The 1,153,433-nt window shown below is 46.1% G+C and overlaps 1 protein-coding gene across 3 annotated transcripts; it reads right to left on the reverse strand.

The window, feature by feature from the left end:
- Positions 1 to 158,566: 158,566 nt before the first annotated feature.
- FBLN1 (fibulin 1) lies at positions 158,567 to 924,969 on the reverse strand. 3 transcript variants are annotated; one of them, XM_069228256.1, is made up of 17 exons: positions 924,850 to 924,868; positions 797,414 to 797,522; positions 773,973 to 774,105; positions 718,054 to 718,219; positions 662,273 to 662,335; positions 640,497 to 640,598; positions 638,592 to 638,729; positions 620,456 to 620,593; positions 589,399 to 589,542; positions 589,123 to 589,251; positions 588,495 to 588,620; positions 584,787 to 584,906; positions 578,840 to 578,971; positions 549,457 to 549,580; positions 462,630 to 462,766; positions 373,632 to 373,766; positions 158,567 to 160,137 (listed from the first exon to the last, which is right to left on the reverse strand). In XM_069228256.1, coding segments are annotated over exons 1-17 (2,037 nt in total). In that variant the 5' UTR covers positions 924,851 to 924,868; the 3' UTR covers positions 158,567 to 159,997. The 3 variants fall into 3 exon arrangements, with proteins under 3 accessions (XP_069084357.1, XP_069084354.1, XP_069084356.1); XM_069228253.1 differs by having other exon boundaries at positions 924,496 to 924,858; XM_069228255.1 differs by lacking the exons at positions 158,567 to 160,137; positions 373,632 to 373,766; positions 462,630 to 462,766 and adding an exon at positions 511,715 to 512,349 and having other exon boundaries at positions 924,496 to 924,969.
- Positions 924,970 to 1,153,433: the final 228,464 nt, after the last annotated feature.

Here is a 1,153,433-nt window from a genome sequence, read left to right on the forward strand (position 1 = left end):
GTCTATAATATGTAATATTAAACTACGCTCTCTCACCGTCATTAATTGACGTAAAAGCAGCGCAACCTAACAAAATACAATTGTATTTATACTTCAAGTTATATTTGCATATCTAAATATATTTATATGTTGCTGTTATTTTAAAGTTATATTTGTGTGTGCATAAACATGTATTCAAATTTATATTAAGCGCTATATTAATTTAACTAAATGCATTTCAACTGAGGCCTGCAATTTGCTTTGCCAGCATGTTCTTTCTTTCTTTGTAGGTGTTTTATCATGATTCTCGTTAGCTACAGAAAGAAGCTTTGTATGTATTAGGCAGCTGATAGTGAGGGTTTGAAAAGCAGAACATTGCAAGGAGCGTCAAGACTGATGGTGAGAAAAACTAATACAATTGTATTTTGTAAGTTTGCGCAGCTTTTGCATAAAAAAATTACGGTAATGCGGCGCTAAAAAAGTATAAATCAGGGACTCAGTGCTTTCATCAGCCAGTACTTCGTAGAAAAGTGTTTTGAGTGCAGGGCACAGCGTTGGCCTCATAGCATCCTGGTGGGATGGTAAAACATTAAAGTAAAGGTAATCTTGGGCTGTTTGCGCTTATTTGATGCTCCACTTGGATATTATTGTTTTCTTTCCTTTAACGTGTGAGCATTACAAGGCAGCTATTTGGAGCAGTGACTGTGGCTGGTCGGGCATTAAAGTACATTTCAAATATCTAATAATCGGAAAGGTGAGCTGTATTCCAGGAGACATATGTACATATTTTGGGTGTGACAAGTTTTCTTGCTCAAAATTTATTTGTCATTTTACTTTCAATTACTTGGTTTTACCATGGCAATGCGAGTCATTGGGTTGTGCAACCACCACCTTTCCTACAGAAACCAGGGAAGCCAGAAATTAAATGGTGTGACTGGCTGTGAAACCTTGAGAATTTTTTTATGGCAATCAATGCTAATGGCTATCAGCCTATCAGGAAAATGGTACTTTTGTTCACTCATTTGAATACAGCTGGTCAGCGTGTTTTTGATAGTTTGCCTCCCATACCTGTACCGCTGGGCGATGATGCACTGTGAAATGTATTTTTGGAAGTGAAAGAGAGGATGCAGAAACAATACTCTGATGAATTAAGTGTTTTATTAGAAAGGTTTAACTTTGCTATGTGTAAGCACACACGTGATGAAACTGTGGAAGAGTATATTGCCATTCTACGTGTGTAGCGTCAGCATGTGATTTTGGGAACAATGTGGATATTTATAGACGTGAACAAATTGTGTTCCACTGTTTCTCAAAGAAAATTCAAGAGCGTCTATTGATGTGTCAAAATCCAACTTTAGCGGAAACCACTGATGTAGCTAAAAGTATAGAACGGTCCATTATCACTTCCAAGGTTTTAGCAAACCGGGGGGGCAACGATGTGTGAGTTGTGTGATTGAGGAAGATGTGATATGTGCAGTGACCAATAAATCTGTGAAGACTAAGAGAGGGACACAAGGGCAAGGAGGATTTAGTCAATGAGTATCTTATTGTTGTGGGTCAAGGAATCACACTGGTAACAATCCTTCTTGTCCAGCCATTGGTGAGATGTAATTGGTGTCGTAAACTGGAGCATTTTCAGGAGGTGTGTAGAAGTGTTTTGAATGTTGGCAGTCCCAGCAGTGTCAAAATCAGTCATGCGTACACCGATGATATGCATGATGTATTAATGGCAGTCGATATGTCTGATACACCTTCTGGTAAGTCATTGGGACACATTAAGGCCCATATTTATACTTTTTAGCGGCGCATTTGCGTCATTTCTTGACGCAAAAGCAGCGCAAACTTACAAAATACAATTGTATTTTGTAAGTTTGCGCTGCTTTTGTGTAAAAAACCACGCAAAGGAAGCGCTAAAAAAGTATAAATACGGGCCTAAGAGACCATTGTGTGAAGTTATTCTTGATGATAGGCATCTTACGGAAATGGCAGATTCTGGAGCATCAGTCACGATCCTAGCTGATCAAATTTACGTTAAGTTGTGGCCTAAATCAATGGTGCCCGCCCATCCTGATATCAGTCCCAAAGCATTCAGTGATCAGGATATTGATCTTCTGGATTTCTTCTGGTCTACTTTGGAGTGTCTGGAGAGATCCACTATTACCAAAATCTATGTTGCAGTCAAGACACCAGTCTGAAAGGTCTTGGGGCAAAATTTATGCAGTGTGTCGATGGAAAGGAGAATACAGTGGCATTTGCATCCATGACTCTTTTAGATGCAGAGACTAATTACAGTACCATTGAGAGGGAGGATTTGGCATGTGTGTGGGTGGTGCGAACATTTGGGACCTATATTTGGGGCATTGCTTGTGATGTTTACATGGACCACAAACCTCTTGTCTACCTTTTCAGGGGTAATGGCTTGGGAAAAGCGTATGCTCGTTTGGTTCTGTCTCGTAGGCTCTCATTATCCTAATGAGACTACTGGATTTTGAGCTGCAAGATCGTTCACAGGGTGGGGGACTAAGTCTGACCCACGGTGAAGGACCCTTGTCACTCCAAATCCGCGTTTTGCTCCGGCTAACTAGCAGTGCCTCATCTATCCCGAAGGGAAGAGACAATTGGGCAGCCGAGCGCATGACATCTTAGCACTTCTCAGGGAAGTCGTGGTCAGTCAGGTCACAACCGGTTCTCTCATACACAATGCGGTCTTACATAGAAATGACAAAGGCAGTTTACGTTTTAAAGATTAGTTTAATAAAACGACTGCATTTTAGATAGCAAAGCGTGAGCTGCAATAACCAGAACTACACAACACAGTAGGATTAAAATAGTAACAATGAGAGTGAAGCACAAGAATAAGGCTATCATAGTGCCACTAGATACTGTTCTCTCTAAATTATATTCTGAGCACAGCATGTGAAGCTCTAAGCCTGCCTTTCAGGTTTCCCCGGGAGGACTTCAACCCTCATACCTGAGCAAAGGCCTGTAATCTGCATCAGCATCTGCAACAGGGCAGTCAGCATCTAGTTGTAGGTTCCTGGCCGGAATCTCCCTCTGACCTGTACTAGGACTAGGAAGTGTTTTTATAACTAACACGCAGATGTTCTATGAAAATGTCCCTACGTAAGGATGTGTATTTTCTACGAATACTGGAGACTAAACTTCTACCACGTTTAAAGGCAATGTACCAGACTGTAGCCTTGACTGAAGCACAGGGCGATCAAGAATGCATTATTTTAAAACACAGTGCTGAACTAAGCTAAACAGTGTGATAGAAGGAAATAAAAACAAGACCGTAAAATTGGTTATTGTAAAATAACAGTGCGAGGCTGAATAAAATGTGTCTAGGGCAAAGTGCACAGCGGCCTAGTATGTTAAACTAGCGTGCATGAAGGTATATTAAAAATGGCTACACTACAGTTCGTTTAATATCAAAACTACTAGACTATGATTTGGTGGTAAAATATATTGAAGTGGGCAAAAATGTACAGGCAGACTGCCTGTCACATATTCCTCTGCCTCATCATGGAGCAATGGATGTTGATCATGAAGATGATTGTGTTGTAGCTTTAGTGGATGTGTTAGCGGCTTGTAGTGGTCACATCACTGAGGTTGATTGGACTGCAGCTATGGATAAGGATGTTGTGTTGTCTAAAGTTTTACAATTCAAAAGAACATATTGGCCTTCTGAAAATAAACTTTCTGGTGAACTCATATGCATTGGGCAAATTACCAAGGAGTTGTCTTGTGAGAACAATGTTTATTTAACAGGTGATGTATTTGTTCCACCTACTGAGCTCAGAGACAGAATCACTGGGATTGCCCATAAAGGTCACAGGGGGATTTCAGCCACTTGCATGAAACTGAGGCTAACATATTGGTGGCTGGTTTGGACGAACAAACATCGAAACTACATTGACAGATGGCCTCAATTTATTGTGTCTGACAAACATTGGACGACTTCCACAAAACCTTTGTTTTCTGTTCCTCTTCCAGAAAAAGCCTGGGAGAAACACACTTTTGATTTTTCAGGACCATTCAATCTGTTGTCAAAGGGTAAAAGATACCTTTTGGTAGCTGTAGACTGTTTTCTTAATGTGTTAACTACTCTTTTGTTTACATTGCCAATTCTAGCACTATGATTTCTTTCCTAAAAAGAATATTCAGGTTAGAGGGTTCCCCAAGTTCCATTGTATAGTTTCAAAATAGATGACTGATTTTATAAAGATACATGACATCAGGCATTCACAGGTGGCTTTATATAGTCCTTCATCTAATGGTTTAGGCAAAAGGGTTATCACCTGTTGAAAGAGGGGATTTAAACTGCCTTAGCAGCCAACATCGATGCTTCCCAGTGTTTACTTGATAACATTTGGGCGTATCTTACAACTCTACATTCCATGACTGGAGTTACCCCTTTTTAAACTTCTAAGAGGTAGGGACCCCAGAACTAAATTTACACCAGTGTGGATGTCAGAAATATTGATGGAGCGAGGTAAAATGCACAGTAGTAATGAAGCTATTTCAATGAGGTGCAGAGTATTGGCTAAAAAAACAAGCTCAAAAGTAGTATAATGACAATAGGAAGAGTGTTAAGGATGTCAAGATTGATGTGAATGATTGGGTTTTCATTAAGAAACTCTGTAAGAGAGTACAGAAAGGAGAATCCAAATGTTCCTTGTTGATAATGGTAATCAAGTCTAGTAAGGCTTCTATCTTGTTGGAAGAAAAAGGGTGATGGAATAGTTCCTATATCTAACTCACAATCTGAGATTTTCAGGAGCATGCACTCTGAAAAGGAAATTGGGAGTTCAATGCTGTTTACTGATGTTGATAGTATGAACATCAGGGATTCTGAGTTCTCTGCAGAAATGGGTATTGATAACAATCTGTCCACTGAGTTGCCCGTTACACAGAACAATGGTGATGCTTTTTTATGCAATACACAAGCAAATGAAGGGGATAAGGTTAGAACCAGCCACTAGAGATGATGCAGCTGAGAGAGGTGGCCTTAATCCTGCTGGGAATTCGCTAGAACCTGTACTCACAAGTGGTTTGTTTATTAACAAGCTACCCCCTAAACTACATGAGTATGTCTTGTTTTAGCTTATGTGCACAGTAATTAGTTTGATGTATATATACACATTATATTGTTACAGATTCTGTGGTGGGTATGCACACTGTTTTTATATTTTACCCATTGAGTTAGTTTGTGGTGATTTCTTTATTATAACAGATTTTCACATTGTGCATTGTTCAAACTTTTGTATGCTCTTTTAGTTTGGTACACTTAAGTTCCCTATCAAATTTTGCAATGGCTTTATGTTTTAAACTTTCTTTTGTTTAAGGAAAGGAGGTGATGTAGTGTTTACTGTATTTGCTCTTCATCATATTTGGTTTTATCAGTGCATATTTATTCTACATGTTTGACATTATTTAATGGAACTGTGACTCCATTGGCCATTGTGTGGTTTCTGGAAACTCAGGCAGTTGTCAGTTGCCTGCTGTTCTTTGATCCTGCCAGTAGTCGGTGCTGTATTGGGTCCTGGATATGCAATAAAGGGTTGTTATTATCAAGACTTCATGCCTCATACTCTTATTTGGAAATCACTATGGATGACCTTTGCCATCCATAGCTTGGCACTACATTTTGGTATCACGTGTGTCGTTGGTCCCGTAATGTTGTGGGGGACCCACTAGAAGCAGGAATGTCATCTTAATCTCACAGAGTAATGAATGTGAACGAGGTTCAAAATTCAGGCCATAAAATGTGCAGAGACAGAGAATGCAAAGTCCAGATTTGCCACAAGCTCCAATAATGCAGGTTCCACAAGCTCCGATGCCACAGAAAAATTTAATTGGTCCTAGATTTAATTCTAATCAAGCCCCAAATTTGAATCAGAACTCCTTCCAAAATAAAAATCAATTTCAGCAGTTTCTCATGTTTGATGAACTTGAGGGCTATGGCTCAGATCTGTCACAATGATGGTACCTGATGAGGGAGGGAGATTGTGTATTTGGAGAAGTCTTAGATGTATATGAGAGTGGCCCATTTGTGGAAGGTGAGGAGAATGGCCATCCCCCGTATCATTCGTGATCAATACTGGTGTAACCCGTTCCACTGTTAGATCAGCTGATGTTCCAAACCTACCCCTCTCCGGAAATATACTCCAAGTTGTAGGAGTCACAAATAAGCAAATGAAAAACCCCGTAACAAAAGAGGTGCCTGTTAAAAGAGGGTCCTTTGAGGAGAATCATCAGTTTGTGGTGTGTGATTTTAGTCTTATGAATCTCTTAGGACCAGATCTATTGTGCAAGTTAATTTGCACCATCTATTGTATGCGGAAAGGTGTGAAGTGTCAGACTCATGCTGAATATGTTGATTTCGAATTGATGAGCCAAGGACCTAATGCTGGATTATATCCTGTGATAACAACTGAGTATTTGCCACTGGATGTTAAAGATACAGTGAAACCTGAGGTCTGGAACGTCTGAGGAAAGGACATAGATCTCACAGAAGAAGTTGAGCCTGTCCGCATAAAAGTAAAACCTAATGTTGAATATCCAAAAACTCCTCAGTACAATCTGACTCCCAAAACAATTGCTGGGATTATTCCAGTGATTGATTAATGATACAACAGAGGGCATTTAAAGGGGATAATGGGGAATCCATGTAACTCAACCATCATGGGCCTGCAGAAATCTAGCAGTAAGTGCTGCGTAGTGCAGATTCTGAGAAAGATTAATAACATTGTTGTTCCCTGTTGTCCTGTGGTACCAAATCCAGCCGTGATTTTGTTTCAGATTTCATGTGAGGCTGAGTGGTTTACTGTGATCGATTTGGACTGGGAGTTTTTCTCTATTCCCTTGCATTTGGACAGTCAGTACCTTTTTGCCTTCTGGTTCCCGAGCTGTGTTTTGGTATGGTGCCGAGTCACATACGGTTGTACAGAAAGTCCCTCAATCTTAATCAGATACTTAAAAAACCTTGAGTCCCTAATAATGCCCTGTAACACTGTCCTGGTCCAGTATAAGAGTGACTTGTTAGTGGCGTCCGATACTCAGGAAACTTGTAGACGAGATACCATTGATTGTTAAACTACTTGGGTGAGAATGGACATAAAGTATCTCCCAGTAAGCTGCAGTATTGTCAAAGAGAAGGTCTGCATCTCGGACATCACATTGAGAAAGGAGCAGGGTAGGTGTAGCAGGAAAGAATTTCAGTGATTTGTAGGACGAATCCGCCAACCACCCAGACAGAACTCAGAATGTTCTTGGGAATGGCGGGCTACTGTTGTCAGTGGATACCCATAGTTTCCCTATTGGCCAAGCCCTTGTAAAGGCTGACACACAAGGATGAGTCTGACCCAATACCATGGGATAACAATTGCTTGATTGACTTCCTAAAGCTGTGAAAAAAGTGTCTATTGTGCCCCGGCACTGGGAATAACTGATTACAATAAAGCTTTTACTCTTCTGCAGTGCGAGAGAGGGCTGTGCTCTCTCACTCCTGACACAGATGCATGGGAATGAGCAAAGACCTGTGGCTTATTTTTCTGCCACTGTTGATCCTGTAGTCGCAGGACTGTCTGTGTGCCATATAGGTGTATCAGCAGTAGGTGTCAGCATAGAATAATGTGAGGGAATTGTGATGGGACATCCTGTAACTGTTCTTGTGCTTCACTCAGTTGAGATCTTGCTGACATGTACACACACTCAGCCCTTGACAAACAGTTATTTGACCAAATGTGAAAAATTAATACTTGCAGATGAAAATGTCACCCTCAGGATATATCCTTCTCTGAATCCTGCCACTCTCTTACCACTGCCTGAGAATGAAAATGATGATGCACAACGTACACACACCACACAACACCCATGTTGCCACAAAGGCACCCCAGTTTCACCGATGAGGAGTTGCGGGTCATGGTTGAGGAAATAGTCATGGTAGAGCCACAGCTGTTTGGAGCATAGGTCCAGCAGATTTCCATTGCCAGGAAAATGGAGCTATGGCAGAGGATCGTGCACAGGGTGAACGACGTGGGACTACATCCACACACACGGGACTACATAAGGAAGAGGTAGAACGACCTATGGGGGAAGATGCGTTCCATTGCAGTAAGGCACCAGCTCGCCATCAGGAGGACTGCTGGTGGACCCCCACCTCCTCCCCCACAGCTGACAGCTTGGGAGGAGCAGGTCTTGGCAATCCTGCATCCTGAGAGACTCACTAGAGTAGCCTGAGGAATGGACACTGGTGAGTCAACATTTACTACCTATCACCCCCATACCTGCATGCCACCACCACCTCTTACCCTGATACCCATTACCCCACTCCATCCCACACAGTGTACCAGCACAATTATCAAAACTAAATGCCACGCCCTGCATGCCATATCCACTGCATGCACATCCCTTCCAGCCCTGCACGTACACCCACCACCAATGCATGCACAGCATGGAGAGCTAACAATCTCACAATCCATCACCATACACAACCAAATCTGGCAGGGCAACAGCAATAACATTGGGGAAGCTAATGATGCAGAATATGTCACAGACATGTAGCATAATACACCACTTATATCCCCACAGGCGCCCCAGCCAATCTCAGCGGTGAGGCGGTGCCACGGCTACCCAGCCCCCCAGCAAAAGATGCCCCCAGTGATGACAGCAACTCTGGAGCTGTGGATATGGATGAACTCCCTGGCCCATCAGGGACCACTGGCCAGTTGGCTACCCCATCCCACACCCAGTCCACTACATAGCCTCCACCCTCAGAATCCAACACCACAGCAGCCACCCAACGTCCTTAGACCTCTGTCCCAGGACACGTCAATCAGTAGTGTGCCCACCTGGAAACGGACCCGAGTCCACACCTCACAGGCAAGACAATGAGGGTCCTGGGGCCAGGGGGAGTGGGCACACCGTTCAGGGGACACAGGCACAGGGGGAGAACAGCTGTGCGCCAGGGGGAGGACAGGCCCAGGAAACTGACTGCCCAGGAGGCACTCACTAATGTCATGGGGGATTACCAACAATCCCAGGACAAGATAGGTCAGGTGTTAAACATCATGCAGGAGAACCAGCAGCTGCAGGGGGAACACCACCAGGAGATCAAGCAAGAATTGCAGACCTTGAATACCACCATGGTCTTCATTGCAGGGGTGCTGGGTGACATGGCCAACATCATGAGGGAGTACACAGCACACCAACGGGCCACTTCCACTAGACTGTGTTCTGACCAGCCCTTCACATCTGCTACAGCTATTGGACAGGAGGGCTTGCCACAGGACCCACAGGTCACCAGCACCCCTCCCCCTGCAGAAGGTGAACCACCTGCAAATGGTCCCTGCAACCCAGACAGACACCAGAGACAGTTGCCAAGACCAAGACCACTGCCAGGAAATGAGCCCCTCCTGAATGTCCACCTTGTGTCACACTATGTCACCTTGTCCACTTACACTTGTACAACAAACAGACTGGTCCACTACACTGGACTTTTCCCAACCATCACCCTACTCTATTTCACTTTGCATTGTATACCAATTTTGAAAAAATACCCTTGGACACAACTTGAGTAATAGTGCTTTATCTGAAGGTAACCTACAATGTATTGTACTGTAATGAACTGCATGGTCCTGTGCAAATGTCCAGTAATATGTTGATCCATCCTACAAATGTGCTTCAGCAGTCTGTACACATCACAGCATTACCCCTTTGTAACCACAGCAACATCTGCAATAAGGGAAGGCATAGGTGACAATCAGGTGGGATGCAAAGGTAGTGACTGGCATTATGCTACAGCCACACATCACAACACTGAAATGGAGAAATGTTTGGTTCAACAGTCTTACCTGAGTGTCATTGCAAGTACTGCTGTATCATATGTGTCCTGTTGTCAACATCCTCCTCCGCTTCCTCCGCTTCCTCCGCTTCCTCCTCCTCACTGTCATCAGTGCCCACTGCTGCCACAGCTGCATTGTCATCCCCCTTTTCCTGCAGATAGGGTCCATGGCGTCTGAGTGCCAAGTTGTGCACCATGCAGCACACAACAACAATCCTGCAGACCTTCTCAGGGGAGCAGCATAGGGATCCACCTGTCAGATGAAGGCACCTGATCCTGGCCTTCAGGAGACCGAAGGTCCTTTCAACAATCCTCCTGGTACACCCATGAGCATCATTGTACCAATTCTCAGCCCCTGTTCTAGGATTCCTAACAGGGGTCAGGAGCCAGGAAGGGTAGCCAGAATCACCTGCAAGAAGTGAGGGACCCACATTAGTCTTGCACAATGGCAGGGGGTATGACTCCTGAAGGCATACACTCACATACATTGGGTGGGGACTCAGGCTCACGTATAAGCCACACTCTGTGCCTCTGTATTTGTGCCATCAGCTGTGGGACGCTGCTATTCCTCAGGACAAAGGCATCATGCACCGACCCAGAATACTTGGCAGTGACATAGGAGATGTACTGGTCAGCAAGGCGCACCATCTGGACATTGAGTGAGTGGAAACTCTTCCTATTCCTGTATACTTGTTCATTGGGCCTGGGGGGAACTAATGCAATATGGGTCCGTCAATGGCCCCAATAACATGTGGTATATGTCCCATTGCATAGAATCCAACCTTCACAGTGTGTAATTCACTTACCTGGGGGAATTCAATGTAGCTGCACATGTGTTTGAGCAAGGCTGCCAAAACCCTTGCAAGCACAATAGAGAACATTGGCTGAGACATTCAGTCAGCAAAGCCCACTGTCACCTGAAAAGAGCCAGTTGCCAAGAAATGGAGCACTGAGAGTACTTGCACAAGAGGGGGTATTACTGTTGTGCAACGGATAGCAGGTAGCAGATCAGGCTCCAATTGTGCACACAGCTCTGTGATTGTGGCCCTGTCCAGACGATAGGTGAGTATGATGTGCCTGTCCTCCAGTGTAGCCAAGTCCACAAGGGGTCTGTGCAATTCCTCATTGGCTAGCATGGCCCTCTATGACGTATGGGAACCAATGATGATCAACGCCAGCGGTGACAGTATTCACCGCCGCGGACGTGACCGCTGTTTTCTTTCTACCACTTCACTTGATTCCTGACTTTCCATAGGACCACATCTCCACTGCGTGTGCTGCTGTGATCTGTGTCTGGAATCTGCCATGGCCCGTGCAACAGGGGAAAGGGCCCCAGCCGTCATGTCGGAGGAGTTGGAACGGCTCATGGATGGCGTCCTACCCCTGTATGGGCAGTTGTATGGGCCTCCAGACCAACAGGTGAGTACATGATGGGTAGGTTGCATACGACATGGCTGTATGGAGATGTGTGTGTGTGCTGGCAGTGTGTCATTTGGGGGGTATGGCTGGTGGCAGTATTGATGCAGAAGTACAGTCATGTGCCTGATGAGGGGGAAATGCAGTTTGTAGGCCATATATGTGACAGGCTAGATTGTCTGGTTCCTGGTATCCATCTGTTTGTGTTTCCTCTGCAGGTTAACGCCCATCAGAAGAAGAGGTTGTGGCGTGCCATCGCCAAGGGCGCGCATATCCTGGGGGTCCATAGCTGGCGGAGCACCCACTGCAGGAAACGGAGGGAGGACTTGAGACGCTGGGCCCAAATGACTGCAGAGGCCCAGCGGGGGACGGCCTCCCTATGAGGGAGGGGTGCCCGTCAGAACCTGACCTCCCTGATGGCCCACATACTGACGGTGGCCTTCCTAGAGCTGGATGGGTGCTTGAGGGCATCAAAGCAGCCAAAAGGGGGTGAGTACAACCATCCCTGTTGCCTGGCATGGGATTTGGGTGCAAGGTACTAGTCAGTGTATGCCCCAATATGCCAGTTTAGACATTGTTGCATGGTCCAGCTCAGGTTTATTGGGTGAAATGCATGTTTTTGATAGCTAGGTAGCTGGCTTTGCATGGCAGACAGGGTGGTTGGCTCCTACCTGCTGTGGTACTTAGCCAATGGTATGCCAGTGTGGTACATACTGCCCATTCTTAGTTTCAGTGTGTGATAGAGATGTGTATGCCATGTGCTGTTGTAGCTGTGAGTGACCCTTTCTTTCTCCCCCCTCTCCTTATGTCATCCTGTCCATGTGTGCATTAGCATCATCTGACGAAGGAGCAGGGGCACCAGTGCGTGAGGGAGCTACAGCCCACGGGACTCAGGAGGCAGAGTCCACCGACACCGAGGGGACTAGTGGGATGGGGGTGAGGGGAGCACCACGGGGGGACAGGAGCTGATACAGCTGACTCTGCTTTCTCCTCCGATGGGAGCTCCCTAGTGGTGGCAGACCCCTCCGGAACCACTCCAGCTACAGGTTCTACCGCCACCCCTGTGCCAGCACCACCCTCCTAGTAGCCCCCCATTGAGTTGCCTGTGCCCGCCTAACCAGGAGGGTGGGCATCTCCTTCGCCCCAGGCACCTCAGGCCCTGCCCCATTCAGCCCTACTGCCCTCAGTGAGGAGGCTGTTGACCTCCTGAGATACATCTCTGTAGGGCAGTCAACCATAGTGAATGCCATCCAGGTGCTGGCATCCCAGATGCAGCAATGCAATGCCTTCCTGGAGGGCATTCATGGTGATGTGGCTGCCCTACAGAGATCGTTTCAGGCTCTGGCCTCTTCATTGACGGCAGCCAGTGTCCCTGTTTCTTCCGTCCCCCCTCCAAGTACCACTTCCCAGTCCCAGTCTCCTCACCCCAAACCCATCCCACACACACATTCTGACAAGCATGCATACAAAACAACAGACAAGACTCGCACAGACAAACACAGGCAGCACACTTCAGTCTACAAGACCTTACACAGCCAACACACAGATGCACACACAACATCATCCACTACCTCCATTGTCTACCCCTCCTCCCTCACATTCACATCCGCACTCACACCTGCATGCCCTGCATCAACAGTCCCTGAACCTGCCACCTGCACAGCCTTGCTGACAGTCACCACAACAGCAGACCCGTAGACATGCACCCCACACAGCACATGCGCAGTCACCACCACCACCACCACCACCATCACCACATCATGCAGCACACCCACCTCACTTGCAGACACCACCACAACATCCATCCAGACGTCCTGTTTGACCTCCCCAACCCTGTATGCCCCCCTCCAAAGACACAGAAAAGCTCGCACTCAGACCACCAACAGCCATCTACCTCACACATGCACACTGTCCATGCACCTGCACCCAAGTCCAGCACACCTCCTACAACCACTCCCTCTACCTCCACTCCCATCCCTCCTCCCACATCTCACCCTATTGGCCCTAGGAAGCTTTTCCTTTCCCGCCTTGACGTCTTCCCTCCCCATCCCCCTTCCTGCCCGTAAGAGGAAGGTCCCACCCACAGCCCAGTACTTCCAGACCCAGTCTGACCCTGTTCCACCCCCAAAGTCTGCAGCTGCCACTAAGGGGCACATGAGTGTGACGCAGGCCCCCTGCCCCAAGGCCACTCCTCCGCCCCCAAAACGGAGGGCTAAAGTGCCACCCCCTGCCAAACAAAAACCCAAAAGCCAAGGAGCCACCTCCATAACCAAAAACTAAGGAGACCCCTCCCAAAACAAAGTCCATGGAGACCCCTCCCAAACCAAAAGCCAAGGAGCCCCCTCCCAAACCAAAAGCCAAGGAGCCCCCTCCCAAAACAAAAGCCAAGGAGCCCTCTAACAAACCAGAAGCCAAGGAGCCCCCTCCCAAACCAGAGGCCAAGAAGCCCCCTCCCATTGAGAAGCCCCCCCAACTGCCCCACCTTCTCACCCCCTGAGGTGCCTGCCCATTTCCAACATGATGCCCCTGGACAGTGGAGTCCTGATGTTGTCAGGAGTCAAGTTGGGGCTTGGACTTTGCCCTGTGGGCATTACTGACTTTCAATTGACCATTGGGCCTGCATTTAAATATGCAGTTTTGTATTTTTGGGATTTGGGCTCATCATCCAACAGGATTACAGTGGCTGGAACAGAGGGATGTGTCCTGGATTTCTTTGCTCCTGGGTCCTGTTACAGTTGATTTACTCTGCAGCTGCTTCTGGGTGTGTGGTGTGTGTGTATGGTGTGTGTTGTGTGTATGGTGTGTGTTGTGTTTGTGTGTGTTACTCTCACCTCCCACCCTCCCTCCCTTGTGTGCTAGGGAGCTGCACTCACCATCCCTTTTTTTTGTCGGTGCTCCAGGATGGCCATTGCATGGTACAGCATCGGGAAGACTTGCAGTTCAGGTTCCATGGTGTCCGCTGACTCCTCTGTGTCCCTGGAGGTGAGTGTCTCCTTTTATATGATGTGTTTCCGCCAGGCTTTTGGTGGCGTTGCTACCGCCCCGGAAATCCTGTCGGTATGATACGTCATAATATGGTGGGCGGATCCTTATCTTCCTCCTGCCTGTAGGAGGCTACCGCCATGTTCAGTGTTCATACCGCACTGGCAGTTGGTGTGGTACATTGGCTGTCTATGGGAAGGATTACTGCCATGGTCATTATTTGGCAGTCATTACTCCTGGCCTGGAGACGGTACTACCGCTGTCGCCAGAGTGGCGGTCACCTGACGCCAAGGTCATAATGAGGGCCTATGTGTATGTAGGGCCAAATCTGTTGTGCACAGTAAAAACATGGGTAGCAGTGATTGTGATCACATTTCCGAACATAAAGGATATTGGTCTCTATTCTTGGGAGGGCAAGATCGTGTTATTCCTGGAGTCTATTATGTTTATGGGGCATGCATACTTTACATTGCCCCAGGGATGGTATTGTACGTACTAATTAGCTGCAGTGTTCCCAAAGATTTACCATGTAGAACATTTAAATGATCCTGTGTGGAAATCAAAAAGTAGAACCAAAGAAGTAGTAGTGGTGCTGAAATTGTTAAAGATATGTTTGGTGCAATGATTCCATCTTCTGAAGTGATATTAAATGATCTTAAAATTAGAAAGTTGTCCACCATAATGGATGTTCGCAACTAGTACAGCTAGTTAATTGTTAGTTTTTGATGCTGAAATGATAGCTATTTGGTCTATGGTAATGCAGAACCGCCTTGCATTAGACAATCTTTTCGTGAAGGAGGGCAGAGCATGTAATTGAACATTCAGCAATGCTATACCTGAGAAGAGTGAGGAGATAAAGAAATATATTAACAACATTACTGGCTTAACGGGAGATTTAAAAGAACTGGAAGCTACAGGTTTATGGGAAGCAATTGGAAATGTATTTGCTAATTTGGCAAATGCTTTGGAAATTTACGACATGGGACAGTGGGTTCCATTTTGAGGCCTATTATGGTTATTGCCATCTGTGTGATTTGCCTCTTTATCATCTTTAATGCAAGGAAGAAAGAGCAACAATCAAAGGAGTTGAAAAGAACGAGAAAGGATATGGTATTAGAGGAGAGCCAGTGTAGACTCTATGATGAAATGAAACACTCAAAGAACACCAGATGAAATTGTTGAAAATCTCACGATTGTTTTTAATCTCATTTGATAAGATTCATATGTGTTATTGTCATGGCTAACAACGCCATCAGAGGGGGGATTGGATTAGTGCAGTTAAAACTCCAACCTTTACACGTCAGAAGTGCACAATCACATACTCGTATTTGACATTATACTCATTGTGTACCTTAACCATATTAACATGTGTGAAGCATTTACATGTATTAATGTCTGTAGAGACCATGGGCCAGATGTAGGAAAATCCTGAATTGTGACTCGCAAATTGCGAGTCAGAGAGACTCGCAATTTGCGAGTCGCAATTCAGGATGCAGGGTGGTGTCCCTGACACCATCTGCAACTCGCAAGGGGGTCGCAAATGCCCACCTCATTAATATTAATGAGGTGGGTCGCTATTTGCGACCCCCTTGCGACTTGCAGCTCTCACAGGGATGGTGGCCTGCTGGAGACAGCAGACCACCATGTCTGTGACTGCTTTTAAATAAAGCAGTTTTTTTTTGTAATGCAGCCCGTTTTCCTTAAAGAAAAACAAGATGCATTACAAAATGAAAAAATTAAACGTTTTTGTTTCATTTTTTGAGAGCAGGCAGTGGTCCGTAGGACGACTGCCTGCTCTGAAAAAATGTTTTCCATGCCATTCACAAAGGGGAAGGGGTCCAATGGGGTGAACAGTGAATCAATGAGTCATTTGCGGACCCCAATTGTCATAGTTGCTCAGCTGGGTCAGAGCAGGCTGGTAATATCTGTATTACGGTATTACCAGAATGTTTCTATCTGGCCCTGGGCCTTGGCTCAGTGGCCCATTAGTGGCCTAGCTCCCTGCCTGTTCATTACATGTTTGCCTCACTATCCGCAGCAGTCACCCACCCAGTACTGTACAGGCTGTGTGTCTATTTTACTCTGCAGCACTCGCCTTTTTAGAGTCAAGCCTGCGAGTGCATGTGCTAGCGCATGTGTATCACTTGCAAGACTCTGTTGTGTACAGTAAAGGGCTTGGAGCCTGCCTGTCGCTTACCATTTATTGGCTTGCGTGGCACTCTTCTTTACAGCCTCATAATTCATCACCAGGCCTGGCATAATTTCTGTTCCTCTGTGTGGAGCAGTGACCAGGCACTGATTGATTCAACTTCATCAGTTCTCGTCCGCTGTTCCTGACGTGATTGAGGTACTATTTTGTTCTTTTTAACTTTACGTGCCCTGCATACAGAAGTCCTGTGTCTGTCAGAAATGTGCCCAGCAGGACAAACAAAATTGCTAAGTTTTATTTTTTTTCGGTGATTTTCTTCTATTTTGCCAGGTCGTCTTTTCTCACTTTGCACTCATGTTTTCTACTGTTTTTGCTCAAGGGTGCTCTTCTAAAAAAATTATGATTCTTTTGTTATAAATATTGCAAAACAATATTGTTTCTTTATTATGTGTCATTCCTGAAATTATGCTTTAACACCTAATTGTGCAGTACACCCCAATCCACACCACTCCAATCCAATCCACCCCACCCAATCCAATCCACTCCCACCCCAGTCCAATCTGCCCCACTCAGTTCATCCCACTCCAATCCAAAACAATCTATTCCACTCCAAAATAATCTGCCCTGCTCCAATATGCCCCACTCCCATCTACCCCACTTCAATCTGCCCCACTCCAATCCAAAACAATTTCCCTACTCCAATGTGCCCAATCCAAAACAATCTGCCCCACTCCAATCCCCCTTACTCCAATCTGCCCCTCTTTAATCCAAAACAATCTGCCTCACTTCATTCTGCCCCACTGCAATCCAAAACAATCTGCCCCACTCCAATCTGCCTTACTCTAATATGTTGCTGTTTAATCCAAATAATTCTGCCTTACCCCAATCTGCACCACTTGAATCGGCCCACTGAAATCCAAAACAATCTTCCCCACTCCAATCCGCCCCACTCCAGTCTTCCCCACCCAAGTTCAAAACAATCTGTCCCACTCCAATACGCCACACTCTAATCTGCCTCATTCCAACTGAAAACAATAAACCCCACTCCAGTCCAATCCACTTTTATCCCAATCCAATCCACCCCTCTCCATCCCAATTCACCCCACTCCAAGCCACTCCAACTTCCATCCAATCAAATCCACCTCATTCCCATCCAATACATGTCATGCCACACCGACCCAATCCACCCAATCCAATCCACCCCACTCCAATCCTCCCTAATACAATCTGCACCACTCTAGTCAGCCCCACTTTAATCCAAAACAATCTCCCCCCCTCCAAACTGCCCCGCTCCACCCTGCCTCACACCAATCCCAAACAACCCACTCCAATCCAAAACAATCTGACCCACTGCAATTCAGCCCACTCCAATCCAATCCATCCCACTCGATACCAATTCACCCCTCTCCAATTCACCACAATCCACCCCACTACAGTATAGTCCACTCACCCCAATCCACCCCACACCAATCCAATCCACCCCAATCCAGCCCAGTCCAGTCTACTGCACTCCACTCCACTCCAATCCAATACACCTCACCCCAGTCCAAGCCACCCCAATCCACTCCAGTTCAATCCACCCCACTCCAATACAACCCACCCCACTCCAATCCAATCAATCCACCCCACTTGAATCTAGTCCACTGCTCCCCAATCCACCTCACTCCAATCCAATCCACCCACACCAGCCCAATCCATCCCATTTCACTTTAATCCAGTCCAGTCCAATGCAGTCCACATTAATCCACTGTACTCTAGTTCAATTCACCCCACTCAAAATCACCTTAGTCTACTGCACTTCAATCGGTCTACCCCTCTCCAATTATTCCACCCCACCCCACACCAATCCCCCCACCCCACCTCACTCCAATCCAACCCACTCCAATCCACCCCATTCCAGTCCAGTTTACCCTAGTCCAGCCCAATCCACCACAATCCACTCCACTCCAACCCACCCCAATCAACCCCACCCCAATGCAATATACTCAACCCCAATCCAATCCACCCCATCCCCAATCCAGTTCACACCAATATATTCCACAACATTCAAACCACCCTTATCTACCCCTCCCACCCCACCCAATTCACCCCACTCAATCCAATCCACTCTACTCAATCGAATCCACCATAATCAAATCCACCCCCCTCAATCCAATCCACCCCACTCAATCCGATCCACCCCAATCTGATCCACCCCAATCTAGTCCACTCCACTCCAGTCTACCACACTTCAATCCAATTCACCCCACAACACCCAATCCAATTAACCCAATCCCACTCCAATGCACCTCTCCAAACCTCCCCTTCATTCCACCCCACCCCAATCCACTCTGCCATATTTCAATCCACTTCACCCCACTCTACTCCAATCCTCCCCACTCTAGCCAAACCAATCCAATCCACCCCACCCCACCCCACTTCAGTCCACCTCACCGCATTTAAATCCAGTCCACTCCATCCCACTCCAATCCACCCCACTCTACTTCAATCCACCCCGCTCTACCCCAACCCAACCCACCCCAGCCCACCCCAGTGCAGTCCACCGCACTCCTCTTCTCTCCACCCCACCCCTTACCAATTCAAACCACTACAGTCCACCCCACCGTACGCCAGTCCGATCCAACACACCCCACCCCACCCCATCCCAGTTCAGTCTATCCCACTCCAATCCATCCACCCCAAGCCACTTCAATCCAACCCACCGCAATGCAATCCACGTGCTCCAATCCACTCTGCTCCAATCCAATCCACCCACCCCAATCCATCCCACTACAGCCCGCCATACCCCAAACCAATCCACCCCACTTCAATCCACCCCACCCCACTCAAATCCAATCCATCCCACTCCACTCTACCCCACTCCAATCCACCCCAATCATTCCAATCCACCCCATTCTATCCCAATCCAATCCACCCCATCCCAGTTTAGTCCACCCCACCCCACCCCAGTTCAGTCCACCATACCCCATCCCAGTTCAATCCACCCAACTCCAATCCATCCAGTCCACCCCGCTCTAATCCACTCTATACCAATCCAATCAACCCCACTCCAGTCCAATTGGCCCCACTCCAATCCACTGAAACCAATCCATCGCACTCCAATCCAATCAACCCCACTCCAGTCCAATCTAATCCACCCCAGCCCATTCCAATCCAGGCCACCCCATTTTAATCCAATCCACCCCACTCTAATCCAAACCACCCACTCCGGTGCAATCTAATCCACCTCACCCCACTCCAGCCCACTCCAATCCAGTGCACCCTACTCCAATCCAATACACCCCCTCAGTCCTATCACTCAATCCAAACCATCTACCCCAATCCAATCTAATCCACCTCAGTTGAATCCACCCCAAACCAATCCACCTCACTTAATTTCAATCCACCACACACCAATCCACCCCACTCAATCAACCCCATTCTATCTCAGTCCAATCCACCCTACTCTACTCCAATCCAATCCATCCCACTACCTCAATTCAATCCAACCCACATCACCCTATTCCACCTCATTCCACCCTACCACATTCTCTGCCACTGAACTCTTCTGCACTCTACTCCCTCACTCCACTAGAAACAAATCCACTCTATAACACTCTACTCCCTCCACTCCTCACCATTAACTTTTAGCCACGCTGGACAGCATGGTGTACAAAATTGCAAAACACATTGCCAAAGCCAATATCTCTTGTATAGGCGAGGCCTATTGGCTTTGCCAATGCTTGTTTTGTACTGTTCTACCACATAGGACTGCCCCTTACCGAATCGATAGGAGCAGGCTACAGGCAGCAAGTTATATTAGTGTTGGTGCCTCCTGCCAGAGTCAGTCTCTGGGACCCGGGTCATCCAGCTGGGGTTGGAGCATTCAAGTGGGCACATCGTATTCTGACAGTAACAGAGGCCAGATGAAGCACCTCAATGACATGGTTGAGAGGGCGCAACCATTCTGTTGCATCGAAACCTGCAGGGCGAGTGAAAGTCATGCAGTGTTTTTCACAAGTACCTGAGCATCAAGTTACTACACATAAGGTCAGTTTTTTTTTTAGGCGTGAGGAGGGAGGTTAAGTGATTTGCCCAGATTCACAGGATGTTTAGCCGATGCCAGGGCGAGGACTTGGCTCCCTAGCTCTAAAATCGACTACTCTGCCTGTTAGCATACAGTGGAGTAAATGGTTATATGTGTAGTGATATGTTGTATAGTACATTGGCGTGGAGACCACATCTCCCTTCACAATTCACAAGTCTGGTTACTGGTGGTGTGCACAGGGCAGTACTAAAGGTGGGCAAACCACTAAATAATTAGGAAGAACTGAGCAAAGTATCTGGCAAGTGTCCAAGAGCCATAACTAGAGCAGAGCGATGGATATATTTGGCACGTATATCGTTATCATTGCACCCTGTGCAAATTGTAGCACTGCATTCTGTGGGTTTCTTCGAAGGTATAGCTCCTAAACATTAACTTAGAAGCATTAACGTCCCCTGACAACGACATCATTTGTGAACGGAGAGGCAAGTCAGTTATTTTGAACATTCTATATGTAGTCTAGGTTGTTATTATTGATGGTACATCATTATAATTTAGTAAACCATGTGCAAGAGAGGTGTTAGTACAGTGCACACCCTGACGATGTATCTCAAGGTGTTCTCAAATATGACGATGAAGGAAAAGGAAGCACAGTGAAATAAAGTATTTGTCGAGGGTCATACAATTTGGGTAAGCAGGGAGCTGGTATTGATCCCAGATTTCTTTGTTTCACATTTTGGAATTCAGCACATAGATGGCATCCTTTTCTCTCTCCTATTTTACATGAAAGTTTTAGTATTCTATGTTTGGTTCCAGGAGCTACATCAGTATAGTGTAATAAATAAATGTACAGAATTCAGTTTTAAATCGACGTTAAACAAGAACTGTTTCTATAAAAATTACTAATTTAAGGAAGGCAGGGTACTCCGTTTTAATGTGAATATCACCTGCTTCTCCTGATGTAACAAATAAATCGGTTTCAGGTAATTCCAGGGCAGTCCCCACACATTCAGAGAAGGCAATTGTATTCATTAACATAGCAGGGGTCTGGGAATGTCCACAAAGTTTACTTCATACAAGTGAAATGCAGAGCTCCGCTGCCAGCAGGCCTTGATGCAGAGACCTCACCTTTTGTACTGTGTGCATTTTTCTTTTCCTTCTAATTGTGGATGCAGCTAGTTAGAAGAGCTGACCGTCAAGACTTTGTAGGGTGCTGGTGGAGAGAGATGCAATGGTAATAACGTTTTCAAATCATCTACTTTCACAAAACACTTTTTAATAAATCATTAGCATAACACCCCTCTCCTAGCACTTTCAAGACACTCCTGTAAAACTACTACAGTGCTTGGCAGCCCCTTGAGCTTGAGAAGAAAGTAAGAGTGTGGGCAGCAAAAGCCACGTAAATATTGGCTTGCGTATCGGTCCATATCGCCTTCGAGATAAGCCAGAGACAGACATTTAACTTTAAACATCAGAGACTATCCCATCTCACTAAGCACAAAGATTAAACCTTTGTTACATTTAGGAACACTTCATTCTTTCTATATAAACCAAACTTAAAATACACAAACATTACCAATGATACTAATACTTTAAATGTATAATATATGCACAACTACAGAAAAAAATACATTTCTCAACTTATACTTATACCTTTATTATATAATTTATTCAACACCTTCAAATTATTATAGCTCGCATATCTACATATATAGTGTATCAACTCGGTAGCTACACTAATTTCCTAATTATAACAGAGGCTTAACCTTTGGTTGTTTCACTGAATTTCTTTTTTTTTTTTTTGTGTTGTAATTTTTTATTACGTATATCAGCAGGTAACATACACTATAAGGTACAGTATAACACAGTATAACACAGCCACTCTGGGTAAGTAAATAAGTCATTTGCGTAAGACAAGTGTGCTTCACTCCGCACACAATATGTTGCAAAAAAAAAAAAAAAACGCAAAAATGATGCCTGAGGCAGAACAATGAGAACATGGCGTACATATCAAAGTCTATGGAACCATGTATCAGGGATAGACAACGGAAAAAGGTCAAGAGGAGATCATTATAATAGACAATAATAATAATAATAATAATACTAATAAGAAAAAGACTGGGGCAACCAGTGACAGGGAACGGATCGACCAATACCAAGAAGAAAGGGGGGAGGAGGAAACAGAAGGGGAGGGAGGTGGACTAGGGATGTATGCCCTTCAGAAAAATGCAGACAAAAGGGAAAAGGGAAAGGGGGTGGAGTTGGAGAAAAGGAGAGGGGGAGGCAGGGGAGGGGAATCTGCTGTCAAATGTAGACAGTGTTCCGAAGGGTATCCGCCGCGCATTTTTCCTATGTCTCGGTACATCATCCCCTTCCCCTTTTGCAAGTGACGTGAGCAGATAAGCAGGTGTTTGTCGCAAGCAGGATCCATCTCTGCAGCAAAGACTATCGGGCAGGGTGTGTATGGGGGCAGGGGAAGTCTCTCCATGAAAGTTGGGCAGTTCGAAAGTAAGGATTATGAGGGAAAAAGGGAAAAGTGGTAGGAAGGCGGGAAGTCCCAGGCCTCGCAGGATTAGTTGGGAGATGCTTAGAGAGGAAAGAAGAGGGGGGCTAGAGAGAAGGAGGAAGAGTGGGGGACATTGAATTAGAAAGAATTGGGCGGGTGGGGGGGGAGAGTGGGAGGGGTGAGAGAGGTCACGTGCAGTGAACCCAGAGCTAGGAGAACAAAAAAAAGAGAAGGGGGGGCATCAAGAGAGAAAAGGGAGGGGAAAGGGGAAGGGGGTGGGGAAATGGGAGGGGGAAAGAGAAGAAAGGAAAGAAAGAGAGAAAAGAAAAGGGGGAGAAAGAAAAAAATAGGGGGTACATAGGTTGAGCTGGAGAGTAGTAGAGGGGGCAAGAGAGTAGAGTAGACTAGACTAGACTAGACGTCAGTAAGGAAAGGGGCCCATACCCGAACAAAGATAGAAGCCTGGTCCTGGAGGTTGTAAATTAATCTCTCATGTTTGGCTATGTTGGTCATAGCCACAATCCATTCCTCGGGGGTAGAGGGGGTTTTGCAGATCTCCAGTGTCATAAAATGCATATTTTCGCAGTTGCCAAGGCTGTGTGTAAAAGTCTTTTTTGCGGTCGTGAAAGAGCCGGAAGGGAGGCCGTGTCATGCAACATGAGCAATGAAGGGGGCAGGGGATTTGGGAGCAGCATTGAATACGCCTGAACGTGCCCCACCGCCCTCCACAGAGGCTGTACCGACGGGCAACTACTGAGTAGGTGAAGTAGATCACAGCGCGGGACTATGCAGCATCAACAGGTCACATGCGGAAGAAGGCCAGCCGTATGTAGTTTCACCGGGGTCCAATACCAATCGTGGAGGACCTTAAAGAGGCAGAACTTTAAGCAAGCCTTGCATGTTCCTCTATCTAACGCTTCCACCATGTCTGCCCAGTCCTCCTTGTCAAAGGTCTGCCGAAGGCGGGTTTGCCAATGCAGACGCAGCTTATCCAGGACCGGTCGGGAGAATAGATGACTAATAAGGACTTCATACAGGCCCGCCATAACACCCTTATGTCTCCCCCATGTCACCAGGTAAGCTATTATAGGTGAGGGTTGTAGTCCCCAACATACAATATCAGTGTTTTGACACATACAATGCTGAAGTTGTAAGTGCTTCCACTTCTGTGTAGAATGGAGACAGAATTCCTCCCTCAGACTGGAGAAAGGCTTGAGCCTATTGTTTTCCAGCACTTGCTCTAGACGGGTTATACCGGCTTCCCGCCATTGCGGCCAGTTGAGGGCTAGTCCCCCTATGCGTATACCACAGGGGAGCCTGGGCGTACAGAAACGGGTGGACCCCCAGAAGTCGGTGGGCCTTCTGCCAGGCCACGCCCGTCGCCTTCAGAATTGGGTTCGGATCGCCAGGGGGGACGGAGGTCGTGCGGTAAAGCCCAGGAAGGCCTCCTCTGTGGGAGAGCAACTCTCTGTTAGAAATGGGGTCTTTGGTTGGCAGTCAGGTTACCCCCTGTCCAAGCAAGGACCCTCACTCTAGTCAGGGTAAGTCCCACACAATCCAAATTATCCTGTGCCCACCCTCTGGTAGTTTGGCACTGAGCAATCAGGCTTAACTTAGAAAGCAATGTGTAAAGTATTTGTGCAATAAATCATACAATAACACAATATAGCACCAAAAAAATACACCACACAGTGTTTAGAAAAATATATAATATTTATCTGGATATTTGAGGGCAAAACGATAAAAGATGCAATAAGAAATTGTAGAGATATCACTGAAAAGTGATATAAAGTGTCTTAAGTCTTTAAAAAGCAAACAAAGGGGGTCATTCTGACCCTGGCGGTCCATGACCGCCATGGCGGAGGGCGGCAGTAGCACCGCCAACAGGCTGGCGGTGCTTCCTGGGCTATTCTGGCCGCTGCAGTAAAGCCGCGGTCAGAAAAGGGGAACCAGCGGTTTCCCGCCGGTTTTCCCCTGGCCCAGGGAATCCGCCATGGCGGCGCTGCTTGCAGCACCGCCATGGGGATTCCGACCCCCTTCCCGCCAGCCTGTTTCTGCCGGTGTCCACCGCCAGAACCAGGATGGCGGGAACGGGTGCCGTGGGGCCCCTGCACTGCCCATGCCACTGGCATGGGCAGTGCAGGGGCCCCCTAACAGGGCCCCACAAAGATTTTCACTGTCTGCTTAGCAGACAGTGAAAATCGCGACGGGTGCCACTGCACCCGTCGCACCCCTGCAACTCCGCCGGCTCCATTCGGAGCCGGCTTCATTGTTGAAGGGGCTTTCCCGCTGGGCCGGCCGGCGGTCTTCTGGCGGTCGCCCGCCGGCCCAGCGGGAAAGCCGGAATGGCCGCCCCGGTCTTTTGACCGCGGAGCGGTCTTTCGGCAGGAACCGCTTGGCGGGCGGCGACCGCCGACCGCCGCGGTCAGAATGACCGCCAAAGTCTCTTTCAAGCACAAAGTACCTGGTTTGGAGTGAAAAATCTCCGCAAAGGGCCGCAGAGGAGAAGATGCGTGGAAAAATGGTGTGTGTGTCAGTTTCGCCCCTTCACACACGGACTTGCGTCGTTATTTTTCACGCCTTTGCCACTGCAGGAACTGTAGTGGTTCTTAGAGTTACAAACTCTGGATACCTGGTGGCATAGTCCACCATCACCAGTATGAATCTGTTTCCAGAGGCAGTGGGTGGGTCTAGGGGGCCAACAATGTCCATCCCAGCCCTCTCAAAGGGAACCCCAACCACTGGTAGTGGAATTAGAGGGGCCTTTGGAGTGCCACCTGTCTTGCAACTGGCTTGGCAGGTGACCCAGGAGTGACAAAACTCCTTGGTATCTTCAGACAGTCAGGCCAGTGAAAATGAGGGACAAGTCTATCTTAAGTCTTGCTTTGCCCCATGTGACCTGCCTGGGGCATGTCATGTGCAAGTTTCAACAAGAACTCTCTATACTGCAGAGGTACTACCAACCTCCTGGTGGCACCATGTTTGGGTTCTTTTGCTTCTGAGTATAGGAGGTTGTCCTTCTAATACACCTTGTGGGTGCCACTGACTTCCCCTGCTTCCTGAAGGACTCGCTGTCTTAACCCTTCCAGTGTGGGACAGGTGCGCTGTGCCCTACTGAACTCCTCCCTAGCAGCCCCCCCTGCACCTTCAAGTTCGGCTGTATCAGCCTTCAACTCTTCAGGTGTAGGTTCTACCAGGGGAGTGGATTCCTCCTCCTTAAAGGGGAAATCCTCACTGGAGGGTGGGGTAGGGGCAACATTTTTCCCCTTCCTTCTCTTGGCTTTGGGCGCCTCTTGGACCAATGTCCCAGGCTCCAAGAATCCCTTTGCTTTTTGGCCTGAGCCCTGGCATTTCTGCATAGGCCTCCAACTCCACTTCAGCCCAAGCTGAAGTCTCCAAGTCATTCCCCAGGAAACAGTCTACAGGTAAGTGTGTGGACACTACAATCTTCTTTGGTCCAGTAACCTCCCCCTCCAGATGAGATCAACAACTGCCATGGGGTAGCATACAATGTTGTTGTGGGTGTCAGTCACTTGTTACTGATGACCAAGTAGATGTTGCTCAGGGGACACCAGTTTTTCCGTCACCATAGTGACACTGGCACCTGTTTCCCCATAGACCTCTGCCTGAACACCATTCATCAAGGGCAGCTGCCTGTACTTACCCATGTTAAGGGGACAGGTAGCAAAATCAATGTCCCCACCTGAGACTAAAACAGCCTCAGTAGTTTCCCTAACTAAGCCAGCCCCCACTACACTTCCTAAAGTGAGCCCAGTTATTCCGTTGGAACGGCTATTATTGTCTGACTCACCACTACTGTTGTTAAGAAGGGCACTAGTGGTAGAGGTGGGGATTGTGATGGTGGGTGGTTTGGTGCTTTTCGTAGGGCAGGAGCTGTATCCTGCCCTATGTCCCTTGTTCCTACAGACATAGCACCAAGGCTTTTTGCTGTGGGGAGAGGAAGGGGATTTGGGCACACCCCCAGAGGAATTTCGTGGGTGTGATGAAGATTCTTTAGTTTTAGTTTTGTCCCCACCATTGTCCTGAGACTTACCTGCTTCCTTTTTCTTGTCCTTGTCACCCCCAATGTGAGCCTTTCTGCTCACCCCTGTTCTGACCCACTTGCCTGCCTTCTTTTCCAATTATTGGGGAGAAATCAGATTTGAGTCTACCAAGTACTGGTACAACACATCAGACACACAGTTGTTCAGTATATGCTCTCTCAAAATCAGATTGTACCAGCCCTCATAGTCACTGACTTTGCTGCCATGTAGCCAGCCTTCCAAAGCTTTTACCGAGCAGTCCACAAAATCAACCCCATCTTGGGAGGACTCTTTTCTGGTCTCCCTGAACTTAATCCTGTACTGTTCAGTGGTAAGACCAAATCCATCTAACAAAGCAGACTTTAAAACTGTGTAGTTGGCAGCATCCTCCTTTCTGACAGTAAGACGCCTATCCATACCCTTATCAGCAAAGGAGAGCCAAAGGATAACAGCCCACTGCCTTTGAGGGACCCTCTGCATTTTACAGACCCTCTCAAGTACAACAAACGACTTCTGAATGTCATCCCCCACCTTGTAGGTGGGGGGTGCAACTTTGCTAAGGTTTCTAGCAAAAGAGTCCTCCCTGACCCTAGGTTCTCTGAAAACAATCTGCTGTTGCCACCATGGGGTGCTAACCCCAATCCCTGTCTCTTTCTCTCCACTGCCAAGGCCTTCATGTCTAGGGCTAGCTGTTGCTGCTGCAGCCTCAGCTTGGCCTCCCCCAGCCTTCGTTTCCTAAGCTCCCTATCTAAAGAGTCATCTGGAGTTAAGCAGTTTGTCCCCTCTGATACAGAGGTGAAATAAGAGTGGCAGGATGAGGATCTGTCCGTAGGCTTGGTGACCCTCTGAACTAGTCCCCTGGGAACAAAGATAGGCCTACTAACATGGCCACCTTTGGCACTACATGTAGTGCTCCGAGCTACACTAGGGGGCTTACTAGGGACCCTGTGATCCTCTGAGGGACCCTCCTGACCCTTCTCAGTGTTCAGATCCTCTCTTTCTAACACTGAGGGGGTAGACACTTCCTCCTGTTCCACGCTACCAGCTTGTTTCTGGTCACCCTGGAGGAGCAGGCCAAGAAGAGCCTTGTTAGGATTTTTCTCTGTCTTCAGGTTCCTACTCTTGCACACTTCCCTCACTTCATGGAAGGTGAGATCCTCATAGGGAGAATCTATGTTCTGAGATGTGCTAGGTGCTGAAGACATGTTAGCGTGGTCTACTGAATGCTTAACCTCCCTAACTTCTAGTCTCTCTTATAGACGTTTGGAGCAAGGGCTATGCCTAGACCCCTCTCTTACCCAAACCCTAGAGACTATGGCCCTCATTATGACCTTGGCGGTAAATAACAATACAGTTGTGCTGACTGCTGCCAGCATACCGCCGCGGAGGAGGACATCAGTTTGCCACTTTATGACACAGACGTACAAATTCGACAGAAAACAGCCACAACCACAAATCTGCCAGACCCACTGAACGTGATAAACTGTTGTTACTACCACCCATAATGTTACTCCACCAACACTGGACCCTCCAAATAATGCCCCACCAATCACCATAGCGTGTTCAACGACGGTAAACCATTGGCGGTAAACACCGCCACAGTGGATAAGGACACCCAAAGACGAAACAAGACAACATTATCCAGTAAAAAAAACAAAAAAAACACACCTGATACAATTACACACAACCCACACACCCACCAACAGCACTATAAAACAGACACACACATCACCCACAATCCTTTGCTAACACAAAAGGCCGCAATAGCTAGCCATGCAAATCACAGAGACAACTGCACACACACACCACAACCACCCATTCAACTATCACGCACCACACACCCAACACCCCACCACATTACTCAACACCCTCTGCACAACACACACCACACAACACTCATGTCCCCACAAAGGCACCCCCGTTTCACTGATGAGGAGTTGCGGGTCATGGTTGAGGAAATAGTCAGAGTAGAGCCACAGCTGTTTGGAGCACAGATCCAGCAGATATCCATTGCCAGGAAGAAGGAGCTATGGTGGAGGATCATGAACAGGGTGAATGCCGCTGGACAGCATCCATGAACAAGGGACGACATCAGAAAGAGGTGGAACAACCTGCGGGGGAAGGTATGTTCCATAGCAGCAAGGCACCAGCTCGCCATCCAGAGGACTGGTAGTGGACCCCCGCCTCCTCCCCCACAGCTGACAGCATGGGAGGAGCAAGTCTTGGCAATCCTGCATACGGCTGGGACTCAATGTTGCCGGAGGACTGGACACTGGTGAGTCAATTTTACTACGCATCCCCCCATACCACCACAACCACCCCTTCCCCTGAAACCCATCACTCCACTCTATCTCCCATCTGCACCACCACAATTAACTAACCTAAATGCCAAGCCCTGCATGCCATGCCTACTGCATGCACATCCCTTCCAGCCCTGCCTGTACACCCACCACCAATGCATGCACAGCATGGAGAACTAACAATCCCACACTACATCGCCATACACAAACAAAGGTGACAGGGCAACAGCAACAATATAGGGGAAGGTAGGTGTTGGACCTGGCTTTTTGACAGGGACATCCCCAAACTTTTTGCCTCCTTCCTCCTATTTTTTCTGACCTGTTGTTGTTGGCTTTTGACCTCTGGGCACTTTACCACTGCTAACCAGTGCTAAAGTGCATATGCTCTCTGTGTAAATTGTACTACTGATTGGTTTATCCATGATTGACTATTTAATTTACTTGTAAGTCCCTGGTAGAGTGCACTACATGTGCCTAGGGCAGGTAGATTAAATGCTACTAGTGGGCCTGCAGCACTGGTTGTGCCACCCACCTCAGTAGCCCCTTAACCTTGTCTCAGGCCTGCCATTGCAAGGCCTGTGTGTGCAGTTTCACTGCCACTTTGACTTGGCATTTAAAGGTACTTGCCAAGCCTAGAACTCCCCTTTTTCTATACATAAGTCACCCCTAATGTGTGCCCTAGGTAACCCCTAGAGCAGGGCGCTGTGTGGGTAAAAGGCAGGACATGTACTGGTGTGGTTATATGTCCTGGTAGTGTAAAACTCCTAAATTCGTTTTTACACTACTGTGAGGCCTGCTCCCTTCATAGGCTAACATTGGGGCTGCTCTCATACATTGTTGAAGTGGCAGCTGCTGATCTGAAAGGAGCAGGAAGGTCATATTTGGTATGGCCAGAATGGTAATATAAAATCCTGCTGACTGGTGAAGTCGGATTTAATATTACTATTCTAGAAATGCCACTTTTAGAAAGTGAGCATTTCTTTGCACTAAAATCTTGTTGTGCCGTTCAATCCACGTCTGGCTAGGTTTAGTTGACAGCTCCTTGTGCATTCACTCAGACACACCCCAAACACAGGGTACTCAGCCTCACTTGCATACACCTGCATTTTGAATGGGTCTTCCTGGGCTGGGAGGGTGGAGGGCCTGCCCTCACACAAAGGACTGCCACACCCCCTACTGGGACTCTGGCAGACAGGATTGAACTGAAAGGGGGCTTGGTGCATTTCTTAGAGACTCTTTGAAGTCACCCCCACTTCAAAGGCACAACTTAGTATAAAACAGGGCCTCTGCCCTACCTCATCAGACACGTGCTGGAGAAGAACCCTGAACCAGAAACTACATCCTGCCAAGAAGAACTGCCTGGCTGCTCAAAGGACTCACCTGTCTGCTTTTCTACAAAGGACTGCTGCCTTGCTGTTGGCCTCCTGCCTTGCTGAACTCTTGTCTGGCTGTAAAAGTGCTCTCCAAGGGCTTGGATAGAGCTTGCCTCCTGTTCCCTGAAGTCTCAGGACCAAAAAGACTTCACTCTTCCTCTTGGACGCTCCGTGCGCCGAACTTTTCGACGCACAGCTTGTTCCGCGGCAAGAAAAACGCCGCACACCGACGCTGATCAACGCGACGCCTTCGGGACGACCGAAACTTTGATGCACGGACTCGCAAGGACAACGCCGCCCGACTTCCCGGGAGAAATGGACGCGACGCCTGCCGTGAAATCAAAACTTTGACGCACGGCCTCGCAAGGACAACGCCGCCCGACTCCGCAGGAGAAATCGACGCGACGCCTGCCATGAGATCAAAACTTTGCCGCACGGCCTCGCAAGGACAACGCCGTCCGACTCCGCAGGAGAAATCGACGCAACGCCTGCCGTGAGATCGAAACTTCGACGCGCAGCCCCGCAGAACGACGCGCAGCCGGAAAACAAGCAGGAAAATCCACGAACAGACCTGGGACATCTGGTAATCCCCGCGACCCACAGAAAGACTGTCCGCGCGCCGGAAAACGACGCCCGACTTCCCCGCGTGGAAAATAACGACGCAAGTCCGTGTGTGCTGGGGAGAAATCGACGCACACACCCTTTTTCCACGCACCTCTTCCTTTGTGGCCCTCTCAGGAGATTTTCCACCAGAAACCAGGTACTTTGTGTTTGAAAGAGACTCTGTTTACTTTCTAAAGACTTAAGATGTTTCATATCACTTTTCAGTGATATCTTTACAAATTCATATTGCAACTTTGATCGTTTTGACCTGAAGATACCCAGATAAATATTATATATTTTTCTAAACACTGTGTGGTGTATTTTTGTGGTGTTATGCTATGGTGTTGTATGATTTATTGCACAAATGCTTTACACATTGCCTTCTAAGTTAAGCCTGACTGCTTGTGCCAAGCTACCGGAGGGTGAGCACAGGCTGATTTTGGATTGTGTGTGACTTACCCTGACTAGAGTGAGGGTTCTTGCTTGGACAGAGGGCAACCTGACTGCCAACTAAAAACCCAATTTCTAACATTGGTGATCAGCGGTGACGATAGGACTTGTGTTTGTGCAGTGACATACAGTAGCTAAGTATTTCACTACCTACCCACAGTTGAAGGTCAACTTGATTTTTCATCTTTTTGGGCTCTTGGTTCTCTGATGTCCTCCTGGATATACTATTGATATTTTGGACTTTGGATTTTGTTTTTTGCTGATAAGATCTTATCAAAATGGGATTGTGTACCTACTCATTCTTTGTTCGTACTGACCACCTCACTAAGGCTGACCTAAGGAAGCTTTGCAGAAAATGGGGCCTTCCTGTAGCAAGGAGATCTACTAAGGCGGAGATGCTCCATCACTACATAGTCTGGGGGGAGGAAAGATGGGCAGAGAGAGAGGCAGCAAAAAAACAAATGACTAAGTACCCCTCAGAGGAGGAGGAAGACTTCTCACATGAGGAGGAAGACTACTCAGAGTTGGACAGTGACCCATAAATAGATGAATGGCTCCGAGGTCAAAGGCGACAGGAGCAACAATTAGAGGAGTATCTTGCAGAGGTTGAGGCAAAAAGACTCTTAGCCCTGGAAGAAGAAAAGGTTGCAGCTCAAGAGCTGAGCTGTAAAGAGCTGAAACTGGAGGCCGGAAGGGCTGAGTCCAGTTCAGATGGTGGCAGCAAAAATCTTGCATCTAGTACTGCTGAAGGAGGGCACAAGCCCAGAGATGTGGTGCCCAACTTGAAGAAGGGAGTTGACACACCCCAGGCGGTTCAAGGGTATGAGGTAGTTCCCGTTATGCACAGGGTCCCTGAGAAGGATTGGGGGACTGGCACAGGGAGTCATATTCCTACTGGGGGGAGGGACACTTTACTGACTCTAGCAGAGTGTGAGAGAGAAAAGGGTTCCCCCCTGGTGGACGTCCTGGATATAGAGTGTAGAGACATCCCAGAAGAGTATGGGTTGAGTGTCAGGGACAGACAGATACTGTCTCACCAGTCTCAGGAGGGTGAAGTAGAGTGCTTTTCCAAGGTTGAGTTACTGGGTGGTTGGGTGAAGGGTACTGTGGTTAATACATGTGAAGGGCAGAGTGATGTAATTGCTGGAGAGCATATGTCTGGTCCTTATTTTCCAGAGCTACGCCAACACCAGGTGGAGTGTGAGTTCTCTGACCCCAGGGAACTTACAATGGAGGCAGACTTCTGGGTGAGTACCAGAGAGTCTGAAGAGGCATTTGGGGGTGCTCCTGAAGGGAGTGGTCTAGGTGGTTCCCAACCGAGTGTGGTGGGAAAGGATTGTAGTGTCCCAGGTAGGTCCCAGGTCCTAGAGGGTTCCATGAGGGAACACCAGGAGGGAAGCCTAGCCTGTACCGTAGGGCCACCTTTTGAGGGAAGCCCCGCAGTGTCAGAAGAACTTGGGGGGGTGACTGTAACCAGCATCCCAACAGTTCTGGTGTCTGGCAGTACCCCTCCTAGTGAGGGGGTGCAGAAGTCTAGACATAGGGTTGAGAGGGGGTTGCAGACCCCAGTGGAGGACCTTGAGAGTCAGGGGACAGCTCTGAGAGCAGAGCCCCCCAGGAATGACCCAGGTGAAACCGTTTCTGGTTTGGGGGAAACCCAGACTCTGCCGGACGGGCAGAGGTCGGGAGACCTGCGCCAACCATACTCTTGTGTGGCCCTTGGGGACGGTGTGTCCCTTGTGGGGGGTGAGAGTGCCCCCCAGGAAGTCCTGGCATGCCAGGCAAAGATTCAACCTCAGGGTGGTGACTCTGGGTTGGATACCCAGGTTCAGAGGTTAAACTCTGACCTGGTGGGGGGTAGATGTGCCACCCAAGAAGTCCTGCTATGCCAGCCAATTGTCCAACCTCAGGGTGTTGACTCTGGGTTGGATGACCAGGTTCAGAGGTTAAACTCTGACCTGGTGGGGGGTAGGTGTGCCCCCCAGAAAGTCCTGGCGTGCCAGGCAATTGCCCAACCTCAGGGTTGTGACCCTGGGTTGGGGAACCAAGCTCAGAGGTTAAACTCTGACCTGGTGGGAGGTAGATGTTCCTCCCAAGAAGTCCTGCTGTGCCAGGCAATTGTCCAACCTCAGGGTGTTGGCTCTGGGTTGGATGACCAGGTTCAGAGGTTAAACTCTGACCTGGTGGGGGGTAGTTGTGCCCCCCAGAAAGTCCTGGCGTGCCAGCCAATTGCCCAACCTCAGGGTGGTGACTCTGGGTTGGGGAACCAGGCTCAGAGGTTAAACTCTGACCTGGTGGGAGGTAGGTGTGCCTCCCTGGAAGTCCTGGCCTGCCAGGCAATGGTTCAACCTCAGGGTGGTGACTCTGGGTTGGCTAACCAGGTTCAGGGGATAAACTCTGACCTGTTGGGGGGTAGGTGTGCCCCCCAGAAAGTCCTGGTGTACCAGGCAGTGGTCCAACCTCAGAGTGCTGACTCTGGGTTGGATAACCAGGTTCGGAGGTTAAACTCTGACCTGGTGGGGGGTAGGTGTGCCCCCCAGAAAGTCCTAGCATGCCAGGCAATTGTTCAACCTCAGGGTGGTGACCCTGGGTTGGATACCCAGGTTCAGAGGTTAAACTCTGACCTGGTGGGGGGTAGGTGTGCCCCCCAGAAAGTCCTGGCATGCCAGGCAGTTGCCCAACCTCAGGGTGGTGACCCTGGGTTGGGGAACCAGGCTCAGAGGTTAAACTCTGACCTGGTGGGAGGTAGGTGTGCCTCCCAGAAAGTCCTGGTGCGCCAGGCAATTGTTCAACTTCAGGGTGGTGACTCTGAGTTGAATGGCCCAGTTCAGAGGTTAAACTCTGACCTGGTGGAGGGTCAGTGTGCCCTCCAGGAAGTCCTGGCGTGCCAGGCAATTGTTCAACTTCAGGGTGGTGACTCTGAGTTGAATGGCCAAGTTCAGAGGTTAAACTCTGACCTGGTGGAGGGTCAGTGTGCCCTCCTGGAAGTCCTGGCGTGCCAGGCAATTGTTCAACTTCAGGGTGGTGACTCTGAGTTGAATGGTCAGGTGCAGAGGTTAAACTCTGACCTGGTGGGGGGTAGGTGTGCCTCCCAGGAAGTCCTGATTTGCCAGGCAGTGATCCAGTCTGAGGGTACAGACCCTGGGCTGGAAGACCAGGTTCAGGGTGTCCCTCCGGACCTGGAGGGAGGGGCTACTGATAACAGTGCCCCTACCATGTTGTCTTCTGAGGAGGCCACTCCTGGTTGGAGGGTGCTGGACCCCAGAAGGGAGGGCAGGGGGGGGAAGCCTCACCCCGGGCCCTAGTCCAACCTGAAGGTACAGGCCCCAGGTTGGAGGGCCAGTTGCAGGTTAACAGCCCTGCACTGGTGGAGGAATGGTACAGGGCGACTTCTGTAAGCACCCTGACCATGTTGGACTCTGGGGGTACCTCTCCAGGAGGGAGGGTACAGAGCCCCAGAGGGGAGGACCAGGTTCAGGCTGTCATCCCTGACCTGGTGGAAGGGAGAGTGGTTAAAGGGTGCCCAGCACCTGTGGCTACCACCCCCCACTCTCCACAGCCACAGTGGTTGGAGAGCTTTGAGACGCCTGGGGCCTGGCTCTCATCCCTGACAGCTGTCAGTAATCACTGTAGCTTGCTGTCCAGGTGGACAGAGTTATCCCTGGGGAGGGGACAAGTGTCACACCCCGGGGGTAGAGTGGGCAACACCACTGTGTTGGTCATGGTGGTACTATCCTGCTCCTGGGATACATCTGTGAGCAAAGTAAGGTTAGGTGCTGCACAGATGGGATCCGCAGGTAAGGAGAAAGGTTCCCCATGGGTTGGCTTAGTGGGCCCTGAGAGTATGGACAGAGTGATCCAATTGGAGTCAGGAAGGCGAAGAACTGGAGCATGCCCCTGCTGTTGTGGGCCTGGGTCCTTGTTCTGTCGCCTCAAACAGGGAAGTACATCAGGATAGTGATTGTTCTCCCCTGGCTTTAGGTTGGTAGGGGGTCATGTTGGACCTGGCTTTTTGACAGGGACATCCCCAAACTTTTTGCCTCCTTCCTCCTATTTTTTCTGACCTGTTGTTGTTGGCTTTTGACCTCTGGGCACTTTACCACTGCTAACCAGTGCTAAAGTGCATATGCTCTCTGTGTAAATTGTACTACTGATTGGTTTATCCATGATTGACTATTTAATTTACTTGTAAGTCCCTGGTAGAGTGCACTACATGTGTCTAGGGCAGGTAGATTAAATGTTACTAGTGGTGGTTGTGCCACCCACCTCAGTAGCCCCTTAACCTTGTCTCAGGCCTGCCATTGCAAGGCCTGTGTGTGCAGTTTCACTGCCACTTCGACTTGGCATTTAAAGGTACTTGCCAAGCCTAGAACTCCCCTTTTTCTATACATAAGTCACCCCTAATGTGTGCCCTAGGTAACCCCTAGAGCAGGGCGCTGTGTGGGTAAAAGGCAGGACATGTACTGGTGTGGTTATATGTCCTGGTAGTGTAAAACTCCTAAATTCGTTTTTACACTACTGTGAGGCCTGCTCCCTTCATAGGCTAACATTGGGGCTGCTCTCAAACATTGTTGAAGTGGCAGCTGCTGATCTGAAAGGAGCAGGAAGGTCATATTTAGTATGGCCAGAATGGTAATATAAAATCCTGCTGACTGGTGAAGTCGGATTTAATATTACTATTCTAGAAATGCCACTTTTAGAAAGTGAGCATTTCTTTGCACTAAAATCTTGTTGTGCCCTTCAATCCACGTCTGGCTAGGTTTAGTTGACAGCTCCTTGTGCATTCACTCAGACACACCCCAAACACAGGGTACTCAGCCTCACTTGCATACATCTGCATTTTGAATGGGTCTTCCTGGGCTGGGAGGGTGGAGGGCCTGCCCTCACACAAAGGACTGCCACACCCCCTACTGGGACTCTGGCAGACAGGATTGAACTGAAAGGGGGCTTGGTGCATTTCTTGGAGACTCTTTGAAGTCACCCCCACTTCAAAGGCACAACTTAGTATAAAACAGGGCCTCTGCCCTACCTCATCAGACACGTGCTGGAGAAGAACCCTGAACCAGAAACTACATCCTGCCAAGAAGAACTGCCTGGCTGCTCAAAGGACTCACCTGTCTGCTTTTCTACAAAGGACTGCTGCCTTGCTGTTGGCCTCCTGCCTTGCTGAACTCTTGTCTGGCTGTAAAAGTGCTCTCCAAGGGCTTGGATAAAGCTTGCCTCCTGTTCCCTGAAGTCTCAGGACCAAAAAGACTTCACTCTTCCTCTTGGACGCTCCGTGCGCCGAACTTTTCGACGCACAGCTTGTTCCGCGGCAAGAAAAACGCCGCACACCGACGCTGATCAACGCGACGCCTTCGGGACGACCGAAACTTTGACGCACGGACTCGCAAGGACAACGCCGCCCGACTTCCCGGGAGAAATCGACGCGACGCCTGCCGTGAGATCAAAACTTTGACGCACGGCCTCGCAAGGACAACGCCGCCCGACTCCGCAGGAGAAATCGACGCGACGCCTGCCGTGAGATCAAAACTTTGACGCACGGCCTCGCAAGGACAACGCCGCCCGACTCCGCAGGAGAAATCGACGCGACGCCTGCCGTGAGATCGAAACTTCGACGCGCAGCCCCGCAGAACGACGCGCAGCCGGAAAACAAGCAGGAAAATCCACGCACAGACCTGGGACATCTGGTAATCCCCGCGACCCACAGAAAGAGACTGTCCGCGCGCCGGAAAACGACGCCCGACTTCCCCGCGTGGAAAATAACGGCGCAAGTCCGTGTGTGCTGGGGAGAAATCGACGCACACACCCTTTTTCCACGCACCTCTTCCTTTGTGGCCCTCTGAGGAGATTTTCCACCAGAAACCAGGTACTTTGTGTTTGAAAGAGACTCTGTTTACTTTCTAAAGACTTAAGACGTTTCATATCACTTTTCAGTGATATCTTTACAAATTCATATTGCAACTTTGATCGTTTTGACCTGAAGATACCCAGATAAATATTATATATTTTTCTAAACACTGTGTGGTGTATTTTTGTGGTGTTATGCTATGGTGTTGTATGATTTATTGCACAAATGCTTTACACATTGCCTTCTAAGTTAAGCCTGACTGCTTGTGCCAAGCTACCGGAGGGTGAGCACAGGCTGATTTTGGATTGTGTGTGACTTACCCTGACTAGAGTGAGGGTTCTTGCTTGGACAGAGGGCAACCTGACTGCCAACTAAAAACCCTATTTCTAACATTGGTGATCAGTGGTGAGGATAGGACTTGTGTTTGTGCAGTGACATACAGTAGCTAATTATTTCACTACCTACCCACAGTTGAAGGTCAACTTGATTTTTCATCTTTTTGGGCTCTTGGTTCTCTGATGTCCTCCTGGATATACTATTGATATTTTGGACTTTGGATTTTGTTTTTTGCTGATAAGATCTTATCAAAATGGGATTGTGTACCTACTCATTCTTTGTTCGTACTGACCACCTCACTAAGGCTGACCTAAGGAAGCTTTGCAGAAAATGGGGCCTTCCTGTAGCAAGGAGATCTACTAAGGCGGAGATGCTCCATCACTACATAGTCTGGGGGGAGGAAAGATGGGCAGAGAGAGAGGCAGCAAAAAACCAAATGACTAAGTACCCCTCAGAGGAGGAGGAAGACTTCTCACATGAGGAGGAAGACTACTCAGAGTTGGACAGTGACCCAGAAATAGATGAATGGCTCCGAGGTCAAAGGCGACAGGAGCAACAATTAGAGGAGTATCTTGCAGAGGTTGAGGCAAAAAGACTCTTAGCCCTGGAAGAAGAAAAGGTTGCAGCTCAAGAGCTGAGCTGTAAAGAGCTGAAACTGGAGGCCGGAAGGGCTGAGTCCAGTTCAGTGGTGGCAGCAAAAATCTTGCATCTAGTACTGCTGAAGTAGGGCACAAGCCCAGAGATGTGGTGCCCAACTTGAAGAAGGGAGTTGACACACCCCAGGCGGTTCAAGGGTATGAGGTAGTTCCCGTTATGCACAGGGTCCCTGAGAAGGATTGGGGGACTGGCACAGGGAGTCATATTCCTACTGGGGGGAGGGACACTTTACTGACTCTAGCAGAGTGTGAGAGAGAAAAGGGTTCCCCCCTGGTGGACGTCCTGGATATAGAGTGTAGAGACATCCCAGAAGAGTATGGGTTGAGTGTCAGGGACAGACAGATACTGTCTCACCAGTCTCAGGAGGGTGAAGTAGAGTGCTTTTCCAAGGTTGAGTTACTGGGTGGTTGGGTGAAGGGTACTGTGGTTAATACATGTGAAGGGCAGAGTGATGTAATTGCTGGAGAGCATATGTCTGGTCCTTATTTTCCAGAGCTACGCCAACACCAGGTGGAGTGTGAGTTCTCTGACCCCAGGGAACTTACAATGGAGGCAGACTTCTGGGTGAGTACCAGAGAGTCTGAAGAGGCATTTGGGGGTGCTCCTGAAGGGAGTGGTCTAGGTGGTTCCCAAACGAGTGTGGTGGGAAAGGATTGTAGTGTCCCAGGTAGGTCCCAGGTCCTAGAGGGTTCCATGAGGGAACACCAGGAGGGAAGCCTAGCCTGTACCGTAGGGCCACCTTTTGAGGGAAGCCCCGCAGTGTCAGAAGAACTTGGGGGGGTGACTGTAGCCAGCATCCCAACAGTTCTGGTGTCTGGCAGTACCCCTCCTAGTGAGGGGGTGCAGAAGTCCAGACATAGGGTTGAGAGGGGGTTGCAGACCCCAGTGGAGGACCTTGAGAGTCAGGGGACAGCTCTGAGAGCAGAGCCCCCCAGGAATGACCCAGGTGAAACCGTTTCTGGTTTGGGGGAAACCCAGACTCTGCCGGATGGGCAGAGGTCGGGAGACCTGCGCCAACCATACTCTTGTGTGGCCCTTGGGGACGGTGTGTCCCTTGTGGGGGGTGAGAGTGCCCCCCAAAAAGTCCTGGCATGCCAGGCAAAGATTCAACCTCAGGGTGGTGACTCTGGGTTGGATACCCAGGTTCAGAGGTTAAACTCTGACCTGGTGGGGGGTAGATGTGCCACCCAAGAAGTCCTGCTATGCCAGCCAATTGTCCTACCTCAGGGTGTTGACTCTGGGTTGGATGACCAGGTTCAGAGGTTAAACTCTGACCTGGTGGGGGGTAGGTGTGCCCCCCAGAAAGTCCTGGCGTGCCAGGCAATTGCCCAACCTCAGGGTGGTGAGACTGGGTTGGGGAACCAAGCTCAGAGGTTAAACTCTGACCTGGTGGGAGGTAGATGTGCCTCCCAAGAAGTCCTGCTGTGCCAGGCAATTGTCCAACCTCAGGGTGTTGGCTCTGGGTTGGATGACCAGGTTCAGAGGTTAAACTCTGAACTGGTGGGGGGTAGTTGTGCCCCCCAGAAAGTCCTGGCGTGCTAGCCAATTGCCCAACCTCAGGGTGGTGACTCTGGGTTGGGGAACCAGGCTCAGAGGTTAAACTCTGACCTGGTGGGAGGTAGGTGTGCCTCCCTGGAAGTCCTGGCCTGCCAGGCAATGGTTCAACCTCAGGGTGGTGACTCTGGGTTGGCTAACCAGGTTCAGGGGATAAACTCTGACCTGTTGGGGGGTAGGTGTGCCCCCCAGAAAGTCCTGGTGTACCAGGCAGTGGTCCAACCTCAGAGTGCTGACTCTGGGTTGGATAACCAGGTTCGGAGGTTAAACTCTGACCTGGTGGGAGGTAGGTGTGCCCCCCAGAAAGTCCTGGCATGCCAGGCAATTGTTCAACCTCAGGGTGGTGACCCTGGGTTGGATACCCAGGTTCAGAGGTTAAACTCTGACCTGGTGGGGGGTAGGTGTGCCCCCCAGAAAGTCCTGGCATGCCAGGCAGTTGCCCAACCTCAGGGTGGTGACCCTGGGTTGGGGAACCAGGCTCAGAGGTTAAACTCTGACCTGGTGGGAGGTAGGTGTGCCTCCCAGAAAGTCCTGGTGCGCCAGGCAATTGTTCAACTTCAGGGTGGTGACTCTGAGTTGAATGGCCCAGTTCAGAGGTTAAACTCTGACCTGGTGGAGGGTCAGTGTGCCCTCCAGGAAGTCCTGGCGTGCCAGGCAATTGTTCAACTTCAGGGTGGTGACTCTGAGTTGAATGGCCAAGTTCAGAGGTTAAACTCTGACCTGGTGGAGGGTCAGTGTGCCCTCCATGAAGTCCTGGCGTGCCAGGCAATTGTTCAACTTCAGGGTGGTGACTCTGAGTTGAATGGTCAGGTGCAGAGGTTAAACTCTGACCTGGTGGGGGGTAGGTGTGCCTCCCAGGAAGTCCTGGTTTGCCAGGCAGTGATCCAGTCTGAGGGTACAGACCCTGGGCTGGAAGACCAGGTTCAGGGTGTCCCTCCGGACCTGGAGGGAGGGGCTACTGATAACAGTGCCCCTACCATGTTGTCTTCTGAGGAGGCCACTCCTAGTTGGAGGGTGCTGGACCCCAGAAGGGAGGGCAGGGGGAGGGAAGCCTCACCCCAGGCCCTAGTCCAACCTGAAGGTACAGGCCCCAGGTTGGAGGGCCAGTTGCAGGTTAACAGCCCTGCACTGGTGGAGGAATGGTACAGGGCGACTTCTGTAAGCACCCTGACCATGTTGGACTCTGGGGGTACCGCTCCAGGAGGGAGGGTACAGAGCCCCAGAGGGGAGGACCAGGTTCAGGCTGTCATCCCTGACCTGGTGGAAGGGAGAGTGGTTAAAGGGTGCCCAGCACCTGTGGCTACCACCCCCACTATCCACAGCCACAGTGGTTGGAGAGCTTTGAGAGGCCTGGGGCCTGGCTCTCATCCCTGACAGCTGTCAGTAATCACTGTGGCTTGCTGTCCGGGTGGACAGAGTTATCCCTGGGGAGGGGACAAGTGTCACACCCCGGGGGTAGAGTGGGCAACACCACTGTGTTGGTCATGGTGGTACTATCCTGCTCCTGGGATACATCTGTGAGCAAAGTAAGGTTAGGTGCTGCACAGATGGGATCCGCAGGTAAGGAGAAAGGTTCCCAATGGGTTGGCTTAGTGGGCCCTGAGAGTATGGACAGAGTGATCCAATTGGAGTCAGGAAGGCGAAGAACTGGAGCATGCCCCTGCTGTTGTGGGCCTGGGTCCTTGTTCTGTCGCCTCAAACAGGGAAGTACATCAGGATAGTGATTGTTCTCCCCTGGCTTTAGGCTGGTAGGGGGTCATGTTGGACCTGGCTTTTTGACAGGGACATCCCCAAACTTTTTGCCTCCTTCCTCCTATTTTTTCTGACCTGTTGTTGTTGGCTTTTGACCTCTGGGCACTTTACCACTGCTAACCAGTGCTAAAGTGCATATGCTCTCTGTGTAAATTGTACTACTGATTGGTTTATCCATGATTGACTATTTAATTTACTTGTAAGTCCCTGGTAGAGTGCACTACATGTGCCTAGGGCAGGTAGATTAAATGCTACTAGTGGGCCTGCAGCACTGGTTGTGCCACCCACCTCAGTAGCCCCTTAACCTTGTCTCAGGCCTGCCATTGCAAGGCCTGTGTGTGCAGTTTCACTGCCACTTCGACTTGGCATTTAAAGGTACTTGCCAAGCCTAGAACTCCCCTTTTTCTATACATAAGTCACCCCTAATGTGTGCCCTAGGTAACCCCTAGAGCAGGGCGCTGTGTGGGTAAAAGGCAGGACATGTACTGGTGTGGTTATATGTCCTGGTAGTGTAAAACTCCTAAATTCGTTTTTACACTACTGTGAGGCCTGCTCCCTTCATAGGCTAACATTGGGGCTGCTCTCATACATTGTTGAAGTGGCAGCTGCTGATCTGAAAGGAGCAGGAAGGTCATATTTAGTATGGCCAGAATGGTAATATAAAATCCTGCTGACTGGTGAAGTCGGATTTAATATTACTATTCTAGAAATGCCACTTTTAGAAAGTGAGCATTTCTTTGCACTAAAATCTTGTTGTGCCCTTCAATCCACGTCTGGCTAGGTTTAGTTGACAGCTCCTTGTGCATTCACTCAGACACACCCCAAACACAGGGTACTCAGCCTCACTTGCATACATCTGCATTTTGAATGGGTCTTCCTGGGCTGGGAGGGTGGAGGGCCTGCCCTCACACAAAGGACTGCTACACCCCCTACTGGGACTCTGGCAGACAGGATTGAACTGAAAGGGGGCTTGGTGCATTTCTTAGAGACTCTTCGAAGTCACCCCCACTTCAAAGGCACAACTTAGTATAAAACAGGGCCTCTGCCCTACCTCATCAGACACTTGCTGGAGAAGAACCCTGAACCAGAAACTACATCCTGCCAAGAAGAACTGCCTGGCTGCTCAAAGGACTCACCTGTCTGCTTTTCTACAAAGGACTGCTGCCTTGCTGTTGGCCTCCTGCCTTGCTGAACTCTTGTCTGGCTGTAAAAGTGTTCTCCAAGGGCTTGGATAGAGCTTGCCTCCTGTTCCCTGAAGTCTCAGGACCAAAAAGACTTCACTCTTCCTCTTGGACGCTCCGTGCGCCGAACTTTTCGACGCACAGCTTGTTCCGCGGCAAGAAAAACGCCGCACACCGACGCTGATCAACGCGACGCCTTCGGGACGACCGAAACTGTGACGCACGGCCTCGCAAGGACAACGCCGCCCGACTTCCCGGGAGAAATCGACGCCTGCCGTGAGATCAAAACTTTGACGCACGGCCTCGCAAGGACAACGCCGCCCGACTCCGCAGGAGAAATCGACGCGACGCCTGCCGTGAGATCAAAACTTTGACGCACGGCCTCGCAAGGACAACGCCGCCCGACTCCGCAGGAGAAATCGACGCGACGCCTGCCGTGAGATCGAAACTTCGACGCGCAGCCCCACAGAAGGACGCGCAGCCGCAAAACAAGCAGGAAAATCCACGCACAGACCTGGGACATCTGGTAATCCCCGCGACCCACAGAAAGAGACTGTCCGCGCGCCGGAAAACGACGCCCGACTTCCCCGCGTGGAAAATAACGACGCAAGTCCGTGTGTGCTGGGGAGAAATCGACGCACACACCCTTTTTCCACGCACCTCTTCCTTTGTGGCCCTCTGAGGAGATTTTCCACCAGAAACCAGGTACTTTGTGTTTGAAAGAGACTCTGTTTACTTTCTAAAGGCTTAAGACGCTTTATATCACTTTTCAGTGATATCTTTACAAATTCATATTGCAACTTTGATCGTTTTGACCTGAAGATACCCAGATAAATATTATATATTTTTCTAAACACTGTGTGGTGTATTTTTGTGGTGTTATGCTATGGTGTTGTATGATTTATTGCACAAATGCTTTACACATTGCCTTCTAAGTTAAGCCTGACTGCTCGTGCCAAGCTACCGGAGGGTGAGCACAGGCTGATTTTGGATTGTGTTTGACTTACCCTGACTAGAGTGAGGGTTCTTGCTTGGACAGAGGGCAACCTGACTGCCAACTAAAAAACCCATTTCTAACAGTAGGGATGCAGAATATCTCACAGACATGTAGCATAATACATCACTTACATCCCCACAGGTGTCCCAGCCAATCTCAGCGGCGAGGAGGTGCCACGGCTACCCAGTCCCCCACCAGAATATGCCCCCAGTGATGACAGCAACTCTGGAGTTCTGGATGAATTCCCTGGCCCATCAGGGACCACTGGTCAGTCGGCTACCCCGCCGACACCCAGTCCACCACAGAGCCTCCCCCCTCAGTATCCAACACCACAGCAGCCACCCAACATCCCCACACCTCTGTCCCCAGGACACGTCAATCAGCAATGTGCCCACCTGAACAGGGACCCCAGTCCACACCTCAGAGGCAAGACAATGAGGGTCCCGGGGGTCAGTGGCAGTGGGCACACCGTTCAGGGGACACAGGAACGGTCAGAGGACAGCTGTGCGCCAGGGAGAGGACAGGCCCAGGGAACCGACTGTCCAGAAAGGCACTCACTAATGTCCTGGGGGCTTAACAACAATTACAGGACAAGATGGGTCAGGTGATAGACATCATGGAAGAGAACCAGTGGCTGCAGGAGGAACACCACAAGGAGATCAAGAAAGAATTGCAGGCCCTGAACTCCACCATGGTCTCCATAGTAGGGGTGCTGTGTGATATGGCCAACATCATGAGGGAGTACACATCACACCAGCGGGCCCCTTCCACTAGTCAGTCAACTGACCAGCCCTCCACATCTGCTGCAGCTAGTGGATAGGAGGCCCTACCACAGGAGCCACAGGCCACCAGCACCCCTCCCCCTGCAGACGGTGAACCACCGCACAAACGCTCCCTGCGACCCTGACAGACACCAGAGACACTTGCCAAGACCAAGATCACTGCCTGGAAATGAGCCCCTCCTGAATGTTCCCCTTGTGTTCCACTGTGTCACGTTGTGCACTTTGAACTTGCATTGCTCCCCTTCCTATGGCCTCTTGGACACTGGACCTGTGCTACAAACAGACTAGACCAACTCCCTGGACTATTCCCGGCCATCACCCCACTTTATTGCACTTTTGTAGAAACACCATTGGACACAACTTGAGTAATAGTGCTTTATCTAGAGGTAATGTACAATGTAACAAAGTGTAATGAACTGCATGATCCTGTGTAAATTTTCAGTAACATGTTCACCCATCCAACAAATGTGTCTCAACAGTGTACACATCACAGCAGTACACTGTTGGAACAACACCAACATCTGCAATAAGGGAAGATATAGGTGACAGTCAGGTGGGATACAAAGGGAATGGTTGGCATAATGCTGCAGTCACACAGTACAACACTAAAATGTAGTATTGCTTAGTTCAACAGTCTTACCTGAGTGTCATTGGAAGTACTGCTGGATCAAATGTGACCTGTTGTCCACATCCTCCTCCTCCTCCTCACTGTCCTCACTGCCACAGCTGCATTGTCACCCCACCTCCTGCAGATAGGGTACATGCCATCTGAGGGCCAAATTGTGCACCATGCAGCACACAACAATGATTCTGCAGACCTTCTCAGGGAGTAGCATAGGGATCCACCTGTCAGATGGAGGCACCCGAGCCTAGGCTTCAGGAGGCTGAAGGCCCTTTCTACAATCCTCCTGGTACACCCATGGGCATCATTGCACCTATTTTCAGCCCCTGCTCTCGGATTCCTAACAGGGGTCATCAGCCAGGACAGGTTTGAGTAGCCGGAATCACCTACAAGAAGTAAGGGACACATATTAGCCCTGCGCAGTGGCATGGGCCATGACTCCTGAAGGCATACACTCACAAACATTGGGTGGGGACACAGGCTCACCTATTAGCCACACTCTGTGCCTCAGTAGTTGTGCCATCAGCTGTGGGACACTGCTATTTCTCAGGACAAAGGCAGCATGCACCGACCTTGGATACTTGGCAGTGATGTGGGAGATGTACTGTTCAGCCAGGCACACCATCTGGACATTGAGTGAGTGGAAACTCTCCCGATTCCTGTACACTTGTTCATTGGCCCAGGGAGGGGGGTCTAAAGCAATATGGGTCCTGTCCATGGCCCCAATAACATGAGGTATATGTCCCATTGCATAGAATCCAGCCTTCAGAGTGGGTAAATCATCTACCTGGGGGAATGCGATGTAGCTGCACATGTGTTTGAGCAATGCAGACAAAACCCTTGCAAGCACAATAAAGAACATCAGCTGTGTCATCCCTGCAGCCAAGCCCACTGTCACCTGGAAATAGCCTGTTGCCAGGAAATGGAGCACTATGAGTACTTGCACAAAGGGGGGATTGCTGTGGTGCTACGGATAGCAGGTAGCAGATCAGGCTCCAATTGTGCACACAGCTCTATGATTGTAGCCCTGTTCAGACGTGAGGTGAGTATGATGTGCCACTCGTCCAGTGTAGCCAAGTCCACAAGGGATCTGTACATGGGTGCTTACCTCCTCCTATTCCTCTGCAGTGGTTGGTACCTAAGGGACCCAAATGTAGAAAAGGAGTGTCAACAGGAACCATGAACAACTACAACAGTGTACACAGAGCATATTTGTATGTTGGGCACTGGAACTGTGTAGGTGAGTACATTCGACTACAATGACACACTTATTAATCTTTACATGTGTACCAGCATTAGAAAATGGCACCCGCCTGTCCTGTATTTAGGGAGAGGTGAAAGTGACCTCACACTGCTGGCGTTGGCGTCATGGCGGAAGGCGGTCCGCACGCCATGCAATTCCTCATTGGCTAACATGGCCCTCTATGGAGTATGGGAACCAATGATTATCAACGCCAGCGGTGACGGTGTTTACTGCTGCGGACATGACCGACATTTCCTTTCTAACACTTCACTTGATTCCTGACTTTCCACAGAACAACATCTCCACTGCGTGTGCTGCGATGACCTGTGTCTGGAACCTGCCATGGCTCGTGCCACAGGGGAAAGGGCCCCAGCCTTCACGTCAGAGGAGTTGGAGTGCCTTGTGGATGTGGTCCTACCCCAGTATGGCCAGTTGTATGGGCTTCCAGACCAACAGTTGAGTACACCATGGGAACATTGCATGCAACATGACTGAATGTAGATGTGTGTGTGTGCTGGCAGTGTGTCAAGTGGGGTTATGGCTGGTGGCAGCGTCAATGCAGGGGTACCTAATGAGGGGAATGAGGGGAAATGCTTTTGTGGGCCATATGTGTGACAGGCTGGATTGTCAGGTTCATGGTGTACCGCCTTCTGAGTTTCCTCTGCAGGTCAGAGCCCATCAGAAAAAGGGATTGTGGCATTCCATCCCCAAAGACATGCGGACCCTGGTGTCTATAGCAGGCAGAGCACTGACTACAGAAACAGTGGAAGGACCTGAGATGCTGGGCCCGGAAGACTGCAAAGTCCCAGCTGGGATGGATTCCCAACGAGGGATGGGTGCCCATCGGAACCTGACCCCCCCCCCCGATGGCCTGCATACTGGCGGTGGCCTACCCAGAGCTGGATAGGCACTTGAGGGCATTACAGCAGCCACAAGGGGGTGAGTACTGTGTATGTCAACCATCTCTGTAGCCAGGCGTCGGATTTGGGGGCAAGGTACTAGTCAGTGGATGCCCCAATATGCCAGTTCAGATATTGCTGCGTGGTCTAGCTCAGGATAATAGGGTGTAAAGCATGTATTAGATAGCTAGTAGGTGGCTTCCAATGACAGGCAGGGTTTAGCTGGTCCCAGTTGGTATGTGGCTGGCAGCGTCTGGCTCCTGCCTGCTGTGGTACTTAGCCAATGGTATGCCAGTGTGATCCATAGTGCCCATTCGCAGTCTCAGTGTGTGACAGTGATGTGTCTGTCATCTGTGCTGTTGGTGCTGAGATTTACCCTGTGCTCACTTTCTCTCCCCCTTCCTTTTGTCATCCTGTCCATGCGTGCATTAGCATCATCTGGCGAAGGAGCAGGGGCACCGTTGAGTGAGGACGCTGCAGCCCACGGGACCCAGGAGGCAGAGTCCACCGAGGCCGAGGGGACCAATGGGATGGAGGGTGAGGGGAGCACCACAGCGGGGACAGGAGGTGACACCACTGACTCTGATTCGTCCCCCGATGGAAGCTCACCCCATCCCATGCACACAATCAGATAAGCATTCACCCAAAACAACACACAAGACTCGCACAGACAAACACAAACAGCACACTTCAATCCACAAGCACTCACACAGCCAACAGATAGATGCACACACAACATCATCCACTGTCTCCACTGTCTCCCCCTCCTCCTCCCTCACAGTCACATACTCACTCACAACTGCATGCACTGCATCAATAGTCCATGTTCCTGCCCCCTGCACAACCTTGCCCACAGTCACCAGAGCAGCAGACCCTCAGACATGCACCCCACACATCACATGCCAAGTCACCACCACCTCCACCTCATGCAGCACACCCACCTCACTTGCAGACACCACCACAAGATCCATCCACATGTCATGTTTGTCCTCCCCACCATGTCTGCCCCCTCGAGTAACACACACGCTCGCACTCAGACCCCCAACAGCCATCCACATCACACACACACACAATGTCCATGCACCTGCACCCAAGTCCAGCACACCTCCTCCTCCTGCAACCACTCCCTCTACCTCCACTCCCATCACTCCTCCCACATCCCACCCCAATGTCACTAAGAAGCTTTTCCTTGCCCACTTTGACCTCTTCCCTTCCCCCCTCCTGCCCAGAAGAGGAAGGTCACACCACCCCAGGCCAGTACCTCAAGCACCCAGTCTGACCCTGTTCCACCCCCAAAGTCTTCAGCTGCCACTAAGGGGCACATGAGTGAGATGTTGGATCCCCACAACATGGACACTCCTCCCCCCCCAAACAGAGGGCAAATGTGCTGCACCCTCCCAAACAGACTGACAAGACCATGGGACTACCTCCAAAACCCAGGGGCAAGGAGGCCCCAACAAAGTCCCTGCCCAAGGAGGCCCCCCAAAAATCAAAGGACATGGAGGCCCTCAGAAATCAAAGGCCAGGGAGCCCCCCCAGACAGCCAAGGCCAATGAGACCCCTCCCCACAAATCAAAGGCCAAGGAGGCCCACGAGACATCAAAGGCCAAGTAGGCCCTCCAGAGATCAGAGGCCAAGGAGGCCCCCCCAGAAACACCTGGACAAGGAGGCCCCCCAGAAATCCCTGGACCAGGAGGCCCACAATATAGTAGCCCTGGGGCAGCATCCAGAAGCAGAGGTCAAGGGGCACCATCAATAACCAGTGGGCAGCCAGCCCCTCCTCAAACTGTGGGCAGCCAGACCCCTCCTCATCCTGTGGGCAGGAAGCCCCCTCCATAACCAGTGGGCAGCCTGCCCCCTCCAGAACCAGTGGGCAGCCAGCCACCTCCTCAACCTATGGGCAGGAAGCCCCCTCCAGAACCAGTGGGCAGTCAGCCCCCTCCTCATCCTGTGGGCAGGAACACCCTCCAGAACCAGTGGACAGCCAGCTCCCTCCTCAACCTGTGGGCAGCCAGCCCCCTCCTCATCCTGTGGGCAGGAAACCCCCTCCAGAACCAGTGGGCAGCCAGCCTCCTCCTCAACCTGTGGGCAGCCAGCCCCCTCCTCATCCTGTGGGCAGGAAGCCCCCCTCCAGAACCAGTTAGCAGCCACCCCCCCTCCTCAACCATTGGGCAGCCAGCCCCCTCCTCATCCTGTGGGCATGATGCCCCCTCCAGGACCAGTGAGGAGTGAACCTCACAATGAGTTGCAACCCCCATACACTACACCCCTGACCCCCTGAGGTACCTGCCCATTTCCAACATGATACCCCTGAACAGTGGAGTCCCGATGTTGTCAGGAGTCTAGGTGGGGCTTGGACTTTGCCCTGTGTTCTTTAGTGACTTTGGACTGGCCTTTAAACCTGCATTTATTTATTTCTGCAGTTGTGCGTGTTTTTGCATTTTACATATTCATACAAAAGGAATACAGTGGTTGGAACTATGTATGTGTCCTGCTTTTATTTACTCTGGGGCTCTGATACTGTTAATTCCTGTGCATGTGTTTCTGGGTGTGTGTATGGTGTGTGTTGTGTGTGTGTGTGTGTCACTCTTCCCACCTCTATCCCACCCTTGTGTTTGAGGCGACTGTACTCACTGTCATCGTCTTCGTCGGCGTTGGTGCTCCAGGATGGCCATTGCGTGGTACAGCATTGGGAATACTTGCAGTTCAGGTTCCATGGCGGCCGAGGACTCCTGCGTGTCCCTGGAGGTGAGTGGCTCCTTTTAAATGATGTGTTTCCAAAAGGCCTTTGGTGTCGTTGCTACTGCCCCAGAAATCGTGGTGGTGTGCTATGTCAATATATGGTGGGCGGATCCTTGCCTTCTGCCTGCCTGTAGGTGGCTACCACCATGTTTAGTGTTCGTACCGTGCTGGCGGTTGGTGTGGTACATTGGCTGTCTATGGGAGGGATCACCACCATGGTCATAATTTGGCGGTCATTACCCCCAGCCTGTTGGCAGTAATACCGCCACTTTAACTCTGGCGGTCAGAATACCACCAGGGTCATAATGACCACCTATGTCCTGACACTAAGGCCCATATTTATACTTTGTGACGCAAACCAGCACCAGCACTGGTTTGCGTCAAAAGATTTACCGCCGGCTAACGCAATTGCAACACACCAGGCAGGCGCCTTATTTATGGATTGATGTTAGCTGACGTTAGCAATTTAGATGGAAATGATAAATGTAGAACACATATTTATTCATTTCAACTTCATAATCAATCTGCTTAAGTATATTCCATTTTGTCTGAATGAAGTTCTCTGTTCCAATAACTGTTTTGAAGTTATGAACAAGGTTTCATGGAAGCTAATAATTTCACTTCTCATGTAATGATATTAAACATAAGAGCACGTTTTCACAGAATGTAAGTAAGTGAAAGGTTGCCAAGGCCTTTTCTGCTAATTGCTTATTTTAAAAAGACAAACCAATGACCAAATATGTTATAAAAGCTAAGGACAGAGTGTGAGAGATTTCGTACCAGAGATAGGAGACTGAGGCTATAGAGCACTGTATCCCTTTTCTTTGCTGACGCTACCAGAAGGCACACTTAGCCTTCTTCAGCAGGCTTGCCTGCCAACACAAATGAGAATAGCAGACACTGATCTTTTACTGAACACTGTTGAGACAAATTATGCGGTGTGCACCATCATTGAAACTAGAAGTAGGCTCTTTCTCTGGTGCTAAGATTAGTTTAGTTAGCCAAAGAGGATGGAATTTGAACTATTGAAGCCTTCATGTTTTCACCAATATGTTACAATATTGTTACAATACTATTTTTGTTTCACACTTCTGGTGAACTTTGTCGCTATTATTCTGTTCATATTCATAATAGTTCATATTGTATGCGTGAAAATTGGTTTTTAATTTTTCAAAATAAATATTTGAAGTACATCCTTGGTTTCCTAGTGTATGTGAGTATGTCTTTCCATAATAATAATGGGTTTGAATTCCACTGATTATCCTGTCCATGATCATTATCTAAAACTCATCTCACTCAGATACTGGTCAGTGGGCTGCAGAGTCATTGCAGTCCAACTAAATTCTTTCTCAGGTTGGCACACTGGCAAAGTCCTAAGTACTAGGGCATCTAGAAAGCCTATTTCTGGTCTATGTTCTGGAATATTGATCCAGAAAATGTATCTTTGGTTCCCTGCCACGTGGCACGTTCCTGTAGACCTTTGAGTAATTATGTATGACACACTGAAGAAACCAATTATTACAGACAGCGGAGATTGAGTCCATTGTAATATTGGATACCTCCTCTAGCGTTCAGATAGGTACTTCCTCTCTGCTGATGGTTTGTCACACGCTTGACCTGTGAAAGGTTATTCCCTATTTCGATTTCAGTTTTAAGTCTCATGTTTTGAATATTATGGAGCAACCTGTTCTTACATGAGTTAATTTCAGGGCACTAGTCACAGAGCAATTCCTTGATAAGGGTGTCCCTACCACAGGAGTTCAGTGGCTTTTGTTGTAAATACACATGCTGTATACACTTTAGAAATATTTTACTCATGCGTGGAGTTTGATTCTGTATATCACAATACATGAAATTGTCATACACACAGAGCTGCTGCCATTCCAGCTAATTATGAACCCTATCACGACTTAGAAGTCCTCTTAGGTTATCAAGAACATCAAGCATGGTTTGGTGGTCAACTAATCCATGTAGCTCAAAATATTAGAATGGGTTCCTTGAGAAATTAGGGGCTACCTGGCTGGGTATACATTGTATTCTGGTATAGCAAATCCAAAACATTGGAGAAATAAGACGCAATAAACCAAGTACTGGCTATTTATGGGCAACTTCTACAGCATTTGCTCTTGCCCCTGCAAAACAAATGTTTCCCGTGGTGCGGGTAATTATTTCACAGACTGTTAATGCTAGCATGAGCAAAGCGCCCACAGGCCAAGACAAAATTCAATTTTTCATAAAGAGTAAAGAAGCAGTTTACTCTCATATAACAGGATAGACATAGAATTTTAACTAGGTGTTTTCCACTAGGTATAGTACCACCTGTAGAAGAAATTACAATTTGGGAAACAATATTTACACCTTCATTAGTGGCACTACTGGATGTGTTGAGGCAAATACTGTTCATAGTTGCACCAGCTCTTGATTTAGGAGTGAAATTATTGGGTAATCGTCAGACTGTCTCCTTGATAGTTGATAGTTCTTAGTAGTGTTTGCACGGAAGCAGCTGTTCTGGCAGTATGCCAGAGCCTGTGAGTGAATCCCCTTCAAGATCATGAATGGGAACTTCCAAAGATTGTTCGAAAGTATACACAGTTGTGGGCCGTGATACCTTAGGTTCTTGAAAAGTAATTCACCTCTCAAAGAAAAAGAATGAGAATGAGGGTTTCCTGTACGGAGAAACCTGAACAGGAGACTAAGAAAGAGCAGAAGGAAAAACAAAAAGCAAGGACTGGATCTCCTCCATCGTAAGAATCTAGCATGGGTAGATATAATATGAGGGACCACAATAAAATTAGAAAGCCAGATTGGTATTGGTGTCCTGATAGATGTCCTTCCCAATCTGTACAGATTCTGGGGACAGTACAAGGACAGAAAGAAATATATGAACTAAGCATCCCAAAACTGATGAATATGCCAAGCAGGAAGGTGAAGTGTGTGAAACCCTACTCAAACAACAGCCACAGGGTAACATCACAAACAAACCCCACATGTATCTGTGCTTAACTGTGTGGTAGCTCAGCACAAAGCAGTCAGGCTTAACTTAGAGGCAATGTGTAAAGTATTTATGTGGTACTTCAGACAGTAATAAAGGAAAACACAAGAACAATTCCACACCAATTTAGAAAAAATAAAGTAAAATTGAATAAACTCTTTGACATCAAAATGACAAAATTCCAATCAGTAGAACCAGAGATATGTAGGGCCATATTTATACTCCGTTTGCGCCGAAATTGCGTCGTTTTTTTTGACGCAATTTCGACGCAAAACTAACGCCAACTAACGCCATATTTGTACTATGGCGTTAGAGGCGAATAGCGCCAAAGTTCCCGGAATGTGCGTCATTTTTTAGCGTGAACCCCTTCCTTGCGTTAATGATATGCAAGGGAGGCGTTCCCGTCTAAAAAATGACTCCCAGGCCTTTACGTGGTATTTATACTCCCGGGCAAAAGAGACGCCCGGGAGTTGGCGTGGCAAAAAACGGCGCATTTGCGCCACTTTTTAACGCCTGCTCAGGGCAGGCGTTAAGGGGCCTGTGGGCTCAAAATGAGCCCACAGGTGCCCTCCCATGCCCCCAGGGACCCCCCCCTGCCACCCTTGCCCACCCCAGGAGGACCCCCAAGGATGGAGGGACCCACCCCAGGGACATTCAGGTAAGTTCAGGTAAGTATAATTTTTTATTTTTTATATTTTTTTTTGGTGGCATAGGGGGGCCTTATTTGTGCCCCCCTACATGCCACTATGCCCAATGACCATGCCCAGGGGACAGAAGTCCCCTGGGCATGGCCATTGGGCAAGGGGGCATGACTCCTATCTTTACAATGATAGGAGTCATGTTGATGGGGGATGGGCGTCGTTAAAAAATGGCGCAAGTCGGGTTAAGACGATTTTTTCGACGTAACCTGACTTGCCCCATTTTAAGACGCCCATGCGCCATTTTCCCCCTACGCCGGCGCTGTCTGGTCTACGTGGTTTTTTACCACACAAACCAGGCAGCGCCGGTCTGATTGCGCCGTCTAACGCCATTCCATAAATACGGCGCCCGCATGGCGCTTCAGAATGGCGTTAGACGGCGCAAAACTTTTTGACGCTAAACTGCGTTAGCGCAGTTTAGCGTCAAAAAGTATAAATATGGGCCGTAATTTCCACGGTTTCAGGTAAGTACAGTGCCTAAAAGCATAAAGTGCCCTTTGCAGTATCTGGTTGTGCGAGACCAGTTGAAAGTCAGAAGTTCAGGCCAACCGTGATGGAGCGCGGGCAGAATGTGGGGAACAGGTTAGTCCAGCTGAAAGAATTACCTTCAAAGTCGAGCACAAAGAGATCTGTTTGAAGAGGAAGGGGCCGCAAGCAGCAGGAAGAACACTGTGGATGGTTGCTGAAGTAGCAAAGAGCAGGCCTGGTGTTGTGGACGGTTGTCACTGTACTGCGAAGATCCTCTCGGGCATTGTGTATGGTTATTGCTGGAGCTTTGCGTTGGAGGTAACCACAAGCTGTTGATGGATACTGTAGTGTGAAATGTAGATCTTGCATTGCCGACATCGCTGGAGATCACTGTTGTGCAAAGAGTTTAAGTCACTGGGACTTTGCATTGGGGGTCAGCATGGGTGGCATGATCCTGGCGTGAACTAGCCTGTTTGTGTTTGCAAAGAACCCAAAACTTTAGAAGACCTCAACTGATGCCACACCAAAGGGCCGAGGGCACCATTTGGGGATTAGAAAAACACTCCAGCAGGGTCCAGCAGGTCCAATTGCAGGTCCAGAAAGCAGGTCAGATAGGCAATTGTATGGTGCTTCTGGAGCTTGTTATGTCTCTTTAGCTCAGAACAGGAAACCAGCTAGCTGACCCTTGGAGTCACTTCAGCCTGGGATGAAGCATGCAGGTCTGGTGTTCCTCCTCAGCAAGCAGGTCAGCAGGCAGCAGAGTAGCGGGGCAGCAGATTGGCAATTCTTCTTTCCCCCCATCCTGCAGGTTAGTGGTCCATTCAGGCAGAACTCTATTGTGTGGCTGTCTGGGAGGAATTACCAAAGTCCAACTGTCAACTACACCTAGTCATGTACCTAGGACAGGCTGCAGGCACGAAATAGCAAGGGCAGAGAAATACCACCTTTCTTAAAGTCAAAATTGTAATTTAAAATCCGACTTTATCATTACAAAATGATTTTTATTTACAATTTCATGGATGCTAAACATGGAATTCTCACCTGTTCCCAATCAAAAGTTAGCCCTTATTATATGTAATAAAGCAATCCAATGTTATCATGTGGGATGGCTAGGCCTCACAGTAGTGAAAGAAATAATCTAGGAGTTTTTCACTACCAGGACATGTAAATCTTGAAAGTATATGTCCAACCTTTTAATTACAATGTACCCTGCTCTATGGGCCACTTAGGGCCTACTTTCGTGTGACATATGAAATAAAAGGGGAGTTTAAGTCCTGGCAAGGAGGTTATGTTGCCAAGTCAAATTGGCAGTTTAAAACTACATTCAGGCTGCAAAGGCAATGGCAAGTTTTAAGGAGCTACTTAGGTGGGTGTTACACTAAATGCTGCAGGCCACCTAGTAGCATTCAATTTGCAGGTCCTGGGTATATGGTTTACCACTCTACGAGGGACTTATATGTAAATTAAGGCCCGTATTTATACTTTTTGACGCTAAACTGCGCTAACGCAGTTCAGCGTCAAAAGGTTTAGCGCCGGCTAACGCCATTCTGAAGCGCCATGCGTGCGCCGTATTTATTGAATGGCGTTAGCCAGCGCTAGCAGACCGGCGCTGCCTGGTGTGCGTGGAAAAAAACCACGTACACCAGGCAGCGCCGGCGTTGGGGAAAATGGCGTTAGGGCGTCTTAAAAATGGTGCAAGTCAGGTTGACGCTAAAAAATCGCCTCCACCCAATTTGCGCCATTTTTAACGACGCCCAGACGCCATTTACATGACTCCTGTCTTAGTAAAGACAGGAGTCATGCCCCCTTGCCCAATGGCCATGCCCAGGGGACTTATGTCCCCTGGGCATGGTCATTGGGCATTGAGGCATGTAGGGGGGCACAAATCAGGCCCCCCTATGCCAAAAAAATATATAAAAAAAATAAACATTTATACTTACCTGAACTTACCTGAATGTCCCTGGGATGGGTCCCTCCATCCTTGGGTGTCCTCCTGGGGTGGGCAAGGGTGGCAGGGGGGTCCCTGGGGGCATGGGAGGGCAGCTGTGGGCTCATTTTGAGCCCACAGGTCCCTTAACGCCTGCCCTGACCCAGGCGTTAAAAAGAGGCGCAAATGCGGGGTTTTTTGCCCCGCCTACTCCCGGGCGTGATTTTTGCCCGGGAGTATAAATACGACGCATTTGTGTCGCAGTCATTTTTTTGGACGGGAACGCCTACCTTGCATCTCATTAACGCAAGGAAGGCGTTTACGCAAAAAAATGACGCTCTTTCCTCATACTTTGGCGCTAGACGCGTCTAACGTCAAAGTATAAATATGGCGTTGGTTTTGCGCCGAATTTGCGTCGATAAAAACGACGCTAATTCGGCGCAAACGGAGTATAAATATGCCCCTAAATATGCCAATCTGGTGGAATCCAATTTTACCATGTTTAGGTGAGTGAGCATAAGCACATTGGAATTGGTTAGCAGTGGTAAAACGCAGAGTTCTAAGGCCAGCATAAATTAATTTCAACAGAAAGTGGAGGGTAAAGGCAAAAAGTTGTGGCAAGGCCATTCTAAGGCTAACAGGTCTAACAGAGGGCTATGAGCCTTGTTTCCCTGAAACCCACAGCTGTAGGCTTTTAGTAAATGCCAGTCTTATTTTTTTTATAAATCTTTTTATTAACATTTTAAACAAAGAAGACAATACATGAGAGTACAGCAAGGACTTTAGGAACTGTGACCCTGTGGTGGTGTCCAAGCCCACCTCCCCACTACCATATATCAACAGATCAATTGACTGCTCCATGTGGGTCATTTGAGTCCAGGCAGTTCCGCGTTGGATCGGGGGAGTGAGATCAGTACAAATACCACCCCTGTAGGTGTTCCAGGCTCCCCAAATCTTGGTCTATTTACTGGGGATTCCCGGGCTCTCATACACTACTTGCTCCTCTAGCATGATCCAGTCCTAATCTTTCTCCCAGTCTGTTAGTCTTGGCTGCCAGTCCCTGATTCGTCAGTCCTATTTTGAGTGTGGCCTCATGGATGCTGTGTGTTTATGTATACATGTTTACCTAAAACTAAGAAAGAAGGAGATGTAACTTTAGTCTTTGGCTCTACACCTTGGTTTTAAGGGGTGGAGACATGTAAATCTACACAGTGAAGTAAATTTACACTTGTGTAGAAGATCCAAAAGTACTCAATTTACTACAAAGTGTGAGAGTAAATTTACACATGTAAATGTACCTTTGTGAATAGACCCCCTCAGGTTTGGACTTGACTATAGGGCAATCATGCAGTGCCTGATGGGCTGGTCTGACAGGTCAGTGTCTAGACCGCTTTTTGATAGTTTAAGGGTCTATTTTATAGTTTGCTGTGACGGTTTTTACTGTTGATTTTCCTGATATTAAAACAAACATTGCCTGCAGCTAGCTCAATTCCATACAGTCCTTCACACCTTGCAAAATAATTACACACCTTGTGTTAACAAGTTCAAGCATGCTGCCAATTTTAAAAAATAGGCCGCTTTTTAGGTTGAAGTCTACCAGACAGCACAGCTGTCTGGTTGTGAAGAGACTTCTTGGTGACATTCCGAAGACTTCCATGGAAATGCATTTTGCCCATTGCTTACCATTGGCTTTGATGTTTGCAATTCACATTTGGTTGCTTTGTATTTGCTGGTTTATTTGTTTTAGGATGCCCATCATATCAGTGCCCCTCCACTAAGCATAGCCTGTTTACCATTGCTCCTTGTAGTCTTCCACAAGCACTCGCTTTCCGTAAAGAGGCCTTCAAATTGTGTTCTTGTCTTGTCACATTTGTTGTGCATTCAAAGACAGAGGTCAAATGTCAGGCTCTGTCTTCCGAGGGAGCTTGGTGTTTAATTTCTTTCACTGCCTTCAAAGTGAGAGGATTTGTGTGACAATCTTGCTGGATACTGGGAGTGAGAAAGGAAACTTTTTTTTCTAGCCCACAACAAAATTTTAATGTCTGTAAATGAGCTGTGCAAATTTTTCAAAATAAATCACAATGAGGAAAACACAAGTAAAGCACATGTTTTTATAATTCTGAAGTTGAAGTGAGGTGGAAAGAAATATTTTAATATGATCTAAACAAATCTGTTCTCTAGGTGATGCCATTTCCACAAACTATTGTTTGTTCTCTGTATAGTTTTATCAACAAAACGGTATGTGCAATGGTCATTTCAATTGAACAGGTATTGCTACCATGCAATGCGTGCTCCACTTTACACCACTACACTCTATGACACTCTACTCCACTCAATGCCACTACACACTATCCTACTCCACTCCATGCCATAACACTCCACTCCACTCTAAGTCACTCCACTCTACAACATTTGACTTATGCCAGTCCACTCTATGAAACTCTATGATATTCTACACCACTCCACTCTACAACACTTCACTCTAAGCCATTTCACTCTATGACAGTCTACTCTATGACACTTCACTGCACAACATTATATACCACTGTACGCCACTTTACTCCACTGTACGTCACCCCAATCTATGACATTTTATTCCACTGTAAGCTATGCCACTCCACTCTACTCTATAACACTTTACTCCACTCTACGCCCCTCCACTCTATGACATTCAACTCCATCATACACCACTTCACTCAACAACACTCTATGCCACTTAACTTTAGGCCACTCTGCTCCATTCTACTCCACACCACTCTACAACTTCACTCTCTGCCACTCCAATCTATGCCAATCCACTCTACAACACTTTTTACTTCACTCCGTGCCCCTCCACTCAACGACCCTTGGCTCTACGACACTCCAATCCATGCCACTCTCTGCCAATGTATACCACTCCACGACACTCCACACTAGGACACTGTGCTCCACTCTACGTTCCTCCACTTTACAATGCTATACTCTACTCTACACCACTCTACTTCAAGACACTCCAGTCCACTCTTCAACAATCCGCTCCATGACACTCTCATTTATACCACTAACTTTTAGCCATGCTGAATAGCAGCCACACTGGTGTTCAACATGGGTATATAACATTCCAAAAGAGGCCCAGCTAAAAGAACTACCACAGGATGGGCAGGAAAAAGAATTTTCCTGTTAGAAAAATCCTCACCCACCAGGGTAACCCCTTGGTGGCATGCTTCATCATTGGGTTACGACCTACGGGGTACGTGGGAGCACTGATGTAGTCTTGTCAATGTGAATCACAGGAGGGATAGGAGTGGTGGGGTCTTGGGTGAGTTAAAAATACCTGTCATCCCTAGGAGTAAGGCTCTGAAAAATGTAGACTAGGAAGTCAGGTACATTACATCCCCCACTTCCGCAGCCCCTTTTTAATCATACCGCCTCCAAGTGATCTATTAAATCTTTGGAATTACTGGGAGACAGATATTTCTAACTCACCCAAGACACCACCACTCCTATCCCTCCTATGATTCACATTGACGAGACTACATCAGTGCTCCCACGTATCCCGTAGGTTGTAGCACGCCCCGCTCCATAGCGGAACGGGAAGAAACCCAATGATGAAGCATTTCACCAAGGGGTGTAACCCTGGTGGGTGAGGGTTTTTCTAACAGGAAAATCCTTTTTCCTGTCCATCCTGTGGTATTTCTTTTGGCTGGGCCTCTTTTGTACTGTTATATAGGCTATAAGGAGGACAGATCCAGCCCCACAACCTCCTTCTCCCTCTTTGTTTTTGTATGTCCAACATGGGTAAACATTTTGGCAAAGCCAACAGCTCTTAAATAGGCGAGACCTATTGCTTTGCCAATGCATGTTTAGCTTTCTAACTCACTAACAGGGGCCACTTTTATTTTGATGTTCCAGCCTATTGTCTATCCCAGTACCACCCTGCCCACCTTCATATTTATTTGGAAACTTCTAGTGACCTCGAATAACTTGGTGGCCGGGTAAATATAATCTGAAAAGTAATGCTGTTTTTATAACTTTAACAGTAGAGTCTAAAAAAGTTTTTCTGAAATATTGATTTATTTCGAAAAATTAAATTCCTTATCAACCTCACTTATCATTTAGGCAGACTCATGCTGGTGCTAAGCCAGAGACGTATTCTGCTGCCCTTTGCAGTTGTTTCTGCTTTAGGTAATGAGGCGAAACTGCGAAGACAGCGACCGGCTGCTCTATTTCACAAAAATAATGCACGGATTTGAGTTACAAATCACTCGCACCATGAAGAATCATGACAGCCTTATCGATCATTCCTTGGTGTGTTCTCAGAGGTTACTGTACAGTGAGTACCCCGCCAGCCATCTCAGTGAACCACAAACTCTGAAAAACAGAGGCCTAGGTTTCTCTCCTAAATCCGACATTAGTAGAGTGCAACTTCAATGAAACTGGAGCCTATTGTTACCTGGATGCGAAGTGGAAAGGGTCCTAGTAGAAGCTGCCTGAGCACAGGTGGCAAGAATGCGAAGGCGCGATGTTTTTCTCAAGGTGTCTCATGTAACCAGCCTCATATTTTTCTCATGTGCAACTTTCCCTTTGTTGCAATTTGATTTGTGTGCACCAAGGGGTGGATGTAAAAGGCTTAGGCCCTGCAGCTAAGTCTTTTGTTCTAATCTGTCAATGGTATACCTTGCAGACTGAAATCCACCTTGGTTCTGTTTCTCAGCTAGCAGTGTTCAGTGACATGCCAATTCAGGGGATGCCCACAGTCCCAAAACTGCTGTCAATCTCAATTTGTCATCAACATCACTATGTTGGCGATTGATATTGTTATGGTGGTTGTTAAAAGCAAGATATCCACTCCCCTTGCTGATCTTTCCTTTACTCGAGATGAATGTATGAGGCAGTGTGCTTGGTTCTTAGTAGTATATTTTCCGAAATTCAAGCTCTACTTTGCAAATGTTATGTTGGGTGGTATTAGGGAACCTTCTGAACGTGCCTCGACCATAGTTAAACCAGGCGATGTGCTTTCTTACAAATGACAGGTGAGTGAGCTAGAAAATTCACAGCCAGAATCAAGACATCAGTGCTAGGAGTCAGGCCTGGTCCATAGAACCAAAATACCAACCAAGCCTTTGAAATGCTGGTATGCAAATCGCTAACAAATGCAGTCTAAAAATATTATAAGATTCTGAAAAGGCTCAATAAAGGTTTTCCTTTAGCATTTGTGTTTAAATTTAGTGGATCATTTGGTGACATAATTTAAAGATAAATATTTCCGAATGTTAACTGAGAAACATTCACGAATTTCACTGCCCTAATAACGTTTCTGAAAGTGAAGCAAGAGACAAGTCAGTTTGTCTTATGCACTATATATATGGCCAACAAATTGTAGGACTTGGGGTGCGGTCTTCACATTCCAAAAAAGTTAAAAAATAATCTCCATGAGAGTTCAGACTCTCTAGCCATATGGGAGGGATCCTCAAGACAACTCCATTACACAAAACTACATGAAAAAGCGTCTGTGTGCTATGGTCCGATTCAGCACGCCTAAGATGGTGGCCACAGTCTGCAGTCTACATGTCAAGGCCATTAACTATGTCCTTGTTATCGAGGCCGTGCATTTTTGGTGACATTTTATGTGTGTCAAGTCTGTGGACTCAAAAAGCAGACAGTGGACCGCCAAAATATTTGGGGTCTGCATACAATAAAACAAAAACAAAACAAAAAAAATACTGACGCACGTGTGCTCAGGCACTGCATTTAATTTTTAAAAGGTGATTGAGCCCAACCTTTTTATTTTTTTTAAGAATGATGAGTCAACGGCCTCTCTCGTGAGAATGCAGACCCTGTGCACCTAGCAAATGATGCCTGTATTTCCTATGTTGCAAACAGACTTCTGCAGGCAATTTTACATTCTGAGTGCCCTACTGGATGACAGCACAGATAAAGTCCCAAGATAACAAAAAGCACTTTCATCTGGCGACAGGAAGTACACTCAACATTTTGAAAATAACGTAAGGCCTGAACATTTGTGGGAGGGAGAGGCTGCTCATTTCTAAACTAAAGATGCCAGAGAAGACCCATCCAGAGGTGGCAGGACCATCATCACCATCTGCAGGTGCTACTTTGAGAGAAGAGGTTGCCTGCACTGGGGAGATCATGGAGCAGGAAAAGTCAAGGAAGTACTCCATTATTTGAGATTTCTTCCCCCGCGTCAGAAAATTGAACACAGCTGGTCACCTGCTATTTCCGTGAGTAAAGGCGGAGCCGAGGCCAGAGGACTTTACTCCTTGGGGACATCAACCACACAATGATCTCTCAGGGCGAAGTATGATAAGGACTACATGAGGTGCGATGGCATATGCTTAGGGCAGAGGAGAATTGATCTCTGCCAAGCATGCCAACAAGATGTGGGGGTCAATCCACACCTGAAAGTTTTCACTCTGTATTGGATGGAGTGCAAAATCCGCGTATGGTATGAAGTGCATAATAAGAAGTTGGAAAAAAACTTTGAAGAGTTTCAAAAAATTCCATCAGTGCAGAAATATTTTCTTAAATTAACCATTTCCCATTACAGTTGTTAAAACAAGTAAAAGAACAATACACACAAAAATACCCCTCCCCCCCACCAAAAAAAAGTTATTTTGAGAATCTGGGAATCACAAAGAGCTTGTCTCTTTTAACTATAGAGCCCAGCACGACTACCCAGAGTGGGTTGGCTGGAGGGCATGTCTAAATACATGCTCTGCAGTGAAGACTGCAAGTGGGGTTCTGTGGCCAACCCCCCCACATGCACCTCTAAATCAAAGACCTGTTGCCAAAATATGTGACAAAATCTAAAGCTTATTCTTACAATACATAATTCACCTGTGGATTTCTGTGCACATGCTCACATTAAAGAGCTCTCATGTAGTGCTATTAACAATTTCTATATAAACTGGAGCTTTGTAAGGTGCAGATATTTATTTCCAGAAGTTCTGTGAAAAGTCTGAGATATTATGTAGAGTTAAATAATATATAATGTATGGGTGACTCACTTATTAATGTTTCAGGTCGCACTATGATTGTAAGAGTTGTACTAATGATGCATGCCATTCTGCTCATTTCAGATATATGAATACAGTATTTTTTACATACTATGGAGGGTTGTGATTATGTCCTGGATGTGCATACCTTATTGGTGGCTAATATATAGATATGAAGCCGTTGACCTAAAATTTAAGGTCAGATGAGGTATTTAACAAGAATGTCTTATTAGGATAAACAATGGCCAAACATTCTTTTGATCGGTGTTCAAGGTTGAATAAGTTGCTTAACGCATTAATGTCTATTAAGATATTAAGGAGGTCATTATGACCCTAGCGGTCCTGCCCAGCCACGCTGGCGGTCGCAGTCAGACCGCCGATACCGTGGCGGTGAAGGACCACCAAATAATGACAAGGGCAGTGAACTGGTTGCATTGCAGCCAGTTCACCACCTGTACTGCCAGGCGGGTAGGACTGCCTGGCTGAAGGTTGTCCACCTTCAACCTGGCGGTCCACCTAACATCGCCCACGGTATTTTGAGTATCCTTACCGCCAGAAATTCCTTGGCGGCAGCCCCACCACAAAATCCCTGGCGGTAACGATACTGGCAACAGGAGTACTCATTCCTGTCACCACTACAGGACTCCCCAACTCCCCGTCCATGTCAGAGCCACCCCCACCACATCAGAAGCCCCTCACCCCCCACGCAGCGACACCCCCATCCCGTACCCTCCGCCCCACATCCCCATACTGTACCCCCTCCCCATCCACATACGTACACACCACACATACATACACACACACATCCATGCTCACTCATTCACACACACATGCACACATGGCCACAACACTACCCCCACTCCTCACATACACGCACACATACTCCCCTCACCCCCCACCCCCTGCATACATGCACACATACTCCCCCCACTCCCACATACATGCAGTCACATTGGCACACAGACACTTGCACACAAACACACACAACACCCCCACCCCTCTCCATTCACACACACACACCCATTCACACACACAACACTCAACACCCCTCCTGTTGGTCGATCACCTTACCTGGTGGTCGTCTGAGAGGGATAGGGGTCCATGGAGCCTGCTCCGCCGCCAGCGCCCAGCCCACACACAACACCACCACACCGTCTACAATGTAGTAATACGGCGGGCGGTGTTGTGGTGACGTGGCAGTGGGGACGGATCAAGCTCCACTAGGCCACCGACCGCTAGTATGGCTGCTGGCGGCTTACCTGCCAAACAGTGGTGGAGAGCAGACAGCAGCCATAATATGGTCGTCTGAAGACCGCTAACACTGGCAGTCGTGGCGGGCGTGACTTCGGCGGTCTGAGAAAAAGACCGCCAAAGTCATAATGAAGGCATAGGTTTCTCACGCATCTGAATATTGGTATAAGATCATAATATTTACTAAATGTGGATGCTTTAACAGATATTTTTTATGTCCTGCATTTTGCAAAAGGTTACGCCCGTTTCCATTACAGAGGTGATAGAATATTGGGTCCAGCTGTAGTTTGCTGAACTTTAGATGAAAAGCATATAGCAAAATGTCACATTCACTAAATAATGTCATTAGTGATGTAATTTAATATGTCATGAGTGATGTAATATTAGAGGCAACTGCCCTCTGTTGCTGCCCCTGCCCCCATCCTTCCTGGTCTGTTGTGCTGCTTCTTCGTCTTCCAGCCTGCTCCTCCATTTTCTGTCTACTTGCCCCTGTCCCTTCCCTCCTGGTCTGCTGTGCTGCTGCTGCCTCTGTGATGCATTAAGAAAGTTTTTGTTGATTCTAGAGGTTAGTATTTCTATTTTAAGATGGCCACCATTTTGATATATGTCACTGTAGGGGTTCATAATACCTGGTAATGGAAGACAAATACACGTGTTCGTCACTATACGGGGTTTTTATTCAGTTTTCTTTCTGGACTGTCAGGGCAATCAAATGTGCTCAGTCTATATGTGTGTTTTCCTTCTTCTTCCTCTTTTCTTCTTTCCTCTGTGTTTCCTTTTCCTTAAAGTTGAGAAATGTTCTTTCTTCTCTTCTTTATTTTAGGCTTATCTTCCGGTGAAGTAGTCCACCATCGTGGGGCCCAAGGGAAAGAACGAAACCGAAAAATAAAGGTAAGTGAACCTTTCCTGTTCTCTCTCTCTATATGTATCATAAATGGGTAGGGTGTGCGGGAAGGAAACACCAAGCGAGTGAGGATAGCTCCCGGTAACAGAAGGTCCAATTGAAAATCATAGGTAAGTAAGCCCTCCTGTGCATAACATAGAACGAGACAATAAAGAGAAAAAATATATAATTGTTCAAGAAAGTTTAATTTCTTTCATCAGGATGTTCAATAGTCTTTTGTGGAGCCCAAGTGTCTTCACCATTTTAATAAAACCGCTTAGCCCCTTCTTGATTTATTACTTTAGGAAAATGACCCCACTCCTGCGGTGTTTGTTCCGCTTTCACCTCCCCTCCCTACCACCAGTATCCTGAGGGATTTAGTAAGCAGGCACGTACCTGCATAAGCCACGTCCCTCCAGGGACATGGCTGTCTCTATCCTCCATTGGGACCCTCCGCGGTGGTGTTTCCCGAGGTGGCGACGTGGAGTGTGATGCTTCTGCTCCTTTCCTTTCTTGTGCCCCGCTGCTGTTCTCCGTCACATTATTGGCTCTCCTCCTCTCTGCTGTCCGGGACGTCTTATCTTCCTCGCGTTCCACTCCTTTAACCCGGATATCCGGGTTTTCGTCACTCGATGATACTTCCGGGTGTCTGATGGTGCCCCCGGGGCACCGCTCTACAGGTCCTGGGGCATCGTTGCAGAACAGGGTTTTGCCGACCCTGGTACACATCCTTCCCCTTGGGAAAGGCTGTTCGAGACTTTGACCAATAGGATGTCTAGAAAGGTAGTCAGCAGTGACCAATTGATGACCTGGGAGATGTTGAACCTGGTATACAAATGGTAGGAGTTCCATGAACCATCATAAGATTCTCGGCTTCGTGTCCTTGTGACGTGACAGCCAAGTAAGGGGTGCGTCATCAGTATGTAACACAAAAGGGTGACCCAGCAGGTAGTATTGAAGGGTTTCTATAGCCCACTTGATGGCCAAACATTCCCTTTCAATGACAGGATATCGTTGTTCTCTTGGTAATAGTTTCCTGCTGATGAACACAATAGGGTGGTTGTTATCGTGTTCATCCTTTTGATATAAGACAGCTCCTATTCCAATGTCGGAGGCGTCTGTTTGTAAATAAATTGTTTAAAAAAATCAGGACAGCGTAATACAGGTTCAGTGGTTAGACTTCTTTTGAGGGTTTCATAACTATGGTGTTGTATGGGGCTTAGCTTCATTATCTTGGAGGGTATTTCTTTTTTTAGTAGGTCTGTCAATGGGGCGGCTAATGTAAAATAGTTTGGGATAAATGGCCATACTTCTTTTTTTGAAGGTGGGGTTGGTACCTTTAGGATAGCCTCCACTTTATTCAACTGAGTTCTAATCTGGCCTTTTTCTATATGGTACCCAAGGTAAGCAATAGCATCGCCTGCCATTTTACACTTTTCAGGATTAGCAGTTAGTCAAGACTCTCTTAGGGTATGGAATATCTTATCTAAATGTTGTACATGGTCATCCCAGGACTCACTACAGATCACAATGTCATCGAGATATGCAGCTGCTTAATCAGTATGTGCTAGTAGCAGTCTATCCATCAGTCTCTGAAATTATGCTGGGGCCAGTGCAACCTGAAAGGTCGGACTGTAAACTGGTACAACCCGGATGGAGTAGAAAACGCAGTTTTTTCTTTATCAGAGGGGTGTAGGGGAATCTTCCAATAACCCTTGGTGAGATCTAAATTGGTCATATATTGTGCTTTACCAAGTCTTTCCAACAATTCATCAACCCGGGTATGGGATAGGTATCAAATTGGGATATATTGTTTACTTTTCTAAAGTCAATACAAAACCTGACAGACCCATTGGGTTTAGGTACCAGGGCAACTGAGGAACCCCAAGGGCTGACTGAGGGTTCTATGATCCCTAATTGCAACATATTTTGGACTTCTTGCTCTAACAAATTTTTTCATGCTTCTGGAATTCTTAAGGGCGAAGGCGAACTATTTTACCTTCTTGAGTTCTAATATGGTGTTGAATCAACTGAGGTTTCCCAGGGAGGGCAGAAAAGAGATGTTTGGGCTTATGTATTACCTTTTGTAACTGTTTTTGTTGTTCTGGAAGAAGCGTAGAATTAATGGAGGGAATAGTGTCTGTTGGTTCGCTGGACTGTGGGTATAAGTTGATTTCTAGGGCTTTTGTATTGTTGATAAGGAACCCTGTTCCCGATGGACCAGGACGTCCATCGGATTCTTCCCAATTTTTAATAGATTAATGTGATAAATCTGTGTTTTTTTGGATTTTTGGATAATTTGATTTTATAAGTAACAGGGCTTACGGCTTCATGTGTCGAGACGGGGCCACTCACCTGAAAAGCAGGATGTCTGCAGGGGCAATGGTATGCCCGACCTCCTGGAACACCTCTTGGCACTTCCTGGAGGATACAGAAACCCCAACAGGTGTCCCAAAAGGAAAGGGGGAGTGGAAGAGAAAGAGACAAAACACCGCCATGTCTTGCCGGTCCAGCCAGGCACCCTGTATCTTCTGGGGGGCAGGTTGTTGTTGACAGAGTGATAGTAGAGTTAGTACACTCAGCTTCCTTGAAACTGAATCTCACTTTCTGATATGGGCAAGGGAGCGGTGAAAGAACACTGGGATGCTCCAGCACTTTTCTTAGATAATAATAACTGTTGGCACAATAACTAACACTGCATTACCAAAAACCCAAGGTGAGTAACATAACAATAAGTACTGCAACACTAGGGCTGGCTTCACAGAGATTCACTATTGCACACTACAATTAGAACTGTGGTTGCACTTATCATGCACAAGAAAGACAAACAAGGGCATTAATTATATCACTTATAACTTTCCTGCATGCATAGGGCTAAACTAAAAGCAACAAAAACAATCCAAGAAATACAAATGTCCACTCTGGGTTTAAACAGTTAGGGTGGCACAGTTTGATTTGATTTCACTGTGTGTGAAAAACCCTTCAAAAGCATATTCCTCAAACCTGAAACACAGGCATGAATGGCACAATTTAAATCCAAGAGTTATGCTATTAGAGAAAGAAAAGTCACCTAAATGCTCTTTTAAAATTGCACTGTCACTTTTTGTAGTACTTGAGCTCAAGCAGATTTCCTGAAGCACATTTAGGCAAGTGTAATAATGTAGAATGTTCAGAAATGCATTTGTCTCTTCAAGATAAGCACTCTGCCAAAATACGAGGTCTGAAATACACCAGCTGTTCTAGGAAAGCGTGGCCCTCAAAGAACAAACTCCCTGGAGAATACTAGTCACTTAGCTGCAGTCTTTTCCGGAGTGCTGGAGGAATGCCTGGCGTCAACTGGTACAGGAACGAAGAAAGTAATTGCCTCAAAAGTCCTGAATACGAGGATGACAGCAGGGGCTGGACTGCCAAATCAGATGCTGAGATCAGGAAGCAAAACAAAGCCAAGCAGGGAGTCATGCTTCACTCTGCTATTTATAGCCAATCAGGAAAGCAGTTGAGTTTCCACATGTGGATGAGTCACCACACCCAATTAGAAGCACATGTCTACACCACACCAAATTTAGAAGCGCATGTCTACACCTGCTCACATTAGCAAACAAGCACTGGTAAAACAAGCATTGATAAAACCAATTGTGTAACACAGCACATTATGTTTAATTAGAAACATGAAGATTTAACCAAGAACAGAGATATGATTTAACCCTAATCCCTGGGATTCTGACAGATAACGCAGGAGGCACCTTGGGGATTCCTGATAGTCCTCCCCACCAAGGACCCTCTCAAATGGCGGGGCTTGGAAGGGTGCAAGAGATGGAATTTTTTAGTAAGACGTGGATCATGAACTGTGGATGCAGGTTCCCAGTAATTGTCCTCAGGCCCACAGCCTTTCCAAGCCAATAAATAGTGTAGAACACCACGGATGCACCTGGAGTCAAGAATTTTGGCCACTTCAAATTCCCATTGCCTGTGTACTTTTACCGGGGTAGGAGGTGGGGCATTGCGGGTATCAGGAGAATAGGGACGGAGTAACAGCACATGAATCACGGGGTGTACCTTGAAATCACCTGGCAATGTCAGTTCTACTACCACAGGATTGATGATTTTGGCAATAGGAAAGGGGCCTAGACATCGGGGGTTTAATTTTCTGGTTCCTGCAAGATGGAGATTTTTTGATGAGAGCCACACCTGATCTCCTGTCTGAAAAGAAGGAGCAGGTCTCCTTCTTTTGTCTGCTTGATTTTTTACTTGAGCTTAGTAGAGTTTTAAATGGTGTTATACTTGTTTTTGAATCTCCTGTAACTCTTTCTGGTGTTTCTGTACTGATGGGACTCTTGTGGATGTTTGGGACCCAGTTATAGGTAGCATTCTTGGGTGCAGACCAAACAAACAGTAAATGGGGATACTCCTGTAGCCATGTGGACACTGTTGGTATATATAAATTCAACAAGAGGTAAAGCCTTATCCCACTCAGTAGACCATGTGTAAATGTAACATCTCTGGATTTGCTCCAGCGATTGGTTGGCACGTTCCGTCTGCCCATCCGTTTGTGGATGATATGCAGAGGACAAGCGGACATCCATACTGTAGGAAAGTACCATCTTGCCTGGCATGTTACCCCCATTTTTCACTGTATATATGTTGTTTTAGTTGTATGTGTCACTGGGACCCTGCCAGCCAGGGCCCCAGTGCTCATAAGTGTGCCTGAATGTGTTACCTGTGTTATGACTAACTGTCTCACTGAGGCTCTGCTGATCAGAACCTCAGTGGTTATGCTCTCTCATTTCTTTCAAATTGTCACTAACAGGCTAGTGACTAATTTTACCAATTTACATTGGCATACTGGAACACCCTTATACTTCCCTAGTATATGGTACTGAGGTACCCAGGGTATTGGGGTTCCAGGAGATCCCTATGGGCTGCAGCATTTCTTTTGCCACCCATAGGGAGCTCTGACAATTCTTACACAGGCCTGCCACTGCAGCCTGAGTGAAATAACGTCCACGTTATTTCACAGCCATTTTACACTGCACTTAAGTAACTTATAAGTCACCTATATGTCTAACCTTTACCTGGTAAAGGTTAGGTGCAAAGTTACTTAGTGTGAGGGCACCCTGGCACTAGCCAAGGTGCCCCCACATTGTTCAGGGCCAATTCCCCGGACTTTGTGAGTGCGGGGACACCATTACACGCGTGCACTACATATAGGTCACTACTTATATGTAGCTTCACAATGGTAACTCCGAATATGGCCATGTAACATGTCTATGATCATGGAATTGCCCCCTCTATGCCATCCTGGCATAGTTGGCACAATCCCATGATCCCAGTGGTCTGTAGCACAGACCCTGGTACTGCCAAACTGCCTTTCCCGGGGTTTCACTGCAGCTGCTGCTGCTGCCAACCCCTCAGACAGGCTTCTGCCCTCCTGGGGTCCAGCCAGGCCTGGCCCAGGATGGCAGAACAAAGGACTTCCCCTGAGAGAGGGTGTTACACCCTCTCCCATTGGAAAATGGTGTGAAGGCAGGGGAGGAGTAGCCTCCCCCAGCCTCTGGAAATGCTTTCATGGGCACACATGGTGCCCATTTCTGCATAAGCCAGTCTACACCGGTTCAGGGACCCCTTAGCCCTGCTCTGGCGCGGAACTGGACAAAGGAAAGGGGAGTGACCACTCCCCTGACCTGCACCTCCCCTGGGAGGTGCCCAGAGCTCCTCCAGTGTGCTCCAGACCTCTGCCATCTTGGAAACAGAGGTGCTGCTGGCACACTGGACTGCTCTGAGTGGCCAGTGCCATCAGGTGATGTCAGAGACTCCTTCTGATAGGCTCCTTTAGGTGTTGCTAGCCTATCTTCTCTCCTAAGTAGCCAAACCCTCTTTTCTGGCTATTTAGGGTCTCTGCTTTGGGGATTTCTTTAGATAACGAATGCAAGAGCTCATCCGAGTTCCTCTGCATCTCTCTCTTCACCTTCTGCCAAGGAATCGACTGCTGACCGCGCTGGAAGCCTGCAAAACTGCAACAAAGTAGCAAAGACGACTACTGCAACTCTGTAACGCTGATCCTGCCGCCTTCTCGACTGCTTTCCTGGTGGTGCATGCTGTGGGGGTAGTCTGCCTCCTCTCTGCACTAGAAGTTCCGAAGAAATCTCCCGTGGGTCGACGGACTCGTCCCCCTGCAACCGCAGGCACCAAAGAACTGCATCACTGGTCCCCTGGGTCTCCTCTCAGCACAACGAGCGAGGTCCCTTGAATCCAGCAACTCTGTCCAAGTAACTCCCACAGTCCAGTGACTCTTCAGTCCAAGTTTGGTGGAGGTAAGTCCTTGCCTCCCCACGCCAGACTGCATTGCTGGGAACCGCGACTTTTGCAGCTACTCCGGCCTCCGTGCACTTCCGGCGGAAATCCTTTGTGCACAGTCCAGCCTGGGTCCACGGCACTCTAACCTGCATTGCACGACCTCCTAAGTTGTCCTCCGGTGACGTGGGACTCCTTTGTGCGACTTCGGGTGAGCACCGTTTCTCTCCACTTCGTAGTGCCTGTTCCGGCACTTCTGCGGGTGCTGACTGCTTCTGAGAGGGATCTTTGTCTTGCTCGATGCCCCCTCTGTCCCCAGACGCAATTGGCGACATCCTGGTCCCTCCTGGGCCACAGCAGCATCCAAAAACCCTAACTGCACGATTTGCAGCTAGCAAGGCTTGTTGGCGGTCTTTCTTCAGGAAAACACTTCTGCACGACTCTCCACGGCGTGGGAGATCCATCCTCCAAAGGGGAAGTTCCTAGCCCTTGTCGTTCCTGCAGAATCTTCAGCTTCTACTGTCCAGTAGCAGCTTCTTTGCACCCACAGCTGGCATTTCCTGGGCATCTGCCCATCTCCGACTTGCTTGTGACTTTTGGACTTGGTCCCCTTGTTCCACAGGTACCCTCGACTGGAAATCCATCGTTGTTGCATTGCTGATTTGTGTCTTTCCTGCAGAATTCCCCTATCACGACTTCTATGTCCTTTGGGGAACTTTAGTGCACTTTGCACTCACTTTTCAGGGTCTTGGGGTGGGCTATTTTTCTAACCCTAACCGTTTTCTTACAGTCCCAGCGACCCTCTACAAGGTCACATAGGTTTGGGGTCCATTCGTGGTTCGCATTCCACTTTTGGAGTATATGGTTTGTGTTGCCCCTATCCCTATGTGTCTCCATTGCATCCTATTGTAACTATACATTGTTTGCACTGTTTTCTAATACTATTACTGCATATTTTGGTATTGTGTACATATATCTTGTGTATATTTGCTATCCTCATACTGAGGGTACACTCTGGGATACTTTGGCATATTGTCATAAAAATAAAGTACCTTTATTTTTAGTATATCTGTGTATTGTGTTTTCTTATGATATTGTGCATATGACACTTGTGGTACTGTAGGAGCTTCACTCGTCTCCTAGTTCAGCCTAACCTGCTCTGCTAAGCTACCATTATCTATCAGCCTATGCTGCTAGACACCTTATACACTAATAAGGAATAACTGGGCCTGGTGCAAGGTGCAAGTACCCCTTGGTACTCACTACAAGCCAGTCCAGCCTCCTACATTGGTTGTGCAGCGGTGGGATAAGTGCTTTGAGACTACTTACCACTTTTGTCATTGTACTTTTCATAAGAGAAAAATATACAAAACAAGTTCAGTGTATGTACACCTAACCAAAAAGTTTTGCATTTCTTTTCTCACCTCTTTTCTAAAGTGCTGAAAAAAAAGTACCTCTAAACTTTCTAAAAGTTCTTAAAAGTTTAAAAGGTTTTTTTTTCTGTCTTTCTAAAAGTTCTGAAAACTTGTTTCTCTTTTTCTGTCACTTAAACCCTTTCTAAAAATGTCTGGCACAGGCCAAATGTTGATCTGTCCAGACTTGCATATGATCACCTTAGCTGGAAAGGAGCAAGGAGTCTCTGCATAGAGAGAGGTTTGAGTGTAGGGAAGAATCCTTCTTTGGAATTATTGCTTAACATGCTTAGAGAACAAGATAAGGCCAGAAGGGCCCCATCTGTTGAAAAAGTAGCCAATGGTTCCCAATCTGATCCAGGGACTCCCCTAGGAAAAGATTCAGGAAAGAAACTTCCCAGCCTGCCCAATACTAGACAGCCTAGCATAGTTGGTACTGAGGTTGAGTCACACCATAAAGATAGTGTTGTCTCACATCTTAACAAGAGTATTCCTTCTCACCACAGTAGAAGTGATGTTTCTGTTAACTAAGCTGTTAGGGTGCCTTCTGTAAGGGATAGGTCTCCTTCTGTCAATTCTCATCATACCTCTGTTTCAAGACATGTCCCTCCCACCAACCCTAATGACAGAATGTTAGAAAGGGAACTCAATAAGTTGAGAGTGGAACAAACCAGACTGAAGCTTAAGAAGCAACAGCTGGATTTGGATAGACAGTCCTTAGAACTAGAGAAGGAAAGACAGAAGTTGGGTTTAGAAACCCATGGTGGCAGCAGCAGTATTCCCCATAGTCATCCTGCAAAAGAGCATGATTCCAGGAATCTGCACAAGATAGTTCCCCCTTATAAGGAGGGGGATGACATTAACAAGTGGTTTGCTGCACTTGAGAGGGCCTGTATTGTACAGGATGTCCCTCAAAGGCAGTGGGCTGCTATCCTATGGCTATCATTTAGTGGAAAAGGTAGGGATAGGCTCCTTACTGTGAAAGAAAGTGATGCCAATAATTTTACAGTTCTTAAGAATGCACTCCTGGATGGTTATGGCTTAACCACTGAACAATACAGGATAAAGTTCAGAGAGACCAAAAAGGAGTCTTCACAAGACTGGGTTGATTTCATTGACCATTCAGTGAAGGTCTTGGAGGGGTGGTTACATGGCAGTAAAGTTACTGATTATGACAGCCTGTGTAACTTGATCCTGAGAGAGCATTTTCTTAATAATTGTGTGTCTGATTTGTTGCACCAGTACCTGGTGGACTCTGATCTGACCTCTCCCCAAGAATTGGGAAAGAAGGCAGACAAATGGGTCGGAACAAGGGTGAACAGAAAAGTTCATACAGGGGGTGACAAAGATGGCAACAAGAAGAAGGATGGTAAGTCTTCTGACAAGGGTGGGGACAAATCTAAAAATGAGTCTTCATCAGGCCCACAAAAACACTCTGGTGGGGGTGGTGGGCCCAAATCCTCTTCTAATCAAAACAGAGAAAAGAAACCATGGTGCTATTTATGTAAAATAGAAGGCCATTGGACAACAGATCCCAGTTGTCCAAAGAAAAGCACCAAGCCTCCTACCACTACAACCCCTACTGCTAAACCTAGTGTCCCTACTAATAGCAGTGGTGGTGGGAGCAAACCTACTAATAGCCAATCCAAGGGAGTAGCTGGGCTCACTTTTGGTAACTTAGTTGGGGTTGGTCTTGTTAGGGAGACCACAGAGGCTGTGTTAGTCTCTGAGGGGGCTATTGATTTAGCCACCTTAGTTGCTTGTCCCCTTAATATGGATAAGTACAAGCAGCTACCCCTAATAAATGGTGTTGAGGTTCAGGCCTACAGGGACACTGGTGCCAGTGTTACTATGGTAATAGAGAAACTGGTCCACCCTGAACAACACCTACTTGGTCACCAGTACCAAGTAACCGATGCTCACAACAACACACTTAGCCACCCCATGGCTGTTGTAAATCTCAACTGGGGGGGGGGGTTACTGGTCCAAAGAAAGTTGTGGTAGCCACAGATTTACCTGTAGACTGTCTACTAGGAAATGATTTGGAGACATCAGCTTGGTCAGATGTGGAGTTGGAGGCCCATGCAGCAATGCTGGGCATCCCAGGGCATATTTTTGCTTTAACCAGGGCTCAGGCCAAAAAGCAAAAAGGACAGGGTGACTTGGATCCTGGAACAATGGACCAAGTGCTCCCTAAAGCTAGGGCTAGTAGAAGTAAAGCACTACCTACTATCCCTCCCTCTACAGTGGATTCTACTTCTGAGGAAGAAGAATTTCCACCCTGTGCAGAACCTACACCAGAGGAGCTGGAAGCAGACACTGCTGAGCTTTTGGGTGAAGGGGGGCCTGCCAGGGAGGAGCTGAGTGTGGCACAGCAGACCTGTCCCACACTAGAGGGTCTAAGACAGCAAGCTGTCAAACAAGCTAATGGGGATGTCAGTGACTCTCACAGAGTTTACTGGGAGGACAACCTCTTGTACACTGAAGCAAGGGATCCTAAACCTGGAACTGCCAGGAGGTTAGTGATTCCCCAAGAGTACAGAAAGTTCCTCCTAACTCTAGCCCACGACATTCCCCTAGCTGGGCATTTGGGGCAAATGAAAACTTGGGACAGACTTGTTCCCTTGTTTCATTGGCCTAGAATGTCAGAGGACACAAAGGAATTTTGTAAGTCCTGTGAAACCTGTCAAGCCAGTGGCAAGACAGGTGGCACTCCAAAGGCACCCCTTATTCCACTGCCTGTGGTTGGGGTTCCCTTTGAAAGGGTAGGGGTTGACATAGTTGGCCCCCTTTACCCTCCTACTGCTTCAGGCAATAGGTTTATCTTGGTGGTAGTGGACCATGCCACAAGATATCCTGAAGCAATTCCTCTTAGGACCACTACAGCACCTGCAGTGGCAAAGGCCCTCCTGGGAATATTTTCCAGGGTGGGCTTCCCAAAAGAGGTGGTATCAGACAGGGGAAGCAATTTCATGTCTGCTTACTTAAAGGCCATGTGGAAGGAGTGTGGTGTGACTTACAAGTTCACTACACCCTATCATCCACAAACAAATGGACTGGTGGAGAGATTTAACAAAACTCTCAAAGGCATGATTATGGGTCTCCCTGAAAAACTCCGCAGGAGATGGGATATCCTGTTACCATGCCTCCTTTTTGCCTACAGGGAGGTACCCCAAAAAGGAGTGGGCTTCAGCCCCTTTGCACTCCTCTTTGGACACCCTGTTAGGGGTCCACTAACACTTGTCAAGGAGGGTTGGGAACAACCTTTAAAAGCTCCAAAGCAAGATATTGTGGATTACGTACTTGGCCTCAGATCAAGGATGGCTGAGTACATGAAAAAGGCCAGTAAAAACCTTCAGGCCAGCCAAGAGCTCCAAAAGCAATGGCATGACCAGAAGGCTGTTTTGGTTCAGTACAAACCAGGGCAGAAAGTGTGGGTCTTGGAGCCTGTGGCCCCAAGAGCACTCCAAGATAAATGGAGTGGACCCCACACAATTGTTGAGAAAAAGGGTGAAGTCACCTACTTAGTTGACTTAGACACTGCCAGGAGTCCCCTTAGGGTACTCCATGTCAATCGCCTGAAACCCTACTATGACTCCTGTGCGTGCATTATTGTGTTGGCCCTTGTGTGATTAGTGATTTTGGGGCCTGGGTTAGTATCTGTACTGGACATGCTTTGGTGATGGGTGTCTATGCAGGGGTGTTGCATGCAGGGCTTGGGATTGGGATGGGTGGGTTGTGATGGTGGGGCATATGTGAGGTGTTGAAGTCATGGGGGTGAGGGTTGGGGTATGTGATGGCATGCAGTTGGGGTGGGGGGATATAGTAGTAAAGATATGACTTACCAGAGTCCAGTCCTCCTGCTACTCCTGCGAGGCCCTCAGGATGCAGTATTTCCAAGACTTGCTCTTCCCATGTTGTTAGTTGTGGGGGAGGAGGTGGAGGTCCATCGCCAGTCCTCTGAACTGCTATCTGGTGTCTGGATACCACTGAATGCACCGTCCCCCGTAGGTCGTTCCACCTCTTCCTGATGTCATCCCGTGTTCTTGGATGCTGTCCCACTGCGTTGACCCTGTCGACAATTCTCTGCCATAGCTCCATCTTCCTAGCAATGGAAGTGTGGTGTACCTGTGATCTGAATAGCTGTGGCTCTCCCCGGATGATTTCCTCCAGCATGACCCTGAGCTCCTCCTCAGAAAACCTGGGGTGCCTTTGAGGTGCCATGATGTGGTGTGGGTAATGTGTGAGGAGATGTTTGTTGTACTGAGTGATGTGTTGTGTTCGTGTGTGTTGTTTGAGGTGCGTGGATGTTGTATGAGTGATGGTGTTGTGTGCCTGTGGATGCTGGTGTTATGTTTGCTATTCTCTCTCTCTGCTTCTTCCAAAAATGTCATTGTAAGGGGTTGTGGGTAATGTGGGTGTGTGTTTTATAGTGTTGTGAGTGTGTGGGTGTGGTGTGTGTATGTGAATCAGGTGTGTGTATTCCGAATTGTCCAATGTGGTTGTGTTTTGTAAGTGTGTGTGTATTTTGAGCGTGGTGGGGTGTACCGCCAATGGATTACCGCGGTTGAAAGACCGCTGCATTGATTCGTGGGTCTTGATAGTGTGGGCATATTCTTGTTGGCGTGACGGTGTGGGTTTTGGTATCACCAGTTTATCACTGAACTTTGTTGTGGCGGACTTGTGTTGGTGTCTGTATTGTGGTGGATTACGAGATGTGGGTCGTAATACCTGTAGCGGATTTCTGCCGCGGCCACGGTATGTTGGCGACCTTCAGCATGGCGGTAAGCGGGATTTACCACCAGGGTTGTAATGAGGGCCAATATGTCTTTGCATACCGTGTCTGAACATTCATTCTACTTTTATCACCAGTGTTTTGGCACAGTGTTGCCAGATTGGGCTATTTCCTGCACAAATGGGCAACATTTTCCCATTTGTGAGAAAAAAAAACATCAAGTGGGTGACAGATTTTTGGGCTGGGTTGTGCTCTGTGTGCATTTATTTTCAAGATTTGGCAGCACTTCATGAATGTCTCTGGTTGCATATTTCACTCAAGGTCCACACTGACCCCTGAGCATTTCTGGCTGCTTTTATTGCTCTGCCTGCCTGCCTTAGGCACTCTCAAGTCCTTCTCAACCTGAGCCTCTCCGAGGTCAACACCCTCCTACTCCAAGCTCTGAGGCAGTATCAGGGTATCACTGGCACATGCCCAATAATGACAAAAGTAATTACATGAAGGTGCAACGATACGTTGTGTGGTTCAATGGATCTTCATGTGTCGATATTGACACCATCCACCAGTGGTGTTTGGTTGTAGGGCAGTCATTCTAATTCGCTATGAAAGCGCTTCCATGGACGACCCTGTTTGAAGGAATCACATGCCCATTGTGTGCCCAGTGTGTGTCCTGTACTCCCATGAGCAGGGTGACTGGTGCTGAGAAGGAGAGTCAAACTTGGGGTGATCAGGCACGAAAGATAAAGTCTCCTCTCATTCTGCTCTTACATGTTGCATGTTGGGCTTAAGGCCTAAGAACGCTTATTAACTATGGTAAGATAAATCTGTTGGTTCGTGCACCCAATGCAGAGATCTGTGTTTTGTCTAATCAAAGTTTTGACTCATTATAACGTAGCAGAGAGGGTTAATGTACCTGCTGCAAAGCACACCTCTTTGTTATTTGAAGCTTTAAAGTTATAATCCTTCTAGTATAGCACAGTTAGGTATGAACCAGCATCCAGGTGCTGCATGCACACTGCAAGGCATGGGTTTACATCCTCATAGTTTTTCCAATATTTTGTTATAGAGTTGTGCAAAAGGGGTAATTTGGATATTAATAACATCTTTTATGTTTAGACAACCCCCATCTACTGCATTATATGTTAAATCTGGACTTTTTTGCCAGGCCGAACTTTATTAGCATATAACACCTACCAAGTACAGATGATATGTGACTCCTACACCTCAGAACTATCATTCTCTTTTGTAACATTCCTTAAACATTTGTGAGTCATTTTATAATATGTGTGTAATATAAAGTGAACTGATACTGTTCCTTTACCCTGGGATGAGTAACGCTACAAAAGAAATTAAATTAAAAAGTTCTATTTAAATTATTATTAGTGCACTTACTCATACAGAGAGCAATACATCTGACATTCTTATAATGAATACATATTTATTCTCACATAGAGGGATTCAACAAAGTCAAAAACCTGCCTCCAGATCATAGTTTTTCTTAAGCACTTGTGAAGTGATAACAAGATAAATGCTTTTTTCCCACCATTACATTGGCATATAGGTTTTTATCTCCAGATAGCTCCCAGCCAGGATCAAACCCCAACATAAGGAGGGCTGATGGCTTTTTAAGTGAGGCCTTTGTGTAATAAAGGATGATAAGCATGCTATGAAAATCTGGGACACCATCACCACCCTCTCCCCTGACCTTGCCTCCATCACTGAAACCTGGCTCAACCCTTCCTCGAATCCCGACATTGCCATCGCCCGATCTACAACATGATACACCAAGACAGCACCAACAAACATGGGGGAGGCACTGCCATCATCTTCAAGGAAACCATCCGATGCATCGCCACCAAAGATGACCCCTCTCTGCTCATGGAACCCTTCAACATCCAACTACAGACTAACGCCAAGACCACAATTGGAGTCACCCTCATATACAGAACCCCAGGACCCCGACCAGCTTTCTGTGACATAATCTCTACCCTCATCGCACCACTAGCCATCGGCTCCTACCACCACATTCTACTTGCTGAGCTTAATTTCCACATCGACGACCCCCAACAATGCCATCTCCACCACCTGAAAATTGGACCCACTCAACTGGTCACCGAACTCACGCACAAAGCCGGTCACACTCTCAATGCCATCTGCACCGCCAGCAACAGAATCAAACTCAGACACATAACAGAACTCATCTGGATCGACCATGCCATCATCCACTTCATGATCTCTAGTGCTCAGCACGATCTCCATCTCTAAGCATCACAGCTCCTCCCATCGCAGATGGAGCAAGGTAACTGAGACACAGTGTACACACACCCTCAGCACCACCCGACCCAAAGCATCATCAGACCATGACCTATCTGTCCAGGACTTGTCCTCATGGATCACTAACTGTGCCAACAAAGTTGCCCTTTTGAAACCAGTAAAAACCAGCAAAACCTAAAAACACACCAACTGATATACCCCAGAGCTAAGAACCATCAAGCGCAACTGCTCCCAACTCAAGAAATGACGGTGCGCCGCAAGGAACCCCACTGACAGAGTCGCCCTTATATCAGCCCTCATCAACTACCACTTACACATCAAGGAAGCCAAGAAAGCAGCCATCACAACCCACATCGACACAGTGGCCAGCCACATGAAGGGGCTCTTCAAAATAATCAAGGAATTCTCCAACCCGAGAGCCACAGAGAACACCATCCACCCCTCCCAAGAACTCTGCGACTCCCTCTTGTAATACTTCCACACCAAGATCACCTCCATCTACAACAATTCCGACCCCCAACCCACGTCTCTCAATGTCAACCACCTCAACCAACCAATGCACACGAGCCAAATTATCACCACCTTTTCTCCATTTACCACTCAGACCACCACGGCTATCATGTCTTCCATCCACTCCGGTGCACCCACCAACCTCTGCCCCCACTGACTCCTCAACTTTGGAACCATCCCAATTAGCACCGAACTCACCAGCATCATCAACACATTCATCTCCATGGCAGCCTTCCCGGACAGATGGAAACATGTAGAGGTCAGACCCTCCCTAACGGAACCCAGCGCTGACCCCAACAATCTAAAAAATGATCGACCAATTTCCCTGCTTCCCTACCTGGCTAAAGTACTCAAGAAAGCCATCAACCAACAACTCACCAAACAGCTGGAATAAAACCACCTACTTGACCCCTCACAATCAGGTTTCCACGCCAACCACAGCACTGAGACCACGCTGATCACTGCCACAGATGGCATCAGATCTATCCTTGACCATGGAGGAACTGCGGCCCTGATCCTTTTTGACCTCTCTGGTGAGTTCAACACCATCTCCCATCACACCTTCATTAACAAACTCTACAATATCGGAATATAGCAAAACGCCGTCTAGTGGATCGCCTCTTTTCTTACAGGTCACCTCTGAACCCAAGGACATCATACGCGGCACACCCCAAGTATCTTCCTTCAGCCCCACGCTGTGCAACCCTTATGTGACCACCCTCACAGACTTCGTCAGATCTCATGGACTCAACATATTCTCCTACACGGACGACACTCAACTAATCCTGTTGCTCACTGAGCACCCCTCTGTAGTGTAGCCATTTTTAATATAGCTTCAAGCACATTAGTTTTACATACTAGGCCGCTGTGCACTTTGCCCTAGATATATTTTATTCAGCGTCGCACTGTTATTTTACAATAACCAGTTTTTACGGTCTTTTTTTAATTTCTTCTATCACACTGTTTAGCTTAGTTCAGCACTGTGTTCTCAAATAATGCATTCCTGATCGCCCTGTGTTTCACTCAAGGCTACAGTCTGGTACATTGCCGGTAAACGTGGTAGAAGTTTAGTCTCCAGCGTTCGTAGAAAATACACATCCTTACGTAGGGACAGTTTCTTAGAACATCTGCGTGTTAGTTATAAAACACTTTCTAGTCCTAGTACACGTCAAGAGGGAGATTCCAGCCAGGGACCCACAACTGGATGCTCAATGCCCCGTTGCAGATGCTGATGCAGATTACAGTCCTTTGCTCAGGTATGAGGGTCGATGTCCTCCCGGGGAACCTGAAAGGCAGGCTTAGAGCTTAAGATGCTGTGCTGGAAAATAAAACTTAGAGAGAGACTAACCTAACGGCACTATGATAGCTTTATTCTTGTTCATCACTCTCATCGTCACTATTTTAATATTACTGTGTTGTGTAGTTCTGGTTATTGCAGCTCACGCTTTGCTATCTAAAATGCAGACGTTTTATTAAACCAATCTTTAAAACTTATACTGCCTTTTGTCATTTATATATGAGACCGCACTGTGTATGAGAGAACCGGTTGTGACCTGAGTGACCACGACTTCCCTGAGAAGTATTAAGATGTCATGCGCTCGGCTGCCCAATTGTCTCTACCATTTGGGAGAGATGAGGCACTGCTAGTTAGCCGGAGCAAAATCCGGATATAGAGTGACAAGTGTCATCCACCGTGGGTCAGACTCAGTCCCCCACACTGTGAACGATCTTTCTGCTCAAAATCCAGTTGTCTCATTAGGATAATGAGAGCCTACGCGACACCCCCAACACTAAAGCCAACTTCTGTGACGCCATGTCCAACGTAGCCAACTGGGTGAGTGACAACTGCCTCAAACTCAACTCCGACAAGACAGAAGTACTGAACTTCAGGAAGAGCACCTGCGCTTGGGATCACAGCTGGTGCCAGCATATCAACACCTACAGACCATGCACGTAACCTAGGCATCACTCTCTGAAGCAAACTGTCCATGAAATGACAAGTCAACGCAGTTGCTTCCTCCAGCTTCCACACCCTTACCATGCTCTACAGAATCTTCAGATGGATTCCAGTCAATGCCAGAAAAAACATCTCCCAGGCCCTTGTCACCAGCCTCCTTGACTACAGCAAAGCTCTCTACGCAGGCAGCTCCTCCCAGCTCCTGAAAAGATTCTAGACCATACAGAATGCGGCAGCCAGACTCATTTTGGACCTCCCTAAACAGACCCACGTCACGCCCCACCTCAGAAACCTCCACTCGCTCTCCATCCAGAAGAGATGCCAGTTCAAGATCCTCACGCACTTCTACAAAGCTCTACACAATCAAGGATTCTCCTACATCAACCAATGACTGAAGATCCATCTATTTTAACAATGAGGGTCAATGCAGCACCTAGGGGTCTATTAGTCATAAATTAACCCCTGATTTTTTTTTAGAAGGTTCACAATTCAGGCAGGATTGGTGGGATTTGGTTTCTGATTGCTTGGAAGTGTACTAGGGACTGGCTGATTTTAATTATTAATACGGCCAAAAAGATCTCAGACACACTATTGATTCAAATCAAATTAAGTGAACAGACAGTTAAAACACAAATAACTATGTTGGAAATTGGAGGAGACCAATAAGGAAGTGGCAGAATATAAAGAATTTTTGATGCAATCTAAAATTAACAAATTATAAAAAGATTTAAAAAAGTTTTCGAGGGAGAAAGTCTACCCTTATATAACGGATGAGTATGTCAAGCAAAAGGATTTGGAGAACAAAACTGGGCAACAACAAGGGGGAAAAGAGGAAGACACCTCAAGCTCAGGTAGTGAGACCAGTGACTGGAGATTTAGACCCCGGTCGAAGGGAAAGAGGAAGGAATATCCAGAGAGGATATACACAAGCACATGTACAGTATGCCCCACCTCAACCACCAATAACAGGTCAAGGGTTTGGGTGGCCACCACTGTTCCCACCAATGCAGACATTCCAACCCTATCAATTCCAACAAAATAGGCAACCTTTTTTAGGAAGAGGAAGAACACCTGTGAGAATAAGACAAAAAACTGATCAACAAGTCCAATGGGAAGACCTGAATCAACAAGTAACCAGTACATGTCCCGGAAGTTCTCACCAGGGACAAGGAAGGACTGAATGTAGTTATGAATTTGTCAGATGTTACCCTTACTGCCCCTCAAGAGAAAGTTCTAAAGAGGGGGTTGGGCTTTGTGCCTACAAATAGAATGGATACTTTCAAACTGAGACAGGAGCAAGCAGAGTTTTTTAGACAAATACATCTAAGGATATTTTTTTATAACAATGAAGAAGTAACTCAAGCCCAGGGAGATACTAATCTATGTCCTAAATCTACTTTTACACCACAATTAGCCCAATTACCACATGGGGTGGCTGCTTTTGAACACGCAGTGATTTATGAAGTAGAGGCTTTAAGTAATGGGGAAGGACATCCATTTATGAACCCTTCAAGATCTGAGAAAGAGGAAATACGGGAACTTAATCAGAATTCAGAGGGGCTATTATAATTCAAAATAGAGAGAACTATCATCAGGAATGTTTAAGGCTCCTGTTGGACACCAGTAATTATAAAGCTCTGACAGCAGATCCCACTAGGGAGATTCAGAGGGAAATCCTGGTAGAGGAGGCAGTCACTCACGGGTGGTTTACGGAGAAAGAAGGATTGTTCCTATGTAATAACAAACAAGTGACCCTTTACTTTTTCACCCTTCCTAAAGTGCATAAACCCTTTAGACCTCCTCCAGGGCACACAGTTGTGTCAGGGATTGGTTCTCTGATAGAACCGTTATCACATTTTTGTGATTTTTTCTTGAAACCACTGGTCCAGAAGAGTGAATCCTATATCAAGGACACAAGATGCACATGATGCATCACATCATTAATGAGATGGATTTTGACTCAGATAGAGATTTCTTGGAGGGATTGGATATTGAGGCCCACATTATGAACTTGGTGGCAAACACCGCCGACCGCCGTGCTGACAGCCAACAAAAGACCACCAGTGGTGGTGGATTGCACACCGCCATATAATGATGCAAGAAAGACATACCACAAAAAAATTGACAACCTACACCCACCGCCAGGGCCAACGATGATTGAAATGTAGTACACATCACCCTGCCACCACCACGCATACAAACCCCCCCACCCACCAAATAATGATGCACAAATCAGCACAGCAGTCAATGAATGTTGAATGACCATTGGCAGTCAGCAATGGGAACCGCTAACAACAAATGCATACATCAGCAAATTTGAAAAGCACACACCTGACACACATCCACACCACTATAAAACACACACATCCACACCCCACAATCCTTTGCAATGCCAATAGCATGACAGATATTGACACCTCAACACGCATACACTGAACTAACAATCACACAAGTGACACACACAAAACCACCACCAAAACTCACACTGCACACCCACTATCACAAACCACACTCCCAACCACACAACAGCACCGTCATCAACTCACTTACAACACACCACCCACAACACACACCATGGCACCCCCTAGGCACCCCCGCTTCACCGACACGGAGCTAAGGACCATGGTGTACAAAATACTCAACGTCGAGCCACAGTTGTTCTGGGCACAGGTGCAGCAGACACCTTTGGCAAAGAAGATGGAGCTATGGCAGAGTATAGTCAACAAGGTCAACGCTGTGGGAAACCATCCACGTACAAGGGATGACATCAGAAAAAGATGGAACGACCTGCGGGGGAAGGTGCGTTCCATGGCATCACGACACAATGTTGCGGTACAGAAGACTGGCGGTGGTCCCCAACCTCCTCCCCCTGAATATACAGAGTGGGAGGAGAGGGTCTTGGCTATCCTGCACCCGGAGGGCCTCACTGGACTCCCTGAAGGACTGGACTCGGGTAAGTCAACTACAGTACCCTAACAGTCACCACACATGTAATGCATGTATCACCCCATCCCTCTCACTACCACCATGCCCCCAACCCCTACCCAGCCCACAACACCCAGACACTCCTATCTATGTTTCCTGCATGCCCACAACCCCCCATAAAAATCACTATCCAGCCCCCTGTGCACAGTCACCAACCCGTGCATGTAATGTCAGGAGCACTACAACACCCAGAATGCACCACCACCCCCTCACTAAATGCATCAAAAAGAACACAAAGGGACCCTGCATGCTACTACATGGGAATGTAACCACCAATTACTGGTGAGCAGTGCTGCAAGGGACAAGAAAGTGCAGGACACCCTCATCTCTATTCTCTCCCACACAGGCACCTCCACCCATACCACCCAGATGGAGATGTCAAGGAGTGCCAGTCCTCCACCTGAAGATGAAGGCCCCACTCAGGAGAGTGCAGAGTGATGTCTGGACACAGAGAAAATCCCTGGGCCATCACACAGTCCTAGACAGTCACCCTCCAGAAGCCCCACCCAGAACACCACTGAGACCCCTACCACTCAGCCACCATCATCAGCTGTCGCCCAATGCCCCCACACCAATGTCTCCAGGCCACGGACTGGCTGTCCACATGTATAGAGGCCCGAGTCTCCACGAAGCACCAGGCAGGATGCTGAAGGGCCCGTGCAAGTGGGACTGCCAGACCTGTGCAGGGGAGACAGGCAGAGGGGACTAGGGCCAGTGGGAGGGTATCAGTGGCCCAGGGGGTGGCCCACGGAGGGATGCTGCTGCCCAGGAGGTCCTTGCTGAGGTCCTGGGAGCATACCGCCATTCCCAGGACAGGATTGGCCAGATCCTGGCCACGTTGGAGGAGAATCAAAGGCTGCAGGTAACACACCACCAGGAGGCCATGGATCAATGGAAACAGCTCAATGCTACCATGACCTCAATTGCAGGGTTGCTGCAGCGCCAGACCAACACCCAGCCTGAGTTCTCCACCCACCTGCAGGCCCTTTCCACTAGCCAAGACACTGCCCTGCCATCTACATCTGCAGCAGCTAGTGGACTGGTGGCACTGCCAGAGGACTCACGGGACCCTTCCTCTGCAGCCCAGGTTCCCCCTCGCAAATGTGGCCTCAGACCCAGACATCCTAGTGAAACACCAGCCAAGACCAAGCCCACCGCCAGGAAGTGATTCTGCCCAGAACTGCCTCCCTTGTGTGCCACTGAGCTACCTTGTTGACATGCCACTGCCATTTCACCATCTTCCAATGGCCCCATGGACTATGCCCCTGTGCTATCAACAGCTGTGGAAATGTACCTGAGTATATTGTTCACCATGGGCCCACTCCCTTCCACTGTCCCATAACTCATGTATGCTTTATCTTCAAATAAATACACTTGTACTCTCGAAAATATATGTCCTTATTTGATATAAGCAATCAAATGTTAATGTGTATGTATTAGCCAGTTTCCATCATAATGCCGCTTTTATTGCAGGAGGGGGCCTAACAGACTGTAGTGTTTGAAGTATCTCACACTGTACATTCCATTGCTGCAACACACATCTGTTTCTTCATTCATAAAGTTGCCACATCGCTGGTAAGGGACATCACAGCACTTAGTACATAAGTCACCGTGAAACAATGCAGTAAACCTATTTGCATAATAGAAGATGTACCTTAGAGTCACTGGAAGTATAGCCAGATTAGCTGGGTTCTGGAGTTGATGTCTTCCCCATCACTTTCATCCAACCTCTGAGGTGGCAGGGGTGGTTGCACAGCATCCTCCTCTTCCAAAAGTGGGATAGCTTTCCTCACAGCCAAGTTGTGCAGCATGCAGCAGGTCTCCACTATCTGACACACCTTGTCAAGGACATAGCACAGGAATCCTCCAGAGAGATGCAGGCAACAAAACCTTGCCTTCAGGAGTCCTATAGTCCACTCAATCACCGTCTGTGCGACCATGTGCCTCATTATAATGGATTTCTGCATCTGTCCTGGGTTTTCTCACAGGTGTCAGGAGCCATTGCAAGTTTGGGTAGCCAGAATCCCCTGGAAACATCTACTTGCATATAGCCTGCCTGTCAGGTATGTAACTAATACAGTATCATATACACTCACCTTTGAGCCAAGCTCTGTCTCCCGGTAGTTGTCCCATCTTGTGTGGCGCACTGCTGTTTCTCAGGACAAAGGAATCATGAACTGATCCTGGGAACCTTGCACTGACATGAGAAATGGACTGATCAGCAGAACACACCAATTGGACATTCATGAAATGAAAGTTTTTACGATTTGTGAACACTTGTTCATTTACTCTTGGGGGTATGAGGGCTATGTGGGTACCATCAATGACACCTATCACATGGGAGATATTTGCAAAAGCATGGAATCCTGATTTGATGGCGATGAGATCAGCCCTTTGGGGAAACTGTAACTTTGCAGGTTTTACACGAATTAATTCAAAACATTAGACAGGATGTGGCTGAACATTGGCTGAGATACACTGGCTGCCATGCCCACTGTCACTTGGAATGAGCCTGTGGCAAAAAAAATGTAGCACACATAGTACCTGCACAGTTGTAGGTATGGCATGGGGATTAGCAGCCATCAGTACAGACTCCATTTGTTCAAAGACTTCCAGGATTGTGGCTCAATTCAGGCGGTAATTGATGATGATGTGATGTCCCTCCATGGTGGCCACATCTACCAGGGGTCTGTAAACAGATGGGGCTCTCCCTCGCCTCATGGGTCTGTACCTATGGGGGAGGAAGAGAGACACATTGAATTGGGACATACACTTCCATAACAAGGTTCCACTATTCATGTTGTACATGCAGCACAATTGTTCCTCACACTGACACTAAGAACGTGGTAATCCTGTCAGGGTAATGTGTGGTGAGGTGTGTATGTTTTAATGCATCACAGTGTAGGCACACTTCCCACCATGATTCTATGAGGAGGACCAGTAAGTATAGCAGTACTCGGCAAAGGGGAGAGGAAATGGAGCCATGGACTAGGACCCCAGCCAGGCTATGAAGGCGTGGTGGATGCAGAATGGAAGTCCCATGACCTACAGGTAGTGTAGTGTAGGAAGTGACCTCATTCCGCTGGCGTTAGTCGTCATGGCGGTAGGCGGTGTCACCGCCTTGCACCTGATCATTGGATAACATTGTTGTCAATGGGAAAGCATGGCCAATCATGATCATCGCCGGCGGTGATGGTGCACACAGATGCGGTATATATCGCCATTTTGCCATGCCCTTGCCACTTGACTCCTGCACCTCGAGTAGGGAAAAACTCCACTATGTGTGCTGCTGTGTCCCGACTCTGGTCCTTGAGAAGGCACGTGCTACAGGGGAACAGGCCAGACCTTCATCACAGAGGAGCTGGAGAAGCTGGTGGACGGGGTCCTACCCCTGTATGCAAAACTGTATGGGCAACGAGAGGCCCAGGTGAGTTGCTATTTGTCCTCCTTGAATGTGTGTGAATGTGGCGGATGCTTGTAGGCGTTTTTGTTGGCTGTGTGAATGCTTACCCATAGTGTGTCTGGCAGGTTTTGGCTTGGCTATTGTCTATTGTATGTCTCCATGGGCTATGTCAGGTTGAACTAGCATGGCATTTGTGTATGGGGAACCCACACTGACATCTGTTTCTTTACTCTGTGTGTCCCATGCAGGTCAATGCCCATCAGAAGAAAGGATTGTGTCAAACCATAGCCGAGGAAGTGCGGACCCTGGAGGTATACAACCGGCAGAGCACCCACTGCAGGAAGTGGTGGGAGGACCTGAGGCGCTGGGCTCAGAAGACCGGAGAGGCCCAGCTGGGGACAGCCTACCAACGAGGGAGGGGTGCCTGTTGGCCCCTGACCCTCCTAATGGCCCGCATTCTGGCGGTGGCCTATCCGGATTTGGAAAGGCGCTTGAAGGCAGCACAACAGCCGCAAGAGGGTGAGTACCAACACTGTTGTGATGCTACTATGATGAGTGTAGTTAGGTGCTATGGGGTGCATGCACTGTAGTGCCAGGCCCATAACCAGGTGTGTCCCTGCAGTCCTGCCCCCCTCTACGTCCGTGGGATAGTGTCCTTAGGTAGATATGGCTGAGAATGTAGGCCTGTAAGGGGTCCCCTGTTTGGGCTACTGGTTTTAATGTAGCCTCATGAATTTGCAGATTTGTTGACTTGGCATCGTCTCTCGTTGTTTCCTATTGCAAAGTGTAGCAGAGTAGAGGGTCAGGATGGTAATGTAGTGTACTGTGGGATCATGCCTACCAGTCAGGGGCACATTCATATCATATATTTTGTCTGCTGAGGGTTAGTGCCTGAGATGGGTGGGAGTGTATGTGTCCCAACTTGTATATTTTTCCTTAAATTGACATACTTCTTTCTTGTTTTGTCCCCCCTTGCTCTTGTGTCCTTGTGCGCTTTAGCATCATCTGGTGAGGAAGCTGAGGCACCGACGAGTAGGGATGCTGCTGCCCACGGGACCCAGGAGGCAGAGTCCACTGACGCCAAGGGGACCAGTGGGTTGGAGGGCGAGGGGAGTACCACAGGGGAGGCAACTCCGACACCTCCTCCGATGGCAGATCCCTGGTGGTTGTGGACCCTACTGGGCCCACTCATTCTTTGCCATCTTCCGCCACCTGCCCCATACCATCACCGCCCTAACAGTAGCTTCCCACAGAGTTGCCCGTGGCCGCTCACCTGGGCATCTCCTTCGCCCCAGGGACCTCTTCTCCTGCCCCAGTCAGCCCTGCTGCCCTCACTGAGGAGGCTATTACCTCCTGAAAAAACATCTCTGTTGGTCAGACAACCATTGTGAATGCCATCCAGGAGCTGGCATCTGAGATGCAGCAATGTAATGCGTTCCTGGAAGGCATTCACTGTGCCATGTCTGGCCTACAGAGATCTTTTCAGGCTCTGGCCTTCTCTTTGGCGGCAGCCAGTGTCCCTGGTCTTTCCGTCCCCCGTCCCACCACCTCTACCCCTTCCAGCACCCCACTTCCTTCACCGATCCCAAGCACACATACAGACAGCCATGCACCCAAAGCAACACACAAGAAGCACACAGAGATACACAAGCACCACACCACACAGGCACACACCCAACATACCAAAGCAGACACACCAACATCCACCTCCCCCACTGTGGCCACCCCTCCTCCCCAAACATAGAAACGCTCACACTCATCCACTCCACACACATCCACCAAACATGTGCACACTAAACAGGCACCTGCATCCAAGTCCAGCACACCAACACCTCGTACCACCACTCCCTCAACCTCCACTCCTAAACCTGTCTCCAAAACCCCTCCAGCTGCACCTAGAAAGCTTTTCCTCTCCTGTGTTGGCCTGTTTGAATCCACTGGCCCACCACGCCTTGTCCCTAAACGTTCCCTAGGCCTCCACAAGCCCACTCCTTCTTCTTCAAAGTCCTCCCCAGTCAGCCCTACCCGTTCCCATGCCCCTTATCCAGGGAGGAAGAAGGCCCGTGTTGCCCCTGGTCCCTCTGCCTCCCCCCGGCCGAGGCCCACTCCTCCTTCCAAGGGCAAGCCCAAACCCTCTCCACCTCCAGAACCTACACCCAAGACCCCCACTTCCAAACCTTTGTCCCCACCAGCCCCTGCCCCTGATCCCTGAGGTACCTGGCTGTCCCATTGATGCCCCTTCTCAGTGGAGGATTTTTTTCATCGTCGTAGTCAAGTGTGGGCTATATTTGCCCTTCCGGCACTTGAATATGGACTGGCCTATGGCCTTGTTTTGACATTTATTATTATTTCTTATAAATACATTTTAGTGCCCAGCAGTCCTGTTGGTGCTATATTGACCCGTTATGCAGCGTTTCACTGTGGCAGTGTGGTGTGCACAGGTGTGTGCATTGGTGCAAGTATTTGTTGGATTGTGTCCGGTAAATATATTTTGTTAGGGTATGTATGGCTTGGGGTGGTGGGAGGGGTTTGTTGTGCGTTGAGGTGTGGGTGGGGTGGGTGGATGTCTAATTGCGCCCTTTCCTCCCATGTGTTATAGGCTGCGGTACTTACCGTTGTCTTCGTCGGCGGTCATGGTCCTGGAGAAATATGACAAGGAGAAGCACTGGCATTATTTCCAACTCTCGCTCCATGTCTGCGTCGGCGTGTTCTGTGTGCCTCCGGTGAGTGGTTCCATTTATATGGGTTGTTTCCGCCAAGATTTTGCGTGGCGGTGGTTCCCATCCCGGAACTGATGACGATGTGGTGTTTCATTATATGGTGGGCTGGTAAGGCCTGTCCGCTGGGCTGAAGATGGCCTCCGCAGTTATCATCAGTGCTACCAAAATGGCGGTGAGTGGATGGGCCGCTGGCTGTTTCTCATGTGTCGGTCTGGACCGCTAGCCTGTTGACGGTATTTACCACGACCGCCGGCGGGGCGGTCTTTTCCGCCAGGTTCATAATGACCACCTGAGTCTCTACACACTAATATCCCCCAGGAAGAGACCTTAAGAGTCATAAAGGATATTCAATATCAACAGGATTGTCATTACAACACACCAAGACCTTTTATCCTAGACTTGGCACGGTTAGCTCTGAAGAAAATCTTTTTTGAATATGATGGAACAGTTTATCTCCAAACCCACGGTACATCAATGGCTAGTACCATAGCTCCTAGTCTAGCCTGTCTGTATGTGGCGGAATTTAGGTGTAGATTTATTTTCAATCAGGGACAATTTTGCCAGGAGTCGATAAGATTGTGGTGTCGGTTCATAGATGATATCCTCTTGATTTGGAGAGGGAGCCGACAGACTCTAGATCAGTTCCTAGAATGGCTGAATGGACAGAATGCACTTCTATTGTTTACAGCTGCAATCACAAGGGTATCATTACCTTTTCTAGATCTAGAAATTAGACCGGAAAGGGGGAAATTGACCACCAGGGTATATCATAAACCAACAGATAGAAATGGCCTTCTGTCTTTTAAGAGCTTCCATCCAAAACCCCCAAGGGAGAATTTACCTTAAGGACAATTCCTCCGTATTCAAACAAACTGTTCTGAATTGAGGGATTTCAAAGAGGAATCCTTGGCCCTTGAGCAGAAGATTAGTTGAACAAGACTATCCTTTAAAAATTATTCAGAGGGCTCAAAAAAGAGCAAGACACTGTGACAGGAAGGTACTGTTGGAAGAGAGGACTAGACCACAATTTAATAGATTAATTTGTGTCACTACCTTTAATACTGCCTCCAATCAGATAAAACTAATCATCAATAGAAATTTGAGAATTTTTAACTGTAGTGGACAAAGTTTGGAAAAAACGATGTTTTCCTTCCTGAAGAGTCAAATCTACGGAATCTGTTAATCCAAACTAGACCCCAACAATCAGTATCCAATAAAGAGCCAATTACATGGGATTTACCACCAGTAAATCCCATACTATGTGTGGCTCATGTAGTGTTTGTCATCTAACTAAGAATATTAAAATGGTAGATGTGGGCTTGACATTAACAAGGATACAGATGAAACATACTAACTGCAATTCTTAAAAATGTTATCTATTTGATCCGGTGCCCATGTAATCTTCCCTATATTGGGATTACTACTCGAAAAGTGAAAGTTCGAATCATGGAACACAGGAGTAATATCAAATGTAAAAGGACAACGACAAGAATGACAACACATTTTGTTGCAATGGGCCAATCAGCAGATGATTTGATCTGGACAGTGTTGGATAAACCCACTCTTCCGACATATATAACAGACATAAAAGAATTTCTATTCAGACGTGAATAACAGTGGATTTTTTATATTCCTGCCTGGGCCTCATCCCTGGTGCCTAGTGGTAGGTGTATCTTCAGTTTATTGTATTTTGTATTCTGTTTTGCTTTTTGTATTCCCTGTACTGATTTTTTGTGCCCATCTGCTGTGTCTGCTCCGCTTCTCTGCCCGTTTTGCCTTTTTTGCCTGTTTTTCACTTTTTCCAGCTCTTGCCGGTTTCCCCGTCCCTGCCGCTGCATCCCCTGCGTAACCTACCCCCTCGCGTCCCCATTTGCCACTCCCTCCCACCTCCCAGTTGCTCCTCCCTCCCACCTCCCCTTCTTAATGGTGGCTGCTGCGTGGCCGCACCGCTGGCGCGCCAGAGGCAAGCCCGTCTGCGCCCGTCCGCGCCTGGACCGTGCACATCCCCCTGGTACATGCACCCCATTCACCTTAGCTGCATCTTCCTCAACACCCGCTCCGTCCACAAGCACGCCATCGAGCTTTGGGACCTACACATGACAGCCTCTCCCGACATCTCCTTCCTCACTGAAACATAGATGAACCTCTCATCGGAACCCAACATCGCCATAGCCATCCCAGAGGGATACAAAATCACCCGAAGAGACCGTATCAACAAACCTGGAGGGGGAATCGCCATAATAGACAGAAATTCCATTGGGATTTCCACCAACACCAATGAGACCCTGGACGCCGCAGAGCACCTACACTTTCAGATACACATTATCGCCAGCACCACCTTGAGAGGAACCCTCGTCTACAGACCACCAGGCCCCTGTCCCCTATTCTGTGACACCATCGCTGACACTATCAGCTCCTAAGCCTCACCTCCACGGACTACCTGCTCCTCGACGACCTAAATTTCCACCTTCAGACCTCCAAATGAGAATGACGGAAAGCTTAGAGAGCCTGGCGTCAAGAACCATCAGAGAGCAACTTCTCCGCCCTCAAATCAGCCATGCGCAAACACCACCAGCTCATCTGGACCACCAAGCGATCCTTCTACAAAGAACGCATAGACAACAATGCACAACACGGCAAGGAACTTTTTTCCATCATCAAAGAACTCACCAAGCCCAAATCCTGCACCATCGACCCTCCGCACTCGCAAGATCTCTGCAACTGCCTCTCCAGCTACTTCCAGCGCAAGATCGCAGATATACACGGAAGCTTCATAACGTCGCTACCCCCTATCCCCACTACTGACACAGCCAGCCCCACAGCTCCCTGCCGCACCAACGTACTGAGCACCTGGACCCCCACCAACGAAGAAACCAGCAAAACAATGAGCTCCACCCACTCAGGCTCCCCAGCAGACCCCTGCTCCCACCACGTCTTCAACAAGGCCAGCCAAATCATCGCTCCCCAGCTCCGGTCCGTCATCAACAGCTCCTTTGAGACCGCCACCTTCCCAGATGTTTGGAAACACGCCGAAGTCAATGCCCTGCTCAAAAAACCCAAAGCAGACCCCGAAGACCTCACAAACTACCGACCTATCTCTCTACGTTTCTTCCCCGCGAAGGTCATAGAGAAGATAGTCAACAAACAACTGTCCCACTTCCTGGAGGACAACAACATACTCAACGTCTCCCAGTCTGGATTCCGCAAAAACCATAGCACCGAGACCGCCCTCATCGCCTGTACTGACGACATCAGGACCAGACTTGACAAGGGCGAAACCGTTGTCCTCATCCTTCTAGACCTCTCCGCAGCCTTTGACACCGTATGCCACCAAACCCTACGCAGACGCCTCTTAGGATGCCGGAATTCAACACAAAGCCCTGGACTGGCTCACCTCCTTCCTCTCTGAAAGAACCCAAAGAGTTCACCTCCCTCCATTTCGGTCTAAAGCCACCAAGAACATATGTGGAGTCCCCCAAGGATCCTCACTCAGCCCCACCCTCTTCAATATCTACATAGCTCCGCTCGCTAGCATTGTCTTCCCCCATGGCCTCAACATAATTTCCTACGCCGATGACACCCAGGTCATCCTCTACCTCATGAGGAACCCATCTACCGGCAAGAACAACCTACACACCGGACTCCTCACCATCGCTAATTGGATGACAGCAAGCCACCTCAAACTGAACTCAGGAAAAACTGAGATCATCATGTTCGGACCCAACAAGACAGCATGGAACTCATGGTGGCCTGCAGCAGACTGGACTACGGCAATGCCCTCTAAGCAGGGACCACAGCCAAGCTTCAGAGAAAACTCCAGCGCATCCAGAACACTGCTGCACGTCTCATCCACAACCTCCCTCGCCACAAGCACATCTCCGCCCACCTCAGATCCCTTCACTGGCTGTCCATCAACAAAAGGATCGTCTTCAAAATCCTAATCTGCGCTCACAAAGGCCTCCACGACACCGGACCAGCCTACCTCAACGAACGACTTAACTTCCACATCTCGACCCGCCAGCTCCGCTATGCGGACCTCGCCCTTGCAACAGTCCCCCGCATCCAACACACCACCTCCGGCGGCAGATCCTTCTCCCACCTCGCCGCCAAAACCTGGAACTCCCTCCCCACCAACCTACGCAAGACCAAGGACCTCCTAGCCTTCAGAAAGCACCTCAAAACATGGCTCTTCGAGCAGTAACACACCCCCTGCCCTCCCACCCCCTGCGCCTTGAGACCCTACCGGGTGAGTAGTGCGCTTAAGAAATTATTGATTGATTTATTGAATTCGTAGCCATGTACAGGGCCTAAATAATGATATACCTCGGCATCAACTGAATTGTCAATGAAGGTCCTATTATGGTAGGAGTAGGAGTATGGAGATTTGGGAGCCAACAACATATATATATGGCTATATGTGCCCTAGAGTATGTAATAAAACTGAGAAGTTGTCCAAACTAATATTATCTATCCCCTTGCCCTCCTGTGATTCAATCCCGCCCATTTTTGCCTCCACCACATCCATCCAAGTGTCACCCAGGTTAGGGGTACACTAATTAGTAGTTGACTTAGAGATGTGAAATGGAGACGTTATCAAGCATCTAATAAAGTATAAAACTTCATAGGTCTGCAAACAACTTACTATCTGAAGTTTAGACACACACTACAGTAATTAGTATTGTTAAAGTAGGTGACCTGGGGAAGCAAAGTGAAGTAGTTAATTTGAGAATTACAATTTATCACTCATGTGGTTCGTGAGTGGTTTATTTCCCTGCTACATATGTAGAGGTTAAAGCGTATACCAAAGATGGCCGCCCGACGTGGGCGAAATACGATTTGGGAATATACGTCCAGGATGGCAGCCAAATAGGGACATTGTGTGAAGGCTGAGGGAATCAAGTTGAACGACACGGATCACGTAAACAGAATGACGTGATCCGGAACAGGAGAAAAATCAGCTGAAGGTAGGGCTCTGCTCGGCATCCTACACGGAGCCGGAGATGGCATGAAAGGAGACACTGGTCCCTTGATGAGGTGGGGAGTAAACGGGTTGAGCATCTGAATGGGAGAGAGGAAAGGGGGGTGATTAAGAGCACTGCCAAACTTAATAAAACACATGCATTTGACAGTGTGATGACTATAGAACCCCTGATAAAAGGGGTGAGAACACGTGATTACAGACTGTGAAGGAACGCTATTTTAACATATTCTGCTACACTGACAGCTCCGTATCTGAACATACTACTTGTTTTGAGTACAAGAAGAGAGATTGAGCTACAACTAATGTCCACTGCTATCTACAATTGTAGAACAACAACAACAATCAAGATAACTGAAATACACAAAATGATATTTATTACATATATATGTACAACAACAAAAGAACATGATGATCAAGATTAAATATAAAATATTTACATATTCACAGGGAATGACATGTTAAAACTGTGAATACTAGTAAGGCTTTAAAATAATGTTGTAGAGAAAGTATATATCTAAATTGTGTTGTATTGTATTTTGGACAACTTGGATTTTTTGCTCCTTTTTTCAATGTTATGTTTCTATTATTTTTCATTATTTGTTGTGTTTTTGTTTTGCATAATTCTTTGTCTCTGTCTATTCACTATATATAAATGTATGTGTCGTTCCCTGTGAATATGTAAATATTTTATATTTAATCTTGATCATCATGTTCTTTTGTTGTTGTACATACATATGTAATAAATATCATTTTGTTAATGTTTTCCAGGGTGGCAAAAAAGTGGTGGTAGGGAAAGTGAACACTAAGCAGATTTGGCATGAGCAAACATACACATGCATATTTACTCGTGTTAAAATGCAGTTCAAGCTTTTTCTAGGAGGACAGTTTTGACACCTACTTCTGTAAATTCTTGTGAATTCATGACATTTGTAAATCTACACTAACACAAGAACATATAAAATGGGTACTCATTTGTGACTTTCCTTGATAATTGTCCCCCTAGTTATGTTTGCAATTTGCAAAGACCTTTTGTTTTGATTAGCCAAGAGCTTTTGTTTTTATTAAAATTACATAGTTTCGTATATGGTTAACGTCACTTTGAGTGACTGCTTTCTGCACTTTTACAAGGAACACATAGGCACCCACAATAGTTTCATTGGGTGCCAGAGATTGCTACGACAATGTGTACTTTTTAAGAGATAAAACAATTTTGCTTTTAGCCACTGTTTTCATTACATTGGTGAGGGTCCATCAGCTCCCACAAGAATAAAGTTTTACATAAAATATGTAAAAATAAAAGACGTATTGACCAAACCAAAAAGGTGGCAACCATGCTATGCACATTGCCTTTGCCAATGTTTGTTTATTGTCATGTTTCCCAAAATCTTTCTGAAACTGTTTTTACACTAAGTTTTGAGTAGTAATATTTTTAGGAAATACTAGCATAAATGATACCAAAAAATGCACAGACTAGCAAATTAGTTTTCTTCTAATTGCTATGTTGTTATGTACATTTTTCATGGTTTCAGGTTTCTGTGAATATTTGCAGCTAAGCAGAGAGCATTGTGGGAGCATAATAGGTAACCTCAAGTTGCTAAATTCTCCAACATTGTGTGCACATTTTTATACTTGAAGTGGGGATCCTAAGCGTCCTTTATTTCTTTATTTCGCTGTGGTGAGTGGTGGGCATAGAACGTAGCATAGTGAGGGGAGCCCCACTGCATGCATCGTTAATATCACCTACACAAAACATTCATACAACACTAGAGACCCTATTGAGGCCCTGGCACACACCCTAATTACCAGATCAAGCTAAGGTCGTTCAGCTTAAACCCAGTTGAGCTGAGACTGCATTGACCCTCTGGTCCCTGGCATATCTTTCAGTGCATTCTTCCACAACACAGGATCAGGAAACCATCAACGACAGGTTTACTGAATAAACCTCTGGCTGAAGTGCGTTTGAGTGGAAGAAACCAATAGGGCAGTGTACATCACTTCACTCCTTCGGCTGTTGCAGTGCAGCTCTGCAGTATTTTTACTTTGTCCAGAGGAGACCCTTTTCATCTCTGGATTTTTGGATTGAGTCTGCCCCCCGAACGTCTGGAATCATTCACTTGGAAGTTTCCTGCGTGTGAAAGAGTAAACTCTCCAATTGATTGACCTGCTTATGTCTTTCACTGCATTCAAATCCATTGATCAGTCTTATCTTGTGGCCTCTATTCAAACATTGTATATTGTTGTAGCTCATAGCAAAGAGTCTTGTTATCCAATCCAATCCAATCCAATCCTGTGAGTCTGCTAACTGCTGCCTTAAATTGCCAAAGGTGAATCAAATAAGAATAATACACAAAACGCAAACCTTAATACCACAGTAAGATGTCTTTGACTGTAAGGAAGCTGATAAATTATTTTCTCAATGATTTCACGATAGCAAAACCAGATGCAGCAACTCCACTTAGAAATAGCTCTTCCTTGTCTAAAATATAGAACTATTCATAAGAGAATTTGTATATGGATTCATAGGTCCCTCGACACCCTTCTCTGATGCATCTATTTGTCTTGCTTCCAAGGAAAATATCACAAAGTGAAACCTTGGTTTGACAATTGGCAGTAAAACTATGTATAATCGAAAACAGCTACCAGTTGCCACTAACTAAGGCACTACTTGATCGAGTAACAGAAGCTAACCTATACACTCCAGTAGTTAAAAAATAACATAGTTTGGTAGGCATATGTACATGAAATGAATTAAATGAATTAACAAACAAATTAAAATCCGCTATCAGACATTATGAACCTATACCATACCCTTTGGATTATGTAATGCGACTGGGGCCTTTCAGGTATTTGTCAATCTTATGTTCCAGAGGATGAGTGAAAGAAGGTACGTAGAAGTGGAGTTAGGAATAGTAAATCCACACTTCCCTATATGCACTTGCCTTTCCATATTCTGTCTCTAGATAGTCAGTAGTACAGCTCTACTGAAAGTGTTTTTGCTATGCAATCAAACAATTTCTACAATAAAACGCTAAATGTTCAAATTGAAATTCTCTTTTGTATGGCGCCCGCCGCCCCATAGAGTCTTGTGATGTGTGTTATCTTGAGACACATTTCTGGATGATACGAATTAGCAAGATACTACCTACATGATCCAGTGTCTATGTCTTTCAGTCTCTGTGCTATAATGTAAGTTTCTCCATCGCCCATCTTCATGAGGTTGTGTCTTCCTGTCTTTCGGTTCAAGTTCTGGTCTTTGAACATTTCATTGTTCATGATTAGTGCACATACTTAAGCAAAGACCAAGTGACATTGTTTCTTTGTCCCAGTGCTTTTGGCACCCTAACCTAGTGTCTGGGTCTTACTGTATGATTATCCGTGCCTTGCTGTTGTAGAGCATTAATAGTATTTGTGCATCATTAACAACATGCATAATATGGATCTACGCTCTAATTTACAGGCCACGTGTACACTTATTTGATGGTGTTGCCTTTAAAACGATTTTGGTATGACCTGCTAAAGCCAGGAAAATGTGACTTATGCTAACTAGGCCTCAATGCCATCTTGCTTTGAATGGATATCTCACCCTGCACATTCACTGTTTATAATTTTTGCTGCTTGCATATTCATGCAAATCACGTTTGATTATTTCCAAATGACATTCTCAAAGAAGAATTTCTAGCATGGGCTCAGTAATGTTTCAACCTTCAAGGTTTCTTTGGTTTGTTTGTTGTATTGCATTAATTCACAATAGTTCACTGTTGTGTTGTAACTGGTTTGTTATATCACCACAGGGTGACTTTAGCATAGAGGGGGTTGAATCAATATTCATGTAGTGAGATGATGCTCAGTAGTAAGGCATTGTGACAATTATTACTTCTTTGCTTTAATTTTCTGAAATTGTAATTGTTTTGCTCACACCACAATGAATGTGCAGTTTCTATTTTATAATATAAGATTTACTGAATGAATCCTCAAATTTGGGAGTGAGCCAAAGACCTTTCTGATGCTACTGGGGATGCTGTCCGAATTATTACTGCTTTGTTGCTCATTTGAGACTTGGAAAAATTCTTGATTTTGCCCATTATTTTGTATTGCCCTATTATTGAGATACTTCCTATCAATGTTTTATGCATCTGCACTCATAATATCTATATTGTACTCTTTGAATTTTTGTGATAAAGCACTGTAACTTTTCTAGTTCTATCCCACAACTTGTTTATTGAAGGTGTCCTTCTTTAATTGACTGTATTATTGATGTGCTGTTTTGCACCTTTTCCTGGGACACACTGTCTCATGAAATTGAGGTTCAACACTGCCCTGATCCATCCACCTGTGGGTGTGAGGCTGAGGTGTCTTTTGTGATGTAAACTTTTAGGGATCTTCCATGCTTCGACTGTTCAAGAGTACTTGTCTCCCTGTTCCAGTCTCATAGTCATTGTTGTGCTGTGCCAGTGCTCATTTCTGCATGCAGAGGTTGTGTCTACTTGACAAGTATCTGTTGGCTTGGCCACGTGTCTGGTTTTTTTTCTATCACAGCATATGTTTCCAGATTTAGCAGACCTGTGCTGGCCTTCCTTGACCTTTGAGCAGCTTCTGACATTGTCTGCCAGCACATACTCCTCTCCCGTTTGAGGAAGGTTGGACCAAAAGTCAGTGTTCTGGATTTAATCCCTTCTTAGTTAAAGGAAACTGGTGGTAACTGTGCTGCTTTCTAATCTGATTCTATTCTGTAATATATGCAGTGTCCTAAGGCCTACACTCTTTAACATATGTATGACTCCTCGGGTCAAGATAATCAGACTCCTGGGGCCGTATTATGTTAAGTGCCCCGGGGGCACAATGAGCATGTGAGCTTGCTTTGCATGCCTCCGGGGCACCTTGGTATTACAGAAATCGCTGCAGCTGCTTGTGCGTCCCCTTCTGTAATACAGATAGTGTTAGTGCACATAGAGCGTCTGCGCTATCACAATAGGGTGTTCCTCATTTGCATGTGACCCTGGCCCCATGCAAATGAGGGAATGCCCTTGCCTCTGTGCCCACGCCGTAGTATAGACGTAGGTGCAGAGGCAAAGAAGCTGTCAGGAGGCGCATTGACAGTGCACCACCTAAAAGGTGGCACAGTGTAAGTGTACTCCCTAATGGCAGCCCTCTGGAGGTGGGAAAGGGGTCCTATGGACCACCAGATATCCCATTGCGCTGGGCACCTTTTGAAAGGTGTACCCAGCGTAAACAAGGACAATGCGCTACAATCTAATATGGCCCCTGGTCTTTAATTTGTTTTGTGATGTTGATGATGCTCAATTGGTTTTGTGTTTCAATCATACTTGAGAGCCCTTGGACCACAATACTGTTTTTCTATTTGGATGAATATCAGCCATATAAGGGTAAATGCAAATAAGACAGAATTCCTGAACTTTACCTCCCCATGTTCCATGTGGTTCAGCAACCTGGCCTGTTACAAAGGGTGGGCTTGATTTTTATACCTGTTTCGCAAGCACACACCCTTGAATTTATCTTTAATGAACAACTATCTTTTAAATATCAGTTATCTAAGATAACATCTTCATGCTATATGATTCAGAGATCCTTGAAGAAACATCCCACTCGTTTTCCTCTTTCTTGCCAGAAAACTATTATTCAGGCATTTATTTCTTCTAGAAGAGTTTATGGCAGTCCGGTCTCTCTTGGTCTTCTTCAATAATTGATTCACAGCAGACTAGTTATCCAGAATATGGCTGCTCATTTGGTCCTTAGCCTCCCCCTGCCACAACATATCTTGGGACATCGTAAAGGCTTGCTACCTGTCCATAAATGTATTCTGTTCAAAGTTTCATGTGCCACAAAACTGTGGTGAATATTGGTCCTAGATTTCTCAGTTAACATTGCCAATGCCCGAATCCTTCACACCCACTCAAAGGTAGCTATTCTCATCTTTTGATCGTCCCAAGGTTTGCTGGGCCAGACTCGGAGATGATCATTCTCTTACATTATGGCTAAGAAATGGAACTTCCTCCCTTTTCATTAGAGTATAATTTCTAATGAAAGCGTTGTTTGTGAAGCTCTTAAAACATGCCTCTCCAAAGCAGGCTTTGTAGACTAGGGCTATTTCTTTTTGAGGCAGGATGCTTCCTTGCACTTTATCAAAAATGTTCATTCATTCATTATTTCCTCTCCTGGTAGCATCTCCCTGTCCTATTTCCTGTTTTACCCAATCATATAGTTTACAATATCTTCTATCAGTCTCACAGCTTCTCTGTCCCTACCTTGGTGTCTTTATATCCTAATGTCTGTGCTTCCCTATTCCTGTGTTGGTGCTTCAGTCACTGTCTCTCGGTCACGGCAGCCTGGGCATCCGAGAACCATGGTGCCTTGTATGGTTCCCACATTTCAGAAAACATCACATGATGATTGCAACTGCAGACTACGCATTGCCCTTACCTGGGTCTGCCTGCCCACGTGCTCCTGGGCTTCTAGCTGTCTGCTCCTCCAGATTCAAAATAGCTATCACCTCAATGAGGATTTGCAGATGCCTTTTAAAGCTGTTCTGCAACTAGTCTGGTTTAGATTTTCATCCCTGTTTCTTTCCGTTTTCCATCACAGCTGTTTTTTCTTCAATTCTTTTTGGTTTGCCCAATTCTTTGTGCTAACTGTTGTGTTATGTTTGATGTCACTTACTTTTCCTTACTATAAGCACGCTTCAGGCTGGTGGGAGGGTGCATCGCAACAAAGCTATGCTTCTTCTATTGTTTCCTCGCTCCCTCCACTTGCTGATCCTAACTCCTCACTTCTGCAGCATTCCACTGCTGGATTCCAGATTCCTATTTTTCTTCTATCCTTTGAACTCTTCGTACAGAAAGGAGCTTTTTTTTTTTTTTTTTTTACTTCTTTGGCGTTTTTCTCCTGTGAAGGCGGCAGGTTCTCGAGGGTACTTGCCAATCACATATTCCAGTATGTGGTCAGATTGTGGCTTCTGCAAACAGTCGCTTGTACATCGGAGGATCCACAATCCTATTATGAGTAAGTGCCCAGACCTCAGCAGTTGGTGCTCCTCTCTTACCTGTTCCCCCATGATTTATAATTCATGTCTCCTTGTCTAATAGTTTGTATTTCTCTCACAGTGCCTGTTTTTCCCAATCCCAGTGTCTGAATTTCCTTGTTTTAATATAGTTGGCTTCCTGTCCCAATGTCTGTCTACCAGTTCCATGCCTTGATGTTGTGTGTTAGATGTCAAAAACCAAGAAGACAATTGTGAAAGACCAAGAAAGTAATTTTCTATTTTGTATCTTTTAGGAACCGTTCTTAAGAATATTTGCACCATGATGCCCCATGGCAGTTATCTACACCTAATTTACTTTCCTTGTTCTACAGTTACTAAGCATGGCATCTGGAAGCTGACTTACTGAAATGGGTCCCTCTCTTGCCCCAACATTTTATGCGTGAAGTTGTTGAGTTAGGCCTTTGTTTCCTCTGTCATCTCAACCTCATCATTCAACTTGTGCTAGTTAGGGAAGATGATGCCATTTTTCAATGAGGATGAAGAAGATTCGTCATAGTGGCAAACATTGGCTCTCATGTGCACTTTGCAAATGCTCTACACCTAGGACTCCCTAAGTATCAACTCAAATGGCTTGGGGTGAGAAAAAACAAGTTGCTTATGTGATCACCCTCTCCCCCAAGCTTCATTAATGTTAAGCCTCTGGCAGCCAGTCTCAAGCATCACATCACTGAGTCAAAATGATGGACACTACGCAAGTACATGTTCCTGCTTTAAGCAGAAAAAATCTAGAACTTCATACTCCTTTGCATAGCTTAAGGTAATCTTCCAATGCATTGCTGAGCTTAACCAGCTTTACCAAGGCTCATTATGGAGGCTATCGATTCCCTACCGTAGCTCCATATGTACCATTTGGAACTCTCTTTCTATAGCTTTCTGTTCCATGGCTTCTTAGTCAAGCTTTTAAGTCTTATTCAAGTGTTGGTAGACTTACTAAACATTTCCTGCTATGATGCCTTTCCTTTATGCTATGAAACCCTTTCTGGTACGAAAGCACTCAAAAAAATAAATAACCTACCATAACCACTACGCTCAGACCATAGCAAACGTTTAAAATGAGCATTACTCACACTTGTGCTCAATCTTTGAGCCCTAAAATTAAAATTGCTTAATCCTTGGCCCCTAAAATTAAAATACAATTTACTTTGGCCTCATCAATTCTACACTAGCCCAACCCACCAACATATTTAATAAAATTAAATAAATACACCAAATCGTGATCCTAACAAATATTATTTTTTCATTTTATTGCCATAAAGGAAATTAAAGGAGGTAATTATCCCTCTAACACTAATATGATTACTTGGTTCAGTGGCAGACATCTCAATAGCAGAACCTCCACTGGTTCCTCCAGTAAGTCCACTAAGGTGTGATCTGTAGAATGTTGGAAGGCCACTACCCAGTATGTAATGGACACTAGATATGTGGGTACAATAAATCCTCACTTTGAAGGTACATTGGTTGGTGGTGCAAATGTCATCATCCACTACTGACATTTCTTGAATTTTCCCATGGATTTCTTGACTAAGTGGCCCTTCCCATCTAAGAAGCAGTCACTTTGATGGACAAACCTTGCTGATAAGGACAAATGGCACAACAAACTATTATTTAATGGACTGTCAAGACATATACATCACATTAGTGTAAACATGGAAACTCAATGTAAATCACAGAAAAATATAAATCTTGAGAGCCTTTTCTGTGGTTGGTTATAGCAATGCAGTCAATTGAGTCCTATAGGTGGGCGTTTTGCTTTACTGATGTTTCCAGCGCCAATAGTTTGTGTGGCCTTTCTATTAGATCCTTAAGGGAAATGTTCTGTGCTACACAAACATTCCAACTCGCTTAATACCACCAACAGGTTTCGAGCTCCTTCAGGTGGGACATGCAAATTACATTTATGTGATCATTAGGGTGTAACATTGTAGAGGAGGACACTGTGCATAGACAATAGTAACAATTAGTGGTATATTCATGATGGTTAGACGTGATATACACCAGGTAGGGGTATCTAGTACATGCCTGAAATTTGTCATAGTGTTAGTGGTAATTGTATGCTGTGAACAAAAGACAATACAACTTCAGATTTAAATGTCCATGTATTGCATGTGTGTGTTCCAACTCACACTGTAGGTGCTAAAAAAATAGTTGCTCACCTATTTTAGAAGTATTGAGGATGTTTTTCATTCCTTTTATAGAATTACAAGTGCAAATTAGAGTTCATAATCATTTGTATATACAAATGTCTAAAACCCTGATCTCAGAATATTTTTTTTTGTAAACAGAATTGTATTGTTTCCATATAACACTACAAAAGGGCATTAGAGCAACTCAAATCAGGAATATACAATGTTTCAAGAACCTTAATGGCACAGAGCAGATAGTGTGATGTATCTCCCAACACATGATGTTGTAGTGCATAATTTATCATGTCACTGTATGGGCCCATTACTGCTATAAAACATAAGCAGAACTCTCTGACTCCACCTCCCCTCTTCTTTACTCCTGCCATACTGTCTGATGTAGTATCCCATATTAGGTAAGAACTCTCTGGGGTTTCACTTTGTGTATTCCGATTTCCTTTAAAAGGGTCCTCGCTCTGGGTTTCAGGATGTTCAGATATGGTCACCCCTTGAACCCTTCCCAGATAGAAGGGAGCTATTAGGCTTTTCCGTGTCTGGAGCCATAAGACTATCCACTAGGTGTTCCCATGCTCGCGCTCTATCCATTGTTCCTCTTTTCAATTCATGGAGTAGTCAAGCACCTTTGAGAGCTGTCAATTTAATCAGTTCCTCCCACCATTTATTTAGTCTCGGCCTTCCTTTGGCTTTCCACTGCATGGCTAGTTCCCATTTGGCTAAAATCAGTGCCAGGTCAGTAAATCTTATAGCAGTTTTACATTTAGCAGGGTGTGGGAATCTTCCCAGGAGGCAAGCTGGTGGTGTGCAAGGGACGGCTCAGTGAGTAATATCATTGACACAGTCCATTACTTCCTACCAAAAACCTGTCAAAGATGGGAAGGCCCATACCATGTGGAACATTTCTGCCCCAAGTTCCCCACATCTCGGACAGGTGGCTGTCACTGCTGTGTAAAGTCTATTGGTCTTACCGGGTGTGTAGGAAATAAAAGTTAATCAATTTATTTCTGGTATTGTGACATACGGTGGGTAAATTTGCCAGGAACTTATCCCAATCTACATCATTAATTTGTAGCGCTACGTCTGTTTCCCACTTGTCCTTCAGTTCTGTACGAACATTGGTGCGTATGGCTTGATATAAACTTGTAACCGCTTTAAAGTGACTTGCTGCAGTACAGAGCTGTTGACAGCATTGATGAACTGTGGGTTCCAATTCTCCTTTTCCCAGTGGTTTCTAAGCGTAGCCTCTACTGCCCGATGTAGCAGGAATTGACAATAACGAATGCCAAACTTGATTGCTAGGTGCTCCAAGGGGAGCAGTGTTCCATCTCAGTAAAGGTCTCATACATGGACTGTCCCATAGGGGGTCCTCCCTGCTATTCTCCTTAATGCTTCCTCATGGGCCGTCAGTTACAGCCAGCGTGGCAGCAAGTCTGGCAAGTAAGGAGCATGGGTTCACTGTAAGCAGTGTCATCAGCATTTCTGTTCCATCAAGAGTTCCTTGGAGGCAGTGGGCGGGCGTCACTGGGGAACCAAGAGGACCAAGGAGATGTCATACAGCTCAGGATGCAAGGCGATGGTTCCCCCTCTGGGTGCTTTCTATAGGATATCCAATTATTAAACCAAAGTAATATGCCTCTAGGTTAGGTGCTGCCATTCCTCCCTCCTTCACAGGATGCTGGAATTTGGACAGTGCCACCCTGAGTCTACCCATCCCCTAGATTAGCTCTAACAATAAGGAATCGATGTCCTGAAACAGGTGCCGGGGGAACCAACAGAGGCAACATGGAAAAAAAGTAAAGTAATCTCTGGAGGGCCACCCTCTTGGCAATGATTTCCAGATGTTTACACTCGATCAGAGCACTCCAACAGGTGCTCTAATATTACCATCTAACAGGTCTTGGTGATCATGGTATATTTTAACTCCCAGGTATTTCAGGCAGACAGTGTTCCAGGTGAGGATATGCAGGTACTGGTCCGGGGTGGTGTCTAAAGAATGGAAATAAATGAGACCTGACAATTAATGTGCAGGCCCGACACTGTACCAAAATGCCCCAAAAGATCTATTGCCCCAGGGTAGTTTAACTCTACATCTCGGAGGAACAGCAACATGTCATTAGCATACAATACCTTGTAGTGAGAGTGTCCTCAAAAATGTAACCCACAATATAATCTACCTGTGCGTGCTGCAAGCCTATGGTCCCACTGCCATGGCAAACAATAATGGGTAGTGAGGACACCCGTCTGGTTCCACTACTTACAGGGTATGAGTCAGATATGGTTCTACCAGTGCAGCATAACACTGTGGAACCTGAGTAAAGGAGTTTGGTCCATTGGATAGACCCATCTGTGCCATGACTTTATAGAGGAAGTCCCAACTCAGGCTGTTGAAGGCCTTCTCTGTATCTATTGCCATAACTGCTGCTGTATTCTTGTTCATTGAGTCATCATTCTTAATCGAGAGGAGCCTACGAATATTGATCGATGTATTACACCCTGGGATAAAACCGGTTTGATTAGTGTGAATCAGGGTGGACAAGTGGGGAAGGAGACGAGCTACCAGTAATCGACTAAGATATCCACGTTTAGCATGGACAAGGAGCGGTAGGCTTGAACACCCATGGGAGGGTGACCTAGTTTCAGGAGTGGAACAACCAGGGCCTCACAAATAGAGATTGCGAGATGCAGTGTAAAGGTAAACCAGCTTGGGCGCTAGCGAGTCCCTATAGGTAACAAAGACCTCAACTGACAGACCATCTGAACCGTGCACTTTGTCACATGCCATATGTTTAGTAGCAGCCCTAACTTCTTGGATCATGATGGTGCCCCCCAACTCATCAGCATCCTCTTGTGCAAGCACTTGGAGGACCATAGGGGTGAGGAAGTCCTCAAATGCCCATTGTTGCACTACAGGTGATGGGGAATAAAGGGGTGTGTAAAAGTCCCAGAATATAGCATTGATGGCGGGCTGGCCATAAATGAGCTCACCAGTGACAGGTTCCACCTACAAGATTAAGATTTCCTGCAGGTCGTGATTAGTGAGCAATACTACTAGGGTGGCTGCTTTATCATGTTTGACATGGGCATGGGTCAAGTATTCCCGGTAATCAAAGCAGTGAAGTTTTCACCTTGGGCTGTTAGCAATTCCTTCACTTCCAATAGTGGGTGTTTGAGTGTTGAATTTCTAGGGCTCTGCTTTTCAAGGTCCCACTGTATTTTTTCTGGGTCCTTGACTTCACCTATAAGTGTGCGTCGCACTCCCACTATTTCAGCAATGCACCAGCATATACTCCAACTATGGCCAGGTCGTGTCCCCGTAACCACTACATGCCTACCTTCTGGGTCAGTGAGTTCAGTTGTCTTCTGGAAGGGTACCTCTGCTCTCACCCATGACAAAAAAACCCTAGCAAAGGCCGAGTAGGTCATTGCATATATCTACCTTTGCCATCTCTTATGAAGTGCCAATCTTTCAATTGCTATATGCTTGGCTTCCTGCATTGAGGCTATATGTGCTCCTCGTTGTTTAAGGTACATATATACTTTATATGTTTTGTACAAATTGTTGAAACCCCGGACATTCAAGGAGATTAAGTTATAAGTCAAGGGGGTCACCATAGGGGAATGTTAATGTTATGAGTCTGATGACCAGAGGAGGGGTCAACTCTCATCCATATGATGTGGGACTGGCGCCTCGCCAACAGTGTTTTAGAACAGTAGGCAGGGACACCCAACAAACCACCCACAAACACAAATAACAAAACCAACATCCCATACCCAGTATCGGAAGCAAATCACTCCCCATGCAAACCAGTCAAAAAATGTCTAACACACGTGCATGCATCACAAGCACAACTATAATATAGGTGGAGGGGGGCCTGCAGATGCCCTTCCCAGATGAACATCTCACCCCCCGGAAGGGAGCAAACAGGATAATTATTACCACATGTGGCCCTGCATGAGAAACAACACAGTACTGACGTAGGAAAAGAAAGGATACAGAGGTATCTAGACTATCATTCAAATAAGATAGCTGAGTCCCTCCTTTTCAGAGTATTTTATCAGAAGTGCCTGGCAGGATCTTGGGCAAGGAGTCAGCAGAGTCGTGGGAGGAAATGGATGCCCCATCGGATTTAGTGTCCTGTGGTTAATTGTCGCCATTAAGAGATGGTGAAGCTGAGCCTCCCCCACGCATGGAAGCCACCGCCTCCACCACCTGCTCGTCCTCCTGGCATACCTGGGACTGGGATGTAGCAGCTCCTGGGCCACATTTGGCCCTCTTCTGAGGTGGTCGCCGGCTGTGTTGTTTGTTCCCCAATGAGGCGTCAAAACGCTGTTGAGGGAAGTGATCCAACCACTCCCACAATTCTTGCAGCAATGTAAAGAATTGCACATCATCGTTCGTAGTCACCCTAAGTCTTGCTGGAAATAGTATTGCATACTTGAGGCCTGGGTGGCCGAGGTTTTGTTTGCATCGGTGAATGAGACTCTTTGTTTCTGGACCTCTCTTGTGAAGTTGGGAAAGAACATGACTTTGTGATTTTCGACCATAATATCCCCAAAGAGTCCACTTGATTCAGAATATGGTCACTGTCCCTGTAGCCATAGCCACTACTGGACAAGGAGCTGCTCCAAGTAGTGGGGGGTCGTGACAGAACGTGGTGAGCTCACTCCAGTGCATAAAAAGGAGAGAGACACTCCTGGGCCACCTCCTCCCTGATCCATTTTCCCAGGAACACTCTGGGAGCCCAATGATACTGATGTTGTTCCGATGTGCTCTATTTTCTGCATCGTCAGCCCTGATCTCTATGTTTTTGATCTTGGTTTCCATGGTGAACAGCCGGGTCTGCATTGAAGCCATTTCTGGGGTAGGTCATCTAAAGCATGTTCAGGGGCGGTAACTTGTTCAGCCAATCGCTGCTGGTCATCTCGCAGTAGGCCCATGTCTGCCACCATGCTATTGATCTTCAATTCAAGCACCTTCCTAAAGTCAGCAATGGCCTGTAGGACTGTGTTCAGGGTAGGCGCTGAGCATTCCCCTCCTTGGGTTCCCACATCAGGGGCTGAACCCTCAAAGTCCTGGGACCCCAGTGTCTGAGAGGTGCAGGGCTCAGATGCCTCTCTTTTTTGTGGTCTTACCCATGACAGCAGTCACCTAGCCCAGGTTAAAAGGATCCGTTCCCAGGCTAGTGGTCACAGTGCTATGCTTCATCATAGGGCAGAGACCATGATGGTCAAAGTAGTTCTTCAGCCAAAAGAAAGAATGGGTCCAGTATTGAACAGAGTTGCCAGGTCATTTGCGCCAGGTAATAACAAGTACTTTCACATAGTCTGACTATGTTTGAAGGCTGCGGACTGGGTTCTGTGCTCCAGGAAACCTAGGGCACACTTCTCTCTCCTATGACATTATTAATCAGACATTATTTCTGGTCCTGTTGAAGTGCGGGCTTCAGGCATGGAAAACAGTTGTAGTGGACAACATCAAGGGAGAGAAGAGGATAAGCAGGCTACCCAGGGCAATCTTGGCTTGCCCAGCTGGCTGCCCTACAAGTATCCAAAGAGTGGAGCAACCAGGGTATTTGATTTACACTATGCCGGGCCCCCGGGCAGTTACACCAGTCTATGCAATGAATCCAAAGAAGAGCTGCACAGTAAATTTAACCAGCCACTGTCACTAATCCACAGTGGCTTTGTAGGGCAGCCAAAGGTCTGCAGGCAGGGAGGAGGTGCCAACTACTCTTCCATGGGTGCATAGCCGGGGCCTGCATCAAGATCTACAAGTAGTGTGGGCCACTGCACATGCTCGAGGCCACACCAAGACCCCGCATTTGCCAAGTCCTTGGCTGAATGCCCCATAGCTCACAACAGCAAGCTACAAAAGTGTCAGATCTCACCTTGGCTTTCTGCAGGAATGATAGGACAATCATGAAGTGTATTCCCAACTTTCCCTACCATTCACAGAGCCCAACCATGTCAAAGCTAATTCTGGGTAATTCATTTTCAAACTAAAATATAGAAACTTGTCTGAAAGTTAATTTCTTTTTTTTTGCAGGAATTAAGGTTGAGCGGTGACATTGGCGTAGCAGTCTTTGAAATCCCTGGAGAGAATCACCTCTTAGAGAAGTATATGAATCAATATAAATCACATTAAGTGCTCGACACACTTTACCACTTTGTAGACATTGTAGGTAGCGATACTGTAAAGTTCTTGCTCTTCCTTTATTCTTTTCACAAATCGGGAGCTTAGCAGGAGCGGCATCCAAGTAATCCAGACAACAAGAAAGAAGCCGATGCAAAGCGACAAAGACGAGCAAACCATTGTCAGGAAACTGCAGGCATGATACACTGGAATTCCTGCCAGATGAAAGCGGTTTTATACCTGCCACTCTCTGACTCCTGCTGCAGCCTGCAACCTGTTCCCGGCAGGCATGACAAAAAGTCTACTGGAGCCAGCTGCTATTGCAGGGGATGTGGTTTTCCCTGGGATGATCAGGCTATAGTTTTCAGTCCTTGGAGCACTGCAGAGCTTCCCTGGGTGTCCATGTCACCTGTTCACGCCCGGACATGTGATCACCAACTCCTCTGTATACATAGTGCTTTTTGGGCGTAGCACAGTACATCGATCACATGTGATAAGCACAGCAAGTTCGAGAGTACCTGCAGGTCAGCCGTGAGGCTGCCGGATGGTGGGGGGGAGACCCCAAAAGCATCCCAATAATCAGGGCTGTAGAGGTGACCCAGGCAGGTTCAAGCACACCTTCTGTCACACAGGGGCTGTCAGTCACACACAGCCTTTACATTACAACTCTGGAGGTCGGTGTTAAAGTGGCAGTGATACCGCCAACAGGCCGGCGGTAAATAAAATGGAATCACAGCCACGGCGGAAACCGCCAACACATGCAGCCACTTTAACGCTCTGACCGCCATGGATAGCAACAAGCACCGCGGCGGTAACCGCCAACAGCCAGGTGTACCGCCCACCCCATTACAACACACCCATCCACCAGCTTTTCCGGGGCGGTACCAACGCCATCAAAAGCACGGTGGAAACAGTACTTGGAAGGTAAACCACTCACCTCTCGACACTCAAGGAAGAACCAGGATGCCATGGAGCCCGAGCTGCACGGCCTGCCTAGGCTGGTGTATCTTCTCACATATCAGGAGTACCAACGGTGGCAACAACGACCACAGTGAGTACAGCACCTAGTAGACAGGGCAGGGGGGGAGGAAAAAGAGAATGACACACACACGCAACACACAACATCCCCACCCCCAACACCATACACACAAACACATGCAACAACATTACATATACACCACGTAACCCTCTGGAATAACGCAAGGACAAAAGGAATTGAGTCAAATTAGTGTAATACTAGATATTGGGTGAAATACGTCCATAAATAAACAGTATGTACAATATATACAATATATCCAAAATGAGGGACAATGTCCACACAAAAATAGTACGTGGCCCACTGGGCCATAACACATAGGCCAAGCCCACACTTGACTCCTGCCTCAAAACGGAGAGAACACTGCAGGGGCATCAGGTCAAAAACACACAGTCACCTCATTGGGACGGGGAAGGGGGGCACCTCAGCCGGAACATGGTACAAGGCCACTGCTCCTGGAGGGGGCCCCATGTCAACAGCGATTTCCTGGGGAGTGCAAGGCCACAGTCTCTTAAGTCTCTCCAGTGGGTGATTTGCCCACTGCTTGGTCCTGGGGAGTGCAAAGCCACAGTCTCTCAAGTGGGTGGTTTGCCCACTGTTTGGTCCTGGGGAGTGCAAGGCCACAGTCTCTCAAGTGGGTGGTTTGCCCACTGCTTGGTCCTGGGGAGTGCAAGGCCACAGTCTCTCCAGTGGATGGCTTCTTTCACTGGTTCTGGAGGGGGCATTGTGCCCAGTGTGCTTCATCCTGGGAAGGATGTGGTGAGTGGATGGCTTCTTCCATTAGTTCTGGAGGGGGCATTATGCCCAGTGTGCTTCATCCTGCCAAGGATAGGGTGAGTGGATGCCTTTCTCCACTGGTTCTGGAGGGGGCTTTGTGCCCAGTGTGCTTCATCCTGCCAAGGATATAGTGAGTGAATGCCTTTCTCCACTGGTTCTTGAGGGGGCTTTGTGCCCAGTGTGATTCATCCTGCCAAGGATAGAGTGAGTGGATGCCTTTCTCCACTGGTTCTGGAGGGGGCTTTGTGCCCAGTGTGCTTCATCCTGCCAAGGACAGGGTGAGTGGATGCCTTTCTCCACTGGTTCTGGTGGGGGAATTGTGCCCAGTGTGCTTCATCCTGCCAAGGATATGGTGAGTGGATGCCTTTGTCCACTGGTTCTGGAGAGGGCATTGTGCCCAGTGTGCTTCATCCTGCCAAGGATAGGGTGAGTGGATGCCTTTCTCCACTGGTTTTGGAGGGGCCTTTGTGTCCACTGATGGAGCACTTGGGGGGTGCCACGTCACAGTCCCTCACCTGGGTGTCAGAGCCATGAGATTTGCAGTGGTCAGGATGCATGATAGTCCATGGAGGCAGAGCTACAATCCATCCGCCGGCGGCTACGGCTGCACAGTGGTGGTAGTGCCGGTGGTGGTGGGGGTGCTGCCAGTGGTGGGGGGAGCTCCAGCCCTTCTCCTGCAGCCTGAGACGGCTGCCCACTGGGGCTGCTGCTGCTGCCAGTGGTGCTACCGTCAGCGGTGCAGATGGCAGTGCAGGTGGTGGTGCTGGCCGCGGTGCAGGTGGTGGTGCTGGCTGCGGTGCAGGTGCCGGTGCTGCCAGTGGTGGGGGGAGGCTCCAGCCCTTCTACTGCAGCCTCGGACGGCTGCCCACTGGGGCTGCTGACAGTAGTGGTGCTTGCGGCGGTGCTGGCGGTTGTGCTGGTAGCCACCAGGCCTTCACCTGCAGGCTCGGATGGCTGAAGTGCCTTGGCTGGTGTTTTGTGCCCCTTCCTGCCCTTGGCAGATGGTGGTGTCACCTTGGGTCTGGCAGCTGGAGTCTTTGAGGCGGCCTTGTTGGGCGGTTGTGACTCCTTCCCCTTACTGGATGCTGTCCCCTTCTTCACCTTGCCAGGTGGCGGAATGGTCTTTGCCTTGACAGGGGTTGGTGGCACACTGGCTGGCCTGACGGGTGCCCCCTTTGAGCCTCTGACAGCTGCAAGAACCACGGTGGATGTGGACTTGGTGGCTGAGATGCTGGGCTGGGTTTTGGCCACCCTGGCCCGAGGCGAAGGATGGGGTGGGGAGGGAGAGGGAACAGGTCAATGTTGGCTAGGAAACGCTTCTTAGGGACATTGGGGCGGGAAGAGGATGAAGGTTTGGGAGTGGAGGAAGTGGGAGTGGTTGTAGGAGGTGTCAGTCTGCTGTGTTTGGGTGCAGGTGCATTAGCTGGATGCTGTTGTGAGGTGGATGGCTGTTGGGTGGGTGTGGACTTGCTTTTGTGTACTTTGGGAGGAGGGGTCACAGACAGTGGGAGAGGACACAGGGGACATGTGCATGGATGTGGGGGCGGTGACTGCTCGTGAGGGGTGTGTAGTGATGGGCGTGCTGGTGATAGAGGTAGTGGATGAGGATGTAGTGCATGCAGGTATGAGTGGAGATGCTACTGGGAGGGAGGTGGACGAGAAGGAGGAGGGGGACACAGTGGAGGCAGTGGATGTTGGTGTGTCTACATGGGGAAGGTGTTTGTGTGAGTGCCTGCGAGATGAAGTGTGGTGCTTGTGTTTGCCAGAGCCACTCTTGTGTGTTGATTTGGGTAAATGCTGGTATGAAGGTGTACTTGGGATAGGCTGGGGTTGAGGGGATTGGGACTGGGTAGAGGAAGTTGGAGGCTAGAGACAAGGACATGGATTCCATCAGTGCAGAGGCCAGAGCCTGAAATGCTCTCTGTTGGGCCGCCACGCCAGAGTGAATGCCCTCCAGGTAGGCATTTGTTTGTTGCAAATGCCTCTCGACACCCTGGATGGCATTCAGAATGGTTGACTGCCCAACAGTCAGGGATCTCAGGAGGTCAATAGCCTCCTCACTAAGGGCAGCATGGCTGACTGGGGCAGGGCCTGAGGTGCCTGGGGCGAAGGAGATGCCCACCCTCCTGGGTGAGCGAGCACGGGAAACCCGCTGAGGGGCTGCTGTGAGGGCGGTGCTGGTGTGGGGGGGGGCAGCTGTACCTGTTGTTGGGGTGGGCACAAAGGTGTCCACCACCACCAGTGAGCTTCCATCGGAGGAGGAGTCGCTGTCTGTAGTATCCCCTCCTGTCTCCATCGTGGTGCTCCCCTCACCCTCCGTCCCACTGGTGCCCTCACCCTCTGTGGATTTGGCCTCCAGGCCCATGTGGGATGCAGCTCCCTCCGTTGCCTCTGCTCCTCCGCCAGATGATGCTAATGCACATAAGGACAGGGTGCCAAAACAAAAAGTGGGGGGGAGAGACAGAGGATGCACTTGGTCAATGCCAGTAACAACACTACCGTTGGCGTACACAACACACAGGGAGCTGCCCTATGCACTAGGCCATGCGCTACCAGTTACAATGCTAGTCACCAGCCCATGGGGGACATGGCATAACGCCATCAGCTGCACACCTGAAACCCACAGGACCCTGCCCAGTAGTAGATGCCCACTAACACCATTGGGTTTGGAGTGCTTCTGAGCCTGCCCAACAAGGGACCTACCCTGCCATGTTCACCCTGGCCTAGGGGCACCCACAGTCCACATACCCCACCCAGGTAAAACCTTAACGCGCGCCAACTCATGAATCTGAATTTGTCCTCACCCCCTTGTGGCTGCTGTGATGTCCTCAAGCGCCCATCCAACTCTGGATAGGCAACTGCCAGGATGCGGAACATGAGGTGGGTCAGGGTACAGCGGGCACCCCTTCCTCGTTGGGAGGCCAGCCCAGCTGGGCCTCTGCCGTCTTCCTTGCCCAGTGTCGCAGGTTTTCCCACCGTTTGCGGCAGTGGGTGCTCTGCCTGTCAAAGACCCCCAGAATCCGCACCTCCTTGGCGATGGCATGCAAAATACCCTTTTTTCTGATAGGCGCGGACCTGCATGAAAAATACAGCAGAAAAGGGATTAGTAATACCGTCCGGACCGTCACAGTCATGGCCCACCATATCCCTCCCATCCACTAATGCACATACATTGACCACCATACATGCAGCACTCTGCCCAGGACACCTAAGCCCCTCCCCTACATGTGGTTTACGCACCCAGCACTCCATACATTCATGGCCCACGCATCATGCTCACAGTGTACTCACCTGTTTGTCTGGAGGACCATAGAGTAAATTGTACTGGGGTAGGACCCCATCCGCAAGACTCTCCAACTCCTCCGCAGTGAAGCCAGGGGCCCTTTCCCCAGACACATGAGCCATTGTCGCTTCCAGACACAGGTCACAGCAGCACTTGCAGTGTAGCTCCTCTCCTGTTGAAGGTCAGGTAGCAAGTGAGTGAATAGATAGAAAATGGCGGTCACGTCAGCGGCGGTGCGTACCGTCACTGCCGGCGTACATCGCCATTGGCTCCTGGAACCCATAGGGGCCAATGATAACCAATGCGAAGTTGCGCGGCGGTCATCGACCACCTACCGCAACGGCGCACAGCGCCAGCGGAATGACCTCATTTCCACTTGTCCCTCCTCACAGATCAGGCAGCCGCCACTTCAGGGGGGCACAGGCGATGGCACCTAAATGCGTCACAGCAGACACTGGCACATCAACTGACTCTCGGATTCACATACTGGTTCTGTAAATGAAGAGATGCATCATTATTGCAATAGATGTGTGAATATGACCCTCTGCCGCCGTTTTCCTCCCTAGGCTTCAACCACTGAGGATGAATATGAGATGGAGACATCCTCCAGTGTACAGACCCCTGGTGGACCTTGCGACAATGGAGGACAGACATGTTATCCTAACATACAGACTTGATCGGGCCACAATCCAAGAACTGTGTGTCCAACTGGAGCCAGACCTGATGTCAGCTATCCGCCAGCCCACAGGTATACCCCCTCTAGTGCAGGTCCTGTCAGTGCTCCATTTCCTGGCAATTGGTTCCTTCCAAACAACAGTAGCCATGGCATCAGGGATGTCTCAGCCAATGTTCTCAAACGTGTTGACCAGAGTGTTGTCTGCCCTCCTGAAACACATGCACAGCTACATCGTATTCCCCCAGGTGGAGGATTTGGCCACAGTGAAAGCTGACTTTTATGCCCTTGGACATATCCCCAACATCATTGGTGCCATTGAAGGTACACATGTAGCACCTGCCCCGCCACCCCCGGAGAAATGAACAGGTGTTCAGGAATAGAAAAAGCTATTACTCTATGAATGTGCAGATGGTGTGTTTGGCTGACCAGTACATCTCCCATGTGAATGCCAAGTATCCTGGCTCCGTGCATGACGCCTTTATCTTGAGGAATAGCAGCATTCTACGTGTGATGGCTCAACTCCAGAGGCACCAGGTGTGGCTAATAGGTGAGCCTAAGGTCCCCACCCAGTATATGTTAGTGTCTGGGTATGGGGTTGTCCCTAAGGGTTAGTGTGTGTCTAACAGTTGTCCCTCGATATTTGTAGGTGATTCTGGTTACCCCAACCTCTAATGGCTACTGACCCCAGTGAGGAATGCCAGGACAAGGGCAGAGGAACGTTACAATGAGGCACATGGGGGAACAAGGAGGATTATTGAGAGAACCTTCGGCCTCCTGAAGGCCAGGTTCCGGTGCCTCCATCTGACAAGTGGATCAGGTGTGCCAGATCATCGTTGCATGTTGCACAACCTGGCCAGGTGCCTTTTCTGCAGGAGGATGAGCCTGGACATGGTCTTGTGGCAGCGGTGGAGCCTGTGGACAGTGAGGAAGAGGAGGCAGAGGAAGAAGATGTGGACAACAGAAGTAATATCACACAGCAGTACTTCCAATGACACACAGGTAAGACACTGTAACTTCACTTTACTTTTCAGTTTTCTGTTGGACATTGTACATGGCAGCATGATTTCCCTGTTGTCTATGGCCACTTTCTGTACCCTTTGGCATCTCTATTTTCAGATCTCTGTGCCCCACTCTGGCTCCTGGTGTGTTTACTGCTGCCCACTACAGGTCATACCAATGTATAAATTACGGTAAATATGAATTGCAATGCTTTCAGAATGTTGTACTAATACATATTTCCATCAATTGACAGACTCCAGAATTATACTTGTTCCAAGGGTGTTTATTTAAGTGTTAATAAGTAGAGGGGGATGTGCAATGGGCTGGGTTGATGGTGGAGGAATGTCCAGTTAGAGTCCAGTCTCTTGGTATCACAGGTGTATTGTCCAATGTAGCATTGAAAGGGGAGCAATGGCAGTTCAAGGTGGACAGGGTGACAGAGGGGGACAGAAGGGTGACAATCAGGAGAGTCTTATTTCCTGGTGGGGGTCTTGGAAATGTTCTCTGGCTTCTGCCTGGATTGCAGGGACCGTTTGCAGTGGTTCTTCTTTTTCAGGGGGTGGGGTGCTGGTGGCCTGTTGCTCCAGTGGCGGGGCCTCCTGTCCACTAGTGCCGGCAGAGGGCTGTTCATCGGTGTGGCTAGTGTCAGGGGCCCGTTGTTGTGCCACTGCCTCCCTCATGGTGTTGGCCATATCAGCCAGCACCCCTGCAATGGTGACCAGGATGGTGTGGATGTGTTTGAGGTCCTCCCTGATCCCCAGGTACTGTCCCTCAAGCAGCCGCTGGGTCTCCTGCAACTTGGCCAGTATCTGGCACAAGGTCTCATGGGAATGTTGGTATGCTCCCAGGATTCCTGCAGGGTCCCCCTGTCGCACAGCAGTCCTCCCAGCTTCCCTGTTGTCCTGTGCCTCTGTCCCCTGAACCGTGCGCCCACTGCCACTGATTTTCTTGGGTTTGTGGGGTTGCCTGGGGTCCCTGTAGTGGTGGACACACTGCTGATTGACGTGTCCTGAGGCAGTGGCATGGGCCCGCTGGGTGGGTGCTGTGCTGGTGTTTCCTGAGGGGGGAAGCTCTGTGGTGCTATGGGACTGTGGCAGGGTAACCGACTCTCCAGAGGTCCCTGATGGGCCAGGTTGGTCATCGTGGTCCAGGCGTGCACAGCTGCTGTCATCACTGTGGGCCTCTTCTGTGGGGGGACTAGATGTTGGTGGCACCTCCTCCCTGGTGACGTAGAGTGGGGGTCCTGTGGGGATGAAAATGCAGTGTTATTGTATCTGCGTGTGCCATCTTGTGCATGGGTGTGTTTCCCTGTATGGTTGTGATTGCCCTGTCAGCTTTGCCTTGTGTGCGTAGGTGATTTTGTGGGCTAGGTGATTCTCTCTGCTGGGCATGCTGTGGTGATGGGTGTCCATGCAGGTCTGTAATGGGGTCTATGCATTGGTGTTGCATGCAGGGCTTGGTATTGGGATGGATGGGTTGTGATAGTGGGGTATATGGGAGGTGGTGGAGTGATGGGGGTGAGGGTAGGGGTAGGAGTTTGTCATGGCATACAGGTAGGGTGGGGGATATAGTAGTAAAGATTTGACTTACCAGATTCCAGTCCTCCTGCTACTCCTGCGAGGCCCTCAGGATGCATGATCACCAAGACTTGCTCCTCCCATGTTGTTAGTTGTGGGAGAGGAAGTGTGGGTCCACCGCCAGTCCTCTGTACAGCTACCTGATGTCTTGCAACCACGGATGCACTTTCCCCCATAGGTTGTTCCACCTCTTCCTGATGTCATCCCTTGTTCTGGGGTGCGGTCCCACAGTGTTGACCCTGTCCATGACTCTCCGCCATAGCTCCATCTTCCTTGCAATGGACATCTGCTGCACCTGTGATCCGAATAGCTGTGGCTCTACCCGGATGATATCCTCCACCATGACCCTTAGCTCCTCGTCTGAAAACCTGGGGTGTCTTTGGGGTGCCATGGATGTGGTGTGAGTGGTATGTGTGAGGAGGTGTGGGGTGGTGTGTTGTAGTGTGTGCTGTGAGGTGCATGGATGGTGTATGGGTGATGGTGTTCTGTGGCTCAGATTGAGTGGGTGCTCCTTGCTTGTCTTTCTCTCTGTTCGCAATCTTTTTTTCATTGAAAGGGCTGTGGGTAATGTGGGTGTGTGGGTGTGGTGGGTGTATGTGTGCCAGGAGTGTGTGTATAGTTTGAATTGTCAAATGTAGTGTAGTTTTGTTAGTTAGTGTGTATTTTGAGCGCACCAGTCTGTACCGCCAATGGTTTACCGTGGTTGAAAGACCGCCGTGGTGATTCGTGGGTCTTGATACTGTGGGCGTATTTCTGTTGGCGTAACGGTGTGGGTTTTGGTACCGCCAGTTTATCACTGACCTTTGGGCTGGCGGACTTGTGTGTGTGTCTGTATAGTGGCGGATTTCTCTGTGTGGGTCATAATACCCGGAGCAGTATACCGCTGCGGTCACGGTATGTTGGCGTCCGTCAGCACGGCGGTAGGTGGCATTTACCGCCAAGGTTGTAATGAGGACCACAGTCTTTGTAGTCATGCCTCACCAGTCTGTCTCGGTCAGCTACGGGGATCTTGCAAGGCCAGCCGCTGCCTCAGGTAAGGGCACAATAGAAGAAGGCACAGAATACAGCTCCTGTGCTCCGCAGAACCACTCCAGTGCCCCCTCATGCAGCCTCACCTTTGCAAGCCCAATAGGCTTGCAGTCCTCTCCCCTTCAGCACTGCGGCCGGCAGGGCTGAATAGCAAGCAGGGCCTCTTTAGTAGCACAGCTACAAGGGCTCTCTCCGGCGTGGTCCGGCCCGGGAATCGAGGGATATCACCCAATGAAATGGACGTCAGGGGGACAAGTCACTGGCAGATATCGTTCTGAGGACCTTGGGCTAGTAATGTAAGGAGCCTGCCATCTTGTGCTGGGCCGCACAGCCCGCTGGTGGGGGCAAAAGTCTAGCTTAATGGCAGTGGCTGCAGTTTCTGTAATGGCGTCGGGTCCCCAGTCATGCAGAGATCCGCTGCTGTGATCTTGTTGGACCAGATGAGGTGGATGGAGGTTAGTATGCCTCCAGAAGGCAGAGTCCGTCAGGAACACCTCAGTTCCTGTCCTGCTCCATCTACGCTAAGCTCATCTCAGAATACTTTTCTGCATACAGAAAGTATACATTAACCCCAGGCTTTAGTATATACATATATCATTACCCAGGTTAGGGTGCTATTTTTTTTAATTCTGTGTGAACATTTACAGTCATGGATTACACAACACAATAATATTTTTCTATTCACATACTTCTTTTTTATTAGGTTTCAATGTCTCTAATGCTTTTTTCATAACCTACTTTATTTATTTTGGGAATTTATATTTTGAGATACTTCCATTCAGAAGTACATTTTTCAGAAGGTTTGATTCATGGATGCGCTGCAGTGCAGTGGCGATTTTGGATAATGCACTTATCTCTATAATGCATGTGCACATCCTCAGTGTTTGTTTGAGCTGCACTAGCAAAACTCTCCTCTCAGGTGCTTCACTCCAGACATACCTCAAGAGAGAGAGAGAGATACTTTACTTAGACAACCAAGTCCATTAAATTGCAATGTGTTAATAAAAACGTTATATTTCATGAATTTAAACAGATTCAAATAGAATTGAGGACAGATAGCAGCATCTCAAGTATGGAATTTCTATCAATTTCTGTAGAGTAAACACAAAAGCATAGAACATGCAAAGTTTAAAATGCCTCTCGCAGATTCCATATACAACAGAACATTTGGCACTTGGCAATTAAATTCTATACCTCTAAAAATAAAAGACTGAACAGCATAAACTGGTAGTTAGTGCTGTTTCATGATGGAACAATATAGTTTGCTCACAGCAGTGATTCTCTAAAAGTCAGTAGGGAAAAATGAAAAAAGCCAAGGGCTTAAGATGTGGAAAATCTACTTCAGATCTAGTAGAAGTGCAATACAAACAGACATTATTTGTTTCTGAGGCTTTGAAACTGGGCCTATGACTGGGGCATTTGAAATGGTGTTTTTTGTCTTAATAATTTATCCACCATATCAAGAAATCTTATGAGTCTGGTACTAACATGGGGTTGAGCACCGCTCAGAAGAAATTTGACGGCTCTGGGATTGTCCGTGTCCCTTATTTGATCAAAGGATGTGGGAGGAATCTTCTGCGTTCATCAAGTGAGGCGGGACATATACAAAGCAAATGTGTTAAAGGTTCCTGGAACAGCCCGCATAACCGGCGCAGCTTGGTAGCTGATTGACATACCCAAGGGGCAATAGTTCTAACGATGAGAAACATCCCATTCAAAGTTGGCAAAACGTGGCTTTATAGTATGATGAGAATGGTTCAATGACGTATCTCTGAACTCCTCTTTGAGCATAGATGGCAAGAACTAAAACAGCATGTTTTCTTTTGCTGAAAGTCTGATACTCCGATGTAAAAGATTCCATTTGAACCTTTTTATTTAAGGCTGCTTTAAACTATGGGTATGGTAAATGCCTCATTATCATTGCCATTTGGGATGATGCTCTCCTTATCATAAAAGTGTATATATTGTTTTGTTTTTGTTCAAGCCTCATCTGCAGAGGTCTGCTTCTGGCAGCGGTAAGCCTATTATTTCTTAGTCTTTGCAATTTACTTGATACATATATGTATGATCACATACATACATCTATTTTTATTGTAAGTACATTTTTGCTGCAACTGTCTTTGATTGACATTTTGAATTATAGCAGAACAAATGTGAGTACCATACGGTTGTCCACGTGACTGATGTTCGTGTCCACTTCTACAGACACTTACTCAGCGAATTCTGCTGTATGCTTTTCCAACTTTTTTAAGACTGTGGCTTAATCCCTGCTGAATCGTTTTGATGACTCGATAGGGAGCATTAGGGTATTTTTGTGGCAATTAACTAACTCGGTGAATACACTGTTGCCACAGCATGCTCTATGTAGAACTTTTCCCACATAAGATGGTGTACTAGGTCAGTGGTTCCCAACATTTTGACATTAGGAGTACTGGAACCTGGGGACCCCCAATGAATCATTATTGGAATCCAGGGACCCACTCCAATGAAGCTTGGGACATAATCTGTTAATATTAGTACATTTTCTAAGCAGTCGTGGACCCCCTGAGGAGGCTTTGTGAACCCCCGAGGTCCTCGGACCACAGGTTGGGAACCACTGTACTAGGTTGTTTGAGCAGGATCTGAATGCCATCATTGACATAGAGTGGCCTTGCCGTTTTCAAAATAATACAAGGTGTACCAGCTTTATTAAAAAATGACCAATTTCATCACCTTTGGCATGTAAGACTGAGTACAATTGAGGAACAGTGTTTTTTTCTCCCTTCTCTCCTAGATAATATGAGAATGGTGGTGACATGCTGTAGCTTTAAGTGGAGTTAGAACATCTGCTTATAGAAAGTTGTGTTATTATCTGTGTGGTTCCTGAAGTCAATTGAAATCCAGCTGCAGACTGAAGCCTATTTCCTACTAAACCTAAGAGCAAACGTCAACTGAGTTATTATAACAGAGTTGGCAACAATTTAGGAGACCAAACAACCGGGAGCAGACTTGGGCAGTGCCTTAGAACATACCACTTCTTCCAAAACTAATTTGCCTCAACTGACGCACTTCCATAACACTCTTCCATCAAAGATGATTGCTTCCATGAAACAACGCTGTTTATTTTGAAGTATTTATTTATTTATCTCAATTGATAAGGCAGCCATACTAATCTATACTCGAGATGCTTAGCGTGAGCACCCACATACATGTAATATTCAAATGAGAAGAGTCTCAGCCACACTCTGTGTATAATCCACAAGCCTTCTCAAGTGACAACCTCATCACGTGCTGCTCTGTCAGCTCATGCACCCTCAGTAACAGCAACACAGGAGTGTGTAAACCAGTGCAAGTGCATGCGTGTCAACAGTCGCGGCTCGCGCTAGCTGGAGGGGCAGGGCGGCATGCGCGGAGGGGAGGGTGAATTAAATTAAATAAAAAATAATAATAAAAAAAAAAACACTTACCTCCTCCAACGCTCCTCTCTCTGTCCCTTGTCGACTGCAGGCACAGGGTCCCAGCCTGCCCTGCAGCAAATCCTGACGCAGCTCAAAGCAGCTTCAGAATTGTCTAGAAGCGCCCAGCCAGGGCACTCACAGGCAGACTGGGAGCCTGTGCAGGCGCTCTCTAGCCCAGCAACTGTGCTGCTGGGCTCGAGAGAGCCCTTTGTGCATGTGCGTTTGGCCGGGCCAAAACAGCCGACCAAACACACATGCGCTCTGAGGGGGGAGTGCACAACACTCCCCCTCAGCGCATGTCACCCCCGTGGCCCCGCCCCTTTTCTAAAAAAAAAACGATCATAAACACAGTTCATGGTCGTTTTTTGGGAAAAGGTTTGCAGCTGCCGCTGCTGGCAGAGGGGTGACGCTCCTCCGCCCTTATGGAGGAGCCACCCCTGCGTGTCAATAGCATGTATTTCACAAGCAAGGAGATCATAAGACAAGCATGTGTCTGCAGAATTCCACCACTCTCGACCTCTCTCTTCACCTTCCGTTTGCTCACTTTTTCCGCAAAGTCACTTGTCAGCCACAGCATACCCTACAGGACTGTTTGCATTACACTTTCTAAACTGCTAGAAGGATAGTCTTACAATTTTACAGCAAACATGCAATATATAAAAAAAGACATTAAAATGAGTAATAACTATGGAAAAAGAAAAGTGACTATTTTCTGTGAGATATATTTGAAAAATATATGTGACACATAAATCAAAATGTAGCATAATATACACAGGACCATGGCATCCTCACAATGGATAGTTATGGATAATTATACCGCCCATTTTCCTTGAGCATCCTGGAACTCCCAAAATCGAATGGGAAGAGTAAATTGACATATTTCATACCTATGTGGAAGCTTTGGATTGAGTAGATTTTTTTGTCTGGCTGGAAAAAAAGCCCTAATGATGGGTTTCTCAGGCAAAAAGGGACAGCATGAGTTCAAATTTTTGCCTCAAGAAGTGCATTCACATGGGACGGTCATATTTATGTTTTTAAGGAAGCAAAGATGAGATTCGAAAATAGGTTTGCCTAACTCACATATTGCTATGATAAGAGCAAAACTCCTATACTTTGCTGCAAAAGATAGGAGAGAGTTTGTGGCTTTGCATGTGGCAAAATAAAATAGATTCAGCCCGATAACAAAAGAATTGATCAGAAGTCTACTTATAATACACTGTGCCAGTAGGAAAGTACAAGAACAGCTATGGCCAGCTAGTGAGCCTACTCTCAAAGAGGTAGTAACAGCAAAGTCTGCTGAGGTATCAGAAGTCTGAAAATGCAATCTTGAGCCCAATAAAGATTCAAGAGGTGGCAGTGGCAGAAAAGGCTCACCAGAAAATAAATTGAGAAATGAATGCTGTTAGGATTAAGTAACTTACATGGACGAAGGCAAACTCAGTTTAAAACGAAAGGTGGCGATCACTACAATATGCAGCAGGAAAATATCCATAACGAACGTGCTGCAGATTAATCATAGTCAAGAATCAAAGGATTGTCCAAGCAAATGGCAATGACTGTATGAAATGTGGCAAAAGAGGATTTTCAGAATATTGTTAAGAAAAGAGGTGATGTTTTTCTGGCAAAAGCCTTGTTAGCGCATCAGACCTTAATAAGCAAACTTACAAGGGAGATGGGAATAGGTCGATGAACCTTTTGACTTGCTTCGAGGTTTTCGCACCATATATCCAGTACGTGCAGATCAATAATCAATAACAATCAATAACATTATTAACCACTTCGCTGCCAGGCCTTTTCCCCCTCCTGTGCCAGGCCTTTTTTTGCCTATTTGGGGCAGTTCGCGCTTAGGCCCTCATAACTTTTTGTCCACATAAGCTAACCAAGCCAAATTTGCGTCCTTTTTTTCCAACATCCTAGGGATTGTAGAGGTACCCAGACTTTGTGGGTTCCCTTGAAGGAGGCCAAGAAATTGGCCAAAATACAGTGAAAATTTCGTTTTTTTTTAAAAAAATGGAAAAAGTGGCTGCAGAAGAAGGCTTGTGGATTTCCCCCTGAAAATGGCATCAACAAAGGGTTTGTAGTGCTAAACTCAGCAGCTTCCTAGCTTTCAGGAACAGGCAGACTTGAATCAGAAAACCCAATTTTTCAACACAATTTTGGCATTTTACTGGGGCATACCCCATTTTTGCAATTTTTTGTGCTTTCAGCCTCCTTTCAGTCAGTGACAGGAATGGGCATGAAACCAATGCTGGATCCCAGAAACTAACCATTTCTGAAAAGTAGAGAAAATTCTGAATTCAGCAAGGGGTCATTTGTGTAGATCCTACAAGGGTTTCCTACAGAAAATAACAGCTGAAAGAGAAAAATATTGAAATTGAGGTGAAAAAAACATCAATTTTTCTCTACGTTTTACTCTGTAACTTTTCCCTGCAATGTCAGATTATGGAAAGCAATATACCGTTACGTCTGCTGGACTCCTCTGGTTGCGGGGATATATAGGGCTTGTAGGTTCATCAAGAACCCGAGGAACCCAGAGCCAATAAATGAGCTGCACCCTGCAGTGCGTTTTCATTCTATACCGGGTATACAGCAATTCATTTGCTGAAATATAAAGAGTAAAAAATTGCTATCAAGAAAACCTTTGCATTTCCAAAAAGGGCACAAGATAAGGTGCTGAGGAGCAGTGGTTATTTGCACATCTCTGAATTCCGGGGTGACCATACAAGCATGTGAATTATAGGGAATTTCTCAAATAGATGTCTTTTTTACACACTCTCCTATATTTGGAAGGAAAAAATGTAGAGAAAGACAAGGGGCAATAGCACTTGTTTTGCTAATCTATGTTCCCCCAAGTCTACCGATAAAAATGATACCTCACTTGTGTGGGTAGGCCTAGCGCCGGCGACAGGAAACACCCCAAAGCGCAACGTGGACACATCCTAAATTTTGGAAAAAAACGGAGGTGTTTTTTGCGAAGTGCCTACCTGTAGATTTTGGCCTCTAGCTCAGCCGGCACCTAGGGAAACCTACCAAACCTGTGCATTTCTGAAAACTAGAGACCTAGGGGAATCCAAGGAGGGGTGACTTGCGGGGCTCGGACCAGGTTCTGTTACCCAGAATCCTTTGCAAACCTCAAAATTTGGCTAAAAAAACACATGTTCCTCACATTTCTGTGGCAGAAAGTTCTGGAATCTGAGAGGAGCTACAAATTTCCTTCCACCCAGCGTTCCCCCAAGTCTCCCGATAAAAATGATACCTCACTTGCGTGGGTAGGCCTAGCGCCGGCGACAGGAAACACCCCAAAGCGCAACGTGGACACATCCTAAATTTTGGAAAAAAACAGAGGTGTTTTTTGCGAAGTGCCTACCTGTAGATTTTGGCCTCTAGCTCAGCCGGCACCTAGGGAAACCTACCAAACCTGTGCATTTCTGAAAACTAGAGACCTAGGGGAATCCAAGGAGGGGTGACTTGCGGGGCTCGGACCAGGTTCTGTTACCCAGAATCCTTTGCAAACCTCAAAATTTGGCTAAAAAAACACATGTTCCTCACATTTCTGTGGCAGAAAGTTCTGGAATCTGAGAGGAGCTACAAATTTCCTTCCACCCAGCGTTCCCCCAAGTCTCCCGATAAAAATGATACCTCACTTGCGTGGGTAGGCCTAGCGCCGGCGACAGGAAACACCCCAAAGCGCAACGTGGACACATCCTACATTTTGGAAAAAAACAGAGGTGTTTTTTGCGAAGTGCCTACCTGTAGATTTTGGCCTCTAGCTCAGCCGGCACCTAGGGAAACCTACCAAACCTGTGCATTTCTGAAAACTAGAGACCTAGGGGAATCCAAGGAGGGGTGACTTGCGGGGCTCGGACCAGGTTCTGTTACCCAGAATCCTTTGCAAACCTCAAAATTTGGCTAAAAAAACACATGTCCCTCTCATTTCTGTGGCAGAAAGTTCTGGAATCTGAGAGGAGCTACAAATTTCCTTCCACCCAGCGTTCCCCCAAGTCTCCCGATAAAAATGATACCTCACTTGCGTGGGTAGGCCTAGCGCCGGCGACAGGAAACACCCCAAAGCGCAACGTGGACACATCCTAAATTTTGGAAAAAAACAGAGGTGTTTTTTGCGAAGTGCTTACCTGTAGATTTTGGCCTCTAGCTCAGCCGGCACCTAGGGAAACCTACCAAACCTGTGCATTTCTGAAAACTAGAGACCTAGGGGAATCCAAGGAGGGGTGACTTGCGGGGCTCGGACCAGGTTCTGTTACCCAGAATCCTTTGCAAACCTCAAAATTTGGCTAAAAAAACACATGTTCCTCACATTTCTGTGGCAGAAAGTTCTGGAATCTGAGAGGAGCTACAAATTTCCTTCCACCCAGCGTTCCCCCAAGTCTCCCGATAAAAATGATACCTCACTTGCGTGGGTAGGCCTAGCGTCGGCGACAGGAAACACCCCAAAGCGCAACGTGGACACATCCTAAATTTTGGAAAAAAACAGAGGTGTTTTTTGCGAAGTGCCTACCTGTAGATTTTGGCCTCTAGCTCAGCCGCCACCTAGGGAAACCTACCAAACCTGTGCATTTCTGAAAACTAGAGACCTAGGGGAATCCAAGGAGGGGTGACTTGCGGGGCTCGGACCAGGTTCTGTTACCCAGAATCCTTTGCAAACCTCAAAATTTGGCTAAAAAAACACATTTCTGTGGCAGAAAGTTCTGGAATCTGAGAGGAGCTACAAATTTCCTTTCACCCAGCGTTCCCCCAAGTCTCCCGATAAAAATGATACCTCACTTACGTGGGTAGGCCTAGCGCCGGCGACAGCAAACACCCCAAAGCGCAACGTGGACACATCCTAAATTTTGGAAAAAAACAGAGGTGTTTTTTGCGAAGTGCCTACCTGTAGATTTTGGCCTCTAGCTCAGCCGCCACCTAGGGAAACCTACCAAACCTGTGCATTTCTGAAAACTAGAGACCTAGGGGAATCCAAGGAGGGGTGACTTGCGGGGCTCGGACCAGGTTCTGTTAGCCAGAATCCTTTGCAAACCTCAAAATTTGGCTAAAAAAACACATGTTCCTCACATTTCTGTGGCAGAAAGTTCTGGAATCTGAGAGGAGCTACAAATTTCCTTCCGCCCAGCGTTCCCCCAAGTCTCCCGATAAAAATGATACCTCACTTGCGTGGGTAGGCCTAGCGCCGGCGACAGGAAACACCCCAAAGCGCAACGTGGACACATCCTAAATTTTGGAAAAAAAACAGAGGTGTTTTTTGCGAAGTGCCTACCTGTAGATTTTGGCCTCTAGCTCAGCCGCAACCTAGGGAAACCTACCAAACCTGTGCATTTCTGAAAACTAGAGACCTAGGGGAATCCAAGGAGGGGTGACTTGCGGGGCTCGGACCAGGTTCTGTTACCCAGAATCCTTTGCAAACCTCAAAATTTGGCTAACAAAACACATGTTCCTCACATTTCTGTGGCAGAAAGTTCTGGTATCTGAGAGGAGCTACAAATTTCCTTCCACCCAGCGTTCCCCCAAGTCTCCCGATAAAAATGATACCTCACTTGCGTGGGTAGGCCTAGCGCCGGCGACAGGAGACACCCCAAAGCGCAACGTGGACACATCCTAAATTTTGGAAAAAAACAGAGGTGTTTTTTGCGAATTGCCTACCTGTAGATTTTGGCCTCTAGCTCAGCCGGCACCTAGGGAAACCTACCAAACCTGTGCATTTCTGGAAACTAGAGACCTAGGGGAATCCAAGGAGGGGTGACTTGCGGGGCTCGGACCAGGTTCTGTTACCCAGAATCCTTTGCAAACCTCAAAATTTGGCTAAAAAAACACATGTTCCTCACATTTCTGTGGCAGAAAGTTCTGGAATCTGAGAGGAGCTACAAATTTCCTTCCACCCAGCGTTCCCCCAAGTCTCCCGATAAAAATGATACCTCACTTGCGTGGGTAGGCCTAGCGCCGGCGACAGGAAACACCCCAAAGCGCAACGTGGACACATCCTACATTTTGGAAAAAAACAGAGGTGTTTTTTGCGAAGTGCCTACCTGTAGATTTTGGCCTCTAGCTCAGCTGGCACCTAGGGAAACCTACCAAACCTGTGCATTTCTGAAAACTAGAGACCTAGGGGAATCCAAGGAGGGGTGACTTGCGGGGCTCGGACCAGGTTCTGTTACCCAGAATCCTTTGCAAACCTCAAAATTTGGCTAAAAAAACACATGTTCCTCACATTTCTGTGGCAGAAAGTTCTGGAATCTGAGAGGAGCTACAAATTTCCTTCCACCCAGCGTTCCCCCAAGTCTCCCGATAAAAATGATACCTCACTTGCGTGGGTAGGCCTAGCGCCTGCGACAGGAAACACCCCAAAGCGCAACGTGGACACATCCAAAATTTTGGGAGAAAACAGTGCCTACTTGTGGATTTTGGCCTGTAGCTCACCCGGCGCCTAGGGAAACCTACCAAACCTGTGCATTTCTGAAAACTAGAGACCTAGGGGAATCCAAGGAGGGGTGACTTGCGGGGCTCGGACCAGGTTCTGTTACCCAGAATCCTTTGCAAACCTCAAAATTTGGCTAAAAAAACACATGTTCCTCACATTTCTGTGGCAGAAAGTTCTGGTATCTGAGAGGAGCTACAAATTTCCTTCCACCCAGCGTTCCCCCAAGTCTCCCGATAAAAATGATACCTCACTTGCGTGGGTAGGCCTAGCGCCGGCGACAGGAGACACCCCAAAGCGCAACGTGGACACATCCTAAATTTTGGAAAAAAACAGAGGTGTTTTTTGCGAAGTGCCTACCTGTAGATTTTGGCCTCTAGCTCAGCCGGCACCTAGGGAAACCTACCAAACCTGTGCATTTCTGGAAACTAGAGACCTAGGGGAATCCAAGGAGGGGTGACTTGCGGGGCTCGGACCAGGTTCTGTTACCCAGAATCCTTTGCAAACCTCAAAATTTGGCTAAAAAAACACATGTTCCTCACATTTCTGTGGCAGAAAGTTCTGGAATCTGAGAGGAGCTACAAATTTCCTTCCACCCAGCGTTCCCCCAAGTCTCCCGATAAAAATGATACCTCACTTGCGTGGGTAGGCCTAGCGCCGGCGACAGGAAACACCCCAAAGCGCAACGTGGACACATCCTACATTTTGGAAAAAAACAGAGGTGTTTTTTGCGAAGTGCCTACCTGTAGATTTTGGCCTCTAGCTCAGCTGGCACCTAGGGAAACCTACCAAACCTGTGCATTTCTGAAAACTAGAGACCTAGGGGAATCCAAGGAGGGGTGACTTGCGGGGCTCGGACCAGGTTCTGTTACCCAGAATCCTTTGCAAACCTCAAAATTTGGCTAAAAAAACACATGTTCCTCACATTTCTGTGGCAGAAAGTTCTGGAATCTGAGAGGAGCTACAAATTTCCTTCCACCCAGCGTTCCCCCAAGTCTCCCGATAAAAATGATACCTCACTTGCGTGGGTAGGCCTAGCGCCTGCGACAGGAAACACCCCAAAGCGCAACGTGGACACATCCAAAATTTTGGGAGAAAACAGTGCCTACTTGTGGATTTTGGCCTGTAGCTCACCCGGCGCCTAGGGAAACCTACCAAACCTGTGCATTTCTGAAAACTAGAGACCTAGGGGAATCCAAGGAGGGGTGACTTGCGGGGCTCGGACCAGGTTCTGTTACCCAGAATCCTTTGCAAACCTCAACATTTGGCTAAAAGAACACATGTTCCTCACATTTCTGTGGCAGAAAGTTCTGGAATCTGATAGGAGCCACAAATTTCCTTCCACCCAGCGTTCCCCCAAGTCTCCCGATAAAAATGATACCTCACTTGTGTGGGTGGCCCAGGTGCCTGCAACATAATAAGGCCCAAAACCTGAAGGGATAGAAGGGATAGCACAGCAAGTTTATAAGGGCATATTCTTTTATACATCTTTAGACGGACTCTGCTTGGGGACCCACATAAGTGAGGTGTCATTTTACTTGGGAGACTGAGGGGAAAACTGGGGAGTAGGAATTTTGTGCTGGAGCGGTGATCCTACTAAGAAAAATCAGGAAAATATGCTTTTTTATGCAAATTGTGAGGTTTACAGAGGAGTCTGGGTAAGAAAATGTTGGGGGAGCCACACAAGCCACACCTCCCTAGACTCCTTGGGGTGCCTAGTTTTAAAAAGTTTCTGGGTTTTGTAGGTTTCCCTACATGACGGCCGCACCCAGGACCAAAAACATAGGTGGGCCCTCCCCCCCAAACACAGGTATTTTTGGAATATATCACTTTGATGTGTGCACATACGTCCGTGATGTGCCAAACACTAAAATTGTGAAAAGAAACACACTTAGGTTATGTGAAGAAGACCCCTCACCCACCAACCAAGTTGGTGGCATGCTTCATCATCGGGGTCCCACCTGAGGCACCTAGCGTGTCTCAAGTGTGCTGCGACGCCTGATTACAGCGGAGCAGGTTTTGTCATTTGTACCACACATACTGGTTGGATTTGGCACGAGGGTGAGTGATGGTTCAGTAGATCAAATTTTATTAACAACAGATTTCACAAAAGTGAAATGCACTGGTAATAACTGAAAGGCCAAAAAACTGAACCAATGACTCACAGCTCGTGAGCTGTAAAGCCACGACAAGGCACCAACCGCTTTACAGTCCATTCACACACCTTTCATACATGACATGCACTAGACCATTCACGCCGCCAGCCACGGGCCCAGCACATTACAAGACTCGCATCCACAGACAACGCCAGTCAAGGGCCCATCACTTTCATACGCCCACATGCCTGATACAGCAATCACACCAGCTGATGAGTGTGTGGACTGGCGTTTGGCCGGCACTGCCAGCCAAGCGCCACACCACCAGCCAAGCGCCACCCCACCCACACCACCAGCCAAGCGCCACCCCACACACACCGCCAGCCCAGCGCCACCCCACACACACCGCCAGCCAAGCGCCACCCCACACACACCGCCAGCCAAGCGCCACCCCACACACACCGCCAGCCAAGCGCCACCCCACACACACCGCCAGCCAAGCGCCACCACACCCACGCCGCCAGCCAAGCGCCACCACACCCACGCCGCCAGCCAAGCGCCACTCTACACATGCCATCCCCTTTTTTTTGTTTTTAAACAACAAAGAAACCACTAATCATAAATTAGTACAAAACTACAAACACAAAAGCTCTAACTGAATACATGACTAATGCCAACCGTGAAACCGAACATATAAAAATATAAAACACCAGTTTACGCTCACGGAATTTCCCAATAATTCTTCTGTGTGTGGTAGCTCCTGAAACAGCCACCCACACACAGCCCAGGCTTTGAAGGACAATCAGGGCAGTACATCCTAGTCTCCTTCCTGATACCTCTTCGAGCACAGACTCTACATCTCTTAGCAGGAAAGTTTTTTTTGGCCGTGGGAGGAATGTGCTCAGCAAAGTGACGATCTTTCAATCTAGCCACATCCTCCACCACTGCTTCTCTAGGAACTCTTGCCTGTTCCAGCACAACAAGGCTAGCTATGATAGACTCCTGAAATTTCACAAATGTCATCCTTGACTCTGGAGAACTATCCTTAAACACAACAAAAGCATTAAAAGTTGCCAAGTGGAACAAGTGAAGCGCTAATTTCTTATACCACACATAAGACTTACGAGCAGCAGTGTAAGGTTCTAACCTCTGATCTACTCTATCAACACCACCCATGTGCTTATTATAGTCTAAGATGCTCACAGGTTTGCGCACTTCGGCAACCTGACCCCAAACAGCCACAGGTGAAGTACTCTCATCATGGATGGTGCTTAGCATGTATACATCCCTCTTGTCTACAAATTTCAGAGCTAGCAGCTCATCATTCCGCAAGGCACTGCACTGTCCCTTCTCAAGTTTTTTACAGACAAGCTCTTTTGGATAGCCTTTCCGATTAGAGCGGATTGTGCCACAAGCAACAGTGTCCACTCTGAACAACTCCTTGAACAACCGAACTCCAGTGTAGAAGTTATCTACATATAAATGGTGACCTTTGTTAAACAGTCGTCTACCAAGTTCCCACACAATTTTCTCACTAACTCCAAAAGTGGGAGGACAACCAGGGGGGTCAATATTGGAATCCCTACCAGTGTAGACCCGGAAATTATAAACATATCCTGTACTACTTTCTGACAGCATATACAATTTAATTCCATACCGTGCCCTCTTGCTAGGAATGTACTGCCTAAAAACCAAACGACCCTTGAACAGGACCAAAGACTCATCTACAGATATTTCTTTCCCTGGAACATAGATCTCTGAAAACCGATCTACCAAATGATCAAGGACAGGTCTAATCTTAAAAAGACGGTCAGAATCAGGATGATCTCGTGGCAAGGCTAAAGCATTATCTACAAAATGCAACATCCGAAGAAGAAGCTCATACCGGTTACGACTCATGATGGCAGGAAATATAGCAGTTGCCATCAAGGGACTAGTAGACCAATATGAAGACAGCGACGGCTTCCTTATCAGCCCCATCAAAAAAGTTAAACCCAAGAACTTTTTCAACTCTTCCAGATTTGTGGGAATCCACCGGCTAGCTCTAGAGTGTGGCCTAAGTCTGGCAGCGTTGTCCCTCAAAAACTGCTCTGCATACAAATTAGTCTTCCAAAAATATATCGTCCATAAACAACTCAAAAAAGTTGACGGGCAAAAAGTTTTCCGTATTAACTCGACACCCTGGAAAACCAGTAAACGCAGGCAACTGTGGCTGCTCCATGTTTGGTGCAACCCATGCGTCAGGTCTTCCAATAGGAAGCCTTTCAGCCGCTGGCTCCTGCACCATTGGCACATCACTGTCCTCCTCTAAAACAGGCCCTTCATCAGCACTGAGAGTGGCTTCATCATCAGATGATTCATCTCTGACAGAAAATTCACTTCCAGAATCCTGCACTTCCTCCTCTGCCTCAGATGCAGAGTCAGTCTCATATTCATGGTCAGAAGATGACTCAAAAAGCACACTAACAACCTGCTGAGCGGTCATCCTACGGCTGGCCATGATCCTTCCTACTAAAATTAACTGGACAACTACACCACCAACAACCAGCACTGTGTAAGATAAGTAACAAAGTATAGGTTTATCACTAAGAATTATAAACTCAAAAACTATACTGCTCACTTGCCTGAAAAAGCTTGACTCACCAGCAACTACTCTGCACAGCCACAGCAATCACCAACGATATCCCACTAAAAAGAGAAAAAAAAAAGCAAATTAGACATAAGACAACACAATAATCATTGTGCATAACTCTAAGGACAATTTCACACACAATCCTGCATTCAGTACACCACCTACAAACATGTCATTCATGCATTGCAACAATACTCACCTGGAGTAAATTTATTTACTTACCTAAAACATGCAACTACGCAAACCGCAGGACAACTACTGCCAAAACTGCAACAAGCCACAGCAAAGTCAGCAAAAGCTTTGAACTAAAACAAAAAGGAGAAAAACTGTTATTATCATAAAAGCAAATACTTCGCCAGTTGACAAACACTCCGCCACTAACCATTTTTTCATTTTCCCCTGTGTCTAGTCTTCTCTGCTTGGGGGAAGATGGGCCTAAAAAAAATAGGCCAATCTACCCCCAAGGGGAGGGGGCAGAAATCGCCCAGATTACATTGCACCCTTTGGGGGGGGCGACCCTTGCCCAAGGGGCCACAACCCCACACAAAGCACACACACACACATAGTATCCCTGGCGCTATGGGGATTCTGCCCCCCTTGGGGACAGAAAGGCCTAAAAAATAGGCATATCTGCCCCCTAGGGGGCCAGAACTGCCCAAAAATACATGTGGGCCCCTGGGGGCGACCCTTGCCCAAGGGGCCGCCCCCCAACACAAAAAATAAAAACCAACAATAAAATCCCTGGTGTCTAGTGGCTTTCTGCCCCCCTTGGGGGCAGATCGGCGTAAAAATAGGGCCAATCTGCCCCCGAGGGGGGCAGAAACAACGATAAATACATTGCGCCCCCGGGGGGAGCGACCCTTGCCCAAGGGGCCACCCCCCAACACAAAGCACACATACAAACATATCTTTCTGGCGCTATTGGGATTCTGCCCCCCTTGGGGGCAGAAAGGCCTAAAAAAAATAGGCCTCTCTGCCCCCAAGGGGGGCAGAACTGCCCAAAAATACATGTGGGCCCATGGGGGCGACCCTTGCCCAAGGGGCCACCCCCCAACACAAAAAATAAAAATCAACAATAAAATCCCTGGTGTCTAGTGGCTTTCTGCCCCCCTTGGGGGCAGATCGGCCTAAAAATAGGGCCAATCTGCCCCCAAGGGGGGCAGAAACGACAATAAATACATTGCGCCCCTGGGGGGAGCGACCCTTGCCCAAGGGGCCACCCCCCAACACAAAGCACACATACATACATACTATTTCTGGCGCTATTGGGATTCTGCCCCCCTTGGGGGCAGAAAGGCCTAAAAAAAATAGGCCTCTCTGCCCCCAAGGGGGGCAGAACTGCCCAAAAATACATGAGGGCCCCTGGGGGCGACCCTTGCCCAAGGAGCCGCCCCCCAACACAAAAAATACAAATCAACAATAAAATCCCTGGTGTCTAGTGGCTTTCTGCCCCCCTTGGGGGCAGATCGGCCTAAAAATAGGGCCAATCTGCCCCCAGGGGGGGCAGAAACGACATAAAATACATTTGCCCCCAAAGGGGAGCGACCCTTGCCCAAGGGGCCGCCCCCCAACACAAAAAATACAAATCAACAATAAAATCCCTGGTGTCTAGTGGCTTTCTGCCCCCCTTGGGGGAAGATCGGCCTAAAAATAGGGCCAATCTGCCCCCAGGGGGGGCAGAAACGACGTAAAATACAGGTGCCCCCAAAGGGGAGCGACCCTTGCCCAAGGGGCCGCCCCCCAACACAAAAAATACAAAGCAACAATAAAATCCCTGGTGTCTAGTGGCTTTCTGCCCCCCTTGGGGGCAGATCGGCCTAAAAATAGGACCAATCTGCCCCCAGGGGGGGCAGAAACGACGTAAAATACATGTGCCCCCAAAGGGGAGCGACCCTTGCCCAAGGGGTCGCTCCCCTACACTAATAAGCACACACACACATACTGAAATCCCTGGTGTCTAGTGGGCATTCCTGCTGCCCGATCGCATCGCGATCGGGCAGCAGGAATGCTCAAAGAGACATCGAGGGAAAGGAAAACCCTTTCCTTTCCCTCGATGCCTCTCTGAGAGCACCCCCACCCCGCATGAAGGTGAAAAACTCACCTTCTCCCTTAGACGCGCTGGAAGCAAATGGCTTCCAGCGCGTCTTTCCCCCTTTCCCTGAAATCAGCGTGCGATCGCGCGCTGACGTCATGGGGGGGGGCGGGGGGGTGGGCGTGAAAGGGGAAGGGATTCCCCTTTCAGCCCTGGCCTGGGGGTGTTGGGGGGCGGCCCTCGGGGGAAGCGCTAGCGCTTCCCCCGACTGCCAGTCCCAGGACGTAATGGTTACGTCCATGGCGCCACACGGGCGCTGCCATGGACGTAACCATTACGTCCGTGGCGGGGAAGGGGTTAATCAATAGGAGTCAATAATTTTCACACACCATGACCTTGCATTCATGAATAACCTCACCTTTATGTAAAAGTTAGAATATTTATTTCCCTATATTAACAAAGCTAATGTCGGGTAAAATAATCTCAAAATCAATTGATAAACATACAGAAACAACACTGGCTGTCTGAAGCGGCGAAAGAATCGCAATTTAATCAAAGCTTGAGCTACTACATATTTTAAAGTTACAGTGCAAATTAATAACAAGAACAACTGTGCAACTAATATTACATACATTTAGTTTCAGCAAAGAAAAGACATCAAATGTTATTACATGTAGCGATCTTCATCAGTGAGCTCCCTAACTTGCACCAGATTAGAATAGCATGTTTGGGCTTCATGCAAAACAATTTAGTCAACACAAACTTGGAAAAACATCTACCTATGACTCAATCAAAATAGCGGTAGGCACCTAGAAACAAGAGCAAATAGACATACCAAACATCACCGTAGTCTATATACCTATCCTCAGTAGGATCAGCAAGCTGTGACAGTCTTCTTCCTCAGGACATCAGTCTGGTCAGCAAGGCATCAGGATTCAGCTTCAAAGTTCAGAAAAGGCAAAGGGCCTGATTACAACTTTGGAGGAGGTGTTAATCCGTCCCAAATGTGACGGATATACCACCCTCCGTATTACGAGTACATTATATCCTATGGAACTCGTAATACGGTGGGTAGGATATCCGTCACATTTGGGACGGATTAACATCCTCCTCCAAAGTTGTAATCAGGCCCAAAGTCTTTTAAGCAATAGAGTTAAGCATGTCTCTTCTCAAGACGGTCAAGAAAGTAATGGCGGTCTCTCCTCACTGTGCAGTCTGGCTAAGTTAGATTTCCTAAAACTACTTCCCACATCCTAATTGTTCAGGGGATTGCATGTTCACATTTTGTCCAATAAAACTAAAACTTCAAATCTACATTTCTACTAATACATAGTTCACATGTCGATGATTGGCTCCTCTTGTCCCACTCCTGTCATTCGGCTCGTCAGGTAACAATATTGTTGCAGCTTATACTCCAGTCAGAGTCTCTATTGTATTCTCCTAAGAAAGTCAGTCTCACACACATTACATAAAACATTGTTGCATTAGGTAGTACAGCATCTTCTAGCAAGCAGTTCTCATGAGGAAGAATTTTAGCTACAAGCAAATGCACAGTACAGTGAAAAATCACAATTGAATATACTAAGCAGACATTTTTTTAAACACCTAAGTAATGCAGCTTGACATGAGGCCGGGCAACTAGTCCAAGACCTCCGCTAAGTTAAGGTCTACAATTAATAAAGCTAATACATAATACATAACCCTTAATATGACATATTGCTACATTAATCAAACAAAGCTCAACATTTCATATTGATAAGCCATTAATAAGTACACTTCGTGAACATTGGCAGCCACTCAGGTAGTCGCACCTTCAAATGCGTGCATTATTTTTCCCTACGTTATTTCATTTTCTACGCAAATCCAAGACTCAAATTAAATGAATAATCATTAATAATTTCATTAAAAACTCAGTGTTAACAGCCTTTACAAACTTTTTGAATCTACTGAAAATGCAACTGCCAACACTGGCACACTTACTCTTTTTTCACTTTAACAATCTATCCATCACCTCTGTATTGGCACAGTCCTTTCGCTAATAGATGCAAACGGAGAGTTAACAGTTGTTGTTGCATCTTGTGCATTGAGTACTTCTGAAAACAAATATTCCAATATTTGAAGAAGCTGTGTTGGCAGCTGAGTGGGGTGAGGAATATTGTAATAAATTATTTGCATGAGAAACAAAACTCAACTTAGGATTGGACCACAAAACTGTTGCTCAGAATTCTAATGCCAGGCTGTTCCCATAAAAGGTCTGCTAGATTGGGGGCAAAATTGCAATGCTTCATGACGGATCATCTATCAAGATTACCAAATGACAGTGAAGTGGTGAATGAACTTCAATCTGCCGAAGCAGTAATATCGTGTGAATAATGCCAAGGACAGAATATATGATGCTGTTCAATTGAAAGATTGGATCTCAGCCATGGAGAAGGATATCCTGTACAGTGTGATGCAATTAATTAGAGAGGGCTCCCGGAGGGTAAGTTGTATACCAGCAAATGTGAGAACTTAGTATAAGATTTAAATTGACAGTATGCAATGAGTTTTTTGTCATGAGAGGCAATAGAATTGTGCACCCTTACAACCTAAGAAACGTATAACATTGGCTCACCAAGGACGCTTTGAATAAACAACAACCAAGAAGAGGTTCAAAGAGTGAATTTAGTGGCCATGATTAGAAGTAGAAGTTACCAGAAGTGTAGTTGATTTTTCAGTATGCAAAGACGGTGAGAAGCAGTTAAGAGTGGTAATCAGTGAAAGTAGCCAACCTCAGCATATTGATGATATTAGTTGACCTTGGGTTAAAATCTACTTGGATTTTATTTAACCGTTTCAATTCCTTCCTGAAAAACAGCGATTTGCTGTGGTCATATTGGACATTCATTCAAAATGAAGTTCAGTTTTCAAGAGTCGCATCAGCACCTCTAATACAATAAGACAGTGAAAAACAGTTTCAGGTCAAATGTGTTATTCCTTGATAAAATTGTAATCATGAACTTTGAGACTTCACTTTACAATCACCAACCAAATAGCCAGGTAAAAGGGGTCAACAGATAAGTGAAAGTAACTCTGGAGATGGCCGTCAGTAGTGGTTGGAGAGTGAATGAAATGGTCAGAGACATATGGCCTGGTTATAACCTTGGCACATGGGATACTCCGCCACAAACGTGACGGATATTCCGGCCGCCGTTTTACAAGTTCCATAGGATATAATGGAACTTGTAATACAGCGGATGGGATATCCAACACGTTTGTGGTGGAGTGTCCCATCTGCCAAGGTCGTAATCAGGGCCATAGTATGGACATTTTGGACAACAGTTAATGATCAAACTGGAATTTCTCCCTTTCACAAGATGAGAGGTAGATTGGACCACAGGTGGAAAAAAAATATTGAACCCATGCCCACTATTTCAAAATACTGTCCTGATGATGGAGGTGTGGCTTGGCTGCTGATCATGGCGTCGCTCTCTAGAAGGGCTCCACCTCACTGCACCAGTAATCTGCTTCCAGCCATGCGATCCTCAGAGTGTGACTGCCCGATTTGATCACAGTGGGCGACTTTCACACAGGGAATGCCTTCCAGCCATAATCCTATGCCACTGCTGGTTTCCCTGGTGATATAGCCCATGAGGCATTGACGGCCATGTGGAAGGCAGGCCTGCTGCACTGGGAGGAGACAGACTGTGGTGCTCTCCCTGATTAGTAGAGGTGGGAGGCTCTTCCCTGTACCTTCGGAGCTCCGGAAGCCTGAGCTCAGGGAGAAACCCCCCACCCTGGCTCTCATGCTCCTGATCTGCTGCTGGTGAGGTACTTACCAACGGGCTCGGGCCGGGCCTGCCAGCCGAAGGAGTGTGACCGACGCAGGGCCAATTCCGTAACCTGTGTGTTGCAGCCGACATCGTGGAGAGTGGTCCTAAGATAACACGGGTGGGCCTGCCCGACAATCAGCGGCGCGCCCGGAGCCCTGCAAGAAGGTGTGAGGAGGTGTCAGGGTTCTCCGTCCAGCCCACACAGCAGTCTGGCCCAAAATCCATTTTCTGACACAGCTCTGGCGCTGCAGTCGGTGGCCTGTGAGGTGTTTGGAACCCGGACACGGAGGGGGCCCCTTAGGCAATTGGTGTTCATTGCTTTCAGGAACAGATTGAACAATTCTCTTCATTCTGCAAAAGTCTTCACTCAACGCATGTTATTGGACCTATTGACTCCAGCCCTTCTAGGCCCTCAGACACTTCCTTTGCATGGCGATCACCATCTGCCTCAGGTAGGCATTGCAAACTGCGGGTCCCCGTACTGGCCCCTCCACACCCCCAGAAACTACAAAGACCACTTAACCCTTCCTATGCTCGTGGGGCCCGCCTGAGGGGGCGGCTGACAAAATTGATTCTGCTGGTGGGGACGATGGGAACGGTGACATATACGGCTTGGGCCTGATTGGGGAACCCTCTGGAAGCCTGTAGCTAATGCTGCAGCCCTATCACCCCACTCAGTGCTGACAGGCCGCTGATGCCATTGGCCTACTGCCAGATTTGCTGGGCCCTGGCCCCCTCCTGGCCTACTGGCCCAGTGGCACCACTGGCAGGGGTGACTGAGCATTGCCGCAGGGGAAAATGGTTTTGGTGGCATACTCGAGCCGCGTGGCACTGACACCCCTGCTGACAGTTCATCTTGATGGAGTAACCAGCACGACTTGGGTCAGTACAAATTCCGCAGTCTGCCCCATATTGACTCTGTACACACCTAGGGAGTCTCCTTCCTACCTACACACCTTGGGGCTGGCGGGGGTTCAAAACTACTGATGGCCTCATTTGCTGCTCCTCAACTACATTTGAATCCGCAGTTTCAGTGGGGCCATAGGCCCCGTGTGGGGACAACACCCTCTCCTGATTTGTTTTTATCCCCCCCCCCTTCCTGTAACTATCCCCATTCAACACCAGACATGGCACCTGACAAGTCAGCTGGCTGAGCTTCCCAACAAAAGATAGATACATTTACCACGCAAGCAACACCTGCTGATGAGGCTGGAGCACCGGGGGGCATACAGCCTACTGAGGGGCTGCAGACATCTTCCATTCTGCAGGCAATTTGTAACCTCAAAGACACTATGAAGAGCAAAATGGAGGAACTCAAGGTTGACTTTGTTCTGATCTGCCAAGACCTGAGGAATAATGTACACAGAGTTACTGAGGTGCAGGGCAGGGTATCCAAGAATGCAGACGCAGTCAAATCACATGAATCCCACCTAGCAACTCTGCAACACTTGATGGGGCAACTAGAGGCCCAGGTAGATGATGCAGAGAGCAGATTGAGATGCAACAACCTATGCATAGTGGGGATACCTGAGGGCACAGACGGGTTCACTCCTACATCATTCATCTTCGACTGGTTGAAAAGCTGGATACCTGCTACAGACATCTCCCACTGCTTCTTAGTTGAAACAGCTCATCATGCCCCAACCCCAAAGTCAATGGTGGGTGCCCCGTTCCTTAATTGCCCGAGTCTTCAAATATGCAGATCGAGACGCCATGTTGAGAGTGGCACGCAAAGCTGGATTCTTAATTTTTCAATCCCCTCTGGTGATGATCTTTCTCAACTATGCCCTAAAGGTTTAGCAACAGCAGTGCTCCTTTCTAGAAGCAAAGCAAAACCTACAGGCCATGGGCATTGCATGCATGCTCCTCTTTCTGACCCTCCTGGAGGTCATCTTTCAGGAAAACACATTTTTCTTTGACACTCCTCAGGCCATTTGGGACAGGTTAGCAGAGCACCCCATTTTTTCATGCACAGGGAGGGAAAATCTTCAGCTGGGGGGTGGAGGAGGGAGAGGTGCTGATGGACTCCTGGGCGGGTGGTGTGCAGCCCCACGGCAGACGCTGTACTACAGAGAGCAGAGGGCCAGATCCCTTGCACAAGAGCAACCTCAAAACCAGACTGTTGATTCCGCAGGGACTGATGACCTCCCAGGAAGCGTGGCCTCTCCTATGCATTAGGCAGACCACCCTGCCTTCATGTAGGGGCATATCAGTTTTCAGCTGGAAGGCATCTTAGCATATCACAGACTAGGTGCACTGATATTTCAACTGCCCTCTGCACCACCACCACCACCACCATCATAATCATCATTGCTCCTTTGTGGGTTGTGTGAGGCTTTTCCTTTCAGGTAGATGGAGAGGGGGTTTGCTCATAGGGAGACACACATCTCAGTTTAGCCCATTTGGCTACCATCCCTAGTTGCACCATAACGGGTACTTCTATTATGTGCTTGTGCCCAATGTGGAGGCTGTATGGTTGTACAAATACAAAAAGAAATTACAATAAAATGTTTTGCGACAAGTAAATACTGTCCTGATGATGACCTTGTCTAATTTTAGACATTTGAGGTTGAGACTTTGACAACTTTAATGACCTTACTGGTCATTCTCATAATGCCAAAAATGCTGAACTTTTGTATGCACTACAAACAGTTGGCTTCTTATGTACTATTTCTATGCTGGTTTTTCAGCACTTGTTCACCTTCACCTATAGTCTGCAGTATATTTTTATGACTAATCAACTTTCCATAGCTCAGACTGGGACTGGTAACCACTCTTCCCTTAAGAATTATTTTGGGGGTCTTTTGAGAACGAATTATTTTTAAGTGTTTCACCCCCCACCACCCTTTCTTCTGTTGAGGACCCGGATCTTTGTGTGTGTGTGTCCCCAGATACATTTTTGGACACTCTGGTGCTAGCCCGGAGGTCCTCCCCCTCAGCAAGCTTCCTGGGATCTGTCAGCTTACTGTCAATTAGGTACTGATGCAACACTCTAAAGCAAATACTGAGCATATGCTCTCTCAGGATCAAATTGTACAAACCCATGTAATCATTTACTTTACTGCCCCACACCCAACCATTCAGAGTCTTACTAGAGAAGTCAAAAAATCTACCCAGTTTTGGTTGGGGAGCTAGGTACTATCCCTGAACCTTTGGTAATACTTTTCAGGGGTCAGTCCAAATGTGGCAGTCAAAATGGCTTTCATAGGGGCATACTTATTCAGATCCCCAACCTCTAGTGTAAGACGTCTGCCCCTCCAAAGTATTGTCACCTGTTTCCACAAGCCCGCTCCCCATTGCTCTTCAGGAACCCCATGAGCCCTTAGTGGAACTTCATATGCAGTAAACCATTTGTCAATGTCATCTCCCACCACATCCTTGGGTATAAAAATCTTTTTGTCTTCAGCAGGTCCTGTATGTAAAATGCCACCATCACTGCTGGACTCAGACTGCCTAGACTTGAGCTCCAGCTCTTTCAGACTCAGTTTGTGAGCCTAGATCAGATTCTTCTCTCCCAAGGTTCTCTGAGCCCCTGCTCTCCTCTCCTCTGTTGAAATTCTCTTTCCTTCCTTCTTTCCTCTGCGGTTGGGCCATGATGGGAGACACTGCTTACCTGTCTCACAGGAGGAACAAAATCAGGGGTGTCACCCCCACTACTGCTGGTGAATCTACTGGAGAGCCATCGTCCTGCCCTCCCAGCTCATCATGCTCTTGAGAGTGGGTTTCTGCCCAGGTCCTCAGCGTCTTTTGGTACTCCTCTTTCCTGGAGGCTCCACGGGTAGGTCCCTCCATCACTTTGCAGAAACCCTTCAGTTGGTTGACAGTATATGTCTCCTGCTTGGCTTGGTCAAACTCTCCGGCTCCACTTGCGGACTCAGCCAGAGACATGTTGTTTAGGATTTAGATAAAAAAATGTCAAGCAGGGAAATTGCAGCAAAAAGAAACAAATCAAAAAATGATCTTTGACTGTGGGTGGCTAGTGTTCACTTAGCTATTGTACGCACCGCACAAACACAAGTCCTATCCTCACTGCTGATCACCAATGTAAGAAATGGGGTCTCTAGTTGGAAGAGGTATACACCCTTGCCCAAGTAGGGACCACAATCCTAGTCAGGGTAAGTCACACACAATCCAAATTATCCTGTGCCCACCCACTGGTAGCTTGGCACTGAACAGTCAGGCTTAACTTAGAAGGCAATGTGTAAAGTATTTGTGCAATAAATCATACAGTAACACAGCAAAAACACCACAAAGGTACACCACACAGGTTTAGAAAAACAGATCATATTTATCTGAATAAAGTAAGGTCAAGATGACAAAGACCCAATAATCAGAAGTTGAAATATCATTTTAAAAAGTTTAAAAGAGTCTTAGGGGGTCATTACGACCCTGGTGGCATGCGGTACACTGGCGGTAATACCGCCAACAGGCTGCTGGTGTTCCGCCAGTGTATTATGACCGTGGCACATTAGCCATTCACCATATTATGACACACACACACACACCAATCCAACAGAATACAGCCACATACACAAATCCGCCAGACCAAAGGTCAGTGCTAAAGTGGCGGAGCCAACACCCATACCGTTACGCCAACAAAACAATGCCCATCACATTATGAACCACGAGTCACTACGGCGGACATTCAACGGCAGTAAACTATTGGCAGTACATGCCGCCGCGCTCAGAATGGACACCCATTTACAAAACAACACTACATTGGCCAATATGAAAAACGCACACCATACCCAAACCACTATAAAACACACAACCACAATCCCCACAACCACTTACGAACACCAATTGCTGCCAGGAGACTGAGAAGAAGCGCACAGAGACAACTAGACACACACACCAGTCACACCCATACATCCCTCCCATACTCCACATCACATACCCCACTACATTACTCAACACACTCTGACCAACACACACACCACAAAACACCCATGGCACCACAAAGGCACCCTTGTTTCATTTATGAGGAGTTAAGGATCATGGTGGTGGAAGTTGTCAAGGTAGAGCCACAGCTGTTTGGAGCACAGGTACAGCAGATATCCTTTGCAAGGAAGATGGAGCTGTGGCGGGGAATCGTGGACAGGGTGAACACCGTGGGACAGCACCCAAGAACAAGGGACACCATCAGGAAGAGGTGGAACGACCTACCGGGGAAGGTACGTTCCATTGCAGCAAGGCACCAGCTTCCCATACAGAGGACTGGCGGTGGACCCCCACCGCCTCCCCCACAGCTGACAGAATGGGAGGAGCAAGTACTGGCATTACTGCACCCTGAGGGACCCGCTGGAGTAGCCGGAGGACTGGACAATGGTAAATCAACATTAAACACTTATCACCCCCCATACCTGCATGCCATCACACGCCCTCACTCCCATCACTCTACTCCACCCCACACACTGCACCAACACAAATGACTAACCCCAATGCCAAGCCCTGCATGCCATACAAATGCATGGACACCCCTCCCATTCCTGCATGGACACCCAACTCTAAAGCATGCACAGCATAGGGAAACTAACATTGCCACAATACATCACCATACACAAGCAAAAGCTGGAAGGGCAACACCAACAATAGAGTGGAAGCCACGGATGCACAATATGTCATACACATGAAGCATAATACATCATTTACATCCCCACAGATAGCTCAGCCAATGTCAGTGAAGAGGAGGTGCCACCAATATCCAGTCCCCCAACAGAAGATGCCCCCAGTGATGACAGTAACTCTGGACTTCAGGATTTGGAGGACCTACCTGGCCCATCAGGGACCACTGGACAGCCGGTCACCCAAGCACAATCACAGTCCACCACAGAGCCTCCCCCGTCAGTATCCAACAACACAGCACCCACCCAGCGTACCCACCCCTCTGTCCCCAGGACATGTCAATCAGTAGTGTGCCCACCTATACAGGGACCCCAGTCCACACCTCACCCCCAAGACAATCAGGGATATGGGGTCAGTGGCAGTGGGCACACCGTTCAGGGGACGGGGGCACAGCGAAACTGGGAGGACTGCTGTGCACCAGGGGAAGGACAGGAACAGGAGGTACTCTCCGAGATCCTGGGAGCCTACCAACATTCCCAGTATACGATGGGCTAGATCCTTGACAACGTGTAGGAGAACAGGCGGCTGCAGGAGGGACAGTATCAGGGGATCACGGAGGACTTGCAGGCCATAAACACCACCCTGATCTCCATTGCAGGGGTGCTGGTAGACATGGCCAACATCATGAGGGAGGCAACAGCACACCAGTGGGCCCCTACTACTAGCCAGTCAATTGAACAGCCCTCCACTTCCGCTGCCGCTAGGGGCCAGGAGGCCCCGCCACAGGACCCACAGGCCACCAGCATCCCTCCCCCTGCAGATGGTGAACCACCCCGCAAACGTTCCCTGTGACCCAGACAGAAGCCTAATACAATTGCCAAGACCACCACCAGGAAATTAGACTCTCCTGATCCCACACTGTCACCTTGTCCACCTTGAACTGCCTTTGATCCCCTTGGTATGGACACTTGGACACTGCACCTGTGCTACAAACAGACTAGAACAATACCCTAGACTTTCCTCCATCATCACCCCATTCCATTGCACTTCCCCTCAATTTCGTAGCACTACAATAAACAGCCTAGAACACAACTAAAATACTTGTATGCCATGTGTTGACACTGTATTATTGGAAACAGTTATATCTGTTGCAAATGAACTGTCCAGTGTGAGAGCATATAAATAATTACCAGTAGCTGGCTGTAGTCAGCACATCAGTACACAGATGTCATTGCACAAACATCTGTAAAATGAGAATCCATAGGCGACATTAAGTAGAGGTAAAAAGTGGGTAATGCCATCATGCCATAGCTACACAGATTACACCAATAGTCAATGAAATGTGAAGTTGCACTGACTCACCTGTGTGTCATTGGAAGTACTGACGGATAACTGTGGTTCTATTGCCCTCATCCTCATCTTCAGCCTCTTCATCCTCACTGTCATCAGGGTCTACTAAGCCATAGGGCATCTCCAGTCTCCTCCTCCTGCAGAAAAGGTACATGGTGTCTGAAGGCCAGGTTGTGCCATTAGTATCTGGCAGACCTTCTCGGGTGAGTAGCACAGGGATCCACCTGTCAGATGGAGGCACTTGAACCTGGCCTTCAGGAGGCTGAAGGTTCTCTTGATGATCCTCCTGGTTTGCCCATGTGCCTCAATATAACGTTCTTCAACACTTGTCCTGGCATTCCTCACAGGGGTCAGCAGCCACGATAGGTTTGGGTAGCCAGAGTCACCTGCAGGTATTGATGGACAACATTTAGCCACACACTATCCAATGAGGTTAACATCAGAGGCATACACTAACATACACTGGGTGGGGACCAAGGCTCACCTATAAGCCACACCCTGTGCCTCTGTAGTTGGGCCATCACATTTGGGATGCTGCTATTCCTCAAGACAAAGGCATCATGCACCGACCCAGGATACTTCGCATTGACGTGGGAGATGTACTGGTCCGCCAGGCACATCATCTGCACATTTATGGAGTGGAAACTCTTACGATTCCTGTACACCTGTTCATTCTGGCGGGGGGGACAAACAGAATATGTGTACCATTAATCGTCCCAATAAACCCAATAAAATTGACGATATGCCCCATTGCATAGAATCCGGCCTTCACATCGGCCAAATCTTCCACCTGGGAGAAAGCTATGTAGCTGCACATGTGTTTACCAGGGCAGACAACACTCTTGCCAGCATGATTGAGAACATTGGCTGTGACATTCCTGCTGCCAAGCCCACTGTCACATGGAAAGAACCTGTCACCAGGAAATGGAGCACTGATAGCACTTGCACAAGAGGGGGGATCCCAGTCGGATGACGGATAGATGAGATTAGGTCAGGCTTCAACTGGGCACACAGCTCTGTGATTGTGGCCCTGTCCAGTCTATAGGTGAGGATAATGTGCCTGTCCTCCAGTGTAGCTAAGTCCACCAGGGGTCTGTACAAGGGGGTATGTCTCCACCTCCTATTCATCCGCAGCAGTATCTAAGGGACAAATGAGTGAGTAGGCTGTGACAATTTGAACAACTAAACCACAACAGCAGTCCACATGGTGCACCTATATATTGGGACAGTGTAAATGTCGAAGTATGTGCCTATTTAACCTGTGACGCAGTAACTGTCGATAGGAATATCCCCCCCCCTTGAAATGACAACCGCCTGCCCTGTATGGAGGGACAGGTGGAAGTGAGGTAAGTCAGCTGATGTTGGGCATCGTGGTGGTAGGCGGTCTTGCACCGCCGTGCAATTCCTTATTGGGTAATATTGGGCCCTATGGAGTACAGTGGCCAATGGGGATGTACGCCAGCGGTGACGGTGTACACCGCTGTGGATGTGACCGCCATTTTCTAACTGATTCCTCACTTGTTTCCTGACCTTCAACAGGAGGACACCTACACTACGTGTGCTGCTGTGACCTGTGTCTGGAACCTACCATGGCCCGTGTGACCAGGGAAAGGGCCTCAGCCTTCACTTTGGAGGAGTTGGAGCGACTGGTGGATGGGTTCCTATCCCAGTACGGACAGCTGTATGAGCCTCCAGACCAACAGGTGTGTACACTTTGAGCACGATGCATGTGGTATGGATGCACAGAGATGTGTGTGAATGCATTGTGTAAGGCTGTGAGGGGGAGATTCTCTGTTGGCGTGTACATGTTGTGGGCTGGCCTGTGTGTGTGCTAATGGTGATGGAATCGGGTATGGTGGGCCATGTGTGTGACAGGCTGGACTGTTAGTTTAATGTAGTTATCCTGTATGTATTACCCCTGCAGGTCAGCGCCCATCAAAGGAAGGAATTATCTTGTGCCTTCGCCAAGGACGTGTGGACCTTGGGGGTCTATGGCAGGCGGAGCACCCACTGTTGGAAACGGTGGGATAACCTGAGACACTGGGCACGGAAGACCACAGAGGCCCAGCTGGGGATGGCCTCCCAACGAGGAAGGGGTGCCCATCGGACCCTGACCCCCCCTGATGGCCCGCAAACTGGCAGTGGCCTACCCTGAGCTGGATGGGCACTTGAGAGAATGACAGCAGCCACAAGGAGATGAGTACAGTGGGTATCATTACATATTTTGGCTGGTGGGGTGGTATCCGGGTGGTGGTTGTGTGTTAGTGGGTGCCCCTAAGGCAAGGCCAGACATTGCAGCATGGGTCATCTCTAGGTTAATGGTTGTATGGCAAATACAGGTAACCTAGCTTGTTAGTAGTCACCTTCAGCAGGGCATCGTGGGTCCCAGGTGTGCTGCAGTTGGCAGTGTGTGCTCCTCATCTTGCCTTAGTGACTAGCCTTATCACTGGTAGTGTAATGCATATTGCTTAGGCCTGTTCCCTCTGTGTGACGGTGATGTGCATGCCCATAGTGGTGTTGGTGCAGTCATTGACCAAGTGTATCCTTTGTCTCCCCCCTTTCTTGTTTGTCATTCTGTCCTTGTGTGCATTATCATCATCTGCAGAGGAGCAGGGGCACTAGGGACAGAGGGAGCTGCATCCCACAAGACCAAGGAGGCAGAGTCCACCGACGCAGAGGGAACCACTGGGACGGAGGGCGAGGGGAGCACCACGGCAGAGACTGGAGGAGATTACACAGACTCTGATACCTCCTCCGATAAGAGCTCCCTGGTGGTTGCGGACACCTCTGGAGCCACCCCAGCTGCAGGTACATATGCCACCCCGTACCAGCACCACCCTCCTAGTAACCCCTCAGCAAGTTGCCCGTGCCTGCTCACCAGGAGGGTGGGTATCTCCTTCGCCCCAAATACCTCAGGCCATGCCCCAGTGAGCCCTGCTGCCCTGAGTGAGAAGGTTATTGCCCTCCTGAAAGCCATCTCTGTAGGGCAATCAACCATTGTGAATACCATCCAGAGGCTGGCCTCCCAGATGCAGCAATGCAATGCATTCCTGGAGGGCATTCACAGTGGATTGTCGGACCAACAGAGATCGATTCAGGCTCTGGCTCCTCTCTGATGGCAGCCATTGTCCCTGTTTCTACCGTCCCCCCTCCAACTCCCACTTCCCCGTCCCATTCTCCTCAACCCCAATCCTCCCCAGGCACACATACAGACAAGCATGCACACAAGACAACACACAAGACACAGGCAAACACGAGCACCACACTTCATCCCACAGGCACTCACGCAAATACCATACAGTTGCAAACACCACAAAATCCACTGCCTCCATTGTCTCCCCCTCCTCCTCCACCTCCCTTCCAGTCACGTCCACACACACCTGCATGCACTACATCTACATCCACTAACAGCATCACCACACGAAGCAGAACACATACCTCACTAGCAGACACCTCCACAACAGCCATGCACGTGTCCCCTGTGTCCTCGCCCACCGTGTCTGTCCCTCCCATCCTAAAGGACACAAACGCAAGCATTCACACACCCAACAACCATCCACCTCACATCAGCATACTGCTCATGCACCTGCACCCAAGTCCAGCAGACATACACCTCCAACAACCACTCCTTAATCCTCCACCCCCATTACTCTTCCCTCCTCCCACCCCACCATCCATAAAAAGCTTTTCCTTTCCCAATTTGACCTCTTCCCTACCCCTCCTCCCTGTCCTGCCCGTATGGGCAGGGTACCAAGGACACAGCCCAGCACCCCAGCCAAACAGTCCACAGAGACAGTGGTAGCACCGCCTACTCGTGGTGGACCTCCATCGCAGTAGGGGAAGGAGCCAGCACCACCAGGGAAGAAGGGGAAGGGGCCTGCACCACCTGTAAAGAAGGGGAAGGGGCCTGCACCACCTGTAAAGAAGGGGAAGGGGCCTGCACCACCTGTAAAGAAGGGGAAGGGGCCTGCACCACCTGTAAAGAAGGGGAAGGGGCCTGCACCACCTGTAAAGAAGGGGAAGGGGCCTGCACCACCTGTGAAGAAGGGGAAGGGGCCTGCACCACCTGTAAAGAAGGGGAAGGGGCCTGCACCACCTGTGAAGAAGGGGAAGGGGCCTGCACCACCTGTAAAGAAGGGGAAGGGGACTGCACCACCTGTGAAGATGGGGAAGGAGCCTGCACTACCAGGCAGAGAGGGAAAGAGCCCATCCACCCTTGCCAAGAAGGGTAAGGGATACACACCCAATGTACAGGAGGAGACAAAGCACTCTACGCCAGCGGATGCGGTCAGGCTGACACTACCACCACCAGCTGTCACAGGGGCCCCACCACCAGCTGAGGAAGTGCAGCCATCAGAGAGTGCAGAGGATGCCCAGGAGGCTACTCCATCCACCACCACAGTGCAGCCATCAGAGTGTAGAGGCTGCCAGGAGGCATCTTCATCCACCACCACAGTGCAGCCATCACCGCCAATGGACGCCATGTAGGCCACACTCCAGGGGCTGCTGTGCGACTTGCCCCCTCCAGAAGCAGTGGGCAAGTCACCCACCTGAGAGACTGTGGCCTTGCACTCCCAGGACAGAGCAATGGGCATGTTGCCCCCTCCAGAAGCAGTGGGCAAGTCACCCACTCCAGAGACTGTGGCCTTGCACTCCCCAGGACAGTGCAATGGGCATGTTGCCCCCTTCTAAACCAGTGGGGTATTTCCCGTATTCGGCTGAGGTGCCCCCCCATCCCCGTGAGGTGCCTTCCCACTTGCAAAATGATGCCCCTGCAGTGTTCTCTACGGATGTGTCAGGATACAGGTTGGGCCTTGGACTGTGCCCTGTGGCCTTGTGTGCCCTTATGACTTTAGACTGGGCACTGGCCCTTTATGTACATCTGTAAATGTATTTGGTTCATGTAGTGGGGTTTTCTATGCTAATACATTGTCAGTACTCCAGCTATCTGGTCCGTGTTTTATTATGCTGTGTGTCATGTGCCATTGGTTTACATGTGCAGCTAGTTGTGTGTATGGTGTGTGTGTGTGTCGAGTGTGTGTTGTACGTGTGTGTGTGTGTGACTTTCATTTTCCTCCCACCCTCCCTTGTGTGCTAGGCGGCTGTAGTCACTGTCATCGTCTTCGTCGACGTTTTTCCAGGTGAAGCATAACGTAGAAGATCGTAGGGAAAACTTGCAGTTCAGGTTCCATGGCGGTGTGGTTCTTCCCTGTGTCTCCAATGGTGAATCCTTTCACTTCTGAGCTCTGTTTCCGCCAGGCTTTTGTTGTCATTTGTACTGCCCCAGAAATGGCGGCAGTTTCCTGTGTCTTAATATGGTGGGTGGGACTTTGTCTTCCGCCTGGCTGTTGTTGGCTACTGCCGTGGTGAATGTTGTTTCCACCCTGGTGGTTGGTGTGGTACATTGGCTGTCTATGGGTGTTATCACCGCCATGGTCATATTTTGGCGGAAGTTTCTAAAAGTGGCATTTCTAAAATAGTAATATAAAATCCAACCTCACTAATAAACAGGATTTTCTATTACCATTCTCGCTATACTAAATATGATCTGGTTACCCCTTTCAGATCAGAATGTACCACTCAAAAAGTAGAGATGAGGGCAGTCCTAATGTTAGTCTATGAAAGGAGCAGGCCTCACAGTAGTGGAAAACGAATTTAGGGGTTTTTCACTACCAGGACATACAAAACACATAGGTACATGTCCTGTCATTTACCTACATGGCACCCTGCCCTATGGGTTACCAAGGACCCATGTCCCAGGATATATGTAGAAAAGGGGGAGTTTAAGGCTTGGCAAGTACCTTTAAGTGCCAAGTCGAAGTGGCAGTGAAACTGCACACACAGGCCTTGCAATGGCAGGCCTGAGACATGGTTAAGGGACTACTTGGGTGGGTGGCACAATCAGTGCTGCAGGCCCACTAGTAGCATTTAATTTACAGGTCCTGGGCACATGTAGTGCAGTGTACTAGGGATTTATAAGTGAATCAAATACGGCAATTGGGTATGAACCAATGTTACAATGTTTTAAGGGAGAGAGCAAATGCATGTTAGCACTTGTTAGCAGTGGTAAGGTGCGCAGAGTCCTAAAACCAGCAAAAACAGTATCAGGAAAGGGGACCAACAATCTGAAGAGTATTACAAATTTATGAATTAAAGCTGAAGAAATAGGACTATACCGCTATTAACTATTACGATAAATTACCAATCAGTGACGGTATTTTTTAGTACTATCTCATACAGTGGACTGCTTTTGGAAAAGCTGATTGGCAGCCGCAGTTGTGAATAGCGAAGGAAGATTATATCGTGGTACCCATTGTACTAAATACCTTGCCCGGAAAATTGATATGTATAATTTGGTTTGTTTTTTTGTGATGTACATATGTGATTTATTGTTGTGCATTGTGCCAAAATTGTGTATATTATGTGTGTTTTAAGAGAAGGAGTGGTACAAAGTGTGATACATATAAATTTATTTAGTAAAAAGCATTGGTGTTATAAGTGATGTAAATGTTATTCCAGTGATCAATTAAGGTTTTCACTGTGGTATAAACTATATCTCTATTTTTCCCTACTACTTACCAGTATTGTATTACAGTTGATTGATAGCCCAGGTATGGTAGGGTGGCAAGGGCTTGTTACCCCCATGGTTTTGCATAGAAAAGTGGAGGGAGGCAGGCAGGCAAAAAGTTGGCGGGTGACCACCCTAAGGCTGTCAGGTCTAACATCAGGTAACTAATGTTACGTGCCCCATGGGACATCCCAGTTTAGTGGTCATCCTAGAAACATTTACCATTCCTGTGAGAATTTTAGACTGGATTGTCAGAGTGCAAAATTTTTATTTTTAGATCATCTTGGTGGAGCTGTGTGGCAGTTTCATTGTCAAAGTCTGGGGTATGAATCATGAAGCAGCTCGCTGACCTGGGACTTAGTGGGGCAAACACAGGTATAAAGGGTATGTGTGCATGTGCACGCAAATACACACGCACTGTGTACTCACAGAAATAGGGACTGCTCAACTGTACTATACAGCACACAGTCACAGTAGTTGGCTAGAAAACAAATGCAGGGACTAACCTTCCTGCAGAAGCCCATTTTGAGCTAGTTCTGATTCTGTGACTGATTTCAGGTACTGCTGGGAGGATGGAAAAAAAATAATATAAGAGCCATTTGAAGAAACACTTTGCAGCACATCATGGGATGGTTAGAAAAGTATAGATAATTACTTCGATCACTAAATAAAGGTTATTCGTTTAGGTGTAGTTTGTTCAAAAAGTTAGAATAGGAGAATAATTTTAAGTTAAATTTCTATTTGGTTGGCAAAAAAGTAGTAGTACCTGCTGTTGACTTGAATACACATTTCACACAAAGTAATAGCCATAAGCATACATATACAGCCCCTATCCTCACACACAAACACCATGCCACAAGACCCAACAATGGCGTTTATACCAATTTAGTGTGCTGTAAAAATGTACAATATAGTGATAAATTCACTTAATGTTTTATACAGCACAATAGCGGAATCAGTCACTGTTGTGGATCTAATTATATTCTGCACTTAAAATAACTTTTCACTAGTACTGGCTTTGTATCCTGTTTGTACTAAAGACTCTACCACATTGTGCATAAAATCGCATTATACTTTTAAGACGTTCTTGTATTCCATTTTCAAAGTATGGGTTGTCCAAATTTATATAATGTTTGTGGTACACTCTATGAGTGTCCCAATCCAGAAAGCAATGTAGTCCAATATCACTTTATGTTTTTTTCATTTTATCGAGTTGATTCTCCTACTCCTTCACTTTTCTGGATGGAACCTCTCTTTATTGAACTGTTGACACGTTTTGGCCTACATCATTTAGGACTCCATATGGCAACAGTACGAAGAGGAGCATTATTCAAATCACCTAAAAAGTATATAAAAAGTTAAATATATCAGTATTTTCCAAAACATTTTTTAAAACATTCTTACTTTAATATATACCATCTGTGTAACATGTACTTTCAACAACAGGAGTTACAGCATATCTCTTACGTGGGGTCTCCTATCAACCTACTGGAATAAGGCCCTCCTCAATGTCGATTTTTTTAGCGATTCTCTGAACAACATTGGCCCACAGTCCCCCTCCATTTACATGTACCTTTTGATGGAGCAGGTGAGGCACATTAAGCCATTCTCTGAGAAGCAACTACTGCTCCCTTGCATGCCTTCTATGACAAACATGGTGAAAAATAAAACAGAAAAAAGGTTTACAAATGAAAGGTTAAGAAATTGCCAAACTAAAAGTAGTGGGGAAAAATGCTATACACAAAAGTGCTAAGTCACCATTATTAAATGCTATAAATCAAAGCTCACTAAAATGTTTCACTAACAAATCTACAAATGAGGAAAGCCCACAAAAACACAGAATTCAAATGGCACTCTTGTATTTACTGATGTTGTACCTTGGGAGCTGGCACAGTCTGCAGCACCACAAAAAGATACATACTGAATGGTGCAATGAGTTGGTGGTCTGTCTTATCCAGGTGACTGGTTGACACCTGTTCGGTATAAGTCAATTAGGACGCTCAATGAAGGACCACACGCCAATTATGAATACAATTTAGCTTTACTAGAATTGCAGGTAAAATGTAGGCATTTAGCACATTAACAATAGTAGAATAAGAATAGCAATGAAAAGCATCTATTTATATATATAAGCAAAGAATTCATTGACAGATATAAGTTTTGATTAACTGTATACTAAAATGCATCGCACTACAATATTCAGGAAGCAGAATATAAATGAGTTGAATACTTCAGATAAGCTTTGATTTACTGCACACCAAAATGCATGTTTCAATTACTGCAGCAAGCTCTCACTATGATGTTCAGGAGGCAAAATATAAACGAACTGAATACTTCAGATAAGCTTTGACTTACTGCACACCAAAATGCATGTTTCAGTTATTGTAGCAGTTCACACTAATAGGTTTAGAAAGCAAAATATAAACGAGCTGAATACTTCAGGTTATAAACACAGTGCAGGCATAAATAATCAGTCATAATAATAGAGCAGAGAAACAAAGGTATTTTATCCCTGTGTGGAAACTTAACTTAATCCACAACATGCTGGGGAGCCCTCTACCGCCAGCTTGGACCTCTCTTCCCCTCAAGCACCACGAGCAAACAGGGAGGCAGCGCTGGGCCATGGCAGCTTCCACAATTCCATCTGAGAGCTTCCCCCATCCCTCACCCACTGTTCAGTGCTTAAATACTCGAAGCTTGGATTCTATCTCATTCTGGCATTTTCTAGCTATGTTATCAGTACTTGGCTGCTCTGCCCTTCTCCAGCCTTTGTTTTCATTCCATCTTCTCCCTGTACTCTCGTTCTCAAGGTTGAGACGGAGTCTTCTACACAAACAAGCTTGAAAATAATATCATGAACTTTTCCACGATGTTTGGGAGGGGGTTTCAACAGGCATTACACTCATCTACACTGCTCAAGCTAATTAACCCTTCGCGTTACAATGCCTTCCGCATCTTTCCCTAATACTGAACATGGTCCACCATTCATAACACACATTCACTTCCTCTTTTGGTGCAAAGAATACTGTGTGACCATTTCTAAAAAAAGATTATCTCCCTCTAATATAAGATTTTGCATGTGTTATTCACTACAAAACAGTATTTGAGAAAGCAAAAAACAAGAGATGTTCATGTTTGTGACACCCATAATTGAAGGTAGGCATTTTCAATATCTTTGGAAATCGAAAATAATTTTTATTAAACGTGACAAAGGTAATCATAAAAATACAAGTACCATTAATAAAGATAAATTGACATATAAAAAGCATCTGAATTGTTTTGGTTTTTAAAAACTTACATCAGTTAACAGCTTTATTAGCCTTGTCATAACACAATGAAGAAAATCTAAATCATAGAACATGCTACCTTGTTACAAAAAAACTATCCACGCATGTCTTGTTTACAATTAGGGAAAAAACAGAATAAGCAAACAGTGCTCTTAGGCAGCTTGCTACGTGGCACATTTTTAATGAAATATAGCAATATAATATGATTTTATAAGAAACACATAACAATACTTGCCTTGGCTCATTACCAAGTGTACAGGAAACCATTTGTAAGAATAACCTGTTCACCAGTAAGCCTGTAACTCTAGAATTGTGTCAAAACTGAAACTGATATTATGATCTAAACATGTGAATTATGATCGAATATTGCCTTTTAATCCATGCCAACCTTTGTCCATTATTGCATTAAGGCAAGTGCAACAAAGAAATGCTGATGATTAGATACAACCACACACTAGCCTGAAAACTAATGGAAAAAGATAAAGATTTTAACATTGGTACATAATCATCTTACTTGCGTTCCTGTCACATGATCCTTCTACATCAAAACCGTAGGCTGGTGTATTCAATTGATTTATCAGTATTTTTGAAACCGTTATTGCTGAGGAAGTACACCCGACATTAAAGATTCTTCTAAAGAAAAAGTAGTCTTCTTTTCAACATAAAGGAGATAAAGCCTACTAAAATAATCCTTCTCTGGGTTATTGTGTGGAATGTAGAAAGAGATTAACATTAGAATAAGTTGAAATATATATTGCTTTAACTTTTTTCCAGGTTCTATGGTCTTCACCATCAAATATTATTAATTAGTTATACACCACAGCATTGCAAGGGTGTATTTTTTTTTTAAATTATTGCTAGGATTACATTTTACTAACCTTAAATTATAATGAATAATAAAATTACACCAGAACCTGTAGTTCAATTTCCTGGATTTGAACATGTCACATAGTACAATGGAGATATTGATCTTATAGTAATCCAATTTTCATTTAGTGACTCATGTTACTTGTAATGCAAACTTACCAAGCTTACATACCTTTCCCATTAAGATGAAAAATTGTAATCACAATACAAGTACCATGGCTGTTACAGACATTGTCAAGTAAACTTGCTCTCCTACATTCGAAGAGTTATGCAAGCCAGTTATTCAACTGCAAGCCTTTTTCTGTAATTCTATGCACCATAGCTTAGCATTTGTGTAATTTGTAATCCTATAAAATAGGAGAAACTACTGACTTTGACATTTAGGCATGTGACAGCATGGGTTTTATTGAGCTAATAGGTTATACATATGAAAGTTTAAAAAACGTTCTCTAAAACCAGTATTCAGAGACAAAGATATGGACATTTACAACGTTACGATGAGAGATCACTCCACCTACTACATAGTTCATTTCCAGCTTCAAGACAGCATGGAAAGGCCCTATGATGGGCCTGATTTGTCGCACAACACCTGCAAGAAAACAAAGAAGTTTAAGTTTAAAAGAAAATTTAATATTATGTGTTTATATATTTCATAATACAGTTGTTGAGCAGTAAGTTGAAAATTGTTAGTACTGTATCAACATCTTATTAAATAAGAACATAAAAAACAATATATATTATCACAAATAACTATTTGAGAGTGCACTCCTTTTTTCTCACAATCATCCTTAACACATTTTTCTAAAGTAGGTTAGGTGCAGTCATATGAGTGTAACATCCCTGCCTTCTAAATGACTATGGGCCTAATTACAACTTTGGAGGAGGTGTTAATCCGTCCCAAATGTGACGGATATACCACCAGCCGTATCACGAGTTCCATAGGATATAATGGACTCGTAATACGGCTGGTGGTATATCCGTCACTTTTGGGATGGATTAACACCTTCCTCCAAAGTTGTAATCAGGCCCAATATGTTATAATAGATTGAGAAGCGCTCCCAGACCTTATCACACACACATTCGGTGAGACAATTCAAATGTGTCAATTTTTCAAATCCTTTATGTTAGAAATGGGGTTTTTGGTTGGCAGTCAGGTTACCCTCTGTCCAAGCAAGAACCCTCACTCTAGTCAGGGTAAGTCACACACAATCCAAATTATCCTGTGCCCACCCTCTGGTAGCTTGGCACGAGCAGTCAGGCTTAACTTAGAAGGCAATGTGTAAAGTATCTGTGCAATAAATCATACAATAACACAATATAGCACCACAAAAATACACCACACAGTGTTTAGAAAAATATATAATGTTTATCTGGATATTTGCATGTCAAAACGATAAAAGATGCAATAAGAAATTGTAAAGATATCACTGAAAAGTGATTAAAGTGTCTAAAGTCTTTAAAAAGCAAACAAAGTCTCTTTCAAGCACAAAGTACCTGGTTTAAAGTGAAAAATCTCTGCAAAGGGCCGCAGAGGAGGAGATACGTGGAAAAATGGTGTGTGCGTCGGTTTCGCCCCTTCACACACGGACTTGCGTCGTCGTTTTTCACGCGGGGAAGTTGTGCGTCATTTTCCGGCGCGCGGACAGTCTCCTGTGGTTCGCGGGATTACCAGATGTCCCGGGGTCTGTGCGTGGAATCCTAGGCTTGTTTTCCGGCTGCGCGTCGTTCCGGTGGGCTGTGCGTGGAATGTTCTCCCTCACGGCAGGCGTCGATTTCCTCTCTGAAGTCGGGCGGCGTTGTCCAGACGAGGCCGAGCGTCAAAGTTCCTGTCGCACCGCAGGTGTCACGTCGAGCGGCGTCTTTCTGGATCGGCGTGCGGTGAATTTTTCACCACGGAGCAAGCTGTGCGTTTAATTTTTCGGCGCACAAGGCGTCCAGTTGAAAAAGAGAAGTCTTTTTGGTCCTGAGACTTCAGGGAACAGGAGGCAAGCTCTATCCAAGCCCTTGGAGAGCACTTCAGCAGCAAGGCAAGAGTTCAGCAAGGCAGCAGGGGGGCAACAGCAAGGCAGCAGTCCTTTGTAGAAAGCAGTCAGGTGAGTCCTTTAGGCAGCCAGGCAGTTCTTCTTGGCAGGATGCAGGTTCTGGTTCAGATTTCTTCTCCAGCAAGTGTCTGAGGTGGTAGGGCAGAGGCCCTGTTTTATACCCAAATGTGCCTTTGAAGTGGGGGAGACTTCAAAGTGTGGCTAAGAAGTGCACCAGGTCCCCTTTCAGTTCAATCCTGTCTGCCAGGGTCCCAGTAGGGGATGTGGCAGTCCTTTGTGTGAGAGCAGGCCCTCCACCCTCCCAGCCCAGGAAGACCCATTCAAAATGCGAATGTATGCAAGAGAGGCTGAGTACCCTGTGTTTGGGGTGTGTCTGAGTGAATGCACAAGGAGCTGTCAACTAAACCCAGCCACACGTGGATTGTAAGGCACAGAAAGATTTAAGTGCAAAGAAAGGCTCACTTTCTAAAAGTGGCATTTCTAGAATAGTAATATTAAATCCAACTTCACCAGTCAGCAGGATTTTGTATTACCATTCTGGCCATACTAAATATGACCTTCCTACTCCTTTCAGATCAGCAGCTACCACTTCAATAATGTATGAGGGCAGCCCCAATGTTAGCCTATGAAGGGAGCAGGCCTCACAGTAGTGTAAAACGAATTTAGAAGTTTTACACTACCAGGACATGTAAACTACACGGATACATGTCCTGCCTTTCACCCACACAGCACCCTGCTCTAGGGGTTACCTAGGGCACACATTAGAGGTGACATATGTAGAGAAAGGGGAGGTTTAGGCTTGGCAAGTACTTTTAAATGGCAAGTCGATGTGACAGTGAAACTGCACACACAGGCCTTGCAATGGCAGGCCTGAGACAAGGTAAAGGGGCTACTTAAGTGGGTGGCACAACCATTGCTGCAGGCCCACTAGTAGCATTTAATCTGCAGGCCCTAGGCACATATAGTGCACATTACTATGGTCTTATAGTAAATAAAATAGTCCAATCAGGTGTGATCCAAGGTTATCATGTTTAAAGGGAGAGAGCATATGCACTTTAGCACTGGTTAGCAGTGGTAAAGTGCGCAGAGACTAAAAGCCAGCAAAAACAGAGTCCAAAAAGTGGAGGGAGGCAGGCAAAACGTTAGGGGTGACCACCCTAAGGCTGTCAGGTCTAACACTTTACATATTTGTAAATAGTTTATTTCACTGTTTTTCACATTATGCTTGCAAAAAACGTTGTTCACATGTGAATATAAAACCAAAAATGATCCCTTTTCCTATGCATTTTAGGCAAAAACCTCTTCATTAGGGAGACACCAAACGCTATGTGAAGAAAATCAATGGACATACAATGGATTTAATGAAATGTAATTAATTTGATTCAAGCCCAACAAAAGAATAGTGGTTGATTATAAAATATCAGGTGGTTAATACAAATCCTTCATTCCACCCAGATGTGGCAAACATTGATTATTTCAACCATTAGCAATGTACATACAACTCCTTTGAAGAGATGATTAATCAATCATACATGCAAGGTGCAACAACATTCCTTAATAAGACAGAAACCACACATAAGCATCCTTATTGGGTATTGTTGGAAAATGGTCCTCTCTGAAGGGTCACCCCAAACCTTTTGCCTTCCTCTTCCTGTTTTTCTGACCTCGTTTTTCTTGGCTTTAGGACTATGGGCTCTTTACCACTACTAACTAGTGTTAAAGTGCATGTGTTTTCTCCCTAAAACATGGTAACATTGACTCATACCGAATTGGCATATTTAATTTACTTGTATGCCCCTAGTAAAGTGCACTGCTTGTGCCTAGGGCCAGTAAATTAAATGCTGCTAGTGGGTCTGCAGCACTGATATTAGCACTCACATAAGTCACCCTTTAACCATGTCTCAGACCTGCCATTGCAAGGCCCGTGTAGGAAAGTGCCACTGTTGGCATGGCTAACCCCCACCTTTTGTTGATGCTAACTTTGATTGAAAGTGGGCTGGGACCCTGCTAACAAGGCCCCAGCCCCAGTGTTCTTTCCCTAAAACTGTACCTTTGTTTCCATAATGGGCACAACCCTGGCACATAGTTAAGTCCCTTGTAAAAGGTACCCAGGACAAAGATATCTGACGCCTAGGAACCCACTGCAACCGTAGCCCAGGCCATGAAGAAACTGACCCCCGGTGCCTCAACATCCAGCAGGTGGCCCTCCTCCCTGTCCAACCAGTGGTGTGCCTGAGACGCCCCCGGGACGTCGCCTGCAGGCTCTGGGTGACCCCCAGGGTCTCCTCATAGAACAGCATTGAAAACCCAACATCCTGTTTGCACCCTGCACCCGGCTGCCCCTGTGCTACTGAGGGTGTGTGTTTGGTGCCTACTTGTGGCCCCTTCAGTGCTCCTCTAATCCTCCCTGCTACTTACCTGCAGGCAGACCGGATTCTGAGTACCCCCCTGTCTCCATAGGAGCCCACATTAAATTTGCTCAACTTTGACCTCTGCATCTGACCAGCCTTATGTTACTGCTGGTGGGTGTTTGGGGTTAACTTGAACCCCAACCGGTAAGTATTGTACTTACCTGTAAAACGATCTAATATTTTTTCCCCCAGGAACTGTTATGAAAATTGTACTGTGCCCATTTATTAAACAGATTATTGCCCATAATTCAAAAACGGTATTGCTTACCAATTTCAAACAAAGTACTCTTAATACCTGTGTGAAATACGAAAGTGTTAAGGTACTTACCTGCAGCTTGAATCTTGTGGTTCTAAAAATAAATTAAGGAAATATATTTTTGCTATGTAAAAAACCATTGGTCTGGAGTTAAGTCAGTGAGTGTGTGCTTCTTCTATTGTCTGTGTGTGTACAACAAATGCTTTGCACTACCCTCTAATAAGCCTAACTGCTCGACCACACTATCACAAAAGAGAGCATTAGTATTACCTCCTTTAGCCTCTGTAAGCCTCTGAGGAACCCCAGGAAGCTGTGCACACTATATTTCATTTTGATATAGTATATACAGAGCCTACAACCTGTGTGTGCAGTTTCACTGCCCCTTTGACTTGTCATTTAAAACTACTTGCCAAGCCTTAAACTCCCCATTTATTACAAATAGGTCACCCCTAAGGTAGGCCCTAGTTAGCCCATGGAGAAGGCTACAATGTAAGTAAAAAGTAGGACATGCACTTATAAGTTTCACATGTCCTGATAGTGAAAAACTCCCAAAGTCATTTTTCATTATAGCGAAGACTGCTCCTCATATAGGCCAGCATTGGAAGTTCCCTTATATACTTTTAAGTGGTAATTTCTGATCTGAAAGGAGTGGCATTGTCATGCTTGGTGTAGTTGGGATGGTACTGCGAAATCCTGCTTACTGGTGAAGTTAGATTTAACATTACTATTTTAGAAATGCCACTTTTAGAATGTAGTAAAATACCACAAAGACACCCCTTTAGAGTGGTGAGAGCAATGCGCTTGCGTGTTCCATTGACTGGGTGATTTTTGCCTATGTTATTATCTCGTAGAAGTAGCGGGTCATAAATACCAACACGTGGGGTGTGATTGCACATTAGAAGGCCATTAAGCCGTTCCCGTTTGTCGTGCCCTTTTGAAGTTTTCCTGAAGGAAATAGCGTGTATTTGGAAGTTTACCAACTCTTGGTCATCTCCTGCTTTGATTTTTCAAATAAGAGGGGAGGCATTATATAGCTTTCCCTTGTGAGTACAAGTACAATTATTAATCTTATTGACACTTTGGGTTATGCAACTGGTGAATGTCAGTTTTCACTCTCAGAAAGTCCCTGCATCAATCACTTTGTCCTGATGAGACCCCACATTATATAGAGGGTAGAAACGTCGCTGACTAAGCCACAACAAACTCAAATTGCCCTGTGTTTTGTGGCAAAAATGGGCATTGCTTATTGCTTTTTGTGGAGTTGTTTATGGCCATTTGTCTGAAACCTGTTTTGTTTTGTTTTTTATGTTGTTATATGAATGTAACATGTTATGTACCTTATATGTTACAGGTTCAAACGTGTTGGACTCCTTTTTGTTGTATGAAAATATGTGTTTGGATATGTATCTTATTAAATTATTCTGTGCAATTCAATGAGAGAGAAGCCCCTCTATCTGTACATTATGTTGTAATATTTATCAATGCTATTGTGCGTTTCTTACTAATAATAATCATATATTATTGAGAAGAACCGCTGTTTTCGAAATAACGTTTTAGAAAATAGGCATTTGTCTGCACTTACTGCTCTCCGTGCCTTGCAGCCTGTCTCAAATCCACATCTTGTCTATGCTGGTTGACAGCTCCCCTTGTACATACCACCCAGACAACCATAAACACTCAGCTACATCTACCTGGGCAGAAAGGGTGGAGGGATTCTCACACTTCAAAGGCTAGTGGCCTGACCCTACACAAAGGACTGATAACACCCTACAGATCTCCTGGCAGACAGGACTGGGTTGAAAGGGGAACGGATGCACTTCAAAACCACTCTTCTGTAGTCTCCCCCACTTCAAATGCACATTTGAGTATAAATACTGGGCCTGTGACCACTAAAACCAGGCACTTCTGGGCTTACAACTGGACTCTGTCACAAGGACTGCAGTGCTGCCCAAGGGACTCTTCTAGACTGCTGTTCTGGAAGGACTGCTCTCCTACTTGTTGCCTCCTGCCTGCAGCTCCCTGACTCTGCTGGAAGGACTCTGCCTTCCCCAACAGGTGATCTACAAGGTCTTGGACTGAGCTTGTCTCCTGTTAAGACGTCTCAGGGCCATCAAAGACTTCACCAGAGAGAGAAAATCCACTGCTTTGGAAAGGAATCGATGCATCACCTGCAGAAATCAACGCATCACCTGCAGAACCGATGCAGCACCTGTCCTGTAGCACCTCCTGAATCAATGCAGCACCTGTTCATTACAGTGTGTTTTGGATATTATATGCATTGTCTCTGGATGTCAAAATATCCCCGCACCCCAGTAAGGAGCAAAGGCTGCGCATCCGGGTATCAACCATCACCCTGGCCCCAAGAGAAAGAATCAATGCAGAAATCAATGCATCACTTTACCTTTCCACACATCACCTCCTCTGCTGCCCTTTGTGACATTATTTTTTACACATCCCAGGTACTTTGTGCTAAAAAGATGCAGCTATTGATTCCTATGAATTAAGACTTACCTAAAATTCTAAAAAGTGATATCTTGACTGGTGCATACTGGATTCTTATCATTTTGGTCTTACTTTATTCAGATAAATATTATATATTTTCCTAAACTGGTGTGGAGTACTTTTTGTGGTGTTTTCCAATGTGTTACTGTATGAGTTATTGCACAAATACTTTACACGTTGCCTTCTAAGTTAAGCCTGCTTTCTCTGTGCCAAGCTACCGGAGGGTGAACTCAGGATAATTTAGATTGTATTGTGACTTACCCTGACTAGGATGGTGGTCCCTACTTGACCAGGATACATACCTCAGCCAACTAGAGACCCAAATTCTAACCGACGTAGACCATATTTATACAAACATCATTCACTCAGAAGCAAACAAATATAATGAAAAGGACCTATTAACTGCAACCACTGAGAATGCAACTTCTAGAGATTGTTTTTAACATGAATCAATAATAAACAAATTAAAAGTCTCTTTTGGTAATGGAACATCCAAACAGTTTGGTATTTTACATGTTTCCGAAGATACATAAAAATTGGCAAAGTCCATTATTCTGGCTAGTCATGGCAGGTATTGATTCATTATTTCAATCATTAGCAATGTACACGCAGTACTATTTATACCCCTTCGTGAGACATATTCAACAATAATACATTACATTTTCCTTAAAAAGATACAGAACATACAAGTGCATGCTACATATTATTTATCAAGGGTGTAAATAGCCCTCATACAAACATTATTCATTCAGAGGCAATGGAATACATTCAAATGGTGCGATTGTATGTGACCATAGAGAAACACAACTTTCAGAGACTTATTTTGATATGCTATGTTTTCAAAAGGAAAAATAGATATTGGGAGAATGAGGATTATTATATGGTGAGGTTTTGTGATCTCACCGTGTAATAATGACACAATTCCATATCAGGTCCAGTCAGGTTTGTTTTAAAACCTTAGCTCAGTCCTGTGTATCTCTGGCTCAGAGCAATCCGGCTTTGTCAAAGGAATAAGTGCAAACCATTAAGAGTACCTAAACAGTAGAATAGGAAGAGAATGCAACAAAATAAAAATTCAAGACTAATTTATAAAAATAGGTTTCATTTCTATATTTAAATAGCCACCTCCTTGACAAAAAAACACTATAGGGTTCCAGAGATATAACTTTTTAAAGAGAAAATAAGTCATTGTAATCTACCACAACTGTGGTATATTTAGCCATAACAAGCAAGTTGAAAACATCTACCAAGGCAATCTTGGAGCTGCCAACTCTAACAGAGAGCTGGCCACAGGGTCCAAAACAGTACAAGAGTAAATTTCCTTGCCACTTGTAGAAGTTTCCAGTCCAGTTCCAAGTCCATGGGCGAACCACCATAAACGTCAATGGAGTGGTCCTGATGCAAGAGACCCAAATGCTGAAGATGCTCAGGCATACTGTAGATGTGAAGCTAGTGTCAGGGGTCCTCCTGTTGCCACCCCTTGGTTCAAAGGCAGAAGTGGCAACTCTGGCCTCAGGGGTCGCTGTCCGAGTGAAATACTAGAAAAAAACAGTTGCCACTAGTCTCTAGTGGTTCATTTTCACTTGGAGCAACGTCAATGCTCAGCGACCAAACTGCACTGTGATGGCTTTCCCGGGTTCAAAAGACTCGGAAGCAATGTTTGAGGGTCAGGACTTGAACTCCCATGCTGCACCTTGGCATCCAACAGAAGGCAGGTGATCCTGACTGCTGCATTTCACAAAGGCAGATTTCTCAGCTTTTTTGGCCCTATAGCTGTAGCAGAGAGAAAGCCAACAGACTGTTTCAACCATTCCTTCTATCTGGTGCTCATGGGCAATTTGTCCTCAATGGGGACACCACAACCACACTCTTCTCTTTGCTAGCCCAAGGTGCAGCATTAGCAGTCTACCAGTCTTTGGTGCAACCTCTCTTTGCTGCATTCCAAGAGCAGCAGGGCAGTCCATCCTCAGTCCTTCTTCCAAGCCAAACGTGACCTGGAGTCTGGGTGTCAGGGGTGCCACTGTTATGCCCATTATGAGCCCATGGGGATGAGATGACTAACTAGCTAATTAAGCTACTGTATTGGGGCCCTTGCTCCTAATGACAACTTCCATTGTAGTGTAGCATCTAGGTATCCCTGGGTACTGTCTTCTGCCCACTGTCAATAGGGCAGAACCCTTCTTTTGGTGTGTGGAGGTCCCTGGCCCATCCCATAGGTGTGGCTAGGGACCATGAGGACTAAATTCCAATTGAAAAATGTTTTTCACAATTACTTTCCTCTCTCATCCTGTCTGCAAATACAAAAGAGTATCCCCTCCATAGTGTCCTTAAAAAAAGGCAGCTTCCCCTTTGAAGCTCGTCTTTATGGCTCACACCCACTCTTGCCATCCTGCGTGCCTCATGCCATACCTCTTCCCGCAAGTCCTTTGGGTCCCTTGCTGAGAATCATTAACACCTTTCTCCAGAATGGGAAAGAAGGATGTCTTGAAGACAGCAGTTTCCTGTAACCAAGAACGTCTATCTCTATACTTTGTAAACTAGTAACAATAAATTTGATTTGAGCGCCAAGTCGAATTTAATGCACTGATTTTTTTGATACTTTGAAGTATCAACTTTAGTAGTTGCAAGTGGGCATTAGCACTGCTGAGCTGTTACTGTGCAACTCCATAGTCACCAATGGGGCTTCCCACAGTAAAAACAACAATACTGGGTTTTACGGGCAAACACATGGGAAAGGTTTAAGCTGTGTCTCCAATGAAATCCCAGAGTGAAGCTGTGTTTTTCAGCACCAGTGACTCCACCTCCGCCAACTGTGAGTTTCCTCTATAAATTCCTACATGAACCCCTATGCTTAACAAGGATTCACGCACAATAAACAAATATGCGGAAACTCAAAGTAATTTGACATTATGACAGCTAAACAATCACCATTCTTGCCTGAAAGAATATTCTCCCGAACCCCCTAGCAATCTCTACTTACATCCACTGACCACCAGTTGAACCCCAATGGCATCTATTCCAGGTCTTGAGCCCTTAGTTGTCGAAGGTCCGCTGTCACCCCAAGTTGCGCGATGGAAAGACTGGGTGGAGAGACTAGAGAACTACTTTGCAGCAGTTGCTCTGGAAAATGACAGGTGACGCCCCATGCTCCTACATCTAGGGGTTACCACTATTCACAAGCTAGGAAAGTCGGTGACCAAAGAGGGTCCGCCCTTCACATACCAAACCCTGAAGAGGGCCCTTACTACACACTTCGAACTGCTTGCAAACCCAGACTATGAACGGTTCCTATTACTCCAGTCCCAACAACTTCCTCAGGAGTCTGTCTCAACACTTTTTATGCCAGATTAAAGGATCTCGCTAGCACATGCACACTACCAGATGTTGACAATAAAATCCGTTCGCAATTCATCCAAGAGTGGGGGTCGGTCAAGTTGAGAGAGAATATCCTGCAGGTGCCAGGAATGCCCATGGCCAATATTCTCACATTATGGTGATCCAAAGAACTCTCTAAAGTGCGCGCTGCACACATGGAAGCAGCCCTGCAGTGCCAAATTAAAATGGAACCGGTGAATGCAGTAATCCACAGGAACAGAAAAGAATGATCATCAAAAACCTGCCACAAACACAAGAATATGCTACATGTATGGCGGGCCCTACCCTCATCAAGGGCCATGCGCTGCCCAAGGCAAGAAGTGCTTGCACTGCAACAGGATGAACCCCTTCTCTAAAGTATGCCAGTCCTCTGCGCCTCAGAAACAACAGAAACTCAAGCCAATCAATCTAGTTCAGCCACCGATGCTCACGAGAGAGGATGACGACATGGGTGAAGATACTGAGGGTACCATGCATGTCCTGCATGCCACGCCAGGAGGGTACCCCTGAAGACACATACCGAAATTCACCATACTCCTATCGGGCCACCAGGTACCCGAAATGATTGATACTGGAGCATCCAGAAATATCCTGGCCCAATTAGTACTACATACACTACCCATACAGTCAAGCTTGCACCCTACCAACACTCAAGTCTATGCTTTTGGGTTGTCTATGCCACTACCACTGGCAGGAGTATTCTCAACGGAAATTGCCTATGAGACACATGACACACGTTCCAAAGTGTACGTAACCAAAATGGAGTCGGGAATGCTGCTGAGCTGCAAGACAGCTGAGTGACTCACCCTCATCTTCTTTGCTTTCAATGTACACCTGGGGAGTGTAAACGATCTGCTATGTGAGTTCTCACAACTGTTTGAGGGCATTGGTTGTCTGAAGGGCCGTCTCATACAGATACACATCATTGAATCGATTTGGCCTGTTGCACTAAAACATCGTCAAGTGACATTTTATCTTTGACAAAAAGATAAAGAGGAACTGAGGAAGCTTGAACAAGAGACATCATTAAACAGGTGGAGGGCCCAACATCCTGGGTATCTCCAATTGTTGTTGCCAGTAAGCCCAAACAACCAGGGGAAGTTAGGATATGAGTTGACATGCATCTGCCCAACCTGGCAATAAAATGCGAGCAACACCGGACACCTATGGTAGATGACATTGTTGCCAAAGTGAGTGGATCAAGGTAGTTCCCAAAAATAGATTTGCAAGCTGGCTATCATTGACTACTTCTAGCCCCGGAGTCCAGAGCCATCACACTGTTTTCCACACACGTTAGCTATGGAGATACAAGCGCCTCAGTTTTAGGGTATCTAGTGAAGCAGAGGTAATCAAGGACACCATTCAGGAGTGCTGGCAGGACTACAAGGAGTTCTCAAATTCATCAATGACGTCCTAGTTCATGCTCCAATCGTTGAGCCACACCTTCATCGTCGAAAGGCAACATTTAAACGATTGCAAGAAAGCGGGCTTACTCTACACAGAGAGAAATATGCATTCATGCAACAGGAAGTTGCTTTCTTTGGACTTCAGTTCTCAGGAGAGGAGTAATGCCAGACCCAGCAAAGGCTCAAGACCTTCAGGCCCTCATTAAGAGTGTGGGGGTCTTAAAACTGCCACACTTGCAGTGGCAGTCAGACTGCCGCAAGGTAGCGATCCAACCGCCACGTTACGACTGTAGCGGACCTGCCACAATCCGACCGCGGGCACTGCCAGGTTGACGCCAGTCGACAGACAGGTGGTCTCGGCAGTCGTGATCTGCCAGGGCAGCGCGGCAAGCAGTACGGCCCTCCGGATTATGAGTCTGGCAGAAAGGGGGTGTTGGGCCTCATGGGGGCCCATGCACTTGGCATAGACAGTGCAGGGGCCCCCATGGACAGCCCCGTCACGCTTTTCACTGCCCAAATTACGGGCAGCGAAAGCACGACGGGTTCTCTCACACTAGATGCACTGCAATATTTCTGCCGGCTCCATTGCGAGCTGGCATCAACGTTGTGGTGTGTTTCTGGATGGGAGAAAACGCTGTTTCTGCTGCCGGCCCAGCAGGAAACTCGTAATAGGGCTTGCGGAGGGACAACCACATCGGCGGTCATCCCAACGCAGGACTTTGGCGGGCAGCCTCCGCTGTCTGCCAAAGTTGTAATGAGCCCCTCAGTCCACTCCGGCACCCACCAATGTATCAGGCATTTGCAGTTTCCTCGGAATGGTCAATTATAGTGTGCGGTTTATTCGAAACCTCACCACCCTAACTGTCCCTATGAGAGAGCTAACAAAGACCAATATAATGTGGGAATGGGGCCCGATCAGAATTCATTGTTTCAAGCCACCAAGACGGCTCTTTCTAAGCACACTACATTGGTCTACTTTGATCCCAACAAAGAATCAGAACTGTCAGTAGACGCAAGCCCCACTGGCCTGGGAGCAGTTTTATCTAAGAAGCAAGACGATGACCGATGGGCTCCGGTTGCGTATGCCAGCCAAGCAGTGACTGACACTGAACAGCGCTATTCTCACATCGAGAAAGAGGCCATTGCTATCCATTGGGGCTGTCACTATTTTCATTTGTACCTTTACGGACAGCCATTTATTGTTCACATTGACGATAAGCCACTCATACCCCTTTTTAATGGATCCTCGTCGAAACCACCTCCCAGAATTGAAAAGGGGATATTGCAATTACAAGACTATCGATTTTCAGTTGTGTGCCGACCAGGATTCTAAAATCCCACAGATTACTTATCACAGCATGGAAGGCCTACCACCTCCACAGAAGCTTCTGAAGCTGAGGACACAGAGGAGTATGTGCCGCTAGTGGTAGAGCGATCCAGACCTCTTCCCTTTCCTTGAGAGATATCTGAGCAGCCACCACATCCAATCAGTGCCTTCAGTTAGCTATTTATGCCGTCACATCCAGAAGCTGGCACCTCCTATTACATAATGTGGCTCACAGGACTGAAGGAGCGCACCTAATATTATCTTCATTGCACAAGTTCAGGAATGAGCTGGCTGTCTCTCCAGAAGGATGTCTTCTAGTAGGTTTACGACTAGTAATTCTGACATCCTTACAAAAACGTGTAGTGGACCTGGCCCACTCCTCACACCAAGGAATTGTGAAGACAAAGACTAGACTCTGAAACAAGGTGTGGTTCCCAGGTCTGGATGACCAAGTTGAACGTGCCCCCAGTACACTGTGAATGAATCGGATTGTAAGCGAGACCATCTCTCATGTGGGTGAGCAGTGCAAAATCATAGACCGAGCTGCTGAGGCTCTATCACAACAGGAATATCTACATGATCGCATATCAAAGAAAAGGCGAGCCAGACGGCATGAGATCAAAATTAGTGATTTTGACCCAGTGAAGAATCGATGTGCCGGGAGCAAGTTCAAGTTGCTGTTTGAGAAGGAACCATGGGGAGTAAGTGCCATAAAAGGAACTATGATCACAGCTCAGCAAGGTAATGATTCCAATACGAGAAATACCTTGTTTTTCAAGAGGCACTAGCAGCCTGAGTCTGTATCGGGGAACAGTGATAATGCATGCATAGAGTATCAGTTTGGAGACGAGGAAGACAGTGCCAGGGAGCGACCTGATGAGGTGCTAGCGACATAACCTCCTCTGCCTGATGACGCTGAGAGCCACCCCCAACCAAAAATAACACCTGATGAGACACGGAATGGTCGGCAGAAAGAGATCATCCGCAAACGAGGGGGAATAGATGAGGAGGGTCCTGGGTCCCAGCGCCAAGGCACTGATAGATACAACCTACGTACAAACCCATAACAGCCACAAGGTTGAAAAGATTCATAGTGGGCTGACTGCAGACCGGTAGAGCTGGCTCAATTGGCCAACCTTGTAGCAAATAATTGCACCCACATAGTTTTGGCACCCAGAAGCCACCACAATTACCTTTTCGTATACATCTGTTTTGTTTGTTGTTATTTTTATATTTTTATCTCTCCAGGGTAAAGGAGAAATGTTATGTTTATGATGGGTTCATGTTACAAACACGCATTAACTCAGTAGAGAAGTATGTTTATTGGGTGAACTCCTTATACACCATCTTGTACACAGCTTTCAACAACTGCCCTAAGCAACATTCTAAGGTAAGCTCCCGGTTATTCCATTACCCCTACATTCTAAGGAGTAACTTGGAGTGTACCACTACTGAAAGCACCACACTTCACAGCAACTGTAAACTTATAAGATTAACAGAAATATATAACAATAACCTTACTAACATTGAGTAACCTATTCTACACGTTATAATAAATGAAGGCGAGTATATACATTATACACAGGTTATAACATATCTCCCTTCCTTAATATTGGAACACAAAGTCTTCGTGCCATGGTGGACGCCTTTTAGTTCCTGGTATTTTTGCTTCGGTTGGAAACTTCCAGTGGATCATCCGCTCCCTCGTCACAGTTTTGCCTGGGCCTTCCTATTTGTTCCTGGTTGCAGGTTATACAGTCCATGCTCCGCACTTTGCCATCCTCCAGCGTTACTACATTTTTACAGACTTTAGTCATTCTCAGTGGCTTAGAAAACTTGCTGCCATTTCTCCTGCTGGGTTCAGGAAGCTTGAATATAGCCCATTACCCAACCCTCCATGGTCTATTCTTAGTACTATGTCTGTCATCGTACCATCTCCTGTATTTCTCCTGATTCTGTCGGACACATTCTGTCACATCCTCCCTCTTCACACAGTCGGGTTCCCCTCCTTTCAACCAATTTGGATTGAGTTTGGTTCACGGATGTCTTCCTTTAAGTGAAAGGAACACTGACACTCCTGTAACTCGATTTGGGGTGGTATGATAAGACCACAACATTTGTTTAAGTGCTAACTCCCCTGATTCATGAGATACTGATGCCATCTGTAGGCACTCCTTAATCATTCTGTTAGCTCTCTCGACTAGACCATTTGCTCGGGGGTTGTACAAAGCAGTTCTAAAGTGATGGACACTGCACTTCCTTAGGAACTCCCTCATGGCTTCAGAAGTGATTTGCACACCATTATCAGTCACGCTGGGAATCCCTTCTCTCATGCATGCCTCCGATAAGAAGTCTATTGCATCCCGGGTTGTAACCTGACTCACAATTTTGATCATCATCCACCAATACAAAAACGAATCGCCCCCTAACACCCAAATTAGTTAAAGGTCCTAAAATGTCTAACCTTAACTTATCCCATGGTTTAATTGGGACACTCATAGGAGACAAGGGAATCTTCTGCGTTACATTTGTCTTATCACTCATGACGCACTTAACACATTCTCTCACCGCATTCTCCACCAACCTATCCATGGTGGGAAACCAGTATGTGGCTCGTAGTTTGTTTTTTGTCAGGCTCCTTCCTAGATGACCTTCATGAGCCAGCCCCACAAGTTTGTCCCACAACTCACGAGAGGGTACTACTCTCTCTCCTCTCATACCATGTCATTAGAAATGTGAAGTTCCGACCTCACTTTCCAATACCCCTTAAGTGCTTCTTCTAAATACTTGGATCTTTCTGGCCAACCCTTGATGATTTTTTCCTTAAGCAAACCCAAAACACGATCATTTCTGAGCTCTTCTACCCATTCATTTCTAGTGAAACCAGCTAGCTGTACATGAAACACCGGTTCAAGAGTATAACTATCCTCCACCTTCTCGCCTACTCTTGGTGATCTGGACAAAAAATCAGCTACTGTATTCTTTTTACCAGGAACATACTCCACACCGAAATTATAACCTTCAAGACCCATCATCCACTTGGCGATACGCGGGGTGGCATGCTCTTTTCCCTTGGCAGTGAAGATATTAGTGAGGGGTTTGTGATCCGTTCTGATCATAAAGGGTAAACCCCATAAAAAAAAACTTAAAATGGTTGATGGCCCAATAACATGCTAGAGTTTCTCTCTCTATGGTGGAATAGTTCTCCTCAGCACCACTCAAAGACCTGAATGCAAATGCTATGATTATTTCCTGTCCTTCTACAATCTAGGATAGGAGTAGCTCCAAGACCCTTGCCACTGGCATCAGTTGTTACAAACGTTTTCCTTTTGGAATCAAAATTACCTAAATTTGGAGACTTGGCAATATCCTTCACCTTGATAAAAGCTGCTTGGCAATCGGGATTCCACTCAAATGAGATATCTTTCTTTAATAAAGTTCTCATGGGGGCCGTGACATCAGCAAAGTTATGTACAAACTTTGCCATGTACTCAGCTAACCCTAAAAAGGATTTGAGTTCCTGCTTGTAAGTGGGTGCTGGAGCCTCTTTCACTGCCACCACCAGATCATGTTTTGGTTGTACCCCATCCTTCGTTATTCTGTGGCCTATATATTCCACCGATTCCACACCAATTTGGCATTTGTCTCTACTGATGGTAATACCAGCCTGTCCCAGTGCCTTGAATACCTTTCTCAAGGTATCATCATGCTCTTTCTCAGTGATGCCATAAATTAATATGTCATCCTGAAAACACATCACCTGGTCAATCCCTTGTAAAATACCCTGCATTATACGCTGGAACACAGCTGCAGCAGAAGCCAAACCAAATGCCATCCAGCAATACCTAAAGGCTCCTTACGGTGTAATGAAGAAGGTAAGAGAACGGGATGATGGTTGAAGTGTGACTTGATGGTATGCCGAGGATAAATCTATCACACTGAAGTATCTAGCTGGACCCATGGTGCTCAACATTTCATTTATCCTATCTGCCCATATACTGGCATTTCGGTCCCTCAAATCCACACATACCCGTATGCCCCTTCCCCCAGGTTTCTTGGTGACTACAATGGGAGCCAGCCATAGAGAGCTTTCAATAGGTACTATGACACTCAATGGCTCCAGCTTGTTCAATTATTGTCTTAATGGCTCCTGCATTAGGTACGGGATTGGTTTGACTTTATGGGCTACAGGTACCGCATTTTCCTTCACTTTTATTTCATGTTGGTACGCTCTCAACAACCCCAATCTGTCTTCAAACAATTCCGGGAATTCCTCGCATAAACTTTCCCCACATCTAGGTGTATCGACCAGTAGGACTGGTTTATCATTGTTAGGGTCTAGTTTAATGCCTAATTCTCTTTGATGTTTCCATCCTAAAAGATTGGATCCTTTATTCGTAAAGTACACATTGCCTTTAGTTTGACAATCCTTGAATGTTATTTGCAGGCACAACATGCCCTTCAAAGGTATAGGATCATTATTATAGCCACTAGGAGAAATGTCTGCAGGTTGCAAAACATATCCTTTACTTTGGAAACTCTTTTCATATACACTATAGTCCAAGAAAGTGAATGGAGAACATGAATCAGCAAATGCTCTTACACAAATACCATCGAGGGTAATATTACAAGTGGGGTATAAATTGTCTCCCTGCTCGATCTCACTCACGTCTTTCAATTGCAACACAAATTTATTTTTTGATTCTTGGAACTCTTCAACTTTATGCACAACTTTCCTTTCATTACGTTCATTCTTATCATTCTTGCATACACGTGCGTAATGCCCTCTAGCACTACATTTCCGGCACACACAGTTACGAGCTGGACACAAGGGGTTGTTAGCCAGATGTCTGCTGTTGCCACACCAAAAACATTTATTTTTACCCCCATCAAAATTACTTGCAGAATTCTTCTTGAGTGAAACTTCATGAATCTTTAAGTCCTCATCTTGATTTAACTCCCTGCACTCTTGTTTGGAATATGCTTAGACTTCCTTCACCTCATCCTCCCCGGCAGAATGTTTAATTAATCTCATGATCTCTGCTGTGTGTTGTATACTTTTTGCTATGTCAACAGCTTCTTTTAGGGCTGGATTAAGAATCAACAATTTTTCCTGTACTTTAAGATTATTGGTACATTTTACTAACTGATCTCGAATTAGGGAATTCTCAAGGCCCCCCAATTAGCAGGCCAACTCCTTTCAAACATACTATGTAACTGGACACTTTTTCATCTTTACCCTGTGTCCTACTGAAAAATGTTTGCCTCTCTAGAACCACATTGACTTTATGACCAAAATAACTTTCCAATTTTCTGACTGTTTTTTCATAATCATCTAATCCTTCTCCCTCATCCTCCTCTTCCTCTTCCGGGTACGTCAAGTTTTCATATACCTTACGTCCATGGATGCCTAGGTTATGTAAGAGGATATGCTGTTTCCTTAAAGGCGTGAATTTTCCCCCTCCAATGGCTATCAAATATGATGTAAATAATTTTGTCCAGTCCTTACAAGGTAGACTAGGTTCACCAGTATCATTTAAAAATGGAGGTGGCTGAGACATATTAGCTGCCGCCATGGCAAGGAAAAAAAATAATAATTCAAAACAAATACTTGGTCGGAATAGGCAAAAAGCAAACACTCAAATTCCTTCCTGACTATAAGCTCCGGATACCTTTATGACCTAAATTGCTTGGACAGTTTATGCATGCTATAATTGTAACATGTAATACATTAAATTGGGTTACTGGTGAGGAGTCACTCAGGTACTATAATGACCATTTCTCAACATCAAAACTCCTACCTCAATCCACAGGATACCAATTGTCCATATGTCACAGTACATAAATGCTTGAAATGCATAGAATGATGAGGGACTGTAAACCTCACCCCCAAAAGTACATAACAATATAATTTATATTCAGACTCATTAAATCAATAAATCAATAAATCTGAACAACCAGGATGTCTGTTCGCTTTCCTTAAGTTCAGGGGGGATAGCTGAACAAGCCTGATAGGCCGTCTCATCTGGGATCAGACGTTATATATTCACCACCTAAATCCTCTCTGACGTTGCTCGAATGTCAGGGAAAAGAAAAAAAAATACAAAATAAAAGGAACAGACGATCTCATTGATTAAGTCCCACCTGTCCAGTATTAGAGGAAGAAAGGTTGCCACACTAGCAACCGAAGCTGAAGCCAGTGATTATCGGAGACTCCGCCTCACTCGGAAGTGCCCATCCAACCGCACTCTTATGAGGAACACCTCATCAGCTGCCGGAGTTATGCTGGATAACACAGTAGGCGCACCAGCTTAATGACGCTAGTGCTCAGCAACAACGAAATCTCCGCCTTACTCAGAAGTGCCACTTCCCCCAGCAAGTCTCGTCAGTTACGCCTCACAGCTTGGTGCCGATTCTTCAGCTCCCAGCCTCTGCTAATCTCAGGAACGCTCCTTTTCGCCCGCTATGCTTCCCTTCCAGAAGCCATTGATGGTATATGCTGAAATAATCCATCGGTTGATAGCCACTTGTCTCGGCACACCGGAAACACAGTACCCGAACTATTGTTCTAATTGCGGTTCTGCTACTTGCCGGAGCGCTTGTACTGTCACACTTCAATATGGTGAGAATAAAACTGAATACCCCAGTAACTGGAAACTGAGTCCAAAGGACAGCACACCATGAATAGTGCTGTGCGGGAGACGTTAGGTAAAATCCCACGAAGATGGCAAAATAAAATCAGGGGTAAGGAGTTGCACTGCCCCCTTCACAGAATCCCATCCTCGTCGCCAATTTGTTAAGTGTAACAAACATGCATTAACTCAGTAGAGAAATATGTTTATTGGGTGAACTCCTTATACACCATCTCGTACACAGCTTTCCACAACTGACCTCAGCAGCAACATTCTAAGGAAAGCTCCCGGTTATTCCATTACCCCTACATTCTAAGGAGTCACTTGGAGTGTACCATTACTGAAAGCACCACACTTCACAGCAACTGTAAACTTATAAGATTAACAGAAATATATAACAATAACCTTACTAACATTGAGTAACCTATACTACACGTTATAATATATGAAGGTGAGTATATACATTATACACAGGTTATTACAGTTAGCCCATCACCTGTAAAGTAAAAGGGGTGTTTTTGTGTTGTGCCCCACTGAGTCAGGTCATGATGGGAATGACCATGACATAGGTGGGCTTAGTTAATAAAGGGCCTGGGGACCGTACCTCATGGCTAAAAAGCAATCATGGTGTTTGTGCATTCCTTGCCGTACAACCTTTTAGACCAGGCCCTAAAGCGCAGCATAACAGCCAACAGAATTACCACACAGAGGGTGTTTAATAATATTGTAGAGATAGACATTTGAAATTCTTGGAGACTAAAAATCCTTGGAAGCTGAAAAAAGCTTCAGCAGAAGATACAAGGGAATGGGAATGTCAGAAAGATGAACATTTGAGAAATTGAGTATGATGATGGAATAGGAGAAGACAGGCCACGAGGAAACAATCAGACTGGCAGCAGGCTTCAGGAATGATGAGAGATGGCCATGGGCAACAGAGCATTTATTAACACTGGGGATATACAGTTGTGAACTGTAGATGAGAGGTCAGCTTGTCTTTATAAAGTGTAGATCAAGCCAGATTATGCGCTGTGTGAAAAAGAAGGTTCTTGGTATGAGCGAGAATTAAACATTTGTCGCCTTTAACCATGTAGAAAATGCTGAGCCCACTCCAAGTTTGTGCAGTGACTGGATTCTTTGACAGAAAATTATGTATCACTTATTAGAAGGTCTATGCACATTTATTTATGAGCTAAATGATTGGATTGAGTGCATAAAAGGCCTCTTGCATCAAGTCACTAAAGATACGGGACCCAGAAGGGGTTTACTGAGGCTCACATTTGAGTTGTTTTCAGAAAAAATATGATTAGAAATTGAAAGAGGACATGTTAATGTTGTAAGAAAGATTACAGTGAAAACAAACAACGAACCAGAAGGTGAAATGAATTAACAGAGAATTAGGACAATTCGATATTAGTGTATGAACAATAACAACGGAAAAGGAGGTGTAAAGTAGGACTATTTGCTAGATTTTGAGGTAATTAGATGTAGTAGGTACCAAACATTTTTATAATGGGAAGACCCTAAATGGAAAAGTATGAGAAAGATCTATTGAAGTATATATTTAGGTTTGGCAAAACAATTAACTTTACAGCTTTTGACAAAGGTAAAGAAAGATGTATTGAGATTGTAAAATGTTGTATTTTTCATAAAAATCGAATTAATTCACAAAATGCATCATTTGAGCCAGTGGTTTCCAGTGCTCAGCACCGGCCTTAATTGTCAACACCTGCACTTGTGGCAGTCTACGACATGGTATCAGTTTTTGTATAATTTTCTGGTGACCACAAGAGTGGCTCAATATTTCAATATACATTAAAAATGACTATCAACTGACACCCAAAGATAGAAGAATAGCGAGTGCAGAAGGTATTAGTAATTTTTTATGTGTATTAAAAGCCTGAATTGCCACATTTGTTAGAGTGTGATGATTATTAGTTGTGTTTGTACTGTCAATGGCAGCGGGGGCAGTGGGTGGTGCAGCTGCAGTGGTCTCCTAACAAGGGTCTGGCACTTATTTATTATTATTTATTTTTTTATAAATTAAGCACTGGATTGCATTAATAAATAGGGATTGGAAGGACTTCGTGGTACCTTATAACGAATTACAGCCAGCATTATCTAACATGTTTGGATCAATTTTCATTTTAATTATCAAGCTTTGAGGTGCTGCTTGTTTAATTGTTTCAAAACCTCTCACATTTTATTGCATATCACAGTCAGCGTGGAAGTGTATTTCGCTTAGAAGGGACGCCCGAAACGTGCAATTGTAGATGACACCTTGAACAGACTAATGCAATTAAATCTATTACCAGTAGAACATAAACCCTTACTCACTTATACTCATTGCGCTAAAATCATTTATAAAACCAAGGGATAAATATTTATAGACAAATTCAAGCTACAGACAGTTGCAGTAGGGAATTAAAGGAATGTTGCCATTTTTTAATAAAAGAGCACACTGCATTTCTTTACAATGTCAGCCAGCCACTGTTTTCCTCAGCATCCTCCTTTTTGCTGTTGTATTTGGTTTATTTTCTGTAGTTACTGTTTTGCGATGCATTATATATCCCAGGCACAAATGAATGAATGATAAAGCTCATCTGTAACCTCGTCAGTAAACAGGGTGTAGGTCTGGTATCTCCAATGGGTAGCTCGGGAGCTGCTAGTAGCTTGCCAGTCCCCTTGAAGTAGCTCCCTGAGGTGCAGTGTAGCAATGTATGCAATTCAGAGGGTCTAGCCACATCGAAGATCTCCAAACTGCACACTGAGACAACCTGCAGGACTTGAAAGATAATCAACTATCTACTCTCTCTATTTACAACGTCACATGGAAATGTATGATATTGCAGCCCCCACTCTATCAGTCATACAGTGTGTGAAAAACACAAGATGTTCTTGGAGTGTTTTATCTAAAATAAAATGGGTATATTTCATAGAAAATTGTCGTAATTTGAGAAAGTAGTATGCTGATGTATGAAAAAAAGAATGAAAGTCAAAAGACATACTCAAAATTAAAGCTGCTCTTTGAATGATAATTTATGTGTGTTTGGAAGATTTATAGCTGTTAGTTTTTCTTATGTGCCAATGGGCACTTGTTGCTGTGGCTGTTATTTCATTAGTCATGTGGATGCTTTTTATATTGATAACATTTTTCCCAACATTGTTTGGTAACCCTGTGTTATCCGTCGGGGTGGCCAGTATTCTATCACAATATATCCAGGTATTCCGAATATTGACTGTCTTAACATTGTGATCGAAAGTATATATAGGTAAGTATAGTTTGATTTGTGATATACACGTAGGTGGTCACTATTATGATATTGCAAGATGTGGTCAATATTGTGGTCATATCTAATGTGGTCACTACTATAACAGTTATCAAAGTCATAAGTAACTCAGACTATTTTCATTGATCAGAAGTAGCTCTCACTGTAGAAAACGTTGGAGAGCCCTAGTGCAGGTTTTTTCACAGAAGCCTCCTCCTGCAGGCCTCTACTATTTATTGCTTTGCAGTCTTATCCCCAAATCAACAAAATATGATAAAAGAGAATGCTTGCAAACAGTCTTACCACTGGCAATTGATCAGGGTGGCATTCCAACCCCTGGTTATTTTGTCCGCCATGACATCTAATATTAGACCCACCCATATCTTTGGTCCTGTTCCATTAGGAACAGTCTGGCTAGAACTGCCAAGCCAGGTCCTCTTTGAACTGGAACACAAGCAACCCAAGACATGTTTCAGCCTATTTGAGCGTCTTCTCTCTGGTGTAACTTGAATACAGTGGTACAGTGAGCATGGGACCCAAGTCTGGGCATACCTTTTGCCACTATCGGACCCAAACCCTCATGCTATTTAAATGTGCACAGAAAGGTTCTGTTGTAAACAAATCAATTACAAATCATTAGAAAGTGCTTTCTTATTTCACACATTACAAAGAACAGTGTAACTTTTTTTTTTTTGCAAATGTTCACACCTTGGGCCCTATTCCCAAACGTAAGTTAGCATGTGTAGATTCCCTTACGCATAAATCTGCAACACTTTGGTGTAAATCTTCTCCTAGATGGAATTCACCATTTCCATGTTTAGATTTACAAATGAGTGGTCAGAGAAAATTACTATTAGATTTAGGGCCAGATGTATCAAATGAATTTGCATTCGCAAATGGTGCGAATCGCTAAATTTGTCCGTTTGCGAATGCAAAAAAGTGGTCTGCGAAGGATCTTGGCAGGTTTGAGGAGAGGGAGGAGGAGACCGGAGCGCATTTTCAGAGTGCACATAACCCTTTTAGAACAGGCTGAGTAGGAGATATATGAGAAGTACAGGTTGAACTCAGCCATGATACTTGACCTGATAGCTGAGCTACAACCAGTACTGCAGCGCACAACACATTGGAATCATAACATACCCACCCATGTGCAGGTATTATGCTCCCTCCACCTACTTGCCTCAGGGAGCTATCAAGGGGTCATAGCAGCAGCTGGAGGAGTATCACAGAGTGCCCTCTCTAGATTTTTCAATGCAATTATCAACGCCATGCTGAGTAGGATACACCAGTACATCAGATTCCCCCACATCCCACAGGAAATACAGCAGACAAAAATAGATTTCTACCAGATAGCACAGTTCCCCCATGTCCTAGGTGCCATAGGTGGGACACATGTTGCAATCTGTCCACCATCGGCCAAGGAGTATGTGTACCGCAACCGTAAATACCAACATTCAATGAATATACAGGTGATATGCAATGCCCCCTACATCATTACTGATCTAGTGGCCAGGGACCCAGGGAGCCCACGATTCAAACATCTTTCATCACAGCGGCATTCGCACAAGACTGCTAGCTGGGGAGTTTGGTGAAGGATATCTACTAGGTATTGTCCCTCTGTACACTGGCGCATTGATGGCGTTGTGACCTCAGATGGCTCACTTACTCATACCCTCTGTTCCTTCCAGGAGAAAGTGCCTACGCAGTGCGCACCAACATGATGACGCCCTACCTCAATCCTACAACACCAGCAGAACGGAGATACAATTCAGCACACAGAGCAACCCGCAATGTGGTGGAGCGCACCTTTAGGCTGCTGAAGAGTCGCTTCCGGTGCATCCACAAAAGTGGAGGGGCGCTACAGTAGAGCCCGGAGACGACCTGTAGAATAGTGGCCCCATGTGCAATCCTGCACAATATAGCTACCACCAGGGGCATACCTGTGGAAATATCTGGTTCAGACTCTGATGAGGATGATGATCCCATACCCCCACTACAGCCAGCAGATATGACCAGTGCAGCAGAGGACAGGCAAAGGCGTGCAGACATCACGAACAACCATTTCAGATGTAAGTAATACCAACACAACTTCACTGACATGTGTACTGGTAGTTAGAACATTTATTACCTTAACGTCAGGTAACATAAGTTTCACTAGCAGAAAAAAAAAAAATTGTGTCTTAAAATAAGCAGATCTCACTATTGATTCATAGTTTACTGTATCACACAAGAAGCAAACAGTCCCCTGTGGCCATTACAGTCACTTTCTACGGCCATGCAAGCCACTCGAGTGCGAAGTGGCCTCATTGGCACCTCTGTTATCGGCCTCAGTGGCAGTGCTGTGCCTGGACCTGCAACGCTTAGCATCAGTGGTGGGCACTGCTACGCTGCTGAGGCTAGATGAGTCCTCAGTCTCCCCTAGTCCAAGTTCACTGGGTGTAGCAGACCGCTTACCCAGCATATTATCCAGCACATTAGTGATCTGGACCAGTCCCTGTGCCACATCCCTACTGCTGTGCGCTGCCTCCACCTGTGCGGCCACAGCACGCTGCAATATGAGGGCTGTTGAAGTAGCAAGGCAATTGACCGAGCGACAGATTCCACCAAACTTGCCCAAAAAAACGCCTCTCCTGCCTGCGGTGGCTGACTATGTCATGCCGCAGCTCTGTGCAGAGTTCCCTCACTGCAATTGTCAGCTCCCTGGTGTTCTCAGAAGCTGTGACCTGTCCCTTATGCAGTTTTGAGATGTTGGAATTTAGGTACTCTAACTGCCGATGCAGCCCCCCCATGTTGGCATTGTGTGCCTGCATCTGCCTTTGCATTGCTGATATTTTCCTGTTTTGCAGGCGCTGCTGTTTCAGCATAGCGGATTCTAGGCCACCAAAGACTGATGGGCCCTCTCCTGCTTCCATGTGCTGTGCACCTGCATACTGAGGCCTCCTGCGGGGTGTTGAATTACGCGGGGGCTGGGACTCCTGCATAACAGTGGATCTGCCATCTGGAGAAGGTGTGTGGCCGTCATCCCACATGTCGTCTGAGTCCTGGCTCAATTTGGGTAGCGGTACAGCCCTAGCCCTGGATCTGATAGGCGCAATATTCTGTGACTCACTGGTGTTTGAGTCAGATGCAGGGTGGGTTTCAGCATCCCCCACAACGGCACTTGCAGATGCTGCTGGGCCTGGGCCACCTGCAATGACAATGTGCTGCATGTCAGTTATGTATGTATCACCAAAGGTTCAACAATGGTAATAAATGTACAGTTCCATCATATCACTATGTAATGGGTGTTATGTCTTCTGGGTGTCGCTCTGCCTAATTACATTCTATGTGCTACTTTCAGCTCTGGGTTGTGGACTACCACTCCCATAAGGCATTGTTGTGCCGCTTCTAAGATGATGAATGGACTACTTCTCACAATGCTTTGCACTACTTGCTAATTCCTAAGGGGCCTTTGTACATACACATATGGGGTTACATTTCAATATTGCAATTACCTTTACTGGTGCTTGGTGTGCAGGATGAATCGATGTCAGTGACCCCACTGACAGCTTCTGGGAGGAGTGTCGACTCAATCAGGTCTTCCATCGGGGTGGAGGGTGTCTCAGTGGATGGTCCGCCTCCTGTGCTCCTTGCCTCCTGAAGTCTTCTTGCCACCCTCTCCGTGGCACGGGAACGCAGGTCGTACCACCTCTTTTTGATCTCCTCCACTGAGCGCTGTGCAACTCCCACAGCGCAGATTTTAGTATGAATGTCCGCCCAGAGTTTGCGCCTCTCAATCTCAGGGACCTGCTCACTGAAATTGAGTTTTCTTTTGCTCTCTCCCTTCTCCTTTCCATGTGCAGAGGTGTCCATGGTGATGTGCAGTCCTGCCTTGTTCACAGACTTGCTCCCTATGGCTGGGCTGTCTCTCTCTCACTGCTCCTTTGGGTGTGGCACCTGCAAACTGCCTGGGATGACTCACTTCCTGCTTGTGATGTCATCAGGCTCTGCCAGGTGTGCGTTCTCGCAATTTGCGATTTTCAATTTTCAATTACCGAATAGCAAATTTTTTGCAATTCGGTATTTGGGCTTCGCAAACCACAAATAGCGATTTTTAAGAAATCGCTAATTCCGAATCGCAAATATGTTACATAGCATATTGCGACTCAGAAATAGCGATTTCTTAAAAATTGCTATTTGCGATTCGCAGAGGGCTTTCTTCATACATCTGGCCCTTAGTATTGTAGATTTACTGCTATTATCTTACACTCATATTTTATTATGTTCTTGATTTAAGAGATCTGTGCCCCTGAGATGGGTAGCTACCGGGATGAAATCCTCAAATAGAGTTAAGCTGGGCAGTAGTCTAGACCAGAGGGAAATCATACACACGTGACACATTTATACAGCAAGCATGTAACAATATCCCACACTATAGACTCTGCCCTCTTAGGTAACTATATTGTCTGTCTATATAAAACCTCAGTGGAGCAGAGAAGGCAGCCTTGCAGCAGGAAGATACAGGCTCAGTTATTGCATTTGGGGAAAAGGCACATGCCATAGGAGACAAAAAAAGGAAATGGCAGGCTGAGAGGAAGATGGTGAAGGAGAAGTTCTACGAAATTCATGAGGCAAAGGCCATTCCTGGGGGTGCACCTAGATCCCATCTCTGTCTCACCACGCTTGAGCGCGTGTACTCTCCACCATGCATTCTGAACTGCTATATGGGCTGCCTGTTCTGGACAACTATAATGTCTACACCCCTCTCATCCAACTATTTCTCTTTTAACCATTCATGCTACTTTGTTATACACCACCCTATAAAGATAGGAGCATATCACATGCATAGTCATAAAACACAAGCACTAAGGGCCACAGTTGTGGAGAAAACATTGGCTTTGTAGTTAAGCTTTTATATGAAAAAGGAATATATACAACCTTTAGTGCATGGCAAAACAACACAGTAATGTGTTATATAGAGAATAATTTGAAAAAAGTTAGCCTTACATAGACTTCTTTTGGGAAAAAGGAAACAGTGCATAAGAGGATGTTGAAATTGTGATCATTATTGCTATATGCAAGCATATATAATTTTCAATGAAAGATCTGCTTGTACCATAAGTTAAAGTACACAAATTTGAATGATAAAGAATGACAGCTATTATATGGTGATATGAAAAAAAAGTATTGTATTTAAAAAAGTTTTTAAAACAGACAAGGGCATATCAACAAGGAAAAAAGAAAAAGACTGTAAACTGGAGACATAACTTGACAACACTTTCAAACCAAACACACGTATTATCAGATACATATTACACTTACTGGCTTTCTGCTGCTCAAATGCTTCCAGCTGGTTATGGATGGTCGGCTAGGCTGTTGTAATGACCCTCCTTGTGTAGAGCTGTCAATCGTGGATGCAGGAAGATACCCCCAGCATGTCTAGTGCCTTCAGATGTGCCCAATGGCTCCCAGCACTTGCAGCATTCCATTCCTCTGCAGGTGTGTCCACTCACTGAATTGCAGCTTGTGCAGATGGCGCTTCAAATCCGGGCACAAGCTGCAATTTTCAAGTAGGTCGCTGGACCTCCACAGAGAAGAGGACCCCCCTCGCAAATTATCCCCAACTCCTCCTCAGTAAACACGGAAGGCCCTCTCATCTGGTTCCTCAGTCATTCAGAGAGTTGAAAGTGAAGTGAAACTATCTAGAGATGCCTAAAATCAAGATATCTTTTGGAATTGAATAACATGGAATCTGTGGGTTTGTACGAGGACGAAGAAATACATGTACATTTAGGTGAATACCTAATAAGCTGCATTTCAAACATGTTTATTTCTGCAGTTGGCAGTTTTTAGAATGTCCTCTTTTCTTTTTCTTTATTCTTATTTTTTCTTTAAATGTTTGAAACCCGAATCAGCCGAGAATCAAGAAAGGTAATGCAATTACTGTGACTGTATATAAGATATTGAACATGTATGTTTGATTCATGATGGCAGCCGGGAAAAATGCATTAGAACAATGGATTCCAAGCGTGATAAGTCACTAAGGCTTGATGGTTTGCAAAATGAGAAGTTTTTGAGAGATAACTCACAAATGTTTATGGTGCACAATTTTGGTATTTAATGTTAACTAATATTCACTCGCTAGGGCTTGCTTTAGCAGAACTAATTTGTGAAATGCATCTGAAATACTACATATGAATCCATATAACTTCAGTGAACACAATTCAATCCGTTTAACATGCGAAGATATATATGTAATATATGTTTTTGGTATATACCCATTTTTGTATGTAGTCACATAAGCATAATGAGCTGTGTCCATTGTCTCATTGGGATATAATGTTTATGAGACTTTTAAGACTTTTATTCAGCCGTGCCTGTTTAAATCAGTACGACTATTCTCTCGAATAATGTGTAGGTAACCAGAAAATGGCTGCTATCTCTACACGCTTTTCCTAAACACTTGCTTTAAGGCTGGACAGGTCACATAACCTTTGATAAAATATTTTTGGGCAGTTGTACGGTAATGACGACTACCATGAGCAAGACTTTTACAGCAGTTGTGTTCTTTCCCTAAACTGTACCTTTGTTCCCACAATTGGCACAGCCCTGGCACACAGATAAGTCCCTTATAAATGGGACCCCTGGTACCAAGGGCCCTGTTGCCAGGGAAAGGTCCCTAGGGACTGCAGCATGTCTTATGCCACCCTGGGGACCCCTCACTCAGCACATGCACACTGCCTCACAGCTTGTGTGCGCTGGTGTGGAGAAAATGACTAAGTCGACATGGCACTAGTGCCATTCCCACATCTCACTGCCTGTGGCATAGGTAAGTCACCCCTCTAGCAGGCCTTACAGCCCTAAGTCAGGGTGCACTATACCACAGGTGAGTGCATAAGTGCATGAGCACTATGCCCCAACAGTGTCTAAGCAAAACCTTATACATTGTAAGTGCAGGGTAGCCATACAGAGTATATGGTCTGGGAGTTTGTCAAATACGAACTCCACAGTTCCATAATGGCTACACTGAAATCTGGGAAGTTTGATATCAAACTTCTCAGCACAATAAATGCACACTGATACCAGTGTGGGATTTATTGTAAAATACACCCAGGGGGCATCTTAAAGATACCCCCTGAATACCAGTCCGACTCCGAGTGCTAGGCTGACCAGTTTCTGCCACCCTGTCACAACCAGACGAGTTTCTTGCCACATGGGGTGAGTGCTGTTGTCACTCTGTGGCCAGGAACACAGCCTGAACTGGATGGAGGTGTGTCTCACCTCCCCCTGCAGGAACTGTAACACCTGGTGGTGACCCTCAAAGGCTCATGCCTTTTTGTTACAGCACCCCAGGGCATGCCAGTTAGTGGAGATTCCCACCCCTCTGGCTACTGCCCCCACTTTTGGTGGCAAGGCAGGAGAGGATAATGAGAAAAACATGGAGGAGTCACCCACCAGTCAGGACAGCCCCTAAGGTGTCCTGAGCTGAGGTGACCCCTGCCTTTAGAAATCCTCCATCTTGAGTTTGGAGGATTCCCCCAATAGGAATAGGGATGTGCCCCCCCTCAGGGAGGAGGCACAAAGAGGGTGTAGCCACCCTCCAGGACAGTAGCCATTGGCTACTGCCCTCCAGACCTAAATACACACCTACATTTAGTATTTAGGGGCGACCCTGAATGCAGGAAATCAGATTCCTGCAACCTACACAAAGAAGAAGGACTGCTGACCTGAAAGCCCCGCAGAGACGGTGGCGACGACAACTGACTTGGCCCCAGCCCTACCGGCCTGTCTCCAGACTCAAAGAACCTGCACAGCTACCCATCCAACCGGGACCAGCGACCTCTGAGGACTCAGAGGACTGCCCTGAACCCGAAGGACCAAGAAACTCCAGAGAACAGCGGCATTGTTCACCAACTGCAACATTTTTGCAATTTTCAAGCAACTTTGAAAGAACTCTCCCTTACCGCCGGAAGCGTGAGACTTCTCACTCTGCACCAGATGCCCCCGGCTCGAGCTCCAGAGAACAAACACTGCAGAGAGGACTCCCAGGTGACTGGGTCTCGCGTTTGCTCGAGTTATAGCTATTATCGTTGTAAATTTCTAACTGGACTTTTCTTGCCACATACATTGAAAATGAAAAGTAAAACAGTTGACATAAGCAAGCCGATTCAAAGCTCCATGGGCCGCCATGAGCATGAGTGCGAAGGAGAGACACAAAAGGAAAAAGAATTTGCTCACAGTTAAACGTTTCAGCAAATGTGCAATTATCCATGTAACAGGGTCAATGGCCAAGGCGGTAACAAAACTGCCCCAAGGAGGGACAAACGTAAAGCATTTACCAATAATAACAACGGATACTTGAAAGGCAAGCCCATGAATGAGTGATAGTGATGGGTGTGCGTTGGGAGTGGTTAAAAGCCCATAGATTACAACAGGCCAGAGTGGTTGTGCGCTCGACCTAAAAATAGGAGGAGGAATGCAAAAAGTTTGGGGATAGTCCTGCAGAAAGGGCCATATCCAACAACTCCCTATTTGTCTTTATATATTGGCCTTATATACTGGAATTTGAGTTTGAGCTGCTGTTATGTTCAGGTAAGGTCTACTCAGATTGAATACCTGAACAACAGCGATCCCTTCTGAGAATGAGAGTATGACTGTGACAATTAGAGTAAAAGTGAGTGAGCATGACAGGACAGTGGGTGTGAGTGAGAATGAGTGTGAGAAGGCAAAAGAATGAGCATAAGATTACATTTGAGTGAATGAGTATGAATGAGTGGATGTACCTGACCATGAATGAGTGACAGAGTGTGTGTGTGCATTTGTTATACTTGTGAGACTGCAGGCGGCCCATGGGAAAATTATGGCACCGGCACACTTGAGGTGATTCGTGGCATACAGAACATCCGTGCCAAAAACTGCCGCAGGCATATTGGAGGCAGTACTTGGCATAAAAGGGCTCCTATGGCATAATGGTGGTGCTGGCATCCTAGACCTGATTCTTTGCATAAGGGGTCCCCACCGTTTCAAAATGCTGGCACTGGAATACTGGAGATAACTCTCTACATTAGGGAGCAGAGCCATGACAACATGCTGACCTCGAACTTTCTAGAGGTAATTATTAATATATGGGTTAACCACGGTATAAGGAAGACATCAATGGCAATATTATGGCACTGATTTATTGTATGTGACTCTTTAAATAGGGGCACCGTGGCGTATGGGGGGTCAATGACACAATGCTGGCTCTGGCACAATGGAGGTAATTATTGACTTATGGGGTCTCCGGCGCATATATTCGAGTACAACCCCTGGGAAGAATAAACTCCACTGGCTTGGCACACCTTAAAAGTACTTGAATATTAATCGAGTGTCCTTTCAAAGTTTATTAAAACTTAAGAAAAATGATATGCCTAATGTGCTCTAAAATACACTATCAATCCCGAATTATAAAATGTTTCTGTGGGGCAAACCCCCAACCCCACGAAACATCTTGAAGAAGTCGAGCCTGCTCGCCCTCTGGAATTCGGAACACGTATTACGTTCAACTACCTTCAAAGAGCAGCCGCTACTGTTCAGTTTATTAAGTAGTCTAAAGTAAGGAAGGGTTGGAGCATGCGGGTCTGTGGATCTCGACCGGCTATGTTCCAATAACACACAGCACAACAGTTTTCGGGAATTCCAAGTGAAGTCTCACAGAAGCGCACTAAGAACACACAGGCTTCAGACGTGATGGAAGAGATAAGCGTGCGCTTGTACAGCCTGTCAGCGCCTTTCCTTAATGCACTGATGACATTACAGCTTTGCCCTGTTCAAACACTGACTAACATCTTCAGCATGCGCTAGAATAGCACGCTTTTCAGCGTGCTCATGTGGCTCACAGCAATGAAAGGCCCTCACCTTGGCATCTAGAGCGCACTCCCCCTCGTGACTCTTGTGTTTGGCTTTCTTAATCAGAGCTCGGCATGCGGGGCGCGAGGAAACATCACTTGGCTGGCAGAGATGGTGTTGACATGTTTCTGAATGTGGAAACAAGGCGCCAGCACGGTGCAGGTGGGGAAAACATCCACTTCTTTTGCCATTTTCCGCTTCAGCCTTCGTAGAATTTAGACACGCGCTTGGGAAGCGCATGTGCATGAGTGAACAGGGCCAACATGTAAAGTGACAAATAAGCCAATATTGCGCGGCCTGTTCATTTTGTCCATACAGAGAGGCGCCAAAAGTCTTGTTCCACTCTTTCGACCTCAGAGCAATGGATATTTGCTTCCAGCAGCTATTCTCGTCTAACTGAGAATTACAATGCACTGTTCTACCATCAAGTTAGTGCACTTACTGAAGAACAACGCTGCCATTTATATGCAGCGCAATGCATTCTCTCGGTCTGTCTGTGCACTGCAGTGCTTCTAGTTGCTGCGTTTTTATCCAGCGAGCCGCGGGAGAGCGAGAACACATCAAGAACATGGTGGTGATACCTAGGCAAGACCTAACAAAAACAATGAGAGGAAGTCTAGCTTCCCCTTTCTTTTTTGAAACTAAAACAAACATCCTATATTACATATCCCGGGAGTGCTATACAGAACTCTGCGCTTATCTTTCAGATTGGGGTAAGGCAGGCGAGAAAGGTCTGCATCATGTGGATACTTCACAAGCAAATTGTCCTCTTTGTAGGTTCTATCAACAGACAATGGATTCTACTTTGCTGGCAAACCCCTGCTTTATACCAATGAATCTAATCCACGTCACAGAGAAGGTGACAGACTGCGTGTGGTAAAAAAAAAACCTACATTTATAAGTGAAAGTGCATGGCTTTATGCATACAGTTGGAACATACTACCCGCCTCAATGGGAAGCCATTTCCCTCCCGCTTCTCGCCACCCAGCACCCTTCCCTCCCCCCAGGACCTACTTAATGGAGGCCACAGTGAGTGGACACCCCCAGCGGGCTTGCTGCTAGCTCACCAAAGGTGTACCAAAGGTAAGCCTGTCTGCACCCATCCGTGCCTGGGCTGCGCCCAGCGCCAAAAACCCTGGCTCTGCTGCCATCCACCAATATGCAGTCACAGAGTTCCTGGCACTGGACCCCTGTCACCGCAACAACAGCTGCTGCATCGCATCTCCTCGACCTCCTCGATCAACAGTAGGAACTTTCACCTGCCACCGCTGATGATTCACATGCAACTCTGGACCTCCAGCCCACACAGAAACCCTTACCACACCCACCTCACTGATCACAGACATCCCGGAACTGCTTCACTGCCTTCTGCTCTACGCCTAATCCTTCAACAAACATAACACCGAAATCCGACATCATAACCACCCTCTTTATCACAGAGACCTGGCTCAACCCATCCTTGCTTCACCCCCGACATCACTACCACAATGTCCAGCGGCTACAAGATCATACACCAGGCCCCACACCAACAAATATGGAAGAAGCATCGCTATAGTTCTTAAAGAGACACTCCATTGCACCACCACCGGACAACATTGCCCTATTCATGGAACACTTCATCTTCCAGCTACAAATCAATGGCAGAACGACCATCAGAGGCACCCTCACCTACAGAGCCCTAGGCCAATGTCTCACCTGCAACACCATCCCCGAATTCATCGCCCCCCTAAACAATCACTCCAAACACTAAATTTTCGTCTGTGATCTCAACTTCCACCTCGGTTACCCCAAATATCCCAACTCCACCAACCTCCTTTAAAGCATGAGAAACATCAGCTTCACCCAACTGGTCAGCGACCCCACACACAGAGCAGGACACATGCTGGACCCAATCTTAACCGCCAGCGATAGAGTCAAGTATGGTCATGTCACTGATCTCACCTGGTTCTACCAAGCTACTGTCCACTTTACCATCGCAGGATCCCTAGGGCACCACCATCAAGCCCCCCGATCGGCCCACCAAAGCTGGAACAAAGTGACTTAGGCTCAATGGGCTGATGCCCTCAACACCAGCCAGCCCAACATCGTAACCAAGCTGGAACAAGTCACCCAGAGCTTCTCCGCCTGATCACCAACTTCGCTGACAATGTCACCCCCATTAATCCACCCACAACCAGCAGATCCACCAACCAAGCCAGTTGGTACACACCAAAACCCAAGACCCTTAAACACAACTGCAAACAACTGGAAAGAAGGTGGTTCACCAGCAAAGACCCCACAGACCGAGCCACCTTCAAGTCAGCCCTCAACAAATACATGAGGACACAAAAAGACATGCAATAGCAGACCACATCAAAGCAAGCACCAATCACAGCAAGGGACTCTTCAGCATTGTCAGAGGGTTTTCCTGCCCATCAGCCATCGAGAACTTGATCCTCCTTTCAAAGGAACTTTGTTGCACACTAGTGAAGTACTTCCACAACAAGTTATCCACCATCTCCATTAACTTTGGACCCCAAACCACTAACCTCTACAACCTCCTCACACCATTGGATGCCACCCACCTGCTCACTTCATGGGAACAGCTCACCACACAGAACACCACAGTCATTGTGAACTAAATCCACTCGAGCACCCACCGACCACTGCCCCCAAGACATCTTCAAACTCGGGAGCACAGAAATCAGCAAGACACTCACCCCATCCTCAGCACATCCATCACCATGGTTGCCTTCCCTAACAGGTGGAAGCACATGGAAGTCAGGCCCCCTACTCAAGGAACCCTCTGCCAAACCCAGTGATCTCAAGAACTACTGCCGCATCTCACTGTTCCCTTTCACTGGCAAGGTCCTAGACAAAGCCATCAACCACCAGCTCACCGAACACCTGGAGAGAAACAACCTGGTGGACGCTTCCCAGTCTGGCTTCCGCGCCAACCACAGCTCCGAGAGTGCCTTAATCACCACCACTGATGACATAGGAACCCTCCTAGACTGGTGGAAAATAGCGGGCTTGATCCTCCTCAACCTCTCGGTGGCATTTGATACCATATTTCACTATACCCTCATCAAGAGACTCCACCTCATTAGGATTCAGGGAGATGCCCTCAAATGGATCGCATTCTTCCTCACTGGACTCACCCCAAAAATCCAGCTACCACCCTTCACCTCAGAGCCCAAGAGCATCATCTGCGGCATCCCTCAAAGTTCATCCCTCAGCCCAACCCTGTTCAACACCTGCATGACAAACCAGGCCGACATCGTCAGAACTCATGGCTTCAACATCATATCCTATGCAGACAACACCCAACTCAGCCTCTCCTTCACGGAAGCCACCCCACCACTAGAACCAAATTCCACAATGCTATGACGAATGTTGCAGACTGGATGAAGACCAATTGCTAGAAGCTCAACGTGGACAAGACGGATGTGCTGATATTTGGAAATACTACCTCACCATGGGACGGCACCTGGTGGCCTGCCAAACTCGAACCTACATGCTCACTGACAGACCACATCCACAACCTTAGCATCATCCTGGAAGGCAAATTCACCATGAAATGCCAGATCAATGCTGTCTTATTTGCCTGCTTCCACACCTTCTGCATGCTCCAAAAGATCTTCAGAATTATCCCCATCAGCACCAGGACAACCGTCATGCAAGCCCTTGTCACCTTCTGACTGGACTACGGAAATGCACTTTATGCTGGAATCACCACCAACTCCTGAAGGCACTCCATACAATACATGACTCAGCAGCCAGACTCTTCTGCGACCTCCCCAAGCAGACCCACATCACCCCCCACCCCAGGAACCTCCGCTAGCTCCCCGTCCAGAAAAGAGGTAAATTCACACACCTACAAAGCCCTCCACAGGGGGCATTTGAGAGTGAGGCTAACCCATGATAATCTTTGCCCGCCCCCAAAATGAAGGAGGCAGCTGGCACTGTATTTATGGAAAACTCGGTTTAAAATTAGTTTTACCAAACTGCATTCACTTTTTCAATGCATACAGTCTAAATGAAAAAACAGTTGGAGTTCAGAAGGTAAATTAGCAATTAAATTAATGTTTTTATCTTGTTACATTCACTGCATGTTCAAAGATATATGTCAGGCTAGATCTCCTGACAAATTTCTGCTTACTATTTTAATGTGGAGATGTTTTAGTTTCTTTCTCTGACTGCAAAGTGAGAGGATTTTGGAAAGTGAACTATTTGACAATCTTGCTGGGGTACAGGCATGGCGACTGGAATTAAGCGTCAGGTGAGGCCCAGTTTATAATTATATGGCAGGACTGAACAAATAACGTGACAAGCAAAAACACAAATTATGCGCCTTAATGCAGCACATTTGTGATAGTATGAATTCATTATTTTGCCCATTTTACATGTTAGAGCTGTCTGGGCAAAGGTTTTACACCGTTAGAACCAGTTCCACATCCAAATACAGCTATAAGTCTCTGAAAGGTGACAAGTCAACCTTTGCGATGTACCTTACATTGTGTAGCGCACATGATGCAGTGTCTTAGTAACTTTTGATTCGTTTGAGCTAGGAACAATTTCTTTAGTTAAAATCTGTAGATTATTCAGCAGATGATGGATTATAGGGTAAATGCAGCAAATTCAACATAATCCAGAAAACTACATGGCTGCAGCATCACATAATTCCTGTGGCCCTGCATACAGAAAGTGAGAAAAGAAAGACTGCAGGATGTCGATTTTTTTCTAATGCACACAAAATGCCCATAAATAAACTGTACAAATATTTCAACATATATCAGCAATTATGAAAGCATAAATTAAGCACATTTTATTTTGTAATTCTGAGGTATAACAGAACCAAAGATTTTAACAGGATCAAAACATCTCTTGGTGATGCACATGTGATAAATGCTGTATTATATCACATTGCATTGAAGTATTTGTATAGCACTTATTGCCCCTTTATGTGACATTGAAGTGCTTACTTACATGGGCAGCAAGCTACACTACATAGGGTGGTGTGTGGTGGGAAAGGTGTTGTCTTCGTTTTCTGATTCTGTGGGAAGTGCTCCCATGTCATGCACGATAACCATGAGGTGCAGTTGTCGTGTTATACAGTAAGGCGCAGAATGTAGGAGGTGCACTTATCATGTTATGAGATGCCGCTTGATGAGGTGTGAGAGACACATGCACAGTTTGTGTTTTTTTAAACATCTCTGTATGTCTCGTTATGGTATTTCTTATGAGTATAGTCGGCTTAGCTGCTTACTGCACTGGGCTGTCCAATCAGAAATTTAGTATGTAGCTGTGGGCCTGACTGGCATGGCTGAAGGGAGACATAAGAGGAGAGATCTGCTGGGATGTTCATTGTTATCATCACCCATATCTTTGTAGGGAATTAGACATTATAATGCGGGTGATCCCACGCATAGCCTGAACCATGCATGAGTTATGCATGGTAAGTGCATATGAGTGGTAGTTAGGGCATATGTGTGGTAAAGGTGTGGAAAACGCTATCAGCGTCATTAGAGGAAACGGAGAGACCCTTCCGTTTACTCTTAACAACCTGCCTGCCTGGACAGCTGCCTTGTCGTGTGGAAAGTGAGGTAAGGGGAAGGGGAAGAGTGAGGGGTGGTTTTAGGGATTGGGGGTTAGGCTTTAGAGTTTGGGCTTGGGGCGGTTTTAGGGCTCACGGCAGGGGGGTGGATTTTTATTTATTTAAAGGGTTGGGGCTAAGGGGGGAGGTGTCACGTTGAGGTCCTGGTTTAGGCCTTGGGGTGGGGGTATAGTTTCAGGGCTTAAGGTGGGTGGTGGTGTTAGGGTTCAGGCAGGTATTTTTTTATTTAAAGAGTTGGGGGTCAAGGGGAGAGGTGTCACACTGGGGTCCTGTTTTAGGCATTGGGGCAGGGGGTTATAGCTTTATGGCTTGGAGAGGGGGCGGTGCTAGGGCTCAGGGCGGGGGGTATTCTTTTAATAGGATTGGGGGTCAGGGGAGGGGCCTGCGCTGGAGTCCTGTTTTGGGGCTTGGGGTATAACTTTAGTGCTTGGGACAGGGGCAGTGTTAGGGCTCAGGGCAGGGGGATAGGTATTTTTTTTTAAGGATTTGGGGTCAGGGATAGGGGGTCATGCTGGGGTCAGGTTTTAGGGCTCAGGGCATGGGGATACACCTTTAGGACTTTGGGGGCAGTTTTAGGGTTCATGGTAGGAGTCAGTATTTTAAAAAAGAAATCTGTGAACAAGGGGTGCGCTGATGTCCGCTATTAGGGTTTAGGGCAGGGGTGTAGGAGGCTGGCCTGGCTTGTGGTGGGTACCAGAGGTACTTACACCTTGTGCCAGGTCCAGTTATCCCTTATTAGTGTAGAAGAGGTGTTTCTAGCAGCTTAGGCTGATAGAAGGTAGCTATGGCAAAGCAGCTTAGGCTGAACTAGGAGACATGTAAAGCTCCTACTATACCACTGGTGTCATACGCACAATATCATAAAAAAACACAATACACAGAAGTACTAAAAATAAAGGTACTTTATTTTTATGACAATATGCCAAAAGTATCTCAGTGAGTACCCTCAGTATGAGGATAGGATATATACACAAGATATATGTACACAAACCAAAATTATGCAGGTAATAGCAAGAAAAGTAATGCAAGCAATGTAAAGTTTCAGCAGATTGCAATAGGAGCACATAGGTATAGGGGCAACACAAACCATATACTCCAAAAGTGGAATGCGAACCACGAATGGACCCCAAACCTATGTGAGATTGTAGAGGGTTGCTGGGACTGTAAGAAAACAGTGAGGGTTAGAAAAATAGCCCACCCCAAGACCCTGTAAGGTAGGTGTAAAGTGCACCTACTACCCCCAGAGAGCACAGAAGTCGTGATAGGGGGATTCTGCAGGAAGAACAAACACCAGCAATGCAACAACAGTGGATTTCCAGACCTGAGCACCTGTAAGACAAGGGGTCTTGGGGGAGGAGACAGAGGGGGCGCCCAGCAAGTCAGGGAGCCCTCACTGAAGCAGGCAGCACCCGCAGAAGTACCGGAACAGGCACTTGGAAGAGGAGTGAACCGGAGTCCACGCGAAGTCACAAAAAGGAGTCCCACGACGCCGGAGGACAACTCAGAAGGTTGTGCACTGGAGGTTAGAGTGTCGAGGACCCAGGCTTGTCTGTGCATGAAGGAAATCCTGGAAGAGTGCACAGGACCCGAAGCAGCTGCAAATCACATGGTATCCAGCAATGCAGTCTAGCGTGGGGAGGCAAGGATTTACCTCCACCAAACTTGGACTGAAGAGTCACTGGACTGTGGGAGTCACTTGGACACAGTTGCTGAGTTCCAGGGACCATGCTCGTCGTGCTGAGAGGGGACCCAGAGGACCAGTGATGCAGTCTTTTGGTGCCTGCAGTTGCAGGGGGAAGATTCCATCGACCCACGGAGATTTCTTCAGAGCTCCTGGTGCAGAGAGGAGGCAGGCTACCCCCAGAGCATGCACCACCTGGAAACAGTCGAGAAAGCCGGCAGGATGAAGCGATACAAGGTTGCTAGTAGTCGTCTTGCTACTTTGTTGCGGTTTTGCAGGTGTCCTGAGCAGTCAGCGGTCGATCCTTTGGCAGAAGGTGAAGAGGGAGATGCAGAGGAACTCTGATGAGCTCTTGCATTCGTTATCTGAAGAATTCCCAAAAGCAGAGACCCTAAATAGCCAGAAAAGGAGGTTTGGCTACCAAGGAAGGAGGATTGGCTACCAAGAGAGGTAAGAGCCTATCAGAAGGAGCCTCTGACGTCACTTCCTGGCACTGGCCACTCAGAGCAGTCCAGTGTGCCACAAACACCTCTGTTTCCAAGATGGCAGAGGTCTGGGACACACTGGAGGAGCTCTGGGCACCTCCCCTGGGAGGTGCAGGTCAGGGGAGTGGTCACTCTCCTTTCCTTTGTCCAGTTTCGCGCCAGAGCAGGGCTAGGGGATCCCTGAACCGGTGTAGACTGGCTTATGCAGAGATGGGCACCATCTGTGCCCATCAAAGCATTTCCAGAGGCTGGGGGAGGCTACTCCTCCCCAGCCCTCACACCTATTTCCAAAGGGAGAGGGTGTTACACCCTCTCTCAGGGGAAGTCCTTTGTTCTGCCTTCCTGGGCCAGGGTTGCCTGGACCCCAGGAGGGCAGAAACCTGTCTGAGGGGTTGGCAGCAGCAGCAGCTGCAGTGGAGACCCCGGAAAGGCAGTTTGGCAGTACCCGGGTTCTGTGCTAGAGACCCAGGGGATCATGGAATTGTCCCCCCAATGCTAGAATGGCATTGGGTGACAATTCCATGATCTTAGACATGTTACATGGCCATGTTCAGAGTTACCATTGTGACACTGTACATAGGTAGTGACCTATGTACAGTGCACGGGTGTAATGGTGTCCCCGCACTCACAAAGTCCGGGGAATTTGCCCTGAACGATGTGGGGGCACCTTGGCTAGTGCCAGGGTGCCCACACACTAACTAACTTTGTACCCAACCTTCACTAGGTGAAGGTTAGACATATAGGTGACTTATAAGTTACTTAAGTGCAGTGGTAAATGGCTGTGAAATAACGTGGACATTATTTCACTCAGGCTGCACTGGCAGGCCTGTGTAAGAATTGTCAGAGCTCCCTATGGGTGGCAAAAGAAATGCTGCAGCCCATAGGGATCTCCTGGAACCCCAATACCCTGGGTACCTCAGTACCATTTACTAGGGAATTATATGGGTGTACCAGTATGCCAATGTGAATCGGTACATTTAGTCACTTGCCTGTTAGTGACAAATTTGGAAAGCAGAGAGAGCATAACCACTGAGGTTCTGGTTAGCAGAGCCTCAGTGAGCCAGTTAGGCATCACACAGGGAACACATACAGGGCACATACTTATGAGCACTGGGGCCCTGCCTGGCAAGGTCCCAGTGACACATAGACTAAAACAACATATATACAGTGAAATATGGGGGTAACATGCCAGGCAAGATGGTACTTTCCTACAAGGGGTCAGGAAAAACCTTAACCACGTGTATGCATTTAACATACATGCTTTTACAATGGAATGTGTTGTAAAAGCATGTGTGGTAAAGGTGTGGTTAAGTTTATGCGTGGTTAAGGCATTTCGTTGTAACGCATTGGGTGGTAAAGGTATGTGTTGCAACGAAATGCGTTGTTGCGTCCTACAACCTCTTTGTATCATTGTGAGATGTAAAGAAGCAGTCATAGTGTATTTGTATTAGGGACCTGTAGTGCCAGACTAGATTAAAGTCCTCTCATTGACTTGCAGTGTATGACAGATCACTTCTGTTGCTTCATGCCTGTTCATTTAGTGATGGCTGGTTTATTGGCTGCACAGTACTGGTGATGAACAGCCCTCATATCAGATATGTCTTATATGATTATAAGATGTGTAAGTTATAGTTGGATGCAGACGTCTGAGGGTTATGGCATTAGCATTAGTGTGGGCTAGAAGTGTTATGTACGAAGTTAGATAACTATACTTTGCCCCAACAAACCATGGGTCAGCCCTCCATAATTTACTCGCCTATCAAAAGTACTTTGCTGGTTGAGTTCCATCCAATCTGTGGATAGTACACTGAAGATTGAGCCTGAAGGTGTGACTGTCTTTCTGGATTTTGTTGCTGGAATGTGTGGGTGTAGCTGTCTTGGAAGTAAGCATGCTTTCAATTGTCTTCTTCTGATGTGTATATGCTTCAAATACTGTCTGGTAGTGAGTTGCAGATCTTGGTGGCTTGTACTGAAAAAGCATTGCCTTCCTACAAAAGTATTATGGTACGGTAGTATGATGCTAAGTGGTGCTACTAAACAAAGATGCCCAGTAGTCAAAGAAAGTTAGCAAGTACTACTAATGGCAATGCACAGCCAATAGAATGTTTCAGTTGCCATACATGATCTATGGAGAAGAGGGCTGGAGAGAAAATAAAAAATATTGAAAAGTACAAAGAAGATAGAAGAGAAGATAGATAGAAAAGGTGAGAGGATTGAGGGAAAGAAAGAAGAGCAAATAGAAAAGGCAAGAAAGAGAGGGCAGGAGAGACAGAAGCAGGAAGATAATTGCAGCAGCAACAAAAGGGTGCTTTGGGTAAAAGGTTGAGAGAGGCACTGATGACAGATTAGGAGATGGGGATGGTATAGAGAAACTTATAGAGAGCCCAAAGGATCAAACTGAGAGCTAGAGACACATGGAGAAAAGGTGAGAGAAAAGGTGATTTGTGATTTTAAGTGCCATTTAGAGCTTATCATGTTTCGGCTAATACACCTGGACCAATGTGATTTCACTGCACTATTTTGCACTTTATTTTCTAAAAGGGATCTTAGTGTTGGATCTAAGAATCAACTTTCATAGTGGTCTTTAAAGTTCTAATAGGGTCTAACCATTGTTAGTTGATCCACATTGCATTTTGCATTGCTTAACAATGGCACCCCCTTGTTATTTGTTACTGTACACTTTTGGTGTAAAGTCCGGACACCTTCACTTTTAATGCATATCAGCCAGTATACATGGCAGGCTTCCATGCTTTCCAAATTCACCACTCAGAAAAGTGTATGCTTGTCCAAGCAGTGTTTCCACAGATGGTGGCACCTTGAGAATTCTATGCATAGCATCTACTGAATGTGGAAGAGTGGAGAATGCCCACCATTCTAGGAGTGGCGGCAAACAGCATCAAAGATAGATGTTATCACAGAGGAGGAACTTAGATAAAAACTATGAAATCATCCCTCTAAGTCTTAGAGGCAGTGTTGCTGTCTGCCTATCTATGGCTCCTCTAACTGGAGATGGAACTAGTGTCCTCAGTCATGCCACAGACCACAAATGGACTCATCCCAGGCTCACACAATCACCTATGCCTACCTGTCTTGCTGGTCGATGTCTAACAAAGGTCTTCTTTTGTGCAACGCATTTTACACAATCTGTCTGTAACTATGAGGGGTGTATGCCAATGTTGAAGCCTGCTTCAAGTCCATGCAGTTTTGACTGGTGCTTTTGACCAAATGTAATTAAACTATTCATCTTTTGTCACAACTTTGTAACAAAGTTTATTGTGGCACTTTCTCAACTTCCCTTATAAAGGGACATCTAAATTCCATATAGTTTTCACTATTTTTGCAGGCCTAAAATGTTTAAAACACACTGGTCACCACTGATTTCCCAAAATGTTCTTGATAGACACACGCCAAGCTCTCTAGAAAGTTATTTTAAATTAGTAGCAAATTAAATTAAAACTCCACTTACTAAGTAGGATGGAATAAGGAAATACTACACTTTAAGGTTTACACTTTTGGGTCTTTCAGGTGTGATCACTTCCTAGTGTAGAATGTCCCAGTTAGATCATTCTCCAGCAAAAAAAATTATAGTGTGAAGGCTGGTAATCCATCACCTGAGGTAAGTAAGAGGTGTTGGAGTTAGGGCTGTGAGATAATGCCACCTTATTTCGTCAAAGAACTTTATAAGCTTTGCATTTCATAAAACTTTAGCAGTTTAGAAAATACGCTAAGCTGTGAACCAGAGTTCTTTACAAATTTAAGTGCTGTCCCCGTGTGCCAAAATTCCTCAGACTGTGACAAGTTTCTTTTATGAAAGTAAGAGTGAAAAAATGTATGTAGGACACTGCACTGACCCACATTTATTTTATTTCAAAGTGCATTTATTCGTATTTCAAAGTTCGACATAATTAAATCACATGCTAGAAGGTAAAGTTGATTTTAAAATGCAATTTCGACTCTATGCTAATCACTCATGTAGAAACAATATTAGATTTCTTGTGTTTAATAAAAGATTAGTGAGTTTGAAAATATGTGAGTTTGAAAAGATAAATACAGTTCTCTGTTATACCTAGTGTAACGCAATAACAAAGCTTTTCCATTTAAATGAATCGTTTTACTTGTACTGATGAAATTTTATGAATGACACATTTATAAGTTTGCATATTATATGTGTTTTACTAAAAAGCCTTAATCAAATGCATTTTATATTTCCCTTGTGTTAGCATAAGTGTGGCCTGCAGAGCTTGCATTTTGTAGTTATGTAAAAGTGTTGAATTTTTTTTTTTTTCCTAACATTAGGTTTTCGGTCAGATTTCATTACCTTGAGAAGCAAAGTCCTTTCGTAATAAGTCAATTGTTTAACTGTGGAAGAATCGTACCATTTGACCTTAGAAACGTTGCAGTGCAGGAACATGGACTGAGATTGTATACATTTGTTTCAAACCTGTTTGGAGTCACACGAAATGAGATGTTCCCATGACAGACTTGGGAAATTGTTGAACTGTTGTAACTTGGAGTCCGGTGATCGATTTTAATTGGATGATGCCCCTACAACGTAATATGAACTGACACCTTTGACAAATCGGAACACTCTTATGAATTGATATACCCATGGACAATTAGAACATGGAGCAGTCTTGAGCAGACTTGGTCAGACCCAGACACTTTCTTGATGATGCAGATGCCTTGCTGGCCAGATGCTTTGCTGATGAAGATTCCCTAAATGCTCTATTCCTTGGAGAGGTATTGTAGGAAGTTGGCTCTGTATGTGCTATTTCAAAGTAAGGAATAGCATGCACAGAGTCCAAGGGTTCCCCTTAGAGGTAAAATAGTGGTAAAAATAGATAATACTAATGCTCTATTTTGTGGTAGTGTGGTCGAGCAGTAGGCTTATCCAAGGAGTAGTGTTAAGCATTTGTTGTACATACACATAGACAATAAATGAGGTACACACACTCAGAGACAAATCCAGCCAATAGGTTTTTATATAGAAAAATATCTTTTCTTAGTTTATTTTAAGAACCACAGGTTCAAATTCTACATGTAATATCTCATTCGAAAGGTATTGCAGGTAAGTACTTTAGGAACTTCAAATCATCAAAATTGCATGTATACTTTTCAAGTTATTGACAAATAGCTGTTTTAAAAGTGGACACAGTGCAATTTTCACAGTTCCTAGGGGAGGTAAGTATTTGTTAGGTTAACCAGGTAAGTAAGACACTTACAGGGCTTAGTTCTTGGTCCAAGGTAGCCCACCGTTGGGGGTTCAGGGCAACCCCAAAGTCACCACACCAGCAGCTCAGGGCCGGTCAGGTGCAGAGTTCAAAGTGGTGCCCAAAACGCATAGGCTAGAATGGAGAGAAGGGGTGCCCCGGTTCCGGTCTGCTTGCAGGTAAGTACCCGCGTCTTCGGAGGGCAGACCAGGGGGGTTTTGTAGGGCACCGGGGGGGACACAAGCCCACACAGAAATTTCACCCTCAGCAGCGCGGGGGCGGCCGGGTGCAGTGTAGAAACAAGCGTCGGGTTTGTAATGGAAGTCAATGGGAGATCTAGGGATCTCTTTAGCGCTGCAGGCAGGCAAGGGGGGGGTTCCTCGGGGAAACCTCCACTTGGTCAAGGGAGAGGGACTCCTGGGGGTCACTCCTCCAGTGAAAGTCCGGTCCTTCAGGTCCTGGGGGCTGCGGGTGCAGGGTCTCTCCCAGGTGTCGGGACTTAGGATTCAAAGAGTCGCGGTCAGGGGAAGCCTCGGGATTCCCTCTGCAGGCGGCGCTGTGGGGGCTCAGGGGGGACAGGTTTTTGTACTATCAGTCTTAGAGTAGTCCTGGGGTCCCTCCTGAGGTGTTGGATTGCCACCAGCCGAGTCGGGGTCGCCGGGTGCAGTGTTGCAAGTCTCACGCTTCTTGCGGGGAGCTTGCAGGGTTCTTTAAAGCTGCTGGAAACAACGTTGCAGCTTTTCTTGGAGCAGGTCCGCTGTCCTCGGGAGTTTCTTGTCTTTTCGAAGCAGGGGCAGTCCTCAGAGGATGTCGAGGTCGCTGGTCCCTTTGGAAGGCGTCGCTGGAGCAGGATCTTTGGAAGGCAGGAGACAGGCTGGTGAGTTTCTGGAGCCAAGGCAGTTGTCGTCTTCTGGTCTTCCTCTGCAGGGGTTTTTCAGCTAGGCAGTCCTTCTTCTTGTAGTTGCAGGAATCTAATTTTCTAGGGTTCAGGGTAGCCCTTAAATACTAAATTTAAGGGCGTGTTTAGGTCTGGGGGGTTAGTAGCCAATGGCTACTAGCCCTGAGGGTGGGTACACCCTCTTTGTGCCTCCTCCCAAGGGGAGGGGGTCACATTCCTAACCCTATTGGGGGAATCCTCCATCTGCAAGATGGAGGATTTCTAAAAGTTAGAGTCACCTCAGCTCAGGACACCTTAGGGGCTGTCCTGACTGGTCAGTGACTCCTCCTTGTTATTCTCATTATCTTCTCCGGCCTTGCCGCCAAAAGTGGGGCCTGGCCGGAGGGGGCGGGCAACTCCACTAGCTGGAGTGTCCTGCTGGGTTGGCACAAAGGAGGTGAGCCTTTGAGGCTCACCGCCAGGTGTGACAATTCCTGCCTGGGAGAGGTGTTAGCATCTCCACCCAGTGCAGGCTTTGTTACTGGCCTCAGAGTGACAAAGGCACTCTCCCCATGGGGCCAGCAACATGTCTCGGTTTGTGGCAGGCTGCTAAAACTAGTCAGCCTACACAGATAGTCGGTTAAGTTTCAGGGGGCACCTCTAAGGTGCCCTCTGTGGTGTATTTTACAATAAAATGTACACTGGCATCAGTGTGCATTTATTGTGCTGAGAAGTTTGATACCAAACTTCCCAGTTTTCAGTGTAGCCATTATGGTGCTGTGGAGTTCGTGTTTGACAGACTCCCAGACCATATACTCTTATGGCTACCCTGCACTTACAATGTCTAAGGTTTTATTTAGACACTGTAGGGGTACCATGCTCATGCACTGGTACCCTCACCTATGGTATAGTGCACCCTGCCTTAGGGCTGTAAGGCCTGCTAGAGGGGTGTCTTACCTATACTGCATAGGCAGTGAGAGGCTGGCATGGCACCCTGAGGGGAGTGCCATGTCGACTTACTCGTTTTGTCCTCACTAGCACACACAAGCTGGTAAGCAGTGTGTCTGTGCTGAGTGAGAGGTCTCCAGGGTGGCATAAGACATGCTGCAGCCCTTAGAGACCTTCCTTGGCATCAGGGCCCTTGGTACTAGAAGTACCAGTTACAAGGGACTTATCTGGGTGCCAGGGTCTGCCAATTGTGGATACAAAAGTACAGGTTAGGGAAAGAACACTGGTGCTGGGGCCTGGTTAGCAGGCCTCAGCACACTTTCAATTGTAAACATAGCATCAGCAAAGGCAAAAAGTCAGGGGGCAACCATGCCAAGGAGGCATTTCCTTACACAACCCCCCCCCAAACGAAAGAGGATGAGACTAACCTTTCCCAAGAGAGTCTTCATTTTCTAAGTGGAAGAACCTGGAAAGGCCATCTGCATTGGCATGGGCAGTCCCAGGTCTGTGTTCCACTATAAAGTCCATTCCCTGTAGGGAGATGGACCACCTCAACAGTTTAGGATTTTCACCTTTCATTTGCATCAGCCATTTGAGAGGTCTGTGGTCAGTTTGAACTAGGAAGTGAGTCCCAAAGAGGTATGGTCTCAGCTTCTTCAGGGACCAAACCACAGCAAAGGCCTCCCTCTCAATGGCACTCCAACGCTGCTCCCTGGGGAGTAACCTCCTGCTAATGAAAGCAACAGGCTGGTCAAGGCCATCATCATTTGTTTGGGACAAAACTGCCCCTATCCCATGTTCAGAGGCATCAGTCTGCACAATGAACTGCTTAGAATAATCTGGAGCTTTTAGAACTGGTGCTGAGCACATTGCCTGTTTCAGGGTGTCAAAGGCCTGTTGGCATTCCACAGTCCAGTTTACTTTCTTGGGCATTTTCTTGGAGGTGAGTTCAGTGAGGGCTGTCACAATGGATCCATATCCCTTCACAAACCTCCTGTAATACCCAGTCAAGCCAAGGAATGCCCTGACTTGAGTCTGGGTTTTTGGAGCTACCCAGTCCAGAATAGTCTGGATCTTGGGTTGGAGTGGCTGAACTTGGCCTCCACCTACAAGGTGTCCCAAATAAACCACAGTTCCCTGCCCTATCTGGCATTTGGATGCCTTGATAGAGAGGCCTGCAGATTGCAGAGCCTTCAAAACCTTCCTCAGGTGGACCAGGTGATCCTGCCAGGTGGAGCTAAAGACAGCAATATCATCAAGATAAGCTGTGCTAAAGGACTCCAAGCCAGCAAGGACTTGATTCACCAACCTTTGGAAGGTGGCAGGGGCATTCTTTAAACCAAAGGGCATAACAGTAAACTGATAATGCCCATCAGGTGTGGAGAATGCTGTCTTTTCTTTTGCTCCAGGTGCCATTTTTATTTGCCAGTACCCTGCTGTCAAGTCAAAGGTACTTAGAAATTTGGCAGCACTTAATTTATCAATGAGCTCATCAGCTCTTGGAATTGGATGGGCATCTGTCTTGGTGACAGAATTGAGCCCTCTGTAGTCCACACAAAACCTCATCTCTTTCTTTCCATCTTTGGTGTGAGGTTTGGGGACTAAGACCACTGGGCTAGCCCAGGGGCTGTCAGAGCGCTCAATTACTCCCAATTCCAGCATCTTGTGGACTTCCACCTTGATGCTTTCCTTAACATGGTCAGACTGTCTAAAGATTTTGTTCTTGACAGGCATGCTGTCTCCTGTGTCCACATCATGGGTACACAGGTGTGTCTGACCAGGGGTTAAGGAGAAGAGTTCAGGAAACTGTTGTAGGACTCTCCTACAATCAGCTTGCTGTTGGCCAGAGAGGGTGTCTGAGTAGATCACTCCATCTACTGTACCATCTTTTGGGTCTGATGACAGAAGATCAGGGAGAGGTTCACTCTCTGCCTCCTGATCCTCATCTGTTACCATCAACAGATTGACATCAGCCCTGTCGTGGAAGAGCTTAAGGCGGTTTACATGGATCACCCTCTTGGGGCTCCTGCTTGTGCCCAGGTCCACCAAGTAGGTGACCTGACTCTTCCTCTCCAGTACTGGGTAAGGGCCACTCCATTTGTCCTGGAGTGCCCTGGGAGCCACAGGCTCCAGAACCCAGACTTTCTGCCCTGGTTGGAACTCAACCAGTGCAGCCTTTTGGTCATACCAAAACTTCTGGAGCTGTTGGCTGGCCTCAAGGTTTTTGGTTGCCTTTTCCATGTACTCTGCCATTCTAGAGCGAAGGCCAAGTACATAGTCCACTATGTCCTGTTTAGGCTCATGGAGAGGTCTCTCCCAGCCTTCTTTAACAAGGGCAAGTGGTCCCCTTACAGGATGACCAAACAGAAGTTCAAAGGGTGAGAATCCTACTCCCTTCTGTGGCACCTCCCTGTAAGCGAAAAGCAGACATGGCAGGAGGACATCCCATCTCCTTTTGAGTTTTTCTGGGAGCCCCATGATCATGCCCTTTAATGTCTTGTTGAATCTCTCAACTAAGCCATTAGTTTGTGGATGGTAAGGTGTAGTGAATTTATAAGTCACTCCACACTCATTCCACATGTGCTTTAGGTATGCTGACATGAAGTTGGTACCTCTGTCAGACACCACCTCCTTAGGGAAACCCACTCTGGTAAAGATACCAATGAGGGCCTTGGCTACTGCAGGGGCAGTAGTCGACCTAAGGGGAATAGCTTCAGGATACCTGGTAGCATGATCCACTACTACCAGGATATACATATTTCCTGAGGCTGTGGGAGGTTCTAGTGGACCAACTATGTCCACACCCACTCTTTCAAAGGGAACCCCCACCACTGGAAGTGGAATGAGGGGGGCCTTTGGATGTCCACCTGTCTTACCACTGGCTTGACAGGTGGGGCAGGAGAGGCAAAACTCCTTAACCATGTTGGACATATTGGGCCAGTAGAAGTGGTTGACTAACCTCTCCCACGTCTTGGTTTGTCCCAAATGTCCAGCAAGGGGAATGTCATGGGCCAATGTTAGGATGAACTCTCTGAACAGCTGAGGCACTACCACTCTCCTAGTGGCACCAGGTTTGGGGTCTCTGGCCTCAGTGTACAGGAGTCCATCTTCCCAATAGACCCTATGCGTTCCATTTTTCTTGCCTTTGGACTCTTCAGCAGCTTGCTGCCTAAGGCCTTCAAGAGAGGGACAGGTTTCTTGTCCCTTACACAGCTCCTCCCTTGAGGGTCCCCCTGGGCCTAAGAGCTCAACCTGATAAGGTTCAAGCTCCAAAGGCTCAGTTCCCTCAGAGGGCAGAACTTCTTCCTGAGAAGAGAGGTTCCCTTTCTTTTGCTGTGTTGCAGTTGGTTTCCCAACTGACTTTCCTGTTCTCTTGGTAGGCTGGGCCATTCTTCCAGACTCCAGCTCTACTTGTTCACCCTGTGCCTTGCACTGTGCTCTTGTTTTCACACACACTAGTTCAGGGATACCCAGCATTGCTGCATGGGTTTTTAGTTCTACCTCAGCCCATGCTGAGGACTCCAGGTCATTTCCAAGCAGACAGTCCACTGGGATATTTGAGGAGACCACCACCTGTTTCAGGCCATTGACCCCTCCCCATTCTAAAGTAACCATTGCCATGGGATGTACTTTTCTCTGATTGTCAGCGTTGGTGACTGTGTAAGTTTTTCCAGTCAGGTATTGGCCAGGGGAAACCAGTTTCTCTGTCACCATGGTGACACTGGCACCTGTATCCCTCAGGCCCTCTATTCTAGTCCCATTAATTAAGAGTTGCTGTCTGTATTTTTGCATGTTAGGCGGCCAGACAGCTAGTGTGGCTAAATCCACCCCACCCTCAGAAACTAGAATAGCTTCAGTGTGGACCCTGATTTGCTCTGGGCACACTGTTGATCCCACTTGGAGACTAGCCATACCAGTGTTACCTGGATGGGAGTTTGGAGTGGAACCTTTCTTGGGACAGGCCTTGTCTCCAGTTTGGTGTCCATGCTGTTTACAGCTATGACACCAGGCCTTTTTGGGATCAAAGTTTTTACCCTTGTACCCATTGTTTTGTGAAGAGGCTCTGGGCCCACCCTCCTGTGCAGGTTTTTGGGGGCCTGTAGAAAACTCTTTACTATTTTTAGTTTTGGTTGTCTCATCACCCTTCCCCTGGGGAGTCTTTGTGACCCCTTTCTTTTGGTCACCCCCTGTTGAAGTCTTGGACACCCTTGTCTTGACCCAATGGTCCGCCTTCTTTCCCAATTCTTGGGGAGAAATTGGTCCTAGGTCTACCAGATGCTGATGCAGTTTATCATTGAAACAATTACTTAACAGGTGTTCTTTCACAAATAAATTGTACAGCCCATCATAATTACTTACACCACTGCCTTGAATCCAACCATCTAGTGTTTTCACTGAGTAGTCAACAAAGTCAACCCAGGTCTGGCTCGAGGATTTTTGAGCCCCCCTGAATCTAATCCTATACTCCTCAGTGGAGAATCCAAAGCCCTCAATCAGGGTACCCTTCATGAGGTCATAAGATTCTGCATCTTGTCCAGAGAGTGTGAGGAGTCTATCCCTACACTTTCCTGTGAACATTTCCCAAAGGAGAGCACCCCAGTGAGATCTGTTCACTTTTCTGGTTACACAAGCCCTCTCAAAAGCTGTGAACCATTTGGTGATGTCATCACCATCTTCATATTTAGTTACAATCCCTTTAGGGATTTTCAACATGTCAGGAGAATCTCTGACCCTATTTATGTTGCTGCCACCATTGATGGGTCCTAGGCCCATCTCTTGTCTTTCCCTCTCTATGGCTAGGATCTGTCTTTCCAAAGCCAATCTTTTGGCCATCCTGGCTAACTGGATGTCCTCTTCACTGGGGCTATCCTCAGTGATTTCAGAGGTGTTGGTCTCTCCTGTGAGGGAACCAGCATCTCTGACTATTATTTTAGGAGTCAGGGTTTGAGGGACCCTGTTCTCCCTAGATAGGACTGGTAGGGGGGAATTTTCCTCCAAGTCACTATCCTCTTCCTCTGAGTTGCCACCCTCAGAGGGGTTGGCCTTTTCAAACTCTGCCAAAAGCTCCTGGAGCTGTATTTTGGTAGGTTTGGGGCCCATTGTTATTTTCTTTATTTTACAGAGTGACCTTAGCTCCCTCATCTTAAGATGGAGGTAAGGTGTGGTGTCGAGTTCCACCACAGTCACATCTGTGCTAGACATTTTGCTTCTAAAAGTTGGAATACTTTTTAAGAATCTACAACTGGTTCTAGAATCTAATTCAAACTTTTACAAACTTTTAAACTCTAAAAGAAATGCTAAACAGGATCTAACACAAGGCCCTAGCAGGTCTTTTAAGAATTTAGAAAACTTTTCAAATTGCAAAAATCAATTTCTAATGACAATTTTGGAATTTGTCGTGTGATCAGGTATTGGCTGAGTAGTCCAGCAAATGCAAAGTCTTGTACCCCACCGCTGATCCACCAATGTAGGAAGTTGGCTCTGTATGTGCTATTTCAAAGTAAGGAATAGCATGCACAGAGTCCAAGGGTTCCCCTTAGAGGTAAAATAGTGGTAAAAATAGATAATACTAATGCTCTATTTTGTGGTAGTGTGGTCGAGCAGTAGGCTTATCCAAGGAGTAGTGTTAAGCATTTGTTGTACATACACATAGACAATAAATGAGGTACACACACTCAGAGACAAATCCAGCCAATAGGTTTTTATATAGAAAAATATATTTTCTTAGTTTATTTTAAGAACCACAGGTTCAAATTCTACATGTAATATCTCATTCGAAAGGTATTGCAGGTAAGTACTTTAGGAACTTCAAATCATCAAAATTGCATGTATACTTTTCAAGTTATTGACAAATAGCTGTTTTAAAAGTGGACACAGTGCAATTTTCACAGTTCCTAGGGGAGGTAAGTATTTGTTAGGTTAACCAGGTAAGTAAGACACTTACAGGGCTTAGTTCTTGGTCCAAGGTAGCCCACCGTTGGGGGTTCAGGGCAACCCCAAAGTCACCACACCAGCAGCTCAGGGCCGGTCAGGTGCAGAGTTCAAAGTGGTGCCCAAAACGCATAGGCTAGAATGGAGAGAAGGGGGTGCCCCGGTTCCGGTCTGCTTGCAGGTAAGTACCCGCGTCTTCGGAGGGCAGACCAGGGGGGTTTTGTAGGGCACCGGGGGGGACACAAGCCCACACAGAAATTTCACCCTCAGCAGCGCGGGGGCGGCCGGGTGCAGTGTAGAAACAAGCGTCGGGTTTGTAATGGAAGTCAATGGGAGATCTAGGGATCTCTTTAGCGCTGCAGGCAGGCAAGGGGGGGGTTCCTCGGGGAAACCTCCACTTGGTCAAGGGAGAGGGACTCCTGGGGGTCACTCCTCCAGTGAAAGTCCGGTCCTTCAGGTCCTGGGGGCTGCGGGTGCAGGGTCTCTCCCAGGTGTCGGGACTTAGGATTCAAAGAGTCGCGGTCAGGGGAAGCCTCGGGATTCCCTCTGCAGGCGGCGCTGTGGGGGCTCAGGGGGGACAGGTTTTTGTACTCACAGTCTTAGAGTAGTCCTGGGGTCCCTCCTGAGGTGTTGGATTGCCACCAGCCGAGTCGGGGTCGCCGGGTGCAGTGTTGCAAGTCTCACGCTTCTTGCGGGGAGCTTGCAGGGTTCTTTAAAGCTGCTGGAAACAACGTTGCAGCTTTTCTTGGAGCAGGTCCGCTGTCCTCGGGAGTTTCTTGTCTTTTCGAAGCAGGGGCAGTCCTCAGAGGATGTCGAGGTCGCTGGTCCCTTTGGAAGGCGTCGCTGGAGCAGGATCTTTGGAAGGCAGGAGACAGGCTGGTGAGTTTCTGGAGCCAAGGCAGTTGTCGTCTTCTGGTCTTCCTCTGCAGGGGTTTTTCAGCTAGGCAGTCCTTCTTCTTGTAGTTGCAGGAATCTAATTTTCTAGGGTTCAGGGTAGCCCTTAAATACTAAATTTAAGGGCGTGTTTAGGTCTGGGGGGTTAGTAGCCAATGGCTACTAGCCCTGAGGGTGGGTACACCCTCTTTGTGCCTCCTCCCAAGGGGAGGGGGTCACATTCCTAACCCTATTGGGGGAATCCTCCATCTGCAAGATGGAGGATTTCTAAAAGTTAGAGTCACCTCAGCTCAGGACACCTTAGGGGCTGTCCTGACTGGTCAGTGACTCCTCCTTGTTATTCTCATTATCTTCTCCGGCCTTGCCGCCAAAAGTGGGGCCTGGCCGGAGGGGGCGGGCAACTCCACTAGCTGGAGTGTCCTGCTGGGTTGGCACAAAGGAGGTGAGCCTTTGAGGCTCACCGCCAGGTGTGACAATTCCTGCCTGGGAGAGGTGTTAGCATCTCCACCCAGTGCAGGCTTTGTTACTGGCCTCAGAGTGACAAAGGCACTCTCCCCATGGGGCCAGCAACATGTCTCGGTTTGTGGCAGGCTGCTAAAACTAGTCAGCCTACACAGATAGTCGGTTAAGTTTCAGGGGGCACCTCTAAGGTGCCCTCTGTGGTGTATTTTACAATAAAATGTACACTGGCATCAGTGTGCATTTATTGTGCTGAGAAGTTTGATACCAAACTTCCCAGTTTTCAGTGTAGCCATTATGGTGCTGTGGAGTTTGTGTTTGACAGACTCCCAGACCATATACTCTTATGGCTACCCTGCACTTACAATGTCTAAGGTTTTATTTAGACACTGTAGGGGTACCATGCTCATGCACTGGTACCCTCACCTATGGTATAGTGCACCCTGCCTTAGGGCTGTAAGGCCTGCTAGAGGGGTGTCTTACCTATACTGCATAGGCAGTGAGAGGCTGGCATGGCACCCTGAGGGGAGTGCCATGTCGACTTACTCGTTTTGTCCTCACTAGCACACACAAGCTGGTAAGCAGTGTGTCTGTGCTGAGTGAGAGGTCTCCAGGGTGGCATAAGACATGCTGCAGCCATTAGAGACCTTCCTTGGCATCAGGGCCCTTGGTACTAGAAGTACCAGTTACAAGGGACTTATCTGGATGCCAGGGTCTGCCAATTGTGGATACAAAAGTACAGGTTAGGGAAAGAACACTGGTGCTGGGGCCTGGTTAGCAGGCCTCAGCACACTTTCAATTGTAAACATAGCATCAGCAAAGGCAAAAAGTCAGGGGGCAACCATGCCAAGGAGGCATTTCCTTACAGGTATCTTCCTCTCTGCCATTTGCAGCTGCCCCATGAAATGCCATTTTTGGTTAGAAACTCCACTATGCTGACGCTTTTCTTTTCATTCTTTTATATTAGTTAGTGACCTGTAGCACAAGTTATTCATTTTCCAAATTATTTTTGTCCTTTTGCATCTTGCCCACATGTGTTTCTCCCCTCACACCTATTACCCTAATTTGGTTAGCTGCAGGGTTTACCAGTGCCCAGCCAAAGATTATTGACTCTGCTAAATTTGAATTGACTATTGATTGTAAATTCTGAACAACGTGTTATATCTGTATCACAGATATTCTTATTGACTATGTATTATTCTTCTTGAATGCTTAGTTTTATTAATGCTGGTTCACCTCAATCTATTTTGTCACCTTGGGCAACCCTTGGTGATTATGTATCTTTATAATATGGTTTTATGCATTGTCTACATGACTTTGAGTTTGTATTTGTAATAAATCTTTTAACTTTATACCTAATTAGAGTTTACCTTCCGTGCTCACATTGGTCATGGTGTCTAAATTGTTGGGGTGGTGTTGAAATATTGTTGATGGTTTACCACACATCTTTCTGGATCCAAAGGTCAGTCGAACTTGTGTATTTGAAGGATGAAAAATGCATCCACACAACTTTACTCCCCTAAATCCCATCTAAATAATAGGATTTAAAGATATATTATGTAAAGTTGACTGAGTGACTTGTAGGAAGTTGGCTCTGTATGTACTATTTCAAAGTAAGAAATATCATGCACAGAGTCCAAGGGTTCCCCTTAGAGGTAAGGTAGTGGCAAAAAGAGATAATTCTAATGCTCTATTTTGTGGTAGTGTGGTCGAGCAGTAGGCTTATCAGAGGGTAGTGTTAAGCATTTGTTGTACACACACAGGCAATAAATGAGGAACACACACTCAAAGACAATTCCAGGCCAATAGGTTTTTGTATAGCAAAATATCTTTTCTTAGTTTATTTTAAGAACCACATGTTCAAGATTTACAATCAATACTTCAAATGAAAGGTACTTCACTTAGGTATCACAGGAACTTTGAATCAGCAAAATAGCATGTACAGTTTTGGCACAAATAGCAATAAGCTATTTTATAACTACACAATGCACATTTCAACAGTTCCTGGGGGAGGTAAGTGTTTGTTAGTTTTGCAGGTAAGTAAACCACCTACAGGGTTCAAAGTTGGGTCCAAGGTAGCCCACCGTTGGGGGTTCAGGGCAACCCCAAAGTTACCATACCAGCAGCTCAGGGCCGGTCAGGTGCAGAGGTCAAAGTGGTGCCCAAAACACATAGGCTTCAATGGAGAAGGGGGTGCCCTGGTTCCAGTCTGCCAGCAGGTAGGTACCTGCGACTTCGGAGGGCAGACCAGGGGGGTTTTGTAGGGCACCGGGGGGGACACAAGTCAGCACAAAAAGTACACCCTCAGCGGCATGGGGGCGGCCGGGTGCAGAGTGCAAACAGGCGTCGGGTTTGCAATGGAGTTCAATGGGAGACCCAGGGGTCTCTTCAGCGAAGCAGGCAGGCGGGGGGGGGGGCTCCTCGGGGTAGCCACCACCTGGGCAAGGGAGAGGGCCACCTGGGGGTCGCTTCTTCACTGGAGGTCGGACCCTTCAGGTCTTGGGGGCTGCGGGTGCAGTGCCTTTACCGGGCGTCGGGTTCTTAGAAGCAGGCAGTCGCGGTCAGGGGGAGCCTCTGGATTCCCTCTGCAGGCGTCGCTGGGGGGGGACCAGGGGGGTCAACTCTGGCTACTCACAGGGTCGCAGTCACCGGGGAGTCCTCCCTGTAGTGTTGGTTCTCCGCAGGTTGAGCAGGGGGCGTCGGGTGCAGAGTGGAAAGTCTCACGCTTCCAGCGGGAAACGTGCAGTCATTTAAAGTTTGTTTCTTTGTTGCAAAGTTGTTTCTTCTTTGGAGCAGAGCCGCTGGCCTCTGGAGTTCTTGGTCCTTTTAGATGCAGGGTAGTCCTCTGAGGCTTCAGAGGTCGCTGGACCCTGGGGAACGCGTTGCTGTTGCAGTTTTTCTTGAAGTGGGGAGACAGGCCGGTAGGGCTGGGGCCAAAGCAATTGGTGTCTCCGTCTTCTCTGCAGGGTTTTTCAGGTTAGCAGTCCTTCTTCATCTTCAGGTTGCAGGAATCTATCTTGCTAGGTTCTGGGAGCCCCTAATAACTCAATTTAGGGGTGTGTTTAGGTCTGGGGGGTTAGTAGCCAATGGCTACTAGCCCTGAGGGTGGCTACACCCTCTTTGTGCCTCCTCCCTGAGGGGAGGGGGGCACATCCCTAATCCTATTGGGGGAATCCTCCATCTGCAAGATGGGAGATTTCTAAAAGTCAGAGTCACCTCAGCTCAGGACACCTTACGGGCTGTCCTGACTGGCCAGTGACTCCTCCTTGTTTTTCTCATTATCTCCTCTGGCCTTGCCGGCAAAAGTGGGGCCGTGTCCGGAGGGGGCGGGCATCTCCACTAGCTGGAATGCCCTGTGGCGCTGTAACAAAGGGGGTGAGCCTTTGAGGTTCATCGCCAGGTGTTACAGTTCCTGCAGGGGGAGGTGAGAAGCACCTCCACCCAGTACAGGCTTTGTTACTAGCCACAGAGTGACAAAGGCACTCTCCCCATGTGGCCAGCAACATGTCTGGTGTGTGGCAGGCTGGCAAAACTAGTCAGCCCACACTGGAAGTCGGGTATGTTTTCAGGGGGCATCTCTAAGATGCCCTCTGGGGTGTATTTCACAATAGAATGTACACTGGCATCAGTGTGCATTTATTGCGCTGAGAAGTTTGATACCAAACTTCCCAGTTTTCAGTGTAGCCATTATGGTGCTGTGGAATTCGTGTATGACAGACTCCCAGACCATGTACTCTTATGGCTACCCTGCACTTACAATGTCTAAGGTTTTGCTTAGACACTGTAGGGGTCATAGTGCTCATGCACCTATGCCCTCACCTATGGTATAGTGCACCCTGCCTTGGGGCTGTAAGGCCTGCTAGAGGGGTGACTTATCTATGCCATAGGCAGTGTGAGGTTGGCATGGCACCCTGAGGGGAGTGCCATGTCGACTTAGTCATTTTCTCCCCACCAGCACACACAAGCTGGCAAGCAGTGTGTCTGTGCTGAGTGAGGGGCCCCCAGGGTGGCATAAGACATGCTGCAGCCCTTAGAGACCTTCCCTGGCATCAGGGCCCTTGGTACCAGGGGTACCAGTTACAAGGGACTTACCTGGGTGCCAGGGTGTGCCAATTGTGAAAACAAAGGTACAGTTTTAGGGAAAGAACACTGGTGCTGGGGCCTGGTTAGGAGGCCTCAGCACACTTTCAAATCATAACTTGGCATCAGCAAAGGAAAAAAGTCAGGGGGTAACCATGCCAAGGAGGCATTTCCTTACACAACCCCCCCCCCAAACAAAAGAGGATGAGACTAACCTTTCCCAAGAGATTCTTTGTTTTCTAAGTGGAAGAACCTGGAAAGGCCATCTGCATTGGCATGGGCAGTCCCAGGTCTGTGTTCCTCTATAAAGTCCATTCCCTGTAGGGAGATGGACTACCTCAACAGTGTTGGATTTTCACCTTTCATTTGCATTAGCCACCTGAAAGGTCTGTGGTCAGTTTGAACTACAAAGTGAGTACCAAAGAGGTATGGTCTCAGCTTCTTCAGGGACCACACCACAGCAAGGGCCTCCCTCTCAATGGCACTCCAACGCTGTTCCCTGGGGAGTAACCTCCTGCTAATGAAAGGAACAGGCTGGCCAAGGCCATCATCATTTGTTTGGGACAAAACTGCCCATATCCCATGTTCAGAGGCATCAGTCTGCACAATGAACTGCTTGGAGTAATCTGGAGCTTTTAGAACTTGTGCTGTGCACATAGCTTGTTTCAGGGTGTCAAAGGCCTGTTGGCATTCTATAGTCCAGTTTACCTTCTTGGGCATTTTCTTGGAGGTAAGTTCTGTGAGGGGTGTCACTATTGATCCATATCCCTTCACAAACCTCCTGTAGTACCCAGTCAAGCCAAGGAATGCCCTGACTTGAGTCTGGGTCTTTGGAGCTGCCCAGTCCAGAATAGTCTGGATCTTGGGCTGGAGTGGCTGAACTTGGCCTCCAACTACAAGGTGTCCCAAGTAAACCGCAGTTCCCTGCCCTATCTGGCATTTGGATGCCTTGATAGAGAGGCCTGCTGCTTACAGGGCCTTCAAAACCTTCTTCAGGTGGACCAGGTGATCCTGGCAGCTGGAGCTAAAGACAGCAATATCGTCAAGATAAGCTGCACTAAAGGACTCCAAGCCAGCAAGGACTTGATTCACCAACCTTTGGAAGGTGGCAGGGGCATTCTTTAAACCAAAGGGCATAACAGTAAACTGATAGTGCCCATCAGGTGTGGAGAATGCTGTATTTTCTTTTGCTCCTGGTGCCATTTTGATTTGCCAGTACCCTGCTGTCAAGTCAAAGGTACTTAAGTATCTGGCAGCACCTAGTTTATCAATCAATTCATCTGTCCTTGGAATGGGATGGACATCTGTCTTGGTGACAGAATTAAGTCCTATGTAGTCCACACAAAACCTCATCTCTCTCTTTCCATCCTTGCTGTGAGGTTTGGGGACTAAGACCACTGGGCTAGCCCAGGGGCTGTCAGAGTGCTCAATGATGCCCAATTCCAGCATCTTGTGGACTTCCACTTTGATGCTTTCCTTAACTTGGTCAGACTGTCTGAAAATTTTGTTTTTGACAGGCATGCTGTCTCCTGTGTCCACATCATGGGTACACAGGTGTGTCTGACCAGGGGTTAGGGAAAATAGCTCAGCAAACTGTTGTAAGACTTTCCTACAGTGAGATTGCTGTTGGCCAGAGAGGGTGTCTGAATAGATCACTCCATCAATTGAGCCATCTTTAGGGTCTGTGGAGAGGAGATCATGGAGAGGTTCACTCTCAGCTTCCTGGTCCTCATCTGTTACCATCAACAGATTCACATCTGCCCTGTCATGAAAGAGTTTGAGGCGGTTCACATGGATCACCCTTTTGGGGGTCCTGCTAGTTCCTAGGTCTACCAGGTAGGTGACCTGACTCTTTCTCTCTAGCACTGGGTAAGGGTCACTCCATCTGTCCTGAAGTGCCCTGGGAGCCACAGGCTCCAGAACCCAGACTTTCTGCCCTGGCTGAAATTCAACCACAGCAGCCTTTTGGTCATACCACATCTTCTGGAGTTGTTGGCTGGCCTCAAGGTTTTTGCTTGCTTTTTCCATGTACTCTGCCATCCTGGAACGTAGGCCTAGTACATAGTCCACTATATCTTTTTTAGGCTCATGAAGAGGTCTCTCCCAGCCTTCTTTCACAAGAGCTAGTAGTCCCCTGACAGAATGGCCAAACAGAAGTTCAAAGGGGGAAAACCCTACTCCCTTGTGAGGCACCTCTCTGTAGGCGAAAAGCAGACATGGCAAGAGGACATCCCATCTCCTTTTGAGCTTTTCAGGGAGCCCCATGATCATGCCTTTCAATGTCTTGTTAAATCTTTCTACAAGGCCATTGGTTTGTGGATGGTATGGTGTGTATTTGTAAGTCACCCCACACTCATTCCACATATGTTTCAGGTATGCTGACATGAAGTTGGTTCCCCTATCAGACACCACCTCCTTAGGAAATCCCACTCTGGTAAAGATACCAATGAGTGATTTAGCTACTGCAGGGGCAGGGGAATTGCTTCAGGGTACCTAGTGGCATGATCCACTACCACTAGGATATACTGGTTCCCTGGGGCTGTGGGAGGTTCAAGTGGACCCACTATGACCACACCCACTCTTTCAAAGGGGTCCCTCACCACTGGGAGTGGAATGAGGGGGGCCTTTGGGTGTCCACCTGTCTTACCACTGGCTTGACAGGTGGTACTGGAGACACAAAACTCCTTTACCTTCTGGGACATGTTGGGCTAATAGAAATGGTTAAATACCCTTTCCCAAGTCTTGGTTTGTCCCAAATGCCCAGCAAGTGCAATATCATGAGCTAAGGTTAGAATGAACTCCCTAAACTCCTGAGGCACTACCACTTTCCTAGTGGCACCAGGTTTGGGATCTCTTCCCTCAGTGTAGAGGAGTTCATCTTCCCAATAGACTCTATGTGCTCCAATGATCTTTCCTTTGGTCTGTTCAGCAGCTTGCTGCCTAAGGCCTTCAAGAGAGGGACAGGTTTCTTGCCCCTTACACAACTGTTCCCTTGTGGGTCCCCCTGGGCCTAGGAATTCAACCTGATAAGGTTCCAACTCCATGGGCTCAATTCCCTCAGAGGGCAGAACTTCTTCCTGGGAAGAGAGGTTCTCTTTCTCTTGTTGTGTTGAAGCTGGTTCCCCAGTCTTCCTTCCTTTTCTCTTGGAGGGTTGGGCCCTTTTTCCAGGCTCCAACACCACTTTTTCACCCTGAGCCTTGCACTGTGCCCTTGTCTCGACACACACCAGTTCAGGGATACTCAGCATGGCTGCATGGGTTTTGAGTTCTACCTCAGCCCATGCTGAGGACTCCAGGTCATTTCCAATCAAACAGTCTACAGGGATATTTGAGGAGACCACCACCTGTTTCAGGCCATTGACCCCTCCCCACTCTAAAGTTACCATAGCCATGGGATGTACCTTAGTCTGATTGTCAGCGTTGGTGACTGGATAAGTTTGTCCAGGCAGGTATTGACCAGGGGAAAACAGTTTCTCTGTCACCATGGTGACACTGGCACCTGTATCCCTCAGGCCTTCTACACTAGTCCCATTAATTAAGAGTTGCTGCCTGTATTTTTGCATATTATAGGGCCAGGCAGCCAGTGTGGCTAAGTCCACCCCACCCTCAGAGACTAATGTAGCTTCAGTGTGAACCCTGATTTGCTCTGGGCACACTGTTGATCCCACCTGGAGTCTGGCTATTCCAGTGTTAGCTAGAGTAGAGTTTGAAGTGGAACCTTTCTTGGGACAGGCCTTGTCTCAGTTTGGTGTCCCTGCTGATTACAGCTATGACACCAGGCCTTTTTGGGATCAACGTTTTTACCCTTGTACCCAAAATTGGATTGTGAAGAGGCTTTGGACCCTCCCACCTGAACAGGTTTTTGGGGCCCTGTAGAACACTCTTTACTTTTTCCCTTGGATGTCTCAACACTCTTCCCCTGGGGAGTCTTTGTGATCCCTTTCTTTTGGTCACCCCCTGTGGAAGTCTTGGTCACCCTAGTCTTGACCCAATGGTCCGCCTTCTTTCCCAATTCTTGGGGAGAAATCGGTCCTAGGTCTACCAGATGCTGATGTAGTTTAGCATTGAAACAATTACTTAACAGGTGTTCTTTCACAAATAAATTGTACAGCCCATCATAATCATTTACACCACTGCCATGAATCCAACCATTCAGTGTTTTGACTGTGAAGTTAACAAAATCAACCCAGGTCTGGCTCGAGGATTTTTGAGCCCCCCTGAAGCTAATCCTGTACTCCTCAGTTGAGAATCCAAAGCCCTCAATCAGGGTAGCCCTCATGAGGTCATAGGATTCTGCATCTTTTCCAGAGAGTGCGAAGAGTCTATCCCTACACTTTCCAGTGAACATTTTCCAAAGGAGAGCACCCCAGTGAGATCTGTTTACTTTTCTGGTTGCACAAGCCCTCTCAAAAGCTGTGAACCATTTGGTGATGTCATCACCATCTTCATATTTAGTTACAATCCCTTTAGGGATTTTCAACATGTCAGGAGAATCTCTGACTCTATTTATGTTGCTGCCACCATTGATGGGACCTAAGCCCATCTCTCGTCTTTCCCTTTCTATGGCTAGGAGCTGTCTGTCCAAAGCCAATCTTTTGGCCATCCTGGCTAACAGGAGGTCATCTTCAATGCTTGCAGAGCTGTTGGACTCTCCTGTGAGAGAAGCAACATCTCTGACTATCACTTGTGGAGACAGGGTTTGAGAAACCCTGGGCTCCCTACCTAGGACTGGAGGTGGGAAATCCTCCACATCACTAGTGTCCCCCTCTGTGAGGCCATCATCAGAGGGGTTGTTTTTAGCAAACTCTGCCAAAAGCTCCTGGAGCTGTACTTTGGTAGGGTTTGAACCAGTCTTTATCTTTTTGATTTTGCAGAGAGACCTTAACTCTTACATCCTAAGATGCAGGTATGGGGTGAGGTTGAGTTCCATCACTATCTCTTCTGCAGCAGACATTTTGTTTCTAAAAGTTGGAATACTTTTTAAGAATCTAAAAATATCTCTAGAACTTAATTCAAACTTTTATAAAAGGCCCTAGCAGGACTTTTAAAAATTTAGAAAAATAGCTCAAATTTCAAAAATCAGTTTCTAATGACAATTTTTGGAATTTAGTTGTGTGATCAGGTATTGGCTGAGTAGTCCAGCAAATGCAAAGTCTTGTACCCCACCGCTGATCCACCAATGTAGGAAGTTGGCTCTGTATGTACTATTTCAAAGTAAGAAATAGCATGCACAGAGTCCAAGGGTTCACCTTAGAGGGAAGATAGTGGCAAAAAGAGATAATTCTAATGCTCTATTTTGTGGTAGTGTGGTCGAGCAGTAGGCTTATCAGAGGGTAGTGTTAAGAATTTGTTGTACACACACAGGCAATACATGAGAAACACAAACTCAAAGACAATTCCAGGCCAATAGGTTTTTGTATAGAAAAATATATTTTCCTATTTTATTTTAATAACCACAGGTTCAAGATTTACATTCAATACTTCAAATGAAAGGTACTTTACTTAGGTATCATAGGAACTTTGAATCAGCAAAATAGCATGTACAGTTTTGGCAAAACAGGCAATAAGCTATTTTAAAACTAGACACAGTGCAAATTACAACAGTTCCTGGGGGAGGTAAGTGTTTGTTAGTTTTGCTGGTAAGTAAACCACCTACAGGGTTCAAAGTTGGGTCCAAGGTAGCCCACCGTTGGGGGTTCAGGGCAACCCCAAAGTTACCACACCAGCAGCTCAGGGCCAGTCAGGTGCAGAGGTCAAAGTGGTGCCCAAAACACATAGGCTTCAATGGAGAAGGGGGTGCCCCGGTTCTAGTCTGCCAGCAGGTAGGTACCCGCGACTTCGGAGGGCAGACCAGTGGGATTTTGTAGGGCACCGGGGAGGACACAAGTCAGCACAAAAAGTACACCCTCAGCGGCACGGGGGCGGCCGGGTGCAAAGTGCAAACAGGCATCTGGTTTGCAATGAAGTTCAATGGGAGACCCAGGGGTCTCTTCAGCGAAGCAGGCAGGCAAGGGGGGGCTCCTCGGGGTAGCCACCACCTGGGCAAGGGAGAGGGCCACCTGGGGGTCGCTTCCGCACTGGAGGTCGGATCCTTCAGGTCCTGGGGGCTGCGGGTGCAGTGCCTTTACCAGGCATCGGGTTCTTAGAAGCAGGCAGTCGCGGTCAGGGGGAGCCTCTGGATTCCCTCTGCAGGCGTCGCTGGGGGGGCTCAGGGGGGTCAACTCTGGCTACTCACAGGGTCGCAGTCGCCGGGGAGTCCTCCCTGTAGTGTTGGTTCTCCGCAGGTCGAGCCGAGGGCGTCGGGTGCAGAGTGGAAATTCTCATGCTTCCGGCGGGAAACGTGCAGTCCTTTAAAGTTTGTTTCTTTGTTGCAAAGTTGTTTCTTCTTTGGAGCAGAGCCACTGTCCTCAGGAGTTCTTGGTCCTTTAAGATGCAGGCTAGTCCTCAGAGGCTTCAGAGGTCACTGGACCCTGGGGAGCGTGTCGCTGTTGCAGTTTTTCTTGAAGTGGGGAGACAGGCCGGTAGGGCTGGGGCCAAAGCAGTTGGTGTCTTCGTCTTCTCTGCAGGGTTTTTCAGGTCAGCAGTCCTTCTTCGTCTTCAGGTTGCAGGAATCTATCTTGCTAGGTTCTGGGAGCTCCTAAATACTCAATTTAGGGGTGTGTTTAGGTCTGGGGGTTAGTAGCCAATGGCTACTAGCCCTGAGGGTGGCTACACCCTCTTTGTGCCTCCTCCCTGAGGTAAGGGGGGCACATCCATAATCCTATTGGGGAATCCTCCATCTGCAAGATGGAGGATTTCTAAAAGTCAGAGTCACCTCAGCTCAGGACACCTTACGGGCTGTCCTGACTGGCCAGTGACTCCTCCTTGTTTTTCTCATTATCTGCTCTGGCCTTGCCGCCAAAAGTGGGGCCGTGGCCGGAGGGGGCGGGCATCTCCACTAGCTGGAATGCCCTGTGGCGCTGTAACAAAGGGGGTGAGCCTTTGAGGCTCACCGCCAGGTGTTACAGTTCCTGCAGGGGGAGGTGAGAAGCACCTCCGCATCTCCACCCAATACAGGCTTTGTTAATAGCCACAGAGTGACAAAGACACTCTCCCCATGTGGCCAGCAACATGTCTGGTGTGTGGTAGGCTGGCAAAACTAGTCAGCTCACACTGGAAGTCGGGTATGTTTTCAGGGGGCATCTCTAAGATGCCCTCTGGGGTGTATTTTACAATAAAATGTACACTGGCATCAGTGTGCATTTATTGTGCTGAGAAGTTTGATACCAAACTTCCCAGTTTTCAGTGTAGCCATTATGGTGCTGTGGAGTTTGTGTATGACAGACTCCCAGACCATATACTCTTATGGCTACCCTGCACTTACAATGTCTAAGGTTTTGCTTAGACACTGTAGGGTCATAGTGCTCATGCACCTATGCCCTCACCTATGGTATAGAGCACCCTGCCTTAGGGCTGTAAGGCCTGCTAGAGGGGTGACTTATCTATGCCATACGCAGTGTGGGGTTGGCATGGCACCCTGAGGGGAGTGCCATATCGACTTAGTCATTTTCTCCCCACCAGCACACACAAGCCAGCAAGCAGTGTGTCTGTGCTGAGTGAGGGGTCCCCAGGGTGGCATAAGACATGCTGCAGCCCTTAGAGACCTTCCCTGGCATCAGGGCCCTTGGTACCAGGGGTACTAGTTACAAGGGACTTACCTGGATGCCAGGGTGTGCCAATTGTGAAAACAAAGGTACAGTTTTAGGGAACGAACACTGGTGCTGGGGCATGGTTAGCAGGCCTCAGCACACTTTCAAATCATAACTTGGCATCAGCAAAGGTAAAAAGTCAGGGGGTAACCATGCCAAGGAGGCATTTCCTTACAGTGCTTTAATATATACCTTAAAAAAATCAACGTATTCCTTCACATAGAATCACACGGTGTACACCCTGAACATCAAAATCAGAATACTGACAGTACAGAATATTGAATGCAAAATATTGGCATGTACGTATAGATTTTCTATACCTTACTCCACATATATGTACATATGTAGCTTCAAGGTATGTAGATGTGAAGTTAAGAATAGTACATGTAAACGTCCCTATAAGCACTTATCTTTGAATATTCTGCCCTCGATATTCTTGTGTCAAAATATTCTAGGAGTCAATATTTATTAGTATAACCAGTATGGGGAAACAAATGCACCTATAGTGCACAGCTTTAATGTTTGGTTACAGCTGAGGGCCATTCCCCCCCTAAATATATACTTCTGGCTATGGGCCTGCCTCCATGACTAAAGACCAGCATACATCAACCACCACCGAAACTTCCACCAACCATCAAGACACCTGCACTCCGCCTTCCTCACCTTTGCGCACACTCCCTGTAACAGAAGCCACAGTCGAGGTCATTCCTTCTCCTACCTCACCACCAAAGCCTGGAATGACCTTCCCTGCCACTTTTGAACATCACCCATCCCTCACAAAATTCCGAGAGTGACTCAAGATCTGTTTTTTTGATTGAGCCTTTTGGGACCTCATCGGGGTTATGTGATCGAAGTGTTTAGCTCCTGTGATTAGTTGTTTGCCGTACGTGTAGGGTCACCTTCAACAGTCAGTTCTAACTTGGATATAGCTGTGAGCAGGCTGTTCCTATAATCGTGTCCCACATTGACCATTAGCGTGTTGAGACATAACAGACATAACACTCAAAATCCACGTCTTAAAATCCATTTCAGATATAAAGGGCATAAAAGGAATGATTTAGAACTTGGCAGATGGAATAAACTGTCAAAAATGTGACGGATATCCTATCCTCCATATTACAATCTCCTTAGGATATAATCGGATCGTAATATGGCAGATGGGATATCAGTGCCATTTGTGACGAGTATTCCCCTCCACTAAGTTCTAAATCACGCCCTAGGTTAGTACTCAGCATTCTCTGTTATAGGGTTTATGTGTACTTTGAAGTTCGGAATGTTATCTTGTGTGAAGCACAGCAATAGCTGCCTTCACTGATAGAAGGCTAGGCCAGTACAGTTAGTGAGCTCAGCTATGATTGTACTGGGACTGAGCTCTGATGTGGAGTTATAAGTAGGAACTCCCTCTTAAAAGGGTTTATATTTAGGCGGTAAAAATACATGTAGGACATACATGTTTGGTTGCCAGTATCCAAGATTATCAAAGGTTTTTTCTTTTTTCATTCATTTTATGTGTGACTTCAATACTGATTTAAAAAAAAATAAAAACAAAATCCTTTTTAGTTTTATGCTTTTCTTTTGGGCGATTACAGAGTCAACACGGAAAATAAATCTGTGGTGGCCTATGCTTTTGTCACCCTAGAATCTTTGACAACTTTGATATGCCTTTGCTGAAGAGGGAAACAGCATTTGTCATATGGTAATACACAAGACCCTGAACTGTGATGTCCGGCAAGTGGGTGAAGGATGAATTTAGAAACATTTTGAGAATGACTGCTGCTTGTCACACAACACTGCATGTATAGTCAATGTCTGCATTGTCTAGGAGTGGGAGAATAGCATCAAATAGTTGAAGCAAATATAATGGCCAACAGCAAATTGAATTCCTCATTTTGGTGCATATGTATTATGGTCTGGCTTGACAGCGCAGCTGCTGCCCGACACTTATGTGAGAATCACCAGGAGGGGGGGCTTTGTCTACGTCCACATGTTGGGAGTCAGGAGTAGACATTTTGATTAGACAGAAGTAATGTACTTTCACAAAAAAGTACTTGCTCTCCATGCAGTTGTGATCATTTTGTTTCTTTATCTAACTGCTTGAGGTTAAATTTTCAGGGGCACACACAAAGTGTCTTAGAGAATTAGATAATTTATGGGGTTCTCTGGCAGCAGCACAGATAGGAGAAGGGCAGTCAATAACCAACATGGATTTTAAGCTAGATTTATTGGCATGGCCAATGCTTGCTCACTTTACACAGGGCATGGTTCACAAAGCTAATTTCATTGAGTAAGTGTTGTGTACAAGTCTAAAACTATCACTCAACTTTTTATTAGCATTGGTGCTCTGCATCAAAGGCTTACTTAAATCAATTTTCTTGTATCCACCTCTTCTGTCATGAGAAATATAACATTGTGAAACATAACATTAATGTTACTATTCAACCTCTTCCCCAACCTCCTCCCTCCATTACTGTTGCAGACCATGACTGCTGCTTCAAAAATGGATCTGTGGTGCACTTACAAATTCCAGTTACTGGAAATCATCTTAATTCGCCAGCTCTCATTACCCAGCAATTGCCCAGACTAGTATCTTAACATGCATATTGAGCCACATTATGTAGGGTGCACTGGACGGTGCAACCTCTGTAGGAATTGCAATGGTGTCATACAAATTTGTTTTGAGGCTACAGGTCAGTCCAGTATAATTTTATAGTGGTAAATTACACTGGAATGGTGGACTCATCTAGCACTGAAGAATGCAGGGTTAAGCTTACTTGAGCCCTTTTCTGATGCTCTCCGTAGTGCTTCTAGTGGGCATTGTATCATAGGGATGCAGAATAGAGCAAAAAATGTAGTTCAAAGAAAGCTTAACAAAACTTGGTATTTCTTCATCAGACCTAAATACTTCCATCAGCAAAGTTCTATGAACCACCAGATATGGATTCCATAGCTGGTCTGTAGTCATTCATTGCTAGCATAGCACCAACTAGAGCACCTTGTGTAATTTGACCCCTAGTGTATTTTTAACTTCTACTGACTGATGGTGTAGAATGAGTGGTACCTTGGTGTTGGGTCAAAATGATGGAATCACCTGCAGATCAATATGACTAAACAAAAATGCAACATTGAAAACCAAATCAGTCTTGCTTTGGTATTGTATGCTCACTGCTAGTATTTGCTTTGCACAAGCCTGTAGAATTGCAGTGCAAGCAATTGTGGCTGGTGGCTATCTTGTAGTATTACTCTTGTATACTTCCATGATGGAAGTACCTGTGTCATGTTGCATCTACAGGCAAAGTTACGGTTACCTTGGAACGGTATAACAATAAGCATATAAAATAGCATTGTTATTCAACAGTGGAGGAGTATGGAGGAATTCTGGAGCAGTGAATTGAAATGGACAAGAAAGACATCCATTCATGAACAAAATCCACACTAAGAGTATATTAAATACTGGTTACATTGATCTCTGTAATAGACAGCCAGTGATGCATGTAGTGAGACTTAAAGGATGATGCAAGCCTACAGAAAGAGCACATTCTGTTTGTCAATTCAATCAATCAATCAATCAATCAATCAAATAATATTTTTAAGCGCACTACTCACCTACTACTTTTCTTAAGCGCAATCCTCCCCCCTCACCCCCCAGCGCCTCAAGGCGCTGGGGGGGAGGATTACTGCTCGAAGAGCCTTGTTTTGAGGTGCTTTCTGAAGGTTAGGAGGTTCTGGGTCTTGCATAGGTTGGTGGGGCGGGAGTTCCTGGTTTTGGCGGCGAGGTGGGAGAAGGATCTGATGCCGGAAGTGGTGCGTTGGATGCGGGGGACTGTAGCAAGGGCAAGGTCGGTGGAGCTGTCGAGTTGGTTTGTGGAAGTTGATTTGTTCGTTGAGGTAGGCCGGTCCGGTGTCGTGGAGGGCTTTGTGAGCGTGGACAAGGAATTTGAAAATGATCCTTTTGTTGATGGGCAGCCAGTGTAGGGATCTGAGGTGGGCGGAGATGTGTTTGTGGCGAGGGAGGTTGAGTATGAGACGTGCGGCTCCATTCTGGATGAGCTGGAATTTTCTCGGAAGGTTGGCTGTGGTCCCAGCGTAGAGGGCGTTGCCATAGTCCAGTCTGCTGCTTATGCAGGCGTGGGTGACCGTTCTTCTTGTTTCCTAACGGAATCCATTTGAAAGTCTTGCATAGCATGCAAAGGGTGTTGAAGCAGGAGGATGATATGGCGTCAATTAACTTCCTTGTAGGAAATCCATCTTTCTTATATAATTGCCTCATGTTTTTTTCATTTGTATGGACCTGGATAGCTGCATGGATATAGACAGTGGCTTTCAAGTTCATGGAATTTCCTAACACCCCTGCCCTGACTCTAAGCTTGGTGCAGAAACAATGCAGGGCTCAACTCCGCACCCCCCATCCTGCCAGCAGATGGCACATTCAGGCACACCTAACCCCTTTACTGTGTGACTGTGAGGGATTCACAAAGTTTAACGGTTAGTTAAACCCAGTCATGTGACCCAGGCCAGGCTACAGGCATAAAAGGGCTAAGGGCAGAAAAATGCCAACTTTCTAAAAGTGCAAAAACAACAGATGATGGATGGAATGCAGAGCAAATCAAGCATTCACCCCTAGTCACAGATTTGGGTTTAATCCATCAGTTTTTTGCTTGCCATGCCATTCCAATTTGGACCCAGCCATATGCAAATCAGTCTTGATCCTGTTCCCCATGGGAACAGTCCAGCCTGAACTGCCAGGCCAGGTCCTCCCTGGACCAGAAACAAGTATCCTGGGACTGGTTTCAAGGTATCACCCTTCATCAGCCAGGCTAGCTTGAATCTGGTGGCATAGCAAGCACGAAACCCATTTCTGGGCATACCCTTCCCACTTGGGGCGACAAATGCAAAAACAACAGACGATGGACGGAATGCAGGGTAAATCAAGCATTCACCACTAGTCACAGATCTGGGTTTAATCTATCAGTTTTCTTGCTTGCCATGCTATTTCAGTTTGGATCCAGCCATATGCAAATCTGTCTTGACCCTGTTCCCCATGGGAACACTCCAGCCTGAACTGCCAGGCCCTCCCTGGACCAGAAACAAGCATCCAGGGACCAGTTTCAGGGTATCACCCTTCATCAGCTAGGCTAGCTTGAATCTGGTGGCATAGGAAGCACGGGACCCATATCCGTCCATCATTTGTGTTTGTTTGTTTTTGTCACCATAAGTGCACAGGGTATGCCTAGAAGTGGGTCCCAGGCTAACAAGAAGCCTGAAACAGGCAGCTTTCACTGGCTACGGCCCGCTCCTGGACGTGCTAACAAGGCCCGACCCTGCTTAGCGCTTCCGAGATCAGATGCATTCAGGACTCTGTGGCTCATGGAACTCCACCTCCTCGGATTTCCACTGAGTTCTTAATCAACTCTGTGGAATTCTGGTGAGTGGAACTCCGTGAACTCCACCCAGGCCTAGTATAAGCTAATATAACCATGTTTTAGGGGAGAAGTACAAGCAAGTTAGCACTGGTTAGCAGTGGTAAAGTCCACAAAGTCCTAAGGCTAACAAAAATAATTGCAGCAAAAATGAAACAGTTCCATAAGGTTTGGGTTAATACCACTGTAAGGCTAACAGGTCTAACCATGCCTCATTAAAAAAGGCACTTTCCTAATACTTTGATGTCTTTTTAAAGCCTTTTTTGTCAGCTAGAGAAGCCTATGTGAAGGCCACCACTGACATTATTGGCATGGTGGAGGGATCAATATTTAATGAAGAGAACTAAAGCCTGGATCACTGGATGTAGAATCTTTGTTTATGAACATCCACCAAGACAAATCACTTGAGGTTATCAGTGCATATCTCAATAGGAGTGAAAATAACAGTTATGGTCAATCAGTTTTAAACAGAAACTAGCCATAATATCTCTGAAAAAGAATTATTTTAAAAATGACAGGAGGACTTTTTCTTGTAAATGGTTGGAACGGATATAGGCTGTTCCTTCGCATCCAAGATGGCAAGCATACATGGCTAAGGATGATGCCAAATATGTCTTTGGGAAGTACCTGTTTTAAAACCACATCTGTACATGGTGACAGCTAGATTTTATTTTGTGAACTTGGGAAGATTCATTGGAGACATTGATAAGATTCATAGAACAGATGCTCAGCTGTCCCACTTTCTTGACATCTGGATTGAAAACAAAGGGTGATGTCTGATGATGCATCTATGTGCAAAGAAGACGGACAAACCCACTCTCTTGCATTATCTGAGTGCTCACCAACGACAACTCACCCTACGAATTGTTCCTCCATAGTACAAGGAATTGCACTACAAAGGAAGATTACATATCTAGAAATTTTGGTAAAGAAGATTGAAGGAACTAGATACCCTAGACCAGTTGAAAAATGCAAGATACTAGCATAGAATACTTCTAGATAGGAACTGCTAAAACCGTTATAAAAATAAAATAAAACTATCAGTAACAGTCAAAGCAGCTGACAAGGATTCAGCAGTGTAGCATAAATGTGTGATCTTCCCCATTGAGGAGCATCATTGGTGCAACCATTGTTCAGTATCTCACCAAACAATGAGCATCCATTCATACACAAAGGGATATGCATCTGCCATGGAACAATCACTAACTGTAATATGAAAAACACAATGGTGAAATGCTGTATGTGCAACCTTCTTTATAAAGGAAAAGCAACACAAAAAGAAGAATACAATCCATCATTAATGACAAATCAGATGTGAGCCCAGATAGCCTCCCTGTAAACCGATTTAATGTTCCACAGCCTACAGAAGTTAACAGTCATGCACTCGGTAAAACTAAATTCAAGGTGAGGCAATGTTGAGGCCGTATATTTAAAAAAGAAGCAATGGTAATTCTCAGACGGAAGACAGTCGAGAGACGGGACTCAACCAGATTCAAGAGCTCCAGAGTATTATTTTAATTTGCGATTTCCTATTTACGACAAATGAGCTTCACAAGTTCGGTAGGATTTATTTTACCTTCCTCAAGCGGCTGCTAACATTCATGAAGCAACAACTTGTTTATGAGCCATCAGGCTGTATAAGTAAACAACATAAACTTTTAAGTTTGCCATGGAACCGAAGACTTTAAGCCACCGAAGTCCAAAATTGCTGTTGAGTTCCTAAAATACAACACTAAATGATTTAAGCTGAAAAGAACAATGGCATAATTTAATACCAGACATATGGAAGGACGAGATGCACAGTAACCCTAGAAACCAGAGCGGCCATGCATGCAACTCCCTTGTGGCCCTTCTAGAGCATGGGTTATTCAATCTGGTAGCTGTGCTATATTGTAAGGATTCCTCTGAGTGCTAGATTGTGTTACCAGACCACACACGGAGAGACACATAGCTCTTTTACAACTGCTGATGGGAAGTTTAAAAACGTTTCTAAATCCGAAATATGGGCGGGTATAGCTTATGTAATTTGCTGTAGCATAATTAAATAAAATTATTCAACTGTATGCAGAATTACACGAGGATTGTACGAAAGCATTTAGCGCTAGTTTCTTAATGCAAAATGCACCCTTGCATCGAAAATAGAGCTGAGAGTGCATTTTTCCCAAAAAAAAAAGAGCTAAATGCAATAGAGTGCAAACAGCCGCAGGCAGCAGCTGCTCGCTAAATTTGTTGTTCCTGTGCTCTTGAAGTAGGATTTTGTGCTAAATTGCTCACAATTATATAAACATAATTGTGTAATTTTCTGTCAAGAGTAATGCAAAATTAACAAAATTACTCTCATTACTCCAGCCTAATTAATATTTCTTCCCCAATCTGAAAAGGGTCTTTGTTGTTTTTCTGAGGAAAAACTCTTTTCACACAGGACAAACATGATATTTAATCCAATGCTGTTAATTGCTGGTAAAATACTTTTCACGGTCTGTCCCCTTAAAGCTCTGGAACAAAAGTTTTAAAAAGTTCCCAAACTTCTTTTGGTGACCAAACAACCACAAAATATGCTTCCAAGCCGCCAGGACGAGTACCTAGAGACTCTCAGGCTGTTAAGTATAGGGTAAAAACAGAGTGCTGCCCAGGTCCAGTTGCCACTGATCAGCTGGAATTTTTCAGAGGAATGTCTTCTTCAACTTTTTATGTTCCTGGAGCCACACAGGGAATCAGTTTATGGTCCTTGCGGATCTTTCTGCCTTTGGATTTTTAGCAGAATTGGGTCCAACCTCCTTAGGTCCCTAGCACCAGTCACATATGCTAATTGCAGCATGTTCAGTCTGCTTGGTATCTGTTAGAAATGGGTCTTTGGTTGGCAGTCAGGTTACCCCCGTCCAAGCAATCCAAATTATCCTGTGCCAGAAGGCAATGTGTAAAGTATTTGTGCAATAAATCATACAATAACACAATATAGCACCACAAAAATACACCACACAGTGTTTAGAAAAATATATAAAATGTATCTGGATATTTGCAGGTAAAAACGATCAAAGATGCAATAAGTAAATGTAGGGATATCACTGAAAAGTGATATATAGGGGGTGATTCCAAGACTGGCGGGCGGCGGAGGCCGCCCGCCAGTATACCCCCGACAAAATACCGCTCCGCGGTCGCAAGACCGCGGAGGGTATTTTGAGATTTGCCCTGGGCTGGCGGGCGGCCGCCAAAAGGGCAAATCTACCTTCCCACGAGGACGCCGGCTCCGAATGGAGCCGGCGTAGTGGGAAGGTGCGACGGGTGCTGTTGCACCCGTCGCGTATTTCAGTGTCTGCTTTGCAGACACTGAAATACTTTGTGGGGCCCTCTTACGGGGGCCCCTGCAGTGCCCATGCCATTGCAAAGCCACAGTCTCTCAAGTCTCTCCAGTGGGTGGGTTGTCCACTGCTTTATCCTGGGGAGTGCAAAGCCACAGTCTCTCAAGTCTTTCCAGTGGGTGGTTTGCCCACTGCTGTATCCCGGGGAGTGCAAAGCCACAGTCTCTCAAGTCTCTCCAGTGGGTGGGTTGCCCACTGCTTTATCCCAGGGAGTGCAAAGCCACTTTCTCTCAAGTCTTTCCAGTGGGTGGTTTGCCCACTGCTGTATCCTGGGGAGTGCAAAGCCACAGTCTCTCAAGTCTTTCCAGTGGGTGGTTTGCCCACTGCTTTATCCTGGGGAGTGTAAAGCCACAGTCTCTCAAGTGGATAACAGTCTCCACTGGTTCTGGAGGGGGCTTTGTGCCCAGAGTGCTTCATCCTGCCAAGGACTGAGGTAGTGGATGTCTTTCTCCACTGGTTCTGGAGGGGGCTTTGTGCCCAGAGTGCTTCATCCTGCCAAGGACTGAGGTAGTGGATGCCTTTCACCACTGAAAGTGGTGCATCATGGAACTGACCACCAGCCTCGGACTACTGGGGATGGCAGCCATGTCTGCGGTAGTGCCAGTGGCTCAGGATGTCGCTGGACTGCTGGCGGTGCTTGCGGCGGGGTCAGTTGCGGCGGTGCTGGCGGCAGCCTCTGTGGCAGCGGTGCTTGCGGCAAGCTCTGTGGCATCGGTGCTTGCGGCGGGCTCTGTGGCATCGGTGCTTGCGGCGGGCTCTGTGGCATTGCTGCTTGCGGCGGGCTCTGTGGCATCAGTGCTTGCGGCGGGCTCTGTGGCATCAGTGCTTGCGGCGGGCTCTGTGGCATCAGTGCTTGCGGCGGGCTCTGTGGCATCGGTGCTTGCGGCGGGCTCAGTGACTGCGGTGCTGGTGGCGGGCTCAGTGACGGTGGTGCTGGTGGCGGGCTCTGTGGTGGTGGTGCTGGTGGCGGGCTCAGTGACTGCGGCGCTGGTGGCAGCCTCAATGACAGCAGTGCTGGTGGCGGTGCAGGTGGCGGTGTTCCCCACAGTACAGGTTGGCGTCGACAGAAGGTGTGACACTTGTCCCATTGTTGGTGCCATCATGCCCTCTCCTGACCTGCCCTTTATTTTCTGGCCCTCCACCACCTTGGATGGTGGCGTAGCTGTCTGGCCACTATCCCCTTTCGTTTTCCCTGAGCCCTTGGTGGCAGGTGTTTTTTGCTTCTCCTTTGGGATGTGGGCAACTTTTTAACTTTTGCAGGTGGCAGAATGTCCTTGCCCTCGCTCCGTGGCACCATGGCAGCCCTGTTGGTTGGCACACTCCAATATCCCGCAGTTGCTGGCACCACTGTGCCTGGTGATGTGGTGGCTGAAGTGCTGGGTTGGGACCTGGAAAGCCTGGCCCTAGGGGACGGACGGGGGGAGGTATAGGGAAGAGGTCAATGTTAGCCAGGAAAAGTTTTTTAGACACAATGGGACGGGTGGATGGAGGAGGTTTGGGAGTGGAGGAAGAGGTAGTGGTTGTAGGAGATGTACGTTTGCTGAATTTGGTTGAAGGTGCATGGGCTGGAAGCTGTTGTGAGTTGGATGGCTGTTGAGTGGGTGTGTGCCTGCGTTTGTGTACTTTGGGAGGAGGGCTCACAGGCACACTGGGAGAAGACACAGGGGATGTGTGAATGGTCGTGGGGGTGGTGAGTGCACGTGAGCAGTGTGTGGTGATGGGCGTGCTGTGATGGAGGTAGTGGCTGAAGATGTAGTGCATGCAGGTGTGAGTGGAGACGAGACAAGGAGGGAGGAGGAGGATGTGGAGGAGGGGGACACAGTGGAGGCAGTGGATGTTGGTATGTCTGCATGGGTATGATGCTTGTGTGAGTGCCTGTGGGATGTGTGGTGCTTATGTTTGCCTGAGCCACTTTTGTGTGTTGAGGTGTGCGCATGCTGGTCTGATGGTGTGCTTGGGATAGGCTGGGGTACAGGGGATTGGGTCTGGGTGGAGGAAGTTGGAGGGGGGAGGCTGGACACAGGGACAATGACTGCCATCAGTGGTGAGGCCAGAGCCTGAAATGCTCTCTGTTGGGCTGCCTGGGCCAGAAAGAATGCCCTCCAGGTATGCATTTGTTTGTTGCAAATGCCTCTCGACACCCTGGATGGCATTCACAATGGTAGATTGCCAAACAGTGAGGGATCTCAGGAGGTCAATAGTCTCCTCACTGAGGGCTGCAGGACTGACTGGGCAGGTCCTGAGTTGCCTGGGGCGAAGGAGATGCCTACCCTCCTGGGTGAGCGGCCACGGGACACACACTGAGGGGCTGCTGGCAGGGCAGTGCTGGTAGGTGGGGTGGTAGCTGTACCTGTTGATGTGGGGGGCACACAGGGGCCCGCCACCGCAAGGGAGCTCCCATCAGATGAGGAGTCGCTGTCGCTGCTGTCACCTCCTGTCCCCGCCGTGGAGCTCACCTTGCCCTCCGTCCCACTGGTGGCTTCAGACTCCGTTGTCTCGCCCTCCAGGGCCAAGTGGGATGCAGCTTCCTCCTGCTCCGGTGCCACTGCTCCTCCGCCTGATGATGCTATTGCACACAAGAACAGGGAGACCACAAAAAGGGGGGGGGGACAGAAGAAAGACATGTTCAGTGCATGCTATACCACTACCGTTGGCAGACACTACAGACACAGCAGCCCTCTGCACTACGCCTCTGCACTACGCCATGCACTTATAGTTCCTAGATAATTCACACGGCCATGGGGTACAAGGCCTATGCCTGATTGCTGCACACATGGAAGTCACAGGATCCTGAATAGGTGTAGATGGCTCTTACCACTGGTGGGGTTGGGGTGCCACATAGCCTGCCTACAAAGCTCGCCCTGGCCCAGGGGAACCCACTGCCCACCTCAGATGGATGTGACTGTACTCACCCCCTTGTGGCTGCTGTGATGCCCTCAAGCGCCCATCCAACTCCAGATATGCCACAGCCAGGATCCGGGACATCAGGGGGATCATGGTGTGAGGGGCACCCCTCCCACGTTGGGAAGCCATCCCCAGCTGGGCCTCCACCGTCATCTTGCTCCAGCGGCGAATGTCCTCCCATCTTTTCCGGCAGTGGGTGCTCCGTCTGTGGTGGACCCCCAGGGTCCGGACGTCTTTGGCGATGGCATGCCAAATATCCTTCTTCTGGTGGGTGCTGACCTACAGGAAAAGTACAGGGGAAAAGGAAAAACTTTAACCGTCCGGACCGTCACAGTCAATGGCCCACGTTCCCACCCTTGCCCTGATGCACATACACTCACCGTCCGCTCATGCAGGGCTCAGTCCCCCCTCCCTGTATCTTCCATCCACACCACTCCAAACGGGCAATGCCCATGCTCAGAGTGTACTCACCTGTTTGTCTGGAGGACCGTAGAGTAGCATGTACTGGGGGAGGACCCCATCCACTAACTTCTCCAACTCCTCCGAAGTGAAGGCAGGGGCCCTTTCCCCAGACACATGAGCCATTGTCGCTTCCAGACTGAGGTCACAGCAGCCCTTGCAGTGTAGGTCCTCTCCTGTTGAAGGTCAGGTATCAAGTAAGTGTACAGATAGAAAATGGCGGTCACGTCCGCGGCGGTGCATACCGTCACTGCCGGCGTACATCGTCATTGGCTCCTGGGACCCATAGGGTCCAATGTTAACCAATGCAGGATTGCGCCGCGGTCTTCGACCGCCTACCGCGACGGTGTAGAACGCCAGCGCAGTTACCTCATATCCCCTTGTCCCACCTTACAGGTCAGGCAGCCGCCATTTCAGGGGGCCACATGGAATTAATAATAACTGTGTCACACCTATCTAGGCCTTGCATACACACAGTAACAGGCACATTGCAGATTAACAAATGTGTGCAAATGAAATTTTGTAATACCTCAGTGTTGGCTGACTCTCTGATCGCTGTTCTCCTCCATAGAGCACTTCCGCGGGGCAGGTGATGAGATGGCGGCATCCTCCGGTGTACAGACTGCTGGTAGACCTGTCAACAATGGAAGAGAGACACGTAATAGTCACCTACAGACTTGATCGTGCAACAATCCATGAACTGTGTGCCCAGTTGGAGCCAGACCTGATGTCAGCAATCCGCCATCCCACAGGGATCCCCCCTCTAGTGCAGGTCCTGTCAGTACTTCATTTTCTGGCAAGTGGGTCTTTTCAAGCAACAGTGGCCATTGCATCAGGGATGTCCCAGCCAATGTTCTCTAACGTGTTGTCCAGAGTGTTGTCTGCCCTGCTGAAACACATGCGTAGCTACATCGTTTTCCCTCAGGTGGAGGATTTGCCTACAGTGAAAGGTGACTTCTATGCCCTGGGACATATCCCCAACATCAAAGGTGCCAATGATGGGACACATGTGGCCTCGGTACCCCCCTGCAGGAGTGAACAGGTGTACAGAAACAGGCAGAGTTACCATTCGATGAATGTGCAGATGGTGTGTTTGGCAGACCAGTACATCTCCCATGTGAATGCCAAGTTTCCTGGCTCAGTGCATGACGCTTACATTCTGAGGAATAGCAGCATCCCTTATATGATGGGGCAACTCCAGAGGCACCGTGTGTGGCTAATAGGCGAGGACAAGGACCCTATATCCTGTGAATAGTTGTCTGGGTCTGGGGCTGTCCCTACGGGTTAGTATGTGTCTAACAGTTGTCCCTCGACATTTGCAGGTGACTTTGGTTACCCCAACCTGTCATGGCTACTGACCCCAGTGAGAAATCCCAGGACAAGGGCAGAGGAACCCTACAATGAGGCACAAGGGCGAACTAGGAGGATTATAGAAAGAACCTTCGGCCTCCTGAAGGCCAGGTTCCGGTGCCTCCATATGACAGGTGGTTCTCTCTACTACTCACCAAAGAAGGTGTGCCAGATCATCGTGGCCTGCTGTATGCTGCACAACCTGGATTTGCAACAACAGGTGCCTTTTCTGCAGGAGGATGGTCCAGATGGAGGTCTTGTGGCAGCTGTGGAGCCTGTGGACAGTTAAGAAGAGGAGGCAGAAGAAGAGGATATCGACAACAGAAACAACGTTATCCAGTAATACTTCCAGTGAGACACAGGTAAGAAGATATCACTGCCTCACACATCTCATACAATTGTTTGACCTATCATAAGTCTGTCATTTTCACTCAGTGTATGGACCCTGACTTGTCACTTTGCCTTTCCATTTAACAGATGTGGGTCCCACTGTGTGACCTCTGCTATATTACCTCATGGACTAGAGCTGTGTTACATTGGTATGTTGACAATAAATTTGACATTGCTATATTCCATGGTTATTGCAAATACACTTTTGTGAAATCACAGACTGACTCCAGATTGTTTTATGATTCAAGGGTGTTTATTTCTGTGCAAATAAGTGGAGGGGGTTGTAAAATGGTCAGAGGTATTGGTGGAGGAATGTCCATGGCAGAGTCCAGTCTATTTATTTCACAGGTGCATTGTCCAAAGGAGCATAGGAAGTGGAGCTAGGGCAGTTTAAGGATGGACAGGGTGACAAAGTGTGACAGAAGGATGACATTCAGGGGGGGTCTCATTTCCTGGCGGGGGTCTTGGCATTGTTCTCTGTCTTGTTTCTGGATCTCAGGGACCGTTTGCGGGGTGGTTCTCCGTCTGCAGGGGGTGGGGTGCTGGTGTCGTGGTCCTGTGGCGGTGCCTCCTGTCCACTAGCGCCGTCAGAGGTGGAGGGCTGTTCATCATCCAGGCTAGTGTCAGGGGCCCCTTGTTGTGCCACAGTGTCCCTCCTGGTGTTGACAAGGTCCTTCAGCACCCCTACAATGGTGACCAGGGTGGTGTTGATGGACTTGAGTTCCTACCTGATCCCCAGATACTGTTCCTCCTGCAGCCGCTGGGTCTCCTGAAAGTTGGACAGTACCGTTGCCATAGTCTCCTGGAAATGATGGTACGCTCCCATGATGTTGGAGAGGGCCTCGTGGAGAGTGGGTTCCCTGGGCCTGTCCTCCCCCTGTCGCACAGCTGTCCTCCCAGTTCCCCTGTTTTCCTATGCCTCTGTCCACTGAACCGTGTGCCCACTGTCACTGCCCCCAGGTCCCTGATGTTCTTGGGGTCGTGGGTTTGCCTGGGTTCCCTGTAGTGGTGGACACACTGCTGCTTGACGTGTCCTGGGGACAGAGGGATGGGTCCGCTGGGTGGGTGCTGTGCTGGTGTTTCCTGAGGGGGGGGGCTCTGTGGTGGCATGTGTCAGTGTCAGGGGAACCGACTGTCCCGAGGTCCCAGATGGGCTGGGCTGGTCATCTTGATCCAGTTGGACAGAGCTGCTGTCATCACTGTGGGCCTCTTCTGTGGGGGGAGTGGACATGTCCGGAACCTCCTGTCCGGTCACGTTGGGTAGGGGTCCTTCAGGGGTGTAAAAGCATGATTATTGCATCTGTGTGTGCCATCATGGTGAATGGGTGAGTGACCCTGTACTACAGTGCTTGCATTCTTGTCTAGGACCTTGTGTGATAATTGGTTTAGGGTCTGTGTGGGTATCTGTTGTGGACATGCTTTGGTGATGGGTGTCCATGCTTTGGTGTTGCATGCAGGGCTTGGTGTTGGGATGGGTGGGTTGTGATAGTGGGACATTTGTGAGGTGTTGGAGTGATGGAGGTGACGGTGAGGGTGGGGGTATGTGATAGCATGCAGGTAGGGTGGAGGATGTAATAGTTAAGAGTTGACTTACCAGAGTTCATTCCTCCTGCTACTCCTGCGAGGCCCTCAGGATGCAGTATAGCCAAAACTTGCTCCTCCCATGTTCTTAGTTGTGGGGGAGTAGGTGGGGGTCCGCTGCTAGTCCTCTGTACTGCAATCTGGTGTCTTGAGACCACGGAACGCACCTTCCCCCGTAGGTCGTTCCACCTCTTCCTGATGTCATCCCTAGTTCTTGGATGCTCTCACACTGCGTTGACCCTGTCGAAGATTCTGCGCCATAGCTCCATCTTCCTAGCAAGTGAGGTGTGCTGCACCTGTGCTCCGAATAGCTGTGGCTCTACCCGGACGATCTCCTCCACCATGACCCTGAGTTCCTCCTCGAAGAACCTGGGATGTTGTTGAGGTCCCATGATGTGGTGTGGGTGATGTGTGAGGTGGTGTCGGTTGTGATGTGTAAGGGGATGTGTTTGTGTCTGTTGTCTGAGGTGCGTGGATGGTGTGTGAGTGATGGTGCTGTGTGCCTATGGATGCTAGTGTTGTTTCTGGTGGTGTCTCTCTCTGGTCTTCTTTCTAAATTTTGGTAGTAAGGGTTTGTGGGTGATGTGGGTGTGTGTTTTATATTGGATTGGGTGTGTGGGAGTGGTGTGTGTATGTGTATCAGGTGTGTGTATTTCGATTTGTCCAATGTGGTTGTGTTTTGTAAATGTGTTTGTATTTTGAGCGTGGCGGTGTGTACCGCCAATGGAATATCGCGGTTGAAAGACCGCCGCGTGGATTTGTGGGTCGTGATAGTGTGGGCGTATTCCTGATGGCGTGATGGTGGAGGTTTTGTTATCGCCAGTTTATCACTGACCTTTGGTGTGGCGGACTTGTGTGGGTGTCTGGATTTTGGCAGATTCCGAGCTGTGGGTCGTAATAGCTGTAGCGGAATTCGGGCGCCGCAGCAGTAGGTTGGCGGTCTTCTGCATGGCGGTACGCGGGATTTACCGCCAATGTTGTAATGAGGGCCAAAGTCTCTTTTAGCACAAAGTAGCTGGTTCACGTGAAAAATCTCCGCAATGGGCTGCAGAGGGGGAGAAGCATGGAAACAAAGGAGGTGTGCGTCGATTTCTCAGGCCACACAAGGTGATGCGTCATTTAGTTTCCACACAGGGACGGCTGTGCGTCGATTTCCGGCGCTCGGTCATGGATCCTCTTCAGGTTGCGTTTTTTTTTTACACCCCTGGGTCTGTGCGTGGAATCCTGGGCTTGTGGAGCAAAGTCACAAGTGCTGCGTCATTCCGGTTTGGCGTGCGGTGAATTTCTCACCGCGGGGCAGGCTGTGCATCATTTTTTGCAAGCTGTGAGTCGAATGTTTGCCGCACAAGGAGTCCAGTTGCAAGAGAGAAGTATTTTTGGTCCTGAGACTTCAGGGAACAGGAGGCAAGCTCTATCCAAGCCCTTGGAGAGCACTTCTTCACCACAGCCAGGGAGCAACATGGCAGCAGGGCAACAGCAAGGCAGCAGTCCTTCACAGAAAGCAGTCAGGTGATTCCTTTGGGCAACCAGGCAGTTCTTGGCAGAATGCAGGTTCTGGTTACAAGTTTCTTCTCCAGGAAATGTCTGAGTTGGAAGGGGCAGAGGCCCTGTTTATATACCCAAATGTGCCTTTGAAGTGGGGGAGACTTCAAAGAGTGGCTTATAAGTGCACCAGGTCCCCTTTCAGTTCAATCCTGTCTGCCAGGGTCCCAGTAGGGGATGTGGTAGTCCTTTGTGTGAGAGCAGGCCCTCCACCCCCCCAGCCCAGGAAGACCCATTCAAAATGCAGATATATGCAAGTGAGGCTGAGTATCCTGTGTTTGGGGTGTGTCTGAGTGAATGCACAAGGAGATGTCAACTAAACCCAGCCAGACGTGGATTGTAAGGCACAGAAAGATTTAAGTGCAGAGAAGTGCTGACTTTCTAAAAGTGACATTTCTAAAATAGTAATATTAAATCCAACTTCACCAGTCAGCAGGATTTTATATCACCATTCTGGCCATACTAAATATGACCTACTCCTTTCAGATCAGCAGCTACCACTCAAACACTAGATGAGGACAGCCCTAATGGTAGCCTATGAAGGGAGCAGGCCTCACAGCAGTGTAAAAACGAATATGGGAGTTTTACACTACCAGGACATGTAAACTACATAGGTACACATCCTGCCTTTTGCCTACACAGCACCCTGCCCTATGGGTTACCTAGGGCATACCTTAGAGGTGTCTTATATGTAGAAAAAGGGGAGTTTTAGGCTTGGTAAGTACTTTTAAATGCCAAGAAGAATTGGCAGTGAAACTGCACACACAGGCCTTGCAATGGCAGGCCTGAGGCAAAGTTAAGGGGCTACTTAAGTGGGTGGCATAACCAGTGCTGCAGGCCCACTAGTAGCATTTAATCTACAGCCCATTGGCACATACAGTACACAGTATTAGGGACTTATAAGTAAATTAAATAGTCCAATTGGGTATGATCCAATGTTACCATATTTAAAGGGAGAGAGCATATGCACTTTAGCACTGGTTAGCAGTGGTAAAGTGCGCAGAGTCTGAAAACCAGCAAAAACAGTGTCCAAAAAGTGGAGGGAGGCAGGCAAAAAGTTAGGGGTGACCACCCTAAGGCTGTCAGGTCTAACAGTATCCCATTGTAAATTCAGCAAGTTCAGCAGTGTTCTGAGGAAGGCTGAATCAGGGTCCAGCTTTCCAGAGTTCACTCGTAGGCACTCCTAGTTCCTCTCTGAGCAATGTAGCAAATGTTACCAAGCCTTGATCTACCCACTTTTACAGTAGTCCCTGTTTGCTTTATTGAAAACAGTCCAAAAATGCAACAAGTCAGTTCAAATTCAAGATTGTGAAGGTCTTTGACCACACTAAACCTGGGCTGTGATAGAGAAGTATGTGAGTGGAAAGTGCAGTGACCTCCCACATCTAACACTAACCGGTTTGAAGCAAAGCAGGCACTGTACTCACAAAAAGCCCACAGGCTGAAGTGTGGTTGGATAAAATGAGATCCTTTAGCAAACAGGAGATACACAAGAACTGTCCTGTCCAGTAGTCTCTCTTTTGAGTGTGCCAAAGTGCTACATGTGGCTTAACAGACCTGTCATGCCTGTCACTGAATGCCCACAAACCCCACCATGCACATTCTATTGAGCTCAGAGAAGTCAATTCTGTCCATTCAGGCCCGCCTACTGTGTACCTATGGGAGCATACCTCATTCAGGCCAAGTACAGACTGGGAGAAGGTGGAGCGTTAATACACATTAGCATCCATGAACTTAAGGTAGAGAAAGTTTAACTTTTTAAGTTACTTTTCCTTATTATTTATAAAAAATCTGACTTCACCATTGAAGTTGAGTTTGAATAACTACTACAAAAAAGTTGTTTATATTTCTAGGTGACCCCATTACTGAGGAACAGCAATAGTATTTCAATGTGTACTAGGCCTGCTTCAGTGAAAACAGCTTTTATGGCCTTTTTTACTGGCTGGACATATGAAGATTAATTTTCCACATGTACACTTTTATATAACATGCAACATACTTTGTGAGCTGGGGGGTGTGGCCTGGCCGTACCGCAAGATGGCTGCCACACTGTGAGCCTCGCAGACCGGCTGCGCCCGCTTCATCCTTGCCGTGAGGTGCATGGGGAAGCCCTGGGAGGCAGCGGGCTAGCGGTGAGATGCCGGATCGGCGGCATAGGACGCGCTGGGCCTTTGGGGCCCTGGGGAGCATGTCATGATTTGGCATGGTGCGTGCGGGGGCCTTAGCGGCACTTGCTTCTCTGGCAGCCGGAGCTGGTGAGTGGCCCTTTCCCTCCTTTCCTCTCGCACCCCCGCGATCGGGGGTGGGGGATCTGGTGGCGGCTCCAACGGTTTCCCGTTCTGGTGCCCTGACGTTGTGCTCCTGTGGGGCCCGGTCGGTGGCTTGGTCGGGCCGCGGGCCTCTGCCGGAGCGTTAGCCTGGGGCCCAGGCTTGGGGGCTGGTGACGCCTGTCGCCTCCCCATGCTTCGGAGAGATTGGGTATGACGCGGATGCCCTGAGGAATGTGGGGGGGCGGCCGAGAAGTAGGTGCTCCCCCCTTTCCTCCGGGGGGTTGTCCGGTGATCCTGGGCTCGGCCTCTTGGACTGCATTGGGCCCTATTGCTAGAGACCTGTGGGGCTTGATCGGCGGCAGGGGTCAAGCCCCGTGGCTCTGCAGGAGGGAGTGTTGCCGCCGAGGGCTGCTGCACCTGATCTCTGGGGCTGCGGCCTGCCTGTGCGGCAGTGGGCCTGGTTCCGGTGCTTGGCGCCCCCCTACTCCCTCTTTGCTGTGGTGAGAGCGACAGACAGGAGTGAGTGCCAGTGAGGCCCTTCTGCCCCCAGCAGCCCCTACTTACCTGGTGATTGCTTCGGGTGAGGTGTGGTGGGCGTCCTCTTATGTGCCTGGGACGGCTTGCAGAGAGGAAGGGGAAGGCGGACCAGAAACAGCCTAAGCTCACATTTGATGGTGGGAAAAAGAAGAGCGGCTAGGCCAGCCAGCCGGCTGGCGGATGACCTCCCGCTTGAGGAGGAAGCCTCTGCGTCCTCCGTGAACGCTACGTTCTTAGACCACAAGTACAGTCTGGCCAGTATTGACACCAAGCTGGACCACTTGACTGAACAAATGGATCATTTAAAGGAACGGGTAGATGGTCACGATGCCCGCTTCAAGCAGCTAGAATCACGCACCTCGGATCTGGAAGACAATCGCCGTGGTGACTGGGAAAAATTGCTGCTCATGGAGCACATGTTGGAGGTGATCCGGACCAAAAATTAGGACCTTGAGGCTCGCCCCTGCCGTAATAACATCCGCATTTTGGGCCTTCTGGAGTCGACAACCATGGGGCGCATGGAGGACTATGTTGAGACCATGCTTTCTGTGCTGTTCCCCGGTGAGCTCTCCCGGGTGTTGGTGGTGGAGAGGGCCCGCAGATCTCTAGGCCGAGACCACCACCGAGGATGCCGGCGCACCCTACCATTGTATGCTTATTGAATTACAGAGATAGGGACACAATACTCAGATTGGCCAGGGAGCGTCGTCTTGTGATCTACAATAATACTGAACTGAGTATCTTCCCATACTACACTCCTGGGGTGCAGGCAGCCCGTAAGGCCTTCTTGCCGGCCAAACGCACTCTGAGCTAAACCGATGCCATATATTCCCTCATTTATCCTGATAAATTATGAGTGCAGCATAATGGCAAGCTGCACTTTTTCACTACTCCGAAACTGGCTGTTAAATACGCTAAATCTGTCCCCAAAAAGGTGACCCTGGAGTGCCCGTGAGCTGCTGGCGGAGAGGGTGATGCTCTCAGTGACAATGACTGAATTTATTCTGTTGTTGGGGGGACCCCACAGCCCCGCTCTGTGTCTTGGGGCTTGACGAATTTGTTAGAAATGTAACCATTGGTGCAGCCTGTTCTGCTATACACTTTATACTGTGAGTCCCCCTGCCTACCCATCCCATTCGGGCAGTTCTCGGATGGCCTCGCTGACCCCCCATTGGATGGGTCCATTCAAGTTGTTTATTATTATGTTGTGGGATATGTATTGGGGTTTGGGAGGGATTGAAGTACTGACCCAATTGGGGGGGGGTCAGCATGGGTGGGGGTTTGTATTGTTTTACACTTGGTTTGTCTTCCTGTTTTCTTCCTTCAGCTCCTGCTTCTTTCCCCTCATGCAGCCGATGCCTCAATTGTGATGGTATGGGGAGTTGTGTGTTTTGGTAGACTGCTGGGCTGGTGCACAAAAAGTGCCACCTGTACATTGTCTCACTTGGAATGTTCGTGGGCTGAACGATGGGCGTAAGATGAGAATGCTGTCTACCTATATGCAGCGCCATGCAATAGACATCTGTATGCTACAGGAGACTCACCTGGCGGAGGCCATGAAACACCAGGTGAAAGGTGGCTGGATTGGTGAGTGTCATGTTACGGTGTGCTCGAGGTATGCACGGGGTGTGGCGATCCTGGTTCGGAAAGGGCTGCAATGGCATACTGAAAAGGTGCTCACAGATACGAATGGTCGCAATGTCATGTTGAGGGGAACATTGTGAGATAGGCCATTCAGGTTGGTGTCAATTTATGGTCCAAATATAAATATCAAATCAAATCAAATCAAATCATTAGCATTTATAAAGCGCGCTACTCACCCGTGCGGGTCTCAAGGCGCTAGGGACAAAGGGGGTGGTTATCGCTGCTCGAACAGCTTATCGCTGCAGATTTATTTGGGTAAATATGGCGGCTGATTGGCTCACTGGGTTCCGGGTCCCTGTTATGGGGAGGGGACTTCTACGTGGTACTGGACTTCGTGGCAGATCGTGAGAGCCAGGCAAGGCCACAGCACGTGGCAGCTGCTAAGGCCCTGTCTCTTGTTATGGCCGAGGGTGCTTTGGTAGACCTATGGAGGGTGAAACATGGAACGGACAGGGAGGGCACTTGTGTCAATTATGTGCATGGCAGTTGGTCCTGCATAGACAGATGGCTCATCACCAGAGACGAGCTATGGACGGAGTCCTTTGAGCATAAGCCCCGCACCTTGAAGGATCATTCGCCGGTCATGCTGGAACTGCTTATTCCTGAGGGCCCCAGCCGTGCCTTTATGTGGAGGTTGCCCTATGGTGCACTTAGAGATCAGGCTTTTAGGGATGAGATATGTGACACTTTTGTGCACTACTTCGCTGAGAATCGGGGATCTGTGTCTTCGGCGGGCACTGTGTAGGAGGCTTTTAAAGTGGCAATCCGTGGGCTCTGCCTTTCCAAACAACACAGGGTGCTGAAGGCACAAAGGTGGGACTTGGCTAATCTGGAGGCCCAGTTCACTGACCTAGAAAAATGATTGGTCTCTGATAGGTCTGGTGGCCTCCTGGCTGAACTGAGAGAAAAGATGACACAGTATGAGGAGGCGGCACTTCGCGAGGTCTGCTTTCTAGGGAGAGATGCTACAGTGAGGAGATATGGTGAGGGTGAGAGGGCTGGCAGCAATGCTTCGTAAGCTGTGGGGAGGCAATTATATTGTAGAGCTGACCGACTCGACTGGTGCGCATCACACCGGCACTGAGGAGATCAGGCGAGTCTTCACTGACTTTCATTCTGACCTGTACGCTGAGCACTTGGGGCTGAGATCTGCAGATGCCACTGATTACTTTGAGGATATCAGCCTGCTTTGGCTTGAGAATTCGCATAGGCAATATCTAGATGCTCCCTTCTCTGTGGATGATGTGATCCAGGCTATATGGGGTCTACTGGGAGATAAGGCCCCGGGGCTAGATGGCCTGACGTCATCCTTCTATAAGGAATATGCAGATATATTAGCACCACACCTCCTATTAGCAGGAGGCTCTCATCGTGACTATCTTGAAGCCCGGGAAAGACACGTGCTGTTGCGATTCATATCAACCCCTTTCGTTAATAAACATGGATAATAAGATTCTGCTGAAACTTATGGCAGCCCGATTTGTTGCCCTTGCTCCCTTCCTTGGTGCTTCTGGATCAGTCCGGGTTTGTGCCGGACGCTCTACTTTGTATAATCTCCGCACCCACTTTGCAATATCTAGTATGATTGGTCCGGAGGATCATTTGGCGGTGGTGTTCCTTGATGCCACTAAGGCATTTGACTCTCTTGCGTGGCCATATATGTTTCCCTTGTTAGCTAGGATAGGGTTGAGCCCTAGGTTCATTCAATTTATCCGCTTCTTTTACTCTCAGCTGACCGCCCGACTGAGAATTAACAGGACAATTTCTGACCCCTTTTCGATAGCTAGGGGCACATGTCAGGGATGCCCACTCTTTCCACTGCTATCTGCAGTGGCGATGGAACCGCTAGCGGCATGCTTGAGGTAACACCATTACCACAGGGGTTTGGCATTTCAACAGCATGCAATATTGAGCTCTATGTATGCAGATGATGTTGCATTGTATATTCACGATCTGTAGATGCACCTTGACGTTTTGTTAGATGAGATAGTTTGCTTTGGACAGATGGGATCACCATTAACTGGTCCAAACTGGTGGTGCTGCCCCTGTCTGATGCTACGGTGCTTTGCCCCTTTAGATTTCCCCTCAGCTGGGTTGATGGGCCGGTGCGGTATTTGGTTATCTGGCTAAGTAGGGACACTGATACGCTTTGGTCAGAAAATTATGGTAAAGCCATATCGTGCTTGAAAGATAAGGTGGGGGTGTGGCGATCGCTGCCGCTCTTGCTGACTGGCCGCATAGCGATAGCAAAGATGGTCATTCTGCCCAAATTCCTATATTTATTTATCAATCTACCACTTGTCCTTACAATTAGCTTTATGAAGAGGCTTAAGTCTGCGCTTGTGGCTCTTGCTTGGGCTGGTCGACAGCCCAGAATTTAATGGAAACAACTGCCACTTCCGTTTGAGTAGGGTGGTTTGGCGGCCCCAGATCTATAACTCTATAATAATTGTGTGCAGGCCCATTTTGCGCATTTCTGGCTGCACCCCATACGATATTTGCCACACTTGGCCACTGAGTGTGATGCAGTGCGGCATGACAGGCTATCGCGGTGACTGGTGGTCTGGCCAGACCCGGGCCGGGGGGTAGATATTGTGGCTTGCACGGTGTGGGCCTGGACTGCGCTGTTGCGGTGCGCTGGAGTACGAGAGCCCTTTGCGCCTTTGGGGCGGGTGCGAGATGGTGCGGATCTGCCACTGTCGGAGGACAGTGGAGTCTGTGGGTTCCTCCGAGAGCTGAACTTAAATACCCTGGGATCTTGGTTTTCGGAAGGGATGTTTGTCTCCTCAGAGGCTGCACTTGGTGATGCACATGACACCGCTCTGCACTGACTATTCTTTCGTTGAGTTAGGGATATGCTCCGTGTGTGGTACCCCTGCTTTCCTGCACTGCCTACGGTTTGTCGAGTGTTGGAACGTATATATTAAATGCGTTCCCCACGCAGGCTTATCATGAATCTATATGTTTGCATGCAGAGCACAGCATCTGATGCTGGGTCTAAAGCTAAAACCCATTGGGAGGCGGACATAGGCGAAACCATTCCTGATGACATGTGGTGGCACTGCTGCGCCCAGATGAGAGAGCTGTCCCTTAATTACAGATTGTGCCTTATTCATTTCAATTTTCTGCATCGCTTGTATTATACGCCCAGTAAATTAAAGAACATGGGTCTTCGAGTAGACCCGCGATGCGAGAGGTGTCTTGCTCCTGAGGCGGACTTCTTGCATCTTGCGTGGAGTTGTGAGGCACTGTGAAACTATTGGACGGAGGTGTTGTGGGCAACTGAGATGACTGAACTCTTGTTACCGCACACCCCTAAGCTTGCTCTTTTTGGGATATGTCGAGGAGATCCCCTCCGCACACAGGAAGCTAGTGGGACGGCTGTGGCTGCTGGCTAAGCCTAGGGTTGCGATGTGCTGGGGGAGACGGCGGACTCCCTGATGCTGTGAATGATTGAAGGACGCTGTATACTGTCAGGAACAGCTAATGATATACTGGGAACTGATGCCTGAAGGTTCCCGACCAAGTGATATATGGACCCCCCTGCGATCCTTTTTGGAGTCCCACACATTGAATGACACACGGCTGCTCAACGCCTCCCACTGATTATGTAATAACTATGTCCCCCTCTAATGACATTCAGTTATTGCTCTCATTGACGTAGGAGGTATGTTGGCTGCATTGTTCCCTTGTCCCCACTTGTTCTTTTTCCTTGCCTTACTCTTTTTTCTTTCCTCCTCGTCTCTTCCTCCCCTCTTTCATTGTTTGCATCATGATGTTCAAGTGATACTGTTCTGTCTGCACAGCGTACAGTGGCGCCTTCACCGCCTTATTCTTGATTTACAGTTATGATTGTTAATAGGGCTCCAGCTGGGCCTTGTAATCTTATGGCCGCATGGCTAGTCTCTGTTTGGTCTCGTTACCAATAAATGGAAAAATAAATAAATTAATTTAAAAAAAATACTTTGTGGGCTACAAGACTTACACAGGGGTGAGTTATTAATATTTATAAGGCATGTTTTTATCTGTCAAAAATGGGTTATTTTAAAGTTTGTACTGCAGGCATAAAATGTCAGGCTACAACGGTAGGCCTGAAGTCAAGTTTTCCTTTTCACACTAGTGGATGGCTGTAGGAAGTTGGCTCTGTATGTACTATTTCAAAGTAAGAAATAGTGTGCACAGAGTCCAAGGGATCCCCTCAGAGGTAAGATAGTGGCAAGAAGAGATAATTCTAATGCTCTATTTTGTGGTAGTGTGGTAGAGCAGTAGGCTTATCAGAGGGTAGTGTTAAGCATTTGTTGTACACACACACAGGCAATAAATAAGGAACACACACTCAAAGACTTACTCTAGGCCAATAGGTTTTTATATAGAAAAATATATTTTCTTAGTTTATTTTAAGAACCACAGGTTCAAGATTTACAAGTAATACTTCAAATGAAAGGAATTTCACTCAGGTATTCTAGGAACTTTGAATAATCACAATATCATGTACAGTTGTGACAAGAATGGCAATAAGCTATTTTAAAAGTGGACACTGCATAAATCAACAGTTCCTGGGGGAGGTAAGTAAATGTTAAGTTCACAGGTAAGTAAAACACTTACAGGGTTCAAAGTTGGGTCCAATGTAGCCCACAGTTGGGGGTTCAAGGCAACCCCAAAGTTACCACACCAGCAGCTCAGGGCCGGTCAGGTGCAGAGGTCAAAGAGGTGCCCAAAACACATAGGCTTCAATGGAGAACAGGGGTGCCCCGGTTCCAGTCTGCCAGCAGGTAAGTACCCGCGTCCTCGGGGGGGAGACCAGGGGGGGTTTGTAGGGCACCGGGGGGGACACAAGCAGGCACAGAAAGTACACCCTCCGCGGCACAGGGGCAGCCGGGTGCAGAGTGCAAACAGGCATTGGGTTTTGTATAGAAAGCAATGGTGAGACCAGGGGGTTTCTTCAACGATGCAGGCAGGCACAGGGGGGGTGGGGGGGTTCCTCGGGGTAGCCACCACCTGGGCTAGGCAGAGGGTCACCTGAGGATCACTCCTGCACTGGAGTTCCTTCAGGTCCTGGGGATTGCGGGTGCAATGTTGGTTCCAGGTGTCGGGTCCTTTGTTACAGGCAGTTGCGGTCAGGGGAAGCCTCTGGATTTTCTCTGCAGGCGTCGCTGTGAGGGTCAGGGAGGTCATCTCTGGCTACTCCCACGCTCGCAGTCGCCAGGGAGTCCTCCCTGTAGTGTTGGTTTTCCACAGGTCGAGCCGGGGGCGTCGGGTGCAAAGTGGAAAGTCTCACGCTTCCGGCGGTAAACGTGAAGTCTTTAAAGTTGTTTCTTTGTTGCAAGAAAGTGCAGGTTGTTGAACAGGGCCGCTGTTCATGGGAGTTTCTTGGTCGTTGGTTGCAGGGCAGTCCTCTGAGGCTTCAGAGGTCGCTGGTCCCTGTTGGATGCGTCGCTGTCGCAGTTTTCTTCGAAGTTGGGAGACAGGCCGGTAGGGCTGGGGCCAAAGCAGTTGTTGTCTCCGTCTTCACTGCAGGGCTTCAGGTCAGCAGTCCTTCTTCTGGTTAAGGTTGCAGGAATCTAGTTTCCTAGGTTCTGGGGGCCCCTAAATACTGAATTTAGGGGTGTGTTTAGGTCTGGGAGGGCAGTAGCCAATGGCTACTGTCCTTGAGGGTGGGTATACCCTCTTTGTGCCTCCTCCCTGTGGGGAGGAGGGCACATCCCTAATCCTATTGGGGGAATCCTCCATACACAAGATGGAGGATTTCTAAAAGTAAGAGTCACCTCAGCTCAGGACACCTTAGGGGCTGTCCTGACTGATGGGTGACTCCTCCTTGTTTTCCTAATTATCTCCTCCAGCCTTCCCGCCAAAAGTGGGGGCAGTGGCCGGAGGGGCTGGCATCTCCACTAGCTGGGATGCCCTGTGGCACTGTAACAAAGGGGGTGAGCCGTTGAGGCTCACCGCCAGGTGTTACAGTTCCTGCATGGGGAGGTGAGAAGCACCTCCACCCAGTACAGGCTTTGTTACTAGCAACAGAGTGACAAAGGCACTCTCCCCATGTGGCCAGCAACATGTCTGGTGTGTGGCAGGCTGGCAGAAACTAGTCAGCCTACACTGGAAGTCGGGTATGTTTTCAGGGGGCATCTCTAGGATGCCCTCTGGGTGTATTTTACAATAAATTGCACACTGGCATCAGTGTGCATTTATTGTGCTGAGAAGTTTGATACCAAACTTCCCAGTTTTCAGTGTAGCCATTATGAAACTGTGGAGTTTGTGTTTGACAAACTCCCAGACCATATATTCTTATGGCTACCCTGCACTTACAATGTCTAAGGTTTTGCTTAGACACTGTAGGGGCATAGTGCTCATGCACATATGTCCTCACCTGTGGTATAGTGCACCCTGCCTTAGGGCTGTAAGGCCTGCTAGAGGGGTGACTTACCTATGCCACAGGCAGTGTGAGGTTGGCATGGCACTCTGAGGGGAGTGCCATGTCGACTTTGTCATTTTCTCCCCACCAGCACACACAAGCTGTGAAGCAGTGTGTATGTGCTGAGTGAGGGGTCTCTAGGGTGGCATAAGACATGCTGCAGCCCTTAGAGACCTTCCCTGGCATCAGGGCCCTTGGTACCAGGGGTACCAGTTACAAGGGACTTACCTGGGTGCCAGGGTTGTGCCACTTGTGGAGACAAAGGTACAGTTTAGGGAAGAACACTGGTGCTGGGGCCTGGTTAGCAGGGTCCCAGCACACTTTCAAGTCATAACTTAGCATCAGCAAAGGCAAAAAGTCAGGGGGTAACCATGCCAAGGAGGCATTTCTTTACAATGGCACAATAAAGGCTGCCGTTTACAGGTGACATTTAACTATTAATGTCATGGGTGCAGTTTCTAAAACATATATTATGGACTTTTTGAAGAGTTAAATGCACCAATCAAGAATTAGGACTAAAACAGGCAGTAGTCATTACACATCTACAATAATAATGCATGACACTTGGGGACCTGTAAAAATAAGATCAGTGAGTTTGATAAAGTGCTCAGAGTGGCCATGCAATGAATAAAGTGACTGAGGTCCAAAAGATCTCCTGAGTTGTAGAAAACAGGGAATCGGCCCTGGGTGGAACTAACGAACACTGGCTAATTGAAAGACATTACAAAGGAAGAGAGTCCCCTAAGACCAGTGTGTATATTTTAGTGTTGTCTAGAGGCAGCAAGTGATCATATACCTAGCTTGAACAGTGTATGTTTTGTTGAGTACCTCCTCCATCTCCATCCACAATTTCCTTTACAATGCTATTCAGTATATCGGTTGTCTAATTAACCTTCCCAAAGGAGGCCGTCAGATACTGAGCAGGCAGTGGACAAAGAGGGGCCAAGAGAAACCATAAGCTATTTGTTCACCTAGAACATGAAAGAGTCTTGTCTCAATTGAATTAACTTACTCTTGCCACTGTATGGAAAAGCATTCCCATATACTTTGTTACTCAATCAAAGAACACCACTCTAATCAATGTGCTAGACAGACAATAGGTCCATTAAAATGAACACTGCTTTCCTGAAGAAATGAACAGGAGTTGAACAACAATCACTGACTAAGGCCAAAATTGTGAATCTGGGCCTGGATAAGGAGGTAGGGCTTGAAAATAGGTTGAAGCTTGAGTGAGCTGTCCTTAAGAATATTGTAACTGCAGGATATTTTAGACACCTGACCTTATTCTTTTAAGAAACCTATATTGACAGCAGCTATGAATGCAGAACGCTGCACTCTGACAAGCCATTTGATGACCACTAATGGTGAGTGATCCTCAGGAGAGGAAAAGTGACCTTCACATTGTATTCATTTGATGATTTCAGAGAGTAGGACTGACAAATAACAGTAGGCATTGTGATGTGCCATGCCCTATCCCAGTGGGGATTTCTAAATGTATAGGGACTTTAGTACACGTAGGATTGTAATGAGTCACGCTGAGTGTGTCTGTTCACCTAGGTTTTGTCATATATGAGAAAATGTTATGTAGTCCTAAAAGTCTGATCACAATGGACCCTGTGGCACCTTGGCATTGCAGTAATGAGGCACTGTCCAAGATGTTTCATGACTGGCACTGGTTTATAGCTTTCACACCTCCCCAAGAAAGATTAATGAATCTGAGAGGCACAAAGATTCTAGTGAGCTGGTGTTCAAAGTTATCACCTTGAGCACTTACAGATACTCTGAAATCTGGGCAAACCTTATAACCTTTTGATAAAGGTTAAAGATGGATCTTAGGCATATGAATGCACTAGTCAACTCCCATGCCCCCGCCCATACCATCACCAGGACACACCACCTAATTCCTTCGCACCCACACTTCTTGATAGCCCTACTGTTGCGACTCACCCTCCCTCCTTCGCTTACTGAAATGTGCAAATCCAGGAACATCTGGGTTTCTTTGGATCCCATTTACAAATAGGCAAGAGACCAAGATGGCTCCAGGGATCAGGGAACCTAATGGTAGTCCATCCAACCCGTGGGCCCAAACGAGTTGTGTTGCACCCTCAGTGACCTGACACACCTCCCCCCAGCTGGTTAGGCACCTCCTGAAAAGCTAACCATCTCTGGATCAAAGGGACCGGAGCCCCATACAGTGTCTCACAAAAAGCCCTCTTTCACCAAAATAGTGTTGTTCCGAACACTGGCAGTTACTCATCAGCGGGCTTTCAACCAGTCAGCCATCCAGTAGTACCATCAATGATGTACTTAACAACGTTCTAATCCTCAGCACTCATGCCTCAAGACGTTCTAAACATCTCTCTAGGCACTCCATGAAAGTCTGTCATTCATAACATGCGCCTGGGCATACCGGCATAGGCTGACATTCCTGTAAACTTACTTTAGTGAAAGGGTCCCTCTACACTTCACTTAGACAAGTGTAGTGGGAGATAGTGCGCTTTACAAATACAAATAACATAACATGACATGCCATGATATAACATAACATAAACAAAGCCTCTTGCCATTAAAAATTTGATTCTTTGTAGCTCTTTTACAAAATGAAGCTTTTGTATTGCGGGCTAGCCAAACCAGAAGGCTATTGGAAACACGTTCATTGTCTTCTGTGATGTGATAACTGACGAGTTGTGCTGCTTTTTTTCTTGTGCCAGAATTGCGCCAACAAACATTGAATATGACTAAAGTGCATGTAACACAACTCGCCACATCATAACAACACAAAACAAAGCAACATAAATCAATGCAATAGAAAACATAACATAGCACAGTGCAACATAACTAAACTTTATTTCAGCGTCATTGTCCAACTCGCCTGATCCCGGGGCAAGAATAACACTCCAGGAACGCATCCGATATTACTTCCAGGAATATAAAGACAAAAATGTTTCAGCTTTAGCGTTATTATTGCAGTACAGCCACAAGTCTAATCTTGATTTACACCGACGAATCTAAAGTTTAGAAAGTGTACATTACCTACAACTAATCCCACACAAAACGTTTTGTGAGAAGTTTGTGATTTTTAAAGTCTAAGAATTTTTCATATTCCTCAAAAAGTAAACACAGTAAAGCATTGTTTTTTAAATCAAAGGAACCTGAGGGCATGGAACTTGAGGTTCATGAGCTTCAACTATAGCTTCATCACTGATGCCTTGTGTGACCCTGGGCAGTTTTCCTACTTAGAGCGGATCTCACTTTACATGACTAATTGTGGAGGCAGATAAAGAACCCCTTGATCCTGAGGGCAAAGGACCAGAGTTGTTGTCATGCACCATGGAGGACAGAGGTGTAATTTACATGTGGTGATCATTATCAGTGAACACCGCAGACACAAAACAAAGGAAATATATCACCCCGAGGATTATCATGAAGACAAAGAAGACAGAATAAATGTTTCACCCAAAGGTGTTAAACCTAATATCGATAATCGTCCAAATGTTTTTGTCCAGATTCCTGTACCTGTAATTAGACACTCACCTAAGAGACTGGCACTTACTTTCCCTCCTAGAGATGCACCACTCCTTCCTTTTAATTCGACACACAACATGCTGAAGCCAGCCTCGTGTCACTTATAAGGTACACCCTCGCTGAAAATAGAAAGCGTAACTGGGTTTTGACAAGAACATTACGCAGTGAAGGTGGCAGGTTTACCCTCTGGCTCAGCAGACTGGCTCTGTTCCCACGCTTTCCTTAATAGCTATTTGATATTTCAACAGAAATAGCCAATGTGCTGGAAAAAACAAGCCTCGGAAAGGAAAAGCACCGTGTGAGATCCCAGGCTTAGGCAGGGTCCGACTGGACTATAGGGCAACCAGGCAGTTCCCGGCGGGCTGGTTTGTCAGGTCACTTTGTGGGCCGATCATTTGGCTAATTGCAGCCTGTTTTGGGTCTTCTCTGCCGGTTTCTATTGTTGATTTCCATGATTTTAAAACAAACACTGCCTGCAGCCAGCTCAAATCCATACAGCCTTCCATACCTTGCAAAACACTTATACACTATGACTGCACAATTGCTAAACTGCCACAATTTTCAGCCATGGGCTACTTCGTTAGCAATCTAGTTCACTAACAAGAGCCACTTTTATTTTGGTGCCCGGGCCTATTTTCTGCACCAGTCTGACAGACAACAGAGATGTTGGTAAAGTGTTGATTAGATTTTTGATTCTGATGCCAAATGGCCTGGCGATAACCTCCACTACGATCAGTCTCATCCAATCAATCAACCAATCAATTAACCATTTATACAGCACAGCAAATCACCTGTGAGGGTCTTGAGGTGCTGGAGCTGTATGCTGTTGTGTGGAGGTATGATCATTCGAACATCCAGGTCTTTAGTTCTCTTCTGAGTCGCTGGAGTGAAGGTGCGGTCTTGAGGTGCAGGAGGAGGTTGTTCCAAACTTTGGCGGCCAGGTGCGAGAAGGAGGGTCCTCTGCTGTTGGCTCAATGGATTCGAGGGGTGTCTGCGAGGGGGAGGGAAGCGGGTAGGAGATGTCTGGTCGGTTGGTGCAGCATCAGGCATTTGTTGATGTATGCTGGTCCTTTGCTGTGCAGGGACTTGTAGACATGGGTCAGCATCTTGAACAGGCATCTCTTCTAAATTGGGAGCCAGTTTAGTTTCTTGAGATGGAGTGTGATGTGGGTCCTTCTGGGGAGGTTGAGTACGAGTCTTGCAGCTGAGTTCTGTATTGTCTGGAGTCTCTTCAGGAAGCGTGCAGTGATTCCTACTTAGAGTGTGTTTCTGTAGTGCAGTCTGCTGGTGATGAGGGCCTGCGTGACGATCCTTCTGGTGTTTGCTGGGAACCACCGGAAGATTTTGCGGAGGATGCTGTGTGGAAGTAGGTGGATTAGACTGCGTCAACTTGTTTTTTCATGGATAGCTTGCTATCCAGGATGATGTCGAGGTTGCAGGCATGGTCTGTTGGGGTTGAGGGTGTGCTGAGCTCCATGGGACACCATGTGTCGGTCCATGGCGAGGTGTTGTTCCCAAAGATAAGGGCTTCCATTTTTTTGGTGTTGATTGTGAGACAGTTGTCCTTCATCCAGTCTGCTACGTTCATCATGCATCTGTGGAAGTTAGCTTTTGTGGTGGAGGGATCTTCATACAGTCAGAGGATAAACTGGGTGTCGTCTGTGTAGATGATTTTGAGTCCACGTCATCTGACAGTGACGGCCAGGGGGTAATGTATGTGTTGAAGAGGGTCGGGCTGAGGGACGATCCTTGGGGGACTCTACAGATGATCTTCTTGGACTCTGAGGTAAATGGTGGGAGATGGATCCTTTGGGGTCTGCCGGTGTGGTATGAGGCAATCCATTTGAGGGTGTTTCCTTGAATCCTGATGTGGTATAGTCTGTTAATCAGGATGTGGCGGGAGACGGTGTCAAACACGGAGGACAGGTCTCTGAGAATGACGGCTGCTGTTTCCCCACAGTCCAGGAAGGCTCTGATGTCATCTGTGGCTGTGATCAGGGCTGTCTCAGTGCTGTGGATAGCTCGAAATCCAGATTGCAAGGGGTTCATGATGTTGTGGTCTTCCAGGTGTTAGATGAGTTGCTGGTTGCTCGCATTATCAAAGGACTTTTGCTGGAGAGGGGAGCAGAGAGATGGGCCTGTAGTTCTTCAATTTTGCTGGGTAGGAGAATGTTTTGTGTTAGGAGGGGGCTCACTTTAGCATGTTTCCAGCTCTGAGGGAAGGAGGCCATGATGATGGAGGTATTCAGGAACTTTCTGAGCTTGTGGCCGACTGTCTTCCTTCCGAGGTTGAAGACCTGGTGGAGGTATGGGCCTGTGGGTGCTCCTAAGTGCACAGATTGCATGATGGAGATGGTGTCTTGCATGGTGAGAAGTTCCCAGTGGGTGAGAAGGTGTTCGGTGTTTGCGTTTGTGGGTGTGAGCTGATTGATGCTGACTGCGATGGTTGGTGTTCAAAGTTTTCTTAGATGGCCAAAATTGATGTTTAATGTTAGAAACATAACATAATCAATTAACATTTATAAAGTGCGGCTTATCACCCACAAGGTGTCAAGGCGCTAGCTTTAGGATGCGGGTCAGTCGAAGAGCCAGGTCTTGAGGTCCTTTTTGAACTGCGTCAGTGATGGGGATTGCCCGAGGTGGAGCGGCTTCGAGTTCCAGGTATGCACGGCAAGGTAGAAGAAGGATCTTCCTCCACCCGTGCTCTTCCAGATCCTTGGGATGATAGCGAGAGCCAGTGTCGCTGAGCGGAGTTGCCTGGAGGGAGTGTAGAAGAAGAGGCAGTGTTTGAGGTAGGCAGGTCCGATGTTGTGGATGGCATTGTATGCATGCGTCAGGTGTCTAAAGTTGATGTGTTTGTTAAGGGGGACGCAGTGTAGGTCTCTCAGGAGGGTGGAGAGGTGGCTGTGGTGGGGGATGTCCAGGATCAGTCTGGCTGTGGCGTTCTGATTTCTCTGGTGTCTTGATTGGAGTTTTTTTATTGATTCCGGCATAGAGTGTGTCAATAGGGATCCACTTGAAGATTTTCCAGAGCAGGCAAAGGGTGTGGAAGCATGAAGAGGAGACGGTATTGACTTGGTGGGCCATGGACAGTGATTAGTCGAGAATGATGCCGAGATTGCGGGCGTGGTCAGTTGGAGATGCCCTCATTCTGTTGTGAAAGTTCTTTTTTGCTGTTGATGGTTCATCGGTGAGCGAGAGAAGGAGCTGTGTGTTGTCTGCGTATGAGACGATGTTGAGCCCGTGGTGTCTGACGATCTGGGCAAGCAGGGTCATGTAGATATTGAAGAGGGTGGGGATAAGGGAGCACTGTGGAACTCCGCATCTGGTTTCCGTCTGCCTCGAAGTGAAAGGTGGGAGCCTAACTCTCTAGGTTCGGCTGGTGAGGAAGGAGCGGATCCATTTCAGGGCTATGCCGCAGATGACAGCGTTGTGTGGTCTGGTGCACAGGGTGGAGTCGGAGACTATGTCGAAGGCAGCAGAGAGGTCGAGGAGGATGAGGGTAGCTGTTTCGCCATGTTCCAGTAGGGTGCAGAAGTCATCTGTGGCTGTAGGAGTGTGGTTTCAGTGCTGTGGTTGCTCCTGAATACAGATCAGGAGGGGTCCATGTGTATTGGTAAAGTGCACATTCACTGATAGGCATCTTGGTGCTGAGTAACAGATGTTTATTGTTATCCAACGGTACTCATTTTATCGACCTCAGAACTTGGATGAAAGTCTGAGTGGACCCATTGGGATTTGAACCTGTGACCATGAGGTCAAACACGGCCGTACTGTGCATGCATTAGTCCACAAAGCCACCAGACCCGGCCCTCATAGTAACTATGAAAGTGACAACTACTGTGGAAGCTCTAATGCTATGTGGGAAACATTGGCAAAAGGGGAGGTGACCCCTTGGTACCACCTTCCATTTGTGAATGTAAATAAGTGCTTATCCAGGAGAACACTGACAACTTTCAAACAAATTTAAAAAAAACAAATTTCTTTTAAAATGCATTTAAGAAAAGTTTATTTAAATGCGATCACAGACATTCCTGTGATACCAATTAACCTAAGTGCGCCAGAGTCAAAGACATTGCGACCTCTGGCATCAATTGTGAGGTCTTATCAGGACACAAACAATGTAAGAAACCTAAGTAAAAAGTAAACAAAAAATAAATTGTCAATAAATGGGGATCTTTTAGGCAGTTACAGAGTGAACCTATGTCAAATGGATGGAAATGAAATTACCAACTGCCTCTGACAATCAAGAAGGAGCCAAGGAGCAAATATATTAAGGAACGGCAAAGTTGTAAAAATTCACTGCAAACAATGTGAAGGGAAATGCTTGCATTAGCCCATTTTTCCCATGGCAAAATGGGTTGCTCTTGTGGCTGCAGTCAGGTGCCAGACCCTATGGTGTATTGTAGTATCTGCATGTGTGCCTGTCTGACTGCCTCCACTCTCCAACCTCTATGACACACAGTTACAGACTTGGCTAAACTTTGTTTATTATTAGGATGTTTAGAAGGGTTTATTTTTAAACTGAACTTGTTAATTATACCTTATACAGCACTCACCGTCTTATGTCCGTGCATATTCCCCTTGGAGGTTTGTCCCCAACAGATGCATCCACAGTTGGATGGTCCTCGATCCTAGATCCACTGACAGTACTACACAGTCACAGCCGAAAAACACTGTCCAAACATTGATAACATCAAGTATTCACCAATGATTGATTCATATGTGAATGCTTCTAAAATAGAGCATTGTGGATTTAAAACTATCTAACCCTCATGGCACACAGTTACAGACTTGGTAAAACTTTGTCACTGAGATGGTTAGATCCTTAGAGGATTCAGAAGCATGAGGGTGATTGGTTGCATCTTCTCTTTCTTTGGTGGCTCTGCCAGCAGGACAAGTCTTGCTACCTATTATGAATCTTTGCTGTTTTGTGCACATGCTCGCTGTGCACAAACTATATTTTAAGCTGAACATGGGTCTTGTTTCCAGCAACTTGTGAAGTTGTCTTGGTGGCTTTGGCTTCACGACCAAGTTATATTCTGCAGAAACGCTCACCCCACGTGGCCATCCACTGACGATCAAAACTCGGGAAAATATGCAGCATTATAGGGTCATTTGATTTAACGTGTCAATACCTGTAAATCTCATGCATTCACTTGTGTGCACATTTATTTGTGGTGCAGCGTACACTCTGCCCCGCAAGGGCCACTATGTAGAAGAACCATGGGGAATGGAAGGGATACAGTCACAGAGATTGATGTAGTGCAGACACTTTGTTGTCTCAGAGGCATTTCAAATAGAAACAGTCAACAGCCAATACATTAAAAGGACTCCTACCACAGATGCCCATCAAAAGCAAGCTGCAATGAAGACATTTTAATTAAGGTAAAGCAAGAGTTTGATCACCAGATTTTTCCATGTCATCATGGACAGTCTTAAGCGTTCCTTTAAAAAAAACTGTTGTATTCTGGGACGTGTTGTCCTGGTTCACCTCAGCTAAACCGATAGGACTAATGCAGTTTGTAATGTAATGTAAGAAAGCAGGGTTATTAGCTGAGGAGGGTAAGAACACACCCCAAATAATAATCACAATCCTTGTCAGGGTGAACCATAAAAGCCACTAAATAAACTTTTGCTTAACTCTCTGGTAGCTTGCTACAAAGCAGTCAGGTTTAACTTAGAGGCAGTGTGCAAAGTATTTTGTTCAGTACTCAAACCCTGATAAAGTGAAAACACAACACTACAAAAAATCCCAAACCAACTTAGTAAAATAGAAAATGTTTTAATCAATAAAATAACTAAAAAATGACAAGAATCCAATAAGTAGAACCAGAGTTCTAAATATGTAAAGTTGAAGGTTCAAAAGAGTGTCAAAAAGTGTTAAGCACGAACCACGGTCGCATGGTTGTGCTTGACAGTGACAAAGTCAAAAGTTAAGGCTGAGCATGATAAAGAGCAGGTCCAATACAGGGACCAGGTTTGTCCTGGTGAATTGTTTTACCTTTTGACTTAGGGCCTGATTTAGAGTTTGGTGGAGGGGTCATTCTGTCAAAACAGTGATTGATATCCTGTCCGCCAAAATATAAATCCCAGCCCTTAGTCTCTGGAATGGAAGTAAAAAAATTTCACTGGGGCAAGACAGCAAACTGTGGCTAAAGAGGGTTATTGTTGTTGGATAGCCTCAGGACGAGGTCTTGTTAAAGCTGGGGCTTTTGTTGGGGAAAGCACAGCGCTGGAGACATTTAAATTTCGCACCCAGTGCAGGCATCTCACCAGCCAGATACGTTTTGCATATTTGCCTGGCGAAATATTCTAATTTTGGCCTTAGTCACTTTTTTGGAGCTCAGATTCTTTCAGCCAAAGAAGACTCCATGAGGCCAGACACCTCAGCGAGGTCCTGCTGTGTCAGATTTGGTGCTGTGGCGAACAACATAGTGGGAGCAATCTTCATTTTCGGCCAAACGGCGATGCACCTGTGTTGCACTGGCTTGGCAGGTTGGTTCTGGTCCCCTATTGGTTCACATAGAAAAAGCTGGTAACAAGTTTTGAAGTCACAGGTTTCAGGACACTTCATTTGGGATTCACTTTGCCACCAGCCAAGGGTCCAGGAACTTGGGAACAGCACTTGAGGGTCAAGACTCACTCCAACGGAGGCTGTCAGCAGGGACCTGGGCATGTCCAACTGGGAATGCAGGAACGAGGCCTCTTGTAGCTTGTGATGTCCCTGTAGCAAGGATTGCTCTGAGAAAGGTAATGGAGTTGCTACATCTATACCTTGTGCCAGCCAGTGGGAAAATACTGGCGATTCCCTAACAAATGGGGTAGAATAGGGCCTATCCACTTTTGCATAACTTCTTGTATGTTTTACTGTATACTATCCCACAGTGCCCCTCTTTACCCAAATCCAACATAGCAGAACTCTCCTTCCCCTGCTCATGCCCTCCTAGCCCCAACTAGAGGTGTAGCAATGAATATAGGCATCTTGTCCCTTGTGGTAGCTACAAACCAGTTCTGGAACAGCTTCCCCCCTACTGGCTTTGGCATCAAGCTGACTAGGAAGACTAAGGGGAGCAGGCCTAGGTGTGAGCAACATCGGCTAGTGAAGCTTATTATAATGTAAGACCGTTTTTTTGTATAGAGGGAGCCAGACTTGCTGCAGTGACAAATGACTAGTTTTTCTTTTGTTTTATATAGCAAAACTCAACCGGAAGGTACTGGAGTGCTTTACATGAGCACCAGTTACATTACGGAAGGTGACAGTCATTGTTAGGCACAGGGAGATTAAGTGATGTGCCCAGAATCACATGATGTTGAGCCTTGAACCTAGTTCACCAGTTCCAAAGTCAGCAGTTATGCCAGAAATGCTACATCCATTGGGGGGTTTTCACTGGCATGAATTGTAAAACATTAAAGAAATATGTCCTACTTTTTAAATACCATGTACTCTGCCCTATGGACATTAAGGGGCTGCCTTAGTGGTGATATAAGTAGTATAAAGGAAGGTTTAGGCTTGGAAAAAAGATTATTTTGCCAGGTTGATATAGCTGTTTAAAACTGTATACCCAGGCTTCAGAGGCAGGCCTGGAGGCATGTTTCATAGGGCTACTTTAGTGGATGACACAATGCGTGCTGCAGCCTAATAGTAGCACTCAATTTACAGTCCCTGGGTACGTCGTACCATATACAAGGGAAATTAAATGTGACAATTAGGAAAATGTCAATTTGACCATGTTTAAAGGGAGAGCACAAGCACTTTAAAACTGGTTAGCAGGAGTAAAATGTGCAGAGTCCTATAGCCAACAGTGAAAGAAGCAAAAAGTATGTGGGAATAACACACAAAATGTGGACATTTCCAACCAATGGCATGGAAAATGGAAGCTCATGGTTAAAACATGATGTCCCTGCTAATCTGGTGGCATCTGGTAACCTTAAAAAGGTGACAGAACTCCTCTAGTGTACAGTCCCAAAAGTAGAAATCGGGTGCTGTTCTGCAAACCTTTTAGCACATACATAGAGCTACCACCTACATCTTTGCCTAAACCCCCTCTAACTGCTCACAGTCCATCATCATCACCAGAGCATACAGGTGATAACAAACTAACCAATTTAAGCCTGCAAATCTTCCTCCTCCAATACATTCCATTCATGGTCCTGATTAATAGCTGCCTCTGTATGGTATGATATTTCTCACATTTATTATTTCAAATGGGAAATGTATATTTTGCACTATAAACCCTTCATAAGTATTTATTCTATGTCTATATAGCGCATGTCTTTGGGGACCGAGCTTGTGCTATAGAAAAACCCAAGTAACTAAAATAAAATGTAACTTATGCTTTGCTGTTGTAGTGCCCATAGGCATTCGTCAAAAGGCCACTACATGAGAATAGTATTCCTTACAAGCTTCAATAAGATATCACATTTACGGAGTGCCCGACATGAAGTAATTAAGACGTCCACATCAAAAATCAACCATTGCCTCTGCTTCAAGATAGCCACCAGTGGTTATTTAAGGAAATGATAACTGATTGACATTTTTGGATGTCTTGGCTAGCAGCAACATTATGGCACGCAGACAGAGGGACACGATTGAGTGATTCCATTTACCAGGAGAGAGAAAAGCCTTAATCCTAAGGATTTGCAATGGATGCCTTAACAGCAGCTAATCAATCACTTGAGTGGAGCAGCAAACTGTGCTGTTGTTTTTAGCAGAATATCTGAAGGAACTTCCCGCATTACAGTGTTTCATAATCCCTTGGCAAACTGTCAGAATAGAGTTCCAGTCACAGGGTCAAAACTGCATATTTCCTTCACTAAAATATAATAATTTTGTTAAAGGTGGTCAAAGGTCTCCATACCGTGCATGGGAAATGACACACTTCCTGTGTATTGCCTCTCACTGTGCACAGGCTGGGCAGTTGCTGAGCTAAGTGATGCTAACGTTTAAAATAGATTACTGCAAATGATGTGGATAACAGAGCCGAGGAAAATAAAATGTATAATTGACATATATGTATATATGTAAATTAATCCTCAGGTATTACAATATTCAGGCCTCCTCCATTCTAAGAGAAATTCCGAATTTGGCAGATGATGGAACTACTCCCGCCGCAATACTGAAAGCTGGAAAAATCTCAGGGTGGGAAGCTGGCTGAAAATAGAAAATGACAGTGGAAATTAGTTGAGGTAATTCCTTACTTTGTACGGCCGCTCAGGTACAAAGTCAGAGTACTACATTATGTTCACTTCCCGAAATTACCGACTTCTGCGGTATTTTTAATTTCAGTATCATAAACAACACGTTAGTATTCCCAGCCATCTTGGAATGGGGTCCTTAATAGTACAAGATGTTTTGCACCAGCTAAACAACGCCCATATCATTACAACAAATTGGGAATTTCACTATTAAAGGACATTATTTCTAGGGTGATCAGACTCTGAGAGCTAAAAACTGGGACAGGCCATAAATAAAAGTAGGACTAACGCCTTTAGTCTTACTTCTATATCTGGCCTGTCCTGTTTTTTTTTTTTAGCCTTGTAGAAAAATATTACCTAGTGGTGGTTACCCCTAAGTAGTTATAGTTTGGACCTTGTTTCTATAGAAAAAGCATTTTTGACTTGCCTATATCTTGAGCGCCTGATTAAGAATCTTCACAAAACTTTCCCCAAAAAATTGATGCTCACTTCAGCTGCTGTTTGGAAAGTTTTGGGGTGATCTGTCAAGCGGGAGCTAAGAAAAAAGGGGGGGGGTCCAAATATATGTCTTCCCAATGTTAATTTCCATAGAGATTTTGAACATGACTACAGCATGAACCACTCAATGGAATTATATCAGATTTGGCATGAAGGTAGCTCTTGGTCCCAAAAGCGTTAATTAGTGTAAATCCATTCAGTAGTTTTTGAGATACTTAAAGAAAAACAAATTTGCATATCTGGGCAAGCCTAGCACAGATCTCATGGTGAGATCTGATTGGCTGCCAGCACTTCAACCAGGAAGTGCTGTCAGCCATCTTGGGATCAATATACTTGATAACACCCCATTGAAATGCACAGTAGTAATTGGCAGGTTTTGAGGGACATAAAAGGGAGAAATTATAAAGGGTGATAATACATTTTAGTTATGATATAAATAATGTGTTGATGGTACCATGCTAATTTTAGGAACTGTGGTGTGCAGACCTGACAACCTTGGAACATTTTCCACAGTGTGATTGTTCAGCTGATTCACAGGAGTGGGCGATGCTCGCTGGGCTGCGACGCGGGATCTAAAACAAGATTCATGCACATTCTGAGAATTACCAGATAGTAATCCAACTTAGTCATTTGACCATTAAAACCACGGACATGAATATAGAGTCATTGATTATTTAGCACTGGCCTGTTTCTGTTGAGCCTTACGTGAACTGTAGTTTTTTCCTTTGTATTCTTGGTAAAGCAAGAAAAGGCTGTATAATATGAGCCTCTCGTTTTTGTACCTAATAGATTAATAACAGTGCCTCTAACAAACCAATGGAATTGTTTTAGCAGTTTTTAAGTATAAACACTACATCTTATGAATTGTAGTCCACAGGGGCTGCTGTCTCTCCATCCAGTAAGTACAACATATGTTAGCACCTACTTTGGAGTCCAGTAGTTTCTAACTATTCTTCAAAGATGTTTACCAGGGCCTGTGAAATTTGTGGTGGGTCATCCTCCCTTACAATACCATACAGGTCTCTCCTCTTCTGCCCCAATGAGAAAAAAGGCAAGTCTTCTCAAATGATTAATTTAGAAGAGGCCTGGTGTGATAAATATAATCAGCAAGCCATTAATACCAAAACTGCTAGGTGAATTAGAGTATTACATTCCAAAGCACCACATTTCGGTTTTCAAATGGTTTTATAGAAAATTCCAACTGGAGATACAGCTGGTCTGATTAAAAGTGGCATTTCTCTGCCACAAAACAACTAAATACAGTTTCCGACTTCTGAGCCCATCTCTAGTTCTGAGCTGTCCAGCATTGGTCCATAAAGATTGGCATCATGCAATATTTAGAACAGCCACATAAAAGGAATTTACATACTATTAATCTAGATTGAAATAAATTATATAGGTAGTGAATTGTCTGATAACGTGGCCGCCTAGAACGAAAACGATTTTCTTCGTAGGAACAGCACGCTTCATGACTGCAGTGCACATTAAACCTGTGAAATCCTCACAGACTGACAATTTGGAGCTAGCTTGCACATTTTTCCAAAGGCTCACCTGTCTCACCTATTGCTTTGGCTGTTTGGAGCCCTTTCAAAATCAGTAAAATTGTTTAATGGCATAAAAGGCTCGATGTAACAGCTGTCAAGGGAATTTAGAGTACAAGAGGGGACAGAGGCCTCATAAACGATAGGAAGGACATCAGAGAGAACAAATTATTACAGCAATCCTTAAAGTAGCCAGAAGAGTGCATAAAGAGCTAAAACAACAACAGAGAAACAGCCCTTAATAGTTGATTAACTGAAATCCATACCTGAACTTTGTATGCAGCAGACCACGATAACTCGAGTTCCTGAAGCTAAAGTTAAATGGGAGCATCATAAATCAGAGGCAGCAAATGAGAAGGAAACACGCCTCATAGAAGCAGAGCCTTGGCAGGAGCAGCAGCACCCACTGGGGATAGCACACAGATGCCTTCAAAACATGTCCTGGATGCAATGGGGGCATTAAAGCAGAAGCTGTTTAGTATGACTTTAACCCCCCCCCCCCCCCCCCACTCGGCTGACAAACAAACCATAGGCTTTTTCCAACACTTGAGGGGGCCGGGATGCCAGTGTTTGTGGAGCCGGGTGGGTCAAAACACGCTCCAACTAACGCCATCCTAAGCACCCAACCATTTCTAGCTGGAGTTTGCAGAGCTGGCAACTTCTCGTGCCTCAGCTGGGTGATTTGAAAACCCAGGAATGGATTTCATATTTTGAGCAATTTTACAAGAAACTGAAAACCTACACCATGCAAGGTTTTTCAGCTTGCATTAAACTCTCAGGTTTATCATGTGATATCAGCTCTTCACCAGGAGACCGTGTGAAGTGAGATGATATTGTTTGATAAACGGTGCCACCGTGTGAGTTGGCAGGTATGGGTGTGTTCTAAGGTGATTTTACCCTGCTAGAATTTCATGAATCATGTTTGAAAAAAAACAGTTTTACCATAATTTTCGCTAAAGAGGGTATGGAAGGTGCACCAGAAGCTAAAAAGGGAGAATATTTTCTGTAAATTCATTTTATCTTTCTCAGCCATATTCAGCCATATGAGAATGAATTCAGTCATTCCCAGTAAAACAGTTGCAGCCTGTCGGCTGATTCCCACCCTGTGTTCTACTGCAGCCTGCAAGTGTTCTGAAGAACAACTAGAGCTCTAACAGTCTTAGGACAAAAGTGTGGCACACCTGAAGCCATCTTGATTGATTCAAACAGGTAAAACTAAAAACATTTAATTTAGAAAGGAACAACATGAGGGGGTTAATTTTGTTATAGAAATTATGATTAGTGCAGTAGAAAGAAAATGTAGGACACATTTTAGGTCAGTTCTAAAATATCGTATTGTTGTACTTCCAACAGGAGCAGCCTGTCAGTTGATTCCCTTGTGTTCTACTGCAGCCTCCCAGAGCATTCTAAAGAACAACTAGAGCCCTAACAGTCTTACTTATCACATAAGAGTGGCATATGTGAAGCCATCTTGATTAAATCAAAGTGGTAAAACTTAAAACATTTAATTTAGAGAGGCACAAAACCAGAGGGTTCATTTTGTCATAGAAATTATGGTTTGGGTTGTAGAAAGAAATATTAGCACATTTTAACTGAGTTCTCAAATTTCTTTCTCTTCTATTTCATGAAAACATTCTGACATGCGGACTGAAACATGCACTTTCAAAACCAGCAGCAGACTGCCAGTTAACTCCCTGGTGACCAGCAGCTTACACTTTTCTAATGATAACATTCTGAATTTATGCCAAACGTGTACCACATCTGAAGGCCATCTTGATGGAATCTAAGTGGAAAAATGAATGGCTTTTCTACTTAAGGTGCTACAGTAAATCTGGAAATTAAGGACCCCCCCCCCCCACACACACACACAGTGCATTGCAATGGTCATTTTACTTAATGGTAAAAACAACCTAGAAATTCACTGAAAACAATAAAGGTTGCAGGGATGTGATAGTTAAGTTCAGATTTTGCATGCACACAACCATAGAAATTAAACTATTAGAGTTATTTCAAGAAACTGTAACTTGTGCCCTAAGGTAACTATAACTTGCGCTGTTGCCATGCATTGCTAATTACCAAAGATATTAGATCACTCATGATACCTTCTTTGTCATGATTGATAATATCACTGTAACATTTGCAGTAAAATTATTGATGGGAAAAATGTGCATGGCGAGGGCGTGAGTTATAGTTACCTAACACGTCTCTAACTATAACAGCTAAATTTCTATGGTTTTATGCGTGTAAAATCTGAACCTCGCTATAACATCCCTGTATCCGAAGGGAGGGGCCAGCAAGATGGTCAAGTAGACGCTTTGCTGCAAACTCCCACTCACCACTGTTTAATCATGTAAAATCCTGCCTTCATTTCTGCCATCTACGCCTCCAGAATACTCCCGCATTGATCTGGGGCTCGGCTGGCAGCTGATGAGAGACTTTGAGACCCTGTGGCGGCTCTGAGGCTTGAGGTTGGACGATCCTAGTTGGCTACCTTGCGGTAGGGCAGCCTGTGCAGAGGAGGACGCGGTGCTTGCTGTGGACCACACCCGATTCTGCCTCCTGAGATACTGCCTTTCCCACCTTAGGCGGCTCCTGAGGCCCTAGCTTCCCATGGGTGGCTCGTGAGCCGCCCGCCTCCTTGCTGCCGCGGTGCAGCCTCGCTCCTGGGTGTGGACGAGGGCGATACGCCGCGGCCTGTGCTGAACGCACCTGATGGCTTACGGCGCCACCTGAAGCCTCTGCAGTCCTGGGTCTTGGAGATTGTTGAAGCCGCTGGACTCACGCGAGCCACCCCAACATTTGCTTCGATTTCAGAAGCCAGACCTGACTCTCAGCCTCGTGGATATCTGTCGGCTGCTGTCCTGTGGGGTGCAGGTTGGCGTGGGGCCTGGTGGACTCGGCACTGTCCAGGGCCTCTGCAGTCCTGGGCCTCGGAGACTGTTGAGGCTGCTGGGCTCCTGAAGGCTGGCCCCGATGTCTACCGCGACTTCTGCTGCCGGACCTGACTCCCTGCCCTGCGGATATATCTCTACTGCTGGCTCGCGAGGAGCGGGTTGGCGAGGGATCTGGAAGTCAGGACCCACCATCTGACTGCTGGAGACGATATCTGAAGCTTGCCTGCTCCTGACTAGGTATGCCTCCTCCCTTGCACCTTTTACTTTGCTCCCATGGCACTGGAGTCCCCTGGCGAGGCGGAGGTGAGATGACCAGAGCTGCCTGGATTCCGGCGCCCCTTTGCTTGAGCCACTCTGTGCACCATGGGCTCAGTGACCCTCAAACCCTGGGCTATAATTGCTGTAGGTCTTGTGGTAGGATGTAGGCAAAGCCATCTCAGCACTAAGATAGAGTCTTCTGCTCCGCCTCGGCTCTCCAGTCCCGGGAACCAGTAGGAGGCCACTCATGACAGTCTTGCTGTTACAGGCACTTGTTGGATTTTTCTAGACTTTTATCCACCTTGCTCCTAACCCCCATAGACCGCATACACTGTGGGGGGCTTTGGGGTGCGATATCACCATCAAGGTCAAAGATAGGAGCTCCTAATCGGCGCAGGATAATAAAATCATCAACTACGCCCACCTGGTCCATCTGGAAATGGTGGCGACTATGGATCGTAGACCTGGAGAACCCTACTTCCTCCTTGACAGACCTCATTATGGCAATTCAAAAATCCAAGACTGAAGTCATTCATAAAATTAATGCGGTGGCAATCAATGTTAATCAACTGCAGGCTGGCTGATTTGCGCAAAGTATCTGTGTGGATGGGTGTAGCCGAACAAAATATTGATTCCCTACAGCAAGAAGTTACTCACCTACACACTACAATGTTAGATCTCCAAAAACTGACCTCCCGATTGGATGACCTCATGGAGGATTCAGAGGGTAGCTCCAGGAGGAATAATCTATGCTTTGTGGGGTTCCTGGAGCGAGTGAAGGGACAGTCTGCCGGACAGTTCCTGGAGGAGTGGATCACCGATGTCTCTCACACCAGACAGACTTGGCAAGTTTTTCTCAATTGATAGGGCTCACAGGGCGCTAATCCCACTGCCAAAATTTGGGGCTCCCCCACATGCCCTCATCGCCCACCTACTCAACTTTCGTGATCGAGATGCCATTTTGGAGCAAACCTCAGAGGGGGGCCCCCTTCTCTACCAGGGAAAGCCCATCTCCATATTCTATGATTATTCTCAGTAGGTACAGCAACAAAGGACGACTTTTATGGCTGTTAAGAAACAAATGCATGACCTTAATTTGAAGTATAGTCTTCTTTTCCCCCCATGCTGCTTGTCCAACATGAAGGGTCTGCTCTATTCTTCCTTAGCCCTATCAATGCCAACAACTGGCTAGACACTCTTCCCCAGACTCCTGGACAAGGGGCATCCCACTAGACTCCTGACAAGACAAGTTGACCTCCTCATTCTGGGTGTAAGAAAGGCCAACACCGACAACCGGGAACCACTCAACAATAGGAAAAGATCTTGGTCTGCCCAAATGGAACTCTCTGCTCCATAGATGTGGTTCCTGACTTGAGAGACTCTTTCAGCACAGTGTGTCGGGCACTGCCAGTGATGGTAGAGGCACAGACTGGGTTCATGGGGCTCTCTATTAACCAGCAAGTACTTTATATGACCAGGACTGAGCCCTGACTGTCTATAACACTGACCCTCATGTGGCAGGGTTCGATGTGAGCACCCTTGCCACAGGGGGATCTTCACCTTCTCTCACAACTCATTATTGAACCTGACACAGAAAAAGTGGCATGGATATTTACCACTGTTGATAGCAAGATGTTTGTTCTACTGTGTCCTCCTGGTGGTGGGATGCTTTAAGTGAGAGATGTGAGATACGTGTCCACACCTCTAACATAGTCACCTTATTACAATTTCGTTACAATTTGTAATTTGATTTAGATTTATTATTTTGTTTGTTTTGTTTGGGATATGGGGTGGCTACAGCCATCCCCCAACTGCTACGTTGTTGGGCAGGTGGATATGGCGCTGCTGCCCATAGGGAGGGGGGAGTTGGGTATCACCAATGTGCAATGGGGTTTGGTGTTGCAAGATGTTAAGATTTGTTCTTGTGTGCCACAGCTACAACTACTAGTCCACAACCAAAATTTTACTGGGACACTACAGACATGGCACCACCAAATTGGGTGGAGGGGGGTGGTATCCTAACTCACACATGGCGGGCACCACATTTAAATGTATGGGGTAGAGTGTCCGCTGTATCACCCAATTGGAAAAACCTGGGAGAGTTTACACCTACTTGCAGCGTTACAAGGTGTCAAACGCTTTTTTACAGGAAACTCACATATGGCGCTACTGAATTCCCTCTTTCCGAAAGCGCTGGAGAGGCCAGCTTTATGCTACATCCTACTATGGCTAAGCATGAGGTGCTTTGATGGGTGGCTCCGGGGTTGACTTTCCTTCATCAAAATCATACCCTAGACCTGGAGGGCCACAATGTCATTCTACATGGTACTCTAGATCAGTGGTTCCCAACCTGTGGTCCGGGACCCCTGGGGGTCCGCGAAGCCTCCTCAGGGGGTCTGTGACTGCCTAGAAGATTAAATAATATTAATAGATTAGGACTCCAGCTTTCAGTAATGACTTAATGGGTGGTCCCCGGATTCCAATAATGATTCGGAAGGGGTCTCCAGGTTCCAGTAATGATAAAGTGGGGGTCCACAGAAGTCAAAAGGTTGGGAACCAGTGCTCTAGATGGTAAAGAACTTTTGCCTTATCAGCTTATATGCCCCCAATAAAGATTGTGCACACTTCTATCCTGCCATGGCCCAGGCCGCCTCTCATTACTTACTGGCTGATATCATATTGGCAGAGATTGTAACTGTGTTCTCAATGGTACCCTTGACCGCCCTGGAGTGACACTAAACCTCATATGACAGGGGCCCTACAGGACCTTCTGCGTGTACTGCATCTTACTGGTATTTGTTGAATGCAACACCCGCATGTTACACAATTCTCCTGCTATACACCTACCACTGGCACATATAGCCGCCTAGTTTACTGCATGGTTTCAGACGCCCTATCCCCCCTGCCCCCCTGCCCTCCAACATATCCTATTTGCCCAGATTCCTGTTAGATTATTCTCCAGTCCTATGGACACTTGGGAAATCGCCCAGTCACCCACCATATTGCTATGGCGACTACATGCAGAGGTACTTACTGATCTATCTTTTGAGGCTACTGTCACAGACACACTAATTCATTACTTCTAGAAAAACTGGAACACCTCAAGCAGTAAAGCTACGGATTGAGAGGCAATGAAAATTGTCCTTCAGGGAGTCTGCCTTAAGAAGACTTATGGAGTCTGCTGGCAGCTTGAAAGGGATATACAGGCACACAAGAGGACATTGGGTAACATTGAGAAAGTGCTCTCACTTCATCCAGAGCAAATGACTGTCTGGACCGATGCTCAGAAACTCCTGCTAGATGATTGGCGTAGGTTAGAAAAATACACCTTCACTGCACACTTACAACGGTTACAGGTGAAGAAGGAAAAGATTTAAGAGATGTTGACTCACCTGGTGAGGCAAGATGCCTCACGCACCCCGGTCCTGCTTTTCAATAACAGCATGGGGCACCCTGTTTGCACTCAAAAAGCCGTTGATGATATTTTTCATGCCCACCTCAGCACTAACTATGCAAGGCAGGCCCCACCAGACGGCTGCTCTTGTAGGCTACCTTCTGGAAAGCCCACTCCATACCCTTTCCCAGGATGACCGTAGTACCCTAGACAGACACCTTGTGCATGAGGAAGAGCTCACAGCTGTTGGGTCATTGAAGACAGCCAAGACACCTGTCAAAACGGGCTTCCTGCTGGGTTTTACTGTCAATATATAGACATTCAAGCTGAAAATGATTGGAGATCTACAACGAGGCCTTCCTTCAGGGTATTCTTCCCCCTACCGTTCAGGAAGCTCTTCCTGTGATGATAAACAAACCAAGCGAGGACCCTGGCTTGGCCTCCGCATAGAGGGCCATACTCCTCCTGAATTTAGATATTAAAATCCTTAGCAGTATTTTGCCGACCTGTCTCCTCTCACATCTTCCTTCCTTCATGCACATTGATTAGTCAGGGTTCATACCCAGGCAAGCCACGTTACACAATCTGAGACGCCTCTCTCATGTGTATCACGATTCACATGAACCGGATGAGGAACTTGCATTGGCCCCTTTGGATGCTGAACAGGTGTTTGACACACTGGGCTGGATGTATCCCTGGCAGGTCCTGAGGAATATCGGATTGGGACCCAAATTCATAATATGGACCCAACTTATTTACACGCACCTTTGTGCTTCGGTGTGCTCAGGGATGAGGTGTCCATCTTGGTTAATTTTTATAGGTGTATGTGGTAGCGGTGCCCCCTCTCGCTGCTCCTATTTGTGTTTGCGATAGAGCCTTTGGACATCAGGCTTCGAACAACACTCGGTCCCTTGGGAATTCCTGTCGGAGAGACCACCCACATGATTTCCATCTACGCAGCCGACACCCTGATGTACCTTCGCCGTTCTACCTATTCCGTACACATACTTCTACTGGTGATGTAGGAGTTTTGGGAAATTTCTAGGCTTTGGATTAACTGATTACCCCCTCCAAAACTCAACTCTATCCGATGGTCTCCTTGAGGGTGTTTCTCTGGCAGAACTCCTGTCGGTGGGTCTCCCTTGGCAGCTCCAAAATGTTCGATATTTAGGGATCCGCCTAGTCCCTACACAGGATACCTTTTTGGACCTTACCATAGGGAAGGTGGTCTGAGACCCCAGGCCTCCATACGCTTCTGGTGGGATCTGTCTCTATCCCTTCTAGAAAAAACGTTGATTGCCAAAATGATATTGCTCCCTATATGTTTATAAACCCTACAGAGTATCATTTTCTCTATCCCACATCGATACTTCAAGATGCCTGACAGCCTATTAACTGATCTTCTATGATCGAGCACACACAAGTGCCTGAGCCTTTCAACATTAAAAAGGCAGTGGTCCCATGGAAGGATCGAGGTTCTTTTTCTGGAGCTCTATTATATGGAAGCCCACCTGCAACATGCCATCCCATAGTTACACTCGGAGGACTCCTGGGAGAAGACCTTCCTAACGGGCTCCCATGAATAAGGAACTCTCCCGACATTGCTAATGAATGGCATGCAGGTTCCCCTGGGCATGCCATACTGATCCGTCAGGTGGCCAGTATATGGGAGAGGGCTGTTAAGAGGGTGTTGGGATGAGCCCCATTTGCACCAGGCTTACCCCTTAGAAGATTACAGCTGTTCCGCATAATAGACAAGACAATGTCACTCCGGAGGTGGAGAGACTGGTGTTGTCAAACGCTGAGAAATTTTAATCCTGAAGGGCATTTTGTTTTGTTCCGAAAGACGACAGAGTTCTTTAACCTGGGCCCAGTAAGGTGGCTGTGGCCCACATTTCCTGACATCTCACCTAGCTCTCTTACTCTTACCACGCTGCTTACAATGGCTGGGGGCCGATGCCTGGTATCCCACTTTTAAAGAGCACTCCGGCAGGACCTCCCAAGGAAACCTCTCCCAATCCAGACAAAATGGGAAGGCCACCTGTCGAACCCTATGACAGAAGGGCACTGGAGGAGTATGCATGAGGGGACCTGCCAGGCCAGTTCAAACGCTAGATTTTTTACTTACACACTACAACTTTATCCACCAAACTTATTTTTCTATCAAAACCCTTTGTGTCATTTACCCCCACACACCTGGATACATGTCCCCAATGCCAACACCACATGGCTGAATTTATACATATGATCTGGACTTGTGCGGCCTTATCTTTGTATTGACAACTGGTATTAAATAATCTAAATAGAGCGAGTGGTTGGGAGATCCCCCTAGAACTCAGACAGGTGGTCCTAGGTTCGATCCCCCCCCATGTGGGAGAAACTTAATCAGGACATTTGTCCTACTGGGCCTCACACTGTTAAACTTTGCATAGCTATACATTGGATAAGTGCCCCCTACACATGCCACTTGGCTCAGAGATATGATGGCATGGGCCATGGTGGAAGAAATACTATGAAACACATACGCACTGATGACAAATTACAGGATCACTTACAGGCTTGGAAGTTATGCTTTCATAACAACAAGATTCTGATACCAAGGGATCCTCTGACCACACATTTACTATTGTTCCTGTCCTAAGTCGAGAATAGTTTGGATGTGATTTATGGTGTATTTGTGTTTCTAATTGGTACTTCATGGTATGGTTGCATGAGAGCCGGTGGTAGGTGGGTTGGGACTAAAGTTTCGCAAACTTTTCCTATGATCTTTTCAATGAGTTTGCTACACTTTTCTCTCTTTTTGTCTATTGGAGCTGCATTTTTCCTGGAAACAAAATAAAAGCTCAATAAACATCATTTAAAAAAATCAAAACATTCCTTTAACCTTTGATTTTTTACAGTGAATTTATGTATATATATATATACATACACACATTTATATATACACACACACACATATATATATATATATATATATATATTTATATATATATATATATATATAGTCCCAACCGGCTGCCCAACTCCTGCGGGAGCCAGCATAGCTGTCACAGACAGGAAGCAGCTAAACAACCAGCTCCTTGTCTGCGAGAGCAACTGTTTATTCTGTTTTCCTGCCAGCATCACTGCAGGCAGGGCAACAGAGGATACCTCCACTTCCAGCAAGTGAGAGGTGTTTGAGAGCTTCCACTTGCTGGAACTGGAGTGTTAGCTCTGACTTGGTGGGAGCTGTTAAAGCTCTGGCCAAATAAGAGCAAACAGCTTTGTCCCTGGGGTGGGCAACCCAGGACATAGCAGGAGCTGGCACTGGGAGGTGGCAGTCCCCAGGGCCATCCCCAGGTGGTGGTCCCCGGGGGCCAGGGTTTCGGAACAGACCCCTATCTTACTCAAATGTAGCCCCAGTAGATGGTGGTCCCCAGGCCTAGAGGGGGTCGGGCGGCCTCCCACATTGCATTTCAAATTCTGCACTGGGAAGGGGGCATCCCTGGGGCTGCAGGGGGAACCAGGCGGTCCCCCTCGCATTTCATTTCAAATTGTGCCCTGGGGAGGTGGTGGTCCCATAGGATCCGGGGGTGGGGGGTTGGGGACCTCACTGCATTTTATTAGATATTATCCCCTGGACCTGGCCAACCAGGGGGCTTCACTGAAACAAGTGCGGGAGCCCGCGCTTGCTTTTTCTGTTTGTTTGTTTTTGTTTGGATCCACTGCAACTCCCACCGACATTTTTTTTTTAAATGCTTCTTTGGTCTAGGGGCTTCTCTCTGGGAGCCCAGCACCAGAGATAAGGGGTCAGGGTGTCCCTACACTGGCCCCTTTTCTTTTTTAAGTTTTTTTTTTCTGGGACTCGGCTGAAGCAGAGCCCCAACATGGTTGCCACACTTCCTTGTTGAAGTGTTGCAGCCAATCGGAGCTCAGGCTTTAGGGAGCCTTTGCAGCCCCATAGATACAAATTTTGATTTTCTTCAATTTCTCAAATACTACTGAACGGATTTACACCAAATAACAAAAAGGTTGCTTTCTGGACCAAGGGTTACCTTTCTGTCAAGTTTGGTCTTATTCCGTCCAGTGGTTCGGGAGCTATCCCTGTTCAAAATCCCTATGGAAAAATGTAATCTTTAGTTCATAACACCCATGCTGTTTCTGAATGGCCTCTTCTTGGTTGAGGGCCCAAACAATCTCAATAGAGACTGAAGAGACTCTCAATAGTTAAACAAATTAATTGAAAGACACCCAGGATGTTGTGTGTAACTGAGCAGATCAATAACCACACGCATGGTAAATACACCTTTAAATCATTCTGGTCTAATTGCTTTGATCCCTTAGTCCAGGTTAAGGTAGGATTATATTGTAGAAATGAATCAAAAACTACTGCGTTTTTATTCTCTGTACAGTATGCTCAAACTACTTGAAAATCTCTTAAATGGCTTGATATAATTAATTTAGGCTGTAGATGGGCATTTACACATTTCGCCCTTACTGGGGATTTGTGTTACTTTGAACTAAAGTTGCATAATTTTGCTTATAGTAATAACGATTTAAATTCTAAAAAAAAAATCTGAAACACCCAATTAGATTAACAGCTTTTCCAGTGTTCGTTTTGGCTAATTGTTTGTCTAAGTCTAAAAGTTATAGGCATAAAAGGCTGAAGGGCGAATATTTTTCAAATTAATTTGATATCGGAATTATTTATTGTACCAATCATTTGATCATAATGTAAACGTTCCTTAATAAATGTAGGTGCGGGCAAAGGAAAAAACTGAATGTTATTTACATTAGTCTTCAGGTTTTGCAGCATGTCTATATTTCTTAAATATTTTTTTCATTCTTTGTACTCTTCCAATTTTAGATCATACACATTTTAGTTTGTTTCAAATCCACTGGTCTTCTAAACCAACGTTCCTGATCTTCTCATCCCTTCCATCTGCTACCATTCTGGTTTCCTTGGGGCTTTCATAAGGTTCTTCCAGTGCCCCTCATTTTGAGGGCTTGCCCATATTCAATCTGCCTTTTTTCAATGCATCTGGTCTAGAGACTTCCTGGAATGGGGTATTGTAAATTATCAAAACGGTAAACTGATTGTGGTTTAGTACTTTCCAGGTCACTCTGGCATTCTTCTACAATTTCAGCCATGCACGCACACAATGGGACCATTCAACCTGATCAATGTCTGAGGCCAGTAAATTACAGAGCAATATGTCCCTGATTTAAGCAAAGCCTGGCCTTTGCCAGCCCCAAACCAGAGAATATAATGTTCCTTAACCAACCAATCACTAAATCATGTGTGATTTAACAAAATCTCAAAGTTGCTCCTCACCAAGGCCACATCTACCCGAGAAGCTCCAACCATTACCTATTTGACTCCCAACAGTCACACTGAACAGCACTTTTGGTTCACCTATACCTTATTTCTTTGATCTACTATCTAAAATAAAAAGTTGAAAGAAAACATTGAATTCTGCATAAGACTCCAAATTTAAAAAGCATTCCACAATGTTAGTCATAATGTAAGTGGTTCTAGAACCTACACTTTCATCCCAGATTTCAGCAAGTCATGAAGACGTTAATGATATAGTCTTAAAATAGGGTTGCTGATACGAAGAGCCATCAAATTTCTGATACTAAATGGGTTGATGAGCAATTCACTTTATGGGCACCTTCAGCCAATTCACAAGTGATGGGGTAACACCAGGGTGCTTTCCACATTGGTTTGATAAGGGAACTCTTCATATAACCCCCTACCACCCACTGTCTCTCAGCTCCTAAGACTCAAGGAGCTGAGAGATTTAGCCACATAGATATATTCCCTGCAGTAATGTAGTGGTTTGTGGTTTTACAATTCAGTCTGGATTTCCACCATAACTTTTGCCATCTACAACATACAAAATGGCAGGCACTGTTGGATCACATATCCAACATTCATGTGTACCCTTCGTGTGACCCTTCCTGAAACCTTTAGTACCTGGTATGTATTTTGCAGCATATGGTGACACCCAAAATGAGCAGGGATCACCACCAACATTACGAAAACGACCTGGGGGGACAGCTGGAATGCAGCAGTCCCCACCAAAGGAATTTTGTATCAGAGTACTGACCCTAGGTTTACTTGTGTCAAGAATCTAGGACCTCTTTAGGATTTTACTAATATTTTCAAGCACTCTCAATGCTTGAGCTTTTGTTCTACAGCTGGGAGTGCTGCACCCTTTTAGGAGTTGTATTTATGGTTGTAGTTATTGTGGCCTGAAAGGCCTCAAAGTGGTTAAAGGAGATACGTGTCTTGAAGCGCCCTCCAGGGGCCAAATCTGTAGCTGCAATGTCATTAAAATAGGATGCACTTTATGGCTGCTTTTATAATTAAATTTTTATTGTTGAAAATGTATAAGAAACACTCAAAACATGCTTTGCTCACTATAAATGCTTTATTGTCTTAATAATGATGTCCATGATTAATGATCAAAGTAAAAACACTTTATCAAAATTAGTAAGTGCATTCACTCATGATTTTTGTTTTGATGATTACAGTAAGTGAAAATGATGAGTTTATCAGGCATTTTGTTGCTCTTGGACCTTGACCATGCCAATAGACTTCCTTGATATGTTTGTATGACCCCCTTTGGGAGGGGTCAAAGGTGATGATATAGCGTAATATCTGGTATTTTCCAATGTATTTATTTGTACATTACTGTATAGAATTTAGTAATGTGTGTGTAATAAATACAAGTCCCCTTTTTTAAAGAAAAAGTACTGGGTGGGCAAAAATATTGAGTTGGGTGTTATTATTGTGTTTCAGTGAATAGTGATTAATAGCCCACACCACCTCCCCTGAGTAGGCCTTGGACTGCTCTGCCCCTCTATCCCTACAGAGGTAAGCGCTACAATGGGTGCTTGGTTCCCAGAAAGGGGGATTGCGGGCATATTACTTGTGCAGAATAAAATAGATGTGTGTGTGTGTGTGTGTGTGAGTAGAAGAGTGGTTGTTGGTGGGTGGGTAGAAAGAGTATACAGGAGAACACCAGAGATTGACTAGCTGTTTGGGTGGTTGGATTTGTGGTTACTATAGGACACCTTTATATGGGCCATTGTACCAGTGTGGTACCCGGGGGTGGCCAGTGTCAGAGCTGTGTTCAGAGTCCCCAAATCTGTATCTCGCACACTTTCAGACCTCTTTACAGGAGAACTAAAACTAAGAGTAAGAGCGCTCCCAAAGAATAAAAAAATCAACCTAAATCAAACTCCATCAGACAACATTGGTCAAAAGATCAATGTTTACAGAAGTCAAGCATCTACCCATGAAATGCTATAATAGCATTTGCGGTTGTATCTTGGCCACTTCATTCTTAACTGCTCCTTTTGCTTACTTGTTAAAAAAGTTTGGCTCTTTTTCTAAAGTGAACCATTGACTGGGCATTGTTGTTATAGAGTATTATCTACTCTATAATGTTATATTTTAGTTTTTAACCCCCTCCATCTGGTATAGAAGCCTTAAATGCTTAGCCTTGTCACCCGTAGTGAGCCAAATGCTCATAAGGAGTAACTGGGATATCCAACTGGGGTACATCTGCATCAGCAATCAGTACATGACACGAATCATACACAATAATGCCCTGTAACCACTAACTGCCCCAGGACAGTGATAACACAGTTATACTAATTAGAAATTATTAATGAAGGTTTAAGTAGTTTGAGTAATTAACGTGGAAAAATAATGTGCAGATTTGAAAATGTGCCCTCGGACGATCACCAAGATTCACAAATATACTAATAAAATGAATGACCTGTATGAAATATAGAAAAACTTATTGAATAATGAAGTAGTATGTCATATTGAGATATATAACGTATATTTTGCATTATATTGTAGAGCTAACTTAGCCGAAGTTGTGGCCTAGTCTGCCAGGCCTTGTGCAGAAGTCGAATATTAACATGCAATGTAGAAAAAGCTATTGTGCAGGACTGACCATGAACCGCTTATTGTTTAATAAAATCTGCTCAGCTAAAATCTTATACGTGAACCGATGATCGAGATGACGGAATAAAAGTTTGTATCCAAACCAGTGTAAAGCATACTGGATGTGCTTTCCCAGGACTTGAACAATGGAGACACTGACTGGAGAAGAAGATGCAACATTTTCGATACCTGACGAGCTGGACGATGAGGACATCGTACAGTGAACCAATCGACATCCTGAGAACTGTGCAATATTAGACTTCATAGATTTGGAGTAAATATGTAATTGGACAGAGCCATAACTGGTGATTAATTGACCAATTAGAAGTTGGGGAATAGTCTGGGCGACTTTGATATAATGCTGTGACAAAGGGAGAAAACCTCAGAAGTTCAGATGTTCGAGGTTAGGCGTGGATGTTCGAAGAGATTAAAGATTCTGCCATTGGGCATATTCATTTGAGAGCCTGATGTGATGCTGATCGATTGATGACCTGAAGACGAAAACTGACTTTGTTGCTGATCCATATCGTGGATAGGTAGCTATGATGATGTGACTGAATTAACTTTTGTGCCTTTCTTTTCTCGGTACCAACTGTGCTGTTTTCATAAGTTTTTCTCTTAGCTAGATATTTTCCAAATTCAGGTTCTAAATTGTTTTTGCATTAAGTCCCACATGCAGATGCTTATCTGGGTTAGGTGAGGTTCCGACCTTATGACATTGACAAACACAGACACAATTGATTGATGAACTGATTTGCTGAACTTTGCTATTCATGTTGACTTATTCATTCCTGATTCAATTATTGACTTATGCTACTGCTTTAGAATATACTCTGATGAAGTTTTGATTAGATTATGTATTTGGCACCTTCTAATGAATTAATACAGATTGCTTTGAATAAAGTTTGAATTAACCCCATGACTTAGTATTGTAACTAATAGGGAAATAAAATCGATAAAAATGTATATTGAGTTGTGGTTATTCATGACTGAATGTCATGGTACGATGTTATTAACTGCTGATTAATGTTTTGCTTAATGGGTATTGATTTGTGTATTGGTTATTGATAAACATTGGTTACACCGTAGCTAGGATATTCCATGCGAATCAAAAGGTTCATCAACCTATATGCATCCCATTATAAGTTTACTTATTAAGGCTCAGGCCCGCTAAGAATAGTAGTAATGTAAATGCTGAATACAGCACAAATGTCTAATAGACATGTTATGGAACCAACGTTTTATAAACTCTGCACGTCATCCAAACTTAAGACTGCTTAATGGCACATGAGTCGAAGACCTGATGGAAAATCACGATACTGTCAGGCAAAAACAAAATACTATGCTGTTGCTAAGCAAGCAACTTGTATTTGCTGTTTTCTGAATATTGATGTATTCAATGCATCCTCCCTATAGGCTAGCACATACCAAGGATGCGAGCTATAAGCATCATACCACACATAATCGAGTGACTGTCCAATAATTGTTCAATATACCACAGTCTATATCCAGGGATGAGTATGTGTGTTTGTGTGCACGTTTCTGTGTGTGTGTGTACGCCCACGCAAAGATATTTGGTGCTTGAAATTGTATATGGCCTATGGGTATGAGCAAAACTCTTATTCTGAGTGTGAAGCTTTAAAAACGGAGTTCAGGCAGTATGAAAATGATGGAGTGCATGCATATTGTTACCCTCTGCTAGGGTTGTCAACTACAAAGGCTCGGCAACATTAAAGCACGGCAAGATGAGTACTAATTCACCATTTAGAAAACTCTTCTGAAAATAAATCATTCCCATCTTACCACCTGCCTCCTACATCGTGCCCGGGGTGACTTTATTTAATTCCTTCTCATCTTATTCATAGTAATACTTTAATTATACCAGACATGTTAAAATATCTGGTGCTGTAGAGTTTAAGGCAAGACCACCCGAGCAGTAATATTGGCCTACGGCCAAATACTTTTCTTAATCTGGATAAACCCTGTTAAGAGAGTTATTTATGTCACGAGATATGTATTTGTTTTGCTTTTTGATGCTAGAATGACCCACGTTTCTTATCTTACTGAATTCCCCTACACCAAAACTAATATAGCATGAAAAGTAGACTTAGGCCTATGTATACAAAGTCGAGAGCCCTGCAAAAACCTCATCAGAAAATGCACCTTGACAAGTCTTGACAGAATTTTGGCTATCTTTATCATCTGCTCATCTGAGTAATCATAGTCAATACTTTAGGTACAGTCCAATGCTCAAGAGAAGAGTTAAAGATTGGGAGGAATATTTGCAAACAGGCTTGAGGGATCTAGATGATAGCCCGTCGCCACAGCTCACAAAAAGAGGTACACCCCTTCTCTAAGATTTGCTCATAAGACCCCACATATTCATCATGTGAAGATGAAGATCTGACATGACTCACTTCCTAGGTTTTGACTGCATCATCACTCATCTTGCCTATAGGTTACACAACAGCCAAAGGTTTCAACAGCAAAGTGTCCAGGGGTCACTATCCCTTACTACAAAAGAAATAATGATAATTTACCTTTCCTGCTCCCTACCACAGTTGAGCACACTGAATTGCATAGCTTAGCTCTATGTCTATTTTACGTACCACCTCAGAAACGGCCACCTCCTGATTTGCACAGGTATAGCAGCTTGCAACAGGCATAGCAGCAGCCCCTCCCTCAACCCCGAGGTGGACACACACATTTGGCAAAGACGACATTCAGTCATAACAGATCTCTGGCATCTCAGAGGCAGAGTGAAGTTCAAATAGTTACCTCGTATAACATAAAGACAATTTGGTACACTTAAGTATTCCGACGAGGACTTAAAAACACATGACGTTCTATCTAAACAATGAAAAGAAAAGATTACAGTTGTGACCGGAGTTTGCAAAGTGAACCAATAGACAAGGTGATGTTAACAAATGTGTACATTGATGACCTAGACACCAGAATACCAGGTTCCTATTCTCATCTTTGGCACTTGATCAAATAGTGCGATTGTTGGCAAATCACTTCGCACCCTGGTGACTGTAAATATGTATAATATGATTAAAAAGCTTCAAAGTGTCGTGCTTAGTACTTTCCCACACCTATGTTACCATAAACCCTCTCCACGTCCTGGTTTCTGTGTCCTGGTCTCTATCTGGACAGATGCACAGAACTGCTCTTTTTATGTAAGTTTCTTTTTAGAAATATTGGAACATGTTCTCTATAAAGCACTATTAACAATTGGGTCTGTACTATGTTAAGAATCCAAATAAGATACAATGGAAGTTCCGAGACTGGGACAGGGAGGCGCAGCGGGGAGAAGAGATTCCCCGAAACCCAGGAAGCGTTACTAGGGAGGGTGCACACTGAGGTGTCAGAAGACAATTTATACTTATATAAGGTGAATTTCTTCTCTGTTGTTCGAAAGCACAAGCAGAGCGCACATATGTAGGCACCTTTACAAATACAGACAATGCCAAGAGGCAAATACAAGCACAGGTTGATATTAGAGGAATGTACTGATGGCTGTATGAGTGTGTAATGGTTAGCTAGACGTTGAATAACTGCTTATGTACAATTGTTTATGGGTAAGTAGATCGATGTGTGTGGTTGCAAAGCTGGCTAGGTGCAAGTGTGGGTAGACAGATGAATCCAAACATGTGGGCATGAGTGATTGTGGGGTGGATGGAAGTATTCAGATGTGTGGGTACGTCTGTAGGGATGGCTGTCTGAGCATGAAGAATAAATAGATGTGTGAATATGTATGAGGAGAAGAATGGTTGTGCATATGATTGTTGGTGGGTGGGTAAGAAAGAGTATGTGTGGATGCGGTAAATTTATATCTAGGGTTTCGTTTAAACTACCCCACCACTACCAAAGCCCTGAAAAGAAATTCAGATAGCCATGCAAACGGCATATAAATTTACAGTGGGGACACCATACATTTGCAGATTAAAGAGGGGGCTCTGTTTACACAACTACCTGACACAAAGCGAAGAATAGTGCATCTGAGGCAATGATGCCCTTCGCCATCCCTAAAACGGCATACATGCCAGTATGCAGCCATTGATGGTCTGTCACTGATGAAGTTTGCATCCCTGAACGTTGCTGTACCTCGTGGGCAAAAAAACACCTCACTACAAAATTACATTGTCTACAAGAGTGTGCGTGCATGCTTGTGTTTGTTTTTGTCTTTATTTGAGTAAAAACTTTGATGTGTGTCTACAAGTGTGCATGCCTCCTTGTGTTTTTACCTGTGGGAAGTCATATGAATACTTAAGCTTCCTGTACATCACATTCTTACAATTACGAAAAAAAGCTACTCATTCGTTGAAAATGACCATCTTTTGCGTAGTATTGCCCTAGATGTTTTTGCCTTCTTTTGTTGAACCCGCTTTTGCTAGCAACAGGACTCTGCAAACTTTACTCCTGCTAACCCGTAGTAACGTGCCTGTTCTCCCCTCCCTAAACATGTTAAAATAGGCATTCCACAAATTGGTATATTTAATTTAATTGAAAGTCTCTAGTATATTGTACCACATGTACCCAGAGCTTGTAAATGAAATGCTACTAGTGGGCTGCAGCTCTTACTGTGCCACCCACTAAAGTAGCCATGTAAAATATGTCTGTCACTGCAGCCTTGGTGTGAAGTTTTCAACTGTTGGTTCTACCTAGCAAAATAAACTTTTTTACCAGGCCTAAACCTATGTTTCCAATACATGTAAGTCACTCTTATGGTGGGCCTTAAAAGCCCATGGAGAGCATAGTATTTAAAAACTAGGACACCTATATTTAATGTGGTACATATCCTAGCAATAAAAAAAAACGTTAAAGTTCTTTTTCATTGTGGTTAAGTTGTCTCTCCCATATGTGAACACTGGTTTACACTATTACCTTTAATAAGTGCTACATTCAATTTAAGACTAGATAGAAAAATGGTCAAGGACTCATTTTAATAGTATCTTAAAATCCAACTTGATGGTCAAGTTGGATTTTATATTACTATTTTGAAAATGATACTTCAAGAAAAATGTAATTTTCCTGCCTCAAACCAAAAGGCGTCCCTGCCAGTGTTTAGCTATCGCCTGACACTTAATGGCTCTTCTGTAGTCCAATGTGTATTCTTCTATACAGTGGACAAAGGGCTCTGGGTGTGTTAAGGGAGACTCATCCCTTGACATGATAGCCTGGGAGCTTTGCCAGCTATTTCCTGAGTTTCAAAGGATGCCTACCTTACCACTGGCAAATAATGCCGACACCTGACTAGTCTCTGTATGCCTCTCCAGTTAGGCTGGCACCAAACCTAGTGGAAATAGGGGAGCTGGCCAGAACAGATTTGGTGTGGACAAAGGCATGCATCCCACCCACAAACTGGCATGTGTATAAGCATGGACTCCATAGACCTCTCTTCAGAACACTTCTGGACCAATAAGGAATCAGAAAAAGGAGTGCCCTGCTGTCTAAATAACCCGAGGGAAGACTGAGCTTACTTGCCTTGAACTCAGGATGCCAGTAGGAACTTAAAGGGTCAGTTGTCTGACCTCCTGTATGAGCTCCTGGTGCACAACAAGCTTAGAGAAGCCTCTCTCCCGTCAACAGTTCCAAAAGGACCAGTTCCTGCTCCCCTACCTCAACTCTCGTGGGGAACCCTCCATCAACACAAAGGTAATCAATCTGTGGTCTGTCCACTCTAAGGTGAGCACTCTACGTTCAGCAGACTCTCTTGGTTACATAACATTCCATGGAGGGTGTGGCCAGCATTGTTTGTTGCAACACCGACCTGTTGAGACCAACCCAGATTCAACATGACGTCCAAAAAAGCCTTTGTGTCCCTGTCCTGCTCATCCTATAACTGAAAAATAAAATTACCCAGGATGATGTGAGCATCACTTCCAAGAATTGTTTAAAACACCTGCGGCCAGTATAAAACAAAATGCCTTTTCAAAGTTTTCGGGGCACGATAAGCTAGAGCCTCAACTAGAATTTTACCTTTTTTAATTTCAACCCCAAGCAGCCCACTTCACAAATGTCAGACTCAGACGAGAGGGTCCTCAGTGTACAACAAAGAGACTCCCTCTAAATAACAGCTATCCACCCCCACCGTCATTTGTCCTATCCTATTTAGCAACCCCATAGCTCACTGGCGTAGCTTGAACCAAATCTGGCCCCGAATCCTCCTTCGCCCACGTTTCTGTAATAAATAAGCAGTCCAGCAGGGCAGAGGTAATTAGCTTGTGAATCTCAAAACTATGCTTCATGAGAGACCGTGCGTTAATCAAACTGCACTGGTGGGGAAACCACGTCTTCCTGTCCAATCCCATCCCGGCTTTCAGACAAAGAATCAGGGAGAGGGAACACCCACCCATCCACACCTTACAATTCATACAGCACCATTTACCAGCCCACCTCCCGTCCATAGCAGGTATTCTATCACACACCCCCTCTATCAACCTGCCGATTTTCAACAAGTCCTTCCTGGAGTAGGACTGCTTTAAGATCATTTCATTCTGCCTGGCAGCATGCCTGGCACCTGTGCCCATTTGGGAGTGGACGGGCGCAGACGGGCTTGCTTTAGGTACGCATCCTCGCATGGACACGCTTATGTCTGTATGGTGTCATAAGGCTCATAGGACCAGCAGAGTCAGCTGCTGGAGCACTACCCAACAAATGTGCAGTGCACGTAGTGGCACTTCAAAATGGCCCCCAAGTGAGGAGAAAAAAATGGCTCTTTCAGGCCCTAAATGACAGCCCCCACCAAGTCTTCACCACACAATATAAACGAGTCTAGAGATGGCGCATTCTCATCTGAAGGATACCTCAGGTGATGGGTGCCTGACCTATGGGGTAGACAGGGAGATAGCCAAGCTATGTGAAGCCTCAACATATAATTTAAGTCTAACGAGAGGCATACCTCTCCCACTTATAGAAAACATCTCTATGGTCAGTTACTCAGGGTGCATTGTAGGACAGATGTAGAATTTGTTTTTGCATATGGTTTGAATGTTTCTCCAGGATGGTGCAAAAGCAGTAGCAGCATACCAGCACTCCCCATGTGTAGACTTAGCATTGGGGTGTCCTGCCTCTTCAAACTAGTGTAGCTTGGCAGCACTATACTTGTGAAACCTTATTCTGATGCCAAACTAAGCCTGGGTCCTTCAGAAGCAGCATGAATCTGACATTGGGTGTAATACGTTATCAGAGCAAAACCACTGCACAATGAAAACAATACTTTGTGCACTGCTTGTTCATGTGTTACCATGAAAAACTGGTAACCATGTTGTCTATCTTGTTTCTCTTTTGTGACCCATTCAAGTCTGTCTCTTTCTCTACTCAGGCCAGGCTAACTGCTATAATCTGTATAGACTTTATGGACAACCATTATAGAGAATATGACCATTCTTTTAAAAAGGCATTCTGGAGAAATGTTTAATAAATGTTGCCTTTTATAATGCACATTGGCTGTGCACAATATTGATATTTTAGTGGGTCTCACACTTTATGTGCTACGGATTCAGAACAAAATTAGAAACATAGCTTAAGTGATACTATTTCTGTTGAGGTTACCTCCTTGTTGGACATTACCCATCAGCCAAACATTCTATACGTTCTGAAGCTTGAAGGAATATCAATGTCCTTTGTGTGTTAGAACTGTGTTGTAAAGTTATTTCAAGTTAACTATCTTTTTGTCAGTTTTTAAGGTTTGTTGGTTTCCTCCCTGGGTGTAGCTCAGTCATTCCATATGCGAACTGCTCAATGTGAGGTGAAACGACAACTATTTTCTATTAATTCTGAATACCACAAATCACTGTCAGGGTAATTAACAGGTGGTAATAATGTCAACTGCTTGGCACTCATTTATTCAGTTACAGGAGGACTGGAAGAGGCTTTAGGAATCAAACCCATACATAAAGTTAACCCACTAATCACAATTATCTGAGACATGTAAATGTGTGTGGCTTTAAACAAGCATGTGTTGCAATGTCCTGATAAGCAGACAGAAAAGGTCACTTTGATCAACAGTTATACACAAGTATGTTTCTGAAGATGAAATTGAAAATATTCCCTCACCATTGGCAAAAATGGTAGTTGTCTTGAAATACCTTTGCCAAAACTGGCTCAAAAGTGTTTTGGATTGAAATTTATAAAAGCTGCTTTTAGGTTGTCTTACTCACGCTCCTTTTTATAGATCTCTGTCTGTAACCTACAAACATTGCCAAATACACTAAAACAAGTTTGTTATAATCGGATCACATTTGATCAATATATTTAAAATGCACAATGTATCTCTCTATTTTATTACATTTGCTCCAAGGAAAGTCTGCCCCTTTGATTTGAGTGTTAGCCCTGCCTCCATTGGTTGACCTGTTACACCTTACTGAAGAGCATCTCTGACATTCCATCTCCTGGAATGGGGTCATGCATCTGACGTTTGCACCAGAGAAAGGGTGGTTAGCTACAATGCCTAGGACTACAAGAGCCTCTGTTCTGTGGCTTTTCAGAGACTAAAACAAACGTTTTGTGTAAGGATAGAAATTCTATATACTAATGGAACCATCAAAATCTTATATGACTTATTGTTACCTTGTTGCAGTTTCCTCTCCAACATGGCAGCTGCATTCAACACTAATCTGTTCTGGTTCTGGAAGCCTCCACCCTCCCAGTGTCCTAAGGTACCGAACTTCTTCTTTCACAAGTCACCACACTAATGCAAACTAATGGTAACAAATGTAAAAGGTCTGTGAAATTTGGTGGGTTACTCCCAAAGCAAGACAAACAACCCAGGAACTCAGTGCATGAAGGGGACTTGCCTAAAAAAGCCAGTGGTGGAAAGAGGCTGACCCAGAACTTTTTTCTGCATTTCATATGTTGTGTTTTGTGCTGACATAATGTCTGCCACAAGAAAGAACCACAAATAAGTAACTGAGAAGATAGATCCCCTAGCATTTAAGAGAATGCATAACTGCAGTGGAACAAAATGCAGACTAATCACAATGTGTCAAAAATACAAAGGAGAAGAAAAGGGAAATTCAATGTCTTTACAAAGATTGCATTACATGACGAAACCCCCCCCCCTCCCCTACTCTGACCACCCCCTACGCGTTCTCTGAACATGGCGTGAATCAGAGGAGGCTTGGCTAGTCTTGCAAATATGTTACTTGTACCACAGTACAAAATGTTATCAACAGAGATACAGATGGGCAGACTCACCCCAAAAGGGAGAAATACAGAGTACAGAAACAATGATTCTCCAAAGAATAGTGATGTACCATGGTGTAAGTAAACTGTCGTGCAGCAGTGCAAACTGGTCCATGTGGTCAGCTCTTCTGCTTCCTGGTTTCTTGGGCTTAGTGCTTCACTGGATTGATGATTGGCCCACTTTCTTGAACTTACCAGCCTGCCTCGTTCTCATTGTTCCCTGATGAAATACTCAAACCCACACCAAAATGTTCACTTTGCTCTTCATCCCCTAAACATCATGACCCTGTTTATTTAGACCCCTGCTGCATGCATGTTATGCCAGTCACCTTCTCCATTTTTTATGGCCTTCCTAGTGCTGATATTTTTCCACCTCATTTCTAAACCATTCACATAGCTTTCCTGACACTGACACTCCATCCACTCATATCTCTATTTAATTCCTCTTGAACCACACATCGTGCTGGTCACCTTATCCCCCTTTGCTCACATGCCTCCACTTCGATGGTGCTTGTTTCACAAGGAATGGTTTGTATTGTTTTCCACCACCTACATCCTCAACTGCTTGTGTCTCTGTTAGTTCACCACTCCATCACTCTATAGTCTAGTCTCCTCTAATTCCTCCCAGCTCAGTGATGCCCTTGGGCTGGGGATGCCCAAGCTGCTCTAATTAATGGGTCTCAGTGATTGCTGCTGCAGCAATTGTCTGCACTCTCCTCTAGTCCTTGCCTTTGCTACTGAATGTGCCTCCGCTCCAGCCTAAGGCCGCAACCATCCATTTACCCACCCATAATCTCCATCCTTCATCCATCCGCTCTTTATCCATCTCACAGTGATCGTCGTCTCACCACACATTAACTTTTGACCGCTCCATCACCATCTGTACATATGCCATCTATCATTCATTGTCCTACTCTTCACCCATTCGCTAACTATTCACAATACATCACCCATTCACCATGGACATTCTATTCATCACCCACTTATGAGTCATCATCTTTTTACTATCGTCCAGTCAGCATGCATTCATTCACCATCAAATTGACCATCTATTCATCAGTATCAAATCCGATCCCTCCAGACAGAGTATAACAGAGGTAGACTCCAGAACTGGATACAAAAGTCTATATGTGGACCTCAAATCTATGCACAATACGTCAATCAATCAATCAACCAGGATTTTTAGATCATGGCAAATCATCCATGAGGGTCTCAAGGCGCTGGGTTTGCTTACTACTTTGCGGTCATCTGTTCATTCAACCAGCTAGGTCTTGAGTTATTTCCTGAATTGCTGGAGTGATGATGCAGCTCTTAGGTGCAAGAGAAGGTCGATCCAAGCTTCGGCCACCAGATGTGAGAAGGAGTTCTTCCCTGTTGCTTTGGCAGATTCAGGCGGCTGTCTGTGAGGAAGAGGGTGGTGGATCGTAGGTGTCTGGTCAGTTGGTGGAAAGTCAAGCATTTATTGATGTATGCTGGTCCTTTGTTGTGGAGTGCTTTGTATGCGTGGGTCAACATCTTGAATGGCATCTCTTCTCGGTCCTGAGCCAGTGTAGCTTCCTGAGGTGAGGAGTAATTTGGGCCTGTCTGAGGAGGTTGTGGATGAGTCTTGCAGCAGAGTTTTGAACTGTCTGTAGTCTCTTCAGGAGGCGTGAGGTGATTTATACCTAGAGTGGTTTATACTCCAGCCTGCTGGTGACAAGGGCCGTAAGATCATATGGAGCATACATAGGGTGTGGAAGCAGGCGATGAGACTGTGTTTACCTGTTTCTTCTTGGATATCTTGCTGTCCAAGATATTGCTGCCAAGGTCGCAGGTGTGGTCTGTTGGGGTAGTGTATGGGCTGAGTTTAGCAGACCACCATTAGTGAGGTGTTGTTCCCAAAGATGAGAACTTCCCTTTTGTCCGAGTTGAGTTTAAGATAGTTGGCCTTCATCCAGTCAGTGACATTTATCATACATCTGTGGAAGTTGGTTCTGCTTGGTGTCGTCGGCGTAGGAGATTATGTTGGTGTTGGTGTTGATCTGATGGTGTTGGCCAACAGGATCATGTACGTGTTGAAGACGGTAGGGCTGAGAGACGGTCCTTGAGAGACACAGCAGATGATCTTCTTGGGTCTCGAGGTGAAAGGTGAGAGGCGGAGTCTCTGGGTTTTTCCAGAGAGGTATGAGGCGATCCATTTGAGAGTATCTCCGAATTCCAATGTGGTGGAGTCTGTTGATCAAAATATGAGGTAAGACAGCATTGGAAGTGGCTGATAGGTCCAGAAGGATGAGTGCTGCTGTTTCGCTGTGGTCCAGAATGACATTATTGGCTGCCATCAGGGCTGTCTCAGTGCTGTGGTTGGCTTGAAATATGGATTGGGTCCAGGAGGCGGTTGTGTTCTGGGTTTTTGGTGAGCTGCTGGTTGATTGCCTTCTCAAGAACCTTCGCTGGAATAGGGGAGCAGAGAGATGGGCCAGTAGTTCATGGGTTGCGGCTGGGCCGGCAGATGGTTTCTTCAAAGTGATTTTTGAGAACTAGATACAAGACTCCAAGTAAGACACAATACACCAGTGGTACTAGGGCACAATAGGCTATATGTGCTCTGTAAATGTAGCTGCAATGCACTAATTTAGGCACTGCACTTTGAGCTACACATATTAAGTCAGATACAAAATTGAGAACAATCACAGTACTCCTTACTAAGGATGAGTACAATGCATTCTTGATAGTAAGTGTGTGGTGTGCTGTTGTTATACAAATTCCATTTTTGATGGCATCACTCTTAACTTTGCAGACCAGTATATTGTAGTACACATCCGGGTTATTACATCAAGAATGTCTTTACATCACATGATTTTATTTCTGCAGTGCCTTTACATCACAGGTAGATTGCTACGTATTATTGTTAAGCCCTCATAATTTAATATATATGCATATAACTATTCACTGAAAAAACAAAGGCTGCAGGAATGTTATAGTTAGGTTCACATTTTACCCACACAAAACCATAGAAATTCAGCAGTTATAGTTATACTTACAATTATACTTATGCTAAGAACCTATAACTTGTGGCCTAAAGTTACTTAACGAGTTATAGTCTCTTCAGATAAGTTTACCTATTCATGCTGAATTTCTGTGTTTTTTGTGGGTCAACTGTGAGCCTATATATAGTTTTTCTGTGAATGTCTATAATTCCTTTTAGAGTAAAGTAATGTCTAAATGCCATACATTAATACAACTACAATTGTGCACAGCCTTTGGCTGTGCACAGCAAGGGTTGGCCACAGGGTCTGGCCTGCAGTGAAGCCTCATGGTCAACCCCCTACATGCACCCAACCCCACACTGTGCATGGCCTTTCACCATGCAAGGCGGGGGTACGTGTGAGAGGTTTTTTTCCCCATTGAGCTTCGGTTCTGTGGGTACCCGGGAAGGTTCTGCATCCCAAGATATCTACATTTCTTTTTCCTTTAATAAAGGAAGAGATATTTCTGGACCAGTATCTTGCTTTCTGCCAAATTTGGTGTAATTCCGTTCAGGGTTTAGGGTGTAGTCATGTCTAAAATCGCTATGGGAAACAAACATTTTTTGAACCATCCCAACTTTTCTCAGCCTCCACTTTCACAGATCACCCCGAAACGTTCCAAGCAGAACTAGACAAAGTAGGGCACTTTTTTGGAAAATTGTGTGAAGATTCGGAAAACACTTTTCCATACGAAAACTAGGTCCTACCTACAACTACCTACTGACGTTCAACAGAAGGTAATATATATATAAATATATACATACATTTATGTGTGTACATATAATAAGTAATAATTTATATTACCCACTCCTGCACCCTAAAACCCCTAGACACCACTCATCCCTAAACCTGAAAAAACACTCCCTACTCCCGAACTCTAAGAACTCCCTATCCCTAAACATTATCCAACCCTAAAAAATTCCTTATACTCCAAACCTTAAATTAAAAAAATTGTTTTGTTACCATATTACTACATGTTGAATTATTATTTACATATATATCATTAATTAATAATATTAACGTATGGTTAATATTAATTAATTAATTTATTTATATTAACATTTTTAATTGTCTAATACATTTATTAACTAGCTTACATTAAATTATATTAATATACTAAAATTAAATATATGTATGTTTAATTATGAAACTTTAATTGTAAATAAATTTCTTTAAACTTAGTAATTTTAAAATAAATTTAGAATCACCTTTCCTCATCATTATACAAGTATATGTTTTGTAAATATAGGCAAATGCATATGCATACCTATTGATAAAGAAAAGCAGTTGAAACAATTTTTTAAAATGACTCATCTTCAAAGTAAAGGCCTGCAGTGTAAAGTGCCGAATACCTGTGATGTAAAGACTCCCGATGTACTTACCATCGTATTGTTCACACACAAACAAAAAAAGAAAGAAAAGAGGCAAAAAACAAGGCCACGGGCTGCATGCCAATAATTTCTGACGAAAGTGCTCTCGTCATGTCAGCCCCGATTCAGCAGCCAGTTACACACCTGGCATAGCCACGCTCCTCTTGGAGTGTGGTTGGATAGAAGGCTCTGCCGGCACTTCAGTTACGTCTTGGTTTCCTTCTGGTCTTCTCCTGCACTTCACTTGGAGTCCTCCTCTACCTTTTAGGACCGCTTGGCCGACATCTCACTCTCCGCATTCTCACTCTTCACCCCCGACATTCCTTCCAGGTCCTCTTTTGAAACTGATGTGTGACAATCTTCTGTATTCTCCTTCCGGGTTTTCTCCCCCTCCATTTCAGGACTCACATCTTTTCTCTCAAACCAGCACATGTGAAAAAATGTTTTAGTCTCCTCAAAGTTTGCCGCCTGACTTTCTCTTGGATTATTTCCTTTATTTTGGCTCATCCAGGTCAAAGGAGCATGATCTGTAAATAAAGCAAATGGTTTGTCCTCAAGATAATATCGTAGCTTCTCCACTGCCCACTTAATAGGTAAACTCTCTTTTTCTCTAGTGGGGTGTTTTACTTCTCTGGGGAAAAGTTTTCGACTTATAAAGAGAATGGGTCCCTCTTTACCACTCTGAGATAAAAAAGCTCCTACACCAGAGGCATCTGTCTGTAATGGCTCTTTTAAGAGTTTGAAAGGCTTTTATTGCTAAAGGTGTTGGTTGTTGAAAGTCTGAGTTTTTGTTCCTTTTCTTTAGTAGATCAGTTAGAAGGGTGGAAATAGTAGGATAATGATGTATAAATCTATGATAGCACCCAGCTAACCCAAGAAAGGTCCTGACCTCTCTCTTGTTTTTGGGGAAAGGGACACCCATAATAGCTTTGATTTTTTTAAATGTGGTTCAATAACTCCATCGCCTAAGACATACCCCAAGTATTTCACTTTGTAGTAACATGCTTTCGATTTCTTTGTGATTATATGCAAATTGGCCATCAACATTTACCTTAAGACGTTGGTTAGATGATTTAGGTGTTCTTTCCAGGTGGGACTAAAGATAATGATATCATATAGATAGGCGGAGGAATATGCCTGATGATCTTTTAATACCCTATTCATAACATGTTGAAAGGTGACAGGGGTCCCATGATGTCTGAAGGAAAGTACTGTAAATTGGAATAACCCAAAGGGAGTAGAAAAGGGTGTTTTTTCCTGGTCTTCTAATTTTAAGGGGACCTGCCAATATCCATTAGTGAGAACTATAGTTGTTATGTAATTATCTTCTCCTTATTTCTCAATTAGTTTGTCAATTCTAGGTAGTGGGTAGGTGTTGAATTTGCAGATGTTATTAACAGCCCTGTAGTCAATACAAAAGCGTATGCTTCCATCAGGTTTCGGTACAAGAACTCTAGGAGAAGACCAGTTGCTATGGGACAGTTCTATAACTCCCATCTGTAACATTTGTTCTATTTCGGTATGGATAGCAAGTCGTATAGTGGCGGGAATTCTATAAGGCTTTTGTTTTATTACTTTTCCTTCTTGAGTGGGAATACTATGTTCAATCCAAAACTTTCATCCAAGTAGATCTGAAAAATGATCAGAAGAGGATTGTAAAACCCTTTTGAATCCCTCTCTATGTTTATCAGAAAGACACTCATTTACAGATAATTGTTCCAATATAGTGGAACGTTCACAGGATTCGTTATACATACTGTTTTTGGAAGGGGGCCTAGCCATTTTGTTAAAAGATTGATGTGAAAGATTTGTTTTTTTGTGGACCCATTTTTAATTTATTAAGGACTATGGCCCTCATTATGACTTCGAAAGTCAAAACAGTTGACCGCCAAAGTCACGCTGGCCAGAAGATCGCCTGAGACCGCCATATTATGACTCCTGGCAGCTCCGCCATAAATTGGGCAGAGAGCCGCCAGGAGCTATACTGGAAGTCAGCAGTCTAGTGGAGGTTGCTCCGCTGGCACCGCCAAATCATCACAACATCGCCTGTTGTAATCGGCGTGGTGGTGTTGCGGTGATGGAGCGGTGGCGGTGGAGCAGGCCCCATGGACCCCGTTCCCTCCTGGATGACCACTGTGAGCAGGTAAGGTGATCGTCCGACAGGGATGTGGGGGGTAGAGGGTGTTTAGTGTTTTGTGCGTGAATACGGGTGAAAGTGTGTGTGAATGGAGGGGAGGGTGTTTGTGTGCGTGGGTGTGCATGTATCTGTGTGAATGTGTGTCAGCGGGTTGGGGGTGTCGTGGACATGTGGATGTGTGTGTGTGAATGTGTGAGTGTGTGTGTGGTGTGTGAGTGTGTGTGTGGTGTGTGCATGCGTGGATGGGGATATGGGGTATGTACGGGGTTCGGAGGAGGATGGTGTCTACGGGGTCTGGGAGGGGGCCATGGCTGTTTTGGGGGTGGGGGAGTCGCATACTTGTGACAGGAATGTTAATTCCTGTCGCCTGTATCCTTTCTGCCAGGGATTTCCTGGCGGGGTTGCTGCCAGGAAATCCCTGGGGGAAAGGAGACTCATAATTTCATTGGCTGCTTTGTAGCCCAATCACCACCATGATCCTAATTTTACGGTCCTGCTCTGCCACGCTGTCGGCAGTGTTACCACCACAGCTGGCGTGGCAGAGCAGGACCGCCAAACTCATAATGACCACCTATGTTTCCTTCCACATGTCCTTCTTTAGCCCTTCTCTTGTGTGTTCACTCACTTTTAGGAAGCCGGCTTCAGCGTTTACTTCCCTCCCCACTTAAGGAGCCGGCTACACATCTGGCGTAGCCACACTCCTCCTAGAGTGTGGCTGGATAGAAGGCTCTGCTGGCGCTTCAGTTGTGTCTTGGTTGCCTTCTGGTCTATGTCCATTCAGTCAATGTTATTTCATTTAAGGTGGTTAGGATGAAACATGTCTACTTCCTTTCCACCAAATCGAGACATAGAAGGTCATTCTGACCCTGGCGGGCGGCGGACGCCGCCCACCTGGCGGGAACCGCCAAATGGCCGCTCTGCGGTCAGAAGACCGCGGAGGCCATTCTGACTTTCCTGCTGGGCCGGCGGGCGCCCGCAAAGGGAGCACCCGCTGGCCCAGCGGGAAAGGCCCTGCAACACAGAGGCCGGCTCCGAATGGAGCCGGCGGTGTTGCAGGGGTGCGACGGGTGCAGTTGCACCCGTCGCGATTTTCACTGTCTGCAATGCAGACAGTGAAAATCTCCCTGGGGCCCTGTTAGGGGGCCCCTGCACTGCCCATGCCAGTGGCATGGGCAGTGCAGGGGCCCCCAGGGGCCCCATGACACCCGTTCCCGCCATTCTGTTCCTGGCGGTAAAAACCACCAGGAACAGGATGGCGGGAAGGGGGTCGGAATCTCCATCGCCGCCATGGAGGTTCTGCCCAAGCAGGGGAAATCCGGCGGGAAACCGCCGGATTCCCTTTTCTGACCGCGGCTTTAACGCCGCGGTCAGAATGGGCAATGAAGCACCGCCAGCCTGTTGGCGGTGCTTCCGTTGCCCCCGGAAGACCGCCAGGGTCGGAATGAGGCCCATAGTCTTTGTATACACTGTTGCCCGTACCATGGAATTCAATTTGAGAGTTTGTATAGCGTCTGGAAAAGAACATGCATCAAATCTCTGCAACATCACAGGAGGGAAAGCTGATGGGTCAGGGTCCCTTCGCTCCCTAAAAGGACTAGCTTTTTTATTATATATATCAATAATGGAACTTAAGAAAAGTTTGCACAGAACTCGGCAAAAGAACTATTGGAAATGCATTGCCGTAACGCTTAATATAGAAATTCAAGGGTATCTGTTAATGTTGTGGCAGATTGTTAGGGTGACAAGAAATCCTCCATCCCCTATCCTACCAAACTAGTACACTGTTTAGGTTGGGTCGCACATTTGATCCTTTTATCATCTGTGGTGCTTCTGATTATGACAGGATACAGTAAGGTTTATGGCTTTAACTGACTTTAAATGATTTAAGTGATCTCTCCTATTATTAATTTTGATTGTGATTTAATATTGTAAGGTTTATGGTTTTAAGTAACTAATAAACACATTTTCACACCAAGAGGCATTTATTAAAAGTGATAGTTTTTAAACATTTCTACCCTCTGTCCCCTCTCTACAATGCCATTGGTGAACTAAGGGGAACGTCACTTATGTATTCCATATTATGTAGCCTTTATTCTTAGTTGGAGAAACATTATAATCTATTACGTCAAATGAGAAATCGTCGTACAGCACATCCTAATCTTGCATATTTACAGGTGTTCTCATATGTGATAATAATAAAAATGATGCTTTGTAAAATAAAATATTTGTCAAGGATCCTATACTTTTATGAAGCAGGGAAGCTTTGATTGATCCAAGTTTTTCAAGTTCCACATTGTACAGTTCAGCCACTAAAAGCGTATCTCTTTTTCTTGCAGGTTTCACACCAAAGGTTACTGTGTTGCCTATCATTCTTGGTGGTGCATGAGAGTAGAGTGTTAGGTGGAAGATGGAAGCCAAATGAAAGCTTGGCTTGCTTTGGACTCGAGAGTCTAGCACAACCTTGAGCTGAGCCAGACCCTGCCATCTGGGTTGAGCCTGGCTCGAGCTTTAAGAGGCTCATCCACCCTTAGTCCGAAGCGAAAGAGTCCACTGTGACTCTATTTTAAAGTCAACATTGTTCTAGTGAACAGTGCTAACTAGCAGCAAGCTCCCCCAGGGCCGAGGGGCCACAATTCAGTCTCAACCCCACCTCGAAGGATCAGAACGACCGGTGTTCTTGAGCACACCCCTTCTGCAGGCACTGGAGCAGCAGCAGCTGATTCAGCTGAGTTCGCTGGGCAGGGACCAAGGTGGTTGCACTCAGCAATTGTAGAGTCCTCACCCGCAGTTGCACCTCAGCAGCGACTGGAGGTTTTCTGTGTCTTCTCTGTGCACGGTAAGTCTCTAGTTCAACCCATAATAGTGGGTGGTGGTGCAAATCCTTTATCCTGGGTAGGTGCATAGGGCCCTAAGGCAGCCTCACTGCTCGGTGAGGACTCCAACCAGGTCATACATCTTGCTGGTCCCTATGACCCCTCTTGGATACAGGGTCAATGCTCAACTATGTTCCTACTCACTTACCAAACCAATGACAACAGTTCAGCAGCTCTGCCTTGGGTTGCCAAACACCTTAGACAGCCCTATACTGGTAACACTCTCTCTTCTTCTGCCATGCCATATAGAACAGTTGGATGGTCGACACCTGAACTAACATCCCTAAAAATGAATACAAGGATCCTTGAAAACTTCCTACAATAATGCTAAACTTGCACTTCAATACCATTCCAGAATTTCTAAAGCTACTATCAGGAAGTATAAAACAAAAGTGCACTGCTGTCAGGCATCTCATAGAATTGTTATTCAATTCCATATCATTGAATGCACTGACTCAAAAGTGACTGTTTTTCAATGACATGCTTGTCTGGCAGATCACATCATAGAAAATCTGGGATATATAGTTGGAGTAAATAAATAAGGAGACTAGTCCAACCCATTAAATATTTCTCTCTATCTAGCTGTTCTTTGCCTAGGCCAGCACTACGTTCTTAAACAAGACATTCTTGTTCACTCTGTGCTTCTCTCAAGGCTGCAGTAAGATAGGTTGCTAATAAAACATGGTAACGCTTGGTCTCTGATATTCGTAGAAATATACACATCCTTACGTAGGGACACCTTCTCAGAACATCAGCTGTTTTATTATAAAAATACTTCCCTGTCCCATACACGTTAGAGGGAGATTCCATACAGATGACCACGACTGTATGCTGATTGCTGAACGCTTCACTACAGCTGCTTATGCAGACTTCAGCCCTTTGCTCAGGTATGGGGGGATGAAGTCTTCCCAGGGGAACCTGAAGAGCTTAACACGCTGTGCTCTAATGTAGCCTAGGTAGGAATTAGTCTATGGACTCTAGTGACAATATGGTAGCGTTATTTCTATGCTTTACTCTCCTTGTCACAATTTGAATCCTGTCATGCTGTGTCGTCCTGGTTATTGCAGTACATGCTTTATTATCTTAGATGCAGTTACTTAATTAAAAACCTTATTGAAACATATACTGCTTCTGCCTGTCATTGTATATGTGAGACTAATGTAATTGAGAGAAACGGATGAGATCTGAGTAACCACGACTTCCCTGAGGAGTCAGTTGTATCATGTTCTCGGCTGCCCAATCATCCCTGCTCTTGGATAGAGATGAGGCACTGCTAGTTAGCCGAAGCAAAACCCGGATTGGGGGGGGAACAGGTGTCACCTGTAGTGGGTTAAGACTCAGTCTCCCACACCGCAGGCGATCCTGCCGCTCAAATCCAGTAGTCTCATTAAAATAGTGAGAGCCTACGCGACATGGCGCCACCAACGTTTGGTCAGGCTCTAATTTTTGAGTCCTCCTCAGTATCTCTGTCTCACTATATACAAAGAAACCTCAGTACTATACACGGGGACGTCAGTGATATTGAGGGTTTCCTCCTCAGCTAACTAGGAGTAACTAACTAACACTGTAGGTTGTTCAAGCTTGAACTCTAAAAGGATAATCCCCATTTGGTGTGCTTATCTCTGAACACATTTACCATTCATTATGGCAAATCCACAACAGGTAGGAATTGCAGTCAATATGCGTCAACCCCTTTCTGCCCATTTACTGGCACACGGCTTAAGTGCCCAGGGGGGTCCAGTTACATTTGTTTTTGAGGCTCATCCAGCCTACAGAACAGAACTTTTTTATTCTTGGGTCACATTTCCAGCAGCTGATGGGAACACAAATACATTTCATCACTATACACATGCAAACATACCTGCACAATACAGATATTTAGAAATACCCTTATCTTATCAAGAACATAATAATTGCCTTGACGGCACCCTACCCCATGCAATTTTACATGTTCGGTTAGGTCCTCTAAGTAATGATGGCCCTACCTGCCTTTATACACCACTTATGCACCTCACTCTGCCGCAGCGAACCTAACGGTAGCTGAGGTCTGTCGCTTATTTGCTGATCTGACGGAAATATATAGACAATTAGTACAGTTTGTAATGCAAACATTAAACACAAACCCAGCACGAGCTGCACCAGTGCAACCACATGCAGTAACGCCAGGCATTAACTCTGCGTCTGTACATTTGATCATGGGCAAAGCACCTGCCCAACGAGAAGAAATTCAATTTTGGTTAGCTCAAAAAATAAATGCACTGGAAGCAGTATTTACCCATACGAGACCTCAGGCTAAACATAGGATATTAACTATGTGCTTGCCATTTGGGATGGTTCCCACAGTAGATAACTGCAAAACATACCGCACAGTGTTTGGCACGATCTATACTACCGCACATGGTACACTGACCCTTGTCAATTTACTGGAAATGTTGAAACAAATTCAAGATGAATAGGTGGCTGTCCCGGCTCTGGATTTGGGGATGCAACTAATGGGCAATTTTGCCACGGTTTCCTCAATTATATTAAGTAACCTTAAAGGGGAAGCTGTCGCACTAGCAGTGTGCATGCAGCTCCGGAACGCTCCTCCACAGGATCAAGAATGTGAGCTGCCAAAGATTATCGCGGAGACCTACTCTAGTATTGGTCGAGATAGTCTGGGGGCCAGACCAACAAAACCACAATTTCAAGGTAAATCTAATAAAGATTCTAACAAGCAAGCTCCTCAGGGTAATAAGAAACGCAGGGATAAAAAACAACAAACACCTAAAAAAGAAAGGGGAGAACCTCCGCATATGGAGACCCCACAGAATAGATACAATCTCAGAAATAGAGATAGTATAAAAACGCCTGACAAATAACAATATACTGATACACACCAATCTTGTTCCTTTCAGGAAAAACGCAGTGAGAGAGGTGGGCTGTCAGAGCGGAGAACATAGTACGTGAATCCCAGACAGGAATCACTACGCTCAACAGAGGTTTTGGTTAAAAAAAGAAGAGAAACTTCCCCCAAAAAAACTCAATTCAAAAAGAAAAAAGTGGCAGGGTTGCAGTTCGACATGCCACTCAAGAAGAGGGCTCTCTTGAAGAACAAAAAGTGGGCACTAGCACTATTAGACAACGCGGTAGAGGTCACAATAGTTCAGTGGAATCTTCTAGAGCATCTGGAGGTGAAAGCAATTGACGACTTCTTACAAGTAGAGACTGCGGACATGCGTGTCTCCACGCCAGATAGGGTGTACAAAGTAAAGTTACAGTTAGTAGGAGACATTGAGCGCACAATAGAAGCAATCTTTTGGGATTGCGTCGTAAACATATATGATATTTTGTTGGCTGAACAGGTTTGGCCACCTGAATTTGTCCGTACTTGCCCATATGGGGAAAATGTTATTAAACGTTCTTTCTCGCCCCTTGTTCCCCAGGAGCTCACTGAATCCTATGCCATTGATTGGGCTTTTGAGCAGGGACCCGCGTTATATCGCAACTACGTAGGGTGGGATAAAGATTCCCCCTATCATGTAATACCTATTAAAAATCAACCACAACCACAACCCCAGTATCCAATAAAACATGATGTAAAAGCACTTGTGAGGGAAATCCTCACACAATTGGAGTACCGGGGCGTAATAGAACCCCGTCTCACTCATGAATAATCCATTATTCCCAGTAGCTAAACTGGACCATTCGTTCTGAATAGTCTTACACTACAGACATTTAAACAGTCATACACACACATATGCTATACAAAACTCACATAGCACAGCACTCATGAACAACTTAGTGAGCAAAAAATACAAAACAACGCTGGGCATTTCCAATGGCTTCTTCTGCCAAAATATAGCCCCTGAGAGTAGAGACTTAACCAGTTTCAGTGCACTTGTTATGCCATTAATTGTGTTTGACCAATGACTTTGTGTTTCACCACTGAGCATATTAGTTGTTCAATATTCATCAGGAGCACGTTACTTGCTGTATTCAGTTTAGCTGCCTATTGGCTTTAACGTGGCATTAGACATTACATTCTGTATTCAGTTTAGCTGCCTATTGGCTTTAGCGTGGCATTAGACATTACATTTGTTATTTAGGTTAGCTGTCTATTGGCTTTAACATGGCATTAGACATTACATTCTGTATTCAGTTTAGCTGCCTATTGGCTTTAACATGGTATTAGACATTACATTCGGCATTTAGGTTAGCTGCCTATTGGCTTTAACGTGGAGTTAGACATTGCAGTTGAGACATTGCAGATGAGCTGTGTTTTTCCGCCTGGTAGACCAAGCTGTGTTTTTCAAATTGAATTCACACAAACCCTAACGTGATAAGAGAGCGTATATTTGGTGTTTTCCTTTCTGCTCAGCCTTGGGAAGAGGAGAGGCTTAGGAGATCTGGCCAATCTCCAATGGCTTGTTTTAATTTTCCAGGTCTGAGAAGAAGGGGCCAGATTTTTTTTACGGTGTCCCTGGGCAGCAGCAAGGGGAGATTCTCCAGGACTTCAGTCAGGAGCGGACGTCAGCTGCCTGGCCTCCCGTGACCTGCCTGACCATGTTTGAAACTGCATGCAAAGTTAAACTGCCTTATGTTGCTGTGAGAAACATGTTTTCTTGTTTATCAGGACTTTGTGAGTCTTGGGATGAGTGCTTGGATAAAGCAAAAGTGTTTTCATATGTAGAAATTGTGCTTTTTGAAAGAAATGATGTCCCTTTTGTTATTGCCAGAAGGGTTTGGATACTTTTTTCTGCTTACAGAAAAATGCATGAGAGATGCAGGCAGTTAGAACATGAAAATAAGATTTTACGTAAGCAAATTAGCCAGAACAAATTATTGCAAGATAATGCTGAAATCTATAAAACTACTGTAGGAGAATTTGGCTTTTCACATTCCAGTACTGAGGAGGTTAAAAAAGGTGGGGGCCAATGTGATCCTCTTGAGCAGAGCGAAGATCTACGTGTGCAGAACAGCCCACGGTTGTTGGCAGTCGAAGTGCATTCCTTAAAAGATTACACTGAGCACGAAGTTGAGAATGTTATTTTGAGATCGCTTTTGCAAAGTAAAATTAATTCAGACAAGGCAGCAGTACTGTCGCAAAATGTGCAATTTCTGGGAATTCAGTGGAATCCAGAAAATAGACAGATGTTGTCACAGGTAAAACAAAAGATTTTAGAGTTTCTTATTATTTGCACTAAGCAAGAGACACCGAGTTTCATAAGTTTGTTTGATTTTTGGAAACAGTATAGCCCTCATCTGAGTAAAATCTTAACACTTTGGTACAAAGTAACTAGGAAAAAACATGAGTTTAAATGGAGTGAGAAGCAGCTGTGCGCTTTTGATTTGGCAAATGAAATAATTCAACAGACTTTAGATTTGTGCGCAGTGCAAGAGGGAAACACTGATTTACATGTAAATCAGAATCAGACTTTGTGGTGCGCTGTACTCCTTTTGAAAAACAGCTTTTGACTTGTTATTGGGCTCTAGTGAATACTGAGCAAATAACATTAAATGATAATGTAATTCTGAAACCTGAACTGGCAATCATGCAGTGGGTGATGAGTTCACCTAAATCTCACAGTATAGGACAGGCACAGGAGGCTAGTATCATACACTGGATCTGGTACATACAAAACAGGGCTCGAGTCACTGCAGCCCTACATGAACATGTGTCACAAGCCCCTTTACAGGATAAGGAGAGGGTGCAGGGAGTGCCACAGGTAAAAGTGAAATTCCGCTGGTGGTGACTGCTGCACTGTGTCATCTGGAGGTGAGGGCTGCACAGTGTCAGCAGGTGAAGGTGCCTTCTGGGCAGCCTCTGCTGGAGGTAAGGGCTGCACTGTGTTGGCAGGTGGAGGTTCCTCCTGGACAGCCTCTGCTGGAGGTGAGGGCTGCACTTCCTCAGCTGGCAGTGAGGGTCCTGTGACCGCTGGTGGTGGCAGTGGAGGTGTCACCTGGGAAGCCTCTGCTGGAGGTGAGGGCTGCACCTTGTTGGCAGGTGGGGGTGCCTCCTGGGCAGCCTCTGCTGGAGGTGAGGGCTGCACTGTGTTGGCAGATGGAGGTACCTCCTGGGCAGCCTCTGCTGGAGGTGAGGGATTCACTTCCTCTGCTGGTGGTGAGGGCCACGTGACCACTGGGGGTGGTGTCACCCTGACAGCCTCATCTGGAGTCGAGGGCTTCTTCCCCTTCATGGCAGGAGGCGCTGGATCCTAACCCTTCATGACAGGGGTTGAGGGCTTCTTCCCCTTCATGGCAGAATGAGCAGGCTCCTTAGCCTTCCTGGCAGGAGTCGAGGGCTTCTTCCCCTTCATGGCAGGAGGTGCGGGCTCCTTCCCATTCATGGCAGGAGGTGTGGGATCCTTAACCTTCCTGGCTGGTGGAGTGGGATCCTTCACTGGCTTGTCACCACGACTAGGTGGTGTCACCAATATCCACTTGGACTGTTTGGCTGAGGTGCCGGGCTGGGTCGTTGGGACCCTGTTGTTATGGGCAGGATGGGGGGGAAGGGGGAGGAAAGAGGTCAAGTTGGGCAAGGAAAAGCTTCTTAGGGACGATGGGGTGGAATGAGGGAGGAGGGATGGGAGTAGAGGTTGAGGGAGTGGTTGTTGGAGGTGTATGTCTGCTGGGCTTCGGTGCAGGTGTATGGGCAGTATGCTGATGTGAGGTGGATGGCTGTTGGGTGTGTGAGTGCTTGCGTTTGTGTCCTTTAGGAGGGGGTGACTGACAGGGTGGGAGAGGACACAGGGGACACGTGCATGGATGTTGTGGAGGTGTCTGCTAGTGAGGTGTGTGTGCTGCTTGGTGTGGTGATGCTGGTAGTAGATGTTTATGCAGTGCATGCAGGTGTGAGTGTGGACGTGACTGTGATGGAGATGGAGAAGGAGGAGGAGGGGAGACAGTGGAGGCAGTGGATGCGGTTGTTTCTGCAAATATCTGGTGTTTGCGTGAGTGCTTGTGGGATGAATTGTGGTGCCTGTGTTTTACTGTGCCACTCTTGTGTGTTGTCTTGTATGCATGCTCGTCTGTATGTGTGCATGGGATGGGTTGGGGTTGAGGAGACTGGGACTGGGAAGTGGTAGTTAGAGGGGGGACAGTTGGAACAGGGACAATGGCTGCCATCAGAGAGGAGGCCAGAGCATGGAACGATCTCTGGTGGGCGGCCAATCCACCGTGGTTGCCCTCCAGGAATACAATGCATTGCTGCATTTGGGATGCCAGCCCTGGATGGCATTCACAATGGTTGACTGCCCTACAGAGATGGATCTCAGAAGGTCAATAGCCTCCTCAATCAGGGTAGCAGGGCTCACTGGGGCAGGGCTTGATGTGCCTGGGGCGAAGGAGAGGCCCACCCTCCTGGGTAAGTTGGCACGGGCAACTCGCTGAGGGGCTACTGGGAGGGCGGTGCTGGTATGGGGGAGGCGGCTGTACCTGCAGCCGGGGGTGGTCACAGAGGTGTCCGCCACCACCAGGGAGCTTCCATCGGAAAAGGTATCTGAGTCTGTGTTGTCGCATCCTGTCTCCGCCACAGTGCTCCTCTCGCCCTCCGTCCCAATGCTTCCGTCGGTGGACTCTGCCTTCAGGGTCCTGTGGGATGCAGCTCCCTCTGTTGCCGGTGCCCCTGCTCCTCCACCGGTTTATGCTAATGCACACATGGACAGGATGACAGAAGAAAAAAGGGGGGGTGGGAGAGAGAAAGAAAAAACTGGGTTAATTACTGCACCAACACCACAGTTGGCATACACAGCACTGGGATCAGGCTTGAGCACTATGCATTGCACTGCCAGTGATTTGGCTAGATTCCACAGCAAGATGAGGGCCACACACCCCCAAGCTCACCCCTCCTGGGACCCACAACACCCTGACTGACATGGAATGCTAACAAGCTAGGTTATCTGCATTTGCCATTCACCCATTACCCTTGAGCTGGATCACACAGCAATGTCTGGCCTGGCCTTAGGGGCACCCACTAACTCACACCCACCACCTGGATCCCATACCACCTGCCAATTATTGTAGTAATGCCCACTGTACTCACTCCCCCTGGTGGCTATTGTGATGCCCTCAAGCACCCATGCAGCTCTGGGTAGTCCACTTCCAGTATGCGGGCCATCAGGGGGGTCAGGTTCCGACAGGCAACCCTTCCTCATTGGGAGGCCATCCCCAGCTGGGCCTCCGAGGTCTTCCGTGCCCAGCATCTCAGGTCTTCTCACCATTTCAGACAGTGGGTGGTCCGCCTGCCATAGACCCCTAGGGTCAGCACGTCCTTGGTGATGGCATGCCATAATCCCTTCTTTTGATGGGCACTGACCTGCAGAGGCAATACAGACAGAAGGACACTATTACACATACAATCCACCCTGTCACACATATGGCCAAACAATCCCGTTTCCGTCACCATTGGCACACACATCGGCCGGCGTACACCATGTACACCACCACAAGACATTCCCCCCCGATGACAAGATGCTTGCACACACATCTCCATGCTTCCTTCCCACATGCATTGTGCCCAAGGTGTACTCACCTGTTGGTCTGGAGGGCCATACAGCAGTCCGTAGTGGGGTAGGACCCCATCCACCAAATGCTCCAACTCCTCAGAAGTGAAGGCAGGGGCCCTTTCCTCGGTCACACGGGCCATGATAGGTTCCAGACACAAGTCGCAGAAGCACACGCAGCGTAGGTGTCCTCCTTTTGAAGGTCGGGAAACAAGTGAGGATTCAGTTAGAAAATGCCAGTCACATCCGCGGTGGTGTACACCCTCACCACCGGTGCAGATACCCATTGGCCACTGTACTCCATAAAGACCCATAATATCCAATGAGGAATTGCACGGCGGTGCAAGACCGCCTTCCACGACGCCCAACGTCGGCGGAGTTACCTCACTTCCACCTGTCCCTACATACAGGACCGACGGTCACCATTTCATGGTGGCGGAAAACGGTCATATAAACCTTAACTGTGTCACAGCCTAGATTAGCACAAACCTCGCCATTCCCACTGTCCTATCATATAAATGCACTATGTACGCTGATGTTGGGGTTCCTTTGTTCAAATTGTAACAGCCTACTCACTCTTGTGCCCCTGAGATACCTACCACTGCGGATAAATAGGAGGAGGAGACATATCCCGTTGTACAGACCCCATGTGGACTTGGCTACACTGGAGGACAGGTAGATTATACTCACTTATAGACTGGACAGGGCAACAATCACAGAGCTGTGTGCCCAATTGGAGCCTGACCTGATATCTGCTATCCGTCATCAGACTGGGATCTCCCCTCTTGTGCAAGTGCTATCATGCTCCATTTCCTGGCAACTGGTTCTTTCCAAGTGACAGTGGGCTTGGCAGCAGGAATGTGACAGCCAATTTTCTCAATCGTGCTGGCAAGAGTTGTGTCTGCCCTGGTGAAACACATGTGCAGCTACATAGTTTTTCCCAGGTGGAAGATCTGGCCACTGTGAAGGCCGAAATCTATGCAATGGGACATATACAGAATTAACAGGTGTTTCAGAATCAGAAGAGTTTCCACTCACTGAATGTGCAAATGGTGTGCTTGGCGGACCAGTACATCTCCCAGGTCTATGCCAAGTATCCTGGGTTGGTGCATGATGCCTTTGTTCTGAGGAATAGCAGCATACCAAATGTGATGGCACAACTACAGAGGCACAGGGTGTGGCTAACAGGTGAGCCATGGTCCCCACCCACTGTATGTTAGTGTATGCCTTCAAGTGTCATCCCCAAATCATTGTGTGAGACTAAATGTTGTTCCTCAGTACTTGCAGGTGACTCTGGCTACCCAAACCTATTGTAGCTGCTGACCCCTCTGAGGAATGCCAGGATAGGAGCTGAGGAAAGTTATAATGAGGCACATGGGTGAACCAGAAGGATCATCAAGAGGACCTTTGGGCTCCTGAAGGCCAGGTTCAGGTGCCTCCATCTGAAAGGTGGATCCCTGTGCTACTTACCGGGAAGGTCTGCCAGATAGTAGTGGCATGTTGCATGCTGCATGTTGCGCAACCATGTACCTTTTCTGCAGGAGGAGGAAACTAGTGATGCCCCTGTGGCAGCAGTGGACCCTGAGGACAGTGAGGATGAGGAGGCAGAGGATGAGGATGAGGACAACCGAACATCAGTTATACGTCAATACTTCCAATGACACACAGGTGAGACAGTGCAAATGGCCATTCCTTTGACTATTGATGTTTTCTGTGAGGCTATTGCATGATGGCATTAACTTCCATTGCATCTAAACTTACTGTCACCTATAGCTTGTCATTTTACAGATGTTGGTGAGATAACAACTGTGTACTGATGTGATGAGTACAGACAGCTACAGGTCATTATGTCTATGCTCTCACAGTGTTCAGATCATTTGCACTAGATGTGACTGTTTCCATAAATGCACATTTTCAACATATAAAATACTAGTAGTCAAGTTGTGTTCAAGGGTGTTTATTGTAGTGCTATGAAATTACGGGGAAAGTGCAATGGAATGGGGTGATGATGGAGGAAAGTCCAGGGTATTGTTCCAGTCTGTTCGTAGCACAGGTGCAGTGTCCAAGGGGCCATAGGAAGGGGAGCAAAGGCAGTTCAAAGCGGACAAGGTGACAGTGTGGGACACAACGGGGATGATCTGGTGAGTCTCATTTCCTGGCGGTGGTCTTGGCAAGTGTCTTTGGCTCCTGTCTTGGTCACAAGGAATGTTTGCGGGGTGGTTCACCTTTTGCAGGGGGAGGGGTGCTGATGGACTGTGGGTCCTGTGGTGGGGCCTCCTTCCCACTAGCTGCAGAGGAAGTAGAGGGCTGGTCAATGGACTGGCTAGTGGTAGAGGCCCGCTGGTGTGCTGTTGCTTCCCTCATGATGTTGGCCATGTCTGCCTCACCCCTGCTATGGAGATCAAGGTGGTGGTGATGGCCAGCAAGTCCTCCCTGATCCCCTGATACTGTTCCTCCTGCAGGTTGTCAAGGATCTGGCCCATCGTGTCCTGGAAATGTTAGTAGGCTCCCAGGATCTCAGTGAGTGCCTCTGAAGAGTTGGATCCCTGGGCCTGTCCTCCCCCTGGCGCACAGTGGCCCTCCCAGTGTCCCTGTTGGCCTGTACCTCTGTCCCCTGAACGGTGTGCCCACTGCCACTGACCCTGGTCTCCGATTGTCTTTGGGGCGAGGGGTGGCATGGGATCCCTGTATAGTTGGGCACACTGATGATTGACATGTCCTGGGGACAGAGGTGTAGGTAAGCTGGGTGGGTGCTGTGGCGTTGGATACTGATGGGGGAGGCTCTGTGGTGGACTGTGAGTGGGCTTGGGTGACCGACTGTTCAGTGGTCCCTGATGGGCCAGGATGTTCATCCAGATCCTGAATCCCAGAGTTACTGTCATCACTGGGGACATCTTCTGTTGGGGGACTGGATAGTTGTGGCACCTCCTCTCCACCAGGATTGGCTGGGGCACCTGTGGGAATGTAAGTGATGTATTATGCTTCATGTCTGCGACATATTGTACATCCCTGGCTTCCTCTCTATTGTTGCTGTTGCCCTGCCACCTTTGTTTATGTATGGGGAGGTACTGTGGGATTGTTAGTTTCCCTATGCTGTGCATGCTTTAGTGACTGGTGTCCATGCAGGGCTGGGAGGGCTGTCCATGCATTGGTAGAGCATGCAGGGCTAGACATTGGGATCGGTCATATATGTAGGTGCAGTGTATGGGATGGAGTGGAGTGATGGGAGTGAGGGTGAGGGGGTGTGATGGCATGCAGGTATGGGGGGTGATAAGTGGTAAATGTTGACTTACCAGTCCAATCCTCAGGCTGCTCCAGCGAGTCCCTCAGGATGCAGTAATGCCAAGACTTTCTCCACCCATGCTATGAGCTGTGGGGGAGGAGGCGGGGTCCACCGCCAGTCCTCTGTATGGTGAGCTGGTGCCTTGCTGCCACGGAATGTAACTTCCCCCGTAGTTCATTCCACCTCTTCCTGATGTTGTCACTTGTGATTGGGTGCTGTCCTAAGGCATTGACCCTGTCCACGATTCTCTGCCATAGCTCCATCTTCCTTGCAATGGATATTTGCTGTACCTGTGCTCCAAACAACTGTGGCTCTACCCTGACAATTTCCTTCACCATGACCCTTAACTCCTCATCAGTGAAACTGGGGTGCCTTTGTGGAGACGTGTGTTGTGTGGTGTGTGTTGGTGACAGTGTGTTGAGTACTGTGGTGGGATGTGTGATGTGGTGTGGTTGATGGATGTATGGGTGTATGTGGTGTGTGTGTGTGTCTAGTTGTCTCTGTGCTGTTCGTGACAATCTCCTGGCATTAATTGTTGTTTGTAAAGGGTTGTGGGTAATGTGGGTTTGTTTTATGGTGCTATGGGTGTGTGTGTGTGGTTTGTGTTTGAGTGTCAGGTATGTGTTTTTAGTATTGGCCAATGTAGTGTTGTTTTGTATGTGGGTGTCCATTCTGAGCGCGGTGGTATGTACAGCCGATAGTTTACCGCCATTGAATGTCCACTGTGGTGATCCGTTGGTCATAATGTGGTGGGTGTTGTTCTGTTGGCGTAACGGTATGGGTGTTGGGACCGCCACTTTAGCACTGACCTTTGGGCTGGCTGATTTGTGTATGTGGTTGTATTCTGTCAGATTGGTGTGTGTGTCATAATATGGGAACGGATATTCGCCACTGAGGCGGTATGTTGGTGGCCGTCACCATGGCGGTAAGCAGGATTTACTGTCAATGTTATAATGAGGGCCTTTGTTTTTTGGATAATTCATAGAAAGAATTGTTGTTTACAACGATAAAGGATAAAATATGTACTGTCTGCCCACCCAAATATTGGGAATTGACGCAATGTTCTTCTTGAAAACTGCAATAAAATATGTTTTTTAAAAAACATAATAGCTTGCCAGACTCTACATTATCGCAGACATTCACTTTTGGCGGAGCAATTTATCTTCAATCACCAATCATATACCTTAGCTGTCTTGGCTCATCTGGTTCATATACCCTACCTAGAGAGGTTACCTCTTTTCAAGAGCACTTTTAGACATTTGGCTAAACGAGTAGGATGTACTACTTTCATTACGACGCCCTCAACGGCTGCTTTTGCTTTTGGCATATTTCACTACACAGTTTCTATACCCGTGGTGTTTCCTGCATCACTGTGGATTATTTGACACACAATCTACCATTTACTGCACAATACTCAGATTTTAATCAAACCATTTGTTTCGTTCATACAGGTGAAAAGTTACTTAGATAAAAAAGGTATGTAGCCAAATGGAAGACCCTACGCAACTGACCACAGTTCAGTTGCTGTTTGCTGTATTTCGGTGTAAAACTGGTACTTATTAGTCCAAACTTTTGCCCCCACAGTTCTAGTGTGTTAAAATAACAAATTTGTGAAACAATGCAGTCCCAGGATGTGTAGCATCCGTCGCACATAACTCCCTTGACTCCGCCCCATAATTTGGCCCCCCATTGCTGTGTATTTCGACTGGCTTTAGGTCGCTAGAAAACTTACACAGCAAGGAAGACAAAAAACATTTTTATTTTGCGTAATATGGTGCTACACAATGACAGTCACATACACATGATGCAAAACAGTCTTGACACGAATTAATCTTCCTAACTATAGATAGCATACTATAGCTCCAAAACAACTTTGTGGTAATTTATAATGCCCAAGGCCACGAAAGAACATTTTTGGGCTGGTTTGAAGTGCATTCTTCATTTTTGGATGACAGCTTTCTAAAGAGGTATGCAGTGGAGAGGAGGCGAAAGACCGTGCAACAACAAGCTGGGGCTGCTTCACAGCGATCGTGTAATAAGTTTGATCTCTGAAGGGCTTTTCCGCCTTCCTGGCTTAATGAAACATGGAAAAATGCATATCGGACTTGGGCAAACCGATTGGGAAATCAAAGGCACGATAAAGGACGTGTTGTCTGTACCAAGGACCAAGATTTGTAAGCCTTGACAGTAAACATACCTTAGCAGATTTCATGTTTCGCGGGTTCACCATCCAGTGTTTATATTCATGAATGCTTGGTGTGAATATGATCGTTAAAGAAATTACAGTTTCACAATTGGTTGATCAGTTTTTTTGACACCCCACTTTCTTTCACTTTGCTATACTGCCCTTTGGTTCCTTTACAGCTACCGAGTGCTGGCAGTTGATTCTCTAAAATTCTCTTGCGTCATCAGTCAGTTCCAGCGGATGGGGGTAAGCATGCGCTCTCACCAACAGTGTTTAATTTGTAAATAAAAATTAAAAATCAGCTCTTTTCTGAAACGCGTGGCTGCTGCAGTTAAATGTGTGACCACAGAAGACTGAGGCAGTGTAATGCTATCACCATCTCGGACCTCTTTAATCCATTTAAAGCCACTCCATGCCCCTTCATCTCACTCTTGCAGCTTTCTGCTTTCTCCCTTTGTGATGCTTTTTCTTTTTACCTCTTCCTCCGTCTTTCCAATGTGTCTTTTGGTCGCAGTAAATGCTTGAGGCAGAAAAATAAGTGCCAGCCCTCAAAAATAATTTCCGGTGCCCCGCACCGGAATCCACCGGCTCAAATTAAGCACTGCTTACCACCCATTACTGCATACCACCAGCAACTACCCACATTCAACATTAAAACATCACTACCTCAACGCGAAGCAGTGCTTGTTCGCTACATGTGGTAGAATGTACACTTACAACGTACATCTGGAATGTGAAGGTTAAGAACGCGCTTAGCATTCTGGCAGCAACCGATATGTCAGTTGTGGCCAGGACGCTAGGAGTGGAAGACATTTAGGGCCAGATGTATGAAAGCATTTTGCATTCGCAAACGGTGCGAATGCCTGTTTGCGAATGCAAAATGCCATTTCAAAATGTATGAAATACATTCTGAACGCAATTTTAAGGAATCACTAAAATAGCGATTCCTTAAAATTGCGACCCTGTTTAGAGAGTCGCCAATTGCGACTCTCCAAATTAGAAATCGCAAATAAGGATTCCTTATTTGTGATTTCTTAGCACATGTATGAAACAATTCCTAAATGCGATTTTGGCATTTAGGAATCGCTAATTACCACCAAGTCGAACTTGGTAGTAACCATGTGCAAAATTAAAAAATGCATTTAAAATGCATTTTTAAATTGTACATGTAAAGCACATATGCCCTTATGGCATGTGTGCACCTTACATGTCCCCCCAAAAACATTTGGTGTGCAGCAAAGGGGGCCTTAGGCCCCCAGCACCATGGGGTTTTGCATTTCCAAAATTGTGATTTCCGGTTCAGAAATCGCAATTTTGGAAATGCAAAAAAATTGCAGATATGGGCCAACAGGCCCATAGCTGCCAATGGGGCCGGTATAGCAATTTGCGATTCGGTAATAGCATTTGCGTTTTGGAAGAAATCGCTATTACCGAATCGCAAATATGATACATGGGTCCAGATGTAGCAAAGTCCGAATTTGCGATTCGGAAATTGAGAGTCGGTGCGACTCGCAATTTCCGAATCGCAAATTCGGATGCAGAACGGTGTCTCAGACACCGTCTGCAACTCGCTATGGGGTCGCAAAGACCCACCTCATTAATATTAATGAGGTGGGTCGCAAATTGCGGCCCCATAGCGAGTATAGGCACTCGCTAACATGGAGGCCTGCTGTAGTCAGCAGGCCTCCATGTTAGCGACCTGCTTTTAAATAAAGCAGTTTTTTTTTTTTTTTTAAAGTAGCCCGTTTTCCCTAAGGGAAAACGAGCTGCATTTAAAAAAAATCTGAAACCTTTTGTTTCGGTTTTTTCAGGGAGTGGTCCCTTGGACCACTCCCTGCCCTGAAAAAATATTTTTGGGTGCAATCACAAACTGGAAGGGGTCCCATGGGGACCCCTTCCAATTTGCAATTGTGTTACCATCCACTTGAAGTGGATGGTAACTGCGATGCCATTTGCGACCGCATGGTATTGCATACCATTGCGAGTCGCAAATAGGAAGGGAACACCCCTTCCTATTTGCGAGTCGCAAATGCATATTGCGAGTCGGTAACGACTCGCAATATGCATTTGTGCATTGCAAACCCACGTTTGCGAGTCGCAAACGGCGATTTTCGCCGTTTGCGACTCGCAAAAGGGTTGCTACATCTGGCCCATGGCACTTTGTGAGTCGGAAATAGCGATTTCTTAAAAATCGCTATTTCCGAATCGCAAAGGGCTGTGATGATACATCTGGCCCTTATTGTGCTGTGGGCATGTACTGTAAATAAATGGTATTGAAATCGACCTACAGCGGATCCGGCTGCTTACTACATATTGGCGACGCTCGATGCAGCCCGCAGCCATTCTGTGCATGCTCACAGAAACCAGAGACTTTCTTAGTTCATTCCTGAAACAGGTAGCCGTGGAGTTCATCTTCTTCAAGAGCGTAGTTCATGTGGAACACCAGCTCAGTGAGTAACGCTTTCAGCTGGCTGGTGTGCGCTCACAGTTTCAGTGTATTTAGCGAGTACCTTTTATTACCGCAATTAAAGTAATGATTTTGAAAGCACCATCGCGCTTGCTCGCATTTTTTATTACACTCGTGCTTTCCTTGCGCACGGCGTTGCCTTGGCAACATACTGAATAAACGCACCGCGTCTTCACTTCCAGCATGACCATCTATCTACCTGACAACAAAACGTGCGAGAGTTAACCATTTCCACAGCGAAATTTGTTTCTTGTGCAACTAAGTAAATTCAATTGACCGATGTAACGCCTGCGCTTTCGGTGACAGGCACACCATATTAAAGTTAAATAGTTACTGTTCATAATATGAACAAAGGAGGAACACCGTCTTTCTTTAAAATTGCTTGGTTTAGTGCCTTCGATAGTAAATACACTAATTCCTCTACAAAAAGAACTTATTAAACATGACCTCACCGCAAACGACTCAACACTAAGTCATTCAACTTCCACCTTTTCTACAGAGACCTTGTAAACCACCACTTAAATGGAAACAGTAGTTTAAATTATTTCAGAACTATTAAATTGCAGTAGATGCAACTACATATTCTTCAGCACGAAAATTAGTTTTGCTATATGGCAGTTTGGGACGTGCTGCTCAAGAAGTGATAATTTACCAGCAATAACACTGGCAAGAGGGCAAGCAGGAGATAATGGTGAATAATTTCTTCAGTTTGAAGGAACAATTCGAAGACTTAGCAAACATTATAGTGAAGAACCTAGCATTTTGCTAGAAAGACATACATTCGTGAAAAGGAAACAGAATGCAGATGAGTGTGGAGAAGTACATTTCTGCCTTGAGAATATTGGCTGCAACATGTGAATTTGGGGCAAATATTGACAAGGCAATTTGCGATCAATTTGTCTTTAATTGTTATTCGCAGGAAATTCGGGAAAGGTTATTGGCATGTAGAAATCCGACACTCATACAAGTAATAGATTTAGCCAAAGGAAATGAACGTTCAGTGGCCTCTTCTAAAGCTTTGATGAAAACGTTCCAGTAAACTTGATAAACAATAGAAATAGCGAGATTGCTGAATGTATAGAAATGATGTGTGCAGTTAGTATGAATGATAAACCTGAAAAGAAATTCATAAAAAGACAAGTCATGCAGTGTTATAGATGTGGATCGAAAAACCATATTGATAATAACCCAAGTTGTCCAGCATTCGGGAAACGTTGCATGTTATGTAAAAAAGTTGGGCATTTTCAAGTTGTGTGCAAAAGAAACAAAACAAACATCAATGTGAATAGTATAGAAGTTAATAAAAATTTTGAGAACAAGAAAAATGTACTTTTGACAGTGGAATGCAATTCTGTAATAGATACAGATAGTATTAAAGGACCTATAGTGGATGCAAAAATTAATTATATCAATGCAAGTTACGGCAGATTCAGGATCTCCTCTAACTATATTAAGAGATTCTACATTTCTAGATGCATGAGGGTATAAGATTCAATTAACGCCAACTGATATCAACCTGAAAGCATTTGGTGAGAAAGAGATTAAGATGATTGGGTATTTTCATGCTGGTATAAAATGCTTTGGGAGATGCACAAACTCATTGCTGTTAAAGGGAAAAATATACTTGGATGGAAAGATCTGGCTAAAATTGGTTTATATTTGGTTCCTGGGTCTGAGGACCCAATCAGAGTAGGTATATACAAATCATATTGAAGAACAAATAGCCAATGTTGAGACTTATTCTCAAGATATTGAAGTCAGTTGCAAAAAAATTAGAAAATGTTTTTCAGGAGAAAATTGGTCTGGTTGAAGGATTTGAACATCATATTAGGCTAAAATCTGATTCCCATCCAGTTATTCAGAAAGTACGCAGTGTACCTCTTAATGTAAGAGAAAAATTAAAGAAAACACTGAAAGATTTATGTTTGCAAGGTATCAATAAACCAACCCAATCATCTCAATGGGTTTCTCCAATAGTTGTAGCTTAAAAAAAAAAATCAAGCGAACTGAGATTGTGCTGATTTATGCACATTGAAAAGAAACATCATAGTAGACTGCCATCCTATACCTAAAATTCAAGATTTGTTACCAAACTTAGGCGAAGCAGAAATCTTTTCTCGGTTAGATCTGTGTTCTGCATATCACCAAATTACTTTGACTCCAACATCCAGTGAACTCACTGCATTTATTACACGTTTCGGAGCTTTTGCATATTGTAGGCTTCCATTTTGGTTGGCGTCAGCGGCTAGCATTTTATAAGAACTAATGAATAAGTTGTTTGGTGATTTGCAGGGAGTGCAAGCATATCAAGATGATATTCTAATATATTCTGGAGGAAGTTTTAGAAATATTATCGAGCTGGAAAGACAATAAGACAGAGTAAGTTAATAATAATAGAATATGAGAACTAGCATTCTTAGGTCACACCATTTCATTATCTGGCATAACACCAACATTTTCTCTTTTAAAAGCAATACAAGAAGCCAAGGCACCAAAAGCCAGGATAGGCTTAGGTCATTTTTAGGCCTTGCTGAGTATTATGCAAGATGCGTACAAGGATACTCACACAAGGTGGAACCACTGAGGATGTTATTAAAGAAAGGGTTAAAAGTTGAATGGGCTGCAAATTTGGAAGAAGTGTTTAAGGATGTAAAGAAACCTATAATTGAGGCCCCTGCACTACAAACTTATAAACCTGAACATAAATGTATGATTACTGTTGATGCTAGCTTAACAGGTTTAGTAGCAGTTTTGAGTCAATGGGTTAATAATAAAGAACAAACAGTGGGATTGGAATCAAGGACACTTAAACAATCAGGATCTAATAGCAATTCTTCTAGACTCATAATTTTAATGTCAAACATTTGTCTGGAAGATTTTTTTTTAAAGCTGATTGTTTATCCAGAATGTCAGTAGAGGATGATAATACAGAAATACTGGAAGATACAGAATGTGTAATTGCAATTGTAGATGCAATTGAAGAGATTGGTGGCAAGATATCAAAAGAAAAATGGGAATAGGCATGTCACTCTGATGCAAAGTTGTCTAAAGTAAAACAATGCATTACACAAGGATTTGAAGAATTATTTTAAAATAGCAGATGAATTGTCAGTAGTTAATGGTATAGTAATGTGTGGGGAGACATTTGTTCCACCATAGAACATAAGTCATGAACTGACTGCCTTAGCTCATCAAGGGCATCCAGGAATGTCCAAGGCATCTAAAAGAATCAAACTGTTTTATTGGTGGCCATCTTTGGAGAGTGATGTAAGAATGGTAATTGATAAATGTCCTGATTGTTTAGTATCAGACAAACATTGGAAGACAACAGAATCTCCTTTTCAACCTGTTCCATTCCCTGCAAATGTATAGGGAAAATAGGTCTGGATTTTGCAGGACCATTTAGCTGGTTATCTTCTGATATGAAGTATCTTATAGTCTTGATAGACTATCATTCAAAGTGGATCTGTTATTCATTTATTGAGTCACCCAGTACTAATGCTGCTATCACATTTTTGGAAGGCGTATCCAAAGTAGAGGGTTCACCCAAAGAAATTGTAACCGATAATGGAACTCATCTTGTGTCAGAAAGTATTAAAATGTTTTTGAAACATCATGACATTATACATCACCAAGCTGCATTATACTCACCCAGTTCTAATGGGTTAGTAGAGAGAGCCAATGAAATTATGAAAGAAGGCATACAAACAGCAGTCACTTCAGGACAGGATGTAATAAAATTCTTGAGTGAAAAAGTGTGGAACTATAACATCCCTCCACATTGCACAACTAACTAGACACCTTTTAATTTAGTAAGAGGACGCAGAGTACTTACATGTTTGTATCCGAGTTGGTTGAAAAGTAAAACCAACATTGAACATGAGTTACGAAAAGCTGAAGAAGTTTCAGGCTCAGTAGCATTAAAACAAGCTAAGATGAAAGAATACTTTGATCATAAAATTCGTTTGGATGATGATACTTTCAAGATAGGGGACTGGGTTTTAATCATAAATCCTAAAAAAGTAAACAAAGGGGAATCCAAATTTTCTATTCCTGTGCAGGTAGTGAAGGTTACTAGAAAGTCAATTTTATTGAATGGGAAAGGTTGGTGGAATAAAAGACAACTTGTTAAAATCTCATCTACACAGGCAAATATTATTGAGAATAAGAGTCAAGTAGTGAATGATTCTGACTGGCAAATTTGGTATCAACCACATGTGGAGATAGACAGTCACAATGTTGTAGAAACAAATGGTCATAATGTATTTAATTCTCAGCCAGTCACTAACACGAGTAGTGTTTTCTCTCATTCAAGAGAAATAAGGATACCAAATAAATTCAAGGATTATATAATGTATTAAATGAGAAGTAATTCCTATTTGTTTATTGTACAGGGAAAAATGTGGTAGAATGTACACTTAGAACGTAGATGCGGAATGTGAGGGTTAAGAACGCGTTTAGCAGTCTGGCAGATACCAGTATGTCAGTTGTGGCCAGGACGCTAGGAGTGGAAGCCGTTTATTGTATTGTGGGCATGTTCCGTAAATAAATGGTATTGAAATCGACCTAAAACGGATCCTGCTGCTTACTACACTGCGCTACATTCGCCTTCTTAGTCTCCTGCCACCTCATCTGTTCGCCTCCGACACAATATTCCACTATCACTGATGCCCTAATGGGCTTACAGACAGATTAACTTTGAACCTTACTTCCTTGTCAAAACAAGCAGCAACAGTGTCACGCCACCTCTAAAATGGGCTACCTCTACCATACAGTCTAAACTGTTCCTTCAATCCACTTAATAACAACAATGTGCAATGTGGGCACTAGTCAGTCTCCCTGAAATCTGTTCCTGTGTACCTCAGAGTGAGTGGTAGTCACAGGGAGGTTCAGTTGAGCTCTCACAACAGGTTAGTGTCACATCTCGTAAGAAGGGCTACAACAAAATCTTAAATGGAAATCTTTTCAAAGCTAAGCTGTGTGCAGAGCAGATCACAGGAAGCGTTAAGACGTCCGGAGGCAAATTCACCACAACCGAAAACCTCCTACCTACCTCTTGAGTTAATGTATGATGGCCCTTTGGACACATCAGAGTTCTGCTCCACTACTGGTTGAAGCCAAGAAGCTACTTAGAGAAGTGTCACAGTTTCTTTATTCATTGTACCTTTATTCTTTATCATTTTGCTGGTCACTTTTCAATTTATCTTTGATGTCACGGTTTGAGTGACACCACTTTAGGTGATTTTCTCAAATATACTGATTCTCACTTTTACAAAAATTCTCAGAACTTGAGAGCTCTAATCAAACATGCCAAGATATAGTGGCCACAGATGACGCCCTATAAAGACCAAACAGTGACTACAACATAATTGTTGTTATTATTACAGTTCTATAAAGCGCATAGCTCCCCAAAAAGAGTTTCCCAGTACTGAGCCCCTCATGGTAAATCAAGTAAAACTAACACCACACAGATTCAGAACAGTCAGGTCTTTCAGGACACGAAACACTGAGAGAGATCGACAAGATCTCATAGAAGGTGGAAACGAGATCCACAGCTTGGGACCCAGAGTGACATCAAAGACCTGAGATAATGGGGACCTGTGTTTGACATAAGCTTATGCATATAGCACATGCCTTTGAGGTGGATTCGCTGTTCAATTGGAAGCCAGTGGAGATCCTTATGAAGTATGGTCACAGACACATATTTTGGGGATATAACTATTCTTTTCGAACAGAACTCACATTTAGAAACATAGGAGTTGAGCATAAATAGACACAATATGATCTCAACTGAATGTGCAGTTTGAAAACAGGGCCGGACTGGCCTCTTATTCCATTGGGCATTTCCCCACTAGGCTGTAGGCATTGTGTTGGACCTGGCCCTTTTTGCAGGGTCATCCTAACTTTTTGCCTTCCTCCTCCTATTTATTTTTACCCTTTTGTTGACGTTAGGACTCTGAGCACTTTATCACTGCTGATCAGTGCTAAAGTGCATGTGCTCTCCCTTCTAAACCTGGTATGATTGGCTTACACCTAATTGGCACATTTAATTTACCTTTAAGCCCCTTGTACTGTGGTATCCCTATTCCTAAAGCCTGTAAATTAAATGCTATTAGTGGGCCTGCAGAGCAGCTTGCACCACCCAAAGAAGTAGCATGTCAAACCTGTCTCAGGCCTGTCACTGCAGAGCCTGTGTGCACAGTTTACTGCCACAGGGAGCTGGCATCTAAATTCTCTGGCCAGGCCTGGAACTCCCTTTTTACTGCATATAGGTCACCCCTATGTTAGGCCCTACCTAGCCCTATTAGCAGGATGCTGTGTATGTAAAAGGTAGGGAATAGGTCTTCATGTACTACATGTCCTAGTAGTGACAAACAGCCTATTTGGCTTCTCACTACTGTGAGGGCTGCCTCTCTCGTAGGACTGCATTGGAAATGCCCTAACATATGTCTAAGTGGTATTGTCTGATCTATGACGGGTGGCGTAGGCATGATTGGTATGGTTGGAATGGTAGTGAGAAATGTTGCTTACTGGTGTGGGTGGATTTTCTATAACGATTACAGAAATGCAACTTTTAGAAAGTGAGCATTTCTCTGTGCTTATGACTCTTGTATTTTGCAGCTTGCCTCAAATCCACCTCTAAGGCAGTATGACAGCTGGACCTTGGGCATACTTTCTAGACAGCCTGTACACAGGAAGCGTGGAGGTATTACAAGAGTGCATCTGCATATTGAATTCCTGGGCTGGAAGAGGAGAGGCAGGGCACACCTGCAATTGTAAAGGCTGTGCCCTGGCCTCACACAAAGGGCTTGTTTACCCCCCGCTGATGTCTGGCACCTGTGCTGGAGGAGAGAGGGCACATCCCCAGAACCAGTTAGTGCTGGTTAAAACTCCTTCTCCACGTTTTTTGGAGGCTGCGCAAAATGAGCTTAAGTACATGGGGCTGTCCCCCACAACTGTAGACACTGCATGGACCTGCCTGAGGAACTTGCTATGCTGCTATGAGGAACTACCATCAGAACTGACCTGCGGCCTGCTGGATCACAAGGCTCCAGGGACCTTGATATGCTGACCCACTGCTGCTTTATTTGCCCTTGGTTCTTCCCCAGTGATCTCCAGGGGCTGGGTGGTGTGCCCCCTCCCCACTGTTTGGACTACTTCATTACAGAAGGAGCACCTTAGTGTTTTCCTGCTTCAGTGCGCGGAGAGCGATTTGTGTTTTCCTAATTCAGCGCAAGGAGATCGCTTTAATTCCTCGTGATTCCCGTATCTGGAGAGCGCTCCACCTGTTGGCTCCAGCACATGGCGAGTGATGTAACTCTGAGCTATTGCCAGCTTGGGCGCGAGGAAAGCACCTGCGTTCCGTTGTGTGTGCGTCACCCCATTACACTGTAGGGGAGGCTGCAAGGAGTGGTAACCCTAGCTTTGGGAGGTGCCCCGGGGGCACTAGCAGGCACCTGCTTGGGTGCCACGGCACAAGCTGCAACACAAAACAATGCCCGCTCTGCTGAAGGCGCCTGGAGTGGGGCGGGTGAATCCCAGTCAACCGTGGTACCTGGAAGAGAGGTGCATATATTTTGTTGATGTGCATTCATGATGGTATCTTGGCCTCTCTAATAGTAAGTTTATCCTGACATATGCATTTTTGGTGATAATGATAACCTGAATACTGCTTGTCCTGCAGAATACCAGTAACCTATATGTTTACCCCACTACTACTTAGTTTCACAGAATACTAGTAACCTGTGTGATGTTCTGACAACTGCTTCGATACCAGGAGCTTACTGATACATGTTGTGTTTGGTATAATGAGGTTTTATGCACTACAGTTTATTTTTATATAACTTGTTGTTGTGTTTCCTTTGTGGTTTATTTATTGTGTCACATGTGATGTGTGTGTTGTGCAAACGCTTTACACATTGCCTCTGGGATAGGCCTGACTGCACGTGCCAAGCTACCAAGGGGGTGAGCAGGGGTTATCTTGGGTGTGTAACTCCCTCGCCCTGACTAGAGTGGTGGGTTCTGCTTGGCTTAGGTGCATACCCTGGCAAACCAGAAACCCCATTTCTAACACACTGGAAGTGGGTTTTGAAAGCCCAGGGCCGCTAATGGTGCCTTTGTCAATCTACTTAGCTCCCAGAGGTTAATTGTAGCCAGCATAGAGGACTTCAAGAGAGACAGATGGGGAGAGAAGGGCTGGAAAAGAGAGAGGGCGATCAGAGAGGGAGAGAGAAAGAGAGAAGGGATGAATGGAAAGAGGGTGATAAAGGAATGAGATGAAGGCAGCGGGCCTTGTTCTGGTTCCCCAGTCTGGCCCATGATCTCCTCGAATACACTGGTGTGCATTATTTTCCGAGACTATTTCTCTCACTTCAGCGCCTAAGGTTTAATTTTTGGCCACAATGCCGCCGTGTAAGTGCTTCCTGGATGCCCTCTGTATCGGAATTGCAAATACAATCGGGGCGCTCGGGTCAAGCTCCGCATCTGGTGCCAATGAGTCCTAAATCAATTCCACAATACAGCAACATTTCTAGACCAAAACAGACAGACCGTGAAACGCACCCTGTGGGAACCCCTGTTTGTGGCACTGCTGCCACAGAATGATAAACTCTCTAAAGCTGGTTCTATTTAGAAAATGACTGTTTTCAACTCCTCGGTTGTAACAGGCGAGTTTGTCTCTCCGTGGAAAGCTTGCATTGTTTATTGTACATCAACGATAAAGGTTCCCGGTATCTGGCTGTGTTTAATAATTAACATCAAGGAAATCTGTCTCACCACTGAACTATTTACTGCTATTTGTCACAGTCAAACCTGCATCAAGTAGCCACAGGAAAGCATGCTTCGGACTTGCAAAGATTTTAATTTGTCAGCGCGTGTCCATCTGCATCCCTCATACTAGACAGAGACGGCAAATTCCTAATGACACAAATGTATCTCCTCTAAAGCATTTCAATAGGACTGTGTGAAATGATGTCCGCTCTCGTTTCTCCTCCGATGGTCCCTTTTAAAAACAGCTTTTAAACTTCGCTTCGCGTACTTCTGACGAGCCCTAGGCTCCGCGCGCTAACAGGTGCAACAGTGCCACCTATAGCATTTTCTTATTATAGCAACCACCGTGCAAATTACTATTATTAGGTTCATCCCCTCCCAGCCAGATACTATTTTATTATTAGATGCACGAATCCCCTTTCTGACATCGTACTACTCAATAGTGGCAAAATTAGTGGCTGGCACACAAGGGCAGCTCACCCTTACGAACGTCAGTTAGTGATCCACTTCCTTGTTTTCAATCAGTTTTTTAATTACATTAATAGTGAATGATATTATATTATTTACTATTATTGTAATAAAAATGGAGCACATTTGGCTGGACTATGAGTCTATGTCCCTCCATGGTAGCTGAAGTAGGTACAAAAACACTTTTTAATGTGTGTTCTCTACATGCTTGCAGGTGTGTGTGCGCTTATGTAAAAAAAAGTTGGGGGAATGAGTCAATGTGTGTGTATATGTAAGCATGTGTGTAAGTAAAGGTTAAGATAAAATAGGGTGTGATGTCTCGTCTGCTACCCCTGGCATTTTGGTGATTTTACATCCATGTCGTGCCTGTGTGTCCCTTTTTGTATAACTCTTAATTACGTCTAAGTACATCATTTTACAACAATGGCCAAGCCCATTACCAGACTAGCGTATTTGCAATTGTTACAGAAAATCTGTTCTGGAGAATGTCGTATTAGTAATATTACATATGAACCAAACAACCCTTTCAACTTCTACAAACCCACTTGTGCCCCCTCCCTTTAAGGGTAACCTTAATGGGAAGAGAAATCGGCCCGCACGAAGGTCGGTTTAAACTTTTCAGTTTATTCTGCCTTGCATGTTTTTATCTTCTGTGTCGTGCAATTATTTCCAAATGCTTCCGCACCAAAACAGAACACAAGTGCCCTCTCAGTCAAAAAGTCCCCAGTGCTGTGGGACCAGAGTGCTCGGAAAGCCGAGGTTCATTGCCTCGATTCTCAGGTTTCCCTTTAGCTTCGAAGCACAAACCGGTTCTTCATATTGGTAGCTCGTCGTTCGAGCACTAAAATGAGCCACATTCCGTGTCAGGGGGGGCTCTTGCTTGTTCCAGTTATAAATTATACTTCGTTTTGCGTCACCCAATCACTGCAACATCGCCTTAAGCGCCTCTGGTTTCAAGCCTAAAAGCATCACCGACAGGGAAGATTTGATTGCGTACCCCAATATCTATTTCCCTTACCGCCGTAATGGCCACCTCCTCTCAAAAAAGACCTCCTCCAGCATTTTGGACAAAGGCGTACACTGGAAGGGTGGCGGCTAGGGAGGGAGCTGGGGGGGAGGAGAATATGGAGGGTTTTGGGTGTTACACCCCTCCCCCCCAAAATGTATTTTCTGATAAATAGTTGGGTACAAGTGCTTTCAGTCGGGTACTATGAGATGTCAGTCAGATTTCGGCAGGGATTTTTACATGCACACAGACAAAAAAAAGCACACAAATTATGTATCTTTCGAAAGTCCTCAACAATGTAGGTTAATTTACCGAATATTGTGTGTTCTCTCTTACTACAACAAACCGCATTCCTCTCCCTTTCTACTGTCTCTTAGGCCCCTCACATGCACCCTGTTTATCCTACAATGTATTTAAACGTTATATGCCAGCCTGATTGCCAGAAAATGTAAAGCTCATTCCCCACCTATCTTACCGACCAAGCTACGCCCCTGGTTTTGGACATGCGTTAGGAAACATTCGCTGGAGCGGAGTGTAGTCCCAGCCATACCACAGCTTACAGTGGACCTCTTCGCCCCTCTCTGACAATCACGAGGTATGTTTGTCTCTGCCCAGCCTCCTCCACTGCACCTTTGTGCAATCTGTATCCCAGGTGCTGATTTCCAGTACTTATTATGCTTTTCAAGTTGTGTGCAATCAGCGCTTAAAATAAACTGAAAATAGTACTCCTAGTGCCAATTAATTTAAAAGAAAGGCAAGGTTGCTTTTGATATATTCGCTGCTAGTGGGTAACGTGGATTGGTGCCTAAGCTGCACATATTAATACATTCTACCCTCATGTATCTCTCCTTTGACTCATCCCAAACCTCTTTTTACTACTATGATCTCCCTAAATCATTTCTACACACTGCTCCCTCCTCCATCCCTCCTTTTAGTCATCCCAAACCTCATCTTACTGCTATGGTCTCCCAATTAACACTTTCTAGATTCTTCCCTCTTCTATCCCTCCATTATTCTAGTCAATCTAACAGACTCACAAGCCCACCGCTAATTAACTCATCCCCTACTAATCCTTTAGGGTTCCGGAGTAGTGTGCTACTCGCTGAAAAGAGCTTTGTTGCCTCATCAGGGGTAGAATGCGCTATATAATGAAAATGTCACTTACCCAGTGTACATCTGTTCGTGGCATCAGTCGCAGTAGATTCGCATGTTCTGCAATAGCTCGCCATCTGGTGTTGGGCCGGAGTGTTACAAGTTGTTTTTCTTCGAAGAAGTCTTTCGAGTCACGGGACCGAGTGACTCCTCCTTTTGTCTCCATTGCGCATGGGCGTCGACTCCATCTACGATTGTTTTTCCCCCGCAGAGGGTGAGGTAGGAGTTGAATTGTAGTAATAGTGCCCATGCAATGGAGTGACTAAGTATGCACCTATTTAAGGTTGAGATGATACATATATAAATAATTGAAGGTAACTTCCAAACTGCTACAGGCTCCCGGGGAGGCGGGTGGGCACATACGAATCTACTGCGACTGATGCCACGAACAGATGTACACTGGGTAAGTGACATTTTCAGTTCGATGGCATCTGTCGCTGTAGATACGCATGTTCTGCATAGACTAGTAAGCAGTTATTTCCCCAAAAGCGGTGGATCAGCCTGTAGGAGTGGAAGTAGTCTGAAATAATGTTCTTAATACGGCTTGACCTACTGTGGCTTGTTGTGCGGATAACACGTCTACACAGTAGTGCTTGGTGAATGTGTGAGGCGTAGACCATGTGGCTGCCTTACATATTTCTTGCATTGGGATGTTTCCTAGAAAGGCCATGGTAGCACCTTTCTTTCTGGTTGAGTGTGCCCTTGGTGTAATGGGCAGCTGTCGTTTAGCTTTAAGGTAGCAGATTTGGATGCATTTAACTATCCATCTGGCTATACCTTGTTTTGAAATTGGGTTTCCTGCATGAGGTTTTTGAAATGCAATAAAGAGTTGTTTAGTCTTTCTGATGTTTTTTGTTCTGTCAATGTAATACATCAATGCTCTTTTGACATCTAATGTATGTAGTGCCCGTTCAGCTACGGTATCTGGCTGTGGAAAGAACACTGGAAGTTCCACTGTTTGATTTAGATGGAACGGTGAAATAACCTTTGGCAAAAATTTAGGATTGGTCCTTAGGACGACTTTATTTTTGTGTAGTTGTATAAAAGGTTCCTGTATTGTAAACGCCTGAATCTCGCTTACTCTTCTTAGGGAAGTAATGGCGATGAGAAATGCCACCTTCCAGGTTAGGAACTGTATGTCGCAGGAGTGCATGGGTTCAAAAGGTGGACCCATAAGTCTAGTTAGGACAACATTTAGGTTCCATGAAGGAACAGGTAGTGTTCTTGGTGGTATAATTCTCCTAAGGCCCACCATGAATGCTTTAATGACTGGTATCTTATATAGGGAAGTTGAATAGGTAGTCTGCAGGTATGCAGATATTGCTGCAAGGTGTATTTTAATGGAAGAGAAAGCTAGGTTAGATTTTTGTAAGTGAAGCAAGTAACCCACTACATGTTCTGGAGTTGTGTGTAATGGTTGTATTTGATTAATATGGCAGTAGCAAACAAACCTCTTCCCTTTACTTGCATAGCAGTGCCTGGTGGATGGCCTTCTGGCTTGTTTTATGACTTCCATACATTCTTGGGTAAGTTGTAAGTGCCCGAATTCTAGGATTTCAGGAGCCAGATTGCTAGATTCAGCGATGCTGGATCTGGGTGTCTGATCTTTTGGTTGTGCTGTGTCAACAGATCTGGCCTGTTGGGCAATTTGATGCAGGGTACCACTGATAGGTCTAGCAGCGTTGTGTACCAGGGTTGCCTTGCCCAAGTTGGTGCTATTAATATGAGTTTGAGTTTGCTTTGACTGAGTTTGTTTACCAGGTAAGGAAGGAGAGGGAGAGGAGGAAAAGCGTAAGCAAATATCCCTGACCAGTTCATCCATAGGGCATTGCCTTGGGATTGTTTGTGTGGGTATCTGGATGCGAAGTTTTGGCATTTTGCGTTCTCCCTTGTCGCAAACAAGTCTATCTGAGGTGTTCCCCAGAGTTTGAAATAAGTGTTCAGAATTTGGGGGTGAATTTCCCATTCGTGGACCTGTTGGTGATCTCGAGAGAGATTGTCTGCGAGTTGATTTTGGATCCTTGGTATAAACTGTGCTATTAGGCGAATTTGGTTGTGAATTGCCCAATGCCAAATCTTTTGTGCTAGCAGGCTTAACTGCGTGGAGTGCGTCCCCGCCTGCTTGTTTAGATAATACATTGTTGTCATGTTGTCTGTTTTGACGAGAATGTATTTGTGAACTATTATTGGTTGGAAAGCTTTTAGTGCTTGAAAAACTGCTAGAAGTTCTAGGTGATTGATATGCAGTCTTGTTTGATGTACGTTCCATTGTCCTTGTATGCTGTGTTGATCGAGGTGTGCTCCCCACCCTGTCATGGAAGCATCTGTTATTACGTATTGTGGCACTGGGTCTTGGAAAGGCCGCCCCTTGTTTAAATTTATGTTGTTCCACCACAGAAGCGAGAGGTAAGTTTGGCGGTCTATTAACACCAGATCTAGAAGGTGACCCTGTGCTTGAGACCACTGTGATGCTAGGCATTGTTGTAAGGGCCTCATGTGCAGTCTTGCGTTTGGGACAATGGCTATCCATGAAGACATCATGCCTAGAAGTTGTAATACCATCTTTGCTTGTATCTTTTGTGTTGGATACATGCGTTGTATGATGGTGTTGAAATTTAGAATTCTTTGTGGACTTGGAGTGGCTACTCCTTTTGATGTGTCTATTATGGCTCCTAGGTATTGTTGTACCTTGCGCGGCAGAATGTTGGATTTTGTAAAGTTGACGGTGAACCCGAGTTTGAAGAGGGTTTGTATGATCTGATTTGTGTGATTTGAGCACTGTATGAACGAATGGGCCTTGATTAGCCAGTCGTCCAAATATGGGAACACATGTATTTGCTGCCTTCTTATGTGTGCAGCGACTACCGCTAGACATTTGGTAAAGACTCTTGGTGCGGTTGTTAATCCGAAAGGCAGTACCTTGAATTGGTAATGTATTCCTTTGAATACAAACCTTAGGTATTTCCTGTGCGATGGGTGTATTGGTATATGGAAATAAGCATCCTTGAGGTCTAAAGTTGCCATGTAGTCGTGTAGTTTTAGCAATGGCAATACTTCTTGTAGTGTGACCATGTGGAAGTGGTCTGATTTGATGAAAGTGTTCACTACTCTGAGGTCTAGGATTGGTCTCAGTGTTTTGTCCTTCTTTGGTATCAGAAAGTACAGTGAGTAAACTCCTGTGTTTATTTGTGTGTTTGGCACTAATTCGATTGCATTCTTTTGCAATAGTGCCTGCACTTCTATCTCCAGGAGATTGGAATGGTGTGTTGTTAAATTTTGTGCTCTTGGTGGTATGTTTGGAGGGAATTGTAGAAATTCTATGCAATAACCATGTTGGATAATTGCTAGAACCCAAGTGTCTGTAGTGATTTCCTTCCATGCTTTGTAATAATGACCTATTCTTCCCCCCACTGGTGTTGTGTGGAGGGGGTGAGTGACATGTGAGTCACTGTTTAGTAGTAGTGGTTTTGGGGCTTTGAAATCTTCCTCTATTTCTAGGGAATTGCCCTCCTCTATATTGTCCCCGAAAACCTCCTCTATACTGTCCCTGGTAACTGGACGGTGTGGCTTGTGAGGTGCTGGCTTGTGTGCTTTGACCCCGAAACCCCCCTCGAAAGGGCGTTTTACGGAATGTGCTGTAACTCCCTCTGCTCTGCGGGGAGTAGAGTGCGCCCATGGCTTTGGCAGTGTCCGTATCTTTTCTGAGTTTCTCAATCGCTGTGTCCACTTCTGGACCGAACAGTTCTTTTTCATTAAAAGGCATATTGAGAACTGCTTGTTGAATCTCTGGTTTAAATCCAGACGTTCGGAGCCATGCATGCCTTCTGATAGTTACAGATGTATTAATTGTCCGTGCAGCTGTATCTGCAGCGTCCATGGAGGAGCGTATCTGGTTGTTGGAGATGGTCTGTCCCTCCTCAACCACTTGTTTTGCCCTATTTTGTAAGTCCTTGGGCAGATGTTCAATGAGATGTTGCATCTCGTCCCAGTGGGCTCTGTCATAGCGCGCAAGTAGTGCCTGGGAGTTCGCGATGCGCCACTGGTTTGCAGCTTGTGCTGCGACTCTTTTACCAGCTGCATCGAACTTGCGGCTTTCTTTATCTGGGGGTGGTGCATCTCCAGATGTGTGAGAGTTGGCCCTTTTCCTAGCTGCTCCTACAACGACAGAGTCTGGTGGCAGCTGTGTAGTGATGAAAGCCGGGTCTGTAGGAGGCGCCTTATACTTTTTTTCCACCCTTGGTGTGATTGCCCTACTTTTGACCGGCTCCTTAAATATGTCTTTTGCGTGCCGGAGCATACCAGGGAGCATAGGCAGGCTTTGGTATGAGCTGTGGGTGGAGGAGAGTGTGTTGAATAAGAAATCATCCTCGACCTGTTCTGAGTGGAGGCTTACGTTGTGAAATTGTGCTGCTCTAGCCACCACTTGAGAATACGCGGTGCTGTCTTCTGGTGGAGATGGCTTTGAAGGGTATGCCTCCGGACTGTTATCTGACACTGGGGCGTCGTATAGGTCCCATGCGTCCTGATCTTGGTCACCCTGGCTCATGGTGGTGTGAGCTGGGGAGTGTGATGGAGTTTGTGCTGGTGAGACGTTAATCACGGGCGGAGGAGAGGGTGGTGGGGTAACTCTTTTCACCACTTTTGGTTGTGGTGTCTGTTCCGTCTGGAACTCCAACCTTCTCTTTCTCCTAATGGGGGGAAGGGTGCTTATTTTTCCTGTCCCCTGCTGTATGAATATACGCTTTTGCGTATGGTCCACATCAGTTGCTTGTAGCTCTTCCTCAAACCTATGCTTTTGCATTTGGGAGGTTAGCGAGTGCTCTTCTGTATAAGAGCCTGAAGCTGGGTCGCTTGCAGTTTGTTTCGGCATCGAAACCCTGTCTGCGTGTTTTTTCGGCTCCGAGGTGACTTTTTTCTTTTTCGGGGCCGAAACCTCTCGGCGTCGATCTGTTTCGGTGCCGCTGTCTCGGCGTCGAGCCGTGTCCACACCGGCATCTCGGTGTCGAGGCTTGTCTCCAGCACTTTCTCGGTCCCGAGAAGGCTGCGTGCCGGTGTCTCGACCGGAGTCGGACGATCTCGGCACTGTTTGGGCCTTTTTCGGTGCCGACGGTCGGTCACCGAATTTATGGGTCGAGCCATGGCCTGGTGGCAGTGGCGTCCCCTGGGCCTTGTAAATGTTCCTCTGAGTGGATTTCGACGTCTTACTCACGGTTTGTGTATCGTCGAATCCTTCGGAGTCTGAGTCTTGGATCGAGAAGGTACCTTCCTCTTCCTGTTCCTCGAACTCCCGTTGGGCTGTCGGTGCGGACGCCATCTGCAGTCTTCTGGCTCGACGGTCTCGGAGTGTTTTTCGGGACCGGAACGCACGACAGGCCTCGCAGGTGTTTTCGCTGTGCTCAGGTGACAGGCACAGGTTGCAGACCAAGTGTTGGTCTGTGTAGGGGTATTTATTGTGGCATTTGGGGCAGAAACGGAACGGGGTCCGTTCCATCGGCGTTCTTCAGCACGCGGTCGGGCCGACCAGGCCCCGACGGAGGATCGAAAAACTACCCCGAAGGGCACCGGAGCTCTTCGATCTTCGATGCGGTGTGGAATCTAAGTACGCCGATCCCGAACGCAACAATACCGACGAAAATCTTCCGAAATTAGCTAATCTTCCGTTCCGAAACTCGGAGCGACAGGAACACGTCCGAACCCGATGGCGGAAAAAAAACAATAGAAGATGGAGTCGACGCCCATGCGCAATGGAGACAAAAGGAGGAGTCACTCGGTCCCGTGACTCGAAAGACTTCTTCGAAGAAAAACAACTTGTAACACTCCGGCCCAACACCAGATGGCGAGCTATTGCAGAACATGCGTATCTACAGCGACAGATGCCATCGAACGTACAATTACAATATTGCAAGTGTTCCCTTTCAGAAAGACGTAAGTCAGCTTCACATTGTAGAAATGTTTTGGGGGAGGTAGAGCAAAATATATCAAAAATTACCCCACACCCCCGACTCCTCCAGTTCTGAAATGCATGACTGCAAAGCTGGGGAATATTTTCCATTGCCATGAACAGGAGTGTGAGGTGATGGGTATGTGTTAACCTCTAGTCTCACCTATAATATACCGGCCTTCAGAGTGGTGCTGACAACCATGCTTAAGTACGTGTAAGGTGGTCTAGGTCTCTTATCAAGCCACATTAAATGCCACAATTGTGTGCACCCTATAGCGGGGTGCATGTTTTCCCAGTACTTTTGAGATTCTGCCCGAGGCCACTCTGGCTACTCTCAGTTGAGCTGCCTTGCAGTAATGGGAAACACTAGGTATGACCAGCCCAGCCATGTCTCTTGCCTGTAAAAGAAACCTCTGAGGGAGGTCTTGATGTTTTGCACTTCTACACAAACCGCATTAGGAGATGCTGAATGTACTACAAGAAATGCTCTGTCTACAGAAATCGGGAGGGCCTGAAACAAACACAGATGCCTCAGGAGAACCTTCATTTTGATAGTGTTGATTCTTCCAATCCATGAGATTAGTGGTTTTGCCCCATGACTCCTAGTCATGCTTTACAGCAGCTACCACAAGGGGTAGTTAATATCAAATAATTCTTTAGAATTCCTAGTGATCTTTACTCCAATATATTTAATTTGCCTCCTAGCCCCTCAGAACAGGAGTATTCGCTCTAATTCAACTGTTTTATCTACCAACAAATATAGGGTTTCAGATTTATCGTAAACAATTTTATAGATCAAGACTGACCCATAAGCCTTAAGAAGGTCTACCACTGCTGGTAGAGAGAGGTGGTGGATCCGAAGGTAAGCAGCACAGCGTCTGTGTATAGGACGCTTTTATATCCCCACAAGCCAAATTTGATTCCAATGACCTCTTCTGATTGCCGGTTCTGGCAGGCCAAGGATTCTGTAATAGAGTGAATAAAAGGGAGAAGAGCATCTAATGAGAAGAGTATTGTTTATATCTTCTTGAGTGAGGACATTTCAACCGGGTGGACCATCACCCTAATATTATCTTGAGTAAGTCATCCCTGAACAGCTCCCAACTGATAAGGATGAGTCAGAGTGGGGAGTATTTCATTAAGAAAGAGGGCCATAATATATGTGTAAAGCTTAGCATTAATATTAACAAGTGCTACAGGGTGATATGAGGTGCATAGTCTAACATTCTTACCCGGTTTGGGGAGAAGCAAAATAATTGTGCCGCTCATTGGGGATGTTATCGAAAAGGTCTGCCAATTTCTGCACAAAGGTCTTATATAAAAGAGGGCTGTAAACCCCTCAGGGCCTGGGACTTTATTGATCTTCAAAGTTTTAATCACTGCCTTAACTTATTCTGCCTTTATAAGTTGCTCCATTCCCTCCGGTTGAGTATCTGTTGTGATAAGAACTTGTACATCGTGCAAGTAATTTTGCTGTCTTGACGGAGAACAGGCTTCCTTTGTACATAAATTGGAGTAAAACTGTCTGATTATGTCAAATTTCTCTGTGTCCTCAATTACAACCTCTCCTGCAGGGATTTGGATTTATATATCCTTTCTCCTGCATACCGCGTAGGACTTTAATTGTGTGTCCATCTTGTCCCTGTAACATAGGCCTACTTCTTCAAGTGTAAAAGGGTGAGTTCGGGTTTGTTAGTGTAGGAACTGCGAAAGTGGCTCATGCCTGCAACTAGCTTGAGTGTGACCTATAGCAAGAGGTATATCTTTCATTGTCCAAATCATGGATCTCCTTTTCTAGTTTTTATATTTCTAAGTTGCAGATGCAAGGACAATTAGTTACAAACGCTATGAATCAGCCTCTGATTACTACTTTAAGAGCACCCCATACTCTTCCTATCTGGATCTCCCCACTCTTATTCAAAGTGAAGTAGTCATCGATTTGCTGGCCAATTTCTTTGCATGTTATTTGGTCTCTCAGTAATGAGGGATGAGCTGCCGTCCAGACCTTTGCTTATTGATGCCCAGCTCTAGTTCTGTACTGAGTATGATCCGAAAATGTAATTGTGCCAATATCCATGGAATGCACCTTAGCCAAGAAAGCATTACTAACCATAACATAAGCTATGCGGGAGTGGGTCTGGTGGACATGAAAGTAGTATCTTCTATATATGTGCAATGTAATTTTCACCATGCATTCCATGAACCCAATTTCACAAGTGCTTTTTTATGTTTGTTTGAAAAGGCACCATTGTTCCCCAGCCACCACGTGTCTCTGTCCTTGCAGGGTCCCAAACTTAATTAAGGTCTCCTGTTGAATGATACCTCCCCACACCTGCCAAAACCTCCAGAAAATGTAATGGTAATGTGCCCTCACCAGTGTTGGTCATGTAAACTGTGGCCGGAGTAATCGGATGGTCATATAAGGTGCCAACCAGAATCAAGTAATGACTATCCTTAACCATGTTAGTTAAAAAAATTCTGAAGGAGGGGTTGTGCTTAGTAAGAACAAGAACTCCATGTGGTTTAGTAGTGGTCAAGTAATAAAATGCTGCAGGATACGCTCTGTGCCTCAGTTTACCCTGATCTTTCTTCAGTAAATGAGTCTCCTTTAGGCACAAGATATCTGGTTGTCTATCACTGAAACTCCTTCAAATAGCCCCTCTCCGGATCGGACTAATAATCTCTTTGACCCTCAGAGTAGTGATAACTGTCATGTAGTTATGTATCGGCTTGTGTTTGGGTGTCGCACTGCTAAGTGCTAAGGAAGCTTGCGTGGGCTCGTTACATTAGAAGAACACCCTTCCTTCTGAACTAGCGGTGACATCAAGCCAAACTGTTGCCAGGTGTCCGGGAACCGTTGCCCTCCATCAGACATGAACTCGGGCATGGACGTCTCCTGCCCTGGCCAAATAGCAGCACTGCACCTTGGGAGGCTCGACTCACTTGTGCCTGCCTGCTGGGCTGTGAAGCCACGGCCCTCCCGGCAGATAGTTTACTGCACATAGTTTACTGATGATCCATATCCGAAATTGGGAGGCTTAGAAGTCCAGCAGCCGACAGCATTTCAGAGGTATGCATTCGCTTTCCTTCCTTCTCAAAGGAAAGCCCAAAAGCATTCATTCATCTATACATGACATTGACCTCTCTCAATTTCTTGGTATTTGGTCTAAATTGGAGCCAGCATTGAATGGTTGCTTGGGAGCTATCTTGATAAGCAGTACAAGCCTAATCCTGAAATGAGATGTCAACACTCTCTCTTGCCTTCTTTAATATTGCTTCTTTCTCTGAAAAGTAATGAAACTTAGCTAGAATGTCTATTGGCATCTACATTTGTGGGGATCTCTTGAAGCTAATCAAATGGACCCTGTCCAAGAGTACAGCGGACATGTGGTGGCCCCATCAAACCCCTATGTGCCAAGGGCAGCCCCACAGCAGATCTAGGTCTCCTTCACTATTCCTTACTCACCATGTACGCAGTTATGTTTGAGGGGTTCACCGAAGATCAGACTGGCAGCCATCCGATATTGGGGGATGACGATGCTGAAAAATCTGCGGTTGGACGCACAATGTCCTCTTTGCCTCCCCACATATCACTGCCCAGGCAGACCCAACTCCCCCTGTAGTCTCTGTATTTTCTCTTGGATCCTTGAGCCTGTGCCTTAATCGGGCAATTCGGGGCCTGAATCAGGCTACGGCAATGACCCGGGCCCCAGCACAGTGTCACCCTCACTGCGGCATCCTAGATCCAGGCCTAACACATTCCAGCTTCTGGAGGCCCCAAGAGTGTTTGCACTAAGGCACGGGGCTGGCACTATGCAGCTTAGTAACTGCAGACATTAAGGGCCCAAGCTCCCTGCCACCTCTATCGTAGCTTTGTTGTTGGCACCCCAGTACGTTTACTCACCACTGGGTCATAGGCCATCAAGACTCTTCCCCTCGGTGGATGATAGCACCCGGTACGTCTGCAGCTCCGAAGGCCACTGCCCAAACTGTCATTAGACATGAGTAATCTGCACCCCAGGCCTCAGTGCGCACATCCCCTTCTGACACTGTTTACAGCTTGGCAGGCCAGGCAGGGCCGTCAATTCCACCCAGAAGCAGGCACTATCCTTCGGTCCGCAGAAACATCAACTGGCCACACGCTGGACCCACAGGGGGCCGTCGGTGTATGAAGTTCGATGCCACGGCACAGCAAGTTCTGCTCCGGGCGCTCGCTCGGGACCCTAGGTGAAACCCCAGGTGCCTCTTATGCATAGGAATCTGGATTGAAAAGCTCAGCAGGGCCAGAAGCCAAGACGGTGTGCACCCTCCCTACTGTCGCGCCCCAGGTCCAGGCCTATCACATTCCAGCTACTACACTGCTATTTAGATATTATAGGCTCCGAGCACCCTATGACACCACCTGCCACCTCTGTTGTAGCATCATTGTTGGCGATCCAGTAAGTACGTTCACAGTTTTTGCCTCAGGACATCGAGTCACATCCATCTGGCTGATGAAAACTCAGGGCGTGCCTGACGCTCAGGAGACTGGTACCCACATTTCCGGCAGGTGTCTGCAATCCCAGGCCGCGACACTCCGCACCCCTCGATGAGCACGCCTGCTGAAGAAAGATTTAGTTCAGAAGACCACCAGCTCCCCCACACCCTCCCCCCTAGAGCTCTCTAGGGCTACCTCCGCACCACTCAGGGGCCTCACCTGTATGGAAATTAAGCCTGAAAAGCTCAACTGGCCCAAAAACCAATACGGAGGGCGTCCAGTTTCTCCAACATCTTCCCTGTATATCATTTGAAAGTATTTAAAGAAAATTATGAATAGTTTTGAGTTGGGGCACTCCTAATTCCTGTCACATCACCTTTAAAGGGGAACTCGAAAACCTTCTTTTCGTACATTGTGGCTAAAGTTTAATCCACCTGTATCATTCCGAGCCATGAAACAATTCCTAAAAAACATAGTGGATGGATTTATTAGCATAGACTAATCGCAATGGTACTTCCGGTGTGATGTCACCGGAAGTGATGACACAGGAAGTTTGAAATGACTACAACCAGTGCTTGAAATGGAAACATACATGAGCCAGTACTCATGATGCCAGAATACCCATTTGCTACTGAGAAGTGTTGATACTCTCACAGTAAATGTATTTCAGCCCTGCTGAGCAGGGGTGGTAGTCTCCCTTTCAATTTAAAGAAGTGCTGCCCAGTTAAAGTAATACATATAAAATAACAGAACATTTTAATATTCTTTGACACAAATGTCTTATTAATCAAAAGAACCTTTAAAAAAAATCAAAGTGGATTTTATACATTGACATTCATCCATGGTGAAGTTCTTATGAAATGTTGAGTTTTCATGCAGCCTGGTAGTGGTCGTAGGGAGTGATGTTATGGTCTTACCATATCTCTAAAAAAAGAATGGACTTCTTTTATATTTAAAGCTGAGATACATTGTTCGCTATGTAGGATATATGAAAGTAAATATGCCTGTAAAATGTATGTATTCCTATTAGAACACCATGTAGTACACATCTGTGTGTCGTCAGTGAATGTAAAGTGTAAGAAATGTATTTATTATTTGGGGGGGCACCTGCCCACCTTAAGAAATAATCACACCTCATGCCAGAGACATGAGGTGTGATTGCCTCAAAGTCACTAAATTATCCTGAGCTCAACCCCCTGGTAGCTATTGCACAGAGCAGATAGGCATTAACTCAGGGAAATGTGTAAAGTATGTATTGAGTACCAAAACTGTAGTGAAATCAAAACACCAAGCAATACAATTACCAAACTGTTTTTTCTTTTGACAGGAACAATTCTGAGAGGGAGAAATTCATATTTTGCACCAAGGAAAGTCCACTCGCTGGTCAGATACTTGTGGCACCTTCATCCAGTTACGATTTTTACCTTCAGATTAGTCTCTTTTTTGGAACTCAGAATCCTTCCTGCAACTGTATCCAATATGGAGTTCCACAAGGCCAGATACCTTCTTGTTGAGGGTCCGCTAAACTGGATTTACTGCTGTAGAGAAGCTCTGAGGGAGAAACTTGATTTCCCAGTGAGGTCAATCTTGGTCAGACTGGCTGGGGTGGTTTGTCCTAGTGCTCCAGTGGTTTGATAGTCCAAACATATTCCAAGTACCAGGGTTTCAGGAGGGGTAGGAGAAGTCCAGATAGACACAGCCATGGGTCCTAGGACCTCAGGAACAGCACTTGGGGGGTCAAGACTTACTCCAGCAGAGGGCACCAGCAGAGTCCAGGTCAGGTTCTGTTGGCACTGGTCAGCTGGGAACTTCAGGTGAAAGGCCTCTTGCAGATTTTTGTAGCTCTGTAGCAACACAAGAGGTCAGCCAACTGATCCTTAGAGTGCATGTGTTGGTCCTGGCTTTAAAAGAGAGCAGGTCCAGTCCTTCAGGGCTCCCCTCAGTTCACAGAAGCCATCTTTTGTTCTTGCTCAGGTCCAGAAAGTGTTCTGAGGAGGGTACTTGGATATGCCAAATTTGCACCTGGCACTAGTTGGTGGATAAGGTGACTCCTGGCCCCTCTGTAACCAGTGGTGTAAAACTTCAGAGTTATCTGACTCTGCCCTACTGCAAACAGTCACACTGTGCCCCTCGCTCCCAGAATCCTAGATGAGCAAACCATTCTGCCCTTGAAAAGAGTCTGTATGCCCACCCAGAGATGTGGCCAGGCTAATGAGCAGTCCCCACCTCTGTGGTTACTTCAGGCAGATTATGGGAGTGGCTCTCTTCCCTCTGTGTTTGGTGCCTACCTGACTGGAAGTACAAACGTTGTGGTGTTTCAAAGTGGCACCTAAACTTTGCTGAAGTTATGGGAGGGAAAAAAATAAGTTCCTGGGCACACCCCAACTGGTCTTCCTGAGGGGGGAAGCAAAACAACTCCCCACACCCAAGCCGCTGTCTCTGCTCTGGGAGCAGTTTTAATACCTCTTCAGGGCTAATCACCCACAGGACTACTGCTAAATAGTAAATGCAGATTAGCCTCCTGGAGTTTCTGGAAAGGAAAATGTAACTTTATAAAAGGTGCTTTTCCTTAATATTTGTTTAAATTTGTTTGAATAGTTTAATCATATTTCTAGCCAGACCCAATCCAGAGACAGCAGAACTGATATTTAATCCTGCTTCCCCTTACATTCTATAGGCCAGGAAGAGCCTTCCTATAGTGAAAATAGTTTTTGGATGCCAGTCACTGTAAGGCCATGTTAAACTTTAATGCTCTACATATCTTACTTTTAAATACTATGCACCCTGCCCAACGGACTGCAAGGCAAACACTGTGGTGAATTGTTATTGTTTTTTTAAGTTTTTCCATGTCAAAAAGGTTTTATTTTGACAGGTTGCAGTGCAGGCTCTACACTGCAGTACTTAGACTACACAAGGTAGGCCTGAAACCATATCTGTCCTACCATTGCAGGGAATGGCACAATAGATGCTGCAGTCCACAAGAAGCATTTAACTTCCAGGCAGTGTGTGCACTTTTTACACTATACTACAGGCATTAAACATACCAACTAGGAATAAGCCAATTCAACTGTGTTTAAAAGTGAAACACTTGCACTTTACTGCTGGCTAGCAGAAGTGTTTAAAAGTGAAACACAGGCACTTTACTACTGGTTAGCAGAGGTGGGTGCACAGAGTTCTAAGGAGAGCAAAGCAGATGGGGCATATATTTGGGGGCGCATCATGTGGTCAATCTCCTACCTAATGCATTGAGCATTTTTTGCTGTTGTTAAAGTTTTTATTTGTTTTGAGAGGCAGAATGTGGTATCATATCTCCAGGACAAATATTTTAATTTGTATGGTAAGAAGAGGGTGTGAGCTTCCCCTCAAACACAGAACAGGGCAACAGTAATGCAGGCTTGCTTCAGTCGCAGACATTGTGTAGCATGATCAACGGGACTGTGCCCTGTGGTTGCTATTGGAGTCTATTTGTTCTTTTCACTCACACCCTTATCTTGTAAAGTTCTTTTTGGAACTGTGATGCGCCATGCTTGTTTACAATAAGGCTCCATTTTCTCATTGCTCTGTCCATGAAACAGAAAGTGACACAATAAGTCTTTCTCAATCCAATATGGACTGGTATGGTAATATATTTTCTGTGAGTTTCACAATTATTCATGGCAGATCAGTATCCTGCATGTTACATCATGTTTTCCTGTCTTCATTTTGCTTTATCTCTACACCAATGCCATGTGTTGCAAATGCTCTTTCATGTCATTCTTAGGTCAACGTTACATCTAGCAGCCTAGACAAGCAAAGATGATGTGACCATTGCCTCCAGCACCTGACAGATTGCAAAGCTGATGACTCCTTAATTCTGGCTCACATATGGATTCAACACAGGTCCTGGCAGCTGCACTTTAGCAGCAGGCTCAAGAATTTCAAGAGCTGGGAAGTGGGAATGCAGTTCTAGCTAGACATTAGTTGCGCAATATCTTCCAAGTACTCTTCATTTTTGTGGCAGTCCAATCAAATTTAACAAATTTGTAAATTCACTTCTAGTCCATTTTGCCTTTTGTCCTGCTTAATTTGCCTCTAATCGCTCAAACGTTGAGTACATTACTCATTGTCTTCCTGGAAGTGCTCCTGGTTGAGCTCCTCCTTTGTTAACAGAATCAAACCCATGTCTGGACGATCATCAAATTTTTGTTGAGCCCTTTCATGATGATTTTTGAGAGACCAGGCAGATAATTTTCTGCTGAAGATGTATGCACTATCTAGAAAGAGAAATGCTGATGTTCTTTCCTACGCAACTCATTTTCATCAGCTGGCTGCAGAGAATACCTCGATTGGAGAAATTTAGATCACAGTTATTAGCTGGGGTATTAAGGAAGAAATTACAGATGAGCTGGTGGACTCCGCTGAGTCAACATCCTTTTCTAAGCTTGTAAAGACTGAGCTTCACATTGAACAAAGAGACAGTCAAGTCTCCAGGATACTCCATTTGTACAAAACATTTTCCTCTTGTAAGTTATAGGTCAGCTCTTCAGACGCTTCTGCCAGGTACGAAGCACCTATGCAGACTGACACTACAAGGGGTCCTCTGTCTGAGTCTAGGAAGGATCAAAGAGGAAAGGTTGGGTTCTGCCTAATTGTGGAGGTGACAGTTATTTATTCAGAGCTTATCTGCTTCATCCTATTAAGACGCCAGCACCTGTTTTCTGGAAGAGAGGAGGAGGCAAGTGCACAATAGCTTCCTTCTAGCATCATCTTCTAGAGAAATCAGTACTCAGTTATTTCACTTGCAAGTTTCTCTCCATTCTGAGAACAGAGTCGTGATCAACATTCCAGAACTTTCAGACTGTAGTTCTTCAGGTATGTATGTCCATGGTGAATGTGAACAGAAGAATCACATGCCTAGAGTTCTAAAGGAGATTTCATAACATTTTCAGAATTGTAAACGAACATCATTAGAACTTGGTCCAGTCAAAGAAAGAACTATTCTGCTGCTAGCATTGTTTGGAACCCACAATGAGACATGTTTCTTTGATATTATTTCTTTTCATAATTATGCCTAATCCATACATCAGCTGTGCTACTGAAACAACATCAGTGTCTTCCAAGTTCTGACACAAGGGTTATTTGTATTCTTGAGATTAAGGAGTACCTCTTGACGAGAACCATTAAAATCAAAGAATACACTTGTAGCTTCAACAACACAGATTCTTCAACAATATCAGGATTATTCAGAAATCATCTGCAAACCCAATGATTTTTTTTACCTCAGCACAGAGAGATGCATTGCGTAATACCAACAGAAAGTGACACCCCAAGACATTTTAGAAGATTTTATTCTCTGTACAATGGGAAAGAAAACACTCAACAAATATCTTCACGATAGTTTGCAGAATGGGATAACAGTTTGATCCTCTTCTCCAACTATGGCTTCAATGTTTTTTATTTCAAGACAAACAATCCAGGCGACCAAGGCAGGGGACAGAGGATTGAACATGGTCCTCCATGGAGCAAACTATTTGAGATCTTAAAATCATCTTTATGAAAGCTCAAAATTCCTCATCATCCTGATCCAACTAAACGATTTATTGTTGAAGCAAATGCTTTGGAATGAGCAGTAATACCCTAAGATAACAATCTGGAATGCCCAGTTTGTTATCTGTCTTGCAATCTGTCTCCTTGTGAATGCAACTACTCCCTCCTAGAGGGAGAACTATTGACAATAGAACTTGACTGACAAATAATGGAGCCATCTTTTTATTGGGATCCTCAAACCTTTTTTAAATTGAATCTGACCAGTGAACTGTTCAGAGCCTTCTCAACAGTCGATATCGTAACAGTAGACATCTGAGCCTACTTTTTCTTTCAGTATGACTTACTTCAAAGAAAAAAATCACAGATGCTCTTTCTCCACTCTATCTTGAAATCCACTACTGTTTTTGATTATACTGTCCTTATCAGATCTTTGGAGCTGCTCACATTCCTAGATAGATAGATAACTGTTATGGATCCTGGTTACGTTTGCTCCTTGTTTGTTGTTCCTGCCCTTAGGACACTGGTTCTCCTGGATTCCTGCTCCCACTAGTGTCAGACCTTATTTATTCCTCCTATGTTTTATTTGGATTTCTCCGTCCCATCTGAAGGTTTCCTATGCTGTATTGGCTTCTTCCTCCATTAAGTGGCCATTCAAAGAGACCCCTGTGGCTTCTACTTGATATTCAGAAGTGTTACGAATCACAGTGGCTACAGGAAGGAGTTGCCCTTACCTCTTATATACTTTACAAGAGAAGAAGATAAAATTTTTGCATCCAGCAGTTGACAGCAGAAAAGATATGGAACAGCATCAGAAAGCACAGAACCTGCTAGAACAGATGTATCAGCAGTGTGGGATTATCATCCAGACACTGCAGAGACACTCCACCATCAGCAGTAGTGTAAGCTTCCCTAACATATGAAACAGGTACAGCATGATGTAGGTATAGTATGCCCAACAGAATACCTATCAGCTTATGCAGGCAGGTGTGGGAGGGTAGCAGCCTGCTGGGGACTCTCCTGTCCTTGAGAGAGTGAGCTCTAGAAAAAGATGGGAGGCACGGTCCTGTCTGGGTCCTCCTGTCCCTAATAGTGTATGCTGGAGGAAGGGCTATGGCAGAGGCCTTGTATAATTTCCTTCTGTCCCTTCCTGCTGCCACCCTTCAACGAAGTGACAGCAGTTGCCTACTCCAGAGGTCCTCCTGCTCCAACAGTGTATGCAGGAGTGAGGGTGTGGTCCTCTGTCATACCCAAGAACACCTCTGCCATCTTTCATAGCCCTTCTACATACCATCTGACTGCTTATTCCTCTTCCACTGTCTATTTGCCTATGCTTAATTACCCTTGGCATGCTGTTAAGAGGGCCCTCAGTGTGCATCACAGATTGATTGCTGGTCTTCATTAGCCATCTGATGGCTCCAACATTAATTCAGCCAGTTCTCACATACTGGCCCTCAGAGACAATCAGCCAACCCTAACAGATCCTAAGCTGTTCCTCAGCAACCATAACCTTGTCTAACGCCATGGTCAAAGATCATGTGCAATGCCTGATTCATCCCGGCCCATCCTTCAGTCAGTCCTCAAGGACCAGCAATCAGTCATCACCTAGATTCTTCACTGTTCCCTAGTAATCCCTCTCTGCCAGCATTCTAAAATGTCAATACCCCTTAATGTGACTCAATCATTTCACATACAACCCAAACTCAGCACTTTGCTCTCTATATGTCATACTCTGCTGGCCCTCAGAGCACCCAAAAGACACTTAGCCATTATCCTGCCAGCCCTCGCTGTAACCTACCTGTCCTCATAGGCCCTCAGCTGGCCCTCACAGACCCTGAACCTCACTCTGCCAACTATCAAAACCCTTGATATCTAATCTGCCTCTTATATCGTATCACGGACCACAGACCCAAACTGCTGACCCTCAGATAACCTCAAAGCAACTCTGATAGTCTTTGGATCCTCATTTTATGTCCCAAAAAGACCTCCACCTTGGCCCGGAGGGTCCTTTAAGCAACCTCCACTACTCCCAGAAACAAATTACCAATGTGATGTATTTCCCTGATAGCTTGACCTAAGAATCCTATCACATTAAGGCCCTCATTACAACCCTGGCAGTAAATGGTGCCTACCGCCGTGCTGACGGCCGCCAACATACCATGATGGTTTTCCGCTACAGGTATTATGACCCACACAGAGAAATCCGCCAATATACAGACACACACACAATTCCGCCTCACCAAAGGACAGTGATAAACTGGTGATACCAAAACCCACACCGATACGCCAACAGGAATAGGCCCACAGTATCACAACCCACGAATCACCGCGGCGGTCTTTCAATCACAAGTACACACCGCCGCGCTCAAAATACACACACGCTTACAAAACTACACCACATTGGACAATTCAAACTACACACACCTGACACACATACTGTAAGGAAATGGCTCCCTGTTGCAGTTACCCCCCACATTTTGCCTGATTCTGATGCTGACTTGATAGAGAAGTGTGCTGGGACCCTGCTAACCAGGCCCCAGCACCAGTGTTCTTTCACCTAAAATGTACCATTGGTTCCACAATTGGCACACCCCTGGCACACAGATAAGTCCCTTGTAAAAGGTACCAGTGGTACCAAGGGCCCTGTGACCAGGGAAGGTCCCTAAGGGCTGCAGCATATGTTGTGCCACCCTAAGGGACCCGTCACCTAACACATGCACACTGCCATTACAGATTGTGTGTGTTGGTGGGGAGAAAAAGGCAAAGTCGACATGGCATCCCCCTCAGGATGCCTGGCACACAAAATACTGCCTGTGGCATAGGTAAGTCACCCCTCTAGCAGGCCTTACAGCCCTAAAGCAGGGTGCACTATACCACAGGTGAGGGCATAGATGCATGAGCAATATGCCCCTACAGTGTCTAAGTCTATTCTTAGACATTGTAAGTACAGTTGTGGACATATTAAGTATATGGTCTGAGAGTTTGTCAAAAACGAACTCCACAGCTCCATAATGGCTACACTGAATACTGGGAAGTTTGGTATCAAACTTCTCAGAATAATAAACCCACACTGATGCCAGTATTGGATTTATTAAAAAATGCACGCAGAGGGCATCTTACAGATGCCCCCTGTATTTTACCCAATTGTTCAGTGCAGGACTGACTGGTCTGTGCCAGCCTGCTGCTGAGAGACGAGTTTCTGACCCCATGTGGTGGGAGCCTTTGTGCTCTCTGAGGCCAGAAACAAAGCCTGCACTGGGTGGAGATGCTTAACACCTCCCCCCGCAGGAACTGTAACACCTAGCAGTGAGCCTCAAAGGCTCAATCTTCGTGTTACAATGCCCCAGGGCACTCCAGCTAGTGGAGATGTCCGCCCCCTGGACACAGCTCCCAATTTTGGCGGCAAGTCCAGGGGAGATAATGAGAAAAACAAGGAGGAGTCACCCACCAGTCAGGACAGCCCCTAAGGTGCCCTGAGCTGAGGTGACCCCTGCCTTTAGAAATCCTCCATCTTGGTTTTGGAGGATTCCCCCAATAGGATTAGGGATGTGCCCCCCTCCCCTCAGGGAGGAGGCACAAAGAGGGTGTAGCCACCCTCAAGGACAGTAACCATTGGCTACTGCCCTCCCAGACCTAAACACCCCCCTAAATTCAGTATTTAGGGGCTCCCCAGAACCTAGGAAACTAGATTCCTGCAACCTGAAGACGAAGATGGACTGCTGACCTGAAGCCCTGCAGAGAAGACGGAGACACCAACTGCTTTGGCCCCAGCCTTACCGGCCTGTCTCCCCACTTCAAGAAAAACTGTAACAGCGACGCATCCCCCAGGGTCCAGCAACCTCTGAAGCCTCAGGGGACTACCCTGCGTCTAAAAGGACCAAGAACTCCCGAGGACAGCGGCCCTGTTCCAAAGAAACTGCAACTTTGCAACAGAGAAGCAACTTTTAAAGACCACACGTTTCCCGCCGGAAGCGTGAGACTTTCCACTCTGCACCAGACGCCCCCGGCTCGACCTGCGGAAAACTAACTCTACAGGGAGGACTCCCCGGCGACTGCGAGCCCGTGAGTAGCCAGAGTTGACCCCCCTGAGCTCCCACAGTGACGCCTGCAGAGGGAATCCAGAGGCTCCCCCTGACCGCGACTGCTTGCTTCAAAGAACACGACGCCTGGGAAACACACTGCACCCGCAGCCCCCAGGACCTGAAGGATCCGGCCTCCAGTGCAGGAGCGACCCCCAGGTGGCCCTCTCCCTTGCCCAGGTGGTGGCTACCCCGAGGAGCCCCCCCCTTGCCTGCCTGCATCGCTGAAGAGACCCCTGGGTCTCCCATTGAAACCTATTGCAAACCCGAAGCCTGTTTGCACACTGCACCTGGCTGCCCCCGTGTCGCTGAGGGTGTACTTTTTGTGCTAACTTGTGTCCCCCCCGGTACCCTACAAAACCCCCCTGGTCTGCCCCCCGAAGTCGCGGGTACTTACCTGCTGGCAGACTGGAACCAGGGCACCCCTATTTCCATTGAAGCCTATGCGTTTTGGCACCACTTTGACCTCTACACCTGAACGGCCCTGAGCTGCTGGTGTGGTAACTTTGGGGTTGCCCTGAAACCCCAACGGTGGGCTACCTGGGACCGAACTTTGAACCCTGTAAGTGCTTTACTTACCTGTGAAACTAACAAATACGTACCTCCCCCAGGAACTGTTGAATTTTGCACTGTGTCCAATTTTAAAATAGCTTATTGCCATTTTTGCCAAAACTGTACATGCTATTGTGATGATTCAAAGTTCCTAAGATACCTGAGTGAAATACCTTTCATTTAAAGTATTGTTTGTAAATCTTGAACCTGTGATTCTTAAAATAATCTAAGAAAATATATTTTTCTATATAAAAACCTATTGGCCTGGAATTGTCTTTGAGTGTGTGTTCCTCATTTATTGCCTGTGTGTGTACAACAAATGCTTAACACTACCCTCTGATAAGCCTACTGCTCGACCACACTACCACAAAATAGAGCATTAGAATTATCTCTTTTTGCCACTATCTTACCTCTAAGGGGAACCCTTGGACTCTGTGCATGCTATTTCTTACTTTGAAATAGTACATACAGAGCCAACTTCCTACACGTACACACACCCACACCACTATAAGACACACACCCACATTACCCACAACATCTTCCATGACATAAAAGATTGCGAACAGAGACAGACACAAGGCAGGAGCACCCAATCAATCAGAGGCACAAAACACCATCACCCATACACCATCCACGCACATCACAGCATACACCTCAACACATCACCCCACACACCCTCACACATACCACTAACACCACATCCATGGCACCCCAAAGACAACCCCAGGCTTTCAGAGGAGGAGCTAAGGGTCATGGTGGAGGAAATCATCCGGGTAGAGCCACAGCTATTCGGATCACAGGTGCAGCAGACGTCCATTGCTAGGAAGATGGAGCTATGGCGGAGAATCGTGGACAGGGTCAACGCCGTGGGACAGCACCCAAGAACAAGGGATGACATCAGGAAGAGATGGAACGACCTACGGGTGAAGGTGCATCCCGTGGTTGCTAGACACCAGGTAGCTGTACAGAGGACTGGCAGTGGACCCCCACCTCCTCCCCCACAACTAACAACATGGGAGGAGCAAGTCTTAGCGATCATGTATCCTGAGGGCCTCGCAGGAGTAGCAGGAGGACTGGACTCTGGTAAGTCAACTCTCTATTACTAACACCCCCCTCCTACCTGCATGCCATCACAAACCCGTACCCCTACCCCTACCCCTACCCTCACCCCCATCACTCCACCAACTCACACATACCCCACTATCACAATCCGCCCACCCCAATACCAAGCACTGCATGTAACACCAATGCATGGACCCCCATCACAGACCTGCATGGACACCCATGCCCAGTAGAGAGACTCACCCAGCCCACAAAATCACCACGCACACAAGGCAAAGCTGACAGGGAAATCACAACCAGACAAGGAAACACACCCATGCACAAGATGGCACACGCAGAAACACTAACACTGCATTTGCATCCCCACAGGACCCCTACTCAACGTCACCGGAGAGGAGGTGCCAGCTACATCCAGTCCGCCCCCAGAAGAGGCCCACAGTGATGACAGCAGCTCTGCACACCTGGATCAGGATGACCAACCTGGCCTATCTGGGACTTCTGGACAGTGGGTTACCCTGCCACAGTCCCATAACACCACAGAGCCTCCCCCCTCAGGAAACACCAGCACAGCACCCACCCAGCGGGCCCATGCCACTGTCCCCAGGACACGTCAATCAGCAGTGTGTCCACCACTACAGGGACCCCAGGCAACCCCACAAACACAGGACGATCAGGGACCTGTGGTCAGTGGCAGTGGGCACACGGTTCAGGGGACAGAGGCACAGGACAACATGGAAGCTGGAAGGACTGCTGTACGACAGGAGGAGGACAGGCACAGGGAACCCACTCTCCACGAGGCACTCTCCAACATCCTGGGAGCATACCACTATTCCCAGGAGACAATGGGCCAGATACTGCCTAAGCTGCAGGAGACCCAGCGGCTGCAGGAGGGACAGTACCTGGGGATCAGGGAGGACCTAACAAAAATATACACCATCCTGTTCACCATTGCAGGGGTACTGGCAGACATGGGCAAGCCATGAGGGGGGCAGTGGTACAACAACGGGCCCCTGACACTAGCCACACAGATGAACAGCCTTCCACCTCCGCTGGTGCTAGTGGACAGGAGGCACCGCCACAGGACCAAAAGGCCACCAGCATCCCTCCCCCTGCAGAAGGAGAACAACCCAGCGAATGGTCCCTGCGATCCAGGCAAAAGACAGAGAACATTGCCAAGACCCCCGCCAGGAAATAAGACTCTCCTGAATGTCACCCTTCTGGCCCACTATGAAATGCCATTACTCCCCTTCCTATGCCCCCTTGGACAATGCAACTGTGATACCAAGAGACTGGACTCTAACTGGACCTTCCTCCACCATCACCCCTGCCCATTGCACATCCCCCTTTACTTATGAACACTGAAATAAACACCTTTGGATCAAATACAAGTACTGAGTCTGTCAATTGATTGCAATATGTATTAGGTTAACAAGCTGTAAACATTTTAATCCATATGTCCAGTTATATGTACATTGGTATGGCCTGTAGTGGGCAGCAGTACACATAGCAGAAGCCAAAGTGGGGCACAGGGATCTGAAAATAGAGATGGCTAAGGGTAAAGTCAGTGGTCAGAGACATAGGGTAAGAGGCTGTTGTGTACAATGTCCAACAGTTAACTGAAATGTAAATTGAACGTACAATGTCTTACCTGTGTGTCACTGGAAGTATTTCTGAATAATGTTGCTCCGGTTGTCAACATCTTCTTCCTCTGCCTCCTCTTCCTCACATGACCATCTCCAGGCACATCCTCCTGCAGCAAAGGCACTGGCGTCTCAAGGCCAGGTTGTGCAACATGCAACATGCACCAGAATCTGGCCTTCAGGAGGCCGAAGGTCCGTTCTATAATCCTCCTTGTACACACATGTGCCTCATTGTAACATTCCTCTGCCCTTGTCCTGGCATTCCTCACTGGGGTCAGTAGCCATGAGAGGTTGGGGGTAACCAGAGTTACCTGTAAATATTGAGGGATACCTGTTAGACACACACTCACCCTTAGGGACAACCCCATACCCATAAACCAATATATACTGGGTGGGGACCTTGGGCTCACCTATTAGCCACAACCGGTGCCTCTGGAGTTGGGCCATCAATTATGGGATGCTGCTATTCCTCAAGATAAAGGCGTCATGCACAGAGCCAGGGTATTTGGCATTCACATGTGAGATGTACTGGTCCTTCAAACACACCATCTGCACATTGATAGAGTGATAGCTTTTTCGATTTCTGAAAACTTGCTCATTTCTCCAGAGGGTGGGAAGGGTGGGGGGGGAGGTGGGGGGGGGGCAAATGGCACATGTGTACCATCAATGGCACCAATGATGTTCCAGGGCATAAAAGTCAGCTTTCACTGTGGCCAAATCCTCCACCTGGGGGAACACAATGTAGCTGCACATGTGTTTCAGCAGGGCAGACAACACTCTGGTCAACACATTGGAGAACATTGGCTGAGACATCCCTGATGCCATGGGCACTGTTGATTGAAAGGAACCACTTGCCAGGAAATGGAGCAATGACAGGACTTGTACTAGAGGGGGGATACCAGTGGGCTGCCAAATAGCTGACATCAGGTCTGGCTCCAATTGGACAAACAGTTCCTGAATTGTGGCACGATCAAGTCTGTAGGTAATGATAATGTGTCTGTCCTCCATTGTTGCAAGGTCTACCAGGGGTCTGTACACCGGAGGATGCCACCATCTCATATTCAACCTCAGCGGTTGGAGGCTATGGAAGAGAATGGTGAGCAGAGGGTCATATTTCCACATCGATTGCACTAATGCAGATTTTTTTACTTTACAGAAACAAAATGTGAATCCGAAAATCAGTTGCCGTACCAATGTCTGCTGTGACGCAGTTAGGTGCCATGCCCTGTGGCCCCCTGAAATGGCGGATGCCTGACCTGTGAGGAGTGAAAAGTGGGAATGAGGTAATTGCGCTGGCGTTGTGCGCCGTTGCGGTAGGCGGTCGCTGACCGCTGCGCAACTTCGCATTGGTTATCATTGGGCCCTATGGGTTCCAGGAGCCAATGGTGATGTACGTCGGCGGTGACGGTATGCACCGCCGCGGACGTGACCGCCACTTTCTATCTATCCACTCAGTTGCTACCTGGCCATCAACAGGAGAGGACCTACACTGCAAGTGCTGCTGTGACCTGTGTCTGGAAGCGACAATGGCTCGAGTGTCTGGGGAAAGGGCCTCTGCCTTCACTGTGGAGGAGTTGGAGAAACTGGTGGATGGGGTCCTACCCCAGTACACGTTACTCTATGGTCCTCCAGACAAACAGGTGAGTACACTGTGAGCATGATGCGTGGGCCATGAATGTCTGGAGTGCTGTGTGTGTAAGCCACATGTAGGGGGGGGCTGAGGGGTCCTGGGCAGAGTGCAGCATGTAAGGTGGTCAATGTATGTGCGTCAGGGGATCGGTGTGATCTGGTGGGCAATGAGTGTGACGGTCCGGACGGGTGACTAATTCCCTTTTCTGCTGTCTTTTCCCTGCAGGTCAGCGCCCACCAGAAAAAGGGTATTTGGCATGCCATCGCCAAGGAGGTGGGGACCCTGAGGGTCTTTGACAGGCGGAGCACCCATTGCCGCAAAAGGTGGGAGGACCTGCACCGCTGGGCAAAGAAGACGGCGGAGGCCCAGCTGGGGCTAGCCTCCCAACGAGGAAGGGGTGCCCATCGCACCATGACCCCCTTGATGTTCCGCATCCTGGCGGTGGCCTATCCGGAGTTGGATGAGGGCATCACAGCAGCCACAAGGGGGTGAGTACTGAATCTGACTCCTGCTGTGCGTGCATTAAGAGTTACCTGGGTGGGGGTGGGGGTGGGGGCTATGGGTGCCACTAGGCTAGGGCGAAGATGGCAGGGTAGGTCCCTTGTTGGGCAGGCTCTGAGGCACACCTACACCAATAGTGTCAGTTGGCATCTACTACTGGGCAGGGTCCTTTGGGTTTTTGGGATGCAGCTGATGGCATTAGGCATTGTACCCCATGGGCTGGTGACTATCTCAAAGGGGGCACCCGTGAGGAAAGGCAGTGTACCACCAACCCCTGCAAAGGACCTAACCATACCACCACCTGCCAAAGTGAAGAAGGGGCCAGCATGCAGCAGGGACAAGGATCACGACCCACCTAGCAAGGCCTCCTCCAAACCTCCAGCTGACAGAGCCAAGGGCAAAACAGCATCAGCCAAGGTGAGGAAGGGGCAGAAAACACCAGGCAAGGCACTTCAGCCGACGGAGGATGCAAGTGAAGCCCTGGTGCCCACCAGCAGAACCGCCAGCCCCGCCACCTGCACCGCGTGCAGCACTGCCAGCAGCCCTGCCACCTGCAACGCCACTGCCACCACTACTGTCAGGAGCAGCATCCCCAGTGGCCAGCCATCCAAGGATGAAGGAGAAGTGCTGGAGCCTCCCTCCACCACTGGCAGCACCGGCACCTGCACCACAGCCAGCACCGCCAGCAGCCCCGCCGCAAGCACTGCCACCTGCACCGCTGACAGTAGCACCACTACCAGCACCAGCAGCCCCAGTGGGCGGCCGTACGAGGCTGCAGGAGACGGGCTGGAGCCCCCCACCACCACTGGCAGCACCCCCACCTGCACCAGCAATACCACCACTTAGCAGCCTTATCCGCCGCAGGATGGAGTCTAGCCCTGCCTCCATGAGCTATCATGCAACCTGTTCCCTGCAAATCTCGTGCCTCAGACACCCAGGTGGGCGAATGTTTACTGGCACACCCCAAGTACTGCATCACTGAGCACTATGTCCCCTCCAGAACCATTGGAGAGATGCATCCACTCACTCTATCCTTGGCAGGATGAAGCACTCTGGGCACAAAGCCCCCTTCAGAACCAGTGGAGAGATGCATCCATTCACTCTATCCTTGGCAGAATGAAGCACTCTGGGCACAAAGCCGCCTCCAGAACCAGTGGAGAAAGGCATCCACTATAGAGACTGTGGCTTTGCACTCCCCAGGACCAGGCAGTGGGCAAGCCACCCACTTGAGAGACATGAGACTGTGGCCTTGCACTCCCCAGGACATCGCTGTGGGCATGGACCCCCCCCATGTGGAGCAGTGGCATTGTCCCATCTTCCGGCTGAGGTGACCCCCCCTTCCCCATCCCCTGAGGTGCCTGTGTGTTTACGACCTGATGCCCCTGCAGTGTTCTATCCATATTGAGGCAGGAGTCAAGTGTCGGCTTGGCCCAAGAATATTGGCCCAGTGGCCCACGGACATTTGTGAATGGATAATGTATGAACTTCTGTACATATTGTATATTAGTGTAAATACTGTTTTTCAAAATCTATAGTGTATCTGCCTATTTCTAAAATATCACTAATTTGACTCACTTCCTTTTGTCCTTGCATTCTTCCAGCGGGTGACGGGGTGTATCTGTAATGTAGTTGGATCTGTTTGTGTGTAGGGTGTTGTGGGTGGGGGTGTTTTCCGTGTGTGTGTCACTCTGTTTTTCCTCCTCCCTCCCCTGTGTACTAGGTGCTGTACTCACCTTCGGCGTCGCCGCCGCCGCCGTCTTTGATGTACCTGGTAGATGAGGAGGTAGATCAGCATCGGCAGGACCTGTAGATCGGGCTCCATTGCATCCTGGTTCTTCGTGGAGTGTCGAGAGGTGAGTGGTTTCCCTTCCAAAGACTGTTTCCGCAGTGCTTTTGATGGCGTTGGTACCGCCCCGGAAAAGCTGGCGGATAGGTGAGTTGTGATGTGGTGGGCTGTACATTGTCTTCCGCCTGTTTGTTGTCAGTTACCGCTGCTGTGTTTGTTGCTATCGCCGTGGCAGTCGGAATGTTAAAGTGGGTGTATGTGTTGCCGGTTTCCGCCGTGGTCCTAATCTCATTCTTTTTTACCGCCGGCCTGTTGGCGGTGTTACCGACGCTTTAACACCGACCGCCAGGGTTATAATGAGGGCCTAAGTCCTCAAACACCTGCATTTACCGTGTGGCATAGCACTCCACTAATCTGCAGTTCCCAGAGAACTATCTTTGCGTCAAACAAAATCTAGACTTTAAGCTCTGTATTTGGAAGGTGGTGTGTCTCTTGGCAGCAAACTTTATTATATATTGTATTTACATATATACATGCATGCAAACACATTTGTACTTGATTTTTATATGTCACTTGTAACCACTCTATTGTGTTTTGAAGTTTAGTAGCAACACAAATTAGCCATTTACACTACATAACTGTAATCTCCATGTCTCAGCTTCAAATCCTAGTAATATTTCTCAGTCGATGTGTAGCAAATGTGTTCCACCCTTTTAAACCCCATGTTTTTTCCTTTCTAACTACTTGTTTTGGATTTTTACTCTGAGTGAGTCTCACCATCAAAATGTCACATACAGCTTTTATGGAAATGGATTGAATAGCTAAATGCCAATGTCTTGTTTTCAGATAAAGCTGCTGCTGTAAAGCTAGGTTAAGAGGCTCTGGGCTCGTAAAACATGAATATGTGAGCACATATGTATGCAGGCACCCTGTCATAGAAGGCACCTTTTAAGGAGTAGTGCTGACCAGAGGTAGGCCTTATACCCTATATGGGTTTGTAGTGCTTACTGGAAGTCTGTTAAACTTAACTGAATTACACATTATAGGGAAAAATCTGCATAAAAATATAGTTCTGCCCTACTTAGACCAACAGGGTCCATTGAAGAATTAATCTAAGGCTAAAAATGTATCCAAAGTATAGATACTCAGGTGCTCATTCCAGGTTTGGTACATTACCCAAGACCGCCGTGCAAACGGCAGATGATACACCACCAGTGAAGGCATAGTAAAGACTGGCGCATTACGAGTGACCCACACAACACCGCCAAAAATAGATGGAAAAAACAACACTGTCAGCCCAAACGATGGTATGAAGGAGGCAGCTGCACCACCACCATGCCGAGAAAATACCACCCGCCGAATTCTGAGTCACAAATCAACATCGCGGAACCCAACCCGGCGGTAATCCATTGGCGGTCCAAACCACTGTGGGAAAAAAATAGCCATCACTGCATTAACACTGCACCAGATGGGATAACACCAATAGCAACACCTGAAACACATACACACACCCCCACACATACCCAGAACCCTTTGCAACTAGAAACCCTGACAGAGCAAGAGAAGAGCACATTGAAAGGAGGCACTGCACCTAGATACCACAGGCACCAACATACTAAGCACACATTACACAACACGCCACTGCACCCAAACACCACAGAGCACAACCACATGCCACTACACATATTCACAAGTACAAACAGCACACCCAGAATCCCTGCACACCATACACCTGCACCCACAAAACAACCACCATGGCAACACAAGAAAACCCAGATTCACAGACGAGGAGCTCAGGGTAATGGTCGAGGAAATAGTCAAAGTGGAGCCGTAACTGTTAGGAGCGCTGGTCCAGCAGACATCCATAGCCCGGAAGAACGACTTAATGCAGAGGAAAGTCAACAGGGTGAATGCAGAGGAGAACCATCCACGCACAGGGGAAGGTACAGGCCATGGCTTCCAGGTACCAAGTAGCCGTCATGAGGACTGGTGGAGGACCCCCACCACCTCCCCAGAAATGGCACAGTGGGAGGAGATGGTCCTGATCATACAACATCCGGAAGAGCTGACGGGAATTGCTACTTGACTGGACACTGGTAAGTATGCTGTACTCACTGGCCACCATGTCCCTGTGCACAGCATGTACCCCCACCACCTTCTCACCCCCTCAAACCACCCGAACGTGCACAAACCCACTATAGACCCTATACACCATCTTGCATGTCACAGCTCCCCACTGACGCCATTCCCTCATAGCCCCACCTAGTGCATCTATGCCTCAGACAGCAGTAAGTACCACAACTACAACAATGCAACACTCCCTACCCTTGCCTGACTGCTACGTCCATATCACATTCCTACAATTGCACGTTAAACCATGTCACTTCCCATCACCACTATGTGGTAGGAATGCACATCAGTACATGGCAATGACAGAAGTGAGACAAATTTAAACTGTACTCCAAAATAGGGCCATTGCAACATTCCACTGATGGGAACACAAGCAATGGACTGGAAACTGCCAATGCCATTACTGCCCTGCAAATACAGTAAATGACGGCATACAACTATTTGTGTCACCCCTACAATACCATCATCTGACACAATACCTCTCATCCCACAGGTCTCGCAAGTACTGACACACAGCAGAGGAGCCCAGTGACAGGAAGCCCAGGTCTGGATGCAGCACTAATAGGGGAGGATTCACCTGCAAGTCTGGATTCAGACAACAAACCTGGTCCATCAGGCATAAGTTGTCAGTCCACCACCACCAGCCTTCACCCTACCCACAGCTCAATCCACCTCCCCTGTGGCAGCCAGTGCACAGCAGAGCCCACCTTCCCATACCTGTGTCCCAAGGTCACATCAATCATCAGTGTGCCCCACAGGACAGGGGCAGGAGTCAAGGGTGCAAACCCAAGACAGTGACGGTCCTGGTGTCAGTCAGAGGGGGCACACTGCACCAGGGGCACAGGCACAGGGGGCAAGGGCCAGTGGAAGACCAATTGTGGGACAAGAGATGAGGCAGGTACAGGACACGGCTGGCCAGGAGGCTGTCTCCAGAGTCCTGGGAGCCTACCAGCAAACCCAGGACCAGTTGAGCCAGATACTCACCACCTTGCAGGACCCACAAAGGCTGCAGGAGGAATACCACTAGGAGGCCAGGCAGCAGTGGCAGGCACACAATGCCACCATGGCCTCCATATTAGGGGAGTTCAAAGAACTCAACTGCATCCTGCGGACATTCTCCACGCAACAGCAGGCCCCATCAGTCAGTAAACACCACTGCCCTCAACATCAGCACGTACTACTGGAATGGAGGCACAGCAGGCGGACCCACAGGCCACCAGCACCCCTACCTCTGCAGCTGGGGAACCCCCCGTAAAAGAGGTCACCCATCCAGACATCCTGCAGGACCTCAGGCCAAGACCAATCCCCCCCACCAGAAAGTGATCCCTCTTCTGAAATGTCACCCTTGTGTGCCACTGTTCCTCCCTGTTGGCTGTCCAATACCAAGGTCACATCATTTCGAGGCAAATGAACACAGGACCTATGAACCTAACAACTGGATCACCTACTCTGATCATCACCTAGAGCACTACCCCACTCCTCTGGACTGTGAAATTATACACTAAATAAACACCTATTATCACAAGTCATGGGGCATGTCTCTTTATTGTTTGTATTGCCAAATTTGTTACAGAACAACAAAAGAATACACGTCTACACAACAATAATGTCAAAGTTACTGATGTAGAGGAATACTCCAGCAGGAGTATGAGTACATCCATATTGTTTCAACTTCCACTGTCAACTATGCTAACAGGCAAATCAGCAAGCAGATTGCAAACAAAGATGTTACCTGAAGAGGGATAAAGGAATGAGGTACAATGTTGTAAGGAATGTAATCCACATTCATACATCAATAGTAGTTGAAAACAAACACAGGATGAGTGTCCCAGCAGCTATGTTACACCATATGTAAGGGTCTGCATAGGCATTCACACACATTTGGGACAGGAAAGATGTAACATAGGTAACATCCTCAATTGCACAACTCCCTGAGTAGTCAGGAACAGGTACTTGCCACACAGCAGATGACAATGCATGACATGCCTACGCAGCAGGACAAGACTGATAAGATCCCCTAACATATCCCCAAACAAGCAGCCTAAGGACCCTAAACCTTTAGTACAACTAGAAGGCAGTACCGCAATGGTACCAGCATTCCACAAATGTACTTAGCAGCCGTGCATTTCCACTATCTCTCATGGTGCGTCACCTACCCTTCAAGGTCGTTCACCAAAATGTAAGGCTCTAGTCCCCACACATACCTTGATGCATGCAAATACTGGCTACAGATTGGCTTCAGCAATACATCTCCCATGTGTAAATTAATGTAATGGAGACATACCTGTACATCAAGGAAAGTGCTGACAAATCATGTCAGTCCTGTTGTCATGTGCCTCATCCTCGTGAGCCTCCCCCTCAGCATCAGAGTCACCGGCCACAAACACTGCTCCAGCATTAATGTCCCCCTCCTCCAACAGTGGGATGTGACTTCTGAGGGCCAGATTATGGAGCATGCAGCATGCAACAATGATCTTGCAGACTTTCGCTGGATTGTACTGTAGGGCACCACCAGACACATGAAGACAACGAAATCTAGCTTTCAAGAGATCGAAAATCCGTTCAATCACACGCCTCGTCCGGCCATGTGCCTCATTGTACCTGTTCTCCCCTAATGTAGTTGGATGTCTCACAGGTGTCAGGAGTCAGGGCAGGTTGGGGGATCCGGAGTCACCTGTGTGGAAAAGGAAACATGGCCATAGGTAACATTGCTAGGCGGAGTGCTGACTGTGTCATGAGGGGTATAAACGTCTGACATGGAGAGCAGTACACATACCTATGAGCCAGGCCCTTTCTCCCTGTAGCTGTGACATTGTTGCAGGGACACTGTTGTTCCTCAGGATGTAGGAATCATGTACTGATCCAGGGAATTTAGCGTTCACATGTGTAATGTATTGGTCTGCAAGACACACCACTTGTACATTGAGTGAATATGTACTTTTCCTGTTTCTGTAGACCTGTTCTTTGATCCTCAGAGGTACCAGGGCAATGTGAGTCCCATCAATGGCCCCAATTACATGTGGGACATTTGAGATGTTGTAAAAGGCTGCTTTTACAGTGGGAAAATCTGGAGGTAGTGGGAACGTAATGTACATGTGCACATGCTTGAGTAGGGCATCCAGCACATCCTGCAACACCTTACAGAACTTGGGCTGCGAAAACCCTGCAGCTAGTCCCACTGTGACCTGAAAAGAGCCACTCACCAAGAAATGCAGGACTGACAACACCTGGACTGTTGGAGGAATGGCATGGGAATTCCTCACACCCGGCAGGAGGTCTGGCTTCAAATGGGCGAACAGTTTCTTGATGCATGAACGGTTTAGTCGATAGGACATGATGATGTGTCACTCTACCATGGTTTCAAGATCGGTAAATTGGTGCATTCCTCATCACTCCATTTTGGCCAAATCTGTGCGGGACACAAACAATCTGGGAATCTCTCAAAATGTAGGCTATTCAGTATGCCACACCACAGTCATTAGGTAATAGTCATTCAAGTTGCCTGTCATGTTGTGGGAATACACATTACTCCACCCTCCGTACCTAACCAGACGATGGCACATAATTCCTGTGGGAATGGACGTATACAGGACATGTACACCTACACCTTCCATGTGTTCCACTATACTGATCATATATGCTGACAATTGTTGTGACAAGTGTGGAAATGTCACTAGACGCACTACATGTATCTATATTCACCATGTCAGACCTGAAGTATGTATTTGTGACAACATGCAGGAAGATACGCTGTGTAAACTCAGGACAGTAATGTCATAGACTAAAATGGCATTCGTGTGTCTGGCATGCATTGGACTGCTGGAAGTGACCTCGTTCCGCCGGCGGAAGTCCTCATGGAGGAGTGTGGTCTGAACCGCCATGTAACTTCTCATTGGTTAACCTTGATGTCAATGGGAGACTGGGACCAATGACGATCACCTCAGGCGGTGACGGTCATGACCACTGCGGTCGTAACCACCAATTTGTGTGGGCCAGCCTACTTGACTCCTGGCATTCAGGATAGACAGACCTCCACTTTGTGTGCCTCTGTGTCCTGTCTCTTGGAGAAACAATGGCACGAATTGCAGGGGAAAGGGCCCAAGCCTTCTCAACAGAGGAGCAGGAGTAACTTGTGGAAGGGGTCCTTCCCCTGTATGGGCGGTTGTACGGAGCACCAGGACAACAGGTCAGTACAACGTCCTTTGACCCACATGTTGGATGGTGTTTGTTGATGTATGTGTGTGCACATTGACATGTCATGACTGATCAGGTGTGTAGCATGCACATATGTGTGGGATATTGCCATGTGTGCATGGGCTTACTGCTGGATTGGTATTATTTACATCATGTCCCCCCTTTTCCCAATGTTTCCCATTCAGGTCAGCACCCACCAAGGGTTGTGGCGCGCCATCGCCAAGGAAGTGCAGACCCTGGGGTTCCATTGCTGGCAGAGCACCCACTGCAGGAAGCAGCGGGAGGACTGCGACGTTGGGCCCAGAAGACCGCATAGGCCCAGCTGGGGATGGCCTCCCAACGTGGGAGGGGTGCACGTCAGACCCTGACCCTCCAATGGCCCGCATACTGAGTTGGATGGGCGCTTGAAGGCAGCACAGCAGCCACAAGGGGGTAAGTGTTGACTGTCAGGTGACTACTGCATGGTTGTGCTCTGTCACCCTCCTTGGAATTTGAATGAACATAGTCAGATGTGATTTAGGGAATGTACGGTCCTGATTGCCACACCCATCAAGTAGGAGTGTGTGACAGTCACTATGTTGAGCCATGTAGGATAAGAAGTGGTGGTACTGTTACACATGTTCAGCTGTAGGTATGGGTCTCTCAAGTCTGCTATCATGTCAATGGCTGCATCCTCCATCTCTGCGTGTACTGTAGTAGTACGAAGTGTTCATGATGGCACTATATATGGGTAATGACAGGCATGTCACATGAAGGTTGCAGTTGCAGCACTTCCTACATCAATGGATACTCTGTACCACATGTACTCCTCACATTCCTGTCAGTTACTTAGTGTCCTGAGTCCCTCTCTCCTTAGATTAGTATCATTGTGTAATGGATGACATGTGGTTGGGTATAGTCCTGGGCTTGATTCTAGGAATAGTCATTTTGGCATTAATGGGCATGTAGTTGTCTTCATGCAGGAGTTTGGTCTGCAGGGTTGAGATGAGTTTGGACATAGCTTGCATGACTCTATTTGGGAATAATTGCTAATTGGTCTATTGTTTCGCAGGCAGGGACTGTTATCTGCATTGTTTGTGTGTGAAGTGGATGTATGGGTTTTAATATTTTCCTCCCATTCTGTTTCTGCCACCCTCCTTTTCTGTCTCCTCCTCGGTCTATGTGTGCATTGGCATCATCTGGCGAAGGAGGAAGGGCACTGGCGAGTGGGGATGCAGCAGCACACAGGACCCAGGATGCAGCCAACAGTGAAGCCGAGGGGACCAGTGGGACGGAGGGCGAGGGGAGCACCACAGGGAGACTGGAGCTACCAACATATCTGATTCAGATACCTCCTCCTATGGCAGCTCCCTGGCAGTGGCAGACCCTTCTGGTACCACACCAACACCATGGTTGTCCCCCACCCCCTTTACCAGCACCGCCCTCCCTGTTGCACCCCACCCAGTTGCCCGTGCCCGCTCACCAAGGAGGGTGGGCGTCTCCTTTGCCGCAGGCACATCTGCCCCTGCCCCAGTCAGCCCTGCTGCCCTCAATGAGGAGGCTATTGACCTCCTGAGGTCCATCTCTGTGGGGCAGACAATGATCGTGAATGCCATCCAGGGACTGGCATCCCAGATGCAGCAGACAAATGTGTTCCTTGAAGGCATCCACGGTGCCTTGTCTGGCCTACAGAGATCATTTCAGGCTCTGGCCTCCTCGTTGACGGAAGCCAGTGTCCCTTCATCTTCTGTCCCCCCTCCAGCTACTTGTTCCCAATCCACAATCCCTCTCCCTACACCCATCCAGGGCATACTTACAGACACGCATACACCCACTACAACAGACAAGGTGCGCAAAGACAGACATGGACATCAGAAATGTTCACACAGGCATTCACACACACAACACACATCTGCAGACACAACAGACACTTTTCCCACCACCTCCTCCCTTACAGTCACATCTCCACTCAGACCTGCCAGCACTTCATCATCAGACATTGGTCCTGCTGCCTTTCCTGTCATCCCCTCAATCACCACAACAGCTGACTCACAGTCACACACCCCACACACCACATCCACACTCACCAAGACTACAGTCTCTGCCATCTACAGCACATCCACCTCACGTGCACACACCACAACATTCACTCACACATCACCCATTCCCTCTCCCTGCATCTCTGCCCCTCCCAAAAAATGCATACGTACCCACTCACCCACCCAACATTCAGCCACCACACACATACAGACACTGCACACACCAGCATCCATGTACAGCACACAGACACGTCAGACGAGCACTCCCTCTACCTCCACTCCCAACCCTCAATCATGTGACTGCCCCGTATACCTAAGAGAGTTTTCCTTGCCACTCTTGACCTCTTCCCTACTCTTCTCCCACCCTGTCTTCCCCGTAAACAGCGTGTCCCAGTGCCCCTCTCAGGCCCTTCCACCTCCCATTCCTTAGGTGTCCCCTCTGGTGTTTCCCCTGCTCCTCCTCCCAGCAATAAATCCACCCCTCCTAGTGCCAAGGTCACCCCTCCCAAGCCCAAGCCGAAACGTGCCCCTTCCACATCTAAGCATCCCCCACCAACCCCACACCCCTGAGGTGTCTGCCTGTCCCATTGCTGCCCCTATGAAGTGGAGGCCTATTTTCAATCAGGAGTCATATTGGGCCCATATTAACGGACAATGTGTCCTGCTGAAGTGGACATTGGACTTGCCATTGGCACATTTTGTACATAGTTTATTTATTGGTTGGATACAACTGCCCACATTGCTGTGGTTGGCAAGATAAGATGCTTGTCCTGGTTTCCTTCTACATGGTGGCGTGACATCTGTGTGCAAAGGTGTGTGAGGTCTGTGTGTGGATTATGTCTGTGTTGTTGCATGCGTTTGGTAGATGGTTTGGGCCATGGGGATGTTGTGATGTATGTGTCTGCTTGCTTGTGTGTTTGTATGGGGTGTTGTGTGCGTCTGTGTGTCTATTGCTGCATGTGTGTATTTCCTTGATTGTTGGTTGTACGTGTTGTGTCACCTGTATGATTGTTTGGATGTGTGTTCACAGCTATTGATTGTGTGCCATTGCTACATGGAGTTCATGGTGTGTATGTGTGTAAGTGTGGTGTTGCACAACGTGCCCGTCTATGCCAACGTTGAGGTGTTTGTGGGGTAGTTGTTGTTGTGTGGTTATGGGGTGTGTTGGTGGTGGTGTTGTGCTGTATGTTTAGCACATATCTGCATGGCTTTGTGTGTGTATTGGGTATTTGGCATTGATGTATGTTGTGTATGCGTGTGTGTGGCCTTCACTGTGCGTGTGGGGTACGTGTGTTCTGTGTGGGAATGTATCACTGCCATTTCCATTCCCTCTGTGCTAAGTATACTTACGGTTGTCGTCGTCGTCGGGGGTCCTGAAGGTGTATAGCGAGATACAACGCTGGGAAGACTAGCAGTTCATTTGCCATGGAGGCCGCAGCAGCGTCTCTGTGCCTGGAGGTGGGTGTTTCCTTTTGTACTTTCTGTTTCCGCCAGGTTTTTCATGGCGGTAAGTCCCCACCGGATATCCTGGCGGAGTAGTTACTCGGAATATGGAGGGCGGGACGTTGGCTGCCACCTGCCTGAAGTTGCCTTCCGCCGGTGGATGCTGCTCGTCGGCGGTGGCGGTGCTGGTGGTGAGTTGTCTGTATTGCGTTGGGTTCACCGCCTTACTTGTTATTTGGTGGTCTGCACCGCCACCCTGCCGGCGGACACAAGACCGCCATTGCTGTGGCGGTTCGGTTACAGCCAAACTCGGAATGAGCACCTCAGTTACTTTCATGTCAACACACCTTAGGGTACTTTAGAAATTGTCATATTTCTCTGGCTCAGCCATAATCAGATTCCAAGCCTTTGAGATACAGGAAAGAAAAGGTTTGGGGAGGATATCTGTTTTTGCTAATTAACTGCAGCGCACTTGGGGTGGAAAAGCCCAAGCCCACAGAAAGAAAGAAGGAAGGCCAGACCTCTGACGCCAAACACAGGAAGGGCTCCCTTCTAGAGTTTTGGTGAGAAGGGATCAGACAGCTGCATAAGTTGGAAGTGGAGCTGAGGCTCCCAGGGAAGTTCTTTTAGACGAGACCACTTGACATCACCATGATGAATTGTCCCAGAAAACTGTGCCGGAGGGTTTTTACAGGGGTGGACTGTTGATGTGGCACCCCACAATTACCCAAAGGTGCCTGGATTCCAGATCTTTTCAACCTGACGTAAAAGCCCCTGCACATGGAGAGATATTTGAGAAGGCACTAGACCTGGGAGCAACAATGGCTTAAGAATGCCAAGCACTCAGACGAAGCCTTCTGATGCCCCTGAAAGGATAGACTGAAGGACTTCAACTGTAGCTGGCCCCCAGGACATGGATGGGTCATTCCAGGGCCAGTGGCTTGGGCAATCCTATACCTCCTAAGAATAATTGAGGAAATTAACCCAATGGAGGTCTCTGGATGATTCCCTGGGACTTCTGTGGACTCATCCTAGACTCTGCAGACACACAGAAGCCTTTCAAAAAGCCAGGAGGCTGTAGCACCTAGGAAGTGTTTAAGGCGAGAGCATCAGAAATTTAGGCAGAGGACAGCTCTGGCATGGGGAGCCAGAAAATCAAACTCTCCATAGGAAAATCTAATTTAGATGCAGGAGGCCTGCACAAAATGCTCCTGGTAGCCAGGGTTTATCACTAGGACCTAAACAAGCCCTAAAACCTCCAAATCAGTTGTAGGAGACCAGAGTTATCAGTATTTCGAAACTGAGCACTTAGCACTCTGTTGCAAACTGATCAGCCCCACCTTCACATGTTTAATTCCTATGGGAAAGGGGTATGCATGGGGCCTCCTTCCCATGATCTTCTTTGGCACTGGGAACCCCATACCCAGATCCATGATGCAAAAAGGAAGGAGTACAGCAAAAATGTCTCAGAGATCCAGTCTCCAAGAAACAGAAGTATGAGTGCTGCCAAACTACTGGTGGGTTTGCCCCAGGCAGACCAGAGCCCAGGGGCCATGGTGTCCCACTGCGTCCTGCTCCCTGTGCCCAGAGCAGCAGGAACCCACTCACCCCCAAAGATGGGTAAGGAGGAGCAGCTGGCTCCTGTTTGGTACACCTAGAGAGTGCGGTGTGCACACAGGGAGCCAATAGGGGATGTGGGTCAGAAAGGCTCCCCTGGCAGCCCTCAACATTGAATAGTCATGAGACGAAAACAAGGCTAGGCCGCAGATTGCAGAAAAGCTGCTACTATCGTATGCATAGCTGGGGCCCCCATAAGTCCTTGTGAGGGCCTACTAAATTTGCACATTGGCCTTGTGGTGCCCCAAGAGTGGGCCAAGAGTGGGCAGGGGCACCACCAACATTACTGAAAGTATGCAGCAACCCCCTCAGGAAAGCTTTTTCAATATCTCCCTGGGTCTCCCAAGAGATTGAATTCCTGACCCCAGAAAAGGCTTTCTACTGATTCAAGCATTCCTTGACCTGAAGCTTTTTGGTCATAAGCTCTTGAGTGCAAGAACCCCTGTTGGCTTTTTTAAGGCTGCAGTAGCAGCATTGTAAAAGTAGAAATAGGACTATGGGACCCATTATGCAATTCAATGTTTTATTGACAATTTTGGTTAACAATGAAAAGGCTTTACATTGTAAAGAACAGTATAGTAAATGGTGTTGAATGTTGATATTGTTCAAATTGATTTCAATGGTGTTGCAATGGTGAATTATAACTTGCTGCTGCTTTTACGGATGTGGTGGCACACTGACAAAGCTAGCATTTCCGCCTAATTTATAATGACATCCCCTTATGTAGGTGTTTCCCAAGCTTTGGGTAATAACCCACTGGTGGGTCACAAGATGATTTTTGATGGGTCCTGAAAGTCCAAGCAATGAATAAGGATGCTTTTAAATTCTATATTTATCTTGTCACATTGCTGCTCTTCAGTGGCAAAGATCAAATGGCAGGCCATGCCTTTTGGCAAATTCCAGCTTTTATTTACATGGGGATAGGTGTTTACAAATTCCTCTCACTTTGCAGTCAGAGAAAGCAAAGTAAAGAGAGTCTGAAACAAAAGGATGTAGGATACAACAATATGTAAATACCTGTAAAAGTAACTGTACACATTCAAGAGTGGAAACTAGAAATAAAGTGATTTTTTTGTAAATCTGAAGTGTGATGAAAACAAAGATTTTAATAGGATCAAAGCAAATAAAGGCACCTTTAGTTGGTGATGCACAAATGAATATTCACTGAAACCTGAATTCCACACATTATCATTTGTATGTAATATAGTTTTATCAGTAAAACTGTATTTTTCTGCAAATGTAATGGCCATTCAATTGAAAATATGCTGTTTGTAAATGGCAGTGAGCTACCACACAAAGCGTTAGTTACGTTAATAAATCACCCACCGCATGTCCATTAAAGGTAGATGGGTCACAAAAGTTTGTTATGCTAAAAAGTGGGTTATGGTTCTAAAATGTTTGGGAAGCACTGCCTTATATTATGAAATTGCATCTAGTGTAGGTTGGGTGTATTGCGATTATCAGGGTTGTGTGTCTGTAATAAAAATGTCTTTTCTTTTTATAAGAAAAAGCACAGAACGATACATTGAGTGTTGTTGCCTAACAGCAAGCTGGAGTTAGTAGCTCTCACTGCCCTCCCCCCCCCCCATCCCCATGAGTGGGATTTAGACTGCTCTGCTTCGCTACCCTGAGAGATTCAAGGGCTGCAATGGGGCACTTGGTTTCCAGTAAAGAGAAACTTACAGACATAATATTTGTGAAGGACTCACATCCTTCTTACAGTATGTTGTTGCAAAAATCTTTATGCTGTCTTCCGCTCACAAATTCTAATCCTATTAAATAGTCCAGTAGTTTTTGTTCATGCAGAAAAGATTTGCATGTGATTATACGTTTGGTTCTTTGCAGAGCTTCAATCTTTTTATGCCACATACCTGCCTTCTGTACAGTTGTCTGGCACCATCAAATACATTTCTTCACTTTCCTCTGTAAATATATGTTTCAAAGGACATTAACATAATAAAATGCTTTGCTAATCTAGAAGCCAATACCAATGTCATGCTGTCCTGCTTTTAACTTCTAACACCTCTGGGGCATTCACAGACTACAAAATAAATACCAGTAGGAGAAGTATTTTTTTTGTCTAATCTTCACTCCGCTTCTACAGAGCCTGTATTGTGGCAAGAGGAAGCCCTTTAGGTACTGTGACCAGCTCAGTACCCATGTTTTTTGGTCAGGGAGGCATGTTATGATCGCATTCCAAACATGCATGAGGACCCTAAGAGGTAGAGTCATACCTGCTTAGACTTATGCTGCACGCACCAGCGATGGCAGCTTTGCATGCATTGTGCAGCTCTTCTGTGGCTCATGTTGGCTGTATTGGGTGTTTATCTTGGCTACCTGTAAGCACTGCCCGTCACGTGCTCCTCAGTGGTCCCAGCAAGCAGTTTGAATGTCAAGGTTGCCCTAATATTGATCAAGGTTTGAATCTACTTAAAATTCTAGTCTCCTAGTTCTAAAGTTGGAAAGTCAACTACTAGACCTCTTCTGGGTCTTTGGGAATCACTGAATAATCCAGTCTAGTGAAAAGTGTTTTCATGACTCCCACCACTGGGCTGTAGTGGAGGCTACAGACTTGGAACTGCATCGTCTTGGGTGAAAACGCGTAGGTGCTTCATTTGCTTTCAAGAGTTGAGAATTAAAATTCAGCAGATCCTTAGCTCAAGGAACCTGTACGTCAGATAAACGAAGAATACCCATTCATTGTGTATCCTAAATAATGAGGAACTTTGCTTGAATGGCAAGCCACCAAGAAACACTAATTTGCTAACGACTGTACAGGGGAACAGAATTATCAGTGTTAATCAACACTAATGGATATGGACTGTAGATGTATTTTTCTTCCGATTACTTCCTTTTCGATTCACATGGATTAAACGCTGTGTACGATAGCAGGTTTAAAAACTAATGATCAATAAACAGATTAGCATAAGTCTGAACTGATGATAATCAATAGTGCTTTAGGGTTCTAGGCCCAACAAAAAAACTGCTTATTACACAGAGTTACACATAACGAAAAAGAGGAACTTCCACACCATAATTCAATTCTCATTTACAAAGTATGATTATTGTGTTCGCACTGCTGCATGTGATCTGTGTCCTGACACCTCAAGTATTCTGCGCAAAAAATGAACACCTGCAGAGTTGTAACCTTGTGGTTTATTTACACACCTTGCAATGAGACTCCTGCATTTCTCCACACTTTTAAACTTGCATCTAAGAGAAACAAGCATTGGCAAAGCCAATCAGTCTTGCTTTATCAATACCTGACAGTTGTATTGATGCAAATGCTTGTAAAACAACTCTTGCATTGGCAAAGACAATATCAGCAGCTGGCCATTTTGGAATGGGATTTTTTTTTTTATAATTCCAAGATAGCCGTCACATTGCATGTGGACACAACATGTCAGCCATCTTTAAAGTATTGAAAATAATGTTATTTCCTATATCTCCAATATGGCTGACATGTTGCATCTATTCTAAGCATATGGTAAAGTATTGGGTACCATGCTGTCTGTGACAGACAGCTAAATCTGTCTGTGGCAAGAACACGTTTAAGTGGTGCAGAAAGCTTGAGAAAGGGCCATGGACACTCCCATTTTACAAGAGACATGAAGGAACTGACGAATTAATATTATTAAGGTGAAGGAAAAAATATGAAAAAATATGTTTTTGGAAAATTTTTACAAGTTTCCGTGTGTGAATATTTTCTTCCAAATGAATGCTCTGCCATTGGTGAGCAATTATAAACACTGTAATTCCCAGCTTTACTTCATGTTTGGGAAAAACAGAAAATCTGCAAACACCTCCATTATAAAGTACTAATTCACTCAGAGGTCATTAATGCTTTTCTATTGGTGGGCGTATATAATAATGCAAACGGTTTTAAAAATTCTCAGTATTAGATTTATATTTACTTCATGAAATTATTCAGGTGCGTGAGTAGTAGAACTCCTGTAACCTTACTGGTTTAGCATGGTGATTTGTTGTTAAGTAAAGAACAGCCTTCTTTTCTATCTAAAGGAATATTTAATACACTTCTCATATGATCATCCATATCCTCACAACATCGGGGTGGCCTTTCTTTCTCTGCATTATCAAAATACACTGAAAGGTACATTCAAATTAGAGTGCATAGTCACCTGTCCTACTGATGATGACATCAGAAGAGGCAAGCAGTGGAGATGTTGTTTTGCACATTAACATTTGAACGTCAAGAAATTAGGTTTTTCTATGACTAGTGTTCAAGTTGTGATTGATATAGTACATAAATATTTTACATTTCTTACGGTTTCTAAATAGGTATTGAGTGGATAAACAGATGGGTGGGGAATAATGTACGCATTGTTTGCCCAAGAAACGTGGTAGTGTTTTGTCTGTTTCTACCATGACCCGAACAGGTACGGGAAACAGACGGAGAACTGAGGGAACTACAAGGGACACATAGCAATAATGAATGTGATACAGGGATGGGGAACGGTAGATAGTAGGACATGTTTATGGGTTGAAAATGGCAGAGGGGACTGCAGAAGAGTACATACGCGACGGATCTCCACTGCTCTGATAAAAGTACAGAAAATCAGAAAGAGAAGGGTGAAGGGGAAGGAGGCCGGGAGAAGGAGGCAAATGCTTGGTGAACTGTGAATAGGCTTGATGAGAAAAGAGAAGATATGAGTAACACAGGAAGAGGCCAAGTCAAAGGGACAAGAGTAAAAAACCTTATTGAGAAGGGGAGAAGGAAAGGGGCAAATAGTTTTGGAATCGTAAACATGATAAATGTAATTTACATTGAAAACATCCAGAATTTAAGTGTGATCAAAAATTGAAACCAGAGCAGGTTTCCTCCAGCTAATTTTTCATCCTGTTCACATATAAATAGCTAAGTGCTACTTTCACTTAATTTCTTTACTTGTACATTAACATGTTCTTTTCTAAGTTTTAAAAAGTAGGAAAAATAAAATCTCCCCATTTTAATGGAAATATTGCATCAGCAAAGAAACCTTCAGCTCTGGACCAAACTTACATGCGGGCGGGAGAAAAATAGTTATTACCTACCCACTGTTATGCCGTCAATGTACCGTTTGGTGATGTCAAATGAGTCCCTCAGATTTCCTTCGGTTATGTCGAATATGATATCTGCATGGTAGTTTGGTTGATACGCAGGTGTGATGGCACGAAGGAAAATAATTTCTAAGAAAAAAATATTGGGGTAAAAATGAGAATGTACAATTTGCACATATAGTATGTACAGTGCTCTGTTAAACACCCAGTAGACCAATCAGCATGTTTAATTATTGTTGCAGTACCACTCCTCTATCGCAAAAGGCGGAAGAAGTTATTATAGTCTCAGTATAAGAAGTTCAGTAATGACTGCACCAAGAACTTGGATTTCATTTACATGTAGGTAAAAGGAATAAAAAGAAATAAAAGTAGCAGTTAAGTTTAGCACCATTTTAATAGCTTTGTTCTCATTTGAATCAGTAAGTATGAGTATTAATGCAATGTAGGTTTCTAGCAATCATAAGACAGCCAACCTTTTTCGGAAGAAAGTTACATTTTTACGGAACATTTTTGATAAAAAGATCTACAGAGTATAACTTAAACGAAATGTTGAAACCCTCACAATTAGCCCTTGCCTACTGACATGTTCTCCTCTCCAGTAGAGATCCTTCTGTCGTGGTTTTGTTTGTATGAGTTGGAATGAGCCACAAGCTGATGCTGTACGACCCCAAACCAACTAAAATATGTCTGTTATACTTTAGTGAACTAACTATGACTTGAGACAGCATCATGCACTGCTTATGACCCCAGCTTATAGTACAACACTCATGACATGTTAATTGACATAATCAACCACATCACTGGATATATTAAAAATAAATAACAGAAATCAATAATTCGGACTGTGTCCTATAGGCTTTGTGATGGAGGATTAATATAATAAAGAATTTAATTGTGCTCAAGTAAGGTGGGTCACTTGTGGAGAAATGGTTGCTGAACATCACTGAACAATGGACCCTTTGGTCAGTCACTGGGGTGAAAGGCTGAGCAAGAAGGGAGTTAGATGTTAAAGAAGAGGTGGACACAGGCCCTGGCCATAGGCAAGGCTCTGTGGCAACCCCTGCTGCAGATGGCTGAAGGTCATGTACAGTGGGAGTTGGCCACAAGTTGACAGTTGGGCACAGGCTCTGGCATGACACTAAGCTTTGCAAACTACCGCCACTGTGTATGTCCAATGTCTGTGGATATTGGAAGCTAGGCACTTGTGGAGGGGTGGGCACAGATCCTGGCCACGGGCTAAGCCCTGTATCAAACTTGTTCTATGTATGACTGAAGATCGTGTGCTGTGGAGGTTTGATGCTTGTGGAGAGTTGGAAGCAGAGCCCTGCAAGTGCCAGATGCAGATTGGATGCAGGGTCTGGCTGGAGACTATGACTGAGGTGTCATGAGTGATGTAATCAATTATGTATTTTAACATGTCATGAGTAACGTAACATGTACGCTTATAAGGAGGGCATGATGGAAGCAAGAGTTATGCATAATACAGTAAATTATAACTGGCATATTTCAGTGGTCATCTTAAGTCACATTACAACACCTAACTGTAAACGTCACTTTAAGTGCTAGACCATCAGTGGTGTAGAGTGCTCCATATAGAGGAGCTGCTCTCCGCCCAAAACTTGGGAACTACCCTTTTTGCATAATTTATGCAGCACCCTAAGCCTGAAAGGGTATTGGTTTGAGTTATCCTGTATGCACCCTCCTTTCTGGACAAAGCTATGCCTCTCTGATGAGCTCTAATAAGAGCTAAACAGATTACAAAGGTGGCTGTTACTTATTCCAGGTTGGCATGGATGGTATTTTACCAATCCAAAGTTGTAATAATGTGACAGTAATGGTTAAAGGCTTATGTCCTTTTTCAGCTCAGCATGGATGGCACTAGCCTAACCTAAGATTCAAGACTTTGCTCCAAAAAATGGAAAAATGCAGTGTTGGCTCGGCGTCTACGGCACTATGCTAATCCTATGCTTAGGAACTTTGCTAGAAAAAACAGGTATTTGAGGTGAGCAGCTTTTGAGTGTCAGTGATGTTGTAGACTGCCCCACCTAAAACTTGGGAAATACCCGCAAAGAGAGAGAGAGAAATATCTTACTATTTTAAAATTATTGTGCTGTTAAATAGCTGAGGAGATGGGTAGGCTGGTAAACAGATCTGGGAAGGTGATGCAGATGTCTTTCTAACTATTTTAAGACCTTTTAGATATATAATATGCTTCAGGTTACTAAACACCCATGCCTTCCCTCCAATTTTTAACTCTTTGGTTTCATTGCTGTATTAAGATCTCAGTGCTTATTTACTTCAGCCTGCTCTTCAGAAATAGCTTCAAAATCAACAGCTCCTATTCCAACAAAATGGTGATCTGGAGCCTTTGATTTTGCCTTGAAAAAAAAGGCTAGTGCTTTTGTTGTGTCTTAGACCTCTGTGATGATACAGCAGTCAATTACAAGGGATTTCGCTGACATGTTGCTGCTAGTGTTGAAGTGCATGTTTGACTCTGTATTTCAGAATGTTTTACTAAAATGGATGAGGGTGATATTTTAAGAAAAGATAGAAAATATGTCCTCGGTTTAGGTTTCTAGAGTACTAACCGTGATTTCTGTGGCAAAAGTAAGCACCTCATATTGCTAATTTCTAAAGGAAATCATTTACATTTTATAACTTTGAATCCATCAAGATGGCTTAAGGTGTTCCAGACGTTTGTCATGCATACAATAATGTTAGCAATTCAGTTGTTCATTAGAGCAAAGGTTCCCAACCTTTTGACTCCTGAGGACCCCCACTGAACCAGTACTGGAAGCAGGAGACCCCCCAAGCAATTTGTACGATTTCAATTTTAAACATTAAAACAGTAATTTACAAAAAAATACACAAACAAGTACGCACCAAATACTCAAATTACAAAAGATATAAATATTTTATATTCTAAAAAAATGCAAAAATCGAAATATTTTAATGGGAAGGTTGGTACTGCATCTCGGTGACTAACTTTTCAATGTTTGGTTTTATTTAGAAAGCTGAATCCTCAGGCCAGATTCAACATTTCCTTAGCGATTTCTCTAATTATTTTTTAAGTACATAATATCTGAGGAACCTTTTTCATATAAGTATGTGGTGGGGAAACATAGGGGCCTCTCTCCTCTCCATAACTTCTCTGTCACATGCAATTCATTTGTTTTATAGCCCCTCTTGTACCAGTGTAGGGTCTCAACGCACTTTACAGGGACTACTAGGTGTAGGATTCACGTCATTCACACTGGCAGGTATTTTTTAAGAGTGCTTAGTCTGGAGAAGCAAAACGTCGGGATTGAGAACATAACACAGCGTTTAGCATTGACTTCAATAGTAAGAATGTATTTCTATGCAAGCAAACCTTTTTTAGCAGCATAAGGAAAATGAAAGACTGGGGAAAAACATAACTTTCTAATTTGTGGCATGCAGTTTGCATGCAGCTCTTTGAAGGCAGTTTATAGCTCACTGTACTGGATTAAGATTGTAATTTATGAACTGCTCAGTAATAAAAGAATTTCTGTAACAAAAGCAGTAACCATCTGTGCTTAGTAATAAAATAATTTCTGTAACAAAAGTAGTAACCAATTGTGCTATGCACATAACATACAAGTTCTTTGCAGCAGGCATATTAACAATCTGCACCACTTTAGATGAGTCAAAACTGCCACTAGACAAAACGCCCGTCTCTCTCCAGCAGGTACATTAATCATCAGCGTTATCTTGACGCTTTTATTTATGCTGTAATGATAGCTTTGCAGTGCTTTCAAAACTGCTGTACAAAGGAAATAATAAATATAAAAACACACACTTTTCTGTCAGAGGATCCAGCTGAAGAAGGGCCTTCCTCCCAGGCCTGCAGACCCCTGGGAATGTTTCACACACCCCTGGTTGGGAACCGCTGCATTGGAGCACAGTGGGAAGCTGCAGTAGAATACTGGGCAATCAACTAACAGGCTGCTTCTAATGGAAGTACATGTTTAATTAAAAATATTAGACTTCATTCTCACATGGTGGAGAAGAATAATGAGAATTTACAGAAAATGTGCTCTCATTTTAGCTTCTGGATCACCTTCCATAACCTCTATGAGAAAATCATCAGGAAAAGTAGTTTTCTTTCAGACATGGTTGTGGCCAGGCAATCAGAACTGACCACACCTCTTTAAAGTGGCTGACCAGATAATATTTGTACACCAACAGGAGCCAAGCTTAGTCCAAGCCCTTGGATAAACATCACAAGCAGGATACACAGCAAAGACCAGTCTTTGTTTTCTCCAAGGCAGAAGCAGCAACTGCAGGCCAACCCAGCAAAGCACACAGAGCAAAGGGGCAGTACTCCTCCTCACAGCTCTTCAGCTCTTCTCCTTGGCAGAGGTTCCTCTTAATCCAGAAGTGTTCTAAAAGTCTGGGGTTTGGGGTCCACAATTTATACTAATTTCTGCCTTTGAATTTAGCAAACTTCAAAGGAAAGTCTTTGTAGTGCACAAGACCTCGCCTCTTCCTTGCCCTGTCCCAGCCACACTTTAGGGAGTTGGAGAGTGTATTGTGTGAGGTCAGGCACAGCACTTTCAAATTCAGGTGTCAGCTCCTCCCTCCCACTCTAGCCCTGGAAGACTCATCAGTACATGCAGGACACAACTCAGCAACCTTTGTGTTACTGTCTCGAGTGAATTCACAAACAACCCAACTGTCAGTCTGACCCAGACCTGGATTCAGAAGCCAAGCAGAGGGACAGAATGATTAAGCAAGAAAATGTCCACTTTCTAAAAAACAACCTTACCAAAAGATGTATTTTGAAATTGTGAGTTCAGAGACCCCAAACACCAGATCTCTATCTGCTCCCAATGGGAAACTGCACTTAAAAGATATTAAAGGCAAACCCCATGTTAACCTACGCAAGAGACAGGCCTCGCCATAGTGAAAACTGTGTTTGGCAGTATTCCACCAGCAGGACATTTAAAACACTCCAGTAAATGTCCTACCTTTTAAATACAATTCACCCAGTTAGGAGTGACCTACATGTAGTGAAAGGGAAGGTTGAATTGTCAGTTTAAAACTGCACACACAAACACTACAATGGCAGGTCTAATTTTTACAGGGCTACTCATGTAGGTGGCACAATCAGGGCTGCAGGCCCACTAGTAACATTTGATTTAGAGGGCCTGGGCACCTCTAGTGCACTTTACTAGCAATTTACTAGTACATCAAATATGCCAATTAGGGATTAGCAGTCGTAATCACATTTTACGAATTATTATAACACATGACATTAGTAAATTGGCAGAAAGAAATCTTAGGAAGGTGATGAGGGATGTAGATTGTTTATTGAAGAAATAGTTAAATCTCCCTCTATTATTGGTCGGGTTAATTTAATTAAGATGGCGATTGTTACTAAATTTACATTCATTTTCAACTCAATACCATTAATGTTGGATAAAGACACCCTAAGGAAACTTCAGGGGAAAATTAGTAGTTTTATTTGGGCATCTAAAGGGGTTCGTATCACCTGGAAAAAGTTGAGAAGGAGGAAATAGAAAGGAGGGTTGGCTGTACCGGATATGCAATATTATGTATGGGCTTTCTTTTTGAAAAACGTGAGGGACACCTTTAATCATCTGGGGTGCTCGGAGCTGGGGCAGACACTGACTGCAATGATGGAGGATAATGAGCCACAGATAAGCTTTTTGTATAAGTTTGGAGATCCTAAATTCTTCAAGAAAATTTGATTCAAGCTGTTACAAGATTTAGCAAGACTCTGGTATGCGGTCAGGTGGGCAGTAAAACTGTTGTATTATAGTGAAAAGGCCCCGGTTTGGGATTCTCCAGGTTCTCTGGAGTGGACAAAGGATGCTTTGGCAGTTCCTCTGAAAGAAGCAGGTTTTTTGCAGTGGAGTCATCTCTGTTATAACGGAGAGGTTAGATCGTTTGAAAATCTTAATAGAGAGTTAGGGGGTAATCTCTCTAAATTCAAATATCTTCAGATAAATAGCTGGGTGAGGAATTGCAAGGAGGAAGTGGGGGGGGGGTACAAATGATTTGGAGGACTAGATGCATCTGGACATCCCGCTGAAGAAGGAAGTGGCTAGATGGTACTGGCTAATATTGGATATTGCTGACGGCGAATTCACCCTTGCAGAAGAGTTATGGGAAGACTGCTTGCCGGAGCTTGAGCAAAGAAGCCTATGGCAAGTATCTACTACACTTTTATACAATACTGTTAAATCTGCTGCACTAAGAAGAAACCATCTGTTTTCAATTCACAGTTTTCAGGACACCTGTAAAACTCTCCAGACTGGGCCAGGCTAATACGGTTAGCTGCAAAAAGTGCGGGTTGGCGGCGGCAGATGATGTTCGTATGTTTGTGGAGTGTCCACAGCTCAGTAAGTTTTGGACAGAGGTAGGTGACACAACTAGTGAAATACTCCCCATAAGCTTTAAGGTAACTGCCCCGTTAGTGATTTTTGGATGTATGTTGGAACTACAGTCGATTCACAGGGATAGTTCTAAACTCCTCTTTTATATGATGGTTGTGGCAAGAAGAGAGATTTGTAGAAAATGGATCAATGCTTTCCCCCCGACTCTTGTAGGCTGGAAAGACTCTTTAATGTATAACATGAAGTTGGACATGAGCAAGGATAGTAAGAAAATGAGATTTTGGAACCAACTGAGGCAATGGTGGGGTATGGGAGTGGATATGGGTGGATATTCAGTCTCATATAGTCCTATGATTATATATGACTCTGATATATCACCATGTGAAGACTCAGGCAAGCGGAATGGTTATACTGAGGTCATATTCCAGGATAGGTGTGGTCGGGCAGAGATGGGCTGTGACTAAAACAGTTCGTATGGAAAGACCCCCACCTTTTCCTTTCTCTAGCGCGGAAAGATGGAATGCAAATGAGGACCAAAAAAAGAAAAATAATAATAATAATAATTACATTTTACACAGGTAGCACTTGCACTTTTGCACTGGTCAGCAATGATAAAGTGCCCAGAGTACCAAAAACCATCAAAAACGAAATCCATCACACAAAAATTCAGGAAGCAAAGGCAAAAAGACAGGGGAACCACATCAAGGTCTATATATATATATATATATATATAGATATATAAGCAGCAAAGCGGGCGGCACACTCTTAGTGCCAGTGCAGGCAATAGAGGGAGACCAGACCTTCACAAACTCACAAGCAAAGAGGAAGAATCGCTGCACTCCAGAATCTCCTTTGTAAGTGTTTATTCAAGCACAGAAGGGCAAACACCGGTGTTTGCCCTTCTGTGCTTGAATAAATGCTTACAAAGGAGATTCTGGAGTCCTACGAGATATATATATATAATTTGGTTTTCTAATTCTACAGGTTCCTAAAATCTCAAAATTTTCCTTATGCTTTTTCTTTGCTGTGCTGTTATCAGCTCGCACCTTTACAGTTTTGAGGAACCTTTCTAGTTCCCACAACAGTCATGCTTCTGAAAGAGAATCGGCCATGGTCTGTCTATAAAAAATAGTTTCAATGCCTCTAGAAATATTCAGACAAAGGTCGACTAGGAGAATTAATATCCATAAATAATCCCTCGGACATGGGTCACAACCTGTCCTGTAAGCTTAGTGCAAAGTAACATACAGTTAATTTCCTAAACGAAAGGCTGCGAAAGCAAATGAAGAGAAACCTAAAATGCTATACATGTCTAAAACAAGAAAAGCTTTTGTATACATTTGAAGCACGAATCTCTCAAACTGTCCATAAGTCATTTGCAATCACATTAAATAAAATGTATAGGAAAGAAGATAAAGTGCATAACGTCTGCAGCTGCAGATACACTGTCAATGTCCATATTGAAAGCTGGGGATTAATTGCTGATGGAAAATGTACCTATTTAGGGTTGCTCTGAAGGTGCAAGTCAACCAATATTTTTTTCTCTACTAAGTGGAATATAGATCCGTTTGCTATATTTTTATGAAATATGGCAGATTTAGATGCCATTCACAATACTGAGTTACACTCTTTTGTCAGCCTCTGCTTGGTCTACATTTAGATGAAAAACCTTTGTGTAAAAACCACTAGGAAAATCCAAAAAGGTATGACTTCATTGTTGTTCACTGCCTTCTCAGGGACTGCTCTCTGCTTTTAGCTTAAACGTTAAATCTGTGGGTGTAACTGACCCTAGATTATTATGATTCTGTGAATGAGATTCTCTGATTTTGCAGTTTGTTCTTGCACTCGGCTTTCGTGTAATAAAGGTTTGTAAATTAGATCCTTGATATTCAGGGTTTGTTTGGGGTAGGTGTTATGCCAGTAGACCAAAAAACATCCCTGTCTTAAATGTGTCAGGTTGTCTTTCATTAAACATCATCAATGAATCCATTTGTTAATAGCAATCAAGATTATAAATGCAAAGATCATCAATTACCTTAAAAATTAGCAAGACGAATACTGTCAAGCAATTCCATAGCAGTTTTGGATAAATTAAAATTTTGTCCACATGTACCTTCCCATATAAAAAGTTTAAATATAATTCAACTTCTTGTCATTTTGTGTTGCTCACATGTTTGCCAGTATAGGCACTTCAATAAAACTGTACATTCCTGGAAAAGTAGATGTTTTAGGAATCCATGGAGAAATAGCTTGGATCGAAGCGAGAGTATCTATCCTACCTGGTATTTTTATCAAAGACGTATAATATTTCACAGTCACTTATCTTCTTATGTTTACACATTAAAAGCTACAAAAATCCAATGCCAACAAGGATTGTTATGCTTCCTTTTGACTTAAGTAAATATGTTATCAGTGTTCAGATGCAGAAATCGTCTAAGATCAGAAAGGCAGCCATTTCAAAAGTGGCCAGGTATTACATCTATTGTGAGACCCCCGTACCCGTAAACACTTCTGATATGTATATGTTTCTATGTTGTGCTTAAAAAAAAGACCTTTTGGGTTTATTTTGTTTTAAAGTCTTAAAAAGTACATATATTCATCTAGGGAGCTTTCAGTCAACCCTTTTCATCCTTTGTTCTCTTATGTTATTTGCATTTTGCTTCCTGACACTACATTAGCATGGGCAGCGAGTAATCTCACTTCTACTGGCTGTTTTCAGTGTGAGTGACCGCATTTTGCTCTTGCACATGTGCATATCCAACTTAAAAAGGACCCCTCCATGCCAGCGATGGCGTGCTAGTGCGGGCAATAGATGCCCAAGGAATGTTTCTGCCAAGCATTTAGCCAGCATTTAGCAAGGATTCTACATTTCTTTATATATATGTATGTTTTTTTCTTTTCATTAGCAGCAGCCAAGAAAATACCACCAGCACATACTCTCCCCCCAGGGACCTGTGTGGCTCCAAACATTAAACAGATGTTAAAATAATGTTTGAGTTGAGAGTTTTGGAAGGTTACTTTAACGGTGTTCGTTTGACTGTACATATGTTTCTCTTCATGCAGTTTATCAAAGAAAACGCCTGTCTAAATTCTCTTTTTGACACACACTTAAGGCTTCATATTGGCTAACGAAAGTGAAATCTTGTTGCTAAGGGAAGAATACATAGACTTCTGAGTTTGCACTGATGAATCCGAGATTTATGAGGATTTTACACTCACTGCACATTCCTTCATGACTGTAGTTGCCTCCTTTCTCACAGCCAAATACTCACCATTTGTTCATGCTTTGGGAGCTGGTCTCTGAATGAGATTTTCAGATAAATCGAATGGTTTGGGGCTAGAAGCTACACCATCGATTCCTTTGATCTGGTTTCCATTTCACATTATCACCAGGGCAAAGGTCTGGCGATGTAAATGTCAGTGGCATCAGTGGCTAATTAGCATGTATGTATTTTTTTTTTATAGAGCTCATTTTTTGTTAACTAAAAAAATCCTACCTCTTTTTGCAGTCAATATGTTACCAAGTGCATGTTCTCTGTGGGGGAGGCACAGGATGGATTGTTTTGTAATAAGGAGTTTCCCTCTCTGAAGTCACAGTTCTGTTGTCCAATGAGCCCTATCAGTGACGTAACAAAACCTTTAGGCCCACATCCCCCAAGATACAGTAAGGGTCACCTCCTCACATCTTAATACTATCCTTATTCCCCACTTTTCTCCTTCAGGAGATCTCAAAGAGTTGATATATCCCCACCGATTACACAGGCCCATTTGCTTTGGATTCAGAAAACAAGGCTGTTGGTCAGGTGAAACAGAAAGCACAGAGGTACAGACACTTCACACAGCAGAGCTGTCTTTCAGGTTACAGCAATATGAATGGCTGAGCACTCTGGCAGGTACATTGCTTCCTTTGCATCAGCAAAGTGCAGGGAATACCACGTTAGAAGCTCAGTCTCTAATGGATCTTTTCACACCGTAAGTCCAACCCCCACTGTCAAACGGATGATGGCATTGATTACTGTTACGTGTAGTAAGTTTGCATTAACGCCCAACAGTTATGCACAAATTCACTCAACCCAGCTGTATTTCCTTTTCCCTTGCCTCTCCTCATCTCTCTTTTTTAAGGGCCTCATTAAAGCTCTTGTCCAACCCCAGAAAAAATTCCACACGTGGTAAATACCAATAGTACTGGGTGCCCCTTTGCGGCATCATTCTGATTTACACACCCCAGAATGGGGGCTAGCGTGGTAATGCCACGTGTTTCCCCATCAGGGGTATGTGTGCTCATAGTATTCAGCGTTTGACCAAGGTTCTGCGACTGCTCCCTCACAGTTCCACTCATGTTCCATTACTTGTTAATGTATACCGGCTTCAATGGCAAAACTCATTAGGATGTTTGAGCTGGACTTACAACTGTCTGCGGACGGCACTCAACAGCTGGCTTATCTGGAGTAAGACAAAGAACACTCTGATGTGTGTTTAAACGAAGTCCATTGGTTGAAGAGAGTGAGTGCACTAGCCCTCAATGGCAAAAAGACAGAAATTTTACAGATAGAAAAAGCTGTTACATCTAAACATGTCTTTTTTTGGTCAGTGATCCCTTGACCATAAATCAGTCTAGAAATTAAACACCTAAGTACATATTTCCCTTCAACTATTGGCATTCATAGTTTTCTGTAGATTTGGAAAAAACTGTAGGGTTCACTTTAGACTGGCCAGAAATGTCTAGCCTATATCACTGTCCTATTTAAGGGGATAGAAGCAGGAGAGATAAGATTTGAAGACTCTCAATGGATGTTCAGTAGATGTCCAGAAATTGCTCATGTATTGCCCCTTGGAAAATCTTTTTGGTGGCACATGTGGAAACAATGAACAGCATTTGAGAAACTCTGTTTCGTCCATAGACTTGCTTGAGACAAAGGCCATCGATTCAAGTGAAACATCTGTCGCAGATACCAAAAAAGTGTATCCGCTGGAGCTCCTTTGACCGCCTAGTGAGTTTCACTATGGAACCTCCTGCCGGTGTCTATATAGGAGATTGTAGATCATTATAGATTTACTTGTCACGGGTTGGACTGGCACTTCCGTGCCTAGTGGGGAAAGCATTTGAACCAGTGATAGCATTGCAGGAAACACAATGCATGACATGTAAACAATAGTGTGGCTTCTTGGCCTGATGTACCCACAGCTCCATTATGCAATGAGCAGTCATGGTGGAAGCTTGTGCTCTGGTACTGAAGGGTGCAGAGTCTCTTCATTTTTTAAAAGACAGCCCACTGCATTTCTTTTTTTCTTTCTTTTAGACTTTGAATGCCTATTGTACGTTTAAAAAAAACATAAGGAGAAATTGCTGGCCGGCTAAGGCCGGGTCTATTGACTTTCCAAATAGTTGTATGAAAAAACATTTTTTTTAAACCAAACTACTAATTTCGGGTTCCGGAGTAGCATGCTACATGCCGAAAAAGCACTTCAATGCCTCGGCAGGGGTTGTAAGCGCTATACAAATATATTTACAATTTACAAAGTAGAGATCCAGGCAAATCTAGAATGTGATGGTGTGTTGTTCTGACAGGACTACACATTTTTCCCTAATGAAATTGGAAGGGCAGTGAATCACCCAACATAGGTATTTCATATGACAAAATGCAGAAACATCTGCTAAATCTATTGACAAACCATGCCTACCTACTTAGCCTAGTTTGTACAGTTTTTGTCACAAATTGAAGACCATAGTGTCAACATGACTGGAGATGAAATTTGGATCGTCCCTGCAGGAAATGGTCAAACAAGCCCCACACTCAAGGTGGCTGAAACTAGAATAGGACTGTGGCACGGTCACAGAGGCCCATATTGCTCTTAATGGAACTACCTAACCTGCAACCCCCAGGGAAAGTGCCAAGGTGGTGTAATGGCCAGTCTGACCCGAAGAATGCAAGAAAGCATTCAACCAGAATAATTTATGAGGGCCTCTCCCCTTGTTTCTTGTCAGTGTGCTATGTGCATCTCATTGGGTGTAAGGTTTACTCCACCCAAATTCGATGCCACGGTTCAAGCATTGCTGTACCCAGCTATGTATATAATTGGCCTCATTTAGCGCAATGCTAGCTCTGAGAACTGTTCAATTCTTGAGGTGTAAACCAACTAAATAAGATGGGCTAAGGGGGAAGAAGGTGGTGGTGGTGATAGGTCGCATCGGACTGCCTGGTGAAATATGATCGGGAGGGTGGGACTAATAAAGTAGGGTGGATGAAGTTTGTTAAAGAAAGTAATACTTAATTACACATTTATGCGGTGTTGCTTGAGTAATAGGGTCTAGGGCACTCTACTGTAGTGCATGATCAAGGGATACTAGTGAGTTTTCACTAAGATGGAGTCCCAGACACTTGGGGCATAGCAGAATTGGTCATGGCATTTAATTCACGCCTAATCGAGGACCAGAGGCCCAACCCATTAGGAATCAAGGGCAATTTTTCGAGACCCCATTAAACAAACAAAAGAGTTTAAATACGCTCTGACGTATCTGAAATAAAACATTTACAGTCAGTTTTAAAAGCCATTTATCAGTAACTTGTGGTAACTGATTGATCCTGAATGAATACGTGTTTGTTATAATCTTATTTTTGTGCAAAGTCAGATCAAGGTCACGGGTTCGTCTCCCACATATCACACTACCACCAGCTCATCCTCATTGACATCTCAAGATACAAGAAGCTCCCATCATCTACCTTCTACTCAAGGGCTCCATCCTGGCCACATTAACTTCAGCTTCGACACGTGGGTAACCTACTCATCAGTAGCAAAACACACATGACTCTACACTAGAATCACCTCAGCTCTTGACATTCAGCAACTAAATCACTGTCTCCACCTCATTCAGATCTGGATGTCTGCACCACCCAGACACACAAATCCACCAAGACTGAACGGCTGCTATTCACAAACAACAAACAATATCTTGTCCAAACTAGTGTGAATGATATGAATATGGATGGCTTTAGTCCACTACTTTCAACAAACATCAAGTCCCGTGGATTAATTCTTAACAATGACTTGTCCCTCAAGGAGCACATCACCAAGAATAGCAAAATGGGATGACACGAGGTATTGCTCTTGAGATAAGGGATACCTTCCCTCTCTGAAACTTATTTCAGAACTGAAGTCCTGAACTCTGATAATCATGCATGTGAATGGAGGCAATGCCTTAACCTCCACCTTCCACACACCTGAATGTCATAATACATGCACCACCATGCCACTTCAAAGGCATGAAAAAAATTCAATCACATCACCTCTACCCTGATGGAGCTCCACTTGCATGCTCTCATCACCTTCAAAACCAGCTGTCATGTACAAGGGTACCATGCACGACACCCTGGCTATACGACCAATAAACTAACAAACTCCAGTGCACAGTGACACCCTAGACAGGAGAACTCCAGAGTGGAGAGGAAGAACTGTACAAAATACCCAACCATGAGGGCTGTGGTCATGATAGCTGTCATAGTGGACACTTTCTTCCATCTTGCATAATCCTTCCTTAAAAGTGTTGGCAACATGGTGAGGTTACCTTGCGCTTATTCTTCATCCTCAGATATCTCAGTGGAGCTCCTTGATGCAGCCCTATCTGCTTGTGTTCCACGATGAGCGGATGTGACATGGTTGTGGGGATAGTGCAGTCAGGGTGGCAGCCTGTAATTTGCACAGAGGCTGGGGTGGCTTGCAGCTTGTCTACATGCTGGGCAGGGCTGTACATAGAGAAGAAAATAGAGGTGGTGAGGCCAAGTATGGTCCTGGAGACAAGTGCCCAGTCAGCATGGAAGCCATGTCACATCACCAGAGACAAGATGGCAGACTAATACTAAGAAGCGACCCTCATGTGGTGATATATGTTCTCTCTCCCTTGCCACAGAGACACAGAGGGAGATCTTGACCAACTTGGTGGAGTGGCCCTCCTGCATATGTGGCAAATGTATGCTTCCTCTACCTGGTATGATAAGGAACATTTAGGTAGCAGTGCCCTGGCCCTTGAATGGGACAGTTGAGCAGTCATGGCATGGTGGTGATGCATTTCTCCTTCCCCTGCCCTGCAAGTACAGAGACACACCCCACCATGCCCTTCTCAGAGCCTGAACGTATGCAGATGAACCCCCTAAAGCTGATATTACACTACCTGGAGGGTCCTGTTAATCTGGAGGTGCTTCTCCTACCTTCCTCAGGCTCCCTACACCTTTTCCAGCATGATGAAGGCCAAGGGTGCCAAACCACAAGTCCAGACGACAATGGAGAAATTTGGCAAAAAATCCCTTGAGACAGCCTCCAGGCCTAAGCTCATCTGTACATGCAAAGGGGCTGGCACTCGCTACCACTTCAACCTGCATCATCTTGCAGGCTAATCAGGTGACATGTTCATCACTGGAGAATAACATCAGAGAGACTGCCATGGACTTCTCCCTGCTTTGTCAAGACCACTACAATGTAACAGACTGGGTTGCCACTGAGGAGGGCTGGATATCATAGATGGAGGACACATTGAATGCCTTCAAGTCCATAATGGTTTACCTCGCAGGTCTGACCAAGCATCTCAAAGACAGAGTGGAAGATGTGAAAAGTCATGTGTGCTGCAAAGATCTACAGCTAGTGGACATCCTTGAAAGAGTGGAGGGCTCACGCTCTGAACATTTGGTGCACATGCTGCTGCTGTTTTGGATGCCAAAGAAAGTGTTGTCAACATGTTGAGCCCTTATGTTGAGGTACTCTCCCCTGGGGCCACCACAGCACTCCATCACAAGATTACAGAAACACATGGACTGTGGCAGCACCCGTACATGCAGCTGGACAATGAGGCAATGAGATTGATGACCTTCCCTGACTACAGCAAAAACATTCAGCACCCCTGTAAGACCTTCACAGCAGAAATTCAGGGAGATGCTAGAGACTAGGATGCTTGGGTTTGAGGGGATCTTCCTTTTCACCATGGCAGCTTGAAACAGATAGGATGGCCCTTTGACAAATGGCCATAGACACTGCTAAACTAACATGGATGGCTTAACAGTGATAGGTATACTAGACTGGGAATACAGTTGGGAAACTGTTCTAATGATTGGCCGACAAAGAGGTAGCAGATCAAATAATCCTGAGGGGAGAACACAATGCTTCAGGGATTCTAGTATTTAGTGCTTCATGCAGTTGCCGCTATATTCACAACATGCAACATACAGATTTATCTACGAATCCCATTGGTTGAAGGACCAGGAATCAACATCATCTAATATGGAAGCTGAGGCCATGACAACACATCACACTTGAACTCCCACTAACTGAGAACAGCTCCTAGAGGCCATAATGGGCATGTCATCCAGGAAGATGCAGGGTGCAAAAGGGTTCCTTATTGAAATGCTGTAAATGCTCATATCTTCTATATCCTAACTATGTTAGAAGAAGCTAGACAAACCTGTACTGCACCAAAAAGTTTGAACTAGCAACCCTTTTAATCCTCTTTAAACCAGGGAAGCCTATCAACCAATGCTCATCATACCGCTAGAGCTTGCTGATAAATGCAGACTAATATTACTGCTAAGGCCCTGTCTAACCAGCTGGTCAGAGTAGTATCTACACTTGTTCACCCAAACCAAAATGTATCAGGCACATGATATTAGCTTGTGTGCAAATATTTTCAGGTTCTTGTGTGATGATGCTTGCTGATTTTGGAAAGGTCTTAGGCTCCCATGGCTGGGGTTTCATGTGTCAGGTGCTGGATAAAATGAATGTTAGGCCCAATTTTGTATTCTATATTAAAATGCTGCTAATTAACCTGCAGACCAGAACTCAAGTCAACTTTGTCCTGCCTTTCCAATCCCAGTAGGCAGGGATGCCCCTCTCTAGTCTGTTATTCACGCTGGCTGTGATGCCCTGGTGCAGGCCTTCCAGTGGGAGGGTGGCACTAAGAATCGTGTTTCTTTATATGCAAACAATATCGTTCCCTTTATGTAATATCCATTATGACTATGTCAATGAGTGGGCAGCAATAGATATAAATTATAAAATTGCACTTGGAGGCATTTGGATTATAGGTGAAATGGGGCAAATTGACCATGGTCCCAATCTGTGGGAACAATGTTGCGGCCAGTCAATAGACCAACATATTTAGACTACTGAGTTAAAATACCTCGGTATCTCCATCATCAAAAAAAGTGGTGCAAGCTCAATAAGACACTTTTATGGGAGGAATGAACAGAGATATTCATGGCTGCAACAGACTATTCTCGGCAAGGTGTGCATTTGCATTGTACAAAGTGATCCTACGCCCCACAAACCTTTACGTTCTCCAGAACTTTCCAAATGAGATTCCACAAGTGTTCTTTGACTCGGGAAAGCCTATGCCTATGAAGGGGGAGCTTGGCATGGTGGACATCCCTCATCATTTTTGGGAAATTGCCAGAAAATTATAAACATTGTACCAACATAAATCAATCAAATCAAATCAAATCAAATCATTAGCATTTGTAAAGCGCGCTACTCACCCGTGCGGGTCTCAAGGCGCTAGATGTTTCAACTCATGAGAGCAATCAGCCAGAACCCACTGGTCAGAGGTAAAGCAGAGTGTCTTAACATTACAACATACTGCAAGTTAGATTAAGCGTAGTATCCTCAGCCCCTAAGTTTAATGATATCCCCGTTCACAGCCAATTTCTACCTTGTACATCCACTTGAAGCCCTTTGTGATACAGAGGTATCAATAGTGCAATATGCTAAGAGCTCTCAGTATGCAGAGGGTGGGCAAAAGGTTCTTGGAATCCCTTCCTCCAAAACCCCAACAATCAACCTCATATGGTTGAAAAGTATAGTTAGCTGCATAAAAGGAATGAGATAATTTTCCATGGCTAACACATTCCACAACCAATCGGACAGGTTTTGTTTAATTCTTCCACCACACCCCAGTATAATTTTGGCTGCTTACAAACAGTAACCATTTAATATCAATATATGATCAGCTTTAGTTTGGTGTAATATGGTGGCGTGACATATTCCCCAATAATACGTAGGCTATATTATGTGGAATGAAATACCCCAAAATTCCCCCATGCCATCTAAAACTTCTCCCCAAAATGGTGTGATAAGCAGACAATCCTAACATATGTGTTTGAAATCACCTCTCATATCTCTCTCTCTCTATCTCTCTCTCTCTCTCTCTCTCTCTCTTTCTCTCTTTCTCTCTCTCTCTCTCCCCCACCACATCAGGCTGGATATATCTTCCATAGTATGGTTGCATAATAGTACCAGTCTGAAATCACCTTTTAGTGTACCTCCCTCACTAGAGTACTCATTGCTTCACAGTGTGAACGCTGAATTCTTACTAATAAATATTCATGTATTTGAATTATGAATCTGCATAGAATTTGACTTAATATAGAAAAATAATGCACGACTTGGAGAATGTGCCTACATGAGTGGACGTCAGTAATCACGAAGTGTCCTTATTAATTGCTTATTAATATGAAATGATGTGCTCATGATTAGACTAATGTAGTGTGTTATACTAATGATTACATATTATGTATTTGCTTTATTAATTGTAGGCCTTAAAGTTAGCGAGGTCTTGGGCCTAGATTGCACAGTCTCATGTTAAGTTGCACTGTTCAAATAATTCACATAAAATGGCTGTTTAGAGTCATGTATACTTGTATTGTTTCACTGAGTTGACCAAACGCTAGTAGATGCTTTTTTCCCCATGACAACTGCTTGCTAGAATTTGCTGGATTAGTTATTGTTACTTTGTAAAGTTTAGTGTGTGAGGAAGCGATGTTCCCAGGAGCTAACAATGGATGCACTGACTGGAGATCGGAGTGATATAAAATTGATACCTGACCAACCTGACGACGGGAACAGGAGAAGAGGAGCCAATCATCAACATGTGAAAGACACTTTAGTTATAACTTAGATTTAAAGTTCTATCTTCATTGGACTAAAAGTAAACATATGATCCTTTGACCAATGGCGACGTGGGAAGAGTTTTAAATGATTTTAACTTAGCCCGACTGCACTGAGGAGAGAGAGGTTTTTTCCCACTTTGACATCCTCCTGAGAGGAGCTTGTTTATTCTGTCTGAGGAGCTGAACGGTTCCTGAGGACTTTATTTCTGTCTTTGACTTTATTGTTTAAACCTCTGAGGCTGAATGCTGATTCCCTAGACTATGCTTTCCATTTGGTTCAGATAGCTTAGAGTCCCCTGTTCTGGACCATTCCCTTTCATGGTCCATTGCTGATGCTGACCGAACAGATGTCCAATTGACGAAGACAATCGCAGCTTGCTGATCCATACTGAGGAGAGGTATTAGTCAAATGTCATTGTGTGGATGTAATTTGTCTTTTGTTTCTAGGTACCAACCGCAATTTTGATAGAGCCATAGCTAGATGTTTTCCAAATTTATGTTGACAAAAATTATTTTGCATGATGCCCAAACATGCTATTCTAATCAGAATGTTAGTAGAGGAAATCCTAAAATGCTCATAAGTTGGTATTAATAAATAATTGATGTTACTCAGTTGCTGAAGCTAGATGTATGTGATTTGTATTGCGCAGTTGTTCCTGCTGTTGATTTGTACTGTAATTCTAGCGTGCCTAACCATCCATGTTTAGTGAGATTGAGGTCCTTTAGAAGGATTGGTCAACCAGTGTTGTTTCTGTATGTATACCATTTGATTTTGAGACTAATCTACGTGATATTAGAATTCTTAATACAGGGAAATAAAAATTCTAACTTTTACATAAAAGTGTGGTTATTCATCGCCAAAGGGGTCATGGTGCATGAGATTACTGACTCCAAAGATTATTCATACTGTTGATTGATATTGTTAATGATTTGTATTGAAATTGAGTCGTATAGTGGGATTTACTCTAAGCGCAGTCAAAAGGTCCATCGAACCTCTAACGCGTCCCATTACGTTTTTAACAAGTTAGTCCAATATTTTTTGCCCAGGTGTAGTGTTGGCCCTGCTATTTGCTGTAGGGATGGTTATAAGGTGGAGATGGGAGCTTTACATTCTCCTACGAGTCACACCCATTTCTCAAAGGAAGTCAAATCTCTGGTTGCTGCTTGTTCAAATTCAGGATTCAGTACCCAATGTCTAAGTAGTGTGCAACAATACCTTTCTCTCTTATATGAATTAAGATTTCTTTTTACAGTCCTCAAATGTCAAGATTTCTTGACCTTTGACAAATCACAACTAATTAGACAATTGCTAAGTTTCACTAGCCAAACAGGATTTGCTCCAGAGCTGGTGAGAAAGCCAGTTTACAGTGATTGAAAAGTAGTCAACCCTTGTTGTTTTCTCGGTGTATCCCACATCCTTAGTGTTTTGCATATGGGAATGCTAAGGTAGGTATTTAGTGGCCTGTCTCCTGCGGGTTTCCAAACAATATTCCACACAAATTTACCCACCACACTATTTTGATATTGAAGAAAGGCCAGAAAGTGATCATAATCCTTTAAAGTGTGTCTTGAATCTGTTAGTCCAACCATGCTTGGAATGCAGACATGTGGGCAGGTTGACGGGGGGGAGAAAAAGTAAAGCTACTCAGAAGAATGAAGTGGGGATCAGAGTACATACCAACAACTATTGCGTGGATAAGCAAACAAGAACTTACAGCAAAAGAGAGATAACAGGATTTAGCCCTTAACTGGTAGGAGAACTGTGTGGACGATCTTAGAACTCTCTTGATGCGAGAGGGAACCAGGTCTACCAGAAGGCAACCTTGTGGGGGCAGGAGAGCATCAACTCAGTAAAGTAAAGCCATCATTGCCTCAAGAAGAGACCTCCACAGATCCCAGTGGATTTACACAGAAAATCCATCAGTAACTACAGCAGGGGTCTTCAAACCAATTCATTTAATACACAAAAAAAGATAGTCTGGGACCAAAATGAGGCAATAAACCAAAAGTAATGAGTAACCATATTTCACTTGCTAAAAGATCAAAACCAAGCGCGCTTCTGGGAGTACTAAAGAACAGTAAGGAAACAAGAGAGGATGGTGTCTCTGAAGCAGCTTGGGTAAGACATGTAATAGAACTATGCACCAACAATCAGGCAGCCCTGCTGGTAACCAGATACTCCATTGTAATGGTCTTAAGCAAAGTTCCACCAGGATTGCACTTACAGAGGAGTCGGCAACCAGGACATTGGAAAGTACCAGTACAGGGCATGAACCATCATCTCATTCGGACGAAGACCTGTGCACAGTAGTTGAACAAATAAGCATCAAGAAGGTCAAAAGGATCATCAAGCGAATAAGAAAGGATGGGGCCCCCGGCCCGAATGGTCGACCTTTTAGATGCACCCTTGAAAACTGGGCAAAGTTGCGGACTCCACTTTTTAATGGTGCACTTCAAACTGAGACTGTCCAAGATGCCTGGAGATGATCAATCCTTGGCTGTATGTAAAAAAGGGGGGCCCGACAGTGGCCTCATATAGTAATGCCTAATTGCACTTCACGACATGGAAGCAAAGGCCTATTCCAGTATCTTATTGGACCTGCTAGAGATGTGGGTCCAAGAGCAAGAAATGTTACTGTTTTTTCAATCAGGCTTCCGGGCTGGGGCGTCAACTGTGCATTCTTGCATTATCTTTTCTGAGGAATCAAGCTACTCAAAACAAAAAAGTCTGCCTCTTTTTTGTTGCTTCATTGATCATGCAATTTGATAGGCTTGACAGGGCAACCCTATGGAGGAAGCTAGACACATTGGGTATACCCCTATGCTGCTAAGAGCTGTAACCTCGCTGTACACTAGGACATGGGTCCAAGTGAAAACTGGTCCTTGTACGTTTACCTGACAAATCAGACAAAACATGGCTTAAAGCAGGGATGTGTCGTGGCTCCATTACTGTTCCATCTGCACACAGCTGATTTAGGAAAAACCTTGGAGTCCGGCTGCCTGGTCCCTCCTAAACTAGGAAACATCAAGCTGCAAATAATTCAGTATGCAGACAACACAGTGATTATGGATTGCACCAAACCTGGGCTGTAGTGGGCACTGATTGCCCTAAATACCTTTAACCTGTCCAACCATCTTCAGGTAAACCACGATAAAACAAAAGTCCTAATATTCGAAAGATACAGGGATAAAAGGATTGCTTCCTGGAGTCTGGACGGCAATACAATCAGAACAGCTAGGAAGTATAATTACTTGGGCTTGTGATTCAGTGAAAACAGCACAGCAATTGCACAGGTAAACGCTATTAAAAAAAAGGGTGCTACCATCATGTTTGGGATAGGCCAATTGTATTGGATGCTGAGCAGTGTCTCCTCTGTCCAAATTATAAGGATAATGTAGGCAGCTCTTTTACCAGCTTTACAGTATGGCCATCATTGTTACCCAGGTGCCCTAGATTCAACCTTATAACTAACTCGCTGTAGAGCATACAGAAAATCTTCCAACAACCGCGACATGCATGTCGGTCCAGGTTAAGGCTCGAATTGGGTCTGGCTATTCAAACATTAGATTGTCAAGTCTCCACGTTGAAATATTACAACAGGACCAGGAAAGCACAGACTAATCACTAAAAGAAGATTTTAAATTAATCTTTGAAACTCCGGGTAAGGGATGCAGTGGCATTCTCATTCTTCAGAATATCACAGGAAGGTACCAAACTAAGAGAAATACACTTCATGGCACATGTAGCATAACCACACTGACTATTACCAAAACAGCACTGATGCATGTCATTAACAACAACAATAATCTGAACATGTGTAACATAGTCAAAATGTCATTTGGCAACCTAACACCCTAAAGACTACTTCTATGCATTATACTGTGATAGCATAGAGTAGCTTAACTTCATCCAGGAGAGAGTGTTCCTTTGAAAGGAAAACACTTATAATTTGGACTCAGCTTCTCTCCGCTCAGAATTGGCTTGGTTACAACAGTCAGCATAGGAAAGAATCCTGCAACAGGACAGCAGTCTAGCAGTCTCTGGCAGGATCTCTGGGGCAAAGGACCTCTCTGCCTCAGTGGCTACTTGATGGGCCTTTTATAATGTTGCCCACTGACTCTTATCTAACATGAGGAATTTCCTCTAAATTCCAAACATAACCTGCATGCCTCACTATGACAGTCTTAAGCTCAAACAGTATCAACTAGTATCTAAAAAATACGTAAATTCAGACTACATTGTTTATGTTGTATGTGCTATCTGAGCTTGAAATACAGATAACACAGAACTTGTCCAGACGGATGTACATTAGGTCTATTGTTCAGGTGTCCACAGGTTTTTTTCAAAAGATAAAGGCAAACAGTGTTTAGGTCAAAGAACAGACAGTGTTTAGGTCAAAAGTAGACAAACTAATGATGGGGCATAAAATGGAGTCTTATCCTACTCAAAATAGAGTCTAGCCTTAAAGTCTTTACATCACAAGTGTTCTGAGAACTGCAGTCACGGATATGTGTGTGTGTATAGTCCATGAGCCTGGAGGGAAGGTAGGGATCACAATGAGATCCTAAGACTTGCAGGATTATCTGCACATTACAATCAAAAGTCTTTGCACAGTATTGCATTCAGGGGCTGTGCTTCATGCCACACAGGAGAACAAGGTACAGATGAAGCACTGACTTCTTCACTGTCGCATGTAGCAGCTGATGGGTTCAGCATAAGATCATTCTTACGCACATGGGTGTGGTTCTGTCCATGCCAAAAGGAATGCGCCGTACAGTAGAACTGCTGTCAGACTTGGAGTGGCTTCCCTTGATCTGTGGTGCATCACTTCTTCTCTGGGCAAACAAACGCTCCAGTTAGCACTATGAGCTGGTTAAAGGACGCAGAAGAGGTGGATTGTTAAGAACTAAAAGGACTGGGAACTTCGAGGAAGGCCTTTGTGTTCATTGCATGAGGCAAAGGCAGAGATTAAGGACTGCAACAGATGAAGGAGCCCTTGGAGGTTTAGAGGTCTAGGGAATATGTGATAAACAACTTTAATTCAAAGGGCCAATATGTAGGATTTTAAAACTCTCTGCAAACGTTGCTGGTGAGAGCAGACTAGGAAAAAGTATCTTAAAAAAGGGAACTGCTTTCTGGTGTTACCGTATTGAAAACATCACCTACTTTGTGGAAAATGTATAGGAAATAATATATATTTAGAGAGAGTTCTTCCTTGAAAAAATCATAATTGTCGGTTGCGTAGTATGCTTTACATAGTGTTTATGGGGACATAATAAAAGATTTTTGCTATATGGAATTAAGTTTTGAGAAAATCAAGAGACCCAGCATTTGCGGTTTGTATGAGTTAAAGCATTTTAATGTGTGTGTACCTGATTGCGCAGCAGGATGGAGAAATATGAATAGTTGTGGTGTGGACTTGTAAATTGTGAATGTTTGTTCTTAATCAGTGCTTTGTAGTTTGTTTTCTGCAATGTTAGTGCACGGATTGGTGGAATTTAGTTCCCCTTACATAATGGGTGAGCATTTTCTGCTGTGCAGAGACGGCGACGAAGAGTACCATGTTGAAAGAGATTCTGCTATTTAAGTATTTGGGGAAGTATGGTACACTGGATTATAGTGTTGGGGAAGTGGGGCAGAAAATTACCGTGCCCTGAATGATTGTTGATTCTGTTTAGCACTCATCCTGTGTGAAGAAAAGGGATAATGTAGTAACGTGAAGAGACAGGGTTGTACACAGTGCGGAAGGAAATGGGATAAGGTATCCATGTATATGCATGTAGTGACGTGATGTGGTAGTGGCATGAAGCGACATGGTTGTACACAGTGATGAAGAAAACAGGGTAATGTAGTGTTGTGATGTGTCTGTGGAGGCATGGGCTGCGTAAGCCTGCTGTAGAATGTTGAGTGCTGTGAGATTGTGATGAGGCATGGAATGTTGAGATCGGTGTTCAAGGTAAAGCCTAGCAGTGAAGTACTGCTAGAAGAAAGATAGAGTCCTAGCAGGAGCTACAAAGCAAGGGAAAAAATCCAAGGACTTGACATGAAATAAGGAGCATACCTCCTACTTGAGTGCCTCCGGACTCTTGTGCAAAAACCCTGCCTTCCAAATACAATGGGCTTGTTTCCTTTTATGGCCAGAGTTGTGCTGGAATGTTGGTGCAGATTTTGTCGCTGGACGGGATGAGAGGATGACTAACCCCAGAAATCCAACAGTGACAGGGGACTCAGCTGGAGCAGTCAGCCTGGCTGGAAGGATTAGGGATGAGATATATGGGAAGGAGACCATGTGAAGTCCTTCATATAGCTTTAGGAGGAGTTTGAGCTTCATAAGTCCAAGTTTTATAGATATCATGTGCTACAGACTTACAGAACCAAGGCAATAGCCTTCCCTGAATTCAGTCTGGTGGAAGCTAACCTAATCATGGAGCAATTAGGTATATTTAGGATATCAATCTTTTTAAAACAACAGGATAGGTGGGGAGAGAGAATTGAGGCCCCATACTGCCTCCCCTAAGCGCACTTCAGAAAATACAAAGAGTATGGGGTTTCACATGGGGCAAACTATGTTTAGATTGTCCCGGACCATCTGTGTATCCCCGACTTCTGGACTGATTTGTGTGCTATGTGTGGTTCTCAAAAGGGGCTAAGGAGAAGTTCTCCTTACCGACTAGGTGGTCTCACTACATAGTGTCATGCTTCCTCATATGACCACCTACCCACATCCAGGTAGGATAGTACCACCTGGACGGCCTCGTAGTTATAATAACTTGGAGGGACTGCAGAGATAAAGAATATCTGGGTAGTATCTGGATCCAGTCGTACTATGGAAAAACTAAAAACACCTAATCAATCACCTGTGTATTAGTACACCTTTATTAGCGCTGATTGTTGGTGAGATTTAAAACACAACGGGGATGCTTCTAGAGAAGAATGACTCGAAGAGTCACCAATGTTCTACAGGCCAACATGTTTCTGCCCACTAAACCCAGCCAGAGATGGTCTGGGGCATTCGTCAGGGCCTCGGATCCCTATGGTCAGGCACTAATGGTCATGCACTATGGAAGATGCCTAACCTCAGTGGGAGGTGGCTAAATTAAGTTAATAGGGAGGGCCTACCTGTGGATTGCTTAACCAGGAAGGCCTGTAGATGGAGGAGAACAATTAATTGAACCTCGCATGCAAATTACATATACGTGAAACAAAACACGGCAGACCACTGCACACGAAAAAATGATACTACATGCTGAAACTGGCAAATAAATATGCACTACATCAAACCAGTCCAACTAAGTACCCTGTTCAATAGGACATCAGCCCACCGGATACAGGGCAAAACTAGGCGGTCTCTTACCCTGTCATTGAGGGCGGATAGCCCCTGGTTTGGGGGAGGGGGGAGAGTCCCCTTGTAGTCACACTCTACATAGAAAAGAAAGCAGTTAGGGTCAGGAGAGAATACAATCAGTATAACAGAAGGCGGGTAAACACTATTAGCATCTGTGAAGCGACTTAGTAAAAGCCCAGGTCAAGGCCTGAATGGTACTATACATTATTAGTCTATCGTGCATGCCCAGTCAAATGCAGGGCTAGCCACCAGTGATCTGCTGGCTTAGGTTACGAATAGTGTGCAGCAAAAATGGAGGAGGGACCGCTGCAATGGGGCCCCCCTACCTTCTGAACATCATAGCAAAGGTTGTGAATGAACGAAAGAAGTTAGAAGCACCTTATTAGCTCGAAGAATACCAGACCCAGATGGGGCAATAATGACAATAGTGATACCACGTCAAGTGAAATATTGAAACAGGAGAATACAACATAACATGAATTTTTTAACAGGTCTTATCTGCATTGCGGGGTCCAAGGTTTCCGCCCGGGGGTGCCGTGGGTGGCGTTCACTTACTACATCAAAGGGGGCGCTCACTGGTGCACCTAAACTGTCTCCTTACCCAGCTGTCAGTGATACCCAGCTGGAGAGCTGCCAGAGGGCATCTCGGCTGACGTGCAGAAGTGCGTTGTTGGTGGGGGTGCGGTGCGTGACATCGCTCCGAGCGCCTGGCCCAGAGAAGCATGTCAAAATAAAGAAAAAGAGCAAGTGATTTGCGTGACCACATTCAACCCCTTATCAAACAAAATCCTGAAAATAATAAGGGAAGACTGGAAAATCCTGACCTCAGGAGGACTTCCCTTTGACCAACACTTACATGCTTTTAAGAGAGCAACCAGTATACGAGATATGGTGGTACGTACACGACCCCAGAAAAGGACACCATCAAACAAACAACTGACTTTGTGGCAACTGCCACCCCCCCCCCATCAGGCCACCATCCATGTGGTAAATGTAGTGTTTCTCAGTTCACACGCACTTTAACTACCATAGATTTAGGTTTAAAAACCCCTTGGGAATTAAAAGTCCTCTCCAATTGTAACAGCAAAAATGTAATTTACATGACCCAATGTCATTGTCTGTTAAAATACATTGGGATGACAACAAGGAGAGTTGGAACACGCATATGTGAACACAGAAGCATCATCCGCTGTAAACGCAAAGCCACAAAGTTCACCAGCCACTTCATCAGGAATAACCACTCTCCGGATGACATAGAATGGGTGGTCCTTGACAAGCTAAGTCCTATGACAAATATGAACCAAAAGCTCTTCTACTACGAATACAGATGGGTCTGGAGATTACATACAGATACCAGAGGACTCAACAATGTAATACTATGGTCCTCACTAAACAAATAAGAGGGTCTGGAGATCACATTCAGACTCCAGAAGACTCAATGATGAAATAATAGGATACTCACTAAACAAATAAGAGGGTCCTGCAACACTCTCCATTTCAGCTGTTTTTTGTTTTTTTCACACCTTTCCCTTCCCCTATACAGCCCCTTCTTCTCTTTACCCTTCCCCTTTTTCATTGCCCCTGTCCCTCTGCCTTTGCCTTTTTCTTTCCTTCTTTTCTTCTTTTTTCTTTTTCTCTTTTTTCCCTGATTTCTTCTTTTTTCTTTCCCCCCTCTATCCCCCTCTGTTGCGCTTCATTGTTTCATCTTTGTTCTCCTCCTCTTTCTTTTCCATTCATCTTCTTCACTTACCCTTCGATCCTCTAACCCCTCCCCTCTCCCTTTTCTTTCTTTCCCCTCCTTTCTCCTTTCCTCCCCTTCCCAACTCCAAACCACCCCCTTCTTCCGCTTTTCCTTCTTTTCCTCCGTCCGTCCCATTTACATGCTAACGCGGAAACCCTTTGTAGTCTATGGACACTGGGAACTACAAGTCCTATGCTCCTTTGGGCCGGGTGCTCGGAGCGATGTCGCGCTCTGCGCCCCCACCAACAACGCACTCCTCTACGTCAGCCGAGACGCCCAGCGGCAGGACTTTAACCTCTGGCAGCTCTCCAGCTGGGTATCACTGACGGCTAGGGAAGGAGCAGATTAGGTGAGCCAGTGAGCGCCCCCTTTGATGTAGTAAGTGAACGCCACCCACAGCACCCTCAGACGGCAACCTTGGACCGCGCAACGCAGATAAGACCTGTTAAAACAATTCATGTTAAATTAATTTTATGTTGTATTCTCCTGTTTCATTATTTCACTTGACGTGGTATCACTATTAACATTATTGCCCCGTCTGGGGCTGGTATTCTTCGACCTAACATGGTGCTTCTAACTTCTTTCGTTCATTCACAAAGCCTTGCTATGATGTTCAGAAGGGAGGCGGGCCCCATTGCAGCGGTCCCCTCCTCCATTTTTGCAGCACACTATTCGTAACCTAAGCCAGCAGATCACTGGTGGCTAGCCCTCCATTTGACTGGGCATACACAATGGACTATTAACATATGGTACCCTTCAGGCCTTGACCTGGGCTTTCACTTAGTCGCTCCCCAGATGCTAACAGTGTTTACCTGCCTTCTGTTATGCCGATTGTATTCTCCCCTGTCCCTGACAGCTTTCTTTTCTATGTAGAGTGTGACTACAAGGGGACTCTCCCCCTCCCCCAGAGCAGGGGCTTTCCGCCCTCAATGACAGGGCAAGAGACCACCTAGTTTGACCCTGTATACGATGGGCTGATGTCCCATTGAACAAGGTACTTAGTTGGACTGGTTTGATGTAGTTTATTGTTATTTGCCAGTTTCAGCATCTAGCATCACTTTTTCGTGTGCAGTGGTTTGCCGTGTGGTATGCTTCACGTATATGTAATTTGCATGCGAGGTTCAATTAATTGTTCTCCTCCATCTACATGCCTTCCTGGTTAAGCAATCCACAGGTAGACCCACCCTATTAAGTTAATTTAGCCACCTCCCACTGAGGTTAGGCATCCTCCGTAATGCATGACCCTTAGTACATGACTATAGGGATCCTAGGCCCTGACGAATACCCCTGACCGTCTTTGGCTGAGTTTAGTGGGCAGAAACATGTTGGCCAGTAGAACACTGGTGACTCTTCGAGTCATTATTCTCTAGAAGCATCCCTGTTGTGTTTCTAATCTCACCAACAATCACCGCTAATAAAGGTGTACTAATACAAGGTGATTGATTAGGTGTTTTTAGTTTTTCCATAGTACAACTGGATACCGATACTATCCAGATAATCTTTATCTCTGCACTCCCTCCAAGTTATTTTAACTACGAGGTCGAGTCCGTCCAGGTGGAACTATCCTACCTGGATGGGGGTAGGTGGTTATATGATGAAGCATGACACTATGTAGTGTGTGAGACCACCTAGTCGGTAAAGAGAACTTCTCCTTGCCCCTTTTGAGAACCACACATAGCACACTAATCAGTCCAGAAGTCGGGGATACACCGACCGTCCGGGACAACCTAAACATATTTTGCCCCCACATGAAACCCCATACTCTTTGTGTTTTCGATATCATTAATCCTCAATATAAAAATTCCTAGATTGCAAAGCAGAGTTGATATCTCAATGAAACAAGACATATATCTACTGGAGAAAGAAAACTGGAGGCAAGCATTAGTTGCCAAACAAGAACTAACCTTATCATTTAATCTATGCATAATACAGCTCAACTACCTACACAGAATCTACTTTACCCCTAAAAGACTCTGGAAAATGGGTAAGACACACTGCCCTAATTGTATCAGATGCCACATGGAGACTGAGGATTTCTTTCAGATGATGTGGAACTGGGCAATAACTCGCTAATACTGGCATAGCATCACTCAGGCATAGCTTTCAGAAGACTTGATGTTTTGCCCGAATCGTTGATCCTGGGGGTAATGGATGACCTCAAATGCTGATGAGTAGTAGGCACTAATAGGGATGGGTGCTCTCCTGGGCCCAAGAGGGCTGATGCTAAACATTGGAAGTCCAGTTCAGCCCCATCACAGAATGGGGCTGAACTGCAGTGCCTTGAGAACCTCACGGGTGAGTAGTGTACTTTACAAATGCTATGATTGATTGATTGATTGATTGATGAGTGTGTGAAGGACATGGCTAGATCCTTTCAATTGGTGTAACCAATTTATCTGTTCAGAGGCTGTCCCTGAAAGTATAAAGAGATTTAGGGGTGGTGTTGGGAGCATTCCCATGTTTCCACTGCCTAATGTATGGCTGTACATGCTCCACGCATTGAGTGAACTACGGGATGGATATATGAGAATCTGCCATTATGCTTTTCCTGATCCAGTAGATTTGAAATTTAAGTCCTATGTCTGTTGCATGTTAAAAGTCAATAAAGAAGTTTATTTTTAAAAACAAGAAAGAACCAGGAAACACCCCTTCTCCATTAATGCACCCAGGATCTGGAAAAGAATTCCTGCAATCATCAGAAATGTCCAACCCCCTTTAACTTATAAAATAAAAAATAAAAAGCTGAAGACTCACCTTTACGAAGTACACAATTTCTTTATGCCTTAATTTGCGCCTCACCCTTAACTAACCATTGCAACATACTCCCCTCTACTCAGTACATAATCTTGTATTGTAATTTTGTCTTCGACACTCTTCAGTAATCCATTGTCTTGGCTAGGTTTATACTCTCTAAATACCCACATACCTACATCCATATTGAGGGAACCAACCTGAAGTGCTTTTACCAACTTCACATGGGGAAACTTTCAATTTAGAGGGGAAGAAATATAGCAGATGTCCCATTTTGGCTGACTAGTTGGCAAAAAATCCACCATATTCAATAATGTTAATTTTTAAAAATATTTGCTGTGGATCCTGCATAGAATACCTGGAGACGTTTGGCCCATGACAAAAACTCTCTACACTTTTCATGTTCCAAACGGTTTATTAGGCGTCTGGTAAATAGTAGAAAAAACATGAGATCAATAATTAGATAAGCGTCAGAGGCGACTATGACTATAGTATCATTGTTTGGTTTGATTATGTGCTGTTTAAATACTTTTCGCTTTTAGGAATAATTATTGTGTGGTCATAAGCATTGCAATTGGTGTTCTAGTTATGGTTCACCATTTGCGGTTTGCATCTCTGTTCTGTGAGTTACAGATTGTGCCCCAGACTGCCCAACTCTTTGCAGCGGGCCAACACTGGTAGCCTATAGGCCTTCAGCCATGTGCATTGAGAGTTGGCTGCAGGACCTGATCTCATGCCAGACCATGAGCCCAGCCCTCAGCGTGTGGCCAACACCTCCATCACACAGACTCTGGTCATGCACATTAAGTGTTTGATGCAGGTCCTCACCTCCGGCACCCTGCGTTCAACTCTCTGTGGGTGACCAATACCTGTTGTTCACGCCCTTCAGCCATGCACTGCAGAGGGTTGGCTGCAGGGCCTGGACTGTGGTCAGCCCTGCCCTCACCTTGCTACATACAGTCAACTCCCACATGGGCCATTGGCCAAATAGAGTATTTTTTGCAAGCATTTTTGGAAGTGATGTCGGATTTTCATATCATGATGCCCAGTCTGGTCTGTGGGCCAGGGATCTATCATAGGCTCTGTGAATCTCTTGATAGAAAACTTGATTTTTATTTTAAAACCATAGGGGATCACTTCGAGCCCCCCAACTCACCTGTCCCAAAGAGGGGCCCTTTTTTCATTTTACTTCTAGCAACACAGTGCACAACCAAAATAAGAATACTTTGTGATACTCAGCCAATCAGAACATGCATAGACTGGTGAATCCTGGATTCTCAAATTCTCAATGCACGAAGGGAAAGAAAAAGCCCTGGTCCAATAGGGTAAGTTTGTTTTTAAATTTTGCTTGATACAATGCATGCACTGTCGCTTGTGTCAGTTTAGTGTGAGCTTGGTTGGCTTCGTCACTCATTTGCTTGAGATTTACTCCACATTTTGTTTCCCTTGAAGCAGATAGCAAGGCGTTGTCCATGCACATCCACTCCTTGCAAACCCTGTTGGGCTGAATAGGATGTGTATTCACACTCTGGAGTTAGATAAAACCCTCAAGTGGTGCCATCATTGATTTAGGAAGAAACATTTCAAAGACAATAGGTTTCCACCTATGCTTCATCTATGTTTTTAGCCATGGCTGAAAGTTTTTTTTAAAAATCCTGGCCGCTTCATAGGGCTTTTTTTTTAAAAACAACTCCTGGTGGGACGCTGGGTAGGAGAAGTTTTGGAGGGAGGAACACAGAGGGTGTAGATACATCCTGCCCCGCCCTTCGTCAAGCAATAAAAAAAGTGCTATGACATGACCAGGACTGGCCGCATCATACAGCTTTCATTTTTAAACTTTCAGCCATACTTCATAGCAGCCGTGCTGCTGTGCAACATTGCCAAAAACATTGACAAAGGCAAGTTAACAATCCAGACACTGCTAAAACTGAACTTCTTCATGCCCAACCAGAGCACCTTTTTAATCCCTAATTTCTTGAAATCAACAAAACTGACTTACTTCAAACCAACAATAGCACACTCCTTGTGTAAAGTTTTAAATTTGAGCCAAACTTTTTGGAATTCCACTGAGCTGTCTTTCTTTATCAAAAGAATACTAAGAGAATAAAAGGGGAAATTGCACTTTTAACACTCCTGTTTCATATTTTTCTGGCCCCTGCTTGACGGTTGTAATTGAAACTTGTCACAAAGAACCAAAAGTGGATGTACTTTAAAAAAAAAGTTTAATTCAGATTTATATATTCTTGGATCTATAAGGAATTTTACGTGTTGCATATTCGGATGTGGATAACCAAAGCATAGCCGTATGGTGTCACAGTTTGCTACTCTCCTTCCAACAATAGACCACCGATTTAAAAGCTATAACCAATAGTAGATCAAGTGAAGCTTAATCTGAAGCGGTCATTGATAATAATATGCAGTCTGCCTGTACACCTTAACGTGCCCATAGAGGTCTATGCAGAGTTTACATATTGCACATCAATGCAATTCCCTCCATCACCTTAGACTAAAAGAGTTGTATACTGAAACATCCTACCATTATGTGCATCAATGTCCCTTCATCCATCTCATTTCCTCTAAGACTCATTTTGTGAGTTCTCCATAAAAAATTATTAATTAAGACATAACTAGTTTGCATTATTATTGTAGAAGTCTTTTCCTTTTCCTGCCAAGGGGTGACAGCCCTTGCTCTCAGAGGCCAGAACAATGCCTGCTATGGAGGAAGGTTTTATCACCTATTTCAGCAGAACGGCTTGTGAATCTGCATACCAAGGCTGGGCACTTCAAAGACCCTGCCGCCTTTGGTATGCAACCCGACTTCCCCAGACTTGGGAGTGGCTACCCCACCTATCCTGAGGCCCACTTGGCACCAGAACAGGCGGGAAAAGTAGTTAGGCAGTAGGCGTGTATTACCCTTGGGCTAGCCACAACCCTATGGTGAGCTACCTGAAATGGACACACATGGAAGGGTCCTACCAACTTGTTTTTGGTGGAGCTAGGAATACTGGGACAGGGTTATGCCCACAAGTGATCATATAGGTGGTGTAGTCATCCCAAGGGTAAGTAGCCCATTGGCTACTCTGTTACACTATACTCTCCTAAAAACCCCTAAATTGAGTATTTATGTGGCCTCTTGACACTAGAAGAACAGATTAATCTGACCCAAAGAAGAAGAGGACAAAGAAGAGCTTAAGGAGCGAGAACTGAGGATGGCTGGTGGACTTTTGGCATGAAACCCTGCCTGTTAACATGCTCCTGTTCCGAAAATCATGACATCGCCACTCGTCCTTCAGCTGTGGGGACTTCAAAAGCCTCTGAGGTTCTCCAGCATTGCGCCAGCACATCAGCATCTCCCTTGGAGTGGAGGAGCCACTTTCCTGCAGGCACCAACCACAACGTCTGGTTCACCATTCTGCTGACAACAAGGTCCACCATCAGAGCAGCCACCCAGGCGGTGTTCAACGTGCTGCAAGAGGCCAGTCCTATCTCCCCTCCAATTAAGGCAACATCAGGACCAGGCAGAGCCGAGCTGGAGCAATACCTGGGTTACCAGACCCCTCGCAACTACCAATGCTTGTTGAAGTCCAATCCGGATTCCAACATCGCATCCGAGGACCAGCCATGAAGGGATGTCAGCATCACAGAGGACATCTTCCAGAGCCATCCAGCTGCCCTGTTCTGTCCCTCTTCTTGCAGGTCCCCCAAAGAACAGTGGGTGCCTTGATGCAGGAGCACAGATGGCAAAGACCCACTGCACCCAAGCTCCCCGGCTCAGGCTCACAACAACCAACGTTCTCTTGCTCTGTAGAACCCCACTGACCGAGCCCCAAATTGGAAGCTCCCAGACCTGTCCCCAAGTAACCCCTTGCGCTCTCTTTCTAGGTGCCACCCCTGGTCGCCAAGCGTGTGGTGCACAGGACACCCGACTCGACTAGCACCACGGCATCCGGACGCCCCAGAGCAGGTAAAACTGTAATGCTGGTCTTGCTTGTGACCTTACACCTCTAGCACTCAACTACCTACAGGGGATCCCCAAGAGCTGCTTGCGAGGAGCCCTCTGCAGTAAAAGTACTTTGGAACCTTTACCGTATATAAGTGCATTTGTGTTACTTACTTGCTAAGTCCATGAAAATTGCAAAAGTATTCATTTTCTTGAAAGTATTCTGTGTTAAAACCTAATATAAGCAAAGTAACTATTTTTCTAAACATTGGTCTCTAGTCCCTCCTTGAGTGTGTGTCTCATTTATTGAGTTTGTGTGTTCAACAAATGCTTAGAACTACCCTCTGGTAAGCCTAACTGCTCGCCCACGCTACCACAAAAGAGAGCTTTTGTGATTGTGACTTTTCCCCTGTAAACCAATAAGGCTCACCTGTGCTATATGCATAGTGTACCCCTACATTTGGTACACTGCAGAAATAGTCAGCTTCCTACAGACGTCAGTTTTGAGAACAAGGCTATCACATTGGTACTTACTCAGAGAATTTTAGTTTCAGAATCATATTTCTTAATTTTAGAAAAAATACAACAAACAATAAAACAATATTAGGGAGATCCTAACTTTCCTGATCCTGAGAGAAAGACATGAAGCCATTTCTGCTCATATGATCTGTGAGCAAGACAATTTCCTTTGAGTGCTTCTGTCGGGAACATCTGAGGAACCACATTCAGTGCTTGTTTAATCACCAGAGTTAGAATCATTTTACTTTATTAATATTTCAGACTTTCGGAATTAATAATTCAGTCATAATCTTCATGGTGCCCTTAGTATTATCTTTAAAAACAAATCTAGACATTTAGCACATACTCATTCTACTTTAACCAAATTGCACAACCATTGTTTTGTAACGTGGAACATCCAAAGACATACAATCTGACCTCAAAATGTTTGTAATATCTTCATCCTTCATGTTTATTAAACCATTTTTGTCACTCAACCAACAATACTGGATCTCGATTTCCTCTTTTAAAATTCAATTTACAAGAATTTTACAAACCCTAATTATCCCACATAACCAACAAAAGTAATATTGTGTTATTCTCATATTTCAGACCCCGAGGATTGGGATGACAAATTTTGCAGCAAAAAAGCAAGATTTCTGATCCCAAACCCCAAATGTTATGGTATTTTTTTGTGGAAAGCAAAACGTGTATGTCAAAAAAGACAGCTTGGTCCTTAGGTCTGTCATTGTTGGGGGTCTCTGACAAATCACAGTCTGTGACTTGGCAGAGTGTCCAGCAGCACCAGTCCTTGGAAAAGGAGGGTGTCTGATGCCAGAAAGCGCATACATAAAATTAAAAACTGCTCTCTCTGTCATCCGGCAAAATGCACAGTGCAGCAGATGGCAAATGGACTCGTGTGGACAGAGGAGACTCAGGATTGAGGGGGCACTGGGGCTGAAGAGAGAGGCATGATGAGTTTCTTGGGATTGTTGTTGAAGGGTCGTTTTGGCCATAGGACAGAGGAGGTACAGGAGGGGGTGGGGTGCAGAGGATATGGCTTTTAGGCCTAAGCTGCTGACTTTGGAACTGGGGGACAAGGTTTGAGTCCTGGCGATGGCTCAACATCCTGTGATTCTGGGCATATCATTTAATGTCCCCATGTAACTGTGGCTCAGGTAAAGCATTCCAATACAGGTCGACTTTCCGCTATATAAAGCTGCAAAAAACAAATAGTCAAGGGTCAGCAGGTCCAACAAAACAGAAGGCAGTGACAAGTAGGTAAGCACGGAGATGGTTGAAGTCTGTCAGCCCAGGAGGACGTCTCTGTGCATTTTCAAGGTTTGAAGCGATTAACAGGCAAGCTAAAGAGGAATGTAATACCTCTGCTGTCAGGGAGCCTGTTGTTCACCCTCCTTTTATTGGCTCAGAACAGAACCAATAAAAGGAGGATCAAAATTAGTACTTTAACAATGGCAATTGTTGAGGGTACTTTTGTAAAAATCATGGGATTTTTACAAAATTGCTCATTTTGTAATTATTTAGCTAGTCGCAAAATCACGATATCCTGGTGGTGGAAGGTGTTAGATAATTTAGTGAACCTAGTTTGAGAGAAACATCCTTCCTCCCTGAAACTTTAAACACTGTATTAAACTCAGTTATTTCTTTTTCTAAACCAAAAGGAACTAAAGTTGTTGATTTTTATTTATTTTTCAATGCAGATATTCCCAACCAATTGCCCCTCACCAAAGGTTTTATCCCAATAAGTCGCACCCATATTATTATGTAATCAGAAATTGTTTATTAGTTTTGTTATACAAAATAGGAATGGGTGTAATCACACAGAATACTCAAAAAGCTTGTTAGATTAAGCAGGACTATGCAGGAATAGTAGTTCCAGCATTTAGAGCTATTTTATGGACACAAGGATGCATTGTGTGCTAAAAAACAGCGCTAAATGTGCACTTGGGTAGGATTACCCCCAGCTTACTTTAATCATTTACAGCTAGTTTCTTAGTGCAAAATGCACCTTAACATCCAAAATGGAAGCAACAATGCATTTTGTGCTAAGAAAATAGCACTAAATGCAAAAGAAGATAAACTGCAACACTTGCTAAATGTACCTCTTGCGGTTGGATGGGTAGGATCTTTCAACCAAATTAGTCTTAATTATGTGAGCTGGCATATTAGCATTATTATCAGTAATTCCGTGTCAAAGAGTAATGTAGAGCTACCAAAATTACTCTGACTATCCCAGCATAATTGAAACTTCGCTGAGGCCTAATACTGAGACTTAACCTGCTGCATGAGTGGTCTAAAATGCATATGCTTCTTCCACTCCAATTAAGAATTCCTGAGTAACTGATAAGTAATTAAGGGCCTGAATTAGATCTCGACGGATGGAATACTTTCTCACAAATGTGACTGATATCATGTCTGCAATATTATGATCTCCATAGGATATAATGGGGTCGTAATATGGCGGACGGGATATCTATCACATTTGTGGGAAAGTATTCCCCTCCGCAAAGATATAGGTCCTCCACCCACCTGCAGGCCCCGTCCACTAGCCAAGGCACTGCCCTGCCATCTACATCTGCAGCAGCTAGTGGATTGGTGGCACTGCCAGAGGACTCACAGGACACCAGCAAGCCTTCTGCTGCAGCCCAGGTTCCCCCTCGTAAACATGGCCTCAAACCCAGACATCCCAGTGAAACACCAGCCAAGACCAAGCCCACCACCAGGAAGTGACTCTGCCCTGAACTGTCTCCCTTGTGTGCCACTGAGCTACCTTGTTGACATGCCACTGCCATTTCACCACCTTCCAATGGCCCCATGGTCTGTGCCCCTGTGCTACCAACAGCTGTGGAAATTTACCTGAGTATATTGTTCACCATGTGCCCACTCCTTTCCACTGTCCCATCAATCAGGTAAGTTTTATCTTCAAATAAGTACACTTGCACACACAAAATATCTGTCCTTATTTAATATAAGAAATCAAATGTTAATGTGTATGTATTAGCCAGTTTCCATCATAATGACGCTTTTATTGCAGGAGGGTGTCTAACAGATTGTAGTTTTTGAAGTATGTCACACTGTACATTCCATTGCTGTAACACACATCTGTTTCTTCATTCATAAAGTTGCCATATCACTGGTAAGGGACACCACAGCAGCATCTGTCTGCAAGGTAAATGTTACAAATCAGTACTGCACTGTTCAAACACAATACTTCACAATTTCCATTTCTGATGTACAGACACACACAATTCACCCATTGCAACATAGGGGAGAGTGCACAAGTATCACTTACGTCATCAATAATATTATCAACATGTGACCTAGCACAGTTTCTATCATAGAGTGATGTAGATTGGCACCTGGAAAGTGCTTTCTGCACCCATCACCAGAGTGTAGACGCATGGCAACATGCCAGAATAGTGTGCCCCTACCCAAACAACACTGATGTCTCATAATGAAGCATGCTGACCTATTCCAGACAAGTACCATGTCTGAAGGATGTTGATTCTAACCACTGTCAACGCTGCAAACAGGTAACTATGACGAGTTCTCAGTAACATTACACACACTACAATACAGGAATGTGCCCCACGGGTGGTTCCCCTAAAAACACCTTAGTGAAACATACCCAAGGACACACAGCACTGTGTCGGTACTTAGTACATAAGTCACACTAAAACAATGCAGTAAACTCATTTGCTTAATAGAAAATGTACCGGAGAGTCACTGGATTAGCTGGGTTCTGGAGTTGATGTCTTCCTCCTCTTCTTCTCCATCACTCATCTATCCTCTGAGGTGGCACGGGTGGATGGAAAGCATCCTCCTCTTCCAGAAGTGGAATAGCTTTCCTCGCAGCCAAGTTGTGCAGCATGCAGCAGGCCACCACTAACTTATACACACCTTGTCAGGGACATAGCACAGGGTTGCCCCAGAGAGATGCAGGCAACAAAATCTTGACTTCAAGAGTGCTATGGTCCGCTCAATCACTTTCCTAGTGCGACCATGTTCTTCATTATAATGGATTCCTGCATCTGTCCTGGCATTTCTCATAGGTGTCAGGAGCCACTGCATATTTGGGTAGCCAGAATCCCCTGGAAAATAGGGTGAAAGAGGGTTAAAACACACACTTTCTACTTGCATTCAGCCTGCCTGTCAGGTATGTAACTAATACAGTGTCATAAACACTCACCTATGAGCCAAGCTCTGTCCCCCATCATGCGTGGCACACAGCTGTTTCTCAAGACAAAGCAACCATGGACTGATCCTGGGACTGACATGAGAAATGTAGTGATCAGCAGGACACACCAATTGGACATTAATGGAGTGAAAGTTTTTACGATTTCTGAACACCTGTTCATTTACTCTTGGGGGTATGAGGGCTATGTGGGTACCTTCAATGGCACCTATCACATGGGGGATATTTGCAAAAGCACAGAATCCTGATTTGATGGTGGTGAGATCAGCCCTTTGGGGAAACTGGACATAACTTTGCAGGTGTTGCACAAATGAATTCAAACAATTAGACAGGATGTGGCTCAACATTGGCTGATATAAACCAGCTGCCCTGCCCCCCAAAAATGTAGCACAGAGAGTAAATGCACAGTTGTAGGTATGACATGGGGATTCCTATTAGCTGGCATCAGTATAGGCCACATTTGTTCACAGAGTTTGAAGATTGTGGTTTGATTCAGGCGGTAATTGATAATGATGTGACCTTCCCCCATATCTAACAGGGTTCTGTAAAAAGATGGGGCCCTCCCTTGCCAGATGAGTCTGTACCTATGGGAGAGGAAGAGAGACTCATTGAGTTGGGACATACACTTCCATAACAAGGTTCCTCTATTTATGTTGTACATGCGACACAATTGTCCCTCACACAGACACGATGAAAGTGCTAATCCTGTCAGGGTAATGTGGGTAAGGTGTGTATGTTTTATTGCATCACAGTGTAGGCACACTTCCCACCATGATTCTATGAGGAGGACCAGTAATTATATCAGTATTCAATGAAGGGGAGTGGGAATGGAGCCATGGACTAGGTCCCCGGCCAGACTATAAAGGCGTGGTGGATACAAAATGGCAGCCTCCTGCCTGACAGGTAGTGTAGGAAGTGACCTCAGCTACGATGATAGATCTCGGTCACAGGGAACGCCGTGCAATGATCTGACCACGGCTACGATGTTCCCATAAAGATACTAGCATATTTGATTAAGATTACATATTAGGATTCCTGCAGTATTATACTGGGATGTGATAATTAACTGCGTTCATCACACGAGATTGCCTAGACCACGATAAGAGTACCGTTGAACACAGGCCGTACCTGACTTTAAGCCCTGATGAAGTCCGTGAGAGGGATCTCTCATTGGACGAAACACGTGTTGGCTGTGGAGGCTAATTGTACATGATTTCAAGGACATTTCCCTATTATGATTGAACTGCTTCAAGAAATAAATTTATCCTGAACCAGAGCCTGGCGTGATTGCCTTTCACACAGAGGATTTATTACATCACCATACTCTTAAAAATGTTACTCTTGTGAGTGCTCTGACAGCTGTTTGTAGGAAGTGACCTCATTCCGCTGGCGTTAGTCATCATGGCGGTAGGCGGTGTTCACCGCTGTGCACCTGATCATTGGATAACATTGTTGTCAATGGGGAAGCAGGGCCAATCATGATCACCGCCGGCGGTGGATGGTGCACACCGCCGTGGTATATACTGCCATTTTGCCATACCCTTGCCACTTGACTCCTGCACCTCGAGTAGGGAAGAACTCCACTGCGTGTGCGGCTGTTTCCTGACTATGGTCCTTGAGATGGCACGTGCTACAGGGGAATGGGCCCAGCCTTCATCAAGAAGGAGCTGGAGAAGCTGGTGGACGTTGTTCGACCTCTGTATACAAAGCTGCATGGGCGACCAGTGGACCAGGTGAGTTGTTATTTATCCTCCTTGAATGTGTGTGAATGTGGCAGATGCTTGTACATGTTTTTGTTGGCTGTGTGAGTGCTTTCCCATAGTGTGTCTGGCAGTTGTTGGCTTGGTTGTTGTCTATATGTATGTCTCCATGGGCTATGTCAGGTTGACCTGGCATGGCATTTGTGTATGGGGCACCCACACTGGCATCTGTTTCTTTACTCTGTGTGTCCCATGCAGGTCAGCGCCCATCAGAAGAAAGGATTGTGACAAGCCATTGCCAAGGAAATGCGGACCTGGGGGTCTACAACCGGCGGAGCACCCACTGCAGGAAGTGGAGGGAGGACCTGAGGCGCTGGGCAAGGAAGACCGGAGAGGCCCAGCTAGGGACGGCCTCCCAACGAGGGAGGGGTGCCCGTCGGATCCTGACCCCCCCTAATGGCCCGCATTCTGGCGGTGCCCTATTCGGATTTGGATGGGTGCCTGAAGGCAGCACAGCAGGCACAATGGGGTGAGTACCAAACACTGTTGTGATGCTACTATGATGAGTGTAGTTAGGTGCTATGGGGTGCATGCATTGTGGTGCCAGGCCCATAGACAGGTGTGTCCCTGCAGTCCTGCCCCCCTCTAAGTCTGTGGGATAGTGCCTTTAGGTAGATATGGCTGGGTATATAGGCCTGTGAGGGTTCCCCTGTTTGGGCTATTGGTTTTAATGTAGCCTGATGGATTTGCAGATTTGTTGTCTCTGCGTCGTCACTCATTGTTTCCCATTGCAAAGTGTAGCGGAGTAGAGGGCCAGAATGGTAATGTAGTGTACTGTAGGATCATGCCTACCAGTCAGGGGCACATTCATATCATGTATTGTGTCTGCTGAGGGTTAGTGCCTGAGATGGATGGGAGTGTATGTGTCCCAACATGTATATTTTTCCTAGAATTGACATACTTCTTTCTTGTTTTGTCCCCCTGTGCTCTTGTGTCCTTGTGTACTTTAGCATCATCTTTTTGAGGAAGCTGAGGCACCGGCGAGTGGGGATGCTGTAGCCCACGGGACCCAGGAGGCAGAGTACACGGTCGCCGAGGGAACCAGTGGGTTGGAGGGTGAGGGGAGTACCACGGGAGAGGCAACTACCACTGGAGGTAGTGACTCCGACACCTCCTCAGATGGCAGCTCCCTGGTGGTGGTGGACCCTAATCGGCCCACCCATTTTTTGCCACCTTCCGCCACCTCCCCATACCATCACCGCCCTCCCAGTAGCTAGCCACCGAGTTGCCCATGCCCGGTCACCCAGGAGGGTGGGCGACTCCTTCGCCCCAGGCACCTCTTCTCCTGCCCAAGTCAGCCCTGCTGCCCTCACTGAGGAAGCTATTGACCTCCTGAGAAACATCTCTGTAGGTCAGACAACCCGTGTGAATGCCATCCAGGGGCTGGCATCTGAAATGCGGCAATGCATGCCTACCTGAAAGGTATCCACGGTGCCATGTCTGGCCTACAGAAATCTATTCAGGCTTTGGCCTCCTCTTTGACAGCAGCCAGTGTCCCTGGTCTCTCTGTCCACCATCCCATGACCTCTACCCCTTCCAGCACCCCACTCCCTTCACCCATCCCAAGCACACAAACAGACAGCCATGCACCCAAATCAACACACAAGAAGCACAAAGAGAAACACAAGCACCACACGTCCCACCACATGCGGGCCACACCCAACATATCAAATCACACAAACCAACATCCATCTCCCCCACTGTGTCGCCCCTCCCTGTCTGTCACCTCACCATGCACACCCACATGCACTGCACCCTCAGTCACTGCTGCTGCCCCCATTCTTGCAGTCACCACAATAGCTGACATCCAGGCATGCATCCCAGACACCACACCTGCACTCACCACAACCACATTCACAGACACTTGCGGCACACTCACCAGACTTGCAGACACCCATGCAACATCCATATACACTGGCAGCCTGTCTTCTCCCACTGTGTCCACCCCCTCCTTCCAAAACACACAAATACTCACACTCATCCACTCCACACACATCCACCAAACAAAAGCATACTAAACAGGCACCTGCATCCACGTCCAGCACACCTACACCTCATACCACCACTCTCTCAACCTCCACTCCCAAACCTATCTCCAAAAGCCCTCCAGCTCCACCTAAAAAGCTTTTCCTTTCCCTTGTTGACCTGTTTGAACCCACTGGCCCACCCCGTCTTGTCCCTAAACCTTCCCTTGGCCTCCCCAAGTCAACTGCTTCCTCTTCAAAGTCCTCCCCAGTCCACCCTTCCCATTCCCGTGCCCCTTCCCGATGGAGGAAGTAGGTCCGTGTTGCCCCTGGTCCCTCTGCCACCCTCAAGTCCAGGCCCACTCCTCATCCTTCAAAGGGCAAGCTCAAACCCTCTCCACCTCCTAAACCTAAGCCCAAGACCGCCCCTTGCAAACCTGAGTCCCCACCCCCGCCAACCCCTGCCCCTGATCCCTGAGGTGCCTGGCTGCCTCCATTGATTCTCAGTGGAGGATTTGTTTTCATCGTAGGAGTCAAGTGTGGGCTATATTTGCCCTTCTGGGACTTCAATATGGACTGGCCTATGACCTTGTTTGGACATTAATAATTATTTGTTTAAAAAAAATTTTAGTGCCCAGCAGACATGTTGGTGCAATATTGACCCTTTGTGCAGCGTTTCACTGTGGGGGTGTGGTGTGCACAGGTGTGTGCATTGGTGCAGATATTTGTTGGCTTGTGTCTGGTAAGTACATTTTGTTAGGGTATGTATGGCATGGGGTGGTGGGAGGGGTTGGGTGTGTAATTGTGCCCTTTCCTCCCATGTGTGCTAGGCTGCTGTACTTACAGTGGTCGTCTTTGTCGGCATGGCCTTGGAGAAATATGGCAAGAAGAAGCACTGGGATTAATTCCAACTCTTACTCCATGTCGGCGTCGGCGTGTTCTGTGCGACTTCGGTGAGTGTGTTCCTTTATATGGGTAGTTTCCGCCAATCTTTGTGTGGCGGTGGTTCCCGTCCCGGAACTGATATCGGTGTGGTGTTTCATTCTTTGCTGGGCGGCTAGGGCCTTTCTGCACAGCTGAAGATGGCCTCCGCCGTCGTTGACGGCGCTACCAAAATGGCGGTGAGTGGCTGGGCCACTGGCTGCTTCTCATGCGCTTCATTATATGGCAGTCAGGACAGCCAGCCTGTTGGCGGTAGTTACCGCGCCCACCGGCGGGGCAGTCTTTCCCGTTAGGTTCATAATGACCACCTATGTCCTTCTCATTGTGAGAATTCAGTGACACTCTTTTTCGCATCATCAAACATATGAGATTTGCCCTCATAATAAATCCAATCTAATCTCCATGGACTGAATCACTGGATGAAATCAAGAAACAAGTTTGTTTTCAATGCAGTCTCCTTAGAAAAGTCTTCTTCAAATAAAACTTTGCTTCCTTCCCATTTAACAACATTGGGATTTTCTTTGCCCTCTAAAAAAAATTGTGAAGTGAACATTGCCCACATGTCTAAATATCATAACTGTTTAATTAGGATCATGACTCTATGGGTCCTCTCTTTTTAAAATTCTCTGAGGAATCTTACAACCAGCTACGTGTAGAATCCAAGATTCCAAAAACTCCTCACAAGAGACTGAATTTTCCCTGAATTCCAAAGTAAAAAAATTCTGACATTCTCCTGCAATTCCTGTTCAAAGGTCAATATTTTTCACTATCTTGGTTTATTTTCTGAATCAGAGTTAAAGGTCTCTATTTTGAATGACACCTCCTCTAGATTATTTATTCGAGCTTCAGTTTTTTTTCCAGATATGAGGGACATTGAAATCTTATTTTTCATTCCTGCTATTTTCATGTGAATGAGATCAGTGTTTGTTATCATAAACAGTGTATCTTGCATTGTAGAGAATCATTTCATAATCATCTCCATACTCGATGGTGGATCAGATTTATTTGCAATTATTCTATTCAGTTTCGAAACCTTCATATATTTTTCTTTCCCTTCAGCCACAACGATAAGGAATGATATTTTCCTATTACGGTTTCAGCTAAAAGCTTAACGGAAAATGAATAATAATATGGGTGAGATTTAGACATGGCATTGAAGGACCTCAGATGCAGGGGGGGCTGGTGTTCAAGGGCTAGCGGGATGCGCCCCTAGCCTTTTCTGGCCTCTCTAGTGAAGCATATATTTAAATACGTGATGAAAGTAAAACATTGTCTGCACAACATTTTCCGAGTGAAAGTTGTGCACTTTCAAAAGCCCTGTGTGAGTATTTGGCTGAAAGCTGCAGATTAGGACTGACAGGTCTTGCCCACGCAAAGCCCTTACGTTTTCTCAGAACGCAGTGATGTCCCTGGCTTATATCCTCCTCCACCAGGAGCCCTGATAGTAAACAGCCTGGAGCGTTTTTCTGTTCAGCCCGGGTTTCTAAAAACGTCATGCCACTCCGATATTATTACTCCACCCTTTCCTATAAACTCAAATGGTGGGGTGTGATCAGAAGGCCTTACTGACCACGCCCCACTCTATGACGCAGTGGTTAAGGGTCGGTTGAGAAGCATGTTACCAGAGGTCACATTTTATTAAGAGAATGTGGCATTGCGCAAAACAAATCCTCTTTTTCTGCATTATAAGGAGTCTGTGGCAGAGAAATGGAATAAATACAATAAATAACTCCATCCAGGGCTCTCTGGGAGACAGGAGTGTGACCTGAAGACATCAAGTCATAAATATGCCAAAGACAACCCTGCAAACAAGTAAGTTGGAGCTCTATCTTTTTTACAGACAATAAGAAAAAAATCTGTTCTCTCAGCTCTCCTCTCCCTTCCCTTCACTGCCTCTGTCGGTGATTTCGTCTCTCAAAGGCAGTCATGGTTCCAGTAATTTAGCATAGCTAGTTATTCTTGTTTTATTTCTTCTGCAGACTATTGATGTGATATGTTATATTAAACATGTAATCTGCAGCTCAAAAAAAGCATAGCTTTTATCACTGAAACTGCTGGATACTGGATGGGTGAGGCGATGTGTGTATGTTTGAATAAGTGTTTGCAGGGCTTGACTGAGTGGCTGAGAAAATGTGGGTGTCTGTGTATGAGAGTTTGGTGAATGGCAGTGGATGACAATGTGGATGAGTGAATGGGTAGGCGACCAAAGGCAGTGGGTGAGTAGGTGAATGGAAATAAGTGGGTAGTGAGGCTCACTCACAAGGTGCAATTCCGTCTTGTATTTGTGCCCCACCACTGTTTTCAGCCACCACTGCTCAGATGGTACTGAAGAACAAATACCACTACGAAAGCTCCAAAAATTCCTTTCTAGTGCATCTTCTGTTTCACCCATATAAATTGAGCTCAAGAATTCCAGTCACTAACAATATTCAAAATCTGAGTAAATCAGATGACTTCTTTTAAAGTAGATTTCACATGCATTTAAGAACAAGATTGAAGGATGAGTAGTTATTAGCTTTGCCAATGTTGTTCTGTAGAGGTTTTTTAAAGATTTATTTAAAAAGTATTAAAAATGTATGCGTGTGAATGTGTGCACATGCACAGAGGGTCGTGTTTTAATGTTTTTAAATCGCTTTACAAAAAACAATAAAAATGGCCACTCTTGCATACACATAATTGTGCATGAACAAAGAGGCATCTTTGAATGTTTTTGTAATAGAGTTTTTAAAAACAATATTCAACGATGGCTGCCAATTCACCGGCATGAATTTGCAGCTGTCATGGAATCGGCTGAAAGCACATTAAAAAATATGGCGGCTGCAACCAGTGCATGCCGGACATGCCACTGCAGGCTGTTGCAGGGGTCCAGGAGCAGTGTCTGGAGAGCTGCCAGGCCTTTAAAAAGTTGAAAAGAATTGGAAAAAAGTCACCCATCATTTACAAGAACGTATACTCTGGGTGGCCCGTACGTCTCTTGCAATGAAAAGGACTACTTTCTTTGTGGTTTACTGCCTTCAGTTACTGCTCTCCGACTCACCCTCCTGGAGGTTTTCAACTTCCATAAAAATAACTAAGTCTGAATGTAGAAATCTTCACCGCAGCTTCAGCCCAGGGCTCCCCAATGATGGAGCTCCCTCCTCAGGCACCTCCCGCAGCCTTGCCCCACTGCACTTCACCTTCTCAGAATTATTTTTTCCAACCTTTCTTTTAAGTCCCAAGGTAAGTGCTGAGTGCGCCCAATCCACTTCTTGTATCCAATCTGAGCTCCATCGCGGTCAGTGATATTTTTTAAATTTGACCCGGTCTCAGGCGACTAGACGTCCGCTGCTGGAGTTTTGATATTTTAGGAGCTAGTTTTCACAAAGAACTTTAAAAAAAATCATAATTCCCATTCTACTGATTATTTGTCTAAATCGGTGTGGAATTTTTCTTGTGTTGTGTTTTCACTTACCTACTGTTTGTGTGCTGCATACATACTTCACAAATGGCCCCTAAGTAAAGCCTGACTGATTTTTGTGCCAAGAGACCCAGGGTTATGGACAGGTTAATTTGGTGACTTTTTGTTGTTCACCATGCAAGGGATTGTGACTGTTGATTGATCAGGGCTCACACCCCAGTCAACCAACAACCCAATATCTCACAGGCAGTATTAAGTTACTAAATTTGTATGGACACCAAGCCAAAACCAATGTAAATCTACAACATTCACAGCTATATTGGCTGAGCTTGTTGCTTCAACTTTATTTTGCAAACAAAGTACCTGAAAGGCTGGAGGGAGTATTCTCCACTCTGTGTAACTATCCGCAATCCTAATACTTATAAAACATACTACATTTATAATTGTGGAATTAAGACAACATTTTACAGGCGAACCTGTACAGTAGAATCTCAGCATGGTTATTGTATTAGCTTATTGTATTAACTGTTAGATTTTTTGTTTCAATTCCTTAATGTAGCATATTGTGTTAATTTCAATCCCCTGGACAGCTATGGCAGTGGCCGTCTCTGAAACAGGGAAAACCTGCTACCATGAAAGAAGTGGGAGAAATGGTTTGAGTCTTAAATGGGGATGAAAAATATTCTCCAGCTAGGAAGCAAGGTGTACTTCTACATAATTTGAGGGCTGACAGGAGGATCATTTATAAAGCACTGATGAAATACCCATTGGAAGTGGTGAACGTGAATCCATGTCTACAAAATAGCGAGGAGGATTTTAGGAGGTTATTTTGGACCACAAATTAACATAATCCTGGACAGATATATGTTTTTCACAAGGTCCTGAACAAAAGAAGAGAAGGCTGGAAAATGCATGGGCAAGGCTGAAGAGTTAGCATACACTTGTGAATTCGGTAAACTTACAAATTCCCTTTTAAGGGACCAGCTTTAAAGATGTGCAAACATTCCAAATGTCCATGAGAAACTGCTAGTGAAAAACCTCTACTTAAAAGATGCTGTTGTTATTGTAGCAGAGTTGGAGCACATCTCATGGTGGGTACCACAAACAAGGGGCAATTCAATTAAAGAAATAGTGAGGTTCTGTCATCTGAGTAAACGTGGGAGGATGGCAGTGTGACGGTGAAGAAGGGTAATATGGAAACTGTTCATGGAGTGTTGGTAGAGATTCCAAGATGAGGTGTTATAAGTCTGACAACCCTATGTCCTTGTCCAGCAATTTGAATTGCTCCATCAGGCATGCAACAGGAAGGAAATGTAGTCAGTGTGTGCAAAGCTGCCAATGTTCAAACTGTAGAAGAAGTGACAGTAATTGTGTAAGTGAATAACTAGGAGAGTAAACCAGTGAATGAAGAAGTGAAATGTGACTATCATCATGTGTGCAACATTGATGTTGGGGGACAAGACCACAAGGTTTTAGCAAACTCAGGCTCACCATATAATCTTATTGAGGACATGAATTGAAAGAATATATTTGGGGATTAGGATATAGTATTATCCCCTGCAGATATCAAGCTTTGGGGTTATGGTGAGACTGGGGATGACCTAACTAGTTTTACATTCATTAATATTTGTTTTAAGGGAAGAGAGAATTTTGGAAAAATGTATGTTGCTAAACATGTCAACAGCCTCTTGAGGTGAAGACACCAAAGAGAATTAGGGATCTCACATAGAATCACAATGCTCTAGACCAGGTGTTGTCAGTAACCAGCCAAAGGAGTTTAGTGGGACTTTAGTGAAGAGCTTGGGTTTCTCTGGCTTTTTTAACACAATAAAATACTGAAGGTCAATGGCAAACTAAGGTTAAGAGGGTGCCGAACCTCATGATGGTGCCATTAAGGAAGGAGGGAGGAGTTAGACAGTTGTTATGGCTGGTGTAGGAAATTACCCTCTTTCTTGGCATGGTTACCCCCATGTTCTGCCTGTTGTCAGTGTGTTTGACTGTGTTCACTGGGATCCTGCTAACCAGGACCCCAGTGATCATGCTCTCTCCCTTCTAACTTGGTAACTTGTACCATTTCCCCCCCACACTTGGCATACTGGTAACCCCATGTAAATCCAAAGTATATGGTACATAGGTACCCAGGGCACTGGGGTACAAGGGGATCCCCAGGGGCTGCAGCATGTATTATGCCACCCATGGGGAGCCCATTCAAAGTGTTTTGCAGGCCTGCCATTGCAGCCTGTGTGAAAGGGTGCATACACGCTTTTTCACCTTAGGTCACTACACCAGGTCATGATAAGTCACCCGTATGGCAGGCCCTCCTAGCCCAGAGGGCAGGATGCAAGTACCTGTGGGTGAGGGTACCCTTGCACTAGCAGAGGTGTCCCCACGAATTTCAGTGCCATTTTCATGGAATTTGTGAATACGGGACAACATTTTATGTGTGTACTGGACATAGATCACTACCTATGTCCAGCTACATAATGGTAACTCCGAACCTAGGCATGTTTGGTATCAAACATGTCGGAATCATACCCCAATACTGTTGCCAGTATTGGAAGTATGATTCCATGCACTCTGAGGGCTCCTTAGAGGACCCCCAGCATCACTCCTACCAGTCTTCTAGGGTTTTCCAGGCAGCCCAAGCTGATGCCACCCCTCAGACAGGTTTCTGTCCTCCTGCTGCTTGAGCAGCTCAAGCCCAGGAAGACAACACCCTCTCCCTTTGGAAATAAGTGTTTCATGGCTTTGGAGGGGTAGCCTACCCAAGCAACTGGTATGCTTTGAAGGGCATACTTGGTGCCCTTCGTGCATAAACCAGTCTACACCGCTTCAAGGGCCACCAGTCCCTGCTTTAGCGTGAAACTGGATGATGGAAAGGGGAGTGATCATACCCCTGTCGATCACCCCCCCAGTGGTGGTGTCAGAGCTCCTCAAGAGGGTCCCTGGGTTCTGCCATCTTGAATCCAAGGTTCGCAGGGACCTCTTGGAGCATCTGAGTGACCAGGCCAAGCAGGTGACGTCAAAGCCCCCTCCTGATAGGTGGTCACCTGGCTTGGTGTTCAGTCCCCCTGTCAGAGCTATTTATAATCTCTGTCTTGGGTGGGTCCTCAGATTCAGCTTGCAAGATTCCAGCAAGACTCCTCTGCAACCTTACTTTGTTTTCTAGCCACTGGAACCGTAACTGGGCCGCCCAGGAACCGACAACCTGCATCCACAAAGAAGACTCTTCCTGCAACATCGTTTCCACAGCTCCTTCCAGATTCTGCAACATCTCCCCAGCTATGCATCCTCTGAGGGTGGCAAGTCTTCAGTCTACACGAGAAGGAAGAAGGAATCTCCCTTGGAGTGAAGAAGTCACTCCCCTGCATCCACAGGCACCTACTGCAAAGATGACCGGCTGCGTGGATCTCCTTTCATCCTGAGCTGCGTTGATCCTGCATCATGGGTGGTGGTCCAGAGTAGTCCTCTTTGTCCTGTCTGCCAGCTATCCAACTTTGGTGGAGGTAAGCCCTTGCCTTCCCACGCAGGACAGTACCCCCATGCAATGCATCTCTTGCAGCTGCCAAGGCGTGTTGGCATCTCCTCCAAGGATCTTCAGGCTCAGTGTATCTCCAGACCCCAGCACGCCTTCCTACGATGTACAGCCCTCTACGTTTTTCTCCTGCGGCGTGGGACCAGTTGTGCTGTGTGGGCTCTTCTGCAACTCCTGTGTCCCCTTCCTGTGGGACTACTGTGTGTGCTGCCTCTGCTCCTGTGGGCTCTCTGCGTCACTGAGGGCCCCTTTGACTTCCCCTCCTGGGTTGAGTCCTCCTGGGCCTTGCTGGTCCCCGGCAGCTCACCTTTTCACCAACTACGACATTTGCCTTTGCCAAGGCTTGTTGGTGGAATTCCTGCATAAACTCCCTACTGCAATTCTCCTTCCAGTGTGGGACTTCATCTATATCTCTCAGGAACTCTTCTCCAGCTCCAAGGCTGCAGTGCCGACCTTCTCATCACCGTCAACCAATTCCTGCAACCACAGCTGGGTGGGTAGTACCTCCTACTCCTCCTGCAGTCCACTGTGACTCTTTGACTTGGTCCCCTCTCTCCACAGGTCTTCCTCTCCAGAAATCCACAGTTTCTTGTAGTCTTGTCTGGGTGTCTTCTTTTCTTCTTTTCCTTACTTTTGGGTGGTTTGGGGAAAGTCCAGTGATTTACTCCTGCTTTACTAGTCGCTGGGGGATACTGTGTTATTTACCTCTGTCGTTTTCTAGTACTCCCAGATCCTCTCTACACATTCCACTGTGTTCGCATTCCTTTTTTTTTTAGTATATAGTTTGGGTTCTCCTATGGTCACTACAATTGTCTAACTGCATTTGCACTGTTTTCTAAACTTTTCTATGCCTATTGCTGTTTAATAGTCTATTTAATTAGTATTACTTACCTCCTATGGGAGGTTTACACTTCTAATATCTTGTGGTATTGTGTAACCAAAAATAAAGTACCTTTATTTTTGTACAACTGAGTGTTTTCTTTCATGTGTGTAAGTGCTATGTGACTACAGTGGTTTTGCATGAGCTTTGCATGTCTCCTAGATAAGCTGTGGCTGCTCATCCACAGCTACCTCTATAGAGCCTGGCTTCTAGACACTACCTACACTACACTAGTAGGTGATACCTGGATCTGGTATAAGGTGTAAGTACCTTAGGTACCCACCACACACCAGGCCAGCCTCATACATTGGTGTGCAGCGGTGGGATAAGCACTTGCAATTGCCTTACCACTCTCAGTTGGTACTTTCCAAAGGAAAAACCACTTACTAACTAGGGGTCTACACTATACCTAGTAACAGGGAAATAGTCTCTTGGGTTTGGGTAAAAGAAGGGTTTACGTATAGCCCTTACTCCAAACTTCTTTTTGGGACTTAGGTAGAGTAGTTAGGGATCCTACACCACTCTAGCTAGCTGACATGTCTTCCGCAGAGCACACAACTCAGGTCATGGAGCCTCCTTATAAGGAAATTACCTTCCAAGAGCTTAGGGAGTTGTGTGCAGGAAGAAAGCTGAAGGCTCAGAGAAATCCTTACAAAACTCTGATCCTAGACCTGCTCCTCCAGGATGACAAAAGGAGGCATGCTGGTAGCCAGGGGGAGGAGGGAGATGAAGTAGACTCTGACCCCCCCAGTGCAAGAAAAAGAAAATGTAGCTACTGAGGTGAGTCAGGACACACCCAGGGAGGATCGGGCAGAGCCTGGGTGCACCCATCTACAAAAGCACTGTCAGTAGTGTAAAGGGGGCCATAACAGTAGGTCCACCTTTGTCCCTAGAGGGCTGGTTCAGAGGGTGTACCAGAATAGGAATAGATCTTCCTCTGTTCACTCTCACATCTCCTCAGTATCTGAAGGGGACTCACTGCACTACTCCAGGGAAAGATTCTCTAGACAGGTAACTCAGGCAACTGAGACTGGAGGAGGCCAAGCTGAGGCTGTAGCAGCAATAGCTAGCCCTAGACAGGGAGGCCTTGGCAGTGGAAAGAGAGAGGCAGGGGATGGGGTTAGCACCCCATGGTGGCAGCACCTTTGGTGTCAGGGAACCTAGGGTCAGGGAGGACTCTTGATTCCAGAAACCTAAGTAAGGTTGTTTTTCTCACTAAAAGGTGAGGGATGACATTCATAAGTGGTTCTCTGCTCTAGAGAGGACCTGTAAGGTACAGAGGATCCCAGAGAGACAGTGGGCAGTTATCCTTTGACTCTCCTTCTTTGACAAGGGGAGGGATAGACTCCTCACTGTCAGGGTGGAAGATGCTTATCATTGAATACTTTTAAAGTCTGCTCTTTTGGATGAGTTTTGTCTCACCAATGAACAGTACAGAATCAAGTTCAGGGAGACCAAGAAAGAGTGCTCCCAGGATTGTGCTGATTTTGTGGATTGCTCTGTGAAGGCTTTGGAAGGATACATGGTAGCAAAGCCAGTGAGTATGAGGGCTTGTATAACCTAATTCTAATAGAGCATATCTTGAATAATTGTGTGTCTGATTTGTTACACCAGTACTTGGTTGACTCAGATCTGACCTCTCCCTAAGAATTGGGAAATAATGCAGACAAATGGGTTAGAACAAGGGTGAGCAGAAAAGCTCATATGGGGGTGACAAAGGTAAGAAAAAGGAAGCAGGTAAGTCTCAGGACAAGGGTAATAGATACAAAAGTAAAGAGTCTTTATCAGGCTCAAAAAATTCCTCTGGGGGTGGGTCCAAAACCTCTTCCTCTTCTTCCCATAACAAGAAGCCTTGGTGCTATATGTGTAAAAGCAAAGGCCATAGGCTCGGAGACAGCTCCTGCCTTAAGAAAGGAACCAAGCCACCACCACAACCCCCACCTCTACCACTAGTGCCTCTAGTAATAGCAGTAGTGGTGGGTCAGGTAGCAATAACCAATCCAAGGGTGTAGCTGGGCTCACTTTAGGAAGTGTAGTCAGAGAGACTACAGAGGCAGTTTTAGTCTCTGATGGTGGCATTGATTTTGCTGCCTGTCCCCTTAACATGGGTAAGTACAGGCATCTACCCTTAATAAATGGTGTTCAGGCAGAGGCCTACAGGGACACAGGGGCCAGTGTCACTATGGTGACTGAAAAACTGGTGTCCACTGAGCAACACTTACTTGGTCATCAGTACCAAGTAACTGATGTCCACAACAATACTGTGTGCCACCCCATGGTAGCTGTTGAGCTGGGGCGGGGGGGATTACTGGTCCTAAAAAAGTTGCAGTGTCCACAGACTTACCTGTAGAGTGTCTACTAGGAAACGGCTTGGAGACTTCACCTTGGGCTGAAGTAGAGTTGGAAGCCCATGCAGCAATGCTGGGCATCCCAGGGCATATTTATGCTTTAGCTGGGGCACAGACCAAAAAGCAAAAAGAGCAAACTTGCAGTCTGGAACAATGGCTCAAGATCTTCCAAAATCGAAGGGTAGGAAAGGCAAAAAGTTGCTCGGTACCCCACCCTTCAGTGAAGATTCCCCCTCTGAGAACGAGGAATCTATTCTGTTGGTAGAACCTATACCTGAGGAGCTGACAGAGCTCAGCTCTTAGGTGCAGGGGAGCCTGTCAGGGAGGGATTTAGTATGGCACAAAAAAACCTGTCCCACACTGGAAGGGTAGAGGCAGCAAGCTGTCCTTCAAGAAGCAGGGGCTATCAGTGGCAAACACAAGGTGTACTGGGAAGACAACGTCTTATATTCAGAACCAAGGGAACCCAAACCTGCTGCCACCAGGAGATTGGTAGTACCTCTGCAATATAGATAACTTTTGTTGAACCTAGCACGTGATATTCCCCTGGAAGGTCACTTGGAACAAAGCAAGACTTGGGACAGACTTGTCCCTCACTTTCACTGGCCACTCATGTCTGAAGATACCAAGGAGTTTTGTTGCTCCTGTGTCACCTGTCAAGCCAGTGGTAAGACAGATGGCACTCCAAAGGCCCCCTTAATTCCACTGCCTGTGGTTGGGGTTCCCTATGAGAGGTTTGGGTGGATATTGTTGCCCCGTAGATCTGCCCACAGCCTCTGGGAACAGGTTAATACTGGTAGTGGTGGACCATGCCACCAGATACCCAGAAGCTATTCCTCTAAGGACTACTACAGCTCCTACAGTGACAAAAGCCCTCCTGGGAATTTTCTCTAGAGTAGGCTTTCCTACAGAGATGGTATCAGACAAAGGTACCAACTTTAGGTCTGCATATTTTAAGGCAATGTAGAAGGAATATGGTTTAACCTAAAAGTTCACCACCCCTTACCACCCCCAAACCAATGGTTTGGTAGAGAGGTTTAACAAAACTCTCAAGGGTATGATCATGGGACTCTCTGAAAAACTCAGAAGTAGATGGGATGTCCTATTGCCATGCCTCCTTTTTGCCTACAGGAATGTTCCTCAGAAGGAGTGGGCTACATCCCCTTTGAACTTCTGTTTGGACACCTTGTTAGGGGTCTTCTTGCTCTTGTAACGCAGGGCTGGGAGCAACTTCGCAAGCCCCCTAAACAGGACATAGTGGACTATGTGCTTCGCCTCAGATCCAGGATGACTGAGAACATGAAAAAGGCCACTAAAAACCTTTAGGCCATCCAAGAACTGCAGAAGCAGTGGCATGACCAGACGGCTGTTCTGACTGTTTACCAGCCAGGGCATAAAGTGTTGGCCCTGGAGCCAGTAGCTCCCAGGGCACTCCAAGACAAATGGTGTGGTACCCACACAATAGTGGCGAGGAAGGGTGAGGTTACCTACTTGGTGGACCTAGGCACTCCTAGAAGCCCCTCAGGGTACTTCATGTGAACCACCTGAAGCCCTACTATAACAGGGCTGCCATGACTCTGCTCATGGCCACTGATGAGGGACAGAGAGTAGCCCTCTCCCTGACCTCTTCTCCAACACTGCAGCTGATGGCTCAGTATACAGAGTAATCCTAGCACATTTTCTGAATCTCAGAAAGAAGACTGCAGGAACCTCCTAGGGTAGTTCTCAGAACTGTTTTCGCTGACACCTGGTCAGGCAACATAGTGTGAACACACCATTGATACAGGGGACAGTTTTCTCATAAAAGGCAAAATCTATAGGCAACCTGACCATGTTAGAGACTGCATCAAAGCAGAAGTGCAAAAGATGCTGGACCTAGGACTCATCGAGCACTCTGATCGCCCCTGTGTTAGCCCAGTGGTGCTGGACCCAAAACTTCACTCTCAAAATGGGAAAAGAGAAATTAGGTGCTGTGTTGATTACAGAGGGCTCAACACTGTCACAAAGACAGATGCTCATCCTATCCGTAGGGCAGATGAGCTAATAGATATACTGGTATCTGCCAAGTATATTAGCACATTTGATTTGACTTCAGGCTACTGGAAGATCAAATTATCAGATGATGCTAAACCAAAAACTGCTTTTAAAACCATTGGAGGGCATTATCACTTCACAGTGATGCTCTTTGGTTTGAAAAATGCACCTGACACTTTTCATACGCTGGTGAATACAGTCCTCCAAGGATTGGAAGCCTTTAGTGCAGATTATCTAGATGATATAGCGGTCTTTAGCTCCACCTGGGAGGGCCACCTGGTCCACCTCTAGAATGCTTTGGAGGCCCTACAAAAAGCAGGCCTCACTATCAAGGACTCTAAGTGCCAGATAGGGCAGGGGAATTTTGTAATTCTGGGCCACCTGGTAGGTGGAGGCCAGATGTAACCTCTACAGGAGAAGATCCAGACTATTTTAGTCTGGACTCCCCCTACTACACAAGTGAGAACCTTCTTGGGTACTACAGGAGGTTCATTAAGAACTATGGCTCCATTGAAGCCCCTCCTAATGACCTCACCTCCAAGAGAATGCCTAAAAAAGTCTTATGGACAGCCAGCTGTCAAAAAGCTTTTGAGGATCTCAAACAGGCCATGTGCTCTGCACCTGTGTTATAAAGCCCTGACTACTTCAAGAAGTTCATAGTACACACAGGTGGTGCTTCACAGGTAGGGGGCGGGGTGCTTCTTTCTCAAGGGCCAGTACCACCCGGTTGCTTTCATAAGCAGAAGGTTGAACCCCAGGGAAAGGAGTTGGTCACCCATAGAAAAGGAGGCCTTTGCTGTGGTCTGGGCCTTGAAGAAGCTGAGGCCATACCTCTGGCACTCACTTCATTGTTCATACAGACCACAAGCCCCTTCTATGGTTAAAAGAGATGAAAGGAAAAAATCCCAAACTGTTGAAGTGGTCCATATCCCTACAGGTAATGGACTATACAGTGGAACATAGACCGGGGAGTTACCACTCCAATGCAGATGGACTTTCCAGATATTTCCATTTAGACAATGGAGACTCATCTGGGCAAGGTTAGCCTTCTTGACCTTCGTTTTGGGGGGAGGTGGGGTTGTGTATTAAAGTACCCTCTTTCTTGGCATGGTTACCCCCATTTTCTGCCTGTTGTCAGTGTGTTTGATTGTGTTCACTGGGATCCTGCTAACCAGGACCCCAGTGATTATGCTGTCTCCCTTCTAACTTGGTAGCTTGTACCATTTCCACCCCACATTTGGCATACTGGTACCCCCATGTAAGTTCCTCGAATAAGGTACATAGATATCCAGGGCATTGGGGCACCAGGGGATCTTCATAGGCTTTAGCATGTATTATGCCAGTCATGGGGAACCCATGCAAAGTGTTCTGCAGGCCTGTCATTGCAGCCTGTGTGAAAGGGTGCATGCACCCTTTTTCACCTTAGGTCACTGCACCAGGTTGCTATAACTAAACCCAATGGCAGGTCCTCCTAGCCCAGAGGGCAAAAAGTACCGGTGTGTGAGGCACCCCTGCAGTAGCAGAGGTGCCCCCACGAACTCCAGTGCCATTTTCATGGACTTCATGAGTGCGGGGACGCCCATTTTATGCGTGTACTGGACATAGGTCACTTCCTATGTCCAGCTACATAATGTTAACTCCGAACCTTGGCATGTTTGGTATCAAACATGTCAAAATCATACCCCAATACTGTTGCCAGTATTGGAAGTATGATTCCATGCACTATGGGGGCTACTTAGAGGACCACCAGAATTGCTCATACAAGTCTTCCAGGGTTTTCCAGGCAGCCCCAGCTGTTGCCACCCCTCAGACAGCTTTCCACCTTCTTGCTGATTGAACAGCTCAAGCCCAGGAAGGCAAACGCAGGATTTCAATTAGGAGAAGGGGGTAACACCCTCTCCCTTTGGAAATAGGTGTTACATGGCTTGGGAGGGGTAGCCTCCCCAAGCCACTGGTATGCTTTGAAGGGCACATTTGGTGCCCTCCATGCATAAACCAGTCTACACCGGTTCAGGGACCTCCAGTGCGTGCTCTGGTGCGAAACTGGACAATGGAAAGGGGAGTGACCACTCTTCTGTCCATCACCACCCCAGGGGTGGTACTCAGAGCTCCTCCAGAGGATCCCTGGGTTCTGCCATCTTGAATCCAAGGTTGGCAGGGACCTCTGGGATCTGGGAGCATCTGAGTGGCCAGGCCAGGCAGGTGATGTCATAGCCCCCTTCTGATAGGTGGTCACCTGGCTAGGTGTTCAATCCCCCTTTCAGGGCTATTTAGGGTCTCTCTCTTGGGTGGGTCCTCAGCTTCAGATTCAGCTTGCAAGATTCCTGCAGGACTCTTCTGCAACCTTACTTCAACTTCAACCTCCAGGAACTGACAATCTGCATCCACAAAGAAGACTCTTCCTGCAATGCAACATTGTTTCCAAGGCTCCTTTCGGCAGTTGCAACATTTCCCCGGCTGTGCATCCTCTGAGGACAGCAAGTCTTCAGTCTGCACAAGAAGGAAGAAGGAATCTACCTTGGAGTGAAGGATACACTCCCCTGCATCCGCAGGCACCTACTCCAACGACGACTGCCTGCGTGGATATCCTCTCTTCCTGAGCTGTGAGAATCCTGTATCACAGGTGGTGGTCCGGAGTAGTCCTCTTGGGCCTCTCTGCCAGCTGTCCAACTTTGGTGGAGGTAAGCCCTTGCCTTCCCACGCAGGACAGTACCCCCGTGCACTGTGACTCTTGCAGCTGCCAAGGCTTGTTTGCATCTCCTCCAAGGGATCTTCAGGCTAAGTGTAGCTCCAGCCCCCAGCACTCCTTCCTGTGACACACAGCCATCTGCGTGGTTCTCCTGCGGCGTGGGACCCTTCTTCAGTCGTGCGGGGTGAGCTCATCTGCAACTCCTGTGTCCCCTTCCTGTGGGACTCCTGTGGGTGCTGCCTCTGCTCCTGTGGGCTCTCTGTGTAGCTGACGGTCCCTTCTGACTCCAACTCCTGGGTTGAGTCCTCCTGGACCTTGCTGGTCCCCGGCAGCTCCACTTTTTACCAACCGTGACTTTGCCAAGGCTTGTTGGTGGAATTCCTGCACCAACACCCAACTGGAATTCTCCTTAAAGCGTGGGACATCATCTGCATCAATTTGGAACTTCTCTCCGGCTCCAGGCTGCAGTGTTGACCTTTTTCTTATCACCGTCGACCAACTCCTGCAACTACGGGTGAATATAGCTCCTACTCCTTCTGGACTCCACTGGGACTCTTGGACTTTGTCCCTTCTCTCCACAGGTATTCCTCTCCAGGAATCCACTGCTGGTTTCTTGTAGTCTTGTCTGGGTGTCTTCTTTTCTTTTCCTTCCTTTTTGGTGGTTTGGGCAAATTCTAGTGTTTTACTCCTACTTTCCTGGTCACGGGGGGTGCACTGTGTTAATTACCTCAGTGCTCCCAGCTCCCCTCCACACATTCCACTTACCTAGGTGGGGGCCCTGTGTTTGCATTCCATTTGTTCAGTATATGGTCTGGGTTCCCCCTTGGGTCACTATTGTCCAACTACATTGCCACTGTTTTCTAACCTTTTCTAAGCCTATTGCTGTTTACTAGTGTATATAATTAGTGTATTACTTATCTCCTATTGGAGGGTTGCCCTTCGGTATCTTGCGCTATTGTGTGACCAACAATAAAGTACCTTTATTTTTGTACAACAGTTTTCTTTCATGTGTGTTTTCTTTCATGTGTGTAAGTGCTGTGTGACTACAGTGGTATTGCATGGGCTTTGCATGTCTCCTAGATAGGCTTTGGCTACCCATCCACAGCTACCTAGAGAGCCTGGCTTCTAGACACTGCCTACACTACACTAGTAGGGGATACCTGGATCTGGTATAAGGTTTAAGTACCTTAGGTAACAACCACACACCGGGCCAGCTTCCTACAGCTAGGAATCATAGAAGAAATTGAGGTCTTGGAATGGCTCATGTTTATTGTTTTGGCAGCAAGCGATGGGGTAGGAAAATAAGGATGTGTATGGACCTCCGCAATTTAAACAAAAATATTTAGGCTTACCGCCAACCTCTGCCCAGGATATTGGAGGCATATTACATGCTTGCTGAGGTAAAGCCCTTCACTATGAAGGATCTTTCCGTTGCAAAGACCCTACAGTATTGGCATCATTTGCTACACCTCTCGAGGCATAAATGTTTTCTAATATGTCATTCGGGTTGGACTCTGCAGCTGTGAGGTTGAGCGAAAGTGGCCTCACTTTGAAGAGAGACAAGTGCAGGTTAGTATAGGGCTGTTGTCTTATTTAGGGCATACAGTTTCAGGTGTGGGATAAATCTAACCTTAGAGCCTGCAGATGCTGTTATAAAGGCACTGATTCTGTGTCACAAGGCGCAGAACTGATCTTTTCTGGGTTTGGCAGAATATTATTCAAAATGTATCTCCAACTTTGTCAGTGTAGTTCAGCCACTGAGTGGCCTTTTAAAGAAAGGGAGGGTGGTGCTTTTAAAGTAGGACCAAAAAGTATCAAATGCATTTAGGAAGATGGCCTGGTGTGTGGTGGACACCTATGTTGTTGGCACCTTTTACTAGGTCCAGGCAACCCTTATTAGTGAATGAAGACAGTGTCTAAGAAGCCAGAGCTCCACCAGGTGGCCTCTTGAGTCTAACATCTTGAATCTAAGGTGGGCAGAGGCCCCTGGGAGCATTTGAGTGGCCGGGTCAGGCAGGTGATGTCACATCCCCTTCCTGAAAGGTGGTCACCCTGCTAGGTGACCAATACCCCTTCCTGTGTTATTTAGACTCTCCCTCCTGGGTGGGTCTTCAGATTCGACATGCAAGGTTTCGGCAAGACTCCTCTGCATGGTTTACTTTATCTTCTGGCCACTGGGACTGTAACTAGACCCTCCAAGAACCGACAATCCACAAAACCAGTGATGACTCCGCTCTGCAACATTGTTTCTCCAGCTCCTTCCAGCAACTAACATTTCCCTGGCTGTGCATCCTCTGAGGGTGACAAGTCTTCAGCTTGCACAAGAAGCAAGAAGGAATCTTCCTTCGAGTGAAGAAGTCACTCCCCTGTATCCGGAGGCACCAACCTCAACAACGACCGGCTGCATGGATCATCTCTCCTTGGGAGCTGCGTGGATCCTGCATCACAGGTGGTGGTCTGGGGTGGTCTCCTAAGTCCTCTGTACCAGCTATCCAACTTAGGAGACGGTAAGCCCTTGCCTCTCCGTGCAGGACAGTACCCCTGTGCATTGTGACTCTTGCAGCTACTGAGGCTTGTTGGATCCTCCTCCAAGGGATCTTCAGGCTCCGTGTAGCCCCAAGCTCCAGCACTCTTCCCTGCAAATCACAGACTCTGACCTGCTGCTCCAGTGACGTGGAACTCCTCTCCAGGTGTGCTGAGTGGCCCTCACTGCAACTCCTGTGCCTTCTGCCTGTGGGTCACCTGTGGGGGCTGCCTCCTCTTCTTGTGACTCTCCCAGCTGCAGAGGGTCACCTTGGACTCCCCTCTTTGGGTCGAATCCCCTAGGCCTTGCCGGTCCTCTTCAGTCTTGCAAAACCCTCTTCTCTAACTCTTGCGTTTGCCAAGGCTTGTTGGTGGTTTTCCAGCACCACTAACTGACTGCATCACGACCGCTGATGTGGGACATCACTTGCATCACTTCTGGAACTCTTCTTGTGCTCCTGTGCTGCACTGCTGACTCTTCATCCAACGTCGACCTGGTCCTGCATCCACAGAAGTGTGGGCAGTTGCCCTTGCCACAGCTGGACACTCCAACTCGAACTGGACTTGGTCCCCTTCTTTTGCAGGTCCTCTTCTGTCAGGATCAGCCTTTGGTTTCTTCCAGTCTTGTCCGGATCTTGCACAGTCCTTTTGCAAACTTCTCCTGTGGGTTAGGGGAAAAACCAGGTACTAACCTCTTCTCTACTGGTCGCTGGGGAGGCACCCTGTTACTTACCTCTTGGAGTTCCGACTTCCCCAGCTCCCCTCTATTGATTCCACTTCCTTGGGTGGGGGACTGCCTTTCACATTCCACTTATTTAGTAGATGGATTGGTCTCCCCCGTCATTATTTATTATTGTTTTTACTATTTGCAATTCCTAGCCATGCGAATCACTGCCTTCGAATGTGCACATAATAGTGTGTTTACTCACCTCCTAGCGGATTATTGCCTATACAGTATCTTAGTATTTGTGTTACCAAAATAAAGTCCCTTTATTTTTTTAACACTGTATGGTTCTTTCATGTGTATAAGTGCTGTGTGACTATAGTAGTATTGCATACGCTTTCCATGTCTCCTAGATAAGTCTTGGCTGCTCATTCACAGCTACCTCTAGAGAGCCGTGGCTTCGTAGATACTGTCTGCACCTCACTGACAGGGGATACCTGGACCTGGTATAAGTTGATAACACCATAGGTGCCCACCACACACCAGGTCAGCTTACTACAATGGTGGTGCAGCAGTGGGATAAGACACTCGCAATTGCCTTACCACTCTGTCACTGCTTACTTTCCACAGGAAAAACCCTTACTAGCTGCTAGGTACACACTACTCTTAGTTGTTAGGATTGCTAGTTTCCTAAGTTTGGGTAACCTAGGGATTTAGCATAGCCCTTGCTCCAAACTTTCCTGGGAGTCTAGTTGTTAGAGTAGTTAGGTACACCTACACCACTCTAGCAAGAAAATGTCTTCAGTGGAGCCCAACTCTCAGGCCCCAGACGCTCACTGTAGGAAAGTGTCACTGTTGGCATGGTTAACGTTTTGCCTGATATTGATGCCAACTTTGATTGAAAGTGTGCCAGGATCCTGCAAACCAGGCACCAGTGTTCTTTCCCAAAGCCTGTACCCTTTTTGTCACAATTGGCACACCTATGGCACACAGTGAAGTCCTTTGTAAAAGGTAACAGTGGCCCTGTGGCCAAGGAAGGTCTCCAGGGGCTGCAGCATGTATTATGCCACCCTGGGGGATCCCTCACTAAACACATGCACACTGCCCTTGTAGCTTGTGTGTACTGGTGGGGAGAAAAAGGCAAAGTAGACATAGCACCCCCCTCAGGGTGCCATGCACACAAAATACTGCCTGTGGCATAGGTAAGTCACCCCTCTAGCAGGCATTATAGCCCTAATTCAGGGTGCACTATACCACAGGTGAGGGCATGGCCGCATGAGAAATATGCCCCTACAGTGTCTAAGTACTTTCTTAGACATTGTAAGTGCAGTGTAGCCATATTTTGTATATGGTCTGGGAGTTTGTCAAAAACTAACTCCACAGTTCCATAATGGCGACACTGAATACTGAGAAGTTTGGTATCAAACTTCTCAGCACAATAAACCCACACTGATGCCAGTGTGGGATTTATTGAAAAATGCACCCAGAGGGCATCTTAGAGATGCCCCCTGTATGTTAGCCAAACTGCTAGTGCAGGACTGACCGGTCTGTGCCAGCCTAGCTACTTTCAGATGAGATTCTGACCACATGGGGTGAGAGCCTTTGTGCTCTCTGTGGTCAGAAACAAAGCCTGTCCTGGGAGGGGGTGCTTTACACCTCTCCCTGCAGGACCTGTAACACCTGGCGGTGAGCCTCAAAGGCTCAAGCCTCGGGTTACAGTTCCCAAGGGCACTCCAGCTAGTGGAGTTTCCTGTCCCCCAGACAAAACCCCACTTTTGGCTGCAAGTCCAGCAGGAAAATTAGGGAAAACAGGGAGGAGTGACCACCACAGCTAGGACCACCCCTAAGGTGTCCAGAGCTGAGGTGACCCCCTCCCTGCAGAATCCTCCATCTTGGTTTGGACGACAGGGACCAACAGGGTTAGGTCTGTGTCTCCCTCCCCAAACGGAGTGGACACAAGAGGGGTGTAGCCACCCTCAGGGACAGTAGCCTTTGGCTTATGCCCTCTGACCCTTGAACCACCCCTAATCCAGGATTTAAGGGCCTCCTTGAACCCAGCTCACCAGATTCCTGGTGACTTCACAAGAAAGAAGGACTGCTAGCAACAACTGACTTGCCCCCAGCCCTACAGGCCTGTCTCCTGCTTCAAAGAACCTGCACAACACCAGCGATGCATCCAGTGGGACCAGCAACCTCTGCCAAGCTCCAGAGGACTGTCCTGCACCCAAAAGGACCAAGAACTCCCATGGACAGCGGCCCTGTCTAAGAAGAAACAATAACCAAGGACTCCAGCCTCACTCCAAATGCGTGAGTCCTGACCACTCTGCACCTGACGCCTCCGGCACGTGTCCAGGTGACCCAACCAACTAGAAAGGATCCCCAGACAATTCTGAGCAAGTGCTCACCCTGGGTTGACCTCTCCATCCCTCCATGACGAAGCCTACAGAGGGAATCCCGAGGACTCCCCTAAACGCGAAAGCTCCGGATGAAGATATCTGACGCCTAAAGACACACTGCACCCGCAGCCCCCAGGCCTGGGAGAACCCGACCTCCAGTGCAGCTACGTTCAGCAGGCGGCCCTCCTCCCTGTCCAGCCTGGGGTTTGCCCAGGTCGACCCCCTGGACTTCGCCTGCAGCATCTGAGTGACCCCCCCAGGGTTCCCTCATAGAGAATCATTGGAAACCCGATGCCTTTTTTGCACCCTGCACCCGGCTGCCCCAGTGCCGCTGATGAGGGTGTATGTTTGGTGCCTACATGAGCCCCCCCGGTGCTCCTCTAAACCCCCCCCAGGTCTGCCCTCCGAAGTCACGGGTACTTACATGCAGGCAGGCCTGATTTCAAGTGCCCCCAGTCTCCATAGGAGCCCATGTTAATTTTGCCTACACTTTGACCTCTGCATCCGGCCGGCCCAGTGTTACTGTGGTGGGTGTTTGGGGTTAACTTGAACCCCAACCTGTGGACTTCTTAACCCCCAGAGACTGGAACTGTAAGATGAGTACTTACCTACCTGTAAATCGTATTAACTTTTCTTCCCCCCAGAAACTGTTTCTGAAAATTGCTGTGTCAACTTTTAAAACATAATTGCCAATATTTCAAAAACTGTCTAACTGATTGATTTCAAACAAAATACTATTGATACATGTGTGAAATACTAATCTATTGAAGTACTTACTTGCAACTTGAATCTTGTGGTTCTAGAAATGAATTAAGAAAATATATTTTTACTATATAAAAATGATTGGTCTGGAGTTAAGTCATTGAGTGTGTGCTTCTTCTATTGCTTGTGTGTACAACACATGCTTTGTACTACCCTCTGATAAACCTAACTGCTCGACCACACTACCACAAAATAGAGCATTAGTGTTATCTACTTTAGACTCTGTGCAAACTATGGGCCTCATTACGACCCTGGCGGCAGGCGGTAAGCTGGCGGTAACACCGCCAACAGGCTAGAGGTGTTCCGCCAGCTATTATGACCGTGGCGCAATAGCCATGGCCATACCGCCGGCCCCTCCACTATACCGCCAGGCTTTTGCCTGGCGGTCATAATCCCCAGGGCAGCAGTGCCCTGGGATTATGAGTCCCTGACTGCCAGCCTGGCCACGGCGGGTACTACTGCACCCGCTGCACATCAGCATTACCGCCGGCTCTATTACGAGCCGGCAGCAATATTGATGTGACTTTTCCGCTGGGCCAGCTGACGGAAACACTGTTACCGTCCGCTGGGCCAGCGGAAAAGTCATAATAGGGAGCCAGAAATACTGCCGGCACTGGCGGTATTTTGGATCCCGCAGCCTTGGCGGACTTTTTAAAAGACCACCGAAGTTGTAATGAGGGCCTATATCTCATTTTGATATAGCATTTACAGAGCCAACGTCCTACACTCACTATGAGAGTCTCATCTTCCAAGAGCTTAGGGAGATGTGTGCCAGTAGAAAACTGAAGACAGGGAGAAATCCCAATAAAAGTCTACTTCTTGGCTTACTTCTCCAAGCTGACCAAGACAATGCTGGCATCCAGGAGGAGGAAGAAGTTAAAACTGACCCTCCAGTCCTAGAGAGAGTAGACTTAGACTACACTGAGGAGGGTCAGGAGGAACCTGGGGAACACCGCAGCCCTGTTAGGAGCACTCCAGGTAGAGAGAAGTGGGGTCATTCCAGTAGAGCTACCTTTACTCTTAGAGAGTTGGTAGAGAGTTCCCACAAGGAGGGCTAGATTCTCCTCTGCCCATTCCTATGTCTCCTCAGTCTCTGAGGGGACCCAGTGCTCCACCTCAGGGTAAGATTCCTAAGATAGGGAGCATAGGAAACTGAGGTTGGAGGAGGCCAAACTGAGGCTGCAGAATCAACAGCTGGCCCTAGATAGGGAGGCCTTGGCAGTGGAGAGGGAAAGACAGGGTTTGGGGTAAGCACCCCATGGTGGCAGCAATTTCAGTTTCAGGGACACCAGAATCAGGGAGGACTCTTATGATTCCAGGAACCTGAGCAAGATAGTCCCACCTTACAAGGTGGGAGATGATATCTACAAATGGTTCACTGCTTTAAAGAGGGCCTGTAAAGTTCAAAAGGTCCCCCAAAGGCAGTGAGCAGCAATCTTGTGTCTCTCTTTCTCTGACAAAGGCATAGACAAACTCCTTACTGTCAGAGAGGAAGATGCAAACAATTATACAGCTTTAAAAACTGCACTGTTAGATGGTTTTGGTTTGACCACTGAACAACACGGAATCAAGTTCAGGGAAACCAAAAAAGAGTCCTCCTAAGATTGGGTAGATTTTGTGGGCTTTCCTGTGAAAGCTCTGGAAGGCTGGTTGCATGGGACGGCTTACACAATCTAATTCTGAGAGAGCACTTTTAAACAACTGTATATCTGATCAACTTCATCAATACCTGGTGGACTCTGATCTGACCTCTCCTCAACAATTGGGAAAGAAGGCAGACAAGTGGGTCCGCACCACCGTGAGTAAGAAAACCCACACCGGGGTGACCACAAGAAGAAGGAAGCAGGTAAGCACCAGGTTAATGTTTGGGACAAAGACAAATAAAGTCTTCATCAGGCCCACAAAACACCTCTGGGGGTGGGAATAAATCCTCCTCCTCTTACTTTAAAAAGCCTTGGTGCTACATGTGTAAAAACAAAGGACATAGGGCAGGAGACAGCTCCTGCGCTAAGACAGGCACCAAGCCCCCCATTACTTCTAACACCACTTCCTCTCCTTAGTGCCCCTAGAAATAGCAGTAGTGGTGGGAACAACAATAACAGTAGTCAATCCAAAGGTGTAGCTGGGCTCACCTTGGGGAACTGTAGTGGATAAGGGCATTGACTTTTCCACCCTCACTGCCTGTCCCCTTAATATGGGTAAATACAGGCAGCATCCCCTAATCAATGGTGAGGCCTACAGGGACATAGGTGCCAGTGTCACTATGGAGACTGAAAAACTGGTGTCACCTGAGCAACAGCTACTTGGTCACCAGTACCAAGTGACAGATACTCATAACAACACTTTGTGCCAACTCATGGCAGTTATTGATTTCAGCTGGGGGGAGGGTTACTGGCACTGAAAGGGTTATAGTGTCCTCTGATCAACCTGTAGAATGTCTGCTAGGTAAAGACTTGGAGACTTCAGCTTGGGCTGAAGTGGAGCTGGAGGCCCATGCAGGAATGCTGGACATTCCTGGGCATATATTTGCCAAGGCAAAGAAACGAAAAGAACAAGGGACCCTGTAGCCTGAAACAATGGCCCAGGGGGCTCCTAAACAAAAGGGAAGGAAGGGCAAAAAGATACGTGGATTCAACTCCTGAGGGAGAAGAAACCACTCATTGGATAGAACCTACACCAGAGGAGCTTAAAGCTGACACAGCTGAGCTCTTGGGTGCCAGGGGGCCCACCAGGGAGGACCTCAGTAAGGAGGAGCAAACCTGTCCCACACTGGAGAGCTTAAGGCAGCAAGCTGCAGCACAAGAGGCAGGGGATTTCAGTGGCACCTATAAGATGTACTGGGATAACAGCCTCCTGTACGTAGAAGCAAGGGACCCTAACCCTCATTTTCACTGGCCCCATATGTCAGAAGACACCAAGAAGTTTTGTCGCTCCTGTGTCACTTGTCAAGCCAGTGGCAAGACAGGTGGCACTCCAAAGGTCCCTTTAATTCTACTACCAGTGGTTGGGCTGCCTCTGGTAATAGATTCATCCTGGTGGTAGTGGACCATGCCATCAGATACCCAGAGGCCATTCTTCTTAGGGCCACCACAGCTCCCGCAGTGGCCAAAGCCCTCCTGGGAATTTTCTATGAGGTGGTATCAGTCAGCGGTGCAAATTTCATGCCTGCTTACCTTAAAGCCATGTGGAAGGATTGTGGAGTAGCTCATAAATTTACCACCCCTTATCATCCGCAAACAAATGGACTAGTTGAGAGGTTTAATATAACTCTCAAAGGCATGATTATGAGACTCTCTGAAAAACTCAGGAGGAGATGGGATGTCCTATTACCTTGCCTCCTCTTTGCCTATAGGGAGGTTACTTAGAAGAGGGTGAGCTACGGACCCTTTGAACTTCTGTTTGGACACCCTGTTAAGGGTCCCCATGATCTTGTGAAAGAAGGTTGGCAGCAACCCCTCAAGCCTCCAAAACAGGACATCTTGACTATGTACTAGGCCTCAGATATAGGATGGCCGAGTACATTAAGAAGGCTTCCAAAAACCTCCAGGCCAGCCAAGAATAACAGAAACAATGGCATGACCAGAAGGCTCTGCTGACTGATTACCAGCCAGGGCAGAAGATGAGGGTCCTGAAGCCTGTGACTCCCAGGGCACTCTAGGACAAATGGAGTGGACCACACACTATTGTGGAGAAAAAGGGTGAGGTCACCTACTTGGTTGACCTAGGTCCTCCTAGAAGCCCCCACAGAGTGCTTCATGTGAACCGCCTGAAGCCCTACTATGATTGGTCTGACATGACCTTGCTAATGGCAACTGATGAGGGACAGAAAGAGGAGAGTGACCCTCTCCCTGACCTCTTCTCACACAATACAACAGATGGATCAGTAAATGGGGTTGTACATGCAGACTGCCTCTCTGAGACACAAAAAGATGACTGCAGAAACCTCCTGGGATAGTTCTCTGAAATGTTCTCCCTGACCCTGGTCAGACTACATGGTGTGAGCACACAATTGACACAGGTGACAGCCAGCCTATTAAGAGTAAAACTTACAGGTAGCCTGATTATGTCAGGCAGTGCATCAAGTCTGAGGTGCATAATATGTTAGACCTGGGAGTTATTGAGCCCTCTGACAGCCCATGGGCTATTCCTTGTCCAAAAACCACACTCCCAAAAGGGTAAAAAGGAGATTAGGTTTTGTGTGGACTACAGGGGTCTCAATACTGTAACCTAAACAGATGCTCATCCTATCCCTAGGGCAGATGAGCTCATAGATACACTGGCGTCTGCCAAATATCTGAGCACTTTTGACCTGACTGCTGGCTATTGGCAGATCAAGTTGTCAAAAGGTGCTAAGCCAAAAACTGCATTCTCCTCTCCTAGTGGAGACTATCACTTCACAGTGATGCCCTTCGTATTAAAGAATGCACCTGCCACATTCCAGAGGTTGGTGAACAAAGTTCTCCAAGGTCTGGAAAGGTTCAATGCAGCTTATCTGGACGATGTAGCTGTCTTTGGCTCCACCTGGGAGGACCACCTGGATCACCTTGGGAATGTATCGGAGGCCCTGCAGAAGGCAAGTGTCACTATCAAGGTATCAAAGTGCCAGATAGAGCAAGGAAATGTGTTTTTTCTTGGCTACCTAGTAGGGTACAGGGCAAAATCCAGACCATTCTGGATTGGACTGCCCCTACCACACAAATCCAAGCCCGAGCCTTCCTAGGCCTGACAGGGTACTACAGGAGGTTCATTAAGAACTATGGCTCCATTGTAGCCCCTCTAAATGACTTCACCTCCAAGAGAATGCCCAAGAAAGTTTTGTGGACAGCTAGCTGCCAAAATGCTTTTGATGACCTTAAACAGGCCATGTGCTCTGCTCCTATATTAAGAAGCCCTGACTACTCCAAGCAATGTATTGTGCAGACAGATGCTTCTGAGGTAGGGATAGTGGCAGTACTATCTCAACTAAATGAAGAGGGCCAGGTGCAACCTGTAGCTTTCATTAGCAGGAAGTTGACCTCCAGGGAAAAGCGTTGGTCAGTCACAGAGAGGGAGGCCTTTGCTGTGGTCTGGGCTTTGAAGAAGCTGAGGACATGCTTAGGTGGCACTCACTTCCTTGTCCAAACAGACCTCAAGCCCCTCCAATTGCTAAAACATGTGAAAGGTGAAAATCACAAACTTTTGAGGTGGTCCATATCCCTCCAGGGAATTGACTATACAGTGGAACATAGACCTGAAAGTAACCACTCCAGTGCAGATGGACTCTCCAAATATTTCCACTTAGACACTGAAGATTCATCTGGGCAAGGTTAGCCTTATTATCCTTCATTTTGAGGGGAGTTATGTAGGAAAGTACCCTCTTTTTGGCATCCTTACCCCCACTTCTTGCCTGCTGTTAGTGTGTTTTGACTGTGTTCACTGGGATCCAGCTAACCAGGACCCAGTGACTGTGCTCTTTCCCTCTAACTTTGGTTGCTTAGGACTTTGCACAGCCCACAATTGGCATAGTGGTGTTGCCACATAAGTCCCTAGTTTATGGTACTAAGGTACCCAGGGCTTTGGGGCACCAGTGGTTCACCATGGGCTGGAGCATGTATTGTGACACCCATGGGAGCCCATGCAAAATGTGTCCACCGGCCTGCCATTGCAGCCTGTGTGAAAAGGTGCATGCACCCTTTCACTACAAGTCACTGCACCAGGTCACTGTAAGTCACCTGTATGGCAGGCCCTCCTAGCCCAGAGGGGTGCAGGTACCTCTGTGTTAGTGCACCCTCTCCCTTTGGAAATAGGTGTTACATGGTTTGGGACGGATAGCCTCCCCAAGCCACCGGTATGCTTTGAAGGGCACATTTGGTGCTTTCCTTGCATAAACCGGTGTGCATCAGTCCAGGGACCTCCGGCCCCTGCTCTGGTGCAAAACTGGACAATGGAATGGGGAGTGACCACTCTTCTGTCCATCACCACCCCAGGGGTGGTGGTGGTGCCCAGAGCTCCACCAGGTGGCCACTTGATTCCTCCATCTTGAGAATAAGATGTGCAGAGGCCCATGGGAGCATCTGAGTGGCCACGTCAGGCAGATGACCTCAGAGACCCCCTCTGATAGGTGGTCACCGTGCAAAGTGACCAAACCCCCACTTAGGGTTATTTAGGGACTCCTTTGCGGGTGGGTCCCCAGAAACCTGTCAGAGGTGGCAGCAGTGTGGGCTGCCCATAAAACCCTGGAAGACTGGTAGGAGCTGTTCTGAGGGGTCTCTATGCCCCCAGAGTGCATGGAACCATGCCCCCAATACTGGCATTAGTATTATGGTATGATTCTGACATGTTTGACACCAAACATGCCCAGGTTCAGACTTACCATTATGTAGCTGGACATAGGTGACCTGTGTCCAGTACATGGGTAAAATGGCTTCCCCGCACTTACGAAGTCCAGTGCAATGGAACTAGGGTTCGTAGGGGCACCTCTGCTCAGGCAGAAAACAAGTCCGGACTGTGATAAGTCCTGTATCAGCGAGTTTCAAGTTCTGCTTAGCGTAAAAAGAGCCACGCACACAACTACTTATTTTTGTTCATCAATGAGACATGCCTGTTACTATAGGCCTTGAAAAAGTCGCTGTTGTGATGAAACATGTGTCGGCTGTTGTGCTGGAAATTTGAGAAAGTGTAAAACTTGATTACATCACATATAATAAAGGAATTTAACTTATTTTGGCTTCTACATTTCCTTCCCATCGCGAGTTTTGACAAATTATTGGACTTTGTTTGTGGAGCATTTGGTACTTTCTGGATGTATCTTGTGCAACATGGACTTCCACCCCTTTGGTAGAAGGGCCTACATTCCAAATTGCACCCAGGACTTACTGTTTGATTTGTTACATATTGATTTGCCCATTACTTTGCATGCCATCTGAATACGGAAGTGCAATTGTAATACCACTACTGCCATTTTAAAATAATGTGCTTTTAAAGTAAAGCAAAGTAAAACCAAAGATTGGCAAGATACTTATCCCAACTGGTGGAGGAATGAGAAAGAGTTGGTACATTTGTCTCACCTTCTTGTGAAGGTGCTGTGCAACATTATTCAGTTCTAGAGCATGAGGCTCTAGTTTGTGCAAGGGCTGTGCACCATTTAGTTGTTTTTGTGTGGGAACTTCCTTTTGTTTTAATGACCAACCATAGAACACTGATTCATTTACACTGTAATGTTTGTGTGGAATATCTTCTGGTGTTAAGACTTTAGCATCTGATTGTCTATCAAGGTTTTCCATGGAGATGCAATGCTAGGATGTGGGAAAGCTGCCTGTCATGCGGGTCGGGGCACCACTTTGAGTGCTGAGTAGTTGAAGTGAGAAGGTGACTATGATGATGTCAGTGGCCAAGTCAAGAACTATGTGATAGAGGAGTGGCCAATCATCAGCGGCCAAATGCTTCTGGGTTGCCTAGACCTTTGAAAGAGTCTTAAAATGTGACAGGAGACTTGAGCATTTCTGAGGAGGGTCTATGTGGAGGTGGCTGGTTGGTACCTCCAGTTGACTTGAGTGGAAAGGTCATTAGTTTGGCTTAAGTTGTGCATTTAGGGAGGAATCTCATGAAGGATAAGGTGAGAGGGAGTTATTGGTGCTCCAAAGTGGGTGAAAAGGTTGAGGAGTTCGTGGGAAACTGCATTTTATGTCCAGGACATAGTAAATCAAAAGTCATGAGGACAGCTCCATTGTCACTGTTGAGGTTCACTCTGAGCCATTGTCTACACTTACCCTAGACATAACTGACCCTTTTGAGTTATTTTCACCTTCTGTAAGATAAGTGTTGGTCTTAGTGGACTTACATCCAAGTGAGTCACCTCAAGTTGTATGAGTTCTGTCATGACGAGGATTGTGTTCGAGTTAGTGTTCTTGAAGGATTTGTTTACGTGTGCAAACCATTGTTATGGACAATTCCATTCAGTTTGTCTAACAGGAAGCACGATTTCCTTAGTAGCCTATCCATTGGTCACTGAATTACACTACTGTATGCACCCAAGGCGAATGGCTTACTAAAGCACATGAAAAGGACAGTGAGATTACCTGCTCAATCAGAATCTGATCAGAGTGTTGTGCGAACTGCTGTGGGAGCACTGTAAAACGCCTAACATTTTCACCAAAATGTCACTGTTAATATGCTTTATGGGACATATGGCAGGTTTAAAGTTGAAACTGAAGTGGTTGAAATGTGGGTTGAACAAGAATGGTGGTTGTAAGGAATTAGGTTGTTGGCTGACTGGGGAGTGAGCCCTGGTTAAGCAGTTACCTCAATCTTTGCTAGGATCAGGCGTAAGCAACCCTAAATTTAAACAGTGCTCAACCCACTGGTAGCTTGGCACTGAGCAGCTAGGCTTAACTTATAGGCAATGTGTCAAGTATTTGTCCAGAACTTCAAATAGTAACACTGTGAAAACACACCACCAAAAGAGCTCGCAGAACTAGAAAAATAGAGTAGTTTTTAATAAATAAAATATAACCAGAACAACAAAACTCCAATTAGTAAAACCAGAGATATTGCATTTTAAAGCTTTAGGTCAAAATAGTGTCAAAAAGTACAAAGCGCTACTGGGAATATCTGGTTGCGCCAGACCGAGACAAAGCCACAAGTTCAGGCCGACTGTGATAGAGCACACTCTGGCTATAGGAACCCAGTAGACCCGCCAAACAGTATATTAAATCCTGGTCGTGGAGTACTGTGTGGATTTGTGTCAAAGATGCACCACGCAGCCAAAGTGATGCGTCAGTTCTGAGATTCAGCAAGGCTGCGGTGCAAGGTCCTGTTGTGTTGTCATTGAGGATCCTGTCGATGGGACTTGCAATGCGAAGTCCAATGTTGGGGATGTAGAGTGCAGCTGGAGATGCATCGGTTCCAAGGAGCTGGAAGGCTGTGATGTGGAGTCCGACGTCAATGCCGAGACTACCATCGAAAAGAGATGCAAGGACCTGGACTGTTGATGCGCCGCACCGTCAGGGTGATTCATCGTTTCCAAGAACTGCAGTGGGTGATGCAGGTCTTTGCAATGGGTCCAATCGACAGAACAGCGGTGATAGGATGGTTCTTTTTGCGATGTGCTGCTTAGCCGAGAAGATGCATCTGCTCTGCTCGAGGATGCATTGCTCAGCAGAGAAATGTATTAGTTCTGCTGGCAAGCACCTAAGGCCCATTTTCAAGGGTCCAGGAGTAGAGTGGCACCGCTTGGCAGAGTAGCCTCACTAAGGTGGCAGGTCCATTCCTTCTCACCCAGACAAGAGCGCATCAGTTCAGCCGAGCAAAGCGGAAATCCAGCAGGGTGCAGGGTGCTGCACGCAGCTGGTCATGTATCATTTCTGAGGAGATGTGAGGCTGTGATGCAGAGTCTGGCATTATCGTTGAGGCTGCCATCAACATGAGGTGCAAGGACCTAGGCTGCTGATGCAACGCGCTACCAGGCTGATTGGTCGTTTCTGAGACCTGAGATAGGCAATGTGGATCTTTGCAATGGGCCCAATCCACACAGCAGTGGTGAGAGGACGGCTCTGTTTGGGGATGTGCCTCTTAGCTGAGGAGATGCATTAGGGAGCTTTGCTCAGCAGAAAAGAATAGTTGGTTCTGCTGGCAAGCCCCTTAGGGCCACTTCCAAAGGTTCAAGACTGGGGTGGTACCGCTTGGCAGGGTAAACACACAGATGGCAGGTCCAGTCCTTCTCACCTAGACAAGAGGGCAGCAGACAGCAGGTCGGCACAGCAAAGGTTGAGTCCAGCAGAGTGACGGGCCTTCAGCAGCACCACAGGTCCAGAAGTATTTACAGGTCCAGAAGTGTACTAAAATGGTTGTGTCGGAGGTCCAGTATTTATACCCTTGTGCCCTGGTTCTGGAAGGTAGAAGAAACTTCTAGACAGTGGCTTTGAGGGGCAAGGAATTCCTTGCTTCCTCTGCTGTCGCTACACGATGGCCTGAGTGACAATATAGTGTCTTTAGGCCCTTTGTCTGTGGACGGGACACAGCCAATTCACATGTAAGTGGGGCTGTGTCCAGCTCCTCCCTCAAATCCTGCCCATGATGACCCATTAAGTCACACCTAAACTCCCATTGTGTGTGGCTGACTAGGGGGAATACACAAAGCCCAACTGCCAACTCCACACAGTTATGTGACGAGAGACAGGCTGCAGACACCAAATGGCTCTGCTAAGAAAATTCCAACCTTCTAAAAGTGGCATTTTCAGAATTGCAATTTAATATCCAACTTCACCATAAGTTAGGATTTTAAATTGTGATTCCATAGATACCAAACCTGAAGGGGTTATCTCTTCCCATTTGGAAATTGCACTTATAAAACCTGCAAAAAGGCAACTTCAATATTATCCTATGGGAGAGATAGGCCTTTCAGTAGCAAAAAAAAACAAATTGAAGAGTTTTTCACTGCCAGAATATGTGAAACTTAAAAGTACATGTCCTACTCTTTAAATACTTTGCACCCTGTCCATAGGGCTGGCCGGGGCCTATATTAGGGGTGTCTTATATTTATTAGGAAGGAAGAGTTGGGCCTGGCAAAATGTTTACCTTGTCAGGTTGAAATGGCAGGCCTGAGACATGTTTCAAGGGCGACTTAAGTTGGTGGCAGAATCAGTGCTGCACGTCCACAAGTGATATTTGATTTACAGGTCCTGGGCATATTTAGTGCACTTTGCTAAGGACTTATAAGTAAATAAAATGTGCCAAATATGGATAAGCCAATCTTACCATGTTTAGAGAGTGCAAGCACTTTAACACTGGGTAAAGTTCTAATACTAGCATAAACAAGGTCAGAAAAGTGGAGGAGGTAGGCAAACATTTGGGGGGTTTAGGGAACCACCATAAAGTTGACAGGTCTAACAATGGTAGTGGAGGGACTAGTCCCATTTAGGAAAAATTGAATTGTTACCAGATGAAATATAAAGATGGTATGATAGGAAGCACAGAGTGTAAAAAAAGAGTGGATAATTTGAGGTGGAAGGAAAAGTTAGAGTTTAAGGATTATGAATGTGCAGGATAATGTAGTTGTTCTTGAATCACTGATGTGTGGTGCATGTCCAGACTGGTAAATTAATATAATGAGGCGCAACCCAAGGTGGTTGAGGCTCATGGGTTGGCAAGGCCTAGGAAAATTGACTCAGCCATTTGTTTAGATCTGAGTGCTGTGAACCACAGGCTTAGGAGAAGGCCAACCCACTTAAAACAGTATGCGCTGCACTGAACTTTGACTCACCACATTGAGTGTTGTGTTTATCCAATCAGAAGTTGTGATGCTAGGTATCTTATCACTGATTCTCAACTATAACTGCTGAATTTCTATGGTTTTGTATGTGCAAATTGTGAAGCTAACTATAATGCCCCTGTAACCTTTGTTTTTTAATGATTTTCTAAGGATTTTCAGATGATATCTCTAACTTGGACGTCCCCGTGACCTTTTCTAGGGTTTTTTAAACATAAAGTAATACTTAATTACCATAAGTTAATCCAACAGCAGGCGCGCATGGCCTGCAGCCAGACCCTTCGATCAGCCCCTTGCATGCAGCCAACGCCATGCTGTGAATGGCCTCTGGCTGTGCGTGGCAGGGAATTGGCTGCAAGGCCTGCAGCCAGGCCCTGTGGCCAACCCCCAAAGGCAGCCAACCCAGGAGGGGGGCATGCAGCCACCCTCCCCGGGCAGACTTCGGGCCCAGAGACCCCATCCCCAGGGGCATGCCACCTTTTCCCAGGATAGAGGTTACATACCCCCTCCCAGGGCCTTATTTGACCCCAGGAACCCCATCTCCGGGGGCCCAGCCATATTGTAAATGGGGAGTGGGGCACTCAGCTCCCACCAAACTAATTTCAGGTCCCAAGGACCCCAGCCACTTTAAGAATGGGTAGGAGGGGAAAGCCCCCTCCCTCGGCCAATATAGGCCTCAGGGACCCATTTAAATGTTAATGAAAGTGGGAGAGGGGCACGCAGCCTCCCTTCCTGGGCCAATATTGGCCCCAGGGATCCCATCCCCCAGGGGTCTTCTCCCCTTTGTTTCAGCCGAGCCGCAGGGTGTGGTGGTCCCCAGTGCTGAAATCGGCCTGGGAGGGGGCGTGCAGCACCCCTCTCCTTCACAATACTTTGCATGCCCTAGGCCGTACCTGGGGCAGCAAGCAGCCCAGAGAGGAGGGAGACCACGCATTTTTTTTTTTTTTTTTTCTTTTTTTTAAACTTTTACTGTGCATTTGAGGAGCCTCTGCCAGGACTATGGGGTCAGGCGGTGCAGGATTCCTACACTTCCCTCTTCTGTGTTTTTTTTTTTTTTTTCCTTTTTTCTTGGGACTCGGCTGGACCAGAGTCCAAATATGGCTGCCAACACTTCCTGGTAGAAGTGTTGGCAGCCAATCAGATCTCACCATCAGATCTGTTGGATCCACGGACCCTCTGTGTCCCTAGATATCTACAAGTCTTTTTTTTATTTTTTATAAATCTAAAGCTACTGAACACATTTACAGCAAATCAAAAAAGAACTCTTTCTGGACCAAGATCTAGCTTTCTGCCAAATTTGGTGTAATTCCGATCAGCAGTTCAGGTTGTAGTCGTGTCTATAGTCCCTAGGGAAAATTGCACGTGGAAAATGCCTTTTGGGGCACCCATTTTTCTCGGCCCCACTTGACAAATTACCCCCAAACTTTCATAACAGCAGTCGAAGTGAGTAGCAAAGTAGTTTTGAAAATGTTTTGAAGATTTGTCAAACAGCATCAAAGTTATTAGCAAGACAACAATAAAAACTCTGTTTATGGTAACTAGGACGTAACTATAGCTACGTACTGGTGATCGCCAGTAGATGAAATATATATGACCTAGTGGTCGTCACCACTAGGTAGTTATAGTTAGGGACTAGTTTCTATAGAAAAAGGGTTTCTTGTTTTGCTAATGACTTTGGCGCCATTTGATGAATCTTCAGGAAATTTACCAAGAAAATACAGCGCTCACTTCAGCTTCTGTCTGGAATTACACCAAATTTGGCAGAAAGGTAGCTCTTGGTCCAGAATGAGCCCTTTTTGTAATTTGGTGTAAATCCATTCAGTAGTTTTTGGGAAATTAAAGGCAATCCAAATGTGTATATTTTGGGATGCAAATGATTCGCGACCCCTCTTGATCTCGTGCTGAGGTCTGACTGGCTGCCAACACTTCAACAAGGAAGCCGAGTCCCACAAAAAAGGTCTGATGCTGGGGTCCCTAAGTGACCCTCCTTCCCCCAGGGCAAAAAAGCATCTTTTTAAATTTTCGCTAAAAGTTGCGACATATCTGTGGATCAGACGTCAATTTTATATTAAAAAAAAAAGAAGCATGGTGTCCCACGCTTTGCAATTCTGAATCCCCCAGATGGGCCAATTCCTGTGACATTGCTAATATAATTCAGGGGGTGGGCAATCGGAGCCTCGGGGACCGCCACCTCTCCCGGGCTTTCATGATTTTTAAGTGGAGGTTCCCGGGCCCCCACACAGCCCTGGGGACCGCCAAATCCTCAGGCTAAAAACAAAAGTAATGCAGTGGATGCCTGCCCCCCTCCCTCGCAGCCCCGGGGACCACCACCTGTCTGGGGCTTGAATCTAATTCTATGCGGGGCTGCGCTGACCCTCCACAGCCCTGGGACATAGCTGTTTGCTGTTTGCTGTTGCTTGGTGGCAGCTTTGACAGCTGCCGTCAAGTCAGAGAAAACACTCTGGGTTCGATGGAGGGAGAGCTGTCAAACAGCTTCCTCTTCATCGGAGTGGAGGTTTCCTCTTTCTGCCTGCCCACAGAGATGCAAGCAGGCAGACAGAGGAAACTGCTCTCACAGTGAGGGAGCTGCTTTAGCAGCTTCCTCTCTGTGGCAGCAATGCTGGCTCCCACAGGAGGTGGGGAGCCAAATGGGACAGTCGGGCCTTCAGGCTTCCCCCACCGTCCCAAACATTGTGACTGTACCTAGGTTACATGGCCGGGCCCCCTAGTGTGGGGTCCCTCGGGCCATGGTCTGCCCTGGTGATGGGGGCCACAAGGCTGGTGAACTGGTGAATTTCTATTGTTTTGTACAGCCTAAGTATAACATCCTTGTAACCTTTTGTTTTTTTAAGTGAATATATATATGTGTATGCACACACACCAGCAGGTAGTTCTAGTTAGGGCCTAGTTTACATAGGAAGAGCGTTTTTTTCTTTTGCCAATAACTTTGGTGCCATTTGATGAAATTTTCAAATATATACTTTGCTCAGTCCAGCAGCTATTTTGAAAGTTTCGAGGTGATCCGTCAAGCGTGAGCTGAGAAAAAGAGTGGTCCCAAAATCCATTTTCCCCATAGGGTCTTTAGACATGTCTACAGCCCGAACTGCTGAGCTGAATTACACCAAATTTGGGAGGATGCTAGATCTTGGTATGCAGAATGTGCTTTTTGTGCTTAGTGTAAATACATTCAGTAGTTTCTGTTATATTAGAGTTTAAAAAGTATAGATATCTAGGGCCGCTGATTCGCAGATTCAGATCTGTGGATCCAGAGGAAAAGCAAGGCCCCGATTGGCTGGCTACAACCTGACAGAAAAGTTGTGGCTTCCATTTTGTTGGTCTCATCGGCTAGGGGGTTGGAAAGTAACAGTGCCAAAACACATAAGGGGTCAGGATACAGGGTTAGTGACCCCGTAGGACACACAGAGGGGTAATTTGCAAAAAGAAATTGCACATTACTTTTTTCACCCGATTCACGGATCCACTGGCGTATTCGTGGATCCGAGGATCCAGAGAAAAATTGAAAAAAAAAAGAAAACACCCACTGCATCCAACCTCATGGTGCCCATGGCCAGAAGCCGTGCGCAGATTCGGTTTGAGTGCATGCAGGAGAGTTGGCCACAGCAACATTTGCGATATCATTATTTTTGAGAAAACTGCATGGTGAAAGCGCGAGTTATAGTTACCTTTAGGGGGTGATTTTAACCTTGGCGGACGGCGGAGGCCGTCCGCCAAGGTACCGCCGTGAAATGACCGCACCGCGGTCAAAAGACCGCGGCGGCCATTTAAACATTTCCGCTGGGCCGGCGGGCGCTCTCCGAAAGAGCGCCCGCCGGCCCAGCAGAAATGCCCCTGCAACGAGGACGCCGGCTCAGAATTGAGCCGGCGTAGTTGCAGGGGTGCGACGGGTGCAGTTGCACCCGTCGCGTATTTCAGTGTCTGCAAAGCAGACACTGAAATACTTTGCGGGGCCCTCTTACGGGGGCCCCTGCAGTGCCCATGCCATTGGCATGGGCACTGCAGGGGACCCCAGGGGCCCCGCGGCACCCCCTACCGCCATCCTGTTCATGGCGGGTTTCCCGCCATGAACAGGATGGCGGTAGGGGGTGTCTGAATCCCCATGGCGGCGGAGCGCGCTCCGCCGCCATGGAGGATTCAATGGGGCAGCGGTAAACCGGCGGGAGACCGCCGGTTTACCCTTTCTGACCGCGGCTGAACCGCCGCGGTCAGAATGCCCTCGGGAGCACCGCCAGCCTGTTGGCGGTGCTCCCGTGGTCGGTGACCCTGGCGGTCACCGGCCGCCAGGGTCAGAATGACCCCCTTAGTTTTTTCAGTGAATATATATATATATATGTGTATATATATATATATGTGTATATATATATATATGTGTATATATATATATATATATATATATATGTACATATATATATATATATATATATATATATATATATATATATACAAAAATCTCCACACTCTCTTGAGAACCTGCTGCCCCGAAGCCCTGGTGCCAGTGGAGCGTTTTCGGGTGAGACGACCAGTATGTAGTGCAAATCCCTCCTGTCCGGAATCAAATGAGAAAAATGCGCACTGAAGAGATGCAGTTCAATCCAAAAGTTGTATTCACTAAATCCATTAATCCACAGCAGAATTGTGGATTATTGAATTGAGTGAATAAAACTTTTGGATTGATCTGTATCACTGGAGTGCACGTTTTCTCTTGATTGATTCCAAAGCGGAAGAATTTCCCCCAACTTTACTTCACCACTTCACACTTTTGGTACTAGAAGATTTTTATTTATTACCATTATTTCATATCTTGTTAGTGCAAAAAAGGGGTATGGCTGCTGCGTTTCGGCTTCTCATAGAGCAGAAACGTTTTAAGGCATGGGCAAAGTGGGCATTTGCCCAGGGACCTCACTTTCCAAGGGGCCCCTTGAAAAGGATATTTTTTCATACTTTTACGGAGAGTTCAGTACCGTTTGGCTTTCATGGGTGCTTTAATTATCAGAAAATGGGTGAAAATGTTTCAAAGCTGTACTGAACAGAGGCCCCAAAATATGTCCTGCCCGGGGGCCTATTAATCCGTAAGGGGACCTTGATGTAGAAAGTCCATTTAAAGGTGTTTGTGCTCCTGAAAACCTCCCACCATCCTACTTAAAAAACATCTAGACTGCTCAGTTTGAAGATTACGAGGGAGCAGTGTAATCACCATTTTGTACAACAGGGGTTAACCGGTTCTGGGCCGCGGATGCATCCAGCGGCACAGTGCTCATGTTTACGCCCTCGGCACTGAGCTCAGTGGGCTATCCTCCCAACCCCCCAAGGCAGGGATGGAAGGGGAAGCCCTTCCCCTTCCACCCCGCCCCCTACCCACCCCCCCCCGTAATGACGTCAGTGCGCCATAGCGCGCTGACATCATTACACAGTGCCGGTCGCACTGGAAGCCATTTGCTTCCAGTGCGATTAGGAGAAAGAGGTGAGTTCCTGCTGGGGGGTTGTAAACAAAGAGGCACTGGGGGAAAGGAAAGGGTTTTCCCCGGTGTCTCTTTGAGCATTCCTGCTGCCCGATCGCATTGCGATCAGGCAGCAGGAATGATGCCAGGGATTTTTCTTTTTGATTTTTTTTTGCAATGTTTCTTGTTGGGGAGCGGCCCCTTGGGCAAGGGTCGCGCCCATTTGGGGGGCATGTTTGTGTGGCGATTTCTGCTCCTCTTGGGGGCAGATCGGCCTAATATTTTTAGGCTGATCTGCCCCCAAGGGGGACAGAAACCACTAGAACACCAGGGATTTTGGTAAAAATTTTTATTTATGTGGGGGGGGGCGTCCCCTTGGGCAAGGGGGCATTGAACTGTTAGACACCAGGGATAGTGTGTGTTAGTGGACGGGGGGTCGCCCCCTTTTGGGGGCACGTGCACCAAGGCCATTTCTGCCCCCAAACTATTTTTTTTTTTTTAGGCCCATTGTCCCCAGGGGGGCAGAAGCCACTTAGGCACCAGGGATAGTGTGTCTGTTTTTTTTTTGGGGGGTGGCCCCTTGGGCAAGGGTCGCTTCCCGTGGGGACACACTACTAAAGGTATTTTCTGCCCTCCTTGGGGCAGATTGGCCTATTTTTTAGTAGGCCCATCTGCCCCTATGGCAGAATCTACTAAGGCACCAATTTCTAAATGCTTGATGGTGGGATGTTTGTCAACTGACGAAGTATTTGCATTTGTGATCATTGTTTTCCTCCTTTTTGTTCTAGTTCAAAGCTTTTGCTTTCTTTGCTGTGGCTCCTTGCGGTTTTGGCGGTGGTTGACCTGCAGTTTGCATAGTTGCATGTTTTAGGTATGTAAAAACAATTTACTCCAAAGGAGTATTGTTGCCGTGCATGAATGACATGTTTGTAGGTGGTGTACTAAATGCAGGTTTGTGTGAAATTGCCCTTAGACGTGTGAACAATGATATTTGTGTTGTCTTATTTCTAATTAGCTTTTCTTCTTTCTTTTTAGTGGGATATCATTGGTGATTGCTGTGTCTGTGCAGAGTAGTTGCTGGTGATTGAAGCTTTTTCAGGCAAGTGAGCGGTATAGTTTTTGAATTTATAACTCTTACTTTATTACTTATCTTACACAGTGCTGGTTGTTGGTGGTGCATTTTTTCCAGTTAATTTTCATAGGAAAGATCATGGCTAGCCGCAGGATGACCGCTCAGCAGGTGGTTGGTATGCTTTTTGAGTCATTGTCTGATCATGATTATGAGACGGACTCTGCATCTGAGGCAGAGGAGGAAGTGAGAGATTCTGGCAGTGAAGTTTCTGTCGGAGAGGAATCTTCTGATGAGGAAGCCACACTCAGTGCAGATGAAGGGCCCGTTTTAGAGGAGGACACTGATGTGCCATTAGTGCAGCAACCTGGGGCTGAAAGGTTTCCCGTTAGAAGACCTGAACTCTGGGTTGCCCCAAACATGGAGCAGCCAGAGTTGCCTGCCTTTACTGGTCTCCCGAGGTGTAGAGTCAATACAGAGAACTTTTTGCCTGTCAATTTCTTTGAGTTATTTGTGGATGATGTGTTTTTGGAAGAGATTGTTGAGCAGACTAATTTGTATGCAGAGCAGTATTTGAGGGACAACGCTACTAGACTTAGGCCACACTCTAGAGCTACCCAGTGGATTCCCACAAATCTGGAGGAGATGAAAAGGTTTTTGGGTTTGACTCTTTTGGTGGGGTTGATAAGGAAGCCGTCACTGGCTTCTTATTGGTCTACTAGTCCCTTGATGGCAACAGCTATATTTCCTGCAACCATGAGTCGTAATCGGTATTTGCTTCTTCTTAGGATGCTGCATTTTATTGGCAATGCATTAGCCTTGCCACAAGATCACCCTGATTCTGGCCGTCTTTTTAAGATTAGGCCTGTCCTTGATCATTTTGTAGATCGATTTTCAGAGATCTATGTTCCAGGCAAAGAAATAGCTGTGGACGAGTCGTTGGTCCTCTTTAAGGGTCGTTTGGTTTTTAGGCAGTACATTCTAAAAAGAGGGCACGATATGGAATTAGATTGTATATTCTGTCTGCAAGTAGTACAGGATATGTGTATAATTTCCGTGTCTACACTTGTAGGGATTCCAGTATTGACCCCCCTAGTTGTCCTCCCACTTTTGGAGTTGCTGAGAAAATTGTGTGGGAACTTGGTAGACGACTGTTCAACAAAGGTCACCATTTGTATGTAGATAACTTCTACACTGGAGTGCAGCTGTTCAAGGAATTGTTTAGAGTGGACACTGTTGCTTGTGGCACAATTCGTTGTAACCGGAAAGGCAATCCAAGGGAGCATGTCTGTAAAAAACTTGAGAGGGGACAGTGCAGTGCTTTGTGGAATGATGAGCTAATAGCTTTGAAATTTTCAGACAGGAGGGATGTCTACATGCTAAGTACCATCCATGATGAGAGTACTTCCCCTGTGACTGTTTAGGGCCAGGTTGCTGAAGTGCGCAAACCTGTGTGCATTTTAAATTATAATAAGCACATGGGAGGTGTAGATAGAGTTGATCAAAGGTTGGAACCTTATACTGCTATTCGTAAGTCTTACGTTTGGTATAAGAAGTTAGCAATTCACCTCTTCCACTTAGCAACTTTTAATGCTTTCATTGTGTTTAAGGATAGGTTTTCAGAATCAAAGATGACATTTGTGAAATTTCAGGAGTCAGTGATAGAGAGCCTTATTGTGATGAACAGGCCAGAGTTCCTAGAGAAGCAGTGGTGGAGGATGTGGCTAGATTGAAAGATCGCCACTTTGCTGAGCACATTCCTCCCACACCCAAAAAAGCCTTTCCAGCTAAGAAATGTAGAGTGTGTTTTCGAAGAGGTATCCTGAGGGAGACTCAAATGTACTGCCCAGATTGTCCTTCAAAGCCTGGGCTGTGTGTGGGTGGTTGTTTTAAGAATTACCACACCCAGAAGAATTACTGGGAACAGCCATGAGTGTAAACTGACTGTTTTGTATTTTCATGTGTTCAGTTTCATGGTTGGCATTTCTGTCATGTCCTTAGTTAGAGCTTTTGTGTTTGTAGTTTTGTAATTATTTCTAATTAGTTAGTGGTTTCTTTGTTTAAAAAAAAAAAAAGTGATGCCATTGTGTGTTGAGTGGCGCTTGGCTGACGGTGTACATAGTGGACATATTGACTTGGTGTTGGCTACTGCAACACACTGCCAGCCAAACACCAGTCCACACACTCCCATCAGCTGGTGTGATTGCTGTATCAGGCATGTGGGCGTATGTAAGTGATGGGCCCTTGAGTGGCACTGTCTGTCGATGCGAGTGTTGCAATGTGCTGGGCCCGTGGCTGGCGGCGTGAAAGGTCTTGTGCATGTCATGTATGAAAGGTGTGTGAATGGACTGTAAAGTGGTTGGTGCCTTGCCGTGGCTTTACAGCTCACGAGCTGTGAGTCATTGGTTCAGTTTTTTTGGCCTTTCAGTTATCAACAGTGCATTTAATTTTTGTGAAATCTCTTGTTAATAAAATTTGATCCACTGAACCATCACTCACCCTCGTGCCAAATCCAACCAGTATGTGTGGTAAAAATGACAAAACCTGCTCCGCTGTAATCAGGCGTTGCAGCACACCTGTAACATGCTAGGTGCCTCGGGTGGGACCCCGATGATGAAGCATGCCACCAACTTAGTTGGTGGGTGAGGGGTCTTTTTAACATAACCTAAGTGCATTTCTTTTCACAGTTTTAGTGCTTGGAACATCACATAAGTATGTGGGCACACCAAAATGATCTATTGCAAAACTACCTGTGTTTGAAGGGTGGGCACCTATGGTTTTGGTCCCGGGTGCGGCCTTCATCTAGGGAAACCTACCAAACCCAGACATGTTTTAAAAATAGACACCCCAAGGAGGTGTGGCTTGCCTGGATCCCCCAACATTTTCTTACCCAGACTCCTCGGCAAACCTCACAATTTGCATAAAAAATCATATTTTCCTCACTTTTCTTTGTAGGATCACCGCTGTGGCACAAATTTCCTACCACCCAGCGTTCCCCTCAGTCCCCCAAGTAAAATGATACCTCATTTGCATGGGACCCCAAAGCAGTCAGCCTAAAAGATGTATAAAAGAAAAATATGTGCTTATCAACTCACTGTGATATTCCCTCAATCTCTACAAGTTTTTGGCCTTTTTCTGTTGCAGGCACCTGGCCCACCCCCACAAGTGAGGTACCATTTTAATCAGGAGACTAGGGTGAACGCTGAGTGGAAGGAAATTTATGGCTCCTCTCAGATTCCAGAACTTTCTGTCACGGAAATGAGAGGAAAAAGTGTTTTTTTGGCCAAATTTTGAGGTTTGCAAAGGATTCTGGGTACCAGAACCTGGTCAGAGCCCCACAAGTCACCCCATCTTGTATTCCCCTAGGTGTCTAGTTTTCAAAACTGTGCAGGTTTGCAAGGTTTACCTAGGTGCCGGCTGAGCTAGAGGCCAAAATCCACAGCTAGGCACTTTGCAAAAAACAGCTCTGTTTTCTTTGTGAAAATGTGATGTGTCCACGTTGTGTTTTGGGGCTTTTCCTGTTGCGGGCGCTAGGCCTACCCCCACAAGTGAGGTACCATTTTTATCAGGAGATTTGGGGGAACGCTTGGTGGAAGGAAATTTGTGGCTCCTCTCAGATTCCAGAGCTTTCTGTCACCGAAATGAGAGGAAAAAGTGTTTTTTGGGCCAAATTTGGAGGTTTGCAAAGGATTCTGGGTAACAGAACCTGGTCATAGCCCCACAAGTCACCCCATCTTGGATTCCCCTAGGTGTCTAGTTTTCAAAAATGTGCTGCTTTGCTAGGTTTCCCCAGATGCCGGCAAAGCTAGAGGCCAAAATCCACAGGTAGGCAGTTTGTAAAAAACACCTCTCTTTTCTGTGGAATATGTGATGTGTCCACGTTGTGTTTTGGGGCATTTCCTTTCGCGGGCACTAGGCCTAGCCCCACAAGTGAGGTACCATTTTTATCGGGAGACGTGGGGGAACACTGGTTGGAAGGAAATTTGTGGTTCCTCTCTGATTCCAGAACTTTCTGTCACCGAAATTAGAGGAAAAAGTGTTTTTTTGGCCAAATTTTGAGGTTTGCAAAGGATTCTGGGTAACAGAACCTGGTCAGAGCCCCACAATTCACCCCATCTTGGATTCCCTTAGGTGTCTAGTTTTCAAAACTGCGCAGGTTTGCTAGGTTACCCAAGGTGCCGGCTGAGCTAGAGGCGGAAATCCACAGCTAGGCACTTTGCAAAAAACAGCTCTGTTTTCTTTGTGAAAATGTGATGTGTCCACCCCATCTTGGATTCCCCTAGGTGTCTAGTTTTCAAAAATGCGCTGGTTTGCTATGTTTCCCCAGATGCCGGCTGAGCTAGAGGCCAAAATCCACAGCTAGGCACTTTGCAAAAAACAGCTCTGTTTTCTTTGTGAAAATGTAATGTGTCCACCCCATTTTGGAATCCCCTAGGTGTCTAGTTTTCAAAAATGCGCTGGTTTGCTATGTTTCCCCAGATGCCGGCTGAGCTAGAGGCCAAAATCCACAGGTAGGTAGTTTGTAAAAAACACCTTTGTTTTCTGTGGAAAAATTTGATGTGTCCACGTTGTGTTTTGGGGCATTTCCTTTCGCGGGCGCTAGGCCTACCCCCACAAGTGAGGTACCATTTTTATCGGGAGACTTGGGGGAACGCTGGGTGGAAGGAAAGTTGTGGCCCTTCTCAGATTCCAGAACTTTCTGTCACCGGAATGAGAGGAAAAGGTGTATTTTTTGGCCACATTTAGAGGTTTGCAAAGGATTCTGGGTAACAGAACCTGGTCAGAGCCCCACAAGTCACCCCATCTTGGATTCCCCTAGGTCTCTAGTTTTCCAAAATGCTCAGGTTTGCTAGGTTTCCCTAGGTGCCGGCTGAGCTAGAGGCCAAAATCCACAGCTAAGCACTTTGCAAAAAACAGCTCTGTTTTCTTTGTGAAAATGTGATGTGTCCACGTTGTGTTTTGGGGCATTTCCTGTCGCAGTTGCTAGGCCTATACACGCAAGTGAGGTACCATTTTTATCGGGAAACATGGGGGAACACAGAATAGCAAAACAAATGGTATTGCCCCTTGTCTTTCTCTACATTTTGTCCTTCCAAATGTAAGACAGTGTGTAAAAAATACATCTATTTGTGAAATGCCCTGTAATTCACATACTAGTATAGGCACCCCGGAATTCAGAGATGTGCAAATAACCACTGCTTCTCAACACCTTATCTTGTGGCCATTTTGGAAATACAAGGATTTTTTTTGTACCTATTTTTCACTTTTTATATTTCAGCGAATGAATTGCTGTATACCCGGTACAGAATAAAAACCCATTGCAAGGTGCAGCTCATTTATTGGCTCTGGGTACCTAGGGGTCTTGATGAACCTACAAGCCCCTATATATCCCCGCAACCAGAAGAGTCCAGCTGACGTAACGGTATATTGCTTTAAAACATCTGACATCGCAGGAAAAAGTTACAGAGTAAAACGTGGAGAAAAATGGCAGTTTTTTTTACCTCAATTTCAATATTTTTTTATTTCAGTTGTTATTTTCTGTAGGAAACACTTGTAGGATCTACACAAATGACCCCTTGCTGAATTCAGAATTATGTCTACCTTACAGAAATGTTTAGCTTTCTGGGATCCAGCATTGGTTTCTCACCCATTTCGGTCACTAACTGTAAGGAGGCTGAAAGCACAAAAAATAGTAAAAATGGGGTATGTCTTGGTAAAATGTCAAAATTGTATTGAAAAATTGTGTTTTTTAATTCAAGTCTGCCTGTTCCTGAAATCTGGGAAGATGGTGATCTTGCCACCGCAAACCCTTTGTTGATGCCATTTTCAGGAAAAAAAAAACACGAGCCACCTTCTGCAGCCCATTTTCCCATTTGTTTGAAAAAAAAATCATTTTCACTGTATTTTGGCTAATTTCTTGGTCTCCTTCAGGGGAACCCACAAAGTCTGGGTATCTATGGAATCCCTAGGATGTTAGAAAAAAAGGACGCAAATTTTGCATGGGTATCTTATGTGAACAAAAAGTTATGAGGGCCTAGGAACGAACTGCCCCAAATAGCCAAAAAAAGGCTCGGCACAGGAGGGGAAAAGGCCTGGCAGCGAAGGGGTTAACTTTCCAACATCGTCCTTCTTAGAGTAAGGATTTTTTTCTCTCTCAAGTTGCCATACTACAAATCTTCCTTATTAGCGAATAAAACTTTTTTCCACAGAATTTCATTTACATTCTCATCCCAGTTGACATTGGAATATTTTGGTATGTTGAGACGTAACAACTTTATATCCCTATTATAGTTTAATATCTTTTTTTTCTATTCCATGGGTTTCAACGATCCCACAATTTCTTATGTTGATATAACTATTTGGGCTCATCAAATAATATATAGCAATATCAAAAAGGCATTGACTAAATACACATTAAAAGCTCAAATGAAAAATTACAAGTATACAACAGCACCTCCAACCCTTTCTACCTGCGATGCTCCCTCAAAGACACTGTTATAGGTAATTACCAAAAGAAGCCACAATTTACCTTCTGGACGGGTGAATTCCCTGAAGGTCGGCAGGGAGATTACCGTATTGGAGATTGTATGAACCGGATCCAGCATACAGTTGTTATCATTTGGCCGACAAGACTTCACACAGCGAACAGTGTCCGTTCTTTCATGCCTGACGCAAGGAAGTAAAGAAGATCAGCAACGTTTATATTACAGACATAATCATAGCTGCCAAGTTTTTAGATTGCTATGTATGACATTTTCATAATTTCAGTGTAATTAGGAGTGACATTTCAACGACTACGAGTGACACTTTCTCTGGAGCAAAATCAAGTAATGAAGACAAGGGAAATATATAAATATCAGAAATTACACCCATTTGAACAACGAGAAACTGTTGGGGCTGGCAAGTGCACTCCACTCTGCATCTTTCCACCTGCGGTCCGCATGGCAGAAGGAACATGGCATTCACTCCTGCCTGTTGAAAGCAATGCCATGTTTGGTGCCATGGTTTGAGTAAGGGGTGCTTTTGTACGATAATTAGGCGGGTGTGTAGTTTTGTGTTTAAGTCTTCAAATCTCTGTGGTTTACTTGGCTTGGGATGAGAGTTTCTGTTATAGTCGGTTACATATTTCTTGAAATAACAAGAATACTATACCTCCCATTGTACACCAGTTCCTTCTTATGGCCTTTGATAAACAGTACTCAGAACTTAGCTAGCAACACGAGAAACAAACTTCACGGTTGTATCGCACTTCACAACATGGTTCTTTCGTGTGACAATCTCAGGCATTGCGGGAAAATGACCAAAAATTGGGTTTTTTAACTAGTGATGCGTGGCACTTGGCAGGGCTGCATAACTTGGGCAGCATTTTTTCAAATAATGCACAGTAAAATACTTTCTTAGGTTTGCTGATAGGCTGCATCTATATAAAACCAAATCAAGGGCAGAAAAAATATATATTATTAGTGGAGGTGTTAGAGCAGGTGTTTTGGTAAAACATATTAATGAGTATTCATGTATTCTGAGTAATGGATTTGTGAAGATAATGTATTAATCTAGAGAAAAATAATGCACACATTTGAAAGTATGACCTCATGAGTGGCTGCCAACGTTCCTGAAGTGTGCTTATTAATGGCTTATTAATATGATAATAAAATGTCTGCTTAGAGAATTAAATTGTGATTTTCCACTGTGCTGACCAAATGTGCTCGTAGCTAAAAGTTTTTCTCATGAGAACTGCTTGCTAGAATATGCTGTTCTTGCGACTGCAACACTGTAAATGTGGTGTGTGTAAGAATGACTTTCTCAGGAGAGAATAATGACCATACTGACTAGAGTATAAGCTGCAACAACATTGTTACCTGACGAGCCGGATGACGAGAACGGGACAAGAGGAGCCAGTCATCGACAAGTGAATAGTGTGCTAGTAGAAACTGTAGATTTCAAGTTTTAGTTTTATTGGACAAAGTGTGAACATGCGATCCCTTGACCAATAGGGAATTGGGAAGTAGTTTTAGGAAATCTAACTTAGCCAGACTGCATAGAGGGAAGATACAGTCATTATTTTCTTGAGCATCTTGACAAGAGACGTGCCTAACTTTACTGCTTAGAGATGTTACGTTATCTGAACTTTTATGCTGAATCTTGATGACTTGCTGGCCAAACTGATGTCCTGATGATGAAGCCTGTCACAGCTTGCTGATCCAAACGGAGGATAGGCATATCAACTATGAGATTGTTTGCTATGTCTATTTGCTTTTCCTTCTAGGTACCAACCATGCTAATTTAATAGAGCCATAGTTAGATGTTGTTTTCAAATTTGTGTTGACTAAATTGTTTTGCATGAAGCCCAACATGCTGATGCTAATCTGGTGTTAGTTAGGGTCCTCACTAATGAAAGTCGCTATGTGGAGTAACAATTGATGTATTTTCTTTGCTGAATCTAAATGTATGTGATATTGTTTGCACAATTGTTCTTCTTATTAATTTGCACTGTAACTTTAGAATGTGTAGTAGGTCAAGCTTTGATTAGATTTTGCTTCTTTCGATGCTTTGGATTGCCAGTGTGGTTCTTATATATTTATCATTTAATATTGAGATTATCTTACTTGATATTAGCATTGCTAATATAGGGAAATAAATATTCTAACGTTTACCTAAAGGTGTGGTTATTCGTGACTGAAAGGTCATGGTGTGTGATAGTTACTGACTCCAATTGATTACTAATGTTATTGATTATCATTGATTATTAAGGTTATTGATTATTGATCTGCATGTACTGGGTATATGGTGGAAACATCTTAAATGCGAGTCAAAAGGTTCATTGACCTATTCACGTCCCCTTGTAAGTTTACTTATTAAGGTCCAACGCACCAACAGAGATGGTAGCAGAGGATGGTGTGTCTCCTTAAGAGCCCATTGTAGAAGCCCGGTACATGGTACTGAGAAATAACAGGTATTCACAGAGATACTAACAGCTTGATGGTTCATCTCCTTAAGAGCTCATCATAGATGCCCAGAGAGAGGTAGCAGAATATTTGGTCTCAGTGATTCTAAACAAGAAATAACAGATTTTCCCAGAGATGGTAGTAGCTTGATGATCTCAGAGTTCATTATTACGGAGATTTGGATTTTATTTTTCAATTATACAAATTGGAGAGAAAATGTGCCCCTATGTCCTGAAATGACTTTCCCAGAATCTTGGAGCCCACCAATAGTTGTTTGAGGATGTTCTCAGCGTTCTAGTGAGTGTGAATTTAGTAGGATTTGCACTTGTACAACTTATGCAAATCGCAAGGGAATTGTGATGTTTGTGAGGGTTTAGGGAGTTTGTGTACTCCAAATGAAGTTGTAGAAGGAGTGTGCGTACTCCGCAGTGTGACAGTAGGGAAGTCATCGAACTTCACATGTGTGTGGCGCTTTGTGCTCAAAACATTTCCACATGGCTATTGATGTACGGACCCTGCGTGGTTTAAGACTCCGGAGTATATTGAAAAGTGTATGAGACACTTGGTTTTTGTTGTAATTTGTCTGGTTTAATAGGTTGATCAGGTGTGAGTCAAAGTGAGTGAAAGAAAATTTCGACTGAGATCTGTCGAGTTCTATGTGCACCAGGACAGACCCACTGATCAGTTGAGAGTAAAATTTACGGGTCGAATTTTGCTTACGAATCAGGGAGACCAAGAAAGCAGGAGTAACTCCAAGAGTGAGAGCCATCAGTGAAAAATCCGTAAAGTTTCTAAAGCGATTGTGTTACCTTACCTGTAGTAAACCGGCAATTTTGGTTTTGATTTTGGTTAGTGCTCACAATATTTTGCAATAGTTTAGTGTGAATCGAAGTTTGGGAGGACAAGCCACAAGACTTTGTCACCCACAGTACGTGTGAGTGTGACGTCATTGTAGCAGAACTGGGATAGGATGGTTAGTGAGAAGGGTCACACACGGATTGGCAGCTATCCATGAGGTAATTGGTTGAGAAAGTGGGTGAAGAGAATTCTGGGATTAAAAGTCACTTCCTGATTTCATTTTGAATAACATAAAGGTCGAAAAGATGAACATTTTCAAAGCTTTAAAAAGTGCTTTAGGGGGGATACAGACATTATAATGAGCATAGGGGAAATTACACTGCCAGAAGGTACACCAGCTTATATTGTAATGGAAGAGAAGGGTGTCGCTCCAGGTCTTTGGGTAAAGCAATGTTGCAAAGCAACAGAGAAAGATGGGAGCTTAGCGTTTCCTGATAATGGAACATTCAATTTGAGGAGCCTAGAGCATTTGAGGAGGGTGTTGTATGATCATAAACCTTCTCCGAGACAGCACGATTTGAGGGATTAGCGATCTTCGAGCTAGTAGCCAGACAGGAACAGAAATTTGAGAGGGGAATGGGTAAGGGAGAGAAGACACTAGCGGAGGCTAGATGGGATCATGCTCAGAAATTTTGGCAAACCAAGACTTTACAGGGGATCAAGTTGTTTCCAGCAATCACGCAGGGCAGTGAGAAAGATGGAAGGAAAGCTACTAGAAAGACTAATAAAAGCCCTTCCGATAGCAGGGAGGCTAAAAATTCTTCGACAGTGGAGGAAGAATCAGATGATGATGAATTCATTTTACAGTTATTGAGAAATCATCCGCCACCATATGCAGCACTAAGAGTATTCCGAGGACTAGTGCTGATCCTTCAGCTCCAACACAGGTTAATGGGACAGCGAGTCCAGTGCAGGTTAAAACTAGCCCGATGAAGAGTAGTCTTAATGCACCTACTACTCCAGTAGTACAAAATCAGGTGCCACAGCAGAATGTCCATAGTTTTCCTGGAACCAATGTTGTTTTAGACAGAGCCGACCCCACTCTTACTGCTGCAGGTGCAGCCACAGGTAATGCCAAGACTCACACCAAAAACAGGGACAGATGTGTCTGCACTGATGAATCCGAACAATGGAGTTACTCTCCCACAGAACTTAGGTGTCAGACCAAGCCCAGATGCTGTATCTGTACCTATTACTATAGGTCCAGCTGTGCCATTATTTGCGCAAGAAAAACCTAGTGTAAGGGAACAGGGAGTCCTGAATCAGAATGCAATGAGGGGAGGACTTTATGAGAACATTCGAGTAGTCTCCTGTGGGACAGACTTTTGACAGGTACAGATCTTTGTTAGATCTTAGTCTGTTCGGAGTTCCTCCGGATATTGTGATAGGATCAAACATTAGTCAGGCCCTGAAATTATTGACACCGCAGGCTCTGAATAGAGTTATGCAACAGGTATCACCTGTCCAAGCCAGCAACATTTCGTTGCAGGGGTTGACAGCCCAGCAATTGACTGAATGGTTGGACAAGCTGAATAGCCCGCAGAGTGTTCGTAAGGGAGAGGAGTACTTGAACTACGCTAGGTTAAGCATGGAAGCAGACAAGCTCATTGAGTGAACTATGGGTGTGAACAGGTTACAGTCCTACACAGAAGCAGAATTGAGGTATGTGTACCCGAAGATTACGAGGGAAGTGAGCAATGTGCACCAAAGGTAGCAGACCTGGCAGAGAAATATGGCACAGACATAGAAAAAACAAAGCATTTGAAAAGGAGTTACAGTTTAGATTTTGAGACTAAAGATTTTGAACACAGGAGATCTGCCAGAATGAAGGCACACCTTAGGAAATTGCTTCAAAGTGCTCAGACTTGAGGAGCCTTAGACAAGTTGGAAGGCAGATGGGTAAAGAAAAGAGATAAAAGAAAAAGATTCTATGGAGCGGACTTCAAATTTGCAGCAGGACAAGGATCCTGTGAAAATGTTACCAATGAGAGCAATTCCAAGAGGGAATTTTTATCACGTCCCTTGGAGCAGAAGTGACATTCTGTCATTTTCAAATGATTATCCAAAATTGAGAGAGAAGCCAGTAGAATGGTACCAGCAGGCAGACAGGCTTGGGAAACTTGCAAAGTGCCTGTGGGAGGATTTGAACACTTTATTAGAGACAGTGGTTCAAGCTGACTTGTGGATGGAATGTAAGAGGAATGTAGACTGGCCAACAAAAGAACCAGAGAGAGATCACATTACAGGTGTGCCGTCTCCTGAAGTAATGAAATCTTATTACAAGGTGATTGAATTTTGAAAAAAAAAAATTTCGCCCAAAAATACTGACTGGCAGAAAATTGACAGGAGAGCTCAGGAAGCAAAAGCCGATACATGCATATTATGAGAGACTTTTGCAGGCATTCTAGCATTACAGTGGTACAGAGACAATGGAGCCAAAAGACATGATTCATTTTGTGTTCAGGTTTGTGGAAAGGATTGAGACCTGAAATAAGCCAGATGATTAAGAGTCATTTGATTTGCTGGCAGGCAAAACCGATTGATGAGGTGTTGCGGTATGCAAAGTACTGTAGTGATGAGATTGAGTTGAAGCAAAGAAAGCTGAAAGAGAAGTTGATGGTGATGCAGATTAAAGCTGCACAGACAGGCATACAGGGAAATTTTCCACAGCAGCTTCAACAGCAGCAGCAGGGAAATAAGGTATTTCAAACCCAGATGAGAGGTAGAGGTTGCAGAGGTAATGCGAATTGTGCTCCAGACTTGGGTAGTGTAGTAGTTAAGAATGATGAGCAGGGAATGAAGAAATTGATACCTTGTCACGCTTGCGGAGAAATCAGACATTGGAAACAGGAGTGTCCGATGATGCTGCAGGAAGATGTCATTCAGCAAACCTTTGATGTCAATTAGTTCCAAAACACGAGAGGACCGAGAATGAGAGGTCCTAATCCAAATTTTCAAAATAATCTGATTCAAATGCAGAATTTTCAACCCATGCAGCAGGTGCAAATGCCACCTGTACAGATGACACAGTTGCAGCGAATGCAACAGCAGGTTCCCATGGTACCTAGACAGCAAATCCAAATACCTCCATCCCCAATGGAACAGCAGCAGGTGATGCTTCCTCAACAGGTCACAGGTCAGAGGCTTAACCAAAGTAATAACACAGTGCTCAAATTCCCGTTACACAGTGAGAATGGAGTAAATGATGATTGGGTGAGTGAAAGTTCAGATGAGGAAGAGTGTGTGCTTGCAGCTTCCTTAGAAGTAGCTCAGAAAGGTCCCTATGTGAAAGGAAAGGTCATGGGTCACATAGTTTCATTCTTGGTTGACACAGGAGCTATACGCTCTACAGTAGGATCTGTTGAAGTTCCAAACGTGCCCCTTTCAGGAAAGACAGTTCAGATTGTAGGAGTGGCGAATCAGTATTTGACTAACCCAATTACAGATCCAGTACAACTTAAAATTGGCAACTTTCACGGATTGCACAAATGTGTAGTCTGTGATTCAAGTCCGGTATCCCTACTGGGAAGAGACTTGCTGTGCAAAACAAGATGCTTGGTTACTTGTTCATTGACGGAATCGAGATACAAATAGTGATAATGAGGATGACCCAGCTCCTGAGACAGAGTGTAAAACTACAAATGAAGAATACCCACTGATTGATGTTTTTCCCAGTGTTCACAACAAAGGAGCTTCATCCTGACTTACAGGGAACAGTTAAAGGGAAAGTGCGGGATCTGACAGGGAAGGAGATACGTCTGGTAAAGGGAGTTGAGCCAGATGAAGTTTATGTAAAGCCGAGTGCAATTTTTTCCCCAAACTCCCCAGTACCATATGCCACAAGATGTCCTTACGTAGGTCACCCAAATAATTGCAGAATTTGTGAAACAAGGGGTTCTGAAGGAAGTGTTGAGCAGTTCATGTAATTCACTGATGATGAGTCTGAAAAAGCCCTGTGGGAAAGTTCGAATTGTCCAGGATTTGAGAAAAATAAATTACATTGTGATCAATTGTTGCCCCATGGTATCTGATCCAGCTGTGATGATATTTCAGATTCCATGTGAGTGGTTTACTGTCATTGATTTGTCGCGAGCCTTCTTTTCTGTGCCTCTTCATGTGGACAGACAATTTCTCTTTTGTTTCAAATTTTTGGACTGAGTTTACTGTTGGTGTCGAATTCCTCAAGGGTTTTCAGAGTCACCTTCCATATTCAATCAGATCTTGAAAAATAATTTGGAGTCTTAGGAATTGCCTTTCCAATAGACCTTGGTACAGTACATTGATGACTTGTTGATTGCGTCCAAAACAAGGAACAAGTGAAAGTATGATATGATTGCCTTACTGAACCATTTGGGAAATATTGGTCATAACGTGTCTCCACTTAAATTGCAATACTGTCAGAAAGAAGTGAAATACTTGGGTCACCAGATTGAGAAGCGGTCGAGAAAGATATCCAGAGAAAGGTTCACAACCATATTGCAGATGAATTCCCCGACCACACAGAGAGATGTCAGGATGTTTCTAGGGATGGTAGGCTATTGTCACCAATGGAGTCCCAATTTTTCAGTCATTTCAAGACCATTGCCGAAGCTGACTCATAAAGAAGTTACCAATCCCATAGTATTAGACTGAGCTGGAATGAAAGCGTTTATTGAATTGAGAGAGAGTTTGTGCAAAGCTCCTGCTTTGGGTAAGCCTGACTACACTACACCTTTCACATTGTTTTGTCATAAACGTGATGCATGTTCTTTGTCTGTCTTGATGCAGGCCCATGGAGGTGTAAACCGCCCAGTAGCCTATTTTTTCAGCTACTTTAGACCCAGTTGCAGCAGCCTTACCAGTTTGTTTGTGTGCAGTTGCAGCAGTTGGACGGAGCCTCACTCAGTGTAAAGGTGATGGAGCATCCCTTAACTATTATGGTCCATCACTCCATTGAGATCCTACTTACACATTTGAAAACCCAATATTTAACAGGTGCTGGATTGACCAGATATGAGATGAATATCCTAAGGTCACTGTAAGGAAATGGCTCCCTGTTGCAGTTACCCCCCACGTTTTGCCTGATACTGATGCTGACTTGACTGAGAAGTGTTCTGGGACCCTGCTAACCAGGCCCCAGCACCAGTGTTCTTTCAGCTAAAATGTACCATTGTTTCCACAATTGGCATACCCCTGGCACACAGATAAGTCCCTTGTAAAAGGTGCCAGTGGTACCAAGGGCCCTGTGACCAGGGAAGGTCCCTAAGGGCTGCAGCATATGTTGTGCCACCCTAAGGGACCCCTCACCTAACACATGCACACTGCCATTGCAGATTGTGTGTGTTGGTGGGGAGAAAAAGGCAAAGTCAACATGGCATCCCCCTCAGGATGCCATGCACACAAAATGCTGCCTGTGGCATAGGTAAGTCACCCCTCTAGCAGGCCTTACGGCCCTATGGCAGGGTGCACTATACCACAGGTGAGGGCATAGCTGCATGAGCAATATGCCCCTATAGTGTCTAAGTCTATTCTTAGACATTGTAAGTACAGTGTGGCCATATTAACTATATGGTCTGGGAGTTTGTCAAAAACAAACTCCACAGCTCCATAATGGCTACACTGAATACTGGGAAATTTGGTATCAAACTTCTCAGAATAATAAACTCACACTGATGCCAGTGTTGGATATATAAAAAAATGCACACAGAGGGCATCTTAGAGATGCCCCCTGTATTTTACCCAATTGTTCAGTGCAGGACTGACTGGTCTGTGCCAGCCTGCTGCTGAGAGATGAGTTTCTGACCCCATGTGGTGAAGGCCTTTGTGCTCTCTGAGAACAAAAACAAAAGCCTGCTCTGGGTGGAGGTGCTTCACACCTCCCCCCTGCAGGAACTGTAACACCTAGCAGTGAGTCTCAAAGGCTCAGGCTTCGTGTTACAATGCCCCAGGGCACTCCAGCTAGTGGAGATGCCTGCCCCCTGGACACAGCCCCCACTTTTGCTGGCAAGTCCAGAGGAGATAATGAGAAAAACAAGGAGGAGTCACCCACCAGTCAGGACAGCTCCTACGGTGTCCTGAGCTGAGGTGACCCCTGCTTTTAGAAATCCTCCATCTTGATTTTGGAGGATTCCCCCAATAGGAATAGGGATGTGTCCCCCTCCCCTCAGGGAGGAGGCACAAAGAGGGTGAAGCCACCCTCAAGGACAGTAGCGATTGGCTACTGTGCTCCCAGACCTAAACACACCCCTAAATTTAGTATTTAGGGGCTCCCCAGAACCAAGGAAACTAGATTCCTGCAACCTGAAGACGAAGAAGGACTGCTGACCTGAAGCCCTGCAGAGAAGACGGAGACACCAACTGCTTTGGCCCCAGCCCTACTGGCCTGTCTCCCCACTTCAAGAAAAACTGCAACAGCGACGCGTCCCCCAGGGTCCAGCGACCTCTGAAGCCTCAGAGGTCTACCCTGCATCTAAAAGGACCAAGAACTCCCGAGGACAGCAGCCCTGTTCCACAAGGACTGCAACTTTGCAACAAAGAAAAAACTTTTAAAGACCAAACGTTTCCCGCCTGAAGCGTGAGACTTTCCACTCTGCACCCGACGCCCCCGGCTCGACCTGCGGAGAACTAACACTACAGGGAGGACTCCCCGGCAACTGCAACCCTGTGAGTAGCCAGAGTTTACCCCCCCTAAGCCCCTCCAGCGATGCCTGCAGAGGGAATCCAGAGGCTCCCCCTGACTGCGACTGCCTGCTTCAAAGAACCTGACGCCTGGTAAAGACACTGCACCCGCAGCCTCCAGGACCTGAAGGATTCGACCTCCAGTGCAGAAGCGACCCCCAGGTGGCCCTCTTCCTTGCCCAGGTGGTGGCTACCCCGAGGAGCACCCCCCCTTGCCTGCCTGCTTCGCTGAAGACCCCCCTGGGTCTCCCATTGAAACCTATTGCGAACCCGATGCTTGTTTGCACACTGCACATGGCCGCCCCCGTGCCGCTGAGGGTGTACTTTCTGTGCTGACTTGTGTCCCCCCCGGTGCCCTACAAAACCCCCCTGGTCTGCCCTCCGAAGTTGCGGGTACTTACCTGCTGGCAGACTGGAACCGGGGCACCCCCTTCTCCATTGAAGCCTATGTGTTTTGGGCACCACTTTGAACTCTGCACCTGACCGGCCCTGAGCTGCTGGTGTGGTAACTTTGGGGTGCCCTGAACCCCCAACGGTGGGCTACCTTGGACCCAACTTTGAACCCTGTAGGTGGTTTACTTACCTGCAAAACTAACAAATACTTACCTCCCCAGGAACTGTTGAAATGTGCACTAGTTTTAAAATAGCTTATTGCCATTTTTGCCAAAACTGTACATGCTATTTTGCTGATTCAAAGTTCCTATGATACCTGAGTGAAATACCTTTCATTTAAAGTACTGATTGTAAATCTTGAACCTGTGGTTCTTAAAATAAACTAAGAAAATATATTTTTCTATATAAAAACCTATTGGCCTGGAATTGTCTTTGAGTGTGTGTTCCTCATTTATTGCCTGTGTGTGTACAACAAATGCTTAACACTACCCTCTGATAAGCCTACTGCTCGACCACACTACCACAAAATAGAGCATTAGATTATCTCTTTTTGCCACTATCTTATCTCTAAGGGGAACCCTTGGACTCTGTGCATGCTATTTCTTACTTTGGAATAGTACATTCAGAGCCAACTTCCTACAGTCACCAAATGTGTCATTGTAAAGATGTACAGTGCTGAACCTGGCAACCTTACTTCCAAATGAAAATGTTGAAATTGAGAAATTGGAAGACATTGAGCAGGATTGTCTTGAAGTAACTGACTTGTGCACAAAACCGAGACCTGAAATTCGAGACTCCTGATTGGAAGAGAATGGCCAAATTATCTTTGTCGATGGTTCTTGTCTAAAAGCCAGTACAGGGACACTGAGAGCAGGATATGCTGTGTGCACAATTACTGGTATCCTGGAAGCTTCTGTAGTTTCGAGGAGCATATTTTGCACGAGTAGCGGAACTGGTTGCCCTTACTAAAGCGTGCCATGTTTCTGCCCAGCTAAAGTTTACCATCTACACGGATAGCCAGTATGGATTTGGAATAGTCCATGATTTTGTCCAGTGTGGTTACAGAAAGGTTTCATGACCTCTTCTGGTTCACCAGTGAGAAATGGTGAAAGAATTAAGGAACTATTGCATGCTATCCAAATGCCTGAAAAGATTGCAGTGGTGAAATGCAGTGCACATCTGAAGTCACAAGACTTTGTGTCAATGGGAAATGGATTTGCGGATCAAGTCGCAAGGGTTTGTGCAATGAACTGTATATCATTGAAAGATAAGTGGGAACCGTTACCTGAAGGAGATTAAACATGTCCGAGTTTTGCATTGAAGGTAATAGTTACATTGGAGGAATTGAAAATGTTGCAGAATAATGTTGACAGGGAGGAAAAATGTTCATGGAGTAAAATGAAATGTGTACAGCGACAAAATGAACCATGGGTTTCAGAAGAGGGTCAATTGGTCTTGCCTAATAGTCTGTTGTCTAAAATGGCTAGGTATTATCATGGTCGGCCACATGTTGGGAGGGATGCCATGATTTGTTTGTTCAATCATGATTGGTTCAATCCAAAGTTTAGACAGTCTGCTGAAGCAGTTCGCCATTGTTGCGTTATTTGCTAACAAATGAATGCGGGGAAAGGGACAGTGGTTAATTTGAGCCACATTGGAAGAGCAGGAGGTCTATTCAGCAGAATGTAAATTGATTTTATTGAGAGGCCTGTGTGTGGAGGTTTGAGATATGTGTTGGTTATTGTTTACATCTTTAGTCACTGGATTGAAGCGTGCCCTACAAAAAGAAATGACAGTCTCACAGTAGTGAAACTACTGCTTAGGGAACGGATACCACGTTTTGGGTTTTCGATCTCTTTAGAATCAGATAGGGGAAGTCATTTCAACAATTAAGTCATTAAATTACGGTGTGCAGCACTGAACATTGAGCAGAAGTTGCATTGTAGTTACCACCCTGAAGCACCAGGACTAGTGGAACAAATGAATGGTGCCTTGAAGTCAAGAGTTGCAAAGATGTGTGCGTCCACGAATCTGAAATTGCCCAACGCACTGCCTTTAGTTCTGATGACCATGAGAAACACACCCGACAGGAATACAGGATTGTCGCTGCTTGAGATCCTTATGGTCCGAGCCATGAGGTTGCCAGCAGTGCCTGCGAATGCACTTGTCAACATTACCGATGATATGGTGTTGGACTATTGCAATGAGTTCGCTCTTTCTCTCAGCAGGTGGAGGCCACCACACTGCCACCGATCCATGACCCAGGGCACAACCTGAGAGCCGGTCACTCGGTTGTTGTCAAGAAACACGTGAGGAAAACGTGTTTGGATCCTCGGTGGAAGGGTCCTTTCCAGGTGGCTCTGACAACTACCACAGCTGTAACATGCACTGGAGTTCCGAACTGGATCCATGCCAGCCACACGAAGAAAGTTGTGTGCCCGACTGATGAAGAAGCAGAGTTGTTGAGACAACGATATGACCTGTCTCAGAACCGGAAGGAGAAGAAAGAGGAACTGAGACGGGATCTGAGCCCGTTGAGGCCGGTCCAGTCACTCCTTTGAGAGACGAAGGAGAAGACCTCCAGGAAGGTGACGGTGAGTCTATCTCAATTGAGGCTAGTCAAAGGAGGGCTTTCCCAGAAGCAGAGGGTTTTGAGAGACAAACAGAACAGCTGCCAGACCCTGAGGGGGAAGGAGTTGAGGCGGATCAAAGTCATTGTGATCTGAGTCCTCCTGAACCAGTTGCAGGGCCATCTAGAGAAAACGCCACAGAGCATGGAGAAGTTCAACACTGAAAAGAACATTGACGAAGGGTCCACTGAAAGGAGATAAGTGGCTGGAGTCACAAGCAAAGAGAAAGGAAGCAGTTGTTGAGACAACAATCGAGGAAGAACTAGATACAACAAGGAGAGATCTAAGTGAAGGAGAATTGAATGGTGATCGAAAGTTGAAAAGAAAGAGAATAGCAAGTCGAAGATCCTCAGGTCCTGAATGGGCGTATGCAACTAAAAGTGAATGGCAGAAATAATTTTTGTCTTTTTCTTTTGATCAAGACATTCCAGGTCAATATTTTGGCGCTTAAAGGAGGCTAAAAAGCTGAACTGTTGAAACAATCTGAGAAAAGACAAAGAGGAAAAGACTGTTGAAAGTAACCGGAAAAGACTTTGATAACCTGATTTTGACAAAACTGCTAAACCGATTTTGACAAAGGATCCTGGAAGTGAGTCTGAAAGCTGTAAATAACTGCTGAAAGAAGATTTTAGTTTTTGATTTTTGCTGCAGTTTTTTAGCATTTTTCTTCTGCTTTCTGATGCTTTACAGATCATGAGTAACATTAGCCAACAGGGTAGGAATAATAGGTGCTGTAAATACATGAGTATTGGTTTGGCAATTGTATGTGTGATATTGTTTGCAATATTGATTGTGGGTATGACTGTTCTTCATGAGAGCAAAGCCAACCATACCTCCGTTTTTGAGACAACTACTGCCTTAACCACAATAGAGAAGTTTAGGTTAGATGAGAAGTATCTCCACAAGGGCATTAATGCACAAGGGGAACTTTCTTCTAATGCTTTCTATCGCTTGCTGAGTGAGTATGTTGAGATGATGGATGCAAAGAATTGTTATGTCTACACGCAGTTTCCTTCAACAGTTGAAGAAGGAGTACTTATCATAGTTTGCCTCTTACTTATGGGATAAGTTGTAGTCTGTTACTAACAAGGTTCTATAACCAAGAGCACATCCAGTACTTTTACTCCAACCACAACGCAGTGTTTTCGTTTGTCCCTATAATTAGGTATCTGATTAGAGTAGCTAAGGATAATGCCATAGTATTAATTAGAGGTTCTTTGAACCTACACTAAGCTTTGGCACAGCCTACGCTCACAGGAACAATCTAACATGCTTGCTTACACCTTTAGAAAAGAGCTTCTTAGATCACACAGATGACAGGAGAAAGGCATAGAAGGAGAAGTTAGGAAAGGGTTTAGAGAAAAGGACATACACGAATTATTATGCTTATAGTGCAATTAAAAAACAAGGGAAATTAGCTTTAAATGTACAACACATAGGGACGCTTTGTAGATATAAACCTAAATCTCACACTGACACTTTATTTGTGGGAACGAGTGAATGTAGACATGTGTTTTTGTTTCAGAGTAAACGGACATTTATGTTGAATGGACAGGATCCAGCAATTGCTAGGATATATTACATCTGTGATCCTTACGCTTATTACCGTCTTCCGAGGATGGTATTGGACATGTTATTTGGGGATAGTTTTCCTGGAGATATTTCAACTAGACGATTTAAATACATTTCGGAAAGTTACTGAATTATACCATATTAGACAGAGGAGAGAGTCTACTTCTTGGATAGTGGGAGATAAATTTGGAGCAATGATACCCTCAGTAGGGGTTGTTCTGAATTCGATAGAGATTCAAAAGTTATTTATTATTGTGGATAACATGCTGACAAATTGTTCAGGAGCCATAATCCTGATAGATACTGACTAATGAAAGTGATGATTTGATAGAACTGAAGGAACCAGGTGTTTGGGAGAAAGTTGGCAAAGATTTTGCTTCAGTGGGAAATCGGCTCAGCAAAATTGGGAAAGGAATTGTATTGAAAATAATACATTTTGCCTAATTAGAATATGGAGAATATATAAATTGTGTAAAAGAATAAAAGTGAGAAAGACGAAGTATAATTAGAGGAGGGAAGAAAAGAAAAGAGAAAAATTGTTGAGGGGAAATTTGGAAAGGTAATAAAGATTTGAAGGGGTTGAAATGACAGAATTTTAGATTTTTAAATTTGAGAGTGATACTTTAGTGTGATGACACATTTAGTCAACAGAGGAGGGGTTATTAGAGCAGGTGTTTTAGTAAAAAATATGAATATTCATGTATTCTGAGTAATGGATTGGCATAGATAATGTATTAATCTAGAGAAAAATAATGCACGCATTTGAAAGTATGACCACGTGAATGGCCGCTAATGTTCACGAAGTGTATTTATTAATGGCTTATTGATATGAAATGATGAGCATATGTTTGATTGATGTAGTAATGTGTCATATTAAGGGTTATGCATTAAGTATTAGCTTTATTAATTGTAGGCCTTAATTTAGCGGAGGTCTTGGCCTAGTTGCCCAACCTCATGTCAAGCTGTATTTCTTAGACGTTTAATAAAATGTCTGCTTAGAGAATTAAATTGTGATTTTCCACCGTGCTGACCAAATGTGCTTGTAGCTAAAAGTCTTTCTCATGAGAACTGCTTGGTAGAAGATGCTGGTCTTGCAACTGCAACATTGTAAATGTGGTGTGTTTAGGACTGACTTTCTCAGGCGAGAACAATGACCATGCTGACTGGAGTATAAGCTGCAACAACATTGTTACCTGACGATCCAGATGATGAGAACGGGACAAGAGGAGCCAGTCTTCAACATGTGAATCATGTACTATAGTAGAAACTGTAGATTTGAAGTTTAAATTTTATTGGACAAAGTGTGAACGTGCGATCCCTTGACCAATAGGGACTTGGGAAGTACTTTTGGGAAATCTAACTTAGCCAGACTGCACAGAGGGAAGATATCGTCATTATTTTCTTGAGCGTCTTGACAAGAGGCGTGCCTAACTTTACTACTTAGAGACTTTACGTTATCTCAACTTTGATGCTGAATCTTGATGCCTTGCTGACCAAACTGATGTCCTGATGATGAAGACTGTCACAGCTTGCTGATCCAAACTGAGGATAGGTATATCAAATATGAGATTGGTTGCTATGTCTATTTGCTTTTCTTTCTAGGTACCAACCACGCTAATTTAATAGAGCCATATTTAGATGTTTTTCCAAATTTGTGTTGCATGAAGCCCAAAATGCCGATGCTAATCTGGTGTCAGTCAGGGTCCTCACTAATGAAAGTTCGCTATATGGAGTTACAATCAATGTCTTTTCTTTGCTGAATCTAAATGTATGTGATATTGTTTGCGCTAATGTTCTTGTTATTAATTTGCACTGTAACTATAGTATGTGTAGTGGCTCAAGCTTTGATTAGATTACGCTTCTTTCACCGCTTTGGACAGCCAGTGTTGTTTGTATATATTTATCATTTGATATTGAGATTATTTTACGTGACATTAGCATTGTTAATATAGGGAAATAAATATTCTAACTTTATCCTAAAGGTGTGGTTATTCATGACTAAAAGTTCATGGTGTGTGATAGTTACTGACTCCAATTGATTATTAATGTTATTATCATTGATTATTAAGGTTATTGATTATTGATCTGCATGTACTGGGTATATGGTGGTAACATCTTAAATGTGAGTCAAAAGGTTCATTGACCTATTCACGTCCCCTTGTAAGTTCACTTATTAAGGTCTGACACGCCAACAGAGGTCAAAGGAATGCCAATATTAGGGTACCAAGCAAAGCAATTCACTTCCGGGTTAGCTACTGCAGGAAGGTGCCATTTCAAAGTGACTGTCCGGATATGAAAGCTACTGCCTGAACATGTCAAGAGTACCAGAGTTCCACATGTATGAGCAGATCCAGTGCTAAATTTGTGAAAGAGAATGTGCCGGGCCCAACGTGTTATGAGAAGCCCGCGGCATATGCTGCAGAATGTCGGAGCTGCTGAATCCCAAGGACGATGAAGGGGATAACATGGTAAGACACCTATCTTATACTTATCATGCTCTTTTTCATCCCTGCTTTCTCCATTTGACAAGGTTTTTCCCCTTTGTCTTCCTTTTTCAGTCCCCCTTTTATGGTCTCTTGCTCTGGGTCAAAGTTTGAGTTTTAAATATAAGCATGTCTCCAAAAGTGAGAGCCTGTGTACTCTACTTGCAACCACAGGCTCAAATTAAGCACTGGGTAAAAGAGTTTCTAGAAATGTAGTTAGACAAGTCGAAAATGCCTTACCTTGTGGTCGAATACATTAAAAAAGAATAGACCACTATGTGAATGACAATTTAGACAAAATAATAATGTTAGTAAAGTGTGCTGGCTCTCTACCTTGTTAATTATTCCACCACTGTAAGATGTGGAAATCCATTATCTGCTGTAAGACAACTTATACTCAGTAAAAGGTAGCCAGAAATGCTTCCTTTACTACTTTTATACAAAAAAAGATGGGGTAAATTCACAAACGAATGTGTAAAATCACTGCAGAGTTATATGACTCAACCTGAACATATTATTGCCTTCATAAAATAGGTATAGATTTCTGTGGAGAGTTATGGGCCTCAATAGCAGAAAGGAATGAATGCTTTCATAACCTGGTTTCGTAGTTAAGAAACAAACACTATTTGCAACGGAGAAGGCCCCTCGGGCTCCTAGGCCCTGTTGCCACTGTATCTGTTGCACTAGTGATAGGAGCAATTTGTAGACAAAATATGGGAAAAAAATATTTTGTGGACAAAATATTGTATTGAGAATATCGGGGGCAAAAATATTGTGAAGGTAAGTTTCTATAGGTAAGCAAAGTTTTACTATAAACAACTCAACATGTATGTACCTTAATGGTATATATATCTTCAAGGTACATAGATATGGAGTTAAGAATAGTAAATCTATGCTTACTCATTAGCACTTACCTTCTCAATATTTGTTTTCTCAATATTTTGGTCCTCGATACTTGACATGACCTTCTTACCACACAATACTTTTGCTTCTGATATTCTGTCAGTGATTCGATAGCTACATGTCTGGCAGATATACAGACATCATGCCCCTTTGCAGAGTTGTTAATGTAGCATTAAATTCTGATAGAGGGAAAGGAATCCAAATGGCCAAAACTCATTTTTTAGGTCACAGCATACCAGACAGCGCAGCAGTCTAGTTTGCTAAAGACATCTTGGGGATTTTCAGAAAGCTGACCTGGGAATGCATTCCACTCATCGATTACTATTGGCTTTGTGGTTTTTAACTCACTTTCTGGCTTTTAATTTGTTGGCTTTATTTGCTTTAGGCTCGCCAGGTTCAGTTGGTCCATTCGGCTGCCTAAACTGTGTTTTCTGTATTCTTCAACAAACTCGCTTTCTGTTAACAGGCCTATAAAATCTTGTTCTCATCTTGTCACATTTTCTGTGCATTCAAAGACCGAGGTCAAATGTCAGGCTTTGTCATCAAAGGACGCTTGGTTACTTTTCTTTCTCTGGCTTCAAAGTGACAGGATTTATGTGACAATCTTGCTGAAATATGAGAGGTAAGAAAGAGTTTTGTTGTAGCACATGACAACATGCAAATGAACTGCTTAAGCATTTCAGAATATATCAGAATTTTGAATGCACAATTTAAGCGCATTTTGTGTTATTTAAGTGTGTTGGAAACAAATATTTTCATATGATCAAAACTAATCATTATACTACGTGAGGGAATTTCCACACATTTTCGTCAATGTAGTGTAGTTTTTTTTAGTAAAACTTTATGCCTGTGGAAATGTAATGGTCACTTCAATTGAAAATGTGTGTCTGTAATGGCAGTGTGCTACCACACCATGCATACTCCACTCTACTCTGCACCACTTCACACCACTGCACTCTACTCTGCACTACTCCATTTTACACCACTCCATGCCATTGAACTCTGCACCACTCTACTGTACCCCACTGCAGGCTGCGCCATTTCAAGCTATGACTACTCTACCCTGTACCACTCTAATTTATGCCAATGCACTCTTGACCACTCAACTCTACAGCACTTCACTCTTCGCCACTGCACTCTACCCTACTCCAGTCTAGGCCACACCAATCTACTCTGCACAACTCCACTCTACATCACTGCACTCTGCTTCCATGCACTCTTTGCCAATACACTGTATGCCAATGCACTTTACTCTGTAACACTCATCTCTATGCTCCTGCACCCAACATCAATCCACTATATGCCACTCTTTTCTACTCTGCACCACTGCACTCTAAGTCACTGCATTACTCTACACCATTACACTCTATGCCACTCTATGCAACTGCACTCTACCCCCCACCAGTCGAGTCTACGCCACTTTACTCTACTCAAACAATCTAATCTACGTTATTGCACTATGCCACTTCACTCTACGCCATTCTACTCCTAACCACAGCACTCTACTCTGCAACACTGCACTCTCCACCATTGAACTCTACACCACTCTGTTCTGCACTACTACACTCCATGCCACTGCATTTTATGCCACTGACCTCTATGGCACTATACTCTACTCTGCACCAATCAATGCCACTGCAGTTTGCTCTGCGCCACTCCACTCTGTGCTACTCCATTCTACTATTCACCACTCTTAATCTTTGTCACAACATTCTACGATGCAACATTGTACTCTGCTGAATTCAATGTTACTGCACTCAGTGCCACTATACTCTGCAATACTCAATGCCAATGCACTCTACACCAGTCAACTCTACTCTATGTCACTCCAGTGTATGGCACTCTATGCGACCCCACACTGCGCCACTCCAATACACGACACTCTATGCCACTCTCCTCCATGCCACTAACTTTTAGCCATGCTGAGCAGCAGCCAAGCTGGTGAACATCATGGTTAAAACACATTGGCAAAGCCAAAAGTTCTTGCAGAGGGAAGACCTATTGACTTTCCCAATGCTTATTTAATCTAATTTCTTTATGGGGACAACATTTTTCCGTGTGGCAAAAGTCCTTCTTCTACACCCCTCCCCACCTCACCAAATCTGGTGTGATTGATGTAATTTTTATTCTGAAACAGTAGTACTACATTTCTGACGATTTCAAGAATAGGAGACAATTAGAGTTCAGTTTGTGAAGGCCAGAAACGCACATGCTTGCATGTGGTTGTAAACAAAGTAAGGTAATCAGACCTTGTAATCCCTGTTTTCTACTCCTTGTGGATTTCTCTGCACTCATGGAGAAGAAATTTATATTAGTAAAACATTTCCACCTGTGGGGAATTGTTTTGTGAATTACTGGAAGGCTTTAATCATGGTATTTGTGACCATAAATATGAGTGTACGATTATAAGTACCTTTGCACTCCAGACACATTATATTTTTCCTTGGTGAATGTTCTGTATATGCTACAAAAATGTACACTTGCTTCCGTTACCATTATTTTGATTATTTTGAGCCTGGGCTTTGCCTGTTTCCCTGGGATGGGGTTTTTATCTTGCCAATCGGACTGTATGACAAGATAGTTATCTAGAAATAATGTTATTCAAAGCAGGGGCGGCTCCTCCATTATGGTGGAGGAGTGTCGCCGCACTGAGCAGAAAAATAAAATGAAAATAAATCTATTTTATTATCATTTTATTTTTCATTTAGCCAGTCTGCTGAGTCTAGGGCAAGGTGGGGCCATCCTCTGCATCAGCAGCAGAGAGGAGGAATAGTAAGTGCACCGTAAGTGCACGTCAGTTTTGCCGGCCAAACCGACATGGGCACTTAGAACTCTCCAACCGAGCTGTGTTGCACAGCCAGGTGGCTCCCAGTCCCTAACTGAGCAGCATTTCAGCCCGCTACAATCCCGGTGCTTCTCTCATGCTGGGTAACAGCATGAGGGAAGTGTCTGGATTAGGTGGGGAGGGGAGCAGAGAAGCCCAAAGAGGTGGGAGCAGAGGTACACCGAGACTGCATCTGGCAGCAGCAGGGAAGTTGTTTTTTATTATTATTCCCCCACCACCCGTGCACGGTCCCACCAAGTGTTATTGGCAGCAGCCACCACTGATTCAAAGTAATGACTGGGGTAGATATGGGAGGTCCCCAAATAGTAAGAAAAACTTTCTTCTAAAAAAAAGTTCAACTGAAGTTAATTTCATTTGTATATGTCTGAAAAGCTTCTACCAAAAGACATAGTTTAATTTGTAAAAGAAAGAGTGAAAGTACTTGAAGCTCCACTCAGAAGACCAACACTGGTGCAATTAAAAGTCACAGGCTGAATATGTACCAGCTAGTCTTAAATACACCTCATTCCTCTTTAATCTGCTAACGAACACCCCTTCCCCCTTTAGCTCGCCATTGCAGGTTCCTGCTTTCACTCTTTGTGGCTCTTTTGCTCTCTTTCTCTTCCACCGTCTATCTGATCTGTGTTTTTTTTTAGCTTTCTTGTGCTTAGTAAATATCTGATGCAGAAAAATAAGTGCCAGTCCTATAAGTAATTGCCAGTGGCCCCCACAAGAAACCACAGGCTCAAATTAAGCTCTGCCAAAAGACCTAAGTGATTTTTTGCAGTGTTTTGGTTAAATACAGTTTGTTAAACAACGATTGATGATTATTTGCTTTCAAAATAAAACGTTCAGAAAAAGAATGCAACTAGGAAAAAAGTTTTGCTAAATGACTGCAATATTTTAGGTACCACTTTTTTGAAGCATCATTTAGTCAAATGTGCTGATGCATGCTAGTATTTCCAAAAATATTCATAATGGAAAACAAATGTAACCAGTTTCAAGAAGATTATGGGAAACATGAAAATAAACAGGCACTGGCAAAGCCGACCCATCTGACATTCGTGATCTGTCTTTTGATTTTGTCAATGCGTGTCTTTCTTTCACATCGCTTTTGTAAAACTTTGTTGTGGGAGCTGTCAGGCCCTCACCATTGTAACATACATTGGCAAAAGCAAATAAATGTAATGCTTTTTCACAAAAAGCACACATTGCCACATTAGTTCCCTTGTACTGAACAAAACTACTTTGTGCGCCAATATGCTCTTTGTGAAAGAGCGGAATATTATCTATCACTCCCAGTAAAGCCAGACGATAGATGGATAGAGAGAGAAACATAATTTTAATAAAAACAAAAGGTCTTAGTTAACGCCATGCCTAATTAGGGGCCCAATTCTTAAAGAAAATCACAAGAGTGAACCCATGGTATATGTCTTTGTATTAGTGCAGAATTATGGCTTTCAAATCACAAGAATTTACAGAAGTACATCATGAAATTGTACTCCTAGAAAATATTTGTGAACTGTATTTTAGCATGGGCGAATGTGCATGTGTAGACTTGCTCATGTAAAAATCTACTGGTTGTTTACAAGTTAATTTTCCCTCCAACCACTTTTTTTCTGGAAAACTTATACTTCTGCCCTTGCCAGGAGTAAATTTCCAGGCTTGCTCAGTATGGGAAAATATTAACGAAAAGCTGGTGAAAATCCTTAAAACATGCAACTTGGGAGACAGTAAGCCCTTGCCTCTCCTTGCAGGACAGTACCCATGTGCACAGTGACTCTTGCAGCTACCAAGGCTTGTTTGCTTCTCCTCCAAGGGATCTTCAGGCTCCCTATAGCCCAGGCCCCCAGCACTCCTTCCTGTAAAGCACAATCTCCTGCCTGCTGCTCCAGCGACGTGGGAATCCTCTTCAGGTGTGCTGAGTGGGCCACACTACGACTGCTGTGCCTGCTGCCAGTGGGTTGCCTGTGGGGGCTGCCTCCTCTTCTTGTGACTCTCCCGACCACTGAGGGTCCTCTTCAGCCTTGCAAAACTTCTTCTCCATCTCTTATATTTGCCAAGGCTTGTTGGTGGTCTTCCAGCACCACTAATCTCGACCACCGACATTGGACACCACTTGCATCACTCCTGGGACTCCTCTTCGTCTCCTGTGCTGCGCTGCTGGCCTTCGTTGTCCACCGTTGACCTGGTTCTGCCACCACAGAAGGGTGTGTAATGGCTCCTGCCACAACCGGACACTCCAACATGAACTGGACTTGGTCCGCTTCCTTTGAAGGCCCTCTTCTGTCAAGATCCACCTTTGGGTTCTTACAGTCTTGGTTGGGTCTTGCATAATCTTTTTCCAAAGTCCTCCTCTTGGTTTTGGGGAAAACCAGGTACTTACCTCTACTCTCCTGGTCGCTGAGGGCCACTCTGGTATTCACCTCTTGGGGTTCCTAGTTTCTTCAGCTCCCTTCTACTGATTCTACTGCCTTCGGTGGGGGACTGCCCCTCACATTCCAAGTATATGGTTTGGCCCTCCCCTAGGGTCCTCACTGTTTACCTATACTTGTGCCAATGCTTATTGCTTTCCATGCTCTTTACTGATTGCTAATGTGTATATAATAGTTTGTTTACTTACCTCCAGTTTAGTATTTTAGTAGTTGTGTTACCATAATAAAGTACCTTTATTTTTGTAACACTGTGTGGTTCTTTCAGGTGTGAGAGTGCTGTGTAACTACAGTGGTATTGCATAAGCTTTGCATTTCTCCTAGATAAGTCTTGGCTGCTCATCCACAGCTACCTCTAGAGAGCCCTGGCTTCCTAGACACTGCCCATACTTTACTAATAGAGGATACCTGGACATGGTATAAGTTGATAACACCATATGTGCTCACCACACACCAGGTTAGCTTCCTACACTTTGGACAAGAATTTTGTTCTGTAGCTTCAAGTAGTCATCTTGCATTTACTTTAGCAACATGTTCGAACTCTCCTGCTTTACTGATTTAGGGGTAGAAGACTCCATTCTTTATGCTGTGTCTTTTTGACACAGCTTTCACAAGTTATGCACAGCTCTCCCTTCATCCTTGCCTGTGTGTTTCGGGGTTTTGGGTTCATTCCAGCACATTTTCCCATCAAGGTTCAGAAGCACTAGATGTACGATAAAGAATATCCCAGAACAGTAAAAATCTCAGGAACATTGAGACAGGTCCATGGGGAATCAGCATATTAATAATGCTATGTCCTCGGTAAAACTTGATGTTTATGTGAACAGGGGAAAACATAGGTAGAACAAGACAAAGTGCCAAGAGCCATGGAAGTGTTACGATATTGTATACTGGGCATATGTCCATGGGGTCTCTGGTATTAAATACGGGTCAATATAGAGTCTTGGAGGCCAGAGAGAAAGGCACTGCCATCATCCAAATTCCATGCAACTGACATCATAAACATGGGTCTCTGTTTTTACAGATAAATACAGACAGTAAGTCATTTAATTTTCTGACTGTATTTTTTAAATATAAATCAAATCGAAAATTATATTGTTTTTAGAGTGATTCTAAATGCTCTTCGGACTGGCAGGTAAGGAGGTTAAAAACTAAAGGAACTTTAGTAATGCACATTAAACAGCAGGAGATGTACACAATGTTGATTCTAAAATTTGAATGTTTTCATAAAAGTGTATCGATTTATGACCTGTGAGTGGTCATATCACTGAAACCCGTTAGGCATTCAAGTAAGAGTGTACATTTGTCAGTTAAATAAATGTGGAAATATACTTGTTTCAGCTTAATTTTTTCACAAAACAAATATGCATAAGTATATATAAAGTTTATTTTTTGATAATATGGCTGAATACAGATGGAAATGTCAAAATATAAATACCATAAAGTCGGGGGCCCTAATCACAAACCCAAAGGCCGAGTGATTTGTAAAGGGCATTGGAACTCAAAAGGACCATATTCCCCATGATTCCGCATTATGTATTTTTATATAACAAGTATATTTTGAGGCAGTTAGGTTGAAACCAGGAAATGTTTATTGATATCATAAGTGATCTACCAGACTATACCATTTGGCTGTCTGTAGTAAAAAAAGAGAAAAATACCCAACCACGATTTGTGGTTCTACTTACGCTCTCAAAAGATTTCTCAATTATATGGAAAACAGACAGCTTTTTAGGGTAAGGGCTTTGGGAAAGAAGCCGCTGGCTGGAGTCAGTGAGGGTTAGTGTTTTGTAGAGCACTCTCCTTGTTAATAGTGGGAGGCATGTTGAAGAATGTTGACTGGTGGGGAAGCTGGCAGCTGGTATGCATGATTTGTGCCAAGATTCAGCTTTACTTGTGACTCTAGCTTTCAGAACGAAGCTTTCAAATACTTAATTTCACTAAAAGGCAATTTATTCCTAAAATGTCTAACTAAAATGTGTGTGAGACATTAAATGAAGGCTTGATGTACTTCTGGGTAAAGTAACCAAACAAGCTTGATGAGGAACGCAGGAAAGGGCAAAAGATGAAATGTGGATGTTAGGGGCAGGCATCTGTATTTAAAACTGGGTGAGTGAGAACAAAGCAGTGAGAGATTAAGGGCCTGATTTAGGAAAAGTAGTGCTGCATCCAATGCGCCCCTTAGTGCCCCCTACCACCAGCCACCATGTGTATGCCGTATTTATTATATGGTGTAGCTTGGTGCAGGTTAGGGGAAATAGTGTCAACATTTTTGACGCTACTGATGTACTGTGTAGGATTAGTACCAACATTTTGGAGCTAATCCTGCACAGAACATAGAGGCCCACTGAAAGCAATGGTGTGCCCCATTTTAATGCCTGCTTTGTTCAGGTGTTAAAAGTAGCCGCAAAAAATGACTCTGTGGAATCTTTTAGATTCCACAGCGCCATTTTTTGCGGTCCCCCTAATGTGGGAACGCCCCCCTTCTATACATTATGCCTGGCACATGCATAATGTGGCGCAAAGGGTTACAAATGGCGCAATTCATGCATTGGGCCACTTTCCAAATATGGTGCTGCGATTTTGGCCTCGTTGGGCCACTTAGCATAAAAAAATGACACTAATGTGGTGCAAGGGGGCGCTAGGCCCTCTTAAATCTGGGCCTTAGTTTGTAGGGGGCATGTCGATTGCTCCGAGTTTAAAAACGAAACTAAATAATAGCATTTTAGAACCACTATTTGGTGATTTACCTCTCCTCTCTATCACATCCAGCATGTACTCCTTTGGGTGACCTGCAGTTTGTAAGTCATCCTCTTTTGCTATATTGTTAGCATCGCCTGTTTGCCGCTGTCATTTCTGGTAAGGCAAGTGTGTTGCAAATTAATCTAGAAAACTCCTCAAGCTGGAAAAATACTTCTAACGGGAAGTAATCATTTAGTTTTACAGCATGAATCTTTTCTGGATTCTTATGCTGTTCAGTGATTTTGTATTTGCCTCTTTGAGGAGTTTGGGTTTAAATGTGCTTGAAGTCGCAAACAGATGTTTTAGTACTGCTTGTCTAACCTTTGCTTCTCTGTTTGTCTGGATATTTACAGAGTAATGCTTTGTGAAGGCCTATGTGGTTCACCATATTGCTGCCATACAAATTTAGTTGATGGACAAGTTTGCTAGAAAGGCCAGTGTTGCTCCTTTTGTTTAGTGGAGTGTGCCCTTGGCTTTATTGTGAATGACTCCCCTGCTTTTGCAGGTTTGTATTGTCACTACTACCCATCATACGATGGTTCCCTTGATTACTGGTGTCCCGCTTAATCACTAGCGCAAAGGAGCCAAAGTGTTAGCATCCCTTTCGTAGGGTCTTTGCTTCTGACAGATAGTACATGAGTGTCCTTCAAACATCTAGTGGAAGTGTGAAATCACCTTAGGGACAAACTGAGGGTTGGTCCTCAAAATTACTCTGTCCTTATGGATTTGTAGGTAGGGTTCTAGGGTAGTGAGCACCTGTATTTCACTGACTTTGCGTAGCAAAGTAATTGCCACTATAAAGGCTGTTTTCAATATTAAGAATGTGTGTTCAAACTTGTGAGTGGGTTCGAATGGCTCTCTTGTCAGTTGAGTGAGTAGAGTATTTAAGTTCCACATTGGTGTTGGTGTAGCCCATGGTTGAGCTCCCTCCAGGAATCGCTTTACCACAGGCAGGGTGAAGAAGCTGTTCCTCGTGGGTCCACTGCTGTAGGTCACAATGGTGACTAGGTCAACTTTGAATGATGTGTAGGTGAGGCTGCTATCCAGCAGAACAGTTAAATATGTTAGGACCGTCATGCTCTGTCCTCTTGTCCATGATGCTCTGCTTCATGCAACAGTGGATATGTATTTTCCACTTAGTGGTGTAGCACTTGCATGTGCTTGGTCTTCTGGTCTCCTTCAGAATCTTTATTATTGTGTGTGGGAAGTAGAGGTGGCCAGATTCTATGTGCCCATGAACCAGGCTGTTAGGCTGAGGCTGGCTGGGTCTTGGTGCTAGATCTGTCCTACTTACATTGTGAGTAGGTCCTGTGTCATTGGCAGAGATAGCCTTCTTCCCCATAATATTTTTACTAGGTCTGAGAACCAAGGAGCATATTTAATAGCCTAGCTCCATTCTAATGCCACATTAGTGTCGTTATTTTCTGCTAATGTGGCATTGGGAGTCCAAAACCACAGCACCATATTTACAAAGTGGAACAATGAATGTGTTGTGCCACTTTGTAACCCTTTGCACTATATCATGTCTGCACCATGCATAATATATGCAAAGGACTCGTTCCCCCGTTACGGGGCGGGGACACAAAAATGGCACAAGGAAATCTAACAGATTTCCTTGCATCACTTTTTTTTTGGTCACTTTTAACACTGGCTCAGAGCAGGCATTAAAAATGGGCATGCTAATGAATACAATGGGCCAACTATATACTCTGCAGAGTAGTGTAGGAGGCTGGCCTGGTTTGTAGTGGGTACCTTGGGTACTTACACCTTATACCAGGTCCAGTTATCCCTTATTAGTGGAGTAGTAGTGTTCTATCAGCTTAGGGTGATAGAGGTAGCTATAGCAGAGCAGCTTAGGCTGAACTAGGAGACATGCAAAGCTCATGCATTACCACTTATAGTTACACAGTACTTATACACAAGTAAAGACAATATTCGGAGGTATTTATTTGGGTGACACAGTGCCAAACATATCTTAGAGACAATACTCCTTCTGGAGGTAAGTATTATACACAATATGTACACTAGACACCAAAATTAGACAAGTAAATAGTCATAGAACGATGCAAACAGTAGGAAATCCTATAGAATGCAATGGGAGAAAATAGGTCTAGAGGCAACACAAACCATATACTAAAAAAATGTGGAATGCGAATCACAAATTTCCCTCTAGACAAGTGTAGTGTGTGCAGAATCACTGGGAGAGTAAGAATACAGTAAAGGTAAGTAAATTACCCCACCCCAGAGCTCAGAAAAGCAGGAGTAAAGTACTGCAAGTTTCCTTAGGACACACTTCACCTCGTTTTGGGGATTTTGCACCAGCCAACCAAGTCTGCAAAGAACAACTGCTGGATTATTGGACCTGAAGACCTGCAAAGGAAGGGGACCAAGTCCAGAAGTCGAAAGAAGTTCCAAGAGCCCCTGCCAACCCAGAAGAGGGTGCAAAAGAAGAGTCCACCCTAGGAAGATGCCAGCGGGTTCCTGCATGATGCAAAAGATGTCCTACGCCGTGAAGATCGTTGCAGATGAGATTTTGTGTTGGAAGGCACCAACAAGCCTTGGCTGCGGCAAAAGTACATTTTGTGTCAAAATGGTGCTTGGTGGACCCAGGAGGGAGCTGGGGGCCTCAACTCTGTGTGAGGAGGAAGGGGTGGCTCTCGGCACTTTAGAGAGCCCTCAGGATACCAGGCAGCACCCCCAGGAGTCACAGGATCCAGGTTCAAAGGAGGTGCAAAACGCAGTTGATGCGGCACAACAAAAGAAGGTCCCATGCCACCGGAGAACAACGAGTTGTGCGTCGCAGGATGGAGTGCAGGGGACCTGGGCCAGGCTGTGCATGAAGGAAATTTTGCAAATCGTGCGCAGAGGCCTATCAGGAGGGGTCTCTGACGTCACCTGTTGGCACTGGCCACTCAGTGCCCTCGAGAGTGCCCCCACACCTTGCAAAGCAAGATGGCTGAAGTTTGGGACACACTGGAGGAGCACTGGGCACCACCCCTGGTGTGGTGATGGACAGGGGAGTCCCCTTTCCTTTGTCCAGTTTCCCCCCAGAGCAAGGGAGAAGGGGTCCCTGAACGGGTGTAGACTGGTTTTTGCAAGGAGGACACCATCTGTGCCCTTCAAAGCATTTTCAGAGGCTGGGGGAGGCTACCCCTCCCCAGCCTGTAACACCTATTTCCAAAGGGAGACGGTGTAACACCCTGCTCTCAGAGGAAATGCTTTGTCTGTGAGGTGACAGCAGCTGTAGCTGCAGTGGAAGCCTCAGAGAGCGGGTTTGGCAGTACTGGAGGTCCATGGTGAAGTCCCCAGGATGCATTAAATTTGCTCACCAAAACCAGATTTGGAATGGGGGGACAATTCCATGATCTTAGACACGTTACATGGCCATATTCGGAGTTACCATTGTGAAGCTACATAGAGGTATTGACCTATATGTAGTGCACCCGTGTAATGGCATCCCAGCACTCACAAAGTCCAGGGAAATGGCCCTGAACTATGTGGGGGCGACCTTTCCTAGTGCAAGGGTGCCCTCACACTTAGTAACTTTGCACCTAACCTTCAGCAAGTGAAGGATTGACATATAGGTGACTTATAAGTTACTTAAGTGCAGTGAAAATGGCTGTGAAATAGTGTGTGCATTATTTCACGCAGGCTGCAGTGGCAGTCCTGTGTAAGGGTTTGTCTGAGCTCCTTATGGGTGGCAAAAGAAATGCTGCAGCCCATATGGATCTCCTGGAACCCCAATGCCCTGGGTACCTAGGTACCATATACTAGGGACTAATAAGGAGGGGTCCAGTGTGCCAATTGAAATTGGTAAATGAAGTCACTGGCCTACAGTGACAAATTTAAACGTAGAGAGAGCATAAGCACTGAGGTTCTGATTAGCAGAGCCTCAGTGACACAGTTAGGCACTACACAGGCATACACATAAGGCCATAAACTATGAGCACTGGGGTCCTGACCATCAGGATTCCAGTGAGACAGCCAAAATACACTGATATAGGTTTTTATCTATGAGCACTGGCATCCTGGCTAGCAGAATCCCAGTGACACAGTAAAAACACACTGACACACACTCACAAACAGGCCAAAAGTGGGGGTAACAATGCTAGAAAGAGGCTACTTTCTCACAAGTAGCACCAACAATTTGGCACTGCTCTTGCAGAGTACATAAACAGCGTAAAAAAAATGACGCTATTGCCCCTACCCTGCGCGATATTTTAAATACGGCGCACACATGGTGGCTGTAAGGGGGTGGTAAAGGGTGCAAGAAACGTGGCGCTGCACTATGTGGAGCACCACTTTTTTTACATATGCCCCCAGGTTTTTCTAGTCCATTGTGTGGTGCTATCAAGCTAAAGGTCATGGCTTAATTTGTCTACCTACCATGGGGATCAGTGGAATCAGTGGAAAGGCCCCTGCAAATGTCCCTGGGCAGTTTATGGCAGTGTTCCCTAGGACTGCTGGGTGCAAAGTCTTGACATTTTGCTCTCCCCAGACTTGCAAACAGGTCTATGTCTGGGGTACCCCATCTAAGAAAAATGTCTTCTAGTGTTTCTTGTTTTAGTTCCCACTCAAAAAATGTGTTTGACTGTCTGCTTACCCTATCTGCTTTAACATTTTTGGCGCCTAGTAGGTGTATCACCACCAGTGCTGAATCGCTGAGCTCTATATGTCCTACACTAATAGTGACACTAGGTAAGATTTTATCCCACCTCCTTGTTTGTTGAGGTAGAACATTGTAACTGTGTTGTCTGTCTGGATCAGCAAAGTTTTTCAATTTCCATGTGCTTGGAATGCTTTCAGTACAAGGGACATGGTCTTGAGGTCCAAAAGGTTTATGTGTCTCACGGCCTCTGTTGGGCTTCAAAGGCCCCTGATTTTTATTTTCCAATGTGCGCCACCACCCCAATCTCATGTGGAATGCATCCACGGTGGTCACTGTTGGTTGCTTGAGATGTCTCCCCACAGTAATCTGATCCTTTTCCCACCATATTAAATCCTTTTGAATCATTTCTGTGAAAACCACAAGACCCTTCCAACTCCCATGCAACAATTTGATGTGCAGCCATTCCTGGATGCGGCACATGTGTAGTTTTGCCTGAGATGCAAGTGGAATGCAAGATGCTATCATACCCATTGGCTTCATTATTGTCCTCACTGTCAGAGATTGTCCCTTCTGGTATAAAAGAGTTTGCTCTATTAGCCTTTTGACTGTCCTGGGTGCTGGGTGGGCTTACAGTTCTCGAGTTCAACTTCGCTGACAGGAATACCTTTTCTTGTTGTGGGCATGAAAATGACTTCTTTAGGTTCACTGAGAACCCCAGCTTGTGTATGGTCTTCATCACAGCCTGTGTGTTCTGTTAACATTGTTGCCTTGAACTTGACTTTACTAGCTAGTCATCTCCTTATGAGTAGCCATAAAGAACCTAGGTCATGATGCATGCAGCCACCTCCACAAGGCATTTTTCAAACACCCGTGGTGTGGATTTTAATGCGAAAGGCAGCACCTTGAACTGGTAGTGTACCTTGTCTATTATAAATCCAAGGTAATTTCTGTGTCTTTCATTCTTCAGGAAGTGCATGAATGCATCCTTCAGCTCTTCAGCTATAGTGTGGCCATGTAGTTCCCTCTTTTTGAAAGTAGAATGATGTCTTGCTATATTTTCATTTTGTAGTGTTAAGTTCATATAAACTTATTTAGGCATGTGATGTCCAGAATTGCCCTTAGGATTTGAGCCTGCCTTCCTACACCCCTTTACCGACTTCTCTTAGGGGGACTGTTTCTATGGCTTGTGTTCTGATGCGCTCAATCACTTCATGGCGTAACTGCAGACGTTCTTCCTTTTTATGCGATATCTCGCTTAGAGGTAGCAAAAGCGGCCTGTTCATAATTTTGATGCAGAAGCCATGTTTTATTATATTTAATGTGAGGTAAGGAAACCCCCTATCCTTCACCTGCATTGGTGCGATGTGTTGGGGCATGATTTTTGGGAGTCACTTATTAACTGCCCCTCCCTCCCCCGCCTCTTGGGAGCTGTCCTATCTTACTTGCTCTCCTCACAAGCACTGCCTCACAGGTTATTGCCATTGCTGAGGAACAGCCTGAGTTGTTGGTGGATAAACACTTTTTGTTTCAGGCCTGCACTGTGTTGGAACCTTTCTCTGCTTGGCAGTCTACTGGCCAGCATGCTTCCCCACTTGAAGAACCCAATAAATGTCAAGGTACCCATTGCCTTCACAGTCTTGTCCTTGATTCTTTGTAGTGTCTTCTCTAACACTGCAGCAAAGAGGGCACTTCCTGTGAAGGGTATATGAAGGCATGTCTTCTACTTTTGTCTTCAACCCAGAGACTCTCAGCAGACTTGTCTCCTGGAGGATGTCCTGGTGCACATCTGCCTGCTGGCCATCTTTGCTGCATTGAGGGCTGATTTGTGACAGATGTTGGCAATCGTCTTGTCATCCTGTATCACCATCTTGGATCTTTTCTTGTTCTCTTCGGGAAGATGCTGAATGAGGCCCTCAATCTTGTCCCACTTCTGGTGGCTATAATGGTTGAGAAGGGCGTTGGCGATGTCAATTCTCCATTGTGTTGCTGCACCTCTCTCCATCTTTCTCCCCATCCACTCGATTCATTTACTCTCCCTGTCTGGTGGAGGCCCTGTTGATGGGGGGCTGGGAGGGTGTTAACTCTTTGCCTTGCTGTCTCAATTATGATTATGCATGCCTCATAATCATAATTGATTCATAATCAAAATTATCAGCCTTTCTCCCCTGTACCAGTTTGGTGTCTTTGACGCATCCATCTTCCTCACCATTGGACAGGCCCAGCTCCTTGAGGGCCAAATGCTTCCTCTAGGTGTTGACCATTGTGTAGTGCACCCAGCATTGTCTCTATCTCAACTTAAGTGTTTTGGGCTGAGACTACATGCATGCCTCTGGGCTGTTTTTTTGGGAGGTATCGATTGCAAACTTTGTGCGGGCTTTCTGTGCAAATTTGTGGTGGCCCTTGGAGTATAATTTAAAAGGGATATTCTCCATCTTCTCTTGTTGCCTCACCTCCCTGCAGTCTTGAGCCGCATGCTACCAGTCCGATGAATCCCCCATCGGTGCTGAGAAAGTCCCTTTGGCATCCTTTTGATGCAACTGCCTTACAGTGGTATTAAGTAGGTTAAAAACACCTTTTATCTGTGTTTTCCTTGAAGATCCGTTGGTTAGTCATGATTACCCTGATTACCTCAGAGCTCCTTAGTCTTGCTTCATGACTCAACGGCAGAAAAAAGAACCTGAAGATGGCGACCATACAAAGGAATTTCTGGGGCCCATGAGAGATGTCACAGAGGGAACGGATACTCAATCAAAAGGTGACCGTCTGCAACACCCACAACAACAAAAACATTTAAATAAAGGAATCAATAAGACAATTCCAGACTATTCAACATGTGAATCCAGATAAGATTCATGCTGCAAAACGTATTGTTACTATGCTAAGGGCTAGCTTTTGTTTTTTTTAAGATACGACATTTGTTTTTCTTACAGTGTGTAACCGTCTGTATACAACCTCCACCCTCTCTGTAGGTAATGACTTGCTCTGTTGTAATCAAGTCTACATGGTATGAGGTTTTGACCTTAAACTCTGAAATATAATGGGGTTTGCAAGTTCTACACAACAGCTCAAAGGACAAACGTTATTACTTTAGGTGCAAGAGGATGGCCCCAAACAGGGGAGCAATGAGAATAAGTCACCACTGAAAATAACTTGCCGTTTATCTGAATACGTGACTGTACATACAACTATATTCATTTTACTGCAAACCTTCTCGTATGTAATTTTAAAATTTCGTCATTCAGAGACCGTATATTTCAAAACTTGCCTTTTCTAAGCTCATTATGTGCTCTTTTGTCAAATTCTCCATTGCCTTCTTTCCAGTTAAGAAATTACTATTTGGGTTTATACATGTCTGAATTTTTTTTAAAAAAATTGTTCAATTCAATTAATTTCACTAGAAAGTTCATGCTGGGCCATTACCTTCTCGCCAAAGCACACATACCATCAAGAGAAAAGGAAAAGTAATGCTATTTAGCTGTATATGTGCCAGTCCTTATTCTTCTTCCAGGAATAATTATTTTATATAAAATGTGGCCATCATTTGATAGAATGTAATATTTTGTTAAATTGTGCTGAAGGGGAAATTGTTGACAGAACACTCCCATAACATGAAATCCACTCAACCAAATAATGAAATGTAAAACCAGGATATTGAATCAATAGCATTTTTTGTACTGCCCATCTTATTCTCTAATGGAATGTTTCTTGCAGAGGGTGTTATCATCTGTGGAAATAAAGCAAGGATTGCAAACAATGATCATTTGAGTATCTACCACATACGCATGTGAAGTACATACATCAGCCAAAGAAAGCAGTATGAAATGCATTGCTCTGCCCAGCTTTGCATTCAGACAGTCGAGAATCTCATACAATTTGACACGTTGTTATCCAACATAAAATACAACACATTGAGGAATCAGTTGTAGCTTTCCACTCTGATGTGTCAACTGTTGAAATCACAACTTAAGTGTCCCCTACTGTATCCTTAAAATGCTCTAAATGATATATTTGTGGCTTATGTAAATGTCTATAAAACCCTACTGTGTTAGGAATGTACGTCCAACTGTGATTAATTTGTAAACCAGATAAAGAAATGTAGTGAGTGAAGGTATTTCTATGACGCGAATGCAGGTTGACAGCAAGCACGCAGTCCATGAAAATGGAACTGGAGTTCATGGGGGCACCTCTGCTACTGCAGGGGTGCCCTCACACATAGTTACTTGCACCCTGCCCTCTGGGCTAGAAGGACCTGCCGTAGGGGTGACTTACAGTGATCAGGTGCAGTGACATGTAGTGAAAAGGGTGCATGCACCCTTTCACGCAGGCTGCAATGGCATGCCTGCAGGTACACTTTTCATTGGCTCACGAGGGGTGGCATAATACATGCTGCAGCCTATGGGTATCCCCTGGTGCCCCAATGACCTGGGTAGCTGGGTTCCATATACTAGTACCGTAGTGCCCCCTGCCCCCAGCGACCAGAAGAGCAGAGGTAAGTACCTGGTTTTTCCCAAAAACAACAGGAGGACTTTGGAAAAGGATTATGCAAGATCCAACCAAGACTGGAAGAACCCAAAGGTGGATTGTAAGAAGCTGGCTCTGTACATACTATATCAAAATTAGATATAGTGTGCTCAGGGTCCAGGGGTTCCCCAGAGGCTTAACAGAGGATAAAGTAGATAATACTAAAGCTCTCTTTTATGGTAGTGTGGTCGAGAAGTTATGCTTATCAGAGGGAAGTGCAAAGCATTTGTTGTACACACACAGACAACTGAAGAAGCACACACTCAATGACTTAACTCCAAACCAATGGTTTTTATCTAGCAAAAATATATTTTATTAATTTATTTTTACACAAGATTCCAGTTGCAGGTAAGTACTCCAATCGTTTCATATTTCAGATATGTATCACTAGCACTTTGTTTGAAATTGATAAGTTATACCGTTTTTGGAATATTGACAATGCAAATATCTGTTTTAAAAGTTGACTGCAATTTTTAGAAACAGTTCCTGGGGGGGAAAAAAAGTTGGATCTATTTGCAGGTAAGTACAGCACTTACAGTTCCAGTCTCCAGGGGTTAGGACGTCCACAGACTGGGGTTCAAGTTCACCCCAAACACGCACCACCAGCAAACACGGGGCTGGCTGGGTGCAGAGGTCAAAGTGTAAGCAAAATTAACATGGGCTCCTATGGAGACGGGGGCACTCGGTTTCAGATCTGCAGGCAGGTAAATACCCCCCAAGTGTTCAGAGGGTAGACCTGGAGGGTTTAGAGGAGCACTGGGGAGGCCACCAGTAGGCACTAAACATACACCCTCAGTGGCACTGCGGATGCCGGGTGCAACCAAGGTGTTGGGTCTCCAATGATTCTCCATAAGGGGACCCCGGGGTCACTCAGAGGCTGCAGGCGAGGTCTAGGAGGTCATCTCGGGCAAATCACAGGCTGGACAGGGAGGGGGGCTGCCTGCTGAATGTTGCTGCACCAGAGGTCGCGTTTCCGGGAGGCTGCGGGCGCAGTGTGTCTTTAGGCATCAGCTATCTTCATCCTGAGCTTTCGTGGTTAGGGTAGTCCTCAGGATTCCCTCTGCAGGCATTGTCATGGAGGGGTGGAGAGGTCAAACCAGGGTAGGCACTTGCTCAGAATCTCCTGGGGATCCTCTCTAGCTGGTTGGGCCACCTGGACATGGGCTGTGGGCGTTGGGTGCAGAGTGGTCAGGACTCACGCATTTGGAGTGGGGTTGGATACCTTGGTTGTTGTTTCTTCTTTGAACAGGGCTGCTGTCCATGGGGGTTCTAGGTCCTTTTGGGTGCAGGGCAGTCATCTGGAGCTTGGCAGAAGTTGCTGGTCCTGCTGGATGCGTCGCCGGGCTTGTGTAGGTTCTTTGAAGCAGGAGACAGGCCAGTAGGGCGTTGGCCAAGTCAGTTGTCGTCTTCCTTCTTCTTTGCTGGGGGTTTCAGCTATGCAGTCCTTCTTGTCAGGTCACCAGGAATCAAGTGAGCTGGGTTCAGGGAGGCCCTTAAGTCCTAAATTGAGGGGCGTTTCAGGGGTCAGAGGGCAGTGGCCAATGGCTACTGTCCCCGAGGGTGGCTACACCCTCCTTGTGCCCACTCCCCTTGGGGACGGGGGCACAACCCTAATACTATTGGTCCCTGTCCTTCAAACTAAGATGGAGGATTCTGCAGGAAGGGGGTCACCTCAGCTCTGGACACCTTACAAGGTGGACCTAGCTGGGGTGTCACTCCTCTGTGTTTTCCCTAATTTTCCCACCGGACTTGCCGCCCAAAGTGAGCTTTGTCCGGGGGGCAGGCAACTCCCCTAGCTGGAGTGCCCTGGGGCACTCTAATCTGAGGCTTGAGCCTTTGAAGCTCACCACCAGGTGTTACAATTCCAGTGGGGGGTGAGGTTTGAAGCACCTCCACCCAGCAAAGGATTTGTTTCTGACCACGGAGAGCACCAAGGCTCTCACCCCATATGGTCAGAAACTTGTCTGAAAGTGGCAAGCTGGCACAGACCAGTCAGTCCTGCAGTAGCAGTTTGGCTAACATACTGGGGGCATCTCTAAGATGCCCTCTGAGTCCATTTTTCAATAAATCCCACACTGGCATCAATGGGGGTTTATTGTGCTGAGAAGTTTGATATCAAACTTCCCAGTATTCAGTGGAGCCATTATGGAACTGTGGTGTTCGTAATGGCAAACTCCCAGACCATATACTCAATATGGCTACAGTGCACTTACAATGTCTAAGAATGGACTTAGACACTGTAGGGGCATATTGCTCATTCAGCTATACCCTCACCTGCGGTATAGTGCACTCTGCCATAAGGCTGTAAGGCCTGCTAGAGAGATGATTTACCCTTGCCACAGGCAGTGGTTTGTGGGCATAGTACCCTGAGAGGGGTGTCATATTGACTGCCTTTTTCGCCCCACCAGCACACACAAGCTGAGTGGTCCCTCAGGGTGGCATAATACATGCTGCAGCCCTTGGGGACCTTCCCCGGCCACAGGGCCCTTGGTACCATGGATACCTTTTACAAGGGACTTAATTGTGTGCCAGGGCTGTGCCAATTGTGGAAACAAAGGTGGTACAGATATTGGGAAAGAGCACTGGTGCTGGGGCCTGCTTAGCAGGATCCCAGCACACTTTCAATCAAAGTTGCCATCAACATTAGGCATAAAGTGTGGGGGGGGGGGGTAACGATGCCAACAGTGATGCCTACATGGATCTTGGCAGAAGAGGACCTGAGGAGGAAGGGGTCCAAGTCCAGTTTGTGATGGAATGTCCGGTTGTAGCAGGAGCCACTACCCACCCTTCTGTGGATGCATGACCAGGTGGATTGTGGACGAAGTAGGTCAGCAGTGCAGCACCGGAGATGAAGAGGAGCCCCAGGAGTGATGCAAGTGCTGTCCCACGTCAGCGGTCGAGATGCAGTTGGTCAGTGGTGCTGGAAAACCACTAACAAGCCTTGGCAAATACAAAGCCGGAGAAGAAGGTTTGCAAGGCAGAAGAGGACAAGCAAGGAGGGGAGCCCAGGGTGACCCTCAGAAGCTGGGAGAGTAACAAGAAGAGGAGGCAGCCCCACAGGTAAACCACTGGCAGCAGGCACAGGAGTCACGATGAGGTCCACTCAGCACGCCTAAAGGGGAGTGCCATGTTGCTGGAGCAGCAGGCAGGAGATTTTGCTTTGCAGGAAGGAGTGTTGTGAGCTGGGGCTACAGGGAGCCTGAAGATCCCTTGGAGGAGGAGCAAACAAGCCTTGGTAGCTGTAAGAGCTGGGGCTACAGGGAGCCTGAAGATCCCTTGGAGGAGGAGCAAACAAGCCTTGGTAGCTGTAAGAGTTGTGGTGCACAGGAGTACTGTCTTGCAAGGAAAGACAAGGGCTTAGAATCTCCCAAGTTGGACAGATGGTAGAGAGAACCAAGTGGACCACTCCAGGCCACCACCTGTGATGCAGGATCCATGCAGTTCCGGAGGAGTGCAGACCCACGCAGCTGGTTCCTGTTGCAGTTAGTGCTTGCAGATACAGGGGAGTAACTTCTTCATTTCAAGGGAGATTCCTTTGTATTTCTTGAGCAGGCTAAAGACTTGTCACCCTGAGAGGATTCGTAGCCGGGGAAATATTGCAATTGCTGGAAAGAGCCAGGGAAACAATGTTGCAAAGCAGAGTCATCGCTGTAGTTGCAGACTGTCGGTTCCTGGAGGGTCCAGATTCAGTCCCAATGGCCAGAAGATGAAGTAAACGATGCAGAGGCGTCCTGCTGGAATCTTGCACATCGAATCTGAAGACCCACCCAAAAGGGAGACCCTAAAAAGCCCAGGAAGGGGGACTGGTCACTTAGTAGGGTGACCACCTATCAAGAGGGGGCAGTGACATCACCTACCTTAACTGGCTACTCAGATGCTCCCAGGGGCCTCTGCCCACCTTATATTCAAGATGGCAGAATCAAGTGTCCATCTGGAGGAGCTCTCGGCACCACCCCTAGGGTGGTGATGGACAGGGGAGTGGTCACTCCCCTTTCCTTTGTCCAGTTTTGTGCCAGAGCAGGGACAGGAGGTTCCTGGACTGGTACAAACCAGTTTATGCAAGGGGGGGCACCAAATGTGCCCTTCAAACCATACCAGTGGCTTGGGGAGGCTATCCCTCCCAAGCCATGTAACACTTATTTCCAAGGGAGAGGGTGTTACCTGCCTCTCCCACAGGAAATCCTTTGTTCTGCCTTCCTCTGCCTGGGTTGGTCAAGCAGCAGGAGGGCAGAAACCTGTCTGAGGGGTGGCAGCAGCGCAGGCTTGCCTGAAAGACCCCAGAAGACTGGTAGGAGCAATGCTGGGGGTCCTCTAAGGAGCCCCCAGAGTGCACAGAGTCATACAACCAATACTGGCATCAGTATTGCAGTATGATTCTGACTTGTTTGATACCAAATATGCCCAGGTTCAGACTTACCATTATGTAGCTGGATATAGGTGACCTGAATCCAGCACACAGGTAAAATGGCTTCCCCGCACTTACGAAGTCCAGTGTAATGGAACTGGAGTTTGTAGGGGCACTCTGCTCATGCAGGGGTGCCCTCACACACAGGTACTTGCACCCTGGCGTCTGGGCTAGGAGGGCCTACCATAGGGGAGACTTACAGTGGCCTGGTGTAAGGACCTGTAGAGAAAGGGTGCATGCACCTTTTCACACAGGCTGCAGTGGCAGGCCTGCAGACACATTTTGCATGGGCTCCCATGGGTGGCACAATACATGCTGCAGCCCATGGGGAACCCCTGGTGCCCTAATGCCCTGGGTACCTCAGTACCATATACTAGAGACTTATATGGGGGCACCAGTATACCAAATGCTGGGTGCGTAAAGTCCTATGCAACCAAATATAGAGGGAGAGAGCACAATCACTGGGGTCCTAGTTAACAGGATCCCAGTAAAAACAGTCAAAGCACACTGACAGTCGGCACAAAGTGGGGGTAAACATGCCAAAAAGAGGGTACTTTTCTACACCCACACTGCCTTCAGTGAGGTAACCATTCAAAAACTCAAATATTTTAAGTTGTCCCACGAGATACACAAGTTATACCCATCTTAAATTGTGACAGAAATGTACATTCATAACATCTGATATCACTTTGCCATTGCAATCCATTTTAAATTTGCAAAGTGAGAACACCCCCACTTTCTACTGAGGGACGTCAAAAGTGGAAGACATGATGAAAAGGAGGTGCAAACTGCTGTGCGTCTCATGATTCAGGGTCAAATCACACTTCCTTCCAGGAGAGATGGATTCTTTCTCAGGCTCCAGTTACACAATTTAATAGGCCACATTGATTTGCTGCAAAGAAAGTATGGGAAGTGGAGATTTGTAGGTTCCTGTCCACAGGATGAGGAACATGCAGGCATGGAGGCAGTTCAAAGCAGTGGGTCTCATGCTATGACCCCAACTGGTGCTTATGGGAGATTTTGCTGACACAATATGTGTGATCAAGCTCATGTGACCGAGGAGCACCAAAATACAGAAAGTCAGTAGCAGGAATAACATAATGCACCAATGGGCTGTCTGCATCAAAAGGCATGTAGGAATTTATACTCTATCAAGAAAAGAGGACACTTGTGGAGCTGTTTGTTGGGATTATCGGTTCTTGATCGACCTCATTGCTCAGAATTTAGCTAGGACCGTTCATGAGTGAGCACACATAGCTGAACTAAACCCTGGAAAGGGAATGGGGGGGGATAGAGATAGAGGGAGAGAGAGAGAGAGATTAAATTATGGAATCTCATCAACCACACGTCTCTCATACTTCAGCGCATTCACAATAGTTGTTTCAAAGCTGAATGCCAAACGCATAGGGCATCGTGATGGCAGGTCACAGGGAAGCTGAGTCACTAAAGAAGAAAGTCTGTAGTGTAACATCAATACTGCAATTCCTGGAATTCAGGGAGGAAGCAGGAAAATAAGCACATCAACCAATAGCAAAACGCAATCCAGTGGCAAGTCCGGTTTCAAGCAGTCGATCAGTTAACAATACAAAATCGAATTTCAAAGGGCAAGTTATAGTTCAGGCAGTAAGGTCAGGCATTCAAGACAAATGAGAAGGGAACAAAACAAATGTGAGGGACTCAAAAGAAAACTAACTGCAGCAATAGTGAAGGAGCTAATACAACACGCAAAGCTGTAAGGCACCTTCTTATAAAGTGCCTTATAAAGTGCTGCTACCACTCATGACTTGAAAACCCACCCCCTTGATCTCCACCACTTATGATCCTGACACACCAGCTGCCCTAGAGTAGTCTTTCATAACCTTCCTGGCATTTTAATACAGGGTCTTTTGTGACTAGTCCGAGAGACAAGGCCTGGAGTTCACATAACCCCGCTATTCTTGACACTGCTATCCTCACAAAGATTGCTCACCTGGTTCCAAAACTGCTCATGTTCAGTCAAAACAACAGGAGAAAGAAATAGCAGCACCTGTGTGTTTGGGAGAATTTTCTACAAGAGGGCAAATATGGGACTATCCACTTTGGTAGTGATTACAGTGCAGTTGCTTCTTAAATATGCAAACATGGCGAGAACTCCTCTGGGGCAAGAAATGTTTGCTTTGCTGCCTTGGAACCAGACATGGATTGATAGCTTCTCTGAAAGGTCCGAGGAACACTCCAGTGTTTGGACAGTTACATCTCTATTTAGAAGCAGAGGCCTCTGACCTAGTCTGTGATGTCTAGGTTGTGCTTGCCTTGCACTTCAAATGCAAATGACTCCTAAGAATAATAGAGTTGGGTCTCTGGAGTAAGACTTGGTTCTTCTACTGATCACAAACAGAGCACATACATTGAGAAGGGTCTTCACTTCAGAGGAATGAAATGGTTACTTACCAGTAGGAGCAGTTTTGCAGCCAGAAGAGTGTTTTGGATTCACACGCTGAGCATTATTCCGCCATCTAGTAGTTGGGTCCGGAATTGTCTGTTTTCCTTTTTTTTTTCTCTTGTGCGACGTCGACCACCATTTGGTGTTTGGTCCGTCCCCTATGTGACGCCAGCTGGCATACCAGAAGTTCCCCTGTGTGGTAGCCATCTTCAGATTCTTTTTCCGTTCTTGTAATTCTCCCTTTGTTTTTTGGTTTTTTTTAAGAACAGGTTATTGTTATATATGACCTCTTCCCCACCTGTTTGTCTTGTTCTCATTTCCCGGGAGGTAGGTGGGTCGCATGTGAATCCAGAAAACTCTTCAGGCTGCAAAACTATTCCTACTAGTAAGTACCCATTTCATTTTGCAGCATGAACCCTTTTCTGGATTCACATGCTATGCATTAGATTATATAGTCGTTGCCTCTTCGTTGGGTTGGCTGGGGTGAAATGATGCGCTCACAAACAGGTGTTGTAGTACCTTCTGTCGTACTTGAACTTCCTTATGCATTTGTATGTACACGCAATAATGCTTGGTGAATGTGTGTGGGGATGCCCATGTTGCTGCAGCACAGATAGTGTCTGTGGGCACATTTGCCATGAATGTTAGTGTTGCGCCCATCTTTCTTGTTGGGTGTGCTTTAGGGAGATGGCATAGATATATGCCACCTGAGGTGAAGCATGTTTGTATTGTCTCCCTAATCCATCGTGCAGTAGTTCCCTTTGTGATGGGTGACCCCCCCTTGCTGAATTTTGCATATGAAATGAACAGTTGGTCCCCCTTGCCCCCCCGTGGTCGAGGTGGTATATCAGCGCTCTTCTTACATCAAGAGTATATAATGTCTTTTTCAGTTGTGTCTGTGGATTCTTAAAGAATACTGGCAACTGGATGCTTTAGTTGACGTGAAATTTGCTCACCACCTTTGGTAGGAATTCAGGATTTGCCCCGAGGACTACCTGGTCCTTGTGAATTTGTATGTATGTTCTTTTTTTCTTAGCACTTAAAGTTTTCTTACTCTTCGAAGCAATGTGATTGCTATCAGGAAGGCATTTTTTAGTCTGGTAAACCAGAGCTCTGCTTTGTGCATAGGCACAAATGGTTTAGTCATCAACTCTGTTAATACCATATTCAAGCTCCACGTTGGGGCTGGTGCTTTCCTTGGAGGGGCAATTCTTTTGGATCCCTCCAAGAACCTTTTAATCACAGGTGCAGTGAAGAAACGTTTACAAGAAACTCCCCTAGTGTCTGCCATAATTGCTGCCAAGTGTATTTTGAGAGATGGGTAGTTGATTCTGCTGTTCATCAGGTGTGTGAGATAGGTTATTACTGATTCCTGCCTAGATATTGTCTCCAAGGTATTGTTCTTTGTGCACCATAGATAGTACCTTTTCCATTTTGCTGCCTAGCATTGTCTTGTTGTTGGCTTTCTAGCCTCCTTCGGTATTTCTATGGTCCTAGATGGTAGGTTAAGGTTTCTGAATTCTATGTATTCGGGTGCCATGCTGTTAGATTGAGTGCTGCTGGTCCCGGGTGAGCAGGTCTTGCTCCACCTTGATCTTGATCATTTGTGTTTTTGGACAGCTCGAGTAAGTATGAATATCAGGTTTGTCTGGCCCACTGTGGGGCTATTAGGATGAGATTTGTCACTGGTTGCCTGGCCTTTTCCAGTACTTTTAATATTAGGGGAATCAGTGGAAAGGCGTAGGCAAATCTCACTGATCAGTTTAGTGGCAGGGCATTCCCTTCCTATTGTCTGCGTTGAAAACTGAAGGCAAAGAGTTTGCATTTCCTGTCTTCTGCTGATGTGAACAAATCGATTGTTGGTGTGTCCCAAATCCTGAAGATTTTTTCTAGTCTTTCTAGTTTTAGCTCCCATTCGTGTGAGCTGCTTTCCTGTCTGCTCAGTCTGTCTCCCTCTATGTTGTCCTTCCCGGACAGGTGGACTGTTTTTAAGTTGATCTCTTGTGATATTGCCCATTTCCATATCTCTTGGGCTAGTTTGCTTAGGGTGGATGACCTTGTGCCCCTTGTTTGTTCAGGTAGAACATTGTTGTTGTATTGACTGTTTGGATTAGTACGGTTTTCCCCGTTACTTGTGTTTGAAAGGCTTTCAGGGCTAGTAGCACTGTCTTCATCTCTAGGAAGTTGATTTATTTTATTGCACCTGCATTGTTCCACTGACCCTGAGTTCTCAAGTTGCCTGTGGGTGCTCCCCATCCCTTGTGAGATGCGTCTGTTGTAATGGTCACAGATGAAGTTGTTGTCTTGAAAGGTCTCCCCTTGGTTATGGCTTTGGATGCTCACCATTGTATCTCCTTCTGTATTCTCTTTGTTACAACCACTAGATCCTCCCAACTCCTTGTGGCTTGTGACCAACTGCTGCTTCGCCATTCCTAGAATGGGCGCATGTGGAGCCCTGCAAGGGCTATGAGGTGGATGGATGATGCCATCATGCCCATTGGGTTCATGACTGTCCTCACTGTCAGAAACTGACTGACCCCTCTGTTAAAGGCGAGTTTGCTCTGTGATTGCGTGTAATCTCTTCTGAGTAGGGTATGCATGTGCTCTGCTTGCATCCAGTCTTGCTCCTATGAACATCTTCTCCAGTTGTGATTATAGGGATGATTAATTTTGGTTGATGCAGAACGCAAGTTGTTGTAGGGTTGGGAATCACTGTTTGAATGTCCCTTTGAAATTTTTCCTTTGTATTTGCTTTTATCAGCCAGTCATCCAAGTAGGGGTATACGTGAATCCCCTTCCTTTTTAGGAATGCTGCGACTGTTGCCAGCCATTTTGTAAAGACCCTTGGTGCTGACTTCATTCCGAAGGGCAAGACCTTGAATTGATAGTGAACCTTCTCGAGCACAAACACAAGGTACTTTTTGTGCACTTGTTTTATGGATATGGTGCAAATAGGTGTCCTTTATATCTATGGTTGCCATGTAGTCCCCTTTTTGTAGCAGTAGAATTACCTCTTGTAGGTTTGTCATTTTGAAGTGTTGTGTGCAAATGAAATGGTTTAAAAATCTGAGGTCCAGGACTGGCCTAAGTGTAAAGTCTTGCTTTGGTACTAGAATAGTTTCCCTTGTTCACCTCCTTTGTTGGTACTCTTTCTATTGCATGTTTTTGCAGGAGTTCTTTTACTTCCTTCCATACCTGTACCAGTTCTGTTTTCTGATACCGTTTCTTCCTTGGCTGGTTGGGTGTTGGTGGGTTTGTGAGTTCTATACAGTAGCTATGGCGTACCATGTTTAAAACCCAATTATCTGTGGTAATTTTTGCTCATTCTTGTGGGTATTGTGCTATTCTGCCTCCCACTGGTGTTTTGTGTGGGCTATTCGGAGTCACTTGGAGATTCCTCCTCCTTTAGAGGATTGGCCCTTAGTTCTCCTTCTACCACAAAAGGTCTGCCTTGTGGGATGTTGCCACTGCTGATATCCGGTTTGTTGGCCAGTCTGTTTGTGTACTCCCGTGGGCTTGCTGTTGCTCTGTCACAAAGGGTCCCCTGTGGGTCATTTGGGTGTATTTCCTCCCCTCCTGAAGGTGCCTCTGTATTGAAGAATGCCCATTGCCTTTGCTGTCTCATTGTCCTTTTTAATTTGTCATAAGGACTCATCCACCTCTTGACCAAACAAAGCATCTTCAGTGAAAGGTTTGTTTATGATGGAGGCCTGGACTTCTGGCTTGAAGCCTGAGACTCTGAGCCAGGCATGCCTTCAAATGGTTGTTCCCATACACATTTGGCTGTTCGCTGTGTCAGCAGCATCCAGTGCCGATTTTAGGCAGGTGTTGGTGATGTTTTTCCCCTCATGGATGATTGCTTTCACCCTTTTCTTATCCTCCTCTGGGAGCCTTTTCATTAGCTCCTCAATCTCGTTCCACTGTTGGTGACCATATCCACTGAGCAGGGTGTTAGCGTTTGCTATACGCCATTGTGTTGCCACTTCTCGCTCCATCTTCCTCCCTACCATGTCTAGCCTCTTGCTTTCCCTATCAGGAGGAGGGCCTGTGAAGGTGTGTGCATTACTCCTCCTTCTTGCGGTAGTGATGATGATAGAGTCCACCACTGTGCTCCCCTGGATATATATGGGGTCCTTTGAAGTAGTTTTATGCTTCTTCTCGACCATTGGTGTCACCCCCTTTGCTGCAGTAGGTTCCTTGAAGGCCTCCTTGCCGTGGTCCAGTATGCTGGGTAGCATTGGGAGATACACATTCCCCTTGTGTGACGGCATGAGAGTTCCTAGGAGGAAGCACAAGTCTCCCTTCTGTTCCTCTAGAGGCACATCATTGATTTCGACTGCCCTATTTCTCGGGCTGTTGTAGAGCGTGATGTCAACAGGGTCAAAGGTCTCAAGAGGTAGCTGTCGACCTCCTCTTCTGGGCTCTTAGTGTCGAGGCCATTCTATTCATCCTCAAAGACCTCTGTTGTCTCTTCCCCTTTGAGGACACAGAAATCCTCCTTTGCCTCCTCTTTGTTGGGCTCAGAGGTCGTCAGTGCCTCTAGGGCAGCCTCTTCATCTTCTGTGGTCATGGAAGACTTAGCTGGGATCCTGAATTCTTTCAGTACGTCTAACTACTTCTTGTTTGAAGGAGCCCCACCATTTCTACCTCTAGTCTCCTTCTCTTTCTCCACCTCTAAGGCCTTTTCGACGTCTGCTTTGCAAATGGTCTCATTTTTGGCACAGGCAATTCTTCCTCCAACAGATTTGAGGTTTCTTTTCCTGTGGATGTTTTTGTCTGTTTCAATGCTCTGCCTTCCTCAGTATCCCTGGCCTGGGATCCGTGGGCCTCCTTTGCTTGCGGCTGACCCTTGATCGTTGTTTTCTTGGATGTCAGGGCTGTCTTGTGTGACTTTTTCTCTGGGATCTTGTCCTCTGAGGTTTTCAGTGGTCTCTCTACCTTCTAGAGTTTATTTTCGACGTCCTTCGTTGCTTTCTTTGTCACACGTTTTTTATTGGCATCCCCCTTGAGAATTTCTATGTCCGACCCTTTATGGGTCGATTCTGCGCCACCAACCTGCTCTTCATATTTTCTGGAAAGGCCCAGGTCCTTCAGCGATGCCCATGGTTTCTGGCTGTGCATTGCTATGTGGTGTTCCTCTCTCTCTGCTTTCTGCGCACCCGGAGTGTTTCTGGTACGTATGCAGCGCAGGCCTCACAGTCCTTGTCCACGTGGTCTTTCGCCAGTCAGGGGATGCAAACTTCATGCGAGTCATGCTGTGTGAATTTATGGTGGCTGTTCAGACAGAATTTAAAGGGGTGTTTTCCATGACCCCTGCCTTGCTTCATTTTCCTGACACATGCAAATTCTGTCAGAGTCCCCCACCAGGAAGTCTGACCGGCAGTTCCCTTCTCTCTCTGCTCCTCTTACCATCTCTTGTTTAGTGTTTTTTTCAAAAACCTTGATTTTTTCAGGATTCTTCGACATTCTTCCCAAAAACCTCACACCCCCTTTTGCTTCCAGGCCCAATGGTGGAAAAAAGAATCTGAAGATGGCTACCACGCACGGGAACGTCCGAGGCACCATCTGACGTCACATAGGGGACAGACCAAGCACCAAATGGTGGTCAACGACGCCCAAGAGAAAAAAAAAAGGGAAAACAGACAATTCCAGACCCAGCCATGAGATGGCAGAATAATGCATAGCATGAAACCAGAAAAGGAGCAATTCTGCAAAACTAGATTTTATGGTCCAACAGAACCTTGCAATTCACAGTGTTAAACGCAATGCAGTGGAAAGCCAAAACACCACGTTTGGCAGTTTTAAATGCCCCTCACCAACCGCTAATAGTATATTTTTCTGCTTCAAAAACCTAAATATTTGGAGGATTCATTCCCAATGAACCCTGTAGAAAAAAACAGAAACACATCAGAATGCTTAAAAATGTAAATTGGAAGTTTTTATAAAGTGGGAGAGAAAGAAAAGAAAATAGAGGTGACTAAGAGAAAAAAGAAAAGGGAATGCAAGGTCAAAAAAAGCTTAGTTGAGCAACAAGCTACCGACAGGAGCAGCGACTTTAACCAGTTTCTCCATTTCACAAAAACCAATGCTGTAGCAGAATTAATAGGTTACAAGCTTGTTTATTTAGGAAGTGGAAACACAGAGTCTAGTCCCTATAAAATTAGTGGAAGTGAATAAAATAAATTCTTGTATGTGTAAACAAAAATAGTTTTAAATGTGCAGACAATTTACAATCAGGAACACAGATGCTGCAGCCATAATTACAGATGACCTTTAAGTGATGCATTTGCCATCAGTGACTGTACCACAGAATGCTTGGCTTCAGCTCCTTTCACGTTCCTCTGCTATAGCATAAAGAGAAGTCAATCTGTCCACCTTTCTGGGTGCTAAAGACCACTGGGGGCTTCAATTTAACTCTACTAGACATTCAAAATGATATCCCTGCCATCCACTGCACCTCTAGTTAAGGGTGGCACCAAATGGTGCCAAGATCTCTAACAGGAAAGCGGCAGAAGAGATTTCAAAAGATTAACAATATGCCAAACAGAGAGTCCAGTTTAAACTAAAGTTGAAACAGAGAGAGGACAATTGATAGGCATATCTCACAGCGAATAAAGACTAGCCGTGCCTAACAAAGAGACTAACACTGAAGCATGTGGCAGCTAATGGTGCAGCACACACAGACTCTTGTTAGAGCACACAGGAACTAAAAATGCAGCAATTAAAAGAGCCGAGCAGTGCTCCGTCACACGCACAAAGCATTGTCGATTTTTAAAACTGTAGCTGTATTGTAGATGTGGGAGTTGTTTTTCTATTTCCACTGAAAAGTGTTTCTAGTCGTTTATGTTTCACTACAAAACTGCTACTTTATATATCACCAGAATGATTCCCCTTTTAGGCTCAGTGTGACCTGATATTTGTATTAGCCTTTAAATGATGTGCTGACATGAACGAAATAAGCATCTGCAAAAAAAAAGATCTCAAAATACAAACCAAAAACACCGAGTTGGTCGGAGGTTGTGATGGGGTGGTGGTGATAAATGGGTTATTTAAACATCTACATTCTTGGTAATGACTGTAACGAAGAAATTGATGAAATCAAATTAAGTTTTGAATCTTTATGAAAAGGCAAAAAGTGTTGCAATTTTAAACATCTTGTAGAAGTGTTTTTAAAACATCCTTAAAAGTCAGATACAAACATCAGGACACTTCAACAGCTTTTGTGTTTTGAAGCATTTAATTTTAAAACCCCTTGTAAAACCACTGCGGACATTTGCGGCAATTTACATTTTTACTAATATATTCATGGTTTACAGTGTCAAAAATAGTGGCTATCCAGGTAAAGAAGCAGAAGTCCACAAAGTGAGGGTGAGAGAAAACAAAATACTGCGGCCGTTGTGCAAAACAAACTGAAAGTACAGCATGCAAAAAGTGAAAACACAACTTCAAAACTTTATTAAAACTAAGAAACAAGCAGCAGTGAAACGAAGCCAGGTGGTACTCAAAGCTCAGCAGCTACAAAGACAGAGAGTTTGGCAATGAAAGTGCTGACGATCCCGTGACGGGAAAGTTGCATCTGAATGGTTAGAAGAATATCCTTGGGCTCTGTGATTGGCCGATTTAGAGTCACAATACCACTGTGGGTGTTCACTTTTTTTGCGGTGAAATAACCCTCCTCGTTCCCGCTGATGATGGATAGAAAGATGTCATCCCCCGGGACGGAAGTGGAGGGACCCATGCGGAAAATGTCGGTGGGCGCTTGGATGTTGGTGGGAAAAGTGAGCTGGTGATATGTTATTCTCAAAGGCAGGCTCTGGCACGCATTTTCATTACAAGGCAAGCGCTCACAGCGGCTGCAAGAAAAGTGAGAACACAAGACAAAAAGGTGTATTAGTGCACATGTAAGCAAGCCAGCCAATGCAATGTCAGAGGAAGCTGCCTGGGCAGAGTTTGTTTTTCTTTGTAAGATCAAAAGTAAGCAGGCTGAACACCTTCGTTCCTCATAAAACAGATTAGAACAACAAACCCAAAATAGTCTATCAAAAAATGCTATTTTCAGTTATGCCTCCCTAGAGAGCACACCCTTCTTGGTCTTGTGCAAAAAGATTTGATAGGCTGCCCATCAATTGATTAAGCTGTCTCAAGTACCAGATTAGTAGAAATATGTTGGCAGAAAGACTTCGGTCAGAATGTTCAATCTTGAAAGCATAGTTTGTCAGCTGGGAACACCAAATAAACCCTATAGTTTAGGTCCAGCATGCAAAGTCTTCACTGTACACCAGAACTTGAACTCATGCCCATGAGAGTTTGATTTATTTTGGTTTCCAGTTTTACTAAATCGTATAGAAACTTGACTGCAATCATTTAGGAGTGCTAAAGTATTAGAAGAGCATGCTCTCCTCATACAACACTGGGGTTAGGAGTGGCTAGAAAAACCATCAGAATAAAGCACCTTCCAAATAAAATGATTTTGTTGATCCAAATTCTGTATTCGAGCAAGATGCCTAGGCTGTGACAGTGCAAGGATAAAGGTAGATGAGAAGGATTAAGGAAAACAAAGGATGGACAACATGTATGAAACCGCATCTAAGTACCTGGCTGGGCCTAACACCAAGAGTTGGTTGGGAAGGGAGGACCACACGCATATATTCACCTTAAGACAAACGTTAGGTTTTCTAACAATAAGCCACAAAAATCATTATTTTGGGTAACTTTCTTTTAGAAAAAATAGCTGCATTTACAAAGTCACAAAGGGCTTTTGTCCTGATCTTTTTACAGATGACAATATATGCTTGTGATGAAGAATGAAAAGGCATCATGCTAGAAGACCAATGGCTCAGACAGGACAATATTTAACGTGTCCCCTTCACTCTCCAGTCACCTATGGCCAGCCCTCAACCTTAAGAGCAACAAGTGGTGATGAGTAAGCCAAAAAATGTATGTGCAGAGCCAAGGCAGGAGTCAGGTTTAGCCCTAAGAACCTCAGCATGAGCCAAGGCACTGAAAGACCCTCCCTGCAAGACACGTATGTTTATTATAGTCGCTTGAACTCTGTTGGGGCAGCTGCCCATCGACTTGCGGGACGGAGCTTGTTTTTCTCTTACAAAAGTGGATAAAGAAGAAGGCAACAGCCAGGCTCGTCCTTTTTGTTGTGGCCTAGAGTCGGCTATCACTAGACCTCTGATTCCAGTGAGGCTCGAGCCTACCTTGGCAACTATAAAGCCATATCATGAAACTAATTTTTGTATTTATGAAAACATGTGTGGCCCTTCTAACAGAAATGCTGCACACATCATCACCCTGATAAGGGGAAAAAACTCTGGAGGTGCGTACAAAATTATTTTGAGGGTACAAGATTGTCTGAAAAGTGAGACACTGATGTGATGCCTACATCAAGGGTGTAAGGGATGCTACTGCAGCAAAGTGGTAGCATAGTGAATCAATGAGCAACAAGTGAAGCCAAAACTATGCCAGTTTGAGAGAGGGTTTAAGGCAGCGGTCGAGATGAAACATGCATGTGCGATGATGGCTTTTAAAGTAGATAAAATTTAGGTTTTATTTCATAGACAGGGAGAGCTCAAAGGAGGAGCGGGAGGGTGATCCAAAGGTGGGGTGGGAACAAGTAGCTCGAAAGATCTACACTTTGGAGTATCATTCATGGGCAAGAGTACTGTTGGGAGATAAAGACTGATTGAATGCAAAGAGTGGGCTGCTACGGGCAAGACATACAAAGGATACATTGCACCTTGTCTATATCTGATAGTCAACTAGCTTCATGTTCATTTACACTTGTGAGTATTAGGTCTCGGTGGGGAATGGATCAGGCAAGTTCTATAGCACACACATAATAAAGTTAACAGAGTTTATATTTATGAAATACAGGGAGTCCTATAGCTGTCCCATCGTTACTCCGAGTCCTGCTTTGGACACAATGGGCCCAGTTCACAAAGGTTAATAAACATGAATATTTACTCATGGGTAGATCTACTCCTATACCTTGGAATAAATCTCCAATTTTTTGCTACTCACCATTTCGGAGTTGAGATTTACATGTCTCCACTCCATCCTACAGCAGAACTTACGAGTGTAAACTTATTGCTAATAACCTTCCTCCTTTTGCTGGAGATCTCTGCCACCTGGGCGGAGATCCCCCACTGAGAAAATATAGGAAAATGTAATAAAGTTTAAGATTTTGCTTAAATATTAAAAAAATGTAAACTATGAAAGCAATGTAAAATAATTTAAATTTGTATTAAGCTAGAACTAATGAACTGACATCAGCAACACCTTACCAGTGGTGCGAACCACTCATTGCAAGCAAAAAGACTGGCCCAGGTTGATGTACAAAACTGATAATATGAACTCAAGATTAGTTTAGGACTTTTGGCCAGATATTTAATGAGCCATCCTGGCAAAAATGCTCAGGAAAAGCAACATCATTGTCTATCACTTCTTTGGAGGCAAATCACGCCTTAAATCATATGTTCCTTAAATTTGAAAAGGTTAGCAGACATTTCAGATGGCTAGGGGGTAAGTGAATTTACAACAGAAAACACTTTTAAAGAGCTGACCTTTGACATCGCTCAAATACTAATTGGAGTAAAAAAGTTTGGAATTACATGTGTATTTTACATGACTTTCATAAATGAATGCCTCTTTAGGATTATTAGGTAACATCTTTTAATGACCAATATTTCGGTTGCATTTAAAGCACAGTATAATATGTTTTATCTTCAGAATTGCATTTTTCCAGCTTAGCCTCCAGGGAGGCACTATAATGATGTATTCAAATACCTCTGTTCCACACAAGTGGGTAATCATCATTCGCAAAACAAGATCTGTAGTCAAACACAAATATTTACGACTGCACCGCCGACCATGCCACAGATTGAATTTGACTTGATTGTCTAATGTAGAAAACAAGCCAATACATTTTATAACAAATGTCATGAATCTTCTCATAACAACTATACAGGGAGTGCAGAATTATTAGGCAAGTTGTATTTTTGAGGATTAATTTTATTATTGAACAACAACCATGTTCTCAATGAACCCAAAAAACTCATTAATATCAAAGCTGAATATTTTTGGAAGTAGTTTTTAGTTTGTTTTTAGTTTTAGCTATGTTAGGGGGATATCTGTGTGTGCAGGTGACTATTACTGTGCATAATTATTAGGCAACTTAACAAAAAAAAATATATACCCATTTCAATTATTTATTATTACCAGTGAAACCAATATAACATCTCAACATTCACAAATATACATTTCTGACATTCAAAAACAAAACAAAAACAAATCAGTGACCAATATAGCCACCTTTCTTTGCAAGGACACTCAAAAGCCTGCCATCCATGGATTCTGTCAGTGTTTTGATCTGTTCACCATCAACATTGCGTGCAGCAGCAACCACAGCCTCCCAGACACTGTTCAGAGAGGTGTACTGTTTTCCCTCCTTGTAAATCTCACATTTGATGATGGACCACAGGTTCTCAATGGGGTTCAGATCAGGTGAACAAGGAGGCCATGTCATTAGATTTCCTTCTTTTATACCCTTTCTTGCCAGCCACGCTGTGGAGTACTTGGACGCGTGTGATGGAGCATTGTCCTGCATGAAAATCATGTTTTTCTTGAAGGATGCAGACTTCTTCCTGTACCACTGCTTGAAGAAGGTGTCTTCCAGGAACTGGCAGTAGGACTGGGAGTTGAGCTTGACTCCATCCTCAACCCAAAAAGGCCCCACAAGCTCATCTTTGATGATACCAGCCCAAACCAGTACTCCACCTCCACCTTGCTGGCGTCTGAGTCGGACTGGAGCTCTCTGCCCTTTACCAATCCAGCCACGGGCCCATCCATCTGGCCCATCAAGACTCACTCTCATTTCATCAGTCCATAAAACCTTAGAAAAATCAGTCTTGAGATATTTCTTGGCCCAGTCTTGACGTTTCAGCTTGTGTGTCTTGTTCAGTGGTGGTCGTCTTTCAGCCTTTCTTACCTTGGCCATGTCTCTGAGTATTGCACACCTTGTGCTTTTGGGCACTCCAGTGATGTTGCAGCTCTGAAATATGGCCAAACTGGTGGCAAGTGGCATCGTGGCAGCTGCACGCTTGACTTTTCTCAGTTCATGGGCAGTTATTTTGCGCCTTGGTTTTTCCACACGCTTCTTGCGACCCTGTTGACTATTTTGAATTAAACGCTTGATTGTTCGATGATCACGCTTCAGAAGCTTTGCAATTTTAAGAGTGCTGCATCCCTCTGCAAGATATCTCACTATTTTTGACTTTTCTGAGCCTGTCAAGTCCTTCTTTTGACCCATTTTGCCAAAGGAAAGGAAGTTGCCTAATAATTATGCACACCTGATATAGGGTGTTGATGTCATTAGACCACACCCCTTATCATTACAGAGATGCACATCACCTAATATGCTTAATTGGTAGTAGGCTTTCGAGCCTATACAGCTTGGAGTCAGACAACATGCATAAAGAGGATGATGTGGTCAAAATACTCATTTGCCTAATAATTCTGCACTCCCTGTATTTCCAGCGGTGGCGGCTGAAAATCTCAAGGGGAGAGGCGGGGAATAAAAAAAAAAAAAAAAAAAAAAAAAAAACATACCTTTTGCCATTGTCGCTGCCACCTGCCGCGTTGCTCCTTATCAATGGGACACCAGCACAGGCTCCCTAGCAATCCTGGTGCTGCTTTCATGCTAAACCTATCACGAAAGCAGCATCAAGATTGGTCTGAGCGTCTTGGACTGCCGCTGAGACACAACCCTGGGGTCTGTGCAGTTTCTCCAACCTGGCTATTCAACACAGCCAGTCTAGAGAAACCTAAGTGCGCATGTGTGTTTGGGCAGCCTGAGACAGCAATCCAAACACACATGCGCACTTAGGTGCACTCTTGCCTCCTTCCCCCTCCCACCTCCCATGGCCCAGCCCGCTCCTCCCTTCACATGCTGCCTGCTGAGCCAGCAGCTGAAAGATAAAACAATAATGAATTATCGTTTTATTTTTCGGCTTCTGGGTTAGCCATGGGGGATGACGCTCCTTTGCAATTGAGAAGGAGCCGCCCCTGTGTATTTCATCAAACATTACCTACAACTCCATCAATTTTCATTGAACTTGTGCTCTTGAAATCACCATTCTGCTGTGCGACCACATTTCACGTCCTTTCACTCAACTAAAGGAGATTCGTACACAGGGAGTACTAAGGCATGTGACTGGTAAGAGAATTTCTCATCCCTTACACTCCTCCTTTCTCTCCTCATCCCACCCACCCGCAGTCTGAACCTGTGTCAGCAACCTTCAATCATAAGGCTAGACCAACAAAATACACATGACCACTCTGTTTCCTCAGTGACCATACAAACCAACACGTTTAAGACTCTGCCATCAAAGATCCCCAGAGCTATCTTACTCACAATCTTTAGCAAATCCAAACTAAAACCAGTAGTGAGCAAATCATAATACAGCATACTAACGTTTCTTTCACAAAACCATCATAATAGATGGGTATCAGCCAAGGGCACTTTAATATGCATATGAAACCTTCTTTCTCTCGTTGTATTTATACCTATATACAGTGTTTAACTGGAGCCATTGGGGGCCACCAGCACTTGTGTTGAGGAAGGGAACTTACTTTCATGTATGGGATATTTACGAGAGCAAGAGAGGGGAAAACACAGACCGGAAACACAGAGGAAGAGAAATACGTGTAAACCGTCACAAACGGGGAGTGTGATAAAGGTGCAGAGTGGATTAAAGTGGCATGAGGTGAATTTAAAACTACCAGCCTTGATATTTGGTGCACCAAAGTTTAACTGCACTGACCGCAGGCTTCCAGCACTCTTTCTTTTACAAATTAAGCACTGCAAATATATATATATATATATATATATATATATATATATATATATATATATATGCCATGGCAGTGATAATCAGTGTGGCCCAATGACACACTATTTAGAGCAATAGTACTAATAAACACTCATTCACACATTTATTACTACAGTGTAAACATCGAATTCAAGTTTATTACGAAAGTATATCAAAAGTGACAGAAAACCCATTTTTACAGCCTCCCAGATTGTTTGTAACAATTACTTTTCACATACAAGAAACTCCCTTAATAGTCAAACTATCTCTTGAGCGCGATTTTACATCGCTACATACACATTTAGCTCCTCAATTCTTATTTTTTGTTCCATACATTTGTGAAAAGAAATGCATATAAAGCAGTGCTATGATATAAACTATATTTGCTGATTCACTCATATGCTCGTGAGCCATGACCTTTTTTCACTCAAAAACAGTAATTAACAGCATTACACTGCACATCTGCATATATACTATACAGACATATAGATCTTTCAGTCTCTCTTTAGAGAAAACATGTAAGTATTTAATATATTTAGAGAAAAAATGATGGTCTCGAGTCAGAATTATATATAACCACAAAGTCTGCTAAATTATCATTTACATTTTTATCTCTAGACTCAAAGAGCGAATTTCTCCCACTTTGAATATACCCCCATATAAGGGACGTGGGTCTAACCAGGAGTGGAGCCCAGCAGTCAGTGCTCTTTACTAGCAATGGTGGCCACCTCTTGTACTGATTATATTTTAGTTAGGTCACAATGAGGGGGCGGTGCCATAGTCACAAATATGGCAGTGAGTAGTAGGCACAGTGGCATAGCGTGGGGGGTGCAGGGGGGGCCGGCCGCACCGGGCGCAACATCTTGGAAGAGACTAAATCCACGGGTTAGGGGGCGCAAATTACTTGCCTTGCCCCGGGTTAGGGGGCGCAAATTACTTGCCTTGCCCCGGGTGCTGAGAACCCACGCTACGCCACTGAGGCAGCATCCTTTATCTGTCAAGGGTACCTCAGGGTTGAACATCCTTGTAATGACAATCACACAGATGTGGAAAAGGAATAGATTGTTCATGCCTATATGACACAGAACTCCTAGACTGAATAACCGCTTCCAACCACCACCCCTCAAACGTTCAAACCCAGCGTTCTGCAGACAAAGACCATAACAGAGCCCAGGAAAAATGTACAAATGATACCCCCTCGATATTCTCTCTATCCGCCTCTTATCGGAATGTGAAATGATGTCTTCCCATAGTAAAGCCCATGACATCATTAAATGAATTTCCATTCTCTTGTTGCCTCGACATACTCAACTCAATCCTTGTCCACATCTACCTCCCTTTCTACTAGAGATGCAGGTCACTGCCCAGACAGCTGTATGGGCAAGTCCTTCCTCTAAACGCAATGCCAGTCCCAATCACGCAGGTAATAAAAACATAAGATAAGAACACACGAATAGTGTACACTTTGTTTAAAAACGAAAATGCAAAGGCCTGAAGCTGCCGAACACGCGTCCTGCTCACTGGCACTTTATCAGCACCATTTATTTAAATGAGACTAAACTGCAAGTTTTACCACTGAAAAACACCTGAAGATAACGCAGTATGTTTACATTATTTCACTCGCGCTGCTTACTAGAATCTCATCTCTCTCCAGGACTGAAGCATGTTTATTCTGCATGTACGTATGGCGAGTATAGTGTGACAATGGATGTCAAATCAGTGTATTGAGATTTAAAATTACTATGTCCACCAGGTGGCACTGTGAGCAAACTGATCATTTATCGCTGTACAAAAATGAATACGCACAGGTTAGAAGTTATGTCTACTTTCTGTTTGAATACCTTTTGCATGTTTCAGGTCGAAAACATAGACCAGCTGTAGGATAGATGCCCTTGATTCATTAATCTTACCAACTGTCAAACGCTTTCAATTCTGAAATCCAGGTAAAACATCCCTGGTTTCTAATGAATGCGAATGTTTCTGTGTAGAGATAGGATTTTAGGGAGAACTAGGAAGACTAAAAGAGCAGGCTTGGAGCAGTGGGGACGGATGTTCCTTGAAGCAGTGCGTGTTATACTTGCCACTACTTTGAAAATGGCAGCGAGGGAGCCTGGCCTGTTCCAGGAGGGCTTGTGGAGCAAGGGAGCATGAAGGCTCAGGGTCTAGACAGAGATTATATAGTGCATTTTAAATCACATTTTTCGAATACATGCACTAAAAAGCAATGAGCTACGAATGGGCACTCAAGAAATATTCAAGTACTTTCATGATGTGCGAATTAACCGAGTATCCTGAAGATGTGCCCCCATTTTGTATTTTTAACGTGTGTTATGGATGCTCACTACATATCAGTAATTACCACCAATAAGCTGCGGCCTGCATTTTGTCAAGGGTTTGCATGGGTGCCCCATTTATGCCAAAAAATAATTACAATATCCCACTTCCAGAATTTTGCCACTGGTTTCGTCCAATAAGTGACCCATGTCAAAAATTGCCTTCAGTATGCCAGTGCCTACATACAGCCACAGGTGCCATCACTGATGCCATGAATTACCGCCTATTAGCCAACACCAATATGTTGCTTGGCTGCCTCTCTAAGGCAAGAATTACCTCCCACATGATAGAGCCAGTGGCAGACTTTCAGGCCTCTATAACACTTTGTGAGAAAAGGAAGCTAAAGCAAACTGCCTCAGGTAAAACACACAATGATGTAGTGATTGAATCACAGGATACTATATCCTTTATCTTTAGTTCCCATTTCCAAGAAGTACTATCCATCCCTTGATCCTTCTTAGGATATCTCAGGGTAGTTCCAAGCACTGGATGAGGTGGGCTCACACACGTAATGTGACATGCTTCATCATTGACCACCTCATCCCACCCTGGTAAAATAATACTACCAGGGCGGACTCAATCTCAAGGGGGACTACCTTGAGGGAGTTCATATAGATTACTTGTCTGGCTATTTCTCTGGGATCCTGTAAGGAAATGGCTCCCTGTTGCAGTTACCCCCCACTTTTTGCCTGATACTGATGCTGACTTGACTGAGAAGTGTGCTGGGACCCTGCTAACCAGGCCCCAGCACCAGTGTTCTTTCACCTAGAATGTACCATTGTCTCCACAATTGGCACAACCCTGGCACCCAGGTAAGTCCCTTGTAACTGGTACCCCTGGTACCAAGGGCCCTGATGCCAGGGAAGGTCTCTAAGGGCTGCAGCATGTCTTATGCCACCCTAGGGACCCCTTACTCAGCACAGACACACTGCTTTCCATCTTGTGTGTGCTGGTGGGGAGAAAATGACTAAGTCGACATGGCACTCCCCTCAGGGTGCCATGCCAACCTCACACTGCCTGTGGCATAGGTAAGTCACCCCTCTAGCAGGCCTTACAGCCCTAAGGCAGGGTGCACTATACCGCAGGTGAGGGCATAGGTGCATGAGCAAAATGCACACAGAGGGCATCTTAGAGATGCCCCCTGTATGTTACCCAATTGTTCAGTGCAGGACTGACTGGTCTGTGCCAGCCTGCTGCTGAGAGACGAGTTTCTGACCCCATGTGGTGAGGGCCTTTGTGCTCTCTGAGAACAGAAACAAAAGCCTGCTCTGGGTGGAGGTGCTTCACACCCCCACCCCTTGCAGGAACTGTAACACCTAGCAGTGAGCCTCAAAGGCTCAGGCTACTTGTTACAATGCCCCAGGGCACTCCAGCTAGTGGAGATGCCCGCCCCCTGGACACTGCCCCCACTTTTGGCGGCAAGTCCAGGGGAAATAATGAGAAAAACAGGGAGGAGCCACTGGCCAGTCAGGGCAGCCCCTAAGGTGTCCTGAGCTGAGGTGACTCTGACTTTTAGAAATCCTCCATCTTGCAGATGGAGGATTCCCCCAATAGGATTAGGGATGTGCCCCCCTACCCTCAGGGAGGAGGCACAAAGAGGGCGTAGCCACCCTCAGGGCTAGTAGCCATTGGCTACTAACCCCCCAGACCTAAACACACCCCTAAATCGAGTATTTAGGGGCTCCAAGAACACAGCAAGATAAATTCCTGCAACCTAAGACGAAGAAGGACTGCTGAGCTGAAAAACCTGCAGAAAAGACGGAGACACCAACTGCTTTGGCCCCAGCTCTACCAGCTTTTCTCCCCACTTCTAAAGACACTACTCCAGCGACGCGTTCCCCAGGGTCCAGCGACCTCTGAAGCCTCAGAGGACTGCCCTGCATCTAGAAGGACCAAGAACTCCAGAGGACAGCGGCTCTGCTCCACAAAGACTGCAACTTTGCAACAAAGAAGCAACTTTGAAACAACACACGTTTCCCGCCGGAAGCGTGAGACTTTGCACTCTGCACCCGACGCCCCCGGCTAGACTTGTGGAGAACAAACACCACAGAGAGGACTCCCCGGCGACTACGAGACCGTGAGTAGCCAGAGTTGACCCCCCTGAGCCCCCACAGCGACGCCTGCAGAGGGAATCCCGAGGCTCCCCCTGACCGCGACTGCCTGCTTCAAAGACCCGACGCCTGGTAAAGACACTGCACCCACAGCCCCCAGTACCTGAAGGATCCGACCTCCAGTGCAGGAGCGACCCCCAGGTGGCCCTCTCCCTAGCCCAGGTGGTGGCTACCCCGAGGAGCCCCATCCCCCCCCCCTTGCCTGCATCGCTGAAGAGACCCCTTGGTCTCCCATTGAAACATATTGCAAACCTGACGCCTGTTTGCACACTGCACACGGCCGCCCCCGTGCCGCTGAGGGTGTACTTTTTGTGCTGACTTGTGTCCCCCCCGGTCCCCTACAAAACCCCCCTGGTCTGCTCTCCGAAGACGTGGGTACTTACCTGCTGGCAGACTGGAACCGGGGCACCCCCTTCTCCATTGAAGCCTATGCGTTTTGGGCACCACTTTGACCTCTGCACCTGACCAGCCCTGAGCTGCTGGTGTGGTAACTTTGGGGTTGCCCTGAACCCCCAACGATGGGCTACCTTGGACCCAACTTTGAACCCTGTAGGTGGTTTACTTACCTGCAAATCTAACAAACACTTACCTCCCCAGGAACTGTTGAAAATTGCACTGTGTCTAGTTTTAAAATAGCTATATGCCATTTGTGTGAAAACTGTATATGCTATTTTGCTAATTCAAAGTTCCTAAGTGAAATACCTTTAATTTAAAGTATTGTTTGTAAATCTTGAACCTGTGGTTCTTAAAATAAACTAAGAAAATATATTTTTCAATATAAAAACCTATTGGCCTGGAATTGTCTTTGAGTGTGTGTTCCCCATTTATTGCCTGTGTGTGTACAACAAGTGCTTAACACTACCCTCTGATAAGCCTACTGCTCGACCACACTACCACAAAATAGAGTATTAGAATTATCTCTTTTTGTCACTATCTTACCTCTAAGGGGAACCCTTGGACTCTGTGCATACTATTTCTTACTTTGAAATAGTACATACAGAGCCAACTTCCTACAGATCCAGATAATTGACTAAAAGTATCTTGGGATAGACTACATGGGTTCTTTTATTTGGTAGTGTCCCGGTATGGGTAAAAATAAAAATACAAGTATTAATTCAGGACAATAAGGGGTATCACGACTCCTATGTCCCCCTATAGTGCTGACATGTTTATGCCCTTCTATAAAGCCTCGGGCATTCATCAGGGCTAATAGGATCCCTCTACTACTATATATTATATAAAATAATAATAAGGCACCCAATTTATTTATTTTTTAAAAACATTTTTGTCTGCATTTATCCATATTTATTTACCAACCATTTTAATGGTATTTAACCATATTTATTTTATATTTTGTGAATAAATGAAGTCATAAAGTCATAAAAGAGTATATTTCGATATTTTATAAACTGATATACATGCATTCATCCTTTGATGCCTTTTGTGTTTTAGCAACTTAAACAGCCAAATACAGTAAAACACAATGCCAACAAGGGAATATTAGCATTATAGACAAATATATGTTAAAATATGTGTAGGAAGTTGACTCTGTATATACTATTTCAAAGTAAGAAATAGTGTTCCCCTTAGAGGTAAGATAGTGGCAAAATTGGATAATTCTAATACTCTATTTTGTGGTAATGTGGTCGAGCAGTAGGCTTATCAGAGGGTAGTGTTAAGCATTTGTTGTACACACAGGCAATAAATGAGGAACACACACTCAAAGACTTACTCCAGGCCAATAGGTTTTTATATAGAAAAATATATTTTCTTAGTTTATTTTAAGAACCACAGGTTCAAGATATGCAGTAAACACTTTAAATGCAAGGTACTTCACTTAGATACTTTAGGAACTTTGAATAAAAGCAATATCATATACAGTCTTTGTAAAAATGGCAATAAGGTATTTTCAAAGTGGACACAGCAAAAATCAACAGTTCCTGGGGGAGGTAAGTAAAGGTTAGTTTGTGAGGTAAGTAAAACACTTACAAGTCTCAGTCCTGGGGCATAGGCAGCCCACCGTTGGGGGTTCAAGGCAACCCCAAAGTTAACACACCAGCAGCTCAGGGCCGGTCAGGTGCAGAGGTCAAAGAGGTGCCCAAAACACATAGGCGCCTATGAAGAACAGGGGTGCTCCGGTTCCAGTCTGCCAGCAGGTAAGTACCTGCGTCCTCGGGGGGGGGGGGGGCACACCAGGAGGGTTTTGTAGAGCACTGGGGGGGGCGGGGACACAAGTAGGCACACTAAACACACCCTCAGCGGCACAGGGGCGGCAGGGTGCAGTGTGCAAAGCAGGCGTCGGGTTTTTGTATTGATTTCAATGGAGGGACCCGGGTGTCACTCCAGCGGTGCAGGCCGGCACGGGGGGCTTCTCGGGACAGCCACCACCTGGGCTAGGCAGAGGGTCGCCTGGGGGTCACTCCTGCGCTGAAGTTTGTTTCCTTCAGGTTCTGGGGGCTGCGGGTGCAGTGCTGGTTCCAGGCGTTGGGTCCATTGTTACAGGCAGTCGTGTCAGGGGGAGCCTCTGGATTCTCTCTGCAGGCGTCGCTGTTGGGGGTCAGAGGGGTCGTCTCTGGCTACTCACAGGCTCGCAGTCGCGGGGAGTCCTCCCTGTGGCGTTTGTTCTCTGGATCTCGAGCCGGGGGTGTCGGGTGCAGAGTGTGAAGTCTCACGCTTCCGGCGGGAAACGTGCAGTCTTTGAAAGTTGCTTCTTTGTTGCAAAGAAGTAGCTGGTTTTGAGCATGGCCGCTGCTCACTGGAGTTTCTTAGTCCTTTAGTCCAGGACAGTCCTCTGAGGCTTCAGAGGTCGCTGGTCCCTGACGGATGTGTCGCTGGTTGCAGGTTTTCTAAGTTGGAGACAGGCCGGTAGGGCTGGGGCCAAACCAGTTGTCGTCTTCCTCCTTCTCTGCAGGCTTGTAGTTCAGCAGTCCTTCTTGTTTCTTCAGGTTGCAGGAATCTGCTTTCCTGGAATTTGGGGTGCCCCTAAATACTGAATTTAGGGGTGTGTTTAGGTCTGGGAGGGCAGTAGTCAATGGCTACTGTCCTTGAGGGTGGCTACACTCTCTTTGTGCCTCCTCCCTGTGGGGAGGGGGGGCACATCCCTAATACTATTGGGGGAATCCTCCAAACTCAAGATGGAGGATTTCTAAAGGCAGGGATCACCTCAGCTCAGGACACCTTAGGGGCTGTCCTGACTGGTGGGTGACTCCTCCTTGTTTTTCTCATTATCTCCTCCAGCCTTGCCGCCAAAAGTGGGGGCAGTGGCCAGAGGGGCGGGCATCTCCACTAGTTGGGATGCACTGGGGCGCTGTAACAAAAGGGGTGAGCCTTTGAGGCTCACCGCCAGGTGTTACAGTTCCTGCAGGGGGAGGTGAGAAGCACCTCCACCCAGTACAGGCTTTGTTCCTGGCCACAGAGTGACAAAGGCACTCTCCCCAGGTGCCAGCAACATGTCTGGTGTGTGGCAGGCTGGCAGAAACAGGTCAGCCTACACTAGAAGTTGGATTGGTATTCAGGGGGCATCTCCAAGATGCCCTCTGGGTGTATGTTACAATAAATTGCACGCTGGCATCAGTGTGCATTTATTGTGCTAAGAAGTTTGATACCAAACTTCTCAGTTTTCAGTGTAGCCATTATGGAACTGTGGAGTTCGTGTTTGACAAACTCCCAGACCATATACTCTTATGGCTACCCTGCACTTACAATGTCTAAGGTTTTGCTTAGACATTGTAGGGGCATAATGCTCTTTCACATTTGCCCTCACCTGTGGTATAGTGCACCCTGCCTTAGGGCTGTAAGCCTTGCTAGAAGGGTGACTTACCTATGCCACAGGCAGTGTGGGGTTGGCATGGCACTCTGAGGAGAGTGCCATGTCGACTTAGTCTTATTCTCCCCACCAGCACACACAAGCTGTGAGGCAGTGTGCATGTGCTGAGTGAGGGGTCCCCAGGGTGGCATAAGACATGCTGAGCCCTTCGAGACCTTCCCTGGCATCAGGGCCCTTGGTACCAGGGGTACCAGTTACAAGGGACTTATCTGAGTGCCAGGGCTGTGCCAACTGTGGAAGCAAAGGTACAGTTTAGGGAAAGAACACTGGTGCTGGAACCTGGTTAGCAGGGTCCCAGCACACTTTCAATCAAAACTTAGCATCATCAAAGGCAAAAAGTTAGGGGGTAACCATGCCAAGGAGGCATTTCCTTGCAATATGCCTGTATTTAAGGGAATCCCATCCTGATTTTAAATCCCCATGGTGTCTGTCTACTTAGCAGTTGGTCTGGAATTCATGAAGCACAACAAGGAGATCCACTTACAAGAAGCACATTTTTCTATATTTTTCTGCTTTTAAAAATAAATCAAGGCAGGAAATGGATTGTTTTCTATCTGTATCAGTAAAAACTGAAAACTGAAAGGCTTAATATTCAATCATTCATTGTTAAACAACTAGTTATAATGCACAACCCTTCTCTAAGTATTAATCCACACACCAGCCATGACTGTGGTGGCAAAGAACACAATTGTATTTGTTTTGTGATGCATTATGTTGTTATGAATATATGTATAGTGCACAGCTACCACCATTGCGCCCCCACAGCACAGCAGGATGTGTAGCATGTACTGTTCCATCTGTGCCCAGGGAATTCTGACCAACCAAGAGACTTCATTAGGCGATGTGTGTTTCTGCTGCATCTCTGCGTCTTGAGGTCGTATACAAATAATACATGAAAATAAATGGGATAACTGTTTGAGAATAAAGTCAACCTTACATTTCAACTGCGACAATAAAGAAGTGTGACTGTTTCATCACATGGGTAGCATTCCCTGGATTTTCATTCAATTTATGTTGCAAATAGCTTGATGTTCAGGGAAGAAACGTAAGCCAGCGATGCACTGGCCAGGTGATGTGCAGGTAGTGGTTTGTGGTCATCTGCATTTAAGCAGCTTCTGGGTCGATCAGTGCAACAGGTTACTAGGTCATCTGAGCCCAACGGACAGACCGTGACCAAAATTTGTGGAGATGAGCAAGTCGGACAGGCCGATAGGGCTGGTCTGACAGGTCAGTGCGTGAGCCGTTTACTGGCTGTTTGTGGGCCTGTTTTATGGTCTGCTGGGGCAAATTTGTATGTTGATTTTCAGGATATTAACACAAGCTTTGCTTACAGAGAGCTTCAACCTGTGCAGTCTTTGCAAAACACCTATCCAGCCTGCCCTTACAAGTTCAAAACTGCCCCAATTTGCAAACATGTGACACATGTTTAGCTTGGTCATTCACTAATGGGGACTATTGTTGGTCCCAATTCGATCCTGCAGAAGAGGAATGTCTGATGGTCCGCAAAATATCATCAGATTCACATTTCATTTGAAATTACACTTATTTCTTCAATAAAGTTATGCTGAATTTGAGGCGTCAGATACTAGCACTAGGAAAAGAAGATAGAGGCACAGATCACACATTCTTTTAGATTGTTCAACACATGTTGCATTATGAATTTAACTGTCCCTTGCGATTTCGGGCTTTATACCAGTTGATGGCTTCTTCCAGCTAATATTCAGAAGTAAGTTTAAAATGATTTACTGAGGCCTTTCCCCAGGTCATTATAGCTTGAAACAAAGGTCAAGGTGAAAACACGTGGAGAAAGAAAGAGATTAGTTATTTTTTTCAATGTATGGATGGAGGACGCAGCTGTCAAGGTTCCTACATTTATCGCAGTAGCCTTTCTTATCACACTGTTCATGAATTTGCCCTTAATCACACAACGAGGGATTCGCCACAAGTGTGTATCCATGCACATGAAATGTTTAGATTAAGGCATAGTTCAAATTATTTTGACTGCCTTGGCGAAAACTGATTTTTTTCACCAATTGCACTTAGACCACGAACTATGCTGCCCCCACCAAGTCTTGAAACAGGTGCTTTTGCATCATTCAAAATAAAATCACGCAGGGTAGAGGCAGTACCTCATAAGTGAACAATAAGGAGGTAAACCTCCACTGGGAAAATGGCACAAGAGGTAAGGCAGGTAAGGCAGAGGGAAAGCGGTAAGGGCAGCATGCATAGGATGTATTTTGACAGTTGTAAGGAAATCGCTCCCTGTTGCAGTTACCCCCCCACTTTTTGCCTGATACTGATGCTGACTTGACTGAGAAGTGTGCTGGGACCCTGCTAACCAGGCCCCAGCACCGGTGTTCTTTCACCTAGAATGTACCATTGTCTCCACAATTGGCACAACCCTGGCACCCAGGTAAGTCCCTTGTAAACGGTACCAGTGGTACCAAGGGCCCTGTGACCAGGGAAGGTCCCTAAGGGCTGCAGCATGTCTTATGCCACCCTAGGGTCCCCTTACTCAGCACAGACACACTGCTTGCCAGCTTGTGTGTGCTGGTGGGGAGAAAATGACTAAGTCGACATGGCACTCCCCTCAGGGTGCCATGCCAACCTCACACTGCCTGTGGCATAGGTAAGGCACCCCTCTAGCAGGCCTTACAGCCCTAAGGCAGGGTGCACTATACCACAGGTGAAGGCATAGGTGCCTGAGCAATATGCCCCTACAGTGTCTAAGCAAAACCTTAGACATTGTAAGTGCAGGGTAGCTATAAGAGTATATGGTCTGGGAGACTGTCAAAAACAAACTCCACAACTCCATAATGGCTACACTGAATACTGGGAAGTTTGGTATCAAACTTCTCAGAATAATAAACCCACACTGATGCCAGTGTTGGATTTATTAAAAAATGCACACAGAGGGCATCTTAGAGATGCCCCCTGTATTTTACCCGATTGTTCAGTGCAGGACTGATTGGTCTGTGCCAGCCTGCTGCTGAGAGACGAGTTTCTGACCCCATGTGGTGAGGGCCTTTGTGCTCTCTGAGGACAGAAACAAAAGCCTGCTCTGGGTGGAGGTGCTTCACACCTCCCCCCTGCAGGAACTGTAACACCTAGCAGTGAGCCTCAAAGGCTCAGGCTTCGTGTTACAATGCCCCAGGGCACTCCAGCTAGTGGAGATGCCCGCCCCCTGAACACTGCCCCTACTTTTGGCGGCAAGTCCAGAGGAGATAATGAGAAAAACAAGGAGGAGTCACCCACCAGTCAGGACAGCCCCTAAGGTGTCCTGAGCTGAGGTGACCCCTGCCTTTAGAAATCCTCCATCTTGATTTTGGAGGATTCCCCCAATAGGAATAGGGATGTGCCCCCCCCCTCCTCTCAGGGAGGAGGCACAAAAAGGGTGTAGCCACCCTCAAGGACAGTAGCCATTGGCTACTGCCCTCCCAGACCTCAACACACCCCTAAATTCAGTATTTAGGGCTCCCCAGAACCTAGGAAACTAGATTCCTGCAACCTAAGAAGAAGAGGACTGCTAAGATGAAAAACCCTGCAGAGAAGACGGAGACACCAACTGCTTTGGCCCCAGCTCTACCGTCCTGTCTCCCCATTTCTAAAGACACTGCTCCAGCGACACTCTCCCCAGGGACCAGCGACCTCTGAAGCCTCAGAGGACTGCCCTGCATCTAGAAGGACCAAGAACTCCTGAGGACAGCGGCTCTGTTCACCAAAGACTGCAACTTTGTAACAAAGGAGCAACTTTCAAACAACTCGTGTTTCCCGCCGGAAGCGTGAGACTTGGCACTCTGCACCTGACGCCCCCGGCTCGACTTGTGGAGAACAAACACTTCAGAGAGGACTCCCCGGCGACTGCAAGACCGTGAGTAGCCAGAGTTGCCCCCCCTGAAACCCCACAGCGACGCCTACAGAGGGAATCTATAGGCTCCCCCCTGACCGCGACTGCCTGCTTCCAGGATCCGACGCCTGGTAAAGACTCTGCACTCGCAGCCCCCAGGACCTGAAGGACCCGACCTCCAGTGCAGGAGCGACCCCCAGGTGGCCCTCTCCCTTGCCCAGGTGGTGGCTACCCCGAGGAGCCCCCCCCTTGCCTGCCTGCATCGCTGAAGAGACCCCTTGGTCTCCCATTGCTTTCTATTGAAAACCCAACGCTTGTTTGCACACTGCACCCGGCCGCCCCTGCGCCGCTGAGGGTGTACTTTCTGTGTGGACGTGTGTCCCCCCCTGGTGCCCTACAAAACCCCCCTGGTCTGCCCTCCGAAGACGCAGGTACTTACCTGCTGGCAGACTGGAACCAGGGCACCCCCTTCTCCATTGAAGCCTATGCGTTTTGGGCACCACTTTGACCTCTGCACCTGACTGGCCATGAGCTGCTGGTGTGGTAACTTTGGGGTTGCTCTGAACCCCCAACGGTGGGCTACCTTGGACCCAAACTTGAACCCCGTAGGTGGTTTACTTACCTGCAAAAACTAACAAACTCTTACTCCCCCCAGGAACTGTTGAAAATTGCACTGTGTCTAGTTTTAAAATAGCTATATGTGATTTATGTGAAAACTGTATATGCTATTTTGCTAATTCAAAGTTCCTAAAGTACCTACCTGCAATACCTTTCATTTGAAGTATTACATGTAAATCTTGAACCTGTGGTTCTTAAAATAAACTAAGGAAAGATATTTTTCTATACAAAAACCTATTGGCCTGGAATTGTCTTTGAGTGTGTGTTCCTCATTTATTGCCTGTGTGTGTACAACAAATGCTTAACACTACTCCTTTGGTAAGCCTACTGCTCGGCCACACTACCACGAAATAGAGCATTAGTATTATCTCTTTTTGCCACTATCTTACCTCTAAGGGGAACCCTTGGACTCTGTGCATACTATTCCTTACTTTGAAATAGTGCATACAGAGCCAACTTCCTACAGCAGTCCAGTCTGAGTTTTTTGCAAACCAGATGCTGTTTTACGTGCAGATTCTTGAGGTTTCTTCCTGATGAGGAGAGGAAGTGTTTGACTGATTTCGAATGGGCATGGAACCAATAGCACTGAAACTAGAGGTGCTGCAGCACCCCCAGAAATCCTGGAGGGGGTCAAATGGAAAATCTGCAATTTAGAAGCAACCAAAAGTGTTTTTCATTAAATGAGTTGTAGTATGTTCAATTAATCACAGATCGCCAAATGGCAAGCAGACTTTTAAATTGTTTCAATGACTTTTATAAAACGGATGTTCTTCATCTTGCTGGATTTAAAATCATAGCAAAACACAAACGCTGTGGGATAGCGTAACTGGATGGACGGAATGCGGAACCAATCAAACATTCACCCCCAGTCACAGATCTGGGTTTAATCCATCCATTATTTTGCTCACCATGCCACCCCAGTTTGAACCCAGCCATATGCAAAAAAGTCTTGACACTGTTCCTCATGGGAACAGTCCAGCCCGAACTGCCAGGCCAGGTTCTCCCTGGACCAGAAACAAGCATCCTGGGACCGGTTTTGGGGTTTCACCTCTCATCAGCCAGGCTAGCTTGAATCCAGTGGCACAGTGAGCCCGGGACCCACTTCTGGGCATACCTGGCGCACTTAGGGTGGCAAAAGCAAAGCAAAACACAAACGCTGTGGGATAGCGTAACTGGATGGACAGTTCGGGCTGGACTGTTCCCATGGGGAACAGGGTCAAGACTGATTTGCATATGGCTGGGTCCAAACTGGAATGGCATGGGCAGCAAAAAAACGATGGATTTAGGCCCAGATCACTGTACTGGGGGTAAATGTTTGACAATGTTCAGCATTCCGTCCATCACTTGTTGTTTTTGCATTTGTCGCCCTAAGTGGGGAGGGTATGCCCAGACTTGGGTCCTGTGCTTCCCATGCCACTGGATTCTAGCTAGCCTAGCTGATGAGGGGTGAAACCCCGAAACCGGTCCCAGGATGCTTGTTTCCAGTCCAGGGAAGACCTGGTCTAGCAGTTCGGGCTGGACTGTTCCCATGGGGAACAGGGTCAAGACTGATTTGCATATGGCTGGGTCCAAACTGGAATGGCATGGGCAACAAAAAAACGATGGATTTAGGCCCAGATCACTGTACTGGGGGTGAATGTTTGACAATGTTCAGCATTCCGTCCATCACTTGTTGTTTTTGGATTTAAAATCATGGCATTCTATAGCATTGTTGCTGCAGTCCAGGAGACTGCAAAAGTAAACGTCTAAAAAGTTAATAAAGCATACAAGTGTTAAAATACACTTATTCTTTCTAAGGTGTTCATTAAAGTAGAACATATTACAGTCATGAGAAATACAAATGAGGTGCATTTGCTTTTATTAAATTCATGTACTTCCCTGATGAATAAGATTAACTCACATGGCCACGAGCATGGGTGAAGTGGGGAAAAGATAGTCCTTTACAGAAAAGAACAAAGATTTGCTCATGGTGCTGGATTTCCCATCGAAGATGAGCCTGACAAAAAACAAGCGTTGGCAAAGACAATAGGTCTCGCCTTGTCAATATGTTTTAGCCATGTTGTACACCAGCGTGGCTGCTGATCAGCATGGCTATAAGTTAGTGGCATAAAGGTGAGTAGAGTGCAGTGTCAAAGTAGAGTGGAGAGTTATGTAGTGGTGTAGAGAGGGGTGGAGTGGCGCAGATTTGAGTGAAGCGGAGTGGCATAGTTGTGGTGTTTCACGGAGGTGTAGTGTGGTAGAGTTGAGTGGTGCAGAGTGGAGTAGAGTGTCAGAGTGGCATATAGGGGGTTATTACAACTTTGGAGGAGGTGTTAATCCGTCCCAAATGTGATGGATATACCACCAGCCGTATTACGAGTTCCATAGGATATAATGGACTCGTAATATGGCTGGTGGTATATCCGTCACTTTTGGGACAGATTAACACCTCCTCCAAAGTTGTCATAACCCCCATAATGTTGTGGAGTAGAGCAGAATGGAGTGGCGAAGAGGGTGTTGCTTAGAGTGGAGTAGAGTGTTGTAGAAAGGCGTGGAGTAGAATAGATTGTTGTGGAGTGGCAGAGCAGAGTAGTAGCATAGACTGGAGGAGTGGAGTAGTGTCATAGAAAAGGGTGAAGTAAACTGGCATTGAGTGGCAAAGAGGGAGTTGCATAAAGTGGCGTAGAGTGGAGTAGTGTTGTAGAGTGGTATAGAGTGGAGAAAAGCATCAGAGTAAAGTATTATAAAGAGGAGTACAGTGTCCTAGAGCGAAGTGCCACAAAGTACAGTGGCGAAGAGTAGACTGATAGAGTGCAGTGTCTTAGAGTGCATTGGTTTTGAGCAAAGTGGTGTGAAGTAGAGTGGCGCAGAGTAGAGCGTCGCAGAGGAGAGTGGAGCAGCGCAGCATAGATTGCAGTGGCATAGAGTCCAATGCCGTAGAGTTGAGTTGCGCAGGATAGAGCTGGCACAGAGTGAAGTAGCATGTTGTAGAGTGCAGTGGTGTAGAGTAGGTTGTTTCAGTGTTAAGTTGTGCAAGGTAAAGTGGAGTAGTGCAGGATAGAGTTTGGAGTGGTGTGGAGCGCAGTGGCATAGAGTGCAGTGGTGCAGAATAGTGTACAGTTCAGTGGCAGAAAGTGCAGTCTTGTAGAGTAGTGTGTGTTAGAATGCAGAGGTGTGGAGTGCGCTGGCAGAGTTCAGCGGTGTAGAATGCAGTGGTGTAGATTAAAGTGTTGCAGAGTAAATTGCTGTAGAGAGCAGTAGGATACAGTACAGTGGTGCAGAGTAGAATGGAGTGGAGTGACAGAGCACAATGTTGTAGAGTGGCAAGGTATGCAGTGGCGTAGAAGGCAGTGGTGTAGAGTTTTGTAGAGTATAGCAGCATAGAGTGCAGTGGTGCAGTGTAGTTGGAATAGAGTGCATTGGTTTTGAGTAAAGTGATCTAGAGTACATAGGGTAGAGTGCAGTTGTTTAGAATAGAGTGTCAGAGCGCAGTGGCATAGAGTGGTTCAGAGTAGAGTGGTGGAGAATGACGCAGCATAGAGTAGAGTGTTACAGAATGCAGTGGCGTATAGTAGAGTGGTGCTGAATAAGTTGGAGTGGCCTAGACTGGAGTGGTGTAGAGTGCAGTGGTGAAGAGTGCAGTGGTGCATAGTAAAGTAGAGGACATTGGCATAGAGTAGAGTGGAGCAGAGTAGAGGGGTGTGGAGTGCAGTGGTGCACAGTAGTGGTGTAGCGTTCAGTGGCAGAGAATGCAGGGTTGCAGATTAGAGTGTCATAGATTGCAGTGGTGCTGTTTGGAGTGGCGTAGAGTGCACTGGTGTAGAGCAAATTGGCACAGAGAGCAGAGGTGCAGAGTAGAATAGAGTGGCAGAGAATACAGTGGCCCAGAGTAAAGTGGCAGATTGCAGTGGCATAGTGTAGAATGTTGCAGAGTAGAGTTTAGTGGCATACAGTGCAGTGGCATAGAGTGGATTTGTTTCAATTAAAGTGATGTACAGTGCAGTGGTGTAGTGTCCAGTGGCATAGAGGGGTGTGGTGTGGAGTGGCATTGTGTAGTGTGTTGCAGCATATAGTGGCATACAGTGCAGTGGCGTAGAGTGTATTGGTTTTGAGTAAATTGGTGTAGAGTGCAGCAGCACAGAGTTTAGTAGCATAGCGTGGAAAGTGCAGAATGGAATAGAGTAGCGCAGAGTGAAGTGGCACAGAGTAAAGTGTCGTAGAGTGAAGTGGTGCAGAGTAGATTAGAGTGGGTTGGCGTAGAGTGAAGCAGTGCGGAGTGGAGTTGTGCAGGGTAAATTGAGGTGGTGTAGACTAGAGTGATGCAACTTAGAGTGGCATGTAGTGGTGTAGAGTGTATTGGCACAGTGTAAAGGAGAGGGCAGTGATTTAGAGTGCAGTGATGCAGAGCAGACTTTCATAGAGTGCAGTGGTGTATAATAGAGTGGCATAGACAGCAGTGGTGGTACAGTGGTGCAGAATAGAAAAGAGTGGCCTAGAGTGCAGTGACACAGACTACAATGGTGTAGACTGCAGTAGCATAGAGTGTTGCAGAGTAGAGTATAGAGGTGTAGAGTGCAGTGGTGTAGAGTAAATTGGCGTAGAATGCATTATTTTTGTGTAAAGTTGTGTAGAGTGCACTGGCAAAGAGTGCAGTGGTTAGAGTGCAGTGGTTAGAGTGCAGTGGTGTAGATTAGCATGGCACAGAGCAGAGTGGTGCAGAATGGTGCAGCATAGATTGCAGTGCATAGCGTAGAGTGGAGTGGCAAAGAGTAGATTGTTTGAGAGTATAGTGAAGTGGCATAGAGTGGAATGGTGCACAGTAGAGTGGAGTGGCATATAGTCCTGTGCTGCAGAGGTCTAAAATCAAGGTTTGCAGAGTAGAGTGGCAGAGTGGAGTGGTGTAGAGTGGAGTAGCATACACTGGAGTGTTGCAGGCTGAAGTGGCAAAGAGTCCAGTGGTGTATAGTACAGTAGAGTGGTTGCATTAGCGTGGAGTGATGTAGAGTAGAGAGGCATAGAGTGAAGTCATGAAGAGTAGAATAGTGCAGAGTAGAGTGCAGTGGCAGTGTGGAGAGGTGCACACTGAGTGTAGAAGCATGGAGTGGTGCAGAGTAGAGTGGAGTGCAGTAAAGTGGAGTATGCATGGTGTTGTAGCGCACTGCTATTACAAACAACACATCTTCAATTGAAATGACTATTACATTTGCACAGACATACAGTTTTATGGATAAAGGTCTAAGGTGCACAAACTATAATGTGTGGAAATGTCATTTCCTAGTGTATTAATTTGTTCTGATTGTATTAAAATATATTTCATCACACCTCAGAAATACCAGAAATGCCCCCAGTGGCCAGCATAATTGTCACATAAATCCGCTCACCTTGAAGTTAGCGAAAGAAAAGTAAACACCAAGTTCCCTCGAAAGACAAAGCCTAACATTTGACCTTATGGTTTGGAATGTTTGAATGCACAACAAATGTGAAACGATAAGAACACGATTTAAAGGCCTGTTTACAGAAAGTGACATTCAGAAGGATACAGTAAAAAAAGGAATGGGAAATGCAGGGGGCAAACTCAAGCTGGACAGCCTTAAACAAATAAAGCTATCAAACAGAAAGCAAGAAAATATGAATTGCAAACCAAAAAGCCAATGGTAAGCAATAGGTAGAATGAATTCCCAGGAAAGCTTTTCGAATATCTCCAAGATATCATTAGCTAATCTAACAGCTGGTGGTCTGGTAGGCTTCGACCTAAAAAGGAGAGGAAAGAAGACTAACAAGAAGATTCCGGACTAAACCACTAGATGGCAGAACGATTCGGAGTATGTGAATTCAGAAAATGATTCATGCTGCAAAATGAAAATGTCACTTACCCAGTGTACATCTGTTCGTGGTATCAGTCGCTGAGATTCACATGGTCTGCATAGCTCGCCATCTGGTGTTGGGTCGGAGTGTTACAAGTTGTTTTTCTTCGAAGAAGTGTTTTCGAGTCATTGGACCGAGTGACTCCTCCTTCTGTGCTCATTGCGCATGGGCGTCGACTCCATCTTCGATTGTTTTCCCCGCAGAGGGTGAGGTAGGAGTTGTACTATAGTAATAGTGCCCGCGCAATGAAATGTGTAAGTATGTACCTATTAAAGGTTTAAATAATATATACAAATGTACAAAATTGAAGGTAACTTCTGAACTGCTACAGGCTTCCGGGGAGGTGGGTGGGCCCATGTGAATCTCAGCGACTGATGCCACGAACAGATGTACACTGGGTAAGTGACATTTTCAGTTCAATGGCATCTGTCGCTGTAGATACACATGGTCTGCCTAGACTAGTAAGCAGTTATTTCCCCATAAGCGGTGGATTAGCCTGTAGGAGTAGAAGTTGTCTGAAATAGAGTTCTTAATACAGCTTGACCTACTGCGGCTTGTTGTGCGGATAGCACATCTATACAGTAGTGTTTGGTGAATGTGTGAGGCGTAGACCATGTGGCTGCCTTACATATTTCATGCATTGGGATGTTTCCTAAAAAGGCCATTGAAGCACCTTTTTTCCTTGTTGAATGTGCCCTGGGAGTAATGGGCAGTTGTCTTTTTGCTTTAAGGTAGCAGATTTGGATGCATTTAACAATCCATCTGGCTATACCTTGTTTTGATATTGGGTTACCTGCATGAGGTTTTTGGAATGCAATAAATAGCTGTTTAGTCTTTCTGATGTTCTTTGTTCTGTCAATGTAGTACATTAATGCTCTTTTGACATCTAATGTATGTAGTGCTCTTTCAGCCACATAATCTGGCTGTGGGAAAAAAACAGGTAGTTCTACCGTTTGATTTAGATGGAACGGTGAAATAACTTTTGGTAAAAATGTTGGATTAGGTCGTAGGACGACCTTATTTTTATGTATTTGTATAAAAGGTTCCTGTGTTGTGAACGCTTGAATTTCACCTACTCTTCTCAGAGATGTAATGGCGATGAGAAAGGCAACTTTCCAGGTTAGGAATTGTATTCCGCAAGAGTGCATGGGTTCGAAAGGTGGGCCCATGAGTCTTGTTAGGACCACGTTTAGGTTCCATGAAGGAACAGGTGGTGTTCTTGGTGGTATAATTCTTTTAAGACCTTCTATGAATGCTTTGATGACTGGTATCCTATACAAGGAAGTTGAATAGGTAGTCTGCAGGTATGCAGATATTGCTGCAAGGTGTATTTTAATAGAAGAGAAGGCTAGCTTTGCTTTTTGTAAATGGAGCAAGTAATTTACTATATGTTTTGGAGTTGCGTCTAGTGGTTGTATCTGATTATGATGGCAGTAACAACCAAATCTTTTCCACTTACTTGCGTAGCAGTGTCTAGTGGATGGCCTTCTGGCCTGCTTTATGACCTCCATACACTCTTGGCTAAGTTGTAAGTGTCCGAATTCTAGGATTTCAGGAGCCAGATTGCTAGATTCAGCGATGCTGGATCTGGGTGTCTGATCTGTTGGTTGTGTTGCGTTAACAGATCTGGTTTGTTCGGCAGTTTGATGTGGGGTACTACAGAAAGATCTAGCAGTGTTGTGTACCAGGGTTGTCTTGCCCACGTTGGTGCTATTAAAATGAGTTTGAGTTTGTTTTGACTCAATTTGTTCACTAGATAAGGGAGGAGAGGGAGAGGAGGAAAAGCGTAAGCAAATATTCCTGACCAGTTCATCCATAGGGCATTGCCTTGGGATTGCTTGTGTGGGTATCTGGACGCGAAGTTTTGGCATTTTGCGTTCTCTTTTGTTGCAAATAAGTCTATTTGAGGTGTTCCCCAGAGTGTGAAGTAGGTGTTCAGAATTTGTGGGTGGATTTCCCATTCGTGGACTTGTTGGTGATCTCGAGAGAGATTGTCTGCCAGTTGATTCTGGATCCCTGGAATAAACTGTGCTATGAGGCGAATTTGATGGTGGATTGCCCACTTCCATATGTTTTGAGCTAATAAGCTTAACTGCGTTGAATGTGTTCCTCCTTGTTTGTTTAGATAATACATCGTTGTCATGTTGTCTGTTTTGACAAGGATGTATTTGTGGGTTATGATTGGTTGGAAAGCTTTTAGTGCTTGAAAAACTGCTAATAATTCTAGGTGATTTATATGCAGTTTTGTTTGATGTATGTTCCATTGTCCTCTTATGTTGTGTTGATTGAGATGTGCTCCCCACCCTGTCATGGAAGCATCTGTTGTAATTACGTACTGTGGCACTGGGTCTTGGAAAGGCCGCCCTTTGTTTAAATTTATACTGTTCCACCATAGAAGCGAGAGGTAAGTTTGGCGGTCTATTAACACCAGATCTAGAAGGTGACCCTGTGCTTGAGACCACTGTGAAGCTAGGCACTGTTGTAAGGGCCTCATGTGCAGTCTTGCGTTTGGGACAATGGCTATGCATGAGGACATCATGCCTAGGAGCTGTAGTATTGTTCTTGCTTGTATTGTTTGATTTGGAGACATGTGTTGAATGACTCTGTTGAAATTGTGAATTCTTTGTGGAGTTGGCGTTGCTACTCCTTTTGTCGTGTCTATTATGGCTCCTAGATATTGCTGTACTTTGCTTGGCTGAATGTTGGATTTTGCAAAGTTGACGGTGAACCCTAGTTTGTAGAGGGTTTGTATGACTTGATTTGTGTGGTTTGTATGAGCGAACTGGTTTTGATTAGCCAGTCGTCTAGATACGGGAATACATGTATTTGCTGCCTTCTGATGTGTGCAGCGACTACTGCTAGGCATTTTGTGAATACCCTTGGAGCGGTTGTTAAACCGAAAGGCAATACTTTGAATTGGTAATGTATTCCTTTGAATACAAACCTTAGATATTTTCTGTGTGATTGATGTATTGGTATATGGAAATATGCGTCTTTGAGGTCTAGGGTTGTCATGTAGTTGTGTTTTTTGAGCAATGGTAACACTTCTTGTAGTGTGACCATATGAAAGTGGTCTGATTTGATGAATGTGTTTACTACTCTGAGGTCCAGAATTGGTCTCAGTGTTTTGTCCTTTTTTGGTATCAAGAAGTACAGTGAATAAACTCCTGTGTTTATTTGTGTGCTTGGTACTAATTCTATTGCATTTTTTTGCAGTAGTGCTTGAACTTCTATCTCTAGAAGCTGTGAATGGTGTTTTGATAAATTTTGTGATTTTGGTGGTATGTCTGGAGGGAATTGCAGGAATTCTATGCAATAACCATGTTGGATAATTGCTAGGACCCATGTGTCTGTAGTTATTTCCTCCCATGCTTCGTAATATTGACCTATCCTTCCCCTCACTGGTGTTGTGTGGGGGGGGTGAGTGACATGTGAGTCACTGCTTGTTGGTAGTGGTTTTGGGGCTTTGAAATCTTCCTCTATTCCTAGGGAATTGCCCTCCTCTATACTGGCCCCGAAAGCCTCCCCTGTACTGTCCCTGGTAGGTGGACGGTGCGGACTGTGAGGTACTGGCTTGTGTGGCCTGACCCCGAAACCCTCCTCTAAAAGGTGTTTTGCGGAAGGTGGTATAAGATCCTCTGCTCTGCGGGGAGTAGAGTGCGCCCATGGCCTTGGCAGTGTCAGTGTCCTTTTTGAGCTTTTCTATGGCTGTGTCGACCTCCGGACCGAACAGCATTTTTTAGTTTATTGGCATGTTAAGTACTGCCTGCTGAATTTCTGGCTTGAATCCAGACGTTCTGAGCCATGCGTGCCTACGGATGGTAACCGACGTATTAATGGTCCTTGCGGCTGTGTCTGCTGCATCCATAGAGGAGCGTATTTGATTGTTGGAAATGTTTTGACCCTCTTCAACAACCTGTTTTGCTCTTTTTTGTAGATCTTTTGGGAGATGTTCAATGAGATGCTGCATCTCATCCCAGTGGGCTCTGTCGTATCGCGCTAGCAGCGCTTGTGAGTTTGCGATGCGCCACTGGTTTGCTGCCTGGACAGCGACCCTCTTCCCGGCTGCATCGAACTTTCTGCTTTCTTTATCTGGGGGAGGTGCATCCCCAGAAGTGTGTGAATTTGCCCGTTTTCTGGCAGCCCCTACCACCACAGAATCTGGTGGCAGCTGAGAGGTGATGAATACAGGGTCCGTAGGAGGCGCCTTATACTTTTTGTCCACTCTAGGCGTTACTGCCCTGCTTTTGACTGGCTCCTTGAAGATCTCCTTTGCATGGCGAAGCATGCCTGGGAGCATAGGCAGGCTTTGGTAGGAGCTGTGGGTGGAGGAGAGGGTGTTAAATAAAAAGTCATCCTCTACTTGTTCAGAGTGTAGTTCCACATTATGGAACTGAGCTGCTCTAGCCACCACTTGTGAATAGGCTGTGCTGTCCTCAGGTGGTGATGGCCTAGTTGGGTATGTGTCTGGGCTGTTATCAGACACTGGTGCATCGTACAAGTCCCACGCGTCTTGATCTTGGTCGTCGTGGCTCATGGCGGTGTGAGCTGGCGAATGTGACGGGGTGTAAGTTGGTGAAGCCGGAGTTACAGGTGGAGGCGAGGGAGGAGGTGTTACCGTCTTTGCTGTTTGTTGCTGAGGAGCCTCTCGTGCTACAAACTGAAGTGTTCTCTTTCTTTTGACAGGTGGAAGGGTACTGATCTTCCCTGTCCCCTGCTGAATAAAGATACGCTTTTGCGTGTGATCCACTTCAGTGGATTGCAGTTCCTGTTCGAATCTGTGTCTTTTCATTTGTGAAGACATAGAAAGTTCTTCAGTATAGGAGCCTGAAACTGGGTCTGTTGGTGCTTTTTTCGGCTCCGAAAACCCTGTTGTTTGTTTTTTCGGCTCCGAGGTAACCTTCCTCTTCTTTTGTGCCGAAAAATCTTGGCCTCTATGATCTTCGGCGCCACTGTCTCGGCGTCGATCCGTGTCGACACCGAACTCTCGGTGTCGATGCTTCTCTTTAGCACTCTCTCGGTCCCGAGGAGGCTGCGTGCCGGTGTCTCGACCGGAGTCGGACGATCTCGACACTGAATGGGCCTTTTTCGGTGCCGATTGTTGGTCACCGTGAATTTGGGTTGAGCCATGGCCGGTTGGCAGTGGCGTCCCCTGGGCCTTTTTGCCTTTTTTAATTTCTGATCTCGACGTCTTACTCACAGTTTTTGTATTGTCGAGTTCGTCGGAGTCTGAATCCTGGATGGAAAAGGATTCCTCCTGTTCCTCTTCTGTCTCGAACTGTCGATGCTCCTTTGGCGTGGACGCCATCTGCAGTCTTCTCGCTCGACGGTCGCGCAGAGTTTTTTGGGACCGGAACGCCCGACAGGCCTCACAGGATTCTTCGCTGTGCTCGGGTGACAGGCACAGGTTACAGACCGAGTGTTGGTCCGTATAAGGATATTTGTTGTGGCATTCAGGGCAGAATCGAAACGGGGTCCGTTCCATCGGCGTTGTTCTCCACGTGGTCGGGCCGACTAGGCCCCGACGGTGTGCCGAAATCTACCCCGAAGGGCACCGAAGCGCTTCGATGTTCAATGTGTTGTCGTATGTGTTTATCTCGAACCGGATCGCAACGATACCGTCGAAAATCTTCCGTTTTCAGCTATCTTTCCGTTCCGAAACTCGGAGCGACAGGAACACGTCCGAACCCGATGGCGGAAAGAAAACAATCGAAGATGAAGTCGACGCCCATGCGCAATGAGCACAGAAGGAGGAGTCACTCGGTCCAATGACTCGAAAACACTTCTTCGAAGAAAAACAACTTGTAACACTCCGACCCAACACCAGATGGCGAGCTATGCAGACCATGTGTATCTACAGCGACAGATGCCATCGAACACAAGTTTTCAGCTTGGAGGCAGTTGTGATCTCCAAAGACAGTCAGAGTGCCCTAGGCCAGAGAGAAAGTGGGAAAACCCAAAAGTACCAATTGTTACTTTTCCCAATACTTGTAGACTGGCCTGGGATTTCTGCCAGCAGGGAATGAGATTGTACATTTTGCCATTGGTAGGCAAATGGTTAGCGGCCATTGAACAACACGTTTACTGCCCAGAATGTTCCCATTGCTGTGCAAATCCGCTTTGTTTGCCCTTTGAATTTTGGAAATTTGCTCCCCTCTGCTACTTACATGATAAATGAGCAAAACGATCACCCTGTTACATATTAATAAGTAATGTCTCCCGATCAATCCCTTCTGGCTATCGGACAAATAACATAATAGTTGCTCGCTACATTTGAAAACGAAGTCAGTGCTTGCTTGAAATTCTTCCTTCTCTATTCTAAAGTAGTCTAAGATTTGTTAAAAAAAAACATATATACACCATCAGTAGAATTCCGCTGATTATTTACAACAGGTGCCTTCCAATAATAGCAATTGGTTATAAATAATAACCGGTCTACAGCTGTCTGGCCTGCCATCTTCTGTTTAAACATCACCATGAAACAGGTACATATCCCTAGTCTCGCCACAGAATAGTAGGTCAGGTTACAGGAAATCTAATCTGGTAGCATTAAACTTTAGGCACATTAATCAAAATGATATGAAGCAGTCAGTACATTGAAAACAGATCTAAAAGCGTCTTTTCCCACATATCAAGATTGTGAAAATAATAGGCAGCAAACATTACTGGGAAATGACCAGATGCCAGGCAGGACTGGAGGGTATTCAAGGGCACCAAGAAGGCAGGCAGTACTGTGGAAATAACGAGCCAGTGTGGTAAATTCAGTGATACTACTGTAGAGGGGCCACTATGAGTGTCTGCATATCAGGAAATTTATTAGCCTAAGAATAGGTGTTGGCCCACAGGCTTTGCTCAGTGGTGGAAAAGCCTCCTCAAAGTCACTGTTCTAACTTCACTTGTTCTGTGTTGTAGAACTCGGGTCATATTACACTATTAATATTTTTGAAATATGTTGAGTGATTCTTGACATCAGCCAATGCTCTCCTAGGGTCAGCCATTAAGAAATAGCTGAGTGTGCGCCAGAGGAGTCTGTGTAGTTTCAAGACATGTATCACTCAGTGTATTAATGATAGGCATCACTGTAACAGTAGATCTGTTTAAGAACAGAGCACTAATTCACTGGCTCATCATTACCCTATTATCTTGATATGGTTACATTTTAGAGAAATAATACTTTTAGGTCAATGCTGGAAGTATTACACAAAATGCATAAGGTCACCATCAAACATGTTGGCAGATTGTAAGAGTTTGTATGAAATTGTGTGCACACAATACCTGATTGTAAGAACTCTAGAATTATTACATATCTCTGAAATGGAATTATGCAAATATTGTTCACATTCCTGGCGGTAATGGCAATATACCCCCAATTATTTCCATACATACAGCATTTCAAAGACCCTGGCATGCACTGTCTCACAAAAGACAGAAAACTACTCTCCCACACCTATGTATATACTAGTTGTTCCACAAAGGCACAGCATAATTCAGGATCCAGTCGTACAGAGTTGGTGAGGTGCTTTTAGTATTTTGCAGTGTGCTAAAACCCATTATTACAGACACCAAGTACTTAGCAGAGGCAATACAAATATAACAAACATTTGTGGCATATATTAACCTTGATTCTGTCTACTTAGAAGTGAAATGGGTTACAACACAAAGGCACATTTGTCTTGAGACACCAACATTCCACAGATCTGTACTGTTATTTCTAGTGATTTAGTACATACTACCACTTAACGTTTTAGCAAATTTGAGAAATGTGCTTTAAAAGCACCACTGGATAACATGATTTTAAACATGATCTTGGACAAGGATACAAATACTCACACCCTCTAGCACAAAATGATTGACTCATCTACTCTGCTTGCTCGTTAACTAGCACAGGCATTTAGCAGTACCTATGATTTTGGTGACCAGCACCCCCGCAACTCAAAATGCTCCTAGCACCACTGGATGGAATGTCTGCTGCAGGATGCATAAAACGAGAAGGCTAGGTGTCTGGTGTTTTCTGTCAATTTCTGGTTCCAAATCTCGCAATACTGTTTTAGTGTGTTACGTTTAGTCCTCTGGAGCTACTGATCTTGGATGCCAGGTGATAGCGGGAGCTATTGTGTACAGTTCTGTAAACTAATAAACATGCACAGGACGGCAGGTAAATATGGCTGTAGAACCACTTAAATGTGAACTGGTGAGTGGTTATCATGCTGATAGTTGTGGTTGCTACACTTATAAAAGTCTATGCAACATTGATCTATGAAGCTCGATGTAATTTGTTGAACAGAAAATCGATTGACTTTTGGAATCTGCTTATAAACCTGACATGTTTTGGAACACTGTTTCAACATATACAGACAATGATATCGTTTTTGCCCTGATGAAGCAATATAGAAAACTGTACAGTCGCAAAATACTTATTGGCCTATTTTCTTTTGTAACCACAATCAATCTAAAAATAAATACCAAATTAAAGCCCTTAATCCTTATAAAGAACAAATGGTCCTGTGCTGATTAAATGACAAAAACAAATCATTAAAAAAAAGTATCACTAGGGAGAGACGTCTTGGAAAATCTTTACATAGTGCTAAGATCATCAATCAATAAAGCTAGATACAGACTTAAAGATTGTCTTCCTCAAATGCATACTATAATACTATTACAAATACTTTTCAACCACACAACCTAAGGTCAGCACACGTTAGTATGGAATAGATAGAATGGAGTAATTATGAATGCTTAAGACCTGTTCCGTTAGTTTAGAAGCAGAAACGTATTGACAATGCAGGCGTGAGGGTCTTACTACATAGACTTTTAAAATCTTGTGGCAGAGGTACAAATAAACCCATAATTTAACTATTCTTGCACAACTGTAATTGTAAACAAATACAGTAGCCAGCACACCTAGAATAAATCCTTTATTGTGCAACCCACCAGTGACCAGCAACAGAGCCACAGCAAATGAAGAGTAACAGCAGATTGGGAGCTATATATATATATATATATATATATATATATATATATATATATAGCCAAACATTTAAGAACACACACGTCACAACTACAGGAATCCCAGGAGGATACTGACTGAACAATAATAGATTAAAAAGAATGTAGACACTACAACCACAAGGCAGATGTAGTGGGTGATGTTGGTCTCATGGCTCCAGTTGAACATCACAATACAATAAAGTGAATACTTTAGTTCAGAACATTTGACCCCACTAGGTTACCCTAGATATTAGGGACAGTTCTACACTCTAAACACAGAGTCAGCAGAATATCACAAATGAAGTTCTGCTTTCTCCTGGGGCACACATACATGCCCAAGAGATATCACAAGAGCTCACTAGGATCAAATATCCGATGGTGGTGAGTAGCAGAACCAGTGATGAAGCATGCAACTTTAACTGGGTGTTGATTTGGTATATATGTTTTTTTTTTTCCAACAAACTAATGTCTTAAAGTGATCTTTGGCATATATACTGGGAGAACTCCTGCCTAGAGAGACTGAGGTCCCCTCATTTTAATTTAGGAGGGGTCTCAGTACATTTTGGCTTAGGGCAGGCACTTAGGATTGATTGACACACGCTACCAATGCATACTGGATGATTTTTTTGTTGATCAATAAAAAACAAAGGATGGATTCATCTTAGCAAATACTCGCTCATAGTGTTAATAGTAAACTCTTCCAGCACTTAGTATCAGGCAGAATTAATAGCTTTTGAATTAACTTAACGAGCTACAGTGGCAGAAGTTTCAAATTAAGTGGTGCAGAGCTATTGAACTACTTGATGTCGTCCTAAAAAAAAAAAAAAAAAAAAATCACACAAAATACCTGCCTGTTCATAAAGACCACCACACTGGGCTTTGTGACAACTCTTTTGTTTATCAGTGATGTGCATCATCATCATTATCATCATGAATTTCTCATGCATATTGCCCTTCTTAGTAACTCTCAGTGTTTTATTTAAAGGGTCTATTCATATATACCATATATGGTTTCAAAGCACGTTGTAGAATTTGAAGGTTATTATGCTACCCTAATAGTGAACTAGGAACTATTATACCATGGGAAATACACCATCCTTTCATCTGGCACTAAGAAATACTGTTATTATTGGAAGATTGTACATATGCATGTGATAAATCCACATTAACATGTTATGATTACTCACTTTATGGTATTCAACAAGACTTACAGAAGGATAGAAGGCTAAGTCTGCCATGCCAGTATTTAAATTCATTGCCTCCAGCAGGCTGTGACAACTGCACAGCTCACAGAGTTTCTTGCAGGTTGAAATTTGTGCCTGTACAGTTTGCACTGTTGCCTCTCGGGTTCTTTAACTGCATGAGGGATGTGTGCAATGCTGCTGCCTGTGCTGTGCCTGTTCTGTGTGTAAATTAACTTTGCATTACTGCTGGCCTTGTTGTACCTTCTCTGCTACTGTATGAAGACTCCATTGCTTGTTATACCCGTTGCGTGTATGGGCAATGCTTTTACTGTGGTTGGCCTTTTTTAGAACCCTTGTTATTATTCTGCAGTGGTGACACCTGCTCATGAGTATAAAACAAGAAGCCAGGCTCCATGATTATTCAAAAATTGGTCTCCTTCCCTGATGCTTTCTAGTCGTCATACTAGCACTCATCTCACCTGCACACTTGCTCAGTCATGTACAAGGAGAGAACAGACTCTACTCATTCAAACATTGCCCTTTTTGGTGCCACTTGAAACCGCTGCAAGTATCAGAAATGGATTGAAAATTTTGACCTGTACATAGGGCAGTTCCAGATCATAGTTTGTAGGTGCCATGGGGTTTCTTGCTTTGTACCCGTCTCTGTAACAGATCCATTGTCTGCTTGCAACAGGTAGTGGGTACAGAGCCCCCAGGCATTGCATAGAGGTGTCTGGATGGAAACACTTAGGCAATGGCTGCCTCTGTTCTGCAAGTCCCGGGGCGCAGACACAGGAGCTCCTTGCTGTTCAATCGTGCGGGGGCTCATGGCACTGTAGGTGCTTAGACATATGAGCGTCCACAAAGCCAGTTTGCATCTCTCATGCCTACGGTTTCTATGCTCTACACTTCCCGGCAGCCGTGAGGGCACCCATCTCATGGACCTGTACATGGGCAACAAACCTTACAGAGGAGGGAATTACAAGGAGCTCAGCCAACGTGGTTGGTGATTTTACCTTAAAAATCCAACATATTATAGTCATTGTAAAAAACGTTTCTTGAAAGAAGATCCCAAATGATCACAGTGGTGGGTGCTGTTATCTAGTAATTGATTTGAAAGCCTTTTCAGTCAAGGCCTTTACTTTTTGCTTGGAAAAACAGGGCAGCCCTTAGTCAAAGCGCAGACTGTTCGTTTTGGCCCTTGAAAAAATATTTGCAAATACCCATGGCATACACCAATGCGTACACCAACCTTCGATTAGGACAGTCATTTCTATAGGAATAAGTAAGGCAGCCACCTAATGGCGCTACATAGTGGTTGCACAAAATGATATAGTAGACCAGCTGGCAAAGTGCCTCTGTGTGTGTTGAAAATCCTTCCACCGGTATTGAGGTCTCCGAGAATATGAGACATTTACCCCTTCGGGAAAAGAAATGAGCTATGTGTTACATCCCATTAATATTGATGCATGCTAGGCTATGTAGATTTTATCAGCAGGCTAAATGAAAAGTGGGCCAGTATGAACAGCTCAGAACAGTGTTAGTTAGGAAAGCATTCAAATTATGTTTCATGGTGATTGGATGCGGAGGGGAAACTGGTTTAAGTATAAATAGTTTCATTTAGAATGGTAGTAAAAATCGCTAATCTTCACTTGATAAGTCAAAATGAATAACATTGAAAAGTATAAACCTTTTCACTGGCTTTGCAATGTTTTCAATCGTGAACTTTTGTCTAACTTTACAAATGACACTACGACCGGTAGCAAAACCTTCATACAACATCAACACATGGGAGTGCATGATCCACAGTGGTGTAATATATATTTTTAGCAATACTTTGAAAAAGGTCAGTTATCACCGGCATGATTTATTCGTTAGGACGACATTCTTTTCCACACACAAATCCTGTATTTAAATCATGCACACGATAGTTAGGTTTTCATGCAAACCATTCTAGTTGGGTTGGTGGCCTGAAATACCAGCTTCATCTCTTTTATTGCAACTCCACACCACGATGAGGCCACGTATTGCCGCACAATTTGTAAGTTTGGATGACAACGGCAAACTACAAAGATAAGTTACTTTTGTATTTTTGTGAGCAGCCCACAGTCCAAGGCTGTCTTTGCTGCTTGACTGTTTTTGTGTTGCAGCGCCTCATTTTCACTTTACCGATGATCTCAGCATATCTCCTGGTCCCACTGCCCCTACCAACAGGGCAGCCAAACGGTTACCTATGCATCAATTCAACATAATCCCCATGATTGGAATCATAATACTGTAAATCTTGCTCAGGACGAGAAGGCCAGATTTTTCAAGTATACTTTTACTTACGCGTCTCCAGATCTGCGGTAATTTTCAGGGCACTGGAAGGACAGACAGCGGAAGCCCCCTTGAATATTAAAGCAGGTCTCTGTGCCTGAGCAGTTATTAGTCCCTGTAAGACATTCATCGATATCTGGAAAATAAAACAAAAAATAACTTAGAAACAAGCGCGTGGTGCTTTGATTTTTATTACAGCTACAGTTAACCAAAGACATAACTGTAAGTCTGCTATACACATGCAAAGGTGATCTTGTCAGACCATTTGAGAATCGATGAAAATAACTAATTATTACTCACATAACAAAGCAATGGCGTGCAGCTTCACACAGGAGCACAACAATTCACGAAGTAAACAACGTATGGGGCAAACTAAAGCTTTCCAAGAGAACGGCGAAGAAAGCCCAGTAGTGATAACACAGAAAACCGGGACGTGTAAAACCACTCGCTTACAAGTGGATTCCTTCCTTCACTTCACATGACCTTCAGATAATTGGCAAATTTCTGTCCCATACGTTTGTATCTCTCAGTAAACTACCAATGATCAATAATTTTACTGCTTATGTTGCATTGTTTTGAGATACTTCCTTACAATAAGCATTTGCAAAGCCACTCTCTCTCTAGGTCTTGTCTTTGTAAGGCGTCAGTCAACCTTATGGCTTTGTCAAATGTTGTTGCTGATGCTAAACAACATCAGCAATAAAAATAAAACAAAAGCATTGCCAGAGCCAACAAGTTTTGGCTCTAACAGGCAGAGCTATTCACAGAGTCCCGCAATTGTTTTGCATTCTGGAACTTGAATTGTGCTTATATATTGTGAAAAATAAACAGAACCTCAGGTACAATAATGAAAGCAAGATCCTCCCCTGTATGAACTACTCACAGTGACAGAGACAATGTGAGTAGTATGCACGGTTTTGTACCTACTGTAGGAAGCTGGCCTGGTGTGTGCAGAGCACCTACGGTGTTATCACCTTATAACATAAGGTGATAACACCATAGGTGCTCTGCAGGTATCCAGGTATCCCCTATTAGGGAGGTGTAGTCAGTGTTCAGGAAGCCAGGGCTCTCTAGAGGTAACTCTGGATGAGCAGCCAAGACTTATCTAGGAGACATGCGAAGCTTATGCAATACCACTACAGTCAAACAGCACTTACACACATGAAAGAATCAGTGTTACACAAAAATAAAGGTACTTTATGGTAATACAAATATCAAAATACTGTATGGGCAATACCCCAATTGGAGGAAGTAAACACACTATTATGTAAACAGGAGGAGTCCGTGATTAGCATAAAAGGCAATAGAAAACAGTGTCAACAATAGAAAGTACTGAAGGCCTTAGGGGGGGGAGCCAAACCATATACTAAGAAACTGGAATGCGCAAGTCAGTCCCCCATCCAAGGAAGTGGAATCGGTACAGGGGAGCTGGAGGAAATAGGAATACCAAAAGCGAAGCACTAGAGTGCCCCCCAGCAACCAGGAGAAAAGAGGTAAGTACGTGGCTTTCGCCAAACCCACCAAAAGGAATTCAGAAGAGGATTTAGCAAGACCCAGACAAGACTGCAAAAAACCAAAGGTGGATTCTGGTAAAGGAAGACCTGTAAAGGAAGGAGACCAAGTCCAGTTCACATTAGAGTGTCCGGTTGTGGCAGGAGCCACTACCCACCCATCTGTGGATGCAGGACCAGGTCGACAGTAAACTAAGACAGTCAGCAGTGCAGCACTGGAGCAGCTGAAGAACTCCTGAAGTGATGCAACTACATCCCACGCCAAAAGAAGGATTGCAGTCGGTCAGTGGTGTGGAAAAAACACAGACAAGCCACGACAAATGCAAATGTTGTGGAAGAAGAAATGAGGAGCTGCAGGAGACAAGCAACGTCCAAGGGGACTCAACCCACGGAGGGGAGTCCCGGGGGACCCTCAGCACTGAGGAGAGTCACAGGATGAGGAGGCAGCACCTACAGGCAACCCACAGGCAGCAAGGCCAGGAGTCGAGGTGAGACCCGCACAGCACACGTAGAAAGGAGTCCTATGTTGCTGGAAAAGCACACAGAGGGCTGTGTGTCGCAGGGAAGAGTGCTGGGGGCTGGGGCTACATAAAGCCTGAAGATCCCTTGGAGGAGATGCCAACAAGTCTTGGTAGCTGCAAGAGAAGTGGTGCACGGGGGTACTCTCCTAGAGAGGCAAGAGCTTACCGTCTCCCAAGTTAGACAGCTGGTAGAGAGGACAAAGGGGATAAAGGGGACCATTTCAGACCACCACCCGTGATGCAGGATCCACGCAGCCGGTCGTCGGAGCATTTGGTTCCTGCAGATGCAAGGGAGTGACTACTTCACTCAATGTTGCAAGCAGAGTCATCACTATGGATGCAGATTGTCGGTTCCTGGAAGGTCGAGCTGCAGTTCCAGTGGCAAGAAGATGAAGTAAACGTTGCAGAGGAATCCTTCTGAAATCTTGCATGTTGAATCTGAGAACGCACTTAAGAGGGAGACCCTAAATAGCCAAGGAAAGGGGATTGGTAGCCTAGCAGGGTGACCACCTATCAGGAGGGGGCTGTGATGTCACCTACCTGTCCTGACCACTCAGATGCTCCCAGAGGCATCGGCCCATCTTGGATTCAATATGGCAGAATCATGTGGCCACCTGGAGGAGCTCTGGGCACCACCCCTGAGATGGTGATAGACAGGGGAGTAGTTACTCCCCTTTCCACTGTCCAGCTTTGCACCACAGCAGGGACTGGGTGTCCCTGGACTGGTGCAAACCAGTTTATGCAAGGAAGACACCAAATGTGCCCTTCAAAGCATAACATTAGCTTGGGGAGGCTACCCCTCCCAAGCCATGTAACACCTTTGTCCAAATGGAGAGGGTGCTGCCTCCCTCTCAGGAAATCCTTTGTTCTGCCTTCCTGGGCTTGAGCTGGTCTAACAGCATGGGGGCAGAAACCTGTCTGTAGGATGGCACCAGCGCCTGGAAAACTATGCAAACTGGCAGGAGCAAATCTAGGGGTCCTCTAACGAGCCCACAGAGTGCATGAAATTATACAACCAATACTGGCATGATTCTGACATGTTTAATACCAAACATGCCCATGTTAAGAGTTACCATTATGTAGCTGGACACAGATAGTGACCTGTGTCCAGTACACAGGTAAAATGGCTTCCCTGCACTTACGAAGTCCAGGAGAATGGAGCAGGAGTTCGTAGGGGCGCCTCTGCTCACGCAGGGTGCCCTCACACACAGGTACTTGCACCTTGCCCTCTGGGCTAGGCGGGCCTACCATAGGGGTGACTGCACTTGGTGCAGTGATCTGAAGTGAAATGGTGCATGCACCTTTTCACACAGGCCGCAATGGCAGGCCTGAAGACACATTTTACATGGGCTCCCATGGGTGGCATAATACATGCTGCAGCTCATGGGGAATCCCTGGTGCCCCAATGCCCTGGATACCTGGGTACCATATTCTAGGGACTTACATGGGGCACCAGTACGCCAAATGTGGGGTGTGTGAAGTCCCAAGCAACCAAATTTAGAGGGAGACAACACAGTCACTGGGGTCCTGGTTAGCAGAATCCGAGAGAACACAGTCAAAACATACTGACAGCAGTCAAAAAGTGGGGGTAACCATGCCAAAAAGAGGGTACTTTCCTACATAACCCCCACTTCAAACGAAAGACAGTAAGGCTAACCTTGTCCAGATGAGTCTTCATTGTCTAAGTGGAAATATATGGAGAGTCCATCTGTATTGGAGTGGTTACTCCCAGGTCTATGTTCCAATGTATAGTCCATTCCCTGGAGGGATATGGACCACCTCAAAAGTTCAGTATATTCACCTTTTATATGTTTTAACCATAGAAGGGGCTCGTGGTCTGTTTGAACAATGAAGTGATTGCCAGACAAATATGGCCTCAGCTTCTTCAAAGCCCACACCACAGCAAAGGCCTCCCTTTCTATGGCTGGCCAACGTTTTTCCCTGGAGGTCAACCTCCTGCTTATAAAAGCTACAGGTTGATCCTGGCCCTCTGTATTAAGTTGTGACAACACTGCCCCAATCCCTATCCCAGAAGCACCTGTCTGTACTATGAGCTGTTTGGAGTAGTCAGGGCTTCTTAAAATAGGAGCAGAGAACATGGCTTGTTTAGGGTCCTCAAAAGCTTTTTGGCAGCTAGTTGTCCACAAAACTTTCTTGGGCATCTTATTTGGAGGTGAGGTCATTAAGAAGGGCTACAATGGAGCCAAAGTTCTTAATGAACCTCCGGTAGTACCCAGTGAGGTCTAAAAAAGGCTCTAATCTGGGTCTGGGTATTAGGGGCTGTCCAACCCAAAATAGTTTGTATTTTTCCCCGTAGTGGCTGAATCTGGCCTCCATTACCACGTGGCCCAGATGTATCACTTTCCCCTGCCCTATCTGGCATTTAGAGGCCTTGATAGTGAGACCTGCTTTTTGCAGGGCCTCTAAAACATTGTGCAGGTGGACCAGGTGATCTTGCCAGGTGGAGCTAAAGACAGCTATATCATCAAGATAAGCTGCACTGAAGTCTTGCAGTCCTTGGAGAACTTTATTCATCAGCCTTTGGAATATGGTAGGTGCATTTTTCAACCCACATGGTTTCACAGAGAAGAGATAGAGCCCACCAATGGTAGAAAATGCTGTTTTAGGTTTACCATCCTCTGATAACTTGATCTGCCCATAGCCAGCAGTCAGGTCAAAGGTACTCAGATACGTGGCAGATGCCAGTGAATCTATAAACTCATCTGCCCTTGGGATAGGATGAGCATCTGTTTTAGTAACAGACCCCCTGTAGTCTACACAAAACCTCATTTCCCTTTTTCCAGTCTGGGAGTGAGGTAGGTTTGGGGACAAGTCCTACAGGACTAGCCTAAGGGCTGTTGGAGATGTCTATGACTCCTAGGTCTAGCATCTTCTGAACTTCAGACTTGATGCAGTCTTCAACATGATCAGGCTGCCTGTACATTTTGCTCTTAACAGGCAAGTTGCCTCCTGTTTCAATGACGTGTTCATACCATGTGGTCTGACCAGGTGTCAGGTTACTGCAGTTCTCTTTTTGGGACTCAGCAGGGCAGTCAGCAAGCACTACTGTAGGAAGTTGGCTCTGTATGTACTATTTCAAAGTAAGAAATAGCATGCACAGAGTCCAAGGGTTCCCCTCAGAGGTAAGATAGTGGCAAAAAGAGATAATTCTAATGCTCTATTTTATGGTAGTGTGGTCAAGCAGTAGGCTTATCAGAGGGTAGTTGTAGGAAGTTGGCTCTGTATGCACTATTTCAAAGTAAGGAATAGTATGCACAGAGTCCAAGGGTTCCCCTTAGAGGTAAGATAGTGGCAAAAAGAGATAATACTAATGCTCTATTTTGTGGTAGTGTGGTCGAGCAGTAGGCTTATCAAAGGAGTAGTGTTAAGCATTTTTTGTACATACACACAGGCAATAAATGAGGAACACACACTCGGAGACAATTCCAGGCCAATAGGTTTTTGTATAGAAAAATATCTTTTCTTAGTTTATTTTAAGAACCACAGGTTCAAATTCTACATGTAATACTTTGAATGAAACGCATTGCAGGTAAGTACTTTAGGAACTTTGAATAATCACAATAGCATATATACTTTTCAAATAAAACACATATAGCTATTTTAAAACTAAGCACAGTGCAATTTTCACAGTTCCTAGGGGAGGTAAGTAATTGTTAGTTCTTGCAGGTAAGTAAACCACCTACGGGGTTCAAGTTTGGGTCCAAGGTAGCCCACCGTTGGGGGTTCAGAGCAACCCCAAAGTTACCACACCAGCAGCTCAGGGCCGGTCAGGTGCAGAGTTCAAAGTGGTGCCCAAACACATAGGCTTCAATGGAGAAGGGGGTGCCCGGTTCCAAACTGCCAACAGGTAAGTACCCGCGTCTTCGGAGGGCAGACCAGGGGGGTTTTGTAGGGCACCGGGGGGGACACAAGTTAGCACAGAAAGTACACCCTCAGTAGCACGGGGGCGGCCGGGTGCAGTGTGCAAACACACGTCGGGTTTCCAATGGAAATCAATGGGAGACCAAGGGGTCTCTTCAGCGATGCAGGCAGGCAAGGGGGGGGCTCCTCGGGGTAGCCACCACCTGGGCAAGGGAGAGGGTCTCCTGGGGGTCACTCCTGCACTGGAGTTCTGATCTTTCAGGTCCTGGGGGCTGCGGGTGCAGGGTCTTTTCCAGGCATCGGGATCTGGGAGTCAGGCAGTCGCGGTCAGGGGGAGCCTCGGGATTCCCTCTGCAGGCGTCACTGTGGGGGCTCAGGGGGGGCAACTCTGGCTACTCATGGTCTCGTAGTCGCCGGGGAGTCCTCCCTGAAGTGTTTGTTCTCCACAAGTCGAGCCGGGGGCGTCGGGTGCAGAGTTGCAAGTCTCACGCTTCTTGCGGGGATTGCAGGGGTCTTTAAATCTGCTCCTCTGGCTACAAAGTTGCAGTCTTTGTTGAACAGAGCCGCTGTTCTCGGGAGTTTCTTGGTCTCTTGGAAGCAGGGCAGTCCTCTGAGGATTCAGAGGTCGCTGGTCCTGGGGAAAGCGTCGCTGGAGCAGTTTTCTTTGGAAGGCAGGAGACAGGCCGGTAGGACTGGGGCCAAAGCAGTTGGTGTCTTCTTTCTTCTTCTGCAGGGGTTTTTCAGCTCAGCAGTCCTCTTCTTCTGTAAGTTGCAGGAATCTAAAATCTTAGGTTCAGGGAAGCCCTTAAATACTAAATTTAAGGGCGTGTTTAGGTCTGGGGGGTTAGTAGCCAATGGTTACTAGCCCTGAGGGTGGGTACACCCTCTTTGTGCCTCCTCCCAAGGGGAGGGGGTCACATTCATACCCCTATTGTGGGAATCCTCCATCTGCAAGATGGAGGATTTCTAAAAGTTAGAGTCACTTCAGCTCAGGACACCTTAGGGGCTGTCCTGACTGGCCAGTGACTCCTCCTTGTTATTCTCATTATTTCCTCCGGCCTTGCTGCCAAAAGTGGGGCCGTGGCCGGAGGGGGCGGGCAACTCCACTAGCTGGAGAGCCCTGCGGTGCTGGAACAAAGGGGGTGAGCCTTTGAGGCTCACCGCCAGGTGTTACAGCTCCTGCCTGGGGGAGGTGATAGCATCTCCACCCAGTGCAGGCTTTGTTACTGGCCTCAGAGTGACAAAGGCACTCTCCCCATGGGGCCAGCAACATGTCTCGAGTGTGGCAGGCTGCTAAAACCAGTCAGCCTACACGGGTAGTTGGTTAAGGTTTCAGGGGGCACCTCTGGGGTGTATTTCACAATAAAATGTACACTGGCATCAGTGTGCATTTATTGTGCTGAGAAGTTTGATGCCAAACTTCCCAGTTTTCAGTGTAGCCATTATGGTGCTGTGGAGTTCGTGTTTGACAGACTCCCAGACCATATACTCTTATGGCTACCCTGCACTTACAATGTCTAAGGTTTTGCTTAGACACTGTAGGGGCGCAGTGCTCATGCACTGGTGCCCTCACCTATGGTATAGTGCACCCTGCCTTAGGGCTGTAAGGCCTGCTAGAGGGGTGACTTATCTATACTGCATAGGCAGTGTGAGGTTGGCATGGCACCCTGAGGGGAGTGCCATGTCGACTTACTCGTTTTGTTCTCACCAGCACACACAAGCTGACAAGCAGTGTGTCTGTGCTGAGTGAGGGGTCCCCAGGGTGGCATAAGATATGCTGCAGCCCTTAGAGACCTTCCCTGGCATCAGGGCCCTTGGTACTAGGGGTACCAGTTACAAGGGACTTACCTGGATGCCAGGGTGTGCCAATTGTGTAAACAAAAGTACAGGTTAGGGAAAGAACACTGGTGCTGGGGCCTGGTTAGCAGGCCTCAGCACACTTTCAATTCAAAACATAGCATCAGCAAAGGCAAAAAGTCAGGGGGTAACCATGCCAAGGAGGCATTTCCTTACAGCGGTTCACATGGATCACCCTCTTGGGGCTCCTGCTAGTGCCTAGGTCCACCAGGTAGGTGACCTGACTCTTCTTCTCTAGCACTGGGTAAGGGCCACTCCATTTGTCCTGAACCCAGACTTTCTGCCCTGGTTGAAATTCAACCATTGCAGCCTTTTGGTCATACCAAAACTTCTGGAGCTGTTGGCTGGCCTCAAGGTTTTTACTTGCCTTTTCCATGTACTCTGCCACCCTTGAACGAAGGCCAAGCACATAGTCCACTATGTCTTGTTTAGGCTCATGAAGAGGTCTCTCCCAGCCTTCTTTCACAAGAGCTAGTGGTCCCCTTACAGGGTGTCCAAACAGAAGTTCAAAGGGTGAGAACCCTACTCCCTTCTGACGCACCTCTCTGTAAGCGAAAAGCAGACATGGTAAGAGGACATCCCATCTCTTTTTGAGTTTTTCAGGGAGCCCCATGATCATGCCTTTTAATGTCCTGTTGAATCTCTCAACAAGGCCATTAGTTTGTGGATGGTAGGGTGTAGTGAATTTATAAGTCACTCCACACTCATTCCACATGTGTTTCAGGTATGCTGACATGAAGTTGGTACCTCTGTCAGACACCACCTCCTTAGGGAAGCCCACTCTGGTAAAGATACCAATGAGGGCCTTGGCTAATGCAGGGGCAGTAGTCGACCTAAGGGGAATAGCTTCAGGGTATCTAGTAGCAAGATCCACTACTACTAGGATGTACATGTTCCCTGAGGCTGTGGGAGGTTCAAGTGGACCCACTATGTCCACACCCACTCTTTCAAAGGGGACCCCCACCATTGGAAGTGGAATGAGGGGGGCCTTTGGATGTCCACCTGTCTTACCACTGGCTTGACAGGTGGTACAGGAGACACAAAACTCCTGGACTTTCTGGGACATGTTGGGCCAGTAGAAGTGGTTGACTAGTCTCTCCCACGTCTTGGTTTGTCCCAAATGCCCAGCAAGAGGAATGTCATGGGCTAAGGTCAGTATGAACTCTCTGAACTCCTGAGGCACTACCACTCTCCTAGTGGCACCAGGTTTGGGGTCTCTTGCCTCAGTGTACAGGAGTCCATCTTCCCAATAGACCCTATGTGTTCCAGTTTTCTTGCCATTGGACTCTTCAGCAGCTTGCTGCCTAAGGCCTTCAAGAGAGGGACAGGTTTCTTGCCCCTTACACAACTGCTCTCTTGAGGGTCCCCCTGGGCCTAAGAGCTCAACCTGATAAGGTTCTAACTCCATAGGCTCAGTTCCCTTAGAGGGCAGAACGTCTTCCTGAGAAGAGAGGTTCTCTTTTTGTTGTTGTGTTGCATCTGGTTTCCCAGTTGTCTTTCCTTTTCTCTTGGTAGGCTGGGCCCTTTTTCCAGGCTCCAGCTCTACTTTTTCACCCTGAGCCTTGCACTGTGCCCTTGTCTTGACACACACCAGTTCAGGGATACCCAGCATGGCTGCATGGGTTTTCAGTTCTACCTCAGCCCATGCTGAGGACTCCAGGTCATTTCCAAGCAAACAGTCTACTGGGATATTTGAGGAGACCACCACCTGTTTCAGGCCATTGATCCCTCCCCACTCTAAAGTTACCATAGCCATGGGATGTACTTTAGTTTGATTGTCAGCATTGGTGACTGGATACGTTTGTCCAGCCAGGTATTGACCAGGGGAAACCAGTTTCTCTGTCACCATGGTGACACTGGCACCTGTATCCCTCAGGCCTTCTACACTTGTCCCATCAATTAAGAGCTGCTGCCTGTATTTTTGCATGTTAGGAGGCCAGGCAGCCAGTGTGGCTAAATCCACCCCACCCTCAGAGACTAATGTAGCTTCAGTGTGACACCTGATTTGCTCTGGGCACACTGTTGATCCCACTTGGAGACTAGCCATTCCAGTGTTAGCTGGAGTGGAGTTAGAAGTGGTACTTTTCTTGGGACAGGCCTTGTCTCCAGTTTGGTGTCCAGGCTGATTACAGCTACGACACCAGGCCTACCCAAAATTGTTTTGTGAAGAGGCTCTGGGCCCACCCTCCTGTGCAGGTTTTTGGGGGCCTGAAGAAGACTCTTTACTATTTTTGTTTTTGGATGTCTCAAAACTCTTCCCCTGGGGAGGCTTTGTGACCCCTTTCTTTTGGTCACCCCTTGTGGAAGTCTTGGTCACCCTAGTCTTGACCCAATGGACTGCCTTCTTTCCCAATTCTTGGGGAGAAATTGGTCCTAGGTCTACCAGATGCTGATGCAGTTTATCATTTGAACAATTACTTAACAGGTGTTCTTTCACAAATAAATTGTACAGCCCATCATAATCATTAACACCACTGCCTTGAATCCAACCATCCAGTGTTTTCATTGAGTAGTCCACAAAATCAACCCAGGTCTGGCTCGAGGTTTTTTGAGCCCCCCTGAATCTAATTCTATACTCCTCAGTGGAGAATCCAAAGCCCTCAATCAGTGTTCCCTTCATGAGGTCATAAGATTTTGCATCTTTTCCAGAGAGTGTGAGGAGTCTATCCCTACACTTTCCAGTGAACATTTCCCAAAGGAGAGCACCCCAGTGAGATCTGCTTACTTTTCTGGTTACACAAGCCCTCTCAAAAGCTGTGAACCATTTGGTGATGTCATCACCATCTTCATATTTAGTTACAATCCCTTTAGGGATTTTCAACATGTCAGGAGAATCTCTGACCCTATTTATGTTGCTGCCACCATTGATGGGACCTAGGCCCATCTCTTGTCTTTCCCTTTCTATGGCTAGGATCTGTCTTTCCAAAGCCAATCTTTTGGCCATCCTGGCTAGCAGGAAGTCCTCTTCACTGAGGCTATCCTCAGTGTTTCCAGAGGTGCTGGCCCCTCCTGTGAGGGAAGCAGCATCTCTGACTATCACATTTGGAATCAAGGATTGAGTGTCCCTGGGTTCCCTAGTTAGGACTGGAAGGTAGGAATTCTCCTCCAAGTCACTATCATCATCCTCTGGGTTGTCATCCTCAGAGGGGTTGGCTTTTTCAAACTCTGCCAAAAGCTCCTGGAGCTGTAGTTTGGAGGGTCTTGAGCCAATTGTGATTTTCTTTAGGTTGCAGAGTGACCTTAGCTCCCTCATCTTAAGATGAAGGTAAGGTGTGAGGTCGAGTTCCCCCACATTCATCTCTGCACTAGACATTATGGGGGTGATTCTAACATTGGCGGGCGGCGGAGGCCGCCCGCCAATGTTCCCCCGTCAAAATACCGCTCCGCGGTCACAAGACCGCTGAGGGTATTTTGAAATTTGCCCTGGGCTGGCGGGCACCGGGGGGGACACAAGTTAGCACAGAAAGTACACCCTCAGCAGCACGGGGGCGGCCGGGTGCAGTGTGCAAACACACGTCGGGTTTCCGATGGAAATCAATGGGAGACCAAGGGGTCTCTTCAGCGATGCAGGCAGGCAAGGGGGGGCTCCTCGGGGTAGCCACCACCTAGGCAAGGGAGAGGGCCTCCTGGGGGTCACTCCTGCACTGGAGTTCCGATCTTTCAGGTCCTGGGGGCTGCGGGTGCAGGGTCTTTTCCAGGTGTCGGGATCTGGGAGTCAGGCAGTCGCGGTCAGGGGGAGCCTCGGGATTCCCTCTGCAGGCGTCGCTGTGGGGGCAACTCTGGCTACTCACGGTCTCGTAGTCGCTGGGGAGTCCTCCATGAATTGTTTGTTCTCCACAAGTCGAGCCGGGGGCGTCAGGTGCAGAGTTGCAAGTCTCACGCTTCTGGCGGGAAATGCAGTTGTCTTTAAGTTGCTTCTTTGGAAACAAAGTTGCAGTCTTGGGTGAACAGGGCCGCTGTTCTCTGGAGTTTCTTGGTCCTTTTAGAGCAGGGCAGTCCTCTGAGGATTCAGAGGTCGCTGGTCCTGGGGAAAGCGTCGCTGGAGCAGTTTTCTTCCGAAGGGGGGAGACAGGTCAGTAGAGCTGGGGCCAAAGCAGTTGGTGTCTCCGTCTTCTCTGCAGGGTTTTTCAGCTCAGCAGTCCTCTTCTTCTTAGGTTGCAGGAATCTGAGTTCCTAGGTTCAGGGGAGCCCCTAAATACAGAATTTAGGGGTGTGTTTAGGTCAGGGAGGGCAGTAGCCAATGGCTACTAGCCCTGAGGGTGGCTACACCCTCTTTGTGCCTCCTCCCAAGGGGAGGGGGTCACATTCCTATCCCTATTGGGGGGATCCTCCATCTGCAAGATGGAGGATTCATAAAAGTCAGAGTCACTTCAGCTCAGGTTGCCTTAGGGGCTGTCCTGACTGGTCAGTGACTCCTCCTTGTTTTTCTCATTATCTCCCCCGGCTTTGCCGCCAAAAGTGGGGCCGTGGCCGGAGGGGGCGGGCAACTCCACTAGCTGGAATGCCCTGTGGTGCTGGAACAAAAGGGGTGAGCCTTTGAGGCTCACCGCCAGGTGTTACAGCTCCTGCCTGGGGGAGGTGATAGCATCTCCACCCAGTGCAGGCTTTGTTACTAACCACAGAGTGAAAAAGGCACTCTCCCCATGTGGCCAGCAACATGTCTCGAGTGTGGCAGGCTGCTAAAACCAGTCAGCCTACACGGGTAGTTGGTTAAGGTTTCAGGGGGCACCTCTAAGGTGCCCTCTGGGGTGTATTTTACAATAAAATGTACACTGGCATCAGTGTGCATTTATTGTGCTGAGAAGTTTGATACCAAACTTCCCAGTTTTCAGTGTAGCCATTATGGTGCTGTAGAGTTCGTGTTTGACAGACTCCCAGACCATATACTCTTATGGCTACCCTGCACTTACAATGTCTAAGGTTTTGCTTAGACACTGTAGGGGCACAGTGCTCATGCACTGGTGCCCTCACCTATGGTATAGTACACCCTGCCTTAGGGCTGTAAGGCCTGCTAGAGGGGTGACTTATCTATACTGCATAGGCAGTGTGAGGTTGGCATTGCACCCTGAGGGGAGTGCCATGTCGACTTACTCGTTTTGTCCTCACCACCACACACAAGCTGGCAAGCAGTGTGTCTGTGCTGAGTGAGGGGTCAGAGACCTTCCCTGGCATCAGGGCCCTTGGTACCAGGGGTACCAGTTACAAGGGACTTACCTGGATGCCAGGATGTGCCAATTGTGAAAACAAAAGTACAGGTTAGGGAAAGAACACTGGTGCTGGGGCCTGTTTAGCAGGCCTCAGCACACTTTAAATTCAAAACATAGCATCAGCAAAGGCAAAAAGTCAGGGGGTAACCATGCCAAGGAGGCATTTCCTTACAGTAGTGTTAAGCATTTTTTGTACACACACAGGCAATAAATGAGGAACACACACTCAAAGACAATTCCAGGCCAATAGGTTTTTATATAGTAAAATATATTTTCTTAGTTTATTTTAAGAACCACAGGTTCAAGATTTACAAACAATACTTTAAATGAAAGGTATTTCTCTCAGGTATCTTAGGAACTTTGAATCATCACAACAGCATGTACAGTTTTGGCAACAATGGCGATAAGCTATTTTAACAGTTCCTGGGGGAGGTAAGTATTTGTTAGTTTCACAAGTAAGTAAAGGGTTCAAAGTTGGGTCCAAGGTAGCCCACCGTTGGGGGTTCAGGGTAACCCCAAAGTTACCACACCAGCAGCTCTATGCCGGTCAGGTGCAGAGGTCAAAGTGGTGCCCAAAACACATAGGCTTCAATGGAAATAGGGGTGCCCCGGTTCCAGTCTGCCAACAGGTAAGTACCTGTGACTTCGGAGGACAGACCAGAGGGGTTTTGTAGGGCACCGGGGGGGGGGGACAAGCAGGCACAGAAATTACACCCTCAGCCGCACAGGGGCGTCCGGGTGCAGTGTGCAAACAGGCATCGGGTTTGAAATAGGTTTCAATGGGAGACCCAGGGGTCTCTTCAGCGATGCAGGCAGGCGAGGGGGGGTCCTCGGGGTAGCCACCACCTGGGCTAGGGAGAGGGCCACCTGGGGGTCGCTTCTGGACTGGAGGTCGGATCCTTCAGGTCCTGGGGGCTGCGGGTGCAGTGTGTTTACCAGGCGTCGGGTTCTTTGAAGCAGGCAGTCAGGGTCAGGGGGAGCCTCTGGATTCCCTCTGCAGGCGTCACTGTGGGGGCAAAGGGGGGGGGTCAACTCTGGCTACTCACGGGCTCGCAGTCGCCGGGGAGACCTCCCTGTAGAGTTAGTTTTCCGCAGGTCGAGCCGGGGGCGTCGGGTGCAGAGTGGAAAGTCTCACGCTTCCGGCGGGAAACGTGTGGTCTTTAAAAGTTGCTTTTTTGTTGCAGTTTATTTGGAACAGGGCCGCTGTCCTTGGGAGTTCTTGGTCCTTTTAGATGAAGGGTAGTCCTCTGAGGCTTCAGAGGTCGCTGGACCCTGGGGGACGCGTCGCTGTTGCAGTTTTTCTCGAAGTGGGGAGACAGGCCTGTAGGGCTGGGGCCAAAGCAGTTGGTGTCTCCGTCTTCTCTGCAGGGCTTCAGGTCAGCAGTCCTTCTTCGTCTTCAGGTTGCAGGAATCTAGTTTCCTAGGTTCTGGGGTGCCCCTAAGTACTGAATTTGGGGGTGTGTTTAGGTCTGGGAGGGCAGTAGCCAATGGCTACTGTCCTTGAGGGTGGCTACACCCTCTTTGTGCTACCTCCCTGAGGGGAGGGGGGCACATCCCTATTCCTATTGGGGGAATCTCCCAAAATCAAGATGAAGGATTTCTAAAGGCAGGGGTCACCTCAGCTCAGGACACCTTAGGGGCTGTCCTGACTGGTGGGTGACGACTCCTTGTTTTTCTCAATATCTCCCCTGGACTTGCTGCCAAAAGTGGGGGCTGTGTCCAGGGGGTGGGCATCTCCACTAGCTGGAGTGCCCTGGGGCATTGTAACACAAAGCCTGAGCCTTTGAGGCTCAGTGCTAGGTGTTACAGTTCCTGCAGGGGGGGAGGTGTGAAGCACCTCCACCCAGAGCAGGCTTTTGTTTCTGTCCTCAGAGAGCACAAAGGCCCTCACCACATGGGGTCAGAAACTCGTCTCTCAGCAGCAGGCTGGCACAGACCAGTCAGTCCTGCACTGAACAATTGGGTAAAATACAGGGGGCATCTATAAGATGCCCTCTGTGTGCATTTTGTTTTATAAATCCAACACTGGTATCAGTATGGGTTTATTATTCTGAGAAGTTTGATACCAAACTTCCCAGTATTCAGTGTAGCCATTATGGAGCTGCGGAGTTCGTTTTTGACAAACTCTCAGACCATATACTTAATATGGCCACAACTGTACTGACAATGTCTAAGAATAGACTTAGACACTGTAGGGGCAGATTGCTCATGCAGCTATGCCCTCACCTGTGGTATAGTGCACCCTGCCTTAGGGCTGTAAGGCCTGCTAGAGGGGTGACTTACCTATGCCACAGGCAGTATTTTGTGTGCATGGCATCCTGAAGGGGATACCATGTCGACTTTGCCTTTTTCTCCCCACCAACACACACTATCTGCAATGGCAGTGTGCATGTGTTAGGTGAGGGGTCCCTTAGGGTGGCACAACATATGCTTCAGCCCTTAGGGACCTTCCCTGGTCACAGGGCCCTTGGTACCACTGGTACCTTTTACAAGGGACTTATCTGTGTGCCAGGAGTGTGCCAATTGTGGAAACAATGGTACATTTTAGGTGAAAGAACACTGGTGCTGGAGCCTGGTTAGCAGGGTCCCAGCACACTTCTCAGTCAAGTCAGCATCAGTATCAGGCAAAAAGTGGGGGGTAACTGCAACAGGGAGCCATTTCCTTACAACTACCCTATCAACTGAGCCATCAGCTGCACTGTGGGAGAAGAGGTCTGGGAGAGGGTCACTCTCTTCTTCCTGTCCCTTATCAGTTGCCATGAACAGAATCATATCAGACCTATTATAGTAGGGCCTCAGGAGGTGCACATGAAGCACCCTGAGGGGGCTTCTGGGAGTGTCTAGGTCTACCAATTATGTAACCTCGCCCTTTTTTCCACAATGGTGTGGGGACCACTCCACTTGTCCTGGAGTGCCCTGGGAGCCACAAGCTCCAGGACATAAACTTTCTATCCTGGCTGGTAGACAGTTAGGGCAGCCTTATGGCCATGCCATTGATTCATCAACTCCTGGCTGGCCTGAAGGTTTTTAATAGCCATCTTCATGTACTCAGCCATCCTTGATCTAAGGCCAATCATATAATCCACAATTTCTTGTTTGGGAGGCTTGAGAGGTTGTTTCCAGCCTTCTCTAAGACGAGCAAGGGGACCCCTAACAGGGTGCCCAATCAGAAGTTCAAATGGGTTGTAGCCCACACCCTTTTGAGGGACCCCCTATAGGAGAAGAGGAGGCATGGTAACAGGACATCCCACCTCCTTCTGATTTTTCCGGAGAGTCCCATTATCATACCCTTGAGAGTTGTATTAAACCTTTCAACTAAGCCATTTGTTTGGGGTGGTAAGGGGTGATGAACTTGTAAGTAATACCACATTCCTTCCACATGGCTTTCAGGTAAACAGACATGAAGTTTGCACCCCTGTCTGATAACAACTCTTTAGGAAAACACACTCTTGAAAAGATACCAAGAAGGACTTTCTCCACTGCAGGAGATGTAGTGGTCCGAAGAGGAACAGCCTCTCTGGGTACCTGGTGGCATGGTTTACTAACACCAGTATGAATCTGTTCCCAGAGGCTGTTGGAGTGTCCAGGGGGCCAACAACATCCACCCCAACCCTCTCAAAGGGCACCCCAACAAATGGAAGTGGCACTAAGGAGGCCTTTGCGGTGCCACCTGCCTTGCCACTTGCTTGACAGATGACACAGGAGCGTCCAATGTCGTTTGTGTCTTCAGACATGTGGGACCAGTGAACAAGAGGGACACGCCTGTCCCAAGTCTTGCTTTGGCCCCAAGTCGCCTGCCCTGGGAATATCATGTGCTAAGGTCAGCAGAAATTCCCTATCCCTCAGAGGTACTACCAACCTCCTGGGGGCACCAGGTTTGGGATCCCTTGACTCTGAAAATAGGAGGCTGTCTTCTCAGTACACCTTATGGGTGCCACTGATATCCCCTGCCTCTTGTGCTGAGGAGACATTAGAATGGGCAGAGGAGGCTCTCTTTCTCCTTTGGGGAACCCTCTATACCAGCCCTGTAGGGACAAAGGTGGGCCTACTGGTACGACCCCCCTTTCTCACTACCAATAGTGCTTCTACCAGGGCTGTGATGGTCCCCAGGTTCTTCTCTGAGCCTCCCTGGGTACTTCCTGACCCACCTCAGTGTCTAAATCTACTCTCTCTAGTACTGGGAGGTCAGATTCTGCTTCTTCCTCCTCCTCCTCCTGGTTGCCAGCATGGTCCTGGTCAGCCTGGAGAAGTAGGCCTAGAAGCAGACTCTTATTGGGATTTCTCCCTGTCTTCAGTTTTCTCTCAGCACACATCTCCATCACCTCTTGGAAAGTTAGACCCACATACTGTGAGTCCAGGCCCTGGGAGGTGTGCTCTACTGAGGACATGATGTCTAGCTAGAGTGGTGTAGCTGACCCTAGCTACTAGGCTCCCAAAGAAGTTTGGGGAAAGGGCTATGCTAGACCCCTAGCTTACCCAAACGTGGGAGAATAGATCCTTGACAATAAGTGCAGTGTGTACCTTTTAGTTAGCAAATGGTCTTTCCTATGGAAAGTACCCAGTGACAGAGTGGTAAGGCAACTGCAGGTGCTTCTTTCACCACTGTATCACCAATGTAGGAAGCTGGCCTGGTGTATGGTGAACACCTATGGTGTTATCACCTTATACCAGTGTAGGAAGCTGGCTCTGTATATACTATATCAAAATGAGATATAGTACGCACAAAGCCCAGTTGTTCCCCAGAGGCTTAATAGAGCCTGAAGTAGCTAAAACTAATGCTCTCTTTTCTGATAGTGTGGTCGAGCAGTTAGGCTCATCAGAGAGTAGTGCAAAGCATTTGTTGTACACACACAGACAATAGAAGAAGTACACTGTAGGAAGCTGGCCTGGAGTGTGGTGGGTACCCAAGGTACTTACACCGTATACCAGGTCCAGGTATCCCCTCTTAGTGAAGTGTAGGCAGTGTCTAGAAGCAGGCTCTCTAGAGGTAGCTGTGAATGAGAAGCCAAGGTTCATCTAGGAGACATGCAAAGCTCATGCAATACCACTGTAGTCACAAAGCATTTGTTGTACACACACAGACAATAGAAGAAGTACACTGTAGGAAGCTAGCCTGGAGTGTGGTGGGTACCCAAGGTACTTACACCGTATACCAGGTCCAGGTATCCCCTCTTAGTGAAGTGTAGGCAGTGTCTAGAAGCAGGCTCTCTAGAGGTAGCTGTGAATGAGAAGCCAAGGTTTATCTAGGAGACATGCAAAGCTCATGCAATACCACTGTAGTCACAAAGCATTTGTTGTACACACACAGACAATAGAAGAAGTACACTGTAGGAAGCTGGCCTGGAGTGTGGTGGGTACCCAAGGTACTTACACCGTATACCAGGTCCAGGTATCCCCTCTTAGTGAAGTGTAGGCAGTGTCTAGAAGCAGGCTCTCTAGAGGTAGCTGTGAATGAGAAGCCAAGGTTTATCTAGGAGACATGCAAAGCTCATGCAATACCACTGTAGTCACATAGCACTTACACACCTGAAAGAAACCACACAGTGTTACAAAAATAAAGGTACTTTATTTTAGTAACACAATACAAAATAAATTAATAAAAAGGCAATACTCCCTTAGAAGGTAAGTAAACACACTAAATACGTACGCTAGTAATCAGAATTAGGAATAGAATAAGGTTAGAAAACAGTACAAATAGCAATAACCAATAGTGACCTTAGGGGAGCCCAAATCATATACAAAAAAAATGGAATGCGAACACAGGACCCCCACGTAGGTAAGTGGAATGTGTAGAGGGGAGCTGGGAGTACTAGAAAACCACAGAGGTAAGTAACACAGTACCCCCCAGCGACCAGGAAAGCAGGAGTAAATCACTGGAATTTCCCCAAACCACCCAAAAGGAAGGGAAAGAAGAAAAGAAGACACCCAGACAAAACTGCAAGAAACTAGCCGTGGATTCCTGGAGAAGACCTGTGGAGAGAGTTACCAAGTCCAAAAGTCACAGTGGAGTGTAGTAGGAGTAGAAGCTACTACCCACCCAGCTGTACTTGCAGGAGTTGGTAGACGGTGAGGAAGAACAGGTCAGCACTGCAGCCCTGGAGCCGGAGAAGAGTTCCTGATGGATGCAGAAGATGCCCCACGAGTGAAGATTGCAGATGGGTGTCGGTGCAGGAATTCCACCAACAAACCTTGGCAAAGGCAAACTTGCGGTTAGTGGAAAGGTGGTGCTGCTGGGAACCAGCAAGGCCCAGTAGGACGCAACCCAGCAGGGGTAGTCACAGGGGACACTCAGCAACACAGATGACCCACAGAAGCAGAGGCAGCACCCACAGGAATCCCACAAGAATGGGACACAGAAGTTGCGGAAGAGGCCTATTCAGCACTACAAAAAGGGCTCCCACGCCGCAGGAAAACCACGCAGAGGGCTGTGCGTCGAAGGAAAAAGTGCTGGGGACCGGAGCAACACGCCACCTGAAGATCCCTTAAAGTAGATGCAAACAAGCCCTGGTAGCTGCAAGAGATGCAGTGCATGGGGATACTGTCCTGCATGGGAAATCAAGGGCTTACCTCCACCAAAGTTGGACAGCTGGCAGAGAGGACTATTCCAGACCACCACCAGTGATGTAGGATCCACACAGCTTAGGATGAGAGGAGATCCATGCAGCCGGTTGTCGTTGCAGCAGGTGCCTGTGGATGCAGGGGAGTGACTCCTTCACTCCAAGGGAGATTCCTTCTTCTTCTTGTGCAGGCTGAAGAGTTGCTGTCTTCTGAGGAAGCACAGCTTGGTAAATGATGCAGATCTGGTAGGAGCCGTGATGACAAAGTTGCAGAAGAGTCTTCTTCGTGGATTGCAGCACTGTCGGTTCCTGGAGGGTCCAGTCGCCAGAAGTCAAAGTGGAGGTTGCAGAGGAATCCTGATGGAATCTTGGGAGCCTAATCTGAGAACCCACCCAAGACAGCGAGAGACCCTAAATAGCCCTGAAAGGGGGATTGGTCACCTGGTCAGGTAAGCACCTATCAGGAGGGGCTTCTGACATCACCAGCCTGGCCTAGCTACTTAGATGCTCCCAGAGTCCCTTGGAAACAAGATGGCAGAACTCAGGGACCCTCTGGAGGAGCTATCCTGGGGTGGTGATGGACATGGGAGTAGTCACTCACTGTAAAGAAATGGCTCCCTGTTGCAGTTACCCCCCACTTTTTGCCTGATACTGATGCTGACTTGACTGAGAAGTGTGCTGGGACCCTGCTAACCAGGCCCCAGCACCAGTGTTCTTTCACCTAAAATGTACCATTGTCTCCACAATTGGCACAACCCTGGCATCCAGGTAAGTCCCTTGTAACTGGTACCCCTGGTACCAAGGGCCCTGATGCCAGGGAAGGTCTCTAAGGGCTGCAGCATGTCTTATGCCACCCTAGGGACCCCTCACCCAGCACAGACACACTGCTTGCCAGCTTGTGTGTGCTGGTGGGGAGAAAATGACTAAGTCGACATGGCACTCCCCTCAGGGTGCCATGCCAACCTCACACTGCCTGTGGCATAGGTAAGTCACCCCTCTAGCAGGCCTTACAGCCCTAAGGCAGGGTGCACTATACCACAGGTGAGGGCATAGCTGCATGAGCACTATGCCCCTACAGTGTCTAAGCAAAACCTTAGACATTGTAAGTGCAGGGTAGCCATAAGAGTATATGGCCTGGGAGTCTGTCAAAAACGAACTCCACAGCTCCATAATGGCTACACTGAATACTGGGAAGTTTGGTATCAAACTTCTCAGAATTATAAACCCACACTGATACCAGTGTTGGATTTATTAAAAAATGCACACAGAGGGCATCTTAGAGATGCCCCCTGTAATTTACCCAATTGTCCAGTGCAGGACTGACTGGTCTGTGCCAGCCTGCTGCTAAGAGACGAGTTTCTGACCCCATGTGGTGAGAGCCTTTGTGCTCTCTGAGGACAGAAACAAAAGCCTGCTCTGGGTGGAGGTGCTTCACACCTCCCCCCTACAGGAACTGTAACACCTAGCAGTGAGCTTCAAAGGCTCAAGCTTCGTGTTACAATGCCCCAGGGTACTCCAGCTAGTGGAGAGGCCCGCCCCCTGGACCCAGCCCCCACTTTTGGCGGAAGTCCAGGAGAGATAATGAGAAAAACAAGGAGGAGTCACTGGCCAGTCAGGACAGCCCCTAAGGTGTCCTGAGCTGAGGTGACTCTGACTTTTAGAAATCCTCCATCTTGTAGAAGGAGGATTCCCCCAATAGGAATAGGGATGTGCCCCCCTTCCCTCAGGGAGGAGGCACAAAGAGGGTGTACCCACCCTCAAGGACAGTAGCCATTGGCTACTGCTCTCCCAGACCTAAACACACCCCTAAATTCAGTATTTAGGGGCTCCGCAGAACCTAGGAACTCAGATTCCTGCAACCTAAGAAGAAGGACTGCTAAGCAGAAAAACCCTGCAGAGAAGACGGAGACACCAACTGCTTTGGCCCCAGCTCTACCGGCCTGTCTCCCCACTTCTAAAAGACACTGCTCCAGCGACGCTTTCCCCAGGACCAGCGACCTCTGAATCCTCAGAGGACTGCCCTTCTCTAGAAGGACCAAGAAACTCCAGAGGACATCAGCTCTGTTCACCCAAAACTGCAACTTTGTTTCCAAAGAAGCAACTTCAAGACAACTGCGTTTCCCGCCGGAAGCGTGAGACTTGCTACTCTGCACCCTTCGCCCCCGGCTCGACTTGTGGAGAAACAACACTTCAGGGAGGACTCCCCGGTGACTACGAGACCGTGAGTAGCCAGAGTTGCCCCCCCTGAGCCCTCACAGCGACGCTTGCAGAGGGAATCCCGAGGCTCCCCCTGACCGCAACTGCCTGCTTCCCAGATCCCGACGCCTGGTAAAGACTCTGCACCCGCAGCCCCCAGGACCTGAAAGATCGGAACTCCAGTGCAGGAGTGACCCCCAGGAGGCCCTCTCCCTTGCCCAGGTGGTGGCTACCCCGAGGAGCCCCCCCCTTGCCTGCATCGCTGAAGAGACCCCTTGGTCTCCCATTGATTTCCATTGGAAACCCGACGTGTGTTTGCACACTGCACCCGGCCGCCCCCGTGCTGCTGAGGGTGTACTTCCTGTGCCAACTTGTGTCCCCCCCGGTGCCCTACAAAACCCCCCTGGTCTGCCCTCCGAAGACGCAGGTACTTACCTGCTGGCAGACTGGAACCGGGGTACCCCCTTCTCCATTGAAGCCTATGCGTTTTGGGCACCACTTTGAACTCTGCACCTGACCGGCCCTGAGCTGCTGGTGTGGTAACTTTGGGGTTGCTCTGAACCCACAACCGTGGGCTACCTTGGACCTAAACTTGAACCCTGTAGGTGGTTTACTTACCTGCAAAAACTAACTAACTCTTACTCCCCCTAGGAACTGTGAAAATTGCAGTGTCTAGTTTTAAAATAGCTATATGTGATTTATGTGAAGACTGTATATGCTATTTTGCTAATTCAAAGTTCCTAAAGTTCCTACATGAAATACCTTTCATTTGAAGTATTACTTGTAAATCTTGAACCTGTGGTTCTTAAAATAAACTAAGAAAATATATTTTTCTATACAAAAACCTATTAGCCTGGAATTGTCTCTGAGTGTATGTTCCTCATTTATTGCCTGTGTGTATGTACAACAAATGCTTAACACTACTCCTCTGATAAGCCTACTGCTCGACCACACTACCACAAAATAGAGCATTAGAATGATCTCTTTTTGCCACTATCTTACCTCTAAGGGGAACCCTTGGACTCTGTGCATACTATTACTTACTTTGAAATAGTGCATACAGAGCCAACTTCCTACAGCATACAACCTACTGCCTCTTTAAGAGCTGCAAGGCACTGCATGATTTGTACTTATGTTTAAGATCTGCCCACTGCTTCCCAACTGTTCCTGCCCATTTTAGGTAAAGCTAGCAAAAAGAAGCATGGTTGGGACAGACACGTCAACATGGCCGGAGGCAGGAGCGTGGCAAACAATTCCCAATTTCTAATTATTATTGTCTACTCTCTAGGATGAAAAAGACAGGTCTGATTATATCAACTCTTAATTATTTTTCTTTTTATGGTAATAATGCGCGTTACAGTTAGCAAACAAAGCAAAAGGGATAGTCTGTATTGCAGAAAAACAGATGGCATGATAGCGATTTTGATACAAGTGTGTATTAAAAGCACATAAAGGCGGCGTGGCTAGCCACCGGTGAAGATAGATGTGCACTAGAGAGGCTCTCTAGCTGCCTATATTAAATCCCACAACATCCGTACCAAAATCTATCAAACTCTACGGAAAATGTCTTCAGTGGAAAACCCATCTCAGGCTCCAGACTCTCAGTATGAGGGCTGCACTTTTCAAGAGTTGAGGGAGATGTGTGCTTCCAGGAAGACACAGAGAAATCCCAACAAGAACCTACTTCTGGGATTACTACTCCAGGCTGACCAGGAAACTCAGGCAGCCAGGGGTCAGAAAAAGTAGAGACTGACCCTTCAGTCTTAGATAGGGTAGACTTAGGCTGCACTGAGAAGGGTCAGGAAGAAACTGGGGAACACCATAGCCCTGTTGGGAGCATTGCAGGTAGTGAAAAGGGGACTCACTCACGTAGGCCCACCTTTACTCCTAGAGTGTTCGTACAATGGGTCTCCAGAAGGAGGGATAGGTCCTCCTTATCTGTCCACACCCATGTATGAAGGACCTCCTATGAGACAGACCATTCTAATTCGGGGGGGGGATTCCACAGGCTGAAATTAGACCAGGCCAAACTGAGACTGCAGCAGCAACAGTTAGCTCTAGATCAGTGGTTCCCAACCTGTGGTCCGGGGGCCCCTGGGGGTCCGCAAAGCCTCTTCAGGGGGTCCGCGACTGCTTAGAAAATTAAATAATATTAACAGATTAGGTCCCCAGCTTTCAGTAATGACTCAGTAGGGGGTCCTCGGATTCCAATAATGATTCAGTGGGGGACCCTAGGTCCAGTAATGATAAAGTGGGGGTCCACAGAAGTCAAAAGGTTGGGAACCACTGCTCTAGATAGAGAGGCTCTGGCAGTGGGGAAGGAACGGAAGAATTTGGGACTAGCTCCCCATGGTGCCAGCAATGAAGTTAGGGACACCAGGGTTAGGGAGGACTCCTATGACTGTAGGAACCTGAGTAAAATACTCCCACCTTACAAGGTGGGAGATGATATCCACAAGTGGTTCACTTGCTTGGAGAGGGCCTGTCAAGTACAGAGGGTCCCTCAAAGACAGTGGGCAGTAATCTTGTGGCTCTCTTTCTCTGACAAAGGAAGAGACAAACTCCTCACTGTCAGGGAAGAAGATGCAGATGACTACCAGGCAGTAAAGAATGCACTCTTAGATGGGTTTAGATGGGTGTGGGCTAACCCCGGAACAATACAGGATCAAGTTCAGGGAGACCAAAAAGGAGTACTCCCCGGATTGGGAAGATTTTGTGGATTGCTCTGTTAAAGCTCTGTAAGGCTGGTTGCATGGAAGCAAAGTAAGTGATTATCAGGGCTTGTACAATCCTATTTTAAGAGAGCACATTCTTAGCAATTGCATTTCTGATCAGTTGCATCAATACCTGGTGGACTCTGATCTGACCTCTCCGCACAAATTGGGAAAGAAGACAGACAAATTGGTCCCCACCGGGGTAGGTAGGAAAGCTCCCACAGGGGGTGACCACAAGACGAAGGAGTCTACCAAGAATTAGGACAAGGGTGGGGAAAACATAAAGAAAAAGAGCCCTCATCATGCCTGCAAAACTCTTCTGAGGTGGATCTAAGTCCTCTTCCTCCTCCCACAAGAAACCTTGGTGCTACATTTGTAGACAGAAAGGCTATAGGGCGGGCGACAGTATTAGTGCAAAAAAATTAAAAACACCAAGCCTCCTACCACTACTACTACCACTTGTACCCCTGGTGCCCCTAGCAGTAGCAACAATAGTGGTAGCAGTAGTCAGTCCACAATTGTAGCTGGGCTCACCATGGGGGCTGTAGAGGTCTCTGGGCTAGTCAGGGAGGCCACTGAGGCAGTTTTGGTCTCTGAGGGTGGTATTGACCTTGCCACCCTAGCTGCTTGTCCCCTTAACATGGATAAGTACAGGCAGCATCCCTAAATAAATGGGTTTGAGGCTGCTCTTCTGCAGCTTCCTACAAGGACAACCTAACTACATACCATATTCCCACTGTAACATCCACATACGAATTTACAATAGGAGAGGAATTAAAAGAACATTTCTTAACTACAGAGCATTTTAAAATAGAAAATAATTAAAGTTAAATAATGTTCTTTTGACTCCCCTCCAATAGTAATTCCTTATTCAGATGTTACAGTTGAAATATAATGAACACTATGCTATGTATGTGATATAACAGTGCCACCTACTTTGAGTTAAACGAAAACTTAAACAACAAAATACACTGAACCTCAAACACATAGCACAATAAAATAAAAGGTACTTTAACATCATAAAATAGCAACTAAGGTGGCTTTACAAAACTACTCCCAACTTTTTTGTTGCAGTTCTATATAGCACAAACTAGGCCCGAGAACACTGGAGTGCTTTAAATAAACACCAGATTATATAAAAAGACAGCTTTTTTTTTGCTCCTCACCTCCATTAAACTCTTCCCTCTCCTGAACTCTAAAATTAGTCTTACATCACTTAACCCCTACCCACTCCTGAATCGAAAATCACCCTTACCCCCTTACCTGTATTCACACATTAACCCTGAAATAAACCCCCTTACTTTCCTTTACCTCTACCCACCCCTGCACCCTAAAATCTCCCTTACATCCCTTTATCTCTACCCACTCCTAAACCCTAAAATAGCTTTTACCTCCTTTTATCTCTACCTATCATGTACTCTAAAATCACCCTTACCCCCTTTAGCTTTATCCACACCAAAATCTTAAAATCACCATTGCCTCCCTTTACCTTTACCCACCCGAACTGTGAAATCGCCATTACCTCCCTTTACCCCTACTCAGTCCTGAACCCTAAAATCGCCCTTGCCTCCTTTTACCTGTACCAACCCCTAAAACCCTTACCTTCATATACATGTTTCCAGCCCTGAACTATAAAATCGTCCTTACCTTCCTTTACCACTAGCCACCCAAACCCTAAAATCACCCTTATCTTCCTTTATCTCTACCCACCCCTGAAACCTAAAATCACCCTAACCTCCCTTTACCTCTACCCATCCGTAAATCCTAAAATCACTTTTTTTCAATAAAAAACTATGTTATTTAAAAAAATGCTTACCTCCGTCCTCCCCACCCCCTTCTTTGCTTGCCCCTGCCAGAAGAAAACACCTAAAAGTCACACCTACAGGTTTCAAGTTGCTACAAAGATGCAGACGTCACTGTGCTCTTTGTTCTGCATTGGATTTTTGGTGTTATCTTCATGCGAGGCTTACACGCCAAACTTTAGCTCAGAGGCAAGATTTTTAAACAAGTGAGGTTTTTTTTTTTAACCTTGAATGACTTAGGTATTGATTTCATTGCAGCCATGTCAAAATGCATCTCACTTTTGACAACTTCAGATCGCTTTACGTAGATTGCAGCCCTCACACCGGTTTATGGATAGTGGTTATTTTTTTATTTTTGTTATTATTGCTTCCTGGTGAAGATTAATGATTCTCCGATTAGTGCATGGTTAGTGATGTTTTTGGACCAATGTGTTCAATATAGAGGAAAGTCTAAATCCAGTCAGATTGGAGGCAGAACTTTCTATCCAGGCAAAGATCACGGTTTCATTATTTAGGTAAGTACTAACATAGGATGGATGGAATTTGGAACAAGCATTTTTCCCTTTAGAAAAATGTTTCACCTAGTGAGAGCATTGAAACCCAGTTAATAAGATGCTACTGCAACAGACACAAGGTACTTACTCCAATTTTGCATTTATGCAAATGTGGATAATGCTCAGTGTATAGGATAACCACAAATACCCAATTAATTGAATATAATATTGTGACTGTGCAGTTAAAGTGCCATGGAAAGATGAAGGTCTAGGAATGCACCATTGGTAAGTCAGTATGTGGGTCCACCTACAGAAGATGATATAAAATGGACAGACAACAAATGAATCAGATACAAATCCTGATGGTAGAACACAGAAGAAACACATTCACTCAGAGAAGTGTCTGGTTCTTTACACTGCACAGTGGCAACTGGTCTCAATAAATAGATTGAATGACTGGCTTTAATATAGATGTTTACACAATCCTACTTTGGTGCTTTGCTTAGCTTTCCTTTTGTTAAAGCCAAGTTACTTCATTATAATATGGTATTAAATGGTATTAAATGGTTCACAATTTCGTGGTGTGCCATGCTGACTCTGTTGGTTTGCACAAAAGAGTTCCTATTTTAGATGTCAATCTTTGATATTCACTTTTCATTGTCGAATCCACTGAGTCTACGCAGGCCACATGGGATTGATGGGAACACTCTGTCTTCATGAACCGATTCTTGTATTGAGGACAAGCTTTTACGTTAGCTTATGTAATGCGTTTTCATAGGTAAATAGGCAGACTACAATGTTTTATGTTTACTTTATTTTCAAATGGATTTGCTATCATTTCATAAAAAACTCAGTCTTCTGTGGCATGTGCCTTAGACACTGAATGTCACATGGCCAGAGGGCAATTGTGTATATCCAGCAGCCTTAAATGTGCTCTGTTTTGGCAGTCGTTGTTGACTGGGAGTCATGCTTATTTATTTCTTATGCAAATTAAGAACATATGGAAGCAGGCTGTTCATTTTGTCGCTTCCTACTGCTTTCCGGGGAAAACTGAGTCAAATAGCTCTGACAGTAGTATCTGCTGCAATGTAGGCATCCATAGACTTACATTAGGTTCAATGTAATGCCATTCATCAAAATTGGCTCCAGTCCCCTCAATGGTGTTCCTTTCAGACCAGGTATCTCTTTTGCTTTGGTAGAATGAGGATCTTCACATCCGTGGAAAATATGCTTTATACATTTGAGTACAAATTGGGATTATGGTCCCCTGTAAATCTGCTGTCAATTTACAGAGGTAATTTGAGAAGATTTTTCTCATCCTTGTATAAATCCTGTTTTCAATAACAAAATGGATTACATGGGTACCAATGGTTAATTTTTCGGATAGGTGACAAGCACTTTGTGGCAAATATATCATGCAGTCCTAATGAATATTAAAAATATTCCAGGGGGTAAAAGCAATCATAGGCTTACTCAAATAGCTCAATCTCACTGTTGATCAGTGTTTTTGAAGCATTTGTAGAAAGTTATTTATGATTTTATTAATGAGTGCTCACTTAGGTTACTGGCACGTAGATAATATGTGACTGCACTGCTGAATTTGTAAAGCATTGTACAGACTTGGAGATAAAGAAATTAAGTATAATAAACGCTTATATGTTACAAAGATGTGGCCATTCCTGGTGTGAATTTTGATTGTTAGGCTTAAAACAACTAAAAAAGGTTTTCTAAACAAATTCCTTTGAAGACATGTATTTAAAATTGAGCTTTCATTTGCCAAAGATTGCACTACCACTAGGACTGACTCTAGACTAAGAAACAAGACCAGAAGAGGGCAAAACTCACAGAGAAGCAGTCTACCTAAATACATACTATCAAAAATTAATTTAGATTTATTTATGTATCGTCAGACCTTACATAGGAGGACATGCAGGAAAATATATAATTTCCTGACTTCTATACTCCATGGATTTCAACCACTTTTGGGTTTTCCTTTTTTACTCCAGGTAGGTAGAAATACTCACAATTGAAAAAGTTTGATCTTGAAGCGGATCTGCTAACCAATGTGAAGCCAAAACTTGATAAGAGTTTGCTGGACAATGGTCTATGGAGGTTCATCACTTTCAGAAGGGTGTACTGTAGTAGATGAAACTTGTTGCTTAGCTCAGGTATTATTAAACAAAATTAATGCAGAAGGTGTTATGATTTACTCAAGATCTACATCAGTGCATCTGCAAGCATACCTGAAGCCTATTCTTTTGAAATGAAAAGGTTAGTTAAATAAACAGGCGTGCCTAAATCTTAATAAGTGGAGCACTTTTAACATTATGAAGGACCTTTCTGTGTGTGAAATAAACAGCAGGCCACGCTACTCCTCCCCCTTTTTGAAGGGAGCCAATGAACCATACATGTAGGTGCATGCATTGTTCTTTTAGTCATCTGATGTACACGTGGGCCCAAATCATCAACATGTGTATACACCTCTTTCAGTAATTTTTAAAACCATCTCAGTTAAACAGATATTTAAAACTGCAAGTATCTATTTATCATTTTTACACAAACATTTACTTGCGATTAAGAGTTTTAACTAGCGTTGTCAAAATAAATAGATGCCAAATAGCAAGGATATGAAATAGAATTTGCTAGTATTTTACCTTGACAGTTCCGTTTATTGGGTGCCAAAGTGTATCCTGTAGGAGGGCACGAGCATTGAAAACTTCCTGGAACATTGTTGCATCGAAATGAGCATATGTGGCCCCCGGTAGGTAAAGCACATTCATCAATATCTTTAGGGAAACAATTCATAAACGTATAAGTCACGTGTGTAATGATACAGAGACTTTACACTCACAAGCATTTCAAAATGAGTTACTTTATCACATTGTTTGCTTGTTCCCTGGATGTACTTATCTGCGCTGTGAAAGTTAGCGGAAATCATAATTTGACACAAACTAAACAGGAACCCTCTAATGTCTGACCATTCTTACCTTAACTACTGGTATATTATTTTTTATACTCACCAATGTAGCCATAATAGACCTGAAAACATTTAGAAGAATGAAGACAAGTGTTGCATTGGTCATTGTTAAAATGGATACCTCTGACACAGTAATCACAAACCAGCATCCAATGCCGATGAACCAATGAGTAGTTCTCTCAATGCAGCCATCATCTTGGAACTATTGTACCAAAGTGGCAATGCACTTTGTTTAAACTGTAAAGTACTTAAGAAGCACGCTAAGAGGGAAAGCCTACATCAAACTTCAGTGAATCACAACATATCATTTTAAAGGTTTCTCCTGAAAGCAAAACAATGGTCAGTCAAGCCTACACCCCATTTCATGGGGGTAAAGATTCAGGCAGTCACATGCTGGGAACACATCTGCCATTTAGTGCTGGCGCTGGGATAATGCAGGCTGATGTTCTTGAAGTCTTTTGTTTTAAAACGCATTACTCATGAACACTTCATCCTAAAGCCCTCAATGAAATAGGATAAAGACTTGAATGTATAGGTCATGTGAATTTAGAATAGACATGCTGCAAGACTTACGCTAGCAAACAAGTTTCAACTGCGTCAACGTGGACAATGAAGGGAAAAAAAGCTGCTTGGTTCCTGGAGAGTGCAAACATATTCTCAATAAAAGGGGTTGAGACTTAAGATTAAACTTGTGGGTTGACCCCTTAAAAAAAGGCACTTTTTTAACCCCACCTATTTTATTAAAAATTGGTATGTACCTATTGATGACAAATCTTTTATATTATTGTTTATTTATGCCCCCAAGTGGCCATAATTTTAATGAAAATTAACAAATGCCCAAGGCTGAAATTGATAGGTGAGATTATTCATTTACAAATATACAAAGGTTTTATTACTGAATCTTATTTCCAATTTTTAACAAATGTTAAAGAGGCATTTGATAGTGCCCATATTTACTTTAAGCTATATACATGATTTTGTGCCTGCAAAGATGATTTTGTGCCACATCTACTTTCTCATACCACAGACTCACAACGTAACATTCCATTCTTACCATTAGCCTTTGTTCTGTGCAGAGTTCACTATTACACAACAATGTTGTGCAGGAATTTAAATGTATGTCAAGTTGGTTTAAGCCACAAAGTACTAAACTCAGTATCAGTTTTCTCGATTGGCACTTAAAACATGGTCTATGTTAATTTTTGTATTTCTGCTAATGTATGTTTCTCCAATTGCCTTCCACAGTACGCTTGTAATTTGGCTCAGTAAACATTAGTTTTAACTCTGGTAGTGACTGTCGCTTCAAAGGCTCAGACTTTGAGAGGGTGAAAGTGAAAAAATATTAATGAATTTGAAAAATATATGAACATCAAATCAAAGGTCAGAAATTCTTTCAAATTGCATTTGAAATAAAGGATGGCACCTTTACGCTTAAAAACTAACAGTTGAACAGAATATGATTTAGAATCTTGATGCCAACTTTAGATAAGTATGCCTACCTAAGCTATGAAGCACGGTTATGAAAATACAATGGAGGATCTTCCCCTCTCAGGTGAACACTGACGAGTCAGCAGTACAAGTTATGAAAAATTTTATACCTTAGGTTCCGGATGAACTTGGGCTAAGAGGTGACTTCCTTTTTACAAGTCAGCACCTTTCTTTTACATAACATTGAAACATATGTAGATCTGAGAAGCTTGTGCAAGCAACATCAATGCCTAAATGTGCAGGAACCTCAATTCCATTCAGCCTGAGAAAGGCGATTGAAGAAACATACTTTAACTGATATCCCTATATTGTGGTCAAAAGTGTTTTAGAGACAGCCAAGATACATTTTAATACCGTATTAACATATATCTCAAATTACTGAGAAACACTGGTGCATTGTAGTGAATTGGGAAGAGGACAAATTATAAAGATGTGAGGGGAAACAAATGGTGTGACTGTAATATGAGTGGCAGTTTGATACACAATTATATTTAAAAAAAACTAATTCTCATTTGTTTAATGATGAATGGTTGAACTTTTACAGCAGTAGGATGCGATGAAAATATGAGAAACTAGTAGAAAGTTCACCGCAATTTTTTTTTAATAAACCACGGCAGCATGATGAAAATGCAAGAGTCCATCAGTACAGGGATTTGTTAGGAATAGGGCAAGTGTTTACAATGCAAGCAGCTGTACTCCCATACCAACACAAATTTCGGAAGTGTTGACAAAATGGCACTAGCATATTTTTTTTACCATTCTGAGATGGCCTTGGTAAAAAAAAAAAGCAGTAGATGTAATGCAAAAGTGCTTTTAAGGAATACAGGCCAGCCGCAATTTGCTACCAGGACTTCCACAAAAAATAAAAATAAAAAAATAGACTGAAGATGGCCAAAGAGGCAGCAACGAGAGTAGGGGTGGGAAGAATGAGGCAGCAATGGGGAGTATATAATAAAAAATGTGTACACTGTTCCAAAGCAAGAATATTGTCAATGAGGACGGAAAAAGAAGAAGACTGAAAGGAGGTATTGTAGGAGTGCCCTCAAGCATCACAATAGGATGCTAGGCATCATCATAGGGCTAACTCCTCGCCAGACCGGCACTGCAACGTCTGACGGGCCACCACACAAAAGGTGGTGGCTCTTCAACCGGAAAATGATTCTGCAGATCAAATTAGGTCCCCAGAACGTGCTGACAGAGGAGGAAAGGAGAGTAGAAGGTATGTAAAATTGGCTCTGAACACCTAATGACTCGATTTAATGTTTATAGTAAGGGTCAGGCCAAGATTAAAAACAAGTAGGAGTATCAAGGGATTAATGTCTCCTATACTCCTAAAAAAGGGGAAGGAGGAAAGAGTCTTCACTCCTAACACTGGGTCGACATGTTTCGCGCCTACTCGGTCAGGGATTGATCCACTGGCGCTTCATCAGGACCGTTTAGTTGTAACTTCTCCTTAATATACAAAAAACAAAAACAGAAACCGTAAATGCTGGGAGGTCACTTACAGTCTAAGGACCAGTCGTCACAGTCAGTTTAATTATAGGTCGCCCTGCATAAGAGACAAAACACATATGTAAGACAAAGTACAGCAGGAAAACATTGATTGGTGTCTTGCTGAAGAGTAGTGAGTGTGATAGGCATCAGGTCCCAAAGAAAAAATGAGGAGAAAAAGGTAAACGTAATAGAAGGCTTACCATCCCATGTCAAGATAGGGCATCATAGGGACGCGTAAAACCTCATTACCAAGGAGTTCACTAAATATGAAAATTGTAAAAAGTTATGTAATCAAGTAAAACTCAAACATCAGCAGTTGATTAGAATAATGTTTGCACAGGGTTATCACATTTGAATTAATCAATATGAGAAAATTCCATGTCCAAAAAAAATTATGTCTAAAAAAATATATAGTTTCCCTGTGCAAACATTATTCTAATCAACTGCTGATGTTTGAGTTTTACTTGATTACATACCTTTTTACAATTTTCATATTTAGGGAACTCCTTGGTAATGAGGTTTTACGCGTCCCTATGATGCCCTATCTTGACATGGGATGGTAAGCCTTCTATTACGTTTACCTTTTTCTCCTAATTTTTTCTTTGGGACCTCACACTCACTACTCTTCAGCAAGACACCAATCAATGTTTTCCTGCTGTACTTTACCTTACATATGTGTTTTGTCTCTTATGCAGGGCGACCTATAATTACACTGACTGTGACGACTGGTCCACAGACTAAGTGACCTCCCAGCATTTACGGTTTCTATTTTTGTTTTTTGTTTATTAAGGAGAAGTTACAACTAAACGGTCCTGATGAAGCGCCAGTGGATCAATCTCTGACCGAGTAGGCGCGAAACATGTCGACCCAGTGTTAGGAGTGAAGACTCTTTCCTCCTTCCCCTTTTTTAGGAGTATAGGAGACATTAATCCCTTGATACTCCTACTTGTTTTTAATCTTGGCCTGACCCTTACTATAAACATTAAATCGAGTCATTAGGTGTTCAGAGCCAATTTGACATACCTTCTACTCTCCTTTCCTCCTCTGTCAGCACGTTCTGCGGACCTAATTTGATCTGCAGAATCATTTTCCGGTTGAAGAGCCACCACCTTTTGTGTGGTGGCCCGTCAGACGTTGCAGTGCCGGTCTGGCGAGGAGTTAGCCCGATGATGATGCCTAGCATCCCATTGTGATGCTTGAGGGCACTCCTACAATACCTCCTTTCAGTCTTCTTCTTTTTCCGTCCTCATTGACAATATTCTTGCTTTGGAACAGTGTACACATTTTTTAATATAGGTTCATGTATAGGGAGTAAGTACACTGGACCAGAATAATCTCCCAGTCCTTCTTGTATTGGCAGCAATGGGGAGTAGACGTACAGGAGGAGAAAGCAGTAGTCAAAGGAGAGGGACATGAGAGAGAAAGCAATGCTGGGAAGAAGCACACTAGGACAAGGACAACACCAAAGAGGGTAGCGCCTGGGCCCACATCAGGTGCCTACTGCAGCTGGCACCACCCACTGCCCCTGCCAGTGTTGCCAATGACAGTAATAACAGAACTACTGCCCTCACGCACCTACAATGCAGACTATTTCAAGCCCCCAAAGCTATAAGGATGGCTTGGGCAGCAGGTATTGGTAATTTTGAATGCACAGTGAATAAATAAACTCTTGTTGTTGTGCCAATCTCTAAATCAGACAGACAACACCAACATGTGGCAGACTGCCAAAAGTGCGGGTGTTGACAATTAAGTGCCAGTGCCGAGCACCGGCAACTAACGGCTCAAATTAAGCAATGGTAGTGGGAGAAGCATGGGGGGGAGAGAGCAACAGAGTGCGGCGGGGAATAGGTACACAAGGGGGACAACCAGAAAACATATGCATTCTCAAAAAATGCTTAACAAAAAAGTAAACAGTGGTGTCTGAAAAACCTACAGATAGGATCAACCACCAGCATGAAAAGTAAAACCATGCGGGCTGGGTACTAATTTTGTGGTAATAGCTCTGTCAGTGTTTGCACTTGAAGAGCATGGGATGCACCAAGAAGCTATTGTCTGTTTTCCATTCACAAGGTTGTTGAGGTCTTGCCACTAGGAAACACTAAATCATAGCTGTACATAACTGTGCAACGCCCCTCTCCCCTCAAAACATATGCTGAGGTGGTGCAGTGTTCAAGGATCATCCACATTACAAAGTATAGAAAAATTAAATGCATTATGTAGATTTCTTTATGAGAATGCACTTTCAAGACGGAGGATATGGGAAGATTTGGAAAATATTGAAAACACTCTTTAACACTAAACTGCCAATTTGTGCTTATTTATTGAAACTAGAGAAACCTTAGAGGATGCGTAAGAAAAATCTAATAGTTTGAAATCTGGTCTTGTAAATGGTGAAGTAGGCCTGTGGTGCCAGACTGGACAGGGCGAGTGTTTTTAACATAATCCTTGCAGAAATACAAATAGCTCAGCAGCTCCGCCTGCCACGTAGTTCTAGGCGCTCGCAGACCAACACATTCATAATTGTCTAACAGGCAGTGAAGAACACATCTGCAATATGATTAAATGAAAGGTTTATTACAGAGTTGACGAATGCCGCAGCAGCCGTTTATTAAAAGACAGTGATATTTCAGGCTGAGCCTCACCTTCACATGTGATGCCATCCACATCACTCAGCTGGTAGCCTCTGCGGCAGTAACACTGATAGGAACCATATACATTGGCACATTCCTGGCTACAAGGAGTGTCCCTACATTCGTCCACATCTAAAAAGAACAAAAAGAAATGTTACTTTTAAATGTCAATTCCCAACTTTAGAGGTATTATGATACTTAGCACTTTGTTTTTTAACAATATTTCAAAGTCACAGGACTCCAGGCTCTTTCTGTGTGGTTCTGATTTGGTCCGTCATTCCCAGCACATTCAATCATGCAAACTCCTAAACAACCCTCACTTGATGTTTTCTACTGACTGCTAACGCTTTAGTTTAGCCCACGGGTTGCACTGAGCCTTAAATTGTAGTTATACAGTGCCCAATGAGAATGGGAGGTGTATGTTTGGAGCTTCTGAGTTTTCCCTCAGTCTCCCGAGTTCTTTTGGGCGAACTCGCAGCTACAATACAAAATGTAAAACGTCCTTTTGCCCCTTAGTCCCTTTTGCCCAAGATCCCTAGCACAGTTGGAGTTACAACCATGAATAAGTCAATTCCACCTGCAGTTTAAAAACAATCATCTAGGTTCTGATAAGACTTGCTCTCTACAGCTTGACAAGTGTTGCGAAATCTCACATTGAATGCAGCACCTCAAACAATAAACACCTTTTCCTCTCTGTGAACGGGACACCCAGACATACCAGCATCCTTTCTGAAGAAGGAATAGCTGATCAACTTCCACTGAAATGCTACGCATATGAAGAAGCACAGGAACCTCTACACAGGCTCCTCTTTCTGCAGCACAGCCAATAGCTACAAAATACTGAAAAGGTTGTCCAAAGACTGGGACGAAGTATAAGGAGGACTGTCTGATCCAAGACCCCCGAAGTTACCCTTCCTAAATGTTCTTGACATCCTCAGTCCAGTTCCTGTGGCATGCGCTCCAGGAATCCTTAGAATTTCTATTGCTATCATAAATTTGCTTAGGGTACCTTTGTTTATGTGGAGTATGTAATTTCAAAGGCTGTTCTGGTTATACTTGAACTAGTGGAATCCATTAAGAAATGTGGCCTCTTGGGAGTGACCAGTGGCCCTGCTAATAGGTTGTTGTGTCCTCTAGAACAAGGACGAAAGTCTCTAAGAAGATGCAGTGCCAAATTCTAACACCCCTGAGACTAAGACGTGCTCCTGAGACTATGGTGGACATTCTGACTTCGGCGGTCTTTTTCTAAAACCACCGAAGCTGTGGGCGCCAGAAGACCGCCGAACTGTGAGTATGGAAGGATTTCCAGCGCAATTTGGGCGGAAATCCTCCAATAGGCGTGCTGGCGGGTGGAGGCACAGATGCGGTTCCACCGCTGGCCCCGCCCAACCAAAAGGACTCCGCTAGCCTTATTACGACCTGTAATATGGCCTAGCGGTGTCCTGATGGCGGGGCGCTGCCGGCAGTGGGAGTGCCGGGTCCCGACCCTCAGGGGGCAGCACCTTGTCGGACGAGGTAAGTGTCCTCTGCAAGGGGATGGGGCAGGGTATGTGATTGGATATGTGTGAGTGTGTGCGCTTCATGTATGAGGGGTGAAAGGGGGTGTTTATGCATGTATGCGTGTCTCTGTGTAAATGTGGTGACGGGGATGCATGTGTAGGTGAATGTGAATGCTGGGTCGGGGTGCGTGTGTGCATGCAAGTAGACAGGGGTGGGGGTTGTGTGCGTATAAATGTTGAGGAAAGGAGGGGGGGGGAGGATGGAGTGTGAATGCGTGCCAATGGGGGTGAATGTAGTGAGTGCGTGTGTGAGTGGGTGTGTTGTGCGTGTATGTATGAATTTAGGGGGTGCTGAGTGTGTGTGCGCGTGTGTGTAAGGGTGTTGTGAGTGTGAGTGAGTGTCAGGGTGTGCGTATCTGTGGCTGTGTGCATGTATGCGGGGGTAAGTACGGGGATCGGGGTTTGGGGAGTAAGAAGGTGTATGCAGAGGGGTGGGGAGTCACTACTGGGAGCGGGGTGGTACTGGGGGTTCAGGTAGATGGGTGATGGGAATGTTGTAAGGGGAGGGGGTGAGGGGCTCTTGGGTAGATGGGGGTTGGGGGAAGTTGCATACCGGCGACATGAATGGTAATTCCTGTCACTAGTAGCCTTTCTGCCAGGGATTTCATGGTGGTGCTACCACCACGAAAACGCTGGCGGAAAGGAGACTTGTGATACCACCGGCGGTAATGGGTGGGCCTCTGGGCCAGAGATGCTTATCTCCGGCCCACCGGTTCGACCGCCCTGGCGGTAAGCACGGAAAAGTATCAGATTGGCACAGGCCAAACTGCCACACTCATAATGTGATGGTCTTCACCACTGGCCCGTCGGCGGTGAGGCCAGGGTCAGAATGACCAACTATGTTCCTCTAGAAGAAAGCTCTGCAAGAGAAGACAGGATCCTTAAGCTGGCCAGGAGCACTGCCCCCAACAATGGAACTCTGTATTGCTTGGCTCTCAAAAGGTGCTATGACCCAGTCACTAAATCTCGCTGGCGATACTCAGTGGGAAAATAAATCTTAACCAATCTGGGTACTGTGTGCAGGGCTGCGTTATGGCCATCCATGCTAGTAACTCCATAGGAGTTCCACAATTCTCAACTTATAGAAAACAGTCATTTTTCCTAAACAGTGAAAATATTGCATGCACACAAGCTAAACACTGTTCCTCAAATGAAGTTACAGTAATACTAGCCCCATCCTTGTTCCCAAATTCATCATTGCCTGAATCCCAAGTGTCAAGCACTCCATGATAACTCAAAATGATCTCCATTAAGCTCTGCATTCAGATGTTTATTTAGGATACAGGATGGCCTGGCATCCTGCCATTTAAAATCAGCCAATAAGATGACCGTCATAAACATATTTTTAATGCTTGGACGTTCCATGCACCTTGCCAATGTTTTGTTCTAGCAAAACGGTGTTATTATTTTAAAGGCAATTAACTGTTATTAACTAACAGCTCAGACAGTGAATAAAATACATATATTTTTTAATATTATCAACATTGGTTTCACATAATGTATCTCTTTAGGGCGGCGGTTCTCAACCTTTTGACTTCTGTGGACCCCTAGTTAAAGAGTACTGGAACTGAGGGACCCCCCATTGAATCATTACTGGATTCCAGGGACCGCTACTGAGCCATTATTGGAAGCCAGGGGTCCCAGCGTATGCAGGCTCGATGAGTTACACCACAAACAATACACCAAAATACAGAAAGAAGTATTCATCAAACAAATACAGAACTAATGAAATATTTTATTTAATTCACAACCTTAAAAAAATCAGAATTTTAATTTAAATAGAAGGTTGGAGTTTTTCTCAATTCAATTGAGCCCATATATCATTAATACTATATTCTGTTGTTTTTGGATACACTTACACTCTTCCCACAAATCAATCTGAGGATACCAACTAAATTTTTAGGATTCCAATTTCAAATTCCTTCGCATTTAATCTGTTAATATTTGATTATCCAACACTTTTTATCGGTTTGTTGCATTCTAGCCTCGGAAGGTTGCCTCCCATTTATTTTCATAATTTTATAAATTCAGTCTCCAACCGACGCCTCAACACTACCATCAAGGAATCCATATTTTAGGTTGAACAATAAAGTTTTCACAAAAATAAGAGGTGCCTTCCCATTGTTTTACCCATGTCTGAGTTCACTGTGCAGTACCATACCTTCACAAGACCTTCCATCAATTGAAAGCTTAAAGCCTACGGTACAGCTACAGTAGTAAGATCCTGGAGTGTTTTCGCATTTGTGGGCGCAGATGCGTCCTGGATAGCGCCTGCATTCATTGATATCTAGAGCATCAAAAAAGAACATTAAATGCTATTTTTCTGCAAATAGAGAAGTTAAAACAATCAAAACAGCAGATGGGTACGGTGAATAGCCTTGTTAAAAAGCTGATGTGAGACCCCTGCCACAACGCAGAACTATAGGTGCCCAAATTATTGAACCAAACTAACAGCTGACTTTCTTCTGCATTAAAACTAGTTGTTTTAGGAAAATCACGCAATGTAATGAGACAGAGAGGGTTGACCTATTACGTCTCGCTCTAAGTGGAAGTGGCTCCAAAAGATGAGGCTTCACATTTGTTTATAGACAAATACAATTATTTCTGTTTTGAACTCGGTAATTACTTATGCTATATATTGCATTAATATTGCATTAATTATGATCCTGCTACAAAACTAAAGGAATGGCTCCATGCCTCCCATGCCCGTAATCATGTCATAAGCCTTCTAAGTTTACGGTAAGCCTTTATGGCAACGAGTTGCCAGGTTATTGGATCATGCAACTTACCAGCACAAGTTCTACTGATGGTGTCGAAATAGAAGCCAGTTCGGCACTCGCATCGATAACTTCCGGGGGAATTGTTGCAGACATGACCTTCTCCACATGGTTGAGGAGCAGCTGCACACTCATTTATGTCTAGCAAACAAAGCAAAAAAAGGTAGTAACAGAAAACCTAATTCCAATGCGACCTCATGAACGTACAAGAAGCAATTTCGGTATACCAGTTACCATTCATTGCATATCATTTTTAATGTTTTCTGCTTCGTTTTAGTCGTTACTCACCTTCACATCTTGAGCCATCTGCTGTGAGGTGATAGCCTCTCCCACAGTTTAAGACGTGTCGCTGGCAGGTGAAAGAACCTTCATTGTTAATGCAAGTCTGTCCCGGAGGGCAAGGAGGATTGGTACGCAAGCACTCATTGATATCTGTATCGACAAAGACAAGGGCCAAAAGCTTGAACAACACACCTGCTGGTTGCATAGAGCAGTGGATGCCAACCGTTTGACTTCTGTGGACATATACTTTATCGTTACTGGATTCCTGGGACCCCCACTGAATCCTTATTGGAATCTGGGGAACCCCAAATGAGTCATTACTCAATGCAGGGGACCCCAGCCTAAACAATGAAAATGATTTGAAGCGTAAAAAAAAAAACACAAAAAAAATTACAGAAACAAGCATTCATTTAACACATTCGCAAATAATAATACTTTATTTAATCTGCAAACAAATATAAATGTAAAAAGATAATAATTTAATATGAAGTTTAGATCTTTTCTAAATTCAATTGAAGCCACACATCGTCCATACTATTTTCTGTTTAATGCACCCGCACTGCTCCCAAAAATCAATTTGAGGATACTAATTAATTTTTAGCCTCCAATTTTAAAATCCTTGATAGTTACAGTATTTTTTAACATTTTTAATTGTACATTTAGCCACTTTATTTATATATACTGTAAGGAAATGCCTCCTTGGCATGGTTACCCCCTGACTTTTTGCCTTTGCTGATGCTATGTTTTGATTTGAAAGCGTGCTGAGGCCTGCTAACCAGGCCCCAGCACCAGTGTTCTTTCCCTAACCTGTACTTTTGTTTACACAATTGGCACACCCTGGCATCCAGGTAAGTCCCTTGTAACTGGTACTCCTGGTACCAAGGGCCCTGATGCCAGGGAAGGTCTCTAAGGGCTGCAGCATATCTTATGCCACCCTGGGGACCCCTCACTCAGCACAGACACACTGCTTGCCAGCTTGTGTGTGCTGGTGAGGACAAAACGAGTAAGTCGACATGGCACTCCCCTCAGGGTGCCATACCAACCTCACACTGCCTATGCAGTATAGATAAGTCACCCCCCTCTAGCAGGCCTTACAGCCCTAAGGCAGGGTGCACTATACCATGGGTGAGGGCACCAGTGCATGAGCACTGTGCCCCTACAGTGTCTAAGCAAAACCTTAGACATTGTAAGTGCAGGGTAGCCATAAGAGTATATGGTCTGGGAGTCTGTCAAACACGAACTCCACAGCACCATAATGGCTACACTGAAAACTGGGAAGTTTGGTATCAAACTTCTCAGCACAATAAATGCACACTGATGCCAGTGTACATTTTATTGTAAAATACACCCCAGAGGGCACCTTAGAGGTGCCCCCTGAAACCTTAACCGACAACCTGTGTATGCTGACTGGTTCTAGCAGCCTGCCACACTCGAGACATGGCCTCAAAGGCTCACCCCCTTTGTTCCAGCACCACAGGGCATTCCAGCTAGAGGACTTGCCCACCCCCTCCGGCCACGGCCCCACTTTTGGCGGCAAGGCCGGAGGAGATAATGAGAAAAACAAGGAGGAGTCACTGACCAGTCAGGACAGCCCCTAAGGCAACCTGAGCTGAAGTGACTCTGACTTTTAGGAATCCTCCATCTTGCAGATGGAGGATCCCCCCAATAGGGATAGGAATGTGACCCCTTCCCCTTGAGAGGAGGCACAAAGAGGGTGTAGCCACCCTCAGGGCTAGTAGCTATTGGCTACTGCCCTCCCTGACCTAAACACACCCCTAAATTCTGTATTTAGGGGCTCCCCTGAACCTAGGAACTCAGATTCCTGCAACCTAAGAAGAAGAGGACTGCTGAGCTGAAAAACCCTGCAGAGAAGACGGAGACAGCAACTGCTTTGGCCCCAGCCCTACCGGCCTGTCTCACCCCTTCGGAAGAAAACTGCTCCAGCGACGCTTTCATCAGGACCAGCGACCTCTGAATCCTCAGAGGACTGCCCTGCTCTAAAAGGACCAAGAAATTCCCGAGAACAGCAGCCCTGTTCAACAAAGCCTGCAACTTTGTTTCCAGAGGAGCAACTTTAAAGACCCCTGCAATTCCCGCCAGAAGCGTGAGACTTGCAACACTGCACCCGGCGACCCCGACTCGATTGGTGAAGAAACAACGCTACAGGGAGGACCCCCCGGCGACTCCAAGACTGTGAGTAACCAAAGTTGTCCACCCTGAGCCCCCTACAGCGACGCCTGCAGAGGGAATCCCGAGGCTCCCCCTGACCGCGACTGTCTGAATCCAAAATCCTGACGCCTGGAAAAGACCCTGCACCCGCAGCCCCCAGGACCTGAAGGATCAGAACTCCAGTGCAGGAGTGACCCCCAGGAGGCCCTCTCCCTTGCCCTGGTGTTGGCTACCCCGAGGAGCCCCCCCCCCTTGCCTGCCTGCTTCGCTGAAGAGACCCCTTGGTCTCCCATTGAAACCTATTGAAAACCTGACGCGTGTTTGCACACTGCACCCAGCCGCCCCCGTGCTCCTGAGGGTGTACTTTCTGTGCTGACTTGTGTCCCCCCCAGTTCCCTACAAAACCCCCCTGGTCTGCCCTCCGAAGACGCAGGTACTTACCTGCTGGCAGACTGGAACCGGGGCACCCCCTTCTCCATTGAAGCCTATGTGTTTTGGGCACCACCTTGAAATCTGCACCTGACCGGCCCTGAGCTGCTGGTGTGGTAACTTTGGGGTTGCTCTGAACCCCCAATGGTGGGCTACCTTGGACCCCAATCTGAACCCCGTAGGTGGTTTACTTACCTGCAAGAACTAACAATAACTTACCTCCCCCAGGAACTGTTGAAAATTGCACTGTGTCTAGTTTTAAAGTAGCTATATGTGTTTTATTTCAAAAGTATATATGCTATTGTGATTATTCAAAGTTCGTAAAGTACTTACCTGCAATACCTTTCAAATGCGATATTACATGTAGAATTTGAACCTGTGGTTCTTAAAATAAACTAAGAAAATATATTTTTCTATACAAAAACCTATTGGCCTGGAATTGTCTCTGAGTGTGTGTTCCTCATTTATTGCCTGTGTGTATGTACAACAAATGCTTAACACTACTCCTTTGATAAGCCTACTGCTCGACCACACTACCACAAAATAGAGCATTAGTATTATATCTTTTTGCCACTATCTTACCTCTAAGGGGAACCCTTGGACTCTGTGCATACTATTCCTTACTTTGAAATAGTGCATACAGAGCCAACTTCCTACATTGGTGGCAGCAGTGGGATACAAGACTTTGCATTTGCTGGACTACTCAGCCAATACCTGATCACACGACAAATTCCAAAAATTGTCATTAAAAATTGATTTTTGCAATTTGAACTATTTTTCTACATTTTTAAAAGTCCTGCTAGGGCCTTGTGTTAGTCTCTGTTAGCATTTCTTTTAGAGTTTAAAAGTTTTGTGAAACTTTGAATTAGATTCTAGAACTAGTGTTAGATTCTTAAAAAGTATTCCAACTTTTAGAAACATAATGTCTAGTGCAGAGATAAATGTGGAGGAACTCGACCTCACACCTTACCTCCATCTTAAGATGAGGGCGCTAAGTCACTCTGCAAAATTAAGAAAATCACAATTAGCTCAAGACCCTCCAAACAACAGCTCCAGGAGCTTTTGGCAGAGTTTGAAAAAGCCAACCCCTCTGGGGATAACACAGAAGATGATGATAGTGACTTAGAGGAGAATTCCCCTCCTCCAGTCCTACTTAGGGAGAACAGGGCCACTCAAGCCCTATCTCCAAGTATACTAGTCAGAGATGCTGCTTCCCTCACATGAGGGACCAGCACCTCTGAAATCACTGAGGATAACTCCAGTGAAGAGGACATCCAGTTAGCCAGGATGGCCAAAAGATTGGTTTTGGAAAGACAGATCCTAGCCATAGAAAGGGAAAGACAAGAGATGGGCCTAGGTCCCATCAATGGTGGCAGCAACCAAACTAGGGTCAGAGATTCTCCTGAAATGTTAAAAATCCCTAAAGGGATTGTGACTAAATATGAAGATGGTGATAACATCACCAAATGGTTCACAGCTTTTGAGAGGGCTTGTGTAACCAGAAAAGTCAACAGATCTCACTGGGGTGCTCTCCTTTGGGAAATGTTCACTGGAAAGTGTAGGGATAGACTCCTCACACTCTCTGGAAAAGATGCAGAATATTATGACCTCATGAAGGGAACCCTGATTGAGGGCTTTGGATTCTCCACTGAGGAGTATAGGATTACATTCAGGGGGGCTCAAAAATCCTCGAGCCAGACCTGGGTTGATTTTGTAGACTACTCAGTGAAAACACTGGATGGTTGGATTCAAGGCAGTGGTGTAAATGATTATGATGGGCTGTACAATGTATTTGTGAAAGAACATCTGTTAAGTAATTGTTTCAATGATAAACTGCATCAGCATCTGGTAGACCTAGGACCAATTTCTCCCCAAGAATTGGGAAAGAAGGCGGACCATTGGGTCAAGACTAGGGTGACCAAGACTTCCACAGGGAGTGACCAAAAGAAAGGGGTCACAAAGCCTCCCCAGGGGAAGGGTGTTGAGACATCCAAAAACAAAAATAGTAAAGAGTCTTCTACAGGCCCCCAAAAACCTGCACAGGAGGGTGGGCCCAGAGCCTCTTCACAAAACAATTTTGGGTACAAGGGTAAAAACTTTGATCCCAAAAAGACCTGGTGTCATAGCAGTAATCAGCCTGGACACCAAACTGGAGACAAGGCCTGTCCTAAGAAAAGTACCACTTCTAACTCCACTCCAGCTAACACTGGAATGGCTAGTCTCCAAGTGGGATCAACAGTGTGCCCAGAGCAAATCAGGTGTCACACTGAAGCTACATTAGTCTCTGAGGGTGGGGTGGATTTAGCCACACTGGCTGCCTGGCCTCCTAACATGCAAAAATACAGGCAGCAGCTCTTAATTAATGGGACAAGTGTAGAAGGCCTGAGGGATACAGGTGCCAGTGTCACCATGGTGACAGAGAAACTGGTTTCCCCTGGTCAATACCTGGCTGGACAAACTTATCCAGTCACCAACGCTGACAATCAGACTAAAGTACATCCCATGGCTATGGTAACTTTAGAGTGAGGAGGGGTCAATGGCCTGAAACAGGTGGTGGTCTCCTCAAATATCCCAGTAGACTGTTTGCTTGGAAATGACCTGGAGTCCTCAGCATGGGCTGAGGTAGAACTGAAAACCCATGCGGCCATGCTGGGTTATCCCTGAACTGGTGTGTGTCAAGACAAGGGCACAGTGCAAGGCTCAGGGTGAAAAAATAGAGCTGGAGTCTGGGAAAAGGGCCCAGCCTACCAAGAGGAAAGGAAAGACAACTGGGAAACCAGCTGCATCACAACAACAAAAAGAGAACCTCTCTTCTCAGGAAGAAGTTCTGCCCTCTGAGGGAACTGAGCCTATGGAGTTGGAACCTTATCAGGTTGAACTCTTAGGCCCAGGGGGACCCTCAAGGGAGCAGTTGTGTAAGGGGCAAGAAACCTGTCCCTCTCTTGAAGGCCTTAGGCAGCAAGCTGCTGAAGAGTCCAATGGCAAGAAAACTGGAACACATAGGGTCTATTGGGAAGATGGACTCCTGTACACTGAGGCAAGAGATCCCAAACCTGGTGCCACTAGGAGAGTGGTAGTGCCTCAGGAGTTCAGAGAGTTCATACTGACCTTAGCCCATGATATTCCCCTTGTTGGGCATTTGGGACAAACCAAGACGTGGGAGAGACTAGTGAACCACTTCTACTGGCCCAACATGTCCCAGAAAGTTAAGGAGTTGTGTGTCTCCTGTACCACCTGTCAAGCCAGAGGTAAGACAGGTGGACATCCAAAGGCCCCCCTCATTCCACTTCCAGTGGTGGGGGTCCCCTTTGAAAGAGTGGGTGTGGACATAGTGTGTCCACTTGAACCTCCCACAGCCTCAGGAAATATGTACATCCTAGTAGTAGTGGATCATGCTACTAGGTATCCTGAAGCTATTCCCCTTAGGTCGACTACTGCCCCTGCAGTAGCCAAGGCCCTCATTGGTATCTTAACCAGAGTGGGTTTCCCTAAGGAGGTGGTGTCTGACAGAGGTACCAACTTCATGTCAGCATACCTGAAACACATGTGGAATGAGTGTGGAGTGACTTATAAATTCACTACACCCTATCATCTACCAACTAATGGCCTTGTTGAGAGATTCAACAAGACATTAAAGGGCATGATCATGGGGCTCCCAGAAAAACTCAAAAGGAGATGGGATGTCCTCTTGCCATGTCTGCTCTTCGCTTACAGAGAGGTGCCTCAGAAGGGAGTAGGGTTCTCACCCTTTGAACTTCTGTTTGGCCACCCTGTAAGGGGACCACTAGCTCTTGTGAAAGAAGGCTGGGAGAGACCTCTTCATGAGCCTAAACAAGACATAGTGGACTATGTACTTGGCCTTCGCTCACGGATGGCAGAGTACATGGAAAAGGCAAGCAAAAACCTTGAGGCCAGCCAACAGCTCCAGAAGTTTGGGTATGACCAAAAGGCTGCAATGGTTGAATTTTAGCTAGGGCAGAAAGTCTGGGTTTTGGAACCTGTGGCTCCCAGGGCACTTCAGGACAGATGGAGTGGCCCTTACCCAGTGCTAGAGAAGAAGAGTCAGGTCACCTACCTGGTGGACCTAGGCACTAGCAGGAGCCCCAAGAGGGTGATCCATGTGAACCGCCTTAAGCTCTTCCATGATAGGGCTGATGTGAATCTGTTAATAGTAACAGATGAGGACCAGGAAGCTGAGAGTGAACCTCTCCCTGATCTCCTTTCATCAAACCCTAAGGATGGCTCAGTTAATGGAGTGATCTATTCAGACACCCTCTCTGACCAACAGCAATCTGATTGTAGGAAGGTCCTGCAACAGTTTGCTGAGCTCTTTTCCCTAACCCCTGGTCAGACACACCTGTGTACCCATGATGTGGACACAGGAGACAGCATGCCTGTCAAAAACAAAATCTTCAGACAGTCTGACCAAGTTAAGGAAAGCATCAAGGTGGAAGTCCACAAGATGCTGGAGTTGGGAGTAATTGAGCACTCTGGCAGCCCCTGGGCTAGCCCAGTGGTCTTAGTCCCCAAACCTCACACCAAAGATGGAAAGAGAGAGATGAGGTTTTGTGTGGACTACAGAGGACTTAATTCTGTCACCAAGACAGATGCCCATTCCTAGAGCTGATGAACTGATTGACAAATTAGGTGCTGCCAAATTCTTAAGTACCTTTGACTTAACAGCAGGGTACTGGCAAATCAAAATGGCACCTGGAGCAAAAGAAAAGACAGCATTCTCCACACCTGATGGGCATTATCAGTTCATTGTTATGCCCTTTGGTTTAAAGAATTCCCCTGCCACCTTCCAAAGGTTGGTGAATCAAGTCCTTGCTGGTTTGGAGTCCTTCAGTGCAGCTTATCTTGATGATATTGCTGTCTTTAGCTCCAGCTGGCAGGATCACCTGGTCCACCTGAAGAAGGTTTTGAAGGCTCTGCAATCAGCAGGCCTCTCTATCAAGGCATCCAAATGCCAGATAGGGCAGGGAACTGTGGTTTACTTGGGACACCTTGTAGGTGGAGGCCAAGTTCAGCCACTCCAGCCTAAGATCCAGACTATTCTGGACTGAGCAGCTCCAAAAACCCAGACTCAAGTCAGGGAATTCCTTGGCTTGACTGGGTACTATAGGAGGTTTGTGAAGGGATATGGATCCATAGTGGCAGCCCTCACAGAACTCACCTCCAAGAAAATGCCCAAGAAGGTAAACTGGACTGTAGAATGCCAACAGGCCTTTGACACCCTGAAACAAGCAATGTGCACAGCACCAGTTCTAAAAGCTCCAGATTACTCCAAGCAGTTCATTGTGCAGACAGATGCCTCTGAACATGGGATAGGGGCAGTTTTGTCCCAAACAAATGATGATGGCCTTGACCAGCCTGTTGCTTTCATTAGCAGGAGGTTACTCCCCAGGGAGCAGCGTTGGAGTGCCATTGAGAGGGAGGCCTTTGCTGTGGTTTGGTCCCTGAAGAAGCTGAGACCATACCTCTTTGGTACTCACTTTGTAGTTCAAACTGACCACAGACCTCTCAGATGGCTGATGCAAATGAAAGGTGAAAATCCAAAACTGTTGAGGTGGTCCATCTCCCTACAGGGAATGGACTTTATAGTGGAACACAGACCTGGGACTGCCCATGCCAATGCAGATGGCCTTTCCAGGTTCTTCCACTTAGAAAATGAAGACTCTCTTGGGAAAGGTTAGTCTCATCCTCTTTCATTTTGGGGGGGGGGGGGGTGGGGGGGGGGATGGGTTGTGTAAGGAAATGCCTCCTTGGCATGGTTACCCCCTGACTTTTTGCCTTTGCTGATGCTATGTGTAGGAAGTTGGCTCTGTATGTGCTATTTCAAAGTAAGGAATAGCATGCACAGAGTCCAAGGGTTCCCCTTAGAGGTAAAATAGTGGTAAAAATAGATAATACTAATGCTCTATTTTGTGGTAGTGTGGTCGAGCAGTAGGCTTATCCAAGGAGTAGTGTTAAGCATTTGTTGTACATACACATAGACAATAAATGAGGTACACACACTCAGAGACAAATCCAGCCAATAGGTTTTTATATAGAAAAATATCTTTTCTTAGTTTATTTTAAGAACCACAGGTTCAAATTCTACATGTAATATCTCGTTCGAAAGGTATTGCAGGTAAGTACTTTAGGAACTTCAAATCATCAAAATTGCATGTATACTTTTCAAGTTGTTGACAAATATCTGTTTTAAAAGTGGACACAGTGCAATTTTCACAGTTCCTAGGGGAGGTAAGTTTTGGTTAGTTTTACCAGGTAAGTAGGACACTTACAGGGTTCAGTTCTTGGTCCAAGGTAGCCCACCGTTGGGGGTTCAGAGCAACCCCAAAGTCACCACACCAGCAGCTCAGGGCCGGTCAGGTGCAGAGTTCAAAGTGGTGCCCAAAACACATAGGCTAGAATGGTGAGAAGGGGGTGCCCCGGTTCCGGTCTGCTTGCAGGTAAGTACCCGCGTCTTCGGAGGGCAGACCAGGGGGGTTTTGTAGGGCACCGGGGGGGACACAAGTCCACACAGAAATTTCACCCTCAGCGGCGCGGGGGCGGCCGGGTGCAGTGTAGAAACAAGCGTCGGGTTCGCAATGTTAGTCTATGAGAGATCTCGGGATCTCTTCAGCGCTGCAGGCAGGCAAGGGGGGGATTCCTCGGGGAAACCTCCACTTGGGCAAGGGAGAGGGACTCCTGGGGGTCACTTCTCCAGTGAAAGTCCGGTCCTTCAGGTCCTGGGGGCTGCGGGTGCAGGGTCTCTCCCAGGCGTCGGGACTTTAGGTTCAAAGAGTCGCGGTCAGGGGAAGCCTCGGGATTCCCTCTGCAGGCGGCGCTGTGGGGGCTCAGGGGGGACAGGTTTTGGTACTCACAGTATCAGAGTAGTCCTGGGGTCCCTCCTGAGGTGTTGGATCGCCACCAGCTGAGTCGGGGTCGCCGGGTGCAGTGTTGCAAGTCTCACGCTTCTTGCGGGGAGCTTGCAGGGTTCTTTAAAGCTGCTGGAAACAAAGTTGCAGCTTTTCTTGGAGCAGGTCCGCTGTCCTCGGGAGTTCCTTGTCTTTTCGAAGCAGGGGCAGTCCTCAGAGGATGTCGAGGTCGCTGGTCCCTTTGGAAGGCGTCGCTGGAGCAGGATCTTTGGAAGGCAGGAGACAGGCCGGTGAGTTTCTGGAGCCAAGGCAGTAGTTGTCTTCTGGTCTTCCTCTGCAGGGGTTTTCAGCTAGGCAGTCCTTCTTCTTGTTGTTGCAGGAATCTAATTTTCTAGGGTTCAGGGTAGCCCTTAAATACTAAATTTAAGGGCGTGTTTAGGTCTGGGGGGTTAGTAGCCAATGGCTACTAGCCCTGAGGGTGGGTACACCCTCTTTGTGCCTCCTCCCAAGGGGAGGGGGTCACAATCCTAACCCTATTGGGGGAATCCTCCATCTGCAAGATGGAGGATTTCTAAAAGTTAGAGTCACTTCAGCTCAGGACACCTTAGGGGCTGTCCTGACTGGCCAGTGACTCCTCCTTGTTTTTCTCATTATTTTCTCCGGCCTTGCCGCCAAAAGTGGGGCCTGGCCGGAGGGGGCGGGCAACTCCACTAGCTGGAGTGTCCTGCTGGGTTGGCACAAAGGAGGTGAGCCTTTGAGGCTCACCGCCAGGTGTGACAATTCCTGCCTGGGAGAGGTGTTAGCATCTCCACCCAGTGCAGGCTTTGTTACTGGCCTCAGAGTGACAAAGGCACTCTCCCCATGGGGCCAGCAACATGTCTCGGTTTGTGGCAGGCTGCTAAAACTAGTCAGCCTACACAGATAGTCGGTTAAGTTTCAGGGGGCACCTCTAAGGTGCCCTCTGTGGTGTATTTTTCAATAACATGTACACTGGCATCAGTGTGCATTTATTGTGCTGAGAAGTTTGATACCAAACTTCCCAGTTTTCAGTGTAGCCATTATGGTGCTGTGGAGTTCGTGTTTGACAGACTCCCAGACCATATACTCTTATGGCTACCCTGCACTTACAATGTCTAAGGTTTTGTTTAGACACTGTAGGGGTACCATGCTCATGCACTGGTACCCTCACCCATGGTATAGTGCACCCTGCCTTAGGGCTGTAAGGCCTGCTAGAGGGGTGTCTTACCTATACTGCATAGGCAGTGAGAGGCTGGCATGGCACCCTGAGGGGAGTGCCATGTCGACTTACTCGTTTTGTCCTCACTAGCACACACAAGCTGGCAAGCAGGGTGTCTGTGCTGAGTGAGAGGTCTCCAGGGTGGCATAAGACATGCTGCAGCCCTTAGAGACCTTCCTTGGCATCAGGGCCCTTGGTACTAGAAGTACCAGTTACAAGGGACTTATCTGGATGCCAGGGTCTGCCAATTGTGGATACAAAAGTACAGGTTAGGGAAAGAACACTGGTGCTGGGGCCTGGTTAGCAGGCCTCAGCACACTTTCAATTGTAAACATAGCATCAGCAAAGGCAAAAAGTCAGGGGGCAACCATGCCAAGGAGGCATTTCCTTACACAACCCCCCCCCAAACGAAAGAGGATGAGACTAACCTTTCCCAAGAGAGTCTTCATTTTCTAAGTGGAAGAACCTGGAAAGGCCATCTGCATTGGCATGGGCAGTCCCAGGTCTGTGTTCCACTATAAAGTCCATTCCCTGTAGGGAGATGGACCACCTCAACAGTTTAGGATTTTCACCTTTCATTTGCATCAGCCATTTGAGAGGTCTGTGGTCAGTTTGAACTAGGAAGTGAGTCCCAAAGAGGTATGGTCTCAGCTTCTTCAGGGACCAAACCACAGCAAAGGCCTCCCTCTCAATGGCACTCCAACGCTGCTCCCTGGGGAGTAACCTCCTGCTAATGAAAGCAACAGGCTGGTCAAGGCCATCATCATTTGTTTGGGACAAAACTGCCCCTATCCCATGTTCAGAGGCATCAGTCTGCACAATGAACTGCTTAGAATAATCTGGAGCTTTGAGAACTGGTGCTGAGCACATTGCCTGTTTCAGGGTGTCAAAGGCCTGTTGGCATTCCACAGTCCAGTTCACTTTCTTGGGCATTTTCTTGGAGGTGAGTTCAGTGAGGGCTGTCACAATGGATCCATATCCCTTCACAAACCTCCTGTAATACCCAGTCAAGCCAAGGAATGCCCTGACTTGAGTCTGGGTTTTTGGAGCTACCCAGTCCAGAATAGTCTGGATCTTGGGTTGGAGTGGCTGAACTTGGCCTCCACCTACAAGGTGGCCCAAGTAAACCACAGTTCCCTGCCCTATCTGGCATTTGGATGCCTTGATAGAGAGGCCTGCAGATTGCAGAGCCTTCAAAACCTTCCTCAGGTGGACCAGGTGATCCTGCCAGGTGGAGCTAAAGACAGCAATATCATCAAGATAAGCTGTGCTAAAGGACTCCAAGCCAGCAAGGACTTGATTCACCAACCTTTGGAAGGTGGCAGGGGCATTCTTTAAACCAAAGGGCATAACAGTAAACTGATAATGCCCATCAGGTGTGGAGAATGCTGTCTTTTCTTTTGCTCCAGGTGCCATTTTTATTTGCCAGTACCCTGCTGTCAAGTCAAAGGTACTTAGAAATTTGGCAGCACCTAATTTATCAATGAGCTCATCAGCTCTTGGAATTGGATGGGCATCTGTCTTGGTGACAGAATTGAGCCCTCTGTAGTCCACACAAAACCTCATCTCTTTCTTTCCATCTTTGGTGTGAGGCTTGGGGACTAAGACCACTGGGCTAGCCCAGGGGCTGTCAGAGCGCTCAATTACTCCCAATTCCAGCATCTTGTGGACTTCCACCTTGATGCTTTCCTTAACATGGTCAGACTGTCTAAAGATTTTGTTTTTGACAGGCATGCTGTCTCCTGTGTCCACATCATGGGTACACAGGTGTGTCTGACCAGGGGTTAAGGAGAAGAGTTCAGGAAACTGTTGTAGGACTCTCCTACAATCAGCTTGCTGTTGGCCAGAGAGGGTGTCTGAGTAGATCACTCCATCTACTGTGCCATCTTTTGGGTCTGATGACAGAAGATCAGGGAGAGGTTCACTCTCTGCTTCCTGATCCTCATCTGTTACCATCAACAGATTCACATCAGCCCTGTCATGGAAGAGCTTAAGGCGGTTCACATGGATCACCCTCTTGGGGCTCCTGCTTGTGCCCAGGTCCACCAAGTAGGTGACCTGACTCTTCCTCTCTAGTACTGGGTAAGGGCCACTCCATTTGTCCTGGAGTGCCCTGGGAGCCACAGGCTCCAGAACCCAGACTTTCTGCCCTGGTTGGAACTCAACCAGTGCAGCCTTTTGGTCATACCAAAACTTCTGGAGCTGTTGGCTGGCCTCAAGGTTTTTGGTTGCCTTTTCCATGTACTCTGCCATTCTAGAGCGAAGGCCAAGTACATAGTCCACTATGTCCTGTTTAGGCTCATGGAGAGGTCTCTCCCAGCCTTCTTTAACAAGGGCAAGTGGTCCCCTTACAGGATGACCAAACAGAAGTTCAAAGGGTGAGAATCCTACTCCCTTCTGTGGCACCTCTCTGTAAGCGAAAAGCAGGCATGGCAAGAGGACATCCCATCTCCTTTTGAGTTTTTCTGGGAGCCCCATGATCATGCCTTTTAATGTCTTGTTGAATCTCTCAACCAAGCCATTAGTTTGTGGATGGTATGGTGTAGTGAATTTATAAGTCACTCCACACTCATTCCACATGTGCTTTAGGTATGCTGACATGAAGTTGGTACCTCTGTCAGACACCACCTCCTTAGGGAAACCCACTCTGGTAAAGATACCAATGAGGGCCTTGGCTACTGCAGGGGCAGTAGTCGACCTAAGGGGAATAGCTTCAGGATACCTGGTAGCATGATCCACTACTACCAGGATATACATATTTCCTGAGGCTGTGGGAGGTTCTAGTGGACCAACTATGTCCACACCCACTCTTTCAAAGGGAACCCCCACCACTGGAAGTGGAATGAGGGGGGCCTTTGGATGCCCACCTGTCTTACCACTGGCTTGACAGGTGGGGCAGGAGAGGCAAAACTCCTTAACCATGTTGGACATATTGGGCCAGTAGAAGTGGTTGACTAACCTCTCCCACGTCTTGGTTTGTCCCAAATGTCCAGCAAGGGGAATGTCATGGGCCAATGTTAGGATGAACTCTCTGAACAGCTGAGGCACTACCACTCTCCTAGTGGCACCAGGTTTGGGGTCTCTGGCCTCAGTGTACAGGAGTCCATCTTCCCAATAGACCCTATGGGTTCCATTTTTCTTGCCTTTGGACTCTTCAGCAGCTTGCTGCCTAAGGCCTTCAAGAGAGGGACAGGTTTCTTGTCCCTTACACAGCTCCTCCCTTGAGGGTCCCCCTGGGCCTAAGAGCTCAACCTGATAAGGTTCAAGCTCCAAAGGCTCAGTTCCCTCAGAGGGCCGAACTTCTTCCTGAGAAGAGAGGTTCCCTTTCTTTTGCTGTGTTGCAGTTGGTTTCCCAACTGACTTTCCTTTCCTCTTGGTAGGCTGGGCCATTCTTCCAGACTCCAGCTCTACTTGTTCACCCCGTGCCTTGCATTGTGCTCTGGTTTTCACACACACCAGTTCAGGGATACCCAGCATTGCTGCATGGGTTTTTAGTTCTACCTCAGCCCATGCTGAGGACTCCAGGTCATTTCCAAGCAGACAGTCCACTGGGATATTTGAGGAGACCACCACCTGTTTCAGGCCATTGACCCCTCCCCATTCTAAAGTAACCATTGCCATGGGATGTACTTTTCTCTGATTGTCAGCGTTGGTGACTGTGTAAGTTTTTCCAGTCAGGTATTGGCCAGGGGAAACCAGTTTCTCTGTCACCATGGTGACACTGGCACCTGTATCCCTCAGGCCCTCTATTCTAGTCCCATTAATTAAGAGTTGCTGTCTGTATTTTTGCATGTTAGGCGGCCAGACAGCTAGTGTGGCTAAATCCACCCCACCCTCAGAAACTAGAGTAGCTTCAGTGTGGACCCTGATTTGCTCTGGGCACACTGTTGATCCCACTTGGAGACTAGCCATACCAGTGTTACCTGGATGGGAGTTTGGAGTGGAACCTTTCTTGGGACAGGCCTTGTCTCCAGTTTGGTGTCCATGCTGTTTACAGCTATGACACCAGGCCTTTTTGGGATCAAAGTTTTTACCCTTGTACCCATTGTTTTGTGAAGAGGCTCTGGGCCCACCCTCCTGTGCAGGTTTTTGGGGGCCTGTAGAAGACTCTTTACTATTTTTAGTTTTGGTTGTCTCATCACCCTTCCCCTGGGGAGTCTTTGTGACCCCTTTCTTTTGGTCACCCCCTGTTGAAGTCTTGGACACCCTTGTCTTGACCCAATGGTCCGCCTTCTTTCCCAATTCTTGGGGAGAAATTGGTCCTAGGTCTACCAGATGCTGATGCAGTTTATCATTGAAACAATTACTTAACAGGTGTTCTTTCACAAATAAATTGTACAGCCCATCATAATTACTTACACCACTGCCTTGAATCCAACCATCTAGTGTTTTCACTGAGTAGTCTACAAAGTCAACCCAGGTCTGGCTCGAGGATTTTTGAGCCCCCCTGAATCTAATCCTATACTCCTCAGTGGAGAATCCAAAGCCCTCAATCAGGGTACCCTTCATGAGGTCATAAGATTCTGCATCTTGTCCAGAGAGTGTGAGGAGTCTATCCCTACACTTTCCTGTGAACATTTCCCAAAGGAGAGCACCCCAGTGAGATCTGTTCACTTTTCTGGTTACACAAGCCCTCTCAAAAGCTGTGAACCATTTGGTGATGTCATCACCATCTTCATATTTAGTTACAATCCCTTTAGGGATTTTCAACATGTCAGGAGAATCTCTGACCCTATTTATGTTGCTGCCACCATTGATGGGTCCTAGGCCCATCTCTTGTCTTTCCCTCTCTATGGCTAGGATCTGTCTTTCCAAAGCCAATCTTTTGGCCATCCTGGCTAACTGGATGTCCTCTTCACTGGGGCTATCCTCAGTGATTTCAGAGGTGTTGGTCTCTCCTGTGAGGGAACTAGCATCTCTGACTATTATTTTAGGAGTCAGGGTTTGAGGGACCCTGTTCTCCCTAGATAGGACTGGTAGGGGGGAATTTTCCTCCAAGTCACTATCCTCTTCCTCTGAGTTGCCACCCTCAGAGGGGTTGGCCTTTTCAAACTCTGCCAAAAGCTCCTGGAGCTGTATTTTGGTAGGTTTGGGGCCCATTGTTATTTTCTTTATTTTACAGAGTGACCTTAGCTCCCTCATCTTAAGATGGAGGTAAGGTGTGGTGTCGAGTTCCACCACAGTCACATCTGTGCTAGACATTTTGCTTCTAAAAGTTGGAATACTTTTTAAGAATCTACAACTGGTTCTAGAATCTAATTCAAACTTTTACAAACTTTTAAACTCTAAAAGAAATGCTAAACAGGATCTAACACAAGGCCCTAGCAGGTCTTTTAAGAATTTAGAAAACTTTTCAAATTGCAAAAATCAATTTCTAATGACAATTTTGGAATTTGTCGTGTGATCAGGTATTGGCTGAGTAGTCCAGCAAATGCAAAGTCTTGTACCCCACCGCTGATCCACCAATGTAGGAAGTTGGCTCTGTATGTGCTATTTCAAAGTAAGGAATAGCATGCACAGAGTCCAAGGGTTCCCCTTAGAGGTAAAATAGTGGTAAAAATAGATAATACTAATGCTCTATTTTGTGGTAGTGTGGTCGAGCAGTAGGCTTATCCAAGGAGTAGTGTTAAGCATTTGTTGTACATACACATAGACAATAAATGAGGTACACACACTCAGAGACAAATCCAGCCAATAGGTTTTTATATAGAAAAATATCTTTTCTTAGTTTATTTTAAGAACCACAGGTTCAAATTCTACATGTAATATCTCGTTCGAAAGGTATTGCAGGTAAGTACTTTAGGAACTTCAAATCATCAAAATTGCATGTATACTTTTCAAGTTGTTGACAAATAGCTGTTTTAAAAGTGGACACTTAGTGCAATTTTCACAGTTCCTAGGGGAGGTAAGTTTTGGTTAGTTTTACCAGGTAAGTAGGACACTTACAGGGTTCAGTTCTTGGTCCAAGGTAGCCCACCGTTGGGGGTTCAGAGCAACCCCAAAGTCACCACACCAGCAGCTCAGGGCCGGTCAGGTGCAGAGTTCAAAGTGGTGCCCAAAACACATAGGCTAGAATGGTGAGAAGGGGGTGCCCCGGTTCCGGTCTGCTTGCAGGTAAGTACCCGCGTCTTCGGAGGGCAGACCAGGGGGGTTTTGTAGGGCACCGGGGGGGACACAAGTCCACACAGAAATTTCACCCTCAGCGGCGCGGGGGCGGCCGGGTGCAGTGTAGAAACAAGCGTCGGGTTCGCAATGTTAGTCTATGAGAGATCTCGGGATCTCTTCAGCGCTGCAGGCAGGCAAGGGGGGGATTCCTCGGGGAAACCTCCACTTGGGCAAGGGAGAGGGACTCCTGGGGGTCACTTCTCCAGTGAAAGTCCGGTCCTTCAGGTCCTGGGGGCTGCGGGTGCAGGGTCTCTCCCAGGCGTCGGGACTTTAGGTTCAAAGAGTCGCGGTCAGGGGAAGCCTCGGGATTCCCTCTGCAGGCGGCACTGTGGGGGCTCAGGGGGGGACAGGTTTTGGTACTCACAGTATCAGAGTAGTCCTGGGGTCCCTCCTGAGGTGTTGGATCGCCACCAGCTGAGTCGGGGTCGCCGGGTGCAGTGTTGCAAGTCTCACGCTTCTTGCGGGGAGCTTGCAGGGTTCTTTAAAGCTGCTGGAAACAAAGTTGCAGCTTTTCTTGGAGCAGGTCCGCTGTCCTCGGGAGTTCCTTGTCTTTTCGAAGCAGGGGCAGTCCTCAGAGGATGTCGAGGTCGCTGGTCCCTTTGGAAGGCGTCGCTGGAGCAGGATCTTTGGAAGGCAGGAGACAGGCCGGTGAGTTTCTGGAGCCAAGGCAGTAGTTGTCTTCTGGTCTTCCTCTGCAGGGGTTTTCAGCTAGGCAGTCCTTCTTCTTGTTGTTGCAGGAATCTAATTTTCTAGGGTTCAGGGTAGCCCTTAAATACTAAATTTAAGGGCGTGTTTAGGTCTGGGGGGTTAGTAGCCAATGGCTACTAGCCCTGAGGGTGAGTACACCCTCTTTGTGCCTCCTCCCAAGGGGAGGGGGTCACAATCCTAACCCTATTGGGGGAATCCTCCATCTGCAAGATGGAGGATTTCTAAAAGTTAGAGTCACTTCAGCTCAGGACACCTTAGGGGCTGTCCTGACTGGCCAGTGACTCCTCCTTGTTTTTCTCATTATTTTCTCCGGCCTTGCCGCCAAAAGTGGGGCCTGGCCGGAGGGGGCGGGCAACTCCACTAGCTGGAGTGTCCTGCTGGGTTGGCACAAAGGAGGTGAGCCTTTGAGGCTCACCGCCAGGTGTGACAATTCCTGCCTGGGAGAGGTGTTAGCATCTCCACCCAGTGCAGGCTTTGTTACTGGCCTCAGAGTGACAAAGGCACTCTCCCCATGGGGCCAGCAACATGTCTCGGTTTGTGGCAGGCTGCTAAAACTAGTCAGCCTACACAGATAGTCGGTTAAGTTTCAGGGGGGCACCTCTAAGGTGCCCTCTGTGGTGTATTTTTCAATAACATGTACACTGGCATCAGTGTGCATTTATTGTGCTGAGAAGTTTGATACCAAACTTCCCAGTTTTCAGTGTAGCCATTATGGTGCTGTGGAGTTCGTGTTTGACAGACTCCCAGACCATATACTCTTATGGCTACCCTGCACTTACAATGTCTAAGGTTTTGTTTAGACACTGTAGGGGTACCATGCTCATGCACTGGTACCCTCACCCATGGTATAGTGCACCCTGCCTTAGGGCTGTAAGGCCTGCTAGAGGGGTGTCTTACCTATACTGCATAGGCAGTGAGAGGCTGGCATGGCACCCTGAGGGGAGTGCCATGTCGACTTACTCGTTTTGTCCTCACTAGCACACACAAGCTGGCAAGCAGGGTGTCTGTGCTGAGTGAGAGGTCTCCAGGGTGGCATAAGACATGCTGCAGCCCTTAGAGACCTTCCTTGGCACCAGGGCCCTTGGTACTAGAAGTACCAGTTACAAGGGACTTATCTGGATGCCAGGGTCTGCCAATTGTGGATACAAAAGTACAGGTTAGGGAAAGAACACTGGTGCTGGGGCCTGGTTAGCAGGCCTCAGCACACTTTCAATTGTAAACATAGCATCAGCAAAGGCAAAAAGTCAGGGGGCAACCATGCCAAGGAGGCATTTCCTTACAAAAGGTATTGCAGGTAAGTACTTTAGGAACTTTGAATAATTACAGTAGCATATATACTTTTCACATAAAACACAAATAGCTGTTTTAAAAGTGGACACAGTGCAATTTTCACAGTTCCTGGGGGAGGTAAAGTATTGTTAGGTTTAACAGGTAAGTAAGTCACTTACAAGTCTCAGGTTTGGGTCCAAGGTAGCCCACCGTTGGGGGTTCAGAGCAACCCCAAAGTTACCACACCAGCAGCTCAGGGCCGGTCAGGTGCAGAGGTCAAAGAGGTGCCCAAAACACATAGGCTTCAATGGAGAGAAGGGGGTGCCCCGGTTCCAGTCTGCCAGCAGGTAAGTACCCGCATCTTCGGAGGGCAGACCAGGGGGGGGACACAAGTCAGCACAAAAAGTACACCCTCAGCAGCGCTGGGGCGGCCGGGTGCAGTGTGTAAACAAGCGTCGGGTTCTCTGTAGGTTTCAATGGGAGACCAAGGGGTCTTTTCAGCGGTGCAGGCAGGCAAGGGAGAGGGCCTCCTGGGGGTCACTCCTGCACAGAAGTTCCGTTCCTTCAGGTGCTGGGGGCTGCGGGTGCAGGGTCTTTTCCAGCTGTCGGGACTTTAGGTTCAGGCAGTCGCGGTCAGGGGGGACCTGGGGATTCCCTCTGCAGGCGTCGCTGTGGGGGCTCAGGGGGGACAACTTTGGTTACTCATGGTCTCGGAGTCGCCGGAGGGTCCTCCCTGAGGTGTTGGTTCTCCACCAGTCGAGTCGGGGTCGCCGGGTGCAGTGTTGCAAGTCTCACGCTTCTTGCGGGGATTTGCAGGGGTCTTTAAATCTGCTCCTCTGTAACAAAGTTGCAGTTCTTTTGGAGCAGTGCCGCTGTCCTCGGGAGTTTCTAGTCTTTCTTGAAGCAGGGCAGTCCTCTGAGGATTCAGAGGTCGCTGGTCCTTGGGAAAGCGTCGCTGGAGCAGGTTTCTTTGGAAGGCAGGAGACAGGCCGGTAGGTCTGGGGCCAAAGCAGTTGGTGTCTTCTTTTCTTCCTCTGCAGGGGTCTTTCAGCTCAGCAGTCCTCTTCTTCTTGTAAGTTGCAGGAATCTAAATTCTTAGGTTCAGGGGAGCCCTTAAATACTAAATTTAAGGGCGTGTTTAGGTCTGGGGGGTTAGTAGCCAATGGCTACTAGCCCTGAGGGTGGGTACACCCTCTTTGTGCCTCCTCCCAAGGGGAGGGGGTCACATCCCTAATCCTATTGGGGAATCCTCCATCTGCAAGATGGAGGATTTCTAAAAGTTAGAGTCACTTCAGCTCAGGACACCTTAGGGGCTGTCCTGACTGGCCAGTGACTCCTCCTTGTTATTCTCATTATTTCCTCCGGCCTTGCCGCCAAAAGTGGGGGCCGTGGCCGGAGGGGGCGGGCAACTCCACCAGCTGGAGTGTCCTGTGGTGCTGGAACAAAGGGGTGAGCCTTTGAGGCTCACCGCCAGGTGTTACAGCTCCTGCCTGGGGGAGGTGTTAGCATCTCCACCCAGTGCAGGCTTTGTTACTGGCCTCAGAGTGACGAAGGCACTCTCCCCATGGGGCCAGCAACATGTCTCGGTTGTGGCAGGCTGCTGGAACCAGTCAGCCTACACAGATAGTCGGTTAAGGTTTCAGGGGGCACCTCTAAGGTGCCCTCTGGGGTGTATTTCACAATAAAATGTACACTGGCATCAGTGTGCATTTATTGTGCTGAGAAGTTTGATACCAAACTTCCTAGTTTTCAGTGTAGCCATTATGGTGCTGTGGAGTCCGTGTTTGACAGACTCCCAGACCATATACTCTTATGGCTATCCTGCACTTACAATGTCTAAGGTTTGGCTTAGACACTGTAGGGGCACAGTGCTCATGCACTGGTGCCCTCACCTATGGTATAGTGCACCCTGCCTTAGGGCTGTAAGGCCTACTAGAGGGGTGACTTATCTATACTGCATAGGCAGTGTGAGGTTGGCATGGCACCCTGAGGGGAGTGCCATGTCGACTTACTCGTTTTGTTCTCACCAGCACACACAAGCTGGCAAGCAGTGTGTCTGTGCTGAGTGAGGGGTCCCCAGGGTGGCATAAGATATGCTGCAGCCCTTAGAGACCTTCCCTGGCATCAGGGCCCTTGGTACCAGGGGTACCAGTTACAAGGGACTTACCTGGATGCCAGGGTGTGCCAATTGTGGAATCAAAAGTACAGGTTAGGGAAAGAACACTGGTGCTGGGGCCTGGTTAGCAGGCCTCAGCACACTTTCAATTCAAAACATAGCATCAGCAAAGGCAAAAAGTCAGGGGGTAACCATGCCAAGGAGGCATTTACTTACACCTCTGCAATTCCCGCCAGAAGCGTGAGACTTGCAACACTGCACCCGGCGACCCCGACTCGACTGGTGAAGAAAACGCTACAGGGAGGACCCCCCGGTGACTCCAAGACTGTGAGTAACCAAAGTTGTCCCCCCTGATCCCCCACAGCGACGCCTGCAGAGGGAATCCCGAGGCTCCCCCTGACCGCGACTGTCTGAATCCAAAATCCCGACGCCTGGAAAAGACCCCGCACCCGCAGCCCCCAGGACCTGAAGGATCGGGACTCCAGTGCAGGAGTGACCCCCAGGAGGCCCTCTCCCTTGCCCATGTGGTGGCTACCCCGTGGAGCCCCCCCCTTGCCTGCCTGCATCGCTGAAGTGACCCCTTGGTCTCCCATTGAAACCTATTGAAAACCCGACGTGTGTTTGCACACTGCACCCGGCCGCCCCCGTGCTGCTGAGGGTGTACTTTCTGTGCTGACTTGTGTCCCCCCCAGTTCCCTACAAAACCCCCCTGGTCTGCCCTCCGAAGACGCGGGTACTTACCTGCTGGCAGACTGGAACCGGGGCACCCCCTTCTCCATTGAAGCCTATGTGTTTTGGGCACTACCTTGAACTCTGCACCTGACCGGCCCTGAGCTGCTGGTGTGGTAACTTTGGGGTTGCTCTGAACCCCCAACGGTGGGCTACCTTGGACCCCAATCTGAACCCCGTAGGTGGTTTACTTACCTGCAAGAACTAACAATAACTTACCTCCCCCAGGAACTGTTGAAAATTGCACTGTCTAGTTTTAAAATAGCTATGTGTGTTTTATTTCAAAAGTATATATGCTATTGTGATTATTCAAAGTTCCTAAAGTACTTACCTGCAATACCTTTCAAATGAGATATTACATGTAGAATTTGAACCTGTGGTTCTTAAAATAAACTAAGAAAAGATATTTTTCTATACAAAAACCTATTGGCCTGGAATTGTCTCTGAGTGTGTGTTCCTCATTTATTGCCTGTGTGTATGTACAACAAATGCTTAACACTACTCCTTTGATAAGCCTACTGCTCGACCACACTACCACAAAATAGAGCATTAGTATTATCTCTTTTTGCCACTATCTTACCTCTAAGGGGAACCCTTGGACTCTGTGCATACTATTCCTTACTTTGAAATCGTGCATACAGAGCTAACTTCCTACATATACTTTAATAATCTGTTGATATTATTTAATTTTCTAAGAAGTCGCAGATCCCCTGAGGAGCCTTTGCAGACCTCCAGGGGTTCCCGGACCAGAGGTTGGGAACCACTGGCATAGCGTAAAAGAGCACAGTTACACCCCAAGGAGAGCAAGGAATCCACGATTTTGAGACATCAAGGCAGTAAAAGGATTGATGTAGATGGCGCAAACCCTTAAGAGCATAGCATGGTATGAGAAAAGTAAATATCTCAGAAACGTATTATCTAACATTTCCACCTGCTTATTTCGGTGTATCTAGAAACATTCCTCTCTCTAAACAGAAGAAGCTGTGTTCATGCATATCTGGAATATTCACAGTTTACAACTAGTGTTAGTAGCTGTCCTGATAGATGTACAGCCTGTAGACATCGGATCTGTATTTATCTGATGCACTTGAGTAACAAATGTGGCAGACACACACTGTGACAATATAGTTTAGTTTATGTTTTACAATCAAAATATGTTTTCGTGTGGCAGGTGGGCTCTCAGTAGGTTAAATGTTTAGAAATTAGAGAAAATGTGTGCTCCTCAAAGTTCATGTTTAGATACCCACCACTGACCCCTCCCCCAGGGGCTCCTTCGCCATCACTTGGGTACCCAGTCTGCTTTCTATGTGGGCTTTTCAAATGGCCACCCATATGTATACTAATTCTATTTAAATGATGCTGGGATCTGGAGGACTATTCTATGCTTGTGACAAAAGGCTTTAAGGGCTGGTTCCTCCTAGAAAGATAACCATTGGGTAGTTTCCTATATGTCTGTGAACGTGAGCCATCACAACATTCTGAATCTAGGACAAGACAATGTGTCCTGTACTACAATCCAGCAGGTTGTGCCGCACAGTTTAGAACACACATGCACTACTTGCATAGTCTCCCAAATTCAGCTTGTGTTAGGTATTGAGCCCACAGGGGCAGAAGACGTCAGAAGATGGAACTGGTGGTCAGCAGTATGGGTTATGAGATTTTATTATCTACTGGAATTTTCATGTGTCACTGTACACAGCAACCTAAAATGTGACAAACAGGTCACTGAGAGCAACCAAAGAAGAGACTGGCTAGAATTTTGAGGACATTTCTGTCTGCTATTTTGGCTAAACCCAAGACGGTGCTCCTCTCCCAAGAGCATAAATCGTTCGTAGTGCCAAACAATTCTCTGTAGCAGTCCTGTCTCCTGGTTAGACTGCAACCATCTGTATGACACTGTAAGCACAGCCATGTAGTGAGGCATGGTGTAATTCACAATTGTGCGAGTTGCCTTCGTCTTTTAAGGAGTGATCTTTGCTGAATTTTAAGTCCACCATGCACCAAAAAGCCACCATTCACAATAAAGACTTGCACTTTCACAAACTACAAATCCACCCTCTGAAGACAGTTCCAAAGCAAGATACCTTTGTTTAGGACAACGACACTGCTGCTCAGTTTGTAGGTTTTGGGAACATTATTCAACTGGAGATTTTAAGAGCTGGGTACTAGAGCTAGGTTTCTCATCACATAGGCTCTCACATCAGGTCTGGTGGTATTTCTCTATTACATGGACAATAGTCATGTTTAATACTTAGGAATCGTGTACCTATTTCTATATGTTTAGCCATGCCGTACCCCAATGGGACATATACTTTTTATACTTTCCACAAGCATTTAAACCTTTAGAAGATTACATTTCTTATTAATCATATACATGTTTTGTTTTTCACTCATTTTAATTTAACTTACATAGTACTGAGGGTCAGGACCAGGCTTCTTATGAGTAGTTCTTGAACTACTGGTATTCGTCCAGCCACCTGCTAGTAGCTCTCCAGTGTGCAGCTCGCCCTACTAACTTAGAAGCTTTTGGTTGGATGAATTAATATATGTATTTCAAAATTATTCCAAAATTGTTAGTGCATTTTCAGAAACTGTGTGCATTTTCAGAACTCATAAGCTGATGGTTTAAAAAATGGTTGGATTTCCAAGATCTGTCTAAAGGTAATATTTAAGCGATAAAACATGAGGCGTTGGGAAGAATATTAATGTTACCTTTGTTCCATGAGTATTGCAGCTGTGGCTGTCATTTTCTGACTATGTAGAGGTGGCATTCCAGAGTGATAAAACCTTCCTCACATTACTGCCAACAACCCTGCCTGATGCATTGGGTGAGCAACCTAGTAATGTTAGTAGATTGGTACGAGTTTCATTGAACATATCTAGCTCATATTACAGAAACAAATGGAGATCTCTGGTCAGAGGGCTGTCTGGCCAAATTTTAGGACCAGTTATGGCAGACTTAGGGACTCATGAGGGCATGCTGAAGGTATGTGAGGGAAGGCCAATGGTCTCAGTGGGTGCCTGACAAAAAAGTTGAATAGCACCATTGATAAGATGACACTCGTGGAGGACTATCAGCAGTGACCAAACATAACTTCTGGGTTTCGCTGTACCTCTTTTAGAACAGACTGAGGGTGTCTTAGGACCGGCATCAGGTGTTTGAATACTGGCTAAGGGTCTCCACAAGAGCAAGGTATTGTGTCTGAAGGATCAGGGGTATTGAGTGGAGGATCAGGGGTAGTCTAGATTGTGTGTCTGGTGGTCAGCTTAGGATTTCAGACATTTTGAGGATCTGAAGGGCTTGCTAGTGAGGTCTACATATGAAATGGGGAATAATCAGCTAGGTAAGTATGAGGTTCAACCGAGGGGTGAACTAGGGTAGGCTGAGGGTCACTGAGGAAATGCTGGTGTTTTCAGTGCATGCTGGAGTTTCTGGGGCACGCCAAGACTTTCTGAGAGGAAGCCTGTGATGTTTATAAATCAGCTGTGGGTGGCTGATGGCAAGGTGAGGATCTCTATGGCATGCTGAGGGACTCTTAAGGCTTCACTGGGTCTCAGGACAAGCTGGGAGAACCTAAATGCAGGCTGAGGGTCAAGTTTCTGGCCGAGGGTATGTAAGGGTCTGTGGGGGAGTATCTTAAGACACTCTGTGAGTGGTGTCCAAGGACCATTTGGCAGCACCTGGTGGTAGGGTGAGGGTCTCTGTATTGTCACAGGAAAATCTGTGGGTAGCTACAGGTGGGTGGAGCGATGATTGGGGCATGTTTCATGAATAGGGTTATCAGAATGCTGGTTGAGAACATATTAGGGTGTGCTGGCAGTGTGCGGAGGTATGCTGAGAGGGTGAGAAGCATGGCTGTGCCCAATATGGATATTTGAATGTGGGTTGAAGGCTGGCTGGGTGTAGGCAGACAGAGGTATGCATTAATCAAGGGGGGGTATTGTATTGCCAGCTGAGGGTCTACAAACCCAGGTGACACTGCCTGAAGTTATTCCTAGAGTTTTTGAGAGACTTCAGGTGTTAACTAATGACTATCCATGAAATGTAGAATGAAGGCGGGCTAAGGTATCTAACGTCCAAATGGAGGAGTTTTAAGGCTGGCTCCTAAGGAGGTTGTGAGGATCTTTGACTGCTGGTGGGAGGGGCAGAGCAATATAAGAGTTGCCTAAGGGTGTCTGAAGGCAGACCAAGGATCATGGGCGAGAGATTTCCAACAGATTTTCAGGTGTGTCAGAGAACATGCACAGGGTCTCTGAGCCAAAGTAGTGTTGAAGAGCTAGTGTGTTGTGTCCAAGAGAAACCTAAGGGCTTCTGATGGTGAGAGGGTGGTCCCTGGAGATAGATTATCTTGAGGTGATTGAAAGCTAGTTGGTGTATTCGGCCTTCTCTGGGGGAGACTGCCAGTGTTTAAGGACCATTTGGGAGTGTCTGAAGCAGGACAATTACAGGGATGGCAGTCAATAATTTTTCCCAGGCCCAGCCTCTTTGACCCAGTTCTATGATTAATGTAACCCAGCGGAAGAGCAGCAACAGGTTAAAACTTAAACACCCCTTTCACAAGGCTTGACAAAGACTGTCTCATACAAATGACAAATGGTGCTTATAATGCATCTCTGAGCTGTGTTCTGCTAAAGCAGAAATGGTTTCAGTTTCACTTTCATCCATAGTGCTGTGCTCCACAGGTATTCCTATGAGGTATGTTTCTGATTTTCTACCATGTGCACTAACCACTAGGTTTTTTAAATAATCCGCCATTATATATTTTTTGGTAAATTAATATTTGAACGAGGTCACAGAGTGGACCTGTAAATTGGTTGTGTATTTCAAATTGGATTTTTTGCATGCAATTGTAAATGACTCAATGGGCCTCATTTAATTCTGATTTTCATAACTGATTACATGACTTCTATATTTATGCTGGTTTTTATGATGCAATGTTTGATATGGCCCATCATACTTTCTTTTTTTTGAAACATCATTCACTCCAATGTATGTTAATCGGATATGATAAGTTCTCCCTTTTTATTTTTTGACTCTCCCTCTTAGGTGTTCCCAAATGACCTTTGTGAGGCACAATCTTACTCGTTAAGTGACCATATCCCATGAGTGATGCCATTACAAAGTATGGCCTTTTTTCTATCTTGTACGCTAGTATATTTTGGAATATACTTAATACTTAAAATATTTAAAAAATGAAATAAAAAGTCCCAGAATTCATCTGTGGATGACTAAAAAGCCATAAATGGGTGCTAAACAGACATGGAATTTGGAGTGTTTTTGTATAATCTTTCTGCCAGCTTCTTCACACCTTAAGATATAGCAGTTTGCTTTTTCCAGCTGATGTTTGTCATGCAAATGCAATATTATCTTTCAGTAGCAATGTGCGTTTTGGGCATGAAAACTCTTGTGGAGGGGATATGGCATTATTTGTGCGAGTAGGTGCCAGATTGAGGCTTGCACACACCTTGGTGGTGTTATTTCTACCGCTGCCAGTTTGAGCACTGTTATTATTTCTTCCAATTGGACAAAATAAACATGTTACATAATATCCCTTTGTAGGAAGCTGGCTCTTTATATAGTGAACCAAAAAGAGATACACTGTGTAAAGGGTCGAATCAAACACCAGCGGAATTACAAAAGCACGAATGACACCCCAAATGTTCTCCTTAGTGGTAGTGTGGGCGAGCAGTTGGGCACACAGAGTAGTGGTAAGCATGTATGGCACTCACGTAGGCAGTGAGACACCCACTCAAAAAATAAACCAATTTATAAAAATAACACATACTTTTATATACATTTTGAAACCAAGATTATCTGAATCAGGTGGGTACTTTTTGAGTTATGAATTCTTACAGTTCTCAAAAGTGAACAATTGGGTGCAGGAATGTTATCCTATGGGTGGAAAAACATGTACTGCATTTGTACACTTCACAGCGACTTACAAGACAGTTCTCCAGTACTTAAGGTGAGGATGGGGCAGGGTCTAAGACCATACCAACAGGTCACCTCGGGAGGCTCTGGGCGTCCAGGTGCAGAGGGGAGCTTTGGCATCCAGTATCCCATTCACACCAATGGGGAAAAGTCTAGTTACAAAGATGATGCAGGTACGGACTGGGGACTAGTTGGCGCGAACTACCAACGGGGACCAGTTTTTGCAATGTTGGGGACATAGGGACACCTTTGGTCCTCTTCTCCTTGGGCCAGGGCGGTCAGGTGCAGAGGTGTCCTGGACCGTCAGGTTTCCATTGCCGGCATGGTCATGGTAGAGGGATGGGCCTGCAGAAAGATGCTGCAGGGGTGGACTGGAGGTCTGGTCTTCCCAAACCCAAGGGTGGGCTGAGCTCCAGAGAGCCTCAGGACTCTGTGGGCACTGTCAACTTCCTCGGACTCGGGCTGCTGGGCTCGGGTACAAAGGTGCTTTGAGGCGTCGGGTCGTGGTGCTCAGAGACTGGCTCTCAGTCTTGGAGACCTGGGGAAGAGAAGAAGCAGGGCAGTGGGGCTACTCGCCTAAATGGCCTCATGGATCTAGACATCCCTTGATGGTAGATCTGCTTTGGTGCTGTTGGGAGTCCATATTGGACCACCAACAAGCCTTAGTTGCTGTAAGGGGTCCAGTACCAAGGTAAAGGTGTAGAGAGCCTCCGAGTGGGGTCAACGTATCGGTACTTCGGTGAAGTAGTGGGGCTGACCTCTTGGCTCCAAACAGTCTTCACCTGGCTCATTTATCCCTCAGAGGGACTGATGGCTAACAGGGCAGAGTACCAAACTTTACAAATGGTGCCTCCTACAGCTGCAGGGAAGCAGCTCTTCTGCTCCAAGGGAGATTCTTCTGCCAATTTTTAAAGCACTGCCAGCTCTCTGAATTTCTTGTAGACTGCACAGCGGCAGGACACGTTTGTGCCTCCACGGTGGTCTGGTGTAGCAGGCAGGCTGTCAGGGTTGGCGCCAAGTCATTCGTGCTCCTTGGTTCTTGGGTCACCAGTATTCTTTTGTCCACATCAAAATTTGCAATTCTGGTATCAGGGGCTCCTCTAATTACTCAATTTAGGGGTGCTAAGGGGAGTGAAGGGCAGTAGCCAATGGACTACTTACTTCTGGGGCCACTATGCCCCATAGATGACCTCTTCCTTTGAGTAGTGGGAATCACCTTGTCCCAGAACGCCTAATTCCACCACACACAAGATGGTGGAATTCCTAATTTTGTGTTCACTTCAGGCTGGTTACCGTAAAGGTGTGTTCAGCTTTCAGGTGCAACACGCCTCTTGCATAGTTAATTTTCCCTCCTGTGTAGGTGCCAAATGGGCCCTGGCCAGGAGGGTCGGCATTTCCTCACCTCTGAGGGAACCCAGATCCGCACACCAAAGGCAGTGGGCTCTTTGAAGCCCCTTGCCTTGGAATGCATATTTGCAGGTCACCCTGTTGGGAGGGGTGCGTAACAGAGCAGCCTTTGTTCCTGATTGCCAGAGAGCAGAGGCTCTCACCCTTGGGGGTCAGAAGCTTGTCTGCTGGTAGCAGACCGGTGGAAACCAGTCAGTCAGCACACTAGTAGTCGGCAGGTTTTTCAAGGGGGACCTCTAAGATGCCCTCTTGGTGCAGGTATTAATAAATCCATCACTGGAATGAGTGAGGGTTTATTAATATGAGATGTTTGATACCAAACATTCCAAGTTTCAGTGAAACCATCATGTTGCTGGAGAACTCGTAAGGACCAGTGTCCAGCACATGTACTTAAAATGGCTTCCTTGACCTCTTACTAATGTCTAAGAATCGACAGACAGAGCAGAGGCATATCTGCTGATGCAGAGATGTCCCCACCTGCCATATAATGCACCCTGCCTTAGGGCTGCAAGGCCTGCTGCAGGGGTGACTTACAAATATTACAGGCAATGTAAGGGGACATGGTACACAGGCATGTGTCATGTCATGTTTTCACTTTTTGTCTTCTCATGCAGCCTGCAGTGGCAGACTGAATGAGTTTGGTGTTGGGTCCCTTAGAGTGGCACAAGGTATGCTGCAGTTCTTAGGGGACCCTCTTTAGTACCTGTGCCCTAGGTACCTGAGGTACCACTTACGATGGACTTACAGATGTGCTAAAGGCCTGGTCATTAGGGGATCAAGTGACTATTTGTCTCGTTTTGGGGAAAGAAACACTGGCACTGGGACCTGGTTAGAAGGAACCCAGTGCCCTTCAGTCAAAGTTGCATCAAACACCAGGCAAAAAGTGGGGGACTACTGCCACCACAACCCAGTTTCCTACCCCCTTCACTTTAATGTAAGATTTTAATCTCCATAATCAGGCTCAAACACAATATTAAAGCGGAAAACTATACCTTAAAGGGCAGCTCCTTGCTGAATAACACTACGTACTGCAAGGTAATACTATTTGAATTACTGGTGGTTTATGATGCCAGGTTCAGGTTGGGCATATTCATATATATTAGCCAGATTGCTGCCTCAAGGTGTCAACAACGTGGCACCAAAATACAAAACAACAGCTGAAACAAATATATATATTTTCAGTGGATCAAGAGCACTCAAGCAGGAAAAAACTGTCTTGCCTGGAGCACCTAACGTTCCTGCACCATTCTGAAGAGGTAAACCGATATATATATATATAATAATACAATCTCCTTCATTAGCAATACACTCAAAATAGCGTTGGGTGTACAAATCAAGTTGTCACAAGTAAAACTGATTCCCTTAATACTGTTTTGTGCTCCAAAAGTTCTTCCTCCTTTCAGTTTTGTGATATATTAGACTGCTTTTTCACAAACACTTTTCAGGTAACGGCAGATAGTCAAGCTTACAGCCGAGTCTTTATAGACTGTCACTTTCTTGGTGCCATTGAGGGGGTGGTAAATGTCTGGCATTTCATTCTTTCCTTTTTAGGATGCCATTTTAAGTTAAACTAAAGCGTAAAGGTATACATTTGGAGAGAATAAAGGCTCTCTTTTTATCAAGGCAGCACTGTAACCCTTCAGAGGTACTGTGTATAATCTAGGTATCTAATCTAGGTATCTACAAAGAGTATCTCATGAGCTGCTGTTGGGTCTCCAGCTACCTATAAGTAGCTCTCCTGTGTGCAGCCCAGTCAACTTAATTACAATCTTTTGCTTAGTTTAATTAATATAGGTATACCAAAATTGAGAGTATATTTTAAAAACAAATGTGCATATTTTTTAGAACACATACACTGATGTTTGAAGAGTTTCCAAAAATATTTCTAAAGCAGATGTATTTACCCTGCCCCAGGGGCTTTTCGGCTGTTATATATTACCCACGTAAAACCATTCTAAACAATAATAATAATAATAATAACAAATACATTAATAATAAAGTAATCGTACATAATCATAAAATAATAATAACCTGCTTACCAATACAATGGCCTTGGGCATCTTGTATGAATCCAATGCTGCACTGTTGTTTGGGCAAGCAACGGAAGGATCCATGGGTATTCTGACAGACGAAATTTGCAGGGCAGTTATGAATGCCTGAGCCACATTCATCAATATCTGAAAGGTTTCCAAAAAAATGAATTAAAAAAAGCCAACATATTAAAGTGCTGTTGTTCTTATAGCATTTTAATCTCTGCTTACAAAGTCTTAATTTCTCCGCTCAAAGATTTTCATATTATAATTGTATACATTGCCTGACATACAGGCAAACACCATTTGCCAGGTCGGTGATGAAATAGCTAACCCTGGTAAGATCTAAGCGGATGGCCCTCGAGAAGACAACTGGTGGGTTAGGGAATGCACAATTTCAAATCCCTTGTTGGATGTATTTGTAGTCTTAATAAGGAGAGAAAACATGAAGTACACTGAAAATGGCTTTCAAATGGACTTACAATGAGCCCAAACCACAATTGTTTAGCACCACGGAAGCAAGTATTCATAGGTAAATTGTTACCATGATGGAAACAAACCAAGAAGATATAGGAGTAATGGCCTTTTCAATTGAGAACTTCCTAAATAGGGCGTGAGTAAATATCAAACACTTACTCTTGTCTCTGTCCAAGAAAAGTGTATTCCTAATGAGCATAAAATGCTTACAAAGTCACCTGTATACAATATTGGCATTGATACATTGATTCCACATGAACGACCATCACTTGCACCCTCTACAATCTCTTGTAACCATTACCAAATAGCCCATTGCTTTGGCATGTAGCAAATGTATGACGCTTGTTGAGACAAATGTTTTCTGCATCGTAATGTAGACTTCACCAGCCTTTTACTTCTACTGCCTTCATCACGAGTTAAGCAGCATGTGCACAGTGGTGGCAGCATACCATGTAGTGATCATAGGAGTGAACAGGTTCTTTTTAAACCTATATCACTGTAGTGACACCTACAGGTTTACTCAACTTTTTAAAGTTTGGTTGCTGTGTGCTTAACTTGCCCTTGGCCTACAAATCAGTTCGAAGTGAAATGCTTTGCAGTGCAAGGCTGCTGACTACACTGGTTGTATATGTGCCTGGGGAGGGTATATTACGGGGTCAGACCAGTGCTGTGCAGTGCGTACATGGTAAAGCGTATAATGGGTGTATATGTAATTGCAAGTAGTGCAGTATATGAGAGATGTTTTGTTAGGCAGTGCATGCACAGTGAGTACATGTACCTAGTGTACGTGTACCTGCGAGGACTGCAGTACATGAAGAGTGTATTTTTGTGCAACGCATACATGGTGAACATGTGTGACGACTGTATGTGTGCCTGAAAATAGCACAATGCAGACAATGACAGTACTGAGCAGTTCGAGTAGAGTGAATGTGTGTGCTGACTATATGTGTGACTGGGGTGGGACAATACATGGAGCTAACAGTGCAGGAGTGCGTGTGCTGTGTACATTCACTGAGTTCAAGTGTGCCATTACATTAGGGACCTTTGGTTTCATTTTTGGAAGACATGAGGAGGTAGAGAATCCCCCAGACAGATTTGTTATTGCTGCATCCATGTGAGCTAGGTGGGACACAATGGAGAAGTAAGAGAGATTCCACCTGTATGCTTCAAACCTTGATCCAGTGAGAGATCACAAGGAAGGGGCATGGACACATCTCAAGAAGGAGATAGGGCTGTTAAGGGAATGAAAGAGTAGTGCTGGGAGCCTGATACACATATCACTGTGGCTGACGTCCAGGTGTGAACTTTAGTCACTGCTATGGCCTGTATTGTGGTACTCTGTATTGTGGTACTATCAGCTTTGTAGTCTTTTCTGCTGTGACGGACAGCCTTTCAAGGGGAGGAGGGAGAGGAGTAGTATGTATTTCAAAAGAAGCAAACTCCCAAAATAAAACTTCAAAGACCCAGTTTTTAAATCACCTTTGGTGTCTGGAACTGGACTATAAGAAGGAGAGTTTGAGACCCAAATAACTGTTATCTGCCAAGCAGCCAGATGGGCTGTGTAAGAAGAGGAAGCTCTGCAAAACGTCTACCTGTGACCAGGACTGGGGGCCAAGGCCTATTTGTCTTCCTGTTAGGTGAGGGCATATCACCCAGGAAAACCAAGGCCACTTGCTCTGGAGGACCAGAATCTGCCTGCTTGCCAAGATCAGTGTGCCCTGTGAAGAAATGGCAAGCACTGGAGAGAGTGAGGTCCAGTGGGGAGCCCTGCCAAGTGAAATCCTTGTGCGAGGTGTGAGCAGATGGCTGCTGCACAGATCAGGTTTACCCTGTGCAGATTCAAGTCGGCGTCCTCCATATGCCAGGGGAAGGCTGTGTGAAAATAGCCATAGAAAGTGTGCTGGGGGGTAAGAGCAAAGCCGGTGTAGCACCATTGCGGAGACCCCATAATTGCAAGAAGGGGCAACTGTGGAGGTTGCTGCCTGATAACAAGGGCCGCCACCTGTGCAGGATTGTAGAGGTTACCCTGTGTGCCAGAAGGGACCACCATGGTACAGACTACAGTGCAGTGGGGTCCGGCACCTAGGAGGCAGTGGTGCAGCAACATTGTATTCCAGAAGGACCTTCTGCTGTGAGAATCGGGTTAAAGCCTGAGAACTGTGATGCTGGGATGACCCTTTAATCATAGGAGCATCGAGGACTGCACCTAACCCAACGTAGTGGACTGAGTGATGATCCATCGCCACATCACTGGGACCTAGAGCAGGAGCAGCACAGGAAATCCTCTAATCACTGCCGGAGATGACTGTGTAGGCTTAGAAGAGAGCCTGTGCATGCTGAGTACTGCCGCCCCGTCCTGCATGCAACTGCCTCATGAGCAGGACCGGAGCCTTGCGAGTGCCTGCAGACAGTCTCCCTGCTGAGGCACTGCACGTTTCCTCTCTGAAGTAGGTCAGACTGGAAATGGGTATACTGGGCCCTGAGGGACTCACTGCTGAGAGAGCTGGGGTGCCAAGACAATTTGGACTATTTTCTAAGAATCCAAGTGGACTCTTGAGTTAAGGCCTGCTAGTAACCATTAACTGCATAGCCCTGGCCACATTGCAAGGAGAGAGTGGGACAGGGCTTTACCAGTGAAACACTAGAGCCCCAACCTCAAGGACGAAATGTGTTTTTGTCTATTTTTGTCTATACATGTTGTAATCTGCCTTTGAATGTGTAAAACATTAGAATGAAATGCTTCTTTTTAATATAAAAATAAGTAATGGACTGGACACTGATTCACTGATACTGCTGTTCTCTCAGAGTTATGAGCTGTGTTCAATAATCTGTATCCACACTTCCCTGCCTAGGGAGGCTGAATGCTTGCCCATAGCTACCACGGAGTCAAGTTCAGAAGGAATTGTCAGGATCCATAGTTGGTTGGGTTCCAGGACATCAAGAGTAAAAGGCCTCAACCAACACTGTTGGGCCCAGTAATCCCTGCCTGCCCCACGGCCCTCTGAAAGGGGTACTGACAACGCTATAAACAACAAAATCATTTTTAAATAAATGCTTGGTGTGATTTTGACCATGATGAGAACAGCTCTCTTACTCTTAGGAAATTGTTTTTATATATTTTCACCTGGTCCAAGTAGCAAAATGATGTATGCAAAAGGATCATTCCTCAGTACTTGCTTATTGATACTAGCTGTTTTGTATATATGGTTTAGAAGCATGCATTTCTTCAATTTCTTCTTTTCTTTGTCAAGAAAATGTTAGGCCAGAATGATATTGTACTTCCCTTCCTGTGTGCTTTCTGTGTGACCTACCAGTAAATTCTGGAGAAGATACTCTGACAGAGGTTTTTTGGTTGCACACTTTCACAAAGGACTAGGACTTCTTGCACCACACCTGTACTCTATATCCCTTTGGCATCCATTCAGCCTTTATTCACTTTGTGAAGTTTTCACCCAAGCTTTGCTCCTCAGGCTTTTATTGAGAGTCAAATGGAAGCAGTTACAAGTTGCAAAAGTCATTGTAACCTAAAGGATATCCACCAACATACTTTTCTATGATCTTCATCTCCTAGACAGTGGGGAAGGAATTTGGAGATTCCATCCCTCCATTTCTTGATTCCTAGAAAAGCCTTGCTGCAAGACTTGCGGTCTAGCCCAGGGGCCAAAACGTAATGCTAGTCCCCCTGAATGCTTCTTCATTTTTGTCACGTGCCTTAAGCACCAGGTTCTAATTATTATGCAATACTTTACTTTAAGGAAAATGAAAAAATGCCATCTGATGACATCAAGTGGTCTAGCCACATAAGCTCCCTCAATAGTTTTGAAGATGGCAGGCTTCTTTGTAATTAGAGATCTAATAAATAAATGTTGCTAAAGGAGAGCATGGTCCTGGCCCTGGAAAGGGCAGGTTCTGTGGCTTAGTACCCTTTCTCCCCCACCCCCCGCTCTCATCCCTTGTGATAGCCCTGGTGAGGGACAGTGTTGGCAAAACACTGACATAAGTAGTCTTTCATCAGGAATCTCAATTGGCCCCAAGCATTGAGCTGTGGGTGGCACCATAATAGGGACATGCAGCAGACACCTTGCTCATAAAACATCTCCCATCAGTCACTAGAAATAAAACCTTTTTATTGAACGCCTTTGGCACAAGAAGAACAGAAAACGCTTATCCAGTATCCCTTCAAGTAGCAAAATGTCCTAGAGGGTTCAGCGTTTAGTAAAAGGCAACATATACATTTTTACCCTACAGAAAATACTTCAAGCACCCTTTGTGCCAAATGTACTTCCCATCCCATAAGGAAAACGTCTGTGGTGATGGTCACTTGCAGCTATGGGTCGAAGAAAAGACCTGCCCAAGTACACATTTATGTTGGTCCACCATTTGAGTTTGTGCTGAACTCTGGGCTCCACCAACATTAGATCCTCTCACTGCCCAGTCACTTGTAACCACTTACTGACCAGAAACTGCTGTAGTGAGAGCACTCACAAGCAAGCATTTGGGACTACTGAAGCATAAGACAACATCAAGCTCCCATCACTCCTAACAATCTCATGTTTGTCTTCAATGTCTGAGGACACAACATTGTGGAAAGTGGAAGCAGCCTTTGGAATTACATTACTGTCTCGCCGAGGTAGCCATTGTCTGTTACTTCATTCAGTATTCCTCCCAAGAAGGGGTGGGCTTGTTGGGGAGAGAGATGTGTGACTTTTTGGCACTGGCTGTAAAATCTAATCTGTTGAGAAGGGACACTCAAGTGTGAGCATGGAATTGCTGTCAATTGTTACTATTTACCAACCAGTCATCCAGATGCACTGCAAACACTATTGATAATGTTTGCCAGTTATCGTGAACATGAGGTAGTGATAGTACAGTGGGTGAACAGGGTTGTGGAAGTATGCATCTTTGATATCATGGGTTGCTATATAGTGCAGAATGTAGATGTAAGAAAATGCCTCCTTGGCATGGTTACCCCCTAACCTTTTGCCTTTGCTGATGCTAAGTTTTGATTGAAAGTGTGTTGGGACACTGCTAACCAGGACCCAGCACCAGTGTTCATTCCCTAAACTGTACCTTTGTCTCTACAATTGGCACTACCCTGGCACTCAGATAAGTCCCTTGTAACTGGTACCCCTGGTACCAAGGGCCCCGATTACAGGGAAGGTCTCTAAGGGCTGCAGCATGTCTTATGCCACCCTGGGGACCCCTCACTCAGCACATGCACACTGCCTCACAACTTGTGTGTGCTGGTGGGGAGAAAATGACAAATTCGACATGGCACTCCCCTCAGAGTGCCATGCCAACCTCACACTGCCTGTGGCATAGGTAAGTCACCCCTCTAGCAGGCCTTGCAGCCCTAAGGCAGGGTGCACTATACCACAGGTGAAGGCATAGGTGCATGAGCACTATGCCCCTACAGTGTCTAAGCAAAACCTTAGACATTGTAAGTGTAGGGTAGCCATAAGAGTATATGGTCTGGGAGTTTGTCAAACACAAACTCCACAGTTCCATAATGGCTACACTGAAAACTGGGAAGTTTGATATTAAACTTCTCAGTACAATAAATGCACACTGATGGTTCCCCCTGAATACCAATCCGACTTCTAGTGTAGGCTGACCAGTTTCTGCCAGCCTGCCACACACCAGGCATGTTGCTGGCCACATGGGGAGAGTGCCTTTGTCACTCTGTGGCCAGGAACAAAGCATGTACTGGGTGGAGGTGCTTCTCACCTCCCCCTGCAGGAACTGTAACACCTGGCGGTCAGCCTCAAAGGCTCACCCCTTTTGTTACAGTGCCCCAGGGCATCCCAGCTAGTGGAGATGCCCGTCCTCCGGCCACTGCCCCCACTTTTGGTGGCAAGGCTGGAGGAGATAATGAGAAAAACAAGGAGGAGTAACCCACCAGTCAGGACAGCCCCTAAGGTGTCCTGTGCTGAGGTGACCCCTGCCTTGAGAAATTCTCCATCTTGAGTTTGGAGGATTCCCCAAATAGGATTAGGGATGTGCGCCCCCCCCCCCCCCACAGGGAGGAGGCACAAAAAGGGTGTAGCCACCCTCAAGGACAGTAGCCATTGGCTACTGCCCTCCCAGACCTAAACACACCCCTAAATTCAGTATTTAGGGGCACTCCAGAACCTAGGAAACTAGATTCCTGCAACCTGAAGAAACAAGAAGGACTGCTGACCTACAAGCCTGCAGAGAAGACGGGCGACAACAACTGCCTTGGCCACAGCCGTACCGGCCTGTCTCTAACTTCGAAAACCTGCAATCAGCGACACATCCGACAGGGACCAGCTACCTCTGAAGCCTCAGAGGACTGCCCTGGACTAAAGGACCAAGAAACTCCTGTGAGCAGCGGTCCTGCTCAAAACCAGCTACTTCTTTGCAACAAAGAAGCAACTTTCAAAGACTGCACGTTTCCCGCCGTAAGCGTGAGACTTCTCACTCTGCGCCCGACACCCCCTGCTCAAGATACAGAGAACCAACACCTTAGGGAGGCCTCCCTGGCGACTGCGAGCCTGTGAGTAACCAAAGACAACCCCCTGAGCCCCCACAGTGACGCCTGCAGAGAGAATCCAGAGGCACCACCTGACTACGACTGCCTGTAACAAGGGTCCAGACGCCTGGAACCAGCACTGCACCCGCTGCCCCCAGGACCTGAAGGAACCGAACCTCAGCGCAGGAGTGACCCCCAGGTGACCCTCTGCCTAGCCCAGTTGGTGGCTGTCCCGATAAGTCCCCCCTGTGCCTGCCTGCACCGCTAGAGTGACCCCCAGGTCCCTCCTTTGTTTTCTACCTGAAACCGGACGCCTGCTTTGCACACTGCACCCGGCCGCCCCTGTGCCGCTGAGGGTGTGTTTTGTGTGCCTACTTGTGTCCCCCCCATGCTCTACAAAACCCCCCTGGTCTGCTCCTGAGGCCGCAGGTACTTACCTGCTGGCAGACTGGAACCGGAGCACCCCTGTTCTCCATAGTCACCTATGTGTTTTGGGCACCTCTTTGACCTCCGCACCTGACCAGCCCTGACCTGCTGGTGTGGTAACTTTGGGGTTGCGCTGAACCCCCAAAAGTGGGCTGCCTATGCCCCAGAACTAAGACTTGTAAGTGTTTTACTTACCTCCTAATATAACCTTTACTTACCTCCCCCAGAAACTGTTGATTTTTGTACTGTGTCCACTTTGAAAATAGCTCATTGCCATTTTTACAAAGACTGTATATGATATTGCTTTTATTCAAAGTTCCTAAAGTATCTAAGTGAAGTACCTTACATTTGAAGTGTTTACTGCGAATCTTGAACCTGTGGTTCTTACAATAAACTAAGAAAATATATTTTTCAATATAAAAACCTATTGACCTTGAGTAAGTCTTTGAGTGTATGTTCCTCATTTATTGCCTGTGTGTGTACAACAAATGCATAACACTACCCTCTGATAAGCCTACTGCTCGGCCACGCTACCACAAATAGAGCATTAGAATTATCTAATGTTGCCACTATCTTACCTCTAAGGGGAACCCTTGGACTCTGTACACACTATTTCTTACTTTGAAATAGTATATGCAGAGCCAACTTCCTACAGTAGAGTAATATAATGATATCTTGGAAAGTTGTAATTTTTAAGTGCTCCAAGAAGATTTACCAGTTGAATGGCTGGAGACAGGTATCGCCTCAATGTCCCATTATCTTCAGAATGAGAAAGTACAGAGAACAAATGCCTTCTCCTCACAGAAGCGATGAAACCAAATGGTTATCTACATGTACGAATAGTTTTGCAGCTGAAGACTTTTCTACATTTGCAAGCAGTGCATTATTCCAGCGTCGAGTGGTTGGGTTCATAAAGTCATTTTCTTTCAGTTGTCAACCAGTAGGTGTGCCTACTACTACTCTAAGACATCAGTAGTCCATGATCTCTCCATTTTTCTGCCCACCATGTCAATCCTTTTGCTCTTCTTGTCTGGTGGAGGACCTGTGGAGGAGGGAGCACTGGACCTTTTTCTGGTCATAGACATAAGTATAGAGTCTGCTGGTGTAAACCATATATATATATATATATTCTGCACATTCTGTGTTACCATATTAGAAGATGTGTTAACATATTAGAAGATGCTGGCTCCTTAAAAGCTTCCCTGATCAATTATGCTATGTAACGTGGACAGAAATAATGGGCCTGATTTAGTCTTGGCGGAGAGGAATACTCTGTTACAAACATGACAGATATCCCATCTGCTGTATTTTTATCCCATTATATCCTACTGCGGACGGGTTATCTGTCACTTTTGTGATAGAGTACTCCATCCACCAAGATCTAAATTGGGTCTAATTTCTTTTTCTGCTCTGGTAATATTGATTCAAGTAGGAAGCATGCTTCTGTCGGCTCAGTTTCGTTCTTATTGGAGAGTCACAAGGACTATTTTAATCGTGCCCTGGCATAATGTGCCCACTTTTGTGTCTTCCTTACCTTATAGGTTCTGAGAGAACTCAGAATTCTCCACACCCCTCCATCCTGTGGTCTTTATGTAGGCACAAATTGTACAAATTATATGCGACCTTGTGGTGGCATTTGGGGCTAAATCTAAAAGGGGTGTTTTCTGTCTTTTTTTAAATTGATCAGGTTCCTGCAACCAACACCACCCCACTGTATATATTCTCGGACCATATGGTCGAAACCCAATTTAAAAAAACTTATTGGAAGTCTTCAGTTTTCTGACCTGGCATACTTTCTCATCCATAAAAATGGTGGTCTTTTGGTGCTCTTATGTTTTTTTTGCACTTACCTTGAATATGTCTGTACTCTGGACCCAGAACTGTGGAACTTGCTTTCATGCCCAATAACGGAATAATGAATCTGAAGATGGGGACTATGCACTCTGGCTTCAGGGATGCATCTGACGTTATAGGAAAGGAGTAGCCCAACCTCCCTGCTGACGCCCAAGAGCAGACAAATAGGACTTTCCAAACTCAACCACTAGATGCAGGATTAATGCACAATATGTGAATCTAAACGTTCACGACGTAAAACAGGTTCTATTGCTCCTTTCTGCACCAGTGGCCGCATTTCATCTGCAGCAGACTTTGATGGTCTTGGCTGATGGTGTTCTGGTATAAGGTAACACTGGCTGTGTGCTATGTAACGCCAAACAATAGCAGTGGGCAACAATGCATTGTACTCTCTTGTCTAAGATGATCTGTCCCCACTGGGAAAGCTATTTGTCCCGTGACAAGTATTGTGTGTGGGGGTCATTGTTTTAAGGCTGAAAAGCCGATTTTGTTGGTTCTTATGCCCTTTCGACAGTTATTACAACAAAATACACCTCTGGAGTATGCCTTGGTACTATGACCTTCGCGAAAGAACTGCTGGCTGTTACTGCTGTCTTTGTCTGATAGTCTCTGTTTTAGCTGCTGCATGCATTTGCTGGTGGTGATACTCAGAATTTTGGGCCTAGTTTTGTAGTGCCCCATAGCCCTTGCTGTTTCAGTGTTCACCTTCATCAAATCTACCTGAAGCTGGAAGAAGTGATCTTTGACAAGTATAGACTGATGAGGGCTGTTAGACTTTAAGCCTGAATCCTGACACCCTCATTCATGGGAGTCTGCACCAGGTGCAATAAGGGTACATCTGATGTTCGCATTGAAAATGAGATTTCCTTCCTGAACCATTTCTTTCCCTGTTTGCCTGCATGTCTCTGGAAGGTGCCTGATGATTTGATTTCTTCTAGCCCCTCCCATTGGTGACTATCATATCTGGAAAGCACACTGGCAAGTGTTGGATATATGGCATTGTGTAGTAGGTTTCACTGGCAACCATTTAAACGTGGCATCAATCTTTTTGCTCTCATTACCAGATAGGGGTGTCCCTGTAGCATTATTGAGGGCCTTCTTACGTGCTGTCTGAATAACCATGGAGATACATGAGCACTGATGGAGATGGAATCATGCAGCGCTGCCTTATTATGCTTTTCTACTTGGGGCAACCCAGCAGGTAATTTCACAGGCCATTAGGTTTTTCAGTGGAACACTTCAGCATGGGTAAATACCAAGCAATCCCACTCTGTGTTGAGAGTCTCAAGGAAGAAATGTAACTCTTCTTCATCCGCAAGCAGCTTTACAATATGGTATACTATCACTCACTGAATTTCAGCACAGATTGAGAAAAGGACAGTGAGTGTGAAGGTGATAGTATGGCTATTTCTGTGGGATTTGAACGTGCATTAGTTACTCTGAATTTTTTTTTTGAAAGTAGATGGTATTTTTTTATGTCTAGCTGGTGTGTAGCTGGTCTGATTCTGGAAGCTAGGCACGAGGTAGCCAGAGACATGATCAATATAAATCATTCTCTGCAGTACCTATGGTTGATCCCCTTGGTCTTCAGTGGGATGAAGCAGTATTGTAGTCAACCTTAATTTTCAGGGTGTCTTTTGATTCAGTATTTTGGAGAAGACAGTCTGGCAGACTCTCACTGTTCATGTACTGTGTCGCATGGTTGAGGCTTGGGCTCTTTTGTCATTTTGTGTTGAGGCTATGGATCCTGGCTTCAAGGCTCAATATCTTGTGCCTCTGGAGCCAAAAGCACCTTTTGGGATCAAGTTGCCTAAGGGACAGAAGGCTAGGCAGACAGTTAAGGTTTCTTCTTTAGTTTTTAGGGTTTAAAGCACAGCTGGCTCAGAGCCATTCCTTGCCTTAGAGAAAAGGCACTAATCGAGGTCAAACCCCAAAGGAAACAACCTCTCTGTATGGTGTTTGAAAAAGCGTAGGTGTTGTCTATGTTATAGGTGTGGGTTCATTAAGGGCTCGGGAGAAGATTGCTTTCTGAAGTCGGGGGTCATTCAAGAAGACCTATATTTAGGATGCCACTCTTTTCCCCACTGGAGTAACTCACTTTGACTTCTGCGACACCCTGTCAGAATGGTAGCTCTGGAGAGCCTCAATGGTGCAATATGTAATGTGCCCCCAGTCTAGCTCCAGACAGTTTTCTTGCACCAAAGAGCCTTGCAAGCTGAACTGGTAGACTCACCGGAGTCCCTTGGTAAGTAGAGTTTACACACCTAAAGCTGACCCAGCCACTGGAATTTTCTAAAATTCAAAAGGCATGTTCTCATTCCCCCGTCCCCTCTCACATGAGTCATTCTCACACAACCTGGTTGCAGGCTTGTGGTGTTGATTCGGCTCCGAAGTGGCCTGTGGCCACGCGTGGTCTACTGAAGCTGCAGGACAAAGCTCTTGCATATATGGAAGCTTTTGTTCGTCGACGTTTAAGGTGTCACATTTTTTGGCTTTATCACATGTTCGAACCTGGTGGCAGGGAAAACACAATCTGGATTGGAGTCATGGGTGTAAGAAGTGTGGGGGATGTGGGAGATTTATCCCCCCCCCCCCCAGATTTTGGAGTCGAGGGGATACGGGGGACAAGCGTTGGGGGATGCAGGGAACAAAACATATCTCCTCCACACTTTCACTGTCTGCAGGACTATCGGACCCCTAAAACATTATCTATGATGGCCCTGCTTTTGAAAATATATAAACTGCCTTCGGTCCGATTTAGAAGGCATGTATTCACGGTGTCCCAGGGCAAATTCCTGAGGTCTGATGTAGGCCTTTCTTTCAGGTTTGTGGCAGGTTCCCCATTTAGCACTAACTAATGCCTGGCTTTTGTCACTCTATATAGAATGACAATGGTCAGCCCGAGCAGGCAGAGCATGGGGTGCGCCACCTCCTATCCTGGCCTAAGGGAACAGCAGGGAGGCCTCTGCTGCTGCTTCTGAGTAGCAGAGGTCACGCCCCCTGGCAAAGGTTAATGCTTTGATCCCCAGAGTGGGTAGCTAACCCCACATTCATGGTGGTCAGGTGAGGCCTTTTTTCTAGTACAGAAATAAACAGGAAAGCAAACTCATTCCTTACCTGTTTATTGTAGATTTGCCACTTAAAGGAAGTGCAGTTCTAGCAGATAACCTAAGCAATGTGTTTGCTGTGCCTTAAGCCTTTCAATTACTTTAGTCCAGAAAGAGGCCCCCAAGGAAGCTTTTCGGATTTATCAAACAGATCAAATGTTTCCTCTTGCAAACAAGTAAAACAGAAAGAGTTATGGCCTGCAGTTTAATAATTGAAAAAAATCACTCTGATTTAAGTGCTTTCTGATCTAGTGTGTTGACATGGTCAGACTGGACTGTAGGCAATCTGGCAGTGCCAGAGGGGCAAGTTTGACAGGTCAATGTGTGGGTGTTTGGCAGTTTGTGGGACAGTTTATGGTCTGTGGGTTGGTTTGTACTGTTGATTTCCCTGATATTACCTCAAACAGTGCTTGCAGCAAATGCATGCAGTCTGCCATTCCCAGGGCCACTTGAATCATGCGATTGTGCAATTGCTGCATTTTTCACATAATGATGGATTTGCTACATAAAGCATCATCTGCTGCATAATCTGTAGATTGATTTTAAGGAAAAAATGTTTCTAGCTCATATGGTTCAAAAGTTACTAAGTACAAAGTGACACGTGTTGCCCGGCAGTGGAAGCCCCTTTGCAAAACTTGGCTGGTCACCTTTCTGTTGCTTATTGCTATATTTTAAAACTGGATATTAAACTGCAACTAATGAGGTGCAACCAATACCCAGAGAGTGTTAACAAGCATAAAATGACAAACTAAAAATGTGCTGCATTACGCTGCATAATTGGGCTTTTCCCGACACATAATTTTCTCAACTCTGCCACATAATTTGGCAGTCCCCAGCTCACGAAACACCTACAAGTTTGGTCCTGCCCCGATTTGTGGCCCACGTTTTTTGCTATCTGATTTGCTAACAGGGTCACTTTTCTTTTGGTGCTTGGGCCTATTTCTTTTTCAGTCCCACCCTGCCTCAAATACTTATGACCACCTTGAAGGTCACACAATGAGGCTGCTATCACAAAGATCCCTCTCAATTTTGTGCAAACTATGGCACTGTGATCCTGAGTACAAAGGGCGTTGAGTCAGAGATGTGACTATAAAGGGCTTGCCTCCCTATTTCGGCAGCACCATAGAAAACCAGGCACTTTCTAACATGCATCTTCCCTAGGCCTCCCAGTGCACTTTAGCAATGCATTTTTTATCTACACAAGCTCAGGGCTAGCCCCACTGCTCCTCAGCAACCTTAGAAAGGAATAAGCAGATGGGCTCAGACATCTTCACTCTTTCCCAACCCACACCATACTGGCATGAAGCACTGCCCCTCCTGTCCTGGCTGCTCCACTTCACGATGCCCTACTCCACTTGTAGCTGACTTTTGGGCAACATGAGGTGCTGGCTTCTCTGATTGCCCCAGTTTGTGAGAAAAAAAGACCACAGAAAGGACAAAATATATCTGTTTCAGACCCCATGTAACACTCAGCCATATTTTGGAAGGAACTCCGTTTTCCTCTGTTGCTGCTCTGCTTTGAGCCATATTTAGTATATGTTTTGTTTAGTATCCATCTAGTCTTTGCAGCCACTTCAGAGCACTTTGACACTATCAGTGTACAGTAAGGTGAGTAAAGATGCATTATTCTGACCATAAATCCAGTTAGGAGAGCATCCTGCTTCCCAGAATATATTTTGTTGTATTTTATCTAAAAGAGAGGATGTGGTATTATGGCCAGAGATGCCGACTTTGGAATTGGGAACAAGGTTCGAGTCTTTGTGTCCGCTCAACATCCTGTGACTCTGAGCAAATCACTTAATTTTTCTGCACCAGAAAAAAATTAATATGATCTTGTGTAATATGAAAGGTGCTCATGTAAAGGTCTCAAGTAACTTTGGGTCAAGTTCCTGCTACACAAAACTGCAAAAAACAAGCATTGGACAAAAGATCTTGCCTGTACAAGAGTTGTTGGCTATGGCAATGCGTTTTTGCCATATTGTACACCAGTGTAGGTGCTTTTCAGCATGGTTAAAAGTTAGTGGCATGGAGTGGGAGGTAGGGTGGAGTAAGGTGAGTAGAGTGTCATAGAGGAGAGTAGAGTTTAGTGACCAAGAGTATTGTAAAATGGAGTGGAATAGGGTGGAGGGGGTTGGTTTGGACTGAGGTAGTGAATACAATTGGAGTAGAGTGGGTGGATTAAATGGAGTTTGATGGATAGGAGTAGGCTGGATTGGAATGGGGTGAAGTGGATTAGAATGTGGTGACTAGATTGGATTGGGGTGGGTGTATTAAATTGAAGTGATAGGACTAGGGTGGGTGGATTGAGGTGGTTTTGAGTGTGGTGAAATGGAGGGGGGTGGATTAAACTGGACTGGGACAGGTTGAATTTGATTGGACTGATTGGATTCTAGAAGGGTGGATTAGACGTGAGTGGGGTGGATTGGACTGGAGTGGATGTTTTAGAGTGGGGTGGATTGGATTAGAGTGGGGTGAATTTGAGTGGGGTGTGCTGGATGGATTGGAGTGGGGTGAATTGACTGGGTATAGTGAAGTGGGTGGATTAGAGTGGAGTGGGTGGATTAGAGTGGGGTTGACTGGACTGGAATGTGGTTGATTGGAATGGGTGGGTTGGATTGGAGTGGGGTGAACTGAACTGGGTGGTGTTTATTGACTTGGGGTAGAGTGGGGTGGACTGGAGTAGAGTGGAGTGCAGCTGAACTGGAGTAGAGTGGGATGGATGGGAGTGGGGTGGATTGGAGTAGAGTGAGGTGGGTTGGAGTGAACTAGACTGGATGGGGTGAATTGGAGTGGGTAGACTGAAATGGGGTGGGATGACCTGGAGAGGTTTCATTGGGGTGGGATTGATTGGAGTGGGTGGATTGGATTGGGTTGGTTTGGGGTGGATTGGAGTGGGATGGAGTGGATTAAGACGATGTGGGGTGAATTGGGTTGGAGTGTGGTGTATTAAGGTAAAATGTGTTGGACTGGGGTGAATTAGGGTGGATTGGAGTGGGGTGGGGTGGACTGGAGTGATGTGGGTGGGTTGACTGGGTTGCAATGGATTGGAATGGAGTGGGCTGGAGAGGAATGGGTTGGAGTAGGGTGGAATGGAGTGGGTTGGACTGGAGTGGGGTTGATTGTGGTGGATTGGATTAGAGTGTGGTAGATTGGATTTCAGTGGGGTGGATTGCATTAGGCTGGATTGCGGTTGAGTGGATTGGGGTCGACTGGCTTGGTGTGGGGTGGACTGTGGTGAATTGGAGTTGGGTGAATTGGGATGGAGTGGTGTGGATTGGATTGGGGTCAGATGCACTGGATTGGAGCAGGGTGGACTGGAGTGGGATAGGTTGTTTTGGATTGGAGAGGAGCAGATTGGAGTGGGACAGAATTAAGTGAGGCAGATTGTTTTGTATTGGCATGGGGCAGACTATTTTGGATTTGAGTGGGGAAGATTGGTTTGGATTTTAGTGGAACAGATTGTTTTGGATTGGAATGGAGCAGATTGTTTTGGATTGGGGTGGGTCAGACTTTTGGATTTGGGTGGGGCAGACTGTTTTTGGATTGCTGCATTGGAGTGTGGCAGATTGTTTTGGATTGGAGTGGGGCAGACTGGAGTGGGATGGGTTGGGAGGATTGGAGTGTGGTGGATTGGGATAGAGTGAAGTGGACTAGAGTGGGGAGGATTTGACTGGGGCAGATTGTTTTGGACTGGAGTTGGGCAGATTATTTTGAATTAGAGTGGGGCAGGCTGTTTTGGATTGGAGTAGGGCAGATTCTTATGGGTTTGAGTGGGGCAGATTGTTTTGGATTTTATTGGGGCAGATTGTTTTGGATTGAGTGGGGCAGATTGTTTTGGATTGGAGTCAGGCAGATTGTTTTAAACTAGGGTGGGGAAGGTTTATTTTGAGTGGATGGGGCAGGTTGGAGTGGGGCAGATTATTCTGGATTGGAGTGGGGCAGATTATGTTGGACTGGAGTGGGGCAGAGTTCTTTTGGATTGTGGTGGGGCAGATTGTTGTGGAGTGAAGTGGGGCAGATTGTTTAGGATTGCTGTCTTGAGGGGGTCAGATTTTTTGGATTGGAGTGGGGCAGATTGGAGTGCGCTGGGAGGATTGGAGTGTGGTGGATTGGAGTGGATTGGGATGAGTGGTTTGGATTGGAGTGGGGCGGATTGGACTGGAGTGGGGTGGACTGGGGTGGGGTGCATGATTATGTGTTTAAACATAATTTCAAAAATTACAAATAAGAAAGAAACAATGTCAGTTTGCAATATTTAGAACACAATAAGTCATCTTTTGAGAACATCAAAAACAAATCAAAATATGAGTGCAAAGTGAGAAAAGAAGACTTGGCAAAATAAATAAAAGTTAGCTATAGAAAATAAAACTTTGCAATTATGTTTGCCCCGCTGGGCACATTTTTACCAGTCACATGCCTTATATTTGACGGGCACAAGAAGTTAAAAAGTACAAAATAGTACCTCAATCACCTCGGGAGAAGCGGACTGGCACTGATTACCTTGAATCGGTCAGTGCTTGGTCTGATCCATGGAAAGGAACAGAAATGATGCTATGTCTGCATTGACCAACTACAAGGGTGTAAAGAAGAGTGCCATGCAACCCAACAAATGGCAAGCATAGGACGGGCTCCAAGCCCTTTTTACTTAACAACAGAGTCTCACAAGCGAGATGCATGTGCTAGCTCAGTGGTTCCCAACCTGTGGTCCGGGAACCCCTACGGGGTCCGCGAAGCCTCCTCAGGGGGTCCGCAAGTGCTCACAAAATTAAATGATTTTAACAGATTAGGTCCCCAGCTTTCAGTAATGACTCAGTGAAGGGTCTCCGGATCACAATAATGATTGTGTGGGGGTCCCCCGGTTTCAGTAATGATAAAGTGGGGGTCCACAGACGTCAAAAGTTTGGAAACCACTGTGCTAGCACATGCCATCTCAGGCTCAACCCTAAAAACACAAGAGACCTGCCTCTGTTTATGATGCGCTTCCAGCCATGTTCATGCGGCCTCATAGAACAGTAATATGCAGGGGTTAATATCATACCAACTAAGAAGCACTCATGTTAAGAACCTCCGAAGGATGAAAAGCAGATCCTGCGACCTTCAGGTTTCGTTTGACTTTGGCAGCAGAAGCCTTGACTCCCTGAACTACCATACATTAGACTGAGTTTGATAAAACTGTATCTGAACTTTGTATAAAAAATAGTGTATTTTAATAACACCATTTCACTTCAAACCTTATGATTGTGCAGGTTTATTGGAGTCAGCGGTGTGAAGATCATAGGGAATTTGTATTGGGTCCCCGATGCAGATCCTGTTTCCCCCAGAAATGTTGTGTCTCCCACGCCCCTGATTGGAGCGTAGGTCCTGGTTCACTGTGGGCGTAGAGGGACCCAGAAACCTAAACCTTTACTTATAAGGAAAACTTGCAACACATGCACCAACCAGTAGTTAGCAGCAGCGTACAGAGAATGAGGATAGAAAATGAAGCACAATTTCATAGGATAATACAGATTTTAATATTCGATTCGTTAAAAGACAATCAAAACGAGACCTGCGACAGAAGAATAACATGAAAATGAAGATCTTCAAATACATGTTTGTAGCAGGACAAAATGAAACATTTTTCTAAAAGGTCTCCGATTAAATATAGATAGAACATAACACAAAACACAGAAAAAATATGAATGCAGTTAACTTGCAGAAAAAGCCAAATCACTAGCATTTGCAACAGTTCTCAAGCCAGGGTCATGCTTCGATTGCATTATTTCGGCCTCTGCATTCTTTGTCGTACCTTTGCAGGTGTTCTCGTGAGTGAGCTCGTACCCCGTTCCGCAGCTGACCTCACGCTGACAGCGAAACGACCCGGGCAGATTGATACACACCAGGCCTTCCTTGCACGTATGGGATCCGACTAAACACTCGTTTACATCTACAAAGAAGAGCGTGTATCCATGAGCTACAGTGCACTTAAGGGTTCAGGGAGTTTACACACTTGTTCCATTTATGACACTTGTTTAAAAAATCTCCTATTAGTTATGGGAAATTGCCATTTAAATTCTTACATGTTAGCACCATTTTAAAAAGCGCGCACGCATGAACCGTATATTCAGGCAGTGCATTTACCTCTTCTTAAAGCACCAGTGTCACCTGACTCTGCTCTTTTGCGGTGTTTGTTAAAATGCGAAATCCTAAAAATATGGAAGGTCTAGAAGTTTCAGACGTCACAATGCTGATTAGTACAAGTCTATCATTGTACAGATTATATATATATATATATATATATATATATATATATATATTAAAAAAAAACTGGTTACAATATTACTAAAACTCAGTTAAATGATGAACATGTAAAGGTAAGGTAAAGAGTTCTTAATAATTGGTAATACACCTCTAGTTTGGAATCCAAGTGCGGCCGCTGCTCGTGTATTGGGCGTATACTGGGTTTTTATAGGTTGGAGGTAAAACAGAGGCATAGTAAACATCTTGCTTTATTTAATTTTACATTGTGTTTTTTGCATAGACGAAAGTGTGTCCAGCACACGTATTCGTCTGTCTTTAATTGTTGTAATACTACATACTGGATTGGTGTGGGGTGGATTGGAGTGGGGTGGCCTGGAGTTGGGTGGATTGGAGTGGGGTGAGATGGATTGGATTGAAGTGGGGTGATATGGAGTGGGGTGGATTGTAGTGGGGCAGATTGTTTTGGAATGCAGCAGGGAGGATTGGAGTGGGGAAGATTGTTCTGGTTTGGAGAGGGGCAGATTGGAGAGGGTAGATTGTTTTGGATTGGAGTAGGGCAGATTGTTTTGGATTGGAGTAGGGCAGATTCGAGTTGGGCAGAATGTTTGGGATTGAAGTGGGGCAGATTGCTTTGATATGGAGTGGGGTAGATTGTTTTTTTATTGGAATGAGGCAGATTGTTTTGGACTGGAGTGGGGCACATTGGAGAGGGGTGGGTTGAGAGGATTGGAGTGTGGTGGAGTGGATTGGGGTGAGTAGCTAGGTTTGGAGTGTGGAGTGCATTGGATTGGTCTGGGGTCAATTGGATTGAGTAGGGTGGATTGGTGTGGGGGTGAGGTCAGGTGGATTGGCATGGACTGGAGTGGGGTGGATTGGTGTGGACTGGAGTGGGATGGATTGGATTAGAGTGAGGTGGATTGGGGTATAGCGCAGAATTATGTGTCAAAGCATAATTTCAGTGGGGTGGATTGGATTGAGTGGGGTGGATTGGTGTGGGGTAAAGTGGAGTGGATTGGCGTGGACTGGAGTGGGGCAGATTGGGGTGTAGTGCATGATTATGCCTTAAAGCATAATTTCGGAAATTACATATAATAAAGAAGCAATATTGCTTTGCAGTATTTAGAAAAATATAATTGTCATATTTTGACATCAGCGCCCACAAGCAAAAACAAAACAGGAGTGCAAAGCCCACAAATGGTAAACAGCAGGCTTCAAGCCCCCTTAGGATAACAGTCTTGCAAGATGCAGGCTCGTAAAAAGGGTGTGCAAGCTTCTCTGTCCTTTGCAAGTAAACTACCGCCCCAAAGAAATCCAATTCTCCAAACATCAGTAATACTCGGACACATACTTGCTACTTTAAATCAAGCATGAATCCAAATCTGAGAGGGCGATCGTAGTTACCATTTATCTTGCTTTACACTCTCATAAAGCATTGTAGCTGGTAATAATGTACCTTCACATGAAATGCCATCAGCCTGAAGCTCATATCCGATAAAACAGGAGCAGGCATAACTAGACCCTGTGTTCCTACATTGCTGTTTGCAGGGGCCACCACCTAAAAATCAAAAGCAAAGAAAATATATTAAAATAATACCTTTAAAAATCTGCATTTCAAACGCATGGACTGCTTGCTGGTTTGATGCATGACTAAAATCACAAGGAAATAAAAACATTAAAGGTTTTCCACACTTCATTCTCTTACCTTTATTGAGGTTGTCCTGCCACATTTAAAAGCAAAGTACCAAATCACATTGAAATATTGTTAATCATTGAACAATGTGTTTTCCTACAGCAACATTTGTATCTGACAAGCCCTAATCAAGAGCCTAGGTGTTAGAATTAATCAGAAATAGATTCCTCTGAAGATCTTCTTTAGTATGTTTTCAATGATGTCTCTGTGTCTTCTAAATCAATTATGGTCGACAGGGATTAACATGGATTCTTCAAGTTTGGTCCTAGTAGTCCACTAGTAGGTTTTATCACCTCTTTGCATCAATCCAGTCACTACCACATTCCCACGCATAGTATTTCCTCTAAATCCTTATTTCTCACTAGCACTGTAGAGTTTTAACTGAGATTTTGTTAAGCAACAGAACCCAAGTTGTGACAGAACTCTGTAGGGTATGTGTCCAAGACGCAGTTGATTACCTGAACCGGATGTAAGGAAATGCCTCCTTGGCATGGTTACCCCCTGACTTTTTGCCTTTGCTGATGCCAAGTTATGATTTGAAAGTGTGCTGGGACCCTGCTAACCAGGCCCCTGCACCAGTGCTCTTTCCCTAAACTGTACCTTTGTCTCCACAATTGGCACTACCCTGGCACTCAGATAAATCCCTTGTAACTGGTACCCCTGGTACCAAGGGCCCTGATGCCAGGGAAGGTCTCTAAGGGCTGCAGCATGTCTTATGCCACCCTGGGGACCCCTTACTCAGCACATACACACTGCTTGCCAGCTTGTGTGTGCTGGTGGGGAGAACATGACAGGCAACCTGACAGTGGAAGAAATAATTTTCCAACAGGGCAGCGCTGCAAGCAGCGCTGCCCTTCGGATAATGATCCCTTTTTCCACCAGCCTTTCCCTGGTGCGTTCCTGGCTGGCTGGCTGGCTGGCTGGCTGGCTGGCTGGCGGAAGGGGTGCTCCGGGGCACCGTTGCAGTGCCCCATCGCGCAGGTCACTGCACCCACCACACACCTACATTGGCGGCCGCTGTCAATGTTAAGGCCCAGCAGGGAAAACATTATACGTCCGGCGGGGGGTAGTCGCGCTGGCGGTCTTCTGTTGACCCCCAGCGCTAAAAAAACGTCAAGATCATAATGAGGGCCTTAGTGTCAGGGAACTCGTCTCTTAAGTTTAGTTAAGCTAGGGGTTCAGGCCCTTGCCTTAAACTTCTTTGGAGAGACTAGGAGTTTGGGTAGTTAGGAGCACCAACACCACCCTAACAACATGTCTTCAGAACAGAACAAATCTCAGGCCATTGACTCACACTTTGTGGGCCTCACTTTCCAAGAGTTGAGGGGGATGTGCTCAGAAACGAACTTGAAGACAGGAAGGAACTCTAACAAGAGTCTGCTTCAGGGCCTGCTCCTCCAGGATGACCAGGACCATGCTAGTAGCCAGGAGGAGGGCGAGGAAGATGCAGACTCTAGCCCTTCAGTGTTAGAAAGAGAGGATCCGGACACTGAGGAGGGTCAGCAGGGACCCTCAAGGGATCAGAGTCCCTAGTAAACCCTCTAGCCTTACTGAGAGCACTTCAGGTAGTGAAAAGAGAAGCCATACCAGAAAGGCCCCCTTTGTGCCCAGAGGGCCAGATGCTCCTCTGCTCACTCCCATGTTACCTCAGTCTCTGAGGGGACACACTGCTCAACTCCAGGGGAAGGTTCCTTGGTTGGGAACTCGGACAACTGAGACTGGAGGAGGCCAGGCGGAGGCTGCAGCAGCAACAGCTAGCCCTAGACAGGGAGGTCTTAGAAGTGGAGAGAGAGAGAGACAGGGTTTGGGGTTAGCACACCCTGGTGGCTGCAGCTTTAGTTTCAGGGAACCTACAGTCAGGGATGACTCTTGATTCCAGGAATCTAAACAAGGATGTCCCCTATACAAGGTTGGGGATGACATTTACAAGTGGTTCACTGCTCTGGAGAGGGCCTGTAAAGAACAAAAGGTCCCTCAGAGACAGTTGGCCGTTATCCTGTGGCTCTCCTTCTCTGACAAAGGGAGAGATAGACTCCTCACTGTCAAGAAGGAAGATGCTGACAACTACATAATATTAACATCAGCCCTCCTGGATGGATTTAGTCTCACCACTGAACAGTACAGAATCAAGTTCAGGGAGACCAGGAAAGAGTCCTCCCAGGATTAGGTAGACTTTGTAAACTGCTCTGTAAAGCTTTGGAAGGCTGGTTACTTGGCAGCAAAGTCAGTAACTATCAGGGCTTGCACAATCTTATCTTTCGAAAGCATATTTTCAACAATTGTGTGTCTGATTTGTTGCACCAATACTTGGTAGAATCAGATCTGACCTCTCCCCAAGAATTGGGAAAGAATACATACAAATGGGTCAGAACTAGAGTCAGCAGAAAAGCTCATACAGGGGGTGACAACAAGAAAACGGAAGCCTATAAGTCTCAGGACAAAGGTGGGGACAAAGACAAAAGCAAAGGACACTTCATCAGGCCCACAAAACTCATATGGGGGTGGGTTTAAAACCAATTGCTCTTCTTCCCATGTTAAAAAGATTTCATGCTATATCTGTAAAAACTAACGCCATAGGCCAGGAGACAACTTTTGCAATAAGAAAGGCACCAAGCCACCCACCACTACAAACACCAAATTCTACTCCTAGTGCCCCTAAGTACCAGCAGTAGTGGTAGGTCTGGTAGCAATAACTAATCCAAGGGTGTAGCTGGGCTCACTTTAGGAAGTGTAGTGGGGGCTGGTTTAGTTAGGGAGACAACAGAGGCTTTATTAGTCTCTGATGGGGGTATCGATCTTGTCACCCTTGCTACCTGTCCCTATAATATGGATAAGTACAGGTAGCAGCCCTTGATACATGGTGTTTAGACAGAGCCCTACAGGGACACAGGTGCCAGGGTCACTATGGTGCATGAAAAACTGGTGTCCCCTGAGCAACACCTACTTGGTCACCACCACCAAGTGACTCATGCCCATATCACTGTAGAGTGTCTACTTGAGAACGACTTGGGGACTTCAGCTTGGGCTGAAGTGGAGTTAGAGCCACATGCAGCAATGCTGGGCATCCCAGGGTATATATTTGCCCTGACCAGAGCACAGGCCAAGAGGCAAAAAGATCAGGGAAACTTTGAGCCTGGAACAATGGCCCAACAGTCTCTAAAACCCAAGGGTAGAAAAGGCAAAAAGGTGCCTCCTACCCCACCCTCCAGTGAGGATTCACCCTTTGAGGATGAGGAATCTACTCCCTTGGCAGAACTTACACCAGAGGAGCTGAAAGCTGATACAGCTGAGCTCTTAGGTGCAGGGGGGCCTGACAGGGAGAACTTTAGTATGGCACAAAAGACTTGTTCCACACTGGAGGGCTTGAGGCAGCAATCTGTCATTCAAGAAGCAAGGGATTTCAGTGGCACCCACTGGGAAGACACTCTCTTGTATTCAGAGCCAAGGGAACCAAAACCTGGTACCACCAGGAGATTGGTAGTACCTCTACAATACAGAGAATTTGTGCTAACCCTGGCACACTATATTCCCCTGGCAGGTCACCTGGGACAAAGTAAGACTTGGGACAGACTTGCCCCTCACTTTCACTGGCCCCACATGTCAGAAGACACTAAGTAATTTTGTCGCTCCTGTGTTACCCCTCAAACTAGTGGCAAGACAGGTGGCACCCCACAGGCCCTCTTCATTCCACTTCCGGTGGTTGGGGTTCCCTTTAGGAGGGTTGGGGTGGACATTGTTGTCCCCCTAGACTAAACCACAGCCTCTGAAAACATATATATTCTGGTGGTGGTAGACCATGCCACCAGGTACCCAGAAGGTATTCCTCTAAGGACCACTACAGCTCCTGCAGTGGCAAAAGCCCTCCTGGAAATTTTCTTCTGAGAGAGCTTCCCAAAAGAGGAGGTATCAGATAGAGGTACCAACCTCATGTCTGCATACCTTAAAGCAATGTGAAAGGAATGTGGTATTACTTACATGTTCACCACCCCTTACCACCCCCAAACCAATGGCTTGGTAGAGAGATTTATTTAAATTCTCAAAGGCATGAACATGGGACTCTCTGAAAAACTCAGGAGGAGATGGGATGTCTTACTATCATGCCTCCTTTTTGGCTACAGCTCCTCTGAACTTCTGTTTGGGCACCCTGTTAGGGGTCCTCTTGCTCTTGTAAGGGAGGGCTGGAGCACAACCTCTCAAGCCCCCTAAACAGGAAATAGTGGACTATGTACTTGGCCTCAGATCAAGGATGGCTGAGTGTAGGAAGTTTTCTCTGTATATACTATCTCAAAGTGAGAGGTAGTGTGCACGGAGTCCAAGGATTCCCCTTAGAGGTTGAGAGTGGCAAAATTAGCTAATACTAATGCTCTATTTTGTGGTAGTGTGGTCGGACAGTAGGCTTATCAGAGGGTAGTGTTAAGCATTTGTTGTACACACACAGGCAATAAATGAGGAACACACACTCAAAGACTTAACTCCAGGCCAATAGAAAAATATATTTTCTTAATTTATTTTAGATTCAATATTTTAGGTAAGTACATAAAATGCAAGGTACTTCACACAGGTAAGTATATAACTTTGATTTATAACAGTAGCACACACAGTTTTGGTTAAAATGGCAATAAGCTATTTTAAAGTGGACACTGCAAAAATCAACAGTTCCTGGGGGAGGTAAGTTTGGTTAAGTTTCTCAGGTAAGTAAAGCACTTACACAGTCAATCTCCTGGGCATAGGCAGCCCACTGTTGGAGGTTCAAGGCAAACTCAAAGCCACCGCACCAGCAACACAGGGCCGGTCAGATTCAGAGGTCAAAGGAGGACCCAAAACACATAGGCGCCTATGAAGAACAGGGGTGCTCTGGTTCTAGTCTGCTTACAGGTAAGTACCTGCCTCCTCGGGGAGCAGACCAGGGGGGGTTTGTAGAGCACTGGAGGGACACACACCAGCCCACAAAACACACCCTCAATGGCACAGGGGCGGCCGGGTGCAGTAGGCAAAGTAGGCGTCGGGTTTGCTATTGAAAGCAATGGAGGGACCCGGGGGTCACTTAGGCGATGAGGGCAGGGCACAGGGAGGCTTCTCGGGCCAGCCACCAACTGGGCAAGAATGAGGGCCGCCTGCTGTTCACTCCTGCACTGATAGGTGGTTCCTCTTGGTCATGGGTGCTGCGGGTGCATTGCTTGGTCCAGGCGCCGGGTTCCTTGGTTACCAGGCAGTCGCAGTCAGGGGGAGCTGTGAGGGTGAAGGGAGGTCGACTCAGGGTGTCCACATCATTGGAGTCACCTGGGAGTCTTCTCTGTGGTGTTTGTTCTCCTGAACTCGAGCCAGGGGTGTCAAGTGCAGGGGGGGAAGTCTCACGCTTCTGGCGGGAAGAGAGAGTTCTTTAAAAGTTGCTTCGCTGTTGCAGGTTCTGAACAGTGCCGCTGTTCTCAGGAGTTTCTTGGTCCTTTAGGTTCAGGGCGGTCCTCTGAGTCCTCAGAGGTCGCTTGTCCCTGTCGGATGCGTCGCTGTGCAGGTTCCTCGAGTCTGGAGACAGGCCTGTAGGGCTGGGGCCAAGTCAGTTGGTGTCTCTGCGGGGCTTTGAGGTCAGCAGTCTTTCTTCTTTCTTCAGGTTGCAGGAGTCTGATTTCCTGGGTTCAGGGTCACCCCAAAATACTGAATTCATGGGGGGGTTTAGGTCTGGGGGGCAGTAGCCAATGGCTACTGTCCTTGAGGGTGCCTACACCCTCTTTGTGCCTCCTCCCTGGGGGGAGGGGTGCACATCCCTAATTCTATTGGGGGAATCCTCTAAAACCAAGATGGAGGATATCTAGAAGCAGGGGTCACCTCAGCTCAGGGCACCTTAGGGGCTATCCTGACTGGTAGGTGACTCCTCCTTGTTTTTCTCATTATCTCCTACTGACTTGCCGCCAAAAGTGGGGGCTGTGGCCGGAGGGGCGGGCATGTCCACTAGCTGGGATGCCCTGGAGTGCTGTAACAAAAGGCATGAGCCTTTGAGGCTCACCGCCAGGTTTAACAGTTCGTGCACGGGGAGGTGAGAAGCACCTCCACCCAGTACAGGCTTTGTTCCTGGCCACAGAGTGACAAAGGCACTCACCCCATGTGGCCAGAAACTTGTCTGGTTGTGGCAGGCTGGAAGAAACTGGTCAGCCTAGCACTAGGAGTCAGACTGGTATTAAGGGGACATTTCTAAGATGCCCTCTGGGTGTATTTTACAATAAATCCCACACTGGCATCAGTGTGCATTTATTGTGCTGAGAAGTTTGATACCAAACTTCACAGATTTCAGTGTAGCCATTATGGAACTGTGGAGTTCGTAATTGACAGACTCCCAGACCATATGCTCTTTATGGCTACCCTGCACTTAGAATGTCTAAGGTTTTGCTTAGACACTGTAGGGGCATAGTGCTCATGCAACTATGCCCTCACCTGTGGTATAGTGCACCCTGCCTTAGGGCTATAGGGCCTGCTGGAGGGGTGACTTACCTATGCCACAGGCAGTGGGATGTGGGCATGGCACCCTGAGGGAAGTGCCATGTCGACTTACTTGTTTTCTCCCCACCAGCACACACAAGCTGGCAGGCAGTGTGCATGTGGTAAGTGAGGGGTCCCCAGGGTGGCATAATACATGCTGCAGACCTTAGAGACCTTCCCTGGCCACAGGGCCCTTGGTACCAGGGGTACCATTTAGAAGGGACTTATCTGTGTGCCAGTGCTGTGGCAATTGTGGGAACAAAGGTACAGTTTAGGGAAAGAACACTGGTGCTGGGGCCTAGTTAGCAGGGTCCCAGCACACTTTCAATCATAACTGGCATCAACAAAAGGCAAAAGGTTAGGGGGTAACCATGCCAAGGAAGGCCTTTCCTTACACTGAGTACATGAAAAAGGCCACTAAAAACCTTCAGGCCAGCCGGGAACTGCGAAAGCAGTGGCATGACCAGAAGGTTGCTTTGACTGTTTACCAGCCAGGGCAGAAGGTGTGTGTCCTGAAGCCTGTGGCTCCCAGGGCACTTCAAGACAAGTCGAGTGGTCACCTACTTGGTGGACCTAGGCACTCCCAGAAGCCCTCTCAGGGTGCTTCATGTGAACTGCCTGAAGCCCTACTGTGACATGGCTGACATGACCCTGCTCATGGCCACTGATGAGGGACAGGAGGAAGAGTGTGACCCTCTCCCTGACCGCTTCTCCAACACTGCAGCTGATGGCTCGTTTGATGGGGTAATCCTTGCTGACTGCCTCTGAGTCACAAAATAAAGACTACAGGAACCTCTTAGGAGAGTTCCCAGAACTGTTCTCTCCAACACCTGGTAAGACCACATGATGTGAACACACCATTGATACAGGGGGCAGGTTGCCATTAAAAAGTAAAATCTACAGGCAACCATCCCATGTTAGAGACTGCATCAAAGCAGAACTGCTGGACCTAGGAGTCATTGAGCACTCTGGCAGCCTCTGGGCTAGCCCAGTGGTGTTGGTCGCAAAACCTCACTCTCAGAATGGAAAAAGGGAAATGAGGTTCTATGTTGACTATAGAGGGCTCAACACTGTCACAAAGACAGATGCTCATCCTATCCCTAGGGCAGATGAGCTAATAGATACACTGGCATCTGCAAAGTACCTAGGCACATTTGATTTGACTGCAGGATACTGGCAGATCAAATTATCGGATGATGCTAAACCAAGACAGCATTTTCAACAATTGGAGGACATTATCACTTTACTGTGATGCCATTTGGTCTGAAAATTTATCTGCCACATTTCAGAGGCTGATGAATACAGTTATCCAAGGATTGGAAGCTTGTGGGATAGCTTATCTAAATGATGTAGCTGTCTTAAGCTCCGCCTGGGAGCATCATATGGAATGTTTTAGAGGCTCTGCAGAAAGCAGTCCTCACTATCAAGGTCTCTAAGGGCCAGAAAGGGCAGGGGAAGGTTGTGTATCTGAGAAACCTGGTAGGTGGAGGCCAGATTCAACCACTACAAGAGAAAATCCCCCCCAAAATTGGATTGGACTATCCCCACTACTCAAACTCAGGTGAGAGCCTTTTAGACCTTACTGGTATTACAGGGGGTTCATTCAGAATTATGGCTTGTAGGAAGCTGGCCTTGTGTGTGGTGGGTACCTAAGGTACTTACACCTTTTACCAGGTCCAGGTATCCCCTCTTAATGAAGTGTAGGCAGTGTCCAGAAGCCAGACTCTTTAGAGGTAGCTGTGGATGAGCAGCCAAGGCTTATCTAAGAGACATGCAAAGCTCATGCAAAATCACTAAAGCCACACAGCACTTACACACATGAAAGAAAACACTCAGTTGTACAAAAATAAAGGTACTTTTTATTACACAATACCACAAAGTACTTGAAGGGCAAACCTTCAATAGGAGATAAGTAATAAACTAATTCTATACACTAGTAAACAGCAATAGACATAGAAAAGGTTAGAAAACGATGCAAATGCAGTTAGACAATAGTGACCCTAGGGGGCGCCTGTAGGAAGTTGGCTCTGTATGTACTATTTCAAAGTAAGGAATAGTATGCACAGAGTCCAAGGGTTCCCCTTAGAGGTAAGATAGTGGCAAAATGAGATAATTCTAATGCTCTATTTTGTGGTAGTGTGGTCGAGCAATAGGCTTATCAAAGGAGTAGTGTTAAGCATTTGTTGTACACACACAAGCAATAAATGAGGAACACACACTCAGAGACAATTCCAGGCCAATAGGTTTTTGTATAGAAAAATATATTTTCTTAGTTTATTTTAAGAACCACAGGTTAAAATTTTACATGTAATACTTCAAATGAAAGGTATTGCAGGTAGGTACTTTAGGAACTTTGAATACTCAAAATAGCATACACAGTTTTCAAATAAATCACATATAGCTATTTTAAAACTAGACACAGTGCAATTTTCAACAGTTCCTGGGGGGAGTAAAAGTGAGTTAGTTTTTGCAGGTAAGTAAACCACCTATGGGGTTCAGGTTTGGGTCCAAGGTAGCCCACCTTTGGGGGTTCAGAGCAACCCCAAAGTTACCACACCAGCAGCTCAGGGTCGATCAGGTGCAGAGGTCAAAGTGGTGCCCAAAATGCATAGGCTTCAATGGAGAAGGGGGTGCCCCGGTTCCAGTCTGCCAGCAGCCGCGTCTTTGGAGGGCAGACCAGGGGGGTTTTGTAGGGCACCGGGGGGGGGGGGGGGACACAGGTCAGCACAGAAAGTACACCCTCAGCAGCACGGGGGCGGCCGGGTGCAGTGTGCAAACACCCGTCGGGTTTTCAATTGAAATCAATGGGAGACCAAGGGGTCTCTTCAGCGATCCAGGCAGGCAAGGGGGGAGCTCCTCGGGGTAGCCACCACATGGGCAAGGGAGAGGGCCTCCTGGGGGTCACTCCTGCACTGGAGTTCGGATCCTTCAGGTCCTGGGGGCTGCGGGTGCAGAGTCTTTACCAGGCGTCGGGATCTGAGGAACAGGCAGTCGCGGTCAGGGGGTGCCTCGGGATTCCCTCTGCAGGCGTCGCTGTGAGGGCTCAGGGGGGACAACTCTGGCTACACACGGTCTTGCAGTCGCCGGGGAGTCCTCCCTGAAGTGATTGTTCTCCACAAGTCGAGCCGGGGGCATCAGGTGCAGAGTAGCAAGTCTCACTCTTCCGGCGGGAAACGCAAGTTGTTTTAAAGTTGCTCCTTTGTAACAAAGTTGAAGTCTTGGGTGAACAGAGCCTCTGTCCTCGGGAGTTCTTGGTCCTTCTAGAGCAGGGCAGTCCTCTGAGGATTCAGAGGTCGCTGGTTCCTGGGGAAAGCGTTGCTGGAGCAGTGTATTTAGAAGGGGGGAGACAGGCCAGTAGCGCTGGGGCCAAAGCAGTTGGTGTCTCCGTCTTCTCTGCAGGGTTTTTCAGCTTAGCAGTCCTCTTCTTCTTAGGTTGCAGGAATCTGAGTTCCTAGGTTCTGGGGAGCCCTTAAATACTAAATTTAAGGGCGTGTTTAGGTCTGGGGGGTTAGTAGCCAATGGCTACTAGCCCGTTAGGGTGGGTACACCCTCTTTGTGCCTCCTCCCAAGGGGAGGGGGTCACATTCCTATCCTCCATCAGAGTCACCTCAGCTCAGGACACCTTAGGGGCTGTCCTGACTGGCCAGTGACTCCCCCTTGTTTTTCTCATTATTTCCTCCGGCCTTGCCGCCAAAAGTGGGGCCGTGGCCGGAAGGGGTGGGCAACTCCACTAGCTGGAGTGCCCTCTGGTGCTGTAACAAAGGGGGTGAGCCTTTGAGGCTCACCGCCAGGTGTTACAGTTCCTGCAGGGGGAGGTGAGAAGCACCTCCACCCAGTACAGGCTTTGTTACTAGCCACAGAGTGACAAAGGCACTCTCCCCATGTGGCCAGCAACATGTCTCTAGTGTGGCAGGCTGCTAAAACCAGTCCGCGTACACGGATAGTCGGTTAAGGTTTCAGGGGGTACCTCTAAGGTGCCCTCTGGGGTGTATGTTACAATAAAATGTACACTGGCATCAGTGTGCATTTATTGTGCTGAGAAGTTTGATACCAAACTTCCCAGTTTTCAGTGTAGCCATTATGGTGCTGTGGAGTTCGTGCATGACAGACTCCCATACCATATACTCTTATGGCTACCCTGCACTTACAATGTCTAAGGTTTTGCTTAGACACTGTAGGGGCACAGTGCTCATGCACTGGTGCCCTCACCTATGGTATAGTGCACCCTGCCTTAGGGCTGCAAGGCCTGCTAGAGGGGTGACTTATCTATACTGCATAGGCAGTGTGAGGTTGGCATGGCACCCTGAGGGGAGTGCCATGTCGACTTAGTCTTTTTATCCCCACTAGCACACATAAGCTGGCAAGCAGTGTGTCTGTGCTGAGTGAGGGGTCTCCAGGGTGGCATAAGACATGCTGCAGCCCTTAGAGACCGTCCCTGGCATCAGGGCCCTTGGTACCAGGGGTACCAGTTACAAGGGACTTACCTGGATGCCAGGGTGTGCCAATTGTGGAAACAAAAGTACAGGTTAGGGAAAGAACACTGGTGCTGGGGCCTGGTTAGCAGGCCTCAACACACTTTCAAATCAAAACTTAGCATCAGCAAAGGCAAAAAGTCAGGGGGTAACCATGCCAAGGAGGCATTTCCTTACAGGCGTTTTCTCCTTTCATCTGTTTTACCCATAGAAGGGGCTTGTGGTCTGTCTGAACAATTAAGTGAGTGCCAAAGAGGTATGGTCTCAGCTTCTTCAAAGCCCAGACCACAGCAAAGGCCTCCCTTTATATGGCTGACCAAGGTATTTTCCTGGGGGTCAACCTTCTAGTTATGAAAGTACCTGGCTGGTCCTGGCCCTCAGTGTTAAGCTGAGAACAAACTGCCCCACCCCTACCTCTGAAGCATCTGTTTGTACTATGAACTTCTTGGAGTGGTCAGGGCTTTTTAACACAGGTGAAGAGCACATGGCCTGTTTGAGGTCCTCAAAAGCTTTTTGACCGCTAGCTCTCAATAAAACATTCTTTGGCATTCTTTAAGAGACAAGGTCATCAAGAGGTGCTACAATGGAGCCATAGTTCTTAATGAACCTCTTGTAGTACCCAGTGAGCCCTAAGAATGCTCTCACCTAGATCTGTGTAGTAGAGGGGAGTCCAGTCTAAAATAGTCTGGATCTTCCACTGTAGTGGTTGAATTTGGTGTCCACCTATCAGGTTACCCAGAAATACAACCTTCCCCTGCCCTATCTGGCACTTAGAGGCCTTGATAGTGAGGCCTGCTTTTTGCAGGGCCTCCAAAACATTCCAGATGGGGACCAGGTGGTCAACCCAGGTGGAGCTAAAGACAGCTATATCGTCTAGATAAGCTTCATTATATGCTTCCAATCCTTGGAGGACTGTATTCACCAGCCTTTGAACAGTGGCAGGTGCATGTTGTAGACCAAAGAGCATCAATGTGAAGTGATAATGCGTTCCAATGGTTGAAAAAGCAGTTTTGGGTTTAGCATAATCTGATAGCTTGATCTGCCAATAGCATGCAGTCAGATCAAATGTGTTAAGATACTTGGCAGATGCTAGTGTATCTATGAGCTCATGTGCCCTAGGGATAGTGTGAGCATCAGTTTTTGTGACAGTGTTGAGCAGTCTGTAGTCAACACCGAATCTCATCTCTCTTTTCCCCATTTTGAGAGTGAGGTGTTGGAACCAGCACCACTGGGCTAGCCCAGGGGCTGTCAGAGTGCTCAATGACTCCTAGGTCCAGCATCTTTTGCACCTCTGCTTTGATGCAGTCTCTGACATGGTTGGGTTGCCTGTAAATTCAACATTTGAAAGGTAAACTGTCCCTTGTATCAATGGCATGCTCACACCAAGGTGTCTGATCAGGAGTAAGAGAAAACAGCTCTGAAAACTGCCGCAGGAGGTTCCTGTAGTCTTCTTTCTGAGTCTTAGAAAGACAGTCTGCTAGGACGACCCCATCCACTGAGCTATCAACTGCAGTGGTGGAGAAGAGGTCAGGGAGAGGGTCACTTTCTTCTTCCTGTCCCTCATCAGTGGCCAGGAGCATGGTCATGTCAGCCCTGTCATAGTAGGGCTTAAGGCAGTTCATATGAAGCATCCTCAGGGGGCTTCTGGGAGTGCTTAGGTCCATCAAGTAGGTGATGTAGGAAGTTGGCTCTGTATGTGCTATTTCAAAGTAAGGAATAGCATGCACAGAGTCCAAGGGTTCCCCTTAGAGGTAAAATAGTGGTAAAAAGAGATAATACTAATGCTCTATTTTGTGGTAGTGTGGTCGAGCAGTAGGCTTATCCAAGGAGTAGTGTTAAGCATTTGTTGTACATACACATAGACAATAAATGAGGTACACACACTCAGAGACAAATCCAGCCAATAGGTTTTGATATAGAAAAATATCTTTTCTTAGTTTATTTTAAGAACCACAGGTTCAAATTTAATATGTAATATCTTGTTTGAAAGGTATTGCAGGTAAGTACATTAGGAACTTTGAATCATTTCAATTGCATGTATACTTTTCAAGTTATTCACAAATAGTTACTTTAAAAGTGGACACAGTGCAATTTTCACAGTTCCTGGGGGAGGTAAGTTTTTGTTAGTTTTACCAGGTAAGTAAGACACTTACAGGGTTCAGTTCTTGGTCCAAGGTAGCCCACCGTTGGGGGTTCAGAGCAACCCCAAAGTCACCACACCAGCAGCTCAGGGCCGGTCAGGTGCAGAGTTCAAAGTGGTGCCCAAAACGCATAGGCTAGAATGGAGAGAAGGGGGTGCCCCGGTTCCGGTCTGCTTGCAGGTAAGTACCCGCGTCTTCGGAGGGCAGACCAGGGGGGTTTGGTAGGGCACCGGGGGGGGACACAAGCCCACACAGAAATTTCACCCTCAGCAGCGCGGGGGCGGCCGGGTGCAGTGTAGAAACAAGCGTCGGGTTCGCAATGTTAGTCTATGAGAGATCAACGGATCTCTTCAGCGCTGCAGGCAGGCAAGGGGGGGCTTCCTCGGGGAAACCTCCACTTGGGCAAGGGAGAGGGACTCCTGGGGGTCACTTCTCCAGTGAAAGTCCGGTCCTTCAGGTCCTGGGGGCTGCGGGTGCAGGGTCCTTTCCAGGCGTCGGGACTTAGGTTTCAGAGAGTCGCGGTCAGGGGAAGCCTCGGGATTCCCTCTGCAGGCGGCGCTGTGGGGGCTCAGGTTTTGGTACTCACAGTCGGAGAGTAGTCCGGGGGTCCTCCCTGAGGTGTTGGTTCTCCACCAGCCGAGTCGGGGTCGCCGGGTGCAGTGTTGCAAGTCTCACGCTTCTTGCGGGGAGATTGCAGGGTCTTTAAAGCTGCTCCTTGAAACAAAGTTGCAGTCTTTTTGGAGCAGGTCCGCTGTCCTCGGGAGTTTCTTGTCTTTTTCGAAGCAGGGCAGTCCTCAGAGGATTCAGAGGTCGCTGGTCCCTTTGGAAGGCGTCGCTGGAGCAGAGTTCTTTGGGAGGCAGGAGACAGGCCGGTGAGTTTCTGGAGCCAAGGCAGTTGTTGTCTTCTGGTCTTCCTCTGCAGGGGTTTTCAGCTGGGCAGTCCTTCTTCTTGTTGTTGCAGGAATCTAATTTTCTAGGGTTCAGGGTAGCCCTTAAATACTAAATTTAAGGGCGTGTTTAGGTCTGGGGGGTTAGTAGCCAATGGCTACTAGCCCTGAGGGTGGGTACACCCTCTTTGTGTCTCCTCCCAAGGGGAGGGGGTCACAATCCTAACCCTATTGGGGGAATCCTCCATCTGCAAGATGGAGGATTTCTAAAAGTTAGAGTCACCTCAGCTCAGGACACCTTAGGGGCTGTCCTGACTGGCCAGTGACTCCTCCTTGTTATTCTCATTATTTTCTCCGGCCTTGCCGCCAAAAGTGGGGGCCGGGCCGGAGGGGGCGGGCAACTCCACTAGCTGGAGTGTCCTGCGGTGCTGTGACAAAGGGGTGAGCCTTTGAGGCTCACCGCCAGGTGTTACAGCTCCTGCCTGGGGGAGGTGTTAGCATCTCCACCCAGTGCAGGCTTTGTTACTGGCCTCAGAGTGACAAAGGCACTCTCCCCATGGGGCCAGCAACATGTCTCTAGTGTGGCAGTGTAGGAAGTTGGCTCTGTATGTGCTATTTCAAAGTAAGGAATAGCATGCACAGAGTCCAAGGGTTCCCCTTAGAGGTAAAATAGTGGTAAAAATAGATAATACTAATGCTCTATTTTGTGGTAGTGTGGTCGAGCAGTAGGCTTATCCAAGGAGTAGTGTTAAGCATTTGTTGCACATACACATAGACAATAAATGAGGTACACACACTCAGAGACAAATCCAGCCAATAGGTTTTGTTATAGAAAAATATCTTTTCTTAGTTTATTTTAAGAACCACAGGTTCAAATTCTACATGTAATATCTCATTCGAAAGGTATTGCAGGTAAGTACTTTAGGAACTTCAAATCATCAAAATTGCATGTATACTTTTCAAGTTATTCACAAACAGCTGTTTTAAAAGTAGACACTTAGTGCAATTTTCACAGTTCCTAGGGGAGGTAAGTATTTGTTAGGTTAACCAGGTAAGTAAGACACTTACAGGGCTTAGTTCTTGGTCCAAGGTAGCCCACCGTTGGGGGTTCAGAGCAACCCCAAAGTCACCACACCAGCAGCTCAGGGCCGGTCAGGTGCAGAGTTCAAAGTGGTGCCCAAAACACATAGGCTAGAATGGAGAGAAGGGGGTGCCCCGGTTCCGGTCTGCTTGCAGGTAAGTACCCGCGTCTTCGGAGGGCAGACCAGGGGGGTTTTGTAGGGCACCGGGGGGGACACAAGTCCACACAGAAATTTCACCCTCAGCAGCGCGGGGGCGGCCGGGTGCAGTGTCGAAACAGGCGTCGGGTTCGCAATGTTAGTCTATGAGAGATCTCGGGATCTCTTCAGCGCTGCAGGCAGGCAAGGGGGGGGTTCCTCGGGGAAACCTCCACTTGGGCAAGGGAGAGGGACTCCTGGGGGTCACTTCTCCAGTGAAAGTCCGGTCCTTCAGGTCCTGGGGGCTGCGGGTGCAGGGTCTCTCCCAGGCGTCGGGACTTTAGGTTCAAAGAGTCGCGGTCAGGGGAAGCCTCGGGATTCCCTCTGCAGGCGGCGCTGGGGGGGCTCAGGGGGGACAGGTTTTGGTACTCACAGTATCAGAGTAGTCCTGGGGTCCCTCCTGAGGTGTTGGATCGCCACCAGCCGAGTCGGGGTCGCCGGGTGCAGTGTTGCAAGTCTCACGCTTCTTGCGGGGAGCTTGCAGGGTTCTTTAAAGCTGCTGGAAACAAAGTTGCAGCTTTTCTTGGAGCAGGTCCGCTGTCCTCGGGAGTTTCTTGTCTTTTCGAAGCAGGGGCAGTCCTCAGAGGATGTCGAGGTCGCTGGTCCCTTTGGAAGGCGTCGCTGGAGCAGGATCTTTGGAAGGCAGGAGACAGGCCGGTGAGTTTCTGGAGCCAAGGCAGTTGTCGTCTTCTGGTCTTCCGCTGCAGGGGTTTTCAGCTGGGCAGTCCTTCTTCTTGTAGTTGCAGGAATCTAATTTTCTAGGGTAGGGTAGCCTTTAAATACTAAATTTAAGGGCGTGTTTAGGTCTGGGGGGTTAGTAGCCAATGGCTACTAGCCCTGAGGGTGGGTACACCCTCTTTGTGCCTCCTCCCAAGGGGAGGGGGTCACAATCCTAACCCTATTGGGGGAATCCTCCATCTGCAAGATGGAGGATTTCTAAAAGTTAGAGTCACTTCAGCTCAGGACACCTTAGGGGCTGTCCTGACTGGTCAGTGACTCCTCCTTGTTTTTCTCATTATCTTCTCCGGCCTTGCCGCCAAAAGTGGGGCCTGGCCGGAGGGGGCGGGCAACTCCACTAGCTGGAGTGTCCTGCTGGGTTGGCACAAAGGAGGTGAGCCTTTGAGGCTCACCGCCAGGTGTGACAATTCCTGCCTGGGGGAGGTGTTAGCATCTCCATCCAGTGCAGGCTTTGTTACTGGCCTCAGAGTGACAAAGGCACTCTCCCCATGGGGCCAGCAACATGTCTCGGTTTGTGGCAGGCTGCTAAAACTAGTCAGCCTACACAGATAGTCGGTTAAGTTTCAGGGGGCACCTCTAAGGTGCCCTCTGTGGTGTATTTTACAATAAAATGTACACTGGCATCAGTGTGCATTTATTGTGCTGAGAAGTTTGATACCAAACTTCCCAGTTTTCAGTGTAGCCATTATGGTGCTGTGGAGTTCGTGTTTGACAAACTCCCAGACCATATACTCTTATGGCTACCCTGCACTTACAATGTCTAAGGTTTTGTTTAGACACTGTAGGGGTACCATGCTCATGCACTGGTACCCTCACCTATGGTATAGTGCGCCCTGCCTTAGGGCTGTAAGGCCTGCTAGAGGGGTGTCTTACCTATACTGCATAGGCAGTGAGAGGCTGGCATGGCACCCTGAGGGGAGTGCCATGTCGACTTACTCGTTTTGTCCTCACTAGCACACACAAGCTGGCAAGCAGTGTGTCTGTGCTGAGTGAGAGGTCTCCAGGGTGGCATAAGACATGCTGCAGCCCTTAGAGACCTTCCTTGGCATCAGGGCCCTTGGTACTAGAAGTACCCGTTACAAGGGACTTATCTGGATGCCAGGGTCTGCCAATTGTGGATACAAAAGTACAGGTTAGGGAAAGAACACTGGTGCTGGGGCCTGGTTAGCAGGCCTCAGCACACTTTCAATTGTAAACATAGCATCAGCAAAGGCAAAAAGTCAGGGGGCAACCATGCCAAGGAGGCATTTCCTTACAGGTGACCTCACCGTTCTTCTCCACTATGGTGTGGGGACCCCTCCACTTGTCTTGAGGTGCCCTTGGAGCCACAGGCTCCAGGACCCACACTTTCTGTCCTGGCTGGTAGACAGTTAGGAAAGCCTTCTGGTCCTGGATGGCCTGAAGGTTTTTAGTGGCCTTTTTCATGTTCTCAGCCATCCTGGATCTGAGACCAAGTACATAATCCACAATGTCTTGTTTAGGGGGCTTGCAAGGCTGCTCTCTGCCCTCCCTTACAAGAGCAAGTGGACCCCTAACAGGGTGTCCAAACAGAAATTCAAAGGGGCTGTAGACCACTCCCTTCTGAGGAACCTCCCTGTAGGCCATCTGCTGAGATTTTCAGAGTCCCATGTTCATGCCCTTGAGAGTTTTATTAAACCTCTCCACCTAACCATTGGTTTGGGTGTTTGGGGTGGTGAACTTGTAAGTTGCACCACATTCCTTCCACATGGCTTTAAGGTATGCAGACAAAGTTTGTACCTCTGTCTGATACCACCTCTTTTGGGAAGCTCTCTCAGAAGAAAATTCCGAGGCGGGCTTTTGCCACTGCAGGAGCTGTAGTGGTCCCTAGAGGTATAGCCTCTGGATACCTGGTGGCCTGGTCCACCACCACCAGTATAAATCTGTTTCCAGAGGCAGTGGGCGGGTCTAGGGGGCCAACAATATCCACCCCAACTCTCCCAAAGAGAACCCCAACCACTAGCAGTGGAATTAAGGGGGCAGTTGGAGTGCCACCTGTCTTGCCACTGGCTTGACAGATGACACAGAAGCAACAAAACTCTTTTGTATCTTCAGACATATGGGGCCAGTGAAAGTGTGGAACAAGCCTGCCCCAAGTGACCTGCCAGGGGTATGCCACGGGCAAGGGTCAACAAAACATTCTCTATATTGGAGAAGTACTACCAATCTTCTGGTGACACCAGGTTTGGGTTCCCTTGGCTCTGGGTATAAGAGGTTGTCTTCCCAATACACCCTGTGGATGCCACTGACATCCCCTGCTTCCTGAAGGATAGCTTGCATTCTTAACCCTTCCAAAGTGGGACAGGTTTTCTGAGCCATACTGAATTCCTCCCTGGTAGACCCCCCCCCCCTGCACCTAAGGGTTCAACTGTGTCAGCATTCAACTCTTCAGTTGTAGGTTCTGCCAAGGAAGTGGATTCCTCCTCCTCAAAGGGGGAATCCTCACTGGAGGGTGGGGTAGGGGGCAATTTTTTGCCCCTTCCACCCTTAGCTTTAGGAACCTATTGGGACATCATTTCAGGCTTCAAGTTTCCTTTTTATTTTTGTTTTTTGGCCTGTGCCCAAGTTAAAGCAAAAATATGCCCTGGAATGCCCAGCATTGCTGCATGGGCCTCCACTCTACCTCAGCCCAAGCTGAAGTCTCCATGTTGTTCCCTAGTGGACACTCTACAGGTAGGTCTGTGGCACAACAATTTTCTTAGGACCAGTAACCCATCCCCCGCCTAGCTGATATCAACAAATCCCATAGGGTGGCACGCAGTGTTATTATGGGCGTCAGTCATTTGGGGTACTGGTCACAGTATGTGTTGCTCAGGGGACACCAGTTTTTCAGTCACCATAGTGACACTGGCTCCTGTATCGCTGTAGGCCTCGGTCTGAACCCCATTTATCAAGGGCAGCTGCCTGTACTTACCCATGTTAAGGGGACAGGCAGCAAGGCTATCAAGATCAATGCCCCCATATGAGACTAAAACAACCTCAGTAGTCTCTCTGACTAAGCCATCCCCCAATACACGTCCTTAAGTGACGCCAGCTACACCCTTGGACTGGCTATTGCTACCAGACCCACCACTACTAGTATTACTAGGGGCACTAGTTGTAGAGGTGGGGGTTATAGTGGTGGGCTTGGTACCTTTCTTAGTGCAGGAGCTATCTCCTGGCCTATGGCCATTGTTTTTGCAAATACAGCACCAAGGCTTTTTGTTGTGGAAAGAAGAGGAAGAGGTTTTGGACCCACCCCCAGAGGAAATTTGTGGGCCTGTTGAAGACTCTTTAGGTTTGCTTTTGTCCCCACTCTTGTCCTGAGACTTACCTGCTTCCTTTTTCTTGTCTTTGTCATGCCCTGTGTGAGCTTTTCTGCTCACCCTTGTTCTGACCCATTTGTCTGCCTTCTTTCCCAATCCTTCGGGAGAGGTCAGATCTGAGTCAGCAAAGTACTGGTGCAATAAATCAAGCACACAATTATTAAGTATATGCTCTCTCAGAATAAGATTGTCTCATATTCACTGACTTTGCTACCATGTAATCAGCCTTCCAAAGCCTTCACAGAGCAATCCACAAAATCAATTCAATCCTGGGAGGACTCTTTCCAAGTCTCCCTGAACTTTATCCTATATTGTTCAGTTGTAAGACCGAAACCATCTAAAAGAGCCGACTTCACAACTGTGTAATTATCAGCATTTTCCTCCCTGACAGTGAGGAGTCTACCCCCGCCCCCTGTCAGAGGAGAGCCAAAGGATAGCAGCCCACTGCCTCTGGATGACCCTCTGTACCTTACAGGCCCTCCTTTCCAGAGCAGAGAACCACTTGTGAATGTCATCCCCCCACCTTGTAGGGGGGAACCACTATACTTAGGTTCCTGGAATCAAAAGAGTCCTCCCTGACCGTAGGCTCCCTGAAGCCAAAGTTGCTGCTGCCACCATGGGGCACTAACCCAAACCCCTGTCTCTCTCTTTCCACTGCTAAGGCCTCCCTATCTAGGGCTAGCTGCTGTTGCTGCAGTCTCAGCCTGGCCTCCTCCAGTCTCAGTTTCCTGAGTTCCCTATCTAAGGCGTCATCTGGAGTTTAGCAGTTTGTCCCCTCTGATACAAAGGTGACATGAAAGTGGCAGGATGAGGATCTGTCCCTAGGCTTGGTGACCCTCTGAAATAGTCCCCTGGGAACAAAGGGAGGCCTACTAACATGACCACCTTTGGCAGAACCTGTAGTGCTCCCAGCTACACTAGGGGGCTTACTAGGGACCCTGTGATCCTCTGAGGGACCCTGCTGACCGTCCTCAGTGTCTAGATCCTGTCACTCCAACACTGGGGGGAAGGGGGCTAGAGTCTGCATCCTCCCACTCCTCCTCCTGGCTACCAGCAAAGGCACCGTAATCGAGCCGGTGGCAATGTTGCCATGCGTCGGGTGCGACAGCACCCGTCGCACTTTTCACTGCCCATAACTCAGGCAGTGAAAAGCGCGATAGGCCTGTCCATTGGGGCCCCTGCCCTGCCCATGTCAAGTGCATGGGCAGAGCAGGGGCCGCCATGGGGCCCCCGGCACCTGTCTCCTCCAGCCTTTGCAAGGCGGTGGGACCGCCATGCAAAAGCCGGCAGAGAGGTTAGTCGTAATCCCTAGGGCAGCACTGCCCTGACAGATTAAGACCGCCGGCACCCCCAGGATGTCGATTGGCAGCAATCTGGCGGTACCGGCGGTCGGACCGTGGCTGCTCCGCCAGGGTCATAATGTGGAGGCTGGACCACTGCTTTGGCGGTGGTACGACCGACACTGCAGCTCTGGCGGTCCCAGGACCGCCAGACTAATAATGAGCACCTGCGTGTTTTCTTTCATGTGTGTAAATGCTGTGTGACTACAGTGGTATTGCATGAGCTTTGCATGTCTCCTAGATAAGCCTTGGCTGCTCATCCACAGCTACCTCTAGAGAGCCTGGCTTCTAGACACTGCGTACACTACACTAACAGGGGATAACTGGACCTGGTATAAGGTGTAAGTACCTCAGGTACCCACTACTTCATACCAAAATGTATTTGCTGTGATAGCTTTTTAGACGTGTAAAGAATATTACTTCCAAAGAGCATCAGAGCAAGACTTCTTTTAAAGCCCATTCTTCTTCAATTAGAGACAATGTAGATGCTTCTTGGGTTAAACAGCATCATTAAATGGTCATTAAACCCCAGAGGTCCTTGATTATTATCAGTAACATTGATAACTGTTCCTCTTACTGCAATACCTACAATATCCCTACTCTAAGTTGAATCTGGATTGTTTCAGACCACAATCAGCAAACCAAAGTCTTATTTGAGCTTCACAATGTCCTGCTTTACTTCTGACATAATGAGTTTTCTTGACTGATGTCCCAGTCTGTGCTTACATGAAACTTAATTTAACACTCTCTTTCTGGCAGCTTTTATTGCTTGCATAATCAGAGAGATAATCCACTGAGGTAGGAGGAATCTGATCTGACAATCATTAACAAGTATCCAAGTCATAACAAAAAAAACAAAAAAAAAAGAATGCCGGGAAAAATAAAGTTACCTCTACAATGATCATGAAGGTATTCGTCGTCACTATTTTCACCACCCACTGGTAAATTTGTTCCTGCAAACCAAAAAAAAAAAAATGTTAATTACTTCTCCATCCAACCAAACATCACAGACAAAACTTGGTATGCAAAACAAATGTTAGTGAGATTTTGATTTTTCTTTCTGTTTTTTTTGGGCTTTGGCCCAATGGATGATTCCTTCATTTAAAATGTATACAGTGTATTAGACCCTGGGCGCATGTAATCAATCTAGCTTCTAAAGATACACAAACAAAATGGTTACTTACCTGTAGGAGTAGTTTTGCAGCTTCAACAATTTTCTAGATTAGCATGATGTGTATTATTCAACCATCCAGTCAATGAGTCCAGAATTTCCCACTTGTACCGTAGTCCTTTCTTGCTTTCCCTTTTTTGTTTTTGTGTGGGCGTTGATGGTCCCAATCATTTGGTGCTTGTTCAATCCTCCTCTGATGTCAGACTCCATCACCAGAAGTCCCCACTCTTGGTCGCCATCTTCAGACTATTTTTTGGGCAATGTTTGTACTTCCACTGGTTGTTCCTCTGGTTATATTCCTTTTAAAATGTCTCAAGTTTACTTCTCTCACTTCCTTTCCTGGTGAAGCGAGTGAGTCGCATGTGAATCGAGAAAAATCTTTAAGCTCCAAAACTACTCCTACAGCTAAGGAAACATTTTGTTTTGCTGCGTGATTTTTTTCTGGATTTACATGTGGTGCATTGATTTTTGAGCTTTTTTCATTGTGGTGGTGGAGTATAAGATGAGTTTGTGCTTGTAACCAGATTTTCAGTACTCTCTGTCCCACTTCTGCTTTTCTGTTTATGTGTACATCAATGCAGTCGTGTTTTGTGAACATGTGTACTGAAGACCATGTGGCTGCCATACATATGTCATTAATTGGAACAGCAGCCAGGAAGGCTATTGTTGTTCCTTTCTGGTCGAATATGCCCTTGATTTTTTCTCTAGCTGCAAGTCAGCTGTTTTGTGACACCTTTGAATTGTTTGAGTTATCCATCTTGCATTGGTATTCTTTGCAAATGGTTCTTCTTTGCTATTGTCTGTGAATGATATGAAGAGTTGCTTTCGTTTTATGATTGATTATGTTTTTTCTATGTAATACATTATCACCCTGCAGGCGTTGAGTGTGTGTATTGCTCTTTCTGCTTGAGTTTTTTCGTGCTTGGTTTATGTGGACATGACTTTCGGGAGGAAGAGCGGGTGAGTCCCCATGACTTCCTTGTCTTTGTGTATTTGCATGTAAGGTTCCTGTATGTATGTGATTGTAGCTCACTTACTCTGTGGAGCAATGGCATGGCAGAAACATGGTTTTCAGTGTGATGAATTTCAAGGTGGCCTTGCAGATTGGTTTATATGATTCTCTTATTAACTGTGCCAGTAACATGTTAAGGTTTCACCTGGGTGTAGGCACACTCATTGGTGGCGCTAATCTTTTTTACCCCCTCCAGAAACCTCTTGAATACTGGAGCAGTGAAAAAGTGTCTCCCTAAGCATCCCCTTGTGTAAGCTACTATGGCTGCCTAATGTACTTTTAACAACGCATATGTTAGGCCTTCTTCTAACAGGTAGGTAAGATATTTGATAACTATTTGATAACTTTTTTGAAGCAGACTAAGGCCCTCATTACGATCTCAGCGGTTAAAAGCGCATCTGCGCTGGTGGTCAATACATGACCGCCAGCACAACTATACGCCAGCCATATAATGTTTTCCCCGCTGGGCCGGCAGGGCAGTAACACTGACAGCGGCCTGTAAATCGGGCAGTGATCTGCGCGATGGGGCACTGCACGGGGGCCCCGGAGCACCCCTTCCGCCAGCCTTTTTCTGGCCGCGGAACCTGCCAGCGAAAGGCTGGTTTCAAAAGGGATCATTATCCGCTGCCCTGTCAGAACATGATTCCCTCCACCGTCAGGCTGCCTGTCGGCGGCAGCCTGGCGGTGGAGGAGGGCCGCCATAGGCAGCCCTCACTGTGTCCATAATATGGCAGTTCAGACCGCCATGCAGGTGGCAGTCTTTGCCCCCACCGCCGGCATGGAGGTCTGAACCGCCGGGGTTCATAATGACCCCCTAAATCTTTGGCACCATGGTGTGTTCGCTTTCCCATTTGGCTATGTAACATTTCCTAGTTGGTGGTCTTCTTGTTTCCCCGGAGGACTGCCATTGCTTTTTCCGGGAGTCCCAGGTGACCAAATTCTATGTCTTCAAGAGCCATGCTGTTAGACTCAGTGTGTTTGGTTCTGGGAGAAGAACTTTTCCTCTTTGCATGGATAGGAGGTTTTGTGACATTTGCAGTTTCTGTAAAGTGTGTGCTATTTCTATTATTTCAGAGTACTGGGTTTGCTTTGCCCACTGAAGGGCTATGAGAATGAGTGTCACCCATGATCGCCTGCATTTGTTGATCACCATCAAGAGTAGTGGGATTGACGGAAAAGCATAAGCAAATTTCCCTGACCAGTCTATCGACATCGCATTCCCCAGGGAGTTAGGGTATGGGTGACTGGATGTGTAGTATTGGATTTTGCATTGTCTGGTTTTGCGAATAGGTCTATTTCCTGAGTTACCCACCTTTTGAGTGCTTTCTCCATCACTGTCTGATTCAGCTCCTACTCGTGTGAGGTGGATGGTTGTCTTCTCAGTTTGTCTGCTTCCACATTGTGTACTCCTGATAGATGTATCACTGTTATTGGTATCAGTCTTTGGATGGCCCTTCCTCATATCTGTTGCACTAGTTTTGAGAGGGAAAGGATTTTGTTCCCCCTTTTTTGTTGAGGTAGAACATTGTATTTTAAGTGTGAATTTGCATTGATTTGTTCACAAGAGTTTCTGAAAGGCTTTTAAAGCTAGGAATACTGTATTCAACCCAACTAGATTTATGTGCCTTACTGATTCTTGTGGTTGCCATACCCCTATCATGTTGAGTTTCTCCATATGAGCTCTGCATCCCATATGTGAGGCATCCATGATGATCGTCACTGTTGGAGCTGGAGTCATGAAGGGTCTTTCTGCTGATAACTTTGTTTTGCTCCATCATTTTATTTCCTATTGTATTCTCTGTGTGACAATGACTAACTCTTCCCAGCTCCCCTTATCGCCTGTGACCATTGGTTTTGGGCCCACTCCTGGGTCAGTCTCATGTGTAGGCCTGCATGTGGTATTTGCGGTATGCAGGAAGCCATCATTCCTAATAGTATCCCACAGTCCTCACTGTCAGAGATTAACCCTTCTGGTAATGGAGAGGTTCTTGTGTTATGACCAGGGCTCCTTTCTCGGATGGAAATGCCCTAGCTTGTACTGTGTTTATTCTTGCTCTCAAGAAGAGCTTCTCCTGTTCTGGAGTTTGTGAAGACTTCACCATGTTTATTGTTAATCCTAATCTGTGCTGAGTTGTCATCACTGTTTTTATGCTGCCTCTGCACTTGTGTGCAAAACTTGCTCTCACCAGCCAGTCATCTAAGTAGGGATATATATGTATTCTCTTTCTTCTTAGGTGAGAGGCAACGGCCACTAGACACTTTGTGAATACTCTGGGAGCTGACCTATACACCAAAAAGCAGCACTCTGAATTGGTAGTGTGTTTTATGTATGGTGAAGTGCAGGAACTTCTTGTGTCTGTGATTAATTGGAATGTGCCGATAGGCGTAAGCTATGCAGATAAATGTTTCTCCTGTTCTGGAGTACGTGATGATTTCACTACGTGTATTGTGAATCCCATTCTGTGCAGAGTTGTCATCACTGTTTTTATGATGTCTCTGTGCTTCTGTGTAGAACTTGCTCTCCACCTGCCAGTCGCCTAAGTAGAGGTATACATGTATTCTCTTTCTTCTTACGTGAATGGCTACTTCCATCAGGCCCTTTGTGAATACTCTTGAAGCTGACCTATATGCCAAAAAGCAGCACTCTGAATTGCTAGTGTGTTTTGTTTATTGTGAAGTGCAGGAACTTATTGTGCCTCTGATTCACTGGATTGTACAGACTGGTGTCATTTAAGTCTATGGTTGCTATGTAATCTTCCTGTTGGAGTTGAGGGATATCCTCCTGAAGAGTTTTTATTTTGAACCTCTGTGTTTTTATGAACTTGTTTATGAAGTGGAAGTCTAGTGCTGACTGAAGTGATTTGTCTGGTTTCGGCATTAGGAAGCATGCTGAGTAGACTCCTTGACTGATTTCTTTTCTGGATACCTTTTCTAATGCTTTTTTTTTGTAGCAGGTCATTTTTTTAATTTGAAGATAGGTCATTTCTTTCTTTGTGTGGGTTTTGTGCTTTGGGACCCGTACTGGTGGGTGTTCTTCCTATGCTATGCAATAGCTTTGTGGTATTATGTTGAGAATCAATTTGTTCAATGTGACCTCCCTCACTCCTGGAGGAAGTCTCCTATTCTTCTCCCCACAGGTGTTATGTGCAGATGGAAGCGCAATTTTAATGAGTCACATGTTCGTCGTTACTGCTCCTCTTGACGACTGACCTTTGCCCCTCACTCTCCCTTAAAAGGCCTGTCTCTGCAGTGCTTTGAATTGCCACTGTTGTGTTGCTGCTTGCGTCTGGCCCATGTGCTTGAAGGTTGGTGTGATGACACTGTTTGATACCCTCCTCTTCCTGCTGTTCAAATAGAGGTAGCTCCCCTTCTTTGCTGGCCTCTAAACTGTAGGGTCCCCATTGACTTGGCCGTGTCATTATATTTTTTCAAATTGTTGCAGCGTGCCATCTGCTGCATTACCAAACGTACTCCGTTAAAAGAGGTGCTGATGATGTTGGCCTGCACCTCATTTTTGAACCCCGAGGTTCTTAGCCACTCATGGTGCCTTAGAGTTGTTCCTGATACCAGCTGCCTTGCTGCTGTGTCATACATTGCTGGCCTTAAGCATGTGTTGAATATGTTCCTTCCTTCTTCTGCAAGAGCACTTGCTCTGTCATTTCCCAGTTCTGATGGGCATACCTGTTAAGCAGGCCACTGGAGTTTGCCATGTTGCATTGTGTTGCTGCTCTTCCTTAAAACTTCCTTCCCACCACTTCTATCCTTTTACTTTCTCTATCCGGAGGTGGTTGGGATATTTGCTCTCTTCCTGGCAGTTGCTACAATGATGGAATAAGCTGACCCGAATGTATGGTGGGTTCTTTGGAGGAATATTTGATTTTTTTTTCGACCCTGGGAGTCACAGACCTGCAGGTTGCTGGCTGTAGGCAAATGGCCCTTGTTGCAGTTACCCAACCAGTCCCCAGCACCAGTGTTCTTTCACTAAAAATGTACCATTGTTTCCACAACTGGCACACCTCTGGCAAACAGTAAGTCCCTTGTAAAAGGTACTAGAGGTACAAAGGGCTCTGTGACCAGGGAAGGTCCCTAAGGGCTGCAGCATGTGTTGTGTCACTCTAAGGGACCCCTCACCTAACACATGCACACTGCCATTTCAGATTGTAGGTATTGGTGGGAGAAGAAGGCAAAGTCGACATGGCATCCCCCTCAGGGTGCCATGCACATAAAACACTGCCTGTGGCATAGGTAAGTCACCCCTCTAGCAGGCCTTAAAGCCCTAAGGCAGGGCGCACTATGGGGTGAGAGCCTTTGTGCTCTCTGAGGGCACAAACAAAGCCTGCACTGGGTGGAGGTGCTTCACACCTCCCCCCTGCAGGAACTGTAACACCTAGCAGTGAGCCTCAAAGGCTCAGGCTTCGTGTTACAATGCCCCAGGTCACCCCAGCTAGTGGAGATGCCCAGACCCCGGACAAAGCCCAACGTTTGGCAGCAAGTCGGCAGGGATAATTAGGAAAAACAAGGAGGAGTCACCCCCTCAGCCAGGACCACCCCTAAGGTGTCCAGAGCTGAAGTGACCCTCTCCTTGCAGAATCCCCCATCTTGGTTTGGAGGATCAAGGCTATTAGGGATACAAATTTGCCCCCTTCCCCAAGGGAGTGGGCACCAGTAGGGTGAAGCCACCCTCAGGGACTGTAGCCATTGGCTATTGCCCTTTAACCCTAAAAATGCCCCTAAATATTGTATTTAAGGGCTCCCTGAACCCAGACAATTAGATTCCGGACAACCTCACAAGAAGGACTGCTTAGCGGAAACCCCAGCAGAAAAGGGAAGGAGACAACAACTGACTTGATCCCACCCCTACCGGTATCTGCCTCCTGCATCAAAGAACCTGCAGAAGAAAAGTGACACGCCCTGCAGGTCGGGAGACCTCTGAAAAACCTCCAGAGGACTGCCTGCATCACAGAGGATCAAGAACTCCCGTGGACAGCAGCCCTATCCAAAGAAGAGTAGAAGAAGAAACCTCTTCTGAAGGACTCCCACCTCCCTCCAGAAGCGTGAGTCCTAACCACTCTGCACTAGACGCCCACGGCCTGAGTCCAGGTGGCCCAACCGACAAGAGAGTACACCCAGGCGACGGCGACCAAGTGCCCACCCTTGTTTGACCTCTCCACCCCTCCACAACGCCGCCTGCAGAGGAAATCCTGAGGACACCCCTGACCGCGACTGACCTGGACGAAGATAACCAAGGCCAAAGGACCCACTACACCCGCAGCCCCCAGGCCTTGGAGAAATAGACACCAAGTGCAGCAACGATCAACAGGCAGCCCTCTTCCCTGTCCGACCGGTAGTGTGCCTCTTCTGGTGAATCTGCTTTGAGGACTAGCTACTGTTCAACACCTTCCAACTCTTCGACGTCCTCCGGCAGACGTTTTTGTTCTGTGTCCTCCTCCTCACAGAAGTGCTCTTGTTATTTTTCCTCTTGTTATTCTGGCATCAAAGGAGATTTCAATTCTCCTGAATCTTTATCCTCTTTTGTGCTTTCCATCAAAGGTTTTGTTTCCCAAATCCCGGGAGATGCCCCCATTCCATCTTTTTTTTTTTTTGAAGGACTGCGGCCATTTCAGCTTTAAATCGTATTTTCATGTGCTTGATTCTAAGGGCACGTTCTTCAGAGTGGAGGTTAGGAGCTGCTCCCTTTCTTGGCATCGAAGTTTCAGCTGCTGTTGACTGAGCTGTTTTTTTCTTGTCCTTCTCTCAACTTTGATCCTCTTTCAACAAGGCTGTATACTCGGAGGCTTTTCCACCTTCGGTATCCTTTGTACGTGACCCGAGGTGTTCCGTTTGCCCCAATATGCCTTTGGTCAGCGAGATTTTCAGCACCAAGGCCGTCTTTTGAGGTCTGGATTCTAAGGGTTTTCTCTCAGTCGCTCCCATCTTTTTCAGTGTTATGTTCTTCTCCTTCAGTCTCTCGTAAACTTTTTTGATGTAAATGATAACTCTTTTAGCATCAGAGCACTCTCCTTCTGCTTCTTCCCTGGCCTTATCCTATTCTCCACTTCATAGCCCAAGATCTCAGAGTGAAGTTTCTTCCTTCTGCCCCTGCATTGCGTAGTGTGACTGTCTTTGTTTCACTTGAGTCTTTAGCATTTTAAACTTGAACCCCTCACAGGAATCAGACATGTGGTCTATTGTAAGGCAGAGACTGCACACCTGGTGGTGGTCTCTCTGGTGGAATTTATGGTGGCATTCTGAGCAGAAATGGAATGATGTGTCTTCACCATTTCGCGCAGAGCAGGGAGCCCCCTGTCCACGCACTCATTTCTTTCCCTCTATGCAAGTTCCACTTACTTCAATGTTTTTCACTGAGGTTTGTTGGAACCTTTAGGTAAAAACTCTTACTTTGGATCTTCTATGTTTTCTTTGATGTTTTGTTTCTTCTTCTTCTTGGTGCTTGGAGACCCTCACAATGCTTCCAGACCCAAAGGCAGAAAACAAATCTGATGATGGCAATTAAGAGTGGGGACTTCCGAGGAGGCCTTCTGACATCAGAGGAGGCTGGAACAAGTACCAAATGGTGGGGACTGTCGACACCCAACAACAAGAAAGAAGAAAAAGGGAAAGCAAGGAAGGATACTATACAAGAGGAGTATCCTGGATCCAACCACTAAATGGTGTAATAATGCACATCATATAAAACCAGAAAAGACTCATGAAGCAAAAATAAATGGTTACCTTCCTGTAGAAGTAGTTATGCAGCTTGAACAATTTTCTGGATTCACATGTTGTGCATTATTCCTCTATCTAGTGGTTCAGTATGGAATGCTTCTCTTCGCCCTCTTTTTGTGTTGGAAGTCTTCTGTTCTCATTTGGTGGTATCTTCGTCCCCCTGTGATGTCAGATGTGAGCCCCGGAAGCCTCTGTGCAACTTCAAATTCTTTTTCTTCTTTAGTGACTTTGTGTAAGGAAATGCCTCCTTGGCATGGTTGCCCCCTGACTTTTTGCCTTTGCTGATGCTATGTTTAAAATTGAAAGTGTGCTGAGGCCTGCTAACCAGGCCCCAGCACCAGTGTTCTTTCCCTAACCTGTACTTTTGTATCCACAATTGGCAGACCCTGGCATCCAGATAAGTCCCTTGTAACTGGTACTTCTAGTACCAAGGGCCCGGATGCCAAGGAAGGTCTCTAAGGGCTGCAGCATGTCTTATGCCACCCTGGAGACCTCTCACTCAGCACAGACACCCTGCTTGCCAGCTTGTGTGTGCTAGTGAGGACAAAACGAGTAAGTCGACATGGCACTCCCCTCAGGGTGCCATGCCAGCCTCTCACTGCCTATGCAGTATAGGTAAGACACCCCTCTAGCAGGCCTTACAGCCCTAAGGCAGGGTGCACTATACCATGGGTGAGGGTACCAGTGCATGAGCATGGTACCCCTACAGTGTCTAAACAAAACCTTAGACATTGTAAGTGCAGGGTAGCCATAAGAGTATATGGTCTGGGAGTCTGTCAAACACGAACTCCACAGCACCATAATGGCTACACTGAAAACTGGGAAGTTTGGTATCAAACTTCTCAGCACAATAAATGCACACTGATGCCAGTGTACATGTTATTGAAAAATACACCACAGAGGGCACCTTAGAGGTGCCCCCTGAAACTTAACCGACTATCTGTGTAGGCTGACTAGTTTTAGCAGCCTGCCACAAACCGAGACATGTTGCTGGCCCCATGGGGAGAGTGCCTTTGTCACTCTGAGGCCAGTAACAAAGCCTGCACTGGGTGGAGATGCTAACACCTCTCCCAGGCAGGAATTGTCACACCTGGCGGTGAGCCTCAAAGGCTCACCTCCTTTGTGCCAACCCAGCAGGACACTCCAGCTAGTGGAGTTGCCCGCCCCCTCCGGCCAGGCCCCACTTTTGGCGGCAAGGCCGGAGAAAATAATGAGAAAAACAAGGAGGAGTCACTGGCCAGTCAGGACAGCCCCTAAGGTGTCCTGAGCTGAAGTGACTCTAACTTTTAGAAATCCTCCATCTTGCAGATGGAGGATTCCCCCAATAGGGTTAGGATTGTGACCCCCTCCCCTTGGGAGGAGGCACAAAGAGGGTGTACCCACCCTCAGGGCTAGTAGCCATTGGCTACTAACCCCCCAGACCTAAACACGCCCTTAAATTTAGTATTTAAGGGCTACCCTGAACCCTAGAAAATTAGATTCCTGCAACTACAAGAAGAAGGACTGCCTAGCTGAAAACCCCTGCAGAGGAAGACCAGAAGACGACAACTGCCTTGGCTCCAGAAACTCACCGGCCTGTCTCCTGCCTTCCAAAGATCCTGCTCCAGCGACGCCTTCCAAAGGGACCAGCGACCTCGACATCCTCTGAGGACTGCCCCTGCTTTGAAAAGACAAGAAACTCCCGAGGACAGCGGACCTGCTCCAAGAAAAGCTGCAACTTTGTTTCCAGCAGCTTTAAAGAACCCTGCAAGCTCCCCGCAAGAAGCGTGAGACTTGCAACACTGCACCCGGCGACCCCGACTCGGCTGGTGGCGATCCAACACCTCAGGAGGGACCCCAGGACTACTCTGATACTGTGAGTACCAAAACCTGTCCCCCCTGAGCCCCCACAGCGCCGCCTGCAGAGGGAATCCCGAGGCTTCCCCTGACCGCGACTCTTTGAACCTAAAGTCCCGACGCCTGGGAGAGACCCTGCACCCGCAGCCCCCAGGACCTGAAGGACCGGACTTTCACTGGAGAAGTGACCCCCAGGAGTCCCTCTCCCTTGTCCAAGTGGAGGTTTCCCCGAGGAACCCCCCCCTTGCCTGCCTGCAGCGCTGAAGAGATCCCGAGATCTCTCATAGACTAACATTGCGAACCCGACGCCTGTTTCTACACTGCACCCGGCCGCCCCCGCGCTGCTGAGGGTGAAATTTCTGTGTGGGCTTGTGTCCCCCCCGGTGCCCTACAAAACCCCCCTGGTCTGCCCTCCGAAGACGCGGGTACTTACCTGCAAGTAGACCGGAACCGGGGCACCCCCTTCTCTCCATTCTAGCCTATGTGTTTTGGGCACCACTTTGAACTCTGCACCTGACCGGCCCTGAGCTGCTGGTGTGGTGATTTTGGGGTTGCTCTGAACCCCCAACGGTGGGCTACCTTGGACCAAGAACTGAACCCTGTAAGTGTCTTACTTACCTGGTAAAACTAACCAAAACTTACCTCCCCTAGGAACTGTGAAAATTGCACTGTGTCCACTTTTAAAACAGCTATTTGGCAACAACTTGAAAAGTATACATGCAATTTTGATGATTTGAAGTTCCTAAAGTACTTACCTGCAATACCTTTCGAATGAGATATTACATGTAGAATTTGAACCTGTGGTTCTTAAAATAAACTAAGAAAAGATATTTTTCTATATAAAAACCTATTGGCTGGATTTGTCTCTGAGTGTGTGTACCTCATTTATTGTCTATGTGTATGTACAACAAATGCTTAACACTACTCCTTGGATAAGCCTACTGCTCGACCACACTACCACAAAATAGAGCATTAGTATTATCTATTTTTACCACTATTTTACCTCTAAGGGGAACCCTTGGACTCTGTGCATGCTATTCCTTACTTTGAAATAGCACATACAGAGCCAACTTCCTACATTGGTGGATCAGCGGTGGGGTACAAGACTTTGCATTTGCTGGACTACTCAGCCAATACCTGATCACACGACAAATTCCAAAATTGTCATTAGAAATTGATTTTTGCAATTTGAAAAGTTTTCTAAATTCTTAAAAGTCCTGCTAGGGCCTTGTGTGTTAAGTCCCTGTTTAGCATTTCTTTTAGAGTTTAAAAGTTTGTAAAAGTTTGAATTAGATTCTAGAACCAGTTGTAGATTCTTAAAAAGTATTCCAACTTTTAGAAGCAAAATGTCTAGCACAGATGTGACTGTGGTGGAACTCGACACCACACCTTACCTCCATCTTAAGATGAGGGAGCTAAGGTCACTCTGTAAAATAAAGAAAATAACAATGGGCCCCAAACCTACCAAAATACAGCTCCAGGAGCTTTTGGCAGAGTTTGAAAAGGCCAACCCCTCTGAGGGTGGCAACTCAGAGGAAGAGGATAGTGACTTGGAGGAAAATTCCCCCCTACCAGTCCTATCTAGGGAGAACAGGGTCCCTCAAACCCTGACTCCTAAAATAATAGTCAGAGATGCTGGTTCCCTCACAGGAGAGACCAACACCTCTGAAATCACTGAGGATAGCCCCAGTGAAGAGGACATCCAGTTAGCCAGGATGGCCAAAAGATTGGCTTTGGAAAGACAGATCCTAGCCATAGAGAGGGAAAGACAAGAGATGCGCCTAGGACCCATCAATGGTGGCAGCAACATAAATAGGGTCAGAGATTCTCCTGACATGTTGAAAATCCCTAAAGGGATTGTAACTAAATATGAAGATGGTGATGACATCACCAAATGGTTCACAGCTTTTGAGAGGGCTTGTGTAACCAGAAAAGTGAACAGATCTCACTGGGGTGCTCTCCTTTGGGAAATGTTCACAGGAAAGTGTAGGGATAGACTCCTCACACTCTCTGGACAAGATGCAGAATCTTATGACCTCATGAAGGGTACCCTGATTGAGGGCTTTGGATTCTCCACTGAGGAGTATAGGATTAGATTCAGGGGGGCTCAAAAATCCTCGAGCCAGACCTGGGTTGACTTTGTAGACTACTCAGTGAAAACACTAGATGGTTGGATTCAAGGCAGTGGTGTAAGTAATTATGATGGGCTGTACAATTTATTTGTGAAAGAACACCTGTTAAGTAATTGTTTCAATGATAAACTGCATCAGCATCTGGTAGACCTAGGACCAATTTCTCCCCAAGAATTGGGAAAGAAGGCGGACCATTGGGTCAAGACAAGGGTGTCCAAGACTTCAACAGGGGGTGACCAAAAGAAAGGGGTCACAAAGACTCCCCAGGGGAAGGGTGATGAGACAACCAAAACTAAAAATAGTAAAGAGTCTTCTACAGGCCCCCAAAAACCTGCACAGGAGGGTGGGCCCAGAGCCTCTTCACAAAACAATGGGTACAAGGGTAAAAACTTTGATCCCAAAAAGGCCTGGTGTCATAGCTGTAAACAGCATGGACACCAAACTGGAGACAAGGCCTGTCCCAAGAAAGGTTCCACTCCAAACTCCCATCCAGGTAACACTGGTATGGCTAGTCTCCAAGTGGGATCAACAGTGTGCCCAGAGCAAATCAGGGTCCACACTGAAGCTACTCTAGTTTCTGAGGGTGGGGTGGATTTAGCCACACTAGCTGTCTGGCCGCCTAACATGCAAAAATACAGACAGCAACTCTTAATTAATGGGACTAGAATAGAGGGCCTGAGGGATACAGGTGCCAGTGTCACCATGGTGACAGAGAAACTGGTTTCCCCTGGCCAATACCTGACTGGAAAAACTTACACAGTCACCAACGCTGACAATCAGAGAAAAGTACATCCCATGGCAATGGTTACTTTAGAATGGGGAGGGGTCAATGGCCTGAAACAGGTGGTGGTCTCCTCAAATATCCCAGTGGACTGTCTGCTTGGAAATGACCTGGAGTCCTCAGCATGGGCTGAGGTAGAACTAAAAACCCATGCAGCAATGCTGGGTATCCCTGAACTGGTGTGTGTGAAAACCAGAGCACAATGCAAGGCACAGGGTGAACAAGTAGAGCTGGAGTCTGGAAGAATGGCCCAGCCTACCAAGAGGAAAGGAAAGTCAGTTGGGAAACCAACTGCAACACAGCAAAAGAAAGGGAACCTCTCTTCTCAGGAAGAAGTTCTGCCCTCTGAGGGAACTGAGCCTTTGGAGCTTGAACCTTATCAGGTTGAGCTCTTAGGCCCAGGGGGACCCTCAAGGGAGGAGCTGTGTAAGGGACAAGAAACCTGTCCCTCTCTTGAAGGCCTTAGGCAGCAAGCTGCTGAAGAGTCCAAAGGCAAGAAAAATGGAACCCATAGGGTCTATTGGGAAGATGGACTCCTGTACACTGAGGCCAGAGACCCCAAACCTGGTGCCACTAGGAGAGTGGTAGTGCCTCAGCTGTTCAGAGAGTTCATCCTAACATTGGCCCATGACATTCCCCTTGCTGGACATTTGGGACAAACCAAGACGTGGGAGAGGTTAGTCAACCACTTCTACTGGCCCAATATGTCCAACATGGTTAAGGAGTTTTGCCTCTCCTGCCCCACCTGTCAAGCCAGTGGTAAGACAGGTGGGCATCCAAAGGCCCCCCTCATTCCACTTCCAGTGGTGGGGGTGCCCTTTGAAAGAGTGGGTGTGGACATAGTTGGTCCACTAGAACCTCCCACAGCCTCAGGAAATATGTATATCCTGGTAGTAGTGGATCATGCTACCAGGTATCCTGAAGCTATTCCCCTTAGGTCGACTACTGCCCCTGCAGTAGCCAAGGCCCTCATTGGTATCTTTACCAGAGTGGGTTTCCCTAAGGAGGTGGTGTCTGACAGAGGTACCAACTTCATGTCAGCATACCTAAAGCACATGTGGAATGAGTGTGGAGTGACTTATAAATTCACTACACCATACCATCCACAAACTAATGGCTTGGTTGAGAGATTCAACAAGACATTAAAAGGCATGATCATGGGGCTCCCAGAAAAACTCAAAAGGAGATGGGATGTCCTCTTGCCATGCCTGCTTTTCGCTTACAGAGAGGTGCCACAGAAGGGAGTAGGATTCTCACCCTTTGAACTTCTGTTTGGTCATCCTGTAAGGGGACCACTTGCCCTTGTTAAAGAAGGCTGGGAGAGACCTCTCCATGAGCCTAAACAGGACATAGTGGACTATGTACTTGGCCTTCGCTCTAGAATGGCAGAGTACATGGAAAAGGCAACCAAAAACCTTGAGGCCAGCCAACAGCTCCAGAAGTTTTGGTATGACCAAAAGGCTGCACTGGTTGAGTTCCAACCAGGGCAGAAAGTCTGGGTTCTGGAGCCTGTGGCTCCCAGGGCACTCCAGGACAAATGGAGTGGCCCTTACCCAGTACTAGAGAGGAAGAGTCAGGTCACCTACTTGGTGGACCTGGGCACAAGCAGGAGCCCCAAGAGGGTGATCCATGTGAACCGCCTTAAGCTCTTCCATGACAGGGCTGATGTGAATCTGTTGATGGTAACAGATGAGGATCAGGAAGCAGAGAGTGAACCTCTCCCTGATCTTCTGTCATCAGACCCAAAAGATGGCACAGTAGATGGAGTGATCTACTCAGACACCCTCTCTGGCCAACAGCAAGCTGATTGTAGGAGAGTCCTACAACAGTTTCCTGAACTCTTCTCCTTAACCCCTGGTCAGACACACCTGTGTACCCATGATGTGGACACAGGAGACAGCATGCCTGTCAAAAACAAAATCTTTAGACAGTCTGACCATGTTAAGGAAAGCATCAAGGTGGAAGTCCACAAGATGCTGGAATTGGGAGTAATTGAGCGCTCTGACAGCCCCTGGGCTAGCCCAGTGGTCTTAGTCCCCAAGCCTCACACCAAAGATGGAAAGAAAGAGATGAGGTTTTGTGTGGACTACAGAGGGCTCAATTCTGTCACCAAGACAGATGCCCATCCAATTCCAAGAGCTGATGAGCTCATTGATAAATTAGGTGCTGCCAAATTTCTAAGTACCTTTGACTTGACAGCAGGGTACTGGCAAATAAAAATGGCACCTGGAGCAAAAGAAAAGACAGCATTCTCCACACCTGATGGGCATTATCAGTTTACTGTTATGCCCTTTGGTTTAAAGAATGCCCCTGCCACCTTCCAAAGGTTGGTGAATCAAGTCCTTGCTGGCTTGGAGTCCTTTAGCACAGCTTATCTTGATGATATTGCTGTCTTTAGCTCCACCTGGCAGGATCACCTGGTCCACCTGAGGAAGGTTTTGAAGGCTCTGCAATCTGCAGGCCTCTCTATCAAGGCATCCAAATGCCAGATAGGGCAGGGAACTGTGGTTTACTTGGGCCACCTTGTAGGTGGAGGCCAAGTTCAGCCACTCCAACCCAAGATCCAGACTATTCTGGACTGGGTAGCTCCAAAAACCCAGACTCAAGTCAGGGCATTCCTTGGCTTGACTGGGTATTACAGGAGGTTTGTGAAGGGATATGGATCCATTGTGACAGCCCTCACTGAACTCACCTCCAAGAAAATGCCCAAGAAAGTGAACTGGACTGTGGAATGCCAACAGGCCTTTGACACCCTGAAACAGGCAATGTGCTCAGCACCAGTTCTCAAAGCTCCAGATTATTCTAAGCAGTTCATTGTGCAGACTGATGCCTCTGAACATGGGATAGGGGCAGTTTTGTCCCAAACAAATGATGATGGCCTTGACCAGCCTGTTGCTTTCATTAGCAGGAGGTTACTCCCCAGGGAGCAGCGTTGGAGTGCCATTGAGAGGGAGGCCTTTGCTGTGGTTTGGTCCCTGAAGAAGCTGAGACCATACCTCTTTGGGACTCACTTCCTAGTTCAAACTGACCACAGACCTCTCAAATGGCTGATGCAAATGAAAGGTGAAAATCCTAAACTGTTGAGGTGGTCCATCTCCCTACAGGGAATGGACTTTATAGTGGAACACAGACCTGGGACTGCCCATGCCAATGCAGATGGCCTTTCCAGGTTCTTCCACTTAGAAAATGAAGACTCTCTTGGGAAAGGTTAGTCTCATCCTCTTTCGTTTGGGGGGGGGGGTTGTGTAAGGAAATGCCTCCTTGGCATGGTTGCCCCCTGACTTTTTGCCTTTGCTGATGCTATGTTTACAATTGAAAGTGTGCTGAGGCCTGCTAACCAGGCCCCAGCACCAGTGTTCTTTCCCTAACCTGTACTTTTGTATCCACAATTGGCAGACCCTGGCATCCAGATAAGTCCCTTGTAACTGGTACTTCTAGTACCAAGGGCCCGGATGCCAAGGAAGGTCTCTAAGGGCTGCAGCATGTCTTATGCCACCCTGGACACCTCTCACTCAGCACAGACACCCTGCTTGCCAGCTTGTGTGTGCTAGTGAGGACAAAACGAGTAAGTCGACATGGCACTCCCCTCAGGGTGCCATGCCAGCCTCTCACTGCCTATGCAGTATAGGTAAGACACCCCTCTAGCAGGCCTTACAGCCCTAAGGCAGGGTGCACTATACCATGGGTGAGGGTACCAGTGCATGAGCATGGTACCCCTACAGTGTCTAAACAAAACCTTAGACATTGTAAGTGCAGGGTAGCCATAAGAGTATATGGTCTGGGAGTCTGTCAAACACGAACTCCACAGCACCATAATGGCTACACTGAAAACTGGGAAGTTTGGTATCAAACTTCTCAGCACAATAAATGCACACTGATGCCAGTGTACATGTTATTGAAAAATACACCACAGAGGGCACCTTAGAGGTGCCCCCTGAAACTTAACCGACTATCTGTGTAGGCTGACTAGTTTTAGCAGCCTGCCACAAACCGAGACATGTTGCTGGCCCCATGGGGAGAGTGCCTTTGTCACTCTGAGGCCAGTAACAAAGCCTGCACTGGGTGGAGATGCTAACACCTCTCCCAGGCAGGAATTGTCACACCTGGCGGTGAGCCTCAAAGGCTCACCTCCTTTGTGCCAACCCAGCAGGACACTCCAGCTAGTGGAGTTGCCCGCCCCCTCCGGCCAGGCCCCACTTTTGGCGGCAAGGCCGGAGAAAATAATGAGAAAAACAAGGAGGAGTCACTGGCCAGTCAGGACAGCCCCTAAGGTGTCCTGAGCTGAAGTGACTCTAACTTTTAGAAATCCTCCATCTTGCAGATGGAGGATTCCCCCAATAGGGTTAGGATTGTGACCCCCTCCCCTTGGGAGGAGGCACAAAGAGGGTGTACCCACCCTCAGGGCTAGTAGCCATTGGCTACTAACCCCCCAGACCTAAACACGCCCTTAAATTTAGTATTTAAGGGCTACCCTGAACCCTAGAAAATTAGATTCCTGCAACTACAAGAAGAAGGACTGCCTAGCTGAAAACCCCTGCAGAGGAAGACCAGAAGACGACAACTGCCTTGGCTCCAGAAACTCACCGGCCTGTCTCCTGCCTTCCAAAGATCCTGCTCCAGCGACGCCTTCCAAAGGGACCAGCGACCTCGACATCCTCTGAGGACTGCCCCTGCTTCGAAAAGACAAGAAACTCCCGAGGACAGCGGACCTGCTCCAAGAAAAGCTGCAACTTTGTTTCCAGCAGCTTTAAAGAACCCTGCAAGCTCCCCGCAAGAAGCGTGAGACTTGCAACACTGCACCCGGCGACCCCGACTCGGCTGGTGGCGATCCAACACCTCAGGAGGGACCCCAGGACTACTCTGATACTGTGAGTACCAAAACCTGTCCCCCCTGAGCCCCCACAGCGCCGCCTGCAGAGGGAATCCCGAGGCTTCCCCTGACCGCGACTCTTTGAACCTAAAGTCCCGACGCCTGGGAGAGACCCTGCACCCGCAGCCCCCAGGACCTGAAGGACCGGACTTTCACTGGAGAAGTGACCCCCAGGAGTCCCTCTCCCTTGTCCAAGTGGAGGTTTCCCCGAGGAACCCCCCCCTTGCCTGCCTGCAGCGCTGAAGAGATCCCGAGATCTCTCATAGACTAACATTGCGAACCCGACGCCTGTTTCTACACTGCACCCGGCCGCCCCCGCGCTGCTGAGGGTGAAATTTCTGTGTGGGCTTGTGTCCCCCCCGGTGCCCTACAAAACCCCCCTGGTCTGCCCTCCGAAGACGCGGGTACTTACCTGCAAGTAGACCGGAACCGGGGCACCCCCTTCTCTCCATTCTAGCCTATGTGTTTTGGGCACCACTTTGAACTCTGCACCTGACCGGCCCTGAGCTGCTGGTGTGGTGATTTTGGGGTTGCTCTGAACCCCCAACGGTGGGCTACCTTGGACCAAGAACTGAACCCTGTAAGTGTCTTACTTACCTGGTAAAACTAACCAAAACTTACCTCCCCTAGGAACTGTGAAAATTGCACTAAGTGTCCACTTTTAAAACAGCTATTTGGCAACAACTTGAAAAGTATACATGCAATTTTGATGATTTGAAGTTCCTAAAGTACTTACCTGCAATACCTTTCGAATGAGATATTACATGTAGAATTTGAACCTGTGGTTCTTAAAATAAACTAAGAAAAGATATTTTTCTATATAAAAACCTATTGGCTGGATTTGTCTCTGAGTGTGTGTACCTCATTTATTGTCTATGTGTATGTACAACAAATGCTTAACACTACTCCTTGGATAAGCCTACTGCTCGACCACACTACCACAAAATAGAGCATTAGTATTATCTATTTTTACCACTATTTTACCTCTAAGGGGAACCCTTGGACTCTGTGCATGCTATTCCTTACTTTGAAATAGCACATACAGAGCCAACTTCCTACACTTTGCTTATGTCTTTCTTGGCTTCCTGATGATTTCAAACTCAAGTCGTTTAGGTCGTTCTTGTTTATTTGTGTTGGACCTCATTTCTTGGGGGAGGTGGATGGGTTGTATGTGAGTTAAAGTTCTTCAAGCTGCAAAACTACTCCTACAGGTAAGTAACTAATTTGTTTTGAGGCATGAAAAGTTTCTAGATTCACATGCTGTGCACTGATCTTATAACTGTATCCTTTCCTTAATTCTGGATGTTCAGTTGGAATGAGATTGTGCTTTCAAACCAATTTTATAGTACTTTTTGACCCACTTGCATCTTCTTGATGATTTGAATGTCCACAGAATAATGTTTTGTGAATGTACATATAGATGACCAGGTGATGTCATTGATAGATAAGTTTGGTAAATATAAGCAGGGTTATCTGCTTTCTTTCTCATGGAATGCACTCTGGGCTTGCCTCCTAAGTTGTACATGTGACATGTTTGGATTACCCATGGTGTCATTGTGGCCTCTGTTACTGTTACACTCTTGCATGTTGTTGAAAAAGAAGCAAATAATTGACTTCCTTTCCCAATTTATTTTGTCTTTTTCTAGATAGTACATGACTGCCCCAAGTATGTCCAAGGTATGGAAGCTCTTTCTACTTCTGTTTTGGGCTGAACCTCAGAAGCTGGATGACTTGGTTGACATGAAAGTGACATGACTTTTGGTAGAAAGTATGACTTGGTTTGCATGACCACCCTGCCCTTGAGTATTTTTAGATATGGATTCTTGAGTGGTAATGCTTTCAGTTTGCTTACCCTGCATAGCAACCTGAAGGCAATCAGAACACTTAAAGTTGGGAACTTCAGTTCTCCCATATAAAATAGTTCAAAGAGTTATTTCATCAGATGCGTTAGCACTAGGTTTAGGTTCCACATAGGTGTTAGCATTAGTTTTGATAACTGAAGTAGTGAAAAACACCCACTTACGTGCAGTGCCCCCTTCTGTTCACTGCTATTGGTGTCAGTTAATTTATCCCCTAACAAGTATGTTAGGTATCTGATATCTGTGGTGGCCTGTGTTCAACTGTGAAACAGTTTCTCATCATGCACCACAAGACATTGCTTTTCCAATTTGCTGTGACACATTTTCTTGTGTTTGGGCAGTCTTAAGACCGTAGACCTTTTTGGGTAAGCTAAATGTCCAAACTCTATGTTGTCAGGAGCCAGGCCGTTAGTCTCAGGCTATCTGGCTCTGGGCGAAGAACCATGACCTCCTGCATGGAGAGTAGGTCATTTGCAGGCAGCAAATTAATTTTTTGTCTCTGTGCCAGCCCCATTAGATCTGAAAACAATGTTTGTTTTGCCTACTGTAGAGCTATCAGGGATAAAGTCCTTGCCTTACTGTTTGCACTTTTTTGTAACTAGTGGTATCTGAGGGATTGGTAGAAAAGCATAGGCAAATTGCTTCAAGTGGTAGTGGGTGGGTTGGGATGCAAAGCTTTGGCATTTACATTTTCTGGTGTTGCGAATAGATCAACCTTCAGTGTGTCCCACTCTTGGAACACCCTTAGTAGCACCTGTTGTCTTGGCTCCCATTCGTGAGAGACGGTTGCTTGCCTGCTTAACCTGCCTGCAAAACCTGTCTGCCTCTATATTTCTACACCAATAGGTGTATTGTTATTAAGATTATCTGTTTCAGTATGGCTCAACTCCTGATGGTTTGGGCTAGTTTTGACAGTGTGTATGAACTTCTCCCTCCTTGCTTGTTGAGATGAACCATTGTCTGTTTGGAACTGTTACATTCATCCTGATAGTTGTGTTTAGAAGACTTTCAATGCTAGGAAAACTGTTCTGGTTCCAATACACTTATGCGTTTGACTGCTTCCCTTTGTTTCCATAGTCCTCTGGTGTTGAGGTTTCCATTGGGTCCTTCCTATCTCATGTGGGATACATCTGTGGGAATAGTCCCTTCAGAGATGGTTATTGTTAAGTTGCTCAAGATCCACATGCATGTGCTAGCTGGACCGTGTGTAAGGAAATGCCTCCTTGGCATGGTTACCCCCTGACTTTTTGCCTTTGCTGATGCCAAGTTATGATTTGAAAGTGTGCTGAGGCCTGCTAACCAGGCCCCAGCACCAGTGTTTTTTCCCTAAAACTGTACCTTTGTCTCCACAATTGGCACACCCTGACATTCAGGTAAGCCCCTTGTAACTGGTACCCCTGGTACCAAGGGCCCTGATGCCAGGGAAGGTCTCTAAGGGCTGCAGCATGTCTTATGCCACCCTGGGGACCCCTCACTCAGCACAGACACACTGCTTGCCAGCCTGTGTGTGCTGGTGGGGAGAAAATGACTACGTCGACATGGCACTCCCCTCAGGGAGGAGGCACAAAGAGGGTGTAGCCACCCTCAGGGCGAGTAGCCATTGGCTACTAACCTCCCAGACCTAAACACACCCCTAAATTGAGTATTTATGGGCCCCCAGAACCTAGGAAGATAGATTCCTGCAACCTGAAGATAAAGAAGGACTGCTGACCTGAAGCCCTGCAGAGAAGACGGAAACACCAACTGCTTTGGCCCCAGCCCTACCGGCCTGTGTCCCCACTTCGAGAAAAACAGCAACAGCGACGCATCCCCCACGGTGCAGCGACCTCTGAAGCCTCAGAGGACTACCCTGCATCTAAAAGGACCAAGAACTCCAGAGGGCAGCGGCCCTGTTCCAAAGAAACTAACTTTGCAACAAAGAAGCAACTTTTAAAGACCACACGTTTCCTGCCGGAAGCGTGAGACTTTCCACTCTGGACCCGACGCCCCCGGCTCGACCTGCGGAGCACCAACACTACAGGGAGGACTCCTCGGCGACTGCGACCCTGTGAGAAGCAAGAGTTGACCCCCTGAGCATCCCTAGCGACGCCTGCAGAGGGAATCCAGAGGCTCCCCCTGACCTGAATCTATTTTGTGGTAGTGTGGTCGAGCAGTGGGCTTATCAGAGGGTAGTGTTAAGCATTTGTTGTACACACACAGGAAATAGATGAGGAACACACACTCAAAGACAATTCCAGGCCAATAGGTTTTTATATAGAAAAATCTATTTTCTTAGTTTATTTTAAGAACCACAGGTTCAAGATTTACAAACAATACATTAAATGAAAGGTATTGCACTCAGGTATCTTAGGAACTTTGAATCATCACAATAGCATGTACAGTTTTGGCAAAAATGGCAATAAGCTATTTTAAGATTGGACACAGTGCAAAATTCAACAGTTCCTGGGGAGGTAAGTATTTGTTAGTTTTCCGGGTAAGTAAAGCACTTACAGGATTCAAAGTTGGGTCCAAGGTAGCCCACCGTTGGGGGTTCAGGGCAACCCCAAAGCTACCACACCAGCAGCTCAGGGCCAGTCAGGTGCAGAGGTCAAAGTGGTGCCCAAAACGCATAGGCTTCAATGGAGAAGGGGGTGCCCCGGTTCCAGTCTGCCAGCAGGTAGGTACCCGTGACTTCAGAGAGCAGACCAGTAGGGTTTTGTAGGGCACCGGGGGGGACACAAGTCAGCACAAAAAGTACACTCTCATCGGCACAGGGGCGGCCGGGAGCAGAGTGCAAACAGGCGTCGGGTTTGCAATAGGTTTCAATGGGAGACCCAGGGGTCTCTTCAGTGATGCAGGCAGGCAAGGGGGGGGGGCTCCTCGGCGTAGCCACCACCTTGGCAAGGGAGAGGGCCACCTGGGGGTTGCTCCTGCACTGGAGGTCGGATCCTTCAGGTCCTGGGGGCTGTGGGTGCAGTGTGTCTCCCAGGCGTCGGGTTCTTTGAAGCAGGCAGTCGCGGTCAGGGGGCACCTCTGGATTCCCTCTTCAGGCCTCGCTGGGGGGGCTTAGGGGGGTCAACTCTGGCTACTCACAGAGTCGCAGTCGCCGGGGAGTCCTCCCTGTAGTGTTGGTTCTCCGCAGGTCGAGCCGGGGGCGTCGGGTGCAGAGTGGAAAGTCTCACGCTTCCGGCGGGAAACATGTGGTCTTTAAAAGTTGCTTCTTTGTTGCAAAGTTGCAGTTTCTTTGGAACAGGGCCGCTGTCCTCGGGAGTTCTTGGTCCTTTTAGATGCAGGGTAGTCCTCTGAGGCTTCAGAGGTCGCTGGATCCTGGGGAACGCGTCGCTGTTGCAGTTTTTCTTGTAGTGGGGAGACAGGCCAGTAGGGCTGGGGCCAAAACAGTTGTTGTCTCCGTCTTCTCTGCAGGGCTTCAGGTCAGCAGTCCTTCTTCGTCTTCAAGTTGCAGGAATCTATCTTGCTTGGTTATGGGGGCCCCTAAATACTCAATTTAGGGGTGTGTTTAGGTCTGGGAGGTTAGTAGCCAATGGCTACTAGCCCGGAGGGTGGCTACACCCTCTTTGGGCCTCCTCCCTGAGGGAAGGGGGGCACATCCCTAATCCTATTAGGGGAATCCTCCATCTGCAAGATGGAGGATTTCTAAAAGTCAGAGTCACCTCAGCTCAGGACACCTTAGGGGTTGTCCTGACTGGCCAGTGACTCCTCCTTGTTTTTCTCATTATCTCCTCCGGCCTTGCCGCCAAAATTGGGGCCGTGGCCGGAGGGGGCGGGCATCTCCACTAGCTGGGATGCCCTGTGGCGTTGTAACAAAGGGGGTGAGCCTTTGAGGCTCACCGCCTGGTGTTCCAGTTCCTGCAGGGGGAGGTGAGAAGCACCTCCACCCAGTACAGGCTTACTTACTAGCAACAGAGTGACAAAGGCACTCTCCCCATGTGGCCAGCAACATGTCTGGTGTGTGGCAGGCTGGCACAACTAGTCAGCCCACACTGGAAGTCGGGTATGTTTTCAGGGGGCATCTCTATGATGCTCTCTGAGGTGTATTTTACAATAAAATGTACACTGGCATCAGTGTGCATTTATTGTGCTGAGAAGTTTGATACCAAACTTCCCAGTTTTCAGTGTAGCCATTATGGTACTGTGGAGTTCGTGTATGACAGACGCCCAGACCATATACTCTTATGGCTACCCTGCACTTACAATGTCTAAGGTTTTGCTTAGACACTCTAGGGGCATAGTGCTCATGCACCTATGCCCTCGCCTATGGTATAGTGCACCCTGCCTTAGGGCTGTAAGGCCTGCTCGAGGGGTGACTTATCTATGCCATAGGCAGAGTGAGGTTAACATGGCACCCTGAGGGGAGTGCCATGTCGACTTAGTCATTTTCTCCCCACCAGCACACACAAGCTGGCAAGCAGTGTGTCTGTGCTGAGTGAGGGGTCCCCAGGGTGGCATAAGATATGCTGCAGCCCTTAGAGACATTCTCTGGCATCAGGGCCCTTGGTACCAGGGGTACCAGTTACAAGGGACTTACCTGGATGCCAGGGTGTGCCAATTGTGGAGACAAAGGTACAGGTTAGGGAAAGAACACTGGTCCTGGGGCCTGATTAGCAGGCCTCAGCACACTTTCAAATCATAACTTGGCATCAGCAAAGGCAAAAAGTCAGGGGGTAATCATGCCAAGGAGGCATTTCCTTACACTGGATAAACACAATGCTAGACTTCAGGAGGAGGAACAGCGTATCTCAAACATGGAAGACGTAGTGGCTGCGAAAAGGGAATCTCTATTGAATATAGAAAATGTACTTAGGGTTACTGCAGCAACAAAACAAAAAAAGAGTATCTAGAAGCACCACTGTGGAAAAATAACATCTGCATTCTTTTTTTATTGAAGTATTTTATTGAATGTCTTTGTATTTAAATGCAAACAAAAACAACCAATCCTCTACACCCCCCTACCCTTCCACCCATTGAGGTCACCGGCTAAAATAAAACAATGTACTCATCCACCCTTTCCAAATCTTATCACATTTCTTTGGACATCCCCTTTCTGTATACGTCATTCTTACCTGTGTGTAGCTAACATTTATCTCAGTCTCTCAGGATAGGAGCCACTGAGGAGCCCCACTATTGTGCTACTTCTCTTCTGGCAAGGAGGAACCCAGATTAAATAAGAAGCGCTGGCAGGAAGATGCATCAGAGTCGCACCAAATCCCTAGCAAAATCAATGGGGCCTACAGGGTTATCTGAATATCAGCAGAGTCCTCCAATATAGGAGTCATCCCCTCCCAGAAAGCATGTAAAATTGGGCAGTCCCAGAGTCTATGGAGGAATGTCCCCTACTGTCCACAGCCTCACAAACAATAATCATCTGACATTTTCCCAATTTATGAAGTAGAACTCTAGCATAATAGACCTATGCAGGCATTTTAATTGTATCAATCTGAAATGGGGCTTTAATTGCCACCTGTCTGGGGAATTGCAACACCTCTCCACAGTCCTCATCCTCAAAATCTCCCACGTCCCTCTGCCATCTCACCTTTAAGAGTTCTAAATCTCTTTGGGTGTTCCTCATCAAGGCCTGGTTGGTGAAAGAAGTATTGGCCCTTTTAATAATATAGTCCTCAGAGGCAAGGCCCCCATAACTTCCTCATCTGGTGCAATCCTTGTCTGCAACACATGCTGCAATTGAAGATATTTGAACATCTGGGAGGTCGGCATCTCATTCTGCCTGAAGATTAGCGAAGGTCACTATCCCATTAAGGTCCCACACATCCGCTAGTGTACTAAGACCGATCATATGCCTTTGTCTGAAGCCACAAAGGCTTGACTTCTCTTCCTTCAAAGTCTGACTGCTGCCTATCCACAGTGGAGTCTGAGTTAAGGTTCCCCCTCCATCCCGTCTCTCTATGTAGCTCATGCCACAATTACCATTGTAGCAGGAAAGGCGTTTTCGTTCAGCTTTCTACCATAAAAACCATGCAAATAACCCTTCCCTCTCATAATTTCTCTGTCTAATCTAAATGATCGGTTCTCCTTTGATGCCTAAGCCCAATCATTGACTACTCTTAAATGTGGCGCCTCGTAGTATCGTTTAACAGTAGGTAAAGCTATCCCTCCTTCATATGTCTAACACTGTAGGGTGGAAAGTGCTATTCACAGGGCACTCTCCTACCACAATTATTTCCTCAGTAAAGCATCTACATCTTAAAAAAAAAAAAAAAATCGCCTGGGAATTCTATGGGGTCTATTTTGTAATATATAAGTAAAGTTTGGGAGAGTCACAATGCCGCCTTACTCATCAAGGAAAGAGACAGCACGTCCCAGTGTCTAACATCCATTTCCAGGTTTGCAGCAGTGGTACATGATTGTCCTCATAATGTGAGGCTTTCTCCCTGGAATCCACATCCCTACGTATTTAAAATGGTGTCTGTTAATACGAAGAGGCATTGGGAGGATACCACCTGCCGTCCACTTACCCATCAGGAAGAACAAGGAGTTCTCCAGTTGATTCGAAGCCCAGAATATTTCCCATTGAGTATAAATATTTCACCTATCCTCTCCAAAGTCTTATTGGGGTTAGCCAGATACAGTAGAACGTCATCCGCATTGAGCAACCCTCAAACTGTGAATCCACTCGTATCCATTCCGCTAGAGGTTCTGGTGCTAATGAAAATAATATCGGCAAGGGGGGGAAGTCCTGTTGCGTGCCATTCCCAATTGGGAATACCACTGAGAGGACCCCGTTTCACTTTCAGGCTTTGTAAATAACAAATGGACCCAGGCCCAAAACCCATTTTCTCCAAGAGTGCAAACATATAAGGCCATTCCATTGAGTTGGATGCTCTGTGAATATTAATGGGAGGCTACTGCAAGAGGTACCCACACACCTCTAATTGCATCTATATTATTCTGTAGCCTCCGAAGGTTAAATCCAGTGGATCTCTGGGGCATAAACTCACTTTGGTCTGGGTGGATCAAATCCAGAATCACTCCCATCAATCTGTTCGCTACAGCTTTGGTCAGAATTTTAACATGTACATTCAGGAGGGAGATTGGGTCTTTAGGAGTCCCATCTATCTGGTGGTTTTCCTGGTTTTTAGAACAGGGACGACTGTTGCAATCGCAAGTTTTGGGGGTGTTCAACCTTCTCACAGGCTTCAGTAAACATCTTGTGGCGAGGGGGTGCCAATTTCACAGATAATAGGCACAGGAGTTCCACTGGGAGGTCATTCGGCACCAGCACCTTCCCAGCCTGTGATTGTGAGAGTGCCAAACGCACCCCCCCCCCCCATCAAATCCTCCTCTAGCTCCATTGCTCCCTGTCTAATTTCCTACAGAGGCATTCACGATAAATTCCCTCATCTCTGATTCCTCTCCGAGGGAGTCCCCCACGTAGAAATCTCTTGAGTTACCTGCCATGACCCCTGCAATAGGTCACTTCATTTTTTCTCCTGAGTGACCTGGTAACTCAGTAATATGTAATCCTGCAGCTTCTCACGCTGCTAGCCAAGCTAGGAGATTACCCGCTTTGTCCCCTACTTTATGTCCTCTCCTCCGTCAGGCCAGATGCACCTTTTTTACCTCATTAGATACCACTGTTCTATACTCTTCCTGCTTCCTTACCAATTGCTAAGTTAGCTATTCTGAAGGGGTATTAGGCTGTCTATCCTCCACATCGTGGATGTCCCTTTCCCTTCTAAGCACTCTCCCTCTCTTTCTTTTTCTTTATCCGCCCCTTCCCCTTAGAATATTTCCACCCTTACTGTAGCCTTATAAGCCTCCCATAGAATGATCGTGCTATTGCCTGTTTCCGTATTCTCCTTGAAATACAGATCCGTAACCTTAGAAAGTCTCTCCACTTCTATTGAGGAGGTCAAGCACTAGGTTGCCATGTGCCACTCACTCATCCCGCTCGCACACAGGGCCCACAATTCAACTTCTAAAGGGGAAAGATCCGACACCCCCCTTTCTTTGAATGTTGCCTCTATAAATCTAGGAGAGTCAGAGCAGGCAAAAGGACATAATCCATCCAGGAGTGCATATTATGGGCTCCCGAATAATAAAAGGGAGTACCAAATGTCCACCATCCCTAATGCCTGTATAAAGCTGCTTAGTGTCCTCCCATGGACCACCTGTATTAGTCAGACATATGTCTGATCCATTCTAGGGTCCATAATCATATTAAAGTCAACCCCCAATGGTGGTGTAACCTGTGGAATCTCTGCAATTATCTGACTCAAAACCTAAAGTGCTTCCACCTAGAGTGTTGGTGGGATGTACAAATTGATTAGTGGTAGTATCCCACACTCCAAGTCCCCTAGAATCATTATATATTGACCTATAGTGTCAGTCTACACCACAGTCAGCATAAAAGGAAGGGAGTTTTTTGCCTACCCCCAGTTCACAGTACGTCATACGCTTCCCCAATCTAAAATCAAACTTAAACCTCATTGGCTGCCGAAGGTCCAAAGTCTGCAGTAGCAAGGCAGGGTCTATGAGGTATGAGAAAGTCTTCTCCGATCAGGCCATCCGCTTCTCCGAAGGAGGTAATATTATTTCCCCCGAGAGCCAAGGCCGAGTCCTCCTCATCATCCCAGAGGATGTCCCACTTGTGTAGTTTGCTGTCAGTGAGAGCCTCCACCACCTTTGCTCTCACAGTCTCTGCCTGGTCCCTAGATAGTTTCTGGGTCAGTCTCTTCTATCGTTCCTTTGCTTCACACCATTCTGGTGCTGGACACTCTTCCTGTCCATGTGGGGGAGGTGGGTATCTTCTGCGCTCCAGCCACTCTCAAATTTAAAAAAAAGTATGTGTCGCTGTTTAATATGTCGCAGAGTCTGGCAGGGAAAAACAGTGCATACTGTATATCCAAGGTCCATAGGTATCTACTGACTGCTATAAACATCTCTCTGTCTTTGCACCATTGTGGTGTAGTTCAGATAAAGATTGTATTGGCCCTCCATCTCACAGGGCCCATGCAATCAAGCACTCTGCAGAATCAGAAGTCTTGCCACTATGGCTCCAGTGGGGCCCCGGGCTGTGGTGGCTTCCCCAGCACCCAGTGGGCCCTTTCCACCATAACCCATTTGGAGGATTTCCTTCTAGCACCACTGTGGCAAACCAGTCTTCCTGAAACAACTCCAATAACGGTCCCTCTGGGAGATCCAACATGGGCACAGTCACATAATAACTGGGTGTTCTAGTATCCTACATTGTGGGTTATAAGTATGCAGGGCCGCCTCCAACAGGGCTGTGGTTTGTACACAGGATTACGACACTCTATATCCACTATGACCACTGCTCCCTGGACATGAGCACCTCGCTATGGTCTTCACTGCTCCTGAGGCCAATATCCAGTGCCTACCATGTGTTCGGGTACTTCACCCTCTTTCTAGACTTCACCCACTCCACCATATAAATGTTCCTCAATAATTTCATGCCACCTCACCGGGTGCAGTCCCATATTGTGGAGTAGGGGAGTAAGGTGCAGTCCTAGGCTGCCACTAGCACATGTGTTGAGATCTTAATTTGTCAGGTGACTCCCTTCAAGGTCTGACTGATTGATCCCTATACAAATCCCCTGGGTCCAGTTAATAGTTTTGATTCCTTAGCGCTATACATAGCAGTACGATCTTCTGGGGCATTTTTAGAATGTTATTATCCTTAGACCGAGCACGTGGAGGGGAAGAGTGCTCTGTAAAGTCTCTCTCTTGATGACAGAATCCAGGAGAACACACCAGGACAGAAGCTCTGTCTTGTTACACAAAAATGAATAACCGAAGGGGCCCACTTCCCCTGTGCTTCCACGTGATTCAGTAACTATATGATTATGTCCATGGGGCCGAGGGCTCATCTCAATATTGCACCCGTGAAATCAGCACCTTTGCAGCGCCCTATTGCGAGTGTTCATCTATGGAAAAGATGGTTTAATATTACCTCCGGTATTTTAGGAAAGTAAAGAGAATCTGTAAAGAAATGCCTCCTTGGCATGGTTACCCCCTGACCTTTTGCCTTTGCTGATGCGAAGTTTTGATTTGAAAGTGTGCCGAGGCCTGCTAACCAGGCCCCAGCACCAGTGTTCTTTCCCTAACCTGTACTTTTGTTTCCACAATTGGCACACCCTGGCATCCAGATAAGTCCCTTGTAACTGGTACCCCTGGTACCAAGGGCCCTGATGCCAGGGAAGGTCTCTAAGGGCTGCAGCATATCTTATGCCACCCTGGGGACCCCTCACTCAGCACAGACACACTGCTTGCCAGCTTGTGTGTGCTAGTGGGGATAAAAAGACTAAGTCGACATGGCACTCCCCTCAGGGTGCCATGCCAACCTCACACTGCCTATGCAGTATAGATAAGTCACCCCTCTAGCAGGCCTTACAGCCCTAGGGCAGGGTGCACTATACCATAGGTGAGGGCATAAGTGCATGAGCACTATGCCCCTACAGTGTATAAGCAAAACCTTAGACATTGTAAGTGCAGGGTAGCCATAAGAGTATATGGTCTGGGAGTCTGTCAAACACGAACTCCACAGCACCATAATGGCTACACTGAAAACTGTGAAGTTTGGTATCAAACTTCTCAGCACAATAAATGCACACTAATGCCAGTGTACATTTTATTGTAACATACACCCCAGAGGGCACCTTAGAGGTGCCCCCCTGAAACCTTAACCGACTATCCGTGTAGGCTGACTAGTTCTAGCAGCCTGCCACACACCAGACATGTTGCTGGCCACATGGGGAGAGTGCCTTTGTCACTCTGTGGCTAGTAACAAAGCCTGTACTGGGTGGAGGTGCTTCACACCTCCCCCTGCAGGAACTGTAACACCTGGCGGTGAGCCTCAAAGGTTCACCCCCTTTGTTACAGCACCACAGGGCACTCCAGCTAGTGGAGTTGGCCGCCCCCTCCGGCCACGGCCCCACTTTTGGCGGCAAGGCCGGAGGAGATAATGAGAAAAACAAGGAGGAGTCACTGGCCATTCAGGACAGCCCCTAAGGTGTCCTGAGCTGAGGTGACTAACTTTTAGAAATCCTCTATCTTGCAGATGGAGGATTCCCCCAATAGGATTAGGGATGTGCCCCCCTCCCCTCAGGGAGGAGGCACAAAGAGGGTGTACCCACCCTCAGGGCTAGTAGCCATTGGCTACTAACCCCCCAGACCTAAACACGCCCTTAAATTTAGTATTTAAGGGCTCCTCAGAACCTAGGAACTCAGATTCCTGCAACCTAAGAAGAGGAGGACTGCTAAGCTAAAAAACCCTGCAGAGAAGACGGAGACACCAACTGCTTTGGCCCCAGCTCTACCGGCCTGTCTCCCCACTTCTAAAGACACTGCTCCAGCGACGCTTTCCACAGGGACCAGTGACCTCTGAAGCCTCAGAGGACTGCCCTGCATCTAGAAGGACCAAGAACTCCCTAGGACAGCGGCTCTGTTCACCAAAGACTGCAACTTTGAAACAAAGAAGCAACTTTGCAACAACTTGCGTTTCCCGCCGGAAGCGTGAGACTTGACACTCTGCACCCGACACCCCCGGCTGGACTTGTGGAGAACAAACACTTCAGGGAGGACTCCCCGGCGACTGCGAGACCGTGAGTAGCCAGAGTTACCCCCCTGAGCCCCCACAGCGACGCCTGCAGAGGGAATCCCGAGGCTCCCCCTGACTGGCGACTGCCTGCTTCTAAGATCTGACGCCTGGTAAAGACTCTGCACCCGCAGCCCCCAGGGCCTGAAGGATCCGACCTCCAGTGCAGGAGCGACACCCAGGTGGCCCTCTCCCATGCCCAGGTGGTGGCTACCCCGGGGAGCCCCCCTTGCCTGCATCGCTGAAGAGACCCCTTGGTCTCCCATTGAAACCTAAAGGGCTACCTTGGACCCAAACTTGAACCCCGTAGGTGGTTTACTTACCTGCAAAAACTAACAAACTCTTACTCCCCCCAGGAACTGCTGAAAATTGCACTGTCTAGTTTTAAAATAGCTATATGTGATTTATGTGAAAACTGTATATGCTATTTTGCTAATTCAAAGTTCCTAAACTACCTACCTGCAATACCTTTCATTTGAAGTATTACATGTAAATCTTGAACCTGTGGTTCTTAAAATAAACTAAGAAAATATATTTTTCTATACAAAAACCTATTGGCCTGGAATTGTCTCTGAGTGTGTGTTCCTCATTTATTGCTTGTGTGTGTACAACAAATGCTTAACACCACTCCTTTGATAAGCCTACTGCTCGACCTCACTACCACAAAATAGAGCATTAGTATTATCTCTTTTTGCCACTATTTTACCTCTATGGGGAACCCTTGGACTCTGTGCATACTATTCCTTACTTTGAAATAGTGCATACAGAGCCAACTTCCTACATTGGTGGATCAGCGGTGGGGTACAAGACTTTGCATTTGCTGGACTACTCAGCCAATACCTGATCACACGACTAAATTCAAAAAATTGTCATTAGAAACTGATTTTTGAAATTTTAGCTTTTTTTTTTATTTTTAAAAATCCTGCTAGGGCCTTGTGTTAGTCCATGTTAGCATTTCTTTTAGAGTATAAAAGTTTTGTAAAAGTTTGAATTAAGTTCTAGAGATAGTTTTAGATTCTTAAAAAGTATTCCAACTTTTAGAAACATAATGTCTGATGCCGAAGAGAGAGTGATGGAACTCGACCTCACACCTTACCTCCATCGTAGAATGAGGGAGCTAAGGTCTCTCTGCAAACTAAAAAATATTAAAGCTGGCATAAACCCTTCCAAAATACAGCTCCAGGAGCTGTTGGCAGAGTTTGCCAAAGCCAACCCCTCTGAGGATGACCTCCCAGAGGATGAAGCTAGTGATTTGGAGGGGAATTCCCCCCTCCAGTTCTAATTAGGGAGATCAGGGCCCCTCAAGCCCTGTCTCCAACTGTGTTAGTCAGAGATGCTGTTTCCCTCACAGGAGGGTCCAGCACCTCTGTAATCACTGAGGATAGCCTCAGTGAAGGTGACCTCCTGCTAGCCAGGGTGGCCAAAAGATTGGCTTTAGAGAGACAGCTCCTAGCCATAGAAAGGGAAAGACAAGAGATGGGTTTTAGTCCCATCCATGGTGGCAGCAACATAAATAGGGTCAGTGATTCTCCTGACATGTTGAAAATCCCAAAAGGGATTGTAACTAAATATGAAGATGGTGATGACATCACCAAACGGTTCACAGCTTTTGAGAGGGCTTGTGCAACCAGAAAAGTAAACAGATCTCACTGGGGTGCTCTCCCTTGGGAAATGTTCACTGGAAAGTGTAGGGATAGACTCCTCACACTCTCTGGAAAAGATGCAGAATCCTATGACCTCAGGAAGGCTACCCTGATTGAGGGCTTTGGATTCTCCACTGAGGAGTATAGAATTAGGTTCAGGGGGGCTCAAAAATCCTCGAGCCAGACCTGGGTTGATTTTGTGGACTACTCAGTGAAAACACTGGATGGTTGGATTCAAGGCAGTGGTGTAAATGATTATGATGGGCTGTACAATTTATTTGTGAAAGAACACCTATTAAGTAATTGTTCAAATGATAAACTGCATCAGCATCTGGTAGACCTAGGACCAATTTCTCCCCAAGAATTGGGAAAGAAGGCGGACCATTGGGCCAAGACTAGGGTGACCAAGACTTCCACAGGGGGTGACCAAAAGAAAGGGGTCACAAAGCCGCCCCAGGGGAAGAGTGTTGAGACATCCAAAGGGAAAAATAGTAAAGAGTCTTCTACAGGCCCCCAAACACCTGTACAGGAGGGTGGGCCCAGAGCCTCTTCACAATCCAATTTTGGGTACAAGGGTAAAAACTTTGATCCCAAAAAGGCCTGTAATCAGCCTGGACACCAAACTGGAGACAAGGCCTGTCCCAAGAAAGGTTCCACTACTAACTCTACTCCAGCCAACACTGGAATGGCTAGTCTCCAAGTGGGATCAACAGTGTGCCCAGAGCAAATCAGGAGTCACACTGAAGCTACATTAGTCTCTGAGGGTGGGGTGGATTTAGCCACACTGGCTGCCTGGCCCCCTAACATTCAAAAATACAGGCAGCAGCTCTTAATTAATGGGACAAGTGTAGAAGGCCTGAGGGATACAGGTGCCAGTGTCACCACGGTGACAGAGAAACTGGTTTCCCCAGGTCAATACCTGGCTGGACAAACTTATCCAGTCACCAACGCTGACAATCAGACTAAAGTACATCCCATGGCTATGGTGACTTTAGAGTGGGGAGGGGTCAATGGCCTGAAACAGGTGGTGGTGTCCTCAAATATCCCTGTAGACTGTTTGCTTGGAAATGACCTGGAGTCCTCAGCATGGGCTGAGGTAGAATTGAAAACCCATGCAGCCATGCTGGGTATCCCTGAACTGGTGTGTGTCAAGACAAGGGCACAGTGCAAGGCTCAGGGTGAAAAAGTGGTGTTGGAACCTGGAAAAAGGGCCCAACCTACCAAGAGGAAAGGAAAGACAACTGGGGAACCAGTTGCAACACAACAAGAAAAAGAGAACCTCTCTTCTCAGGAAGAAGTTCTGCCCTCTGAGGGAACTGAGCCTATGGAGTTAGGACCTTATCAGGTTGAGCTCCTAGGCCCAGGGGGACCCTCATGGGAACAGTTGTGTAAGGGACAAGAAACCTGTCCCTCTCTTGAAGGCCTTAGGCAGCAAGCTGCTGAAGAGTCCAATGGAAAGAAAACAGGAACACATAGGGTCTATTGGGAAGATGGACTCCTTTACACTGAGGCAAGAGATCCCAAACCTGGTGCCACTAGGAGAGTGGTAGTGCCTCAGGAGTTTAGGGAGTTCATTCTGACCTTAGCCCATGATATTCCTCTTGCTGGGCATTTGGAACAGACCAAGACGTGGGAGAGACTAGTCAACCACTTCTATTGGCCCAACATGTCCCAGAAGGTCAAGGAGTTTTGTGTCTCCTGTGCCACCTGTCAAGCCAGTGGTAAGACAGGTGGACACCCAAAGGCCCCCCTCATTCCACTTCCAGTGGTGGGGGTCCCCTTTGAAAGAGTGGGTGTGGACATAGTGGGTCCACTTGAACCTCCCACAGCCTCAGGGAACCTATACATACTAGTAGTAGTGGATCATGCTACTAGATACCCTGAAGCAATTCCCCTTAGGTCGACTACTGCCCCTGCAGTAGTCAAGGCACTCATTGATATCTTTACCAGAGTGGGTTTTCCTAAGGAGGTGGTGTCTGACAGAGGTACCAACTTTATGTCAGCATACCTGAAACACATGTGGAATGAGTGTGGGGTGACTTACAAATTCACCACACCATACCATACACAAACCAATGGCCTTGTTGAGAGATTCAACAAGACATTAAAAGGCATGATCATGGGGCTCCCTGAAAAACTCAAAAGGAGATGGGATGTCCTCTTGCCATGTCTGCTTTTCACTTACACAGAGGTGCCTCAGAAGGGAGTAGGGTTTTCCACCTTTGAACGTCTGTTTGGCCACCCTGTAAGGGGACCACTATCTCTTGTGAAAGAAGGCTGGGAGAGACCTCTTCATGAGCCTAAACAAGATATAGTGGACTATGTACTTGGCCTACGTTCAAGGATGGCAGAGTACATGGAAAAGGCAAGCAAAAACCTTGAGGCCAGCCAATAGCTCCAGAAGTTTTGGTATGACCAAAAGGCTGCAATGGTTGAATTTCAGCCAGGGCAGAAAGTCTGGGTTTTGGAGCCTATGGCTCCCAGGGCACTTCAGGACAGATGGAGTGGCCCTTACCCAGTGCTAGAAAAGAAGAGTCAGGTCACCTACCTGGTGGACCTAGGCACTAGCAGGACCCCCAAGAGGGTGATCCATGTGAACCGCCTTAAGCACTCCCATGACAGGGCTGATGTGAATCTGTTGATAGTAACAGATGAGGACCAGGAAGCTGAGAGTCAACCTCTCCCTGATCTCCTCTCCACAGACCCTAAAGATGGCTCAGTAGATGGAGTGATCTATTCAGACACCCTCTCTTGCCAACAGCAATCTGACTGTGGGAAGGTCCTACAACAGTTTGCTGAGCTCTTTTCCCTAACCCCTGGTCAGACACACCTGTGTACCCATGATGTGGACACAGGAGACAGCATGCCTGTCTAAAACAAAATTTTCAGACAGTCTGACCAAGTTAAGGAAAGCATCAAAGTGGAAGTCCACAAGATGCTGGAATTGGGAGTCATTGAGCACTCTGACAGCCCCTGGGCTAGCCCAGTGGTCTTAGTCCCCAAACCTCACACCAAAGATGGAAAGAGAGAGATGAGGTTTTGTGTGGACTACAGAGGACTTAATTCTGTCACCAAGACAGATGCCCATCCCATTCCAAGGGCTGATGAACTGATTGACAAATTAGGTGCTGCCAAATTCTTAAGTACCTTTGACTTAACAGCAGGGTACTGGCAAATCAAAATGGCACCCGGAGCAAAAGAAAAGATAGCATTCTCCACACCTGATGGGCATTATCAGTTTACTGTTATGCCCTTTGGTTTAAAGAATGCCCCTGCCACCTTCCAAAGGTTGGTGAATCAAGTCCTTGCTGGCTTGGAGTCCTTTAGTGCAGCTTATCTTGACGATATTGCTGTCTTTAGCTCCAGCTGGCAGGATCACGTGGTCCACATGAAGAAGGTTTTGAAGGCTCTGCAATCAGCAGGCCTCTCTATCAAGGCATCCAAATGCCAGATAGGGCAGGGAACTGTGGTTTACTTGGGTCACCTTGTAGGTGGAGGCCAAGTTCAGCCACTCCAGCCTAAGATCCAGACTATTCTGGACTGGGCAGCTCCAAAAACCCAGACTCAAGTCAGGGCATTCCTTGGCTTGACTGGGTATTACAGGAGGTTTGTGAAGGGATATGGATCCATAGTGACAGCCCTCACAGAACTTACCTCCAAGAAAATGCCCAAGAAAGTAAACTGGACTGTAGAATGCCAACAGGCCTTTGGCACCCTGAAACAAGCAATGTGCACAGCACCAGTTCCAAAAGCTCCAGATTACTCCAAGCAGGTCATTGTGCAGACAGATGCCTCTGAACATGGGGTAGGGGCAGTTTTGTCCCAAACAAATGATGATGGCCTTGACCAGCCTGCTGCTTTCATTAGCAGGAGGTTTCTCCCCAGGGAGCAGCATTGGAGTGCCATTGAGAGGGAGGCCTTTGCTGTGGTTTGGTCCCTGAAGAAGCTGAGACCATACCTCTTTGGTACTCACTTTGTAGTTCAAACTGACCACAGACCTCTCAGATGGCTGATGCAAATGAAAGGTGAAAATCCAAAACTGTTGAGGTGGTCCATCTCCCTACAGGGAATGGACTTTATAGTGAAACACAGACCTGGGACTGCCCATGCCAATGCAGATGGCCTTTCCAGGTTCTTCCACTTAGAAAATAAAGACTCTCTTGGAAAGGTTAGTCTCATCCTCTTTCGTTTGGCGGGGGGTGGTTGTGTAAGGAAATGCCTCCTTGGCATGGTTACCCCCTGACTTTTTGCCTTTGCTGATGCTAAGTTTTGATTTGAAAGTGTGCTGAGGCCTGCTAACCAGGCCCCAGCACCAGTGTTCTTTCCCTAACCTGTACTTTTGTTTCCACAAATGGCACACCCTGGCATCCAGGTAAGTCCCTTGTAACTGGTACCCCTGGTACCAAGGGCCCTGATGCCAGGGAAGGTCTCTAAGGGCTGCAGCATGTCTTATGCCACCCTGGGGACCCCTCACTCAGCATAGACACACTGCTTGTCAGCTTGTGTGTGCTAGTGCGGATAAAACGACTAAGTCGACATGGCACTCCCCTCAGGGTGCCATGCCAACCTCACACTGCTTATGCAGTATAGATAAGTCACCCCTCTAGCAGGCCTTACAGCCCTAAGGCAGGGTGCACTATACCATAGGTGAGGGCATAAGTGCATGAGCACTATGCCCCTACAGTGTCTAAGCAAAACCTTAGACATTGTAAGTGCAGGGTAGCCATAAGAGTATATGGTCTGGGAGTCTGCCATGCACGAACCCCACAGCACCATAATGGCTACACTGAAAACTGTGAAGTTTGGTATCAAACTTCTCAGCACAATAAAAGCACACTGATGCCAGTGTACATTTTACTGTAACATACACCCCAGAGGGCACCTTAGAGGTGCCCCCTGAAACCTTAACCGGCTACCCATGTAGGCAGACTGGTTTTAGCAGCCTGCCACACACCAGACATGTTGCTGGCCACATGGGGAGAGTGCCTTTGTCACTCTGAGGCCAGTAACAAAGCCTGCACTGGGTGGAGATGCTAACACCTCCCCCTGCAGGAACTGTAACACCTGGCATTGAGCCTCAAAGGCTCACCCCCTTTGTTACAGCACCCCAGGGCACTCCAGCTAGTGGAGTTGCCTGCCCCCTCCGGCCACGGCCCCAATTTTGGCGGCAAGGCCGGAGGAGATAATGAGAAAAACAAGGAGGAGTCACTGGCCAATCAGGACAGCCCCTAAGGTGTCCTGAGCTGAGGTGACTCTAACTTTTAGAAATCCTCCATCTTGCAGATGGAGGATTCCCCCAATAGGATTAGGGATGTGCCCCCCCTCCCCTCAGGGAGGAGGCACAAAGAGGGTGTAGCCACCCTCAGGGCTAGTAGCCATTGGCTACTAACCCCCCAGACCTAAACACACCCCTAAATTCAGTATTTAGGGGCTCCCCAGAACCTAGGAACTCAGATTCCTGCAACCTAAGAAGAAGAGGACTGCTAAGCTGAAAAACCCTGCAGAGAAGACGGCGATACCAACTGCTTTGGCCCCAGCTCTACCGGCCTGTCTCCCCACTTCTAAAGACACTGCTCCAGCGACGCTTTCCACAAAGACCAGCGACCTCTGAATCCTCAGAGGACTGCCCTGCATCTAGAAGGACCAAGAACTCCCAAAGACAGCGGCTCTGTTCACCAAAGACTGCAACTTTGCAACAAAGAAGCAACTTTGAAACAACACGCGTTTCCCGCCGGAAGCGTGAGACTTGGCACTCTGCACCCGACGCCCCCGGCTCGACTTGTGGAGAACAATCACTTCAGGGAGGACTCCCCGGCGACTGCGAGACCGTGAGTAGCCAGAGTTGCCCCCACAGCGACGCCTGCAGAGGGAATCCAGAGGCTCCCCCTGACCGCGACTGCCTGCTTCTAAGAACCAGACGCCTGGTAGGGACACTGCACCCGCAGCCCCCAGGACCTGAAGGATCCGACCTACAGTGCAGGAGCGACACCCACGTGGCCCTCTCCCTTGCCCAGGTGGTGGCTACCCCGAGGAGCCCCCCCCCCTTGCCTGCCTGCATCGCTGAAGAGACCCCTTGGTCTCCCATTACTTTCTATTGAAAACCCGATGCTTGTTTGCACACTGCACCCGGCCGCCCCCGTGCCGCTGAGGGTGTACTTTCTGTGTGGACTTGTGTCCCTCCCGGTGCCCTACAAAACCCCCCTGGTCTGCCCTCCGAAGACGCAGGTACTTACCTGCTGGCAGACTGGAACCGGGGCACCCCCTTCTCCATTGAAGCCTATGCGTTTTGGGCACCACTTTGACCTCTGCACCTGACCGACCCTGAGCTGCTGGTGTGGTAACTTTGGGGTTGCTCTGAACCCCCAACGGTGGGCTACCTTGGACCCAAACTTGAACCCCGTAGGTGGTTTACTTACCTGCAAAAACTAACAAACTCTTACTCCCCCTAGGAACTGTGAAAATTGCACTGTCTAGTTTTAAAATAGCTATATGTGATTTATGTGAAAACTGTATATGCTATTTTGCTAATTCAAAGTTCCTAAAGTACCTACCTGCAATACCTTTCATTTGAAGTATTACATGTAAATCTTGAACCTGTGGTTCTTAACATAAACTAAGAAAATATATTTTTCTATACAAAAACCTATTGCCCTGGAATTGTCTTTGTTTGTGTGTTCCTCATTTATTGCTTGTGTGTGTACAACAAATGCTTAACACTACTCCTTTGATAAGCCTACTTCTCGACCACACTACAACAAAATAGAGCATTAGAATTATCTCTTTTTGCCACTTTCTTACCTCTAAGGGGAACCCTTGGACTCTGTGCATGCTATTCCTTACTTTGAAATAGTACATACAGAGCCAACTTCCTACAGCCGCAGAGACAATAGAGACAACAACTGACTTGGCCCCAGCCCTACCGGCCTGTCTCCAGACTAAGAACCTGCACAACGACGCATCCAGCGGGACCAGCAACCTCTGAGGAATCAGAGGACTGACCTGCACCTAAAGGACCAAGAATCTCCTGAGGACAGCAGCTCTGTCCAGAAACAGCAACAAAATTGCAACAAAGAAGCAACTTTTAAGAGACTCTCACTTCCCGCCAAAAGCGTGAGTCTTCACACACTGCACCCGAAGCCCCCGGCTCAAGTTTGGAGAAATCAACTCCGCAGAGAGGACTCCCAGACGACTCCAATGACATGGACACACTGAGTCGACCTCCCTGTACCCCCCCACAGCGACACCTGCTTAGAGGATCCAGAGGCTCCGACTGCCTGGTAACAAAGGAACCTGATGCCTGGACCAAGCACTGCACCCGCAGCCCCCAGGACGAGAGGAACCACCTTTCAGTGCAGGAGTGACCAGCAGGCGGCCCTTATCCTAGCCCAGTGTGGCTGGCCCAAGAAGCCCCCATGTGCCCGGCCTGCATCGCCAGAGTGACCCCCGGGTTCATCCATTGATTTCTACAGCAAACCCGACACCTACTTTGCACATTGCACCCGGCCGCCCCTGTGCCACTGAGGGTGTGTTTTGTGTGCTTGTGTGTGTTCCCCCCAGTGCTCTATAAAACCCCCCTGGTTTGCTCCCAGAGGACACAGGTACTTACCTGTTAGCAGACTGGATCTGGAGCACCCCTGTTCTCCATAGGCGCCTATGTGTTTTAGGCCCTAATTTGACCTCTGAACCTGACCCTGTATTGCTGGTGCTGTGGCTTTGGGGTTGCCTTGAACCCCCAACGTTGGGCTGCCTATGCCCAGGAAACTGACTGTGTAAGTGCTTTACTTACCTGAGAAACTAACGTTTACTTACCTCCCCCAGGAACTGTTGATTTTTGCACTGTGTCCACTTTTAAAATAGCTATTTGCCATTTTAACCAAAACTGTGTATACTACTGATTTAAATCAAAGTTCTATACTTACCTGTGTGAACTATCTTGCATTTTATGTACTTATCTAAAATTTGAATCTTGTGGTTCTAAAAATAAATTAGGAAAAAATATTTTTCTATATAAAAACCTATTGGCCTGGAGTTAAGTCTTCGAGTGTGTGTTCCTCATTTATTGCCTGTGTGTGTACAACAAATGCTTAACACTACCCTCTGATAAGCCTACTGCTTGACCACACTACCACAAAATAGAGCATTAGTATTATCTAATTTTGCCAATATCAACCTCTAAGGGGAACCCTTGGACTCTGTGCACACTATCTCTCACCTTAAGATTGTATATACAGAGCCAACTTCCTACACTAAGAAAGCAATTTTAATGTTAAAGTGGTTGATAAGTGGTTGGAGTACAGCATCCTGTTTTGTTTGTGATGAATGCTGAATTTAACTTGTAGGGGTAGTGGTCCTTCCCCATATGGGAACCTGGGAACAGGGCTAAGTGCCTTGAACATTGGCCTTCTTGCTATAGGTAGCCAGTGGAGTGCTTGCAAGACTGGAGTCATGGGTGACGTTAGACAAAGTCTTGCAGCAGCATTTTGGATGAGTTTTATTTTATGTATGATAAATGAGGGTGTCTCACTGTATAGGCTGTTGAGAGAGTCAAGCTTGTTGATTATGAATGTGAGGATGGCTTGCAGTTTGTGTTGGTATTCAAGGTAAGGGAATATGACATATTGTGTGTTCATTGTGTAGAAGCCCTCTGTGTGACGTTGTTAAGATATGGTATCAAGTATAGGTCTGAATCCAGGTTCCTCAATTCTCTTGATATTGTTTGAGGGCCCTCATATTCCTTAGGTCTTATGGTGGTAGGCTGGTATTTTTACCTTTGTAGGTCATAATCTCTGTCTTGTGGTATTGAGAGTTAGATGGCTATTCATTACCAGTGTGTTTATGGCCTGAATGCAGTCAACAAGTTTTAAATTGTAGAGGTCTTCCAGGCCATTCATTTATAAAAGTGATTATGGGTGTCATCTGCATAGTTGTAGCAAGTGAGGTTGAATAATTTAATGAGGTATGCTAAGGACGTTAGAGAGATGTTGAATAATAGGGGGGATATGATGAACCCCTGAGGGACACCACAGTGTTATTTGTAATGAACCGATATGAAAGGTGGTACCACAGGACATTGAGTCATGTTGTTCTTGAGCCAGTGACTTTCATGACCGTTCCTATTTCTGATAAATACAAGGTTATCACAAACAAAACCTACCAGTCTTTAAGATGCAATGTTCAATCAGGAACTTTCCAGATTCTAATATGGCCTATTGGGTTGGGGCACAGTCATGAAAAGTCAGGCACCACTTACCTTTGACTGACATTGTTACAGCCTACACCCTTTCTAGAGGCACTGGTCGGTTGTGAAGTACAGCCAAGTGAGATGATGTATTTGCACTAGAGATCTTTATTTTGTTTGCAGAAGCCAGATAGTTTGTTAGGTTAGTGTGCCTGCTGCAGAGAGATGCTAATACCCTAATAGCAGTAGTGTGGATAAGAAATGACCAATTATAGTCTGCCATGACCCAGAAGACTGTGATACTGGACTAGCTATCTTTCAAAAATAGTTTAATATCTTGGTAACCCTGCCAGGGTCAACATGCTGAGGATTCATCTCCTTGAACGAAATATTGTGGAAACCATACTCTGTCCCTCTGAGGCAGAAAGTATTATTATTATAGTTGATCTCTAGACAACTCCACATAACACTGACTAACATTTTCTGGTTTTTATATATGATAATCTACGATCTCTGTAGTATGAATTCACTTTTTAACATTTATTGACTCTTTTGAAATTCTGCTCTATTTTTATCTAGTTTATGGCAATAGCAAACACATTGCTGTTATAGGTCCTATTTTCTTAATATACTAAATGCAGAATACTTGATGAGGTCCTATGTAATTAATATACTAAATGCATAATGCTTGCTGAACATATGGAGTATTATTTTTATTGGGAGAAGTGTAAGGCCGCTGGGTGGAAGGAATTTTATGAATCTCCTTATTTTCCGGAATCTAGGAAAATCTGTGAATTAGCCAAAGTTTTGTGCTTGCAGTGTATTCTGGGCAAGAAAAGGTATCCAGACCCATGCAAGCCACACATCCCTTGTTTTCGGAAATGTCTGGGCCTGGCAGGTTTTCCTGAGTTCTGACCAAGCCCTAGCCTAAATACTTCAGCTACCCACATCAACAGAATGGGTCAATTTGCAAAATCTTAATGCTTTCTTGTTGCGTTTGGGGTCTTTGCTTTCATGGGCATAGCCCAGCCACAGAAGTAGGGTACTACCGTTAGCCAGGGAAGTGTAGGAATGCTGTGTGGTAGGACCTTTGTGGATCCTCACAGATTCCATTAGTGCGGTCTGCTTTCACACTTATTTTGCTGTGACAACAGCATGCACAGTGTGCTATGCAATACAGCAAAAGGAGAAACAAATCATACTCGAGAGAGGCATTTCCCCTGTGTTACAAGTTTGATTTTGGAAAAGAAAATGTTTCTTGTGTTTTTATCAGAAATGTTTTCTTCTCCAGTACTGTGGATGACCCGTTGAAGTGCACTGTACTGTGAAGGTACTGCAACGGACGTCAACAAGTTGTCCTCAGCCCTAACGCAATTAAAAACCACCAACTCCATGCAGCCTGATGTCCTGTCCAACAATAATTGGTCACATTACACTACCATCTTTGTTCTATAGTCATAGGGTACATGCCAGGTTCCAGAAGGCCCCCAGGATACTAGGCTTTTGGGACTAAAGAACAGCTAAAAGCTCACTGTCCTAAGAAAAGTGGCAGCTACTGCTCATAGCCATGCACAGCCAAGAGAAAGTTTCAGTTGCCATGCATGGTCTATGGAGAATGCAATAGTCCTCGCATTTGTGATAGTTAGAGCTATTGGTGTTGTAAATGACAATGTCTTTTACCTATGTGTTTTGGTTTGGAGTGTAGTGGATGTATGTCAGGTGCCACAGCAATCCTTCCAGGCCCCTCGCTGCAGGAAAGAGGACAAAACAAGGTTGCCAACTTGGGAGTGTTTTGTCTCATTCTTACAGATTGGCTGTGATACCCTAAAGATGCAACCCTTTCTGGAGTGTTTACCCAAACATTTATAACAAAGCGTCAGCTTCATGACATTTAACCAGGAGAATGAGGGACCAAGAGTTAATAGCGAAGAAAAGGGGGCAGCCACATATTTCTGAGTGTTAAACTTTTAAAGGAATAATTCCCCTACATTGGCAATACCAGCCTAACTTTTAAAAACATTGACTGTCTACAAAGAGAATAAACAGAAGAGGCAGCTTAACTGCAAACGAATTATAGTGATTTTTTTAAGAATGGCACATGCTTTGCAGTGCTATGATATGGCAGAACCTGTATTGCCAAGCTCTATGTTAAAACAAAATAAAAAAAGTTATTCTGAGACTGCCTCAACATGCACCAAAGAACCCCTGAGGGAGATGATGTGACATAGGGGCCAGAGTTGGTAACCTTAGAGCTGGGGAACAATGTTTGAGTATCGCCGCTGGCTCAACATCCTGTGATTCTGGGCAAATCACTTAATCTCCCCTTGCTACTAAAAATTAATGTGTTCTTGAGTAATGTAACTAATGCTCATGTAAAGCCCTGCATTACCCTTGTATTGAGTTTTCACTAACTGAACTCATTTGAAGAGGTTCAATTTACATCCAAAGGCTAGATGTTTTTTTGCTATCAAGCTTGAGGCCACCATTTTGGAGACAACACTTTCACCATCTTCTTGCCTAGAACTAACATATCTGCTTGGTTAGTGACCGCAGGAGGTAATCAAGAGCACATGCTATCTCCTAGTGCTAAGTGCTACTCAGGTCAGTTGGTTAATGCACCCACTGCAGAGGTCTTGACAGAACAAGAATGCCACAGATTACAATCCTGACAGCTTTTTCACCTCTTCATCTCTGCAAGGTCGATGCAAATGAATGACAGCAATTTTGTTAAGAATTGCATCTGCTTTGCAACGCTATGAAATGGCAGAAGATGTATTACCAAGCGCTATATAAAAAAATAAAAAAAATAAAAGAGTTATTCCCAGACTGCCCCAACACGTACCCAAGGGGACAGTGTGTGGCGTAAGGGCCAGAACTGCAGACTTTTGAGTTGGGGAACACAGTTCGAGTCCCGGCTTGCCAAAAATAAATGTGCTCTTTTGTAATGTAACCGGGGCTCATGTAAAGTTCCATAATACCTTTGTATCGAGTTCGAGCTGTATAAAACTGCAAAAAAATATATATCCTGACGTAGCTTTTTCATCTCTGCAAGGTCGGCGCAAACGAATTATAGTGATTTTGTTAAGAAAGGCACCTGCTTTGCAGCGCTATGAAATGGCAGAACCTGTATTAAAAAGCGCTATGTAAAAAAAAATTACGTTATTCCCAGACTGCCCCAACACACACCAAACAAAGAACCCTAGGGGAGAGGACGTGGCATAAGGGCCACAGCTGCTGACTTTGGAGCTGGGGGAACACGGTTGGAGTCTCGGCACTGGTTCAATATCATCTGATTCTGGGCAAATCCCTTAATCTCCCCTTGCTACCAAAAATGAATGTGTTGTTGTGTAATGTAACCAATGCTCACGTAAAGCGCTGTAATACCTTTGTATCGAGTTCCTGCTATATAAAACTGAAAAAAAAGCCACTCCAATACCTTCATGTTGAGTTCGCGCTGCATAAAACTGAAAAAAAAAAAAAAAGACCCCGCAGACATCGCAAAGAAACAGCAAGATGCCCGAAACCAAGAAAGACGAAGAACCAACATACCACCATGAGTGAAGCGGCAAAACAAAAGAAAAATAGTGCACCGACAGGAAGCGATCTGGTCGATCGTGCAATAATCCATGTGAAGGAAGTTGGCTATGTATGCACTATTTCAAAGTGAGGAATAGTATGCACAGAGTCCAAGGGTTCCCCTTAGAGGTAAGATAGTGGCAAAAAGAGATAATTCTAAGGCTCTATTTTGAGGTAGTGTGGTCGAGCAGTAGGCTTATCAGAGGGTTGTACACACACAGGCAATAAATGAGGAACACACACTCAGAGACAATTCCAGGCCAATAGGTTTTTGTATAGAAAAATATATTTTCTTAGTTTATTTTAAGAACCACAGGTTCAAGATTTACAATGAAAGGTATTTCAGGTAGGTACTTTAGGAACTTTGAATTAGCAAAATAGCATATACAGTTTTCACATAAATGACATATAGCTATTTGTAAAGAAATGGCTGCTCCCTGTTGCAGTTACACCCCACTTTTTGCCTGATACTGATGCTGACTTGACTGAGAAGTGTGCTGGGACCCTGCTAACCAGGCCCCAGCACCAGTGTTCTTTCAACTAAAATGTACCATTGTCTCCACAATTGGCACAACCCTGGCACCCAGGTAAGTCCCTTGTAACTGGTACCCCTGGTACCAAGGGCCCTGATGCCAGGGAAGGTCTCTAAGGGCTGCAGCATGTCTTATGCCACCCTAGGGACCCCTCACTCAGCACAGACACACTGCTTGCCAGCTTGTGTGTGCTGGTGGGGAGAAAATGACTAAGTCGACATGGCACTCCCCTCAGGGTGCCATGCCAACCTCCCACTGCCTGTGGCATAGGTAAGTCACCCCTCTAGTAGGCCTTACAGCCCTAAGGCAGGGTGCACTATACCGCAGGTGAGGGCATATGTGCATGAGCACTATGCCCCTACAGTGTCTAAGCAAAACCTTAGACATTGTAAGTGCAGGGTAGCCATAAGAGTATATGGGCTGGGAGTCTGTCAAAAACGAACTCCACAGCTCCATAATGGCTACACTGAATACTGGGAAGTTTAGTATCAAACTTCTCAGAATAATAAACCCACACTGACGCCAGTGTTGGATTTATTAAAAAATGCACACAGAGAGCATCTTAGAGATGCCCCCTGTATTTTACCCAATTGTTCAGTGTAGGCTGACTGGTTCCAGCAGCCTGCCACACTAGAGACATGTTGCTGGCCCCATGGGGAGAGTGCCTTTGTCACTCTGAGGCCAGTAACAAAGCCTGCACTGGGTGGAGATGCTAACACCTCCCCCAGGCAGGAGCTGTCACACCTGGCGGTGAGCCTCAAAGGCTCACCCCTTTGTGCCAGCACCGCAGGACACTCCAGCTAGTGGAGTTGCCCGCCCCCTCCGGCCCCGGCCCCCACTTTTGGCGGCAAGGCCGGAGAAAATAATGAGAAAAACAAGGAGGAGTCACTGGCCAGTCAGGACAGCCCCTAAGGTGTCCTGAGCTGAAGTGACTCCAACTTTTAGAAATCCTCCATCTTGCAGATGGAGGATTCCCCAATAGGATTAGGGATGTGACCCCCTCCCCTTGGGAGGAGGCACAAAGAGGGTGTACCCACCCTCAGGGCTAGTAGCCATTGGCTACTAACCCCCCAGACCTAAACACGCCCTTAAATTTAGTATTTAAGGGCTTCCCTGAACCTAAGAATTGAGATTCCTGCAACTTACCGAAGAAGAAGACTGCTGAGCTGAAAACCCCTGCAGAAGAAGAAAGAAGACACCAACTGCTTTGGCCCCAGTCCTACCGGCCCGTCTCCTGCCTTCTAAAGAACCCTGCTCCAGCGACGCTTTCTCCAGGACCAGCGACCTCTGAATCCTCAGAGGACTGCCCTACTTCCAAGAGACCAAGAAACTCCCGAGGACAGCGGCACTGCTCCAAAAGAACTGCAACTTTGTTTCAAGTAGCAGATTTAAAGACCCCTGCAACTCCCCGCAAGAAGCGTGAGACTTGCAACACTGCACCCGGCGACCCCGACTCGACTGGTGGAGAACAACCAACTCAGGGAGGACCCTCCAGCGACTCTACGACTGTGAGTAACCAAAGTTGTCCCCCCTGAGCCCTCACAGCGACACCTGCAGAGGGAATCCCCAGGCTCCCCCTGACCGCGACTGTCTGAACTCCATTTCCCGACGGCTGGAAAAGACCCTGCACCCGCAGCCCCCAGCCCCTAAAGAAACGGAACTTCGGTGCAGGAGTGACCCCCAGGAGGCCCTCTCCCTTGCCCAGGTGGTGGCTACCCCGAGGAGCCCCCCCCTTGCCTGCCTGCATCGCTGAAGAGACCCCTTGGTCTCCCATTGAAAACTAAAGGAAACCAGACGCTTGTTTGCACACTGCACCCGGCCGCCCCCGCGCTGCTGAGGGTGTACTTTCTGTGTGGACTTGTGTCCCCCCCGGTGCCCTACAAAACCCCCCTGGTATGCCCTCCGAAGACGCGGGTACTTACCTGCTGGCAGACTGGAACCGGGGTACCCCCTTCTCTCCATTATAGCCTATGTGTTTTGGGCACCTCTTTGACCTTTGCACCTGACCGGCCCTGAGCTGCTGGTGTGATAACTTTGGGGTTGCTCTGAACCCCCAACGGTGGGCTAGGAACTAGCTAGGCTACACCCTCTTTGTGCCTCCTCCCTGAGGGGAGGGGGGCACACTCCTATCCCTATTGGGGGAATCCTCCATCTGCAAGATGGAGGATTTCTAAAAGTCAGAGTCACCTCAGCTCAGGACACCTTAGGGGCTGTCCTAGCTGGCCAGTGACTCCTCCTTGTTTTTCTCATTATCTCCTCCGGCCTTGCCACCAAAAGTGGGGCCGTGGCTGGAGGGGGCGGGCAACTCCACTAGCTGGAGTGCCCTGGGGTGCTGTAACAAAGGGGGTGAGCCTTTGAGGCTCACCGCCAGGTGTTACAGATCCTGCAGGGGGAGGTGAGAAGCACCTCCACCCAGTACAGGCTTTGTTACTAGCCACAGAGTGACAAAGGCACTCTCCCCATGTGGCCAGCAACATGTCTGGAGTGTGGCAGGCTGCTAAAACCAGTCAGCCTACACGGGTAGTCGGTGAAGGTTTCAGGGGGCACCTCTAAGGTGCCCTCTGGGGTGTATGTTACAATAAAATGTACACTGGCATCAGTGTGCATTTATTGTGCTGAGAAGTTTGATACCAAACTTCACAGTTTTCAGTGTAGCCATTATGGTGCTGTGGAGTTTGTGTATGACAGACTCCCAGACCATATACTCTTATGGCTACCCTGCACTTACAATGTCTAAGGTTTTGCTTAGACACTGTAGGGGCATTGTGCTCATGCACTGATGCCCTCACCTATGGTATAGTGCACCCTGCCTTAGGGCTGTAAGGCCAGCTAGAGGGGTGACTTGTCTATACCTATAGGCAGTGTGAGGTTGGCATTGCACCCTGAGGGGAATGCCATGTCGACTTAGTCATTTTATCCCCACTAGCACACACAAGCTGGCAAGCAGTGTGTCTGTGCTGAGTGAGGGGTCCCCAGGGTGGCATAAGATATGCTGCATCCCTTAGAGACCTTCCCTGGCATCAGGGCCCTTGGTACCAGGGGTACCAGTTACAAGGGACTTACCTGGATGCCAGGGTGTGCCAATTGTGGAAACAAAAGTACAGGTTAGGGAAAGAACACTGGTGCTGGGGCCTGGTTAGCAGGCCTCAGCACACTTTCAAATCAAAACTTAGCATCAGCAAAGGCAAAAAGTCAGGGGGTAACCATGCCAAGGAGGCATTTCCTTGCACCATGTAACTGGGTCAGTCTCCAAGGTGGTAACAAAACAGCCTCAAGGCAGGCAAAACGTAAAGCATTTACCAACATCAAAGGATTTTTGAAAGGCAGGCCCAGGAACGAATGAAAGTGATGGGTGTGAGATGGGAGTGGTAAAGCCCACAGAACAGATTACAACAGGAGGGAAAGCAGCGCTTGCGCACCGCTATGCTCAATCTAAAAATAAGACACAGTACAGTGAAAATTGAGAGTTTCTAGAAGAAGAGAAGGAAAGGAGAACAAATTGAAAAAGCAAGAAAGCAGGAGAGATGGAAGGGGAATATAGGCAGATGCATTGGCAAACACAAAGGGCTGGGGAAAAGGATGAGAAAGGCAGTGTGGACAGAGATTATGAGATGAGGAGAGAAGAGCGAAAGAAAAATAGAGCCTCAAGGAGCACAATGAAAGCTATGATTGATCTCCAATGAGTGGAGAAAAGGTGTTTGGTGATTTTAAGGGGAATTTCTAACGTATTATGTTTTCGCAAATATAGTTGACCCAATGTGATTTCAATGCACAATTTTGCACTTATTTTCTAAAATATATCTCAGTCTAAGATCCAAAAATTACCTAGTATAGTACTCTTTGAAGACATTAAGGTCTAACCATTTTTATTTGATCCACATTGATTTTTTTATTGCTTTTTTCTTAACAATGTTGCCTTCTTGTTATTTGTTACTACAAACTCTTGGTGAGACGTGCTAGTGCTTTCCCCTTAAATGCATATCAGCCATGTCTACATTTGCTGGTATAGTCACTAGAAAGTGTAACCTACTTGCAAAGAAATATAAGTTCTTTTATGGAGGTGATCTGGCTTTAAAGTGCACATTTAAATATGGCAGTTCCTTAACTGTTTCTCAACATTAAGCTTGACTTTAATCTGCGCTGGTAGTAATGTCAAACAATTCCTCTTCAAGTAAATATTTTTTATTTCTAGTGCACATGGCAGCCTTCCATGCTTTCAAACTTGTCACTCAGAAAAGTGCTTGCCTGTCCAACCAATGTTAAGCACATAGACGGTGCTGCCTTGAGGACTCTATGCAAGGACTCTACTGCATGTGAAAAAGAAGAGGATGTCCATAATTCTGGAAGTGGAGGCTCTGTAGCATTCAAATGGGACGTATCATGCAAGCATCATCAAGGAGAGAGATCAACATAGAGTAGGATCCTAGATTCAAACCTTGAAACCACCACTCAAAGCCTTAGAGGCAGTGCTGCTGCCTGCCCATCTACGGCTTGTCTAACTGGAGATGGAACTAGCCTAGTCCTCAGCCAGGCCACAGAAATCAAACAGCTTGATCCGAGGCTTACTCAATCATCTATCCTTTAGCATGCCCAATAATCTTGCTGGTCAATGTGTGATGAAGGTCTCCTTTAATGCAGCACATCTTGCACAACCTGCCTGTAACTATGAAGGGTGTATGCCAAAGTCGAAGCCTGCTTCAAATCTATTCGGTTTTGATTGGTGCTTTTGTTCAAATGTAACTGAACTATTCATCTTCTGTAACACCCCTCTAGTGGATTTCATTGTGGGACCATCACAACTTCCCCTGTAAAATGACATTTAAAATCTACTAAGTTTTCACCATAGTTGCAGCACTAAAATGCTAAAAGTACATTGTTTGCCACTAATTTCCCAAAATGTCCTTGATGGATATGCTCCAAGCTTTCTGTAAAGTCATTCTAAACTAATAGTGAGTTAAATTAAAGCTTCACTTCCAGAAATTGGATGGAATTAGAAAAATCCACACTTCACAAAGCAGATTAAGGGCCACATGTACTAAGATCTGGTTTTGCGACTTGCAAAACCGGATGTACAACTGTGTACTTACACGGTTTGCGATTCCAAATGGGGGTCCCAAATGACTTACCTCATTAATATTTATGAGGTAGGTTGCAATTTGTGACCCAGGTGGGAATGGCCTCCCACACATGGGATGGTGGCCTGCTGGAGACAGCAGACCACCATGTCTGTGATTGCTTTTAAATAAAGCAGTTTTTTTTTATTTATTTTTTTTAAACGCAGCCTGTTTTCCTTAAAGGAAAACGAGATGCATTTCAAAAACAAAAATGAAAAGTTTTATTTTTATTTTTTCAGAGCAGGCAGTGGTCCGTGGGACCACTGCTTGCTGTGAAAAAATATTTTCGCTGCCATTCACAAAGGGAAAGGGGTCTCATGGGGACCCCTTCCTATTTACGAATGGGTTAGCACCAGTTTGAAACTGGTGCTAACTGCAAAACTGGTGCTAACTGTGATTGTTTTGCGACCGCATTTGCGGTCTCAAAACAATCATACATACCATTTGGATTCGGTATTAGGAAGGGACGCCCTTGACACGCCCCTTTCCTAATACCGAATCGCAAACCGCATCCCAAAAAGCATTTTTCTGCAAATCGGCTCCTTTGCTTTGATTTGAAAAATGCTTCGTACATCTGGCCCGAAGTTTCTTAAATTTACCTGAGGTAAGGTTCATCTCTTAGAGTCTTCCAGGTGCGATGATTTCCTGAGGCACAATTGCCCAGGTAAGACTTCCTCCAGTGAACAAATGTTGAGTGTGAAGGCTGAACACGCACCACCTCAGGCAGGAGGTATCTTAGGGAGGATTCTGAGCTGAGGCCAGATTATTGTTTCATAATAAATATAGCTTTGTAAGCTTTGTATTTTACAAATCTTAAACATGTTTAGAAAATTCACTAAGTTGTGAGTCGGCTTACTTTACCACTTTAAATCCTACCAATTAAATGGGATTTAAAATAGATGGGTGGAAAGTTGGACTGAGGAAAGTTGATGGATTGTGTTTCAATATGTACCTTAAAAAGTTTCAAGTATACCTTCACATATATATTTACATGGTGTGTGTAGGAAAGTCACTCTTTTTGGCATGCTTATTCCCACTTTTTGCCTGCTATCAGCGTGCTTATACTGTTTTCTCTGGGATTCCTGCTAATCAGTACCCCAGTGATTGTGCTCTCTACCTCTAAATTTGGTTGCTTAGGACCTTTGTGCACTCCATAATTTGCATACTGGTGTCCCCTTATAAGTCCCCAGTATATGGTACTTAGGTACCCAGGGCACTGGGACACAAGGGGACTCCCATAGGCTGCAGCATGTATTATGCCATCCATGGGAGACCACACAAAATGTGTCTGCAGGCCTGCCATTGCAGCCTGCCTCAAAAGGTGCAAGCACCCTTTGACCACAGCCACTACAACAGGACACTGTAAGTCACCCCTATGGCAGGCCCTCCTAGCCCAGAGGGCAAGGTGCAAGCAAGTACCTGTGTGTGAGGGCACCCCTGCATGAGCAGAGATGCCCCTATGAACTCCAGCTCCATTTTCCTGGACTTTGTAAGTGCGGGGAAGCCATTTTACATGTGTACTGGACACAGGTTACTACCTATGTCCAGCTACAAAATGGTAACTCCGAACCTGAGTATCAGATATGTCGGACTCATACCCCTATACTGTTGCCAGTATTGGTTGCATGATTCCATGCACTCTGGGGACTCCTTAGAGGACCCCCCCAAGTATAGCTCCTACCATTCTTCTTGGGTTTTCAAGGCAGCCCGCGTTGCTCCCACCCCTCAGACAGGTTTCTGCGGTCTGCTGCTTGACCAGCTCAAGCAGGGGAAGGCAGAAAAAAGGATTTCCTTTGGGAGAGGGAGGCAACACCCTCTCCCATAGAAATCAGTGTTACAAGGCTTGGGAGCGGTGACGTACCCAAGCCACTGGTTTGCTTTGAAGGGCACATTTGGTGTCCTCCTTGCATAAACTGGTTTGCACCAGGAACCCCTGGTCCATGCTCTGGTGCGAAACTGGACAAAGAAAGGGGGAGTGTCCCCCAGGGGTGGTGCCCAGAGCTCCTCCAGATGGGCACATGATTCTGCCATCTTGAAACCAAGATGTGCAGAGGTCCCTGGGAGCATCTGAGTGGCCAGGTCAGGCAGTTGACATCAAGGACCTCTTCCTAGGAGACCAAACCTCCTTTTAGGGGTATTTAGAGACTCCCTTGAGGATGGGTCACCAGATTCGACGTGCAAGACTCCACCAGGACTCCTCTGCATCGTTTATTTCTACTTCTGGCCACTGGAACTGAAACTGGACTCTTCAGGAACTGACAAGTCTGCAACTTCTGCGACAACCTCGCTTTGCAACTTTGTTTCTCCAGGTCCTTCCAGCAACTACAACATTTCCCCAGCTGTGCATCTTCTGGGGTCAGCGAGAATTCAGCTTGCACCAAGAAGCAAGAAGGAATCTCCCTTGAAGTGAAGGAGTCACCTCCCTGCATCTGCAGGCAGTTACTTCAACAATGTCAGACTGCGCAGATCTGCTCTCCTCCAGACCTGCATGGCTCCTGCATCACAGGTGGTGGTCTGGAGTGATTCTCTTGGTCCTCTCTGCCTGCTGTCCAACTTGGGAGATGGTGAGCCCTTGCTACTCCTTGCAGGAAAGTACCCCGGTCCACTACGTCTCTTCCAGCTGCCAAGGCCTGTCGTCTTCTGCTCCAAGGGATCTTCAGGCTCCGAGTAGCTCCAGCCCCCAGCACTTCTTCCTGCCAAGAACAGTCTCCTCTCTGCTGCTCCGGCTATGTGGGACTCCTTTCCAGGTGTGCTGACTGGGCCTCACTGCGACTTACTGTGCCTGCTGCCAGTGGGTTGCCTGTGGGGACTGCAACTGCTTCTACTGTCTCTGCTGACTGCTGAGGGTCAGCCCAGACTCACCTCCAAGTGTAGAGCCCCCTGGACCTTGCTGGTCCTCTTCAGTCTTGCAACTATTCTTGTGCTTCTTCTTGCATTTACCAAGTATTGTTGGTGGTTCTCTTAAACACTGACCATCTGCAATCCAATAGCTGACGTGGGACACCATCTGCACTGTTCCAAAAACTCCTCTTCAGCTCCTGGGCTGCACAGCTGCTCTTTACCCATCAACCTCATTCTGCATCCACAGAAGGGTGGGTAGTGGCTCCTGCAATGACTGGACACTCCATCTTGGATTAGACTCTGTCCCCTTCTTTTGCAGGTCCCCTTGTGCCAGAATATACCTTTGGTTTCTTCCAGTCTGGACTGAGTCTTGGACAATCCCTAAGTCCTTGGGAAGACCAGGTACTCACCTCTGCTCTTGTGGTCGCTGGGGGAAACTTGGGTGCTCACCTCTTGGGGTCCCTAGTTCTTCCAGCTCCCCCCTAACAACTCCACATCTTTGAGTGGGGGACTTCACTTTACATTCCATTTTCTTAGTATATGGCGTGGTTCTCCGCTTAGCCCTCACTATTTTCTACAATTATTGCCAATGCTTATTGTTTCTATGCTAATTTCTGATTGCTATTGTGTGTGTGTGTATATATATATATAGAGTTTGTACTTACCTCCAGTCAGAGGACTGCCTATAAGTAATCTAGTGTTGTGTTACTTTAATAAGTACCTTTATTTTTGTAACACTGTGAGGTTCTCTCATGTATGACAAGTTGTTGTGTGGCTATAGTGGTATTGCATACGCTTTGCATGTCTCCTAGATAAGTTTTTGCTGCTCATCCACAGCTACCTCTAGAGAGCCTTGACTTCCTAGACACTTCCTACATTTCAATAATAGGGGTTGCCTTGACCTGTGGTATATGGGGCCAACACCATAGGTGTCCACCACACACCAGGTCAGCTTCCTACAGTGAGCATCCCAAACATCGAAATCAGAATATCAATTGCACAAAATACTGAGGACACAAAAGAATGACATCCAAAATATCAACAGTTAAGTTTAGATTTTCTATGCCTTATTCTAGATATGTTTATATACATGTGTGTGTATATATATATATATATATATATATATATATATATATATATATATATATATATATATATATACATACACATATATATATATATATCTTCAAGGTGTGGATCTATATACACTTAGCTTTCGACATTCTGTCCTTGATATTCTTAGGCCACAATATTCCGAGGGTCAGTTTGTAGTAGTACAACCAATTACACCAATAATAAATAAAAAAACACCAAAAAGCATTTTGTGCTTTAAAACCTTTCATAATGCATCTTTTTCCCTACAAGAATTTGGGAAAGAATGAATGAATGCATCTAAAGGGCACAGCCTTAACGTATGATCATAGCTGAGAGCCATGCCCCCAAAACTATTCTTCTGGATACAGGCCTGTGGTGTGGGCCAAAATATTTGATAAATATTTTTTTCCTTGTTGTGCAATAATCGTTAGAAGGTAAGGAGAATGCTGCTGCTTTACTAGTCGAAGAACAGTGGAGTATTAAGCAGGAAAGATTCCAGATTCTGTAGAGAAGTTACCGATTGCAGTATGATATGAGCTGAGAAAATAGTATTCTTGATCTATCTGGGGATACCACTTTGAGAGGATAATTCTAGTAAGACTTTTGGATTTTTCCCTGATCTCATGACAGCCACTACAAATCTGTCAACCCGTATGTGTCCAACAGCACGCAGGAGATATCATCAACGTTACACTATCTCTTAACATTGTGTGGGAGTATTCAATTCATTACCTCCTTCGTTTTCTGCACCTTTGTCCTCATTCTCAGTCACCTCATGACCCTTTGTACAGCACGCTCTGAAAACTTGTCCACACTGGTATCCAAGCAAAAGGTTCTGCTCACAGCTCTGTCCTTGAATTTGTGCATGTTTTCCCAGCAGGCAGCAACTACAACATTTCTGTAACAAAAAGAAAACAAATAACATTTGAAACATAACAAGCAGGTTTTCCACCCTTGTCCAACCCTACACTGAAGTTAAAAGGAAAAGTGATATTGAACGTCTGTACAAGGGAAAAAATGCTTTTTATGTCAATGAAATGTTCCAGCTTAACAAAATAACAGTATTTGTGTAGGAAAATGGCTCCCTGTTGCAGTTACCCCCCACTTTTTGCCTGGTATTGATGCTGACTTGACTGAGAAGTGTGCTGGGACCCTGCTAACCAGGCCCCAGCACCAGTGTTCTTTCACTAAAAATGTACCATTGTTTCCACAATTGGCACACCCCTGGCACACAGATAAGTCCCTTGTAAAAGGTGCCAGTGGTACCAAGGGCCCTGTGACCAGGGAAGGTCCCTAAGGGCTGCGGCATATGTCGTGCCACCCTAAGGGACCCCTCACCTAACACATGTACACTGTCATTGCAGATTGTGTGTGTTGGTGAGGAGAAAAAGGCAAAGTCGACATGGCATCCCCCTCAGGATGCCATGCCCACAAAATACTTCCTGTGGCATAGGTAAGTCACCCCTCTAGCAGGCCTTACAGCCCTATGGCAGGGTGCATTATACCACAGGTAAGGGCACAGCTGCATGAGCAATATGCCCCTACAGTGTCTAAGCCAATTCGTAGACATTGTAAGTACAGTGTGGCCATATTAAGTATATGGTCTGGGAGTTTGTCAAAAACGAGCTCCACAACTCCATAATGGCTACACTGAATACTGGGAAGTTTGGTATCAAACTTCTCAGAATAATAAACCCACACTGATGCCAGTGTTGGATTTATTAAAAAATGCACACAGAGGGCATCTTAGAGATGCCCCCTGTATTTTACCCAATCCTTCAGTGCAGGACTGACTGGTCTGTGCCAGCCTGCTGCTGAGAGACCCCCTGGGGTGAGAGCCTTTGTGCTCTCTGAGGCCAGAAACAAAGCATGCGCCTGCACTGGGTGGAGATGCTTAACACCTCCCCCCTGCAGGAACTGTAACACCTAGCAGTGAGCCTCAAAGGCTCAAGCTTCGTGTTACAGTGCCCCAGGGCACTCCAGCTAGTGGAGATGCCCGCCCCCTGGACACAGCCCCCACTTTTGGCGGCAAGTCCAGAAGGTGTCCTGAGCTGAGGTGACCCTTGCCTTTAGAAATCCTCCATCTTGATTTTGGAGGATTCCCCCAATAGGAATAGGGATGTGCCCCCCTCCCCTCCTGGAAGAGGCACAAAGAGTAGTTTTAGTATTTAGGGGGACCCCAGAACCCAGGAAATCAGATTCCTGCAACCTGAAGAAACAAGAAGGACTGCTGACCTACAAGCCTGTAGAGAAGGAGGAAGAGGACAACTGCTTTGGCCCCAGCCCTACCGCTTGTCTCCAACTTCGAAAACCTGCAACCAGCGATGCATCCGACAGGGACGAGCGACCTCTGAAGCCTCAGAGGACTGCCCTGGACTAAAGGACCAAGAAACTCCCGTGAGCAGCGGCTCTGCTCAAAACCAGCAACTTCTTTGCAACAAAGAAGCAACTTCCAAAGACTTCACGTTTCCTGCCGGAAGCGTGAGACTTCACAGTCTGCACCCGACGCCCGCAGCTCGAGATCCAGAGAACAAACACCACAGGAAGGACTCCCCGGCGACTGCGAGCCCATGAGTAACCAGACACGACCCCCCCCCCTGATCCCCCACAGCGATGCCTGCAGAGGGAATCCAGAGGCTCCCCCTGACCGTGACTGCCTGTAACAAGGGACCAGACGCCTGGAAAAAACACTGCACCCGCAGCCCCCAGGACCTGAAGGAACTGAACCTCAGTGCAAGAGCGACCCCCAGGCGACCCTCTGCCTAGCCCAGGTGGTGGCTGTCCCGAGAAGCCCCCGTGCCTGCCTGCACCGCTAGAGTGACCCCCGGGTCCCTCCACTGTTTCCTACCTGAAAACCGACGCCTGCTTTGCACACTGCACCCGGCCGCCCCTATGCCGCTGAGGGTGAGTTTTGTGTGCCTAATTGTGTCCCGACCCAGTGCTCTACAAAATCCCCCTGGTGTGCCCCCTGAGGACGCGGGTACTTACCTGCTGGCAGACTGGAACCGGAGCACCCATGTTCCTCATAGCCGCCTATGTATTCTGGGCACCTCTTTGACCTCTGCACCTGACCGCCCCTGAGCTGCTGGTATGGTAACTTTGGGGTTGCCTTGAACCCCCAACAATGTGCTGCCTATGCCCCAAAACTGAGACTTGGAAGTGTTTTACTTACCTCCAAAACTAACCTTTACTTACCTCCCCCAGGAACTGTTGATTTTTGCAGTGTCCACTTTTAAAATAGCTTATTGCCATTTTTACAAAGACTGTATATGATATTGCTTTTATTCAAAGTTCCTAAAGTATCTAAGTGAAGTACCTTACATTTAAAGTGGTTGATGTAAATCTTGAACCTGTGGTTCTTAAAATAAACTAAGAAAATATATTTTTCTATATAAAAACCTATTGGCCTGGAGTAAATCTTTGAGTGTGTGTTCCTCATTTATTGCCTGTGTGTGTATAACAAATGCTTAACACTACCCTCTGATAAGCCTACTGCTCGACTACACTACCACAAAAGAGAGCATTGGAATTCTCTAATTTTACCACTATCTTACCTCTAAGGGGAACCCTTGGACTCTATGCACACTATTTCTTACTTCGAAATAGTATATACAAGGTCAACTGCCTACATTGGTGGATCAGCGGTGAGTCTAAGACTTTGCATTTGCTGGACTACTCAGCCAATACCTGATCACACGACTAACTTCCAAAAATTGTCATTAGAAACTGATTTTTGAAATTTGCGCTATTTTTCTAAATTTTTAAAAGTCCCGCTAGGAGAGGAAGACTGCGTGGAGGCACTGATGGCCCCCCGGACGCTGGTGGTGTCGACGAGGTTGAGAGTGACACAATTCTACTTCTTACACAAAGCATATCTGACTCCAGATAGAATGTACAAGATGGGTGCCCTCGGTTCTAGTCGATGCCCAAGATGCAAAGAGGACAAAGCTGACTTCTATCATATGATATGGTCCTGCCCCGTGATTCAGAGGTTCTGGAAGGGAATAAATCAAGAGCTGAATAATGCCTTGGGATCATCACAGGTACTGACCCCCAAAACGATACTATTGGGGATGATGAGTGACATGGAGGGGTCTAGAACAGACAAAACATTGGTTGGAACGGCGACTGCGGTTGCAAAGAGAGATATAGCAGCCGCTTGGAAGAATACCAAAGGTCCCTCCCTTCAGAAATGGAAAAGGGGGGTGGACTGGTGTGCAGCCCAAGAAAAAGTGGTGTATGAATCAAGGGGATGCCCTCATAAGTATGAAAGAATATGGGGAAAATGGGTTGGACTCCTAAGCTAAGTAAAAGGGGCTCAGACCAAGTGTATACACATGCTCCTCTCTCTTCTATCTTTGTCTTGGCAAACTGTAATGAAGTGACTTTTTATGGATGCCTCGAGCATTTAATTGCTAGATCAGAATTAACTGTCCAGTCGGTGGTTAATAGACCAAGGTTTGTAAGTTATTTGTATATTTTATTTGTACCCTTTTCTAAAACAATAAAATTTGGTTATAAAAAAAAAAGTCCTGCTAGGGCCTTGTGTAAGTCCCTGTTAGCATTTCTTTTAGAGTTTAAAAGTTTTGAAAACGTTTGGATTAAGTTCTAGAAATAGTTTTAGATTCTTAAAAATTATCCCAACGTTTATACAAATAATATCTAGCACAGAAGAGATGGTGGTGGAACTCAACCTCACCCCATACCTGCATCTAAGGATGTCAGAGTTAAGGACTCTCTATAAGATTTAAAAAAATATATAAAAACTGGATCAAACCCTACCAAAGTACAGCTCCAGGAGCTTTTGGCAGAGTAGCCAGTCTCCAGGTGGAATCAACAGTGTGCCCAGAGCAAATCAGGGTCCACACTGAAGCTACATAAGACTCTGAGGGTTCGGTGGACTTAGCCACACTAGCTGCCTGGCCGCCTAACATGCAAAAATACAGGCAGCAGTTCTTTATTATTGGGACTAGAGTAGATGCCCTGAGGGATACAGGTGCCAGTGTCACTATGGTGACAGACAAACTGGTTTCCCCAGGACAATACCTGACTGGACAAACGTATCCAGTCACCAATGCTGACAATCAGACTAAAGTACATCCCATGGCTATGGTAACTTTAGAATGGGTAGGGGTCACTGGCCTAAAACAGGTGGTAGCCTCTTCTGCTATACCAGTTGAATGTCTGCTTGGAAATTATATGGAGTCCTCAGCATGGGCTGAGGTAGAACTCAAAACACATGCAGCCATGCTGGGTATCCATGAACTGGTGTGTGTCAAGACTAGGGCACAGTGCAGAGCTCAGGGTGAAAAAGAGGTGTTGGAGTCTGGAATAATGACCCAACCCTCCAAGAGAAAAGGAAAGAAGACTGGGGAACCAGCTTCAGCACAGAAAAAGAAGCAGAACCTCTCTTCTCAGAAAGAAGTTCTATCCCCTGAGGGAACTGAGCCTATAGAGTTAGAACCTTATCAGGTTGAGCCCTTGGGCCCAGGGGGACCCTCAAGGGAACAGCTGTGCAAGGAGTAAGAAACGTGTCCCTCTCTTGAAGGCCTAAGGAAGCAAGCTCCTGAACAAGAACAAGGAAATGTCAGTGGAACCCACAAGGCCTATTGGAAAGATGGACTCCTTTACACTGAGCTGAGGCAAGAGATCCCAAACCTGGTGCCACTAGGAGAGTGGTAGTGCCTCAGGGGTTTAGTGAGTTCCTTCTGACCTTAGCCCATGACATTCCCCTTGCTGGGCATTTGGGACAAACCAAGAAATGGGAGAGGTTAGTCAACCATTTCTATTTGCCCAATATGTCCCAGAAAGTGAAGGAGTTTTGTGCCTCCTGTGCCACCTGTCAAGCCAGTGGTAAGACAGGTGGCCACCCAAAGGCCCCCCTATTCCACTTCCAGTGGTAGGGGTCCCCTCTGAAAGAGTGGGAGTGGACATAGTGGGTCCACGTGAACCTCACACAGTATCAGGGAATCAGTATGTCCTAGTAGTAGTGGATCATGCTACTAGGTACCCTGAAGCAATTCCCCTTAGGTCCACTACTGCCGCTGCAGTAGCCAAAGCACTCACTGGTATCTTTACCAGAGTGGGATTTCCTAAGGAGGTGGTTTCTGAAAGGTACCAACTTCATGTCAGCTTACCTAAAACATATGTGGGATGAGTGTGGGGTGACTTGCAATTCACCACACCATACTATCCACAAACCAATGGTCTTGTTGAGAGATTTAACAAGACATTGAAGGGCATGATAATGGGGCTCCCTGAAAAGCTCAAAAGGAGATGGGATGCCCTCTTGCCATGCCTGCTTTTCGCTTACAGAGAGGTGCCTCAGAAGGGAGTAGGGTTTTCCCCCTTTGAACTTCTGTTTGGCCATCCTGTTAGGGGACCCCTAGCTCTTGTGAAAGAAGGCTGGGAGAGACCTCTCCATGAGCCTAAACAAGATACAGTGCACTATGTACTAGGCCTACGTTCCAGGATGGCAGAGTACATGGAAAAGGCAAGTAAAAACCTTGAGGCCAGCCAACAACTCCTGAAGATGTGGTATGACCAAAAGGCTGCTATGGTTGAGTTTCAGCCAGTGCAGAAAGTCTGGATTCTGGAGCCTGTGGCTCCCAGGGCACTTCAGGACAAATAGAGTGGCCCTTACCCAGTGCTAGAGAAAAAGAGTGAGGTCACCTACCTGGTGGACCTAGGCACTAGCAGGACCCCTAAGAGGGTGATCCATGTTAACCGCCTAAAACGCTTCCATGACAGGGCAGATGTAAACATGTTGATTGTTACAGATGAGGACCAGGAAGCTGAGAGTGAACCTCTCCCTGATCTCCTCTCCACTGACCCTAAAGATGGCACAGTAGATGGAGTGATCTACTCAGACACCCTCTCTTGCCAACAGCAAGCTGACTGCAGGCAAGTCCTCCAGCAGTTTGCTGAGCTCTTTTCTCTAACCCCTGGTCAGACACACCTGTGTACCCATGATGTGGACACAGGAGAGAGCATGACTGTTAAAAACAAAATATTCAGACAGTCTGACCAAGTTAAGGAAAGCATCAAAGTGGAAGTCCACAAGATGCTGGAGTTGGGAGTGATTGAGCACTCGGATAGTCCCTGGGATAGCCCAGTGGTCTTGGTCCCCAAACCTCACACAAAAGATGGCAAGAGAGAGATGAGGTTCTGTGTGGACTACAGGGGGCTTAATTCTGTCACCAAGACATATACTCACCCCATTCCAAGGGCAGATGAGCTGATTGATAAATTGGGTGCTGCCAGACTGGCAAATAAGAATGGCACCAGGAGCAAAAGAGAAAACAGCATTCTGTACAACTGATGGGCACTACCAGTTTACTGTGATGCCCTTTGGCTTAAAGAATGCCCCTGCCACCTTCCAATGGTTGGTGAATCAAGTCCTTGCTGGCTTTGAGTCCTTTAGTGCAGCTTATCTTGATGATATTGCGGTCTTTAGCTCCAGCTGGCAGGATCACCTGGTCCACCTGAAGAAGGTTTTGCAGGCCCTGCAAGCAGCAGGCCTCTCTATCAAGGCATCTAAATGTTAGATAGGGCAGGGTACTGTGGTTTACTTGGGACACCTTGTAGATGGAGGCCAAGTTCAGCCACTCCAACCCAAGATCCAGACTATTCTGGACTGGGTAGCTCCAAAAACCCAGACTCAAGTCAGGGCATTCATTTGCTTGAATGGTTACTATAGGAGGTTTGTGAAGGATTATGAATCAATAGTGATACCCCCTCACAGAACTTACCTCCAAGAAAATGCCCAAGAAAGTTAACTGGACCTTGGACTGTCAAAAGGCCTTTAACACCCTGAAGCAAGCAATGTGCACAGCACCAGTGTTGAAAGCTCCAGATTACTCTAAGCAGTTCATAGTGCAGACAGATGCCTCTGAACATGGGATAGGAGCAGTCCTGTCCCAAACAAATGATGATGGCCTTGACCAGCCTGTTGCTTTTATTAGCAGGAGATTATTCCCCAGTGAGCAGCATTGGAGTGCCATTGAGAGGGAGGCCTTTGCTGTGGTCTGGTCCCTGAAGAAGTTGAGACCATACCTTTTTGGTACGCACTTCATAGTTCAAACATCCCACAGAACCTCTCAGATGGCTCATGCAAATGAAAGGAGAAAACCCTAAACTGTTGAGGTGGTCCATATCCCTACAGGGGATGGACTTTATAGTGGAACACAGACCTGGGACTGCCCATGCCAATGCAGATGGCCTTTCCAGGTTCTTCCACTTAGAAAATGAAGACTTTCTTGGGAAAGGTTTGTCTCATCCTCTTTCGTTTGGGGGGGGGGGGTGTAAGGAAATGCCTCCTTGGCATGGTTACCCCCAGACCTTTTGCCTTTGCTGATGCCAAGTTATGATTTGAAAGTGTGCTGAGGACTGCTAACCAGGCCCCAGCACCAGTGTTCTTTCCCTAAGCTGTACCTTTGTCTACACAATTGGCACACACTGGCATCCAGGTAAGTCCCTTGTAACTGGTACCCCTGGTACCAGGGGCCCGGATGCCAGGGAAAGGCCATCTGCATTGGCATTCCCAGGTCTGTGTTCCACTATAAAGTCCATTCCCTGTAGGGAGATGGACCACCTCAACAGTTTTGGATTTTCACCTTTTGTTTGCATCAGCCATCTGAGAGGTCTGTGGTCAGTTTGAACTACAAACTGAGTACCAAAGAGGTATGGTCTCAGCTTCTTCAGGGACCAAACCACAGCAAAGGCCTCCCTCTCAATGGCACTCCAATACTGCTCCCTGGGGAGTAACCTCCTGCTAATGAAAGCAACAGGCTGGTCAAGGCCATCATCATTTGTTTGGGACAAAACTGCCCCTATCCCATGTTCAGAGGCATCTGTCTGCACAATGAACTGCTTGGAGTAATCTGGAGCTTTTAGAACTGGTGCTGTGCACATTGCTTGTTTCAGGGTGTCAAAGGCCTGTTGGCATTCTACAGTCCAGTTTACTTTCTTGGGCATTTTCCTGGAGGTAAGTTCTGTGAGGGCTGTCACTATGGATCCATATCCCTTCACAAACCTCCTGTAGTACCCAGTCAAGCCAAGGAATGCCCCGACTTGAGTCTGGGTTTTTGGAGCTGCCCAGTCCAGAATAGTCTGGATCTTAGGCTGGAGTGGCTGAACTTGGCCTCCACCTACAAGGTGTCCCAAGTAAACCACAGTTCCCTGCCCTATCTGGCATTTGGATGCCTTGATAGAGAGGCCTGCTGATTGCAGAGCCTTCAAGACCTTCTTCAGGTGGACCAGGTGATCCTGCCAGCTGGAGCCAAAGACAGCAATATCGTCAAGATAAGCTGCACTAAAGGACTCCAGCCCAGCAAGGACTTGATTCACCAACCTTTGTAAGGTGGCAGGGGCATTCTTTAAACTAAAGGGCATAACAGTAAACTGACAATGCCCATCAGGTGTGGAGAATGCTGTCTTTTCTTTTGCTCCTGGTGCCATTTTGATTTGCCAGTACCCTGCTGTTAAGTCAAAGGTACTTAAGAATTTGGCAGCACCCAATTTGTCAATCAGTTCATCAGCCCTTGGAATGGGATGGGCATCTGTCTTGGTGACAGAATTAAGCCCTCTGTAGTCCACACAAAACCTCATCTCTCTCTTTCCATCTTTGGTGTGAGGTTTGGGGACTAAGACCACTGGGCTAGCCCAAGGGCTGTCAGAGTGCTCAATGACTCCCAATTCCAGCATCTTGTGGACTTCCACTTTGATGCTTTCCTTAACTTGGTCGGACTGTCTGAATATTTTGTTTTTGACAGGCATGCTGTCTCCTGTGTCCACATCATGGGTACACAGGTGGGTCTGACCAGGGTTAGGGAAAAGAGCTCAGCAAACTGTTGTAGGACCTTCCTACAGTCAGATTGCTGTTGGCCAGAGAGGGTGTCTGAATAGATCACTCCATCTACTGAGCCATCTTTAGGGTCTGTGGAGAGGAGATCAGGGAGAGGTTCACTCTCAGCTTCCTGGTCCTCATCTGTTACCATCAACAGATTCACATCAGCCCTGTCATGGAAGAGCTTAAGGCGGTTCACATGGGTCACCCTCTTGGGGGTCCTGTTAGTGCTTAGGTCCACCAGGTAGGTGACCTGACTCTTCTTTTCTAGCACTGGGTAAGGGCCACTCCATCTGTCCTGAAGTGCCCTGGGAGCCACAGGCTCCAAAACCCAGACTTTCTGCCCTGGTTGAAATTCAACCATTGCAGCCTTTTGGTCATACCAAAACTTCTGGAGATGTTGGCTGGCCTCAAGGTTTTTGCTTGCCTTTTCCATGTACTCTGCCATCCTTGAACGTAGGCCAAGTACATAGTCCACTATATCTTGCTTAGGCTCATGAAGAGGTTTCTCCCAGCCTTCTTTCACAAGAGCTAGTGGTCCCCTTACAGGGTGGCCAAACAGAAGTTCAAAGGGTGAGAACCCTACTCCCTTCTGAGGCACCTCTCTAAGCGAAAAGCAGACATGGCAAGGGGACATCCCATCTCCTTTTGAGTTTTTCAGGGAGCCCCATGATCATGCCTTTCAATCTTTTGTTGAATCTCTCAACAAGACCATTGGTTTGTGGATGGTATGGTGTGGTGAATTTGTAAGTCACCCCACACTCATTCCACATGTGTTTCAGGTATGCTGACATAACGTTGGTACCTCTGTCAGACACCACCTCCTTATGAAAACCCACTCTGGTAAAAATACCAATGAGTGCTTTGGCTACTGCAGGGGCAGTAGTCGACCTAAGGGGAATTGCTTCAGGGTATCTAGTAGCATGATCCACTACTACTAGTATGTATAGGTTCCCTGAGGCTGTGGGAGGTTCAAGTGGACCCACTATGTCCACACCCTCTCTTTCAAAGGGGACCCCCACCACTGGAAGTGGAATGAGGGGGGCCTTTGGATGTCCACCTGTCTTACCACTGGCTTGACAGGTGGCACGGGAGACACAAAACTCCTTGACCTTCTGGGACATGTTGGGCCAATAGAAGTGGTTGACTAGTCTCTCCCACGTCTTGGTCTGTCCCAAATGCCCAGCAAGGGGAATATCATGGGCTAAGGTCAGAATGAACTCCCTAAACTCCTGAGGCACTACCACTCTCCTAGTGGCACCAGGTTTGGGATCTCTTGCCTCAGTGTAAAGGAGTCCATCTTCCCAATAGACCCTATGTGTTCCTGTTTTCTTTCCATTGGACTCTTCAGTAGCTTGCTGCCTAAGGCCTTCAAGAGAGGGACAGGTTTCTTGTCCCTTACACAACTGCTCCCTTGAGGGTCCCCCTGGGCCTAGGAGCTCAACCTGATAAGGTCCTAACTCCATAGGCTCAGTTCCCTCAGAGGGCAGAACTTCTTCCTGAGAAGAGAGGTTCTCTTTTTCTTGTTGTGTTGCAACTGGTTCCCCAGTTGGCTTTCCTTTTTTCTTGGTAGGTTGGGCCCTTTTTCCAGGCTCCAACACCACTTTTTCACCCTGAGCCTTGCACTGTGCCCTTGTCTTGTCTTGACACACACCAGTTCAGGGATACCCAGCATGGCTGCATGGGTTTTCAGTTCTACCTCAGCCCATTCTGAGGACTCCAGGTCATTTCCAAGCAAACAGTCTACAGGGATATTTGAGGAGACCACCACATGTTTCAGGCCATTGACCCCTCCCCACTCTAAAGTTACCATAGCCATGGGATGTACTTTAGTCTGATTGTCAGCGTTGGTGACTGGATAAGTTTGTCCAACCAGGTATTGACCAGGGGAAACCAGTTTCTCTGTCACCATGGTGACACTGGCACCTGTAGCCCTCAGGCCTTCTACACTTGTCCCATTAATTAAGAGCTGCTGCCTGTATTTTTGCATGTTAGGGGGGCAGGCAGCCAATGTGGCTAAATCCACCCCACCCTCAGAGACTAATGTAGCTTCAGTGTGACACCTGATTTGCTCTGGGCACACTGTTGATCCCACTTGAAGACTAGCCATTCCAGTGTTAGCTGGAGTAGAGTTAGTAGTGGAACCTTTCTTGGGACAGGCCTGGTCTCCAGTTTGGTGTCCAGGCTGATTACAGCTACGACACCAGGACTTTTTGGGATCAAAGTTTTTACCCTTGTACCCAAAATTGGTTTGTGAAGAGGCTCTGGGCCCACCCTCCTGTGCAGGTTTTTGGGGGCCTGTAGAAGACTCTTTACTATTTTTCCCTTTGGATGTCTCAACACTCTTCCCCTGGGGAGGCTTTGTGACCCCTTTCTTTTGGTCACCCCCTGTGGAAGTCTTGGTCACCCCAATCTTGACCCAATGGTCTGCTTTCTTTCCCAATTCTTGGGGAGAAATTGGTCCTAGGTCTACCAGATGCTGATGCAGTTTATCATTTGAACAATTACTTAATAGGTGTTCTTTCACAAATAAATTGTACAGCCCATCATAATCATTTACACCACTGCCTTGAATCCAGCCATCCAGTGTTTTCACTGAGTAGTCCACAAAATCAATCCAGGTCTGGCTCGAGGATTTTTGAGCCCCCCTGAACCTAATTCTATACTCCTCAGTGGAGAATACAAAGCCCTCAATCAGGGTAGCCTTCATGAGGTCATAGGATTCTGCATCTTTTCCAGAGAGTGTGAGGAGTCTATCCCTTCACTTTCCAGTGAACATTTCCCAAAGGAGAGCACCCCAGTGAGATCTGTTTACTTTTCTGGTTGCACAAGCCCTCTCAAAAGCTGTGAACCGTTTGGTGATATCATCACCATCTTCATATTTAGTTACAATCCCTTTTGGGATTTTCAACATGTCAGGAGAATCTCTGACCCTATTTATGTTGCTGCCACCATGGATGGGACCAAAACCCATCTCTTGTCTTTCCCTTTCTATGGCTAGGAGCTGTCTCTCTAAAGTCAATCTTTTGGCCATCCTGGCTAGCAGGAGGTCATCTTCACTGAGGCTATCCTCAGTGATTACAGAGGTGCTGGACCCTCCTGTGAGGGAAACAGCATCTCTGACTAACACAGTTGGAGACAGGGCTTGAGGGGCCCTGATCTCCCTAATTAGGACTGGAGGGGGGAATTCCCCTCCAAATCACTAGCTTCATCCTCTGGGAGGTCATCCTCAGAGGGGTTGGCTTTGGCAAACTCTGCCAACAGCTCCTGGAGCTGTATTTTGGAAGGGTTTATGCCAGCTTTAATATTTTTTAGTTTGCAGAGAGACCTTAGCTCCCTCATTCTAAGATGGAGGTAAGGTGTGAGGTCGAGTTCCATCACTCTCTCAGTCAGTCAGTCAGTCAGTCAGTAAAAATTACTTTATTCGGCATTTTGCCATAAAAGTATACATGCATACATAAAAGTCATCATAAAATACAGTACTTATAGCATTCATAAAAAGCAAATCTATTAAATCTAAGCTTATCACCCAAGCTTACTAAAACAGTATAAGATAATGAGCACTTATAAAAGCATATATAATGATAAGACAATGTAGTAATAAGACAATGCATAATTTCTCTTAATAAATAGTCACATTACCAGTTCATATCGGTTTCTAATGGCGATAGCGGATTTAATAAAACTAAGAATAGAAATGCCCATTTGTTTGGATGAAAGGCTTTGAATGCCAGTCAGTCCTTCTTTGTAGGAAGAAGTGTGCATGTTACGCAGAATGGGTAATAAAAAGGATTTCCTGGGAACTGAATAAAGTTTACAAAATAAAATAAAGTGGCAAGTGCTTTGTTTCGAAAAGTTATCACAAGGGCATGGCGGTAGTGTTTTTTCCCACACGCATTTTATCGGGAACGCCACTCTAAAGTGGATCAGGTTAAATCTAAAGAGTACGAGTAAAGAGTATAAAGAAGGGGTCGGGAACCAGACAAAATAAGGTTCTAGCAAGTCTGATGATAGAATTTGTATGTATGAATTAAAAGAACTCAATTTCTCTGCCACTTGGTATCTAAGATTCATAACATGCTCTTTATGTCGAAGTTTAACAATTTCTTTCGCATTAGCTGGCAGGAGCTCTGGTTTAAGATACATATACTCCAAGTCTAAGTTTCGGAAGCCATTGTGAACAAAATTTAGCCATGGAATTTTGTTACAGTTTGTCAATGAAATACAATCTTTTACACAATCGTGTGTTAAAGTAGCCGCCGGGTTTAACCATACTTTTATCCATAGCAAAAGTGGGGCAATATCTATCAAATCTGTAATGTAGCGGACTCCCAGTTCCTCATGGCATAAAATGTTCGCTATGTTCTTAGGTACCATAAGTAACCGATGAAGGAATTTATTCTCTGCAAGCTGTAGAATGCTTGGACTGGTATATCCCCAGAGGCCGCCCCCATAAATCGCTGCCGAAACACATTTAGAGTTATAGAGCGTGAGGATCTGGTGGACCGGTCTATGCCCTAGTCTGTTTGCAAAACGAAAGATTGACTCAACATTTCTTGCCAGTTGTTGAAACTTAAAATTCAAATGGAATTTCCAAGACAGAGTGGAACTTAGATACAGACCTAGATAGCAAAAATCTTTTACTTTTGTCAAAGTGTTCCCCCCCATTCTAAAACATTTGGTACGAGTATTTTTAGGACCGCAGGTCATAACGTGTGATTTTTTTAAATTAACTTTCAAATCAAGCTCTCGCGTGTGTGTTACAAAAAGATCCAGGAGAGTCTGTAGACAATTAGCCGTGCGGGCAATTAAAACAGCATAATCGGCATATAATAAAATTGGCAATTGTCTAAAACTCATCCTTGGGAAGTCCTTACCGTTTTGAACCAAACAATTATACAAGCCGTTTATGTACAGTAGAAACAAAAAAGGTGCCAGTGTGCAGCCCTGTCTAACACCTCGATTGGAAACAAGGGGGTTAGACCTTTCGCCGTGTTGTCCAAACTGAATTAAAATGGAAAGGTCAGAGTATAAGCGTTTGATCAAATCCAGCAAATCTTGCTCAATCCCCATTGTTTCCATTATGTCCCACAGTTTTGCTCTGTTCACCATATCAAATGCACTGGACAGATCTATAAATGCTAAGTGGATAGGTTCCCTTTTGGCAATAACATATTTACTGAGGATAAGATGTAAATTTAGGACCTGATCTACTGTGCCTAATCCAGGCCTAAACCCATATTGAATTGGCGATAAAATGTTTGTCCTTACAACCCAATCCTCGAGCCGGGTCAGAATGACACTCCCCAGTATCTTTGCCGTGGAGTCTATTAAAGAGATGGGTCTATAGCAGAAAGGGTCAAGCCTATTACCCTTTTTGAAAATCGGGACGATTATTGCCATTAACCATGAGGAGGGGATGGCACTTTGAATAGCACTGTTCAGAACATTTGTAATTAATGGAACCCACAGATCAGGTAGAGATTTAAATAGGTCCACCGGTATCCCATCGGGGCCAGGAGCTTTCCTTAGTTTCATTTTAGTTATTGCTGCACTGATCTCGTGTGCCTCAAGTAAAATGCCGCTCTTAGTTGGATTTAGAGTAGCCGAACACGGGAGGCCACATACCTCTCCTCCATCATTTGGATTATTTACAGATTGAAATACAGATGAAAAATGGTCTACCCAAACCCCCTCTGGTATCAAATAGTCGTCGTCCCTATTTTCCTTTCCTGAGAAATATGGGTGATTAACCACCTTCCAAAATTGAGAGGGATCCCGTAATTCCGTCGCAGCCATAAGGTCTTCCCAAGCGCTAGTGCGTATTTCATTCTTTCTCTCTTCAAGGGCTGATTTGCATCGGCCCCTGGCCTGTTTAATTAAATCCCGATTACATGGAGTAGTTTTGATTGCTGACTTTAGATCTCTATGGGCAGCCGTACAGGCAGAATTGAACCACCGTTGAGGTTTTGCACCTTTGGGATATTGGGTACACATCAGTGCCTCAGAAATAGCACAGCTTAAAGATTCAAAGGCAGTTATAAGGTGGAATGGAGTGGATTGCAGGCACAAGCAAGTGTTGAAGTCAGCCTTATTTTGAGTTATAAGGTTCGCATGAAAAGTGTTAGGGTTTACCCTCTCCCACCTCATGCGAGGGCCAGAATTTCTTTTAAACACCTCTTTCCCTTTATATGCAGTCCTAGGTAAGATTTCTCTAGTTTTAAAGGATAATTTTATACTCAAAGGGTTATGGTCACTGGCACAGTGAGATTTAATTTTAAAATCCACTATTGAACGTAAAAGTGAGGAATTGATAAGAATAAAGTCAATAATGCTGCCATTAGTACTCCCTGTATAGGTGGGTATTTCTCTTATCTGACTGTTTGCCATATCCCTTGCCAAAGCAAGGTCAAATTTATAGATGAGGTGTAAGGAAATGCCTCCTTGGCATGGTTGCCCCCTGACTTTTTGCCTTTGCTGATGCTATGTTTACAATTGAAAGTGTGCTGAGGCCTGCTAACCAGGCCCCAGCACCAGTGTTCTTTCCCTAACCTGTACTTTTGTATCCACAATTGGCAGACCCTGGCATCCAGATAAGTCCCTTGTAACTGGTACTTCTAGTACCAAGGGCCCTGATGCCAAGGAAGGTCTCTAAGGGCTGCAGCATGTCTTATGCCACCCTGGAGACCTCTCACTCAGCACAGACACACTGCTTGCCAGCTTGTGTGTGCTAGTGAGGACAAAACGAGTAAGTCGACATGGCACTCCCCTCAGGGTGCCATGCCAGCCTCTCACTGCCTATGCAGTATAGGTAAGACACCCCTCTAGCAGGCCTTACAGCCCTAAGGCAGGGTGCACTATACCATAGGTGAGGGTACCAGTGCATGAGCATGGTACCCCTACAGTGTCTAAACAAAACCTTAGACATTGTAAGTGCAGGGTAGCCATAAGAGTATATGGTCTGGGAGTCTGTCAAACACGAACTCCACAGCACCATAATGGCTACACTGAAAACTGGGAAGTTTGGTATCAAACTTCTCAGCACAATAAATGCACACTGATGCCAGTGTACATTTTATTGCAAAATACACCCCAGAGGGCACCTTAGAGGTGCCCCCTGAAACTTAACCGACAATCTGTGTAGGCTGACTAGTTCCAGCAGCCTGCCACACTAGAGACATGTTGCTGGCCCCATGGGGAGAGTGCCTTTGTCACTCTGAGGCCAGTAACAAAGCCTGCACTGGGTGGAGATGCTAACACCTCCCCCAGGCAGGAGCTGTAACACCTGGCGGTGAGCCTCAAAGGCTCACCCCTTTGTCACAGCACCGCAGGACACTCCAGCTAGTGGAGTTGCCCGCCCCCTCCGGCCCGGCCCCCACTTTTGGCGGCAAGGCCGGAGAAAATAATGAGAATAACAAGGAGGAGTCACTGGCCAGTCAGGACAGCCCCTAAGGTGTCCTGAGCTGAGGTGACTCTAACTTTTAGAAATCCTCCATCTTGCAGATGGAGGATTCCCCCAATAGGGTTAGGATTGTGACCCCCTCCCCTTGGGAGGAGACACAAAGAGGGTGTACCCACCCTCAGGGCTAGTAGCCATTGGCTACTAACCCCCCAGACCTAAACACGCCCTTAAATTTAGTATTTAAGGGCTACCCTGAACCCTAGAAAATTAGATTCCTGCAACAACAAGAAGAAGGACTGCCCAGCTGAAAACCCCTGCAGAGGAAGACCAGAAGACGGCAACTGCCTTGGCTCCAGAAACTCACCGGCCTGTCTCCTGCCTTCCAAAGAACTCTGCTCCAGCGACGCCTTCCAAGGGACCAGCGACCTCTGAATCCTCTGAGGACTGCCCTGCTTCGAAAAAGACAAGAAACTCCCGAGGACAGCGGACCTGCTCCAAAAAGACTGCAACTTTGTTTCAAGGAGCAGCTTTAAAGACCCTGCAATCTCCCCGCAAGAAGCGTGAGACTTGCAACACTGCACCCGGCGACCCCGACTCGGCTGGTGGAGAACCAACACCTCAGGGAGGACCCCCGGACTACTCTCCGACTGTGAGTACCAAAACCTGTCCCCCCTGAGCCCCCACAGCGCCGCCTGCAGAGGGAATCCCGAGGCTTCCCCTGACCGCGACTCTCTGAAACCTAAGTCCCGACGCCTGGAAAAGACCCTGCACCCGCAGCCCCCAGGACCTGAAGGACCGGACTTTCACGGGAGAAGTGACCCCCAGGAGTCCCTCTCCCTTGCCTAAGTGGAGGTTTCCCCGAGGAAGCCCCCCCTTGCCTGCCTGCAGCGCTGAAGAGATCCGTTGATCTCTCATAGACTAACATTGAAAACCCGACGCTTGTTTCTACACTGCACCCGGCCGCCCCCGCGCTGCTGAGGGTGAAATTTCTGTGAGGGCTTGTGTCCCCCCCGGTGCCCTACAAAACCCCCCTGGTCTGCCCTCCGAAGACGCGGGTACTTACCTGCAAGCAGACCGGAACCGGGGCACCCCCTTCTCTCCATTCTAGCCTATGCGTTTTTGGGCACCACTTTGAACTCTGCACCTGACCGGCCCTGAGCTGCTGGTGTGGTGACTTTGGGGTTGCTCTGAACCCCCAACGGTGGGCTACCTTGGACCAAGAACTGAACCCTGTAAGTGTCTTACTTACCTGGTAAAACTAACAAAAACTTACCTCCCCCAGGAACTGTGAAAATTGCACTGTGTCCACTTTTAAAGTAGCTATTTGTGAATAACTTGAAAAGTATACATGCAATTGAAATGATTCAAAGTTCCTAATGTACTTACCTGCAATACCTTTCAAACAAGATATTACATGTTAAATTTGAACCTGTGGTTCTTAAAATAAACTAAGAAAATATATTTTTCTATAACAAAACCTATTGGCTGGATTTGTCTCTGAGTGTGTGTACCTCATTTATTGTCTATGTGTATGTACAACAAATGCTTAACACTACTCCTTGGATAAGCCTACTGCTCGACCACACTACCACAAAATAGAGCATTAGTATTATCTATTTTTACCACTATTTTACCTCTAAGGGGAACCCTTGGACTCTGTGCATGCTATTCCTTACTTTGAAATAGCACATACAGAGCCAACTTCCTACATTGGTGGATCAGCGGTGGGGTACAAGACTTTGCATTTGCTGGACTACTCAGCCAATACCTGATCACACGACAAATTCCAAAATTGTCATTAGAAATTGATTTTTGCAATTTGAAAAGTTTTCTAAATTCTTAAAAGACCTGCTAGGGCCTTGTGTTAGATCCTGTTTAGCATTTCTTTTAGAGTTTAAAAGTTTGTAAAAGTTTGAATTAGAACCTAGAACTAGTTGTAGATTCTTAAAAAGTATTCCAACTTTTAGAAGCAAAATGTCTAGCACAGATGTGACTGTGGTGGAACTCGACACCACACCTTACCTCCATCTTAAGATGAGGGAGCTAAGGTCACTCTGTAAAATAAAGAAAATAACAATGGGCCCCAAACCTACCAAAATACAGCTCCAGGAGCTTTTGGCAGAGTTTGAAAAGGCCAACCCCTCTGAGGGTGGCAACTCAGAGGAAGAGGATAGTGACTTGGAGGAAAATTCCCCCCTACCAGTCCTATCTAGGGAGAACAGGGTCTCTCAAACCCTGACTCCAAAAATAATAGTCAGAGATGCTGGTTCCCTCACAGGAGAGACCAACACCTCTGAAATCACTGAGGATAACTCCAGTGAAGAGGACATCCAGTTAGCCAGGATGGCCAAAAGATTGGCTTTGGAAAGACAGATCCTAGCCATAGAGAGGGAAAGACAAGAGATGGGCCTAGGACCCATCAATGGTGGCAGCAACATAAATAGGGTCAGAGATTCTCCTGACATGTTGAAAATCCCTAAAGGGATTGTAACTAAATATGAAGATGGTGATGACATCACCAAATGGTTCACAGCTTTTGAGAGGGCTTGTGTAACCAGAAAAGTGAACAGATCTCACTGGGGTGCTCTCCTTTGGGAAATGTTCACAGGAAAGTGTAGGGATAGACTCCTCACACTCTCTGGACAAGATGCAGAATCTTATGACCTCATGAAGGGTACCCTGATTGAGGGCTTTGGATTCTCCACTGAGGAGTATAGGATTAGATTCAGGGGGGCTCAAAAATCCTCGAGCCAGACCTGGGTTGACTTTGTAGACTACTCAGTAAAAACACTAGATGGTTGGATTCAAGGCAGTGGTGTAAGTAATTATGATGGGCTGTACAATTTATTTGTGAAAGAACACCTGTTAAGTAATTGTTTCAATGATAAACTGCATCAGCATCTGGTAGACCTAGGACCAATTTCTCCCCAAGAATTGGGAAAGAAGGCGGACCATTGGGTCAAGACTAGGGTGTCCAAAACTTCCACAGGGGGTGACCAAAAGAAAGGGGTCACAAAACCTCCCCGGGGGAAAGGTGGTGAGACAGCCAAAAATAAAAATAGTCAAGAGTCTTCTAAAGGCCCCCAAAAACCTGCACAGGAGGGTGGGCCCAGAGCCTCTTCACAAAACAATCCTGGGTACAAGAGTAAAAACTTTGATCCCAAAAAGGCCTGGTGTCGAAACTGTAGTCAGTCTGGACACCAAACTGGAGACAAGGCCTGTCCCAAGAAAAGTTCCACTCCAAACTCCAATCCAGGTAACACTGGAATGGCTAGTCTCCAAGTGGGATCAACAGTGTGCCCAGAGCAAATCAGGGTCCACACTGAAGCTACTCTAGTCTCTGAGGGTGGGGTGGATTTAGCCACACTAGCTGCCTGGCCCCCTAACATGCAAAAATACAGGCAGCAGCTCTTTATTAATGGGACAAGTGTAGAGGGCCTGAGGGATACAGGTGCCAGTGTCACCATGGTGACAGAGAAACTGGTTTCCCCTGGCCAATACCTGACTGGAAAAACGTATACAGTCACCAATGCTGACAATCAAACTAAAGCACATCCCATGGCAATGGTAACTTTAGAATGGGGAGGGGTCAATGGCCTGAAACAGGTGGTGGTCTCCTCAAACATCCCAGTAGACTGTCTGCTTGGAAATGACCTGGAGTCCTCAGCATGGGCTGAGGTAGAACTAAAAACCCAATGCAGCCATGCTGGGTATCCCTGAACTGGTGTGTGTAAAAACAAGAGCACAATGCAAGGCACAGGGTGAAAAAGTAGAGCTGGAGTCTGGAAAAATGGCCCAGCCTACCAAGAGAAAAGGAAAGTCAGTTGAGAAACCAACTGCAACACAGTCAGAAAAAGAGAACCTCTCTTCTCAGGAAGAAGTTCTGCCCTCTGAGGGAACTGAGCCTTTGGAGCTTGAACCTTATCAGGTTGAGCTCTTAGGCCCAGGGGGACCCTCAAGGTAGGAGCTGTGTAAGGGACAAGAAACCTGTCCCTCTCTTGAAGGCCTTAGGCAGCAAGCTGCTGAAGAGTCCAAGGGCAAGAAAAATGGAACACATAGGGTCTATTGGGAAGATGGACTCCTGTACACTGAGGCCAGAGACCCCAAACCTGGTGCCACTAGGAGAGTGGTAGTGCCTCAGTCGTTCAGAGAGTTTATTCTGACCTTAGCCCATGATATTCCCCTTGCTGGGCATTTGGGACAAACCAAGACGTGGGAGAGGTTAGTCAACCACTTCTACTGGCCCAATATGTCCCAGAAGGTTAAGGAGTTTTGCCTCTCCTGCCCCACCTGTCAATCCAGTGGTAAGACAGGTGGGCACCCAAAGGCCCCCCTCATTCCACTTCCAGTGGTGGGGGTCCCTTTTGAAAGAGTGGGTGTGGACATAGTTGGTCCACTGGAACCTCCCACAGCCTCAGGAAATATGTACATCCTAGTAGTAGTGGATCATGCTACTAGGTATCCTGAAGCTATTCCCCTTAGGTCGACTACTGCCCCTGCAGTAGCCAAGGCCCTCATTGGTATCTTTACCAGAGTGGGTTTCCCTAAGGAGGTGGTGTCTGACAGAGGTACCAACTTCATGTCAGCATACCTAAAACACATGTGGAATGAGTGTGGAGTGACTTACAAATTCACTACACCATACCATCCACAAACTAATGGCTTAGTTGAGAGATTCAACAAGACATTAAAAGGCATGATCATGGGGCTCCCAGAAAAACTCAAAAGGAGATGGGATGTCCTCTTGCCATGTCTGCTTTTTGCTTACAGAGAGGTGCCACAGAAGGGAGTAGGATTCTCACCCTTTGAACTTCTGTTTGGCCACCCTGTAAGGGGACCACTTGCTCTTGTTAAAGAAGGCTGGGAGAGACCTCTTCATGAGCCTAAACAAGACATAGTGGACTATGTACTTGGCCTTCGCTCTAGAATGGCAGAGTACATGGAAAAGGCAACCAAAAACCTTGAGGCCAGCCAACAGCTCCAGAAGTTTTGGTATGACCAAAAGGCTGCACTGGTTGAGTTCCAACCAGGGCAGAAAGTCTGGGTTCTGGAGCCTGTGGCTCCCAGGGCACTCCAGGACAAATGGAGTGGCCCTTACCCAGTGCTAGAAAGGAAGAGTCAGGTCACCTACCTGGTGGACCTGGGCACAAGCAGGAGCCCCAAGAAGGTGATCCATGTGAACCGCCTTAAGCTCTTCCATGACAGGGCTGATGTGAATCTGTTGATGGTAACAGATGAGGATCAGGAGGCAGAGAGTGAACCTCTCCCTGATCTTCTGTCATCAGACCCAAAAGATGGCTCAGTAGATGGAGTGATCTACTCAGACACCCTCTCTGACCAACAGCAAGCTGATTGTAGGAGAGTCCTACAACAGTTTCCTGAACTCTTCTCCTTAACCCCTGGTCAGACACACCTGTGTACCCATGATGTGGACACAGGAGACAGCATGCCTGTCAAGAACAAAATTTTTAGACAGTCTGACCATGTTAAGGAAAGCATCAAGGTGGAAGTCCACAAGATGCTAGAATTGGGAGTAATTGAGCGCTCTGACAGCCCCTGGGCTAGCCCAGTGGTCTTAGTCCCCAAACCTCACACCAAAGATGGAAAGAAAGAGATGAGGTTTTGTGTGGACTACCGAGGGCTCAATTCTGTCACCAAGACAGATGCTCATCCAATTCCTAGAGCTGATGAGCTCATAGATAAATTAGGTGCTGCCAAATTCTTAAGTACCTTTGACTTGACAGCAGGGTACTGGCAAATAAAAATGGCACCTGGAGCAAAAGAGAAAACAGCATTCTCCACACCTGATGGGCATTATCAGTTTACTGTTATGCCCTTTGGTTTAAAGAATGCCCCTGCCACCTTCCAAAGGTTGGTGAATCAAGTCCTTGCTGGCTTGGAGTCCTTTAGCACAGCTTATCTTGATGATATTGCTGTCTTTAGCTCCACCTGGCAGGATCACCTGGTCCACCTGAAGAAGGTTTTGAAGGCTCTGCAATCTGCAGGCCTCTCTATCAAGGCATCCAAATGCCAGATAGGGCAGGGAACTGTGGTTTACTTGGGACACCTTGTAGGTGGAGGCCAAGTTCAGCCACTCCAACCCAAGATCCAGACTATTCTGGACTGGGTAGCTCCAAAAACCCAGACTCAAGTCAGGGCATTCCTTGGCTTGACTGGGTATTACAGGAGGTTTGTGAAGGGATATGGATCCATTGTGACAGCCCTCACTGAACTCACCTCCAAGAAAATGCCCAAGAAAGTGAACTGGACTGTGGAATGCCAACAGGCCTTTGACACCCTGAAACAAGCAATGTGCTCAGCACCAGTTCTAAAAGCTCCAGATTATTCTAAGCAGTTCATTGTGCAGACAGATGCCTCTGAACATGGGATAGGGGCAGTTTTGTCCCAAACAAATGATGATGGCCTTGACCAGCCTGTTGCTTTCATTAGCAGGAGGTTACTCCCCAGGGAGCAGCGTTGGAGTGCCATTGAGAGGGAGGCCTTTGCTGTGGTTTGGTCCCTGAAGAAGCTGAGACCATACCTCTTTGGGACTCACTTCCTAGTTCAAACTGACCACAGACCTCTCAAATGGCTGATGCAAATGAAAGGTGAAAATCCTAAACTGTTGAGGTGGTCCATCTCCCTACAGGGAATGGACTTTATAGTGGAACACAGACCTGGGACTGCCCATGCCAATGCAGATGGCCTTTCCAGGTTCTTCCACTTAGAAAATGAAGACTCTCTTGGGAAAGGTTAGTCTCATCCTCTTTCGTTTGGGGGGGGGTTGTGTAAGGAAATGCCTCCTTGGCATGGTTGCCCCCTGACTTTTTGCCTTTGCTGATGCTATGTTTACAATTGAAAGTGTGCTGAGGCCTGCTAACCAGGCCCCAGCACCAGTGTTCTTTCCCTAACCTGTACTTTTGTATCCACAATTGGCAGACCCTGGCATCCAGATAAGTCCCTTGTAACTGGTACTTCTAGTACCAAGGGCCCTGATGCCAAGGAAGGTCTCTAAGGGCTGCAGCATGTCTTATGCCACCCTGGAGACCTCTCACTCAGCACAGACACACTGCTTGCCAGCTTGTGTGTGCTAGTGAGGACAAAACGAGTAAGTCGACATGGCACTCCCCTCAGGGTGCCATGCCAGCCTCTCACTGCCTATGCAGTATAGGTAAGACACCCCTCTAGCAGGCCTTACAGCCCTAAGGCAGGGTGCACTATACCATAGGTGAGGGTACCAGTGCATGAGCATGGTACCCCTACAGTGTCTAAACAAAACCTTAGACATTGTAAGTGCAGGGTAGCCATAAGAGTATATGGTCTAGGAGTCTGTCAAACACGAACTCCACAGCACCATAATGGCTACACTGAAAACTGGGAAGTTTGGTATCAAACTTCTCAGCACAATAAATGCACACTGATGCCAGTGTACATTTTATTGCAAAATACACCCCAGAGGGCACCTTAGAGGTGCCCCCTGAAACTTAACCGACTATCTGTGTAGGCTGACTAGTTCCAGCAGCCTGCCACACTAGAGACATGTTGCTGGCCCCATGGGGAGAGTGCCTTTGTCACTCTGAGGCCAGTAACAAAGCCTGCACTGGGTGGAGATGCTAACACCTCCCCCAGGCAGGAGCTGTAACACCTGGCGGTGAGCCTCAAAGGCTCACCCCTTTGTCACAGCACCGCAGGACACTCCAGCTAGTGGAGTTGCCCGCCCCCTCCGGCCCGGCCCCCACTTTTGGCGGCAAGGCCGGAGAAAATAATGAGAATAACAAGGAGGAGTCACTGGCCAGTCAGGACAGCCCCTAAGGTGTCCTGAGCTGAGGTGACTCTAACTTTTAGAAATCCTCCATCTTGCAGATGGAGGATTCCCCCAATAGGGTTAGGATTGTGACCCCCTCCCCTTGGGAGGAGACACAAAGAGGGTGTACCCACCCTCAGGGCTAGTAGCCATTGGCTACTAACCCCCCAGACCTAAACACGCCCTTAAATTTAGTATTTAAGGGCTACCCTGAACCCTAGAAAATTAGATTCCTGCAACAACAAGAAGAAGGACTGCCCAGCTGAAAACCCCTGCAGAGGAAGACCAGAAGACGACAACTGCCTTGGCTCCAGAAACTCACCGGCCTGTCTCCTGCCTTCCAAAGAACTCTGCTCCAGCGACGCCTTCCAAGGGACCAGCGACCTCTGAATCCTCTGAGGACTGCCCTGCTTCGAAAAAGACAAGAAACTCCCGAGGACAGCGGACCTGCTCCAAAAAGACTGCAACTTTGTTTCAAGGAGCAGCTTTAAAGACCCTGCAATCTCCCCGCAAGAAGCGTGAGACTTGCAACACTGCACCCGGCGACCCCGACTCGGCTGGTGGAGAACCAACACCTCAGGGAGGACCCCCGGACTACTCTCCGACTGTGAGTACCAAAACCTGTCCCCCCTGAGCCCCCACAGCGCCGCCTGCAGAGGGAATCCCGAGGCTTCCCCTGACCGCGACTCTCTGAAACCTAAGTCCCGACGCCTGGAAAAGACCCTGCACCCGCAGCCCCCAGGACCTGAAGGACCGGACTTTCACGGGAGAAGTGACCCCCAGGAGTCCCTCTCCCTTGCCTAAGTAGAGGTTTCCCCGAGGAAGCCCCCCCTTGCCTGCCTGCAGCGCTGAAGAGATCCGTTGATCTCTCATAGACTAACATTGAAAACCCGACGCTTGTTTCTACACTGCACCCGGCCGCCCCCGCGCTGCTGAGGGTGAAATTTCTGTGAGGGCTTGTGTCCCCCCCGGTGCCCTACAAAACCCCCCTGGTCTGCCCTCCGAAGACGCGGGTACTTACCTGCAAGCAGACCGGAACCGGGGCACCCCCTTCTCTCCATTCTAGCCTATGCGTTTTTGGGCACCACTTTGAACTCTGCACCTGACCGGCCCTGAGCTGCTGGTGTGGTGACTTTGGGGTTGCTCTGAACCCCCAACGGTGGGCTACCTTGGACCAAGAACTGAACCCTGTAAGTGTCTTACTTACCTGGTAAAACTAACAAAAACTTACCTCCCCCAGGAACTGTGAAAATTGCACTGTGTCCACTTTTAAAGTAGCTATTTGTGAATAACTTGAAAAGTATACATGCAATTGAAATGATTCAAAGTTCCTAATGTACTTACCTGCAATACCTTTCAAACAAGATATTACATGTTAAATTTGAACCTGTGGTTCTTAAAATAAACTAAGAAAAGATATTTTTCTATAACAAAACCTATTGGCTGGATTTGTCTCTGAGTGTGTGTACCTCATTTATTGTCTATGTGTATGTACAACAAATGCTTAACACTACTCCTTGGATAAGCCTACTGCTCGACCACACTACCACAAAATAGAGCATTAGTATTATCTATTTTTACCACTATTTTACCTCTAAGGGGAACCCTTGGACTCTGTGCATGCTATTCCTTACTTTGAAATAGCACATACAGAGCCAACTTCCTACATGAGGGTATTCAAGGCATTTCCTAAATTAGAGTGAATAAAATGAGTGAGTGACTCTCTGTCTTCTATTGCGGCACCATATAAGTGGGGTAATTCATACTTGCATAACTGAACATTAAAATCTCCAACCCAGATCGTATCAAATTCCCTGTCCTGGAGTTTCCCGGCTGAGTCTAGTTGGTCTGTAAGCTCTTCGAGACTTCCTGGCAGGGCAGCACTTGGAATGTTATTGTAAAAGTTTAAGAGTAAAATGTCTTTCCGTCCAGATATTGATAAGAAAACTACCAAAAAAAAAGCAGAAGACCAAATCATTGAAACCTCAATTTTTGGGAGTAATAATGACACAAGTACCAGAAGACCACCGCTTGCTCTGCCTGCTCTAGATGGAGTAGCTGGCTGAGACACGGATTAGTAGCCGTCTAAATGGAAAGGTGCCGTAAGCCAAGTTTCTTGAAAACAAATGATATCAAAAGTGGATATAAACTCCAGCCATTCCAAATTTTCAACTTTAGCACAAAGCCCAGCAATATTCCAACTGATTAAAGATAACAATGCATTACTTTGCTGGGACATTTTCCCAGACTCCTCAGTTATGGCCGTGTCTGTTATAAGATGTGGAAAGCTAACTAGCTCATCAGACCCTGTGGGTGATTCCAAAGGTGTATGCACTCCCATCAGCTCTAGTTCCTGTAAACAATCATTTGGGAGCCCCAAGCCCTCCAATTGTCAATCAATTGCATCGAGGGAATCTGCACACTGCACCCGGCCGCCCCGTGCTGCTGAGGGTGTACTTTCTGTGTGGACTTGTGTCCCCCCGTGCCCTACAAAACCCCCCTGGTCTGCCCTCCGAAGACGCGGGTACTTACCTGCTGGCAGACTGGAACCGGGGCACCCCCTTCTCCATTGAAGCCTATGCGTTTTGGGCACCACTTTGACCTCTGCACCTGACCGGCCCTGAGCTGCTGGTGTGGTAACTTTGGGGTTGCTCTGAACCCCCAACGGTGGGCAACCTTGGACCCAAACTTGAACCCCGTAGGTGGTTTACTTACCTGCAAAAACTAAAACTCTTACTCCCCCCAGGAACTGCTGAAAATTGCACTGTCTAGTTTTAAAATAGGTATATGTGATTTATGTGTAAACTGTATATGCTATTTTGCTAATTCAAAGTTCCTAAAGTACCTACCTGCAATACCTTTCATTTGAAGTATTACATGTAAATCTTGAACCTGTGGTTCTTAAAATAAACTAACAAAATATATTTTTCAATATAAAAACCTATTGGCCTGGAGTAAGTCTTTGAGTGTGTGTTCCTCATTTATTGCCTGTGTGTGTACAACAAATGCTTAACACTACCCTCTGATAAGCCTACTGCTCGACCACACTACCACAAAATAGGGCATTAAAATTATATACTTTTGCCACAATCTTACCTCTAAGGGGAACCCTTGGACTCTGTGCGCACTATTTCTTACTTTGAAATAGTATATACAGAGCCAACTTCCTATACTGATCAGTTGTTTGTTTTGTGTCAACAGATCCGGCCTGTTTGGTTGGTAGCCTGATGTGTGGCACTAGTGATAGGTCTAACAATGTTGTGAACTATGGTTGACATGCCCACGTTGGCGCTATAAGTATGAGTTTGTTTTGACGCAGTTTGTTGACCAGAAATGGAATGAGTGGGAGAGGGGGAAAAAGCGTAAGCAAATATCCCTGACCAGTTGATCCATAGAGCATTTCCCTTGAATAGTGGGTGTGGGAACCTGGATGCGACGCTTTGGCATTTTGCGTTCTGGCTGGTGGCGAATAGAGCTATGTGTGGTGTTCCCCATTGGTGAAAGTGCTTGTGAAGTACCTGGGGGTCAATTTCCCACTTGTGTGTTTGCTGATGATCCCGGCTGAGAACATCTGCTAATTGATTGTGAATCCCTGGAATGTACTGTGCTACAGAGTGAATGTTGTTGTGAATTGCCCAATGCTAAAAAGTTTTGTGCTAGAAGACAAAGTAGTAACGAGTGGGTTCCTCCTTGTTTGTTTAGGTAGTACATTGTAGTGATATTGTCTGTTTTGATGAGAATGTGTTTGTGAACAAGAAGAGGTTGAAAGGCTTTGAGTGCTAGGAATACAGCTAGCAATTCTAAGTGGTTTATGTGAAGTTGTTTGTGTTTGTTGTCCCATTGTCTCTGAATGTTGTGATTGTTGAGGTGTGCTCCCCATCCAATCATTGATGCATCTGTTGTAAGTGTGGCTTGAGGCACAGGGTCTTGAAATGGCCGCCCTTTGTTTAAATTTGTGGAATTCCACCACTGAAGCGAGATGTGTGTTTGGCGGTCTATCAACACTAGATCTTGAAGTTGACCATGTGCCTGTGACCACTGTTTTGTAAGGCACTGTTGTAAGGGCCGCATGTTTAGTCTTGCATTGGGGACAATGGCGATGCATGATGTCATCATGCCCAACAGCTTCATGACAAATTTGACTGTGTACTGTTGGTTTGGCTGGATTTGTGGTAACATATTGTGGAATGATTGTACCCATCACTTTGCACCTGGACTCGGGGGCGGAAGGCTGGGCTGAAGCGCACCTCCAAGCTCAAACGGAGGGAGGACACCACCCACAATGCTCCGAAGCGCCAAAGGCGCCATAATTGGGACTTGCGCTTCTGCTGCGCGGTATGCGAGCGGGACTTGCCCCGATGCGTGCCCGGGCCAAGAGCGGGCCCGTCTGCGCCTGTCAGCGGCCGACAGAGGCTGGGCGCACCCTCTTGGTATTAATTTCAAAAGTTAATTCTTATCAGCTATATTTTAAGCGTACAATTACACATTGTTTGCACAAAAAGTCACTTAACCCATTGTATACTGTGTCAGGGTTTGATGCCTAAGTAGGCCACGCTCACCTTCTCACTTACCATAAGACAAAGGAGCTTGGGTAAAAACGAAGTCTGCATACATATATTTAAAGCAGTGCTTAAATCCATTATGGGCAAGAGAAAGGTGGGGGGCGAAGGGTGGACACAGAACCTGGCCGCACAACCATCAACTCCTTCCAGTTAGAGCAGTAGGGGTCATTTCAGAGGAAATTGACCTTGTGGAAAGGCGCTTGTCACTGGGAACAGTAAATTTAGGAGAAGATATAGGGGGGAAACCAGGCTCCCCACGATTGTACACCGGTTTTCCATCCCGCACCTAACACCTTGGCTCTGATGGGTGGAGACTCTTTAATAGAACCCATGACCTCATCAAGTAACAACCCCATATCCCCTTGTCACTCGCCCATCGTAAAAAGAAAGAAACGCTGCAGGAGGGGGGCAGATAGCCACTTGGGCCCTATTTTGGGTGGAAATACAGTACCCTCGGACTGGAAAGACCTCACACCCCTCCTTGATAACCTGCTGAAACCCAGCCTCTCAAAACTGGACAAACTGGAGGAAGAGGTGGGGAAAAGTTTGTACTTATGTAAGAAATCCCTTGTACAATCCAACCCCCTCAATCTAATGAACCCCGCGGTCCAAAACACCATCCCTAATACCCAAGACCACCCATCTGTCTCAAGAGGTACAGATACCCTTGACCTGCAGGGAACGATTCTAAATACTATCACTGAGGTCATATGGCAAGGATAACCAAGAGCAGGTCAAGCTATAGCCCACCAAAGGATATTAAGGGGGCCCCAAGATACTGATACCTCTAGAGCACGGGATACTTCCTATATGAACAGACCACCGGACCACGTCCAAAGCGATGCCCACCCATGTCCAAAACAACCAGCTACAGGATATCACCCTATGTACCACCAGAAACATAGCCCCGCCCAGCTCCACCCAAAGGAACCGCTACCCACTGTTAACTTACCGCCAGAGTCATGTCCTTATGTAATTATTATGACAAAAGTCCCCCCTTTACGGGCTGGCCAGACAGAGCACAGAGCTGATCATAAGAACAAAGTTATGCACTGGCTAACTCAAAACAATCTTTTCTTTGTGGGAAACGCCAATCAGATAATACTTACCCGGAGAGTGGGATGGTTGGGTCCTCTAGGGAAAGTCCAAGAGGGGGACTGTGTCATCATCAACTTTAGAAACCCTGGTATAGCTAGGGACATCCTGTGCAGGGACTCGTTTCGACCAAAAGATAGTAACTCACTGGAACTGTTGCAGTTAGGATTATTTTATAGACATCTGCAACCAGGATGCCAAATCTTCCCTAGCATACCACCAAGGTCTATGACGACATACCCAGGCGATAACACTCACAACGTACACCCCACTACTCTGATATCCCTAAGCAATAAATATCAGATACTATCATCATTGTCAGCTAAAAACTGACTGGGAGGAGAGGGATTTGCAGAGCAAAAGGGGGAGAAGCAAATGATGATGGTACAGATCAGACCACTAACATGCACCCATTAGTCCCTCAGGACAGGGAGAGATGGGACCTGGGGCCGGGATCACAACAGACACTGAGGGGGGGGAGGGGGCTAACAGAGGCACCCCCATTTGAAGCTAATGTAGGTAGGGAGGATTTACGGACCCAGGACCCTGACAGGAATATAACTGGCCGCCATTATTTCGCTATATGGAATGTGCAGGGTCTACGAGGTAAAATCGGAAGAATGGGGCTCATTCCTTAACAAGCTAGATGTGCTTTGCATCCAGGAAACCTGGTGCACCACACCCACCCATGTACTTGGTTTTACCGCACACTCACTACTAGCCACACCATCCCCATCTGGGAGGGCAAAGTGGAGGCTCGTGGTCCTTATCTCTAATAAACTTTCTGTAGTGGTCAAAAAGACCCTGATGGAGACCTCACACTTTCAACTACTATGGGTGAGACACAAGAATAAGGCTGATATAGTCGTCATTAACTTTTACAATAACATCTTTGACATCACTAGACACAGGGTTGTTCATGCACTGAAACAAAGCTTGGAACAACTGTTTACTGATTTACTAATCCTTATGGGACGGGTTATGATAATTTCTCTCATAACGAGTATGGAGAAGCCCTGAACTTGATGCTATCTACCTACGATCTAACGCTCCTAGAAAGTAAGCATGGTAACTCGGATGAAATCATCCCAACCCACAGGGGCGCAAAATCAACCTCAGTTATCGACCACATCATCCTGTCATCCTTTGCACTTATTAGCATAGACACGCCACATACAATGGTGTCTCTCCTTAGTGATCATGATGTGATTGTTCTTCCTTTGTCATTCTGGGGGCCAAAGGATATATTCTATACTACCTCAAATCAGATTAAAGCATACAGATCAACGGGGTGAGACGGAAATGGGGGGACATAGGGGGTCATTCTGACCCCGGCGGTCTAAGACCGCCGGGGCCAGGGTCGGCGGGAGCACCGCCGACAGGCCGGCGGTGCCCCGCAGGGCATTCTCAGAAAAGGCAAACCGGCGGTCTCCCGCCGGTTTACCGCTGCCCTTAGAATCCCCCATGGCGGCGCAGCTTGCTGCGCCGCCATGGGGGATTCTGACACCCCCTACCGCCATCCTGTTCCTGGCGGTTCGCCCGCCAGGAACAGGATGGCGGTAGGGGGTGCCGCGGGGCCCCTGGGGGCCCCTGCTGTGCCCATGCCAATGGCATGGGCACGGCAGGGGCCCCCGTAAGAGGGCCCCGAAAAGTATTTCAGTGTCTGCTAAGCAGACACTGAAATACGCGACGGGTGCAACTGCACCCGTCGCACCCCTGCAACTACGCCGGCTCAATTCTGAGCCGGCGTCCTCGTTGCAGGGGCATTTCCTCTGGGCCGGCGGGCGCTCTTTTGGAGAGCGCCCGCCGGCCCAGAGGAAATGTCTGAATGGCCGCCGCGGTCTTTTGACCGCGGTGCGGTCATTCAGCGGCGGTACCCTGGCGGACGGCCTCCGCCGTCCGCCAGGGTCAGAATGAGGCCCATAGTGCCTGATGATATTCAACAGGACATTATGGGGGTCATTACGACCTCAGCGGTCTTTTTTCAAGACCGTCGAGGAACCGCCGTGCGGAAGACCACCTGCGCAGGCGGTTTGCCGCTCGGCCTATTATGACCGTTGACAGCTCTCCGTCCCTTTACCTGCGGAGAGCCGCCAACAGCCATACTGGCGGGAGGCGGGGAAGTGGAGGTTGCACCACCTCCACGCCAACAGAACACCGCCCAGCGAATCACGTCCTGTCATTCGCCGTGGCGGTGTTCTGTTGGCGGTGTGGTGTCGGCGGAGCTGCCCCCATGGCTCCCGTCCCCTCCCGGAGGATCGACGGAACAGGTAAGTCGATCGTCCGTTAGGGGAGGGGGGTGGGGGGGGGTGTTGGGTGTTGTGTGCGTGCATGGTGGTGTGCGTGTGTGTATGTAGAGGGGGTGTGTGAGTGCGTGTATGCTTGCGGGGTGTTGTGTGTATGGGAATGAGTGCGTGTATAACTGTGGGTATGTCAGTATGGATGTGTGCGTTTATGCTTGAATGTGGGTGTGCGTGTTGGGGGAGACCCCTATCAGTGCCAGGGAAGGAATTCCCTGGCACTGATAGTGCTTACCGCCATGGATTTCATGGCGGTTCAAACCGCTGGAAATCCACGGCGGTAAGCCGGGTCCAAATACTATCGGCGGTATAGTGATGGCCGCCGGGCTGGAGACCCAGGTCTCCAGCCCGGCGGGCGGAACGGAGAACCGGCGGATGATCATGGCGGTAACCGCCATGGTCATAATTCCCCAAGGTAAGACCGCCAGCCTGTTGGAGTATGCATGGAGTAGAGCAGGTACTGGGTGACCGCCACATATGGGGGGTCCGCCTGCAGGCCCTGCAGTTGTTTGTCTACTCCATTGATGTATAGGGAAAACAGTAGCGAAGCAAGGACACAGCCTTGGCGGATACCTCTACCTATCTCAAATGGTGGGGGGGTACATTTGCCTTGTTGGCCGAAGCGTACTCTGCATGTCAGATTATTATACAGGTCGGCCAAGAAGTTGATGATATACCTTGGGACGCCTATCTCTAATAGAGTGTACCACAGAAGTGCATGTTCGACAAAGTCAAAGGCACTACTGAGGTCAGCAAAGCATAAGTATAGGGCGCCTTTCTTAGCCTTGGTGTATTTACCTATAATTAGGTCTAGGTGAACACACTGCTCTATAGTTCCGAGACCTGTCCTAAAGCCATACTGGACCGGTGACAAGATGTTATTTTCCTCCACCCAGTCCGTTAGTCTTTCCAGGATTATTCTACTACACGTTTTCAAAGACGAGCCCAGCAGTGAGATTGAGCAATAGTTTTTTGGGTCTGACTTTTCCCCCTTCTTGTAAATAGGTATTATGATGGATGTGTACCAAGATGGCACAAAGTCACCAGATAGGGCCAGATTGCAAATTCTAGTCAAGATTGGGGCCCAGAGGGAAGTATTATGTTTAAAGACATCCAAGGGGACGCCGTCTGGTCCGGGAGCCTTGCCTTCTGCACCTGCCTGGATTGCAGAACGAACCTCATCTATTGTGATCTCCGGGAACTAAGCTTGTTCCTGAGAGTCCTGTCTAGTTAGATCTAGTGGCCCCGTCCCTTTCTTAAAGACCCCTGTAAAATGAGTCACCCATGTTGCGCAGTCTATGCTAGTACCCAGATCTGGGGGCATCCATTCTGAGAGAATCCATTCATGATCTCCAGAACCTCTGTGGGGCTCCAAATTTGATGAGTGGGTTTGAACATTTTATGACATCCAAGGGTATGATTATTAATAAAACTAAAACATTTACTATGGCCTGTGGTAAGAAGATAAAAAAATGCAGAAGATTCCACATCCAGAATAAGGAGATCAGTACAGTAGACTGCTTTAACTACTTAGGGGTACTACTTGCTGGTAATGGTAAATGGGATCAAAAGATTTGCACAAGTAGAATCAAACAAAAAAGTAATTCAGGAGCCATTTTTAGATTCACAAGCAAACTAGGGAGCCGCCCTATAGACACCATGTTGGAAATTTGTAAGCCCGGAGTAATCTCCACGGTTGCATATGGTGCTGGGGCCATACTAAAATGACTCCCCTACAAGTAGAAGAGAATAGCTTCCTGAAACGTATGCTATACCGACCCACCTCAGCTTCTAACTGGTCTACACACCAAGAAGTGGGCTTACATTATCTGGAAGATGAGTTGCAGGTCAGACCCCTTTTCTTATGGCATAGTATATGGTCTAAGGAAGTAACTGGCTTCACTAAAAACCTAATACTGGATTGTTTGGGTCTGGATAACGTCGTGAGCATTCCTTGGGTAGCTTTTATTGAACTTTCTTTTAAAACCTTTTTTGATATATCTATTATCCAGAATCCAGAGGATGCACTGACCTTCCCCCAAAAAACCATTAATGAAACATTTATAAAAGCTAAGGGGGACACAAGGAAGATAGACGAATTTACCAAATCCACTGTTGGTTTTTATCTAGCCTATACTACTAATGTAGGTAAATTTGGCTTTCTCTCCATGGTCACTAACCCGCAGCACAGGTTCATTCCTTTAATAGCTTTTATTGAACTTTCTTTTAAAACCTTTTTTGATATATCTATTATCTAGAATCCAGAGGATGCACTGACCTTCCTCCAAAAAACCATTAATGAAACATTTATAAAAGCTAAGTGGGACACAAGGAAGATAGACGAATCTATCAAATCCACTGTTGGTTTTTATCTAGCCTATTCTACTAATGTAGGTAAATTTGGCTTTCTCTCCATGGTCACTAACCCGCAGCACAGGTTTGTTTTAACCAGGTTTAGGCTGGGCATAGCCCACCGCCTAGTAGCATACCCTCGCGATAGGCATTGTCCTCTAGAGACAGATGGATGCCCTTGTGACACAGTGAGTAAACAAGGAACTTTACATTTTATTCTATTCTGTAGTTTCTATGAATATATTAGAGCCTTTTACCTTAAGCCTGTTTTCCAACTATTCCACATAAGAACTCACCAGGAAGCACTGAAACTCTTGTTGGCCTTAGATTCTCAATATATATGATATAGGGTAGCACATTTTATCATAAAAGCACTGCACAGCAGGAAAGGTCTTATCATACCCTGAAATCTGTACTTATGTTTTAGTCATGTTTAATTATTTAAATTGTTTACCTTTATTCTTGCACCATCGTTTATGTATTTTATTGTATACACCATGTACTTTTATGGCTTACTTTTGGTATAGCCGAATAAAGATTATGAACTGAACTGATTGTACCCTTTGTGGACTTGGGCTTGCAAGTGCTGTTTGGGTATTTAATGTGGCTCCTAAATACTGTTGAATCTGCACTGGTTGTAAGTGAGATTTTTGGTAGTTTATTGAGAACCCTACTGTGTGTAGGGTGTGTATTACATAACGTGTATGGTGTTGACACTGTATTTGACTGTTGGATTTTATTAGCCAGTCGTTGAGATATGGAAAGACATGGATATGTTGCCTTCTTATGTAGACTGCGACTACAGAAAGGCATTTTGTAAATACTCAGGGAGCTGTTGCTATCCCGGAAGGTAACACCTTGAACTGGTAATGTTTTCCTTGTATTACAAACCTGAGATATTTTCTGTGTGATGGATGGATGGGTATGTGAAAATACGCATCTTTGAGATCCAGTGTTGCCATAAAATCTTGTTGTTTTAACAGTGGGACTACATCCTGTAGTGTTACAATGTTATAGTGTTCTGATAGGATGTAAAGATTGAGAGTTCTGAGATCTAGTATTGGTCTCAATGTTCTGTCTTTTTTGGGAATGAGGAAATACAGGGAGTAAACCCCTGTTCCTTTTTGATGATGTGGTACAAGCTCTATGGTTTGTTTGAGTAATAATTACTGTACCTCTGCTTGACACCTTGAACTGTGTTGGGAGGAGAGTTTGTGTGGATTTGGAGGTATATCTGGAGGAATTTGTGCGAGTTCTATGCAGTAACCATGTTTGATAATGGATAAGACCCAATTGTCTGTTGTTATGGGTAACCAGTGTGTGTGGAACTTTTGCAGTCGTCCTCTGGTGAGGTGTGGTGAGGGAAGATGTGGAGCAAGTCACTGCTTGGTGTGCGTGGTTTGCTTTTAGGGCTGATATTCTCCCTAGTTCTGGATAATTGTACCCTGTAGGTTCCTCGAAACCCCCCTCTTTGGTACTGTGGCTGGTAAGAGGGTTTGGATTGTGAGGTAGATGCCTCAGATGTTTGGGCTCTAAAACCTCCCCTATATTGAGGCTTTCAAAATGAGCCTCTGTATTGTGTTGACTAAAGCGCTCCCATAGCTTTAGCAGTGTCGGCGTCCTTTTTCATTTTTTCAATGGCTGTATCAACCTGTGTGCCAAACAGCTGTTTTTCATTAAATGGCATGTTAAGAACAGCTTGCTGGATTTCAGGTTTAAACCCTGACAACCAAAGCCATGCGTGTCATCTAATGGTGACTGCTGTATTGATATTTCTTGCCGGCCGTGTCTGCGGAGTCTAACTAATTGGTAATGGCCAGCCCTTCCTAGACAATTTGCTGGGCTCTTTTCTGTTGATCCTTGGGGATGATGTCTCATCTCGTCCCAGTGTGCCCTGTCGTATCTAGCCATTAACGCTTGGGAATAGGCTATATGCCATTGATTAGCCACTTGTGATGCTACTCTTACCAGCAGCATCAAATTTTTTGCTTTCTTTATCTGGTGTCGGTGCGTCACCAGATGACTGGGAGTTAGCCCTTTTTCTTGCTGCGCTGACCACTTCGGAATCTGGGGGTAGCTGTTGGGTAATAAAAGCTGGGTCAGGAGGAGGCGGCTTATATTTCTTTTCTACCCTAGGAGTGATTGCTCTTGCCTTAACTGGTTCCTGAAAGATTTGATGTGCATGTTTTAGCATGCCAGGAAGCATGGGTAGACTTTGGTAGGTGGCGTGAGTTGAGGACAATGTATTAAATTTAAAAATCATCCTCAAGAGGTTCTGTGTGCATGGCTACATTATGGTAGGACACTGCCCTAGCTAGAACCTGAGTGTATGAGGTGCTATCCTTAGGGGGTGATGGCTTTGACGGATAGCACTCTGGACTATTGTCAGAAATGGGATCATCATTAAGGTCCCATGGGTCGACATCATCCTGGTGTGACTCTGCAGAGTGTACTGGAGACTGAGCAGTGGGGGTAACAGGCAGAGAGACAGTTAGTTGAGGGCAATGGGGAGGAGACTGGTGAGGTGAGAAATGAGGAGGTGGAGATCTTTGTCTTGGTTTTGGCACTTTAACTGGTGGCTGGTCAGTGTCCAAATGTCCTTGAAAGGCCAGCTTCCTCTTTGTTTTTAGAGGAGGTGCAGTGAAGATCTTGCCAGTGTCTTTATGAATTTGAATTCTGGCCTGTTTTTCATCAAATTCCTCCATTTGCGCAAGTTCTTCCGCAAATCTATGGCTTTCTTTCAATTGTTTGTAAAGTCCATGCTCCTCTGTATATATGGGTCTTTTCGGCTCCGAAGCCAGTTTCATCAGTATCGAAGGGCTTGGAGTAGATGTTGGCCTCGGCTCCGAGAGGGATTTTCGGGGCATCAACTCGAGAGGTCGGTGCTTGACCATTTCGGAGCTTGTGCTTCGGCTTGAGTCCGAAGACTTCGGTGGCATGGCCTTTATCGATGCCGAAGCTGTTGTTTGGTCACCGGCAGTCTTTTTTCGGATGGAGCCAATGGCCTTCTGGCAGTGGCATCCCCGAGGCCTTGTGTTTTGGCTTGGACTGGTTAGGGGCAGGCGTACTCACGTGCTGGCCTGCTGTGATTGGTCTGTCGTTGTCGGACTCGTGCTCAGAGTCGGACCCCAGAACGGAGATTGCGGTGTGGATCATCTCCTCCTCTTCTGTGTTGAAGCGTTCAGTGCTTCTCGACGCCATTTCCAACCTTCGCGCTCTTCGGTCTCAGAGTCTTCCTCGAGCGGAAGGATCTGCAGGCCTCTCAAGTATCCTCTTGGTGGTCTGGAGATAGACACAGGTTACAGGCTAGATGTTGGTCCGTATACCGGAACTTGGCGTGGCACCGAGGGCAGAATCGAAACAGGGTCCGGTTCATGAGGCTTCGACGAGGTATGGTCAGGCCGACCAGGCCCGATTTGGGCGTGGGTGCCCCGAAGGGCAAGTAGAGAGGTGTATCCGCCGGTACCGAAGTGTCGATGATAGATGGTACACGATCGAAAACAATACCGACGAATTTAGAGAGTTTGTACTACTTTTCCGACTCGAACTACCGGAGCGAAAAAAAACACGTCCGAACCCGATGGCGGAAAGAAAACAATCTAAGATGGAGTCGATGCCCATGCGCAATGGAGCCGAAGAGAAGGAGTCACTCGATCCCGTGACTCGAAAAGACTTCTTCGAAGAAAAACAACTTGTAACACTCCGAGCCCAACACTAGATGGCAGGACCTGTGCATCGCATGTGTATCTGCAGCTACACATCCCATCGAACATATATATATATGGAAAATGTCACTTACCCAGTGTACATCTGTTCGTGGCATGTAGTGCTGCAGATTCACATGCTTTGCATAAGTCCGCCATCTAGTGTTGGGCTCCGAGTGTTACAAGTTGTTTTTCTTCAAAGAAGCTTTTTCAAGTCACAAGATTGGGTGACTCCTCCTCTCAGTGATAGTGCACATGGGCATTGAGTCCTTTGTTAGATTGTTTTCCCACAGGAGGGTGAAGTAAGGAGTCAAGAAATGTATACGTTCATATATATAGTAAGAAAAGATGTCCATGCAATGTATATACATATATTCTGGGGAGGAGGGAGGGCGCAATTCGATCTGCAGCACTACATGCCACGAACAAATGTACACTTGGTAAGTGACATTTTCCGTTCGAAGGCATGTGTAACTGCAGATACACATGCTTTGCATAGACTGAAAAGCAGTCCCCTCCTAAAATAAGTGGTGGCTAGCCTGTAGGAGTTGGACTAGTTTGAAATAGTGTTTTAAGCACTGCTTGACCAACATTTGTTTGTTGGCGAGATAGCATATCCACACAATAGTTGTAAGGAAATGCCTCCTTGGCATGGTTACCCCCTGACTTTTTGCCTTTGCTGATGCTATGTTTTGAATTGAAAGTGTGCTGAGGCCTGCTAACCAGGCCCCAGCACCAGTGTTCTTTCCCTAACCTGTACTTTTGATTCCACAATTGGCACACCCTGGCATCCAGGTAAGTCCCTTGTAACTGGTACCCCTGGTACCAAGGGCCCTGATGCCAGGGAAGGTCTCTAAGGGCTGCAGCATATCTTATGCCACCCTGGGGACCCCTCACTCAGCACAGACACACTGCTTGCCAGCTTGTGTGTGCTGGTGAGAACAAAACGAGTAAATCGACATGGCACTCCCCTCAGGGTGCCATGCCAACCTCACACTGCCTATGCAGTATAGATAAGTCACCCCTCTAGTAGGCCTTACAGCCCTAAGGCAGGGTGCACTATACCATAGGTGAGGGCACCAGTGCATGAGCACTGTGCCCCTACAGTGTCTAAGCCAAACCTTAGACATTGTAAGTGCAGGGTAGCCATAAGAGTATATGGTCTGGGAGTGTGTCAAACACGGACTCCACAGCACCATAATGGCTACACTGAAAACTGGGAAGTTTGGTATCAAACTTCTCAGCACAATAAATGCACACTGATGCCAGTGTACACTTTATTGTGAAATACACCCCAGAGGGCACCTTAGAGGTGCCCCCTGAAACCTTAACCGACTATCTGTGTAGGCTGACTGGTTCCAGCAGCCTGCCACATCCAAGACATGTTGCTGGCCCCACGGGGAGAGTGCCTTTGTCACTCTGAGGCCAGTAACAAAGCCTGCACTGGGTGGAGATGCTAACACCTCCCCCAGGCAGGAGCTGTAACACCTGGCGGTGAGCCTCAAAGGCTCACCCCTTTGTTCCAGCACCGCAGGACACTCCAGCTAGTGGAGTTGCCCGCCCCCTCCGGCCACGGCCCCCACTTTTTGGCGGCAAGGCCGGAGGAAATAATGAGAATAACAAGGAGGAGTCACTGGCCAGTCAGGACAGCCCCTAAGGTGTCCTGAGCTGAAGTGACTAACTTTTAGAAATCCTCCATCTTGCAGATGGAGGATTCCCCAATAGGATTAGGGATGTGACCGCCTCCCCTTGGGAGGAGGCACAAAGAGGGTGTACCCACCCTCAGGGCTAGTAGCCATTGGCTACTAACCACCCAGACCTAAACACGCCCTTAAATTTAGTATTTAAGGGCTCCCCTGAACCTAAGAATTTAGATTCCTGCAACTTACAAGAAGAAGAGGACTGCTGAGCTGAAAGACCCCTGCAGAGGAAGAAAAGAAGACACCAACTGCTTTGGCCCCAGACCTACCGGCCTGTCTCCTGCCTTCCAAAGAACCCTGCTCCAGCGACACTTTCCCAAGGACCAGTGACCTCTGAATCCTCAGAGGACTGCCCTGCTTCAAGAAAGACTAGAAACTCCCGAGGACAGCGGCACTGCTCCAAAAGAACTGCAACTTTGTTACAGAGGAGCAGATTTAAAGACCCCTGCAAATCCCCGCAAGAAGCGTGAGACTTGCAACACTGCACCCGGCGACCCCGACTCGACTGGTGGAGAACCAACATCTCAGGGAGGACCCTCCGGCGACTCCAAGACCGTGAGTAACCAAAGTTGTCCCCTCTGAGCCCCCACAGCGACGCCTGCAGAGGGAATCCCCAGGCTCCCCCTGACCGCGACTGCCTGACTCTGAAATCCCGACGGCTGGAAAAGACCCTGCACCCGCAGCCCCCAGCACCGGAAGGAACGGAACTTCAGTGCAGGAGTGACCCCCAGGAGGCCCTCTCCCGTGCCCAGGTGGTGGCTACCCCGAGGAGCCCCCCCCCCTTGCCTGCCTGCACCGCTGAAGAGATCCCTTGGTCTCTCATTGAAAACCATTGAAAACCCAACGCGTGTTTGCACACTGCCCCCGCGCTGCTGAGTGTACTTTTTGTGCTGACTTGTGTCCCCCCCGGTGCCCTACAAAACCCCCCTGGTCTGCCCTCCGAAGACGCGGGTACTTACCTGCTGGCAGACTGGAACCGGGGCACCCCCTTCTCTCCATTGAAGCCTGTGTGTTTTGGGCACCTCTTTGACCTTTGCACCTGACCGGCCCTGAGCTGCTGGTGTGGTAACTTTGGGGTTGCTCTGAACCCCCAACGGTGGGCTACCTTGGACCCATACCTGAGACTTGTAAGTGATTTACTTACCTGCTAAAACTAACAATAACTTACCTCCCCCCGGAACTGTGAAAATTGCACTGTATCCACTTTTAAAACAGCTATTTGTGTTTTATGTGAAAAGTATATATGCTACTGTAATTATTCCAAGTTCCTAAAGTACTTACCTGCAATACCTTTCAAATGAGATATTACATGTAGAATTTGAACCTGTGGTTCTTAAAATAAAAGATATTTTTCTATAACAAAACCTATTGGCTGGATTTGTCTCTGAGTGTGTGTTCCTCATTTATTGCCTGTGTGTATGTACAACAAATGCTTAACACTACTCCTTTGATAAGCCTACTGCTCGACCACACTACCACAAAATAGAGCATTAGTATTATCTCTTTTTGCCACTATCTTACCCCTAAGGGGAACCCTTGGACTCTGTGCATACTATTCCTTACTTTGAAATAGTGCATACAGAGCCAACTTCCTACACAAGGCCTGTCCCAAGAACGGTTCTACTTCAAACTCTATTCCAGTTAGCACTGGAATAGCCAGTCTCCAGGTGGGATCAACAGTGTGCCCGAGCAAATCAGGGTTCACACTGAAGCTACATTAGTCTCTGAGGGTGGGATGGACTTAGCCACACTGGCTGCCTGGCCCCCTAATATGCAAAAATACAGGCAGCAACTCTTAATTAATGGGATTAGTGTAGAAGGCCTGAGGGATACAAGTGCCAGTGTCACCATGGTGACAGAGAAGCTGGTTTCCCCTGGTCAATACCTGGCTGGACAAACTTATCCAGTCACCAACGCTGACAATCAGACTAAAGTACATCCCATGGCTATGGTAACTTTAGAATGGGGAGGGGTCAATGACCTGAAACAGGTGGTGGTCTCCTCAAATATCCCTGTAGACTGTTTGCTTGGAAATGACCTGGAGTCCTCAGCATGGGCTGAGGTAGAACTCAAAACCCATGCAGCCATGCTGGGTATCCCTGAACTGGTGTGTGTCAAGACAAGGGCACAGTGCAAGGCTCAGGGTGAAAAAGTGGTGTTGGAGCCTGGAATAATGGCCCAACCCTCCAAGAGAAAAGGAAAGAATACTGGGGAACCAGCTTCAACACAACAAGAGAAATAACCCCTCTTCCCAGGAAGAAGTTCTGCCCTCTGAGGGAACTGAGCCCATGGAGTTAGAACCTTATCAGGTTGAGCTCCTAGGCCCAGGGGGACCCACAAGGGAACAGTTGTGTAAGGGGCAAGAAACATGTCCCTCTCTTGAAGGCCTTAGGCAGCAAGCTGCTGAAGAGACCAAAGGAAAAATTACTGGAACACAAAGAGTCTATTGGGAAGATGGACTCCTCTACACTGAGGCAAGAGACCCCAAACCTGGTGCCACTAAGAGAGTGGTAGTGCCTCAGGAGTTTAGGAAGTTCATTCTGACCTTAGCTCATGATATTCCACTTGCTTGGCATTTGGGACAAACCAAGACTTGGGAAAGGTTAGTTAACCATTTCTATTGCCCCAACATGTCCAAGAAGGTAAAGGAGTTTTGTGTCTCCTGTGCCACCTGGCAAGCCAGTGGTAAGACAGATGGACACCCAAAGGCCCCCCTCATTCCACTTCCAGTGGTGGGGGTCCTCTTTGAAAGAGTGGGTGTGGACATAGTGGGTCCACTTGAACCTCCCACAGCCTCAGGGAACCAGTATATCCTAGTGGTAGTGGATCATGCCACTAGGTACCCTGAAGAAATTCCACTATTGCCCCTGCAGTAGCAAAAGCACTCATTGGTATCTTTACCAGAGTGGGATTTCCCAAGGAGGTGGTGTCTGACAGGGGTACCAACTTCATGTCAGCATACCTGAAGCACATGTTGAATGAGTGTGGGGTGACTTACAAATTCACCACACCACACCATCCGCAAACCAATGGACTTGTAGAAAGATTTAACAAGACATTGAAAGGCATGATCATGGGGCTCCCTGAAAAGCTCAAAAGGAGATGGGATGTCCTCTTGCCATGTCTGCTTTTCGCCTACAGAGAGGTGCCTCAGAAGGGAGTAGGGTTTTCCCCCTCTGAACTTCTGTATGGCCATCCTGTAAGGGGACCACTAGCTCTTGTAAAAGAAGGCTGGGAGAGACCTCTTCATGAGCCTAAACAATATATATTGGACTATGTACTAGGCCTACGTTCAAGGATGGCAGAGTACATGGAAAAGGCAAGTAAAAACCTTGAGGCCAGCCAACAACTCCAGAAGATGTGGTATGACCAAAAGGCTGCTATGGTTGAATTTCAGCCAGGGAAGAAAGTCTGGGTGCTGGAGCCTGTGGCTCCCAGGGCACTTCAGGACAGATGGAGTGGCCCTTACCCAGTGCTAGAGATAAAGAGTCAGGTCACCTACCTGGTAGACCTAGGCACTAGCAGGACCACCAAGAGGGTGATCCATGTGAACCGCCTCAAACTCTTTCATGACAGGGCAGATGTGAATCTGTTGATGGTAACAGATGAGGACCAGGAAGCTGAGAGTGAACCTCTCCCTGATCTCCTCTCCACAGACCCTAAAGATGGCTCAGTAGATGGAGTGATCTATTCAGACACCCTCTCTGGCCAACAGCAATCTGACTGTAGGAAAGTCTTACAACAGTTTGCTGAGCACTTTTCCCTAAGCCCTGGTCAGACACACCTGTGTACCCATGATGTGGACATAGGAGACCGCATGCCTGTCAAAAACATTTTCAGACAGTCTGACCAAGTTAAGGAAAGCATCAAGGTGGAAGTCCACAAGATGCTGGAATTGGGAGTCATTGAGCACTCTGACAGCCCCTGGGCTAGCCCAGTGGTCTTAGTCCACAAACCTCACACCAAGGATGGAAAGAGAGAGATGAGGTTTTGTGTGGACTACAGAGGACTTAATTCTGTCACCAAGACAGATGCCCATCCCATTCCAAGGGCAGATGAGTTAATTGACAAACTAGGTGCTGCCAGATACTTAAGTACCTTTGACTTGACAGCAGGGTACTGGCAAATCAAAATGGCACCAGGAACAAAAGAAAATACAGCATTCTCCACACCTGATGGGCATTATCAGTTTACTGTTCTGCCCTTTGGTTTAAAGAATGCCCCTGCCACCTTCCAAAGGTTTGTAAATCAAGTCCTTGCTGGCTTGGAGTCCTTTAGTGCAGCTCATCTTGACGATATTGCTGTCCTTAGCTCCAGCTGGCAGGATCACCTGGTCCACCTGAAGAAGATTTTGAAGGCCCTGCGAGCAGAAGGCCTCTCTATCAAGGCATCCAAATGTCAGATAGGGCAGGGAACTGTGGTTTACTTGGGTCACCTTGTAGGTGGAGGCCAAGTTCAGCCACCACAACCCAAGATCCAGACTATTCTGGACTGGGTAGCTCCAAAAACCCAGACCCAAGTCAGGGCATTCCTTGGCTTGACTGGGTACTACAGAAGGTTTGTGAAGGGATATGGATCAATAGTGACCCCCCTCACAGAACTTACCTCCAAGAAAATGCCCAAGAAGTTAAACTGGACTGTAGAATGCCAACAGGCCTTTGACACCCTGAAACAAGCTATGTGCACAGCACCAGTTCTAAAAGCTCCAGATTACTCCAAGCAGTTCATTGTGCAGACTGATGCCTCTGAACATGGGATAGGGGCAGTTTTGTCCCAAACAAATGATGATGGCATTGACCAGCCTGTTGCTTTCATTAGCAGGAGGTTACTCCCCAGGGAGCAGCGTTGGAGTGCCATTGAGAGGGAGGCCTTTGCTGTGGGTTGGTCCCTGAAGAAGCCGAGACCATACCTCTTTGGTACTCACTTTGTAGTTCAAACTGACCACAGACCTCTCAGATGGCTAATGCAAATGAAAGGTGAAGATCCAAAACTGTTGAGGTGGTCCATCTCCCTAAAGGGAATGGACTTTATAGTGGAACACAGACCTGGGACTGCCCATGCAGATGGCCTTTCCAGGTTCTTCCACTTAGAAAATGAAGACTCTCTTGGGAAAGGTTAGTCTCATCCTCTTTCATTTGGGGGGGGGGGGGGGGTGTAAGGAAATGCCTCCTTGGCATGGTTACCCCCTGACTTTTTGCCTTTGCTGATGCCAAGTTATGATTTGAAAGTGTGCTGAGGCCTGCTAACCAGGCCCCAGCACCAGTGTTCTTTCCCTAACCTGTACCTTTGTCTCCACAATTGGCACACCCTGGCATCCAGGTAAGTCCCTTGTAACTGGCACCCCTGGTACCAAGGGCCCTGAAGTCAGGGAAGGTCTCTAAGGGCTGCAGCATGTCTTATGCCACCCTGGGGACCCCTCACTCAGCACAGACACACTGCTTGCCAGCTTGTGTGTGCTGGTGGGGAGAAAATGACTATGTCGACATGGCACTCCCCTCAGGGTGCCATGCCAACCTCACACTGCCCATGGCATAGATAAGTCACCCCTCTAGCAGGCCTTACAGCCTTAGGCAGGGTGCACTATACCATGGGTGAGGGCATAGGTGCATGAGCAGTATGCCCCTACAGTGTCTAAGCAAAACCTTAGACATTGTAAGTGCAGGGTAGCCATAAGAGTATATGCTCTGGGAGTCTGTCATACACGAACTCCACAGCACCATAATGGCTACACTGAAAACTGGGAAGCTTGGTGTAGGAAGTTGGCTCTGTATGCACTATTTCAAAGTAAGGAATAGTATGCACAGAGTCCAAGGGTTCCCCTTAGAGGTAAGATAGTGGTAAAAAGAGATAATACTAATGCTCTATTTTGTGGCAGTGTGGTCGAGCAGTAGGCTTATCAAAGGAGTAGTGTTAAGCATTGGTTGTACACACACAGGCAATAAATGAGGAACACACACTCAGAGACAATTCCAGGCCAATAGGTTTTTGTATAGAAAAATATATTTTCTTAGTTTATTTTAAGAACCACAGGTTCAAATTTTACATGTAATATCTCAAATGAAAGGTATTGCAGGTAGGTACTTTAGGAACTTTGAATAATCACAATAGCATATATACTTTTCAAATAAAACACATATAGCTATTTTAAAACTAGACACTTTTTAGTGCAATTTTCACAGTTCCTAGGGGAGGTAAGTAAACCACCTACGGGGTTCAAGTTTGGGTCCAAGGTAGCCCACCATTGGGGGTTCAGAGCAACCCCAAAGTTACCACACCAGCAGCTCAGGGCCGGTCATGTGCAGAGTTCAAAGTGGTGCCCAAAACGCATAGGCTTCAATGGAGAAGGGGGTGCCCCGGTTCCAGTCTGCCAGCAGGTAAGTACCCGCGTCTTCGGAGGGCAGACCAGGGGGGTTTTGTAGGGCACCGGGGGGGGACACAAGTTAGCACAAAAAGTACACCCTCAGCAGCACGGGGGCGGCCGGGTGCAGTGTGCAAACACACGTTGGGTTTTCAATTGGAATCAATGGGAGACCAAGGGGTCTCTTCAGCGATGCAGGCAGGCAAGGGGGGGTCTCCTCGGGGTAGCCACCACCTGGGCAAGGGAGAGGGCCTCCTGGGGGTCACTCCTGCACTGGAGTTCCGATCTTTCAGGTCCTGGGGGCTGCGGGTGCAGGGTCTTTTCCAGGCGGCGGGATCTGGGAGTCAGACAGTCGCGGTCAGGGGGAGCCTCGGGATTCCCTCTGCAGGCGTCGCTGTGGGGGTTCAGGGGGGGCAACTCTGGCTACTCACGGTCTCGTAGTCGCCGGGGAGTCCTCCCTGAAGCGTTTGTTCTCCACAAGTCGAGCCGGGGGCGTCGGGTGCAGAGTTGCAAGTCTCACACTTCTGGCGGGAAACGCAGTTTGTCTTTAAGTTGCTCCTTTGGAAACAAAGTTGCAGTCTTGGGTGAACAGGGCCGCTGTTCTCTGGAGTTTCTTGGTCCTTTTAGAGCAGGGCAGTCCTCTGAGGATTCAGAGGTCGCTGGTCCTGGGGAAAGCGTCGCTGGAGCAGTTTCTTCAGAAGGGGGGGAAGACAGGCCGGTAGGGCTGGGGCCAAAGCAGTTGGTGTCTCCGTCTTCTCTGCAGGGTTTTTCAGCTTAGCAGTCCTCTTCTTCTTAGGTTGCAGGAATCTGAGTTCCTAGGTTCAGGGGAGCCCCTAAATACAGAATTTAGGGGGGTGTTTAGGTCTGGGGGGGCAGTAGCCAATGGCTACTAGCCCTGAGGGTGGCTACACCCTCTTTGTGCCTCCTCCCAAGGGGAGGGGGTCACATTCCTATCCCTATTGGGGGGATCCTCCATCTGCAAGATGGAGGATTCCTAAAAGTCAGAGTCACTTCAGCTCAGGTTGCCTTAGGGGCTGTCCTGACTGGTCAGTGACTCCTCCTTGTTTTTCTCATTATTTCCTCCGGCCTTGCCGCCAAAAGTGGGGCCGTGGCCGGAGGGGGCGGACAACTCCACTAGCTGGAATGCCCTGTGGTGCTGCAACAAAGGGGGTGAGCCTTTGAGGCTCACCGCCAGGTGTTACAGCTCCTGCAAGGGGGAGGTGATAAGCATCTCCACCCAGTGCAGGCTTTGTTACTAGCCACAGAGTGACAAAGGCACTCTCCCCATGTGGCCAGCAACATGTCTCGAGTGTGGCAGGCTGCTAAAACCAGTCAGCCTACACGGGTAGTTGGTTAAGGTTTCAGGGGGCACCTCTAAGGTGCCCTCTGGGGTGTATATTACAATAAAATGTACACTGGCATCAGTGTGCATTTATTGTGCTGAGAAGTTTGATACCAAACTTCCCAGTTTTCAGTGTAGCCATTATGGTGCTGTGGAGTTCGTGTATGACAGACTCCCAGACCATATACTCTTATGGCTACCCTGCACTTACAATGTCTAAGGTTTTGCTTAGACACTGTAGGGGCACAGTGCTCATGCACTGGTGCCCTCACCTATGGTATAGTGCACCCTGCCTTACGGCTGTAAGGCCTGCTAGAGGGGTGACTTATCTATACTGCATAGGCAGTGTGAGGTTGGCATGGCACCCTGAGGGGAGTGCCATGTCGACTTACTCGTTTTGTTTTCACCAGCACACACAAGCTGGCAAGCAGTGTGTCTTTGCTGAGTGAGGGGTCCCCAGGGTGGCATAAGATATGCTGCAGCCCTTAGAGACCTTCCCTGGCATCAGGGCCCTTGGTACCAGGGGTACCAGTTACAAGGGACTTACCTGGATGCCAGGGTGTGCCAATTGTGTAAACAAAAGTACAGGTTAGGGAAAGAACACTGGTGCTGGGGCCTGGTTAGCAGGCCTCAGCACACTTTCAAATCAAAACATAGCATCAGCAAAGGCAAAAAGTCAGGGGGTAACCATGCCAAGGAGGCATTTCCTTACACTCCCCAAATGACCAACCGTACTAATGGGAGTGACCTTGCCACCAAAGGCTTACCTAACTGGCAGAGAAATACCCCTAGCACTCAGGCTTACCTCACCCACAGCGATAAATACCCTAGACATCACTGAATAGGGTGATTTGAGCAGAAAGGGAGTAACAAGGAGAAGTAGTTGGTAGTATCACAACAAAGGCTGGGAGCACTAAGTGCTTAACTCGGCTCCAGAAGCATAACCAGGGATAGTCCAAAACTCTAACATTGGTTCGCCTGGGCAGGTGTCAAGGGTCCCCAATAAAACTCATAGGGGTGAGGCAAAAATAGGTCGATAGAAGTACCTGAAAGCGGGACGGAATGCAATCAGTTCCTATAAGCAGGGGTAAAAGAAAACTAAGCATCAGAGTCACCACAAGCCTGATGAGGACAACTACTGTGGGTTATCCCCTCTTTCTAGTCAGGGATAGAGCACTGGGGACCAAAGCAATGGTCCAGGATGCCACATTCAGCAGGTTATATGCCACCATGCGAACAGCCGGGGTTTATAATGGGCCTGGGGCCCTTGGTTAGGCAGCCTAGCCAGGCACTTAAGGGCCTTCTACTGCAGAAATACCAGTCGCCAGACAGAATACAACAGACTTTGTTGAGGCCGGGACAAGGTACCCCTGCACGAAGGATCCGAGAGGCATTGACTTAATCCAAGCTAATGAGTACAGGTTCACAAGAGAAGGCAAAGGTCGGGAGACCACCAGCAGGGTGGCAGAGTCAGCACCTGGTAACAGTTCTGTAAAGCATAGAAGTGGCCAGTAGACCGTCAAAAAGGAATGCATGGCCACAACAGAGATCCTTGGGAGGTCTGAAGGCTGGGATACTGAGCGGCACTGTTGAGTCAGACGGGAAGCCAAGGGTGGCAGTCAAAGGAAGAAGGAGGAAAGGACGAAAGGGGAAGCCGCCTTGGGACGTGAGCCCCACAGGTGGCGTGGCGGTAAAAGGGGTACGTTGGTTGGTAAAGGAGGCACACCGGAGGGCGGTGTGTCAGAGCAAGGCCACTTATCTGGGGAGGTCTTACGGCAGGGTAATAAGGCAGATGGGGAGTAAACGGAGCACTGCACTCGCAGCCCAGACTCACCGATTGACAGGGCACAAAATGGACAGACAAGGTTGTGAGTTGAGCCTAACAGCAGTAAAAGGCTACCCCCTCACAATCAGAGGAAGAGCCAACAAAAGACCAACAAAAACTATATGACCCCAAAAAGCAGCATGGAGGATGGCCTCAACAATAACAGGTGGCAGAATTGTGACAAGCAAATGACAAGGACTTGATTGATAATGGCAGAGATAATTGAGGATATGTCAGCCGTTGATGTTTATGACCTGTCGGGCAGCTGTGTCCTTAGGATCATGTCAAAATGGTTAATGTATGGGGAGATAATGTATGACCTATCAGCTGTGATTTATGACCTATCTCCCAGTTATGATTTGTGATCATGTCAAGAATTATGTGTAGCACTCAGAAGGAGTTATGACACTGTAAATAACGTTTATGGCCTGGTCGTCTTGATATAGGACTGACCACTGTGATTTATGAAGTTAATGATTTAACTGTAGGAATCCATTCATGTAATAAAACGGCAGCCAAGTATTCCCACAGCAAAATACAAGCACATAGATGGTGTTACTTTATCCAGAGACATAGATATGGAATTTGCACAAATGGGAGTGGGCCGAGTGCGGGGTTTATGGCAGAGGCTGCCCCCAAAGGGGGCATCAAGGTCTGGCGTGGTAACAGCCGCCGGGGCCCCGGTAATGACCAGATTAAGCCGCTTTAGCGGCAAACCAACAAGGGGAGGGACATCCTGCTCTCCCTTTTGGGATGAAAAGCGCGCCAAGCGTGACGAGAAGACACCGGGCCAATGAGGGCCTGGCAAAGTCAACTTTGGTTTTAAATCTCCCTGTGGGCAAACACTACCACACCCTTGCTGGGGCACTGGGGTGGGGGTTTAAAAGCACTGTGCTGCCCCTGACAAAATTACATTTGTGGGGCAGGGGCCAGCACGCAAGAAATGCAAGACCCACCCACACCAGAACAACCGCATTGGCGCTGAGTTGAGAGGGCAGACGAGCGGTGGTAAAAGGGGTATATTGGTTAGTAAAGGAGGCACACCGGAGGGCGGTGTGCCAGAGGAAGGCCACTTACCTGGGGATGCGTTACGGCAAGGTAAGAAGGCAGATGGGGAGTAAGCGGAGCACAGCACTCACAGCCCAGACCCGCCGATTGGCAGGGCACAAAATGGACAGACAAGGTAGGGAGTTGAGCCTAACAGCAGTAAAAGGCTACCCCCTCACAATCAGAGGAAGAACCAACAAAAGACCAACAAAAACTATATGACCCTAAAAAGGGGCATGGATGATGGCCTCAACAATAACAGGTGGCAGAATTGTGACAAGCAAATGACAAGGATTTGATTGATACATGGCAGAGATGATTGAGGACATGTCAACCATTGATGTTTATGACCTGTCAGGCAGCAATGTCCTTAGGATCTTGTCAAAATGGTTAATGTACGGTGGAGATGATGTATGACCTATCAGCTGTGATTTATGACCTATCTCCCAGTTATGATTTATGATCATGTCAAGAATTATGTGTAGCACTCAGAAGGAGTTATGACTCTGTAAATAACGTTTATGGCATTGTCGTTTTGATATATGACTGACCACTGTGATTTATGAGGTAAATGATTTACTGTAGGAATCCATGCATGTAATAAAACTGCGGCCATTTATTCCCACAGCAAAATACAAGCACATGGATGGTGTTATTCCATCCAGAGACATAGATATGGAATTTGCACGAATGGGAGTGGGCAGAGTGCGGGGTTATGAGCTTTCACGTGATGCAAATAAAACTCTGTGTGTTGTGTTCCATCTCAGAAGATTGTACCAGCTCTTGGTTTTGGTTGATTGCCCATTTGAGTGCTGCTCCTTCATGCCGCTTAGTCTGTCTGTCTCTACGGTTTGTATGCCTGGTAGAAGTATTGCTATCAGTGAGATCTTTATTTGTATAGACCACTTACACATTTCCTGTGGTAGTTTGGGTAGTGTGAATGACTTAGACCCTCCTTGTTTGTTTAGGTAGAACATTGTAGTAGTGTTGTGTGTTTGTATTTTGTATAATCTTGCTCAAAATGTTTGTGATGGCCTGGGACTATCCGTCATGCATGATTTCTGAATGTGTTGCAGATCTGCTAGCTGGCTGTGACTACTGCGTCAAGGGCTGACTTTAAACATGTGTTTTATACTGTCTTCCTCTCTCGTATTGCAGTTTGCCTTCTTTGTATTGAATCAAGTGCACCATCTCCTCTCATTGGTGGTGTTCTGACCTCCTCAGGAGAGCATTTTAATTGGCTATGTGATATTGTATTGCAGCAGATCCTTCCGTCTTTCTTCCCAACAACTTAATTCTCTTAGTTTTATTTTCTAGTTGTGGGCCTGCAGACAAGAACTATGGTGGAGTCTGCTGGGGCATTGATCTTCATATATGTTGGATCCTGTATAGAGTGCCTGTATTATTTTCCAATCCAAGGGTGTGGTTGTTTTTGATGAGGCCAGCTCTTCAAAGGCTTCTCTTCCCCGGTCTCTGATGCTAGGTAGTAAGAGTTAAAGGTTCTTCCTCTTAGGTCCTCAGTTTTCCCCCACTGCTGACGGCAATAACTTTTAAGAGTGCATTGGAGTTGGCTATTCACCATTCAGTTGCAGCTGACCTCTGCATTTTTCTCCCCACCATCCTTACTCCTTCACTTTCATTGTTTAGTGGTGAGCCAGTGGATGCGGGTGCATGGACTCTCAAGGGTGATTTTCCTGATGTATGCAGGGTATTGGACGGAGTGGAGTGCCTGGATATAGTTTCTCTACCCTGGGAGGAGGACAGCAACATGTACAAAGACAGTTTTTATGTGGGAGGAGCAGAGTTTAGTTTCTCTTCTAGCTGAACTCCGTATGTTTCTGCTGCCTTCTTGATCACAGTACTTATATGTCTCCTGGAGAAGAAGGCCTTGAACGGTATGAACGTGTACCCACTTCTGGGGAGTCTGTGTCCAGATCTTGCCAGCCCCTTTTATTGACCCCGAGTCATGAAGATGCTTCTTTTATACAGTCCCTTCTCCCTGTAGAGGAATTCCGGTTTTACCACTTGGCGTTCAGGTGGGGTAGGAGGTTCAAATTCTACCTCCTCTGACCGCTTACTCTCTTCTGTTCTCTCTGGAATTTGAAAGCCCTTGTGAGAATCATCAAATTAACTCTCCTTTTGGAGCAGTGCTGCCATCTCTGGCATAAGCCAAAGTTCCTTTTTCTCGATTCAAGCACACGCTTGGCATCAAGTGTTGGGATATGCATATAGCAGGGTCTAATCTGAGGGTGCCATGGATGAGGGGAAAACATTTGACTGGAAATCAGCTTCAAGCCATTACCAGTGTCTGAGATTAATTCAAAGATTCCATCAAACACTTTTTTGTTTACTTCAGTGCAATGCCCCTAGTGCGACATATTTTTTTAAGACGTGAGTCCCATACTCACTGTCCCACTGGAACCAAACTGACTGAAAAGCCCAACTAGGGCAACAATGGTCTTGGTTTACTTGGTTCAGAGAGGACCTGGTTTGGCAGTTCAGGCTGGACTGCTACTATTAGAGCAGAACCAGGGCTGATTTGCATGTGGCTGCAACTAATCTGAGGTGGCATAGTGGGCACAAAAAATGATGGACTGAGATGCTGCCCCAAGTAATTACCAGTGACCGAGATTATTTCAAGCAATCCATCCGTCACGTTTTTGTATACTTCACTGCTTATTTAGAACAGAAACATAGTTGCCAATGCCTACAGCAACGTCATGCACAGGAAACTAACACTTGTAATGTTTCAATACTGTATTGGTCTTTTTATTAAATCTTTTTTACATTTGTTGCAAGGAACACTTGCGCACATCGTGAACTTTATATGCATCCTCTAAGCCCTAATGTCAGATTCATTTATTGTTTTTCCAAGGAGATGCAGTGCTCTGTGGCACAAGAGACTCTTAACGATTTAGTTGTTGTACTAGTAACATGGCGCAAATGAATGCCTCGCAACATAAAAGAGGTAATGGCTGTAATACTACTAAGAAGCAAAATTAGGATGAGTGTATTGCTAACAACAAGATTTTATTTTTGAGAACCTGTAATGAAAACACTTCTCCCTTCCAGTATGCAGGGATTAACAGGCGATAAGACTGTCGGTTCTGTTCTAGGATCGGTGACCACTTCACAAGTGCCCCTACTGACTCACAGATCAGTCTTCCCCTAATCCAATATGGCTGCTTCACACATGGACTTGCTGACTTCAGAGCACAATGTAACTCAAGGTCAGACAAAACTCACCACAACTAACGTGTACACAGATGTTGAGTCAGATTAAGTCCCAAATTCATATACCGTGCACACAGCCCAGTACAGAACAGCTCAGTGTCACAAAACGGTGTCAGGAAACACAAAGTCCTCTTCAGAATGCACCACAATAGCTAATTAAAGGTCCCACGGGAAATTATGAAGTCCTGATTGCTTCCGTCCTTACCCATTCGTTGCTACTGTCATAAGGACGTGCATAGAGGACGTGGAGTGAACAGGCCTTTAATTCAGTAACATATATACCGATTCGTATTCTAAGAACAACCAAGTGGCACCCTCTTTACACTGCTCCTACCTACTGACCTCTAGAGTGACATGCAACATCCTAAAGTCCACATTCCACCATGCAGTCTACCACAGAAGCCTATTAACATATAAATTTGCCTATATATGGGTCAACAAATGTTAAATTCAGCCATCTACATGAAATGACTGCTTACTTGCATCATCATTTGTAAAATTAATCACAGAGTAATTTTATAAACAATAAACCTATGAATTATATTCTTACACCTTTAGATTATGGATTTGAAGACTACACACCTGGCCCCGAAGAGGTCTATAATATAGAGAACATACAAGCACCGCAATATGGATAATAACCACATAGCAACTGTTATTTACCTGTCAAAATTAGTTTCTGGCTTGTTGTGCTGAAGATTCAGATATTTTGCACGATCCTGCCTTTATTGTTTGGCAGGGATATTATATGTTGCTTTAGTACAAATTAGAGGCTTTGAGATAATGTACGATCCCTCATAGAAACCCACATTACAACGAAGACACAGCATTGTTGCTAAGAAGGACAGACTGTGTGTACTGGTGTAGTATTAATATAATTTGATAGGGTATTAATAGTTAAAACATCACGCCATCACATCCATGAATGTGGAAGGGCATATATGAATCTAAAGCACTACAGGCTGTAGACTAATTCTTACAGGTAAGGGATGTTTTCCGGTTGTATTCTGCTGTGTTATATGTACAGCACCCATATGCTGAAGCTTCAAGATGCTAGGAGAGGAAATAGTAGACGCAAGATTATAGGTTAATACGATATGTGTCTGGTAATGTGCGAAAAGGTAATAATTTTGAAGCTTATTCCATTCTTTAGCAGCTACCACAAAGAAGGCGCGGTCTCTAAATGTTTTGGTACTGGTTTTAGGATATCAAGTAAATACAGGCCATTGGATTTTATGGGTCTGGCGTACATGTACAATGGGAATTTGGCAGCCCAGAACGGAGGGCCGTGTCACAGATTATTTGGAATACAAAAACTATGGACCTTGCAAATAATTCTCTTCTTGAGGGCCGAACAACGTAACTAACTAAGAATTGGGGTAATACAATGATGATGTGGGCAGCCTGCGCTTTGACGGACAGCTGCATTTTGAATAAAATGGAGATGTTTTAGAGATGTATCATGAAGTCCCAGACAACAGGTGTTACCACAAGCTCAAGCAGAATAATACCAGGGCTTGAATGATGGACACATGTAGATGCTATCAACGTTCGGAAGGTTGTTTTACCTGTTTCAATTGCCAGAAGCAAGTTCAGGACACACCGAAGAAATGCTGCTCTAGGAACAGATTGGCATGAAGATGGATTCCCAGACAGTAGACCACTTTGGCTACCTCTGAACAAGTATGCATAATGTTGAGCCAGATTGAGGGTCTTAATTTCTGGACATCATCCCTGAGAATCAGTAACTCCATTTGGGTGCAGTACAAATAACAAAATGGCCCAAACAGGGACTACAAAAGCATTCGGGTGTAGTGACACAGAACAGTAGTGTGTTTAAGTCCATACTTGGTGGTGGGGATTCATTCAATTTGTGTGCACCCACAATATGACTTTATTTTCTATTTTACAGTGATGCTGACACACAGGAAGAAACTCCATGCACATCAGTGACATTGATTTTATTTTTTAATACTTCAGTTCTTTGAAGATTGTACAAAATAACATTTGAATACGTTTAGCAAAAGGCAAACAATATGTTTATTTGCTTTCATCCATCTAGAGATAATGAAATATTACCTTTATAGACTTGCTTTCGCAAGTGGAGTTTTCATCATGTGATTCACAGTTCTCATCATCGTTGGCAATGTTGATGCCAGTTGAGCAGTGGGTCTCTTCTAGCTGATTAATGCAGCATTGCTCTTGGTTAATCCTGCCAATGAGAATATAACATCAGGAGGACTATTTATAGTTGTCATAGAAAGCGAATTTGTGCCAGTGCAATTATTATCAACCTAATGCAAGAATCAAGTTGTTGATGTACAAATTAATGCAGCTTGCCAAACTGAAACAGAACACGACAAAGTTCTAAAACCCAGACGTCTTGCACCAACCAGCCTTGCATAAATTGATAGTAACTTCAGATGGCTTCACAACAATTTGAACAGTAGCAGAAGACATAAAAGGCTACTATACAGAACCCCTATAATGGCACTGAAGAGCAAATTTCAACTTTATTTATGTATGACTTGGGAAGAGTAATGTGGACATTTTGAGTTGCAGAGGGGCAAGTATCTTACACTCCGTCTTATCCCTGTTACTGTTATCTCACTGGTGGCTACACTCTGCCATCTATCCATTACTAGGTTTGTGCTCACCACTAAATCGGAGTCGTATAGTAGCTCAAAGTTTGACTGGAAAAATTGTTGCTTAAAAATTGGTTAATTCAATACTTAAGGTGAGCATGGTTGGGACATCTTAATAAAACTATACCTAAAGGGTTATAAAATGAACATATCACCAGCTACAATTAGAACATGAAGTCTTTGATAAGATAGCTTTCATTTGGCTGAACACGATGAGAAGGAGACACTGATGTAGACTTCAAATAGCACCAACGTATGTTCATGTTATTTACAGTATAGACATATTTTCAGTAGATGTGGTCATGGGTGGATGGAGGGGGCTAGGTTAGTGGCTTTTACATTCCAGGTCTTTCTATGTTGACTAGGTATTAGATGGTGTGTTTCAACTCAGAAAACAAGGGTGGGTCTCAAAGTATGTGAGGGAGATCATTTCGGAGGAGCAGATAAAGTAGTTCAAACAATTAAACCCTAGAAAAGGAGAACTGGAAAATTAATGAGGACAGAATGTGTGGCATATGATGGTGAAATCAGGTTAAATAAATTGTAACATGAATGGGTGGTAAGTCCATGTAAAGTCATGAAGACCAAGATGAGTAATCTGAACTGCACCAATTTTTGGCACACAGTAAATGCACCAGCGACATTAAAGAGAATGGAGATGGGGCCATGGCTGCACCTGTGCACCTGTGCAGAGGTTTAGAAATTTAATACATGGATATTAGCTTTTTAGAGGGGTGGAATTTGCGACAGTCAGACATAGTATTTGATACATTAATACATGAATTGAGTAAGTCATCCTGAAGTCAGGTGCTCAAGCTTTTAGAGAAGAAAGGATGTTGGGAAATGGAAACTAGAGAAACTCAGTCTTTGTTGCATGGAGATTTCAGATGACACTGGACATAAAACTCGTGATTAGGCTGAGGCAGGTTTTGAGTTCTAGAATGTCACCGAATTCGCATATTTTGAGGTGGAATTGAGTTTTTGGGCATATTCATGGATCTTGATGTCAGTCAGTATGGAGGCAGGGCGACAGACTGAAGATGCCAGGGAGAGAATGGATCTCTGGGGTACTGCGCAGGAAGCCAAAAAGGTGTAATGGATATATAGTTTTGTTTTTTGGTGAGTCCATCTCTTTTCAATTACTTCTGTCTAGGAGGATAGATAGATAGATAGATAGATAATTATCACACCAGAGGTTACTACTGTGTAGTTATAGATAGGTCAGCCTTTCATAGGAAGATAATTTTTGGTTTTGCTGATAATTTTGGCTCTATTCGTACACCTCAGCTCCTTCTTAGCATGTTTCGTAGTAATCCATCAAGCAAGGAGCAGATAAAAGGGAGGGAGGAGGGAGTACCAATACTGTTTTTCCCTATGTAATTTCCATAGGTGAAAATTAGACAGTGATGCAGAAAAAACACTGAATAGAATTACATGAAATGGGGCAGAAATTCAAATCTTAACCCAAAAAGTGTGTTTTTTGATTTGGTGTAAATGGGTTCAATAGTTTTGAAAAAATTAAGGTTCAACATTTATAGATATATTGAAGTTCTTTTTTAATGCAAGCACTCTGATTGGCAGGCTGCAAAATGAATTGAAATGTTGCAGCAGCCATCAGAGAACTTGAGGACTTGGTCCTCTCTCCTGAACGTTTTTTTCACAGAAAGCATATAAGGAGGAAGGGGAGGGATATCCTGACCCTTTAGACCTTGTGGGGGTTTGGGGGACTATGTTTGGGGCCAAAATCATTATTTGTTTTCTTTTAAATCAGATTGCAGTCCTACAGGAGTCCTGCAGGACCATATATTTGATGGAATGTACCCTGGGATGGGCATGCATTTATTTAATGTTTTAGGAGATTGATGTGAGGCCTTCCCTCCCCTTGACAAGTTATGGCCCGGAGGACCCCATCCCCTGTGCCCAACAGAACCCCATCCCATGGACACCATCCCCGGAACAGTATTTGGATTGGAGCATCTGACCTATTGCACTTTCCCACCTTCCCTTGCTGGGGGCAGTACAGGTGACTCCGGCTGCACAGTGGCCTGTCTGCCCCCAAGCACAGGCAGGATGGCCAGGGGAACAATCCTTTGCTCCTGCTGGCAACAGTGATAAGGGACAGGGGCTGGGTGCGGAGAGCCGGCAGGATCTTGGGGCTCCTCCAGCAGGCCCCCAATGAAAGAGGAAGCTGTGTGTGTCCAGGGTGGGAGGCGGCACCCAGAAAAATTAAATAATGTGGCACAAAGCAATAACAAATTAACTAAAAGAAAAGGCCAGAACCGCTGACTTATTCATTGCTCCCAATGAGGAGCGACCCATAGGGAATTCAAGGGATAATTTGCATATTGTTACCTTCTTGGTAGTGCCCAAATCGGGGTAGGTGCACCACCAACATGTTACCAGAGTGTTTTGGGGTGCTGCAGGAAGTGCAGCAACCCCTCAAGCATGAATTTTTAACAGTAACTCTATGTTTCCTGTGGCATATAAAACATAACCCAAGGAACGATTATGATTGTTTGAAGTACTCTGAATTGGAGTGTTTTCTTGCCAGCAGATGGTTGGAGGGACCCCTTGTGGTTGGTCTTATGGGTGCATTATGTGGCCTGAGGAGTGTAAAAAAAAGACTGACATGTTTAATGTTGTTTTTAATGCAAATGCTTTATTTGTAGGTTTAACAAACATTGCAATGTTATTTAAAAAATGAATGTAATTGAATATGGTTTTGGATTATGTTGGTTTTAATGTTATATTTGGACATGTGAATACAGCTATGTTAAGGTAGTGATCTCTTGGCAAAGGCAATAGGCTTTCATTCATGTATTGATTTGGTCACTCCCTTTTATTCATTAGTGGGGTGTCCAATTGACAGAACAAGTAGGCCTGGCTTATTCAAAATGGCACCGCCTTATAGTGTGATGTTGCATCCAGTGTAGGTTGTTATTATGGGGTTCATGACCCACTTGGGTTGAAATGTGATTTGAGGGTGTCACTAAATGTATTTACAAGTACCGAATGTACATATTTCATAGTATTTAGTAGTGTGTGTGTAATAAATGTACTTGTCATTTTGTAAAAGAAAACATTGACTGGAAAATAATGTATTGAGTGTTGGTGCTGCCTGATAGTGAATGCAGATTAGTCCACACCACCTCGCCTGAGTAGACCTTGAACTGCTCTGCTTCGCTACCCCAGTGAGAGTGAAGCGCACCATGGGCTAATTGGTTCCCAGTAAGTAGAGACTTGTAGATTTAATAGTTGTACTAAGATCTTAGTTTATGTTTGAAAAAACCCTAGAAATGTACTGTAAAAAACTAAGATTAAAGTGACATAACAGTTAGGCCTGGGAATAATATCGTACTTTATATTAAAAAAAACAACAACAAGAAAAAATAGAAAATCATTGAAAAACAAAGGTTAAAGTGATCTTATATTTAGGTGAATGTCAGTCACAACGTAACATTTTAAACAACAAAAACACACATTTTTACCACTTATAATTTACTGATTTAACTATAAATTGCACTCCCTCCATGTAGTGCTTATGACCTCACATATTACATCACTCATTACCTGTTCAATGATATCAATGATGGAACCACTGATAACATCTCAAATGACATCACTGATGACATTATCCAACCAACAGCAGTTCAAATTATTGTATAGATCGGTCCAGCGTTTTACATATGAAAGTAAGTACTAAATTCTGCAGATTAACATAAAGCATAAAATAATCTTCAAACACGCAGGTCCCGTTAGGTTAGCTAAGCTCCTCCAATGCAGAGATATCACCCTGTAATGAACACTGTATGGATAAACTACTTCATGTGGGTAATCATACAGACTGGGTGGGTAAGCCCCTGCTGCACATTGCATTTGGCCTGTGCACAAGTGTTCATGGAGAACCAACTCCCTCCAGACATCCAAGCCCGTTAGGTGGCCAAGCACCTACTTCGTACAGCCTTTACCTAACCTTCTGTGGGTAGCTGACATTTTGTAGAAGAGACCCTCTTGGACCTCAGTTGGTACCCTAGCTTTAGCTTCATTTTATGTTTCATATTTTACACGTTTTAGCTGGAGTGCTTTTTAGCAGTGACATTTTATACACTTTGCTTGCATGATATGTACTTTTATATTTACTTTGCTAGGAATATGTTGTACGAGTTGCTTGTTTTAGTTTGCCTTTTCCTCACATATAATAAGTACATTTTGTTCAAGGTTAGTAAAACAGTTCACAATATGCGAATGCTTGCATCTGTTCGGAGACAGTTTCTAACACTTTAACATATCATGCATCAGAGTTGCGCCTCTAACACAGTGATTATATAAATGATACATAGACCCAGAAAAGGCAGAGGGGCACTCCAGCTGTGCCTTCCTGAGCCGAATACTGCATTTGACATGCAGCTCTGCTGGCACTAATTTACCACCTTTCCAAAGGGATTGCAAGTCATACCACAGGCTGATTCCTGATGCTGTTCCGCTGGTATGTGTGGTACGGCTAACCTCTTAGATCAGGCAGAGGTTACACCCCCTATGCTCTCTGTATATACTTAGGGTTACGTAGGAAGATCTAGAAATCATTTCTCATGGTTGGGTTGTTCATTCTCTTTACTATGTTTGTAATGCTGGTTAATTTGCTTTGTTTAATCTGCCTAATTATCACAGCTCACTCTTTCAATGCAAGTCTACAATTGTTTCAAAAAATGTATTGAAAACTTAACTTGTATCTCTCTTGTGTTTCACCTGGGAATGCATGGGTTATACAACGAAAGGGTAAGATCTGTTTCCACAACTTCTTGGGAGTCAGAGTGTCATGTTCAGGTTGCCACAATTATCTCCCACCCCGGTAAGGTTAGGGGTTTAGCTGAGGCACTGTGAGTAAGCCAGGAATTGGGCAGACAGCTCTTAATGGTGTGGATGGACTTAGTCCCCCACATTCTGAAGTTCTGGCCTCCTAATACACAATCCTAGTATCTTAGTAGGATCCGTATAACAATTTGATGGGCAATGAACTGGACATGGGTGGGAAGGTTTCTGCTGTGAACATTCTTTACCTTGTGCACAACCCACCATGGAGGGCATACTCCCTGTAGACATGCAAGGCCCCTTAGGTGGTGAGGTCCCCTAGTATGCACAGACTTCACAAGGAACTGAACACTATGTGGATAACTGACTTCTTGTGGGCAATCAAGCACCCATAGGTGGGCTAGTGCCTGGTATGTACAGTCTTCAGTCCTGTGCACAAGTTCTCATACAGAGCCGCTCCCTCCTGAGGGTCTCAGGGCGAGCAATCCATGACTGACTTGAGGAGATAGTGTGGGGTATGAGACTTAGTATCTCATAAGTAACTTAATAAATCAATTTGTCAGCCACTGCTTTATCTTGAACAACAGAATAAGAAAAGGTACTTTATTCTACCCACAGCCAATATACACAAGTAAATCTGCACTGTAACTGGCAGCTAGTGCTTCACAATGTTTTAAAAGACCTGGCTTCTGTCTATGGCTGTGACCGTACGGTCTGCTGAATTACTTAATCCAAGTCGCTCTAAGGGAGGTTAAATGGCAGCTCACTATTTGCAAATCAAAAATCCTAAGATGCTATGGGGACCTTTAAATTGATCGCTTATTCAAGGACTCAGTTGAGTGGTAAAGCCACTGGTTTTGCCGTCTAGTTGTAGCTATTTCACATTCCAGGTCATGCGCTCTTCTAGATGCCTCGCAGTCCAATAGACCAGTAGAGGTCATTTCATGAGTGATCACAGACCCAAACAGAGCCCCCGATCCAAAGGAGAACGCGGCCCAAGTCATATGTCTCTTATAATGGGAATCAGTCCTGCAAACAGGCAGGAGTTTCATAGAGAACAAAGGTTGTCCCTGGAACATGCACATGAGGATCCCTGGTTGCAGCATTGTTAAAGGTAGAAAAGGTCACGAAATGCACCTTCACGGCGCCATGCATATTTTTTGGCAAAAGACCAGAAGCCACAGTTTGTGGTTGTAGTCTTTTCAGTGCTTTGCGCTTCTGGCAGCTTTCTGGGACCCACAGGGTTATGTGTGGGTCACACAGCAGTAGGGTTCCCTGCTGCGTGTATATGCAGCTTGAATTTATGTAGGCAATGCTGCTGTCCTCTCGAGACCAGGAAGGAGTGCCGAGACAATCTCCTAAGCACAGAACCTGCACTCACTTGATCTCAGTTACTTTAACAGACAAGTACTGGATGCACAAAATTTGCTGAAAAGAAAATCTGAATGATCAACCTCAACCATAAAGCATAAGTGCACGTGTAATCAGTGAGCAGCTCCCAAACAGACTAAGATCTACGAATTCACATGGTGCATCACATGTCACACAGTATCATCATTGTTTTCAGAGTCACCTGGTGAAGAGACTACATCACAGGACAAACACAAGGCGAAAAGAATCAGTGTATTTTAGAACAGTAGGTGTTGTTACTCAGACAGTGCAAGCCACAAGGTTCTACCTATTCTTATGAACCACCCACTATAAAACACCTCCATAGCTGATTAGGAAGTGACCACTACCAATCCCCTCCTCCTTTTCAGACCATGACCCCCTGCAGACCCTATCCTCCCACACACACTGACTTTTATTTAAGGTTGGAAGTTCCGTGAACTAAGCAGATCATGGTTCTAGGGCAAAAAGTTAAGGGAGGGACATTGTCAGACCAGCGGGTTTCCAGGAATGCAGGCCCAACATAAGATAAAGAGGTCTAATGCATCAACGTATTTCACTCATTCTCAGTCTATAGAGAAATATGTTGCCACACAACGGCCTGTGTGCCATGAAAAGTAATGCTACTGTATTGAGGAGGTGTAGGAAGTTGGCTCTGTATGTGCTATTTCAAAGTAAGGAATAGCATGCACAGAGTCCAAGGGTTCCCCTTAGAGGTAAGATAGTGGCAAAAAGAGATAATACTAATGCTCTATTTTGTGGTAGTGTGGTCGAGCAGTAGGCTTATCAAAGGAGTAGTGTTAAGCATTTGTTGTACATACACACAGGCAATAAATGAGGAACACACACTCAGAGACAAATCCAGCCAATAGGTTTTGTTATAGAAAAATATCTTTTCTTAGTTTATTTTAAGAACCGCAGGTTCAAATTTTACATGTAATATCTCATTTGAAAGGTATTGCAGGTAAGTACTTTATGAACTTTGAATCATTACTTTAGCATGTATACTTTTTACATAAAACACAATAAGCTGTTTTAAAAGTGGACACAGTGCAATTTTCACAGTTCCTGGGGGAGGTAAAGTTTTGTTAGGTTTCACAGGTAAGTAAGTCACTTACAGGTTTCAGTTCTTGGTCCAAGGTAGCCCACCGTTGGGGGTTCAGAGCAACCCCAAAGTTATCACACCAGCAGCTCAGGGCCGGTCAGGTGCAAAGGTCAAACAGGTGCCCAAAACACATAGGCTTCAATGGAGAGAAGGGGGTGCCCCGGTTCCAGTCGGCCAGCAGGTAAGTACCCGTGTCTTCGGAGGGCAGACCAGGGGGGTTTTGTAGGGCACCGGGGGGGACACAAGTCAGCACAAAAAGTACACCCTCAGCAGCGCGGGGGCGGCCGGGTGCAGTGTGCAAACACGCGTCGGGTTTTCAATGGTTTCCTATGAGAGATCAAGGGATCTCTTCAGCGTTGCAGGCAGGCAAGGGGGGGGCTCCTTGGGGTAGCCACCACCTGGGCAAGGGAGAGGGCCTCCTGGGGGTCACTCCTGCACAGGAGTTCCGTTCCTTTAGGTGCTGGGGGCTGCGGGTGCAGGGTCTTTCCCAGCCGTCAGGAAATAGAGTTCAGGCAGTCGCGGTCAGGGGAAGCCTCGGGATTCCCTCTGCAGGCGTCGCTGTGGGGGCTCAGGGGGGACAACTTTGGTTACTCACAGTCTTGGAGTCGCCGGAGGGTCCTCCCTGAGGTGTTGGTTCTCCACCAGTCGAGTCGGGGTCGCCGGGTGCAGTGTTGCAAGTCTCACGCTTCTTGCGGGGAGTTGCAGGGGTCTTTAAATCTGCTACTTGAAACAAAGTTGCAGTTCTTTTGGAGCAGGGCCGCTGTCCTCGGGAGTTTCTTGTCTTTCTCGAAGCAGGGCAGTCCTCAGAGGATTCAGAGGTCGCTGGTCCCTTGGAAAGCGTCGCTGGAGCAGGTTTCTTTGGAAGGCAGGATACAGGCCGGTAAGTCTGGGGCCAAAGCAGTTGGTGTCTTCTGTTCTTCCTCTGCAGGGGTTTTTCAGCTCAGCAGTCTTCTTCTTCTTGTAGTTTCAGGAATCTAAATTCTTAGGTTCAGGGGAGCCCTTAAATACTAAATTTAAGGGCGTGTTTATGTCTGGGGGGGTTAGTAGCCAATGGCTACTAGCCCTGAGGGAGAGTACACCCTCTTTGTGCCTCCTCCCAAGGGGAGGGGGTCACATCCCTAATCCTATTGGGGGAATCCTCCATCTGCAAGATGGAGGATTTCTAAAAGTTAGAGTCACTTCAGCTCAGGACACCTTAGGGGCTGTTCTGACTGGCCAGTGACTCCTCCTTGTTGTTTTCTTTGTTTCCTCCGGCCTTGCCGCCAAAAGTGGGGGCCGTGGCCGGAGGGGGCGGGCAACTCCACTAGCTGGAGTGTCCTGCGGTGCTGTGACAAAGGGGTGAGCCTTTGAGGCTCACCGCCAGGTGTTACAGCTCCTGCCTGGGGGAGGTGTTAGCATCTCCACCCAGTGCAGGCTTTGTTACTGGCCTCAGAGTGACAAAGGCACTCTCCCCATGCGGCCAGCAACATGTCTCTAGTGTGGCAGGCTGCTGGAACCAGTCAGCCTACACAGATAGTCGGTTAAGGTTTCAGGGGGCACCTCTAAGGTGCCCTCTGGGGTGTAGTTTACAATAAAATGTACACTGGCATCAGTGTGCATTTATTGTGCTGAGAAGTTTGATACCAAGCTTCCCAGTTTTCAGTGTAGCCATTATGGTGCTGTGGAGTTCGTGTAAAACAGACTCCCAGACCATATACTCTTATGGCTACCCTGCACTTACATTGTCTAAGGTATTGCTTAGACACTGTAGGGGCACAGTGCTCATGCACTGGTGCCCTCACCTATGGTATAGTGCACCCTGCCTTAGGGCTGTAAGGCCTACTAGAGGGGTGACTTATCTATACCTGCATAGGCAGTGAGAGGCTGGCATGGCACCCTGAGGGGAGTGCCATGTCGACTTACTCGTTTTGTTCTCACCAGCACACACAAGCTGGCAAGCAGTGTGTCTGTGCTGAGTGAGGGGTCTCCAGGGTGGCATAAGACATGCTGCAGCCCTTAGAGACCTTCCTTGGCATCAGGGCCCTTGGTACCAGGGGTACCACTTACAAGGGACTTATCTGGATGCCAGGGTGTGCCAATTGTGGAATCAAAAGTACAGGTTAGGGAAAGAACACTGGTGCTGGGGCCTGGTTAGCAGGCCTCAGCACACATTCAATTCAAAACATAGCATCAGAAAAGGCAAAAAGTCAGGGGATAACCATGCCAAGGAGGCATTTCCTTACAGGAGGTCTCTAACGAGCTGTAGGAAAATGTTGTGAAGTGGCACCTGCTGCATGCAGGGCAACTAAAAACAAGCATTGGCAAAGTCAATAGGTTTTGCCTTTGTCTTTAGGTCAAGCGCGCAAGCGCTCTGGCCTGTTGTAATCTCTCTGTGGGCTTTTAACCACGCCCACCACATGCCCATCAATATCACTCATTCATGGGCTTGCCTTTTAAAAATCCTTTGTTATCGTTGGTAAATGCTTTACGTTTGTGCCTCATTGGGGCAGTTTTGTTACTGCCTTGGCCATTAGCTCTGGCACGTGGATAATTGCACTTATGCCGATACGCATGACTGCGAGTCTACTTCTTTTTCCTTTTGTGTCTCTCCTTCACGCTCATGGCAGCCGTGGCGTTTTGAATCAGCTCGCTTATGTCAACTGTTTTACTTTTCAATTTATGTGGCAAGAAAAGTCCAGTTAGGAAGTTACAATGCTAATAGCTCACTCAAGCAAGTGCGAGATCAATTGCATTTCAAATGGCTGCTTCTTTTGCTTTCTGTCTTACTAACTGGATTATACATATTAGAAACAGGTTATAATAATGTTTGTTTTAAATTAGATAAACCGTCAATTGTTGTTTATGTTGTGATGTATGTTGAATTAATAGCCCAGGGTTCCAAACTTGTAATTTGTACCTTATTTAATATAGCATTGTATTAGAGTACAGTAATGTGTAGTTAGTAAAGTGCCTTTGCACCTGCTCCACCATTCAAATCATGCCCCTTTTAACTGCAAGGTACCCACAATTGGGGCTGCCTGTTTAGTAGTAACATATTGCAATATTTGGTGCTTAGAGGAGCTATGACAACTTTTGGCCTGGTGCCACTGCACCTACTGCACCATTCAAATCATGACCTTAATGTCTGCAAGATAACTGCACATAAGAATGTCTTGAGAATTTAGAAGTAAAATTTAGTAATAATTTGTGTTTACTGGAGTTCCTAGAGGTTTTGGGTATGGTGCCACTGCACCTGGCTGTGCCATTCAAATCATGACCATAATGCCTGCAAGAAAACTGCACTTGTGACTGACAGTTTAGTAGCAACATTTAGCAATAATCTGCGTTTAGAGGGGTTCTGACACCTTGTAGCACCGTTGCCACTGCACCTGCTACACCATTAAAACCATGACCCCAGCGCCTGCAAGATAAATGCACCTGTGACTGTCTGTTTAGTAGTAAAATATAGAAATAATTGGTGTTTATATGAGCTCTGACAACTTGTAGGCCTGGTGCAACTGTACCTGGTGCACCATTTAAACCATGAGCCTAGTGCCTGCAAGATAACTGCACTTGTGACTGACTGCCTGTTAATAAGTCAATGAGAGGATAACAATTCAGAATAAAATGTCACCCAATTATACAGATGACATTTCTTTAAAATGACTCAGCAGTAATTTGAGAAACAAACACACAAATAATTTTAATATTTACAACTGTTATTCATCATAAATGTAATTATTAAGTAATGAAAAACACAACATAATTAGCTTACTTGCTGCTTGCTTTACATCTGCACGCTATACTCCATTGCAAAATGGCCCACATGTTTACACACATTTCAATGCAAATTTTGCGTTCAGTTTATCTTTTTGCGTCTAAATACTAAAAAGTAAGCAATCACCAAAAAACTGAAGGTTTACTCCTGCCAAGCTCCACGCAATTGCAAAAGCAGAACAGAAAGCACAACATAAGAGAAGGAAGTGACCTGGTAGCCAATAAAAAGCAAGTAAACTCAAGTGACGCTTGAGTGATGCTTGAATGAACAAACAGGAAGTTTAGGTAAGTAAGGGGCATACTAGGGGCAGGTTCTTAGTCCCTTTAAAATGTTAGTAACATTAGACTTCGCAAAGCACAGGGCAAGTGATATGCAGGTGAAACCTAAACACTAACGTACCATGAAATAATGCTGTACCAAGAAATGATATATTTCATACCTTTAGGGCTAATCCTTAAACTTCACGACACACCAGTTCATTTTGTGCCCACTAAAAAACATCTGCTAGTGTGAATCTACAGGTCGTGATTCACAGTACCTGTGATAGGGAACACCTACAGATAGAACTTCAAATGGTGAAAGATGTATTAATATAGCCTTATAGCACTCTGCAGAGGGCTATATCAGTTGTTCAATGCCCGTAATCTGAGTTATGGGCCCAAACCGCAGGTGAGGGCGCATGAAAAAGTTGAGGACTTTTAACAACTGGTTTAGCCCGAGGCAGAAGGGCTATGAGGCTATAAGAACATTCTACCCATCGAGCTGGAATGTTCCAAATAAAAATGGGAGAAACATTAAGAGAAACATTGGAATGTTGGAGATACAGGTTTATACCAGCTGTTATAAGCCTGGGCTTACTCCATTGTCTTCAGTGGTGCTCTCAACATTCCAATGTGCTAATACTGTATATCTTCTGCAGATATAGGTCTGGTGTTGGGGACAGAAAAACACAAGTACCAGGGTTATGCAAAATGCATAAAACACCTAAAAAGAAGTAAGTTTGGGTTTCTCCAATAACAATATATACATCTAATCTCTCAGTTATAAATTTGTCATAACTAAGGTTATAGGGTGGTGGACAAAGAAAGGTGACATCCCAAAATGTGTGTGCTTTGAGGAAGGTGGTTCACTACCAAGAACAATATGTTTCTAATGGAAAAAACTTTGCATTGCTAAGAAACGGCTGGGAATCGGCACCAGGATCGCATTCGTCCTCTTTAAAAACAAAAACAAATATATATATATATATATATATATATACACACATATACATATATACACACACACATACATATATATATATATATATATATATATATATATATATATATATACACATACATTTTAAGGATTATGTTTAATAGAGGAGCGATTAAGGCAACTTGCTCATATTTCCATGACTATTCCTGGGATTGTTTGAGAAACCTAAATTACCAACAGTTATAAAATTAGGACTCCACCTCACCGTTTTTAAACAGAAGAGGCAGAGAATTCCCTGCAAAAAGAGTTGGTGTCGCACTTCACCTTCAAGAAGACTAGTCCCAATATTAAACTTTCGACTTCCAGATACTCACTATCCAACTTCGCAACTGAGCTAAAATCAGTCACGTGGAATACACTGTCCGAACCACGTGCACCTTTTCTTGACACACAGCTCTGTACAGAGACCATACTGGAGCGTGTGAATGGGCTATTGCTTTCTGAATGCAAAATGAGCAAAAATAAAAAAAAACAAGTCCAAGATGCAACATGTTGGCAAAATGTCTAGGGCTGGCCGAAGGCCTCACATGAGATATGAGACATGAGACTACTGGACTAGGGTGACCACCACCCTCCAGGTCAAATTAGACACAGTTTCCAGACTTGGACCTTTGTGTGATAGCCTAATGCACTGTGGGAGCTGTGCTCTTGTTTTGATTTCCCTAAACTTGTTAGTCTAAAACATCTGAAATACATGGTTTAAAAGAGAAAAGTTCAAAACTGGAGGCAGTGGTCATGACCGGAAGTGAGGTGATCACCCTGCACTGGAAAGCTATACATTCTCTATATGCACTTGAAAATGTAAATGCAAATAACTTTGTGAAACAACTTAGGCATTTAAAACAGGAATGAGAACATTTCTACCCCCCCCCCCCACCTCCCCCTTTCCCCTCCACGACATATGATGAGCAGACTTCTCTGCTTTGGAATTTGCCAGAAATGGGTTTGATGGGATGTTTGGAGTCGGAATGCTGCGCCCCATAGGGGGGCTTCCAGTGTACCTTGATGTGCTGATTGCAAGTGAAAGACTCTGCAGTTAAACCCTTCTGTGGCCAATCAATGCAGTGGCACGTCGCAGGCCCCTTTCATCTCCGCACCAGCCTCCTGGGAGGGAGCCATGTTAGTCAGCAGGACCCTCCGCCTCTCCTCGGGTGGGAAGCTCCGGTTTCTAATCATTGCTTTCAATAAATTGTTACCATTTGGCCGCGGAGATGGGGGACATTCCTTCAGTTGGCGCCAGAAATTGCTTCAAGCTAGTTGTTTTTCAGCTTCTCCCTGACCTGCTGGTGTTTCGCTTAACACTAATTTATTTGACGTGCGGGAGGGGAGCGCGGGGTGTTTGTGAAGCCACCGAGGCTCCTTTGTTGGGAACGAGTTCACTGTAGTAAACATTCCAATTTGTTCCAAGGCAGAGTTACATAACGTCTCCTTGGGAAAGAAGCGCCCTTTACCAGCTGAGAAGACAGAGGTTTCAAACCTGCACAATTTCAAACATACCCCGTTAACATTCTTAAAAGGCTCAGTTGGTTCCCTCCACCCTCTGACTCCTGGATATTTGTCACCAGTGAGGATTCCTTTGGTCTTCTCACCTTTGTCACACTACGTGTGTTGGTTCCTCCCCCCCCCCCCCCCCCACACACACACACACACACTCCCCTTGTTACACAACTCTTCCTGCAAGTCATCGCTGTTTTTCATCAGTCCCCGTCTTCAGGTTATGCACCTTTCTGCAAAGTTTGATGTTTTTTTTAAACTCCTTTCGGTAACTGACCCAGGAGGTTTCCTTACTCTCTGCCTTCCAGTAGCTTCCCACACGTCCACCCCCTTCAGCATCTCCTATCAGTTTCTTCACTCACTAGCCATCCATCCCCTCACTCCTTTCAGTAATTGTGCCAACACTTTTTGCTCAAGTCCCATGGCAATGTTCCCTTCCCGCTCTGACAATATCTGCCCCATGCGTATATGCCCTCACTTCCATTACTTAAAGCTGTTCCTGACTCTTGCCCTCGTCAACATTTTTATTAAATGTATGTTTTATTTTCAATAGTCCAATTTACATGTAAAATAGTTTGCTTTAACAAGTCTAAAGCCTTGTCCCAGCACCGTGCCATCAATCTAAGTCTAAGATGTTAATGTTACAATTTTAACATGCCACTGTCCAATAATTCTTGTTTGAGATTATCTCAAGATCACCTAGGATTACCGTCTGTACTCATTTCCCAGCCATTCCAAATTTTCCCAAATCCTTTATGCAACCTTGGTATTGGTAAACGTCGTTTCCATCAATCTGCAGTGTTCCGTTCCCATTTCCCATTGGTACAGTCTTGGAGGCATTTCCGATCACCATCTTTGTGCTGTATCACAGTTTGCTCGTATACAAATCAGGTTTACTAAAGTCTTTTGGTAGCCTGTGAGATCTGATGGTCTTCAAATGCCCAGTAGTACCAGTCAGGATGAAATTCCAGTGGTTGCTCTATTGCTCTTTCTAGGAAGGTTTGCACGGCTGTCAGAAACTCCAGCAGCTCCAGAGTGTATGGAAAAAATAACTCCCCAGCCCGCACCCTCGAAGACAACACTTGTCTTTTTATTTAATAATTTTGTACAGAGTGTTCATGTGTAATAGGTCCTGTGCAGGATCCTAATCTGTATTAGGGAAAAGATGGCTTTGATAGCCATTTCTGTCGGGAATCCCAACGCCTCTTGCCGGTCCTCCACATCGAGGTCTCCGAGGTCTGTTTCCCATCTAGTAATTTCAGCAGTGGGAAATAAGTGTTATGCATGACAGTACTATATTTTGGGAGATTCGTTTTTTGGCTAAGCGCTCATCTAGTAACCTCCTTTCTAGTGGTGCATCTTCACGTGTCTCTTCTTCCAAGGGAATGCACTGTCAGAGGATGTGGCTCAGTTGTGCACTCCTCAACATTTGTCTGTCATTTCTTGCATCTCCATCTATTCCAGGTGCTCTAACTTTTTATAGGCTTTCCCTTTAAAGCCACCTCCTTTCCTTGACCTACCATTTCTGGTTTCACCATTTACTCCTCATATTTTTTCTAGTTCTTCTTAACTTCGAACTCTTAAAAGCTCACTCTAGGGGGGTAGTTCCACATGCATACGTTGGAAAGCACTTCCATCCATAAACATACTCAGTAGCACTACTGACTTTATAGAGTACAACCACTGGCAATCAATGGTTTCTTTTGCAACACTGGCTCTGTCAAATCTCTCTACTGTGACACTTGGAATCTTAGACCTCTCCTTGTTCCACCTTCTCTCACCTCTTTCAATATCCCTCTACATCTTATCTCCCAATCCTTTCTACCCATTTACCTCCAATTTCAGTTGATTACCCTCTGAATAACGCATTTCTACATCTTCACTCTTTCCAACACAATTTCCATCGAGTCTCCATCGCTATTTGTAAAACTGGCCTTTCACACTTTCCTACACTGGTCTCACCTTTTCATGGTTTACTTTGCAACATTAGTTCCATCAATCCCTTCTCCATCGCTGCTTTCCAAACAGGTCTCAGTTAATTCCATTTTCATTGTAAATTCGTATCACCATTCTCCACTCTACCAAGAAGAATATTAGGGACAAGTTTCTCTCCCTTTGGTCTCTCAAATCCAAAACCCTGGATATCAGAGTGGGAAAGGGAACACATGTTTTATGCACAAGTGCATGCTAGCAGAACTACATAAACTGCAGCACTCATCCTCCCTCAGAACTTGTCAATATAATCACTATGATAATAAAACCCTTGCTTCATGATACTACATACTTTAATTCTTACGTAGAGTGTCCTCACTCCAATACTTAAATGACAATTTTATGCAAGGGATAACCTTCAGCAAACTAATAACCTTTCCAAACTTGGTTCTAGGGTTATAATTACAAAGCTCCTCAGTGGAATCAAGCTGCATTCCAAATGATGGTGTCATAACAAGAAACATCTGGGCATGCTCCAAAGGTGGGTGCCATGCTTAATACACATTTGCAGATTTTAAGCATAGGTAAAGTTTATCAACAATTGCTAGTGGGGAAAATGCAAATAGAGTGTTTGTTACAAAACACTGCAATGAACCCCTCCCTTTTAACGCCGAGAAAGGCTTGTGTAACTCTGTACACCTTCAAAGCCACACTCTAATCTAGATTTGTTCTGAAACTCCAGTGGTTGTGGCAGAAAAACTATTTGTTGATAGAGGGCAGATGGAGCCAATTCGCAAGTGCAGAAGAAGCCAATAGATTATTTGCAATCTTTGCAGCATAGTCAAGCCTCAAATACACGGCAGAATCATTCAAATAAAGTTAGCCTAAACAGATCATACCCTCGCCCTCTTAACATTTCAGCATAGCTATTTAACAGCCATTTAACTGTCTATGGATGGTATCTAAAAATAATCTGTAGGTAGCTTATTTGAGCAGCAAACACTACATATATATTTTTTTTACATAAATATATATATTTTTTTTAAGTACTAAAGCTCAAGTAGCCATACTAATTAATCATGTGATGGTTGTCTTATCAAGTCATCACTAGCAATGGAACTATTTTTAAATCTTTTCCTACCGAATCCATCAAAAAAGAAGATCCCACAGTTACTTATTTTCAGTGCTGGGAACACCTGATATAGATTGGATTTCAGTTTCCGTAAACTAAACGCCTCTAAAAATATATCATATCCCTGCATTATAGGCCCAGGTCTCTCCTCCTATACATCATCTGCTTACAAAGGAATAGTTCAAAACATCTGCTTCAAAGGGTAAACATTTTTACATAAATGTATTTCACAATTTTCACTTCCTCCGATAATCAAATGGTAATTTCAAGTTAACTAGTTTGAGGTTTTATGTTTGGAATTATTTTTGACATATGTATTTGATTGTTCCTCAAAAATGCGAGTCAATAATTACTCTTTCAATTGGCAGTTATACCTGGCAAGGCAACCATGTTAAATTGTCTACATCGCTCTGCAGCGTCGGTATCCTGTTTTTCCAGTCTTTGTTGTGTCTGAGGCTTTTTTGGCTCACTAAAAATCTCCTGAGCTGGAATCTGAAAACCTATCTGTCAGTATGCAAAGACATAGTCTAGGTTTAAAAGCCAATAAAAACCTCAAATACCAAACAATGAACAGCTTGGATTTCAAAACACATTCTTTCCCGGACATTTCAACCAACACTTGCACAGTTCGAAAAAAGTTAACCTTTTCTTATTCAGTTCATCTGATACTGAAATGCGAGCGAGTGGTTTGGCAGACGGTCAGGGAGTCCATCATCTTTTGCTTCTAGTATGAAATCGGTCTCAGATCAGTATTAATCAAGTCATTACAGTCAGATGCTCCTTCGGTGGCCTACATGACATGCCAAAAACTATAGAAGTAAAAAACAGGTTTAATGTGCAATGTATCTATGAAATATTTAACTCTTGTGATTTAGTGCCTCTGTTCCTCATAAATGAATATGATTTCAAAGGGGGTAACTTCATTTTCTCTCCATATTTGCAAGTAAAGCTGATTTTTTTTGTGAGGTGCATTCTGACATAGCGTTGGCCACAGAGTACAGTAGGCGCATGACAGAGGGAATGAAAGTGATGTGATGAGAATAATGTTATGTTCAGGGGCGGCTCCTACATTAGGGCAGAGGAGCATTGCTTCCCCGCCAGCATCAGAAGCTGCAAACCTTTCACCACCAAGGGCTAATAAACTATGTTTGTCCTATAGGACACACAGCATTATCAGTACTCAGGTTGTACCTTTGTCACAGAAGGTATATATAGGAGTTAGTGAAGACATCAAAGCCTGGCATGAGTGGCGGGATGCACTTTGATCATGGGATGGCTAGTGTGCTGTGGACTATGTGGTGATGTGAGGGTTATATTATTAGGAGCCCCAAAAGGGGTTATACTTGTCTGGAGAAACTATAACTCATCTGAAAAAACCTATAACTTGTGGCCTAAAGTTACATAAGTATAACTATAACTGCTGAATTTCTATAGTTTTTGTGGGTAAAACATGAACCTAACTACACCATCCCTGTAACCTTTGGTTATTTCAGGGAATTATTTCATAAAAATGGCGCTTATGGGGCCAGCACAAGTTCTTCAGGCCTGATAAATTTTGGTATAGGATGCCACATTTTAATTTCTGTCATTACTTTAGAAGTAGGTGCATCAATTGTATTTTGACTATTACAGTCAAATGAATGAACATTAATGTATTTGTGCACTTTTTTTCACAATCATGTAATCAGACCTATCTGTGCCACTGAGCTTTAGCAGTTAATACTGCTTCAGCTAATGTTTGTGAATGCCAGTCAATACTGAAAGGAGGTGTGGCTGAGCTGTGAGACTGTAATATTCACAAGGTCACCTTTCTGCTATTTGGTACCACCTTCCTATAAAAGTCAACTGACGCTGTTACCTTTGCTAATCTTCTTTCAGAGTCTGAAAGTGGGCTATAAAAATCATCTGTAAGACCTGTTGTGTGGTTTAGGAACTGATTATTTCTTTAGAGACCTGAAGGTTATGAAGTGGGCTGCTGACGTTGGATTATCAGCTCCTTGGTGTCTTAGAAGGCCAGCCTTTGGTATGCAAGGCTTGTTTTCATTTCTAGCTGGGCTTAATCCAAAGGATGCACTTAAAGGGCCATCAGCCCATTTTTTTGTTACAGTCTCATCCTGGCTGTGAGCTCTATGGAGCCTGACTCCTACAAGCCAATGTATTGCCATCTAGGCACTCAGCCTGTTTTCGTTTCACACATGCTTGCGTGACACTATGATTTGGGGCAGGTTTTTGATTGTGTTCAACCCCTGTGTATAAGAGATGTACATGTACTGTAAGAATGTCAGACATTTGTATTTATGAGTAATTACACTAAACGATTTAAATAGCACATATTACATTCGTTTTTTTAATTTAATTTCTTTTACAGCTCTACTCATCCCAATGTAGGGAGTCAGAGACACACATTATGGAGTGGCCTCGTCATGGGTAGTATGCTATATCTAAATATAATTTGCAATTACATTATACAGAAATAGTGAATCATAAAAGTATGCAAATCGATGTACAGGACTGTTGCATGGGACAAGAAGGGTTACAGGTTGTAAGGGTCGTATACCATGCATCCTGCTAGTCATTCTATCCTGAAAGTACTTCGTCTAGAGAAGGATAACATCAGGATTTAAAAACTAACAGTAGTTAAGCTTTTCTGTAGAAATACGACTTTATTACTACCCAAAGGAACCCTTTGTTAGCAATCTTTGCATAACAAAAGGTTCAGAGAAACAAATAGGGCTCTGAGTGTATTCCTTTTAAGTTTGCATGTGACTGTGGCATTCCGTTATGCTTCAGACTCCGTGGAAGAGTTTAAAGTGAAAGGGGTTGTCTGTGGGAAATAGATTAGAATACATTTCAATAGTTAGTGAGTGGATCCTTTCGGATATTTGGTTTATATAACCCGGTCTTCTTCGTTTGCCGGGTTAGTCTCTATTTTGTCTGGACATTTGGCCTTGTTGCCCGTTTCCTTGGGGCACAGTTTAAAAAAATGAAATATACATGTTGACTGTCACACTCTGCTTTGTAGGACTTTACCTCGAGAAACTCCACCACTTTCGGCTGACTCCCAGTTTATGGGATGCCGGAGTAAAGATTTTCCAACAATGCTCGGACCCAATCGATTATACAGAAATAGACAGAAGTGAAATAGTGATAAAATTCACTTTCACAGGGGTCCCTTAGTAGGTTGGAGCCCTGGGCAATTGCGCTCTTTGCCCATGTCTTAAAACTTCTCTGCACCTACGTTTCAGAAAGGCTGTTGACATTTTCACACAAATGTTGAACTTTTTTTTGCATTGCGCTAGACAAAGGTTTGTTTGGATGTCACACCATCAATAACCTTTCTGAAAGGTTAGTAAAATTCGACCATCAATTTGCCATAATTAATGTTATTAGAAACCTGTTCAAGCAAATTAAACCAGAAGAATTAAACACGCTTGCAAATAGAATGCAGAGTGAGGAAGGTATTCAGTAATAGACGCCCTCCTTAGGGAATACAGTTCACGCAGACGAGCTGCCAGTGGCTAGCAGCCTACAACCAACACGATCATTATTACAAATTCTGTTTGCAAGCTACAGAACAAAAACAAGCATTTTCAATGCAACAGGTCTCGCATTTGTTCGAGTTAGAGCTATTAGCATTGTAAAGCAAAAAAAAAAAACGCAGGGCTATGTAAAATGCAGCGCGATCGCACTGCGTGTAAAATGAACAGGTAAAGTAGTCCGGGTATGTTTTTAGTAGTTTACCGGTGCTGTGTAGGTGGGCTAAACACCGGAAAAGGCATGACGTATGCATGCCTTTCACAAATGAAAGCAAGCGAATTTTAAAAGGCAAGCCCACAAACCAATGTAAGTGACTGATGTGGCATGGGCGTGGTTTAAAGCCCAAAGAGAGATTAGAGAATGGACGGAGCACTTTGTGCTCGCCCATAACGAGCAGTGGCAAAACCAAATGGCCTGGCTTCAGTGCACAAAAGCATCAGACAACACTCATTCATGCCTGTTTTGGCATATGAGTCACACATATCACTATCACTTGTTTATCGGCTATATAGAGAGTTCCAGCAGACAAATGCGAACCATGACTAAATCTTAATCTGCTGGAGTGAAAAAAACATTGTATATATACAATGGACCTATAGGATAAATAATGCAATTGGTGGTGATTCAGTGTGCTTTCGAGATGTAAAATCGTCCCTTATGCTTTTGAATCCAAGCACTCCACAAGAAGTGGACTGATACACCACACAACCAATAGCATGAGGTGAGAGAAATACCCCTCTTGATGTAGTCAAAGCTCGCTCTATGTATATTTAAAGCATTGGTAACACTAGATCAAACAAATAGCTACAGTGTCAAGCCGGACCTAAAAATAGAGGGACGTAGAAGGCTGATTGCAGAAAAAAATAAAAATAAATCGACACTTGCACACACTGCCTTAGCAAGGAAGCCATAGTCCTGCATGCAAGCAAGACAAGCATTTTCAATGCAATGGGTCTCACAATTGCTCAAGTTAGAGCTATTAGTGTTGTAAAGAGAAAATAAACGCAGCGCAATTGCACTAGGTAAAATGCAGCGCGATCGCGATGCGTGGAAAATAATCAGATAAAGTAGTCCGGACCCCAGGCTGAAAACATCGAGCCTCGTATGTTTTTAGTAGTTTACCGGTGCTGTGTAGGTGGGCTAAACGCCAGAAAAGGCATGACGTATGCATAGCTTTCACAAATGAAAGCAAGCGGATTTAAAAGGCAAGCCCAAGAAACAATGTAAGTGACTGACGTGACATGGGCGTGGTTTGAAGCCCAAAGAGAGATTACAGAATGGACAGAGCGCTTTGCGCTCACCCATAAAAAATGGGCTTCCCTACCCCCATTTTGCTAGCAAACACAGCCACTCTCAGGGTTCAGATGGGCCCTAGGATTCTTGGGCTTCAATGCTAATGCATCTGCTGCACTATTGGTAGCTGCACCCTTGTATTCATTCTAAGAGAGAAATAAAATGGATTAAAAACCTTACTGATATGTAATTCATATGTAATAGTGTAATTTACAAAACTGTGTGTCTGGGGTAGAAACACCCAAGTGTACAAGGTACAAAGGATACTGTTACAAAACGTACTGACCACCCATAAACAGAAAGGAATATGGGGTTGCTCATATTCAAGGAGCTCAAAGGGCCCCAGAATGTGATAAAGAAACGAGCAAAATAGTTTTTGGATATTACTGTGGGTGGAAAAAAATCCTTTAACTAGCAGGAACACGAGCTGTCTGTGGTGTCGCTGTTCAAACCGCCAGCAAGTCTTTATCTTCAGTGCAACAACCAATTATAAAAACAATTTCTTGACACTAGTAACAATGTAGAAATAACTTGGGACGACCAAGGTCTAGGTGAAGGGGAAAGGAAGACATGAGCGATACATCCCAATGCCTCAGAAATTAATATCAATTAAATCAATCATTAGAACTTGTAGCACATTTATAGAATATTATTGGTTCTTATAAAACAAGGACAAATTTAAGGAACTGTTGGTTGATGCTTTTAACAGCACCCTGGAAGAGACTTGAGCAGTTACAGCAACAAAATTCAATACAGCATTGGACGGATACTCATCAGGTCATGGGAATGTTAAAACTGGTATACTCGATTTAGTGGATGCATGTGATCCACCATCATTACCAGGGGCTTAGTTATCGTAGTGCAGCATGTACAGTGTCACCCAGATCTAGAGACGTGATGGGCCACTGCATCCAAATTATGACCACCTTTTCCAGAAACTGGGGAAAGCGGATGCTATTTCCTTGTTTGTCTTAAGGTCCATTGTACCCTTCAACGCCACTGATCATAATTCATCTTTGTTCCAATTCAAACACAGATTTTGGCATAAAATTAGGAAAACACATTCACTGGTCTCATTCTCGCACGACCAGAAAGCTAAGCCTCACATACACAATGTTTTACATTCATGTACATCTACATTCAGTGCAAAAACAGTAGCTTACTTACCTGCAATTCTTTGATGAAGAGATTGTGGGAAGGGAATCACAATTGCGTTTTTCAACCGCCCACTCATATCCACTTGTGCAGCAGTCCTCCATGGACAGCTGTACAGTCACTGCAAAAAAAAAAAAAAAAAAAAAAAAATTAAAATGTAAAGCTGCATCTTGCAAAATTAATTCAGACAAGACCACGACTAGGATGCGCCTCACTTCCTCTTGAAAAACTTATATTAAATATAAATTTAGCTAAACAGCCAGTTATTTTTCCGTTGGCCTTATTTTCCAAATAGGGCCAAATAAAACATATAACACTTTAACACTTGTTACAAACGGATAGATGTGCATTTGTCAAAGCATTTCAAACTAGTCAAGGTGATTAGCTATTAACTTGAAAAGGACAGATGCGTTACCAGGTGAACAGACACTGTGTAATATTTGACGAATGTGTGACTGCAAGGCCACCCTTGCAGTGCTCCTCCATGAGCTCTGCCTGAGCTTAGCTTAGGAATCATATAATAGGCACTGAAGAAGCATTTCTGTGCTCAGCAGGAAGAATAACAACTCGGTATAGGGTTTGTATGCCTGCTGTGTGACCAAGATGCCTATTCTAATAGTATAGGAAACTAGGGATCCTTGGTCCTGACGAAAACTAGGGACCCCGCATGGGGCCATCATCTGAAACACGTTGACTAGTCAGAAGCAGAAGTAATCATCTCTCCTGGCTAGTCACTCAATTTTAATCATCTTGTTGCCTTTTTGAAAGATTAAAGGTAGTTCACATTAAGAGGCTTCCATGATTTTCGAGTTAAACTTGCATACTTGGATCCCACACCTTACCCTTCATAAATAAGTGCTTCGTGTGAACATAGAACACCTGCCTGCCATTAGAGGATCCTTTGGTGAGCAAGGATGGCCAATGATGAAGCTTGCCACCTTGGGGAGGGGTGGCGAGGGTGGGGTGTGATGCCATTCCAAATTTTTTTTTTCAAATGGCTTATAAATTGGAATAGATGCTCTTGAATATTTTTTGGTCCTTTCCAGACTACAAGCCATATAGAGAATAAAAGAACACTCAGTATTAGGACATTTCCCTAGCGTGGATCTTTCTTTTGTAGGCCTTGTTTGCTCTTTTGTGGTGTGCATTGTATGTGGGAGGGTGCAAACGTAGATATCCCATAATTCCCTCTCATTCACTTGACCCCTTGACAGTAAGGAGTCATGGGTTATGTATTAAAATAAAGGCCACTTTGACAGGTACCTGAAAATACCACTAAAAGTGATTCTTACTGGGAGAGGTGGAGCAACTTAAGTACATAGGTGTGAGTGCTTCGGCTTCTCCAACCACCCAGTCATATTTTTCACTGCTGGAACCTGGCAGAGGTAAGTCTGGCGTGGCTCTGAATACAGGACCAACCTACCCGCACTACTGTAGTTACAGCAGGAGAAACAGGGCTGTAAGGGCTGTCCAGGTATTTTGATGCACCTGTGGGGCCTTTTTCTGCATGACACCAGTGTATGTGAGTGGTCTGCTGGGTCCTCGGAATGGGATTCCTGGCTGGGGCTAACCCACACAGCCAGGTGAAAGGCAAGCTGAAAAGGGGTACGTATGCAGCGGAGCATCTGTGCAGCTGCAGAGGTATAGGCTCTTTGGTGCACCCAACAGCCTTCAAATGTTACTATTAGTACCAGTGGGCTAGGTTGGGTGGCAGCAAGAGTAGACTGTGAATTGGGTTTTACAGTGTGGTTTAGCTTTAAATCAGACTGCAGATCTGTGCTTTTACTCTGGAGTGGACTGCAGCTTCCCTGGGTGAAGCACTGTATCCTATAGCTGGTAGAGGTTTCTTTTAAGGTTTTGCATTTTACAAGGTCTGTTGTGAGCTGCATTGTAAGGTTACAGTGGGCTTACAGTCTGCCCATTTGTAGGAAGTTGGCTCTGTATGTGCTATTTCAAAGTAAGGAATAGCATGCACAGAGTCCAAGGGTTCCCCTTAGAGGTAAAATAGTGGTAAAAAGAGATAATACTAATGCTCTATTTTGTGGTAGTGTGGTCGAGCAGTAGGCTTATCCAAGGAGTAGTGTTAAGCATTTGTTGTACATACACATAGACAATAAATGAGGTACACACACTCAGAGACAAATCCAGCCAATAGGTTTTTGTTATAGAAAAATATCTTTTCTTAGTTTATTTTAAGAACCACAGGTTCAAATTCTACATGTAATATCTCATTTGAAAGGTATTGCAGGTAAGTACTTTAGGAACTTTAAATCATAAAAATTGCATGTATACTTTACAAGTTATTGACAAATAGCTGTTTTAAAAGTGGACACTTAGTGCAATTTTCACAGTTCCTGGGGGAGGTAAGTATTTGTTAGGTTAACCAGGTAAGTAAGGCACTTACAGGGCTTCAGTTCTTGGTCCAAGGTAGCCCACCGTTGGGGGTTCAGAGCAACCCCAAAGTCACCACACCAGCAGCTCAGGGCCGGTCAGGTGCAGAGTTCAAAGTGGTGCCCAAAACACATAGGCTAGAATGGATAGAAGGGGGTGCCCCGGTTCCGGTCTGCTTGCAGGTAAGTACCCGCGTCTTCGGAGGGCAGACCAGGGGGGTTTTGTAGGGCACCGGGGGGGACACAAGTCCACACAGAAATTTCACCCTCAGCGGCACGGGGGCGGCCGGGTGCAGTGTAGAACCCAGCGTCGGGTTCGCAATGTTAGTCTATGAGAGATCTCGGGATCTCTTCAGCGCTGCAGGCAGGCAAGGGGGGGGTTCCTCGGGGAAACCTCCACTTGGGCAAGGGAGAGGGACTCCTGGGGGTCACTCCTCCAGTGAAAGTCCGGTCCTTCAGGTCCTGGGGGCTGCGGGTGCAGGGTCTCTCCCAGGTGTCGGGACTTAGGTTTCAGAGAGTCGCGGTCAGGGGAAGCCTCGGGATTCCCTCTGCAGGCGGCGCTGTGGGGGCTCAGGGGGGACAGGTTTTGGTACTCACAGTATCAGAGTAGTCCTGGGGTCCCTCCTGAGGTGTCGGATCTCCACCAGCCGAGTCGGGGTCGCCGGGTGCAGTGTTGCAAGTCTCACGCTTCTTGCGGGGAGCTTGCAGGGTTCTTTAAAGCTGCTGGAAACAAAGTTGCAGCTTTTCTTGGAGCAGGTCCGCTGTCCTCGGGAGTTTCTCGTCTTTTCGAAGCAGGGGCAGTCCTCAGAGGATGTCGAGGTCGCTGGTCCCTTCGGAAGGCGTCGCTGGAGCAGGATCTTTGGAAGGCAGGAGACAGGCCGGTGAGTTTCTGGAGCCAAGGCAGTTGTCGTCTTCTGGTCTTCCGCTGCAGGGGTTTTCAGCTGGGCAGTCCTTCTTCTTGTTGCAGGAATCTAATTTTCTAGGGTTCAGGGTAGCCCTTAAATACTAAATTTAAGGGCGTGTTTAGGTCTGGGGGGTTAGTAGCCAATGGCTACTAGCCCTGAGGGTGGATACACCCTCTTTGTGCCTCCTCCCAAGGGGAGGGGGTCACAGTCCTAACCCTATTGGGGGAATCCTCCATCTGCAAGATGGAGGATTTCTAAAAGTTGGAGTCACTTCAGCTCAGGACACCTTAGGGGCTGTCCTGACTGGCCAGTGACTCCTCCTTGTTGCTTTCTTTGTTCCCTCCAGCCTTGCCGCCAAAAGTGGGGGCCGTGGCCGGAGGGGGCGGGCAACTCCACTAAGCTGCAGTGCCCTGCTGGGCTGTGACAAAGGGGTGAGCCTTTGAGGCTCACCGCCAGGTGTTACAGCTCCTGCCTGGGGGAGGTGTTCGCATCTCCACCCAGTGCAGGCTTTGTTACTGGCCTCAGAGTGACAAAGGCACTCTCCCCATGGGGCCAGCAACATGTCTCTGGTGTGGCAGGCTGCTGGAACTAGTCAGCCTACACAGACAGTCGGTTAAGTTTCAGGGGGCACCTCTAAGGTGCCCTCTGGGGTGTGTTTTGCAATAAAATGTACACTGGCATTAGTGTGCATTTATTGTGCTGAGAAGTTTGATACCAAACTTCCCAGTTTTCAGTGTAGCCATTATGGTGCTGTGGAGTTCGTGTTTGACAGACTCCCAGACCATATACTCTTATGGCTACCCTGCACTTACAATGTCTAAGGTTTTGTTTAGACACTGTAGGGGCACAGTGCTCATGCACTGGTACCCTCACCTATGGTATAGTGCACCCTGCCTTAGGGCTGTAAGGCCTGCTAGAGGGGTGTCTTACCTATACTGCATAGGCAGTGAGAGGCTGGCATGGCACCCTGAGGGGAGTGCCATGTCGACTTACTCATTTTGTTCTCACTAGCACACACAGGCTTGTAAGCAGTGTGTCTGTGCTGAGTGAGGGGTCTCTAGGGTGGCATAAGACATGCTGCAGCCCTTAGAGACCTTCCTTGGCATCAGGGCCCTTGGTACTAGAAGTACCAGTTACAAGGGACTTATCTGAATGCCAGGGTGTGCCAATTGTGGATACAATGGTACATTTTAGGTGAAGGAACACTGGTGCTGGGGCCTGGTTAGCAGGGTCCCAGCACTCTTCTCAGTCAAGTCAGCATCAGTATCAGGCAAAAAGTGGGGGGTAACTGCAACAGGGAGCCATTTCTTTACACAAGCCCCCCCCAGCCCACAGGCCAGGAGACTCAGCCCAAGCTGGGAGAGTCTTCCTAGTCTGTCAGGCGAGGAAGAGTAGGAGAAATAGGCTGGTTAGTTGCAGGGCCTACTCTGCCTTACATCCTTCTGTTCAGGTCATTCCCTTTGGGGAACTGACCTACTTCCACAGTGATAGGACCTAGTCTGAATTGCCTCTTGTCTGCCTCTTCAATGTCTCCACCCATTCTTTCTATTTTGGTCTTAGAGGTATCCACCTCTGCTAACCTTATCTTGGCCAGGGTTACCCCTAGCTTACCCAGAGAGGTTACCCAGAGCTGGAGTAACCCCACCATGACTAATAGGGTCAGGGGGCCTAACTTGCTATTTGGCATGGGGTCAGACCACCATGCTAAGGATAGTGCAGCCATAAAGGCTAACACCCAGCAGAGGCCACTGACAGCTGTCAGTGCCCAGAACCACACCTTTAGCTCTTCACCTAAAAGGGAAGGGGCTAAGTTACAGGCCTCTTTGGGTTCAGGTTGCCTGTCTGCTGTATTAGAGTGGGGGGTTACCACATCTTGTAGTAAACACCCTTCTTCCACTCTTTCTTCTGTTAGCTGAGGAGCCACCCACTCAGGTTTAACAGTTGCCTGACTAGCCAGGACTTCTTGTGGGTCAGGTTGGACTTTATCAGGGCCATTTTTGGAGTTCTCCCCTACTGGAGCAGAATCTCCTTGGCTTGCTGTAACCTTGGCTAAAGGTTGTCCACCCTTCCTACTCTGTTTTCTTTTCTTCTTCTTCTGGGGCCTGCTTGCATTTACTGCAGAGGCAGGACTTCCAGAATCCTTGGGAGAGGACTGGCACTGGACCAGTTCCTCTCTTGGGCTCTGACTAACCTCTGGGTAGTCATTTCCAAGGAGACAATCAAGGGGGAGGTCTGTACTGACTACTACCCTTCTCCAGCTAAGAGTGCCACCCACTTCTATGGGTACTAAAGCCACAGGCCTCTTAGTGACCCTGTCTAGGCTAACTCTTACCCTGGCAGTCTCACCTGGGATGTACTGGTTTGAGAGCACCAGCCTGTCATGCACAATAGTGTGACTGGCACAAGTGTCTCTCAGGGCAGTGGTTGGGATTCCATTCACCAGTAGGTGGTGGAAGTGTCTACTTCCCTCTGGAATCTCCAACTCACCTGTTGGGCCCTGTTTCCAGTTGAAGGCTATGAAGACCTCCTCATCTGAGGAGTCATCTCCCATGGCTACACTGGTTACCCCTGGAATTTTGTTCTGGGGTTTGTTTTTGGGACAAGAAGTGTCCTTGGTGTGGTGCCCAGACTGTTTACAGTTGTGGCACCAGGCCTTAGTGGCATCCCAGTTCTTACCCTGGTACCCACCTTTGTTTTGGGTTGTGTCTTGGGGCCCACCCACCTGTTCTGGTTTTTGGGGGCCTACAGAGGACTCTTTTTCTTTGTTTCTAGTGTCACCCACTTTCTCCTGGGGAGTTTTTGTAACCCCTTTCTTTTGGTCACCCCCAGTGGAAGTTTTGGTTACCCTAGTCTTGACCCAGTGGTCTGCCTTCTTTCCCAATTCTTGGGGAGAAATTGGACCTAGGTCTACCAGATACTGATGCAACTTTTCATTGAAGCAGTTACTTAAAATGTGTTCTTTCATAAACAAATTATAAAGCCCAACATAGTCACACACTTCATTTCCAGTTAACCAACCATCTAGTGTTTTTACTGAGTAGTCTACAAAATCAACCCAGGTCTGGCTCGAGGATTTTTGAGCCCCCCTGAATCTAATTCTATACTCCTCAGTGGAGAATCCAAAGCCCTCAATCAGGGTACCCTTCATGAGGTCATAAGATTCTGCATCTTTTCCAGAGAGTGTGAGGAGTCTATCCCTACACTTTCCAGTGAACATTTCCCAAAGGAGAGCACCCCAGTGAGATCTGTTTACTTTTCTGGTTACACAAGCCCTCTCAAAAGCTGTGAACCATTTGGTGATGTCATCACCATCTTCATATTTTGTTACAATCCCTTTGGGAATTTTTAGGATGTCAGGAGAATCTCTGACCCTATTTAAGTTGCTGCCACCATCGATGGGACCTAGGCCCATCTCTTTTCTTTCCCTTTCTATGGCTAGGAGCTGCTTTTCCAAAGCCAATCTTTTGACCATCCTGGCTAACAGGGGGTCATCTTCACTGGAGTTATCCTCAGTGATTTCAGAGGTGTTGGTCTCTCCTGTGAGGGAACCAGCATCTCTGACTATTATTTTTGGAGTCAGGGTTTGAGGGACCCTGTTCTCCCTAGATAGGACTGGTAGGGGGGAATTTTCCTCCAAGTCACTATCCTCTTCCTCTGAGTTGCCACCCTCAGAGGGGTTGGCCTTTTCAAACTCTGCCAAAAGCTCCTGGAGCTGTATTTTGGTAGGTTTGGGGCCCATTGTTATTTTCTTTATTTTACAGAGTGACCTTAGCTCCCTCATCTTAAGATGGAGGTAAGGTGTGGTGTCGAGTTCCACCACAGTCACATCTGTGCTAGACATTTTGCTTCTAAAAGTTGGAATACTTTTTAAGAATCTACAACTGGTTCTAGAATCTAATTCAAACTTTTACAAACTTTTAAGCTCTAAAAGAAATGCTAAACAGGATCTAACACAAGGCCCTAGCAGGTCTTTTAAGAATTTAGAAAACTTTTCAAATTGCAAAAATCAATTTCTAATGACAATTTTGGAATTTGTCGTGTGATCAGGTATTGGCTGAGTAGTCCAGCAAATGCAAAGTCTTGTACCCCACCGCTGATCCACCAATGTAGGAAGTTGGCTCTGTATGTGCTATTTCAAAGTAAGGAATAGCATGCACAGAGTCCAAGGGTTCCCCTTAGAGGTAAAATAGTGGTAAAAAGAGATAATACTAATGCTCTATTTTGTGGTAGTGTGGTCGAGCAGTAGGCTTATCCAAGGAGTAGTGTTAAGCATTTGTTGTACATACACATAGACAATAAATGAGGTACACACACTCAGAGACAAATCCAGCCAATAGGTTTTTGTTATAGAAAAATATCTTTTCTTAGTTTATTTTAAGAACCACAGGTTCAAATTCTACATGTAATATCTCATTTGAAAGGTATTGCAGGTAAGTACTTTAGGAACTTTAAATCATAAAAATTGCATGTATACTTTACAAGTTATTGACAAATAGCTGTTTTAAAAGTGGACACAGTGCAATTTTCACAGTTCCTGGGGGAGGTAAGTATTTGTTAGGTTAACCAGGTAAGTAAGGCACTTACAGGGCTTCAGTTCTTGGTCCAAGGTAGCCCACCGTTGGGGGTTCAGAGCAACCCCAAAGTCACCACACCAGCAGCTCAGGGCCGGTCAGGTGCAGAGTTCAAAGTGGTGCCCAAAACACATAGGCTAGAATGGATAGAAGGGGGTGCCCCGGTTCCGGTCTGCTTGCAGGTAAGTACCCGCGTCTTCGGAGGGCAGACCAGGGGGGTTTTGTAGGGCACCGGGGGGGACACAAGTCCACACAGAAATTTCACCCTCAGCGGCACGGGGGCGGCCGGGTGCAGTGTAGAACCCAGCGTCGGGTTCGCAATGTTAGTCTATGAGAGATCTCGGGATCTCTTCAGCGCTGCAGGCAGGCAAGGGGGGGGTTCCTCGGGGAAACCTCCACTTGGGCAAGGGAGAGGGACTCCTGGGGGTCACTCCTCCAGTGAAAGTCCGGTCCTTCAGGTCCTGGGGGCTGCGGGTGCAGGGTCTCTCCCAGGTGTCGGGACTTAGGTTTCAGAGAGTCGCGGTCAGGGGAAGCCTCGGGATTCCCTCTGCAGGCGGCGCTGTGGGGGCTCAGGGGGGACAGGTTTTGGTACTCACAGTATCAGAGTAGTCCTGGGGTCCCTCCTGAGGTGTCGGATCTCCACCAGCCGAGTCGGGGTCGCCGGGTGCAGTGTTGCAAGTCTCACGCTTCTTGCGGGGAGCTTGCAGGGTTCTTTAAAGCTGCTGGAAACAAAGTTGCAGCTTTTCTTGGAGCAGGTCCGCTGTCCTCGGGAGTTTCTCGTCTTTTCGAAGCAGGGGCAGTCCTCAGAGGATGTCGAGGTCGCTGGTCCCTTCGGAAGGCGTCGCTGGAGCAGGATCTTTGGAAGGCAGGAGACAGGCCGGTGAGTTTCTGGAGCCAAGGCAGTTGTCGTCTTCTGGTCTTCCGCTGCAGGGGTTTTCAGCTGGGCAGTCCTTCTTCTTGTTGCAGGAATCTAATTTTCTAGGGTTCAGGGTAGCCCTTAAATACTAAATTTAAGGGCGTGTTTAGGTCTGGGGGGTTAGTAGCCAATGGCTACTAGCCCTGAGGGTGGATACACCCTCTTTGTGCCTCCTCCCAAGGGGAGGGGGTCACAGTCCTAACCCTATTGGGGGAATCCTCCATCTGCAAGATGGAGGATTTCTAAAAGTTGGAGTCACTTCAGCTCAGGACACCTTAGGGGCTGTCCTGACTGGCCAGTGACTCCTCCTTGTTGCTTTCTTTGTTCCCTCCAGCCTTGCCGCCAAAAGTGGGGGCCGTGGCCGGAGGGGGCGGGCAACTCCACTAAGCTGCAGTGCCCTGCTGGGCTGTGACAAAGGGGTGAGCCTTTGAGGCTCACCGCCAGGTGTTACAGCTCCTGCCTGGGGGAGGTGTTCGCATCTCCACCCAGTGCAGGCTTTGTTACTGGCCTCAGAGTGACAAAGGCACTCTCCCCATGGGGCCAGCAACATGTCTCTGGTGTGGCAGGCTGCTGGAACTAGTCAGCCTACACAGACAGTCGGTTAAGTTTCAGGGGGCACCTCTAAGGTGCCCTCTGGGGTGTGTTTTGCAATAAAATGTACACTGGCATTAGTGTGCATTTATTGTGCTGAGAAGTTTGATACCAAACTTCCCAGTTTTCAGTGTAGCCATTATGGTGCTGTGGAGTTCGTGTTTGACAGACTCCCAGACCATATACTCTTATGGCTACCCTGCACTTACAATGTCTAAGGTTTTGTTTAGACACTGTAGGGGCACAGTGCTCATGCACTGGTACCCTCACCTATGGTATAGTGCACCCTGCCTTAGGGCTGTAAGGCCTGCTAGAGGGGTGTCTTACCTATACTGCATAGGCAGTGAGAGGCTGGCATGGCACCCTGAGGGGAGTGCCATGTCGACTTACTCATTTTGTTCTCACTAGCACACACAGGCTTGTAAGCAGTGTGTCTGTGCTGAGTGAGGGGTCTCTAGGGTGGCATAAGACATGCTGCAGCCCTTAGAGACCTTCCTTGGCATCAGGGCCCTTGGTACTAGAAGTACCAGTTACAAGGGACTTATCTGAATGCCAGGGTGTGCCAATTGTGGATACAATGGTACATTTTAGGTGAAGGAACACTGGTGCTGGGGCCTGGTTAGCAGGGTCCCAGCACTCTTCTCAGTCAAGTCAGCATCAGTATCAGGCAAAAAGTGGGGGGTAACTGCAACAGGGAGCCATTTCTTTACACCATTGCTTACCATTCAATGGCTTTTTTGTCACTCGTTTGCTTGCTTCTTACCAATTATCTTGTGTGGCATTTCCTTCCTCTTCTTGTGTTTGTCCCTTCCCTGGAGCATTGACACATTATTTGCATACTTCCACTGCTCATTTTCTGGGTGCCACATTTTTGTTTTTGCTCAAGCTCTGTACAAAAGTATGTTTTCCAGCTGTCTCCCTTGTGTGCTTCTCTTTCCCCCTCTGTGTTGCGCTCTCTTTGGCTCAGGTGCTTCTCCCTTGCTGTCCCTGTTACTCTCTCATCTGTGCACATTTCCTACACCCTGAACAACAACAAATACCTCTCTCTCCCCGTTAGTTTGCTTCCCTCCTCTGCCCTCCACTTTGCTTCCTTCCACCCACACGCCCTGTGTTGCTTCCCCTGCCCTGTTTAGGATTGGAATGCAGCAGATTGCAGTAGGGCAGAGTGTTTTGGATTGTGGCAGATTGGAGCAGGGTAGATTATTTTGTATTGGAGTAGAACAGATTGTTTTGGATTGGAGTGGAGCAGATTGGAGTGGGCCATATGGTCTTGGATTGGAGGGGGACAGATTGTTTTGGACTTGAGTGGGACAGACTGTTTTGGAGTGGCGCAGATTGTTTTGGATTGGAGTGGGGCAAATTGGTGTGGGGCAGATTAGATTAGGGTGGGTTGGGAGGATTAGAGTGGGGTGGGTTGGGGTGAGTCGAGTGGACGGGGGAGTGGGTTGGACTGGTGTGGTGGATTGGAGTGGGTGTACTGCCCGATTATGTGTTTAAGCATAATTTCAGAAATTACACATAATAATAAAAGTGTCGCTTTGCAATATTTAGAACAAGATAATCGTCTCTTTTGAGAACAAACAGCATCCACAAGCAAAAACAAAAGAAAACATGAGTAACAAAGTGAGAAAAGAAGACTTGGCAAATAAAAGAAAGTTAGCTATAAAAAAATAAAACTTTGCAATTTTGTCTGGCCTGCTGGCCACATTTTTGCCAGTCACAAGCCTTCTGTTTGCAGGGAACTAGAAGTTAAAAAGAACAAAATAGTACCTCAATCACATGGGGAACAGCGGACGGAAACGGAGTAAGTTGTATCCATCAGTTCTTGGTCCCTGCTCTACACAGAGGAACGGAAATGAAGCATGGCCTGCAGTGACAAAATTGCAAGGCTGTAAAGAAGAATGCCACACAAGCCAAGAAATGGTAAGTGACAGGTGGGTCCAAGCCCTTTGCTGTACAGAATAGAGTCTCGAAAACGAGAAGAATGCTCTAACACATGCACTCGCAGGCTCAACCATAAAAAGGGAGGTTTAGGCATGGCAATGGTGTTATTTTACCATTTCGAAATGGCAGTTTAAAACTGCATACGTATGCTGCAAAGGCAGGCCTGAGACAAGTTTGACAGTGCTACTTTAGCGAACGGCACAATAAATGCAGCAGGCCCACTAGTAGCATTTAACTTACAGGCCCACGGTGCATGTAGTACCACTTTACTAGGGACTTACAAGTAAACTAAATGTGGTAATTGGGTAGAAGCCAATGTTACTATGTTTAAAGGAGCGAGCACAAGCACTTTAACACTGGCTAGAAGTGGTAAAGTACACAGAGACCTAAAAGCCAACAAACACGGGTTCAGAAAACAGGAGTATGAAGGTAAAATGTTTGGTGATGACCCTGCAGAGATAGCCAAGTTCAACACTCCAGGATAGGGAAAAGGACAAACTGGACTCATCTGTAAGCACCTTTCTGTTTTCTTTGCAGCAGGATGTGGCAGCAGAATTAAAGTGCATGCACCTTTAACTCCAAGAACTGAAACACGTAGCCTGTACAATGGTCCAAAAACTTGTTTGTAAGGAATCTGTTCCTGCACTACCTCTTCCACTTTGGGGCACCACCTGTCAGCAGTGTTATCTTCAATATTGTTGGAGTCTTTTATATTGAAAAAACATTTTTATAACTTCTTGAATGTTCTGTAACAATGTCAATCATGAAACAGAGTCCAGTGAGTTTGTTTTTTGCTCCGCTACCCTTCCAGGGAGATCAAGATCAGGCGCATACATTGGTAGCCCAATGCGTAGTTCATACGGGATACAACCACCTAAGACTGGTTATAGACAAGTTATTTGGTGCTCTCAAAACCCCATAAAGACTATGAAGCTATGTCAATTCTGTATCCAGCACCCTATCAGTCAAGGCTTGCTTAAACATATCACCAACTCACTCTACACCACCATTTGATTCTGGACAGAATGGATACAAGTTTAGCAGGCATAGTCCTAGAGCAATCATGGTATCTATAAACCAGTGCTGGAGTAGGTGCTGGTCTAACAACAGTTGAATGTATTGTTTGCTGTCAAATGTTACATTGGGGAAACAGCATTAACATTGCTTGATCGAGTGACTCCTCCTCTTCGGCTCCATTGCGCATCAACTCAATCTTAGATTGTTTTCTTTCCGCCATCGGGTTCGGACGTGTTTCTTTTAGCTCTGGTAGTTTGAGTTGGAAAAGTACTACAAAATCTCTAAATTCGTCAGTATTGTTTTCAATCGTATACCATCCATCATCGACACTTCGGTACCGGCAGATACAACACTCTACTTGCCCTTCGGGGCACCCGCGCCCAACTCGGGCCTGGTGGGCCCGACAAAAGCCTCGTCGAAGTCTCATGGACCGGACCCTGTTCTGATTCTGCCCTCGGTGCCACGTCAAGTTCCTGTCTACAGACCAACATCTTGTTTGTAACCTGTGTCTATCTCCAGACCACCGAGAGAATACTTGCGAGGCCTGCAGATCCTTCCGTTCGAAGAAGACTCTATGAGACCGAAGAGTGCGAAGGTTGGAAATGGCATCGAGAAGCACTGAACGTCTCGACGTAGAAGAGGGGGAGATGATGCACACCGCAGTCTCCGTTCGGGGGTCCGACTCCAAGCACGAGTCCGACAACGACAGACCAATCACGGCAGGACAGCACGTGAGTACACCTGCCCCTGCCAAGCCCAAACACAAGGCCTCGGGGACGCCACTGCCAAAAGGCCATGGCTCCACCCGTAAAAAGACTGCCAGTGACCAAGCAACAACTTCGGCACCGAGAAAGGCCACGCCACCGAAGCCTTCGGACTCGAGCCGAAGCACAGGCTCCGAAATAGTCAAGCACGACCCATCGAGTCGAAGCCTCGAAAATCCCTCTCGGAGCCAAGGCCAACATCTACTCCAGGCCTTTCGATCCCAAGGAAACCGGCTTCAGAGCCGAAAAGACCCATATATACAGAGGAGCATGGACTTTCCAAACAATTGAAAGAAAGCCATAGATTTGCGGAGGAACTTACGCAAATGGAGGAATTTGATGAAAAACAGGCCAGAATTCAAATTCATAAAGACACTGGCAAGATCCTCACTGCACCTCCTCTAAAAACAAAGAGGAAGCTGGTCTTTCAAGGACATTTGGACACTGACCAGCCACTGGCTAAAGTTCCAAAACCCAGACAGAAATCTCCACCTCCTCAGTTCTCACCTCACCAGTCTCCCCCTCATTCTCCTCAACTAACTGTCTCTCAACCTATTATCCCCACTGCACAGTCTCCAGTACACTCTGCAGAGTCACACCAAGATGATGTCGACCCATGGGAACTTTATGATGATCCCATTTCTGACAATAGTCCAGAGTGCTATCCGTCAAAGCCATCACCCCCAGAGGATAGCACCTCATACACTCCGGTTCTAACTAGGGCAGCGTCATACCGTAACGTAGCCATGCACACAGAACCTCTTGAGGATGATTTTTTATTTAATACGTTGTCCTCAACTCACACCACGTACCAGTCTCTACCCATGCTTCCTGGCATATTAAAACATGCACATCAAATCTTTCAGGAACCAGTTAAGGCAAGAGCAATCACTCCTAGGGTAGAAAAGAAATATAAGCCGCCTCCTTCTGACCCAGCTTTTATTACCAAACAGCTACCCCCAGATTCTGTAGTGGTCAGCACAGCAAGGAAAAGGGCTAACTCCCAGTCGTCTGGCGACGCACTGCCATCAGATAAAGAAAGCAAAAAATGTGATGCTGCTGGTAAAAGAGTAGCATCACAAGCGGCTAATCAATGTAGAATAGCCAATTCCCAAGCGCTAATGGCTAGATACGATAGGGCCCACTGGGACAAGATGAAAGACATCATCCAGCATCTCCCCAAGGATCAACAGAAAAGAGCCCAAATAGTCGAGGAAGGGCAGGCCATAACGAATAATCAAATCAGGTCAGCGTTAGACTCCACAGACACAGTCGCAAGAACTATCAATACAGCGGTCACCATTAGACGACATGAATGGCTTCGGTTGTCAGGCTTTAAATCTGAAATCCAGCAAGCTGTCCTTAACATGCCATTTAACGAAAAACAGCTGTTTGGCACACAAGTTGATACAGCCATTGAAAAAATGAAAAAGGATGCCGACACTGCTAAAGCTATGGGAGCGCTTTACTCAACACAGTACAGAGGCTCATTTCGAAAGCCTCAATATAGGGGAGGTTTTAGAGCCCAACATCTGAGGCATCTACCTCACAATCCAAACCCTCTTACCAGCCACAGTACCAAAGAGGAGGGTTTTGAGGAACATACAGGGGACAATTTCCCAGAACTAGGGAGCATATCAGCCCTCAAAGCAAACCACGCACACCAAGCAGTGACATCTTCCCTCACCACACTTCCCCTGTGGGAGGAATACTGCAAAAGTTCCACACACACTGCTTACCCATCACAACAGACAATTGGATCTTATCCATTATCCAACATAGTTACTGCATAGAATTCACACAAATTCCTCCAGATACACCTCCAAAACCACACAAACTCTCCTCCCAACACATTTCAATGTTGCAAGCAGAGGTACAATCATTATTACTCAAACAAGCCATAGAGCTTGTACCACATCATCAAATAGGAACAGGGGTTTACTCCCTGTATTTCCACATTCCCAAAAAAGATGGAACATTGAGACCAATACTAGATTTCAGAACTCTCAATCTTTACATCCTATCAGAACACTTTCACATGGTAACACTACAGGATGTAGTCCCACTGTTACAACAACAAGATTTCAGGGCAACACTCGATCTCAAAGATGCATATTTTCACATACCCATCCATCCATCACACAGAAAATATCTCAGGTTTGTAATGCAAGGAAAACATTACCAGTTCAAGGTGTTACCTTTCGGGATAACAACAGCTCCCAGAGTATTTACAAAATGCCTTGCCGTAGTCGCAGCCTACAGAAGAAGGCAACATATCCATGTCTTTCCATATCTCGACGACTGGCTAATAAAATCCAACAGTCAAACACAGTGTCAACACCATACACGTAATGTAATACAGACCCTACACACACTAGGGTTCTCAATAAACTACCAAAAATCTCACTTACAACCAGCGCAGGTTTAACAGTATTTAGGAGCCACGTTAAATACCTAAACAGCACTTGCAAGCCCAAGTCCACAAAGGGTACAATCATTCCACAATATATTACCACAAATCAAGCCAAACCAACAGTACACAGTCAAATTTGTCATGAAACTGTTGGGCATGATGGCATCATGCATCGCCATTGTCCCCAATGCAAGACTAAACATGCAGCCCTTACAACAGTGCCTTGCAAAACAATGGTCACAGGCACATGGTCAACTTCAAGATCTAGTGTTGATAGACCGCCAAACAAACATCTCGCTTCAGTGGTGGAATTCCACAAATTTAAACAAAGGGCGGACATTTCAAGACCCTGTGCCTCAAACCACACTTACAACAGATGCATCAATGATTGGATGGGTAGCACACCTCAACAATCACAACATTCAGGGACAATAGGCCAACCACCACAAACAACTTCACATAAACCACTTAGAATTGCTAGCTGTATTCCTAGCACTCAAAGCCTTTCAACCTCTTCTCGTTCACAAACACATTCTCATCAAAACAGACAAGATGACTACAATGTACTACCTAAACAAACAAGGAGGAACCCACTCATCACAACATTGTCTTATAGCACAAAAAATTTGGCATTGGGAAATTCACAACAACATTCACCCTGTAGCACAGTACATTCCAGGGATTCACAATCAATTAGCAGATGTTCTCAGCCGGGATCATCAGCAAACACACAAGTGGGAAATTCACCCCCAGGTAATTCACAAGTACGTTTGCTAATGGGGAACACCACACATAGATCTATTCGCCACCAGCCAGAATGCAAAATGCCAAAACTTCGCATCCAGGTTTCCACACCCTCTATCCAAGGGCAACGCTCTATGGATCAACTGGTCAGGGATATTTGCTTACGCTTTTCACCCTCTCCCGCTCATTCCATTTCTGGTCAACAAACTGCATCAAACAAACTCATACCTATAGCGCCAACGTGGGCACGTCAACCATGGTACACAACATTGTTAGACCTATTACTAGTACCACACATCAGGCTGTCAAACAGGCCGGATCTGTTGACACAAAACAAACAACTGATCAGGCACCCAAATCCAGCAATACTCAATCTAGCAATCTAGCTCCTAAAGTCTTAGAGTTTGGATATCTGCATCTTCTACCAGAATGTATGGAAGTAATAAAACAAGTAAGAAAACCCACTACCAGGCAGTGCTATGCAAACAAATGGAAAAGGTTTGTGTTTTACTGCCAATCCAAACACATAACACCTCTTTCTGCATCCAAACAAGACATTGTAGGTTACTTACTTCATCTACAAAAGCAAATTTAGCTTTTTCATCCATTAAAATACATCTCACAGCTATCACAGCCTATTTACAAAATATACAAAACAAGTCTCTATTTAGAGTCTCTGTCATCAAAGCCTTCATTGAAGGGCTAAAACGTATCATACCTCCAAGAACACCACCACTACCTTCATGGAATCTCAATATTGTACTCACACGGCTCATGGGTCCACCGTTTGAACCCATGCACTCATGTCAGATTCAATATCTAATGTGGAAAATAGCATTCCTCGTTGCAATCACTTCATTACGAAGAGTTAGTGAAATACAAGCATTCACTATTGAACAACCCTTTATACAAGTACACAAACATAAAGTTGTACTTCGCACAAACCCAAAATTCCTACCTAAAGTCATCTAACCATTTCATATAAATCAAACAGTGGAACTTTCTTCTTCCCACAGCCAGACTCAGTAGCAGAAAGAGCACTCCATACACTAGACATTAAAAGAGCTTTAATGTAGTACACTGACAGAACAAAATCATTTAGAAAAATTAAACAGTTATTTGTTGCATTCCAAAAACCCCATACTGGTAATCCTATCTCAAAACAAGGACTAGCCAGATGGATAGTAAAGTGCATCCAAACCAGTTACCTAAAAGCTAAAAGACACCTATTAGTAACACCAAAAGGACATTCCACCAGGAAGAAAGGAGCAACAATGGCATTTCTAGGAAATATACCAATGACAGAAATCTGTAAAGCAGCCACTTGGTCAACACCCTATACATTTACCAAGCATTTCTGTGTAGATGTGTTAGCAACACAACAAGCCACAGTAGGACAGGCTGTACTAAGAACACTATTTCAAACAACTTTAACTCCTACAGGCTGACCACCGCTTATGGGTGGAAAACTGCTTTGTAGTCTATGCATAGCTATCTGCAGCTACACATGCCATTGAATGGAAAATGTCACTTACCCAGTGTACATCTGTTCGTGGCATGTTCTGCTGCAGATTCACATGCGCCCTCCCTCCTCCCCAGGACCCTGTAGCCGTTTAAGTTACACTTAAATTTGTACATATATATATATATATATCTCTATTCCATTTGCATGGACATCTCTTTCTTTACACACTATCACCCCTACCTTACCCTCTGCGGGAAAACAATCTAAGATGGAATCGATGCCCATGCGCAATGGAGCCAAAGAGGAGGAGTCACTCGATCCCGTGACTCGAAAAGACTTCTTCGAAGAAAAACAACTTGTAACACTACGAGCCCAACACTAGATGGCAGGATCTGTGCATAGCATGTGAATCTGCAGCAGAACATGCCACGAACAGATGTACACTGGGTAAAGGGCATTTGTAGGGTTTAGGATGGGTAAGGGCATTTGTGTGGTATAGGTATTTTTGGGGTTTATGGTGGGTAAGGGTATTTGGGGTTTAGGGTGGGTAGGGGTATTTGGGTTGCAAAGGGTACTTTTTGGGTTTGTGAGTAAGGGTATTTGGGCGACAAGGATAATTTTAGGGTCTAGGGTGGGTAGGAGTAGTTGGGTTACAAAGATAATTTTAGGGTTTAAGGTGGGTAGCAGCATTTGGGTGCAAGGGTATATTTAGGGTTGAGGGTCGGTAAGGGTATTTGGGTGGCAATGGTAATGTTAGGGTTTAGGGTGGGTAACAGCATTTGGGTGGCAAGGGTAAGTTTAGGGTTTAGGATGGGTTGGGGCATTTAGTGGCAAGGGTAATTTTAGGGTTTAAGGTGGGAAGGGGCATTTGGGTGACAAGGGCAATTTTAGGGTGGGTAGGGGTATTCAGGGGCAAGGATTTTTAGGGTTTGGGGTGGTTGAGACTAAGGGTTGAGGTTGATAAAGTAATATATATATAAATTAATATGTATATATATGGTTAGATACATGTGTATATATAGCGCGAGAGAGCGACAGTTTATACTTATCTGCGAATTAAGTTTTCGTTGTAATGGCATGCATGGTAAAGACTGCATTGTAAAGTCATGCATGGTAATGGCATGTGTGGTTCCATCATACAACGGTTACACTGTTGTATGTATGTTTTTGCAAGCTTAGGTAAATATGGCTACCAGTATTGTTGCTGTCCCATTATCACAGTAGCACTGATGCCCGTATGAGCGTAAGATATTTCTTTAAAAGCTGCTCTGATTAAATATACTGTAACTTGTGTTATGTGATATATATATATATATATATATATATATATATATATATATATATATATATATATATATGGAAAATGTCACTTACCCAGTGTACATCTGTTTGTGGCATGAGTCGCTGCAGATTCACATGCTGTGCACAGTCCGCCGTCTGGTGTTGGGCTCGGAGTGTTACAAGTTGTTTTTCTTCGAAGAAGTCTTTTCGAGTCACGAGACCGATGGACTCCTCCCACATCGATTCCATTGCGCATGGGCGTCGACTCCATCTTAGATTGTTTTCCCCGCAGAGGGTGAGGTAGGAGTTGTGTATGTTAGTAATAGTGCCCATGCAATGGAATGAATACGTATGTACATAATAAAGGTTAAAGTAATATATTTACAAATGTACATATGTTGAAGATCTACTTCTAAACGGCTACAGGCTCCCGGGGAGGCGGGTGGGCGCATGTGAATCTGCAGCGACTCATGCCACGAACAGATGTACACTGGGTAAGTGACATTTTCCGTTCGATGGCATGTGTAGCTGCAGATACACATGCTGTGCACCGACTAGTAAGAAGTTATCTCCCCAAAAGCGGTGGTTCAGCCTGTAGGAGTTAAAGTAGTTTGAAATAATGTTCTTAGTACAGCCTGACCTACTGTGGCTTGTTGTGCAGTTAACACATCTACACAGTAGTGCTTGGTAAATGTATGAGGCGTAGACCATGTTGCTGCCTTACATATTTTGTTCATTGGAATATTTCCTAGAAAGGCCATGGTAGCCCCTTTCTTTCTGGTTGAGTGTGCCTTTGGTGTAATAGGCAGCTCTCTCTTTGCTTTAAGATAGCAGGTTTGAATACACTTAACTATCCACCTAGCAATGCCTTGTTTTGAAATTGGATTTCCTGTATGAGGTTTTTGAAAGGAAATAAATAGTTGTTTTGTTTTTCTAATTAGTTTTGTTCTGTCAATGTAGTACATTAGTGCTCTTTTGATGTCTAATGTATGTAGTGCTCTTTCAGCTACAGAATCTGGTTGTGGGAAGAACACTGGTAATTCTACTGTTTGATTTAAGTGGAACGGTGAGATAAACTTTGGTAAAAATTTAGGATTTTTTCCTAGAACGACTTTATTTTTATGTATCTGAATAAATGGTTCTTGTATGGTAAATGCTTGAATCTCGCTCACTCTTCTTAGAGATGTGATGGCAATCAAAAATGCAACTTTCCACGTTAAGTATTGCATTTCACAAGAATGCATGGGCTCGAAAGGTGGACCCATGAGTCTTGTTAAGACAATGTTGAGGTTCCATGAAGGAACAGGTAGTGTTCTTGGTGGTATGATTCTCTTTAAGCCTTCCATAAACGCTTTAATGACTGGTATTCTAAATAGTGAAGTTGAATGAGTAATTTGTAGGTAAGCTGATATTGCGGTGAGATGTATTTTTATGGAAGAGAAAGCTAGATTCAAAGATGCTGGATTTGGATGTCTGATCTGTTTGTGTTGTGTTAACAGATCTGGTTTGTTGGGTAGTTTGACATTTGGTACTACTGACAGGTCTAGTAGTGTCGTGTACCAAGGTTGCCTCGCCCATGTTGGTGCTATTAGTATGAGTTTGAGTTTGTTTTGACTCAACCTGTTTACTACATATGGAATGAGAGGGAGAGGGGGAAAAGCGTATGCAAAGATCCCTGACCAGTTCATCCATAGAGCATTGCCTTGGGATTGATCTTGTGGGTACCTGGATGCGAAGTTTTGGCATTTTAAGTTTTTCTTTGTTGCAAATAGATCTATTTGAGGTGTTCCCCAAATTTGAAAGTAATTGTTTAGTATTTGGGGGTGAATTTCCCATTCGTGGGTTTGTTGGTGATCTCGAGAGAGATTGTCTGCCAACTGGTTCTGAATCCCTGGAATAAATTGTGCTATTAGGCGAATGTGGTTGTGAATCGCCCAATGCCATATTTTCTGTGTTAGGAGGCACAACTGTGTTGAGTGTGTCCCTCCTTGTTTGTTTAGATAATACATTGTTGTCATGTTGTCTGTTTTGACAAGAATGTATTTTTTGGGTTATTATGGGTTGAAATGCTTTCAGTGCTAGAAATACTGCTAACATTTCCTAGTGATTTATGTGAAACTGTCTCTGATGTATGTCCCATTGTCCTTGGATGCTGTGTTGATTGAGGTGTGCTCCCCACCCTGTCATGGAAGCATCTGTTGTTATGACGTATTGTGGCACTGGGTCTTGGAAAGGCCGCCCTCGGTTTAAATTTGTACTGTTCCACCATAGAAGCGAGATGTATGTTTGGCGGTCTATCAACACCAGATCTAGAAGTTGACCCTGTGCTTGTGACCATTGTGATGCTAGGCACTGTTGTAAGGGTCGCATGTGCAATCTTGCGTTTGGGACAATGGCTATGCATGAAGACATCATGCCTAGTAGTTTCATTACCATTCTGACTTGTATCTTTTGTGTTGGATACATGGCCTGTATTACTTTGTGAAATGTTTGAACCCGTTGTGGACTTGGAGTGGCAATCCCTTTTGCTGTGTTGATTGTCGCTCCTAAGTATTGCTGCGTTTGACACGGCAAAAGGTGTGACTTCGCGTAGTTAATGGAGAAACCTAGCCTGTGAAGGGTTTGTATGGCATATTTTGTGTGCTGTGAACACTGTTTTAGCGTGTTGGTTTTGATTAACCAGTCGTCTAAGTACGGGAACACATGTATTTGCTGCCTTCTGATATGTGCAGCTACTACTGCCAGGCATTTTGTAAAAACTCTTGGCGCAGTTGTTATTCCGAATGGCAACACTTTGAATTGGTAATGTATTCCTTGGAATATGAACCTTAGGTATTTCCTGTGTGAAGGATGTATTGGTATATGGAAATACGCATCTTTTAGATCTAATGTTGTCATGTAGTCTTGCTGTTTGAGCAGTGGGATTACGTCTTGTAATGTGACCATGTGAAAGTGGTCTGATTTTATGTAGGTATTTAGTGTTCTGAGATCTAGTATTGGTCTCAGAGTTTTGTCCTTTTTGGGTATTAGAAAGTACAGTGAGTAAACTCCTGTGTTTTTTTGTTGAATTGGTACTAATTCTATTGCGTCCTTTTGTAGCAATGCTTGAACTTCTAGTCCTAGAAGATCTATATGTTGTTTTGACATATTGTGTGTTTTCGGTGGGACGTTTGGAGGGAATTGGCCAAATTCTATGCAATAACCATGCTGGATAATTGCTAAGACCCAAGTGTCTGTTGTTATTTCCTCCCAAAGTTTGTAAAATTAGCTTAGTCTTCCCCCCACAGGTGTTATGTGATGGGGTTGTGTGACTTGTGAGTCACTGCTTATTTTGAGGGGTTTTGGGGCCTTGGAATTTTCCGGGAATTGGCCCCCTCTAAATTGCCCCCGAAAACCTCCCCTCTGATATTGACCCTGGTAGGTAGGCTTTGTTTGTGAGGTTGTGGTTTCTGTGGGTTGACCTCGAAACCCTCCCCTAAAAGGTGTTTTCCGAAATGTGCCTCTGCTCTGCGGGGAGTAGAGTGCGCCCATGGCTTTGGCTGTATCGGTGTCCTTTTTGAGTTTTTCGATGGCAGTGTCTACCTCCGGCCCAAACAATTGCTGTTCATTAAACGGCATATTGAGCACAGCCTGCTGGATTTCCGGTTTGAACCCAGAAGTGCGCAGCCATGCGTGCCTTCGTATTGTGACTGCAGTGTTTATTGTCCTTGCAGCTGTATCTGCTGCATCCATGGAAGACCGTATCTGATTATTTGAGATACTTTGTCCCTCTTCCACCACCTGTTGCGCTCTTTTTTGGAACTCCTTGGGTAAGTGTTCGATGAAATGTTGCATTTCATCCCAATGAGCCCTGTCGTATCTTGCCAAAAGTGCTTGTGAATTGGCAATACGCCACTGATTTGCTGCTTGTGCTGCAACCCTTTTTCCCGCAGCATCAAATTTGCGGCTCTCCTTGTCTGGAGGTGGTGCGTCGCCTGAGGTATGAGAGTTGGCTCTCTTACGAGCTGCCCCCACAACTACTGAGTCTGGTGTTAGTTGTGTTGTAATATATATTGGATCTGTGGGCGGTGGCTTATATTTTTTCTCCACCCTTGGAGTTATGGCTCTGCCTTTAACTGGATCCTGAAAAATTTGTTTTGAATGTCTTAGCATTCCTGGGAGCATGGGAAGGCATTGATACTGGCTATGGGTGGAGGATAGGGTGTTAAAGAGAAAGTCATCCTCAATTGGTTCCGAATGTAAGGAGACATTGTGAAACTCAGCTGCCCTTGCGACCACCTGTGTATAGGATGTACTGTCCTCAGGTGGTGACGGTTTTGTAGGATAAGAGTCTGGGCTATTGTCAGACACTGGAGCATCGTAGAGGTCCCATGCATCGGGATCATCCTGACTCATTGTGGTATGAGCTGGTGAGTGCATCAGTGGTGGAATTGTTGCTGGTGATGCATGTATTGATGGTGGTGGACACGGTGGTGGGGTTGTTTTCCTTGCCACCTTTGCCTGTGGTTGCTTGTCCTTTTGTTGAAAGGCAAGTTTCCTTTTTATTTTGATTGGGGGAAGAGTGGTTATCTTCCCTGTGTCCTCATGAATATGAAGCCTTCTTTGTGTGTAGTCAGGCTCTACAGCTTGAAGCTCCTCTCCAAATCTATGTAATTGGGAGGTTAATCCTTGTTCCTCTGTATAGGAACTAGTTTTCGGCTCCGAGGCTGGCTGTTTCGGAACCGAAACCTTTTCGGAAGTCTGTTTAGGCTCCGAAGAAACCTTCTTTGTTTTCGGCGTGGTGTCTCGGTGCCGAAATTCTTCGGTGCCGCTGTCTCTGTGCCGAAGTTTCTCGGAGCCGCTGTCTCGGCTCCGAGGTTGCTGTGTGGCGGTATCTCGACCGGAGTCGGATGACTTCGACACCAGCATGCCCTTTTTCGGTGCCTTGGATGGGTCACCTATTTTTCGGGTTAAGCCATGGCCTGTTGGCGGTGGCGTCCCCTGGGCTTTTGTAGACTTCTCGTGAGTTGATTTTCAACGTCTTACTCACGGTTTTGGTTGTTTCTTCGGCGTCGAGTTCTTCCGAATCCGACTCGCGGACGGAGAAAGCTTCTTCTTCCTCCTCGAAACGATCTTGACCTGTCGGCGTGGACGCCATTTGTAGTCTCCTGGCTCTTCGGTCTCTCAGCGTCTTCCTCGACCGAAACGCTCGACAGGCTTCACAAGTATCCTCCTTGTGCTCGGGGGACAAGCACAAGTTACAGACCAGATGGTGATCCGTATACGGATACTTGTGATGGCATTTTGGGCAGAAGCGGAATGGGGTCCGTTCCATGAGCCTTGAAGTCGCACGTGGCCGGGGCGACCAGGCCCCGACGGGGGAATCGAAAAAACCCCGAAGGGCCACCGGAGCTCTTCAAAATTCGGTGTTGATTTGTTCTAACTAACCCGATATCGAACGCAAACAATACCGACGTTTTTTTTCGAGATTCTAACTAACTTTCCGACCCGAAACACGGAGCGAAAAGGAACACGTCCGAACCCGATGGCGGAAAAAAAACAATCTAAGATGGAGTCGACGCCCATGCACAATGGAATCGAAGTGGGAGGAGTCCCTCGGTCTCGTGACTCGAAAAGACTTCTTCGAAGAAAAACAACTTGTAACACTCCGAGCCCAACACCAGACGGCGGACTGTGCACAGCATGTGTATCTGCAGCTACACATGCCATCGAACATATATATATATATATACATACATACACACACACACACACATATACATACACACACCATTCTCCAATCACAGGTATACCAAAACTATAGGACCATTGTCTTTGGTGAGGCTAGAAAAATATTTGGAACTAAAAAAGACAAAAAAGTAAAAACCCAACAACCGTGGATCATGGAGCAGTGTGCTGCCCAGCATAAAAACACAAGGGGTAGTAAGTGCTATATAATGCAAATACAATGCATTATATAACCCGCACTAAAACTAATACCATAACACTCAGCAGCCAGACAGTGGATTATAGTTAATACAGACTGCTTAATTATTCCTTTTTACTTCCTGACACTATTGCACTCACATAATACAATACTGCTAATGGTCATATTTATCACCCAGTAGTATACCAGTCCATGGTAATAAACCACACATAGCCAATTGAGCAGGCACAGAATAACTGGAGAGATCTGCCATATACCACTGGTAAATTGAGGACTGTAATTTAGTCCACCCCTGCAGGTCCCAACTAGATACATTACACCCACTTCTTCCCATCTTACAATGACAATCAGATTTGGGATATTAACAAAGTCCATCCTAGCAGATCTCTACACAACTTCTCCTTTTAACCTATGCCTGCTCAGGAACATCAACTTTAAACACTGCATCTCTCAATGAACAACCCAGTACAGTAACCAGCTAAGTGGACTATGAACATAAGAAATGCCAAAGAGGGACCTGCAGAGCTGCCCAAAGCAGCCAGATTACTGAAACCCATAAACTGCGTGCATATCACTCATAATTCTTCTTCCATCACACTGCTAAGTGCAGCATCTCAAAACACGATAACAATGCATAAACATGTAAACACTTCCCACATAGGATAAAAATAAAGTCAGGGCTCTTTAAACCATACACCTTACACTGTGTAGCGTGCTACCTATGTAGGCAAGCCCTTCAGCCCCCCACATAGGGGTATTAGGCACTATAGAAATGTTGCAATACAATATCACCTGTTAGGAGGCTACGCCTTTTAATGTCCCTTGTATTGCTACCATAATGTCTGCATCCATCTTTGTGGTTGAGTTACAGCAGCTACCTTAAAGGTTTGCGCTGATGGCTTTGCATCTAAGTCTGGGACACAGTTCCCCTTAGCATGAATTTCTGCACTTTTATGTGCCTTGGTTTATTTTACATGGACCAAAGGAGGCTTGTCCTGTAGAGCAGCCAACTTTCACCAAAATTATTTACTTTTTATCAAGTTAAGTTTTGAATCTCTCAACCACAATCTTTCTCCATTTTGCAGCCAATGTGGTGAGTCCACATTGCAACCCCATACACAGAACTCAGGAGTCCAACACAATAAGCATGGGAATTACAGATCAGTATTCTGTAGAGTAAGTAATAGGACGTGTATTTCTGCTATCTGTGCATTGGAATCACCTAAAAATTTAGTGTGTGTGTGTGTGTGTGTGTGTAGCACCTTGAAGTCACCATCTACAAAGATTCCCTTTCCTGAAGCACAAGCCATAGATTATTTTGTTTAGTGCCAACTGTAGCCTGTGCAGAGCAAGGCATGTGAAACACGCTCTTGTACTCATTTATGGGTAAGATATTTGGAGTTTGTGGAATGTTCTGTGCATACTATAGAAATTCGTAAGTCCGAAGTTCTGATTCATATTCAAAGTTCACTTCAGTTGCATTTAAAGATGTGGCCCACTACACCTAATGAAAATGTACAGAATGTACATTGGGGATACAAGCTTTAGTATCTGCTTCTAGTGTAGGTATTGAGGAAAATATTATTATTTATTTTACTGTAGAAGAAGATGCTCCTTTAATATGGCTGTCCGAACTGTATGAGGATTTCCGAAATAGAATTAAAATGTTCTTAAGCTGTTATTTATGTGCTATGAGGGTTATCTGTACCTCATTATAAACTATATAGGTGTAGCCTCAAGTGCTAAGAACAATCCTAATTACTAGGTTTGTGTTATTACTCAATGCTGGTATGTACTCTAGCATGTCTTTTGGCAGATCTCAGTTTGTGTTTTTCTCCAGTTTGCTTCAGACAACATTGGAGTCATAACTTCACATAAGAGCATAACTCGCTCTGCATAATGTGGCAAGAAATCTTTTCCAAAGTTTAAAAACCTCATCAGGGCTTGCAACTGTCTCAAAGTATTCAAAAGGTTGTAGTGTAGCACACCCCTGGAGGACATAAGCTGGATCATTCATATTCAAGGAAAATCACATTAAGATATGCAATTATTGATTTTTTAAATGTATTTTATAACCATGGTGGGTTAGGACTATCAATATTCTGTTCACCTTCTCTAGATGTTTAGTCATTGTCCATAATGATCTTGTAAGGTCTCCATTATTAATTTTTCCTGCAAAGAGCCCAGGGCTATTCTCATACCTCTGAGCCAATGTTGGATATGCCTACTGAATTACACCAAATGAAAACAGTTAGACACTGGGATTCAGGCACTCACTTTTGGGACTATAGAACCCACTAGAAATATCTAACATTTAAAAAAATGTTTTCAGAAGTTTGTCATCGGTCGAGTACAGATAGCATTTTGCACCACATCTGTGCGTGTGTGTTCACATAAATTTCTATGATCTAAAGCTATTCTATATGAATTGCCTGGTTTCAATACCAAATAAGAGGAGTGTTCCTGGTTCAATGACAAGGTTGTTACTCATTGATATTGTACTTGATCTAGGGTGGACTTTATATCATGTCTAGCTTCTGGTGTTAAGTGGTATTGAGCCTGAACTTCGGGTTTACTCCTCAAGGGAATCACATGTGGCACAGGGTTTTTGTCCCATCCGCTTAGTTTATATAAAAAGTTGGAGCCTGCTTTAAAACCTACTCACATGCATATATTTCTTGAGTTCTTCGGGTACTAAGGAGGAAACGCTTGCATTAGTACCTCTGTACCTTGAGGTGCATTCTTTAGAAATGATGGAGGCCAATCATCCTCCGCGAGAATGATGTTGTAGGCATACAATAAATGGGATGACTGTTGCTAAGAATTATCGAGAAACAGTTTCATTATTACCTATTAATTACACACCTAGATCAGTAGCTACTGCAACTTCATGTTCTTTCTGTATTTGTTTAAACACTTCGAGTAACACCGCTAATGGGGGTGTGCCACAGTAATATAAATAGATGCAAAGATAAATCCAGGTGCAAACATTATCCTCCATGTAGTATTCTGTTCTGCAGCCATACTGGCGGTCGGTGGTCTAATGGAGGTTGCTCCACCGCCATGTCACCACAACACCGCCCACCGTATTACAACACTTTAAACGGCATAGCGGTGTTGTGTTGGTGGGGCGCTAGCGGCGGAGCGAGCGCCATGGACCCCGTTCCCTCCCGGACGACCACCAGGTAAGGTGATCGTCCGACAGGACGGGGGGGGTTGGGGAGGGGGAGTGTTGAGTGGTGTGTGTGTTTGAGAGAGAGAATGGCAGGAGTGGGGGTGTTGTGTATGTTTGTGTGCAAGTGTGTGTGTGCTTGTGTGAATGCATGTATGCAGGGGGTGGGAGGAGTATGAGTGCGTGTATGTGGGGAGTGGGAGGGTGTTGTGGCCGTATGTGTATGAGTGAGTGAGCGTGGATGTGTGTATGTATGTAAGTATGGTGTGTGCGTGCATTGGGGGTGGTGGGGTCAGTACAGGGGGGCTTCAGACAATCTTTGGGATGTCTAGACCCATTAGCAGTACAGACTTACTCAACATACCAACATGAGATAGAGAACCCACAAACCAGCTTTGTATTATATGAGGATGGTGCATTCTGGACAATGATTATTCTTATGAGGGTCACATGAGTACTTGTTACTAGGTCCCTGTTGGAAAATGGGTTATTAGTAGGGCAGGTAGGTACCTACACCTAGCAACAAGCCACAAACCTCCACATAAGTACAGTTAGGTCTCAGTAAATTAATCCCAGCTCTACCCTTGGTAGCTTGGCATCGAGCGTCAAGGCTTAACTTAGGAGACAAAGTGTAAAGCATTCAAATATCACAAAACAGTAATTAAATAAAACACAGGAAACAGTTTAAAAATCCAAAACCAATTTATAAAAATAGCTTATATTTTTATCTTTAAAATGACACAAAAACGATTAAAATCGGTTCAGGGGAACCGGAGATATGAATTTTTAAAGTATTATTATTTTCTAGCGCTTAGAAACAAAAAGCGCCAATCGGGTCATCTGGTTGCACCAGGACCGGGGCAAAGTCAAACTTTCAGGCCGACCGCGATGGAGCCCTGCTCGGCTACAGGTCGCGGGAGGCCTCGGTTAAAAAGTTACCTTCTGACTTAGTCTTTATTTTGAAGTTTTTCTTCACCGGGACGAACCTGCCAGTTGAATCCGACCTCCTGGAGCCCTTGTCCGGATACGCGAAGTCGGTTTCCTCGGTGGTGATTTTTACCTTCGGACTTAGTCGTTTTTTCGAGATGAAAATCCTTCGACCGGGGTAAACCTGGATCTTGATCCGACGTCCATGGAGCCCTTCTCGGATACGATGGCTGGGAGGTCCCGGTCAACTTTTTACGTTCGGACTTAGTCTCTTTTTTGGATGTTTTTCTTTACCGGGACGAACCACGAAGTCAGGCCGGGTCGCGGTTGAGGCAAGCCGGCTAGAATTTCCGCGTCGGGTCGGTCACTTTATGGAGCTTTTTTTCAAAAATTCTCCAATCTTTTCCAAACTTCTGGGGCTTCACCCAGATGTTCTTTTAAGGTTCTTTTGGGGTCCACAGCTCACCCCAAGGGTCCAGAAGTTCTGTGATGGTCCTTGGGAAGTGCGGACTTCCACTCCCAGAATACACCTGGCGCAAACTCCTTTTTGGCCACTGGACAGTGGTCAGCTGGTCGCTTTCTTCAGGAGTTGGTGCAGGGGACTCTGGTTTAGCAATTTTTCACCTGTAGCAAACAGGGAGTCCCTCCTTGAACCAGTTGAAGCCAGGCAAAGTCCTTCTTGTGGTGAAGCCCAAGTGTGCAGCTGGTGCAGTCCTTCTGAGTGCAGGTTCCAGGTGCAGGCCAGGGGTCCAGCAGGGCAGTCCTTCTTCTTCTTTAGTTCCTTTCTTGTTGAATTCTGGAGGGGATCTGAGGCGTGGGTGCAGGTCCGCCAGTTTTATCCTTGCTCCTGGGTGAAAAGCAGGGGGGCCCTGGTTCTCCAATCAGGGACAGGGTCGTCGCCCTGTGATGACCACTTCCTGGGAAGTGTGGCAAAAATCCATCCCAGAAGGCAACAGTCTCTAAAAATCCAAAATGGATGAATCTGATTTTTGGAGGAGAGATCTGGCTGAGCCCACCCACTGGTGTGGCTAAAAATCATAAACACACCCCTCTCCTGCCCTCTCCTAATCTAATCAAGGGGGCACCTAGCTGTCTGGGGTTGCAGGATGTGGGGGTGTTGCTGGGTGCTCCAGATGTCCTTCTCTGCCTTTGAAGACCAGTTTGGCAGCCCTCCCCCTTCCTGCCTCACCATCTGCTGAGGGGAGATTCTCTCCCCCAAGCACATTCCTTTGTGTGAAGCCAGGCCACTTCACACCTCATTAAAGTAGCCTGGCAGAAGCTGCTGCAGGCTGGCCAATCAGAGCACAGCAGCAAAAACAATGCAGAGCTGAAATTGGCAACTTTTTAGGTAAAGTCTAAACTTTTTACCTGAACTGGTTATATTAAATCCAACAACTGGAAGTTGTGGGATTTATTATAACAATCAATTTGATACCAAATTCTTGGTATGTAACATTTAAGGAGACTTAAAAATTTAAAATAAAGTCTGCCCATTCTAGCCTATGAAGGCCATTTACTTCAATGAGGGAAAAACGAATTTGGCTGTTTTTACCTCACCAGGGCTTATAAATCTATTTTTATAAAATCCCTGCTTATAGTTACATGGCACCCAGCCCTAGGGGCACATAGGGCACACCTTAGGGGTGACTTATATGTAAAAATAAGGTAGTTTAAGACTTTGGAAGTACCTTTAATTCCAAAGTCGAATTTGCATATAACTTTAATTTAAAAGCAGCCAGCAAGGCAGGCTTGCTTTTAAAATGACACTGGGCACCTCAGCAATGCACCTAGGTGTGCACCACCTATGCTGTGGTCCCTAAACCTACATGCCCTACCATATACTAGGGACTTATAGGTAGGTTAACTTAGCCAATTATAATTAGCCTAATTTGCATATCCATTTTACACAGAGCACAGGCCCTGGGACTGGTTAGCAGTACCCAGGGCACCATCAGAGTCAGGAAAACACCAGCATAAAGTGGAAAATGGGGGCAAAAAGTTATGGGGCCTCTGCAATCAGCCCTAGTTTCTCACAGTCCCAAACCCCCTTTCACTATGAGTAGACACACTTCAGAATACACACTAAGAATATACTGTATAATCTTTAGTTAAAATGCCATTCTAGTGCATAAAATGTGTTTAGTTGTGACTATAAAAAAAACAAATTGATGGCAACAATGGCAGCTAATAATTAACAGGCTATTAGGAAAATATGCAACATTATAATTTGCAAATCGAAGGTCTCTCCTCATCTTTAGCAGCCTTTTTTTTATAAGAGGCTTGCAGAACTTCTACTCTGAAATCCTAGGTTTATGAATGAGCTTCTTTCGTTTCCTTATGTCAGACTCACACTTTAGATCTCTGTGTATGTAAACCCAGGTGAGAACTAATTCCTGCAAGATGGTTTTAATATAGGGTTAGCAGTAGCTACACTTAAGGTTAAGTGGGCAGTGATTAAAGTCATACGTTCCCCTTGGGGGACATTGGCAAACATGAGACAAGTGGTTTCTCATTTTCTCAAGTTTTTTTTCCAGAGCTCTCCCAAGTCATTGGTTCTGTCTTTGGATCTCCCTCCAGGGCTAAACTACATACAGTCTCCATTTTGTGAACCATTACATGAAGTACCTATTACGTGTTTGACTTTTAAGTCTTTCTGACCTTTTCTGACAGAATTGTTTTATGATTAGGTACTAAATTCTTCCCTAAAATAGTTTCTAATATACATATGAAACAAGAAATTGGTTTGCCAATCTTTAGGAATTCCTCCACCTCTGAGGAGGAAAACCTACACCTTTTAATGTAGCTATAGCAGTTCACATTTTCATCTCTCATCTGCTGATCATGGAATTTGGCAGTCTTTGTACATTTTGGGGTCTTCTGGAAAGGTCAGCAATCTCCATCTTCCAACCTAGATTGTTGGATCAAGTCAGTTATTTCTTTAGCCTCTGACTCTTCTGGAGTTTTTCCAAGACATTTGTCAGACTCCTATCTAGGCCAATCCTTCCACATGTATTTCTAATTATAGACTAGATGTAGGAGATCTGAGAGCCTTAGAGTTTAGAAGGACTGTAATGGTTGTTTTTGGCTATGCTCAAGTACCCTTTGATGTATTATTTTTGGATCAAGTTGTGACACATTGCAAATGTATATCTTCAATTCTGTAAGTAGTAGGACAAGTGGTAATGTCCTGATTACTTACTCATAATCTTCATTACTCTGATTAACCTTCATATTCCCAGTGTAGGAAGTGGACTCTGTATGTACTATATCAAAATGAGATATAGGGGGTTATTCTAACTTTGGAGGAGTGTTAATCCGTCCCAAAAGTGACGGTAAAGTGACAGATATACCACCAGCCGTATTACGAGTTCCATAGGATATAATGGACTCGTAATACGGCTGGTGGTAAATCCGTCACTTTTGGGACGGATTAACACCTCCTCCAAAGTTAGAATAACCCAATAGTGTGCACAGAGTCCAAGAGGCTTGACAGAGGCAATAATAGATAATACTAATGCTCTATTTGTGGAAGTTTAGTCGAGCAGTTAGGCTTATCAGAGGGTAAGCAATAAGTGAAAACACGAACTTAATGGTTTAACTCCATGCCAATAGGTTTCTATACAGATTGTTTTTTTTTTGTTATATTTCTAGAACCACAAGATTCATTTAGCAGGTAAGTACATCAAATGAAAGGTACTTTGCATAGTAATACTTAGGACTTTGAATAGAATCAATATTGTACACAGTTTTCTTCAAAATGGCAAAAGCTATTTTGAAAGCCGACACTGCAATTTTCAACAGTTCCTGGGGGAGGTAAGTAAAGTACAGTTTCTGATTTAAGTACCACACTTACAAGTTCAGTCTCTGGGGAATAGGTAGTCCACCTTTGGGGGTTCAAGGTAACCCCAAACACCCAGCACCAGTAACACAGGGCCGGTCAGGTGCAGAGGTCAAACAGGAGCCAAAATAATGTGGGCGCCTATGGAGACAGGGGGCACTCCAGTTCCGGTCTGCTTGCAGATAAGTACCCACGTTGTTGCAGGGCAGACCAGGGGAGTTTGGAGGAGTGCTGGAGGGGCCCCAAGTAGGCACAAAAATCACACTCTCAGTGGCATGGGGCGGCTGGGTTCAGTGTGCAAACAGGGCGTCAGGTTCTCACTAGAACTCTATGGCGGGACCCCGGGGTCACTTCAGCGCTGCAGGCAGGGCATAGGGGGGCCTCTCGGGCAAGCCACCGACTTGGAAAGGGTGAGGGCCGCCTGCTGGTCATTGCTGCTCCGGTGGTCGGTTTCTCACGGATCTGGGGGCTGCGGGTGCAGTGCTTCTCCAGGCATTGGATATCTGCGTCCCGGGAAGTCATGGTCAGGGGGGTCCTCAGGATTCCCTCTGCAGGCGTCGTCGTGGGGGTGCAGAGAGGTCAGCCCCGGGTGAACACGTCGTCGGAGTCGTCTGGGGGTCCTCTCTGAATAGTTGGTTTCTCTGGACATGTGCTAGGGACATCGGGTGCAGAGTAGTTGGACTCACACTTCTGGAGTGAGGTGAGACTTCCTTTAAAGTTAGTTTCTTGGTCTTCTTTTTGGACAGGTCTGCTGTACATGGGAGTTTCTTGGTCCTCGGTGATGCAGGCAGTCCCCTGGAGGCTTTTCAGGGATCGCTGGTACTGAAGAACGCGTTGGTTCTTTTCTTGCCCTCTGTGTGCATTTTCCAATAAATCCCACACTGGCATCACTGTGGGTTTATTATGCTGAGAAGTTTGATACCAAACTTCCCAGTATTCAATGTAGCCATTATGGTGCTGTGGAGTTTGTAATGACAGATTCCCAGACCATATACTTAGTATGGCTACCCTGCACTTACAATGTCTAAGAATTGACTTAGACACTGTAGGGGCATAGTGCTCATGCAGCTATGCCCTCACCTGTGGTATAGTGTACCCTGCCTTAGGGCTGTAAGGCCTGCTAGAGGGGTGCCTTACCTATGCCACCGGCAGTGGTTTGTGGGCATGGCACTCTGAGGGGAGTGCCACGTCAACTTTGTCTTTTCTCCCCACTAGCACACACAAGCTGCAAAGCAATGTGCTTGTACTGAATGAGGGGTTCCGGAGGGTGGCATAATACATGCTGCAGCCCTTAGGGATCTTCCCTGGCCACAGGGGCCATGGTACCAGGGGTACCTTTTACAAGGGATTTAACTGTGTGCCAGGGCTGTGCCAATTATGGAAACAAATGTACAGTTTTAGGGAAAGAACACTGGTGCTGGGGCCTGGTTAGCAGGGTCCAGCACACTTCCAGTCAAAGCTGGCATCAACACTAGACAAAACGTGGGGGGTGACCATGCCAACATTTTTCTATACCCAGTACTTACATTCCCACTTTCCTGCCTGTTAACACAACCTTCACCCCTTATACTTAGGGAAGACCAACTATTGAGAGAGCTAAGGGATCCTTTAAGGGTCGACCATGGAGTGGGTCAGTGGACTCCTAGGCAGAGGAAGAGGGATCAGCCCTTTTGGATAGATCACCTCAAGGTGTGGCAGACGTTAACTCGGTAAGTACTGGGACAAGGAAGGGTAACTAGAGACATACAAGGAAGAGAGCTGGAAACCACATCCACTCTCAGCAGGTGCTTAACCAAGAAGAAAAAGATTCACTGAAAATAAGCAGTGTAAGTGTATAAGCCAGTCAATCAGAGAAATTGTATGCCATGGGGAAAAACAAAAAAGATGGACCAGGAGGTACATACAAAGCCATTGAATAGAAGCAAGTAAATGTGAGTGACAATAAAGCCAACAAATACTAAGCAATAGAAAGGCTGAAAGCCCCTGTACATTCTCTGCAAGACCACAACAGGTCTTTTGCACCTACAATATGGGGTACAATTATTCAAATCTAAAAACTTGAGCTTCTTGATAACCCTTCTGAAATACAAAAGCAAACCTGACATTAATTGGGAAATCTCAAGAAAGTAAAATAAAACTACACTGGTGGAGGGAACAGCGTGTGTTTAATTGACAAAGTGTTCATTCTGGAAATTAAGTGTTCTTAATGAGAGGAAAAACGGTTTGCAAAATATTCAAGGTGCAATAGTTCACATCACAGCAGGCATGTGTACCATAATTACTGCAAAATAAATATTTCTACTGAGTCACACAGTGTGCTGGATGCTTCAGGGTCTCGAGAACATGGAGTTTAGTTTTAAGAAAGAATCTGAAGTCACAGCTGTACACATTTCCAGAACCATCGTATCACTTTACCTTTATCAGCAGAAACAAAAGAGGGGCAGCAGACAGTAAATTGAGGGAAGCGGCTACCAACTATGACACATTAGCACCTGCAGTACTAAATAAGCATTTGCAATGCAATGGGTCTCGTGTTTGCTAATAGCGTTGTAAATTCCTAACTGGACTTTTTGCTGCAATTAGAGATGAAAAAACAAATTATCTAGTTATCTAAGACACTTTAATCACATTACAATGTTATGTGTGTGCCCTTGAAACTTCAAGCTTAGGCAGCTGAATTAATAAGCTAAATGATCACAACTGTACAGAGGGCAAGCACTTATCTGTGGAAGTACACAACGACTGCCCAATCAAAACATGTTCTCCTGACTCCCAACATGTGGGCAAAGCCAAAGCCCTTCTCTTGGTGATTATCAAATAATTGTTTGGCAACCACTGCGCTGTCAAACAAGACCATAAACACCATTGGCAAAGTCAATTTGTCTGGCTTGCTTTCGGAGTCCCAACAAAAGCATTTGAAAAGTAGTACAAGTTCTGCCATGTCATAACTCTGCAAAGCAGGTGCCATTCTTAGCAAAATCACTATAATTCACTTGCATCAACCTTGCAGAGATGAAGAGGTGAATAAGCTGTTGATGCAGAGATGAAGAGGTGAATAAGCTATGTCAGGATTGTAATTTGTGACATTCTCGTTCTGTCAAGACCTCTGAAGTGGGTGTATTAACCAACTGACTTGAGTAGAGCCTAACATTAGGCAACAGCATGTGCTCTTGATAACCTTCGGAGGGTCACCAACCAAGCACATAGGTTAGTTCTAGGCAAGAAGATAGTGAAAGGTGTTGTCTCCAAAATGGTGGAAAAGGAGTTGGGACTCCAGACCCAAGCACTTCACGGCCTCAAGCTTGATAGCATAAAAAAGATCTAGCCTTTGGATGTAAATTGGGCCTCTTCAAATAGAGTTCAGTTAGTAGAGGCAGCCATTTTCCTAATGGTGTAGCTCAAAGAAGCTAACACAAGAATGCCACAGTGAGAGGAGCAGCGTATCATTGGGCACAAAAGTGGAGCAAACTCCATCAGTTCCTCCTCTCAGTATTCACTGGTGCCATGGCTTTAATGACAGTCCCCTCACAGCTACTGCAACCTTGCAGATGCCTTTTCTGGAAGCGCAGTCTAAAACAGCGCTTGAATAGCAGTGCTTCCTTTTTGAAGGGGCACAACCTCAAATACCCCCCAAAGTTGCTGTCACAGGCGCAGAGCGCTTGCCCATTACCCTCTGAACTACTATGTATAATGATCCATGCATCGTCTGTCTCAGTCCAGTAATGTTTAACCTGCTCTCCTCTCTTCCAACCCTAGGCTTCATATAACCACTCCACTAAGTTCCCATGCATCATTTGATGTGAACTCTATGCATTATTTCTGATTTCCGTGCTAAGCAAGGACTTGGAAAATCAATGTCAAGAAATTATCTTTCTAGCCCAATTATGTGGCCCTTTTCTCACTCCTGCTTCAACTGGTGTTCCTCTCAGTGCTACACCATGCATCCCCGTGTCTACATATGTCTGTTTATATGGGTACACACTCCAAGGACTACATCTCAAAGTCAATCCTAGGTAGTAACAGTAAAGACTCCATGGGCAGGAGATGTTTTAAACAGGAGAACAGTTGTTTCACAAACTGTGGCCACTAGGACCAGTCACCGCTTGTACTTATGTAACCCAAATATGCTGTTGCGACTGAAGTCGTTTTTTGTATAAGACAACAAACAGGCAGGATCCATGCCAGGTTTGCAGGGTAACCACTGTGTAAATAAGTTCCATATACATTATTTTTACATCATTTATCTTATGTGGGTGTCAAGAAACTCTGACATGGTTGGATGCCCCCCCCCCCAAAAACAATATATATATATATATATATATATATATATACATACATTTGAATCCTTTTCATAGCCCGAATAAATGCCAATGAACCAGCCCTGTAGGAGCCTCATTGAGCACCACTGGTCTAGGTGAAAACACACTATTGTTCAAACTCAGGCTTCCAGCTCTACTCTGAGTGGTCCAGATGGCAAGATCAAGACTTCACATTTTAAGTAGCCACCAGAACAGAGGTAATTCTGACTTCCAAACCATCAGTATGCACCAAAAAGGCACTGTCAAGGCCCAGGAGATTCAGGTACACGTATCTGTTCTACAAAGTCCAGTCCTGAGCCGAGGGCTGTCATAGGACTATTAACCCAAGCTAGTGCTTTTCATGAATACAGAGTACCAGCTCTTCTGTATTTCCATTTAAAACACTGACCCAAGGTCACAGATGTCGCACCTCTGGAACCTATACTGTCGGCCTATTTACCACCAAAGCTTTGTTTCACCAATCCGCACACATTTGAAGCTCCTGTTCAGTTAAGCTGCCTCTTCTGTTATTCTCTTTGTATACAGTCAATGTTTTTAAAAGTTAGGCCGGTATTGCCAATGTAGAGGAATAATTCCTTTAAAAGTTTCACACCAAACTATATGGCTACCCCCTTTTCTTTGCTCTCAACTGTTTTGACCCCACCCCTCATTTTCCAGGTTAAATGCCACAAAGGTGCCTCTTTGTGGCTTGGTTGGTGTTATAAACATTTAGGTCAACACACTCAAAAAGGTTGCATCTCTAGGGGGTCAAAGCCAGTCAGTAGTAAAGAGGCAAAAACACTCCCAAGATGGCGGCCTTGTTGTTTCCTCTCTCCTGCAGCGACAGGCCTGGGAGGGTTGCTGTGGCACCTAGCATACATCCACTACACTCGGAACCTAAACACATAAGTAAAAGACATTGTCATTTATAACGCCAATAGCTCTAATTCTCACAAATGTGAGACCTATTGCATTGCAAATGCTTATTCTTAATATGTATTTTGTTCTATTTTGGAAAGTAGGCAAGCTGCAATTGGCGGCCCTAGCATCACAGCATGTGTCGGTCCATTCAAGATGATGCCAGCACATGCATAAGTCATCACACTGGAGATTTGTGCTTTTTGTAAATCAAATTCAGCACTAGCAACCAGCACTGCTAATGACAAAACATCAACTTATGCCATATAATAGCAAGATCTATTGGTTTAACTAACGTCTGTATATATGACATTCTCTGAATAGTAATATTTACATGAAATAACATATGTGAGTGTCCCTTGGCTTCTGCAAGAACAGTTTACAGACTTTACCAAAGTGGGTGTAACAATTCTGTGATAAACTTGGCGCTGTTCATATTAAGTAAGAAAGTAGTAATCTTCACTGTCCTGCTCCATAAATTCACTGCTAGCTACAGCTAACTGTCCAGACACTTGTTTGGCTCAGGTCTCGTCTCCAGATTCAGACTTGGCTTTCCCGAGAAATTTTACTTCCACATGTACTCCTTGAAATTTTTATTTAACGACTACATACAGAAGGATTTTCTTTAACTTAACTTCCAAGGATCACACTTCAGGTTATTTGAAAACGTTTTGAACATAGTTTGGAGGCATTGTAGCGTCCACGTTTATTTATCTTTAAGATTTGGACATTATTGAAATATAGTTTCCTTTAGAACTATGGGTGACTTGTGCTTTATCATTACTTCTTTTTCTGTGTTGGACTTTACTGCTAATTTAACTGTTTCTCTTCAAACCTTTAGCAGAGGAGCCTGGATTTCAGGCTGTTACTGAACTAAAATCAAGCAAAGTTTCTGCAGCCATATTTGTCCTGGATTCCCTCAACGTAATTTGGCAGGAGAGCCGACCTAGCCCCATGTAAAGTTAAACCAACTGCTCTGTTTATTGAAGGACACTCAGATCACCATATCCATATCCCTGCCTCAGGGTGAGGAAGGCAGGGGCAGGAAGAGATTCCTGTCGCCGCCCCATTTCCAAACAGAAGGTAATTGCAGGTCTAAGCAGAGAGCAAGAGGTTAGCCCTCTGATATCAAGTGGTGCGATGATATATCTGTTAGACCTGGCATCCTTAGGGTGGTCTTACCACAGACGTTTGGCCTTTACCTCCTGTTTTGTTGCTGTACCGTTTTGCTGGCCTGAGCCCTTTACCACTGCCAATCAGTGCTAAAGTGCATGCGCTTCTCCTCTAACAACATGATAATATTAGTGTATCCACAAATGGCATATTCAATTTACCTCTAAGTCCCTTGTAGAGCAATATACCATATACCCAGGACCTGTATATTAAGTACTACTAGTGGGCCTGCAGCACTGATTGTGCCATCCACTCCAGTGCCCGGTAAACCTGCCACAGGCCTGCCACTGCAGAGCCTGTGGGTGCAGTCTCATTGCCACCCCGACTTGGCATTTAAAAGCCCTTGCCAAGCCCAGAGCTCCCCTTTTCTTACATATGTCACAGTTAAGGTGAGGGCCCCAGGGAGCCCATAGGGCAGGCTGCCATGTAAGCAAGAGACAGGACATGTACCCTTATGTTTTTTTATGTCCTGGTAATGAAAAACACCTAAAAGTCATTTTTTAATTACTGTGAGGCCTGCCCTCTCGTAGGCCACCATTGGGAATTTTCTTATAATATCCTTAAGCTTAATTCCTGAACTGAAAGGAGAATCTGCCTTGTGTTTAGTACCATTGGAATGCTAATAATTAAATCCTCTGTAATGGTAAAGCCAGATTTATTATTACAATTGTAGAAATGCCACCTTTAGAAAGTAGACATTTCTCTGCACTCTCTGCCCTGTGTGTCTGTAGCCTAGCTCCAATACCAGTCTGGCTTGGGCTAGGTGACAGTTCCACTTGTGTATTCCATTCAGATATGCACAACACAGGATACTCAGCCAAATCTGCATTCATCTGCATACTGATGGGTCCTCCTGGGAGGGGGGTGGGAGGGACTCACATTTACATCGCAAAAGGTAAGGGGTCCACACAAAGGGGCTGATTACCTCCCACTGTCTGTTGGTAGCCGTGGGGACCTGTGTACTTCACAAGAATTATTTTGTAATCATCCCACTCATCAAAGGCACTTTCCTATATAAGTAGTGGGTCTCCTGACCCATTCATCAGATCACTACTGGACTAAGAAAAAACTCTGCATGGAGTAAAGGCTGCTGTGCCGAAGGGTTGCCACTGTGCTGTGTTGTCTGCTCCCAGGAACTGATGCCCTGCGATGCTGAGCTGCCTGCTGACCTCTGCCCAGCATAATAACTATCAAACCAACGCCAGAGTAGGTGCCCTTCTTCCCAACAGGCTGTGCTTAACAAGGTTGCTGGCCAAGACCAGTCTTCACCCAGGACCACCACAGCTTGCACCCCGATAGGCGTACTCTTGTTACCTCACCACCGGTTTCCCTGCCTCAAGAGCCGTGGTTCTCAAAGGGAAACCTTTCTCCAGTGCAGCCCCTTTCCAGTGACCAGACCGCTGAGACAACACCGACGAGAGCCTCACTGGGCTGGAGGGTCCGAGAACAACATTCCGCTTGGTGCCTGCTTCCCAGTGACTTCAGGTTTAATGATGCGGCCCCCGCGGTTGCAGCCGGAGCCACAGCCGTACGCCAGATCCTGTAAGCAACCCCGATCTGGCCAGCCTAGCCGGAGATAGAGAGAGCTCTCCAAACCCATGCTCTGTATGGGCCCGCTTCCATCAGAGAAGTTGCTCTCGCTCTAATCGGAGAGCCATCACTCCTCCAAAGCAACACCACCACAGCCTGCATCTTACCCGGTCCCGTGGGTCCGGGGCAAGGCTTGTCCAAAGGAGCTCTATAATTCTTCCCTTCTTCCCACAACCGCGCCAGCATTTCTCCTTCCAGCACAGGGAGCAGAGCATTCTCAGAAACACCATTACCAGCCCCATGAAGCTCTATAATTCTTCCCTTCTCCCCACGACCGCGCCAGCATTTCTCCTTCCAGCGCAAGCAGCAGAGCGTTCTCAGAAACACCATTACCAGCCCCATGACTGACGAGAATGGGACCGGAGGTCTACATAATTACCTGGAGAGAGGCGCATAAACCTTTCTGAACTTCCTGTATCACTCCAGTCATGTAAATGTGCTAAGCTAACTTTGCTTCTGATAATTTTAAAAAGCTACATACTTTATGTACTGATAATTGGATTTTTGTCTTTTTCAATCATATTCTAAGTAGATAAAGATTATTTATTTTTCTAACACTGTGTGTAATCTTCTTGTGGGGATTGCATAAATACTTTACACATTGCCTCCTTAGTTAGACCTGGCTGCTTTGTAACAAGCTACCAGAAGGTAAGCACAGGCTAACATAAGTGGTGTATCCGACTTGCCCTGACTACAGTGGTGGGCCCTGCCTGCCTTAGGTGCAGAACCTAGCCAACCAGGCACTCCGTTTCTAACAATATCCAATACCCACATCCAATATCCTTATCCTTTTGGTGAATCCACAACCATGGGCATGATCCCTTGTCCAGTTTATGCCTCCATGAAACTGTCGTCCTTCATCTCCTCCATTGCCTTTTCTGCCAGGTTCCAGTGGCAAATTATTAGGAGGAGAGCCCAAGCCTGCACAGCAAAACTCCCAAAATATGAATTTGCCCCCTCATTTTACCACAAACACTCTTTAATGTGCACATGTATGCACCTACCTCTTTCCAAAGTCAAAGAGTAGGATGGCTCTCCACCAGATATGTATGGTGTAGGAAGCTTTCCTGGTGTGTGGTGAGTACCTATGGTGTTATCACCTTATACTAGGTCCAGGTATCCCCTATTAGTGAGGTGTAGTCAGTGTCTAGGAAGCCAGGATGAACAGCCAAGACTTATCTAGGAGACATGCAAAGCTTATGCAATATCACTGTAGTCACACAGCACTTACACACATGAAAGAACCACACAATGTTACAGAAATAAAGGTTTTTTATTAGGGTAACACAAATACCAAAATACTATACAGGCAATACTCCAACTGGAGGTAATTAAACACACTATTATATGCACCTTAGAAATCAGGAATTAGCATAAAAGGCAATAGAAAACAGTGAAAACAATAGTAAGCACTGAAGGCTGTCTGGGGATCAAACCATATACTAAGAAAGTGGAATGCAAAAGTCGGGCCCCCACCCAAGGAAGTGGAATCGGTAGAGGGGAGCTGGAAGAACTAGGAGCCCCAAAAGGTACGTACCAGATCGCCCCCCAGCAACCAGGAGAAAAGAGGTAAGTACTTTGTTCTCCCCAAATCCACCAAAAGGACTTCAGAAAAGGATAATGCAAGACCCAGATAAGGTTGCAAGAAGCCAAAGGTGGATCCTGGTAGAGTTAGACCTGGAAAGGAAGGGGACCAAGTCCAGTTCATGTTGGAGTGTCCGGTGGTGGCATAAGCCACGACCCACCCGTCTGTGGATGCAGGACCAGGTCGACGGTGGCCGAAGACAGTCAGCAGTGCAGCACTGGAGCCGCTGAAGAGTTCCTGAAGTGATGCAGTTGGTGTCCCATGCCGGAGGAGGGATTGCAATTGGTCAGTGGTATGGAAAAACAACCAAAAAGCACAAATGTTGTGGTAGAAAAAATGCGGAGCTGCCGGGGACCAGCAAGGTCGAGGAGGACTCAGCCCACAGAGGGGAGTCCCAGGTGACCCTCAACACCAGGGCAGTGCGCGCTCTATTGGCGACTAGAATGCAAAAACCCAGCACTCTCAAAACAACGTAATTTATGCATTGTGCTGATATGTTGTTGTTTAACCTTTTGCATTGTAGAGTTCAATCCTGAAGACTTATTTTTAATGTGCTTACAAATGCTGTTCATTTGCAATGTATTGCTGCAGGCTTTCAGAGTGTGTTAGAGTGTGGTCCCTTTCCAGGGTCTTCTAGAGACTTTCCCTGCAACATGCCAGGGTGTGGTTGTGGGCTGGGCCAAGACTCTATAAAAAGGATCCAGCCCAGCTCCAAGTGCTCACTATTAAGAGGTCCCGGTGCAGAGCAGCAGCTACTTCCTGAGCTCCTGTCCCGGTGGCCTATTTGATCTTCCAGACATCTGACTTTCATTCTTCATTTGGAGATCCTTGTTCTGGGCGGTAAGACAGTGGTTGGGCTGGCCTCCCAACGCCTTTATCGAGAACTCTCATGTTCTTGGGCCTAATTCTTTTATGATTTGACAGAGTACTTTGCGCGTGTGAAATATGCGCTTGAGTGTTTGTGACATTTGCAGGGTGACTTGCGAATCGGCAAGACGCGCAATTCGTTTCATGATAATTTAATCTTGTTAATTATTGCGCACTACCATTTCTTGACAGTTACATGGTGGCTTAAGAATTGGCAAGACGAGTGATTCGTTTTATGGTGTTTTAACTTTGATGTTCATTGCGCGCTACCATTTCTTGACATTTACATGGTGGCTTAAGAAGAAGATCAGAATGTCTAAATGCAATATTGTATGGTCCTAGTATGCATTCTCAAAAAAGGATTTATATGACTGGTTTAAAATTCAGTCAGAACGTTTTTCTGATTCTCATGTAAAGGAAAGTACTTGAATAAGAAAGTTTTTATTGAATCCATCTTGATTCCCTTACAGGTATTCGGCCATCTTGAAACTTAGTCATTTTAAACTTAATTCTTAGATTGTTCATGTTTTCAGAATGACTATGCTTAGAATCATAGTCTAGTATTGATTTCAGGAGATCTAATTTTCATATTGTGTGTTCTAACCTTTTTCTTACTACAGGTCTCCTTCCGAGCTGTTTCCCTTCCTAATCCCCTCTTCCCCTCTTGAACTCTCTTAGCCTCTGTGATTTATCTATCAGAGTCTTGGAGCTGTTCAGTGGTGGACGTGTTGGGAACGTGCACAGACCCCGAGGATCTGGTGACTCTGACAGAATAGTGAGCCCACGAATTATTATCCTCCTGGTTTGTGTATGTTCTCAGCATGGCCACGCTGGACGAGTTAGTCAAGGCTATCACCCAGCTCCAGGCAGAGGTGGTATCATCCGAAGAATTGACAACTAACTTAGCTGAGAGAGTGAGTCAGTTGCAAGATAAGGTAGAGAAGAAGGAAAAAAGTCCCACAGGTGTGTCCTGGCCAGGTACTTCTTCTCAGGCTTCTGGAAGTAATCCGACAAACATTTCCCTAAATGTTCCTTCTGCAATTCCTTTAGCTCCCCCAGAACGTTTCTCAGGTGACCCTTTGAAAGCGCAATCTTTCCTGGCTCAAGTGGGACTACACTTCACCTTCAGACCACATACTTTCCCCGATGCCCAGTCCAAAGTAGCTTTCTTGTTATCATATTTGGCTGGGGATGCAGCTACTTGGGCAATTCCTCTTGTGCGTAAAAATAGTCCCTTGTTGTAAAACTGGAGAAATTTTGTTTGTGAGTTTGAGAGAGTTTTTGATCGTAGAACTGTAACACAGTCAGCAGATCGTGAATTATTACATTTACACCAAGGGAATCAAGACCTAGTGTCGTATTTAGCCAACTTTAACCGGCTGGTTGCTGAGACATCCTGGCCTGAAGAAAAACAAGCGGTCTTGTTTTACAAAGGACTCAAAGAGGAACTAAAAGATATCTTAGCGCAAATCGACCCACAACCTACAGACTGTCAAGAATTAATAAACCTTGTCTTGAGGCTTGGTCATCGTTTAGCATAACGTAAAGGAACGCGCAATAAGATTGAAAAATATTCATGGCGTGTTCATGATAACAGAGACTCAAGAACTCCGAAAGAGAGAACGCCCGAACCGATGGAAATTAGAACCATCAGAAGACCTTTGACCAAAGATGAAAAGGACCCTTACGCAGAAAAAATGGACAATGTCTTTATTGTGGGCGGAAGGGTCATTTTGCCAAAGATTGTCCAATCAAACCAAAGAACAAGCAAGGTCCAGTTCAGAAGGTAGCAGCCAATGCACCAGTCGAGTTGGAAAACTAAAACACCCAAGATGCAGAGTAGGGTTGCTTTTAGGTGTCACTGTGGACCCTTCACAATCTAGACATCTTAAACTGGAAATAAGAGTTCAGGTCAAGAAAAAGATTTATTTAAAAAAGGCTCTAGTCGATTCTGGGGCTACTGGGAACTTTGTTGATGTCCAATTGGTTCGTGCATGGGGGATCCCATGTATTGAAAAGAAGACCCCAGAAATCATCCAGGCAGTCAATGGAAAACTCTTGACTGGAGGTCCAGTAACTCTTCAGACTATCCCCTTGTCGATGATTTGTGAAGATAAGAATCAAAGAAAGAAACATAAAGAGAAAATCATTCTTGACGTGATCCATGCTCCCCAATATGGGATTATCCTCAGCTTGCCATGGTTAACTCATCACAATCCAGAGATCAATTGGGCAGAACGAAAAATCGTGTTCTCATCTGTGCTATGTAATGAACAATGTCTCCAAAAGATTCAAGTACCAAAGGTTTGTAACTCTTACATAGCTACTGCTGCGGAGAAAGAAATTCAGCGGCCCAAACAATATTCATCTTACAAAGATGTATTTGATGAGAAAGGAGCAGAGACTCTACCTCCTCATAGATCTTATGACTGTCAAATTGATCTAGCCCCAGGTGCGATACTTCTTAACTGTCGTGTCTATGCCCTGTCAGAACATGAAAATCAACATTTACGAAAATACCTAGATCAAGTTTTGGAGAATGGCTTCCTTCGCCCCTCTAAGTCTCCTGCAGCTTCGCGTTTGTTTTTTGTTCGAAAAGCTAATGGAGAACTTCGAACTTGCATCGACTATAGGGGTTTGAACAAAGTCACCATCAAGAATAAATATCCTTTACTCCTAATTCCGGTATTATTGGAACAAGTAAAGAGAGCAAAAATCTAAACGAAGCTTGACCTTCGAGGTGCTTATCATTTGGTCAGAATGAGAGAGGGTGACGAATGGAAAACAGCGTTCAAGACAAGATATGGCCTTTTTTAATACACCGTCATGCCTTTTGGTCTGTGTAATGCTCCAGCAGCATTTAAATTTTTCTTGAATGACGCTCTTAGAGAGTACCTCGACATATTTGCCATAGTCTACATCGATGACATTTTGATCTACTCTGACAATGAAAACGAACATGTCCAACATGTCAAGAAAATTATTGCAGCCCTTAGAAAGCACCATTTATATTGCAAACTAACCAAGTGTGAGTTTCAGGTTACCACAGTTGAGTTTTTAGGGGTTATTCTTACCCCTCAAGGTATGGTGATGGCAGAAAAGAAAGTAAAAGCCGTATCTGAGTGGCCCATCCCAAAGACTGTTCGTGATGTACAATGTTTCCTGGGGTTTGCAAATTTTTACCGGAGATTCATAAATCATTTCTCCCAGACAGTGGCTCCAATCACTAAGCTACTAAGAAAGAAAGAAAAGTTTGTATGGTCCCCAGAAGCTGATCAAGCCTTCTCGACTTTGAAGAAAGCTTTCTCCACTGCCCCAGTCTTGACTCATTCTGATGCGAATCGACCTTTCATAGTGGAAGCTGTTGCTTCAGATGTAGCAGTAGGAGCCGTCTTATCACAACAAAATAAAGACACTGGTCAACTTCATCCTGTAGCTTATATGTCTCGGAAGTTGAACAAAGCCGAACAGAACTATATCATTGCTGAAAAAGAGCTTCTGGCGATTCGTGACGCCTTTAAAGAATGGAGACATCATTTGTTGGGTGCCAAATACACTGTCACAGTATATACTGATCATCGTAATCTTCAATTCATGAGTTCCGCCAGACTTTTGACCCCTCTGCAATTATGCTGGATGCTGTTTTTTGCCGAATTTGATTTTGTAGTAACCTTCTGGCCTGGTAAAGATAATCTCAAAGCTGACGCCTTGTCCCGTCAAGAGTCTACCACGTCGCCTGCATTTCAAGCCTCCAGAGCGATCATTGCTCCTGACAAGGTTCTATGTATCATAAGAACTGAAGATTTCTTTGAAGAAATTCGCAACTCTTTCACTGTTGAAAAATGGCAAACATGGGCCCAAGCAGATCCCAAAAGGTCAATCAAGCAAGGTTTACCCTTTTATGACGCTCGTTTGTTCGTACCCACTACCAAACTTTGCAAGATAGTGTTTCATTGGTTGCATGTTATACCGACGGCAGGTCACCCAGGTACTCCTAAAACTCTTGAACTGATCCAACGCTATTTTTGGTGGCCTACCCTAACAAAAGATGTAAAAGCAATGGTAAACAACTGCGAAGTTTGTTTATTACAAAGACCAAGGCACTCGTAAATAGAATTTATAATTGTAAAGTCAATAATGCATAATTCTCAAATTCATAACTCAATTATCCAATTCAAATGGGACAAGCAATTGATACATTAAAGATGAATTCTTCACTTAAAGGACTCCAGCGGAATTTTGTTCACTTGCTTGTCCTATTTGAATTGGATAATTGAGTTATGAATTTGAGAATTATGCAGTATTGACTTTACAATTATAAATTCTATTTACGAGTGCCTTGGTCTTTGTAATAAATTTGTTGTATATTTTCTGATACGGTATTGGAGGAAGGGGAGGATCCTCCTAGACCGGGAGCACCATACCTCTAATTGGTTATTTTCTTTTACTATTAAAGAGGGGAATGTTGGGAGCGCTTTCCTTCCCTTAATGTTTCTTCCCATTTAGTATATTAACTGCGAAGTTTGTGCTCGCATTAAAACAAGTCATTCAAAACCAAAAGGGTTGTTACATCCACTTCCAACCCCAAGTCGTCCATGGGAGCACATTTCTTTAGACTTTATTACCGGTTTGCCAGTGGTTCAACAGCATTCAGTAATTCTGGTGGTAGTAGATAGTCTCACAAAATATGGACATTTCATTGCCTGTAAAAAATTGCCCACTTCTAGTGAACTGGCAACTATTTTACTGAACAGAGTGGTTCGTTATCATGGACTGCCAAAAGTTATCCTCTACGATTGGGGTCGCAATTTGCCTCCAATTCCTGGAAGACATGGAGTAGAACCCTCCAAGTGACATCTACGCTATCTACTAGTCACCATCCTCAAACAGATGGTCAAACGGAGAGACTAAATCATACTTTGAAACAATACCTACGTGCCTACGCTGAAAAGGCACTTCATTCTTGGACATCTATGCTCTGGTTAGCTGAGTTAGCTTACAATAACTCATTCCACACTTCTATTGGCGTTACACCTTTTTTTGGTTTATTTGGCTATCATCCGGACACCCTGCCCATCACAATTCCTCAAGAAAGTTCTCTTACTCCAGCTGTGTCAGAAACCATTCAGCATTTGCATCAAACCCAGAAACTGATTCAACAGCATTTAGAAAAAGCCAAACAAAAATACAAAAGGCATTATGACAAGAAACATTGTGAGGGACTGCAATATCAACCAGGTGACTAAGTGTGGCTTTCCACAAAACATATAGACTTCAAGAAGAAGCACATGTTTAATCCCAAATTTATAGGTCCTTACACAGTCCTTCAGCAAATAAATCCAGTAACCTATAAACTACAATTGCCCAGATCTTCACGGATTCATCCAGTGTTCCACACTTCCCTATTGAAAAGGGCAGTCCAAAAGGTCCACCCTCATCCAGCTCCTGTTCTACTACAGGGAGGAGAAGAATATGAAGTTAAGAAAGTGTTGGATTCTAAACTACGAGGGCGTAATCTATGGTACTTAATCTCATGGAAAGGTTATGGTCCTGAAAGTAACTCATGGGTTTCCGCATCTGATGTTCATGTTCCAGTACTTGTCAGACGCTTTCATCGTCTTAATCCAGACAAACCAGGCCCTAGAGCGCGTCGGGAGAGGGGAGTACTGTCCACACCAGGGCAGTGTGCGCTCTATTGACGACTAGAATGCAAAAACCCAGCACTTTCAAAACAACGTAATTTATGCATTGTGCTGATATGTTGTTGTTTAACCTTTTGCATTGCAGAGTTCAATCCTGAAGACTTATTTTTAATGTGCTTACAAATGCTGTTCATTTGCAATGTATTGTTGCAGGCTTTCAGAGTGTGTTAGGGTGTGGTCCCTTTCCAGGGCCTTCTAGAGACTTTCCCTGCAACATGCCTGGGTGTGGTTGTGGGCTGGGCCAAGACTCTATAAAAAGGAGCCAACCCAGCTCCAAGTGCTCACTATTCAGAGGTCCTGGTGCAGAGCAGCAGCTACTTCCTGAGCTCCTGTCCCGGTGGCCTATTTGATCTTCCAGACATCTGACCTTCATTCTTCATTTGGAGATCCTTGTTCTGGGCGGTAAGACGGTGGTTGGGCTGGCCTCCCGACGCCGTTATCGAGAACTCTCACGTTCTTGGGCCTAATTCTTTTATGATTTGACAGAGTACTTTGCACGTGTGAAATATGCGCTTGAGTGTTTGTGACATTTGCAGGGTGGCTCGCGAATTGGCAAGAAGCACGATTCGTTTCATGATAATTTAATCTTGTTAATTATTACGCGCTACCATTTCTTGACATTTACATGGTGGCTTAAGAATCGGCAAGACGCACGATTCGTTTTATGGTGTTTTAACTTTGTTGTTCATTGCGCGCTACCATTTCTTGACATTTACATGGTGGCTTAAGAATCAGCAAAAGACGCGCGATTCGTTTCATTGTACTTTGATCTTGTCATTCATTGTGAGCTGTTATTTCTTGGCATTTACATCGTGGTTTACGAATCGGCAAGACGCACGATTCTCTCCTCGAGTTTAATTCATGTTGTTTATTGTATGCCACTATTCTAAGATATTCATCATATAATATTCGAGTTGACAAGTTATGTGATTTGTTTTTCCTGAATCCATATTGTGTTATTCATGGTGCACAATCTTTTTATGGTGTTTACTATATATATATATATATATATATATATATATAAAAATCTACAATATGACAATTTGTGTTGAAACATTTTAAGAGTACACAGAAGATCAGAGTGTCTAGATGCAATATTGCATGGTCCTAGTATGCATTCTCAATAAAGGATTTATATGACTGGTTTAAAATTTAGTCAGAACGTTTTTCTGATTCTCATGTGAAGGAAAGTACTTAAATAAGAAAGTTTTCATTTAATCCATCTTGATTTCCTTACAGGTATCCGGCCATCTTGAAACTTAGTCATTTTAAACTTAATTCTTAGATTGTTCATGTTTTCAAAATGACTATGCTTAGAATCATAGTCTAGTATTGATTTCAGGAGATATAATTTTCATATTGTGTGTTCTAACCTTTTTCTTACTACAGGTCTCCTTCCCAGCTGTTTCCCTTCCTAATCCCCTCTTCCCCCCTCTTGAACTCTCTTAGCCTCTGTGATTTATCTATCAGAGTCTTGGAGCTGTTCAGTGGTGGACGTGTTGGGAACGTGCGCAGACCCCGAGGATCTGGTGACTCTGACACAGCAGTGAGGAGAGTCACAGGAAGAAGTGGCAGCCCCTATAGGCAGCAAACACAGGAGTCGAGGTGAAGCCCACGCAACACACCTAGAAAGGAGTCCCATGTTGCAGGAGAAGCATGCAGAGGGCTGTGCGTCTCAGGGAAGAGTGCTGGGGCTGGGGCTATGAGGAGCCTGAAGATTCCTTGGAGGAGATGCCAACAAGCCTTGGTATCTGCAAGAGATGCGGCACATGGGGGTAATGTCCTGCGTAGAGAGGCAAGGACCTACTGTCTCTAAAGTTGGACAGCTGGCAGAGATGAACAAGGTGACCACTCCAGACTACCACCCATGATGCAGGATACACACAGCTCTGGCGGAGGGGAGATCCACGCAGCAGGTCGTCATTGCAGTTGGTGCCTGTGGATGCAGGGAAGTGACTCCTTCATTCCAAGGGAGATTCCTTCTTGCTTCTCGTGCCGGCTGAAGACTCATCATCCTCAGAGGATGCACAGCTGGGGAAATGTTGCAGTTGCTAAAAGGAGCCGGTGAAACAACATTGCAGAGCAGAGTCATCGCTGGAGCTGCAGATTGTAGTGTCCTGTGAAGTCCAGTTATGGTTCCAGTGGCCAGAAATCAAAGTAAACGTTGCAGAGGATTCCTGCTGGAGTATTGCATGGCAAATGTGAGGACTTCCAAAGAGGGAGACCCTAAATAGATCAGAAAGTGACCACCTATCAGGAGTGGGCTGTGTCATCACCTGCCTGATCTGGCACTCAGAGGCTCCCAGAGGCCTCTGCCCACCTTGGATTCAAGACGGCAGAATCAAGTGGCCACCTGGATGAGCTCTGGGCAGCACCTCTGGGGTGGTGATGGACAGGGGAGTGGTCACTCCACTTTCCATTGTCCAGTTTCGCCCAGGGCAGCAACAGGGGTGTCCCTAAACTGGTGCAAATCAGTTTATCCTAGGAGGGCACCAAAAGTGCCCTTCAAAGCTTACTGGTGGCTTGGTGCAACTAACCCTCCCAACACTTGTGGCACCTATTTCCGAAGCGAGAGGGTGTTGCCTCCCAAAGGAAATCCTTTGTTTTGCCTTCCTGGGCTTGAGCTGGTCAAGCAACAGGAGGGCAGAAACCCATCTGTAGGATGCCAGCAGCGCGGGTTGCCTGGAAAAACCCTGCAAACTGGTAGGAGCAATGATTTGGGTCCTCTGAGGAGCCCCCAGAGTGTATGGAATCATACAACCAGTACTGGCAACAGTATTGGGGTAGGATTCCGACATGATTGATACCAACATGCCCAGGTCCGGAGTTACCATTATGTAGCTGGACCACAGGTAGTGAGTGACCTGTGTTCAGTGCAGGCATAAAATGGCGTCCCCACACTTACGAAGTCCAAGAAAATGGAACTGGAGTTCGTAGGGGCACCTCTGCTTTTGTAGGGGTGCTCTCACACACACAGGTGCCTGAACCCTGCCCTCTGGGTCAGAGGGGCCTACCATAGGGGTGACTTATAGTGACCTGGTGCAGTGACCTGAAGTGAAAGGGTGCATGCATTTTTTCACGCAGGCTACAATGGCAAGCCGCAAACACATTTTATATGGGCTCTCATGGGTGGCATAATACATGCTGCAGCCCATGGGGAACCCGTTTCCCAATGCCCTGAGTACCATATACTAAGGACTTACGGGGGGCACCAGAATGTCAAATGTGGGGAGTATGAAGTCCCAAGCAACCAAATTTAGAGGGGGAGAACACCGTCACTGGGGTGCTGTTTAGCAGGATCCCTGTGAACACAGTAAAAAAACACTGACAGAAGGCAAAAAGTTTGGGCAACCATGCCAAGAGGGTACTTTCCTACATATGGGCCTAATTATCATTTAATGAACTTGTACTGGTCTTCTCAGTTGTACAAGGAACCTTAGCCAGATAACATTCCAGACTCGTCAAACTACACTTCTCCGCACAAGTCCTCTGGTCAGCAAATTTCACCCTCCCCTCCGTGCCAAAGCCTCTTTGTTCGTCCTCGAGTTTTAGGCTTCTATGAGCTGTAAGACAGGTGGTGCGCTGCGTTGTTTCCACACTTTTCCCCTTAAAGCAGGCCCTGAAAGCACACTATGGGTCTGGACTAACCCACCCGCTGATCCCTTGTAATGTGAGACAGCTGTCATGTTTACGTATTGTGTCCTGCCTCATCCATAGTTCACAGAGTAGGATAACCTCCAACCTTAAACACCAACAGCGATGTGTAACTCTGTACAGCAGGCCTGACAGAATAAATAAAAACACCCAACAATAAATTATTCAGAGCCCAACATACAATGCGTCTTTAAAAGGAAAGGTGTCCTCTGTGACGTGAATAGCTGGAGTCAATCCCGGAAGGGTGACTGGCGAGTGGCCAGGTCACATGGGCCAGTGATGGAATAAGAAGCCCGACATCTGACAAACTGTAGTGTCCTGGCCGTGTTTCAAGCAAGAGGGCGAACAAGTTTATTAGTAAAGAATTTGCTGACAAAAAAAACACAATTTCCTAGAAATTATGCGCGAGTGCAATTTATACCAAAATAATTTCGATTCTCAGAGCTAAACAGATAGAGGCGGAACAAGTAAAGACAAAGCATGATGTAGGTGCAATTGTTCATCAAATATTAGGAGAAAACGGATCAGACACAGAAAAAACAATACCCCAAACATTAATAAATTGAGCAGTGTAAATACGGAAAACTGTACCCGAAAAAAACACCACAATACAAAATGCAAAGCATATACGGAGAGGCACCGGGAAAATGAAATACTTAAAGGTTTTTCCAGGCAACTGAAGATTATCTTTCTGCAGCAAAATAATTCTGCATAAAGTACATGGTCCCGCGAGATTAAAAGTAGGTTTCTTGCATTTAAATGATTGACGCTGGAGGGAGGTGAAAAGGGGTCATTTCCTCACATAAGTGAAACCACATCTCAAATGACACTTCCTGTCCAAGTGCTAATGACCCTCTGGCAAATGGCATCGCTTATGTGAGTGAATCATTAACTGCCCTCCAGTTAACAATTTAACAACAGACATAAGGAGTCCATGGGCCCCATGGTAAGAGTTTTCACAATCCGGGCTTCAAACAAAGTGAAAGGCGATTGACAAGCACGTGACAACAAACACCTCAAGGAATATACCCCTTTTTCCATCAAGGTAGGATGCATGACTGTGGCAAAAAGGGCATTTCAGCCCATCATAATTGCCAATTCCAAAGTATATACTGCTAAAGATCGCTGCCACCCGTGGGCCTGGCATGATGTTATCTTGGGCCAACATGGACTTTAGAACACAAACGGGATCATAAACTACACGCACACTTGAACTGTACAGCCCTTATTTAAATTAAATGCCAGTCCAGCCCCCATAGTCCATGTAGCCAGTAAATAGGAGTACTGCAAGCGGGGTGGGGATGGGGCCAGGGATGGGGCCAGGGATGGGGGTGGGTGGGTGTTGGTCTCCCCTCAATATATTATTGCTAGAATTGCAAATATGCTTCGTTTTACAATACGTTGTTTATTATAAAACCTTGTCTAATCATTGAATGGATGGATGATGATTGTAGCCCGGCTGCATGGCTTAGTGAATGAAAGAATGAATAGTTAGATTGGAGAGGACCGGGTTGATGAATTAATTAAAAAACGGATGGCAAGGAATAACAACTTCTACCTACCTGAATCAAGCAGTCTCAATGCACTGACCAAAAGGTGGGTGGTGCTCTGGTCTGCCATTTGGCTTCTGTACTAAAACATCACTTTCTTCAAACACTACCAAAACCAACCCTTGTGTAACATGCATAGCTTGGATGTATTAAACAGACGGGTGATTTAGCATCTTAAAGAACTGAACACAGAGCATTACGCATTGTTCTAAAAACAGGAAAGAGAAAACTATGTAGTGGCTCAGCTGCATTTTGTGAAATCAGAAAATCTTTTGACCACTTTTGTTACCCTAAGCAATTACTTTTTTCACAGTGCCTCTTTCCCCTTCCTTATCACATCATAACATCTTGGAATACATCAGTATAGGGTGTGCAGTGCACAAAAGCAAAACGCTATAATATTACATCATCTATACTACACCCTATGCCACGCACAGGGGCAAAAGGCAGCTGACTTTCCTCTTGCTTCACTAGTAGCACTGTCAGGGCAGTGGTGGTGAGGGTACACATGTTAGTAAGTTCAGGATTAGAGTCTGTCAAAGATCAGATGGTTTTGATAAGGGTAGGCAAAGCCAACAGATGCCAGCCTTTTAGCATGATCACGGTTTATGTTTGTTACTTATTTTGTTCCTTTTTTTGTCCTTTTTTTTATAAAACGTTGCTACTGGGGAAGCTGCCAGACCCTCATCAAACTGAAAAAATAAAACACTGACTAAATGCAAAAATAATTTTTGAGAAAAAAAATATAAAAACACAAGATTGCCATTGTAGTCCCTCACTCTGAAGTGTGTGTGTGTGTGTGTGTGTGTGTGCGCGTGCGTGTCTGTCTCTCTCAAAAGGACTGTCTGAAAGCTCCTATGAGTAACTATGCTATACATGTAATTTTCCTAAATTCAAAACCCTTTGACTAACGCCAAGCCTAAAAATGTTACCATTTGATGCTCTACTCTAACCCAGATACATGCAAACAGTAGAATGTCTGGCAAATGTACTTATTTAATTGGTAAAAAGTGTTTCTAAATGCTATTAACAAATGTCACTATCCCTTAAAAGCAGTACATACAACAACATTGTCTTATATAAATTCAGTCAACTTCACAAAAATCGTCAGTGTATCCCTACTAAATAAACACGTTAAAGAAATACAAAACGTACTGCAAAATTGAAAAGGTTCATATTTATGTGTTTTTTTTACAAATTGGAAAGAGGAGTTGATGCACTTGAAGGTTAAAGGCATTAGAGATCAGAGGTCACATAAATGTCATCCTCAGTCATCTCCAATTGCCCACATCTTTGTGGTTCTGGGCCATAAGTTAGAAATTGTAGGTTATGTTTTAAATGTAATACTCATACTTTGTCTCATCCATATTGCGATAAATGCAGATTCACATTCCTATAGGTGCCCAAACTGTTGTTGGTTCAATTTCCTTTGTTTGCAGAAAGCTTGTACATAATTTCTTTTAGAAATGCTATCAAGGGAACACTGCGAAAGACTGGAACAACTCAGAGTCGCTTTGCATTAGTGAGTTATTCTGTGGCAAGGACAGCAGATATGGTGGCTCAGATGTATTACTCCAGATGGAGGACCTAGTAAATTTGATAAAAGAGAGGGGTCCTCAGACAGACCAATCAAACTTCCCCAATTAAAGAGCCAGGACAGAGCCTAACTGTGGGCAAATCAGCATTAGACCCCTTATTTCAGACCCCTGTGGTTGGCTCTTCATTAGGGTTTCTGTATTCCCTTCATTGACAACACACAGTTGTTGCTGCACCTACTCTCAACGCTGTGTTCTCCACATGCATGTATTGTCTTGTTTTTAAATGTCAATAAAGAAGTGTATTCAAATAAGGAATTGATTTGTAATTAAATTTGTGAATGAATACTGTAGGAAAGTGCCTCTTCTGATATGGTCAAGGTCACACACACCCATTGTTTGCTTGGTTTCTGGTGTAATTTTGACTGAACGTGCATTGGGTTCCTGCTAACAAGGTCCCCAGTGCCAGATCGCTTTCTCCAAAATAGCACATTTGTTTTTCCCAATTTGCAAAATATTTAGTACCCACTATAAGTCCCAGGTAAATGGTACCCCTGGTACCTAGTGCCTGGGGTACTAAAGAGGGTCCCCAAGGGCTGCTAAGGCAGGGTGCATTGTATTACGTGTGAGGGCATATCTGCACAAGCAGATATGCCCCTGCTATGCCTTTCGATTCTCTGGCATAGTAAGTGACCAGGGAAGCCACTTTAAATATGTGCTGGAGATGGGTCACTACGAGTTCTACAGCTACATGATGGCTTCACTGAAGATAGGAATGTTTGTTATCAAACATCTCTTATTGGTTAACCCACAATGATGCCAGTGTTGGGATTCACCAGTACCTGCACCAGGTGGCACCTTAGAGGCGACCTCTGAAAACCTACCAGCTACTGGTGTGTTAACTGACTGGTCCTGACAAGTTCAGCCACCCTAGCCATGTTTCTGACCCTCCCACCCCTAAGGTGAGAGCCAGTGCTCTGGAGGGCCAGAGACAAAAGCCTGCATTGTGCAGGAGTGTTAGCACCTCACCCAGGCAGGATGGATGTTCCAGGGCACAGAGCTTCAAAGACATGGCCACCTTTGTAATGCGACCCATATCTTTCCAGATGGCTGAGATAACTGACCACCTCCTCCATCCCCCGTCCTGACCCCACTTGTGGGGGCAGAACAGGTGGGAAAATCAGGCAGATTAGGAGGTGTGCCCACTTCATGCCAGTCCCTCCCCTCGGGTGGACGAGCTGAAGTGAACACCACTTTTTAAATGTCTCCGTCTTTGTTTGGAAGAAGGTAGGCAAACCATTGGCTCCCACCTGGCAGTCCATGTAACACTCCTAAATTGAGTATTTGAATGGCACCCCGAACTCTAGAACTCAGATTCTGATGACCTAAGAAGAAGAGGACAAGGAAGAGATGCACCCTCTGAAGAAGAGAAATTGCAACAGCTGACCTGGGACCAACCCTACCGGTCTGTCTGCACTCCTCGACGAACTCTGCACCAAAAGATGCCTTGTCCAGCAGCTGAACCTCCAGAAACATGGGAGGACTCCCTGACTTTGAAAAAGACTCAAGTCTCCTGTGAGCAGCAGAACTGCTCCCCAACCAACTCCTAGGACAGGACACTGCAGCCCCCGAACTGCAAAGACCCGACCTCTGAAGTCACAATTGCACACACCACCACGACCCGAGGGGAAGCAGATCAACGGTGCCAGCAAGGTCCTCCAGCTGTCCAGAGCCTGAGTCCATCGTGGTTTCACTCCTTCTGGACTCCCTGAAGTTGCCTGCAGCCTCTGCACGCAGGCCCACACTCCCACAGCATCTGACGTGAGAGAAACCCGATGTCTCCAGGAGCCACTGCACCCATCGCAGCCGGCCCAAGTTGAAGTGGACCCCTGGTGCCAGCATCGTCCCCTGGCTCTCCAGCACTCAAGTCCACTGTGGTTTAAACCCTCCGGGACTTCCCGATAACACCTGCAGCCTCAGACCACAGGACCCCACCAACTGCCCAACACCTAAGGACACCCTGCATCTGTCACCCCTGAACTTTGGAGAAGAGGACCAAAGGTGCACCCAGTTCCCGAGCACCCCACATTTGTGACCTACCTGTTGGTTGTCCACGACTGGCCCCCCAGTCAGAGCCTGCAGCCTAAACCAACGGGGAGCAATCCCTATTGAAATACATTTGGTACACAACACATACTGAACCTCTGCACCCAGCCATCCGAGTGCCGCCTGGAGTGACCTTTTGGTGATGTACTGACCCTTGCCCAGTACTCACTTCAAGTCTCCAAGATTGGTCCAGTGAGTCATTGTAAAGTGCTTGTATAATGAATGTGTTTTCCTTCAATAGGTTAACATTGAAGAACTCTGAAACTGCACTGTCGATTTTGCCATTTAAAGGTGTTGATGCTTAAATATGTACTTACCATATAGCAAACTTCTTGGGTTTAAAAATAAAACAAGAGTTATTTGTAGGAAAATGCCACTATTGGCATGGTTACCCCCCTAAGTTTTTGCCTTTTGATGATGCTAGTTATGATTGAAAGTGTGCTGGGACCCTTCTAACCAGGCCCCAGCACCAGTGTTCTTTCCCTAAACTGTGCCTTTTTCTCCACAATTGGCATAGCCCTGGCACACAGATAAGTCCCTTGTAAATGGTACCCCTGGGACCCCTCACTCAGCACATGCACACTGCCTCACAGCTTGTATGTGCTGGTGGGGAGAAAAAGACTAACTCCCCTCAGGGTGCCATGCCCACAACCCACTGCCTGTGGCATAGGTGCGTCACCCCACTAGCAGGCCTTACAGCCCTAAGGCAGGGTGCACTATACCACAGGTGAGGACACAGCTGCATGAGCACTATGCCCCTACAGTGTCTAAGCCAATTCTTGGACATTGTAAGTGCAGGGTAGCCATATGGAGTATATGGTCTGGGAGGCTGTTAACCACGAACTCCACAGTTCCATAATGGCTACACTGAATACTGGGAAGTTTGGTATCAAACTTCTCAGCACAATAAATGCACACTGATGCCAGTGTGTGATTTAGTGAGAATTGCACACAGAGGGCATCTTAGAGATGGCCCCTGAATACCAGCCCAACTACTAGTGCTAAGCTGACCAGTTTCTGCCAGCCTTCCACACCCAGATGGGTTTCTGGCCACATGGGGTGAGTGCCTTTGTGCACTCTGTGACCAGGAACAAAGCCTGTACTGGGTGGAGGTGCTTCACACCTCTCCCTGCAGGAACTCTAACACCTGGCTGTAAGCCTCAAAGGCTCAAGACTGATGTTACAGAGCCCCAGAGCACTCCAGCTAGTGGAGATGCCCGTCCCCCCCACCCCCGACACAGCCCCCACTTTCGGCAGCAAGTCCGGAGAAGATAATGAGAAAAACAAGGAGGTGTCCTGAGCTGAGGTGACCCCTGCCTTAGAAAATCCTCCATCTTGCTTTGAAGGATTTCTCCCAATAGGATTAGAGATGTGCCCACTCCCCACAAGGAGGAGGCATAAGGAGAGTGTAGCTACCCTCAGGGACAGTAGCCATTGACTACTGCCCTCCGCCCTAAACACCCCCCTAAATTGAGTATTTAGGGGCGACCCTGAACCCAGGAAAAGAGATTTCATGATGACCTAAAGAAGAAGAAGGACTTCCGACCTGAAAGCCCCGCAGAGATGATGGAGACAACAACTGACTTGGCCCCAACCCTACCGGCCTGTCTCCAGACTAAAAGAACCTGCAACAGCGCTGTATCCAGCGGGACCAGCGACCTCTGCCAACTCAGAAGACTGACCTGCAACCCAAAGGACCAAGAAACTCCCGTGGACAGCGGCTCTGTCTAATCTACAAAGAAGAAACCATCTTTAAAGGGACTCCAGCCTCGCTCCCGAAGCGTGAGTCCCTAACACTCTGCACCCGACACCCCCGGCTCGTGTCCAGAGAAACCAAACACTGCAGCGAGGAACCCAAGGCAGCTCCCACGACATGTACCCCCTGAGATGACCCCCCTGCACCCCCACGGCGATGCCTGCAGAGAGAATCCAGGGGCTCTCCCTGACTGTGACTGCCCGGACACCTGCAACCCCCAGGCCCGAGAGAAACCAACTACGGGTGCTGGAGTGACCAGCAGGCAGCCCCCATCGCTGCCTAGTCAGTGGCTGGCCCGAGAAGCCCCCGTGCCCTACCTGCAACGCCAGAGTGACACCCGGGTCGCTCCATTGATTTCTATCTAAAACCCAACCCCTACTTTGCACACTGCACCCGGCTCCCCCTGTGCCGCGGAGGGTGTATTTTGTGTGCCTGTTGGTGCCCCCCCCCCCCAGTGCTCTACAAAAACCCCTGGTCTGCTCCCAGAGGATGCAGGTACTTACCTGCTAACAGACTGGAACCGGAGTACCCCTAGTCTCCATAGGCGCCTATGTTATTTGGGCCCTACTTTGACCTCTGGACCTGACCGGCCCTGTGTTGCTGGTGCTCGGTGTTTGCGGTGGGCTGCCTATACCCCAGAGACTGAACTTATAAGTGCTTTACTTACCTGCTAAACTAACTTGCACTTACCTCCCCCAAGAACTGTTGATTTTTGCAGTGTCCACTTTTAAAATAGCTTATTGCCATTTTTGCCAAAACTGTGTACCTTACTGTTTTACTTCAAAGTTCTATACTTACCTATGCCAAGCACCTTACAATTTATGTATTTACTTGAATTCGGAATCTTGTGGTTCTAAAATAAATTAAGAAAATAATATTTTTCTATATAAAAACCTATTGGCCTGGAGTTAAGTCTTTGAGTGGGTGTTCTCATTTATTGCCTGTGTGTGTACAACAAAAGCTTAACACTATCCTGTGATAAGCCTACTGCTCGACCACACTACCACAAAATAGTGCATTAGTATTACCTAATGTTGCCACTATCAACCTCTAAGGGGAACCCTTGGACTCTGTGCACTCTATCTCTCACTTTGAGATAGTATATACAGAGCCAAAATAAGTGTTATTTTTCTAATTTGGTCTCAGATTTATTCTTTGAATGTGTGTCTCATTTATTGCCTCTGAGTACAACAAATGCCTAGCACTACCCTCTGATAAGCCTAACTGCTGATCCACACTCCCGCAAAATTTAGTCCCATCTACTTTTGCTTCTGCAAACCGACGGGGGATCTACTGGACTCTCTGCACGGTGTAATTCTTTTTAGTGCCACATATAGAGAGCCAGCTTCCTACAAATACTTTTAAAAAGTGCAAGAGAGAGAAAATAGATCTTTAGAGAGAATTGCAGGATAATGGCAACTCAAAAGACAAATTAATAAGAGTTCTGCCCTATGGGAAAGAAATGATCCAATCCAGAGATGAGCTTCCTAGGACGATTTGGTGTCTTGCAATCCCAAATAATATGGATTGAAAGAGGAGTTTGAATTCTACAGAGGTAAAAGGGAGTCAGCCACTAGCACCACTTGTAGAAAAAGGAATAGGAGCCACAGAAGCGGTGCTGTGCAAGGGGCAGACACCAGAAGGTCGGCTATCAAGTACCTGGACATTAGACATTATTACACTTGCTCTGTGGTCATTCTAGATTTCTACCAAGATGCATTTTAGGCCTTACAATGGGTAGGAAAGAGTTATATAATTTTTTGTTTGCACTGAAAACGTAACTTCCTTCTGGTCAGGTCAACAGGTAACAGCATTCAACTTGCTAAAACATGTGGAGGTTTATTACAATGTGCTCGTATGTTCACCTTATGCAGATGCTGTCTTGTCATTGTCTCAGTGCCCGCTTTTGCATAAGGATATTACCTGAGACCGCATCAGTCCTCCTCTGGTTCCGATTTAGGGATGGAACCGTAGAGGCATGCCAACACACTCCCTTCTGCCTTATACAGAACTGAGAAGTAGAGACTGCCCCAGCACATTATGTATTAGGGGGAAGCAGAGGAAAGGTACACAGGAAAATATTATACCCACACACACAACTGGTGATTAGTTTTGGCGTTTCCCTGGGGTATTCATGGATTGGTCTGTGCTCAGAACGTCTGCTTATCATGTCAGTCATATAACTTGCAGAGAATCGATGAGACAGCAACTCCCATATCATTATCCTTGCTTTTAAGCTCCGACTACTCAGGAACAAAGTGTCTGAGCACAGGCGTACATAGTTTCCCGAAAAAAAGTTGTCTGATCAACCGCCTTCTTGGTCACCTTGCAGATCAGACTTCGGTAACCAACACTGCAGGGGCAACTCCACAGATGCGTTGGCATATTTTACCAGGTAAAGACTGAGTATATCTTAAACCCAAATGATACAAAGGTGCAGATGGAGGTTTAAGTGTTGGTCCACATAAACTGATCCATCGGGCCTGTTAATTTCTTTGTTATTGAGTAATTCCATGCTACTCACTAATGCTAATAGTTCCTCTAAAACAAAAAATAATGAAAAAAAAACATACACCTACATGTATATCGGGCTTCGGATCATTCCTCTTCTGCCACTGGCCTGTTGCAATTTTCTTCACTTTCTGCTTCTGTTAATGGCAGCATATATCATAGAGCAATTGGTCATCCACTTTAGCAATTAGTTTAAATGCCATGTGATTGTCAGCATTTCACCTGATCAAACACACATATTAGTCTGAAAATTAGTGTGTTGGGTCGGAGTGTTACAAGTTGTTTTTCTTCGAAGAAGTCTTTTCGAGTCACGAGACCGAGGGACTCCTCCTCCTTTGTTTCCATTGCGCATGGGCGTCGACTCCATCTTAGATTGTTTTCCCCGCAGAGGGTGAGGTAGGAGTTGTGTATGTTAGTAATAGTGCCCATGCAATGGAATGAATAAGTATGTGCAAAATAAAGGTTAAGGTAATATAAAAAGGCTACAGGCTCCCGGGGAGGCGGGTGGGCGCATGTGAATCTGCAGCGACTAATGCCACGAACAGATGTACACTGGGTAAGTGACATTTTCCGTTCGGTGGCATGTGTAGCTGCAGATACACATGCTGTGCATAGACTAGTAAGCAGTTATCTCCCTGTAGGAAGTTGGCTCTGTATGTGCTATTTCAAAGTAAGGAATAGCATGCACAGAGTCCAAGGGTTCCCCTTAGAGGTAAAATAGTGGTAAAAATAGATAATACTAATGCTCTATTTTGTGGTAGTGTGGTCGAGCAGTAGACTTATCCAAGGAGTAGTGTTAAGCATTTGTTGTACATACACATAGACAATAAATGAGGTACACACACTCAGAGACAAATCCAGCCAATAGGTTTTTGTATAGGAAAATATCTTTTCTTAGTTTATTTTAAGAACCACAGGTTCAAATTCTACATGTAATATCTCATTCGAAAGGTATTGCAGGTAAGTACTTTAGGAACTTCAAATCATCAAAATTGCATGTATACTTTTCAAGTTATTCACAAATAGCTGTTTTAAAAGTGGACACAGTGCAATTTTCACAGTTCCTAGGGGAGGTAAGTATTTGTTAGGTTAACCAGGTAAGTAAGACACTTACAGGGCTTAGTTCTTGGTCCAAGGTAGCCCACCGTTGGGGGTTCAGAGCAACCCCAAAGTCACCACACCAGCAGCTCAGGGACGGTCAGGTGCAGAGTTCAAAGTGGTGCCCAAAACACATAGGCTAGAATGGAGAGAAGGGGGTGCCCCGGTTCCGGTCTGCTTGCAGGTAAGTACCCGCGTCTTCGGAGGGCAGACCAGGGGGGTTTTGTAGGGCACCGGGGGGGGACACAAGTCCACACAGAAATTTCACCCTCAGCGGCGCGGGGGCGGCCGGGTGCAGTGTAGAAACAAGCGTCGGGTTCGCAATGTTAGTCTATGAGAGATCTCGGGATCTCTTCAGCGCTGCAGGCAGGCAAGGAGGGGATTCCTCGGGGAAACCTCCACTTGGGCAAGGGAGAGGGACTCCTGGGGGTCACTTCTCCAGTGAAAGTCCGGTCCTTCAGGTCCTGGGGGCTGCGGGTGCAGGGTCTCTCCCAGGCGTCGGGACTTAGGATTCAAAGAGTCGCGGTCAGGGGAAGCCTCGGGATTCCCTCTGCAGGCGGCGCTGTGGGAGCTCAGGGGGGACAGGTTTTGGTACTCACAGTATCAGAGTAGTCCTGGGGTCCCTCCTGAGGTGTTGGACCGCCACCAGCCGAGTCGGGGTCGCCGGGTGCAGTGTTGCAAGTCTCACGCTTCTTGCGGGGAGCTTGCAGGGTTCTTTAAAGCTGCTGGAAACAAAGTTGCAGCTTTTCTTGGAGCAGGTCCGCTGTCCTCGGGAGTTTCTTGTCTTTTCGAAGCAGGGGCAGTCCTCAGAGGATGTCGAGGTCGCTGGTCCCTTTGGAAGGCGTCGCTGGAGCAGGATCTTTGGAAGGCAGGAGACAGGCCGGTGAGTTTCTGGAGCCAAGGCAGTTGTCGTCTTCTGGGCTTCCTCTGCAGGGGTTTTCAGCTAGGCAGTCCTTCTTCTTGTAGTTGCAGGAATCTAATTTTCTAGGGTTCAGGGTAGCCCTTAAATACTAAATTTAAGGGCGGGTTTAGGTCTGGGGGGTTAGTAGCCAATGGCTACTAGCCCTGAGGGTGGGTACACCCTCTTTGTGCCTCCTCCCAAGGGGAGGGGGTCACAATCCTAACCCTATTGGGGGAATCCTCCATCTGCAAGATGGAGGATTTCTAAAAGTTAGAGTCACCTCAGCTCAGGACACCTTAGGGGCTGTCCTGACTGGCCAGTGACTCCTCCTTGTTATTCTCATTATTTTCTCCGGCCTTGCCGCCAAAAGTGGGGCCTGGCCGGAGGGGGCGGGCAACTCCACTAGCTGGAGTGTCCTGCTGGGTTGGCACAAAGGAGGTGAGCCTTTGAGGCTCACCGCCAGGTGTGACAATTCCTGCCTGGGGGAGGTGTTAGCATCTCCACCCAGTGCAGGCTTTGTTACTGGCCTCAGAGTGACAAAGGCACTCTCCCCATGGGGCCAGCAACATGTCTCGGTTTGTGGCAGGCTGCTAAAACTAGTCAGCCTACACAGATAGTCGGTTAAGTTTCAGGGGGCACCTCTAAGGTGCCCTCTGGGGTGTATTTTACAATAAAATGTACACTGGCATCAGTGTGCATTTATTGTGCTGAGAAGTTTGATACCAAACTTCCCAGTTTTCAGTGTAGCCATTATGGTGCTGTGGAGTTCGTGTTTGACAGACTCCCAGACCATATACTCTTATGGCTACCCTGCACTTACAATGTCTAAGGTTTTGTTTAGACACTGTAGGGGTACCATGCTCATGCACTGGTACCCTCACCTATGGTATAGTGCACCCTGCCTTAGGGCTGTAAGGCCTGCTAGAGGGGTGTCTTACCTATACTGCATAGGCAGTGAGAGGCTGGCATGGCACCCTGAGGGGAGTGCCATGTCGACTTACTCGTTTTGTCCTCACTAGCACACACAAGCTGGCAAGCAGTGTGTCTGTGCTGAGTGAGAGGTCTCCAGGGTGGCATAAGACATGCTGCAGCCCTTAGAGACCTTCCTTGGCATCAGGGCCCTTGGTACTAGAAGTACCAGTTACAAGGGACTTATCTGGATGCCAGGGTCTGCCAATTGTGGATACAAAAGTACAGGTTAGGGAAAGAACACTGGTGCTGGGGCCTGGTTAGCAGGCCTCAGCACACTTTCAATTGTAAACATAGCATCAGCAAAGGCAAAAAGTCAGGGGGCAACCATGCCAAGGAGGCATTTCCTTACACAACCCCCCCCCAAACGAAAGAGGATGAGACTAACCTTTCCCAAGAGAGTCTTCATTTTCTAAGTGGAAGAACCTGGAAAGGCCATCTGCATTGGCATGGGCAGTCCCAGGTCTGTGTTCCACTATAAAGTCCATTCCCTGTAGGGAGATGGACCACCTCAACAGTTTAGGATTTTCACCTTTCATTTGCATCAGCCATTGGAGAGGTCTGTGGTCAGTTTGAACTAGGAAGTGAGTCCCAAAGAGGTATGGTCTCAGCTTCTTCAGGGACCAAACCACAGCAAAGGCCTCCCTCTCAATGGCACTCCAACGCTGCTCCCTGGGGAGTAACCTCCTGCTAATGAAAGCAACAGGCTGGTCAAGGCCATCATCATTTGTTTGGGACAAAACTGCCCCTATCCCATGTTCAGAGGCATCAGTCTGCACAATGAACTGCTTAGAATAATCTGGAGCTTTGAGAACTGGTGCTGAGCACATTGCCTGTTTCAGGGTGTCAAAGGCCTGTTGGCATTCCACAGTCCAGTTTACTTTCTTGGGCATTTTCTTGGAGGTGAGTTCAGTGAGGGCTGTCACAATGGATCCATATCCCTTCACAAACCTCCTGTAATACCCAGTCAAGCCAAGGAATGCCCTGACTTGAGTCTGGGTTTTTGGAGCTACCCAGTCCAGAATAGTCTGGATCTTGGGTTGGAGTGGCTGAACTTGGCCTCCACCTACAAGGTGTCCCAAGTAAACCACAGTTCCCTGCCCTATCTGGCATTTGGATGCCTTGATAGAGAGGCCTGCAGATTGCAGAGCCTTCAAAACCTTCCTCAGGTGGACCAGGTGATCCTGCCAGGTGGAGCTAAAGACAGCAATATCATCAAGATAAGCTGTGCTAAAGGACTCCAAGCCAGCAAGGACTTGATTCACCAACCTTTGGAAGGTGGCAGGGGCATTCTTTAAACCAAAGGGCATAACAGTAAACTGATAATGCCCATCAGGTGTGGAGAATGCTGTCTTTTCTTTTGCTCCAGGTGCCATTTTTATTTGCCAGTACCCTGCTGTCAAGTCAAAGGTACTTAGAAATTTGGCAGCACCTAATTTATCAATGAGCTCATCAGCTCTTGGAATTGGATGGGCATCTGTCTTGGTGACAGAATTGAGCCCTCTGTAGTCCACACAAAACCTCATCTCTTTCTTTCCATCTTTGGTGTGAGGTTTGGGGACTAAGACCACTGGGCTAGCCCAGGGGCTGTCAGAGCGCTCAATTACTCCCAATTCCAGCATCTTGTGGACTTCCACCTTGATGCTTTCTTTAACATGGTCAGATTGTCTAAAGATTTTGTTCTTGACAGGCATGCTGTCTCCTGTGTCCACATCATGGGTACACAGGTGTGTCTGACCAGGGGTTAAGGAGAAGAGTTCAGGAAACTGTTGTAGGACTCTCCTACAATCAGCTTGCTGTTGGCCAGAGAGGGTGTCTGAGTAGATCACTCCATCTACTGTACCATCTTTTGGGTCTGATGACAGAAGATCAGGGAGAGGTTCACTCTCTGCCTCCTGATCCTCATCTGTTACCATCAACAGATTGACATCAGCCCTGTCGTGGAAGAGCTTAAGGCGGTTTACATGGATCACCCTCTTGGGGCTCCTGCTTGTGCCCAGGTCCACCAAGTAGGTGACCTGACTCTTCCTCTCTAGTACTGGGTAAGGGCCACTCCATTTGTCCTGGAGTGCCCTGGGAGCCACAGGCTCCAGAACCCAGACTTTCTGCCCTGGTTGGAACTCAACCAGTGCAGCCTTTTGGTCATACCAAAACTTCTGGAGCTGTTGGCTGGCCTCAAGGTTTTTGGATGCCTTTTCCATGTACTCTGCCATTCTAGAGCGAAGGCCAAGTACATAGTCCACTATGTCTTGTTTTGGCTCATGGAGAGGTCTCTCCCAGCCTTCTTTAACAAGAGCAAGTGGTCCCCTTACAGGATGACCAAACAGAAGTTCAAAGGGTGAGAATCCTACTCCCTTCTGTGGCACCTCTCTGTAAGCGAAAAGCAGACATGGCAAGAGGACATCCCATCTCCTTTTGAACTTTTCTGGGAGCCCCATGATCATGCCTTTTAATGTCTTGTTGAATCTCTCAACCAAGCCATTAGTTTGTGGATGGTATGGTGTAGTGAATTTATAAGTCACTCCACACTCATTCCACATGTGCTTTAGGTATGCTGACATGAAGTTGGTACCTCTGTCAGACACCACCTCCTTAGGGAAACCCACTCTGGTAAAGATACCAATGAGGGCCTTGGCTACTGCAGGGGCAGTAGTCGACCTAAGGGGAATAGCCTCAGGATACCTGGTAGCATGATCCACTACTACCAGGATATACATATTTCCTGAGGCTGTGGGAGGTTCTAGTGGACCAACTATGTCCACACCCACTCTTTCAAAGGGAACCCCCACCACTGGAAGTGGAATGAGGGGGGCCTTTGGATGTCCACCTGTCTTACCACTGGCTTGACAGGTGGGGCAGGAGAGGCAAAACTCCTTAACCATGTTGGACATATTGGGCCAGTAGAAGTGGTTGACTAACCTCTCCCACGTCTTGGTTTGTCCCAAATGTCCAGCAAGGGGAATGTCATGGGCCAATGTTAGGATGAACTTCCTGAACAGCTGAGGCACTACCACTCTCCTAGTGGCACCAGGTTTGGGGTCTCTGGCCTCAGTGTACAGGAGTCCATCTTCCCAATAGACCCTATGCGTTCCATTTTTCTTGCCTTTGGACTCTTCAGCAGCTTGCTGCCTAAGGCCTTCAAGAGAGGGACAGGTTTCTTGTCCCTTACACAGCTCCTCCCTTGAGGGTCCCCCTGGGCCCAAGAGCTCAACCTGATAAGGTTCAAGCTCCAAAGGCTCAGTTCCCTCAGAGGGCAGAACTTCTTCCTGAGAAGAGAGGTTCCCTTTCTTTTGCTGTGTTGCAGTTGGTTTCCCAACTGACTTTCCTTTCCTCTTGGTAGGCTGGGCCATTCTTCCAGACTCCAGCTCTACTTGTTCACCCTGTGCCTTGCACTGTGCTCTTGTTTTCACACACACCAGTTCAGGGATACCCAGCATTGCTGCATGGTTTTTTAGTTCTACCTCAGCCCATGCTGAGGACTCCAGGTCATTTCCAAGCAGACAGTCCACTGGGATATTTGAGGAGACCACCACCTGTTTCAGGCCATTGACCCCTCCCCATTCTAAAGTAACCATTGCCATGGGATGTACTTTTCTCTGATTGTCAGCGTTGGTGACTGTGTAAGTTTTTCCAGTCAGGTATTGGCCAGGGGAAACCAGTTTCTCTGTCACCATGGTGACACTGGCACCTGTATCCCTCAGGCCCTCTATTCTAGTCCCATTAGTTAAGAGTTGCTGTCTGTATTTTTGCATGTTAGGCGGCCAGACAGCTAGTGTGGCTAAATCCACCCCACCCTCAGAAACTAGAATAGCTTCAGTGTGGACCCTGATTTGCTCTGGGCACACTGTTGATCCCACTTGGAGACTAGCCATACCAGTGTTACCTGGATGGGAGTTTGGAGTGGAACCTTTCTTGGGACAGGCCTTGTCTCCAGTTTGGTGTCCATGCTGTTTACAGCTATGACACCAGGCCTTTTTGGGATCAAAGTTTTTACCCTTGTACCCATTGTTTTGTGAAGAGGCTCTGGGCCCACCCTCCTGTGCAGGTTTTTGGGGGCCTGTAGAAGACTCTTTACTATTTTTAGTTTTGGTTATCTCATCACCCTTCCCCTGGGGATTCTTTGTGACCCCTTTCTTTTGGTCACCCCCTGTTGAAGTCTTGGACACCCTTGTCTTGACCCAATGGTCCGCCTTCTTTCCCAATTCTTGGGGAGAAATTGGTCCTAGGTCTACCAGATGCTGATGCAGTTTATCATTGAAACAATTACTTAACAGGTGTTCTTTCACAAATAAATTGTACAGCCCATCATAATTACTTACACCACTGCCTTGAATCCAACCATCTAGTGTTTTCACTGAGTAGTCAACAAAGTCAACCCAGGTCTGGCTCGAGGATTTTTGAGCCCCCCTGAACCTAATCCTGTACTCCTCAGTGGAGAATCCAAAGCCCTCAATCAGGGTACCCTTCATGAGGTCATAAGATTCTGCATCTTGTCCAGAGAGTGTGAGGAGTCTATCCCTACACTTTCCTGTGAACATTTCCCAAAGGAGAGCACCCCAGTGAGATCTGTTCACTTTTCTGGTTACACAAGCCCTCTCAAAAGCTGTGAACCATTTGGTGATGTCATCACCATCTTCATATTTAGTTACAATCCCTTTAGGGATTTTCAACATGTCAGGAGAATCTCTGACCCTATTTATGTTGCTGCCACCATTGATGGGTCCTAGGCCCATCTCTTGTCTTTCCCTCTCTATGGCTAGGATCTGTCTTTCCAAAGCCAATCTTTTGGCCATCCTGGCTAACTGGATGTCCTCTTCACTGGGGTTATCCTCAGTGATTTCAGAGGTGTTGGTCTCTCCTGTGAGGGAACCAGCATCTCTGACTATTATTTTTGGAGTCAGGGTTTGAGGGACCCTGTTCTCCCTAGATAGGATTGGCAGGGGGGAGTTTTCCTCCAAGTCACTATCTTCTTCCTCTGAGTTGCCACCCTCAGAGGGGTTGGCCTTTTCAAACTCTGCCAAAAGCTCCTGGAGCTGTATTTTGGTAGGTTTGGGGCCCATTGTTATTTTCTTTATTTTACAGAGTGACCTTAGCTCCCTCATCTTAAGATGGAGGTAAGGTGTGGTGTCGAGTTCCACCACAGTCACATCTGTGCTAGACATTTTGCTTCTAAAAGTTGGAATACTTTTTAAGAATCTACAACTGGTTCTAATTCAAACTTTTACAAACTTTTAAACTCTAAAAGAAATGCTAAACAGGATCTAACACAAGGCCCTAGCAGGTCTTTAGAAAACTTTTCAAATTGCAAAAATGAATTTCTAATGACAATTTTGGAATTTGTCGTGTGATCAGGTATTGGCTGAGTAGTCCAGCAAATGCAAAGTCTTGTACCCCACCGCTGATCCACCAATGTAGGAAGTTGGCTCTGTATGTGCTATTTCAAAGTAAGGAATAGCATGCACAGAGTCCAAGGGTTCCCCTTAGAGGTAAAATAGTGGTAAAAATAGATAATACTAATGCTCTATTTTGTGGTAGTGTGGTCGAGCAGTAGACTTATCCAAGGAGTAGTGTTAAGCATTTGTTGTACATACACATAGACAATAAATGAGGTACACACACTCAGAGACAAATCCAGCCAATAGGTTTTTGTATAGGAAAATATCTTTTCTTAGTTTATTTTAAGAACCACAGGTTCAAATTCTACATGTAATATCTCATTCGAAAGGTATTGCAGGTAAGTACTTTAGGAACTTCAAATCATCAAAATTGCATGTATACTTTTCAAGTTATTCACAAATAGCTGTTTTAAAAGTGGACACAGTGCAATTTTCACAGTTCCTAGGGGAGGTAAGTATTTGTTAGGTTAACCAGGTAAGTAAGACACTTACAGGGCTTAGTTCTTGGTCCAAGGTAGGCCCACCGTTGGGGGTTCAGAGCAACCCCAAAGTCACCACACCAGCAGCTCAGGGCCGGTCAGGTGCAGAGTTCAAAGTGGTGCCCAAAACACATAGGCTAGAATGGAGAGAAGGGGGTGCCCCGGTTCCGGTCTGCTTGCAGGTAAGTACCCGCGTCTTCGGAGGGCAGACCAGGGTTTTGTAGGGCACCGGGGGGGGACACAAGTCCACACAGAAATTTCACCCTCAGCGGCGCGGGGGCGGCCGGGTGCAGTGTAGAAACAAGCGTCGGGTTCGCAATGTTAGTCTATCAGAGATCTCGGGATCTCTTCAGCGCTGCAGGCAGGCAAGGAGGGGATTCCTCGGGGAAACCTCCACTTGGGCAAGGGAGAGGGACTCCTGGGGGTCACTTCTCCAGTGAAAGTCCGGTCCTTCAGGTCCTGGGGGCTGCGGGTGCAGGGTCTCTCCCAGGCGTCTGGACTTAGGATTCAAAGAGTCGCGGTCAGGGGAAGCCTCGGGATTCCCTCTGCAGGCGGCGCTGTGGGGGCTCAGGGGGGACAGGTTTTGGTACTCACAGTATCAGAGTAGTCCTGGGGTCCCTCCTGAGGTGTTGGACCGCCACCAGCCGAGTCGGGGTCGCCGGGTGCAGTGTTGCAAGTCTCACGCTTCTTGCGGGGAGCTTGCAGGGTTCTTTAAAGCTGCTGGAAACAAAGTTGCAGCTTTTCTTGGAGCAGGTCCGCTGTCCTCGGGAGTTTCTTGTCTTTTCGAAGCAGGGGCAGTCCTCAGAGGATGTCGAGGTCGCTGGTCCCTTTGGAAGGCGTCGCTGGAGCAGGATCTTTGGAAGGCAGGAGACAGGCCGGTGAGTTTCTGGAGCCAAGGCAGTTGTCGTCTTCTGGGCTTCCTCTGCAGGGGTTTTCAGCTAGGCAGTCCTTCTTCTTGTAGTTGCAGGAATCTAATTTTCTAGGGTTCAGGGTAGCCCTTAAATACTAAATTTAAGGGCGGGTTTAGGTCTGGGGGGTTAGTAGCCAATGGCTACTAGCCCTGAGGGTGGGTACACCCTCTTTGTGCCTCCTCCCAAGGGGAGGGGGTCACAATCCTAACCCTATTGGGGGAATCCTCCATCTGCAAGATGGAGGATTTCTAAAAGTTAGAGTCACCTCAGCTCAGGACACCTTAGGGGCTGTCCTGACTGGCCAGTGACTCCTCCTTGTTATTCTCATTATTTTCTCCAGCCTTGCCGCCAAAAGTGGGGCCTGGCCGGAGGGGGCGGGCAACTCCACTAGCTGGAGTGTCCTGCTGGGTTGGCACAAAGGAGGTGAGCCTTTGAGGCTCACCGCCAGGTGTGACAATTCCTGCCTGGGGGAGGTGTTAGCATCTCCACCCAGTGCAGGCTTTGTTACTGGCCTCAGAGTGACAAAGGCACTCTCCCCATGGGGCCAGCAACATGTCTCGGTTTGTGGCAGGCTGCTAAAACTAGTCAGCCTACACAGATAGTCGGTTAAGTTTCAGGGGGCACCTCTAAGGTGCCCTCTGGGGTGTATTTTACAATAAAATGTACACTGGCATCAGTGTGCATTTATTGTGCTGAGAAGTTTGATACCAAACTTCCCAGTTTTCAGTGTAGCCATTATGGTGCTGTGGAGTTCGTGTTTGACAGACTCCCAGACCATATACTCTTATGGCTACCCTGCACTTACAATGTCTAAGGTTTTGTTTAGACACTGTAGGGGTACCATGCTCATGCACTGGTACCCTCACCTATGGTATAGTGCACCCTGCCTTAGGGCTGTAAGGCCTGCTAGAGGGGTGTCTTACCTATACTGCATAGGCAGTGAGAGGCTGGCATGGCACCCTGAGGGGAGTGCCATGTCGACTTACTCGTTTTGTCCTCACTAGCACACACAAGCTGGCAAGCAGTGTGTCTGTGCTGAGTGAGAGGTCTCCAGGGTGGCATAAGACATGCTGCAGCCCTTAGAGACCTTCCTTGGCATCAGGGCCCTTGGTACTAGAAGTACCAGTTACAAGGGACTTATCTGGATGCCAGGGTCTGCCAATTGTGGATACAAAAGTACAGGTTAGGGAAAGAACACTGGTGCTGGGGCCTGGTTAGCAGGCCTCAGCACACTTTCAATTGTAAACATAGCATCAGCAAAGGCAAAAAGTCAGGGGGCAACCATGCCAAGGAGGCATTTCCTTACACTCCCCAAAAGCAGTGGTTCAGCCTGTAGGAGTGGAAGTAGTTTAAAATAAAGTTCTTAGTACAGCTTGACCTACTGTGGCTTGTTGTGCAGATAGCACGTCTACACAGTAGTGCTTAGTAAATGTGTGAGGCGTAGACCATGTTGCTGCCTTACATATTTCGTTCATTGGAATATTTCCTAGGAAGGCCATGGTAGCGCCTTTCTTTCTGGTTGAGTGTGCCTTTGGTGTAATAGGCAGCTCTCTCTTTGCTTTAAGGTAGCAGGTTTGGATGCACTTAACTATCCATCTGGCTATACCTTGTTTTGATATTGGGTTTCCTGTATGAGGTTTTTGAAATGCAATAAATAGTTGTTTTGTTTTCCTAATTAGTTTTGTTCTGTCAATGTAGTACATTAGAGCTCTTTTGATGTCTAATGTATGTAGTGCCCTTTCAGCTATTGAGTCTGGCTGTGGAAAGAACACTGGTAGTTCTACTGTTTGATTTAAGTGAAACAGTGAGATAACTTTTGGTAAGAATTTTGGATTGGTTCTTAGAACTACCTTATTTTTGTGTATTTGAATAAATGGTTCCTGTATAGTAAACGCCTGAATTTCACTTACTCTTCTAGGAGATGTAATGGCAATGAGAAATGCAACTTTCCACGTTAGGTATTGTATTTCGCAAGAATGCATGGGTTCGAAAGGTGGACCCATGAGTCTTGTTAAGACAATGTTGAGGTTCCATGAAGGAACAGGTGGTGTTTTTGGTGGTATAATTCTTTTTAGGCCTTCCATAAATGCTTTAATGACAGGTATTCTAAACAGTGAAGTTGAATGAGTAATCTGCAGGTATGCAGATATTGCTGCGAGATGTATCTTTATGGAAGAGAAGGCCAGATTTGATTTCTGCAAATGTAGTAAGTATCCTACTATATCTGTTGGAGATGCATGTAATGGTTGAACTTGATTATTATGGCAGTAGCAAACAAATCTTTTCCATTTACTTGCATAGCAGTGTCTAGTGGATGGCCTTCTAGCTTGTTTTATGACCTCCATACATTCTTGTGTGAGGTTTAAGTGTCCAAATTCTAGGATTTCAGGAGCCAAATTGCTAGATTCAGCGATGCTGGGTTTGGATGCCTGATCTGTTGTTTGTGCTGTGTTAACAGATCTGGTCTGTTGGGTAATTTGACATCAGGCACTACTGACAGGTCTAGTAGTGTTGTATACCAAGGTTGTCTTGCCCATGTAGGTGCTATTAGTATGAGTTTGAGTTTGTTTTGACTCAATCTGTTTACTAGATATGGAAGAAGAGGGAGAGGGGGAAAAGCGTACGCAAATATCCCTGACCAATTCATCCATAGAGCATTGCCTTGAGACTGCTGGTGTGGGTACCTGGATGCGAAGTTTTGGCATTTTGCGTTCTCTTTTGTTGCAAATAGGTCTATTTGAGGTGTTCCCCAAATTTGGAAGTAAGATTTTAGAATTTGGGGGTGAATCTCCCATTCGTGTACTTGTTGGTGATCCCGAGAGAGATTGTCTGCTAGCTGGTTCTGGATCCCTGGAATAAACTGTGCTATTAGGCGAATGTGGTTGTGAATTGCCCACTGCCATATCCTTTGTGCTAGGAGACACAGCTGTGTCGAGTGTGTTCCCCCCTGTTTGTTTAGATAATACATTGTTGTCATGTTGTCTGTTTTGACAAGAATGTATTTGTGGATTATGATGGGTTGAAATGCTTTTAACGCTAGGAATACTGCTAACAATTCGAGGTGATTTATATGAAACCTTCTTTGATGTACGTCCCATTGTCCTTGGATGCTGTGTTGATTGAGGTGTGCTCCCCACCCTGTCATGGAAGCATCTGTAGTTATCACGTATTGTGGCACTGGGTCTTGGAAAGGCCGCCCTTTGTTTAAATTTATACTGTTCCACCATAGAAGCGAGATGTATGTTTGGCGGTCTATCAACACCAGATCTAGAAGGTGACCCTGTGCATGTGACCATTGTGATGCTAGGCACTGTTGTAAGGGCCTCATGTGCAATCTTGCGTTTGGGACAATGGCTATGCAGGAGGACATCATGCCTAGGAGTTTTAACACCATCTTTGCATGTATTTTTTGTGTTGGATACATGGCTTGTATGACTTTGTAAAAATTTTGAACCCTTTGTGGACTTGGAGTGGCTATCCCTTTTGTTGTATTGATTGTCGCTCCCAAGTATTGCTATGTTTGGCACGGCAGAATGTGTGACTTTGTATAGTTGATGGAGAACCCTAGTTTGTAGAGGGTTTGTATGACATAATCTGTGTGGTGTGAACACTTTGTTAGGGAGTTGGTCTTGATTAGCCAATCGTCTAGGTAGGGGAACACGTGTATTTGCTGCCTTCTGATATGTGCAGCTACTACTGCTAGGCATTTTGTAAAGACTCTCGGTGCGGTTGTTATACCGAACGGCAACACTTTGAATTGGTAATGTATTCCCTTGAATACGAACCTTAGGTATTTCCTGTGCGAGGGATGTATCGGTATGTGGAAATACGCGTCTTTTAGATCTAAGGTTGTCATGTAGTCTTGTTGTCTCAACAGTGGTAATACGTCCTGTAGCGTGACCATGTGAAAGTGTTCCGATTTGATGTAGGTGTTTAGTGTTCTGAGATCTAAGATTGGTCTCAGTGTTTTGTCTTTTTTTGGGATTAGAAAGTACAGTGAGTAAACTCCTGTGTTCTTTTGTGGAACTGGTACTAATTCTATTGCGTCTTTTTGCAGTAATGCTTGAACTTCTAGTTCTAGAAGGTCTAAATGCTGTTTTGACATATTCTGTGTTTTTGGTGGGACGTTTGGAGGGTGTTGGAGAAATTCTATGCAATAACCATGCCGGATAATTGCTAAGACCCAAGTGTCTGTTGTTATCTCCTCCCAAAATTTGTAGAACTGGCTTAGTCTTCCCCCCACTGGTGTTGTGTGAAGGGGTTGAGTGACTTGTGAGTCACTGTTTGGTTGGTGGGGTCTTGGGACCCTGAAATTTTCCCCGGTTTCTAGGGAATTGTCCCCCTCTGTATTGGCCCCGAAAGCCTCCCCTTTGGTACTGTCCCTGGTAGGTAGACGGTGTTGTTTGTGAGGTACTAGCTTGTGTGGTTTGACCTCGAAACCCCCCTCTGAAGGTTGTTTTGCGAAACGTGCCAAAAGTGCCTCTGCCCTGCGGGGAATAGAGTGCGCCCATGGCCTTAGCTGTGTCAGTATCTTTTTTCAATTTTTCAATTGCCGTGTCCACTTCGGGTCCAAACAATTGTTGTTCATTGAACGGCATATTGAGCACTGCCTGTTGTATCTCGGGTTTGAAACCGGATGTGCGCAACCATGCGTGCCTCCTTATGGTTACCGCGGTATTTATTGTTCTTGCAGCTGTATCCGCTTCATCCATAGAGGAACGTATTTGGTTGTTGGAGATATTTTGTCCCCCCTCAACCACTTGTTTTGCCCGTTTCTGGAATTCTTTGGGTAGATGCTCGATGAGATGCTGCATCTCGTCCCAATGGGCTCTGTCATATCGCGCTAGGAGCGCCTGCGAGTTAGCGATGCGCCACTGGTTTGCAGCTTGTACTGCAACCCTTTTCCCAGCTGCGTCGAACTTGCGGCTCTCCTTGTCTGGAGGTGGTGCGTCGCCTGATGTGTGCGAGTTGGCTCTTTTACGAGCTGCTCCTACGACAACTAAATCTGGTGGCAGTTGTGATGTGATAAAAGCAGGGTCCGTGGGCGGTGCTTTATATTTCTTCTCCACCCTTGGAGTTATTGCTCTGCTTTTGACAGGTTCTTTAAAGATCTGTTTAGCGTGCCTTAGCATTCCCGGGAGCATAGGGAGGCTTTGATAATTGCTATGGGTGGAGGAGAGGGTGTTGAAAAGGAAGTCATCCTCGACAGGCTCTGAGTGTAAAGACACGTTATGGAACTCTGCTGCCCTAGCTACCACCTGTGCATACGCTGTACTGTCTTCAGGTGGTGAGGGCTTAGTAGGGTATGACTCAGGGCTATTGTCTGATACTGGGGCGTCATAGAGATCCCACGCATCCTGGTCATCTTGGATCATAGTGGTATGAGCTGGTGAATGTGACGGAGTCTGTGCCGATGATGTATGAGTTACCGGTGGTGGAGAGGGTGGTGGAGTTACCTTCTTTGCCACTTTTGCTTGTGGTGTCTTTTCTTGTGGTTGGAAATCGAGTTTCCTTTTCCTCCTGATTGGGGGAAGAGTGCTGATCTTCCCTGTACCACTTTGTATGAAGATCCGCTTTTGGGTGTGGTCTACATCTGTGGTTTGTAAATCTTCCTCAAACCTGTGTTTGCGCATTTGGGAGGACAGTGATTGTTCCTCTGAGTACGAACTGGCTGTCGGTTCAGTTGCTGGTCGTTTAGGCACCGAAACCGTGTCTTTTGTTGTTTTCGGCTCCAACGAGATTTTTCTCTTTTTCGGTGTCGAACTTTCTCGGCGTCGGCCATCTTCGGTGCCGCTGTCTCTGTGCCGAGCAGCCTCGGTGGTGCTGTCTCGGTGTCGACCCTTTTCTGCAGCACTTTCTCGGTCCCGAGATTGCTGCGTGCCTGTGTCTCGACCAGAGTCGGACGACCTCGGCACCAGTTCGCCTTTTTTCGGTGCCGATGGACGGTCACCTACTTTATGGGTTGAGCCATGGCCTGTTAGCAGTGGCGTCCCCTGGGCTTTGTCTGTTTTCCCGTGTGGTGCTTGCTTCGACGTCTTACTCACGGTTTCTTCGACGTCGAATTCTTCAGAGTCTGATTCATGGATGGAGAAGGCTTCTTCTTCTTCTCCCTGTTCCTCGAACCCTCGTTGTCCTGTCGGCGTGGACGCCATCTGCAACCGTCTGGCTCTTCGGTCACGGAGCGTTTTTCTCGACCGAAACGCTCGACAGGCCTCACACGTTTCTTCCTTGTGCTCGGGTGACAGGCACAAGTTACAGACCAAATGCTGGTCTGTATAGGGATATTTACTGTGGCATTTAGGACAGAATCGGAACGGGGTCCGTTCCATCAGTCTCGATGTTGCACGCGGTCGGGCCGACCAGGCCCCGACGGGGGATCGAAATTACCCCGAAGGGCTACCGGAGCTCTTCAGGATTCGGTGTCGATTCTAATCTAACCCGATACCGAACGAAACAATACCGACGTAGTTTTCCGAAGTTATGACTATCTTTCCGTCCCGAAACACGGAGCGAAAAGGAACACGTCCGAACCCGATGGCGGAAAAAAAACAATCTAAGATAGAGTCGACGCCCATGCGCAATGGAAACAAAGGAGGAGGAGTCCCTCGGTCTCGTGATTCGAAAAGACTTCTTCGAAGAAAAACAACTTGTAACACTCCGACCCAACACCAGACGGCGGACTATGCACAGCATGTGTATCTGCAGCTACACATGCCACCGAACATACATTTCCTTCCCTTTGAAGCCTCTCTCGGCCTCCCCCACGTGATCGGAAGAGAAATGCAAAGCTTCCAGCGCGATGGGGGAGGCTCTGTGATTGTCAGCACGCGCTTGCGCGCGGACTTCACGGGGGGGGTCGGGGGTGGAAGGGGAAGGGCTTCTTCCATCCCTGACTTGGGGGGGGCAGGGGGAACCCCACAGAGGGAGCGCTAGCGCTCCCTCTGGGCTGTGTGCCCAGGACGTAATGGTTACGTCCTGGGCACAGCAGCACTGTGCCTCAGGACGTAACCATTACGTCCTGGGCACAGAACGGGTTAAAACAAAGTGCAGTTTTTAACGTTGTTTGTCTCGTAAAACTGGTTTGTATTTATGTAACATGACAATAAAATACATGTCTTTCATATACAATGTGAAAACTTGCAAGTTTTTTACTCTACAAAGTAAACCTCAATCAGGTGGTATTTGTATAGTGCGACTTATCACCCGAGTGGGTACCCAGGTGCTTGCTGTAGGAATTTGTTCGAAAAGTGAGGTTTTCAGTCCCTTTCTGAAGTGTGTTGGCATGGTGCAGTGTGGAGGTGGGGGGAGTCGGGAGAAGCATAGTTCTCTGGTGTGGCAGCGGCGTATGCTTGCATCTTTGCGAGGGCAGAGGTTCCTGGTCGGTTGCTGGAGGTGAAGGTAGTAGTTCAGGTAGGCAGGTCGGTCATGGAGGGCTTTGCAGGCCTGGGTGAGGAGCTTGAAGTGGCATCTCTTCTGGATCAGGAGCTAATGGAGGTCCTTCAGTCTCTTGAAGAGGTTGAGAATCAGTCTGGCAGCTGTGCTCTGGATCCTCTGGAGTCTGCATGACTTCGGTGGTGGTGCCTGCGTAGAGTGCATTGCAGTAGTCTAGTTGGCTGGTGATGAGGGCCTGCATCACTGTCTCACTCGTGCCAATGGGGAACCACTTGAAGATCATGTGGAGCATGTGGAAGCAAGCTGAGGAAACAGCATTGACCTGTTTTTTCATGGAGAGTTCACGGTCAAGAAAGATGCTGAGGTTGTGGGCGTAATCTTTCAGTGTGAGAGTGGGTCCGAGCTCTGCTGGCCACCAGGAGTTCAGAGGTGTGAGTGCCTGCCAAAGATCAGAACCTCAGTTTTGTCCATATTGAGGGGCCAATTGGTTTTGCCATTGCTTGTTATTATTCCAAAGTTACGAATTAAAAGTTCCATTGGGAGGAAAACAGTGAGTAAGTAAAAACCTTTTAGTTTAAGACAAATTCTTCCTTTAACCTTTTTTTCTCTTTCCAAGCCTGTGTTTAAAAGTGTTTCTGGATAATTCGCGATATGCTGTCAACAGGTTGACTAATACACTTACAATGCTAATAGAAAACATGTGGACTTTGGGTAATGTGCCTTCAAAATGAAATCCCATTAAAATACATTTTCTCAGCTTGCCAGACTACGTCGGGACTGGAGCTGGACAGTTTTTTAATGTTTTGCAGTAACCAGAAAATCTAAGTTCCTGCTTTCAATGTTGGATTTCCATCTATACAACGGAAAACAATAACACCAGGACTTCTAGAAATTCAACATTTTACAGTTTTCCCAATGAAAACAAGCACTGGTAATCCAATAGGTCCTTTCTAATAAGTTTTATCAAACACAATGTGTAACTGAAAATGTGAGTCAGACCTAATGGCTTCGGCAATACTTTTTTCATATTGCATGCTCAGTCCTACTAATTACTGTTTCGCGTACTCCTACTAAAATCATGGTACTTAATAAACAGTAAATACAAACACACAAAAACATGTAGGCAAATGTGGCATTCGTATTTGCATGCCCTCAGGGTGGGAGATGCTGCAATCTGCACTTTTATGATGCAAGTTGCAGTATCTCGGGCCACTAGTAGACTTTCCTCAAGTCAGACATGTTTGCAGGCTGCTGTACCATAGGCTGTTACTACATGACATCCATCACTGCCCAGAGCTGCCTAATTTTCTATTTGATTTTATGTGATATCTCCAGGTTTTCAATGAGTTTAAGTCAATGCCTTATGTGTGACACTTTGAGTGACATTTTATTGCATGCAGAGACAAACAGGTAAGGCCATGTAATGAGATAACCAGGGCCGGCTCTAGGACTGGTGGCGCCCTGTGCGAGAGTTTATTGTGGCGCCCCCCACCCGGTCCCATGACCTCCTCGGTTTCACTCACTACCACCTGGCAAATGTGCCCCTCATCTCTCCATCCCTCCATCCCTCCATCGCTCCCCTTTCACATACGTTCATGTGTTTTAAAGCGCTTGTAAAGGCTGGCTTTACTAATCCACTCAGCTAGCCACATACAATATAGGGCCATATTTAAGGGCCCCTAGCGCCATTCTAACGCCACATTCGCGTAATTTTTTTATGCTAATGTGGCATAGAAGGCCAAAATGCTGTGCCATATTTACAAAGTGGCACAATGCATGCATTGCGCCATTTTGTAACCCTTTGTGCTACATCATGCCTGTGCAAGGCATAATGTATGCAAAGGGGTCATCCCACAGATAGGGGGGTCAAAAAAGTGGCACAAAGAAATCTGGCAGATTTCTTTGTGTCATTTTTTTCCAGCACTTTTAACACCTGCCCAGAGCAGGCATTAAAAGGAGGCTTCCATTGGTTACAATGGGCCTTTGGGTTCTTTGCAGGATTAGCGTCAACATTTTTGATGCTAATGCTGCAAAGCTCCAGACTAGCATAACAAATTCCGACGCTAGTCCCCTAACTACCGCCATGGTGTGCCGTATTTTAAATATAACGCACACATGGTGGATATTGGGGGGGCGCTAGGGGATGCAAGAAAAGTGGTGCAGCACTGTGTGCGGTGCCACTTTTTTCAAATATGCCCCATAGGGCAGTGCTTAATTTGTAAATTAAAAAGTGCTGGAGCCCTCCTCCTAAACATGAGGCTGCTGCAATTAAATGTGTGAACACGGGAAACAGAGGCAGCATAATCCTAAAAGCCATATTGGGCCTCTTCAATCCATTTACAGGCACTCCCTGGCCCATCAGCTCACTCTTGCGGATTTCTGCTTTTTCCCCATTGTGTCACTTTTTCGTTTTTCTCCTCCTCCGTCTTTCCCATATGTGTCTTTTTCTCACAGTAAATGCTTGAGGCAGAAAAATAAGCACCGGCCCTCAAAAATAAGTGCTGGTGCTCTGCACTGGAAACAACAAGCACAAATTAAGCACTGCCATAGGGGCATATTTAAGAGCTCCTAGTGCCATTTTAACACCACCTTAGTGTCATTTTTGTACACTAATGTGGCGTTAGAAGGCCAAAACACTGCGCTGTATTTACAAAGAGGCGCAATGCATGCATTTCGCCACTTTGTAACTCTTTGTGCTACATTATGCCTGCGCCATGCATAATATATGCAAAGGGGACATCCCCGTTAGAGGGAGCCAAAAAAAATGGCGCAAAGAAATCTGTCAAATTTCTTTGCGCCATTTTTTACCAGCACTTGTAACGCCTGCTCAGAGCAGGCATTGAAAGGAGGCTTCCATTGGTTACAATGGGCCTCTGGGAGCTTTGCAAGATTAGCGTCAACATTTGTTACGCTAATCCTGCAAAGCGCCGGGCTAGCGTAAAAATATTCTGACACTAATCCATTAACTACCGCCATGGTGCGCCGTATTTTAAATAGGACGCACACATGGTGGCATTAGAGGGCACTAAGGGGTGCAAGAAAAGTGGCGCTGCACTGATGTGCAGCACCACTTTTTTTAAATATGCCCCATAGTTCTGTTTTTCGCAGCAGGCATATTAACCCTCTATGCTACTTTATGTTGTGTTAAAGCTGCCACTAGGCAAAACTCCCATCTCTCTCTCTCTAGCAGGAACATTAATCACAAGAGGTATCTTGACATTTTAATTGTTTCTTGAAGGCTAAACACACGAGGAACTTTTCAGAAGGTGCTTTTAAATTGTAAGTTTCAGAAGTTACTGATAAACACAGCGCCCCCCTGAGGTCAGCGCCTGTGCGGTCCCACCGCTGGCACCGCCCAAAAGCCTGCCCTGGAGATAACTAACAATTTTCCCTTTGTTGAGCAATGTTATTGTCCAGAAACTGCCATAAAATCCCTTAATACAGCCCTGTGAAAAAGGAAAAGTTAGGAGCGGCACCTGGGCAGTATGTCCAGGGTGTGGCCCTGCAGAGTGTGAACATGTGTTCCTTAGGAATGAAGTAGGGCTGAGGGATTTGCTGCAGCACCCCCACCCCCTACAAAATAGCCATGCTGGAGACCAGAAGGTGAATGAGCAATAGAGAGGCCTTTAACCTTTTCGGTGCGGGCGTCGGCCACTGGCCAACGCCCACACACCCTCCCAGGTGCGGGTCACAACCAGTGGGCGACACCAGGAAGGGTATTAATAAATCCTCGGGTGCGTCGCACCCGAGGATTTTTTTTTAACCTTCCCCCGGGAGACACGGAAGCTTCCGTATCTCCCCCCACCCCCCACCCACCCCTCTGTGACGTCAGCGCGCCGCGAGGCGCGCTGACGTTTCAAAGGTGTTTTCCCCATCAAAGCAGGAAGCAGCCTTGCGGGCGCTTCCTGCTTTGATGGGGAAAACGGCCTTTCCCACGTTCGGGAAGGCCTCGTAAGAAAGGGGAGAGTCTCCCCTTTCTTACAAGGCCTTCCTGAAAGTGTTTCCTGGCCCCCCGATCGCAGCACAGCTTTCAAAAGGCCTCGTAAGAAAGGGGAGACTCTCCCCTTTCTTACGAGGCCTTCTGAAACCGTTTCCCCTTTTTTACGAGGCCTTCTGAAAGTGTTTCCTGGCAGCTGCGATCGGGGGCCAGGAAACACCACTAGACGCCAGGGATTTCACTTTGGGGGGGCGGCCCCCTCGGAAAACGGGCATATTTTTTATTAAAAAAAGGTAGGTGCCCCCTGGGGGGGGGGGGGGCGCGATCGCGCCCACCCAGGGGATTTTCTTTTTTTTTTCAAAAAATAAAATACAAAAAATAAAAATAAATAAATAAAATGACAGGGGGTCGCCCGTGGGCAGGGTGACCCCCTGTGGTGCCATTTTTTTTTTTTTTTTTTTAGATGTTGTAGGGTTTCCCTGGGTGCCATTTTGGCCCCCAAGGAAACCATACAACAACTAAAAAAAATAGATGTATATATAGATCTATATATATCTATGTAGATAGATATATCTATGTACATGGATATATCTATAGATATATCTATGTAGATAGATATATATATATATAGAGGTAGATCTATATCAATCAAAGAGATTTATAAAGCGCGCTACTCACCCGTGAGGGTCTCAAGGCGCTGGGGGGGGGGGGAGGGAAAGGGGCTGGGAGGTTCACTGTTCGAAAAGCCAGGTTTTGAGGCCCTTCCTGAAAAGAAGCAGGTTTTGGGTCTTGCGAAGGTGGGTTGTGAGGGCGTTCCAGGTTTTGGGTGCAAGGTAGGAGAAGGATCTGCCCCCGGTGGTGGTGTGTTTGATGCGGGGCCAGAGGCGAGAGAGAGGTCAGTTGAGCGGACGTTTCGTGTGGGGGTGTGGAAGGTGACTCTCGTTGAGGTAGGCAGGGCCTGTGTTGTGGAGTGATTTGTGTGCGAGGATGAGGATCTTGAAGGTGATCCTTTTGTCAATGGGGAGCCAGTGGAGGGATTTGAGGTGTGGAGAGATGTGTTCGTGTCGGGAGAGGTCGAGGATGAGTCGTGCTGCTGAGTTCTGGATGCGTGTAGTTTGCGCTTGAGTTTTAGAGTGGTGGCGGCGTAGAGGGCGTTTCCGTAATCAAGCCTGCTGCTGATGAGTGCGTGAGTGACAGTTTTTCTGGTCTCTGTGGGGTTCCATTTGAATGTTTTTCAGTATACGGAGTGTGTTGAAGCATGAGGAGGTGAGAGCGTTGATTTGTTGGGTCATCGAGAGGGAGGAGTCTAGGATGATGCTGAGGTTGCGTGCGTGGTTGGCGGGGGTGGGTGCAGGGCCTAGCGTGGTGGGCCACCATGAGGGGTCCCAGGTGTTTTTGTGTGGGCCAAAGAGGATTATTTTGGTTTTGCTTGAGTTGAGTTTCAGGTGGTTGGCTGTCATATATATATCACTTTTGTCAATAAGTGTGTGGTTTCCCTGGGGGGAAAAGGGTCCGACTTGTCTAGTGGCAGTTTTAGTGCCATAAAGTAGCGCAGAAGGTTTATATGCCTACTGCAAAGAGCAAATCTGTATTTTATGTAGATAGCTGAGTACATTAGTAAAGTCAGCCATTACCTGCGCTATAATACCAATGAAATGTATGTGCGGGGTGGAGGGCGGCTATGGAGAGATGAAGGGCACTTTTACTGGGTGGTAATGAGGGAATCCGTGGAGGAGGGAGTGGGAGCACCAATAATGATTGTTGGACTGGGCGCAGGAGGTGCTAAAGACTGTGACGAATGGTATGTGACAAGGTGTTTTTTGAGTGTCTTGAAAGTACGTGCTGATTGAGGGAAGAAGCGCAGGTAAGGTGGCCTCTACTGTTGCACGTATCTCACACACACCATCGATTTTGTGACTGTCTACGTAGGCTAGTGTTTTAGAGCAACAGTTTAGCCAATAGCAGAGATGGCATCTTGATGGATGACTGCTGCCTGCACTCGGGTTATAGAGGACCGCTCTGACATAGGATCAGAGACTGAGACATCAGATACTGAGACAGCATCTGAGGGATAGGACAATGGCGCAGACTCTGGGAGTGATTTTTCAGTCAGAGGAGTCCCATTCGATAACTCCTCTTGCAGTACATTATGAGGGAGGTGATGAGGACAGTCCTGCTGTCCCTTCGCAAGCTGTTCGTGCAACTGGGTAATAGTGGGTTAGGCCAACCCAGAGAGCAGGTGAATGCGGCGGCAAGCAGAGAGAGAGAGTGCTCTCTTGGGAGCTCTCCAATTTAGTTCAGCCCCAAATTCCACCACCCAAATCATATTGTGGAGACATCAAAATTATCTATGGCAAAACAAACTGGTTTTGTAAGGCAGGCACCTGTGTTTTTGGTCCTGGATTCGGCGGCCATATAGAGAAACACACTAAACCCAAACATTTCCGGAAACTAGACATTCGGGGGAGTCCACAGAGGTGTGACTTGTGTGGATTCCCCAAAGTTTTCTTACCCAGAACACCCTGCAAAGCTGAAAAAAAAAACTCAATTTTTCTCGCATTTCTGTCACACAAACTACAGGAATATGCTGGGATCCACAACATTCCTACCACCCAGTGACTCCTCACCTGTCCTGATAAAAACACTACCCCACTTGAGTGCCTACACCTAGTGCCTGTGTCAGGAATGGATCAACCCAGGGTCAACAGCTGCCTCACGTAAGGACCAACATTGACCGTTGTGTGATCTATTCCTGTCGCGGGCACCAGGCCTAACCACACAAGTGAGGTATCATATTTATCGTGAGACTTGGGGGAACGCTGGGTGGAAGGAAATTTGTGGCTCCTCTCAGATTCCAGAACTTTCTGTCACCGAAATGTGAGGAAAACGTGTTATTTTAGCCACATTTTGAGGTTTGCAAAGGATTCTGGGTAACAGAACCTGGTCAGAGCCCCACAGGTCACCTCATCTTGGATTCCCCTGGGTTTCTAGTTTTCAAAATTGTGCTGGTTTGCTAGGTTTCCCCAGGTGCCAGCTGAGCTACAGGCCAAAATCCACAGGTAGGCACTGTTTTCTATGAAAAAATGTGATGTGTCCACGTTGTGTTTTGAGGCATTTCCTGTCGCGGGCGCTGGGCCTACCCACACAAGTGAGGTATCATATTTATCGGGAGACTTGGGGGAACGCTGGGTGGAAGGAAATTTGTGGCTCCTCTCAGATTCCAGAACTTTCTGTCACCGAAATGTGAGGAAAACTTGTTTTTTTAGCCACTTTTTGAGGTGTGCAAAGGATTCTGGGTAACAGAACCTGGTCAGAGCCCCACGAGTCACCCCATCTTGGATTCCCCTAGGTCTCTAGTTTTCAAAAATGCACAGGTTTGGTAGGTTTCCCTATGTGCCGGCTGAGCTAGAGGCCAAAATCTACAGGTAGGCACTTTGGAAAAAACAGCTGTGTTTTCTATCAAAAAATGGGATGTGTCCATGTTGTGTTTTGGGGCATTTCCTGTCGCGGGCACTAGGCCTACCCACACAAGTGAGGTATCATTTTTATCGGGAGACTTGGGGGAACATAGAATAGCAAAACAAGTGTTATTGCCCCTTATCTTTCTCTACATTTTTTCCTTCCAAATATAAGAGTGTGTGTAAAAAAGACGTCTATTTGAGAAATGCCCTGCAATTCACATGCTAGTATGGGCACCTCGGAATTCAGAGATGTGCAAATAACCATGCTCCTCAAAACCTTATCTTGATCCCATTTTGGAAATGCAAAGGTTTTCTTGATACCTCTTTTTCACTCTTCATATTTCAGCAAATGAATTGCTGTATACCCAGTATAGAATGAAAACCAACTGCAGGGTGCAGCTCATTTATTGGCTCTGGGTACCTAGGGTTCTTGATGAACCTACAAGCCCTTTATATCCCCGCAACCAGAAGAGTCCAGCAGACAAAACGGTATATTGCTTTCAGAAATCTGACATCGCAGGAAAAAGTTACAGAGTAAAACATAAAGAAAAATGGCTGTTGTTTTCAGCTCAATTTCAATATCTTTTTATTTCAGCTGTTATTTTCTATAGGAAAACCTTGTAGGATCTACACAAATGACCCCTTGCTGAATTCAGAATTTTGTCTAGTTTTCAGAAATGTTTAGCATTCCGGGATCCAGCATTGGTTTCACACCCATTCCTGTCACTAACTGGAAGGAGGCTGAAAGCACCAAAAATAGTAAAAATGGGGTATGTCCCAGTAAAATGCCAAATTTGTGTTGAAAAATTTGGTTTTCTGATTCAAGTCTGCCCGTTCCTGAAAGGTGGGAAGATAGTGATTTCAGCACCAGAAACCCTTTGTTGATGGCATTTTCAGGGAAAAAACAACAAGCCTTCTTCGGCAGCCCTTTTTTCCCATTTTTTTGGAAAAAACAAAATTTTCACTGTATTTTGGCTATTTTCTTGGTCTCCTCCAGGGGAAACCACAAACTCTGGGTACCATTGGAATCCCTAGGATGTTGGAAAAAAAGGACGCAAATTTGGCGTGGTTAGCTTATATGGACAAAAAGTTATGAAGGCCTAAGCATGAACTACCCCAAATAGCCAAAAAAGGGCTCAGCACTGGGGGGGGAAAGGCCCAGCAGCTAAGGGGTTAAAATGTTATTTATTTATTGTCGTATTTGTTGTGCATTCACATACAGAAGTCAAATGTCAGGCTATGACTTCTAAGAAAGTGCTGCTTATTCATTTAACATGGAGATTGATGTGAAACTTTTCCTTTCTTCCTCTGACTGCAAAGTGAGACGATTTTGAAAAGTGAACTGTGTCCCTATGACTTCAGTGATGTAACATTAATGGCAGCACCCCCACTCTAAAAACATTTCCAGCATCATTAGCAGCACACAAGGATATTCTATACAGCTTTAGCTTTGTATGCATATTTAGTGATATGGTTACATGAAGGCTGGATAAAAAAAGATGCATTTCTCATGTACCTTTAGAACTAAATAGTGAGCTGGGGCAACAGCCTGTTAACTTGGGTGGAAGTTAGTATGGTTGTTCCTACAAAGTACTAAAAACTAATTTGAATAGTTTTTTCTAGTTTGCTTATATTATTTTTAGTGGTGTCCAGCGATTGCTTGGATGTGCATTGCCTACAGTATTTATGCCACTGCCCCTTACACAGTACTAAGGCTCTCCGATCTATTGAAACATCTCCCAATCAATTCAACGAAGAAGCCATGCAAGGACGACTACCTCAATAATACTCTATGGAGGCTCAGCCCTTTCTTCCGAGCTTAGCAAGATTTTTAACTTACAGAAGGTTATAGGGGGCTGGGAGCTAGAACCTGTTCACTGGCAGAAGCTGCTAGACACTAAAACTGTAAATTGAGCAGCCGGACAAGAAGCACCAGGAAGTCATACACTACATCTAGGGGAATAGTAGGGAATGCTGGGTTATTGAATGCTAAATGAGCAAGACTGACTCCCACTCATTTCTATTCACTATTCCAGAAACTCCTGCTCTTCCCTTTGAAGCAGGACCACGCTCTCAACCTAGCAGGGTTCTGGGCAGGAATCAACCATGTAAACCGGGTGGGGAAGGGCAAGCAATGACACCATGAGATAATTAGAAAATGTATGCAGGACCGCAGACAAGCAATCCAGGTGGGACTGACAGTGATAAGAAGCAAGAGAAGCGACAGGGTTGGATGCAAGTGATGATGGGAGAATGAGGACAGGGAGCAAAGAAGCCAGGTACAAGGAGGACAGGTGAGTGAGGCAGGCAGACGGATTAAGTAGAGACTCTCTTGTATTTTGGCTTTACCACTGCTAGTTTGGCAATGATGCCTTTCAACATGCACTGGCAAAGTCAAAATATGAGGAAGTGGGCACCAGATAGGTGCACGGCGGAGGGGGAGAGCAGACATGAGGAAGTTCAAGCATTGGGGAGTGGGCCCATCATGTAGACAAACATGGATGAGAAGAATGTTGTATTTTCTACTAGCTACTGTGACCTTTTCAGTGCAGTCCTTTGCAACATGTCTCGCTACTCTTGCCAAATTCATCCCTGACTCACTCCTTAACTAATAGATCATCTGGTTCTCAGACCAGCATCTGTAATATACCCTGGCTGAATTTCAACACATGCCTTTTATGGTTCACTATTTTTCACCAACAAATCAAGATTACATAAACATTTAACAAGTTTACCCCTCCCTCTTCACCAAGCTCCATCAGAGTAGTGTAGCCCCTGGTGGTTTAGTTGTGCATGTCTGGATCTTCCCCCGTCCTCAGTTCACAATCCTGTTAGATTTGTTCAAAGGATTTGAAGGCACATTCTATGCACTTGTAGCCTTATCGTTCTAGAGTGGATCCCTGGCTGTCAGTCATCTTTTCTTCATTCCTCTGCATGGAGTATACTCTATGCACTCAATTCAATTCAATTCAATTCCGCTTTATTTCGGTAAAAACATACCATAAAAGCATATAGGCAAAAACAGTTAAAAAAAAATAAGATATAATAACAGCTCAAAATCCTTTAGCTAAAACAATAAAATACAATATGAATTAAAAGGACTCAAGTATATGCCATAACTGCCATAAGGCATTACAGCACCTTTGAAGATAATTTTCATAGAGTACACATAAATATATAATTTATCAAAGTACAAATCCCCTTGCAAATAATACATAACATTATAAATGGCAGTTTAAAAATTTGAGTCTGATATACCAAATGGCTTCAAGAAATTTTGCTAGGGAACATGCCACTATCAAATTAGGGTCTGATTTACAGATCCTGAGAGCTGTTAGCCTATTCCTAAAGCCCATAGATTTGCAGAGAGGTACAATCCAGCGAGCCCTCTGCTTAGAGTATGCTGGACAATGAAAAAGAACACGGGCAGGACATTCAGCAATCCCACAGCCCATTGGGCATATATTGGAATGGCTATCAGGCTTCAGCCATCTATAAGTTAAAGTGTGTAGGGGGAGTGACCCTGATCTAAATCTGATATAAAGTGCAGGTGCAAATGGAGATAAAATTGCATCCATATAATGCTCAAACTCATAGTGACATTTGAGCAGTAAAAAACTGTTGGTCATACCAGACGTGGGCACTTCTGCTGATTCGTCTGCTTCTACATTTAGCCAATACACGTACTTCACAACCTGAATGGCATTTTTTGAGCGAAGAAAGGGGTCTGTCCAGTAGTTTCCCAGCCCAAGTTTAGTGAGAGTATTCTCAACATGATTACACCACCTGACTTTTTTTAATAGTGTGAGTGCTCATCAGGTCACTCAACCAGGCTCGGTACGGACTATAAGTATCCGATTACCAAATCCGAATCCAGTTTATTAATAGCCTTAGAGCGGCAATATGCGCAATGGAGTGGAGATTTAGATCCATCCAGATCGGCAATGTAGGGGAACTAGTAGGTACTTTTAATAACATTTTTATAAAATAATTTTCTGCTCTTTCCAGATCTTCCAGATTGCAATAACCCCATAGCTCTGCAACATATAGCGCTCCCCCTCTTGCTTGGGCTTTATATATTTCCTTGGCGGGAGTAATGGCAAATCTGGAGGACCTGGTCGCGTATCTCAAGATGCCCCCGACTTCTGTTTTAAACTCATAAGCGACTTCGATAGATGGGCCTGCCATTTATGTGAATCCTCCAACTTAATTCCCAAATAATCGAAGTCACTGACTCTTTCTAGTGCCTCGCTCTCCAGATGTATGCATTTCTTCATTTTATATTTTGTATCTCCAAATACCATGTACTTGGTTTTGGCTGTATTAATTTCCAAGCCATAATCTTTGCAGAAACCCATAAACGTCTCGAGCAAGTTAGAAAGCCCAAGAGCAGTTTGAGATAATAACAAAGTGTCACCTGCAAATAAAAGACATGGGGTCTTAGCCCCACCTAATCTGGGAGCATCATTAACACAGTCCAGAAGATAGGGAATGCACGCGTTAATAAACAAGAGGAAGAGAGTAGGGGCCAGCACACACCCCTGTCTCACCCCTCTGCATATAGGAATCTCAGTTGTCAGCTCCCCTTTTGTCCCCCATCCAATTCTGGCATAGTTCTCCGAATACAGATCTTTAATTAAGTTTAAACTGGGGCCCGGCTCTCCAACCCTACTCATAACCTCCCACAACTTACAGCGTGGAACAAGATCAAAAGCGGACTTGAGATCTATGAACGCAACAAAGAGCTTCCCTGCGTCCACGTCCGCCATCTTCCATTTGATAGTAAGGAAGTGAAAGACCTGATCAACTGTACTTATTTTTTGCCTAAAGCCCGCCAGTAAGTGGCTGAGAGCTTGGTTTTCTTCTATCCACTCTTTAAGCCTGCCTAATACCTGGTAGCAAAAAGTCTTTTGTAAGTTGTCCAGGAGGCTAATTGGTCTGTAATTTCCCGGAACACCCCTCTCCCCTTTTTTATATATGAGAACAATAATTGCTCCCCTCCAAGACCGAGGATAGATTCCACTTGCCAAGACAGCAATTGATACCCTATTGACATATGGACCCCAGTGGTTCGAGTCCGTTTTAAACATGTCTGAGGGTATGCCATCTAACTGAGGTGCCTTTTCTAATTTTTGGGCCCTGATGGCAATCTTGGTTTCCTTCAAAGTAAAGGGAATCAAACTGGCTGTCAAGCAGGAGACGTGTGTAGGTTCGACATAATTTGCAATGGGTCAATCAGACTTATCTCTGTACAACTCAATGAAATAACTAGACCAGAAATCTGGGGAAATATGACAATCAGGTCTGGAGTTCTCATTGCATCCGTTTCTGGCCACCAAGGACCAGAAATGTTTTGAGTCGGAGTCCCTGGCAGCCAGGACTAATTCTTGCCATGATAACTCTTCCCAGTGATTTTTGCGGGACTTGAGTGTGGATGTATAATCACGCCTTGCATGAATTATCTTACATCTGTCTTTTGATTTTATTGCTTTTCTAAGAGTATTCTTAGCCTCTCTACATGCCTTATCGAACCACCTATGGCGAGAGTGAGCTCCTAAGGTTAGTTTAGAAAAATAGCTTTTTGAGGGCCGAGAAAAGATCTGAATGCAAAGTCATAACCTCGCTCGGGGTATATGAGGAAGAGCCGTCAAACAACAAGTGGGTCGATACTAGGGCACACAATTTTCCCCAAAATTTATGAGAGTTTCTAAAGAACTCCCATTTCACAGCACGCTTATTAGAGGACACCTCCAAAGCAGCAGGAGCTTCATAATTTAATTGCACATCTGTCCTTGTAAAAAGCTGCCTGTCATATGTTACTAGGAGAGGGGCGTGGTCACTGTTATGTTGGTTTCCCACCCTTACATCTCTGATGAGGTGCCAAATCCTCATGTCAATAAGTACAAGATCTAAAATGCTGCTATATGACCCTCTGAAAAATGTAGGATTCACAGGGGTATCTGAAGGAAAACGCCAATTTCCTGGGCGGAAAACATGAGTTATCATAAGGTCAATGATCTGGAGAGCCCTGTTACTTGTTTTTTAATGTTTCATCTGGGTCGAATAGGAGGGGATGTTCCATACTGAGTCTTCTAACTGCGTAATCTCAGACTAAATTAGGCTCAAGCGACACGTTAAAATCACCCGCTATAATAATATAGTGCGATGGATGAAAGTCCAGGATTAAGGAGTTCAACATCTGAATAGTGCTAGACATTCGATTGGGGTGATCCGGTCTGTTGTAGATGTTAATGCACAGCACTGGTAAGCCTTGATTGGATTGTATCGATATAGCCAAAATGTCAGACAAATCCTCATGAATTTCCTTAGCACTGCCCGCCTCAGATATTCTTATCCAGATGATAAGGCCACCCGCTGCTCTACCAGCAGGTGACGATTTAGCTTCTTTGCAAAGTGAACAGAACCCCTGTCTATGCACGTTTGAGGTGGCCCAGGTTTCCTGAAACAAGCAGAGTTTAAATTTGTCTATGTACTTCCCCCCAATCGTCATCATCTAATTTGTTGCGGATTCCAGCCACATTCCATGACAATAACTCCATCGATGAAGATTCAGGATAGCGGAGACCCTCCTGAGAATTGGCAAGAATGCATGTCTTTGCAGGACTCTCCACAAGATTTGAGATTGCAATAATAGCGTTAGGCAGCGAAACCATGCTCCCTGAAGCAGGAGGTTCCAGATCAAGAATGTCAAGTGGATGGGATGTGGCATTGGGAGAGGGTATTTTAACACACCGGTGCATTTTAGGAGAGTGCAGTCAATCAATATCCGATGTGGCAGCCAAATGTTCCAGCTCATGTGGGTTAGACCTCCCAATTGGAGGATCATGTTCCTTCACAAGGGGCACACAAGACATTTCTTCACCGGGAACTAAAAGCCCGGATCCCTCATTAGATGACCTAAAATTCGAAGTATATGGTAAATTCTTCACCAGGGAGCTGTTTGCAGGCCAACTGCTACTAAGGTAAATGTTTGATCCATTCCACATGGTGTTCCGGGCTTCCATAGATAACAGGCCCTTTACCAAGTGTGGGCTGGCTAACGTTAGCTTTATAAAATCCCAGTGGCCTGGCTTGCCGCTAAATCGGTCGGTCGATAATATGTCCGAGTGGATGATAGAACCACATTGCCTGGTGTGACGTAGCCAGTGAGAGGCTTTATTTATTAATGAGAATTTGTCTTCCCATGTGTTAGGGGGTAGAAGGGGTACTTTACACATGTAAATTGGGTGGCCATTACTAATACAACTGGAATGATTGTAAGCAATAGTCGAATCCCATTCCAATTTAACTTGTGATCGATGCCCCAAAGATGCTGCAAAAAGACCCCTAGAACGTGGTGCATTAGCAGGCTTGGCTAGAGGAGCTCCCGAGATGTGAGTATGTCTCTTGGAGGAGCAGGTACTACTTAGGTTCATCACATTTCCTTGTGGTAAGAGGACGCTGACGTTTGGAAGAGCCACCTCATCCTCATGAATATAGATAGTGCCCCTCCTCAAGTTGATAGATCTAAAGGTATGTAGCACTTCTACCATTAATAACTTCAGCTCTCTCACTTCATCTTTTAAGCCAATAACAAGAAAAGCCAGATCCTCCTGGGACGAGGCTTTAGGGGCTGTGGAAGAATGTTGGATACCGAGTCACAGAGTTGAGGTAGGACTACCTTGATCAAGCATATGGTCCTGGGGTTCCAATGGTGAGAAGCGATTGGTACAAGGGATGTCATAAGCAATTGCGCTATCTAACCTGGGATCTTCTATGTTGCGATGAAGTAAGGTAGGTGCTGAGGGATTTGTATTTGTGCTACCAGCCTGAGATGCCAGAGCGTGCAGGGAATCTCCATTGGCTTGGATACTGCTCTTACTGGGAAGTCTGGCAGAGAGGAAGGAGGTAAGAGTACCATTTTCCAAGCCCTTTCTCGAGTTTTTATCCTTTTTATTTAAAATAGATTTGACCTCTTCAATCAGAGTGTCTATTTCATTAACTACACAGCTGGAAAGAGAGTGCGAAGTTTGAAGGAGCTTTGGTATTTTAGTTTGTACAAGGCCTGCTACAGGACTTCCTTTGGCCTTACGCTTCCCCATTCCGTGCGCTATTGATCTACCACACAGATTAAATGGTACTCAACAACAACAAAAATCTTCAACAAATACTACCTCGGAGCTAAGAGAGCTGGCCCAGCCCGGCCTCAAACGGTCTCGGACGGGCACAGAAGGACCCGCCCTTGGCCCGGGCGCGTCCTGCGTTGAGGGGCGACGCAGCACTCTATAAGTGCCTGCGATCAAAAGTCCGGCCCCCACAGGCAGCAAGGATCCCTGGGACAGTGAGTCCCTCCAGGTAAGGCAGAGAGGTGCACAACAACGTTGTGGGGTGACGCAGCACGCTATAAGCGCCCGCGATCGAAAGTCCGGCCCCCACAGGCAGCGAGGATCCCTGGGAGAGCGAGTCCCTCCAAGTAAGGCAGAGAGCAGCACAACTCTATGCACTCCCATACAGACATTTTGGGGTCGTGAGATCTGAATGGGCCTCGATACATGCTGTCCTGGTTGGCAAAGATTCAACCCTACCTTTCGTTCCATTGTATTCTAGACCACTTCCCTGCACATGTCTTTTATATATGCATGGGTATGGGGAAAGTGGACTGTGATGTTGTGACTGCATTTACAGAGGTCAATTATTCCACAATTTAATTTTTGTATCTTGATTTAGGTATTATGCAGTCTTTCCCTACTTTCCCTGATACCTGATACCTGATGCTTACCAAGTGTGTGTGTGTGATGTCACAGAATGTGTATGTATACCTGGGAGATCAGTTAGAGAGAGTGGGCTGAGCAGCAGCATGCTGCTCCTGGTGGGGCATTACTATAGCATTGAGATGACACTTGTAACCTGAAGTCTTTATTCTTCAAACAAACTTCATCATAAAAGCTATGTTACCTGCCTACAGAGGATACATCTTTGATTGCAACAATGGCGACGAGTTGGAAACTAATCTAAGCATGCAAAGGGGATTGAAGAGAAAGATTAAGCCTACTAGAAACAAAGAGGAAGAGTGATTTAAACGTAGGAAGAAAAGAGAAACGCCAAGAAAGCCCCACAAGTGTCTTTGTGACCAGACATCTTGCTGTCTTGGACATGTAACCTATTTAAGTTTTAAGTCTATGCTGATTTATGGTGAGGTGTGCCAGCAATCTGAAGTTGTCATTTACAGAGTTTCATCACTTGGCCAAGACATGCCAGTTGAGAATGAACCAGCAGCGCAGATGAACAAGGAATGCAGCATTCATGATGTGATCAAACCGGCAGTGTGTGGAGTCAGCTATTTGAGGGCTGAAATTCAGTTTTATTGCTGTAATTGATGAGCAACATTCAAGTACATCCTGGTGTTCATGTGTAAGGACTCTCTACTAAGGGTAATACAACCTTTCATTCAATCTTATTCACCCTGTCGGTTAAAGTCTACCTTGCCGTGTAAAGGGACTGCAAGTTTTGTGCGTTGAAGAAATGCTATGTTTTAAAGGATTATGGAAATGGTTGCTGGTTATTGTTATGACTCGGAGACATACGGTTACTTAAGTGCGAGCTGCGTGGGAAACTTTACGCGCATACTGTGGATTCCTCAACTGATCATGCATGTGAGCTGCATGGGAAGCTTTGCATTTGTTTGGGTGAGAGGGGATATTGTGTTACATACTATGATTATGTGTTTGTAATACTATGCTGAGTATACTGCCCGAATATATTTTCAATGCTGTTCTGGATTTGATGCATGCTGCATTTTGTTATTTATAATAGTGGAGGAGCGTTGACCCTCCTGTTCAGAGTCAGGCAGTGACAAATTAAATGCTAATTAAACAATTTTATTATCATTTTATTTGATGCTGTCTCTCTGACAGTCATGGAACCTAGGGCGGGGCCTGGCCATAGGGAGACGGAGTGGTAGCCATTGTAAAGTGGGCATGTCAGTTTGGCCGGTTGTTTTAGGACAGCCAAAACGACATGTGCAATTGCATTTCTCCAACCCAGTTGTGTTGCACATCAGACCAGACAGCTAAGGCCAATCCCAGTGCTGCTGTCATGCTTGATGTAGCATGAGAGCAGTCCCAGTGACTCCCGGAAGGATGAGGACCACTGAGATGGCCGACACCAGGACCAAAGCAGCAGGTAAGTTTTTATTTTATTTTTATTTTTTCTTTAAACACACCCCACACCCCAACCCGGGCCCCACTTCCCCTGCCCCACCACTTTTGATTGGTGGCAGCCACCACTGAATGTTGTTACTGTCATATTGAGTTGAATTTTATGAATGCCATGTTGAAATTACATATGCAGCAGAGGGTGAGACATATCCATCAAGTTAGATTATATGTAGTATTCTGGTCAGGATTAGCGAGGGTTAAAAAAGACACCTTTGCCTACTGGAGTTGAAAGATACCCATTTTGTTATTATAGTGAGGGTGGAAAGATACCCATTTTGTTATTACAGTGAGGGTTGAAAAATACCCATTTTGTGCTGAAAGATACCCATTTTGTTATTACAGCGAGGGGATTTTGTTGTGAGCAATATGCCATGTGTTAGGGATGAGTGCTATCTTCTGTTATTCTCTAGGGGGGGGACATGTGTTGTATCTTGATTTAGGTATTATGCATTCTCTCTCCCATGTTTCTCTGATGCTCAGGAAGTGTGTCTGTGATGTCCTATAATGTTTATGTATGCCTGGGACATCAGCTGGAGAGAGTGGGCTGAGCAGCAGGATGCTGCTCCTAGTGGGACATTAATATGGCATTGATATAGCATTGAGATGATGCCTGTAACTAAGGCTTTATTCTTCGAATAAACATCATAAAACCTACATTACCTACCTATCGAGGATACATTTTTGATTGCAACACCAAACCATCAGATAACATTTCCAGTGCTTTTATTCAATCTTCTGTTGATTATGGGGATAGAATTTTCTTGACAGCTATGAGTAGTGTTTATCCTCCCCTCCAGTTCATTGCTGCAGTAAGACCTACTAGGCTGCAAAAGGTTTCCCTACTCGTTGTAAGTCATTGATGCATTACAATGGATGCCTGTGGCCAGAAATGTGCTTTTCGAATTTATGGTCAATAGTCAGATGACCATTTGTCCCAAATCCCCTTCCCTTCTGGCTTGCCAATGTAAATGGCATCAACAAAGCCATGTTTGCCGGTCGAGGCCCAGACAGCCTGTTTATATACGGGCATTTCCTCAGTGGCTGGAGCCATTGGAGAGGCCTTGGGCAGCTGGGAGTACATATCCGGGTTCTCAGCTTCATAAGTATTTTTTAAGATTACATAACAAGGTATTTTGCTCGTTCTTCAATAAGTAAAAGCAGATTTTTGTAGATATTGTCCTACATTTCTTTTTAAATGTAATTCGTGAGGTTTTTCAGATAATTTCACAAAAGTGTGGGGGAAGGACCATCCTGCATCTTTACACAGCTCTGGAGCCCACCCACATGGAGACCCCCTTCCTTCACCCATGTATGGTAGATTGTGTGCTGCAGGGACATATCATTAATATACAGTCACGCATGAAATGGCACTCATACCCCAAGCCCCAAGGATGTGCCACATGTACTTGGAAATGAAAATCATGTAAACACCCAGACACTGCAACATATATGCCCTGTTCCCAGAAGGCAGCCCTCTTTCTCTAACAGAATACTGATTTCTGGTGTAGAGCTGTGGCTTTCCCTTGCCGTTTTGATAACTAAAGACGCCTAAACACCCCTTCAACTATGCAGTGCGGTAATAACACCAAAATCAGTCAGTGGTACAGGAAAGCTGAACCTTCTTTAAAACCTATGGAATATACTCGCCAATTGTGAGGTGCACGGGTGGGGTGAATGACCAACATTTGCACACTGTATTAAGGTGTACCATGCTGTATACAGGTCAGTTTGGGTTGCATGAAAGGGGAAAGTAAGTATTGTTGTGGTTTTTAGGTGCACATTTTGGCTGTGCTCACAAACTCCAAAGCAGACCTTTGCTGCGTGATTTGTTTTTAACATTTGAAATGGTTTCTTTGTTACCAACAAAACCAAGGAGTTGCAATGAAAGCAACACTGTCAATGCTCATTCTTCACCATTGTTAGTCCATGCAGTGCTCATTTGTGTCACCTGCCTCTCCGGCAGATGCCACTCGCAAACTTGTGGTCTTGCTGCTCCCCACAGCTCCACTGCTCTTTAAGTCCAAGGAAAGTGATGAAAGTACGCTGAGCAGGAAGTGTGGAAATAATGAATAAAAAAAAGGGGGGGTGGAGAAGCCTGCACATTTGACCAGCATGCCACCACAGTGCCTTTACACTTCTCCGGAGCTTGCGGTGGAGCTGGTGAGAAATCAAGGAAGGCAAGGCATGTAGTGTCAGCCCAAGCATCAGATGAGAAGCTGCTTCCCACAGATGAGACTGCAGCCGCCGTTAAACGTGCAAGAAACAGCAGGACATCAATTAAAAAAACAATTTTATTAAATCCTCTCACTTTGAAATCATAGAAAGAAAATAAAAAGGTGTCCTTGGAAAACAGTGTCTGGCATTTGACCTCAGTCTTTGAATGCCCAGCAAATGTGACAAGAAAAGAACAAGATTTGCAGGTGTGCTTACAGACAAGCTTCGAGCAACGCTTTGTTAAGTGCTCTTTAGCAAAGAAGAAAGTAGTTCCTAAAACAGGTGCTAAAGTGGTGACCAGTGGATGGATATAGTACTTAGTCCCTGGTCTCAGGGACAGCTAAACACAGAGGCATGATATATGCATGCCAAGGACAATTTAAGAGAAGGAATAGGAGACCGACGATAAAGCCAGCAAATGAAAAGCAATGGGCAGGATGAAAGCCCTCAAAGTATATACAACATTTCTGAGCATGACAAGCAGAAGGACAATAATAAAGACAATCAGTACTTGGTGCTCTATCAAAGAGACAAACATACGAAGACAGAAAGTGAAGACAGCAAGCACCGAACAATAAGAAGCAAGGAAATAACAATGAAGCCAAATAATGGTAAACAATAGCCTGGCTCTAAGCCCTTTTCGTTTTCAACAAATGATCTCGCAAGGAAGAGCACATGTGCCATCACAAGTGAGACACTGACCAAGGATAAGCAAGGAAATGAGTGACAAAGCTAACCAACAGTAAGTAATAGGTGGGCTCTAACCTCTTTTTTAAGTAACAAAAGATCTCACAAGCAAGAGCACATCAGCTGTCTTAGGCAAAGCTACATGCGCTGGCCTATGAGAAGCAAGAAAATTAGAGTGACAACAAAGCCAACCCATGGTAAGTAATGGGTGGGTATAAGCCCTTTTCAGAGTTTTTTTGTTTGTTTTAGAATAGCAAAAGTTTTTGCATGGAACAGTGCATGCACTGTCTTAGGCTAGACATAAAAGGTTTTTTGTCAGTGATACCTAAAAAGAAAAGGAAACAGGTTCTAATACTTCATCCTAGTAGTATCTAGGAGAAATATTGATAGAACATATTGGAAAAACAAGTACAACATTGGCCGAGAAAGAAACGTTCAAGCAACACCGTGGTACAGGGAAGGCGGAGACTGCTGGCTTGGGATGAATTGTTACAACTCTTCCACAGAGTTGGTGATGAGAGCAATCCACCTTAACATGAATTTGTAGAGGGGGTTTAACTCCTGGGCCATTGCTAGTAGACAATGGCCAAACACTTGATCTATGACAAAAACTGCTGGCAGGCGACCCAGATGATGCGTTTCAGGGAGTAGAATGGGAAAGGTACCCAGTAGTAAATCGACCTCTATGTCAGAAATCATCCTTATGTTGACACACAATGCCCCTATGGATGACGATCCCACCTTTATACCACCCACTTTTCGCACACACAAAGATGTTGAGCCAGTATTAAAGATGTACATGGGAGTGTAAATCAACTGGAAATTATCATAACGTGATCCACAAAATGTTTACTGTATACTCTGTACTTATACTGGGTGCATGTAAAGCCTTTGCAACATTGTCACTGTTAGCTTGGAAACTTTAATACTTAACACACTAAAATGGGTTTAAAAAAAGTTCTCAATATTAACCTCTTAGCTGCTGGACCTCCCCCCCTACCACCCCCCCCTACCTACTCTCCCCCCCTCCCCCTCCCCCCCCCCCAACAGTGCTGAGCCCTTTTTTGGCTATTTGGGGAAGTTCGTGCTTAGGCCTTCATAACTTTTTGTTCACATAAGCTATCCATGCCAAATTTGCGTCCTTTTTTTCCAACATCCTAGGGATTCAAAAGGTACCCAGAGTTTCTGGGTTCCCCTGGAGGAGACCAATAAATTAGCCAAAATACACCTAAAATGTTTTTTTTTTTTTTAAACAAATGGGAAAAAAGGCTGCTGAAGAAGGCTTGTGTTTTTTTCCCTGAAAATGGCATCAACAAAAGGTTTGTGGTACTGAAATCACCATCTTCCCAGCTTTCAGGAACAGGCAGACTTCAATCAGAAAAACACATTTTTCAACACAATTTTGGCATTTTACTGGGACATACCCCATTTTTACTATTTTTGGTGCTTTCAGCCTCCTTCCAGTTAGTGACAGGAATGGGTGTGAAACCAATACTGGATCCCGGACAGCTAAGCATTTCTGACAAGAAGACACAATTTTGAATTCAGCAAGGGGTCATTTGTGTAGATCCTACAAGGTTTTCCTACAGAAAACAACAGCTGAAAAAAAAAACATATTGAAATTGAGCTAAAAAAACAGCCATTTTTCTCAGCGTTTTACTCTATACTCTTTGGGCAGTGGAATTCGGGGCTGAACTAAATTGGGGAGCTCCCAAGAGAGCACCCTCTCTGTGCTTGCCCCCGCATTCACCTGCTCTCTGGGTTGGGCTAACCCATTATTGCCCTGTTGCACAGACTGTGCTTGGAAGGGACAACAGGACTGCCCTCGTCACCTCCCTCACAATTTACTGGAAGGAGTTATCCAATGGGACTCCTCCAACTGAAAAACCTCTCCCAGAGTCTGCGCCATTGTCCTATCCCTCAGATGCTGTCTCAGTCTCTGATCCTATATCAGAGCTGTCGTCTATAACCATAGTGACGTCAGCAGCAGTCATCCATCAAGATGCCATCTCTGCTATTGGCTAAACTGTTGCTCTAAAACACTAGCCTACATAGACAGTCACAAAATTGCTGGTGTGTGTGTGTGATACGTGCAACAGTAGAGGCCACCTTACCTGCACTTCTTCCCTCAATCAGCACGTTCTTTCAAGACAATCAAACACCTTGTCACATTCATCACAGTCTTTAAGCACCTCCTGCACCCAGTCCAACAATCATTATTGGTGCTCCCACTCCCATGACCTCCTCCTCGGATTCCCTCATTCCCACCCAGCAAACGTGCTCTTCATCTCTCCATAGCCACCCCCCACCCCGCACATACATTTCATTTGTATTATAGCGCAGGTAGTGGCCGACTTTACTAACGTACTCCGCTATTTACTTAAAATACAGGTTTGCTCTTTGCAGTAGTCATATAAACCATCTGCGCTTCTTTGTGGCACCAACACTGCCACTAGACAAAAGTCTGATCCTTTTGTAGCAGAAACATAATCACAAGACTTACTTGACTTCTTTATTGCTGCCTAAAAGCTACAGTTGAAATGCGTCAGTTGAAGTATGTGCACTGCTTTGAAGACGCAAGCTGCAACTGCAAGACAACTGGTGGCAAAATATATAAATATAAGAGAGATCACTTTTATATGTGGGTCTGGTTTTCCTGGGGGCCGATTGCAGCCCCCAGAGAAACCACACATGCACTGACAAAAGTGATATATATATATATATTATAGATAGATCTCTATATAGATATATCTATCTAAATGGATATATCAATAGATCTATCTATAGATATATCCATGTAGATAGGCATATCTATCTACATGGATTGATTATTATATATATATAAATATATATATTTTGTATTTTTTTGGTAGCTGTAGGGTTTCCTTGGGGCCAAAATTGCCCCCAGGGTAACCCTACAACTACAAAAAATGAAAAAATTGCCCTCACAGTGGTCACCCTGCCTATGGGTGACCCCCTGTCAATTTTGTTATTTTTTTTTTTACAAAATTAGCCCCTGGGGGTGGCGCGATGGCGCCCCCCCCCCAGGGGGCCCCAAAATTGAAATGTAAAAAATATGGCCCCACAGGGGGTCGCCCTGCCTACGGGCGACTCCCTGTCAATTTCGTTTAAAAAAAAATAGTAAAATAAGCCCCTGGGGGTGGCACTATCACGTGCGATCGCGCCCCCCCAGGGGGCCCAAACATTTAAATTAAAAAATATGGCCCGGGGGGGGGGGGCGGGGTGGCCGGTTTTCCTAGGGGGGCCGACCCCCCCCCCCCCCCCCCCCCCAAGTGATATCCCAGGTGTCTAGTTGCGTTTCCTGGCAGGACCAGGAAACGCATTCGGGGAGACCTCGTATGAAAGGAGAGAGTCTCCCCTTTCATACGAGGCCTTCCCGAACGTGGGGAAGGCCATTTGGGGCCGTTTTCCCCATCGGACCAGGAAGCGGATGGGGAACACAACACAGTGACGTGACGTCACAAAGGGGTGGGTGGGGGTCGGGGTGGAGACACAGAAGCTCTTCCGTGTCTCCCAGGGGTAAAAAAAAAAAAAATCCTCTCTGGTGTCGCCCACTGGTCGTGACCCGCACCAGGGAGGTAGTGTGGGCGTCGGCCTGCTATTCTCCAAATAAATAATGTGTATTTTTTGCAAAGCAAACATTCCACTTAAGAAAGTAGAAAATATTTTTCTTTTTGTACAAGACATGCGAACTGAAAAAGCAGCATGCCAAATGTTCAAAGTAATAAACTGTCTGCATATTGCTAGGCCCGGCCAAAGAACATACTAGTAACTCCCTGCTGCCTATTGGCTGATTTATCTCAGTGACGCAACATATTCATGGAGCCGTTCAACTTTCAAGGCAGTAGCTCGTCAAATGTGTTTTAAATTGATGTTTTAATTACCCCAACTCGAGCCCCAGATGATAAACAGCAACGGTTTCTTCAAGAAGGAAGTGAAACATGGGTAAACTGGAAAGTGTGTCAAATCAGGACAGTTACAACAGTCTAATTCACTGATTCCCCACTGCTAGAGCACTGCAGAGTAGTCCTGGTCACCCACATGATTTGCGGCCTCACTACAGAGTAACTTAAAGTGGAATATTGGTCTTATCCCTTGCTTATAACTAAATTGCTTTCGTGTCCATTCTAACGCCGTTCTCCTGATCCTATGGCTTTCCACCCTATGCTTGTGTTTGTGGCATCAATTAAGTATATCTGGTTTACCATGGTTTTTCATTGGATGAATCATATCCTTGCACTGCCGAAGTCAGGGAACTGGTTTTCTTTTTGTATGTTTACCTGGCATTGGATTTTTGGCACTGAAGGGGAGTGCGTGGGCCTCCTCCTTTTCTCCTGGTTTGTCGGCCCTCTTCCCAGGTCTCTTCCTTTGGGTTGCTTCCTGCCCTGCACTCTCTTCATCTACACGGACTGCTCTGCAGATTATTCTCACTTCACAACCCTCCACTACAAGTATGCCTTGCTCCTCATTGGAGCCTGGACACAACACAGTTGGCCATCACCAGAGGTCAGTGCTCGTAATATTGCTTTGTATTTTTCACTACAATTATACCATTCCAAGAATTTGCACACATTGAGCCTACAGCCCACGTGACTGTCCTCTTGGAATAATGTAACTATAAGAAAAATTATAAACCAAATAGAATTTTAAGATGATTGCCTCACATTACTGACCATGCTGACACTTGCACTGTAAATGTCCAACCCTTGGCAAAGTGAAAGCTTTGCAGCGCTGGTCTTGCACTCTTGCCACTAAGCCCGCTATCATATCATCTGAAATGATGTTCTCTTCAAATGTGTGTATCCATTGCTTTGTAGATTAATACTACAAACTGGCATTTTCTCAAATTACCCCTCCTTTTAGCATCAAACTGTAGCCCCTGGTTTTATAACAATCACATCCGAAAAAATCTCCCCTTTTGGTACGTTAAGGCTGTATCTATATTTGTTCACTCTTGCTTCTAGGAGAGAGACCACATGAACATACCATGAGTGTTATTAGCACAGATGGCTCACTTTAGTAAAATTCTTCTAGTTTTTTTTAGATCAAGCCAAACAGACAGCAAAGCATGTCTGGTTGCAAAACACCTATTGTGAGGTTTCCAAGACCACCCATTCCTTAGCTTTGTCATTCTCATTGCTTGTTTCTTATTCAATAGTTTTCCTTACCTCAGCTTGGCCATCTTGCGTTAATCCCTCCCCAAGAGCATAGCCTGTTTACCAGCTGTCAGACTGGCTGGCTTCTATCCCTCCACTGCTTACTTTTAGGGATCAACTTTTTTTCTTTAGCACTTCATAAGAGTGCCTAAGCTTGCCAGCTCTCTCCCTTCTCTCCCACCCTCAAATACACACCACCCAAGGTCTGTGATGCAAGCCCTCCTATGTGATTCTTCACTGCCAAACCCCCTGGCTCACCCACATTCCCTATTGATTTCTCCCTTGGTGTGCTTCGCCATCCTGGGTAGTGTTGTTCTCCCTTGTGTTTTGCTTTTCCCTTTGCTCCGGACAACTTCTCTTTTTACTCCCACACTCACTATCTTTTGTTTAGGACCAATTTGAACCAAACAGCAAGTGCTGCAGGTCTCGCCCTCTTTTATATAAGAAAAGCACTTTTGTGCTATATTTTTTTACTATTTACCAATTCACCTTAGATTGTGCACGTCGAATGCCATGTGCTTGCACTTACAAACTGACACAGCCGCGTCATTGCGCTTCTGTTTTTTGCTTTTACTTTTGGCCGTCCTGCCGATACTGTAAAGCATCGATAGAAGTCTTGGCAAAGGCAACATCTGTTGGCTTTGCAAGTGCTTGTTTTGGCTTTGTTCCCCAAACTGCAATAATGACCACAGATAAAGAGAATCACAACAATGTGTTGAGTCCATTGCACAGTTGCAAAATGGTTCTTACTGCTGTATGTGACACTGTAAGCCATGCTGCCTTTTGTATGCTGGGTCGTTAAAAACACATTTTAATGTGAAAAGTGAAACTACGAGTTTAACAATGCATGTTGTATAAGCACAGGAGTTAAAGGGAGAGTTTGTTCAAAGTGGCTAGATGGAGGATTAAATGGAAAAATCGTCCTTTGAGACTAAAAAAAAACAATATAGCCATGACTTTACACTCATTTAGTTGCAGATAGTTCTCTTCTCTCGAGTCCTCAGGCAGGATTAAAAAGGTGCACATTATGTTAATTTCTTTCATCATCTTGATATAAAGTTATCGTCATCAATCATTGCACAAAAAAGTCACAGCAAGAGATTTAGCCTCCTGTCAAAGTCATTTTACTCTACTTCTGTGAATAAATGCAAAACATGTACATTTATTTATCTTAACGCAATTACTCTATCTTAGTGGGCCAAAAACATTACTTTGTGCACATGATTTGCTAACTGAAAAGAGTAGAATTCCAGATGTTTAAAATAATAAGCTGTCTGCATACTTGTAAGCCCTGCCAAATAACCTACTAGTAACTTCCAGCTGCCGATTGCAGGCTTTTCTCAAAGGACGATTTTCCATTTAATCCTCCATCTAGCGTCTCTGAACAAACTCGCCCTTTAACTCCTGTTAAAGTTAATCTTTCGAGGCACAGCTCATCCATTTTACTCTTAACTGTTTTAAGAACCAGGCAACTGGGCCAGGTTCATAAGAGCAGCAAATTCTTCGGAAAGGACAATGAAAGATGGGAAACAGAAGATTCTGGCAGATCAGAAAGCCACAAGCCTGAGACGTGCTCTACAGATCTTAAGGAGACTAAACAGACATAAAGGAGTACTGGCCATTGTAATGAGAACGCTTTAAGTCCCAGTTTTATACGTTGAGGTCAATTAGCCATAAGAGATTGAAGCAAGCTGATAGACTTTGGGCTTATAATGACCCGACACGGAGAACCGAGTCAAGAGTAAATGAGTCTCTGTTAGAAATGGGGTGTTTGGTTGACAGTCAGGTTACCGCCTGTTCAAACAAGGACCCTCACTCTAGTCAGGGTAAAAGAGAATCGCCCTCAGCTAACCACTGCTTACCTGCTTGGTAGCTTGGCAGAGCAGTAGGCTTAACTTCTGAGTGCTAGGTGTAAAGTATTTGTACGAACACACACAGTAATTTAAGGAAAACACTACAAAATGACAACACCAGTTTCGAAAAATAGGAAATATTTATCTAAACAAAACAAGACCAAAACGACAAAAATCCACAATACACAAGTCATCAATAAAAATGCAAAAAGAGTCTTCAAGTAGTTTTAAACACCCGCTAGCGTGAAAATGTACCTTGTGTGCATCAAAAATAACCCCGCACGGGCGAGTGCACGTCAAAAAGGGCTTGCGATGCGTTGATTCCACTCATGAGCGGGACCATGCGTTGTTTCTCCTTTCGCCGGGTCGGGCGTGTTGTTTCTTCTCTCCGCAGGAGCGCGATGCGTTGATCTAGTCAGCACTCTCGGGTCCGGGCAGGCCTTGTGTTGTTTTTCCACGCACAGAGGTACTTGAGTTGGAAATCCAGCCGCACGAGGATCCGAAAACCCTGCATCGCTGGTTGTGATCTCCCAGCCTCCGTCAGCGATGCTGCGCGTAGTTTCTCCTGCTCCGTGCGTCAATTCTTCAGTCGCGTATCCTGCGAGTGTCGTTTCTCAGCTGCGGAGCCGGCGGCACGTTGTTTCTTCAGCCGCAGATCGGAGTTGCGTCTATCTTTTCCCCACACAGCACATGCGTGGATTTCCTTGTCTTTAGGCTGCCAGCTTCTCCTTTCAGGGTCCCAGGAACTGGATGGCCACCACAGGGCAGAGTAGGAGTCTGTCCAGAGACTCCAGGTGCTGGCAGAGAGAAGTCTTTGCTGTCCCTAAGAACTCAAACAACATGAGGCAAGCTCTAAATCAAGCCCTTGGATATTGCTTCTCAAGATGGAAGGCACACAAAGTCCAGTCTTTGCCCTCTTACTCTGGCAGAAGCAGCAACTGCAGGATAACTCCACAAAGCACAGTCACAGGCAGGGCAGCTCTTCTTCCGCAGCTCTTCAGATCTTCTTCAAGCAGAGGTTCCTCTTGTTTCCAGAAGTGTTCTAAAGTCTGTGGTTTTGGGTGCCCTTCTTATACCCAATTTCTCCTTTGAAGAAGGCCTACTTCAAAGCAAAGTCTCTTGTGAATGTGAAATCCTGCCTTGCCCAGGCCAGGCCCCAAACACTCACCAGGGGGCTGGAGACTGCATTGTGTGAGGGCAGGCACAGCCCTTTCAGGTGTGAGTGACCACTCCTCTCCTCCCTCCTAGCACAGATGGCTCATTCAGGATATGCAGGCTACACCCCAGCTCCCTTTGTGTCACTGTCTAGTGTGAGGTGCAACCAGCCCAACTGTCAAACTGACCCAGACAGGGAATCCACAAACAGACAAAGTCACAGAAATGGTATAAGCAAGAAAATGCTCACTTTCTAAAAGTGGCATTTTCAAACACACAATCTTAAAATCAACTTTACTAAAAGAGGTATTTTTAAATTGTGAGCTCAGAGACCCCAAACTCCAGATGCCCATCCGCTCCCAAGGGGAATCTACACTTTAATCAGATTTAAAGGTAGCCCCCATGTTAACCTATGAGAGGGACAGGCCTTGCTACAGTGAAAAACGAATTTAGCAATATTTCACTGTCAGGACATATAAAACACATTACTATATGTCCTACCTTAACCATACACGGCACCCTGGCCTGGGGCTACCTAGGGCCTACCTTAGGGGTGCCTTACATGTAAGAAAAGGGAAGGTTTGGGCCTGGCAAGTGGGTACACGTGCCAAGTCGAATTTACAGTTAAAACTCCAAACACAGACACTACAATGGCAGGTCTGAGACATGATTACAGAGCTACTTATGTGGGTGGCACACCCAGTGCTGCAGGCCTACTAGTAGCATTTGATTTACAGGCCCTGGCACCTCCAGTGTACTTTACTAGGGACTTACCAGTAAATCAAATATGCCAATCATGGATAAGCCAACTACATACACATTTTGTAAAGGAGCACTTGCACGTTAGCACTGGTTAGCAGTGGTAAAGTGCCCAGAGTAACAAAAACAGCAAAATCAGAGTCCAGCACACATCAACAACCTGGGGAACAGAGGCAAAAGGTTAAGGGAGACCACACCAAGGATACAAAGTCTAACAGTCTCCATAAAGAGATCCAAAATAACCCACAGTACTTAATGCCACTTTTCCACCATTCCCAGATCCTCATCTCAGAAGTCCGACAGAGCTGATCAATTCTATCTCTGAGCGTGCAACCAGATTGGAGAATGGCAGCAGCTGTGCAGAGACAATCCTACAACTCATGTAATATTACGTTGGCAAACATGTGCAGGCTGGCGATATGCCTGAACTTCACCAATACAACTAGGTCCAGATTACATTATTTAAGTAATAGCACCAAAATACAATATGAGGGAGGCACAGCACCTTCAGAAACAAGCACTGGCAATGTTTTGTAGCCATACAGTACAGCAGCATTTGATGTTTTGAAGTGTGGCTAAAACTAATTTTAAAAAGTGCTATGACACAACCAGGTTAATGAGCCTTTTTGGGTTTTTTTAAAGTGCATTAGTGCTCAATGCATCATACTACTTTTTTATTATTATTTTTAGCCATGCTGCACTGCAGCCATGCTGCTATACAGAATAGCTACAAATCACTGTCAAAGTCAGCAGTGCCCATGCTGTACAGCATGAACAAAAAGTGATGGCAGAGCCAAGAGTCTCAAAGTCGAAACATATTGTCTTTGCCAATGCTTATTAGGTCTCTGCACAACAACCCTCTGATTCCGAATGGATAATGTCTCTAAGAGTGTAAAAGAAAAAGATATGGAATTTGACAAAAAAAATCCTATCACATAAAGAAAGTAATTGTGTCCATGTCCATAGCTTAGTGAAAATACATTTGGAAGAAGATAACATTTGTTGTCACAATAAACATCCATTTCAAAGGAGGAGAGGGCTTTTTTGAAGTGCTTGCAGCATAGTAAAACACTGCTATAAATGGCAAGAGGTTCAACAAGGATGACAGGGAAGGGGAAAAAATGAAAAGTAGAGCCTCAATCACAGAGTGATCAGTAGAAGGACAGCAATCAAGCTGAAGCTATCAGTAACTTGGTCTATGCTCCAGCTGAATGAAGAGGAACTGAAGCCAGCACATCGTGGATAATTTGAAGCCAGTAAATAAGTGTAACAATCAAGTCAACATATGTTATGCAATGGGCGGGCTGCAAGCCCCTTGTTGTAAACAGTATCTCTGTCAAGCAAGAGTGCACATAGCCCTAAAAAGATAGGCTTGTCAGACGTAAACTTTCATGGGCAAAGAGAGGAGACTGTCCATTGAGGAGCCATGCCTGTGGATTATTAAGCAATAGAGAATGGCCAATTCCTTTAAAAGTGAGTTAGGGCCTTATTATGAGTTTGGAGGTCCCACCCGCAGGACGGCCAAACTCACAGGGAAGATGCTGCAGCCAGGGTGGTGGCATCCCTCCTCAGCGTATTACAAGGCTGACCAGTGGGAACATTGTAGTATATGGTTCCCGCAGGGCTGCCTGGGGAAAACTGTGCTACGATATTGGTCTTGGCTCCCTTAAGCGAAAGCAGACAGTGCGCATTCCAATGGTGCTGGGCAGAGGGGCCCCTGCACTGCCCATGCCATAGGCATGGGCAATGCAGCAGCCCCCCTGTAGCCACTTGCACAGGCTTTCAACCAGCCCTCTCCTGGCGGGGACCCCACCAGGAGAAGGCTGACAGAAAGCTGAGTTGTTATCAGCCACACTGCCCTGACCTTGGCGCTGCCAGTACAAATCTGGCTGCCATCAGACCATAAGGAACCACGTTCCTGGCGGGGACGGCAGTCCTCTAGTGGGTCCACCCACCAGGGTTGTAATGTGGCAGTCGGACTGCCACAGTTGCAGCCATCCGATCGACACCGCGAGGCTGGCGGTTCTTGGACCACCAGCCTCATAATGAGGCCCTTTGTCTTACTTTGAAATAGAAGACCTAAGACATCGTAAAGTATGTCTTTAGAAGGTGGTGAATTTAGCAATATTGCTAAATCATACTGGTGACATATTCCGATTACTGTTATTATTACATGCAGACCCTTGTTGGAGTTAATACTATATATCAGTCTTCCATTTCTGATGTATTTTTATTTAGACTGTTATGCCCAAAGTACAAATTTTAGAGTCATTGTTAGTTATTGCTTTATTTTATTCAGAGCTGCTGTCAGGACTCGGCTGGGCCTCCCGGGGACAGGAAAAATCCCGGTTGGCTGTAGGCAAGTGGCAGCTTTCCAGGTTAGATAGGTAGAATGGACACTCACCCAATCTAGCTCTGAAAGGAGCCTTGATTAAGCAGTATTGCAATTCTCTCAAAGGCACATCGACAATTTGCTGCTGTAGTGAACTACAGCTCCTAGGTACTCTGTCAGGTCCTGCAGTACTGGAACAGTTTGTGTTATCACCTTCAAAATGATCAGTAAAACTTATAACGTTGTATCTAATATCTTTTGAAAATCGTGGGGTAACATGGATTGTTGAACTTGTATGGTTGAGCCATGCTTTGGCAACTATATATCCTTGTATCCTTTTCACAGCAACAGAACAGTTGGCTCTGTTTAGCATAAATGGGTTTCCTTGCACAGCGTGTGATAGTCAATTGCTGGGAGTTAGAACCCAGTGGTCAATACAGTCCTGGCGAAATAAGAGAGATAATTCCTGAGCTACCTAAATGTCAGGACATTGAGTACTTTTCAGGTCATAGAGGCTGCTCAGAATCACTTCACAGCCACCTGCCACCACTCTGGTGAATGTTTGCACAAACTCTTTCAATTTTAATGAGATATGTTTGAATAAAATAGCAGGGTACGCACATGGTGAACAATGTTTTGGTTTGAGCCCCTATACGAGGCCCCAGCTTGAAGTGATGGCTTGCTTCATGAAAGTTGCTTTCAAGTCATATCTGAAACAAGCGTGGTACTACTGGGAACTCGCAAAGGCTCAAAGGCATTCCCAAGTTGGCGGCTGTTGGACCTGGCCCTCTCTGCAAGGACACCCCTAAACTTTTTTCCTTCACCCCTCCTGTTTTCTTTGGCCTTAGGACACTGTGTACTTTACCACTGCTAACCAGTGCTAATGTGCTTTTGCCCTCTCCTTGAAACAGAGTAAAATTAGCTTACACCCAATAACCGCATTTAATTTACTTCTAAGTCCCTAGTAAAGTGGTAATACATGTACCCAGGGTCAGTAAATTAAATGCTACTAGTGGACCTCTCAAACTTATTATGGCACCCACTGGAGTAGCCCTTTTAGACATATCTCAAGCCTGCCACTGCTGCCTTTGTGCAGTTTTAAACTGCCAATTCGACTTGGCAAATTTAACCTTTTTGCCAATCCTAAAACATTTTTTTTTAGTGTACATAAGTCATGCCTATGTTACGCCCTAAACAACCCATTAGGGCAGGATGTATTGTATTTAAAAAGATAGACATGTAAGTTTAAGTCTTACAAGTTCTGGTTGTGAAAAACTCACAAATTTGTTATTCACTACTGTGAGGCCTACCTCTCCCAAAAAAAATAAACATTGAGTTATCTTTATTATTGTTTGAAGTGCGGCATAAATACTTTACACATTGCCTCTAACTTAAGCCTGCCTGTATTTGTGCCAAGCTACCAGAGGGTTAGCACAGGTTAACTTAGTGACTTTTAAGTGGTTCACTCTGATGAGGATTGTGGCTGTTGTTTGAATAGGGTTTCACTCCCCCTCAGCCAACAACCCAATTTCTCACAGTAGCCCTTGCATAACACACTTGATCTTCTTATATTGAAGTCAAACTTCAGTGAGAATGAGGTCAAGGGACATCGTCATGTCAGTCCAGTATGTCCTAGTGGCTTTGCCAGCCACAGTACGGTTTGAAATTTCCTGCTTAACGGAGAAGATGGAGAGTCCCAGAAAAGCTGCAATCCCAATACATTTATGCTAACTCTTCAAATAAGAGATGGATAGGATAAGACTTTAAATAACCTCTGCACATCCTAAGCACTGACTGCGCCCTGACAGGAGAAAAGAAATTCAAGTTTAACAGTTCTCCCCATTAATGAACAAAACGGCTACCAATATTATTAGGATACCTTAAACTATGATTTTGCCCTACAGGCCTCAAACGCGGTTCTGCTACCTTCAACATCACCGCCTTGATCTCTACAATCATCCACCTAAGTAACTAGAAGCACTCCTACAATCATTCTCTAGCTGCACCCCCAAAATCTTAAACTCGCTCTTGATCAAGCTGCCCTAGACCATTATATTTCAAGAAAGAACTAAAACACATCCTCCTTAGTCGGTATCTTGGCCAAAAGACCATGCCATTGTCCCCCTACAAAGATTGATTGATAGGTATTTGGGCAAAAGGTTGAGTTTTAAATATTGTGATTCAGAAATTGTTAAAAGAATATCATTGCTACAGAAATATCATGGAACAGAATATCATTGCCAAAAATATAATTATTAGTAAGTAATGTTGTTTTCATGAATATGGATTTTAATATATTTTCCATCAACACAGTTGTAAAATATATTGTTATTCAGTTTTTTTAATGTGTATTAGTTAATATATTCATTTATTGTGTTACTATTGTTACAATCATTGTAGTTCATTTTTTAACATATAGTTTGTAATTTTAAATGTTATAGTAATTTATTTTTACATTTAATGAGTTATTTATAGTGTAGTGGCAGGTTGTTAGGTTTGTAGGGGAATATGGTGGACTGTAAATAAAAATAAAAGTAACTGAAATTTAATAAAGGTAATTTTTTTAAATAAATTGTTTAACTGGCTACGTTAATTGCTAAAATCAAAATATGAATTATTTTAATTTGAATGTATATTCTTATTTTATTCTGGTACTACTAAGCTATGTATTAGTATTGGGTTGTTGGGTTTGTAGAAGATTAGGGTAGAAAGTTAAATAAAATAAAACATTTAAATTTAATGTTATTTTTTTTTTATTTAATTAGATATTACTTATGTAAATTACTAAATGTTTAATGTTCTTTAATTTCTTAAGTGTTTTGTGTGTTGTATGCTTGTGTGTAAATAAGTAAAATAATTTATTTGTGGGCATTATTGAAAAAGTCTGTAATATGTTTTGGTTTCTATATTTTATTTGCATTATTAGTATTATTTAAAGTCAATAATTTGGTATTTAGTTTAACATTTTGTAATTTGTTTACAGTTAGGGAAGTGAATTTCATTGTAAATAAATGTTTTTTTATTTTACACTTTTTTATCTGTTTAGTACATAAAGTAGTATTTATTTTTTCTATATTCTATCATTTACTTTTTATAGACCTATTTTAGTAAATTATTAGGGCTAATAATATTTGTAACTCTTCCGAAATTCAAAGCTTTCCCTACTGTTGTTTTGACTTTTGTGAATTGTTTAAGTGATATACATGGAGTGGAGTAAGGCCGGTGTCCATAGTACCACCTGTAACCTGTCTTGGTGTAGGAGTTACTGCTTTATTTAAGTGAAGGTAGCCCAACTTCTCTCTGGCACAATCTTAGACAACATGTGATTGGACACAGGAAGGTCTAACACGATCCTGCAGTGATGTGGCTAGTCTTGATTGGTTCCGAGTCTTGAGAAACCCTGCTCTCCTTTAAGGTCAGACTCCTCCTTTTTCCATGACTTGCTCAGGAGTCACTGCTGCAAGTTTGCAGGTAAGGTTTGTTGCAGTGTAGGATTTTCTGCCAGACCTGTAGCTAGCAAGTCTTTCTGAATAGACTCCAATTATTTAAAACATAAATCAAGTGGCTTTGACACCACCCAGAGGAGTATTTCTTTCTCACCACAATCTCTCATGGAATGCTTGCTCTGCAATGCATGAGGGAGAATTTTACACATCACAAGCGCACTGAATGATCACACATTAAATTCTTTCTCTCGGTTGTATTCTAAAAAGAAAGAAATATTTTTGTGTTTTTGGCCTGGGGCAGCAGGCTTTTTTTTCTTTTTTTAATCAGGACTCGAAATGCAAGCCACACCTGTTGTCTTTGCTTGTTTTGCATTATCAGACTATGAAAAGGATTACCTGACCTCTCACTAAAACCTAATGAGAATGCAATGGGATAATATAACAATTCAGGAAATGAAATGGCGTTTACTAGGCGCACACCCAAGTAATCATCGCAAACCATGAAAAACAGATGAAAGCCAGTGGCTCATGGGGCCAACCCAAAGCCTTACCCCTCCCTGTACTTCTTATTGTAAAATTGATGACATGACCTGTTCGAGACAGCAAAACCAGCCCATAGCAAACAAAGGCTTCTGTTCATAGCGCAATAGCACATGATTCACCTTTTTTTTTTTTCATGTTATATAAATGTATTTTTGAATTTCAGTTAGGAGCTCACTGAAAACACGCATAACTCAAAGTAACCGTGTTTACAACTCCTAAGCCGACTCTCAGAGGGACAAAAGGGTGAGCGATAGGTAAAGGGAAGGAAAGAAAAAGTAGAAGAGAGATAGGAAACAAGAGGTAAGAACAAGCATTTGCACTGCAATGGGTCTGACTTTTGCTCAAGTTAAAGCTATTAGCGTTGTAAACTCCTAACTGGACTTTTCTTGCCACATAAACGGAAAATGAAAAGTAAAACAGTTTCCCATAACTAACCGGACTTTTTTTGCCACATAAACGGAAAATGAAAAAGTAAAACAGTTCCACTTAAGTGAGCCAACTGTCGCCATGAGCGCAAAGTAGACACACAAAAGGAAACAGAAGTTCACTCGCAGTGAAACGTATCAGCAAAAGTGCAGTTTTCCATGTTACATGTCATGCAAAGCGCTCGACTACTGCCCAGCGAGAACATGCTGCCTAGGAAATAAAGAGAAAAAGTAGTCCAGAAACCATACTGAAAACATGGAGCCTTGTATGTTTTCAGTAGTTGGCCGGTGCGCTCGAGGCCGGCTAAACACCGGAAAAGGCATGATGTATGCATGCCTTTCTCTATAAATCGAGCGAATTTTAAAAGGCAACCCCACAAACCAACCAAACTGATAGTTGTGACAGGGGTGTGTTTAAAAGACCACAGAGAGATTACACCAGGGACAGAGCGCTTTGCGCTCAACCATAAAAAGGGAGGAGAGATAAATAGGGAGAGGTTGCGGGTTCGAAGGACAGGGGAGCTGGGGGTGTGCGTCTCTCTCCTTCTCCAAAACTGTAGGCACGCAAATGAGGGCAAGGAAAACGGGGGTGAAACCGCTTGCAAGAGGGTCAAGGTCACAGAGTCAGGCAGAGACAAATATCTCAGCTTTCCAAATGGCAGCCAGCCGACCCGATTTGCTGTGTCACAGAAGCTAAGCAGAATGGCAGGCGACCAAAGCAATGCAGATGCATCACTGGCGCGGTAGCATCATAGCAATGTGCAATGGAGCAGCATCTCTGCATCTGTTGGGTAATAAGAACCCCTGCAACTGAAGAAACATGGAAGCAATCTGAAAAAACACAACCAAAAAATGATAGTTTAAAGTTGACATCAATTATGCACACAAAATATTGTTATGACCATTTTTTTTTTACACAGAGGCTACAGGACAACCCACTGCGCACCTTTCACCCCATACAAAAAGCCTGTTGATACTGTATTGTGGGTGTCATCAGGCAGCACCTACTGCTCACGTCCAAGACACATACTCAATGTTACCCTTTTATTAAAGAGGAAGTGGCACTGGTCCATGTGCCATCTCTTGATCAGTCTTCCAAGTGATTATGGTCTGTTGCTCACTAGAGCGCTAGACTATGTTGGGAGTATTGGGGGTATTCCTTTAAGCATATGCGACTACTACCCCCCCAATGACCAGATCAGGACGCTAGTAATGGCTAGTCACAGCTGAATTTTAGTAGTGTGGCACAGGCTTCTTACCGAGACCCTGGTGGGAGCACGCCTGTTGGCTCTCCAATGTAGTATGTTATGGCTGTGTTCCTTCATTTGCCCCAGAGCCTATAAGAGATGTGCTTGAATGTCATGGGTACCTTAGAGGTAGTGGTCACCACTGTGTGTATGTAGCCCCTAAAGTTGTGGTGCACTTCATAAGGTTAGTGGTAGCGAGAGTGAGATGTCTTCCTCTCCCTTGCTTATTCCAGCCTGCTGCTCTGTAGATTCACCCCAAATTCTTTAGAACGGTAAGTGCAGGGTTTAGCTTTCAATCATCTTTCAGAAGGAGGACTTTTTGTTGCAAATGACATATACTGAACCAGTGTCAGCAACTCAAGGTGTGACTTGCCCATAGAACAAGTCTGGAAGGAAGGTTGCGGCCTTGATACCTCCATAGAAAGACTGGGGCACGCTACCTTCCTTCGTATCATCTACTCTTTTCTGAGAGAAGGAATGATGTGCAGTCCACAAAGAGACTAGCAATGTAACCGCCAAATGGTTGCCACAGAGCTAAGAACAACAAAAAGGACAATGCACCCAACTGCGATTTGTTCACTCCAAAGGTTTGGTGCGAGATTTGAAACTGAAGATTTGATAAAGTCACCTGTCCTTACGACTGGATACACGCAGCCCATCCAGCATATCTAGTGTTCACCTTTTTCACTAAATGTGCTCCGCACACCATAACAGAGGAAGCCAAAGGCACGAAACAGAAGCTGTGTTGGGCTCCATTTTAGGGGTAAGCACCATATCCCATTGCTAAGGAAAGATCTGCTGCTTCTGAAGGAACCTTGAGGTAGACTGACCACAATACAGAGGACCTGCCCGAGTTCAGGAAATATGAACCACTGCTCAGCAGACTCTTCTCTTGCGTACATCATCTAAATCCAGAATGCTTCATCCTATAGTAAGTCCAGTGACTAAGAGCCATAGATGTCCAAACTTTGGGTAAGGGATAATTTCTTTAAGCAACTGATGACTATGCATGACATGTGCAAATACATTCATGCAACACATTTTTTTTTCAAGCAGTTATTGGTTGCTTGCAGTCAATGCACCTCATGCCTGCATCTACGGATAGGTAGATCCACAGGTGGGGGCTTGTGTATCCACCTTTGCCACTTGCTGTCATACCATGTGCCTGGGACACCTGCCACCCACGGCCCAAGAATTGTGTGGCCCCTGCTGGTATCCCAGTCCGCTTGTATGGACCACACCAATACCCTTTAGAAAAACAAAAACTAGTAGGTACTGAACTTGTGAAGACTTGCAAGCCTGCGCCATGCTTTGCTGCTTTACTGTGATTAGCCCCTGTATGTAAAGCTGGCATTGTTCATTAATAAGTCTAGAACCTGGTTCAGGTATAGAGAAATCACAGTCAAGTATAGTTGATAGTGCCATACAAGTTATTAAATTTACTAGGCATAATTAAACTTATCATTTCTAAAAAAAGAACCATACTGCTTCGAAAACCTATTTAGTGTGATACGTGTGGCCTGAACTAGATGTTCTATTCCAACCCATCCTCAAAAAGTAAGCCTTGATTGTCCAACTCTACTATGCCCTGAAAGGTAAAGCATTAAAAGGAGGACATTGTAATTTCAGTGTGCTCGCAGTAGCATCTGGTTTCTGCATTTCCTTGTCTCAGTTAAAAAGGTTCACCATCTGCCCTTGAGGTGGTCAGGGTCAGAGAAGCCGTCTGACAGTTAGAAAGAATGGAGGTTTAGTGGTCATTGGAAGTGAATGGATACCCAGAAAGAGTGACTGTTGAATGGTCAAAAGGAGTAAATTCTCTTCTTTTCTTAAAAGGAAAAGGATTGTATTCTGGCTTATTGGTATTGGGGGTGTGCACCCAAATGGAAGTGCCACTCCCATAGCCACCAACAACTAGTGTTTTTGATTTAAAAAAAAATAGTGAAAATGTTTCACCTAGATCAGTGGTTCCCAACCTGTGGTCCGGGGACCCCTGGGATAAAAATATGTGGTCCACCACAACTCTTACAAACACTTAGGTCACCTCCCTCCTGCAAAGTCCAGGAGGATATGTGGACTGGCAGAAGGGTGCTGGGAATGGAGGAATTTCCGACAAAGAGAACAAGAGTGGCTCTCTGGTAGGTGGGTTTTATAAGGTGTCCTTATAGAACTGAAGAACAGGCTGATGGGCTAGAGCTTGGAGGATGTCAGCCCATCCAGTCCCCCGTGGATTGGTGTGGAGAGGTTGCTTAGCCCATCCACACCAAAGCCCAGCCATTGCCCATTTAATATACCTCTGTACACTTGCATGAGGGTCAGTTGCTTTCCTCACCACCCGCCACACATAACCCAGAAGAGTAGTGTTGGCTTTTCTCCAGAAGAGCAATTCCTTGGCCATGCAAATGATTCTGCCATTTTGTTCACTCACAAACCAAAGTGGACTTTTTCTCGTTTTTCACACTCTGACGGTTCATGCTCTACAGTGCGCTGCCAACGACTCCTTATTCATCCAGCACTTTAGTACTGTAGTAAAGTCACCACACGAAACTGTTTCAGTTCAGTTCAGTACAGACGCAATTTAAACACCTTTTTACGATCCTTATTTAAGTTTAAAGTTTTCCTACCTGAATTAAACACATAAAATAACACTCCATTTAAGAAATATTCAGACTTGTCTGGATTCAAAGTGCTCAGCGGCACCTTACAACGCACCCAGTGTGTATTCTATATAATATTACAACAGTGTCCTTGATGTGTCCTATAAAACAAAGCACTTTCATCTGGGCCATTGAAAGCACTTGACAATCCGAGTCCAATATCAGTCAACAAACAGGTCCAGCACACAGTGTGGGTGAAGGGGGAGGCCTGCAGGACGGGGCAGGACAGAGGGCCCTCTGCTTCGTCCAATGCGGCCCTATTGACAGAGTTAGAGATACAGAAACACTCAAGACATGGGTAATGGCGGATAGCGGCCTAACAATGTTTTAGTGAGGTGTGGAGAGGGTATCATTGCCTCCATTTCAAATACAACGGGTGCTGTCTAAAAGCATTCCCAGCCAGCTGCCATGTATGACGTATAGCAAGCCTGCAACCACAGTTTCAGTGTCAGGCATAAGGCTAGAATTTAGCATCCTTTTAGGCTGACCCAGGAAAAGGAGGGATGGAATATCTTGTGTGTGCTTTTAGAATGTGCCGAGTTCAGTGCTGTTTGCCTGTGGGTGAAAATTCTATGGTTTGTCTGTTTATTGCTGGCAGAGACCACAACGTTCAGACTTTATATTTCAGAAGAACCTATTGTGTTTTGTATTTGCTTGCAGTGACTTCACTGCATTGTTTACTTTTCTGAGCACAACCCACTGCTGACTGCCAAAGTAAGAAGAAAGAAGATACAATCCTCTAGTCCCTGAAGCCACTGCTGCTCACCACAAGGCTGTTTACTCATCCTTAAGTCAATGGGTGTAGCCTCACCAAAATATCTGGGGGAGTGGAAGTGTCATCACGTAACCACCCTTCGATCCAATGGCATTATAGGAAGTGATGTTATATGAGCTTCGACACTGAATCCTACCAGGAAGTGAGGTCATGTGAGCTTCGTGCAGATGGCATAACAATATTTGACTCTGCTGAAGTTAAAAGCATCTTTAACGCACAGTTATATCATTACACAACAGTTACTAATAGAGATATGTCCATTAAATGTACGGTCTATATTTTAAATAGGGTGCTGACAGGATAGGAGCATTAAACGTTTCTATTTTTTACTGCATAGTGAAGTATGTTTTTTGGAAGAGGAGAATATATAGTGCCACCAAAAACCCCACACCAGGAACCCAAATTATCTATACCACAAGCTATTGCAACGTAATGGTTTCCCTAGTATACATTTCAATACAAAATGTATTGGAAAACTACAAAATAAACTAAATTATTACTCAGCGTTCTTAACATATTTGAATTAGCATCAGTTATAAGACAATCTCTTGCATTAAAGTGCAGAGGTCAACAATCACTAATTACCTCCTCAACTATGTATGTTCCAGGACATACTATTTGAGGGATGTCCACTTCTCCCAGACAACAGATGAAGTGGCATATTCGAAGATGGGCTCCTTCCCATTGGCGTCAATTCACTAAAATGTCAGGGGTAGTGGAAGCCACATTACATGCTACCGGACCTTTACTTTCCCTCACACGCATAAATGCTTACACATACACACATTCACATATTCGGTCACCTACACACACGCTTACCTGCAAGCATGCATACAAGTTATATTTAAAAGCGTATTTTACTCATTGCAGTTTCCAGGGAGGGTCATATTCCAGAGGATTGTACTCCATTTCTATTACACTAATAGTGAATAATAATTTATGTTTTATCATTCACTATTAGTGAAATAAAAGTTTTTACAGAAAATGAGGAAAATGCAGGCCCATCATCCATAAGGTTGAGCTGTCCTGTGTTCCTCTGATGCCAGTGGTCGCAAAGGTAGTGCTAGGAGTTGCAAAGGGACAAGCCTGTGGTCATAGATGCAGCCTCTGGCGACCCCTAAATGATGTCCATGCTCCTTCCAATCCCTTTCTGCCCTTCCTCACCCTAGAACCATAGAGGCAGAAACCCCCAGATCTTGCTGTTTTTATGGTTCACCTACAATACTGCACAAGCTGTCCAGTTTCAAGACTTAAGGCCTCATTACAAGACTCGTGGTGGCGGCCAGGACCGCCGCTGTTGTGACAGTCTGACCGCCACATTAAGACTCCGGTGGTCCGACCACCATCATCAGTAATCCCGATGGACTGATGGTGACAGAGATTGCATTCAGCCAGATGGCCCTGTTCAAAGCTTCGCCCTGCTGATAACAACCTTGTTCTCCGCCAGCCTATTCATGGCAGTTTACAGTCATAAAAAGGTTGGTGGAGAACAGGTGCAGAGGGTCACCGGGGGGCTACTGCACTGCCCATGCACTTGGCATGGGCAGTGCAGGTGTCCCCCTGCCCAGCACCTCGGTTTCCACCTATCTGCCTAGCAGGAAACTCATAATGTGTCCGGTCAGTGTGGCTGCAACCTCCCAGTCGGAAGTTCGGCGGACGGGAAGACCATGCTTCCCTTGTCCCATCATGTGTTTTCCCAGCTCTGGAGCAGGTCTCTTTAACATCCTTTTGATTGGATGACTTGTATTCTTCCACTTCTACTACTTGTATTATTTTTCATGTAAGCACTCCATGAGAGTACTTCTCACATCCATACCAAATATCCTCCCCCGATACCTTGTTGCTCTTTCCCTCGTGTGCTGCTCGCACTTTCTCATGTGCTTCTCTGCGCCCCAACCCCCGTCTACTCCTCCATCCTGGTCCTTTTTTTGCTGCCAACTCTCCCCCCTTACAAAAAAACGCATTAATGTTTCTCCAGTTTTCTTGCGTGGGTACGCACGCACATGCATAGTGGTGACGTATACATACAGTTGCGCTGTGACACAAATTCTGAATTTGGCAATAATTCACTTATGTACCTTAGGTGAGGTACACAGGCTGCCAATTCTGTATTATTTTTCTGATATTTTTTCCTTGATTGGGCGCGGGCCTTATTTTCAGTTTCGGTTTTGGGCGAGTTGTTCTGGGCTTTGGGTTTCAAATGTAGCTTTTGGCACTAGGAGTTTCATCGGTGTGGCTCAGACACGATGATTCTTCTGCCCAGGTGTTCCTCTCTCTCCGTGGTCCCGAGTACAGTGATCTCTTATTATCCTTCTCTGTGCCACTTCTTACATACAGCCCACCTAACCTCCCATGAGCACGACTTCGGTCCCTAATGCTCGGGGTTTACAGGAAGATCCCGGGGTCCCACTGCTTACAGTAACACTTCTTGGCAAAAGAACAGGCACGCTAAAAAGGCATGATTTAAATGAACAATGCAGGCAGAAGCAGCTGGATCCTTCTGAGGAGACCATGAGAAAGGAAAAATAATGTGCAGGCTCGCCTCTTCCTGAGCCATTCCTGCGCCTAGAGGTTAGTGTGATCTAGGACAAGCGCCTGGCCTTCAGGGACATCTTAAAGATTTGGGGATCCCTGGGTCGAACACGCTTTAAAGCGGGTCTTTTGGCCGTGAACAAGTGTTTCTCCACCGGGAGTTCCGGTGCCTCTAGGCACCGCACGGGTCTCTGGGAACGGAAACCTTATGGGGACCTCCAAGGGACAAGACCTGGGGCTCGACCTCGTAAACCCGGGGCTGGGCACACAGGCCACGGATTGGGGTGTCACTGTGATCAGCCAGTGACGGTCGCAGATTTCTGAGAGGAGGCTGGCACGCAGGCTCGAGCCCACAAAGTAAGAATACCGTCATTTACCCTTCGTGATGTTATCACCCCCACCCATTGTTCAGCGGGGGACTCACAATGGCCAGTTCCTGGAGTAAACTTCTACCTCGATTAGGCAAATCAACCGATTTATCGAACCCCTGCCTAAGCAGAGATCTACATTTAGGCCTAATTAAACCAATTATCTTTCGGCCCCGCAGGAAGCTGTGCTCCAAACCCACTTTGATCTTAACCATTGGCAGAAGGAAGAAACTATCAGGACGAAAGCAGGCACCCTGCTGAATGAATGAGTTATTGAATACACTTATTCGTGGGAAGACCCGATAACAATGTCTGCACAATAGCTTCCCTGCCCTAGCCTTTCACTTACAAGGTCGGTGCATTCTGGGAATTGTAGGCTCTGTTGACTTCAATGGAAGCAGCTATAGGTTGTTAAAGGAACTCGACTGGTAACTTGGGAGTCCTCTCGTTTTGAACAGATTGGAAGATGCTAGTAATAGAACATGAGAGAAGGTGTGAGAGTGGGATCCGGGAATGATCGGGTTAAATAAGTCAATGAATGAAGGACTTCTAGGCACGGTTCTGCAACCTTTCCTGTGTCCGTCGCTTTTCTGATGATACACGGATCTGGAGCCTAGAATCGGCAACTATCTAGTATGGGAGCGGACGATTCATTCCGAACAGCACCAGTGAGAGGGGCGTCATAACGTGCAGCGCGCAGAGTTGTTCGTGCAACCTTCGAATACGACACATGCCGGGAACAGGTTGCCTCCGTCCCAGTGGCGTAGCGTGGGGGGTGCAGGGGGGGGCCGGCCGCACCGGGCGCAACATCGGGGGGGGGGGGGGGGCGCTCGCACTCGCGAGTGCTAAAATCCACGGGTTAGGGGGCGCAAATGACTTGCCTTGCCCCGGGTACTGACAACCCACGCTACGCCACTACTCCGTCCTGACCGCACCGAAACTACCCCCTACCCACCCTGTAGGGTTAAGGTTACCATATGCCGTCAGAACATCGGGGCACCATTTCCCACACCTCGGAGCATTCTGGGAATGGTAGTTTTAGTTCATTCCAGTTGAGTCAATTTAAGTATGTAACCTGAAAACCGTGGTTTGTAGAAGAAACGCCCAGAATTGGAGGTTACTGCACGTGGTGACACGAGAAATGTGGTAACCTTATTTCATCCCCACCTCATACAGGATGCATCTCATCCAAGGAAATCCATAGCAACCCGATGGCACCTGCGAGGCAAACTCTACCCAAGAAAACAAACAAACCCTTGCACTGATGTCCACCGTTGTATGTGCAGTAGAGTCGGGCAGCGGACAGGGTCAAAGCGCCTGGTGTGCACAATGCATAGAAATAGGAGAAATATCGCTTTTGGATCCTAAATTGTATGTCACAGTTAAAAGAGAGACACAAACTTTATACAGCTACGCTTAATATGACTTTGAAACCAAGGTAAAAATCCTAGGATTAGAAGGAAATCAGAGACCAGGCAGGCTGCGCAATTTGTAGTGGCGGTGGGCGAGCAACCGGTTAGCTGGCAGAGCCGAGCTAAGGGCCTGGCTCGGCTCTTACAGCCCGTGTACGAGCCGAGCTCTGAAAAAATGTAGTACTTATTAAAAAGGATAAACATGAATTTAGAACCATTCCTTCCCCCACGCGCACACTGGTGACAGTGAAATTAAGGAACCAAAATTCAAGATAGTTGTCACTTGAACTCCGCCTGTGGCCAAAATGACTGTTACGCAACATTATAATCTATTAAAATAATATGTTTTTGTACAGCTGGAATTCTGAATTCGCGTTTTTGAAAGTGCTTTTAGGCGCAAAAAATAAGAAAAAATAATGTTGGTAAAATAAACTATTAGCTTAAATGCACACAATTTAAGCGGGAAAGCTGCGATTTATCCAGGACTTCTAGATTCATTTTGTGCAAATTACCACTAAATGGGTATCTATTTTCTCTTATTTTTAAGTACATACTTTTTTTTTCCCCCTCTGTGCATTTTTCTGCAGCTTGTATATAGCCGGGAACTCGACCGGGATTTATTGGAGAGCTTACTATAGCCACTCGTTACATCACACAAGGCCACATTCATTTTTAGATTCAGTGAGGTTAAGTGATTTTACCAGAATCACAGGACGCTGAGCCAACACCGAGGCTCCACTCTGATTCCCCCTTTCTCTAATCGATAGCTTTGGCCATTAAACCACGTTCTTGGAGGGGGTTAGGCAGAAGCCACATTAAATAGTTCGGCTCGGCATGGGTTCGAGGTTCCGACATGACCTCGAGCTGAGCCAGAGCCAAGCTGGAGGCTCGAGCACCGTTAATTTGCAAAATGTGAATAAAACGACAATGATACAGACCTATATTCGGGCGAATAATCATCTTAATTCGGTACACGTGTTCCATTCTTTTGCATCGTGCTCAAAGTGAACAGATAAAATTGCCACATTTGGAGATGGAGAAAACGCACACCAAATGCTATTTTAGAAAAAGAATAGCAGGTTACATAGATAGACCAGCAATTCACTGTACGTCGTGACATCATAGGCTCCGGTCAGTCTCCAACTCGCTTTGCTCAAAATTCAACTGAAAATCCATCCTTAAAAGGATATGCTTATATATCTCGTGCATAGATTTCCTGTCTCCATTTTCACTGTTGTGTATTTAACCTCTGATGCTATTCTCTACTCACCCCAGCATATATGTTTTTCCCATGCACTTCTGAAAGCTGGGTTACTATAGTTAAAATATTCTTGAACCAAACCCCTTCGCAAGGGTGCTACACAGCTGACATGTTTCCCAGGTCCAATCCTATGCGTAACTCGGTAGTCCAGTCCTGGTGCTTCCTTATAACTCTGGGAGTGGCAGGCCTAGTTTTACACTGGTCGGAGTTAAATAAGAGCACAAAGCCCAGCATTCTAAGAAAAAAAACGGGAGTGACCTAAATAGCCAAGGACGGACACGTGAAACCTGCTACATATTAAATGTGTTATTTTTACTGTTTTTATTAAAAAAAAAAAATGAAGAGAACTCTCTGAAATGCAAGTTTACTCCATCACCAAAGCCTTTGGCTTTTCTTTTAAACTATTTGATGTGGAGTGATTCAGAACTACAATATCCAGAATGCCTTAAAATGGGATCAGTCAGCCGGAGCCCGGTGTTCTGCAAACATTGCTTCCACACTGGGCATGTGCACGTGTGACAATCTTGCACGTGTGATAAAAGTGCACCCCACCCCAATGCTCGGGGTAGAGTAGCTTTCCTCTCCGAGAGCGCAGTGCAGTGTTTGACACACAAACGGGCCAGAACACGCGAATCCAACACACCATAGAAGAAACCAGCCCGTGCGCCACACCGGTGGCACACCTTTAACAAGATCTGGGCGTTCAGGAGTAAGCCATGCTAGCCTCTACGCCGGCGCGCGCGGTTCTGTTCATTGCAGCACACCACTGCTAGCTGCGAGTACCAGAACGCAAAGCAAAAACCCAGAGCTGGCCACTCCTCCCACTGGGCAGGGGCGTCTGTGGTGCCATGATTTAGGGTATAACGGGCTAGCTGGCCACGTCTTAGAAGCGCTGCTCTGGGAGCAGGAAGCTGAACTTTAAACTGCAGTGAACGTTCAGTGCCCACGTGCTTCGCTATTCGGGCACTTGCCTTGACATTCAACGACCCAATATATGCCACGTTATACATTACAAAGCTTGCTTTCTTTATCGGGACCCCTTCAATCAGCTGTAGGATCCCTAGCTTTACATGTACAAGAACTCATTTCGAGAACCACTGCCACGAACTTATTTTTAATCATAATTTGGCCCAGAGCGAGAAGGGGTCGTTTAAAGAAAGACACGAAAAGAGTGACCAAAGTTGAATCCAGGAATAGAGATGGACTTGCAAGAGTGAGATAAGTAAAGAATACTAAAGAAGTGGAGGAAAAGAGGCACGGGGTGAAATCCAAACTACACACACTTATTATCTAACCACTCGGTAGCACCATCTTTCGCGCTCCTGAGGAACCTGCACTTGTCATTTGTTCACAAATGAGGCACCAAGAAGTGCCCCAGGCTCACCTTGTCCTAGCAGAGCAGTCAGCAGCGCGGCCAGCAGCCAGGGCCTCTGGAGGCGCGGAGAATCCATCGCTTTACTGACAGGAATGGCTCGAGGATCTCTCAGGGGGAACAGCGCGCGCGCCCGCAGCGGGATGAAGGCCGGCAGCCCTGCCTCGTGCGCCTACTGCTGGAGAGCGGGGGCTTCCTGGCGCGCGGTGCTGCAAAGGGCTCCGGTGCTGCGAGACTGGCCTTCCTGGCCGAGGCAGACTCCCTTTCACAGCTCTCCTCGCGGGGGGCCTGGGGGAGGGCAAAGGGGGAGGTGTGTGGTGCTGCGGAGGCGAGCAGACCTGATGCCTGGACCAAAGTTAAACTTACTTAGAATGTGCCCTGCAGCCTGATAGCCGCCCCCTCTTGGCTAACCTGGCGCGATGTGACTCGGGGGACGAGCGATATTTCACAACCCAACTTCAAGGCTCGAAGGTCGAGGCCTCCAGTGATTTCCTCAAACCTTTCAATCTACCTCTAATTCAAACCAGATGATAGAGCTCGGATGCTGCGAGGTGTAAGCCCATACTCGCCCCCACCGAGCTCTGCATGCCATTAGTTTACAGTCACCAGGGGACGTGATGCAAAAGGTTTCTGTCTGAGAAACCTTTTCAAGTCTATAGAACCGTTATCTGGAAGCAATGCGCAAAAACTGGAATGTGAAAAAACAACGATATGGTCTCGTCATGATTTTGCCGTGCTTGCCCTGTTTCACAAACTTGCCGAGCTTTCCTATAAAAATTGACCCAAGGATGTTGTGAAACCTTAACGTCTGAGCAAAATCAAGTGTTTTTCAGTTGTGTTAGCACTGTATGTGCTGTTGAAATCACAGCAGCTGTGATTAATCAAGGTGGGGGTGAAACGCACGTCATCATTTTGGTGTTCTTTGAAAATCAAACCCAAATTACATGTGGTTAAATGTGACTTCGACTCTACCGTGAGCCTAAAGTTAACGCTATGGTGACTTGGCTACCCTTGGTCTGTAGAGTGGTCCTAATTCTGTTTTTCATGGTTACACTGCCAGCCTGTTGCTGGTTCGGACAGCGTTTCAAAATTTACAAACACAGAGCTTTCTGTGGTGCTATAGTGCACGCATGTGTTCATCCTTCGTTACATATCTCTTTCCCCGAGCACACGCACGTTCTCCACAATCCCCTTCCTCTTAAAGAAGCCAATTCTACCGTGTGTTTGCCCCATGGCCAGGGCCACTGGATTTATGCGCAAGCGGCCCTAACAGGTAATTTATAGATAAGGCAATTAAATTGGCCTACCAAGACTCCACTTTGCAAGTCTGGTAACCCCAATCCCAAAGAGAGGAGAATAGGCAATTACACCACAGAGGGAAGAGGAAAACCTAAACAAAACCAAAATGTGACATCACAAAAAACACAATACACATCCAAATTGAAATTCAATCAAAACTGTTTTAGAATTAAGTGCATTTCTATACATCTTCAACATAAAGAGGTTGCTCAAAGGTATAGAGTAGTAGTGCGGAGGAAAGGTGTGCGTAAGTGCAATGAAATCAGAGAATTGTGTAAGCAGAGCACAGTTTTTTTAAAACAGATTCAAACTACTTCAGACTGTCTGACAATTTTTCAAGGTAAATCACAGACCCTGCCTGAGCATCCTCACAAGGGATTTGTCACTAGGCTTTTGTGAACCCAGACAAGCTTTGGCCAGGGCAGGAAGGAAGAAAATTCCAGGCACATCTGGGGTGAAAATCTTTAGAACCTTCTCATACTTTGAAGCTGGCACCAGATATAAATAATGGACCCTGTGGAAGATTCAGAAGTCTGTGCTGCTCTGCAAGTACTGACACCCTGCTGCCTGAGTGAAGGGACTGGACCTGCATTTTGAATCCAGGACCATCAGAGTTACTGCAAGGGTTAGTCGGGTGGCCTCCTGATCAGAGCCTCAGGGACAGAAAAGGCTCCAACCATCTTGAACTTAGCACCCGAAATCCTCTTGCTAGGAGTCTTTCCCCTGAAGTGGTGCCACCCCAGTCCTGGATCCTTAGAAGCAGCCCTGAAGGTTCTCTGCAAGCCCAGCTGTGGTCTTGTGTACAGAACCGAAGTAGTGCGACACATCTTCACTTTGAAACCACCATTGCGTAACGCATTCTTGGTGCAGGACCTCGCATTGCAGCCCGCAGCCTCCTTGGAACCACCGCTGCTTAACACAGGCCTTCACATCACAAGTCCCTAATCAACAGCATCCCCAACGGCAATGCAGGAGTCTGCACTGCAGCTCCGCAGATTCAGTGGAACCACCAGTGCATGCTGCATCTTAAACACAGGACTCCATATCTCAAGACCCTCCACAGCAGCTTCCTCAATGACGATGAAGGAATCTGCATTGCAGCCTCCCAGCAGCTCCTCTGAACCACGGCTGTGCGGCATATCCTCAATGCAGGATCTCGCAACACTCAGCAAACCAGGATTGAAGGTACTTTGTTCAGCAGGCCTAACTTGGTGCATGTTTCTGGCCCGCTGTCCATCACGATCGGCCTGAACCTGTGACTTTGTCGTGGTCCAGCACAAACAGATAACCACAGTAGGAACTTTGTGATTCTAGCAACTATTTTTACTTAAACAATTTTTATTCCATATCTCCTGTTCTACAGATTTGGATTAATGTCGTATTGGTCTCAAATTATTAAACCTGTCAACCTTAGAGTGGTCTTCCCCAGATCCTTTTGCCTTCCCCCCTCCTATTTTTGCTGATCACATTTTGTTTGGCCTAAGGACTCTGCACTTTACCATTACTAACCAGTGCTAAAGTTCTTGTGCGTTCTCCTAAAAACATGGTAGAATCAGCGTACACTCACTTGGCCTATCTAATTTACTTGTAAGTCCCCAGAAAAGTGGTACCACATGTGTTCAGGGCCTGTAAATCAAATGCTAGTAGTGGGGCTGCAGCACTTACAGTGTCACCCCCTTAAGTAGCCCTTTAAGCATGTCTCGGGCCTGCCACTGTAGCCTGTGTGCGCAGTTTTAAATTGCCATTTTGTTCTGGTAAAATAAACCTTTAGTCAGGCCTAATTTTCCCTTTTTCTTACATATGAGTCACCTCCAGGGTAGGACTTAAACAGCCATAGGGCAGGGTGCAGTGTAGTTAAAAAGCTGAATGTGTAAATTTTAAGTTCTATATGTCCTAGTAGTGAAAAACTCCTGAATTTGCTTTTCACTACTAGAAAGCCTGCCTTTCCCTAGGGTAACATTGAGCTACCTTATTACATTTAATGAATTATAACTTTCAGTTGCAATCAGATAGACAGGTCGAGTTTTGTTGTCTAAAGTATTGTAATTGAAATCCCTTTTTAATGGTAAAGTCGGATTTTGAGTTAATACCACTTTTAGAAAGTCTGCATTTTCTTGTCCCAACCATTAGGAGCCTGCAGTCTGTTCCTGGGTCACCTGGAACTATGTGTAGCTGGCAGTTAGTCTTTTATTGCTCCCAGACGGTAAGACAAACTGAAGCTAGGTGTCAGCATGATGGGCTACTCTGACTTAATGAAGAGGAGGAGCTGTCACCTACCACCCTTGCATACCACAAAGGCTGTGCTTGAGCACTGTCAAAAAGGGCTTGTCACTATTCCTTGGTGTCTCCCCAGACAGGAGGGATATGCCTGACACCTCAGCAGAGTGGTAACCTTCAGAAATGTCTCCTGTTTCAAAGTGGGCACCAGGTATAAATATTGGCCCAATGACCCCAATGCTTCAATACACATATGGACCAGTGGAAGACTCGGAAGAAGGACTGCTGTGCTGCTTTGCTGCAAGAATGACTGCCACTCTGCTGCCCTGATGTTCTTCCCAGTTTGCCTCTCTGAGTGAAAGGGGGATTGAACCTGCATCTTGAACGTAGGACCACCATAGTGAATCCCAGGACTAGTTGGCTGGCCTCCTGATCAGCAGCGTCGGGGAGAGGACAGGTTTCCTCCAGCTTGAGTCCAGCACCTGGATTCTGGCAGCTGTGAGCCCTGCTCTCCCTAGTGGTGCCACCCCAGGCTTGGACCCTTGAAAGTAGGCCTGAGGGTGCTCTACCAGCCCGGCTGTGGTCCCTGTGGAACCATCGCATCATTTCCCAAAAAAACTCTGCATTGTTGCTGGTATGCGGTGCATCTTCGACACGGGTCTTGTGATTGCAAGCACCTCATCAATGGCATCTCTGATGTCAATGTAGGACTCCGTATCACAAGTCCTGCAGCTTCTTTGGAACCAGCAGTGCACGCTGCATCTTTGACACAGGCCTGCGCATGGCAAGTCCCCAGTTGACCCTCGATGCTTAACACAGGACTCAACATCGCAAGCCCTGAAGGTTCTTTGGAACCAGCCGGTGTGCATCGCATCTTCGACGTAGGACTTTGCCTCATAACCTTGCAGCTCTGAGGAACCATTTCTGTAAGACACATGCTTGACGGGGGACTCCACACTGCTTTGCAACCAGGATTTAAGGGACTCCTGTGCAGCGGGCCTAACAGGGTCACTGTAGGTGGCCCATGCCCAATCACAGTTGGCCTGAACTTTGTCCCAGTCTGGGGCAACCAGATAACCACAGTTGACGCTTTTTGAGGCTTTTTTCACTTAAATCTTTAAAATTGCAAATCTTCGGTTCTACTGATTTAATTTTTGTTGTTTTGGTCATATTATTATTTAGTACATTTTACTCTATTTTTCTAAATTGGAGTGGGATATTTAATGTGTTATGTTTAACTTTATTACTGTTCGAAGTGCTGAAAAACACTCTAAATAACTGCCTCTATCTTAAGCCTAACTGCTTTTGTGGCAAGCTACCAGATTATTTAGCACATGTTATTTTGGGGTTTTCTTGTGTTTTATCCTGACAAGAATTGTGGTTGCTGCTTGAGTAGAATTTCATCCCCCTCAACCAGAAACCCAATTTCTTAGAAGTATCTTGATGACACAAAATTGGTTTGCGTACACATCCATTTAAACTTATTAGATGCTCATTTAGCCTGATTGTCCCAGCAGAAACCTTTTTTCATGTTTTCCCTTTTAGAATGTGGGTAATGCCACACTAGTTTCACACTGGTCTTGACTTTGAAGCTATACTCTCTATTACCCACCTTGCAGGTAATGGTATCATGGAAGCTCTTTGTTGGACCTGGCCCTTTTTACAGGGTCATCCCCAAACCTTTTGCCTCCCTCCTCCTATTTCCTCTGACCCTTTTTGGTGGCTTTGGACTCTGAGCACCTTACCACTCCTGATCAGTGCTAAAGTGCATGTGCTTTCCCTTCTAAACTTGGTATGATTGGCTTACACCTAATTGGCACATTTAATTTACTGGTATGTCCCTTGTACAGTAGTATCCTTATACACAGGGACTGTAACTTAAATGCTACTAGTGGGCCTGCAGCGCAGCTTGAGCCACCCACAGAAGTTGCCTTTCAAACCTGTCTCAGGCCTGCTACCGCAGGGCCTGCTGCGCAGTTTACTGCCACAGGGACCTGTCATCTAAATTTACTTGCCAGGCCTATAACTTCCCTTTTACTATATGTAAGTCACCTCTACAGTAGGCCATAGCTAGCCCTATGGACAGGGTGTTGTGTATATAAAAGGTAGGGCATAAGTCTTTGTCTTTATGTACAACATGTCCTATAAGTGACAAACAGCCTATTTGGTTCCTCACTACTGTGAGTGCTGCCTCTCTCATAGGATTGTATTGGAAATGCCCTAACATGTCTAAGTGGTATTGTCTAATCTTTGAGGAATGGCTCAGGCATGTTTGGTATGGTTGGAATGGTAGTGAGAAATGCTGCTTACTGGTGTAGGTGGATTTTTTATTACCATTATAGACATGCCACTTTTAGAAAGTGAGCATTTCTCTGTGCTTATGACTCTGGTGTTTTGCAGCTTGACTCCAATCCACGTCTGGGGCAGAGTGACAGCTGGGCTTTGTGCATACTTTTCAGACAGCCTGTACACAGGGAGGATGGAGGTGTCACAAGAAGGCATCTGCATATTGAATGATCTTCCTGGGCTGGGAGAGGAGAGCCGGGGCACATCTGCATTTGAAAAGGCTGTGCCCTGACCTCACACAAAGGGCTTGTTTACCCCTGCTGATGTCTGGAGCCAGTAGTGGAGGAGAAAGAGACATCCCTAGAACTGGTTAGGGCTGGTTGGAACCCCTTCTCCCCCTTTTGTGGAGGCTGTGCAAAATGAGTATAAGTACAGGGGGCTGTCCCCCCACATTAAGGGTGCACTTTTGGACTTCGGAGCAAACCTCTGCCAGAGAGACTGCCTGACTGCACAGATGACCCATCTAGACTGCTCTTCTTCTGCTGGCCTGCTGCCTAGTGGTTATTGGGAGGCCTAAGGATTCTTGTGGATTACTTTTCTGCCTGTTGCCCTGATACTAGCCTTTCACCTGACTCTGGACTGCCAGGGATCTGTGGGGCAGCTACAGGTAACCACCACTGGAACTTCTTGATGGGTGTGCTGACCTGTCAGCACCCCCTCATCCCGCTAGTGTGCCCTCCGGTGCCTCCTGAGGAGCCAAGTGCGTGGGAAGCACTGCATCCTGCTCCTTAGCCCCTTTTACCCAAGGCTAGCATGAGAGGAGCGCTTTTCCCTTTCTTTTTTTTTTTATAATTGTGTGGAGAGCACTTTATTTGGTCATTTTCACACAGCGTGTGAGGAGCGCTGTTTTATCTCCATGGAGACCGGTGGTATTTGCTTGAGGCAAAGCTCCTCCACCTCTTGCACACCTTCAGGAACCGAGCGACAGCTGTGACCCCCTTTCCTGGCCACGAGAAAGAGAAAGTACGTCTGGGAGGACTCCCGCATTTGCTCGAGGCAAAGCGCCTCCAACTCTTTCATGTCCTCAGGAATCGGGTGGCAGCTGTGGCCCCCTTCCCTGGCCGTGAGAGAGAGCACGGCCGGGAGGGCTCCCTTATTTCCCAGAAAGGCCCACAAATTATACTCAGTGTCTTGAGCCTCCTGTGACAGAGCCACTGCGGAGGTCCTTGCCCGCGGGGAGGACCAGGTGAGGTCTCCCCGTCGGCGCAGGCAGCAGCCTGTTGGAGATCCTGGGTGGGGGGCCCAGGAAGGATTCCCCCCTCCGTTCTTTTCTATGTGTGCCCCATGTTGTTAGTGGCATACTTTCAGGAGAGCTGGGCCTATACGCTTGTGGTACTAGATATTTCTCTTTTACAACATGCAGCATATCTATGCTTTTGCAATAACGTCTCTTCTATGAGGTCTTTGTCCTGACAGGGGCCATATGGAAATGTTTCTTGCAAGCATTCATGATGATGATGGTTTTCTTCTATGTGCATTTTTGGTGCCTGACATGTGCCAAATGGGAATGTTTCATCTTTTGTACACACATGACGATGTCTTTGCTTTTCTGAGACTATGGTTATTCTGACATGAGCCTTTTTGGTGACGAGGATGACCTGACTACTGCTCATGTTGCAGAATCCCAGTAATCTATGTGTTTCCTTGACTACTGCTTATTTCTGCAGAGTACTAGTAATCTTTGTGATGTTCTGAGAACTGCTTGCAGGGTGTTATTGATATATGTTGTGTTTGGTCTAATGATGCTTTATGCAATACAGTTTATTTTTATATAACTTGTTATTGTGTTTCCTTTGTGGTGTATTTGTGTCAGGTGTGTTGTGCAAACGGTTTACACATGACCTATGGGATAAGCCTGACTGCTCGTGCCAAGCTTCCAAGGGGGTGAGCAGGGGTTATCTTGGGTGTGTAACCCACTCACCTTGGCTATAGTGATGGGTTCTGCCTGGCTTAGGTGCATATCCTAGCCATCCAGAAACCCAATTTCTAACATTCTTTATGAGAAAAACTATCTGCTGTGGTATGCCATATGCTCTCAGTAAACGCCATACGGTCAAAACTGCAAAGGTTTTCTCAAAATGAATGAAATAAGTGTATGGTTGTCTCTGCCACTCTATGCACTGTTCTGTGATGTTGTGTAGAGTAAGGGTTAGATCAACACACCCTCTACTTTTGTGGAACCCAGCCTGATCTTTTCCTAACTGCTTGTCCATGGTATCAGAATTGTGCTGTATATTCAATTGTGGCAGGGTTTTACGTGAGATGGACAGAAGGATGATTCCAAACCAGTTGTTACAGTTGGTTAATGCTCCCTTCTTTGGAATTTTAATGATGATGCCGTGGTTCCAGTCATTGGGTATTTTCTTCGCCTCCTAAATCAATGTAATATTGGTTGGATAATCTTGGCTGATGCTTCAGGATCTGCCTGCAACATTTCTGCAGTCAGGTTGTCTTGGCCAGGAGTTTTTCCATTCTTGAAAGACTGGATGGCACTGACGATTCTTCTTTCAGGGGTCAGGCATTGTTCATATCTAAGCCTGTCTCTGCTTCTTGGATCTCAGCTTTGCTTGTTGGTACTGGTCTGTTCAATACATCTTTGAAGTGCTCGGCCCAGAATGCTTCCTGCTTTTTCGTTTTTGAGAGTGGTCTGCCCTGCTTGTCCATGACAATGGTATTGTATGTTGGTTTACTACAGACTAATATCATGATCCTGAAGATACTGCCCTTCTCTTCTACTGGCTGCCTGCACTGCTTGGCTGACAAGGTTGTCTATGTATGATTGTCTACCGCTGCTGTTCTGTTGACTGCTCTGTTTGCTTCTATGTACTGTTGCTTGTATTTTTCCTGCAGCCTCTCAAGTTTGGCCTCCATGAGTTTATTTTTTGATGCTGTCCTGTCTTTAATAGCTTGTTGTGTGTCTTGTCTCATCTCATCCATTATTTCCTCTTCCTTGGCTTGGGCCCCAGGCATCTTTCACTTCTCTTCACATATATTGAAGATAACTGCTCACATTTCTCATTGACTGTGTCTGCAGCTGGCTCAATCTGATCTTCTGTGTCTGTATGCAGAAGTCCAATCTAGAGGCATTAGATGGACCTTACTCTCTCCACTGAAGGACCTAGACTATGAGAATGACCTAGCCTTGTTCTCTCAACCATATGCAGGGAAATACATCTTGCCTTAACAGCCGTGCACAGCATGTGGGACTGAAGATCAATGTAACAAAATCAGAAGTCATGTCGATCAAAATCTCAAGCCCTTCGCCAATCAAGGTGGATGGAGAGGACCTAGCCGTTACTGAAGAGTACTACGTAGGCAATACTATCAGATAAAATGGAGGAGCAGGCGCTGACATCAAAAGCATACTGAACAAGCTCAGGAATACTTTCAGGATACAAACCAATGTGTGGAGGTTATCTGCATACAGTACCAAAACCAAGCTGACGCATTACTAGGGCTTTTTTCTGTCTACACTCCTGTATGGATCAGAATGCTTGTGGATGACAAAAAGCCCCATCACCAAACTGTCAGCCTTCCACATAAGTAATCTAAAAAGAATCTTGTGCATTTTCTGGCCACAAACCATCTCTAATGAGGAACCGCTCTCCAGATGCAAGTCATAGAGCATAGACAACATGATGGTGAGAAGATGATGGAGATGGGTAGAACACACTATCAGAAGAGAACAAGAACTGATCACAAGAACTGCTCTCCACTTGAGCCAAGAAGGCAAATGAAAGAGAGGCATGCCTCGAGGTGAAATGTGGAAACAGAAATGACCTTGAACCACAGTTAGGGCAGCCGGCATAACAAGCAGTTTGTAATATCTAGTGGCGTAATGAAACCTGCGGCACCCCGCCCATTCCCCAGTCAGGAGCTCTCAGACCAGGGATCTGCCACCTGTGCACAGTGTACTGTGATGAGAGAGCCCCCCGGGGTGCCCCACGCACCACAGGGTCTGTGGGAACTATTTTACGCCAGTAGTAATATCACTAATTATCTTTGTAAAATTCTTAATAAGTTGGTGATAAAAAGTTCCAAACCAAAGAAAGCTTGGAGTCTCTTTAACTTCTAAATAGCTGAAACCTTCCTCAAATCCATGGAAATACCAGAAGCATGCAGTCTAAATCCAAGTTACCCATTCTTTTCCTTCTCAAATTTGTACTTCTTAAGTTTACAAGTCAAATAGTGATGCTGGAGTCTTGATAACACCAAATTGATATGGGTCTTAAAAACACCAGGATGTCATTCAGATAAAGCAGTACAAACTGATTAGAAGCATCAGAAAACACCGACCATATAAAGCACTAAAAAAGGTAAGGGCATTGCATATCCCAAATTACATTTTACAATATTCAAATGCAGTAGAGTGTGGTCGATTGGAGTGTCATGAAATGGAGTGTAGTGGAGTGTCATTGAGTTGAGTGTTGTAGAGTGACATAGAGTTATCAGAGTGTTCTAGAATATAGTGACATAGAGTAGAGTTCAGTGGAGTAGAGTATCATATAGTTCAGTGCTGTTGAGTGTTGTGTCGCGCAGTAGAGTGGTGGCGAGTCCTGTACAGTGTAGTGAACAGTGGAGTATCATTATTTGTGAGAACACTGCATAGTAGAATGGTGAGTTAAAGTTTGTGTTGTAAGGTTAGCAAGCTGAAAAGAGTGTGTAACAAAGTCCACTGCTTAGAATAATTTGAAGGTGGTGGATAAATTGTAAATGAAAGTTAAAACTATAACTTTAGAATTCTTTAAATTTGTGTAGTTTAAATTTGGTTTGTGTAGGGAAAATATGTTTTTCTAACTATAACTAAGCTCTAACTAAGCTTTAACCTTTTGAATTTTTCATAGAATTTCAAATTATTTTCAATTTTTATTAATGTGTTTGAAAGCACGGGTATAGTGTAGCAAGTGGAGAGTTGCTATGTAGCGTGTCACACAGTATAGCGGAGGAGGGTGTCATAAAATCTATTGTAATAGACTGGAGTATTGTAGATTGGAAGTGAGTGGAGTAGAGTATTGTACAGTGTAGTAAAGTGTTATATAGTGTAGTGGCTTGGTGTCTCATATAGTGGAGCCAAGTATTGTAGACGGGAGCAGCGAGATGTACAGTGGAATGGCGTATCAAAAAGTAGAGTAAGGTAGATTGTTATAGTGTGGAGTATGGTGTTTTAGAGTGGAGCAGGGTAAAGAAAAGAGGAGGTTTTGTCAAGTGGAGTGTCAAAGAGTACAGTGAAGGAGAATGTCATAGAGTGGAACGCTGCGCCATATAGTTGAGTGGCGTATCGTAGAGTGTAGTACAGTGGAGCAGAGTTGATGGGCATAGAGTAGAGTGTCACAGTAGCACCAAATGTAGTACAGTGTTATGGAGTGGAATTGCATACAGTGGAATAGAGTGGCGGACAGTAGAGTGATGTAGAGTGGAGTACCTTACAGTAAAGCACAGTGGGATAAAGTGTAGTAGAGTGGAGTATAGAGGAGTTAAGTACACTGGAGTGGGGTAGTGTATAGTGGAGTAAAGTGTCAGAGTGGAGTGGAGTAGCATGTCAATAGACCATGGTGGTATACAGTGCAGTGGCGTGACATATAGTCGAGTAAATCGGAGTACTGTGTTGTACATTAGAGTGTAGTGGGGTGTCATACAGTTTTGGAAAGTGATGTGGATTACAGTAGAGTGGCATACACCCTAGTTGATTTTTGTAGAGCCAAGTGGTGTACAATACAGTGTTGTAGAGTGTGGTATAGTAGATAGGCATATATGAGGTCATTATGAACATGGCAGGAAACCCGGCCGTGTTCTTGCTGACGGTATTTTCATAGACCGCCAGCCCCCCTGAGACCCCGCCGGCCGAATAAACATTCTGTTGGGCCAGTGGGCGGAAACAGTGTTTCTGCCCGCCGGCCCAGCACAATGCAGGGCCAGGACATTACCAACGGCTCCACATAGAGCCGTTGTCAGTTTCTCATTGCGGAGGGAGCAGCAGCAGCCATCGCACAGATCACTGCCTGTAAATCAGGCAGTGACATGCGTGACGGGGCACTGCACAGGGGCCCCGGAGCACCCCTTCCACCAGCCTTTCCTTGGCGGGGGAACCCACAAGGGAAAGGATGGTGGAAAAGGATTCTTTATCCACAGGGCAGCACTGCTTGCAGCGCTGCCCTGCTGGATAAAGTATTCTGCCATCCTCAGGCTGCCTGTCGGCGGTAGCCTGGCGGTGGTGGAAGGCTTCCTGTGGCGGTCCCCACAGCCTTCAATATTTGGAGGCTGAGACCGCCATGCCGGTGGCGGTCATTACCGCCGCCACCGGCATGGCAGTTTCGTCCGCCAAGTTCATTATAAGGGCCTTAGTGTTATGGCACTGAGTGGAGTGAAGTAGTGTAGTACTGGAATAGAATGGAGTACTGTGTCAGAGTAGAGTGAAGTAAAGTGGGATGCAGTGACATACAAGATAACGGGCAATTGTATTTCATGCAAAACGCAGAACCTGAGACAAATTCTGTAAAAATTGCACAAATTACATGAAAGAAAAGTTTACACATTTAGTACACATTCAGCCTAAATCTTCTTGTGGAAGTCACTGGATCTACAGTATTCCAGAGGATATCATAATTTAGATGCGGCTAGTAACTCTCATTGTCAGTCCTATTGCACTTAAGAGAGCTCATATTTACCTCCACCCCTGGGCATGGGCCAACAATGATGTCATGCAGAGGTTACGCTATTAGGTTGGATAAGGTACAGAGATCACAGGGTGGGACGTAATATTACAGGCAGTGGAATTGATTCAGACTTGCTGCCACTGTCACTCAGTGAGTTTACTATGGTCAGTGCCAGCAGACAGAAGTGCTGACCCCTACACCACAACACCCACCACGGTTGATGCCCACCTGATGCGTTCCCTGCTATCATCAGTGTTTTCTGAACACTCCCACTTCGTCATGGCCTGTGACATGCATTGTACCCTTAGCATGTCACACAAGTCATGTTTTGTTGTGTGGCACTTTGCTGGTTTACACTGTTTTGCATGTGATCGATTGACCATGTTCCCTGTGGACCCTGCCTGCTGTGTTTGTTATGTTATGCTATTAGAATTTGGGGAATGCAACTTATTGCCGGAGGGGTATCCAGGTGCTGGAGCAGTTGTGAAGGTCATCTGCTGAGTGTTAGTTGACGAGCCAGGTCTTCAGCTTTTTGTGGAATTCCAGAGGAGGAGGCCCTTATGTGTAGAGGGAGGTCGTTCCACATTTTGGGCACAAGATGGCAGAAGTCTAGGCTTCCTGTTCTGCTTTTGCAGATGTGGTGTGTTTGTGTGCGAGAGAGAGTGAGGCAGAGCATAGGTGTCTGATTGGCTGTGGAAGAGGAGATGGCAGTTGAGGTAGACTAGTCCAGTGATCTGCAGTGCTTTGTATGCATGTGTGAGGAGCTTGAGTGGCAGTGTTTGTGTATCGACAGCCAGTGGTGATCTCTGAAGTGAAGCGTGATGTGGGTGTACCATGGGAGGTCCAGGACGAATCTAGCAGCAGCATTCCAGATAGTCTGATGGTAGTGGAGGAGCTGGTTGCGGATTGGACATAGAGTGCATTGCTGTAGTCAAATCTGCTGGTGACCAGGGCTTGAGTGACGGTATGTGTGGTGCACCTGGGAATCCATCCGAATTTTGTTTTGAGGATGCATAGTATGTGGAGGCAAGGTTATGTGTGTGGTTAGAGGGTGTTGTTGTCCTAGGGAAAGTTCTTGTTCCTGAAAATCAGCACTTCTTTCTCATCTGTGTTGAGTTTCAGGCAGCTGGATCTCATCCACTCTGCTACATGGATCATGCATTTGGTGAAGTTGGATCTGGCAGTAGGGACTTGTCTGACACAGAGAGGATGAGCTGGTTGTTATCGGTGTAGGATATGATGGAGGTGCTGTGAGATCTGATGACATCAGTGAGTGGTGTCATGTATATTTCAAACAGGGTCGGGCTGATGGGTAATCCTTGAGGGACTCCGCAGATCAGGTCATTTCAATATGAAAGGGGTAAGCCTTACTCGCTGTTTTATTCCTTGAGTGGAAGGAGCCTCTCAATTTGAGGGCTAGGCCTTGGGTGCCTGTAGCATGTAATCTTTTGATTTTCCTTCTATTTCTTTATTGAGTTTCCAATATAAGAGTGTTACAGCAGTATTGCAATCTCGTTACAAGGAACATTTACATTTATTTGGAAAATGCTCTTTATCCTAGTATTTGATATGATGGGCTTTGCATATCCTTCACTGCTGTATCAAAAGACAGCTCGTCTCAGTAGTACTAAACAATTTTCCTTTGTCCCCATGGCTGTCATATATAGAGAATGAAGTGGACAATCCAACATATTCTTTTAACAAGAGCATGACAGTTTGAGAAGGTGCAGAAATGTCATGTTTCTCTTGATTGGCACTCCGTGTTTCCTGTGCCCTGGCTTCCGGCATTGCACAGAAGCCAGGGCACAGAAATTACAGCATAACACATAACGGTCCCTGGGGGATAGGGTACCCATCATCATTCACGTGCACATGCACACCTCGCCCTTTCCCTTTTTGTCTGAGTGTTGCAGGACAAGAAGCCAGCTACCACCCCCTGCAATAGCACTTCAATTGTTTTTCTGCACAGACCCCTTAATTCTTCAGTCCGCAGAAAAGGCCCCTTCTGTTGCAGCCCATGTTCCTTCCTCCAGCCGCCATCTACTGTGAGCCGGGCGATGTGGTGATTTTCAGTGGCTTGCTATGTCTCTACATGCTATTTCCAGAGCCAGGTCTAGGAGTCTATCACCAACGTGTGTCTCTGGCTGCCTTTTGTACAAACTAAGTAGGCAAAACTCTGCTGTACAAAGTTGCTGACAACTGTGGGTACACTCCAGGTCTGTCATCACCTGCGTCCAAAAGCGCTCTTGAACTGTGCAACCCCATACCATATGTGAAACCCCACATCCGCTAGAGGTCATATTAATGCCCTAGAACATGATGTTCAGTCTATGTGGTGTAAGGTATGTTCAATGCAGATAGTTAAATTGGGTAAATGTGGTGTTAGATATGTACAATGCAGATAGTTGAATTGGGTAAATTTGGACCTTCAGTTGCAGATTAACTTATATGAGTGCTCTAAAGTTTGGTTGCATTCCTTCCCCGCGAAAGCCCTACCAATCAGGGTCTCTCATTTATCCCTCAGGGCTGGTAACTCATTCAACCCCAGGGTGACTGCCATCTTATACGTAATAGAAAATGAGTACACTGTCCCGAAATGATGAACTCAATACCAAGGGAATAAGAGGTCACCCAAAGCAATTGTTTGTTAGGAGCAGGAGCCCTCACCCACCACTAGGTGTCATGCTTCATTATCGGCACTGCGATGCTTGATGGGCCCCACAAGAGGACTCTTTGCCAGAGATCTTTTGCTGAAAGAGTGCCAGAAAAAGTACCAGAGGTATAAAGTGTTCCCAGGATTGTGATGGGTGACAGCCTGGAAGGCGTAGGAGTGAAATTGACTGTAGGTGCCAATGCTGTACCTTTACTCTAAGTGGGTGGAACCTATGTCAAAGTTAAAAACAAAGGATGGGAATTGATAGATATGATGATCTGATATTCCCTAAGTAAAGGTATGTATGTAAGATCCCTACACTGCAGGGATATAATAGTTAACTGTGTGCAGGAATACCTGCGCTACATTGATGTGATTCACATGTTTCATGCCCTAACCCACTGAGGATCTAAATGGCATTTCATCAGGACCTAAAACTGTAATAACGTAGTCCTCACTAAGAGTAAGGGTACTCTCAAAGTAGTATGTGTCTACAACCCATTGTACTAATATAGACATATTTATCATCTAATGTGGGTAACTCTCCTAGATTCAGGCATGGTCCTCTTGGGATATCATTAATGCTACAACTTCTAAATATATGTATGTAGAGGCGGCGGTCTATTGATCTACCCATCATCCACAAACACGTCTAATATCTCACCGCCCCCTCTTCTATTACTTGCACCTTACACAGACTGGAGGTGGCGTCCCCTGCCAAAGGTCAGCAAAGTCTGCAGTAACTTGCTGTTCACAGCATACTTACTGTCCAGGTCTGAAGAACCTGAAGATTAAGCAGGATATTGATATCTCTGACTTATGGTGTTCAGATGCGTACTAACCGTATTGCATCTGTGGTGCCCTATGGCATGAATTGCTGATGATAAGTTTTGAAATATGTCTTGGCAGCTCATGTAACTGTGGTGTATGTTGTTAAAGCTTAATAAAAATATTTTTTTAAACGTCTGCAGTAACTCATGAACAAGAGAACACAGTACAACCACCATACTGCTGAAACCAATGCACCATATGTCAGAAATCGGAGCGCCTGAGAAGCCACTGACTGTCTCCAGATCTTCCAGAGTTCTAAAGGAGCTGTTGGAGTAACAGTCCCCGTGAATCTTCACACTAGCTGCTGTCCACCCCTCCAATCTTTGGCTGTAAAGCATCCTTCCTTGGCCTCCAGGAACCCTACCAGTGGTATCGCCAGTGCCTTGATTGGATACAATCCCACTGGTCGGCAAGCCCCCCTCCAGCACCTACGCTATATTGGCAGAAGCTGGGGCCCAGTGCTTGGGGCCAATTTGACTCACAGTAGCATTTCCTGCAAACTCCCTTCATTGTGGGGTGATCTAAAATCTCCCAGCTCAGCCATATTAAGCCCCGCCATGCAGGGGGCAACCCACTGCAGCTGAGCAGCAAAGTAGTAGAGTGTAAAGTCCAGAACCTCTAGCTCCCACCCTAGTAGTCGGCCTCTGGACCATAAGCAGGGACACCCGGTTATGCCATCCGATCCATATCAGCTCCCGGAGCAAGCCATCAATGGCTTGGAACCATGCCTGTGGTACCCAAATGGATAGATTTGTAAAGTAATAAAGGACTTTAACAGCATGACCATTTTTGTCAGTGCCACCCAAGCTACGATGGGAAACTTCAGTGTCCTCCAGAATGTTACAGTATCTCAGAGCCTGTACTGCTCTTCCAAGTTTGCCCTCTTGGATATCATTATTTCTGTGATAGCTCTGCACCACCAAATATTTGAGAGCTCTTGGTTCCCACTAGAGTCAATATTTAACACCACCTCTGGGGACTCCATCAATCTAGGGGACACAAGGAAAGCGCACAGTGTCCTCCAATTTGTTTGAACCCCAGAGACAGAGCCGAACACTTCCAAAAGTATTGCACCCTATGGAATATCCATATCAGTGTCTCTCAAGAAGAGGATCATATCGTCCACATGAAGCAAAACTACATGTTCCCTGTCGTGCAGGGGGATCTGCTGCCCCGGCCCCCCACACGCTTCAAGCACTCAAATGGTTCAACTGCATGTGTGAACAGCGTGGGGAAGAAGCGAACACCTGCTGTGTACCACGGTGCACCCTAAAGGAGTGTGAAATACACATGCCAGTGTGAACTTGTGCTGGTGTGTAGGTCAGCCTATTAAGCACATATCTCTCCCAGAGACATCCGAGTCACAACTGCCTGGTGGTAGTTCCACTACAACGGGTCAAATGCCTTGCTTATGTCAACCAAGAACATCAATGCCGCTGGGAATTGTTTGCCATCAGCCTTATCTAATATGCTGTAAAGTTGCCTAATGTTGTGACGTGTTGCAGTTTGGTATAAATCCATTTTGGTCCTCGTGCACTAGGGGCACCAGATGACACTGGAGTCTGGTTGCCAGAACCCTACTAAGGATTTTATAGTCCAGGTTGATCATCAATAAGGGGCAATATGCTATTACATCCAGGGCATTCACACAGGTTTAGGGATAGAGACTATGAGAGCCTTCCTGGTTGTCTTCGGACGGCGCCCACAATCCAAAAGCCTAATATACATCTCAGCCAGCCACAGGGCCAAGTGCACAGAGTACGTCTGATAGAATTTGGCTGGAGGCGTCTGTCCCAGAGTCTTTCCACCAGGCTGGTCGTTCATGGCGGCTTTAATTTCTGGTTCCGTGATGGTGGTACCCAGCGCCTCTTGCCCTCAGACAATAGCTGTGGAAGAGTCACCAACTCTAAAAAGTACTCAAGCATCTCCCCTGTCATAAGAGCATCAGCTCTGTACAGTTCATGATAATGTGTGGTGCACATAGCATGTATATCTATTTGGGAGTGCACCCATTCTTATGGTGAGATATTCAGTTGTGTAATGGTCCTCCCCCTCTCTCCTGTTGGTGTGAGCCATGCTAGTAGCTGCCCCGCTGCATATGCTCTATTAAGATACTCTATCCTTTTTAGGGAGCTAAGCCTGCTCTGCACCTCTGAGTACCTCTGGTGCTCCTCTCTCAGGGTCCGTAGAGTCTCAGGGTGGTGCACTTTCTCATTTTCAATGGACGGAATCTTCCCCTTCCACTGAGTCATCTGTGCATGCTTTGAGTGGTCCACCCCCACTGACTGCCCATGGAGTTGCCCCTGTAAAAATACAATGTTATTATAGATTTGTAAAGCACTAAGTGATAACCTAGAACGGAAACTGAAAGACCTACTCTGCAAACAGCGAGGCTTCAGATGTTTTCTAAAACAAAGGTGATTGAAGTTTTTCTTAAATATAGAGGTAATTTGTTCCATAGTACCAGAGCTATCACTTGGAAAGAGCTACCTCTCTTCCTAACCAGATTAATACGGGATGCCACTGCCAGATGCAAATCTGTTGAACGTAAAGACCTAGTATTATTGTAGGGCTGAAGCAGAGGTGCCAAACGTGATGTACCCTGCTTATTCATGATCCGGTGATCTATGCACAGAGGCTTGAAGTAAATGCGTATCTCTATCTGCAATCAGTGCAGTTTACCAAGTAGATTAAAAACTAGACAAAAAGTTTGGCAGGTGAAAAAAAAAAAAAACTCTAGCTGCTGCCTTCTGATCAATTGAAAGCCTGCTTTTCACACACCTGGTGGCACCCAGATACATGATGTCATAGTAGTTAAAGCACAAAATAATGAATGGCTGGATAACCATCCACTGTTCTGAACTTGGTAGAGCCCAATGATGGCTCTGAGGCTTCTAATGGTGCCAAAACAGGCAGTAGACCAAGCATTGAAGTTTTGCTCAAATGATAGACTGTTGTCAAACCAAATGCTCAGAATTTTTACAGCTGATTTGGGCTTGGGCAGGGGGCCGTAGGACACTATGCCACCAGTAGTCTCTCCATTCATGCGCTGCCTAACAAAAGAATCTCAGCTTCTTTGGTGTTTAGCTTCAAGCAGTTAGACTTCATCCATTCAGAAACAGCAATCAAAAAGTCTGGAAATTAACACCACCCTCAGTAGACCCCACTGACAGTGAGACAGTTGTCGTCAGCACAAGATACCAGGGAAATCCCAAAGGATTTCACCACGTCAGCCAGCAGCTCTACATAGATGTTAAAGAGGGTGGAGCCTAGGGCAGAGCCCTGGAGAACGTTGTGATCTTTTAGTAGATGAAAAAAGTTGGTATATCACCTGAAATAAACGATCTCTTAAAAACGAGGCAAGCCATACCCATACCTTCCCCTGAACTCCAAATTCTTGTAGTCACCATAAGAGCACCTCATGAGACAGAATGTCACAGGAAGCTCTTAGATCTACAAGAATAAGTGCTATACAACCACCTTTATTTGTGGATTAACACCGAACATAAACCTGTTTTGTGAGGGATCTAACAGCTGGTGCTTCTCTGAGCGATCCACCAGCAAAGAGTTAGCATGTTCTCCACTACCTTAGCCAGAAAAAGTAAGAGTAAGATGAGTTGAAAAGTTTCAGAAAGGGATGGATCTAGCGAAGGACTTTTAAAAAGAGGAATAACTCTAGCATTTTTCCAGACAGTGGCCACCACCGCTAGATTTACAAATGTAGGAATATGAATCTGTTGTATTTTAAGCATCAATTCCACTTTGCTAGGGCCACCAGGGGAGCCAGACCTAACTTTACACATGATGGATTTAAAGTAGATTGCATCCAGCAATTCAAACTTTGCCAGCCCATTCACTGTGCAATGTTATATCAGTGGTTGGGAAGGGTCACCTGAAAAATGTGCATAAATATCATTGACTTTAAAAAAAAAAAAACAATTGCCCGGAAGCCTGTCACGTTTCTCATCGGATGCCTCTTCTCAATGCAAGTGTGCGGTAGCTTAAGCAAGCAATATACTATAGCATACATTTCTCTTGAGGGATTACTATTTTCCAATTTTATCCCTATTGAAATCAGCGCAGGCCTTTTTAACCATTTTGTGACTTTAATGGCCCTCATATAGTTGCCTTAAAAGAATACCATGGGCTTGTGTGGCCTCTTGTGTAGGCAAAATAATCCACACTTACCTCAGTTAGAGGGTCTTTGAAGGTGGCCTCACTCAAATAGTTAGGGTTGAGCCACCAGGTGGGTATGGGCAACAGGTGCCTTCCTCACTACAGTCCATCCTTCAGGGGATTGTGGTACGACAGCGTGCATCCCAAGTATTCAGTTCGCTCAACCTGGAGCTCCAGTTGTGCTGCGCATAATACAGTGCCTAATTACACATGCAGGTCATGCACAAGGGACAAAAAGGAGTATAACCTCCTACCCAAGTTGTGATCCGTCCACACATACCTGAGGGCCCAGTTGTCTTGCCATGCATGAATATTTTGGGCAAGCCTCGCCACTGGTGAGTCTGTAATGGGACCTGTCTAGTACCATATCACTCCACAGTAACATCGTATTTTCAAATGACATGAGAGGACTCTGGAAAGTTCTGTGAAATATTGCACATGGCCATCATCAAGAGCACATATGCTGCCCACCAATTGCTGGCGCCCATTAAGCCTCCCACCAAGATCACATAGTGTCCCTACCTGTCAGTGTATGTCTGTTCAATATCTAGGGGGATTCCTGGCCTGATCCAGACCTATGCTCCTCGGGAAAAAGCAGAATACCCAGTCACTAAAACCAGACCTCTCCATTTTCTCTGCAGCCAAAGGATCGCAGGCCCCCTCGAGTGAGTTTCATGGAGGAGGGCCACATCAATTTTCCTACATTTCAGGAAAGAATGGAATGTCTATTGTTTGTTTGCAGAGTTCATACCGGAACATTCCATGTGAGAAATTAATATTGCATCAACTTCTCAGTCATGGTTGAATCAAGTGTTGTAGTCCTGTCTGCCTCAGGGGCCCTCCTCTTTGGAAGTCAATAGTGCAGCCATTCGCACCCACTGAGCTAAAACAGAAAAACACTCTCCATCTCCTCCCTTAAGGTCAGACGAGCAAACATAGGTGTGAATAGCAAACCCCCAATACCATTCTACAGTTAGAAGGTTTCCAGCGTGGGGAGGTCGTCATTGTGTCTGTTATAGAGGCTGCACCATCGTCGACTACGCTATATAAATGGTGTATATGAACAGTTGCATCAGGAGCCAGACCACTCTGTGGGGCATGGGTAAATTCCCCCCACAGTGTCTCATCGAGTGGCAACAGAGGACAGTTTGCCAGGAAGTCCCCCTGTTGAGGATTCCCCAATGCATGCTTTTGTTCAGATGTCAGGAGCAGCCCACACAAAAGAGGCATCTCCTCATTAGAGGTCATCTGCAGACCTGAGAGTGATGTAGGGGCCCTCACTGAGTACCTCCAGCGCAGCATCCAATTGTACATGGTCGGATGAAGCCATAGTGTTTGTATCATCCATGGATCTCCTCAGGGACATCCCCAGGAGGAGGCTGTGTCAAGCGCTACCGCTCTCTCCTTCTTGACTTGTTAGTGGTTTGGATGTATATATTCCCAGTAACCTCACAGTGTTGCTGGCAATAGCATTTCAGTTGCAGTGTGCTCCCTCCCTACATTTAATCCAGCTTTGTAGGATTCCAGCCAGTCTCATTTGTAGGAATATGGGGCATATGTACTAAAGCTTTTCCCCATAGACACAGAATGGGTAAAATCCTTTGATACATCTGGCCCCTGGTTCCAGACTAAGGAGAATCCATCAAAAACGGAAGTCTTGAATAAAAACTCAATAGTAAAGCAGAGTCTGCCTTTTTGGCCCATGTGCCGCCGCCTCCCTCTTTCTCCAGCTAATTCTGTGCATAATCTGGGTATCTACATAGATTCATGTCCATGTTTTTGCCCAATTAAACTTTTACAAAAAAATCTTCCCTACATTGTGCCAGAATACCACACTCCTATAATTACTACCATAGTTTAGTCACATATAATGCCATTTACATTGGATCACCAGAGGAACTCTTTGAAAATCCCAGTTGGTACAAAATGTCACTGTTCATCTACTAACTGGTTCCAGATGTAGGGTCCATATCACTCCCACCTTAAGGATGCTCCATTAGCTACCACACAAGAAAATAGTTTTATTTAGAGTTCTGGTTGTGATACATAGAATCAGCCATAATTCTTCATCCCTGTTTCTGCCTTCAAAACTCAACCTTCATATCCCACAGCACTTCGCACTGCAGTAAATCTGCAAAAAAAAACAGCTTCATTTGGAGACAAAGGCCCTCATTAAGAGTCTGGCAGGTGGAAAAAGCCGCCCACCAAACTCCCACGGTCAGGTCACCACCAGTGCGATGACCTTCCTGTGTCCCCTATTAAGAGTTTCCTGCTGGGCCAAAGTGTTCTCGATGGTAGCAGCCTAAAAATTGAACAACCTCCCATGCTACATTCATTGGCTTCACTCTTTTTTTAGGAAAAATTTGAAAACATTCCTTTTTAACCAATAAATCAGCTTTTTCGCTTTTTTAATTTAGTTGTGTTGTCTTCTACATCACCATGAATCCACAACATCCATGTGCTTTACGAACACCAATAGCAAAATTACAAAAAGAAGTGAACATTTAAGGGGGTGTTTGGGGTATGACAGTTCCACCCACGCCCATTAAATGTATACTTAACTTGAGAGTTGGGTCTGGGGGCCCCGAGTTGGGATTTTTGCCTTTCAACCCTCGGTTGACTAAAATGTTGTTGTGCTTTTTTAAAAGGAACTTCAACAGAAGCCCACCTAATGCAAATAAGCATTGAACAAGTTCCCCATGAGAATAGTGTATCCCAACCTTGGTCAACCCTCCACCCTTTGGCATAATGTGTTTTTTAGTTGGTTACATTTGTGATTCACATCCACCGAATTTCACTGACTAAGCCACGCCCCTGAAATATATCATCTGGAGAGTGATGAATCTGTACGAGTTGCTGGATCTCGTAGGGATGTGTACTAACTCTAAAAGATGTTTGTTCAATCCCTACAGGTAGTGAGAGTTAATGTTACATGAATGTTAAATCATTCCATATGAATCAGTCAGTTTGTGTTAGGATCTGATAAGGTGGCCTATGCTGGATGGATTCATAGTTGGTAAAAATGAATGAATCGTGGAAGAGTCTGAGTTTTGAGTCATGTTTGCGCATGTATACTTTCACGGGCATAGTACAAGCATTAGTTCATTGACCCTTCCAGGCACTCTGTGCATGAAGAAATGCACAGGTAACATGTACTTGTAATTATAGACATTCCATGCAAATCAAAAGAGGCCTTGATTTAACGTAATTTTCTCTAAACGTTCGAGGCCTTAATTTAACTTAATTTTCTCTAAAAGTATTTAATCATTTTTTAATACTTTATAGTGCACTATGGTCCAAATGAATTCTATGTGCATTTCACATTTGACGAAAGGTGACACCAAGAGGATTTTTACGATTTTACTTTTTATGTGTTCTATGGGGGAGGCCGTGGTGACAAAAAAAGAGGTGAAGTATGACTTCTAGACATATGAAATTCTTAACCTATGGCAACCAGTTTACACATGCAAGTGACATTCCCTGGATAAGGAACACAATCTGGCGATGAATACTAGTCTCCTTAAAGTTCCATGGAAATTTCAGGGGTAACACCAAGATGTTGTAATAAGATTAGTGAAATCGGTAGAGGTTGATGGGTTGCGGTAATTTGGGTAGTACCCCTGGATTTAAGATTCTTGGCCCAAAAATACAGAATATCTGGTGGTAACTATGAAACTGAATACTTCTTGATAGTGGTGCCCATCATGTGTTTTCATGATGTAAAGTGTATTTGCACAAATACCTACACTGCACCTTCAGAAAATTATTATAGTACTTTTAGCCCACAACAAGGTGTATGGAATCACAATTGGAAATGATGTTTCTGGGCGAATTGGAAATGACGAAGAATACTTCGGTACTCTTCCTTTTTTATCCTGCTTGTGATTTCCACTTTTAAGTAGGTCAACCAAAGATTGTGCTTGTGTGAGGGTTAAGTTTAATGGCCTTTGAACTCTCCAATTGCTTCCTTTTTCACTTTACACACATGGGCTTGTGTCACATTCCTGCCGCACTACTTATATGCTTGCCTCCAGGCCCTTAGGACCATATTTACAAGCGACTTGTGCTGCTGGTGCATCACTTTTTTTGATGCACCGATGGTGCAGGCCCATATCTACAAGGCCACACAAAGCCACTTTGCGTGGCTTTACATGGCCTTGTAGATATAGAGTAAGGCAACGCAGGGCAAGTCGCAAAACATGCTTTTAAAATTTTGTTATATAATATTTATGTATGTTTACATCTATGATTATTGAGTAACTGAAGGTCGCCGTTTCACATTAAAATACCATTCACTTAACTTCTACAGTTTTACTAAAAGCTGGTGAATCTTTGTACATGGCATTGTTTCTTTCCAGTTTATGAGTCAGGTCTGTTTCCATATCTCTTTTTTTATCTCTCCATCTCTCAATTTAAACAGCCCCAGATGCCTGTAATTGAGAAATGATGAGAAAGCATGTTTGCAGACTTGCCTGAAGTCTATTCCAGTAAATACAAACAGTTGGCTTCCAGTATAATGCCATTTAACAAGTACTTTGTGGGCCAGGCATAAGATAAAACCTAATCTAAGAAAGTAGCACTCATTAAGGTCACTTTTCTTTCTTTTACATTAAATCATTTTTATGTGCAATGTGGTCAAGGGTATTTGTTGCCGTTCACCTACTTTTAAGTCTGGCTTTTGAGGCAACTTTAGATTCATCGCCAGGCTATTGTTTGCTGGAAAAAAAATCATACATAAATATATACATATTCTACACAGTAGGGGTTTTGGATAACAACCTTCATTCACTGGTTGGAAAAAATGTTATTCGCATTTAACTATTGCCCACTACCACGTACGTATGAGGCAATGGGTCAGTCTACTTCAGCCATTTGCTCCTTCACTTTGTGAGATAATTATCTTTGAGCACAGTCAGCACACTCCCCCTAACGAATAGGTACCTTATTCATCTTATTTTAAACAGGGGCCTTTAAATTTGTCTCTTTCTCAGTGTTTTCTGTCATTATTTAGCTTTTTCTATCTCACTCAACTGCCCCAACAGTAAATATACAAATATAGATAGATAGGTATACTGAAAAAATCAAAGTTTAAAGTGATGTTATCGTTAGGAATTGTAATAATATCTTACTTTACACTTTTAAAAAAATCTTAGAAATTCACTGAAAAAAACAAAGGTGAATGGAACATTATATTTGGGTGATGATGTCAGTTAAAACATAAAGTTAAACTTACAAAACCACTGAAGTCTCTAGTTATAGTTCTGTCAATTAGCTATACCTCATGCCCTAAAATAGCTATAACTTGAGCCTTCATCGTACACTGTTGCTTTCAAAGATGTCAATTCAGATGTCATTAAGGATGTCATCAACGCAGTCAATGAACATGTCATGAATGATGTAACTTGTACGGGCCAAGCAGTGCATGGTGAGGGTATGAATTACACTTACTTTAGGGCAACTATTTGTCTTTCCCTAGAATAATACCCTTCAGTGCTTACTACAGGTTCCAGGTTGCTGGAAATAGCCTCTTGAAGAAGAGCTTTGTGGCCCGAAATGCACTGGTGAGGAGTACAGAAGAAAAATGATTATGAGGACTATATCATCGAGTGATTAACATTGGGTTGTCGATAATTTCAAACATGTTTGGTTGAAGAGATTTTGACACATAGTGAATGGAAGTGGAATATGAAGAACATGGGGCATATTTACAATCTTTTGACATAGGGCAGTGCCGCAAGTCTTCTTGCTGCGCTGCCCTGCCTCAAAAGAAAAGGTCCGGAATGTGCTGTATCTACAAGATACGGCTGGTGCACAACGGGCTTCCATGCGCCAACACAGGCACCCTTGCACCATGGTGCAAGGGTGTCTGTGTTCCGGGGTTGCTTCTTTTTGTGGAGAAAGGGACACCTTCCTGCACAAAAACAATCACAAGAGGCATATTCCTCTTTCTATGTGTGCTGCAGAGTGCAGCACACATAGACAAAGGAAAAATCAAGGAGTAATAAAGGTATTTCACCTTGTTACGCCTACCCGGGAGAGGATGCGTTTTTTATGTATTCCCAGGTTTACAAATCCTTTTAAATCTGGGAATGCATCAAAATCAATGGGTGTTGCATGGGAACACCCACTGCAACAGCCATGGAATGCCTCTTTGATGCAGAGTAAGGCAACGCAGCAACTTGCACTGCGTTGCCTTACTCTATATCTACAAGGCCATGTAAAGCCATGCAAAGTGGCTTTGTGTGGCCTTATAGATATGGGCCTGCACCATCGGTGTATCAAAAACGTGATGCATCAGTGGCCTAAGTCGCTTGCAAATATAGCCCTAAGGACCTGGAGGCAAGCATAAAAGTAGTGTGGCAGGAAGGTGACACAAGCCCATGTGTTTAAAGTGAAAAATGAAGCAATTGGAGAGTTCAAAGGCCATTATACCTAACCCTCACACGAGCACAATCTTTGGTTAACCTACTTAAAAGTGGAAATCACAAGCGGGATAAAAAAGGAAGAGTACCAAAGTATTCATCGTAATTCCCAATCGCCCAGAAACATAATTTCCAATTGTGGTTACATACACCGTGTTGTGGGCTTAAAGTACTATAATAATTTTTGAAAGGTGTAGTGTAGGTATTTTCGCAAATACACTTTACATCATGAAAGCACATGCTGGGCACCACTATCAAGAAGTATCAGTTTCATAGTTACCACCAGATATTCTGTATTTTTGAGCCAAGAATCTTAAATCAGGGGTACTACCCCAATTGCTGCAACCCACCATCCTCTGCTGGTTTCACTAATCTTATTACAACCTCTTAGTATTACCCTTGAAATTTCCATGGAACTTTAAGGAGACTAGTATTCCCTGCCAGCCTGTGTTCCTTTAAAAATGGAAGTGGCAGACAAGGTTTTCTGTGTTCCGTGGCCGGAAGGGACGAGATGATGCAAGACTAAAGGTTTCTCAGAAGTAGAAGGAGTTTCATTTAGCATGCCCTGCAACCCCCAACTCCATCTTCCCGCCCAGAATGAGTTAAGTTCTACTAGAGGCAGAGCATGCAAAGAAAATTAAGTGTTGCAACACATTTAATTGATTTAAAATACATCTTCTCTATCTAACCTTCAAATACCCTTTTCAGAGAGAAAAAGGAAATGCTAGGGTGATAATCTTTAGTGTAGTTTCCAGTAACCACATTTGGATCTCATTATCCTAAGCTTGGAGACCAGATATACTTGTCAAACTAGTTACATTTTACAAGGACAATTAAGAGTTTAAAATAATTTCATTGGAGAATGCCTTTCTGTTGGAAATGGCCCTTTCCGCAGGGTCATCCCCACACGTTTTGCCTTTTCCCTCCATTTATTTACTGAATTCGTTTTTTGTTGGCCTCAGGACTCTGGGCATTTTACCACTGCTTTCCAGTGCTAAAGTGCATGTGCTGATTGCTTAAAACTTGGTAACACTGGCTTATCCGCAATTGGCATATTTAATTTACTTATAAGTACCCAGTAAAGTGCACTACCTGTGCCCAGAGCCTGTAAATTAAATGCTACTAGTAGGCCTGCAGCACTGATTGTGCAAGCTGCCCTTCAACATGTCTGCCATTGTAGAACCTGTGTTTGCAGTACTAGACTACCATGTTGATCTGGAAAGTTAACCCTCTTCCTAGGCCCAAATCTTCTTTTTTAATACATAAAAGTCACCCCTAATGTAGGCCCTAGACAGCCTAAAGGCAGGGTGCAATGTATATAAAAAGTAGGGCATGTACCTTTATGTTTTACATGTCCTAGTAGTGAAAAACTCTTAAATTAATTTTTCACTACTGCAAGGCCTATCTCTCTAGTAGGATAACATCGAGAATACCTTATTACATTTTATAAGTGTAATTTCCAATTAGGAAGAAATGAGACCCCCTTATTTGGTGTCTCTGGAATCACAATTTAAAATCACAACTTATGGTGAAGTCGGATTTTAATTTGAAATTCTGAAAATGCCACTTTAGAAAGTTGGCATTTTTCTTACTATAACCATTTGGTGCCTTCTGCCTGAATGTACATCTGGGGCGGGTGTTAGCTGGGCTTGTGTATTCTCTCTAGACAGCCACACACAAAAGGACCTTAGGTGTGACTGATGGGCCATCCTGGTCAGGATACGAGGAAGGAGCTGGGCTCAGCCTCACTTACACTTGACTTGGCTGTGTCTTGTCTCCATACAAAGAGGGCCGAACGACCCTGCATTGTCACTTAAGCCATCTTGGAGCCTGGGCAGGGGAGGCAGGGAATTCCATGCACTTTAAAGCCACTGTCTAGAAGTGTCTCCCACCTTCCATAACCAGGGCAACCGTGTATAAAAGAGGGACCTCAGACACCACCACGTTAGTACACTTCTGGACCTGTGGATACTCTGTCAGGAGGAAGCAGTACTGTACTGCTACAAGGACTGTCACTCTGCTGGACCGCTACTCTGAAGTAGCTGCTGCCTTAGTGTGCTGAGCTGCTGCCTTAGTGTGCTGACCTGCTGCCCTCGTTCCTGGAGAAGAACTCGAGCTGCATCTCCATTTTGAACCCATAACCGCAGTGTGACTCAAATAGCTAGCCTGCTAGCCTCCTGATCTGAGCCTCAGGGACATGACAGCTGAATGGACTGTGTCCTGTCTCCACACAAGGGGCTGCATACCGCCCTGTAGTGAGTCTGGAGCCAGGGCAGGAAGAAAGACAGGTACTCTGTGCACTTCAAAGGCATCTCTTTGAAGTCTCTCCCACTTCAAAGGCACAACTGAGTATAAGTACTGGACTTCAGACAGCACCAACTCAGAACACTTCTGGATCTGTGGATACTCTGCCAGGAAGAAAGATTGCTGAGCTGCTTCTCTGGTGGACTGCTGCTGTGGAAGAATTGAATTCTCGCTGTGCTGACCTGCTGCATGCTGCCCTCCTTGCCTAGGAGAGAGTACTGGATCCACAACACTTGAACCCAGATTCAGAGTGACTCCAAGGGCTTTCTGGCTTGCCTCCAATTCTTCTTGAGTCTCGGGTACAAAAAGACTTCAAACTCATCATTTACAGCACCTGCACTCTGCCATCTGAGAGTCTTGCCTTGCCAATCCAGTCCTGGACCCTTGGAAGTGCGCCTAAGGTGCTTTGCCTTCTGTGGTCTTCTTCGGAACCGGTGTAAAGCACTGCAAAACCTCGCCACATGGCTCCCTGGGCTCAACACAAACCTACGCCAAGTCCCACAAAGCCTGCCACACAGCTCCCTAGGACTGACACAAAGTGACACCAAGAGCCACGGGTGACGTGAAGATATGTATCAAAAAATTCCTGAGATGGCCATATAGCATATAGGACCATATGTCATATGATGCAGAATATGTATTTTTTATATGACATGTTTATTTTGGGACAGTTAGCATGAAACAACTGTTTTCTAGAAAGAGCAGCTAGTAATGTGCACTGATTGGAATTAGAATGTTTAGACTTTCTTTACCTTTCTTGTATGAATTTTTAATATAAGAATGAGAACTGGGAACGGTCAGTGTATTTAGGTGATTCTGTGGCTCTAGTGTGGACCAAATAGTATAGCACAGATTTTTACATTTTTAGCAGTTTAAGCTTGAAGCAGCGATGAAGGAAAAAAAATCCTTATATTTTTAAAATATATTTAGTGTTTCTAATTTAAACTTTTGCAAATGTAGGCAGATGTTGTATAATTCCCATCAGTTATACCAGAGGTCTAATATTGTTTCCTGCATATTTTTAAAGCTTCAATGTACTGTTTAATAAAATGAACTGGCTTCCTGCATATTCATTACAGTGAGTGTTTGTGAAAGATGCTTGCCTTGCCCTGGTTGTATGACAGAATATCGAGAATAATATCATGATACCAGAATATCGGATTAATAATATATTCTACAAAAATATCAAGTTTGGAATACTTAGGGCCACATAAACTTTCACGCAGAGCAGTAAGCCTCCTTGCTGCAATGCACTGCCTGAAAGGGCAGGAATATGCCATATTTAATAATATACTAACGCCAATGCAGGCACCCTTGCGCCATGGTGCAAGGTCTCCAGCATTGCAGGCAGGATTGTTTTTGTGCAGGAAGGTGTCCTTCTGCACAAAACAATCCTCAAAAACATTTTCCTCTTTCTACGTGTGCTGCACAATGCAGCGCACATAGAAAGAAGAAAAAAGCAAGGAGAAATAAAGATATTTCTCCTCGTTATACCTCACCTGCGGAGGCTTAGCATTTTGACACATTCCCAGGTCAACCACTAATAGTAAATTTAGGAATGATCCAAAATTCATGGGTGGATACAGGGGAACACCCGACCTCAAAACATGGCAAGCCTTCCTTGAGCAAAGTAATGCAGCAATTTGTGCTGCATTACATCCAGAATTATCAAGTCATGCGGATCCACGCAAGGTGACCTTGTGTGGCTTGATAAATCCTGCATAGTATTTGTGTCGCCCTTGTGTCCCCTCCATGGTGCAAGGGCAGCTCAACTCATTGATAATTATGCCCCTGTGTATGTAAACCACCAAAATGTTGAGTCAAAAATATTGATAGATATATGTTCATAGAAAAAACAATCATATTATACCATTGTTATTTAAAAATTAAAATACTAAATAATAATAACATTTTGAATGAGTAGTTTTATTAAGTAATGGAATTCACATATATATGTTTTTTATATAAAGATGGAAAATGAGAGGAAAGAGGACATTAGATTGGTCCTAACCTATAATGAGGATATTACAGAGATTAAAAAGATCATTTCTAAACATTGGAGTATTTTGAAATGTGATCCCATTATTGGTAAAGAGATTGAGAGGTGGCCCCTAATTACCTATAGAGGAGGGCGTAATCTTCATGATAGGTTGAGATCAAATGATATTACACCTACCTCTCAAATAAAAGAACATAATCTGCAGGGATTCTTTCCATGTGGCCATTGTAAAGCATGCCGTAATAGTGTGTCTAGGAAAGAGTATCCTACAAGTAAACCAGGAACAAATAGACAAATCAAGCAGTTTGTGACATGTAGTACTCCGTTTACCATCTATTTATTGGAATGTCCTTGTCATCTAAGGTATGTGGGAAGTGCGAAACATGCAGTGAAAAAACGCATTTTAGAACATATGCGTGCTATTACAACAAGGGATCCACATTATCCTGTAACAAGACATTTTCAGGACAATCACAACTCTGATTCCACTTTATCTTACTATGGTGTTGAACATGTGCCATTACATCACAGAGGTGGCAGTAGAGAGTTGATTTTACGGAAAAAAGAATCCCGATATATCGTGGATTTAGAAACTAAAATACCGAAAGAATTGAATATTGGTGAAGAGCTGAATACCCACTTATTTGATAATTAAAATAATTAACATGATGAACTATTAGATATAAGGAATTGGTGATTCTGCATCTTAGACTTTATGGCATTTTTAGTATGAGTAGCAGGGTTGTTTTAATCAGTCTTTATTTTTCTAATAATTTTTAATTATAATGTATTTATTCCATTTATGTCTTTTCAGAATGGTGGGGTCCGGATGGATTCCTGATTCGTGAATTGATTATTGCTTGTTTCTTCACATGGTGATGGGTATTGGCCATATAGAAATAGTGATGAGTACTTTCTTTATAAATTTTGCAAAAGACTAAAAAGGGAAAATGAATTTTAATTTTCCTAGAATAAGAACAATATTGATGTTACTTAATAATTGGGGTCTATGGTCGAAGGAAGAGGTTCTAATCATTATATATACATGGCATCTGAATTTTAACATCTTGGGTAAAAGGGAATGCGATTTAGAATTGTGATACTGGTTTCATTTATATTTAAGGAAAACAATTTCTTTAAGAGAATTATTTTATGGGACACATATATGAGCTGTATCTATGTTTTGATTTATATTTATATCTATATATTTATATTGATATTATTTATTAGTATATCAGCGTTCCTTGATATTCTAATGATAAATATATCTGTATATGAAGATGTGCATGCGTATATATATGAAGTTGATATATATTTTCTATTTATTCAGCCTTATGCCCTCCAGTTTAGGTTGACATGTACATTTATACTTGTATTTATGTGAGAAAGAAAATGGTAATTTCGAAAAAAAATCAGTCCTGTTTCTGTGGCCATGATTGTTGGGTATTTAATGCTGTATGTATTGGTTGAATTATACACGTGACCAAAGCTGCTAGCAGCCGAAACGCGTTGTGTTAAATAAACAAACTCTACTTTTGATTTCCTGAGTGTGCGGCTATTATAAAATAATTTTGATGTTGAAATATATATTTATATATATATATATAATTGTTTAAAATATGAAAACAATATTCAAACAATTTAAAACAAACATTAAATTAGAACAAATAACAATCACGTAAAAGTAAAAATTAACACACATATATAACTAAAACATATATGTAACATAACTTAAATATTACAATTAATATGAAAATAGTTGTAAATAATACTGTGAACTAAATGTATACATTTATATATATATATATTTAATTTCAAAACAAATTACAATTATAATATTAGCAACTTAAAAATTAATATTAAGAAAGATATATTAGCAAAAACATATATAACAGTTGATTAAAATATTTAAAATTTTTAAATATTTAAAAAATAACAATCAAAAATAACCAATACAAGCAAAAGAGTTGGATTTCAAAGAAATCACGCTAAATATTCTAACTCCAGTTTAACCCCTTCGCTGCCAGGCCTTTTCCCCTCAGGTGCCAGGCCTTTTTTTGGCTGTTTGGGGAAGTTTGCACTTAGGCCCCCATAACGTTTTGTCCACATAAGCTACCCACGCCAAATTTGCACCCTTTGTTTCCAACACACTAGGGATTATAGATGTACCCAGAGTTCGTGGGTTCCCCTGGAGGAGACCAAGAAATTAGCCAAAATACAAATTTTGTTTTTTAAAATACAAGGGCTGCTGAAGAAGGCTTGTGTTTTTTTCCCGGAAAATGGCATCAACAAAGGACTTGCGGTGCTAAAATCACCATCTTCCCAGATTTCAGAAACAGACCGACTTGAATCAGAAAACCACATTTTTCAACACTATTTTAGCGTTTTACTAGGCCATACCCCATTTTTACTATTTTTGTGCTTTAAGCCTCCTTCCAGTTAGTGACAGAAATGGGTGTAAAACTAATGCTGGATCTCGGAAAGCTAAACATTTTTGAAAAGTAGACAACATTCTAAATTCAGCAAAGGGTCATTTGTGTAGATCCTACAAGGTTTTCCTACAGAAGATAGCTAAAATAAAAAATATTGAAATTGAGGTGAAAAAAAACAGCCATTTCTCTCCACGTTTTACTTTGTAACTTTTTCCTGCGATGTCAGATTTTCAAAAGCAATACACCGTTACGTTTGCTAGACTCTTCTGGTTGTGGGGAGATACAGGGCTTGTTAGTTCATCAAGACCCCTATGTATCCAGAGCCAATAAAGGAGTTGCACTGAAAATGGGTTTTCATTGTATACCACGTATACAGCAATTCATTTGGTGAAATATAAAGAGTGACAAAATAGATATCAAGGAAACCTTTGTATTTCCAAAATGGGCACAAGATAAGGTGTTGAGAAGCAGTAGTTATTTGCACATCTCTGAATTCCGGGGTCCATATACTAGCATGTGAATCACAGGGCATTTCTCAAATAGACATCTTTTTTACATACCGTCTTACATTTGGAAGGGAAAATGTAAAGAAAGACAAGGGGCAAAAACACTTGTTCCTCTATTCTGTGCTCCCCCAAGTCTCCCGATAAAAATGGTACCTCACTTGTGTGGGTAGGCCTAATGCCCGTGACAGAAAACACAACATGGGCAAATCACATTTTTTACATTGAAATCTGACGGGTTTTTTGGGACAGTGCCTAGCTGTGGATTTTGGCCTCTAGCTCAGCCGGAACCTAGGGAAACCTACCAAACCTATGCATTTTTTTAAACTAGTTACCTAGGGGAATCCAGGATGGGGTGACTTGTGGGGCTCTCACCAGATTCTGGTACCCAGAATCCTTTGCAAACCTCGACATTTGGCAAAAAACACTTTTTCCTCACATTTCAGTGACAGTTCTGGAATCTGAGAGGAGCCACAAATTTCCTCCACCCAGCATTCCCCCAAGTCTCCCGATAAAAATTATACCTCACTTGTGTGGGTAGGCCTACTACCCGTGACAGAGAATGCCCCAAAACACATGGACACATCACATTTTCCCAAACAAACTGACCTGTTTTTTGCAAAGCGCCTAGCTGTCGATTTTGGTCTCTAGCTCAGCCAGAACCTAGGAAAACCTAGCAAACCTGTGCATTTAAAAAAAAAAAAGACACCTCGGAGAACCTAGGATGTGGTAACTTGTGGTACTCTCACCAGGTTCTGTTACCCAGAATCCTTTGCAAACCTCAAAATTTGGCAAAAAAAACCTTTTCCCTCACATTTCGGTGACCGATAGTTCTGGAATCTAAAAGGAGCCACACATTTCCTTCCACCCAGCATTCCCCCAGGTCTCCTGATAAAAATGATACCTACCTTGTGTGGGTAGGCCTAGTGCCCACAACAGGAAATGCCCCAAAACGCTACATAATTATCAAACATAAAACTCCCTGTTTTTGCGGGGGCACCTGGGTTTTTGGTCCTCTGCTGAGCAGCCATCTAGGGAAACCTACCAAACCCAGACATTTCTGAAAACTAGACACCCCAGGGAGTCCAGGGAGGTGTGACTTGCGTGGATCCCCCAGTGTTTTCTTACCCAGAATCCTCAGTAAACCTCAAATTTAGGTAAAAATCAAATTTTTCCCACATTTCTGTGTGGGATCACCGCACCAGCACAAATTTCCTACCACCCAACATTCCACTCAGTCTCCCGATAAAAATTATACCTCACTTGTGTAGGTGGGCCAAGTGCCTATGACAGGGAAGAGCCAAAAATATGTCAAAAATGAGGGGAAACCAAAGCGGGTCCAAAGGGCAGATTGAGAAAAAAAGTTTTTAGGCTGACAAGTGGGGCAGAATCGGTATAGATGCGACAATGCTGGGTGGTAGGAATTTTGTGGATTCCTGCAGTCTCCTGAAGGTTCCATCACAAAAATGTGTGATTTCCAGCAAAGTTGGAGGTTTGCCGGACATTGTGGGTAAGAAAATGGCAAGGGTGCATGTAAAACACACCATCCTGGACTCACCCAGATGTTTAGTTTTCAGATGTGTTTTGGTCTCATAGATTTTTCTAGATGGCAGCGTTCCAAAGTCCGAAAAGCTCAGCCCTCACCATTCCAAATGGGTCGATTTTGAGAGTTAGACAAGCTCTCATGGCCCAAATGTAAAACCATGTGTGGGGGAGAGCTGAACGAATGTTACCCCCTTCAGTAGGGGTGGGGCATAACCATGCCCATACTGGTTGGTAGCCACCACACCACTATTTTTGTTTTTTTTCCTTGGCCTATAGTAGGCTTTCTGCACCCCCTATGGAGTGGATTGAGGGGAAATTGCCCCATCTGCCCACCAGTGGGCAGAACAACTTTGTCCCTATTTATTTGTAGTGGGGGTATGGTCATTCCCTCACCCTCTTTTAAAAAAAAAAAAAAAAAGTCTTCCCTGGTCTCCGGTGGGCTTTGTGCCCACCTTTGGGGCAGATGGGCCTTACAACAATAGGCCGATCTGCCCCCAAAGAGGGCAAAAATGGCCTACAGTAATGTGCCCCCATGAGAAATGACCCTTGCCCAAGGGCGCTGCCCCCCAAACAAAACATACACCAATCCCTGGTGCCTAAGTGATTTCTGCCCCACCGGGGGGCAGATCGGCATAATACAAATAGGCCGATTTGCCCCCAAATGGCCTAAAATAAATTTGACCCCCAGGGGAGCAACCCTTGCCTAAGGAGTTCCTCCCCATCTGTGAAAAAATGTAAATAATAAAACATCCCTGGTGCCTAGGGGTTTCTGACCCCCTTAGTGGCAGATCAGCCTAATTAAAAAGGGCCGATCTGCCCCCAGGGGGGGCAGAAGTGGCCTAAAATAAATGTACCTTCCCATGGGAGCGACCCTTGCCTAAGGGGTCGCACCCCTTGCGTGAAACTGACGTAAAAAAAATCCTTCGTGTCGACTGGCCTAAGCAAAATAGGTTGATCTGACCCCAAGAGGGGCAGAAATGGCCTAAAAAGAATTTGCCCCCCAAGGGAGCGACCTAAGGGGTTGCTCTCCATTTGTAAAAAAAAAATACAAAATCCCTGGTGCTTAGTGGCTTCTGCCCCCCCCCCCCGGGGGCAGATCAGACTAATTGAAATAAGCCAATCTGCCCCCAGGGGGGGGCAGAAAAGGCCTCATAAATAATTGCCCCACAGGGTACGACCTTTACTCAAGGGGGCGCTCCCCTTCATTGTTAATGTAAACAAAAATATATATATCCCTGGTGCCTAGTAGCTTCTGCCCCCCCCTGGAGGCAGATCGGCCTAATTAAAATAGGCAGGTCTGCCCCCGGGAGGGACAGAAATGGCCTAATAAAAAATTACCCCCAAGGGGTGCGACCCTTGCTCAAAGGGTCGCTCCCCAGCATTGTTTACATACATTAAAAAAAAACTCTCTGGGGTCTAATGGCTTTTGCCCCTCCTAAGGGCAGAACGGCCCAATTTAAATAGGCTGATCTGCCCTGGGGGGCAGAAAAGGCCTTATAAAAAAGCCCCCCCCAGGGGGTGACCCTTGCTCAACTGGTCGCTTCCCTCATGTCAATTACATAACAAAATACAAACAAACACAAAATCCCTGGTGTCTAGTGGGCATTTCTGCAGCCCGATCGCTTTACGATCGGATCTGCAGAAATGCTCAGAGAGAAATCAAAGGAAAGGAAAGGCCTTTTATTTCCTTTGATGCCTCTCCCGCCCCAGCCCGTGATCGAAAGAGAAATGCTTTTGCATTTCTCTTTTGATCCGCACGCAGTGGGGGTGGCCTCTGATGAGGTCAGCAAGCGATTGTGCGCTGACATCATCAGATGTCACAGGGGCGAGGTGAGGGCCTCGAGGGAATGCTAGCGCTTCCCCCGAGGGCCGTCCCAGGACATAATGGTTACGTCCGTGGCTCCTCTGCGCCACGCCACCGGACGTAGCTATTACACCTTTGGCGACCAAAGGGTTAAGCAAAAGTAAGAAAGGTGTTGGCCTTTGGAAGGTTAGATTTACTGTTCCCACTCCAACATAAGGCAAAAGCAGGGAAAGTGTTTGCCTTTGGAGTCATAAGATTTACTATTTCCTCTCCGACATAAGCAGAGAAAGTGTTGTCCTTTGGTTGGGTAGATTTACTATCCACATTCCGACATAAGCAACAGCAGGAAAAGTGTTGGACTTTTGTAGGATTAAACTCACTGTTCTCTCTTCAATCTAAACAACAGTAGGTAAAGTGTTGCACTTTGGAGGGATTGGAGTTACTATTCCTACTCCCACGTAAGCAAATGCAGGGAAAGTGTGGGACTTGAAGGTCTTAGATTAACAATTCACACTACGATGAAAGCAAAAGCAGGGAAAGTGTTTGACTTAATACGGTTACATACACCAGTCCAGTTCCTAATCATTACAAAAAAAATACCTACCAACATAGAATTATTAGACCATACAAAAAATAAACAAATATATGCTTTATAAATAATGCTTAATAAATACAATTAAATGTACTGAGACCTGCTAATTGCCGCCCTTTAGTGAGAGCCTGGAAGCTGACCTGGTACAGTAAAATATTTGTAGTTAATCTGGGAGGTAACAGCAACTCTGTGCGGCGCTTTCCTGCAGGAATGATTGTGTACTGAAGAAAATACCATGGTCCTGTGAGGAGAGTTGACAGTGCTGAGACTAGAATATGCTGTCCAATGACCACTAAGTTCGTCCACATGGTGCCTTTATCAGCTAGTATAAAGACACGTCGTCTTTATGGCCTATCATACATCAGGAAAGCGGTTATATTATCAGATGCCTGTGGGGCATCCCATGCATTATTGATTGGAAGGTTTGTGAGGGCTTGACATTGGTTCATAGGCTCTGTAATTAGAGGAGTGGAACTCATGTTTCCACGTTCAGTACATTTTAAGGGGGTTACTTTTAGTAACATGCATTGGCAATAGTGAAGTAGCCTGAAAAAAACACCTCCTTCCTTCCTCCCTCACTTGGATCCTCATCCAGAATGGCTTCGAGACAGCCTGTTTCTCCCAGTAAGGGTTATCCTTTCATCTCCCTTATCTTTCCTCCCCTTCTACTATTCTCCCTCTATCTTATCTCCCCGTTTCTCTCTCCTCACTTTTCCCGCCTCTCCCTTCCTCTTTTGTCTCTCTCTCTCCCATTGCACCCGTCTCCCTCCTCGTTTTGTCTTTCCTTCCCTCTCTCCTCTCTGTCTCACTCCTCCCTGTCTCCTTCTTACCCCCTCCTTCTTCTCTCATTTCCCCTTGCTCTTTAGACTCGACCCTCTCACCTCCAATCACACCCGTCTCTCTGCCCCGCTCTTTTGTCCCGTCTGACGCCTCTACCCATGCGCCCTTTTCTCTCTCACTCACTCCTGTTCCCGTCTTTTCCTGTCAATATTCTGCCTCCTTTTTTCTTTCCTTCTCTCTCCCTTCTCTTCTCAACGGTTGACTTGTTTTGCCAGTGTGTCACTAGTCAGGACCAAGACAATCATTTTGTTGTGTAAACAGCACCCGTTCGTACCATCTGTTTACGATAGGGACTAAACATTGACATTGTTGATTAAAGAAAGCTATAATTCTGACAAAAACGGCATGTTTGGTGCTTTTCCTATAAGAGGGCCAAGATTCATATAACATGGATTGTCTCAAAAATTAGTTTTGGCAATTACAAAGCTATAAACATTTGCTGTGTCAAAACATAGTTTTTGCAGTCTTCAGAGCCTGGTAGAGAAAGCAGTTTTCAGACTTATTTTCCGTTCTTTTTTTCAAATTATAAATTGCAAGATACTTTAAAAAAAAAAAAAAAAACACCTTCTATTACCTATTTGTTGGTTCGATGAAAACAAGCTATTACGATACGAAACAACTTAGTAACCATATAACAAGGCGCTATTCCTCCCACACATGCGCCACTCAACCTGACAAACTACAGGTCTCATGCACATAAAAGGAGGGTGATCCTCAGAAACAGTGTCAGTGTTTCGAACCTCCATAGTTTTGGATTTTCGTATCCAGTGAGGTCATAGGACTACTAAAAGATCCTTTTACGGCTTAGAACGCACAGAGCAAACAGGAAATGCAGTTTTGAAGCACAGAGGCCAGCCAGTCTTCCCATAAAACAGCCCACTAGATGCGCATCATTAAAGGAGAGGAGTCTTAGAAGGCCTTGCTCGCCTGTTACACAGCTTCGGTCGAAAGAGAACAAAGTCCATCGATGCAAAGGGAGACTGGATCCGGCTGTATTGTACTCTGTCTTGCTGTCTATGGAAAGAGATGAAGCAGTCTGCGGAGGCCCTCTGAGGGCTGAAGTCCTAAATAGGTAAGCCACCAAGAAGAGAGCTGGCTTGTGGGGTTACAACCCCCCACAAAGCTCAATCACTGCAACAAGCAAACCAAGCTGATGCTGTCTGTCATACTGAAATGCGCCTGGGCACCGTCTTCTCTGGGTTCCAAGCAGCACCCTCCTCCCTGCCACATAAGCTACTTGCATGGGGTGTTCACAACAACCTTGATTGGTAAAGTCAATAGGCCTGGCCCTTCATATCCAGGCTGAGAGCTGTTGACTTTGCCAATTCTTGTTCTGCCAGAAAGTACACCAATTGCACTCTGGATCCAACAGGAGAGATGCATTCCATCTCTCACAGCTTCCACCACAGACCACGGGGATATGAGGGGCAATAGTAAAAATGGGGAAAGGAAATTGTATGAGAGAGAAAAAGAGATACCGGACTTTGCTGGGCACTGACCTCTGCAGGTCAAAGTGTGAATCTGAAGTCAATAGGAGATAGCTTAGCATCCTGTCATAGGTGTTCTGCATCTATACTTGACAAGCGGAAATATCTACCTTTAAGGTATCTTTTGGTGACCAACTCTCCGTGTTCTTGTATCAAGCTGCTCTGCATGAAACTGAAGCATAACAAGAGATGAGTACCATTTCATGTTTCCCAAATGTTCTCCTCGGAAGAGGACTAACTCATACTTTGTAACAATGCATTCCCTTATTAAGATAAGCTTAGTTTCTACTTGACTCTTGTGTAAAAGAAATACAAATTAAAAGGCATTAATATACTGTTACTTCTATCATTGCATTACACACATCACTTGCTACGAATTCTTTATATCTTATGCATTGACATTTCAACATATCATATATAGTTATTATCGTGACTTGTTAGACTGAACATTGGGATGCATTCTTCTGTCTGCTAATAGATTGCAGAGGCAGCAAGAACCCATAATCCCCTGTGATCATCTGACATCCACTGTTGTGAGCAAAACAGAGCACAGGACAAGTGGCCTCAAGGGGAAAAGCACTGGGAACAACTAATAAGCTAAAATAACAACTACAAAATTATAAAGAGACAAGTTGTGCATTCACCAGTAAGAAAAGACATACATAAATCATTTTCCAACGCTAACTCTTTGGATCCTACTATAACTCTCCACTGGTTCACTCTTACTAGATTGTGACACTGATCTGGGGTATTCTGTTGCCCTGGAGTTGTTTGTTAATACCTGCGGTCAGAGTTTTATCTTCACTCCAGGTCATGTCAAAATACTCTACGTACCTGGAACATAAAGAACATTATTCTGCATTCTACTAACAAAACCCATTTGGTGTTTCACAGCTCCTTGTCTATGATCTTACCTTGGACATTCTTGAGTCCTGCTCCAATGAGTCGTCTCATTACAATTCTACCTTCCGGAGTCATTAATCTTTCCTCTGATCCGAAACAAATGGAGACAAATTACACAAGACTTGATGCAAAGATTCTGTTTATGTATTATCATCACAATTATAAAGGACACTCTGATGTCCCAATTTTACATGGACGTTTGACTTCAGCCAAAGTAATAGTAATGGTTTGAATTCTGACAATGCAAGTTCACTTTGGGTCTAGGAGTCCTAAATAGACATATGCAAATATACAAGTTCAAGAGCATGACCTTTCTTGGCAAGAATCAGCCTTGAACAACAAAAGCTGCTCAGCAAAGAATTTCTATAAGGGGGGGCAACAAAAACTGAATCTAAGCCAGGTGCCTCCAACCGTATCTGCTGAAAGAGCTAGTTCTATTCCGTGAAAGAGCCATAGCAGCAATGCATCTGGTACCACGTCAATAACATTTGTAAAACATCTCCACAGCGCCACATGATTTATCACTCAAATATCCAATGTAAATATATTTTGAAAATTCAGCCATTTTTATTCAAATATCAGCACATGACTTCTGAAAATAAAAACATTTTCACCTCAAAGATGCACTCTTAATTTTGATATACATATGTTAATTCAGCCGAGCAAAAGCTTCTATTTTATTAGGTTGGACTGCAACCAGGAGAGGTACTTACAGGTAGTTGGAGAGAAACCTGTAGTTCATGAGCTACCCATAGAGAAGCCTGATTTAAGCAGACAAACATATCTGTATGAAATGTGGAGTTCTGGATTTCTCTGTTGGTGAATCATAACTTCCAGTATTTGGTTGTATCAGTGATTCTGGACGCCTGCCCCCATGATTGCCTTTAGTTCATCAATGTGAAACATTGAGATCTGAAGGGCACTATATTTATAAGCAACAAAACTACATTTTGCCAGGATTTCCAACTCTAATAAGATCAACAGATCTCCAGACACTTGGAACTCCTAGGCAAATGCACTTGCAAGAGAGATTGAATATCACTGGAGTGCAGGCCAGGGAGCTGCACATGGGTCAAGGCTGAGGAAATATAAAGCATGAGATGAGCTTCAAATGAACACAGTAAACCAAGATTAAGAAAATACAAAGTATACATTAATTTAGTGGAGATATATGGCAATGGATCCCACATCAGTAAGTGTATTAAGTCGTATCAGCGGTCCTCACCTCTAATTTGATATTATTACATTCCTTCATAGATCATAGTGCCTACCTGGTGCCAAACACCCACCTCTACCTTGAGTTATGAATATACAAACTGAAGTGCCATAAACTGGACCAAGCGAAGACCACAGCAAAAAATACGGAGGAAGCACCTAAATGCCTTCCAGGTCTAAATGTCCTAACAACTTATGGATTATTTCTGCTCCTTCACATGATCAAATCCCAAGTTGAAATGCAAACAGTCCTAAAGTCTTTAACAGTGCTTAAGGTCATATGTTCAAATAGTTCTAAGTTTGTTTCTTAACACAATTTGGATTTCATAATATTTTTCTGTATTCACAAACTGCTCTACAGCAAACTCTCAGGGAAGCAATGAAGCAACAGTGAATCCTGAATCCAAGCAGCAACTTCCTGACTGCAGCAACTTTGTAGCGCGATTCCCTAGCAAGGATGACATGAAACACGTGAAAGTGATATCCAGAGATTCAGAATGGCTGCTGCTCTTTCCAAACAGTGCAAGAGTTCAAGGACTTCCTGGAAATGAAGTTCATCATCAGGATTCTGTTGGGATGCTGTCACATCCATGTACACGAAACCTCACACCAGGTAGCGCTCTGTGTACAGCATCCATTTTAGGACATCCTCATTCCTCACTCCTCATCCCTACTTCTCATCCCAGCTTCTCATCCATCATCCCTACTTCTCTTCCATCATCCCTACTGCTCCTCCATCATCCCTACTTCTCATCCATCATATATTATCCCTACTTCTCTTCTATCATCCCTACTTCTCTTCCATCATCCCTACTTCTCATCCATCATCCCTGCTTCTCTTCCATCATCCCTATTTCTCTTCCATCATCCCTACTTCTCATCCATCATACATCATCCTTACTTCTCATCCATCACCCCTACTTCTCATCCATCATCCCTGCTTCTCTTCCATCATCCCTACTTCTCATCCATCATCCCTGCTTCTCATCCATCATCCCTACTCCTCATCCCTCATCCCTGCTTCTCATTCATCATACATCATCCCTACTTCTCACTTCTCATCCATCATCCCTACTTCTCATCCATCATACATCATCCCTACTTCTCATCCATCATACATCATCCTTACTTCTCATCCATCATCCCTGCTTCTCATCCATCATACATCATCCCTACTTCTCATCCATCATCCCTGCTTCTCTTCCATCATCCCTATTTCTCTTCCATCATCCCTATTTCTCTTCCATCATCCCTACTTCTCATCCATCATACAGCATCCCTACTTCTCATCCATCACCCCTACTTCTCTTCCATCATCCCTACTTCTCATCCATCATCCCTACTTCTCATCCATCATCCCTACTCCTCATCCCTCATCCCTGCTTCTCATCCATCATCCATCATCCCTACTTCTCACTTCTCATCCATCATCCCTACTTCTCATCCATCAGACATCATCCCTACTTCTCATCCATCAGACATCATCCCTACTTCTCATCCATCATCCCTGCTTCTCATCCATCATCCATCATCCCTACTTCTCATCCATCATCCCTACTTCTCATCCATCATCCCTGCTTCTCATCCCTACTTCTCATCCATCATTCCTACTTCTCATGCCTCAGCCATCATCCCTGCTCCTCATCCATCATCCCTACTCCTCATTCCTCATCCCTCAGTCATACCAACACATTTTCAGTTTTGTGACACACACCTTCACACTGATTGGTTTGGAACAGCCAATCAGAGTTATGAGAGAGAGTTGCATTCTTACAGCTCTGCTGGTTTGGGAAATACAAGGAGCCCACAGCTAGGGCCATAAATCAGCTCTTGGAGAAAGGGTTATACAGTTCATCTACAGTTCATTGAAAATCTTTCTGGTTTCAGAAAAGAAAAAAAAAACAGCTCTTAGAGATAAAAGCAGCCTCAAATGTAAACATGTTATTTGTTACAAATAAAAAGCAGGCTCAGATTTAAACATTTTATTTGTTACAAATAAACATGAAACCAGAAAAGGTTTGGATGAACTGGATAGCACTGTCACCAGAGTTGATTTTAAACATTTTGTTTCTACATCTGAAACCAGAAAGGTTTTTGGTTGAACTGTAGATGACTTGTATAGCCCTTTCTCCAAGAGCTGATTTATGGCCCAGGCTGTGCACTCCTTGTATTTCCCAAACCAGCAGAGCTTTCTGCAGAGGCCTGTGCAAACAGAAAATCACTGAGTTAAATAAAATGAAATATTGTGCAGCCTTGAATTCACTGGAAACAAACACACAGTTGCATTTTCTCTCCTCCCTCTTCACCCACCATGTGCAATGAGGAGGCTGTTTTTCATTGAAATAGAATGCAGCTCTCTCTCATAACTCTGATTGGCTGTTCCCAACCAATCAGTGTGAAGGTGTGTTTCACAAAACTGAAAATGTGTTGGTGTGACTGAGGGATGAGGAATGAGGAGTAGGGAAGATGGATGAGGAGTAGGGATGATGGCTGAGGCATGAGAAGTAGGAATGATGGAAGATGGATGAGAAGTAGGGATGAGAAGCAGGGATGATGGAAGAGAAGTAGAGATGATGGAAGAGAAGTAGGGATGATGGATGAGAAGCAGGGATGATGGATGAGAAGTAGGGATGGTGTATGATGGATGAGAAGTAGGGATGATGGATGAGAAGTGAGAAGTAAGGATGATGTAAAATGGATGAGAAGTAGGGATGATGGAAGAGAAGCAGGGATGATGGATGAGAAGTAGGGGTGATGGATGAGAAGTAGGGATGATGGATGAGAAGTAGGGATGATATATGATGGATGAGAAGTAGGGATGATGGAAGAGAAGCAGGGATGATGGATGAGAAGTAGGGATGATGGATGAGAAGCAGGGATGAGACGCAGGGATGAGAAGTAGGGATGATGGAAAAGAAGTAGGGATGATGGATGAGAAGTAGGGATGATGGGTGAGAAGTAGGGATGATGGATGAGAAGCAGGGATGAGACGCAGGGATCAGAAGTAGGGATGATGGAAGAGAAGTAGGGATGATGGATGAGAAGTAGGGATGATGAAAAAGAAGCAAGGATGATGGATGAGAAGTAGGGATGATGGATGAGAAGCAGGGATGAGATGCAGGGATGAGAAGTAGGGATGATGGAAGAGAAGTAGGGATGATGGATGAGAAGTAGGGATGATGGAAGAGAAGTAGGGATGATATATGATGATGAAAAGTAGGGATGATGGATGAGAAGCAGGGATGATGGAAGAGAAGCAGGGATGATGGATGAGAAGTAGGGATGATGTGTGATGGATGAGATGTAGGGATGATGGATGAGAAGCAGGGTTGAGAAGTAGGGATGAGGAGTGAGGAATGAGGATGTCCTAAAATGGATGCGGTATCTGTGAGCACCACCAGCCTTTACTTCTCTGAAATGAACTCAAGCGGGTATGGACTACTGAACCACCACACCTGCCAAATCCTTAATATTAAGTCATACCTTACGACATGCTTCTTGACATTTCCTTTATCACTTTATTATTAGTGTATCTCACCTATACCGCTGACATGTTGCTTTCTACCTGTAGTCCATATTTGATTACTTTAAAGTAATGAGAAAACAATTCAAAGATTGCTGCACATGCATACAGCTGCACCTGCAGCCATCTGTTAATGATTTTTTCTGTTCTTTATCATTCCTTAGCATTCCAGGACATCAGCTATGGACAGGTCAACAATGCTAAAGAATCAGAAAAAAGATCGCCTCACTAGAAATTAATGTGTGTAGCTTGGTACTCTGCAAGCAGCACAAAGCAATCTAATAGGGGGTGCAGCCAGACTCTCGCAGAAAGAAAAAAACTAAATTGTGCAAAAGGTGAATATAACATTTTTAAAATAAAGACCCATACGCCCATTTACCTCGGCACTCAAGGGGAGTACTTTAAATTCAGATGTGCACAGTGTGCACAAGCAAAATTCTGCAACTCACCATGATGGGAGTCAGTGTCTGAAGTGGGTTTACCTATTGCCTCATGATCTATGCCAGGGCGGGTGTAATCAAAACGTGAATGGCAATTTAACTCAACAATCTATTAAGACCACCGACCCAAAGGCACTCTCTATATATGTAGATCATGTAACCTAATGAGACAACTATAGCTTTCTCAAAAGCCAGACTTAAATAGCACTGTAATTGAATGCACATGTCATTTACTACCCTTGAGAAGTCAATTGGATGCTTTACCGCAGCCTTCTCCAACAAGTAGCTCGTGAGCTACTGATACCATCCCAACTGTCTAACAGTAGCTCTCCTGTATTGAGCTCACTCTACTAAATTAGAAATGTTTGCATGGTTAAATTATTCTAGGTATCCCAAAATTGATAAGTGTGATTTGAGATTAAAACGTGTTTAGCTCATAAGCTTAGCTGATGTTTTAAGTCAAAGGGCTATATTTACAAAATATATTTAAAGCTAAGACCTGAGTGGTAAATCGTGAGACTTTGGGAGGCATTACTAAAATTATTACCTTGCTGCCAGTGGCACTGCAGCTATGACTGTTGTGTGTTAGCCCAGCGTTCCAAAGTGATAAAGCCATTTTCACATTACTGTGGGAAATCTTGCCTGATGCACTAAGGTAATCACTGCTGGTAATCTTGCATTGGATGGCCACCAATGTAATTTTGTCTCATGTGGTCACTATTTCTGCACTAATATTAACAGTAGCTTGATATGATTTTCATTGAACATAAGTAGCTCTTATAATAAAAATGGTTGTAGACCCCTGCTTTATGATGAGTAGCACGCTATTTGGGAACCCAAACAGTATTTAGGGTTGGTTATTGAGATTAGTCATGTGCCTTTATGAACAAAACTACTCCATGCATTTACTCCAATTACTTTGTGAAAGATTATATTAATACCCGTTAGGTGTGATCATAAGAATATGCTATGTGGTTTCAGGTGAATGGCTGGTGAGATAGGCAGGCAGGTGGAATTAATTAATGTTAGGTTCCAGGGATAGGGTCTTAAAGAGGAGAGGTTCTGATATTTGAAATGAGGCATCAACTAATTGCAGAATTGCAGTAAGATGTATTAAGGCAGACAGGCATGAGAGGAGCAGAGCTGGCTACAGGCCGGTGCGACTGATGCAGCCACACTTGGCGCTGACCTGGGAGATTAGGGGGTGTTTCAAAATAACTTATGGGTTTAAGAGCACCCACTGCAGAGTTTCTTGTGTGTCAGACAGTTTTCAGACGACAATAGAAATGCCAAGATAACTGTGGCGATTATTGTTCCGGCTGGAGATAGATCAAGTTTTGTCTAGTGGCAGTTACTACTCACCATAAAGCAGCGCAGAGGGTTAATGTGCCTGCTGTAAAGAAAGTGTACCATGCAGATCACAGAACTGTATTTTATGTGGATAGCTCAGTGGGTTACTGATTTTGTAACAGGGATTCTTTTGTTACTTGCAATTCATAATTACAATCCTAGTATACCACAGTGACCCATGAGCTGTAATTAAAGAACTGCCTCCAAACTCCAAGGCATTCAGTTGGAACCTTATGTTTTTCTCCAGTCTTTCATTATCCTAATGTTGCCAAAAAGGATTACTTTAAGTAATCATACATTTTTATTTGTAGAGCCAAAACTAACCACAGTGGTACGTTTTAAATCCAGAGTTTGTGCCTCTCCAGGACAAACACTCTTAAAATATAATGCCTACTAGTATGGATGACATGTGATTCCTACACCTTGTAATCCTCATTCTCCTATGTAACTTTTCCTGATTTACACATATGATTCATTGTCTCTGTATAATGTGTGTGATGTAAAGTGCTCTGACACCCTGCACTGGTACGAGTAGCACTATAAAACTAATGAAATGCATGTGAGAGAGGGTCTATGGAGGGATGAGGGGCACTGCTGGAGGGTGGTAGTGAGGAAATCCATGGAGAAGAAGGTTAAAGGGGGGAGCCAAAAAAGGATTTTCACACTGGGTGCCACCAGCCCTGGAGATGAGCCTACTCTCAGAAACAAAAGCATACAGAGGATGGAAGGTAAGAAGAGAGTCACTCTGAAGAGAGAAAGGAGAGGAATCAAGTGGAAGTAAGTCAAGGTCAAATGTTTTTAATGCAGGATTTTAGGAATATAGTGGGAGAAGGCTTTGTAAGCTGTAGAAAGAAACAGCATTATACATAGTGCTCTATGGGCAGACAGATTAAACATGCATTTCAGAGTATACACATCATTTAAAAGTTAAGCGCCTTAGCCTGTTGTGTGCCAAGCCCAGGACAGCCCTTTTAGACATAGACTGGAGAATCCCGCCCTTGGTGCAGGGTCTGTACACTACACAAGGGGTTTTGCTCACAGAAAAAAGAAAAGGTCTCATTTAGAGATCTTACCTCACTATTCTGTAATTAAAGATTTTTTCACTCACTCAATAAAAGTGAGTTATTTGGCATTGGCTGAGAGTGTCGCCTAATCCCATCCAATTGTAGCTGTACATGTTTGTGTATGTGCCCACTGTAGTATATGTATTGTATGTATAAGCAACATAGAGTGATGAAGGCATGTGGGTTCCATTTTGGAAGTCCCTGGCCTGTTCCCAGACAGTGAAAGTGTATCACAAGTGATGCAGTAGGGAGGATACCTAGACAGTGAAGTGAGGACAAAGGAGACAAGGCTCCGATATAAATTTAATCAGGTCCTTTTACTAAGAGGGGCTGTAGATAAGTCTTCATGTAACACTTCCACTTGGTAGAGGATATGGGTGAAGGAGCTGCAGTCTCTGTTGTTCAGAATGAAAAGGTTATTTTAGGTAAAACCACCCTTTTGTTTCTTTCCTCATTACTGTTTTAGTGGCTGTTCATAACTGGGTGCAGATTGTTCACACTTCTTCGTGCCTCTGTAGTGGGTGCTCAAGGATGAACAACCCTGCTATGAGAAGCATCAATCCCACACAAGGGCTGTTTTGCAGAACAGCTTAGACAATTACTTGAAAAAGTAAGCCCTCCCCCAAACACGTTCTACTGCTGGTAGATGTCTGTACAAAAACAGCACGTCCCGTGGCACATTTTTATATGTTTCAAGGAAAGACTAGCGAGCAGCTCCTATCAAAAGCAATTATATAAGACTCTGAACTGCTCTATTATAGGGGATTTATAACATGCCACTGTAGCACAGTGGTCTCCTAAAGAAACGCTTCATGTAATCCTACCTCTGCAGAAATCAGAGGATTTAACCCCCAGTAAACCAAGATAAAAATTTAGCAACATATACCACTTTAAGAAAACTATCTTGTAGCCCCCGCACTTTATTCAGGTAAACCTCACACCACAGTATGACACTCACTCTCTCCTACCGCCCCTCAAGCAGCATCACTGAATGTACATCCTCCGAACATTGTAGTATTCATGACATGTCAACAGAGCTGCCTGAGGTACTACAAGCGGCAGATGCTTTGAAGCCCTGAGGGAATGATTTCTATTCCCTCATCTGTGATATGTTATTAGAGACAACTTCTCACAAAACAAAATAAGTAAGTTTCTTTTCATATGTTATCTTATATTCTAAAAAAAGGTTACCAACACCACCTATCACTCTCTCTCTCTCTCTCTCTCTCTGAACATAGCAGTAGAGATTTTACAACCACGGATTGGAACATTTAACATACAACATAGATCAGGATTGCACCATTTAGCACCAAACATCATGCACAAGCAGTGCATTTAATCCACAGCAAACACAGCTGCTAGCAGGATCTAACCCCTGAGCTAACCCCTGAGCACCACACGCACCAAACTATCATTTCCAGCTGCCCACTGTGGCTCTCGGCTGCCTCCGAGCAAGTGCAGACGGCGAGGGGCTTACTTATTTTAACATCAGCTATGCACAAAACAAAGGCATGATTTAAAGAGCCATCAGCCCTACTTTTGTGTTCAAGCATCATCTTGGCTGGGAGCCATCTGGAGCCTAACACTTGGACGCCAATGCAATGCAAGCAAACAAAGATACATAGCTTGTTATCACTTTACAAGTACTCAAAAGACTGAAACTTTGAATTGGAGGCAGATTTTTAACTTTGTTGAACTCTCTACGTAACAGATGTGCTGGCATTGTAAAAATGCAAGAGTTATGTGTCTGTATGAGTAAGTATACAAATATTTATTTAATTTATACCTACTATTTTTTTCAACTTAATTATTTTATTCCGCTCCTGTAAGGAAATGCCTTCCTTGGCATGGTTACCCCCTGACTTTTTGCCTTTTGTTGATGCCAGTTATGATTGAAAGTGTGCTTGGACCCTGCTACCCAGGCCCCAGCACCAGTGTTCTTCCCCTAAACTGTACCTTTGTTCCCACAGTTGGCACAGCCCAGGAACACAGATAAGTCCCTTGTAAATGGTACCCCTGGTACCAAGGGCCCTGTGGCCAGGGAAGGTCTCTAAGGGCTGCAGCATGTATTATGCCACCCTGGGGACCCCTCACTCAGCACACGCACACTGCCTCACAGCTTGTGTGTGCTGGTGGGGAGAAAAAGACTAAGTTGACATGGCACTCCCCTCAAAGTGCCATGCCCACATCCCACTGCCCGTGGTATAGGTAAGTCACCCCTCTAGCAGGCCTTACAGCCCTAAGGCAGGGTACATTATACCACAGGTAAGGGCATAGCTGTATGAGCACTATGCCCCTACAGTGTCTAAGCCAATTCTTAGACATTGTAAATGCAGGGTAGCCATATAGAGTATATGGTCTGGGAGTTTGTCAGACACAAACTCCACAGTACCATAATGGCTACACTGAATACTGGGAAGTTTGGTATCAAACTTCTCAGCACAATAAATCCACACTGATGCCAGTGTGGGATTTATTGAGAAATACACACAGAGGGCATCTTAGGGATGCCCTCTGCATGCCAACCCAACTGCTAGTGCTAGGCTGACCGGTCTCTGCCAGCCTGCCACTTCCAGACCAGTTTCCGGCCACATGGGGTGAGTGCCTTTGTGCACTCTGTGACCAGGAACAAAGCCTGTCCTGGGTGGAGGTGCTTCACACCTCCCCCTGCAGGAACTGTAACACCTTGTGGTGAGCCTCAAAGGCTCAAGCCTGGTGTTACAGCACCCCAGGGCACTCCAGCTAGTGGAGATGCCCACCCCCCGGACACAGCCCCCACTTTTGGCGGCAGGTCCAGGGAGATAATGAGAAAAACAAGGAGGAGTCACCCCCTCTGCCAGGTCCACCCCTAAGGTGACCAGAGCTGAAGTGACCCCCTCCTTAGAAAATCCTCCATTTTGTTTTGGAGGATTAAGCCCAATAGGGATGTGCCCTCCTACCCCAAAGGGAGGAGGCACAAGGAGGGTGTAGCCACTCTCAGGGACAGTAGCCATTGGCTACTGCCCTCCAGCCCTAACACACCCCTAAATTTAGTATTTAGGGGTGACCCTGAACCCAGATTCCTGATGACCTACAAAGAAGAAGGACTGTTGACCTGAAAACCCCGCAGAGAAGAAAGAAGATGACAACTGCTTTGGCCCCAGCCCTACCGGTCTGTCTCATGATTCAAAGAACCTGCACCAGTGACGCAACCTGTGGGCCCAGCAACCTCTGCCGACTCAGAGGACTGCCCTGCAACTACAAAGTACCATGAACTCCCGAGGACAGCAGAACAGTCTACCTCAAGCAAGAAGAAATCATCTTTAAAGGGACTCTCACCTCACTCCAGAAGCGTGAGTCCCCACCAATCTGCACCCAACACCCTTGGCCCGTGTCCAGAGAAACCAATGACCCAGAGAGGATCCCCAGGAGACTTCAATGACGTGTCCACCATGGGCTAACCTCTCTACACCCCCGCGATGACGCGAATCCCGAGGACCCCACTCACTGCGACTGCCCAGAAAGAAAAAACCCAACGCCTGAAAGAAGCACTGCACCTGTAGCCCTCAGGCTCGTGAAGAACCAACCACCGGTGCAGCAGTGACCAGCAGGCGGCCCTCACCCTTGCACGGTTGGTGGCGGGCCCGAGAAGCCCCCCTGTTCCCTGCCTGCATTGTCTGAGTGACCCCCGGGTCCCTCCATTGATTTCAAATACAGACCTGACACCTTGTTTGCCCACTGCACCTGGCTGACCCTGTGCCGCTGAGGGTGTACTTTGTGTGCCTACTTGGGACCCCCCGAGTGCTCTACTAATCCCTCCTGATCTGCTCCCCGAGTACACAGGTACTTACCTGCCAGCAGACTAGAACCGGAGCACTCCCTGTCTACAAAAGTGCCTATGTTTTTGGGCTCCTCTTTGACCTCTGCACCTGACCGGCCCTGTGTTGTGGTGCTGGGTGTTTGGGGTTGACTTGAACCCCCAATGGTGGGCTGCCCATGCCCTGGAGACTGAACTTGTAAGTGCTTTACTTAACACATTAACCTAACTGTACTTACCTCCCCCAGGAACTGTTGAATTTTGCACAGTGTCCACTTTTAAAATAGCTTATTGCCATTTTATGCCAAACTGTGTACATTACTGTTTTGATTCAAAGTCCTATCTATACCTATGCAAAGTACCTACATTCAATGTACTTACCTGCAATTTGAATCTTGTGGTTCTGAAATAAATTAAGAAAAAATAATGTTTCTATATAAAAACATATTGGCATGGAGATAAGTCAGTGAGTGTGTGTTCTCATTTATTGCCTGTGTGTGAAAAATAAATGCTTAACACTCCCCTCTGATAATCCTAACTGCTCGACACACTACCACAAATAGAGCATTAGTATAATCTATTATTGCCTCTGTCAAGCCTCTTGGGGAACCCCTGGACTCTGTGTACACTATCTCCCACTTTGAGATAGTGTATACAGAGCTAGCTTCCTACACAGGCTATAAAATGTAACACAGTGATTGTGGTTGTCTGTATGGCCGGACTGGCCAGCCAGGCAATTGGGCAATCCCCTGGGAGGCTGGAGCCCCATGAGGCCGGGTCTGACACTTGGAGGCCAGTTTCAGCCTCCAGGAGTGGTGGTGTATGTTACGTGATCGCGGGGCAACTTCAAAGAGTTGCTTGTTTTGTTTTGATTTTTTGGAGCTGGTTCTAGTATGCATCAGTACGTCTGCACGCAGGGAATTAATTTATAATTTTTACCAGGGCTGTTTTAAATTCCAAGTCCAGCCCTGGTTGTCTGTACTAACAAAACCTTACTACTTGCCAAAGAAATTCTTCTTTGGAATTTTAGAATAACAACAGATTGAGAAAACAAATTAAGCATCTAACCTCATGATTTACAGTTTGCATGCAGCTCCTTGATTTCCGTGAAAAGATCACTGTGTTTTATTAGAAGGTTTGCAACTTTTGAAATTAAAGTGACGAAATAATCTCAGTGTCAAAAGCTGCAGGCCACTTATCTAATCTAATCTAATTCTATCTAAATAAAAATAATCAGTTATCTGCATGTTACAGGATGTTCTTTGCAGCAGACACATTAACCCTCTATGCTACTTTATGAGCCAAAACTGAGAGCACAGTTCTGGGACAGTTCCTTGTTAACCACTATAGTTATCTCAGTACTATTATAACCTCCTCAAAATTTCTGATGATCTCTGCAGCAGGTGTCTTAACCCCGTAAAATATTTTAAAATGTGGTGACCTTGTGACCAATTTTGTAATCTAGAACAGAATTGTTGTTACATATGTCCTTGTTGCCAATGTTTTTGCAACAGATGTATTAAACTGAATGAATAAATTGACTGTCAGACTCTGTTTTTCAATCCCCACCTCTGGTGACTTTACCCCCCTTCCAATTTATGTTTTCCCGAAGTAAATTTCTTCCAATTCTAGCACTGTTCCCTGTCCCTTAATTTATCTTGCACTTGGGCGAGCTTGTTCTGTACATGGCTAGCGATCTTGCCTCACTCACTCTCTGTCCGCAAATCTCACCCATATTGAAGCCGGTTTTAAAGTGCACTGAGTGGAAGGGGTCTTCTTTTATGCTATTTGAGGACCCTTGTCATATGCCTAAATTCATTTGCGCCATGATCCCTTTCACCACCCCTGTTCACTTAGACCCTGCTAAATGCACTCGCAGACAACTGCTTCCACCGCCTAGAGGGCCATCCATTCCATACCCTTCGCTAATGCCCACGAACCTAATTCAGTTTATTTTGTTCTATAACAGGCAGAGAGTGAAGACGCAACTCTCAGACATGTGGAATTAAAACCCACAACGTTTAAAAATCCCATGCTTTACAATATGTTTCCTAAGAGTCCTGTGTCATAATACTATTGAGTTCATTACAGACATAGACTAGAACTACAGGGGCCATTCATTGTTCTCTGTAACAAGCTAGATGGGAGTGAGCGGTTACTCCCCTAGCTTAAGTGCTCATGAGAGAAGGTGGTTTGCATCAACAGTGGTCTTTTAGTAATAGTAAAAACGAGCTCAGGTGTAGATTCTAAACATATTATCATTCTATACAATGCACCCAGATGATCAAATTGCTGCCACAATTACGTCATTAATTGCTATGTGCCCTGTGTCCTACGAATGCACCTTTTATTTCATGTGGAATGAGCTGTTTGCTTGTGCCGCTGGGCTCTTCAGCCTGGAGTAACTATCAGATTCTCTGGACAATCAGACAGGGAATGGTTGCTATGGTGAATGACCTATGACGAGTTTGTCACACAAAACTGGTGCATGTACCACCTATCACTTCCGTTTTTTTATCTCTATAAAACATCCAGACACTTCAGATTTCGTCCTAAACTTGCATTCACAACCTTTCAGGCAGAAATGGAAATGAAAGAGGCTGCACCCTTTGGAACAGCCCTCAGCTCAACCACTGCTTGGAGAATTGAAACAAATATTCAGAGTAACCTACCTGATTTACTAGTTCTAGAACTCATCTTTAGTCTTTCTCAGCAATGACTTCCATAGTTTAGGAACCAGGTAAGACAAAGATCTTCCTCCACTTCTTGATTTGTTAATCTTAGGAATTGTTACTAGGCATAAAGCAGAGGAATGTAATGTTCTCTTGGGTAAACCATGCATTGTAATAGCTGTGGGCATTTTGTTGTGTAAAACCCGATGAGCTATGCATAGGGCTTGAACAGTATTCTCTTAGGAACAAGGAGCCAGTGTAGAGAGGCCAATGCTTCAGAAAGAGAGTTATGTTTAGGTAATTTCAACAAAACCTAAGCCACTGCATTTTGTACTGCTTGAAGTCTTATAACAACTTACTGGGGACTTCCAAGTTTGGAGCGAGTTATCATAGTCCAATTGCTATAGAACTAACGCCTGCACCACCAATCTCTACACACACAAAGGTAAAAATTCTACAATTTTTCTAAGTGTCTTCAGCAGAACCCTTAGTAGAACCGGAGGCAGGTGTTGAGACAGGGCCACTCACCTGAAAAGCAGGATGTCTGCAGGGGCGATGGTATGCCCTCCGACCTCCTGGAAAACCTCTCGGCATTTCCTGGTGGACACAGAAACCCCGGCAGGTGTTCAAAAGGAAAAGGGGAGTGGAAGAGAAAGAGACAAAACACTGCCACGTCTTGCCGGTCCAGCCAGGCACCCTGTATCTTCGGGGGGCAGGTCGTTGTTGACAGCGTGATAGTAGAGTTAGTGCAGCCAACTTCCTTGAAACTGAATCTCTCTTTCTGATATGGGCACGGGAGCGGTAGAAGAACTCCGGGATGCTCCAGCACTTTTCTTGGATAATAATAACTGTTGGCACAATTACTAACACTGCATTACCAAAAACCCAAACTGAGTACCATAACAATAAGTACTGCAACACTAGGGCTGGCTTCACAGAGATTCACTGTTGCACACTACATTTAGAACTGTGGTTGCACTTATCATGCACAAGAAAGATAAACAAGGGCATTAATTACATCACATATAACTTTCCTGCATGCATATGGTTAAACTAAAAGAAACAAAAACTATCCAAGAAATACAAATGTCCACTCTGCGTTCAAACAGTTAGGGTGGCACAGTTTGGTTAGGTTTCACTCTGTGTGTGAAAAACACTTCAAAAAGCAAATTTCTCAAACCTGAAACACAGGCATTAATGACACAATTTAAATCCAAGAGTTATGCTATTAGAGAAAGAAAAGTCACGTAAATGCTCTTTTAAAGTTGCTCTGTCACTTTTTGTAGTACTTGAGCTCAAGCAGATATCCTGTAGCACATTTAGGCAAGTAACTACAATAATAATGTAGAATGTTCAGAAATGCATTTGTCTCTTCAAGATAAGCACTCTGCCAAAATACGAGGTCTGAAATACACCAGCTGTTCTAGGAAAGCGTGGCGCTCAAAGAACAATACTAGTCACTTAGCTGCAGTCTTTTCCGGTGTGCTGGAGGAATGCCTGGTGTCAGCTAGTACAGGAACGAAGAAAAGAATTGCCTCAAAAGTCCTGAATACGAGGATGACAGCAGGGGCTGGACTGCCAAGTCAGATGCTGAGATCAGGAAGCAAAACAAATCCAAGTAGGGAGGCTATTTATAGCCAATCAGGACAGCAGTTGAGTCACCACGCCCAATTAGAAACACATGTCTACACCTGCTCACATTAGCAAACAAGCATTGGTCAAACAAGCATTAATAAAACCAATTGTGTAACACAGCACATTATGTTTACTTAGAAACATGTGTAGTGAATCCTAGTTTGTTTTAACGGGATAACAGGAGTTAGCTTAGCCGTAGGCTTGTAAACTCGTGCCCCCGTAACCCAGTGACTTTTAACCTACTTAGCTTGCTCTGTCTTAGTCCATTTAATTATTTATTTCCTTTAAAATGGCGGCCTTGTTTATAGTTAGGCCACTTGTTATGGGTTCTATTATCGGTGTCACTGCGCCAAGGCGTCAAGATCAAGCACGAAAGACAAACATACAGTAGGCATTCACACTTAGGGATTTTCCCTCTCTATACTTTCGAGGGATTGTCGATATTAAGTGCCGTCCCAAGCATGCCTGTTATCTATTGTTATGAATAACACTTATGTCAGGGGACCTTGTAGATCTGTATAAATACAACACACTTTTAGACAGATAATCAGAGGGATTCCGACCAGAGGGCATCGCCACCATCGCTGATACCGATGCTGCAGTCATCTTGACGCTGACCCAGTCTTCGTGTCCCTGCGGAGTCTGAGATAGAGACCTCATTCCAAGGTAACGAGGGTTGGGGGCTCCTCTCATGGACACGGTTTTGGCAGATCCACCAGCTCTCCTTTTTTTAGGTAGGAGGTTAGACCTACTCTCCTTAGGGTATTAGGGCTTATTCAATTTTTTACATATACATATATTTCTTTCATATATTGCATAATGGTGGGGGTCTTTATAACAATGACTCTCCTCTTCACAATACTGTTGCTTGGTATATTCATTATCCTAATCATTGCAGTTCATGCAACATATCACAAATTGCAGTTATGTTGAATAAAAACTATTATAACTTCACTGCATCTGTGTTATTGCCTTTGTTTGTATGAGACATAATAAATCTGTGAGAAAAGGGTAATTTCCGTTTAACCACGACAACCCTGAGATATCCTATTTTGAGTCCATGCGTAAGCGACTGCTACAAATCACCTTTTACTATTTTGTTTCTGGTGAGGTACTGCTAGTAAGCCGGTAAGGTTTGGACAACAGTTACAACTAGTTGTAGGAAGAAACTTAGTCACCTACAAACTAAAGTACTGTCATCCTGAGACCCGCAGTCTTGCTCAGAGCAAGAGTCCAAACTACGACATGGCGCCACCAACGATGGTGTTTAGGCACTAATTTACGGTTACCCTGACTATCACTGTCTCACAGACAACAGGTACCCTCAGTACCATTATACGGAGACGTCCGTGGTCTTTGGGAGAATCCTCCTCAGCCAAACAGGTAACACCTAATTAGGCTGTAGGTTGTTTGAGCTCCAACTAATCAAAAGGAAAAATTTACCCTATTTTTGGTGTTCCGTTTCTCTAAACAACTATGGCTAATACCATAGACATTCCTGCAAATGCTAGACATGCACTTACACAACATTTAATAGCGCATGGCCTTACGGAAGAGGGTGGGGATGTTACTTTGATTATAGCGACTGAAGCATACCAAACAGAAACATTTTACTGTTGGGTTACCTTTCCTGAGGCTGACCAACGAACGCACACATTTCACACATATGACATTGCAAACGTACCTGCACGATACGAAGCATACCAGTATCATGAAATATCGCTCACATATCAAGAGCACCAGAACTGAGTTAGTGGCATTATATAGACGATTGGTCCAGTTCGTAATGCGAACATTGAACACTACACCAGCACGTCCAGCACCGCCGGTGGCTGGTGGATATCAATTGGCTACTGGGATTAATCCTCAAACAGTGCATACCATTATGGGTAAAGTGCCCTCGGATCGAAAAAAATACCGTTCTGGATTGCCCAGAAAACAAATCAGCTGGAAGCTGTGTTCCCCCATACGGGGCCACAGGAAAAACATAGATTGCTCACTATGTGCTTGCCGTTTGGGATGGTTCCCTCGGTGGATGAATGTGCCACATGGGGTACAGTCTTCGCTGCCGTTTATACTACCACACATGGTACCCCTACACTTGCCAAATTACCTGAAGTGTTAAAACAAATACAAAATGAACATGGGGCCGCACCGGCCCTGGATCTGGGGAGGAAATTGATGCGTAACTTTGACGCCGTCTCCTCGATAATATTAAGTAACATAAAAGGGGAAGCAGTGGCACTGGTGATACGCCAGCGTCTCCGGGAAACTCCACATGTGGAACAGGAGAGACAGCTACCAAAAATAATATCTGATACCTATACTAGTATAGGACGGGATGGGCTGGGAGCCAAACCTAAAAAATTGGACATACCGAGTACCACCCACAAGGAAGGTACAAAGCAAGCACAAGAGGGCTCTAAAAAGCGCTGGGACAAACAAAAAGATTTCAAAGATAGGAGAAATAAAAGAGCTGATTCTCCACATCCGGAGTACTCCGAAAGGAGGTATAATCTCAGAAATAGGGATAACATTAGAACTCCAGACAGATATACTGATTCACGTCCTTCTCGTTCCTTTCAGGACGCACCGGATAGACGTAGCGAGAGAGGGGGCCGTCAAGATCGACGTCCGGAATACGTGAAAGAAAAGAAAGACTTGCCGCAGTCTACCATTAAAAAAGAAGAAAAGACTCCTCAGCAAAAGCCACAATTTAAAAAGAAGAAAGTGGCAGCACTGACCGTTAAAAATGCCAGTAGTATTGAGAACACTGTTGAGGAACAAGAGGTGGGCAGTGACTCTGTTGGACAGCGCGGCAGAGGTCACGATATGTCGCCAGAGTCTGAAAGATCATCTGGATGCGACAGCAACTAGCGATTACATCGCAGTTGAGACGGCGGATGGCCGCGTTCTCCCACCCGATCGGGTTTATGATTTAACACTTCAGATAGAGGGAGACGTGGAACGCATTATTAGTGTAATATTCTGGGATGAACTTACTAGTGATATCCTGTTGGCCGAGAGAGACTGGCCACCTGAACATGTCCGCAAGCTCCCACATGGGGAAGATGTCATTTTGCCTTCTTTCTCCGATCTTGTTCCGGAGGCAGACAAACAAGCCTATGCTGCTGAATGGGCTTTAGCGCAGGCACCTGCATTATACCGTAATCATGTAGGTTGGGACAAGGACTCTCCTTGTCATGTTATTCCCGTTCGGTCTACACCACACCCACAGCCACAATACCCTGTCAAACATGAAGCAAAAGCTCCAGTAAAGGAGATACTGTCACAACTTGAATACCAGGGAGTAATTGAGCACTGTACATCGGCAATGAATAATCCGCTATTTCCCGTTGCGAAACCTGATCATTCCTATAGAATAGTGGTTGATTATAGGCACTTGAATAGTCATACACGCACTTATGCTATACAAAATTCACACAGCACAGCGCTGATTAATAATATAGTGCGTAAAAAATACAAAACTACATTGGATATATCTAATGTTTTTTTCTGCCAGAATTTAGCACATGAAAGTAGAGACCTAAGTGCATTTTCCTTTGGTTCTCAGAAACGCTTTTGTCGTTTACCACAAGGTTATGAAAACAGCCCAGGACTGTTTTCGGCCCGTGTCACATCAATCCTGCACGAGCTTGATTCCGAGGCATTATCCTATGTGGATGATATCTATCTCACTGATGACACCCTTGACATTCATCTTGCAAGGGTCGATCAGATAATTCTGGGATTTGCTGCCTACGGATATAAATTTAATTTTAAGAAAAGCAAGATTGCCTTTCTTAGTGTATTGTTCCTAGGATATGAGCTATCAAACGAGGGGAAGAGCCTGGCCCCGCACTTCCTAGAGAAGTGTGCTCAGCTTCAGCCTCCGAACACGCTTAAGAAATTACAGTCATTGCTGGGTTTCTTTAATTTTGGCAGAACATACATTCCAGATTATGCTGAACGCGTCAAGCCACTATATGACTTAATTCAGCCCAATTATTCTAGCAAGCGATGGACAATTGAACACACACACATCCTTAGGGACATACAACGAGACATGCTGGAAGCTAGACACTTGTACACACGGGACAATAAAACGAATTTGGTCATCAGAATAATAGCTGGTGCCCTAGGATTTACCTATGTCACCTTTAATGAGGTTGACACGGTGCCGATAGCATACAAATCACATTTGTACTCCAATGCAGAGAAACGATTTGCTCCTACTGAATAAATTCTGACAGCAGTTCAGATGGCCGTCATAGAGGAGAGACCGCTTGCCCAGGGGAAACGCATTATTGTTGTCTCCCCGGTTCCGGCCTTAGAGGCTGTCACTAAAGCGAGCGTTCCAAACGCTAAGGCATTACATCCACGCTGGATTCAATGGGCAACGTCTCTGACCACCACTGATGTTGATTATGTGTTTGACCCAAGACTTCAGACACAAGAATTTCTCCAGTATGAACAGGAGTACCCCGCTGCCTTACACATATTGCCAATAGACAGTTATGATACAATCATTTATACTGACGGATCGGCACAACCGGCTGTGGGTACTAAACATCAATACTTGGCAGCTTGCGCAGCCGTGTGCGGGGTAATGGAAGACTGAGTTTTCCATCCTCATAATACCTACACTCAGACCTTAGGGGACTGCACAGCCCAGTTGGCCGAGCTTAAGGCTCTTCTTCTAGCGCTCGAACATTCAGAGCCAGGAACACAGACTTTGATTGTCTGTGATTCGTATTACTGCGTCCAGTCATACAATGAATACCTCAATCATTGGAAACTGAACGGGTTTAGAGATTCTAAAGGGAACACCATTAAACACAAAATGTTGTGGGGAAGGGTGGCTGATCTTAAGGATAAGCTGCCATGTGTCCATGTAGTTCATACATTAGGGCACCAACGTGTAGGAATACATGTTGCCGGTAATACATTGGCTGACGAAGCAGCCAAAGCATCTGTAGCTACGGCTTCTGTGGCTGCAGTGACTCGTTCTCGGACGAGGTTGGATAATGAAATACTGATTGCCGTTAAAGCCTCGGCTGCAGGCAGGACACTTCCGAAAGGATACCCTACGAACTATACCTATCATATCAGTGCACAGAATGTTGCTTTTGCAACAATTCCTGATGTTGGTGATCGAGTGATCCCAAATGAAGACCAAAGATTGGAGCTGATTACAGCTGCACATGAGGGTGTCGCTTCTGCACATGCTGGTATACAGGCCACTATCACCATTCTACAACAACGGTACTGGTGGCCTGGTCTATGCAGACGGACTAAACAGTATGTCCTTTGCTGTGACATTTGTCAGCAGATTAAGGGCTCCAATATCAGACGCCCTCCGCAGACATCTCTCTTAGTGTCAGACAAGCCACTCCATTGTGTGTACCTGGACCATTGTGGTCCTTTGCAACCTGATGGTGCATACAAATACATTTTAGTGGCTGTAGATTCCTGTTCTAGATTCCTGTGGGTATGGCCACAGCGGTCGGCTGACGCCCGGACTGTTATAAAAGATTTGCTGATCTTTATCGGTACATATGCGGTTGCAGCATTCTATTCGGACCAGGGCCCTGCATTTGCCTCTAAGGCTTTCAGGGACACCATGAGGACGATGGGTGTTGAACTCCATTACTCCTCACCATACCATCCTGAGGGAAATTCGGTCGTGGAGAGGCGGAATCGTGATCTAAAGCAGTCCTTAACAGCTCGAGTATTAGGTTCAGGCCGCAGTTGGTTACATCACCTATATGGGGTCCACAGAGCACTGAATAATCTGCCAAGACGGTCCTTGGGGGGAAAGTCTCCATATGAGGTTCTCTTTGGGACAACTATGTATGTCCCCGATCTTGATGCCCCTGGTATGGTGGCAGCAGAAACACCATTTGACATAAAAGAACGTCTCGCTGTTTTACAGGAGCTTCAACAATTCCGTGATGATAAATTATCTGCAAGTGCTGCCACCTTGGGAATAAGGGATTTGGCGAAAACTTCGACTGGCTGGATTCCTAACGTAGGGGATCTGGTTCGTGAGAAGATCGCTGTGAAAAAAGAGTTTGGTCCAGCATACAGAGCACCTGTACCGGTCTTGGGGATAAAAGGCAGCAGGACTGTCATCCTTCCACCGTTGTCTGGTTCCAAATCAAACAGATTCATCTCCATTGATGACATCAAATTACACCATGTGGCCAATTCTTCACAGTAGACCAGGAGGTCCCTTGGGTAGTTCCCGATCCTCTCTCACTACCCAACAGGACATCCCTCTACATAGTAGGATGACCATCGCTACTACTGACTATGCAACTATGTCAGCTGCTGTTCCAGACACTTCCTCAACCATGGGGAGGGCGGAAAATGAACTTTTGTTGGCTCCAGTAACAACTTCGGAGAACACCCTGCTACAGGATTTGGCTGTATTTTACACGAACACTTCCACGAATGGTAACGTCGTCTATCAAGAACTTCCACGAGCAGTGGATGTGAATTCGATGCGTCCTGTGTTTGCGGAAAATTCCTCTGGCTATTTTGTAGACATTTATGATTTTTCTTCAGATTCATCCTCAACTGAGACTGACAAACTTTCCAGAGGTAGCAAATTCTATCGATGGCTTAAGAAGAACTATTTGATATATCCATGGAACTATCTCTGGTTCTGTTTGACATTTATTGCATTATTTTTATGGATTGGTTTTGTGACTGTTTTCTTTTTACTAATTAATGGTCACTATATTGCTGATCGCTCCTCAGTGGAGCCTGTTGATGTAATTTTAACACCACATCTTTCATCACATAAGGTCCGACGTGATTTGTCCCCTGTCAATATTACAGCTATTCCAATTCCTGATGGGATTGTTTGGGACAAAGTTCAGTTCGATATATACGGGCCTACAGAGATAATTCAAATACCATACGTGTTCAAGATTTCAATGTCTGATGTTATTACACCTAATGTTGTCTCTGATGATTGGGATGTCCAAACAGTTGATTCCATGCTAACTGAAATGAAGGACTACTTCGCTTTTGGAAGTGATGATGTATATGATTATACAATGAATTATGGTGAAATGTTCTGCTATAATAATTGGGGACATCACTACCTGCACCGTGCAACTAGATATAGGCCTCTTTTTAACTACACACAATGGGAACACTGTTCAACACCACGGGTGGGGAGTCCAAAGTATTACAGTGACAAATTCACATACTTTTCTGGGCATGATACGAAGAAAGCTGAATCATATTATTTTAAATTACCTACAACACAATTTAGAAAACTCTTGCTAACAGATACAAAACTGATTTATTCAGATCCCTTTGTTTCCCGACTCTCGATTGAAGGTTATGAATATTGGAAGAACACTATCGATTTGAAGAGTGTATGGGGAACACAAGATTGGCAAATACAGGGTAGGGAGGATTTGTTTCGAGCTTGCTTAATTCCTGTGCAAATGATCTTTTTGAATGACACTGTTGAGCAGACATCATGTCTGGGGTTAGCAAAGATTAAAGATCTAAACATGCCCAATATTCCTACACCGACAAAATTTAGAGATTGGCAACACTTTCTTAATGTTTCAGAGGACAGGCTAGATGCATTGGTTAAGGCTGGTGCTTATAATTCTTCACTTACCCGTCCCGGGGGATGGTTGGTATGGCCCACCGACACTGATGAATGTCAGAGGCGTTTTTTGAACTCTTCCAGGGGTTTTTCCATTCATAGGCCAGACCCTCGCTTTCTATCAGGTCAACATACTGGTATAATTACAACATACAGTGTGGGTAAGCTGTGCCAGCAATGGGTACAGACGAACACTTTAACAGCGGTAAAACAACACCTGAACACTCTTTCTGACAGTATAGAGTTACAAGATTTCCTATTAAGTCCTAGGAAACAACGCTCGAAACGTTTTTTATATGCTATGTATAATGAAATTTGGAAACTTTCTCAAATTGAGGCTGCTGCACGGTTACGGCAACTTGATAAGGAGAATTTGGAAAAAACATTGGCTGTTGTCGACAATGGCATGAACACGCTATCCAACAGGATTTATTCACTGTCGAATATAGTGTCATCTGCTATTGATATCACTCAGACTGATTTGTCCCGGTTATATCATGGGCAAACACAGCTGCGTTCCATCATGCAGCTGAGTTGGGCATTGCAGACACTGAGAAGTGGCCACATTCCATGGAAATACATTAATGGGAGTGAACTATTCGCTGCTTTTAATTTTTCCAGGGAACAAGAGACAATGGCTAAAAGGGAGGCTCGTTTCACCTTGCTTCAAGTTGAAAAATTAGATAAGTTGCCCTTCACGGTAGCAGAGAGTCCTTCAACTATCTGGCTCTTACACGGCATTATTAATTTACCGTTTTCAACGTTTCGTTTCTCAAGCTGCCTGAAACATCTTGCAGTGGGACGATATGAACGGCTAGGAGATAGCTTTATTAAGGAACAGTGGGAGTTGCCCTTTGAGTATCGATGTCTGAACGGCGAACAGGAGGTCTTTCTTAGCGGAAGTGAATGTGAGACTACTGTTCGTCATTCCATGATATGCAAACAGGTGTCTCTTCACGGCCTTTGCAATGCGGGGGTCGCAAATTTGGCCTGTTTTCTGAAGGGTACTCCCATCCCCTTGATTTGTTCAGTGTTGCATGTACTTTCTAATGGGAGTTATGTTCTTCTAAGCGATGACAGCTGTTGCGGCTTGCGACCTGGAATTGCCTACGCAATCTCAGTCACGAAGGTCGTTACGTGTTGTGGCCATGTTTTGTTTCCCCCCACGCGAGAGATACAAGTATCTGAAATGTGGCCCCACATTGATACTATTAATGTGAACTATGACAAGTTGAGTAGACTGAAGGCGCTATTGTTTCAAAAACAGGTCGCCTTGACATCCGCAAAAGAGACGTATGCTCTCCAGATTGCGAGATCATCAGCCGAGATACAATCCCTTTTAAATACCGATTTCCCCAAACACTTTGGAGAGTTGGTATCCAGAAATTCAATGCTTCAAGCACAACTGGGATTGTTCATTTCTTTAAGGCTGTCGGGTCTTCCAGACTGTCTTCGGAGTCATCCCATCAGCCATCCATTCTCTCTTTTCCAGTGTGTTTGGTGGCTTTCCGATTATTTTGACTAATTGGCGGACTACTACTGCTATTTTTTCTGATTCGCGGTGGTTGTTTTTTTCCAGCGACACAGAGCAATGGAGCCGCTCCCGTCAACAACGCTGTGCCGTGAACGCATGGTTCGGATCTTCGGTACACCTTTGCTGGTGGAACTGGAATTTGACTGGTCATTGTCATTCCGGCCTCTACTGTGGTGCGTACAACCAGTGTTCCGCTGCATATGGTGTCTCTTTGAACATCTGCCTATGGTCTGTCTTGCTGTTGCGCCGACATCTCCTGTGGACCACGAACTGCTGATGTCCCCGATGAGGGTTCATACACGATCATGCCCCTTGAGACTGCGGTTGCTACGCGAGGCCACCTATGGGCCTTCTGTTATACGATCTAACATGGATGAGGACACTGCATCGAGTGTCGATACACCGATGACCATGGCTCACTTCTGCTCTGTGGATCCGTTTGTCCGTCCAGCTCTCAATTTCACTTCAGAGGATGTTGACTCATTTTTGAGATCCTTGAATGGTGACTTCGATGACATTCTTCAAGATCCTGCATATAGCACATAATTTGATGAATTTGCTTGCCAGTTCCCGGTTCTAAGAAGTAGCGATTATACTAAAAGTTTGCTATACTTGTCATGGTTGATATTAACATCTCTGAATGTTTTTTAAGCGAATTTTAAACACACAGATTTTTATTTTTTGTCATTGTTTTTTTTTTTTGGCTTTTAGTTCAGTGGCAGCTTTTTAGCGATTGGTTTTCTTTACCTTCATCATACCTGTTACGGCAATGGGGAGGGTGTAGTGAATCCTAGTTTGTTTTAACGGGATAACAGGAGTTAGCTTAGCCGTAGGCTTGTAAACTCGTGCCCCCGTCACCCAGTGACTTTTAACCTACTTAGCTTGCTCTGTCTTAGTCCATTTAATTATTTATTTCCTTTAAAATGGCGGCCTTGTTTATAGTTAGGCCACTTGTTATGGGTTCTATTATCGGTGTCACTGCGCCAAGGCGTCAAGATCAAGCACGAAAGACAAACATAAAGTAGGCATTCACACTTAGGGATTTTCCCTCTCTATACTTTCGAGGGATTGTTGATATTAATTGCCGCCCCAAGCATGCCTGTTATCTATTGTTATGAATACCACTTATGTCAGGGGACCTTGTAGATCTGTATAAATACAACACACTTTAGACAGATAATCAGAGGGATTCCGACCAGAGGGCATCGCCACCATCGCTGATACCGATGCTGCAGTCATCTTGACGCTGACCCAGTCTTCGTGTCCCTGCGGAGTCTGAGATAGAGACCTCATTCCAAGGTAACGAGGGTTGGGGGCTCCTCTCATGGACACGGTTTTGGCAGATTAGGTTTAACAAACCCAGCTCTCCTTTTTTTAGGTAGGAGGTTAGACCTACACTCCTTAGGGTATTAGGGCTTATTCCATTTTTTACATATACATATATTTCTTTCATATATTGCATAATGGTGGGGTTCTTTATAACAATGACTCTCCTCTTCACAATACTGTTGCTTGGTATATTCATTATCCTAATCATTGCAGTTCATGCAACTTATCACAAATTGCAGTTATGTTGAATAAAAACTATTATAACTTCACTGCATCTGTGTTATTGCCTTTGTTTGTATGAGACATAATAAATCTGTGAGAAAAGGGTAATTTCCGTTTAACCACGACAACCCTGAGATATCTTATTTTGAGTCCATGCGTAAGCGACTGCTACAAATCACCTTTTACTATTTTGTTTCTGGTGAGGTACTGCTAGTAAGCCGGTAAGGTTTGGACAACAGTTACAACTAGTTGTAGGAAGAAACTTAGTCACCTACAAACAAAAGTACTGTCATCCTGAGACCCGCAGTCTTGCTCAGAGCAAGAGTCCAAGCTACAACACATGAAGGTTTAACCAAGAACAGAGATATGATTTAACCCAAATCCCTGGGGATGCTGACATATAATGCAGGAGGCACCTTGGGGATTCCTGACAGTAGGTCAACAATCCTTTGGAGTCACTCTGGGGTTAGCTGTTGAGTCTTGAAGAGCAGGGCTGTGGTACTGAAAATTCTGGAACCGTGTTATAAACGTCATTGTATCACAACGATTTTGGTATCAGCAGACCGGGAATGATTAGAATAGTATGCACAAGCATTGTATTCATATTCGGGTAACGAAATCACCCGAATATCAGAGTTTCCGTCCTGAACCCTCGTGTTCCATTTAAACGACAGCCATTTTATGATTGCCCTCACATAGGCCAATGTCTAATGCTGAAAACGAGTCTGAAGGACACGTACATCTTTGCTGACTCCTCTGTGACCTGGGCAAGCTGACTCCACTGCCTGAAGCCAAACCTGTTCGGCCAGTTTCTTTCCCAGTGGCCGAATGAGATTAGTATCAAGGCACAACACATCATAAAACCTTTCATCACACACAAACTATGCCTAATCTTACACACACCTGTCCCTGTTTCTTTCTTTATGACTTGCTTTACAAGGAGGAGGTGCCCGTTTATATTGGGGGTCCGTCGATATCTGATGAAAGTACTAAGCCTTGCCGGGTAATTGATTGAGGGCTGGACAAACTGAAATATGGGCTTGTCATCATAAACCTGCTATTACTTTGTAGTGAAAATATGTGAATGGTCAACTGTAAAATAAGGAATGTTTGCCTAAAGCATAATATTTTGTATAAAAGAGAAGGTTAGCTTTGCAAAGAGAGCAGTCTCCTGAGAATATACACTGTGTTGTACTTCTAGGATACCTGTTACTGGCTGCAGCCAATAAACAAGATCTTTGACTTCACCAAGAAGACTCTGTGTTTCTGTAGTCTGAAACAGGAAGGACTTGAAGTCTTAGGGTGTGTTCCCTGGCACCACTGGGTTCTGAAAAACCCAGTACTTCAGTTGGCGCCCAACGTGGGGCGATTTCAGCGGTACCAGTCCAAACCAGAGGTTCGTGAGGAGCTTCGTGTGAAAATTCTGGAGGGAGGCCGCCACTTCATCGACCCCTGTATGTCGACGTGGTCCGAAAGTCTTTGCTGCGAGGTTCCCCGCTTCCCGACGCCACGAAGGACTGCTGCCCTGACTATCGCCCTGTTTTGGACCCTTGATGATTTGGTAGAGCGAAATGATAAACGAGTCTTCTGGTGACGTCATCGATACCTCAGTTAAGTATAAGTGGAGCGTCTCCCAGTCCTTAGTTTGGTTCTTAGTTTGGTATCCCCTTGGGATCTTTGATTTGGAACTTGCAAGTACCAAAGCCGAGGGATTCGTGTATTCACGAGACTATCGTATTCGATAATCCTTTGAAGTTTGAAGCTAGTTTGCCTGGTCTTAGCAGACATGGAAATTTGTTTTGTATTGGTTATAATAGGGATTCCCGATTGGAGGACTCGTGTCCGGTTCCTCCGATTGGAACTCCAACCTATGAACTATATGTGAAACATGGCATAGGCCCCCTCACATATAATGAAGTATGGATCCGATACACCAGGAAAGATGGTGTTTTAAAATGGCCCCAATATGGTAGTTTTGACACAGAGATTCTGAATAATCTGGAGGTTAAACTTTTTAAGAAGAAAGCCCGGCCGGCGATGTCTGACTCTTTCCGCCTATGGCGTAAGGAAGCCAAACAGAAGGAAATTAAATTAGCAAAGAGAAATAAGAGGGAAGAGGGTATCTCGATAATTCAAGCTGCCATGCAGTTTAAAGATGATGAAGAAGAACAGATGAATGAGCAGTTGCACAGGCAACGTAAAATGGTGACCGATAAATGTTATCCAGTTCTTCCGCTTCTTCAGCAAGATGCAGCAAAAGAACTTGAGAAAGATCCTTTAATGTCACACTTGTTGAGTTCGCCACCCCCTTATGCGCAGAATGCTACAGAACCCCCGCAACCTTTAGCTGTGCAACCTCCGATTATTGTGCCTCAGGTTCTTCCACAGCCGCCAGCTCCTCTTCAGTTGGCTCCTACTACTATGGCGCAGCCCCTTCAAGGGCCGCCGACTTCGCTACCTGCTCCATCTGTACCTCCTACGACTTTATGTACTACATCGACTGCCTCTTCTGGTGTTCTTCTTGATACTGCCTCTGCGTCTGCTTATGCGTCTGCCTTGCCTCCCTTTGTTTTTCCTCCTGTTCTTTCATCAACTTCTCCTTCTGTCCGACAGAGAATGACAGATACTGTTGCCAGCCTTATATTTCCTCTCTTTAGGTCGTCTGGTGTGACCCCAGATTCGGAGCGTAAGCAGTCGCGTAGTCAACTGCCTAATTCTCAAGAGAGAGAAATGTTTGACCGTATGGCGCGTAAATGGGTTGTTTACCCTTTAAGATACGATGTAGAGTCTGTTATGGATGTCTTCCGTCAATGGGAAGCACCGAAACAAAGATACGTTTTTGAGAAAATGTGTGCTTTCCTTTGTGAGGAATTAGAGGATAATGATTTGGAAACAAATCCGCCTGATTTGTGCCGTGTACGGTTTGAGTTTGAAAAAGGCACGATTGTGGGTCCTGATGTTGAGAAAGCAGTTGCGACGTTGTTGTCCTTTAGGAATAAGGATCCTTCTCAGTCATTGTTCCAACATGACTCCTCTGTTAAAAAAAAGGTGCGACAGTACCCAATGAGAGAAGTCCCTCCGGTATGGAAGGACGCTGTTGCGGCTGATGTTGCTAATCAAATTGATGCTGTCCCAGCTCATTTTCAGCGTGTTTGGGTACATGTTCCGTGGAAGAGAGCTGAAGTTTTAGCCCTTAAGCAGACTTTGCCTGATCCCCGTAAAAACCCTGCAGGGTATTATAAGGAATTATCACAGACTGCAGACTCATGCATTATGAATTTAGCCGACATAGACATGTTATTTGGGAATGTTGTTCCACAGCCTTTGTGGGGATTGATTCGTCATACAGATCATGCACAAGAGTTAGGTGACTCATGGGCTAATATTAGTGCTGCAAATGATAGACAAGTTGGTGGTGCCAAGCCTGAGCCTTTGATAGCAGAACTGCCTGCTAGGATCATTACTTACATGAAGACTTTAATGCCTGCGATGCGTGTGAATTGGGATAAATTGTCTGCGTGTAAGCAGAAGAAAGATGAGACAGTGTCTGATTTCTTCACCAGGTTTGAGGAAACGTTTATCGACCACAGTGGTCAAGATATGAGTACAGAAGGTGGTCAACGGTTGTTCGTCTACAAGTTTGTGCACAATTTGCTTGCCGAGCTGTGTAAGAAATTGAAGGATTCAGAGAGTTCTTGGGCCGTTTCCTCTTCAGCACAAATATTGGCTACTGCACAGTACTACGAAAATAGGGATAAAGATGAGAAGGATAGAGCAGACAAGAAAACTAAAGAATTAAAGACGAAGGTTCTTTTACAACAGGCGTATCCACCACGTGGTGGTCAGAGTAACTATCAGCAACCTCAACAGTTGCAGAGAAACTCGCAAAGGTTCGAGTTTTCTCAACCACGTGTTCCTGTAGGTCCCAATCAGTGTTCATATTGTAAAGAAGAGGGTCATTTCAAGTATAGTTGTCCTATTTTGTTACAGCGTACGAATGGTGCTTCTGGCTCAAGAGGTCGAGGTGTTCAACAAGCTCCTAGAGGTAGAGGACGTGGAAGTTTCCCCCAGAACACGCGTTCCTTTCCGTCTCAAAACTCAATGAATAGTTTTGACCAGCAACATAACGCGTCTGGTAGGACGGCTCAGTACTATGCTGACGACTACTATGCAGAAGATGAGGATCTGGAAGGTAATAATTGCTAGGACAGCCATAGACGAAGAGAGGGAGTTTTTTTAGTTCCAGTAGATCAGAATGGACCTTATGTTAAGGTGATTACCTCAGGTGCGTCGGAGCCTTTTCTGTTGGATACTGGTGCTACAAAGAGTTCTATTATGCACTCAAAACTCCCTGGCGCACCTTTGTCTGGCGAGATGAATGTTTCAATAGGTTTTTCTGGCGCCCCGGTTAGAAACCCGATTTCTTGTCCTATGTCCCTTTCTGTTGGACCTTGTGAATTGGAAGCACCCCTTATTCTGACGACAGGTTGTGGTGAAAACTTGTTAGGATTGGATTTGTTGAAAGGATTGTATGCGACATTATATTGTTCTCCTTCGGGAGTACAACTTACACTGGGTAGGAAAATGGTCTCTCCAATGTATTTGTCGAAGGATAAACTTCTGACCGAATTATCGTTTCTTCCTGATACCATTTGGGCTACTGGTCCTAATGACGTGGGTCTGTTGGAAATACCGCCTTATGTTGTGACATTGAAAGCCAATGTTAAATTACCACGCATTCAACAATACAAGATCTCTAGTGAAGGTGAAAAGGCGTTGCTAGCGATCATTTATGATTTAATTGAAAAAGATGTAATTGAAGAGACAAGAGGCAACGTTTGTAATAGTCCTGTTCTGCCTGTTTTGAAACATACTGACCCCTCTAAGCCACCTGTTTACAGGCTTGTGATTGATCTTAGAGAGGTAAATAAAATAGTTGTGCCACAGTTTCCAGTTGTTCCTAATATCACTGCCCTATTGACTATGATTCCAGCTTCCGCCACCTGGTTCTCGGTGATTGACTTAAAGAATGCTTTCTTCAGCATCCCGATTGCAAAGGAGAGCAGGGATATTTTTGGCTTCAGTTTAGGAGGCCGAAGTTTCCGCTTCAAACGCGCTCCACAAGGCTACTGTAAAAGTCCATCAATATATAGTCAGGCTTTAAAAACACAGCTTGATGCAATTGTTTTACCTGACGGCGCTACCCTTATTCAGTACATTGATGATTTGCTAGTCGCTACAGATACTGAAGAGATTTGTAAAGAAGCCACCTTGTTGTTGTTGCGTCATTTGTCTGATTTACATCACAAAGTGTCCCTTTCAAAACTGCAATATTGTCGACAAGAAGTGACCTACTTAGGTCATCTCTTATCGAAGGAGGGAAGGAAACTGACCTCAGAAAGAATTCAGGCAATTGCAAAATTTAGTGTGCCAAGGACACAGAGAGAAGTATGTGCTTTCTTGGGCATTACATCATACTGCAGACAATGGATACCGAATTTTTCTTTGCTGGCCAAACCTTTGGTAGCATTGACCTATAAAGATACACCGAACCCCGTTCCGCGGTCTGAAGATTGTCAGAAAAGTTTTTCCAAATTGCGTAATGCATTGTGTTCGGCTCCTGTGTTGGGTACCCCCGACTACAGTAAGCCCTTTACACTGTATGTCCATGAGAAAGAGGGTTGTGCATTGTCAGTGCTGACACAGTCTTTTGGAGACAAGCAGCGCCCATGCGCATATTTTTCATCGACTTTGGATCCGGTAGCTAAAGCATTGCCGAGTTGCTTGAGAGCCACAGCGGCAGCAGCTGTTTCTATTCGACAGTCTGCTGGGTTAGTGATGAATAATATGTTGATTGTGATGGTTCCACATGCAGTGGACACGTTGTTAAACAGGACCAAGACTCAGCATTTAACTAGTGCTCGATTGTCAGGTTACGAGTTGACACTGTTAGCGAGTCATGTGCACATAAAGAGGTGCAATACATTGAATCCAGCCACGTTATTGCCGATTTCAGTAGAGACAGATGATGCTGAACAACATGATTGTTTTCTTAGGACAGAAGAAGAAATGAAAGGGAGAGTAGATCTTAAAGATACTCCTCTTGTAAAGTGTGATGGTACCTTATGGGTGGATGGTTCATGCTTCAAGCTTCCGAATGGTGATACGACTGCAGCATATGCTGTCACAACTTTGCATACGATTGTTGAAGCTGCACGTATACCACATAATTCAGCTCAAGCAGCAGAACTGATTGCACTTACGAGAGCGTGTGCATTATCGAAAGGAATGAAAGTGACCATATATACCGACAGCCAGTATGCGTTTGGTGTGGCCCATAGTTTTGGACGATTGTGGAAAGAACGTGGGTTCCTGACTTCGCATGGAGCTAAAATTCAGCATGGTCAGTTGGTGAATGAGCTTCTTGAGTCACTGACCTTGCCATTACAAATTGCGATTGTGAAATGCAGTGCACACAAGAAGGTTACTGATGATGTCGGTCGTGGCAATGCATTTGCTGACGAAATCGCAAAAGAAACAGCAAAAGATGTGATGAATCGAATGTATGTTGCAGGCCCGCAAGATGGGTTGGTGACGTTGGAATATGTGAAGATACGATAGAGGGTGTGAAGTCTCTTCAAGCTGAAGCTTCAGAGAAAGAGTTGAGTGTGTGGAAAGAAAGTACGGGTAAATTGGATGAAAATGGTTGTTGGGTTGACTTGTCGGAACATCAGCGATGGTTGTTACCCGATGCTTATGTGCTTGCAGTGGTGACAATGGCTCATGGAATGGCCCATATCAGTGTGAAAGGGATTTGTAAGTTGTTGGCTCCAGTATGGCAAAATGCTGGAATTCCTAAATGTGCAGAGAATGTGGTCAAGAATTGCATGGTGTGTCTGAAATACAATCCTGGTAGGGGAACCCCAACTCCAGCTGGTCATTTTGCGCCTCCAACGTATCCGTTCGAGGTTTTGCAGCTAGATTTCATCCACATGGAAAGGTGCAACAATCTGAAATACGTACTCGTTGTTGTTTGTGCTTTTTCAAGATGGGTAGAAGCATATCCCTTAAAAGACAACACTGCCTTATCCACAGCTAAAGCCCTTGCCAAAGAATTCTTCCCTAGGTTTGGAATGCCGAGAATGGTCTGGAGTGATAATGGGAGTGAATTTGTGGGTTGAGTGATGAAAAAAGTATGTGAGGGGCTAGGTATCCAGCAAAAATTCCACGCTGCAAATCACCCCCAATCAGCTGGACTAGTAGAGTGCTATAATGGCACGCTAAAACTGAAGTTGGCAAAGATACAAGAGAGCTCTGGTCTTAAATGGCCTGACGCTCTGCCTCTAGCACTCCTATCAACAAGAATGACTGTGCATTCGCGAGTGGGACTTAGTCCCTATGAAATTGTGTTCGGCCGCCCGGCCAACATATGGGGAGTGCCAAGACCAACAAAATTCAGTGAGATCGAACACCCTGTACTGCTTGATTATTTGTATGAATTGACGGCTAAATTGCGTGTTCTACACCAACAGGTTCACGATACTCTGCCTCAGGTCTCTGAAGCTCCAGGACATCTTATCGATCCTGGATCATGGGTGCTGGTCAAGAACTTCCAGCGGACAAAGAATGACCAGCCCCGTTGGACCGGCCCTCACCTCGTCCTTCTCTCAACAAGATCAGCTGTTCGAGTGGAAGGGAAAAAGAACTGGATCCACGGCGTACACTGCAAGAGGGTCCCTTTTCCTCTACCGTACGACCGATGGGTCCAGGAGGGGATCGCTGACTCTGAGACTGAGACTGTGCCTCGTTTTTTGCCATTTAGCGATGCACGTGTAAAAGGAACAATTTCTGAACGAGAAAGTGACAATAATTTGCAAGAAGCTGTGCCACCGTCAATTCGATTGAACACTACAGAGCCTGAACTCTTGTTCCAGAACCAGACAGTACCTGGAAAAAGCCGTTATAATTTGAGACCAAGAACTAAGGACAAATAATTTTTTTCCCATTCCTTTGCTATTTTTTTTTAAAGGTGCGGCTCTCTCATCTGAGAAACTTTCTTATTTTTGTTTTTTTTTCTTTTCGAACCGCCATCCGGGTTTAGCTGTAGGGTCGTGGTTGCCCAAGTCTTTGGAGTGCAGCTGAAGACGTTAGGTCAACAGTTCTGGTCGGTCTAAGGGAGTTGCCCTGGACTGACAGAAGCATTCCCTAGCATAGAACACCCTACCACCGCGAGCAGCAATTAGAGAGGATGGAGTTTTTCAAGAATGAGAGACCTGCCAGACAGATGGACTTTAAAGCCAGAATGGGTATAATAATGACAAAGAAACGATTTTTGATATTATGTATTTTCATGTTGCTTAGTGTAATGACGTTTTTAATAGGATATGTTTTATTCTCTTTTCAAGTGACATTTGCACCCATTACACAGCCCATACCTCCTTCTACTGTTTCCTCGCATTCTTTTCACCCCCTGCCTGAACACGAGTCTGCCAGAAGATTAGAATTTGTCAACAATTCATTCATTCAGCTTCTACACCAACACCAATTAGTAGTGAACACAACTAACTGTTGGGTGTGTGGTCTTATGCCTCATACTACTGATAAAGGTATCCCTTATCTGGTCCTGCCTTTCAGCCATAATGGTTCTGTGTGGGCATATAGAACGGTGTTCATATACGCGTATGAAGCCAACCCCCTACGTTCTGTGAAAGATAATCCTAAGAATAGTGCTCTAGCTAAGGGTATAGTAGATATGATTAGGGAAGATATTTCCTATGAGACTATCCTGAGAGATGAGACACTAGTATATATTGGATGGAACATAACAGGATATGGAGTTACTCTGAGTGGGAACCAGCGAGCAAAGAGATCCTCCCCGATCTGGATTGTACCCCATCAGGGTCACCTCTGTCTGCAAGGTAGTGGCAAGAATCCCAGAGCTCAGTTAGGGAAAAGTATCTACACTGAAACATATGTTTTTGCGTCTCAGACTTCTCCTTCGTTCTTAGCAGCTAAGGGTACCTATTTCATCTGCCATAATAGAGCCTATACATGGTTGCCTCCTGACTTCTCAGGCACATGTTTTGTCTTGTTCCTGTTACCTCCCACCTACACGGCCGCGGCAGATTACCATAAGACAAGGATAGTTAGAGGTGTCATAAGTAAAGAAGACACTACAGGACAAGAATCTGGAGATTTCGCAAAGGGTATTCTGCCGTTTTGGGGCCCTATGGTTAACAGCAGGAACATAAGGCAATTGACAAAGGTGGTTGAATCCACGGTAGTTGAAACCGCCGGTGCCCTTGGTAATTTGACTGCTGAGCTCCAGTCGGATCGCCTTATGACTCTTCAGAACAGGGTCGCATTAGACGTCATACTTGCAGACCGAGGTGGGGTATGTAAAGTGATCCAATCAAGTTGCTGTGTTTTCATCCCAGATAACGCTCCGACAGTCTACCATGCCATTTCCAAACTGCATAAGATCTCCGAGTCTATTCACGTGGATAAAGGAGATTGGTCATTGATGGGGTGGTTCTGGGAGCTGATATCCGCCTGGGGATGGAAGACTCTGGTAGTCATTGGGATGATCTTAGCCATTCTTTTCCTGTCCTGCCTGTGTGTACAGTGTGCTCCTGCAATATGTGGCCTCTGTGCTACATCGTGTGTAAGGAAACCTGTATCAAGGGACGAGCTAAGTAATAGGATGATGCTACAGCAACATCTCAACGACTTTATGAATATAGACCTGGACTCAGATTAGCGTGAGTATAGGTTATTGCCTATGTAAGGGCAAAAGGAGGGTCTGTGGTACTGAAAATTCTGGACCCGTGTTATAAACGTCATTGTATCACAACGATTTTGGTATCAGCAGACCGGGAATGATTAGAATAGTATGCACAAGCATTGTATTCATATTCGGGTAACGAAATCACCCGAATATCAGAGTTTCCGTCCTGAACCCTCGTGTTCCATTTAAACGGCAGCCATTTTATGATTGCCCTCACATAGGCCAATGTCTAATGCTGAAAACGAGTCTGAGGTACACGTACATCTTTGCTGACTCCTCTGTGACCTGAGCAAGCTGACTCCACTGCCTGAAGCCAAACCTGTTCGGCCAGTTTCTTTCCCAGTGGCCGAATGAGATTAGTATCAAGGCACAACACATCATAAAACCTTTCATCACACACAAACCATGCCTAATCTTACACACACCTGTCCCTGTTTCTTTCTTTATGACTTGCTTTACAAGGAGGAGGTGCCCGTTTATATTGGGGGTCCGTCGATATCTGATGAAAGTACTAAGCCTTGCCGGGTAATTGATTGAGGGCTGGACAAACTGAAATATGGGCTTGTCATCATAAACCTGCTATTACTTTGTAGTGAAAATATGTGAATGGTCAACTGTAAAATAAGGAATGTTTGCCTAAAGCATAATATTTTGTATAAAAGAGAAGGTTAGCTTTGCAAAGAGAGCAGTCTCCTGAGAATATACACCGTGTTGTACTTCTAGGATACCTGTTACTGGCTGCAGCCAATAAACAAGATCTTTGACTTCACCAAGAAGACTCTGTGTTTCTGTAGTCTGAAACAGGAAGGACTCGAAGTCTTAGGGTGTGTTCCCTGGCACCACTGGGTTCTGAAAAACCCAGTACTTCAGGGCGGAGATCAGCAGGCAGCAGGACAGCACAACGAGACAGAGCAGCAGTTCCAGGGAACAGTGAATCCTGGCAAGATGGTGATCCTGGCACACAGCAGTCCTTACTCCAGCAGGTTTCTTCAATCCAGAAGTGTACTGATTTTAGTGGATAAGACACCCAGTGCTTATACTGACCAGCGCCTTTGATGTGGGGGATGACTTCAAAAGGTTTCTGTGAAGCGCGCAGGTCCCCCTTTCAGCTCAGCCCCAGCTCCAGACTACCAGTGGAGGGTAATCAGCTGCTTTGAGTGGGCTCTGGCCAGTGCCGTTTGAAATGTAAGTGGGGGCCCTTTCAACCTCCGCCCCAGGAAGACCCATCAGCATGCAGATGAATGCAGATGCAGTTGAGTATCCTGTGTTGTGGGTGTCTGAAGGGATGCACAAGTGTAGCTGTCATCTAGCCCAGGCCAGATGTAGATTGACGACAGGCTGTAGGCACACAGAACAGCAAGGGCAGAAAAATGCCCACTTTCTAAAAGTGGCATTTCTAAAATACAAATAATAAATCCAACTTTACCAGTAAAGAGGATTTGTCATTACCATTCCAATGACGCTAAACATCATGTAGCTACTCCTCTCTGATCAGGAATTACAGCTTTAAACTATTCTAAGGAATTCCTAATGCTGTCCGAGGAGAGGAGCAGGCCTGGCAGTAATGAAAAATGACTTTGGGAGTTTTTCATTGCTAGTGCATATAAAACTAAAAAGTACATGTTCTGTTTTTTACGTACATGACACCCTGACCTATGGTTTTGAGTGCCAAGTCAAGGTGGCAGTGAGACTGCAGACACAGGGGGTCATTCTGACCTTGGCGGTCCATGACCGCCATGGCGGAGTGCGGCGGAAGCACCGCCAACAGGCTGGCGGTGCTTCCTGGGCGATTCTGACCGCAGCGGTAAAGCCGCGGTCGGAAAAGGGGAGCCGGCGGTTTCCTGCCGGTTTCCCGCTGGCCCAGGGAACCCGCCATGGCGGCGCTGCTTGCAGCACCGCCATGGGGATTCCGACCCCCTTCCCGCCAGCCTGTTTCTGGCGGTGTCCACCGCCAGAACCAGGATGGCGGGAACGGGTGCCGTGGGGACCCTGGGGGCCCCTGCACTGCCAATGCCACTGGCATGGGCAGTGCAGGGGCCCCCTAACAGGGCCCCACAAAGATTTTCACTGTCTGCTTAGCAGACAGTGAAAATCGCGATGGGTGCCACTGCACCCGTCGCACCCCTTCAACTCCGCCAGCTCCATTCCGAGCCGGCTTCATTGTTGAAGGGGCTGTCCCGCTGGGCCGGCCGGCGGTCTTCTGGCGGTCGCCCGCCGGCCCAGCGGGAAAGCCGGAATAGCCGCTGCGGTCTTTGGACCGCGGTGCGGTCTTTCGGCGGGAACCGCTTGGCGGGCGGCGACTGCCGACCGCCGCGGTCAGAATGACCGCCACAGACTCTGCAGTGGCAGGTCTGAGACATGTTTACAGGGCTACTTAAATTGGTGGCTCAATCAGTGATGCAAGCCCACTAATGGCATCTAAATTATTGTATTGGTCATATGTATGTGGTATATCACTTTACAAGGGATTTACATATTCATTAAATATGCCAATTGTGCATACACCAATGTTACCATGCTTAGAGGAGAAGAACATGCACTTTACCACTGATTACCAGTGGTAAAGTGCTCAGAGTCCTAAGGCCAACAAAATGTTACAGCAACATTGCAAAGGCAAAAAGTCTGGGGTAAGACCACCCTAAGGATGCCAGGTGTAACACTTAGTGAGCATAAGTTGTGTGACCCCTTGAATGCTGTCCTTAATGCTAGAACATTTGCAGCATCAGGCACCGGAGGTGGCAAGCAAGAGAGATTTCCTTTATTATCTTCATCAGAATCGTCACTTGCAAAGTCAATTGGGAGTCTCTAACAGATTGTTAGATTATGCAGCATAGCACAGGTGGATATTGTTTTTGCAGCATATTGCTGGATAATACTCTAGGGCACCCCCACTTTTGTTCAGAGATCGGAATCTGCGTTTAAGTAAACAAATGTCCATTCAATAATGTTCCTTGTTTGCCTGTGAGCAGCATTGTACTTCCTTTGTTTAGCGGTTCGGGGATAAAAGTAAAAAGTTGTTTTAGAATTTTTGAAATACCCAAATGTGGACAAATCTATCTTCAAAGTCCCCTTTTAAAAGCTGTTTATATAGTATGCATTGTGTGAATATGTTGGAGATGTAGGAGGTATGAATGCTCCCTCAGTATCAAGTATCTAGTCTGCTATCAGACATGTGGTATTACATACTCCATGTATATTTAAAGAATGTTAGCTCTTTCTATTGCGACCCACATACTCTGTTTCATGGGGTGGTTCAACTACCATCTACACATACAATCACTTGGTTAACATGCTATTCTATAGTATTGGATTTTGGTAGCCTCTGACTAAGCATGGGTACTTGGCAATGTAATGTGAAAATGAATGCAATCTAGCCAACACTGTGTCAAGAACATTTGCAAAACCTCTGCACAAAATACTCTGATGTTATCCTTCCAGCAACTGCAGCAGCGTACTGACAGCTGCCAGGAACTAAGGGCCACATGTAGCATCTTTCAGATTTGCGACCTGCAAATTGCGAATCAGAGCGACTTGCAATTTGCGAGTCGCAAATCCGAATATTGGATGGTGTGCCTGACACCATCTGCGATTCGCAAGGGGGTTGCAAATGCCCACCTCATGAATAATCATGAATTTGCGACCCCCTTGCGAGTGGCAGCCCTCACAGGGATGGTGGCCTGCTGCAGACAGCAGACCACCATGTATGTGGCTGCTTTTCAATAAAGCTGTTTTCTTTTTTTTTTGTAATGCAGCCCGTTTTCCTTAAAGGAAAACGAGATGCATTACAAAAATGAAAAATGAAACGTTTTCGTTTAATTTTTTCTGCTCTGAAAAAATGTTTACAGTGACATTCACAACGGGGAAGGGGTCCCGTGGGGACCCCTTCCCTTTTGCGAATGGGTTACCACCTATTTGAAATGACTGCAAAATGTGATTGGTTTGCGACCGCGTTCGCGGTCTCAAACCAATCCTACATTGCACTGCAACTCGCAATTAGTAAGAGAACACCCCTTCCTAATTGCGAGTTGCAAACCCATTTTGCGATTCGGTAACCAGGTTACCGAATCGCAAAACGGGGTTTGTGCATTGCGATGTGCCTTTTGTACGTCCCAAACAGCGTAATTCGCTGTTTGCGACGTGCAAAAAGCTTGCTACATGTGGCCCTTAAAGATGCATTATAGACAAAACTTGAAAGTACAACTGTTGTGTGTAGACCTGCTCAATACAGGTCCCAAATCATTAATTAGACTTAGAATGACTTCTAAACCTGTACAGAGCATAAACCTTTTGGTTTGTTTGTTCAAATTGAGTCACTAACGAACACCCGCATTTATAGTTTCTTTTTCAGTGGATAGGTGACAGTAAATATGAGGAAAAAATGCTTTTGTAATTTGCAGGTTTTCCTCATATTCTTAGTTACTCCACATTTGCGGTGAATGTGCGCTATTCTCACTTCAAAGAATATGGGGGGGGGGGGGTGTTTCGGGGTAAAACGTGCACTTAATGTGCGGAAAAATGACGGACAATATCTCCGCCATTTCTCCGCGCAATAGTCCCTTCCCGCCTGTTTATGTAAGATCCATTGAGCGGGGTGGGAGGACAATCAGCTGCACAAACAACCATGCATTTATTTTTAAGATGTCTCCCATGCCCAGTCCACGCTGAAGTAAAGCTAATGGGAGGGGGAAGTTTTGTACCGCCTTAACAGGGATACAGGTAATGGCTTCAGGCTCCCAGCACCTTGCAGTCCAGGGCCCACAGCATTTACTAAAGGCTGCCAAATTGTGTTTATTTTTGTTGTTGGGCTCGGGTGGGGAGGTCAATATATTTTTAACCCCTTCGCTGCCAGGCCTTTTCCCCCTCAGGTGCCAGGCCTTTTTTTGGCTATTTAGGGCAGTGCGCGCTTAGGCCCTCATAACTTTTTGTCCACATAAGCTACCTGCGCCAAATTTGCATCCTTTTCCAACATCCTAGGGATTCTAGAGGTACCCAGACTTTGTGGGGTCCCCTGAAGGAGACCAAGAAATTAGCCAAAATACAGTGAAAAGTTTTTTTTTGTTGTTTTTTTTTAAATGGGAAAAAAAGGGCTGCAGAAGAAGGTTTGTGTCTTTTCCCCTGAAATTGGCATCAACAAAGGGTTTGCAGTGAGAAAATCACCAGCTTCCCAGCTTTCAGGAACAGGCAGACTTGAATCAGAAAACCCAATTTTTCAACACAATTGTGGCATTTTACTGGAACATACCCCATTTTTACGATTTTTTGTGCTTTCAGCCTCCTTCCAGTCAGTAACAGAAATGGGTGTGCAACCAATGCTGCATCCCAGAAACCTAAACATTTCTGAAAAGTAGACAACATTCTGAATTCAGCAATGGGTAATTTGTGTAGATCCTACAAGGGTTTCCTCCAGAGAATAACAACTGAAATGAAAAAATATTGAAATTGAGGTGAAAAAAACAGCCATTTTTCTCTACGTTTTACTCTGTAACTTTTTCCTGCAATGTCACATTTTTGAAAGCAATATACCATTACATCTGCTGGACTCTTCTGGTTGCGGGGATATATTGGGCTTGTAGGTTCATCAAGAACCCTAGGTACCCAGAGCCAATAAATGAGCTGCACCCTGCAGTGGGTTTTCATTCTACAATGGGTATACAGCATTTCATTTGCTGAAATATAAAGAGTGAAAAATAGGTATCAAGAAAACCTTTGTATTTCCAAAATGGGCACAAGATAAGGTTTTGAGGCGCAGTGGTTATTTGCACATCTCTGAATTCTGGGGTGCCATTACTAGCATGTGAATTACAGGGCTTTTCTCAAATAGACGTCTTTTTTACACACTGTCTTATATTTGGAAGGAAAAAATGTGGAGAAAGGCAAGGGGCAATAACACTTGCTTTGCTATTCTATGTTCCCCCTAGTCTCCTGATAAAAATGGTACCTCACTTGTGTGGGTAGGCTTAGCTCCCGCGACAGGTAATGCCCCAAAACACAACGTGGACACATCACATTTTCCCAAAGAAAACAGAGGTGTTTTTTGCAAAGTGCCTACCTGTGGATTTTGGGCTGTAGCTCAGCCGGCACCTAGGGGAACCTACCAAACCTGTGCATTTTGGAAACTAGGGACCTAGGGGAATCCAAGACGGGGTGACTTGTGGGGCTCTCACCAGGTTCTGTTACCCAGAATCCTTTGCAAACCTCAAAATGTGGCTAAAAAACACTTTTTCCTCACATTTCGGTGACAGAAAGATCTGGAATCTGAGAGGAGCCACAAATTTGCTTCCACCCAGCGTTCCCCCAAGTCTCCCGATAAAAATAGTAACTCACTTGTGTGGGTAGGCCTTGTGCTTGCAACAGGAAATGCCCGAAACACTATCTGGACACATCAAAATGATCAAATACAAGACTACCTGTTTTTGCTGGGGGCACCTGCGTTTTTGGTCCTGGGCTCAGCAGCCATCTAGGGAAACCTATCAGGCACCTGCGTTTTTGGTCATGGGCTCAGCAGCCATCTAGGGAAACCTACCAAACCCAGACATTTCTGAAAACTAGACACCCAAGGGAGTCAAGGGAGGTGTGACTTGCGTGGATCCCCCAATGTTTTCTTACCCAGAATCCTCAGCAAACCTCAAATTTAGCTAAAACATCAAATTTTTCCCACATTTCTGTGTGGATCACCGCACCGGGACAAATTTCCTACCATCCAACGTTCCCCTGAGTCTCCCGGTAAAAATGATACCTCACTTGTGTAGGTGGGCCAAGTGTTTGTGACAGGGAAAAGCCAAAAACAGGTTGAAATTGAGGGGGAACCAAAGTGAGTCCAAAAGGGCAGTTTGAAAAGAAAAACATTTTTAGGCTGAGAAGTGCAGCAGAAATTTTATCGGTATAGATAAGACAATGCTGGTTGGTAGGAAATTTGTGGATTCCTGCAGATTCCAGAAGGTTCCATCAGAAAAATGTGTGCTTTCCAGCAAAGTTGCAGGTTTGCAGGGCATTGTGGGTAAGGAAATAGTGCAGGGTGCATGTGAAGCACACCACCCTGGAATCAACTAGATGTTTAGTTTTCAGATGTGTCTAGGTCTTGTGGATTTTTCTACATGGCAGCGTCCCAAAGTCCAAAAAGTGCAGCCCTCACCATTCCAAGTGGGACGATTTTGAGAGTTACCAAGCTCTCCTGGCCCAAATGTAAAACAAAAACAAAAAATAATCAAATGTCCTCTTGCTTGCCATGGGATAAGATGTTTAAGTGTGCGGGGGAGAGCTGAAAGACTGCGAGCCCCTTCAGTTCGGGTGGGGGCATAACCAGGCCCATACTGGTTGGTAGCCACCACCTCACTATTTTCTTTTATTTTTTTTATTCCCTGGCATCTAGTAGACTTTCTGTCCCCCCGGGGTGTGGATCAGGGGCAATTGCCCAATCTGCCCACTGGTGGGCAGAGCAACTTTGGCCAAAATTAATTGGGGTGGGGGTATGGCCATACCCCCAACCTCTTATTTTGAAAAATAAATCTTCCCTGGTCTCTGGTGGGCTTTCTGCCCCTCTTGGGGGCAGATGGGCCTTCCAAAAATAGGCCAATCCGACCCTAAGGGGGGCAGTTATGGCCAACAGTAATGTGCCCCCATGGGGAGAGACCCTTGCCCCAGGGGCTGCCCCCCGAACAAAACGCACACATACACACACACCAATCCATGGTGTCTAGAGGTTTCTGCCCCCTTTGGGGGCAGATTGGTCTAACAAAAATAGGCCGATCTGCCTCCAAGGGGGGCAGAAATGGCCTATGTACAATTTGCCCCCCAGGGGAGCGACCCTTGTCTAAGGGGTTGCTCCCCATACATAAAAACATAAAGTAATTAAAAAAATATGCATCCCTGGTGTCTAGAGGTTTCTGCCCCCCCGGGGGCAGATCTGCCTAATTATATTAGGCCGATCTGCCTCCAGGGGGGGCAGAAAAGGCCTAAAAATATTTTGCCCCCCCGGGGAGTGGCTTTTGCCAAAGGAGCCACTCCCCTTATGCTTTAGTATAAAAAAAAAATCCCTGGTGTCTTGTGGTTTCTGCCCCCGGGGTCAGATCGGCCTAATTATATTAAACCGATCTTCCCCCAGGGGGGCAGAAATGGGCTAAAAATAATTTGGTCCCCCGGAACCGACCCTTGCCTAAAGGGTCGCTCCCCAAACATAAACAAGTAAAAGTAAACAAAAAAAAATTATCCCTGGTGTCTAGTGGTTTTCTGCCCACCGGGGGCAGATCGGCCTAATAATTTTAGGTCTAAAAATCATTTGCCCCCCTGGGGAGCGGCCCTTGCCCAAGGTGCCGCTCCCCTTATGTGCAAGTGCGAAAAAAATAATAATCCCTGGTGTCTAGTGGTTTCTGCACCCAGTGGGGCAGAAATGGCCTAATAGTAATTTGCCCCACCGGGAGTGACCCTTGCCCAGGGGGTCACCCCCAAACGTAAAAAAAATTAAAAAACAATAAATAAAATTATCCTTGAGGCCTAGTGGATTTCTGCCCCCAGGGGGGGTAGAAATGGCCTAGAAATAATTTGCCCCCGAAGAGCGGCCCTTGCCCAAGGGGCCGCTCCTCTTATTTGAAATAGCCCCCCCCAAAAAATCCCTGGTGTCTAGTGGTTTCTGCCCCCCCCCCCCGGGGATAGAAATGTCCTAACAATAATTTGCCCCCCGGGGACGACCCTTGCCCAAGGGGTCGCTCCCCAAACATTAAAAAAAACAAGAAATACAATTATCCCTGGTGTCTAGTGGATTTCTGCCCCTCATAGGGGCAGATCGGCCCAACATTAGGCCGATATGCCCCCTGGGGGGGGCAGAAATGGCCTAGAAATAATTTGCCCCCCGAAGAGCGGCCCTTGCCCAAGGGGCCACTCCCCTTATTTGAAAAAAGAAAAAAAAAATCCCTGGTGTCTAGTAGCCATTTCGATCGGGCAGCAGAAATGCTCAGAGAGACATGAAAGGGAGAGGAAAGGCCTTTCCTCTCTGTTCATACCTCTCTGCCCCCTCCATGTGATCGGAGGAGAAATGCTTTTGCATTTCTCCTTCGATCGGGCACTGGAAGCTGAGCTTCCAGCTCCGGGGGAAGGCCTTTCGCGTGCTGACATCATCAGATGCCACAGGGAGGTTGTGGGGGGCGGGGTGTAAGGGGAAGCGATTCTCCTTCCATCTCTGCCCAAGAAAGGGGGGTGCTCGGCCATCTGGGGTAGCGCTAGCGCTCCCCCCGGGGCCCATAGCCGGACAAGCTGGTCTCGTTCAAGGGCGAGACCAGCTCGTCCGGGGCACCCAAGCGGTTAAAGGTCCGTCAGTGGTAGCGTTACTCACCACACAATCAAGCTGCATGATAAGAAATGTAGGAGCAAGGCTATGCTTCTTCCTTCCGCACACCAAGCACAAAATAACAAAATGCATGCACACAGCGTGTTTTGCAGAGATTGTTCACCAACACAAATGTCACAAAGAACTGCTAGTAGTGCAAACAAGGGCAACTCAGCATTCCCTTGTGGGCTTGGGAATCTATAATAGGTTCAACAAAAAGTGTCAACAAGGGATTTGTTTACATATCTAATTAAAACTTTTTTAAATTAATTTGTGATGTCCAGTTGTCAACCTGAATGATTGTACTTAATACAAAATAAATTAAAAATAAATATTGAATAAATCTCAAAAGGACTGTAGGGCCCTGACAGAACCCGTTTCAGGGGCCCAAGGGTATGCAGGAGCTACTCCACACATCAGTGGAGTTTGAGTCTTTTTTCTCAGTGGAGATGGAGTCTTTTTTCTCTTGATGTCTCGCTGCCTGCCTACTATGGATTCTGAGCAACAGGGCCAAATCCCCCTTCTGCACTTGACTTTCAGTTGTAGTCTAGTCGTTGAACAGCCAGAGGCTCCCAAAGGCTCCCACAAGGGGATGTGTGGATACAGATTAGTGAACATGATCTCACAAAGCAATAAATCATTGTCCAGCCAAATACTCAGTTTTACAACAAAAGAGAAGTCTTTTATTTCTATTGTTTACCACACAAAGGAAAAATACAACATGCACATACAACTACACAACCGTCCCCTGTGGTCGGGGCTCTAGTATCTCTCTGGTGGTGCCCTGTTCCACTCACTATATGTGTTAGCAATCATGGTTATTCCACATTCACTATAGGTAACATCCCCACTAGTAGTCCAAGTCTCAAGTGTCCACTATGATTCTTATTTAAAGTCAATAGTGTTCCAATGCATTAGTGCTTAATTTATCAGCAAAAAGTCTCCTGAGGATTCTCCTGAAGGGGTAAGTGTTCACACACTCCTGTTGCTGGGGGGAGATGGCTACGATTATCCTGGTCTGGGTCTTACACTTGGATGACAGTGGTCCTACTGCGTCCTCAGTCATCCAGTGGGAACGATCTGTCATAGTACTTGCTGCTTCTGATGACCTATAGGCCTTATCCGGCCTCATCAACACATCAAAGTTTTCCACAACAGCTCCTCCTAGCTTAAGGGGTTGGTGCACAAAGCTTTAGCCTTTACCGCATGGTTAAAAGCATTATGTTAAACATGTCCTTACAGCGAGAATGTCTTCAAAGCTACTTTCACTGTAGCAGGTTAGGCTCCTCCATAAGAAAACACTGGAATCAATTGTTCAGTACTAATCCTGCATCTTGGGAATGGGACTAGCTAGAAAAACTAATGAAACAACTATTTTTAATAGTTGTTAAAATACAATTAAATGGTGAACCCAGATTTGTTCTAATTATTACTGAAAAATAACCTTCAAAAAGTTACCTTTGCCCTTTCAGAAGTCCTCGGAAACTAAATCTGCATATTGTTCTACTACTTCGGCCAGCCAGTAATCAACAGTTAAATAGGCATGAATAAGGTGTGAACTTGCTTCCAGGAGCAAAACAATAGGCTGTCCTAAATGGCCAGAGATGACCCCTCAGAACCTGGCAAAATATGAAGAGGCTTGGAGGAAATTGTTACCATTAAAGTGTCCTGCCTGGATGTCACGTCATCCTTGACAGGCCTGCTGGGGCTTTTCATATGGCACTTAAGACGCACTTCAAGCAGGAGTACCCTGTCACATGCAAATGTTAGCTGACAGAAGGGCAGGGATATTTTGTTGTCTTCGCAGGTATTCAGGCCTATATTACAGTGGACTTCTTTTGACTTTACAGTGGCACAGCCTGTGTGGCAGGTCTCCTAAGCGTATTAATAACATTTGGAATGCACCTCAAAGGATTTTGGAGTTAGATGTTGGAAAGCACTGAGATCACCACAGTACACTCCCCACATACACACCCTGCCCTCAGAACCCAAGTTTAGTGTGGCCAAAGATTTTTGCCATCTTGAAAATCCCTAAATTGGGTAGGGTTAGCTCCAGAAACCTTTACCCAACTTGTTAGGGCATCCCCAATGGTCATTCCCACCCACTAGCTCGGGGTAGGCATAAATATCTACTTCCAGGAATCCACTTCAGAACACTACTGGACCCAAGGAAGATCAAAAGGGGGCTGAACCTGCTGTCTGTAACCTGAGAACAACCCTACAGATCTGGACCTGCTCTCCCTTTTGTATCCAGGACAACGAAGTGGACTCCACGGGTCATAAGGCTGACCTCCTGCTAAAGCTACAGGGACACAAAATGCTATAAGAGGTCTATTTCCACAACTGCCCAGCTGACCAGTGGCAACCAGAGATGGCTTGGACTCTCCTTTTGGGTTTGGCCTGCACCCTAAGGTTATAAAATTGTACTCGTACGGTGGATTGGGACTGAAATGATTTAAGTTAGAGGGTAACATTTTTGACCAGGAGGAACCTGGTTAGTGTATCTGACCCGCACTCCAATGCGGACAGCGTCAAATTGCGCCTAGGTCCTGTTCTACTGGGGTCTGAGCTAAGGTTTAATTAGTGACTTTATTGGTTCACCCTGTCAAGGACTGTGATTATTATTACTTGAGGTGGGTACTTAACCCCTTTCAACTAATAACCCAATTTCTAACCTGCTCTGGCAATACCATAGCAGAGGACTGCTTCTGAGAGCTATCCCTTGTGAACTTCAACTTTTGACCTCCCGTCCTGCGTGCTTCAATTCTCTTCCAACTGCTCTATCACATTTGCTGTTCTTTATCTTCCACCTAACTCCAGCTGTGCTTCAGACATTATTACCTTTTTAAACGTGAAATGATTGGGATTTAATTACATTTTATTAGCAAGAAATTTTAATCTACAAGGGGGTGATTTTTCTCATTCTAAGCAACTGAATTTTCAAAAGCTTTAGGCCCTCATTACGACCCTGGCGGTTGGTGATAAAGCGGCGGTAATACTGCCAACAGGCCGGCGGTAATAAATATGAAATTATGACCACGGCAAAAACTGCTCAGACAGACAGCCATTTTAACAAACCGACCGCCAGGGCAAAATCAACAGGCACCACGGCGGTAACCGTCTACAGCCAGACGGAAGACCATGTTCCACCCACTGAATTATGAGACACCAATCCACCACCTTTTCTGGGGTGGTACCAACGACATCAAAAGCCTGGCGGAAACAGATCTCAGAAGTCAAAGGACTCAACTGTGGAGACTCAGGGAAGAACCACGCCGCCATGGAGCCAGAGTTGCATGTGTTCCCCATGATCTTCTACCTTCTGCTCCATTACGAACATCACTGCCGGCGAAGACGACCACGGTGAGTATTGCTGCCTAGCACACAGGGGAGTGGGGGAGGAAAAAGAGAGTGACACACACACACGCAACACCCCCACCCCCAACACCATACACACAAGCAGATGCAATAACATTACATATTCACCCTGTACCCCTCAGGAAAAATGCAAAGACAAAAGGAATTGATGAAACTCAGTGTAATATGATAAAATAGTATAAATACGTGCATAAAAATCAAAAAGTATATACATATTTACAAATGTAGGGACATTGCCCAGTCCTCAATGTCCGTGGGCCACAGGGCCACATTACAAAGTCCACGGCCCACCTTACTCCTGGGACAACACGGAGAGAAAACTGCAGGGGCATCAGGTCGAAAATAGACAGGCACTTCAGGGGGACGGGGAATAGGGAGCGGCACCTCAGCCGGAAGATGGTAGAATGCCACTGGCCCTGGAGGGGGCAACATGCCCATCACTCTGTCCTGGGGAGTGCAAGGCCACAGTCTCTCAAGTGGGTGATTTGCCCACTGCCTGGTCCTGGGGAGTGCAAGGCCACAGTCCCTCAAGTGGGTGATTTCCCCACTGCCTGGTCCTGGGTAGTGCAAGGCCACAGTCTCTCAAGTGGGTGATTTGCCCACTGCCTGGTCCTGAGGAGTGCAAGGCCACAGTTTCTCTAGTGGGTGATTTTCCCACTGGTTCTGGAGGGGGCATTGTGCCCAATGAGCTTCATCCTGTGGAGGATGGGGTGAGTGGATGGCTTCTCCACTGGTTCTGGAGGGAGCATGGTGCCCAGTGAGCTTCAGCCTGTGGAGGATGGGGTGGGTGTATGGTTTCTTCCACTGGTTCTGGAAGGGGCATTGTGCCCAGTGATGCAGATCTTGGGGATTGCAAGGTCACAGTCTCTCAGCTGGGTGTCAGACCCACAGAATTTGCTGGGGCCAGGCTGCACAACAGCCCATGACCGCAGGACTACACACTGTCCACCGGCGGTGACGGCTGCTCATTGGTGGCTGTGGTGCTACTAATGGTGGAGCTGGCAGTGGTGGGGGGAGGCTCCAGCCCTTCCTCTGCAACCTTGGGTGGCTGCCCACTGGGGCTGCTGCTGCTGGCAGTGGTGCTGGTGGTGGTGCTGGCAGTGGTGTGGGGTGGCTCCAGCCCTTCCCCTGCAGCCTCGGACGGCTGCCCACTGGGGCTGCTGCTGCTGGTGGCGGTGCAGGTGTCGGTGCTGGCAGTGGTGGGGGGAGGCTCCAGCCCTTCCCCTGCAGCCTCGGACGGCTGCCCACTGGGGCTGCTGCTGCTGGCAGTGGTGCTGGTGGCGGTGCTGGCAGTGGTGGGGGGAGGCTCCAGCCCTTCCTCTGCAGCCTCGGACGGCGACGGCTGCCCAGTGAGGCTGATGCTGCTGGTGGCAGTACTGGTGGCGGTGCAGGTGGTGGTGCTGGTGGTGGAGCTGGCAGTGGTGGGGGAGGCTCCAGCCCTTCCCCTGCAGCTTTGGACGGCTACCCACTGGGGCTGCTGCTGCTGATGGCGGTGCAGGTGGCGGTGCTGGTTGCGGCGCAAGTGGTGGTGCTGGTGGCGGAGCTGGCAGTGGTGGGGGAGGCTCCAGCCCTTCCCCTGCAGCCTCGGAAGGCAGAACCACCATGGTTGGTGGTGGGGGCTCCGACAGAGTCCCAGGACCAGGCCTCTTGTCCATTCTGCCTGCTAGTGAAGGCCCCTTACCTTCAGCAACCAGGGAATTGCTCCTTGCCCTTCCGTTTAGCAGCTGGGGGTGCCTCCTTGCCCTTCTGTTTAGCAGCTGGGGGTGCCTCCTTGCCCTTCCTTTGAGCAGCTGTGGGTGCCTCCTTGCCCTTCCTTGCAGCACTTGGTGCAGGCACCCTTTCAGCGTGGCTGGCTGAGGTCCAGGATCCTCTCCCACCTGGAGTAGCTGTGGACACACCTGAGTCCATGGACTGGGTGGCTGAGGTGCTGTGATGCTATTAAGTGTGTTTGACCAATGACTTTGTGTTTCACCACTGCGCATATTAGTTGCTCAATGTTCACCAGTAGCACATTATGGGGGTTATTCTAACTTTGGAGGAGGTGTTAATCCATCCCAAAAGTGACGGAAAAGTGACGGATTTACCACCAGCCGTATTACGAGTCCATTATATCCTATGGAACTCGTAATACGGCTGGTGGTATATCCGTCACTTTACCGTCACTTTTGGGACGGATTAACACTCCTCCAAAGTTAGAATAACCCCCTATATGTTTTATTCAGTTTAGCCGCCTATTGGCTTTGACATGGCATTAGCCATTACATTTTGTATTCAGCTCAGCTGCCTATTGGCTTTGACCTGACATTAGCCATTACATTCTGTATTCAGTTTAGCTGCCTATTGGCTTTGACATGACATTAGACATTACTTTTGATATTCAGTTCATCTGCCTATTGGCTTTGACATGGCATTAGACATTACATTCTGTATTCAGTTTAGCTGCCTATTGGCTTTGACATGACATTAGACATTACATTTGATATTTAGGTTAGCTGCCTCTTGGCTTAACGTGGGGTTAGACATTGCAGTTGAGACATTACAGATGTCTGTGTTTTTCCAAGCTGTGTTTTTGCACAAGATGAACCAAGCTGTTTTCTTCACACCCGACCTTAGCTGATAAGAGCACGTAGATTTTGTGTTTACCTCGCAATCCAGTCTGAGAGCGGAATTGCCTAGGAGAACTGGCCACTCTCCAAGGTTGTTCAGATCTCACACTGAGTTTGCTTTTAAGGATGACTCTGGGCTACAGTGAGTGAGATTTGAATCTGCTTGACTTCAGGCTGGAGCTAGACGTCAGTTGCCAGTCTCCCGTTTGGGTAGAAAATCTCTTTCTCGCAGTTGACCGGAGTCATCAACTTGCAGACCCCAGAAAGATGAAGCTTTAGGCCCTACCGCCTTGCCCATACAGTGATTAATTTGACTTTTATGCTTTGCTTTGCAGTTATGATATATATTTGCTGTGTACATTGCAACTGAGAAGTACTGTGGTATATTTTGCTTTCATTGCTGCGACTACTTTTGAATGTGTGCTTCCAATCTACTAATTTCGTCTCTCAGGAACTTGTGGGTGGGGGAGAATTAACAACAATAAATGTCTTCTTTGAACTCAGAAGTGCATTCCAGAGAAGTTCTGTAAGCTCCGATAGGAGATAAGTGGGAAAGCAGAACAGGTGCTTGCCTGGGTTTCAACCGCCCTTGCTTGAAGTGAGGGACGGGGGCAGTGGCTGGGAAGAGGTCATTGGTGGAGAGGAAAAGCTTCTTAGGGACATTGGGGCGGGAAGAGGGAGATGGTTTGGGAGTGGAGAAAGAGGGAGTGGTGGTAGGGGGTGTCTGTCTGCTGTGTTTGGGTGCAGGTGCATGAGCTGGATGCTGTTGTGAGGTGGATGGATGTCGGGTGCCTGAGTGCTTGCATTTGTGTACTTTCGGAGGAGGGGCAAAGACACAGTGGGAGAGGACACAGGGGATGTGTGCAATGAGGTGGGGGTGGTGACTGCCAGTGAGGGGCGTATGCTTTTAGGTGTGCTGGCGATGGGGGTAGTGGATGAGGATGTACAGCATGCAGGTGTGAGTGGAGATGCAACTGGCAGGGAGGTGGGCAATGAGGACGGGGGGCCACAGTGGAGGCAGTGGATGTTGGTATGTCTGATTCTGGATGGTGTTTGTGTGAGTGCCTGTAGGATGAAGTGTGGTGCTTGTGTTTGCCATGTCCACTCTTGTGTGTTGTCCTGGGTGCATGCTCAGCTGACTGTGTGCATGGGATAGGTTGGGGTTGAGGGGAATGGGATTGGGTAGAGGGAGTTGGAGGGGGAGCCTAGAAACAGGGACAATGGCTGCCATCAGAGAGGAGGCCAGAGCCATGCCAGTGTGAATGCCCTCCAGGAATGCATTTTTCTGTTGCATATGGGCTGCCAGTCCCTGGGTGGCATTAACAAGAGTTGACTGCCCAACAGAGATGGATCGCAGGAGGTCAATAGTCTCCTCACTCAGGGCAGCAGGGCTAACTGGGGCAGGGCCTGAGGTGCCTGGGGCGAAGGAGATGCCCATCCTCCTGGGTGAGTGGGCACGGGAAACTCGCTGAGGGGCTGCTTGGAGGGGAGTGCTGGTACGGGGGTGGCGGCTGTACCTGTAGATGGGGGTGGGCAAAGAGATGTCCGCCACCACCAGGGAGCTTCCATCGGAGGAGGAATCCGTGTCCGAACTGTCCCCTCCTGTCTCTGCCGTGGTGCTCCCCTCGCCCTCCGTCCCACTGGTGCCCTCACCCTTGGTGGACTCGGCATACTGGGTCCTGTGGGATGCATCTACCTCCATCGCCGGTGCCTCTGCTCCTTCGCCAGATTACACTAATGCACATAAGGCCAGGGTGACAAAACAAAAAGGGGGGGTAACAAAGGATACACTTGGTCAATGGACCAACACCACCACTGTTGGCGTACACAACACACTCACACACAGGGAACAGCCCTACGCACTAGACAATGCACTACCAGTCACAATACTAGTCACCAGCCCATGGATAGGGACACCTAACGCCAATTGCGCCATAGCTGAGACCCACAGACCCCTGCCCAGTAGTGGATTTCTACTAGCTTGGTTGGAGTACTTTCACATCAGAACCCTGCCCAACATGGGACCAACCCTGCAATACCAGGCCTAGCCTAGGGGCACCCACAGGACCCACACTCCCCACCGGGATCCCATCCCACCATGTGAAAGTTGTATATTGGGGTATTGTACTCACCCCCTTGTGGCTGCTGTGATGCCCCCAAGCGCCCATCCAGCTCCGGATAGGCCACCGCCAGTATGCGGGCCAACAGGGGGGTCAGGTTCGACAGGCACCTCTTCCTCATTGGGAGGCCATCCGCAGCTGGGCCTCTGCGGTCTTCCATGCCCAGCATCTCAGGTCCTCCCACCGTTTCTGACAGTGGGTGCTCTGCCTGCCGTAGACTCCCAGGGTCCGCACATCCTTGGCGATGGCATGCCATCTACCCTTCTTTTGATGGGTGCTGACCTGCAGGGAAATGGACACAGCGAAAGGTATTAGTCCGACCATCCAGCCTGTTACACTCATGGCCCACCATGCCCCTTCCTATCCCCAGTAGCACAGACATGGCCCACCATACATGCTGCACGCTGCCCAGGGCCCATCCACCTGCCACCCCCTACATGAGGCCTTCACACACAACACTCCATGCATTCATGCCACATGCATCGTGTCCACAGTGAACTTACCTGTTGGTCTGGAGGCCCATAGAGCATTCGGTACTGGGGTAGGACCCCATCTACCAGTCACTCCAACTCCGCTGACGTGAAGGCAAGGGCCCTTTCCCCAGTCACACGAGCCATGGTCCGTTCCAGAAACAGGTCACAGCAGCACATGCAGTGTAGGTCCTCTCCTGTTGAAGGTCAGGTAGCAAGTGAGTGAACAGATAGAAAATGGCAGTGACGTCTGCGGCAGTGCATACCGTCACCACCGGCGTACATCACCATTGGCCACTGTACCCCATGGGGCCCAATGTTAACCAATGATGAGTTGCACAGCGGTTTTCGACTGCCTCCCGCAACGGCGCACAACGTCAGCGGAATTACCTCATATCCACTTGTCCCTCCATACAGGACAGGCAGATGCCATTTCAGTGGGGGGCAGGCCATGTATCCTAACTGCATCACAGTACACAAATGCACCATTTGGACATCTCCAACAAAATAATGCTACAATCACAACATGCATGGAACTGTAGTGGTTGGAATTAAGAGATATTGACCAGCTGCTTACCATTTTGCCCACTAGATTGCAACCGCTGCGGATGAATAGGAGATGGAGACATGCCCCCGTGTACTGACCCTTGGTGGACTTGGCAACAATGGAGGACAGGCACATTATCCTCACCTATAGACTGGAGAAGGCCATAATCACAGAGCTGTGTACCCAATTGGAGCCTGACCTAATCTCTGCTATCCGTCAACCCACTGGGATCCCCCCCTCTTGTGCAAGTGCTATCAGTGCTCTATTTCCTGGCCACTGGCTCCTTCCAAGTGACAGTAGGCTTGGCAGCAGGAATGTCTCAGCCAATGTTCTCAATAGTGCTGACTGCCCTGATTAAACACATGTGCAGCTACATCGTTTTCCCCCAGGTGGAGGATTTGGGCACAGTGAAAGCTGATTTCTATGCAATGGGACATATCCCCAACATTATTGGGGCAATTGAATGAACACATATTGCATTTGTTTCCCCCACCCCTCGGCGAAATGAACAGGTGTTCAGAAATTGAAAGAGCTTTCACTCGATGAATGTGCAGATGGTGTGCCTGGCGGACCAGTAAATCTCCTACGTCAATGCAAAATATCCTGGGTCTGTGCATGCCTTTATCCTGAGGAATAGCAGCATCCCAAATGTGATGGCTCAACTCCAGAGGCACAGGGTGTGGCTAATAGGTGAGCCCTGGTTCCCACCCAGTATATATTGGTGTATGGGTATAGTGTAGGCTATAAGGGTTAGTGTGTGGCTAACAGCTGTCCCTCAATATTTGCAGGTTACTCTGGTTATCCCAACCTCTCATGGCTACTGACCCCTGGGAGGAGTCCCAGGACAAGGGCAGAGGAACGTTACAATGAGGCACATGGGTGAACAAGAAGAATTATAGAGAGGATCTTTGCCCTCCTGAAGGCCAGGTTTCGTTGCCTCCATCTGACAGATGCTACTCACCCAAGAAGGTCTGCCAGATCATCGTGGCATGCTGTATGTTGCACAACCTTGCCTTGCATCGCCAGGTGCCTTTTCTGCAGGAGGAGGAGGCTGGAGATGGCCGTGTGGCAGCAGTGGACCCTGTGGACAGTGAAGATGAGGAGGCAGAGGATGAGAATGAGGACAACAGAAGTGCAATAATTCGTCAATACTTCCAATGACACACAGGTAAGACAGTGTACATTCACATTTAATTTACAGTTTTGTTTTTGACATTGTCACTGGCAGGCTGTTTTTCCCACTTCTATGGCCACTCACTGTACCCTTTGGCATCTCTATTTGCAGATATTTGTGCCCCACTATCGCTCCTGGTGTGTTGACTGCCGCCAACTACAGGTCTTTCCTATGTATACATTACTGTACAGTTGAATTGCAATGTTTAGACCTTGTTAAACGAATACATACTTAAATGATTTGGAATGCTCCATACTTGATATTTTTTCAAAGGGTGTTTATTTAAGTGCTAAGAAGTAGATGGGGTAGTGGAATGGGCTGGGTTGATGATGGAGGAAAGTCAAGGTTAGAGTCCAGTCTATTTGTATCACAGGTACATTGTCCAAGGGGGCGTAGGAAGAGGAGCAATGGCAGTTCAAGGTGGACAGGGTGACAGAGTGGGACACAAGGGTGACAATCAGGAGAGTCTTATTTCCTGGTGGGGTTTTTGGCAATATTCTCTGGCTTCTGCCTGGATCACAAGGAACGTTTGCGGGGTGGTTCTCCTGGCAGCCAAGATTTTAAAAAAAGAAAAGGGGCCAGGGTAGTGACAGCTCTGGTGCTGGAGTCCCAGAAGGACCCCCAGGGTAAAAACGCATTAAAAAAGAATGTATGGCAGGAGTCACAGCAGATCCGCTGATCTCCCAAAATGTTTTATAAAATAACAAGCACGGGCTCCCGTGCTTGTTTAAATGGTGCCCCTGTGTCGGCCAGGTCTTGGGGGCATTCAAATTTTGAATGGGAGGAGGCCGCCCGGCCCCCCTGCAGCCCCAGGACCACCACCTCCCCAGGGCTAATGTTTAGTTAAATGCGGGGGACCACCACCACCTCAGGGCACAATTTGAAATGAAATGTGGTGGCCACCCACCCCCCCACAGCCCCAGGGACTGCCACTTTCCCAGGGCAGAGTTTCAAATGAAATGTGGGGGCCGCCTGCCTATCTGCAACCCCAGGGACCGTCACTTCCCCACAGCAAAATTTGAAAGGAACCGCTCAGCCCCCCCAACAGCTCCGGGGACCGTCTTCTTGCTGGGGCTAAATTTAAATAAGATAGGGGGGTGTTTCAGACCCAGGCGCCAGGAACCACCACCTCCCCAGGGCTGTGTAATTTGTAGGCAGCCCCCATCGAGGAGCCAATGATGGCCCTGGGGATCGCCACTCCCTAGGTCCGGCTCCTGCTATGTCCCAGCGTGCCCACCCCCAAGACACTTCTGTTTGCTCTGACTTAACGGGAGCTTTGACAGCTCTTACAGAGTCAGAGAAAACACTCTGGTTCCAGCAAGTAAGCGCTGTCAAACAATTCTCACTTGCTGGATGCGGATGTTTCCTCTGTTTCCATGCAGAGATGCAGGAAGGAAAGCAGAGGAAACAATTGCTCTCACAGTCACAGTCAGGAAGCTGCATGTTTAGCAGCTTCCCGTCTGTGACAGTAATGCTGGCTCCTGCAGGGGGCGGGGAGCGGGCTGGGGTCCAGGGGTGCCTTTAGGCTTCCCCCTTGATCTCCAACGGTGGTGACTGGGTGCCCTAGGGCCAGGTGACATGGCCAGGGCCCGGGGGATGGGGTCCTTGGGGCAGAGATCCACCTGGGGAGGAGACCACGTGCTCCCTCCCCAGAAAAAATATACATATTAACACCGGGCCCTGCGGGATGGGGTCCCCAGGGCCGAAATCGGTCATGGGAGGAGACCACATGCCCCCCTAAAAAAACATTTAGAAGGTCGGGCCTTGGGGGATGGGGTCCTGGCGGCCTGGATCAGCCCGGGGAGAGACCCTCCCTTCAAAAACCTTTATATAAAAGGCCGGGCCCTGGGGGATGGGGTACCTGGGGCTGAAATCAGCCAGGAAAGGCGGGGCACACAGACCTGCGGCCAACTCCCACAGGGCATTGGGTAGTATAGTTGGAGCAATCCCACCACGCACGGCCAAATTGTATTAACGTATAGTAATGACAATTACTTTATGTTAAAAGAAATAGAAATACACAGGAAAAAAAAACGAAGGTTACTGGGACGTTACAGTTCCGAAATAGAATTTTTTTTAAACATAGAAATTCAGTTAAAACACCATAGGTTACAGGTATGTTATAGTTAGAGTCACATTCACTGCTAATTATCCCACTCATTACATCTTTAATGATATAATTAATAACATCAAATATGCAATAACATTTTTGATGAAATAACTGTGCATGTTGGGGGTGCGAGTTATAGTTACCTTACGGCACAAGTTATAGTTACTTGAGATAGCTATAACTATAACAGGTGAGTTTCTATGGTTTTGTACATTTAACATGTGAACCTAACTAGAACGTCCCTGTAACCTTTGTTTTTTTCAAGTGTAAACATATATATATATATATATATATATATAAAACACCAAAAAACGCCGGAATCTAAGGCTCACTCACAGGGCGGTCCGAGTGTGATTCCAGCATACCACATATATGATCCAAACTTTCTCCAAGTAATGCAAAAAGTCCTCGGACAACAATGTGTAATCAAAATTTTATATTTTTATGAAGCGAATACCACTACACAACGCGTTTCAGCCGTAGCCTTGTTCACGTGTGAAATATATGTATTCACTGGAAAAACAAAAGCAAAAGTTACAGCGACAGTATGGTTAGGAAGTAGACTTTTAAAAAAACATAGAAATTCACTTAAGAAAACGTTAAAAAGGTTACAGGGACGTTATTGTTAGGCTCCTATTTTAAACATACAAAACCATAGAAATTCAGCTATTACATTGAGAGTTATTTCAAGTAACTATAACTCGTGCCCTAAGGTAACTATAAGTGTGCCCCCGCCATGCACAGTTTTTTTATGAGTAATTTTACAGCAGATGTTACAGTGATATTATCAATGATGTTATGAAATATGTCATGAGTGCTGGAATATCTGGGGTAATTAGCAGTGCATGGCGAGGGCGAGAATTATAGTAACCTGTGGGCATGTCACACATGGCTGAAGGGGTTTGGAGCTTAAATGGGGCAACATTAAATATATATATTTAAAGAGGCCAAACAGGCCCCCCCGGGCCTGGGAACACAACCTCTATAGTGGCTAACTAATACAAATTGTTGGGGGGGCCACACAGACCCCCTCTGGCCCCAGGTACCACAACATCCCAGGGGCAACAATAAATAAATATATTGGGAGGGCCGCACAGACCCCCGGGCCCTGGGGACCACCACCTCACTGGGGCTACATAAAAAAAAGTTAGGGGGCTGCAAAGATCCCCCCAGGCCCTGAGGACCACCACTTCCATAGGGGTATTTTAAACTTTTTTATTCAGGGGGCTGCACAGACCCCCACCCGGGCCTTGGGGAGCACACCTCCCTGGGGCTCTTTTTAAATTGTTTATAAGGGGGGGGGCACAAGGACTCAGGACTCAGGACCCAGGGACCACCACCTCCCCGGGGCAATTTTTAAATTATTTTTAGGGGAGCTGCAAGGACCCCCTGGGCCCCAGGAACCACCACCTCCCTGGGCTATTTGACAATTATTTATAGGGGCCACACAGATCCCCCCCCAAGCCCCAAGGACCACCACCACCCAGGGCTACATTTTAAAACAATTAAGGGGGTCTGTGCAGACCACTCCAGGCCCCAGGGGCTACAACCTCCCTGGGCTCCATTTAAAAAAAAAATGTAAGGGGTGCCACGTGGACCCCTGACCCTCGGGACCACCACCTCCCTGTGCCCAAATATTTATTTTAAAAGGGAGGAGGGCACGTGGCCCCCTCCCTATGCTGTTTTCGGCCCTGGGGACCCCATACCCCAGGGCCCAGCCATGTTTTCATGGGTGCTTGGCCCCACCCAGGGCACCCTGTAAACAGTTATGGGGAACATGGGGGAGTCTCAAGGCCCTAGTCAGTTCCCGCCAAGCAAAAGCAAGCACTATCTCCCAAGGGTGGGCCCCTCAGGAGGTAGCAGGAGTCAGCCCTGGGTTGTGACGGTCCCCAGGGGCATGTATGGCTCCAGGAGGGAGGCAGAGCGGCCCCCTCCTTTCGATTTGGCCCTGGGTAGGTGGTGATCCGCAATGGACCCCCTCCTCATTAAATTTTTAGCCCCGGTGAGGTGGCAGTCTCTAGGGCTCGGGAATGTACGAGTGCCCCTCCCCCCAAATTAATGCACTACATTTGGCCCTAGGGAGCTGGTGGTCCCTCATGCCTGGCGGTGTCCACACGGTCCCCTGCACATTAAATAATTGTAGCCCTGGGGAGGTATTGGGGTCTGGGGGCGCTCCACGGGACCTCCCATTCATTTTTTTTAAATGTGTGCAGGGGATCCATGCTCCCTCGCACATTAAATAATTGTAGCCCCGGGGAGGTGGTGGTCCCTGGGAACTGGGGGTGTTCGCGGGCCCCCCATCCATTTTCTATTACTTGCCCCAGGGAGGGGGTGGTCTACGAGGCTTTGATAAGCCCTAGGAGGGAGGGCTTCGGCTCCCCCCTCCTATATTTTGTGAATGCCCTGGTGAACTGGCCTACCGGGGGGCATAATAAAAAGCAAGCAAGGGAGACCGCGCTTGCTTTTTTTTTTTTTTTTAATCCACAGCGAATATTCACGAATTTCACTGTGAATTAAAAACGATGCTTTTTAGCCCTGAAGGAGTCCCAGGGGGACCCCTGAACCAAGGTTGGTGGGTTAGGGTAACTGCACCCCACCCCCTTTTCTGTTTTTTTTTTTAGACTCAGCTGAAGTCAAGTCTCAAAATGGCTGGCAACACTTCCTGGTTGAAGTGTTGGCAGGCAATCATATCTCTGCACGAGATCTGGAGGATTTGCTTAGCCTTCTCCATTTTTAGATAGATATACAAATGTGGTTTTCCTGTAATTTGTCTTAAAATACTGAACGGATTTACACGAAATAGTAAAAAAGCATAATCTGTGTACCAAAAGCTACCTTTCTGCCAAATTTAAATCTGTCCAGTGGTTCGGGCTGTAGTTGTGTTTAAAACTCCTAATAGACATGGGAAATGCACATTTTTTACCACTCCCCCCTTTTTCTCCACCCCCACTTGATGGATGACCGCAAAACCCCCCATGCACAACAATATTCTTGAGCACACTTTCTTTGGAATATTCCGTGAAGATTTGTCAAACGGTGCTAAAGATATAGGCAAGTCAATAAATGCTTTTCCTATGGAAACAAGGTCCTAACTATAACTACCTACTGGTGACTGCCAATAGCTAATATATATATATATAGACACACACACACATATATATGTATATATATATATATATATATATATATATATATATATATATATATATACACATATATATATATATGTATACATTTTTTTACTTGCCTATATCTTTGGGGCCGCCTGATGAATCTTCATGAAACTTTCCCCAAAAAATTGCCAGTCCCATCAGCTGCTGCCTGGAAAGTTTCAGGGTCATCTGTCCAGAGGGAGCCGAGAAAAAGAGGGGGTCCCAAACATATATTCTGCATTACTTTTTCCATAGGGATTTTGAACAGCGATAACGCACAAACTACTGAACGGAATTACACCAAATTTGGCAGAAAGGTAGGTCCTGGCCCAGAAAGCGACTTTTTTTCATTTTTGTGTAATTCGGTTTAGTAGTTTTAGAGAAATTATAAAAAATCTAAATTTGTATATATAGGGAAGCGAAGGACTTGCTACCCCTTCTGATCTCGTGCAGAGACCTGATTGGCTGATAACACTTTAACCACAGAAGTCGTCTGAAGCCTAGTCCCCAAAAAAAGTTTTTAAAAAAAGAAAAGGTGTCAGGGTACAAACACTCTGACCCCTGGCCCCTTAGCTCTGGGGCTAAAAAACATTTTTTTTTAATTTTAGGAGCAGAGTCGCTGTGGATCCACGGATCCATTGTAAAAAATTTAAAAAAATTAAGCTCGGTCTTCCGCCCTTTGTTATTATAATGCCCCCCGGTGGGCCAAGTCCCGGGGGCTTATGTGTAAAAAAGCATGGGGTCCTCCTGGCCCCGTCCCGCTGCCCCAGGGACCGTCACCTCCCCATGGCTTATTGGTTTTATGCAGAGGGCCACGTGCCCTTCCACTGCCCCCAAGACCACCACCCCGGGGCATATTTTTAAAATAAGAAAGGGGTTCCTGTCCCCACCGGGGCTATGTCCAAGTTGGAGGGGGGTTGTGCGGCTCCCCTCTTGGATCCACAGATGGCCCTGGGGACCACCACCCCACAGGGCCGGATCTTGCTATGTCCCGGGGTTCCCACCCTCAGGACACAACTGCAGTCAAGCAACAGCAAACACATCGGGTATTGACACCAGGACCTGTCAAACAGGTCCCGCTATTAAAATTCAAAGATTTCATCTCTGTCACCTGCGCACGTTCAGGGGACAGAGATGAAATGCTTCAGCAAGTAGGGAGACCCTGCCACGCACTGCTAATTACCCTACAAATTACGGCACTCATGCCATCTTTCATAACATCATCAATAATGTAATATTTGCAGTCAAGTTTTGGTCGAAAAAAACGGCGCGAGTTATAGTTACCGTAGGGCACGAATTATAGTTTTTTGAGGTAACTCTAACTATGGTGAATTTCTATGGTTTCGTATGTTTAAAATGTGAGTCTAACTATAAAGTCCCTCTAAACTTTGTTTTTTTAAGTGAATATATATACCCAAGGTTGTTGTAGCTAGGACCATGTTTCCAGTCGAAGGCTTCTACCAAAACGCATAAGCCATTTTTTCTGGTGGCACCTTGCACTTTGCACTTACACTGTTATGAAACAATAAATTCTTAATAAAAAAGCAACAACTCGTACCGGATTTGTGCCATAGCAACGATCCCCACTAGGCTGTTATAGCTGGGACCGTTTCCATAGAAAAAGCATTTTTTGACTTGCCTAAATCTTTCGCACCGTTTGATGAATATTCACAACATTTTCCCAAAAAGTGCCCTGCGATTCTTGTTGCGAATGGAAAGTTTTGGGGTGATCGTCAAGCAGGGGCAGATAAAAAACGGGGGGGTCAAAAAATGCACTGCTAATTACCCCAGCAGTCATGAGAACTTCTACAATATCCTTAAAAGTATAAATGAAACATTAGTAGTCACATTTTTGAAGAAAATGCTGTGCATGGTGGGGTGTGAGTTATAGTTATCTTAGAGTGTTAATTATAGTTATTTGGAAGAACTCTAAATATTACTGCTGAATTTATATGGTTTTATACGAGTACATTCAGAACCTAACTATAACGTCCCTGTAACCTTTGTTTTTTTCATTGAATATATACATATATAATAAAATATAATATATATATATGTATATATTCTCATTAGGACATCTACTACGCTGAATAGATCAGTCATGCACACTTCATATACTTCATACTATGACATCCTGCAAGACCACCAAATGTGTAAGGGTAGTCTAGCCTCATGCACATGCGATTGGGTTTCATTTCAAAGTATTTCTTTAGAAATATACAAGGTGCGATCTAGCTGCAAAGACCGTTTTCCTAAGGGCCACCCACGGCCTGCCAGGTCAGTGGAGGCCGTGGCATTTGCTTCTGTGGTGGAGGACTGCCTGCCATACTAAAAGATCCCCTCTCTGCCTTGGTAGGCATTTCACTGCTGTCTTTGCATCTGCTGAGGCAGCAATTGCACTGATGGCAGAGAAGTATGGTGCCTATACGACATGTTATTTTGGCTCCACTTCACATACTTTTGGTGTTTTCAGAAACAAAGCAATGAAAAAAAAATGGTCTTGACATATTGGTTCCTATTTGAAACCGTCAGGCTTTTCCTAGCAGTCAAGAATAGGAAAATGTGTATCGGAAAGACCGCCCTGAGTAGGGTGGACCTTTCGGTGTACACTGTCCTACATCCCTGTGATGGGCATGTCAGATTTCCGATGGCAGAGCCAAACATGGCACAAACAAGACAGAAGCTGCAGATTACATTATCTTCTCCGACCAAACTGGAATGTTAAGACCAACAAAGATTATCACTCTTCCCCGCAAGACTCAAAGTCCTCTTGGCCGGGAAAGCTCATTTTTTTGAAACACCTGAAGAGGCATGGGACTGGCTGACAGAGGAGGGCGTCGGAGCCCGGAGGGGCCGCCCGGGTCCTACTGAAAAGATCTCCCGGATGGGACCCCCCCTCCCGGAGGGGCCCCGGAGGAGCCGGAGACGTACCAGGTCCCGGAGGGGGGGGATAAAAGGAAAAGATCCAGACACTCTGGTGGACAATGAGACGGCCCGGAACTTAGACTCACAGACCGAGGGAAGTGCGGACCCTCCCGAGCCTCGGGCCTCGGCCCAGGCGATGGACGATGGACGCTTGAGCCAGTCCCCGGCACTTGATTAATACTGACAATGAAACATACTTGACCCCTGCTGGGGGGGGCGACCCGGGTTGTTCAACCTTTAAGACGCGGGCCCCTAGGGGACCGTCGTTGGTCACGCTGTGCCCCTCTGACGCACAGCACCTTACCTCGGCACACGGCCACTAATTGCAGTTGATCCGGTTAAATGGAGGGGTCCACCACTCCACCCCAATGATAGTCACTCTGGCTATCTGGTTCTGGTTGGGTATGTGGGCGACAGATGCTTCCGGGGTGGGAGTATGCAGAGGGGGGCAGTTAGGGGGGGGGGGGTTTGAAACCAGTTTAAAGCGTAACGAGTCGCTTAATCTCGTTTGTTATTTTAATATCTCACTGTTAAGTTCAAAACAGCCGTCCCTAGATCCACAACCAGACACTCAATTTGGTACAATACTCATGCAATCCACGATTGGCATGCACTGACACAGGTCCTCTCCTGGAACGTAAATGGCCTGCTAGACAAGATCAAAAGGTCAGCAGTATTTAGCACTCTTCGCAGATATTCTCCCTCAGTGTTTTTTTTGCCAGAAACTCACCTCCTCGGGACTAGGTGCCCCATGCTTATGCGAGGAGGTTATGATAGAATATACCATGCGGGCTTCTCTAGAGGCTCCAGGGGTGTGGCCATCCTACTCCACCGCTCCCTACCCATGGTGATTGCAGGCACACAATCCGATCCACAGGGCAGATTCATAGTGGCCACAGGGACGCTCCATGGGTCGCCAATAAACCTTGTCTGTGTGTATGCCCCTCCGGCGGGACTGGACCCCTTCCTACTCTCGCTCCGACGCGTGGCGGCGGAGCTCCCCCAGGGGGCCACCCTGTTGGGAGGAGACTTCAATGCCGTTCTCGACCCCACCCTGGATGTGTCTGGCGGGGCCACTGCCAGTAGATCCAATAGGGCTTCGGCCCTCAACAGCTGGACCGAGAGCCTAGGCCTATGTGACGTATGGAGAACCTGGCACCCCAGGGAGCGGCAATACACGCACACATCAGCTGCCCACCAAACGCAATCCAGAATAGATCTTATATTCATGCCCGCCACGGACCTCCCGAGCATTACGGGGGCAGAGATACTCCCTCGTGGAGTCTCAGATCATGCTCCAGTACGTGTTCGTTTGGGCGGAACAGACCCCTCCAGGCGCCCGGTGTGGTGACTGAATGCCTGGTATTTGCAGGACGAAGACTATGCCCACGAGGTCACGACTCACCTTACCCAATACTTCGATCTGAATACGGGATCAGTCCAGTCTCCGGGAACACTATGGGCAGCATGTAAGGCCACCCTTAGAGGGCAAGCTAAATACCTCCTCCGTTCCCGCGAAAGGGATCGAAATTCTCAGGTCTCCAAGCTGGAGGCCAAGGCCTTAAGGCTGGAGTGCCAACAAGCGACCTTGCCGTCTGCCTCTACCTTGAGACAACTGACCTTAGTCAGAGGCGAAATCAAACACATAATACTAGAATCGGCTAAACATATCTGGAGAGCTTCCACTGCCCGAATATATGGCTGGGGAGACAAAAATGGGAAGCTCTTGCATTGGTTGGCCACCCGTCCTCTGGCCAACAGAGTTATCCCAGAGATTTTAGATGCCTCGGGCACCCTCACCAAAACACCTATTGATATTGCGCAGAGTTTTGCCTCGTATTATGCCAGCCTATATGCGAGGCACCCCCGCCCGATCATTGAGAGAGATGCTCCCCTTCTAAACGACATTACCCTTCCTAGGGTCCCCTCGGAGACAAGAGACAGGCTGGACGAAACTATTAGCCTCGAAGAAATCACCAACGCGATCTCCAGCCTGGCATCGGGTAAGACCCCTGGTCCTGACGGGTTCCCAGCAGAGTTATGCAAGAAATGCAGTGACATTCTGGGTCCACACCTTCTTAACATGTACGAGGAGGCTGAGAGACTGGGCCGCTTCCCTGTTGGGATCGATCAAGCCACGATTGTAGTGATCCCCAAAACCCAACCACCATCACGACACTGTTCGGCGTACCGGCCCATCTCACTCTTAAACACTGAGGTCAAGGTGCTCTCTTCGATCCTTGCCTCTAGATTGAAAACAGTAATGCCCACTCTGGTGCATCCTGAGCAATGTGGCTTTATGCCCACCCGCAGCACCAGACACTGCATCAGGCGGCTACATCTGGCCCTGGCCCACCACAAGACCCTGTCGCACAAACCCTTGGCACTACTCCTACTCGATTTCGAGAAAGCCTTTGATACGGTGGACTGGTCTTACCTCTAACAGGTTCTGCAAAGAAACGGGCTCGGACCCAAATTTCGAAGCCTAGTGAGACTCCTATATTCCAGGCCGACAGCCCGAGTTCAGGTGAACGGGGTGGTTTCCGATCCATTCCCCATTGGCCGTGGAACCCGACAGGGATGCCCACTATCTCCCCTGCTCTTCGCATTGATAATAGAACCCTTAGCGATAATACTCCGAGGAGACCCATTGATCGAGGGCTGGTCCTGGCCCACCTGCTTAGAGGATCGCGTGGCGTTATACGCAGATGATGTCCTCCTATATATTTCCAACCCGGCCAAAAGCGGCCCCCGCATACTGGAAATCCTAGGCCTCTTTGCGGAGGCCTCTGGATTGATCCTAAATCCCACCAAGTCCCTATTGGTCCCCCTGCACAGCTCTAGGGACTGTGTGGACTGGCAGCGAAACATCCCAGTACGAAGAAACAGTTTTAAGTACTTGGGAATACACATCTCACTCCTCCCCGAATTGTCATGGGAACTCAACATTACGCCGTTAACTAGGAAAATCAAGATTGATCTTCTGCGCTGGAAGACCCTCCCCCTTAATTTGCTCGGCAAAATAGCGCTCTACAAGATGATGATCCTCCCTAGGCTCCTCTACTTATTGCAAATTTTTCCGTTCCCTATACCCATAAAATGGTTCAGGGAAATGGATTCACTGGCGCGCCAATTTATATGGAGAGGAGCTCGCTCACGACTGGCGCTCAAAACTTGCCAAAGAGATGTACACGAGGGGGGCTTAGGCATGTCCAATGTCCACTTTTACTATCTTGCGACGTAGCTGCTTGTAATTAACGACTGGGTGGGGGGTGGGTGGTCAGACCCGGCATACCGGTTGGAACTTCAGTCCATGGGCTACCCTCGGATCTTTGGCACCCTCTACGGAGGTCCAATCTCTCAAGACGTCCCGGACGTAACTAAGGTGATTTTACAGGGATGGCGGACTGCTCAGAGGTTGACGGGGTGGCAGGGGCGTCTCACCCAACAGACCCCGCTATGGCATGGGAGATACTTGGCGCAGGTGGCGGGCTTGGAGGGTTTTAGAAACTGGGACAATATATGTATCTCTACTCTGGGGGACGTCTGGAGAGGGTCGTATATGCGATCCTTTGAGGATCTCCAAAAAAAATTCTCCCTGAATAAGACACAGTTCCACAGATATCTCCAGCTCCGACACGCCCTACTAGCACATGTCCAAATGGGAGAAGACATACCCGAGCATAGTCCTATGGAGGCCAGGGTGCTGATGGGGGACCTGGGTAAGGGAGGTGTTTCCCAGATATACCGTGCCCTGGTCGCCGGCACCCCGGGTTCTCTGGGGGAGCTCCGCCGAAGGTGGGAGGGATGGGCGGGCCCCATGGAAGGGATGGACTGGGACGAAGCATTGATGGCCCCACGCGCCCTAGCGATGGCCACACGCCTTCGATTGATACAAGCATATTACCTTCACACAGCCTATCTCACTCCCATCAAACTACACAGAGCGGGCTTACGCCCCACAGCGGAATGCCCTCGCTGCAGAAACCCCACAGCCGACTTTTTCCACATGGTATGGACCTGTCCAGTCATAGTGACATACTGGGAAGCTGTTTTGCAGGAAATCTCCGAGGTCCTACAGGAAGACATAGAGAGGAGACCTCTGCCCCTCCTTCTGGGGATCATGGGCGACACTGGGTTGAGGAGACCGGACCGAGTTTTCCTTGGGGTGGCGTGCCTGGTAGCCAAGAGGGATATTGTGGCGGGCTGGAAGGCTATAGGTGCCCCAACACTGACTAAATGGAGAAGAGGGGTAGACTGGTGTGCGCAGAATGAAAAACTTGTATATGAGGCCAGAGGCTGTCCAAACAAATATGATAAGATATGGGGGAAGTGGGAGGCTGCCGCAGGTCCTTAGATTAAACAAAGTATAGCCACCAATCATATTGTACTGTCTGGGAGCATGGGCTTGGCTGTTGTTAGATGCACGTTGGCATCTTGTTCTATGTTTGTACCATTGTATTTACCCTTTTCTTTTCTCTTTGCAAAATAAAAAAAGTCTTTATCAAAAAAAAAATATCTGCATCATTTAAAATAAGCACAAGGCTTATTTCACACTCGCTGCCCTCTACATCATAAGAATCTTCAGGCTTTTGCTCTCACTTTCGTCACAAGAAACTCCAGGATCTTCCTTCAACAGCGTAATGACGCACGCTCATGTAGCGTAACAACGCTCACTTCCATAGTGGCCATTTTGGATTGGGATGCATTTTCCAAAATCTCTTGGATTCAGATTTCGCTTTAAACGAAGATCGTTTACAGGAACAGTATCATTAATTTGTACAGCCCCTGCACTAAACAGCTTTGACCCTGAGTGTAAGAGTTTTATTACTACAGATTCGAGTGGTAAGGGTTTAGGATATGTATTATCCCAGCTACAACAGGATGTGAAAGAACAGGTAGTCACATTTGCTTCTCATGCACTCACTTCAGCAGAAGAAAAATATTCTGTTCTAGAAAGAGAAACCTTAGCATGTGTGTGGGGATTAAAACACTTGAGACAACTTATATGGGGCACAGAAGTGACTTTAAGAAGCAATCACAAAGCACTTACTGAAGTCTTTACATCACAGGGTCTAAGAAACGTATCTCCAAGATTAGGTAGGTTATCCATGCAATTACTAGATTTCATTTACAAAGAAAAGTATGCTCCTGGTGCACGCACCAGAATTGTAGATTTTTTTAGTAGGTTACCTTTACCTATGGAAGATTCAGAAAGAAATGAATGGGATGAGTACCTAGTAGCTGTGATAAATGTGGAAGAATTGCAAGCTATAGCGCAGGAAGAATGGTCTAATTGACTCGCACAAGATAACATCTTAAATATTGTCAAAAAAATGTCAAAGAAGGCTGGCCTGAGAAAAGTATGTTACATGATGAATTGATTCCTTTCTGGGAAGCAAGAAATTAATTTTTGTTAAGTGGAAGGAAATGTGTTCCACCTAAGGTGCTGAGAGAAAAAGTAATAAATTTGTGCCATGAAGCCATCTAGGCATTGTAAAAACCAAGAGTAGAGTTAAACAAGTGTACTGGTGGTCATACATTGATAAGGCTATAAAGGAAATAGTAAGAGAATGTTCTCAATGTACTAATTCTGACAAAACTATGGTTACTTTTAAACCCCCATTACACCCTATCGAAATTCCAAGAATGCCGTGGGAAAGGATTGGGGTTGATATTTTTGGACTGGTGCAAAATAAGGATGGTGTTTCTAAATTGATTGACAGATTATTTTTCCAAATGGCCAAAATACAAAATAGTTTGTAAAGCAGATTCAGAAACTGTAATTAATTTCTTGAAGGAAGTATTCTACTGTGAAGGGCTTCTGAAAATCCTAGTTTTGGATAATGAAACACAGTTCGTTTCAGATATGTTCAGCAACTTCATAAGAAAAATAGGGATAGAACATAAAATAACATCTTTATGCCATCCCAAAGAAAAAAGGTAACTTTGAGAGATTCAACAGAGTAAGTAAAGGAAGGATAGAATTATCAAACAGCAATGATGACTTAGATTGGAAAGATGAATTGAGAAAGACAATTGGGGCATATGGAATAACTAAATGTGAAATGACTGAAAATAGTCCTTTTGAATTAATGAGAGGGAGATGTCTACGTACAAAAGATAATATGGGGTGGTTGTTAACAATCAAGAAAGTATCATGGTCTCCTAAGAGAGTGAGAAAATGTATGGAACTAGGTCAAGTTAAGTGTAAAAAGAGATACGATTCAGCACACGAAGAAAGTTGATCTCAAAGTATGGGATATGGTGGAAGTTAAGAAAGGATGACTAGTGCGGAAAGGAGAAAGTAAATACCCTACACCAAGGTAATTAAGATTTTGTGTAATTCAGCCTTGTTAAGTAATGGCAGAGTATGGCATGCAAAAAGGCTAGCATTATTTAAGGGGAAGAGTGAGCTTCAAAAAAGAAACCTAAATCCACGTAGTCAGAATTATAAATCAAACGAGTGGATAAGACGATATACAAATGAATAATAAATCTTTGAATAACCTCAAGCCATTATGTAGTCAAAACAGTAATAGCAATGATAGTTCCGAAATTTATTTAAATGAAACGACATCTGTTGATATCTGAAATCTGAAGGATCATAATCTGAATAAGGTTGCAGTCAACATATTGATAAGGATTTTTCAAAAGCGAGAAGAATGACTAAGTTTGGCAGTGAGTAAAAAAACAAAACGTTTTGATGATTTTGTGAATATGTAAATGTACAAATGTATTGAGATATTGTAATTTAAATATGTATTATTATAGAACATAATCATAGAGAATACACAGATGGGTAGTAAGGGTGAAAGGCGCCGCACATCTGAGCAATAAAACAGTTGTACCGAGACAAGTAGTCAAAGTGAAAGCAGGGTCTGGTGCAGCCTGGCCCAGTGCCTTACTACCCGGTAGGCACAAAGAAGGGTAACAAAATACCCATAGACAAATTAGAACGAGATGGCCACAGCACACAGAGTATAAAGTTCAATGGTGTGACAGGGAAAATCTTCCTGAAAGTATATTTGTTGAAATGTAAAGTAGACTGGAGTCCAAGTTCTTGTTTTGCAGATGTAGCCTTTAATTGTAGATATCAAATATCATTGTGTCATCAACGAGATACAGCCAACACGTGTTTCGTCACACAAGTGACTTCCTCAAGGCTGGGCCGTCAGGCCAAAGTGGAAAGTAACAAAGGTAAGTGGAGCGGGAGCCTCGTGTTCAGTTACCTGGGCTCCAGAGGTCAATTGTAGCTTCTATGAGTCGATCTGTCACTAGTGTACCTGGGTAGGTAGTGAATAAGTAAGAGGAGGACAATGGTAGTAATGGACCCTGATAAGTCTCTGGTCAAAGAAACCTGAAATTCGAGGAACGAATTCGTGCCACGTTCCTCGAATTTCAGGTTTCTTTGACCAGAGACTTATGTGCTAGACCCCTGCGGGGGCTTGGGGGGCTAGTATCCCAATGAGGACTTTATGTCCTTTGAAGTGGAACAGGAGGCCTTTGGAATAGAGAATGGGCAATTTTTAACACAGGCCGGTACAACAGCATTGACTCAGGAAATATGGCCCACGTTTCCAGTGGCACCGTCCACTTCACTCTTGTTCCAAGGGTTGCTGGAACTGGGGCAAGGCCATGACTTAGTCTCACACCTATATAGGGCCATGTTTGCTGACAAACCCCAAACCCTTTTCCCGGACAGGGCTGCTTTGGAGGAGGATCTGGGGTTGTCCCTAGAAGATGCGCAATGGATCAGGTTCTATTCTGTGGTCAGAACTGTATTGGGTAATGCATTATTTAACCTGGTCCATTTTAGTTTCTCGCACCGTACTCATATCACTCTGGTGCTGTTTCCGGGATAGACCCCACTAGGCCTATTGGTTGCCATTGGTGTCAGGCTGAGGTGGCGTCTTTCTTGCACCTTGCATACGCTGTCCCTTGGTCAGCTCCTTTTGGGACTATGTAGTGAGGTGGGTTGCCATGGTCTTTGGAGCTGAGACAGAGTTGGACCTGGTTGTTTTTCTGTTGGGAAATATTAATAAGCCTAAAGGCAAAAGGATGGAATTTAAATTCTTGCACTTGCTCTTGCTGCTGACGAAGAGGAGAGTCACAATTATCTGGATGGGGCAGGTTGGTCCTAGTGTGGATGGATGGGTGAGGGATGGGAGTGAGGGGGCAGTGGCTCCAGAAGTAGGCCTCTGGAAATGTAGATGTGATGATAAAACCAAGGATGACCTGCAGGCTTAGGGGGCACTACTGAATAAATGTATGGGTCAAGAGAGGGGGCTCGCAGGACGTGTCTTCTGAGGATGAGGTGCAAGCTTCTCCTGTCAGGGATTCTGTGGTGCCTGTGGTACCATGAGAGGAGAGCGCTGGGACATAATGCTTACGATTGTTTCCTCTATGGGCTTTGATCTGCAATAACTATTACAGCATGCCTAATGTAGTTTCTGTATCTGTTGCTGTTTTCAGCTGTAAACAATAAAGGATGTCTTTACAAAAACCTCTTTTTGATGAGCGCAAGAAATAAAGGAGAAGTATGACCACAAACCATGGAGAGAGCAGAAGGTCAGCATGAGGCTTCACAGCTACAGGTCAGAAGATAACACCAAGAAACACCACATCCGCTTTGTCAAATCAACGGGGAGTCACAGGTCACCCAGATCCTCCTCTAGCGAGTCATCCCCCGCATCCCTGTCCAGGGAGAGTGAAGATGATGGATATCTATGATAATGTCCACAGATTAACACTTCCCCTGCATGGTGCCAGTCAAGGTCAAGCTAGGGGACCAAACAATTGACTTTATCGTGGACAGTGGGACATTGATAAACACAGTGAATATTGCATACATCCATGAGAATGACCTACATATGGATGTGTGGTGACCCACTGGGCTGTACTGGAAAATTCAAGTCAAGCTTACACTATCAAAGGAGAGTAACAAGTGCACATAGCCACATCATAGAATGACCCGCATCAGCTCCCAATATCATGTGTCTGGACACAGCTATGCAACTAGGATTAGCCACCATTCAGGGGAAGGGAGACAAGATATTCCACATGAAATCAGAGGACATGCAAAACAAATGCCCCATGGTCCAACTAAAAGGTAATGACCAACCTATACTTTTTAATCATTGATAGCATAGGATCCATTAACATCATGCCTTTGGGCAGCTTCCAAGAAAGTCAGTCACCACCAGCCCTCACATCCTCTGATGTGTGTGTGTACACATGAACTGCATCCAAACCACTTGACAGCTGTGGGAAGATACAGCACAAGAGGAAGTCTGTGCAAAACGACCATCCGTGTGTTGCATGGCAAGGCATATGGTGCCTGCCTCCTCAGCTTTGGAACAGCTACGGGCATGGGACTAATATCCATCAAGTAGCACATACACACACCTCCAGAGATTCCACAACAATTCCAGTCACTCTTCCGTGGTCTAGGCAAACTGAAAGGAATGCAAGTCCAGCTGCATATCAATGTGGACATTTGCCCAGTGGCACAAAGACATCAAAAGGTCCCTTTTCATCTCCAAAACGAAGTGGAAAATGAAATAACCAATCTGCTGAGGCTGGACATCATTGAATCATCAAAAGGGCCCACCCGTGAGTTTCACCTACAGTTGTTGTACTGAAAAAAGATAACAAAGGAGATGTTCACATTTGTGTCGATACGCAGCAAGCCAACAGAGTGATAAAACAGTAAAGACATCTGGATCCCACATTGCTGACATCATCACTCAACTGAACTGCACCACAGTCTCTCCAAACCTGACCACAACAAAATAAATCACCAGCTAGTCCTGGAAGAGAACTCCCGGTATATCACTACTTTCACTACCCACATAAGACTCTTCCATTACAAAGGACTTCATTTTTGCATTTCATCAGCAGCAGGGATTGTCCTAGATATCATTCGCTATATCATCCCACCAGTCCAGAATTCCATTAACTACAGTGATGACATACTGCTCTTTGGAAACACTCAAAAGGCACATGACAAAGCACTTCCCTAAGTGTGCCAGGTGCTCACTGAAGCAGGACACATGCTGTAAAGAAATGGCTCCCTGTTGCAGTTACCCCCCACTTTTTTGCCTGATACTGATGCTGACTTGACTGAGAAGTGTGCTGGGACCCTGCTAACCAGGCCCCAGCACCAGTGTTCTTTCACCTAAAATGTACCATTGTTTCCACAATTGGCACAACCCTGGCACCTAGGTAAGTCCCTTGTAACTGGTACCCCTGGTACCAAGGGCCCTGATGCCAGGGAAGGTCTCTAAGGGCTGCAGCATGTCTTATGCCACCCTAGGGACCCCTCACTCAGCACAGACACACTGCTTGCCAGCTTGTGTGTGCTGATGGGGAGAAAATGACTAAGTCGACATGGCACTCCCCTCAGGGTGCCATGCCAACCTCCCACTGCCTGTGGCATAGGTAAGTCACCCCTCTAGTAGGCCTTACAGCCCTAAGGCAGGGTGCACTATACCACAGGTGAGGGCATATGTGCATGAGCACTATGCCCCTACAGTGTCTAAGCAAAACCTTAGACATTGTAAGTGCAGGGTAGCCATAAGAGTATATGGGCTAGGAGTCTTTCAAAAACGAACTCCACAGCTCCATAATGGCTACACTGAATACTGGGAAGTTTAGTATCAAACTTCTCAGAATAATAAACCCACACTGATGCCAGTGTTGGATTTATTAAAAAATGCACACAGAGGGCATCTTAGAGATACCCCCTGTATTTTACCCAATTGTTCAGTGCAGGACTGACTGGTCTGTGCCAGCCTGCTGCTGAGAGACGAGTGTCTGACCTCATGCGGTGAGAGCCTTTGTGCTCTCTGAGGACAGAAACAAAGCCTGCCCTGGGTGGAGGTGCTTCACACCTCCCCCCTGCAGGAACTGTAACACCTAGCAGTGAGCTTCAAAGGCTCAAGCTTCGTGTTACAATGCCCCAGGGCACTCCAGCTAGTGGAGATGCCCGCCTCCTGGACCCAGCCCCCACTTTTGGCGGCAAGTCCAGGAGAGATAATGAGAAAAACAAGGAGGAGTCACTGGCCAGTCAGGACAGCCCCTAAGGTGTCCTGAGCTGAGGTGACTCTAACTTTTAGAAATCCTCCATCTTGCAGATGGAGGATTCCCCCAATAGGATTAGGGATGTGACCCCCTCCCCTTGGGAGGAGGCACAAAGAGGGTGTACCCACCCTCAGGGCTAGTAGCCATTGGCTACTAACCCCTCAGACCTAAACACGCCCTTAAATTTAGTATTTAAGGGCTTCCCTGAACCTAAAGAGTTAGATTCCTGCAACAACAAGAAGAAGGACTGCCTAGCTGAAAACCCCTGCAGAGGAAGACCAGAAGACAACAACTTCCTTGGCTCCAGAAACTCACCGGCCTGTCTCCTGCCTTCCAAAGAACTCTGCTCCAGCGACGCCTTCCAAAGGGACCAGCGACCTCTGCATCCTCTGAGGACTGCCCTGCTTCGACGACGACAAGAAACTCCCGAGGACAGCGGACCTGCTCCAAAAAGACTGCAACTTTATCCAAAGGAGCAGCTTTAAAGAACCCTGCAATCTCCCCGCAAGAAGCGTGAGACTTGCAACACTGCACCCGGCGACCCCGACTCGGCTGGTGGAGAACCAACACCTCAGGGAGGACCCCCGGACTACTCTACGACTGTGAGTACCAAAAAACCTGTCCCCCCTGAGCCCCCACAGCGCCGCCTGCAGAGGGAATCCCGAGGCTTCCCCTGACCGCAACTCTCTGAAACCTAAGTCCCGACGCCTGGAAAAGACCCTGCACCCGCAGCCCCCAGGACCTGAAGGACCGGACTTTCACTGCAGAAGTGACCCCCAGGAGTCCCTCTCCCTTGCCCAAGTGGAGGTTTCCCCGAGGAAGCCCCCCCTTGCCTGCCTGCAGCGCTGAAGAGATCCCTTGATCTCTCATTGACTTCCATTGCGAACCCGACGCTTGTTCTAACACTGCACCCGGCCGCCCCCGCGCCGCTGAGGGTGAAATTTCTGTGTGGGCTTGTGTCCCCCCCGGTGCCCTACAAAACCCCCCTGGTCTGCCCTCCGAAGACGCGGGTACTTACCTGCTGGCAGACTGGAACCGGGGCACCCCCTTCTCTCCATTGAAGCCTATGCGTTTTGGGCACCACTTTGAACTCTGCACCTGACCGGCCCTGAGCTGCTGGTGTGGTAACTTTGGGGTTGCTCTGAACCCCCAACGGTGGGCTACCTTGGACCAAGAACTGAACCCTGTAAGTGTCTTACTTACCTGGTAAAACTAACAAAAACTTACCTCCCCCAGGAACTGTGAAAATTGCACTGTGTCCACTTTTAAAATAGCTATTTGTGAATAACTTGAAAAGTATACATGCAATTGAAATGATTCAAAGTTCCTAATGTACTTACCTGCAATACCTTTCAAACAAGATATTACATGTTAAATTTGAACCTGTGGTTCTTAAAATAAACTAAGAAAAGATATTTTTCGATAACAAAACCTATTGGCTGGATTTGTCTCTGAGTGTGTGTACCTCATTTATTGTCTATGTGTATGTACAACAAATGCTTAACACTACTCCTTGGATAAGCCTACTGCTCGACCACACTACCACAAAATAGAGCATTAGTATTATCTCTTTTTACCACTATTTTACCTCTAAGGGGAACCCTTGGACTCTGTGCATGCTATTCCTTACTTTGAAATAGCACATACAGAGCCAACTTCCTACATTGGTGGATCAGCGGTGGGGTACAAGACTTTGCATTTGCTGGACTACTCAGCCAATACCTGATCACACGACAAATTCCAAAATTGTCATTAGAAATTGATTTTTGCAATTTGAAAAGTTTTCTAAATTCTTAAAAGTCCTGCTAGGGCCTTGTGTTAGTCCCTGTTAGCATTTTCTTTTAGAGTTTAAAAGTTTGGTAAAAGTTTGAATTAGATTCTAGAACTAGTTTTAGTTTCTTAAAAAGTATTCCAACTTTTAGAAGCATAATGTCTAATACAGATGTGAATGTGGTGGAACTCGACACCACACCTTACCTCCATCTACAGATGAGAGAGCTAAGGTCACTCTGTAAACTAAAAAAAATAGCAATGGACTCCAGACCTTCCAAACTACAGCTCCAGGAGCTGTTGGCAGAGTTTGAAAGAGCCAACCCCTCTGAGGATGGCAACACAGAGGATGATGATAGTGACTTGGAGGGTGATTCCCCCCCACCAGTCCTATCTAGGGAGAACAGGGCTTCTCAAGCCCTGACTCCACAAATAATAGTCAGAGAGGCTGGTTCCCTCACAGGAGGGACCAACAACTCTGAAATCACTGAGGATAACTCCAGTGAAGAGGACATCCAGTTAGCCAGGATGGCCAAAAGATTGGCTTTGGAAAGACAGATCCTAGCCATAGAAAGGGAAAGACAAGAGATGGGCCTAGGACCCATCAATGGTGGCAGCAACATAAATAGGGTCAGAGATTCTCCTGACATGTTGAAAATCCCCAAATGGATTGTAACTAAATATGAAGATGGTGATGACATCACCAAATGGTTCACAGCTTTTGAGAGGGCTTGTGAAACCAGAAAAGTGAACAAATCTCACTGGGGTGCTCTCCTTTGGGAAATGTTCACAGGAAAGTGTAGGGATAGACTCCTCACACTCTCTAAAAAAAGATGCAGAATCTTATGACCTCATGAAGGGTACCCTGATTGAGGGCTTTGGATTCTCCACTGAGGAGTATAGAATTAGATTCAGGGGGGCTCAAAAATCCTCGAGCCAGACCTGGGTTGATTATGTTGACTACTCAGTGAAAACACTGGATGGTTGGGTAACTGGAAATGAAGTGTATGACTATGTTGGGCTTTATAATTTGTTTATGAAAGAACACATTTTAAGTAACTGCTTCAATGAAAAGTTGCATCAGTATCTGGTAGACCTAGGTCCAATTTCTCCCCAAGAATTGGGAAAGAAGGCAGACCACTGGGTCAAGACTAGGGTAACCAAAACTTCCACTCTGGGTGACCAAAAGAAAGGGGTTACAAAGCCTCCCCAGGAGAAAGTGGGTGACACTAGAAACAAAGAAAAAGAGTCCCCTGTAGGCCCCCAAAAACCAGACCAGGTGGGTGGGCCCAGAGACACAACCCAAAACAAAGGTGGGTACCAGGGTAAGAGCTGGGATGCCACTAAGGCATGGTGCCATAACTGTAAACAGACAGGGCACCATACCAAGGACACTTCTTGTCCCAAAAACAACCCCCCTAGCAAAATCCCAGGGGTAACCAGTGTAGCCATTGGAGATGACTCCTCAGATGAGGAGGTCTTCATAGCCTTCAACTGGAAAAAGGGCCCAACAGGTGAGTTGGAGATTCTAGAGGGAAGTAGACACTTCCACCACCTACTGGTGAATGGAATCCCAGCCACTGCCCTGAGAGACACTTGTGCCAGTCACACTATTGTGCATGACAGGCTGGTGTTCTCAAACCAGTACATCCCAGGTGAGACTGCCAGAGTAAGAGTTAGCCCAGACAGGGTCACTTGTAGGCCAGTGGCTTTTGTGCCCATAGAAGTGGGTGGGACTTTTAGCTGGAGAAGGGTGGTAGTCAGTACAGACCTCCCCCTTGATTGTCTCCTTGGAAATGACTACCCAGAGGTTAGTCAGAGCCCAAGAGAGGAACTGGTCCAGTGCCAGTCCTCTCCCAAGGATTCTGGAGTGCCTACCTCTGCAGTAAATGCAAGTAGGCCCCAGAAGAAAAAGAAAAGGAAACAGAGTAGGAAAGGTGGACAACCTTTAGCCAAGGTTCCAGCAAGCCAAGGAGATTCTGCTCCAGTAGGGGAGAACTCCAAAAGTGGCTCTGATAAAGTCCAACCTGACCCACAAGAAGTCCTGGCTAGTCAGGCAACCGTTAAGCCTGAGTGGGTGGCTCCTCAGCTAACAGAAGAAAGAGTGGAAGAAGGGTGTTTACTACAAGATGTGGTAACCCCCCACTCTAATACAGCAGACAGGCACCCTGAACCCAAAGAAGCCTGTAACTTAGCCCCTTCCCTTGTAGGTGAAGAGCTAAAGGTGTGGTTCTGGGCACTGACAGCTGTCAGTGGCCTCTGCTGGGTGTTAGCCTTTATGGCTGCACTATCCTTGGCATGGTGGTCTGACCCCATGCCAAATAGCAAGTTAGGCCCCCTGACCCTGTTGGTCATGGTGGGGTTACTCCAGCTCTGGGTAACCTCTTTGGGTAAGCTAGGGGTGACCCTGGCTAAAATAAGACTAGCAGAGGTGGATACCTCTAACCCCAAAATAGAGAGAATGGGTGGAGACATTAAAGACACAGACAAGAGGCAATTCAGACTAGGTCCTATCACTGTGGAAGTGGGTCAGTTCCCCAGAGGGAATGACCTGAGCAGGAGGATGTAAGGCAGAGTAGGCCCTGCAACAAACCAGCCTATTTCCTCTACTCTTCCTCGCCTCCCAGACTAGGAAGACTCTCCCAGCTTTGGCTGAGTCTCCTGGCCTGTGGGCTGGGGGGGGCTTGTGTAAAGAAATGGCTCCCTGTTGCAGTTACCCCCCACTTTTTTGCCTGATACTGATGCTGACTTGACTGAGAAGTGTGCTGGGACCCTGCTAACCAGGCCCCAGCACCAGTGTTCTTTCACCTAAAATGTACCATTGTTTCCACAATTGGCACAACCCTGGCACCTAGGTAAGTCCCTTGTAACTGGTACCCCTGGTACCAAGGGCCCTGATGCCAGGGAAGGTCTCTAAGGGCTGCAGCATGTCTTATGCCACCCTAGGGACCCCTCACTCAGCACAGACACACTGCTTGCCAGCTTGTGTGTGCTGATGGGGAGAAAATGACTAAGTCGACATGGCACTCCCCTCAGGGTGCCATGCCAACCTCCCACTGCCTGTGGCATAGGTAAGTCACCCCTCTAGTAGGCCTTACAGCCCTAAGGCAGGGTGCACTATACCACAGGTGAGGGCATATGTGCATGAGCACTATGCCCCTACAGTGTCTAAGCAAAACCTTAGACATTGTAAGTGCAGGGTAGCCATAAGAGTATATGGGCTGGGAGTCTTTCAAAAACGAACTCCACAGCTCCATAATGGCTACAATGAATACTGGGAAGTTTAGTATCAAACTTCTCAGAATAATAAACCCACACTGATGCCAGTGTTGGATTTATTAAAAAATGCACACAGAGGGCATCTTAGAGATACCCCCTGTATTTTACCCAATTGTTCAGTGCAGGACTGACTGGTCTGTGCCAGCCTGCTGCTGAGAGACGAGTGTCTGACCTCATGCGGTGAGAGCCTTTGTGCTCTCTGAGGACAGAAACAAAGCCTGCCCTGGGTGGAGGTGCTTCACACCTCCCCCCTGCAGGAACTGTAACACCTAGCAGTGAGCTTCAAAGGCTCAAGCTTCGTGTTACAATGCCCCAGGGCACTCCAGCTAGTGGAGATGCCCGCCTCCTGGACCCAGCCCCCACTTTTGGCGGCAAGTCCAGGAGAGATAATGAGAAAAACAAGGAGGAGTCACTGGCCAGTCAGGACAGCCCCTAAGGTGTCCTGAGCTGAGGTGACTCTAACTTTTAGAAATCCTCCATCTTGCAGATGGAGGATTCCCCCAATAGGATTAGGGATGTGACCCCCTCCCTTTGGGAGGAGGCACAAAGAGGGTGTACCCACCCTCAGGGCTAGTAGCCATTGGCTACTAACCCCCCAGACCTAAACACGCCCTTAAATTTAGTATTTAAGGGCTTCCCTGAACCTAAAGAGTTAGATTCCTGCAACAACAAGAAGAAGGACAGCCTAGCTGAAAACCCCTGCAGAGGAAGACCAGAAGACAACAACTGCCTTGGCTCCAGAAATTCACCGGCCTGTCTCCTGCCTTCCAAAGAACTCTGCTCCAGCGACGCCTTCCAAAGGGACCAGCGACCTCTGCATCCTCTGAGGACTGCCCTGCTTCGACGACGACAAGAAACTCCCGAGGACAGCGGACCTGCTCCAAAAAGACTGCAACTTTATCCAAAGGAGCAGCTTTAAAGAACCCTGCAATCTCCCCGCAAGAAGCGTGAGACTTGCAACACTGCACCCGGCGACCCCGACTCGGCTGGTGGAGAACCAACACCTCAGGGAGGACCCCCGGACTACTCTACGACTGTGAGTACCAAAAAACCTGTCCCCCCTGAGCCCCCACAGCGCCGCCTGCAGAGGGAATCCCGAGGCTTCCCCTGACCGCGACTCTCTGAAACCTAAGTCCCGACGCCTGGAAAAGACCCTGCACCCGCAGCCCCAAGGACCTGAAGGACCGGACTTTCACTGCAGAAGTGACCCCCAGGAGTCCCTCACCCTTGCCCAAGTGGAGGTTTCCCCGAGGAAGCCCCCCCTTGCCTGCCTGCAGCGCTGAAGAGATCCCTTGATCTCTCATTGACTTCCATTGCGAACCCGACGCTTGTTCTAACACTGCACCCGGCCGCCCCCGCGCCGCTGAGGGTGAAATTTCTGTGTGGGCTTGTGTCCCCCCCGGTGCCCTACAAAACCCCCCTGGTCTGCCCTCCGAAGACGCGGGTACTTACCTGCTGGCAGACTGGAACCGGGGCACCCCCTTCTCTCCATTGAAGCCTATGCGTTTTGGGCACCACTTTGAACTCTGCACCTGACCGGCCCTGAGCTGCTGGTGTGGTAACTTTGGGGTTGCTCTGAACCCCCAACGGTGGGCTACCTTGGACCAAGAACTGAACCCTGTAAGTGTCTTACTTACCTGGTAAAACTAACAAAAACTTACCTCCCCCAGGAACTGTGAAAATTGCACTGTGTCCACTTTTAAAATAGCTATTTGTGAATAACTTGAAAAGTATACATGCAATTGAAATGATTCAAAGTTCCTAATGTACTTACCTGCAATACCTTTCAAACAAGATATTACATGTTAAATTTGAACCTGTGGTTCTTAAAATAAACTAAGAAAATATATTTTTCGATAACAAAACCTATTGGCTGGATTTGTCTCTGAGTTTGTGTACCTCATTTATTGTCTATGTGTATGTACAACAAATGCTTAACACTACTCCTTGGATAAGCCTACTGCTCGACCACACTACCACAAAATAGAGCATTAGTATTATCTCTTTTTACCACCATTTTACCTCTAAGGGGAACCCTTGGACTCTGTGCATGCTATTCCTTACTTTGAAATAGCACATACAGAGCCAACTTCCTACACATGCTCAATGCCAGTAAATGTGATTTCCACACATTTTCTGATCCCAACTTCTCAGCTGATGGCATGACCCCACACCCTGACAAGATGAAGGCGCTATCAGATACCAAGCCCCGACAGATGTTGACATGTTAAGCTATTTTCTCCGCATAGCCAGCTATTGCGCTAGGTACATCCGTAATTACGAAACCCTAAGCACGCTGATGCATGACCTGACAAAGTAGAAGATGGAACTCCAGTGGCCACTGGAATGTGAGAGCAGTTCCAAAAGCATCAAAACTGCCATTCAAACTGCTGCAGTCATGGCGTACTTCATCCCAACCTACACAATGAAGTCACAGTGGATGTTAGCCCAGTGGAGCTTGGTGCCATTCTAGTGGAACACAGTGGGTGACTAGGAGCCCAGAGATATATAGTCGCACATGCCCGCAGAAGCCTGTATAGGGCCTGTTCCCAACTGGAGAGAGAAACACGTCTTCCTCTGCAGAGAGCACTTCACCATTGTTACGAATCACAAGCAGTCCTAACCCCCTTTGGCAATCCCAAAGCAGAAATACCCTGCGGATTGAATGTTGGGGGTTGTGACTACAGGAATACGACTACACCATTGTCCACAAACCTGGGAAGGAACACAGCCCCACTATCTCTCCAGGGTTCAGCTACAAGAAATAACTTTGAAAGCATCAATGGATGAAGAGTACATCCACTTCATAGTACAATAGAGCACCATCCTGGCTCTCTCCATCCCTCAGATTTCTGCCGACTGATGAGGAATTATCCAAAGCCAAACATCTCATTCATACGCAGATGTGGCATGCTAAACCAAAAACAGGAGGTGACACTGATGAAACAGCAATGTTCCTCAAAATGCAAGAGGAATTAGCGGTGACAAACGAGGGCATCATTCTGAGAGGATCACAAATCATGCTTCCCACAAGCCTACGACAGAGGGCCATTGAACTGGCTCGTGAAGGACACTGTGTTATTGTAGCCACAAAACAAGCCTTACAAGAACAAATATGTTTTCTGAACCTAGATGAGAGAGTAGAAAATGATCTAAAAACCTGTTATAATTGTGACTGCCTAGCACCAGCCATGACTCAGCTTCCACTAACAATGTCAGACCTCCGTTTCTGACATGTCTGTTGGACATTAGGACCCTTGGAACTCTCATCATCCTAGATGGCAGGGAGGAAGTACATCAGGAAAAAGGAGGATTGTGGAAGACTCTGGAGACTAAAAAAGTTGTTGAATAAAATTGCAAGTTGTAACGAACTCCGAGTCCATCTCATAATTTTTAACACAGATGTGACAATTGCTATTACAGGGTAATGGTGACATTTGCAGAGCACTTAGCCTTCAGCCTTGTAGTTTATATGGAAATATAGAAGCACATTATATGGTTACCCATTGTGTATCCTATAAATATATATATAAGTATATATATATATATATATATATATATATATATATATATATATATACATATACACACATATATATATATATGTGTGTGTATGTATATAGATATATATATATATATATACATTCAAGGATGAAAGTGAAGTTATGGCTCGCTTTGGTTATAGGGCTTTAATGTACATTTGGAAAAATCGCAGAAATACACTCAAAAACCCACAGTTAAAGTCCAGTTATGGTTACAGAACAAATCCTAAAAATCACTGAACTTTTCTAGTTATTCCTTTTTCATTCACTGCTTATGACCTGACCAATGATATCACTTACGACATGGTAAGTGACTTAATCAATATATTACTGATGAGATCATCCAGAGATACCACTCTTCTACCTTTGGGACAAGGACCTGTGCACAACCCTCTGAGTCCAAGCAACCTACATCACACATAGCCTTCAGCTGTATGTAGCAGGGGTTTTCCACAAGTCATGGCCCACGACCAGACCCTGCTCTTATCCTGCCATGGGTACCTAGCCCTTGGGTTCTGGTGCTGGTGTCACAGTCTCCAGAGCAGCCCCCAATGCCCACGAGTCCTGTCTGGGTACCGCAAAATTGGTACATGTTTCAAGGGAATGGGATCTAAAATCCACAGCATTTGACATGGTCTGTGAAACCAAACCTGGATCAGTGAGTGTAAGAGGCTGGCCTGGCTTGTAGTGGGTACCAAAGGTACTTACACCTTGTGCCAGGTCCAGTTATCCCTTATTAGTGTAGAAGATGTGTTTCTAGCAGCTTAGACTGATAGAAGGTAGCTATGGCAAAGCAGCTTAGGCTGAACTAGGAGACATGCAAAGCTCCTACTATACCACTTATATCATATGCACAATATCATAAGAAAACACAATACACAGAGTTACTAAAAATAAAGGTACTTTATTTTTATGACAATATGCCAAAAGTATCTCAGTGAGTACCCTCAGTAAGAAGGTAAGTTATATACACAAGTTATATGTACACAAACCAAAATTAGGTAAGCAAGAGCAAGAAAAGTAATGCAAACAGTGTAGAATCACAATAGGTTGCAATAGGAACACATAGGTATAGGGGCAACACAAACCATATACTCCAAAAGTGGAATGCGAACCACGAATGGACCCCAGACCAATGTGAGCTTGTAGAGGGTCGCTGGGACTGTAAGAAAACACTGAGGGTTAGAAAAATACCCCACCCCAAGACCCTGAGAAGTAGGAGTAAACTACACCTACTACCCCCAGAGAGCACAGAAGTCGTGATAGGGGGATTCTGCAGGAAGAACAAACACCAGCAGTGCACTGACAACAGATTTCCGGACCTGAGTACCTGTAAGACAAGGGGACCAAGTCCAATAGTCTCAACAGTGTCCAGGGGGGGCAGGAGCCCAGGAAACCCCAGCTGAAGGTGCAAGGAAGCTGCCACCGTTGGAAGAAGCTTGGAGTTCTGCAAGAAAGAAGAGGACTAGGAATTTCTCCTTTGGAAGACAGATGTCCCCATCGCGATGAAGCTTGCAGAGGTGTTCCCATGCAGAAAGACCGCAAACAAGCCTTGCTAGTTGCAAGGGTCACTGTGGAGGTTTTTGGGTGCTGCTGAGGACCAGGAGGAACCAGGATGTCGCCTTTTGGAGGAGGAGACAGAGGGGGCGCTCAGTGAGCCCTCACAGAAGCAGGCAGCACCCACAGAAGTACCCCAACAGGCCCTTAGAAGAAAAGTGAACCGGAGTCTAAGCGAAGTCACAAAAGGGAGTCCCACGACACCGGAGGACAGCTCAGAAGGTTGTGCACTGCAGGACAGAGTGCTGGGGACCCAGGCTAGGCTGTGCACGAAGGAAATCCTGGAAGAGTGCACAGAAGCAGGAGCAGCTGCAAATCATGCGGTACACAGCTTTGCAGTCTAGCGTGGGGAGGCAAGGACTTACCTTCACCAAACTTGGACTGAAGAGTCACTGGACTGTGGGAGTCACTTGGACAGAGTTGCTGTGTTCCAGGGACCAAGCTCGTCAGGATGAGAGGGGGCCCAGAGGACCAGTGTTGCAGTCTTTTGGTGCCTGCGTTAGCAGGGGGAAGATTCCTCCCACTGGAGATTTCTTCGGAGCTTCTGGTGCAGGGTGAAGGCAGGCTACCCCCAGAGCATGCACCACCTGGAAACCGTCGAGAAAGCCGGCAGGATTAGGTGCTACAATGTTGCTGGTAGTCGTCTTGCTACTTTGTTGCGGTTTTGCAGGCGTCCTGGAGCAGTCAGCGGTCGATCCTTGGTAGAAGGTGAAGAGGGAGATGCAGAGGAACTCAGATGAGCTTTTGCATTCGTTATCTGAAGAATTCCCCAAAGCAGAAACCCTAAATAGCCAGAAACGGAGGTTTGGTTACCAAGGAAGGAGGATTGGCTACCAAGAGAGGTAAGAGCCTATCAGAAGGAGCCTCTGACGTCACCTGCTGGCACTGGCCACTCAGAGCAGTCCAGTGTGCCCCCAACACCTCTGTTTCCAAGATGGCAGAGATCTAGGACACACTGGAGGAGCTCTGGGCACCTCCCCTAGGCGGTACTGGTCAGGGGAGTGGTCACTCCCCTTTCCTTTGTCCAGTTTCACTCCAGAGCACGGCTGGGGGATCCCTGAACCATTGTAGACTGGCTTATGCAGAGATGGGCACCATCTGTGCCCATCAAAGCATTTCCAGAGGCTGGGGGAGGCTACTCCTCCCCAGCCCTTCACACCTATTTCCAAAGGGAGAGGGTGTAACACCCTCTCTCAGAGGAAATCCTTTGTTCTGCCTCCTGGGCCAGGGCTGCCTGGATCCCAGGAGGGCAGAAACCTGTCTGAGGGGTTGGCAGCAGCAGCAGCTGCAGTGCAAACCCTGGAAAGGCAGTTTGACAGTACCCGGGTTCTGTGCTAGAGACCCGGGGGATCATGGAATTGTCCCCCCAATACCGGAATGGTATTGGGGTGAAAATTCCATGATCTTAGACATGTTACATGGCCATGTTAGGAGTTACCATTGTGACGCTAAACATAGGTAGTGAACTATGTATAGTGCACGCGTGTAATGGTGTCCCCTCACTCACAAAGTCCGGGGAATTTGCCCTGAACAATGTGGGGGCACCTTGGCTAGTGCCAGGGTGCCCACACACTAAGGGGGTCATTCCGACCCTGGCGGTCATGGACCGCCAGGGCCAGGGACGGAGGAAGCACCGCCAACAGGCTGGCGGTGCTTCAGGGGCAATTCTGACCGCGGCGGTAAAGCCGCGGTCAGAAAAGGGAAACCAGCGGTTTCCCGCCAGTTTTCCCCTGCCCCAGGGAATCCTCCACGGCGGCGCTGCAAGCAGCGCCGCCATGGGGATTCCGACCCCCTTCCCGCCAGCCTGTTCCTGCCGGTTTACACCGCCAGGAAGAGGCTGGCGGGAATGGGTGTTGTGGGGCCCCTGGGGGCCCCTGCAGTGCCCATGCCACTGGCATGGGCAATGCAGGGGCCCACTAACGGGGCCCCATTAAGATTTTCAGTGTCTGCAAAGCAGACACTGAAAATCGCGACGGGTACCACTGCACCCGTCGCACACCAGCAACTCCGCCAGCTCCATTCAGAGCCGGCTTCATCGTTGCTGGGGCTTTCCCGCTGGGCGGGCGGGCGGCCTTTTGGCGGTCACCCGCCTGCCCAGCGGGAAAAATCAAAATGACCGCCACGGTCATTTGACAGAGGGGTACGGTCTTATGGCGGTCTCCGCCCGGCGGGCAGCGCCCGCCGCCCGCCGGGGTCGGAATGACCCCCTAAGTAACTTGGCACCCAACCTTCACCAGGTGAAGGTTAGACATATAGGTGACTTATGAGTTACTTATATGCAGTGGTAAATGGCTGTGAAATAAAATGGATGTTATTTCACTCAGGCTGCAGTGGCAGGCCTGTGTAAGAATTGTCAGAGCTCCCTATGGGTGGCAAAAGAAATGCTGTAGCCCATAGGGATCTCCTGGAACCCCAATACGCTGGGTACCTCAGTACCATATACAAGGGAATTATATGGGTGTACCAGTATGCCAATGTGAATTGGTAAATTTAGTCACTAGCCTGTAGTGACAAATTTGGAAAGCAGAGAGAGCATAACCACTGAGGTTCTGGTTAGCAGAGCCTCAGTGAGACAGTTAGGCACCACACAGGGAACACATATAGGCCACAAACGTATGAGCACTGGGGTCCTGGCTAGCAGGATCCCAGTGACACATAACAAACACACTGACAACATAGGGTCTTCACTATGAGCACTGGGCCCTGGCTAGCAGGATCCCAGTGAGACAGTGAAAACACCCTGACATATACTCACAAACAGGCCAAAAGTTGGGGTAACAAGGCTAGAAAGAGGCTACCTTCCTACAGTGAGTCCCACAGAAGGCCCAACATTGGTCCACAGATCCAGGAATTGTGTGACAGGCAGAAAGCAGTGATGATGCAGAACCTTCAAGGATGAGATAAATGGGCAGACAGAGTATGGTTGTGAATGAAGGAGAGATGGTGAGGAATCAAGACTAACCAGTCTTCGTATCCAGGAACCCCAACATTCGTCAGCCCCTGTGTCGGGCTTCTTAGAAAAACTTTGGGCGCCAATATTTATTCTTTTGCAAATGAATCACTACACTTAGATACAAAATTACCGTTGTTGCGATATCAACAGAGTATGGAAAAACGTTACAAACATAAACCGCTGTACAAGGACGCTTCATACCCCTGCCCTAAGCTGCTTCTATTGAAATCAGTCTTTAAGAAAGCTACTTCACATTGGGGCTACTTACTAACCCATGACGCACAGCGGGAAAAAGCAACACAAATTGACGCAAGGTGTTGCATCAATGTACTTACATTAAAAGACCTACTGGAATTGAGCAACATTTTCTCAGCACCGCACCAGGGCCCACGCAACCCTGAGTAAATCTAGGCCCTAATTTGCTTTGTACCCTGGCTCACAAAGAACCTGCGTTTTGCTGGACTGAATATTTGAGAAAGAGCAACCCCAATCACAGTTTTATTACTAAGTCTTAACTTCTACAGTGTACTGGAAGATTGAAAACATAAACGCAGCTGAACTTTCTCCATAAAATAGCACTTTAAGCACTCTAAGCGGTTACAGTGAGTGCCTTTACTACTTACATAATAGTCTGGAAACCATGAAGTGAGACTTCCCTGCTATGGGGAAGATACAACTCCAGACACAACAATAGTATTTCATTGGGAAACCCCTATTGTTCTGGTACTACGAAGAACATTAGGAAGGCACGCCCTAAAGATGACCTGCCAAGAATGAGAACACTTTTTGGACTAACAAACTAGGTTACATCAGTGGCGAAGAATGAATCAATACACCCATTTATAGTAAAAGTTATGGTTCCGCGTAGTCTTACATCTTGAAAGTTTAGTGATGGGTGGGTCCACATCTGCTTAACTCTGGTGTATGATACAGAATGCTTCTCCCACTCCCGAACATCGGAGCCAGCCAATGAGGCATCAGATAACGATTCAGATGACAGAAAACACGTACTTATTTAGAGTTTGTAAGTTGTGCTGCATCATTCACAGTTTCACTGAGGAGAAGTGCTGCTTTTCGTGCCGATCAGGGGAGAACTTTGTGGAATGTGCAGTTTAAAATTACCACTACGCAAAAAAAGCCTTTTAGGCGTAATATCGTATCCTGATTCGCAGAACTGTTGATAGAACTTAGGGCCAGATGTAGGAAGATAGCAAATTGCGAGTCCTTCCGACTTGCAATTTGCAACTCGCAATTTGTTATGCAGAAAGGTGTCTCAGAGACCTTCTGCGACTCGCTATGGCGATATTAATGAGGTGGGTCGCAGTTTGCGACCCCATAGCGAGTCTGGGCACTCACGGGGAAGGTGGCCTGCTGGAGACAGCAGACCTCCATGTCCGTGACTGCTTTTAAATAAAGCAGTTTGTTTTTTTCTATCTGCAGCCCGTTTTCCTTAAAGGAAAAAGAGCTGCACATAGAAAAAAATACCGAAACCTTTTGTTTCGGTTTTTTTCAGAGCAGGCAGTGGTCCACAGGACCACTGCCTGCTCTGAAAAAATAATTTTGTGATCATTCACAAAGCTTCCCGTTTGCGAATGAGTTACCATCCACTTCAAGTGGATGGTAACTGCGAGTTGATTTGCGACCGCTTTCGCGGTCGCAAATCAACTTACATTGCGGTGCGAGTCGCAAATAGGAAGGGAACACCCCTTCCTATTTGCGAGTCGGAAACACATTTTGCGAGTCGGTTCCGACTCGTAAAATGTGTTTCTGCATCGCGTGCGGGCATTAGCACCTCGCAACTGGCGTTTTTCGCTGTTTGCGAGGCGCTAATGCCTTCGTACATCTGGCCCTTAGTTCCACGGAAAATCCACCAGTAAAGCAGATTTGCTACGGTGCTACAATTAGGGATAGGGCTTGCATGTAGGTATGTACGCGTTATTTGTTTAGAGCTAATCTAGCCATTGAGGGGGGACACACGTAAGTATAGCCAACAAGTGACAGGAAGCAGCTGAGGTCTGGGAGCGGAGATGTACTGTTACTACATTGATGCGGCGTTCCTTAAAGCGGCGTGCTTTCATCTCTGCCCTTAAGAGGAGCAGGCTTGGGGCTGTCATTCCCAACCCCGTGTGCATAGGCTGAAAGGCCCTGCTGCATTTACCATCTGTGGGTGCACCTAGGGGGAGAGCAGTTGCTATTCCAAAGACACTAAACACCTTCAAAATTATTTGGCGTATACAGAGAATTTCCAATTATTTTTTTTCATTCAAATGAAACCGGACACCTGCTTGAAAAATATGGTTGGAGTAAATGTGTAAAAGTAAAACCTTTCATCAAACACAGCCCCCTTCATTGGCTACAGGGAAGGGGTTTGTTCACACGGGAATATGTTTCTACGTGGAGTCGGAGATGAGAGGATATAATTGGAGCGTTGTGATAAAACCTACAGACCCCTGCCACCAAAGCCAGTGGCAGTCAGTAGCACGGCGCTTAATGGGTGGTAGGAGATTTGCGAGCACGAAGTTGGTAAGGTGAGACCCAATTACGTCATCATCGAGAATGCGCAGGTGTGCTGAGACTACTCAATGAAAGATGAAGTGCATATACAATATTTTTCAGAAACTAAGGACCGGATTCGCACATTTTTAATGCAATGCATCCGCGTCTTTTGAGATAAGCTGCAGCGGAGCTCTTGAGATCTGCCTTGCGCGAGACACAGCCTCTCAGAGGTAAATGGGTGCTATGCTGTCTAGCATAGGATCTGCACTGGAAGCATACCTTTATAGTACAAATGCATATGTCTAGACAGAGAAGGATCCCGCGCACTGCATGTGCGCTGCACACTTCATCACATATGCAAACACATGCACACATTTCCCCTTGTTAGCACCTGTTTGACACAAAGCCAAGTGTGGCTTCAACAGCTTTAGGTGTTTGCTCTGTAATATCCCAGTAACGCCCCTTGACAGAAAGTGATACATTTCAGCACAAAGCACTTTTTCCTCTGACAAAGGACTCTTTTTTTAATACATCTAGCCTTTTTGTAGAACTTATTGGTTTATGCCAACTTTTACTGCTGTAGAAGTTTTTCCACTTACGCACTCATTCGTCTACTCGTGCACCACTCCACCCAGTGGTGTACCTCGAGGAGAGGGGATAGGTATCTGAGGCTGTGCCCAGCTGGTGATGTCAGTATGATCATCTATGTATGGCTGAAATGAGATAAGAGTAACTTTTTAGAAATTGTTCTCAGTTGTGGTGACTTGCTGCAGTCACATGAGAAGGGTACTGTTCTGATCTGCCCTAAACCAGAATCTGCACTTTCCAGCTACCTGACTCTATAATACCATGCAGAAACTTCATATCCCAAAATACAGGACTACTGGAAGGCCGAAAATAGAATCTTCCCATTTCAGTGTTCCAGGAGCTGTGGCCTTGTAACTAAAGCTCACATTTAATATTGCCCTGTGGTGCTAGCAATTGCAGAACTGGAACATGCACCTTTTATTCTTTCTGGTGTTGTATCCTTGCAACCAGGGCCTTCCGTTGCTCTCAATATAGCCTACATTGAGCAATTGGCATTTCCAAAGACTGTCAGCCTCCCATTCTGGCCCAGTAAAGGAAGAATGGAGTGGAGGACCTTTCTTTCATGTCAGTGAGATGATAAATGCTCTCAGTGCACTTGCCAAGGGTGTGTCCACCCAGACTTTCAGTAGCGCTGCTCAGTTTGTCCCTCTGAATGCACACGGCGGCTAATGAAGACCAGTGTTGATCTCCTAAAGGAGATGAACGGTAATCTGTTTTCCATGTAGGCATCCTATTAGTCTTCCTGCATATTCCAATGTTCCAATTTCTCTGGTTTGCAGCCTTGTTCATTTATTGTTTGTTTCTGTGTTTAGTGATAGTTTGGGTCCTACTTGCCTTGTAGAGTTTTTAACTTGTTTATCATTCTTATGTTAGTTTTGTTTTATTTAGTAATTTCTTTAAATGCAACTATATGTCAGATACAATCACAGCTTAATGTGCCAAGCATATATAACCATAAACAGTATGAACAACGGTAATACAAACACATTTAAACTAAAAACAATGTAGCAGGGGACAGGTAAAATAGTAGAGTACATCTCAATATTCAGAGTTTAAACAATGTATTTTCATATTATTCTTACAACATCTGAAATGTGTGATAGAATGAAGCAAGACCAACAGCTGATTCCTAAGGATTGTATTTCTATGTTACGTTCTCTTTTTGCCACAGTGTCCTACCAAAGTTGTCCCTGGCAATAACTTTGCAGGCTCAAGTGCTTATCTGTAATTTGACTAGTAATATATGTGTATCTCTGTAAGCATTTTAGTTCCTATCTGCATTGTATTGCTTACAGACCAGAGACAGAAGCTGACCTTGTTCACTCTGCTCAAACAGTTGAGGAGGCAGCACGATAGAATGAAAAATTTCCTAGCTTTCGTAACAGAAAGTTTCAGTTCTATTCAACAAAGGAACCTCTCAGCCCGGCAGCCCAGTCTTGACACCAACAGATCTACTGTGAATGGGCCCTATTTGTTTTCTATCGCTCTGAACACCATCAGGTGCAACGTCTATAGACTCATGTCTTGGAGAAGTCTGGAATGTCATTCCACCACTTTGTTGGGCGTGCCTGGGAGGTGTTTCACTATCACTGATATGTTGTTGTCTAGACAGAAGTACCAGAAGCTCTTGGCCAGTTCCAACAGGGCTTTTGATCGTGTCTCGCCTAGGTGGTTGGCATAACGCACCACTGAGAGGTTGTCCATTTTTACCAGCAGTCAGCCCTTTGCTATCTCTTCAGTCCAGCAGCGCACTCGAATGATACCGCTAACAGTTCAAGGCAGTTGATATATAGACTCACTGCATCTGGTGCCCCAACTCCTTCTGCTGGCATTCGATTCTATAACAATATCCGGATTGGAACCAAAGATTGCCTTTTTGCCATCCACTGTCAATTGGACAAGTTCTGAGTACCTCAGGCCTTTGAGTAAGTGATGAGCTTTCAGACTCTGTAGAGCCCTGTAATGGAGTAAGGCTGGACAATTTGCCAGAATTGATGATAAAAGGAGTCCTACTACTCAAGCAGTTTGTCTCAGGGAGGTCTGAATCTTCAATAGTGTCTTTTGTAGTTCCTGTTTGATGTTCACAATCTTCTTTAAAAGTTGGCTCAGTGTAGTTTAGCGTGAGTCTATAATGAAACCCAGAAATGTGATTCTCTGAGCAGGGGTAACCAGTGAGTTCCTTGTATTGGTGACAAACCCCATTCCTTCTAAGAGGTGCACCATCTCTTGCTGGTGCCCTCACAGTTTCCTCAGACATTGATCTAGTATGAGGCTATCATCCAGGAATACTATCAGACATATCCCCGGGCACGGAGGGTCCTCATGGCCATACGTAAGACCTTGGTGAAGCACGATGGACCCGATGAGAGGGCAAAGGAGAGTGGTGTGAACTCATATGTTGGTTACTCCACAGAAATTGTAGGAATCTGTGGTGTGGAGGGAAGATGGCAACTGTGAGGTCTGCATCCTTCAGATCCAGATGCCCCATCCAGTCGAACAGCCTAAAGATATCTCTGAACAGGTTAATTCCCTCCATTTTGAAGAAGCAATAGACTAGCCACTCGTTGACTTTTCAGAGATTGATGAAGGGTCGCTGGCACCGTCCCTTTTTTCTACCAAAAAGAGATTGCTTCTGAAGCCCCTAGATAAAATTTGGAAGGAGCAATCGACTCTGTTTGCCCCCGCTAAATAGCCAGGAGGTCATGAATACTTCTTAATTCAATCCAAGATTCGAAGTTCCATAACCCTATAAAGGAACTCGGCCTTTGGCCTTGTACCTCTATAGGGGTATGGAACTCCTTGGTGGCTAGCAGTATCCTTATAAGGTAAAACAGCAGGTAATTTACCCCTTATATATATCACCTGTCCTGGAATCACAATCTTCACTTTCAGATGTCCCTAACACCTTTAGCTCAGCTTGAATATTTTGCTTACCTTGACTAGAGAATCTCTAGTCTCATCAGTGATCTTCTGTGTGTTATCCTGCAACCTCATAAAAAACAAAGTTCCTTTGTAAGTAAGCAGATCTTGCAATGGTAAATGCCTTTAACTTGATAAAAAAACATTTTATATTGAGAATGAAATTGATTGGTAACTGACTGATTTGGACCTGGCCTTCTCTGCAGGAGCACCCCGAATTTTTTGTCTTCACGCCCTTCGTTGGCTGTACCGGTTTTAGGACTATTTAAACTTTACCACTGTTAAACAGTGCTAAAGCGCTTGTGCTCTCCGGAAAACATGGTAAAATTGGACTACATCTCATTGCCACATTTAATTTACTAGTCAGTCACCATTAAATGGTACTACCAGCAGCCATGATCTGTAAATGAAATGCTACTAGTGGGCAGCAGCACACATTGTGCCACCCACTAAAGTAGTACTGTGAAAGATATCTCAGGCCTGCCACTACAGCCTGTAGTGCAGTTCTAAACTGCCATTTTGACCTGGCAAAAAGAAACCTTTTGCCTGGCCTAAACCTGCTTTTTTTAATACTTATTAGAACATTGGAATGCTGGAGGCTCCATTGAAAACAATGGAGTGCTGCGGGCTTTTACTGGCTGGTAAAAGCCCGCAGCGCCAACATTTCAATGTTCGCTTTGTTCACAGCAACAGCTGTGAACAAAGCCTCACGGAGCCCGAGGGGATTTTAATCCCCTCGGGCTCCGTGAACATTTTTTTTTTTAATAGAACATTCTGCCCTGTGTGGCAGAATGTTCTAATAGCCTTAGAACCCGCCGTAGCGGGCTCTACCGGCTATTAAAGTCCCTCTCCCTTGTTAAATGCCCTGAAGGGTCATAGAGTAGAGTGCATTGTATTGAAAAAATATGGCATGTGTACTTAGGTATTACATGTCCTTGCGGTGAAAACTCTTAAAGCTGTTTTCACTGTTGTAAGGCCTATCTCGTCTACCAATGGGTTACCTTTTTAAGTTTAATACTTGCTAACTTTGGATGGGGAGCAGGCAGAGATATACTATTTAGACTCATATGAATTGTTATCTTAAATCTTCTTTTATGGTAAAGTCAGATTTTAAATCATAATTCTGAAAATGCCACTTTTAATAAAGTTGGCCTTTTCTGGTGCCAACCACTTTTGCCTTCTGCCAGTGTCCTGGATCACATAACCGTGACTGACTCTGCTGTTGAGGTTTCTGTATTCCTCCGACACAGTGACATAACAGGGGCTTAGATGTGACAAGATGAGCCATCATGGCAGGATGACTTGGGGAGATGTGCCCACCCACACTTACACTTCATAAGGCTTTGCTTCCTGCAGACACAAAGAAATCTGACACCAGGCCTTTCGGTACTTTTGTCACCCCCAGATAGTTTGGAGCTTTGACAAAACACTCCTGAATCTGTGGAAGTTACAGAGGGAGGACTGCACTGCTGCCAGAGGATTGTTCTGCTGTTTGAAGCACTGCCTTGCTGTTTGAGAAGGGTGATTAGGCATCTTTGCCTTTATCCCATGCTGCCTAGAGTGACCCCAAGTGTCAGTTGGCTGACCTCTTGGGTGAGCTACAAGGACACAACAAGCTTCAGAGGCTTCCCTTCAAATGCCCAGATGACCTGCTGCAACTGGACCTGCAAATGGACCTGCCTGAGCCCCGCTGCTGGCCTCTGCTAGAATGAGTCTTGATACCCAATGGGTGCCCCCCAGATCCTGGACCCTTGGCTGAAGTCAGAGAGAACTCCTCCTAACCTAATTGACAGTTCCATCAATTCTGGTGCAAAGCGACGCAAAGCCTCACAAAGCCACACAGAAACAGCTGAAAGCTTGATCCGAACTGACACAGAGCAATGCGAAGCTTGGTAAAGCACTGCCACACAGGCTTTCCACCAAAGATATAAGGTGCAACTCCCAGCAGGCGGATCTCGCTCCTGTGGCTGGACTGTGTTGCATCGCAGTCAGCCTGATCTTGTGACTTTGTCCTGGTCCAGAACGATTAGATATTCTTAGTTGGAACTTTGTGCCTTTTGGAACTATTTTTACCTAATATGTAAAAATTCAATACCTCCTGATTGGATTTTTATTGTTCTGTTGTCATTTTATTTATTAGAAATTACTCTGTTTTTCTAAAGTGGGTTGGAATTTTTCTTGTGTTGCGTTTTCACATTATTACTGTTTGTATGATAAATACTTTATACAGTATTTCTAAGTTAAGTCTGACTGCTTCTGTGCTAAGCTCCCAAAGGGTCAAGCAGAGATTAATTTAGTGACTTTTGTGGTTGACCCTGACAAGAATTGCTGTTGTTGTATGAGTGTGGCTTCCACCCTCTCAGCCAATTGCCCAATTTCTTACAACTGTAATCATTTATAAAGTGCACACCACCTAACCGTACCTCTTGGTGCAAATCATAAAAAGCCACCTAACCAAACCACAGGTCATTAGCTTTTTCATTAAGTTTGTAAGCAGTGTGTATAGCATAATGCCTAGTGAAAAGCAAATTCCACCTCACAGGGACTTGCTCCAAAAAGAAGAGTCTTCCTCGAGTGATGAAACTGAACTCTGTGAAGTGTAAGGGAAGCCAGTGTAGAGATAATAGGGTCGCGGTGATATGACTAACCTAATTTGCCCCAATCGCCAGCCGTGCACCTGCAGTAGTACACACCAATGGTAAGGGAGCAGGAATGATTGCAGAGAGACACACACAAAAAATGTTAGGAATACTGTTCGACTTCGACCTCTCCTTTAAAGCCTAGATTAAGCAGTTTTCTTCAATCTGCTTTTTGAAAGTTAAATTTATCAGGAAGCTATTACATCTGCTTCTGGATGAGACTCGCAAAATGGTGATTCATACTCCTGACATCTCGCCTGGATCATGCCAACAGCCTCCACATGGGTCTTTCTGCTTTTTTTAACTATAAACTCCAGAACATACAGAATGCAGCTGTCAGGCTAATCCGGCGGGTCCCTTTCCATCAACTCATTTCGCCTCATCTAAACAGCTACACTGGCTCCCTGTGACAAGAAGGATTGAATTTAAGGCTCTCACCTTGGCCTTCTGAGCCTTGGAGGGCAAAGGTCCTCGTTACCTGAGAAACAGGCTTTGCAGGTACCAACGAGAGAGATCCTTGAGATCTAATCACCTTTGGCTGAGTCCGAGCAATGCTTCAGAAAAAAATGTAAAACCTGGCTTTTTGACTAAAATTAGACATGTTAACCCAGCAGTGTTCTCAGTCTCTGCTTTTGAGCACCGGGACACTTCTGCTGAAGCCGCCGCGTACTTTACAAGTGGCATTGATTGATGGATAACCTGAGGGTAAACAGAGTTTGACCGACAGAACGAAAACTTTCATAAGGAGGAAAAGGTCCGATCTAATAAATTAGGAGTGAGTGAAAATAGGATTGTTAGGCATGTTTAGCCCTGGGAGTTTTCAGAGTAAGAGCTTTGTGAAGCGTTCACCTTAGAAATGGTTTAAACAAAAAAGAATGGAGGAAATATCGAAAGAAAACAGGGCAGAAAAAAACAGATAGTACAGGAGGTGCAGCTGATGTAGGCTTGAATTGAGGGTCTACGTTTTTGACACATTGAAGGAGTGATGGTACACCCAGTTCTAGGTGGTACGTGGACAGTCCGTCTTGCAGAACCTGGCCTTTCATCAGGGTATTTCATCCTTTTCCACTAAAAGGTGCACATACCCTCTTGTCTCCCTCCCCCGTCCAGGGATAGAGAGAGCTTGGAGTCTTCAGCTCCTGCTAGAGAGAGGCTGGCACAGCTCAGAGTATGACTTTTCACTACAATCAGATGCTCAAACTGTGTTTCTAATTAAGAGGGTGTTTAGCATCTCTTTATTGTTATTAGTTTTAGTATTCTGTATTGGTATGAATAGGTAATTGAGTGGTACCCAACACAATGATTTGAAATGGGCTAATCTTTATGTCCAGAGCAGGTGGCAAGAGGGCATCTTCCACAGGCTTCACCCTTCTCACATGTCCCTTTTTCATTTAGTTCCTTTAGCATGTGGTTTTCTCTGATACTGAGCTATGAGCAAAACAGGATGAGATTGTTTTTAGGGTCCATGGACTGGGATTACATTTTAGGCCCCACTGGCTTTTATAATTTTCTAGGGTTAAATAGTACAAGAGGGGTGTTTTGCCTGCAGTTAGCATTGCATTTTTTTAGCAAACCAGCACATGCCAGTACGTCTTTACAACAAACATAAGAAAAATAAGTGTTACAAATATCTCTGTATTTGGCCTCTTCAAAATGTTAATACTAGTGCTTAGAGTGTCGCACTGAGAACAACAAAAGCAATAGGAAGAATGCTCAAATTCATCTTAGCCACTGCTAGATTGTTTGGGCCACTATCCAGGCAATCATTTTTGTCTCACTGTGTAGCTTCAGACCAGGACCAACCATATGCAGAACCAAAATGAACCCTAAGTGGTATGCCTGTTTCCAGAAGAGGGTCCAGTAGCACTCTTTGTCATTTGGACTCACTCTGAAGCTCATTGGTGGAACCCAACAAGGGCGAAACATACCTTGTGTTGTGTTAAGGAGAATTTACAAAAAAACAGAAGGCCTACCAATGCTAACACAGGCATCAGCAGAGAGAATTGTAGAAATGTCCATAGTCAAAGCAAAGCACAGGCCCAGGCTGTTTACAGAACTAGAATAGAGAGAGAGGGCACAATGAGGGTCTAAGGTGGAAGTAGGACACAATTTCTGGCAGATAGAAGAAACATAATTAATAGCATTGCAAAATGGAAAGTTACAGCAAGCACCACATATGTAGAATAAGGACACGTTTCTGCGAAAATATGTATATAAAGACAGTTCAAAGTATATATGCAGGAAACTAGATATGCCAGTGGTTAATTATAGCAAAACGAGCTTGGTAGGCTTCAAAGAAAGAGACAGTCCAAGGAAAAGTTGGAGTAGAGTACATGGAAATGTATTAAGAACATGTGGACTGGGGTCACATCCTGTATCTTGTGGTTAGATATTTTTGTAGAAAATTACTGTTTCTTACTGAAACTATGGGCCAGATGTATCAAGCTCCTGGCTTGCATTTCTTAAATAGCGAATTTTAAGAAATCGCTATTTAAGAAATGCAATACAAAATGCATGTATGAAAATTGCAAGTCGGTAATAGTGATTTCTTAAAATTTGCAATCGCTATTACCGAATGGCAATTAGGGAATGGGACTCTATCCTTCCTTATGGGCCTGTAGGCCCATAGGTGCGAAAGGTTTTGCATTACCTAATTTGCGAATTCCAATTAGGAATTCACAAATTGGGTAATGCAAACCCCATGGTGCTGGGGGCCGAGGGCCTCCACTGATGCACCCCAAAAAAATACTTGCGGGCATGTGAGGCGCTATTTTTAAAAATGCATTTATAATGCATTTTAAAAAATTGCACATACTTACCACCAACTTGGATTTGGTGGTAATTTGGGGCCAGATGTACCATCACGGCCCATTGCGATTCGGTAATAGCGATTTTTAAGAAATTGCTATTACCGACTCGCAAAGGGCCATGTATCACATTTGCGAATCGGTAATAGCGATTTCTTAAAAATCACAAATGCTATTACCGAATCGCAAATTGCGATACCGGACCCATTCGGAACTATGGGCCTGTTGGCCCATAGCTGCGAATTTTTTGCATTTCCAAAATTGCGATTTCTGAACCAGAAATCGCAATTTTGGAAATGCAAAAGGCCAGGGTGCTGGGGGCCTAAGGCCCCCTCTCCTGCACCCCAATTATTATTTTTTTGAACATGTAAAGTACACACATGCCAAAAGGGCATGTGTGCTTTACATGTTAAATTTAAAAATGCAGTTTTACTGCATTTTTAAATTTTGCACCAGGTTACCACCTGGTTGCAGTTCATGGTATTTTGCATGTGCAAAATACCATTCTGCGAAAAATCGCAATTTGTGATTTTTTGCAGCATTGCCTTGTGACCTGGATTTTGCGAATCGCAAATTGCGATTCGCAAAATCCAGGTCGCAACGCAAAAAATCGAAATTTTTGCGATTTCTACTTTGTGGTCTGCGAATGCCTTTCATGCATTGCAGACCACTATTTTGCACTCGCAAATGGCCGATTTTACCGTTTGCGAGTGCAAAATATTTTCATACATCTGGCCCTTAATTTCCTAAATTCCCAATTCGTATTTAGGACATGCTTGATATATGTGCTTTGGAAATCGCAAATAGGAATTCCCTATTGATTTCCTATTTAGAGAATCGCAATTTGAGATTCTCTAAATGTTGTCACAATTTCAGGGAATGGCTATTTTAGCGATTTCTTGAAATTGCACTGCGAATGCCTTTCCTACATCTTGAAAGGCATTTTTGCATTCGCAAACGGCCGAAGTTTGCGATTCGCACCGCTTGCGAATGCAAAAATGTTTGATACATCTGGCCCTATAAGAGATAACGATATGCTTGAGCAAGTGCTTGACTTAATGTGGTAATGCACATGTATAACATATTGAGTTTTTGACACTATATAGGACACTGCTTGTGTGCACTAAGTTGAGTTCAGTTTTCAGTTCCACAAAGTTGAGTGACCTCTCGGCCGTGTTTTGATAAACCTATAATATATTGCCAACAGAAGTCGTGTTGTCTCTTTATTTCTTCAACAACATTTGGCAAGCCAGCCAGGAGTCCAGCTCACCTTCCTGGACTGCAATCGAGGGAGAAGCCGCCGCCCCCAATTGAATAGAGTACTGCGCAAATAAATCAGGTAAGCAGACACTCAGTTAAATTACTTTGGTCTGCCTATTCATACAAGTGAGCAAGGTTCCCAGGTTGTCGTCAAAAGGATGAGGAAAGGTCGGACTTTGTACCTTAAAATTCTAGTTGCATGATTCTTTGACAATTAAAAATATGGAGGGATGAGAAAATGCAGGCATGATTTATCGGAATATTCTTATATGAAATGTCATCTTCAGGGAAATTAAGTGTGGTAGTTCCCGGGTTAGCCCGGAAGACTACATAGTGTGGATCCCCCTTGAAATAAAAAGAGAAGAATAACAAGCAGTAGTGTGTTACCCAGGAGAAAGCTCCTGGAAGGGACATTTCTTCAGGGAGTGACCACAGACATCCCGGTTAGATCCAGAGGGCTAGAGTAGGATAGTGAGATGCAACTAAGTAACAAGTGGGAAGTCTGGCGTGATAAAGATATGGTCATTTGATCGGCGCAGGCAGGCCTTACTCGGAGTAAATCAGACGCCCAGCTACCAAATTCCCAGATTCTAGGTATCTGGAAGGCGTCTTTAAGGGGAGAGTGAACAAGGCTGAGGCATCAGTGATGAGTCTGACATTTAGGTAAGGGGACAACCAGATGGCTGGTGTCAATTGGCTTTACCCTGAGCATGGTCAAACCCTTGGTTGCAAACCCGAAAAGCGCAGTAGTTGCAAGTGGATATCCCTTCATGAATAAGGAGGATGACATGAAAGGTGCAGGTGGATATTCGTCCGAGAATAAGGAGGATTACATAAAGAGTACATAATTTCATAATTATAGGGGACAAAAGATAGAGAAGTGGCAGTGTTACCCGCCAGTTGTCATACAGTCTGGTATAAATGAGTAAGAAAGACAGAAAGATCTTTCCAATATTTTCAACATTTCAATAGAAACCCCTAAAGTGTCCTGGAAGTGGGGAAACATTATTTCAGACAAAAACACTGGGAACCAAAATAAAGCATGTGATGCATTACAAATTATTTGTCAGATGCCACTACCTTCTCACTTTCCAGCACAGCCTGTAGAAATAGTCGCCATTGCAGCAATCTGAGGGACTAGAGGTCACTATTTACTCAAATTCAGCATACGTCACCACCACTGCACATTCTAGCATTCACATATGACTAAGGAGGGGATTTATCAAATCTTGTGGGTCCCCCATGATGAACAAAGATTTATTGGCACAAATAGTAAAAGCTCTAACTCTCCCATCCAAAGTAGCAGTGACAAAGTGTGCGGCACACACCAATCAGCAAGACCTTCTCTCCAGGAGTAACACTCTGGCAGATTTGGCAGCAAAACAGGCAGCTAAAACATCCCCACATTATGATGAATATGATGCACATCATGTATGATGACAAGGAGGCAACAGGATGTTAATGAATTACCACCTCCATATACAGAGACAGCAAAATTACATTTATGTGTATTGCAAAAACAAGCACTATCTCATGGAAGGGCACTATGGGAACAGCAAGGCTGCATCCAGTCACCAACAGACATCATTTACAGGCAAGAGGGCACAGGCAAGCCAGCAATGCCACAAGCCCTGATGCACACAGCTCTAGAGCAACTACATCCCCCAGCACACACCGCAAAGGAGCATCATCTTGCTACATTACAGACAGATTAGTTTATTCCACAGTTTTCTGTACTGACCACTATGGATATTGCAGAATTTTCAGTATGCCAACAGTATAGACCTAAACCCACATTAAAAGTAATCACCTCAACAATACCACGCCCAACAGGTCCATTTAAAAATGTAAACTTAGACTTTGTTGACATGATTGAAAGATGCAACAACCTCAGGTACCTTGTAGTAATTGTTTTGTCCATTTTCACAATGGATTGAGGCAGGACCATGTGTACACAATGATGCTAAAGCAACAACCAATGTTTTAATAAGGGCAGTAATACCTCAATGGGGAATTCCAGAATCCATACATTCTGATAACAGTAATACAATGTTCCAGGACATTTGCATTTCCCTTGTAATAGAACATAAGTTGTCATCTGTTTATCACTCCCAAAGTAATGTTATTGTGGAGCGCCTCAATGGCCTCCTAAAAAATAAAATAAGCAAACTGTGTGCTACATTGCAGGAGAAGAAGTAGGCTGTATTGCCTACCACTACCTTTATAGTTATTATAATATATCAGAGGCAAGGGAGGGAACTAGAAATTCGAAGGCCCGTCTCAGTGACTATGAGTACTCCTACTGCAGTGAAAGTGGGCGGCAGAAAACCATGGATACACCTGTTGGATGTTCAACTGGACCCTGCTTTGTATCAAGCATCGCCATCACCGGATGGAGAGCCGGAGGGGGAGAGAGAGAATCAGGAGTAACAACCCTTCCCTACAGAGCACAAGTGGAGTATTTTTTTGGCTCTGCAAGTGGACAGTTTTGTATTTCTGTTTTGCTTTTCTTTTTATGTCTTGTTATGTTGATGGTTACATTGCAATGGTATTTTAACTCGTCTTGCAATGTGTCAATGTATCATGCGCTTGAGTAGAGTAGTACCAGAGCACAGCAATATATCCTATAGTATTCATGTTAGCTTATTAGATAATATGTGGTACCAACATATGATGGAGATAGGCACACAAACTTCTAATGAATCAAGTTTTATTTATTCTTTGATTCCACAGAACACCCACTCAGACATGTTGCACTCGTCCAAAGAGGTACCTCCAAATATTACCCTGTGTCTGTTACATCTTTCCCTTTGCAGAATATGAGCCCAGATGCAGCCCCTGCAGGCAAAACAGGGAACATTCCTAGTAAACCACATGCAATATGAGAAAGAGTTAGCAGATATAATTAACATCCTAACGGAACCCAAAGAACTACTAATAAAGTTAGATGCAATGGCCAAGACAGGAATCATGAAGTCATGAATGTGGAGAGCTAAAATATTGGAATAGAGATTTTTAGGAGTGTCCCGACCTACACTTTTCTGTAAAAATGACTCCGCAACACCTCAGTCTCGGGCCTGTCAAGAGAGGCATATTTCCATGCTAATGGATCAGTGTTAATTCATGATCCCTGACACCATGGTAAAACATTCGGATGCAGGGCTCTTTCTCTATGGAGGGAAAACCAGAGTGACAATAGTACATGATAGAAGTGTCAGACAGTATGGAGTGAGTGAGAACATATCTAGACTAACGTGGGTAGAAACACCTACAACTGTTCGAGCAGGTAGAAAAACATTTTTTTTTTCTTTGTGTTTTAGGGGGACTAGAACACTCCCAGTGGGGAACGACATCAATTGCAATACCACAATGTATATAGCTGATAAGCAATAGGGCACCTCCAGCCTAATGGACTACTACTGGCATTAAGGAGAATGGCTATATACACGACTTCCTCCAGGATGGAATGGTCTCTTTTCCTTGGTCACCTTGCACACCTCCTCCCTGGTAATACCTGGAGTGGACATTTCAAAGTTACATGACCATCTCATGAGTGGTTCAACTACCTTGCTTTACCATCATTGGTAGACAAGAGCTGCAGACTATTTTGGTACTTCAATTTGGAAAGGCGTCCCTCAAGAGCACAGATTGTTCATTGATGCTAAATTGATCTTTGGGAGTGTCTTTTTGTTAGTTCAAGCAAAAACTACTGCACGCTGATTTGCAGATAACTCTTTGGGAACTCATGAAAGCAATCAATGCCACTGAGGATGGCTTTAATGCCATCAAAGAAGAACTGTGAGTTATGAGAGTAATGCTCATGCAGCATAGAGATGTGCTGGACTTGACGACTGCCATCTAGGGGGTAGAATGCGCCAAGATCATGACTGCTTGCTGTACGTATGTCACGGCCAACAATGGCATGGACATACTTACAGCAAGCAGTTCAACGACGTGGAAAATGGAACATTAACAGAGACCATACAAACTCTGCATACACTGGAAAAGACGATGGCGGTTGAGGAGGGTGCCCCCAACAAATGGTTCTCAGGGTGGTTTACTTGGATACCATCCTGGATGTCAGAACTATTTAAAGCATGGTCGTCCATCATTGTGGTGTCCCTCTTGATGTATTGTGTCTTCTAACTAGTGTTAGCATGCTGCAAATGTGTTAGCCCAAGGTTTGGAGGGATGTTCACCATTAGATTGATCAATAAAATGCAGGGGAATGAGGAGAACATATACACATTGTTGTCTGCAAGGCAAAAGGAAGGTGAGGGAATAGTTGAAATATCAACTAAAGGGAGGAATGTGAAGGAGAAGTTCAAAAGCTAGAAGGCCTACCAGTGCTAATGCAGGCATCAGAGAATGTACATAGTCAAAGCAAAGCACAGGCCCGGACTGATTTCAGAGCTAGAATAGAGAGGCCAGAGTGGAGGCCTAGGTTGGACATGAGCTCTGACAGGACAGAAAGAAGAAACATAGTTAATGAGTGTCTCAAAATGGAAACTTACAGCATCCACCACATATACCCAGAGCAATTACACGTTTCTGAGAAAATATATAGGTAAAGACAGTTCAAAGTAGATATTGCAGAAATTAGATATGCAAGCGGTTAAGCATAGCAGAACAGCAGTTGTGTAGGGAGGATGAGGCTCCTAGGCTTCAAAGAAAGAGGCAGTCAAAGGGCACAGGTGGTATAGAGTACGTGGAAATGTATCAAAAACATGTTGACTAGGTCACATCCTGTAACTTGTGGTTGCATGTTTTTGTAGGAACATACTGCTTCTTGCTGAAACTATAAGAGATAATGATATACTTGAGCAAACGCTTGACTTAATATAGAAATGCACTTGTATGACACTGCTTGCTTGTACTAAGTTGAGTTCATTTTTCAGTACCACAGAGCTGACTGACCTCCTGGCCATGTTTTGATAACCCTACACTATATTGCCAACAGAAGTTGTGTCGTCTCTTTATTTCTTCAACAACATTTCCATGTGTTTGTGCAGAGGGTCGAGCTCAATTTGTAGATTAATGAATGCCTGTCTACAAATTTAGGAAGGCAGGCCTAATCTCACTCACGTTGTGATCGGCAGTGGTGTTGCTAGCGGGGTTGATGGGGCCTCTGTCCTTCTGTTCCTCTCTATTCCATTGTCATTAAAGTACAACGATTCGTGTTTATTAATATCATGGCCTAAATTTCATGACTTAAATTGGTACACTATGTTCAATAAATACAAGTATTACATGTTAATACAATCAGGCTCCATTGATGTATAAAATGACAACAAGTCTTCTTTGAACAGTGTAATGCAAAAGGAAAGGCAGAAGTCTATGTTATGTCATATCAGCCCTTACTTGCCTTGCTCACCGCTAAGAATGTGCTCAGAATTTGAATCATTAGATTCTATACGTAGGGTTGCCAGTTACAGCCTTTTCAGTGAAATGTGTTGGTCATTTCCTCATGTTTAAGGTTATGGTCTGGTACTTGAATACTGGTAATTAATATAAAATCCCTTCATTTTTTCACATGTTACTTCTGCTTAGTTTGCTGTAAAATCAAATCAAAATAGACATTTCTATACAGTTTTTTAACTGATTATGTGTGCGCTTGTTCGTGTGTGTATAATGTATGTTTTTACTTTAAAACACAGAGTTCAGTTATGATTCAGTAAACACGATCATAAACAATTCTCTGTTATGTCACGTTATGAGTTTGTCCGTTGAACCATAACTAACTTTTAACTGTGCTTTGCTTATTGAATTTCTGTTTTGTTTAATGATATACTGCATTCGCGTGCCATGTACTTACCCCGCAATGCGCACAGCTTTCACCCATGTGCAGCAGGGGTTCGTAGCCTGGCCTGGGCTGCGAGCAGGTCCTGCAGACAACCACCCGTGCACCCAAACAAGACCTTCAATCAAGCATAGCTTTGATTTCTTTATTTTTAAAATAAAATTGTGTTTTTTTTTAAACTATCACAGCGATTGGGATTCAGTTTTTTTCTAAAAATAAGAGTTATGGGAAAATTGGGCCAGTTAGGAAATATAAAATGGAGGAGCATGAGGGAATATTTCTGAAAAATTATTATAATACCGTGACAAATTCATAATTTTTCTGCCCTTTACTCCTTTTAGCACTCCCATAGGGTCATGTACCTTTCATAGTGCCTCCCTTTACTATGATTTTTTTCTCCACAATGCTTCAATCATGTTTTTCACCAAAGTCACGGTTTTCCCAGTGGAATAATAACCTTTTTTTGATCAGCCGCTCACATTCGTTAAAATATTCAAAACTGATTTAAATCACAGAAAACACAATTTTTCAAAATTGAAAATGTAACAAACAATATGTAAAAAGTATTAACACTTTCAACCCACGCAGCACCTTTTTCCAAGAATTAAAATACCTCATAAGCTACAGCATGGATTTACACCAAACCACAAAAAGCTTGTTTTCTGAGTGATGTTCTAAGTTGATGCCAAAGCTGGTGTAAGTTTATTCAGCGGTTTCTGCTGTATCTGTGCGAAAATACTGCTATAGAACAAAAATAGGAAAACACATCTCTACTGACTCCTTCCTCCCTTACCTTAATGTCCTCTGCACTGAACTGCACAAAATGCGGCAAGCCGGGCCTGAGCTGCTTACAGATTTGATGCTGAACCTTCTATGGATGCCAAAGTTACAGGCAAATCAGAAAATGTATTTTCAATGAAAAGTGCAGCTGAACCAAATGTACATAGTGGCTACGGTAACTGTGTTGAATATATAAACACACACATTCGCATGGCCCTGTAAGTTTTAACTGTGGCCCCCTGGTGTGTCTCCCTAAACAGGGCCGGCTTTAGCGCTGGTCGCGCCCTGTGCGGAAATCTGTTTTGGCACCCCTCCACCGCATGACCTCCTCCACAGATTCCCTCACTAAATGTGCCCCTCATCTCTCCATAGTCCCTTTTTCACATACATTCATTTGTTTGAAAGTGCTGGCAAAGGCTGGTTTTAAGAATCCATTCAGTTATCCACATAAAACACAGTTCTGTTCTTTGCAGCAGGCACATTAACCCTCTACGCTACTATATATCGAGCCTAAGCTGCCACTAGATAAAACTCCATCGCTCTACCTAGGAGGAACATTAAGAAGAGGTATTTTGACATTTTAATTGTTTCCTGAAGGCTGGACACAGAAGGTGCTTTTAAATTGCAAGTTTCTAAGTTATTGCGAAACACAGCACCACACAATTCAGGTCAGCACCCGGTGCGACCCCACCGCTCGCACTGCCCTAAAGCTGCCCTGTCCCTATACATCACTTTTTGAGATGTCACTGGTGATTAGCACCATTACTGGCTGAGTCTTGGCCACCACAGATTGCTGTCGTCGTCGTCCCATCAGTTCAGCCTGCACCTTGTCAGGGAGTGTTAAAAATAGACCTCCTTTCACTTCTGCTATGGTTTGTAGAAATGGAAGGGCTGCCAATACACTGAATGGTCAATAATCGTCTTAGGTAAAATAATAGAAGAACTGTGATCTCCTGGCTCTGCAGATCGGGACCTGGACAGTGAAAAAGGTGCCAAAGAGTCCCAGTTTCTTGAAATAAGTGCAGATGGTGCCCAGCAGCAGCCATCAGCGCAAATTAAGTCCTGGAGAAAGGGAATTTATATAGGACTTTGGGCTGGAGTGTTGCTTTTTAAAGGTAGAATAATGATTTGCTACCGGTGGTCCCTGTCGTTAGGGCAAAGTGAGAAAAAAACGAGGGGCTGTAGTGCAGCCGAGGCTAGCTTTGCTAAAAACAAACATTGGAAAATCTCTAACTGCTGCATTCTAGCAGCGGGGATTTAAGTGGTGTGGGTCCTGCTGGGTCTCAGGCCTGGCAGCAGTTAGAAACTGACTTTGAAACAGTCCCTGTTAAGCCCTATAACCATGTCCTTAACCTTACAAGCAAAGAAATTTGATCGATTTCTCAACAATGATTATAAAAACTCTTAAGGAAATCAATGTTAGTGGTACGGTCCCACTTTGCATTTCATGTGTTTAATGTCATCATACATTCCCTAGCAGTATTTGTTTTTGCATATGTTGTTTCTGTTGTTTTTTTCCATGCAGCATATGACTCTTGACTAGTGCATATGATGAAATGACTTGCCTCTATATATCTATGTGTGAGTTTAAAATGAGGGTGGACAATTTAGAGCTCAGATGCTAAGGCTAAAAGAAGTGTGAGTTTCTTCCAGCACTCGTTAATGGGTCATCAAGGTATTCGGCCCACATGCACATCAAGTCCTTGTCCTCTCTGTACAGTACACAGAGCGATGGTCACCTATGTGCCGTGAGTAACTGTGTTTCTATGGGAACGTGTGTGAAAGATGTACACACCTGTCCAAATACTGCTGGTGGCAAGATAAAGGGAAATGCAGTGTTAACAGGTGGCTTGTGTATGTAGGGATGGTGACATGGAGGAGATGAAAAGAAATACACACATGAGAGAGTGAAAATGTAGAGCTGGAGAAGCAAGAGATGGTGTGTGAGAGATGCAGATGGACGCTATTTTCTAAAGGATGTGGGAAGATAAAGGGCGTCAGCATCTACCAGCATGAGCAACTGCAGAGTAGAGTGGTGTGAACGGGAGAACAGGAAACCACTACCCCTTCCACAGACCTTAATAATGTTTAATTCACACGCATATTTTCAGAATTGAAGCATTTTCAATTCTAATTATTCACAACATATAATTATTATTGTTATTTGTTTATTTGATAGTGCAAAAAGCATTTTCAAAGCTAAAAGATCTGGCTTGTTTTAGTCGTAGTTGTGTTATAAGTATGGATGCAATAAAATTCAGACACGCCCAAATACTTACTGGTCCAGGGTCACACGGTGTGAAGAACAGGATTTTAGTTTACATGTTTTTAGCCACACTTGATTACTCAGCCCATGCCTTTTGAAAAGAGTTCATAGTTACGCTTGCTTCTTTGACCGAAACCGCCATCTTTGTCATCCCATTGGCTAGCAGTACACATGACGTACCCTCACTACTGCACTGGAACAGGTACCACATTCACTCCAGTCTTCTAATATGAGTGTGATGGCTTTTCCACAGCACATAATATTTAAACAAAATACTGATAATGGACAACTCAGTGCAGTAAGAGCTAAGGGCCAGATGTAGGAAACAGTTTGCGACTCGCAAACGGCAAAAATTGCCGTTTGCGAGTCGCAAACCGGAGTTTCCTATGCAGAAATGCATTTTGCGAGTCGGAACCTGCAATTCCATTTGCGACCGCGTACGCGGTCGCAAATGGAGTCGCAGTTACCATCCACTTGAAGTGGATGGTAACCCACTCGCATGGGACCCCTTCCACTTTGTGAATGGACCCAAAAATATTTTTTCAGGGCAGGGAGTGGTCCAAGGGACCACTCCCTGCCCTGAAAAAATACCGAAACTAAAGGTTTCGGGTTTTTTTTTAAGTGCAGCTCGTTTTCCGTTAAGGAAAACGGGCTACACTTAAAAAAAAAAAAACTGCTTTATTTAAAGCAGTCACGAACATGGAGGTCTGCTGACGACAGCAGGCCTCCATGTTTGCGAGTGCCTATACTCGCTATGGGGCCGCAATTTGCGACCCACCTCATGAATATTCATGAGGTGGGTCATTGCGACCCCATAGCGAGTTGCAGTCGGTGTCTGAGACACTGTACTGCATACCAATTTGCGAGGTGCAAATTGCGAGTCGCATGGACTCGCACTTTGCACCTCGCAAATTGGCGTTTTGCTACATCTGACCCTAAGTGTACTATGAGCCGGAAAAGTGGTATAAAGGGACATGCAGAGCTGCCCCGGGCTGCCAGTTTACTGAAAAACATTAAGGCCCGTATTTATACTTTTTTTAGCGCCGCATTTGCGCCGCTTTTTGACGCAATACGGCGCAAACCTACAAAATACAATGGCATTTTGCAAGTTTGCGCCGTTTTTGCCACAAAACGACGCAAATGCGGCGCAAAAAAAGTATAAATACGGGCCTAACTGCGTGCCTTTCACGCACATTTCTTCCTCCACCACACTGCTACGCACTGCATCGCATTACAGGAAAACCGCACCTCGGTGGCTCCAGCTCGACAGGGAAAACACTTCCCACAAATAAGATAAAACATCAGAGACAGCATCATTCCAACCAGACACCCAACACAGAGTAGCATGCTGCTCATGGAAGCAAGCACGTCAGCGCTTCACGGGGGGTAGTTACAGCCATATAAATGGTGCACTACCAAAACAATACAGTCCACACCAGCGTTTACAAACTGCCGTCAGGCGGACCGCATATTTATTAAAGGCTGTTAGGTTGCCGACCACAGCAGGAAAGGTCCCGAGTGACGTGCCTAGTGACCCCTTCGTCTCCTCTCAGAAGCGCGTAATCAGATTAGTTCGAGCGCCCAATGACCGGCATAAACCGCTTTCGTCTTCACTTGATGGCACGGGAAGGGTCGCTCAAGCCATCCGGCCCACTCGACACGTCCTGTAGGTCTTTAAAATAAATAGCGTCATTTCCTTTTCTTTACAAGATACTGCTTGCAAGAGTTACGTTTTATATTTACGATGCGTTTTTGTTGGCAGACAGAAAAAAAACGTGGGTGCTCTGTCTAGGGTTAGGATTGCGCATTCACCCAATTTGTCACAGGCTCTGAAATAGTCCAGCCTCGAGGACACTTGAGATCTTCAGAAGTTAAAATGCACAAAACCCATATCTTTGTTTAAAAGGAGGAAGGGGGGACGGTTGCTTCTAAAGAAAACTATACTGAAGAAGGTCCGCTTATGTGGCTTTAATTATCTGCAGTTTGAACTGGCAAAGACTCAAAGTTTCCAGCAAAAGATAAGTTTCAATTGGTAGCAATGATTACATTAAGAGGGAGTATATGTGGCGTTAGGGCCAGAGCTGTCGCCTTTCGGCTCTGGAACACGAGGTTCGAGTCTCGGCGTCAGCTCGAAATCCAGTGATTGTGGTCAAATCACTTTATCTCCCCTCTGTTTTGATCTTGTGTAATGTAACAAGTGCTCCTTGTTCTTAGTTCCTGACATATGTAAATAAGCATTTCCACTGCAACAGGTTTGCTTGAGTTAGAGCTATTGGTGTTGTAAATGCATAACTGGACGTTTCTTGCCAGATACATTTGTCAATTGTGCTGCATAATTTGGTCCTCATAATTCCAGTGGGCCTGCATATAACAGAGGCACTTCCATTTACCTTCTTCCTATATTTATAGCAAAATATGAACATATTGCCATTATTTATTATATCAGAGCACCTACTCCAGAGCTCAGGTTTGTTTTTTTCAGACCAAAGATCAGAAAGTAGCATTTATTCTCAGGCCCATGAATCAATGTATTGTCAGGAAACAAGAAAATGATATTCTGCACTTAATGCTATTTTAGGTGCCAGAAAAGGCCCTGCACATCTTGGACATGAAATTGTTGTCGGAAGGCTGGCCTGGTGTGTGGCTCACACCTATGGTGTTTGCACCTTTTACCAGGTCAAGGCAACCCCTTATTAGTTAAGGACAGTGTCTAGGAAGCCAGGGCTCTCTAGTGGTAGCTGTGGTGAGCAGCCAAGACTTATCTAGAAGACATACAAAACACTTACATTACCACATTAGTCATGTAGTAAGTTATGTCACAAGAAAGGAACCAGTGTTGCAAAAGTAAATGTACTTTACTACAGTAACACTGAATTAGAATGTGAGAGTGCCTCTTTTTGACATGGTTATCCCTCCACTTTTTGCATGATGTTGAGGTGTCCTAAAAATTGTATTGCCCAGGGCCCCTGCTAACCAAGTTCTCTTGACGAGAGTTCTTTCCCTAAATCGGTTGTGATGCATTGGCACAATTGGAAACACCCTTACCTACCACTACAAGTCCCTAGTAAGTGGTCACCTATGTGCCCAGGTCATGGCGTACTATGGGTAGGCCCCTGAGGGCGGCAGCACTGATTGTGCCACCCTCTAGGACCATGCAGCCAGATGCACCCAGCACTGTCATTGCAAGCTGAGTGTTCGGGGGCAAACCTAAAACTCAAACTCGGCATGGCACACTGTGTGCCTGTCCACCATACACTGCATTTATTATGGGTAAGACACCTCTCATGCAGGCCTTATAGCCCTAAGGCAGGGTGCTCCATATTATATGTGAGGGCATAGCTGTGTGAGCAATATGCCCTCACTGTGTTCTTGCCAAACCCAGGACATAGTGAGTGAACAGAGCAGCCATTTTAATACATGTGCTGGACACTGGTCAACACGAGTTTCCCAGCTACATGATGGCCACTCTGAACCCTGGGATTTTTAGTATCAAACATCTCAGAATGATATATCCAAACTGGTGCAGTATAGGATTTATCCCTAAAAGTACTCAGTGGCCACCTTAGAGGTGCCCCCTGCAAAAGCTAAACCCTGGCATGGTTGCTGACTGGTCTTATACGGCTTCCACCTCCAGACAGCCAATATACAAACCTTGAGGGAGAGGCATGCCTCTCCAGTTTGTAAGACAATGCCCTTCCTGGGTGGAGGAGCTAACATTGCCTCCCTCAGGAATATGCACTGTCCTGGTGGTGATCTTCAAAGGGCTAACCGCCCTTGAAACTCAACCCCAAAGCCTGCTGCTAGCAGCAGCTGACATCCCCCTTTGCAAATCCCCACTTTTGGTGGGAGCAAAGGCGGGAAACCTAACAAAGGGTAGGAGGAGTGGCCTCACCCAGCATGCACCACCCCTAAGGTATTGTCTGCGAGGTGGACCCTCTTTTTCAGTTTCCTTCATCTTGAAATAGAGGAAAATAGCCAATGAGGTTTAGGGAAGTGACCCTTCCCACAGGAAGTGGTCACTATAGTGGGTGTAGCCACCTAAAGGTAAGTGTCCCATTGGACACTACCAGGTTCCCCCTAAAACGCCCACTAAATTCAATATTTAGTGGGCATCCCTAGACCAGGAAATCAGATTTGAAAGGACAAAGAAGACTAGTACCAAAGAAGATCTAAAGCAAGAGAACTGTGGACCTACTGCATCAAGAAAAAGGTGCCGAACCCTGCCTTCTGCAACCAGGACCCGACAATCGCTCCTGTGGAGGAGCTGGACACTGGACTGACCTCAAGAAACCCAGAGGGCCTCCATGCTTCAACAATCACCTCAGATCTCCCTTCTGAGTGAAGGTACCACTCTACAAGCCAGCAAGAACCAACAAGCCAGCGAGGGTCATTTCACTCACTGGCCAATTTCTCCTGAACCAGAAGCTGCAGCTGGACCCAACGACACACCTAAAAACCCCCAGGATTAACTCTGCAAGTGTGCCAAGTTCGGTGGCACTGCACCCTCCTGTGGCTGAGTCGTGCAAATACCCCGGGTACTGCTCAGTGGACATCGGTCACCAAGAAAACCAGCTCCCCTAGAGCTGAAAATGGATCATGAGGAGGCCACAGTCAAGGGACTTCAGGAACACCCTGGACCTCCCGCCACAGTGACCCCGTTGTCCTGCAAGCCGCCCTTCAAGAGACTCACCTTCAGCTCCAAGGGACTCTATTGCGCACAGCTTCTGGATCAGCAACTCTCCTTGCACCTGTGCGCTCAGCGCCCTGCAACAAGGAACTAGCAGTGCTCATAGGGTCCCACACCCCTTGCAACCTCGACACCCCAAGGGGACCCCAAGGCACCACCTTTAAATCTGCGAGAACCACCCTTTTCCAAGTGGTCCCCCTGAGTGGTCCTGTGCCTGCTCCAAGAGTCTTTCCAACGCTGCTCCCGACGGAAACGTGAGCCACCCGGGCCTCTCCAGCTGGCACAGTGTGCCCACTGACGGTCTCGTCCAACCCTCAAAAGCAGAACCTGGGGCCAGATGTAGCAAACCATTTGCGACTCGCAAACGGCGAAAATCACCGTTTGCGAGTCGCAAACGTGGGTTTGCCATGCAGAAATGCATATTGCGAGTCGTTACTGACTCGCAATATGCATTTCCGACTCGGAAATAGGAAGGGGTGTTCCCTTCCTATTTGCGAGTCGCAGTGGGATGCAATACCATTTGCGACCGCGTACGCGGTCGCAAATGGCATCGCAGTTACCATCCACTTCAAGTGGATGGTAACCCACTCGCAAATTGGAAGGGATCCCCATGGGACCCCTTCCAGTTTGTGACTGGACCCAAAAATATTTTTTCAGGGCAGGGAGTGGTCCAAGGGACCACTCCCTGCCCTGAAAAAATACCGAAACAAATGGTTTCGGTTTTTTTTAAGTGCAGCTCGTTTTCCTGTAAGGAAAACGGGCTACACTTAAAAAAAAAAAACTGCTTTATTTAAAAGCAGGTCACGAACATGGAGGTCTGCTGACGTCAGCAGGCCTCCATGTTAGCGAGTGCCTATACTCGCTATGGGGCCGCAATTTGCGACCCACCTCATGAATATTCATGAGGTGGGTCATTGCGACCCCATAGCGAGTCGCAGTCGGTGTCTGAGACACCGTACTGCATAGCAATTTGTGACTTGCAAATTGCGAGTCGCAGGGACTCGCAATTTGCAAGTCGCAAATTGCCGATTTGCTACATCTGGCCCCTGGTAACATAACTGTGCAATTTTATATGCATTTTTAAAAGTGACTGCCTATTGATTCCTATGGTGCGTAATTATGCACAGAAAGACTGCATTTAATAAAAATTCAAAAAATCATATCTTGAAAAGTACTTAACCAATTTTGACAATCTTAAAAATTATATAAAAATATGAAGTATTTTTATAAATTGGTCTCGAGTTATTCCTTTAAGTATGTGAGTCGCATGATTGATACTGCCAGTGCAACCAATGCTTTGCACTTCTCCAAGATTAGCTTAACTGATCAACCAAGCTACCTAAAAAATTAGAGCATTAGGTGATCTAGTTTTTACCTCTAGAAACCAACATGTGGTTGCCTGGACCCCATACACAGTGTGCCTAGTTTGTACACTACATAGAGGGCCAGCCTCCTACACAGAATATTATAGGCAGTTCTCCAACTGGAGGTAAGTACAAACTATTAGGAATTAGCATATAGAAACAACAGGTATTGGCAAGGAATAGAAGAAAATAGCTAGGGCACTTTGGGGGGGGGCAAACCATATACTAAAATAGTGGAATGTGAAATGAGGTCCTCCACCCAAGGATGTGGAGTAGTTATAAGGGAGTTGGAAGAACTCAGGACCCCAAAAAACGAGTAGCTACGTAACCCCCGGCGACCAGGAGAAAAAAGGCAAGTTACCTGGTTTTTCCAAAGACTAACAAGGGGACATGGAGAATTGTTATGCTATTAATTGTGTTTGACCAATGACTTTGTGTTTCACCACTGAACATATTAGTTGCTCAGTGTTCACCAGTAGCACATTACATTTGGTATGTAGGTCAGCTGCCTATTGGCTTTAACATGGCATTAGACATTACATTTGGTATTTAGGTTAGCTGCCTATTGGCTTTAACGTGGAGTTAGACATTGCAGTTGAGACATTGCAAATAAGCTGTGTTTTTCCAAGCTGTGTTTTTCCACATGATAGACCAAGCTGTGTTTTTCACACCAAACCGTAGCTGATAAGAGAGCGTAGATTTTGTGTTTACCTCTCAATCCAGTCTGGGAACGAGTGAAGTTTGGAGAATTGGCCACTCTCCAAGTTTATTCGGTTCCCACACTGAGCTTCAACGGTGGCCCTGGGCAGCAGCGAGAGAAGGATCTTGACTTCAGGCATGAACGGACGTCAGTTACCTGTCTCCCGTTTGGGTGAAAAATCTCTTTCTCGCAGTTGAACCGGAGTCATCAACTTGCAGACCTTAGAAAGATGAAGCAGAGTGATAGGCCCTACGGTGATGCAATTATGATTTTTATGCTTTGCTTTGAAGTTATGCTATAATATAATCACATGTATTTGCTGTGTACATTGCAACTGAGAAGTACTTTGATATATTTTGCTTTCATTGCTGCGAATACTTTTAAACTTGTGCTTCCAACCTACTAATCTCGTCTTTCAGGAACCTCGTGGTGAAGTAATAATAATAATAAATGTCTTCTTTAAACTAAGAAGTGCATTCCAGAGAAGTGTTGTCAGCTCGGTCATAAGATAAGAGAAGGAAAGCAAAACAAGAAGGAAGATTGCAAGGCCAGGACCAGTCCAGTGGAACCCAATGGTGGATTCCTGAAGAAGAGGACCTGCAAAAGAAGGGACAGAGTCCAGTCTACGCTGTAGTGTTCAGGTGGGGCAGGAGCCAATGCCCACCCTTATGTGGATGAAGATCCGGGTCGATGAAGGAAGGTGAAGGTAAGCTGTGGAGCCCAGGAGCTGCAGAGAGGTCCTTGGAGTTGTGCAGATGATGTCCCATGCCAGTCACCAGGTTGTCGATGGTCAGTGGTCAGGAGGACCACCAACAAGCCTCTGCAGATGCAAATCCAGGCAGAAGAGAATTTGCAGTGCTGAAGAGGACCAGCAAGGCCCAGAAAACTCGACCCATGGGTAACTCTGAACCTAGCCATGTTTGGTATCAAACATGTTGGAATCATAACCAAAACTAATGCCAGTATTGGTGGCATGATTCCAGGCACTCTTTGGTCTCTTTAGAGGACCCCCAGCATTGCTCCTACCAGTCTTTCAGAGTTTTCTGGGCAGCTGGCGCTGCTGCCACCCTCCAGACAGGTTTCTGCCCTCCTCCTACTTGACCAGCTCAAGCAGAGGAAGACAGAAGAAAGGATCTCCTTTGGGAGAGGGAGGCAACACTCTCTTCCTTTGACATAGGTGTTACATGGCTTGGGAGTAGTAGCCTCCCCAAGCCACTGGTATGCTTTGAAGGGCACATTTGGTGTCTTCCTTGCATAAACTGGTTTTCACCAGTCCAGGGACCCCCGGTCCCTGCTCTGGCACAAAACTGGACAATGGAAAGGGGAGTTACCACTCCCCTGTCCATCACCACCCCACGGGTGGTGCCCAGAGCTCCGCCAGGTGGCCACTTGATTCTGCCATCTTGAATCCAAGGTGGGCAGAGATTCCTGGGAGCATATAAGTGAGCAGGTCTGGCAGGTGACGTCAGAGCCCCCTTCCGATGGATGGTCACCCTGCTAGGTGACCAATCCCCTTTCCTAGGCTATTAAGGGTCTCTTAGCCTGGTTTGTAGTGGGTACCTAAGGTACCTTATACCAGGTCCAGTTATCCCTTATCAGTGAAAGGTAAACAGTGTCTAGAAGCCAGACTCTCTAGGGGTAGCTCTAGCTAAGCAGCCAAGGCTTATCTAGGAGACATGCAAAGCTCATGCAACACCACTGTAGTCACACAGTGCTCACACACATGAAAGAAAATACTTAGGCCCTCATTCTAACTCTGGCGGGCGGCGGAGGCCGCCCGCCAGACTTCCCCCCTCCAAAATACCACTCCGCGGTCCAGAGACCGCGGAGGGTATTCCAAGTTTTCCCCTGGGCTGGCGGGCGGCCGCCAAAAGGCCGCCCGCCAGCCCAGGGGAAAACAACCTTCCCACGATGAAGCCGGCTCGTAATCGAGCCGGCGGAGTGGGAAGGTGCGACGGGTGCTACTGCACCCGTCGCGTATTTCACTGTCTGCTATGCAGACAGTGAAATACTAGCGGGGCCCTCTTACGGGGGCCCCTGCAGTGCCCATGCCATTGGCATGGGCACTGCAGGGGCCCCCAGGGGCCCCGCGACACCCCCTACCGCCATCCTGTTCCTGGCGGGCGAACCGCCAGGAACAGGATGGCGGTAGGGGGTGTCAGAATCCCCAAGGCGGCGCAGCATGCTGCGCCGCCTTGGAGGATTCATTTGGGCAGCGGGAAACTGGCGGGAGACCACCAGTTGTCCCGGTCCGACCGCGGCGTTACCGCCGCGGTCGGAATGCCCAAGGGAGCACCGCCGGCCTGTCGGCGGTGCTCCCGCCCCCGTTGGCCCTGGCGGTTCTGTACCGCCAGGGTCATAATGAGGCCCTTAGTGTTATAAAAATAGAGGTATTTTATTTTGGTGACACAAATACGAAAAATGCCATAGAGACTATACTCCCTTAGGAGGTAAGTGATTAACAAATTAATACACTAGTATGCAGAAACAGGCATAAAAATAGTTAGAAAACACTGCAATTAGTGAAAATCACAATAGTTAGAAATGGGCCTAACCATATACTAAGAAAGTGGAATACGAATGTCAGTTTCCCACCTAGGGGAGTGTAGTGTGTAGAGGGGCGCTGAAAGTACTAAAAAAAACCAAAGGTAAGTACTAGAACCCACCCCAGTGCCCAGGAAAGCAGGAATAAAACACAGTATCTTTCCCAGAACACACACAGAAATGAAAAAGAAGATTATGCAAGAACCAGAAGAGACTGCAAGACACCAACAGTGGTTTCCTGGACTTGAGGACCTGTGGAAGAAGGGGACCAAGTCCAAGAAGCACAGAAGAGTCCAGGGAGAACAGGACCCCCTGCTAACCCGGATAACGGTGCAAAAGAAGAACCACAGGTGAAGAAGAACAGTCAGTATTGCACCCAAGAAGACGGAGTCGGGTTCCTGGTTGGTGCAAGTGATGTCCCATACAAGATAGAGAATTGCAGTCTGGTTTGCATTGCTGGAGTCTGCCAATAAGCCTTGGAACATGCAAATCTCGCGGTTAGAGGAAAATGGTGCTGCCCGAGTCCAGGAAGGACCAGGTGGACTCTACCCAGGAGGGGGGAGTATCTGTGTGGCCAGTGCCAGCTGGTGACGTCAGAGGCCTGCCCTGATTGATGCTTACCTGGTTAGCTGACCAGTCCCACTTTTAGGGCTATTTAGGGTCTCTCTTTTGGGAGGTTCTTCAGATTTGGGTGGTTCTTCAGATTCAGCAGGAATCCTCTGAATCCTCCACTTCGATGTCTCACTGAAGAAACTGCATCTAGACCCTCCAGGAACTCTACAAATAGAAACAAAGAAGAAAGACGCCTTCTGCAACATTGTATCTTCAGCTCCTTCTAGCAACTGCAACTGTTTCCCGGTCGTGCACTCTCTGTGGACAGCCCGTCTTCAGCCTCCACCAGAAGAGCGAAGCAATCTCCCCTGGCGTGAAGGAGTCACTCCCCTGCATCCGCAGGCACCAACTGTAGCGACGACTGGTTGCGTTGATCCATTCTCCTCCAGAACTGCATGGATCCTGCATCACAGATGGTGATCTGGAGTGGTCGCTTTGGTACTCTCTACCAGCTGTCCAACTTGGTAGACAGTAAGCCATTGTCTCTCCTTGCGGGACCGTAACCCTGTGCACTGCAACTCTTGCAGATACCAAGACTTGTTTGTTCCTCCTCTGAGGGATCTTCAGGCTCCATGTAGCCCCAGCCCCCAGCACTCCATCCTCCAAAGCACAGTCTCCTGCCTGCTGCTCCAGCGACATGGGACTCTTTTTCAGGTGTGCTGTGTGGGCCTCACTGAGACTCTGGTGCCTGCTGACCATGGGTCGTCTGTGGGGGCTGCCTCTTCTTGTGACTCTCCCAGCTGCTGAGGGTCACCTTGGACTACCCTCCTTGGGTTGAGTCCCCTGGGCCTTGCTGGTCCTCTTCAGTCTTGCAAAATCCTCTTTTCCGACTTTTGCATTTGCCAAGACTCGTTGGTGGTTTTCCAACAACACTGACTGACTATATCATGACTGCCGATGTGGGACATCACTTGCATTACTTCTGGAACTCTTCTTCTGTACCTGTGCCGCACTGCCGACTTTCTTCTTCCACCGTCGACCAGATGCTGCCTCCACAGAAGGGTGGGTAGTGGGTCCTCCCGCAGCCGGACACTCCAGCTCGAGATGGACTTGGTCCCCATCATTTGCAGGTCCTCTTCTGTCAGGATCCACCTTTGGTTTCTTCCTGTCTGGTCTGGGTCTTGCACTGTCTTTTTCCGAAGTTCTCCTGTGGGTTTGGGGAAAAAGCAGGTACTTACCTATTCTCTCCTGGTCGCCGGGGGACACCCTTGTACTTAACTTTTGAGGTTCCTAGTTCCTTCAGCTCCCATCTGCTGATTCCACTTCCTTGGGTGGGGGACTGCCTTTCACATTCAACTTACTTAGTATATGGTTTGGTCTCCCCCTAGGGTCTTTACTATTTGCTATTGTTTTTACTATTTCCTGTTGGTTTGTGTGTTTACTTACCTCCTATTGGAGTATTGCCTATTCAGTATTTTAGTATTTGTGTTACCATAATAAAGTACCTTTATTTTTGTATCACTGTGAAGTTCTTTCATGTTTGTCAGTGCTGTGTGACTAGTGGTATTGCATAAGCTTTACATGTCTCCTAGATGAATCTTGGCTGCTCATCTACAGCTAACTCTAGAGAACCCTGGCTTCCTAGACACTACCTACACCTTACTAGCAGGGGATGCCTGGACCTGGTATGAGGTGATAACACCATAGATGCTCACCAAACACCAGGCCAGCTTCCTACATTCGGCCCTCTGAGGACAAGGCCACCTATCCATACTCTGTTGACAGCAACACGATGCCTGGAGCTACGGCAGTGATCCGAGACCCCCTGGTAAGCTAAAAGGGGCCCTGGGCATCACATCCCTGAGCCTAAAAGAACCCGTCCGAAGGGCCCCTCTCGCCAGACCAATCCAGGACCAGACCGCCTGAACTGTACAGGCCCTGCCTTCCACCGCTGCTGACTGCCTCCAATTGTGCTGACTGTGGCATTGAGAGGCCCTGTCTACTGCTCACCACTGGAACTATTTGCTGGGGTGCTGTCCCGGGGCCTCGGCTGCCCGGGCACCGGATGAGGGGCTCAGACCCCCTTTCCTCTATCAGGGGCCACTCTTCTGAGGAGTAATTTACTGACCCTCCACAACCCACCCTCTTCGACTGTACATCATGCCTAACACTCATCTCAAGCAGGGGCAATCACACTGTGCTATTACTGGTGGGACCCACACTGACCGCTGATACCTGCTTCGGCGCCACAAGCCTTGACTCACTCCCGACGAGGTGGGAGAGGGGGGGGCGGTCCAGCGTGAGCAGACCTGACAGGCCGTAGGGTGACCATACCGCTGGGGTCCCCTGGCAGACAGCAGGGAGGGCAGTGGCCTGTTGTCCCCACTATGCTGCAACCCTCTGCCAGAATCCCTCCTGAGGACAACCATGACTGGAGGCAGGGATGCCCGTGCTGCCATCTAGACCAAACTAGACAAATTCACACTTCCACAGGAAAGCCCTCACAAGACAAGGTCAGATGACCCATTGCACTGAAAGGAGAGAAACCCTTCAGAGCAAGACACCCCAATCCTGAAGGGGTTCTTGCCAGCGATTCAGGGGATCCAAAGCTCCCTAGAATCCAAAATAGGCACGGTCACCACAGAGGTCTCCTTCCTCAGGGCAGACCTCCACAACATGGGCACCAGTCTGACGGCAGCAGAAGGAACCATTGCATCCATTCACTCAGAAATAACTCTCCTGCACAAGCAAGTAAAAGAACGTAGAGCCGAGATGGAGGCTCTTGGGCAAAGCTTGAAGACATTGAGGGGTGCTTGTGGCACAATAACATTCGTATAGTGGGAGTACCCAAAAAATCAAAGGGCCCAGTAGTCAATCTATTTGTTGAAGACCTTATCCTAAACAAACTACAACCACGCGGTCTCTATAAGTACTTTTCTGTTGAATGTGCACACAGGATCCCAGGTGCCATGCCAAAACCAGGTGCACCTCCACAAACTATTATTGCACGGATCTTCAACTTTCGAGATCGCAACGTCATCCTGCAAGAGGCGCATAGTGCCCCGCTAGTTCGACTTGAGTACACTTGCATCAGTTTCTTCCCCAACTTCCCGACTTTACCCTGTGTGTCCAGCAGCGCCACCGCAACTTCCTTATGATGAAGCAGGCCGTCAGCGACAAGGGTCTTAAATACGCAATACTTTTCCCGGCGCGACTGCAGGTGGTGGCGGAGGGAAAGACTTGGTTCTTTGCTTTGTCAGAGGAGGCATGGGACTGGTTCTAGGGATGGTGAACTGTTGGGCCCTCTAAATCCTCTACCCGCCCTCATCGCTGAGGGAGCAAACCAAGCAAATCTTTGTCCAACGGGCATCCGCCTACTCCATCACCGGACCATGACCCACTAAACCGCCCAGATGTGAGAGATACCTGACTCACAAAGCCTCACCACAAGAGGTTCTTGGACAATGACTGAACTAGAATACCTGCATCATAATGTTTTTAATGTCCAGGTTCACAACCTCAGAGATGTATAGGCCACAACTGCTTTTCCTTTCATGGTGCGTTTAGCTTTTTCTGGTAACAAAAATATGCTTCAGGGTTAGGCTGAATGGGGCTGGACCCCCTTGGCAGCCTCTGTTACCCCTTGTTTGTTTACACACCAGTTTGGGGCGATAGGCACTCTGAAATTTGGGGGGGGGGGTGGACAGTTAAATACATGCAATGCAGGGAACCAGGGAGGAGGGAATGGTTTTCAGGGTACTGTTTCACTCTACACATTTCTTTGTTTTCTTCTGGTTTGGAGACAGAATGGGAACTACTTCCGAGACAACAGGGCTTTGGGCATGACTTTGAGATTCCCTTTTCACCGGGGGAGAGGGGGCTGGGGCCAAGATACTATACACACATGATGTAAATACCTGGGCGTACACGTATACCACTCAGTGGAGGACCTCCAGGAGGGAAATTTAGCGGGGGGCCTACAGGAGCCCTTAGGGGTAATATCACTTTTTGGAGATCATTGAAATTCTCCCTGATGGCACGTATTGCCGTAACTAAGATGGTGGTTCTTCCACGTATCCTATATTTCTTTGTGAACTTACCACTGAGAATCCCCACCAGTTGGTTTAGACAAGTGGAAACACTGCTCAGGGATCTGATTTGGGATGGGGGCAGACACCAGGTCTCGCTTCAAACCCTATGAGGGCGGATTAGGGGTGCCAGACTTTGAATTATATTATTTGGTGGCACAATTTCAATGGATCGCCAAATGGCTCAATGATTCGACCTGTGGTACTTTGGGAAACATGGGCCTCTCCCTGCACCAAGACTTCCTTCTCCCACGGGTCCTTCGGCAAGACATTAAGATTCCTCACCCCACTATTCTACTGCAGGTGGCAAATACACCTGGAGGCGGTGCCAAGTGAGAAACCATGGGGCGATCCCATACACGCCGAACCTCCCGCTGGTGGGTCTGCCACATGGTAACCCAGTTACCCTGTTTACTGCAAATGACCTCCATGCTTGGACAGCCATGGGGTTGACCTGTGAGGGGGACTGTTATCAAATGGGGATGCTCATGCCTCTGGGAGACATTATGGAGATGTATGCACTGCCTGGAGGCCAATTCCTGTGTTATGAAGCAGTACGTAGAACATTTGCAGGCCTGTGGCAGTGCTGTAGAGAGGAACCCAAGCCTCATGCTATACTGAAATTATTATTGACGCCGGGTACCTCTCGACAACAAGTCACCTGGTTCTACAGAGCACTAAGTGGCATGGAACGACAAGCTTTGAACACACTGAGGGCCAGATGGGATAGCATATGTGGGAAGGTCTTTTATGATAAGAATTGGGACAACATCTTAGCATATCCCAAGAGGGTTTCTCGGAACTCCAGGCTTAGGTACATTCATTTCAACTTCCTCCACATGACTTACCTCACTCCATATAGGCTTTGAGTAATATATGGTGCAGACGCAGGGGGATGTCTCGCTTCCCCAGGCCCAGGATGGAATCACCCAGACCCACATGACCCATACAGACCAATCAATTGACTTTTGGACAGATGGTAGAGTTGGGGGGGTGGTCTCGATCGCCACCACTGGGCCCCCGTTGTTAAAGTCATTGCTGTACTCTCATATATTGCCTCCTTTGTTTAAAATTTCAATAAAAAGATATATTAAAAAAAATAATGGAGCTCAGGATAATATCTGTCTTTCAGGCGTGTAAGAAATTAATTTTGGCCAGGCTAAGAGCATTATTTATATAGCTCTTCCTACCAATGGCATGGTACTGGAGTGCTACAGTTTGCATAGGGATCCTGGGTGCTCTTGGGAGTGCATGGTTGAAAGGGTACTGTATGGCCCATGTTGTGTGAAGTGCTGAGGCTTGAACCACGTGATGAAAGAACACAAATGAGCATAGGGTGCAGTGTAGAGGGTGAAATAGATGCCCTCAGGCATGCAGGTTCTTATCAATGTTAGGAAGCCCAGCACTGAATGACGAGCTGCAATTGATGTGCATTCGGTGGGGCCACCAGGGTATAAGGAGGCCAGCTAGTCCTTGCAAAAGACTCAACCCAGTAGGGGCTCTGTTAAACTACTAAGGGAATGCTATGTGAATCCCCCCAAAGTGAAAATGGGACCAAGCAATTTGAGACACTGTTAAACCACCAAGGGAGTGCTATATCAAGTCCACCTATGAACGATAAACCAACCAAACCAATTGGAGGCGATGTTAAAGCACCAAGAGAGTCCTATGTTCAGGCAACTCCGAAGGAACCGAGAGACCAACCAAAAACTGCCCAAGGGACCCACCCAGCGCAGCATCCGTTAAACTATCAAGCAACAGTATTTCAGAGTCCAGCCAGGAGTACAGAGGGCTTTAGCAGCTACTACAGGGTCTACCCAGGCCTTTATCGGCCCAAACAGGGACATTGCCACAGGAAGATGATGTTAACATTGTCACCTTTTACCTGGGTGCTGGGGCTGAACACCATGAGAGAAGAGGTAGAGAAGGGTCAGGCGGAGAGAAGGCTATCTGTGCAAGCATGAGAGAGTGAGGGAGGGATAGGGCCGTGAGAGGTTCAGCTGTATTGGAGATTAGTGCAGCCTGACCGCCAGTGAAATTCAAGGCACCCACAATTTTTTTAAACGCCTGCGGTGGGAAAATAATTCCTGCCAAAAAGTGGATAAACCACAGCCTGCTCTGGCACAGCACACACTTTTTGTTTTAATGTTTCCGAAAATGTTTTCGAGCACTGTGCTGTATAATAAAACTTTTGCAATCTTAAGTACACCAACAACTTTTGCCAGGCAGACACAAGAAAAACAACTGCTGTGTGGTGGAAAGTCCCCCAAAAAACCTGGAGGGACTGTCGGATGTATTCTGATGTACGTTTACAGAGGCGGCAGAGGAAGTCCAGGTGCAGGCAGTATGAGGGGCTCTGCAAAGCCCACTGATGCCACTTTCTCTCTGCAGCCAAGCTAGAATGGCCACCAGGATGGGGCAGTGGTGTAGCAAGGCTTACCTTGACTGGAAGATGAGTTTTATTTTACAGTCATCCTCTTCTCTGGTGCTTGCTGTGTGTGCTGATGCTGTATAAGCAAGCACTGGCAATGCCAACAGGTCTGGCTTTAATTTGCTATACATGCAAACTAAGACATGCAGAAAGCTGCACTTCTACGGAACTGCGTTTCGCTTGTTAGCACTAAAGCCAGTCACAGCACTCACTCTGCACTCAAAATGCAGACTCACACGGGCAGTGTTCAGCCGACATACACAAAATACTTGGTGTATACTCATACTGTACTTACCCTACACTCACTCACACAGAGATCACCCTACACTTGCATAGGCACAGCATTCAGAGACACAGTACTCTTGTGACATTCACACAGGCATTGGGCTTACCTAAGGCTCACATAAAACAAATAAAGTGCTCACAATACAATCACCCACAGCAAACACCACTCACCAAATACTCACTGAGTAATCGTTTGCAATGTGGACGAGATGTACAGTGAGTGAGTGATTAAAAGAAGTAACGCCATGAGTAGGTTCGAGTTGAGGGTTATTGTCAGTGGTGAGGCAAAGATGAATGTGTATTGTGATGAGTGGATGTAGCTAAATGATTGGCTGTACAGGTGAATTATATTGTGAGGTATTAGCTATTGGTGGTGTGAGCAGGGGCGGCTCCTCCATCAGGGCGCCCCCCGGTCCCCCGCCAACATCTGCGGAAGCTGCAAAACCTTCATAAGAAAACAATAATAAACTGTGTTTATTATTGTTTTCTTGTAAGGGGCGAGGCCACAGAGGTGATGAGCAGTTAGAGGAAGTGTACACCACTCCCCCTCAGAGCGCATGTGTGTTTGGCCGGCCGTCTGAGGTCGGCTAAACACACATGCGTCATGTGCTCTCTCCAGCCCAGCACTGTGTTGCCAGGCTGGAGAGAGCAGGCACAGGCTCCCAGACTGCCTGAGAGCGCCCTGGCTGAGAGCTCCCAGCCAATCCTGCTGCAGCGTCAGGATTGGCCGCAGGGCATGCTAGGAGCCTGTGCCTGCAGCCTGCAGCAGAGGAGATGGAGGAGCAGAGCATCGTGATGGGGTGCAGGTAAGTGGTTTTAAAAAATAAAAATAAATAATGTTTATTCCCCTCTCCCCCCTCTGCGAGCCGCCCCCCCCCTTCCGTGCCCAGCAAGCCATGACTGTGTGAGTGAGGGTTTTTGCAAATGGCTGATGGTGGGTGAACAAGTGATGTTATAGACAGAACTGCATGTGTGTGTGTGCAGGGAGTGGGTGGGTGAGTTGCTTTGCGAGTTGCTAGGTAGTACAAGCCACTAGGTGATATGGTAAGTGTGTACAGGTCAGATGTGTTGTCAGTATTGGTTGTTGATGATGTGTGCAATGCTAGTTGACTGAATGAATAGTGGTGTAAAGTGTTAATGTTAAGGCAATTGGGTAGATCCTAAGTTATGTGTGTTTCTAGAACAGGCAAATGAGAGGTGTAATTGACCACATGGTTGTATGAGGCTGGCTCTCTATGTAGTTTGTAAAGCTAGGCACTCTCTGCAGAGAGTCCAGGCAACCACAAGTTGGTTTGCAGGGGTAAAAACTAGACCACCCAATGCTCCAATTTATATGGTAGCTTGGTCGAGCAGTTAGGCCAATCCTGGGGAAGTGCAAATCATTTGCTGTACTCACAGTATCAATCTTGCAACTCACACACTCAAAGGAAGAACTCAAGACAAATTTATAAAAATACTTCAGATCTTTATATAAATTTTAAGAACAAGAGCATGTGATTTGGGTAAGTATTTTTTGAGATATGAATTTTTGAAGTTTAATAATAATAATTGTCTTCGCACCATAGGACTTAATGGAGGATCACCTTTAAAAATACATATAAAATCATACAGTTTGTTTACCAAATTCTCCTTTTGCAGTTTGGTCGAAGTCATGGGTGGGCACACTGTGCCATCTGGATAGGTTTGGGCAGCTCCCGGTTCCGATGGGAGCAGCGGGAGAAGGTCTCTGGAGCTAGTGCAGGGCCACTGCGGGATACCATCTAGAAAAGCACTGCACATGTGAATCCTGAGGGTCCCCTTGGTGTGCCAAGGTCGCAAGGGGTAGGGAACTCTTAGGGCACAGTCGGTTCTTTGGTGCAGGGCACAGAGCGGCCTGGTGCAGAGCGAATCAGTGAGCAAGGAGCTGTGCACAAGGATGCCCTCAGGAGCAGGAGGTAAGTTGGTTCAAGGGTTGTTTGCAAGTGGGGCACTCTGGTGGGAGGTCCAGGTGTTCCTGAAATCCCTCAACTCGGGCTTCCACCTGGTCCTTTTGCAGCCCCGGTCGGGCTATTTTTCTTGGTGTCCAACATCAGCTGACCAATAACTAGGGTATTGGCATGGATTGGCCACTGGAGGGTGCAGTGCCACTAAACTTGGCACACTGGTAGGGTTTTGTCCTTGTGGTTGTCAGGGTGCAGTTTGGTCCAGCGGCGGCGTCCAATTTTTGAGTTAGCAGCTAGTCAGGAAAGTGACCCTCACTGGCTTGCTGGTTCCTTGATGTTTTAGAGTGGTACCTCCACTCTGGAGGGGGTTCTCTAGTGACTGGCGAAGCCTGGAGGTCCTCTAGGCCTTTTGTAGAGTTGTCCAGTTATCCAGCAGCTCCTCAGCGACGATTTTCGGGTCCTGGGTGCAGAAGGCAGGTTTTGGCACCTTTTCTTTGATGCAGCAGGTCCACACCTCTCGTGCTTCGGAAACCAGCGATGGATTCCTGAAGAGGAAGACCTGTGGAAGAAGGGGAAAAGTCCAGAAGTCCCAAAAGTGTCCGGTGGTGGCAAGAGCCACTACCCACCAGTCTTTGGTTGCAGGAGTTGGTCGACGGTAGGATAAAGACAGTCGGCAGTGCAGCCCTGGAGCTGGAGAAGATTTCCTTGAGGATGCAGTTGATGTCCCATGCTGGATGGAAGACTGCAATCCATCACTAGCGTGAAAAAGCCACCAACAAGCCTTGGCAAAGGCAGAAGTTGCGATGAACAAAATTGGAGCTGCCACGGACCCGCAAGGTCCAGGAGGACTCCACCCAATGGGGGGAGAACTGGAGGGGCCCTCAGCAAGGAAGAGAGTGCTGGGGGCTGGGGCTACATGGAGCCTGAAGATCCCTTGGAGGAGATGCCGACAAGCCTTGGCAGCTGCAAGAGACATGGTGCATGGGGATACTGTCCTGAGTTGGGAGGCAAGAGCTTACCTCCACCAAAGTTGGACAGCTGGCAAGAGGACTATTCCAGACCACCACCTATGATGCAGGATCAATGCAGCTCAGGATGAGGGAGATTCCTTCTTCTTTATCATGCAGGCTGAAGACTTGCTGTTCTCAGAGGATCAGCAGCCGGGGAAATGTTGAAGAAGCTTGAAGAAGCAGTGGAAACAATGTTGCAAGGAGTCTTTGTTGTGGATGCAAATTGTCAGTTCCTGGAGGGTCCAGTCGCAGTTCTAGTGGCTAGAAGTTGAAGTAGAGGTTGCAGAGGACTCCTGCTGGAATCTTGCAAGCCAAATCTGAGACCAACCCCAGAGGAAGACCCTAAATAGCCCTGAAAGGATGTAATCCAGTCGAGAGCAGTCCCTTCTATGCACGCTTCATGGAGTCTTTGAATTAGGGTGTCATGGTCAACAGTATCAAAGGCAGCTGAAAGGTCCAAGAGAAGTGGTGCAGCAACTCCATTGCAGTCGACTGTGTTTTTAAGATCATCCAAGATTGCTATGAGTGCTGATTCAGTGCCTCTTCCTGGGTGGGATCCAGTTTGGTAGTCTGAAAGTATGGCATTGTTTTCAATTAATAGTGACATATGGGTGAATGCTGCTCTTTCTATCAGTTTGCCCACGAATGGCTGGCATAATACATGCTGCAGCCCATGGGGGTCCCCTGATGCCCCAATGCCATGGGTACCTGGGTACGATATACTAGGGACTTACAAGGGGGGTACCAGTATGGAAAATGTAGGGTGTGTGTTGTTTCAGCAACCAAATTTATAGGGAGAGAGCATAATCACTGGGGTCCTGGTTAGCAGGATCCAAGTGAACACAGTCCAAAACAGTGTCAACAGGCAGAAAACGGGGGTAACCATGCCAAAAAGAGGGTACTTTCCTACACAACCCCCCCTAATGAAGGACAATAAGGCTAACTTTGTCCAGTTGAGTCTTCATTGTCTAAGTGGAAATATCTGGGGAGTCCATCTGCATTGGCGTGGTTACTCCCAGGTCTATGTTCCACTGTAAAGTCCATTCCCTGTAGGGATTTGGACCACAGTTTGGGATTTTCACCTTTCATCTGTTTGAGCCAAAGAAGGGTCTTGTGGTCTGTGTGAACAATGAAGTGAGTGCCAAACAAGTATGGCCTCAGCTTCTTCAAGGCCCGACCACAGCAAAGGCCTCCCTTTCTATGGCCGACCAACGCTTTTCCCCGGGGGTCAACCTTATGCTTATAAAAGCAACAGGTTGGTCCTGGCCCTCTGTGTTCAGTTGTGACAAAAGTGCCTCAACCGCTACTTCAGAAGCATGTATCTGAACTTTGAATTGCTTGGAGTAGTCAGGACTTCTTAAAATAGGTGCAGAGCACATGGCCTGTTTGAGACCTTCAAAAGCTTTCTGACAGGTAGCTGTCCATAAGACTTTCTTGGGCATTCTATTTGAGGTCATTAAGGGGGGCTACACTGGAGCCATAGTTCTTAGGGAACCTCCTGTAATACCCAGTGAGGCCTAAAAAGGCTCTCACCTGAATTTGAGTAGCAGGGGAAGTCCAATCCAAAATGGTTTGAATCGTCCCTTGCAGTTGTTGAATATGGCCTCTACCTACCAGGTGGTCCGGATATACAACCTTTCCCTGTTCTATCTGGCACTTAGACGCCTTGATAGTGAGGACTGCTTTCTGCAGAACCTTCAAAACATTCCACAGGTGGACCAGGTGATGCACTCAGGTTTAGCTAAAGACAGCTATAGCATCCAGATAAGCTGCACTATAGACTTCCAATCCTTGAAGGACTATATACACCAGCCTCTCAATGTGGCAGGTGCATTTTTAAGACCAAAAAGCATCACTGTAAAGTGATAGTGCCCTCCAATGGTTGAAAATGCTGTCTTGGGTTTAGCATCATTTGATAATTTGATCTGCCAATATCCAGCAGTCAAATCAAATGTGCTCAGATACTTGGCAGATGTCAGTGTATCTATTAGCTCATCTGCCCTAGGGATAGGATGAGCATCTGTTTTTGTAACAGTGTTGAGCCCTCTATAGTCAACACAAAATCTAATTTCTCTCTTCCCATTCGAAGAGTGAGGTTTGGGCTGTCTGAGTGCTCAATTACTTCTAGGTCCAGTATCTTTTGTACTTCTGCTTTGATGAAGTCTCTAACATGGTCAGATTGCCTATATATTTAACTTTTTATGGCAAAACTGTTCCCTGCAACAATCATGTGTGTTCACACCATATGGTTTGTCCAGGTGTTAGAGAGAACAGTTCTGAGAACTATCCCAGGAGATTCCTGCAGTCCCGTGACTCAGAAAGGCAGTCAGCAAGGACTATTCATCGACGGAGCAGTCAGCTGCAGTGTGGGAGAAGAGGTCAGAGAGAGGGTCACTCTCTTCTTCATGTCCCTAATCAGTGGCCATGAGCAGCGTCATATCATCCCTGTCATAGTCATGGTAGGGTTTCAGGCATTTCAAATAAAGCACCCTGAGAGGGCTTCTGGGAGTGCCTACATCTACCAAGTAGGTGACCTTACCCTTCTTTTCCACTACTGTGTGGTGACCACTCCACTTGTTTTGCAATGCCCTGGGAGCCACGGGCCCAAGGACCCACACCTTCTGCCCTGGCTGGCAAATAGTCAGAACAGCCGTCTGGTCATGCCACTGGTTCTGCAGTTCCAAGCTGCCCTGAAGGTTTTTAGTGGCCTTTTTCATGTAATCAGCCATTCTTTTCTGAGGCCAAGTACATAGTCACTATGGGCCTGATTACAACTTTGGAGGAGGTGTTAATCCGCCCCAAATGTGACGGATATACCACCATCTGTATTACGAGTTCCGTAGGATATAATGGACTCGTAATACGGCTGGTGGTATATCCGTCTCTTTTGGGACGGATTAACACCGTCCTCCAAAGTTGTAATCAGGCCCTATGTCTTGTTTAAGGGGCTTGAGAGGTTGTTCCCAGCCCTCCCTTATAAGAGAGCAAGAGGACCCCCAACAGGGTGCCCCAACAGCAGTTCAAAAAAACCTCCCTGTAGGCAAAAAGGAGGCATGGCAGTAGGACATCCCATCTCCTCCTGAGTTTTTCAGAAAATCCTATGATCATGCCTTGGAGAGTTTTGTTAATTGTTACATTTCTCAACCAAACCATTGGTTTAGGGGTGGTAAGGTGTGGTGAACTTATAAGTCACTCCACACTCCGTCCACGTGGCTTTGAGATATGCAGACATGAAGTTGGTACCTCTGTCTGATACCACCTCTTTAGGAAAGCCCACTCTTGGCTTTGGCCACTGCAGGAGCTACAGTGGTCCTTAGAGGAATATCTTCTGGGTACCTGGTGACGTGGTCCTCCACTACCAGAATAAATCTGTTCCCGGAGGCTGTGGGTGGGTCTAGGGGGGCAACAATATCCACCCCATCCTTCTCAAAGGTAACCCCAACCACTGGAAGTGGAATTAAGGGGGCCTTTGGGGTGCCACCTGTTTTGCCACTGGCTTGACAGGTGACACAGGAGCCTCAAAAATCGTTAGTATCTTCTGACATGTGGGGTCAGTGAAAGTGAGGGACAAGTCTGTCCAAAGTCTTACTTTGCCTCAAGTGACTTGCCAGGGGAATATCACGTACAAGGGACAGCAAAAATTCTCTGTATTGCAGAGAGATTACCAATCTCCTGGTGGCACCAGGCTTGGGTTCCCTTGGCTTTGAATACAAGAGATTGTCTTCCCAGTACACCTTGTGGGTGCCACTGACATCCACTCCTTCTTGAAGGATAGCTCCAGTGTGGGACACGTCTTTTGTGCCATACTGAATTCCTCCCTGGCAGGCCCCCCCCTGCACCTAAGAGCTCAGCTGAGTCCCCCTGGAGCGCTTCTGGTGTAGGCTCTGCCAAGGGAGTAGATTTTTCCTCCTCAGAGGGGGAATCCTCACTGGAGGTTGGGGTAAGGGGTACCTTTTTTCGCTCCAGGCTCCAAGTTTCCTTTATCTTTTTGCCCTTTGGCCTGTGCTCTAGTCAGGGCAAATATATGCCCTGAGACGCCCAGCAGTGCTGCATGGGCCTCTAACTCCACTTCAGCCCAAGCTGAAGTCTCCAAGTCATTCCCTAATAGGCACTCTACAGATAGGTCTGTGGAGACAACAACTTTCTTTGGACCCGTAAACCCCCACCCTCCAGCTGAAATCAACAACTGCCATGGGGTCACATAGAGAGTTGTTATGAGCATCAGTCACTTGATATTGGTGACCAAGTAGGTGCTGCTCAGGGGACACCAGTTTTCCAGTCACCATAGTGACACTGGCACCTGTGTCCCTATAGGCCTCTGCCTGAACACAATTTATTAATGGGACAGTCAGCAAGGGTTGCAAGATCAATGCCCCCATCAGAGACTTATACAGCCTATATTGTCTCTCTAATTAAACCATCTCCCACTATATTTCCTAAAGTGAGCCCAGCTACACCTTTGGACTGACTACTGTTAGCACTCTCACCACTACTGCTATTGCTAGGGGCAGTAGAAGTAGAAGTGGGGTTTGAAGTGGTGGTTGGCTTGGTGCCTTTTGTTAGGGAAGGAGCTGTCTCCTGGCCTATTGCCTTTGTTTTTGCAAACATAGCACCAAGGCTTTTTAAAGCTGGAAGAGGAGGAAGAGGTTTTAGACCCACCCCAGATGTGTTTTGTGGGCCTGATGAAGCCTCCTTACTTTTGTTTGTGTCCCCACATTTGTCATGAGACTTACCTGCTTCCTTTTTCTTGTTGTCACCCCGTGTATGAGCATTCCTGCTCACCCTAATTCAGACCCATTTGTCTGCCTTCTTTCCCAATTCTTGTGGAGAGGTCAGATCAGAGGGAACCAAGTGTTGGTGCAACAAATCAGACACACAGTTGTACAAAATATGCTCTCTCAAGATCAGATTATACAAGCCTTCATAGTCACTGACCTTGCTGCCATGTAACAAGCATTCTAAAGTTTTAACAGAACAGTCCACAAAGTCTACCCAATCCTGGGAGGACTCTTTCCTGGTCTCCCTGAACTTGATTCTGTACTGTTCAGTGGTGAGACCAAATCCATTCAAGAGGGCTGATTTTAATACTGTGTAGTTGTCAGTATCCTCTTCTCTGACAGTCAGGAGTCTGTCTCTGCCCTTTTCAAGGAAGAAAAGCCACAACATAGCAGCCCACTGCCTCTGAGGGACCCTCTGTCCCTTATAGGCCCTCTCCAGAGCAGTAAACCATTTGTACATTTCACTCTCACCTTGTAGGGGGGAAACACTTTTTTGTTAGATCTCTGGAGTCAAAAGAGTCCCCCATGACCCTAGGCTCACTGAAACTAAAGCTGCTGCCACCATGGGGTGCTAACCCCAAGCCCTGCCTCTCTCTCTCCACTGCCAAGGCCTCCCTATCTAGGGCTAGCTGCTGCTGCTGCAGCCTCAGATTGGCCTCCCCCAGTCTCAGCTGCCTGAGTTACCTATATAAGGAGTCTTCTCCTGGAGTGAACAGTGTGTCCCCTCAGAGACTGAGGTGACATGAGAGTGATCAGAGGAGGATCTGTCTCTATTATTGGTTTCCCTCTCAATTAATCCTCTGGGTACAAAGGGGGGGGGGGGGCTACTGGTATGGTTTCCCTTCCCACTACCTGAAGTGCTTTCAGCTAGGCTGGGGGGTTTACTATGGACTCTATGATCCTATTAGGGACCCTGTTGACCCTTCTCAGTGTCCAGATCCTGTCTTTCTAACACTGGGTGGCTAGAGTCTGCATCTACCTCCCCCTCCTCCTGGCTACCAGCATAGTCTTGCTCATCCTGGAGGACCAGGCCCAGAAGCAGACTCTTGTTAGGGTTCTTTCCTGTCTTCAGGTTCCTCTCTAAGCACATCTCCCTCAACTCTTGAAACGTGAGGCACACATTGTGTCAGTCCATGGCCTGAGATTTGTTCGGCTCTGAAGACATGTTATGTTGTTAGGGTGGTGTAGGTGTTGCTAACTACCCTAACTCCTAGTATCTCCAAAGAGGTTTGGAGCAAGGGCTATGGCTAGACCCCTAGGTTACCCAAACTTAAGAGACTAGCTCTCTGACACTATGTACAGTGCCCCCCTAATCAGTAAGTGACAGAGTGGTAAGGAAATTGCAAGTGCTTATCCTGATGCTGCACCACCAATGTAGGAAGCTGGCCTGGTGTGTGGTGGGTTCCTAAGGAACACACACCTTATACCAGGTCCAGATATCCCCTATTAGTGTAGTGTAGGCAGTTTCTAGAAGCCAGGCCTACTAGAGGTAGCTGTGGATGAGCAGCCAAGGGCCAAGGCGTATCTAGGAGACATGCAAAGCTCACGCAATACCACTGAAGTCACACAGCACTTACACACATGAAAGAAAACACTCAATGTTACAAAAATAAAGGTGCTTTATTTTAGTGAAACAATTACCAACAAGTACTAGAGAGGCAACCCTCAAATAGGAGGTAAGTAACACACAAGACATGTACACTAGTAATCAGAAATAGGCATAAATAACAATAGAAAAAAGTGCAAATAGCAGTAGACAGTAGTGACACTAGGGGAGCCCAAACCATATACTAAAAAAGTGGAATGCGAATGCAGGACCCCCACCTAGGTAAGTAGAATGTGTAGAATGGAGCTGTGGGAACTAGGAAACCCCAAAGGTAAGTACCACACTGCACCCCAGCGACCAGGAAGAAAGGGGTAAGTTACTGGATTTTCCCCACCCCACCCCACCCAAAAGGACTGAAAAGAAGTTAATGCAACACCCAGACAAGACTGCAAGAAACCAGCGGTGGATTCCTGAAGAGGAAAACCCGTGGAAGAAGAGGACCAAGTCCGGAAGCCACAGGAGTGTCCGTGGTGGCAGGAGCCACTACCCACCCGTCTGTTGTTGCAGGGGTTGGTCGACAGCAGGATGAAGATGGTCCGCAATGCATCCCTGGAGCGGGAGAAGAGTTCCTGGAGGATTCAGTCAACGTTCCATGCCAGATTGAAGATTGCAGTCTGTCAGTGGCATGAAAAGCCACCAACAAGCCTTGGCATAGGCAGAAGTCACGATGAAGCAAAAGTGGAGCTGCCGGGGACCAGCAAGATCCAGGAGGACTCAACCCATGGGGGGTGTCCTGGAGGGACCCTCAGCAAGGTAGAGAGTCTACAGGAGAAAAAGCAGCCCCCGCAGGAGACCCACTGGAAGAGCAAGAGTCGCAGAGGAGTCCATGTAGCACAACTGGAGAAGGGTCCCAGCCACCAGAAAGGCACACAGAGGGCTGTGTGTCACAGGAAGGAGTGCTGGGGGCTGGGGCTGCAAGGAGCCTAAAGATCCCTTGGAGGAGATGGCAACAAGCCTTGGTAGCTGCAAGAGGTCTGAAGCACAGGGGTACTGTCCTGTGTGCAAATGCAAGGGCTTACCTTTACTAGAGTTGGACAGCTGGCAGAGAGGACCAGATTGCCATCCGTGATGCAGGATCCATGCAGCTCAGGATCAGAGAAGAGCCATGCAGACGGTTGTCATTGCAGTTGGTGCCTGTGGATGCAGGGGAGTGACTCCTTCACTCCAAGGGAGATTCCTTCTTCTTTCTCATGCAGGCTGAAGACTTGCTGTCCTCAGAGGATGCACAGCCAGGGACATGTTGCAGAAGCTGGAAAGAGCTGTGGAAACAATGTTGTGAGCAGAGTCTTTGTTGTGGATGCAGATTGTCAGTTCCTGGAGGGTCCAGTCGCAGTTCCAGTGGATAGAAGTCGAAGAAGAGGCTGCCGAAGAGTCCTGCTGGAAGCTTGTAAACCGAATCTGAGGACCCCTCCCAGAGGAAGACCCTAAATAGCCCTGAAAGTGGGATTGGTCACCTAGCTAGGTGACCACCTATCAGGAGGGGGCTCAGATGTCACCTGCCTGACCTGGCCACTCACATGCTCCCAGAGGCCTCTGCCAACCTTGGATTCAAGTTGGCAGAATCAAGGGACCCTCTGGAGGAGCTCTGAACACCACCTCTGGGGTGGTGATGAACAGGGAAGTGGCCACTCCCTTTTCCATTGCCCAGTTTCACCCCAGAGCTGGGACTGGGGGTCCCTGAACTGGTTTAGACTGGAATATGCATGGAGGGCACCAAATTTGCCCTTCAAAGCATACCAATGGCTTGGGGAGGCTATCCCTCCCAAGGCATGTAACACTTATTTCCAAAGGGAGAGGGTGTCACCCCCTTTCCAAAAGGGAATCCTTTGTTCTGCCTTCCTGGGCTTGAGCTGATCAAGTAGCAGGAGGGTAGAAACCTGCCTGAGGGGTGGCAGCAGCTTGGGCTGCCTGGAAAAAACCCAGAAAGCTGGCGGGAGCAATGCTGGGGTTCCTCTAAGGAGCCCCCAGAGTTCATGAAATCGTACTTCCAATATTGGCAACAGTATTGGAGTATGATTCTGACATGTTTGATCCCAAACATGCCTAGGTTCGGAGTTACCATTACGTAGCTTGACAAAGGTAGTGACCTATGTCCAGTACACTCATAAAATGGCGCCCGCACTCACAAAGTCCAGGAAAATGGGACTGGAGTTTGTGGGGGAACCTCTGCTAGTGCAGGCATGCCCTCATACACTGGTACTTGCACCCTGCACCCTGGGCTAGGAAGGGGCTACCATAGGGATGATTTACAGTGACCTGGTGCAGTGACCTGTAGTGAAAAGGTGCATGCATCTTTTCATGCAGGCTGCAATGGCAGGTCTGAAGTCATATTTTACATGGGCTCCCTATGGGTGGCATAATACATGCTGCGGCCCATGGGGGTCCCCTGGTACCTCAATGCCCTGGGTACCTGGGTACCATATACTAGGGACTTACAAGGGGGGTACCTATATGCCAAATGTGAGGTGTGTGTTGTTCCAACAACCACATTTATGAGGAGAGACCATAATCACTGGGGTCCTGGTTAGCAGGATCCCAGTGAACACAGTCAAACACACTGACAACAGGCAGAAAATTGGGTAACCATGCTAAGAAAGAAGGTACTTTCCTACAATACTGTATCTAGTGGACGTTTTAGGGGGAACCTGGTAGTGACTAATGGGTCTTCTGCTTTAGGGTGGCTACACCGTCTAAGTGACCACTTCCGACGGGCAGAGGTCACATCCCTACACCTGAATGGCTAAATTCCTTCCATCTAAGATGGAGTAAAATGAAATGGAGTTTCCACCTCGCATTCAACACCTTGGAGGTGGTGCATGCAAGGAAGGGCCATTCCCCCTGTCCTAAGTTTGAATTACCCGCCGTTGCTTCCACGAAAATTGGGGGTTTGCAACGGGGCGGCCCTCTGCTGCTAGCAGCACAGGTCTGGAGGTCAAGTTTCAAAGGCAGTAGGTCCTTTAAGCTCACTGCCAGGACAGTGCAGAGTCCAAAGGGAGGGCGTGTTGGCACATCCACCCAGGAAATGCTTTGCCTGCAACCCAGAGAGAAGAATCTCCCATCCCAAGGTTGTAGATTGGCTGTCTGGAGGTGGCAGGCTGGTTAGAACCAGTCAGCAACCCTGCCTGGGTAGTTAGCTTTAGAAGGGGTCACCTCTAAAGTGACCCCTGGGTATATTTAATAATAAATCCAATACTGGTACCAGTTTGGATTCATCATTCTGAGTTGTTTGATACCAAACAGCCCAGGGTTCAGAGTGGCCATCATGTCTCTGTGAAACTCGTATTGACCAGGGTCCGGCACATGAATTAAAATGGCTACTCTGTTCACTCACTATGCCCAAGGTTTGGTAAGGACATAGTGGAGGCACATTGCTCATGCAGCTGTGCCCTCACATACAGTATAGTGCACCCCGCCTTAGGCCTGAAAGGCCTGCCAGAGGGGTAACTTACCCATATTGTATGCAGTGTGTAGTGGGAAGGGCACACAGGCAGTGTGCCATGTTGAGTTTACTTTTTAGGTTTGCATCAGGGGACTCAGCCTGCAATGGCAGTGCGGAGTCTACTGGACTGCATGGCCCTAGAGGGAGGCACAATCAGTTCTGCTGCCCTCAGAGGCCTACCCTTAGCACCCCATTCTCTGGGTATCTAAGTACCATTTACTAGGGAGTTATAGTGGTAGCTAAAGGGGTCTCCAATTGTGCCAGGGCATCAATACAGTTTTAGGGAAACAGCTCTGGCCCAAGGAACCTGATTAGCCGGGGCCTTGGGCACTACAATTTCTAGGCTCCATCATACATCAGGCAAAACATGGGTGGTAAGCATGTCAAAAAGTGGCCTCTCCTAACAGTGGTGAAGGGTGGCGATTGAATGTTTAGCAAATGTAGAGTAAGTGGTTGGAACTGAGTGAGGGATGTTTTAAATGTTGGATCTGGTAAAAATCCATTAAAAAAATCTTACCTTCATTTATTTTTTAAGTATATTCTTATTCACTAGAAGGTCCTGATGGGAATATTCTTTGACCCTCTCTTTGGCCTGCTCCAGGACCGAGACAGGGTACCCTCTGACTAGAAATAATTCAGTCATTTCCTTCTGTCAAAATCCTCACAAAAGCTGCAATAGCATTTAGCATGGAGCAACTCCCCATAGGAGATGCTCCATTTCAAACTCATTGGTGATTACTTGTGCCATGTAAGAAACTATGGCGGTCATTATGACCATGGCGGTAAAGACCGCCATCTGCCGTGGCGGCGGTGAACAGAATCCCACTGGCGACGGTGAATGGAAACCTGGCATATTATGATGAACAAAAAAAAACAACGCCGCCAAACATTCCCACACTACCACTCCCCGCCAGGACCCTGTCGGTGGGAATCACAGCCCACCCCACCCTGCCACCGCCAAGCAGACCCACATTCCGCCCTCCAAATAAAGATGCACAAATCACCTCGGTTGGACAGTGGAGGCCAGACGACCATTGGCGGTTGCAACCGCCACGGGCGGAAAGTGGGCCCAACAGCAACCACTGCACACATTGGCTAGGCTTAGCACCCACACACCTGACACACATCCAGAACACCATAAAACACCCCCAGACACACCCCACAATCCCTTGCAATGAAACCACGACCAGAAGACGGAGAGCACCAGAGCCAGACAGAGAACGCCAGCAGACAGGAGACACACATCGACCCACACAGGAGCACCCAAACACCGTCCCGACGCCATCCACCACCCTCACCATGTCCCCCAAAAAAATCCACGCTTCACCGAAAGGGAGCTAGGGACCATGGTGGACGAGATCCTAAAAGTGGAGCCACAAATATTCGGCTCCGAGGTGCAGCACACACCCATCGCCCGGAAAATGGAGCTGTGGCAGACCATCGTCAACAGGGTGAATGCAGTTGGACACCATCCATGCACCAGGGACGACATCCGCAAGAGATGAAACGACCTGCGGGGGAAGGTCTGGGCCATGGCATCCAGGTACCACATCACAGTGCAGAAGACTGGGGGAAGGCCGCCACCAACACCACCCGACTACACCGACTGGGAGGAGAAGATACTCGCTATCCTGCACCCAGAGGGACTCACTGGACTCACTGGAGGAATGGACTTGGGTAAGTCATCTACAATTACCCCATATACACCATACCTGTAATACATGCACCACCCCACCCCACCCCACCCACACCCACCTAGACCCACACCCCTCCCAGTCATTACCCACCGCATCCACCACCCTGCGTCACCCACAACTCACTACCAGGCCCACATCACTCCCGCTGTGCACAGCCACCCACCCCTGCACGTTCCCACCATGGAATAATAACCCCCACCACAATGTAACGCCACCACTGCCACCAGATGCTATGTCCACCTCACAAAAGCACCCCTGAAGGCCACCGAAAGGCACACCAGCACTAAATTGTACAGTACTGCCCACCTCAGACCCTCCTGCATATGTAACAAACAATTCTATGTTGCCCAAAAGGCACCACCACCCATGCAACCCTAATGGAGGGGACAAGGAGTGCCACAGCATTCCAGGAAGACAGAGGCACATCACAGGACACTGGTGAAGGATCCCTGGACACTGATGAGCAGGCAGGCCCTTCACACAGCCCTGGATGCTCACCATGCAGCAGCCCCACCCAGGAAATCACTGTCACCCCTAACACCCAGTCAAGACCAGAAGGCCAGGGGAGGCGTGCCCACACCAGTGGACCCAGGGCACAAACAGGTGGAAAACAGCAACAGAGGCTACAGTCTCCCACCCCCAACATGCAGGAAGACGAGGGCCCCAGTCCTATTGGCACATCCAGACCTGCGCAGGGGACACAGGCACAAGGGGGCCAGGGCAAGGTCAAATGCCCCAGTGGGTCAGGGGGTAGGGCACCGGATAGATGCAGCAGCCCAGGACGTCATTGCAGAGGTACTGGGGGCATACCAACATACCCAAGACCGGTTGGCACGGATTGTAACCACCCTGGAGCAAAGTCAGAGGATGCAGCTGGGACACCACCAACAGGCCATGGAGCAGTGGAAATAACACAATGCCACAATGGCCACCATTGTTGGAGCACTGCTGCAGTTGGTCAACAAACCCTCAGACACCCACACCGGACAAGAGGCCCCCACAACAGCCCTGGACAACCAGCAACAGTTGTCCCAAGCAGCTGAAACTGCACAGGAAAAACCCTCCCAGGAATCACAAGGGCCGACCATGTCACCCCAAGTAGCTCCACAGCAGGCACCCAAACGTAGCCTCAGGCCAAGATATGGCACTGGAAACCCAGCCAAGAACAAGCCCCTACCAACAATTGACACTGCTGCTACTGCCAAGCAACCAACACACCCATTCACAAACTGCACTTAGCTGAGGGCTAAATGATGAACAGAACTACAAATAGGACCCACCTATGAAATCAAACTGGCCTGGCACCAAGTCGGTTTTGAGGACAACCAACCATAACGACTTCCATCACTGTACATAGCACATTTCACTGTATTCCACCAATAAACAACATATCTCACCTGTAACACTGTCCCCTGTCTTCAATGTTGAACAAAGTGGAGTAATGATGCAACAGGAAGGGATAAACTTAATTGTCAAATTGTGCATGCTGCTGGTACAGTGTGTTTCTAAAAAGTCAAGAAGGGAATGTTTATGTTGTCTGTCTGTACCATGCTGAAGAGGTCCATGACTCGCATATGATGACCAACTCCCCCTAGTTGACATGGCACATTTTCAGTATCAGTCACTAACCACATATACAGGCTGAAGTCCCAGACAGTTATTGGAAGTAGAGTTGTATCAGTTGGTTTCTGGAATGTACATCTTACCCTTCCTCATCCTCACCATCACTCTCCTCACCTCTCTGAGTTAACAGATCAGGACCTATAGCACCCTCCACCTCCAAAAGAGGGATTGAATCTTTCACTGCCACGTTGTGCAGCTTGCAGCAGGCCACCACTATCCTGCACACCTTATCAGGCCCATAGGTCAGGGAACCCCCAGAGATATGTAGGCACCGAAACCTAGCCTTCAGGAGACCTATAGTACACTCTATGATAGGTATGTGGGTTCCATCGATGGCACCAATAACATGGGGAATGTTTGCAAAGGCATAGAAGTCTGACTTGATGGCAGGGAGCTCAGCACTTTGGGGGAATCACACATAGGATTGCAGATGTTGTTCAAATGCATTTAGAAATCTTGTAAGTACCTGGCTGAACATTGGCTGTGAGAAACCAGCACCCATGCCCACTGTCACTTGAAAGGAGCCTGTGGCCAGGAAATGGAGTGCGGAGAGCACCTGCACCTCAGTTGGAATGGCATGCTGATTCCGATTTCCGGGAGTCAGTGCAGGATCCAGTAATGCACATAGGTCCTGAATAGTTGCACGTGTGAGACTGTAAGTGATAATGATCTGCCGCTCCACCATGGTCCCCATATCCACAAGTGGTCTGTACACAGAAGGTGCTCTTCCTCGCCACAAGGGTCTGTACCTGTGAGAGGTAAGAACAAGGAGTCATGTGTACACATACACAGGGATATTTGTTAAACACATTCACTGCTTTCTTCATAGTAGTGTCTGTACAATAACTGCAACCTGACAGATGTACATTGTCACCACTGAGAGGGAACGGTGTAAATCATGTGTGATAATATACTCTATGGATAGAGACATATGTGAATCATATGGCTAGTAGGCCCAGCATTGTGACTAAATTGAATTTCTAGATACGTAGGTGATGGCGAAATGTCTGCCCACTGTAGTTCTGCCACTTCGTTGTGGAAGTAACCTAAGACCGCTATTGGTTGACGTCACAGCGTTCGGCAGTGTTTACCGCTGTTCGCACCCTCATTGGATAACATGGATGCCAATGGGGAATCTTGGCATATCATGATCCCCGCCAGCGGTGACGGTGCATTCTGCCACTGAACGTACGCGCGTTCGTCATCGTGTGCTCACTTGACTCCCTGATCTTGTGCTGAGAAGTACTCCACTCCGTGTACTGTTGTGGCCTGCCTCTGGCTATGGATGTTCCACGTGGTGCAGGGGAGAGGGCCCCGGCCTTCACCCAGGAAGAACTGGAGAAACTCGTGGAAGGGGTCCTGCCCCTGTACGGCAGACTCTACGGCCGGCCAGAGGTACAGGTGAGTCCGGATTTGGGGGGCACTGTGTGTGTAATGGATGGAGTGGATTGCTCTGATGTGCGTTCCTGTGAGCCAGGATGGGTCTTGGTGCATGGAATGCTGCGTGCCACTGTCCTGCCTGTCTGGGAGTACTGTCTGACCTATGTCTAACAATCAGCCAGCTATTGCCATCATGCAGGTGCCTGACCTCTGTGTTTCTTCTCTGTATCTCCCTACTAGGTCAGCGCCCACCAGAAGAGGGCATATTGGCATGCCATCACCAAGGAGGTACGGACCCTGGGGGTCTACAACCGGCGGAGCACCCACTGTTGGAAGAGGTAGGAGGACCTGCGGTGCTGGGCGCGGAAGATCAGTGAGGCCCAGCTGGGAAAGTCCTCCCAACGTGGTAGGGGTGCCCGTCGGGTACTGACCCCCTTAATGCGAAGGATCCTGGTGGTGGCATACCCAGACCTGGATGGGCGCTTGAAGGCTGCACAGCAGTCACAAAGAGGTGAGTACTCACAGCCCATACTTCAGCCTGGAAGGATGAGTGTGTGTGCGATAGGGTCATGGGGCTTAGAGCAGGGTTTTGACTGGTGTCCAGCTACTGTCTGCTCCCCAAAGGGTGTAGGGGTGTCCCTGTCAGGTTTCACCTACCTCAGCTTCAATGCAATGACAGGATATGGGTGTAGGTCACTATACTGCTCAGTAGTCAGGGCCATGGTCATAGACCTAGTGCATGGTGCAGCCTGTTGGGTGTGTCTGCTGGGTAGGTGTATGTCTGGCCATTGTGTATCAGCATTCAGCTACTTACAAGTGTCTCTCCTGTTTTGTTTCCCCATCCCTGTTCTCTTTTGTGTGTCTGGTACAGCATCAACATCAGGCGAGGGAGCTGAGGCACCAGCTAGTGGGGAGACAGCGGCCCACGGATCCTCTGAGGCAGAGACAACGGACGCCCAGGGGACCAGTGGGTGGGAGGGCGAGGGGACTTTCACGGGGGAGGCTACTACCACCGGTGGTAATGACTCTGAAACCTCCTCTGATGGGGGTCCTCCAGCGGTGGCAGACACTAGTGGACAAATCACGACCGTGACATCTTCCGCCACCACCCATACCATCAGTGCCCTCCCTTCTGCTCTCCACCGAGTTGGCTGTGCCCACCCACCCAGAAAGGTGGGTGTCTCCTTCGCCCCAGGCACCTCCTCCCCTGCCCCAGTCAGCCCTGCTGCCCTCACAGAGGAGGCTATTGACCTCCTGAGAACCATCTCTGTAGGGCAGACAACCATCGTCAATGCCATCCAGGGGCTAGCATCAGAGGTGCAGCAGACTAATGCCAATCTGGATGGAATTCACGGTGCTGTGTCTACTCTACAGAGATCTTTTCAGGCTCTGGCCTCCTCTCGGACGGCAGCCAGTTTCCCTGGTCAGTCCGTCCCCCGTCCAACCTCCTCTACCCCTTCCAGCACCCCACTCCCTTCACCCGTCCAAGGCACACATTCAGACACGCAGTCAAGCACTTCATCACACAAAAAACACACTTCCAAACACAAGCACCACACCTCCCACTACAAGCATTCACACAGCCAACATGCGCCTTCACACACAACGTCCACTTCCCCCAGTGTGCCTGCCTCTTCCACCTCCCTGCTTGTCCCATCTACATGCACACCCTCATGCACTGCACCGTCACTCACTGTTACTGCTCCTCTTCCTGCACTCACCACAATAGCAGACAGCCATACATGCACCCCATACACCACACCTGCACTCACCACCTCCACTGTAGTTGACACATGCAGCACACTCACCCGACTTGCAGACACATACCCAACATACATCCACACTAGTTGTCTGTCTTCTCCCACTGTGTCCACCCCCCACCTCCCAAAACACTCAAACGCAGCAAGACACCCACCCATCAGACATCCACCACACCACAGCATACTGAGCAGTCACCGGCACCCACTACACGCACACCTACACCCCATACATCAACTCCCTCTGCCTCCACTCCCATGCCCTCATCCACGCCCACCTCACTTGCTCCCAAGAAACATTTCCTCTCCCGTGTAGACCTGTTCAAACCCACTGGCCCACCCCGTCTTGTCCCAAAACATGCCCACCCCCTTGCCCTTTCCGCACCTTCCACATTGCAGCCCACCCTGGTCCTGCCTTCCCATTCCCGTGCCCCTTCTCCAGTGAAGAAGAAGGCCAGCTCGGAGCCTAAGGCATCCAGCTCCACCCGAGCCAAAAAGCCCCCAACCCCTTCAAAGGAAAAGCACCCCCCCTCCAACCTCCTCCCGCAAATCTAAGTCCCACCCCGTCATAAATTCCCCCCACCCCCATTCCGTGAGGTGCCTGGATCCCCCTATGGTGCCCCGTTTTGTGGAGTACCCAGCACTTGTGGGAGTCAGGTGTGGCCAGTTGTGGCCAGGGACAATTGAATCCTGTTGGACTGGCCATTGGCCCTGTTTGCTTCATCTAGCTCACTGAGCGAGTTAATAAAGTTTCTGTGTGGCCTGTGTTTGGGCTGCACGCAGTTCCACCCTGGTATTTGTTTAAATGATTTATGTATCTGGGGCTATTGTATGTCCTATGGCCACGTTGCAGTGGCCTCCAATAGGGTGCGTCCCTCTTGGTGTGGGGTGTCTGACTAGTGCTGCTGGGAATGGCTGGGGGGGATTTGCGGGGTGGGTGTAGTGGGTGGGTATGTAAGTTTGCCCTTTCTTCCCTTGTGTCGTAGGTTGAAGTACTTACCGTTGTTGTCTTTGTCAGCCGTCTCAGTCGTGTAGATATATGGCAAGGAGCAAGGCTGGCATGATCTGCAGCTTTCTGTCCATGGCTGCCGCTGCACGTTTTGTGGTACTCCGGTGAGTGTTTCCTTCTATTTGTTTAATTTCTGCCTGGCTTTGTGTGGCGGTAGTTCCCGCCCCGGAACTGGCGGTGGAATGGTGTTCATAATTTGATGGGCGGGTTGGGCCTTTCCGACGGCCTGTGGGCTGACTCTGTCGTCGTCAGCGGGACTACTTTCCTGGCGGTGGGTGGTGCACGGGATGCAAGAGTTTTGTTTGGTTCATTATTTGGCGGTCCGGACCGCTTTTCTGTTGGTGGTTTCTGCCACCACCGCCGGCGGTGCGGAACGGACCGCCATGTTCATAATGAGGGCCTATGTCCTGCTGTGGGTTTCCTTACTAGGGTACTACCACCAATGATGTTGTCATTCTTAGTAAGAGTCAAATCAAAGTAATAGAGCTCTTACTTACTCATATGTGCTGTAAATCATGCATTCAGATCATTCTAATTCAGAATGGAAATATAATCTTCAGCTTTGTCCCATTCTCTTTTCCAGACAACAAGTCATCAATGTAGCGCAACCATAATATGACATGCTCCAACCACTTACTTGGTGACCTGCCCAGGCCACCTGCCTATCCCACCAGCCCACAAATACATTTTCATAGTTAGGGATGGAGCAGGTGCCCACAGTGGTTCCTTGTTTTTGCCTATAATACTGTCCCGCAAATAGAAAAATATTTTCATACAGGCAAAATTTATAAGATCTAAAATCATCTAGGTATGTTGGTAGTATTTCATAGGTATCCTTTTGAGAAAGTACTTGACGGCTTCAATGCCTTGCATATGTGAGATACTTGTATATAGATTGGTGATATCTACTGCTATCATAATAAAGTAATCTTCCCATTTAATGCCATCAATCGTTTAAAAAAAGTCATTGATGTTCCTTATATATGAGTTCAAGTTTTTGACAAAAGGGAACAAATAATAATTGATGTAAATAGGTGCATTTTCCAAGAAACCTACTTTGGAAGAAACAGTTGAGCGATCTGGGGGATGAGAAGCATGCTTGTGGAACTTAGGTACACGTGGGTACTTTAGGATGCTGGCAATTTAGAAATTGACATTCATCATATTTCAATATCCCTTTCTCTCACCAGTCAGCAAGCATCATTAGAATTTTTTTAATTCTTCCCACAAAAAAAGTTTGAATGATGCTTGCTTGGAATATGATGAATATCTGTTTCTAAATTGTCTGCACCCACTTTCTATCATATATCTAAGAATCACAAGCATGCTACTCATTCCACATGTATAGTGGAGTGTCATTGACTGACTGGACTGACGTACAGTGGCATTGGGTAGAGTGGAATTATATACAATGGAATGGTGTACAATGTAGTAGCATAGAGTGCAGAAGAGTAGAGTAGAACAGTATACAGTGGAGTGAGGTACATTATTGTTCCATACTGTAGAATAGCATAGAGTGGGGAGTTGTAGAGTGGAGTGGTATAGAGTGGAATAGTGTAAAACAGAATGTCATACAGTGGAGTAGCATAGACTGGAGTGGCGTACAGTGGAGTGGCATAGAGTGGAGTTGCACACAGTGGAGTAGTGTACAGTGGAATAGCATACAGTGGAGTAATGTACAGTGATGTGGCATTGACAGGAGTGGTATAGTGCGGAATGGCTTAGAGAGAAGTGGCATAGAGTGGAGTGGGGTAAAGTGGAGAGTGGTAAAGCAGAGTGGCTTAGTTTGCAGTGCCATAGAGTGGAGAGGATTACAAAGGAATAGCATATAGTAGAGTGGCATACAGTTGAGTGGTGTAGAGTTGATTGGCATAGAGTTTGATAGCACAGAGTGCAGCGTTGTACAGTGGAGTTGCTTGCTGTGGAATAGGGTAGAGTGGATTGGCATACAGTGTAGTGGCATACTGTGTAGTGGCATAGTTTGGGTTGTTGTACAGTAGAATGGCATACAGTAGCATAGTGCACAGTGAAGTGGTGTACAGTGTAGTGGTGTATAGTGGAGTGTTGTAGAATGGGCTGGCATACAATGGAATAGCATACGGTGGAGTGACGTTAAGTTGAGTGGCCTAGAGTGTAGTGATGTTGAGTGGACTGACCCAGAGTGGAGTGTGGTACAGTGTAGTGGTGGACAGTCGAATAGCATAGAGTGCAGGTGTGTAGAGTTGAGTAGGGTGCAGTAGAGGGGCATACAATGGAATAGTCTACACTGGAGTGTGGTAAAGTGGAGTGGTGTGGTGTCTAATAGCATAGATTGGAGTGGTGTACACTGGAGTGAGGTACAGTGTAGTGGCATACAGTGGAGTAGCATAGACTGGAGTGGCATATCGTGGAATGGCATAGAGTGGAGTGTTGTAGAGTGGAATACTGTAGAATGGAGTGTGGTAGAGTGGAACGTGGTAGAGTGTTGTGGAGTAGACTATAGTGGCATATAGTGTAATAGCATAGTATGGAGCTACGTAGAGTGGAGTGTTTTAGAGTGGAGTGGCATACTATTGAATAGCTTAGACAGGAGTGGTGTAGAGTGGCATGGCATACAGTGGAGTAGGATACAATGGAGTTGTGTGGAGTGTAATAACACTGAGTTTACTGGCATACATTGTAGTGACATACAGTGGAATTACATATACTGGAGAGTTTAGTGATATACAGGGGAGTAGCATAGAACTGAGTAGTGTACAGTATAATAGCATACAGTGGACTGTTGTAGAGTGGAGTGACGTATAGTGGAGTGGCATACACTGGAGTGGCGTACAGTGGAGTGGCATACACTGGAATATCATACAGTGCAGTGGTATATATTGAAGTGACGTACAGTGGAGGGGCATAGAGTGCAGTAGCATCAAGTGAAGTGTCATAGAGCAGGCCTACGTACAGTGGAATAGTGTACGGTGGTGGAGTAGCTTAGAATGGAGGGCCAAACAGCAGAGAGGCATAGACTGAAGTGTCAAAGAATGGAGTTGCATGGAACATACTAGCATACAGTGGAGTGGCGGTGAGTGGAGTACAATGTAATAGAGTGGAGTGGGGTACAGTGGATTAGCGAACAATGTAGTGACATATAGTGGAGTGATGTAGAGTGGAGTGGCGTAGAGTGGATTGGCATGGGGTGGAGCGACATAGAGTTGAGTGTGGCAATTAAAAAAGACGTATTGTGAAAGAGTGTGAATGGCTGTAGATGTAATGTGTCGGGAATATATAAATTATGAGGTGTAAATTGTAATTTTTGGTGGTATGTATGAATAGTGTAAGTAGTGCTAAAGTTATGTTTTAAAAAATGTATTTATATATTGTCCTGCGGTGCAACCTGGTAAGTTTGCTGTATACTGTGGTAAATATGGATGAGAAGTCAGTATGTGATTAGCTATTGGCTGTGTTCACCAATGGTAAAAGGCGGCCATGTAGTTTTTAGCACAGTGTAGCTGCGTTCTGCATTTTGCTACTTTCTGGGTTACAGTCTTAGATATAGAAAAGTAGGAGGTTTTATTGTTCTTCACTACATATTACCATTTTATTAAAGTGGTAGGTAGAGAAAGTTATTGAAAAAAGTCCATATATTCTTACAGCAGATTAGGGGAAACTGTGAATTTTGTTTTTAATTTCTTTATTGTTTTCAACATGGAAATACCAGCCTCCGGGAACCCTCCATCCCCCTCCCAACCATGGAAGATTCACAATCAGTATCTTGCAAACACAATTAGACTACTGGCAGTGCAGACTCCATGTACCACATCATCAACAATTACATATGAACTCAGCATATCCAGAATTTTGAATTATCTGTTGGCCAGTCTATTCAGTAGCAGGTTGAGCATCCTGTTCCCCAACAAAATGCGCTATTTCTTGCTATAGGCTGATGTCCATCACATCCCATTCCACAAGGCCACCTTGACTCATCCCCTTACAGATCAGGTTGTGTTGTACTCCATATTCAGCCCATACCCAGCAAGCCAGTTCCCTCATCCAGTGCCTCTTGGTTGGTAATTTGCTAATCATCTAATGTAATGCAGTACGTTTCTTGGTGACTGCCAATCCCAGCTGTTACCTTACTCATAATTTAAATATTTCTTGAGCTGGTCCCACAGCCGAAAAGGCATAGTTGAACCATTGGCTGCAGTGCCATTCCAGTCAGATCACCTAAAGCTGCAACCACCTACCCCCGGAAAATCCAGTATCCTCCGATAGGTCCACCACACATGTATGTAAATTCCCACCACCATTCTGCATTTAGGACAGGTCTCTGCTTTGGATGCATCCAGTCAGCCACCTAGGTGTTACATAGTCCCTACGGACACATTTGTAATGTATTCATTTCAGCCTCACATTACGCATTACATGTTGGCAGTTGTTGAGAATACTCGCCCATTCCGGCTGCCCCAAATCCTCTCCCATATCTCCTTCCCATTTGAGTTTGAGGTTAGCCATGTGGTCAGCTGTGCGCTAGCCAGCAGCGTGTACAGGCGCATTATCAGTTTAGTGCTCCTGTACATGTCTGGCAGAGTCTTACCTGTAGTCCGGCAGATGCCAGAAAGCAGCTGCCAGCCATACCCCACCTGTCACAAAAGGCCGCATACCCCACAATTCTGCCATCCGCTTATAGGTCTCCCAAACACTGAGGAGCATCACCTCCGCACCCACGTCTTAGGAAGGCCGGCATCACAGGACAGATTCCAGTGTTCCAGTGGACGAGATACTGCAAGTATACATATTCACCCCTCCTCCCTAGATACTGTGCCCATGCATCCAGAAGTGCCTGATTTGCAATTGAGGAGAAGTTGTTTTCTTCTTGGGGACCATGGAAAGTGCCAGCAATTTCAGGGGCGAGGTAAACGTCTCAGAATCAGAACCACTGGATCTACGCTCCCCTTCTTGTACCATGGGACTCATGCTCGAGCTGGGCTGCCCTATAATATACTCTTAAATTTGGAACCTGCATTCGCCCGTCATCCCACAGGGGTCTCAAGACATCAAAACGTAGCCTAGCCTTCCCGGAGCCCCAATACAACAATCTCGGTAAACTGTCTAGTCTACGAAAGCATGCTTCAAGTATGCGCATCGGCATGTGCTGCAGGACATAGAGAGCCCTGGGTAATGCTATCATTTTATGGATTGCTGTGCACCCCATTAATGATATTGGGAACTGTAACCATCTTTTTACGTTGAGCTCTAGGCCAGTCAAGAATGCACCCGTGTTAAAATCGTACACTTCCGTAATGCTGGAACTCAAATATATATATATACCATGTATTTGTCCGGATTTGTCTGGAGTCTTTACTGGGGAGATCCCCCTCAGCCAATGGTCCGCAGTAATAGTATATAGTACTGACTTATCTTCATTCAACCGGAAACTCCACCTCACTAATCGTAGTTTCCACAGTGTGCCACATGAAACGTGAATATACCATCAGCGTACAATGAGATGATCTCACGTCTGCCGCTCACTAGTATAGCATCCTCCCCATGTCTAGAGTGTATCACCTGTGCAAATGGCTCTATCACCAAGGCAAGTATGAATGGTGACAGGGGGCATCCCTGTCACACTCCTCTCTCAACCACCCAACTATCTGATAAACTTTAGCCAACTTTCACTCTCGCACTACTGCCTACGTATAAAACTTCCACCCATTTCAGGAAATCCTCCCCCAAATCATAGTGCTGTAGGGCATGTTGCATAAATGTCCAGTCCACAGTATCAAGCGCCTGGCAAGGGCACACTTCATGTCCTCCCACCCCCTACAAGAGGCCTGCTCAAGGATGAGAAATGCCTTCCAGATGTTAGTGGAGGTAGTGCACCCCCCACAAAGTCAGTCTGGTCTAAGTGCACAATTGTCGGAAAACCCCTGTCTCTCTTGCCTCCCTGTACATGTCCAACGGGGCAACGGGGGGCACTAAGAAGATCCACATGTTTGATAAGATTCTACTGGTAACCTTTCATTGCCAGGTGCCTTTCCTGCCCTCATATCCTTGATTGTCCATTTGACATCTGTCATCTGCCCTCATTTATGCATTGATCCTATGCAGATGGGCCTCATTCAGCACAGCCACAATACCCACCTCATCTCTCCGCCCCTGTTTCACGCAAAGCCCCAAGGAGAATTCCACAAATCTCCTCAGTATATTGCAGTGCGATGAGAATCCCCCCTTCTTCATCTTTAAGGACAACTACAGTGTGACTACACTTCTGCCTGTTAACAAGCCAAGCCAATAGATGACCTGCTTTCTCCCCTTGCTCATGAAGCAGTTCAATATATGTTCTGTAATCACGTTTCCTGAGTGCCTCCCTTGCCTCAGCCAATTCGTCCTGGAGGTGTTGCTGCGTGTCCCATACCTCGACCGTGTGTGGGGCCTGCCTATGTATCACTGCTATGCATTTGGTAACAGAGTCCCCCAGTGATTTATGCACCATGCTTCTGGACGGGCCCTGTAGAGTCACCTTGAACACTTTCCAAACTATTCCTTCTGAGCAGTGCTTAATTTGGAAATGAAAAGGTGCCGGTGCTCAAAGCTCTCCTCTGAAACACGCGGTTGCTGCAATTAAATGAGCGAACACGGAATACGGAGGCCGAGTAACCTTGAAGACATCTCATGCTTCTTTAATCTAGTTACAGACACACCCTGTCCCTGCAGCTCACTCTCGCAGCTTTCTGCTTTTTAACTTTGTGACGTTTTTTCACTTTTCTCTTCCTCCGTCTTTCACATATGTGTATTTTGCTACAAGAGCTCGCAGCGAATGCTTGAGGCAGAAGAATAAGCCCTGGCCCGCACAGATAAGTGCCGGTGCTCAGCACCGGAAACAACAAGCACAAATTAAGCACTGCTTCTGAGGCAACTGACCCAGCGTGTTAACAGCAAACTATTCCTCATTACCTCCCGGATACCTTCCCTGAAGGCCTGATGACATAGCGCTTCGGTTTGAAGGTGCCACTGCAGAATCGGTGCCACATAAGCATGCCCCAGTACTTACACTGCCAGTGACGCATGATCGGATAAGGTGCACTACAGATTTTGAACAACCCCAACTTCTGGCACCTGTTCTCGATGTACAAATGTATAGTCAATTTTGGAAAATGTCACATGTGGTGGTGAACAGAAAGAATACCCCCTCGTCTGGTCCTGCCGTGCCCTCCAGAGCTCCACCAGATTCAGAGTGTCCATACCCTTCATCAGTGCCCGGAAAGGCATACCCAGCGGCCTGGCAGTGGCCCTGGAACTGTCTAATGTTCTGTCCAGGACACAATTACAATTACTCATCCACAGGATTTCATAATGAACATACAGTAACAATAGACACACAATCTCATAAAAGAAGTCTGAGGAATCTCTATTTGGCACATATGTGGTCAGCAGGACTGTGGATTTCCTGCAGACCTCCCCCGATAGCCCCACATATCGACTGTCAGTATCCTGGAATAACATAGCTACTGTGAAGGGTACTCTGGCATCAACCCAGATTAAGACCCCACATGCAGATGAGGTAGAGGTAGCATACCAAAGAGTGCCCCCCCCCCACATTTGGTCTGAAGTTTCTTGTGTTTCCTGGGAAGCAAATGCATTTCTTGTAGCATTACAATGTGCGCCTGCTGCTTTCTGGCATAAGACCATATCCTCTGGCTCTTAATAGGATTGTGGATTCCCTTAACGTTCCAGGATAATGCTATCACCCCCATTTATGTATATCACACACCGCTGTGATCCAGGGCCCTGCATGCATGGCTGACCACTGTGTGTGCTGAGTAAGTAAATTATTCCATCACAGAAAAACAAGTAAATCCCATCCTCCCATGCAGCCAATCCCAACCTGGCCTCCACAGCTGACACATGTGGTGTTATCTCATTCCCCAACGTAAAGTTCCTACTATTATGCCTGATAGTGAGCAGTTCCAGTGGCTCTCAATAAGAGGGAACCCTGAGATCAGTACCACGTACACTCAAGAAGAGGAATAAAAGCAAGTATTCACATTTACGTCTCTTACCAGACTGACATTTGGATGATTCTTTGTACTTCTGTGAATCACTCCCCTCGTTTACTATAATTTATTAGCATTGGTGCCTCCACCCTCAGAAAGACATTGAGTTTATGCAAGTGTTCGAGTGCCCATCCTGTAGCCTGATTAGTGACTTTTCACAAACTGCATAGCATCCCCTGCATGGTCGAAGAAATGTTGCTTTCCCTGCACATCTGTCCTGAGCAGCGGTGGGGACTACAGCACAAAGGTCAGGCCGTGATCCCTCAGTTTTATTTCACTTCCTCAAAAGTTTTCCTCTTCTTCTGAGCTGCAATACCATAACATTGGTGTAATGAACCATGAGAGGGCCCCCCTGCAAAGTACATGGAGCCTTCCCACCTCAGACTCACTCAGGAGCTTTCAGACCAGGGTAATGTGCTGAGGCACTGCAGCTCGTGGGCCCCACACATCACGGATGCTGTAGGGGCCTTTGTTACGCCACTGTACCATAATCGGGGTAGAAAGATATTTTATTGCCATTTTATTCCACCGTTTTGCGCAGACGTGTCACCATCAATATTCTCAATTTGTCTTTATATCTCAGCATTCTGACCATAATCATCATCTGCAGTGCCCAAGATGGTAGTTTATTATCCAGAATTCTGTGGGCTCTGTTGACTTGATTCCCTCCACTCCCTCCAGGCATATCAAGACGGAAAGCAATCAATCCTCCAGGGACTGCTCCAATTGCGATGTTTCTGTTCTCCATGGCAAGCTTAATATGCAGTTTTTTTTGTGACTTGACCCGTCATACATTCACCTGGTTCCAACCACAGAGACAATGCTTCACCTCCAATCCCGCTCGAGACAGGGAACGAACAAAGGCAAAATCTACCCTTAATCACCCACTGCCTCTAGGAGGAAGTGGGGAAAGGAATAAACACCAAAAGATGAACTTTTGTCACTGAGGGGAACTGCTCTGCTGTCTTGAGCACTGCCTAGCAGTTTCAGGACTCCCTGGACCTCATAACCCTTAGGCAGGAGTAGAGCACTAGAAACAACAAGAAGCAATGTTACCCACTAATTCTCAAATCAGAATATTGTAGCAATTGTTTACATGATAACGTACACTTACAAACTTCATCAAAAATATTGCCTGAAAGAGAGCAGGAACCATGTCAAGAATAGACTGGTGTTTTCTGGTACCCCAAATTATACAAGGTTCAGATTCATAATTGGATACAAATTCTGCTCTAGAATTGTCTCCCAGAATATTAGATACAACTTGTCAAGAAACACAGTAGCAAACTTTCAGGTCGGGTACAATAAAGTTCAGAGTGCTGCAATTAAAGAGTCCAGAGCAGTGGGCCTTCTGGAGGTTTGTAGTCTAACAATGTCCAAAAATGTGCTTACGCCTTAATAAGAATCATCTGCTAACCCATGGATTAGTCCACACTAACCTGAGGGTAAAGTACTCAGCCTTATCTAGTATTCTACCTGGAACCCGAAGACGACAAGAGGCGGTATCAGAGATCACAAAGGAAGACACTCAGAAGCCAAGATCAGAGAATCATCAGGAAGGTTTGGAAGACTAGAATGCTGGAAGATCCGGGCAGCTCAGGCGATGAGTGCAGAGATGATGCTAGCACAGGACTGGAACAAGGCCAAGCCCCAATGCAGATTCAGAGGGGATATTTATGCTGCAAGAAAGGATTGTTCTAGAAGGCACGTGTCCCGTGCAGAAGCATAAAGTTTTCCAATGAACCTGGAGAAAATCACATTACATACAATGAAAATGAGGCCATGCAGGCGGCAGGTGCAAATTATAAATGGAAACAATTAACAAGTATAATAGAACCTCAAGTGCACAATGTTACAGTTCAATGGGTCACAGTGGATAGCATAATTTGTCCCAAAAGACACTTGATAAACTGCAGGTGCAAAACAGAAAACACTTGGGTAGCAACGGAATGGGAGGGTCAATGGTTTGAACTTCCTTAGAGGGGGGCCAAGGAATGTTTGAGATAGGAAGGCACCACAATAGAAGTATGACTTGGAGTGCTAGGGATAGGGAGGTGCCACAAGGGAAGAATGACATGAGCTTGGGGAGTAAAACCCACAGCACATAGGGCATAAGATGGAGTCATGACATGACCAATCTTCCAAATCAGTCAATTTGTTTTCCTGCCCCTTTAATCATTGCTCATGGTCCACCAACTGATGGGAGTGCTACCCCAGTCTCCTCTGCATCATCTGCTCTGGTGCCCAGCTCCTTTACACTGTTCCTCACTTTATTCATTCCTGGCACAAAAGTGCCATTGTGATTGCCACCCCATCAATCTTCTCTAGATCGCCCTATTGGCCTCTAGGATCAACTGTTTTATTTCCAGTGAAGAGAGTGGCTCTGGGTCCCCGGCCAGCAACCCATCTGTGGGTGTCACACTTTGGGCCAGTTTTGCAAGCCTTCCTCAACAGTATGCCTTTGTTTGAGGGAGCCTCCGGTCCACTCCTTGGTTTGGGTGACATCCAGAGCAGAGCATGCTCTCCTGCTGGCCACAGGGCGTGCACTCAGCTACTCCTCAATGTGTGGCTCAGATCAGGCCCATGTACAGCCTGTAGCACAAGCTCAAGTAATAGCATCACCAGTACAATGTAAGGGTGAGGGTGGCCGGGCCCTCCCCGTATCTGCCCTGTTAGCACAGCACTGCAGTTCTCAGTATGATTTTTCTCAACTTTGGGGGCCCAAACCAATCTCTACTTATACCGTGGGCCTCCACTCCACTGACAGAGTGGGTCCAGACCAGTCAGCCTCTCAATTGCCCAAATCTGGTGCCAGAACTCCACAATCCCTGGGTGGCATGGTGCCCCTGCTGATACTGTCCCTCAGTGCAGCTCACCAAGTCCTGCTGCAGACCCTGCCAGAACTCCAGAGCAGCCACCTCACCCGCAGCCAGCCCCACAAGGTTCACTGCCTCATTGCCGCAGCCTGCTCCTGCAGGCACAGGTCATCAGGACCTGACTCTCCACGGGGCCTCCCTGACCCCATCACCATCCATCCTCTTCGCGGCCATCCTCACTTATGGCCGGCAATCCTCCCAGTGCTTTAGTTTTCCAAGGGAGAGCCCTCAGCAAAGCCCAAAGGAAGCTGCCAGGGCCTCCTCACCTAGCCTCACAGTCTCTCACAACATATCACAGCCGGAGCAAGGCCCTCAGCTCAGGACAGCCTCTCAGCACTCACAGCTGGCACTGAAGTGAGGGCCTCTTCCCGTAGTTCCCCTGTGCCCTGTGGCTGTCCATCAGGGACTGAAGGGGGGGTCCAATAACTATATATTGTTGGAGTTTGTTAACATATTAATTTTTTTAAATTTATTTTAGTGCCGCAGAACTCCCAAGGCAGTGCCGCGGTACTCCATATTTTTTTTTAAATATATAGAAACTTATAAATATTTTTCCCTACCTTTTACCACTTTAATAAAGTGGTAATAGGTAGGGGAAAATATCAAACCTAATACTGTACATCTATCTGAAGGCATACTGCAGAACACAACTAAAGTGTGCCTAAAAACAATGTGGCTGCCTTTAACTTTTGTAATGACAGTCAGTTAATCACATAATAACTTGTCATCGCTATACACCGCGTTACTTCTGCGAAATACATCAAACATTTGCGAAAGTACAGTAACTACAGATATCCCTAAGTCAAAATGTCTTATAACTTGAAAAAATACTTACCCTGCTTACCTGTAGTAAATCAAACAATTATCTGCACACCATAATGTATAATCCTGCCAAACTTCATTGAAATCTGTCCAGTTGTTTTTGCGCTAGGCATGAGTACACAGTCTATGGGAAATGCAATAGTGCCTAAACACTTTTTTGGCCCCCCTTTTTTTCTTTACACCCCTTAGGCGAATCTCCACAAAAATGTGCATACTCCACCAATGTAGAAAGAAGAATAGGTCTGCACAGTTTTGTGGAGGTTCGTAAAATGGGTGCAAAGATATTAGCGACCAAAATTCCAAGGAATTCCTATACTTGGGAATACTAACTATAACTACAGAGCAGCTACCGCCACTCTGTAATATCTACATCTAGAGCTATCTATCTAATTGCAAAATAAAAAAAGGGGCGGATCGAAAAGTGGAAGAAGCTGCGAAAGGTCAAAGGCTAAGGAGGTGGAATCAGCAATCCTGCACATTAGGTGACACCATAATAACAAACGTGTAGGATTATGTACAAAGTAATGAAGGATAAACTTGGAATTCATGTGAGACATCATTAAGCTGGGGGTCTCAGAGAGGAACATACAAAACAGTTTCTTTTGGTACAGCACGCCCAGCGGACGCAATGAAAATACATAATTGAAATATAAGCACTCTTTCCGAGGAAGGTCACAAAGTCTGCCCCCTCAAATCCCGTAAACCAGGCTACCAAAATATGGGCAGCCATTCTCCTGGTTATGCGTATCACATCATGTGTCTGGTGAGAGCTGCGTTGTCAAGCCTGCTCATAAAAAACAGTGTTTACCTTTCACCATGGAGTCTTTAACCTCTTAGCTGCTGTGTAATGCAATATACCGTTACATGTGCTGGACTCTTCCGGTTGCGAGGATATATAGGGCTTGTAGGTTCATCAAGTTCCCTAGGTACCCAGAGCCAATAAATGAGGTGCACCTTGTAATGGGTTTTCATTCTATACCGGGTATACAGCAATTCATTTGCTGAAATATAAAGAGTGAAAAATAGGTATCAAGAAAACCGTTGTATTTCCAAAATGGGCATAAGATAAGGTGTTGAGAAGCAGTGGTTATTTGCACATGTGCATTTTTGAAAACTAGAGACCTAGGGTAATCCAAGATGGGCTGAATAGTGGGGCTCTGACCAGGTTCTGTACCCAGAATCCTTTGCAAACCTCAAAATCTGGCTAAAAAAACACATTTTCCTCACATTTCGGTGACAGAAAGTTCTGGAATCTGAGAGGAGCCACAAATTTCCTTCCACCCAGCGTTCCCCCAAGTCTCCCTATAAAATTGATACCTCACGTGTGTGGGTAGGCCTAGCGCCCACGACAGGAAATGCCCCAAAACACAACGTGGACACATCCCATTTTTTGATAGAAAACAGAGGTGTTTTTTGCAAAGTGCCTACCTGTAGATTTTGGCCTCTAGCTCAGCCGGCACCTAGGGAAACCTACCAAACCTGCAAAAGGGCCCTTCATCTCTCCATAGCCACCCCCCACCCCGCACATACATTTAATTTGTATTATAGCGCAGGTAATGGCTGACTTTACTAATGTACTCAGCTATTGACATAAAATACAGATTTGCTCTTTGCAGTAGGCATATAAACCTTCTGCGCTTCTTTATGGCACTAAAACTGCCACCAGACAAAAGTCTGATCCTTTTGTAGCAGAAACATAATCACAATACTTACTTGACTTTTTTATTGCTGCCTAAAAGCTACAGGTGAAATGCCTCAGTTGAAGTATGTGCATTGCTTTGAAGACGCAAGCTGCAACTGCAAGACAACTGGTGGCAAATATATATATCTATAGATCACTTTTATATGTAGTCTGGATTATCCTGGGGGCCAATCGCAGCCCCCAGGGAAACCAAACATGTATTGACAAAAGTGATCTATATATATATATATCTATATATATATTTGTATATATATAGATATATATATATATATATACATATATAGATCTATCTCTATATAGATATATCTATCTACATAGATATCTATAGATAGATCTCTCTATATACTGTATATACATATAGATCTATCTATAGATATATCCATGTAGATATATCTACAGAGATATATATATATATATATATATATATATATATATATATATATATATATAGATCTATATATTTTTTTTGTAGTTGTATGGTTTCCTTGGGGGCCAAAATGGCTCCCAGGGAAACCCTACAACTACAAAAAAAAAGTATTGCCCCCACAGGGGGTTGCCCTGCCCACGGGCCACCCCCTGTCCATTTCTTTTTTTTTATAATTTTTTTTTTGTAATAAAATTCAGCCCCGGGGGAAGGGGGCGCGATCGAAAGAGATCGCGCCCCTCCAGGGGGCACCTACCTTTTAAAAAAAAAATATGCCCCCGGGAGAGGCTGGCCTGTTTTCCGAGGGGGCCAACCCCCCCCCCCAAGTGAAATCCCTGGTGTCTAGCGGTGTTATCTGGCCCCCGATCGTAGCTGTGCTGCGATCGGGGGCCAGGAAACAATTTCAGAAGGCCTCTTAAGAAAGGAGAGAGTCTCCCCTTTCTTACGAGCCCTACCCGAATGTGGGGAAGGCCGTTTGGGGCCGTTTTCCCCATTGGAGCAGGAAGGGGCCGCAAGGCTGCTTCCTTCTCCGATGGGGAAATCAACAAAGTGACGAGGCACGCTGACATCACAAAGGGGTGTGTGGGGGTGGGGGGAGACACGGAAAAGCTTCCGTGTCTCCCGGGGAGAAAAAGAAAAAAAAAATCCTCCCTGGTGTCGGCCACTGGTCGTGACCCGCACCCAAGGGGTTAAAATGTGGAGCTATTTCCAATGTTGGATTTTTATAAGCCACCATTTGTACGTCTTGGTACGTTACATTTTCTAATACTCTACAGTCAACTTTTACCACTTCTTGTTTTTTCTCTAACTTGCTCATTGTGCTTTTTGGGTTCATTTCATTTTTACCTGCAGAACGTAAGATGCTATTGTTTCTCGAGTCATTGAAGGCATGATATAGATTTCTTTTCAGATTATGTATTACTTTTTGAGAGCAGAAGGTTAGATCCAGAATGTAAAAAGTAACTGTTAATACTCTCACTCGGGGTGGCAGGATAAAACATTTCAGATGAATTTCCTGTAGCTTTGTTGTCAATTAGTTCTAGAGACTTATGAGATTGGAAGGTCTAGCAGAGGAAGAGCTAAAATCATCATGGAGCTATACAAAGTTTTCACCAGATAAATCTAGGCAAAAGTATCTCTCTGTAGTTGTGTTGCAGCCCTAGGATTACCAAAATCATCAAACAAACAATAAATTGCTTTGAAACAAGGTCTTAATACTGGCTGAAACTATAAATATATGTAACCTATAAATATATACAGACCCATACTAGAGCCACCATTATGGGTAGTACATGCTCTAGTGATTCAGACCCATCATGATGTGCAGCCCAAACCTGCACTATTTGGGCACAGCTTCAGCTCGGGTGCACGCAGCGAGCGTGCAAAGGGTGTGCTGCTGGTGCACCAAAGGAGCCTAAGGCAAGCCCATCTGCACCCATTCATGCCCTGTATGCAGCCAGAGCCAGCCGATCTGCCTCTAGCATCTCAGGGAAGAAGGTAGGGCCTCCTCTCAGCTATTCAAAACACACTCTCCTAACCTTTAATCCTAACAAATCCAGACACCAAAGAATTTTAAATAATTGAAAGGACAAACCACTACAAACTAACGGTGCAACAAAAAATCATGAAGCAAGTCCACCTCATTGTACGATACTTAGATACAAAAAAAGACTACAAAAATGAAAGGGGTATCATCAACATACATTCCCTGCAAACACATCAAATTAAATTAAATTAATTAATATATGAAACTTTATGATACATATATTTTACTGCTGAATCGTGGCCATATGAGGCTTCTGCCCCACATTTTGCCTTGACTACTCCACCTGGCTATAAGACAATATTAATGTTCTGTCCTAATAAAAGAGGAGAATGCTTAGCAGTGTTTTTTAAGCAGGATCTGCAAATAACTAACATTAAACATATGGAATTATTCGAAATAACCACTGTATATTCTCTTACTTTTACCACGAAATTTATTTTGGTTTATCAACTTCCTGGCCCTACAAAATAATTTGGTTACTCTCATTCAGTTTTCAGGTAATAGAATTACATTAGGGGATTTTAACATCAGAAATGGCATCCCTGCATCAACTGCTACCAAAGATCTCATAGAATCCTTTGGGCTTCAAATATCTAGTTCAGAGACTTACTGCCAAGTAGGGCACAAACCGATCTACTGTTCAGTAATAATATATTGGCCTTCATTTTAATAGCTGCAACCCTTCATAGTCTGCAATAGAATTCCTTCTACTGGTCCCTCTGAAAATATCCAAGCAGAACTATAAACTAGAAAACCTAGTTGGTGGTAGAATAGAGCCTATGCAAGTAACTTCCCACTTGGACCAAAATGTACCTAATGTAAGTGACAGTGTATCAATTGCAGTTCAGTATATTGATAATTGGCTAACAATGTCTTTTAAAACATCAGTGCCTTTCACAAAAGAGAATCCACAACAATACCAATCGATACCCTAGAAGTTATAGGATTTGATGCGGAAATGCAAAAGGACAGTGCGATCTTGGAGAACTTCCTACTCCCCAGAGAGACGCTCCAGCTTTCTAGCATTACATTGAGCATGACACTCATTAGCAAAAAAAGGATTTTAATTTAAGCAGGTAAAATAATTAATGCTAAAAGTTAAACAAACAATATTTTAAAGGTTCTATCTTTGCTAATCAACCTAGATTGTTGTCAAAATTATATCGAACCATCTCAGCAAATATATGGTACTGTCGCAGTTTGGACTCTTGCTCTGAGCAAGACTGCTGGTCTCAGGATGACAGTACTTTCGTTTGTAGGTGACTAAGGGGGTCATTCTGACCCTGGCGGTCGCGAATGACGGAAGCACCGCCAACAGGCTGGCGGTGCTTCCAAGCCCATTCTGACCACGGCGGTAAAGCAGCAGTCAGAAAACCGGGGCCGGCGGTTTCCCGTTGTTTTTACCCCGGCTGGGCGAATCCGCCAGGGCAGTGCTGCAAGCAGCGCTGCCATGGGGATTCTGACCCCCTTCCCGCCAGCCTGTTTCTGGCGGTTGTCACCGCCAGGAAGAGGCTGGCGGGAACGGGTGTCTTGGGGCCCCTGGGGGCTCCTGCACTGCCCATGCCACTGGCATGGGCAGTGCAGGGGCCCCCTAACAGGGCCCCATGAAGCTTTTCACTGTCTGCTTAGCCGTAGCTCCTGTGTTGCGGCCCTCATTGTTGCGGCCCTCATTCCCGCTGGCCCCCTAACAGGGCCCCGTGAAGCTTTTCACTGTCTGCTTAGCCGTAGCTCCTGTGTTGCGGCCCTCATTCCCGCTGGGCTGGCGGGCGCTAACTTGCTTAGTGCCCGCCGGCCCAGCGGGAATGTCAGAATAGGGGAAGCGGTATTTTGGCCGCGTGGCGGCCAAATGGCGCTTCCCGCCTGGCGGGCGGAGTCAGAATGACCGCCTAAGTCTTTTCCCACAACTAGCTGCGACTGTTGTCCAAACCTTACCGGCTCACTAGCAGTACCTCACCAGAAACACAGTAGTAAAAGGTGATTTGTGGCAGTCGCTTACGCATGGACTCAAAGTAAGATATCTCAGGGTTGTCGTGGTTAAACGGAAATTACCCTTTTCACACAGATATATTATGTCTCATACAAACAAAAGGCAATAACACAGATGCAGTGAAGTTATAATAGTTTTTATTTAACATAACTGCAATTTGCGATAAGTTGCATGAACTGCAATGATTAGGATAATGAATATACCAAGCAACAGTATTGTGAAGAAGAGAGTCATTGTTATGAAGACCCCCACCATTTTGCAATATATGAAAGAAATATATATATATAAATATAAGATGTAATATGCCCTAATACCCTAATGAGAATATGCCTAACCTCCTACCTAAAGGAGAGCTGGGTTTGTTAAACCTAATCTGCCAAAGCCGTGTCCAGGAGAGGAGCCCCCAACCCTCGTTACCTTGGAATGAGGTCTCTATCTCAGACTCCGCAGGGACACGAAGACTGGGTCAGCGTCAAGATGACTGCAGCATCGGTATCAGCGATGGTGGCGATGCCCTCTGGTCGGAATCCCTCTGATTATCTGTCTAAAGTGTGATGTATTTATACAGATCTACAAGGTCTCCTGACGTAGGTGTATTCTAAAACAATAGATAACAGGCATGCTTGGGACGGCAATTAATATCAACAATCCCTCTAAAGTATAGAGAGGGAAAATCCCTAAGTGTGAACATCTACTGTTTGTTTGTCTTTCGCACTTGATCTTGACGTCTTGGCGCAGTGACACTGATAAAAAAACTCATAACAAGTGGCTTAACTATAAACAAGGCAGCCATCTTAGAGGAAATAAATAACTAAAGGAGCTAGGACAGATCAAGCTAAGTAGGTTAAAAGTCACTAGGTGACGGGGGCACGAGTTTATAAGCCTACGGCTAAGCTAACTCCTGCTATCCTATTAAAACAAACTAGGATTCACGACACCCTCCCCATTGCCGTAACAGGTATGAAGAAGGTACAGGAACCCAAAATGCTAAAAAAGCAGCTTCTGAACTAAAAAGCCAAAGGCAAAACCAAGCCAATAAAAGAAGCTAATAACAAAAATCGCTGTGCGTGAAAACACCTTAAAACAAAGCTGTCTAAAAAAACACATACAGAGATATTATTATCAACCATGACAAGTATAGCAAACTTTTATTATAATTGCATAAGATGGAATCGGGAATGGAAAGCAAATTCACCAAATTATGTATTATACGCAGGATCTTGAAGAATGTCATCGAAGTCACCAGTCAAGGACCTCAAAAATGAGTCAACATCGTCCGAAGTAAAGTCTAGTGCTGGGCGGACAAACGGATCCACAGAGCAGAAGTGAGCCATATTCACCGGTGCATCCATACTTGCTGCAGTGTCCTCATCCACGTTAGATCTTATAACGGAAGGCTCATAGGTGGCCTTGCGGAGCAACCTTAGTCTCAAGGGGCATGACCGTGTATGAACCCTCATTGGGGACATCAGCAGTACGTGGTCCACAGGAGATATCGGTGCAACAGCAAGACAGACCATAGGCAGATTCTCAAAGAGACACCATATGCAGCGGAAGACCGGTTGTACACACCAGAGAAGTGGCCGGAATGACAACGACCAGTCAAGCTCCAGTTCCACCAGCAAAGGTGTACCGAAGATCCGAACCATGCGCTCACGGCACAGTGGAGTTGGCGGGAGCGGCTCCATTGCTCTGCGTTGCTGGAAAGAAACAACCACCACGAATCAGAAGAAATAGCAGTAGTAGTCCGCCAATCAAAGCCAAAATAATTGGAAAGCCAACAAACACACTTGAAAAGAGAGAATGGATGGCCGATGGGATGACTCCAAAGACAGTCTGAAAGATGGACACGAAACCAGACCCGACAGCCTTAAAAAAATGAACAATCGCAGTGGTGCTTGAAGCATTGAATATTCTGGATATCAACTCTCCAAAGTGTTTGGGGAAATCAGTATTTAAAAGGGATTGTATCTCAGCTGATGATCTCGCAATCTGGAGAGCATACGTCTCTTTTGCGGATGTCAAGGCAACCTGTTTCTGAAACAATAGCGCCTTCAGTCTACTCAACTTGTCATAGTTCATATTAATAGTATCTATGTGGGGCCACATTTCAGATACTTTTATCTCCCGTTTGGGGGGAAACAAAACATGTCCACAACACGTAATGACCTTCGTGACTGAGATTGCATAGGCAATTCCAGGTCGCAAGCCGCAACAGCTTTCATCGTTCAGCAGAACATAACTTCCATTGGAAAGTACATGAAACACTGGACGAATCAAGGGGACGGCAGTACCCTTCAGAAAACAGGCCAAATTTGCAACCCCCGAATTGCAAAGAACGTGAAGAGACACCTGTTTGCATGTCATAGAATGACGAACAGCAGTCTCACATTCACTTCCGCTAAGAAAGACCTCCTGTTCGCCGTTCAGGCATCTATAGTCAAAGGGCAACTCCCACTCTTCCTTAATAAAGCTATCTCCTAGTTGCTCATATCGTCCCACTGCAAGATGTTTCAGGCAGCTTGAGAAACGAAAGGTCGAAACCGGTAAATTAATAATGCTGTGCAAGAGCCAGATAGTTGAAGGACTCTCTGCTACCGTGAAGGGCAACTTATCTAATTTCTCTACTTGAAGCAGGGTGAAACGAACCTCCCTTTTAGCCATTGTCTCTTGTTCCTTGGAAAAATTAAAAGCAGTGAATAGTTCACTCCCATTAATGTACTTCCATGGAATGTGGCCATTTTTCAGTGTCTGTAATGTCCAACCCAGCTGCATGATGGAACGTAGCTGCGTTTGCCCATGATATAACCGGGACAAGTCAGTCTGAGAGATATCGATAGCAGATGACACTATATTTGATAGTGAATAAATCCTGTTGGACAGCGTGTTCATGCCATTGTCTACAACAGCTAATGTTTTTTCCAAATTCTCCTTATCTAGTTGCCTTAAATGTGCAGCAGCCTCAATCTGGGAAAGTTTCCAAATTTCATTGTACATAGCATATAAAAACCGTTTCGAGCGTTGTTTCCTAGGACCTAACAGGAAATCCTGTAAGTCTACACTGTCAGAAAGAGTGTTCAGGTGTTTTTTAACCGCTGTCAACGTGTTTGTCTGCACCCATTGCTGGCACAGCTTACCCACACTGTATGTTGTAATTATACCTGTATGTTGACCTGATAGAAAGCGAGGGTCAGGCCTGTGAATGGAAAAAACCCCTGAAGAGTTCAAGAAATGCTTTTGACACTCATCAGTGTCGGTGGGCCATACCAACCACCCGCCGGGAAGGGAAAGTGAAGAATTATAGGTACCAGCCTTAACCACTGCATCTAGCTTGTCTTCTGAGACATTAAGAAAATGTTGCCAATCTCTAAATGTTGTCGGAGTAGGGATACTGGGCGTGTTCAGCTCTTTAATTTTTGCTAACCCCAGACAGGATGTCTGCTCAATAGTGTCATTTAAGAAAACCATTTGTACAGGAATTAGGCATGATCGAAACAAAGCCTCCCTACCCTGTATCTGCCAATCTTGTGTCCCCCAAACACTTTTCAAGTCAATAGTATCTTTCCAATATTCATAAACCTCAATCGAGAGCCGGAAAATAAAGGGATCTGAATAAATTAATTTTGTATCTGTTAGCAAAAGTTTTCTAATTTGTGCCGGAGGTATTTTAAAATAGTACGACTCAGCTTTCTTAGTATCATGCCCAGAAAAGTATGTAAATTTATCGCTGTAATACTTTGGACTCCCCACCTGTGGTGTTGAACAGTGTTCCCATTGTGTATAGTTCAAGAGAGGCCTATATCTAGTTGCACGGTGTAGGTAGTGATGCCCCCAATTATTGTAGCAAAACATTTCCCCATAATTCATTGTATAATGGTATACATCATCACTTCCAAAAGTGGAATAGTCCTTCATTTCAGCTAGCATGTAATCAACTGTTTGGACATCCCAATCATCAGAGACAACATTAGGTGTAATAACATCAGACACTGAAACTTTGAACACGTATGGTATTTGAATAATTTCTGTAGGCCCATATTTTTCAAATGGAACTTTGTCCCACACAATCCCATCAGTAATTGGTATAGCTGTGATATTTACAGGGGACAAATCTCTTCGGACCTTATATGAAGAATGATGTGGTGTTAAAATTTCATCAATAGGCTTCACAGAGGAGCGATCAGGAATATAGTGACCATTAATCAGCAAAAAGAAAACAGTCACAAAACCAATCCATAAAAATAATGCAATAAATGTCAAACAGAACCATAGATAGTTCCATGGGTAGATCAAATAGTTCTTTTTAAGCCATCCACATAGCTTACTAGTCTTTGAAAGTTCGTTAGTCACAGTTGAGGATGAATCTGAAGAAAAATCATCAATGTCTACGAAATAGCCAGAGGAAGTCTCTGCAAACACAGGACCCGCTGAATTTTGATCCACCGCTCGTGGATGTTCTTGATAGACAACGTCATTAGTCGTAGAGGTGTTCGTATAAAATACAGCCAAATCTTGAAGCGGGGGGGTCACCGAAGATGTGACTGGAACCAACAAAAGTTCATTTTCCGCCCTCCCCATGGTCGAGGAAGTGTCTGGAACAGCAGTTGACATAGTTGCATAGTCAGTAGCAGTGATGTTCATCCTACTATGTAGATGGATGTCCTGTTGGGTAGTGAGAGGGGATAGGGAACCACCCAAGGGACCTCCTGGTCTACTGTGAAGAATCGGCCACATGGTGTAATTTGATGTCATCAATGGAGATGAATCTATTCGATTTAGAACCGGACAATGGTAGTAAGATGACAGTCCTGGTGCCTTTTATTCCCAAGACCGGTACAGGTGCTCTGTATGATGGACCAAACTCCTTTTTCACAGCGATCTTCTCACAAACCAGATCCCCAACGTTAGGAATCCAGCCAGTTGAAGTTTTCGCCAATTCCCTTATTCCTAAGGTGGCAGCACTTGCAGATGATTTATCATCACAAAATTGTTGAAGCTCCTGTGAGATGTTCTTTTATGTCAAATGGTGTTTCTGCTGCCACCATACCAGGGGCATCAAGATCAGGGACATACATAGGTATCCCAAAGAGAACCTCATATGGAGACCTTCCCCCCAAGGACCGTCTTGGCATATTATTCAGTGCTCTCTGGACTCCATATAGGTGGTGTAACCAACTGCGGCCTGAACCTAATACTCGAGCTGTTAAGGACTGCTTTAGATCACGATTCCGCCTCTCCACGACCGAATTTCCCTCGGGATGGTATGGTGAGGAGTAATGGAGTTCAACACCCATCGTCCCCATGGTGTCCCTGAATGCCTTAGAAGCAAATGCAGGGCCCTGGTCCGAATGGAATGGTGCAACTGCATATGTACCGATAAAGATCAGCAAATCTTTTATAATAGTCCGGGCGTCAGCCGACCGCTGTGGCCATACCCACAGGAATATAGAACAGGAATCCACAGCCACTAAAATGTATTTGTATGCACCATCAGGCTGTAAGGGACCACAATGGTCTAGGTACGTACACTGGAGTGGCTTGTCTGACACTAAGAGGGATGTCTGCGGAGGGCGTTTGATATTAGAGCCCTTAATTTGCTGACAAATGTCACAGCAAAGGACATACTGTTTAGTTCATCTGCATAGACTAGGCCACCAGTATCGTTGCTGTAGAATGGTTATAGTGGCCTGTATACCAGCATGTGCAGAAGCGACGCCCTCATGTGCGGCTGTAATCAGCTCTAATCTCTGGTCTTCATTGGGGATCACTCGATCCCCAACCCCAGGAATTGTTGTATAAGCAACATTCTGTGCACTGATATGGTAAGTATAGTTTGTAGGGTAACCTTTCGGAAGGGTCTTGCCTGCAGCCGAAGCTTTAACTGCAATCAGTATTTCATTATCCAACCTCGTCCGAGAACGAGTCATTGCAGCCACAGAAGCCGTAGCTACTGATGCTTTGGCCGCTTCATCAGCCAATGTATTGCCGGCAACATGTATCCCTACACGTTGGCGTCCCAATGTATGAACTACATGGACACATGGTAGCTTATCCTTAAGATCAGCCACCCTCCCCCACAACATTTTGTGTTTAATGGTGTTCCCCTTAGAATCTCTAAACCCGTTCAGTTTCTAATGATTGAGATATTCATTGTATGACTGGACGCAATAATATGAATCACAGACTATCAAAGTCTGGCTCCCTGCCTCAGTATGTTCGAGTGCCAGGAGAAGAGCCTTAAGCTCAGCCAACTGGGCTGTGCAGTCCCCTAAGGTCTGCGTATAGGTATTGTGAGGGTGGAAAACTCCATCTTCCATCACTCCGCACACGGCTGCGCAAGCTGCCGAGTATTGATGTTTAGTACCTACAGCCGGTTGTGCTGACCCATCAGTATAAATTATAGTATTATAACTGTCTAGAGGCAAGATATTTAGAGGAGTTGGGTACTCCTGTTCATACTGGAGAAATTCTTGTGTCTGAAGTCTGGGGTCAAATACATAATTAACATCAGTGGCGGTCAGAGACGTTGCCCATTGAATCCAGCGTGGATGTAATGCCTTAGCGTTCGGAACGCTTGCTTTAGTGACAGCCTCTAAGGCCGGCACCGGGGAGACAACAATAATGCGTTTCCCCTGGGCAAGTGGCCTTTCTTTTATGACGGCCATCTGAACTGCTGTCAGAATCTTTTCTGCAGGTGCAAAATGTTTTTCAGCATTGGAGTATAAGTGTGATTTGTATGCTATCGGCACTGTGTCACCCTCATTAAAGGTGACATAGGTAAACCCAAGGGCACCAGCAATTATTCTGATGACCAAATTTGTCTGATTGTCTCGTGTGTGTAAGTGTTTAGCTTCTAGCATGTCTTGTTGCATGTCCCTAAGAATGTGTGTGTGTTCTATCGTCCATCGTCTGCTTGAAAAATTGGGCTGAATCAAATCATAAAGTGGTTTGGTGCGTTCAGCATAATCCGGAATGTATGTCCTGCCAAAATTGAAGAAACCCAGTAATGACTGTAATTTCTTAAGTGTGTTCGGAGGCTGTAGTTGAGCACACTTTTCTAGGAAGTGCGGGGCCAGGCTCTTCCCCTTGTTTGATAGCTCATATCCCAGCAACAATACACTAAAAAAGGCTATCTTGCTTTTCTTAAAATTTAATTTATAACCGAGGTCTGCAAATCCCAAAATTATCCGATCGACCCTCGCAAGATGAATGTCGAGGGCGTCGGCAGTGAGCTAGATATCATCCACATAGGACAATGCATCGGAATCAAGCTCGTGCAAAATTGATGTCACACGGGCTGAGAACAGTCCTGGGCTATTTTTATAGCCTTGAGGTAAATGACAAAAGCGTTTCTGAGAGCCAAACGAAAATGCACTTAGGTCCCTACTTTCATGTGCTAAATTCTGGCAGAAAAACCCATTGGATAAATCCAATGTAGTTTTATATTTTTTACGCACTATATTGTTTATCAATGCTGTGCTGTGGGAATTTTGTATAGCATATGTGCGTGCATGACTATTTAAGTGTCTATAATCAACCACTATTCTATACGAATGATCTGGTTTTGCAACGGGAAATAATGGATTATTCATTGCCGATGTACAGGGCTCAATCACTCCCTGGTAACCAAGTTGTGACAGCATCTCCGTCACCGGAGCTTTCGCTTCATGCTTAACAGGGTATTGTGGCTGCGGGTGGGGTGTAGACCTAACGGGAATAACATGACAAGGAGAGTCCTTGTCCCACCCTACATGATTACGGTATAGCGCAGGTGCCTGCGCTAAAGCCCGCTTCTGGAACAAGATCGGAAAAAGAAGGCAAAATGACATCTTCCCCATGTGGGAGCTTGCGGACATGTTCAGGTGGCCAGTCTCTCTCGGCCAACAGGATATCACTAGTAAGTTCATCCCAAAATATTACACTAATAATGCGTTCCACGTCTCCCTCTATCTGAATTGTTAAATCATAAACCCGATCGGGTGGGAGAACGCGGCCATCCGCTGTCTCAACCGCGATGTAATCGCTAGTTGCTGTCGCATCCAGATGATCTTTCAGACTCTGGTGACATATCGTGACCTCTGCCGCGCTGTCCAACAGAGTCACGGCCCACCTCTTGTTCCTCAACAGTGTTCTCAATACCACTGGCATTTTTAACTGTCAGTGCTGCCACCTTCTTCTTTTTAAACTGCGGCTTTTGCTGAGGAGTCTGTTCTTCTTTTTTTAATGGTAGACTGTGGTGAGTCTTTCTTCTATTTCACGTATTCCGGACGTCGATCTTGACGGCCCCCTCTCTCGCTACGTTTATCCGGTGCGTCCTGAAAGGAACGAGAGGGATGTGAATCAGTATATCTGTCTGGAGTTCTAATGTTCTCCCTATTTCTGAGATTAGGCCTCCTTTCGGAGTGCTCCGGGTGTGGAGAATCAGCTCTCTTATTTCTCCTGTCTTTGAAATCCTTTTGTTTGTCCCAGCGCTTTTTAGAGCCCTCTTGTGCCTGCTTTGTACCTTCCTTATGGGTGGTACTTGGTAATTCCAATTTTTTAGGTTTGGCTCCTAAACTATCCCGTCCAATACTAGTATAGGTATCGGAAATTATTTTCGGTAGCTGTCTCTCCTGTTCCACATTTGGAGTTTCCCGGAGACGCTGGCGTATCACCAGTGCCACCGCTTCCTCTTTAATATTACTTAGTATTATCGAGGAGACGGCGTCAAAGTTACGCATCAATTTCATCCCCAGATCCAGGGCTGGTGCAGCCCCATGTTCATTTTGTATTTGTTTTAACACTTCCGGTAAATTGGCAAGTGTCTGGGTACCATGTGTGGTAGTGTAAACGGCAGCAAAGACTGTACCTCATGTGGCGCAGTCATCCACTGACGGAACCATCCCAAACGGCAAGCACATAGTGAGCAATCTATGTTTTTCCTGTGGTCCCGTATGGGGAAACACAGCTTCCAGCTGATTAGTTTTCTGGGCTATCCAGAACTTATTTTTTCCCGTTCCGTGGGCACTTTACCCATAATAGTATGCACTGTTTGTGGATTAATCCCAGTAGCCAATTGATAACCGCCAGCTACTGGCGGTGCTGGACGCGCTGGTGTTGTGTTCAACGTTCACATAACGAACTGAACCAATCGTCTATATAATGCCACTAATTCATTATTTAATTTTCGTAAATCTGCGATCGGCATATTCTGGATGCCTGGGTGAGGTGTATATGTGGCGAACATAGGCCATGTAGGTCCCTCATTACCTAAAGGACCTAGCCTCACTCGTCTTAGTACATGTGGTAGGGCGCCTTCAAACCAGTTCTGATGCTCTTGATATGTGAGCGATATTTCATGATACTGGTTTGCTTTGTATCTTACAGGTACGTTTGCAATTTCATATGTGTGAAATGTATGTGTTCTTTGGTCAGCCTCAGGAAAGGTGACCCAACAGTAAAAAGTCTCTGTTTGGTATACTTCAGTCGCTTCTATGATCAAAGTAACATTCCCGCCCTCTTCTGTAAGGCCATGCGCTAATATATGTTGTGTAAGTGCATGTCTAGCATTTGCAGGAATGTCTACGGTATTAGCCATAGTTGTTTAGGGAAACCGAACACCAAATAGGGGAAATTTTTCCTTTTTATGAGTTCGAGCTCGAACAACCTACAGCTTAATTAGGTGTTACCTGTTTAGCTGAGGATGATTCTCCCAAAGACCACGGACGTCTCCGTATAATGGTACTTAGGGTACCCATTTTCTGTGAGACAGTGATAGTCAGGGTATACGTAAATTAGTGCCTAAACACCATCGTTGGTGGCACCATCTCACAGTTTGGACTCTTGCTCTGAGCAAGACTGCTGGTCTCAGGATGACAGTACTTTCATTTGTAGGTGACTAAGGGGGTCATTACGACCTTGGCGGTATAAGGCACTTACCGCCGTGCAGAAGACCGCCAATACACCGCCGCGGCCGCAGTAGACCGCCACAGCTATTATGACACACATCTCGGAATCCGCCGAAATTCAGACACCCACACAACACTGCCACACCAAAGGTCAGCGATAAACATGCGGAACAAATCCTCCACCTCCACGCCAACAGAAACACGCCCATGCTATTACGGCTCACGAATCCACGCGGCGGTCTTTCAACCGCGGTATTCCATTGGCGGTACACACCGCTGCGCTCAAAATACACACACTTTTACAAAACACCGCCACATTGGACATTTCGAAATACACACACCTGATACACATACACAATCACCACTCCCACACACCCATTACAATATAAAACACACACCCACATCACCCACAAACCCCTACGACCACAATTTCTGAGAGAAGGCCAGAGAGACACAGCACAGAATAGAGAACCCCATCACACAGAGGCACACTACACCATCACCCACACAACATCCACGCACAAAACACCACATACCACAACACTCACCACACTCATCAACACATACACCACCCCACACATCACACACACCACCCCATGGCACGCCAAAGACACCCCTGCTTCTCCGAGGAGGAGCTCAGGGTCATGGTCGAAGAAATCCTACGGGTAGAGCCACAGCTCTTTGGCTCACAGGTACAGCACACATCCATAGCCAGGAAGATGGAGCTATGGCAAAGAATAGTCGACAGGGTCAACGCTGGAAGAGGTGGAACGACCTACGGGGGAAGGTGCGTTCCACGGTATCCAGGCACCACATCGCGGTACAGCGGACTGGCGGCGGACCCCCACCTCCTCCCCCACAACTAACAACATGGGAGGAGCAAGTCTTGTCCATCTTGCATCCTGAGGGCCTCGCAGGAGTCGTTGGAGGAACGGACACTGGTAAGTCAAATTTCAACTATCATATCCCCCACCCTACCTGCATGCTATCACACACCCCCACCCTCACACCCTCCCCTATCACTCCAAATCCTCACCTATCTACCCATGACACCAACCACCCATCCCAACCCCAAAACCTGCATGACCTAACTAAGCATGGATACCCATCACTAAAGCATGCCCACTGCACAGACCCACAACACCCCCCAACTATCACCACACAAGCCCCCACACAGGAATGCCTTCACTGGGGTACACGCACACCCAAACATTGCACATCATGAAACACACACATGCAATAAACATGTACTCATACCCCCGCAGGAACCCGAAGGAACGTCACCACACCAGAGGGTCCAGACAACACCACTCCACCCCCAGTAGAGGCCCACAGTGACGACAGCAGCTCTGCCCCACTGGATCTTGATGACCAGCCCGGACCATCGTGGGCCTCAGGACAGTCGGTTCCCCTTGCCCAGCCACAGCCGAACACCGAACTGCCACCCTCTGGGAACAACAGCACAGCACCCACCCAGCGGGCCCAAACCTCCCTACCCAGGACAGGTCAATCAGCAGTGTGTCCACCACTACAGGGCACCCAGGCTAACCCACCACCCCAACAACAACAGGGACCTGGGGGCAGTGGTAGTGGGCACACGGTCCAGGGGATGGAGGCACTGGAACACAGGGGAACTGGGAGGGCTGCTGTGCGACAGAGGGAGGACAGGCCAAGGGAACCTACTCTCAACGAGGCCCTCTCCTCCATCATGGGAGCATACCACCACTCCCAGGAGACGATGGCAACGGTACTGGCCAAGTTGCAGGAGTCCCTGCGTCTGCAGGAGGAGCAGTATTTGGGGTTCAGGGAGGAGCTCAGGACCATCAGCTCCGCCCTGGGCACCATTGTAGGGGTGCTGACGGACATTCAAAAGACCTTGAGGGACACCGTGGCACTCCAAGGGGCCCCTGACACTAGCCACGACGATGAAATGCCCACCACCTCCGCCGGCACTAGTGGACAGGAGGCACTGCCACAGGACAAACACACCAGCACCCCACCCCCTGCAGACGGACCACCACCACGCAAGTAGGCCCTGAGATCCAGGAACAGGACAGAGCAAAATGGCAAGACCCCCGCCAGGAAATAAGACCCTGTCCAAGTCGGAACTGCCCCAGCTCCACTTCCAATGGCCAGATGTGCAATGTACCTGTGAGACTAATAGACTGGACTCTGCCATGGACATTCCTCCACCATCACCCATCCCCATTTCACAACCCCCTTCATTGTTATGCACTTAAATAAACACCCTTGAAACACTAATAAAACTGGGGTCAGTCAAACATTGTGAACTTTGTATTGTCAATTACAGTGTTAAAAAAGGTTACCCATTGGAAGGCCAACATACCAATGTCACACATCACAAGCCTTTCAAGGGTGCAAGCTGTTGACACTTAGGTTACCACATTAGTGAAACTGAAATGGAAGGGGACAACTCAGTTAACAAATAGGGAGTGAAATGTAGGTACAGGATAGAGGTAGACGTGTGAAAGTTAATAATATGTGAAACACGAAAATGTACTCACCTGTGTCTCACTGAAAATATTGCTGTATGACTGACTCCCTGTTGTCGTTTTCATCTTCATCAGCTTCCTCCTCATCACTGTCCACAGGCTCCACAGGCTCCCCCGCTGCAACAACACTGTCATCTGGATCATCCTCCTGCAGAAAAGGCACCTGGCGTCGCAATGCCAAGTTATGGAGCATGGAGCAGGCGATGATGATGTCGCACACCTTCTTCGGTGAGTAGAATAGGGATCCACCAGTCATATGGAGGCACCTGAACCTGGCCTTCAGGAGGCCGATGGTCCGCTCGATCACCCTCTTAGTCCGCCCATGGGCCTCATTGTAGCGTTGTAGCGTTCCTCTGCCCTGGTCCTGGAATTCCTCACTGGGGTCAATAGCCATGACAGGTTGGGGTAACCAGAGTCCCCCAATAGCCATACACAGTGCCTCTGGAATTGACCCATCATATCAGGGATGCTGCTATTCCGCAGGATGTAGGCGTCAGGCACTGAGCCAGGAAACATAGCATTTACCTGAGAGATGTACTGGTCTGCCAAACAGACCATCTGGACATTCATGGAATGATAACTCTTCCTGTTCCTGTACACCTGTTCATTCCTGCGGGGGGGGACCAGAGCTACATGGGTCCCATCAATGGCACCTATGACGTTGGGGATATGTCCAAGGGCATAGAAATCACCTTTCACTGTAGGCAAATCCTCCACCTCAGGGAAAATGATGTATCTCCTTATGTGTTTCAGCAGTGCAGACAACACTCTGGACAAGACGTTGGAAAACATAGGCTGGGACATCCCTGATGCCATGGCCACTGTTGTCTGAAAAGACCCACTTGCAAGGAAATGCAGCACTGACAGCACCTGCACGTCAGGGGGGATTCCAGTCGGATGGCGGATTGGTGACATCAGGTCTGGCTCCAACTGGGTACATAGTTCCTGGATTGTGGCACGGTCAAACCGGTAGGTCACGATGACATGTCGCTCTTCCATTGTCAACAGGTCCACCAGCAGTCGGTACACCGGCGGATTCCACCGGAGCACTAGGGAGCTGCATCCCACATGGCCATGGAGGGCCACAGCACAGACTCTGAATTCACCAGTGGGACGGAGGGCGAGGGGAGCTTCACGTCGGCCACCAGATCACCAACCAGCGACACAGACTTGTCCGCCGATGGGAGCTCCCCTGTGGTGGAGGCACCATCTGTGCGCCCCACTTCTACAGGTACAGCTGCCACCTCTCCTACCAGCACCGCCCTACCAGCAGCCCCTCAGCGTGTGTCCCGTGCCCGCTCACCCAGGAGGGTGGGCATCACCTTCGCCCCAGGCACCTCAGGCCCTGCCCCAGTCACCCCTGCTGCCCTCAGTGAGGAGGTCACTCACTGTTGGGCAGTCTACCATTGTGAATGCCATCCAGGGTGTAGAACAAGAGTTGAAACATGGTAATGCATTCCTGGAAGGCATTCATTCTGGTCAGGCTGTCCTTCAGCGAACCCTGCAATCTCTGGCTTCAGCACTGATGGCAGCCATTGTCCCTGTGTCCAGCCTCCCCCCTCCAACTTCCTCCACCCAGACCCAATCCCCTGTACCCCATCCCATCCCAAGCACACCTACAGACCAGCAGGCACACAAGTCAACAGCCAAAAGTAGCTCAAGCAAACATAGGCACCACACACACCACAGGCACTCACACAAGCATCACACCCATACAGACACAGCAACATCCACTGTCTCCACTGTGTCCCCCTCCTCCTCTTCTCCCTCCTCCCTCCCAGTGTCATCTACACACACAACTGCATGCACCACATCTACAGGCACTAGGACTCGCACCAGAACACCCAGCACCACAAGCCGCTCACCTGCACTCACCACCTCCACTGCCATTTACACGTCCCCTGTGTCCTCTCCCAGTGTGTCTGTGACGCCCCCTCCCAAAGTACACAAACGCCGGCAATCACTCACCCAACATCCATCCACCTCATGACAGCCTACAGTACCTGCACCTGCACCCAAAACACCTAAAGTGACACCTCCTACAACCACCTCCTCTACCTCCACTCCCAGACCCCCTCCAACTACCCATCCCAGTGTCTGTCAGAAACTGTCCCTCTGTCAAATTGACCTGTTTGCCCCCCCCCTCCAGTTCAGTTTGCCCCCCCCCCTCCAGTTCATCAGTCCCGTCGTAGCACCTCAGCCAAAAAGCCTCCAGGACCAGTGGTGCGTGTTCCAGGTTTTTGGAGTGCACCATCCACCAGGGCAGGCAGTAGGACCCGGAGCCAAGGCACTGTCAGCCCACCCCCTGTAAAGGCACCGAAATTGGAGAGTGGACGAGGGGACCGTGTCAAGACTCCTGGTGGGACAACAAGTGAAATGGGATCGAAGGCGATTGGTGAGTCAGCTGTAACTCCAAAGAAGGTGGGGAAGGTTCCAAGGAAGTCTGCCCAGCCTGTTGTGAGTGTCACGGCGGAGAAGTGCGCCATCATTTCTGGCGGGCCAGACACAACCGCCAGCATCGTCGTTACTGGTCCAGAGACCACCGCCAGAGTCACAGCCCAGGAGGGCCCAAGTATTGTTACTGGTCAGGAGACCACCGCCAGAGTCAGTGCCCAGGAGGGCCCGAGTATCGTCACTGGTCAGGAGACCACCGCCAGAGTCAGTGCCCAGGAGGGCCCGAGTATCGTCACTGGTCAGGAGACCACCGCCAGAGTCAGTGCCCAAGAGAGCCCGAGTATCGTCAGTGGTCAGGAGACCACCGCCAGAGTCAGTGCCCAGGAGGGCCCGAGTATCGTCAGTGGTCAGGAGACCACCGCCAGAGTCAGTGCCCAGGAGGGCCCGAGTATCGTCACTGGTCAGGAGACCACCGCCGGAGTCAGTGCCCAGGAGGGACTAGGATCCCACAGCCCCGCTGGGCGATGATGGAACGTCATGCCACACCCCAATGTCCAGTGTGGAGTTCGTCATGCCACACCCCAATGTCCAGTGTGGAGTTCGTCATGCCACACCCCAATGTCCAGTGTGGAGTTCGTCATGCCACACACCAATGTCCAGTGTGGAGTTCGTCATGCCAAACCCCAATGTCCAGTGTGGAGTTCGTCATGCCACACCCCAATGTCCAGTGTGGAGTTCGTCATGGCACACACCAATGTCCAGTGTGGAGTTCGTCATGCCACACCCCAATGTCCAGTGTGGAGTTCGTCATGCCACACACCAATGTCCAGTGTGGAGTTCGTCATGCCACACCCTAATGTCCAGTGTGGAGTTCGTCATGCCACACACCAATGTCAGTATCTGAACCGCCATCTCAGGCTACCGCTGAACAGTCCATAGCCAGCCATGGCAAAGCACCGCTGAACAAGGCCAAGACCGCCATGGCAAAGCACCGCTGAACAGTCCATAGCCAGCCATGGCAAAGCACCGCTGAACAAGGCCAAGACCGCCATGGTGAAGACCGCTGAACAGTCCATAGCCAGCCATGGCAAAGCACCGCTGAACAAGGCCAAGACCACCATGGCAAAGCACCGCTGAACAGTCCATAGCCAGCCATGGCAAAGCACCGCTGAACAAGGCCAAGACCGCCATGGTGAAGACCGCTGAACAGTCCATAGCCAGCCATGGCAAAGCACCGATGAACAAGGCCAAGACCGCCATGGCAAAGCACCGCTTAACAGTCCATAGCCAGCCATGGCAAAGCACCGCTGAACAAGGCCAAGACCGCCATGGTGAAGACCGCTGAACAAGGCCAAGACCGCCATGGCAAAGCACAGCTGAACAGTCCATAGCCAGCCATGGCAAAGCACCGCTGAACAAGGCCAAGACCGCCATGGTGAAGACCGCTGATCAGGTCAAACACCGTGTGGGTATGAATAGGCCGCCACATCAGGCATCCTTCTCCCATGTGCAGCTGGGACAGTGACAGGACAGGAACTTTCACGGGGAGACTCATCCAGTCTGGCCACCAGTCCCACCCAGTACCAGTTGAGAACTGCATCTACTTGCGTCAATGTGGCTTTGCACTCCCCAGGATGGTCCAGTGGGCAAGCCACCCACTGTAAAGACTTGAGAGACTGTGGCTTTGCCCGCCCCAGGATGGCACAGTGGGCAAGCCACCCACTGTAGAGACTTGAGAGACTGTGGCTTTGCACTCCCCAGGATGGTCCAGTGGGCAAGCCACCCACTGTAAAGACTTGAGAGACTGTGGCTTTGCACTCCCCAGGATGGTCCAGTGGGCAAGCCACCCACTGTATAGACTTGAGAGACTGTGGCTTTGCACTCCCAGGATGGCATAAATGGGCATGGAGCCCCGTTGTGGATCTGGCTTTGCATTCATCCGGCTGAGGTGCCCCGCGTTCCCTTCCCCCTGAGGTGCCTGTAGTATTTCAATCTGATGCCCCAGCAGTGTTCTCTCGGATTTTGGTCAGGTATCTATTGTGGGCCTTCGCACATGCATTTTTGGACTGTTGGTGCACGGACATTGTTGTGTACATATCTGCACTACTTCTTGTATTGTATATATAAATATGACAGATTTTGAGGTATGATTCAGTATATTTTTATATGACATATATATTGGCACATTACAATATTTGAACGGATCTCGCTTTGTCTTTGCATTCTTCCGGGGGGATTGTGGGTTGTTCATGTGATATTTTTGACTGCATTGGTGTGTATGTTGTAATATGCGAGGGTGGGGGTGTTTGGTGGGTGTCCCCCTAACTTTTGCCTTCCCTGTGTCGTAGATGCAGTACTCACTGGTATGTTCTGCGCCTACGTCGCTGTTGTTCGTAGAGGAGCAGAAAGACAAGGGCAGGTAGTATTTGGAGTTCTGGCTCCATGGAGTCCTCGTTCCTCGTGGAGTGTGTTGAGGTGAGCGTTTTCCCATAGCAAAAGCTGTTTCCGCCGTGTTTTTATCCACAGTGAATCCGCCCCGGAAAAGGTGGCAGATTGGTGTGTTGTAATAGTGTGGGCGGTACATTGTCTCCCGCCTGTCTGTTGGCGGTGACCGCCACGCTGTTTGTCTGTACCGCCGTGGCGGGCGAAGTGTTAAAGTGGCTGTCTTTGTTGGCGGTTACCGCCAGGGTCGTAATTCCCTTTTTTTGTCCGCCGGCCTGTTTGCGGTATTTCCGCAGCTTTAACACCGTCCGCCAGGGTCGTAATGACCCCCTAAGTCTTTTCCTACAACTAGTTGCGACTGTTGTCCAAACCTTACCGGCTCACTAGCAGTACCTCACCAGAAACACAATAGGTGATTTGTGGCAGTCGCTTACGCATGGACTCAAAGTAAGATATCTCAGGGTTGTCGTGGTTAAACGGAAATTACCCTTTACACACAGATATATTATGTCTCATACAAATATAAGATGTAATATGCCCTAATACCCTAATGAGAATATGCCTAACCTCCTACCTAAATGAGAGCTGGGTTTGTTAAACCTAATCTGCCAAAGCCGTGTCCATGAGAGGAGCCCCCAACCCTCGTTACCTTGGAATGAGGTCTCTATCTCAGACTCCGCAGGGACACGAAGACTGGGTCAGCATCAAGATGACTGCAGCATCGGTATCAGCGATGGTGGCGATGCCCTCTGGTCGGAATCCCTCTGATTATCTGTCTAAAGTGTGATGTATTTATACAGATCTACAAGGTCTCCTGACGTAGGTGTATTCTAAAACAATAGATAACAGGCATGCTTGGGACGGCAATTAATATCAACAATCCCTCGAAAGTATAGAGAGGGAAAATCCCTGTGTGAACACCTACTGTTTGTTTGTCTTTCGCGCTTGATCTTGACGCCTTGGCGCAGTGACACTGATAAAAAAACTCATAACAAGTGGCTTAACTAAAACAAGGCAGCCATCTTAGAGGAAATAAATAATTAAAGGAGCTAAGACAGAGCAAGCTAAGTAGGTTAAAAGTCACTAGGTGACGGGGGCACGAGTTTACAAGCCTACGGCTAAGCTAACTCCTGCTATCCTATTAAAACAAACTAGGATTCACTACAGTACTATCACCTGTTACTTCCAGGAGAAAATCTAGAAAATACACAGTTCACTTTTAAAACCCAACAATTCAGAGAACAGTTCCTGAAGTATTCCATTGTTTCACCTAAGCCCATGCTGGGGGAATTTAAATAAATTGCAGAAAGTAAAACATCTCGGCTTCTGCAGTTTATTTAAGCAGACCATCCTTTACAGCCTTGTCCATCCCATATCTTTAAAACAATGGAGCAAACTATTCTACACCCTAACCAGGACCTTTGGAATGTATAACTGGGACATAATTAATTCCTGATTGTTGTAAGAAAGCATTGTTGAATACCTCTGTTGATTAAACCCACTGCTGACACAAACCAGCAGAGCAATTACAGACCAAATTTTCAACCACCTCTCATAGTAAAAATGTTAGAGAAAAAAAGTGAAATTCCCAATTTATTAAACATATGAGACTGGAAAATCTACTGGACCCTTGCCAGTCAGGATTTAGAGGTCCCACAGTACAGAATCAGCTCTAGTGGCATTTCTAGATGATTTGCGATCACTGGCAGATCAGAAAGGGGAGATCAGTGCCTCTAATCCTCCTTAATATGTTCTTAGCATTTGATACTATTTCATAAAATATTTTACTAGGACCAACTACATTACATGAGTGTAAAAGAAGTTGCACAAAACTGGATCACAGATTATTTTATAAATAGATCCCAAGCAGTTACCTTTTAACCTCTATTGTCATCTTTCCACACTACAACACCAGGGGTACCACAGGTATCATCCCTGAGCCCAACATTGGTCAACATCACTATGTCCCCCTGGCAAGACTGATCCATTCTTTTGTTTTCAGTTTTAAAATGCATGCAGATGATACATAGATTATGGTAAATCTGGATAACTCCACTTAGTAAACAGCTGATTCCTTTCGTGCCTGTTTCAGTTCAGCAATTTTATGGATATCAACAAACACTTTGAATGTTAACACAGAAAAAGGTGAAATGTTATTGGGGGATAAATAAGTCCCCCACTTATAACTGACTACGGACGGTCATACTGGGCCGGTCCCCAAACCAGTTAAAGAAGTTTGAATTGTAGGCTTTCACTTCAATGGCCAATTTGCACTTGCTCCACAAATAAATACAAGTTAATCATCTTGTTTTTTTCCATTCCAGAGTGTGGAAAAATGTTGCCCCCCCCTACTTAGACCAAAAATCTTGCTAGCTTATTATCAAAGCAGAAATCAGCAGTAATCCTATCCAGGTTGAATTACTGTAATGCTCTTTACTCAGTCTACCCTAAACTCTGTTGAACAGACTAAGCCAAATTCAAAATGCAACAATTAGATTAATTTTTAGCCTGCCAAAAAAGGCTTATGGGTCTCCCTACATGAAATGTTTACATTATTTGCCTGTGACTGAGCAAAAGCACTTTCAGAAAATGCATATAGTACATCGGGTCTATGATTAGCAAGGTCCCTAATTCTTACAGGAAAGTTTTAAACATTATAGCACCACCGAACAATTTAGATCTGGATGAAAGTGCCCACTTCTTCTTCCATCTGTCAAAAAAACCCATAATTTTTCCTTTTTGCCTGCAAAAATTTGGAATACCTTTTCTCACTAAGATCAATAGAACATCATGTATCCTTTAGAAAACAGATGAAAACCGCATAATGTTCACAATATTTTTCTATAGTAATAATTGCATGTTTTATCTCTTTATACATACATCTCCTTAGAGGTGAGTGGAACTTGCGGAGTTCAATTCTGTGGAATTCCATGAAGTTATATAAATCCTCTGCTATATTCTGTGGAGTTCCACTAACAGGCAGAAGTATGCATGTCGCTCTGCACACGCTGCGACTTAGTGCCTGTAGTGCGAGCAGCAACGAAAAAACATGCGGTGAGCAAGAGTCTACAGCCATTCAAGTCAATTTTCCTGCCACTCAAGTAGAAAATCTACTCAAGCCAGTGCTTAATCTGTAAAATAATAAGCGCAGGGGCTCAAACTTCTGCTCAGAAGATACTGCTGGTGCTGAAGAGAGATGTGGTGCTTAATATCAAGGCTTCGTAGTCTTGACTCCCCCTCATGCAGCCTTAATTACTCATAGGATACTCCCAGGCCTCAACTCTCACATGCACATTGTTTTTCGTCCCTGCTTTCTCCCTTTGTCACTGTTTTTCTGTCTTTTTTTCTTCATGTTTCTTTCCACCTTTTGTATTTTCCATTCTCATACTCAGTGTCAATGTCTAGTGAGGCAAAATAAGTGCCAGTGCCCAGAAAAAAAGTGCTGGTGGGCACCAGCAGCAACCACCATCTCAAATTAAGCACTGACTCAAGCAGCAGCAAATATACTTCAGAAGCAGTCCTCGGACTGCTATCGCCTGCGACCACCCTCGTTAGAAAATGGTGCTAGGGGATGTCAAATCTTGTTCACACTCACATTTCTAAAGCCTCACAGGAGACAATTCTGCCACGTACAGATTGGTGGAGTTTGGCCAAATTTTGCCAATTCTGCAGGGGGAATGAAACATTCCACCCACCCCTAATATCTATATGATCATTTCTTTTTTTGAATATTTTTCTCTTGAGGTTCTGTTTACATATTTCTTTTTTACCAGCTTTTTTTAACACAGTAAGTATACAATAAAAGCCTGTTAAGCACCAAGATGCCCAACTGGGTAACACTCTACAAATTTCAAAATCAAATCAAACCTATAAAATATGTGGAATATTGTATTTAATGCATTACAGAACTGAGTACTTTGGAAAACACATATAGGGAGGTGAATGTTGTTAGGAGAATTTCATTCAGAAAGAGCGATGAATTAGACATGATTGTGTAGCTGTGGATGGGATGGTAGAAAGTGCCTTGTGACATGAGAAATAAAACCAGTAACTGTAGTTGCTGTTTTAAATGTGAATCAAACTTCCATGTTATTATGTCATGTTTTTATTTTTAGGATGCTTGTAAACATCATCTTTAAACCAATATGTCAAGACTAAAGGTACAACACAGCCCTTGGCAGAACAAACTAGGCAATGGAAGGAGAGTCTATGCCTAAATGATACGTGGTTTGCAATGACCTTGAAAGTGAGGGGTAGTGCATTCTCTGGTTGCGAGCAGACACTGCAGAAATAGTTCAACCAACACATTTATGTTTCCTAAATATTGGGTTGGCCACAAGTCAATCTCTAGCTGTATGGATTAGCCTGGCCAGATGATGTTCTGAGTGAGATAAACATTAGGCCCAATAGGTGAAATGCCCTTGCTACCGTGAGCAGGGATTTCAGCTTCATCTTTGCGTGTGTTAGAATGGAAATTTTGTTAATGCTTTAGTGGCACAGAAGTCCGCATTAGTTGCTTTTATATTCACATTTAAAAGCCTAACTAAGATGCATTAATATGTATTTTAAAGTTTACACATTTTGCCTTCTGGTGGACATTGTGCCTACCAGGCAGGCGTTGTGCCGACTGTGTTTATTAAAATGCTAACCTGATTTATAACAATGTTTGAGAATAATTCATTATTAGAGTGAATTATTATGATTAGAAAATAATTATGATTTATATTGATTTATATATGAGTTATTAGTTTAAACCTACATGTGTGCAGAAAAATAAATGCATGTCTCAGTCATATCTAATGTAATTTGTTAACAAAGATTGCAATTAATATTGATATGCTTTGAATATTTTATGATATATTATTAATGAGATATAGTCATGAGTTTTTATAATTTGCGTGTTTTATTAACAGCTATATTCATTTCTTGTATTAGCATAACTAGGCCTGGAGTTTCATATTTGCAGCAGTAATGAAAAGCTGAATCATTTCTTTCCTTTCAACCTGAATTTTTCCATTAGGTTGTCTCACATGTTTAGTAACATGTTCTATTTATTGTGTATAAGCTCATTCTGCAATAACCTTGAAATGAGGACTGGAAAGTAGAGCAGTACCATTGTTTAGATGTGTTTTCCTATGTGAAAGGAGAGAACTGTTGTGAGCCATGGGAAGATTCTGGAATGTATCAATTAATGTACAGAGTTGCTAGTTATTGTCGGTGTCACACGAAAGGAGAGATGACTTCACACCTACTCTCAGAGAATCTGGAGATGTTGCATACTTAATGGGCATTCTAAATTTCATTGGACATTGTCACTTTATGACATATGATTGCACACATCGGACCAATCACATTACAATCGACATTTCTAGTTAGGCAGAGACGTTTTAAACTTTTAGTCAATTCTCCTGTTTTGTCCCCCTCTTGCTGCATCTACTGTTCAGTCCCTCTTTGCTTCTAACGCTATTCAGGCTTCACCTTGTTAAGTCCTTCTTATATTGCTAAACTGCCCCTTTAAATTTAATTGTTAACTTGTCCCACGCATGTTCCTGATATGCAGTTTGCACACTTTCCACTGATATTGTTCCTGAAGCACTCTGCTGGACCTGATGTATTTGATTTTTAACCTGACCTGTATGCTGTTTCCAGGGAGGTATAACATTTGCAATGTTATTTGTCCAATTGCCTTATTTTGATTAGTTTAGCATGCTAATACTTGTTTTCTTTGATTTTTATTTGTTAGCCTAATCTAACCCGAGATAGACGATTTTTCCAAATTATTTTTATCTTCTTTTTTTCTTATGCTTTTGCCCGCATGTGTAAGCCCATTCCCACACGCGCTTGTCCTAATTTGCAATAGTAGTAGGGATAACAATCCTCATAAAATTTGATGTATTGATCTTTTAAATTGAATATTGACTGATATCAAAATTTAATGAATTTGAATCTGTTTCTGTTGCACAAATATTATCATTGCTTGGGTGTGTATTTCTTCTGGAATGTTTAATGGTATTGATGTTGAGTAGATGAAACTTGTTTCACAGAATAGTCAGCCTTTGGTTTTCATTTATCTTTATAACTGAGTTTTACCCACTATTTATGTGACTGTGGCTTTGTTGTTGTAATAAAGCTTTGAAACTTTTCATTGATTTGAATTTTGTTTCCATGGGCAGATTGGTTATGGTGTTTAAATGTGTTGTTGTACTGATTGAGATTTGAGTGAATGTGTTTGGTTTTACCACACTCTTCACTACATCCAAAGATCCCATCGACCTCGGTGCAAGCATTTTCGAATCTTGATCTGGAAGAGAAAACGCAGTTGCATCTGTCACCAGCAGAAGAAGAATATGTGGGGTAAAACATTTTGTAGCCTTGGTTAAATTTACATCAGTTACTTGGGCATACTGAGATAAATGCTATTTGTATAATTCAATTTGGATAATCCAACAGGTACTACTGCTTGAACCTAATCTAGATACTCAGCTATTATAAGAGTTATTTTAGGTTTCGGTTTTGACTGCATAGCCATCAAACAGTCTGATTGCTAATAATATACACATTGTGGGATTTGGATCCACACCTTTCAACCACTTCCTTGCTTCTACAGCTTTTTTCAGTTATTTGCTTGATACTTTGTCAGTCACATTTGTGCTCCGTTGAGTGGAATATTCATCTCTCACCTGCTGTTTTTTGCTGATAAGATATATGCT

The sequence above is a fragment of the Pleurodeles waltl genome, chromosome 4_1 (genome assembly GCF_031143425.1).
Source record: "Pleurodeles waltl isolate 20211129_DDA chromosome 4_1, aPleWal1.hap1.20221129, whole genome shotgun sequence".
In the NCBI taxonomy this organism is placed as follows: Eukaryota; Metazoa; Chordata; class Amphibia; order Caudata; family Salamandridae; genus Pleurodeles; species Pleurodeles waltl.

Excerpts from the sequence above, each read along its gene's own strand:
- FBLN1 (XM_069228253.1), bottom strand. The coding sequence starts at position 924,562 with ATGGATTCTCCGCGCCTCCAGAGGCCCTGGCTGCTGGCCGCGCTGCTG. Across the intron at positions 620,594-638,591 it reads TCACGAGAACACCTGCAAAG|ATATTGATGAATGTGGCTCA; the intron begins GTACGACAAAGA and ends GAAACCTTTCAG. Across the intron at positions 578,972-584,786 it reads GGATGGCATCACATGTGAAG|ATATTGATGAATGTGCTTTA; the intron begins GTGAGGCTCAGC and ends GTTTCCCTAAAG.